We start from the raw sequence: 1,153,433 nt of genomic DNA, 5'->3' as shown, positions 1-1,153,433 counted from the left end.
ATTTAAAAAAAAAAAAAACTGTACATGATGCAGGGTTTTTAAAAATGCCCTGTAATGGCACAGACACCCCCCAGATGTGACCAGTCCGGGTTGCAGGGGAGCGGCTCGGCATTTACAGGTCAGTTTGTTGGAGGTGTTTGTTTTCTTAACTATGGGCTATTGGTTTTTACACTTTCCCTAGGCTTATTTCTTTGCCTTGGGAAAACCCCAGGGATACCAAATTAGAAATAATAATGTATGCAGTATTTTGTCTTCCACGACAATATACCCACATACTTCCGTAGAAAGCCATATCTGTGTGCATGTGGATAGTTAGCAGCTGGGCTGGTGATGCTCTTTCAGTCTTCAGGTCAAGTGTTACAGAATTTTTTTAAAAAATTACTAAAATTGCTGGTTAGGTGTGCATTCTTTTCTTTTCTGGTGGATTTAAGAATCTTCAGGGAATTGATTTTTTAGTTCTGTCTTTAGTGTCTTTTATTCATAAATATTAGACGCTTATATAATGAAATATAATGAAAATAGTAGCTAATACATGTTGAGCCCCTACCATGTACCAAGCAGAGCATGGCAAATATTCTTCTTCTATTTTATTTTATTCTTGCAACAGCCTGATAAAGTAGGTTCTCTTGGTACGACCTTTTTGAAAGTGAATGTGTGCAATTAATGTGTGCAAGGGAACCTGGACTAAACCAGTATCATCTGATTGGACTGGGAGCCAAACCAGGCATGCTTGCTCTATGACACATGATTTACAATACTAGATTTCATAATTTTTGTGATTGTATGCTATATATATTTTTCATCGCGGGAGTTTCTTTTGTATGTTTTTAAAAACTATTTTAAATTTTATTAAATGGGAAACAAAAATAACTGTTTTAGACCCCAGTATAATTTTTACTCCCCTGCCTGTGTTGGAAAAATGTGTTCTGATTTATAAATTTTCCCTTAACTAATGTTTGATGATGAGATTTGCACACGTGTACATGACACTGGACATTGAGATGAAGACTGAGACCATGCTCCTGAAGATAGGAAGCATGTTAATGATATTTAAATGAAATATAATTTTCCTTAAATGACATATTTTTATTTCGGATCCTAAATATACAACAAAACTGTATTTCTCATGGTTTATTTTATTCAAGACATTGCTCACTTTTATGGATTATCTGTTAGACATTGCTGTCTTTATTTTCCTGACAATTATTAAGGATATCTTTGTCAAAATCTTAAAAAAAAATCATTTTCATTTTTCCTCAAAAGGTCAAGGCTAACTCATATATGCCCCATAACTTAAGCCTGTCCTTTGTGTGATTTTTTTTTTTTTCCACTGCTTGCTATGTGCTCAGTCACCTAATTCAGTTTGGTGCATTGGAATTTCTGATTTTCTTTTAGATTTTGGTTAAACTTAGTTCAGTGATTATGGACTCTGAGAGGTTTTCCTCATTTCCATATTGTTGGTGCAACACTGAACTATCCCATTCCCCCTAATGACCTGTCGGCATTCCTCTCTCTCCCTATGCATGCTCTGTCTACAAGCTCATCTGTAAAATCAAGATAATAATGGCACTCTGCTCGTAGAGTTAATATGGGAATTTGGAGAGTGTGTATGTGTGTGTATATATATATATATATGCTTAGAACTGATTAGAAAAGAGGAAACACTGTGTTCCCTATTACTGTATTGTGTTAGCTATTATTAAGATTCCTTTTTAAATTGTGTGTAGTAGTTAAGACGTGGCTTATCTTTGTAGATGTTTTTATTAACTCTTTTCTGAAGTGACTTAAAAATGTAACACCTGCAATTTGGCAATTTACCTTATGTAATTAAAAACCCAAGAGCGAGGCGCTTTTTGAAAAACAACAGGGCTTATAAATCGGTGGTATTTACAAATAACAGGCCCTTCACACAACACACTGAGAGGAAATACAAACTTCATTAATTAAACTGCTGCATGTTGAGAACACGTTAGCTCCTTGCGACGAGAGCTCACTCACGTCTGCATCCCCGGGGGTGCCTTACGCAAAGGCATACAGTCCATTTGGATGAAGGAATTATCAAGGCCTGAGAGTTGTAAATGTGAGCAGCTTCTAATTACCCATCATGGTAGAAAAGAGGCACGAAAGGGGCAGGTGACCTCTTCAGGAATTCACAGGCTTCCTTGAACAAACGCACTTCTCTAAAAGCCAGCAAATCAACTCACTTGGATTCATCTTTTATCAACAGCTTTAGTAGCGGACAGAGAGCTGAAAATTAGAAAGATTAAGAAGCTAGAAATTGGGGGCGCCTGGGTGGCTCAGTCGGTGAAGTGTCTGCCTTCAGCTCAGGTCGCGACCCCGGGTTCCTGGGATCGAGCCGCTCGTCGGGCTCCCTGCTCAGCAGAGAGCCTGCTTCTCCCCCTCCCTCTGCCTGCCACTCCCCCTGCACGTGCTGTCTCTCTCTCTCTGTCAAAGAAATAAATAAATAAATAAATAAAAATCTTTACTAAAAAAAAAAGAGCTAGAAACTGGCTATCCGCACAAAATGAACGAATTCATAGGTCTTAAAGTAGAATCTTTAAAGCAAGATTTTGATTTGGCCTCAGCTGGCGTTTGCTAGAATTTAGTCTCCGGTGCCGGTCACTTGGTTTGTGCATGAACTTAGGGATGTGTTGGAGAATCAAGGCTAAACGCAGGGCAGCCCTCGGTGGGCTGGGATTTGGAGGGCACAGCTGCAGGAAGGTGCTAACTATCTTTGGTGAGAGTAAGCTCCTTGAGGTCAGAAAACATGTATTCCCTCACTGGCTAGCCCTGTGCCTGGTAAGTGAAATTCTTAATCTGTAGAGCTGGCCCGTTCAGGATTAGCAGGAAAGCTTTCTCTTGTCTCAGCCCACGGTGGAGAGGAGAGAGGAGAGAAGGAAGGCACACTCACTTTTCTCTTCCCATCTTTATCCCATTCCCCTCTTCCTAAAAGCAGCTACCACCAAGTGACCTCTCTCCCTGCAGCCCTAGAAGGCGTGACTGAGGCACAGGTAGGTGCGTGTGCGTTTGGCCTTTTGGAAGGCAGTGAAGACAGCTGCTTGCCATGGGCTCTAGTTGACATCTCGGGTGAGCAAATCGTAACTGCCCCATACCCGAGCCCTAGAATGCACTGGAAAACAGTCTGGGCTCAGAACCTAGTTTTGTTGTTGTTGTTGCTGTTTTGTTTTTCTTAAGATTCTGTGCTATATTAATTGAATCTTCTCTGTGGATTTCCGGGATATTCCTATGTAGGGCCCCACCTTGGTGGCCTAAGTTAGAAACACATGACTAAGCTCATCAACAAAGTTCCTACCCCATTCCTACTATGTGCAGAGAACTCAGTAGGCACTTTACTGATGAGAGAAAACAAGGGGCTTCTAGTGTAGCTGGAGTAAAGATCGAGGCCATAGCCATGTAAACAGCATCCCACTGTCTGCTCAGTGGCTCTGTATTCTGAAACCCTTCCTCTCCCTCCACCTATTTGGGAAGTTCTTTCTCCCAGGCTGCTGTCACTTGACACAATTGCAGTTCTTTCAAGAGTTACATCTGACTGTGGTCATGTTCTGCCATTTCCCCATTTTTTTTCGCTTTTGTTTTGCTTCTTTGCTTTCATGCAAGTTGTGATTATGTTTCATGACTGCAGGATGGGCTCCTGCAAAGCTTTGGAAACGATTTCCCAACTCTTCCCTTTGGGCTGTTCAAACCAACTTCATCCTTTTTATTAAAATAAAACCTCCCAAATCCAAAAAAAAAAAGTCTACCTTCCTGCAAGCTTATGGTAACCGGTACCCCCTAGCATGATTCATCCAACCAGGGAGATGAAATTTAATTCAGGTATTCCCACCACCACTTGGTTGTCCAAACCACAAACTTCCTAGAGGTCTTGATTTGTTTTCTTAAATAAACTGTTCCAAGCAAGAATTTATTGACACAAAGAAACTTCTTTCCAAATCCGTGCAAGGTTGGAGCATTGAACCAATTGCCCTAATTGAGGAAACAGGGCGTTGTAATCTTAGATTTATTCTCTTTTAGTATAGAGATTTATTGTTAATATTTTGGCTCAGATATTCTCACATTTGGGCCTTATCCTCCAGGCTTTTCTGTTATTCTCAGAGTATTTAAAAACCAGAGACGTATTTATCTCTAGCACTCATTCCTGACATATGTTTAGTTTCCGCTCTAGGATTTAAGCTTTTCTCGGGTAAAGTCTTTTCACCGTTGTGGCTATTTAGTAGTTAGAAATACACGGCTGTCTATTCTCTGATAAATTCTCTCCTTCTTGTTATCTGTCCAGTTCAACAAACAATGGATAATTCAAGAGTACCTTTCTAAACTACACATTTTCCTGGGTGAAGTTCAAAGGAATATCGATCTCACTACGTGACCTTGCCATGATATTTGACTTCTCTCTTTTGTCCTTATTATAATTTAATGAATTATGGATGTTTGTTTATTTAAGCTTACTCCACTCATAAGGTTATTTGGAGAGTGAGTTAATGTTGGTAAACAGCTCACAGATTCTTGGATAAGGGGTTCCATGGACGTGCCAGATATTAGGAACAAAACAATTCAGCGGTTAAATATTAAGAAGGGCTATTCTGAGCCTTCACTGTGTTCAGTAGTGGCCCAGGCCACGTCATAGCACCACAATGGCTCTGATGCTTTTGTTAGGCTAGCATGACTTCAAAATACGCGTGGAAACCAAGTGTCTGGTACCTGTGTTTTGTTTTGACTGACCGGCACGTGAAGTCGCAATTCCTACCAGTCTGCCATGCTTTCTGGTGACTCTGCTTCACCCCCGCCCCCCTCCAGGCCCCCTCTCCCTCTCCCTCTCTTTCTCACATGCTGGCTAACTCCTGCTTATCCTGCAGGATGTGCGTTCTGGGGAAGGTGCCCCCCTGCGTGCTCCTGTTTGTTGCACGCACTTGCTGCGCCCTCTCCCAGGCCTGACCAGGAGCATCTCCAAGCAGAGACCACAGCTTGCTCATTTTGGAATCTCTCGTGCCTAGCCTACACTCCAGGACATTTGCAGCAGGAATGGTCCATCAGCAGTGGTGTATGACTGTCTGTCTGTATCTCTCCTGGAGGGGAAGGACTGAGTACACTTGTGGAAAAGACTGATAAACCCCAGCTCCGCCACTTACTTGTTGTGTGACCTCGAAGAAGGTCCTTATCTTTTCTGGGTCCTGTGTTCCTCATCTATAATGTGGGGATAATAAATAAATATTCAGTGATTTAGAACCGTGCATCAGCACATAGTAAGGACTCAGTAAATGTTAACTATGACTTTTAAGGATAATGACCCTTACGCAGAGTACCTCAATGTTGCAATTCATTACCTTACGTAGTATATTGAGGTTAGCTATAGAGAGATGGAGCTTGAAATGTTGGAGACATTGAAATGATAACCGTGGTAAGACGCTTGGCTCTCAGATGGAAGGCAGGTTTGAAAGGGACCTAGCATGGAACTATTTAAAAGCAATAAGGCTTGAGTAATTCCTTCTTTCTTTCTCATCACCTTGGTCATAGCGGTGAGTGAGAGACATGCAGCTGCTTGAAGCTGTCAAATGCATGGACACTGTAGAGACCCTTCTCATACCTCTCCCCCAATGCCTGGTTGATTCTAAAATGCTTTCAGGAAGCCTGTGGAGGCTCCCGAATAAAATGTGGGATACACGTTTAATTGGCCAAGGCTTTTTTGCTGCAAGTTCATCTGTATATTTTTGTCTCAACACAAACAAATACGCACACCCACCTGCGCACACACGGATTCTTGACCTGCGCTCAGCCACGGGCCGTGTGCTCAGGGGGTGCAAGGCAGCGTTGATTGTTTTAGGAATCTCCTGTCTGGAAGCACAGCCCCCTCCGCGGTGTCCGCTCTGCACACTTTGCGGTTTGTGCGCAGACCTGCTACTGCGTCAGCTTCGAGCATCAGGACTCAGCACATCCTTTCTCACCTGAAATCAAAGAAAGCCCAGTAAACCCCCCAGTTGTCCATATGAGTGGAACTCAGTGGCATGGACATTGCCAAACAACAGATTTGGGGGGGTTTGTTTTTTGATTTTTAAAGATTTCATTTATTTGTTTGTCAGAGAGAGAGAGAGCACAAATAGGGAGAGCGGCAGGCAGGGGGAGAAGCAGGCTCCCTGCTGAGCAAGAACCCGATGCGGGACTCGATCCCAGGACCCCGGGATCGTGACCTGAGCCGAAGGCCGATGCTTAACCGACTGAGCCACCCAGGTGCCCCAACAGATTTGTTTTTGAATTGATCTATGAAACTTTGGGGACAGGAGATACTTCTTTTAGATTGTAAGTTACCTTGGCTAATGTGGGATACACGTTTAATTTATTAAGTTACACTGTGGATTTTATTTTTTTTTAATTTCCCTGAATACTTGGCAAGAATTGGACTTCTGTAAAGATACTCACGGTGCACTTTACAGGCCATTGGAGAGGGATGGCGGCAGATAGGCTAAGAGGTAGGCTTTAGAGTTAGATCTCTGTTCGGCCCCTGGGCTCATCCTTGCTCCTCTGAGATCTTTAGGGAGATGCAGTTTGTCTGTCTGGATAAGAGCTCTAGTTCCTCCTGCTTCTCCATATTAAGAGGATCGAAGAATATAACATATATTCACCATAGCAGCATGTGATAAGTCACCAATAAGTGTTACCTATTATTAATATATGCCGTTTGTAGGATTCTGAATGACCTTGTTGATAAGTCATAACACACAGAAAGATCATGCATGCATGTCTGTTTTAATCTGGCCACAGAAGAGCAATTTAGAATTGGCACCAACAAAAAATCAGTCTTTATTTTGTGTTTCCTGAATGTGAGAATTCTCCATGAGGTTTCCGTGTGTACTTAAGTGGATGCTTATTATTTAAGTTATCCCGTCCTACTTTAGCCACCACTTGGGAGGCACCTGCTACTACTTTAAAGTAAGCCTCCTGGGAAGCCGTGGGTGAGGAATCCTGTGGCATCTTGCAGGCGGTGGGAGAGAACTGTTCGCTGAAGGGTTTGTGGGGGGGAAACCAGACTGGGAGCAAGGCGGGGAGGCGCACAGGCCCAGGCGGGCACTCCACAGCCCAGCCCAGTAGCTGGGCCCCCAGAAGAAGAGTGTGGAATAATGGGGGGGGTGGGTGTGTGTTTGTGGATCACACCTGTAGAATACTTCTTTAATATAAAATCTATTCATGCACTTATATAGACCTTGGATTATATAGCCTGTGAGTTGAAGAAAGTTTACTGTAGGTAGTCATCTTTAAAAGAATGGCATGCCAATGGAATTCAGTTTTAAAATGTTTACATTGATAATATATGGTATACTTTCTAAACTTTAAACTTGATGAGAGAGAGAGTTGTTCTCAGGTAACTGGAATATTTATCTTGGCTGCTAGCACTCTTGGTGAAAATGAGGAGTAGGACAACATGTTTGAAGAAACACTGTCTTAGGCGTCAAAGGCCTGGCCCCTAGCTCCGTGACCTTCAGCAAGGTCACTTCACTCCTCTGGGGGGCTTAAAGGAGGAGACTTTTTTTTTTTTCATTTGCTACCCAGTTTTTGTTTTATTTTTAGAGCCGTTGCGTTTTCTTTTTTTTCCAGTCCGACATGCCCTGGTTTTCATTACTACACTCACCTCTTTTTGTGCCGGGTGAGAAGACAGCCTGAGGGGAATTCAGAAGAAATTCCATACCCTGGAGCTTGTGAGCCCCTGAGAAGTCAGTGAGCCGGGGAGAGAGAGAAAACGCCCTTCTCTCTGACACGACAACTAAAGAAGTACATTGCACGGATTGTATTTTCTCAGATTGACAAAAACTTTTATTTAGCTGAAGTATACATAAAGGGAAGAAAGAGTGGTGGTGAAGAGCTTGAGGTTTGGAATCACAGTTCTGGGCTTTAAATCCTGGTTTTACTCTTTACTGAGCTGAGGCATGGGGCACGTGGTTTAATTTCTCTGAGCTTCAGATTCCTCATTTGTAAAATGGGATAGCAATACCTATCTCTCGGGATTATAATGAAGATCGAACGTAATTATGCAAAAAAAGAAACGGCGCGTGCACGTGCATGCGCGCGCGCACACACACACACACACACACACCCTAGTATAGTGAGCTGATGGTAATAGTCACCCCTGTTGTGGGCATTTACTTGAACCACATCTCTGTGGATCTGGGAGAACAGATAGTGTTTACTGGGCAGAAATGTGCTTGCTTAGTATCTGCCGATCCCCGCTAGACTCTGAGATCCTTGAGAGCATAGCTGTGTCTCTCTCATCCACCTTGAGCACAATGCCTGGCATGTCGTTTCTGGGGTGGTGACCCAAGTAGGCCACATAAGCTCCCCGTGGATGGCAAATAAGTCACGACAGGGGTTTGGATGCAAGGAAGACAAAAGAGGAGGTGCAAATGAGAGGTATTCTCCAATCCATGCCTTCGGATTACCGTGAAGGTTACAGGGCTGAAATATGAGTCTAAGTGTGAGATGATCAGAATTAAGGCCTCCTGGTGTGGTACTAGTTTTCTAGGGCCCTAGGCACAGCCAGGTGGGTGAGAATAATTTCACCCAGTAGTGCAGAGGACATTTGAATGCGTTGGATCTTTATGGTTCTTTTTGGGGGAACTTTTAAGCAATTAATCTGTGTTTTCATTTCTCTGATTAGAAGTAAAGGTTTCGCCAATTTACTAAATTTACATTCAATGACATAAATGAATTGAAGTCAGGCAGCTTTTGATTAGTCCTATCAACTGAGCGGATTATTTGAGGTACTCTAGAAACAATGTTTTGATCCATGAAACAAAATTCTGTCCTCACCCTGACAATCACGGATCTGTCTGGTGCTAAGCAGATTTATAGCTTTTCAGAATAATGGAAACACATCGGTGATCATAACAGGTCAATAAAGAGGGCATGTTCTGAGTGGGGAAGGGTGTCTGGTGCCAGGAGATATTGTTAACGAAAGAAAGACCTGCAACAGAACATCTGAAATCTTCTGAGGTGTTGAAGTCAGCTTCTTAGCATTACCAAAAAAATGAAGAACGATTTCCAGGCAGAGACTAAGCTTCCCAGTGAGTGTCAAAGGAGGCATGCTTTGGAACAAATTTGAGTGGATTATAATGCTCTCTCTCAATCCCGTCTTTCACTAATACTAACCAGTTTTTGCCAGATCACGCACACTGATAGGTGTGAATTCGAGTCCCTGCTGAGTAAGTCAGCTCTACGTGTCTTTCCACAGAATGAAGAAGGAAAGTCTCTGCAAAAGAAAGAACCAAGTCACAAAAGCCAGCTTCTTAAAAATTACTGGTGTAGACATGGAGTCTCTTGAAGACTTCAGCTCTAAGCTGGCATTATTTATTGTTTGTCTCTGACAGAATTCACAAGGAACTCAAATGGAAATGATATTTTTCTTGGAATAGAGTCTATATTTACTGACTTAAAGAAAAATGAGGGCGCCTGGGTGGTTCAGATGGTTAAGCATCTGCCTTCAGCTCAGGTCATGATCCCAGGATCCTGGGATCGAGCCCCACATCGGGCTCCCTGCTTAGCGGGAACCCTGCTTCTCCCTTTCCCTCTGCCTCTCTCCCTGTTCATGATCTCTCTCTCTCTCTGTATCTCTGTGTCTCAAATGAATAAATAAATATCTTTAAAAAATAAAATAAAAAAAGAAAAATGAAAATATATTTAAAAATAGGAATACACGAACCAGTTTTTAACATAAGACAAACCCATGATTTTTCAGGAAGTTTCCAGATGAGCTTAAATGAATATAAAGACACACATCCCGACATTTGGCCTGTCTGAGTAATTTATCCTCTGGTTTGTAACGACACCGTATACATGTTTGCATGCTCCTTTGAGTGAATTCACGGTGCCGAGCAGCGGTTTATGATTCCTATCACTGTCACCCTTGATTGACCACTATTAATAATTAGAAGCTTATTTTTAATCGACCGTAGTATCCAGCACTGGAATCCTATTTTAGAAAGCTAAATATTTTTTAAGAAAAACCTCAGACTGTTGCTTCAGGGGGTATTTACACGAAGAGTAGTACTAAGGCATAGTTTTAGGAATGAAGACAACCTGAACCTAGGAGGACAAAAATAGAGAAAAACAGGAAGTGTCACTAAACAGTAATCCCACGATAATGTCCTCCAAGTAGAAATGTTCAATGTGCTCACTTTCAGCTGTGTTTGCCGTGACAGCATGACCGTGGGCATTTGGTGCTTAGTACTGTAGGACTTGCAGATTTTTATTTGTTTCTTTGTTTTCTTTTAAGATTTTATTTATTTATTTTGAGAGAGCGCGTGCACGCACTGGGGGGCAGAAGGGGAGGGAGAGAGAAGGAAAGAGTCTCAAGCAGACTCCACTTCGAGCGCAAAGCCTGACGTGGGGCTCAGTCTCATGACCTTGAAACCATGACTTGAGCTGAAACCAAGAGTCGGACACTCAACCGACTGCGCCACCCGGGCTCCCTAGGACTTGCAGATGTTTTAAAAGGCCTGCACCTAACACCTGGGAGGCACTCTGCTTGTTTTATGTGCATGATTGCGTTCAAACATCATAAAAGGGCTGATTGTGGAAATTCAGGATATCCTTTTTTAGATGTGTGGCATGACATTTAACGAAGGCATTTTTTACAAAACTGTGAATTTCACCCTCTTGGTCTGGCCAGTTCTTTTTCATCGGTGCACCTCGCTCCTGAGTCCTTTGGGGTCAGCTTTTGTGTGCAGACTGAAGGTGTTTTGTTCCACGTTGCAGCAATCTTCTGTTTCTGCCATTGCTTCTGATGGGAGCACTTGGAGACTTTCTTGGTTTCCAGAACATAGTGCTCTAGCGCAGGATGAAGTGCTTACCCCTAGTTGTTCTGCTACAGCTGTTCCTTGCTTCAGCGACCACCTGGGTTTCCCAGAAAGGGCAACACAAGAGTGAGAAAAGAAGGGACCCCAGGGCAGCATGTATCGTGTGCATCGCCTCTTCCCAATTGCGAACGCTGGCTATGAAATTACCACCGTAGCCAGATACGCAAATAAGCGAGTGGATCATATGTTCCTAATCTGTGAGTGTTGCTTCTGGCTTCCCCCAGCTGGCGGTCGGGGCCACTCCTCCATTACTGCTGTGACTCACGTCACACCAGAGAGCCTACCCGTGCCCGGCCAGGACTTCAGCCAGTGACATGGCACATAGAAACAGACGAGGCAAAACTCGGGACAGGCCCAGGCAGGACGTGCCCGCTGCTCTCAACAGTGCAGTCTGGCCTCGAGACCTAAGCCTGCCCCGGCGCCTGCGGGGAACCCACCTTGGCCCTGCCTTGCCCCTTGTCACCCTCACCTCTGACTCTCCTGTCTCAGCTCTTCTGTGGACTCTGCATGACCAAAAGAGACCCCTCCCACTTGGACTTCATTTTTTCCCCATTAGGTTGGGGTAGCGTCCATCAGTCTTTGCCTTGTGGTGGAAATCTATGGGCCAAAAAATCTTGAGAATCACTTCTTTATTAAAAAACAAAAAACAAAAAACCCCCCTGTTCTTCAAAAGGATAGGCAAACATGAAAACACACAACCCTAACATTTTGGTATACTTTTGTCATTCCTTCTTTGTTTTTCTGGGTGAGTACTCCTCCCCTGAAAGGATTTCCTCTAGTCCTCCATGGCAAAAAGTGATTTCCTTTTTCGTTCTGCATAGCATTATTTGTACCTTTGTGTGGGGACCTCCCCAAGGTAGGAGCTGTCTTGTGTATCTTGTGGAGCTTTGCATCTGCTTGAGGCATCAGCAGAGTACTGTGGCCAGCCAGGTGGCAATCTATCACTAAATGCTGTTATTTTGTATTTATCTCCCACTAGATTATGGTGACAAGCAAGATAGAGCTTTATCTAGCACTGACTTTTTATGGGCTTGTAGAGGAAGAAAAACTTAAATTTCCCCCCCTCTACTTTCCTGGGTTCTCAGCTGGGGCCCTATAAATTAGACTGACAAAAGACAGATTGGGGCGCCTGGGTAGCTCAGTTGGTTAAATGTCAGCCTTCAGCTCAGGTCATGATCCCAGGGTCCTGGGATCGAGCCCCGCATTGGGCTCCCTGCTCAGTGGGGAGCCTGCTTCTCCCTCTGCTGCTGCTCTGCCTACTTGTGCTCTCTCTCTCTGTCAAATAAATAAATAAAATCTTTAAAAAAAAAAGATTAACAGGAGAAAAAAAGAGCTGGTTGACATGTGCATCGTGGAGACACGTAGGAGTACCCAGTGATGAGTAACTCAAAGTGCCGGTTAGAACTTGGGCTTATATGGCATCTACATAAAAGAACAATAAGCTCAGAGAGAGTTGACAAGACCAGAGAAAAGGACTTTGAGCCTCTGGGGTGGCAGATCTATGGGGAACTAATGGAGGATATGGCTGGTTTGTCAAGTTTGTTACGAAGATCCCCCTGGTGCCCTTTGTGTGCCCCCCCTGGGTGTACTGTTGTCTCTGGTGATTAACTTCTGTCCTTCCTCGTCGGTGGGGTGGGAGGGATGGGGGACATCTTTACAAATTGATGTCCTGCTTTAAGGCAAATGGGGAGGGGCAGAGAGCTTTTCTGGTATTTGCTTCTCCGTTGTTGCCTTTAGCTCAAAATAATTCTCATGCCCCAGTGGCCTGTTTGGGGGTGGCATATTCTGCCATCCTTCAACACCTTGTTCATGATTTGCAAATAAATGTTTATTGAATTTAATTAAACTGAAAGCGAAGGCAACCTGCCATTTTCTAACTGGAGTCTGCTGAATAATTTACCCTGTGCAGTGGACTAAATAGATGGAACGCTCTGTGAGCTTCAGACAGGTCCAGAGGAGGGATACCGGCTGAGCCAGGAGGCCGGGGCTCCTCAACCGGCTTTGCCTCTGATTTGCCTGCAGGGATCACTTCTTCCTTTTGGGAAGTCGGGGAGACATAATCAAGAGATGGCTAGAAAAACACGTTGAGTAAAGTGTAAAGCGTTATACAGATAGAAGGTGTTATTACTTCCTGTAAAAGCTCCAGTAGCAAACGTTTATGATGAGCATTTAGTAAATGTTGGCTCGTTAGCCTTAAATACTGTTTATGCCCCAAATAATTCAGCCATAATACTTGTGCAATACTTCCTCACAGGTACGAATTAGGAGCTGCTCTGTTTATTGGATGGGCAGGAGCCTCACTCTGCATAATTGGCGGCGTCATATTTTGCTTTTCAATATCTGACAACAACAAACCTCCCAGGTATGAAAAAGAGACAAAGATGACCTGTTAAAATTATTACAGGTGTGGCAAATTATAGATTGTTCGCACGATTCTTAGAAACATCAAAAAACTAGGATTGATTGAAGTTAGGAATACATAGTGAATGTAATATTAAATAAGATAAATACAGTGAAGAGAATAAATATATAGTTAAGTTAATTTAAAAAGTCAGAGCTCATCCTTCTTACATTCCAGAGCCATTTCTGTGAGCAGAACGATAGGGCTTACCGTGGGGCATATTCTTCACTGTGGCCTCATCGTTTTCACACAGGCAGAGATTCCTGATGAAGGTCAGTACTGTCCGCCAGGGTCCAGGAAGATGAGTTTTAAAAGAGAAAAACTGAACAGATGAACAAGCCACGAGTTTCTTCTGCTGAGATTTGCACTGACACACGTTCAGAAATGACAGGGAGATATTTGCAGGGGCGGGGTGGCGGTGAGAGAGAAGGAGAGAGAGAAGCTCACTAGCAGTAAGCAGGGAAAGTCTGCAGCTTTGCTGGGGCAGAAGCAGGGGGTAACGGTTTCTGCCCTCCGTGTGCAGTAGATCTACCAGACTGTGTTTTGCCTTGCAGAATGGGATACGCATACAATGGGGCCACGTCTGTCCTGTCTTCTCGGACAAAGTATCATGGCGCAGAAGGAGATTTTAAAACCACAAACCCTTCAAAACAGTTTGATAAAAATGCTTATGTCTGAAAAGAGCACTGCTATGAGCTGTCTTGAGTTATTATAAAAGTGAACTGTTCACAAAATGATCCCCCCTCAAGGCCTTCCTCTAATTCACACTCAAAACTATTTTTAAAACATGAATTTGGAGAATTTGCTGATTGTATGGATGTAAATGTTCTAATCATTTTCTGTTGTGGCTTTCTATAAAAAAAATAAACAGGTTATTTACAGGATTTGTATATATTTTATATATTTATAGAACATGGGAAGTATTTAGCACCAAGGGATCAAGTATTTGTACTGGAGCCTCCTTGATCATTCAGACGTGGCATTCTTTGTCCCCATTCCTTGTTTCTTTTCCTTCATATATTAAACAGAAGGTGTATAAGAAGTGGTGTCTTGTGAACAGCGTGGGGGCAATCTGAGACTGTTCCTCAAAAGATGTTTGGGTTGAATGGACAGGTTACTGGCTGTGTCGCGACGACTTCCGGTTTCTTACACCTGTTTGTCACCACTGTGATTCTCAGTGACTGCTCAGGAAGGGCTAATGGGGCCAAGACATTGCCTGGCACGTCCGCCTTAAAGAGCTGCTGAGGCTTTTCTGAAACAGAAAGCAGATTCTGGGCTGGAGGGTCAGCACGAGCCTGGCTGGAGATGCGGGTCACGGCTGACTTTGGAGCCAGCCGAGGAAGGTCCCAGAGCCTACATGGCACCTGCCTCGCTCACAACCTATGGCTGAGTTCTGGTGTGTCTCTCGGGCCCTGAGTGCACAACCAAGCTGGGTAATGGAGAGACTTACCATTTTTCAAGGCATGTCAGTTGCCCCAGTGATCTCTGAACAGCGTGGAAGACTTAAAAAGGAAAATCACATTATTTGGAGATGTTCAATGGGAAGAAGAGGAAATAAACAAGTTTGTTACTAAAAAAATTATATGTATATTATATAGATACATATATGATATGTAATATATAATATATAAAATAAATATGTAATTTATAAAATAGTAAAATAAATATAAGTATAAAAATATATACTATACATATAATATATGTATAAATATCTCTTCTAGGGATACAAATGAACCGAAAGCCACAAGGGAGGTTAGGTGCTATAGGCCAGTGTGAGGGCAGGATTTTATGGGTGTGTGTTTAAAGCCAAGTTTTTTATTTCAGAGCTGTGCTGGTGAAGGTAATGTTTGGATTGTACTGAAGCATTCTAGCTCCTGAAGAATTTAGGGAGAGGAGGGGGGGGTGAAAGGACAGAAAAGCTCTGTCGGGAACCGCAAACATGTTAGCTGTGCATCAGTGAGGGGAAACACAGGGTCCGAAGAAAATCGAACAAACCACATCTCCGAGGACAGCGTGGTGTAGGACTAAAGAGAGGAGTTAAAGGAGTGGCTTTTGCAACACAGATGTGCCAACTCAATTTAGATACTGGGTTTGTGTAGCAGTTCATCCCATTTCCCCTCCCCTTTCCGTCAGGAGTGAAGACGGGGAGCTTAGAGACCGGGGTAAAGCCTGCTCTTGTCACTTTCAAGTCGTATGGCTTTTGGCAAGTTACTTAATTCTCCATTTCTCACATCTTCAGGATGAGGTTATGATATTCACTGTGTCCCAGAGTTGTTCTGATTAAATGAACTATGCATGTTAAAAAAGCAAAATAGGGGCGCCTGGGTGGCTCAGTCGGTTGGGCGTCTGCCTTCGGCTCGGGTGATGATCTCAGGGTCCTGGGATAGGGTCCCTGCTCTGCGGGGAGCCTGCTTTTCCCTCTCTTCTCTGCTCCTCCCCACTGCTTGTGCACTCGAGCTCGCTCTCTCTCAAATAAATAAAATCTTAAAAAAAAGCAAAATACACCCACGTAGTTCAATAAATATCTGTTGAAAAAGTGACCGAATGAGCACAGTGGCCCGTGTGCCTTCTTGGGCACGGTGTGGCTTTGGTGTGTTGCGTACCTCTGTCCCCCTGTATGGAGATTTGATTTGGCGTTTATTAAAGCTCTTACATGGAAGGTGAGTGCGTTTCCATAAAATGGCCCCTGTGGGAAGTGCTTGAAAGGGTGCAAGTGGACAAGTGAAAAGGACCCTTGGGGGCAGAAACATAAATTGTTGTGACTTCAGATCAGGATGTTGTGTGGCCCAGCTCACAGGGCAAGCCTAACCCCCAACAAGGTGAGGTTAGCTCAGAACCCATCCTTAGTAACTCAGCCACAGTCACGATGATGTAATGGAGGCCTTTACTTGAAAGACTGGCAAATTGAAGAGAGATCCAAAACCCAACAGACTATTAGTTAAAATGTTACTTTTTTTTGGAAACAGGAGTACAGATAGTACCACAAAGTATAAAAAAATGCAAAAAACAGTTTATATGAACTTTCTGACCATTGACAATTAAGAACAGAACTAATTAGTTTTGAGGTATTTTATAATATGGGTTGGGCATTTGAAGAAAGTGAAAAAAAACCCCACATACACATATGAATTCAGTAATGACTCAATCTTTTCTATTCAGATTCTGATTGAAAACAGCTACATTTTATTCATAAAATATCCAAGGCAAAGATTATACTGCAGAAATGGTAATGTTCTAAAATAATTGTTTAATACAACATGCTTACAACAGCTCAAAGCGGCGTATGATACACATACTTCTGGAAAAGGTATTTAATATGGGCCTAGCTATATTTTTATAATTCTAAACTTATTTCTATATGAAAAATAACCAATCTACTCTTAAGATTTCATTGATTTCACTAATTCAAGTTTAAGCATACTAACAGAATTTTATAATAAAACACTTCCAGTGTGATAACGCACATAAGAAAGATATAAAAAAAAAGTTTTTAATTCAAACCAAAACCTGTAAGTTTAAAAAAAATTCACTTAAAAATTAGTTGAAAAAATACACTTAAACACTAGAGTACCGTTCTGAAGAAAAAACTTTTTATGACTTAAAATGACATATTAATTTTAAGCAGCAGAAGTCTTAAACACCCTCTATATGCTTCAAAATACTGTTGACAATTTGTTTTTCAATACTGAATTAGGTGCTGTTAAAGAGACCCTTGTTCTCTGAATCAGCTTCCTTGTTATTGTGGGAAATACGTAAGGCAGGAGCGCTAGAATCTTGTGGGCAGATTACTGGAATCCCGTTGGCATCTGCACCTTCTGACTCTGAGGCTGTGGTTATACATCTGAAGAGTCGCTCCAATCAGTCACAGTTACTAAGCTGCTTTTCAGCGTGCTGGATTCATCTTGAAGTCCTGTGGAGGGAGAGACAGAAGGAGGAAGAGGAGCTTCAACGATCAGACAAGTCTGTAAAAATCCCCTATCGCTCAGTGTCCAGGTCTGTTGGCTGATCCGCAGGCCCCCAGCTCCCACAGGCTGTGGAGGAAGGTACAAGTGCAATCTGACCACGAAATGGCCACATCTCCAGGATACCATCAGGGGCCCTTGTCTAGAGGCTTCCACTTGGCATCTCTCCTTCCCTTCATTCAGCACAGGGCCAGGATCCTTAACCATGCTCAGTAACGTTCTGTTGTTACTGACTCTGACTGACAGGTGTAAAGAAAGGAGAATAAAAGTATAATAGGCCAAGTAGGAGCTGAATGGTAAATAGGGGTTTTCTAGGATTGATGGGCTTTAATATGAAGCACAGATAACCTAGTGGCGGGCACCGTGTAGAAGTAAAGACACGGCTCACATTCTGGAGGAGAGGAAAGGTGACTTGGAGGGCAGACAGCAATGGCTCATCTTACAAAGTGAGGTGGCGAGAGATCCTGCTGAAAATGGGAAGGACAGATAGGTTTGCACGTATTAATTTGAAGTACAGATGGGGGCACAAAAAGACCCAACGGGGGTCAATGAGAGGTGTCGTGAGTGCGGGAAATGAGCCACACCCCTATCTGTCTTAGCAGGACATCAACAGTTCATGTCTAAAGTTGATGAGTCTGGAAACTGTAGTCTGACCTACTACTGAGAGATGTGGTGGAACTCGGGGCGCCACACAGACCCGAGGACGGACGCTGCACCTGGGGGGAGAGGCCCTGACAAGCCCTTCTGGACAACCTGGCCAGACCCTAGGACTCAGCCAGGAACAATGTCAACTCCGGGTTTCATCTGTAATTCATCCCACTGGCTATAATGTTGCAAGAGAAATCTTTCTTCAAAGAAAATAAAGAGAAACATTTAATGTGTAAAGAGATTAACGAAGGAAGACTGCCAGAAGAATGGCCCCATTCAGGTGTAAGAGCAGAAATTTTAATTTCTGCGAGGCATCTGCATGAAGAGAATATTTGCATGGGCATTTTCAAAAATAATATTACAATTTAAAGACTAGGTCCAAATTAAATAAATATACACAGATTAAAGGACTTTAAAGGGGAATAAATGTGCACAAAGCACACGGTATTTGTTATATCGTGTGCTTTGTGAAAGCGTCAAGGTATTTATTATACCAACAGCGTTTCTGTCTGATGATATATTAACATAGCTTCATTAGATATTTATAAAGATGAAACAAATAACTGGAAAATGGACTGTCAAGACACTAAAGCCACGAACCTTCTCCTTTTGGCCCCTTCGGATGAGACGCACCCCAGGCGCGTGGCACTTGAGTAGAATTTGACTCATTCTTCACAGGTAGAGGTTCCCTCTGTTCTCTCCCAGTTTTCTTCCCCAGAGATCTTTCCTCCTCTATGGAGGATATGTCCCAGTCATCATCCTCCACATCCGCACACTGAGAGAAAACATGGAGAGCAATGAGGGTTTCTTAAACACGCAGTGCATGTTGGTGTCCGTCGGTCATTTTGTTGGCTAGCCTGAGCCGCTGACACCGAATGATCCGATGTTGGGGAATCTCAGAGATTCCCCATCTGGTCATTTCTGGAGGGCAAGGAAGCGGACTTGGAAATCTGTGTTTTGTAGGCAGATGGAACCACCTCTTTGTTTCTTGCCACGGAAATGTACACATTTCCTACCTACTCTACCAGCCACGAATTTAGAAAAATCCCAGACACACTACGTTGTAGCAGTAAAGTCAGGCTGCTCCGCAAGTAGGAGCTCTTACCTCTGGGATAATCTGACCTTGAGCTGCCGGTGACGTCACACCAGGGCCCAACTGAAAGGAGCACGCGTTCCTACTGCGCCCACAGATGAACAAGAGGAGTCAAAGCTAAGAAAATGGTGACCACTACTGGGAGACCCGGTCAACACAGATGAGCTGCACCCAGAAATACAGCAAGAGTTCTCCACGCACAGAAACACTTCGATGTCCCGGCGGTTGGAACCGCTCGGAAGGTGTTAGGGTGTTAGGGTGCCCGGGCTCTGCTCTCGTCTCTCAGATGCATTTCTCCACCCACTCCAGCTCCCAAGCCGGGCTGAACCCTGACGAGTCCCTATCTTACCCCAGGTTCTGGCCGGTCACAAGCATCTGTGTGCCAACTATCTAATGCTTGCACGCGTCAGCCAGACACGTGACAGGAGGTTGGAAACCTATCAAGCCTGATAAGCACACGATGCCTTCTTACCCGCTGTCATTCCGGTATCTTTGATTCTCTACGGAAAGGAAAGAAATGCAATGATGCTGCAAACAAGATATGGTGCAAATCTCAACCGCTACTGTCCTAAATATGTGTTTTATATTTCACTACAAAAAGTACAATTTATTAAGGTATATTCGTTAAAAGATGACTTTCTCTGTGCATGTTTAAAACAGAAAGCAAGAGTGATTTCACCTTTAGTTCTTCTTTGAATTCTTTTTTGATGAACGCCTCAGCAACATTAATTCCACCAACTGGCTTAGTCACGTTTCTGTGATTTGAAACCGTCTTTTCAACTTTTTCAGTCAGTGTTTTAATGGAGGTTCCTGGATGACCAACAGAAAATAGGTACAATTTCAAAAAAAAAATTGCTATCTTTCTTCGATTCCAAAATAACCTGAACAAGCGACTTGGAAAGAGTCTAAGCTTTGTGAATAATCATATTTATTAAATTAAAATCAATTTATGTATGTTGGGGATTGAAAAAAGTTACATTAATACATGTATAACTCCTTTTAGAAAAATCATGATCTCCTAGACCAGAAGCAAGAAAATATTCATTTTATTTTATTTTTTTAAAAGATTTTATTCATTTATTTGAGAGAGAGTGAGTGACAGAGAGCATGAGTGGGGTGGAGGGGCAGAAGGAGAAGGAGAAGTAGGCTTCCCTCCGAGCAGGGAGCCCGACATGGGGCTCGATCCCAGGACCCTGGGATCATGACCTGAGCCGAAGGCAGATGCTTAATGACTGAGCCACCCGGGCGCCTGAAAATGTTTATTTTATATCAAAGAAGGATGGTCTCATTCAAGCTGTGGTCAGAAACTTTAACTTCAGGGCGCCTGCGTGGCTCAGTTGGTTAAGCGACTGCCTTCGGCTCAGGTCATGATCCTGGAGTCCCTGGATCGAGTCCCGCATCAGGCTCCCTGCTCGGCAGGGAGTCTGCTTCTCCCTCTGACCCTCCCCCCTCTCATGTGCTCTCTCTCATTCTCTCTTAAATAAAAAATAAAAAATAAAAGAAGCTTTAACTTCAGTGAGGCAGTCTGTAGGAGTGGAATATTCATGTGGGTATTTTCAAAAACAATAGTATTTTAAAATGGATTAGTTATATCTTACATAATTATATGTAACATGAACATAAATTGTATACAATAATTATAATATATATTATATGTAATAATATATAACATAATTAATAAATTAATTATATCTGATATGTTTAAAATATATAATTTTTAAACTGCATTAAGCTGAATTTCTTTTTTTAATTTTTTATTGTTATGTTAATCACCACACATTACATCATTAGTTTTAGAAGCTGAATAGCTTTTTCAAGAAATGACCCTTAAGCCCCACTTCTCTTCAGCAAATGATCAGCAGTCGCACGCTTGGATCTTATGTTCCTGTAGAATTGCCCCATCTCCCAAGGCAGTACCGTGTATGAGAATATCCATTCTTACAGATGCCCAGTGTATGGGTTGATGTTCATACGATGATGTTCGCACCCCCGATATCTCAGAATGTGCCCTTATTTGGAGATAAGGCCTTTAAAGAGGTCATCAAATTAAAGTGAGTTCGTTAGGGTGGGCCCGGATCCAGTATGACTGGTGTCCTTATAAAAATGGGAAACTGGGACACAGACGCATGACTGGGGGGAGGGTGATGGTCAGCTACAAGCCAAGGACAGAAGCTTAGACCAGATCTTTCCCTCATGGCCCTCACAAAGACCCAAGCTTGCCACCCTTGATTTTGGCCTTCTAGCTTCTGGGATGCAGACAATAAATTTCTGTTTTAAGCCACGAGGTGTGTGGTACTTTGTTCCAACAGCCCCAGGAAACAAATACACCCAGGCATCTCCCACCTGCTTCCTCTCCTTCCACCTGAGCATCAGTGAGTTGCTAAGCCTGTGCATCTTCCTTAGGCAGCATCGGCTTTTGGGTTAGCCCGGTCCTTTCCGTGAGCACTTTCCCAGCTCTGCCTCCCAGTGCTTGGGGCCCCCAGTTGGGGACCACTGTCCTAAACAAACTTTCCAGAAGGACTTTCAATGGCCAGAGCTCACCTGTGGGCTTGGGAGAAATGTCGGAGTCCTCAGTTTCACTTCCCTCGGTCCAGTCAGCGTCGCTTTTGACAATGTTCTTCCCAAAGCCGCTCTTGTTGCTTTCGGAGGGCTGCACAGGAAGAAAGTCTGGGGATGCGCAGGCCTGCATGAGGTCATCACCGTCCAGTTCCTCCTCCGAACTGAATGGAGGCGTTCTAAACAAATGAAAACCCACGCAGGGCACTGGTGTTGCCTTTTGGGATTTGGGGGAAAGAAATCTTTTCTGTAGTAAAACTACTCCATCTTTTAAAATAGCGTCATTACAGGGGTGCCTGGGTGGCTCAGTCGTTAAGCGTCTGCCATCGGCTCAGGTCATGATCCCAGGGTCCTGGGATCGAGCCCCGCATCGGGCTCCCTGCTCCACAGGGAAGCCTGCTTCTCCCTCTCCCACTCCCCCTGCTTGTGTTCCCTTTCTCACTGTGTCTCTCTCTGTCAAATAAATAAAATATTTTTTTAAAATAAATAAATAAAATAAAATAGCGTCATTACTTATAAGTTACCTCTACACTGCACTTGATGAAGTGCTTTTACATACACAATCCCATTTGCTTCATCACATGAATTAGCACCCCATTTTAAAGTGGGTGGGGGAGGGCTCGATGGGGGATGGGCATTAAGGAGGGCACTTGTTGCAATGAGCACTGGGTGTTGTATGGAAGTGATGAATCACTGGATTCTACTCCTGAAACCAATATTGCACTGTTATGTTAACCAACTAGAATTTAAATTAAAAAAAATTTTTTAATTAAAAAAAATTTAAAAAAAAAGGAATTGTCTAGGCATAATGCACATATGGCCGACAACATTATGTACACTTGGAAACTGTTGGGTGAGTGTTTTTTTACCACAATTAAAAAAGAAAAATTAAAAAAATTTTAAAAAATAAAGTGAGAAGTTCAGAGCAGTGTTCGTTCATTCAAGAACATCCTTTGAGCACTTAAATTCCAGACAATGTTCAGTCATACCATGTCCCATGAAATAAGGCTCCTAGGAGACTTTGTACACGGAAAATGCTTTTGAAGGGTAAATCATTTTATTGCCTCTATTATATTCTATTTATACTGTCCCTACTATATACATAATTTATATCGTCTCTACTATATATACGCAATGCCTCAAGAAGAGATATTTATAGCATTAATATCTCCAGAAAAAGTTGATAAAATTCAGTTATGATAAAATCAGTTTTACTTATAATTAATAACAATAATGTACCTATAATTTATTAAGTCCCCATTAAGTGCCAAGCCCTGAGGCCAAGCCCTTTTCTTTCAAAATATAAAGATTTTAATTTTTATTTTACTTTTTTTTTTAAGTAGGCTCCATGCCCAATGTGGGGCTTGAACTCATGACCCTGAGATCAAGAGTTGCTTGCTCTACCGACTGAGCCAGGCAGGCACCCCCAAACCCCTTTTCATATATTCTTAATCTGTAGAACTATCCTGTGAAAACAGCAGCTTTACCCCCATTGAACAGATAAGAAAACAGGCCTAAACAGGTAAGCAAGTGAATCAGTAACACACAGTTCATGAGTGACGGAGCTAGGATCCTCAGTATCCTAAGAGGGCCCAAGACAGTAAGTTCTAGGGCCATTATTGACTTCTACAAGGGGCAAGCCCACCACGATATCATCTGACTACACTATCCAGGATCCAGCCACTAAAAGACAACATCATTCACTTAATTCACCGTGCTTATTGAAAATTACGGGACACGGTGGGGAATAATGGAAATGACATGGGGCAGCGGTCCCACTTCTTAGTGGGGGCCACAAGGTGATAAATGCTTTTGACTTACAGTAAATCTGATAAAGAAACAAAGACATGTCACAAAGGAGTGACAAATTAGTTGTGATGTTTAATAATTAGAGTTTTAGTTAACCGCAGTGCACATACTAATTTACAACAAAACGAATGTTCAGGGGAAAGACCTTTTTAAACGTCCTCTCCCCACTCCCAAGTACTCACGTAATAGTTGAAGATTTTCTGGGAAAATGATCTTCTGTGATATTTTTCTTAATTCTAAAACACAAAAGAAAACGATTTCTAAGTGGCACAAGTGAATAATATAACTTAATATAAATTTCTATGGAATGGGTGATTTTTGCTTTTGAACATTTGTTAAAGAGGATAAGCAGCAAGAGATGGGCTGGTACCAATGACAGGCTGGTAGGAACTGTAAGCGTGACGCTCTGCTGGGTCGGACATTGCTGTGGGTTGAATGTCTGCATCGCCCTAAAATCCACATATTGAAGCCTTAACCCCCCAGGGGATGCTCTCTGGAGGTTGGGCCTTTGGGAGGTAATTACGTTTATTTGAGGTCATGAGGGTGGGGCCCCCATAAAGGGATTAGTGTCCTTTTAAGAAGAAGAAGAGGGATCAGACCTCTCTCTCTCCCTTCCACGTGGGGACCCAGTGAGAAGGTGACCGTCTACCAGCCTGGAAGCAAGCTGTCACCAGAACTCGACCATACGTCGTGCTGCTTTCAGACGTCCAATCTCAAGAAGTGTGAGAAAATAGCTCTCTGTTGTTCAGGCCACGCGGTCCGTGGTGTTTTGTTATAGCAGCCCAAGCCGACTGGGATAACCATGAATACAAACATTTTAGGGTCGAAAAGACTTACTTTGGGACAGACGTCCTATCGGTAAAAACAGGTCTTTGTCTTATCAGCTGTCTGCTTCTGGGAGGAAGCTGTACCGCCTTGGGTATTTCTCCATTTGAAAGGGTATCCACTTGAGGAGGAGCACTGTACTTATCTGGAAGAGCATTTTCATTCATGAGTCTCCATTGTCTTCGTCATCAGCAAGTGAAAAGCACAAGAAAATACAATACTGTCTACACTGGCACTTGAAACCAACAAGCTCTTGGCTCTAGAGTCCACACGACAGGCTTTTTTTTTTAAGATTTATTTATTTTAGAGAAAGAGCGTGAGTGAGAGCAGAGGAAGGGGCAGAGGAAGCGAGAATATGCACGCTGAGCATGGAGCCCGACGTGGGAGCCAAAACCAAGAGTTGGACGCTCAACCAAATGAGCCACCCAGGTGCCCCAGGCATTTTTTAATATTAAAATAAAGCCCAAGACGCAACATATAATGGTCCAAACAGTATGAGACTTGCCAATGAAGTTCCAAAGTTTGCAAACCATTTAAAAGGCAACAAGACTTCCGTTCCTACGTGCAGAAATGAAATGGCAGCCAATGACGGGCTTACCTGAGGACAGTAAGGTTCTCTCCTCAATTTTACAGCTGACCTCATCTTCAAGGAATTCTCGAATTTTCTGAATGTTGGGTATTTGTCTTTCTCGTTCATGTCTCGCTGATTCCACAGTTCTTAGCACCCTACTGAAGTGATCGCTTGGAATTCCACGTATATCCTGAAGCAATAAAATGTTAAGCTTATTAGCCTGGGACATTCTTCATTTCATGAGCATTTGTCGGCATAAATTGTGCCAACCTTTTGTCCTCACTGCTGCATGCGAGGGAGGGGACACCCCGACATATAACACATTATTCTGGCCTCAAGAGGAGCTCCCAGAGCAGTGGGACATAGAGGGGGTGTGTATTGAGTGCATGGGACTCGTCAGTGGTGCTAGGCTGTGAGTGCCAGGACCGAATGCACAGAGGGGTGTGTGTGTGTGTGTGTGTGTGTGTGAGACTGACCAACAATGCAAGCTGGGCCATCAGGACAGAATGAGTGCACAAGGACAGAACGGACATGCCTTCTTCTCTCCTCTGATCCTTTCCTATTGAGAAAACAAAATACAACACAACCAGTGAATGTTCCTGAAATGAAGGAGCTTACCGCATTAATCCCAAAGGTTTCCAGTTTCTCTAGCAAACTCTGCTCCAAGACACTCCTTATTTCCTTCATGAGGGAGGGGTTACTCTTCAAAGCTTTCCTTAAGTGGATCTTGTTGTGATTTAATTTCTGTTCATTCTCCCTTCCTGAAATAAGGTTTACAAAGTGTGTTAAAAAGTTAAATACATAAAAGCTCTAAGCAGAAAATGGCAAAACACCACTTTTAAACAGCAAGTAAGCATTTTGTAATGTGATAAGGTTTTGGAATTGTTTAATCATTCCGCTCAATATATGATGCTGAAGTATCACAACTTTTAAAACTACCTTAAAGTTGGCCTCAAAACTTCGGTGTCTTTAAAGACTCTTTCTTGACCCCTTAACTGAATCATTACTAGATGAATAACGCAAGAGAAATGTCTCTGCAGAAGCACAGTAGAAAAAATGAATTCTTTAGAAGTTCAATGGTTCATCCTAAAATTATTTTACTACTTTCTGAAGAATTCATCTTACCTAAATTATTAGAATTTATGTATCATTTTTTGAAGCCCCATTTATATTGAATAATTAAGTTTTGATTTAATAAATTCAGTAAAAATTTATCTAAAATTTCAAAATGTGACATTATCCCTCCCAAAATATTTACCAAAATGAAAAAGAGGTTAACAAAGAGTCTTAGGAAAAGTATATTCTGTTTAAAACCACCTATAATTAAAAGCAAAGGAAAAATAACCAGCCAGATTCTCCTAACTTTTCCTTCCCTGTTCCTCTTTCATTCCCCCACTAAAAAATGTGGCATTCAAGAGAATTTGGAGAAGGCGCGTGACTACATGACCCTGAAGATCGGAGTCCTACGTCAAAGCGGAGGCAGGGCTTGATGGAAGAGGTTCCATCGGGGGCTGTTCAGACTCTTAGTGAAGGTCCAAAGCCAGATGTGGGAGAACACAACAGTGCTGTCATTTTGGAGTCTATTCTCCGAACAGGGGCGTTTCACCCAACAAGGGTGGTGCTGAGTGCCCACGCCGAGTAGGTCTGGGGCTGCAGGGAGCTATGGTATTTTGAGGCCCGGCCTCACCCACCCCAGTAGATGGGAGTTTTAGGGACCCACAGCAGAAGATCCACAACAAAATGCCCCAATGTCTCAGACATTCTCTAAACCCTCATTCAACTCCAGCAGTAAATTGTATTTCTGTTCATGAATCAACACTTCTGCTGAGGGCAAAAGTAGTCAAATTACTGCGTGTACATTAAATAAGAGGAAAAGTCCTGCATGGTAATGCTGTTCTATAATTTGGTACTTCAGTTTGCGAAACTGAAATTATAAAATTTTGTAAGATTTTGTATTAGTAAAAATCAGAAGTAATCTTAAATTTTTGATTCTCAGCATTCATGCTGCTTTCTCACCAATGTTTTCCAATATTCTGGAGCCACCTTAAAAAAAAAAAAAACACTTCTGGGGGCCCCTGGGTGGCTCAGTTGGTTGGGCGTCTGACTCTTGATTTTGGCTCAGGTCATGATCTCAGGGTAATGGGATGGAGCCCAGCATCGGCTCTGCCCTCAGTGCAGAGTCTGCTTGTCCCTCTCCCTCATGCTCCTCCCCACCCCACCCCCACCCAGCTCACACTCTCGCTCTCTCTCTTTCAAATAAGTAAATAAATAAAATCTTAAAAAAAAAAAAAAAAGCACTTCTGTCCTAGGAACAATACATCAAAATCTAGAGGGCTTAGCTGCAGCTGTGGCCATGTCATGGGCTTTGGCGGCTAGCTGGCCATCAGGTGTAGAAAACTATCTAGGGTGAACAACATGAAGAGGTACCGAGAGATTGCCTGGGAGTCATGGTGCTACCACAGAAAAAGACACACCTCCCGCCCTGTTTACCCAAGGGAATTTTCGGGCCAGGACCCAGGGTATAAAAGGAACTACACGGAAGCACAGACAGAGAGGCTCCAGGCTCTGTCTGCTCCAGGACCCGGGTCAAGCGAACTGAATTTGTTTGCTGATTGGGTTGGGTTCACCCTCAACCCTGATGATAAGCTCCTTCTGATGACCAAGTTTCCCAAAATGACTGCAAATTAAACATATCCCCTCTGTCCTCAAATTCACTTTCTATGTTGATGCTTGCTTTAGATTCCTTTATGGATAAGGCGAAAACTCTTGGTAGGAAGGACTCTTAACAAGGCTGGGGCTGGCTGGGGGAAGCGAGAAAGAATGTAGAATGGACAGGAAAAAGAAAAAGAAAGTTTTTAATGTAATGGTGGAATTAATCACTGGAAAGCCTATCACAACAGAAGATTTTAGTCAAAGACAAAACTTTCCCAGGCAGGTAGCCCAATGCACAATAGCGCACACAAATGATCATTTCTGTCAGACATACAACGTACCATTTTTGGTGAGCAAATAATTACAGCACAAAGCGAAGAGTAAAAAACAAAACCCAAAACGGAATTTCTGGGTCAGAAGGGACGTCATCATCTAGGAATCAATCCTCTCATTTTTCACATGAGAACACTAAAACCAGAGAGGGAAAGGCACCCCGCTAGTCCTGGACCAGCCTGCCTCTGTCCCTTTGTTCTCTGCGGTAAACTCTGGAAAGCTGAAAACCTGGACCAGAGTTCCAGCCCTGTCACGAATTAAGCTCAACGACTTGGAGTAAGCTCCCAATCCCCCTGTGTTTCAAGTTCCTGAACAATGAAATGGCCTCTAAGACCCCTGCTGGCCCACATTCTAACATCCCATAGCAAGGGTTGAATATGCCTTTCCGGGACTGTCAAAACCGTAAGGACGCAGAAGTGGTCATGCATGTAAGTACGCGTGCATGCATACTTCTGGGTGACAGCCACCGTGCTTTGCAAACCACTGCCAAAAGTTAGCTGTCCAGGCGTCATCTGCAAAGTGTTAGCCCAGCTGAGGAATTTATTGATGGCAATTAATGTGCCGCCGGCATGCTGGCTCCACGGAGGCATTGAAAGTTTCGCTGGGTCACTGGCTTATGTAACAGTGTGCCTGGGACTCAGGCCTGTCTGGCGGCCCTCGGCCCTCTCCTCTCTGCAACCACAGCTGTGTCCGAATACACGGAAAGGGTTATTTTCTTTCCCAATCTGGTTCCCCGCATGCGGCAATAACCAACGATGGTGTTCGCTGCCCGTGATCCCAAACTCACACCTTACGTGGTCTGGGTAGATGAATTTTAAAACACAGGCAGAAGGATGTCATGGGTATAAGTGGGGGCCCCGAGGGGTGACGGACAAAGTGAGGACGGTCTCTTGGAATCTAACAGACTCGTTTTTTTTTTTTAAAGGACTGTGAACTTGAGACTCCATATGACCGCCGGACACATTTCATAGATTCTGCAGAAAATAAGATATTTTGGACCTCCTGACACATTACATAGATTCTGCAGAAAATAAGGTATTTGGTGTTCCAGACATCAATAAATAACATGTAGGAGGGAGAAAGCACATTACTTGAAAGCAAATGGAAAATAAACATCACACAGATATTATGGATGTGCCTGATTGAGTCACTTCTCAATCTGTAGCCTTGATAAAAATAATTTGGAAAGGGATGCCTGGGTGGCTCAGTTGGTTAAGCATCTGCCTTCGGCTCAGGTCATGATCCCAGGGTCCTGGGATCGAGCCCCGCATCGGGCTCCCTGCTCAGCGGGAGGCCTGCTTCTCTCCCTCTCTCCCTCTGCTTGTGCTCTCTCTGTCAAATAAATAAAATCTTAAAAAAAAAAAAAATAACTTGGAAAAAGCTATCTAGAGAACACAGAAAAGTTACAACAAATAATTAAGAATTTACAAATTGGAATATACATTTTAATTTTCTTCCTAACACAAATGGTAAAACCAGAGTTCATATAAATATTATTCAAGTGTAACTGTTTCAAGATGTCCAAGTCTGGCATTAGAAAATACTCTTAATAACGTGGAATGATTTTCTTAAACTTCAAAAATGAATTGACAGAAAATAATTTTGAGAGCTGCTGAATAAAAGGACTAAGCCACAATAACTTTAATTATCTCCCCAAACCTTGAACAGTTCCCAAATTTCAACATAAAGTCATTACCCTGGGGATCCCTGGGTGGCTTAGTCGGTTAAGCCTCTGACTCTTGATTTTAGTTCGGGTCATGATCTCAGGGTCGTGGGATCAAGCCCAGCATTGGGCTCCTCACTGGGCGTGGAGCCTGCTTAAGATTCTCTCTCTCTCCCTCATCCTCTCCTTCTGTCCACCATGTGCCCTTGCTCTCTCTCTATAACAAATAAATAAATCTTTTTTTAAAAAAGACATTATTCTGCACATAAATATTCTACATCAAGAGCATAAATATTATGCTTTTTTTTTGCTGTTAAAATAATTTTGAAATGGGCAGTTCACCCTCTCACAGATTCAGGATGTGAGAAATAGCTACTGTGCTAGGAATATTTTTTTCCCTAAAAAGATTTTATTTATTTATTTATTTAATTTATTTGTCAGAGAGAGAGAGCACACACAAGCAGGGGGAGCAGCAAGCAGAGGGAGAAGCAGGCTCCCCACTGAGCAGGGAGCCCGATGCGGGGCTCGATCCCAGGACCCCGGGATCATGACCTGAGCCGAAGGCAGGTGCTTAACCGACTGAGCCACCCGGGCGTTCCCTAGGAATATTTTTGTATCATCTGGTGCACAATGCATTTGTGTTGACTTGTCATCTGACCAGAAAATATCTGCGTTGACAAAAAGACTTACATTTTTTTCCCCAAGTTCCCCGACACAGGAAGATCTTAGTCACATGCTAAGAATACAGTAAAGCAGGGGAAAATATAACAGCATGTTAAAGGAATAAGGTGACAGAATACAACAGATGGATTGAAAACGTAATCTCCAAACCTAAATGTCTTCCCTAATTTTGATAACGGTGTGATAAAAACCACCGGATTGTAAATTTCAAGGCTTGGGTTTTAGCATCTCAATCGAATCTATGCAGGTGGAAACCCTGAGTGAGCCCTTGGTTACCTTTTTCTTCCTCTGAAAGCTCTTCTATTGGTTCCAGTATGTGCGATGAGAATGCCTGTTCTATTAACGAGGAAAAATAAGAATAGTACAAACAGGACAACAGCAAAGTAAAATTAGTTTCCTTTTAAACAATTTTGAAAGATACAGTTCCACAGTATTTTAATCATGCCTAAAACAGCAGAATTTGCTGGGAAGAAATATGGAGGCGGTCAGTTAAAGCTGGTCCCTTTTTCATGGTATCTGCTCTTTCCATGTATTTTCCATTAACTCCCCCTGCCTCAGGAAATTATGTTTTCAAATAATTATGTCGTTTCTCACTCAGCAACCTCGTGCCTGACAGGATTCTTTTAAGACACAAGGTCACAACTGCAAAAGGTCTTCTTCACTTATCCCCCCAAAATACCTTCCTTATAAAATATTTTGATTGGGTGGTTAAAGAGAAAATTAATGAAACTATTTCAGTTCCCAAAGATAAAAACATGACAAAATGCCCTGGGATTCCCACTTCTCACTAGCCCCAGGGTCTTCAGGTGGGAGGACCAGGATGGTGAAGGACAGGTGAACCCAGCAACAGCAGCAGGACTAAGACCCCATCCTTAGACACCTCTGTGTCCCTAAACCACGGTTCAACACCTCCTTCTGCTCCTAGAGAGCCTCCGGGGCGAGGCTGTGGACAGATGGCACGTGAAGAGGGGCTGTTCCCAATCCCACCCCAGAACAGTGCCCAGGGTGGGTTAGGCCTCTGGGTGACTTCCCAGGTAATGTGACTGGGGCTCAAGGAAATCCGTGGGCTGCATGGATAAAGCCAAACGCCATCCTTTCAAGGGGGAAGTTCCTACTTGGGGAAGGTCAGGTTTTTGCAGTCAGGCAGTCAGGCTTTAGACATTGGCATAAAATGCAATCGGAAATCTAGCTGAGGAAGTGTGTGCTTCACTCACCTTCGGCTTGGAGACTGCCCCGGGCCCCCTCCCCAGGGAGCTCCCCACTTGCACCTACAAGGAGGAGGCCATTCCTCTCCACACCAGACCCCACAGTGGGCGACCAGCGAGGGGAGTTGCCCCCCAGCTTGTCGGGCACAGATGACACGCTTTGCACGTATTAGCTTAGATTTAACACCTCCCACTTCGAAGTTCTAGCTTTTAATTTACCGAAGCGTATTTCTAATTCTGTTTTAGGGCATCTACAAACATACGCACACATGTATTGGTATACACAAATAAATAAATATATATTATATTTAAGTACACATAAATAGGCTCTTACAGCTTGTTAGCAACCTAGTCAATCTATCTGACATTGACTGGGAGAAAAGCATTTTAAACTGCTTTCCAATGAACATTTGGAACACAGCCTATTAGGAAATAGCAGTCCACTTTAATTTTGAAACATGAACATGATCGTACAAAGAAGCATTTAATTCCATCCATGCACCACGACTGATGAACATTAAAAATGTGCTTTCAAATGTGTTATTCAGCATCAAGATTTTAAAGTTATATAAATAAAGAAAAAAAAACAAACCTGTAGCTATATGTGGTAATGGATGTTAACCAGATCCTGTGGTGATCATTTCACAATATATATAAATATCGACTCATTATATTGTACACCTGTGCTAATATGTTATAGGTCAATTATATCTCAATAAAAAATTAAAAAATTAAAAAGTAAAGTTATACAAATAGACTATTTACTAGTTTGAACTGCTGAAAATAGGGATTTTAGGAGGATAGCTAATTTCAATTTTTTAAGTCACATGATTTATATTTTATTGTATTTTATGGAAATGACAAAAATAAAGTTAGGAGGAAAAGCTCTATAAAATCTCCCCAAACCATCATATACGTATTTGTTATCATTATAAGGATAGTCCTAGGACTTACTTCTTGTGAGTTGAAACAAAGCATCAAAATTGTGACCTTTGGTGCTGGGAGGCAGAGGGTGGGGCTCTAGGGGAGGGAAACTGGGCTCCTACTATAAAGGCTATAAAGGGAGTGAGGTCCACCAGACTTCAGCTCTAAACTAGCAGACTGATGTCCAAGTGTGGAGTGAAGGGCCTGCCGTTCGTATGTTTTATAAGCCACAGGCCCAGCCTCCAAATGACCCAGGTCTTGTCGTAAGTTGAGATATCCAGGCTGAGCTGATAGACTCGAAGACCCAAGTCTCTCCCCTCTGAACTCTCCAGAGGCTTCCAGAAAAATCCTTATGTCAGTGCCCTACCATTCCCTCCAGAAGACGAACTCCCAGGTCTGTACCCAGCCCTCTCTGGCACTGGCTGGCTGTGTTGGACTTTGTCAGCCCGACCCCGGAAGCCAACAAGGGCCAGTGCTTTCTCAGTGGCTCCTGTTCCTGCTTCATTTGATCCTTAGCACAGCCCACCGAAGTAGCTGTTACTGTTCTCCTCATTTGGCAAGCAAGGAAACCCAAACCTGTGGCTTCATGAGTCAACCGTGAACCCAGACTGCTTGCTTCCTTTCAAAGTCCAGGCTCTTGGCCAGGAAACCATAGTGCCTTCCTACTGGCAATTTCTGCGTTTGTCTCCCGGACTTCTCTACATGGCACTGTCTCTGTGAGCTCATGGTGTTCTTAACCCGTCCCTCACCCTTGCCCGAATCACCTGCACCTGCAGCTTTCCACCAGCTCCATGAACAGCTGGTATGTCTGCCCCCTCGTTTCAAAACCTCAACCCCAATTCCTAGGTGAAGAATCACCCAGAGACCATTCCTCAATCCCCAGCTGGTCTGTCCAGCTCTAAATCTTTGAGTACACTCTGGTCAGGCTGAGCTTCCCCAAGCCCAGCCCTCCCGTCTGGCCACGCCCAGCCTCAAGAACATTCGGCGGCTACAGAATGTCACAAGAACGGCCCGACCAGCTAGAGGCTGGTACCGGGTGCTCGCCATGAACGGTCTCAACCAGCCTCGCTTCCCTCAAGTCTCTTCTGCCTACCCTACGCTCAGCCAAATAATTCATCTGCACCACTCATCCCCATCTCGTGCTTTCCTCTGACCTTTTGCTTCTACTTTTTGCTTTGTCTCTGGGGAGGGGAGCAGCCTACGCCCCTGACAACCCCCATCTCGTAACTGATCCCTCAATCCAGGACAATTCTGAAGAGCCCATCCCAGCTCTAAAGCTCCCGGTGAGATGTGCGGAGGCCCGCACTGCAGTGCGTCTAGGTTCAGGGCCCCCTTCCACCCACTCCTGCTTCTCTCACGGGGGTTGGCCAAGAGCACGGCCCAGTAGACCTCCCAGCTGCAAACCTCCACCTCAGAGTCTGTTTCCCGGGGAACCCAACCTAAGACCATGACGTTTTTCATGGTGAAGAGCCTCATCAAGCTCTGAGATGGAACAAAAGGAAAGATTGAGAGGTAATCGGGCTAAATAATGTTACGTAATACAGATAAGGCTCCCCGCCCCCGCCCCCTACAGCTGGGGACATTGCCATGGCTGGGGGTGGGGGGGCCAGGTCAGTGGGCCCCCCGTACAAGCCTCCTCCTTGCTCCTGCCCATTGAGATGCTCACAAATCAGCTCAGATCCCAATCCAAAGGCTGCAGGCCTCATGCCAGGTCTGGCTGGCATTTAAAGCTAGCATTTTAATCCCAGCAGATGCCAGCAAGGGGTCATGGCTGGTTCACGCAGCACAGTTCCAATCAGGGCAAAGTCCATAAGGAACACAGTGCTTTAGAACTGATGGATTGGTCAGGACTCGAATCAACTCCACACAGCTAAACATGCCTACTATAGGAGTCCTTTATTGGGTGCCAAAAATATGAAGCAAAGAAAATGTAGTCCTCATACACTGTCATACAAAAGGCTAATAATAACAAAGTAGCAAAAAAAGAAAAAGAAACCCTAACACACTGCAGAAGTACAGAGAAGTGGCCAGCAATGCATTAGAAAACCCAACCCTGAAAAAGAAGGCAAGAGAGAGATTTTAGACCCGACATAAAGAATATGAATAGAGAGCACTTGCCAGGGGACATTTTCTCGTCTATTCAATATTAAAGCAAATTTACATAGGTCCCACACACATTTTACCTCTGTTGCTGGTCCAGAAAGAGGACACCTGTATGTTCTAAACACGTGTAAATACTAACGCCGAGTAAGTGGGGAGTTGACGCATTACATAGTGTGAACACATGCTCAGGATACTGCCCTGCCTGAAATGACCTCAGGACAAAAAGTAAGGGGCAATAAACACCTTCATGAGTCCGTCCAGTGAACAAAAACAATGGGTACAGGAGGCCATGCTAATATGAAAAATATTTCTGAACACACAAAGTCTGACTTGACTGACCATGGATTTAAGTCTAACTCGAAGGCTAAAAAGCAAAATGGAAGGAAGTAATCATTTACATTCCAGAAGCATTTGTAGGGAAGACAGAAAAGTCGGTCCCCTCTCATCCCATCTTTTAATTCAGTTAATATATAGCAGACCGTAGGCAAACAATGGACTAAAAACATACTTGCAAAAACCGTAAGTGCCTTAACAGTATAAAAATAAAATATGGCTACCGATATCCCCCCTGTCTACTGGATCACATAATTAACAATTACCACCCTTGCGCCCTGGTCCAGGAACTGATTCCTGGCAGTGCTCTCCTCCCGTGGCTCCCACTTTTCCCTTTGGTTTCCATCACATGTCTTTTCTAGATTTTTCCAACCAATCGCTGAAACTGTTTGCTTAAAAAAGGTGACTTGCTGCCACACTGAAAGTTATAAAAACAGTCACGTATGCCCTGTGGCATGTGCTGGTTGGCTGGTCTAGTAGAAAATCACCTTCTTAACCCAACACCTACTACTCTCCACCCAAAATCATACACAATCCAAGTACTGCTCAACATTAAGATCTCTGCTTGTGAGTCTAGCAACATATACATTTTTTACTTTATGACTTTGGCAGGTATGTTCACAGTTTATGATAATATTACATATGAAGACAGCAGTTTTATTAACTGCTCTGCATTCACTAAAACGTCTTCTGTTTTGCATAGTTACCCCAGAAGCACTTGTGGTTAATAAGTTCTCTGACTCAGGGCAGAAACTGCACATAAAATGCTGAGACTTAGCTGAAACTTACCATGTGCCATTGTGAGACCTGATTTAGCGTCCACAGTCTGTGCGGCTGAGGCACTCACTGAAACAGCAGAAAGAGAAAAAGCTCACAGCCTTCCGTAACGAAAGCATAAGCATCTCAACTTGATGATGATCCAGTCCTCCTCAAATTAGTCAAGCTATATACAGATCGTAAGGGACGCGTGTTTCAAGTGACGATCACCAGCTAACCTAAACCAATTCCATAAATAGCAATTCTATATACACCAAAAAATAATTTGCCCTTTTAAAATATCCAATTCAATATAAAATATACAACTCTAAGTATACAATTAGTATAGTCAGAGTGGTGCAACCATAACCACTACCTAATTTTAGAACATTTTCATCACATGCGCTAAAAAACACCCATTAGCCATGACTCCCCACGTCTGCCTCCCCACGGCCCCTGGCAACCACGGATCTACTTTCTGTCTCTAAGGATTTGCCTATTCTGGACATTTCATAGAGAATGGACTCATACATTGTGGTCCTTTGTGACTGGCCTCTTTCACTTAGCATCACGTTTTCAAAGTTCATCCATGTTGGGGTGCCTGGGTGACTCAGTCGGTAAAGCGCCTGGCTTTTGATTTTGGTTTGGGTCATGATCTCAGGGTCCTCGGATAGCCCCTGCATTGGGCTCCTCGCTCAGCAGGGAGTCTGCTTGAGGAGTCTCTCCCTATCCCTCTGCCACTCCCCCAGCTCTCTCTCCTCTCAGAAACAAATAAACCTTAAAAAAAGAAAAGAGGTCCCCAGAAGCACCTGAGAAAACCGAGCAGTTAAAACCATTAGCATTTTCCATTCAACTGTGCCAAATTCCCAAACCCTCTCATCAATGCCTTTTCATAGCTTACAGTCCTGGGCCCACATGAATGGTACCATCACTCAGGGCCCAGCCTCAGCCTGGACCCTCCCCTGGTATTCAGATCCCCGTTCACACGCACGTCCTCTCTTGTCCGGGACTGCTTGCTCCCCAGCTTCCTCCACCCTTACACTTTCCCGAATGGAATAATAAAATAATAAAAATATTTCAACTATTTAACTATTATTAGGAAAACAATCTGTCCGTTTCTACACTGTACAGATTACGTCTTTGTGGATTATAGCCAAATCCTGACGGCTCCAGGACACAGACGTGCTGAGCCCACCTCAGGTGAACAACTGACAGAACATCGGGTCAAAGCCTGCAAATCTGAGTCTCAGGGATGCTAAAATGGGGCGGCCAGCACACTGTCACATCGTCACACAGTGTAATGTCTTGGGAAACCACAAGTTCAAACTGAAGCAATGCCAAAGAATTTATAGCTGTCCCTTGATTAGGTGAACTGAGAATAACAGGTATTGCTAACCCAAATCACCACAAAATCACATGGATATTCACAGTCTGGGGTTTTTAGAACTAGGTCAAAGCCAGGAATCAAAATAGATCATTATGTAATCTCCAAACACACCGGTTTTCAAAGGAAAGCCTCTAAAAATAATAAGTTGTATATTGTTTTAGCACTTTAAAAATATCTTCAGAATCCTGACCCTTTTATAGAAACTTACTAGGTATAGCTGGGGCAGTTGGCTTAGATTCAAAAGTTTGCCAAGTTGAAGGATTCCCTGAAATTAAAAAAAAATTAATTAATTAATGACAAAAATCACAAGCTACGGGTTATATTTTGCCAGCGCTTATCTTAATCTTTTCCCCCAGAAAAAAATAAACAAAATTTACCAACATATGGTGACTCACCCAGCTGAGTAAAGACTGAGTTTAACGTAAATCCTTATAAAACTTTTCCCTAAAATTATTATCACTCAGATATTTATGCTAAGTGATTATACAGCTATTGCTCACTACCCAAACTCTCGCTATTTCGAAGAGAAGTTACAGGGAACCTGGCCCTTCTCAAACCTTTATTTCAAAACAAGAAGGAACCAAGTATGTAGGTCAATGAACCCCCTGCGGGGCCCCTAGAAACAAGGAGGAAACACAGCTCACGCACCCGTTACCAATCCCCAGTCGGTGCCCAAGTAGACCAGTATCCTTTAATGACCTGAGATGAGTGGGAACCACGAGTTGGGTTATTCGAAAGGAGTCTAGGTAAGGCAAGCTGTACGCTTTATTGGGAGACCTTGCATGCACTTCTGGCTCCAGTGTCCCTTCTAGACTCGCTCCTGAGGGAGCAGGAGATGGGTGGTTATCGCTGCCACAGTCAGTAGGCTGGATGTGCCCCCACGACGCTTAGAACACACTTTTAACCCCCAACTGTCTCAGCTGAAAAGGACGCAGCCAGCCCCTACAGTACGTTAGAGTAACTGAGGTTGGGGTCCTTCACGATGGCTCACCCCGATGAGTGCTCAACAGGTGCATTTTATGTATGTTCCCCATTTAATCCTCATAAGAAGCCTGTGATGTGATGTAGTTACTCTTAATGCTCCAACTCTAGAACTGAGGAAATGAAGGCAGACACTCGCAGAGCTACACTGAGGCCAGTCTGTCTCTAGACCGAGTGCTTTTAACGGTCACTCCCCCTCATCACACATCAGTCCAGAGGTATGGTTACTGGACATGGATTTTGTGCATAAAGATATTCTGATAAAAAACACGTAGGACCCTTCAATGACAGTCAAGGTATTTAAAAATTCTTCTACCTTCTGGATCAAGGGGACAGATCACTCAAATTAAAATCACCACAGGAATGCCATGTTCGTGCCCGGAAGCCGCCGGGGGCCCCACATTCTTCTGATGTCCGGTGTACGGTTAGGGAGGCCCGCCTCACCTCCAACACTGGGATCCTGGTCCACTTACCTTTGGGTTCACTGACGCTGTTTAATGGTTTACTGGTAAACTCTTTAATCTGCAAAGAAAAACCGTTTGTTTGTTTTAATGATACAAGTTTGAAACTAGATAGGGACATACTGGATGATGGACAGATACTGTATTTAGTAAATTAACCTTTTCATGGAAGTCCTCCAAAGACAGGGGACAGATGGACTTTAAAGATACGAAGGCAAAAATTGTATAAAAGTAGCATTTGGATTGGGCTGCTTCTCAAAGTAATCACAGAAAGAAATTCTTCTCTACCTTCAAATTTATTCTAAATTCTAATTGAATAAATTTGCTTGCTCTTTACAGTTTTTTTTTAAAAAAAATACCTTGAAAAAATGATCTTATTGGATTTACTTTTACAACCACAGGGAAGAACATATTCTACCTCCTTTATCTTACCCAACTTACAAATGCTCTAAAATAAGACAGAATGTTCTTCAATAAATTGCACTGCTTGAAGAAAAACAGGGCTAATATCTAGCCAAATATACCTGTTGTCTCTGTGTGATAATCAGTTCATTCTGTTCCTGGAGTCTCTGCCCTAGCTCTTCTATCCTTTTCTTGTAGAAAACATTGCTTGCATTGAGATCGTCTATCATGGAGGTTCGAAGTTTCTCTATATGTGACAAGAGCTGGAAAAAAATAAATAAATAAAGGCATGCGCAATGTCTCCAATCTGCCATCTGTATGCACACACCCCGTGTTCTTTGCTGGCCTCAGGTTATCTGTGCACTTCAAGTCACTGAATACATCTTTGGTCACTGTGTACCAAGACCTCAGCTGTGACCCAAGACACAACACTGAGAAGGTGAACAGCTGTGTGCACTTGAGCACAGCACATGACACACCGCAGGGATGAGCACTGATCCAGCATCGGGGCGCTCCCACAGAGTGGCCGTAACCCCGCGCCAGCCTGCCCCTCAGGCGTCCACATGGGCCTGCGTCGAGAGCCCCCCTTCATTATTTATATGTCCAGTGACTAAGTACAACCTCAATAAATCTTTCCTGAGAAAAGGAAGGTGGAAGAAGGGAAGAGGAAGAGAGGGACGCAGAGAACAGGAAGATCCCAAGATTCATAGACAGATTCGTCTTCAGAGACTTCATGTCAGGAAAGATCATACACTGGACATTAAAAAAAAGATTCAAGAAGAATTTGTTTTCAGTGATTTAGGCAAAGATTCTTAGAACAATTTCACTAGTCGCTTACAGCGAGGGGAAAAACACGTGGGTCACTGGAGCTAAGGGCATTCCCAGCCTACAGCCTGGAATGGAGGCGACGTGCAGACGGGGCGAGGGGGCGGCGGTGAGGGCGCCTCGGAGGAGTAGAGAGTGCGGGAGGCAGCACTTCCCGACTCGCTTGGCTCTTCCCAACAAACCCTCACCGAGCACCTCAGCTTGTTGCAGCCACCCCACAGCCTATGGATGCATGTTTTCATGCCACGGTACAGGTGAGGGAACTCAGTCTAGAGAGTTAAGGAGATGGTCCGAACTCAGACGGTGGGAGGGGAGGAGCCCAGACCTGAACTTTCTTGTCTGGCTTCAAAGTACTGCTCTCAAATTTAGAGACTAAGTCACGGAACATCTTAGTAAACAGCACTTGCAAACAATCAAGTAGAAATAAGTCGCCAAATGGGCGCCTGGGCGGCTCAGTTGGTTAAGCGTCTGCCTTCAGCTCAGGTCATGATCCCGGGGTCCTGGGATCGAGCCCCGCATCGGGCTCCCTGCTCCGCCGGGAGCCTGCTTCTCCCTCTCCTCCCTGCTCGTGCTCTCTCTCTCTCTCTCAAATAAAAAATGAATAAAATCTTAAGAAAAAGTAAAATAAAAATAAAAAGAACCTTTCATATCCTAGTGGATGCCAAGAATCTCCCCCAGGAGAACGCTGTTAAGAACCTTCCCTACATTTTTACAGACCACGGGAAGAGGACCCCAAAGCAGTTTGGAACATGCTGAGCTGGAAAATAGAAGGAAAAGCCAGTGAAAATGCCCAGGGTTTGGGATGGAAGTTTAGGATCAACAATATGTGGAGTCATTCCAGACCCCCCAGAAGAAAGGGACACAGGAAACACTAAGGGATGGCAACATTTCGATACTGGACTTGAGAATTGACCAGAAAAGCACAGAAAGGAGTTTGCTGAGAGAGGAATGTGATAATCTAAGCAAGGGATAGCCAGAAATTATTTCAGAAAGTTTGTGGCCCTTGAGCCCATTACTTGTGACCTCCTGTCCTTTTAAGTACTGGGTTCTTTCTCGCCGCCAGAGCACAGTACTCTGTCCCTTCCCTCTGTTACGTGACCACCCTACAGGCTCCCAGGCTCCACGGAGTCTTCTATCAGGTCAAAGGGCATGCCATCGTTTATCTGTAACTCCCTTTGAACTCCTACCAATGTTATTTAAAAAAAAAAAAAAAGACTGCCAAGAACCTAGGTAAAGCAATAAAAAGTTGGCAATCGCAACTTCCCTTAAACAGAGAAACACAATATGTGCATTGTAGGACCAGTAGGCAGCAATCATGTGGAATAATTAATAGTTAGGTCTCAGGCAGAGATTACTAAACCTGATCGAATTCTCCCCTCTGTTTGGGTTTAAGAGAAATTAAGGAAGAAGAAAGCAGCTTCCGAGCTAGCAAAACCAGCAGACAATGACGGACATGGAGCAGCGTAGCCTAGTGGCAGCACGAAACCTCCACACACCCAAGACGTAGGGCAGCTGTCCTCACTCAGAACCAGGGAAGACCTCTCCTCCTTCCTCCAACCCGCCACCAGGCGGTCCTTCCATCGTGACTTGCGGGGGCCAAGCGTACAGATCTGCCACTTGCATTCTGTTCCTGCCAGAGGGCCCCTGAACCGACAGTTCCCACGCCGGTCTGGGACACCCGAGGCTTTAAAGGAGCAAGGACTAAACATCCTCCCCTATTCGTCAGGAAGCCTGTCCCTAATACCAATGCTAGAAGACGCCTTGGAGGATTAGAGTAGAACTTCAAATTATAAGGGCAGTGGTTCAAACCGTGGCTCCAAAGCAGAAATCATCTGGGGTTTGGTGCTCCCACGACCCAAAACTACAATACGCATGCCGCACCCCAGACTGAATCAGAATCTCGGGCAGTGGCGCCGGGATGTGTATTTTGGGAAAGAGCCGCTGGTCATTCTCAAGTGCGTCCCTGGTTCGAAACTACTACCTTAGAACATCTCCAAGAGATGCTCGAACATTCTCCCAGAGAAGCAACTCCTCGACGTTGTCACCGTCTGTTCTCCTTGCGAGCTGGCTCAGTGCCTCAAGCCCGACACATGAGCAAGGCAACACGGCTGACAAGCAAGACCCCGAGTTTAAGAGGACCCGGGTTCAAATACATGCTCATACAAACAGAGGACTCTTTCAACCCTGCTCTTCTAAACCCTACGCTCCGCATTTCTCCACCCACAAAAGCAAGGTTGAACAATCCCCTTGGGGGCCGAATAGCCACCTTCCACATTCGTTCCGCAAATACTTAATGAACGCCGATCACATTTTGGGTACGTTAGTCGACGCTGGGAATACAACAAAAAACGAAATAGGTAGAAACCCCTCCCTCATAGGGCTAGTGATCTGGCTGGTGAGACACACAATAAACAAGTGAATAAATAATCAAATAACTATGTGAGACAGTGATCAGAGTTACACGTGTGAAGTGGTGGGAACAGTAAGGGAGGGGGGCTACCTACTTAGATGGTGTCGGGTGACTTGGGAGCCAAGGCCAGAGGGGGCTGAGGCAGGCAGAATTCTAAATGGCCCTCAAGTCTGCATCCCCGGAGTGTGTGCCCCGTATAATCCTCTTCCCTTGGCGGAGCTACGAACTGAGTGTCTGTGCGCCTCTCCACCAAACTCATAGGGTGAAGCCCTAATCCCCCATGTGATGGTATTAGGAGGTGGGGCCTTTGGGAGGTGATTAGGTTTGGATGAATTAGGGTAGGGTCCTCATGATGGGATTAGTGCTCTTAGGAGAACCCAGAGAGCTTTCTTTCCCTCTCTCCCTGCCCCATGAAGACACACAGAGAGGGCAGCCACTTCCCAGCCTCCAGAACAGTGAGAAAGAAATGTCTGTTGTTTAAAGCCACCGTTCTGTGGCACTTTGTTATAGCAGTGTGAGCAGACCAAGACATGGATTGGGTGGGACCTAAGAGGTGCTTCCACCCCACACAATATAGCAGGAGTGAGGGGACTTGACAGAGGCAATTAAAGTCCCTAATCTGCTGAGTCTGAGTTAAAAGAAAGATTACCCTGCGTGGGCCTGTCTTATTCGGGCCAGCCGCCCCCCAGCTGGCCTTAACGAAGTCAACAGCCGGGTAGTGAGCTGTGGAGCTAAGGGTCCTGATCTACGGTGAACCCGAAGGAACCACATAGTGCCAATAACCTGAACAATGCTTGGTTTGACCCTGAGCCCCGGACGAGAACACAGCCCATCTGACACCCCCCGGGGCAGCTGTGAGACCCTGTGCACAGGACCCGGGCAGGCAGTCCCTGGCCTCCTAGCCCATGGACACTGAGGTGCCAACTGCTGGTGATCTGCTACACTAATACAGAGGGAATGGAGCCAGCCATGTGAAGAGCCAATGGAAGGACATCCCAGCAGCAAAAACCCTGTGTGGAAAGAGAAAAAGGCCGGCATGTTCTCTAAGTGACCGGAAGGCTAGTGAAGTCGGAAAGAGTAGGTCCGGAGAGAGGATCTGGATGAGGCCGCAGTGGTGGCCGGCAGCCAGAGGGTCTCGTCTGCTCTTTGGAGGGCAATTGGGAAAGGGGTAGGTTGGAACTGGGAGACGAGTTACGGGGTCCTTTTAGAAACGGCAGGGGCTCGGTGGAAGCGAAGAGCAATGGAAATGTGCAGAAGAACACGGATATGAGACACATGGAAGGCCCTGCCGATGGCTAGGAGCTGGGCACTGAGGGAGAGTTGGGGCTCAAGGCGGGCACCTGACTGCTCCGACCAGGACGCCACTGGACAAAGGAAAAGCACATCATCTGAGACATGTTACACTCAGGAAGCCTCGGAGATATCAGGTCCAAAGCTGGCTAGCCCATCTGCAGCTCAGAGGGAGAAATAAACATGGGCCTTACACCCACAGACAGCCACGACCTCACTTTACAAACTCTCTGCTCAATCCCCAGAGCCCCAGACTATGAGAAATACATGCCTGTTGCTTGTCAGCGACCCGGTCTACCGTATTTTGTTATAGCAGCCGACCAGGCTAAGACACAGGGGACACAAAGGGCTACAAAATACATACAAAGTGAAAAAAGAAACACAAGTTTCCCTATCTTAAAATCTCAAATAAAAGTACTTTAGGTTTTCTACACCGGTGTAAACACTTTCACACTTAAATTTGTGATGCACTCAGCTGAAAAGCAGTAATATCATCAAACTGTTTTCATTAAAATGATTTTAACGTGAGCAATCCCTGCCTTTCTTAAAGATTATTGAGACTGCCACACTGCAAGGTGGAAAAGTCAGAAACGATGTGTTCAACAATGAAGGAATCACTAAATAACTTATGAAACATCCATAAGATCCTTCTCCAGCCATTTAAAAAAAAATCACGATTTTGATGTCTATTTTAAAACAGGAGAATGTTTAGATATATTAAACAAAAAGCATATACGGTTATAAAGCATGATTCAAAATTTGTAAGACTACATGTATGGGTTTCTATAATACAGAAACACAACATTTAAGGCATTGGACACAGACTGAAAAAAATTATAACAAAGTCGTAGCAGTGGTTATTGAATTATAAGTAATTTTATTTTTTTAAAGATTGATTTATTTGTTTGCGAGAGAGAGAGAGAGAGAGCACACGCACGAGTAGGGGGGAGGGGTAGAGACGGAGAAGCAGGCTTAAAATTGCTTATAATTCGGGGCAGGGAGCCTGATGTGGGGCTGAATCCCAGAACCCTGAGATCATGACCTGAGCCGAAGGCAGACGCTTAACCGACTAAACTACCCAGGTGCCCCAAATTATAAGCAATTTTAATTTTTGTCACACGTTTCTCCATAAATTTTATTCTCTACCTTTGTCATAGAGGGAAAAAAATATATTCTTTTCAAAAATGACCCACTGACAGACTGTTGGCTTCTTAGTCTTACCCGGCCCTTCTCTTTCTTGTGTTCTTGATGAAGAGCTTGAACTCGGGCCGTCCACTTGCTTTCCTACGACACAGGAAAACCAGAGGAATTTATGTGCAGTTGCAGCAATAAAATCAACTTGAAGTGGAAGCTTTTTAGTGGGTACCTATGGAACCCAACTACCTCCTTGGTGACATTTTAGCAGGCTTTTTTTTTTAGACTATAAAGCCTCAAAAATGTTTAAACACATCTGCACTTGGTTTTAATCTTAAACTCTGCGGCAGGGGTCAGCAAACATTTTCTGCTAAGGGACTAAGAGTAAATATTTTGGGCTCTGGAGGCCACTTGGCTCGATTGCTACTACCAGCAGTAGGAGAACATCCATAAATAATATGTAAGTGGGTGGGCATGGCTGTGTTCCAATAAAATATTATTTTCAAGAATACGTGCCAGTGTGCCAATCTAAGGAGCTAAGAGGCAACACCGAGGTTTCTGAGGCCTGGGGTTCTGATCTGACAACACAGCTCACAGGAAGGAAACAAGAAATGCAGGTGGGGCCTTGGGATTTTGTAATGGGGTCTTTCAATTCCTGAGAGACCAGCTTGCGGGCAGCAACTATCCACAGTTCAGTACCGGACACGATTCCTGGTCCCCTACCACGTCCCAGGGATCTCGCTGGACTGCCGTGGCCAGCGAGGGGAGGACCAGGGGAGACGCACTCTGCCCTGCACAGGAGGAAAGCAGACTTAACAGAGAGTTGCCCCCATCAATGTGTAGGTGAGCAGGTCCTGCTTGGGGGCGCTACAGAAATGCAATAATCCAGAGGTCCAGGAGAATTCTCTAGAAGAGGTCTCACCCCAGCTGAAGGAGTAAGCCAGAGGTCCTGAAAAACTGAGAAGGGCATGACAGAGCAAGCCACAAGGGCAAAAGCAAAACACAGGAAGCTGTGTTCTGGGAGCCATGAGCCGTTCGGTGCAGCCGGGATCTTCAAGGTAAAGCCAAGAATGGTGGGGGATGACACAGGGTCCAGATTCTCAGGGACTCTGACTACCGGTTAAGGATTCCGGACTTGGTCAGGATAAGACGGGACAGTGACGTGGTCAGCCTGGCTGCAAGGTGGAAGGTGGACTGGGGGGAGGGAGGTAAGACATGAGCGGCAAAGTATGCAACAGAAGCAGTCGTTTATATTTCAAAAACACACTTACTTTTTTAAAATGTTATTGTTTGTTGTTTTTTTAACAAAGTCCTGAATTTATAAACTTTGATCTCTATTTGTTTCCCAGTATAAAAACAATGTTCCCCTAAACTAGTATGACGAAAATTGCCGGAATGGCCGCTGATTACAGAGGGCCACTGCGATTAGGTTTGATAAATGAAAAAAGACCATCAGTACACCAATGTAGCCATATATTTATGCTCTAAAAATAAAGTTAGTGCTTCAGCATGTCTTTCTATGCCTTTTGAAAGTGGGACCTACGTCTGAAATATGAAAAATAAACTCTAAGGTAATCCCAAACAATTCAAGGTGCTACCATGTTAGCAAAAAAGGAAATAATTTTGCCAACTGTTCTATATCTACAGCAATTAGTCAATCAACAAGCATCTAATGAACACCTATTATTATGTATCTGGAGACAAGAAGAAAAGAAATAGCTTCATGGTCGCTGACAGAGACAAACCCCTTTTCTGTGGGTAATGCTTGCTGTAAACTGCTTCACTAATTAAAATCAGGCCCCTCCTACAGTGACTGTCCGCGGGGACATACCTGACTGTCAAGAAGTTGCATCACATTTTGGAAATCCTGGGGATACTGAGGACGTTCTTCTTTAAATTCATGTGCATCCTTTAACGTGCCTATGTTGGACTTGATCTGCATGTTGGACTTCTGGATTTCTGACAATTGCTAGAAAATAAGATGCAAACCCACTGGTATAGATGTTTGTACTTTTATAAGATGAAAACAGACAGTGAAATTGGGGAACGTTGTAGCCACTGTTAAATCTGACTGTCCTGGAGCGCCTGGGTGGCTCAGTCGTTGGGCATCTGCCTTCGGCTCAGATCATGATCCCAGGGTCCTGGGATCGAGCCCCGCATCGGGCTCCCTGCTCAGTGGGAAGCCTGCTTCTCCCTCTCCCACTCCCCCTGCTTGTGTTCCCTCTCTCGCTGTCTCTCTCTCTGTCAAACAAATAAATAAAATCTTTAAAAATAAATAAATAAATCGACTGTCCTACTAGAGGCCAGCTCTGACGGGGCTGGCAGGATTTTTCTGTAAAGAGCCGGGCAGTATTCTGGGTTCAGGAGACCTATAAGGTCTTGGTCCTAACCACTCAGCTCTATGGCCCCCAAACAAAAGCACCGGGGACAAAATGTAAAGGAACACATGTGGTTGGGTGCCAATAAAACCTTATTTGTGGACACGGAAATGTGGACTTCATGTAATTTTTATGTGTCGTGAAATATTCTTATGACTCTTTTCAACTATTTAGAAATACTAAAACCTTTCTTAGCTCGCTGGCCATACAAACACGGGTAGTAAGCTAGATTCGGCTCACAGGTTGTGGTTGCCAAACTCTGTGCAAAAGTTCAAGGCGTTTTTAGAAAAGGCCCTTAGCCGTGTTCCAAAAATATCCCTCCATTTTCGTTTGCAAAGCTTGTCCCCTAGAGGGAGCTCAAGGATCTTGCTTCCTTTCCCCAGGGGTGACGCAGGACTGAGCTGCCCATCCAGCTCAGGTAATTCTTAGCCCGAAGACAACAGCCACTGTCACAGAGTTTGAGGTCCCACCCCAGCGAGGCATGTCTCTGTCTATGCGTGTGGCTACGGCCACGCATAGGACCAAGGTTGCTCCCACAGGGGATGGAGGCTCAGTTAGCCACATCCTGCTTGTTCAGACCCCCTGTCCTCCTCACCGGCCAGGCCTGGGATCAGGAAGGGAACTGGGAAAAGGTTCTACTTCTGTCTTTCTGGGTTGGCTTCCACAATGATAACCCGTGTCAGCCTTTCCAGAAAGTTCCTTTCGAACTCTAAAAGCTTCAAAAATCAGAGTTTATGGCTATCTAAACCTAAACAGCAAAGGAAAGAGAGACCTTCTTCTATGATCTGACCAAAGGTACCAAATATACCAAGTGCTCTTTTTTAAGATTTTTTTTATTTTTAAGTAATCCTTACCCCCAACGTGGGGCTTAAACTCACAACGCTGAGATCAAGAGTCCATGCTCCAGTGACTGAGCCAGTCACCTGCCCCTCAAATGTATCAAGTGTTCTTCACATGCATTTGGGGCTAAAGCTCCCATTCTCAAAGATGCAACTTTGATGACTTGCTCTGTCTTCTGCATGTCTCGAGCTCCCTCAGCACTCTTGGGAGGAGGGGTGTCTGGGCACAATAAAGTAATGTCTAGATCTGGGGCCGTAATGCCATTCTAACGCCACTTCTCAAGGCAACAACCCTACCAATACTATGAGGACTTTTTTTTTTTAAGATTTTATTTATTTATTTATTTGACAGAGAGAGACACAGCAAGAGAGAACACAAGCAGGGGGAGTGGGGGAGGGAGAAGCAGGCTTCCCGCTGAGCAGGGAGCCCGATGCGGGGCTCGATCCCAGGACCCTGGGATCATGACCTTAGTCGAAGGCAGACACTCAACGACTGAGCCACCCAGGCGCCCCACTATGAGGACTTTTTGGCTTAATACTTACATATTCTAATGCTGAATTCTTGGAAGTCAATTCTTTAAACTCTTTCATAAACATTTCCTTGACTTTTTCCATTTCGCCAACTAGTTTCTCCTTTTCTTCTTCTTTCCATCTATCAAATAACTTCAGAAATTCTTCCTCTTTTGTTTTTTGCATTTCATATTCCTGAAATTATTTTAATGCATGGCTTTAAAAGTTCTGATATGAAGCAAATATGCAAAATTTTAAATACATGGACATAGCTTCACCTCCAATGTGGCAGCTAGTACTGTGTGTATAAGTTAGGTTTACAATCACACTTCATATAATGGCCAAGCACACAGTGGTTTTTCCAAACCAAAAACAGCACACAGCATCCTTTTGTCCTTACACCTCTTAAAATACAAACACAGAAGCCCAAAGTCTCAAGAATTCTGTGATCTATGAACTTGCACAGTAGATATGCAATAATATGTAAAATTTAAAAATACTTTAAAAGAAAATGTCTGTTGAGCAGAAGAACCATTCTCAATACTGTATCAATTTGGATAGAATAGCCCCATCTCACCCACCAAAAACACAAATTCATATTCATATAAGCTAAATTCAAAGTCTAGTCAATCAGCCTTTGATTTCTCAATGACCCTCACTTTTTTTTTTTTTTTTTACCTAACTGGGCACTTAACACGATAAATAAACTCAGTCTGACAAACATACAGAACACTGCACCCAACAACACCAGAACATAAATGCACATGGAAGATTCACCAGGATAGACCATATGTTACGTCATAAAAGATTCTCAATACATTTTAAAAGATTGAAATCATGCTCAGTGTATTCCCAACCACAACAGAATGAAGCCAGAAATCAATAACAGAAGAAAAACTGGAAAACTCATGAATACTTGAAAATTAAACAACGTACTCTTAAGCAATCAATGGGCCAACGAAAAACTCACTAGGGAAAATAGAAAATACTTTGAGATGAATGAAAATTAAAATACAACATACTGAAAAAAAAGAAAAAAGAAAGAAACAGAGAAGCCAAAGCAGTGCTCAGAGGGAAATTTATAGCTGTAAATGCCTACGTTAAAAAAAAAAAAAATCTCAAGAGACAAAGAAGGTTATTATATAATAATAAAGGCGCCAATCATCAAGAAGACATAAGAATTGTAAATATTTATGTATTCAACATTGCCGTACCCAAATTTATAAAGTATATACTAACAAAACAAAAAGGAAATATAAACAGCAACACTGTAATCGTAGGGGACTTTAATACCCCACTCTCAATGATGAATAGGTCATCCAGACACAAAATCAATAAGGAAACACAGGATCTGAACAACACTATGGACCAAACGGACCCAACAGACATATACTATCCAATGGCAGTAGAATGCCCATTCTTCTCAGTGCACATGGAACATTCTCCAGGATAGATTATACATTAGGTCACAAAACAAGATTCAAGAAGACTAAAATTATGTCAAGTATCTTTTCTGACCACAATGGTATGAAACTAGAAATCAGTAACAGAAGAAAATTGGAAAATTTACAAATACATGGAAATTAAACAATACACTCCCGAACAACCAATGGATCAAAGAAGGAGTCAAAAGGGAAGTCAAAAATATCTTGAGATAAATGAAAATGGAAACACAACATACCAAAACGTAGAGGATGCAGCAACAGCAGTTCTAAGAGGAAAATTTACAGCTAAAAACGCCTACATTGAGAAAAAAAGAAAGATCTCAAATAAACAATCTAACTTTACACCTCAAGATCTAGAAAAAAAAAACTAAGCTCAAAGTCAGCAGAAGGAAATATAAAGATCAGAGCAGAAATAATAAAACAGAGAACAGAAAAACAATAGAAAAGATGAACAAAACTAAGAGGGTTTTTTTTTTTAAAGATAAACAAAATTGTCAAACTCTTAGCTAGACTAACCGAAAAAGGACTCAAATAAATTATAAAGAAAAGAGGAGACATTATAACTGACACTATGGAATTACAAAGGATCATAATAGCCTACTATGTACAGTTATATGCCAACAAACTGGACAATCTCAAAGAAATGGATAAATTCCTAGAAACAGGTCAAACTACCAAGACTGAATCATGAAAAAAATAGAAAATCTGAACAGACCAATCAATAATGAGTAAGGACATTGAATCAGTAATCAAACACCTCCCAACAAAGAAAAGCCCAGGACCAGATGGCTTCACTGGTGAACTCCACCAAACATTTCAAAGGAATTCACACCCGTCCTTCCCACCATACCGCCGTTTTCAGAGCTCAGCCCCCTACCTTAGAGAACCTGACAGCGTGGGCGTGCTGTGCAGCCTCCAGCTGAGACCTGGTGAGCTGCAGCTGCTCCTTCAGCATATCAATCTCACTCTGGAGCTTATCAGTCTGTGCCTTTTTCTTATACTCTGTTGCAACAGAAATACGCCATTAAAATACCACCTCTTCTGAAACCTATCTGAAAACTTATGGGGTACGGTCTTACTGATAAGACAAAGACAAAGGAAAGTGCTCTGACTTTGGGATACTATTATTTTTTCATGCCACACGAGCCAAGTTTTGCTCAGTAGTGTTTACTTAGGGGACGCTGAATTACTTGTAGCAGATTATTTCAGCCACTGTGTTGGATTATCCTCCAGAGACAGTGTGAGAGCCCATTCAGGGAACCATAATGGTGACAAGGAATAATCCTGGGCTCTTGTTGGGGATGCCAGTCTCGAGTAGAGAAAGGAAGCCCTGGCTTCCACTACAGGTACCGCCATATTGGAAATCGCTATGGTCACTGTCCTTCTGGCTCCCACCACGCTCTCCTGAGAACCCCATCAGTGCTAAGACAAGCAGAGATTGGCATTCAAAATGCAAACTGGGGCCATACGCTGTCCACGGGGCCAAAACGAGGTACCAAAAGGTTGTAAAAGGAAGCAACAAGTGAAGGGAAGGTACTTATTATGTACATGTACTTACATGAAGATGTGCACATGACTGAATGGATATACATGTGTCTGTGAGTGTAGACATGAAAGGTATGGAAACCAAAGTAGAAAGTCAGAATCTCAAAGATGACCTGAAGAAATAATACTCATTTCAGAGTCTGAAATACTCTCTGAAACGAGTATGAGATAGAATAAGATACTGAAACAGAAGAGAAAGAAGGTCAGTTTCACACTGAAGAATGGTAGTTTCATTAAAATACTTAATCTTCCCAATTTCTCCAATATACTGCTAAATTCTTTCAGTGGTCCATGACTTACAAATGGAATTTTCGGCTGTTCATATTGTTTATACAAAGCTTAGCTGTTTCCGACATAAGTCTATTTGTCTGAAATAGGCAGGAATGGAAACAGACTGGCCCAAAAAGGAGACTGAAGCAAGCACTTATTAACAAGCTAGGAGCACACACATTGAGATGCTAAAAGCATTTAAGACCATAAGGAGAACTTCTGTGGGTTACCGGTCATCGGCAGAATGCTTTGTCTGCTGATGGAGAAATAAGGCCTGGCATTTATTTTCCCTTAAGAACACTGAGATAACAGGAAACCTGCTTCCTTGATAAGCCACAGAACCCCTTCCCTCTCTTGCTTCTTTAATTTCCCCCTCTACACCTCAGGACCCAAAAAAACCTTCGTATCTCCCACATCAAAGGAAACAAAAATTTTCCCTTGGTTCCACATTTCCCTCCAGACAATGCCTCATGTCTCTGCTGTCCTTCCCAGCACATGTTGCTGGCCATTTGCTCACCTGATTCTCAGCTCGGCTCCCTCCCTTTGGGCTTCTGTCCCCACCAATGCACTGAAGCTGCTACGTCAAGGTCAACAGCAGCCATCCTGACAGCAATAATCAATTCTTGGTCCTCATCTTACTCTGTGCCTCAGGAACTTTCAATAAACTGACCACTGGGATCCCTCCTGAAACCTCTGTTTCCCTTGGTTTCCATAACAACACACTCCCCAGGTCTCCCTTTGCCTCCATAACTATTTCTCACTGCCCTCGGCTGTTCCTCCTGAGCTCCTCACGTTGGGAGAAACTTAGGGCTGGCCCTCGGCCATCTTCCCTTCCCTATCTAGGTGAGCTCATCCAGCCCAGCTCTGCTAAGGACTCCTGGATTTATCTCTCCAGCCTGGGCCTCTCCCTTGACCCCCAGACCCCCCACATCTCCACTTGGATGGCGACTGTATGTGTGACTCAAGTTTACCCTGACCAACACGAACTCTCATTCTCTTTCCTTCCTCAATCCGCTTCCGCCCATATGTCCCCATCTGAGAAGACATCACTGCCATTCACCCAAATGTAGAGGACAAAAACCCAGGATTGTCTTTCTTTACCTCTTGCTCTCACGCCAAGTCACACCTCTGCGGGCTCTGTGTGGAACATGTCCTCTCCATCTTCACTTCTCTGATCTTCCCTGGTACCGTCCCGGTCCTGCTGCCATGTCACTCACCTGGGCTACTCTGGCAGCCCCCCTCACACTTCCACCTGCTTCCACCACGGCCGCTATGCTCTCCACCAGGAGCTACCCACATTCCTGGCTGGGGGGGCCTTCAAGGTCCCGTGACCCAGACTCCTCCCCTCCAACACCCCGCACACTACTGCCTTGCTCCCTCTACTCTGCTAACCTATCTGTTCCTCAAACACACCGTGCTGCCTCCCCCCCCCCCCCCATCCAGAGCGCCCTGTGCCTAGGATATTCATTTCCCAGATTTTCCCTAGGCTGGGATCTCCTCATCATTCTGGTCTCCGATCAAATAGCGCCTCCTCAGTGAAGCCTTTGCTGACCACCTCCAGCCCATTCTCCTGTTTTATTTCCTTTGTTGCATCTGCCACCGTTTGAAAAGAACCACGCATTTATTTGTGTACCTTCTCCGCCCTTCCTAATAGAACGTTAAGACTCCAGAGGGCAGAACTTGGTCTGTTTCGCTTGCACCCGTATCCCCAGGCCTGGTGCCGTGCGTGGCACGTAGTAGGGGCACAAGATTTACTTAATGAGTGAACAAAGACTATGATACTTTCTTTTCAAAGGACTGAGAGATGCACTGGACCATGTCTCACTAAAAAAAAAAAAAAGAAAAAGGTTCCCAAAGGAAAACGGCTCTTTGAAGTTGAGCTTGTGACTTACCGAGATGAGAATCTTCGGGGTGGCGGCGCTGAATGTGACTTTGTAGAAAAGCTTGGTTCATAAAGGCCTTGTCACAGAAATGGCACTGAAAGACAGCAACAAATCTAAGGGTCTGTAATGAGCGTCCCCCCCACCTAAGTTCAATTAAAATTGGGGTACCTAAAGCACCACCTCCTGGGAATTTTCCACCCCGGTAGGGGACACTAAAAGCAGGACTCGAAAGACAACTATAAACCAGGGTGTTGTCCCCAAACAGTGAAAGCTATCTTTTGGCAGCTAAGGTGGCCCATCCTGGTGCTTGCAGGAACCCCTGATGCTGTTCCCGTTAGACAGGTGGTTTCCAGCCTGTCACCAACTTGCTCGGGACACTCCAGCCATGCCGGTCTTCTTTTTGTCCCTCAGGCCGACCAACTTCAGCCTCTGCATTGGCTTGTGCCCCGCCTGAATCTTCCCCAGACCTTCTCCGCTGGCTCCTTCTTGACAGGCAGGAGTCTTCCGTGGAGCATCTTCCACACTGGGGAGGAATGGCGCGTCCTCAACCAGACCTTTGCGCGCGGTCCTCCTGCCAGTCACCGTCCCATCCCGCTGCCTTATTGTCAACATTGTACCATCTCACCCATTACTATTTCCACATGGACACACTTCACTTGTTTATTGTCTCCTGCCCAGCGCCTCTCGGTTCCAGAACGTCATAGTCCTGACAGCATGGGCTCTTGTCTATCTTATTCATAGCATTATCCCCAGAGCCCAGCATTAATAAATGACTGAACACATGCTTAGAAATATTTAGCTTCCTAAAATGAATTTTACTGAAAAAAAAAAAAATCAGTTCTACCAATATCTCCATTTTCCACTTTAACACTGATTCAAATTTTAAGCAAAAATTCAACTTACTTCATCTATACCTTTGTCCCTGGATTACCCTGAATTAAACCATGGATATTATATATTTTCATTTGTTAGTATTTCAGACTCTATCTCTAAAAGGACTTGCTTTTAACACAATCATAATATTATTATTCCACCTCCTAAAATGTGAAAATTAATTCCTTAATATCAACACATTAAAAATATTATTTTTCTCCAATATTTCACACAATGTCTTAGAAAAAAAATTTACAGTTTGTTTTGAATCAGGATCCAAATAAGGCCATATCCTGCAACGGCTTATCACGCCTCTCAACTCTCTTCTGATCTGTAAGTTGACCCTCCAGCTCTCTTTTTCCTTGCAATTCATTTGCCGAAGAAATGGAACATGTGTCCTGCAGAGTTTCTCCCAGTTTGGATTTTGCAGTTTCATCCCCATTGTGCTATTCACATGTTCTACTCATGCACAGTATTGCCTTACTCTGAATCAGGAGAACTGCATGGCAAGTTCACATTCTCTTTCCCAGAAAACCTACAGTATGGCATATTTCTTGGCGTTGCATTTCAGGGAACGTTGAACGTATCTTTCCAGCCTTCTCCGCTGCTGCTGACTGCTTGGGTTTCCTCACAGTCCTTTCCGGACTGCCCTGACTCAGGTGTCAGTGTGGGCTCTAAGGCCATGCACAGCATTGGAGAAAGGAAAGGATGAAGAAACCTAGAATGTGTGGCTTTTAATTTCTAAAAACGGAAAATAGATATTTCAACTATTTGAATAATACAGAAAAGCCAGGAGCTCAGGGTAAGAAGGGGTTCCTACTCCCAAAAGAAAAGCCTGACATTTTGACTGCATCAGGATGAAAAACTTCTGGGGCGCCTGGGTGGCTCAGTCGGTTAAGCGTCTCCCTTTGGCTCAGGTCATGATCCCAGGGTTCTGGGATTGAGCCTCATGTCGGGGCTCCCTGCTCAATGGGGAGTCTGCTTCTCCCTCTCCCTCTGCCCCTCCCCCCACTCATGCTCTCTCTCTGCATGCTCTCTCTCTCAAATAAATAAATAAATAAATAAATAAAATCTTTAAAATAAAAATAAAAATTAAAAAAAAGATGAAAACTTTTATATGAAAAAGACATCAAAACAAAGTTAGAAGACTTTCAGTTTCTGAATATGCAGGTAAGGAGCTTGAAATTTGCCACTCCCTCCTAACAATAAGTAAAAAGCTGAACAGACTAAAAAAATCAACAACTCTTCTTGGATCCATAAGAAAAGAGAAGACACAGGGCAAACCACCACCTCCAAGCTTGTAGAGAAAGACATTGTACTGGAAGTCCTTGCCAATGTAATACAGCAAGAAAAGGAAATAACAAATATACAGACTAGGACGGAAGACACAGAATTGTCTTTGTTTTCAGATGACACTAATGTCTATGTAGGAAATCCAAAAGAACTGACAAAAAAAAACACCAAAAACCTAGAACTAATAACAAGGTATAGCAAAGTTGGACATAAGGGTAATATACTAAAGTCAACTTTCCTATATTCCAGTAATGAAAAAGTGGAATTTGAAATAAAAACCACACCACCATTTACATTAGCTCCCCCAAAAATGAGTACTTAGGTATGAATCCAACAAAATATGTACAAGCTCTATATGAGGAAAGCTTTGAAGTCTGAAGACTAAATCAAAGGAGAACTAAATAAGTGAACATCCATGTTAATGGATAAGACTCAATATTGTCAAGATGTCAATTCTCCCTAATTTGATCTATAGATTCAAAGCAATCCCAATCCAAATCCCAGCAAGTGATTTGTGAATAGCAACAAACTGATTCTAAAGTTTGTTAAAAGACCCAGAATAGCCAATATGGCATTGAAGGAAAAGGACAAAGTTGGATGACTTGTGCTACTCAACTTTAAGACTCACTAGATAAAGCTAGAGTAATCAAGACAGTATAGTATTATCTAAAGAACAGACAAACAGATCAATGGAGCAGAAGAGAGAGCCCAGAAACAAACCCATATAAATCTCATCATCTGATCTTTGACAAAGGAGCGAAAACAATACAATGGAACAAAGATAGTTTATTCAACAATGGTGCTGGAACAACTGGACATCCACATGCAAAAGAATGAACGTCGACACAGACTTCCCATCCTTCACAAAGTTTAACTCAAAATGGATCACAAACCTAAATGTAAAATGCGAAACTATAAAAGTCCTAAAAAATAACATAGGAGAAAACCTAGATGACCTTGGTGATGCCTTTTTATTTTTATTCTTTTTAAAGATTTTACTTATTTGTGAGAAAGAGATAGAGAGCGAGAAAGAGTGCACACAAGCAGGGGAAGTGGCAGGCAGAGGGAGAAGCAGGCTCCCCGCTGAGCAGGTTGGTTGGGGGTGTGGGGAATGAATTAGGTCACAGCGTTATCAGATGCATATTTTAACCTATGTCTCTCTGACTGCAAAATGCATGCTTTTTCTATCCCCAACACTCATCTCCAACTCCAAGACACTGAAAAACTGCAACCAGGGTCAGAAATTCACTGACAGATTCCAAAATCTGCCTGTCGTGCTAAAGCATGGAGAGGAATCTAAGTCTTCCAGCTATGAGAACAAAAGGTCTTCTTAGAATGAGTCTAAGTCCTGTTATGATCCACTGGTATCTTTAAATTTTTAATTAAAAAAAAAAATTTGATAGCTAGATCACTGGTACACACTGGCCTTCACCCATGGCCATGAGACTTCCCCAGCTGTTGGAGGTCTCTAAACACAAATTAATGACTGCAGGCTAAGCTATTTCAACAAAATCAATTGTCTTCCTGTAAACTTTATCATAGGCCAAATATCCCCAAACACAGGAACCTCGAAGTTGAAATAATTGTAACACCGTGGAACCCCAGGTAGTTTATGTGCCAACTTTTCTTAGCGGCAGTCTTGACGTCCCCTCCCTGAATCACTGATTCTCACTGCAACTGCTTGCTATTCAGCTCCTAGGAAAGGTGCGAGGACTCGCAGAGATCACGGGTAGCCACAGCTCACCACCAAGAGAAATCAACATGCACACGTCAGATGAGACGTTTACGGAGACTTCCTTATGCCACACATGCATTATCTCATGGAATTCTCAGAATAGCCCTACTCCTATGGTACCTACTGCTAATGAGGAAAAGGAGGTCTAGGTGTTACATGACTTGCATGGTGGAATAGTTAGGATTCAAACCACACAGTCTAACTCTGGAACTGTCACCCTAAAGCACTCAACTGCTTAAAGACTCCATCAAGAGATAATGGTAAGCCACCAAAAACAGCAGAGTGTATTTATACTACACTGAGTAGGAAAAAGTGGTCTGATCACCTCTATCTTTTCATGGTCACACCTGGGCACGCCATACACCTGACATTTTCATTCAGGGAGTCCGCTGAGTGGCCGAGTTGGCAGGTGTCACTCAGTTGATAAAAATGAGCCATTACCTTTATTCATGTATATCATTCACACTTTAAAATCTTTGCTGACTGCTATTTCTATGGTAACTAAAAGCATGAAAAAAATGTTCCTAAGTCTAAGATTTCTCTATGTTATAGGTTTTAACATTTCACTGATTACTACCAAAGCTAAAATATTTTTTTTAAGATTCATTTATTTATTTGAGAGAGAAAGAGAGTGAGAGTGTGCACACGCTCAGGCACGCACCAGGTAGGAACAGAGGGAAAGAGAATCTCAAGCAGACTCCCCGCTGAGTGCAGAGCCTGATGCAGGGCTCAATCTCACGATCCCCGAGATCACGACCCGAGCCAAAACAAAGAGTAGGGTGCTCAACCGAGCCACTCAAGCGCCCAAGCTAAACTATTTTTAATGTCTAAATAGAATCCATTCTATTCAATGTATAATAAATATATTTATAAAAGGCCATATCAGCACTATTTATAAATATGTAGTTTCTAAATGGCATTTATGAAACAAATAGGCAATTAGCAACATCAGGTGTTATTTGAGGATTATACCTCAGGGTTGTGTACGCAAGGCTAAACACTAAGGCTTTCTAACAGTATTCTCTCCTAACTGTTCACCTATCTTAAGTACACTTCTCCCAAGGCTCCTGTTGGGTTAGTCCTAAGCACTATGAACCACACCATTAGTGTCTATGGCCAGTCCTCTGCAATCACCAGTCCCTAAGTCCACTGAGGCTTTTTTTTTTTTTTTAAATAAACTCTACTCCCACCATGGGGCTGGAACTCACGACCCCAAGATCGAGAGTCGCATGCTCTACCAACTGAACCAGCCAGGCGTCCCATTCACTTAGGCCTTTTTACTCATATTTAGCCAAAGTGACTACAATATAAGGGAATGAAATCAATCTTGTCAGCCTGTTGCTTACTTTAATATCTTTATCAAAGATATCTTTATCTTTATCAAACATTGTTGATACTCTAATCATTAAAAAAATAAGTACATTGATTTGTTATACTCAAAACTTACAATATTTATCTTGAGCTCAATGTCTAACCCATAATAGAGATTAAAAGCAGAAAAGCAAGAGGTTTTAATTTTTTTAAATACTGTTGTTTTAGTAATAAAATATATTTTAAATACTACCTGTTCAATTAAAACACACTGTTGTCCTATATCACTAATATTGTTATATTAGGCAGTGTTCTTGTTCTTGTTCTTAGGAAATATACACACTGAAATATTTAGGAGTCTGAAACTTACTGTCAAATGGTTCAAAAATAATAGTACGTATATAGAGACTGAGGAAATAAATGAAATGTGGCAAATTTAATAACTGGAGAATCTGGGTGAGGGGTTTATGAAGTTCTTTGCACTATTCTTACAACCTTTCTGTAAGTTTGAAAATATTTTGAAATAAAACCCCCACAAATTTAATCATACCACGTCATCTGGGGCAGACCTCAACAATTTGTACATGGTTTATTTTTCATTACATCACGCGGAGAAGGACGCGGTTTCTTAAACAACCAGCATTTAGATGGCTTCAATAAAGCACTGCGGACATTGTTTAATTATTAATTATTAATCCTGTGGTCCTCTATGGAAGGTGATGAACCATGTCACCTGTTGGTTACAATTACTATTTTGCTTAATTATTGGGAAAAAAGCGGGGGGGGGGGGCGGAGCAGTGATCTAGGAAAGGATTCTGGATATCCTGGCTGGTGGGGACCAAAAGTTTTACTGGATTATGAATTAGAATCACGACGCAGGGTCCCACCTGGTAATAGCTGGCTTTGGCCTCGATCATCAGCTGCTGGGTTGAGATCATCTTTTTCCTGCGTTTACACTCTTCCTTGAGTAACTTAATCTCCCCAGCCTGCTTGGCGAGGAGCTTCTTGTTCTGCTCACCCTCGGCCATGCTCAGGCGGAGGCGCTCCTCCAGGTTGTGCAACTGCGACGTGAGGAACTCCTGGGAGTGCAGCAGGTACTCGATGGTGAGCTGCGCCAGGCGGATGAGCTTCAGCAGCACCGGGTCCACCCCCGACTGGCAGTGCGGGCACTTCTCGTCCTCCAGCTTGCAGAAGGTGATGTTCATGATGTTCTCCTGCAGCGTCAGCACGTCCACGGCCCCCGCCACCTTGTCCACGTCGATGGCGCTCAGTCGCCGCCAGTCCACGCTCTCCAGCCGCGGCCGGAACTGGAAGAAGGGCAGGGGGCCCGACGCCGCGCTGTGGGGGGCACTGGCCATCGCGGATCGCGCGGCCGAGGCAGCTGCGGGGCCGTCGGGACCCTCCAGGCTGCTGGCGAGCGGGTAGTAGACGTGCTTCTGGAAGGGCTGCGGGAAGGAGACAGCGTGGCGGTGGTGGGGGAGCTGGGAGTCCCGGGGAGCCGCGGCCGCCGCCAGCCCCGCATCCCCAGGCAGCCCGATCTCCCCGCTCTTACCATGCTTGGAAGCAAATCCGCCGCCTCCGCTGGCATCCGAGGAGCGGGCAGTCCCGTCTACCCTGCCCGGGCCGCCGCCGCCCCACCCCTCGGGAGCGGGAGATGGCAGTGTCTCCGGCGGCGGCGGCCTAAGGTCCGGGCGTCCAGGCCGTTGCTATGGCAGCGCCCCCGCCTGGACCTGGAGCGAAGGGCGCGCCTGCCCCGGAGCGGTCAGCGTGCGCCCAGGGCCCTGCGGGACCAGAGAAGACCTCGTGGGCGAGCGCGTCCACCCGGAGAGGGCATCTCCTGGGCGCTGGCTCTCTGGGCCACTACCCTCCCTGGCTCTGGGGCTGACACTCCATGTCCCAAAGGCGTAGAGAGCCACATCCCCCCGGCACTTTCGGTCCCAGCTGCCAGCCTCCGGTTATTCACTCCTGTCCTCGCCTTAGGTTTTGCGATTAGAAATGCCTATTCATCCTCATCTTATACACACAACTTAAAAAACGTTCAGCAACAAAACTGTAAAATTAAATGGGATGGAGGGGAATTGGCAGCAAAGGGGCAGAAAGACACTTTTTGCGGTATAACAGGAATGTTCTGTATTTTGATTGTGCTGTTTGTTGATTACCTGGTATATACATTTATCAAAAATTATCCAATTGTACATTGAAAATGAAGGGTGCATTTGTCTATTATACCTCAATGAAATTGTTTAAAAAATTAAATTAGTGGCAAGGCTCATTATATTTGGTGGCAGGTTTTCTCCATTTCTTACACCCAAGACCCTTTTTTTTAAATGGAGTCTTTCTTCCTCTATGAGTTGCCTACCTAAATATAAGATACTGATAGAAGTACAAATCAAGGAATTTCCCCAGACAGCAATACTTGACTTGTCTTTCCAAAAGAATACATTCTCAAAATGTGAAGGTTAAAAAAAAAAAAATTATATGGAGGGGCACTTTACCAGCTTTGTACCATCAAGTTTTAGAGGGCCCTGGTGTTTACCTTAGGAACTTGTGTGGCAGTTGCATTCTGTTATCTGGAGAGGCTAAAATATCTCTAGCAGCGACTTGCAGACCACAGGCCTCTCATTCTTGGGGTCCTTTGGGTCCTGCCTGTGGCTACCATAGAGATCAATGAGCTGAGGAAAAGCCACACATTCCTCAATCCACGGGGGAGTCCCTGCTTGGAACAACCATCAGGAAATTTTTTTTCTTTCCTAACAGCCAGATATGTGAATAGAAGAAAGGAAAATACAATTCAGAGTAACTTAAAGCAAAGTTGTAATGTCAAATATTTTTAGCACTTTCCAGATACTGTGAACTAGAAAGAAACCCATATAAAAGCATCCAGGAAGGGGCACCTGGGTGGCTCAGTCGTTAAGTGTCTGCCTTCGGCTCAGGTCATGATCCCAGGATCCTGGGATCGAGCCCCACATCGGTCTCCTTGCTCAGCAGGGAGCCTGCTTCTCCCTCTCCCACTCCCCATGCTTGTGTTCCTGCTCTCGCTCTCTCTCTCTCTGTCAAATAAATAAAATCTTAAAAAAAAAAAAAAAAGCATCCAGGAAATAGAGAACGCACATCATATGACTTCATATAAACTGTACATCCAAATAACTTTTAATGGGCCTTTGGGGAAAAAAAAAAAAAAAACAAACCATTAACGGTTCACTGCACCTGGCATAAAAGACTTACAGACCTAGGTTCAAAGTTTGATTCTTCCATTTACTTGCTGCTTGACCTAGAACAAGTTATGTCAGCCCCAGGCCTCAGTTTCCCAGCCTGTTTAAAGGACGTCAGGATACCGACCTGGCAGGTCTGTGGACTGTGGGCTCCATCCACTGGGCTGCAGGATCAGCGGGAACAAGGGCCGTGATTTCTCTTGCTCACCGTTATGTCCTCAGCACCTGGCAAAGGTCAGGCCCAGAGAGGGTTGAGAATTTGCCAAATGGACACGTGGATAAAGAATGATTGAATGAATTCGGCGTTTAGTTAAGTAAATGTCAGCCCGTATCTCTCCTGTTCTCTGTGTCTCCGGCGTGTGAGGGGGATTCACCCATGCTCTGTGCCCAGGCCCTCGGAGCTGAACGCGGGGGGTGGCTCTCCGCGCGCCCGCACTGCGGTCGGAGGAGGAGGTGCGCGGGGCTGAAGCGCCCATCTACGTTCGCTGCCGCCACTCTGGGCGCAGAGAGCCGCGCTGCGGGCCATCCTTGCCCCTTGGCTGAATCTCGGTCCCAAGATGGCCGGAACAGGAAAGAAGGGGGCACGCTTTCCCGTTCCCTCCGCCCCCCATCCCGGGGCTGGGCTGTAGCCCGGCGCGGCGCCTCCAGTCCCGGGCGCACTGCCGGGTGGCCCCCCGAACCCGCAAAGACAAAGGCCGGATTACACGGGCTCCAGTGAGGCCCCCCCACTGTCCGTTAGAAGGGAAACGGGGAGTGGGGGGCTGCCGCAGCCACGCCAGCGGGGTCTGCAGTGCCTCGGCTCGCGGTCGGGGGAAGCGGGAGGAGGCCCTGGCTACGCCGGCACCGAGATGCCGGGTCTGCCGCGGGCTCCCAAGGGCTCCTCGGCTCACCCCAGCTGCGCGCTCCTTGGCGGGCGCCGGGCGCTGCAGGAGGACGGGGGCGACGCTGGGGACCCAGACCCCAGAAGCGCTGCTGGCGCAGGCGGGGCCCACCGAGGCCGAGGAGCAGCCGAGCGGGAAGCGGCGGGCCGGCTCCTTCTTCCAGGGCGCAGAATGAAGCTTGTCTGGTTTGGGCAAGTTGTGGCGCGGCGGGCCTGGCACCGTTCGGGCCCTCCCAGACTCCCGGTCCGCGGGCTCCTCGGGAATCCCCCACCCCCCTCCCGCCCCCCTCCCCTCTGCGATCTCCCTCCGGCCTCTCCTCTCTGTGTCCCAGCTCCTCTGGCAGCTGGGCGGGACTGTGCGCGTCTAGACCGCAGCGCTAAAATGCGCTCCGCCAATCCGGCTGTCGGTGCAGACACGTGGTGCCGGGGCGCGCTCTGCTGCTGGCGTGGGATGTTCTCCCCGGGAAGGCTTTTCAAAGAGAAACCAGATTCAGTTCAACCCTGCGGTTGGTCTGGCCCTCAGCTACCTAATTTACTATGGGTGCTTTATGTGAATTCTCTCCCAAGAAGAGATGCATTCTAATCGCAGAAGTCTGCAGATGCAAGGAACCTTGAAGAGGCTTTCTGATGCAGCTCTGCGTTTGAGTGACGTGGAAAACGGGATTAGGGACTCTGCATGCAAGCACGCAAGGATTAAACCCACGTAGGTTTCCGCGTCTTTCGGTTATGTCCACTTTAGGACGCAAAGCACGGTTCTTTGTTGGTAGAAAGTTTGACAGTGGCCGGGGGAGAGGAGATGCCGTGGGACAAGAGTAGTGTGACTATATTTTTAACCTAAAACTGGAACACTTGGTCTGACAATTGGGCAAAATTCAGTATTTTAAAATAAGGAGTAATCCAGAAAGTATGCATATATCATTTTAACAGCCATGAGATTGACCTAGATTGAGGAATTTGAGTGCATTGAGTGCAAAATGTTAGTGTCTGCTGTAGCAAAAATTGTTTTTTACTTAGAATGGAGTTAACTACAGAATCTTTGCTGGATGGTAAGATGTTAACCTAAAATGCTTTTCCTTGTGCTTCTCCCTGACCAAATCAACTTTGTACCATACTTTATTTAGCACAGGGCTTCAAACATAGTAATGGCTTAATAAGGCTTTATGTGAATTCCTTTCTTTAGTTTTTACTTGAAATCATTAGGCCTAGGACAGCCTTGCTAAGATTTTTTAATTTGTTGAATTTTAAAATGCTTAAATTTGAAAGTGAATCCAAGATCCTGTAAGAATCCTCTAAAGTAGAATGGGTAAAGATCTCTCGGTAGAATTTTCAGGCATTATGAAGTAGAAAGGCCATTGCTTTGCAAAGTCTATACTCTGTAGCCCTTTGTGGTATGTGTGAGAGTGTGTGTGTGTGTGTGTGTGTGTGTGTGTGTGTAGGATGATGTTTAACATTATTTGATGATACACCATTTGAGTTACTTGTATCCCCGATTCCCCACTGTCGGTACATTACCCCATATATACAGAGTTGGAAGAAATGAACTGGTTGACTTTGGCTTGGCACAGCAGCAATCATACATTCTTGATCCTTTCAAATCTCTTATATCAATTAGCACAGCCCAGCAGGGAGTGGCTATGATAATTAAATAATTCAATTTTACGCAACTATTTAGGGGCGCCTGGGTGGCTCAGTTGGTTAAGCGTCTGCCTTCAGCTCAGGTCATGATCCCAGGGTCCTGGGATGGAGCCCTGCATCCGGCTCCCTGCTCAGTGGGGAGCCTGCTTCTCCCTCTCCCTCTGCCTCCCCCTGCTTATGCTCTCTCTCTGTCAAATAAATAAAATATTTTTAAAAATTTTTTTAAAAATTAAAAAAAGAAAATCATAAGAGAAAATACATTTATAGTACTGTCCTGTATTTGTTAAAAAAAAAAAATCAATGTATAAATGGACCCGCTGTTCAAACCCGTGTTGTTCAATGGTTAACTCTGCTCCATCCAACAACAGAAGAATACATGTTCTTCTCAAACTCACATGGAACATTCAGGAAGATAGGCCACATTCTGGGCCATCAAACACACCTTAACAAATGTAAAAGAATAGAAATCATACAAAATATGTTCTCAGATAACAGAATTAAACTAGAAATCAATAGGAGAAAGATAGCTGGAAAATTTCAAGATATTTGGAGATTAAACAACACACTTCTATATAATACATGGCTCAAAGAAGAAATCTCAAGAGAAAAATTTAATTTGGAACTAAATAAAAAAAGAACTGGGCGCCTGGGTGGCTCAGTTGGTTAAGCGACTGCCTTCGGCTCAGGTCATGATCCTGGAGTCCCTGGATCGAGTCCCGCATCGGGCTCCCTGCTCGGCAGGGAGTCTGCTTCTCCCTCTGACCCTCCCCCCTCTCATGTGCTTGCTCTCTCTCATTCTCTCTCTCAAATAAATAAATAAAAAATCTTTAAAAAAAATAAAATAAAAAATAAAAAAATAAAAAAAGAACTTATCAACATTTGTGAGATGCAGTACAAGTAGGGCTTAGAGGGAAATTTGCTGGTTAGAATCGAGTCACTTTGACTCACACCCAAGGGGGATAGCCCTTAGGTTTGCCTTTTGAAGGGAGAAAGCATCAGAGATTTCAAGCCCGTATTCTGAACCCACCACAGCAACCCATTCCTCCCTTTGGTGGCTCCTGGTGGCCTGAGCAGTCAAATGGCCTGGTGGCAATTTCAACTTACAATTCAATTGAACCACAAATGTATTATTGCCTTGAACTAACACGGATCTGGAAGATAGGTTAAAAACAAAAACAAAAACCCAAACCTAACTGTCAAGGAAGGTGGCTCAGTCCTGGCCTTTGTGGTGGGGTGGAAATCAGATAAGGACGGGGGTGCCTGCGTGGCTCAGTCGTTATGCATCTGCCTTCTATGCATCTGCCTTTGGCTCAGGTCATGATCCCAGGGCCCTGGGATCAAGCCCCGCATGGAGCCCTGCTCAGCGGGAAGCCTGCTTCTCCCTCTCCCACTCCCCCTGCTTGTGTTCCCTCTCTCACTGTGTCTCTCTGTTAAATAAATAAATAAAATCTTTTTTAAAAAGTCAAATAAGGACTTATGGTTTCCGGACATGCTGCACTTTGGAGCCTGATTCATTTATCACAACCGGATACTCATGAGAGTTGGGCTATTTTTACTGGAACCTGATTACCCTGGCCACGGTGCTGTCTGCTAGAATAACCAAGCTCCGTTTACCTCTGGTGGTAGCAGCTTCTACGTGGGCACATGCATCCTGAGCTCCTCCTGCCCCTGCCCCTGAGATCTGGGAGTCCATTCCAGTGACGGCTCTCGCACCCAGCATTCCGAGTCTAGAGAAGGCTTTTTGTACAGAGCTGTCGCTTCTCATGGGAGATGGGTACAGAATGAGGTCACTTTCCCTTCATGCCCCTTCCTTGAATGTATCTTCCTGCTCTGCTGAGGCTGGGAAGTGAAAAACCATGCTTCCCCAACTCCTTTCCAGCTCATATTCTGGAAGCAAATTGGTTTCTGCTGATTAGACATACTCTTGAATGACATCAAAGAGAGACGTGAGACAGAAGCTATTTTCCTGCTGCTGTTTTTGCTGGCAGACAAGGCCATGCAGATCCGAGCGTCAGTAGGTAACAGCAGCCGCCGACCTATGCGTGTCTAATCACAACTTTCAGCACTGTCAAGGGGCGGTTGAGACAGTGGTGGCTTTTCTTCTTATCAGAGGATCAAACTCCAGAACTTCACAGCTCTGGTGCTGCCCCCGCCCCACACACTGCCCCCGTCTCTTTCAGTGATTTTGCAAGCGTCTAGTTGGGTGCAATTATCTTACTGCTTAAACTATCCAGAGCGGCTTCACCTTCCTGCCATAAAGCCATACTGATACCCCTTAACCTATACTTTTCGTTACTAAAATGAAAGTTTATATCAAAGATGTGGTCAAGATGTGCCTGGACTCCGTGAGCATCATCTATCCAATCCTTTATTCCCTCTTCCTCGAGTGTCTGAATTCCTTCCTTTATACTTGGTAAGGGATTTCTGACTTTTGGGATATAACTTGTTGTGGGACAAGGTTCAGTGCACATTTACATTGGACAGTCTTTCCCCAACTTGTTATACTCTGAATACACAATCTCTGGGAGGTGCCCGTATCTATACATTCTGCCGGATAGACTATAGGGACCCTGCTCCTGATCTAGCAACCTCAAAGTCTATTCCCACATTCTCCCAATTTGGGGGGCTATAAGTTAGCGAATTTCTACAACTTCTTCTAGGCTTCTAACTCTGATGTACCAATATTCGGGATTGCCTCCTCTCCCCCTACCAAGGCCATGAGAAATGTAGCTGGTTGCCATAGCAACAGTGTGACTTGGCTTCTGAGGGAAATTATTAGTTCTCACATGCAAATGTGGCAAAGTGTCCTTGGCCAAAGAAAGCAGGGTGAGGAGTTATTCAGGATGGTTCGAGGTCTTCAGTTCCTTTATGTCAGTTCCTCTCAAACTTTCATCAGCATCCTCTGGAGGACATGCCAAACCCCAGAACTGTGCCTACCCCTAGAGTTTCTGATTTAGTAGGTCTGGGGTAGAGCTGGAAAATTTGCATTTCTTTTTTTTTTTTTTTTTAAGATTTTATTTATTTATTTGAGAGAGAGAGAGAGAGAGAAACAGCATGAGAGGGGAGAGGGTCAGAGGGAGAAGCAGGCTCCCCGCTGAGCCGGGAGCCCGATGCGGGACTCGATCCCAGGACTCTGGGACCATGACCTGAGCCGAAGGCAGTCGCGTAACCAACTGAGCCACCCAGGTGCCCAATTTGCATTTCTTTTAAGATTTTATTTTTATTTATTTGAGCAAGAGCGAGAGAGATCACAGAGGGAGAAGGAGAAGCAGACTCCCCGCTGAGCAGAGAGCCCAATGCAGTGCTCAATCCCAGGACACTGAGATTATGACCTGAGCCAAAGGCAGACACTGGACAGAGTGAGCCACCCAGGCGCCCTGAAAATTTACATTTCTAACAAGTTCCCAGGGGATGCCAATGCCACTGGTCTGGGGACCAGTGCATCTTTGAGATGTACTGCATTCAGTCTTACAGATCCTCTTAAATGTTGCCTTTTCCATTTGCCAGGATGCACTGCCTTCTGATCACTTCTCCAACCTTCGTATGAAAGACTCAGAAAGACTTGCGAACCCAACTCACAAAATCAGTTTCCGGGTTTGGTTTGTACGTCCTTGGCCTTATAGCTTTAGATAGGAATCGCTTTTGGTTTTTGTTGTTGTTGTTGTTTGTTTGTTTCTCAAAGTCACAGAAAAAACTGGAATATCACAAAGGTGAAATTTTGAGATTTGATCTCCTTCTCCTGTTTTAAGTTATATGTTGGGTGGAACACAACCATGATGCCTGGTTGTCTGCCATTCTTCATCATTTAAATTGGTCAGTGCAACAACTACTAGGCTCCCAGAGCCCCAACCTTAGTGAAAGAACAGGGCCCGTGAATATTAATGGAGCTTCAGATTCTTTTGCCTCCTATTAGCCAAATGACTCATTCCAAACACCCAACATTTCCCCAAGGATGCCAATTTTCTGGCACCAATTTCCATATTAATTAAGGTTCTTTGCTTGTCAATAACAGAAACTGATTCTGTTAACATAAAGGGGTGGGGTGACTGGCAGGATAGTGGATAGCTCACATTACCAAAGGAGAAATCAATTAGGCTTCATGAAAGACAGTAACCAGGTGAGCTCCAGAGTTCTCCAGAGCCTTCTTCCTCCAGCCCTTTGGAATCCCACTCCAGATTCCAATTCCTGTGAGAGGGAATGGGATGGACCTAGCGTGGGTCATGGTGGTGATGCGCTGTGATAGAGATAGAGTCAGTAGTCCAGTACCCAACACAACTGCACAGAAAGGAGAGGGAAACTCCCCAAAAGGAAGATATTCCAAGCAGAAGATTAACATGTCTAATACAAACAGATGTCTAATATGAACAGCACCAACTCTCCCCTTTATCACCCAGCTCTATGACCTTTATTTTAGGAAAGGTATCCTGCTGCTTTTCTTCAAAACATTCTCTCTCCCTAAACTGAAGAGTCAAGATTTGAAGATGCAGGTATCACAGAACGAAGGATAGCACCTTTATCTCCCTTTGAATAATTTGGATTTTTGTCTCAGGGAGGTACGTCCTCTTCACTTACAGATTCTTCGTCTAGGTGCTGGGGTCTTAGCTTCCTTCGTCCAGATACTAGGATCCTAACCAGCTCAAGACAAGACAGTCACTGTTGCTTAGAAAAGGACAGAAGGGTCTCCTGGGTGGCTCAGTTGGTTGAGTGTCTGACTCTTGGTTTTGGCTCTGGTCATGATCTCAGGGTCTTGAGTTTGAGCCCGACGCCAAGCCCCATGTTGGGCTCTGGGCTCCCCGAAGAGTCTGCTTGAGATTCTTTCCCCCTCCCTTTCCCTCCCCCCACTTGAGTTCTCTCCCTAAATAAATAAATAAATAAATAAATAAATAAATAAATAAAATCTTTAAAAAAAAAGAAAGAAAAGGATAGAAAACCAAATACATTCATAGGAATTTCCCCCTTCTTTTAGGGATATATGCTGTTGCTTGGTGTTTCCTTCTTTCTTGTTCTCCCGCCTTCTAATTTTACCTTCACCTGGAATAGTAAGGGGAGGCAGGGTTCAGAAGCTGGTTTTGTTCCTTGGCCCTGTTCCTTGTGGAAGCCAGTCCTTCTCTCTCTCAAGCACACATCAAGTCTGTATTCCAAAGGGCAAGATGACTTACAGGAACCAATACACAGTCTAGAAGTACCAGAGTGGCTGGCAACCAGAAATTGTATCAGTTGGCTTTCACCAGATTATGCTGAAGTATCAAACAATCCCCCAAATATCATATTTATGATAGAAAAGTCTATTGTTTATGTTTTCCATCAATTGTATGTTTGCTGTGGCTTTGACAAGTGGTCTCCTTACAGGACCCAGACAAAAGAAGCAGCCCCTTTCTGGGACAGGCTTTTCTTTTGGCAAAATAGCCAAGTCGCATATTGGCTCTTAAAATCTGAGAGAGAATGAGAAGCCAAAAGTGGTAAATCAGGCCCTCTGGATGAAGGGTACATGAGGTTATTTTGTACTATCTTTGTAACTCTTTAGAATAGGATATAGGTTCCCCCCAATATCTGAAAATAGGGCATTCCTATAAAATCTTCTGTAAGCCGAAATGATGTAAAGCGAAGAAGCAATTACATTAATTTATATGCAAAATGTTTTGAGCACTCCCGGACCCCAAAATTTACCTCTCCTTAGGCTTTTCTGATACCTTAGGACACATCTTGCTAATGGATGCACAAAATAAACCGAGATAAAGCGCCAATGCTCAGAGACACGTTTCAAAGCTCTGGTGGCTTGGGGCTGCGATGCTGAGTGTAGTTCCTGGGGAAGGGACTTGGTGTCATCACTCTTGGAGCTGATGGTGCTCACTACTGCAAAACACATGCTGAATGCTTTTTTTTTTTTTTTTTAGATTTTATTTATTTATTTGACAGAGAGAGAGACAGTGAGAGAGGGAACACAAGCAGGGGGAGTGGGAGAGGGAGAGAAGCAGGCTTCCCGCTGAGCAGGAATCCCGATGCCGATGCCGGGGCTTGATCTCAGGACTCTGGGATCATGACCTGAGCAGAAAGCAGACGCTTAACGACTGAGCCACCCAGGTGCCCCGCTGAATGCTATTTTTGCTTTTTTTCTCATAAAAGAGAAAATCCTCTTCCGATTTCTTTTGGTTAGAGTAAACAGGTACTAATGTTGGTCTTTTGTAAAAGTGAAGTGGCATATCATGAACTTTTGAGAAGGCGGTGGGGTTGGGGTACCTGTATAAATTTGTCTCATTTAAAGGTGTTGTATGTTAAACAGCTTAAGGTGTTGTATGGAAGTGTTCGATCACTATATTGTACACCTGAAACCAATAGTACACTGTATGTTAACTAACTGGAATTTAAATAAAAACGTTAAAAAATAATAAAGGAAGTCCAGAAGGAGGCGGTGTGGGTCTGTGTACCAGCTCCATGAAGTTATCAGGCACCCGGCTTCTCCCCGCTCTCTGCAACTTTAGATGTGTCCTGCCTCCTTGTGGCTGAAGATGGTTGCTGCAGTCCCCACAGTCACCCTCAATCCGGGGTCACTGCATGGAGGAAGGGGAGCGTATCTGTGTAACATTTAAGTGTGACATAATTTAAATTATGTCAAAATAAAAAGTTAGGAAAAACAAGTGATTTGTGTAAGCACATTTCTTTTTAAAATGAAGTTTCAATAATTATTTTAGCTAGGTATCAGAATGGGATTCCTGACAGTGATGAATCTAGCCATTTAGGACTAGAAATTTAGGATTTCTAGAAGTGTGAAGGACTAGAGATTTAGGATTGTGACAAAGGGGATAATTAAAGGGGAAAGAGGATCTAATAAGACGTGAAGCTTCATGAGGTTATTTTTCTTGGAGGCAAATATAATATGTGAGTCCAGAAAAAAATTTCTTCCAGAATGACTCATAGGAACAATATTCTGGTGTTCTCCGCATGGTAAAAACAGCTGATCTGTGGCCTTTATTCTTAAATAAGTTTTGCTCAAATGCCTTATAGCATTGAATGCTGAGCAATGACTGACCCAGTCCAAATTTTCTCTTATAAATGACTTGAACTTTCTGTCTGGCTGTCCATAGTATTACTTCTTTTTCCTTAGAATTCGTCACTTTTACCTGGATAGGTCTCAAGAGTGACAGTTCTGAGACTATTTTTCCTCGTACAAAGTGTGTTCTTTTAATGTACAGATTCAAGGGGGCACCTGGGTAGCTCAGTTGGTTAAGCATCTGCCTTCGGCTCAGGTCATGATCCCGGAGTCCTGGGATTGAGCCCCACCTTGGGCTCTCTGCTTAGTGGGGAGTCTGCTTCTCCCTCTGCCACCCCCCCAATACATTAATAAATAAAATCTTTTAAAAAGGTACAGATTCAAGTCCTCTTCTAATCTTAGAGAATTGTCTTGTGTATTTATTGATATATGTGTTCTCTTTCTGTATTTCCATTTTCTGCGTTGGGAACTCAGAACTGTGTGTATAATTGGATATTGCTTGCCTGTCTTTCACCTCCATATTTTTTTCTGCCAATTCTTATTTTAATAAGCATTTTTGTTGAGTTAAAATATACCTACGAAAACTGCACAAATCATAAATGCATAGCTCATTGAATTATCACAAAATGAACATACCCATGTAGCCACAACTCATATTCTAATTTTTAAAAACATTTTATTTAATTTCATTTTGCTTTCTTTTCTCATTCCTATTCTAGGTGTTTGTTTTTTTTAAGATTTTATTTATTTATTTGACAGAGAGAAACACAGCGAGAGAGAGAACATAAGCAGGGGGAGTGGGAGAGGGAGAAGCAGACTCCCCGCTGAGCAAGGAGCCCCATGCGGGGCTTGATCCCAGGACCCTTGGGATCATGAGCTGAGCTGAAGACAGATGCTTAACTGATTGAGCCACCCAGGTACCCCAGGTGCCCCAGTCTTTCTAGGTTTTCAGCATGATTCTCCTTCCAGTTTGACCCTCATTGCTGTAATGACTTCTTTTTTTTTCTTCCACATTTTTCCTGAGTTCTGTTAGCTTTCAACTCTCATTGCTATTTCTCCATTTCCTTCCTAGGCTCTTTATCTCTACTATGTTCTTTTGGTATATTGTATATTTATAGGAAAAAGCTAGATACTAAGGATACACTGTCTATAATCACACGATACATGCAACATCTAAATATGTAATGATCTGTGGTCCATCACCAGATCAAAATACATAACATTTCCAATATATAGGATCCCATATATTCTTAACAGATAATACCCCGTACCCAGAGATAATTTCCATTCAGACCTCTATCACTCTAGATAAGTGTTGTTTCTGCTTGAATTTCTTCATATAAATGGAATTATCCAGTAAATAGTCTTTTGTGTTCTTATTTTTAATTGTGGTAAAATATACATAATGAAAATTTATCATTTTAATCATTTTTAAGTGTACAGTTCAGTATTATTAAGTATCTTCACATTGTTGTTACAGTACATAGTCCTTTGTGTTTGCCTTTTTAAAATCATTATATGAATAAGTTTATCATAGTTTGTTTTTTTTTAATCCGTTCTCCTGTTGAGACATTCTCAGTTTGTGGCTATTATGAATAAAGCCGCTAGGAACATTATTGTACGAGGCTTTTTTTGGACGTATGTTTTCATTTCTCTAATACCAATACCTGGGAGGGGAGTTGCTAGGTCATTGAGCACACAGAGACTTAACTTTGTAACACATTAGCAAACAGTTTTCCAAAGTCGTTGTACCATCTCATGCTCACCAGCAACGTATGAGAGTTAACAGCTGCTCCAAATGCTTGCAACCCTCGGGATTGTGGATTGTGTTTCATTCTGATGTAACGTGTAGTGCAGTAGTGGTACTCCTTCAGGTTTCAATCTGCATTTCTTTGATGATAAATGATGTTGCACACTGTTTCATGTGCTTATTGGGCACTTGATTCTGTCCTTTTTGATTACATATCTTTGAATGAGGTGAAGTTTTCCTAAAATTGTTTTTGTAGGAAGTTTGTATAGTGTGTGTTCCATACTTGGTCATCATGTTTCTTATGATCCAATTAGTCCAGGTTTTACTTCTCCCGTGCAAAGGGAGACGTGTAACCGTAAAGCTGTTCATCGTGTGAAGTTTCTCTTCTCTCCCTCTGCCATGGCGATAAATTGCTTCCGGGAAATGAGAGATAACAAATAAGTGAGTCGTGTTTCAGGCCCATATCTTTTGCTTCTTGGAACCGAAGTGTGTCCTAAGTAGCTTCTGTCACCAACGAATGCATCTCATTCTTCTTGTTGCAAACAAGATATTTGGGTTCTGCACTATAGGAAATGCCTCTGACCTTGAAGAAGTCTCTTGCTGCATTTTTTTTTTTTTTTAGATGTGCATTCTAAAGCAGGCATCTTCTCTCTGATTCCTCTGCTGTTTGGCATCACTCCTACTTACTGAGATGAGAGTTGGAGATTCAACATTCTCCTACATTTTGCTACAGGTGTAATTAGCTTTTCTGTTTCTTATTTACTGCGGTGATGGTGGTGGCTTTGGGTGATTTCCAAGAGGGAAAGGAGATACTGACAGGACACTCCCATCTTCAAAGTAGGAGTTTTGATAAATATCAGTTACCAAGTTAAAGCAGTTTGCTTCCATATTTTGCTGAGATTATTTTTTCTTTTAAACATGAACGATGGCTGTATTTTATTTAGGGATTGATTATATTAGAATGATTTTTCATCCGCCTGTTAACTTGATGTATTTCATTGAAAGATGTTCTGATGTTGATCTATCCTTGTGTCCCTGGATCCTATCTTCGTGGTTACCTTTCATTTTTAGCTGCATGAATTTGATTTGGAAATATTCCATTTAAGACTGCTATATCTATTCTCATAATTGATGATTTCTTTTTCTTTCCAATTTTAGCATCAAGCCTCTTAAAATGAGTCAGAGAGATTTTCCTCTTTTAAAAAATACTCTGAAATACTTTGTATAAAGCAGGGATTACAAATCTGTGGGGGCCAGTGGCTTTTTTAGGAAGAGACACATAATTACTAATTTACTTTCTTTAATAGCTATTAGCTTACTCAGGCATTCTATTTTTCTTTTCATCTCTACTTTCAAATTTGTTGGCATAAAGACATTAAGTGTTTTATAAATTAAAACATCTCCACCATATTTGTAGTTATGTGCTTTTATTTTTAAATTAAATTAAATTTTTTTTTAGAGAGAGAGTTAGAGCAGGGGTGGGGGGAGGGGCAGAGGGAGAGAGAATCTCAAGTAGACTCCATGCCCAGCATGGAGCCTCCCGAGGGCTTGATCTCAGGACCCTGAGATCATAACCTGAGCCAAAGTCAAGAGTCAGCCACTCAACTGACTGAGCCACCCAGGCACCCCAATGTGTGCTCCTTTTAAATTCTAGTATGTCTTTTCTCGTATCTTTTTTTTTTTTTAAGCTTGCTCTATTTTTGTCTGTTTTGTAACTTCTATCAATATTGAGCTTTTTGGTCTAGATCTCTCATATTTCTTTGCCACTCCCAATACAGTAATTTCTGCTCATTTTTTCATTATTTCTTTCCTTTTGTTTCTTTATTTCTGTCTTATAGTGTTTCTAGCATCCTGAGCTGAATGCCTCATTCATTTCACTTGCTTTAGCAGCATTCCACAAATTATGATAATGTAGCATTTTCATTATCATCTTGTTTTGGGTAATTTGGAACTTTTGTGATGATTTTGTCTTTACCATGACTAATTTAGAGACAATTTTTGTTGTTGTTGTTGTTGTTGTTCCTAAGCACATGACTTGGAAAAATCTGTTTACTGTGGACTTTCAATTTAATTGCACTAAGTCAAAGAACATGAAATATATGATAACAATTCTTAGGAATTTGTAAAACTTTCTTTGTGAACTAGGATTTGGTAGATTTTTACAACTATTCCATATTTGAAAAAAAATGTCTTATTTGGTAGGCAGAGTATAATCTCTCTCTCTTTGTTAGATAAAGTATTAGATAAAGCTCATTAAATTTTTGCTCGCATTTACTAAGATTTTCTGGGAGTTTCCAATCCTTACTAAGATTTTTGTGTGTGTGTGGTCTAAGAGTTTCTGATGGTGATATGTTTTAAAATGTCTTCTAATTATTAACTCTCTCACTTTGTGTTCTAGAGGTTATTCCATCTAGTAGTAGTTCTGTGTGTGTGTGTGTGTGTATTAGGTAGGTTTTTTTTTTTCAAATTTCAGGGGCTAATCTTTTTTTTTAATTTCTAAGAGTATTTATTAATTGTTGTGATGGGTGAAATAATTCCCCTCACCCCAAAATTCAAGTCTGCTCAGAGCCTCAGAATATGACTTTATTTGGAAATAGGGTCTTTGCAGATGTAATTGGTTAAGAAGAGGAGAGGACATATAGAAGAATGCCACACAAAGATGGAAGTAGAGATTAGGGTGATGTACTACATGCTAAGGAATGGCAAGGATTGCTAGGGGCCACCAGAAAGGAGGGAAAAGCAAGGAAGGATTCTCTTCTAGAGGCTTCAGAGAGAGTATGGCCCTGTTAACTCCTTGATTTTGGACTTCTGGTTTCCAGAACTATAAGGAAATAAATTTCTGTTGCTTTAAAACCATACACTTTGTTGCAATTTATTATGGCAGCCGTAGGAAATTAATACAATATTTTTTGCATCCACCTCTTCTCATTTTGTTTATGCCTGTTTTGTTCTGTACTTCCTTTCTTGTATTTATGGATGTATTATATTGGATGTATTGTATGGATGTTCTTGTACTTATGTCTATAAAGCATCCTTAGTCTATAAAGTTAATTTCCTCTTAAGTGAGTTTAGGTTCAGTTGTTGATTTGTTGCCTGTCTTTCTTCGCACTACAGTTCTTTTTTTTTTCTTTAAGATTTTATTTATTTATTTGAGAGAGGGTGCACTAGCAGGGGCGGAGGGGAAGAGGGAGAGCGAGAAGCAGACTCCCCACTGAGCAGGGAGCCAGATGCGGGGCTCGATCCCAGGACCCTGAGATCATGACCTGAGCTGAAGGCAGATGCTTAACTGACTGAGCCACCCAGGCATCCCTTTAACATTACAGTTCTTGATGTTTTGAACTTTTATTTTGCAGTTCCATTTTGGGTGGAAAGGGAAGTTTTTGTTTATCTGCTTGCTTGTTTTTCCACTTTTCTTTTTTTCTATGCTCACTCTCTCCTGTTGTATAACATTGGTTCCAGGCTGACATTGCAGAGCCAGTCAGGAGCGGCTAGATTCCCCTTTTCTGGGTTTCTACAATTCCATGTAAACAAGTAGTCATAACAGAGCTGCTGGTGGTGGAGTCAGCGCCAGGGAGAATGAGGAGGCTGTCTCTGGGTTACTTTTGGTCCCTTCCTAGATCTAAAACATAGGCTAGTATTGCCATGGCTTCTCCTTACACGTGACTTTGTGGGGGTTTTTTTCCCCCCTACTTTTAGTCCATGGAAATGTTTATCTTGGCTTATGCTCTAGCGAGGTCCTTTTGTTTGCTTGTTTTCTCATTTTAGTTTCCACATCACTGCTATGAATTTGAAATAGAGGTTCAACGAGTGAACCTTTTGTGTCTTCTTGCCAGTGGGCCTTTGCAGAGCCTATCAAAAATATTTTAGGCTACACTTTTATATTGCAATTGAGTAGAAATTAAGTGAATGAATGTAACCTGATTACTCACCTGGTCCTACTCCCATCTATCCCATCTATTACCCCCCCCCCCATACATGCCAAATTTGTAGGCTGCTCTCCATCTCTATCTCTGCTGTTACCACCATACTTCAAGCTACCATCACCTTTCATCTGGAATGCGGCAAGAGCCGCCTAACTGCGCACGCTGCTTATCCCTCTATAATCTGTTGCTTATACAGCCCCGAGAGTGATCGCTTGTAAACCTAAATCCAATCATGTCAGCCCTTTGTTAAAACCCTCTGGTGATTTCATTGTTCAGTAGAATAAGAGGAAGCCTCTCTTGTAGTGGCCTAGATGGCACTGTAAGATCTGGCTTCTGTCTGCCTCCTGACGTCATGTCATCCTGCTGCCCCGCCCCCCTTCCCCCCAGCTTATCACATTTCAACATGCTATTCCTTTTTTTTTTTTTTAAGATTTTATTTATTTATTTGAGAGAGAGAATGAGATAGAGAGATCATGAGGGTCAGAGGGAGAAGCAGACTCCCCGCTGAGCAGGGAGCCCGATGCGGGACTCGATCCAGGGACTCCAGGATCATGACCTGAGCCGAAGGCAGTCGCTTAACCAACTGAGCCACCCAGGCGCCCCATGCTATTCCTAAAACACACTAAGATTGTTTCCATTTCAGAGCCTCTGTATTTGCTAATTCCTCTGCTAGGCTCCTAAACCGGCTGGCTGCTTTTCCTAAATCAGGCCTCATTCTCTGTCCTCCCCCTCTACCCCCATTCATGAGCAGTCCTATTGTCTCTGCCTCCAAGATACCTTCCAAATCCTACCATTTTTTTCCATCTTCACCATTACCATCTTGGGTATAAAACCTGCTACCTGTTAACTCTGTTACTGTCCTTGCTCACTGAAAAAGATATATCAGGGCTTATTGACTATCGGGGTGCCCCAACAGACTCCCTAGTGCCTTTGAAGTTATGTGGAGTCATGTCACTAATTATGGCCAATGGAAATGTAAATGGCATCTGTCACTTCTGGATTCAAGCTCTATTTTTCTTTCCATGCCTGGGCAACCACAAGACGTTGGCTACGTTATTACGGTATTCACTACTTGTAGAGGGTTGTGCAGGATTTGCGTTGTAGGGAGTTTCACAGGAAGTATGTTGGAATCTGTGTGCTTTGACTGTGCCCCAGAAATTTTGGTATGTTGTATTTTCATTTTTATTCAGTTCTGATATTTTGTAATTTCCCTCAAGACTTCCCTTTTGACCCATGGGTTACTTAGAAGTGTGTTGTTTTCAAGTATTTGGAGATTTTTCCTCTTACCTTTCTGTTATTGATTTCTAGGTTCATTGTAACATGGTCAGAGAACATACTTTATATAATTTAAGTTCTTTTATAATTGCAATTATTTTAAATTGGTTAAGGTTTGTTTTATGATGTAGGATATTGTTTATCTTGGTGAATGTTCCATGAGCACTTAGAAAGAATGTGTATTTGGTAGAGTGTTCTATAAATGTTGATTATATTCAGTTGGTTGATGAACAATTCTATTGATTTTCCCTGCTGATTTTCTGTCTACTCATTCTAGTTATTACTGAGAGAGGAATGTTGATGTCTCCAACTAAAATTGTGAATTTGTTTCTTTTGCCTTTCAGATCTGCTAGTATTTTGCTTCATGTATTTTGAAGCTCTTTTGTTAGGTGTGTATCAATGTAGAAGAGGATTTTAGCCTAAAGATCAGACCTTTTATTTTAACAGGTATAAATAGGTATTTAAGGTATGCAATAAAATGAGCATGACATACCTGTCACATTTTATTGCTTAGAATGGAGCTAAATATAAAAGCAAGGTGACAAAGAGAAATGTTAAATATAAATAGTAACCAAATTTGAGAATTGGAGCAGTTGTATCCAATGTTACACAACTCAGCTCAGGAAGCACTCATCAAGGCCACATGTAACAGGTATAAATTGAACTGTTATAAGGGTCTTCAAAATCTGTGAACACAGCAACAGAACCCACAGTTCATGAAGGAGATTTTCATTCCCGTAAGTGGGGGAGAACTTAGTCCTGGGCCTTTCACAAGTAAACATCCAGGGGCTTTTCCCAGGTGGATTCGAGATTCTTTTCTCCATCTCAATGTGGTACCCAGCTGTGGCCCTCGTCCTCCTGGCAACGCCCCCCGCCCCCCACCAGGAGGCCCCTCTGGTGATTTTATTAATTGCAATTATTTTAAATTGGTTAAGGTTTGTTTTATGATGTAGGATATGGTTTATCTTGGTGAATGTTCCATGTGCACTTAAAAAGATAATCTTCTCATTGAATCGATCCTTTTATTATTATGTAATGTCCCTCTTTATCCCTGGTAATTTCGTTTTTCTTTGAATTCTATTTTGTTTGATATTAATCAGTCATTCTAGCATTCTTTCTTTTTTTAATGTGTTTTTCCACAGCTGTACAGAGATTTAGTAAATTTTTAAAAATTGTGGTGAAAAATGCATAGCAAAATTAGCCACATTAACCACTTTTAAGCATACAGTTCAGTAGTATAAGTATATTCACATTGTTGTGCAATAGAACTTTATCATAATGTAAAATTGAAACAATAGCTCCCCATTTCTTCTTCCCCCAAGCCCCCGGAGATCCCAATTCTACTTTGGTTCTATAGGTTTGACAACTTTATTTATTTATTTATTTAATATTTTATTTATTTATTTGACAGAGAGAGACACAGCGAGAGAGGGAACACAAGCAGGGGGAGTGGGAGAGGGAGAAGCAGGCCTCCCGCGGAGCAGGGAGCCTGATTCGGGGCTCGATCCCAGGACCCTGGGATCATGACCTGAGCCGAAGGCAGACGCCTAACGACTGAGCCACCCAGGCGCCCCAACTACTTTAGATATCCACTCCAGGGTTCTTTTGATTAGTGTCTGAATGATAAATATTTTTTCCATCTCTTTACTTTTTTTTTTTTTAGGAGAGAGAGAGAGTGCACACACATGAGCAGAGGTAGGAGGGACAGAGGGAGAGGGAGAGAGAGAATCCCATGTGGGCTCCACACTCAGCATAGAGTCTGATGCAGGGCTTGATCTCACAACCCTGAGATCATGACCTGAGCTGAAATCAAGAGTCAGACACTTAACCTACTGAGCCACCCATGGGCCCCTCCATCCCATTACTTTTTTTATTTTTTATTTTTTTAAAGATTTTATTTATTTATTTGAGAGAGAGAGAGAGAGAGCACATGAGAGGGGGGAGGGTGAGAGGGAGAAGCAGACTCCCTGCTGAGCAGGGAGCCTGATGTGGGACTCGATCCCGGGACTCCAGGATCATGACCTGAGCCGAAGGCAGTCGCTTAACCAACTGAGCCACCCAGGCGCCCCCATTACTTTTTTTTTTAAAAAAGAACTCTATTGAGTTATAATTGATATAATTTACCCATTTAAAGTGTACAATTAAATATTTTTAAGTATATTCATAGATATGTGCAACCATTACCACTACCTAATGTAAGAATATTTTCATTACTCTCAAAAGAAACCCTATACACATTAGTAGTCACTCCCTATTCTTCCTTACTCCCAGCCCCGAATACCACTAACCTTCCTGCCCGTATAGATTTACCTATCCTGGTTATTTCACATAAATGGAAGCATACAATTTTGTGACCAGTTTCTTTCACTTACCATAATCTTCTTCAAAGTTCATTCATGTATTAGCATGTATCAGTACTTTATTCCTTTTTTTAAAAAAGAGATTTTATTTGAGGGGCACCTGGGTGGTTCAGTTCTTAGGCGTCTGCCTTCGGCTCAGGTCATGATCCCGGGGTCCTGGGATCGAGCCCCACATTGGGCTCCCTGCTCGGCGGGAAGCCTGCTTCTCCCTCTCCCACTCCCCCTGCTTGTGTTCTTGCTCTTGCTATCTCTCTCTGTCAAATAAATAAATATTTTTTAAAAGATTTTTTTTTTAAAGACTTTATTTATTTATTTGACAGAGAGAGACACAGTGAGAGAGGGAACACAAGCAGGGGGAGCGAGAGAGGGAGAAGCAGGCTTCCTGCAGAGCATGAAGCCCAATGTGGGGCTCGATCCCAGGACCCCGGGATCATGACCTGAGCCGAAGGCAGACACTTAACGACTGAGCCACCCAGGCGCCCTTAAAAAAGATTTTATTTGAGAAAGAACAAGAGAGAGCTCCCCACCCCCAGCACAAGTGGGGGGAGGGGCAAAGGGTGAGGGAGAAGCAGATCCCTGCTGAGTAGGGAGCACAACAAGGGGCTCAATCCCTGGACCCCGGGGATCATGACCTGAGCCAAAGGCAGACGCTTAACCGACTGAGTCACCTAGGTGCCCCACTTTATTCCTTTTTTATAGTCAAATAATATTTTATTGTATGGATCTAACACAGTTTATGCACTCTCTTGTTGATAGACACCTGAGTTGTTTCTCCTTTGACTATTATGAACATATAATAGCTAGGAACGTCTGTGTAGCAAGATTTTGTGTGAACACGTTTTCAATTCTCTTAACTGGAGACGAATTTCTGGGTCATATAGTAATTCTATATTTAACACTTTGATGTTTGTTTTCTAAAGTGGCTGTGCCATTTTACATTCCCAATAGCAGTATGTGAGAGTTCCCATTTCTCCATATCCTCATCAACTCTTGCTATTGCTCATCTTGATTATAGCCATCAAGGTGGGTATGAAGTGGCATCTCATTGTGGTTTTGAATTGCATATCCCTAATGGCTAATGATATGGAGTATCTTTCCATGTACTTATTGGTCATTTATATATATTCTTTGGAAAAATGCCTATTCAGATTCTTTGCTCATTTTTTAATTGGGTTGTCTTTTTATTCTTGAGTCATACACACACACACACACACACCATCTGGATACAAGTCCCTTATCAAATATATGATTTGCATTTTTTTCTCCCATTCTGTGTATTGTCTTTCCGTTTTCTTGATGGTGTCCTTCGGGGCACAAAAATTTTAAATTTTTATGAAATCCACTTTAATTTTTCCTCTGTGTGTGTACTTTTGATGTTGTATCTAAGAAGCCTTTATTTACCCTAAGAATATGAAGATTTACTACTCTTATATGAGTTATATAGTTTTAGATTTTACATTTAGGTCTACAATCCAACTTGAGTTAGTTTTTGTGTGTGGTCTAAGGAAAGGGTCCAACTTCATTCTTTTGCACATGGATATAGAGTTGTCCCAGCATCATTTGTTGAAGTGACTACCTTTGCCCCATTGAATTATCTTGGCATCCTTGTTGAAATCAATTGACCATAAAGTGAGGTTCATCATACCATGTAGACAGCTTATAATTGATTCATGTTATTTCTTTTATTATCCATTTTGACATTATCTGTCATTTAATTATTTTGTTTATAACATTTACATTTAATACAATTGTTTCTATGCTCGGATTTAGATGTAAGGATATAACTTAGATATGAGATCTGGAAAATAATAAAGCTCTATGATTTGTGTTATAAGAATTTCACAAGAAACCTTTTTAAAGACATTGACTATTAGAATTTCACTTAATTCAGAAAGTTTGTTTTGAAGAGTTGCATTGCATATAAAACATATTGTATTGGGGCGCCTGGGTGGCTCAGTTGTTAAGTGTCTGCCTTCGGCTCAGGTCATGATCCCAGGGTCCTGGGATCGAGCCCTGCATCGGGCTCCCTGCTCAGCGGGAAGCCTGCTTCTCCTTCTCCCACTCCCCCTGCTTGTGTTCCCTCTCTCGCTGTGTCTCGCTATGCCTCTCTGTCAAATAAATAAATAAAATCTTAAAAAAAAACATAAAAAAAAATATTGTATTATCATTGATTTCATATAATCAAATCAGAAGAAATAGAGCTTTCTCTGTTTTTAAATTTTTTACTGAGATATAACTGACATATAACATTGTATTAGTTGTAGGTGTACAATGATTTGATATATGTACACATTGCAAAACGATTATAAGTTTAGTTAACACCTATCACCACATAGTTACACTTTTTTTCTCGTGATGAGGACTTTTAAGATCCATTCCTTTAGGGGTGCCTGGGTGGTTCAGTTGGTTGGATGTCTGCCTTTGGCTCAGGTCATGACCTCAGGGTCGTTTGATGAGCCCCCCATCGGGCTCCCTGCTCAGCCAGGAGCCTGCTTCTCCGGCTTCCTTTGCCCCTCCCCCTGCTTGTGCTCTCACTCTGTCTCTCAAATAAATATATAAAATCTTAAAAAAAAATCAGTTCCTTTAGCAACTTTCAAATATACAATATAGTATTGTTAACTATAGTCTCCATGTTGTACATTATATCCACAGGACTTATAACTGGATGTTTGTTTGAACTTTTTGATCACCTTCACCCATTTCTCCCTTCCCCACTTTGGCAACCACCAATTCCTTCTCTATATCCATGAGTTTTTTTTAGATTCCACATATAAGTGAGATCATACAGTATTTATCTTTCTCTGACTGACTTATTTCACTTAGCATAATGCACACAAGGTCCATACATGTTGTTGCAAATGGCAAGATTTCCTACTTTTTAGGGCTAAATAATAGTCCTGTGTGTGTGTGCACATGTATGTGCATGCATGCCACATTTTCTTTATCCATTCATCTATTAATGGACACTTAGGTTGTTTCCATGTCTTGGCTATTTTAAGTAATGGTGCAATGAACATGGGGGGTGGACACAGAGCAGTTTGCAAAAAATCAATTATTCATTCCAACTGCCCAAAGATTCATGTATTTATCATAAATATTACATGAACGTTTAACTCATTTTTATACTTATTGGTAAACTAATAAGTTTGCATTTGACAATAAACACAGAAAAGCATTACTCTTTTACTCCAGCTAAAACATCACTGGTGTAGAGTGTGCACTTCGGATTGTGCTGGGGACGCCGGAGGAAATGGCCTTGGACAAACTTAACGCTAAATTGAGTAACTTGAGTCTTATCTCGTTCAAGTTTCTCTCTCTCTTGTTGAGTTTCCTCTGATGAACACAAGATGCAAGATCCGTTCTAACAGGACTCTCCTGCCGCCCCCCCCCCCCCGCCAGCCCCCCGTTGACGTGCGCTACAGTCCCCAGAGCCCCTTGCTCTCTTAGCTGCTGTGCCTCCTGGTTTCTTCTTCGCAGAATCTTCCAGAATTGCTCTCTTTCCTGGGCACGCTGGCCAGTGGTGGGGAGGGGTGTTCCAGGCTTCCAAGCCATTCTCCCGGGCCTCAGGTCACGAAGATCCTTCTCGGCTGTCCCTGACCTGCTTCGACCTCCATCAGCTCCTCCTACTCTACAGAGCTCCGGCCTCTGGCCGTTTCTCGCGCACTCTTCAGTGGAGGCTGTGCTCCTTCCGAGACGCTCGGCTTGGCGGTAGCAGCTCTGTGAAGCGTGCTGTTCACCGGTCCATTCCGAGACCTCCACTCCAGGCGCTCGGGCTTCCTGGGACGACGCTTGGCTCTTTATTCGCGGACGCGGCGGCTTCACCTTCCTCTCTAAACAGCACACCGGAAAACCTCCTCCTCGCTAACCTACCAGCTCCGGGAGCGACCCGAAAAGGCATCCGCGGGCTGCGCATGCGGACTCGGCGGCCGCCACACAGACGCCCCGCGGCCGCCTCCCTCCGACCCGCCACGGCCGTTTGGAGCTCCCTGACAGCTCCACGACCAGCGGACGCAGCCTCGTCCCGTGCCTCCACGTTGTCCTATCAGAGATGGGGCGGGGCGGCGGCCCCCGCAGCCTATCAACGCGAACCACGACCCCGGCGAGCCCAGTAGGAGAGCAGCCGGGAAGAAGGCAATTGGGCGGCAGCTGCGCTCGGGGCGTAGCGTCGCCCGGGCCCCGCCCACCGCTGCCTTCCTCCGGTGGGCGCCAGCTGCCGCTTAGGCCTGAGCGAGAGCCGACGGCGGGCGGGCGCAGCTGCAGCTTGAGCGCCGGCGGGGCTGGTGGGCCCCGCACCCTCTCTCGTCCTCGCCGCCCGCGCCCTCGGACATGGTGGCCCCCGGCTCTGTGACCAGCCGGCTGGGCTCGGTGTTCCCCTTCCTGCTGGTCCTGGTGGACCTGCAGTACGAAGGTGAGTCCTGTCCTGCCCTGGCCGGGGGAGGTGGGCGCCCGGGCCAGGCCCCCTGGCGCTTCCCCGCCTGCATCCGGGCGCGAGTCTCGGGGCGGCTGGCGGGAGCCGGGGAGTCCGCGCGGCCCGGCTGGGCCTGAGACCGCCCCTGGGCGGGGGCCGGCACCCGATTCCGGGTTCGTCTGGGGAAGAGCTGGTGGGACCGGCGGGCCGCCCGGCGGGGACGGACGGGTTCGGAGTGAGGAGCAGGGCCGAAGGAGGTCGAGGGGGTGCGGGGGAGCGGGGCACCCGGCAGCGACTCCTGAGTGTCCTGGGACGCGGAGACCGGAGCAGCCGTCGGGTCCCGGCCTCGCTTGGGACCCTCTGGGGACACTTGGTCGGTGGTGCTGGGAGGAGGCAGTAAAGGTGGCCAAAGGGGAGGCCTCTTTCGCTTTGGAGTTCCGGGGGAGGGGGGGGAGTGTGTCCGACTGCGCTTAGTGGAGGGGACAGTGTTGGCTGTTAAAAGTTGAGTAACCCTCGCATTACTGTGTGTCGTGGATAGAAGTTGTTAGGTCGGTGCGTTAAGGAGCGGGTGCTGGAATTCCAGGCTCCCGGAGGGCAAGGCACGAAGTTTGTGGTTTTACTACTCCCAGCATGGTGCCCTTCAACTTACCGCTGGCTTTCCTTTTCCGAATTCTCTGAAAAAAGGTCCCCTTAAAAGGTACGGAACGCTTAAACTGCGCTTGAGTCCTACAGATTGGATTGTTGGCTACTCTAACAGAATAGCAAAAGCAGAGGGCTGTCCCATCATAGATGTCAGCGGGAGCAGTAAGAATTAAAGCTGAAAGTGCCAATTGAACTAATGCTTCCAGCCTGGTGACTGCAAGAAATATTCGAGTGTAATGTCATATCACATGCACTGATCTGCTTTCATTCCTATGAAAAGGGCTAGTCAAGGGGGTCACATATTTCAATATGAGACTTAATGTTAGATTTGGAGGGACTGAGGAACCACAGTTGGGAATTGTTTATGGTAAAATCCCCTCAAAATTCTCAACTTAAAAAAAAAGTAGGGCGCCTGGGTGGCTCAGATGGTTAGGCATCTGCCTTCGGCTCAGGTCATGATCCTGGGGTCCTGGGATCGAGTTCCGCATCAGGCTCCCTGCTCCTTGGGGAGCCTGCTTCTCCCTCTGCCTCTCTCTCTGTGTGTCTCTTATGAATAAATAAATAAAATCTTTAAAAAAAAAAAAAAAGTAATACACTGTCCACATTTTAGGTCCCATTCATGGCAGTGTTAACGTTGTTCTCCTGGTGACCCCATATCAGAACATATAATCGTGACAACATTGGGACAAAGAAATTGTCTAGGTTGCCCTAGACAATCTAGGGAATTGAACTTTGAATGCCCAGACCACTTTAATATGGGTCATGTATTCCAGTTCTCTTGCATTTTCTAATGTTAACACCCCCCCCAAGTGTCACATTTTGTCCAGTTACTACTAGTGATTTATTTTGACCACTTAAGAGAAAGTTGCCTATGTTCTGTTTTATGCTTTTTAAGTTATGAAAGCGCACACTTTTATATGATTTGCTTTTCCTACTAGCTTTTGGACTACCTTTTTGGAATGGCTGTTCTGTAGGACTCAGTACTTCATTTCCTTCCTAGAGTATTTTCCATAAGAAAAACTTCATTAGAGAGTTTTTCTGTGTAGAAGGCATTCTCAGAGGAGTGCCAGAGTGCTGTTCTTGAGGAGCATTGCCTGTATGAAGTAGCAGGGACTTGGTACAGGTAGTAGGAAAAAAAGGGAAAAGATCTTAAATTCATTAAAGGTCTTCTGTGTGCCAGGCGTCTTTCTGTTTTTTTAAAGATTTTATTTATTTGACAGAGAGAGATACAGCGAGAGAGGGAACACAAGCAGGGGAAGTGGGAGAGGGAGAAGCAGGCTTCCCGCTGAGCAGGGAGCCCGATGTGGGGCTCGATCCCAGGACCCTGGGATCATGACCTGAGCTGAAGGCAGATGCTTAACAACTGAGCCACCCAGGCGCCCCATCCAGGCGTCCTTCTATAAGTGATCTCTCATTCATGGAGGTATGTGATACTATTTCTGCTTTACAGATGAGGGAACTTTAGCTATAATGTCACAGAGCTGTTAAATCCAAGAACCATAAGTTAAACTCAGTTATTTGACTCTGAAGTTCATCTTGTGTATCATGTGGGCCCCAGCATTTGTAAGTGGTGGCAGCTGAGAGAAATCAGCATTTTTTTCTTTTTTTTTTTTTGGTTTGTTTGCCACTGGGGGTAATGAGATGATTTTCTGTCATGTTAATACAGTGGTTCTCAAACTTGAGTGTGTATCAGAATCTTAACTGAAGGGCTTTTAAAAGCAGAGTGCTGGGTCCGCCTCTCAGCATTTCTGATTCAGTAGGTCTGGGTGGGACCTGAAATTTCACATTTCTAAAAAGTAATCACTGGTGAGAATCACTGGTCTAATAATTCATATAGAGGAGTAAAGTTAGGTGTCTGCATGTACTAGACACTAAATTTGGTGATGAGGATATAAAGGTAAGAAAGAACCTTTGACCTGAATTGACAAACTGTTAACTCCTGTTTTCCAGAATAAGTTATGTTTGGTTTCAGGAACCTCAGAGTCCTCCAGGGGGATATAGGTCTGAGGTTCAGAGGGAGAGGAAGTGAAGGAAAAGGTGTGAGAATAGTGAGTGTGAAACACAGAGTTGCATGCGACAGAGAGGGTCACCAGTAATTAGCTTAGTTGGCCTAGTTTTTTTCTGATTTAAAAATATTCGTCTTTGTACCCCCCCCTTCCAGGCTTTTCTGTTAATTGTGATCCAAAGAAAGAGACTATGTAATAGTCTTATGAATTGAAAGATAACATCTTTTAGCACTCTTTTTCAAAAAGGCCTTTGAAAGAAGTCCAAAGCACTAGGTTAGGAATAGAATTTTTGGAGCAGAAAGAAAACTTTGGTAGTATCTAGTATTCTCATGTTACAGATAACATAGCTATTTTAATTCTTTGCTAATGGTTTGTTCTGTGTGGTGCCTTGAGTAGGAACACAGCCTTTTATCTTTTTTTGTTCCTTAACATGCTTCCTGGACCCAGTTTTTCTTTATTTCACTGAACTGACCCGACTAAACCATTTATTTGGCCGTAGGTAAAGAATAGTTGGAAATCTGTAGGTATAAATGATACTGAAATTTTTATATTCATTTAACCTACTTAAAGTATGCTTTGTTTCTCTAGGATTTTCTGGCATTATTTAAATTTGTAAAGAAACATAAAGTAGGGAAAATGAATGACTTTCATTAATTTATACACACTGAGTATTTTAGTAGATGGTCAGATAGTTTCTAGAGTTCTTTTAATGTGATAGGTTATAGATAATAGTGTAAAAGTTCCAGTTCACTTGACTAGCTAGCATTTGCTGAGCAAGGGCCTGAAATGCAGTAAAATTTTTTCTGTGGGACAGGGGTGGTTGTTCTGAGATGGGATACCCTGCAGTAATTATTAGGCTAATTGTGTTTAAGTTTAATTGTGTTTAAGTTTAATTTTTTTTGTCATGGTTTTCTTTTGATTAATGTCCAGCAGTTTATCTTTGTTTATATGGAAATATCATGGGAACCCAGTCACCTGCTCTTTAGAACTAAGACATTTCAACTGTAGATTTATTTTTCTTTCAAGATCTTTAGAAAGCTGGTTTTAAAAAAAACTTGTTTATTTCTTGTTTTGTACATCTGATAAGTTTGTGTCATTTGGAGTTCTGGAATATGGGAATCAGCGGAGGCTTACTCTATAGTGCTTTCTGGTGAGATATAGTATAGAACTCATGGTTTTGCCATTGAGTTTACAGACCACTTGAGGGTATAAGACATGCTTTGTGAAGTTTGCATGTCCTCTTCCCTCTTTTCTCAGTTTAGATTTATTGGTCCACCTTATAGTCACTCCATTGCAAACATCTTTTAGTTTCCTTGCCCCTGTATTCTTTTGTTTTACTCATGTGGCAAAATTTGACACCTCTGAAACCCAAATTGGCCAACTTGTTTGTTGTACCTCAGAGTTGAACATGGCTGGAGAAAAATGGAAGTAACCTTGCTGACTGGTCTCACTGTAAGCATATAATCTCAATTTCAAATGCACACTCAATATTGCCAGCATTCCTACAATTCCCTAGTATGTCCATTCCTGAAAAGCAGCATTTCAGACCTTTTCTTTTTCTTAAATCTCCAATGTAACCCCCCTTTCCTCCCTCTGTACCTCATTCTTTTAGACCTTGTCTTTATTTGAGAAAATGAAAGCCACCACAGGGCAGTTTCCTTTTCTTTCTTCCACTAAAGTCACTAGCCTACCTATATTTATACCCAGTCTGCTACTTTTCTTATATTAAAATGGCTAAAGTATCTCTATTCCTGGCAAAATCCAATTCTTATACTTAGGCCCCGGATTCCATTTCCTTTCATCTTCTGAAAGTACTGCTCCTGTAGTTATCGTGTCTCTCCTGTGTCATCACTTTGTTTCTCTCTGTGGGATCTTTGACATCAGCACTCCAACGTGTTGTAGTGTTTCCATCCTAAACTGTTCTTTGATGTCATGTGCCCTTCAGCTACTGAACTGTGTCTTCGCTTCTGTAGACAGTAGGACTTTGAAGAGTTGTTGATAGTCTCTATTTCCTCATCTTCTGTTCTCTCTTCAACACGTTACTGCACTGATAACTGCAAAGCCTCACTGTCTGACTCCTACTTACTTACACCTCTTATCTTAATCTTCCCCTCATCATTAGGCTCCCACCACACCAACTTCTTTAATTTATTATTATTATTATATATATATATTTTTTTTTAGAGAGGGAGAGAGCAGGGGTGGTGTGGATAGGTTGGGGAGGGGCAGAGAGAGAGGGAGAGAGAGAATCTCAAGCAGGCTCCATGCCCAGCACGGAACCTTTTGCAGGGCTCAGTCTCACGACCCCAAGATCATGACAAGAGCCAAAATCAAGAGTCGGATGCTTAACCGGCTGAGCCATCCAGGCGCCCCCACACCAACTTCTTTTACTTCCAAATGCCAACCTAATTTCTGACTGATTTCTTGCTGTCCCCACCGTCTGGAAAGCTTCACATGAGGTCTTCAAATGAACATTCATATTTCAGAGAGGCCTATCCTGACACACTATGTAAAAAGGACTCTCTTCTTCAGTTAATAGTTTCTGTTTACCTTTTTGAGTTTACTTCATAAAACTTCACATTGTCTGAATTATCTCATTTACTTTTCTTTCCTGCCTGTTCTCTCTAGAATATAAGCTTTGTGGAAAGGGCTCTTGTCTCTACCTGAAACACATTGACATGAGGTAGATGTGCAATAAATATTTTTTAAATGGGTGAGTGAAGTTGACTATTTAAGCTGTTTTTTTCGCATGGACTCTTCTAAACTTACTTTCTAAGTTGAAACCCAGGGGGTACTGTCAAAACGTTTGTGTTCACAGTTAATTGAAGCAAAGACAAATAATGTCCATTGAAATTGAGCAAACCTGGTTATAACAGATTTTATTTTCCTAGTTCACATAGGAAGCTTTTAGTGCGTTTAGTTCAGATGTACCACACAATTACTCAGTCTTTTCTTCCTTTCAATTTGGCTCAACCACTTTTTGGGTCATAGTGACTGGAGAGAGATGCTTAGGGTTTCCAGCTCAGTGTATTTTTATTGAAACTGTTATGTCATCGGTCCTTAGTTGCACTTAGTTGCACTTCTTGCTCTTTCTGTGGCCAATTTCCACTTTTTCTGTGTTTTTGCCATGAGACTTCTTTCAGACTCTACCCCATCTTGCTTGAATCTTGGATTCAGATTAGATCTCTTTCAAACAGTATTTTGTCTTTTTTGCCTCATGTGCCTTTGTAGGATGACCTTTGCGTTTTCCTCATCCATCACATTCTTTTTTTTTTTTTTTTTAAGATTTTACTTTTAGTAATCTCTGCACCCAACATGGGGCTCGAACCCACAACCCCAGATCAAGAGTCACACATTCTACTGACTGTGCCAGCCAGGAGCCCCTCCTGTCCTTCCCATTCTGAGTGCTCCAATCTGAATAACCACCCTGGGCTTGCTTCCTGCTGTGTCACTTGGCCTTAGCCTGAACCTGAGTAATTTGGCCACTAGTTCTTGCCTCTTTCATTCTTGTTCTTCAACTCTTTTTTTTTTTAAAGATTTTATTTATTTGTTTGACAGAGAGAGATAGTGAGAGATAGTGAGAGCAGGAACACAAGCAGGGGGAGTGGGAGAGGGAGAAGCAGGCCTCCCGCTGAGCAGGGAGCCCGATGTGGGGCTCGATTCCAGGACCCTGGGATCATGACCTGAGCCGAAGGCAGACACTTAACGACTGAGCCACCCAGGCGCCCCTTGTTCTTCACCTCTTGATTGTGACTCTCACCACGTCATATTCTTAACCCCTCATCTTTACATTTCTTTTTTTTTTTTTTTTAAGATTTTATTTATATGCCAGAGAGAGAGAGAGAGAGCACAAACAGGGGGAGCAGCAGAGGCAGAGGGAGAAGGAGGCTCCCCACGGAGCAGGGAGCCCAGTGCGGACTCAATCCCAGGATCCTGGGACCATGACCCAAGCTGAAGGCAGACACTTAACCGACTGAGCCACCCAGGTGTCCCTCAACTTTACATTTCTTAAAATTCTTTATTTCTTGCTTGCCAAAATATGATGATTCTAATGCTAACTTCATAAAAAGACTTAGCTACTCTACCTTTTTCCTCACACTTCCTGTATATTTTGCTGACCTATGTTATGCTCATCTAAGGAGAAACTTATTGTTTAATGCCGATTAGGCATGATGTTTGGTTGCTTTATCTCTTAGAAAGTAGGAGATCGCTCTTGTCCCTGTGTCCCAGTATGTGGCAAAGGAATAAAAAAGTACCCATGGCTCAAAACAGGGTTAAGATACTACAGAAACAGCCACAACTTACAAATAATTTTTTCTTTTTACATATTAATGTCTTTATGAATCTTTGGTAGTATCAGTTTGATTTGATAATTGTTATTATGTACCTTGGATTCTATTCTTTTTTTTTAAACTTTTACACTAAGTATTTTATTGTACGCCACTGTCAGTGTATATAAAATAATTACCCTTGTGAAATAGAAATTTATGAAAATTTAGAGAGGTAGATTTAAGGACTGATAAAGGTAGAAGTTTCGTGTGGTACCTGTTTAGGGATAAGCTTTTGTACAGGCTTCAGATTTAGTTCTCCTTTGAATATTCACCGGTTCATGAAAAGTGGTTTAGAAAACCATCCAAAGATTCATTTTACTACAAAAAAGAACAGACTTTCTGGGGTCTGAAGGGATTCCTACTTGAAGTTACTCCAGTCAGCAGGGGGTTGTGTTGAATAATCTGCAGACAGAATTGTTTCAAATCTGCAGCTGCCTGGGAAACCTTCAGGTGGTTGAGCCCACGCCGGAGGAACCAAACCAGACATCAATTCTATTAATCGGATGACTTGTGATACATACATTCACTCAGTGAATATTGAGTGTACATTTGTGCAGGGTATTGAACTGGGTGATATAAAGAAGAAAAGATGGTTTCTTCTCTCAAACTCACTTTTTATCTGGATTGGGGTATCAGGGGTTATGAGAGGCTGGCAAACTGTGAAGGTCAATATATTGAGATGGTGGTATTGCAAAGTGAAGTCATGTACTTGAGTGTGGTGATGTCTTAGGAACATAGAAGGGGCTTTCCCCACCCTCTCACTGCAGTAGTTAGAGGGGGTCTCACAGAGGAGCCAGCATTTGAGGGCAGAATCCTGTTGGAGGAGGAGCAATTTCCCAGGGGGAAAGTGGGAAAGGTCTTTTCATGGAACAGCAAATGCAAAGTGATGTGGCATAAGAATATAGTCTGTTCAAGGAAGTACAGCCAGTTCATTATGGTCTAGGGGTCTAGGGGTGTAAAGTAAGAGGTGGAGGAGTGAGGGATGATGAGGCTGGACCCACATCATGGGATCTGATCATGAAGGGTCTTGTTTGCCTTTAGATCTGAAGGGGTTTAGACTGAATCTAGCCAGTGATGTGAAAATACTGCATAATTTTTATTAGGAGTGCATTTTGGAAGGATTGCTCTGGCAGCAGCATGGGGGCTGGATTTGGAGGAAGGTGGGGGGAGATCCCAGTTAGGAGGTACACCATCTCTTGCAGGGAGAAAGGAGCCTACACAACAACACTTACACTGTGGCAGAATCTGTTATGGAAATGTGACCAATATGCACTGAAGGAATAATAATTCTTTCTGGATGATTGGGGTAGGCCATGGAAGATTTTCTTAGAGGAGGTTGTATTTACTTACACAATATAAATGGAAATTATATTGGATAAAATTATAACATAATAAAGATCCGAGTTTTATTCAGAAGGGACAGAAATCTGGATACCTTTTTTAATCCTAGAAGGTGAGAGAAATTTAGTTTGAAGAGTAATTTCACTTTTGGGGTGACAGAATGACATAACATTTTTGGAGGGCATACCAAATTTTATTTGAAGGAATAGTACAAATGAAATAACTTTAAGTGGATGTTTTGGTACAATTTAGAGAAAAGGTAAAGGTCACCCCAGCGTGCATGCCTGGCCTTGGTGACCAAGGAAGTCAGCCCCATGGCTATGAGAAGCCAGCCTAAGGCTTAGCTCTTATTGTCCTGTCTCCCAGGATACACTTAGCAAAGAGATACTCTGCCATACCAGATTCCAGGATCCCCGTTCTTTGATGGATTTCACCTGTTCATTCAAGTAATGAATGTCAATGAAGTCACATTAATAGGGGTCATTTTTGTCAGTGACCAGTTGGTGCAGTTCCAGTAGTGACAGATTTATGCTTTTTTCCAAGTGTAACATTTGCACATTCCATTGCATTTAGACAGCTCTCCCAGTTAACCATGGTTTGGTTTCTTGATATCCTGAAGAATTTGGGATTTGGCCACCTTGTTGGTCTGCAGCTTCCTCACTTTCTCAAGCATGTTCCCTCTCTTGAGGTTGGTGAAGAAAATATTTGGCAAAGTTCTTCAAAGTCACACCATTGGGGTCAGAGCAGTAAGGCATGGACAGGTAGACGTAGGAGGCGTAGAGCTCCAGGTTGATCTGGCAGTTGATGGTGTCTCTGATTCCTGGTTATAGTTTTGGCGCATCTGCAAGAGGAATGCATAATTGTGATGGGTGGCCAAGAAGGGTCCTCTGAGGGCACTTTGAGGTGGTGGTGGAGAGCCAGTGGGTTGAGCTCTGGTTCCTCCCAAGCACTGTGAAAGCAGGAAACCACAATGACTCTCAGTGAGGAATGTCTATCTTGAAATAGCTTGATATAACAGTTCAAAGAACATTGCAAATGCATTCTTGCCTCCCACTAGGCTTAGGTTCAGATCAGCCTGGAGGTTGCAAACCATTCTGCTAAAATGTTGTATTAAATGATGGGTTGCATGAGTGAAGCATACAGGGCTTAGTAACTGTGGAGCACCTAGCCTGGATTATAGGGGAAAGGATCATGGGCTGTGCTGAAAAGAAAGCTGGGCTTTGGAATTGAATCTTGTTTTGACAGTTACTGTGAGTCTTCCAGTAGGATGAGTTGGAGCCTAGTTTCCTGAGATATAAGAGTATGAAAGATGTTCACTTTCTATGGTCATTGTGAAAATTAAGTGAAATTATGACACTGAAAGTATCTAGCACATAATAGGTTCTTAATTCTTTCTGTGTTACATCTTTCCTGTTAAACATTTTCATGGTAGGATAAGGAAAGCATTTTGACTAATAGCTTAGCTCATACCCAAATTTCTTCCTTCCTCAAGTAATGGAATCCTCTCTTCAGTGCATTGATCTGATCTTTCCTTTGAGAAAATGTAATAGGGAAATGTTTGAAAGCTTCATGCTATTTTGAAGACTATCCCCTTCCTACCCCCTGCATTTTGAGAATACACAGAATCCCATCAACATGCCCCTATAATTACTTGTACCCCCTGTAATAGGCTGAATTGTTCCAGAGTTCATATACAGTGCTTTCATCATTCTTACTTGATTCTTAATCATTCGCTACTGTAATTTACCTTGGTTTCCATATACATGTTTCTCTCAACATGAGTGATGCACGGATTTTTGTTTTTACACTAGGAACTATAAATGTTTATGGATGGATAGTTCATATTAGAAATTATATTTAAAAAATGAAAATGAGCTATCTTTAACTTTTTTTTTTTTTTAAGATTTTATGTATTTATTTGACAGAGAGAGATACAGCGAGAGAGGGAACACAAGCAGGGGGAGTGGGAGAGGGAGAAGCAGGCTTCCCGCTGAGCAGGGAGCCTGACGTGGGGTTCGATCCCAGGACCCTGGGATCATGACCTGAGCCGAAGGCAGACGCTTAACGACTGAGCCACCCAGGCGCGCCTTTAACTGTTTTAATATCCCCACCCCTAGTCCCTTAAAGAGATTTAATATAAAATTTTATTATGGAAAATTTCACACATTTACAAAAGGAGGGAATGGTATATGAACCCCCAGGTACCCATCTCCTAGCTTTAACAATTACCAACTCATGACTGATCTTATTTTATCTATACCCATGGATTATTTTGAAACCTATCATACGTGCCATCATTTCATTCATAAATATTTTAGAATCTATAAAGGCTAAGTACTGTTTTAAGTTTTAGGATCTATCTCATCTATATTCTCTGCAGTATCTGATTACAGTGCTGTCCCTTTGAACTATAGTTTAACAAAAACATTTGAGGCAGGGTTTTGTTGTTTTGGGGGGATCAAACCATTTTATTGAGATGCTTTGGGGAAAGGTCGAAGGGTAGGAGGACAATGACATCTGGGCCGGAATCTCCCCAGCTTCACAGCCGCTGAAAGGAGGAAAGGTTATTTTGCTTTTCTTTCTTAATTGCCTGCTTAATTGTAAAATATGTCTGTAGTGTTTACAAATATTCTTTAAGAGTTTTCAATTGCAAGTGATTATTCAATCAGGATCATCTTTAACAAGCACATTCCCCAGTTCACTTTATTAAATTTTTACTGTATTAGTAGTACATTAATACATTTTTACTGGAAAAAGTTAATATAGAATTACGTGTTATATATATATATATTTATTTATTTATTTATTTTTAATTTATTTATTTGACAGAGAGATAGCACAAGTAGGCAGAGCGGCAGGCAGAGGGAAAGGGAGAAGCAGGCTCTCTGCTGAGCAGGGAGCCCGATGCGGGGCTTGATCCCAGGACCCTGGGATCATGACCTGAGCCAACGCCAGCCGCCTAACCGACTGAGCCACCCAGGCGCCCCTATATATATATTTTAAAGCATAAAATCAGAGTACATATACTGTTAGGCAACTTGCTATTCTTAGTTCACACTCCCACACTTCTTTCCATCCTGGCCTGCTTTGAATCTCTTCCACCCTGTGGCCACACAGCCCCGGAGGGGATCTTTTTAAAATGTAAATCACATAGTTCCTTGATAAAACCCATTCTGATGATGTCTCTTTTTACTTAGAATAAACTGTAAGCTTCTTACCAGGGCCTGAAAGGCCCAGTGTGATCTACCTTGCCTATATTCTCTGTCCTTCCTAATATGCTTGAGCCTCCTTTTGATTGCTTGAAGGTGTGTTCCCCCCATCATAACACTAAGCCCTTTGCACTTGCTCTGTGCTCCTTGCCTGGTCATATTTTGGCTTGCTGGAGGCATTTGTCATTCAGCATCCTCCCCCCACCCCCCAGCTCCATTGTCTTTTAACTCAAACATTATCTTAGGGGAGACTTATTTGACCCCTTTGTCTATATTAAGTCTTCCTCCTCCTTTCCTCTGGCAGCTTGTCAGGGCATTTAGAAATGGTTTTATCTGTCTTTTTATCCACTGCAAGAGCAGTAAGTGCAAAAATACTTGGTCTGGTTTTTATGAATGCTGCATCTTTTGAAGTTGTAAGAATGTCAATTATATTCATTTTTGGTAATTTTTTTCCTGTTTGTCCCACTCATTTTTTCCCCCTTAATTCTCTTATTTGGTGTTAGTTTCTTAAAGATTGATTTTTATCATCTTTGTAAATTTCAGAATTGCTCATTGCCAATCTGTGAATACTGACTGTTGGAGAAGACTCATTGCCTGGCTGGAGGCTGGGAAATCCAAGGGTTCCTTCCTTTTCCTTGTATCAGAGTTTGGAGCACTCAAAGAACTGCATCCACCTCCATGGCACACTTCCCTCAGGAAGGTGTTTGGATGTGATTTTGCCCACTAACCCTATCCTGTCCTTTCTATGTTTTTGGTTTTTTTTCCTAAAATTTCTGTTTTTCTGATGGCCATCCTCTTTTAGAGGTCCCCCCCACCCCTTGGAAAGGTTATGCATGTATTCTTTAAATAACTGCTGTCATTTCTGGAATTTGACTGAGCACATTGGGAGATAGGCTCATGTTCTCAGTTGGCTGTCCTGATCTAGTCCCTGTGGTCCACTTCAAAACATTTTTTTTTAATGTATGAGATTTTTATCTGCTGGTTTTCTCTTTATTGAAGGGATTTAAATTTTTAAAAAAACTTGGTTTGGGAAAATCTTAAAAAGTAGGGAGAATAATATCGTGTACCATGGTGTACTTTGCCCAGCTTCAAAAATTAATCAACGTATGGCCAATCTTGTTTCACCTATACTTTCACTTTCCTTTCAAGATTACTTGGAAGTCAGTCCCATTCTTCGTATTATGTATTCTATAAAGACTTCAGTATGTTGCAGAGATGCGAGTGTCATGCTCAGAAGTAGTCTGTCTTCCTGCAGTCACGCTGGGAACCTGCTGCCTAGAGCATTCTCACAAAGGGCTAAAGCCTGGCGGGTTCTCCTCATTGTCTCTGGAAAAGACCACCCTATTCATCTCTGTTAGGGCCACAGTTTGACACATAGTATATATTCAGTATCATTTGTTGAATGAAATACATTCGTTTCTGTAATCTTCGTTATGAAAAGCAGGTTATATTTTTGGATATGGTATGGAATTAGGTGGAACTACAGCTGACCTGTCAGAATAGAACTGGTTTCTGAATCTTTATTGCATAGTGAATTTTCAGAGCAAGAGTCTATATTCTCATTTTAAAAGGGAAAGCAAATGCTTTCCCAGCCCACTGAAAACTCCAACTAATTTCTCTAAGTGTTACCCATACAGTCTTAAATGGGTTAGACGTCTTTATGTTGTTGCCCCAAACAAACAGGGCTCTTCAGGACCCTAAGTTTTTGAGGCCATCAAGTTACGGTTCCCTCCTTGCCTCCCTCCCCTTCTTCCCTTTCTTCCTTGCCTGGAGGGGTCCATCAGGCACCCAAGGAAATAAGACACTGTACAGGAACTAGGAACACTGAGAGCTGAAAAAGCTACTTTGTTTAGTAGGGCAAATAGCAAGATAAAGTGAATTTCTTTCAGCTCTTTGCTGTAGGAGAGGAAAAGAGTTCAGTTGCTTTTGATGACTAAAGTGGCAGGCACACACAGTTGCTCCCATAGTTGCCATGGGCATCCTGGACTCTTGTTCTTCCTTCACTTGGCTTCCACATCCAGTCGCTGTAAGCCATGTGTAGTCTTCTTTCTCTCTTCTGTTCTCTGAGCAGTCTGTTCTTCTCTATTTCCATGGCTGCTCCACAGTCAGATAACATCATGTCACCTGCATGATTGTAACAGATACCTTATGGTTTCCCTCTCCCTCCGGCTGTTTATGAGACTCACCTGGCACCTGAAGTGACCCACTCCAGAATAATGAAATCATGACGGAGAGGAGAGCTACCCGAAATGTAGGACTTTAATTTCTCTGAAAGCCTCATTAATTCTCTCACTTCTGGGCATTTAAATGCAATGTTCTTCGTGTTTGGAATGTTGGTTTTTCCCTGTTAAGACCTTTTCACCTTGGTGGTATTCCCATTTTTCCTTCAGGTTTCAGGTGAGACCTCCGGGAACCCCCCCTTAGTGTTGTCCAGTAGAACTTTCTGTGATGATAGGAAGTGTTCTGTACTGGTCACAGTGTTTCCTGTGCTGTCACTAGCTTCCCAGCACTTCAGCTGTGACTCGTGTGACTGAGAAATTGCATTTTAAATTTTATTTAACTGTAGGTGTTAGGTGCCCTAACTTGTGTCCTTACACAATCCTGTGTGTGTTCCCCCATCATAACACTATATTATATATTTTCCTAAATTTTTATTATTAAACATTTCACAAAGTTGAAAGAATTTTTTAGTGTACATTCCTGTATCCGTCACCTAGATTCTACCATTAATACAAATACCGTACTTGGTTTTAACACATATCCATCTGGGCCTTTCTCTATCCATCCATTAATTCTTTTTTAAAAATACATTTCAAAATAATACCAGTACTCATTCCCCTAAATACTTTTTTTTTAAAACATTTTATTTATTTATTTGACAGAGAGAGACAACGAGAGAGGGAACACAAGCAGGGCGAGTTGGGGAGGGAGAAGCAGACTCCCCGCTGAGCAGGGAGCCCGATGCGGTGCTCCATCCCAGGACCCTGGGATCATAACCTGAGCCGAAGGCAGATGCTTAATGACTGAGCCACCTAGGCACTCCTCCCCTAAATACTTTAACATGCATATCATCAACAGCTTTTTTGGATGTAAAGTTTATGTATAATTGTCCATGTTTTAAGTATCTGCTAAGTTTTGATAATTGCACATCCCAGTGTACCCCATACCTCTATCAAGATTAGAACATTATCATCACCCCGGGAGTTTCTCTCTTGCCCCTTCCCAGTGTGTCTTTTCTCTCACTTTCCCAAGAGATGACTGTTCCGAAGATTTTTTTTTTTTCCTGCAGTGTCCATTTAACACCCTGAATAGCTTAACATCACGCTCACTGTAAAAGAGAAATGCTTGGCTTCTTAGTTTCCATATGCACCCTTCTGTACACATTCAATTAAATTTTGTGTTTGATTTTCAGCTAGATCAGCTCTGTGGCTACCCAAAATAGGAGATTGTTTTAGGGCTGCCGTGGAAGCTCACGGAGGGAGACTTGAGCTGAGGGTTCAAGCTAGCAGGTTCTTTCTCTCTGTAAGTGCTCTAGTGCACTTAAAAGAATCCCCCCGCACCGCAGTCCTTACCTTCCTCACTACTGTCATTGGGATCAAGTGCAGCAGCCTTGGTTTTCCAGTTAGCATGTGATTACTGTCAACCACAAATGGTATAGTGATTAATTCTGATTCTAATACCTGCTATGGATTACTGACATCTTATTTCTAATTGACAGTGAGCTCAGCACTGCACTCAAGAGGCTCAAGGGCATGACCAAACCAGTCCTCAAAACCTATCTTTGTGGGTCTGTCTGCTAGGACCACTCCCCAGTGCCAACAGTACATAAGTCTGGGTCCCTTCAGGAGACAGAGACCACAGAGTAATTTAAAAGAAGGAAGTTTAATATAAAGAATTGTTAAGTTATGATAGGAGAATAACTATAAAGATGTAAACAGAGCTCTACAGGATATTCTATGACTAACAGATGGTCCCCAAAGGAGGGCCAACTGAGAGGGGATCCCCCTACTCAAGTCTGGGGTTTAGATCTTATTAGAGAAGTTATAGGTGCAACCTAAAGTTGCTGATAGAAAAATTTGCTGAGTTGCTGGGACTAGAGCTGGTCCACTGTAGCTGAGCGAGCAGGAAATAACCTTCTCAGGTATAGGTGAGCCCGGGTTGGTTGGCTTGTGAGTATGGGAAGTTGGGGTGCTGTTGTGGGCATGCAGCCTGGAGTGTATGATGTCCTCATTGGGAGATAGTGCCCGGTCAAGCCTGCCAGGTTGCTGAGGGACTGGACCTGTGGGCATATGGCTAGGTTAGGGCACCACTGGATATCCTCCCATTTGCACCATGCAGCAGGAGCCAGAAAAAAATAAAGACAGCAACAAGATCCAGAAAGCGTCCTTCCTGCAATGCCCCTTTGGTACATTTTACTGTGACAGAGTGTAATATTGTGCTCAGTATAAAGAAGAAATGCTTAAAAACCAGTCCATTTTTAAAGCCAGGTACTGATGGATGAATTCAGAGCAGAGAAAGTAGCACATTGATAATTGTCGTAGACAGTCAGATCATGTTATTCTACTCAAAATTCCTCAGTAGCTCCCCATTTTACCCAGAGTGAAACCAAAGCCATACACAGTCAGGCCCTCTACTTGACCTCATCTTACGGTACTGTCTTCCTGTTGCTCTGGGGTAGCCATCCTGGCCTCCCTGCTGTTTCTGGAACATGACCTGCCATGCTCCTGACGTAGGGCCCTTGCACTAGCTGCTCCTTCTTGGAAAGCTCTTTTTCTACGTATCTGCATGGTGAGTTCCTTACTTTCCTTCAAGTAAGTCTTTGCTCAGATGTCAGTTTCTCAGTGAGGCCCACCCTTGACCACCTTGTTTAACACTGAAAGCCCCAGCGCTCCTGATGTCCTCACATGGCTTGACTTTTTCCATGATACTTTTTACCTACCATGCTATGTGATCGGTGTATTTCTGAAGTCTGTCTCCTCCCTCCATAATGTCCAGTGCTGTGCGTGGCGGAGGTTTTTGTTTGTTTTGCTCACTTATCCCAAATACCCAAATAGTGCCTGGTGCATTGTCGATGCTCAATAAGTACGTGAATATTAGAGTGGACTCGATATACTCATTAAAATGAAATTCTGAGGGAGCCTGGGTGGCTCAGTTGGTTAAGCGTCTATCTTCAGTTCTGGTCGTGATCCCGGGGTCCTGAGATCGAGCCCCCACGTCTGGCTCTCTGCTCAGTGGGGAGCCTGATTCTCCCTCTCCCTCTGCCTGCCACTCCCCCTACTTGTGCTCTCTTTCTGTCAAATAAATAAGTAAAATCTTTTAAAAAAATGAAATTCTAGTTTAACAAAGCAATTATGATTTTGTTGTTTGACACATTTTTACTACTGCTGTGTTACACAGTTTCCCTTATATTTTGGAGACTGGTTACATTCTTTTGATTGACCAGGGTGATAATGCGTATATTTTGGGGTCACTTGTACTCTGTAAAACGAAGCACTGTGCTTTTTTGTTACCTTTTCTATGTCACTCTTTAGCTTCTGTGACTCTTCTTATCTGAGCAGATTCCTGAAGCAGATAACTATATATATATTTTAAAGATTTTATTTATTTATTTGAGAGACAGGGAGAGAGTGCGGGCGATTGGGGGGCAGGGCAGAGGGAGAGGAAGAAGCAGACTCCCCGCTGAGCAGGGAGCCCAACACAGGGTGATCCCAGGACCCTAGGATCATTGACCCGAGCTGAAGGCAGATGCTTAACCAACTGAGCCACCCAGGTGCCCCGTATTTTTAACATTTTATTCTTCAGAATTAAATCTTGGTCACGGAAAGTTAACTTATTTTTGTTGTTGTTTTTAGGTGCTGAATGTGGAGTAAATGCAGATGTTGAGAAACATCTTGAATTGGGCAAGAAATTACTTGCAGCTGGACAGCTAGCTGATGCTTTATCTCAGTTTCATGCTGCAGTAGGTTTGTATCTTGGAACCAAACACCCTCAGGGGCCATTCTAGTGAATTATAATTAACAGCTCCTTCTTTGGATAACATTTAAAATAAACATTATTTAATGTTTAAGGAAAACATTTAAAAATATTTACAGGATTCTGGGTGAAATAGATTAATAAAATAAATGCACAGCACTTAAATGCGTATGTATCTAACACGAGAGAAGTTTCCAGGTAACTTAAGACTTTCTACTGTAAGTACCAAGAATAATTCAAGGTAATTTTGACAGAAAGCTTTTCTCACTGTATTATATAGTTTTTTGCCCCCCTAGAAGATTTCACTGAAGACGGTTTAATTTTCTTGATGACTTGAGAACATTGGTATAATTATTTTACTTTGGGGCCTTTGGGGGATCCTGTTGTCCATTGCCTCTTCCGTGTTGGCCAAACTGCCTCCATCTCTTAGGCTGTTCTGTTGCTCACTTGTATTTGTCTGTAGTGTCAGCTGTCTTTGCACCTTTCAGTCTGTTGGGATTGAGAGAAACGAGATGGCCACAATAAATAGGTTCTAAGTGAGGGCTTAAAGGATTTTCTTATGAGTCACTGCGTACACTTTTGTGCTAGGACTTTTTGACATTGACTTTCTGAATCCTTTTTTAAATTTATGCATTCTCACCTTTATTTGGGATGGTTAAGAGTGACAAGTTAACTGTGGGGTAATGAGGTGGGTTTTTTTTGTTTTTTGTATATTTTTAATAAGATACAGTTCTGCTCACCAGAAAAATTATCATCCTACTCTTATAATTTACTTTGTAAACAGAACATGATTAGATTTTGGTTTGGCAATATTTTTCTTCATGCTGTTTTGAAAACTCAGATTTTTATTACTGGTGTTATTAGCTCTCTGGAATAATAGGAAACCTAAATTTTAATCTTGGCTGTGCCACTTGATAATCCTATGATTATTGGTCAAGTTATGTAAGTAAATTTTGGCTTAAACAAGTTACCTGCATATTCCTAGCAGTTTTCACTGTGCTACCCAAAAAAGGATTTCTTTGTGAAGGTTAAGTGAAGAATAATGTATATAAAGATTTTTTTGAAAATAGGGTACAATCACACATGTAAGGTATGTGGAAATATAATTTTTATGTCTCTGAAAATTAAGACTTTTAAAAAACAGACTTGATGTGTTAACAGGATTTTCTTAATTATGTGAAGTTTCTATTAGGAAATTTTTTCATTTTGGCAATTAGCTCACCTTGGGAAGTGGTGGGTAATTGGCACAATAATTCACACAAGTTACTTTTCAGTAGAGACCATATACTATGTGACCATGTCATTATTGAGGCCACACTTTTCTGGTGATTTGAACCGTCTTCAGTGCTGCAGCATAGTAATGAAAAAAATTTCCATTATTGTCTTAGATAAAGCATGTCTTAAAAAAATATTGATTCTTCCCTAGTAGTGCAAGAATATTTGCAGAAACTTATACCTCCTACCTACTTTATAGTTTATTATTTGCTTTCTTTAATCTCACATTTAGCAGAAACATTAGGGCCATGTAATATTGTTACAGTAGTTTAAAATGACTGCCTGTTTTTCTTTAGCTTCAGTGCCATACAAGAATTCTTGAGATGTCTCTTTCCCAAAATACCCGATAAAATGTTGTTGTAGTCACTGAAAGATGTAAATTAGTAAAGCTAGAACATGGTAATTGATTTGTGGAATTCATTGAAGGTAGAAAGCGAAGCACTACTGTGTGTTCAGAGCTCAGAGCAGTGTCCTTCTGTCTGTCATGATTTGGCGGGTTGCAGCCATTCTCAGAATGGTGCCCATGTCATAATTTCTGAGGAGGACCTGTGTAGTTTGGGACATTCGTCATTTTAGTTTGTGTAAAACACTGATCATAACTAACGTTAGAAAATAAAGTTTAAATTGTATATGATGACACTATATGAGAGATAGTAATGGGGGGGTGGTGTCATGGTCCGTTGAATCTCTTATGAGATGTGTATGTGTGTTTATCAGAAAAGAGCTTTAGAGCCTCCGTTTCAATGGTCTCCTTTACCAAACATCAAATTTTATAATGGCCCCACTGGCTGCTTCGGGCAGCGCAGTGAGTTAGTGAGCGCCTCTCCCCAGCAGTGAGCGGTCGGGGCTCCTGCCTGGTAGACCGGCCAGGCGTGCGCTCCCTGCTGCAGGCTGAGGAGCTGTGCTGCGGTGGGGAAATGGCATTCGCGTCTTCATACCTTGCTTTACGCTGACTGTATAGAGAGCTCATTAAATGTTTACTCATTTATTATGCTTCCCAACTGCTCAGTTTTGTGATGTACTTACTTCTTTAACTTCTGTGATTAGAAACTGATGGTAGGGTTTGTAATAGAATTTGGCTAGCAGCCTTGTGAGTTATCAATGGATTGTTTTTTATTATAATGCTATAGTTGACATTATTTATGGTTGTGGCACCCTTCCATTTTCATTTTTGAAAAATTACTAGGTGCATTTTGAAAATTGGGCTTGGTATGTTTTATGATTACATTTTTAACACAGTAAAAGGTTTATGTATTAAAACTCAGTGGCAGCACAAATGGTTTCTAAAGTATGGTACAGATCTATCAGTGATTTGATATGAAGTTTTTTCGTATCTGGCAAATGAATATTTTTTGGCAGGAGTTTTAAAATTTGGAACTGATGGAAACATTCTTGATCTGTTGGAAACTGTGATTTAGGGAAGAATGTTGATTACCACTTTCCACTTAGTCTTCTGAAACGGTGGCACTTACCTCAGTGTTATGAAGCAGTCAGACACAAGATTTTGTTTTGTTTTTTTTTTAAAGATTTTATTTATTTATTTGACAGAGAGAGACACAGCGAGAGAGGGAACACAAGCAGGGGGAGTGGGAGAGAGAGAAGCAGGCTTCCCGCAGAGCAGGGAGCCCGATGCGGGGCTCGATCCCAGGACCCTGGGATCATGACCTGAGCCGAAGGCAGACGCTTAACGACTGAGCCACCCAGGCGCCCCCAGACACAAGTTTTGTTTAGAGATTTATCATTAGAGAAACTGCAGTGCAGTGTGAAAGATGCCCTCTTATTCCCGCAGCATGATCTTACGGAGGTAATGAATTCTAGGATCTGAAATCACTTTTTTGATAGACTTAACAGAATGTCTTAGCTCTCTATATCTGGCAGGAATGAATGTCTAATGCGGTGGATTAAATGGTGGGCATTTCTGAAATGATGGGTTTCCCCATTTGCTTGGTAAGAAAATCAGCATCCCATTCACAATTTGCTAAATCAAAAAACAAAATCCATGTCTACATTTATTTGTCACTTAAACATATCATGATGCTTTCTAATCACATTTGTACCTCATTTGTGAAATGGGGATGGGCATTACTAGTCACATCTAGACAGAAGGAAACAAAGAGTACTTAGTAACTTTCCGGACGTCACATTCTAATTCAAAAGATTGTGAACTTCCTAGGGATAGGTAGAATCTTAGTATTATTGTTATTATCATTATTATTATTTGTATTGAAGTATAATTAGCATACAGTGTTATATTAGTTTCAGTTGTACAACATTGATTTCACAGTTCTATACATGATCCAGTGCTCACCACAATAAGTGTAGTCATCTGTCACTATACAGTGTTATTACAATATTGTTGACTATATTCCCATGCTGTACATTTCATCTCTGACTTATTTATAAAATGACTAAGTTTGTGCCTCTTAATCCCCTTTATCTATTTTACCCATCTCTCCACACCACCCCCAGAACCACCAGTTCTCTGGATTTAAGAGTCTGTTTTTTTGCTTATCCTGTTTTTTAGATTCCACATATAAGTGAAGTCATATGGAGGGCGCCTGGCTGGCTCAGTTGGTAGAGCATGTGACTCTTGATCTTGGGGTTGTAAGTTCGCATTCCGTGTTGGGTGTAGAGAGTACTTAAAGATAAAATCTTTAAAAATGAAATAGATGAAGTGGCGCCTGACTGGCTCAGTCAGTGGAGCATGCAACTCTTGATCTTGAGCCCCACATTGGGTGTAGAGATTACTTAAAAATAAAAAAAAAAACTTAAAAAAAATAAAATAAAATAAGTGAAATCATATGGTATTTGTCTTTTCTGACTTATTTCACTTAGTGTAATACCCTCCAGGTCTACCCATGTGTTGCAGTGGCAAGCTCTCATTCTTTTTTATGGCTCAGTAATATTCCTCTGTGTGCACACTTGTGTGTATCAGCCACCATCTTAAGGATACGCAGTATCCTATTTAGTCATTATTTTATTTATTTTTTATTTTTTTAAAGATTTTATTTATTTGACAGAGAGAGACACAGCAAGAGAGGGAACACAAGCAGGGGGAGTGGGAGAGGGAGAAGCAGGCTTCCCGCTGAGCGGGGAACCCGATGCGGGGCTTGATCTGACGACCCTGGGATCATGACCTGAGCCGAAGGCAGACGCTTAACGACTGAGCCACCCAGGCGCCCCTTAGTCATTATTTTAATCTCTGGTAGGTACTCAGTAAAAGTTTGAATGAAGGGGTAGAGTTGGGTTAGCTGGGAGCAAGAATAAACATTTTTTGTATCTAGGCAAGGGTGGTGGTCTTTCTGCTTTCCACTGCCACTATTTACATCATTTATAATTGGCTTTCTGATGTATTTTCTCCAGTTAGTAGTTGTGGGTTTTTTTTATTATGGCTAATTTTCTCATATTTGAGTTGTTTGGTAGTTTGAGGATTAGGATGAACTCTCACGTTCACATTTTTTTTTTTAAGATTTTATTCATTTATTTGAGAGAGAGAATGCAAGCGGGAGGGAGGGCCAGAGGGAGAGGGGGAAGCAGACTCCTCACTGAGCGGGGATCCTAGGTACCCTGAGATCATGACCTGAGCTGAAGGCAGACACTTAACTGACTGAGCCACCCAGGCGCCCCTTATGTTCAAATTTCTAATAAACTAGTATAACAATTTGAATGACCTGTTTTCAAATGAAATCTAATATTTCTATATGCAGACTTGTGAGTATTTTAAATAATGAACTGCATTGTGTATTGAATGGATAACAGGATAAGTGATTATTTTCAAGGTTATCGGATTTTGTATTATGAGACACTAAGCATGAATTTCTTAAACCAGCCCTTGTTCAGTTGCTGCTTCTTGCACGGTGATACGGGAATGGACATGAGTTCTAGGAACTGTTGGTCTTTTAAGATGAAGACACAGGGACAGCTATTTTGTTTGGCCATTCAGGTGACCCCATACAGCTAAGAACATTGATTCTTGATTCACACGTTGAGCCCTTATCATTTGAGTCCTCATTTTTGTAGGTTTATTGTTATAAATTGGGGTTCTAATTCCCACTTCATGTCTTAAAAAATACCTAAAAACTGAAGAATAAAGCAAATGAAAGTGAATGCTCCAGAATTATTTTATATAGACATTTTGAATATATGTATAATCAAATACTTAATACAAAAGCTGTGTCATATATAATCCTCCTTGGAGGTTTTTCTGCATAGACTGAAACGGTCAGTTTTTTCCCAAAGTGAAGTCCAATGCAATTTTTAGTGAAAGTGCCTTCTTGATAAAATGCCCAACGTTAGCACTAAGCATTCTTCTTTTCTTGAAAGAACTAGATACAGAGTTCAAAATAAGCAACATCTGTGTTTGCAAATCCATTGCTAATTTCATGAGAGAATGATTTGAATATCCTGGTGAGGCACATCTCTTTAAGAGCTATGTCCGTTCTCTGGAATCCCCGAGTGGGGTGGCTGGCAGGGAAAAAGGGAGCCGTGTGACCAGTTGTTTGCTTTGCCTCCTGAATGGAAAGTACTCCAAATGGAAAACTTTCTCGGACCAGTGAGGTCGGAATCTATGAGCAGCTCCTCTTCCAAAAGCAAGTGACAGCGGAGTTTGCCAGACCCTCCGTGCCAGCTCGGGAGGGCTGCTGGGACCAGAGGGCAGGCGATGGAGCAGAGACCTCAGCCCTCGCCCTCTTTGGTCCCCTCTGACAAAAACCTCTTCTGGGCAGAACAGAGTGTGGCAACAAACCATTTGCTCCCCAGGTTTACAGACCTGGCTCTGGAAGGGAGCCACATTCATCCGGAGGCTGGGAAATGTTTTCCTTGGTCTGTGGCTGGGCTGATGTTGGTGTGCTTCCTTCTTGTCCACAGCAGGATGGCACTAGGGAAAGCAAACAAAATAGAAGCCTTTCTCAATGAGAAGGACCCAGGAATCGAGGCCTGAAGCAAGGGAGGAGCTTCTGGGGGAGGGTAGGGGTGAGGAGAGCCTGTGGGGAAGCTGGCTAGCTCCAGGGACCTGCCAAGTATTATTACAGTGTCCTACGGAAATGAGAGAAAGACCAAACAAGCTGTGTCCGTTCTGACTTCTTCTAGTCCCTTGCTTGTCCTAGGCAGGTCTTAGTGTTGGCCTTGATTGTGGTGATCAGGAATTTGTTTCCATTTCCTTTTATTTGAGTCCCTGTGGGCCAGGTGATAGGGCGACACAGAAGTGAATTTACTCAAGGAATTTATTTTCTCTAGCTTGAGGTGTATGTATAAATAATGTCAGAGGGAGTGGTAAGTGTTATGGGCATAGTAAGAGAGGTATACTGTATTACAGAACGCTATGGAGATTTAGGGAATGGAAGGTATATTTTCACACGTGTAATCAAGTAGGTCATTTAAGCTGTGTCTCAGAGATCGAGTAGGATTTGGACATATGAAGGTGACAGTGTGTGATGTAAACTCCAGGCCTTAAATCATGTAATTTCTAGTATTTATTTTTTGCTTAGTGTAAATAAGTCATGAAAGTACTCCATGTTCATTGTGACACATTTTGGAGTACGTATATACAGTATAAAGAAGAAAACCCGATCTGTCTGCCCAGGTAGCCGCTGTTGACCAATGGTGAATTTCCTTTTCCGTTCAGAGGCAGTCACTTAAGCGTCAGAAATCCTTAGGTATCAAATCATTCTTATGGCCAGACCCACATGTTTAATCCATTGCACATTCTAAGTTGAATATGAACTGAACCTAAAGATAATCTGTATCATGTATGCTCTAAATGCAGTTACTCTGTTTCTTACTTTTTCTTCAGGCTAATTACAGTCTTTTGTAGGAAATACCCTGTATACAGCTGCTGAATGTGCTCCTTTTCCCTTGTCTTCCAAGCAAAATTGACCAGGAAAGAAATTTCAGTGATGCTTAGCTGTGATATATGGGTTATTTTTGGTTTTTTCTTAGATTTGAGAAAAAAATTAAATTTTTTTTTATTGTTAAAATGCCCAGTTCTCTTAGTTTTTCAAAAATATAACTACAATAAAATATGTAGTACAATAAAATGCATATTTCAAAATTTACCGTTTTGACATTTGTGAGTGTACGAAGTTGTGGCACTGAGTGCATTGACATTGTGGTACAGCCCACACCCCCGTCCGTCTCCAGAGCTTTTTCATCATCCCAAACTGAAACTCCGTACCCATCGAGCAGTTGTTCCCCATTTCTCTCTGTCTGCGTTTCTCTCCTTCCCTCTTTTCCTTTCTTTTTATAATAGCCATCCTAATGGATGTGAAGTGGTATCTTGGTGTGGTTTTGATTTGCATTTCCCTAATGATTAGCGATGGTAAACATCTTTCCGTGTGCTTTTGGCCATTTGTACACCTTCTTTCGTACGTTGTACAGCCTCCTCTCTCCTCCTGGTCCACCTTTGCCCAGCAGTACTTCAGGTAGTTTAATGCCATTAACAACTGCTCAAAACCAGGATTTTCAATGATTATATACTATCCTGCCATACAGATTCCCACTTGTCATGTTTTTCAAATGATAAGACCTTCAGGGGTAGAACTTTCGGAGAGTTTTAGTTGTAAATCTTATAATGATGGAACATCTGTGTGCATAAATAAATGTTTATTTGTTTAAGACACATGGCTGGATTTGGTCAAGAACATACATGTTTCAAAATTGCTTTCTAGAAGGCCTGTTTGGCAGCACAAGGTTTGCTTCTAATTGTAGGCACTGAGCAGAGTGGAATTAGCTCAAAACCTAACGCATCCATCTGTTTTCCTTCTTTCAAATATTGTTAACTCAGTTAGTCCTGCTCTCATTTCCATTCTCCTCCTTTGTCCTAAGATTTGTACCTTTATTTCTTCACTGCCATTTTAGTTGGAATTTGTGAGGGAGCAGAGATTGCACTTTTTATTTTTTATTTTTTTTTTAAAGATTTTATTTATTTGACAGAGAGAGACACAGCGAGAGCGGGAACACAAGCAGGGGGAGTGGGAGAGGGAGAAGCAGGCTTCCCACTGAGCAGGGAGCCCCATGTGGGACTCGATCCCGGGACTCCAGGATCATAACCTGAGCCGAAGGCAGTCGCTTAACCAACTGAGCCACACAGGAGCCCTGCACTTTTTTTTTTTTTTTAAAGATTTTATTTATTTGAGAGAGAGCGCGAGTGAGCGTGAGCCAGGGGGAGGGGCAGAGGGAGAGGGAGCCTGATGCGGGGCTGATGCGGGGCTCGATCCCAGGACCCTGGGATCATGACCTGAGCCAAAGGCATACGCTTAACCACCTGAGCCACCCAGTTGCCCTGAGATTGCACATTTAATATGTCAGTTTAATTGGAAGTCTATAATTTTCTAAAGTCCTATGAATAAGGCATAGTCACATTCTCAATCAGCATTTTACTTAAGGAAATTTTGGCAAAGACAAAGACTGAATTGCATACTTATAGAAGTTATGAGTTGAATATAGTTAATATTTTAACCCAGAGGTTGGCAAACTTTTTCTTTAAAGAGCCAGATAGTGAATTCTTTTCAGATAATGAATATTTAAGCTTTGTAGCCATATAGTCTCTGTGTGCATATTTTTTTATTTTTATTTTTTGGCAACTCTTTAAAAATATAAAAGTATTCTTTTTTTTTTTTAAAGAATTTATTTATTTGATACAGAGAGAGAGGGAACACAAACAGGGGGAGCAGCAGAGGGAGAGGGAGAAGCAGACTCCCCAGTGAGCAGGGAGCCTGATACGGGTAAGACTGATGAATCACAGACCTGTACCCCTGAAACAAATAATACATTAGGTCATGAGCCCTAGGATCATGACCTGAGCTGAAGGCAGACGCTTAACTGACGGAATCACCCAGGCATCCCAGTCCTGTTCTGGCTTTATTTGCAGTGATCTTGCTACTCAACATGATGCATTATTGATGAAGAAAATTTTTTTTTTTTTAAGACTTTATTTTAGAGAGAGAGCACTCAAGCAGGTGCAAGAGAAAGAGCAAGCGGGAGGAGGGGCAGAGAGGGAGGGAGGGAGGGAGAAGGGAGAGAATCTCAGGCAGACTCTGTGCTGAGCGCAGAGCCCTATATGGGGCTCAATTCCACAACCCTGAGATCATGACCTGAGCCGAAACCAGGCGTTAGATGCTTAACCGACTGAGCCACACAGGTGCCCCTCCTTAATACCTTTCTTAAGAGAATTGCAAGCTCAAGTACTGTTCAGGTTATTTGGGTTTTGAGTAAATTACCAAGAGCCAATACTTACTATTTTAATTTTCAGATGGTGACCCAGATAACTATATTGCTTACTATCGGAGAGCTACTGTCTTTTTAGCTATGGGCAAATCAAAAGCAGCACTTCCTGATTTAACTAAAGTGATTGAATTGAAGATGGATTTCACTGCGGTAAGTGCATCTAAACTTTCTTTAAAGGAGAACTTATGGGAATTTGGAAGAGGTAATTTGTCTTTTAAGGTGAGGACCAGCCTGCTAGACATAGCTGGAGGACAGAGAAAGCAGCTGTGGTGTAGAGGACTGGGCAATAAGAAAAACTCAAAGTTTCTGCAATCAAAGGTCTGTGTGAAAAGAGGAACAGTGGGTGCAGCCGCTGATTTTTAGAAGCTTGGCAGTGGTGTTAGCTTTGTGGTTTAGAAAGACCTCTTAATCTCAGGAAACAAACTGAGGGTTGCTGGAGTGGAAAGGGGTGGGAGGGATGGGGTGGCTGGGGGATGGACATTGGGAAGGGTATGTGCTATGGTGAGCACTGTGAATTGTGTAAGACTGATGAATCACAGACCTGTACCCCTGAAACAAATAATACATTATATGTTAAAAAAAGAAGATAGTAGGAAGGGAAAAATAAAGGGGGGGAAATCGGAGAGGGAGACGAACCATGAGACTATGGACTCTGAGAAACAAACTTGAGGGTTCTAGAGGGGAGGGGGTGGGGGATGGGTTAGCCCGGTGTTGGGTATTAAAGAGGGCACGTATTGAATGGAGCACTGGGTGTTATACGCAAACAATGAATCATGGAATACTACATCAAAAACTAATGAAGTAATGTATGGTGATTAACATAACATAATAAAATTTAAAAAAAGCTGTTGAATTAAAAGGCTGTCAGGTGACTGATAATAGTTCCAATTAAGGCTGTAGCAGGAGGAATAAAGAAAAGGAGATAGGTCAGTTAAGCAGTGGTTTGTGGTGAGGACACAGTCGTGAATTAGACTGATCCTCCCCTGCAACCAACACAGAAGCTTCAGAAATGGAGGAATTTGTAGTCTAATGGGATATCCTGATGATTGGCAGGTCAGCATAATGGCTTAAAATAATAGGATAAGTTAGATGGTTTCAAAATTAATTTGGTAACTCATTTATTGTTTGTATCTTGCCATATTCCAAAAAGGACTAGGGATAACTGATTAGGTATGGGTGAATGTTTGGTTTGAAATATTATTTTAGGATGGAATTCCCAAATGTCAGATTTTTTTCTGTTACTTTACCTAGCTAAGCACAACCTTTCACAAAGGTTAAGTAGTTCATTTTCCTAGTATTATAGTAGCTATTAGGTAGTTGAAGTGGCTTTCATCTTGCTTTTTATGTGTGTTGATGCACTTAACAGAGGATTAGGGACATTTTTATGTATTGTAAAAGTAATATATAAGTTTTAGTGGACTATCAATGTGTTTTCTGTCTTATGGTCACATTGGTCATCAGAGAGTTGGTATTCTTAGAAGAGCAAAGGGTTGTGCAAGCATCACCACTGTCTAGTTCCAGAACACTTTTGTCACCCCCAAAAGAAATCTAGTACCTATTAGCAGCCCCTCCCCATTTATGCCCTGGTCTTTGGCAACCACGTATCTTTCTGTCTGCATGGATTTACTTATTTGGACATTTCATATGAATGAAATTATACAGTACGTGGCCTTTTGTGTCTGATCTTTTTCACTATGCATATTGTTTCCAGGGTCCATCCATGTTGTAGCATGTGTCAACACTTCATTCCTTTTTATGGTTAGATAATATTCCACTGTATGGATAGATCACATTTGCTTATTGATTTATTAGTTGGTGGGAGTTTGGGTTGTTGCCACTTTTTAGCTATTGCTATGAATATTACATGTACAAGATTTTGTATGGACACCTATTTTCAATTTTTGGGGATATAGCACAAAAAGTATTTTTAAGAAAGCATACTTTAATAAAAGTAATACACATTCAGTGGTTCCAGGACTTGTTCTCAAGAGTGCCTTGTCAAGTGAACATTGGAAAAATAAATATTTCATTAATGCTTCATTAGCGCATTTGGTTTTATTCTTTGTGCTTAAAGAAAATTTGGAAATGCATGGTACTCGGAACACCTTTTCTTTTTTCTAGGCAAGATTACAGAGAGGTCACTTATTACTCAAACAAGGAAAACTTGATGAAGCAGAAGATGATTTTAAAAAAGTGGTAAGTTCAGTTTGTATTTGGTTTTATGAAGATGTTGAACATCTTTATGAAGATGAGTGAATATATTGGACTTTTTTTTTTTTTTTTTAAGATTTTATTTATTTATTTGAGAGAGAGAATGAGAGAGAGAGAGAGCACATGAGAGGGGGTAGGGTCAGAGGGAGAAACAGACTCCCTGCTGAGCAGGGAGCCCAATGCGGGACTCGATCCTGGATCTCCAGGATCATGACCTGAGCCGAAGGCAGTCGCTTAACCAACTGAGCCACCCAGGCGCCCCTATATTGGACTTTTTATAGTAAGACATTTAGCAATAACTTTATAGCTAAAAGGGAAAATCATCTGATTTGTGTATATAAAAATCACAGTTTCTGAATTAATACATAGTGACTGACATGAGGGAATCACTTTAATAGTTGGAAGATAAAATATGTGGAAAGAATATATAATTTTTTTTTTTAAGATTTTATTTATTTGAGAGAGAGAAAGAGAGCATGAGAGAGGAGAGGGTCAGAGGGAGAAGCAGACTCCCACTGAGCAGGGAGCCCGACATGAGGCTCGATCCCAGGACCGTGGGATCATGACCTGAGCCGAAGGCAGTCACTTAACCAACTGAGCCACTCAGGCGCTCAATAATACGTAATTTTAATTCAGTTTATATAGCTCACATGTTCTGCTTTGTTTTCCGTGAGAATCTAGAGATGTCAGCTGAACTATTCTAAAAGTGCTTGGGAAACCCTTCATTTGATTTGAAAGGAATAATGAGACATTCTTAAAACGGAATTTTGTAATTACCCATATGGCTATTTTACAATGTGTAAAGTGTTTTGCATTTGTTGGGGGATGGTACAGATTACATGTAATTGAAAAATGATTTGGAGAGATAGCCAAAGTCTTCATTCCCTCATGAAGCTTATTTTAAGACCTGCATTTTTATTCTGTCTGGATTTGTTTTTGGAGTGGTCTAGAAAGAGCATATATACAGTGGGCCTTTGAACAAAATGGGTTTGAACTGCATGGGTCCACTTATATGTGGACTGTTTAAGTAGTGTATATGTATTTTTTCTTCCTTATGATTTTTTTAATAAAATTTTCTTTTCTCTAGTGTACTTTATTATAAGAATACAGTATATAATACATATAACATTTGAAATATATGTTAATTGACTGTTATTGATAAGGCTTCTGGTAAACAGTAGGCTACTAGTAGTTAAGTTTTGGAGGAGTCAAGTTGTATGTGGATTTGACTGTATGGGGTGGGTGGTGCTGGTGCCCCAACCCTAAGGGTCAGCTGTATAAACCTCATCGTTCATTATTTGCATTTTTGTACTTTATAAAAATGCTTAGTTATGAGATGATAACCACTATGAATATAAAACTGAAATTTCTGCTATTTTCATAACCTTTGTCACAATGCTCAGTCATATGCAGAGAAATCCAAAAAACATTAGACTTAATTGTATTAAAATCTAATCAGTAGCTGTCTCATGGTTTCAGTAAAACTGGATGTTCCTTTATGTTTGTCTAATTTTCCTTACTATTTGGGAAGATGCTTGAGAGCAGGCTGAAGGACAGGTGGTGGGGAGGCCATGGTGTTGGGGTCACCTTGCCCCAGCCCAGTTCTTGTACATAGCAAGTGTTGTGAGAAATTTGTTGAATGGATGGATGAATGATAAAGCATAAGAATGGGTTTCCTTCTTTTTAACAGATGGTTAAATCTATTACTTAGAACTTTTTTCCAATCACAACATTAGAGTAGCCTTTTAGAAATAACACAATTTAGAATAAAGCTTTAGCAAAAATTAATCCTTACTGGGCAATGGATGTATCCTTTTGGAGAAGTGAGTTCTTGGAACTCTGGGTATGTCTTGATTAATGTCTTTTCTGTGATTGATATTAAAACCTCTCGGAAACAAGAAGGGGGACTTTCATGAGACTTTACACTTTTAGATTGTTTTCTGACAGTCATACTTCCGCTAGTGTGTTCTTAAAACCACCCTTGCTATTATTATTACAGGATTCTTCCATGAGAATGTGCAGCTGTACTGAATGATTTTTTATTTTTAGTTGAAATTTTTATTGACATAATTGTAGATTCACATACAGTTGTAATTAATGATACAGAGAGATCCTGTGTACCTTTACCCAATACCCACTTTTCCCCAGTGATAATGTCTTGTAAACCTGTAGTCCGATATTACAACCAGGATACTGAATTGATACAATTTACCTGTCTATTCAGTTTTCCTCAGTTTTAGTAGTAGTGTTCACTTGTTTGTGTGTGTTTAATTCAGTACCCTTTTTCTTTACACTGCAGTTAACATACTGAGTGCTTCTGTTGCCACAAGGATCCCTCCTCTTGCCCCTTTATAACCACACCCACTTCCCTCACATACTGTTCCGGCCCCTCATCCATAACTTTGGACAACCACTAGTTTGTGATTCATTTCTTAAATTTTGACATTTCAAAAATGTTGCATACATGGACTTAAAACATTATATAAACTTTTGGCATTGACTTTTTTACTCAGTAGAATTCCCTGAAGATTCACCAGATTGTTGCATATATATCCCTTTGCTTGTTTAATTGCTAAGTATTCCATGGTATGTGTATGTCACCTTTTATCCATTCATCAATGGATGGACCTTTGGGTTGTTTCTACTTTTTCACTATTATCAATAAAACTGCAGGGCGCCTGGGTGGCTCAGTCGTTTAGTGTCTGCCTTCGGCTCAGGTCATGATCCCTGGGTCCTGGGATCGAGCCTTGCATCGAACTCCCTGCTCAGCAGGGAGCCTGCTTCTCCCTCTCTCACTCCTCCTGCTTATGTTCCCTCTCTCGCTGTGTCTGTCTCTGTCAAATAAATAAATAAAATCTTAAAAAAAAACCCAAAAAACTGCTATGAACATTCTTTTTTCTTTTTCTTTCCCTTTTTTTTTTTTTTTTTTTTTTTTGGCTATGAACATTCTTGTACAGGTTTTAGTGTGAACAGAAGTTTTCATTTTCCTGGGATAAATGCCTAGAAGTACAATTTCTGGGTTGTATCATAATTGCCTGTTTAGTTTTAGAATGAACCACCAAATTGCTTTTTAGAGTGACTGTGCCATTTTGTGTTCCTCTGCATCCTTGCCAGTATGTGGTTTTGTCACTGTTTTTTATTTTAGCTATTCGGAGAAGTTTGTAGTGACAGCTCATTGTTTTTTTAATTTGTATTTCCCTAATGTTTAATGATCTATTCTTGTGATTATTTGTCATCCTTTTTGGTGTAAAGCTGGTTCATGTCTTTTGCCCATGTTCTAATTGGATTGTTTGCTTTTTTACTATTGTGTTTTGGAAGTTCTCTATGTATTTTAAATACTTTATCACATGTGTGGTCTGCAAATGTGCTTGCCCAGGCCATGGCTTGTCTTGTCCTCTTCACAGGGTTTGTGAGAGAGCGAATATTTTTAATTTTGATGATGTCCAATTTATCGGTTTTCTGTTTTCTCCTATGTATAGTGTTTTTGGTGTCCTGTCTAAGAACTATTCACCAATCCCTAGGTCCCAAAGTTTTTCTCCTGTGTTTTTTAAATTAAATTAAATTAAATTTTTGAGAGAGAGAGAACATGTGTGCAAATGGCAGGGGAGGGGCAGAGGGAAAGTGAGAGAGAGAAAGAGAATCCCTAGCCTGGGTGGCTCAGTCGGTTAAGCGTCTGCCTTCGGCTTGGGTCATGATCCCAGGATGGGATTGAGCCCCGTGTCAGGCTCCCTGCTCAGCCGGAAGCCTGCTTCTCCCTCTCCTCCCTGCTTGCACTCTCTCTCTTGCTACCTCTGTCTCTCTCTCTCAAATAAATAAAATATTAAAAAAAATATTATGGTATTATCATAAAATAGATGATTTCTGGGTCTGGTTTGAAAAGATAAATTTTGTGTTATGACTGTATTTTATCTTTACCAATCAAAGAATTCTTATACTTTAATTTTTAGAGATTTTTGATTACAGATGATATATAATAACTTGTTTGCTTTATATGTTTTTACTTAAATGGGCTTTTTGTGGTATTAAGGGCATTTACCAGTCTATTAGATGTAGCAAAGATTTAATCTTACTAATAAAGTGCTATATATACAACCAGGTAAGTATACTCAGCTACATTTTACATAATGGAACAGAAGTTTGAATATACTTAATCTCTTTTTGGGCTACAGTGAGGATCTTGTTCTTTGTTGTATGTACAGGTTAGTCTGCTGCTGGCGGGTCTCCTGTAAATAAGCATCACCTCAGGTCCATACCAGCTATCGTGATCCTAAACAGTATCTTACATGGTTTAGTTTGTCTTTGAGCTATCACTGACTCCTGCTGTCCCCAGTGCATTTGGTCACTTGTTAGTTCAGTGAACACTGAGTGCATATTATTTGCAAGGCAGGGTGGTAGATGTTGGAGAGTTGCTGATGAAGAAAACTAGTCTCTGCCTTGGAAAGATTTTACTAGGGTAAGAAATAATCAGGCAAATATGATACCATATAACTAAAGTGTGGTGATTGAGCCCTACAGGAACAGACAGAATGGTCCCCTAACTTGACGGGATTTGGGGGTCTGGTCAAGAAGGGCTTTCTTAAAGGAGGGGATGTACTGGAAATCTGAATGTTAAGAAGGTGAATGAATCTGTGTTAGCAAAGTGGCTGGGAGGGCCATCCTGGCAGGAGGTGAGCATCCTTGTCATTTAAGAAAACGATGCCTCGGGTATGATGAGAGCAGGAGCTGAGAAAACTGGACAGGGAAGCAGTGGTCTGATTGCAAAGAGGACATATGTAGGCCCAGCAGCTGGGTTTTTTGGTTTTTGTTTTGTTTTTATAGTCATGGAGGCTTTATGCTGGGAATCAGGGTTTTCTTCCATAAAATCCAGGCTACTCCGGAGAATGGGTTGGAAGAAGACATGAGTGAAAGCAGTCTGATAGTGAAGCTGTTACAGTAAGTAATCCAAGTATGACTTTATGGAGGCCAAAGATTAGACTAGCGTAGGTGGGGATTGAGAGAAATAGGTAGACATTTAGGAGATTGGATCCAGAGAGATACAATGAATGGGGTAAGGGAGAAGGAAGAATTAGGTATGATGCCCAGGTTTCTGGATTGTTCAGATTGGTTACATGTCCATGAGATAGGAGCCCAGAGAGAAATTATGTAGGGGAGAAGGATGGGTAGAGAAAATACAACTCTCTTCTTTCTTTCTTTTTTTTTTTTTTTAGAGAGAGAGAGACTGTGTGTGTGTAGAGCAGCAGAGAGAGAGGGAGAGAGAGAATCTTAAGCAGGCTCCATGCCCCGTGCAGACCCTGAACCAGGGCTCGATCTCACAATCCTGAGATCATGACGTGTGCCGAAATCAAGAGGGATGCTTAACCAACTGAGCCACCCAGGCGCCCCTAAAGTTTAATTTCAGTTAGTTAACATACAGTGCTAAATTAGTTTCACATGTACAATATAGTAATTCAGAACTTTCATACATCACTCTGTGTTCATCACCCCAAGTGCAGAAGCTTTTTATTTTGATGTAGTTCCAATAGTTTATTTTTGATTTTATTTCCCTTGCCTCAGGAGGCATATCTAGAAAGTGACTTTGAGCCACAGAATCCCCCTGTGTATAAAAGGGGGATAATCCAAAATGTCCTTTAGGTTTTTTGGTTTAGCTTAGAATAGGGCCTGAAATACAGAAAGCTCTTAGTAAATGTTTTCTCCTGTCATGATTGATCTTCATCATTGCCATCATCCAAAGCAAGACTTCTGGCAAGTTATATAATCATTCAATTTCTTTATCTAAAATTAGAGATCGTACAACCTAGCTCATAGGTTAAATGAATTAGTATTAAATGAAAAACAAAAATAGGCATTCATTTTAGGCATTAAGACATATATCCTGTTCTTCAGCAGTTTACCCTTTAGTTGGAAGAAATAAGCCCTAAATATGTGAAAAGTTAATAGCACAGAGATATTTATAAAAAGTGACATATAAGCTTGTCTAGATAACAAGATAAGATTAAGAATGATACATGAGGGGCGCCTGGGTGGCTCAGTTGTTAAGCATCTGCCTTCGGCTCGGGTCAGGATCCCAGGGCCCTGGGATTGAGCCCCACATCGGGCTCTCTGCTCTGCGGGAAGCCTGCTTCTCCCTCTCCCACTCTCCCTGCTTGTGTTCCCTCTCTCACTGTGTTTCTCTCTGTCAAATAAATAAATAAAATCTTTAAAAAAAAAAAAAGAATGATACATGACTAGAAGTTGGGAGACCCACCCCACTTTTTCCTGATTAGCTGGTGTGATGTTGGGCAAGTTACCATTTGTGAGACTCAGTATTTTCATTTATAAAGTGGGAGTTCGTTGAGCAAGATGATTTCTTAGATTACTTCCTTGTTAAGAGTTTTTTTTTTTTTTTAAAGATTTTATTTATTTATTTAATTGAGAGAGAGAGAGACAGCGAGAGAGGGAATACAAGCAGGGGGAGTAGGAGAGGGAGAAGCTCCGCAGGAAGCCTGCTTCTCCCTCTCCCACTCCCCCTGCTTGTGTTCCCTCTCTCGCTGTCTCTCTCTCTGTCAAATAAATAAAATCTTTTTAAAAAATTAATAAGTGGTATTTTTTACATTTTTGCAAATCTCTTTAATGTTTGGCTTACTTGAAGACAATCAGGTTCCCAGATCTGATTTATATTTTGGTTGAAGTATTACTGAAGAAAATGTGGCTCACACATTTAAGTGGTTGGAAAAGGAAGAATGTTTTAATAATCGTTTTATGTAGTTGTGGATATTCTTTGATGTTATACCAAACTCCAGTAGTTATTGTTGGTTAGTTGCAGTGTGGACTCTGAAATCTTATGAGTGAACTTTTAGTACTCTGTCATAATGAAATCCATTAGTTTATCCTGCACTTTGAATGCGTTGTCTTTTATCCATATATACTTTTGTCCCCACAGACCTCTGAAAGGGTATTAAGGATTCCCGAGGGTCCCTGGATCACACTCCAGTTGCTGCTATAGGGTATATACCCAAGAGGATAGTTGCTGCTTTGAAAGTTATGGGCATTTTTAACCTGGCCAGACAGTTAGGCACCCTCCTGTTAAGTGGTTATCCAGACGTATATTCCCACCAGCGGCGTAGGAGGGTTCCATGTGCCCCATATCTTCCACAACACTTGGTATGAACAGGGTAATTTTCGCTGGCTTGGTTAGTATAAGAAATGCAACTTGATGTCTTTTGTGTCTATTTCTATTAGATTCTGTTTATCCAACTGTTCCTTTTCTTCAGTCCACCCTTCTCTTCCCTCCTGCAGCTGATTTAGATTTTTCTTCCTTATTCTGTTCTTTCTATACTGTTATACATACTGTGTCTTTTTCTCTTAGTCATTACTCAGGAATTTCAACATGCATGCTTAATAAGGTTTACAGGTAATCACTAGCTTCCTCTAGAAAATTACAAGTACCTTAAAACACTAACTCAATCACCTACCCCTTGACTTGGATACAATTGCTTTTCAAAAGTTGGGTCTTACTTTTTCTTTTTATTGACATTCAAATTAGTTGGTATTACTTTTTTTTTTTTTTAAAAGATTTTATTTATTTGAGAGAGAGAATGAGATAGAGAGAGCATGAGAGGGGGGAGGGTCAGAGGGAGAAGCAGACTCCCCGCCGAGCAGGGAGCCCAATGTGGGACTCGATCCCGGGACTCCAGGATCATGACCTGAGCCGAAGGCAGTCGCCCAACCAACTGAGCCACCCAGGCGCCCAGTTGGTATTATTTTTGTATAGTTCCCTTAACAAAGACTGCAGAAAGAATTTGTGAAGGCAAATTTTAGAAGTCACTGGGGAATGTTCCAGTATACCTCAAATATTACATATTTTTCTATGTTATCAATTAGTATCAAATGAAAAATGTAAATTTGTGCTACCTACCTCTTAAAACCATAATTAAATTTAATAGAGTTGGAAAGATTAATTTCTTGAGCAACAAGTGGTTTGGTGAATGTATTTTATGCCAAAATCTAATTTTATTTTGACCTTGAGTCAAATTAAGCTCTTATTATTCTGAGACTTTTTTTTTCTTAAGATTTTATTTATTTGAGAGAGAGAGTGCATGGGGTAGAGAGGCGTGGAGGAGCAGAGGGAGAGGGACAAGCAGACTCTGTCTGCACTGAGCACAGAGCCCGAGGCGGGGCTCGATCTCACGACCCTGAGATCACAGCTGAGCCAAAACCATTAGAGTCAGATGCTCAACCGACTGAGCCACCCAGGTGCTATTCTGGGACTTTAATTATGCAAACTTTCATAGAGGGCACCCAGTTTAAGTTGGCTGATATGTAATGCAATGGGAGGGAAATAAATTGAATAGCCATTTAAAGTATTGCATTCTGTCCTCATTGTCAATTTATATACTATAGAAAGTTCAAAAAAGGAGCTTGGAATTTTTATTAGCATTTTTTGGAGTACTTGCTATGTGTTGCATGAAGTATCTTTTTAATTTCTCAGTGACTATTCCTCAGGGTGTAAGCATTATTGATGTAGGAAATGTTGGGGTTCAGAGCCAATGGCCAAGAAAGAATTCTCAAGACATCTTTGGTCCAAAAAAGGTGGTTATTATTAAAGCATGGCTATAGGACCCATGGGCAGAAAGCTGCACTGGGGTTCTGATGGGTGACTGATTATATACTTTGAGGTTGGGAGGGGGTTAGGGACAGTACAAACCTCCAAGGTATTTTGGAAACAAGGTTTCCAGGACCTTGAGGGGGCTTGCCATTGTTAGGAAAAGGTCATTTATTACTGTCTAGTAAAATCTTAGTCATGAGACTCTTCAGGTATGTATCAGTGGGCCATATACTTGGAGGATGATTGCTAACATGTATCTTGGCAGGGAGGGGGGTTCAGGTAGAGATAAAGGAAGTTTCCAAAGGAATTTTTATATGTTAAAGTAGACTCACAGGATCCTGGGCGTTGGGCTAAGATTGCCTTTTGCCCTTAGCAAAGTATCAACATCGAGGTACTTGAGTTCCTGGAGGAAGGTCACTCTGCTTGTTTCAAGGACTTGTCAATGGGCTATAAATAGTAAGGAAATTTAATTTTTTCTTTTGCCTTTGTTTCCCACATCATTATTATCCCCCCCCCTTTTTGGTGAAGATAATGTAAATAATATACAGATAATAAGTGATAAAATCAAGGTTTGGGCGTAGGTGTTTTTTTTTTCCCCCATTTAGACTTTATTTTAAAACATTAATAACACAAAATCTGTTTGGCAATATTCACAATCTAGCCATTGAAAAATAGTAAAGTACTATATTATCTATTGCTGCTAAACAGATTACTCAAAGTTAGCAGCTTAAAGCAACACATGGCTCATGGGGTCAGGAATCCAGGCAGGTTGAGCTGGGTGCTCTGCTTCGGGGTCTCTCCTAGGCCACAGGCAAGGTGTCGGGTAAGCTTGCAGTATTATCTGAAGATTTGGCTGGTGGAAGAACTGCTTCCAAACTCATTTCATTGTAGGCAGGATTTAATTCCTCTTGAGCTGTTAGACTTGAGGCCTCTGTCTTTTTCTGAGTGTTGGCTAGCGGCTTCCCTTGGTTCTTTCTTTTGTGGGCCTCTCCATAAAGCATCTCACAGCATGGCGGCTTGCTTCATCCGGGTGAGCAGGTGAGAAGACAAGAGACTGCCAGCAAGAGAGAATGAGTGCTAGTCAGATGGAAGCCACAGTGTTTTGTACCTAACTAAGGAAATGACATCCTGTCACCTCTCTCATATTCTGTTTGTTAAAGGGAGTTACCAGCTCCATCCTATACTCTAGGGGAGGGGATCACACAAAGGTATGAATTCCAGGTCTTTTGGGGCCATCTTAGAAGTCTACCCACTACAATTATCGACCCATTGTTTTCATTTGAAGTCCCAGAAATAGGGGTGTATTTAGATTAGAGAGTGGCTCATCCCTTTTAACAAACCCCCATCCCATAGCTATTACGGGTTTTTATCCAGAAGCTCAGTGATCACAGTAAATGGTAAGAAATAAGAAATAAATTAATGTCATAGGTAGAGGTTTGTCTGAGAGGGTCAGAAATATGAAACACTAAAGAAGAGAAGGGTTATGAAGAGACATGAAAAAAAGAGGGAGGGAAATGCTAGCAGGGTCCAGTCTCCACATGTACATACCCTAGGAGGAGTCCCCACCTGCAGTAAGAGTGAAAATGTTCATCTCCCTTAACTTACTTTGAAACTTCTCAGGGTTATAAGTCCTTAGTTTGTTTTTCAGACTCCTGTCTTACCTCCTTGCAAGAATCCCCTCCTTCTCTCCTAGCTCCCTCTATCCTCGAAGAGGTCCAGAGGACCTGACCTCACTCCCTCTTTCCCATTCCCGTTGTCTGAGCACTGAGTGAGGTTGAGCCCTCCATCCTCAACCTCAAGCTTTAGGGCTTTCCCTGCTCTCACCTTCCAATAAGGAAAATCGTGTGGTAGAGATCAGACTCTAAAGTTTGAGGGAAAAAAGGATGCAAATCCCATCCAGAAGAGGCAGTCTCTAATACAGTCTAATGTATTCTGTTCAAAAAGGAGCAGTAATGTACATATAGGAAACAAGTTAATCAGTAAATTACCTTTATCCAGAGCAAAGGACATACACATTTGTCTTTCTTCCGATGTGGTCTGCCAGAGGTGTTCAAGACCATCCTGATGATGACAGAACAGTCATAGGTTAGCATGCCATGGCTTACAGCAACTCCCTTCACCTGGGGAATTCAGTCATGCAGGGACAGTCCTCCTCAGAGCAAGCTGAGGTTGTTAATTCCTAGTTACCTATGAATACTTGGAGCCCTGTCCATTCTGTCAAAAGCCAGTGGTTTAAACAGACAAAACAATACCTAAAGTATCCAAAAAACAAAATGGAGAAATATAGAGCCTCTACTCAGAAATAGTATTCTTGAGGTTTCTCATTTGGAGTGTTCTCTACTACCAGGTAGCTAGTGGTGGGGGTGTTTTTTAGCTAAAAGGGGGAGCAGTGTGATTGGTCAGTTGAAGGAGAGACATTTCTAGAAACAATCTACCAATGGCTGTACCTCACCCAAAATAGGAACCTATCAACTACAATTCCCATCTTTAGTAAGAATATTCGATTTCAGGAATTATTACACATAAACTATAATCGCCAGGAAAAAAGTCCCCCTTTGCCCAAGTCAGAGCTTTTTAATGTAGGCACCCAATTTTTCTAAGCCATGAAGCTTAAGATTTTCCATTTGGAGGAAGAAATTGTTAAGAGTCGCTGTGCCTGAGGCCGGTCTGGTAGTAGGAATGAACTATAAGCAGACACAAGGGATCTTAAAAGGTTGACAGAAATGGTCTAAAACTGTGGTAGTGGGTACATACTTGCTAAATATGTTAAAAATCAGAATTGCACACTCAAAATGGATGAGTTTTATGGTATGAATTATACCTTGATAAAGTTATTGAAAAAGAGAAATGTGTAGACCTCTTAAAACTCTGTCTTTTTAATGTAAGGTATTACTCTCTCATTTTTCCCCATAAATTCTTCCTTTCTCCTTACACCTTAGCCTCTCTGGTATCAAATCTTCGTCCTATAACCTCTAAAAAACGTGCCCTCTCCTCAGTTTCCCTGTTTTTCATTATTTTGGTAAAATTATACTTAAAAATACATATTTAGGAAATAGAGCTGGAAGGCAGAATACATGAAACTCACATGACTCTGCCGAGCTGTACCTAAGAGTGAGGCAAGAGCTCTCCATACTTCGTTCTTCTCTGCCCTTTCGAGTTCCTAAATGTGTTTGCTTCCTGGTCAGGTTCGGGGGACCCAGGTCTTTTGCCCCCGGCTTCCAGCTCACGCCTGTGTACTGTCCACCCGAGTGGAGGCAAAGATGCCCTCCTGCTGGTCAGCCCCATGGCAAGTCCTGGGAGGAGCTGGTGTGGCCGGCGTCTCTTTACCCTTTGCCTCCAGTGAACTGCAGGATTTAAAATGGTCAGATAGTGGTGTGTACGGCAGGTGTTAGATTTAAGGGATTAAAAATTTCTCGTTAATTTCTCATTCTTACAGCTCAAATCTAACCCAAGTGAAAATGAAGAAAAGGAAGCCCAGTTGCAACTTGTGAAATCTGACGAAATGCAGCGTTTGCGCTCCCAAGCACTAGATGCTTTCGCGAGCTCAGATCACACTGCTGCTGTCACCTTCCTTGATAAGATTTTAGAGGTGAGTTTCTCAGACACTGCGGCTGGCAGGTCTGACACACACTGCTTTTACTCTAAGGCGTGTTTGTGCACTTTGACATGTTACGTATTACACGAAACCTAGATAGGATAAAATCAGATTGATCTTTGGGCTTTTAGCTCTGAAGTGAAAAGATGGTATTTAGATAGAACAAAATTTGGAACTGAAGTTTTCAGTAAATGTACTGAATGTGCTGTGGAGGGAGGAGGAGTTACGTATTTTTATATATTGCTTGCTTTGCTATTTTTGTTTGATTTTACATTTTGTGTTTGGGGGAGAGAACTTGGGAGGTTAGATAATGGGATAAAAGATGAAAGAATTGCTTGAAGGAAAAGGAAAAATAATGTTTGTGGTGAAGAGGAGTGTTTAGAGTAAGTTTCTAGGGAAGAAGCAGATGGAGTTGACAAGATCCAGAGTTCTAGATAGGAAACCTAAGTCTATAGTTTTCTTGCCTCTGAAGGATTGAATGACAGATGGCTTCAGAAGGAAGTCTACTAAAATATTCCAGTAGAAGCAATCATAATTCATGTTTATTTATCATTTTCATAGCACTTTGATGTATAGTTTCACTTAATCTTGGCAATAAACTTGGGATGTATGTAGAGTAGCTTCTTTGATGATTTTGTAGAGGAAATCATGTGGTGTGGTCTAGTGGAATTCATGTTTTATTACAGTATTTTGTTAATGCTTTATTAAGGAAATACAAAGTTAAAATTTTTACCTTCCAGTAGTTAGACTATCCATTTTGACCTAGCTTATTATTCAAGATACTTAATGTACAGTGTTGATTTTGATATCTTAATATATGTGAAGAATTGACATGACTTTAGAAAGAACAGCTCTGAGAAATATTTAAAAGATACTTCCACAGGCTTTATTGGTGGACTTTTGGGCTTAAGTTTTATTTATTTATTTATTTATTAAAAAAAATTTTTTTTAAAGATTTATTTATTTGACAGAGACACAGCTAGAGAGGGAACACAAGTGGGGAGGTGGGAAAGGGAGAAGCAGGCTTCCCGCTGAGCGGGGAGCCTGATGCGGAGCTCGATCCCAGGACCCTGGGATCATGACCTGAGCCGAAGGCAGATGCTTAACGACTGAGCCACCCAGGTGCCCCTGGGCTTAAGTTTTAAAGAATACTAGTCCATTTATGAACTTTGTTGACTTTTTGATAAAGTAGAAATGGTGAAGCCTCAGCCTTCCCACATTGTTTTCCTCTTTTCTTTCTTTTTGTGATATGAGGATTTAATTTCAAAGAGACAACAATTTATAAAAGAATTCTATTTAGTTATTAGTAGAACAGAAATATTTTGCAGATGTAGAACCTAGATTTTATTTTTTTGAGACTAGAAATTAGAATTGTTGATTAAGTACAAAAATCTGATTATGGAATATTCTTTTCAAAATCAGATATGCTTAACTGGGAACAACCTTTTAATAGTAATGCCATGTATTCTTATTTTCAGAGTTTTAAGATTATATAATTGAAGGAAGTAGGAAAGGGGCCTCGTTAGTATATATGGGATATTCCTTCCCTCTTAGACTTTATTTAAGATATCCTTGGAGAAATTATTTTGTCACATCTAAATTGTATCAGACTTTTTAATACTATTTACGAGGTAGAAATCACATTACCTGAAGATGGTTTCATGTTGATATGTAGGCAAAATATGTGGGAGGGAAGCATGAGTATGCATAGTTTACTGTTTCTTAAAGTCTAGTTCTCTTGTTTCTCAAGGTTTGTGTTTGGGATGCAGAACTGCGGGAACTTCGAGCTGAATGTTTCATAAAAGAAGGGGAACCTAGGAAAGCAATAAGTGACTTAAAAGCTGCATCAAAATTGAAGAATGATAATACTGAGGCTTTTTATAAAATTAGCACACTGTACTATCAACTAGGAGACCATGAACTGTCCCTCAGGTCAGTTCCAGTGACATGCACATCTCCTGTCATCTTTTTCTTGTTGGCCGTAAGATAATAATCTCATTTTCTTTTTAATTTTAAGTTAAAACTGTGGTTAAGGCTGTTTTTACATTCTTCATTTATATATTTTGTGTTATCCCTAAGTTATTCTATTTCCACATAGTTTATTTTCACGAGCTATGCTTATGAAACTAGAGATACTGTATTTACAGAAGCAAAGTGGGGTGTTTTATGTATGACCTATTTACGTCATTTTAATTTGAGTTAATACATGTGTGTGTGACAATACCATATGTAAAATGTATGGTAGATTATTAGGTCTGTGTGTTTTGTTTAATTGTTACCAAAAAAATACCTTTTATTGTGATTTCTGTATTTGGTATGGAAAACTACTCATTGATTATTTTGACTTGGAGTATTTTCCTCTTTTTAAATACATGAGCAGCGAAGTTCGTGAATGTCTTAAACTTGACCAGGATCATAAAAGGTGTTTTGCACACTATAAACAAGTAAAGAAACTGAATAAGCTAATTGAGTCAGCTGAAGAGCTCATCAGAGATGGCAGGTAAGAGGACGCTCGTTTGCTGTGCAGCCTCCCTTACACGTCTTTTCTGGGCACAAAAGAACAGTTGAACTGCTCGCTCTTTTACTCCTTAGCCATTGAGGATAGAATATCCTAGAAAGCACTGGGCCTTGGCAAAATTACTACAACTGTACATTTTTTTAATATGGCAGAATATAAATAATAGTAACTGCATAGTATTCTTACCAGCAGATTTATTTATATTTCACCAAATATTTATTATCTCCTGTGTCAGGCACTGACGATGCACTAGTGGCGTAGAAGTGAGTGTGACATGGTTTTTAGTCTTAAGCTTCTAGATTAGGGTGAGAGACAGACATATAAATTGATTATTAAAAGATAATGCGGTATCTAGAGTGATAGAGATACATACAGAGTATATAGAGATTTTCTTGTGGTATAGGATTCTGGGCTAACAGCCCTTTCGTTACAGCCCTGAAAAATATTGTACCACTTCTTTGTGACCCCCTTGGTTTCCATTGTCATTCTAATGGTCTTCTCCCTAAAAATAAGGCATTTTCCTCTGACTGCTTTCAAGATTTTTTTCTTTGTCTTGAGTATTCAGAAGTTTAATTGTGATGTATCTAGGTGTGGATATCTTTGTTTTTATCCTGTTTGAAGTTTACTTAGCTTCTGGAATATGTAGGTTTATGTCTTGTCAAATTTGGGAAGTTTCAGTCATTATTTCTTGAGTACTTTTTCAGTCTTCTCTCCTTTCCATCTTAGATTCCAACTGACATAAATGTTAGCTCTTCTGTTATAGCCCCTCATGTCCCTGAGACTCTCCTCATTTTTCTCAGCTCATTTTCTTTCTGATCAGATTTGGTCATTTTTTTTTTTTTTTTTTTTAGATTTTATTTATTTATTTGAGAGAGAGAATGAGATAGAGAGAGAGAGCATGAGAGGGGGGAGGGTCAGAGAGAGAAGCAGACTCCCTGCTGAGCAGGGAGCCCGACGTGGGACTTGATCCCAGGACTCCAGGATCATGACCCGAGGCGAAGGCAGTCGCTTAACCAACTGAGCCACCCAGGCGCCCAGATTTGGTCATTTTTTATCATTCCAATTCACTGATTCTTTTCTCTGTCACCTCCATTCTACCGTTGAAGCACGTTCAATGAGCTTTTTATTTGGGTTTTTCTGTTTTTCAGTTCTAATAAACAGATTCCATTTGGTTATTGTTGTATCTCTTCTGTTACTTGGCCAAGGCTGTCTGTTGCTTTCATTTGCTTTAAGCATGTTTGTCACTGCTGCTATTTCCATGGCTGCTTTAAGATCTTTGTCAGATAATTCTAACACCTCTGTCCTTTGGGGGTTGGAAGTGTCTTTTCTCATTCAGTTTGAGATCTTCTTGTTTCTTGGTATGCTGAGTGGTTTTTAATTGAAACTTGGACACTTTGATTTTGTAAGACTTTTTTTTAATTTAAATCTTCTGTTTTGGCTGTTTTTTTCTGACATTGTTCCAGCGAAGCAGGGGTGGGCATTGCGTTGTTACTGTCAGGGAGGTAGAAGTTTCCCACTTGACCTTTGTTGATACTTGAGGTGTGGGGCTTCTCACTACTGCTTGGAGCAGGTGAGAGTTTTGGGGGCTATTTGTAGCCATGGATGAAAGTCCTGGCTCCGCACCTGGCCTTGTGTGCACCACCTCGGTACAGGGCGGGGCACACCTTGGCGCGGCCTCAGCAGGAAGTCAGGGCTGTCCACCTGACCGGCTGGCGTTGGTCGAGGCGGCACTTTACTCGCTTTCTGTGGTGTTCGGCTGGAGTGGAGCTGTTGTTGTCAAAGTTGCCATCTTGCCAGGCTGCCCTTCCCAGGTTTTTTGGCCTGAGAGAGCAGACTCTTGCTGGGTTTTTGATTTTATTGTCTGCACCCGTTGGCATTTCTGGGTTGCTGGCTGCTTTAGCTCCAGATCTGGGGTATAGGAAGAAAAAAAAAATCCAGGAAGTTTACCATATTATGTTTCCCTCAGGTCCCAAGGTCCCTAGCTGTTGGTTTTTTTTTTTTTTCCAAGTTTTACCATTGTTTTAGTTAGTGAAACAAAATCAAGATAAGCCAAATTATGTGCAACAATGTTTCTAACAGATGTAAGAGGTAAATACGAATTTTATATGACAAAATGTCATACTAATATTACTATAACAAATTTCCAATAATTTGACAATTATCTTTCAAAAAATTTCCCCCAAATTCTAAGCAAAGTATGCAAATTGGAAGTTAGCTCTAAACAGGCGTAACTGTCTTCTTATCCAGTTTTGTGTGAAGAGACTGAAGAGTTCAGGTCTGACCAAGATATTGATGGTGAACATAGAATTCTCCCCTCCCCACCACTAAGCTTCCAGCCCCACAACTACAGCTACCTGCCCAGGCAGGTCAAAAAGAGCGACACAAGTGCCCAGTGTAGAATTAACAAGTATAGTAGATTTGTATTATCATCTATATAACTTTATGATTTGTATGCATAAAACATAAAAGCGTATCAGCATTAAAAAGAACACAACATTTGGGATTAATTCAGTCTAAATGTGCCATCCTCAAATGGTCTAACTTCTTCTCTCCTTTTTCTGAGTCTTTTCATATTTTTACAAATATGTAATGTCTAGGGTATTTTAATTTAATTGTACCTAGTTGGAGGAACTGGGGAAAGTACATCCATTTCAATTTCTCAGAAGCTAACTTTTTTTTTTGTAAGTGAAATGCAGTTATTTTCTAATTGAAGTTTTTATTTTGAGCTAATTATAATTTCAAATGTAGTTGTAAGAAGTAAAGTGAGGTTTTGTATTCTCTGTACAGTTTCCTACAGTTGTTGGACCATCTTGGAAAACTACAGAACAATATCTCACCTACAATTTTGACATTGATAGCTTCCATTTTAAATGTTATATTTAAGTCTGTGTTTTAATACATCAGCATTTAAATGTGAAGATTGTAATGCATTTTGGGAATAATGTGCCACAATGGTATAAAAATAATATCTTTTAGTTTGCCATTACTAAGGAAAGTAACTTATTGTATAACATGACTAATACTTTTCACTAGTTTTTTTTTAAAATGCTGAAATAGCTTTTATTGTTCTTAGAAAGCTGGCAATTCTGCAAGGAACTACATTATACTTAGCTGTGAATATTGATATTCATTATTTAAAATGGCATGTAGCTAATGGGCTCTGTTATTTCGTGAAGGTGTGTAGTGACCAAGAAATAAAACCTGATCTCTGTTTTGCTGAAAATGCTTTGTGTGAGTCAGACTTTAACAAGGTGTTTTACTCAGTTTCAAAATTGTGAGCATTTTTCTGTAAAGAAATTCATCACTTTGTTTGGTATTCACAGGTATGCTTTTATTTGTACATACACATTTTCTGTGGTCATGTGTTTTATCTCCCAACTTTTCCTGGCAGAGGTACCTTCTTTGCCATGTAGATTAACAAGGGAAAAATAGTGTTTGAAGGCACCTGCTCATTCAGGTGAATTGATTAAGTAACATAGTGAAGAGTAGAGGGTCCTTTCTTTAGCTCTAGGTACTCATCATGATCTGCTCATTCATAGATACACAGATGCAACCAGCAAATATGAATCTGTCATGAAAACAGAGCCAAGTGTTTCTGAATATACGATTCGTTCAAAAGAAAGGATTTGCCACTGCTTTTCTAAGGTAACAGTTGATTGGTTCCCAGAAATGTAAAAACTTAATATATGGAATAACAACCATAAATCCTTTTCTCAACATTTATTTATTGTAGGATGAGCAGCCTGTTGAAGCTATTCGAGTATGTTCTGAAGTTTTACAGATGGAACCGGACAATGTGAATGCTCTGAAAGATCGAGCAGAGGCCTATTTAATAGAAGAAATGTATGATGAAGGTAAGTCTTTAAGGCATTTGATTTGCAGTATCTAAAAGTTGATGTATATGAAATCAGCACATGTTTAACATCCTTTTGTTTAGAACGAGTTTGCCAGAGTAGCTAGAAATGTTAACAACTGTAGGAAGATGGCAGAGAACTTGAAAATTATTCTTCCTTAGTGGAACTTGAAAGGTATACCGTATGAGGAGAGTGTTCTGCTGTTAAAACCAGTTCAGTGGAATATAAAAATAAAAATTTTAGCCTTTATTTGTTGTAGACAAGTTAGAATAGTTAAATTGCAACATAGAAAATTTAAGTGTTAGATTTCATATCATCCAGAGGTAATCACTGTTCATCTGGGATTTATATCTTTCAGACTTTTTCCTGTGCATATATATTAGTCTATGTTTTATGCATGTGTATGTATATATATATTCTCTGCATGTGCATGGTATACATATCACACCTGCAACATACATATATGTCATATATGCCTAGATATAAAATGATCTCCTGTGACCACTGAGCTGTTGAGTAACATTAGGATAGTTGCTTATCCTACTTTGTTCAAGTTGAAGTAACAGAGAGAGTTTCCTGTTAGATGTTGTAAGGGCCTTGAATAAACAAGGGCAGTATCCTATTTTTGGAAGAGAACTAAGGCGCATACAGTAATATATATTAAAAAGAATTCTTTCATATTTATTGTTTTGTGACTTTTTCATGTGACAGTATGCTATGAAATTTAAGTATGATGGTTTTTAAAAGAAGTGAGCCTTATAGCCCTTATTACAAAGTTTTCATTTCAAATCAGGTGAAGCATTTTAAATTGAAAATGGTAAGAGTATTTTTCTGGTGAAACTTGGCTTGTGGTACTCTTTTTTCCCCCTCCATTTAAGTGCTGAATATTTATATAATAAAACATGCAGCTGTTAATACGTATTAATGTTATGTTAAAGTAATTATATTATGGTAAGTGGTAATCCTGGATAACATTTTAAATGCACTGAGAATGCATCTGCAACAGTGATAATTTAGGTAGGTTTGTGGTACTCTTTTTTTTTGAGAGAGCGAGCATGCAGGTGGGGAGGAGCAGGGGGAGATGGAGAGAGAGAGAGAGAGAGAGAATCTTAAGCAGGCTCCATGCCCAGCGGGGCTCGATCTCATGTTCCTGAGATGGTGACCAGAGCTGAAATCAAGAGTTGGGACACTTAAATGACTGAGCCACCCAGGTGCCCCTCTTTTTTTTTTTTTAAGGCACACTGATCATTCACTTTTTTCCTGCTTTTCACAATTTGAAAAGAATCTTGCTCCTAAGCAGTTTCCTGTGAGTGATGATGGCGCTAGTTACTGCTATTTGTGGGACATTTTGTAGTACAGTCCTTGGTTTGATTGAGGCTTGAAGTGTATGTAATCAAAATGATCTTCAAGAAGATCCTGTTAGCATCCTTTTCTTTTCACTTTTGAGCTACTGTGTCTACTCAGTGAGATTGGCTGTACTCTAGGATTTTTGCATTCCCGTTAGTTTTTGGAACTCTTCATCAAAGGTACTTTTGTCTTCTGTATTTAAATCCTCAGCTCTAATTGTGAAATTAGAGAAGTTGCTGAATATAAAAAGCTTAGCTGTTAAAAGAAGGTTAAATCTTGTAGGCTGCTAAAGATAATTTGAAGATGCTTTTGTAACTTGAATGCTAAACTGACTTGTTTTTTAGGGAAACCTGACAGCTTAATTCTTGAAGAAAAAGATGCTTAGTACTAATTTAATAGAATAGATCTGTCTTCGGAGTCTGTTTTTCCCTTTAAAAATATCTTTTAAATAGGAGTTTATTCTTTGTCTTTGTTGGTATGTTTGGATTATACACTGGGGAATCTTTCTGAATTATGGTTTTAGAATAAAATGGTTGTTCAAGTCACAAGTATGGCAACTAAGCAACCTCATGGAGAGATTGAGAATGGGATTGCTAGGTCTCTCAATTTGGGGGGTGGGGTGGGGTGCCAAGGAGGCCTGTATAACTAAAACTGAAGGGTATTACTTGACTTGTTTAGATTTGAGTTGGAGGTTTAGTAAATGATGTAGATGAGTGGTAATCTTACTTAACTAGGCTAAATCATATTTTGAAATCCCGAGCTAAAACATGAGGGCTTTCTATATTCTGTTTACTGGTTTTATCTGTTTTTAAATAAGCAATTTAAAATGATGATAGGAGGGGCACCTGGGTGGCTCAGTCGTTAAGCGTCTGCCTTCAGCTCAGGTCATGGTCCCAGGGTCCTGGGATCGAGCCCTGTGTCAGGCTCCCTGCTCCACGGAAGGCCTGCTTTTCCCTCTCCCACTGCCCCTGCTTGTGTTCCCTCTCTTGATGTCTCTCTCTCTCTGTCAAATAAATAAAAATAAAATCTTAATAAAAAAAAAAATGATGATAGGAATGTAATGAATAAAGAAAAACAAGGTTTAGGTTAGAGAATAATGGAACATGGAGATATTAATTTGGGGATTATGACAGAATTATCAGGAAAGATATTAGGGGATTCCACTCACTAAAAAGTAAAGTAAGCCTGTTGTTTGAGGATGCCTCTGAGATCATGAAAAATGAAGGAGGCTCTTCAGATCTATATGAGTAATTCTTTTCATAGCTTTTGAGAGGAGCAAACTGACATTGAAGCATTACTAAACAGTAGGTAAAGTTCCTTTGAATATAGGGATGATTCAGGTGTCCTTATGAGATAAGCAGTTATATTGGCTAGAACTTAAGCTATGTGAGGACCTGTGTCTATTTTATTAATCGATCCGTCTCTGCTACTTTTGCCTGGCACGTAGCAGGCCCTCATATATTTGCTGAATGAATGAATGGAGTTAGTTTATCAAGAAGGGCATAGTGGAAAGAGTATGGGATTTAGAATTAGTCCTGAATTTGAGTCTGACTATACTATTTATTTTTTATTTTTACTTGTAGGAAAATTCATGTAACATAAAATTGGCCATCTTAGCCATTTTTTAAAGTTTTTATTATTTATTTATTTATTTATTTATTTATTTATTTATTTGTCAGAGAGAAAGAGAGAGCGAGAGCACAAGCAGGGGGAACAACAGGCAGAGGGAGAAGCAGGCTCCCCAGTGAGCAGGGAGCCTGATGCGGGGCTCGATCCCAGGACCCTGGGATCATGACCTGAGCCGAAGGCAGACGCTTAACGACTGAGCCACCCAGGCGCCCCCCAAGTTTTTATTTTAATCACTGGGTGCTCATCATGACAAGTGCACTCCTTAATCTCCATCACCTATTTCACCCATCCCCTTCCCCACCTCCCCTTTGGTAACCATCAGTTTGTTCTCTATAGTTAAGAGCCTGAAGGACACCTGGCTGGCTCAGTCGGTAAATCATGTGACTCTTAATCTCAGGGTTGTGAATTTGAGCCCCACTTTGGGTGTAGAGATTACTTAAAAAAAAAGTGTCGGTTCCTTGGTTTGTCTCTTTTTCCTTTTGCTTGTTGTATTTCTTAAATTTCACAATGAGTGAAATCATATGGTATTTGTCTTTCTCTGACTGACTTATTTCACTTAGCATTATACGCTCTAGTTCCATCCATGTCATTGCAAATGGCAAGATTTCATTCTTTATTATGGCTGAATAATATTCTGTTGCAGATATATACCACATCTTTGTCCGTTCATCTGTCCATGGACACTTGGGCTGCTTCCATATCCTGGCTATTGTGAATAATGCTGCTATGCACATAGAAGTGCATGTATCCCCTTGAATTAGTGTTTTTGTATTCTCTGGGTAAATACCCGGTAATGCAATTGCTGGATCGTAGGGTAGTTCTAGTTTTAACCTTTTGAGGAACCTCCGTACTGTTTTCCAGAGTGGCCGCACCGGTTTGCATTCCCACCAACAGTGTAAGAGGGTTCCTTTTTCTCCACATCCTCGCCAACACCTGTTGTTTCTTGTATTGTTGATTTTAGCCATTCTGACAGCTTTGAGGTGAATAACAAACTCATTATAGTTTTGATATGCATTTCCCTAATGAGAAGTGATGATGAGCATCTTTTCAGGTGTCTGTCAGCCATCTGGATGTCTTCTTTGAAGAAATGTCTGTTGATGTCTTCTGCCCATTTTTAAATTGGATTACTTGTTTTTTGGGTGTTGAGTTTTATAAGTTCTTTATATATTTTGGATACTAACCCTTTATTGGATATGTCATTTGCAGATATCTTCTCTCATTCAGTAGGTTACCTTTGAGTTTTGTTGATCCTTTCCTTCATTGTGCAGAAGCCTTTTATTTTGATGAAGCCCCAATAGTTTATTTTTACTTTTGTCTTCCTTGCCTCAGGAGGCATATCTAGAAAAAAGTTGCTATAGCCAATGTCAGAGATATTACTGCCCATGCTCTCTTTAAGGACTTTAATGGTTTCAGATCTCACATTTAGGTCTTTAATCCATCTTGAATTTATCTTTGTGTATGGTGTAAGAAAGTGGTCCGGTTTCATTCTTTTTATTTATTTATTTATTTATTTAAAGTTTCTATTTATTTGACAGAGAGACACGGCGAGAGAGGGAACACAAGCAGGGGGAGTGGGAGAGGGAGAAGCAGGCTTCCCGCAGAGCAGGGAGCCCAATGCAGGGCTCGATCCCCGGACGCTGGGATCATGACCTGAGCCAAAGGCAGATGCTTAACGACTGAGCCACCCAGGTGTCGGGTTTCATTCTTTTGCATGTGGCTCTCTAGTTTTCCCAACACCATTTGTTGAAGAGACTCTTTTTCCCATTGGATCTTCTTTCTGGCTTTGTCAAAGATTAATTGACCATATGTTTGTGGGTGTATTTCTGGGTTTTGTATTCTGTTCCCTTGATCTATGGGTTTGTTTTTGTGCCAGTACCATACTGGTTTGATTACTACAGCTCTGTAATTACTTGAAGTCTGGAACTGTCATGCCTCCAGCTTTGCTTTTCTTTTTCAAGATTGCTTTGGCTGTTCGTGGTCTTCTGTGGTTCCATACAAATGTTAGGATAGTTTGTTCCAGCTCTGTGAAAGATGCTGTTGGTATTTTGAGAGGGATTGCATTAAATGTATAGATTGGGTAGTGTAGACATTTTAACAGTATTTGTTCTTCCAATCTGGGAGCACAGAATGTCTTTCCATTTCTTTGTGTCGTCTTCAGTTTCTCTCATCCCGTGTTTTTTCAGAGTACAGGTCTTTCACCTCTTTGGTTAGGTTTATTCCTGGGTATCTTATTATTTTTGATGCAGTTATAAATGGGATTTGTTTTCTCAATTTCTCTTTCTGCTGCTTCATTATAGGTGTATAGAAACACAACAGATTTCTGTAGATTGATTTTGTATCCTGTGACTTTACTGAATTTATCAGTTCTAGCAGTTTTTCAAAAGGTGGAGTCTTTTTGGTTTTCTGTGTGTAGTATCATGTCATCTGCAAGTAGTGAAAGTTTTACTTCTTTCTTACTGATTTGGATGCCTTTTATTTCTTTTTGTTGTCTGATTGCTGTGGCTAGGATTTCAGTGCCATGTTGAGTAGAAGTGGTGAGAGTGGACATCCTTATCTTGTTCTTGACCTTAGAAGAAAGGCTCTCAGTTTTTCCTCATTGAGGATGATGTTAGCTGTGGGTTTTTCATATATGGCCTTTATTATGTTGAAGTATGTTCCCTCTAAACCTACTTTGTTGAGGGTTTTTTATCATGAATGGATGTTGTACTTTGTCAGATGCTTTTTCTGCATCTATTGAAATGATCATATGGTTCTTATCCTTTCTCTTATTGATGTGATGTATCATGCTGTGATTTGAACCACACTTGCAACCCAGGAATAAATCCCACTTGATGGTGTTGAATGATCTTTTTAATGTATTGTTGGATTTGGTTTGCTAGTATCTTGTTGAGGATTTTTATATTTATGTTCATCAGAGATATTGGCCTGTAGTTCTGTTTTTTTTGTGGTGTTTTTATCTGTTTTGGTATCAGGGTAATGCTGGCCTCATAAAATGAATTTGAAAGTTTTCCTTACTTTTCTATTTTTTGGAATACTTTGAGAAGAATAGGTGTTAACTCTTCTTTAAATGTTTGGTAAAATTCCCCTGTGAAGCCTTCTAAGTCCTGTACTTTTTTTGTTGGGAGTTGATTATTGATTGAATTTCTTTGCTGGTAATCCATCTGTTCAAGTTTTCTGTTTCTCCCTGTTTTAGTTTCGGTAGGTTATATGTTTCTAGGAATTTATTCCTTCTGGGTTGTCCAATTTGTTTCCATATAGTTTTCCATAATATCCTCTTATAACTGTTTGTATTTTTGTGGTGCTGGTTGTTACTTCTCTCTCATTTGTGGTTTTATTTATTTGCATCCTTTCTCTTTTTTTCTTGATATGTCTGGCTAGAGGTTTATTAATTTTATTGGTTTTTTTTTTTTTTTTTCAAAGAACCAACTCCTGGTTTCACTGATCTGTTTTATTGGTTTTTTTTTTTTTCAGTTTCTGTATCATTTATTTCTGCTCTAATCTTTATTCCTTACTTCTGCTAATTTCAGGTTTTGTTTGTTCTTTTTCTAGTTCCTTTAGGTGTAAAGTCAGGCTGTTTGAGATTTTTCTTGCTTTTTGAGGTAGGCCTGTGTTGCTATAAACTTCCTTTTAGAACAGCTTTTGCTGTGTGCAAAGGTTTTGAACTGTTGTGTTTTCATTTTCATTTGTTTCCATGTGCTTTTAAATTTCTTCTTTTATTTCCTGGTTGACCCATTCATTGTTTAATTGCATGTTATTTAAGTAGCATGTGGTCTTTCCAGATTTCTTCTTGGGGTTGACTTCTAGTTTCCTAGTGCTGTGATCAGAAGAGATGCCTGGTATGACATCAGCCTTTTTAAAATTTGTTGAGGCTTGTTTTGTGGCCTAATAGTGATCTTTTGTGGGGAGGATATTCCATGTGCACTTGAAAAGAATGTGTATTCTTCTGTTTTAGGATGGAATGTTCTTAATATATCTGTTAAATCCAGGGCGCTGGGGTGGCTCAGTCGGTTAAGTGTCTGCCTTCAGCTCGGGTCATGATCCCAGGGTCCTGGGATCAAGCCCCATGGCGGGCTGTCTGCTCAGCGGGAAGCCTGCTTCTCCCTCTCCGTCTGCCTGCTGCTCCGCCTGCTTGTGTGTTTGTGTTCTCTCTCTGTCAAATAAATAAATAAAATCTTAAAAATATTTATATGTATATTATCTGTTAAATCCATATGTTCCAGTGTGTCATTCAAAGCCACTGTTTCCTTGTTGATTTTCTGTTTAGATGATCTGTATGTTGATGTAAGTGGGGTGTTAAAGTCCTGTACTATTATTGTATTATTATTGATTATGTTTGTTATTAGCTATTGTATGTATTTGGGTGCTCCTGTGTTGGGTGCATAAATATTTACAATTGTATATCTTCTTGCTGGACTGTTCCCTTTATTATTATATAGTGTCCTTCTTTGTCTCTTGTTACAGTCTTTGTTTGAAAGTCTAGTTTGTCAGATACACCTGTTGCTGCTCCAGCTTTCTTTTGACATCCGTTTGCGTGATAAACGTTTTTCTGTCTCCTCACTTTCAATCTGTAGGTGTCTTTAGGTCTAAAATGAGGCTCTTGCAGGCAGCATATAGATTGGTCTTGTTTTTTTTTTATCCATTCTGTCACCCTAAGTCTTTTGATTGGAGTGTTTAATCCACTTAAATTCAGTGTAATTATTGATTGATATGTATTTATTGCCATTTAATTTTTTTATTTTTAAAATTTTTTATTGTTAGGTTAATCACCATACATTACATCATTAGTTTTTGATGTGGTGTTCCATGATTCATTGTTTGTGCATAACACCCAGTGCTCCATGCAGAACGTGCCCTCCTTAATACCCATCACCAGGCTGGGGCGCCTGGGTGGCTCAGTTGGTTGAGCGACTGCCTTCGGTTTGGGTCACGATCCTGGAGTCCCGGGATCCAGTCCCGCATCGGACTCCCTGCTCAGCGGGGAGTCTGCTTCTCCCTCTGACCCTCCCCCCTCTCATGCTCTCTCTGTCTCATTCTCTCTCTCAAATAAATAAATAAAATCTTTAAAAAAAAAAAAATACCCATCACCAGGCTAACCCATCTTAATTACTTGCTTTGTGGTTGTTTCTGAAGATTTTCTCTGATCCTTTCTTGTCTTTCTCTCATGGCTTGCTGGGTTTTTTTTAAGTGATATATTTGGATTTCTTTCTCTTTATTCTTTGTATATTTATTAGTGGTTTTTGATTTATGGTTATCATTAGGTTTGTGTATAACCTCTTCTGCATATAGCAATCTATATTAAGTTGATGGTCGTTTAAGTTTAAATCCGTTCTTTTCTCCTCCCCACGTTTTAGGTATATGGTGTCATATTTTATATCCTTTTACTTTGTGAGTTCCTTGACTGATTTTTCACAGAAATATTCATTTTTATTGCTTTTGTGTTTCCTCCCTTCATACTGTCGCTTTTGGTCTTTCCACTCAAAGAGTCCCCTTTAATACTTCATGCTGGGCTGGTTTAGTGGTCATGAACTCTAATTTTTGTTTGTTTGGGAAAGTCTATCTCTCCGTCTATACAGGATGATAGCCTTGTTGGATAGAGTATTCTTCGATGCAGATTTTTCCCATTTAGCACTTTGAATATATCATGCCACTCCTTTCTGGCTTGCAAAGGTTTTGCTGAGAAATCCGCTGCTGGCCTTAGGGGCTTTCCTTTGTATGCAGCCATCTTCTTTTGTCTTGCTGCTTTTAATATTTTTTCTTTATCATGTATATTTGCCATTTTAATTACAATGTATCTTGGTGTGGATCTGCTTTTGTTGATTTTGTTGGGGGTTCTTTGTGTCTCCTGGATCTGGATGTCTGTTTCCTTCCTCAGATTAGGAATTTTTCAGCTATTATTTCTTCACATAAATTCTCTCTCCCCTTTTCTTTCTTCTTCTGTGACTCCTCTAATGTGAGTGTTACTACCTTTGATGGAGTCACTGAGTTTCCTAAGTCTATTCTTGTGTTGCATAATTCTTTTTTTCTCTTTTGTTCAGCTTGATCACTTTCCATTACTCTTCTATAGGCCATTAATTCATTCCTCTCCTTTTTCCAGCCTGCTCTTCTTTCCATCAGGTGTGTTTCTCATTTTGTTTATTGAGCCCTTCCTCTCTGCTATGTTATCTCTCTGCTATGTTATCTCTGTGTTAGTTATCTCTATGCTATGTTCTCTCTCTATGTTATCTCTATGTTAATTATCTCACTGATGTTCTCTGCTCTTTTCTGAAGTCCAGTGAGTAGCCTTATGATCAGTCATTGCTTTAAATTCTCCATCAGGCCTGTTACTTAGATCTGTCTCACTTAGATCTGTGGCTGTGGCCTGGTCCTCTTCTTTCATAGAGTCTTTTGTCTTCTCATTTGTCTAAGTCTCTGTGCCTGTTTCTGTGTGTTAGGAAAATCAGCCCTGTCTCCTGTTCTTGAGGGTGATGGCTTTATGAAGAAGAGGTGCTGCGGGTCCCTGCCGTGTGCTGTCCCCTGCCCCCCAGGGCCTGGTGCTCCCGGGAGTGTGTCCGGTGTGAGCTCTGCTGTTGTGTCCTGGCCACTTTGTCCTTCAGGCCGGTAGTCTGCAGAGGCTCTCTTTGCCTGTTGTGGGCAGTGTGTGGTCCCTGGCCTGAAGATGGCGAGTTTTAACCCCATGTGCCCCGGTTGGCTTGTGAAATGTGACCTGTTGCCGTTGGGACCAAGGCCTCGAGGCGCACGACTCCCAGAGGGGGAGATGCGATGCCGGCAGGAGTTTGTGGGGTCTCGGGGAGGCTGCCCACCCTACTGGGACAGAGGCAGGCGTGCCTAGCATGGGTGGTTCTTCTGGACCACGGCGTTGGGGGGACCTGGTATAAGCAGTTAGGTGGCGAGTGTTGGCGCTGCCGGTTCCTGCCAGGGGCTCTGTACTTCTGCTGAGTCACGGGGCAGGGAGAGGGCGCGGGCCACCAGCGCCTTTGTGCCCCGAGGGGTCTCTCTGGGAATGCGGCCTCTCTGGGACACGCTCTGAAATGAGCGAGCAAGCCGCCGGCTCTGTGCCCCAGGCGTCTTCAGCCGGGCCGGCCCGGCTTGCCCTGCCGGTTCTCTGGGTGCAGCGCCGTGTCCCTCGGTGCTCCCTCGGCGCTCCCTCGGTGCTCCCGGAGCCCGGCACGCTGAGCCCTACAGCCCCAGGCTTCAAGCACCGCTGGTTGGAAGAACTTACACGGTTTGGGCGCTTGCTTTCCCAGCCGATTGTTCTATCAAGCTGCCATTTTTTTCTCTAGGCGCTTTAAACTCTTTATTTCCATTTCATTAGGGCCTTCTTTTTTTCCCATATGCTTCTGCTTCCTGGGCTCCTTCTCATTTCATCTGTGCTTCTGTGATCGATTTGGTCTTCTTTTTGAGTATTGACTACTCACGTTTTTATCTCCTCTTTGTCTCTTTGCTGAGTTCTTATTCTGCTTTGTGAGTACCCTTAAAAGAGGTGATTGGATTTTTAAAAAATTCATGCCATAATGTCTGCTCAGAATTTTCATGTATTTGGCTGTTGTTCTGATGTATGTTCATCAGGTAAGTTTAGGTGCTCTTTTCCTGTTTCAGTTTAAAAATTGGCTTTGAATTGATGCTGTACCATTAAAAAAAATGATCATAGAATGACTTGACTTATCCTGCCCTATTTGTGGGAAAGTGCCTTGGCTGTGTGTGCGTGCGTGCGTGTGTAAGGGAGTGCCAGGCCCAGGGCAGCCTTCTGTATTTAACAGTTGCGGTACTCTCTGCTTCACTGTTTCCACAGACATTCTGCCTCCTGCTAAGAGGGCCTTTCTCCACGGCCCTGCCCTCTCTGCTTCTCTGAACCAGACCATGGCCAGGAGGTCATCTGCTGCCAGCCCGGCTGCTCGTCTGCCCACTTCCTTTGCTACACCAAAGGGGTAGATCTTTTGCACTTGAGGGTGAGCCCCTCACCTTCACAGAGCACATGGTTGCTGGGGGTTCCTGAGATGTGCTGCCCAAGGCGATGTGCTCTTCTCTTTGTTCCCCCCTATCTTTTCCCCAGTAAGGCCTCTGCTTTATCTTCACTCTCTGGCTCTGGATTTCATGGTTCTCGTAATATGCAAAGGATAGAGGTTGTCACTCCGGGGTGAGCCCATACACCCAGAAAGTGTATTTTGCTGGCATTTTCTGTGATTTTTTTGCCATTGGGCTTTCTCAGTATTTGCTTCCCCCTCTCATTTTGGATTCATGGCTGATACTAGCTCATTTTAGCAGGCCTGGCGCAGTTTGTTTTGCATGATATTCTGGACAAGAAGATGAGTGTTCCGTGGGCGTATTTATATTAGGGTCTGATGTGCTCTTTAAAAGGCTCTCCAAGGCCCTGTACTGAGAACAGACTTTGAGGGGAATAAGGATGGAAGCTGGGAACAGCTGTTCAGGTGTGTTAATGATGGACTGCAGCACAGTGGTAATCAGGGAAATGGTGAGAAGCAGTGCGATTCTGGATCTGTTTTGAAGGGCAGCTGATTGGGGATTTGCTAATGGACTGTGGACTGAAGGAGGCCAGTCATTTGCAGCCATGCACATCTGTCTTTGAAATGCTGCTTCTGCCATGGGGAGCTGCAGGCAGGTTCTCCGTGGGTAGGACTGGTTCACGGGAAGACTTCCCCTGCGGGCCTTGCCATCTTGCCCAGTTGCCAAAGTGAGCAGCTCCTTACCTTACTTATCTGCTGGGGTCCTTTGGTGTATTTAAATTCTGGGTGGAACTGCTTTTCCTTGGTTTGTTCCAGATCTGTTGTGGAGATCTCGAGTGCCTGTGGGCTTGGTTCTGCAGCTCTTCCTGGTCCCAGCAGCTGCATCCGCGGCCCCTCTGCATGCACAGCTGTGATTCAGTCTAGACGCTGGTTCTTGGGCCCCCTGGGGGGGCGGGTGCCGTAGCTGCTTCACACCCAAGGGGAGAGCTTTAGTCATCCACAGACTATCCTGGTGGTTGCCTTTAAGCTGCTCCTGCTAAATGCTAAACTGAGGATCCTTGGCCAAAAAGAATGGCTCCCAAATCTGCTAGGGCTTCTACTTGGATACTTAGGTTTATTCATTATTTATAGGATCCCATTTGCTTCCTCTCTTTCAGAAATTTAAGAAAATTTCTGGTCTGCTGTTTTCAGTGCTGCCACAGTTCTATTATTATTATTATTTATTATTTTGTCCTTTCGGTGGGGGAGTGGGGTGGAAGGGAGGCACACTCGTACACTTCCCTTGTTTGCATTGTCCCTTCAGAACTGAGTAGGGGGAATATGGAAGAAAAAGTTTTTCTTAGGTTGAGAGGATAGAAAATGAATTGGCTAATATGTAATAGATTTTTTTTCAGGGCCTTAATGTTTCTTATTCTACTTTTCGTGGATGCTTAATTATGGTATAGGATAAACATAATTGGATGTTATTTACTTTTTCTTTAAAGATGACTCCTTGGACTGTAGAATCTGAGAAAATATAATTAAAAATTATCTATCTAGTTTATGTCTATGGGAAGTTTTAACATCACCCATATTAAGTTTCTAATTAAATTACCTACCTGTAATGATATGAATGTAGGAAACAATAATTTTGTATTTTTTCTGGATTGGGAAAAATGTGTCTACCTTAAATTTTAATAAAAGGGTAGGATATAGAAGACTGCTTTGGGGGAGATACTCTAAACATTTAAGAATGAAAAACATGTTTTAAATGTAGAGTTTGCATAAATAGCAAAATTGCATGTATTGAAACATTTTCCCCTTGTATTACATTCCCTCAAAGTACATTTCCTTACTAGGTTGTGATAATTTAAACCTCACTACTATGATAGTTTTGTGTACTAAATTGGAAAGGTATTTTATGTTGTCACTGTGGGTTGGGTGACTGTAGTAATGCTTCATATTAATATTTAATATTAATGCATTGAGGCAGGAATTAAGATAAAAGCTTAAAATGTACTCCTCACCACCCCCACCCCCCCCCCGCCTCCTTGGACCAGAGGTAGTGTTGGTTCATTTTTCTCTGTAGTGCAGGTTAATTCAGTCATTCTCCCTTATCTGCAGGGGACACCTTCCCAGACCCCCAGTGGATGCCTGAAACTGCCGATCATATCCAACCCGATACATACTATTTTTTCTTATACATACATACCCATGATTAACTTATAAATTAGGCATAGTAAGAGATTAATAATAGAACAATTACAGTATACTACTGTAATAAAAGTTATGTGAAAGTGGTCTCTCTCAGAATTATCTTATTGTCCTGTATTCATCCTTGTTCTTGTGATGATGGGAAATAAAATGGCTGATGTCTGCGTGATGAGGTAAAGTGAAGGAATGACCTACGCATCATGACATGGCGTTAGGCTGCTAGTGACCTTCCAGCAGTATGCCAGAAGGATCATGGGCCTTCCTGAAGGCCTTCTAGGATTAGCTGTTGCCAAGACGAATCCTCAGACCTGTTGTCCAGAGAGATGTTTTTTCCCACGGTGAAATGCACTTCCCTAAAAACTAGAATTTGAATCCAACAGTTCCTTATTTGAGATGTCTGCTTCTCAAGACCACTCCCAGATTTGGTGATTCAGTAGGAGGACACATGGGACTCGGCACACAGTTGTACCCAGGCTAAGATTTATTCTACTGAAAGGCTACAGTAACATCAGCAAAGGGAAAAGACACATGGCACAAAATCCAGAGAAAAGCAGGTAGAAGATTCCAAGAGTCTTTCTCTTTGAAATCATAGGACAAGCTGTAATTCCTTAAGACGTGCAAGGTGCTGTCTGCTGGGAAGCTTGCTAGAGCACCCGTACCCGGGGCATTCATGAGGGGTTGGTCAGCCAGGCACCTTCTGCCCTGCCAGCTCTCAGATTCCCAGAAAGAAAGACGATGTGTAACGTAAACCACATTGTCTGTACAAACACTGAGGCACAGTGAGCCATTCTTACCAGGAAATGGGGGGGAACGCTCCTGAAGGCCGTCTTCTGATGTGCCAGCCAGGACCAACCTTGCCAGGAGGCCTTTCTAAGGGTAACAGTCTCAGGCTTGCTACGTTGACTCTTTTCTACATGACTTAGATATCCTGATGCCTTGTGTTCTAGATAGTATTCTAAAATAAGGCAAAAACTGTAATATGGATTGTTACCAGACTTCCCGTACCAGGACAATGTCATCTGCTTTGATCGATAGCTTAAAAACAGTAGGTTTGTAATAGTTCCTTTTGAAACCCCTAGATGACTTAGACATTCTGATTGCTGATGGTTCTTCTTGCTCCCTTTCTAAGCCTCTGATTCTTCTGAATTGTGGACCTGTAGCTGACCATGCAGATTTTCTTTGCCACGGTTTTATTTTCCTATGTAACGATCAGTTCAGTCGTAGTGATGGAAAGACTGCTTTGTATAAAGTACGGCTATGAAGGTGTGGCGGTGGGAAGGTGGGCGAGTAAAGAGCAGTGAGTTTTATTGAATGGGAGTAAAAAGCTACCTAAATTCAGCCTTCATTAGGCCTTTGGTAAGTTGGCTAACAAAATCATCACCGTCCCTCTTAGGCTCTTAGCAATAATGGCAAAAGAGTGAAGGGGCTGAGATGGTGACTTGAGTATCAATCTTACAGGATAAGTAGAGTTTATAAATTCCAGTTCCTTTAACAGCATTATCTTAAACATTTTGACAGCTATTCAGGATTATGAAACTGCGCAGGAACACAATGAAAATGATCAGCAGATTCGGGAAGGTCTAGAGAAGGCACAGAGGCTATTGAAACAGTCGCAGAAACGAGATTATTATAAAATCTTAGGAGTAAAAAGGTGAGTTATTTAAAATTTACATTGTTATTTTTAATCAACTGTTTTAAAGCTTATCATTGCTCTTTTTTCTTCTCTGATTCGGTTCCTTGCTTTATATAATTTCAGTCCAGGATTAAACCTAAGCATCTTTCACATCGTAACCATCATTTTGTTACAGGTAGATTTCTTTAGACTAGTTCTGCAACGATGGGGGAATAAGTAGTTGGTGACAGAGGGATGACAATGTAGCATGAGTAGGTCCTAGCCCAGATTTTTTGGGAAGGGTAAAGAGGAGTGAGCTTTCTTTTGGTCGGGACAGGAGGGTTTTGGAAAAGCAAACTTCTCTAGTCTGAATTATAAAGTGGCACTTTGAGAATTAACTTACAGGCACTGAGATAGACAAAAGCTGGGTAAATTATACAAGATCCACCTTCCCTGAGCAAGGGAACCATCAGTCTTTCAATCAAAAGTCTGAACCAGAACTAAGGAAGCTAACCAGAAGCAAAACAGGAAGTGTGGTTCAGAGTCAGAGTTAGCTCTTAATGCCAAGAATTCTATCAGGTAGTTTGGAAATCTAGAAAGTTTAAAAATGGGTCTGTGCAGTTTTCTCTTTTAAAAAAAAACTACAAAGATCAAAAGTAATTTCTTCCCATTGAAATTCTGAAGACTGACCAGCTCTAATGATCACCTAGAACCGGACAACATTGGCACGGTTAGGAAAACCAGGCTGCCGATTTGCCAGGGGGATCATAACTGTCTCTGTTTTTGGGGGTGGTATGTCGGGCACTTTTTGACTAATGAGCGTTAATTTTAATACTGCTCAGAAACGCCAAAAAGCAAGAAATCATTAAAGCATACCGAAAACTAGCACTGCAGTGGCACCCAGATAACTTCCAGAATGAAGAAGAAAAGAAAAAAGCGGAGAAAAAGTTCATTGACATAGCAGCTGCTAAAGAAGTTCTCTCTGATCCAGGTATTGTTTGTCTCTCGAAGTGGCTGAGTCAGTGGTTGGTGACTTACTAGCTCTGTTCCCAGTGTTACACGTGGGGGGTGGCCAAGCTGCCCCCCGGAGCTGGGGTCTGCTCCCCAGCCTGGCAGTTCCAGAAGTCCAGTTTCAGGCCTGCCCCTGCCAGACTCGGCCCCCGTGGGCCTGGTGCAGTGGGAAGACCAGCAAACACGGAAGCAGGAAGCCTGGTTCGACTCCTCTCTTCTGCACAAGTGACTAGGGCTTGTTGAGTCTCAGAGTCTCAGCTCTTCCACCTGCGACAGCAAAGCACAACAGTGAGGGGAAGGTTTCAGGTTCCTCCCCCCCCACCCCCCCCCCCCGCCCCTGCCCAATGATGAACTCTTCATACCAAACTTGTAGGAGCGTGATTAGGAAACCGGGGCACCAGGCTGGAATGTACTAGCCTGGGGCTGCTTATCCTGTGTTCCTCAGGAATCTTGCCCCAAGTCAAATGTTCATTAGATTTTCTGGTTGCTGGAAATGCTTTTATCATATGCTAAAATGGCCTGGAAAATGAGAGAGAAGGCAAGGAAATTAGGTAATAGTGAACAATGTTTAGAGATTTGCAGAGGGAACTGAATATTAAGCTAATAACTACTCCTTCTTTAGGTCTTTCCATGTCAGCAGGAGCTAGGACTAGGGCTAGACAAATTCATCAGAAATAGAAGGAAATGACATTTTATGCCCATTTGGCCAATCTTTTTTGAACATCTGCTTCTGCTATGGAGGCGAAGCTTTATGAGCCTCCGTGCTCATTTATGATCCTGCAGGAGAGGTAGAGCTGTGCTTAGGGAGTAGAGCAGGATGCTCTGTTCTTCTACTCAGCAGCTGAGGGCCGGCAGCCCCTGGGTCTGTCCTCCAGCTCGCCCCGTGCACGCGGGAGGGGGGCGGGCACAGAGGCATCAGGAACTGCGGTTGCCATTACTAAGGGTTCTTTTGTGTTCTGTTGCTTTTTCTTAGCCCCTGTTCTTATTTTAAGGATGAAATAGTTCTTTTGGTCTCTGAGGATGTTAGTCTGCTCTCCTGCCCGCCCACCGCCCCCCCGGAAGTGTTCCTCTGTCCCATTTGTTGGCATTAGTCTCGGTCTCATCGGAGACCTTCCTCAGGACCGCTGGGCATGGCAGTGGGGGCGGCCTCCTGAGCTGTACGCCAGGGAACCTTAGTTCTGCTCGGATCTAAGACGGAGACCCAAAAGGTGCTTGGTGTGTTGGCGACGTTGGGACTGCATTGCTGGGGCCAGGATGGTGACATGGCTCTTTGAGTGGGGACTTTTGGAGGTCTCCTCCTCTGCAATTATTTTTTTTCAGAGAAGAATTTCCTTGGGTAGATGCTTGTGAGGTGAGAAGATTCAGGGGGCCTGAATTTCAATGAATTCCCATTGTCAGCCCTGAACGTCAACCCCTTCTCCGTGATGGGTCCCCTCTAGGACCTTTCTCCTGAGACCAAACCTCGGCGCTGGGTGGGAACGGGATGTGTATCAGGCACAACTGTTTGGATAAGAGGAGAGGAAGTGGTCCTTTCCCCCTCCCCGTGCTTAGTGAATACCTGGGTCTTAATTTGCTCGTTTCGTTCCTAGAAATGAGGAAGAAGTTTGATGACGGAGAAGATCCGCTGGATGCAGAGAGCCAACAAGGAGGTGGTGGCAGCCCTTTCCACAGGAGCTGGAACTCATGGCAGGGGTTCAATCCCTTCAGCTCAGGCGGACCTTTTAGATTTAAATTCCACTTCAATTAAACCAGCTGTTTTTCTGCTCTTCTTAAGTTTTTTAAAGATTAAACACAAAGAAACCTTGTTCCGGGATCCTAATGAAAAAAAAATTCAAATCTTTTAGTTTGTCCATGACCAAAGAGTTGTTTTAATAGGAAAAATCGTTCTATCCCTTTTAGACTGGAGGTTGATGGGTGCACGGAGGCAGGGAGGCGAAGACCGGGTCTGTCTCTGACAAAGCAGCCCGTGTAAGTGTTTGCAGGGCCTGGAAGAAGGGTCTGCGGGAGGCGGACCTGCGGCACGGCTCCCGCATGTGCCCGCACTGGAGCCCGCCGAGACTCTTCTTCCCGGCCTTGCAGAGGGCAGCAGTGCCCGCGTGGGTGAGGAGGAGCCAGGAGCCTCATGAGAAGGGGTTGTGTTTTAGGGTTCTTAAAGAGAATATCAACATTTTGAGTTGTACGTTCCTAGGGACACCTTTGCTTCGGTTCTGCTCAGTCCAGCTGCTTGCCAGTACTGTTCAGTTACGGAGCCTCGGCCAGTCCACATGCGTTTCCCTCTCTCTGCTGGCGTGAGCAGAGTCTGGATGGATGTGAAGCATGTATTTTATGTCTGGTACCTGCCAGAGAACACAGAAGACCACGGACATAGAATTAACCGTAAAAACATATGGGCCCTTTTGTTTAATAACGTGAAACAAATTAAAAGAGAATATGTAACACAGGTTCAGATAATAGAGCAGTGGTGTCACTTAAAATAAGCTTGAAGTGCAGAATGTAATACTTTAAGAACTGAAGTTGTGAGTTATACAGAATTTCCTGTAACAGGACTGCCTTAGAAATGTAAAGTTGCTCAGTTGACAGAGAATGCCATGTTCCCCACTTTTAATAAAGGCAGTGGGGCAGCTTCTCGTCCATCCTGACCGACCCTCTTGAACTGTAGTCCCCCCACCCCCCATGTGGTACTGTCTGAGGCGGGCGTTGGACAGGAGACCTGCCCCTTGACCCAACCCTGATGCCTCTGGAGGTTCTCCTGCCGAGAAAAAAAATACACGTTTACAAATCTAGTCAGCTCTGGCTATATCTCCACCATCGCGATGGCTCTCTTCTTGGGATACCTTCTTACCTTTTAAGAAATGAACTTATTCAGTCTTTGTATACTGGATAATTTTTTCCCTAAAAACTGAGTGTTACTTTAATCAAGAACATTAAATATTTATGGAACTATTGATGCTGCATTTAAACTCTAATTACTTTAGATAAGAATTACTACCTTCATTCTGGAAAGGTTTTTTGTTTTGGCCTCAGAGCATTTTGATGAGTATGGGTCTAATATGTTGTTTTTATGAAATCAGGCATTTTAATTTCAGTGGCGGGAGGTGTCCTGACCATAGCAGCCAAGTGCAGGGCCTTTCCTTCCGCAGTCATCCTGAAACAGACGGGGAGATTTCCTTAAATGGAGGGGCAAAAATCACATAGTTGAGCTGAGCAAAACACCTGTGTGCTTTTTGCATCTATTTAGAAGTCTTTTTCTTACCAATAAACTTAATGCATTTTGAAAATTAGTGAATAGTTCGCAGCTTTCCTTTCGTTTTAAGGTCTCAGAATTCAAGTCAGTGCTGAAAGGATTTCGAAGGGAAATTCAGTTTTGTTTATTCTTTCATCTCAGTAAGCTCATGACTGCATTAGATCAGTGCTGTTTGCCAGTCTGGTTCTTTGGTACGTGAGGTCACTGTGACCGTTTTGCGATCTAGCAATGGCCTCTACCTACTTTTAAAGTAAGAATTTTCACACCGAATCAGACCGAGGAAATAGGAAATCACTTGCCTTTCCGCTCAGAGAAGACGAGAAGTCGCCCCAAGGAGCCGGAGGGAGTCAGGACGGTGGCGGGCTGGCCGGTGGGCGATGCGTCCGGGTGCTGCCCACACGGCTGTTGGCGGGGTTCTGTCCGCACTGGTGGTAACTGTAAGTCCTGTTCCTGAAATTGTACCGTGGGTTCAGTTTAGTCACCGTAACTGAAATGCGCAGCTACTTGCTGGTCTTCAGTGGAGAGAGAGGAGCGACGGGGCCAAGTGCCAGCGCCACAGAGAGACTCGAGGACAGTGCGGCCTGTGACTGTGAGCCCCGCCTTGACGCGTCGCGGCAGGCCCCCCGCCGACAGAAGCTGCGTCCCGCCGGCCTGCCGGGCGGCGTCCTCACGCTCCGGAGAGCTCGGGACTGAACGTTTGACTTGTTCGCGGCTTCCTTCTACTTGCCAGTCCCCTGGCTCTTGTTTCGGGGCCTGTAGCTGCCCGGTAACCGTCAGGGCTGTTTCCGGAAAAGTAAAATCACAGGGCTACCTAGCCTTAGCTGTATTAGACTCCGGTCTTAAACTCCTTCCTTCCTTTTTGGTAAGCTCCTGAAATGAAGGAGCCCTTGTCTGTATACTGTGGATATTTTCCACAGCAGCAAGTATTAAACACCTCAGCCTATAAACATGAGACGATTCTAAAAAGAATAAATTTATTGCCCATTTTTGAAACTGTGCTTTCTTAGCATGGATAAATGAAAACTTGAAAACGAAAACTAATAGTTTACTACTGTGAATTGGATGGATGTAATGCTAACTTTAAAATATCTTTAGTCAGTATTAAAAATTTATCTTAAATACCAGTATGAAAACAACTTTTTGGGACTCTGATAATGGAATGTAAAAACTCCCCATAGTTGTTTTTTTTTTAAGGGAAAAATACTGATAACCAAGTATGAAAAAAGTTAATAGAATCACAATTTGAAATTGGCAGCATTTCCTCTTCATGGTGGAAAATGGAAGATTTCACTTTAAAGGCATGAAATTGGTCAGAAGTTGTGACATTTACTATGGAAAAAATGCATAAGATGGCTTACGTTGAAACCGGTTCCTCAGGTTGGGTTAGAGCTGCCTGCCTTCCAGCACAGGGTGCCGGCAACGGGCCCTGCAAAGGCTCTGAGTACCGTGCGTGGTGTGACCTAGAGAAATTCATGCAACTTCATTGAATGTAGTGGACTTTCCCATATTTATAAAGGAAGGAGGAAGGCAAATGCTAATTTGTCAACAAATAATATCCTTATTCTAAATCAGATCATTCCTTTTGTTAGTAGCAGAGTCTGTTCTGCAATTGCAAATGATATTAATAGGTGGGGATTTTTTTTTCATGGATGATCTCATTTGCTGAATGATTTAAGAGAACAGTTAGCCACCGCGTGGCTTTATGTATAGTGACAGGTGTGGCACTCATCCGCGGTGACCTCTTGCCTGCAGCGGAAAGCAGTTGGAGGAGGGAAAACGTGGAGATGTTTGAGAAGTTAAACTACTCCTACTGTAAGGCTATTGCTGGTTCTGAGACAAGACTAATTTAATCCATCTCAATTTAGTGTTTTAATAAAAAAAGAAACTGAAAATTAATTGAAATGGATCTCAGATATGTCTGCAAATATGGGTACTATTTTTATGCCCGTGTATTTTCACATTTAATAAAAATATTTATGGTCAAATCAGTATTTTCTTGCTTTCGATTCATGAGAAGTCTACCTTCCAACTTTGCTTTGCATGTAGTCCGGAGCCGGGGTGACGGGAGGGCGGCCTGTGTGTGTGGAGCTGAAGGAAAGTCCGAGCACGAAAAGCAGAAATGGTTAAAACCTCTTAACTCCAAAAGTCCTACAGTGGACAGTTCTTTGGTTTCAATACTATTAAAATCTAGTATTTAAATTGGCTTTGTTTGAAGCCTTTGGTTTTTATACTATAATTTGCACATTTCTGTAAAAGTCTTTAAAAGGGGTTTGCTTGGGGTGGGGGGAATGCGGTTTATCTCGATCAAAGTTCTTTTTTCTTTTTAAGTAATCTCTACACCCAACATGGGGCTTGAACTCACAACCCCGAGATCAAGAGTCACATGTTCTACCGACTGAGCCAGCCAGGCGCCCCGTCACAGATTTCTAACTACAAACCCAAGCAGCTTTCTTCTCAAGTATTCCACACACCCTAAAATTAAAGGACTAGAACACTTATATTTAGAACCTTCCCAGAAAGTGCACAGTTTCCAAATTCTTAATAATGCTATCTTTGCAATATATGAGCACTCAGCCTCCGTCTGAGGCTATGAAAGTCCCCCCCAGGCATGAGGGCTGCCAGAAGAGAGAGGGAGGGCAGATCCATTTTCTCTTCCCAGATCCTCAGGACTCTTCTCGGTGTGAAAGATGCTTTAAAGATAGCAAAGGATAGCTCTTCTAAGCGACATTTCACCATGTTAAGTTTTTCTTAGGATTTTATTAACTCTCCCTATCACCTGTTGCAGTGTTTTGTTTCCTGTGGTTTAATGCCTTTTATCACCTCAAGTTCGTAGGACCTCACGAGAGTGGAAATTGTACAATTTTAGTGCAAACAAAACAGCATGTCTTCCTCCTACTGGATGCCGTCTGCTACGCTAACGGGGGGGGGGGGGGGGGGCGGCGTGGGCCGTGGCCTTTACACCAGGCCAGCTTTATGATGGACGCTGAGCGGCGAAGAAACACGGCATCACCAAATCCCAGATGAGCCTGTTTGTCCTGGTGTCCAAGAGCTGTGGCCCGACAGACCGCCGTAGGACACACACTCAGCATAAACAGGACCCTCGGAGACAGTGCAGGCGGAGAGATCCGGAGAGCCCCGCCCAGCTTTCCTGGGCAAGTGTCAGCGGAGGCCAAAGCCCATCCCGGCACTTTGGGCCCAGAGCGCCAAAGCTGTCCACGTGGTTCACAAACCCCCCCGCGGGACCCTGCGCCTCCCCGCCTCCCCAACCCTCCTCCTCCTCCCCCTCTGGCTAGCAGGCTTCTCCCACCTCCTTTCATACCCAGTGTCACCTCCTGACACTTTCCCCTCCATAACCTTTTCATTTGGATATTTATTTAATGCCATTTATTCTGGTCTGGTAAATTCAAAAGGACACATAGTAGATAGTCACTGGATTGGTCCAGGTTATATGGAGACTTCTACTTTGGCCTTCCTCAGAGGAAGCCTTTTAGAAACATTTTCTGGCAGCTGCCGACTGTGGGAAGACAGAGGAAAAGGCCACGCGGGCAGCGCTCACGACTTCTGCAGAAAGGGGTCTGAGTGCGCTGTTCTGGCCGAGATTCTCCACCGTGGGATGAGCTACGCTTACCTCGCAATTCACCTTCCTCAGCCCGGCTCGTGGTTCTGCCTTCCCCGCCTTCTCCCCAGGTTCAGATTAAACATGAGGCTGATCTTTGTCGTTCAAATGTTTTGGTTTTGAACCAGTCTTTCAAAATTTGAGTAATTTTTATTCCCTCAATTCTAATTAAAAACTTCAAATTTTAAAGTGGAATCGTATCAGGTAGGAAACAAGCCTGATACAGTTGGGCATGTCCACGTGATCAAAGAAACATTTTAAAATGCAAGTAATTAACTGTAGGGTACAAGATTATTTCCCAAATCTGGAATCTTTGAACAACGTTGTTAACAGTAATTTTTAAGTCGAGAGGTTCCACTCTGGAATTTTCCAGAGAACAGAAGTTTGTGTTTGATGATCTGAGCTTTATAATCCGCTACAAGACGGGAGCGGCTGTCCCATTTCCAGGATCCCTCCAGACTCCAGAGGAGCGGCCGCCTTGCCCCCACCGCCCGCCGCGCACCGCCCACTGCGCACCGTGGGCCCCGCCCGCACCCACGACCGCGCACCGCCGGCCCCGCACCCACGACCAAGCACCCACGACCGCGCACCGCCGGCCCCGCACCCACGACCAAGCACCCACGACCAAGCACCGCAGGCCCCGCACCCACGACCAAGCACCGCAGGCCCCGCACCCACGACCAAGCACCCACGACCAAGCACCCACGACCGCGCACCGCCGGGCCACACAATTTCCTGTAAGCTGAGCTCGGGCGCTCAGAGTCTGGGCCTTCCTGCCGCCCCTCCCTCACTTTGCCACCGAAGGTAAGATTTTAACAAATCCCACCAGTTCTTTGGAAGTGAATGGATTGCTTTAAGCCTTCCAAGTCAGGTGAGAGAAGCGGGCAAGACAGGGGTGGGACAGTAGCTTAGACTTCGTGGTCCTGAGCCTGATTCATTGGCGCCTTTCATCCCTGGAGCTGAGACCTGTCCGAGTCCTTTGGTGAATAGTCTTACTTGTTCTAGTGGAAAGTTAAATGTCATTAATTTCTTTCCCCCTGCCCCCTAAATGTCACTAACTTCTTGGAGATACAGCAGCAACGAAGAAAACGGTCTCCGCCACGCTTTAGTCACCGAAGGGTACCGAGTCGGCGGCTACCTACTGAAGCCCCTTCTGGGGCAGGGCCAGCGGTCAGGCCGCTTCCCAGGGGCCGGAGTCGGGGCCTGGCTCCCGCTTGTGTCAAACTACATTTTTCCCATTAAAGAAAAGACCGATTTTATCTAACTCCAGGCTGAGATGGCCTATGTGTTTTCCAAAGTTCTCGCTCTCTAGAGGCTCCACTGTCCTCTGAACTTGATACCTGGAGCCAAAGGACGGGCACTTCCAAAATCTAACCTTTTGAATATCAGCTTCCGAGTGGTACGAAGACTGGATGGTCTTCAGTCTCATATTTTGGGTTTACTTTATGCCTAAAGCTTACAGGTCTTTCCATGATAAGCTCAAAATCTCCTAATTCTTGAATAAACTGTTGACAGTTTCCTTTAAGGAGGGGGAAAGATAAGTGGATTGTAACTTCTCATAGAAAGTGTTTTCTTTTTCTTTCAGGATTTGAGTTTTGTTAACGTTTGACAGGGGGCCCGCACCGGGATCCAGAACGGCGCAAATGCCCCAGGCTACGTGTCAGCATTTGCAGCTCAGGGGAGCTGGTGGCTTTCCTTGTAAGGGCTGCGGGTCACTGCCCGCCCTCGGCCCCTGAGAAGAGTGGATTTTTGTATCACACAGCAGTCTATATGCACTTAACGTAGAAATTTAAAAGTGAGCCATTTTATAAAAGAATCTCCCTGTAAAGAAGTATCTTATTTATAGATCTGGATTTTTAAAATTTTTAAAATTTATTCTTTTTAAGTGGGCTCCATGCCCAACACAGGGCTTGAACTCATGACCAGCCAGGCGCCCCTTAAATCTGGATTTTTAGATACAAGCTCTTACTCATCTGGAAATGAGGTATGGACACTGTGCCCTTCGAATCACAACATACAAACTAGAAGGGGAGCATCAGGACCGTTTACATTATTCTGCGATATTAGCTTATACTCCGTGAAATAGGAAGTCTGGCATACCGGAGATGGTAGCTAGTGCCGAGCGCGGGAATCAGGGGCCTTTGGCTAGCCGATCCTTCTCCCCACAAGATTCTATGGAAGTGAAACCGAGCTGACAATAAAGGAAAGCACAGTGCCATCTTACCATCAGGTGGGGATTCTGCCCCAAACCCCACGGCACACCTCAGTTGGCTTAGAGAGTCTCTTACCTCTCCGCAAGCCCAGACGTTGGAGGCGTCAGCACCACGGAGCTGGCCACCCCAGGCGAAGTTACCACTCCAGCCTTCCACAGCATCCCTTAGGATCCTTGGAACTCACTCACGGGAATAATCTCGTTCCATCAGGGCAGGCCACACCTGGAACACTCCATTTTACCACAGACAGAGGGGAACAAGTGACAAAGGGAGGGTGACCAGGAGAGGGAGAGCTCTTGTGACTTCTCATTAGGAATGAAGGAAGCAGCTGGGAACAGAGAGGCTATTTTCAAATACTCTATGGGCCGTGCCGCCGAACAGAGGAGGGGTAGACCCGTTCCGAGGAGCTCCAGGAACAAGAGACCCCAGGAGCCAGCTCTGGCTCACTGTGGAGCTCAGAGGGACCTGCCTGTCTCCTGGAGCAGACTGCTCCCTATGGCCTGGCAGGGTTCCCAGGTGTCCCCGGCTCCCCTGCACGGGGCCCGGAAGGGGGCCTGCCGCGGTGGCTGGGGCGAACCTCTGTGAGACATTTCCCACAGCACACTCGGCAGGTCATAGGGAGCGCTCCGTACACAATCACGATCGCCCGTGCTCAGTCCCCCCATCGAATCAGCTTCTTCAGGGGATGGGGTTCAAGTGACACTGAGGTCTCTTCCATTCCCAAGATCCAGATTCTAGAATAGGGGGATAGTTTTTGAACACTATTTCTATTCATCTATTATTAATACATAGCAGAAAAACAAACTTCATATGCTTAACTTAGTTTCTATAAAAGTGACTACTTGATACTTCTTTTTATACTCCTTCTTTTAAAAGCATACAAACCTCAGAAGCCCATGAATATAATTTTGTGAAATAAAAATTAGGAACATTAATACAAATACAGCTTAGAATTGTATCATATCGCTTAAGAGAAGTAAATGATTATAGTATAGTATCACACTTCTTTCATTTTAAAGTAAGTTATAAATGGGCTTAAATTTTTTTTTTTTTTTTTATTCAGAGGTAACCATGAGTCCTTTTCTTTCTCAGAAGAAAAAAACACAAGAGGTTTCTCTAATTTTAAATGCATTTTGCGATTAAAGAAATATGGACGCATAAAGAGGGAATACACAGACGTAGATGGTTTGATAAATCCCAATGAGGACCAGCTAGTCAGTTATGTTCTTCTACTGGGCGATCTGGCAAAGTATCACTTTAATGGGTGAAAACCCAGTGTTTCAAGCAATAAAGAAAAAGAAATAATCTAGTTTTAAATACTCGATGGCCATTTTTTATATAACTTAAACTTATTCAATACATTAAGTACATGTATTTTTAAATAATTAATATTATTTAAATTGAGGAATATGTCACTGATCTTTAATGAAAGCTCCAGAAGTCTTAGCAGTAGTTCCACACTTCCCCAGCAGGTGGCAGATTTCTTGTCATACTTTCCTCTTCTTTTCCTAGAAGCCAGTGCTAGAGCTCATCATGAGTCAAAACTGTAGAGGAGGAAAATGTATTTAGTTATTGAAATCTTAAATATCAAATTAGCTTATTAGCATAAATCTCACCAAATTAAGAGATACAGAAAAAGCAGCCTAGGTGCTGACTGAGGATCCTTTCATTTGTTTAGTACCTATTTGCTTCCTTATGTGAAATGAGATTAGTTCTTTGTACATTATGGTACTTATTACATTGTATCACAAGCACTCACATTTTACCACTTAGAGGGGAGTTCTCATGGGTCACAAGGACCACATCTTTTTTATCCCTGTTATCTCTAAAGCCTAGCACCCTGCCTGGCAATGGAAGCCTTGAAAAATACTGATAGGTTACTCACCATGCACAAAGAGCCTATGGTTAACATAACGGAACAACAAAGAGCAGAAGCCATATGTGGTCCTCTCCTGAGATGGGAGAGACAAGAGCACTCAAACACTGACAGAAGCTGACACAAATGTGAGGATCAGTACTAGCGAAGACTCTTAGACACCAGAATGGTTTCTTCTTCCGCATCACTGAGCTGTGACATACTGGTTTTAAAACTAACATATTTAAAATGACATTTTCAGGCAGAAATGTATTAAAGTACAATTTAAATGCATCCTCTTCCATAATTCGAGATGTTAGACTATGTTTCTCTCTTCACTAAATTCTACTTGAGAGATAATAAAGAAATATAAAAGGGAGTAACAATGAGAATGGGGGAAGTGGTTATGAAACATCGTTGGAGCAGAGTTATGAATGAATTTCTAAAAATTGAAGACAGAACACGTAGCTGATACACGAGCACACGGCTGGGAAGAGGAGCTGATTTTCCCGACAGAGGAGAATCTCCTAACAGCAAACACTGGTGGGGCGTGAGTGAGAAGGTGAAGCAGTAACTGAAACACTGTCAGGAAAATCTGTGCCTCTCGGCTTCCCACTCTCATTCTGTCCCTACATTTCACAGAGAACTGGTCAGGCTGTTTATTCCAAGACAAAAAGTAGAAGATGATTTTTGAAAACAAAAAAAAAACAAAAACAAAAAACAAAACTGAACAATCTACTGAGAGACAGAGATTGATTTTCATATGAGTGTCAGTGCTATTGAATAAAATGCCCTCATTTTGGCTTTTGGCCAGGCTGGTGTGTAGCATGGCCTTTATCTGTTCCGTGCCCGTACATCCAGAGAAGTCTGTCAGTTCTGCACATGCTAATGTACCTAGAGCTATTGATTAACCCTCCCACTCAGGGAAGAAGCCTATTGGAAAAACAGACATTTTTACACAGAGGAAACGCTTGCCAGCTCTCTGTATTGATCAATCTAATCTTTTACTCTTAAAAATATAAAAATAGCCAAGGATCTCCAGGCATTTGAGGAAGACCAATAGCAAAAGAAAAAAGGACCAAGATGAACAATCAACATACCCAAAAGAAATAAAGGTAACAAAGAGAACCAAAGAGGTACTTAAGATAATTCTAATATTTTCCAGATTATTCTGAAAATGAAATTCGATGAAACCATAAAACAAGAAGACACTGAAATTCAAAGGCAGCAGAGAAAAAGATCTGCAAAACTTAAGATGGGATTGCCCCCTTCAAAAAAAATCAATAGAAGTAAAAAAAAAAAAAATCCCCTGAACAGAGGGGAAAATTAGGAAATATAAAAAGAAAATATAACTACAGAAATACAAAGAACTGTAAAAGACTACTATGAACAATCATACACCAAGGAACTGGGACAACCTAGAAGAAATGAATAAATTCCTAAAAACATACAACTTACCATGAATATACTGATTCATGAAGAAACAGAATACCTAAACAAACCAATTACTAGTAAGGAGACTGAATGAGTAATCAAAACCTCCTGAGAAACAAAAGTCCAGGACCAGATGGCTTCACTGGTGAATTCTACCAAACATTTAAGGAATAATTAATACCAATCCTTCTTAAACTTTTCCAAACAATAGACAAGGAAGGAACACATCTGAACTCATTTTATAAGGCCAGCATTAACTTGATCCCCAAACCAGAAAAGGACACTACAAGAAAAGAAAATTACGGACCAATATTCCTGATAAACAAAGATGGAAAAATCCTCAACAAAGTATTAGCAAACCAGATTTAACAATACATTAAAAGGATCACACACCGTAATCAAGTGGGATTTTTCCTAGAGATGCAAGGATGGTTCCACATCCACAAATCAACCAACACGACACACCACATCGACAAAACGAAGGATACAAATATGATCATCTCAATGGATGCAGAAGAAGCATTTGAAAAAACTCAACATCCATTTATGATAAAAACTCTCAACTAAGTGGATATAGAGGGGACTCTACCTCAACATAATAAAGGCCATATATGACAGGTCCACAGATAACATCATAGTCAATGGCAAAAAGCTAAAAGTTTTTCCCCTCAGATCATGAACAAGATAAGAATGCCTACCCACGCCACTTTTATTCAACATAGTATTGGAAGTACTAGCCATAGCAATTAGGGAAGAAAGAAAGGCATCCAAGTTGAAAAGAAGTAAACTGTCGCTATTTGCAGATGACATGATATTATATATAGGAAACCCTAAAGATTCCACCAAAAAACTGTTAAAACTAATAAATGAATTCAGTAAAGTGGCAGGACACAAAATCAATATACAGAAATCTGTTGTGTTTTTTTACAGTAGTACCAAACTGTAAGAAAGAAAAATTAAGAAAGTAATCTATTTACAATTGCATCAAAAAGAATACAATACCTAGGAATAAATTTAACTAAGGAGGTGAAAGACCTGTACATTGAAAACTATGAGATGCTGATAAAGACACAAATAAATGGAAAGATATTCCATGATTATGGACTGGAAGAATCATTATTATTAAAATGTCCCTACTATCCTAAGCAATCTACAGGATCAGTGCAACCCATATCAAAATTCCAACACCATTTTTCACAGAAATAAAACAAACAATCTTAAAACTTATAAAGAACCACAAAAGACCCCAAATAGCCAAAAGCAATCTTGAGAAAGAACGAAGCTGGAGGCATCAGGCTCTCCGATTTAAAACTGCATCACAAAGCTGTATCAAAACAGTCTGACACCGGCATAAAAACAGATACACAGTTCACTGGAACAGAATGGAGGGCCAAAAATAAAGTCATACAAATATGGTCAATTAATTTATAACAAAGGAGCCAAGAATATGCAATGGGGAAAGTACAGTCTCTTCAATAAATAGTATTGGGAAAACTGGACAGCCACATGCAAAAGAATGAAATTTTGCTCCATTCTTACACCATACACAAAGATTAACTCAAAATGGATCAAACGCTAAGATGTGAAACCATAAAACTCCAGGACAAAACATAGGCAGGAAGCATCCTGAGATCAGTGTTGGCAATATTTTTTGAATTTGCCACCAAAAGCAAAGGCAACAAAAGCAAGCAAAAGTAAACAAGTAGGACTACATGAAACTAAAAAGCTTCTGCATGGCAAAGAAACCATCAACAAAATGAAAAGGCAACCTATGGCATAGGAAAAAATATTTGCAAATCATATATCTGATAAGGGGTTAATATCCAAACTATATAAAGAACTCATACAACTCAATAGCAAAAAGCCAATCAATCCAATTAAGAAAATGGACAGAGGCTCTGAAGAGACATTTTTCCAAAGATGATATATAAATGGCCAACAGGTCAACATCACTAATCATCAGGGAAATGAAAATCAAAACCACAATAAGATACCATCTTGTACCTGTTAGAATGGCTATTATCAAAACGACAAGAAACAACAAGTGTTAGCAAGGATGTGGAAAGAAGAGAACCCTTGTGCACTGCTGAGGGAAATGTAAATTGGTGCAGCCACTACGGGAAACATATGGTAGTTCCTCAAAAAATTACAAAAAGAACTACCATATAATCCAGAATTTTACTTCTGGGTATTTATCCAAAGGAAACAAAAACAGTAACTTGAAAAGGTATCTATGTCCTCATGTTCATTGCAGCACTATTTACAATACCCAAGACATGGAAACAACCTAAGTGTCCATTGATGGATGAATGAATGGATAAGGAAAGTGTGTGGGGGGTGTGTGTGTGTGTGTGTATAAAGTGAAATATTATTTGGCCATAAAAAGAAGGAAATCCTGCCATTTGCAAAAGCATGAATGGATCTTGAAGACATTATGCTAAGTGAATGAAGTCAGAAAGAAAGACAAATACTCTATGATCTTGCTTATATGTGGAATCTGAAATAAAACAACACTGAGCTCACAGATACAGAGAACAGATTAGTGGTTGTCAGGGGTGTGGGGGATGGGCAAAATAGATGAGGGGGCAAAAGGTACAAACTTCTAGTTATAAAATAAATGTCATAGGGATATAATGAACAGCGTGGTGACTGTATTTAACAATACTGTATTATATATTTGGAAGTTGCTAAGAGAGACTTTTAAAGTTCTCATCACAAGAAAAAATTTATAACTGTGTATGGTAATGAATATTAGACTTATTTTGATCATTTTGCAATACATACCAATAATAAATCATGTTATATACCTGAAACTAATATAATGTTGTATCTGTCAATTATATCTCAACTTAAAAAAAGGAAAAATAAAGAATGATAGGTCATGACCAAGCTGAGTTTAATCCTGGAACACAGGGATGATTCAGTATTAGGAAATATATTAATATAGTTTGTCATATTAATAAATCAAATATAAAAACCAGATAGTCACCTCTATTTCTGTTGAAGAGGCAGTCAATCAAATGCAACCCATTCTTTTTATTCTTTTCAAATTCTAGTTAGTTTATATACTGTGCTAAATACAATTTATTATATTACTGATAAAAACATTTATTAAAATAGGAATCAATGGCTATTTCCTCAACATGATAAATTTTTGTAGTCCAAAGCTATTATCTTACTTAATAGGAAAACACACAAAGTTGGCCAGGCAAAGTGAGAAAGAGGCCTAGTGCACTACTGTTATTTAACATCATATTAGAGATGTTAGCCAAGGGGCGCCTGGGTGGCTCAGCTGGTTAAGCGACTGCCTTCGGCTCAGGTCATGATCCTGGAGTCCCTGGATCGAGTCCCGCATCGGGCTCCCTGCTCGGCAGGGAGTCTGCTTCTCCCTCTGACCCTCCCCCCTCTCATGTGTTCTCTCTCTCATTCTCTCTCTTTCAAATAAATAAATAAAATCTTTAAAAAAAAAAAAATGTTAGCCAAAGCGATTAGATGAGAAAAAGCAATGTGAGGTATAATGATTAGAAAGGAAGAGGAAAAACCATTTTTGTTTGCAGATGATCTTGGGAGGAAAAAAATCAAGAGAATCAACTTAAATATTACTATAAATGAGAATTCAGTGTGATCACAGAAATAAAAATTCATATGCAGAAAATAGTCTATGTACAAGTAACTGCCAGTAAGAAGATACATTGTAAGAGAAAATCCCATTCATAAATAGTAACAAAAAGATGAAATACCTAGGAACAAGCTTAAAAAGATACGTATAAAGCTTAGATGATTAAAATGTTATGATTCTTGACAAACATAAAACTGAACCTGAACATAAAGAAAGATACAACACATGCTTAAATGGGAAGAACAGTTTTCATGAAGATGTCAATACTCCCTAACCTAATTAATAAATTTAATGTAATCTTCCCTCCAGCACACTCACCCCCCAAAAAAACCCTGAAAAATTTTGACCTAGATGAGATGATTCTAAAGCTTATATGGAAAAATGAACAGGAGTACCAGGAAAACAACAACAACAAAGTAGCAATGAGGGGAGAGAAGCCCTACTCTGTATTTTTTTTTTTTTTTTAAAGATTTTATTTATTTATTTGACAGAGAGACAGCGAGAGAGGAAACACAAGTAGGGGGAGTGGGAGAGGGAGAAGCAGGCTTCCCGCGGAGCAGGGAGCCCGATGCGGGGCACGATCCCAGGACCCTGGGATCATGACCTGAGCCGAAGGCAGACGCTTAACGACTGAGCCACCCAGGTGCCCCAGCCCTACTCAGTAGTAAAACATGCTCTAAATCTTCAAAAAGGAGTGTGAAATAGGCACATGTATAGACAGAGATCAATGGAAGAGGATAAAAAATGTGCCAAATGAGACATAAATAATACAGGAATTTAGTATACGATAAAGGTGGCAGCACAAATCTCTGGAATAAAGATCATTAATTTTTTTCCAGTGTTGGACAACAATCCTCTAGAAAAAAATGAGCAAAGGAAAAGAATAAACAGTTGGAAAACAGAAGAAATTACAAATGGCCCTTAAGCATATGACAATAGCCTCAACTCCATTCATGTTATGGGTTGAACTGTTTCCCTCCAAAATTCATATGGTGGAATCCTAACTTGCAGGACTGCAGAATGTGACCTTATTTGGAAATAGAGTCTTTACAGAGATAATGAAGTTAAAATGACGCCATTAGGGTACACCCTAATCCAACATGACTGGTGTCCTTGTTGAATGAAGAAATCTGCACACAGACATATATAGAGAGAAGACAAGGTAAAGGGAGCCAGAGAGAAAATGGCCACCTACAAGTCAAGAAGAAGGCCTGGGACAGGTCCTCCCTCACTGCCCTCAAAAGGAACCAACCCTAATGACACCCGGATCTTGGACTTCAAGTTACCAGAACCGTGAGACAAATAATTTCTTTTGTTTAAGCCACCTAGACTGCGGTACTGTGTTAGAGCAACCCCAGAAAACTAATATAGCTTGCAATAAGAGAAATGCAAAAGTTATAAAATATATACCATAGCCTTAAAAATGATTGCCTCTTTGTGTTTGAGTAAAAGACGTCTTCCAACTTTATCCTATATACTTCCATGTTGTTTTAATATTTATAACATATCTTACATTTGTAATTCAAAATTAAGTAAAAAATTCAATCTCTCATAAAACTTATTTTTTAATCTCTTATTTTTATACAAATACATATGTAAACATATACAAACACGCCATTTTTCTTTATGATGGGGTCAATCATATTACAAATATTATTCTATATTTTTAACTTAAAATATGCTGTCAGCAAAACACATTTATCTCAATTCTCTTGAAAGGCTATGCTATATTTCATTGTTTGTATGTAATGATGTTTATATAACCAATAGTCTATTAATGGATAAATTATTTCTTATTTCTTTTTTTAAAGTAGGCTCCATGCCCAGCATGGAGCCCAGTGCAGGGCAAGCTCATGACCCTGAGATCAAGACCTGAGCTGAGTAGATCAAGAGTTGGATGCTTAACCAACTGAGCCACCCAGGTGCTCCACTGGATAAATTATTTCTATCTCATTAAAAACAACGGTAACAATCATACGTATACATATACCTTTTCTTTTTCTTTTTTTAAAGATTTATTTGAATGAGAGAGAGAGAGAGAGAGAGTCTGTGTGTGGGGGGAGGGGCAGAGGGAGAGGAGGAGAGGAATCTCAAGCAGACTCCTCACTGAGCATGGAGCCCTATGTGGGGCTTGATCCTGCGGCCCTGAGATCATGACCTGAGCTGAAATTAAGAGTCGGCCTAACTGGCTGAGCCACCCAGGCACCCCGTCATTTCTCTTTTTTAAATGTAAATTTGTTAAAGTGAATTGCTGGGTCAAAGGGCACACATATTTTAAATTTTTATACATACCGTAATATTTCCTTAATTTATACAGCTACTGTACGTATGCGTACATGAGAGTGCTCACTTGTCAATACACTTGCTAACACTGGATATTATTAATCCTTTAACTCTTTCCAATATGATAAGAGAAACATTTCATCTCATGTTCTGTGCATTAAAAATTTTTGAGGTAATTATGTAAAATTTCATTTTTCTCTTCCTTTTACTTTTTTCCTTTTCTCCCCCTTCTCTGTCTTATCTCTTTCCCTTCAAAACAGTTATATCACACCACTTACAGAATCTTCTTCTGCATTGAAATGGTCTTAATTATTTAATTTATTAATTAAAAATACATGAGTGTGTTTTATTTTTTTAAAAAGATTTTATTTCTTTTTTGACACAGAGAGACAGCGAGAGAGGCAACACAAGCAGGGGGAGCAGCAGAGGGAGAAGCAGGCTTTCCGCCAAGCAGGGAGCCCGATGCGGGGCTTGATCCCAGGACCCTGGGATCATGACCTGAGTCGAACGCAGATGCTTAAGGACTGAGCCACCCAGATGCCCCCGTGAGTGTGTTTTAAATACTGAACTTCTCAGAAAATAACCACACTAGTTTTTTTAAGAAATACAGAAAGTCAAGATGAAACACAATTTCATGCTTATGTGAGAAAGTTTATATATATAACATTTTTATGTTTATATTTAACATTTGAACTTCTTGAAAAAATAAAGCTGAGGAAATTAAGAATTTTATTCTGAACCACTGGAAAGAATTATTGTTCAGGATTAATATAACCTGTGAAAGTCTCTAACACGGACTAGAGCTCAGTGCTATTTTTAAAAAAGAGTAAAGAAAAACAGAGAACTAGGCACTGATGAGGAAAGAATTACGAGGCAATCAAGAAGTTTATATCAGCTTTAAAGGCATATTCAACACTTATTTGTTGAAGGTTTATGCTGAGTGATGAAATGCTCAGGTAACCACAGTTTAATCTTGGAAATGGAAGCACATCGAAACCGAGTCACGCTCCAGCCCTAAGGCTGCGAGAATCAGGAACACACGGGAAATCCCTATGCTGTAGGAGATTCGTTTAGGAGATAGGAGGTAATATTTCTAGTTACTATGTAAGTCTTTTACTAAATCTCAGGGCTTGGATTTTACCATTTGGGAAATTTGATATAATCTTAAAGACAAACATTTTTTCTTTTTTTACCGCTGTGTCAGGAGGCTAATGCCACAGCACCCGGATCTGTGGTGACATGAACTGAAGTTCTATCCATGGGGGAAGAGATTCTCTATCCATGTTTTTAATTTGTGAGCTTAGTCCATACAAAAAGGAAATCCTTAATAATGTCACAAATTTCTTAAAGAAATTCTGATCTAATTTACATTTACATTTAATAAATTCACCAAGAAATGAGTTTGTAATCTATTATAATCTCAGTTAATGCAACACCACCGCAGAATGATGACTTACTTGCATTTTTCTTCTTGTTCTCAAGATGATCTAACAGTTGTCGTATCTCAGTGTCATACTCCACCCATTCTGGGACAATCCTCGCAGCAGCTTCTAGCTTGGGTTCTTTTGTTTTGGGATTATTGCACTAAAAGTTTAAATAAAGTTTTGTTAATGAAAAACTATTATCCTTGTATGTTAATTATACTTCAATTAAGGAAAGAAGGAAGGGAGGGAGGCAGGGAGGGAAGAGGGAAGGAAGGACTGACTGACCATTGTTCAGAAAACATAAAGGAAATGCTTGAGGACATTACTATGTCACTAGAGGAAACAAAACACATTTTGTAAAAAGCTGAGTCCTAAATACTAAATATTTAAAGTACTACAATTAGTTTAATAGGGAAAGGATCAAGTGAAATGACAAATCATACTTTATGTAAGCAAAAAGTGTTTAATGCAAACACCTCAATCAGAAATTTAAACAAAAATTAATTAAAAACATTCTGATGCTTAACAAGGAGTTTGTCAAACAATTCTGCAAACTGTTTTGACAAAAGGTCTAATTACATGACCATTTGTAAAAGAACATAGGAGACTACATTAATAAATATTTTCTTATCTTTTCTTTGGATTAAAGTCTGGTTTATATGCTTTATGTTTTCCACAGACAAAAGTATTTGTTAGCCTTTAGAAATTCCTTGAGTTTCTTTAGCAAAAACATTCATTCCCCTTCTTATGCCTCTGTTCTAATTAGCAACTGTGATGCTATTAAAAATCAGTTAACTAGAAAAAAAAATCAGTTAACTGGAACTCATTTGTCAAAATACTGATAGATGTGAAATTCAGAGTAGTTTATAAATCTCATGTCTAAAAATATTAACTAGTCTATCTGACAGACACAGTGGGAAACCAGTGGATTCAGATCCTCAGTCATGGTTCCAACTCCACTCTTTCTAGTAGTGCGATCCATACATTTCACCTATATGTGTGTCCATGTGTGTTTTATGTGTTATGTGTGTGTATGTGTGTGGGGGGTCCTAGTGCTTCATCATAGAGGAGGTAGATAATCTCCAGGGTTCCACTGACACAGGATCCATTTAAACTACTCAATGAACAATTGGCCCTACTATGGAGTTCCTTGGGAAATTAAAGGTTAAAAGGCAAAACGTATCATAGGAGAAGGATCTGATTCTGGATGTAGGGGACAGTACAGCTGACAAAGGTCTGCTAATGCGCTGCATGGGAGTTGTGAGGAGAGAGGTCACAGGTGCCCCCAGAGTGTTTGGCTGAAGCCATGTGAAGAATGGAGATGCCACTGACTGAGACATGAAGGACGGTGGGAGGAGCACAAACGTCCCCAAGTTCCACAAGCCTCGCCTTTGCTCTCTACAAGGCATTCACAGAGGATGCATCTTGAAGCTCACGCTCTGTGACATTTTCTTATAGTTGCCACAGCTTGCTTTCTCCTTAATTCCTTGTGGGAAAGCTATTGGTTATAAGCCATGAACCTGCTGTCTTGATCCTTTCCTCACCAAATATTTTCAGTTCATTCCATTATGGACTTTTTCGATAGTAATAAATTCCTGAAGTAAGTGGGAAAAGAGGATTTTCTTTGCAGAAATTAACCTTACAGACAATATGTTCTATAAAGTGAAGATAATGGAAACATTTTCTTTCATTTTGTGTCAGAAACTGTTAAAAATACTATGTTTTCCTTTTTTTTTTGTGCTATAATTTTTTCCCCCTATAATCTCTATCAGTGGTACTTAAACAGGGCTATTATGCCCCTCAAGGGAGCTCTGACAAGGTCTGGACACATTTTGGGTGTCACGGCTCGGGGTGGGGTGGGGTGGGGTGATACTGCCATCTAGTGGGTAAGGCCAGGGATGCTGCTAAACATCCTACAAAGAGCAGGACGGTCCCCACAATTGCGGATTATACGGTCCTAAATGTAAATAATGCCCAGGTTGAGAAACCTGATTATTGAAATGGAGCTGAGACAGTATCCTAACATTCAGAAATGCTCTCCTTCTCACCTTCAATACCATTAATCATGCTTTCTCCTCTTCATTAGGCCATTTCCTTGGGATTTTTCTGCACTCCCTTAACTTTTTCTCCAAGAAGCTGGCCCAAATTAGCATGTTCTCTCATTTTGAAGTGTTTCTGTGGGAGGGATGGCTAGCTGTCCACCAAAATTTATGCCACCTTTTCTCTATGTAGACCCATCACTAGGAAGTAGCCCATCTGGGAATGCCATTTCTCAGCTCCTCTGACATCTAGATGTGGCCACACAACCAATTCCCACCCAAGGGGCCACAGCTTTTAGGAGTCAGGAAGCATTCCTCACACTTCTTACCTCCCCTCCAGATCAACACTTCACAACAGAAATATGATGGAAACTACATATGTCATCTTAAATTTTCTAGTAGCCACATATAAAAGGAACAGGTGAAATAAATTTTAATACTGTATTTTATTTAACCAAATATGTCCAAATTATCAGTCAATATGTAATAAATATAAAAGTTAGTAATATGAGATATTTTTACCTTCTTATTATAGTACCGAGTCTTCAAAATCTGGTATCTTATACTTTATAGCACATCTCAGTTCAGACTAGCAACATTTTAAGTGCTGAATGGACACATGTGGCAAGTGGCCACCGTCCTGGACAGATCAGCTCCAGATGGATACAGATGATGACAGGACCTCAGAGGATGAAGTAGCCCCAGGTGGATGGAGGCCGGTCCCTGAGTCATGATGGACAGGGAAGCTACTCACTGACAGAATACTCACTTAGATCTGTATTCAGGTGAGTAAGAAACCACTGAAATTTGGGGTTTGTCATAGTTAGCTCATGCTAACTATCTCTAAGTGTTAGAGATCCCAAGGAGACCTTCCGTCCCTAATGTATGAGTCACAACCTTTTACGTCCCAGCACAACCTTAACAATCTCTTAGGAGTTTCGTTATGTTCTTGACCTCTCTTTAGAACATTCCCTTGCTTTCTTCTTAACAATGCCATCTTACTTGTTTCTGCTACATTCTATCACCTTTGACTGAAACCTAACATACTGGCATGCTACTTTTTTTTCTATACATTTCTACACATACCTAGAAAAATGTCTATTTTATTGTCCTGTCTTATTTTGTTCAAAACTGTATGAATGCTAATATTTTGACAGCTTATTTTTTACTGAAGATCTTGTAAATAATTATTTAAAACTTAAATTAGCACAAAAAACAAGATGGTCAGAAAAAGAATGACAACATCTCGTGACTACCAAAGACAATAAAATATTGGAATGTGACTTTGAGACAGACTAAATAAATTAGTTTGAACTATTTCACATTTAGGAGACTTACACTGTGTAGCATAGTTAATCTACTTAAAATTAAAATGAAAAAAAATTTCTCACAAGGAAGAAAAACAGACATGTATAGGATAATTTAGTAGACACAGAATTATTTCGGTTGTCTTCATTTGGGGAAAATATTGGCAGGAGAACCAAACTGGTTATATATTAAGATAATAGTTAATCCATGAACACTTCAGGCAGCTCCTGGCCTTTCTTTCAGAAGCCCCTGAAAAGTGCCGAAAAGAGTAATGCAGCAAGCCCGAGATCGGATCCTTCGAAAGGCCTGCTTGCAAGGATGGCCCCTGGCTGGCTTCTGGGCACTTGGGTTTCAGCAGTGTTCCCACCATCCCTGGTAAGACTGGCTCACAGTGCCTAAACCCTGCCAATCCCGTGGTTTATGCTGAACCTGCTTTCCTTTTGATTGTTGGGAATTTTCAGTGTTTTTACGTATTAAGTGCCTGGTCAACGCGACAGGCAGGGGGAGTGCTTCTGCGAGCAGCCCCCCCTGTAGGAATCCTGGGCCCTGGGTTCCTAACCAGCTGCCCTGGGACACAGCACCTCACCAGTGTTGTGGAATTCCCCACAGCTTACGGGGTTAAGCTGCTCTTGTGTGACTGCACAGGGAGAGGGCTCCTGGAAGCTTGCACCTGGCTTGCTCTGCACTTTGCCCCAGACACCTCTTCCCTCTGTGGACATGGATTTGTACCCCCTGGAATAAAGCACAGCCATGAGCAGGACGATATTCTGAGTCCTGGGAGTCCTCTTAATGATTCCTCAAAGCTGGGGGTGGTCCTGGAGGCCCCTGACACAGCCCTGTACTTGGCCGACCTAAGTAAACAGAATGGTACTAACAGACGAAGCAGCCGGGTGCCACAGGGGTGCCATTCTGTCTATAAAAGAGAAACAATTCTATTGGAACACGTTCACACCTGCCTGCATGCAGAGGACAGCACGCACACTCACCAGATCAATGGTTTTGGCTCTCTGTTTGGAGTCATCATCACACCACGTTTCACACCACAACCAGTCTTGAGGAAGAGACTTAATGGCGACTTGGTAAATCATATTATTGGGAAGATCCTATGGAAACAAGTGATTTAAACAAGGAGGTACAGAAATTAGAGGGAACAAGGTCAATTAGATTAAAAACAGGTTCAAAAAAAAACATTCGCAGATCTAAGGTACCGATTTTTAGGCTATTAAATACTTAATATGACCCAATCACCTTGTGTCACGATGAACCCGTGCACTAGAACGACACCCACAGCTGTCCTGGACGTCACCCCAGGTGTCAGGGATGCAGCGGGAAGCCCAGACACCCACCACCCCACAGGCCCCCAAATGGACAGGCTCCCTGCCTCCGCCTGCCCCAAAGCAGCGCAACTGGTCACCCGCACTGGGCCTGCTCTTGCCACTGCTGTCAGAAACCGCCGCGCCCTCCAGATTCGGAGGTGACCCTTCATTTCCCTGTTAGGAAACAATGTTCCAGGGATTCTCACATCCCTTCATGCTCCGAGCTTTCTAAGCAAAGACTGCTGGCACCTGGGATAAAGAAAGTTTCTAAGGCAGATGAGCCTCATAAGTGGCAAAAGAGCTCGGGAGTGCTGCCTGTAAGCACATGCGTGACCGAGCCCAGTCAAGTCTTCGGAGGAGATGGCCATCCCTGGGTCCACAAAGATTCCAGCCTCGTGAGACACTGTGGAGCAGAACACCAGCTACGTCAGGCCCAGATTCCTGGCCCACTGAAACTGTGTTATTGCAAGCGGTTATGTTTTCAGGTAAGCCGTTAGGGAGTGATAGATAATGAATATAGGGTTGTTGCAGAATTTGGATTTTCCAAATAAAGCTGCTTACAACTATTCATGCACAAGTCTTTGTATAGACATATGCTTTTATTTCCCTTGAAGTAGAATGACTGGTCATAGGGTAGGTGTAAATTCAAATTCATAAGAAACTGCCAACTGTTTTCCAAAACGGCTACAGCATTTTACCTGCTCGTCAGCAGTGTATGTGAGTTCTAGCTGCTCTGCATCCTTGTCAACACTTAGTGTGGTCAGTCTTTTTAATATCAACCATTCTAATAGTGTGTGGAACAGTTCATTGTAGTTTTAATTCTCATTTCCCTAATGACTAATGATCTTCAGCATCTCTCCATGGACTTATTGCCACTTGGTCATCATCTTTGGTGAAGGGTCTGTTAAAATCTGATTTTTTAAAATGAGATTGTTTTCTTATTAATGAGTTGGTTTTTTTTTTTTAAGATTTTATTTATTTATTTGACAGAGAGAGACACAGCGAGAGAGGGAACACAAGCAGGGGGAGTGGGAGAGGGAGAAGCAGGCTTCTCGCCGAGCAGGGAGCCCGATGTGGGGCTCGATCCCAGGACCCTGGGATCATGACCTGAGCTGAAGGCAGATGCCCAATGATTGAGCCACCCAGGCGCCCCTTATTAATAAGTTTTAAGAGGTCTTTTATATATTTGTCAATTATTTTCTTATGTGAATCACACTTTTAACGGGTCTAAAAACATCTGCATAAACAAAGGCCACAGAGACTTATTTTCTCCTATCTTCTAAAAGTTTTATAGTTTTACATTATATCTTTAGATCTATGTGTTTTGAGTTAGTTTTTCCATGTGGCATGTGTTATGGATGGTAGTGTTTGTCTTGAATTAGACGTGGATGTCTAATTCTTCCAGCGCCATTTGTTTAGAAGGCTGTCCTTTCTCCACTGCACTGCCTTCACACCTCTGTCAAAAGTCAACTGTTCACATGTGTGGGTTATTTCTGGAATCTCTATTCCTATTTATGGATTAGAATGATCTATTTTTACACCAAACCACACCGTTTTGATTACAGTAGCTTTATAGCAAGTCTTGAAATCAGGCAAAATAAGTCTTCAAACTCTGTTCTTCTTCAAAGCTGTTTTGGCTATTTCGGGTCTACTGCATTTCTATATGAACGTAATTTTAAAAATGCTATTAGAAATAATATCATCTTTTTAGTTTCAATCTCCAACTGTTGCTAGTAAATAGAAATACAGAATTGATTTTCATATATTGATCTTATATCTGCAGTATTACTAAATATAATTATTGACTCCATATAACTTTTTAGTAGATTATAGAGGATTGTCTACATAGATGATTCTGTCTGAAAAAAAGTTACTTATTCCTTGCCAATCCAATGCCTTTTATTCTTCTTGCGTTGCTGTACTATCTAGTACCTCTACTACATACTGAATAGAAATGATGAGTAGATATCTTTTCTTTGTTCCTGATCTTAAGGGGAGAGTATTCAGTATTTCACCATTAAGTATGTTAGCTACAGGTTTTTCATAGGTGTCTTTTTTTTAAAGATTTTATTTATTTGAGAGAGAGAGAGAAACAGTGAGCACAACAGGGGGGAAAAGCAGAGGGAGAGGGAGAAAGAATCTGAAGCAGACTCTGCACTGAGCATAGAGCCTGATGTGGGGCTTAATCCCACGTCCACGAGATCATGACCTGAGCCAAAACCAAGAGTTAGATGTTCAACCGAGTCACCCAGGCGCCCCTCATAGGTGTCCTTTATCAGGCTGAGGAAGTTCCCTTCTTGTCCTAGTTTGCTGAGAGTTTTTATTAGGAATGGATATTGGAATATATCAAATGCTCTTTTGTATTAAGCTGATCATATGGTTTTTCTATTTTTTGGTTTGTTAATATAGTGAATTATACTGACTGGTATTCTAAAATGGAATGAACCCAGGGATAAAGTCCATTTAGTTATGATACAGGGTCTCTTTTATATATTGCTGGATTTGGTTTCTTGAGATTTTTATTAAGGATTTTTACATCTGTTCATGTGGGATGTTAGTCTGTAATTTTCCTTTCTTGTAATGTCTTTGTATGGTCTTAAAGTCAAGGGAATGTTAGCTTTGTAGAATGAGTAGAATTGGTATTATTTCTTTAATGTTTGGTAGAATTCACTAATGAAGGTATCTGGGCATGGAGATTTAAACTAAACTCAGTTTCCTCAACTGACATAGGACTATTCAGACTATTTCATTTTGAGTGCATTTTGGTAGGTTGTGTCTTTTAAGTTGCTGACTAGATTAGACTCTTTCTAACTAACTAGGAACCATAGATTCTTCTGAATTGAAATATACAGATATCCTGTGTATGGGTTTGCCTTTCCTGCTCGCAGAGACTTAGCACCATTATCCAAGGGCTTACAGAGCTATCCCACTGAGAGAGGATTCCATTTAATATTGCAGTAGACCAACAGACCTACTTGACAGCAAGGAAAGGAAGCTTGGCAGGGGGCACATGACCAAGAGATCCCATGGTCCCATCTCATACTACACCACCCAGAAGCTGCTGGCCTGACAAAGCAATAGAATGATTTTTGGAGACAATACCCTGCAAGAGTGGGGTGCAGCATTATATTCTAAATCACCAACCATTATATGGTGCTGTGTTACCACATGGAAGAAAGACATGGATCTAGGGAGCAAAGAAGTGATCCTGCTTATCCTCACTCCCAGTGACCCTCTTGGGGAAGCTGTGCTTGTTATCCCCATAATTCTGGGAGATCTGGGTCATATCATTAGGTTAAGTAACTCTAGAAATTAGTTGGATATTGAGAAAAAAGGTGTTTATCTATTAGGTAAAACAAAATGTAAGGCAGTAGCCAGGTGGGACGCAGGACGAAGGGAGTTTGTCTTAAAAATCGGAGACAGAGACATATTTAACTGATGATGGAAGTGAGTAAGAAAAAGGTACGGTAAGTGAGCCAGGGCATGTGGTGGGATGAAGAGGCCTAAGGATGGAAAATATGATTAGTTTTGAAAATGTTGAGCTGAAAGTGAAAAATTATATGTAAGTCAAGACAGCTGAGATATCTAATACAAAATTGTACCAAGGGGAGAAAGAGGCTGAAAATGTCAGATTTTGAAGTCTACAAGAAGGGAACTGGAGCAGTCTGGATCCATGTCTATGAACATTCTACCTACCTGATCGAGGTTTGAAAGGCTGTTTGGATCTTGACTGAGAGCTTGGTACTGGCCCCGGAGCCTGTCTCCTGCTGCAATTCTCCTGAACTTCTTGAGATCCACCACATACAAGGCGCTGCAAAAGTGAAGAGTCTGTGGTGGCCCATGTTGTTCATGTATTTTTACTCTCCCCCAGTGACGGTCCACAGTAATGGGACTGACTTTAGATCTCCCTGGGTCTAATAATAATGAACCCTTTCATAAATTTTCTCCCCATGTCCACACTGTTTCCGAGGGGTCTGAAGTTTGTTATAATACTGTTAGGATCCATACCCTCGTAGAGTCACCTCAAGTTTTTCCAAGATACCATGAAAGTCATGGCTCTACAAAACAACAGTTTTGAAGACAGTATGCTCATTTTGCTATGTAACAAACCAGTTTATTCTGTAGTGGTGAGGAGCCTCTCACTTGAGTCCTATTACTTGGGTTTAACTGCCGGCTCAGCTATGCACTAACAGTGTAAGCCTGGGAAAGTCACATGAATGCTGCATGCTGTGGTTTCCACATCTGTTAAATGGTATCCGGATAACGGTATCTCAGAAGGCTGTCATAGGGATTTTATGAGTTAATACATGTAAAGTCTTGTAAGGGTGACTGTCATGCCATAAACACTAACTGGTTGCCATTACTGTCTGATTTCTAAGAAAACTGAGTATTGTGATCCAGTAAGTTATTTAGTTACCAAAAAGTAAGAATATAAATTTTCTTACCTAATATGGTATTTCCTTCTTAAAAGATGTGATGCCCAGTATCCTTTTTTCCAGAAACGATATCCATCCATTTCAGTGCGGCTATCACAAAATGGAGTATACCCATAAGGTGCTCCACCCAGGTCGAAATCTCGGAGTTCTTTTAGGTCATGTCTCACAATCTAAATAATTAAAATAGTTTCTCTGATGAAGACTATAAAATAATATAATATTATGTTGTTATAATATAATAAGCCCTTTTTATGTGAATCTCAAATCATCACCTGATTGTAGAAATAAAGAGAATTGTGTTTTTCTCACAGCTCTTTCAAGTGGTAGGGAGTTTACTAAGTTCCTTTTTCTCTTGTTCTTACAGGTGAAAAGAAACCAGGGCGCCTGGGTGGCTCAGGTGGTTAAGCGTCTGCCTTCAGCCCAGGTCATGATCCCGGAGTCCCAGGATAGAGCCCCAAGTTGGGCTCCCTGCTCAGCAGGGAGTCTGCTTCTCTCTCTGCCCCTCCCCCTGCTTGTGCTCTCTCTCTCTCTCTCACTCAAATAAAATAAAATTTTTTAAAAAAAAGATGAAAATAAACCTAAAATGTATATGCCTAGTCTATACAACAGTGGTCTTACTCATTAATAAGAATAGTTTCTGTCATTTTATTTTTTAAGATTTTATTTGACAGAGAGAGTATTTGACAGAGAGAGCATGAGTGGGGGAGGGGCAGAAAGGGAGAGGGACAAGCAGACTCCCTGCCAAGTGCAGAGACCGACACAGAGCTTGATCCCAGGATCCTGAGATCATGACCTGAGCTGAAGTCAGAGCCACCCAGGAGCCCCTTGTTACACGACTTTAATCAAGATAGTTTAAACAAAATGTATTTTGGGAAGAAATGAAGTATTTCACAAGTACATCACTCTTAGTTTATCAAGATATAGATTAATAATTAAAAATCATTTTATGATAAATCTCTATTATTGTAATATTGGCAAATATTAGTCTGAATGATAAAAACCTCTTGGTTACCCTCAGTGGCTTTAATGAAATAACAGTAAGTTCTTTTTTTTTTTTTTTAAGATTTTATTTATTTGAGAGAGAGAGCAAGCACAAGCAGGGGAAGGGGCAGAGGCGGAGGGAAAGAATCCCAAGCAGACTCCATGCTGAGCCTGATGCAGGGCTCGATCCCATGACCCTGAGACCATGACCTGAGTTGAAACCAAGAGTTGGATGCTCAACCAACTGCACCACCCAGGAGCATTTTTTAACAGACTCAGGCCTGCTGGAAAATATCACTGTGTAAGTTGGGGGAAGATAGGAGAAATATATTTTATGTTAGATGGTATGTTTGGAAGTGCCTAGTTCATTACCTACATTTGCCTGTTTTCTTAGTTTTTAATTATAATGTTTCATATTTATCACTTTGGAAAATACTACAAAAATAATAAAAGTTTACAATATAAGTAAATCCTAATATAGGATTTGAAAAATATACTTTTTGCCCTAAATAGAAATTGTACTAACTTGTACACTTAATTTATATAATGTTACTATTTACATTTTACTGTTCTTAAAAATTCTGTGTATTTTTCAAATATTTTTTCCCATTAATGATTACAAAGGCATGCAAAGGAGGGAAGGGGAAAAGTCATAATTTTTGGATATATAAATTTTGAAAGCTGAGTACTATAATGGCTTTTGGGGGCCAAATTTGGGACTTTTTTTCCCCTTAAGTGGTAGAATGAGGAGGATTTGGCTAATGCCCACGAATACCGTGGGAGGTTCAGAAGGAAAGGAGAGATGTCTGTAATCGTTAATTTTTTCAGCAAGAAGAAATAGCTCATTTTAAATAAGCAGCTCATATTCATAGGAACTCAGACTACTTTTATTGTGACTAGTATCAGTACTTATTTTTTAATTACCAAAATTAAAAAACTACTATTTCAGAGAGAAAACTGCAATGTCCTAAATAGTAAATGGTACTTCTTGTGATACAACATTTGATTTTCCCCTGGAATTCTGACAGTTTTGTTTTGTTTTGTTTTGTTTTAAAGATGCTTTCCTTATGTATGTTGTATATTTTTATGTAGCATGGCAACAAAGATAATAATGAACACCAGCAATATAAACTGAGCCCTACACTCAAACAGAAGTGCAGAAAAAGTTTAAGTACTACTAAAAACAACAGTTAATCTTATTACCTGGTCAGCATCAACAAAAATGATTTTGTCCACCGCTAGAGGAAAAAGGACATCGAGGAAAAGAATTTTGTAACCCCAAATGATCCTCTGTTTTTCAGTCTGCTGATGAAGCCAGCTGGGCCATTTATACTGCACTAGTTCATACTGGAATCCATACTCCTCAGCCATGGGAGGAATGACCTCCTAAAAACGTACACATACACACAAATCAAAGAATATGTTCAAGGAAGAGGAAGTAGTTTTTGTTTTAGAGAAAAAAATCAACATTTTAAAAAGCAGAGTTTACTATAAATTGTTACAAATGACTTGGTAAAATGCCTAAACTACTTCTACAACTTATACCTACTAATGAGGAATATGGAAATGCTGACAAATATAAAAATACAAGTATACATGAAACTATATAATCTACTGACATTAAAAAATAGGTACACCATATTGAATAGCAAGTTTATTAAGTAAAAAAAATGTTCCCCTAGTTTTTACTACCAATGTTTGACCTGAGAAAGCCTGACTATACAAGAAGCGTCTGGATCTTGGGACACCGATGCATCACACAGTTCGTGTGTATGTCAACATGCTGGCTGCTCAGACAGACACAACAGGAAGAGGGGGTGCAAAAACCCACAAAATGAGTTGTAAAGTGATAAATTAGGTTTTCTACATGAGTTTTATGTTTGAGATTTATGACCTATTTAATTCAAGAATTAAAAATACAGGGTAGTCATTATGGTTCTGGATGTTTGGTATTTGGTGCATAGTCTTACAGACTTAGAGTATCTTATTCTGTTTAAAGCAGAGCAGTTAATGAAATGCACTGTTGGCTAAGTTTGGTTCATGAGCCCCAAACTGAGAGGGAGAGTGGTAAAGGTGGGGGTGGGGAGGGAGATGGGTTAGCAAACAGAGAATTCGCTTTTTCCTTCTCAGTTCTCATTTGTAGCTTGTTGCTGGTTATACACCTAGTTTAATTTTCTTCCTGCTTTTGTAAGAATAGTATAGATTTAAATTACGTTCCTTAGTGTAAGCACTGGTATTTATCTGTGAATTGAAATGCTGCAATTATGGCTAGAATGGTTGCTGATAATCATTGTTTTGATTTCAAAACTAAAAAATATATATATATATATTAGGAGAAAGTAGAAAAGCTCTCTAATCAGCAAATATGCATTAATATTTTCACTGAGCATGCACTAGGTGCTAGGCACTATTTTAGGGCCTAGGGATACAGAAGTGAACAAAACAGATATAAATCATGGCCTTCATAAAGCTTACATTTTAGAGGTGGTAGGTAGAAAATAAATGAAAGAGTAAGTCATCTATAGAACATAGTGCTAGGGGAAAAGTAAAAGGGAGGAAAGCAGAGTGAAAAATCAGAAGGGACTAATTTCAGATTGTGTGGTCAGGAAAGGATTATTCCCTAAGTAGGTATAATTCATCAAAGATTTGAAGGAAGAGAGAGATGTTTTGAAAACTGGAAGGAAAGGATCTAGGGTACTAGTAATTTCTGTATAGGACTGCTGGTTACACAGGTGTTTTAACTTTGTAAAAATTCATCAAAGCTGCACACTTACGATTTGTACACATTGTATTTCACTGAAAGATTTCAAAAAGATAAACATTTTGCGGGAAAGGAACGAAATTCCCAAAAGAAAAAAAATATTATTTCAGATATGCTATTACTTTTGGCCACATGGTAGAACAAGAACTTTATGCAGGCACAGCATGTATTTCTACTGAATGGCATCACTGCCCGCTAAGAGAATCTTCAGATTGTACTAGCTCAGTTTATGTAGAATTAATCCCAGCATGCAGTGTTTGCCTAGTAGGATAACATCAAAAATTCGGTAACAAACTAGTATGACTTCTTGTTTGTATTTATAGGTTCTTTTTCAGTTGTCTTCTGCTAAATGAGCACACGAGGTGGCACTCTTGGTGGTGGTGGCGGGAGAGGATGTGACATAGGGTTAAGCACCTGGGCTTTGAGGGCAGGATGCTTGGGATCAGATCTCAGCTATGTTCCTAATTAGCTGTTTGATCTCAGGCCTGGGCTTTAAAGGACAAATCTTGTTCAAAGAAAGGTTGGGCCCTTTGCCCTGCACTCCTGGGAGGTAAACTCTATCCTTGCCCTGTCCTGCCTTGGGCCACACCAAATAGTCTATGCTAACAATGTGGCTTACAGCTGGGACTCTGAGCCACAAGGTATCAGCTCAACCTCTGGGGGGCTGTAGGCGAAGGTCAGCCACGTGGCAGTCAGGTGGGTCTATGTGGCCAACCCCCAGTAAAAAGTCTGGACACGAAAGTCTGAGTGAGCTTCCCTAACTGGCAACCCTCCACGTATATTGTTACATTTACTGGGAGAAATAAGCTCTGTCTGCCAACTCCACTGGGACAGGACAGCTGGAAGCTCTTGGTCCAGTCTCCCCTGAACCCTGCCCTATGCATATGCATCTCTTTGCCTTGCTCATTTTAATCTGTATTGTTTTGCTGTAATAAACTGTAACTGGGAGTATAATGGCTATCTTAGTTCTGTGAGTCCTTCTAGTTAGTCTCTGAACCTAAGGGTGGGCTTGGATACCTCCCAGCTGTATCGGCCGGTTATGTAATTTCTGAGTCTCGGTTTTCTGGGAATAGAACTTTATGAAGAGCAACTAAATAATGTAGGTAAAGCACTTAGCAATGTGCTGGCAATAGGAATAAAAACATGGCTGGCTAGTCTTATTTCTGCTTTTACCACTGGTTTTGGATTAGAAAAAGAAAACTCCTTTGAACTGCTACTGAATGAGACCCTAACTTACATGAAATTTGATGAATCTGTCATGAGAATAGGGAGACACACGGTACCCCTTGTGGCAGGAGTGTGAGGCTGAGTAAAGGGTAACAGTGGTTGACCATCTGAAAACTTCCCAAGATAAAATGCCTCATTTTAAATGTAGTACCCAAACCACCACCACAGCAATCACCGTGCTGCACGAAGATAAAAGATCCTTTTTATTCTCAGGATTATCAAACTATTTCCTATGGTACAGTGTTCATATTCTCCAGATACTACTGTTCCAGCCTATCTTTGTAAAATTATGACAGAACCTAATTCTTTTTATTGACAATCTGTGCATATCTTTCATTGCCAAATTTTATTATTTAATTATATTCATTTCATATCATGAAATAGCACTAATCTTTCTGATTTTGAGCTTAGTTTGAAATAAACCATCTCTTTCTGTCCTTTTAAACACTTCTTTAAATAAAAACAGCATAGAATTTTTCTTTAGATAAAAGAATAGTGAATATCGAAGTTTTAAAAATTGATTAAAAATAGTAATTTAAAAAGACTCATTCTGAAATTATGTGAACTTACAATGATAAAAGAATTTACTATTCAAACATTGAACCATTCTATAATAAAGATTAATGTACTTACTTTAAATGTTGGTGAGAGATAATTTTTTAGAAACCAGAATTTCACGGGTGTTTTGGTGTTACGTAAAACAGAAAGCATCATAATTCTGTATAAAGGAACGTTAAACCCAGTGAGTTAACATTAATAGGAGTTCATCCTGCTTTTTCTAAGGCTTTTAATTATTTTATATATATATATATATATATAATTACTTAAAGATATTAAGCTTTCACTATGAATTATGGAGAAATAGACTGAAGAACCTTCACAAATTATGGTTCCTCATCAAGTATGTAATGTGTAAGGATATATACATACAAACATACACACACATACCATGCAGAATAAACGGATTGCTTTTCATTTTTTCCAATTGACTCTGAAATAGTCTTGTTTAGTTGAACTACACTCCAATCTCCATTCTTATTTACTATGTCATTAATATCAGGTGTACAAAACTCCAAGAGCTGAATAACCTGTATTAGTAAATTCACTGGACAGGTCACTTGTCTTGCTATGCTAGATCTCTGACTAGAGAAGATACAGATGTATCTAAATTTCCATGTTAAAATATCAACACATATTCAAGTATTTTTGAGGGATTCTCTGATATCCTTCTATATACAAAGTTAAAAAAATAGCCCTTTGTAGTTTGGAATTAAGCTTTCCTCCTCTTATCCCACCCATATTTTCTATAAAATAAGGAATTTCCTCACCAGAAAAGGGAAATTTACTATATATACTTTTCCTCACATATTACATTATTATAACATATGTTCATTTCCTAGCCATACAGAACAGCAGCATTCCAAATCAATCAAACTCATGAAATGTCACTGTATTTTTTTTTTAATTTTTTTTTTTTTTTTTTAATTCATGAGAGTCAGAGAGAGAGAGAGGCAGAGGAAGAGGGAGAAGCAGGCTCCCCGCCTAGCAGGGAGCCCGATGCAGGATTCGATCCCAGGACCCCGGGATCATGACCTGAGCCGAAGGCAGACGCTTAACCATCTGAGCCACCCACGCGCCCGTATTTCAATTTATTTTTAAAAAAGATTTTATTTATTTGAGAGAGAGAGAGAGATAGCGAGAGAAAGCATAAGTGGGGAGGAGAGGGAGAAGCAGGCTCCCCATGAGTAGGGAGCCTGAAATGGGGCTCAATCATGACCTGAGCTGAAGGCAGACGCTGAACCAACTGAGCCACCCAGGTGCCCCTCACTGTATTTTAAAAATATACTGCTTGGTGTACTGGGGTAGCTCAGTCAGTTAAGCATCCAGCTCTTGATTACAGTGCAGGTCATGATTTTGGGGTCATGGGATCAAGCCCCGCATTGGGCTCCATGCCCAGCCTGGAGCCTGCTTGAGATTCTCTCTTTTCCTCTCACTCTACCCCTCCCCCTGCTCGCGCTAAGTGAATAACATCTTTAAAAATATATATATATATACTGCTCTTATAATTTTAGGTAATCTCAGGGTCACGAGATCAAGCCCCACATCTGGCTCCATGCTCAGTGGGGAGTCTGCTTGAGATTCTCTCCCTCTGCTCCTCCCCCGACTTGCTCATGCACGCTCACTCTCTCGCTCTCTCTCTCAAATAATCTTTAAAAAAGAAAGAAAAAAGCAAGGTGCAGAACAACATAAATTTTGTTACTACTTAAGTAAAAGAAGTTAAAAATGAAGAAAATATAGTTGCTTATTTACATGTATCTTTGGCAAGATATGAAAATAATAATACTGGTTTCCTGTTGGAAGGAGACTGGGTAATAAGAAAACAGGTGGACTTTTTCACTGTACATTCTTTTATTCTTCTGAACTTTTGAAATTCCTTTTGAACCATGTATTACTTTTCAAAGCATTAGATAAAAATATATACCTACCTTAAAAAGCGTTCATATAAATGGCCAGAAGCAACTGAAAATATGTTTAGAACATCTGCTTCCTTTTTGTCTTTTTCTTTATGCAAACTTCTTGTGAAACTTGGAATAAGAAAGTAGTGATTGACAGTTTCTTAATATGGATTTACAAACTGTACATACCTAAATACTAAATTTAATATGCAATAAAATTAGGTAAGCCTCTCAAAATAAGCCCCATCTCATATACAAAAGTGACTGAATCTTTTATTTGGGGTATTCATAATGTAAAATTGTTTTTCTTCCTAGGTAAAAATTTTATTCAATTAAAATTTTCATTTTTATATGCACAGATATTTAGAATGACTAAAATTTGGAACAAAATAAACTTATAATCACTACAGATATATTTTGCCAAATAGGAATTGTATGACAGCATTTTTCAAATCTTTTCTTATTGTAATTTCCCAGATAAGAAAAACACAGTTGATACTCTGAGCTGATTAAACTTAGGATAAAAAAGTGAAAGCATTATATTATACACAATACTCATGTGACCGGAGGGGTTACCGTCCCAAATGCACACCTTCTCCTTTTCTAACACAGCAGTATCTGCTTCTGCTACCTTCGGTAGACTTAGTGGCTGGGCTATTGTTTGATGGTCATCTGTATTCATTCTTGTCTCCACCCTCTGGTTTTAATGGAAGCTAATGGACAAATACCCTTTAAAATGCCCACATTCTGCTTCATTATCCTCTCAAACATACCTACTCTCCAAATGATCTCAAAATGAGGGGGCTTGAGCCCTTCTCAATCAGTAACAGTTCAATGCACATAAAGGAATAGGAACACCATTCTTATCAAACAAGAAGTCAACTACAGAAAGAGGCCTAAACTGGGCACAATCCTAAATGATGGGAGTGCTTCTGATTGGCAAAATAAAATCTGCCTAGGTTGTTGAATCTATTTGGCCTAAAGTAAGAATCTATTTATTTCTTATCCTTGATAAAAATGATCACTGGTTCTCCATCATCAGTCACGTGAAGCTTAGATCTCTGAAACGGACTTTCAAAGTTCTCTACCATGTGGATCTACAGCACACAGCTTTTGTTTTTGCTCACCTAACATCCTTTATATGTCTAGTAACAATAACCTAGTATTTGGAGGGGGGCATTCCTCCTCCACTTTCATTCTGTGAGGTCTAGTGGGACAGGCCCTCTCACTGGCTCTGGAGGTAGGCATACGACCCAAGCACGGTCAGAATTACAGTGACCCCCATTTGGGACAAATGGCTAACAAGTGGACCAATGAGTCAGCCTGGGACTTTATGGAAAGAACCAATCTCTTCCCACTGGAGATGGCAAACTTTTTCTTCTAAAACTTTATCTGAAAATGAAGGAGGCACAGAGAATAGAACTAAGACATGGAGGAAGAATTTCTAGACCACATCACCTGAATGCCCAAAGCCAGCTCTACTCCTGGACTCTCCACATGCGAGCCAATATAGTCCTGTTTTGATTAACTAATATAGGCCCCAACCTAATTTATAGATTCCCTATTATATTCAATGTCCCAGTGTCTCAGCTAAGCTGGGCTACTTTCTGTTCCTATGAACATACTCAATCTTTTTGACTTCATACCTTCGCTCCATCTCCAACTTCTGAGATCCTATCTCTCCTTCAGAGCACATCTTAACCACACACTTCTCTACGGAATCTTTCTGGAGGTTCCTCCTCACTAGAAACAGCCTTTTGCTCCCAGGGTTCACAGAGCACCTTACTCTAGCTGTCTTACAGTTCTAGTTTCCTATCCTGTTTTAGTAACATTTATGTACCGATCTCATCCCACAAGAGGAGAGGATCTGTGGTTTACTTAGATGTTTACAATCTGCAGGCCTGCCACATACTAGATTCCTGATGGATCTATTGTTATAAGTTAAAACATTCACTAGTAATTACCTTTTAATGGAATCCCATATTCCTTTTTTCTTTTCTTCTTTATCAGTAAGGATATCCTCCTTAATTTTGTCTGGCTTTTTTTGCACCTAGATAGCATGGTAAAGGAAAGTCTTAGAACTGTGCAGCTTTAAATATTATGCCACGTGGTTAGAAAGTGAAACACAGGGCAAGGTAACCCCTGTAAATCTAAGACAGGTGCAATGGCAGAGCCAGGGAAGTACGTAAGAGACACAATCTGGTTTCAATCATCAGGTCAACCTCTTGCTGGTAGTTCTTTTGGTGGTTACCTCCATACTGCTAAATAATGTGCTTATACTTATAATTACTGATTTATCAACTTCAGACGTTATCTACTAGCATATCTAGAACCACAAGGTTTAGACCTTTTTCATTCTCTGTGATGACAGAGTAGCAGCTCACTTATATCACTCTTCCTCTCTTTGGAAGTTTTGGCAGTAATATCATTATCATTAGTTCTACTGAGTGTCTTTGTAGCTTCAAATACATAAATATATATATTTTTTGCTCCAACAACTTCAAGTTTCTCTTGTATACTCTGTAAGATAAGGATACTAATAATATTTCTACCTTTTCCCTCCACCTCCTGCCTTACATTAGCTCAATTTTTACTTTAGCATTGTAAATACAGATAATATCTACATTTACTTTGGTAAAACCTAATTATAACTTCAGCACTTTGCTATGTTTATTCTACAACTTGAAAGTCAGCAGACAGTGCTTATTGTGACAATGTAAATATTATTCACTGAAGAGTCTGCAAGGCCACCAGCACCTTGGATTACCTCTGTGTAGTGACAGTAACATGACCACTGTGCCTCTCACGAGAGACTCTCGATATTTCAAATGGATTCTGCTTTCTCACATTCCTCCAATAGACAAACACTTTTCCTTAGAATTTTATTGCATTTATTTTTTCTTGTGGTGAGATAAATTTCTTCTTTACCATACATCTAATATTTTCCAGTTTATTATTCATGGTCATTGTATGGAATTCCTGTCTTCTTGAAGATATTTTTCTTGGAGCTCAACAATTAACTGCCTATTTCTTTCAAGGCTTTCTTTGTGTTGGTTTTCAGATTAATTTCAGTTTCTCAAAATACCTATCTTCCTCTTTCTTGGTCTTCATCCTCATTGTGCTCGCAAACACCTTCAAGAAGGGGTGTGAAAAATAATTTTTCTAAATCTTCACTCTTCAGAAAATAATTTTGTCTTTGTGTTTAAGAATTTGGCTAAAGAATCCTAGCTTCAAAATAATTCTCAGAACACTAAAGGCTTTGTTTTGCTGTCTTGTAACATCCATCTTGAAAATGAAAAGTCCGATGCTAGTGCTGGTGTCATTCTATGGCTGTGACCTGCTTTTCCTCCTTGATAGTTATTAGGATCTCATGGGGGCCATTTTTTACTCATGCTAATCTGTGGACCCTTTTGACTGAATATTTTTCTCTTATCTGTGAAATATCTTCCCTCCTCCATATTCTGTTCTTTCAATGTGGGAATTCCTATTCATGGGCTGCTGGGGTTGATGGGCTGCTGGGGTTGATGGGCTGATCCTTAACGTTGTCTTTTCTGCTCCTTCTTTTCTATGTAATTGTGAGAGATGGACAGTGAGGAGATAAAACTGTGTTATTAAAATCAACTGAAAGACCTAGGTGGTTGGGCTGCAGAAGGTCTGACTCAGGTAGGGCATGATTATTACCCTCAAAGATTTGGTGGCTATGGTCAAAGAGTTCAAACTGCTCTGTCCTACAGACCAACAAGGCAAATTAGAGCCAATACACGGAGTGAAAAAATTCAGCTCAAGAGAACTTAAGCAGCTTTTCAATGGTCAAAATAGCTCAAAGATGGATATGTTCTTTCCTGCCCCCAGCCTGGCAGAAATGGTGTTTCTCTCCTGTTTACAGGACTAGGATAAAACTATCTGGAATACTGTTCCTACAGGGCTTGGACCTTAGTATCTTAAGTAGTTGGTCTGGATTTCGTGGGGTTTTTCATCTGAAATGGCCAGAAAGAAATGTATTCAAGGAGAGACTATGTTACTATTGAGAAAGAAAATCAAGGTCAATACAGGAGAAAGAGAATCAAGATAAATGTGAAGCAACATGTGTAACTGATCACAGGATAAAGGTGATTAGGAACAGGTTATGATGTGGGATGCAAGGTAAAATTTGGTGATACAGTAGTTTAGAATCCGGGCAATATGTAAGGTGTGAGCTTTGGTGGCCTATTGTTATTGGATCTTAGAAATTACAACCACATAGTATTTCTTAGTTATACGTGGAAATTAATTTCTACTTTACTGCATTGTAGATAGAGAATGTACTCTGTACGATTTCATTCTTCTGAAATTTACTGAAACTTGCTTTTCAACGAAATGTAAAGCTAATTTTTATCAACATTTCCTGTGTATTTGAAAGACTGCTCATTTGGTGATACTGGGTGTTGTGTTCTATATGTGTCTAGGTCAGAATTTCTAATCTGTTCACATCTTCTCTATCTCTTGATTTTTTGGTCAGCTTGTTATATCAAGTACTGAGAGACGGGTATTAAAAATATCCCAGGAGCGCCTGGGTGGCTCAGTCAGTTAAATGTCTGACTCTTGATTTTAGCTCAGGTCATGATCTCAGAGATTGAGCCCTGCATCAGGCTCCACGCTCAGTGGGGAGTCTGCTTGAGATTCTCTCCCTCTGCCCCTCCCCCCACCGTTGCATGTGTGCTCCCTCTCAAAAAAATTTTTAAAAATATCCCAGCATGATAGAAAATTTTAAATTTCTCTTTGTAATTCTATTTCTGCCTCATGTAAAATGACCTTCTTTATCTTTAGTAATGTTGTCTTGTCTAATTTAATCTCTGGTATTAGTATAGCTATGCAAATTTTCTTTAGCTTAGTATTGGCCTAGAATACTTTTGCCACTCTTGAGTTTTATTTTCATCTTCACCCTAAAGTTGTATTCTTACGTATTAGGTGTTCTTTCTGCAAACAACATATAGTTGTAATTAAAACAAAAACTAAAACAAAAACCCAATATGACAATCTTTGTCTTTTAATTAGAACATTTAGTCCATTTACATTTAATGTAATTGAGTTAAATTCTAACTTACTATTTTGCTTCCTTTATATCCCATATATTCTTTTTTCTTATTCCATTTATATTAATTTATTTTATCCCATTTTTCCTCTTTATGGCATTATGCTTTCTTTCTATTCTTTTAGTGGTTATCTTAGAAATTAAATTCATATTTGTCATAAAGTCTGAAAGTAATCATTATCTTTGCTCCAGTCAGTATAAGAATGTTGTATGTATTTGAAAAAAACCCTATTTATCTTATAGCTTAAATGCTATTATGTTTTTTAATTCTGTATATTTTTAAAATCCTCCCAAGACTTACTATTGTTTTATATATTCACTGTTCATAAATTATCCACATATTTACCATTTTCTCTCTTCATTCTTTTAAAACTCAAACATTCCATCTGAGATAATTTTTCTTCTGCCTGAAGTACTTCTTTTAGAACTTCGTTTAGGGTAAGTGTGTTGGTGATAAATTCAGTTTTTTTCATTTGTCTGAAAATACCTTGTTTTACGTTTCCTCTTGAAAGATATCTTTTCAGGGTAAATTATTCTAAGTTGGCATTCCTTTTTTCATTCAGCGCTTTTAAATATCATTCCAGTATCTTCTGGCTTTCATTCTTACTGCTGAGAAATCAATGATCAGACTATCTATAGCTCTTTGAAGGTAATTTTTCCTTTTTTCTCTGATTACTCTCAAGATTTTTTCCTTTGGTTTTCTGCAGTTTTATCAGAGTATAGGTGTAAATTTTCTTTTAATTATCTTGCTTGGGAATCATTGGACTTCTTGAACATGTAAATTGGTATCTTTCATCAATTCATGAAAATTCTCAGCCATTATTGCTTCAAATATTAAATGTATCTTTTTTTTTTTTTTAGAAGATTTTATTTATTTATTTAACAGAGAGAGACACAGCGAGAGAGGGAACACAAGCAGGGGGAGTGGGAGAGGGAGAAACAGGCTTCCCGCAGAGCAGGGAGCCTGATGCGGGGCTTGATCCCAGGACCCTGGGATCATGACCTGAGCTGAAGGAAGACGCTTAATGACTGAGCCACCCAGGCGCCCCCCTTTTTTTTTTATAATGTGAGTATAGTTGACACACCATGTTACATTTACCTCACTCTCTTTCACCTTTGTCTGGAACTCCACTTAAAATGATTTTAATTATTCAATACTCACAAAGCACTTTACAAACTGAACTATCTTATCCTTATAACAGACATGTAAGGTAGGTTCCATTATTAATCACAATTTATAAATGAGGAAAATGAGACAGATAGAGGCTAAGCAATCTGTCCAAGGTCACACAGCTAGAGAGTGGTGGAGCCAGGTTCAGTGCAATCCTGGAATCTTTAATTTCTCACTCTATTCTCTATGCCTTTTATGCTCTCTGCTGCATTATCCTCTTTTTTAATGTCCCTGTTGCATTAGGAATACTTTTTCTAGTCTATCTTCCAATTCACTAATTCTCTCCTTAGCCATGTAAAAGTCATCCATCGAATTCTTAATTTGGGTTATTGTATCTCTCAGTTTCAGAAGTTCTACTTTAAAAAATATCAGATATGCATTTTTTATAGTTTTCTGTTCCCTGCAATTGTTTTCAAGCTTGTCTTTTATTTCTTTAAATATTGTAAGCACAGTTGTTTCAGAGTGTCAATAATTCTAATATAGAGAGTGTTTATATGTTTGCTTTCTGTTGTTTCTGCTGGTTTTCTCTATGTATTTGGATACAGTAATCTTATTCCAGAGACGTATAGGAATTTGGCCCTATACAACCTCATCAATCTGGAACTAATATAGTGCAAATTCAAGGCTCAGAGTTTCCTGGACTACTTGCATGGAACAAATTTGGGCTAAAAGACTGTGTGGAATAATTTACTAGGGTTCATCCTTACCCTGAAGCTACAGCCAGCTTATTGCTGAAAGGGTCTTCTAACAGATTACCCACTTTATATGGGTCCAGGGATTTACTTTCTGTCCCCAGCACCCTGCAAATTAAATCAAAATGATAGTTCAGGTGTACCAGGATGGACAAATGTTCTCAGGACAAGAGAAGATTCTGTGCTTGCTTACTTCATTAGGCTCTTATTTTCCCTTTAATTTTGTTTTTGTAGTTCCTTGTTATCCTTATTATTTTATTATTGTCAGCTCTTCATTGCTTTTAAGATGTTTCAAAAACACCCAACATTTTTATTAGTTTTAAGTAGGTGAGTGGTAAGTTGGTCCAAAGAAATAAATCTGCCATCATTAAGAACTCCTCTTCTCTCTCACTCTCTTCCTATTTTGGGGGGGTGGGGTGGGGGGTAAAGGAAAGAAACATCACTTTTTCTTTTCAAGGCTAACTTTTCAACCTGTGTTCCTGAGCTCATCTCTAGAGCCTAATTTGTAACGCTATCTGGTTGGCTATGGATACAGTAGATATAACAGACACATCCTAACTTAGAAAACGTTGTTCCTTTTCTTTTATCTTCAAGCTCTCTGCCTTCCCTTCATGAACTTAATCCTCTTTTTCCTTTCATGCCAGAATTCCAATATAACATTTTAGGTAGTAAAATTGCAAAATTAGTTGTAAAATAATATTAATCAATTAAGGGCAAAAAAGATAATTCTTAATACTAGGAACAAAACAGCAAGAGCTTCTGCCTCACACACTTGTACTTCCAGTATTTTGCTCTTGAAGCTGTTTATCACAACAATGACATCTCCCTGGTCTGGTTGAGAGTCAGTTCCTTCATGCCTAAAAGCAGAAAAACATGTAAATGTCCATAATCAGCTCCAGAAAAGACATGTAATTATGATGGTATAAATAACAGAATAAATTCATTTTGCAATAAGCATAAGCGTAAGATCACTGTGTATATATATTTGCTGTTTCTACAGTCAATTAAGATATACGATAATACACTACAATTTTCAAAATTATCCAATTTTAACTTAATACAAATTAAAATTGTACAAAAGTTACTCACTAAATTCAATATTGCCTAATCACTGAGCAAGCTCAAATTATTGCTTATCTTTGCTACTATATACCAAGATTATCACAAAAGTCAAATCTATGATATGTCTTTGATATATTACAATGATAATTAAAATATGAAATGTTTTTGAGACTTTAAAATAAGTTGTTATATATCATAATCTAAGGAATTCTATACCGTCCAACAACTTTTCAATATTCAGCAGCCATTTTCAAATACCAAAATTTGAAGTGTATTGTTAAACCTGTAAGACTGAAAATGTGTCTATGATGGCCACCTGCATCACTTGAATATTTCTATTTTATATTATAACATATTTCATTGTCTAATTTTCAAAACTGCTTAATCAAATATGACAGCTCTGACCAATAATTTTTGATACCATTCTATGTATAGAAAAATACATAAAATACTGTTAAAAACATTTACAAGAAAGTTGAATTTTGTCCAAGAGGGAATGCAATCAGAGGTCAAATTAGTAGATACTTTGAGTTCAGTCAGATTCACAACATAGCTGAATACTTTCCTAAAAGGAAATTCTGAGGGGTATAGGACTATGCTGACTAACACATGCCTTTGACCCCCCCTTTCATCCAACTCCCCAGCTGAAGTGGTTAAACCAAAGTAGAAGGCATACCCACACCCACCAGTTACCACTAGGAAATAAAAAGGGCTCCAACTTATGTACTAGTAATGTCAAATTTCTTAAATTTTTCAAGAGCTTCCAGTCGTAAATGTTGCTCAAGGGCATCAGCAACTTCAGCCATTGAATCCACTGTCCAGCGAGAGCAGGACAGACCCCGGTCACACACACTGTAGCTAGACCCACACAAGATCTAAAGCAAACTCCTTCCATCCAACCAGATGGTAGAGGTAGTAGTGATGAACACTCTTACTCTATTTCAGGCATCATTTCAAGCACTTTAGAGATGTTGACTCATTTGATCCATATAATCATCCTTTGAGGAGGGTACAATTATTATCCTAGATCCAAACAGCCCAGGTAGCCTGGATCTTCCCAACTGCACTGTTTGATCTTTCTAAGTAAAGCTAAGCAACTAAAACTCATTGCATACATGAGTACAGTCAGCAGCTTAAATGAAGGGAACAAGCTAAGCAAGCAAGCAGAAGACATGGACTTCACTTAGAAAGAATTAATGCAGAAAAAAGGGGGAGAATTCAAATAATTTATATACTCAATGAGATTTCAAAGAAGATTGTATCTCAGTAAAAGCCATTTACCTCAAAATGAAAGGATTCACTACATCTCAGGAAGGATTATATTTTTTATAAAAGGACACACACCTATTTTTCTGGGAATTCTAAATATAAAAATCATTTAAATTTTTGTAGAGGAAAAATAAATCACCCTGCCTCTCATTTCTTATCCAAAAGACTAAAAACTTAATTTACGCATAAAAACTTTAAAGTGGTTTATATAACTCACCCAACTATTTGATAAATATCTTCAGATTTTCCTTCACGTAATTTCAGTATCCAAGCACCTGGGTTTGCTTTTAATTGAAAATATCCCTTTTAGGATGAGAAAAATACGATGATAGCTATAGGACTAAAAACATCCAATTGTTCAAAAACGATTATACATGAATGACTCAAGAGAGTGTTACCTAACTGGAGTGAATAAAATCTATAAATGAATTCCAAAAGGGAGATTTTGCAATACCCTGAATAACACATCATGAAAGTATGATTCCCTTCATTTTTGTTTTATTTAATTACCTTATTTAAGGATTCAATTTTGTTTTCTGGGAGCTGTTCAGCAATAGCAGGACAAAATCGATTTCATCTTATTATTAGGGAAACTTAAGAGGATTTCACCGAAATGTGTAATTAAATACAATTGATTAAGTATGTATAATACTTACGAGATTGGCCATCACTATTGTATCAACCACAACAGGTTTATTTTTTGTGCCCAGTGTAAACTGCAGGCCCCGAGGAGGCTGTTCTGTCATTGTATCAAAGCAACTACCTTCAAGTAGTAGATATTCTAGTTCATATTCTGCTGTAACAGTTCTCTCAATCTGTGGGAAAATAGGTCATTGTTTTGGTATTAGTAACTCTCATCATACAAATTTTGTAATAAATAAATGTAATTATTTTAATATTAGCCAATGTATTGTGGGGGCAACATCAAGTCTTTTATATGAATGACTTAATAGTTGAATCAATTTCTTAAAGACCAAAACTCAGGATGAGTTTTTTTTTTCCTTTCCCATGACGTCAGCTCTACTCCAGCCTCATGATATATGCACCACTATCACAAGCAGGAAAGAGGTCATAAAGTTGTAGTGTCTGAAGATCTCTTCAAGGGAGAGTGAGATGGGAAACTCCTCAAAGAATCTGCTTCATTGGTTGTTGCCCTAGAGCTCCTTCAGATCTGGCAAAAAAGCCAACCTATCATCATCCATCACCTTTCTTGTAATTTAAAAAAATTAATGTTTGCGCTCAAAATAATATATGCTCATCAAAAAACAATTAGCAAATAAAATGTGGAAAAGAAGAAAAACAGAAATCACCTACAGACTAAACATTCCTATACATAACACACTGATTTTTCTCTTTTCCATACATTTTTTTTCTAAGAATGTATAACCTGCTTTTTCATTAAGTATAGTTTTCTATGAACATGTCCCTGTCTCTACAAACATCCTTTTAAATGGCTGGGCATTCCAGTTGTTTCCAGCTTTTCCTCTATTGCAAATGTCCTAATATTTTAGGGATAACACTTTTTCTCCACTTCATATGAAAAACATAAGCAAACACAAGAATAAATCCAATGGTAAGTGATTTTTACATAGTTTGGTAATTTTGTTGAACAGATAAGACAGTGATGTTATCTGTATCTTATTTCATTATAAGGTTTTGACACTTTTCAAATGTGTTTAGGCTATAAAGTATTTGAAAATATTCTATATTGTATAGCTGTTTTTCTTTGTAATTACCACAGAAATAATTATAACCCTTGTGTATGTAGCATTTCTCTTTTAAGTCCAATTCTTAAGAACAAGAAATAAGTACCTTCTTTGACAACAGTGCTTGTTTCAACTTTAGCTGGGTTCTGAATCAGCTGTTGAACTCTTACTAGCCTAGTAATGAGGTTCATATACTTCACTGACTCATGTCCCCAGTGCTCACAGCACTGTGCGCATGCGTGGGTGGAAACATTCACACGAGACAGTCTCAGAATGTGAGAATATTACAAGTTAGAAAAAAGTTGTAGAGCTCATCTAGTTCAACTCCTTCATTTTACAGACAAGGGAACTATACCCCACAGTGGTCATGAAGCTTATATATTTTTCCTTATAAATTAGATATCAGGGCAGAGCCCAAATACGTTCCATCAGGTTGTGACTAATAAAACCTTTATTTTATTTTAATGTGAAACTTTCTCTCGTCCCTATAGGACTGTATAACAGACATCAATTCTGTGGATTTACTCAAACCACAACACCAAATAGCCCAATTTGTTTTTCAAAGAGTTCTTTCTAGTGAATATTTTAAGTTTATTGTTGTTTCATAAAGGTAATTTAAGTTAAATTCATTCCTATTATCAAGGTTTATTTTTAGCAAGGATGGGAATTTGTGATCTTTTGTGATGTTTACATCTCCTTTATATATTTAATTATCTGTTCTAAATATTAACTGTTGATATGAGACATGAATTTAATACCTTTCAAGTAGAACTTTGGGTGCCTATTAATATCTCTAACAGAAGTGTTTATTGTATTGTTCTGTGGCTAAATAGTAAAGAAGTTAGCTTCTTCCTTTAAAAGAAGTGGAAGTTTAATTATAAAGATTATCATTTGGGTTTATTAACAATTATCTATGGTGCTAAAATAGGAGTTTTTTATTTTTTAAAGATTTTATTTATTTATTTGACAGAGAGAGACACAGCGAAAGAGGGAACACAAGCAGGGGGAGTGGGAGAGGGAGAAGCAGGCTTCCCACTGAGCAGGGAGCCCGATGCGGGGCTCGATCCCAGGACCCCGGGATCATGACCTGAGCCGAAGGCAGTCTCCTAACCAACCCAGCCACCCAGGCGGCCCTAAAATGGGAGTTCTTTAACAATTACATTGGCCACGGGTGTCTAAACTACAGCTGACCCCCGGACAGCACAGGCCCACTTCCACGCAGGGTTTTTTGACACAGGACAGTCCTGTAAATGTATTTTCTCTTCTTTGTAAGAATTTTCATTATGTCTTCTCTTCTTCAGCTTACTTTAAGAATTTAAAAAATTAAGTATTTATTAAGAGTACAATATATAATACATATAACATAAAAAAAGGTATTGATTGACTGCTTATGTTATCAGTAAGACTTCTTGTCAACAGTAGGCTATCATTGGTTAATTTTTTTAGCTGGGGGGTCAAAAGTTATATGTGGATTTTCGACTGTTCGACTGTTAGGGGGGTGGTGGGAGGGGTGGGGATGGAGAGGGGTGAGGTGGAGGGTGGTGGGTGGAGATGCAGGGGGTGGGGTAGAGGGGGGCTGGGGCAGAGTGGGGCTGGGGATGGAGAGAAGTGGGGTAGAGGGCAGGCAGGGAGAGCAGGGGTTGGGAAGCAGAGCACCCAGCCTGCAGCTCTGAGTGGGCACTGTTCCCTGCTTTCTACCTTTTCGGGCTGCTTTCTCTGGCCATGAGTTGTGGGGCAAAACAAGAGCTTGAGATGAAACTGCTCCTTTCAGAGTTAAAAACAAAACCTCAAGGGCAAAACAGGTATTTCACGGTGTCGTTCTAAGTTGCTGTGCATCCATCTCTGTATTCTCTACATTGTTCATCCTAGAGGAGCGCCTGTGAACCAGGGAGCTGAAACCACAAAGCAGGTGAGAGCATCTAGGAATGTGGGAAACTTGGGAAGCTGAATTTGGAAGTTAGAGCAGCTCAAAAATCAAAGGCAAGACTGGATCAGGACCTAGAACCGTAAGGAAGACAACCCTGCGAGCAGCCACAGCATGATCACGCTCTTGCTGCAATTACAGGCGCCCTGTAATTTGCCCTTTTCCTCTTTCCTGACAGGACTTTCCAGGAGCACTTACATCCTTGAGGTAAATATTATCAAGGTCACAGTTGCTGTGCACTGTTTCAACCAACCAGCCTTCAGGAGTAATCATGTTGAGGGTTAGAAGGGGCGCTTCAGGGATATCCAAGAATGTTGCCACGGGTCCAGTAATGCCATTAGCCACTAACACCAGCTCTGGTTCCAGAACAAAACGATAAAAGCTGTCAAAAGAACATAAATAAAAATACATACTGTGACCAAAATTGAGGTTTCTTCTGTAAACATGAGCAAAAAGTCTCATGTTAAAAAAACCAAAACACACTATACTGCAGAAGAGTTAATGCTTATAAACAGTAGACAATCATCTACTATAAGATTATATATATTATATATCCTTGTTAATTATTCCTTAATGAACACGATTAGAATGCCTTTAACATATACTGACTTATGTCTGTTCTGCTAGTTTATGATCTGTATTTGCTCACTGATCCTTCTTCAGATTTGACCATGGTCCATTTTTCAGCCATTTTATTGGATCCTAGCACCACTAATCATATGAAGAGAAATGATAACCACAAAGCAATTAAATGCAAGCAAATTAAAATTCTGGTAAAAGTTCAGTTAAAAACAGGACTGAGTTGAAAACAGCTGCTTATTAACAGAGCTTTAGTGTATTTTGGCCTTATCCCCCAATGAAGAATTAGCTTTATTACTATAAAGAATCGTGACTTTCACTATTTGGAGACAGCAGTCAAGGTGTCAGCTGCGCTGTAGTCAGCTCCAGCCCCTCCCCAGGGGAGGGGACCCACGTTGAAGCCAGTGCAATGCCCGCCTAGGGCCGCTGGAAAAAGGACTGCAGCTGGTTACGGCGGCTGTCTGCAGTGTGCCCTCGGGTCCTCGCCACAAGGGCCCCTCCAGCTCGCTCGGTCAGAGAAGCACGCAAGAGCAAGAGATGGAGAATGCCAGCAAGACACCAGTCACAGCCTTTTGTAACCTAGTTGCCGGAGAGACCTTCCATTACTTTCACCTCGTGCTTTCCATGAGAAGCAAATCACCAGCTGCAGCCCAAGCTCAAGGAGAAGCTACAGAGCGGATGAATCCCAGGAGACCACGATCCCCGGCAGCCATGTCCAAAGCTGCCTACTGCAGGCAGGCAGAGTGAAAGGGAAGAGGGGTAAGAGGAGACATGGGAGAGAAGGGAGCCATGAAGAAAATGAACAAAACAAATACTCGGTACCGTCCAATGCAGCGGAAATGTCAGAGTAAGAAGTATTCCAAGGATGCTGCCAACAGCAACATGTCTGTGATTTAGTAAAAACAATCCAGCAGCAAAGAGGAAGTTAAAGGCAAGCTGCAGGGGGTGGTACAGTGAATGAGAGATGAATGGGGGTATGAGTAATCTGTGAAGAAGCCGTGAAGAGAAAGAATGCAGAAGAGGAGAAAAAGTCAGGGCTCCAGGGAGAGGAAATTAAGACAGCAGTTTATTTCTCTTTTTAAATTGAGTAACTCCCAGGATGGAAAGAAACGGGCTGGCAGAGAGGTTAAAGATATGGAACAAAGGGACTATGCGATGAAGGAAGGCTCCAGAACAAGTGGGAAAGCACAGGCTCAAACAGAAAGGGAGGGTTGGCAAGAGGAGAGAGAGCACCCCCTGCCGCTGCCTCAGAGGAAGGCTGGACACACGAGAGTCGAGAGACGAGAGACACAGGAGGAAGCTGCCCATGACCTCTCCCCCCTCTGAGAAGGATGGGGTAGTATTCTAAAAAGTAAAGGCCTGGGGATCAGTATGTTATCTTGTTTGCTTGATCGATGCTACTGAGCCAATAATGCTCCTTTGAGTTCACAGTTCCAAACCAGTTTCACAGTTCTTGTGCTGTGCAGAATCATTAACCACTCAAAGTATGAAGGGTCATTTCACCTTAGAGAGGTCAAGTTCTTTCCCTAATGGATTATGCTTGCTTATGTTCAATATTCCTACTCTTTATTATATAATCCAAAGCTTTATAGAGATACTATGGAGAAGATCTCTACTTGTATGAAGAAAAATTCTCTACTCAGAAAGCTAACAGACCTCTCAGTTAGTGGCTAAAATAAGATGAGAGCTTTTGTTCGGATTTGGGACATGATAAAATTTGAAATACACAAGATAAATGAGAAGTCGGAGAATAACATGAATGAAATATGAGGACAAGAGTCTCAGGAAAGGAATAAATGTACCCTAAACTTTCATCTAAATTCTCTACATTTCCCATTTTATTGCTTTCCAAATATTAAAAATATTTGCCATGTTTAAAATATCTGCTCGAGGCAATAATCTCTAGTATGGTTATCAATTATAACAAATACAATTTTATAAGTAAACAAGGGATTAACTGAATGCAACTCTTCGGTCTTGTGTTTGCATATATTCTTTTAGAGCTACATAATTACATTATACAAAGAAAAGCACATTAACAAGCTCTTTTTCTGCACCATGACACCTGAAGGATACTGTATATCCCTATCAGTAAAAGTGGCTCAAAATGATACCGATTCTGATCCTGAAAGAAGAGGAAGGGTATATTTCTGTCCCTACTTGAGAGACAATGTTATTTCTTTTTTTTTTTTTTTTTAAGATTTTATTTTACAGAGAAAGACAAAGCGAGAGAGGGAACATAAGCAGGGGGAGTGGGAGAGGGAGAAGCAGGCTTCCCGCCGAGCAGGGAGCCCTATGCGGGGCTTGATCCCAGGATCCTGGGATCATGACCTGAGCCGAAGGCAGACGCTCAATGACTGAACCACCCAGGTGCCCTGAGAGACAATGTTTTACTTCAACAGCACAGTATTAATGTGGAATATCTGCATACAACAATAAACATTTTCTATATTATTGAAAGATTATTTTACACTAATTACATCTCAATACTCCCAAATAATGAGATGATATCCTAAAGATCATTTTCGTAAGTCAGCTCTAAAATATTGAAAATATAGCTAAACAGGGGCCTCTGGGGGGGCTCAGTCGGTTAAGCGTCTGCCTTCAGCTCAGGTCATGATCCCAGGGTCCTGGGATTGAGCCCCATGTCAGGCTCCCTGCTCAGTGGGAGTCTGCTTCTCCCTGTCCTTCTGCCCTCCCCCCACCCCCTGCTTGTGCTCTCTCTCCCTTTCTCAAATAAATAAAATCTTTACAAACAAAAAAAGGAAAATATTGCTAAACCCAAAATGGTTTCATTCAACTTTATTTTCCTCTTGTGTATTTCCAAATAGGTATTCCTAGATCACATTTTCAAAAATACCCATGGACAAACATAAATCCTTGTAAATTCTGCAATTAGATTAGATCAATTTTACTGCTTAGGTTATTTTAGTTTTATATCAATTAAGGTTAGTAAATTATCCTTGATCTTCTGGTCTATTTCAATTAAGCATCTTATGAAGAAAAAACCAAACCCAGTAATTATGGTCCTCTTTTTATTTTTGGTCTTAGCATTTGCAAACCTTTTGAAATGAAATTATGTTCACTTAGACTCACCTCTTTAAAGGGGCTTCTGAAAGCTTATCCCTACAGTTCATGAACAATTTTAGCTTCATGTTGATAATCTTGCCAAGTACCTATTAGAAAAAAAATTCCCGCATTTGATATTAAGTAATCTTACTATCTAACATTTATTAAGCATTTACTATGTACCAGGCACTGTGTTCACACTTGATACTCATTATCTCATGTGATCCTCACGACAGCCTTCAGAGGTAGCTACCTTCACAGCTGAGACACAGAGAGATGTGGTAATTTGCCCAAGATCACACAGCAAAAGTCATGGCAGAGGTCAGATTTGAATCCAAACAGCTAATTTCATGGCTCAAGGGTTACGCTGCCTCCCTTTTGCCTCATGTGACTGTCTTTCATGGTATCCAAATTTCTTTAGCATTGAAGGACAAGTAAAGTAATTGTTAGAACCATGACGTGCAAATACAGAGTGGTGGCCTCCCAGAAACAATGGCGAGGGTACCCCTGTCCATTCTGAATTCCACCCACATGGTAGGGATGTAGGAAGTTCCTGGCTACATATGGATGAAAGACTCTCTTTTTATTTCCCTGGGGCATATGACATAGAAGAGTTATTAATTTTGGTAGTCTCTATCTCTAGGAAGGCAAGTCTGTGCAGATTTGAAAGATATTAGACAACAAAGGACATAGGTAAAGAGAGAAGGGAAAAAACAGGTGCATGGAACAGAAAGGACGCAGGCTTGAGAAGGAATTAGGACAGAGGATTGAAGAGCTCTGATTCTCATTCTTCACTCTACGTATTTGCTACAATGGAGGTTGCTGAGCTAATGTTTTTCCCAAGTGTTAAATGAGACCCTATCCACTTCTTCTAATAAATTAATTTCTCTTTTATAGCATAAGTTTTCTTTATAGTAAGAAATAATAAATTATGTGAGGTGCTGAGGTGCTCAGGAAGACTGTTATTATTTCCAATCATGTAAACTGGGATCCAATCCCATATTTTATATTTCTGTATAATCTCTTATTTCTTATTCCTAAATTCTATCTTTACCTAAAAACTTCAGAGGTAAGCAATGTTTTTTTCTGAATAACGACTCTGTAGAAACAGGGTGTGTGTAGACTATAATGTATCGTACTAGCTCCACTCCTTACAGGTATGATTACTAATTGCTGTTCTCTAAAGAATAATCTGAATAATGTGTCTCCAGAAGTTCAAATTTGAAGGTGTACAAATGGTAAAAGAAAGGACGGGGTAAGTAAACCAACTGTGGAATTATTTGCCCTGGTTATACACTAAATAAGTAGAATGGCAAAGATTTTCCAAAATTATTTGTCCAAACAATTATAAGAGCTATTGATAATCCCTTTTTCCAGTACGGTTTGGCAGGGCAAACTAATTTGAGAGAAACTGCAGGCTGAAATTTCGCCGGCATGTATACCCATATGACCCAGCTTGATCCCTTACAACAGAGTCCAGCAGACTTAATGTCTAATCACTTTTGCCTGTTTCCAAAAGTGAGGCCAACTGTCAGAGGACAAATGGTTTCCACTTGAGAATGTTTTTTTAAAATGTGTCTTTAAAAGAACCATGGAGTAATTTCAAATAGGAATACCCCAAAATTTTGAACATCACTAGAAAAAATATATAGATTTCCAGCGTAACTAGCTTATGTGATTTACCCGCTGAAAGCTGCATCACAATGTGAACCTCTCAAGTTTTCAGTATAATGAAAAAGCACATAATCTCCTTTCAGAGTCAGCTAGCTCCCCCCAGTGCTCCTTCTCTCTGCTTTCTCAGTGAATGAATGTTCAGCTTCATGCACAGCTTCTGGCCTCCCTTGTGTCTAGGTGCAGCCGCATGACTTGCTACATTCTGGTCCGTGAGATGTGACAGGACGGAGTATGCCCTTGTTGTCTCCTTCCTGCTCGCAGAAACAGAGGAGAGGAGCCTGACGAGTGATCTCAGACCATGAGCCAGGAGGAGCTTCATGAAGATGACTGAACCACCAGACAGAAGTCGCCTGCGTCCTCACGCTGTGGAGCTGCCTTAGCCACTCCAGGCAGCTCACGCTTGGACTATGAGATGATAGAAATAAACTCCAGTCTTGAAGCTACTGTTACTGCGGCCAGACTTACTGAACACAACCTTCACTCACCTATTTGGCTATTGTTACTTATTAGATCATCGGCTTCTCCAGAAGCCATTCTTCAGAACTCAAGACAGGATGAAGAGGGGAATTAGGATGAATTAGCTCAAAACGCTGTCATAAAATACCACAGACTGGGTGGCTTAAGCAACAGAAATGTATTTATTTTAGATCAAGATGCTCGCTGATTTGGTTTCTGATGAGCGCTCTCTTCCTGGCTTGTAGGCAGCCACCATGTTGTGGTGCACTCCCATGACCTCTTCTTTGTGTGCGTGAGGAGAGAAAGGGATCTCTCTCCCTTTCTCTTCTGTGAGGCTATAAATCCTACTGGATTAGGGCCCAAGCCATAAAACCTCATTTAACCTTAATTACCCTCCAAAAGGCCCCATTTCCAAATACAGTCACAGTAGGGGTGAGGGCTCCAACATACAAATTTCAGGGGAGGCAGGGGACAATAATTAAGTCCACAGCAACACCTAACCTTGGGACTGCCATAACACCCCAGGCATAGCTCTACCATTTCATTTTCTACATTGAGAATATGACACGCTAATTAAAAGCTGCACAGAATAAAGCATCAAGAACACAAATACTTGAAAACAGACCTGAAAGATTAATTATAAATTTCAAAATGAAAATATATAATAAAATTATATAGAAAATATATAATAAAAACATTATATTATCTTACAATCAATAACTGGGCCATTTTCTGTGCTTCTCTTGTCAATGGATCAACAATAGCAATGACATCAAAGAACATGTCATTCTCTTCAGGGTTTATCGTTATAATGCTAGGAAAATAGAAAATAAGATGAGAGATGATCAGTTAAATTAATTATCTAATAAGTCTTAGTCTCAGCTATATACATTCCCTTTTTTTTTTTTTTTTAAGTAATCTCCATCTCCAACATGGGGCTTGAACTCACATCCTTGAGATCAAGAGTCACATGCTCTGCCGACTGAACCAGCCAGGCGCCCCTGAGCTATATGCATTCTTATAAATGGCTTTTCTCAAAAAAAAAAAAAAAATTGCTTTCTTTCTCACTGGATTAAAAAAAATCCTGGTTACTTCACGGATGAAAATGCAAATTTATTTATTTTTAATTCTAAGTTTTTATTTTAATTCCAGTTAGTCAACATATAGTGTAATATTAGTTTCATGTAGAGAATTGAGAGATTCAACACTTACATACAACACCCGGTACTCATCACAGCAAGTGCCCTCCTTAATGTCCCTCACCTATTTAAACCCATCCCCCCACCCACCTCTACTCTGGAAACCATCAGTGTGTTCTCTATAATTTAGTCTGTCTCTTGGTTTGCCTCTTTTTTTTTCCCATGCTATGTTCATCTGTTTCTTAAATTCCACATATGAGTGAAATCATACAGTATCTGTCTTTCTCTGACTGCTTTATTTCACTTAGCCTAACACCCTCTAGTACTATCCACATCCTTGCAAATGGCAAGATTTCATTCTTTTTGATGGCTGAATAATATTCCTGTGTGTGTGTGTGTGTGTGTGTACCACTTACAAATCAAAAGTGATATATATATATATCACTTACAAATCAAAACCACAATGAGATACCACCTCACACCAGTCAGAATGGCTAAAATTAACAACACAGGAAACAACAGATGTTGGGGAGGATGCAAAGAAAGAGGAACCCTCCTACACTGTTGGTGGGAATGCAAGCTGGTGCAGCCACTCTGGAAAATGCAAATTTAAAAGCCTAATGTTTGTGTTCAATAAATTACAAAACTGGAAAGAATCAGAGAAAATGAAAGATTTTATGAATGAGTGACTTTTAAAAACTCTTCAAAGAACAATACTATTACAGTGAAAACTCTAATTTTAACCCCCCCAAAATTCTCATGGATCACACAATATTAAAAAATAAAGCCAAGATAACTTTTGTGTTTGTTGAATGCATTTTCTCAGATTTGAGAATAAAATTAACTCTTCAGTAGTTTTATTAAATTTAATATTTAAAAAATCCCAACATATAACAGGAAAGTTCAGGGGGGAAAAGCCCAAATTTATCATACTTATTTTTGACCCCAGTCACCCTCTCCTAACCTCCTGTCTCCAGTCTCCTTCCTTGTGTCTTTCACTGAACTAAATTCTAAGTTAGAAGATGGAATAATCTTTACTGAGAAATGTTGGGGAAATTAATAAAAGCACAGAAAACGCCAGTGGAAGATAATAAATTCGATATTTACTGTAATCAAAAGTTAAAAGTATGTATTTGACTAAAAGTACAGAATATTCCAACTGAATTACTATTTTAACACTGTAATACAAGAAGTCAGTTTTTCAAGATGTATGAATTAAATATCTTACATATTACAAAGGGAAAAAGATTTCCAAATCAAAATGTATACCTGTAAAATTACAGGGACATTAGTCTTCTTTGGTGCAGGAAGACTATAAATATCTAGACTTTTTGCAGTGAAAGGATTAATTTCTCAGCAATAAAAGCTAATGTAAAAGTCACTTCAAATATGGGTCCTCTGAGAAAGAAATAAAAGACATTTTATTTTATATGCAGTTGACATGATTTGATTTTGCTAAAACAGGAGTGACAGAATCAGACAACAGGTCCTGCCAGATAACTACTACTAAAGACTACAAATCAGATGTTTTAAAATTAAAGGGCCTATCTACAGTGGTTAATGATGTTAGTAATCTTGGTGAAAATTTCACAAATTACTTCCATACTTGTAGCATTATTCAAAACTGGTCATTTTCTGTATGCTTTATGAGATGGTATGGTGGCCAAAGTAGGCATCTGTTTACTCAGACTACTGCCAATTCTGTGAGGTGGTATGTATCAGAACCCCAGAGTGCCTATCATCTACCTCTCTGTGCATTGGTATAGACTCAGGACAATTTTCTGAGCAGAATCCTGAGCCTATCAGTAGGTATTACACTGATGCATCTAAGAATGGAAGTAGGAGGTCTCTTTCCTCACACAATATCAACAAAAAGATGCTAACTCCCCCCTACACCACCTTTTTAAGGCAATGGATTTGTATTCAATTGTCAAGAAACTATTGCTATACTTCATGCCATTAGCCAGGAAGAATAATGCCAATTACGCTGACAGTCAATAGTTATTAAAAGCTTAAGTCAGAGAAAGCCATGAAGGGCAGCTTGAGGTATGTGCAGTCTGTCAAGTCTTAGAGATAAACTAAGGACATTTCAAACAGGCCATAGCAATGAGAAGTTACTACTCAGCCAATATCCTATCCATTCCATGCAGAGTTGTTTTACTGAATTAAATGATCAGTTTTTGTATAAAGACAGGTCAAACTGTCTATTTTAAAGATGTTGTTGAAAACGCTATTCATCCTATAGTATTCCCTCTGTGAAGATTTCTCAGAGAAGTTTCTGTGTCCTCCCTCTTCTTAAAACAGTTACATTTCACCTGAACAACTCATTTATTTTCATTTGTGAACTCTGTGAACCATGCACACTGGAAAACTTACAGTTAAATTTGGGGTGTGGCATGGCAGGCAGAAAGGCCGGCCATCCCGGCCTTAAAACCTCCTCTCCTTCCTGCCTGCCCTGTGAGCTTCAAGCTCTAGAATCAACAGCCTTAGAGGGACTGCTTCACCAGCTCTCACAACTGTGTAAGGGCAAACCCTACAACAATTCTTGTATAAATAAATCAGTTCTCATCTACACACCCCCATATGCGTACGCATGTGCGTGCACGCATACTCACACACATGCACACATTCGCAGCATCTCTGCGGCTCTGACTGAGCCCTGACTGGACAGTCCAGCATTGCTAATGTGATCCTCTCTACTTTTCCTACGGTTCCAACACAAATCAAATCCAACAAAGTCATTCTTTCTTCATTAAATTAATACCTTCAATTAGGTTATCATTAAGTTTTGCTGGCCTGGATCCTACTTTTAAGGTGGGTATTCACATGTCTCCCCCTAGATTAATGTGAGTTGATTTTATGGTTTAACTTTCAAGTCCAATCTTCTTTCTCTTATTTCCAAGTTTCATTATTTGTCTAACAAATACACATAATAGCTGCAATGCATTAATTATCTATTAGATTCAAGGCAGTAGGTCTGAGTCTCATAAAACCCTTGTAGGGTAGGAATCAACACTATACTTTATAGATTAAGAAACTGAAGGAATAAGAGGTCACAGAGCTATGGTAACTGGGATTCAAAAACTGGGTGTTTGGACAAGAAAGCTCATGCTATGTCACACGACCAATGCTGACCTAGATAAACATATCAACATGGGTAACCACATAGAAAAAAAGGCTAAATGCCTAAATTATATCCATGAACTCAGAAAATGGCAAATTACTAACTCTGCATGTTTCAGAAGGCAGGCATTAGGTGAGGATATTTATTGTATAAACAGAGAGGCATGCCAATACATACATGTTACATGCCCATTTATAAATATTTATAGTAATGCCCCAGAAATAACAGAAAAAATTGGAGAATTGCAGACCACTGTCACAAAGTCCCATCATACTCTTCCACCTTCCATTTCTAGAAAATAAGGCAGTAGGCTTAAAAGCAGCAGATGCATTGACAGATGTGAAAGGTAGAGAAAGTCGAGACTAACCGACAATAAACTATAAAAGATCAAATGTATCAGACATTTAACACAGGCATAAGTAAGTTCCAAATGTACCAAAATTCCTAAGTATAATATAGCTTCATGGAACAGTCTAGTGACTAATGTTTACAATGACGATTTTGAGTAATCTGTGTTAAATTATTTCAGCGCATGGTATGCAGAAGTCAAAGATGTTTATAAGGAGAATTCCAGGAGATGTGTTTAAAAATACAAGTACTGAATCTCAGCTATCTGAAAACAATAAAACCTCCTTTCCAACAGTGCTACTTTCTTTAGAAAGTAATCTTCCCCGAGTTTACTCCTGCGTGTGTGTAAAGACCTCTCCCTAAAGACAGACGCCCTGCAGCTAAAGCCGGTGTTACTGCTGGAGGCATGCATGAGCAACCTAAGACAGCACCTGCCATAAAACCAGCAAACTTACGAGGGAGTGTTAGCCATTCCGAGTCTGTGCTAAAGTGTTTGTCTCAGTTGAGTTTTATAGGAGCAGTGATTAGAAAAAGATCATATAAGGGGCGCCTGGGTGGCTCAGTCGTTAAGCGTCTGCCTTCGGCTCAGGTCATGGTCCCAGGGTCCCGGGATAGAGCCCCGCATCGGGCTCCCTGCTCGGCGGGAAGCCTGCTTCTCCCTCTCCCACTCCCCCTGCTTGTGTTCCCTCTCTCGCTGTCTCTCTCTCTGTTAAATAAATAAATAAAAAATCTTAAAAAAAAAAGATCATATAATAAAACATGCCCATAGTTTAATTATATGATGTCTATTTTTTCCCCAATTCTATGTGGTCTGTAATTAAAAACAACAGAAAAGGTTCTCTTCTGGGGACACAGATAATTGTATGTATGTAGACAAAGCTTGGTGAATTTCATTTCGACTATCTTAGAGGAACTGTGTAATATAGTGAAATTACACACTAGCTTATTATCCCAAAACAGTATCTCTCTGATGGCTGCCTTCGGAAATCTAATCTTCATGAAATAATTTTTAACCAAAAAGTGTTCCATGGATAAGTTGCACAACTGCTGAATTAACCAAAAACGAACTTTTCTTTCACCTTTAAGTAGATCACATCTCATAACTGTTAATATATTGATGCATACTGAAAATCTCTCCCTATCCCTTCCCAAGAATGCAGTGTTCTCTAAACTTACTTGACCAGAGAACAGTCTTCCTCTCAGAATATATGTGTCAACATCTCAGAGTAGTGCTCCATTGAACACATCTTGGACACGTTATTGTACATGTCTACATTTTATTTTTTATTCATTTACGTAATCTCTACACCCAGTGTGGGACTTGAACTCACAACCCTGAGATCAAGAGTCGCATGCTCTTCCGACTGAGCCAGCCAGGCGCCCCCGAATTATTAATCAGAATTCTTTAGTAACTGAATCTTTTATACATTGAGAATATAAACGTATTATTTATATATAACGATAATCCCAAGACACTGCAAAAATTCCAAATGATCTTGAACAAGAAAGATAATAAAACAAATTATACTAGATAGAACTTACTTGAAGCTTCAGATCCTTACACATCATCCTTTATTTACTAGAATATATAATTAACTGGAATTTCTTTTCCTAATCTTGTCAAATACATTTCTTCTCTAACAATTTTTAATTCTACTTTAAGTTTTGCTATATTATAAATACAAATGGAAGCCATAATTGAGTATGGGATGCACTGACAGGAAAAACACAGACATTATGTTCTTACCTGTGATCCTCTCTAAGAAATGTGATATCATGGCGAGATGCACGTTCAGGCAAAGAGGAAAGAAGGGCATCAGCTTTCATAACAAAGTCGCTCATGCTAGATAAACGAGACAATGTGTGAGTTTTTCAAAGGAGAAAGGTCCACATTTCATGTTACAATTAATGCCCTGAGAAAAGGAAATTGAATTTTAAAATATCTCCAATAGACAAGCTTTATGTAAATAACTTTTTTTCCAAACTTGTTGGTAATTTGTCAGTTTAAAGAGTACTGTTGCTTTAAAAACCATCCTGCTTTTCCTTATCATTGATATGATCTTTAAACACTTGTAATTGGTGTTCTCAGCAGTGTCCATAAGCATATGGGGAATCATTCAATTCAAGGCAATATTTGCTGAGTGCTGGTTATGTGTCCAAGCAGTGGGGCCCACACAGGAAAGAAAGGACAGGAAGATCCAAAAAGGGGGAGTTTTTAATATAATTAAGAAGTCCAGACTTCTATGGTTACAAATTAGTTTGAAAACTAATTAAAACTACATAAAACAAATACCTAGATTACATATAACCAAATTTGAAAATCCATGATGGAGGAAATATATTGTATGTTCATTGATACACTGGGGCAGAAAATGTTGGCTGAACTTTAAGACAAGTTTTTGGAAAGAAAAGGAAAAAGAAAAGAAAGAATAAGCACTTCCATTTTATAAAGAAATTTAAATTCCGAGTGGTTGAGAACCTGTGTCTACTATATCATTTTTTACTGGACTATTAGGTTCTGACATGTAGGACTTTGCTTAATGGCCACTTAATAAACATAAATAAAATGAATAAATTAATCGAAACCAGTCTCTATAATCTCTATTCCTAAACTCCCTCAAAGATATTTTATCAGCTACATACTCTCTAATATGTGAAATTGGAGGCACAATGCAGGAAATGTGGTCAAACATGCTCCCCACGTTTCAAGGAGACCAGATGCACTGAGAAGAAGAAGAAATGAGGAAAGGGAAATTTGGGGCCCAAACAACGTTTTTGTAGATTCTCTGAATATTGTGGTATCCAGGTTGTTTTTTCTCTTTTTGCCAAGAACTGAAGAGGGGAACGGGCACGAGATGCTCCGCGCCTCCTGTCTGAGGAGCGGGGAGCTCTCTGAGAGCCGAGCAAGAAGTAAGCACTCTGCTACTGCATGTATCACGTGCTCCTGGGGAGGCTTCCAGGGACTCCGCCTTCTGCATCCAGAGTCTACCTTCCTAGTTCGCCAACTCTTGGAAAGCATGAAAACAAGGCCGCGGATCTTAAGCATATGTTCATATTAAAGCAACTATGAATTTATTCAACCACAGCACGACTTGTTCAGCATTGTGTGTGTGCATGCGACAACTTCAGACAATTAGAGGGGATGTTCTTATAGTTTAATGTTATTGGTTTTTATTGTTTGGGTGGTGGTTTTGCTCTGAAATGCACCTTTAAAGTAGCTGAAATAGCTTCTCAAGCCTACTTAAAACTGTATTTTTTACCAAATAAGGTTAAAAAAATTAGCTCTGAAATGTTAACAATATAGTCACAAAATCCAATAACTACTGAATTATATACTTTCCAACATATACTAGACCTAAATTATTTAAAAATTATAACTTTTTTTTCTTTTTAAAGCTTTCTTTAGTTTTACTCCACTTGAAAATAACTGTGGATTTTTTTTTTTTTTAAAGATTTTATTTATTTATTTGACACAGAGAGAGAGAGCACAAGCAGGGGGAGCGACAGGCAGAGGGAGAGGGAGAAGCAGACTCCCTGAGGAGCAGGGAGCCCGATGCGGGGCTCGATCCGAGGGCCCCAGGATCATGACCTGAGCCGAAGGCAGACACTTAACCAACTGAGTCACCCAGGCGCCCTGAAAATAACTGTGGATATTATCTCTTTACTATAGAAAAGCCCTTACTTTACGACTTTATTTATAATTTTCTATAGTAATATCATTTCCTAGCTGATGAATTACTTCCTAAATGACAGATTAAGTAAGGACATCCATTTCATCTGCATCAGAATTCTGTATTCGAGACTAAGAATCAGAACTTTGAGTTCTGGCAGGAACCACCTCAAAGCTTAGCTGTATGCTACAAGATGCAGCAGCGGTACTCTGAAGTGAAGAACAGAAAAAGATGTAACAGAAAAACATTAACGCAAAAGAACACTGACGTGGCTTAAATATAAGATGCCACAGACTTTAAGACAAAATAAATACTAGGAAAGGAGTAATTTATTTAATGATAAAAGGAACAATTCACTAGAAACGTAACAGTTCTGAATCAGGGTATATATGACTATAGCTCAAAATATTTAAACAAAAATTGGCAAAGTTATAAGAATTAAATGATAGATCCATAATGCTAGCAGTGTTTTAACAAACTTCTTTTAGTAACTGACAGATAAAACAAGGTATTCAGTATTTCTATGGCTGGAAAAAAACCAGCATGTTCAATATAATAGACATGTATAAAATCTTCCACATAATTAGAGAATATGCTTTTAAAAAAATCAAGCATGAGACAATGGTAAGAATGAACCCTGTCTCACAAAATTCAGAGAAATAAATACTAAATAACTGGTTCATACACCATGTTCTCTAATCACAGTCCAAAACAAACTGGAAATCACTCACTGTGCCATTTAAAAAATTTAAAGCACATCTTATTCATTTATTTATTTGATAAATATTTACTGGGTGCCTAACAAGATCTAGGCAGAAGTCTATATAGAGAAGATAAAAACAATAAAATGGACCACGAATTTTGCCTTGATGAAGCCAACAATTTTAAATATTTTAAAACATCTTAAAAAATAAATGTTAAAAAATCAAAACAGGAATTTGAACATATTAGCACTGATTCATAATGAAATATTTATATTTTAAAACTTATGTGATACAACTAAATAAGTGTTTAGAGAGATGCTTTAAGCTGGTAATTTAAGGATATATAAGGAAAAAGTGTGATATTAATAAGCTATGAATTCAACCTGAGAAGTTTATTTATTTTTTTTTTTATTTTTTTTTTTTTAAAGATTTTATTTATTTATTTGAGAGCGAGAATGAGACAGACAGAGAGAACATGAGAGGGGGCAGGATCAGAGGGAGAAGCAGACTCCCTGCTGAGCAGGGAGTCCGATGCGGGACTCGATCCCGAGACTCCAGGATCATGACCTGAGCCGAAGGCAGTCGCTTAACCAACTGAGCCACCCAGGCGCCCCAACCTGAGAAGTTTATAAAAGAAAACGGATTAAAGAGAAATAACAAAGAACTGAAACTGATAAAAACAGAACAAAAACAATTGGGAGGTTGCCATGTTCTATATCCACATATATGAAAAGTAAAAAAATAAATTAGTAAAGTAGTTAAGTCTAGTAAAATAGATATATCTTTCACTAAATTAAGCAAACTAAGATAAGAGAAAGGCCAACATAAATGAGATGTTTAAAAGCTGGAAGCTAAGGAACAAAGCTGTTAAAATTCACAAATGACAGGAGTGTCTAATATTTGAAAAAATGTTACAAAAATTGAGAGTCAAGCAAGGAATATCGATATAGAACCTAATATTGTTCCTGTAATTTAGCATTAAACAATTTGAAAATGTAATTTAAAATACACCATTTACAATATGAACTAAAAGCATAAAGTACAAGGGAATAAATCCAAAAATACATGTGTAAGACCTCATGGGAAATAAATAGAAGCTTCACTGAAGGACCCAAAAGGAACAACAAGTAAGTGTATGTAACTATCTACCTACATATTCTCATATATATGTTTATATATAAATTATATACCACAATTATATAGCACATCATCAGTTATATACATTATTTTATATATATTAAATTGTATACACTGTATTATACATTTATATAGCTATATACAAACAATACATGTCTATATTTAATAGATGGGTAATTTAATATTATATAAAGATCGCAATTCTCCTTAAACTAATCTATAAACTCAAAGAAATTCCCATAAAAGTTCCAGGAACATTTTTTGTGGAACTTGTTATGCTGGTCCTAATCGTATTTATACAGAAAAACAAGCAGCCAAGAACAGTCAGCACAATTTTGAAGAAGAGGCAGAAGAGAGAATCTCTGCCTCCAGCATCAAACTTTATTATAAAGCTGTGGTGACTGGAGTGTGGGGCTGACACGAGACAGCACACCGTGGAACAGAAGATCCAGGAAGAATTAAAGATACAAACCAGTAAAAAAATAAAACTGTAAAATTTTTAGAGGAAAGTAAAGGAGAATATCTTTATGAACTCAGGCTAGAGAAAACTCTTATACATCTCACACACACACACACACACACACACGTGCGCGCAGACCACAGACAAGCTATGAAGGAAAAGTCCTGATAATATTTTGATATTGAAATTAAAAACGTCTATGTATCTGGTAAAAAATTACAATAAAAAAGTAAATAGCCATGTCACAAACTGTAATATAATATGTGAGGCACATATAATTGACAAAGATTAGTATACAGAATCACAGAAAATATTTATATATCATTAAAAAAAGAAAATAACCCGACAGCTAAGCAAAAGACAGGTATGAGTATTTTGCAGAAGAGTAAACATGAATGAAAATAATTGTATGAAAAGATACTCAACTTTACTAAAAGTCAAAGAAAAGCAAATTAAAAAAGGCACAATTTCACATCCACCAGATAGAAAAAATTAACAAGTCAGATAACACCAAGTATTGGTAAGAACTTGGGGAAACAGAACTTTCACATTTCTGGTGGAAGTGTTAATTATCGCAACTATTTTAAAGGACAGAATTTAACAGTATCTGGTAAAGCAGAGGACACGCATACCCTACAACCCAACGGTAACACTCCTGTGCTCTAGAGAAACTCACATTGCACAAGGAGACATTTATTTATTTATTTATTTATTTATTTATTTATTTATTTAAAAGATTTACTTATTTATTTATTTGACACAGAGAGAGACAGAGATAGTGAGAGAGAGAGCACAAGCAGCGGGAGCGGCAGGCAGAGGGAGAGGGAGAAGCAGGCTCTCTGCTGAGCAAGGAGCCCGATGCGGGGCTGGAGCCCAATGCGGGGCTCGATCCCAGGACACTGGGATCATGACCTGAGCTGAAGGCAGCCACTTAACTGACTGAGCCACCCAGGCACCCCGCACAAGGAAACATTTAAAGCTGGTTCATTATAGCATTTCTGTAACAGTAAAAAACTAAAGCCAAGTTAACTGTATCTCAGTATTGGACTTTATAAATGAACTACAGTATATTCATTAAATGAAACACTAAAAAGGAACTAAAATGAAGAAACTAGCTCTACATACATGAACGTAGATAAAGCTCCAGCAGAAGTTGCAAAGGAGCCTACAGTAAATAGCATTTGTCTATAAAAGTCAGGCATTCAACACATCAACACTGATCATGGATATTCACATAAGAAGCAAAAGCATAAACACAAATATGGAATCATGCACACAACACTTAGGAAAATGGTTACCACTCAGGGAGGATGGAGACTGGCTGGGTGGGTAAGAAACAAAGAGGACTTAACATCTATGGTTTGGTGATGGTGAGTATATGGAGGCTTTTCATTACTTAAATATTCTCCACATATCTCTTATATCTTATGTACATATTTGAAACATTTTCTAATCTTAAAAAGAAAAAATAAGATGCAAAATAGCACCCCCCCAAAATGAATTACTCTTACGATTTTAAATACTTACTTCTTTGAGCTGATTTCCATATTTTCAACAATGCCTTTAATTTTCTCTACTAGATTAGTAAATGTTATTTTTTCCAAGAAGTAAAAATCTTCTGTATAGAAATTTTCATCTAAAGGTCCTAAGAACTTAAAATGAAAATAGTTTTATTATTGTATACCTTCTAGAGGATACCAGTTTGGGACAAATATTTTCTCATCAGATATTTAAGCAAAAACCGATTACAGATTAAACAGATGGTGGCTATCAGTCCCACCATTTAATAAATCTACTGGGAAACAAAGAAGAGAAAAATGTTTCTCACTTTGATATTACAAATAACATCTGCATAAACACCAAAATCAAACTGACAAAATAAAAAAGGAGTAAATTATTTCCATTTGGAAGTTTTACTTTGAAACATAATGCTTCCAAAAACCAAAGGCTTTCCATCCTAAGGTAAATTATGAAAGCAAGTGTCTGTATTTTATAAATCTTTTATTTTCAATTTGCTTTTCTATTCACCTATAAATTGTGGTCTACACTATGTTGATACAAATTAGTACATAAGCAAGGCATAAAAGAGCAAAAAACAAGAGACAGATCACATAACTGCTTAAACGCACCAACCCATCTTCATCGAACTGATGCTGTATAATGGTTTGGAGCCCAGGAAGGTCATGCAGGTCAGCTTTAAACCAGTAACTCTGGAGGGGCAAGGTGTCAAACTGCCACATACCTAATTTCAAAGGATGGCTACTCCATCACAATGACCACCAACTCGACTACCATTAGCACGCCCTGAGGGAACTAGTACGTAGAGTCATCATCATATTATGAACACAAGCCCTATGTAGAAGGTGAGCCTGACATAGTCTTATGCACTAAACAACTACACTTAATGACCAACAACTAGAAAGTATATTGTCCAGAGTATTTTTTTTTTCTTGGTAAAAAGACCAGAATAAATGGTTATAGCAGACTTTCTCACTTGCCTTTCATCTGCTTGTGCAATTAATATTTTCTAAAAATTGATAAAGTTCTTGAATCTCTTCTCATTTGCTCATATCACAGATGATATGAGCTGGGATGTCAGCATTCCAGCTAGACAAATACCATGTTTCACTTTAAGCATAAAACACGGGCTCTTAAAAATGCCAAAAAATGGGCACTATAAAACTAAAAGTACACATATAAACATTTCATTGCCTTAAGATTTGGTACTCCTTTTAAGATAACTTTGAAAGCACTTTCAATGTTGTATTTTATGGACTATGACTAGCAGAGGCTTGAAAAAGAGCTGAATTTTATCTATACACCTCTACTGATTGTAGCACTTTTGTTAATAACTAAGAAAAAGGAAATACAATCTCAAATTATTTTAAGGGGTTAATTAGATTGGCTATCTTCACTGATCAAAATCCGCCAGAGAAGTGGTTATATTTCACCTATGTAAGTACAGTGTGAAACAGCTGGGAGAAACTTGATTCTTTTGTGTCTTAATTCTACTTAAAGTTGAACACAGTATTTGTGGAATAAGGTAACTTAAATAGTATAAAATTCACATAATGTCCAAGTTGGGAAAAAGGAACATTGAACTTGAAAATCCTGTAAAAACACAATTAAACCTGTGCCTATCCAACCTATCCATCTTCTTTACAACACTTGGGAAATGTGATTTTTCAGTTATACAGAATAACTGTTGTAATAGAAATGCATTACCTCCTTTGACAGCTCATTAATATTTCAGAAAACTCAGAGTGTTCATCCATATACTGAGCTAAAAATCTCTCTACACCCATGGGGGTCTCAGCAACTGGCCTTGATTCTATTCTCTCATCAAGTGTAATGCAAATCGAGACTACAAATGTATCCACTACTTCTTATGACAGCCTTCAAATATTTAAAAGAGAAAACAGGAATTAATATTTATTGAAAATTTACTGTCTGTGGCTGTTTTATGTGCTTTAGGTTTAATATATTTAATCTCTGACGACTCTGTAAAATAGATATCATCATTCCCTCTGCCCAAATGACATTTCCAAACCAAGTCTCATAGAGGTCATATAATTAATGGTGCAAATGGAATTTGAATCCAGACTTGTTTGGCTAAGAAAAAGGCCTTGCTTGTTTCTCTACCCTCTGCTACCCCTCGTCTTTCACCAATTTGTAAACATGTAAGTTAATAACAGTAAATTTATTGTAATTATAGTAACAGTTATTTAGCACTTTATTTAATACTAAAAATATATAATTTTTTAATTCTTGAGCATATAGTAAAAAAGTATAGATGATTGCTGCCCCCCAGTTTTAATCATTACATTAAACAATTTGACGTTGAGTCTGTTCCAGTTCTAACAAACATTTGGACAGGTTCAGAATGAAGGCTCATTCTAAAATGTCAGATTTCAAGCACTGAACTATCTGGTTCAGAGTTGTAACTATCTGCTACAATTGCTGTGATTATTGTGCTTTTTAAGCATTACTCTGAGACAGAGTAATAAGCTAAGTATTAAATGACAGCTCATAAACCACAGTACTTCTTTTCAGATATACTTTTCAATTTGAATCACAGTTCCATAAATAAAAAATAATAAAATTATAATTTTTCTATGAACACAAAAGTCAACATAATTTGACTTAATATCCATCTCCAGCCCCAACCTCTCCCCTAAATTCAACTCATACGTTCAATTGCCAACCCAACAAGCTTCAGTGGAGGTCCAGACCTGACCACTGAACTCTTCCTACGTACAGAATGAACTCTCTTTCCCTTTCCACTCCTCCTCAACAACCCCACTCTGTCTGCAGACTTCCTCACCTTAATACAGGGCAACTCCACTCTGCCAGTTACACAGTTCTCTCACATCCCACGTCAAGTCTGTCAGCAATTCCTGTTCACTCTTCCTCCAAAATATATCCCACAGCCACTCCTAACTACCTCCACGAGAGCCATTCTGGTCCAAGCCACCAGCATCTCTCCCCTGGACTACTGAAATAGCTCCCAACTGGCTTCCTGATCCCCTACAGTTTATTCTCAACATAACAGCCACTAGAGATCCAAATAAAACATAAGTCAGATCATGTCAGTCCTCTGTTCAGAACTATGTGCTTCATGACTCATTTAGCATAAAGCAGGAGTTCTTAAACGGTCTATAAAACCCTACATCATCTGGTAGGCAGCTACTTCTCGGAGCTTCTCTTCAGACCACTCTCTTTGTACCTGCTATTCCTAGAACATACAGCAATCATCTCCCCTTCGGACCTTTGTCCTTACTGTTCCCTCTATCTAGAACATTCTTCTTCCAGATATTCCACATGGCGTGCTCCCTCACCTCCTCTGGTTCTCTCCAAATGACACCTTATCAATAAGGATGCTACTTGTTCTCTGTTGCTGCCCACCAAAATATAAACTTCATGAAAACATGTTTGTTCACGACTATACTCTCAGAACCTAGAAGAATGTTTGGTTCACAGCTGGTGCAAAATTAGGATCTGAATTTTTTTTTTTTCAAGATTTTATTTAGAGAGAGAGAGGGAGAACTCAAGCAGACCCCGTGCTGAGCGTGGAGCCTGACATGGGGCTCAATCTCATGACCCTGAGATTATGACCTGAGCCGAAATCAGGAGTTGGAGGCTTAACTGATGGAGCCACCCAGGTGCCCTTAGGATCTGATTACTTTTGTAAATTTCAAGGAAAATGAAGAGAAACCTTTATTCTAGGAAAAATAAACATAACTATAACATTTGTTATCACTAATATTGATAACAACTTATGAATTACATTAAACAATGACAAAGAAAACATAGGGGAGCTTTTTCATAATGTATTACCAAAAGGCAAGGTACTAGATACATCAGGTGTAATTTTTTACTCTTTATCCCTTAAAATGCCAGACAGAGCCAAAGATAGCCACATACTATAAAACTGTTCTTAAAAAGCTACATTTCTTCCCAAAGCAACTGTTAAAAAGAAAAAGCAATGCAATTTCTGGGCTTCCAAATACCTCACTATCAAATTCACAAATACTTTGTATTACTGTAATAATATAAGACAACTGTCCTCACTGATTTGTAAAACAGCACTGTACAAAGATGAACCTTTAGGAGCTAATGCAATTAGCTTGAAAATTGCTACACTGAAGCAGATATATTTGATCTGGGAAGTCTTGCAAATATGAGTCCCTCACTATTCTCCAATTCCTAGTGTTTATAGATTCAAGTAAGAAAGAATAGCATAATTTTAAGGGAAAATGATATGGTAATAAAACATTAGTGAAATGTAGAAAATGGGCGCCTGGGTAGCTCAGTCAGTTAAGTGTCTGCCTTCGGCTCAGGTTGTGATCCAGGGTTCTGGGATTGAGCCCCACGTTGTTGGGCTCCCTGCTAAGCGGGGACCCTGCTTCTCCCTCTCCCTCTTCCCCTCCCACCCCTCTGCTCATGAATGCACTCTCTCTAAATCTTAAAAAAATGTAGAAAACAAAGAAAACGTTAAGAGTGTATTATAGCTTGGAAGACAATTTAGGTACATATAATTTGGTAGTTCAAGCAAAGATATGTCAAACATATTGCATTAGTTGATATCTTAATAAATCTAAGCACCAGATTCAATTTTTTAAGACTTAAATCATTCCTGAGAAATAAAACCAGATTCTCATACTCAAAAAATAAGTAGATCTTGTCATGAATTCTGTAGTTCTATAAAGATTCTCTAATTAACAAGAAAAATGTTTCTGATGTACCAAGAGAAAAAAGTGATATAAATTATACATACATATATATATATATATAATAGGATTACAATTATGTATTTTTACAAACCAGACATGGCTATGTAGAGTAGAAAAAAGGGTTAGAAGGTAAAACAATAAACTATTAATAATAAATTTTATTAGGAGGGTAGGAGTAAGAGTGACTTTTCTTATAGATTTTAATGATTACATTAATAACTGTTACTTTATACCTCAAAAATAACAATTCAATACTTTCGGAAGTTAACAATCAATTGTAGAGAAAAGCTATAAGAAGAAAAAAGTGTCACAGGGTGCTTTCTGCCCCCACTGCAACAGTGGTTCTCAGTCTCAGTGTTTTAGTGGATACTAAGTTGTTCGTTCTAGCACTTGTATTAGAGCAAAACAAAAGCGACCCCCAGGAGACGTTCTCACCCACCACATTCAACGATGCCGTCCCTGGGGGATGCGGGAGTGTGCCCTTCCATTCATGCTGAGACCTGTGTGGTGCGTCCAGCGTAGGAGCCCCGTCCTCTGCAAGTGCTGCAGCAGGGGTGTTGGGACAGAAACAAACCCGAGACCCCCCATCATAGGTCCACAGAAGAGTGAGCAACCGCTTTTTCTACTTACTTTCCCATTGCTGACAATACCTCTCTCTCCAGGACGCAACTTAAGTACATCTTGACAGAACAGCTGATGAGTTTGGAAAATATTCACTCCAACAGTGTTATATTTTTTCTCAAAAGCATTCTTATCCATCCCCTAAAGCATAGATTAAGAAGGATGTAATTAGTGAGAGAAAATATATTAAATCATTTTCTTAAAGCCTGCTTTAATGTATTAATGCAAAATTTGAAATTACTCTAAATCTTGATTTTTAAAAGTGTTATTTTCTTTTGCAACACTAAAAAAAGAATATTTCTTCCAAGTCAATTACGGTATCTGTACATCTTGTTACAAGTAGATATCATATGTCATTCATTCTTTGAAAATTTCAGGTGGATTATTGATTAGTAATATGCTAGGGGACATCAACGTAAATAAAATTTAACATTAAAGAAATGGAACAAATGTTTATTAAATTCTGAACTCAGTACCCCCATTTGGTACACTCGGTAAAAACAACTGTCTAAAATAGAAATACCCTCTCTCACCTCATTCTACCAATCTCACAAAACCAATTTAGTAATAATGCATTTTATTTCTGAAATACACAAGTAACCCTTGGTTAAAGTAAAAAAAAATATATGAACATTCACAGAAAATAAACCACGAATAGGTTCTTCACATCTTCACACTAAGACACATTTCCCCCTATCAGTACTTATCAAACTTTAATGTGCCATCACCTGGTGCCTTGTTAAAATGTAGTTCCTACTTCGGAAGATCCAGGGTGAGGCCTTAAATTTTGAACTTTTTTTTTTTTAAAGATTTTATTTATTTATTTGAGAGAGAGAGAATGAGAGAGAGAGCAGGAGAGGGAGGAGGGTCAGAGGGAGAAGCAGACTCCCTGCCGAGCAGGGAGCCCGATGTGGGACTCGAGGATCATGACCTGAGCCAAAGGCAGTCGCTTAACCAACTGAGCCACCCAGGCGCCCTAAATTTTGAACTTCTAACAGGTTCTTGGGTGTTCCCACGATGGTAGGAATGTTCCACTGCACTGTCCAATATGGCAGCCACAGCCATGGATGGTCAATGAGCACTTAACACGTGGCTGGTACGACTGGGGCACAGAATTTTAATTATTTATTTATTTAATTAATTCTAAAAAATTTATTATTATGTTCAATTAGCCAGCATGTAGTCCATCATTAGTTTTTGATGTAGTGCTCAACGATTCATTAGTTGAGTATAACACTCAGTGCTCATCACCACACGTGCCAGAATTTAAATTTTAACTTAATTTTAAGTTTTAAAGAACCACATTTAGCTAGTGGATACAGCAGTGGACAGTGCAGCCTTAGATCCTGCTTACTTCCAAAATCTCCATCTCAGTCATCCCGTCTCTGACCACAAGCTCCTGAATTTCCAGCTCATGCAACCTAGTGTCACCAGACCAACCATTCCTCAATCCTTTCAGTCCTCCGCCCCTACCACTTATTTACTGTCCATCGTACCTCCCATAGTTTTCCTCCTATATGAGTTACACCACAAAGTCCCTTACCACAACAAAAACCTTCCATGCTTCGCTCCCTTGAATGCTTCCCTGAATTCACATTCACCTGGCAATTCCCCAACTCTGTTTAAACACAACTCTGCTTCCCCTGCAACTAGAACCAAACTGTTAATACAGCTAGAGAAAAACATGCAACTAATACTGATCTCACTTTCAATTTGGGTCACTAACATCAAGTGGGTCCTCAGAAACCTTCCCATGCTAATATATTTAATTCATTTGCTCACTCTCAGAATAATAAAAAATATGTGGCATTTTCTCCTCTTTCCTCAAACCTCTAATAATACCTACTCTTACTCTAATAATTGGCAATGACCGGAATTTCTTTTGAAAATGAATATAATTAGAAGTACTTCATCCTGCTACCACCAAATAAATCTACCCTTCTGCAACCATGCCCACCCATTCTGCCTTCCTTCTGGTTAAAACAGATGAACAGTTCCTTTTCTTAAGACCAACAGTTAACACTTGTCCATTCAATCCTGGCACCTCTTCTCTACTCAAGAACTTTGCTCCTAACTCTGCTCCCCTCTCTGTATCATCCTTTCTCATTGTTTGGATGGACTGTGTCCATTAGCATACAAAACAGTGACATTTCCCCAGTTTAGAAATTCTTGACCTCAAGTCCCGTTCTAGATACAAAGTATTTCTGTTTGTGGTAAAATTAAAGTTTCTTAAAAGAGCTACCTATACTCACTATCTCTATTTCCTGGTTTCCCATTCTCTTTTCAATCTAGTTTACTTTTATACCTACTATTCCACTGAAACAATTCTCATCAATGACCACCTTAACAAGTAAACGGTCAATTATGAAGACTAATTCCAGGAACGTCTGGCATAGTTGATCATTCCCTCCTTGAAATATTTTCTCCAACTGACTTTCAGGATACCATACACTCCTGGTTATCTTCCTAACTCGTTGGCTGCTCCATCTGTCTCCTTTACTGGATCATCCTTTTCTTGCATACTTCTGTATGTTGGAATGTTCCAGGGCTCTGGTTTCAGCCTCTCTTCTCTCGCCCAACTCACTCCTGAGGTATCTGATCCAGTTTCTTGGCTTTAAATTATATAGAATATTGGTAACTCTCAAAGTGTCTGACTCTAAAAATACCCCAACAACCCTGAATTGATTTCTACACTCATTAACTCAATTGTCAACCCAACATCTCCACTTGAATGTCCAACAGGAATCTCCAACATGTACAGACTTAACTCTTGATCCCTTATGTGTCCAAATCTTCTCTTCATCTAGACTTCCCCATCTCAAAAAAAAGACACCACCATCAACTCAAGCCACTCAAGCTAAAATTTAAGGATATTACATTTTATGTCACATACAATTGATCAGCTAATCATGTTGACTAGAGTTGTAACAAATACTATGCGCCAACTGCCTCACTATCTCTACCACCAGTACCTAGTCCAAGACACCATTATTTCTTGCCTGGATTATTGCAATAGCATTCTAACTGTTCATCTTATTTCCACTCTTGTCTGCCTGCTACCAAATCTTCACATGGCATCCAGAGTCATCTTTTTAAAGATTACTCACTTCTTCAAGATTCCTCAATGGTTTCCCATTATACTCAGGAAAGACTTCAGTTCCTTACCATGGCTGACAGGTGCTTGAGATAACTGGGTTCCGTTCCTGACCTCATCTCCTTGTACTCTCCACATCACTGTCTCTATTTTGCTCATAATGATCTTCTGCCTATACCTCAAACCTGGAAAGCTGATCACTATAGCAGTCCTTTAGACTTACTGTGTTCCTGAATCTGGTACATTCTTCTCGCAGATTTTCCATGGCTTGATTTCTCATTTCAGACGTCTGCTTAAATGTAAACTCTTTAGAGATGCCTTCCCTGACCACTCCAGCTAAAGAGCATCCCTCAAACTATCTACCCTCTTCTTTCTTTATATTGTTCTAGTACCATTCAGTTTGTCTGTCTTTCCTACTATCATGTAAGCTTCACAAAAGCAGGGACTCAATATATCTGCCTTGTTCACAAGTGTATCTCCACCGTCGGGAAGACAATCAGAAAATATTTTTGAAAGGATTAATGAATCTTCCTTCTTGAGGATCATCTTCCATCTTTAGAATTTCCCTCATACTGGATCCCTTCAAGGAAATACCTATTATTTACACAATCCTTTAACTCCCATTTTTCATTTAAGTACATGTGCTAACCAGAATGCCATCAACTTCAAGGATCACAAAGTGGTAGTAGTAACATCTGTTGCTAAAAGCCTTGAGGCAAAGTCATATTGTTTAATATTTATCTTTTCCCGTATGAAGGAATGTTTATTATGCCCAGTTGATTATACTTATTTATTGATGTTTTTCAGGAACATGGTAACACTGGCTTATACTTCTTAAATATGCAACAGATACTTACTATTCCAAACAAATAGCTACTGACCTCAGTAAGAAATGTTTTAATTTTTTCTCCGGAGTAAATAGCCGTAGCAGTTTCTTCCGTTGCCAGTTTCCTGAGAAAGTTTCTCAAAAAGCTGTTTTTCTGTGTAAGAAAAGCTGCCAAAACTCCTCTAGAAATAGCTGTGTTCTCTTCATTTATTTTTGAAGTAGGATTATAAATAACCCCCAACCGACTATGAACACTTGTTTTCTGCAAAACACATTTATAGGTGAAAAAGATCAGTATCTCGCATATCTTTGTACAGCTGAACTTTTTTCTTTCTCATCAAGCTTGTTCAGTTTACCACACAGCATCTTTCACTGTAGATGATTTACCACACAGCATCTTTCTATGTGGACTGTCCTGAATGTGCACCTACTAACATAGCCAAAAACAGCCATTGTAGTAACTCCAAGAGCTTCACCTCTTTGTATAAAGAGTGTTTTAGAATGCAATGTTGTTTAACCTCTTTTTGTGTGTGAAGTAACACATATAAAACAAGACACAAAACGTAAGTGTAGAACTCAATGAAATTAGCCCATAAAACTATAACTCAGGCGGAGAAACAGAGCACTGTAGGCAACCCAAAGTCATCTCTCATATACCCTGCCCGTTACTACACCTTCCCACTTTTCTAGAAACAACCACTACCCTGTTATTTACTGGTTGTATCATTCTTGCTTCTTTCTGGTTTATCACCTAAGTTTCATCGTTAAACATTTAATCTATTTTGAACTTCATATAAATATAATCCTACAGTGTGTATTCTTTCCTGCTCTGTTTCCACTTAACATATTGATTGTGAGATTTATCAACATTGTTTTGTGTGGCTGTAGTTACTTTATTTTTTAGGATTGTGCAGAATTCCATGATATGAATATACTCTATTTTATCCGTTCTACTGATGCTGGGCATTTGAATTTTTTTTTCATTTTGGTACTCTACAAACAGAGCAAGAAGAATACAGCACCAGCCATGAAGTCTTCTTGCCAGAACATGTTGAAGCTGAATCTAATTAAGCTTCAGACATAACTTCCAGTACAGAGGAGATGTAAGGGCTAAAGAACAAGTTAAAAATACTACAAGAAAAAAAAAAAAACAGTGAAATTCAGAATGTGGGATTTTTCTACAAAGCAACTAGCTTGGTCTCTTTAAAAAGTCACCAGACAAAATGTGGATGTTACTGTTTTACAATAAAAGAAACTAATGAAATTTAATAATGAAATGCATTGTGGGAAACATGTTTGGGTCCTGGTTTGAAAAAAGAAAAGACATCTTTGTGGGAACAATTTAATGAAGACTTAGTACTAACAATGTGAGAGTGGTATTGCAGTTATGTAGAAGAATATCCTAATTCTTGGAAAATGCATGTTGAAGTATTAAGGGATGATATATGCTGATTTCTACAACTTTTTTTTTTTAAGATTTATTTATTTGACAGAGAGAGATACAGCGAGAGAGGGTACACAAGCAGGGGGAGTGGGAGAGGGAGAAGCAGGCTTCCCGCTGAGCAGGGGGCCTGATGCGGGACTCGATCCCAGGACCCTGGGATCATGACCTGAGCAGAAGGCAGATGCCCAACGACAGGGAGCCACCCAGGCACCCGTGATTTCTACAACTTACTTTAAAATGATCTAGACCATTCCTGCCCTTCCCCCTACAAACAGATAATTAGATAAACCAAATATGGCAAGATGTTAACAATTATAGAATCTAGGTGTTAGGTATGTAAGTGTTCATTACATCAGTCTTTTGAACTTTGTGTAGTTTTGAAAGAAAACATGGTCTTCAAAAAACAGACCCAGAGAGCCATAAGGAGAGGCCCCAATAAGATAAAGGCAGAAGTTAAAAACAAGCTGGCTAAAATGAAATGAAAATGAGAGGCTGAAAATATAATACTGGAAAGAATGAAAGAATGAAACTCAGAGCTGATACCACAGATAATTCAATTAATGAACTAGATTCGGAGTCAGCAAATTACAGCCTGTGGGTGAAATCCCATCTGGAGCCTGTTCTTATATGGTCCTCCAGGTAAGAAAATGTTCGTTGAAATGATAGAGCAGCCAGAGGTCTAACAGAGAGAATCAGAGAAAGAGACAGATGAAAAGAGCTGTCCTGGGATCACACTCATCCCTAAGGGTCTGTAAAACTGCATATATTCTACACTGGCCCCATTTAGGAAAATGAGAATGAGGCAGGGGACACACTTGGAGGCATTCCCTGAATAAACACTGCTGAATAAAAAGCTACTCTGAGGGCGCCTGGGTGGCTCAGTTGGTTAAGCGTCTGCCTTCAGCTCAGGTCATGATCCCGGGGTCCTGGGATCAAGTCCCGCATCGGGCTCCCTGCTCAGTGGGGCAGTCTGCTTCTCCCTCTACCCTTCCCCCCTGCTCGTGATAGCTCTCTCTCTCTCTCTCTCTCTCTGAAATAAATAAATAAAACCTTAAGAAAAGAGAAAAAGCTACTTTGACCAGGCAACTCCGAGGAAGGCAGGTTTAAAAATAATTATTAAATCTATTCTGGGCAGTCTGGAAGACTTCATGCCAAAGGTTGGATCTTCTCAGGAGTAATGAGAAAGAGAAATTCCAAGACACTATTCCATGGGTGAATGTGGGGCAAAATCATAAAATCCCTGAACTGGGAAAGTAGCCTTTAAGTCAAGTACACAACCAACAGTAAAGGGTGAACATCTAACCACTTATGGGGACTTAAGCACAAACTTTGAGCGGTAACTGGCTTTTGCTGACTCAGAGGCAGTCTCTAGGAAACAAAGATAAAAGATAAAAACAAGGAAAAAAGTCTAAGCAGGAACATCAGAGATAAACAATGAGAGGGAAACAGACAACAGAGTTAGCTCAGTCACATCACTAAACAAATAAACGAATGATCAAACAAACAACGGGTAACCCTGGGGATGAGGTGATATTGGTATCCATATGTGCTCTGTATTATCTAAAATGTTTGGTTTTCAATAAAAAATTATGAGACAAGCAGTTAAACAGTAGAGTATGATTTATGCAAAGGGAAAATACCAAGCATTAGAAACTATCTTTGAGGGGCCTTAGATAATGGACTTAACAAACATATAAATATGTTCAAAGAATTAAAGGGAACCATGTTTAAAGAATTAAAGGAGAGTATGGTAATAATAGTTATTACACTGAGAATAATAAGAAAGAGATAGAAATTATAAAAAAGAACCAAATGGAAATTCTGGAGTTGAAAAGTAAAATAACTGAAATGAAAAATTCATTCAGAGGGGTTCAACAGATTTGAGTTGGCAGAAGGAAGAGTCACTGAGTTTAAAGATAAATCCATAGAACTAGAATCTAAAAAAATAGAATGTAAAAAGAATGAACAAAAATGAATAGATCCTCAGAGAAATGTGGGACACCATTGTAACTATTGGGAAAAGGTAGTCTGTCAGCCTCGCAGAGAACATGCTACCAGAAATTCTTGAGAAGAAAGAGAAGGAAGAAGTGACGTACTCCATAGATCCCAAACACCCCTTTTTGGAATGTGCTGGTCTGAAGACCACTTAAAGAAGGCCACAGTGTGTTCTGAGATTATCTAACATGACATGAAAATTCTCCTAGCTAATGTTATATTTTGTTTAAAATGTATTAACTATTTTTGATGTGGTAGAGCACCTCCAAGATGGCCCCTAATAATCCCCACTTCTTTGTACTCATGCTTTGTACTTACTCAGCTGAGTCACTCCTGAATTTTTAAACCCCAGGTACTGGGAAAAAGAAATGTTTGCTGTTTTAAGCCATTAAGTTATAGGGTAATTTGTTATCAGCAATAGATTTACACTTAGCTAATATAAAACAATTTCATAAAATGTTTTGGTTTATGTTTCTTAGGTGTTTTTAATCTAGACAGATTTTTATGCTCCCATAGAAATAGAGAAGGTTATAAGAGTTTTTTGGTTTTTCTTTGCTTGTTTTTCTTAGAGAGAATGACAGTTGGGAGGGGGAGAGAATCTTAAGCAGGCTCCACACCCAGCGCAGAGCCCAACCAGGACTCAATCCCATGAACCCTAGGTCATGACCTGAGCTGGAATCAAGAGTCAGACGCTTAACTGACTGAGCCACCCAGGTGCTCTATATAGAAATGTATCCTACTGAAGTATATTGGTTTGTAATTCTCTAATAACAAAATAATTAAGGTTGATTTAAGGCTTAAAATACTCTTCAGTGAGATAAATTTGTTTTTTCTTAAATATTCAGAGAAATAAAGTGCTGCCTGATAACGTGATGAAAAATTTCTATTACGAATTGCTATTATTGCTATTGGTAAAAAGCAGATTTGGGGTCATCGATGTAAGGGTCTAGAACCATTCACTCTGATTTAATAGCCTATTTATAACTGCTAAATCTTAGTTTTGGCTGCTACAACAAAGTAACCACAAACAGGGTGGCAACAAGGGAACTGAAATTTATTTCCTACAGTTCTGGAGACTGGAAACCTGAGATCAACTGCTAGCCTGGTCAGGTTCTGGTGAGGACCCTCTTCCGGGTTACAGACTATTGATTTGTCCTTGTATCTACACAAGATGGAAAGAGAGTGAGCAAGGCTCTCTGACCTCTTCTTACGAGGGCGCTAATCCCATTCATTAGGGCTCTACCTCATGACCTAATTACCTCCTCAAGGTCCCACTTCCAAATACCATCACACTGCAGATTAGATTTGAACATAGGAATTTTGAGGGGGAGTTCCTGTCTTAAGTTTCCTTAGCAACAACTTGAGGTACTTAAAATGTTAATATGGAGGGGAATAAAGATTTAATGCATGTTCTTCATTTGGCTTTCTCAGAATTAACAAAAAATTAAAATTTTTATAGTAAAAATATCTAAATACTCACCATGAATTTTAATGCATTAAACAGTAGCTTTCGCCCAGATGGTTTGTCAAAATCAGCAATAATCCAGAGAGTAACTGAAGAAATTACATCATCCTCTGAAAGTTTCAAATAGTTTAGTCAAACTACCTCTTTTAAAAATCAAGCTAAAAGCAGGGAACATTTCTAGTTAACAACACACATTAAAGAGTATTAAAATATTAAACTTAATTTTTTAAAAATACGCAAATATTGTTAAAGATTATACACACATGCACATACACTGACATGCATATAAAAATACTAGAAGAGTGTTCTATAGGTTTATAGAAACTCAGATGCCAAAAAGAAAGAATAGTCCCTATGGGACATATCTGTGGAATACTTTTATTAGTAGACAAAAATTATATTATGCTTATTATGTTTTCAGTGTTGGCAAGCAAAACTATCTTCCAGCTACAGCTACATTCTTTTTAAACTGATACTTATACCCCACTATATGTAAAACTAGATACAATAAAGCTTATCAGTAGATATTAAAACAGCAATATTTTATTAGCTTACAATTCATTTACTTCAAAACGTCTGGCTATCATTAACTTGGTCTAATCTACATCATCTTGTGCCATCAACAGCAATACAATTATTTTCTTCAGAAAAATTTGAAAATTTGGAAGCCACAAAGAGAAACAATTTTTAATTCGGAAGTCAGTTAAATGGGTTTAATTTCACCTAGGCTCAGCATCTGTCACCTGAAATAATACTTTTCTAGCCATCATTAAAACCTATAGAAAAATTAGTCCCTCTGATCACATGACCTACTTAAAACAAGTGCAAAAAATCTGCTATACCAAAAACTTACTCCTGAATAGAAGTGAGGCTACAGTTACTACCATACTCAGGAATATCTATACAATATTATATAAAAACTGTAACAAAAAGAAGGTTAACATTGAGTCCACATTGAAGCAACTTAAGAGTAAGGCAGTAGTGGTACGTTCTTTTCAAAGAAAAGTAAAGAATTTTAATGCCTTCTTAACACCAGCACTTTTACCATCATCATAGTAAATTGAGAAATATTTCAGAAGTGCTAAGTAAATTTCTCACAAGTCCATTATTTCTTTACACATTTACATAATTGCAAGAAAGAGGAAAGTAGGTGTTTCTCAGTTAATATTCTTTTAAACTGTTAGAGATTTAACAAAGGGCATTAATTATAGGCTAACTTACTCTGAGAGACAATTTTCGAAATACATCCCAGAACCTGATAAATAGATTTCTCCTATTTTTTTTTTTTTTTTTAAAGATTTTATTTATTTATTTGACAGAGAGAGACATAGCGAGAGAGGGAACACAAGCAGGGGGAGTAGGAGAGGGAGAAGCAGGCTTCCCCGCGGTGCAGGGAGCCCGATGTGGGGCTCGATCCCAGGACCCTGGGATCACGACCTGAGCCGAAGGCAGACGCTTAACGACTGAGCCACCCAGGCGCCCCAATTTCTCCTATTTTTTATTCCCTGTTTCTGTTTCCTTTTCTCTTCACTAAACATAGTCAGGACCTTACTCTGCCATAACACAGAACTGCATTATATTTTATTATTTGTTGGATTTCTTGGAGACAGACCACTTTATGAACATAAAATCAAGGATCTGTTAGAAAATGATTCTGTGGCGATCTGGTCCACACTTGACCCCACAGCATTCTAAAAAACTGGCTGTGTGGCCTCTGCTTAAAACTCTCATATATAAAAATATACCCCTTACTACACAGTTCATCCTATCTTGAGATCACTCTCATTGTTAGATGACTGCTTTATACCCCGAGATAAAAAGCTGCCTTCTCTTATCTTACGTGTATCGGCTCTCATTTTTCTCTCTAGAGCAAAGATGGTCAAACAAAACAAAATGAAACAAAACCAACCAAACTCTACCTTTGTCTATCTGAATAAGTCACTGTCCTCTAATAAACATGCGGACGGACCCACTGCAGACTCCCCTGTCCAGGATAAATCCGTATTTCCAAGTACCTTCCTGTATCGGTCTCCCCTCCTTTGTTATAATCCTCAACATATGCAAAAAATCCAGATGTTGTTTAATCAGAGTGTGGAACTACTCTCCTCTGATCTGGGATTTATACTCTTATTCATGCAGTATAAAGTATCAGTTAACACAGTCCTGAAAGGGTTTTACCACTTTCTTAAAAAGGTGAAAAATGGAATAGCTTGCTTTGAGAAAAGGCAAAAAACCAAGATGAACTCCTGTGCATATACGATCCAGTAGGGTCAAAGGCAGTTTCTCAGCACAATGCTTATATCCTAACTAACTACAGACTCCCTCGAAAACCAGACCCCTAGTCAAATAGTAACATACAAATTCATTATGCAACCACCTTACTAAAATTACAAATTTTGCTACTTTAGGAATAAAGTCAGGAAAATAAAATATGCTTATTACCTTCTTGGGTTAAATAATACATGTTCTCTGCTATTACAGCACTCTTATCTTGTGAATCCAAGAAAAAGAACGTAGAGAAATCTTCAACATCAGCAGTTACTGAAAATTTTCATATTAAATGTTAAATAACCAATTAATAAAATATTCACAACTCAATAAACATTTGTAGAAAGTATATGGAAGGATTATTTTACCTGATGTGGATATTAAATTAAGGTACTGCCATTTTGTGTGCAAAATCAAAGGATTTAACCGGGGTACAACATTATTCTTTTCCATAAGGAAATCAATTACATTTGTTCGATCGTTTAATGTGCCCTACAACAACAAAAATATTACTTAGGTAATCTAGGCAATTTATATGTATATATTTTAAAGTTTTGCACAGAATACACTTAACAACTACTTCATCTAAAATAATAAATAAATAATGTAGGCAATTAGGATTCATACAATAAATTTTACAACAAATTTGCCTGTAAAAATTTGAATTTTCTTTCCAATAAAGCAGTTGCTTCAATTATGCACAGGTAAACTTAATTAACTAATTACTACTTTTAAAGAAACTGCTAAGTGATCAGGAGGGAAATTTTTGCCATGAAAAGATGTTTTAATACAAAAAATTATTTTTAAACATCATTTATCATGTATTTTCTCATAAATGCTTACCTACCATGAAAACTTCCTTCTGTAAATTTATGGTTGCATCCATCATTCTGCGAAGAACACTTGTTTCCAGCTCTTCAGTATTCAGCTCTTCGAGCTTAAAGGGTTCTCCATTATAAAGGGCTTGAGGCAAAGGACCCAGGCCAGTCATCTTATAAAAGCTTGCTCCTTCCTATTTAGTTCAAAAATGCCAGAGAGTTAAACTGAATATGGCTGTCTGGAAAAGAAATGCATATGAAAAACAAGGGACGGAAACTGCCACATTTTTATACGCCATAGAAAAAAATGTGAACTTCGCTGATTTCACTTGTCCTTTCCAAACATTTTTTAAAGGAAAGTAATTTACCCACATAAAGCAAGAATCAGGTAGCTTTTTCTGTAAAGGGCCAGCTAGTACCCATTTCAGACTTTGTGGGCCATCCAGACTCTGTCTCAACGACACAGTTCTGATGCTGCCATCCAGCTGTGATACCCAACACCTGGATGCATACCCACCGCTAGGTCCCAAGAAAACTGTGTATGTAAAGGCAGGCAGTGGGCAGGCAGGATTTGCTGACCCTTGTATAGAGTGTAACATTTAAAAAAAAAAAGAAAACCAAAACACCATTTACCTGTATTAGAGAGTCATTCATCCCTGCATTCATTTGTTTAATAAACATCTGCTGAATTCATGCCATCGGCACGAGGCTACACACTGTGAATACAGAGCTGAAAGTCTGCCCTCAAGCGGTTCACACAGACACAAAATAGATGTATGCACGCGCTTCTCTGGGAGCCAGAAAGAAACGTCTAGCCAAGCTTGAGTAAGGAGAGGAAAGGGTCAGAGAAGCCTCTGGGAAGGAGTGGCATGGAAAGTCTTAAAGGATGAGTAAACATTTGCCAGGAAGATAAAGTGGAAAAAGATATTCCATGTGGAGTGAGACAGCATAGCAAGGAATGGAGGGGAGGAGAGAATACAGCATCTTTAGGGAATGGCCAGTAATTTTGTGTGTCTACAGTGGGCAGAGTTACATATGTGGGTGTGGTCAGATACAGGGGCAGAGACCAGATCCTGAAGGTGCTCAACATCTGGATTTTATCTTGGGAGTGATAAAGTGTGACTAAACAATTCATTTGCTATTCAAAACTATGTATTATTATAATTATTATTGCCAACATTCTCACAATTACTCTGTGAAGCTAAGTACTACCATCACATCCATTTCACAGATGATGACATATGACCTCCAGCACCACCCAGCTACTGCATTTTATTTGAAATTTTTTTTTAAATTTTTCATGTTTTTACTTAAATTCTGGTTAGATAACAGTTAACTGTAATATTAGTTTCTGGTGTAGAATTTAGTGATTCGTCACTTACATACAACACCCAGTGCTCATCACAAGAGCCCTCCTTAAAGCCCATCACCCAGTTAACCCATCCCCCCCCCCCACCTCCTCTCCAGCAACCTCAGTTTGTTCTGTTGAGAGTCTGTTTCCTGGTTTGCCTCTTTTCTATCCCCGCCACATTCATCTGTTTTGTTTCTTAAATTCCACATGTGAGTGAAATCATATGGCATTTGTCTTTCTCTGACTTATTTCACTTAGCATAATTGCTCTAGCTCCATCCACATCATTGCAAATGCAAGATGTCATTCTTTTTTATGGCTGAGTAATATTCCATTGTACATATATATATACCACATCTTCAGTCGATGAACATTTGGGCTCTTTCCATAATATGGCTATTGTTGATAAAACTGCTATAAACATTGGGGTGCATGTATCCCTTCCAATCAGTATTTTTGTATCCTTTGGGTAAATACCTAGTAGTGTAATTGCTGGGCGTAGGGTAGTTCTATTTTTAACTTTCTGAGGAACCTCCATACAGTTTTCCAGAGTGGCTGCACCAGCTTGCATTCCCTCCAACATTGTAAGAGGGTTCCCCTTTCTCCGCATCCCCGCCAACACCTGTTTTTTTTCTTGTGTTGCTACTGCATTTTAGAAACAAAATTTGTACTTAGAGCTCTCTGACCAAGAGTCTGAACCCTTAATCACTATTATCTCTGCAATTATTGGGCACTTATGGTATATTAGGCTTATGAATGCATATAAATAAAATGCAAATTCTATCCTTTAATGTAGATGGGTACATTAAAAACAAGTGTGAACATAGCCTCCAGGGCTACCAAGGAGGGCATGGTCAGTTTCATCTAGAAAGAGGGTAAATAATGATAAGTAATATGATCAGATTTGCGTATTTAAAAAAAGACCACAGTGGCAATGGTGAGAAAGAAGGGCATGGGAGAGCGTGCCCTGGGAATGTTGGTCAGGGACTCCTGCACTAGTGTGGGAAAGAAAAAACAAGAGCCAAACAGAAATTCATGGTAATGCGCAAGGGGAGAATGAGGAAGTTTCTGAAACATTCAGCTGGCAGGATGGACAGAACCTAACAATGTATTGTTTGGGATGGTATGAGAGAAGCAGTAGGTTAGGATGACGATGAGACTTCTAGCATCGGTAGCCAGGGTGAATGACGATGCTACCCTCTAGGATAGGGCATAAAGAAGAAAAAAATGTTTGGGGTCCCAAGGAAGATGATGGGCTTGGTTTCGGATTCTTTTAAGATGCTTATGGGCAAGCCCCAGGTAGCTGCATACATGGGTATGGACCCAAGAAAGAGGTCTCTGCTAGAAATACAGGCCCTCTTTTGATTTACTCTGTGATTTCTAATTAGGCAACCTGTCCATTCCAAAAGCTTTAATTACAACAAATACCACAAATAAGCCAATGACACTGAATTTTATAATTTTAGCCCTGCCAGACTGAGTTCCTAAACAGGGGCTTAATACCCAATCTAACTGCAGCTTCAGTCTCCCTCAGAAATGTAGTCTTAACCCATCAGTCAGGAATTTTCCCATCAGATCAGTACCAATGAGTCCGCCACATGGGCCCTCTCCATCCCCCAAAGAAAGATGAGGTAGTCTGCCTGGTAAGACCCTTGCTTTGCCCCTAAAGGAAAGCCACCTTGCCCGAAACAATCCCTTTTTTTTTTTAATTTATTTTATTAACATATAATGTATTGTTTGTTTCAGGGGTACAGGTCTGTGATTCATTCATCTTACATAATTCACAGCGCTCACCATAGTACTTACCCTCCCCAATGTCCATCACCCAGCCACCCCATCCCTCCCACCCCCTCCACTCCAGCAACCCTCAGTTTGTTTCCTGAGACTAAGAGTCTCTTATGGTTTGTCTTTTGCTAATAACATTCCTGCCCTACCCTCCTATAAAACCTTCCACTTGGTTTAACTCCTCAGAGCATCCCTCTATTTGCTAGACGGGATGCAGTCCTAGTCATGAATCATTTTAAAAAGCCAGTTAGATCTTTAAAACTTACTGGGTTGAATTTTTGTTACTGAACAGATCTGGTGGCAGTGACAGGACCCAAAGGGAACTTCCGGCAGCATTTGGGGACACAAGAAACACATACACGGTGCCCGCACACTCTTGGATTTCATGGTCTTTCTTGCCATTTCTAAGAGTCGCAGGGCAGTTCCAGTTGCCTTCCCTCTTCTGAGCTACAGACAACCCCATACACTTTTACCCTCCAACAATCGCTTCAAAGTAACGGACAATGCCTTTTCAAAATAAAGCAGGTCGCAGTCTCTTCATTGCTTAATATCTTCTCAGATTTTTTACTGTTGCCAAGGTGTTTCACTGTTCTGAGTTCAATTTAATATTGTTCACTGTGCAAGCCGGCCCCCTACTTCTCCAGCTCACCCTGTGAACTTCCCTCCACGACACAAACACAACACCTGGCTGCTATCCATACGGCGGCAACACCAGCTTCTCCGTACTTCTTCACGACTCAGGACCTCCTGACATTTTTCTCTGGGAGGTTAATCTCCTGTCACTTTGTTTTCTTGCATCCGGCTCTTCCTCCTACTTCAGGACTCAGAGACGAATTCTTCATGTCCATCCTCAGAGCACTTCTCCCCTCATTCTATGTGCTGTGTGTCTGGTGGGCCCCTTCCAGCCAATACTTGTGTCCGTCAGTCTCGGGGATTTCATTGTGTTATTTCTCTGATGCTTTCCTTCCTGTTGTTTTCTCTGTTCTTCCTGAGTCTTCTGGATTGAGTCTCTACTTGTTTACCATTTATTCTTATTTTCATTTCTTTGAATTTGTCTCTCTGTTCTATTACATTTTTATTTTGTTTTGCTAAAATTTGCTCTATTCTTTTACCTACTGTGCTTAGAACATTATAAGTACTCAATAAATATCTCTTGAAAGGGCAGATAAAGTTTAGATGAAGAGAGAAAATTACAGGAACATGAGTTTAGAGAATGAAGGCCTAAACTCGTTTCTTTTCTTTGTGATGGAGGAGTAAGAATGATTTTCTAGGCCTGGAGAGCAAGGTGGAAAAGGGGCTTAGGGGACTGATGAATGTCTAGAATAATGTTTGGGAGGGGCAGGGAGCAGAGGAGACTAAGCATGACTGAAGGGCTCTCAAGTAACACGGAGTCTGACTTAAATTAGAGGTTGGACAGATTTGGGGAAAATGGGCCAACAGGACACTGAAGCTGCAGATCATCGTTACAGGACAGCTGCAGGAAAGGAGAGCAGTAAAACGGGAGCTGTAAGGGGAAGCGTGTACTCACACACTAAAAAAAACGGAACTTAATATTTCTGAGGAGTGTTCAGTGTCCTCAATCTTTACAAAAATCCTTAACATTTCTAACTTTAGTAGACAATGACTGCAGACACCTTAAAACAGTAACACCACAAAAATACTCATTTCACTATTAACTCTTTAAGAGTAAAAGTGGGTTTCTGATTAAATATGGTAGATTTATCCATACACATGCTCATCTCTCCTCTCCTCACACATTTCACTGAAGTGAGAATATAATAATAGAAAATATGAGCCCACAAGGGTCAAGAAAAAACAGGAGAAAAGATAAAAAGCAGGTAAGCAAAGTAAAAAGGGAAGTCACATCTGTTCAGACAGAAGAGAACGTGAACATTTTTCAGCATCCCTGGAGACACTCGGTGCCCCAGAGGGAGGACGAGAGCAGAGTGCCCAAATGGCCGAGTCTGCACACAGGGTAGTTGCCTCTCAACGCCTGTCTCTCAATGCTGCAAAGCCACAGTGTCCTGCTTTTCTTATTCTCTGCAGAAACTGAATCACAAAGGCTAGCCTGGGTGACAGCAGGCAGAGAAAGGGGATGGAGACCAGGCGGGAGATTAAAGGAGAGTGCCCATCCTTCACACCCAGGCGGTGACCACATCCGTTCCCGCACATAACCTGTGCCCTCACCTTCGACACGTGCACCCTCTCCACCCTCTCGTCTGCCACATGTACTCCTTCTAAGAGCAAAATAAAGAATTCTTATTTGAAGAATCTGCTTTAATCGAGAAAGTCAGCTCAGCTCCCCGAGTGAGGCTCACCAACTCATAAGAACCATGTATTTGTCATCAGCTTTTTAGGGTTTCATACTTACGTGTGGAAAGATAACCGGATATCATAAGACATTTGACAAATGCTTCAAACACAAAAGAGAGAAATCAAAACGAATGAAAAAAGGGAAGCTGTAGAGGGCAGAGGTAATGCAGGGAGAAGAACACATCACAAAATTAACACTCTTAGATAAAAAAAAAAAATTGTGTCCATGAAAGAAAAACTGAATGTTATAAAACAGGAATAGGATAGAATAAAGATCTCCAGAGAATTTTAAAAAATTGAATGAAACGGACAAAGGAATACAAAAAGAAGAAAAAGCAAACAGAGACTCAACTGAGAAGATTCAGAAAGGACAGAAAAAAATGAAGGAAAACATGAGAGAAATAAAGAAATTCCCAGAATTGATGGACACAAATCTCCAGTAGAAGGACCTCACCAAATGCCCAATACACTGATTGAAAGAGGATCAATACAAAGACATACCGTCATGAAATTTCCAAACACCAGGGAGAAAAAGATTCTAAAAGCTTTCAAACTGGACAAATACATAAATAAATAAAGCAGAAAGACAAAGGAATTAAAATCAGAATGATAACACTGGTCTCCGTAGCCTACTAGGAGATAGGAGACAGTAAAGACAGCCTCCAAAACTTGGAAGAAAAAGGATCATCCAGTCCAACTACCAATAAGAGGGAAATGTAGCATAAGATTTTTAACCATAGAAGAGTTAAAATATTTTTTCTATCATGCATGTTTACCTGGGAGAGGAATAAAATCAGAAATAAATCATAAATAGGAAAGGTATAGTACTCACACAACCAGAGATAAAGCAGAGACCTGTAAAATGAAGTGGCAAAGGCAGACCCAGAAAGGAAGGAAGCTGTATTTATTCAGGTCCAAAGCATGACCAGTTCACTTTAGAGAAAGAGTGGGCATGGCTACAGAAGGGCATTCTAGGGGTTGGTGTGAGTGAAGAAGGTGCTCGTTTGTTAATTGCTGTTTATTTGTAAGAAAATTTCTGGATAGGTTATCTGTCCTATCTACTATCTGGATACATTTGCAATAAAGAAGAATACTATGGAAAATGGGTAAAAAAAAATGAAGTAATTTTCAAAGTTAAAAAAAACAAGGTGCTAAAAAATGGAAAGACAATCATAGTATTTGATTTACTAAGCAAGGAATATTTAAAAAGTCACACACACTAAATATTCACTTAACCAAAATGTGTTAAAAACAGACCTGATAATCAGCTGGTTTGCACTGGACAGGCTTTACCACTTCTTGACGTATTGAAATATATCTGTACCAGTTGGTAAATAGCTGCTGTCCTGGGACGGTGATCGCCCATGAGAAGCACTTTGACCTCTTTCCCAGACCCTCAAGGTCAACACAATTCAGCCACTACAGGGTGACCGTCAGTCAGCACAAGGGCCTAAAGACTCCACTCCAGCTCTGGGATCTGCTTCCGGTTGACTCTCTGACTGGCTGCCCTTGAAGCCACAACAGTTTTTAAATATTTTAAGTAAATTGGAGAGACCAAGTGAAGGTAGGGAGGTAGAAGAGAGCTCAAGCCCCAGTTACTATAACAGGAACTCAGCAAATATACCTAAAACTTAGGACTTGCAAATACAAAACTGGAGGAATACAAAAGAATAGGATTCCTTTTCTTGAAGTATAGTCCAGCTGGAAATGACATTTATATCCACATATGGTATGAAAGGCAAGAAAGGCAATTAATGGGAAACGATACTATTGGGTTGTGAATTCCAATATTTGAGGGTAATATGGTGTTTATTCAGACGACATTTTTATGGCATCTGATAATAAGTATCATGTTTTGGCTGCGTAATATCTCAAATTCACTTGTATCATAGCAGATATTACTGTTATATTTACCTACAACAGACACAAGTAAATGAATCCATTTCTTTCCATATACAAGTTAGATCATGAATAATATTTTAAACTTTTTAATCAATATATTGCACTGAAATAAACAGCTTGAATATTTCTTACCAGCTGTTCTTAGGAACGTATTTTATTTTAATGCACTTAACAGCCTCAGGTACACAGGTGTTATAAAAGGCTTTAAATATATAACTGATTTGAACCAGAGAAGGGTTCTTAAGAAACAAAGCATACACAACTTAGTAAAAAATCAGTAAGTAGTATCAGACTCATTTTAAAAAAGGGCAAATCAATCAGAAAAAAATTTTTACTCTCGCATAAGAAGTGGTTCTTAGTATCACCATTATGCATCTATCAGTCATGCTTAATAGATATGATTCTTGCACAAGTGTCAGTCCCTAAGGAAGGTAAGGTCTGAATAGAAATTGTGCTCTACCAGTGAGTAGCAAGCAGAGAAGAGCCCACTTCTATTAAAAAAGAAGAAAGAGAAAGAAAAGCACAGCATGTAAGGTCTAAGTATGGAATTACTTCCAGGACTCCTATCATTATCACTCACCATCAGGTGAGTGCTCCATATTAAAACCCAAATGGTGCAACCTTTTGCTTTCAACCTGTGCAAATAGGATCCTTAATATATAAAAACTCACTGCTTTTCTATTCCATGAGTTTATATAATCACTACAGAAAATTTGTGTTCCTTCTCCCCATAAGAGTACCTGAAGAGTACTTATAAAAAATAATTTTCTTTCTAAATTTCCTTAGTCCGTGATCATTTTATTATAAGAGATGCCTCCATGCAACTTTGGCCCCAAAAGAAAGTTCATCTTGGTTGCTTTTTAGTTTTGTTTTTCATTATATGAAAATATCGTAATGAAAAATAGCAATGAAACTTGTTCTCAGTTTAGAAATTATCATTTGGAAAACCCTTCTTACAGAACTAAAAACAATCCCTAATTCCTACCACACTGGCTTTTCAATTGCACTGGGACCCCCAGACCTCTGGCTTCCTGGCTTCGCGGCTTCGCTTCCGTTTCCAAGCAGCCTACACATGCCCCAGAGGTCTCCTCACAGGCTCTGGGCCTCTCATGCCAATACCACATCCAGCTCCTAACGTTTCAGCCTCACAGCACTTTATCTAGCTACCTTCCTTCATTCATATGAAGGAAGAGACTGATGCTCCCGTAAATTTATGGTAGGCAACTCCAGCAGGAATTCGGCATCATAGCCATTTTTATACATGGCTTCACCGTGCCGCCTTTCCTAGCCCCCAGAGCAGCAATTTCTAAAACCTCACTGCTCTCGTGAAGTTCCATCCTACAACATAACCCTCGTTCTCAGATGGCCCTGCCTCCTCAGTCATGTCATTCAGGAGATGTTTACTGACGACACACTATGTTCCAGTCGCTGGGCACTGGGCCTGCAAGACCCAGCAGGAGACATGATCCCTGCTCCCAGGGAGGATTCAGTCCAGGGAGAAGGCAGGTAATGAACAGCCCACTGTAACCAGCATTATGCAGGAGTGTGCAGTATTAGCATGTGGTGCTAGCACGAGCAACTTAATCTCAGGTGGAGTGTTAGAAAAGGCTTCCCAGAAGTTCCTCCCAAAGTGTTACTTTTCCCCCAAAGTAACATTAAAGCCAAGAGCCACAGAGAAGCACACACAGGCTAGAAGAGAAGGGAGGCAGGGTGCACGAACCAATGGTGGGAACAAGCACATGAAGGCCCTCTGGTGAGAAGCAGGAACCCATTCGGGAACCTGAACTAGTCTGCCTGCGCAAGAACAGAAGAGCAAGGAAAGAGTCATGAGAGGTGAGACTAAGGAGTTAAACAGGGGCTGAGTCAGGTGGGACGTTACAAAGCCAATGATCCTGACCTTCAATGGTTAGCATGGAGACAGGACCAGATCTGTGGTCTAAAAACTCTTATAAAATGCAAGAACCCATCTAAAACACTTGAAATCTGTATGGGCATGAGAAATTCAGCCCCAGTGATGCTCCATCTTCCCAAGTTTGGTTCTTGTCCTAGCATTTATCTAAAAAGCCAGCTTTCCATTTCTTCCTAAGAAAGTACAAATTACATTCTTTAAAATTCTACATTCAGGGCACCTGGGTGGCTCTGTAGGTTAAGCGTCTGCCTTTGGCTCAGGTCATGATCTTGGGGTCCTGGAATCGAGCCCCGCATCGGGCTCCCTGCTCAGTGTGGAGCCTGCTTCTCCCTCTCCCTCTGACCCTCCTCCCCACTTGTGCTCTCTCTGTCTCAAATTTAAAAAAAGAAAAAAAATTTCTACATTCAAGTTTCCTATCCTGTAAATCCTGACAATTCTCGTCTCTCATACTTTTCAAAAGGTTAATAATGGCAATTTGAGTACTCGTATACAACTTGCATCATTCAGAGGTGTTAAACTTCCCTTCTTTCTGAGGGTCTAAAACCCAAATCATGAGTTAACTATATTGAGATCAGTTATTCATGAGATTATAGTGAAAGTTTCTTGGATCATATTTTTGAAAATTTGCATTTCAACTTACCTTTCTGTCATTGTCATATTTAGAATGAATTCCCAAAATATCCCAAATATTAGCATCTGGAAATAGATTTAGGAGAACACTCTTCACATTGTCTACAGTGAGCATATTGTCATTCTTCACTTTTTCGTACATCTGTAGAAATAAAGATCTTATAATTAATTTTCATCTTATGGCAATTAGTTTTCTTTCCCTGAGCATGCAGACAGATTTATATAAAATATACTTTATACTTTGTAAGTTCTAAGTATACCACATATGTACATATATACACACATCCTCCACCCACACAGATAAATCATTTTAACCACACAATGTATCATCTCCCAATAAAAATAGTTTTGTGAATATTCTATAGCTTTCAAAATACCAGAACAAATTTATGTTATGTTCCATTTTGATCAAACTAGACACTGTGATTCCCGGCAAAATAATAGCTCCCTTTCTTTTTCTTTTTTTTAAGATTTTATTTATTCACTTGAGAGAGAGAAAGAGAGAGCACGAGCAGGGGGGAGTGGCAGAGGGAGAGGAAAAAGCAGGTTACCTGCTGAGCAGAGTCTCCAATGTGGGGCTCGATCCCAGTACCCTGGGATCATGACCTGAGCTGAAGGCAGATGCTTAACCATCTGAGCCACCCAGGTGTCCTGGCTCCCTTCATTTAAAAAGGTATATATAAAATATATTTTTAAAAAATTTTATTTACTTATTTGAGAGAGAGAGACAGAGATAGTGACAGAGAGCACAAGCAGGGGGCGCAGCAGGCAGAGGGAGAAGCAGGCTCCTCGCTGAGCAGGGAGCCGGACAGACATGGAGCCTAATCCCAGGACCCCGGGATCATGACCTGAACCAAAGGCAGACACCCAACCGACTGAGCCACCCAGGCACCCCTATATAAAATATTTTAAATGGCTTATTTCAGAAAGGCTTTATTTTCATTCCTGATCGCTCTCCAGTAAAGACCTTAACTAGGTTTCCTCTGTACCTCCTTTCTTCCCCCCGCTCAGATGTTGTAAGCACAGTGGCATGATGTAAACTGTAGCTCCTTTATTTTCTTGCTTCATTTCTCCCTCATTATAGACCCTCTACTATGCCCCAGGCTCTCTGCTAGGCATGGGGTAAGGGACAGCTCTGCATCGAGAGAGAAGGCATCTCCGAGCAGATGACTCAGCTGAGACATAAATATGAACACTGGGTTAGCGTTAAGGCATTCTGGGGGAAAACTTCCCAAGCAGAAGAAACTTGTACTTACAAACAGCATCAAGTACCATTTTGATATATAGGTGTCTCTCACTTCTCAAAAGATCATGTTAGGCTACTTTTCTTTTAAGAGAGTGACATCAGTATCTGTTTTCACTAACCAAAAGAAATCCAAAGAGGATTTTCATTTTTATGAAAAATGGTAGAAAGTGAAAATAACATTTAGTGTTTGTTTTGCAGTGTGATTGGCCCCGCCACGCTCCTTCCCCAGGAACTACAACTCGGGATCCAGAGCTTGAACCATGTCTGTGAACATCTGTGCTTTCTTTCAATTTATTCTGTGCATATCATTAGCAAGATATGTCCTAAGATGTCAGAAAAGCCTAAAAGAGGTTATTTTTTGGTTCTGGAAAATGCTAAAAAATTTTTCCATATCAGCTGATGATTACTGCTGTTTTACACCATTTGGGCTTATTATAGAGGTTTCATAGGAATGCTCTACTCAGAAGCGGGGGAACCTTGCATCAGTTAAGAATGTTATTTTGAAGACGCCTGGGTAGCTCAGTTTGTTAAACGTCTGCCTCTGGCTCAGGTCATGATCCCAAGGTCCTGGAATTGAGCCCCAGGGGGGACTCCCTGCTCAGCGGGGAGCCTGCTTCTCCCTCTCCCTCTGCTTGCGCTCATGCACGCACACACACACACACACACTCTCTCTCTCTCTCTCGCAAATGTCAATTAAGTCTTAAAAAAAAAAATGTTGAGTCCCAATTCACTTAAGTCATTATTGCCAGAGACAGTCCTCATATGCGGCCTGACGGAAGCCCCACACTATTCCTCATGATAACCTTTTCCTTTTCTCACTGTAAACCTAGTGACCTATTCCTTGAAGAAAAGCCTCAGTCCTATAATTAGGTCCCACAGTTTAATTTTACAAGCTTCTCAATTTATAGGCAAGTTTCCTCCTCATAATCAAGCCGAGCATGCTATGATCTTAGTAACTAAAAAAACAAAAAGCAAAAATTTTAGCCTTCTGTAAAACATAAATAAGGATTAGAAAAAATGAGATTTTGAATAAGGCAAAAATTATATATGAAAAGTTACTGATATTAGTCATCTTACAAATTAGTCATTTTCAAATAGTAGATATTCTTAAGCTATCTCAGGCAGCTAGAATGTCTAGCATAAGCCACTTAGATATATAATGACTCAATCTTCTTATACATTTTACAAATTTTAAAACTGTTATATAACTTGGTAAGCAAAAATAGCAACCTGGGGTCTTTACTTCTTCATATAAATTTTATTTATTTTTCCCTTTTTTAGCTTCATTAAGGCATAACTGACAAATAACACAGCAATACATTTAAAGTGTACAACATGATGGCTTGATAAATGCACACCGCGTGAGGGGACTCCCACCATTGAAATAACTAATATATACAGCACCTCACACATATTTTTCTTTCTTTTTTGGTGAGAACATTAAAATTCTACTCTTAGCAAATTTCAATTATACAGTACAGCATTATCAACCACAGTCACCATGCTGTACATGAGATCTCCAGAGCTTACTCCTTTTTTTTTTTTTTTAAGATTTTATTTATTTATTTGACAGAGAGAGACACAGGGAGAGAGGGAACACAAGCAGGGGGAGTGGGAGAGGGAGAAGCAGGCTTCCCGCTGGGCAGGGAGCCCGATGTGGGGCTCGATCCCAGGACCCTGGGATCATGACCTGAGCTGAAGGCAGACGCTTAACGACTGAGGCACCCAGGTGCCCCAACTTATTCCTCTCATAATTGGAAGTCTGTACCTCTGACCAACATTTCCCCATTCCGCCCACCCCCGGACCAATCACTTTTCTACTCTCTGTTTCTAAGAGTTCAGCTTTTTTAGATTCCACATACACGATATTATACAGTATTCATCTTTCTTTGTCTGATATATTTCACTTCGCCTAATGCTTTCCAGGTTCATCCATGTTGTCACAAATGGCAGGATTTCCTGCTTTTTAAAGGCTGAATGATATTCTGAGGTACGTATACATACATACCACACATTTTCTTTGTCCATCCACCCACTGATGGATACAAAGTCATTTCTATACCTTGGTGATTGTGAATAATGCTGCAATAAACATGGGAGTACAGATAACTCTTTGAGATACTGATTTCATTTATTTCATTTCCTTTGGAAACAGCTGAAGTGGGTTGCTGGTTCATACTACCATCCTATTTTAAATTTCTTGAGGAAGCTCCAGACTGTTTCCATAATGGCTGTACCATTATAGAAGGGCTGTACCCTTCTCAGAGGGTTCCCTTTTCTCTGCATCGTGCCAGCATTTGTCATCTTGTTTGTCTGGTAACACACCCCCCTACAAGTGTGAGGTGACAGCTCACTGTGGGTTTTGATTTGCATTTCCCTGATGATTAATCAAGTTGAGTACCTTTTCATATACCTGCTGGTCATCTGTATGTCTTCTTTGGAAAAATGTCCATTCAGATCTATTGCCCATTTTTTAATTGGGTTACTTTTTTTTTTTTTTTTTGCTATTGAGTTATATGTATTCCTTGTGTATTTTGGACATTAACTCCTTACTGAACAGGTAGTTTGCAAATATTTTCTCCTGTTCCACATTTGCCATTTCGTTGCATTGATGGTTTCCTTTACTGTGCAGACACATTTTATTTTGATATAAATCTCGTTTATTTTTGCTTTTGTTGCCTTTGATTTTGTCATCAAATCCAAAAAAAATCATCGCTAAGATCAATGTCAAGGAGCTTACCCCCTGTTTTCTTTCAGGCAACAGTTTCAGGTCTTCAACTTTTTAATCCATTTTGAGTTGACCTTTGTGTATGGTATAAGATAGAGATCCAGTTTCATCATTTTGCTTGTGGATACCCAGTTGTGCCAATTTACTACAATCTACTCCCTCCTAATCCTAACTTTATGTTGACAAAATATCGAATTTTAAGTTCCAAAATAGATCTATTTTAATCCTCTGTTCCTTTGTACAATTATTGTCATATGTATTATATCTATGTTAAAATTTTTCTTCAAATTGTGCAATTTAAATGCAACAGAATACATTCTTATAGCCTTTTGTATGTACCCATATATTTACATTTTATTTACAGCTACCATTTCATTTCTTCCTGTGAATGTGAGTTACCATCTGGTGTTGCTTCCTCTTAGCCTGAAGGATTTCCTTTAGTATTTCTTTTGACGCAGCAAGAATTCTCTCCATCTCTACCTGTGAATATTTTTATTTCAATCTTTTTGCAAGGATAATAGTTTGTGTTAGCTCTTGTTCAACTTCTGAAAACCGACTTCTTTCATATATTTTGTCCAGTTTTATATTTGCTTACTGTGAGATGGTTAATCTGTTGTCAATTACCCCATCATAAACAAATGTTGAAGGCTTAAAGTACTTCTGCATTCTCAAACATGCATTCAACAAATATTCATCAAGTACATAACATACATTTTTTAAAATCTTTTTTTTTTAAAGATTTTATTTATTTATTTGACAGAGAGAGAGAGACAGCGAGAGAGGGAACACAAGCAGGGGGAGTAGAGAGGGAGAAGCAGGCCCCCCCGCTGAACAGGGAGCCTGAAGTGGGGCTCGATCCCAGGACCCTGGGATCATGACCTGAGCTGAAGGCAGATGCTTAATGACTGAGCTACCCAGGCACCCAACTTTTTTTTTAATCTTAATCTTGCAAGGTAGGAAGAGAAAATTAAATTAGTAAATTTGCATAGCCACTCTGAAGAGCTGAGATACATAGTCTGATTGTTTTACCATATAAATACTGTACTTATTCTATCATAATTCTCCATCACATGTCAAAAATTTTCATATAATTTTGACCTTCTACATTCTTCTTTCTCCTGATACCATATTTTCAAATTACCTAACTTAGATAAAATAATTTGCTCATTGAAAGTAATGAAAAAATATTAAAGAGATTTCATAATTCACATATTTTACTAAAAGACTAGATTTTGCTCAAATTATTCTAAATTAGTGAAGCTAAGTCATCAGAAGGATACAATACAATACATTCCCAATAGGATGTTAGCTCAATCATGTTTTGGTTTTCTATGGGTTACAAAAATTTTAGGGTTGAAGCATACATAGTCTGAATAACCACCAACATTTGCACACTTCAGACCCTGGTGGATTCTAGCATGCTATAAATATTCCTTCCTCACACATTTTTCCCTCTTTTTCCTCTAATTGCTTAGTACAACTTGTAGGCTATAGCACATATTTAATACTTTCATGCTGCGTTGTATGAAAACCTATGGTTTCAAGTATAATTTGGTCTTCCAAGATATTACAGTATTATGCTGAACATCACAGTAGATAATTCAAAAGGCCAGTGATTGCGAAGTATGAATTCACATGCAAATTTATGTCTGATACAAAGCGCTTCCAGAATAGAGAGTCAATAGAGAGAATTAAGATAACTTAGGTAAGGAGAATTTCAAAAGGTCTTCAAGTTTCTTAGTTTTGACTATCATACTGATCCTTTCACAATAAGGTGGCCAGACTTCAATAAAAGCTATGTCAGTCTAAGTCCCTTATAAATTCTTACACCAATCAGTTAATAAAAGTAATAGCCTGAGATACAAAATTGACACGTAATCCACAGCACTATTTTACAGAACAAAGTGTATCCCCAAGTCACTGAGGCTCTGGTAGTTTCTGCGCGGCAGGACACTGAGTTCATGAGGTATTCAGTGGTTTTCCCAGGAACTATGGAAGCAGGGCAGGGAGTACACAGGGCTTTTGTAATATCACACTCTCACTTTGAAGACCATTCCTTGTTATAATAGTGGGTGAAAGTGAAAAGACCAATGAATTTTAAAATGAACAAAAGGTAGTTTTGTTTTTTTAAGATTTTTTTAATTAATTTATTTGACAGAGAGAGACACAGAGAGAGAGGGAACACAAGCAGGGAGAGTGGGAGAGGAAGAAGCAGGCTTCCTGCGGAGCAGGGAGCCCGATGGGGGACTCGATCCCAGGACCCTGGAATCATGACCTGAGCCGAAGGCAGTCGCTTAACCGACTGAGCCACCCAGGAGCCCCAAAAGCTAGTTTTTAACCTATGGTCTGACTTTCTTAATAATAATACAGCTCTTTAATACATCTGTTTTCACAATGGGCCATGATAGTTTCAAAACCTCAATTATGAGATAATCTTCCCATTTCTTATTGTTCTTTAAGTTCTTGCCAATTTCTAACTTTTTTTTATACAATCTCTTTGTCAAATTCAGTACCCATCCTGCTATTTCCACCTAATTTGCTGTCATGAAGTGATCTCCTTCTCCTTTGAAATTCTCTAGGAAGGGTCTGCATACCTTGTCATTTAGAATATTTAAGTTTGCAGTAATCTTTTTTATTCATGATTTTTTCAAGACCTGGTTCAGGAATTCTTCCCTGACTCATCATTTTCTCTGAGTATGTTTTCCTCTAAACTTATATATACAATTTAAATTCTATTAGCAGCTGGAGGAACTCAAGCAAATTCATCTATTTTGGCAGAGTGTCAGCTGCCTAATTTATAAAGTGGGGACAACATTATGTATTTCAACTGGGAGTTGCAAGAATCAAATTCATCGTCTGTATTAATCCCCATGATTGTTTTTTATAAACTTTGAAAGATAAAAATAATAAATGATAATTATAGTAATAATGCAGAAAAACCCACTGTACAGTCTAAAGAAATTATACCTAGTGCACTCACTTGTACTATGGAAATAAACGCTTCTGATACATCACTTTCTTCTGCAATATACTTGAAAGCTCGCCAAAGAGCAACGCCAACGTCATCTGCTCCATCAACTTCATCATCTGTGTTAACAATGAACACAAAACCAATTCTGGGAAAAGAAGGTGAATAAGGAATGTCACAACTACCCCTTGAATCACAACCAACACGATTTTTCAATATTACTAGACTATAACATCTAGATGGATAGAATGTGTTAATAGGGGGGGAAGAGGGAGTATTATATTTGAAATGGTTTGATTTGTAATGTCTAGTCACCAACATCCGTCTATCTAATGGATTCCTCCAAACTGTCAAACTCTCTCTGGTGGTGATATTATCAAATGACCATGTTTTTCCAGAAAAATAAAGGGAAAGTATACTCTTAACACAACCTCAGGGAAATGGATCCATCTTTAAGCACCCAAAGTGATCAGATCATTCTCTCAGGAAATGAACAGGGTTAACGAGATTACTAAGCAGCTTTGACTAACAGAGTCTACCATAAAGGTAAATGATGTTTCACAGCACAACCATGTTGTGTCAGGTGCTAAAGACCACCCACCACTGCTTTGAATTCCACATGAATACTCCGTGCAATACTCTATGGTACAACATGAACATCACTGGATTTCCTTTAGCTGACTGTTTAATGTTATAAATTGACAATTACCTAAGAGGAATTTTATGATAATAGAAAAGTTCAGCAAGTTTTATAAAATCCAAGGTATATTCTTGAGCAGGATCAATAAACAGAACCTAAAAGAAAGTAGATAGTTTATAATCACTATTTTAACATTTTGGAATTTTCATGAAATTCAAGTTTAGTTTAGTTTCTGTCACTAAAAGTATGAAATTCAAGGTGTAATCTTTTTTAAAAGAAATTTCCAGCAATTCTAAAGAATTCTATATAAGAAAGAATTTCATAGGTAATGAAGGATTTCTAAAAGCTGCACATCTGAATAATACCTGGAATTTAGTATCAGATCACTCATCCTTTTTTTTGGCAGCACAACACAAAGTAAACTTTTTAAATAACAAGTGAAATACCTTATTCTAAATGTGCATTGGATTTTCTGTATTTTTTTTAAAAAGACAGTAATTGAATTTTGAAAAAAATAGCATTAATATAACTGCTTACTCTACACTGCTGTAGGAAATAACATATTCACTTTCTTTGTGGAGAAAAAATAAAGCCCCAGCTAAGTGTTTTCTGCACATTTCACAGTTGTATCAGGTTATTTAATATTATAATAGTGAACTCATACACATAGATGATAAAGTGATATCCACGAATTTTCCCCTGAAATGTACTAAACTTTAATCTTTAATTAGTTCTTTAGAACACAGAAGGAAAAAAGTTCAATCAAATTCCTTTCAGAAAATGTGAACGTAACTCATCAATTTCACATCGGAACTATAAAAGCACATCTAAATAAGAAGAGGCAGCTTTGTGGCATCGCGGGCTCTGGAGGTCTCTCCGGCCAGTGCCACCTCAAGCTTGCTGCATCAGGCAAGTATTTCCCTCCGTATTACACAGATGTCTATTCACCAAGAACAGGCTAGTCCAAAAAGAATGCTGTTACCTTTATAAAAGATGTATACAAAATGTCATATAAAACTCACCAAATTATGAAAATTACGCCTTACGAAAGGTATAGTTCCAGGGAACACAGGCTTCAGAAGCTCCTGGCAACTTGCAGGCCATGTGACATACAACTCATCATTTTCTAGGTCATTAATCCACTAGAGAAGAATCCAAAAATCTGTGAACACTATATTAAGCTAATACTTAAGTCATTTTTTTTTTTTAAGATTTTATTTATTTATTTGACAGAGAGATAGAGAGAGAGCACAAGCAGGCAGAGTTACAGGCAGAGGGAGAGGGAGAAGCAGGCTTCCCGCTGAGCAGGGAGCCTGATGCGGGGCTCGATCCCAGGACCCCGGGATCATGACCTGAGCCGAAGGCAGACGCTCAACTGACTGAGCCACCCAAGCGCTCCACTTAAGGCATTTTCAAAGCCAGTTTTCACTCTTTCAAAGTAAAAATACACAAAGATTTCTATATTTCTGATTAAATATAAGAAGCCAGTTGAATATTCTTTAAATTAAGAAATATATTATGTGCAACAATTTTATATTCCCATGGTCTTTTAGATTAAGCCTGACCCTCCTCCCAGAACTGACTTCTTCTATTCATGTTTTTCATATCAAAAATAAAATATTATAAAAATTACTCTCCATAAACCACTTGACAGAGATTAAGTGTTTATCTTAATTATCAGCAGTATAGGAGGCAGTCAGGTCCTCCACCTCCCTTCTCAAATTTTAACCCTTAGACATAAGGAAAATAGAACATGACACCTTGGATGTCTGATTCTGATCAAGAGCTAACGGTTTATACTAGACTAAGCCGCCTGCCTGAAAGAATGCTAAGAACTGGGGAAAACATGTAAACCGCTGTTCAGACGCATGGAGTAGGGTCAACCAATGATCAAGAGTGAAGGCGTGACAATCCTTGAGGGCAGGAAGCTCAGGAGACAAGCTCCATGTTCACCTCAATTCCGTCCCCAGGGACATTTTCCAAACTGCAGCTTGGAATAACTCATTCAAACAGCAAGTGACAGTCATATTGGGCTGGAAAGACAGGAGTCAAAATTAGGGTTGCCTAAATGTTAGGAGTTAAAGGGGCAGGGAAATGCAGGAGAGGGGGAAAGTGCAGGAAAGAAACCAGACAGTCCCGTCTCTCTACAAATTCCTCTCACTTGCTGACTAGGAACCTGCACGCACCCATGGCAACATCCTGGCCCCAACACCACCAAAAAAACCCAAAAAAACAAAAAACAAAACACAAAACAAAACAAAACAAAATCACTACACAGTAAGGAGACAGAAGCTGAAGTCCGAAATGTTAAGACTTTGGCAAACACTGTACTTTGAGAAACTGACAGGGCTAGCTCCCAGGAGTAAGACACAAAGTGGAAGAGCTCCCACAAAGCCCAGAAACATGCCTCGACAGAGCCAGGTGAGGTCTGGTACTCAGGCTGCCGCAGCAAACCTGACAAGCGTTTGCTTCTGTAACTTTACAAAGGCAATTTCGGGCTCCTATCAAAAACTGCCATGCAAAAAAAAAAAAAAGGACCAAATATTAAAATGAAAGAGAAATACCAGACAATACAAAGGGACTTAGACAAGGACTTTAAAATAACTACGATTAATATATATATTTTTAAAAAGAAAAAATAGATGGAAAATGTTAAGATAACTAAAAATCCATCACACGAAGAGCTAAAGGGATATTCTAGATTTTAAAACTCTGTAATTAAGAACTGTAAGAACTTCTAAAGAAGATTTAACTGCAGACTGGACATGGAGGAAGACCGTGATTAGTCAACTGGATGACAGAGCAATAGAATGTATATTAACTAAAGTGCACAGAGAAAAGAAATAATGCAAAATCAAAATGAAGGGTGAGAGAGATGAATGACACAGGCACGCGGTCTAGCAAGTGCCGCTGAAAGTCCCAGAGGAGAGGAGAGAGGAGACCAGTGGTGCCCAAGAAATCAGGTGGCCTCTACAATGGTCCAGACATAAGGTTTTGGGGAGTGTTTAACCACGTCAGAGGCAATGACTTCAGAGAGAAGACTGAAATCGCTTTGCATAGGCCCAGAGACTGAACTGCCCATTTTTTAATCTCAAGTAAATTTATAGAAGCAGCAACAATAACTGGAAGAGTGGCCTCACAAAGCTGCTTGCAGAACTGGCACTGATATTCCAATGATATATGGCCATTAGTTTTGTTGGCCATAACTCTGGCCTTTGTATCTACTGGGCTACCAAGATACTGAATAAAAGATACTGTCATTAATAGATTAGAACTTGTAAGACGATTTCCTCACTGTCCAAGGAGCTACAATAGGTTAGCAAATGGACACAAGATGGGTCATGGTGTTAGAGGATGAATTTCTGAGAGAAGTGAAGAACTTAAAAGACTTGAAATTCACATCTTTTGGGTTTTCTCTAGGGAGTGACATCAGCTAAAATGGCTGAGTAAGGAATTTCAAAACTCCACCCTGACACAAAAGCAGTAAGAAATTAGAATATTGGGGGGAACTCAACATTTTAAGAACTATGAAAACTAACCAAAAGCTTACAGCAAACTTGAGAGCATTTATTCAAGAAAAAGGGCTGAATCTCAGTCAGAACTGTGAGATATGTGGTGTGAAACTTATCCTAGTCCCACCTCGTGCTCCCAAGCTTATCAGTAGCCTTGAAAAGGACAGCCTGAATTCCACTATCAATATTGGAGAAAACAGAATGGACCTCATTCTGAAAGAATTTTAGTTTTTGTTTGAACTGTCTGGTGACTCCCTAGAAAACCCACTAAAAAGGCTTGTCTTTATCCTGCCTAACTCATAACAGTGTTAGAGCTGCTACCCAATTTTGTGGAAAACAATTACGGGCAAATGTTATAGTCGCTCCTGCCTGCAGCAGTAGAAAACAATTGGGACGAAAGCAGAGCACCCAAAACCTAGTGAGGAAAGGTTGGGGAATGAGAGGTTCTGGGAAACAGGGCTTTGAGAAGTTCTGACATATTCTTGGGATTCTAAAAGGCCGTGCACAAGCCCAGGGAAGACTGAGAAGCCCCAAGTTCCCTCCTCTGGTTTACTCTGAAGCTCTGTGCAAGCGACAAGTGAAGGCTAAGGGGGATGCAAGCTGCCTGGCTGAGGGTCCGATGTGGGCTGCTCCCTCTCCATCTGCCACACACACACACAGCCCCTATGCAAGGCTGGGAAGCTTTTGGGGTCCAGGCATTTAAGTAAATCTGTGTCTCATACTGAATAGATGACTAGGGGAACGTAACAGAGACTTCTGTGGCCACACATAAGAAAGAACACAGGCTTTACAAAATTAGTTCAGAGAAGTCACTAAACAAGTAATCAAAACAACAGCAAACAGCAACAATAAACCCAGGGAAGGTAAGAATCTGACTTTCAGAAGTGCCATACTGTAATATTCGAAATGCCTAGTTTTCAACAAAAAATTCAGAGGCACTGAAAAATCCTAAAATAAACATAAGAAAAACAATTCTATTTACAATAGCATCAGGAAGGATAAAATACTTAGAAAGAGGTTTAACAAGTATGAGACTTGTATACTGAAAGCTACAAAAGCTACATCATTGAAAGATAATAAAGAAGATCTGAATAAATGGAAAGACATCCCATATTCATGGATCAGAAGACTTAATATATTAAAATAGCGATATTCCTTAAATTATCTATGTATTCAATGAAATTTCAATACAAATTCCAACTGTCTTTTTTCCAGAAACAGACAAGCTGATGATGCAATTCATAATGAAAGGCAAGGGTCCTAGGACTGCCAAGATAATCTTGAAAAAGAAAAAAGTTGGAGGACTCAAAATTCCAAATTTCAAAACTTACTCCAAAGCTACAGTAATCAAATAGTGTGGTGTTTGCATAAGGGGAAGATATAGATCAATGGAACCAAATTGTGAGTCCAGGGATAAACCCAGTATCTGTGGTGAGCTGATTTACATCATTATGGGGCTTGGACGGGAAATTGCTGTTACAGATTGTGGGGCTCACTGTCAATAGCAAGTTACATCCTTAACCTGGATAAAGAATTCATTTCCTCTGCCTGTGCTGGTTGGTGTTTACTAGTTTTGAATCTTATCACTGTCATCTTGGTGACAAAGATGAAGAATTAGAACTGTTTTGAGAGAATAACAAATGGCTAGGATGACTTGGGAACTTTAAGGAAAAGGAAATTAAAATGATCATAAGCACCTCAGGAATATGACTAGAGCATGAACATCACAGGATAGAAAACAGAAAACTGCAACTAGGGGCAGGGGTAATTTAGGTGGAATATGACCAAAGCCCCCACCACTGTGGACTGAAAAGGAATTACAATCCAAAGGAGCCAAACATATAATCATATGGCTGTTTTTACTGACTTAAATGAAATACTAGTGAAACCTGAGGTTCCATGGCAAGGCTAAAAACAGGAAATAAAACTATATAAAATTTAAATTGTGTCTTCTGATATCTGGGACAGAGAAACCTAGAATGGTTAAACAGGGATGGGAGAATACCCAATGACTCTCTTGAGTTTTTACTCAACTGTTAAGCAAGCAACTTTTAAGAAATAAACTGCCAAGGTTTGTTTTTGGGAAGGGTATAAATACAGAGGTCAGAAGTAATGTAATTCAGTGACTCAACTTTCTCTGTAAAGACAAAAAGTGGAGGGACAGATCCAGGGGGTGAAAAAGAATTAAAAGCAAAGTATTGCTTTCATTCTTGAATAGCTCTGTTTTAGCATTAAGATATCCAACAGATTTTCTGAGTGCTTCCTATGTGATAGGACCTGATGGATTTTGAAGATATTTAACAAAGTCCTGGTTTTTGTGGAGCTTACATTCCACTGGAAGAAGAGTATACATAAACAAATAAATGCATAATAAATGCATATCATATTGGGTGGTAGCAAATGCTATGAAGCAAAAATCAAGCTTAAGTGTGAATTAATTTTGCTGCTCTAACAGACCAAGGTGAAAAGAGTGCTCAGAACTCAGGGCTCTGCATTTTGTGCAGTTAATTTTATTTTTTTCAAGTAGGCTCCATGCCCAGTGTGAGGCCCAACACCGGCCTTGAACTCACGACCCTGAGATCAAGACCTGAGCTGATATCAAGAATAGGATGCTCAACCGACTGAGCCACCCAGGTGCCCTGTGTCAGTTAATTTTTTTTAAAGGAATCTACAGAATAAAGTGTCACAAATAATTATCTACTGAAAGCAGACACTTTCCAAGTGGAAAAGTAAAAGCATTTAATTAAGACACAAAACTGCTCTTAATAGTATGCAAAAAAATATTTTAAAAATTAAGTTATTATTTAGTCTTAAAAAGTAATAAAATTCTGATACATGCTACAACATGGATGAACCTTGACAGTAGTAAGCCTAATGAAATACACCAGGCTGAAATGGACAAACATTCCACTTTTATGAGGCACTTAGAAAAGGCAAATTCATAGGGACAGAAAGTAGAACCGAGGTTACCAGGGAGCTTGAGAGAAGGGAGTGGGGAGTTACTGCTTGATGGGTACAGAGTTTCTGTTTGGAATGATGAAAAAGGTTCTGGAAAAATGGATCATGGTGATGATTTTATGACATTGTGTATGTACTTAATGCCACCAAGTCATACACTTAAAAAGGTTAAAAGAGCGTATCTTATATATTTTTTACCTCAATAAAAAATTACTTCCCGACACTCTTAGCGGGAATGGAGAAGAACGCCTCCTCAGGCACCCAAGAGCTGGGCCAGAGTCCGAGCCCTCACAGCAGAGCAGTGGGGAAGTGGACCGGGCGTGGGCGATGGGGACAGCAGCAGGGCTGCTCCTCCCTGGTGCTGACGGGCCTCTGCCAACCTGGGGGGACCAGGGTGTTACTTTATGAATGGAGCTGCAAAGTTTCCTTATAGATGCCTTTCTTCTTCAGTGTAGTCTTGAAACTTACGGCCCTCCTTTCCTTACCGTGGCCCATGCTCCCAGTGCTCTTCTACAAATGTTTAAAAGCATAAAGGCTTAAAATAAAAGTCCCAAAGTATTAAGATTACTAACATGGTCATTCCTTTTTCTGATAAAACATTTTTAGAGAACACGTTTGTTAACTGAGCTTAAAGGTATCCAAGTCAAAGTAAAATCCAGCCAATGAGAGAAGATGGTCTAAAGAGCAGGAAAACACAGTAAGGATAGATAAACATTTATAACAAGGCACTTAGTGCTCTAGAAAATACAATGGTAACTAATTCAGAACTTATGTAACTTGCCCTGAGTCTAAGGTCTTTATCCCTCAGGGAATATACAGCATTTCTTTGGTGCTGTTATCTTTCTGTGATTCTTGGAGGGAGGACCAAATTTGTAGGTGGGAAGGCTGGTTGGGTAGGACAAAAGTAACTGTAATAACTGAACATTTCCAAGAAAATCCCTTAAATTTTTACATGAGACGATTAGCAGGATGGTCAGAGAGGTTTTTTTTCCCATTTTTTTTTTTCTGATCATGTAAGTCATACATACCCATTGCTAAAAATTTGGAATTTACAGAAGAGCATGAAAAAAAAAAAAAAACCCCACAAGTACCTATTAAACCACATCACCCATTAATAACAACACTTTATTTCCTCTGGATCTTCTGTCCATCTTTACCCATGATAGTATCATGTAAGTCTGTGTTTCTTACTTAACATGAGAGCACAGTCATTGTTGCTGGTTGCTGAGGCATGATTATAAGCATGATTCTAATGTCTGAATAATATACCCAAGCACATGGATATACAATTTACAATATTTCTGTTATATACTTAACTCATTTCTATTTGGCTTTAAGAATATGCAGCAATGATCATATCTTTGGGAATAAATACTTTTCTCCATTTCCTACTATTTCTTGATGGTACTTTCCAGGGAAATTACTTAGATCAAAATCTATAAACGCGGGAAGGACGCCACAGCCACGGCTGCTTCCAAGTCTGCACCAATTAATACTCTGTCCAGGCGTCCTTCTATCCTTCTGCATTTCCTCAGTTAAGCTGTAGTTTTTATTATTGGTTATTAAGATTATTACGTAGTAAAGATATTATCAAGGTATCTGAATTTTTATGTTATTATGAATAAATCACCGTGTTTTCCAAATGGTTTTTGGAAATAAAGCTTTTGACCTGCTTACTGTCACTTCAAACCCATTTTACTAAGGTCTTATTAATTAAAATGCTGTTTTGGAGGAGTTTTAGTTATATAATCTGTCACATAATACTTTTATTTTCTCATTTCTAATAGTTATACTTTTTTACACTGTTAAATCATAATGGTGATATGGACATATTTATATTGATTGTGCTGTAATTAGAATGTTCTCAGAGTTTCATTGTTACAAATTATGTTTTATGTTTGTTTGAGATATTTACTTATTTGTTCAAAGAATACTTATGTTTATTGAGTACCTACTAAAACCAAGGACATAATGGTGAGAAAAAAATGGATAAAATTCCTACTTTCAAGAAGTTTATATAGTCTAGTAAGAAACAAAGACATCAAAGAATCATAGGACAAAATTATAAAATTATAATAATTCACTGTGCAAAGTATACGGAAGGACTGGTAGTTCTGTAACATAATAAATATGTATATATACAAACACACATGTGTGTGTATGTGGAGGGGTAGAAAGGGTTAACTTGGAGGGCCAGCCTGCTCACACCTTGCACATTCCCTAGAAGGGCCTGTTTCTGTGACAAAGGTTCTCTAGGTTGGCTTCTGAGAACTCACTCTTGAAATGTTCTGATACAGTTCCTCCCATGCTGAGGGTCCTGCTGCATGCTGTAGAGGTTTGTATGGAGTTTCTGCGAACATGAGGATGAATACCCGCTTTTCCTCGGAGGGTCTGGAGCTTCAGTGACTGAGATCAGTCACACAGGCATTACATTCCCATATGACAGACCGCTTTTCGAACCCCGAACTCCCGGGTCAGGCTAGCCCGGCACGGATTGTCACACATGAAATCAAGCATGTTGTCTACGACTCCATGAGGAGCAGCTTCTTGGAAACTCCCGCCTGGTTTCCTCTGGCCTTTGCCTCAAGCTCTCTCTCCCTCTGCTGCTCTAATAGATTGTAACCAAGGGTCTAACAACTGTGAGGCTTCCTGAGTCTCTTTAGCATATCACTGAGCCTGAGGCTGATCCTGGGGCTCCTCAATACAATGCCTATATGAAAACATCTTCTAATCTGGGTAGTTGAGGTCAGCTTCTCTCAGGAAGTACTGTTTGGAGCAAAGCCTGAAGAAAGAGTGGGAGTTGACTGGATAGAGAGGGGAAACATTGCTTCCCTGGCAAAAGAGAGAAGGGAAAGTGGTGAGAGGAGTACTTCACAGTCTAAGAAATGAAAGGAGGGAGAAGGCCACTGACAGCCTCACAGGCCACACTGAGGATGGGACGGCACCCTCGCTGCAAGCAGGGGTGAGGTGAGCAGACTCCCAGTTTCCGCAGGTGGTAGCATAGACCAGAACGCTTGGAGGCCCCTGTAAGCTGGCCAGGCAAGGTTCTCACGATGGTAGGTTGTATTCTTACATTCCTCAGATTTTAATTATTTGATGTTTTGTTGCTGTTGCTCATGGGGTTACTTGGTTGTTCGTGTTTGTTTGTTTTTTTAAAGCTGGAAAGGATCCTGAAGGAGTGAGCTCTTGAGAGGAAATGCAGAGAACAGGAAGAGGGGGAGAAAAGATATGAGAATGAGAGGGGGATGAGTCCGTATTTTTACTTTTCTTCTGAGTTTGGCATCCTCTTTCAAAATGCTTAAATTTATTTGAAAGCCTGCCAATATTTGATTTTATATTAAGTCTTAAATCTAAAGGTTTTAAAAACAAGGAATTACATGAGCACTTACCATTACAGAAGAATGCCTAATATCTAATGCATAGGTATGGTCCAAAACATGTGAGTTTAATTTTAAAAATTTGCTAATATCTTCTTTGTTGATCCCAAGATTGCGGAGGCCATTCATCATTTTTCCTTCTAGTTTCAGCATATCCAAAAGACTTTTAAAGGAAAAAAATAAGTTTTATTTTGATTCGCCAAATTAAAAAAAAAAAACCTTTAAAGTTTATAGCTTTCTTAAAGCATTAGAAATGAATTGGTATTTTTATTGGTATTTTTATTAACAGCAGGAAAAAATATTATTAAACTCATTAGCAAACAAGACAAGGAGTTCTAATTAGTTACCTAGGGTAAACTCATGTTGACTTTTTTGTGTGTGGTGACAAAATCTTGTTATTTAAAAGGTAAGGCAACAAGGTATATTTATTACATTCTTTAGCAAAGAAGTGAAGATATGCTCACCCCTGAGTGAGCCAAAAATGAAGGGAAAAATATCCTAGGTCACTATTTTGGTAAATCTACTATTAAAACAAGGGAAGCTCAAATAGGACCTAAAATATAAAATTTTAGCACAGAAAAAGAGCCATTAAAGCATGAAAGTTCACATCTGTTTGAAATACATATAAAAATTTCTAATCATATATACAATACTCTGAGAGCTCTTAAACATGACAGAAAATATTACTGCTAAAAAATAACAACATCAATAAATAACCCTACTGGCAAAAAGTCTGGGCAGTTTGAGTCTTTAAACGCCTACTGATCAAGCTCCCACATTTGCCAGGTAAGTGCCACGTTCTTTCCAAACAGAGCGCCTCTCCCAACCCCTCAGGAAGTCCCACGTGGTGCAGGTGAGGCCCAGACAGGTGGTCTCCCGCCCACGTCCCGCAGCTGGTGCACAGAACGGGGATATGAAAGTTGTGGGAACACAGTGCCTCCCTGTAGCTGTGAAGATAAGGCTTTACCGATTGTGGTAAAGTGTGCTTATGTTTGAAAAGGTAAAACTTTACCAGGCAAGGAAGAACTTTATTACTTTTTGAAACCAAGTGTTAAAATTCATATTTATAATATTTAACCTAACTGCTTCCTTAAAAAAATCCAATCATGGAAATCACTCTGCTTTTCAGAAATGAACAGAATCAGAGTAAAGCAATATATGGATTTTAGAATACCATTCTCAGGAAGGTCTATAGAGATCTACACTTATTTTTATTTTTAAAGATTTTACTTTATTTAGGGGCACGTGGGTGACTCAGTCAGTTAAGCATCTGCCTTTGGCTCATCTCCCTTTCCCTCTGTCTGCAACTCCCCTTGCTTGAGCTCTATCAAATGAATAAATAAATCCTAAAAAAAAAAAAAAAAAGATTTTATTTATTTGAGAGGGAGAGAGACAGAGATAGCAACAGAGATAGCAAGAGAGCAGGAGCGGGGAGGAAAGGGAGAATCGCGTGGGCTCGATCCCAAGACCCTGGGATCATGACCTGAGCCCAAGGCAGATGCTTAACTGACTGAGCCACCCAGGTGCCCCTAGAGATCTATATTTAAAAAGTAAAGATCTAATATCTGAACTCTTACAAAAGCAGTTTTTTTTTTTTTTTTAAGTATTTCAAGTTGGCCTGGAGGACTTACCTCTGAACATCTGTATCCTAAGCAGTTCTGACCACTGCTTTACAAAGCACGCTTTTTAGCCTCCCCTCCAATCTATTAGAGGATGAGTGTGGTAGAGAGAGCACTAGCTTAGATACCACAAATCACCCTTCTAATAGTAAGATTTAGCTGCTTCATGTGTGGCTTCTTGAAGTTCTTAACCCCTTTAAGTCTAAATTCTCTTATTTGTAAAATAAGAATTCTGGATTGCATTGCCAATGTTTTCTCCATTTTTAAAATTTTATGATGCTTACTGATCAGACACTTTTTTGGGGCAACAGAACTTTAATAGTCCCCATAGCTTTTGTATCTACCATCTTTGTAATCTCAATCTAGTTTCCAAGGAAAATCATCAATAGAAAGACCAGATCGAGTTACAGGGTACACTGGAAAGAGCATGAGATTTTAAATCCTGCTACTATTTGCCAGCTGTGTCCCTATCTTTGTGTGACATTTGAGTCTTCATTTTCCTGTCTAAAAAAGAGAATGGTGATAATCACTTTATAAGGCATTAAGATTAAATTAATTCCCCACTGGGCGCACAGTTGCCCTCAATAAGCATGTTTCTTCCTTGCTCTTTTCAAATCTTGAATTTTGGCTACCAATTAAAAAAAACGGTTCTTTAAATGTGCTAGGTCTGTTTATCAGGAAAACTCCTTATATCTCTGGAGTTTGAAACAATATAATTTATCATGCTTCTCTTTTAAATAGTAACTATCTTTAGATTTGCTCAGAGCCCTTCACCGGCTTCTCCTGCCCTAGAGAGGAAAGGTGAAAATCCGAAACCTGGTTGCAGAATCTGCCCCTTGCCCACCTGTGTGACCTCAGCTTCTTCCGGCTCCTCCTCACTCCACAGCCTGGCCACAGGAGTGGATTTTCATTTTCTCAAATGTGTCACTGCTTGCAGAACCCCCACCCCCCACTTTGCCTGATCTGTCCTTTAAGTGTTAGCTTAAATGATCACTTCCTTGAAGAAATCTGACATTTCTACTGTCCCCATGTTCCACCAAGAACTAGTTTAAATCTCTGGAGTTATATACTCCCAGAGCACTGCACTTTATCTTTTGTAAACTTACTGCACTATCATTATATATTTACTATCAGTTATCCCACTAGACCACTTATTTCTGTCTTCTTCACCACTATACCCCCAATATCTACCGTTTCTATAGCATAGTAGGCACTCAGATATTCACTGGACTCAATTTTAGTATTGATTTTATAATACTGAATTTTAATGTTACATGCATTACAAATACATATTTAATCAAGAGCCCCAAAGGATTCTGAGCCAGACAACTTCATTAAGATACAGAGAAAAACCACCCAAGTAGGGATATCAAGACACCTTTGTTACGTCTTTCTTTCTGGTAGGTATACTGTGGGGACACGGCTCAAGCAGAACAGGTTGGCTATCAAAATGATTAACATCCACTTTGTACCAGTTTGTCTGCTCAAATCTGTGGTTGAGGTGATTGCTTAGAGAAAAAGATGTGTCAGTGGTTCTAAGGTAGAGATGTGAGACACCATTTATGGACCTCCTCAAATTTACTCAGCCCTACCTGCCTTCCTCCCTGGCCATGGCCTTCTGCAGCTAACCTCCCCGGGGGGTGAGAGCCAGGCTTGGACCAGGCCTTGACCCAACCAGTGCCGACCGGCTAGGCCCACCGAGGCTCGGGCCCCTCCCACTACCTCCAGGGTCCGAAGGCCAGGACTGCATCAGTCCTCCACAACCCACAATGCAGGGGGAGGTGGGCAGTAGGAAAGTCAGTCCTCCACAACCCACAATGCAGGGAGAGGCGGGCAGTAGGAAAGTCAGTCCTCCACAACCCACAATGCAGGGAGAGGCGGGCAGTAGGAAAGTCAGTCCTCTACAACCCACAATGCAGGGAGAGACGGGCAGTAGGAAAGTCAGTCCTCCACAACCCACAATGCAGGGGGAGACGGGCAGTAGGAAAGTCAGTCCTCCACAACCCACAATGCAGGGGGAGACGGGCAGTAGGAAAGTCAGTCCTCCACAACCCACAATGCAGGGAGAGGCGGGCAGTAGGAAAGTCAGTCCTCCACAACCCACAATGCAGGGAGAGGCGGGCAGTAGGAAAGTCAGTCCTCCACAACCCACAATGAGGGAGAGGCGGGCAGTAGGAAAGTCAGTCCTCCACAACCCACAGTGCAGGGAGAGGCGGGCAGTAGGAAAGTCAGTCCTCCGCAACCCACAGTGCAGGGAGAGGCGGGCAGTAGGAGAGTCAGTCCTCTACAACCCACAGTGCAGGGGGAGGTGGGCAGTAGGAGAGTCAGTCCTCCACAACCCACAGTGCAGGGAGAGGCGGGCAGTAGGAGAGTCAGTCCTCTACAACCCACAATGCAGGGGGAGACGGGCAGTAGGAAAGTCAGTCCTCCACAACCCACAGTGCAGGGAGAGGCGGGCAGTAGGAAAGTCAGTCCTCCACAACCCACAGTGCAGGGAGAGGCGGGCAGTAGGAAAGTCAGTCCTCTACAACCCACAATGCAGGGGGAGGTGGGCAGTAGGAAAGTCAGTCCTCCACAACCCACAATGCAGGGAGAGGTGGGCAAGTAGGAAAGTCAGTCCTCCACAACCCACAGTGCAGGGAGAGGCGGGCAGTAGGAAAGTCAGTCCTCTACAACCCACAATGCAGGGGGAGGTGGGCAGTAGGAAAGTCAGTCCTCTACAACCCACAGTGCAGGGGGAGGCGGGCAGTAGGAAAGTCGTCCTCCACAACCCACAGTGCAGGGAGAGGCGGGCAGTAGGAAAGTCAGTCCTCTACAACCCACAATGCAGGGAGAGGTGGGCAGTAGGAAAGTCAGTCCTCCACAACCCACAGTGCAGGGAGAGGCGGGCAGTAGGAAAGTCAGTCCTCCGCAACCCACAATGCAGGGGGAGGTGGGCAGTAGGAAAGTCAGTCCTCCACAACCCAGAGTGCAGGGAGAGGCGGGCAGTAGGAAAGTCAGTCCTCCGCAACCCACAGTGCAGGGAGAGGCGGGCAGTAGGAGAGTCAGTCCTCCACAACCCACAATGCAGGGGGAAGTGGGCAGTAGGAAAGTCAGTCCTCTACAACCCACAATGCAGGGGGAGACAGGCAGTAGGAAAGTCAGTCCTCCACAACCCACAATGCAGGGAGAGGCGGGCAGTAGGAAAGTCAGTCCTCCACAACCCACAATGCAGGGAGAGGCGGGCAGTAGGAAAGTCAGTCCTCCACAACCCACAATGCAGGGGGAGGCGGGCAGTAGGAAAGTCAGTCCTCCACAACCCACAATGCAGGGGGAGACGGGCAGTAGGAAAGTCAGTCCTCCACAACCCACAACGCAGGGAGAGACGGGCAGTAGGAAAGTCAGTCCTCCACAACCCACAACGCAGGGAGAGACGGGCAGTAGGAAAGTCAGTCCTCTACAACCCACAATGCAGGGGGAGACGGGCAGTAGGAAAGTCAGTCCTCCACAACCCACAATGCAGGGAGAGACGGGCAGTAGGAAAGTCAGTCCTCCACAACCCACAGTGCAGGGAGAGGCGGGCAGTAGGAAAGTCAGTCCTCCACAACCCACAGTGCAGGGAGAGGCGGGCAGTAGGAAAGTCAGTCCTCCACAACCCACAATGAGGGAGAGGCGGGCAGTAGGAAAGTCAGTCCTCCGCAACCCACAGTGCAGGGAGAGGCGGGCAGTAGGAAAGTCAGTCCTCCACAACCCACAGTGCAGGGAGAGGCGGGCAGTAGGAAAGTCAGTCCTCCACAACCCACAGTGCAGGGAGAGGCGGGCAGTAGGAAAGTCAGTCCTCCGCAACCCACAGTGCAGGGAGAGGCAGGCAGTAGGAAAGTCAGTCCTCCACAACCCACAGTGCAGGGAGAGGTGGGCAGTAGGAAAGTCAGTCCTCTACAACCCACAGTGCAGGGAGAGGCGGGCAGTAGGAAAGTCAGTCCTCCGCAACCCACAATGCAGGGGGAGGCGGGCAGTAGGAAAGTCAGTCCTCCATAACCCACAGTGCAGGGAGAGGCGGGCAGTAGGAAAGTCAGTCCTCTACAACCCACAGTGCAGGGAGAGGCGGGCAGTAGGAGAGTCAGTCCTCCACAACCCACAATGCAGGGGGAGGTGGGCAGTAGGAAAGTCAGTCCTTTACAACCCACAATGCAGGGGGAGACGGGCAGTAGGAAAGTCAGTCCTCCACAACCCAGAGTGCAGGGAGAGGCGGGCAGTAGGAAAGTCAGTCCTCCGCAACCCACAGTGCAGGGAGAGGCGGGCAGTAGGAGAGTCAGTCCTCCACAACCCACAATGCAGGGGGAAGTGGGCAGTAGGAAAGTCAGTCCTCTACAACCCACAATGCAGGGGGAGACAGGCAGTAGGAAAGTCAGTCCTCCACAACCCACAATGCAGGGAGAGGCGGGCAGTAGGAAAGTCAGTCCTCCACAACCCACAATGCAGGGAGAGGCGGGCAGTAGGAAAGTCAGTCCTCCACAACCCACAATGCAGGGGGAGGCGGGCAGTAGGAAAGTCAGTCCTCCACAACCCACAATGCAGGGGGAGACGGGCAGTAGGAAAGTCAGTCCTCCACAACCCACAACGCAGGGAGAGACGGGCAGTAGGAAAGTCAGTCCTCCACAACCCACAACGCAGGGAGAGACGGGCAGTAGGAAAGTCAGTCCTCTACAACCCACAATGCAGGGGGAGACGGGCAGTAGGAAAGTCAGTCCTCCACAACCCACAATGCAGGGAGAGACGGGCAGTAGGAAAGTCAGTCCTCCACAACCCACAGTGCAGGGAGAGGCGGGCAGTAGGAAAGTCAGTCCTCCACAACCCACAGTGCAGGGAGAGGCGGGCAGTAGGAAAGTCAGTCCTCCACAACCCACAATGAGGGAGAGGCGGGCAGTAGGAAAGTCAGTCCTCCGCAACCCACAGTGCAGGGAGAGGCGGGCAGTAGGAAAGTCAGTCCTCCACAACCCACAGTGCAGGGAGAGGCGGGCAGTAGGAAAGTCAGTCCTCCACAACCCACAGTGCAGGGAGAGGCGGGCAGTAGGAAAGTCAGTCCTCCGCAACCCACAGTGCAGGGAGAGGCAGGCAGTAGGAAAGTCAGTCCTCCACAACCCACAGTGCAGGGAGAGGCGGGCAGTAGGAAAGTCAGTCCTCCACAACCCACAGTGCAGTGAGAGGCGGGCAGTAGGAAAGTCAGTCCTCCACAACCCACAGTGCAGGGAGAGGCGGGCAGTAGGAAAGTCAGTCCTCCGCAAACCACAGTGCAGGGAGAGGCGGGCAGTAGGAGAGTCAGTCCTCTACAACCCACAATGCAGGGGGAGGCGGGCAGTAGGAAAGTCAGTCCTCTACAACCCACAGTGCAGGGGGAGACGGGCAGTAGGAAAGTCAGTCCTCCACAACCCACAATGCAGGGGGAGACGGGCAGTAGGAGAGTCAGTCCTCCACAACCCACAATGCAGGGAGAGGCGGGCAGTAGGAAAGTCAGTCCTCCGCAACCCACAGTGCAGGGAGAGACGGGCAGTAGGAGAGAAGCGTAAAATAATTCCTCACTCCCGTTCTTTCCCCAAACGGGTAATTCTGCAATACTAGTCACAGGGGACCTCTCTCTGGATCTAGGATATAACCTCAGGAACATGACATTTTCCTTCCTTCTCCTCTTTCCTGAATCATTCTCTTCCAGGATCCACACTGATTTTATTCTCCATGTTCTGATTTCTTTCTGGGAATTTATTTTGTGCTAAAAATGTCAGAAGATATAAACATCCTCACATCTTTTCTTGTCCTCCTTGAAGGGCCTCAGAGGAGACGCAGCTCGTGATCACATCAGTGAGGAACAGAATGTGTCACAAGTTGCACGGATCACTACCCACCAGCTGCAGGAGCTAAGGGGGATGTATTTCCTGAATAACCTGCAGCCTTTCTAAATAACTGGGCAAAGTGTTCTGCTAGGAAAACCTTCCCAAAATCTACCCACCACTCACTCCCTCTCTTAAACCCGTTTTCACCATTCCTGAGCACAGATGGAATTTCTGTCCTGCTGAGGCCTGCAGGCCAGCAGCTAACAACCGCTTTACTCCTGCTGTGGAGAGTGCTTACCCGATGTATCTTAGCTATCATTTTCCCCAAGGATCCAACTAAATAAAGAGAAAAGCCTCATTTGGGCTACTGTATTTCTCAGTCTTTCGTACATTTTCCTACTCTTCCCAAACTGGTAAGAAAAGGAAATAAACATTTAATCAATTAAAGTTCAATGGAAGTATATTCAATTGAATTAAAATTGAATATCTGAACTAAAGTATTGTGTTTACTAAATTTATCTTATAAATACGAATTTTTAAAGTAGTTTTATGCTTCTCTTTAAAAGTAAAATAAATTCAGTTTGGTTTTTCTTCTATTTGGCCCATGACTAATTTGTGGATCAATGCTCATGACAAATACAAGACTTTCTAATTTTGCCCTACAGCATTTTTTTTAAAAGATTTTATTTGGCGGGGGGACACACGAGCAGTGGGATGCGCAGAGGGAGAGGAAGAAGCAGGCTCCCTGCTGAGCAGGGAGACCAACATGGGGCTCAATCCCAGGACCCCGAAATCCGGACCTGAGCCAAAGGCAGACACTTAACCAAATGAGCCACCCAGGTGCCCCTGCTCTACAGCATTTCTGAATAATTTTTTTTGACCTACAAAAATAGACAACACCCTGAATTCTACAATTTCAAATTTCCTTTCTGACAAATACAAGTACTTTAAACTCTTTAATTCCATTCTTCTGGGAAAATGTCCTGTGTTCCTTCCAATTCCTTTCTGGAGGGTAGAGTCCCTGGCTGCTCAGTGCAGTCCCATGGAACTTCCCTGCTAAAGGACAGACCTACTAAGGAAAGACAGTTTCCAAAAATGTGACAAGTACAGGCGCAAGGTTTAGAAACTTCAGTTTTCACATCTGAGCAAATGTCTCCAAGGTCTCTCCCAGGTCTGCATTCTAAGACATTTGAGAGTATTCTAGCAAAATAATAGAATTGTTTTGCACAAAAACATGTCTTTGCTTTACCTTTAAAGTGATTATTTGCATTTTGGCAAATACTAAATTCAGGACAATATTTTCCCTTATATAAATCAGTTTATATTAATATAAACTAATACACAGTTTTGTATTAGTAATTTAATACTTACCTAAAAGGATCATAAGCACTCATATCAACACGAAGTCCATTTATGAACAGACAAGCATCACCTGGCTGAATTTCAAATCTATAATGAAGACCCTTGAAATAGAGCAGGGTAATAGTCAACCAAGTCATAGAACAACAGCACGATCTATGCCAGGAATCGGCAAACTTTCTACAGAGTTATACAGTAACTATTTTAGGCTCTGCTGGCCATGTCATCTCTGTTGCAACCACTCACCTCTGTTCTGTAGCACAGAAGCAGCCACACAACATGTAAACCAACGGGCATGACTGTGTTCCAAGGGAACTTGTATTTATGAAAAGAGGTGGCAGGCCGGATTCGGCCCATATGTGGCTAGTAGCCTGCCCACCCCTAAGCTAAGTGATGGAAATCTCATGATAGGTTAGACACACAAATACCTGAATATTTTGATTCTGCAATATATATTAAAGTTCTAATTCTAGGGCAATTACTTACCTAATATATCTTACAACGTGTGTGTGCATGTAGGCGCATACACACTTAGAATTTGATAGTTGCCACACTCCTAGTCTTTAATATCCCAAGACTCAAAACTTTGGTGTATTTGTAAACATCTGTTGGAGATCACTCTAAATTCATAAAGGTGAAACACATAATGCAGTGTTTCAATGTTCATCTTTTTTTCATTCAGTAGATGTTCCCTGAGCACCTGCTTTGAGCTAGAAACCAATCCAGGCACTAGGGCAGTGACAAAAGTAAAGAATGTAATGTTCTTGCCAGTACAGAATAGTTATTAAGATAGTGGTGAGGGGGGGTCATATCAACTTTAAATCCTAGTCTTGCTATTTAGTCTTGGAAGAGTTGGACAAAGTTACTTTGCTTCCATATGTCTCTGTTTCCTCATCTGGAAAATGGAGTACTTACTTCTATCTCACAGGTAATAAAGTATAAATGTGATATGTATCTGTGTCTGGTCATACAGGCAGCACTCACAAGTGAAGCTTTTATTACTATTATTATTAGGGCAGGCAAATTCATTTAAAAGGAAAAACAACTTCAAAACAGTACATTTCAGTGATGCCACATGGTAAGTGACCTAACAGAAGTTAGTATAAATTATTCTAGAAAGGCAGGTGAAGCAACTAACAAGAAGAGATTCAGAGAAGGTTTGGCAGAGGGGAATTTTTCTGTATGTTATCACTCACCACAACAGTTTACATAAAGAGGAGAGAAGGAACTAAATTTGTAACAGGACAGAAAATATTTCCACTTGATTTATACAGAATACTAGCAAGAGGTTAAACTCTAACATGAGAAGATTCATAGGTGAAACTCTGATTTATCTTTAACTATTTCTATGCCTTTCTATCAAACACTTATTCTAAGAAATCTGCATTCTAACTTCAAAATCTACAGACGCCTAATGAACTCATCGCTTATTTTCCCAAAACTTGCACTGAACCCTCATACACATTACGTCAAGCTCTCTCCAGCACTTCATTCATTTTAGGCATCTCAGTAAGAAGAAGCAAGCACATCAAGCACACAGATCTACACTAAATCGCTAATTCCCTCCAGAATGTTGATGTCGGCTGCAGTGCCTTGGTCAAAGATCGTCACAACAGGGTAACCAACTGAACTCAGTGGATCTGACTGCTGAAATACTGTCTGTCAGTCTACTGGAGACCGCTGCTGACAAATTCTTTCTCATTCCCCTCAGAGGAGTAAGCCTCTTACTCCTCTGTAAGGAAAATTACCCAGAGTGTACGATTTAAGGCAGATTTTTGCAAATCAAGAGGTTAAGACTTCAGTTTCCAGCGATATGATGAACCAGAGATCTTGAAATCCTACTAAAAAATGCTAGATTAAAATATTAATAATGTCCTCTAAATAGATGGTTTAGTTTTTAAAAGTAAAGACTTCATTTAAGGGCAGAGAAGTAGTAGGAATATGAGTCCAAGGATATAAGCAAACACTGAAGGCCCTGTACCTAGGAAATCTCAAGCTTCCTAGGTGGCCTAAAGCTTGGGGCTTAGAGGGCTGATCTCAGAAGGACAGCAGGCGAAGCTTTGGGCCCACTCAGGGCAGGGAGGAGCGTAAGAGATATCCTATGCACACAAATATGTCTTACACTCACAGTGAAAGGTGACCTAGAAAACAAATTGCCCCGCAGAAACAGCATAGAAGCTTGCTGGTCTCACCTTGGTTCTTGGTGAGGTAAGAAGAGGTCTTCTTTCTTTCTTTTTTTTTAAGATTTTATTTATTTATGTGAGAGAGCAAGAGCGCACAAAGCAGGAGAGGCAGAGGGAGAGGGAGAAGCAGACTCCCCGTTGAGCTGGGAGCCCGATGCGGGGCTTGATCCCAGGACCGAGATCATGACCTGAGCCAAAGGCAGACGCTTAACCATCTGAGCCACCCAGGTGCCCCAAGAACAGGTTTTCAATAAGAATTCATGACCTCTTTCATCTTCATAGGAGCTTGAGGCTGATTTCACATTATTTTTAAGGTCCAAAAAATATACACCGACCTTTTATTTGAAGTGGAGTTAAGTTGGGAGTGCTCTTTGGCTTTGAGCAGAAACAAATTCCCAATGAGAAACAGAACTTCATTCAAAAAAAAGAGGGACTACATTGCAACATATCCCCCTTTAACAATAGATGGAGCTGGGCCATTACCTGAAGCTAAAAAAATTCCAACTGAGTGGATCTCAGAAGACTGGTTTGAGCTTTCTAATGGTAAATTTTTTTATAACTATGTCTGGAGGCCCTTAAGCTGAAACTGCATCCATCTGAAGTCAGATATATCTTAATGTAGGAGATGTCCTTTTGTTTTGTTTTTTTCCAGGATGAGTGATGAGAGAAGATAAAATTTTTTAAAAAATGTTCTACAGAAGAACTTTTGGAAAGGATATTCTAATTTAGGGATTTTCTTTAGAATTCTAAAATTTTCATACCTTTTAAGTAATTAGTTCACATAATTAGAAAAAGTGTGAGCTTTTATTTGGATTAGGTATAATCCTTTACTTGGATTTTGTATTTAAATACCTGCATTTGGTTCATTACATAATTATGAAATTGAAACAATAGGTTTCACAACTACTGAAGTAAAAAAAAAGTTACCAGATTACCCTCTCATATCTCCATTTTATTCCCCCAAATGAAAAAATGTTATGGAATTAAACAGCTCTTACAGTAAACAATAACATATACACATTGGACTGACATTTAAAAATCACCAAAAGTAGGGGCACCTGGGTGGCTCAGTCATTAAGAGTCTGCCTTCGGCTCAGGTCATGATCCCAGGGCCCTGGGATTGAGCCCCACATTGGGCTCCCTGCTCCTTGGGAAGCCTGCTTCTCCCTCTCCCTCTCCCACTCCCCCTGCTTGTGTTCCCTCTCTCGCTGTGTCTCTGTCAAATAAATAGAAAAAATCTTTAAAAAAAATAAAATCACCAAAAGTAGATTCTGACCAATATCTGATTAAAATAACAATTCTGAACTTCAAAGGGAAATTTGCTGTACTTTGGAGAGAAAGCAGTTGCCTCCTGAATAAAACCAAACCCAAATTCACTTATACAACTTCAGCATGGTCATATCTTCTGAATAATCTCTGCATGAGTTCAAAGTCAAACCATATAAAAACCTATACACAGGGACGCCTGGGTGGCTCAGATGGTTAAGCATCTGCCTCCGGCTCAGGTCATGATCCCAGGGTCCTGGGATCGAGCCCCACATCGGGCTCTGTGCTCAGCAGGGAGCCTGCTTCTCCCTCTCCCTCTGCCTGCCTGTCTGCCTGTTTGTGATCTCTCTCTCTGTCAAATAAATAAATAAAAAATCTTAAAAAAAAAAACAAAAACCTATACACAAAGAATTCTCATGCTCATTCAAGCACCTTTCACCCGGTCTCACGGCCCCTCTTGGTGGCCCAAAGAGGTGATTGGGGTTTTCTCCCCAGTTTCTTATTCATCCTTCTGGTGTTCCTTTATGCAAACACTAAAATATACAAATAAATATCTTGTTTTCCCTGTTTTCTTTCACAAAAGAGAGACTTGCTAACTGAGGGCACTATCAAACTTTTGAATTCATACAATCTGGTGTCTCAGTTTAACTCTGATCTGTATTTCTTATTATGAGTGAAGATAGATCATCATTTTACATATTAAAGACCACTATTACTTCTTTTTCATATGTAAAACTTTTATTTATGTGTTGTACGGGATTTGTACTCTTTGGTGTGGATGGATGAGATGCCACAGCAGTGACCTACGTCCAGGGTGTTCGTGTGCCCAGTCCATGCTCAGGAACACTGAAGGGACACCCCAGGATTCCCGGCCTTCTAGTCACCACCACCCTCTCCTCTAAGGCTGGAACTCCAGGGTTTTTTTTTTAGGCACCACTCACACTCATATCCCACGTGGTTGTGGGTAACATGGACTTCTAGTCCGATCGCATTTAGCCAAGATTAATAACACGAAATCCACGACCATCCTTGTCTTTCTCCCGGCACACTCTGAGGGAGACGGCTAACCAAGATGACCATATACACCATGATTATTTATTTTACTGATTAAATTCAGATTTCTTGCTCTGAACGCAAAGCTATGTCAAAATTATTTCACTGACTCCAAATGGAGGAGAGATGGAGAAGGTGAGGCAGCAGTGGCCCCGGGGACCCTGACCGGGCCGGAGCAGCTGGGGGCCACCACAGATGAAGAGTGACAGGGCATGATGGTCGCTAACAGGCTGTGCTGGTGCGCACGTGGGGCAGGTCCCTACTGCTCTTTTAATGTTTCAGAGTATTCCTGGCTAGGATGCCTTGCCTATCTTTTTCACATGAATTTTTAGATTCGTCAAGTATCAGAAAAAAAGAAACTCTTGATATTTTTATTAGGTTCTGATTACATCTATAAATTAACTTAGAACTGACTTTGTTGTAATCTTCCAACATAAGAATGCCCACGGGGCGCCTGGGTGGCTCAGTCGTTGAGCATCTGCCTTGGGCTCGGGTCATGGTCCCAGGGTCCTGGGACTGAGCTCCACATCGGGCTCCCCGCTCCACGGGAAGCCTGCTTCTCCCTCTCCCACTCCCCCTGCTTGTGTTCCCTCTCTCACTGTGTCTCTCTCTGTCAAATAAATAAAATCTTAAAAAAAAAAAAGAACGAACACCTACAAGGAGTGTTTCAAATTCTTCCTTATATAGGCTTTATCCACTTGTTTATTACTAGATGCTGTTTCTTTCGCTATTATGAGTCTTTTTCTTTTCTTTCTCAAATCTTCCAACTAGCTGTCTACAATACATGGAGCCTACTGGTTTATATATATATATATATATATATATATATATATATATTAATCGTGTAACCTATTACCTTTTGTTGTGGACTAAAGCATGTCCCTCTCCAAATTCAAATACTGAAACCCTAACCCCCATTATGACTATATTTAGAGATGGGGACTTTAGGGATGTAAATAGGGTGAAATGAGGCCATGAGGGTGGTACGCTTCTTATGCATAGAGGAAAGGCCATGGGAAGACACAGTGAGAAGGTGGCTGTCTGTCTACGAGCCAGGAAGAGAGCCCCCACCAGAAACAGAGTCTGCCAAAGCCACCATCTGGTTAGGCTCCCAACCTACAAGAAAATAACTTTTTTTGGCAGCCACCCAGGTCGCAGCAGCCTGAGCAGACTAGTACACCTTTCTATCTCTGGTTTTTGGCTTTTTTAGCAATTCTCTTACACCTCATTTTCCCCAATGTTTACACTTCAACATATTTCTCTTGACAAATAACGTTGGCTAAGAGCTAATACAATAATAAATTACAATGACAATAATGAGTCTCACTGCCTTGTTCCTAATTTTGGTGAATATGCCCCTAGTACTTTTCCACTAGTAAGATGCTGGTTTTTAAGCCAAGATATACACAAATACACACGCACACACTTTTAATCACGTTTTAAAAAAGTATCACTGATTCCCTTATGAAGGTTTTTTTAATTAATTTTTTTACAATCAGGAATAGGTCTTGAATTGTGTAAAATGCTTTTCCACCTCTATGGAGATAATCATGCTACTTTACAACTAATATCTTTTTTTTTTTCCCCAAGCTCTGTTATTTATTCATCTTCCACTCAGTCTAAAAAGCCATAAACCTTGCACTGATGGATGCAAATCATCTCAGACAATTAGTTCCAATTGTGTGATAGCAAATTTGAACTCTCTGCAGTTTAATAATCAGAAAGCCTTGGAACTCGGATGGGAGTGAAGTCGGGAAGAAAAGGGGGGTGCTGCTTGAGACAAACTGAGGGTTCTAGAGGGGAGGGGGGTGGGGGGATGGGTTAGCCTGGTGATGGGTATTAAAGAGGGCACGTACTGAATGGAGCACTGGGTGTTATACGCAAACAATGAATCATGGAACACTACATCAAAAACTAATGATGTAATGTATCGTAATTAACATAATAAAATTAAAAAAAAAAGAAGGGCTATAAGTTTACCTTGAAGAATGGAAGATTCAAGGACTCACAAGAGTTGTCTTCAAATTTATGAAGGCTGACACAGGCATGGGGCTAGCCATGTTTTCACAGACCCCAGAGGCTGGTGCCCTGACCAGTGGGAGAAAGATTTTGTCCCAATGAAATGAATTTTCTATTACTAAGAGCTTCTCAAATGGGACCAGTCTCTCAGAAGGAAATAAATTTCCCTTTATTTCAGATGCTCATAATAAGCTGGTTCATGCATGACATGGAGGTACAAGGTGGAGGGTTGAGTATCATGTGTCTGTTTGAGAATGTATGTGGGTGTGTGGCCATGTATGGGTTATTCAGAAAATGGGGGTTTAAATGGATGACCTCCTAGGGTTCCTGTGACCCTAGGTGGCTGTAATAATTGTCACGGGCAGATTATTTCTCCAAGTCCTCCTTTTTAACATATCTAGTACATCCAGTCCAGTGCATCTATGGATTCACTTCATTTTTTAACAACCAGTGAGTGCATATGGGTGGAAAGAGGCTAGCCTGGGGTTTAGATGTGGGTTTATCCTAATCACTGCCATTACTAGTGGTGTGACCTCTGGCAACTACAACTAATATTTTAATGTTGTTATTATATGAATAGATTTCTTAATATTGAACCATCCTTGCATTCCTCAAATAAACTTCATTTAATTATGATATATTACCCTTTTATTAGTTTTGCCGTTTTTGTCTTTTAATGCATTAATTTTTAACGTGTATTAATTTCTTCTTTCTTTTGATTTTCTTTATTGCTCTTTTCCTAACCTTTTTTTTTTTTTTTGAAGATTTTGTTTATTTGTCAGAGAGAGAGAGCATAAGCAGGGGGAGCAGCAGAGGGAGAAGCAGGCCCCCTGCTGAGCAAGGAGCCTGACGTGGGGCTCAGTTCCAGGACCCTGGGATCATGGCCTGAGCTGAAGGCAGACACTTAACTGACCGAGCCAAGCATCCCATTTTCCTAACCTTTTAGGTCCAGTATTAATTCCTTTATTTTTATTCTTTCTTTTTTACTGATGTAAGATTTTAAGGCTTTTCTCTGAACTTTGTTTTGTGCCCCAAAGATTCTAATAGCTTGTGTTTTTAAACATCATCAAGAAATACTGCAGTTTTGGGGCACCTGGGTGGCTCAGTTGATTAAGTGTCTGACTCGATCTCAGGCCTTGATCTCAAGGTCGGGAGTTCAGGCCCTGTGCTGGGTATGGAGCCTACTTGTAAAAAAAATACTGCAATTTTGACATGTATTTTATTTTTCCTTCTACTTAAGAGTAAATAGAGTTTTAATTTCTTGGTAAATAAGCCCTTTCTCCTGATTTTGTTATCAACTTCTAGTTTGACTGCACTGGAATGAGAGAATTCTTTTCTATCATATCTACTTTCTAGATTTTTTTTTTTTTGCCATTTACTCCATAAAAACTTGAGAAGAGGTATATTTTCTCTATTATCAGGATACAAAATCTATTATATATCTGGAAGACTTATCACATTGATAATGTTGCTTGGTTGTCAATATCTTTACTTATTTTTTGACTACATCAGTCTTAGGTAAATTCTGCTTTTCCTTCCATCCTTAGCAGTTTCTGTTTTATGAATGTTGCTACAGTGCTTTGATGTATAGATACTAATACCTGCTATATTTTATTAGTATTATACAGGGCCCTTTTTTGCTCATTAATATTTTTAGGCCTGAATTTGGCTTTATGGTATTAAGATCACTACCCCTGCAGCACAGCATTTGCTTGGTTCACCTTTGCCCCAACTTTAATTTTTAACATTTCTGAATTAGTTTAAAGAGTTTTTATTTCACATACATTTATCTGCCCAATGATTCAAACTGAAAACTTTTCTAATGTTAAGCTTATCTACATTTATTGGTATGACAGAGATTAGCCTCAATGGTCATTCTTTCCTGCTGTATTTACTCTTCCTAGATGTAATTTTTTTTTTAAAGAGATTTTATTTATTTATTTTGAGAGAGAGAGGGAAAAAGAGAACCCAAGCGAGAGAAGGGATAGAGGGAGAGAATCTCAAGCAGACTCCCTACTGAGTGTGGCGACTGAGGCGGTGCTCAATCTCACAAGTCTGAGATCATGACCGGAGCTCAACTCAAGAGTCAGACACTTAACCGACTAAGCCACCCAGGCGCCCTGTCTTTCTAGATGTTGTTTTTTTTTTAAATGTCATTCACAAATGGTTTGGTCTGTGCGTGTGTGCGTGTATTTTTTTTTTAGGTTCTTTTCCTGCTTGGGTAGATTAGACTTTTGCTCCACTAGTTACTATTACACATGTATCATCATGTAATACCCTCAGTCATCTCTTCTCTAAATGGTATCTAATGATTCTATTACAAAAAATAATAAAGTCAGTTGCTGACCTCTTCCTGCTGCCTCTCCTATTGCACGGCCCAACCTCACTCAATAGTTTTCTACTCTTTAGTGGTTAACTATGTACTTTTAATATGTTTAGGCTTTGAAGCACTGCTTGACTTTTCAGCTTTAATCCAATTCGCTGATTCCCAAGTATCTAAGGTAGGGCAATCAGAAAGTTTATTCTATTTTCTACCTCCCTCACTACCTGTATTAGTTGCAATATTGTATCATGTCAGAGCAGGTGCTCTTTACATACTACATAAGGACTCCTTCCCTGAGGTTTGGCAGTTTCTCTGCCAAAGTATCTTCAGTTAGTCCTTGGTTGGAAGAAATTCCTCAGAAGGCACTCTTTCCTTAAGTTCTTGTTGTTCAACGTTTTTGTAGCCTACATATGCATATCTACCTGAAAGTCAGGTTGAAGGACAGTTTTTCTTTCCAGGAGTATCCCGTAGGTAGAACTTCACCGTCTCCTGGGGTTGAATACTGTTTTTGAAAATCTGATGCCAATCTGGTTTTCTTTCCTTATAATCCTTATTGCTAAATTCACAAATAATTCATTTTTTCCTAAAACCTTTGTTTTGATGATTCCTAGTCAATTTTCCCAGTTACACAGTGTACCCTTTTAATAATGTGGGTTCAAGTCTTTTATTTCAGAAAATTGTCTAATTACAGTTTTAAACATTTGTTCTGTCCATTTCAGAGACTCCACTATAGGAATGTTGGATTTCCTTTACCTGCCTTTTATTTATCATTTTTCTTGAATCCTTTCTATTTCTGTTTTAATTTCTTTGCATTTCTTAATTCTATCCACTATGTCTTCTACTGTGTTTGGGTCAGTTCTCCCTTGTGCCATTTGTAATTTTGATTTTCATTTATGAAATGGTTACTTTCAAGATCTTTGTAAAGTGCTTCCAGCTCTGGTTTCACACTCTCTGGTGATCTGAGCATCACCCCCTCTTCTCAGCCCATCTTTGCTGTGAGTCACTGTCATTCTGCATTGTGTTGCTTCTCGGTTTCATTAGCTTTTCAAGCACGTCTGAATGTCGTGTTGCGATCTTTCTCTGCTTACTGAAGTTTCTTCATCTATAGTATAGTTTTGCTCCTCCTCTCCCCCTTTACAGTGAGATCGTTAGATGGATTTAGTAGTTCTACCTTTCTGATTAAGAATATCTGAATCACTTAGATTTTCTTGGAGTAAAAGAGGCAAAATTAGCCTTCCAGGTTTCCTGGCCTGAAGTTTCCTTATAGAGATCAGCAGTTTAAGCTGGGTCACCCAATGTAGACAGTCTTCCTTAGATTCTCCAACATTAACCCGGCTCAAAGGCTCTGATCACCAAGCACTTGATCTCTTCACTTTGCCACCAGAGGATGCAGCCCTTATCTCCTGGACGAGCTGTCCCCTTGAACTGGCCAGGTTTTCTTACATCTGCCACTTCTGTGCACTTCGCATGACTCCTCTCTCCACCTCCCTCAGCAGACGTGTCCTCTCCTATTTGTTTTAATCCCACCTGCCCATAGTGTTCCGACTCAGAGTGGAGCCCTCTCCTCTGACGGTGAGTGCTTGCTGATGCTCTCTGGGGCAGTCATTCTGGGACCCCCGCCATGTTCCACTCTTCCCTCCACGTGACTGTGGCTTTACACTTCAGTTCCACTGGTGCTGGGCATTTCCCCCCATACACAAAATTTAGAGTTTTAGGTTTTTGCCTTCTGCTAGTTTTGCTGAAAATGTTGTTTCATTCTTCTTGTTGCTATGTATGATTTTTAGGAGAATAAATAGGACCATTTTGAATTGGGCTGCAGCCATATTCCTATTGGAACCAATCACTATATTCTTAACAAAATGTCAGCTTAGGCCAGCTTTAACTCAAAATATAACTAAATAAAATTAACCAAAGCCAGCCTCCCTACCTAAGTTGATAATAAAATGCTGAATTATACAAATAATATACTACAATTTAAAAGATTCAAGTAATTCCTAAAAAATGAGGAGATACAGCAAATACTAGGATTGACAGATAATGGTAATCCTGGATAATGTAAATGAAAGATCTTTTTAAATGTGATATTAGAATAACTCTTTCTGTAATAATTCTAATCTTAAACTTGTTACTTTGACTACATTTCCATTATTTCTGCCATCTTGCAGTTGTATATGTTTATAAAATATGCTCACAGATGCTAATCTGAACCATATAATTACATTTTACAGGAGAGGTTTGAAGAAGATAACTTCCTCAAAGCTAGTACCAGGAACTAAACCCAGAACTTCTGCTGTTCTTTCTTATTTCCATAGCTATTTTATTCCTTCAGTTCTTCTAATAGCCCTAAAATAATGGTTTCATAGAGCAACAGAAATTATTCTGAGTTTCTTTCAAACACAGAAACATTGTTTTATAGTTTCAAGAGTGTAAGATAAAATGCAATTTAACAAATGGAAAAGTAATGTATGAAATTTAACATATTTGATGATATTACTGTAACCAAGTTCTTAATATAAAGAACTCCCAAATCTCAGTGGCTTACTAAAGGAAACATTTACTTCTTGCTCATATCATATATTCACACCTTCAAGTCATCTTCGGTTCTACTCCAGGGCCTTTTTCATTTCAGGCGCCAGACCAGGCGAGCAGCCTCTACGTGGGACATGCCTCAGGATAGCAGAAGCAACAAGGCAACTGAACCACAAAAGCATCTGCTTGCACAGATGTGGGTATCTGCTCATTTTATATTAGCTAAAGCGACATGGCATCAATCAACATCAGAGGGAAGGAGTGACTGTGAACAATAACATAATCCATCTCAATATTTCATGTTTTCCCTCTGCAAAATATCAACCAATGATCTTAAATTTTTAAACAGCCCTTCCCTATGACTATCTACTAGCAATATCAAACCTTTGGTTATGAAGTACTATAGGGAAAATAACACTGTCTCTCCCCACTTTTCTAGCTAGGGTCTACTTCTTGAGTCATCTCTTGCCCTCCTAGAGGGAAATGAGACCACCTACATCATTATAGCTCAACTACTGGGACTGAGAACGGAGATGACTTGAGCCAATACCACTTAACTATTACAGGAAATTCTTGTCCAGGAAGATAAAGTTATAGATGAATAAATAACCATTTGTTTCAGGAAGTTCTTGCAAACAAATTGTTCCAGGCAAATGTGGAATAGATGTGCAAAACAGTCTGGTTTGCAAATCTGAACAGTTACCTAATCTGGGCAAAGAGCTTGCTTATAAGTTTGCTCAACAAAACCATCACTTTTGTGTTGACCGATCCTAAACTACTGTGTTACAAACTCCACGCAATCCCAAATAATTCCCTCCACCTTGAAAGACCCAATCAAACCACTTGAACAGAAGCTCTAGAACCTATAAATAATCTACCTTAACATCCTTCATTTGAGAGTAAGATTGTACCACAGTGTTATTCTCCCTTACTTCAGTAAGTGATTAAACTCAGCTTTGCTTTATCAACAGGATTTCCTGTTGGTTTTCATAGAGGAGCTGACAGTTTACATTAGACTTCTCCTACCCCACCTGGTTTTATTAAATGGATTTCTCTAAATTTTGTATGTTGTTCTTCTGGAAACAGGAGTCAATCAAGAATTTTGAGAAGAAACAAAAGTAGATCAAATTTCTTAATCTCCCTGAATATCTTTGTTTTCTCATCACCTGGCAAGATGTTTGGCCCTTGAACAAATTCAAAGTGCTTATGAAATTGATCTGAAACGAACTGTGTATCAGAGCATAAATTCTGGTTCTTTTACCAACTCTGTGACCCAACAGAAATCACTGGATCTCAGGGCGCCTGGGTGGCTCAGTTGGTTAAGCGTCTGCCTTCGGCTCAGGTCATGATCCCAGGGTCCTGGAATTAAGCCCCGCATCGGGCTCCCTGCTCCGCGGGAAGCCTGCTTCTCCCTCTCCCAGTCCCCCTGCTTGTGTTCCCTCTCTCGCTGTGTCTCTCTCTGTCAAATAAATAAATAAAATCTTTAAAAAAAAAAAAAAAAGAACTCACTGGATCTCATTTTATAAATTGGGGTATTAATAACTGCTATAATACACACATAACATTTAAAAAACTACCTGTTGCTAAACATTGACTATATTACAGATAACATTTAAACATTCAACAGTTCTCAATTCAACAAATATTTCTGAGGGAAAGCGCCGTACCAGGCACCATGCTCATTCAAGCCTCCAGATTCAGAGTTTCCTGATTTCCTCAATTCTATCACCTTCCACTTCCACTCTGCTTCAGCAACCAGCTTTGGCCATCACCCTATGATTAGGCCATCGCACTGGTCTACCTGTGAAATTTTCCAGTGCAGTGATCTGGGTCTTCAGTCCTTCCAATGACCTCTCTTTCATCCCCACTATATTCTTCTTTAACCTCATGAAGTCCTCCAGCCTTTTGACCCTAAGTGACCACTTGGAGCAAAGCTCGGATGACCAGAACACCCACTCGGGACTGTTAAATGAGCACAAAAATATACTGGATGAAGCCACTAATACTCTGGCATCCTTTGTTTTTCCTCCCTTTTCTTTGCTGCCCTCTCTTCTTTTCCTACTGCAGGTACGTTATTCAAACAAAATTCACTGGAAATACAGCAACTTTCATTAGAAAACAATGCACTCTGTTCCAAGAGGGGTAACAGCAATTAGGAAAATTACAGAAAGGATAATACTACAATGAGTTTTGGAGGATAAGCAATAATTTGTTAGGTGGTCAGCGAGGCAAGGAATACCCCACACAGGGATGCTGTATGACGGCTCCCAACACCCAGCCTCCAGGCACGGACTAGGCATCTACTTCTTCACTATTACTGTTGGAGTTGTTGGTCGCCATCAGAAGAGCTGACATCTATTGAGAGCTCTGTCTCCATGGGACAGGCACTGTTGGCTGGCTAAGCTAATCCACCTCTCCTCAGCTTGCCTCAATTACTAGAAAAGAACACGAGTTTTCTAGCCTCCCTTGCAGCAAGAAATAGCCGCATGACAAAATTCTGGCCAATGTGATGGAAGTAGTCAGCTCAAGTGTTCCAGGAAGGCTTTAGAGAGGATACATGTGGCTAATACCATCCTCCTGCCTCTTTCTGCTTTGAATACAAATAAGAAGCCCAGAGCTCTGGGAGCCACTCTGCAGCCACAGAAGGAGAAAATCATGTCTGTACCTATCTACTCTGAGGCTTCTTTATGTGAGAAAAACAAACTCCTAGTGTTCAGGGCCCTGTGCATCTGGTTCTATTTCTTAAAGCCAAGGCAGTCCTATGTCATTAAGCTGGGCAGTGTTCTAAGCACTTCACAAATACTAACACAGCTAGGGTCATTTGGGTTCTTAAGGTAATTTAAGAGACCACTTGGCAGAATCTTATCAAATTACTGATCAACTGTGCCCTATATGACATACGATTCTAATAATGTTCCTATGGTCCAAACCTGACTCAGGCCTCACAAGCTTTTAAAGCAAAACCAATTATGAGAAACAGAATAGTTAACTCATAGTTTTATTCTTTATCCTATAAAGAAAACCATACTACATGGGCAGAAGATCTGGAGTAAGGGTGAATGAAGAAGTAAGATATATGTCAGGAAAGATTGGCTAGAATCACAGACTGTAAGCTATATAAAGTAGACAATCTAAAAATGGAAAAACCTCAACTGTTTTAACAATCAAAAAAGCACAAATTATGATTTTCTTTTTTGCATGAAAATTGGACATCCAAAGTCTAAAATAGTGATATTCATGTAGTAAATTAAAAAAAAATTCAAACAAACCTTTTGATTTTCCTGTATTTCCTCCCTCATAAGTTGATTTACAGCAATTCTGGTCAGAGATCTGGGAAAATAAATACTGATACAATTAATTTTTTCTTAAATGTTTAAGAATAATCTGTAATTCAGTGTAATATAATACTCTGGATAAGAACCTAAAAACTCGAAATGCTTCATAACCGAAAAGTATACATTTCCATGTAGCCTATTTGACAACTGGTACAATGGCTTTCATTTGACAGGGGTGTTCGATTCAGGTGGATTACAGACTGTCAAGAGTTCATGTACACTCTGGGTGATGTATGGAATTGCTGAATCACTGTACTATACACTTGAAACTAATACAACACCGTATGTTAATTACACTGGAATTAAAATAAAAACTTAATTTTAAAAAAGGGCTCATGTGCACTAACTGTATGCATTAAGTACTGTCAGAACTTATTTACTACTAGATACTTATTTTTCAAATATACTTGACTGAAAATGCTATTTTGTGGCTATTTGGCCCATACAGAGAAATTTTGTATGAAATTACCAATATCATCAAATGTGTCAATGCAAACGGGCAATTTTCAGAATACTTGGACATTAAGATTTTGGTTAACCTGGGACCTCTACCAGAGCATGTAAGTTCTAAACAACTAATAAAACTGATTTCATGTATTCACTCTTGAATATCCCCTATAACGTAAAGACAGAGAAGATGTTTTTTTTAACAAGTCTATTAACTACATTTATTTGACTTGATAACTCCTAGCAAAATTAGTTACATATTTGTCAATTTTATGCAAAAAAAAGGATGAAAAATTAAAAGATTGATAATGTAAAGTTCAGCTTTAAAGGAAGGGAAAAATGAAGGTGGGGAATCAGAGGGGGAGACGAACCATGAGAGACTATGGACTCCGGGAAACAAACAGGGTTTTAGAGGGGAGGGGAGTGGGGGTATGGGTTAGCTCAGTGATGGGCATTAAGGAGGGCACATACTGAATGGAGCACTGGGTGTTATACGCAAACAATGAATCATGGAACACTGATTCAAAAACTAACGATGTACTGTATGGTGACTAACATAACATAATAAAATAAAAAATAAAAAAAATAAAGTAAAACACAAGCAGAAAGGGGTATCTTAAAACAACCCACAATTAAGTATCCATTATCTCCTAAAATTTGGCAGCACTTGAGAGAAATTACAATAGATAATTTGATAATACAAATTTTTCATTCATTTAGCAAATATTTTATCATTTACTGATTGTCTATCGAGTGGCTTTACAGATATGCTCAAGCCTATAAATTAGCCACTAAGCAGTGTTACCATAGTTTGCAATTTTTTTTAATGATCAACCACAAACTAAGAGCAGAGTTTAGCAACAGAACCCCGGATTACAACTGACTGTCAACAGAGTGAATAAACAGTCTTCTTAAAACTAGAGTTATTTCACTTAATTTGTATTTGACCTAGTAATTTCAGAAACAGCAGTACAGCTAAACATTTATGCACATATGCATATTTCTGTTCTAATATATAAATACTGACTTCTCAAATTCTTGACTGTTTAAACTAAAATGAACACAGAGAGTCACAAAAATACATTAATTCTTAATCTGTAAATAAGTTGACAAACCCCTCTACTTCAGGGTCCCCTGGAAAGGTTCTTGTTATCTTGTGGCCAACTCTGTACTACTTATTTATCTTACAAAGGAAAGAATATCTAGATGTAAATTCAGTAATTTGCACTGTGGACAAATGTACAACCTAGTGTCTGAGACACACAGAGGCACAGCAATCCCCCACAGGCGGAGAAGGGCTGCAGCCACGGCAGGAATGCTCTCCCCTTCCCTTCAGAAAAAACACAGCTGCACTTGTCACGGGCTCTGTATCTTCAAGATGAGCTAACCTGTTTTCACTGGTTGCTTATAATTGTAGATCCTGTCATTCCTAACCAGACTACAAATGCATAAGAGTTTTGTTATTTCGTAAAAGTACTGATTACTTTTAGACATGCAAATGTATTATCTATTGAACTGCCAGATATGTTTAATGTAAAATCTGTATTTCTGGAAGGAGCTCGATTAGGTATCCTACTGGAAAAAAAGCACTCCACAAAATATTGCATAAATAAGACATTACTACCTGTTTAGAATCTGAAAGGATAAGAACACGATCTAGCCACACTCTGGGCATAAATCTATTTAGAGTAATACTTTTCATCACCCCCTACCTAGAAAAGAGAAAAAATATTCCCTCATTATTCATTCCTTAAACAAGTTTACCATATCTGGATTACCATATCACTGTTTATGTTTAAACAATTTTAATAAATTATTTTTCCTTTCTAGTTGCCTCTAATTCAGGAGTTCTATCTTGCAGTATACACACACACATATACACAAGCCAGTATTTTCCTCTGATAAAAAAACAACATGCATAATGAAGAAATATCCTAATTTCCTTAACACTATATCTATTAGAATTAATTGATATCACCATGTTAAAATGAAATCAGCTATTTTCATAAAATTTATTTAATGGAAAAAGTTCTGGCTATAATCAAAGTAATAAGCTTTAACATACCTGGCTTTTATGGGGAAGTTCTGTGAAATGTCTTTCATTAATTTTACAGCATCATAAATTGGAGTGGACATTATTTGAGAAGCTGCCTGAAAACTAAGATCTGGAAAAAAAAAATCATTAAGCAATCTAGCATAGTATCAGATCTTTATCGACATCACCATGTAATTTAAATAATTTAGTCAACACTTCTTGCCATGTATGTATATATAGATATTAACACTCTTATATTTAACATTCTTCAAAAGTTTTAAATGGAAGGCTATCACTTATGTCCAAATAAGGTAAACTTTACACTTTCATGAAGGACTAATTATCATTTAATACCTATTGTTTTCCACAAATTACAGTATAGCTTCAAAAAGATACAGGGAAAGAAATGTTGAGGCAAAACTATTTTTTCTAAGGTTGAAGAAAACATGAAACAAAAAGCTTTGGTAAGAATAACAAAAGGAAAAAAGAGCTTCGAGGAGCCAATTCTGGAAAGAACTTTAAAATCCAATGTGTCCAATTCAGTAAATATCAAACATTCACTTTCTCTTTCAACATGTTTTAACTTTATACCACAATGAAAATAAAATCCTAGACTTGGTATTTTCCTCGATACTACAGTTCGATGGAAAGAAAACCGTGGCTTATGTGGTCAGTCTCCAGGATGACGGAAGCAGTCATTTTTCTTAGTCTCCTTTACCTTGTCAAGATTCAGAAAAGATTTTAAAGCTGAATTCTGTTCATTACGGAACAGTGAAACATATTGTTTCTCTTTAACATTTCACCATGGGTAGAAACCTAGCTTACCATTATTAGCAAAATAACCAGTTTAGCATAACAAGGCTAGTTTTGTTTCCACGTTCTCAGGGTGGTGAATTGGGTTGGAGTCAAAGCTTAGGAAGAGAGGTTCTTAGCACAGCTTCCCACGGGATGGAGAGCCTAACAACCAAGGTTCAAATTCCAGCTCTGTATCACTTTCTAGCTGAATAACTTTTTAAAAAATTTTTTATTGTTATGTTAATCACCATACATTACATCATTAGTTTTTGATGTAGTGTTCCATGATTCATTGTTTGTGCATAACACCCAGTGCTCCATGCAGAACATGCCCTCTTTAATACCCATCACCAGGCTAACCCATCCTCCCACCCCCCTCCCCTCTAGAACCCTCAGTTTGTTTTTCAGAGACCATCGTCTCTCATGGTTCGTCTCCCCCTCTGATTTCCCTGCCTTCCTTCTTCCCCTCCTGCTATCTTTTTTTTTTTTTCTTAACATATATTACATTATTTGTTTCAGAGGTGAGTAACTTTAAATAGCATTTCCTCAGCCAGCTTCAGCAAGTTTCCAGCTCCAGCACTGCTGTGAAATTGTCAGTGCTCAGTACTATCTCCTGATTGCCAAACACAACAGCCATTTCTCAATGCTTATCTCACTAAGATCCTTCTGCAAGAGGATCACTTCCTGCAAAGTACTGACTTTCTATTCAATAAATGGTGCTGTGAAAACTGGACATTCACATGCAAAAGAATGAAAATGGACCCCTATCTTACACAATACACAAAAATCAACTCAAAATGGGTTAGACTTAAATTTAAGACCTAAATCCATAAGATCCTGAAAGAAAACATAGGGGTAAGCTCCTTGACATTAGTTTTAGCAATGATTTTTTGATTTGACACCAAAACCAAAGGCAGCAAAGTGAAAATGAACAAGTGGGACTACATCATACTACAAAGCTTCTGCACAGCAAGGAAATCAACAAAATGAAAAAGCAAGCTACAGAATGGGAGAAAATATTTGCAAATCATCTGATAAGGGGTTAATAACAAAAATATACAAGGAACTCATGTAAACTGGTATAGCCACTACGGAAAACATTATGGGGATTCCTCAAGAAATTAAAACTAAAACCACCATGTGATCCAGCAATCCCACGTCTGGGTATGTATCCAAAGGAAATGAAATCAGTATCTCAAAGAGATATCTTACTCCCATGTTCACTGCAACATTATTCACAATAGACAAGATGGAAACAACCTAAATGTCCACAGATGAGTGAACGGTTAGAGAAAATGTGGTATATACATACAATGGAATATTATTCAGCATTAAATAGAATGGAAATTTTGCCATTTGTAACAACATGGTGAACCTGGAGGACATTATGCTAAGTGAAAACAGACAAAGACAAATACTGCACAGCATCACTTATATGTAAATCTAAAAAAAAAAAAGTCAAACTCACACAAACACAGTAGAAAAGTAGCTGCCTGGGACTGGATAGAGGAAAGATGGAGAGGTTGGGAAAAGGGCATACATTTTCAGCTATAAGATGAAGAGGGGATGAGAATCTAACATACACCAGGGTGACTAGAGTTGGTATCACTGTACTGCATAATTGAAATTTGCTAAGAGAGTAGAAAGTAAATGTTCTCACAAAAAAAATACCTGATACACAAGTAGGTGCTCACTATTGATGAATGAATGAATAGTAAAATTACAAGATCCTTTATGTTCGGTTTCTCATTCTATTGTTATTAAAGGCATTTATAAGCAATACAATTTTTAACTGATGTGTATATTTAGGGATATACATATTTTTAGGTGAGAAAACTTAGTCATTACTTACATGACTGAACGGTGTAACAACTTATAAAAGAGGAAAGTGTATGATCAAAGATCTTGCCTGACAGTATTTGGCTATACAACATTATACTCAAAAAGGCACAATGCTAGGCAGAAGAAAGAATTTAGACTTTATAATGACACAGACCTGCTCATTTTAGGTATCCCTGATTTGTGCTTTATCAGATTTGTGAACTTAGACTCATTATTGTATGTGTCCATTTCTTAATTTCCTCATCTGGAAAAGTGGAATATATAACTCATACGAGTTTTTAAAAAAGTAATTAGGATAATGTATATAAATAGCCTAACACTTTGCCAGACACAGTGTTGGCTTTTTTTTTAAGATTTTATTTATTTGAGAGAGAGAGAGAGAGAGAGACAGCGAGAGAGGGAACACAAGCAGGGGGAGTGGGAGAGGGAGAAGGAGGCTCTCCGCCTAGCAAGGAGCCCAGTGCAGGGCTCGATCCCAGGACCCTGGGATCATGACCTGAGCCAAAGGCAGATGCTTATCGACACCCAGGCGCCCCGGCTAATTTTTTTATTATCATCAATCACCATTGTGATGATCATGGACAACTACCTTTTACTCAGGTTTGAGAACACAACTAGTCTTTTAAAACGTTTTATAACATGAATGTAATTCTTTACATGACCAATTTTCTGTGTATAATTTATTTGAAAGCCCCCTGAAAATTCACTTATGAAATCAGATAGATTATAAATAACCAAATGAATATAGTATAATCAGATTCTATTAACATTTTTTGCTTTGTTCTAAACTGTTCCATACCTAATGATTCATAAGTAACTAAGTCCTACACTTTGCCTATTTAACTGTTTTACCACTTGGATATTTCCAAAGCAGCATGTTTAATAATAACTTTGTGATATTCCTGTCCCATCTTTGCCCAAATCTGGTCCTCTTTAGTCTTCTCTTCTCAGAAAACACCACTGTCCATGTAGCTGGGCAAACCACCATCTAGTCAAGTTCTTAGTATCTCTTTTTCCTTCATGTATCCATATCTAACCTCTCACAAAGATCTTTATGTTCTCTTTAAATAACCCGCCCCCAAATTTATTCCAACCCCTCCTCAGATCTCAATTCAGTCATCACTTCCTGGCAAAGACTTCCCTTTCTCTCCCCGCCCCTCACGCCCACCGGTTTGGATCTTCCTGGCATATACCCTTCATTAATCCTATCTACCTTTGCTTTAAAGCAATTACAACCATAATTTTTATACTGGTTTTCAAAAAAATTTTTTGACAGCGAGAGACACAGCGAGAGAGGGAACACAAGCAGGGGTAGTGGGAGAGGGAAAAGCAGGCTTCCCGTGGAGCAGGACCCTGGGATCATGACCTGAGCCGAAGGCAGACGCTTAATGACTGAGCCACCCAGGCGCCCCTCTGGTTTTCAAAATTTTTATGTTTATCTAAGATCCTTTGAAGATATGCAGGGTCTATTTTAGCTCAGTTTATCTTCAGAATCCAGTGTTTTCCAAAACGTCAGTTGGAACCCATTAGTTAGTAGTGAAATCAGATGGATAGGTAATACGAAGTTATTTTTCCAATGAAATAGGGTAGGAAAAAAAGTTTGTCAGAGTGAATAAAATGTAGTAAACATACACACATTGTATGCAGAAACTTTTTTTACTTTTATTTTTTTTAGTTTTGAGCATATCTATGCATTCTTACATCATACACTTGTATATGGGTCTTGAAGTAAAATAGGTTTCCTACTGTAGCTCTCAGCCAAAAATTATGAAACCATGGATGTACAGACATGGCTGACCTGTGGTAGATATACAATAAATATTTGGTAAATCAATAAAAAAGGAAAAAAGATAGTGCTTACATTCTCTGTCTTGGAAATCTATTTTGTTTAGCTTCTGTAATGTGCTCCTCCACTTCTTCACGGACTCTACTTTCCACACGTGGATGAGCACCACAGCGTCCACCCTCGTGTACCAACTGGTCACTCTACACCACCAGTTAGTTCCCCTACCTTTGTAAGCCTTTGTGCTAAGATGTTCAGCTCTTTCAATCTTCTCCTTTTAGCTTACAGACTTTATGTTCACCCCATGACTGGACCCTGTCATCTGAATATGTCACAGTCACTTTAAGCAATCCTTTTAACACCAGTCTCGTTATTCTTGAACTCCATCTTCAACCCCGAAACATACTGACATGTTTTATATTCTCCCTATTCAGGCTCAAAGCTGGAAATCTTCAAGCCATCTTTGACTCCTTTCATCTCAATATTTGCTCAATCCAGCCTTCCTTTCTACGTTGTCTACCAGTGACAGCGCAATCTCTCACCACAGGATTTCAAAGATGTCTTAATGGAGTTCCTGGTTCTGGTTCATTCAAATCTATCTTACATAGTCATCAGCCAGATCCATTAAAACTAAGCTGACTGAGCACGTCCTGTTTATAAGCCTTCAAAAGCACCCCATCACCTCCAATTATCACCTGCAATTATATTTTCTAAATTATGGGTTCCTTGGAGAACATTTTGAAGGAAAAAGTAGAATGGTGTTTGCCTACAACAGTTGGAGAAACTGGAGAGCAGTGGGCAGTGACTGTTAATGGGTATGTTACTTTCCTTTCAGGGTGATGAAAATACTCTAAAATTGACTGTGGTGACAGTTAAAAAAACTCAGAAAATATACTAAAACCCATCAGATGGTACATTTTAAAGGGATGAGCTGTATAGTATGTCAGTTATCTCAATAAGCTGTTAATAGAAAGTTGATGGGAGATGTGATAGAAGTTATGGATTACACAGCAAAATGATGTCCCCATGAATGACTAAAAATTACAAGTAATAAAAAAGAAAATTAAAAATCGAAAAGAACTTACAGTTCAAACTAAATTCTGATCACGAGATATCTGCTTACAGGAGGTCAGCACAAGGCTGTTCTAAGCTAACATTGAAATATGCAATGGTCTATTAAGCTCAAAATTTTAAACAGAAGAAAACTAGTCTGATTTAGTTCTGTTTTCCTGACTGACTAGTCAGGATTTTTAATCAATGTTATAGATTCCTTGAAATGTGATTTAATACCTGAGATGAACCTACAAGATAAATCAGTGTACACTTTAAAAATGATTAGATAGTATCAAAAACTACACTTTGTATAATTTAAACTCTTACAAACATAAAAACATGCTTTGCTTGGTGGATAACCTTTTAATTAAATATCAATTTCTACAAAAATTCACATCAGTAATTATTATCTATGAAATAATTTATATCGTGTTATATAAAAGCTTATTTATCAGAACAGAGATCAGTTACCAAAATGCTACATTAAAGTAGACCAAAATACTATACCTTGTAGTTCCCAGACTTTCAAAGGCGTCATTTCTTTGTTACTCTCAATCAGGTATTTTTGGAATGCTGTCAGATTATCTCTAAGATCTGAATACCTTTCTCTGCATTAGAATATGAAGTAATGTTAATTATCATCACCTACTACAAGTTATACAAGCAGTATATTTTTGAAATTAACCCTTTCAAATAATTAGACAAAAACTGTTCACCAAGATAATACATCATGAGGCAACTTTGTCTGCAGAGCTTAAAAATAATGAGAGCTGTGTATGTGCACTTTTTTCAATATATAAAACAAAACAAACCAAAACCTGAAGGGATAGACTCTCGATTGTTAACATGGTAACATTACCTAAAAGGGACCCAAGGGAGAGGGCAGAATTATTAGCTTTCATGCTCTATACTTTTTAACATTTTATAAATTACAGTATTGCTTTTATATATATATATTTTTTTTTTTTTTTAAAGATTTTATTTATTTATCTGACAGAGAGAGACACAGCGAGAGAGGGAACACAAGCAGGGGGAGTGGGAGAGGGAGAAGCAGGCTCCCCGCAGAGCAGGGAGCCCGATGCGGGACTCGATCCCAGGACCCTGGGATCATGACCCGAGCCGAAGGCAGTCGCTTAACCGACTGAGCCACCCAGGCGCCCTGCTTTTATAATTTAAAACAAAACTATTTTATAAAGAAAACATGAATGCTTCCTATACACTTTTGCCTGATGTTAAACACATCTAGGTATCTTTTTGAGAGTGCCAAATAATGTAATAGGAATGACATTTTACTACACACAGGACCTCAACTGTGGTTTCTTTCTTCTAACTCTTATGAAATCAAGACATGGTGCCATTTTAGATTTAAATAGGATTCTCTCTTAAAAAAAACTTTACCTCCAACACAACTTACAAAATACATATTTTCAACAGTAAAAAGATTTTAAAAAGTGAAATAAAAAATATACAGAACCATATACACAGAAATGCATTAATCTTATATTTAACAATAAGCATAGTGTTGATACCATGCAATTTTATTACAGGGACCATGTTTTAAAAACAAATCAAGACTGACTACAACTGTTCTTACAGTGAAGTGAAAAAGCACCAGAACTTCTCCTAAAAGGAAATTTACTACGAATTAAATTAACCCCTTTCTCAATTTTTATTTTTTTTAAGATTATTTTATTTACCTGACAGAGTGAGAGAGCACAAGCAGGGGAAGCGGCAGGCAGAGGGAGACGGAGAAGCAGGCTCCCCGCTGAGCAAGAAGCCCGATGTGGGGCTCGATTCCAGGACCCTGGGGCCATGACCCAAGCGGAAGGCAGACGCTTAACCGACTGAGCCACCCAGGTGCCCCTCAAATATTTTAAATCACAGAATATTAAGTTTATAAGAGCTATTATTGTTTTTCATATTTAACCATAATCTTAACAGTTTTCACTGCTGAATTTATGTAACTCAGACAAAAATACATTATTCATATAATATCTCAAAGCAAAGGGTTTTGCCTCAATCGAGTAACTGTGTAAGAACTAATTTTGAGTACTGCCTCTTTTAAAAAACTAATATCCCAGGGCTCCAAAATCTTCTTGTAAGTTGTGCAATTTATTCCAATAAAAAGTTATGTTTAGAAAAGAATTAAGAAAAAAATAGAACTGTGGATTCCAAGATGTTGAGACTGCTGACAATGAAATAAAAATGTATTGTTATCTACTAAATAAATACCTTACTTAGAATAAATCTGTTTTATGCATTAACTTCTTAAGGCCACTAGTATGCCGCTGGGCCAATATACTTTAGAAATATAACTCCGTCATCTGTATAAATTAGCACAATCTCCAAAAATGTTTCCTTGCTCTGTAACAATATCTACTCACCAGGAGAACTGACCTTAGTGTGCTTTATAAATACTTAGAATATCAGGCAAAAATTAAAACTATTAATAAAAACTGTCCTTTACCTTTAATTAATTTTGCCTTTGTAATGAAACCACAAACTTTCCCTTCTTGTAAATAAGGGAAAGCACACAGAAAACAACAATCCCCACTCATAAGTATTCAGAGAGCACTTACCATCCTATTCCTGGTCTTCAATCAGTGATGCAGGAAAAAAAAGGGGGGGGCCACAACTTTAATTTTTGAATGGTTACTTATATATGTAAATGAAATTAAGACCAGATGTTAAAAGGTTTTTAATATGGCACTCCACACACAGAAAATTAAGAAATTAAGAAAATAAATTAATTTCTTAATTAAGAAAATAAATATTTTCTTTTGAGGCACAAAAATTTTGATTATTTCATGCTAATGACCCAAAACTAGCCATGAATTTTCTAATCCAGTAGATCTGTAAGAGATTCTATAATGTTTTTTGACAAAGATAACTTTGATCATTTCCAATTCTTATTTTTCTAATCATACTCATCGTACTGTGAAATTCATGATTATTTTTCCATTGTGTTTTGCATTAACCATGTATTACTTCTGTAATAAAAAAACCAATTACGGGTATATTTTAAGAACATGAAACACAGGCCAGCATAGCACACTGAGTTCCTTTAAGGACAAACTTAAGAGCACAGCAATGCAACTTCATTTCAATTCAGACTCACTTTAGTTTCTGGAAGAGAAATCCTTGAACTTCATTTGTCTCAATCTCACCCTCCACAGTAGTATTGGTCACTGCTGTTTTGAAAACAAAAATATTTTCAGACTGGGAAAGGAGCAGGTCATCAAAAATTAGAAGAACGCAAACTTAAATTCCTTGTTTTACCTTGTTTTTCTTTCACAGACCAGCTCACTGATACACACACATGCACACACTTGTATTTCTGAGTGTGCTCTCTTTTTAAACAGGTTTGGGTTATTAAATATTTAACCAATGCTTTACAGATTATTTCACAGTCATGTTCTATTTTAGAACCAGAATCATAAACCAAAGTGGTTGCAACAAATCCTTTAGCTCTTAAGCCAGGCAGGAGCTCCAAGCCCTAATTAATATAGGCATGCTTACCTATTTCCAGTGCCTTTAAAGACCATCAAGAAATCTTTTAGAAAGACACCAAAACTCATGATCTCAAAGAGTAAGGATACAACATGTTACCATTATTTCCCTTCCCCTTTCCTTCTCCTCTACTCACCAAACAATTATAACATACAGGGTGGCAAACGGTCTATGTGCAGGGTACTTGGGATCACAAGAACTTGTTACGTCTTAGAGCATGGGGCTGCTCTCGGAGTGTGCCTGAGCCCCTCCAGTACGCTCCTCCCCTCTCTCCTGAAGGCCCGCATCCCCTGGACTACAGCTAAACGCCCTGGGTGCTCTGATCCAGTTTTCCTTCTCCTCCCTTTTATTTCTTCATCTGGCCAACATCTATTGGCTGCCTGTTATGCTGTTTCCTGTCAGATATACACCAGGAAGAAGAGAGACAGGAAAGACACAAACTCCACTTGGTAGAAAGGAGAGACACAAATAGACAATTTTAATACAGTGTGTAAACCTTTTATGAAAGAAAGCATAGACTATATGGGATATAGAGAAAAGAAAACCACCCTTGACAGAGCAAAAAGACAGCCAGCCATCTCAGAGGTACTGACAGGAGTTTTAAAAGATGAGTAGGCCTTTGATGAAAGAAAAGGGGGGCAAAGGAGGAAGGTTTCAGGCAGCGGGAACAGCATATGCTAAGGAATAAAAGTACTCTATAGAGGTCATGAAGGCTTAGCATGGAGCCAAACATGGAGGTATCCAGGCAACAGAAAATTATTCTGTATAGTAGTTTAGTGTTGCAGAACCAGCAGGTACAAATCAGAGGCTGAGGGAGAGTGATAAGGCGGAAAGAGGCTGGAGTATGAAAAGCCTTCTTTGCAATGCTACAGTACTAGGATTTATGAGGGGGGTTATGGGGACCCTCTGAGGGATTTTAACCAGTGCAGTCACAAAGTCAGATTTTTATCATAAGGCATTCAACCCGAAAGCACTGTGAAGAACATTGATTCATCTATTTTGGGGGGTAAGGAGGACTGGGGGCACAGAAGGCCAAAGATCAGAGAGAAGGCCAGTTAGAAGTCTGATGTATAGAGGGAAAAAACAACTGAATTAAAGAAGTGGTGACTAGAATGGAGAAAAGATCTATTCCACACATATGTTTAGAGGGTGACAACAGAATTTAGTGTGTAATGTGTAATACAGATCATTCATGTGATCACCTGACTTTTAAAAATTTTTTTATCTGACTTTTTAAAGAAAATTCCACAAGCCCAAGGATAGCTAGAAAATGCCTTCTATTACTATTATGACTATTAATAAGATACTAAATTATAAAACATTGTAAAGCTACATATAAGCTATATAGAAATACATAAAACATGAATATTACTACTTGCATGATACTTTTCCAGCACTCTAATTGATAGGACTTAACAGTAATACAGATCTTTATTTGAAGCACAATCAGGAGGACTGGCCAGAGCTAGGTCTGCGATCAGAGCAGGGCCTCCAGGACCAGATCCTGAATAGATAAAGTTGAAGCAGAAGCCACATCTGAGAGCATATAAAAGAACGAACTAAAAACGCTTAACCAGCGGTGCCTGAGTGGCTCAGTTGGTTGGACATTTGACTCTTGATTTCAGCTCAGGTCATGGTCTCAGGGTCCCGGGATTGAGCCCCATGTGAGGCTCCCTGCTCAGCCCGGAGTCTGCTTGAGATTCTCTCCCTCTCCCCCTGCTTGCACATGCACGTGCTCTTTCTCAAATAAATAAATAAAATAAATCTTAAAAAAAACCCAAAAAACTCTTTACCAAGAATCAGGTATAAATAAATTTTGGATGATCCAGGTAATAAAAGATTTTCATAAGAATCTGAAAACTACTTTAATTTCTTCAGGTGTCCTGAGTCCTTTATCTAGAGCATGCAGTTTAGTGCACAACCATAGATATGGGTTTGTAGATCACAGATCTAATCAAATCTACTTCATCTAAACTAGCAATTCACAGGCCTCTCCCATCCTACTTCAAGTGCAGCATCATCATGCTAACTTCATTATAAATATGTGAGACAAAGCTTCCTATAAGACCATGTGTTGCCAATGACTTTCAGACTGACTGAGACACTGACCCCTTAGACGCCCCCTACCCCCACCGCCAGTCCCACCCTCACTCCGCCCCCAGCCCCCGACTGGCTGGGTACCCCCTTAGATACCCCCCTACCCCCAGCCCCACCTCCAGGCCAGGCTGGCTGGCCATATCCGGCTGTCACGATAGCCATGACCAGCCTCATCTACTGCCTCAGCCTGCCTTGCATAGGTTACTATTTTTTATATGTTGCCGAAAATGGTTGGGAAGCCACCGGATAAAGCAAAACAAGATGCTTTTTCCAATTTTTAAAGAAGTTTTTGAGAGCACAATATTAAATATATTTCTTTCAGATTAATATCAAATTCTAAACTAAGGAGAAACAGGTCTACCCTATCTCCAGCCTCAAATTAACATGTGTAAGACTATAGTCATTAAATATTTTTGAAAAAGTATATAAGCCTCCAAATTTTTATTCTACTCAAGTACAGAGAGTAAACTTACTTTTAACTTGGGTATCATCCAAAGCTTTGTATTCTGTACTTTTAATCGCTAGCTCCACACCATAGCCAGATAGGTACATTTTCTGTGAGACTGGTTTCTGTTCCAATACATTTAGATTTTAAAAAAGAGAAAATATTTAGTCATACATCTTTTAAATTCAGTATGTTTGTGTATTAGGACATTAGGGTAAATTTACTAATATTTTAAAAAATATTTTATTTATTTGTCAGAGAGAGAGAGTGAGCACAAGCAGGGGGAGCGGCAGGTAGAGGGAGAAGCAGGCTCCCCACTGAGCAGGGAGCCCAATGCGGGACTCGATCCCAGGACCCTGAGATCATGACCTGAGCCGAAGGCAGATGCTTAACCGACTGAGCCACCCAGGCGCCCTTACTAATATTGACTTTTTAAAATCACTGTGGAAAATTATTATTTGGGGTATATTTATATTCTTTCTAAATAGTATATCAAGGACCCAGAATTTGGTTGATCACCACTTCTTTACTTTCTAAAAGCGTTGTCAGGGCTCTCATGTTTTAATTGCTCTTTTACAAAGAAAAAATACCTCATCTTTTTGTGTTATACTGGTAACTTCCCCATTTCTCCTATGAATTAATTAACAGAGGCTCCAATACAATCAAGTTTCAATAAAACTGTACTCCTTTCAGTGAACTACACAGGATTTGCTAACCCAGCAAATGCTATTCATTTGCTAGTTATCTAGATATAGGACAACTAGAGTGTTGCCAAAAGCGATACTAAAGAGTAGAGGCAAAAGACACCAAAAAATGCAGCGTCTTGAACACCCTGATTAAATTTTTCCTCACATTTCTCAATGATTAAAATATACCAAATGCCACAAATCAGTATCTACTCTCGCAACAAGGGGCAAAAGTTGTCTAAAATGGAGTTGTCTGAAGTACTGATGATCGGAATTTTAATACCTAATTTTCCCCTTTCTGTAAAGGGCAAATACAAAATGAATCAAGGAAGAGGATTCACATTTTTTTCAAAAGGTAAGCAACCTGGGTGAATATACATAACATTTTTAGAAGATGTCTAAAGTTCTTTCTAGCTTCCAGATGGAAATTCTTATCAATTTTGCTATAGTCATCATCATTTGGCACATTCTTTCACAGCTTAGGAAACTAGTTTAACCTAGCGCCCAGCAAGCTCCCTAGAACATGCTGTGCATCTCTCTTACTCACGTTTGCAAGGGGGCAGTTTTGCAATCCTACACATGATAGAGGAAGAGGTGGAGATCAGAGGCAAGGAGAACCTCAATAGTTTTTTTTTATTTTATTCTCTTATTTCCTCCCTAACTCCTCCGCCCCCAACCTTAAAATTAAGTATATGACTAGAGTGACTATTCCTGGGCTGTTCTATTTCCAAATAAGATGATATAAGAATTAGTTTCAGATATGCAAAGAAATATTTAGCACTGCTGCCCACATGAAAATGTATAATTTCTCAGGCACATGCTATACTGAAAGATAGCACAAGGGAACTGAGTTGCTTATAATTATGGTCATCTGAAAAAGTTGAAAATATTTTAAAGAATTTTCAATTTCATACAGCTCAATTTAAAAATGCATTTGACTCTCCACCAAAAAGACAATCAGCTGGTAGAGAAGCAAACTGAAGCTCCAAGTCTACATATTTTGTTATAGTTCATAAAAGAAATGCAATTTCACATAACCAATTTCCATTATCAATTCTGAAATATTATTAGCTCCTCAGGAATAAAGATATATGTTTATTAAATTCATATTTACTGTCTCCATTTGAAAATGTATTAATATAAAATGTGAACTGTAGTCTAGTAAGTTTGGATTTGCAAACCAAAAATGCTCATAAACTAAACTGGTGAGAAGAATCTTTCTTCATTTTTGTATTTCTTCTCTCCCCATAAAAAGGCATCTGTTCCAAAGGCAGCATAAATATGTCCATTTTATTAGAATTACATGTTGACTAGATTTAAAATATAACTACTTTGAATGTACGATATATCATTCATTAAAATGAAGGCTCTAATTTGATGTGACAAAGTGCCCAGATAGTTGGCTAGTATGATTTCATAGTACATTTAATGGTCACATTCTCCAAAAAATAACCTGGGACACTGATTCTCGACCAATGAGCATAACCCCCTGCAGGGCACATTAGAATCACTTGGGGGACATTTTTTAAAAAGATAAACAATAATTTGATCTCCCATTTCCAGTCCTACTCTGATATAATTGACATAAACACTGTATTAGTTTAAGGTGTATGACATAATGATTTGATAGAGACAATATGAAATGATTACCACAGTAAGTTTAGTTAACATCCATACCTCAGTATTGTTTCTTGTGATAAGTACTTTTAAGATCTATTCTCTTAGCAACTTTCAAATATGCAACATAGTATTATTAAGTATAGTCACCCCAGAACTTATAACTGGAAGTCTGTACTTTCCAACCACCTTCACCCATCATCACCACCTCCCGTTTTCTAGAGTTTGGTTTTTTTTTAGGTTCCACATGTAAGTGACATCATTACAGTATTTGTCTTTCTCTGTCTGATTTATTTCAATTAACATAATGCCCTCAAAGGTCCATCCATATTGTCACAAATGGCAGGATCTCTTTCCTTTTTAAGGATGAATATTAATCCACTGTATACATACACCACGTTTTCTTTATCCATTCATCCACTGCTGAACACAGGGGCTGTTCCCATGTCTTCATTATGGTAGGTAATGCTGCAACGAACATGGGACCACAGATATCTTTTCAAGTTAGTGTTTTGTTTCCTTTGGATATATACCCAGAAGCAGAAATATAGGATCATATGATGGTTCTTTTTAAAAATTTTTGAGGAACCTCCATTCTGCTTTCCATAGTGGCTGTACCAATTTGCACTCTCATCAACAGTGCAAAAATATTCCCTTTTCTCCACATCCTCTCACACTTGTCTTTTTGATAACAGCAATTCTAACAAGTGTGAGGTGGTATCTCATTGTAGTTTCTATTTACGTTTCCTGGTTAGTGATGCTGAATGCCTTTTCATGTACATGCTGGCCATTTGTATGTCTCCCTTGGAAGAATATCTATTCAGGTCCTTTGCCCATTTTTTTTCATCAGACTTTTTTTTTTTTTTTACTATTGAGTTGTATGAGGTCCTTATATAGTTCAGATATTAACCCCTTATCAGATATATGATTTACAAATATTTTCTCCCATTCCATACATTTTCGATTTTGTTCATGGTTTCCTTTGCTGTGCAGAGGCTTTTTAGTTTGATGTAGTCCTACTTTATTTTTTTCTTTTATTTTTGATTTTATTGCACTTTATTTTTGCTTTTGTTGCCTTTGCTTTTGGTGTCAAATCCAAAAAATCACTGCCAAGACCATTGTAAAGGGGCTTTTCCTTGGGTTTTCTTCTAGGAGTTTCATGGTTCCATATTTTATGTTTAAATCTTTAATCCAATTCAAGTTAATTTTTGTGACTGTTTTAAGATAGGGGGCTAGTTCCATTTTTTTGCACGTGGTTATCCAGTTTTTCCAGCACCATTTAAATGAGTATGCTTGGCTCCCTTGTTGAATATTAGTTGACCATATATGCATGGGTTTATTTCTTGGCTCTCTGTTCACTGATCCATGTATTTTTATGCCAATACCACACTGTTTTAATACTACAGCTTTGTAATATAGTTTGAAATCAGGAAGCATGATGCCTCTAGCTTTGTCCTTTGTCAAGATTGCTTTAGATTTTAAAGCTGTTGCAATTAAAATATATTTGTGTAGAACAGACATCTATATTATTGGAACAGAATAGAGTCTAAAAACAATGCCTATATGAAAACTTGGTATATGATGGCTTAGAATAAAGACTTAACTGTTCAATAAATTATGTGGGGATCAATAATTTTCCATATGGAAAAACTAGAATTGTATCTCTACCTTGCAGCATATTCAAATACATTCCAGATGAATTAAAAACTAAAACTTAAAAAATAGCATTTTAATTCTCACAAGAAACTACAGGAGATGTCCTTATGATGTCGTGAAGCGAACCACTAAAGAAAAGGTGGATAAAAATTTGACGTCACAATTATTACTTGCACTGAACCAAAGATGTCATAAATAATTTGTTTTAATACCAGAAGACCAGAAATACTTTGGAAGATGTTTGCAAAATATAGAAGAAAAGATTAGTATTCAAAACATATTTTTTAAAATCTGCAGATAAGAAAAAGAGAAACCCAGGGCGCCTGGGTGGCTCAGTTGGTTAAGCGACTGCCTTCGGCTCAGGTCATGATCCTGGAGTCCCTGGATCGAGTCCCGCATCGGGCTCCCTGCTCGGCAGGGAGTCTGCTTCTCCCTCTGACCCTCCCCCTTCTCATGTGCTCTCTCTCTCATTCTCTCTGTCTCAAATAAATAAATAAAATCTTTAAAAAAAAAAAGAAAGAAAAAGAGAAACCCAAATAATCCAATATAAAAACGTGGGTAGGCAATTAGCAAGTATATCTGTGATGCTTTATTATCTTAAACATTAATATACAAATCACTAATATTTCAAAATAAAACACTCTTTCCATGTTGGGAATATAGTGGTAAAATAAGCAAAGTGCGGGGCGCCTGGGTGGCTCAGTCGTTAAGCGTCTGCCTTTGGCTCAGGTCATGGTCCCAGGGTCCTGGGATCAAGCCCCGCATCGGGCTCCCTGCTCCGCCGGAAGCCTGCTTCTCCCTCTCTCACTCCCCCTGCTTGTGTTCCTGCTCTCACTATCTCTCTCTGTCAAATAAATAAATAAAATCTTTAAAAAAAAAAATAAGCAAAGTGCTTCTCTAATGGTCATTCTAGTACATTTGTGTGAGTGTGGTCGCATGGGGTGGGAGGAATGGTGTGGAGGTATGAAAGAAATAAAACTTGAGATACGGCGATGGGTCCTATACGGTCATTAAACCAGAATACTGTAACAAGAGTGTGACAGCAATGAGAGGTTGCAAGAGTGGGAACACACCATATTTGATCAGAAACTTCAATAAAACTGTAGTCAGCTATCTAAGAAATAGTTAACAGCATTCCTATACCATGCTTCACACTTTGAACTAATATATACTATGAGTCTATCAATTAAATTAGATTTCCTCATCATAATACATTTTCATTACAAATAATTGTATTTATGGGGCGCCTGGGCGGCTCAGTCAGTTAAGCATCTGCCTTGGGCTCAGGTCATGATCCGGGGGTCCTGGGATGGAGCCCCGCATCAGGCTCTCTGCTCAGCAGGGAGCCTGCTTCTCACTTTCCTCCCTGCTCATGCTCTCTCTTGCTATCTCTTAAATAAAATCTTTAAAAAACTAATAATAATTGTATTTAAAGGGGTGCCTGGATGGCTCAGTTGGTTAATCATCTGACTCTCCATTTCAGCTCAGGTCATGACATCAGGCTCTGTGCTGAGCATGGAGTCTGCTTAAGATTCTCTCTCTCCCTCTGCCTTTACCCCTTTTTGCCCATGCTCACACTCTCTCCTTTCTCTCAAAAAAACAAAAAAAACAAACTATATTTATGAATCCTCGCAAATATTATACACATATGGTTTTGTTTTTTATCCAAGTTTTAAATCTGTTTCAGATTTAAGAAGGAATCTGAAGAGAAAGGAATATCAACAATATACAGAATCCCCATATATTTTTCCACATAAAATTCACATTTGATAGGTGTGTTAATTTAAAAAAATCTTTAATTGTTCAGGTGGAAATTATGTAAAACCCAGTAAGGAAATTATCAAACGTAATTTTTATAGACAAAATAATCTTGGATAAAACCATACCTGAATATAATGCCGAAGAACATACAGAATTTCCCCATTTTGAGCTTTATCAGACAATACTTTGTGAAATTTACTAAATGCTCTGGTACCAATTTCAGCATAGAGTATAGTCACTGGTAAGTTCTCTTTGTTTGTAGGAAATTTATGATCATCTTTAAACAGATAAGGTCTGGGCCTAAAATGGAAACAAAACACAAACATACATTTATTTATTAAGATTTTAAGTAATCACTACACAAAACGTGGGCTCAACCTAAAATGGAAAGAAAACACAAACATTTACTTATAAAGATTTTAAGTAATCTCTACACAAAATGTGGGGCTCAAACTCACAACCCCAAGATCAAGAGTTGCATGCTCTACTGACTGAGCCAGATGGGCACTGCAAAACACAAACTTTTAAAAGAACTCGAAGAACATATTGAAAACATATCATGACCTTTTATAATTTCTACTTATCAAACAACTTACAGGAAAAAAATACAATATATACACACACATATTACCCATACACATACACACACATATGTATACACATACATATACATACATATATATACATATACACACATACATATATTTTTTTATATATATGATCACAGAAAAAGAGTTTAAACTTCCTGTGGTGAATTTTCATCCTGTGTACAGGTTAACATAGTAATTTCTGTGGGAGAATTAAAAAATGTAAAGACAATATACCTACAAAATAACTTTCCTTACACACAAAACAATATAACATATAAGACAGAATGTAACATTGAAAATTTTATAGCTACATGTGAGTAAAAATCCACATTTAGTATATGAAATCTGAGGGAATCAATAGAAAATGACTTCTATTCCAGACAGAAATCTGGTTAACCCAAAATTGAATATTACAAATATTTTTAATGAACAAGGTTTACTATCTTTAAATAACATATAATGGCAATATATTTTCCAATGAAAAATTTTTTTCTTCTATTTGAAAGGTATAATTTTTCATAGCTCACATTTCCTGAAAATGGGTTCCAAATAATTAAAAAACAAAAGCACGCTATCATACAAAGGTTATCAGTACTTAATATGAACAACTCATGAAATCCTCAAGGATAATCAAAGAAACAGAGAAGTCCTATGGTCTGGCCCTATTGTAAACTTTAATACCTTCTTATTTGCTAGGCACTGTGCTAGATTCTTTATACATATCAGTACAGTCTCTTTTCCCAACAATTCCTTTAGATAGTTACTATCATTTAAACTTTTAAGGTTCCTGAGGCTCAGACAAGTTAAATATCCAGGACAAGATCAAACAAAGCCAGGATTTCAACTCCTATCTATGGAATCCTAAACCCACATCTTTTAACAATTTATACAGGTAGAAAGAAAAACGAGATAATGAAGTTAATAATAACAAAGGTGTTGAGAAATAAATTTTATTTAATGAATTCAGGTATCTACAACCTTTTAGTCATTTACTGTCTTTAAATAACAAATATGAAAAAAAGGCGAGAGGGACAGGGACATGAATAACACCACTACAGCATACTCGTGAAAAGACTGTGGGGTTTGAAAGTAGGCAGAATTGGATTCAAGTTCTAGTTTAACTACTTACTAGCTATGTGACTCTGAGCCAGTGATTTGATCTCTCTTGGGCCTATTCCTTTTTCTGTTCAAGAGAAGGTATTCTCACTACCTGGTAGGAGTGTCCTAAAGATTTACCAAAATGACTTGCAAATCGTCTAGCAGAGCATAAAGCACATGCTTGATGCTCAAGAATCACTCTTCTCTCATTCTTGCAAACCTCCCCTTATTTTAACTATTGATCACGAGTACTGTCAAGGAAAAAAGGAATCAAATGTTGGATGGTATACCACCATTAATGACCAAAGTAGGGAGGGTGCCTGGGTGGCTCAGTCGGTTAAGCGTCTGCCTTCGGCTCAGGTCATGATCCCGGAGTCCCAGGATCAAGTCCCACATCAGGCTCCTTGCTGGGGGTGGGGTGGGGGTCTGCTTCTCCCTCTGCCCCTCACCCCCCCCAAATAAGTATTTTTTTTAAAAAATGATGAAAGTAGGGGGTATTTATCTATGTAATTATGACTATATATACCTTATTTCCAAAACGATACACAAGAACTTGATAGCACTGGTTGACTCTGAGGAGAAGTTCTAGAAGTCTGGAGTAAAAAAGAATCCTATAATTTGCTGTATGTATGCACTGTATTAATTTTTAATGTTTAAGCTTAATGCATTGGGAACATGTCCTTTTGGTGTAAATTAACATAAAATCCATAAAAAAATTAAAGGGACAAATTCTACACTCAGATGAACATACTGAATTGTTAGGGTCACTTTCTATTGAATCCCTCAGGTTTCATATACTAGATGTGTATAGGATTCTTTTTTACTTATTGACATAACCATAAAATTTTACAGCATGTTTATATTACAGTCTATCTTATTATGTTTATTATACTGTTTTGTGTATAAGTTACTTTGTAAGCATATTTTCTTTACATTTTTTAATTCTCCCACAGTAGTTAATTTAACCTGCACAGAGTAAGGAAAAAAAATTCTCATAATCAAAATTTAAAATGAAATGGAATCTTTTTATCAAGAAGTAGGATTTTAAATATGAAAAATTCAAAAATAATATTCTATTACTTATTTGAGCTAAACAGGAACTGATAAAATGGTTTGGTGATAACCATTGTTATTTTATAGAGAAAACATTTCTAGAATATTCATGATAAACTTAGACTTTCTACAATAAACTATGGTAAATAACATAACTAATTTTTCAGTTTTCTGATATGGCTGGGAAATTGTACATTTATAAATTATATCTTCTAATAGAGAAATTCAAATTTCTATTTTAATTACAGAACAAGGCTTACCAATGAAAATGTTAACTATTACATTTAAAAACTGGCCAAACTACTTTTTTTTTTTTTTTACATTTAATTTATTTGACAGAGAGAGACACAGTGAGAGCAGGAACACAAGCAGAGGGAGTGGGAGAGGGAGGAGCAGGCTTCCCGTGGAGCAGGGAGCCCGATGTGGGGCTCGATCACAGGACCCTGGGATCATGACCTCAGCTGAAGGCAGACGCTTAATGACTGAGCCACCCAGGCACCCTGGCTAAATTACTATTGTTCCTGGTTATTGACTTATTTTAAATCAAAATCACTTAAGTGCTCAATACTTCTTACTAACAGAATAATGAAAACTTCCACTAATTACTTGGCTTCAAATGTGTTTTATTTCTGGACGTTAACATGGAATACTGTGTTTATTTCAGGTTTATAAGATTACATGAGTTTAAGCACCTTTACAGTGATTTATGGTTTGGCTGTCATAGTAAGTATGCACACTCACCCATCTTACTTTAATAAATTTCTTTTGAAATTTTACACATTCATCCACTTTTTTTTTTTTTTTTTTTTTAAGATTTTGAGAGAGAAGGAGTGTGAGTAGGGAGGGGGATGGCAGCAGTGGGAGAGTGAGAAGCAGACTCCTCACTGAGCAGGGAGCCTGATGTGGGCTCAATCCCAGGACCCTGGGATCATGACCTGAGCCAAAGGCAGATGCTTAACTGACTGAGCCACCCAGGTGCCCCATCATCCACTTTCATTAACATTTAAAGTAAGATAGGATTTTAAAAATATTACTGTCAATGTTTGGATATTTGAAACATGAAACAAACAAAATTTTATCAGCCCCAAGAGTTGAGTTCACGATTAATCTCTTCTGCAACAGGTGAAGAGACAAGAATGTGCAAAACAAGAGAAATAGAATTAGTTGCCATTCTTCATAGGATCCTATTAATAAACACTAAAGAATGCTAAAAGCATACTTCATTTAAAAAGTAAAAAGGAATCAAACCAGATGAAATTATTAAAATCATTTCAGGGGCGCCTGGGTGGCTCAGTCGTTAAGCATCTGCCTTTGGCTCAGGTCATGATCCAGGGTCCTGGGATCGAGCCCCGCATCAGGCTCCCTGCTCCATGGGAAGCCTGCTTCTCCCTCTCCGGCTCCCCCTGCTTGTGTTCCCTCTCTCGCTCAGTCTCTGTCAAATAAATAAATAAAATCTTTAAAAAAAAAAATTTCATTAATTTTAATTGATACCTTGGAACTCAAATGGCACTAAGTCAAATGGATTATTAAAATTACTGATTTTTATCAAATCAGTACTGTAGAAGTACATTTCAGAATTTATACAGGATATCTTACATTTTAATATTGTCTGAAAGAAGATGTTTTCAAATAATTTATTATTGTAATTGGGAAGGCTGCTAATGAAACAATGCTAGTAGATAAATCTTTAAGTGGAAAATAAAAGGAAAAATTACAAGAAAGGGGATAGATTTTCCAGAGACAAAGGTCTCCTGAGTGTAGACCCCCCCGCCCTGCCAAATTCACGCATAAATATGCAGACTGGCACAACTTCATCTTGATGATGCAAACTTGTGTACTTCTGGGCCGGGAGCAGCCTTACGTGAGGCAGCATGAAGACGGAGACTGCAGCTACCAGGTGCGAGTTCAACAGTTTTGGAACTGGAGTGACATGTGCCACTTTCGGGGTTTCTGTCTGTATTTGGGGAAAGCAGGCACAGAATGTTTCCACTGGGGACAGGGCTTGCGTTTTGGGCCTGTTTACTGTCCCCAGGGAATATCTCCAGTGACAGCAAAGATCAGGTAGGTATAAACTCTCCTGTACAGGTTTTAAGGGATAACAGACTGACGTCCGACTACAGCCCATCTGTCTGACACAGGACATATTCGTCCCCCTGGGACTTATTCACAGTCGGCTGAATCTGGGACCCTGTGGGCATGGTTGAGGCTAATCCTGCAGATGGAGCTCATCCTGCTGCTTGGAGTCCTGTTGAGAGTAGCCTTCATTAAAGGCTTTCTGAGACAGCAGAATGGCTGATGAGGAGCACAGTCACAGAAATGTTGAGTTTGGTCAAGAATTTGTCAGGCCCAGGGATGGACTATTGGGAGAGGCCTTCTGCCAGAGCCATTGACTGTTTTGCTGGAGACATCAAGACTATGATAGGCCATTTCTCAGGGTTTGCAGCAAGAGACTTTGAGGGGTATGTTAAGGTCTCCCTCTGGCACAAACAGCAGGTTGCTTACTGCTTGTTATAAGCCCTAGGTTCCCCAAGCTCTGTGTCCCTCAGCTGTGATGCAATCCCAACTGCTCGTGTAGTGTTCTTGTGGGCCCACTTTCATGCCTGGGGAATGTATAGCCATAGGAACTAGTGCCAGCAGGCTAACGCTCACGCTGTTCGTGGCCACGAAGAGTACCGTTCTTTGCTTCTGACCCCAGAGCCTCCTGTCTTCTGCCAGAATCCATGAAACAGTCAAAGGCAAGCTTATTAGCTTGTAGGCAGGACAAAATCAATTCCCCAGCCTGAGAGAAGCTATATATAGCATTTAGGTTAATACATTTTTTTTTTCTTTTTGGGAACTTCAGGCACATAATCCTTGGTTTTATAACCTATGGATATTTGTCCATAGTGGTTGTTTTTTTTTTCTTTTGTAAGCAAATAACTTATGTATTTGCACATATATTTACAGTAATATTTTAATTTTTTCCCTCTACAGATGTTCCTCATTCCTAAATTTTCTTCACTTTTTATTTTATGTTTTTCAAGTTATTTTTATTATTTTATTATTTATTTTCAAGTTATTTTTATTATGTTTTTCAAGTTAGATTTTTAGTTTTTTTCTTTAAAGAAATTACTGATTAGAACAACAGAAAAGAACAATTCTATTACCTTTTACATTCATATTATTTTCTTTTCCCTTTGGTTGAGCTGAACACTTGGTTTATTTTTTCCTTTTTTTAAATCATAACACATTTAGGGCATCAAAGCTGTCTTTCTTTTCTATGTGGTATTTTCACCATTCCAATTTCCAAAAAAATATTCCTCAATAGTTTTATTTCCTTGTTGGGGGCGGGGGAGCAAGTAATACTAATTTAGGATGGTGATGACTGCTGTCACTTTCTCCCAAATACATAATCACATATGTATTTACATATATAATATCTGTCAAGTTTTAGGGCAGATCCAGAGCACAGATCTTTAAATAGGAGGTAGGGAAGAGACAAATGAGTCTACCTTTTTTTGGCTAGAAAGTTCTTGTGTTTGAAGTAGTAAGGGATTAGGTTTTAAGTGGTAAGCAGCTTGACTTCAGACTAAAAGAATGGGCCTAACGCTGTGTACGTTTACAGAAATAACTCAGACTGGCAGATGGGTGGCTGCAATTTATGTCCACAGTGTACAGCCCCAAAGAGTGTGCCTTTACTCTGCCAGTTGGTGGTCTTCCAAGTGGCCGACCAGACGGGCAGGCCACTGGCAACAGTCCGAGAGTCAGCATAAATGTACCAACTTTCACCAAGGGGTCAGAGACTAGTCAGGAATAGGAGCACTGCCTTGAATTTTGTCCGCTGACTGCAGTGACCACATCTGCTTTTGGTGTTACATAGCTGTGGTCGACTGAACAGTAACAGGACCCTGAAGATACCACCAGCTTTAACTTAGCTGAACATAACAGTAACGCAGCCCAGGCATTAAGGGAAACCACTGTGGACTGAGGGCCCCACTGAGCCAGAACTTTACCTGAGGTAGTGGAATAGGGCACAGGGTTTGTCCCAAAGGGTTGCTACCCCTTTTCCACGTAAATCGAAGATCATGATAAGGCAAAACAACTATGCACTTGAATATACCATTTTCAATCGACCAGAGACTTGTTGGGTTCCTCTATCTCGTTAGTCATTGAATCCTATTTGACCTATGCCAAAATGTAAAACATCAGATGTTAGAGTCACAAGGCTTCCCTGGGTCAGGCCGTCAGTTTCAGTACGAGCTTAAGAGCCCCTAAGAGCTGCTTTTTTTAAAAAGGAGTGTACTTGATGCCCGAGTCACGCAGGTGGCGCTGTTGTACTCGAAACTGCCTGTGGGCAGTCCAGCCGCCACTCAGACTGTAACTAAAGTTGGGATGGGATTCTGGCTCAACTTTCTCCTCCTGAGATTCTATGCTGTTCACCTGGGAACAGATGGTACATGTGGCAGTCTCCCCTGAGACTTCATGAGCATTCAGAGCATTCACAGTATAAACAGAAACAGTATCAGTGCCAAACGTAATTCAGTGATGGAAGCCAAAATAATAAAACTTCATCGAATTGGTCTAGAGATCATTTTAAACCCTTGCCCATCATGAACACCTTCCAAACCCCATCAGTTGGGTTTGGGTGCCTTTTCCTGTAGGAACATATATCAAGGAGCTGTGACAGGGTTATCAGAAAACTGCTCCCACCCAGCCAGGAGCAGAGAGTACAAAATGGCAGGGGGAGAGAGAGGAGGGCAGTAGGGAAAAGTTTTAAGTGTTGAGTTTCCTCCAACCATGTGGCCCTTGCTCTTCCTCTTCTGGAAAGCCATGTGTCCGTCAACATCTCACCCTTGTTTCTAAAACTGTCAAGAACTGTTAAAGATCTAAGGTTTGAGTTTACCCTACTTACAAAACATTAAGTTAGGTTTTTATCATTTCCTGGTGGTGGGGGTGGGATGGGCAAAATATGGACCTAAATGGATACTACACAAATAGTGGGTGTACGTTGTAGCTGAGGGACACTATACTTGGGGAACCACTGTTTTATAGCAAGCAGTAAACAAGCCTGCTCTTCTTTCCATAGGGAAAAATCACCTCATTCCTCCAGGTTGCCTGATACAAACACAACCCTGAGAAATGTCTCAGGTAAAGAGCAGTCAGGGTCTTCCACTTTCTACTCATCAGACCAAGAACATGCAAGGCTCACAGGGTCCATTGCAGATGGCCTCTCCCAAAAGCTTGATGTTAATCTCTTTTTAATCTTAATTTTATATTTAATACCTAAATATTCAATATTTAAGAAAATTATAAAGTCAGACATCAAAAATTAATTTTAAAAGTCACCAAAATTGTTTTAAAAATGCACTAGGAAAAGAAAAAAATGCACAAGGGATAACAATTTCACAGTCTATTAATGCTATAAAGGGGAAAAAAAAGCTATAAAGGAATTGAAGATCTTGCCATTTGTGACAACATGGATGATCTAGGGGGTGTTGTGTTAAGTGAAATAAGAGAAAGACAAATATCATATGATTTCACTTATATGTGAAATCGAAAAAGCAAAATAAATGAATAAATTAAAAAAACCAGAAACTGGTAAATACAGATAACAAACTGGTGGCTCCCAGAGAAGGGGAGGGGATGGGCAAAATAGGTGAAGGGAATTAAGGAGGTACAGACTTCTAGTTATAAAATAAGTCACAGAGATAAAAAACAAAAGTACAGCATAAGGAATAAAGCCAATAATACTGTAATAATGTTGTATGGTGACAGAGGATAACCACACTTATCATGGTGAGCACCGGAGAAAGTACAGAATTGTTGAATTACTATGTTGTGCACCTGAAGTGAATATAACGTTGTATATCAAGTATACTTAATAAAATAAAAGTTAAATGCAGACGCCCCTAAAACACAGCAGAGGTACTTTTCATAGAAGCTTAATGGATCTAAAACTTAAATATAAGTATCAAAACACCCAGTTCAGACTCCTTTGAGAAATAAACTGCTATATTTAAAAAAAAAAAAAAAAGGAATTGATCATTTCTATGATATACTTTTCTATGACGTATATATGTACAAGAACAGAATTTAAAGAAATAACATGGTTGCCTAATTCACTATATGAAGCTAAAATGATGGTTTTAAAAAGATAGCATTTATAATTAATAGCTAATCTCATCTATTAAAATAGAAGCATGAATCTTAAAACATAAGCGATCTTAATTTAATAGAAATTAAGATATCCCACACCATAACAAATGCAAAGATGGTACAATATTTTAATATACATTACCATAATACACAGTATGTCCAATGAGAAAAACTTTGTACTCATCTCAATAAATAGATAACTTATTTCTGATTTTAAAAACATAAAATTACAAAACCTTAACATTTTAAAAGGTATGAACAAAAAAAGGTATGAACAGAAGACATACCATGTCATCTGTTGAGAGACTCAATATAATAAAGATTTAAATTGTTCTTAATCAACAGGTTTAATGTAATTCTAATTAAAATCCTACTGAGGCTTTTTAGAGAGGCAATTTGGCAGGAGAAAAAGGACTCTAATGTTATTTTGAAAGCATCAATAACCGCAAAGAGCTAAAAAAATTTGGAGGAAACAAAGCAGCAATGAAATTGTCCTGTGAGATATCAGAATATATTATAAAACAATAAATACTAAAACAGCATGGCACTGCTACAAGAAACAGTTAATGTACCGGACAGCTATGAAATAGAGCATAACATAAATATAATGAATACATAATCAACTAGTCACCTGAAGGGAAAAAGATCTGACTGGATCCTTACCTTTGATAACAATAACTTACATGGATTAAAAGTTTATGGAAAAATGAAAGGAAAAACTTTAGGAAAGCTACTGGAAAATAATAGTTAAAATCTCTCAGGTTCGGAAAAGGCTGTAAGTATAAAAACACACACATAAAAGAAAATTTGGGCTACATAAAATTAAAGAGGCTTCTGTATATTAAAATAAATATAAAATGCAAAAAAATTAAATATGACTTAATAAATTTTAAAAGGTTTACAACAACCAAGAAAGTACTGATATGAATTACTAAGTATATATTACTGTTTAATATATAAAGAACTCTTTCAAAATTATAGAAACAACTTTAAAACTTTTTAAAGTATAAATAAATCAGACAGTAAAACATATACTGGTACTAGTAAATTAATAATTTCCTTTTGACTGCCCATCCATATCCATTTGTATTAAATACTTGGAAGAAGTAAAAAAGTTTTTAAAAATACATTATAACAAAGCAACTCTGTACTCTGTATTACTGTATTATTAATTCTTTATTCCCAAGTTACACATTCAGTTTATATTTAAAGAGACAGAGTCCAAATAAATGCAGTTTTGTGTGTTTATTTGAAAAAACAATCTAGGATTATATAAAACATATTTAATGTATTTTATGGTATTTTGGTATAATTTATATTCTAAAATCAAAAGCTAATGAGAAAAAATATTGAAAATACTTGTATATTTTAGAAAAGGACTTGAACTACCAACTCAGATAGATTCAATTTTTCAATACAGAGTACATTCTTTAATAAGCAGTATCTTCATTATTAAAAATTTTTATTATAAGAAATTTCTGCTATTTCAACCCTCATCTCTTTTTATAAACCATGTCTTTCACTATAGGCTATCATGAACTTACCTTGAAGTAGCCTTCTTCAGCAGCTTTTTAAGTTCATTAATTTTACAGGTGTGTTTTTTATGGATAACCACAAATGCATCACAGCCATCTGGCGGGGGCTCATCAGCTGCAATCTAAGATTTCAAAGATTATATTTAGCTACAGTAGTTGATAATTACAACATGATCTTTAAAACTCATATATTCCTTTGATTAAAATAACTCATCAACTACTATTAAGCTATTGCTCTAATTAAAGTAAAAAATATCTATACGCAGGCAGAATCAAATACTTGAACAAAATCAACTTTATAGTAGGGACATGCTTCAAAGTCATTGAAAATTGCCATCAAAAAAGAAAAAAAATGCCTTCAAATTAAAATTTTAATTATAGTTAATTTCAATAATCATTTGTTCTCATAATTTCCTTATTCCAAATAACTATAAAATTATATAATGTATTCAATTATAATCGATTAACAATGATAATACAATCAATGACAGGCTATGGAAGCAGGTATAAGTCTATAGGTTTTTTTTTCCCCCCAAAGATTTTGTCAGAGAGAGAGCAAGAGAGAGAGAGAGCGTGTGCATGCGCACAAGCAGGGGCTACTTTTACATACCTGTTGAAACATCTGAATAGTTGGTGAGTACGCCCTTATAGAGAAAGCAAACTTTAAGAGATTGATATGTAAATTGTCTAAGAATTGTCCAGCTTTCTTCAGGATTAAGTTGTAATGAGAATAAGCTGATTCTATAAAAAAAAAAAAATTCAAGAGAAAAGGATGTTATTTTCATTTTCGACACACTGGCACAACTCTACTGTAAAGCTAACTTAGTATCATCAAATCTTAAGTTTGGTTATGGGTGGTGTTGGAGAAAAATGGAAAATCAAGATCTGGTTTATTAACTTCATTTGGATATTCCAGTGAAGTACAATCAAGCGACAGGAGTCCAGGTGAAAATAATCCTGCCATTAAAATCCATTTGGAAGATGCCAGCATATCAGATTAATTCACTCAAAGGCTGTGGGGTTATAATACAAGGATAAGATGCAGGGCCTACCTACAATTTAAGAGGAGACTAAGAACAGCACAAAAAAATTAAATATGACTTAATAAATTTTAAATGACACATATAAATAAATTCCACTCAGATTTAGTACACATAGCCAAGAGCAATTAGTGTGTCCAGAATGCTTTAGGAGACAGAATTTGAAGCAGACCTTAGAGCATACGAGAAATGTCTTCTTGTATACAACAAATAACCTGAACTGCTGTTTCCCTCCTCTAAACCCGTCTGCAAAGGTCCTGAACAACCAAAGAGGATAAATCCTAGAGTGTAAGAACTCTTGGACACCCCTGCGGAGATGGAGATCATGTGGCTGGGAGAAGGACCGCAGAATGGAAGCCAAGAGCTGAAGAGGGCCTGGTGACACTCATGGGGTAAGCGGGGAAAGAACCATCTATTTTTGCCCTTTCCTCTTGTCCGCACCGCCTGGGGTGTAATATCATCTGCACTGTTGCCCCTGTGCCAGCCAGAGGTGGCAGGGCAACAGCACAACAGCTCTGGAGCCAGCTGGCATAGCCCCGTAAGCTGGCCCCCATAAGCTGGCCCCATAAGCTGGCCCCCGTAAGCTGGCATGGCCCCCGTAAGCTGGCCCCCGTAAGCTGGCATGGCCCCCATAAGCTGGCCCCCATAAACTGGCATAGCCCCGTAAGCTGGCCCCCATAAGCTGGCCCCATAAGCTGGCCCCCATAAGCTGGCATAGGCCCCGTAAGCCTGGCCCCCGTAAGCTGGCATGGCCCCTGTAAGCTGGCCCCCGTAAGCTGGCATGGCCCCCATAAGCTGGCCCCCGTAAGCTGGCATAGCCCCGTAAGCTGGCCCCATAAGCTGGCATAGGCCCCGTAAGCCTGGCCCCCGTAAGCTGGCATGGCCCCTGTAAGCTGGCCCCCGTAAGCTGGCATGGCCCCCATAAGCTGGTCCCCGGACATTCTCTGCTCATTTCCTCACTCCTTTACTCCCTGGTACTAAGTTACCAACTGATAGGAGAAACTTCATTAAAAGAGCAGAGCTAAGGTAGACTCAGATCTTTACGTCACCCACAGATCACAGTTCCTGGATGTGAAAAGGGAGGACAAAAGGGATGTATAACTACAGACACGCTCCTGGGGCGGCGGGGGGGGGGAGGGTGCTGCGTGGAAGGAGAAACTTTGGGGGTGCTGGGGGAGACTGGACCGTTTGCTGACTGCTGCAGTGTCTACTACTTGTTCAAAAGGTGCTGGGCTCTTGACCCTTGGCTCCTCTCCTTACTACAACCCATTCATTCAGGCGTCATCTGGCCCTCTATGGTGCCCTGTGGGAATCGGGGCTCAGGGAACCAGCACAAATATGTGGACATGGTGGGTGCTGCTTTTTCTTTGAGTAATAAAGTCCTCCGTCTCTCATCCAGGGGTTTCAGGTCTTCTGTCAGCATCCATGAAACTAATCTGTTAGCTTGGAAACGGTAAAAATCTGAGATCCTTTACAGTACTTGACAGATCTGACAACAGAGATGGAATGCTGACAGATACACAGATTTTTGGAGGAGAAAAGACCCAGCCTCATGGGTCAACTGAGAGAATTTGAAGGAAGTCCTTATAAATTGATAGTGAACATATTGATAAAATTGTATGGTCAACCAGACAATCAATGGTCCTTCACTTTGTTGCCTATTATTGAAAAGAAAATAAGGAAGAGGTTACAGATCAAGAACCGGGCAGTAGATTCAAAGGCATTTACCCAAATGAGGTCTTAGCTGTTAACTCTCTTCCATGCAAGTGGACTTCCCCACCATGGTTCTGTCAGCTTCAAGTCCAACCCGCGGTGACAAGTACAAAGACCTATCTTGGATTAGGATAGTTTGACCTTCTTCAGACAAGAGCTACGGACATGCATACCTACACGAAGTGAAAAAGGAAGGAAATCTGTTACCACTATAGACAGAAGGCCGGAAAGTCATTAGAACTTTTGCTTGCCTGGCAGAGGAGAGGATGGAGTACATAATGCAGAATTACAACCAACTTACGATTCAACAATTCCTACGGTCTATCACGCCAACCTTAGATCCTTTCAAACAGGACAGAAAAAAGCCTCAAAAGTTACTATAATGGGTCGTGGCTGAGAAGAGAGAGCTGTGGCCCACTTAGGAGATTTCCCTTGGTCAGTTAGAAAGTCTTTCAAGTTCTGATCCAGGACTCTCATGTCTCATGTCTTATGTTTGATCCTTGAAACTGTGGGAAGCTAAGTTTTTAGCTTGCAAGTAGGATAAAAAAAAAAACTTCAGCCCCTTCACAGTTCTTGATAAAAAGCTCAAGAATGAGAGAACTAAAAAACAGGGGATATGCAAACCGTCCTGAAAGAACTAAGGAGAGAACAAGAAAGAATACCAGAAAATATAGACTAAACTAGAGGTAACACAAAAGTAAAAAGAATCAGGAAAAACAGAAATAGAGAATATGCAGGGAAAATGTGAAGAAAGTGAAACAGAAATAAAAAGAATAGAAGATGAAAAAAAGATTTAAAAGTAAATGACAGATCCAGAAGTCCGGCAAAGGGGATCTACGGTATATATAATTATATCCCTGATGCAGAAAATCAAAGGAATAGAAGAGAATGAAAAGAGAACTCTCCAGAATTAAAAGGAACAGTGAGTCTACATATCTAAGAATGAAGACTCAGAATGGTTAGCACTGCAGTATTTTCTAGTAAAACTAAGGGACTCTAAAGTTAAAAATCTGAAGTATAAAATTCATGCATACACAGTCCTGTATGTGAAGAACTCAAGGCCATTATTCCTAGTTGTTGTTCATGAGGCATCAACTAGGGAGCAAGCTTTACCTAACCGAGAAATAACTGGAGGAACTGTAGCATAAAGTTTGATGGTGAGCTCTGAATATACTTAACTGTAGAGACAAGACCAAATGAAGGAGCTGAGATTTACAGAAGACTATGTAAATGCTGCACGCCCCAGTGGTGCAGAAAAGCATACCACTGACTAACCTGCAACAAAGGGGAAATTAAGTGGAAAGTAAAGTAAGCTCGGTAATTCCCCATAAATGTTAGCTGGGAATAAAAGAGTATCACTGAAGCCAACAAAGCAAGCAGTAGAAGCTCATGTATACTTAAGAATATAAAGATGAAAACTAAGAATAGTGGTGACCCAAATCGGACGGTGGTGAGGGGAAGAAAGGATCACTAGCTATCTCATCACTGCCTCTAGGGGACCAAGAGACCATACCCACAGAGAGAAGAGGCTAACAACGCTGGGCCCTCACACGCCACTCCTCTGGTACGAAATGCAGAAGGGTAAGCAGTGTATGTTCAGCCAACTCCTATTCAGCAAACCTCAGCTTAAGAGTCATTTGTTTTGGAAAGAGTTTTCCCTGACTCCCAGTCCAGATCCTGTTATACACGCTGACAGGTCCATACCATCTCTAGATCAAGTCTCAAAACTAATGAAAAATTATTTGTAAATTTGTTAATGCTGTCCCTCCCATTAAGCTATAAGCTGTGAAGGCAGGAATCTTTTCTAGGCTTTCAGTTGTACCTTTCTGCTCCTGGCACACCAAATCGGTCTTCAATACATTTCTGGAATTAATGTTTAAGAAATGTATAGGTCTCTTCCGTCTAGGCCGTAAGACATTCCTAATGCAGTACTTTTAAAGAGTTATATAGAATAGGTGTATGCTCATTCACTCCTACTTCTTAAACTATAGATGATTTCTCAGGGACTTATGGTGAGTTTCCCTCAAGAATAAAAAAATAATGTATGTAAGACTCACCTTCAACAGTAAGAGCAGCACAGATCAGAGAAGAGATTTTATCTTAAAAACTCATCTTAAAAAAGATGTAATAGCTACAGGGCCAACAAAAAAAATAGCCAGAATTAGTGTAATACCCTAACTAAGACTGTATCAGTCAAAAAGGGATCAGTCATCCATGAAAACAGAGTCAACAGAAACAAATATGAGTCGTGCCTGACAACAGACATTAAATTGTGTCACCGGTCACTGTTAAGGTCTCTAATGTAGAGATGGATGTAGGGTTCAGGGGTTTAGGTTCTATAATTTAGGCTTAACTTGCAAGATCACCTCAATCACAAGATGGATGCACTGGACTATTTTAGCTGATGTTTTAAAATAACTAAATTCAGGGGCACCTGGGTGGCTTAGTCAGTTAAACATCCAACTCTTGATTCCAGCTCAGGTCATGATCTGAGGGTCATGAGACCGAGCCCTGCATGAGGCTCTGTACTGGATGTGGAACCTGCCTGGGATTCTCTCTCTCCCTCTCCCCCTGTTCACTTGAGCTCTCTATAAACAAATTAGATTAAAATAAAAATAAAATAAAACTCAATCCAGGCTCACCCACTAAACTACGAATAAGGACTTTGCCCTTTCAATATCTTTCCTCTTTCTTCAGCCTCAGGTTTTACTTGATTTTTGCCTACTGGCCTTTAATATACATAAATCACTCTCACCTTCATGGGGGGAAAAAAAGCAGCAGCCTCCACAGTCTGCTACTAATTCATCTTATTTGCTTCACAATCTTTTTTTTTTTTCTTCAGGTGTAGAATTTAGTGATTCAACACTTACATACAATACCCGGTGCTCATCACAAGTGCCCTCCTTAATGCCCACCACCCACTTAACCCATCGCCCCACCAACCTCCCCTCTGGTAACCATCAGTGTATTCTCTATAATCAAGAGTCTGTTTCTTGGTTTTCCTCCCCCCCCACCCCATGTTCATTTGTATCTTAATTCCACACAGTGAAATCATATGGTATTTGTCTTTCTCTGACTTATTTCACTTAGCTCCATTCAGGTCATTGAAAATGTCAAGATTTCATTCTTTTTTATGGCTGAGTAATATTCCACTGTGTGTGTGCATGTGTGTGTGTGTATACACACACACCACACTACTTCTTTATCCATTATCACTTGATGGACATTTGGGCTTTTTCCATAATTTGGTTATTGTTGATAGTGCTGCTATAAACATAGGGGTGCACGTATCCCTTCAAATTAGTATTTTTGTATCCTTTGGGTGAGTATCCAGTAGTACAACTGCTGGGTCATAGGGTAGTTCTAGTTTTAACTTTTTGAGGAACCTCCATACTGTTTTCCAGAGTGGCTGCACCAGCTTGCATTCCCACCAACAGTGTAGGAGGGTTCCCCTTTCTCCACATCCTCGCCAACACCTGTTGTTTCTTGTGTCATTAATTTTAGCCATTCTGACTGGAGGTGACAACTCATCGTAGTTTTGATTTGTATTTTCCTGATAACGAGGGATGATGAGCATCTTTTCATGCTTCACAGTCCATCTTGAAAGACTTAACAATATCTTTCTCTGCTTCCAACCTCGACTCATACCTCACCCTACCATAGTTTTGATAACTATGCCAGTGAAACTGCTAGCTAAATCACCAATAATTTTTCTGTTGTTAAAACCTTAATATTCACATTATTTGATCTGTCTATAGTATTTGATAACATCCACCACTTACCACTCAATAGTCCCTGGCTTTCATGACATCACACTGTAGGTTTTCTCCTGCCTCAATGGGTACTCCTAAGTCTCTATTGTGTGTTCTTCCTCTGGTTAGTTCTTAAACATCGATGTTCTTCAGGGTTCTGCCATTGGGACCTGTTTTCTTCTCATTCTATACCTCCTCCCTATAGCTTAAATTACCCTCTTAGTGCTGATAACTCCCAAATCCTACCCCTTAGCCTCGATTTTTACCACCTAAATCTCCCACACATATATCAGCTTACAGAATATCTTCACTTGGATATTCAACAAGCATTTCAAATGTGACACATCCAAACTGCAATCATCCTTCTATCCAAACCCGGTTCTCAGTTATAAGTAACTGAGTTAGAAATGTCATAACATTTTCCAAAAATCTTTCCATTAAAATATATAAGCAACTTTACTTGTGTAAAAACCATTAAAATCTTCCAAGGATTTTGAGAATGAATTTCTTCTATATGGAGCACATGGGGAAGTAAAAATAAATAGGGACTCTGGAATTAGGTAAACCTTGGTTGACATTTCTAACTCACCACACAAAACTCATAGGTTAGCTAATACAATGCCACTTAATCTTGAAGCATCAATAAATACATAACTCCATAGCAGAACCATATAAAATGGTTGAAAAACCAGGCAATTCAATGTTTAAAAGGTCTTAATTTGCTGACACATAATATAAAGTGTTCTCACTAAATGGCATGAAACTAGCACCTGAATTCAAAAAGTTAAATCTTCAATATTTACAACTTTTTTAGGCAAGTAAATCACTGGAATTATTCTTCATTAAAGAGTATTTACAGGTTTTATGGAGATTCAACAACCTAAAAAATTACACGTAACTGAGGATTTAAAATGTTTCCTCTAGGATAATAATATCTTGAAGTAAATTCAGTAAGTCTGACAGTCGACATATTTAACTGCTCATATACAGCATCCTCTCCTACACCTAACAGTTATCAGTGATGATGCAGCATATGCATTTGACCCTTGCCATTATAAATAATTTTAATGGAATTCTATTTTCAGTGTTAGTAATTCTTATTTAATAGAATTTCTTTTAGGTTCAACCCTGAAATACACACCTCCTATTTTATATGCTTGAAGTAGAGCTTAGGTATTCCTAAGCTTATATTCCAACTTGTTAATAATCATCTGCCATCAGATTGTCCAGACATGTCATTTCATTTAGGGAAAATACATGGACACATCTAAGCAACTAAAGAGTTCAAAATTTGTAAGAGTAATTTTTGAGAATAGCACTGAATAAGACTATAAAGTATGTACCAAGAACTAAAGATCTGGGAAAGCTACATTTAGGATTTTAGGTGAGGGCCACAAAAGTTGGTGGATTTTTTAACTGTGAGAACCTTACATATTAACCTAGCCTTTTTTACCACAAATACCAAAACTAAAATTATCAGGACAAATACAAAGCCAACCAACAACAGTTTCCCATCAATTTGCCAGTCGACCTGTAAGCGGTCAAAATTCCTCTGCTCTTCTCCCTTCCCTACACCTGGCTCCCGCTGCTATCATCCACACTGAACTCCAACACTCACCACTAGAAAGTCCGTCCTGCTCTCTCTGAAGTACTGACCAGGTGCCCTTCTTCATGCACGTCCTTGTCAGCGCGGCCCCTGAAGCTCTATGAAGCCCTCTCACCACCTCAGAGCAGAGCTGGCTCTCCCGCTGTCCCCTTCCCAGTAATGTGGGGCCCGGGGAGTACTGATCACACTTACTCACCTTGGTATTCCCAGTATCTACAGCAGTGCCCAGTATGACTCAAATAATGATAATTAAATAATGAAGCTTTTCAGTAAAAGTTTTTTTAAAAGAGCAAATTACTTGGTTTTGAAAACATTTCAGTTTAAAATATCATGAAAGGCATGTCTGCTCTATTTTTTTTAACCTATCTCATGAAATCCTAAAACTGCTGAACTTCAAGGCCACCTGAGCCAAATGGAGTCCAGTAAATGAACACTTAAAATAATCAAAACTGTTGTTTCGGTAACATTTACATTCAAGAATAAAATCAAACTAATCACCACAGTAAGTTGTCTCTAAACTATTTAATCTCCATAGTTAAGAAGTTCTCCCCATGTCTACAAGGCTAAAGAAATCCCCCTTGAGGGATTCCATGTTAATATTTATTCTATTCTCTGTAGAGACAGAAAAATAACCTTTCTTTATAATAATTAATAATTAACCTTTTAGCCTCTGCTGCTAAAACCCCATTTCAGTATCTTTAATCTACTGACCTTCTCTCAGAAACATATTAACAAACACTTGTTCATTCTAAAGATATATGCATATATACAGATATGTAATATGTATTCATATATATTTAAAAAGGAGGAATGACTAACTGCATCTTCTAGATAGTGAAATGAAAACACATAGTTTACCTGATTGTTAAGGGCAAGTATTAAAAAAATCTCTTTAAAAGAATTTTGGCAAAAAAACCCCAAAAAACAAAAAACAACACTACTAGATGCAAAACTAATACTATTTCAAATAAATCTAGGTAAAAAGAAAGCCATAATTCAACAATTTCTAGTTCTCTTTGATATAATGCAATCTGCAAACACTGATAATTATGTGAGAGTTCTTATAATAAAGTATTAAACCTTTATTTTTTGGAAATGGATGCTTAGAATAATTTTCATTAAAACATCTTTTCAAATTTAATATTCAGATTTACTAACCCAATTAAGCATTTACACTTCACCCTTAACATTAAAAACAATAAACATATCTAATGTATGCACACAAATACAAATTTTTTAAGTTATAGTATTCACATCACCTACCTGTTCGTTTATAAATTGCTAATTCTTGTACAGTTTCCAAAAACTGCCAAAATTTTTCATTACTTTCTTCTGCCATAAATTCACTATTAAAATAAAAGTAATCAGTTAATAGAAATGAAAAATGAAATGAAATGAGAAACTATACCTTAAAACCAAATTATACCTTAGGATTAAAACAAAAACCCTAAAAATAGGGTTTTTGTTTTAATTAAATTAAAGTGACTGATTTCCATTTACTATAATGCAGAAAGAGAACAAATTAATGATTCTTACATGAGATATCATTCCCAACTTACAAGCATATACTTGTGACTAGAAAAGATTGCACGAGAAATTACTTCTGGCTTTTCCTCATTATTAGCTATAACTAAAAAATGGATAATTTATTTTGTTTCTATACTATATAACCGTTTAGTTAACATACAGTGTTATATTAGTTTCAGGTGTACAATATAGTGATTCAACAATTCCATACATTGCCCAGTGCTCATCACAAGTGTACTCCTTAATCCCCATTACCTAGTTCACCCATCCCATCTTCTCTCTGGTAACCACCAGTTTGTTCTCTACAGTTAAGAGTCTGTTTCTTGGTTTGTGTCTTTTTCCCTTTGCTCATTTTTTCCTAAATTCTACATGAGTGAAATCATACGGTTTTTGTCTTTCTTTGACTTATTTCACTTAGCATTGTACTCTCTAGCTCCATCAATGTCATTGCAAATTACTGAGAAGTATAATTTAACAGTAATGGAGTGTTATATAAAGGTAAAAAAAAAAAAAAATAGACTGCCTATGTTTCACAACCAAAAATTGGTTTTATAAACATTTTTTAAAAATGTTATTGGGGCGCCTGGGTGGCTCAGTTGTTTGGGTGTCCAACTCTTGGTTTTGGCTCAGGTCATGATCTCAGGGTCTTGGGATCAAGCCTGGCACTGGGCTCCGTGCTGGGTGTGGTGGAGCCTACTTGGGATTCTCTCTCCCTCTGCCCCTCCGCCCCCACTCTCTCCCACGCACTCTCAAAACATAATATCTATTATTTTTATTTAGCTACTTATTTGTGTAGACAATCTTTTTATTATTCAAAACAGAAAATACCTTAATGAAAAAATTAATAGGAAGTTGGTGTATCGAATTAGGTCTTTGGCCTTGAAGCCCACTTTGATTTTTCCAGAGTGTAGGTCAGAAAAAATGACCAAAGCAATTTAAAACCTTAGGAGATAATGGGGACAAAAATAAATAAAAAATTAAACCTTTGGAAATAATTGAGAGGTTATTCAGTCCTATACAAAACAAAGTGCAAGACACCCAAAGGCAAGTAGATCCAACTATTTTTTTTTTAAAGATTTTATTTATTTATTTGATAGAGAGAGAGAGAGAGCGAGAGCAGGAACACAAGCAGGGGGAGTGGGAGAGGGAGAAGCAGGCTTCCCGCGGAGCAGGGAGCCCGATGCGGGGCGCGATCCCAGGACCCTGGAACCATGACCTGAGCTGAAGGCAGATGCGTAACGACTGAGCCACCCAGGCACCCCGAGATCCAACTACTTAAACTAGAAAGGGAACAGCCATCAAACAGATGATACAGATTTATCACCCATCTTATCTTTCTCTCTAGTCTCGGTAAATTTAAACTAATGCTTAATAAAAATGGAAGGTATGAGGACATCCACGACACATGTAAAGTAATTCTTGTGAGTCTGGTCACTAAAAGGCAAAAGGAGGGGAGAAAAACTGGTTTATCCACATAAATATGACAAGCACAGAAATTGAAAGCAATGCATAAACAACTCTTGCTATTAATGGTGTCCAACTCAATGGCATTTAAAAAAAAAAAAAAAGAGAGAGAGAAGCTAAAAGCAGAAGAAACAATGGGATAAACAGGATGTGACCTGAAAAGGTCAAGGATGGTACAAAATCTTAAGCAAAGCAGGGAGCAACACTTCATACCTAACCGACTTGACTACAACTACAGACACACTCATATCCTGGGCAACCACAGGCAAAACTTTCGTATGTCAGAATTTACACATTTAAGTATGATCCTTCCAAGTGTTCACCTTGAGAATGTATTTTCACACTTATTCCCTCAATATACCACTCCTCTCAGCACTTTTGGAACTCTTCTGGAATTTACTTTCAGGGGCAATTTGCCAGTAACTCATTAATTTTAAAAGAGGAAATAAATATCCTTGAGAGATCATCTAAATCAGTTCCTCACCTAAAGTTTAAAAAGGTAAGAAAGACACAAAAAACTAGCATTTCCAATTTGTTCACTTGTTTTAAACAATATTTAGCTCCAAATAACAGTGTTTCCCAAAAAAGTTCTACCACAGAGGAAAAAAGTGATCTGCATAGAAGATAGGTTTATATGTATGAAAGAGCATGACAGTAGTTATAAGTGAAATTCCAAAAAATATTTTCGTCAAGAGCAACACCAGGGGAATAAAATGCAGTTTTGATGTAGAAGTTACGTGTTATAAAGTTAGCCTCATCAGTCTATAATTATCCCTAGCAAATAGTCCTAAATTATAAATTTCTTGAGGTAGGGGACATACCTCATTCATCTTTGCTCCCTACACAGTGCCCATCATAGGGCCATGCACCACTAGATAAAAGCTGTAGTGGGAAAGACTTTATATAACAAAGGACTTGCTGACAATTTTTATTTGTTCACAGGTAAGTGCATGAGGAAACACTAAGCATCCTGTCTGGATAATGCCATCAGGACACCAGTTTCCACAGGTCAAGTATATTGTAGAGGTAATTCTGATGGTGGTCTGGAGAAGACACTACCTAATATAAGGTCCCTTCCGGTGAATCAACATTATTGGGCACCTACTTCTTTTGTACTGAGCCTTGGGAAAACAAGTATAACTAAGAAATACTTTTGGGGCCCCTGGGTGGCTCAGGCAGTTGGGCGTCTGACTTGATTTTGGCTCAGGTCATAATCTCAGGGTTGTGAGATCGAGCCCCTCATCAGGCTCTGCGCTCAGTGGGAAGTCTGCTTGAGAGTCTCTCTCCCTCTCCTCTGCCCCTCCCGCTCATGCTCTCTCTCTCAAATAAATAAATCTTTAAAAGAAATACTCTTATTGGTTCTACCAAGCGAATACTTATTACTAATACTTACTGAGCACCTACATTGTACACTGTGCCTTGGCAAAATAAATGTAAATAAGAAATAATCTTATCCCTTGAAGCTCACATTTTTGCAGCAGAGGTTAGCATACATACCTTGCAATAAGAATTATTACAGAAGTATTGACCAAATGCTATGAGAACATACTAGAAAGACATTAGTTTTATCAGAGGACAGGATCAGCCAAAGAGAAAGTAATATGGTAGGTCCATAAATAAGGTGGCAGTGAAGAAAAGACTGTAGTAGAGTACTACATTGCCTTCCTAGGGCTACTATATCAAATTACTACAAACGTAGTGGCTTAAAACAAGAGAAATTTATTCTCACAGTTCTAGAGGCCAAAAGTGTAAATTCCTGGTGTCAGGGTTAACACAACAAGTTCCACCAAGTCAGGATCTTGATTTATCTTTTTTGGGTGGGCCACCATTCAAGCCACTATAGTCCACCCTGGGCTCCCCAGAATCCACATCTGTCTCACAGACAAAACGCATATGCCCTATCTCAACAACCCCCAATGTAATCTCAACCCATTAGAGCATCATCTCTAAGCCAAAAGCGCATGGAAGTATCACCAGAAGTCTCACATCTCATCATGTAAATCATTTAAACCAGGAATAAGTGAAACACTGGGCATGCTCCATCCTGGGGCAAAACTCTTCTCCATATGTGAACCTGTGAACTAGAAAACAAGTTGTCTGCTTCCAAAATGCAGTGTTGAGATAGGCAATCCAAATTCCAAAGATAGACATTCCGATTCCAAAAGGGAAAAATTAGAAAGAATAAAGGAGTTACCCATACGAGTTCGAAACACAGCAGGACAAATTCTATGAGGTTTCAAGCCTTGAAGGGTTTCATAACCCTCAGTGGTTTATTGCCCTACTCGCTGTGCCACCTGCCATGGCTCTGCCCTCAGTCTCATTATTCCCTTCTCTTGAACGGTAGCACATGTTTACCACCAAGTAGCGTATCAGCCAATTTCCTGCCTATGGAATTTTGAAAGTCTGACAGGCCCGTCTCATTTCATCCTGTCTCTGTCTCTTTTGTATGAGCTGGCAATGTTTCTGCTGATACAACGTAATAAAAATCCTTGTGAGTCTCTTGTAGGTCTCACCAGGGTCATGCCATTACAGAAAAACCCTCCACAGATCCTTCCTGCATAAGCCCACCTCTATTCCTGGCTTCTGCTGAGATGGTTGAGTGGACCCATGAGTCAGATGCCAAACCTAATTAGAAAAAGACTGTCCAGCCCTTTATGTGGTCTTCTTTCCAGAGCATGCATTCCCGACACTGAGTTTCCTCATTTCAACACTCTGCAATCTGGACAGGTGGAGAAGCTCCCGCGTTATAAAGTCCTGCCTTCCTTTTTCCTCAACAGCTCCTTCTTCAGTTTCTCTTTCCTCTTGCATTTTACTATAAACAAGGAGAAACCAGGAGACACTTTTAATGCTTTGTAGGAAATCTCCTTAGTTAGCTATCCAAGTATATTCATCACTTACAAGTTCTGTTTTCCACACAACTATAGAATCCAATTCAGCCAGTTTTCTGCCACTATAAAACAAGGATCATCTTTGTTTCCAATAACAGGTCCCTCATTTCCTTCTGAACTCTTACTAGCAGTGCCTTTAATGTTCTTATTTCTACCAACATTCTACTCATGAGGACATAAGTATTTCCTATGACAGAAGCTTCATCCCGATCACACTCCCTGCTTTCCTCTAAGTCCTTAGCAAAATCACCTTTAATGTCCCTATTTCCGCCAACAGCCTCCTTAAGGCAAACTAGGCTTTTTACCATATTTCTCAAAACTCTTCCAGCTTTTGCTTGACTTACCAGCTACTTCCATATTTTTAGCTATTTGTTACAGCAGCACTCCACATTAAGTTATCAAGTTTGTACTGGTTTCCTAGGGCTGCTGTAATAAATTGCCAAAAACTTGGTAACCTAAAGCAACAGAAACTTATTGTTTCACAGTTCTGGAGGCCAGAAGTCCAAAATCAAGGTAGTGGTGTGGCTACACACGCTCCAAAGGCTCTAGGGGAGAACCTTTCCTTGCCTCTTCAAGCTTCTGGAGGATACAAGTGTTCCTTGGCTTATGGCTACATCAATCCAATCTCTGCCTCTGTTCACATGGCCTTTTTCTCTTCTGTCTCTTATAAGGACATTGGATTTAGCACCCATCCAGATCAAGATCCTTAATTACATCTGTAAAAATCCTTTTTCCAAATAAGGTAACATTCATGGGTTCCAGCAGTTAGGATGGAGACATCTTTTTGGGAGCTGCCATTCTCCCACTACAAGTGATTAGGTTGGTACATCACATGGGGGCTAGATTGTGAAGGACCTTAAGGAGCATCCTACAAAAGTTCCAGTTCTAAGACTCAAGGGAAATAAAAATCAGGACACTGCAACTACAAATCTAAGACTGGAAAAAGTTAGACTGATTTGGAATGGAGTATGGGATCAGATCCATGCAAACTCTGGGAGAAATAGGGGAAGAGACAGAGGAAGAGGACACATGTTAGGCTACAATACTTTATTCAATAAGACTATTTTATTACACCTGATATCATAAAATACAATGGATTATAATATACTATGAACAATTATGTACCAATAAATCAGACAACCTCAAAGAAATAAACTCCTAGAAACAACCTACCAAGACTGACTCACAAAGAAATAGAAAATCTGAACCAATTACAATGAAGGAGATTGAGTCAGTAATCAAAAAACTCCCCAAAAACAAAAGTCCAGGACCAGATGCCTTCATTGGTGAATTCTACCAAACATTCAAAGATGTAATACCTGTCCTTCTCAAATTCTTCCAAAACTTAAAGAGGAGGAAATGCTTCCAAACTCATTTTATGAAGCCAGCATTACCCTGATACCAATACTAGGACACACACACACACACACAAACATAGAAATTACAGGCCAATGTCCCTGATGACCATAGATGCAAAAATCCTCAACAAAATATTAGCAAACTGAATTCAACAATACATTTAAAGTATCACACACCATGATCAAGTGGGATCTATTCCAGAGATGCAAGGATGGCTCAACGTCCACAAATCAGTCTACATGATATACCACATTAACAAAGTGAAAAGTAAAAATCATGATTACCTCAATAGATACAGAAAAATCATTAAACAAAAGTCAATGTCCATTTATAATAAAAACTCTCAACAAACTGGGCATAGAGGGAACAAACCTTAGCAAAATAAAGGCCACATATGATAAGCCCATAGCTAACATCATACTCAACAGTGAAAAGTTCAAAATTTTTCCTCTACAATCAGGAACAAGACAAGGATGCTCACTCTCACCACTCTCACCACTTTTATTCAACATACTTGAAATTCTAACAAGAGCAATTAGGAAAGAAAAAGAAAAAAACATTCAAATCACAAAGGAAAAAGTAAAATTGTCACTGTTTGAAGATGACATGATGTTATATACAGAAAACTCTACCAAAAATCTATGAGAATAAATTAAGTGGCAGGATACAAAACCAACATATGAAAATATATTGTATTTCTGATACCAAACTATCAGAAAGAGAAATTTAAAAACAATCCCATTTACAGTTGGATCAAAAAGAATAAAATACCTAGGAATAAATTTAATCAAGGAGGTAAAAGTCTATACACTGAAAACTATAAGACACTGATAAAAGAAATTAAAGACACAAATAAATGGAAAGATATTCTATATTCACGGATTAAAAGAATTAATATTGTTAAAGCATCCATACTACCCAAAGCAATCTATACGGATTCAGGGCAATCCCTATCAAAATTCCAATGCCATCTTTCACAAAAATAGAACAATCCACAAATGACCCTGGATACCCAAAGCAATCTTGAGAAAGAACAACAAAGCTAGAGGCAATAGGCTTCCTGATTTCAAACTATATCACGAAGCTATAATAATCAAAACAGTATGGGACTGGCATAAAAGTAGACACATAGATCAATGGTGCAGAATAGAGAGCCCAGAAATAAATTCATGTATATATGGTCAATTAATTTATAAGAGAGGAACCAAGAATATACAATGGAGAAAGGACAGTCTCTTCAAAAATGGTGTTGGGAAAACTGGACAGCCACATGCAAAAGAAACTTCACCCCAATCTTACACCACACACAAAAATTAACTTGAAATAAATTAAGACTTGAACATAAGATCTGAAACAACAAAACTCCTTGAAGAAAACATAGGCAATAAGCTTCTTGACATTGGTCTCGGCAATGATTTTTTGGATTTGACATCAAAAGCAAAGGCAACAAAAGCAAAAATAAACAAGTGACACTATAAAATGTCTCTGCACAGGGGTGACTGGGTGGCTCAGTCGGTTGTCGGTTGAGCATCTGACTTTAGCTCAGATCATGATCCAGTGTCCTGGAATGGAGCCCTGCATCGGACTCCTTGCTCAGTGGGGAGTCGGCTTCTCCCTCTCCCCCTCCCCTTGTTCATGCGCTCTCTCTCTCTCTCTCTCTCACAAATAAAATCTTTAAAAAAAAAAAAATGCCTCTGCACAGCAAAGGAAATCATCAACAAAATTAAATGGCAACTTACCAAATAGGAGAAAATATTTGTAAATCATACATCTGATAAGGGATTAACAGTGGTAATACATAAAGAACTCACATAACTCAATAGCAAAAAAAAAAAAAAACCCACTCCATTTAAAAAATGGGAAAAAGCTCTGAATAGACATTTTCAAAAGACATACAGATGGCCAACAGGTACAAGAAAGGTGCTCAACATCACTAATCATCAAGGAAATGCAAATCAAAACCATGAGATACCACCTCATACCTGTTAGAATACCTATTGTCAAAAAGAGACAGCAAGTATTGATGAAGGTTTGGAGGAAAGAGAACCCTTGTGCACTGTTGGCAGGAATGTAAACTGGTGCAGCCGCTATGGAAAACCATATGGATGCTCCTAAAAATTTTTAAAAAGAACTACCATATAATCAAGCAATTCCACTTCTGGGTATATACTCAGAAAAAAAAAATGAAAACATCAACTGGAAAAGATATATACACCCCATGTTCACTGCAGCATTGTTTACAATAGCCAAGATATGGAAACAATCTAAGAGTTCATCAATGGATGAATAAAGAAAACATGGCACGTGTATACAACAGAATATTATTCAGCCATAAAAAAGGAAACCATTATGATCTCAACCATATGTGGAATCTTAAAAAAAAAAAAAAAAAGAGCTCATTTACAGAGAACAAATTGATGGTTGTGGAGAGGCAGGCATTGGATGGGTGAAATGGGTGGAGGTGGTCAAAAAGTATGTGAAAATTAATAAAGGGAAACCTCATGAACATGGAGGGGGGATACTAGAAGAAACTAGAAGGGGGAGTTGTACCACTCAAAGTCAATTACAGAAAAAATGGTCAATTACAGACCTCTAATAATCTTCAATAGGAAAGAATCATCAATTGCAGGGCCCAACAGGGAAAAAGGTACCTTGCATCTCCTACAATGAGAAACTATCCTCACCCTGAACTCCTGCTTTTCTCCAACAGACTTTGCTTCAAAACAGCCCCTTCCAATTTCCTCCTTCTATAAAATAACATCCCTCTCCTTTGTTAGACTTGCCATAGGTTTTGCCATAGCTTGTTTGTCCCTAATTGCAATTCTTTTATTCCTGAGGAAACCCATTTCTGTTGGTAAAATAACTGTTTTCAGATTAACATTACTTGGTGATCAGAAGTAGGATCCAGAGATGACCCCCAACGATCCGAGGCTGGTGAGCAAATAATGCCCATACCCACAGAGCCAACAGGGTTCACAGTTTTCTTGCCCACCTTGGAGTTTGAGGGTAAGTTTTCTCCTGGACTGCTAGCCATGCTCTCTTTGTGTTTGAGCTCTCCAAGCTTTTATTTGGGATTTTAAGGCCTTGTTCTTTCTGAGAGTACTCATTTAGCCTTTGATCCAACTCCTTTTCAGAACCGAACTGTTTCTGTTGGAACTGTACCTTATGTTGGCTTTTGGTCCAATTCCTTTTCGGGATTAGACTGCTCCTGTTGGAACTACACAAGTCTTTAGTCCAATTCCTTTTTGGAACCAAACTGTTCCTGTTAGAACTATGCTAGCCTTTGGTTGGTCCAACTCCCTTTCAGAACCAGACTGTTCATCGGAACTGTGCAAGTCTTTGATCTGACTCCTTGTTGAAACTGGACTATTCCTACTGGAACTATGTTGGCCTTTAATTTGATTCCTTCTGGAACAGGCTTTTCCTGTTGAAACTGTGCTGTTTAGGACTTTTTTTTTTCTCCTTTAGAAAAAAAGCCTCTACAAAATGGGATCCCAAACATCGAAATGCTTTGAGCTCCCCACCTTACTCCTGCTTTTGGGACCCCGGTTGTTTTGTGTTTAAAAACTATGGTCCCTCCTCATCTACATTTCTAAATAAATGCACCAACTTAACCAAAAGTAATTTAGAACTGCAGTGGCCATTATGTGATCTCCCCTAACACTTTTCTCAAAGCTGAACTGGGCAGCCATGACTCTGAAATTGTCAAAGCTGTGTGGGATGCCTATTTGGATTGGTATTTTGAAGTTTTCAAAGGTTATCAGAAATCTAAAATTGCCTCTCAGCAAAAACGATTTCTGGATTAGCTGAGGCAAACAATTACAAAGACACAAGAGTTTCTGAGGTCTCTCCTTCCCTCCTGCTGTCTTGTCTCAGGATGCGCGGCAGCCACCTTGCCTGCACATTGCACCTCCCATGCCGTCATCCTCCTTCCCCTCCGTAATGTCTGCACCTCCTCTACACCCTCATTGCCCTCTTCTTACTCTCTAGCTGAAATTACTTTTCCCCCCCACACTTCCCACTCCCTTCTTTCCTGAACCCATTAAAACCTTCCCCTTAAAGTTAAGTCTTCTGAGGATCTAAATGAACCCCAAATTCATTATGTTCCCTGGACTAAGGCTGAATTGTGAGCCAGTCAAAGAGTTTCCTAAAGTGACTGAGGACCTCGATAGGTTTGCTGAAGAATTTAGCATAGTTGTTCAAACTCAGCAGCCTGGTTTCTCAGATTTATATCAATTCGTCCACATGCTTGTTGGTGAGGGTCAGGCCAAACACTGGATAAAATTACTCCAATGAGAAGATCCTGAAAGGGATTTAGAAAAACAGACACCTAACTTTTGGCAAGATGCTGAAACACTTGCTGGAAATCTCCACTGAGCAAGTACAGTAGCTTTTCCTAAGCCTGTTGATTGGAACAAAATTTAGGCTGGCACACAAAAGCCTGGTAAATCCATTCATGACTATTACAATCAACTCCAAATTGTTTTTAAATTCTGATGTTCTTTTAGATGCTGAATCCACCTAAGTAGCATTTAATTCTATGTTTATTAATGGGTCCTCATTTAGTTAAAAGGACCAGGGTTGAATGGGAAACTATGTTTACCCCAGATTTAGTCAATTTGGCAGACTAATTTGCTCAGATCCTAGATGTGTCACCCCCTCCAAAAAAAGACGGATAAAATTCTTAAAATTCTTCATTTTCATCTCCAGCAGATGAAGGCCCCTGAACAAAACCAAAAACCTACTAGTTTTTACTATTTGCAAAGAGGCAGGACATTGGGGAAAAAGTTGTTACTGGGTTAGGAGCTCCTGGCACCTTCAGCCCCCTAGCCAGTATTTCCAGAGTCCTCCTAATTCCCAAGAACAGGGCTCCAAGGAGCTACAGAGGCTCTTCCCAGTCTTCCCTCTTAATCAATCAGAGAAACCACTCTCCAGATTGGGAATGAATCTCTGTTCTTATTGACACCAGAGCTACACTTAGTGCTCAACCCCACTGCCATGGAGCAGCCCCTGCTCTGGAGTACTAAAGTGTGGGGTCTCCAATAAACCTCAACAGGTTCCTATCTCTGAATCTACTCCCTTTTGTCTAAGCACTCTGATACACATACCTTTCTCCTTAGTTGTTCTGCCACTCTTCATTTATTGGGTTGAGAGTTCTTAGAAAAATACACCAGAATTCCTTTCTCCCAAAACGCGAAATAATTCTAGAATCTGACCATAGTAATCAAAATAGGCAACCAGGTAAATTAAATGACCCTTTGACATCTTTTATTTGCTGACTCTGACAGCCCTACAGCTGAGTCTGAGGACACTGGTCATTTGCGCTATTGGGTCCATCCTCTATGGACAAGATCTCCAACTAATATTGGCAGAATCCACAGTGTGCCTCCCATCAAGATTCAAATAGATTCCTCAAAACTTCTCCCTAGGATTAATGAATATCCTATAAATAAAGAAGCCTTTCAAGTACCAAGCACTATAATAGAAGATTACAAAGCTCAAGGTCTCATTATCCCTATTATGTGCCTATTTTACCTATGAGGAAATCCAATGGCCAAGGATGGAGGTTTGTCCAGGACCTCTGAGCAATAAATGACACTGTTATCCCTCAGGACCCTGCTGTTCCTAACCCATACACTGACATCCATTCCCACTGGAGGCAAATTTTTCACTGTAATTGATCTACACAATGCATTCTTTAGTATTCCAGTTAAGAAAGTTAGCCAGTATCTTTCTGCTTTTACTTAGGAAGAATGGAAAGACACCTGGACAGTAATGCCCCCCAGTTTCACAGAGTCCTTCTTTTCACAAACCTGAGAAGCTGATTTGGATGTTAAGTTTTTTACAGGCTCTACTTGGTTACAATACCTAGATGATTTGCTTCTCTGTTCTCCTTCTCAAACCTCTTCATAGGAAGACAGCAACCACCTGTTAAAACTTTTGGCATTAAAGGGAAATAAATACTCTAAAGAAAAACCCTTTGCTCAAACTCAGGTTTGATACTTAGGGCATCTGCCCTCAGAAAAAGGACTACATTTGGATCCAGGGAGATTTCATGGCATTCTGAACTTTCCAAAAACCTAAAAATAAGGCCAATTATGAGGTTTTCTTGAACTGGCTGACTACTGTCAAAACTGGATTCCAAATTTCTCTCTCATGGCTCAATCTCTAAATGTTTTACTAAAAAACGTAAAACCTCACCCTATTATTTGTAAAGATCAGGAAGACATATGTGTCTTTGCATGAGAGAAAGGAATACCCTTGGGAGTACTCACCCAAAAACACAGGGACCCATAGGGTATTACAGTCAACAATTAGACCCAATGACACAGGGTTATCACCCTGGCCTCAGAAACATTCCTGATGAAATCATCATGGGCTCCCTTTTAACCACCCTTGTATTTTGGCTAAGGGCAAAACCGCAAATATTGATACCGAGAGCAGGTATGCCTTTGGGGTAGCTCATGACTCTGGATTACGGAAACAAAGTTTTCTTACCTCCAGTAGGGCTAAAATTAAAAATGGCTCTTACGTCCAAAATTTGTTAGATGCCACACTTTTGCTGGCTACCCTGGCTGTTATTATGGCTCCTGAGCATGCCACACTCAACTCCCTGGAGGCCAAAGGAAACCATCTCATTGATATTTCTGCCCAAAACACTGCTCTCAAAGAAACCAATAACCTCTGTCATGGTCCAAAGAGATGTTCTGCCAAATGATAATTCAGAAAGACCACTAGGAGATACCCAACAAGTGGGGCACCTGGGTGGCTCAGTCGGTTAAGCGTCTGCCTTCGGCTCGGGTCATGATCTTGGGGTCCTGGTATCGAGCCCCACATCGGGCTCCCTGCTGAGCAGGGAGTCTGCCTCTCCCTTCTGCCTCTCCCCTCTGTGTGTGTGCATTCTCTTGCTCTCTCAAATAAATCTTTAAAAAAAAAAAAAAGGAGATACCCAACAAATTGCCCCAGAGGGGTAAAAACAATATTGGAAACCTAGTAATTGTTGGTTGGTTCAATAAAAAAGAGAGAACTCTGGTTTGGACCAAAAAACAATCTGGTGCTACCAGAAATCTTCAAGTTCCTACTACTTACCACTATACGTGCATTAAACCATTGTGGTCTACTGACACAAGATAACATTCATGAATCAGTACTGGTGGGGACATATTAGTGAGGTAGCAAGAAGTGCCTACCTCACTTGCCCCACCTGTCAAAAACACAATCCAGGGAAACCTGTTTGTGCAGATGGATTTCACAGTGCTTTCCCATCGCATGGATACAAACAAGTTTCAGTAATGGTCCATATGTTTTCTCACTGGACTGAAGCTTTCCCTTATAGAGAGGCTGCTGTTTTTACTTGGCTAAAAATTCTGTTAGAAAAAGTGACCCCCACCTGGGGAGCCCTCTCGAACTTCAGAGTGATTGGGAACCCGTTTTAATGACCAGGTGCTTCGACATCTGTGCTGTTTGCCCAGTTTTACAACAGTGTCATGGGGCAGATCATCCTCGATCCTCAGAGTTAGGTGAACATATTAACAACACTATTAAGACTCAGTTGGCAAAATTTGTAGAGATCCTCTAAATACCTTCACCAAAAGCACTGCCACTGCTTCTTCAAAATCTCAGATCCACCCCTTTGACACTCAGACTCTCACCCTTTGAGATGGTCACAGAGGTCCAATGCACTTGGCCCCTACAGCTCCTTTGACCCACAGTAGATGAAAGGAGATATACTTCAATAGTAAATAGCCTGATTACTTCTATGAAAAATAACTGTGCTTTGGTAGAGTGATCTTTTTCATTGCCGGGAGACCATGACCTTAAGCATCACATCTTGCAAACTGGAGATTTCATCTACAGAAAAAGGCACCTCCAGAAAGACTATCCAATCTCGCTGGAAAGGCTCTTATCAGGAACTGCTAATCTTTGTGGCACCAAACTCCAAGGGACAGGCTCTTGGATTCACGTGACACATCTAGAGAAATCACCAAACCCTGACTGGACCTGTACACCATTTGGGGACCTGCAAGCAAAGATTTCCTCGAAAGAAAGTAGACCACATCTGACGATACAGCTTTCTCAGCTTGTCGGGACCAGGCCTGGACACCTTTTCTGCACTGTTTGCTTCTACTACCTCTTCCTTAGAAAGGAAACGCTCCCGCGCATTTCCCAAACCCTTGTGAAAGGGTGAAAAACCTCTTGATTACGGCCTTTCAGCAACAGCCTCATCATGATCCCATGATAAATTAAATTTTCACTTGCTTTTTCTGAAGGGTTAGAAGGTTCAGAATTTACAAATGTCTTTCTTTCATCTGCACTATTATGATTCTGAATTCTTATTCAAACTCATGGTTTGTGAATTTGCAACCTTACAGGCTGTTTTACTGGATAACACCTGTTTTCAAATGGTTCTTTTGAGATAATACTGTTTTAATACACCTTTGAAGTTTTGCTATTTTTGCAAAAGGTTCATTAGTTATTGCCTCATGTTTATACGTGCATGAATCTCTCAAATGCACGGCGAATTCTTTCAGTTCGCTCTTACAGTAGTCACTATTTTGCCTTCATGGCTACTTTAAGTGGGGACTTCCAGGAGGCACACATGACTCTAGGTTTGCCTCCATAGGGAGAACTTTTCTCTCTTAAGTCGGAATAAGTGCCAATAAATACCTTCAGCTGGAAACTTTCTGACCTAGGGGCCCCATTTAGAACCATAATACAATTTGAAAGTTATGTTACTTCTTCTATTTTTGTATAATTATTTTTTTGTATTTAGTCGCCTGTCAAACTTTTATAAAAATGACATACTCAATTAGGAGAGGATCTCTAATACTTACTCTCTTGAAATCATAGAGACTTTAGATGGTTAGGAGGGAGAACTCTGAGGCACTTCCCTTCCTTGTTACTCAAATGTGGCTTTAAGTGGTTTCCAACCCCTATGCACTTTCCATCAATGTAGGACAAGACAATCAGGAAAGACCCTTTCTGGCACTGAGGGACAAAACCAGGAAATATGAAAAACCTGACTTTTGGTCAGTGATGCTTTCAAGGAAAGATTTTGATCAAAAGGGTGAAATGTAAAAATTATTAAACAGAAACCTCACTAAAGTGGACTGGGGATGGAGAAGCGGGTCCCTGTACCACTCCATGTCAATTACAGGAAGAACTGTCAATTACAGACTCCTAACAGAAAATTTTCAATAGGAATCATCAATTATAGGCCTAATAGAGAAAGATGTATTTTGCATCTCCTACAAGAAACTGACTAGTCCTGCCACTCAGCCAAAGAGAAACTGTCATCATACTGGCTCTGGCTTTTCTCCAAAGACTTTTGTTCAAAACAACCCCTCCAAACTTTCTCAATCTCCATAAAATAATGTTCCTCTCCTTTGTTTGTTAGACTTGCCTATGGCTTTGCCATAGTTTGATTGTTCCTAACTGCAATTCTGTATTATTCCCAAATAAGTCCATTTTTGCTGGTAACTTATTTTTAAGGTTAACTGGTACAAACTTTCAGTTATGAAACAAGTCATGGGGGGCGCCTGGGTGGCTCAGTTGGTTAAGCCACTGCCTTCAGCTCAGGTCATGATCCTGGAGTCCCGGGATCGAGTCCCGCATCGGGCTCCCTGCTCAGCGGGGAGCCTGCTTCGCCCTCTGACCCTCCCCCCTCTCATGCTCTCTCTCTCTCTATCTCATTCTCTCTCTCAAATAAATAAATAAAATCTTAAAAAAAAAAAAGTCATGGGTACCTAATGTATAGGATGGTGACTACAGTTAATTGTACTGCACTGCATATTTGAAAATTGCAAAGAGATGTTAAAAGTTCTCAACATGAGAAAAAAACAACTTGTACCTATGTTAGGTGATGGATGTTAACTAGACTTATGGCTACGATCATTTCACAATATATAAATACTGAATATTATTACACCTGAAACTAATATGTAGTGTTAATTATATCTCAGTTTAAAAACTGTGTTAGTATCTTAAATATGCAATGTAGTGTCAGGTGACGGACTCTTCTTAGGACCATAAGCTGCTTCTTTGGCGAACTGACAAAACTGGCGTTAAAAGTTCATGCTAACTAAAGAAAGGAACTTTCAAATTTTGTTTAACTTCTAGAATACTAAGAGCAAAATCCAACAGCTATAGGTTTTGTTTCTGGGGAGGACGCTCGGGAAGAAGTAACTTGTGGGAAACTGCCTTCTCCGCAGGAAGCCTAGAAGCCAAGCCTATCAATGGTGTGGCTATGAAACTAGGTGCTTCCAGTACCGTTAACTAAAAACAACTGCCTACATCCATGGAAGTTGCCTGCATTAAACGCCAGACTCCGGCTCCCGTTCTTCCTTTCTTTTTCGTAAACGCTAATGAAATCCAAACGAGTTAAAGGCCCCGAAGTTTGGAAAACCGTGGGTGAGGCAAAGTAGGAACTGCAAGTGAGTGCCGCGCTCGGGGTCGCAGGGGATGTGGTGACGCTCCGGCGCCCAGCACGAGGACGCCTGCCGCAGCGGTTGCAAGGAGCTGGAGGGCCGGCCGCCGGCGGGACGGGGTCCGAGGGGCCGGCAGGGAGCGGCGCGCCCACAGCCCCGCCGACCCTCCCTCCGCGCTGGGCTCGGCAGAGGGGCCGGCCCGCACCCACCTGGCCTCCAGCAGCAGCGGGGTCTCCGGCCACTTCGCGGCCAAGTGGGCCGTCACCGCCTTGGACGCCGAGGCCGTCCGGGCGCCGAGCAGCGAGAAGCACAGCGCGGTGGAGCCCAGGAGCAGCCGCACCACGTCCGCGGCCTTTGCCATGGCGCGGAGAGGGAAGCGCGAGCCCCTCGGACCCCGCGCCCACAGCCCGCAGCCGCCACGGTACAGCCGGCTCCTCCCGTCGCGCGGCCGCCCACTTCCGGTGGGGGGAGCTCGAGTCCGTTACTCGGAGCTCGGGGCCTGGCGGGCAGCGAGCGCATGCGCGTCCCGCTCCGGCGCCGTCCGGGGAGCCCCCCAGGGCTGGATCCTGGATCCACGTAGGTGCGGGCGGTGCCGGAACGAACCTCCGCGGGCCGATGCTCCGGCCAGTCTGCGATCCGGGCCTCCTGTTCTCGGGCAGAGGCTGTGGGACACGGGGAGGGGAGGCTGGCTCCCGGAGACCGAACTGGGATTGCCGCCGACTAAGGCTGGGTGGACATGCCAAAATTTGGAAGCAAAGGCAGGAACTGTTGTGGATTTTATCCACGTTTACACAGGCGGAAAATAAGGCCCATCGAGGTTCAATTGTCTACTTTATGGGCTTCTAAATTTTATTGCATATTAGAATCATCTGGTAGGGCTTTGAGAAAGCCTGATGCCCAGTATTTAACCCACCCCGCCCTCCCCCCCATCCCCGTGATTCAAGAGGGCAGTCAGGTTTGGAAACCAGTGACATCACCTGGAGGGCTTGTTAAAACCCTGGGTGTTGGGGGACATCTGGGTGGCTGTCTGTTAAGCGTCTGCCTTCGGCTCAGGTCATGATCCTGGGGTCCTAGGATCGAGCCCCAAGTCAGGCTCCCTGCTCAGTGGGGAGCCCGCTTCTTCCTCTCCTCCCCCAGCTTGTGCTCTCTCTCTCCCTGTCAAATAAATAAATAAGTAAATAAATAAAATCTTAAAACAACAAAAACACCGGTTGTTGGGCCTCATCCTAGTATTTCTGATTCTGTAGATCTGGTGTGTGTGTGTGTTGGGTATGGGGAGGGGGCAAGAATTTGCGTTTCACATCTATCACGTTCCCAGGTGATACTGATAATGCCGGCTGGAAACCCCGCTTTTAGCCTTTGGACTCAAACGTGGTCCACAAGGTAGCAGCAGCATTACCTATGAGCTCATTAGAAATGCAGAATCTCAGGCCCCACCCCGGACCTACTTAATCGGAATCCCCAGGTTAACAGGAACCCCAGGTGGTACTGTGCACATTAAAGTTTCAGAGGATCTGGTTTAGAGGGTGACAGGTGAAAAATGCATGGGAAAGTGACAGTAGCTTATGTCATTATCAGCCCAAATCACACAGCTTTGACTGAGTCTTGATTTAAACCAAGGACGGTCTGACCCGAAAGCTCCTGCATTTACTACATCAGGCTCAAAGACAAAACCTTGCAACAGAGTTAAGTGGTTTTCCAGTACATATGATTCATCAAATCAAAACATTCAGTTTTATTTAACTGGGCAGAGGTGGAGCCTCGAGATTCTGGCTCCTAGTCAGGAATGATTCTTTTTCTCTTCAGAAGGCTGTTAATTTATTATAAATATTAAAATATATAGTAAAGAGAAGCAGTAGCTGGGAAAAGTAGTTGAGAATGCACTGATCCATTCCTTTTTTCCAGTTACTCCCCTGCCTCATAAGGAATCTGGATCTCTTGAAGCTGCTGATCATTTTTTTTTTTTTTCATTTCCCTTCATTTGCTTAGTATATGCCTTTCCTTAGAAGACCTTGCTCTGGAAATTCTACTCAGGTGTCACCTTCTAAGTTTAGCCTTCATTTCCCGATTTTTCCTCCTTGATATGGTCTATCCCTCCTTCAAATTCCCATAAGCTCTTTATTTTCCGGGTCATATATCATTTGTAATTCTCACTTTAGAATTTAAATACAGTACTTACTTATTTCTCCTATTAGAGATGGTGTTTTCCCTCAGGACTCATGCCTTACTTACTTTTAGCATCTGTTGCAATACCTAGCACAATACATGTTATTGGGGCTCAATAAATATTGAACAGTCCTTGTTTTTTTTTGGATAAGTAGGCAGAAAGCTAAGGCAGATGAGTAAGGAGCTTCATTTTTATCCACAGAACGTAATGGAAATATATATTATGAATTTTCCACAACTATTTGCTTTGATTAACTCCTCATGTGCACTTATTCTTGGACTGAAATTTTGACTGAAATTGTAGGATGAAGGAAATAAGATATTTACAGTGAATGTCTTCAATGAAAGCATATCTGATGTTTGCAAATTTTTAAGAAATGACTTGTGGCATGAAGAGTCACATAGAATACACTATTAAAGGACACTACTAAAACATATATACATTCCAGTATATTTAAGTTCACAGTGGGGAGGAATGCTACATTTCTCTTTTAAAGAATGAAATTAATCTAATCCAGGGTCATTTATTTACATAATTATTATACCTTTTAGCTTACATAGTATTTTCCTAGAAATTTAAGTGGGTTTGAAATATTCCTTAGACTGACCATCCTTGGGCTTGTTTCCTCATCTGCAGAACAAAAGAATAGGACTAGGTGAAATGCAATCATTGGAGGAGATCATCAAGAGACCTGCTAGTTGACCTCAGAGCCGGACTCGGGCGATGGGATTCCTTACTCTTTCTTCTGTCCTTGGAATGTAAGCTCTGCCCACCGTTCCCACATCAGGAGCCGCTTCAAGGAAGCAGCCTTCAGAGAGTAATATTACTGAGACCATCTGCTCGTATAGGAGACTGAACTCTGGTAAAGCCTCAGTATAAACTCTTAAGCTTCTGGCAGGTGGGTGCAAAGATCTACTTGTCTTGCAGTTGTCCCAAACAGGCCTTGTAAGAAAGTTCCTTTGCTTCTTAAAACTGCCACCTACCAATGGGGAGTGGTCTGCTTCTTTCTTCGATTTCTCCTTGCCCTCTGAGTATGGCAGCCAGTTTCAAATTTCACCCAGGGAATTCTCAAGGTTGAGAGCCTTGAGATTGAAGTCTCTTCTATATGTCATTTCTACGTACAGATAGAAATATTAAAATGCAAAAATTGAATAACTCAGCGAAGGTCACTCAAGTTAGTGGAGCAGCAAAGCATTCTAACATTCATTATCAATAACCCTTTGGCACAGATTGGCTATGAAGTGAATGTAGTTCAGGGACACAATTGTACTTGAATATTTTTTAGCAAAATGTTATTCAAAGTTATTCACACCAGGGTAATATGAATGAAAATTGATGATGATAGCAGTTCTCATTGTATGTGGAAGAAGTGATTAATGAGTGCTTCATAATATGAATATTGTGTTTAATAACATAAATCATCTTGAATTTTTTTTAGGTAGGTACAGCATGGACTATATTTATTTAATGAAAATAGTGGTGCTATGTGAGGATAAAGTTACTACCAAATTATGTAATATAATAAAACTTTAATTTTCTCTACCTAGAGAAGTCTCACAGCTGAAATGGCTTTTAAAAAATATTACCCAATAGGTCTTCCAGATTTCCTTTACTATAACAAAGACACCTTTCTCATTTTTTAAAAAAGATTTATTATTTGAGAGAAAGAGTGCAAGTAGGGGGAGGGGGAGAGGGAGAGAAGCAGACTCCCCACTGAGCGCAGAGCCTGACGCTGGGCTCAATCTCATGACCCTGAGATCATGACTTGAGCTGAAATTAAGAGTTGGACACTTAAACCACTGAGCCACCCAGGTGCCCCACCCTTTTCTCATTTTTTATTTGAATATCTTAAGTACAAGAAAATGTCCTACTCTTCATTTCAGTTGGGAAGAATTTGTAGACTTATTTAATTTGTTATATTTCTGCTCCCTAGGCAAGATTATACTAAAATCATAATCAAATGAGTTATTGTTAAGTGTCAGTAAGTTCGATTTTTATAATTTTGCATATTTTATTTAACATATATTACAAATGCCTCACAAATGTCTAACTCCAGGTATGTTTGAGGAAATTTTTTACTGTAGTGTATTTACTACAGTGACTTTCAAATAGCAAATTAAGTATACAAAATAATCTTTTAATCAATTGGGATGATATAAGAACTTGACATCTACTATTTAACAACATCCTTTTATACTTACATACATGGTCAATATTTTATAATTATGCATTCAAGTTTGCTAAGTCACTATTCTATTGCTTCTATTATTTTGTTTTGTTTCTTTCACGAAACACATAGGATTGGGACACCTGGGTGGCTCAGTCATTAAGCATCTGCCTTTGGCTCAGGTCATGATCTCAGGGTCCGGAGATCAAGCCCCACATCAGGCTCCTTGCTCACTGGGAGGCCTGCATTTCCATCTCCCACTCCCCCTGATTGTGTTTCCTCTCTTGCTGTGTCTCTGTCAAATAAATAAATAAAATCTTAAAAAAAACACACACATAGGATTGAAACATGTTGGTATCAGACAAACATGTGTCCTGTTTTTACATCTTCTAGGAGAGGTTAGTACAGTTATGTGCACAAACTCACCAATTTATTCAAAATATATTGTTTATCATCTATGGGAAGCTGACTGTATTATATGTTGGGAAAAATACTGAGGTGAATAAAATGGTTAATGTCTTCGAAGGGTTTATGGTGTAGTGAAACATAACAACATATACCAATAAATTATTACAGAGAAAAGTCAACAAAATTCTATGGAAGTCAGAAGAAGATACTTTTTTTTAAAAGATGTTATTTATTTGAGAGAGAGAGAGTGTGTGCAGGGGGGAGGGCAGAGGGAGAGAATCCTCAAGCCGACTCCTGGCTGAGTGCAGAGCCTGACGCGGGGCTCAATCCCAGGACCCTGAGATCATGACCATGACCTGAGCTGAAACCAAGAGCAGGACACTTAACCGACTGAGCCCCTCAGGCACCTCCAGAAGAAGATACTTTTTCAGAAACCTTGTTGAACAAATAAACAAATAAAAAGCTTTAGTAAATTTTATCAAATTATTTCATGGATTTGAATCTAGAACTTTGAGAAGCTGCACAAATCCTTTCAACCCCTAGGGGAGCGTCTGAGTCTACATCATGAATTACCAACAACACAAATCAGCATTTGTAGAGTTGCTACTTCACATTTATGTCATGAAACGTGGTCTCAAACCCTCAGTGACTTTGTCGTCTGGTTGGGAGGGTAGTACAGTACATAAAAGGGGGATTACAATGAGGAGTTTTGTGTGAGAAGATCTAGAGGGCTGGCATGTGACAATAAGCATGACAGGAATTAAAGGAGGAGGCGGTCTCAAGAATAGGTGGTGTGACTGACTACAGGCTGGAGGAAGTAGGGATGACCCGTCTGCCATTGTCACATGAATGCAGCCACAGACAGTATGTAAACAAATGGACGTGGGTATGTTCCAAAAAGCTTTATTTAGGGACCTATGAAAATCTCCTATTGTCACATACCATGAACTATTCATTTTCTTTTGCCTTTTTTAAATTTAAAAATGGAAGGGCGCCTGGCTGGCTCAGTCAGAGGAACATGCGACTCTTGATCTTGAGGTCGTGTGTTCAAGCCCCATGATGGGTGTAGAGATTACTTAAAAATAAGTCGATAAAACTTTAAAAAATAAAATAAAATTTTAAAATGTAAAACAATTCCTAACTCACAAGCTATACGTATTTGGCCCATGGGCCCTAGAAGGCCAAACTTTGCTCTGAAGGAAGTTTTGCAGGAAACTTATACAAGAAAGAATTATTTATAGAATTATTGTTTATGATAACAAAAAACTGGATATAGCTGAAATGTCTATTGAAATACAATGACAAAATGTGGCTTATTTGTTCAATGGAATACTAAACAGCAGTGACAATAAATGAGTCACAGATACGTAGATAAACATGGATGAACCTCAAAAACACAGTACCAGTGAAAAAGCGAGTCAAAATACATACTCTACGATTCTATTACACAGGGTTCAAGGACAGGTAGACTTAACAATATAACCTTTAGGGGCGCCTGGGTGGCTCAGATGGTTAAGTATCTGCCTTCGGCTCAGGTCATGATCCCAGGGTCCTGGGATCGAGTCCCACATCGGGCTCCCTGCTCCTTGGGAGCCTGCTTCTCCCTCTGCCTCTCTCTCTCTCTCTGTCTCTCATGAATAAATAAATAAAATCTTAAAAAAACAAAACAAAACAAAACAAAACAATATAACCTTTAGAGATACATGCAAACTCTAATGAAAGCAAGGGAATAACTAACACAAAATTCAGCATATTGATTATCTCTGAGTAAGAAAAAGAAGATGAGATCGAAGATAGGTCTTCAAAGATATTAATAGTGTACTTCTTAAGAAAGGTGGTAAGTGCACAATTTCACTTGTGTGTGACATAGTTCCTAATGTTTACAAAGTGGAATAAAGAGCCACAAAACAAATTATGTCGATGTCTTAAAAAATGATGCTTCTCCATTGCCTACAGAATTAAATTGAAATTCCTTACATATATACTGCTTGACACACTTTTAGATTTTAAATGTTTAATTGAATACTGGCCATGGCTTCTTCATTTCCTGGAAGAGCCTCCACTGGTGTTCTAAGTCCTGTTATGCTGTTTAGAAATCTTCTCTCCAGCAGGGCCTGTTAGAGTCAGTTAAGCATCTGCCTTCAGCTCAGGTCATGATCTCAGGGTTGTGGTATCTAGCCCCACATCAGGCTGTCCGCTCGGTGGGGAGCCTGCTTCTCCGTCTGCCCCTAACCCTGCTTGTGCTCTCTCTCTCTCAAATAAATAAATAAAATCTTAAAAAAAATTAGAAATCTCCTCTCCTAGAGTATGTCAGTTTTTAGAGAATCTTTCTATAAATATTTTCTTTTTCCTACGTTTAAAAAAAACTTTTTTGTTTAACACTCTGACCCCATTATACCCATGACGTATGGGTTTGTCCTCAACCTCATTATCATGTTCCTTATTTTTTAAAATTACTTTTCATTTCCTGAATTTTCCAAGGCCTTTGGTGTACTCTTTTATGTGGATGTTGTACCTTTTAGCTAGAATTCACTTTCATTCTTTTTCGTCTTGTCTGACAGCAAAGCCCCTATCTTTTCTATTATGCCAAGATGTAGAATAAGGTCTTCGTCACCATGGCTCTCTAGTCCTTGCATGGGGTTTAGCTTATAGTAAGTGCTTAACAAATATTTATTGAATATTAAATGATGAATAGAATAGAATTGTAACTTCTCTAGAATATTTGGGTTTTCTTTTTCTTTTTAGTGTTTTCAGTGGAAAGAATGTACAAAATGACTCTAAAGCAACAAAGTTAATTTTCAGAATTTACCTATTTTTTATTTATTTTTTTGAGATTTTCTTCTTCTTCTTCTTTTTTTTCTTCGAGAAAGAATGCATGCAGGGGTGGGGAGGGGCAGAGGAAGAGGGAGAGAGAGAATCTGAAGCAGGCTCTGTGCCCAGCGTGGAGCCCAACGTGGGGCTCAATCACACAACCCTGAGATCATGACCTGAGCTGAAATCAAGAGTTAGATTCTTAAATGACTGAGCCACCTGGGCACCCCCAGAATTTACCTATTTAAACAATATCCCAGGAAGTCCTTTTTCAGGGAATAGACATTTTATCAGATGTTACAACTGGCAAAAGTATTTTTACATCGTGGTTAAATGTGCATAACAAAAAATTTACCATCTCAACCATTTTTAAGTACACAGATCAGTAGTATTAAGTATATTCACATTGTTGTACAACCAACTTCCAGGACTTTTTCATCTTGCAAAACTGAAACTCTATATCCATTTATTTTTTTAAAAATTTTATTATGTTATGTTAGTCACTATACAATACATCATTAGTTTTTTCTATATCCATTTAACAACTCCCCAATTCTCCATCCTACCAGCCCCTGGCAACCACCCACTCTACTTTCTGTCTTTGTGAATGTGAGTGCTCCAGGTACCTCATATAAGTGGAATCATGTGGTATTTGTCTTTTTGTGACTGACTTAGCATAATGTCCTCATTATGCTAAGGTTCATGCATGCTACAGCATATGTCAGAATTTCCTTCCTTTTTATGGCTGAATAATATTCTATTTTATGTGCACACCACATTTTGTGCTTTCTTCTACTGGTGGACACGTGTGTTCTTCCATGTGTTGGCTGTTGTAAATAGTGCTGCTATGAACAAAGTATCTCTTGGTGTCCTTGCTTTCAATTCTTTCGGATTAAAATCAGAAGTGGAATTACTGGATCGTATGGAAATTCTACTTAAAGTTTCTTGAGGAATTGCCATATTGTTTTCCATAGTGGTTGCGCCATTTTACATTCCCACCAACAGTGCACAAAAATTTCCTTTTCTTTTTCTTTTTTTTTTTTTAATGAGTCATCCTGATAGGGGTGAGGTGATATCTTATTGTGGTCTTGGTTTTTTACGTCCCTAATTGGTCAAAGTATTTTTGAAAAACAAGTTTTGGAACTACTTTCAGACCTAATTTATGAGCTATTCAAGTAAATAATTTCTATAAATTATGTAAGTACAAGACATTCTTCTTTGTTGTTGTTCTTTTGCCAATACTTAACTCAGATTATCTCTCAATATATCACTTGAGAAATTTAGTAATTCAAAGGGATACATGTGCCCCAATGTTTATTACAGCACTATTTACAATAGCCAAATTATGGAAGCAGCCCAAGTATCCGTCAATAGATGATGGTATATATGGATAAAGAAGATGTGGTATATATATATATATACCACATATATATACCACATATATATATATAAAATGGAATATTATTCAGCCATAAGAAAGAATGAAATCTTATCATTTGCAACAACATGGATGGAGCTAGAAGAGTATTATGCTAAGCAAAATAAGTCACAGAAAGACAAATACCATATGATTTCACTAATATGTGGAATTTAAGAAACAAAACAAAGGAGCAAAGGAAAAAAAAAAAAAGGGAGAGAAACACACAAACCAGGAAAGACTCTTAACTATAGAGAACAAACTGATGGTTACCAGAGGGGAGGTGGGTGGGGGGATGTGTGAAATAGGTGATGGGGATTATGGAGTACACTTATCATGATGAGCACTGAGTAATGCACACAATTGTTGAATCACTACATTGTACCTCTGAAACTAATATAACACTGTATGTTAACTATACTGGAATTAAAATGAAAAACTTCTTAAAAATTAAAAAAAAAAAAAAAGAGATTGAGTTAGGCTGACATGATCAACACCCCCAAAAAGAGTAGTCTGAACTAGCAAGAGATTATATTTTTTTCTCATGAAACTAAAAAAGGAGCCTGAAACTGCTTATAACAGCTCAAAGGTGCCCAATCTTTTATGCCTTTCTGTTTTGCCATCTTTAATGTGTGGATTTTAACCTCACGTTACAGATCACTCCTATATCCCTAGTCATCATCTCTAGATTCCCAGCAGGAGGAAGAGGACAGAGAAAGGGTAATAGGCAAAACCTGGGTGTCTATAGAGTGGGCTCCCCTTAATAAACTTTCCCAGAAGCCTGTCCTCTGACCTCATTAACTAGTTCTTTGCCACCTGGCCACCCCTTGCATGTGGAGTCTGGGAAATGTACTTTTATAGCAGGCACATTTCCCCTATCTCTCCCAACAAAATTAGGATCCTGTTGCTGAGGAATCAGGGAGTGATGTGGATTGTGTAGACAACTGGCTGTGTTTGCTGCACCCATGTAATCTCTTTGCTCTCAGTGTTTCATTTTGAGGAAAAGAATTAGCCTGGAAACTAGAGGGGGTGACATTCCAGAAGCCAGAGGACAATTTGTAAGGCAACATCAGGACAAGGACTATACGCCATAAGTAAATATCTTGTAGCCTATTATAAGTACCATAATTTGTGTTTAATTGGTTGAAGAATCACTTGAAAGTCAAATTGCAGTACGTTAAGAAGTGCCTTTATTTCAAAAATACTGTAATTCAAAAGTAGCAAAATATCAAAATTTCGTGGTGATTGTTGTCTTGAATCTGTTATATTTGCAGCTGCAAACGCTAAAAATCGCTTTGTCTAAAATTAGTTGTGTCAAGTATTATGAGCCAAGAAAATTTACGTCATTTGTATAATTTTGGTTTAAAAAATCCTCCTGATCCAGCAACTGATATTAATATAATCAAATAACAATTTGTTTCATTTCAAAAGCCAAAACTTGATTATTCTTGCCTAGCTAAAAAAGGAAGCCAGGGAAATTCACTCTTCCCGCTTACCTTCTCGTCTGCTTCTGAGTGCATATTTCAGCTCTAGAATTAGGAAAGGGGGATTCTAGACAAGAAAGAGGCATGAAGGCTGTTGAAGTAGCACACCAAATAGGGAATTTATTTCTTGTGTATACTGTGTCAGATGGAGATCCTGAGTAGGGCAGAGAGATGAAAGGGAGGCGAGGTTTTACAACGTCAGCAGACTTGGAAAATCTTTTTATTTATTTTCCTTTTTGTGCCCATTCCACTGTGGGGTCCAGTATCATTTTGTTTTCTCTTCCCTCTTCTCCTTTCCCTTTCCACGGTTAATCTGATATCATTCATTTTTAATTTAGTGTGAATGCATTTCCGAACCTAAGCTAGAGTTGCCAGAGACCTATTTGCAGGAGCGGCTCTGTCTGTTCAAAGGTCATTCACTTCTCCCAGCTGCAACTACCCTAGAAGAAAAAGGGACATGGACATGATCCAAGGGGGCACAGGATACGCGGCTTAACAAGGGCCCTGCTTTATCCATCCTTGGCTTCTATACTCTTTTCCCGAGAGTTCAGACTTCTCTCCTCACATCAACCCCTTTAGCTCTGTGATCCTGCTGCCTCCCTCCCACTGAATACCCACTCACTAGACTAGCCCTTTGGTCTCATGCCCCAGAGAGCTTTTATTTTGAATCATTTGGTATCCAGAACATCTGGGGATGCACCTTCTAAAGACAAGTGGGATGCACGTGGATGTACTTCTCAGAAGCATCATAGTGGGACTAGGCAATAGGTAAAAACAGATCAGAGGGTACATTATGACCAGGTGGGCAACCTCAGTCATGTGCAGCAAAATTTCCTGGCAGTTGGTTGCTGGGGAGCTGGATTCAGGACTAAGGCATTTTAGTGTATTATGTTCATATATTAACATATGTGACTCTAATAATGAAGATTAACTTGCCGGTGTGGGCACTTCATGGATACCCAAAAAACAACAAAGAGAGGATAAGAACTCTAAGAACAATGGCACTGACTTAGGTGAACATCTCGTTGTTTTTCTACTTCGTTGTAATGCATCACAAGAAGCATATGTAAAACTACATTAAATAAAATAATGTATATAAACAATGCCTCGTGAATGCCTAGTACACGGTAGGCACATGAAAAGGCAAATCTATTACTAATTATATTATTATGTTATATACTTGTCACATTATATTATTATTATATTATAATGCAATATATCATTTTTTCATTACTAGGTGCTTTATGAGATTATCTTTGTTTCTTATTATTATAACGTTCATGTTCATGTAGCAGAATTTTCTGTTCATACATTTCCTAAACTGGTGGGAATATTTGTGTGGATTTTTATTAAGTGCTGTTGGAAATTATAAGTCATATCTTCACCCAAAATTTGTGTTCCAAGTTTCAATAATTTAAAATGTCAGAATGATTTCTGCCGTGGACTCAGAAGGTGTCTCTCTGCCTCCCCGTGTCTCTGCTGTTTTGTCTGGATTTATAGTTAAGCATTTGGCTTTCATTTTTATCTCTAATTCAGCCAGGCTGTAAGAATTGAATAGTAATACCAGCTGGCACAGAGTTGAGCCTGCATCAGCATATTGATGATAGTGACACCAAAATGTCTCTCTGTCTCACGAAACGGCCTCACACAGGCATTAAACAAGTGTGGTGACAAAGGGGATTTGACAGGACTCATCCCCTAAAGTGGTTGAATGGTTGCCCATTGGAAGAGAGAATGTTTACAGTGAGGTGGTACGTTATCATCATGGTATGAAACAAATCAGTAGATCCCAACTCCCCATAATACATGTAAGAATGAGTATGCGACTTTCTGCTGGTCATTGAAGATTAACTATTGGGACCAGAATACTTTGGTTCTGAATATGATTTAAAAAAAAAAACAACAAAAACTCACCATGATGAAGACATTTAGAAAACATTAAAACTGTTGCTCAGTCCTGATAGGGTGATCACTGGCTTATCAATTATGTTTTTATTTAACTTTGTAATTGAAGAAAAACATATATACAGGAAAGTGTCCACATACTTAAACAATTCAATGAATTTCATGTATCTACCACACTCATGGAACCTCCACCCAGATAAAAAAGATGGTACATACCGACAATACTCTTCCTGCCTCCTAGCAGTCATCACCCACAGCCTCCTCCCCAGAGCTAACCACTAGCCTGAATTCTTACACAATGAATTAGTTTTATTTAATTTTGAACCATACTTCTATGCTACCTTTGAGAGTGGTTTAAAGTGAGGGAGTGTATTATCAGACAAATGTGATAAAAAGATTATTCTACACCAATATGAAGAGTAAACATGAGCCACAAAGACCACATAAGAAATGATTGAAATAGTTCAGGTAAGAGAGAGTGAGTCAGTAGAGTAGGGCTATTGAGTTTGATGTACCATATGGCAAGGAGATGGGTAGCATTCAAGATATTAGGAAGTCAGAATGCAAAATATCTGTTGGTTGAATGTATGAGGGAAGGACACATTAAAGAAATAAAGGTGTGGGGCCCCTGGCTGGCTCAGTTGGAAGAGCATGCTACTCTTGATCTCGGGGTCATGAGTTCAAGCCCCAAGTTGGGTGTAGAGATTACATACATACATACATACATACATAACTTAAAAAAAAAAAGGGAAATAAAGGTGTGGTGATGATCCCCAGGACTCTGGCTTGGGCAAGTAGGTGAATATGATGGACATTCATTGAACTAGGAGAACTGATGAGTTTTAGTGAGTTTGAGGCACTTGTAAGGAATCCAGATAGAGATAATTAGATAGTTGGATACATGGGTCTGGGCTCAAAATATGGATTTTTTTGAAGAAGATTAAAATAAAATAAGGTATTTCAAAGCACTCTGGAAATTATAAAGTGCTCTGTAGACCACTATTAGCTATTACTTTTTGTTGACTCAGTTTAAAAAGACCCTGATAGTGATATCCAACTAGTCCATGATTAATTGCTTGAAGAAAAACATCATTTGTGGTTTTTGTGGAGGTAAAAGAAGACATCAGCATTTTGTCACTGATAACAATGGCATCATGCCAGTCTTTGCAGCCATTTCAGCCAGGACTCATCAGAAATTATTCACCTAAAGTTTAACTGTGTGGCAATTCAATGCTATAAGAAAGGAAGGTTAATATATTTTTTTAAATGGTTACTATTAATTATGGCACTAAAAATGCCTTTAGTTGGGTAACTGGTTAAAACTGAGGAACCTTCTGTAGTCCAGGGTGGTAAGCCCTGTGATCAAGAAAAGTTCTTTGCTGGGGCACCTGGCTGGTCAGTCAGTAGAGCAGGTGAGTCTTTTTTTTTTTAATGTTATGTTAATCACCATACATTACATCATTAGTTTTTGATGTATTGTTCCATGATTCATTGTTTGCGTATAACACCCAGTGCTCCATGCAGAACGTGCCCTCCTCAATACCCATCACCAGGCTAACCCATCCTCCCACCCCCCCTCCCCTCTAGAAACCTCAGTTTGTTTTTCAGAGTCCATTGTCTCTCGTGGTTCGTCTCCCCCTCCAATTGAGCAGGTGAGTCTTGATCCCGTGAGTTTGAGCCCCACTTTGGTGGTAGAGATTACTTAAAAACAAAATCTTCAAAAAGAAAAGAAGGAAAAGTTCTTTGCTATAACATTGTCATCACCTTCATTTTCAGATCCCAGTGATTCACCTAGGAACCAGGGAAGCACCAGTAAGAAAGTTGCATAGTGCTTGAGTTTCAAGTTCGTGGGACTCCATTGAAAAGACCTGAAAAGGCTCTGTGAGGACATCACTGGATGTTTTAGAAAAGCACCACGTCTTTAAAATTCCTGAGGAGGTTATTCTTCCTCTTGCAAAAGAGTGTGGCCCCTTGATGCTTCAGTAAGTATGGGACAGAGACAAGGTAGAAGAAGTATCCACCAACGGATGAATGGATGGAGTAGATGTGGTATATACATACAATGGAATATTATTCAGCCTTGAGAAAGAAGGAAATCTTGCCATTTCCTACAGCAAGGATGGATCATGAGGGCATGACGCTAAGTGAGACAAGGCAAACAGAGAAAGGCAATAGAAACGTGGGCATTACGCTAAGTGAGACAAGGCAAACAGAGAAAGGCAATAGAAACGTGGTTGCCAATGGCTGGAGGTGGGGGCAGTGGTAGATAGAGTTGGTAAAAGGTAGAAACGTTCAGCTGAAAGATGAATAGGGTCTGAGGATCTAATGTGTACCATGGTGACTATGGTTGATAACGTTGAAATTTACTAAGAGACTAGGACTTAAATGTTCTCATACACACCAAAAAGATAAGTAGGTGAGGTGATGGATGTGTTAATTAAGTAGCTGGGGGGAATCCTTTTACAACGGATTCATATATCAAATCACCATTATGTACACTTTAAATATCTTAAAATTCTTTTTTTTTTTTAATTTTATTTATTTGAGAGAGTAAGAGAGCAAGCGCACAAGCAGGGGGAGTGGCAGGCAGAGGGAGAGGGAGAAGCAGACTTCCTGCTGAGCAGGGAGCCCGATGTGGGGCTCGATCCCAGGACCCTGAGATCATGACCTGAGCTGAAGGCAGATGCTTAACTGACTGAGCCACTCAGGTGCCCCTAAATATCTTACAAGTCTGTATGTCGATTATACCTCAATAAAACTGAAATAAAAGAAAATGGGGGGAAAAAAAGACCAAAAAAGGAAAACAAATTTGAAGAGGAGTAATAAACTGAACAAGAGAAATCATGGCTTCCTTCCACCAGTCAGAATACATATTCACCAGTCACTATGCTGAGTGTTGGGGCTATCAAGTATAAATACGTGTTTTCTTTCAGGGTCTTACAGGCGGGTGAAGAGACAAACCTGTAAATAATGATCATGCAAAAGTGTTAATTATGGTCATGGAGATATAAGCAACCCGCAATGGGAGAATAGGTGAAGAGGGCCCCTAATACTCCCAGTAACAAATACTTCACAGAGAAAGTGGTATGAAATAAGAGTAGAGGCATGAGTTGGAATTCAAATAGGTCAGAAAGCTTGAAGATCCTTCCACTAGCCAAATTAACAATAGCCTGAAATAAAAGATGACAGTAATTAATTATAGTACACTGAGCAAAAAATATCCTTAGATCCATAGTGATATTCAAGAAAGAGGGCAGATGGAGGGATCGTAATGGAGGGGGGTGGGAGAAAGAAAGCAGTAAATATGGAGACAAATGGTAACATCTGAAAATCATCATTTGAAATCCCCAATGTAATGCTTGATTCAGATATGACTCATGAATAGATGCTAAAACCACTGGGTAAAATGATTTTGGAGACTGTGATACTTGAACAGTACCAAAGTATCACCCCAGAGTTGACTTATTCATTACAAAAGTAAATTTGTATCTTTACAAAAGAGTGATCTGGGGACACTGCCTTAACAGAGGACCAAGTGTACCGTCCTTTGGAGTGAGACAAGATGATGGCAGCTGCCTTCTGATGAGATGCAGTGAGATGCACCCAACATCACTTATGAAGTATTTTTGGCTAAAATGCGAAACCCGAATCTATTCAAACCTCTAAGCTTAACTTCTACTTTAGAGGAAATACAGGGAAGAGAGGAACAAGGTAAACAACATTATGAGAAACAGTGGAACAAATTCAGAATGTGCAGTCCTTCTACAATAAAACTGTGGCCTGATCTTTTTGTAGGTTAATGTCTTAGGGAAGAAAATGGTGGTACCGTCCTAGATTAAGAGAGATTCAAGAAACATAACATCACAATGCAATGTGTGAGCCTTGACTGGATCCCTGTTTGGAAAAACAAAAACCAAACCAAATAGCTACTAAGGACATTTTGGGGGAAAACTGGGAGGAAATCTGAATAGAAACTGGATATTCAGTTGTGTTGTAGAATTGTTAATTGTCTTTTTTTTTTTTTTTTAGAATTGTTAATTTTCTTAGTTGTAATAAGGAAACTGGTTACCCAGGAGAATGGACTTATTCTTAGGAGATGCATGGAGTTTAAGATGTCTGTGACACACTGTCGAATGATTCAACCAAAAAGATGTATATATTTGGCAACCGTGTTAACAGCCTTCTTCATGATGGCCCAGGGGATTCCGTGTCAGATCTGTCGTTTGCTTCCTGAGCTTAGCATCGCAGACTCTCAGTGACAGCCTGTTGCGCCTGGCCCGACAACAGATCTTTTGGGGCCTTAGACTGTTGTGAATGTGGCCTGTATTACTATATGACAAGATGGTTTGAAGTCCCTCCGAGAGCTGCCTGTTATTGTCTGAGTCCATTCCTGGCTCCAGTTCTGTGTCCGCTATGGGACAGTAGGATGCTTCACTTGTCACCACAGAGCCATGTGTCCCAACAGACATCCTCAGACTTTCTGCACTTATTAGAGGAGACAGTTCTTTTCTTAACTTTCTGTAGATGGCTCTCTCATGCCATGTTTAAGTGGAGACTACACCAGACTCAAGCAAAAAGAAGCAGGAACATTTTTCTCCATTTGCAGCTGTTCCAGGCACCACTGCAATGTCTGGGGGCAGAATGTCCAGAGGGCTTGGGAAAGATGTATCGCCCAGGTTCTAGTATTATATTCAGCTTTCACCAATCCTACCCCTATTACAATCAAATCCTCCTATGTTTTTTTTTTTAATTTTTTATTGTTATGTTAATCACCATACATTACATCATTAGTTTTAGATATAGTGTTCCATGATTCATTGTCTGTGCATAACACCCAGTGCTCCATGCAGAACGTGCCCTCCTCAATACCCATCACCAGGCTAACCCATCCTCCCACCCCCCTCCCCTCTAGAACCCTCAGTTTGTTTTTCAGAGTCCATCGTCTCTCATGGTTCTTCTCCCCCTCCGATTCAAATCCTCCTATGTTTTAAGTGCAGTAAAACAAAAACCAAAAATACGCTAATAACTAAAACCAAAACATTATCAGGCAGTCAGGATATTTGATGCATGCTTTGGGAAATACAATAAACCACACTCTGATTATAGCATTTCAAATCGGTAGACTAAAGAGTATGAATTAAATACTTTCTTCTCAAAAACACTGAGTCTATGTAACAGCTCATCATTTTTTTGATGTCAAACAGAACATTTCAGTTATGGTCATTCAATCCTTGAGTCCATGCAATGCCTCGTATTGAGTGTAACTATGGTGAACATGGAAAAATTATTTTTCAGTAATGCAAATGAACATCTTATATCTTTTCCCATTAATTTGAATATGTAAAATTTTCAACTCAGTTGATTTACATGGGGTCATAATTATAAAACGTCGAAGAAACAGTTTTAAAATCAATGCAAAATATAAAAGGCATACATGAATGAATATGTATAAAAAAACTGCAGCCACAAGCTATTAAACATATAATTAAAATGGATTTATTGCTTTTGGCTTTGATTTTTTTCCTCTCTGTTATTGAATCATTATGGGGATCCCTTGAGTTCAATTATAATTACACACATACACATTATAATGTTTCACATATATAAAGTACATATATAGTCTTTAAAGCTGAACTAATATAATAATATATATGCAAATTTAAATGTGTAAAATTCAGGTAATTAAAAATTATGATTCCCTAAGCAGCATTAACATACAGGTAGTTATGAATCATTGCATTGTGCATTAAATTTATATCACAATACATCTCTCTGGCAAGGTGGATTTATTGGTATATGTGTGAATTCCTTAAATTTCATAACTTACATTCTTAAAGGATTAGGCATAGATTTCCATGTTTAACAATTTTATTCTATATTTGAAGGCTTTCTTTGTGTCCTGAACAGGGTCCCCTCCTAAGCAAAGTGGCCTTAGAGGACTGCTTAAGGGTAAGTGGCTTAGGGACATTTCACGCCCCTCTTCCTGTGGCCACAGGTGAGGTAATGGGTGGGTGGGCGTCCTACCAAGTTTTCCCCAATGTGTAGACTTGTCAAAACCCCGAGGGAGCATCAGAATTAAGGGCTTTGCACAAGAAAGGAGTCAGTCACTTATTAGAATAATCATGTTCTCTCACTGATTTTGAATGTGTGATTCAGAGAAGCTGAGCAGTTAGTAGATGGAACAAAATCATGAAAAAGATGAAAATAAAGATGCTGAAGCATGTCAGTAGGGAATACTGCAACAAAGACTCATAAAATCTGGTTCCCTTAGGGGGGCAGCAAGGTAAGCTGGTTGCTGAAGCTGATCCTAAACACCCTTGTAGGTCAGATTCGTTGTGGATTGAATTGTGTCCCTGCAAAAGATATGCTGAAGTCCTCACCCCAGTACCCGTGATTGTGACCTTATTTGGAAATCGGGTCTTTGCAGATGTACTCAAGTTAGGATGAGGTCATTAGGGTGGGCCCTAAGCTAATAGGATGGGTGTCCTTGTAAGAGGAGAACATCATGTGAAGACAGAGACTGACAGGGAGGAGGTCCTGTGATTGCAGAGGCAGAGACTGAGGGAGACAGCGGCAAGCTGAGAAGTGCCAAGAATTGCCAGCAAACGACCTGAAGCTAAGAAGAGGTAAGGAAGGACTCTCTCTTACAAGTTGCGGACACCTTGGGTTCTTCTGACTTCTAGCCCCCAGAGGCATGAGATGATGCGCTTCTGTTGTTTTAAGCCACTCAGTTTGTGCTACTTTGACAACACAGCCCTAGGAAGCAAATCACTCACGCAGACCAAGTTTCCTGCTGCCCCACCAGGACCGGCTGTCTGACTTCCAAATTCCAAGATGGCTGAGCTTCACATGCTCCTTATTTCTGTCTAATGTGAAGTGAGCTGATTTATGTTCCTCGCCACCAAAATATCAGTGTCAGTTGGAACCAGGAGTGGTGCAGTAGGCACATAGGAAATGAAGGACATGTGGAATTGGTTACGGTGATGAGGTCATATTGTCCACGAAGTGCTGGTTGCCTGCACTTTGTGGTGATGGAAAAATTAATTAAGCCACACCTAGTTGTCTCTAGACACCCAGGTAATATATCCATCAAAGGCAAGTCTTTGAGGGCTTTTGTAACTCTAAAGACTAGATCCAAAGGCCTGTAGGGTTGTAGGGTCAGCTGAATTCCTGATTAGTCCATACTTCCACATAAAGATTTAAGATATTGGGGCACCTGGGTGGCTCAGTTAAGTGTCCGACTCTTGATTTTAGCTCAGGTCATGATCTTGGGGTCGTGGGATTGAGCATCCCGTTGGGCTCTTCGCTGAGCATGGAACCTGCTTGGGGTTCTCTCCCTCTCCCTCTGGCCCCTCCCTCCCTGCTTGCACATGCTCTCTCTCTCCCCCCTTTCTCTCTCTCTCGAAAAAAAAAAAAAGATTTAAGACCTAGATGGCAGCGTTTGGAATCCAAATAATGAGAAAATCTGAGAAATAAGAGAAGTTAAGTGACATGCTCAAGGTCACACCAATGCTATGTTATGTGCATTTTATTGCATATAAATAAACAGTAAGTAAGTAAAAGTACTCGGCTTATTATGAGTCAGGCAAAAGAAAAAGTAAAGAAAGTTAACTGTATGAAGTGCAAAAAGGATGCATTGAGGATTATATGTGGGAAAATTTAAGGCTGAAGTTGGAACAAGATCTGTGCCAAAGGCCTCATATTCTCCACTCAATGTAATCTGTTGGCCCAATGAAGGGCTTGTCCCTGCAGAAGTTTTATTATTTTAAAATAAGTGTTTTGCTGAAATGTCCCTCTAGAGAGTGGGACAAAAAAATTTTAGGATAACCTAATCTTTATGATCTTCGCAGAATAGGTAAAAAATGAAGAGTATCTTACTGCATCTAATACTTTGGAAATATTCATGATATCTTTGGGAGAAATAAAATTATAAAAGACATAAGGTTATAATGATCAAGTACTTCTTTGCTTTAACACTTTAACTAAATTAAGAACTCACAGAATTTAGTTCCATACTGTTTACCTGACATATGCAGTCAGTTTCCTCAGGAGAATCTAGCTTTTCTAGCCTATATGTATATACCTTACATATCTCTGGTGTCAGTCATTCCTTAAATGGAGGATACAAAATAAAGGTGGAAACTTTCAGTGTTGTCACTTACTGTCTTGGTCTCATTCTCTGAGTGATTGAACAGAATTGAATATTAAACCTAATTTTGCTTCCTGGTTAAGGAAAAGAGAAGATAAAGGATCCTCTGGTTTTCTTTCTTTCTTTTTTTTTTTTTTAACATTTTATTTTTAAGTAATCTCCCTACCCAACATGTGGCTTGATCTCACAACCTGGGATCAAGAGTTGCGTGCTCTACCGACTGAGCCAGCCAGGCACCCTGGTTTTCTTTTGGTAGAATACAAATCTTGCCAATCTGTAACCTCATTCTTTTGCCCCCATATCTAGAGCCAACAAACAAGCCAGCAAACACAAACACTCAAACTAAAAGCTTCTGTGCTTCTTGCGCATCTTCCAGCATTACGCAGGGATTAGTCCCACCCCAGAAAGGAGTTTTTCCCTCTTTGCTAAGGAAATGTAAATTTTGGCCATGCTAACTGGTCAAAGATAGGTGAGAGAGGGAAAAAGGAGAACAGACATTTATCAAAGGACAACTCTTCTAACCTGTTCAATCCCACTGAGTTATACGGAGGACTATCTCCATGTTACAGAAGCAAAGATGTTTATTTACTCAGTCAAGACCACTCAGCCAGTGGCGCCTGGGAGGCTCAGATGGTTAAGCGTCTGCCTTTGACTCAGGTCATGATTCCAGGGTCCTGGGATCGAGCCCCGCATCGGGCTCCCTGCTCAGCAGGGAGTCTGCTTCTCCCTCTCCCTCTACCTCTCCCCCTGCTCGTGCTCTCTCTCTCTCTCTCTCTCTGTATCTCTGTGTCTCAAATGAATAAAAATAAATTAATTAATTAAAAAAAAAGACCACTCAGCCAGTGGCAGACCCATTCTGATTCCAAGCCAGGTGCTTTCTCTCATACATCACCCAAACTCTCCTATTAAGAGAATATTTGTTCATGGTTAAAGTGGTTTTTGCTTCACACTTTCCACAAATACCCTATTGTCTTCAGATCTTGCAATAGTTAAGATCCCTTTTCTTAGGATAGTGCATGCACACATTCACTATACGTCATAAAAATGATAGCAGTCTGCTAATTGGTGAGTCCCAAATTCCTAGGTGTCTTTGATATTCTTCATTAGTCCACTTTTGCCAAGGAATGCCTTTTTAGGCACAGAGGCTGGATGATTGATATTTGAAACCGTGATGATAACAAATGATAAAGGACCCACTAAGCTGTCTAAAATTTGATATTATATAAAGCACTCTCTTTAAATTTGGAAAATCCATATTTCCAAATGGATGTGTAAATTCTTTAGTAAGCTGATCTTAGAAAAGGGAATAGACCATTATTTAATCAACACATAATGCACACTTTGCTATTTTAATTTCACCATTTCTACTTTCTCTTTTACTTATTAATCAAAACTATTTTGTTTCTTGGCTTGGAGGAGATGATGCTAACAAAATGTACTGTAATTGTTTAGAAGTGATTTTCTCCAGAGATCCAGGAAGCTTAAGTAGTTGAGTTTCCTATTACTTTCTGCCCCCTGGGCTTTACATTAGTTCTGCACTGACTTTCCTGTCTTGTGTATTTGTAAGAGTAAACGATTAGGTAGGAGAGGCTCCAGGGGACTGTTCTTGGCAGTAGCAGGTTGTGCTTAACTACCTTCTACTTGCATGCACCTGATGCTGTCGGTTATTAACAGAGTTTGTGGGAATCAATGGCTACAATATCTCTTTGCTTAATAGGTGCACCAAAGGAAGAAAAGATGTAATAACATTTATCTGCAGGTGCATCGATGGTCTTAATCCAAGAAACAGAATTTCGGAGAGTTGTTGACAGCTGTTTTACTTGTTCTGTGTTTTCATTGCACAGGTTGAGCCACGAATATTCAAAACATGGTCTGCCTGACTATGCCACCCCTGGGAAAAATCATCAAGAAGGCGTGTATGTGGTGGAGAGCAAGGATCAGGGAAGGTTATTGCAAATGGAGTGGTAGGAAGAAGGCATAAACCCACCAGAATGATGGTACAATCAGTAGAGGGTTTTAAAAAAGGAAAATGTGATACCAGCGTTGAAGTCATAATACCCAGGGATGCTGTTGGATACTTGGAGGACGCTGATGACCTCCAATCCATCTACACAGTCTGAACCCTAGAGGTTAAATGAAGTTTTGTGACTGTTCAGAGAATATTTAAAGTGTTAAGTTTTTGCATGCTAGTCCTATCATGTTTCTAGAGAAGAAACTACTCACCTTCCTTTTCTTCCTTTTTTTCTTTTTCTTCTCCATCTCTTCCTTTCTCTCTTCCCCTTATCTTCCTCTTTCTCTTTTTTCTCAAGCTACTAGGCTTTCTTTGCTGCTGTGTGGGAAGAAAAATTGGAGAAAACAAAAGCCAGATGGCTCTCCATGATGAAAAGGGAAGGGAATGTTCAGAAGGAAAAAAATCTAGTTGAGAGATTGGAGGCTGGAGGGGTGGTGGCCGGCAGGGGGAGAGGGAAGGGGAGGGGAGGTTTAGGTTGGGAAGGTCGGCAGAAGCGTGGAGCCAAATGGCACATGGGACTTCTGGAGAAGAGGAAATGGATAATAAAGATTTGTTGCTATGGGATGCATAATGTAATCCTTACATCTCTATTCCCAACCAAATCCTGGAAAGGTCAGGGGTGTGTGTGTGTGTGTGTGTGTGTGTGTGTATGTGCACACTATCTGTTATATCAACACGTGTCTGGGCATTAGGTAAGAGCAGAGCTGACCCACTAAGACCCAAAGAAGAAGCAGAGTGAAAAAAAAGTATTGAAAAATAGGAATCACTTCCTTTACTGTCCTGTAAATTATCTCCTACAGCCAAATGAAACTACTCACTGCTTCCTGAACTTCTTGCCCCTCCTTACTCCTGCACTTTTGTGCTTGCACTAGCTCAGCCTTAATACCCTCTACCACTTCCGTTCCCCTGGCTATCTAAATCCTACCAATCTTCCAAAGTCTAAATGCCATCTTTCCCTTACAGCCTTCTCTGACTCCCTGGCTGGAAATGATTTTCTCTTTGATTCTTATTCTCGCATTTTGTTTGCAGCTCTTCCAAGTTCCTCATCATCCACTGCCTTGTATGACAGTCACACAGGCAGGTCTCTCTGGGCTGAGAGAGTGTGAGCTCCTGCTATGAAGATAACCTGTTTTATTTATCCCTGTGTTCCACCTAGACCCCGGGTCAATACACTTAGCAGATACTCAATCAACATCGATGGGGGCAATGCATGCCTGGCTCATCAAATAGAGGTTTTTTTGTTTTGTTTTGTTTTGTTTTTTACCTGCATTGTCTCTTATAATTCATGGAGTTTTTTTTAAAAAGCAATTTTGCAGGTAAAATTCCTTCCCGTGGTACAACACTGAAAGGTAAATTGGTAATAACAAATTGCAACAGGTGATATAGTTCTAAAACAAGCAAGTTGGAAAAGTAATCAAGAAATTCTTTAAAGGATACTACTTGTATTCCAGTAACTATGCTATAATAGGTGCTCATCCATTTGGGAAATGTATTTACAAAATAAAATTGTGTGGAAGTGAAAAACAGCAAAACTGTCATTCTAAAGATTTTTATACAAATGGAAGGGGATCCATGCTGTTATCTATCTTTGTCTTAAATTAGAAGAATTGTAAAATGCAAATTATTTTAGAATCAGAAAATGTAAGTAACCTGAAGTGATAATTAGAGGTAATTTTCATCCTTCCCTGTGGAAAGAATGGATACTTACGGTGGTACACATTTCTCAGTTTTCATATTGTCCCTGTGCTTTCTGGCAATAAGGAAGAAGAGAAATTCTGATTTGAGAATCTACTTGGAAGAAATAATAGGAACCCAGAAAAAATGAAGGAACAATAGCCATATAAATCAACATAGATCAATTTAAAAAAACACACACACACATTGATTAGTGAAAAAGGAAATCACAGAAGAATACATGCAGGATGAGTCTCCCTACATAAAGTTTAAAAAGCCAGGATGAGTCTCCTTACATAAAGTTAAAAAAGCAGATAAAACAAGACAATATGCTGTTGAGAGATACATGAATAATGTTAACACATAAGGAAAATAGGAAATGTTAATGCAAAATATAAGAAATGAATTTAAGGGGCATCTGGGTGGCTCAGTCAGTTAAGCACTGAACTCTTGATTTCGGCTGAGGTCATAATTTCAGGGTTGAAAGATTGAGCCCTACGTTGGACTAGTGCTGGGCATGGAGTCTCTCTGCCCCCTCCCCGCTCTAAAAACAAGAGTCTCTCTGCCCCTCCCCTTCTAAAAACAAAAAAAGAAGTGAACTTTATATCTCTTTAAAGAGATGGAAGGAAAAGGACATTTAGGAGGGATCAGAGGGTCTCCAAAGATACAAATAATATTTTATTTCTTAAGCTGGGTGGTAGATTTTAAAAACTGTACCTATATGTTACATCACTTTTATGTATATGATATAATTAACGTTGACAAATGAGTATTTACTGTAACTTCACAGTCCTGTTGCAAAACTGGTATATAAACAGCAGCTTGGTAGAGAGTTATGTCAAGGGTGATGCAAAACTACCAGATAGACTATTTGAGGCTATCATTTTTTGTCAAAGTGTTTAGGCAAGATATTTTTAAATAAAGCATACTGGAATATTTTATGGAATAAAACAAACCATTTGCATGAAGTTTCCAAGATAAAATGCAAGTGTTGCCAAGTAAGTTGCTGTTTGCAGTGAGCCATTTTAAGCGTGACCCCAAACCATGGTCTTCCAAAGTAATGTATGGTGTATGAAAAGAATCTTGGAAGCTCCAAGGAGTCAAGGAGAGGCGTTTGGCCTGAGCCACCAGGGAGAGTAGACTCATGCCTGATCTCAGAACACAGCAAAGGGGGACTTATAAATATAACCCTCTAGCATATGGTGTTAGACAAGCTTGTTTCCTTTTTGCTATTTTAGAGAACACTGAGCAAATTCCTTTCGAGATCTTTGGTGAAATAGCTATTATGTTTGGTGCCCCCTAGAGGTTGTTGGGGATACAGTAATAAATTAGTCTAGCTCACCAGTGACATTTGTACTAAGCCACTTTTAGAAGAGTGAGTGAGGGATTCTGGAGAGTTTATAAGGGCAGATAACACACACAATAGGCTATCAAAAAAGAAAAGGAGGCTTTAGGACACAACAAACAGGCATCCTTAAAACGCTGGAAGACTTTACTAACTTCCTTTGTCCACGTACAAACTGAGTTGTCTCTTGTCAAAAAGGGGAATGTCAGTTTTCCTAATATATGGACATCAAGAAAGAGTAAAAGTTGTCTCTTGAGACAAGCAGGATAAGGATATTAAGAAAGTCTAGATTCCTTCATTCAGCAAATATTTACTGAGTGTCCATTATGTGCCAGGCACTATGATAGCCAATGGAGTGACAGTGATGAGCAAAAGCATTGTCACTGGCCTTTGGGACATATATTGGTAAAAAAGATGGAAATTAATCAAGTGACATACCAATACATGTATAACTGAAGATCGCTAAAATGTTATGGAATGAAAGCACATGTTGCTAGAAAGGAAGTGTTATATAACAGAAGGATTAGATATATTGGAGGAATATATCAGGAAGAACTTCTCTAAAAAAGTGACATTTGAACTAACATCTGATGGATGAGTAGAAATGAACTAGTTGAAATGTGGGAAGGATGTTGTGCTCTAGGACAGAAACAGGATATGCAAAGGTCCTGAGGCAAGATGCAATATTCATGGCATATTCTGGAAATTAAAAGACTAGTGTGACTATAGTGCGAAGAATGAGAGGGGCAAGGTGAGCATGCAAAGGCTTTGAGGTCCATGCTAAAGATTTAAGTCGTTATCTTAAAGGCATGAAAAACCAGGGACGTATTGTGAAGAGGGGGGGGTGCCTGGGTGGTGCAGTTGGTTAAACATCTAACTCTTGGTTTTGGCTCAGGTGGTGATCTCCGGGTTGTGGGAGAGAGCCCTGCATCAGGCTCGGCGTTCAGCGCTGAGTCCGCTTGGGACTGTCTCTCCCTTTGCCTCTCCCCACTGCTCCCTCTCTCTTATAAATAAATAAATAAATCTTTAAAAAAATAAAGAAGGGAATAATATGATCAGATACATGAAAAGAGGGGCACCTGGGTGGCTCAGTCATTAAGCGTCTGCCTTCGGCTCAGGTCATGATCTCGGTCGGGGTCCTGGGATCGAGCTCTGCATTGGGCTCCCACTGAGCAGGGAGCCCTGCTTCTCCCTCTCCCAAACCCCCTGCTTGTGTTCCCTCTCTCACTTTGCCTCTCTCTGTCAAATAAATAAATAAAATCTTCAAAAAAAAAAAAAAAAGATACATGAAAAGAATATTATGACTTTAGAGTGTAGAATGAGCTGAAAGATGTAGAAAGAGGGATACCAGTTGGAATTGTGAGTCAAAGCCGTGGATAATGGTACTTTAGCTTATCATCCTAATAGAAAGAAAAATGTTCTAAGAAGTATTTAGAAGGTAAAAATCTGCAGGACTTGAAAAAAATGGGATATCAGGGGTAAGGAAGAAGACTTGTCAGGGATGACTCTCAGATTTCTGGCTCAAGATAGTTTTGCCATTGGCTTGGGGCACACACAAAGGAAAGATCATGAATTTGGTTATGCACATGTTGAGTTGGAGATCTTAGGGAAGCAACCAAATAGAAGTATTGAGAAGACAAATTAGCTACAGCTGGAGCTGGAGAGGGGTCAGAAAGTCACTCGTGTACAGGTAGTAGATTAATGCTAGGGCACAGGTGAGGCTTTTGGCGGAGGGGGTTTACAGGGAGAAGAGAGGAGGGAGTGGTCATAGAGCTCAAATCACCTCTGGAAATTGTGCACAACCCGGCCTTTATAGCTCCAGTGAAAGAGACGGCACAGGAAAATGAGAAAGACTCAAGTAAAAATCATTCATTCATTCATTCATTCAGTTACACAAGAATCACCTACCGAGTGTCATTGAACTAGGTTCTGGAATTAATCTAAAGAAGAGGAAGGCATAGACTCTGCCCTGGGTAGACCATAAACCCATAATCCAGGGGGGAATCAGCTCTCAGTCTCCAGCTCCTCAATTTGATGTAAACAATATGGGGCCATGGAGAAATTCATGCCCCATCCTCACAGAAACAATCACCCCTTCTTGCTGAGCATTTGGATTTCCAAAACACGGTTCTGATCTCTACCACAAACAAGGCTATCACATTGAATCTTTGAGGAATCACCAGTCCACTGGGCAATTAACACCCAGTTGGAGAAGCCTGGGCCTTTTATATGCAAGAAGGGACAGCCCAAAACAGGGTCAAATGGGGAAAAAGTCTCAATCTTTTGTTTAGAGCAGTGGTCTTCAATCTTGGCTTGGAATCACAGGGGGAATTTAAAACATTCCAAGGCCCACATCCTGATTTAACTGGTCTGGGAAAAGTCTGATATGAGGATTTTCTGAGCTCCCAAGATGATTCTATTGTTCATCCCAGGTTGAGAATCTCTGGCTTCGAGCAATCAGAACTTAAAACACTCACCCTCATGTCCCTACCAGCTTCTTTGTGTGCTTACCTGGAACAGACCTGTGATTGTCAATCAAATCTGAGCCTAGCTCACCTACTTATCTTGAGTCCTGTTTATCAGGTAAAACTGATTCTATCATAAGTCTTTATTCTTAGCAAAGCCCATAGCTACAATCTAAGTTTTTCCCCCAGTAATAACAACAACAACAACAACAACAACAATAATAATAGCAATTTATTACACTCCTGCCCTTGGCCTCAATCCAAAACTACATACTTTATGTACTCTGGAAGTTAGGAAATTAACGCCCCTTTTACCACTTAGGAACAGTCAAGCAAAGTTTGTGCACAGGGTTTGGGAGAGTTTTAGGGGCTCAGGAATGGGGAAAAAGCAAGGAACCAAATTTGGTCATTTCCCAAATGTGATTCATGATCAGATTAGCTGCAACCCTACTTTGATGCTAGTCACTGCTGTGATAGTCATCTCCTGGTCTCTATCAGACAGGGAACACGAGCTCCTGAAAGCTCACATTTTAGATAAGTTTCAAGTGCCCTCAACCTTGGAGAAGAGAGAGGGTTCTTGACTTTTGATACAAACTTTTACACTCAGCTACTTTGAGTTTGACATTCCCCAACAACGAGTCCTTAAACACCTGTGGCAATAGACATCCTCACCTCTGTGGAGGCTCACCAGCTAGAGACCAGAGCAGAACACCTGTAGTAAAACAAAAATGATTGTATTGCTTGTTGCAGCTAAGGAGACCACACACCATGAACAACAATGACTTGTCTTGAGTTATGAGGGGTTTATTATAAGATTTCAGCATATGTAAAGTAATTTTGGGGAGGATTCAAAGGAACAAAGGAATGGATTGGGTTCTGTCAGAAAGCAGGACAATTCGGTGATTGGGTATCTTACTACATTTTATCTAGAGAACAGGAGAAATAGAGGGGAGCTGTAGTCATCATTGGAAAAGGAACACTTGTCATTCATATTTTCTTGGAGAAGGAGACATTAGGTTATTTTGTGGTTGCAAAATGTCTCTGGTTTGACTTCTGTTCAGACGTGTTTATGGAGTGGTCTTTTTGTCTTGTTCATAATTGTGGAGGGTCTTCACCTGATATTGATATTATGTGAAGCTGTTTATATTCAACAGGAAAACACCATGGCCTAGCCGGTACTAGGCCAGCTACCAGCTGACAGGTTGTCAGGGCCCGTTGGGGGTAACCAGACATGTTGCGGTCAGGGTAGGGATGACAAAATGGTTAGTGATAACTCAGGGATGAGGAATGGGATGGAAGTTAGGAAACATAAACAGAAAAAACTAATTTAAGCAACATAATATGTCTGCCACCTTTGTTCAGCTCAGAAAGGCCCATCAATCATTCTAAGAAATCAGCTATCCATTCTCCATAACGAATTTGTACTTAAATGGGGCACAAGAAAAACTCTTGTCCTAAATAGTATATTTCTTTCTCCCTCCTCTCTTTCTTATTCCTTCCTTCCATAACTTAATTGATTAAACCATCCATCCAACAAATAACCAGCCAATATTTTATTATGTACCAGGCACTGGGCCATTGTATTAGTTTTCCATTGCAATATAACAAATAACCATAAACATAGTGGCCTAAAAAGACAGTTTGTGGGTCATAGTTCTGTAGGTCATAGGTCCAGGCTTCTCATGGCTGGGGTCTCCACTCAGAGTCTCACCATGCTAAAACCAATGAGTCAGATGGTCATTTCCTGTCTGGGGGTGCTGAGGAAGAATCTGCTTCCAAGTGCGTTCCAATTTTGGCAGAATTCATTTTCTTGAGGCTGTGTGATTGAGGTCTTGGTCAGGGGCTGCTTTCAGCTCCTGGAACCTGCTTGAAGTTCCTTGCCAGGTTGTCCCCATGGATAGTTCACAACATGATTATTCTCCCAGGTCAGCAGGAATCACTCTCTCTGACTTCTTCCTCTGCAACCAGCTGGAGAAGACGTTCTGCCTTAAAGAACTCAGGTCTAACCAGGATCATTTCCTTTTTACCATATAACCAGCCAGAATCACAGCTTTGCCCACACTTGACAGAATGGGATTATACAAGGGGTTGGGGTCACTGGGAGTCATCTTGGAATTCTGCCTACCTCAGCTGGATAAATACAGATATCAATAATCAATAGTGCCTGCCCACAAGGAATTCGCAGTCATCTGGCAATCTAAAATAGGAGCGGATATATTGCTTAACTTATTCAAAGAATATTTATTCAGATGCCTATTAAGTGGAAAGGACTGGGCTTTAAAAAGGAAGAGTCGGAAATTAAAGTCTGCCCTCAGTGAGCTTTCAGATCACCTGTCTTTCTGTGTTGTTGGAAAATGCCAGCCTACTGGAGCAAAGAACAGCTACTTGTGCTCTCAGAACCTGCTTTAGATATTTGATTTCTTATAAAGATAGATCTCTCTCTCTCTCTACCTATCTATTGAGAGACAGAGATTGAAAGTGAGATAGAGATGTTGAAAGGAAGGATAAAATTCATTGCCAGTGTGGAAAAGAGGAGCATTGCATCCTGATTTATCATATGAAACATTAGAAAAGAGGAAATAGTCTTTACAAAATATACTTGTACCTAGACCTACCTACCTTCCCTCCTTTCTTCCTCTCTTTCTTTCTCTCTTCCTTTCTGATTTATTTATTTGAGAGAGAGAGATTGAGAGCAAGCACGAGTGGGGGGGAGGGGCAGAGGGAGAGTGAGAGAATCTCAAGCAGACTCCATGCTGAGTGCGGAGCCCAAGGGGGCAGGGAGGGCTTGATTTCACCCTGAGATCGTGGCCTGAGCCGAAATCAAGAGTTGGACGCTTAACTGACTGAGCCATTCAGGTGCCCTTAGACTTTTCTTTCTAAAGCTAATAATTAAACTAAGGTTATCTGTCTAACTACAGAAAAATTAAATTATATTTTTAAAGTCTGCTTCCTTAAAATGAAATGTAAATGTTTTGAAGCTCAAACCCATTTGAAAAATGCAAACATTTTGATTTGCTGAGAGAACTAGTACTTATCTACATTGATTTTTCACTCCCAGTCCTTCAGCCATTTCTTCTCCCATATTAATGGCATTGCCATCCATGTAGCTTCCCAACTTCGAACACTTGGAGTCATTCTTAACTTCTTCCCTTCCTGCTGCTTCACACATAGTCACTGGATCTTACTGATTCTACTTCTGGAATATTTCTCAAATTTTTACTCTTTTGTTCTACTGCCATTTCTTTGAGCGCGTGTGTTTGTGTTCTCATTTCCTTCTTATACCATAGTAATTGCTTACTTAGTCTTTCACAGATTTTTTTCAAGAAATATTTATAGAGCACTTACGGCTATGTGTTACCTATGTTATTAAAACCACCACCATTTTATCTCCTGTCGTAGCTGAGCTCCAGATCCCATAAACAGCTATTTATTTGCCATCTCCATCTGGCTGTCTCATTAGTATTTCACACTTAACTTATTCAAAGCAGAACTCGGAGTTCACCCTTCCTGAATCCTCAGACTCCCAACTTGTTTTGCTTTTAGTCTCCCCTTTTCAAAAAGTAAATAGAACTGTCAGCCTTCCAGTAGCTCAAATGACAAACCTCAGAACCATCTTTGATTCATCCCTTGTTTACTCCCCATATCCAATCTTGCAGGAAGTACTATTGATTTGGCTTCCAACATCTATCTTGATGGAATAGATCTCTCCATCTCTGAATCAGAGCACCTGGTTCAAGTCCAAGTATGTCACTTACTAGCTATGTGACCTTGAGTAATTAATGTCTGAGAGTCTTGGTTTCAAATGCAAAACCAGATTTTTAAAGAAAAAAAAGGTGTGATCAAAAAAAAAATCATCTAAAAGTGTGGCTTTACCTGTCAAGAGCCAAAGCCTCACTGATTGAGGAAATGTGTACTGATTTGGCCTTTTTGTCTCCCCCAAACTGATCTATTTTGACAGGAGGAGAAAGAAAGAGGAATACTTAGATTCTCAATGGAAGTGATTATAAGGACTGGGGGTGTGTGTCTTTACTGGCCTTTATTTGGTGGGGGCAATGCTAGAATTGTCTTGCATTAATGCGACTTCCTAATATTCTACTATGTTCAGAAATCAGATTAACTTTGATGTGTAGTAGGATTTCAAGATAGAAGGTACATTTTTTTTTAGATATTTTGCATAATAGAGAAGTATTTTGACCCGACACTTAAAAAAACCTACCTCATTTATGAGAATATCATATTTTCCTGTTTTCTTCAATGCCAACGTCCATCTGATAATTTGTCTTGGTGTGTGATCTTTGCTTCATTTAGAGTTATTCCCCTCTTTTTCTTATCATATCTATGAATTTATAAGCCAGGTCTATTCCTTTTTTAAAAAATTTTATTTATTTATTTGATAGAGCAAGAGAGCGAGAGAGCACAAGCAGAGGGAGCTGCAGAGGGAGAGGGAGAAGCAGGCTCCCCACTGAGCAGGGAGCCAGATTCGGGGCTTGGGGCTCCCTGAGGGGCTCAGGGCTTGATCCCAAGGCCCTGATATCATGACCTGAGCTGAAGGCAGCCACTTAACTGACTGAGCCATGCAGACACCCCAAGGAGGTCTATTCTTAATTATCCTACCACCATTTTTAATTCTAGCATCCACTAACACCTTTTGCTCTTTCAGTTTCTTCTTGGAAGGAATGGCCTCCAATCTCACTTCTTTTATATCCAAACAAGATAGTTAAGAGACACAAGTGTCTGATGTTTTTATGTTGTCTACTGTAGTCGGGTCTGAGCATTTACACAGTGTTCTAGTATTAATTCTTTTAAAAAATATCTCCTTCACTTACAATTGAGGCATTTTATATTAATTTTGCAAAATTGTGTGTAGGTAGGTTCTATTTTCTACGACATTTAAATTGGGACTTTTAAGAGGGACCATTTCAAAATATTTGTTCAACATAAGCAAGTGCTGGGTCTGATGGAGTTGAAAACCACTGATTCAGATGCAAAAGTGCTCCAGAGAAAAGGCCAGAGAAGAGCTGAAGGAGTTGGCAGACAGAAAGGGCCTCAGTTCATCTGAGGAAGTGTAGATTGTAAAGACCGGGGCTGTGATAAATGGCAGCAGAGGACCCAGCAGGAGTCAAGCCCTACCCGTGAGTCCAGGTGAGACTAGCCACACATGCAGGGAGGGCTGTGGGAGCAGGAAACTCCCCACAGACCACATCTCCTTCAGCCAATGTGAAGATTTTACATAAGCTCCCTTAGCTCAGATAACCCCAGATGAAGGCGAAGAGAACAAGGAGAGGAGACACATGAACTTGAATATTTAGCCCAAAGAGATAGAGGTTAACTGAGAAGTGGTGAGCTAACTTAAGTTGGATACTTTTAAAATCCTCCAGTGGCTTCCCATTTCCTTCCCAGTAAATTTCTTATAGTGGCTAACAAGCCTGACAGGACCCGCCTCCCACCATCCCTCTAACTTCTTCCCTACTATTTCACCCTGCTGGCATTTACACTCTTGAGGGCAAAAACTATTGTCTTTTGTGTTCACTAAAGTATCCCAAGTACCTAAAAGCACTTAGTACATAGTAGTGACTCCATAAATATTTTTGGATTAAATGTATGGATCCTATTGTCTTATTCATTATTTATTTTTCCACTGTTAGGATGTAAGTCACATGAAGGCAGGGTCCTTTTTGGTCTTGTTTAATATACGGTAAATGCTTAACAAGTTTTTTTTTTTTTTAAGACTTTATTTATTTATTTATTTTTTGAGAGAGCACACAAGAGGCACAGAGGGAGAGGGAGAAGCAGACTCCCTGTTGGGCAGGGAGCCCAATGCAGGGCTGGATCCCAGGAGCCTGAGATCATGAACTGAGCCGAAGGCAGATGCTTAACAGACTGAGCCACCCAGGCGCCCCAATGCTTAACAAGTTCTTATTGGAAGACATATATGAATACCTACTATGAAAAAGTTATTGCCTCTGCTTACGCTATACTGAGTTAATGAATACATTAGACATACCAGTGCCATAGTGTGTATCCATCACTCATGGCAGCTATCCATGGTGGATAAAGAGTGTTATACAATAAGGCAAAGAATGAATTGTTCATATAAATAGTACTTTATGGGAAGCAGTCTGTAGGGGTATGGCTGCCCCAAAGTTACAACCATGTAGTGAACTGGAAGACACTCTGTATATAACACTATTTTTTCTGCAGTTTGCCCCGTCTGTGCAAACTCTTCTACTCAACTTCCTCAGGAAAAAAAAAAAAAAGCCACCGCTTTGCTGCTTATTTGCAAAACTGCTTACCCTGGGGGCTTTTTTTTTTTTTTGGGTTTGTTTACAAAAATGAAAAAAAGTCATTTCAGTGTATAAGAGCTCTTTGTGTTCTTGAAGGAGAGATTCGCGCTGCCAATGACTTACATAATCCGTTTTGTTTTTCATGTGTATTGAAGGGCATTCGCATCTATATATTCCTGTGTGCAAATGTAGGGGATCCAAAACTATTCTCTGTGATTGTTTGGATTGTTAATCTCTCCAGGGTTTCCTCAACATTCTCCAAGGCAGTTTCTGGCACCAAAGGGAAAATGGAGAAGTTGAGATGCAATTTTATCTCCCAATTGAACTTGATTAAATGGGGACTGTTCTAATCAAAAGTTTGAATCCTAGGGGAGTGCAGCGTTGTTAACGGGTTTGAGAATATTCGAGAAGAACAGGGAAGAAGAGTACTAAAGTCACGGTGGAGAAGGAAGCAGGCAAGAACATAATTGTAGTAAAGCTTATTAAGGCATAAAATTAGGTGAACAAATTGTTTCACAGATAGTGTTAAGCTCATTGCTAGACTGGCAAAGGAAGTGGAAGAAAGCTCTTTGAAAACATTATTTTTATTATTTTAATAATTTGTGTAGGATTCATAGTAGCTGCAATCTGTTAGCCAGAAACAGTTACCAGCTGGTGTCATCATGGAGTAACTGTAGCAGGCTGAATGCAAACATGTTTTTCCTTTTACCTGGAGTGCATTCAATTTTACAAAGTTTCTATTCATTTCCACCTGAATGTGAGGTCTGCCCTTGCAGATAAGGAAACCTGTTTATTGCGTGATTTAAGCACTTCGATTGGGTTCACACCAAGTTCCACAACTGTAATAGGGAGACCACACCTGGGACAGGCAGTGTTTACACAACTAATATTACCTCTCATTAAAAATGCATACTTGGGGGGGCGCCTGGGTAGCTCAGTCGGTTAAGCATCCAACTCTTGATTTCAGCTGAGGTCATGATCTCAGGGTCCTGGGAGGGAGCCCCTCATCAAGAGTAGGGAATCTGTTTGGGATTCTCTCTCTCCCTCTGCCCCTCCCCACTGCGCTCTCTAAAATAAAAATAATAAATCTTTAAAAAAAGGAATACGTGGGTACATGCTTGAATTGTCCAATTGCTTGATTCTATGCATTGCTTTCCTTGTGGTTACCTCGAGGAAATGGTGGCACTCCATTAGTTATTTTACTGAAAGCAAAAGCAGATTTCTGGGATAATGTACTTTGAAAAGGGTTAAAGTGCACTTATTCATGGAAATATACATTTTGTTAGTAATGTAACTGTGATATTTGTTTGTCATCATATTGTCTTCTGAAATTCTCCTAAATAATGTCTTTTAACAATGACATAATCATGTTAAGAGCGTTATTGTCTTTCCCCTGTTTATCTGGAAACTGACAGAGTAGGTGCCAAAATACTGCAGGATGTAGAGATCACTCAGCTTTGCCTATAAAGCCAGAGGGAGAGGGAAAATAATTTAATTGTTCTATTGCAATTCCATTGCCCCTTCCTGCCTCTTGACTCAAAGGGTCTCAAGAGGAGAGAGAGGAAATTATGGACTCTTTTGCAGATGTTCATGGCGTTTCTTCAATGGCGATTTGAATGTATGTCCGGGATGTTAGTGGTTGCTCATCCTGGCTCTGCTTTCTCCTGGTTGTCCTTGGTTCTGCCTCCTCATCTCTGAAATGGGATATTATACGTCTCTTATCTCCTTAGAATGTTGTTCTGAGGAGCAAATGAGATAACATCTAGAAAGTGCTTTCCACCCTATAAATTGCCCAAGCACTCACGTTATACATTTGGGTAGCTAACAAGGTTATACTTATCCATGTGATATCAAGCGACTTTATAGGAAATGAGAAACGTCTCAAATAAAGTAATATAAAAAAGTATACTGAATTTTTACTTGGTAAAGCAAAGGTGTATATTTTATTTATTTATTTATTTTTTAAAGATTTTATTTATTTATTTGAGAGAGAGAATGAGACAGAGAGAGCATGAGAGGGTCAGAGGGAGAAGCAGACTCCCTGCCGAGCAGGGAGCCCGATGTGGGACTCGATCCCGGGACTCCAGGATCATGACCTGAGCCGAAGGCAGTCGCTTAACCAACTGAGCCACCCAGGCGCCCAGGTGTATATTTTAAAATAAGTAATATCATTAACCAGATGCATTCAGGAAGTGATCTTTGAGTTTTATTTTTATTTTTTATTTTTTTGTCCTATCACAATTTCTTGCTTTGGAGAGTAGTGTGATGCCATTAATAGGATTGTAAACTTCAAGTGAGAGAAAAATAAATAGATTAAGTAAGCTCTAAAGAAGCTGATTCATCTTGCTCAACACCTTTTTTTACTAATATAAGCTCATACAGTATCAGGAAGGGCACTGTTTGTAGTTGTTTATAGAGTTGAAAAGGGGAAAGGAAGCAGAGGTGGGGAAGCTTTGTTGAGAAAAATCCCACCTGTCTAGAACAATAAAAATAACTTTCTATGGGAAAGAGTTAGCATCCCTGAAAGAGATCTGGATCCTAACTGATGGCTTGAAGGGGACAGTCTGACAAATGGAAGAGATCAGTACAGTGTCTCATGAGAAGACAAGTACCGCACAGATCCATAAAGAGGCCCAGTGGGAAGGTTGACTGCTCTGAAGGCATGAGATGCCAGGGTAGCCAGGAGGGACATGATGACCTTGGCAAGGGGATCAAATTGCATTGATTCCCTCTTCAACACACTGCCACTCTCCACTTGGGTCAAGCAAGTATAGGGACTGTGAAGGGGCAGTTACTGCCATTTGATGGTACATCCATTCATTACCTGAAAAACAGAAACCATTATTAAACAAAGATTTGATTCTCAGGTAAATGCAAACTTTAGATGTTTGAAAAAGAAAGTTCAAAAAATCTGCACATAAACAAGAGCTTATTTAGCTTATGAAATAGAGGTAAGTGTAGGTCTTATCATCCACATGGGGGGGGGGTAAAGGGTGAGTCTTGCACATTTAGGAACTCAATGTGTATTAGCAGGATGAATTTTAAGAGGTGACCCCTCAGCTCCTCTTGCATTGGAAGTACTGCATGGTTGTGGGCTGGTGGGTACGGTGCTGGAAGAAATGAAGTGTGCGTTCAACAAAGACCCTGATAGCAGGTGCCTAATGGCTCATGGATGGATGCCGATTGAATAAAATTGTAGAGTTGGACACACAAAGTTTGTAGTTAAGGAGGGACCGGAATAAAACTTGGGCAACAGTTAGAATGTCCTGGGTGGGAATTAAAAGCAGTCTGGAGCCAGTTTCCCCAGCCAGCTCGAGTGCAGTCCTGTCTAGGTGAGTCTGCCCAGCGGTGTGCGAGTGTTATCCCTGCACGGAGGCCGGCCAGATTTGCGTCCATCCTCAGAAGGAGAAAGCTGCGGATGTAAAGGTCTCGGTTCCGTGTCGGCGACGCTCTCCACGGGCCTCTCTCCTTGCTCCGCCTTTGCTTCTCTCCCAAATATCTCCTCGCTCTAGGCTGAAGGGATTCCCACCCCCCAGCTGCCTCCTCCGAGCCCCGCGGAGCAGCGGACTCCTCCCCTGGAAACTCCTCCGGGGCTGGGGAAGGCTTTGGCGCATGCTCCGTACCTAGGGCAGGTTTTTGCTGCGGGTAGCAGGGCTCCTGTCACACCGGCTGGCGGGTTGTGGCGGTGCCAGCCAGTGTTTGCGAGTGTGCCTGCGTGCCCGCGCCTGGGCGGACCGACCCGGAGAAGCAGTGCGACTCTTCCCGGGGACGCGGCTCCGCACAGACGCCTCGCGGGCAGCCGCCGCGGGGGCTCCTCTGCAAACTTGCGGCGGGCGCCGTCGGCCCTCGCGGCTCCCGCGCCCCGCGACCGGAGGGCAAAGGCGCCGGCCCCGTGCGCGTTCCGGGCGCGGTGCCCGCGGCCGGCCGAGGCGGCGGGGCCGGGCCGCGCCTTCGCCCTTGGCCCGCGCCCTGGCGAGCCTCATGCAGCCCCAGCGCTCGCGGCCGCAGCCGCCCGGCTGCCCCGGGCAGGTGCAGGACCCGAGCCGCGCTCCCCAGCGCCTGAGCGCCTGAGCGCCGGCGGCGGGATGCCCCGCGTGGCCTGAGAGCGCGCGCCGCGCCCTGGCCGGAGCGGGGAGCGGGCCAAGCCGGGCGCCCCCGGGAGCGCAGGGCGCCCCACGCCGCAGCCGTAGCCGCGCGCGCCGGCGCCCGTCTGCCCGCTCGGCTCGCAGGCCCTGGCGCTGCCAGCCGGGGAGTGCGGGAGTGCCGCGGGGCCGCCAGCCAGCCGCACGCCTCGGCGTCAGGGGCATGGAGGAGCGGCGGGCTCGGAGCCGCGCCACGGAGTCCCCGAAACTTCCGAGCGGGCGCCAGTCCGCGCCGCTGCCGCCGCCGCTTCTTCGCCTGCCGGCCTGAGAGCGGGACCATGGATGAAAGGTTCAACAAGTGGCTGCTGACGCCGGTGCTCACTCTCCTCTTCGTGGTCATCATGTACCAGTACGTGTCCCCCTCCTGCACCAGCTCCTGCGCCAACTTCGGGGAGCAGCCCCGCGCGGGGGAGGCCGGCCAGCCGGCCGCCCTGAGTCCCGCCCGCCGGGCACAGGCGCCGCCCGAGGAGTGGGAGCGGCGGCCCCAGTTGCCCCCGCCACCCCGGGGGCCGCCCGAGGGGTCTCGGGGGGCCGCTGCGCCAGAGGACGAGGATGAGGAGCTCGGGGAGCCGGAGGAGGAAGAAGAGGAGGAGGAAGAGGAGCCGGACCCCGAGGCCCCCGAGAACGGCTCTCTGCCCCGGTTCGTGCCGCGCTTTAACTTCACCCTGAAGGACCTGACCCGCTTCGTGGATTTCAATATCAAAGGGCGCGACGTGATCGTGTTCCTGCACATCCAGAAGACCGGGGGCACCACGTTCGGCCGGCACCTGGTGAAGAACATCCGGCTGGAGCAGCCGTGTAGCTGCAAAGCCGGCCAGAAGAAGTGCACCTGCCACCGGCCGGGCAAGAAGGAGACGTGGCTTTTCTCCCGCTTCTCCACCGGCTGGAGCTGCGGGCTGCACGCCGACTGGACGGAGCTCACCAACTGCGTGCCGGCCATCATGGAGAAGAAGGACTGTCCCCGCAACCACAGCCACACCAGGTACTGTCTCCGGCCCCCTCTCGCTTCCTGCCGCCTCCCCGCCCCTCTCCCCTCGGTCCCTACCCTGGGCGGCCCTGCGCTGCCTGAGCGTGCGTGTGGTTCCCTGGTGTCTTCCAGCGATTGGGGCAGAGGCTTTGGGAGTGGGGTAGGGAACCGCTGGATAGCGCCCTGGTCTTGAACTCACTCTTCCCCTCCCCCCTCCCTTTCTTTCTCCCCGCCACTTTCCGATACCCCCTTTCACCTTCAAAGGTGTCCCGAGCAGTCGTGTGTGTTCTTCCTTGTGCCTAGGACGGCGTGGCCTGCCGCCCGCCGTGCAATGCAGAGGAGGCCTGGGTTAGACTAGCGAGGTCGGATCTTGTACCTAAACTGTGTGAGTGGAAACCCAAACCCGGTGAAAGGCAGGAGTAACTGGGCATGGAGAGGCAGGGCAGGCGTTTTCCAGGCACGCTGAAGCCAGAGGCGAGTCTAATCCCTCTATAAGTGGCTGTTGGGAGGCTCCTCGCCAGCTCAGGAAACAATCCTCTTGGTGTGTCTTTGAAGACACACTTTCAAATTCCCGCTGTACCTCGATAACCCTAATTCTGGAGGTGGTCTTTGTTGCTGAGCAATGCCGGGATTTGGACTCATGCTGTTCTCAGCAAGATTTCCACTCTCCCCCAGACCAATCCATCAACACATTCCAGAAGTACTTGTTAAATGCCTACTGTGGGCCGGGCAACGTGCTACGGGGACAGAAAGATAAAATAAGGAAAATCCCTTCCTTTCAGGATAGGTGGTTTTCTCTCTCCACCCCCCCCCCACTTTTAAATAGTAATACTGCTGAAATTAGGAAAGTTTGAAATCTTAATAGCCAATGATACTGCTTACATTAACATCCTTTGAGAGAGGCATGAGCTTAAGAATTTGGTTGAATGTTCTTTCTGCCCACTGCAATTTGAAGATTAATCTGACATGCTTGCTCAAGGGACTAAAATATTAAAAGCTTGGAACACTAGTTTATTGAAGTTTTTATCTCAAAGGTTTCAAACAATTTGGTGTAAGGAAACAGGAATTTAAAAACTCAAGCTCAATATGTTGATATCAGATAGCTTTTGCATTTGACATTATGGAAAGACTTCATTTACTGGAAGCTACCCAGATTCTGAATTCACCACCACTGAAGCATCTAATTCTACTTCATTTCTCCAAGAATGAGCAAAATTTCATTATGGGATTTTTTACTCTGGCAGTTTTTCAAATACTTTCTCTCCTCCCTGCTCCTTTCCCTGTTTAATGGAAATTGGTTAGAATAGGAAACTGGTTGGACTTGGAATGAAGGCATTAGGCTCCTTCCTTAGCATATTTTAAGGACCTTTTACTTTAAAAAATTTCTAATCCTGTAGTGTTTTAGACCCTGCACCTCTGTTTTAGCTTAAAATAGTTTTTCAATTAATTATTACTTTCAAACTTCCTAACAGACAAGACTGTTATTTCAATGAGAGACAATCTTTGCTGCATCTTACCCCAAATTGTACCTTTTGTATTTCGGCCTTTACCTATTAATTACTGACTGACTCCAAGGAGTTTGCTACTCTGATTCCTAGCTTCCATTTCCATAAAACTAGAGACTTTGATTATCACAGAGGAACATCGATTCTACAGTAGGGATGGGCATTTTATTCTCTCAATATATATATAAAAGTCTCAGTGGATAGATGAAGAGTTTTGGAGGAACTAGAGATTATGGAACCTGAAAATAATTGGAGTTTTGCTTAGTGATGAAGTGTTCTTCTGCTATAGACCCTACCTGGATTAAGCAGTAAGGTCTCACTCCTATAGGAAATACTCAGTATCTCTCTACTCTGTGATGTGGGAAAATTCCACCTTGGCTATTTGAACATACGGTTTCTATTGCAGAGTCAAATGCTTTTCTCTGTTTAATGATGGACCATGAACATTTATTTCTCTCTGAATCACAAGTTATCAGATAATCACCCTGCACAGGGTTGCTTTTTTTTTTTTTTTTTTAGTTTTTTAATTTTCACGTAGGTTTTTTTTCGGGAGGGGGTGGTTACCACTTTATAATTCCTTTTCCTTTTCTTCTTCATCTTCTCTCCCCTTCTTGGTATTCTAAATTACTTCTTTCATTCTAGATGTCGTAGGAAGGAATGGTTGTGGGTTATGTGAGGCACCCCGCATCGAACGTTATAGGGAAAAAGTTGAAGGGATGTCCAGTAGCATCTTCCTCACAGAGAAGATTGAATTACTGGTCTGGCATTGGAATGCCTGTGTACAGCATTCTACAGTCAACTAGATTAGCCTGGATAATGGAGGGTACATTTCCACAATGCAAAATGGCAGATAATCTATCGCTACATAATGGGAACAAGGTTCTTCAAATAGGGCTGACTCTAAGCAAACTCGAGAAGTAGATCATGTTGATATTAGTTCCCTAGTCTTTTTGCTTTTGGCCCTTTTGAGGGTCCCCCTCCCCATTTCTCACAGGGATTAGTGCCTTTGTAAGGCATCTAGTGAGCAAGAGCAAGGATTCTGGATCCAGATGGATGTGGCTCTTGTGTAACCAAGAGTGGCCCTTACTAGCTATGCAACCAGGAGTATGTTACTCCTTCTGAGCCTCAGATTCTTTATCTTTAAAGCACAGGTAGTAATTAGTACTTCTCTTATAGAGGTGTTGTGAGAACTAAATGAACAAATGTGTGCAAAATGCTTACCGCGGTGTCTATGTATAGTGTAATGTGCTGGAATATAGTACTTACTTTGCAGGTATATAGTAATAGTTAACATTAGTTGTTGTAATAACACTGTTTTCCTGAGTCAAGGCCTTCTTTCCTGAAAGGATCTGAGGTCAGTTCCTTAGAGTAGCGCATTGTAAATGGGTCACCTTATTTTATAGAGATGCTATTTTGTGATTACTTGTATTGAGACAGAATTCAAACTTAAGAAATAAATGGAAAATAATGGACATTTGAGCATCAATCAATGCAGGGGACATGATGGAAGACAGGGACACAATATAATTGGGTATATATTCTGTTGGTGATGAAACAAACAAGCAAACAAAAACCAACCTGTCTGGGATGGTGTGAGCAAGTGGGAGTATCTAGTACCAAAGGCAGAAGTGGGAAGCCAACTCTGAAAGGAGATGCATGGTTTAGATGAAGGAGCCATCATATGGACTGTATGGACCCAGGAAGGGACAAGGCTCTGGGGCTGGCAGTTTGGATCCAGCACAGAGGGGTTTTTTTTTTTTTAAATGTTTTATTTATTTATTCATGAGAGTCGCAGAGAGAGAGAGAGGCAGAGGGAGAAGCAGGCTCCCCGCCTAGGAGGGAGCCCGATGCGGGGCTCGATCCCAGGACCCTGGGTTCATGACCTGAGCCGAAGGCAGACGCTTAACCATCTGAGCCACCCAGGTGCCCCTGAGCACAGAGATTAGTTAGAGTAAAATAGGAAGCAAATCAGAAGGTGGCACAAATGAATGACCTCTTCGATCCTGTGACTGATGATTTCTTCTCGTTATATTTTTTTTGCTTTCCCCCGCAACTATCTTTTTGGTAGGTTATTCTTTCTTATTCTTGTGTTGCCTTCTTTATTACTGTTTTTCCTTTTATCTGCATGTTCAGGTCTTTAGAAGACTATTCTTTACCATTGTTGAGTATGGATAGAATCATAGCATTTTATGGCTAAAAAAGACTGAAGAAGTAATCAAGTCCTATAAAATATCTGGCAAATGAGTAATTTAATTCTAAGGAAGTGAAATGATGTATCTAAGGTTTCTTCAGGGAACTTGAATTTTCATTTTAATAAGTTATATTTGGTGTTTTGCCTGTTGTTTTCTTCTATACATCTATATGCTTCTATAAAAGTAGAGTGGAGAGTGTTTTAAGCACTTATTATGTGCTGGGTACTGTGATAGTTCTGGCAATAGAGTTTTGAATAGTGTCAGTCCTATGGGGCTTAGGCTATTAGGAAAGAAAGACCTTGATCTTCTTTGGTAGGTGAGTATCACTCTCATTCTTAAATAATGGTAGAAAGAGATTTTTTAAAAAGATTTATTTATTTTAGAGAGAGAGAAAGAGAGAGAGAGCGAGAGCATGTGTGTGGGGAGGGGCAGGAGAGAATCTCCAGTAGACTCCACACTGAATGCCGAGCCCCATGTGGGGCTTGATCCCATGACCCATGAGATCATGACCTGAGGCAAAAGCAAGAGTGGGCCACTCAACCAACTAAGCCACTCAGGTGCCCCATTGCTGGAAGGAGATTCTATTCACACCTTTTGTAGGGGTGGGTAGTGATTTTTCCCTTTTATGACCTGTTTTCTGTTGGTTCTAGTAGACTAGTTGGAATCTTATGAATATTGTAGTAGATAGGACCTTCTGTGTTGCAAATGATACAAACCTAACTCAAACTCAGTTCAGCCAGGTGGGAATTATTGGCTTAATAACCAGACCATAGGAAACATAGGGGTAGAGTTGGTTCTAAGAACGACTGGAACTGGAGGTCTGGGGTCTTTCTCCCCACACTCCTTTGGATATTGACCTCATCAGATTGGCTAATTCCATGAAATGGGTAAATGGCTGTCATATCTAATAGCTCCACCGGCCAAGCAGATAGCAAGCTTTCTCCATGTTCCAATTTAAAATCTTGGGGAATGACTCTGATTAGTCCAGCTTGGAACTTGTGACTATCCTTTCTGCCAGTCCATGTGGCCAGGGCGATGAGGTTTTCGGACCCACCTGGTATCACAGTACCATCTGTGGGACTGGTGTGTGTGTGTGTGTGTGTGTCTGTGTGTATGTGTGATGATAAGAAGGGGACCTCACATAGATACAGCTCCCACATAGACCATCGGGTTCTGGATAGTCTTTCTAGTTGTGTCAATTATATGTGTAAGTGAATAAAAAATGAACTTTCAGATCTCCCCTTTGCATTCTTGCATGTAGGAACATTTTCAAGTCAAGCTATAGCTCCAGTTTACTTGCAGCAGCTGGAAACCATGTCATATGAGGAATAATTTGAAGGAACCTGAAGTATTTAATATGGAGGTGGAAAAATTAAGGAGAGATGTAAAAATTGCCTTCCAATAGTCAAAGGAAGAAGGTGTGGAAAATGGAGGAAGCTTGCTCTGTATTTCTCCAAAGGATGGAACTAGGATACGTGGGATACCAGTGGTAGGATAAGGTTTCAACTCAGAGTAAGAAAGAACTTCTTAAAATTTGTAGCTGTCTAGGTGCCTGGGTGGCTCAGTCAGTTAAGCATCTGCCTTTGGCTCAGGTCATGATCCCAGGGTCCTGGGATCGAGCCCTACATTGGCTCCTTGTCCAGTGGAAAGTCTGCTTGTCCCTCCGTCCCTCCCCTTGCTTGTGCTCTCTCTTTCTCTCTCTCAAATAAATAAATAAAATCTTTGAAAAAATTGTAGCTGTCTAAAACGAGAATGAAATCTTCTGTGCAGCGGCATACTACCTAACAGTGAAAACTTTAAATGTGGCTGATCAACCACTGATGTTGTGAAAGCAATTCCTCCCCAGGAAGGGCTGAACTCGTATGGCCTTCTATTTTAAGTTTCCGTGTTCCAATCTAAGCTGAATTCAGGGTATCTTTCTTTGTCCCTTTCCTGCCCCATGCAGAGAAAATAAAACAAGAGAAAAAAAAACCCCAAAATGATTACAAATGAGCTACTCCTTTCTCAAACATTTGTAGATATTTCTACCAAGGAAACTTTTGGTAGAGCACTGTCTGATGGTATAGACTGTTGTATTCGTTCGGGGCTAAAAGCAATGGATAGGTCCTGTGTACTAGAGCGTCGCTTCTTCATAATAAGTATAAAAAGGTAAGATGAGAAATATAACTTCCACCAGAAGCCGTTACCACTTTGAAACATCATCTGGGTATTGCTTTTTCCTGTGGACAGCAGGCTAAAATATATAAGGAGGCTACAGAGTTCTGTTTGAGACTGTCTAGAATATTATGGCCCATACTGCTTTCTAAAGCATAATCTTTTTGATGTCTCTTCTAATTAGAAATGTTGAACTGTGAAGAAGGTTAATTTTCACCATCGGGTTTGTGTGCTGTGTGAAACCAAGGAGATAAGAGATTGTTCTGTCTATATGCCATGTCCACTTATATGTTCATTACAGAGTCTCTGGAAGTATTGCTTCTGGTCCAAACCACCAATATTTGCTATAAATCAGAAGGAGGTTGAATTAAACCCATTCCTTTTTTTTTTTTTTTTTTTTTGAGTTGTGAAGATAAAACTGGAACCAGTAAATGGTGATCGATGATTTATTTTTCTGCCTTTTTCGTGCTGGTTACCTTGGGATGTTGGCAAGTGTTGATTTTTTTTAGAGAAATACAGATGCTCATGTAATAATTGGAAGCTAGGTAAATTTAGCCTCTAACAATGTGGATTGGCTTAATCTTAGACTCTTACTTTATTATTCCCCAAAGCTAATTATTATCATCTCATTTTTACTAAGGACAATCAGAAGCTTATGGCATTTGGAAGTTACTTATGCTTGATAATGAATTAAACAGGTTTAATTGAGACTGCCAAATCTTAATGTGATTTTAAGACTCATGAAATAAATTATTGAGCCAAGAAATAGGTTTAGTATGAAAACAATTAAATGGGGAACCCAAATTAATGTTTTCTAGTAATCAATTATCTTGTTTTTGAGTTTGTTAAATTATGGATATCATATATAAATTCTCTGTTGATTTTAATGGGCCAATATAACTCTATTTAAATTATAGCTAAGCATTTAACTGCATTTGGGAAGTGTACTGGACAGTTAACTTAGACGGTGTTATTTGTTTATATCTCCCGTAGCACATACAGTTGCTCAGTAAAACCCATGTAAAGTTCCCAAGCACAGAGACCGACCTATAAAAAATGCTCAACACATGTCAGCTAAAAATCTATCATATTCTAGTTTACCTTGTAAAAATGTCAGCATAACTTGACCAGACTGTGGTTTTTTTATGGAATGATCCAATGTTTTATGTCATGACTCTCTTATTTCAGGTGAAAATTCTGATCATTAGTAATTGCCTTCCATAATTAGCAAGGTGTCAACTGCCCTGATTCTCTAGAGGAGGAGTAAAAGTCAGGACAGAGGCCAGGACTTATTGGACCATTCTAGAAGGTTTCTCCCAGGAGACAGTAAGCTACAAGTCAGGAATTCCTTTGGGTACAAGGTTAATCTCATTCATTCTCAGTTTAGGAAAAAAAAATCAGCCTAACTAGAGAGAATGGGCTCCTTGATGTAGGTTGGGAGGCTGAGAAAAGTCTAAACAATGTGGCCTGGATTACTACTGATCAAAGTCAGACAGTTGAGGTAGTTGTGGTTGGAGATTGTGATATTGAAGAGCATTAGAAGGAGACCCTTTATTAGGAAAAATGTCCTCAAGGGAAATTGGAAGAAATCAATGACAAAGTTATCAGCCACTGAAAATCATTGGAAATTGTGCTGATGCCCAGTTTGTGAGTGTCATTTGGGTGATGTGTATGAGCATGGGCTGTGACGTAAAATGAGCTGGATTTTTTTTTTTTTAAATTTAGAATATATAAGTCTTTTTTTTTTTTTAAATTTAAATTCAAGTTAGTTAACATATAGTGTAGTATTACTTTCAGGAGTAGAATTCAGTGATTCATCATTTACATACAACACCCATCCCAACAAGTGCCCTCCTGAATACCCATCCCCCATCTAGCCCATCCCCCCATCCATCTCCCTGGCTCAGCCTCTTACTTCCTGATAACCCTGAAGTCAGTTACCTGTTCTGTACTTTGATTTCCTTCTCCAGAAAATGGGAGGAATAGTGGTACTACCCCTGGTGAGTGCTAAGAGTGCACAGAGCCTGACCCGTGTAAGAGTTAGCCATTATTTTGTTCTCACGGGGCTTGTCTTACACATCCATGCTGTTGTGCGTAAAAAATAAAACGATGACAGGCAACCTGTACCATCCTTTTTGAAGGGGGAACTTCTCATCGCAAGTGATGCAAAAATGAATTGCAAGCCATGATGCAAAAGAGAGGCCATAAATGGTAAAAGTGAACATTATTAATTCGTAAGCCACCGTGGACACTCAGTGGGCACTTAATGAACACTGTTGAATGGAAACTTGCCTTCTTTCTTCAGCATATCATTTTATTTTTTTTTATGGGAAATTAATGAAACAGCGGCAGAAATGTTTAAAACACACACAATTAAATTCATAAATGGAGCAATCCTGCAGTGAAATTGAATTAGTTGCCTGTGGGCACATAAATATTTGCAGTTCGTCGCAATTATTAATATCTTACCATGCTTTTATTGGTAAGTACTGTGCCATTTGTTGTCAGAACCTTGCATTTAACACCGTGTGTTCACGGTTACTGCTGCATTCTAGTTTCTTTAAAAACATAAGAGGGTAGAAATGCTAACCTCCTTGCTGTCCTCCAGATTTATGTTAGATTTTGCAGAGTATTTCTTCCGAAGGAATCAAGGTTATGGAAATATGACTGTAAACCTGGATGATAGCTTCCATATTTTGGGGACTCTAATTATGAACTTGTAGAATTTTATAGGTTTGCTTAAAAAGTGAAAACACAGACCTAGAGAGAAGGGTACACGTGACTTTAAACATATATAGGTGGTAACTTGATCTGTGTGTGGAAGTCTGAAGGAAAGATCTGTGGAGTACAGTGAAAAACAAGGTGACATGCCCCGGGAAGAGAGACCAGACACTGATCATGTGGAGTGTAAATTAGCAGGTTGCTACCAAGGAGGGAGAGAAGAAGGACAAAAGTAGTCAAGGTGAAGAATGAAATCCTAAAAACCTGAAATCCAAAAGAATATTGAAAGTGGAGGTCACCAGTTTATCTCGTATGCATGGTTGTCTCATTAGTGCATTTATGGGGAGTCCTCCACTATCTAGGTGGCTGTCCGCCTCGGAGGGCTGCTGGGGTTCTTTGATTTACTTACACGTTCTTCTTCTGTATCACGGGGAGCTGTATTAGTCAGCAGCCTGGCGGCAAACAGAGGCCCACTCTGGGACGAAGAAGGGGCTATTATAGAGGGATGGACTGGTTAAGGTCCAACACTGGACCTGGGGCTCCTTGTCACTCCTAACAAGGGGATGTTCTTATCTCTTCTGAGCCTGAAGTGGCAGAGGGAAAAAAACCCTGTTGTCAGCATCCATTGTCCGCTGGGGCCTGACAGGAGCTACAGCCTCAGAGGTAGGAAGGGCTGCCCCATGGGAGCTGCTTGCAGAAAGCAGCCTCACCCCCCGCCCCCGCCAGAAATACGGAGCTGAGGCAGAGGGGACGGGTGGGGAGGAGATCTCTCGATCACTTTCTCCTCCCACCTGTCCTCTGTCTCCTTCCATTGTCTTCCACTGGCTGAAGCCACATGGAAGCTGAATGGCAAGAGAGCTACCTGATACAGTGCATGTGCTTTCCCAAGGCAGAGAAAGGCAGAGAATGGATTTGGGTTTGGGGTGGGTGGGGGTGGGATGAAAATGGAGAATAACGTGCACAGTGCCTTTAAATAGCTTGAAATTTCTTCTCATCCACCTTATGAATGTCTCATTCGGTTCTACAAATGAGACCAAGTACAAATATCCATTCCTTTAATACCTGAACCACATGTTTTCTGTATGGACCATTAGTCTACACCTAAAGAATAGTGAATGCAGCAAAGGACATTCGGCAGCAGAACAGTCACCATAGACAAGGGGCTTTCGACCGAATAGTAGAAATGATGCTAAATTGGGGTGTTTTGTCACTGTTGTACCCAGAATCAGCTGGTAACACATTTGGGCAGTTATAGCTGTATGATGATGCATGGTGGACAACACACATTTTATATTATATCTGTGTGGGGTATTTTATAAATTTGAAGTCATATAGCAATATTAGTTAAGACAGGACAAGATAGTTTGCAAAACTGGCTGTGGTTTGCAAAAGCATGCTTGTGAGATGAGCTGCTTCCTGTTGCTTAGATTTTCTTCCAAGAACATTAAGAACGTTAAAAGTAATATGAATGTGGCTTTCAGTCTCTGAAGGTAAAAGGTGAGGAAAGAAAAAAAATTGTATCGGATTTGAAACTATTTTAATGTTTTTGGTTTTAATTTTAAGACTTTTGAAACACTATTTCCGTATTTGTCTTCGGGGAGATATGAAAGCTTGATACTCTGCATATGTGCAACTCTCTGCAAAACATTAGGTAGGTGGAATCGCCTAACATTAGATACTGAAAAACAGTTGAAGTTGACATCTGAGAAAACTCAAGTAAGAACTATCAAGTCACTGCTTTAATTCCAAGAGTCAAAATGTCATGAGTAAAACGCTATTCAATGTAAGCATTTGTAGGTGACAAAAACGATATTCAGCGCAGTGTTTGTTCCTAGTACATCTGTTGAGCTTGGTGCATATGTGTTAAGTTCATTTCTTCTTTTTTTTTTTAATTTTTAAAAAAGATTTTGTTTATTTGAGAGAGGGAGAGAGTGAGAAAGCTTGTGTGCACGAATGGGGGTAAGGGCAGAGGGAAAGGGAAAAGAAGCAGACTCCCTGCTGAGCACAGAGCCCATTGCCGGGCTTGATGTGGGGCTTGATGTGGAGCTTGATCCCAGAACCCTAAGATCAAGACCTGAGTGAAAGTCAGATGCTTAATGGACTGAGTCACTTAGGCGCTCCTCCCCAAGTTCATTTCTTCCATCCCTAGGAGGGAATTTTGCATTGCTGGGAACAGCATCATCCATGAAGAACTTACCCACCTCTTTCCTCTTTTTCACAGCTCCCCCTACCACACAACACCCTTTTTTTGTTCTCTGGAACCCCATCATGTGACCTTAAACATGAGGATCATCTTCAGGCCCTTGCATCTGTATGAAAGTTACTTGCCGTGATAAAATTGCCTTAGGAAATTTTTTCCGCTGGCTATGAGAGTTATTAGCTCTAAGGGGCCTGCACTCCATTCTACTGAATTTAAGTCCAGTTAACTTAAAGATTCCAGGAGTGGTGTTAGAGAAGTTTTTCTTTCCCACATAGCTTCATTGAGTTTGCAATTCTGCCTTCCGTACACTTGATGAAAGAGGTGGATTAATGGGTAGTTCTATTTCTAATGTTTCTATTAAGAAACAGTTCTATCAATACTTCTCTTGATAAATAAATATCAAAAGTATTGTGTATAAAAACGCCCGGACAACATGAAGGAACTCAGGTACAGTGGAGCTGTCAAATTTATTATCTGATGTGTATTTAATCTAAAAATATTTGTCAGCTCTCATGGCCCATTCTTTGTCTTTTAAATTCAGACTTAAGCCTACAGCACCACCGCAGATAAATTTCTTCGCTTTGAAAGTTTTATTCTCCAAGTTCCCTATGTGTGCTATAAAGAATAATTAATGTAATGAAAAAATCAATATTGTGTATAAATTATTTAGGTTTTACTATTGTTGTAATTTTCTCTTGAACACCTATTGATCGGCGACAATTCATTTGTTAATTTCTTCCTAATAAGATATTCATTGTATTAGTTCTGTAGTAGTGCTGTCCCTGCACCTTCAAAAATAAGTCATGAATTACTAATGATACATGGAGCAAGTTAACCTACTAGTGAGTGCCGTGAGGTGGAAAACCGGCGGAGGGGAGTCATTTGAAATGTGGAAAGCCTATGTAGTCAGACAACGGCGAATAACTAAATGAGTAGACTCTTGCAGGGTATTAATTTGCACTTTAAAATTTTATGTGAGTGTATTTTTCCAGGTACAAGAAGGTCTTCCCATTGGCAGTAGCATTTTCTAGATCTAGTAAAATAGAGAGGCAAAGAACCTATGTTCTGAAACACAACTGGGGGTTCAAATCCTGACTCTATTACTTATTACTATGTGACCTGGCACGAATTGTGTAAGTTCTCCAGGCCTCATTTTTTTTGATCAGCAAAACAGTGATAAAAATATTCCTATTTGGGGGGCGCCTGGGTGGCTCAATCAGTTGAGCATCTGCCTTCGGCTCAGGTCGTGATCTCAGGGTCCTAGGATCAAGCCCCGCATCTGGCTCCCTGCTCAGCAGGGAGTCTGCTTCTCCCTCTCCCACTCCTGGTCCCTCTCCCCCTGCTCATGCTCTCTCTCTCTCTCTGAAATAAATAAAATCTTAAAACAAAAACCAAAAAACATTCCTATTTGAGGTTAGTGTTGGTTCGAGACCTCGGGAGCTTCCTGGGTGAAATCTGAAACACCCCTGTACATGGAGGGCAAAGAAAGACTGAAGGAAGAGACAGCCACTCTGGACTGGTAGGTGGGAGGTTGGATGAGCAAGGGAACTTACCTCTGAGGATTGTCTTGGGCAGCCCCAAGATGAGTAGCTCTCTGCACCTGCCTGCCAGAGTCTAAAAAGTTTATATAGAGATCTTAACTGCATTCAGTCCAGGCGGTCTCAACACTTTCCTATCTCAAGGCTGTTTCCTCAAGACTGCTCCTGGCATGGGGATGTAGGCAGAAAGTGCATTCCAAGGACTTTGGAGAGAAACCTCCGAGTGCCTGAGTCCAGCTTGTACCTGGTCAACCAGTAGGTCATGTCCTCTAGATGACTTCCTCCAACAGTCTGCAATGACGATCATGTGAGTTAATGCACACACACATTTATAGGTGTGTGTGTTTCTTTTTTAAGTTAATTTTAAAATCCACAATTCTTTTGTTTTTTTTTGGGGGGGGGGATGAGGAATAATCTTCCTAACTATCTGTAACAGTGCTCTGAATGCATTGGTTATTAAATGCTGCTTCGATAGTTGTCCACTGAATTTCTTCAGAGGAGTGGGAAAAATCTGAGACCTTTTGGAAACCCAAAGAGGTTTGAGTCCAAAAAATCAAGCTGCCAAAATTCATGGAAGAGAGAACTATTGTGTGAGCTTATTTGGACCAGGGAGGCACCTAGATTTGTGATTAAGCGACCACGGTTTGAGTCTAGGCTTCTTCATGGACTTGCTTACTTACTTATTGTGTGGCTTACCTGCCAACGTGTAATTTTCCTGAAGCTAGTGACTATTTTGTTTCCCTCTGCATCCTCGGTGCCTAGAATAGTGTCTGGTCATAATGGCTATCAAATAAATGTTGGCTGAATAAATGAAAGAAAGAAAACAAGCATAAATAAATTTACTAATTTATTGGACAATTTGGATAAGAATATGTGTCTTGTCTTCCTTTTTGGACTTGTTGGAGGTTGAGGAAATGCCAGTGAAAGCACTTTGTAAAGGATAAAGTACTATACAAATTTAAATTTTACATTGACGGTGAGAAGCCTTTTGATATAGAACGGAAAAGGAAGGAAAGTTGGATTTTAGAAATGCAATGAATATATAATTCAGCTTTTACAGAGAGTTTCAAAAATCAGGAATGACAAAGATGCATTTGAAAAATATGCAAAATACACATTCAGCTCAACAACTTGTTAGAGTAATGAGCATTTTCCTTTAAAACAGAACAGAGTATATCATAAAAGGCTTATCAAAATGCTTAAGTTTTTCTCCTTAGACCATCAGGAAACCTAGATTTGGTACAGATCAAGATATAAAAGTTTTGTATTTTTTTTCCCAATGCTTTACCCCTTTGAGGAAGCTTTCCTAAAATTGGTATTTTTAATTTTATATTCATGACTTTATCATTATTTTCATATGACAGCTATAAATTATGGCTTTCGGTTAATATGTCCTGAAAGTGAGCTGAGAATGTAACTTATTTTCATTTAAGCTGATTTAGCATGTGATAATCCACTGAGCTGTTCTCTACATGCTTCTGAAGCTAATTACAGAGAGAGCAAAAAGTTACCTTAGAAGAGAAAATAAAATCTAAAATCAAGAGTGTGCGTTATAATAAAGATCTATCAGCAGAAGAACTTTGCTTAGTAATGAGCTGGTTTTCATACGTGAGGCGTGCCTGGTCACTTCTAGGAGGATGTATACATTTGCCTGGGTGCAGATCTAAAGTACACAAAGCAACTGAGCTGGGCTGGAGTCTTAGAAGAAGTTCAGTAAGCTGATGGAAAACCACGGTCACAAAAGTGATGACTGGCAGTAGGAGGGGGTTCAGAAGATTATTTATTGAGCTCTATGTTAACAGCAATAGCCTAAGGCATGGAGAAGCATCCCCATTTTACAGATGAAGAATCTGAGTATATTTATTAGGATCCTATCAGCTGCTTTTAACAAAAACTCCAGTTCAAATTGGCTTAATAGTAAGACATTTAAAATCGCATAACCAGCCCAGAGAGAATTGGTTGATTCTGTCTTGAGAGCATTTTCCAAATCCAATAAAGCAAAGAGGCAAAGAACCTAAGTTTTGGAGCCCAACTGTGGGTTTAAATCCTGACTACCACTTATTGCTATGTGACCTTGCACAGATTACAAGAATTCTTTAGGTCTCAGTTTCTCAATCTGTAAAACAGTGATAAAAAGATTCCTACCTGGGATTAGTCTTTGAGGATCATGAGTTAATGCCCACAGACATTTAGAGGAATACCTGAAACATAATAAATATTCCTTAAATGGTAGCTATTGCTATTTTACGGAGGACTCAGGTGTTTTTTTCACACCTTTACCCTGTACCTTAACCTTGTTGACTTGGCCCTTAGGCTGCCTCCCTCCTGGTTGGTTGCAAGGAGGCTGCAGCTGTTCAGCCAGAATTTCCTGGCCAAAGGGACAATATTTAGAGCAGAGAGGGTCACGTTCCCATCCCTAAGCCCATCAGGGGCAATGGGAATGGGACCTCCAGGATTTGTCCCTGAAGATGGGGATAGGATAACCCTCCCCCGAATCACAAGTAGATAGCAGAACAAAATCAAGGCTCTATCAATGAGGGAAAGGCGGGATGGATGTTGGAGAGCCTACCAATAGAATCTCCGTCCTGTCTTAGAGAGACACATGTAAAACTGTAAATTTGTAAATTGTAAAACTAGACTTCAAATCCAGGCTTCACTTCTAAGTTCTGGGCTGCCAATTATTCTAAAAAAGTTAAGTGTTGCTTTTCTACAATTAGTCAAAGATTATTCATTGATTTTTTTCATTCATTTCTTTGTTGGTTTAGTGAACTTCAGCATACATTTATTGAGTGTCTACTACGTATCAATCACATGCAGTGCACTTTGGGGGAAATCACAGGGTGAAGAAATAGTAATTATTGCTGACACATTTTAATTGCTTACCCTGCTTTAGGCTAAGTGCTTTATTATGTAAGTACTTGCATTAAGTAGGTACTATTATCATCTTCATTGTACAGATGAGAAAATGAGGTTCAGGGATGTTCAGTGACTTATCCATGGTTGCAGAATTAATCATTGGTGGAGCAGCAAGGTATTTTAATCCAGGTGTATCTGATTTCAGAACCATGTCTTTCTTTTTTTTTGAGCAGAGAGTAGGAAAGACTTTATTGTTTTTTATTCAGGTATACTTAACATGCAGTGTTATATTAGTTTCAGGTGTACAATATAATGATTCAACAATTCTTTACATTACTCTGTGCTCATCAAGATACGTGCTCATCCTCCATGCAGGACCATACCTCTTAATATCTTGACTGTGCTGGTATTGTGTAGATATGACTGCTGTCTAGGCAGGTAGGAAGAATACCAGTGGGAGCAAGGCAGGACCAAGGGAGAGCTACGTGGGTTGTTAAAATAACCATGTTTTCTAGTTTTTGTATTTCAGGCTTTGACATCTGGGGCCTTACTGAACCTGGAGGGATTGCCCCTCCCAGAATTAGCTAATTCCTACAGATAAGAGTACAGGACCATGACTTTGAGCATGTCTTTCACATGCAAACCAACGAATGAATTCAGAGCGCATTTCCCCAACCATTTCCTTATCAAGCTCTTCTACTCCAGGCCACTCCCCCACCCCCAATCACCTGAGGGGCAGGTACTAGACAATTTAGCACAGCCACTATACCCCAGAGCCCACAGCAATTACTCCAACTAGCCAGTCCTAAACCGGCTTACCCCGCCTCCCTTGTTCCTGCCCTCAGAAACCACAATAAAGGCTCTTGTCCAAGCTTTCCTCCTTGCTCCCTCTGCCACCTGACAGCGGTGCTTTCCCCTGTGGTCTGCTGTGGCATGCTAGGCGTTTGTGAGTATACAAAACTCCTTCCTTCATGACAGTCATTTCTGTGTCTGCTTTTCTTACCAAACATGATTAAAACAAATCCCCAAGTATCCTTAACACAGCTATCAAGAATGGAACTCAGATATAGGACAAGGAATCTGGTTAATCAAAAGCATCAAAGTGGTAAAGTCAGATCGGAAGCAGAGTAAAAACCAGTGATCAGAGTACAGATGCAAGGTCAAGTTGGGACTGGGTCCTGGATTAGACTAATCAGTGCTCTCACATCCATAGTCAGGACTGTGCATTGGTTGCAGAGACTGGAATGGGACCAAGTCTTCAAGTCAGATGGTTCTGAGCTATAGGAGGACATGGATATAAGAGGATGGAGGGAGGAAAGGGAAGGGCTATAGAGCTGTGACATCAAGTGATCCCTTATAATTTAAACAATGTTGTGGAAACATCGACTGGTTGACAAGAGTGATGTAATAATATTTTATTTCATTTCATTTTTTAAAGTTTTTATTTTAATTCCAGTTAACATGCCATGTGATACTAGTTTCAGGTGCACAATATAGTGATTCAGCAATTCCATGCATCACTCAGTCCTCATCAGGACAAGTGCGCTCCTTAATCCCCATCCCCTATTTTACCCATCCCCCCAGCCACCTCCCCTCTGGGAACCATCAGTCTGTTCTCTAGAGTTAAGAGTCTGTTTCTTGGTTTGTCTCTCTTTCCCTCTCTCTCCTCTCTCTTTTTTCCTTTGCTTATTTTGTTTCTTAAATTCCACATACGATTGAAATCATATGGTATTTGTCTTTCTCTGACTGACTTATTTCACTTAGCATTATACACTCTAGCTCCATCCATGTTGTTGCAAATGGTAAGATTTCATTCCTTTTTTTGTGACTGAATAATATTCCATTGTGTGTGTGTATGTGTGTGTGTATGTGTGAGCACCACATCTTCTTTATTCATTCATCTATCATTGGACACTTGGGCTGCTTCCATATCTTGGCTATTGTAATAATGCTGCTATGAACATAGGTGTGCATGTATCCCTTTGAATTAGAGTTTTTGTTATTTAATTTAGTTTTGAAGTGGTTTTATTTCTGTAGCTAGCTGGCTAGATTGATTGATTGATTCATGATTGTATGTAGCCCAATACTGGGCACTGTGCAGGACAGAGACTGGGGAGAAGACCTGGTCCTGGCTCTCAAGAGGTGAAATCACAGTTTTGTAAGGCATAGACAAAATGACTTGGAAATATTTACCTCATAACATTTAAGTCAATTCATGGTATTGTATTCAGAATTATATATAAAATGTGTGGAGCCCAGTGTGGGGCTTGAACTCATGATCCTGAGATCAAGACCTGAGCTGAGATCAAGAGTTGGATGCTCAACTGACTGAGCCATCCAGGCACCCCAATATATAAAGTTTCTAAAGAAGATGTGCATAAGAAAGAGTATGAATATTTTCAGTAATAAACAGGCACATAATAAAGGGTTTGTATTGGCTGAAGAGAGGGTGATATTGGGATGGATGTAGGGTAGTTTATAGGGGGCCCTAAATATATACTGGACTGAGGAGATTATTTTTTATTCAGTATCCCATTTAGAATTACCTTAAGTTTTATTTTTTTAAAGATTTTATTTTTAACTAATCTCTACGCCCAATGTGGGGCTTGAACTCATGACCTTGAGATCAAGAATTGCATACTCTACCAGTTGAGCCAGGCAGGTGCCCCTAGAATTACCTCAAGTTCTTAAACAGTGATGGTTTTACAAATCTATCCACAAATTCTCTGATACTTGTGCCCAGGATTGACTTTAGTGACTTAATTCTAATGAATAGAACACAACCAAAGGGATGAGATGCCACTTCAGATGTTAGGTTATAAAAGGACCATGGCTTCTGTATTGGTGTTCTCTCTCCCCCTCTCTCTCTCTCCAGCCCCCACTCTCACCCACCCCCTCTCATTGCTTGCTCTGGGTAAAGTTGTGTCTGAGCACCCTATGGAGAGGCTTATATGGCAAGGAGCTGAAACCTTCTGCCCACAGCAGTGTGAGCGAGCTTGGCAGGGGATCCTCCAAGCCCCTGTCTAGTCTTCAGAGACTACAACCTTGCAAGAGACCCTGAGCCATGTTTGAATGCTAACGGGAATGATAAAACAAAGACAGGTGATTGTAGGAGCGATATTTTTAAGACAATGACAGATGATCCAATCACAGAACACAAGATCTCATCTATCTTCTTCTCTTTTTAACAGAAATGAAGGCAGAGTATTTGAGTATAGATACGGGAAGGTTGGTGAACTGATAGTTGAAAGATGAGGTCATTCTAATCCGACTGCATCTCTTTTCTCTATGAAGTACAAAGCAAGGTCATTAGCTGAGAGTGGGGCAGAGAGGAAGGAATGTTGGAAACTTGAGGAGAGCAGAGAAGGTGTAAATAATGATCTCAGAAGTTGGGAAAACAAATTTCCTAGGAAGTAAGCTGTCTGGCAGTATTCAGGTCTGTTTTGAGACCTGTGATTATAAATTTGAAACCGGTCCCATCAGCAACGTTCTGTGATTTTCTTCAGCAACATTAGGCTGCTCTAGTGGAAGCAGTGCATGGAATAAGTGCATGGGGTGTTAACCGGGATTAGGGTTTTGCCAGTGGAGGAATAGGAGAGTTATGTTTGCAAGGAGGCATTTATAGCGCCTTGTTAATCAAAAGCAGGATGGTTAGGAGATATGTGAAGATACAGAGTGGTAGGGTCAATGGTGTGTGTTAGGGTTGATAACGTAGGTCTGCCTAGGGAGCCGTAGGAGGGAAGCTGGACTGTGGTGGAAGTGTGCTGGACCGTAGGAGATGATGGCCAGAGAACAGGGTGTGTGAGGTTGACATGCTGGAATGGGTGCTGTAACTTGCATGATCTATGTGAATAGGCACTGAGCTGGGGCAAGAAGTGATCCCTGGAGTTAAGAAGGTCAAAGGATGCCAGGGACAAGACGTTGGATGGATTATTCATGGGAATGTTGAAGTCAAGAATGATGATAAATGTGGAGTTGAAGAGGAAAGTAAGGAGCCTGGTGCTGGGGGTCGGGAAGTCAGTGGTGACAAAGAATGACATGTACTCCAGAAGGGTGTAGGCATGCGATTCCTCAAGTCAGGCTTCTATGCTTTGAGAAACCAAGAAGGAAAGGGACAAAGGAGAGAAGGGAGTAGAACATAGAAATAAAATAAAAAAGAAGTAGCAATAGGAAGTTAAAGAAGGAGATAAAAGAATGTGAATATCGCCCTGCGGAAAAGGGCAAAAGCCTTCTGTCCTCCAATATCCCATTAGGATAGTCCCTATAGGGGTATAGGGACTCCTATGTAAGGAGGTCAGCGTGCAGCATTCCATAAAAGGTTAGGGCCTATGACTTCCACTATCTTTATATTTATCACTCAATCACAGTTATCAAGACACGGTTTTTTCAACATTCTCTCTTTATGAAAACAGTAATGGGAATAATATTTGTAAAATTTTTTGTCTAAAAGCATTTAGAAATGTTAAGCCTTGGTATCAAAGGGACCGAGATTCTGTTGTCTGCGGACTTCCTTTATGAGGGACAGCTCTGTCCCTGTATTAGCAGATACATGAGATTTTCCAGTGGACAGATGACCTCACAGGAAATAAGATCTTGAATATTGGCTGTGAGCTGGGCCCCAGAATCTGGAAACAGTGACTCAGCAGATCATATGTCAGTATGTGAGTAGGTAGGTTTCTGAGAAATAAAGGTTTCTCAAGGAGACAGCTCTCATTTGTAAAAGAGGGTTAGACTGTTTCAGACCACTTGTGGTTTTCATGAGATGGACTGGGAGAAGGATGCGTTAGGGGATAATTATTATGATTTCCAAAAGGTTATGCATTGCTTATATGTGGAAGGGGCCTCATTCATAGATAGGTTGGGCTGTGTTTTGTCTAAAGCTTGATACTTTCCACGTTGGGAGAGCTACTTACATTTATTCAGAATCTGATATCCTCTTCTGTTCTGGAGAAGGGCTAAAGGTAGTATAATAAATTATACTGGTGTTCATGACTTTGAGGTATCAGGAAGGTCAAGAGGGACCAGGGACCAAGGAAGGGTTTTGGAATGAAGATCCAACAGTGGCCCAAGAGATGTAGACTAGAAAGGTACACATGGAGGATGGGCACACAACTAGTATTCAAGTCCTTAAACTTCAGGTTGAGTAATAGAACAAGTTGGGGCATGCAGAGGTGGCTAAGGCTCTGCTGATAAAAAAAAAGTTCTCTTTTTGGATGGGAGAGAACAATCTGTTCAACTAAGATCCAACGTGAGTAGGTTGGAAGTGCTAGTTGCTGGCTAGGTGCTGGAAATATAAGGTGACTCAGACATCGTCCCTATTCTCAAGAACCTTACAGACAGACTTAGCACTGGACAGTTTCATGATTGTACCAAGGGATGTGCTGGGATAGGTAAAGTAGGGGTGTGGTAAGGAGAGAGGCGTGGTCTGCGAGGACAGGAAAGACATCCTAGAGGAAACGGAGTAACTAGAAAGGGCGATCAGAACTTAGGATAACGAGTGGCTAATTTTGCTAAGGGTATGGTAAAGACCTCAGAAGTTATAATCCAGGAACCATGCACGAGTTACTTAACCTTGTCAGGGAACTCCTCCAAAATCGTTTTTCACCATTTCTCACCCATGTGGGTCCCGGATGTGTCTCCATGACATGCTGTTTGCTGCACTTTGACCAGTTATTAAGTTGTATCATGAGTGATTTTATTACTAAAAATATCAGAAGTACCAAAGTTTATGAAAAATGATTATATTTTTCTTTTAAATTAAAGAGGACTCAAGGTGCCCTGTGGGATCCCTCTCACGTTCTCTGATGCTTTCTTAAGTGGGATACAAAGGGATAGATTTACAGTGTGTCCTGAAGGGAAAAGGTTGATTACCTTGTTTTTAGCATATATAATTAGGAACAGATGAACAATACTATTCAATTATCATATAGCTTAATTACTTGTGAATGTGCTTATTAAAGTACAGAACCTTCCTAGGCTAACTGCCTACCTCCAAAGACAATTTGAGGTGGATTACAGAATTAAAATAGGACAATTAAAAATACAAGTAAAACAAAAACCAATTAAAAGGAAAAGAAAGATATGGGTGCCAGGCATCTAAGTTTAATTCATTTGTGCAGTTAAACATGAACTTAAGCTTTTAATGTCTTGGCTGCTAAGACAAAAAAAATAAAATACTTAGAGAGCCTTTGTCATTGGGTTAAGTTTATCTCGGAAAAAAAAAAAAAAGACAACTTGTTTTTTCTGACCTCTGGAAGGAATTTATTGCTTAAAGGGACATGGGATGACATCATGAACAATGATAGCTTTGCCAGAGGTACAGAAACATTCTTCAAAGGGCTGTTACTTACATCAATTCTATCAAACAGAGATTTTGGTGTATCACTAATAAGTGACGGAAGAATATAATGAAAAAAAAAACTCATTTACTATAGTGACAAAGATATAAAATACTCAGGAATGAGCTTTATTAGAGGATGACTGTGACCCACATAAATGAATGTGCAGCACTTCCCTGGAGATACACTTGAAGCATGAATGAACAGAGAAACGTTTCCTGAATGGAAGAATGAATATTGTAAGGATTGTAAACTTTTAGTAAGTTAATTTATAAGTTTTAAAATTAAAAAACTCTGCGAGACTCTTTCTTGACAAAATCATTCTAAAACATTCTGAAAAAAAAAATCACAGGATACCAGAAATAGTACTAAAGAAGAAAAGTGATGAGGTGAAGTTAGTCCCGTATACACACACACACGTGCACACACACACACACACACACACACACACCATGTTAGAAACAATAATTTATACTGTATATATTGATGTGTAGCTAGGAAAAGGAAAAATAGGACTTAAATAGGATGAAAAGCTCCAGAAATTGATATAATTGTTTTTGTAAACTGAATGTGGGATGCAGTAGTTACCAAAGAACAATAGGGAAAAAAATACTCACTTTATAACCAGATTCCCAACAAACTTTAGAAACACAGCGAACTCTTTTAGGTCTGTGTCTCATATTATACAATAAACTATGTTTCAGATGAACTGAATAGTTAAACATAAAGGTGAATATAAGCTTGAGGATGATATAATATTGGGCATATCTGAGGACCTTGGCAAGAGGGATCCCTTCCAAAATATGAAGGGATAAAAGAAAGCACAAGAAAAAGCCTGAGAGATTTATCTGTATTAAAAATGTGAAATGTGTATCATGAAAGCAACGCAACTGAAGTGAAAGGGGAAAGGAGAGCAGAGTTCCATGGGTATGGGTTGGCAGGAATACCAGAGATGCACAACTCCACTGTTAGGTTAGATTACATTCCTGATTTATTTAACGAAGGGTGCAGGGTTTTATTGGGATGAGAAGGTCACACAGAGCTGGAGCAGATGCAGTGGGTCTCCCTACCTTTTCTGTCTGTGGAACTTCTAGTGAGGTGAGTGCATTAGCCCTGTGCCATGGCACTGTACCCCCTGGGGTGGGGTCCCTCCCCATCTGAGAAGCTCAAGTCTTATTGCCCCCTCAGCTCTTTTATACTCAGGGCTTAAATCACCATCCAGGGGTCAATCACACAAAAATAGATTCACTTAGACTGAAGGAGATGTTTGCAAAACAGATCAGGCTCTCCTGGTTCTTGAGCCAAACTCAACCTCTTCAAGGTCACTGCTTTGTCTATGGGCAGAAAGTGGACTCAGAGGCCATTTGTCACTGAGCAGCATCTTTGCTTCTTGCTTTCCAGGACCTTAGAATGCTCACTCCCCAGTAAACAGACTGAGGAAAAGCATTTGAGGTATGACAGGAAGGGGTTAATGACTTTCTTAAAGGCATTCAAACTGGTAGAAAAACTATTACATTCTCAATAGATAATAGGACAAAACCGTGTACAGAGAATTTTCTCATTAAGAACCTCAGTTAGTAGGTAAACAACTAGGAAAATATTAACCTCATCAGTAAGCAATGCAACTAAAATATAAATTAAAAAACCCCCCATAACTTATACCTACTAAATTAGTAAACATTAAAAAATATAGGCATAATATCGAGTGCTCATGAAATTGTATGAAACAGGTTCATTGGTGAGTTTGCAACCTTCCATTGCTGGTTTTTGGAAAATAATCTGACTATATATCAGGAATTAAAAATCTAGTCATGGATATTTGTACTAGGAATCTCCACTTCGGGAATTTATCTTAAGGAAGTAATTCAAGAGAAGGAAAAAACCCCTACTAACATAGTTCTTCCACCATTACTTATAATGGCAAAGAAATGGAAAGCCAAGGAGTACCTAGGAAATTGGATGGTAGGGGAATGGTAGGTTAAGCTATGGTACAACAAATCAATGGAATATTTTGTCCCCATTAAAATGATAATTATGAAGATCAGTGTATTATGAAATTTTGAGGCATTGTTAAATTAAAGAAGACAGAAAATAGTATCTATTCAGGGATCAGCTTTGTATCTCTCCTATAAAGTTTTACAAGGGACTATAATAAAACAAAAAAAGAATTTTGTGAAAAGGTGGATAATTTTAGTTTTATTTCTAAATTTATTAAAAGTGGCATGGAGTAGTGGTTAAAAATGTGGATCCTTAAATTGCTGGGTACATTTACAAGTTCTACTTACTACCTGTAGAGAAAGTTACTTACCATTTTTGTGCCTCGGTTTGCTCTTCTGTAACATGGGGATAATCATAGTGCCTAATTATAGAATTGTGAAGATTATGTGTTAATATTTATAAAGTGCTTAGAAAAGTACCTGGTACATATAAAACACTATGTCAGTATTAGCAGTTAGTATAATGTTGATTCTGATAAGATATAAACGGTGTAAAACCCCCAAATGAACAAAACTTTATTTTCACAAGACACCATCATCCAAGGCTTAGTAAATAGACATTGACTTCTCATAAGTCGTGTAGAGAGCAAAGCTATTGCCACTGGACCATGATTTCCTTTAATACAAGGACTCCAGTTGTACCCATTTCTACAACATGCTGGTTCATGGTAGGCAATCAGTAATTTTTTTTTTTTTTTGACTCATTAGTCAAGCTATATGGCTTTTTGATGATCTGGCTTATTAGTTAGCCAGGGTTTAGGGAACCACAGCAGTTGTTCCTCCTTGACTTGTGACTACCTGAGGTCTTACCTCCCACCCTCCATCTACGTGTCCCTGTTCAGTGTACTAGTTTTGCAGGACTCTGTTCAGGTGTTGAGGTTGGATCAGGAGCTCTTCCATAGCACAAACACAGAACCCTGTATCTGTTATAGCATTCCTCATATTATAATTACATTTTTGCATTCATTGGAGCTCACCTACTTCCAAGCGACAGAAGCCAATCTAATTAGCTCACACCAGAAGCAATGTTTATTTCAGATGCCAGCAGGCCACAGCAATATCTCTGGAAAGTAGTCAGTAGAACAATAGATGTCTGGAAGAGCCTTAAGAATCTGGTCAACTTCCGGAACTGGGCAGCAGGAATGCATGACTACATATTCTCTTCATTCATTGGCTTCTTTTACGCTGGTGCTATCTAGCTCACTTCTTATAGGCCTAATCATACATTTTTTGGCTGAGAAATCTGACTGGCCTACCTTACCTGATCCAACTCGGTGGGGATGGTGGGAAGGAGTATTGTGGTGCTGAAGTGCCCAGGGCTGTCTCCTGATCAGTCGAGATGTAGCCTGTTGTTCTTGAGAAGGGAATAGCAGCATGGCAGACTCCCCAAAACATGTTAGTGTATAGCAGTCTCCCTTCCCCTCTTGATTCCCAAACCATAAATTTTTAAAAGGCAGATGAGTATCTCATTCATCTATGTATTCTAGGCAACTGGCCTGGTGTCAGGCATGCGGCAAGTGCTCAATATACATTTATTGAACTGAGCTTTCTAAATTGCAGTAAATTTTCCAATGAATGCCTGCAAACCACCATTTTAGACCGTTGATTAAAGAGGAGGGCTGGAGAGGTGCAGCTGGCAGAACCACTACCCCGCTATGATTTTGTGGGTACCTGAGTTGTATTCTCACCATTCTACTTGTGCAGAGAGGCTCAGGGGACTTGAAGGTAGGTAAAACTGTATGTAAGGACTGATGGGAGTTAATATGCAGTCATGGGAAAAGCATGAGTTTTGGAGAATACTAATTAATTTTGACCCTCAGGTTTATCATTTATTATATACATGAACTTGAGAACGTCCCTAACTTCTCTGAGCCTCAGTTTACTCATCTGTAAAATGAAGTAGAGAATTTAACCCATTTTTTTTAGGATTGAGTATTAAATGAGATTGTGAAATGCTGTTTCTAGGATGCAGTAGGTATTAGTAATGTAATTCCCTTCCCTTTCTCTCTCCTTGCTTTTTACCTCAAGTGCTTTGAGAGTTATTCTGAATGGAGTCCTAAGAGTCCTGATTTTTGTAGCATGAAAGAGACAGTTTGGGCCTGAATATTTCATAAGACAAGAACTCCCAGGAAAATGCTAAATGGATTAACATTGTAAGACGCCCCCTGTGGTTTAAACATACCAAATAATAGCAGAAGAATTACAAAAATCATAATAAGCATCACAAAGGGAAAATAACCTTTGAAAATAGTAAATGAAAATTTAAAGTAAAAAACCAGATCTCATTGTGAAAGTATTTTAACACCAAAGAAGAAGAACATATTTGTAGGACCAGGCTTTTGCACTGGTAGAGGTGGGAAACAAATATCAAGAATCACAAAGAGATAAGATTGAATGATGATATCCACTTGAGAAAATAGAAAAGAAGACATAATATTTATAAAAATATGCAGTGATGGTGAATGACTGCAGTACATGGAAATGCTACAGAAATACCAGAAAACAAGATAGGCTACAAAGCATAGGTTTAGAGCACCCAACTAAAGATTTACATTAGTTGTAAACTGTAATGCTAAATGATTGAATTAAAAACATGTAATAGATTGCATGAATACAGAAAATAGATTGAGATAAATCTGTGAAGAATAGGGACGCTATTATGGGTTGGATTGTGTACCCCACCAAAATTCATATATTGAAGTCCTAACCCTGGTACCTCAGAATGTGATTGTATTTGGAGATGGGGACTTTAAAGAGGCGATTAAGGTTAAGTGAAGTCATTGGAGTGGGCTCTAATCCAATATGACTGGGATCCTTATAAGAAGTGGAGATTGGGACGCAGACACACCGACACCTTGATCTTGAACATCTAGCCTTCAGAACCATGGGGAAATACATTTTTGTTGTTTAATTCACATAGTCTGTGGTACTTGTTATGGCAGCCCTGGAAAACCAATACAGGTACCAAAAATGTTGGAGAATCAACATGAAAACCACAGGAAGGAAGTAGAGACTTCTGTCTATCTGTCTATCTATCTATCTATCTATCTATCTATCTATCTATCTTTTTAAAGATTTTATTTATTTGAGAGAGAGAGAATGAGAGAGAGAGAAGGAGAGGGGGGAGGGTCAGAGGGAGAAGCAGACTCCCTACTGAACAGGGAACCCGATGCGGGACTCTATCCTGGGACTCCAAGATCATGACCTGAGCCGAAGGCAGTAGCTTAACCAACTGAGCCACCCAGGCACTCCTTTTTTTTTTTTTTAAAGAAGATTTTATTTATTTATTTGAGAGAGAGAGAGCATGAGCATGAGCGGAATGGGGCGGGGGAGAGCCATGGGGAGAAGCAGATTCGGGGAGGGAGCCTTACTCGGGGCCTGATCACAGGATCCATGAGATCATGACCTGAGTGGAAGGCAGACGCTTAACCGATTGAGCCACCCAGGTGCCCCAGGAAATAGAGACTTCTAACCTCGAAAAGGATAAATTATAAAAGTAGAATTAGGAAAAATGTTGAAATTCTTTCAATCAGTAGTTAACAATGTTAGAGATGCTTGCTGCAGGACTATGAGTGGAAAAAATATGAAGGACTAGATGAATAACTGATGTTACTAAATGCATACATGATTATGTATATAGAAAACCCTAAGAAATCAAATAAAACTATTATAGTAACAGAGTTCTGTCAAATTATAACATAAAATATATCCCTAGCCTCTAGTGCTTCATGCATCTATAAAATGTCATAAAAATCAATCTCTTTATAAATAGTAAAATAGCATTAAATAATTGCCAATTAATTTAATGCAGGATATGAAAGCTATTTAAAGGAATTTAAAATAATGGGAGAAAAACTGAAAAAAAGAGAATAATTTTTTTAAATAAATGTGGGAAAAAGAGAGTAGTATTTTACTCCAGAATGATCTTACTAAGTATGCAAATGATTTTAATATCTCTTTATTAAATGAAATGAAATATAATAGATATGGTGCACTTTATAAAGTATAAAGATTTGGATGCTAGATATTGTCTTATTACTAGAGTTAAGGATAGCAAAATTGAGACTCAGGAATTTTAGGGGAAATTAGATTTTAAGATGGTCTAAAATACTTAAGGATTGAGATCAACAAAGAATGCCTGGTTGCTCAGTGATCAATCATTTTGACCCTTGATTTAATGAAATTTGCACTGGATCACTTCCATTCTCTACTATAGAGTATGATTAATCTCAAAGACCGTGGATCCAGAGGGCTCTTTCATCTGTTATCTGAGTGCCCTTGGGCAGTTATGTAATCTTCTCCTCAATTTTCACTCTGTAAAATGGGGCTAAGGTTGTTATGAGGACTAATGAGTCCTGAAATACTGCATAAAGATTAAAATTACTTTTGCAGACGGTTTTCAGCATTAAATAGAATAGCAAAAATAAATAAAAAAGAAAAAAGAAAACTCTTCCACCACAGGGGACTATTAAAGACTGAATTGTGGGGGCGCCTGGGTGGCTCAGCCAGTTGAGTGTCTCCCTTTTGCTCAGGTCATGATCCTGGGGTCTTGGGATGAAGCCCCACGTCCGGCTCCCTGCTCTGTGGGGAGCCTGCTTCTCCCTCTCCCTCTGCCCCCCACTCATGCTTGCTCTCTCTCTCTAGTGCTCTCTCTCTCAAATAAATAAATAAATAAATAAATAAAATCTTTAAGAAAAAATGAAGACTGAATTGTGTCCTCTCTACTGGAAAATATGTTGGAGTATTAATTCCTAGGATCTCAGAATGTGACTTTGGTTGGAAAGAGTGTGGTTACAGGTGTAATTAGTTTAAGATGAGGTCATATTAGAGTTGGGTGGGCCCCCTAATCCAATATAGCTGGTGTCCTTGTGGGAGGATGGCCATGTGAATGAAGTCGGAGAGACACACATGACAACAAAGGCAAAGACTGGAGTTAACGGAGCTACAAGCAAAGGAGCTCCCGATACCCAAACACCAGAAGCTACAAGGAGGGCAAGGAACAATTTTCCCTGCAGATTTCAGAGGGAGCAGGGCTCTGCTGACACTTTGGTTTCAGATTCCTGGCCTCCAGAACTGTGAGAGAATAAATTTCTGTTGTTTTTAAGCCACCCCAATTTGTGGTACTTTATTACAAGAGCCCTAGGAAATGAATTCAAGAACTATGCAGTTTTTGCAGGAATTTAAGGCATATTTTTTAATATTTTAAGGATATGAAAAATGCTCACAATATATTAATCATTGAAAAATCAGTTTGTAAAATATTCTGTATACTCTGACTCGTATTATCTAAAAATACGTAAATGTATGTATGTATATTCCTCCATTTTTTTTCTATGCATCATATTGTTAAAACTGGTTTCCTCTGGTTAGGGGCATTTTGGACAACTTTTATTTCCTTCATTATATTTTTCTGAATTTTTCAAATTTTATCAGGACACAAAAATCTATAAATGTTATCTTTTTTGAAGAAAAATGTATTTTACTTGGTACTGTCTTCCTGTGACTTAGACAACTGTGCTTCTTCATGAAAAGCACACAATAATAAGCATTTTTTTTCCAATTTAAATTTCTATGCATGGAGCTCAGCAGAACCATAACAGCTCTGGCACACGAGGGACCTAACGTGGACAAATCAGTTAGTTGTGTAAAATATGGAAGGCTGACATATCTAATGGACAGATATCATAAAAGTATTAGAAAGTTATAGACCAAGACTCATAGCAGTAAAGCCTTATCTGGAAACTGGATAAGGTTTGGGATAAATATAGGAAGTTCCAAAGCTAATGGAGCTCCATTGACCTACAATGAAATTATCTGGTCTGGGCTGGATGGGAAAAGTGACTAATAAACCTTGGGCACCAAGAATTTCATTACCCAAATCTCAGACGTCCTAAAATAGATGCTGTTAAAACTGGTCACAGAGGATTTAGATTCGTTTGCACACCTCTCCAAAGAATATTTTAAATTATTTTTAAGTATATTCCCAACTATACTAGGGTTTTAAAAATGCCTTCATTTCCCTTTAGGTTTTAAAAATATGCAATTTCAGAGTTGCTGATTTACTAATACTTTGAATTTACATGTATTTAATTTAGCTGAATTAAGATATACCCAAGCAGGTAGATTCATGGGCTTCTTGGTACAGTTTATTAGAGACTTATTAAAGAGTCAAGCAAATGTAGAGTAAAGCTAGGATTATTTGAAGTGAGGTCACTCTGAGAGGTGTAGAATGGAGATGTCTGCAGAAAATGCATTCTCTTATTGCTATATTTGATTATAATGTGTGTTGACACCTTGTGGCCATTCTTCCCTCTGGGCAGCTAGAAGACTCTGATGCCACTGAGGAGTGGAGAAAGCAAACGGGGCAGCAAATGACCACAAGTGCTAATAGCCCAGGCCAGTTCATAACAGCCACTGAAAGAGTGAGCTCACATTCCTGCCAGCCCAAGGTCTCTTCCAGTAGCAATAGTTATGTGTAAGACATGACAGACTCATGAACACTTGGCTTATTTTTATTGGTTCTGGTCACTCTATTTGGAGGAGCAGCTGGCTTTGGGCCCCCAAAGTTTTCCAGCTGCTGGACTCTCCTAAACATCTCTTGTTTACTACCTAATCCCTTCCCCAAATGAACTCACTGTTTGTTTGGTACTTCAGCCCTCCTAAAATCCATCCCAGCCTTGATGATGAACCCATAAGACTCCATGTTACTCCATAGCGATTACTAACTTTTGCTTTATATACTGTGATTTTTATCCTTTATAATGTCATTAGCATGAGAAGAGAGTCTCAATACCATGGAAATGAGGAGTCATGTTTGTACAACCCACTGTCACCCAAAATTTTGTTCCCTTTGTGTATACTAACTTACACTCTTTCTTTTTCGATAGCTGAAAAATGTAAAGCATTTCCTATCATCTGATTCCAAGAGATTTACATGCTGGTAGTTTCTTTAATCATCAGAATAATCCTTTAAAATATGGTTACTAATATTTTATTACTATTATTATCTGTATTTTGCAGATGAGGAAATAGAGGCACAGAGAAAATTTGCCTGAGGTCACAAAGATAGGAAATGGTGGAGCTAGGATTTGATTTCAGGAGTGCATGTACTTACTTATATGCATTTGCATTTGATCTCAAAATCTCAGACACTTAGCTATATGCATTTGCTTCTTCCCAGTTACGTCTTTTCAGTTATATCTTTAGTTATCACAAGACAACATTCAAAGACATGTTCTTCTAAATCTGTTATGGTGGTGTATTTCTATTAATGTAATCTCATGATTATATTTTGCAAACCTTCTAACCAGATATATATATTTCCAGCTTAGCCTAATATATTTTCCCACTTACATTGTTGTATGAGAAATTACACCAATGCAATGGTAGCCTCCCAAAAGGAGACCGCTGAAAAGAAAGGCTCATGGACAAAATTAAGATGCTCTAATCATATGGTTTACTAAATCAGTTTAAAATATATAATAAGAATCAAGAGGAGAAATATGGGGTAAGTTAAGGCACTTAGGATAGTATGCAGATGGGTGAAAGGAAACCCACTACCTAAATTCTGAGGTATACAGTGTTCATCTATCTTGCCTCTTTCCTGAATCACCCTCCAAATTGGTGGTGTGGTTAAGAGGCTGAGAGTGGGGTTTGAGGAAGAAGTCCCAATGGACAGATGGAAGGTGTCTGGGGGGAAACACTTGCTCTATCAAGGAGAGGCAAGGGCAAGTACACCTGCCAGTAACTTTAGCTTGCTAATTAGCCTGCTTAACATCTTTGGGTTTTATTTGTGTTCTTTTGGAGAAGAACACTTCTTCAGCCAGAGTTGAACCACATTAAAAAGCTGATTTAAGGATAACATGGTTGTTGCTCCAGAATGGTGTGATTTTACCTTAAGACTTAGTCTTTCTCAACCTTCTTCTTCTTCTTTTTTAATATTGATTTATTTATTTGGGGGGGGGAAGCACACAAGCAGGAGGGGCAGAGAGAGAGGGAGAGAGAATCCTAAGCAGACTCCACACTAAGCACAGAGCCTGACGCAGGGCTTGATCTTACGATGCTGAGATCATGACCTGAGCCAAAACCCCGTCGGATGCTCAACTGACTGCACCACTCAGGCGCCCCTTTTCTCAACCTTCTAACTGAAAAGTAATACCCTTGCTCATTCCATCATGCATTCCATTTATTCCATCTTTAACATGTCTTACAGGTTACTAACTTCCTATTTGTATTTAACAGATCATCTGCCTATGTCTCACAAGCTACTCTTTATACTTAATGCATCCTAAGAATTTAGCCTTTTCTCTTAAGCTATTAGTTTACTTCTTATCTATGTGTAACAATTTTTTTGAGTTCTGTACATTCTATTTGTTTTGCTTGCCTATTTTAGAATAATTGAGTATTCTTAAATAATAGAGCAAGCATATATTACTCAAGTGAAATAGATTTCCTCACCTACCATCAACTGGTGAGTAAAAAGTATTCGGATCGAACAGAGTGAGCATTGGACAAATGGTCTTGTGATTGGGGGACTTTTGGGTGGAAGTATCAGAAAAGGTTTTGGAAAAGGAGAATTGGAGCCAATGCTCAGGCTTTTCACATTGGTTAGTTTGTTTTGAACTGCTTCATGTCAACTATGAGAATACTCTGTCACCCTTACAGAGATATAAATAACCGTCAAAGAAATTTCTCATCTAGTTTCCATTACTGAGGAAAACCATTCCTGGAAATTTGGCATTGAGGATGACTAGAGTACATGTAAATTCTCTTCCCTTGAAGGGGTCTGGAATTCAACTAGGGTTTATTGCCAAAGGAATTTTGGCATGATATTATTTGTGAAAAGGGCAGGGCTCTTGTGGTTATGATTGTCTTTATACTCAGCTATCTCTTGATTTTCATGAGTGAAGGATGCAGATAAAAAATGTAAAAATCTTTTCGAAGCTTGTTCCAGAAAGCTAGTTTGCTGAGAATTCAAAACAGTGTAGATAAAGATCCTCTATTGTGCCTCCCTCTTGGAAACATTATAGGAAAGGACCACCTGGTTGTTTTAGAAAATTAAAAGTGCAGAGCTTATTGAAATGTTAGTTGTTGTGTGCATGGGCCGATTAGGAGGTTTGGCTGATAGCATAAGATTAAGCCTGTTGAAGATCATGGATTTAAGTTCTCCTGTTTGTCACATAGGGACTGAATCATCGCAGATATTAAAAAGAAAAGAAAGTTAAAACATTCAGGAGCTTTCCTTAATAGTTTTTAGAAGTGGGGCTTATTGCTCTCTTGATGGCAGTTTCTAGCCCGTTGTTCCAATGCATTGCTAGGAATAGCGATTTTAGGTGTGAAATTATTAACCATCTCAAGAGGGTCATCCTTTAGGACAAGGAGACCATTGGGGACTTGAATGGAAGAACTGATTCCAGGCATTAAAGGTGGCTAGGGACAAAATTATTTAGCCAAGCTTCTTTGACAGGCCAGGCCCACCAGTCTACTTCCTTATTTTGGCACTCCTCATTCCTTATTTAATTGAATAGATGTGAAATAAATAACTAAGATAAGATAAAAGGAAAAAATAGGTACTGCTTTTTTCACTTTCAGTAATGGAAGGTATAAGCAACTTTGACCTAAAAAGCCTATAAGCGTCTAAAGTCAGTGAGAATGGATAATTCTTTGGTATGGTGTTTGGAATTACCTTGGATTTCTACTCTTGAGCTAGAGGCCCATGGGTTACCTGCTGGGGCATAACTGGACAGACACATATTTTGCTAATCCAGTGAGTCATCCACATTAAAACACGTTGTATATAAGCAGTTTCCTCATCTAAGCACTCTTGACTTGTGACTGGCTATTAAGGATCCTTGCTTTTGATGACAGATTACAAATAAGTAGTGGTAGGTAGTATAGATTGATGATAAGTAACACAACTTATAATAGGTTTTATGTACAGTATGTTATCAATGATACTCCATTGTAGAATATCATTTAGACTGATGAATGTAGTTATGTGCCAAATTCATGGAGGATATTTCACTGCATCATATTCTGCCATATGTAAGAAGGTGGGAGAAAACATTATAGGATAACTTGAGAAATTATTATTAGGATTTGAAATTAAGTGTGGAGCTGGCAATTTTAAGTAGAGGTCTAGTGGCTATCTGGATCACTATTAGAAATGAGATTTCTGAATACTTATTTTTAATTTCTGTTGTATCTAGTCCAACAGTGTTTGAGGTGGCATGCAATTAAAAATTCCACAAAAATCTATTATATCAAGGATAAAGAGCAAGATATAAATAATGAAGAAAGGTATTGGTTTTAATAGAAAAACCCAGGTTAAGCATAGTTATTACAATTGGGGAAAATATTTGTTTCCATGTTTTTTGGAGTCAAGATCCAAATGGAAATGTAATGAGTTAAATAACTCTTCTTGTTTAAAAGTAGGGAATATACTAGTGAGTTGGGAGAAAACTTTCATCTGGCACCAAATTCTAAGAAGAATTTATTGCATTGATCTTAAGGAGCATTAAGCTTCATAAACCAATCTCAATTCCAGTTCCATCTTATTTGCTTAACTTTATTAACCCATTGTTCCATCTCTCTTACTTACCTTAAATTTATTCCATCATGCTATATTTTTATAACTTTGTAAACCACCCAAATCCGACATAGGATAAAGGTGTAGTGTAAACAAAGTAAAATAAGCAAGGTGATAGTACAGCCTTCAATTGCAGTTTTTATAACATATGTGACCTCACTTAATATGGTCATTTATAACCGACTCGATAAAATTACAAAAGTAACAGCATGTGGTCAAGGTTCTGTTGGGACATTTTAGCCAGTGCCCATGGCTATTTAATTTTAGTTCTGTAAGTGCATGTGCTTCCTTCCTGATGTCTCAAAATTTCACTTCCACTATACCTGTTTGTTGACTTCAAGCAGACCGTTAATCTCTTAGCCTCTCTTTTTTCTCTGCAACTACCGATCAGTCCCCTCTTGACCTCTATTCCTTTCCAGCTGACTAGGGGCCATGTGGTTTATCGTTCAAGCTCTTCCTTCACCAGCACCTTTAGCCGTGCTACACGCATCCTTCTGCTGCACTTCACTTTGCAAAATCTGGAATGGGGTCGATGCTACAGTTTGCTTCCTCTCGCCTGACCCTGTCTGCTGAACCCTGTTGGGGTGCCTGGGTGGCTCAGTCGGTTGAGTGTCTGGCTCTTGACTTCTGCTCAGGTTGTGGTCTCTGGGTCATGGGATCAAGCCCCGTGTCGGGCTCTGTGCTCAGCATGGAGTCGGCTTGTTCCTCTCCCTCCCCCAGCTTGCCCTTGCGCTCTCTCTCTCTTAAATAACTAACTAACTAAATAAATGTCTTAAAACAAAAAAAAAACAAAAACAAACTACACACCTGTGCAGGCTCTTGTCATAACATTATCATGGAATTCTGGCTCATCCGAGCCGTTAGGCCGTCTTTATACTTGTTCTCTCATTAGTCATGAACTCAAAGTTTGACCTCTGCAGGCGCCCCCTTCAGCCTCTATCCTACTTTGTTTTCTTCTGCTTCGAGAAAATTGGGTCCATCAAGGTTATTTCTTCCCACTTCCACCTAAAAATTTAACTGCGTTTCACCCACCTTTACCCTATTTTTTCTCCAGTTAAAGACAATGAAATGTCTGGCTCTCCATTTAATAGCAGTCTACCCAGCCAAGCCCTTGCTTTGGTCTCCCAACTCCTCTGTGCACTTGCTTCACCAACAGGGACCCTTCTTGAACTGGCCGCCCCCGAAGCCCCAATATTTCCTTTCTTTGAAAGGATCTCGAGTGTCTCTCTTCCTTAAAACATGAATAACAACAACAGCTCTTGGCTGAGCGGAAGTCTCACTCTGTTCTGGTGCATTCCAACTTCTTTATGCTTCTGCACTTGCTTTCAGTCTTCTTACTATGTTTCCACTCCTCCGTGTACTGCAGGTGGATTTCAGCCTCTGCTACTCTAGCAAAATTGCCATTGCTAAGGTTGCTGGAGATATCTACTATGCTAACTCCATAAATACTTGCTATCCTTCTGTGTGATTAATTACTGGTTGAAGCTATCTGTTAAAGTTACCAGGTTTTCCTGATTCTTCTTCTGTCTCTTGCCTATTCCCTTTTTGGTTTTTCCAGAGTTCTCTTTTTCCTTCAGATGCCCTTCAAATGTTGGTGTTATTTAGATGCATGCCCTTAGTTCTGCTCTTATCCTTGACACTTTCCTTGGAGGATTTTACACTTCTTTGTGGTTTCATCAACCCCTTGTGTGCTTGTTGATTGATGGGGAAGCTGAGCAGGCCACCTTGACATGCGGTGTTCTGGTGATTTGGACTGTTCTAGAGTGAGAGCATGGGGAAGCAAGAGGCGGTGACAGCTAGCATCTTCCCGGAGGTTTTGAAGTAAATTCCCCACACCTGCTGCAGCAGAATCATTTAAATATATTTACCCAGCCTCATCCCTGAGTTTCCAAGTCAGTATGTTTGGGGTGGGGCCTGGGAACCTGTATTGTCAAAAAATTCCCGAGTTGCTTCTGATGCACATTTATTGAGTGCTTACTGTATATCAGGTACTGTGCTCTGTTAGGAAAACCAACATTTTATTATGGAAATTAAAAGTCCTATCTGTGTTCTCTAGCTAAAGGTAAGCTTTCTGGCTGCAGGAAAACCCAAAGACAGGATCAGAGCTTTCTACTGGGTATTTACCTCAAAGATACAAATGTAGGGATCCGAAGGGGTACGTGCATCCCGATGTTTATAGCAGCAATGTCCACAATAGCCAAACTGTGGAAAGAGCCAAGATGTCCATTGACAGATGAATGGATAAAGAAGATGTGGTATATATATACAATGGAATATTATGCAGCCATCAAAAGGAATGAAATCTTGCCATTTGCAACGACGTGGATAGAACTGGAGATTGTTATGCTGAGCGAAATAAGTCAATCAGAGAAAGACATGTATCATATGACCTCACTGATATGAGGAATTCTTAATCTCAGGAAACAAACAGGGTTGCTGGACTGGTGGGGGGTGGGAGGGATGGGGCGGCTGGGTGATAGACATTGGGGAGGGTATGTGCTATGGTGAGCGCTGTGAATTGTGCAAGACTGTTGAATCACAGATCTGTACCTCTGAAACAAATAATACATTATATGTCAAAAAAAAAAGAAGAAGAAGAAGAAGAAGATAGCAGGAAGGGAAGAATGAAGGGGGGGAATAGGAGGGGGAGATGAACCATGAGAAACGATGGACTCTGAAAAACAAACTGAGGGTTCTAGAGGGGAGGTGGTGGGGGGGATGGGTTGGCCTGGTGATGGGTATTAAAGAGGGCACGTACTGAATGGAGCACTGGGTGTTATACGCAAACAATGAATCATGGAACACTACATCAAAAACTAATGATGTAATGTATGGTGATTAACGTAACATAATAATAAAAAATAAAAGCAGATTTGAATGTTCTTATAACTAGTAAAGTTGATTAATTATTAGGTTCTGTCTCATGAAGAGCTAGCAGTGTGGTGGCCCAGAATATTTTGGGGATTTTCTGGTTTCCTGTCCCAGAGATGTCCTCTCATGGACAGTCTCTGACTTTGGGCCATGCTGTATCATGATGCGTGCACAGTGGGTTAGCCTTAAAGTGTATCCTGAAATAACCAGATGGTAGAAGTTATTCCTATAATCCAGATGTCAGCTGAGGTGCTTCTCCCTACCTGGTTTCTCCAGAAGAGTGCTCAATGGTTTTGCCTCACATGGGTGCAAAGCTCAGCTTCTTCAAGCGCCCAAAGCCCCCATTTCCTTTTGTTGGTTTCCTGGAGATTGGGGGGAAATTATCTTATACCTTTCTATGTCTCCAAGTTCTCTCCTTTCCTTGCTTCTCTTCCTTCTCTGTCCTCCCCTCATCCCCATTCCCTCTCTCTGCTAGAAGCTATGCACATTCTCCTGATTTGATGTAGAGAGCTTAATAATGGTCATTTTAAAATTTAAATGTACTTGGGATCTTTTCCTTCATTCTAAAAGGTTTATCAAAGTACTTATTTTTTTTTATCTTCTTCCTCAGAGGAATTCTGGAAATAAATTTTTTTCTGTCTCACTTTTAAGATGTCTTCTTCAAAACTGTTTCTTAAACATGACAGTTTCGGTGGTTGTTATAGGCAATATTGTGAGTGGTTTATTCTGGCCATGATTGTTCAGTTTCTGAAAGAAGACCATTTCTTGCTTCTTAAGGAGGATTTTATGGCAGCCATGTATGCATACAGATAATCTAATAACTAAATTACAGAGGGTGGAAATAGCATAGTTTTGCTTGACATAATTTGGAGTTTGATTTGTCGAAACATGGTCTGTTATGATTCTTGTAGTAATATTACAATAAACTCATTGAAAGTCCTTGGGATTAGTATCTTTGTTAGTTTGCATGGAACCAGGAATGGCTGGGAACCAAGAATCAAAGTTATTTTGGAGCAATTCATCTGATCTTTAAAAAATTCATCTGAATTATTATCTTGAGTAGTAGTAATGGTCATATGTAAATAGTACGTATTATGGCTTGAATCGTGTCTCCCCCAAATTCATATATTGCAGTTCTAACACTCAGAATGTGACCTTATTTGGAGATGGTCTTTTCCAAGAATGGCCTTTTCCCCATGAACCCGAAGACAGCCATCTCCAAGCCAACAGGGGAGGGCTGGGACAGATCCTTCCTCACAGGCCTCAGCAGGAACCAGCCCTACCGACACCTTGACCTCAGACTCCTAGCCTAGAGAATGTGAGACGGTACACTTCTGTTGCTGAAGCCCCCCAGTGTGTGGTACTCTGTTATAGCAGCCCTAACAAACTGGTACAGTATGTTTTATTTATTCATTTTATTTTTTGTTTTTTTTTAAAGACTTTATTTATTTGACAGAGACACAGCGAGAGAGGGAACACGAGCAGGGGGAGTGGGAGAGGGAGAAGCAGGCTTCCCGCGGAGCAGGGAGCCCGATGCGGGGCTCGATCCCAGGATCCTGGGATCATGACCTGAGCCGAAGGCAGACGCTTAATGACTGAGCCACCCAGGCGCCCCAGTACAGTATGTTTTAAATTGCAGTTCCTTATGCAGAATGTCAGACTGACTAATCTAGCTCCACAGTTTGAGGGGACAATAATAGCAAAGAGTTTGAAAAATACTTCCACCAAAAATGAAGGCTATACAATTTTGGGGAGAAGGATGGTAACTTTTTAGTAAATACAACAACTTATCCTAGGGTTTTCCAAATGTTATTTGTTAGGGAGCTTTTTAAAAAAGAATTTTATTTTTAAATTATTTTTATTTATTTTTAAAGATTTTCTTTATTTATTTGAGAGAAAGAGAGAGAGCACAAGTGGTGGGGAGGGGCAGAGGGCAGAGGGACAAGCAGACTCCCCGCTGAGCAGGGAGCTTAATGCAGGGCTCCATCCCAGGACCCCAGGATCATCACCTGAGCCGAAGGCCACCCAGGCACCCCTTAAAAAAGAATTTTAAAGGAGGTAATAGCAGAACTGAGTTGCTTTGATTGAAAAAGCATGTGTGTGCCTGGGAGCTCTTCCCCTCTTGATGTCACCCACCCCTTTAGGTGGCCTGGAACCCTGGGCCTTTTAAGAGACAGTGGGAATACTCTTGGCAACTAATTTGAATTGACCCAGAAGGAACCATTCCTGAGGGGTTAATTAGGCTCTTTGCATGGATTGAGATTTGCTACCATTGAAGCAAGTTATATTGTCCTCTAGGCAAAATATCATTTCTGGGAAAGTCATTAATGATGTATGCTGTTACAGGGAGGGGTTACCAGATCCCAGTTGGGGAAGGTTTTAGGGTCTGTGAAACATGGGGTGAATCCCATGGGGAGGAATAAGTTACCTAACCAATCATTGTGAACTTGTCTTTCCCTAATTCTTTTTTCTTGAAGTAATGCCAAGAGCAACTATATCCCCAAATCTGCATTCATTATTGGCCCTATTGGTTAAGCCTTGGGCTTTTCAGTGAGCTCTGTAGTATTGCATTAAAAACTGCTTTATAAAAGGATTTACATTTAATGAATTTCTCTGCAGTTTTCCCTGAGCTCTTTATCCTAGCCTATCTAGTCTGGAACTTCCTCCTTCAATTACCACTGCTCTCAGATTTCCAACTTCCTCCTCTCTGATGCCTCACTCTCTGTAGTTATTGGAAATGTTCAAACCTTCCCCGGCTTCCCAATCCCTGAAACACACTCCTATGGCCCCGCAGCCTCTCTCAGCTGCGTGCATTTTTAAAACCATGCCCTCACTTCCCTCTTCCTCCCTGCAAGCAAGGCATTTGAGGGCCAGTGGATGTCAGGGCTTGGGTGAGCATCTGTCATGAGAAGTGTGCTGTTTTGATCTTCCTAGGCTCTCATCAGCTCGATACCTCAGCTTTCCATTAAAACCATCTCGATATCCTTTGCCAGGAACTGTAAGTCGTGGGCTAATCTGCAGGGGATCTGCCACGGTTGCACCAAACTCTAAAGTTCTTAACTGCATGTAAGAGAAGCATGTATCTTACTTTACTATTTAAACATCTTCTATTCATTTATACTGGTTTAGTGTATTCTCCTTTAGACTGTTTATCTTGGTTTATGAGCCCAATTAATGCTTAGGATATTTTCCCTTTCAGATTATAAAAACGTTCCTGGTTTAACTTAAAAAATCTTTTTGCCATTTGCTATTGTTATTCTTTTATTTTCTATCATATTAATTTATTATTATAATTTTATTTATTTTATTGCAGAAAGAATACTTAACATGAATTCTCCCCTCTTAAAATTTTAAGTGTCTAATATACACTTATTTTAAGTGTCTAATTGTTACAGTGTTTTATCGCAGCTCTCTAGAGCTTGTTCATCTTGTTTGACCGAAACTATGCCTGTTGACTAGTACCTTCCATTTTCCCCTCCCCCAGTCCCCAGAAACGCTGTTCCACTCGTGGAGTCTATGAATCTTACTATTTTAAATACCTCATATAAGTGACACATGCAGCATTTGTCTTTCTGTGATTGCCTTATTTCACTCAGCATGATGTCTTCAAGGTTCGTCCATATTGTCACACACTGCAGAATTTCCTTTTTTTTTTTTTTAAATTCTGAATAGTATTCCATTGTGTGTATATATACATATACTTATGTATGACACACACGCCAGTTTCTTTATCCATTCATTTGTCTATGGATCGATGTTTATGTTGTTTCCACACCTTGGTTGTCTTGCTATTGTGAATTATGCTGCAATGAACATAGGAGTGCCAATCTGTCTTTGAGATCCTGATTTCAGTTCTTTTGGACAAATACCCAGAAGTGGGATTGGCAGATCATATGCTAGTTCTATTTTTAATTTTTTTGAGGAAACTTCAGACTGTTGTTTTCCATAGTGGCTGCACCATTTTGCATTCCTACCAGCAGTGTGTGAGTATTCCAATTTCTCTACATCCTTGCCAACACTTTTTTGTTTTATTATAATAACCACCATACTGACACTTGTGAGGTGACATCTCATTGTGGTTTTGATTTGCATGTCCTTGATGATGAGTGACATTGAGCATTTTTCCATGTATGTCTCAGCTTATAGTTTTATATATTTTTAATGTTTGACTTTCTAATTCTTTTAATAGTCTACATAATAATTATTCTTTTTCACTTGTCTTACTTCTTGCCCCCTCTTTTTTTTTTTTTTTTTTGGGTGCCCTGGTTTTACCTTCATTTATCTTTCATTAATTTTCTATCTTTGATATTTTTTCCTTTGGCTCTTTTTTTCTGATTATTATTTTTCACCCATTTAAGTTTTAGCAGTGTAATCCTTTTTCTCTTTATTTCTGAGGTTTTGGTTTCAACTTTTTTATAGGTTTTAAATTTACTAATTCTTTGCATTGTAATCTCCCACACACTTTCCTGTTATTTATCTATTTCTTGTTTTCCTATTACAGTCTATTCCTTTAACTTCTTTAATTATTATTTTTTAAGATTACAGGCCCTAAGCATTTTGCTGGGCTTGAAAATTACAAAAAAATTCTTCTCAGTAATCACGGAGTTTGGATGTTTTTCTCCTGACTGTCCCTAACAGTTGTTCCTTTGAGTTTGTAGACTATCTCTTCATTTCCCTTCAGTGTTGGCTCTCCAAGAAAAATAGTATCATCACTGAGACCTGCAGAGTTGCGTATGATACATTTCTTATCCAAGACTGATAATGGTGCTCTTTATGGAAGAGGCACATTTTATATTAGAATTGGTAAGCTTTTCTCTCCATGTGTCCCGTATCGACCAACTGTTTATTAGGAGCTGGGTATTCTCACAGCTGTTCTCTCTGACATCAGCACTGGGACCATCAAGTTGTTCACCAGAGTGCCACGTTACTCAAAGAAGAGGTCAGCAGGGGAAGGCCACCTCTGAGGCCTGGCTTTGCTGAGGAAACTTCCAGTGAGACCACCAGAGACATGCTTCTGAAATCTGCTGTCTCCATCTGATTTATATGTTGAGTTGGACCTAGCACCTCTCTTGTTAGTTAATGAGAGAATCCTGGCTGAAACTCTCTTCTTCCTTCATCTCACACTTTGGGGAATACATTGGCTGTGATTATCATCAACAGGCTTCCTTTTCTTTCTTTCTTTCTTTTTTTTAAACATCAAATAGAAGTATGGATGAATAGAAGTATGGATGAATGAAAGTATACTTTAAAAATAGAAAGGTAAGGTAACTTAAAAATTGTGCTATACTGAGGAAGAGTTGAGGGAATTGTTCAGTCTAATTATAACAGGAACTGAAAGGAAATTTGCTTGCTATTGGCAGATATCCCTAGGGCTGTCATGGAAGAGGGGTTTGCTAACAAGGGCAGAACTAGTTGCAATGGGTGGAATTTATAGGGAGCCAGCTTTGGCTGTGTTTATGGAAGAAAAACAATTCAAATATGAAAACTGTTTAGCTCCAAAATGTGCTGCTTCAAAGTGGACCATGATAGGCCAATTTTATTTATTAATTCTTTATCTATTTATTTATTTAATGATTTCATCCATTTACGGGGGGGAGGGGCAGGGGAGAGGGTGAAAGAGAATCTCAAGCCGACTCCGTGCTGAGCGCGGAGCCTGACATGGGGCTCAATCTCATGACCCTGAGATCATGACCTGAGCCAAAATCAAGAGTCAGGTGCTTAACTGGCTGAGCCACCCAGGCGCCCTGAGAGTTTTTTTTGAAAGGTTTTATTTTTTTTTAAGTAATCTCTACACCAAACGGGGGTCTGGAACTCACAACCCTGAGATCAAGAGTGGCATGCTCTACCAACTGAGCCAGCCAGGTGCCCCATGCAATAAGAGAATGTTTAAAAATTATTTTTATAAGCTTTATGAGGCATGGTTGACATTCAGTAACTGTGAATATTTAAAATTTATAAAATTCAATACATTTTGATACATGTTTTACTATGAAACTCTCCACAACCAAAATAATGAACATATCTGTCATCTCCAAAAGTTTTCTTGTGCCCCTTTTGAATTTTTTCTCCTGCCCTATCTTTCCCCTCCATCAGCAATCACTGGTTAGCTTTACTATGTAGGTTAGTTTGGATTTTGTACAGTTTTAGTAAGAAGATATTAAAATAAGTTATGATACGTTTATTTTATGTTAAAATTAAAATGATCCTTTTGAAGAATTTTTTGTTAAAGATTTTATTTATTTGAGAGAGAGAGAGAGAGCGCACAAATGGGGTGGAGGAGGGACAGAGGGAGAGGGAGAAGCTGACTTCCTGCTGAGGAGTCAGTCCAGTGCGGGACTCGATCCCAGGACCCTGAGATCATGACCTGAGCCAAAATCAAGAGTTGGATGCTTTTAACCTGCTGAGCCACCCAGGCGCCCCAACTTTTGAAGAATATTTAATTACAGGGAAAGTACTCATGATATAATGTTAGGTAAAAAGTGATTTATAGAAATCTAAATATAGAATAATCTTAAATTTACACACACAAAGTGTCTTTAACATGAATAGAAAAAAGATGAAGGAAACTATTAAAATGATAGGGTTATTTCTAGGTATGTGGGATTATGGGTGATTTTATTTAATTTATACTATTTTCTGTTTTCTAAATTTAGTATAATCAGAATACATTATTTTATAATCAGAAAAAAAAATCAATCTGTGACCTAGGTGATCTGCATCAACAATGAACTCTTTATATAATGCATTTTTACTTGGCTGAGGAAACTTTCACTTGGGGATTTTAACTGTAAATAGTAAAGAATGTGTTCTCTGTGCTAAAGGAAAAATTCTGATAAAGAAGCATTTCTTTTTCCTGGAAGTATTGGAGTGCCTTGGATATTAATATAATTTCTCTGAGTAATCATGTTAATAACTATGGTATGTAAAATAATTCCTACAGTATCTGACTGCTTATCCTCTTGGAACTGAACTGAAAGCATTAAATGAGCTCTCTTGGTAATGAAGGTCACAAATCAAAAGAAAGAATACATGAAAAAAGGATTAGAACAAAAAGAGCTAAAGCCATAACTCTACATCCCTGTTATAATGAATCCTATAATTTGACAAATGTCAGTGGGTAAAAAATGGCACTTAATGAATTAAGGATGAGCTGCTGTTCCCTATTGTCAGTTGGGAATAAAAACTTTTTTCCTGAAATACTGAAAGATTCAGCAAAAAAGCACATATAAATTAAAATAATTTGTTAGATGTAAGCAAGTTTTTTTTTTTTAATAAATAATGTTCATAGAAAAGAGTAATTTTTCTTCTTGAGTTTTGCATAGGGCTCACAGCATGTATAACATAAACAAGAATTTACAAAGTGTATATATTTATTTTTACTTCTTGACTTAACAGAATAGTAACTTCCTAGTATGTGTTAGTAGGACTCTGCTCAATGCTATGAGAAATACAAAAATGAGCAAGTAGTGCCACAGTTCATAAGCCACATAAAGTTTAGTACGTTTTTTGGGTGTGGCACTGGGGCCTTAAATCAAGTATCTATTTTGAGCCTGGAGAAATTAGTATTTTCAAGTCTTACCACGACAATATTAGAAGAAAATGAAAGTGACAGCATATGATCAATGTATTCTCAACTGCCATTCAAATTAGTGCTTAGGTCATTTAAAAAGATTGTATTTTATAAAAAAATATGTGAAAATAATCATATTTTTTTCCTCATTTATTTTTAGTAGTGTAGGGAAAATGAGACTGATGGGAAAGAATCTGGGATCAAGTCAGTATTTCGTAAGGCAGTGATTTAAGTCCTCAACCAGAGGGTAAACCCATGATGTTACATGCAATAAAATATTCACAAGGACACAGATGATTCCTCACACAATGAGAAGGCTGTATCTTGCACTTCCATTTATCTGTGGCAAAAAGGTGTATGAATTGTGCTTCAGACAACTCTGAAACACATGACCGTATCTTATCACTGTATTGTTCTAGAAGTTTATAAATGCAGCAAATACATGTCAGTGACAATGGCATGTCATCAAAGTATAATTAATACAATTAAACATTTTATCCTTCCTTTATGCTTACAGCCTGTTTTTCTTCACACATCCTCCCACTTATTAAAGTGAATTCATTTTCAGAGATGCATTAGAAAATCTAGAAACAGTAATAGGGGATTTCAGTAATGTCTTTAAAAAAGATATTTCAAAGTTAAAATGCTGATGCTTTCTGAGAGCTTAATTATATTTAAAAATAAATGAAACTCTGATGACTTCCATCTTTCACCTCCCCCACCCTTTCTCTAATATAAATGCTATTTCATAGAAAACTCCTTAAGTAGAACTTGACATCTTTTAAAATCATTCACTATCATAACATAATGTAGTCTACAAATGTTTTTCACTTCATTTGAAATGTCTCTATGGATGAACACAGATCCTACTGATAGCAGCGATTGAAACGTTACATAATGAAGCTAATATCCCTATAAAATAAAATAATGAGTTTCAAAATTTACAGAGCTCCAGAAAAACTTTTTCACAGATCGAAACAAAACTTGGAGTAAAAATAGTGATACGTGAATGTTCCTTAACCACTTTATATTTAGGCAAGTGACTCAATATATATATATTAACAGGCAGGGTAATTTCAAGAATAACCTTAAATACTTGTAAGTGTTTTACTGCAAGTGATTAGAATTGAATCTCTAAATTATTTAAGTTGAAGAGATATCTAAAAATAGTATGCTTTAAGTACTTGAGATCATTTTTCACTTTTAAAAATGAATGCAGTTTACTGAAAAAATACTAAAGACTGTTCTTTGTAATTGAAAATAAATTATTTTCCCTTTCTAGACACACACTAAACAAACCATTTAATTCAGTTTACTCTTGATTGTTTGGGAGATGGTTACCCAGGTTTGTAGATTATTCAGACCTTCTGTGTCTCTTCTTCTCGGGCTGGTATTTACCTCCTGTTCATATGAGTGCTTACCAGCATCTTGATGGCGCTAGGTGATAGAGGGGAAGCACACTAAGAAACAGAAGTTAGATGAGTCAGTGTTTTCCTTATTAATGTTAGGAAAATGTTTTGCCTGAAAGCTGTTAGTTAAAATCAAGTTTTCAATGTACTGTTGATTTTAATTTATGGGATGTGTGTCTTTCACGAATTTAGGGAATCCTAAACTTAATTGAAAACAAAGGCAGCATGATATAGTGAAAAGCTTTGAAATCAAACACAGTGGAGTTCATATCCCAGCTCTGCCATTACTACCCATACGACTTGGGCAAGATAGTTTAATTTATTAGCTTCTCTTTCTTCATCAGTTCATGGAGGATAAAATATCTGTCATACAGAGTTTTATGAGAATTAATAATGATTTATGTTAAAATCTGTTATGTAGCATATTTACACCTTGTACTTGAGTCTGTCTCTCAGTTTATTAGAACATATTCAATACCAGAGGCCCATTACTTGATTATTTTAAGATTTCTAAGATTCTGATAACTATGAAGAGTAGTTATTAGAAATATCAGTGGTCGAAGGTTTATTATATCAATGTAATAATGCATTATTCACATAATTCTGTGAAGCTGGTTATTCTGTCATAGAAAAGCACTTATCACTTTATTTAAATCATAAGGGTTTCCATCAGAATTAGGAGACCACAGGAGAGAAAGGTGAAAGTAGGAACTCTGGAGACATGTTTTTCTTCAGGTTGTGTTCACTATGGAATAGTCATGTATAAAAAGATCTCAATTTATGTCCTTTATGGACTAGATGTGATCCTGAAATTGCTTAAAAGTAAAATGCTTTTTAAAAAGTAGAAATACAAATAGATTAGAAAACCTTTATGTTCAAAGAAATCGGACAGAAACTCCAGATAGATGCTCCCTAATATATTTTTAGATTTCTTCAAAAATACATTATAAATCATGTCATGGGGATCATGTCTCATTCTTCTCATTCCTGCCTCGCTCTGCTTCCCAGGGCTCTCATGCTAGCCTTGGACAAAAGCAATTTTATAAAGTAATTGATACCCAGGTGTAGTCACTGTATGCATAAATCTCTTGGAAAAATTGTTTTTCAAGTAAGTTATGGTTTATTTAAATTTTTTAAAAAATTCAGAGAACATAAGGCTTAGTGCCTTTAATAAGGAAACTGTTGCATTTGCTAGTGTTGAATTATTAAATGGAGTTGAATCATGAATCAGGTGGCATGTGGCATTGACCAGGAGAATCAAGCTGCAAAAGAAGGTGGCTGTACCATTTGTCGTTAACAACACCAGGAAAGTTCATTATATCTTCCAGATGTGGAATTGAGATGCTAAGAGATGCAGCAAAGCCAACAAAGTGACCAAGTATGGTTGAGGGACATTTTATTTTACTTTACTTTTTAAAAGATTTATGTATTTATTTGAGAGAGAGAGAGGGAGGGAGAGAGGGAGAGCATGTTTGCCCGCAATCACCTGCATCATGCGGAGGGGCAGAGGGAGAGGGAAAGAGACTCCCAAGCAGACTTCTGCTGAGCTCAGAGGCCAAGGCGGGCTCAACCTCAGGACCCTGAGATTATAATCTGAGTCGAAACCCAGAGTTGGTCGCTTAACTGGCTGCACCACCCAGGTGCCCCAAGTTGAGGGACATTTTAAAAGCCAAACTTTCATTTTCTCAGATTTTTGTACTTACTCCCACATATTTTAATTGAAAAAAAGGGCAAATGTGTTTTGTCATTCTTGATAGTGATCAGTGAAGCACATAATGAAGGATTAACTTAATTACTGATCACTGTGGGGAATGTCATTCATAAGAAATCTACTTTCATTACTAAGTTCAGGCTGTGTTTTTCCCATTTTACTCCGTGTTTTTTAGACTACTCAGAATCACTCATCGACAGTTAATCTGCCCTTCGACCAGTTTATTAACTATCTCTGACAGATGTTGCCAGGTTTCAGCTGTCTTGATAAGTCATGATGAGATTGAAGACAAACAAACCATCATCCTAAGTGTGTATTGGACACAACTATTTAATGTGAGAATCATAGCACAGTCTGTGGATTAAAGGCAAGAGAGTATATGTGGAACATGGTTGTAGAAACACCTCTGCGTAGGGTCTGGGGGGAGAGAGCAAAAAGAGGTGAGATTATGTTGGTATTTATAGCTACTCTTGAACTTTGGCCTGTCTACTAGAGCTCTTTCTTTAATGAACATTTCATTTAAATAAGAAAAAGCATTTAAAGATTGGTTGTCTTTGTGTAAACTTCAAAGAAGTGAAAACAGCAATCTAAAGAAAATGGATTTCCAGAAAGCCAACTTCCTTAAGCTTAAATAAATGATAAGAAAAGGATCTCTAAGTGGAAGGATCTACGCGTACTGGGTTGCTTCTTAGAACAGCCCTTGAAAGGGTGGCAAGAGGATGAAGAGAAGAGGGCGGAACCTTTGTAACTACACAGACCTGCGGATTTGAAATGGCCAACAGAGTAGAGATTAGAAAAGAGTATTGCACTAGAAATAGGGAAATAGGGCATATCAGTGATGGCAGATGAGGGTAAAACCAGGAAATTAATGGTGAATAGAATGTGAAATGAACCAAAAATGACAAGAAAATATTCTTTAGGTCTGTATGAGATGAAAGGAAGACTGAAAAAGCACTTCTTCTCTGTTAGATGCAAAGAAAAAGAGAATTGGTACCAAAAAAAAGAAAAAAAGCAGAATCCTGTTGTTCTTTAAGAAAATTTAGCCTTTGTGATAAAATGTAGTGTATTAATTTGGAAAGTGGAATAGGAAACAAGGTGGTTGAAGAGCAGGGAAACAAACTAGACTTGGCAGGGAATTGATCAAAATCACTTAAATAAACAGATCCCAGCGACTTTCAAATTAGAATGCCAATTATTGATGATTCCAGCTCCAAGGTGCTAAAAATAACACCCTTTTTTTTTGTTACAGTAGAAAAATGTTCTTAGTGATTTCTAGATGACTGTGAACTGCTAGTGCCTGCTTCATTATGCTTTATGTCAAAGGACACAGAAATGAAAGCTTATTTTTTTTATTATGAAAGTAGTTCATCATCATTTTTTTAAAAAAGTGCCTTCATTTTTATAGCTTTTTTTCCTTTACAACCACAGTCGTGTGACTCCCATTTTCCTGTATCAGGATGTGAGGGGAAAAAAGTTCACTTCATTTTAAAATAAGTTGCATTCGTGGTAAGAAGTGTAGGTCTGTCTAGATGAGGAAAGCCCATCTCTGTGTCCCAGACCTGGCAGGGCATCAGGGAGGAGTGGAGCAAAAGCAGCACCCCATGTCAGCACCCTAGTCTTATTTTTGAAAAGCAAATCTCTTATTTGGGTCAGTTAAAGAATATATAAACTAATGATGTATTGTATGGTGACTATCATAACATAATAAAATTAAAAAAAATAAAGAATATATAATGTATGCTATTTTTTTTTTTAAAAATCATCTACTCCTCACCATAAAGACAGCTTTTTATTACATCCAGATAGAATACAATGTACAACTTTATATATGTATATATATAATATTTATTTATTTATTTTTAAGTTGTGAAAGTAGTTTTATTTATTTTATTATGTTATGTCAGTCACCATACAGTACATCATTAGTTTTTGATGTAGTGTTCCATGATTCATTGTTTGCATATAACACCCAGTGCTTCATGCAGTATGTGCCCTCCTTAATACCCATCACCAGGCTAACCCATCCCCCCACCCCCCTCCCCTCTAGAACCCTCAGTTTGTTTCTCAGCATCCATAGTCTCTCATGGTTCATCTCTCCCTCTGATTTTCCCCCCTTCATTTTCCCTTCCTTCTCCTAATGTCCTCCATGCTATTCCTTATGTTCCACAAATAAGTGAAACCATATGATAATTGACTTTCTCTGCTTGACTTATTTCACTTAGCATAATCCCCTCCAGTTCCATCCATGTTGATGCAAAAGTTGGGTATTCATCCTTTCTGATGGTTGAGTAATATTCCATTGTACATACAGACCACATCTTCTTTATCCATTCATATTTATTGATTTTAAAGAGAGAGAGAGTGAGCACCAGCAGGGGGAGGGGTAGAGGGAGAGGGATAGAATCCTCAAGCAGACTCCTAAGCACAGAGCTGAGAATAGAGCCTGATGCGGGGCTTGATCCCAGGACCCTGAGATTATGACCTGAACTGAAATCAAGAGTCAGACGCTTGATTAACTGACTGAGCCACCCAAGCACCCTGTACTACTTTATATTCTATAGTTACAGGGATTTGAAGAATCTGGCAAACTTCCATGAAGATTTGCAAAGTTTATTCACCAGTAGCTAAATAATGCTTATACATGCAATTTAATGTGTATTTTCTCTTAAGATGTCTGAGAATGAGTGAATCAATCCTGTGGAGATTAAGACATGTTATCTGAAGATAACTAATTATTGAAGACTTCTGATTACTGACATCTGACAACTAGTTTCACTAGCAGCCATACTGTTAGTGGTAGAATTTCAATGGCATATTTTGAGTTTTTAAAAAATTAGCTGGTAAAACAAATAGATTTCTGGTGAAGGTCTACACTTTAAACCTAAGGAAATAATACAAAGATAAAGAAAAGATACGTGTAGGAAATTTCCATCACAATTATGTCCATTACAAAATTATGATGACTAGAAGCAATATTAATGGCCACCACCATGGAAATGGTTAAAATAGTATTTCAGTTATATGTCGTGTAGTCAGCACATGTATCCATGACCGTGTACCAGTGGAAGTATTAATTGAGAAAAACAGAATATAAATTATGTGTACACCATAATTAAAGTTTTATAAAAATATGCATGGAAAAAAAAACTTGAAGGAAAAGCCCAAAGAATGGTAGCAACTGTTACCTAATAGAGGTGATATCATAAATCTTTTCCCCTTTGTATAGTCTCCAAATTTTCTTTGCTATAGTTAAATTTTATATAAAATATTTTATGAAATAAAAATAGAGATTCTCTCCTCATTGAGCTTCACTATTGAGCAAATATATTCTTGTCTTGTGGACAAGTTTATCTTGGCCTCTAGGGCAAAAATTGAATACTTAAGTAGGTATTAATTAGCCCTAGATTTGGTACAAGGGAAGGATGAAGATGTCAGAGGTTAATACAAATTTTGATTGGGATAATTTATACAATGAAAATTCATGTCCATGCTATTCTGGCCAGTTTTTCTTTGAAAAAAGGTTAAGGACTTTTTTTTTAAGGGCTAAGAATGGCAGTGATTTTTAATAATGAAAAACTGATAATAGAAGAAAGATTTTGGTATATACCAAGTACTTCTATCTTCCATGGCCAACAACATAAGTATAGTTATTTTATCTTAGTCTGTAATTTATCATACTATTTTTCTGTCAAAATAAATGAAACTTAGGATTCCGTTTAATCTTCCAAAAATGTTTCCCTGAATAAAAAGAGAGGAATTGTAAACATGCTACATTGTTGGCTGAATAAGTCAGAGTCATGAAAACTTATTTTTAAGCTCACTGGGGACCTCCTTTTAGCCAAACCCCAAAGTTACTTTTTCTGTGACTGTTAAGACTGAAAATTTTTGCCCTGCCCCCCAGGGCAGAATACATAAGTTGGAGCCCAGATCCCAGTGTGGCTATATTTGCAGATGGGGGCTCCAAGGAAGTAATTAAGTTTAAATGAGGTCATAGGGTGGACCCTGATCTGATAGTATTAGTATGCTTTTAGTTTTTTTTTATTATTATTATGTTATGTTAATCACCATACATTACATCATTAGTTTTTGATGTAGTGTTCCATGATTCATTACAGGAGGGAAAGTATTAGTATGCTTTTAAAGGAAGACACAAGAGAGCTCAAACTCTCCCTCCCTGTGTTCACACACTGATTTCTTCTCTTTGGTGAGAGCTCTCCAAACACCAACCCTGCTGGCACCTTGATCTTGGACTTTCAGCCTCCAGACTCTGAGAAAGTAAATTTCTGTTGTTTAAGCCTCCTAGTCTGTGGTATTTTGATATAGCAGCCTGAGCAGACTAAGACAGTGACCTCTGAAAGCATCAGGCTTTAGAGAGAGGGAGAGAGCACAAGCAGGGGGAGGGGCAGAGGGAGAGGGAGAGGGAGAGAAAGAATCTCAAGCAGGCTCCACGCTATGTGGGGCTCGATCTCACAACCCTGAGATCACGACCTGAGCTGAAACCAAGAGTCGGATACTCAACCGTCTGAGCCACCCAGGTGCCCTGTGATTTTCCTTTTATTTCTTTCTTCTCACAATATGGACTCTTCTAACCATCTGTGAAGTATCTAATATTTATTGGGTTTTATTATATAGGCAGGACTATAGGTATTAATTCACTATAGAATCATGGAAGCCCTTTGAGATACGTAGGGCCATCTTCCCCATTTTACAGTTGGGTAAATTGAGGCACAGAGAGTTTAAGTGACTTGCCTAAGTCACATAGTGAATGGCAGACCAGGGATTGGAACCCAGCAGCCTGGTTTCATAGCGTGAGTGCTTTACAACTGTACCCTTCTGTTTCTTAGAGTGACCCTCAGTGTAAACAGTGGCTGGAAACCCAAAGGTGGCTTGGTGAGGACAGGTATTGCAATGTGAAATTTATTTTATTTTATTTTTTTAAAGATTTTATTTATTTATTTGAGAGAGAATGAGAGAGAAAGAGAGCATGAGAGGGGGGAGGGTCAGAGGGAGAAGCAGACTCCCCACTGAGCAGGGAGCCTGACGCGGGACTCGATCCCAGGACCCCAGGATCATGACCTGAATTGAAGGCAGTTGTCTAACCAACTGAGCCACCCAGGCGCCCGCAATGTGAAATTTAAAGAGGGAAATGTGCATGGCTCTCTGATTAAATGGTATGATAGAAGGGTATGTTTCAGAACATCTTGAAGACCAATAGGATTGAATATGACTTATTATAGCTGAATTTCAGAAGAGTAGAGCCAAGTTCCTGGTGATAGTCTCAGGCAAGATCCTGCTGATTTAGGGCAGCATTGGCCATGTTGAGACAGTAGAGTTGGCTTTGAGAATACATTTACTCTGTTCCTCTAAGTGGGAAATGTTGAGTTTGTTTCTGAACTTCAGGTCCTGAGCTTCATTTCCTCATCTGTAAGGCCATAACTCTGCTCTACCTCATATATAACTCATTCAGTGATTAAGTGAAACAAGGGATGAAGGCTCTTAGCATAAATGCATGCAGAGTATAGGATTGCTGTTCCCTTATGGGAACAATTGGTGATTGACCAGGAACCATATGTCAGTGAGCAGAAGCAGTAACCTTCAGGCAGGTCAGTTTTTCCTGAGAAAATTACTTCAGGTCATTCCACCATATGACGGGACTACCATTTATTATCTGGGTAACCTTGGGCAATTATTAACCCTCTCTGAACCTTAGTTTATTGATCTGTTAAACAAGGATAGTGACATTTACTTTGATGAAGATTAAAATGTGATAATAATGGTTTTAATTGCCGACCTACTTTCTCATTTCTTTAGTAGTTGATGCCATTTAGTAAGTGTTATTGCTGGAAAAATCTTTAGCTATGATTTTTCCAGTTTTCACTTTTTAAAAAATATATTATTTTTTTATTTTAGAGAGAGAGAGAGAGAGAAGGTGAGTAGGGGGAGGGTCAGATGGAGAGGGAGAGAGAGAATCTCAAGCAGTCTCCACACCCAGCATGGAGCCTAAAAATGGGGCTCATTCCCACGACCCCGGGATCATGACCTGAGCCAAAATCAAGAGTTGGATGCTCCACCGACTGAGCCACCCAGCTGCCCCTCCAGTTTTCACTTTTATGGTCATCTTACTTGGGACTCAATTTCTTCTTCCTGGCCTTCCATGGGATAATGAAATTATAGATATTTTAACTCCCAAAGTTTAGAAATTAGGGGTAGTTTATCAGAGAAATTGTATCCTGAAAAATAACAAAGGGGAAAAAAGTTTTATAAAACAAAATGTAGGCTGGCAGGAAGAGATATTTCTGTTGGTTTAAAATGAGGCAAAACTGAGGAGGTGTAGGCATCAGCATTGACATTTCAAAAAGCAATGAAGTATTTGCCAGGGACCTGTGAGATAATTTGTCATTTTGGACTTTTAAAGTAGGATTTAAGAAAGCAGAAGTGAGCAGCTGGCTGACTTGCGAAACTGATAGGTGTTCTCAAGAGAATCTGTTTTCTTTGTTCAGTGGAGGCAACCTTCTCCCGACAGGAACCTGAAAGGGTTGTATATTGTGATAATGTATTTATATCAGGAGGAAAAAATTAAAATGTTAATTACCTCTTTGTGTGTGTGTGTGTCTTACATAATGAATTATCAGTGTTGAAAGGTATTCCAAAAAATCACTTAGCATAAACCCTTACCTCTGAACAAGATTGTATACAAACCTGACCAGACAGATGGATCAGTTAAATAAAACAGACATTTTTGAAGACCTACTATGAGCCTGGCACTTGTTCAGTGTTACATGAGGTAGAATGGGGAATATAACCCAGTCCCTTTCTTTAAGGAAAAATGAAGACAAGCACAGGAATGAGGAGGGACAGGCCCATACAAAGTTACCATGGTATCAGTGTGGTAAATATTGTAAATTACCGGTATGTACAAAGTGCTTTGGGAGCACTGAGGAGGAACTGAATATTCTTAGGAAGAGTAGAGAAAGCTTCACAAAGACAGTGGAAATCTGAAGGTTAAGGGCTCTATCAAGTGAAGGAAACAATATGTATAAAGGCATGAAAGGCATGGGTCATCCAGGTGAGGACTCTGGTGCACCGCCATGATGACCTCGCTGCATTCGAGAAGCCAGAGGAGGTGGGGCTGCAGAATAAGTTTAGGAAGGGATTTCAAAATGGCAGGGTGATTTTCATTTGGGAGATGAAATGGATCTAAGTTAGGGCAAAAAAGGAAAGGGTTTGAGGAGAAAAAGCTAACATGGCTTTGAGTATTTTGATGTGGCACGTCCTGGGAATATACTGGGAAGAGTAGAGCAAGAAGAAAAATGAGAAGCTTGAACTCCTGGAAGGAAGGGCCAAGGAAGAGACCTGTGAGTAGGACAGAGAAAGAAGGAAGGCTTGCAGAGGAACAGTCATAGAGGTAGGGAGAGAACCGGGAAAGTTTAGTGTTGATGAATCCCGGAGAGAACATCGGAGTGGAGGAGGCAGTATTAGCAGAAGCTAGGGAGAGATCAAGTAGGATGAGAACCAAGAGACTAGTAATTAGGGGGTCACCGGGGCCATTGCTGAGAATGATTTCAGAGAAGTGAGTGGAGCCAGGCTGCTTTGAGAGGACAAGTGGGTGGGAGGTGAGGGAGTAAAGGCAGAATGTCAGGAGTCATTAAATGCATATACTATACAAAAGAAAAAGAAAATAATCCATTTTTAAGGAAGCCAAAGCTACAGATATTAAGATCTTAAGTTCATTCTGTTAGGTTGAACCACTTGACCATTTGTAGTCTACAAAAATAGCAATTTCATACAGTTCAACATGATGATAATGTCAAACTTATGAGAATATCTGACCAAATATATTCTTCCAGTGGACACTAAAGGGGGTCAGTGTCCATAGTGGGGAGGAGCCAGGACTATGACACCAGAAAGGACTAGGAGCTATTCCTACCTCCCTCTCTTCTTAGCTGCATGACCTTGGACATATTACTTCATATCTCTGAGCCCCAGTTCTCATTTTTAAAATGTGGCAGTGATAGTACCTAATTCATGGTATTTTTATGAGGAGTAAGTGAGATAATTTACATAGCTCTTAGTAACGTGCCTGGCGTGTAGTAAACAATAAATAGCAAATGAAATGAATAATAAGAGAAATAATAACTTAAAATCTATATATTTATGTGAGGTTTTAGTAGAAGCATCTTGTTTGTAGGAGAGGGTATTGCATGTAATGAAAATGCTGAATTGGTAGAAATTAACATACACTAAATCTGGTGATGTTTATAGCTTTTTAAAGTTCTTCTGAACAGGTTAAATTAACACGGTTGCCCTGGGCACCTAGAAATGGTTATGCCGTGCTAACCAGTGTGTGGAAGCTACTTTGTTTATAATATTAGTTATGTTCTAGAAGCTCTTAGTATTCAGTGAATGGATGAAACAGAACTCTGTAGGTTATTTAAAGGTTGGTTTTATTCACTACATTACTGTGAGGGTGGTTTCCTTTATGTAAAGAGATCCAAGTTGTCCCATTCGTATATTTCTGATCATGGATGCTTCCTATTATATAGGAGTAAAAAGAAAGGTGGCAATTTATTTCAAGAAGCCCTAAATTCTGCTACCAGGTTCCCTTCCCCTGTGACCAGGAGTTCATTTAACTTCCATTTACTCTGGTATATCTATTGGAAATGAGAATAATAACAGCTTTTCTTACAGCTCGAGGCTGTTCTGAGGACAAATAAGGGAAGATGTGGTATTTAAGCATTTATTTAGCCAACACACTTTTATTTATTCTCTGATAAACACTCTATCTGGTTCCTGCTCTCAGAGGGGATATAATCTAGTGGTGTAGACAGATACACGGGCAGTTGCACTTTAGGGTGGTAAATACAATGAAAGAGGCATGCAGGCATGCAGGAGAGCCCAGAGGACTGGGCTATGACTGTGGGCTTTTTTTAGAAAGGGAGGTGGTACTTGGGGCTGGTACACATTCAGAATGTCAAGAAGAGGAAATTTATTTTTCCTACAGTCTAAAGCTAGGATACTGAATCCTAGTTTGAATGTCTTCACTTCCTTCAATTCCTTAATTCCTTGAATTTAGTTTTATAAATATATATTTGCTAAATAGCATTTCTAGTCACTGGAATAAGGGTCATCTTTCATTTTAAAAAGGTTCTTGAGTGCCTGTTATATGCTGACCATTGTGCTAGGCGCTGCTTGAAATAAGGAAAGAAATACTGAGAAACTTTTGTTCTCACGAAGTTATGGCCAAACGGGGATTATTATTATCATTTTTTTTTTTTTTCCAGAGAGAGAGACTGGGGAGGAGAGGGGCAGAGGGCGAGGGAGAGAGAGAATGTTAAGCAAGTTCCACGTCCAGCATGGAACTGACGCAGGGCTAGATCCCATGACCCTGCGATGACCTGAGCTTAAATCAAGAGTTGGACACTTAACCAAGCCAACTTAACCTTTTTTAAAAAAGATTTATTTATTTATTTTAGAGAGAGAGTGGGGTAGGGGCAGAGGTAGAGGGAGAGAGAGACTCCTGAAGAAGACTCCCCACTGAACATGGAGCCCAAGGTGGGGCTTGATCTCATAACCCTGAGATCATGACCTGAGCTGAAATCAAGAGCTGGCTGCTTACCTGACTGAGCCACCTAGGCGCCCCCTAGTTGGGGATTCTAATGCATTATTAATACAGAATGAGATAAGTACACCGATAGGGATATGGGTAATATCTTAGGTAGGTCCTGATCATGAAACGTCCATAACATATGGAAGGTTTCATAGAGGAGATAGTAGGATTTTATCTGGATCTTGGCAAGTGAATGGGACATGGAAGTGAAGTGAAACCACAGCAAAGGCAGGGAAATATGTAATCGCATAGATTCTCTGAGTAGTTGGGATGGTTAGAGGGTGGTGATTATGAAGAGACGGAGTGGGGAGGTAAGTTAGAAAAGGATATGGGGCTAAAATTAGGAGTTTTACCTTATATGGTCTTTGCTAAGATTCCTACTCTAGAGTACTTTTTTTCTCTTGAGAGTGAAGGATCTAGAAGCACATTTTACTACACTTTTTTTTTTTTTTAATTGAAGTAGACTTTAGGTAGAAGAATAACACTGAACACAAAGATTGGGTTCTTAGAAGAGCTGTTAAAGATGGCAGTGGTTGCCATGTGACTTGAAAGGCTGGGGAGGACAGATGGGTTAGGAGGTTATTGTCAAAATCCCCTAAACAGGTGATAAAAACCTTTAGTTCAAGACTGATGGAGATATATTGAAATCCCCTCTTCCCATACAAAACTCAGACAAATATGTAAAAGAGAAGATTATAAAACCAAAAAATGCATATCTCTGGTTGAAGGAAAAAGTAGATGGGGTTAAGCATAAGAGCACAAGGGAAAATTTTCTCACATGAAAGAGGAAGTCAGTAGGGAATTACAAAGGGCACCATCATTAAAGAGATCAAAATCACTTAACACACATAGGGATTTGCTCCCAAGGAAATAGAGACAATAGAATAGTCTGAAAAAGACTTTAAAGTGAGAATATTTAATATCTTCAGGGTGATAAATATCTCCACATTTATAAGACCAAAGTAAGTGTTACAAGAAACCTTGGAAATAATAAAATTCTTAAAATGAAAACGTAGCCAATAGGCTAAATAATAGCCTAGAAACATCTGAGTAGCAAACTAGTGATCTGGAAGCTCAACTTAAGGAATTTTCCTGAAATGCAGCAGAGATAAAGGTGTGGAAGAAATGATAGAAAATTTTAGAGATGTGGAGGATGGATTCATAAATTCCAACATCCATTTAATGATATGACAGAAGGTAAAAAGACAAAAGGGGGTCTTTTTTGGAGTATTGGGAACATAAAAGAAGGAATTGAATTGTTGAATCAAATGGTTGAGCATGTGCAAACCTCAGGGCACTTGTCAAATGTTTGGATATAGAGTGTGAAGATGGGTGAAGAGGATCCTAAAAAGGTAAATAGGTAGGGATGGTGCTACTGAATACAGGAAGAAAAAAGAAAGTTGTGGGCAAAGAATTTCAGTTGGTTTTGGACATTTGGTTTGGAAATGCAAGAAAAATGGCTATATGGACCTTTTTATCCAGTACTAGAATTTTACGTCTGGAAGCTCAGAGGAGAGGTAGGGAATAGATCACAGAAGTAGTATTTGAAGGAATTCAAATGCATAATATAATGGAAAATGAGATAAAATGTGGTATGAAGAATTCTGTTTGACTTATGATTGTTGTACTATGTGGCTTAGCTTTATCAAATCAAAGTTGATTGCGATACAAAGAGTTTTCACCCATTAAAAATTTATCACAGTTAAGATGAAAGGGATTGCATTTTGTTATCTGGCAGTTCTTTTTCAAATTTCGTGTTGGGATTATGTTGTTTAGTTTATGTTTGATATGCTAATTAACCATTATGTCTGATTATTATTAATGTTTTTCCATGTAAAATGTAATAAGACTTTTTTGTCCTACTCCACCCCCTTCCCAAAAGAAATGCATGATAAAATCATCATAGCTACTAAATTACTCACCCAAGAGGTCCCCCAAGTGATCTGATGTTAATATATATAAAACCTTATTTTGGGATCTGATCTCAAACTTCTAAGACTAGAATCATCACAGTCACCAATTCTTAAGAAAGGAGGAGAGGTATTGATTTTATAGAGTTGTTCTTTTGTATTTGGAGTAGCTTGTTGCTTTCATAGGACAGTGGGCATATAAGCACGATATTTTTTTCTGTGCCATTTCCATGCATTTTGGTATGTAAGTCTTTCTGAGATAATTTTTTTTTAAACCATCCCAGTATGCAGTGTTTTCCTTGGTGCCTGTCCAGGTGGGGTGTTGAACTGTAGTGCTCTGTTCAGAAAATGCCATCGAAATAATGGTAGAGGATTAATTTGTAATGATATTTAGTGTATCCATGGCTTAATAAAAAACCTCTTTCTCCCCCCAGGCTAGGAATATATCATTATTAAACTACTCCTGCATGACATGATGTACTTAGATCATTCTGTTGTGGTAAATTCTTCTCAGCAGAAGTTCTGAATCTTCCAGTGCTGACAGTTCTTTATTCAAAAGTGTAGTTGCTAGCAGGGTTCTTTTTAGGAGAAGAGTTTAGATATATTACCCACGAATTCTTAAATATGTATAAAACTGGGAAAAAATTTTATGGTTGTGTTGGCAGATATATGATTTGTGTTCTGGGGAATGCAATTCTCAGTCCGCCAGTGGTGCTCCAGGAATGGTTCCTGGTGCTTTACTGGAGCTGTGCACATACCATAGCAGTGAGGAGTTGTCCCCTGGTCTTGGGGAAGAGTCACTGCAAATGGGAGTAGGCTTTCTGCTCAGCCTTGTTTTGTGAGTCCAGAGAGCATCTATGAGAAATAGCCTGCTCATCTGCTTCTTTGTCACACACACACACCAACTGTGTTTTATCCGTATATAAAACATTTTCTTCAAACAGGGCTTGCATACTTTCATGCATGGATAGGCTTAAGGATTTGCAGTAACATGCTGCTTTCACGATTCTCTACTTCTGCATTGGTTCTTTTCTAAAACTGCCTGAGAAAGTGTCTGCTTTGCACATTTCTTCCCTCACTTTACAAATAAAGGCCTACTCTTCACTGATCTGAAGTGTTAATATGGTACATTTGCCCTGGGATTAGAAATACCCCATGCACCAAAAAAAGATATGCTGAGAAATATGAGTTTTGGAGGAGAGTTCCTTTAATGATTAATGAAGGAAACTTAAACCTGGTAAGTTTCTTGCCTTTCTGTATCTTACATCTGTCGCTGATAAGGATGAAGCTGAGCCTTGCAACGGAAGTTAGTGGTGCCATTTCTTTTAAAACTAACATCTATGTTTTCCAGGACTCACAAAATTTTAAAGATACATTGGATAAGACTGCAAATACATATTTCATGTGGTTCCTTTTGGATTCAGTGCAGTTTTCAATATGATAGTTAAAATCTATTTTACCAAAGCATGTCACGAAATACTGCTTTCTGTTAAAGTTGATCTCCATCTTATTTTGTCTCATAAAATATTTAACATTTCATATCTTCTATTAACAAAAAATTAACTTTTAAAATTTAAAACTTTGGGCTGACAAGTAAAAAATATGGAAAGGGAGTGCATATATATTTTAGGAGGAGTGTGAACACAGTATTTTGAATAACGCTGAAGAAAGGCCTCCTTGAAACATCACCTGGGATCGTCCAAAGGCCTCTGTTGGCCCCTTATTTCTACAAGCTTACCTCTTTAGGTGCAGTACACATGCTGCTTTTAAAGCCCCATGGTTTACCCAGTGTGCCCTGTGGGATGGCTTGACCAGGAGGACTTCTAAAGCTCACTACTAGTTTCCAGAAGGCAGTGTCAGAGGGCAGGTTTCCAGGAGACGCTTGGTTCATTTCAGAGCTTCCCTTCTGTAGTGCCAAATGCCATAGAAGGCATGGGATTAGTTAACCCTGCTAGTTGTGCTGTGGTAAAAACTGATACCAATATTTCAGTGGCTTACAACTGCCAAAATGTATTTCTTGTTCGTGGTGCATGTGCACACAGTGGGTCAGCTATGATTGTGTTCCTATTGTCTTCACTGGAGAGTTCAGGTAGATGGATCGGCTTCTATGTGGGGAAGAGGGAACTGGGCAAACTCTACGCTAGATCCCGCAGCTTTGGCCTGGAAGTGGGATATCTCTTCAGCTTACTTTTCATTGGCCAGAGCAAGTTCCTGGGCCAAACCTGGTATCAGGGGTGTATGTGAGGAATATGGTGGTCCTCTTTTAGGGAGGGGCAGTGAATATTGTCAAAGCCACATTTACACTGGACAAAGTTAAAGAGGCAAGGAAAACTTGATTCAAGGACACCGCAATAGAAGAGAGAGACCTGAACAGAGTCTACTCTCAACTCTACTGAAACAAAGGGCAGGGGAGGTTTTAAGAGCTGGAGTGGAGGGTAGGGGGTGGGGGTCATTGGCCATCTGTCTTTGCTATTTGGCCTTCCCAAAAGGAAAAGTAAATTTTCTCATATCTTCATGATAGGAGGTAGTTTTAAAATTTGGAGCAAGGCACCCACCTAAGTTAGGTTCCTACTCTCTACCCTCCCACAGAGACTGGAAATAGGAGCCCTCTCTTCTTTGATGATGACATTTCAAAGAGGTGGCTCCCAGATCCTTGAGAAACCATCCCTGGGTTGCAAAACTGGCAAGAGAATTTTAAAAAGGTTTACACATCTCAAAGGGGCAGAGATAGAATTTACAGCTATAAGTTTTTTAAAGTAAATGCTTCTCAGATATGGCAGGTCAGGGGCCTAGAGTCAGAAAGAAACCTGTGTAGAGTTCGGTCAAGCCGAGGGGAACTTTAAGGACATTTTGGTCAATATTTAAGAACAATAATGCAGTCTGCCACAGGGTAGAGGTATGTGTGTGTGATTTGCTTGTTGCCAGCAACAGAAACCAATGCTGGCTGCCTTACGTGGAAAAATGCCTTTTTGAAGACTATTGGACTATTGGGGTGTGGGGAGGGCACAAAACAGATGGGAGCTGAAGGAGCAGATTTGAAAAACATACACTACAGGTCCTGACAGACAGTCCCTCATCTTTTGGCAGGGGCGGTACGGTCAGAACTTTGTCACTGCTAGACAAAAATGTGGCCGCCACCAGCCACTTCTGCAGCTGCAGTGAATAAAGGCTGGCCATGCCTTCAGTTTTGCTCCAGTCAGAGTCTGGGCTGGAATATCTGACTGGTAGAGCCAAGACCACACACCTTGGATCATGAGGAGGACATTATCTCTCTTACACACCCGTGCCCTGGCCCCTGGCTGGTCGGGGAGTGGATGAGCTCCAACTTTGGCTTTGGTAATAGGAAGTGGGGGTCATGAGTTCCAGCAAGACTGAACATAACTAGAATTAACCTCTTACCTACCCATCCAAAGAGAAGGTTGGATAGACAAAGCAAAACAAGACAAAACAAAGAAGTAGCATGCAACCACTAATGTCCACTACTGAAGGATGGAGTGGTTGTGGAGAAAGTTGTAGCAATTGCTTACTCATCTCCTCTGTGGGACCCTTTGATGGCCCTCAATGCTCTGACTACCCAGTTCCTGTTGTAACTGCCCAGCTCTCGTTGTAGGGCTCTGAGTGGCTAATAGTTGGAAACTCCCTGTCCTCTAAGCTCCATTGGTAAGATGGGGTGTGTGGACAGGCAAGGCTCTCGAAACCCTTCATGTCTATCAGGAATATGAAAATCTCTCTTAACATAGCATAGATTTCCTAACTTAGCTCCTTCAAAGGAGAGGCAAGGGGGCAGTTGCAAAAACTAGAGTTCAGGACCCTGCCCCTATCTCTCTGAGCTCCAGGTTCCCATCAGATTAATGGCATTTTCATGCATCTTTTGCAGGGAGTTTTGGAGAATGTATCAGATAATGTCTGTAGAGTACACAGAGCTGGTGCATTAATATGGTAGCTATTATTAGGAAAAGGGACATCTTTGACTGGTCTGCTTTCCCCTCTGCCAGACTGATTTTGCCACAGCCTCTCACAGTTCCAGTATTTGTTCAGGAGGAAGGACACAGTCTATTTCTGAATTGGCTTCTGGGGGCTGAAGAGTGCCATGTGCTCTCACTCTATCTTTCCTTATAGCCTGAGGATCTCCCATGCGACTCGCCTGGCCTAAATCAAACAGAGCCAGAAGAGGCCTGATGTTTTGCAGAACAGATTGGAGCATTTCTGCCAGGCTTCTGGGTCATTTACTGAGCCTCAGTGCTTTGCAAACATGAAGCATTTTGAGGAAGGGTTTATTAGACAATCTTTACTATGTCCTCACCCTAACGCTGCATTAATTAATTCTGCCGAATCATGCAAGTACCCAAGTGTTTCAGGATTAGGTAATTAATTGAAATGTTTTATGCAAGTGTCATGCATGTGAGTATGTGAAGATTTTTATGGAAATTATTAAAATTTCTATGAAAATTCTCTTGGGCATATACATATATATATATATGCCTACGATGTGTAGTATCTCTGATACATAAATATAATGTGCATGCGTGTGCGTGTGTGTGTGTGTGTGTGTATGTGTGAAATGCTTGATGATGATTAAGATTTTATTGGTGTGGGCTTAGATTATAAAGCTGGAAGTTAATACTGAGAATTTTTCCAAGTGTTGTTAAAACTTAGCACCATTTTTTTTTCCAGTTTTAAAGAGTAACTGTCTTACAAAATTGAACAAATCAGAAGATTTCATTGGCAGTAATATTGTTTCTTAAACTCTGGTTGCCTTGGTTACTCTTGGAATATTAAAATAATCTGGGCCTTTAGACAGTTGAGGACTAGTCTCCTATTTATTTTGGGCCCACAATAGTGCTAATTAAGCAATCCGTGGGGCATGTGAGGAGGAAATGTATGTGCTATCTAGGGGGAAAGATGGCTGTGGCAGCCAGGAGTTTGGATAATTTTTTAGCCCCCAAGGAAAACAGCATCATTGATATGGAGGATCATTATCTTTAAGCCCCCTTTGTGACCTTTTCTGGATGTTTCTGGTGCACAAAGGCACATCCCTGATCAGTTATTTGAAGTTACTATTTTGGAATAGAGAGCAGGGAGAATCTACTGATCCTAATCCACCTCTGTTATTTTTTTCTTTAGTTATTGTTCTCCACCCCACCCCTTTCTCAGAGGTAAGCAGTGCTGAAAGTGGCAAGGGTCCCAGGGCACTTCTGAAGAGGGAGCGGCTCTCCCATGTTTGTGTATGACCTGCTGTTGTACCGAGCACTCTGATAGGCTGCAACCCTATCCTAGAATCAGAATGTCACTGTTGAGATGAAACGTACAAGTTTGCTGAGCTCAGCCCACATTTTCTGGATCTGGTGACCGATGATCAGATCAGATTTCAATTCTGAGTTCCTGATTTCCAGAGTGGTGTTTTCCTTTCTTTCTGGTTTAGACTGAGGACAATCCCAATCCCACCTTTTCCATGTAAATCGAAGTCCCATATTTAAATAACACTGCTGTAGGAAAATTGTTCGGTAGTGTTGGAATTTTTGAAGTTGTCTTGGAAGAGTTATGGAATCACAGAGTGGAAAGGAACCTTGAGCAAATATGTCATCATCATGCCACCTCCAGGCTCCAATGGGAGTGTTTTTAATACCACACATGCTTTCTGCAGATCTCATCCCAGCGATGAGCTCTCAAGATGTGTGTGGACAGTGTGAGGAGAGCAGGGCTCAGAAGCAAGGGTGTTTGTCCAAATAAGCCCATTTTTCTCATTTAGCTTATTTCTGTTAGCCTACCGAGTGAAAATGCTTGCCTATAGTAGTGTTGAAGCATGGAAACATGGCTAGGGGAACAGTGAGATCTAGCTTATGATGAAAATGAAGCTACCTGATTTGTATTTTAGAGTTTCCGCTTGTGGTGTTTCAGGACCATCACATGATCCAACTAACTCCAGTGTTTAGCTGATTAGCAGTTAATTGCTGTTGAGAGTAAGCAACACAAGAAAGTGGAAGGGAATGATGATGCTTCCTGTGTGCTGTGTTCTGTCTGTCCATCACTTATTGTCGATATCATCATCAACATCTTACAGATGAGGACACCGGGAGTCAGGAAGGTTCTGTGCCCTTCTCAAGGGGACACAGTTAATCAATGGGGATACTAGGATTTGAATCTGGCCTGCTGCCTCCAACAGAAGAGAAAACTAAGTGGAGAAGAGCAACTCGATATGGGTACAGTTCAGCCTACTTACACTTACTTCCTCTTGCCTAAAAATAAGCCATTTCATGTGATCTTGGTAGTGAGCTTCTCCTGCTGGAGCAAAGACGCAGCCAAGGAATTTCCTTATGTCTGCAGATCTCCTGAAGTTTAAAAATGGTGGGAGAATGTGTGTGCGTGTGCGTGTGCATGTGTGTGTGCGTGTGTGTGTGTTTAAGGCTAGCAACTGGAGGAAAGCCGATGAGTAAGGAGAAACTGAAGATACAGATTGGTAAAGGCCTCGCTGGGGCTGTCAGGGGGAACTCAGTGCTGTGGAGGAGGGAAATGGGGATGAGGAGCCAGTGAACCCACTTAACTGTGTAACTGATAAACACAGAAGTGGTAGAAATGCTTCTGTATTTCGGAAGCCTAAAAGAATGCAACATGATGAAGCGGGCAGTTGACAGACAGCATGTGAGGCCTCGGCATTGCACAGAAACTAGGCGGAGGGAAATGAGCTGAATCTGAAAACAGGAATGCTAGATTGAGCAAGGGGCTTATTTAGTAGGCAGGCATACGCACCCGCGCGTGGTCCAATGAGATTCTATTAAAATCATTAAAAACGGAAAAAGATTGGAAAAGATTTAATGTCAGGACAGGCTGTGGCAAGGGAGATGTTCAGTATATCTACATATAGATTAGATGAGTATCTTTTAATGAAGAGACGTAGACCTTAGATTTTTGGTTAAGACCACTAAATCACCTAGTTTTAGGATCAGCTTATGACAGGAAATGTGCAGATATCTAATTAAAAAGCCAATATTATATCTATTAAGATGAAACCTTAGAGAAGGTGGTTGAGGGCAAAATACCAATGACCGGAAATGCTGGATTTCCAGCTTTCTTACCAGCCTCCTTCCCCTGCCTTCCTCCATTACCCCTTCCCATGTCCCGCCGCTTGCATCTGTCCTGCACGCGGTGGCTTCACGATTCAGAGTTGGCATGATGTGTTCAGAATGCCTTTCCTTCCTTTCTTTGGCCACAGGGAAGCATGGCCCAAGCTGTGGGTGTTGTTCCCATGGGATCAAACATCCTCCGAGAACTGCATCTCACACTGGGCTTCCGCATCCGAGGAGCTTGCTCAAGCCCCTCTGGTTGCTGGAATATCTCTTCTTTGACAATATTCTTCTCTCAGTGGGCCTCCAGGACATCTCCCAATATATCAGGATGTCTTGGCCGATTATACGAGTTTTGTTTTCTGCAATCATGTGATCACGTGGTTTGTCTCTAGCTTATCCAGCAGAGGTTTCCAAACCTCATTGATTCATGCAGCCCTTAGTTTTCAGTAATTTTTTCCCCTGGGGCCCCAAGGCATAAGCCAAACAAATAAACTTAATGGTTCTGCTTATTAAGTGGTTAGGTTCAGACAGTTTAATGAACATTTATGTCCAAACTATTGTAACTGTTAAAAAAAGTTCACACACGGAGGTTGAAAGCAGAACTATTTTAATTCTTCCAAATGGAATGTGTGTACCTGTTGAGCACCATGCCACTTCACAGACCCTGATATCAGACTGGACAGCATCACTCTCATTTTCTGTTCCACACTGGTCTTCATGTGATACTTGTGTTTTCTCACATCAACTGCCCCAAACCCAGCTTTGTAAAGAGACGACATCATCAAAGGTGTATAATGCAGTCTCACGTTGAAAGTTGAAACTGTGAACTGTCTCGACTAGTAGCTCATGCAGTGTCTGTCAGATGGTGCTGGTTTCCCTCAAAAATTAAAACTATCTCCTGGTGCCCTGGGAGTTCACTGTAGTGCCCTGGAGTGCATAATTTGAGAACAACCACATGGCCTTTTGTTTCACTAACTGATCCATTCAGCATAGAGTTCACTTATTAGTTTCCTTTTACTTAATTGCCCTCGACATTATGCTCTACTTTGATTTTATAACAAACATTTGTGACTGCTTTTTACTAGGAACATAGTAACATTTTTATCTGTGTTTATAAATTATTATTATTTACAATCACTATTATATGCGTTTTTTAAACTTCCTTGAAATAGTCACTGTGGAATTCTGTCCACAGATGGCTCAGGTACATCATCTTGCTTCTCATTGTTTGTTTGTTTGTTCATTTATTTATTGACAGAGAGAGAGACAGCAAGAGGGAACACAAGCAGGGGGAGTGGGAGAGGGAGAAGCAGGCTTCCCGCCGAACAGAGAGCCTGACACGGGCCTCGATCCCGGGACCCTGGGATCATGACCTGAGCTGAAGGCAGATGCTTAACGACTGAGCCGCCCAGGTGTCCCTTGCTTCTCATTGTTAAGAGAAGGTCTCATACAGTTAGTGATGAAAAGGAGAAAGCAGAAGAACACATTCTTTGTCCTCATCTCTAGAGATATTGCTCCTCTTGTCTTTTAATATTAGGTGAAAAATAGAAAGTATCAACTCAAATAGATGCAGATGATTTCATCAGGTGCTTACTTTTTGCCCAAGCACCAAATGCTTTATATACATCATCTCACTTTAATCTTTGAGCAATGTTCTACATTCAACCATTCATTCTAGAAACATTTATTGAACAGGTGCTATGTGCTAAGCATTGTTTTAGGGGCTGCAGATACAGATGTGAAAAAAAAAACCAGGTGGAGCTCTATCCTCAAAAACCTTGCAGTCTAGGGTCACCTGGTGGCTCAGTTGGTTGTGTCCAACTCTTGATTTCAGCTCAGGTTGTGATCTCAGGGTCCTGAGATTGAACCCTGCGGCGGGCTCTATGCTTAGCGTGGAGTCGGCTTGCAATTCTCTCTCTCCCTCTGCCCCTCCCCCTCCTCTCTAAAAATAAATAAAATCTTTAAAAAAGAAAACTTGCGGGGCGCCTGGGTGGCTCAGTTGTTAAGCATCTGCCTTCGGCTCAGGTCATGATCCCGGGGTCCTGGGATCGAGCCCCGCATCGGGCTCCTTGCTCTGCAGGAAGCCTGCTTCTCCCTCTCCCACTCCCCCTGCTTGTGTTCCTTCTCTCACTGTGTCTCTCGCTGTCAAATAAATAAATAAAATCTTTAAAAATAAAAAAAAAAAAGAAAAAAGAAAACTTGCTGTCTAGTATGGGAGACAGGTAGTAAACAAAGAATAGGTATAATAGAGTGATAGCAGACAGAAAGAAGTGCCATGATTAAGAAAAGTAGATCAGATAAAGGGGAAAGAGAATGATGGAGATGTCATTTTAGATAGGGTGGTCAGGATGTAACTCTGTGAAATGGGTGGTATTATCTTCATTTTGTGGAGGAAGAAACCGAGTCTCACAGAGGTTAAGAGACTTGTCCACCGTAGCACAGTTATAAAGACCTTAGCTGGGATTCATATCACTCTAATCAAGGAATTAATGCAATGCAACCAAGAGTCTTGAATTAATTCAAGGATAAAGTTATTAACATATTTGTCAAAGTATGTGAGTTGAATATTATTGTGTCTGAGTAGCTGAAATGTTCTAACGTTAATTCCCATCTATAAAGAACTTGAGAACTACAGAAAGATCAGTCTCATTTATATACTTATCAAGGAGATAAAACCTATTATCACAAGGGTGGAATTATTAAATACACAAACAAACATTGTCCAGTGTGATACAACCAAATGGTTTCTTTGAGGACAAACAAGACTTTGTTTCTTAGAAGAGGTAGATTTTCACGTTGGGAAAAAAATGGCATTTGGAGGACAATAATATTTATCTAGTTCAAGAAAGAGAGATCATTTTCTTGGTAATTGCTGGCTAGTAAATAAGAGAAAAATCAATTGGGAATTGCATTTCAAATTAAACAACTTCATTTCACTTTCTATGAAAGAAAAGTAAAATATTCCTCTCACCTGAATTTTATGAACAGAAAAGGGATCATAGAATAAAGACAACATGTAATGGATAGTAATGTACTTTAATTATTATTATTATGACCAGTTAAATGGAAAAAAGAACAAGAGAGTGATGGACAGAAGAAGGAAGCTGAGGAAGCTCCAAGGGGGAATGTGTTAGCTATAAGTAAATCATGCTTGTCACACTGTGTTTTGGACATCAGAGTAAATTATCACCTGTTAACATTACTTTTGGAAGGTTTTCAGCAGATAAGAATAGTCTTCAGTTCCTCAGTGCTCTGGGAAACATGTTGCAAGTGAAAGCCTGTCAATACCAGCTCACATTTCTTTATTCATTCTCTTATTTTATGTTTAATTAAAATATTATTATGAAAAAATTCTAGGTATGCATGAAAACGAGTTCCCAACGCCAGTACCACCCCCAGAGGCAATCACTTCCATATTTTTCTGTTTGTACATTAAAATTTGAGATAGGTAGATACATAGATACACACACATACACATAACAGGTTACTCATCTATCCCCTGATTAATCAACGTATTTGTTGGACACCAATCACGAAAGAGCAGTTTATTTCACACTTCCTCCAGGGGGTATTTCACTCTTGTTCTCTCATTTTCTCACATTTTTAAGCAGTTTATTCTTATGCAGTATCCTCTTGATTCCCTCTGAGGATACCAATTAGGTTTTTAAGTTATTTTCACTTTCTCTGGAGTCAGTTTCTAATCTTCATGCCTCTCAGACTTTTTGCATTTGTTTTTTATTTTCAAAATTTTTGGTGACATTTATTTCTCTGTTTACATTTTAAAATGAAGGGCTCCCCACTTGTAGGAAATGACAAAAGTATGGAAACATATATGACCAAGGTTATTGTTTATACCACTATTTGTAGTAGTAAAGGATTGGAAAAAACCCACATGCCCATCAATTGGGGGACTGTTTGAATCAACTGTGGAACATCTTCAGAAAGGAGTTTTGTGATGCTGTAAAAAAGATATTAGAAAGATGACCTATCTATCTATCTATCTATCTATCTATCTATCTATCTATCTACCTATCTGTTTGAGGCGTGATCTATGGGATATAATGTTAAGTAGAAAAAAACGTAAAGTGGAGAAAAGCGTGTATAGTATGATAGCATTTACTGAGAAAGGGGAGATATAAATATATACACATGTACTTATATTTTAGTACATAGACGGATAAACATGAAATTTAAAAAATGTTAGCTTTTGGGGAGGGAGGGAATTGAATTATGCTATTTTGTCAGTTTGCCTTTGGAACCATGTATATATTTTACATAATTACAATACAAAGTTGAATTTTAAAGCATAATCCTCTCAAATCAGTAGTAAAATGAAATAGATGAATCTGATTGTATGTTCATTTGGCAATGTAACCACACAGGAATGAGCCATCCCAAGTGATTTAAAACACAGTGATCTGTACATCTTTAGAAGGATGTGCCCCCAAGGATGAAAATAATTGCAAAAAATCTTAAACTGTTTTTAGCAATTATATCATTGAAATCAGACTGTTTGTGTGATATACAATAAAGAAAACTAGTAATTATGTTGGTGCTATTGAGGACTGGGATTTTTGCCATGGAGGATGGATGTTAAGAGATACGAGATCAATGAAATTAAGCTAAAGCTCTGTGGTCCTGGTTCTGAATTGGAAGTGTCATTATGAACTCATGAGGTGTTTCGTGTATATGTACATGCATATATTTATGTTACCACATGCATGCACATATATATATATGTTTGTGTGTAATACTACCTTTCTCCACCAAAAAAACTGCAGAAACAGTGACCAACTCAGTAGCAATGAACACCCCTAGCACCTAGGTTCTTGTTTCTAGATATCATCTTTATCTAAAATGAAAGGACTTCTTAAAAAAATGGCTGATTCCTGGTCAGAGGTAAGAAGTACACAGAATGAACTGACAGTATTTTGATATTCTAGAGAGCAAGGAAGATGTCAAAGATGGGTAGGGTCATGTCAAAAGGAGTCAGGAGCCAACTCGTATGGGCTCCTGCTGGATAAAGCTGGAACAGTTTACACATCAAAAAGAATAACTGCAATGAATTTCAACATATCGAATATGTTTAAATCCATGGATTCCTAATCAACAACTCCCTCCCCAACTATCCCAAAACTCATGGATCACTTTTATAAGATACAAAACTCAATTTTTAAAAAAAGTTGGTGAATAAAGGGAAAAATTAGTATTTATCTTGCCTTTCTTATATGCCCGAGAGTAATAAAATATTTGATGAGATGGAACTTATCTTTATAGGAGTATTCCAGATAATAAATGAAGAAGGAATGATTGAATGAGAGTATCATCTTTATGCAACCCTAATGAATTACTTGATTTAGACAGTGATTATCGATATCAACTTTGTAAAAAGAGAGCCAGATATTATGTCCCTCCTGATGGAAGTATACACGCTATATTTGAAGTGGTATTGCCCTCAGCAACCCAAATTGAACCAGTATCAGACCAAGCTTTCAATAAAACTATCCATGTACAAGAAATGTGGATGGTGGAGGAATATGTTAAGTGATGCTATGGAGAGGCAGTCAGTAAAATCTAGACTTTGAGACACTCTGCTGAACAAATAATGTGATTTCTCCAACAAATTAAATTGCAGGGAAGAAAAAAGAGGCAGAAAGAAAATCTATAGACTCTTAGAAATCAAGAAACTTACCAACCAGTCATAATGTATGTTCCCTGTTTTGGTACTGATTCAAATAAACAAATGGTAATTTTAAAAAGATCATTTATAGGATAAATCAAGTATATGAACAGTGAATGATGATATTAAGGAATTGTTGATTTTGGGGGGCTGTGACTTAGTTATTATGGTTATGGTTTGAAAGGGGGAATATTTGTCTTTTAGAGAAACATACCGTATTTATTTATTTATATATATCTTAAAGATTTTATTTATTTATTTGACAGAGAGAGACACAGCGAGAGAGGGAACACAAGCAGGGGGAGTGGGAAAGGGAGAAGCAGGCTTCCCGCGGATCCCAGAACCCTGGGATCATGACCTGAGCCGAAGGCAGCTGCTTAACGACTGAGCCACCCAGGTGCCCCAGAAACATACCTAATTTAACGATGGAGTAGTATAATGTCTGGGAATTTCTAAACAATTTTGTGGATTGGGTAAGTAAATTAGGGTATGTAAAGATCAAGACTGGCCATGAATTAATACTTTTGAAGCTAGGTGTTGGGCACATAGGGATGTCTATCTTTGTATATGTTTGGAATTTTCCATAATTAAAAGCACAAAAGAATAAAGAATGAAAAACCAGTCTGGGTTGAAAATAGGTAGCCAGCATGTATTTCTTTGGTGAGTCAGTGGAACTTTTTAGCTGTAAGACTTCTTTCCTGTAAGGAGGGCTGACTTTGAGCTCCATGTAGTTAGGTGGGGGAGTTCTAACTGACAGACTTCACTTGAGGGTGTGCAAGATATGCACTGCTTGTTCAAGTGCAAAAAGAAAGAGGGCTTCTCTTTGGGAGTACCCACCCCTGCTCCAGAATTATATCTGTCTTGGTAAATTCTTTGCAGAGCCGATCTTAGGTTTCATTTCAGAGTAAATGTCCTGGCTATCAGTCTCTACGAGGGTGGGGAGTGTTCCAAAAATATGTCTTTGAGGAAGTTAGCCTGATTACCATTATGTAGCCCACTGAGGACACATTTAATCTGACGTCTCTTTGTTTGGAGTAAATCTATCTGTTTCCAAGCATTATTTCCATCAGACACCTGGGAGATGGCTTTGTCCTTGCTCTTTTGCAGACCAGGAATACTTCTTTACAGGTAGGAGTAGAGAAGATGGAAGGTTGGAATTCTCTTCCGGGAAAAGATGCTGTTGCCTCATGAAGTACATGTCTGACGAGGTTGAAACTAGAGCCTGATCTTTCGTGTAGATTTCTAATAGTTATTGACCAGGTTTTGTATAGAGGACTATGTTAAAAGCTGACATATATTGGCTTTAGGCCAAATACTATGAAATGGAGAGACTGGCTCACACTAAGGAAATGAATGAGTCTTTCAGTGGATGAAGTTAATGGATTAATAAAATAAAATAGTGCAGAGACTGTCAGATTTTTTACTTAGTTAAGTCAAGAGACAGGCTTGAGCAGTGAAATTTTCAGATTGGGAAATGACAAACTCGATTAAGTAGTAAAATATTAGTGGACAGAAAAGGGAGAGTTGAGTGTGAGTGAGCCCTGGGCAAAGTATCTTTAAAATAAGAGATACAGACAGTATCTGTAATAGTCTGAATCCCATTTAAACTGGGTTCTTTAACCACACTACGGGGACTGCACTGTGGAAGGCCATTGTTAACTCTGTGTTCTGCAAAAACATGTGCGAACTCATGCATCAGTGACCAAACTCTTTATCTTTTTCCTTCTCCCTGCTGCAAACTAGCATCATCTTTATTTAGCATCTGTTTTTTTTTTTTTTTTCTATTGAAGTTCCTGGTAATGCTGTCTTTGCACTCCTTGTGCTCATAATCTCGAAGGCATTATTTATCCAGGCATTCATTCAACACACATTTATCAGTGCCTACATCCACCAGGCTCTGTCCTAGGTGCTGGGGATACTGCGGTGAATGAGATGATGGTGGTGGTCCTGGCATTCATGGGGTTAAGAGTCTAGCAGAGATCACTCCCGGCCCCCCTCCTCTCCCTAGGGCTAATGTACAGGGTCAATCCAGTTTCTCTCACCATTATCACCTTTTCCTTGGCATCTCTAAAATCATCCTCACCACAGTCTGTCTTAGATTATAGTTATGTGTCTATCACTTCCATTAGGTTAGGAACAGAATTCATTTCTTATGTATTTTTCTTTCCCACCTTCTAAACCCTTATATATAAGTTTTATGTTTTCTGGTTTCAAGATGCAATTTTGTGATTTCTGAACGACAAACACACACACACACACACACACATCAGCCAACTTACAAAACCCCTTTGTGTGCAGTGGTGAGGGACTTTAAAGCAGATGACCAGATGCCTTACACAGCACCATGCCTCTCTCAGCGGCAGCTTGATGCCTTCCTCCATATTTGTCAGCTTCCTACCAGGAGGAGAGTGAAAATTACATCTGCCTCCCTTCTCTGATATTGTTATTGTTAGAACTCTTCCACCTCAATTACAATTTTTGGGGGTGCTTTTGAAAAGAAAAAAAATAGCTTCTATTCATAAAACTTCAGGGGTTCCTCCCGGAGAAATAGAAATAATGAATGGTTAATAAATATTTATAAAAACTTTTCAACTATTCTTAGTGATATCAATAGAATCTCGAAACTGGGAGATTAATTGCTGTAGAGCAAGCATCTGACATAGAAACAATAAGAATGATTGAGTACTTATAGGTACCTGGCACCGAGCCAAGTCTTTCATACGGAATAACTTATTTAGTCCTCACAATTGTACGAGGTAGGTATCTTTCCTATCTCTATTCTACTGCAGATTAAGACCCTGAGGCTTGAAGACATTAAATAATTTGTTCATAACTATCAAGTGGTAAATCTGAGATTTGGACTAATCATAATTGTATGGAAGTATCAAATAGAAAGCTTCCTTGCTTGCTTTTCCCTCCCTCCCTCCCTCTCCCTTTCTCTCCCTCTTTCTCTCTCTTTCTCTTTCTTTCTTTTGTGGATAGCTTATCAACAGGTATATGGAACCAGAATGTATGACCACATTTGGTGTGGTGTTATGGACAGTTCATTTACCATGACATACTTAATTTTTAAAAAATAATATTCTGCTTCAGGGCACCTGGGTGGCCCAGTCAGTTGAGCGTCCAACTCTTGATTTCAGTTCAGGTCATGCTCTCAGGGTCATGGGATCGAGCCCCGCATTGCTCCATGCTCACCAGGGAGTCTGCTTGAGATTCTCTCTCTCCCTCTCCCTCTGCCCCTCCCCTCTCCCCCTCCTCTCAAATAAATAAATAAATCTTCTAAAAAATAATATTCTGCTTCAGATACTAATATTAATGTCCTAGTATCACATGCTTTTATTATTAGTAAACAGTGGTCACCAATTGAACTTCAGTTGTTGAATTTTACTCTGTGTGTAGTAGAGAAATACGTTGTTGTCTTATTAAATAAATTACTCAATGCAATTGAATTTAGAGATTTTATTTTCTGTAATTCATGGCACTATATTTAAAAAAAATTCCCCAACTCTAAATTTGTGGTATATTACAGAACTTTTTTTTAAACTTGCAACTGTGAGAAACTTTGGAGGCACATTTTCTCAGAAGAGGAGCAATTGGTCTTTGAATGTATGCCCATTTATATTTCTTACTGCAAGTCATTTACATTTACATGTTTCACTTATTGAGTCGTGCTTCTAAAATGTCAAATGCAATTATTATAGTCCGCAATGACTGGAAAAACTTCCCTCCAAATATTTTCCTCGGGAAAGAAGAGATTTCTTCTGCCTTGTTTGAGTTCAGTAGCCAGAAGCTTCCAGGTTATCTCGCTGTCCTCTGGCCTCTTACAGACCTTCTCCATCAGAGTTGCATACGGTCTGCTTTTTCAGAACCTCTTGCTGGAAATCCCTCTCGTGAAGCTACACGGGAGGTGTGATACGCTCTGGAAGGCTGATCTACACGGAGATCCTCACTTCCATGTCAGGACTCTTGTAGTCACCAAGACTTTCCTAGAACAGAATTCATATCTCCGAACTCTACCCATTGAAAATTGTCTCTAGACTGAAACAGAGCCTCTGGATTTATATCTGTATCTCTGTGGACTTCTACTTGATGATTTTTTACCTAGTAGTTATTTTTTACTTAATAATACCTTATAGGTTTAGTAATTTCTGGTTTTAAAAGCACTCCACACCTACCCTCTTTTGTTTTGTCTGCTCCATAAGCCTAGGACTTAGGAAAAGAACTATTATTAGAAGAGAAACTGCAGCTGGGAAGAAGTTTGGGGACTCATAGAATGACATGGCTAGTTGGCAAAGGGATCAAAACATCAGCTTTGAATTTGTGACTCTTGGTCCCCACCTCTTGAGACTAGACCATGCTGCTCATGTAGCACGTTTTCAAAATAGCACGCTTCATAAATTGGTCAGTTCAATTAATTTGAGTTTCTGACACTTTGTTGTATTGCTGACCCTTGGCTTTTCCTAAAATGATGTTGAACCCCACAATTCATTATGACTTCCAGGGCACAGCGATTGCAGAAGCTGCTAAAAGTATGCCAGGACATAAAGGCAATGTCTTAATGATTTAAGACAAGAATCCTTTATTCCTGAAATAATTCTGTTCACTAATGTGATCAGGGAGCTTAATTTCAGTTTGACAAAGGTTTCAAAATAGAACTTCATGAGGGCACACTGGAATTAGATATTCATGGGTAATATTCTTAAGTTTGTGAAGTAGAATGTTAATGAAGGGGAGTACTGATTTTATTTTAGCTTAATTATACTACATTTGCTGTTATATCTGCTACAGATTGTAAAGAACTTGATATTATTACTTTGCCTTCTCTTCTTGTTCAGGACCTGTTGTGCTTTAAGGCATAGAACTCTTTAGAATCTGTAGCAGACATAACATTAAATATAATATACCCATTGTGAGTAAGCAGATAAAATCCTTAACAAAATTCCTTGTATTTTTAGTTGCAAAATAATGTCATTGTCTTTACCTTCTTATACTGGAAGGTTCTCGTCTGAACTATGGACCTCTGTGAGATTAGGAATCAAATACATAGAATAGCAGAAAAATAGCCAACCCATCATGCCACCCTAAATTATTAGCTTCCTTTTCAAAGTCTTCTGCAATTTCTTTCTTTATCCAGTATTTGGAGATTAAGAATTTCCATTTTGTGGGGGGTAGCTGTTGTCAATAGGCTCCTCCTGGGTGAATTCAAGAAGTGATAGAAGTGATAGAAATTGTTTGAGAGCTGATGCCAGATAGTAGCAGAGGCTCACATGAGACATGGCCCTGTTGTTTTTCTGTTACCAAATGTTGTGGATAATAACAATCATTTTGATAACCTCCATTTTCTTAGAAAATGATTGAATTGAAAATATAAGCTTGGAAATTACAGAGTGCTATGTGGGGAAAACTTGTATAGAAGTTGATTTTTCTTCACTTTTGCTATTGTCTCGGTCCAGCTTCATGTTCCATGACGGGGAGGCTAAAGCAAATCATGTGGGTTTCCACAGGGTCGCGCCCCAGTGCCAGTAACCCAAGAAACTTGGATGTTTCAGGGTGGGAAAGTCTTTGGATGATCTTCACTTTACTCACTATGTCTTAGGGGAAATTGCTGTGGGTACCTGGGGGTGTTTATCAATTTTCCTCCCTGGTCCTAACAGTTACAAACTAACCCCATCCTCTTTCAGTTATTGCCCCGTGAGAGAGCTTTGCCAAGCACAGGTCATCTCTGCCTATTTCAGTGTGAGGCCCGGATAGACCTAGTTTCAGGTTCCATTAGTCCTTCCTTGGCCCCCTCGTAAAAATATCCTCTTCTCAAGGGAATTCGGACACCTGCTACAACATGGATGATTCTTGAGGATATTATGCTCAGTGAAATGAGCCAGATACAAAAGAATACTGTGTGATTCCATTTCTGTGAGTTTCCTAGAACAATCAAATTCACAGGGACAGAGAGGAGAATGGTGGTCTCCAGGGGCTGGGAAGAGGTGGGGGATGGGGAGTTACCACTTAATGGGGACAGAGTTTCAATTTTGCAAGGTGAAGAGAGTTCTAGAGATGGGTGGTGGTGATGGTTGCATGACATTGCAAAAGCATTTAATGCCACTGAACTGTGACACTTAAAAATTACCAAGGTGGTAAAATGTGTTATGTGTATTTTATGAGAAATAATTTCAAAAATCTTCTATCATGCCATTTATTATGTCTAGATTTTCTTGCCTCAACTAGATAATCTCACCTTTTCTAATTGTTACCTATAAAACATTCACCTGGTACTCAGATGTAGGATTTGTATCCTCCCTTTCCCTCATCCCACACAACCAGTCCATTCCTGAATCCAAGTGATTTTACTCTCAAAGTATATCTCCATTCTGTATGCTGATTTTGGTCTCTACCACAATGAGTTTAGGCTAGACTACCATCCTCTCTCCCCTAGACTCCTCTGGCACCCTCCTCATGGGTCTCCTAACTATGTCTTTCCAGCCTTTTTTTGCTGTTCCTTCTACATGAAATGTTCTTCCTCCATTATTTCACTAGGCTGGCCTTCTCTTCTTTCAGATCTTCCTGGGAAGGTCCCATCATGCAGAGCGCTTCTCATCCTCTGTTCTAACAGGTCCTTCTTCCCTCCCCTTCCATGCTGGCCTCAGGGATTCTCTCTCTGCTCCCTACTTATTTTCTTCAGGACACTTACCATCATGGCCTTTTCTTGTTTACTTGGTTGATTATTGACTATCTTTTCGAGGAGAATACAACCTTCATGAGGTTAGGGATCTCATCTCCTGTGCTAAACCCACAGAGCCCAGAGAACATGGTAGATATTCAATGAATTTATTGAGTGAATGAACAAAAATACATAGTTGTACAACATTTCTCACTTTCACAGTTTAAAAATAACAAAGTTTTAGATATATTACATAGTTCACTATGATACTGTAAAAACACGGATTTGAAGAAATTGTGTATTTATAGTTTGTTTTGAAGGTATTTAACATATAGGATAAGGAGTGCACTTGTCATGATGAGCACAGGGTGATGTATGGAACTGTTGAACCACTATATTGTACACCTGAAACTCATATAGCACTGTATGTTAACTCACTGGAATTTAAATTAAAAAATCAAAAAATAGAGTTCCGGCAGAGAGCGAGGTGAGAAGCGCAGCGCGGCCTCAGGCCGGCGGGTGCCCTGGGGGGCCCGGGGACAGGTCGCGGGCTCTGATCCGCAGCGACCCAGCGCCCTTGCCGCAGCCGTCCACCGGCCGGGCCCAGACTGTGAAGCAGCTGCGAGGCTCCTCCCACCCCCAGCCCCACCCGCACCCCCAGCCCCACCCCCAGCCCCACCCTCACCCCCAGCCCCACCCCCAGCCCCACCCGCACCCCCAGCCCCACCCCCACCCGCACCCGCACCCCCAGCCCCACCCGCACCCCCAGCCCCAGCCCCACCCCCACCCCCACCTTGGCGCCGATGGCGGCGGCCCCTCGGAGCGCAGACCTCGCCGGCTGCCCGCTCCCCTGGCCCAGCTCTGCGGGCCCTGCGCGCAGCCCCCGCCCAGCCAGCGGGCACGCGGCGCCTTTGGAAGTCAGGTGTGGCGGGGGGAGAAGAACGGCGGCCACTCGAATGCCGCGGACCGCCGTTGGGGCCTCCGAGGGCCCGAGAAGGTGGGACTGCGTGGGCGCAAGCTCGACCACCCTTGGGCCTTGGAGCCCCACAGATCTGGGCCCTGGGATGACCTATCGGTCCCCATTGGACAAAACCCCACCTTCTCCGGGAACAGTGGACAGAGGCCCTAACGGGCCCGGAAGGCGAGCGAAGCCCCGGTCGACGACGGGCGGAACGGCTAACGGGCCGTAGGCTGCTGGTCTTCGTTCTACCAGACGTTGATGTTGGAAGATCGAAATGGGAGAGTTACGTACCGCATTTGGCCAATAGGAAGACCACCCTTTGGGAAGGTTTACTGGCCATTTTTAGAAAGCCTGTGTATATAATATGGAAAAGCTGCTCTCAACTTTCCCCCCAGCCTTTTAGAAAACTTCTGCCACATCTAGGCCTTGTAGATGTAAAGAGGTTGCCGACATATGATAAAGTAGAGTTAGATAAATCACATGTCTTGTAAATGCCTATTTGTTTTTTTAAAAAATCATAGAAAAGTAATGTCTTTTGGAAATGACTTTGGAAATGGAATTGTTAGACCACTTCTAGAAGCGACATCAGGAGCGACACACGTCCACGTTTGTTCAGTGGGTAAGAGGACATGAAGTAGACGACCTTGAGGAGGAAGGAGAGAAGGTTCTGTGCCAGACTGGTCATATTTAGAAGACATTTTCATATTATAACCGTTGTTTTGTGTGTGCATTTTATTCCTCAACTAGTGTATACATAGTTGACAACGCTAAGTACTTTTTTGAAATATCTAGGCTTTCTAGATGTTCTGAAGTGCCTGATACATGTTAAAAATAGAGGTAGTAAAAAGACATTCTTGTAAATATCTTTTAACATTCATATGAAATGCTGTTTAATTTGGGGGGAATGGCCAAACCACCTCTTTGAATAGCACACACTGTGTTTGTGCACTGGTTCGAAGGAGGAGGGAGGAGAAGGAAGTGCAGAGAGCTCTGCCAGTGTGTTTATAGTGAGGGAAGATAAACCATTGTCCTTTATGTTCCTGCATTTGGTTTTACTTAGCTGTGTATGTATATAGTGTATATACGGGACAAATGAGTCCTAATTTTCAACATCTAGTCTTTCTAGATGTTAAAGAGGTTGCCAGTGTATGACAAAAATAGAATTAGTAAACTAATACATTGTGTACATTTTGTGTTAAAATTCTTAGAAAGATTGTCTTCTGAAAATTTGAGCATTATAGCCCACTGGGTTGGTGGAGGAAGAAGAGGAGAGAAGGGTTCATCTTAGGCTAGAATGTTCATATTTTGAAGACACTTTCAGATTATAACTGTTACATGTGTGCAGTTTATTCAAGACTGCTGTGTATATAGTGGACAAATTAAGTCCTTATTTAAAACATCTAGTCTGTTTAGATGTTTAGAAGTGCCCAACGTATGTTAAATGTAGAGGTAGTAAAATATCGCTTTGTAAATATCTTTTTTTCTAAAATTCGTAGGAAGTAACTGTCTTGGGGATGGAATTGTTAAACCACCTCTGAGCGGTATACTGTCGTGTATCTTTGTTCAGTGGTTTGGAGGAGGTGGAAGGGAAAGAATTGCAAAAGGTAATAGGCTAGTGTGTTCCTGTTTGCACATTTTCAGACAAAAGCATTTTTTTTGTATGTTCTGTGCATTTTGTTTTGCTGTGTATATAGTGTATATAATGGACAAATGAATCCTACTAATTTTGCAACATCTAGTCTCTAGATGTTAAAGAGGTTGCCTGTGTATGACAAAGTAGTAAAATTAGCACATTCTGTACACATTGTGTTGAAATTCAAAGGAAAGCTTTTCTTCTGTAAATGACTTTTGGATGTGAATTTGTTCAACCACCTTTAAGCATTACACATGCTGATACTTGTCTACTGGATTGGTGGTGGAGAGAAGGAAGTGAGGGAATAGTTTAGGCCAAAATGGTGGTCATATTTAGAAGATACCTCAGATTATACCCATTGTTAGGTGTGTGCAATTCTATTTAGCAGTGCTGCTGTGTACATAGTGGACAAGTACTTATATGAAATATCTCGTCTTTCTAGATATTTAGAAATGCTTGATGTATCTTAAAGTAGAAGTAGAGTCACGCTTCTTGCAAATAGCTTTTAAAAACTGATGGGGGGGCGCCTGGGTGGCTCAGTCGTTAAGTGTCTGCCTTCGGCTCAGGTCATGATCCCAGGGTCCTGGGATTGAGCCCCGCATCGGGCTCCCCGCTCAGCGGGAGGCCTACTTCTCCCTCTCCCACTCCCCCTGCTTGTGTTCCCTCTCTCGCTGTGTCTGTCAAATAAATAAATAAAATCTTTAAAAAAAAAAACTGATGGGAAATACTATCTTTGGAAATGGAATTGCTAAACCACCTCTCTGAACAATATACTTGTTCAGTGGTTTGAGGGAGGTGGGAGGGAAGAAATTGCAAAAGATGCTTTGCTAGTGTATGTTAGGAAATTTCAGCTTATCCATTGCCCTATATGTTATGTGCATTTAACTTGCCTGTATATATTGTATATAAACTGGACAAATAGGTCCTAATTTTATAATATCTAGTCTCTAGATATGGAAGAGGTTGCCAATGTATGACAAAAGTAGAGTTAGTAACCTAACACATTTTGTACACTTTGTGTTAAAATTCATCGAAAGGCTGTCTTCTGAAAAGGACCTTTAGAGATGACATTGTAGTCACATCTAAGTAACACGTGCCTGTCTGCACTCATGCGCTGGGTTGGTGGTAGAGAGGAGTTGTGAGAAATGAAGGGTTCTAGGCTAGAATGTTCCCATGCAGAAGACACTTTCAGATATAACCCATTGTTACATGTGTAGTTTATTCAACACTACTATGTATATAGTGGACAAACTTAAGTCCTTATTTGAAACATCTAGCCTTTCTAGATGTTTAGAAGTGCACAAAGTATGTTAAAAGAAGAGGTAGTAAAATAACACATTTTGTAGATAATCCTTTTGTTAAAATTCATATGAAATATTGTCTTTTGAAAATGGAATGATCAAAGTGATCAAACCACCTCTCAGAGCAGTACACATTATATGATATTTGTGCTGGTTCAGGGAGGAAGGAGAAGAAAGCGCAAAGGGCTTTCTACCAGTATGTTTATAGTTAGGCAGGATTAACCATTGTCCTGTACGTCTGCATTTTGTTTTACTTAGCTGTGTATGTAGTGTATATAAAGGACAAATGAGTCCTAATATACAACATCTAGTCTTTCTAGATGTTAAAGAGGTTGCCAGTGTATGACAAAAATAGAGTAGTAAACTAATACATTGTGTACACTTTGTGTTTAAATTCATAGGAAAAGACTATTCTGAAAACAACTAGAGGAAGTGAAATTGTTAAAATCCCCCTCTAAGCAGTACAGATGCTTATACTTTCCACTAGGTTGATAAGAGATGAGAACAGGAAGCGTTCTAGGCCAGAATGTTCTTTCAGTGCTACTATATATGTAGTGGGCAAATTTTAAATAACTCCTTACTTGAAACATCTAGTCTTCTGGATGTTTGAAAGTGAACAACATGTTAGAAGTAGAGAATTAGAGTAACAACACCCTTTAAGTATTGTTGATTTACAGGAATGTCTGTATTTGGGGAATGGAATTGTTAAACTTGATGTCTTGGAGAGTATGCTGAGTGTTCACTGGGTTCACTGGGGGACGGGGACGGGGCCAGGGAAGGAAGTGAGGAGAGGAGGGTTCTGGGCCCGTGAGTCTTTAAAATTCTGTATGTGCATTTTAGTTAATACTGCTGTGTGTCAAAGGATAAACAAGTCCGAATGCCCAAAGTATATTAAAAGTAGAGGTAGTAAAATAATCCCTTTATGAATGCCCTTTTGTTAGTTTTTAGGAAGGACTGTTCTGGGAGTGTCTGTTAATCCACCTCTTAGAGCTAGATGTAATCCTATACTTCGTCATTAAAATGGTGGAGGGAGCAAAGGAGGGGTGAAGGGAAGGGCTTTTTGCTAGTATCTCCACATCTAGAAGACCGTTGTAGGTTATAACCATAGGTCTGTATGGGCGTTTTTATTAAGTACCTGTGTTTGTTGTGGACAAGTTTCATTATTTTGTAACATCTAAGCTTTTGGATGTCCTGAGGTGACAATGTATGATAAAATGTACAGCTAATGAATTAACCAATTTATAAGTTTCTTTTTGTTATCATTGATAGAAAAGAAGCATCTTGGATGTGGAATTGTTAAGCTGTCTCTGAGAAATGTCAGGACTTTACTAGGTTGGCGGCAGAGGGGCAGAAGGAAGTATAGAGGGAGAGATGTATGCGGATGTGTTCATATTTACATTGTAATGATAACTGTTAATGTGTGTGCGTCTCTTTGGCTGTTCTATAGGAATAAATTGATTCAATGGAAACGTACCTCCTTGCTAATATTTGAATAGTATAGATTGGATAATGAATTCTTTTTAGAAGCATTGTACGTTGTGTACTCTTACTTTGTCTCAGTTTTAATTGAACATTAAGGGAATGCAGTATTTTAATTGTAACTCTGCCAGTATCTTTATCTAGAGGCCTGTTGCCGTTTTTATCTTTTATGAAATTTTTGTAGCCAAGAAAGGCAGGATTACATTTTTTTCCTTTCAGATGGAGTTGGTGTAGTGTATTCTTGGTTATCAAAATACTCAAAAGTTTGGGGACTTTGAAATGGTAAATATTCATGGTGATAAAAAAGCATGATACATAACTGTACGATCTTAATTACATTAAAATGCTTACTTATGTAGATACACACATGGCATCTAGAAGTCAAACTGTAAACTGCTTGTGATTATGGATGACTTTCTTCTTTGCTTATTGTGTTTTTCAGTTTCTTTTTATGCACATGTTAACTTTTAAAAAATTAATTTTTAAAAACCTAAAAAAATCAAAAAATAAAAAATATCTATGATCTTAATAGCTAATAGTACAAATGAGGAATTGTACTTTAAGACAAGTGAGCTAGGATCAGCTGGTCACCAATTTGGATATTGCAGAATGCTGTCTGTCATATGAACACACTGAGTTTCTTAGTGTGAAATTGGGATAACAATAACTATTGGGGGCGCCTGGGTGGCTCACCTGGTTGAGCATCCAACTCTTGGTTTCAGCTCAGGTCATGATCTTGGGGTCATGGGATTGAGCCCCGCGTGAGGCTCTGTGCTCAGTGCAGTCTGCTCGTCCCTCTCTGTCTGCTCCTCCCCCCTGCTTGCACACGCTCTCTCTCTCACTCTCTCTTTCTCAAATAAATAAATAAAATCTTTAGAAAACAATAATACCTGTCCCATCCATTTAGAGTAGTTAGAAAGATTGTTTTTTTTTGTTTTTTTTTTTTTTTAATTTCTTATTTGTAGAGTGCTTTAACATTTACAAAGTGTTTTCTTATTTGTGCCTCCAAGCAACCCGGTGAAGTAGGTGTGCTTATTTGTCTTTTATAGAAGAGGATCTTGATTTCTGATATTCTAGAGCTGGTTAGTGAGTGGCAAAGGTGCGATCAGACTGAGGCCATTGGTTGTGTATTTGTTATTCTGTCTTCGCCACGGCAGCTGCCTGCTCACTGTACCGCAGCCGAGGGACAGAGACCATTCTGAACATTCTACGGTGCTACGGAAAACATCTATTCTTACTGTTACAGCTTTCAACCTTGCCGAGTTTCACCTATATAAGTTTGCTGCATTTTCTTACATATTAATTGATTAAGCACCTGGGCGGTATACAAAAACACATAAATCTACGCTGCACATAAATTTTTCAGTAGCACTTGTTCACTCCCAAAATGTTTTATTTTGCTTGAATTTAGAGGTGGTGAAAATAAAGGCACTTGAAATTATTTAGCTTTCTGAATTTGACTCTGTATCTCTGTTTGCTTTTGCTGATCATGCTTTTGGTCATGTGAGGGTGTTTGCCATGTGATGTTTGCTTTTGGAAGCACTTGTTCACACATATAGAGTCCATCTGCTCTTCCCAATTTGGGCAGAGATGCTAAAAAAAGTGGAGTCGGTCTAAATGGAGTCATATACAGTATGTATGTGTGTGTGTGTGTGTACTTATATGTGTGTCTGTATCTATGTGTGTGTATGTCTTTTATGTGTATAAATGGCATATGTGTGTACGTATATAATGTGCATACACACAAATACACATACATGCATGCATGCACACGTGTACATATATATGTGTATATGTAATTTTTTTCCTTTTGACAATGAGCAAACAGTCTGGCTATTTTTTCTCGAGGCATCACCTTTCATATATGCACTGTAAACAGACGAGGCTCTTCAAAGTGTGTTCCCTTTGTGCAAAAAGAAAGAAGAAAAGGAAATTGGCTCAGAGCGCTAAGAATACCTGCCCCATCGTTTACGTTTCACACTATAGGGAAGGTGGAGTTCTGGGGATTTCATTAGAATGTGCCCTACTCGGTCTCCTCAACCACAGGAATCCTGAAGGAGACAGTGTATGTGATTGTGGGCAATGACTGAATGGTTCTCTAGCCTGTCTCTAGTGACCTTTCTCTTCCTGAGCCTTACAGCCCACGTACACAAGTCTAAACTTTGACTTGACATTCTTATGCACCTGCTGGGTGATATGTGGATGGGTCCTGAAAGTTTGATGTGATTCTAACTAATGTCTGGATGTCTTCTCACTAAGGAGACCTTTGTGTGTAGGTAGAAAACACCCCAGGACTTAAAGCCTTATCTAAAGATACTTGAAAATCTAAGTCAATTGTGTACATCAGGGTCACTACTTTTTTATTATTTTTGACTCTGTGGGCAAATGTGTAAAACACTTCTCTGAGGGAAGCTATGCTTTTTTTCCCACCCAAGTATCTATTTCTAATCAGACTCTATGATATATAAGCCTCTTTTCCTTGTTTTAGTTCTATGTGTGGATACTCATAACTCTCAGCGTCTGTTCTTCACCTTTACTCACAGCGGATCAGGGGAGCATCTTTTATTTTATTGTCCTTCAGGGGCAGAGATGATGCCATGAGGGTGGATGCGTGGATGTAATCGAAGAGGCCACTTTGATGAACAGATTCGGTGATGTAATTTGCTATGAAAACTGTTTCTTGGTTTGTGGCACAGGGCTCTCTGAGCTATGAGAAATCTGATTTACTTTCATTCCCACAATCTGTCTACCACCGTCGCTACCAGGGAGGCATCTCAACACGTTCTCTAGCTACATGGAGTGGCAGCGGCTGCTTATCAGCATTTTGCTGGGAAAAGCACACTCTTTGAGCTCGTGCTTCAGCGTGCCTTTAAAGTGCCTTTCTGCTGTCTTTTGTACTTACCTGAATTTGTTCACCTTGAGGCAACCTTTGTGATACCACATTTCTAGACCCGATCTGGTCGAGTAAATATACTGCCGAGAACACCATTTCCAAGCTGATCAAATGATTTATAACATAAATAGCTGTCATTTACTGAGCACCTGCTAAGTGCTAGCCATCTCACCGATGCTATCTCATTCTTCTTCACCAGAAATGGAAGACATGATCCCCATTTTTCAGATGAGGAAATCGAGATTCAGGGTGTCGGTTTGCTCAAGATTCCCAGTTAGTAAGTGGGAGAGTCAGTGCAGGACCAATGTCTCTCTGATTCCAAAGCCCAAGTGTTCTGTGATGTGACCATAGTGCTCCACCTTGGGCCGTATCACAGGCTCCAGCACTTGATTTTGGCTCTCTGACTCTCCTTAATGAAGTATGACTCAGTGATTCTTATGACCAGTGTTCAGAACTCTAGTTATGGTAGATCTCTACCACCTCGATGCACTGTGGATTTGACACCTTTGATCGGCAGATCAATGCCATGTTGGTTTTCCTTACTGTCCTCCAGCCTGACGAAGGACATGTTGACTTTTCTGATTGTGGCTGGCACCTTCTTTATCTGTCAGGCTGCTGTCTAAGAGCTCGCTCCCCAGGTAGCAGAATTTAGTGACAGTCTCTCTTTGTTGATAATGGACACCTGTAAGCTGAATTTCCATTATCCTAAGCAAGGATTGGTATCTCTGCTGATCCGCCTTGGGCAACAACCAACTTTTAGGCATTCAAGTTGTAATAATTTCATTTGTAAAGTTCTGCTGGTGATACATGGAATTACTTAGGTATGCGGTATTAAAAACAGGTATATTCCTGTTTTCTGGTGTGCCCCCTTTTTTGTATCAGCACTGGTTCATGGGAATGGCATCTGCTCAGATCTCTGGGTTGGTCACTGAAATCCTGTCACAAGTGATACTTACCATATATTCTATTTCATTTAACAAACTTTAGAGAACCTGACATACTGTTGTATATAGAGCTACGGTTTGAGTAAGTGTGATGCTCATAGTAACTTTTAGATAAAGTTGAATATTAGTCTTCACTATAATTTACGTATAACATTGTTTCTGTTTCAAAATCAAAGTAAAATTTCTAGAAAATTAAGTAAAACCTTGGCCAAATTTTTAAATCTTTTCTGAGTCATTTTCCTTGTCAGTAAAACAGAGATAACACACATGCTTCTTATTTAGACATTGTCAATGCAAGGAAATATATATAAAGTGCCTTGTATGGTGTCTGGCATATTATTGCTCTAAATGGCATTTCTCTTCCTCTGTAAACTGTGAATCCTGCAAAGTAATCCTTAGCCCATTTTCTTTGTATGTTGACTTTATCATTATAGTTATCAATATGTAATTGCTATTGTATCAGATGACTGCATTTAGGAGACTTATTGTCCTTTAATTGTCATTAAAGAATATGGATGTGAGAGTCTAGGTTACTTTGTATGCTAATTTAAAAGCTTTCTCCTAATATAACTAGTTTATATTTTAATTTTTGATACAAATATTAACATCCATATTGTCACATCATAAAAAAAATATGTAGCTATAGCCAGCAAGGATTAACTTCTTAATACAGGTATTTATATTGTCTTACTTGAGGGACTCATTTTGATCAAGCAAGAATGGAAAAAATGTATTTCAGTTCATTTTTCTTCACCTATAATTTTCTATAAATAAAATTCCATGACTTGATTAAATCCATAGGAATTATAGGACTGTAAAGGAAATGAAAATTGATTATTTTTATTATCATTACTTTAATTTTAATGCTCCTTTATGTTTATAGTTTTATTGAGTTTTCTTTCAGAGGAGCTTAAGAACTATAGGCTCAAAACTGAAAACATTCAAGACAGAGGTAGTGAGTGGGGGGCTGAATACAAGATGGCAAAGTAGACCACACAGGTCATAATAGAGTCTGTAATAGCAAATTCAATCAAATCTCACTTGATAATGAATATAAATTCCTGGATTATTCATCCTTTAGTTTTCAGTTAGACATATGCCATTATGTAAGGTGTAAATCACGTCCTTGTGGCTCGAGCTCCCTTCTAGGAAGGGTTGTGGGGTTGTCTCTCGAGAGTTGTTTGGTGTGGAATTTGTCTAGGAAGACCTTGTCTTTGAGGTCTGCACTCCCTTACTTTCATCCTAGAGGCATTCAGTGTCTTCTGGGGATCCAAGAATCCGTCAACTTCTGCAGCAGTGATAACCCTCACATCTTGGTGGCTTACACTAGCAAAGATGTGTTTCTTGCTCCTGTTACTTGTGGCTGTGGTGGATTGCCTGTGGGTCTGTATATCATACCATCTGGATGTCCAGGCTGCTGAATTACTTTGGGTCTGTTCCACTTGTGTTATCATTCTGGAACACAGACCAAAAGGAGCAGCTCCTATCTGGGACAGCTCCTGGCAGGGAGAATGAACCCAGGAAGCTGAATTGAGTACATAATTGGATTTAAAGCCATGACCTGATGTGACATACCTCGTGTCTGCTCACAGGCCATTGGCTGAAGCAAATCACATGGCCAATCTCACAGGGCAGGGGTAGGTCAGGGGCAAGAGGGGAAAGTGGATACTTGTGAGCAGTGATGTAGTCCATCCCACATTGACACAGATCTTCTGGACCCTAGATGTTAAGAGAGAAATTAGGTGATAAAAATTTATATTGTGAATTCCCTCAGTTGGCATTTATTGAACCATGCAGTAGACTATAAGTGTTAAAAACATAAATGGTCCAAACTTGATGTCCAAATGAAACTTATACAGCGTTTTATAGGATCAGATGTGTGTGCAAGTAACTGTAACATATCCATCCATTCACTTGTTGATTTGTGCAAGAAATACTTATTAAGTATTTACTGTGTGCCAGGTACTGTTCTAGGTGCTGGCTCCCTTGCTCTTTGCTTTACTCTCTGCCTGGTCATTTTCCTTCAATCCCAGGGCTTTAATTCCCATCTGTAGATGGATGACTGAATCCGTTCTCAGACACAGACTCTGTTCTGAGCTGCATATTAAGTACCTTCTAGATGGTAACTATGCTTTTATTGGTAATACCCATCTTGTACCTCATGTCAAAAATTGAACTCTTTGTGGGTCTGAAGCTTCCTGTCCTTCGCCACCCATTTATACACTCACTTATTTATTCATTAATTTATTCATTCAGCACATATTTACTGAGTACTTACCATATGCTAGGTGCTGCTTGAGCTGTTGGAGATTCAGCAGTGAACAAAGCAAGCTTCTCGCTTTCATAAGAGCATACACTTAGAAGTGGGGAGATAGCAGTTAACAGGTGGTAAATAACAAAGAAACTAAGTGCAGATAATGAGAAGTACTATAAAATAAAAATTAAAAAACGCCGACTGTGTTGTCAAGGAAGGTCTCTTGAGGAGGTGGCATTTCCGGAGGGACCTGATGGGACAAGAAGGAACCAGCAATGTGAATCTGGAGAATGTCTACTTTGGGTACAGGGAGCAGTTGGTGACAAGAGGTAAAGGTGGGGACAAACTTGAGGTATTCAGGGGAGTTCAGCAGGGCAGTCTGGTGAGTGACACTGGGCTGGGTGGCCCAACCCAGACTCGATGGGCTTTGAAGGCTGCAGTAGATGTGGTGCAAGGGTGATGAGAAGCCATTGGAGTGGCCTTGCCATCAAGCCAGAAGCCAAAGCCTCATTCTTGATTCCTCTTCTTCATTCCTGTATCCACTCTATGTCTATGACTTTCTCTCTCCCCCAAAACTTCTCAGGTCTGTCCACCTCACTACCTCCTATACTTCCTACTGCCCTTCCTCCCCAGTCCATGCCATCATTGTTCAGGGTGGCTTCTGGCTGGTCTTCCTGCTTCTACTTGCCCACTTCCAGTCTGGTCTCCATCTCACTGCCAGAGTGATCTTCCCAAAATGCAACTTCGTTCAAGTCAGTCTCAGCATAAAGACATTTGGTGCTTCCAATCGCCCTATGCTCCGACGCCCTTCCTGTCGTGTGCGCGCACACACACACACACATGAGCTAATCTTTCAGCCCTGCTGCACTGCAGACCTGTCATCCTCTGAAGGACCAGTTTCCCTCCATGACAAGGCACAGTTAGTCCCTGTGCATTCTCTTCCTTCTGTTCCCGTTCCCACAGTTGAATGACTTCAGGTCACCTTCCAGGTCCTAGCGTAAGTTTTCCTGACAGCTCTGCCTGGGTTCATCCCCTCTCTTCTGTGCCCTCACTGTCCCCTGTGTGTTTTCTTCCCATCATCACAGCATTCCACAGGGTACTCGTCTGTCTGCCCGTCAGAGAGAGTGTGAGGTCTGTCTTACTCCCTTTTGTTCCTGAAGGGCTTAGCACGTGCCCAGAGCTAGTAGATGTTAAAAAAAATTTGTTGATTGAACAAATGAATATATATGTATAATTCGAGCAGCCAAAAATGTGACTATTTCGTAGAGCACCTTCTATTTGTAAATAGAAGATGCTCTACAAAAAGCTAACCGAGTTAAATAAAGCTGGGGGACATGAGTCATTTCTTGTAACAGAAATAGGAGTAGGTGCATGGAAAGAAAAAGGGAGCATCCCTTCAAGATAGTGAGCAAAGGTAGCTCAGTGCAGCAGAGAGATTATTGAGCCTGGGGTCAGAATACTAGAGTTGAATCTTTAATATGATTCACTGTGTAACTTTGGTCGAGTAACTTACCCAGCACATTCTCAGGAGCCAGAGAACTGGGTTCAAATCTGGCTCTGGCACTTTCTAATTGTGACCTTGGGCAAATTACTTATCCTCTGGAGAATGGGGAAGCCATTGGTATCCACCTTGTAGAACTGCTGTGAGGATTTTTTTTTTTTTTTAACCCAGCTTACTTGAGGTATAATTGACAAATAAAATGGTAAGATTAATTTAAAGTATACATCATGGTGATCTGATATATATGTATACATTGTATAAAGAGTCTCCTCATCTAGTTAATGAACGCATTCATCACCTCACATATTTATTTATCTCTTTAATTTTTTGGGGGTGGAAATATTGAAATCCTACTCTCAGCAAATTTTCAGTTATACAATATAGTGACCATGTTTTGCATTAGGTCAGACCTTACTCATCTTAGAGTTGAAAATATATACCCTTTTACCTGCCTCTCCCTATTTCCCCTACCCCAGCCCCTGGCAGCTTCTTTTCTACTCTCTGTCCTACGAATCTGACTTTCCCCCCAGCTTCCACATAGAAATGATACCCTGCAGGGGAGCCTGGGTGGCTCAGTCGGTGAGGCCACCCATTCTTGATTTCAGCTCAGGATGTGATCTCAGGGCCATGAGATCGAGCCCTGTGTCGGGCTCCATGCTCAGCGGGGAGCCTGCATGAGATTCTCTCTCTCTCTTTCCCTCTGCCCCTACCTCTGCTCTCTCTCTTTCTCTCTCTCTCATTAAAAAAAATCAATCTTAAAAAAAAAAAATGATACCATGCAGGATTATCTTTCTCTGGCTTATTTCAGTCAGCATTGCTTTCAGGATTAAATGAGATAAGGAGGTGCTTACAGAAGTGCCTGATAAATATTACTACTGTTATCATCAATACTAAAATAGAGATAGGAATATTTTCACTAAGAGTTATAATGTTGACCAAGTATGATGATTTTTGAAAAGCAGCATTGATAGTAAGTTAGTATAAAAATATATTCACTTATAATGAGTATAAGGGTAGGAAGAAGTGAAAAATAGGACAATGCGTGGCAAGGTTGAAGGAAAGAGTTTTTGCGTTCTCTCAGAAGTATTGTGGTGCTCAAGAGTCTTTCGAGAGGTCTCTGAGCATCCTTCTGTGTCCTCTGGGGCTGCTTCTCTCCTCTCTCCAGCAGATCACAGAAATGCCAAGTCCATTACCTTTTCCATGCCAGCCCTATCTCTAGCCCTTCCTCTGGTGCTCTCACACCTTTGGCTGCAGGCTTCTGTTTAGAGCCACAGGACAGAAATCAAGGTTGCAACGGTCCATATATCTCTCTTAGGTTTTGGGAGAAATTGGATGAACCCAAAGAATTTTCTGACCTTTACCCTGTTCCTGACCAAACTGCTCATGCATCTATGAGTAGACTCATCCACTCAAAGCTCAAGGAAATCAGAAGGAACTTGGCCTGACAGTTCAATTCCACTCAGCCAGCATTTTCACGCTGCTACAGGGGACTTCATTCTATGTCTTGCTGATATCATTAAGGGAGTGTAAATAAAATATGGGGAGTAAGTGGTTGAGTAAAGACAGAGGATAAGAAACATGAAGGGAGCTTTGATGTCAGTTTTGTCAGAGAGGTGTGACTCTGGTGACGGGGAATCGGAGAATAAACAAAAGTTCTGGACTCTCGGAAAGGCAATTGATTCGAGGAGGTTGGAGGCTGTGTTGTGGATATGTCATAAACATTTAGGATGATACTGATTATGGGTATGCTCTTCCAAACTGGAGATAGTTCAGACTGTAAAAAGAAGTCAGAGGAGAGAGACAGAGAGGGAGGGAGTGGGAGAGAGAGAGAGGTAAGGGAGGCTGAAAACGATAATGACCTAGCCTTGGGTTTCGAGCTGGCGGGTGCTTGGGTAGTATTTGAGTGTGCATTGTGTAAATGCACAGGGCATTTAGCAAAAGGGGTAGTGAAGTTTCTTCTGGGATTTCATTAAGCCCCTCTCTAACCATCTTATTATTTTGGAAATTGAATAAACTCTTTCAGGACACCAGAGCTAATTAATACACTTGGTAATCTGCGACTTCATTAAGTGGAACTCCTTGAGGATCCCGTGAAGCTTCAAAATGTGCGTTCTAGGAATAATTGTGTTGCTTTTCAGTAATAATAACAATAGATGGGAGCTGTTGGACATTTCTAATGTGTGAGGCACTGTGCTCAGAGCTTTATCTAATTCTCTGTGAATCCGCACAGCCATCCTGGGGGGATGATTGTCCCCAGCCCTTCTCAAAGCCTTTGGTCCCCTTATTGGCTGCCGTTTCACATATTGCAACTGTGTCCCTGGCGTCCTCATCTCATTATCTATATAATATTGTAGAATGAAGAGGACCCACAAATCTGCTCACAGGAAATGTATTGTGTCGCTTAAACCCGATTGCCATGAAACCAACCCAAAAGTCGATGTCAAAGACATGCAACACACTTGACAATATTTAGGCCTGGTCTCTGAATTTTCAAAATATTTCCTTTGATGCATGTTGTCAGTTTTCACCCCAAGGAAATATGGAGGTCTCTGTTCTCTAGGCTTTGCTTTTTATTTAAAAAATTCATCTTATTATGTTCCTCTTAACTTCTTTTTATTCCCTTTAGCCTCTTGTGCAGTGGTTATCTATCATTCCTATTAGGTAAATTGATCCCATTTCCAAACTTTAATTAGCATTTTGTTATTGATTAAACTTAGAGGTCATGTGCTATTCATGGAATTAATGAGAATATTATGTGTAATGGTTTTTTTAAAAGGCAATTTTATTGATTTCAGATACAAAGCCATTACATCCTTCAAGAGAGCAGTATGTTGTGGGGAGGGGGGAAATGATGCCTTCACTGTTACTAGTTCAAGATTTGTCTGCTAGTTTCAAGGATTTTCTTTTTGAAATGTCAAAACTAAAAAGGGAAACAAAAATAACATTAACAGACCCACGTAGGAAATTATATTATTTGAGGATGTCAAATTGGAAGATGGAACATGTTTTTTTGCAGACTTCCCTGCTTCCTGAAAATAGCAGTGAATAACAGAGACAATCTTTAATGCCATCTTTGAGCTTTTGCTTGATAAAAAGAAATGCTGTAGAGCTTTGAAGGTTTTTTTTAAAAAACAAAAACAAACAAACAAAAACACACAAAAAACACAACCCTTTGCAGAAATAGTTTATCCTTTCCAGAGCATCTTCTTGTCTCCGTGCATAAGTGCACTCCCAGTGGCATGCTTAATCCATCTTCACAGCCCTACATATCTTCAAGTATGTGCATAAATCCTGTCAGGAAGGAACTACGACCTCGTTGTGAGTAACCGCAGGCAGCGCCGAGCGTGCGGCTCTATCGCCTGATGTAAAATGTAGCCCTGGATGATCACTCTCTACGTTGTTCATGAGGGTTATGAGGTTGGATGGGAGCCCCTCGCCCTGGTGGCCACCATCACCGAGGATATGTTGCAGAGCCCATGCCCAAGAAAAGCATTGCTTTCTGGAAACGGTCATCCACACCCCCCATCACTCCCGGTGTTCAGAGTCAGCTTAAAGTCATTTCACCTGTCTCTGCCTCAATTTCCTCCTTTGCCAAAGGGGGTTATTATCATGTCCCCACCATAAATTCGTTATGTGATGAAATGAAATAGAGCACCCAGAACATCTCCAGCACCGCGTGGCACGTTGTGAAGAAATATGCTCTCGGTAAATGGGAGTTTAAGGCAATTTTTGTCTTGGTTCTTCAGAATAGGCCTGAGTTCATCAATCTCAGGAACCACATGATTTCTTTCTATTTTAGATCTGCTTTTACTCGTGTGCTTTTTCCTGAAGTACAAGGCATAATTTTGTACTCTTCTGCTATGTTCCTGAGAGCACAGATGTGAGTGAACGTGAAGAGCGATTTAGTGTGAAGTGTCACGCTGGGTCAGCCTGTTAACTGCTTCCTCTCTGCAGTGCCTGTAAGAGGCTGGGGCAGCCGCACAGGATGGCTGGAGCCAGTCTCCCATAGAAGTGCCTGCCTTGCAGCCTCCTATTCAGATCTCTCCTCTTAGCGGGTCTCTGCCGTCCTTGTCCTTGTCACTTTGGTGGTTTCTCAGCTGCTCTGTCCCTCTCAGTCTCCCCTCTTTGGATTGTGACCCCTGTCTGTTGCCTGTTGGGTTTCTGTTGGGCATCTCTTTAAATGCCTCCCCTCAGGATGTCCCCTCAGGTCTCTACTATCTGGAAGGTAAATCAGACAGGAAGGGGGAAGGTGCTGTGTTGACTAAAATCCTCACAAGAGCCCTAATACTGTAGGCATTTATTATCCTCTTGTGCAGTTGATGCTCTAAACAGCAGAGAGAGAATAAATAACTTCCCAAGGCCATAGGACTAATTCATGATTTTCGGGGTCTTGAGGACCATGGTTGACGATGGTTGGTGATTTTGGTAACTGTGCAGGGAATTAGGAAGACAGCAGTGTCCCTGCTCATCCTATGGCATGGTAGTGCCATGGGGGCAAAGCTCTCATAGGCAGGCGTCAGGGATCTCAGAGGGATCTTTGCAAGAGGATCATGAGTGAGACAAGGCTCCACAGATGAGGCAGATGCAGCTGGTTTCCACCCCGTAATCATTTCTCCTTCTATCTTTGTTTCAGGATCCCGATACTTAGCTACCCCTTTTGCGGTGGGATACAGACAGCTTTTCCAGCATTCCTTGCCGCTGGGTGTGGCCATGTAACAATTCTGGTTGGTGGGTCATAAATTACGTGTTGGTGAGGCTTTTGAGAATCGTGCATCCTCAGTAGGATGCCTTTTTCTGTTCTGACTTCCCTTCTCCTGGCCTATGACTCAGACAGGACGACCTTGAGGGTGGAAGCCATGTGCTAGCAAATTGTTTCCCTGATGACACCATGAAGCTGTCACACCAGACCGGAACTGCCTCTTGGGACTATGTTATGTAAGAAAGAAAAAAACTTCTTTTTCATCAGCAAGTGTGTACAAGAAACACAGTTAAGTCTGTGTTATGTCTACAGTTAAGGAAATCAGCATTTAGAAGAAAACTATAAAAATATAAGATGGGAGAGAAAAGGCACAGGGGGCAGTGTAAACAGGCATGAAGGGCCAAACAAACAGCAGAGAATCTGCCCAAGGATGCAGTCGTCCTGAGGAAAGGACAGACAAGCTCTTGGCATTCTAGAATCCAAGGTATCATGAGGATAGGTGAGCCGGCTTTCTGTATCAGCCACCACTGGGTCCAAGATCTAGGAATCAACTCTGGGCTAGTGGCTCGCCCATTCATTGCCTGACCCCCTTCAATCATGAGGCCATTGAGAGTGACAGCAGTGGACCCAGCATTGGGAAGTGCCGACCACATGTGCAAACAACCTACATTTTGGGCGAAGGACCATGTGGCTTATATTTGCTCATTGCTACCAACCACCACTGTCGTGGACCCTGGGAAAAATCAAACCCCAGCTTTCCCGCCATAGCTGCTGGGCCTCTGGCATGGGCCACAGTGGAGTCCTTTCCAGCCTTATCGTTCATTGCTCCCAAACAGTATGGGGCTAAATTTATTCATGCTCCGTATGCCTGTTTTATTTTGGTCAATGCTACAGACCCAAGGCCCTCTGGTCACGCATCACACCCAAACTATTACCTTCATGAACCGACCGTCCACTCTTCTCTCTTCCTGTTCTTTTTACATCTCCAAATATTTTCCCATCTTCTTGACTTGAATTGAAACCTGGCTGGTCCCCAAGGCCGTGACTTCTCCCATAGTCCTCTCAATGGTCAGCTGTCAATCTTCTCACAACCTTTGTTTCTCAGGGTTACGAAATGCCTTCCTTGCTCTGAAATGCAACTTTCTGACCAGTGTGTCTGCACCATCCTGAGGCTCACGTTGCTGGCTCTATTCCTCTTTCTCCCTATGACCTCCGGGTGGATCTATATGATTCATGGAGGACTGGTTCATTGGCAGTGATCTACATATATTGAATAAGTAGATGATAGGAATTTTCTTTGGCTTGTAGGGCTAAAGTACAGCTAAATGCTAACAATGTATAAATTAATTTGCTTTATTGAGTTAAAATGGGACTTTAGCAACATGAAATTGTATTCTCCGTGTATACAGCTGAACAATTATGGTGAAGGCGAGGTTTTGTATATAGGGTATAGATTGCTTTACTTAAAAAAAGAATGACCATAGAGGATCTCTTGATAGTTACATATCTCAATTATATTATTTATAAAATTAATTATAAGGTCATCGGATAGGAATGAGTGGGCTATTATGTGCCAGGTACCTAGTCAGCATTAATTCATTTTAATAATTGAGTATTAGCTATAAAGAAATGAGAACCATTAAACATCTATTGATTTTTGGGGGGTTCTGCTTTCTGCATCACTTCTGTGTATACAATTTCATTTTTAATTTTAGAAGTTAGACTATAACTTGTTCTAAGACAAGGCTCAGGCTCTGGCAAATTATAATATGCTTTATTTTAAAATTTGACCTGAAAGTAGAAGGTAGGCCTACCAGGATACAACCCATTGGTAATCTTATTTATATTTGGTAAGAAAAGCCTAGGAAAGCCTTTTAGCCAGTGTCAGAGTCAAAAGACAGGCAGATTCTGGTTTCACGTGATTGTTTGAATAGTTTGCTAGCAGCCCCAATGAATATAAGATTAAAATTAAACTTTCTCAGAATAACAGACTTCTATGCCCTTTCCAGGAGTGGGAAAAAAAAAAATTTCTGACACTGATAATGAATGACATCTATGTGTCTCAAGTCTCCAGATAATAACTATAGACCATGTTTAGTTCTGCGCTGTCTGTAGGACTGTAACTTTCATTCATTCCTAGCCTGATCCCACCTTCCCCTCTTTGTGTGTGTTCTAGTGTTACCCATGGGCCTATCAGGACAAAGCCCAGGTCAGAAAACTTATGGCTGTGAGTTCATGGCAGGTGGCCATGGTATTCTGCCTGGTTATCTCTGAGATTAGAGACACAGTTGATAAATGCCAGCCTGCCAAGCATTTATTACCACATCCCAGCTGTGTGTGGGGCTGGGGGTGCATCCCTCGGATGGCTGTATGCAGATGCACCTGTTTCACTCTGAGCTCTGGCATGTCTCAGAATTTCTGATGATAGTGGCTAAATAGATGGAGCTATTTGGGGCCTGATGGAAGGGGCAAAATTCCTTGCCTAAAAGGAAGCTTGGCCTGCAAAATGGATCATCAGAAATTCAGATGAGAGCATATCTGCTTTCCAATTAGTTTCCATTTCAAATTTGTAAATCCCTCGCATGGTGGAAACCATCCTAGATGAGGCTGGTTGGAATAATGATATCTTACACCCCAGGTTTCTGTGACTAATATTGGTCTTTACTTGTGAAATCCACAGGAAATTTAACAAAATAGGAAATTTTAGAAATTGATATAGAAAGTGAAAATCCATCATTTTTATGGAGAGTTGTGTTTTGGTCCCATTGCACAAATGATGTTACATTAATTTTTAATTCCTACTGCATAATTTCTCTTCCAGTGCTCAAGGTACACAGCTCTATGAACCATATAATATGTTGGTGTTAAAACTATTCTTAGCGTGTAAGTCTCAGATGTGACTGGAAAGATACCAAAAAATGACCTGATGACTCTCTATATCACTTGCTTTTATAGCCCTCAGCAAGTACCATATGGAAACTACATGAATGCATTTCATGAAATTGATGAGGGTGGATATTTAATACTTACTAGGTAATAAGAGCAGCATAGTTTCATTATAAAATAGATTTCCATCTATATATTTGAACTTGTTTAGTGTAAATGCACAAAAATACTTGTATGTATATGTGTACACACACACACACACACACACACACACACACACACACACACTGCAGTGGCTATAAAGATTTCGTCCCCTGAATCCTGTTTTTAATGTCTTTTAAAAAATGAATTGATCTGACACCAATGAAACTTATAATGAATCACACCGGAGAACTGCATTTTAATGCCTTGTTACGTCATGAAACAATTAGAGGGAGTGAAGGGGAAATGTATTTTTCTTATTCGGGTACTTCTCACATCCGTTTGAAATTCCTGATCAAAGGTTTTAATGCTTTCTAGCTACCCCTCTGCAGTCCACTTCCTCTTCATGTAACTGCAGTGATTTCATCAAATGCCTTAGTCTTTACTTCCTACCCTAATCGTCTACGGCCATTCACACTGCTGTCCCCTCACAAAGAGATGATGCAGGTCATATCCTTCATCCCATCCCACCTTGCTGACCACCCTGTGACATGCTGTGTGTCAGGATCCCCTGTACAACCCTAGGACATTGAACCGGAGCAGCCACTCCCCTCCCAGGATTCCCCAAGAAGGCGGGCGACTCTCTTTCCATCATGTCTATGGTCCCAAGAACCCTCAAGGACTTTTCACGTCTCAAAATTTTAGGAACCGATCTCAAAACCGGTTTTCAAAAGCAGAAAATAATTTACATGAGGAATTAAGGAAGTGATAAATGCAAGCCAAAATATTTCTATTTCAGAGTGTTCTCCTGTTGGTAAACTTCCTAATGTTGAATGTCCTTCACCTAACCTGTGGTTACTAGGAAGAGAAGGGTTTTTTTCTTATAATCTTCCTGGGGGACCCACTTCTCTGCTAGCCACTGTTAGGTCGGGGTCGGTTCTGTCATTTTCGGCATGTCCTGAGGTGTCACCTTGGGTCCCCAGAGTATGCAGCAGTCCCCTGCTCACATACCCATAGCCTGAGCAGAAGTTAAGGAGAACAAATGTTGTCTTTCTATATTTTTTCCTTCTATGACACCAACTTCCTCACCCGTTTATGTCATCATCATTATTATTGTTATTACTTCTATTTTAATTATTATGGTTATTGTTTGGCTGGCAAGACAAACTTCTGTCCTTGGGCTTATGCAGACCTTACCATCATCAGTTCCCAGCCAGTCCTGTCTCCCCCACTCACTCCACCCCAAACCACGGTCCACCGCACCCCTGGAGTCGGGTCAGCAGTGATCACCCCAAGTGACTGCACCACGGCCACAATTCTCAGCCTGCTCTCTCCTTTTTACATAAACAGATGTATAACAGGCGTGTGGAGTCCCAGTTCAGTACTTTGCAGGACTGAATTAGATGCTCCAATTTTTAGAGAACAGAGTTACGTACTGTCTAAATGTCTTTTATATTGTGAGAATGTCGAAACTCTTTAAATATATTGTTTTCTGTTATTTTATTAGATACTTTATTACTCCAAAAATCTTTATTTTCTTCTCTTCTCAGAAAAAGAAAGATAATAGAAAGGATGCTGTTTTCTTGGGGAAGTATGGCACCATAATTGGCTGTCTTTATATTGTGTTTGTAGGAAACTTAAAATTTTACATTCGGGTTGTATGGAAGTCACCTAAATGTCTACACGGTGCGGTGATATACTGCTGCTTTTCTTCCACTTACCCTGTCTTTGTCAAGAAAACACAAAGCCTTTTATAAATATTAACTCTCAACAACCCCAGAGGACAAGATAAATGGCAGCTGGAAAGAAAGTTACAGGATGGATAGACGATTTTCTGGACATCATAGAGGACACCAGAAACAAGAAAGGTCTGTTAATTTCACAATTTCTCAAACTAGGGTATTTTCTGATTAGGATGAGTCTCCCAATTTGTATATATTCCTCTAACTGGAAAACTTACATCAAAAGGAACTTTTATCCAACTGGGCACTTGCTGTCAGGCGCACTAATAGGAAAATACCTCTAGGGTAAAAATTAAAAGAAAGCTTTTTGTAGAATTTTAAATATATTATAAAAAGAGGAATTGAATTGAAATATTGGCATCAGTTTTAATGCCTGGGTATTGTAGCAGTGCATATAAGAAAACATGATTTCTTTATCATTACATATGCTAGGCACATTGTAGGTACTCAATATATATGTCATTGCTTTGAAAGTTTCTATGAAAGCCTATTTCCATTGTGGATTATTTGCCTGTAATTTAAAAGTTGAAGTCACATTTCACTTAGTTTCTTCAAAAGATCTGTATTAACAGTGTATGATGAATCTCAATGCACATCTCTTTCAATAATAATGTCTTCCTACAAAATTTGAGAAAATTAGAAAATGCTCTGAGTCTGTTTGTAGAGCTAGTCCGCATGTATTCGAGTTATATAAATGTAGTCAATGTTATATTTTCAAAGAAAAACAAAATGTATTCAGGGTTGAATTTGGGTCCCAAATGCTAATTACTTTCTGGAGTTCAGATTATTTTATTCAAGGGAATATTTTATAATATAATGTAATATAAATATCATAAAATATTTTATTCCCTTGAATAAAATAATCTTGCCCTTTTGCGGGGCAAACAGGGCAAGAAGTTTGGAAGCAGGAGGACCGGGGGAGAGCGTACTGCAAAATAGATGTGATACAGGTTTGCTATTTCAGTGGTGAAGAATTCTATTCCCGAACATGGCCAACTTACATGTTCAAATAATAGTATTTCATTTTTCATTGCTCTATATAGTAAGTGACTAGATTAACTATTGAAAATATATCTTCTTTCTCCAGAATCCAAAGAGAGAAGAAAATTTCACCAGCTAAATTTATTAACTTGCACTGCTAAAGCAGATGGTATGATAGGAAAATATTGATTTTTCTATACTGACAGAGCAGCTGATAACTTATTTTTGGTTTGACTTAATGTATAAACTGTGAGTTAGGTCAAGGGATTTTTATGCTATTTTGTACTGGCTTATCTTGGACTTTACAAATCCAAATATTGACTTTTCAAGGGAAAAAAAATTAATTTAACCCATTGGGGTTTTCCTAAGACAGGCACAGATTTCCCTTAAAATTTGGCCTCCTTGGGCAAGGACCTGTCATCTATTTCCCATCACGTAGCCATAAAAAGGGCACCATTCAGGAGGGGAAGATAGCCTGGCTGTGTCCACACATATTACTCTTTTTTGTGGTGCCTGTGTTCCTTTGCTGTCTGAATTTGCTGGGGATAAATTCTTAAGTATTTGTTCTGTCCATACCTAAAGATTCTGCATTATGCTTCTGTGGGGTCTCCTTTTTTTCTGTCTGTGACATGGTAGTTGAAGTGAAGACCAAGGTAAGTGAATGAATGTTCCCTACTCTGTGGTTTATAACTGACTCCCGCCTCAGGGCAGGACGTTTTGATGTCCATGAATGGTGAATCTCAGTGCATCTGTCTCACTCACAAACAGTGCCCCTCTACAAAAGAAGGCAAACTTAGGAAGATCCCAGGAGTCACTTTTGTATGTGGACCTATACCTATGTGTTTAGGTTACATACATTTAGTCATTTTCAGAGATAAGCAAAATACATTAATTTTTGCAAGTGGATCCCAAATGCTAAGTTTGGATATTTTGGTAATGGAATAATATTATAGAGCATGTGTGTCATGGACCTCATGTCCTTATTTCACTGATGACACTTACTTCCATTAGTGGGGTTCTTTTATTCTCTATTTTTTTATTATGAAATATTTTTTTACCTATATAAAAGGTCAGAGAATAATGTAAAAATATCCTTAAATCCCTGGTGTAAGGAAAAAAAAACCTAACAAATACAGTTGAAGATCCCTGTGGATCCTGCCAGATCTTTAACCTTTCTCCTAGATGCAAACCTAACATAAGGGTAGTGTGATCTTTTTCTGCATGTTTGTATACTTTTACTATGGGTGCCTGCATAGCTAAACAAAAAATGAGATGATAATTTTGCATATTTAAAAAACTATGTAAAAGGCACGATGACACCTGCTATGCTTTCACAATCTGCTTTTTAGCTTAACATTGTTTTTGGAGATTGAGTACATTAATATGTATAGATGTGGTTTATTCTTGTTGCACTATATTTTTGCATTGTATGAATTTATCTAATCCAATTTTATTTATCCTTCCTCTTGTGGATGGGCATTTTGATTTTCCCAATATAGGCCGTTGGTGAAGCTACCTTTCCACGCGCACACATCTGATATTTTTCTCTAGGGCATCTACCTGGGAGTGGAATTCCTGGGTTGTAGGGCATACATATCTTTAACTTTACTAGATATTGCCAAATTGCTCTTCAATTTATGCTTGCATCAGTGGTGTATAAGATTTCTAGTTGCTCTGTATCCTTGCTAGCAGTGGTATAGTCAGATTTAAAATTTTAATTTTAGTTGTCAGTCTGGTGCATACAAAACAGGATCTCATATTTCATATTTTTTTATATTTTTATTTATTTTTTTAATTTAGAGAGAGAGCACACACGTGAGCAGTGGGAGTGGAAGGGGGAGAGGGAGAGAGAGAATCCCAAGCAGGCTCCACACCCAGCATGGAGCCTGACGCAGGGCTTGATCTCACAATGCTGAGATCGTGACCTGAGCTGAAATCAAGCGTTGGACGCTTAACCAACTGAGCCACTTAGGTGTCTCGGTATCTTGTATTTTTTATTCACTTTTCCCTGATAATTAATAAGGTTAATCATCTTTTCATATCATTATCGGTTGTTTAAGTTTTTTCTTCAGTGAGTTATTTTTTAAGCCTGCGCTTTTTTTTTGGTGGCTGTCTTAGTTCAGGTTGCTGTAACAAATATACCATAGACTGAATGACTTATAAACCATGGAAATTTATTCCTCAGAGTTCTGGAGCCTGGAAGTCTGAGGTCAGGGTGCCACATGCTTGGGTTCTGGTGAGGGCCCTCTTCCAGGTTGATCGCCAACTTCTGGTATCCTTACTTGATGGAGAGAGAGGGAGGGAGCTCTCTGAGGTCCCTTCTTTTGTTTCTTTTATTATTTTATTTTTTCCAAGAGGGAGTGGGGGGAGGGGTAGAAGGAGAGGGAGAGAGATAAAATCTTAGTAAGGCTCCACGCCCAGCAAGGAGCTCAACCTGGGGCTCCATCTAATGACCCTGAGATTATGACCTGAGCCAAAATCAAGAGTCAGATGCTTAACCGACTGAACCATCCAGGTGCCCCTGCTCTGAGGTCCCTTTTTAAGGACCTTTATAATTCCATTTATAAGGACTCCACCCTGGTGACCTAATTACCGTCTAAAGGCTCCACCTCCTAATACTGTCACATTGGGCATGAGGATTTCAATGTATGAATTAGGTGGGAGGCTTTTGTCCATAACAGTGGTGATATTTCTTATTGTTTTGTAAGAATTCTTTATATATTCTGGGTTCTAATCCTTTGTTACATGTATGGCAAAGATCTTTTTCCTAATCTGTGACTTCTCTATTCATTTTTTAAAAATTGTGTCTTTGGTTGAACTGTAATTTTTACATTTCATTGATCTATTTCACCAAATTTTTTCCTTTTAGTTTCTTGTTTAAGATACCATTCCCTAACTTCAGGTCATTAAGAAACTCTCCTAGAGTTTTGCTGTCTGCTGTTTCATTTTTGTGGTTTGTATTTTCGTGGCTACATTCTACTTTTATAATCTCATAAACATGTCACTAGTGGATAAGTCTGCACCAGTCAGACCAGGATCCAGAATTCCTCCTGTAGACCATTTCTATATGACCTCCGCTCATACTCAGCATTTTTGTGAGCTAGTCAGTTTTGCAGGATTTCCTTTGGGTGAGTGGGATCCAGGTGAGTGAGGAGGAATTACATGGAGGTACACTTGCTCACGTATCCCACCAAGCCCCCAGGAAGTATTATCTCACCTCATCTCTGACTATTTCTTTCTTGGGGAGTAGCCCTTCCTCCAGACACCTGGAGTTCTGGTAAATAAAATTTCTCATCTCATTACAATGATTTTTTAAAAGCCTTTATTACTTATAAAGTCTGGATTAACTGGAAAGCCTCTAAGGGTGGGCTGCCTATCCCCCCAGAATGATTATTTTAATGGAGTTTATTAAATACCATGAATGTACATCATCGAGGGCCCAAAACTGGTAGAAATTTACCTGGGGCTGGAGCCGTGAGTATGAGTAGCTAACCTCATGACCTGAATCTCTCTTCAGTTAGCATAATTAGGAGATCTACAGATCATAGAAATATCTATCTCTAAAATTTTAAAAAGGAAATCAAGCAAGGAGTTGTATTATTTGAAAGTAAATGAAGATGACCATTATAACTTCAAGAGCAAAATTAGGGATTTGAGGCTGAGACCATTGAAATACAACCGAATTTTGAGAAAAAGAGAAACATGCTGTTTAGCGTGGGAGCTGAGCAGCAGCTGAGAAGGTGCCAGCCTACGTGTAGTTTGTCCAGTGAACCGTTTCTAATCCCCACCCCTTCCCTCACCTTGACTCCTCCTCCAGACCCTTTGTCCCCCGGTGGGGAGCAGGTGTTCAGAGATGTAGGAAGGTTTCCGGGTGGGGCGAGGTTGGTGGTAAAAGCAGCTTGCTTCTCACACCCTTCGTATCTCAGTCTAAATGCCTGCATCACAACAACAGCTTCAAACTATCACGGACCTGCTTTGTCCAATTTGCGATGTGGCATATAAGCGATATTCCCCCAAAAGGCAGGAGGCTGTTTTTGTGATGTGTCACGTGCCTGTCTGTGGCTTTCAGCGCACCCAGTGATTAGTAATTCCTGGTTGCTAATGCGTAATGAGACACAGCTCGGATAGCTTGGAGAGAAAATCATTGGTCATCCTATTAAATTGAATTCTAGATGAGAACTGCCAATGGCAGTGGGTGTAGCCAAACAATCATATGGAGAAATGTTACCCTTCCTGAGTGTTGCCAGACAGAATCACTTCTTGGTGATAGGAAGTTGCATGTAGTCTCTTACAGTAATGTGAGAAAGGAATATGAAAGAAGACTTAGTGGAATGCTATAAGATGGGAGTTTAAAATTTGTTTTTTATTTAAAATGTTCTATTACTTTACATTTTTCATTGTGAAAAGTACATTTTCTTTTGGACTTTTGTCTGTTTTTTTTTTTAATTTAAATTAGGGACACCTGGGTGGCTCAGTCAGTTCAGCGTCTGCCTTTGGCCCAGGTCATGATCCCAGGGTCCTGGGATCAAGTCCCACATCGGGCTCCCTGCTCAGCGGGGAGCCTGCTTCTCCCTCTCCTTCTGCCACTCCCCCTGCTTGTGTGCTCACTCTCTCTGACAAATAAATTTAAAAAAAATTTATAAAAAATTAAAAAAAGTTTTAATTTTAATGAGTAATATATGCTCATTGTAGTAGGTTTAGGAAAGCAAAGAATTAATGTGTACCATCATGATTAGGACATGGGCTAGGATTTCTCAGTCTCTGGCTTTGTGTTTTTGGGTGTATTATGTAGACCTCTCTCTGATGAGTTTTTCATCTTTTTAATGGGGTTAATAATCTATACCCACAGGGTTGTTGTGAGGGTTAACTGAAATGATTGCTGGCCTTAACAGTTGGTACCTATTGTGATTATTGGCCTCTTTCTGGGAGGTAGTGTAGCACAGTGGTTAGGAGCATCTTCTAGAGTAGACTGCCTAGGCTCAGATCCCATTCCTGCCACTTCCTAGCAGTATATCCTTTGACAAATTCCTTAATTTCTCAGTTCCTCTGTTTTCTCATCCATAAAATGGGGATAATAATAGTTTTTAGTCATAGGTTTTTTCTGAGAACTACATAAATTCACATACATAAACAACATAAAATAAAACCTACTATGTACATAATAAGTAAATATTAATTGTTACCATTGTGCAAGTTCTGAGCAGTCAGTGCTGACTTCTAGCATATTTTGTGTTGCATATACATTTTCTGTTCTGCTTTGTCACACCTGTAAGCAGTCCTTTTAATGACTACATAATATTCCACGGAATGGGCACTGTGATTCCCTGAGCCTCAGTATTGGCCTCTTAAAGTTTCTTTCCTTCCCCCCCGATAAATAATAGAGAAATATCATTGTACATACCATTTGTTGAAAATTCTGATTCTTTCCCCAAAGTAGAGATTCATCTTAATTTTTACAGCACTTCACACATACAAAGAAGTATGGAAGGTACTACGAGACACCACAACCAGATTCATACAAACTAATGTGTTACCGTATTTACTTTTGATTTACTCTTTGCTGAGAAATGATGTCATCATGGGGTGGGCAGAGGTAAGAGGTGGTGGGGGGGGGATGTAATCTGGCAAACAGCTCCTCTTAGAAGCACTGAAGGCTGTCTCCGTCCCACACCCCTCCCTCCTACCACAGAGGTGACCTCTTACTGTACATTATCCTGGCCTAAGCGTGGGTCGTCTGCGGCTTCTGGTTTTCTCTGAGCACACTAAGACAGGTTGTCATTTCAGAGGGACTTTGACTAAAAATAAAGGGAAAACAAAAGGGGAAGGAACACACAGGAATCATAGCAGTCTAATTTTCTGCCAGCACTGGTCTTGCTTTCCCTACCCTCTGCACTCCTGCCCCCTGGGCCCTGACTCCCCTGGTCCCCATAGCCCACAGGCTCGTCTGTCTCCACCCTGGTTTCTCTCTAACTCTGGACCCCGCCTGCAACTCCAGGATGCATTTCTCGAACGTGTTTGTCACATTCTCTGAGTGCCTATCCTCTCCTGCCTTGGGGCCATTGTGGGAAGTCAGGGAGCAAAAGGGAAGCCAGCAGTGTTCCTAGGGTCGGTATAGGTGAAGCTGATTTTGAACATCATATCTAGTCTAAGAGCAAGGAATCTGAAATCACAAAGAAAGGGATAGAAGACGATGAGCCTTTATTGAATGATTCCTTGTACAAGGTGTTTTACATATATAATCTAATTTACATCTTCCTCTAACTGCAAGATAGGGTTTATTTTTCTCACATTAATGGATGAGAAAACTGAATCTTGCATAATTAAAGTGCTATGCTTAAGATCATCATTGCCCATTTATGATATAACTGAGTCTGCTTTATTTTTTTACGATTTTATTTATTTATTTGAGAGAGAGTGAGCGAGCACGAGCAGGGGGAGGGGCAGAGGGAGAAGCAGGCTGAGCTGAGGAGGGAGCCCAACGTGGGGCTCGAACCCAGGACCCTGAGATCATGACCTGAGCCGAAGGAGACCTTTAACTGACTGAGCCACCCAGATGCCCTGTGCATTCTGTACTGTTAGTAACTACGTTACAAACACTGCAGAGTAGCAGTATGTGTGTGTGTTTGTGTGTGTGATTATATATATGTGTGTGTGTGTATTTCTTTGCCTATCATATTTCTGCTGTATTTCCAGCACATAGAATAATGCCCAGCACACAGTAGGTGTTTAATAAGTAGTAGCTAAATGAATGAATAAATTTATACAAGTCAAGGTCCCAGTGTAAAAGATATGAAGGAGATGGTGCTCTAAAATTAAAATAATTCAAGATGAATTTATTGATAAAATGATTCACTATAGAGACACAGGATAGACGACCCACAGTTAATCCAGTTTCGGGACTGGAAGCAGCCACAGTCTTTACATTTCTGTGTCCACAGAGAGAAGGGACTGGGGTGGGGGGCAGAGTAGCAGAAGTTCCCCGAAGCAGGGGAGAGAGTTGTGTAGAGCAGACCACCTTGAGAAGACTATCAGGTGAGGGACACAGCAGCTGGAGGGAACCCTGTGAGGAGGAAGCCGGAAGAATAAATACCCAGGCCCCACTCTCCTTCCCCACCAACTCTTGTCTCCTGCCAGGGCTCCCCACCCATCTGCCAAACCCAAGCAGAAGCCAAGGAGCAGGGGGCCCCTCACTCTAGTCTATACAGTTGAGCCTCAGGGCAGTCAACAGGGAGGACAGGGGTGGAGAGAAGACCTGGAAGGGCCAAGGGATGAGATCTGCCGGAGAGTGACTGTGTATGATGTCTTCCTCTTTCTATGAATCTGGCTATTTCCATAACTTCACATTTCCTGTGGGAACACGCCAGTTACCAAATGTCAAATACCCAAGTCACGTAGAGCCATGTGGGGAGAAGGCAAGCATGAGGGATATGTTTAAAGCTTACATCAGGAACTGGCCAGAGATGGAGACTGCAAGGAAGGAATGTGGCCTGGCCCCACTTCATTAAGAAGGCATCTGTTAAAAGACTGGGGTTTAAGGAGTATTTTTGTCTTGTGCTATCCGATATTATTTGCTGCTGTCCGTCACTAGACAGATGGGCTTTCCTGGTGCTGAGCCAAGCCTGGATGTGCACCATTCTTTCTTCATGATGGCTTTGCCTGCTCTTGGCAGGGACAGTCTTTATTACCGCTTTTGTTTTTCCCTCCAGTCCCTAGCTCACACGACTTGTTGGTGGACATTTTCAGTCAAGAACTGAGAGCTGTTGCTCACAGTTGGGTCTGGTGCGCCATTTTTTTCCCCCGCAAAGGCACCAGTGGCTCCCTCAACACCCCCTTCTAGAGCTGCATCTTTTCACATGGGACAACTGTGACACCTGGAAAGCTCCTGTACATCTTCCTCTTGGATAATTAAGACCTTTACTATAGGTATATGCTTCTAGAACTTGACTCACTCAAGGAGCTTACCTGGCTCCCAGATCATCTTATTCTCATTCACCCCTGCCCGAAGTTCCCATCTTAGACAACTGCCCTGTTAAATTCTTGGCATTTTTCTTTCCTTCTCTTTTGTCCATTTTCCCTTCCAATATAGTTTTATCAGCCTTGTGAAGGTATTTTAAATGTGCAACATCCTCTACATAGTATGAATCAATTGCTCTAAGTCGTAGAGGTTGCATTTCATGAGAACAATATTATGTGGTGATTTTGTCCTGTGACTGTTTTGAGCCTCATACTTTCAGCATGGCATGTTGATAAAAGAATTTGAATGGTGGAGGTAGATGGACCTGAGCTCACATGACTATAGGCACTGAAACTCTAGCAGCATCATTCATTCGTTTGTTGATTCATTCCAAGAACATTTATTGAGTGCATCCTGATATGAATATCAGGTACTTTTTTAAGCTCTGGCAAAATGGAGATAGACAAAGCTGACTGCAGGTGCCTTTATGAGGTGGTGAAAATAGTGTCTCCTGGAGGGTGGTGCTTAGGATGAGATAAGATGGGGTATGTAAAGTGACCAGCAGAGAATTTGGTACATAGTAGTTGTTTATTAAACCGTATTTGTCATTCTTTCCCTGCAGATAATAAACATGATACTAGATACATTTTTAAGAATTTTGTGAAAGATCATCTGGAGGAAAAATATTTTTGAAAGGCCTTTTAAATAGACAAATTTAAAGCATCATTAAAGCTTTAAATTTTCTGATTTGTTTCCTTGGCTTTTAAGTTGTAAGAAAAGACATCTTTTTTTAAGGGTGCAAGGTAGAGCAGTTAAATCTCACAGTCATCTTAAGTCAGCTTCCTTTTTTTCTGCCACTTAAAGACCTTTAATTAGAAATCATGATGATTTTCCTTTTCTCAAAGCTATCAGCTTATTTGAGCTGGTTAGGTTCTTTGTGATGATCTGTTTCATATGGACACTTTACCTTAAAAACTTTTCAAAAATATTTTTTTTATTTTTTTTTTTAAAGATTTTGTTTATTTATTTGAGAGAGAGAGAGAGCACAAGAGGGGGGAGTGGGAGAGGGAGAAGCAGACTCCCTGCTGAGCAGGGAGCCCGATGCAGGACTCGATCCCGGGACTCCAGGATCATGACCTGAACCAAAGGCAGTCGCTTAACCAACTGAGCCACCCAGGCGCCCCCAAAATATTTTTTAATAGATTTTATTCATTCATTCATTCATTCATTCATTCATTCAGAGCATGAGCAGGGGTAGGCGCAGAGAAAGAGGGAGAGAGAGAATCTCAAGCAGACTCCCTGCTGAGCGTGGAGCCCAACAGAGGGCTTGATCTCACGACCCTGGAATCATGACCCGAGCCAAAGCTAAGAGTCAGATGCTTCATTGACTGAGTCACCCAGGTGCTCCATCTTAAAAACAAAACAAAACAAAACAAAAACACTTTAACTTCTTTTCCTGATAATGGTTTATATCCCCTAATAAATCTGTGACATTTTATCTGGCCCAGGGCTTCTATAAATTCACATATTAGATAGCTAAGCCATATGATATAAAATTTTAAGTCTGTTCCATTGGCTTCGTGAATTTAATTATGTAATTGTTGAAATTAATGTGGTTTGCCAATGTCATGATTTTCTCATTTTTTTTGCCTCAGGACTGAAGCATCCTGTTTGGGGTAAATGTATGGATACTGAAACCATGACAGTCTACTACAAAATACTAATCTCATTCAGAAAGTAAATATCAAAAAATATTCTTAAAGCCATAGTACTACTGGAGCACAGATGAACATTTGTTTTGCCAACTCCTTTAAAATATTTTACTTGCCTGTTAATGGTGTTTGGAAGCTGGCAAAAAAAATTTGAGGAGGCCTTCTTTTTTTTTTTTTAATTTTTTATTGTTATGTTAATCCCCATACATTACATCATTAGTTTTCGATGTAGTGTTCCATGATTCATTGTTTGCATATAACACCCAGTGCTCCATGCAGAACGTGCTGAGGAGCCCTTCTATCCTTAGGTGGCTAACAGAAACTCGGTACACAACATATTTAGCAATAGCACATTTTCTGACTGAATTAATAATTTAAATATCAACCAGTTCACACTTTGAGCCCTACTATTGATAACTTTTAATTTATGAAAGATATCTGAGCATGCTGAGTATTGTCTGCTTGCCTCCTGAGATCCACTTCCCATCCTTCTCCACCTGCTTTGTTTCATTTTGTATTCGTTGGCTTAGGCTGCTATAACAAAATAAAGTAGACCGGGTGATGTAAACAACAGATTTGTTTTCTCACCGTTCAGAAGGTGGGAAAGTTCAGGATCTGGGTCCAGCAGCGGTGGGTGTCTGATGAAGGCTCTTTTCCTGAGTTGTACTTGGCAGCCTTCTTATTGTAGACTCATGTGGCCTCTTCTTGGTGTGTGTATATGTGTGTGTGTGTGTGTGTGTGTGTGCGCACACATGTATGTCTCTAATACTCCTCCTGCCCTCCCCCCACCATAAAACAAAACAACAAAACAAAACCATTTTTATTTTATATTTATTTAGTTATTTAGGCATGGAGCCCAGCATGAGGCTTAGACTCATGACTTTGAGATCAAGACCTGAGCTGAAATCAAAAGTTGGATGCTTAACCAACTGAGCCATCCATGCACCCCTTAAAACATTTTTTTAATGGGGAAAACAGGTGATGCTTTGTTGATGGGGAATAGGTTTGTGACACCCTTACCTTTTGATTGGTTAGAAAGCAGTTAGGGTTAGGGGAAGTCTTTTTGGGAAAAAATAATCAAATTACCTCTATCTGTGTGGGGCAAATAGTATTACTCAAATCACTGTGAGGTTATCACCACTCCCTCAAATTGTCACTTATTTATTTGCTTCATTGCTTATGGCTTATTCCCATCTGTAGAATTCAAGCTAATGATTGTGATTGTCTTAAATACTACAGTGTTCCAGGCACGAAGAACAATGCCCATGGTAGCTTCCAATAAATACTTGTTGAGTGATTTTTGTTATCCAAATTCTGTTGAACTGTAATGGAATAGAGAGTGGAGAGGCAGGATTTGGGGGGAATGAACTCAAGTTAATGCCCTAAATAAAGTCCATTCAGCAGGCAGCAAACAGGAGAGGGAAAACATGGTACAAAGGGCAAGGAGTGGCATGGGTAAACTGGTGGCCTCCAGAGTCACTAAAGTGGTTCCCAAAAGCTCATAAATCAGAAGGAAAGAGGCCATTGACACTTGGCGTCCTGGAACTCTAGACAGTTGGAATGTCTATTAGCATGTTGTAAGATGTAAGCTACCTGGCAGATTATGTGGACTGAGGTGCTAAGATACAAAAATGAATAAGATGTAGTCCCTGACATTGGGTTATTTGTCTCTTTAGCATGGATGACTGAAAGAAATGATTATATTCTCCCCTTCAAAATGGAAAAAAATCAATCAACTTCAGTTATAATATGAAATTTTCTTTTTGGATGATAAATTAAGTGCTATTTTAAATTTTATAATTGATTCTAAATGATTGAACAATAAACTGTAGTGTGTTGACTTGAAATTTGCTCATGTTCTGAAATACAGATGGTGAAATTGACAATATGATTGGATAAAATCAAGGTTATTTTTCCGTGGGTAACCATAAAATACCAATCTCAATTCTTTATTATTTTTTTTAACTTCATAAGACAATCTAGAGATGCTGGAGTAAATATGATTTTCCTCCTAGCCACTTTATGATGTAACAGGGAATACATTGATTTCCTTTCTAACAAGGTACAAATCATATAAGCCAAAAAAAGTTAAGGCCTTGAAATGGACTTTAATAATTTCCAGGCCTGAGAAAATGCTACAGATGTCTGTGTGGAAAGGTGATGAGAAACATTTCTTATGGGTCCACATCACCTTCATTTTCCCTAGGCTGAAGATTAATCACACAGGAAATTCAAGAATGTAGTAAAGCTCAGAGAAAACCAGGGGCAAAATTGTAAGGTCGATATCCAAGCAAGGAGCTAACAAGATCAGTGAAAGCTAACATGAGTCCCTAACTTTCTTTAATGAAAATTGCCCACTGAACTCATACCAGGTAAATGGGCTTAGTTGCTCTACCTGGTTCTTGGAGGATTTTGCTTCTTGAGCACTACCCTTTAAACAGGAGCATATTATTCAGGCCTAACAACTAGTAATTGCTCCAATAGCTGAATCAGTAATGGAATAATCAAAAATAAACTTATTTACAGAGAATTATTGTGTGTGTGTTAGTGAATTTTAGAGGAATAAATAGGGAGTTAGCACTTGGGATCACTAAGCCATTAATTTCTTAGATTTCCATTCCTTTTTTCTCATAAACTAATTTTTTCATTTATCTGAAAGCATGCTTTAGCTCACAAATTTTAAGGATAAACTTCTTTTCCTTTTTTTTTTATGGAGGGGATGACTCTTCTTGTAGCTTGTGTATGTGTATTTCAGTGGCATTTATGGATATCAACTTGGTAAAAGATGTCAAACCAAGAGCTTCATTGTACTGTTATATCTGGAAACTGCAAAATTGAAGATGTTATGTGTTTTGGTTTAGAAATGGAGTATAGCCAGGGCGCCTGGGTGGCTCAGTCGTTAAGCGTCTGCCTTCAGCTCAGGTCATGGTCCCAGGGTCCTGGGATTGAGCCCCGCATCGGGTTCCCTGCTCAGCGGGAAGCCTGCTTCTCCCTCTCCCGCTCCCCCTGCTTGTGTTCCCCCTCTCACTGTGTCTCTCTCTGTCAAATAAATAAAGAAAAATCTTAAAAAAAAAAAAAAAAAAGAAATGGAGTATAGCCATGTACTATGTCCTAGTATTTGTTGATGATTTGTAAGATGCATTTGTGGGCTAAGTAGCCATGCTTGTTTTAGAATATTTTATTTCATCAAAGCAGAAAAGGTAGTATTTTATTTTCTCGTTTGAATTTTCAGTATTAGTATGTCAGTTGTGTAATCCGATCAGGACAAGAATGGATCAGTCGGGAGCAAAGTTGGAGGAGGGACGTAGAGATGGATAGGATAATGAGTCACCCTTATTTTGCAGTAGGAAATGTGATAGTGGCTATTTAGCAAATGGCCCGTTGCTGAGGTGATAACACGTAGGCGTTCTTGTCACACTGACAGCACAGCCTCCAACGCTAGAGCAAGACAACCTGTTCCAATGCCCTTTGCAATATGGTTGCCCCCACAGTTGCTCAAACCCGCCATTGATGGCATCCAGCTAATTTCCACATTGGTGTTGGCAGCGTTGAGGTACACAGAGTATCTTTCCAATGTCCCAGTCTGGGCCTGAACCCAAGAACCAGTTCTAGTATCGCCATTCATGGATGCGACCAGAGCAATTGCGTTGGGAACAGAATACCTATACTTTGTGGTGACACAAAATAACCCCTTGGAAGTTCTTTCTGGAATAGATGCAGGGGAAAAAAACCTTTCTGTTTTTCATTTTTTAGGTTATTCCTTGATTTGTGTCTAACTTGGGGAGGGTAAGAGAAGGAAGAAAATTGCTTAGATGTTGCAATAACATATACACTACAATTTTTGGCAATAACTACAAAACTGACCCTAATAGTTGCTACCATTAAAGGTCAAAAAAGCTATCCTTGGATACCTAGTTGAGAAACTCCAATTTCTCTCTCTAAACTATGGCAATTGCTTTCAGACGGAAGCTAGTTCTTTACAGAAGCTCAAACAGAATATTCCAATTACTTCCATTCTTCCCTTGCCGCCTCTCTCTTCTGCATCCTGCCCCTTCCCCTTCCCCCATCTCTTCCTTTCCCTTCTCCTCTCCTCCCCCCTCTCCTCTTTTCCCTTAGCAGAGCACAAATTAACTGAATATATATGGGCATGACTCAGCCCTGTAGCAGCAAGTTGTCCATCCTAGTGACACACATAACTCCTTTTGCATGTTACCTATGGGTTTTTAAGATGTTCTAATTTCTATGTTAGAATATTAGCCTCTACGGCACTTTCAGTTATTCTGTAGTTCTTAAGGCTAATGATTGCAAATGGGACTCCAGAGCCCTATCACTGTGAGCACTGCTGGTTTGGACAGGGAAGATAAAATCTTCAAGCTTGCACCAAATTCTAACATGAGAATGAATTTGAGATTAGGAGTTTGGCACCTATTAGAAATGAACAAAACAGCCTTGCATTTTTATATATGTTCATAGTCCTGTGTTCTAGACAGAATATAAATTATCTTTGTTTTAGGATAAGTGAGTATAGGGTTAGAGAAAGTCAGTGCTTGGCCCAAGGTTACAGGCCAGCTAATTGTTTCCTGATTCCCTCGACCAGAGATCTTTTTACGAGTTTCTTTTGGTAAGAATCTTACAATCTCTTAAAATGAATGTCCTCTCCATCATCCATTACTTAGATTTCTTGTAGGCTGTTCTTAAATAATTTGGGCACACTTTTATGTTTGTTTAAGTGCAGCATGTTTGCATTGTTACTGAGAGCGTGTTTAATTTTTCCAAAGGGTAATTGAATTATTCTGAAGTTGAATGCTTGGTTTATGCACAGCAATATATTAGCTTGTAAGTTGGCAATTGAGGGAGTCACTAAGAATAAAACATTTCCTCCAAGCGTCATAGTATTTTGGTAGCTTAAAATGTAAATTTTAATCACAGACATCCTTTGTAGACAGCAGACTTAATTGGTCGTACCTGACAGGTATACCCATATGCCTGGCCATTTGAGAAGTAAATGTGTATCACACTGAGTTTGGCCTCGTTAAGTTATCTAGGGGACCTAAGTGTGCGGAAATGCTGATGCTGTTATTACAGCTCGCCTACACTAGGAGGTGCAAACAATGAGTTATTCTGGGAATATTCCTTTTGGAAACCTCTTCATGAATTGTCAAATAATTTCCAAAGTCCATAAATTAAGAAACAGCAGACTTCAATATTCTGAGTCATGTTTCTTCCCAAAGTGGAACATTTTTACTGGAAATAAACATCATACTTTAAAATATTTTTTTTCACTGCATAGATAGGATTATTTTAGATAATTACATTGAATGTGTCCCTCTTTTATTTATTTATTTATTTTAAAGATTATTTATTTGAGAGAGAGAGAATGAGAATGAGAAAGAGAGCACATGAGAGGGGGGAGGGTCAGAGGGAGAAGCAGACTCCCTGCCGAGCAGGGAGCCCGATGCAGGACTCGATCCAGGGATTCCAGGATCATGACCTGAGCCGAAAGCAGTCGCTTAACCAACTGAGCCACCCGGGCGCCCCCCTCTTTTATTTTTTTTAATGGAAGGGACAATACTGGAAAAGGCAAAGCAGTATATCTTAAAGTTCTTGTATACCCATCCCTACCTGCATCAAGATGTACCTGGTATAACATTTCATTTTAATAACTATAATTTCCTGTTTTTATTATTTTTTATTATATATAATTTTTCTACTTCCCTGTTTTCAATAAGTGATCAGTTTACAACCTGTTTGCTACTTTTCTTTCCTATGGTCTCTTTCTCTGGCACTGCTGTTTACCCAGATTTCTCGGTTTTCATGTATGTATTTTCTCTTCGCTATCAACTAAAATTGATGATTACTAAGCCTTAAAGTTTAAGAAAGAAGAGAAAAATGTACTTCAACCAGGGGAAAAATAAAAGAGAAGCCTAGAAGAGCAAGGAGACTTTGTAAAAAAGTGGATTATAAGCATGGAATCATTTATTACGGTGAGTCCTGGGCAATATGGTAGGAAATTTGGTTTATGGTCTTGCCATGACCTAGCTAATCTTTGGTAAATAAGTGCTTTTTGTTGCGTCTCTGGGCCTCTGTGCTTCCCTAAGTGGTAGGGGGCATAACTAAGCGAAGATATGGCCAGAACTGTCCCTTTAGTGTAGAATGATGAGCTTTGGAGAGGGCATAGTGCTCTTAAAAATGGTTTGATAGGCTAACTTAAAGATTTTAGAGCATTTAAAAATAACTATCATATGGTTTCACTCATGTGGAATATAAGGAATAGCATGGAGGACATTAGGGGAAGGAAGGGAAAACTGAAGGGGGAGAAATCAGAGATGGAGACGAACCATGAGAGACTATGGACCCTGGGAAACAATCTGAGGGTTTCAGAGGGGAGGAGGGTGGGGGGAGGGGGTAACAAGGTGATGGGTATTAAGGAGGGCACGTGTTGTGAGGAGCACTGGGTGTTATATGCAAACAATGAATCATGGAGCACCACACCAAAAACTAATGGCGTACTGTATGATGACTAACATAATAAAAATAAATAAATAAATAAAAATAACTAATAGCAGGATTTATATATATTTCAAAGGAGAAATACCTTGAACAGTTTCAGGATTTAGATGGGGAAATTAAGACCTGATGTGGTCTTTTGTCTTGTCTTTGCTGTTGTTGTTTATATTTTTGTCAAAAAATGTGAACTCTCTTTTAAACACAAACCATTTAAATGGGACAACACACTCTGTAGTTATAAGCTTTGTCATGTATAGTGTAATATTTTTCTGTTTAACAAAATATAATGGCATGGTTATGTCCTTGGAGGCCTTAATCTAGGTTAGAGGCCTTGGTGTGAATGCACATAAATGGCACTTACATACGGTAAAATGAAATGTTAAGCCAAGATATGAGAGGATATTTTTGTCAGTTACATTACAGGCAAAGCATTTTAGTGGTGGATGTTATTGATAGGGGCCAGCTCATCTGACATCATCCACATCAATCTGCTGATCCTTAGACCATCAGGAGCTTCATGATGCTCCTTGGTGACTTTTATCGAGTTAGTGTTCTGCATAAATATTTTTATGGTATTGAAAATTGTGCCCAGTTAAATCCATGGTTGTTGGGAGTAGTCACTCTATCTTGACGAGCTAGAACTACTTTTAGCCAACCTCTTTGAAAGAGTAAGCCCTAAAACGTTGATTTTGCAGGATTCCATCTTTTGTATGTCCCATGCAAAAGTCAAAATATGGTCTGACTTTTTCGGTGTGGTTGTTCTTAACATAGGAGATATGTTCCTTCTCATCAACCTACTATATTTACTACAATCTTGGGGATAACTATTTACCCATCTTTTTCTCTAAAAATAGGCACTTAACAGCGTTTGTGGAGATCCAGCAGAACAACAGTAATCAATTTGATCCGGCCTCTAAAACAGGTGTCATTTTGATAAATGGTCCTAATTAAGCTGAGATCTCAGGTAGGAAGCCAATGGAGTTAATGCATTGGCACCTGTAGGGCAAGGGCTGCGCAAGTACAGATGTTACAGTGAGGTAAAGGCGGTGCTTTGTTCACTTAGTCAAGTCTCCCAAGTTTTGCATCTCTCATCATTTCATCAAAATAGCTCTGTGTTGTGACACCATTGGCTTCAGCTTTCATCTGCTTACAGTGTTGCAGGAGGCGAGGCAGCTGTGGAAGTCTCAGCTCTTTTAGGTCGTTTTTTACTGATCCCTATCCCGTAGTGAGAGACAAGTGCATAAAAATGATTAATTAGACAAGAAGCCTCATTGTTTCCAATCCATGATTCATATTCCTTCTGTACAACATGGGTTTAAACTGCTGGAAACGAGGCTCTTTTATGTCTTCTTACATTAATTTCAGTGGAGATTGTCTAGGTAAAGAGTGTGCAGGATGCCTGCACTGCGTATTGCTTTGTGTCTAGAGAGACTGTCAGTGCAAAAGGATACAGGGACATGACCTTCTCTCCTGGATTAGCGATGCTTTGTGATCTCTTATTATCAGATTATGCCATGGATGGCTCTGTAATTGGGTTCTCCAATAGAAGACTTGTGATTTTCTTCTTCATTTTTTTCTACCTACTCATTTTTAAGTGTTTTTTTTCTCTTCTTGGGGGGGAGGTATTTTAGGTGAATATTTCAGTAGTCTCTGTGAACTTCATTCAGTTGCTTCAACTTATCAGCAAACTTTCCGTAAAGGATTGAATAGTAAGTATTTCTAGCTCTGTGGGCCATATGGTCTCCATTGCAACTACTACATTGCAGTTGGGATGTGGAAGCAGCCACAGACAACGCACACAAGAATAAGTGTGGCTGGGGCGCCTGGGTGGCTCAGTTGTTAAGCATCTGCCTTCAGCTCAGGTCATGATCCCAGGGTCCTGGGATCGAGCCCCGCATCGGGCTCCCTGCTCCGCGGGAAGCCTGCTTCTCCCTCTCCCACTCCCCCTGCTTGTGTTCCCTCTCTTGCTGTGTCTCTCGCTGTCAAATAAATAAATAAAATCTTTAAAAAAAAAAAAAAAAAAAAAAGAATAAGTGTGGCTGTGTTTCCACGTAACTCTATAGAGGCTGATATTTGAATTTAACATAATTTCCCCATGCCATGAGTATTCTTCTTCTTTTCTCTTTTTTTCTTTTGCAACCAATTAGAAATGTAAAAAATATCCTTAGCTCCAGGGCCATAGAAGAATAAGCAGTGGGCTGGTTTTGGCCAGTGGGCCACAGTTTGCTAATCCCTATCTAATGCATTTCATGAAATTCTGTGCTATATAATTAGTGCTGTGTTTAGTGTTAGAGTAGACACACAGAAAATATTAAGTGTTGTCTCTGCCTTCAGGAGTTTTTCATTCAGATGGAGAAAAAGTCAACTGCATAAAGACATCAATATTAGAAACCAGAATGTAATTAAGTGCTAAAACCCAAACCATACTAGTTCTCTAGCTAGCTCAGAGAGAAGGAAGAGGGACCAGGGAGAGGGAGGGATGAACTTATTTCTCATAGCTCTGGAGACCAAGATCAAAGTGCTGGCAGATTCAGTTTCTGGTGAGAGGCCTTTTCTTGACTTGCAGACAGTCATCTTCTTAGTGTCCTCACATGGCAAAGAGAGAGGGAGGGAGAGAGAGAGAGAGAGAGATATCTGGTGTCCCTTCTAATAAGATCATTAATCCCATCATGAGGGCCCCACCCTATGACCTTATCTACATCTAATTACCTCCCAAAGACCCCATCTACAAATACCATCACACTGGGGGCTAGGGCTTCAACATATGAATTTGCTGGGGGGGGGGCACATTTCAGTGCATAACAGCTGGGTACTGGAAATATAAATAGTAGAATAGAACATAATCACAGCCTTCTAAGGGATCATCATCTCAAGGGGAGACCCCATTTTAGGCTCTTAGTACATTGGAATGATAAGTACTAAAATAAAGGGACATAAAATTTGCAAGGGGGAACACACAGGAAAGGTGCTTACTTCTGCCTGGGGGCTTGGGAATGGAAATGATTCATAGAGGGGGCAACATTTGGGCTGATCTCAAAGGACGAGTACAAATGAACAAAGTGGGAGAGAACAGTCTCAGCAGCAGGGGCAGAGTTGGGAAATCATAAGGTATATTCCGGAAATACAAGTCACTCAACATGGCTAGAGCATGAGAAGAACATGTTGGGTTGGCAGGAAAAGAGTCTAAGAAGGTATCAGAGCTTAGGATTTTGAAAGGTCTTTCAGGTTACGTTAAGGAGTTTGAGCTTTACCCTATGAGTAATAGTGAGTTGTTGAAAGATTCTGAGTGGAGTAGGGATATGACCAGGTTGGTCATCTATTTGGGCACAGTGTAGAGGATGGACTGGAGTGGGTATCAGGCTAAGGCAGGGAGACCAGTTAAGAATCCATTGTCTTAACCCATATGAAGTGATACAAAGTTAAATAGACTGTGGGAATGAGCAGGAGGGTATGGAGGAGTCTTAGAAAACTCTCAAAGTACTGGTTTGGAAACTGGATAGATGATGTGCTCATCAATACCCCGTCAGATCTGGATCAGTGAATTGATTTGGTGGGAAAGAAAAATTCAGTTTTTGGAGACATTTCATGTGGGGTTTCAAATGTAATTGTCCAGCCCCCTGGGTGAAATATGAGTCTGGAGATGCACACTTTGGGAATCAATCAACATGAAGTTATAGTTGAAGCATTTAGACCTGAGAAAGTGTGCAGGGAGGGTGAGTCATGTAGAAGATGAGGTCCAAGGAGAGAACTTTGCTGGAGGCCGACATCCAGGGAAGAGCAGAGGAGCTACAAGGAGGCCAAGGGAAGATGGGGCAGGGACAGAGGAAGTGGAGGCATGAATATAGGTGTCTTCTAAGAAACAAAATTAAAGAGAATGACAAGGTAGAGCTTGTCATGAGAAGCTTTGTAAAAGGTAGGCAGTATCTGAGCATGTTTATAGGCTGAGACAATGGAGCCCATCAGAGTGAAGACCGATAGGTTCCTGACAATGCAGAGAAAGGAGAAAATTCCTGGAGCAAGATGCTGAAGGGATTAGGGGGGAGAGGAGGGCTTGCCTCGGATAGGAGGGGAATCCAACATGAACAGCAAGAGATGAAGATACTTGTGGAGATTGACAGACTTAGGGGTTGAAGATGAAGAAGCTGAGGGAGCTCCCACCTCATGACCTACCTCTTGTCTATAAAGGAAGTAATAAGGCTACCTACTTCAGGTGAGGTGGAAAAAGAGGTATAAAGAAAAAGGTGGAAGTAGCCAATTAGGAGAGTGGATAGGGTACTGTCCAGCGAAGCTCCTATAACTTCTATATTGTGTGTGTGTGTGCGCGCGCGTGCGTGTGTGTGTTGTTGCGGGGGAATTGGACAAAAGGGCAGGTGGGGCCTGGACTGTGCTTCTCAACCTTTAATGTACTTGTCCATCATTTTGGTTCTTGTTAATGTGGAGATTTTGATTCATTAGGTCTGGGGTGGGGCTTCATATCCTGAATTTCTTACAAGCTGGTAAATCCCAGGTGATGCTGATGTTACATGTCATATCACCAAACTTTGAGTAGCAAGACACTAGGGCATTTTCTAGAAGCTGTTGCATATACTCACTGTTTTTACTTAAATTGTGTGTTTACGTGGGGGAAAGACTTTGATGAAGAGTGCTGATACAGAAAGGGGGGTTAAGGACTTCTGAAGCTAGCCTTAGCCCCTTGGCCCATTATAAAGGACAAATAAAAGCTGTTTTCTTCCCTGAAGTTGGAAATCAAAACATTGATGATACCAGCATAAATGATTGTGTGCTGTTTCCAGCAGTGTTTGTTTTCTTGGGTGTAAGTGGGGTGAACATGGATAGTTGGACCAAAGGGGTGTGGTAGGAGTCTTAAAGAAATATGTCATGTTGATCTAATACTGATTTGGAAAAAGGTAGAGCTCATGGTCTGGGGAGGGAGGTTTAAGGTGTAAGGGTGAGAAAACAGAATGTCAGGAGGTTGTGTTCTGAGAGAGTGAGTTCATAGTCTGATGACGGAGGTCAGGTAGAGCAGGAGATGACAGTGGCTGTTGGAGCTGGTTGCGAAGAGTGTTCAGATGGATGTAGACTTGAGGACGGGAGAAAGACAGATGCCAAAGCCAGCCTCCATTGTTAGAGTGATTATAGGATCATAATCTCCAGGTAAGGAAGATGTTGAGGTTGTGATAGGCTGATGCCATGAGCCTCTGAGAAATGTGATAAAGAGTGGAAAAGTAATGGTTTAGAAATGCAGACAAAATGCTATGCAAGAATGCTTGTGTATGGAGTGTGTGAGGGTGAGCAGTTTCGTCGAGAGAGGGCTACAAGTGGAAAATGAATCGTTAGAAAATCAGGATCTAGATAGGGTAGGGAAGAATCTGAGAATTTTTGCCTTTTTTAAAAAGATTTATTTATTTATTTGAGAGAGAGAGTGTGTGCGAGCAGGGGGTGGGGAGGGGCCGAGGGAGAGGGAGAGAGAATCTCAAACAGACTCCCTGCTGAGCACAGAGCCCATTCTGGGGCTTGATCCCAGGACCCAGAGATCATGACCTGAGCCGAAATCAAGAGTTGGCTGCTTAACTGACTGAGCCACGCAGGCGCCCCTGAATCTGAGCATTCTGAGAAGAGCTTGAGAATACAGGGGTAGAGTTGGGGGGAGAATGGGGACTGGCAGGGCTGTTTCCAGTGAGCCCAAAGAACGGAATTGGAGGGGATTGGCTGTAGAAGGGGCTGGGAGGAAGGAAGAACAATGGGAGAAAATGGTTGGTACCTAAGGCGATCCCCCTTGGGCAGTGCTGAAAGATGAGAACAAGGAGAAGGGTAGAGATGCTGTTGACCGGTCTTGGGTTCTGGCTGAGGCTTGGGTAAAAGAGGTTTTTACAAGGCTGTGGGCAAACCTGTTCCTGGGGAGGATGTGTTGGGGATTTAGGCTCAGTATCTTTCATACTGTGTGTGGTCTTGTCAGCCAAAAAAAGGTCTGCTTATTTTATGCATACCAAATAAGATGTTAAGGGATTCATTCCATAATTTTGATAAGCATGTTATGCATTCTTTTTGAATGACAGTGCAGAACAATTGCTTGATTGATACATCTGTTTTCCCTTATTAAAACATTGGACTTTATTTTAGATAATGTATTTTCCTCTAATTGTGTGGAAATATTTGTTTCCTACAAATTAGAAAACAGAAAATTACAGTAGAAAGGAGTTCTAACTTCCTTCCCTAAGTGGGACCACTATCAGGCTACCAAGAGTAGAATTTCCATCCAGAAAAAGGCCCTTTTCCTTTTGAAGCTATAAAACATAGCACATGCAAAAAGACTTGTCATGTCTATCAGAATGGATAGGATATTACAATATTGCAATATTGGTTTTTTGTTCTTTTATTCCTTTAGTTTTGTGTAGTAACTGTTACTGTCCTATTGAAAGCAATAGCCAGTGGGAAATGTAATTTTGAACTCGACAAATACAGAGCATTCATTTTATTATAGAGGGTTTGAAATACCTAAGAAAGAAACTATAGTTTGAAGAGCTCCAGCAAAAATAAATCTGAAATGGAAAGAGATACAGTGATGAGGACTGGAAAAGATACCTAATAAATCAAAATGAAACCAGTTATGAGGAAAAGGGAAAACACAGTAGGAAATTGGGAAAATAATAAGAGATAATGAAACACAGTAGAAAAATATGAAATGATAGCAATTTGTATTTGCCTGGAAGCTTTAATCCAGAAATTAAATTTGATAGGAGTGCAGGCTTAGAGGAGAGGCTGGGAAGCAAGCTGATAATGACTTGGTTCTAGGAGGTTAGGGATGGGGTCTGAGCAAGTCTGTAAATAGGAAGTAAAAATTGTGAAGGAATTTAAATTTAATCTAGGGAGCTTTGGGGGAAATTCTGTGTAAAGGACTGACATGGTCAAATGAGAGCAGGGAAGATAATCAGCATTCAGAATACAGGAGCAGAAAGAAAGGCATCTTAGGGAAAGTGTGTGCAGTGAATGTTTCCTGTTGCATGTTGGAACGGGCGCACCTTGGCACATCAGCACTTCCAGGTTCTGGAAAGGTCTGAACAAGACCTTTTCTTTTGGGTCCTCATTTTATCATCTATTAAAAGGACAGAAAGAAAGGAAACAGGCTATACCCAACCTTGGCAAAGTCCAAGGGAAATCTTCAATGCTACTTATACAAACATTTTTGGGAAGATAATTGGATGATATATCTCAGAAACCTTAACATGATCCACTTCCTATGACTAAATAATAGCACTTCAAGGCACTTATTATAGGTAATAATAATTAGCGATGTCTTCAAAGATTTATGCCTATGGATGTTCACTCTAGCATTTTCTATAATATCCCAAATTTGGAAACTACCTAGACCTAGAACAATAGCACATTGCTTAAATAAGTCTCAGTTGATTTATCGATGTCATATGATGTATTTATTAAGATCATGTTGTAGAAGAGTATCTAATGTTGGAAAATCTTTATGATACATTGCTAAGTGGAAAAGAAGCAGTTTCACAGGTAGTTTGTACAATATGGGAAAAATGTGTATGTCTGAATGTATAGGTAGATACTGGATAGTCTCTCATTACTTACGGTTACTTATAGAAAAATGTATATTAGAGGACTATCTGGAAATCAGGCTTATAAGAGGTCCTGTGATCGAGCTGCAAGATAACAGGGATTTGTACTAGGTAGAGTAGGCAGTCAACTGGTGTTTGAAGGTAGGCTTCTTTCTAGTCCCATCAAGCAGAATTTTTTTCCACTTACAGCTTGAGGCTGCTTTGGGGCCAAACACAGAGTCAGGAAAGAGAAGGCCACGTACTGGTTCCACCAGGAGTCAGATGGGATCATCCTTCATGGCAGATAAATTGTTTCTATCCAAAAGGCCAAAAAAAAAAAAATGTAGAAAATAAATTTTAAAAACCATGGAGAGGCACGGTTGTTTTTCCTCTTGTTCTCTCTTACTCTTTTCAGACCAATTCTTCCCTACATCAAAAACCCTTTGAGTGTTACATCAAATAGATACAGCACCTTCACCCTCAAATCCCTATGGTCATCTGCTGATCTTCTGGTCATCTTCCTTCATTCGTTGAAGATTTTAGCTCCTACTGCATAGTGTTAGTCCCCTCCCTGAACCCTGTCATTAATCTCCTCTCAGGGACGATAACACCCACCCACTCTTCCAGCTTCATTCCTCCACCTTCTCAAACAATCATCTTTTCTACTTTCCCCTCCTCCCAAACCATTCCCACTGTTCATTCATCACCTCCAGCACCCTCTCTTCATTTTTCTCATTTTCATTTTTCTCAGCTGAGAGTTCATGGTTGTCTAGTATAGTAGCTCCATTAAAATATTCAACTCTCTTACCTTTCTTCCTCTGTTATTTATTTCTAGAAAAACTCTGACACTGAATTTGTCCTTTACTATCTCTTTGCCAGCACCCAAGCAGCTGAATATTCCTAGAAAAAAAAACAACACACACAAGAAGGCTGCCTGGTTTAATTTTAAATGCATGATCACAAACCTAAAAATTGCGATCCTACCATATTTCTCCAGTAGACTCACTTTCCCACCTCCTGTATTGACTATTTCCTATCATCTGCTCTCCTCAAATCACTCAGACCTCTTCTTCCCACCTCTCTAGCAGCTGGTGACCTTGTTTCTTATGTCACTGAGAGGATGGAAAGCATCAGGAAGATGTTTATTTGTCTTCTCATTACCAAATCTGTAAACCCACTTGCATTATTATTCTTCCCTCTTAGTACAACAGGGGAAATATCCTTCCTCCTCCAACCAAGCCCGTTCTCGGATTCCATCCTACTTTTCTGCCTTCTGCAGGACTTCCTTCTCTCACTTACCCTTCTCCCTGGATCACTGATCTCTTCCTCACTACCAGATCAGTGTGTAAAAACAAACTTACCATCTCTGGCCCATATTTCTAACATTTGCTCCTTTCCTGTTTTAGTAATTCCCCTCCTTGAAATCAGAAGGCAATGCTAATGCTTTCCTTCTGATGCTGTTTTTCACCCCAACATTCAGTTGTAACTGCTCTTATTAAGGTCACAAATGACCTTCACTTGGTCTAATTCACTGGTCACATCTTTGCTCTTTTTGTTTTCAGACTTCACTCAGCACTAGACTCACTTGGCCACTCCTTTTTTTCTAAAAATATTTATTTATTTATTTATTTATTTTTATTTATTTGGGGGGGCAGAGGGAGAGACAGAATCCAAGCAGACTCCCCGCTGATCAAGGCAGGGCTTGATCCCAGGACCCTGAGATCATGACCTGAGCTGAAATCAAGAGTCAGATGCTTAACCAACTGTGCCACCCAGGCACCCTGATCACTCTTTCTTGAAACATCTCATTTTGACTTCTTCAACCTCAGACTCTCCTGGTTTATTCTTACCTCACTTAATAGTTTTTCATTTCTCTGCCTCAGAATCTTGGCATTCCTGTCAGCTAAATCTGAACCTTCCCCCAACCCCACACTGTCTCTCTAAATAGGTCTTACTCTCTACCCATGAATCTCATATCGTCTCCAACTGCCATGTTGATACCTCCAGTTGATCGTCTTATAGGCTTATCAAGCTTATTTCCAAAAATTGAACCTTGGATTCCATCCTCCACATCTCTTCCTGTTTTATTCTTCCCCATCTCAGTGAAGACTACCACCATCTTCCCAGTTGTTTGAAAAAGAACACTGGGAGTTAGCTTTAATTCATCCCTTTCACCTCTCACATCCAATTTACCACCAAAATCATTAGATCTCAAAACCTTCTACTACTGTCCATTTTTATCATCAACATCCTAAGCAACACCACATGGCCCCTTACTTGGACAACTGCTATAGCCTCCTCAGTTTCCCTGCTCCAGTCTTGCCACCTTTCATCCATTCGTCAGCCAAAAGTGCCTTCTTTTTTTAAGTTAAATCTGATTTTCCCACTTAGATGCGCTATGGGCTCCTTACGACAATCCACAAGGCTCTTTTTTGGAATTTATTTTTTATTTTTATTGTTTAAAAATTTAGTTCCAGTATAATTAACATACTGTGTTACATTAGTTTCAGGTGTACAATATAGTGGTTCAACAATTCTATATATTACTCAGTGCTCATCATGATAAGGGTACTTTTAATCCCCATCGCCTATTTCACCCATCTCCCACTCACCTCCCCTCTGGCAACCACCAGTTCTCTATGGTGAAGAGTTGCCTACAAGGCTCTTTTGTCTATCATTGCATTTGTGCCTCTATCCCCTTTGCTACTGAGATGTCATTCTTTAGGTTTCCAGATTAAATGTAGTTAATTCCAAGAGGTTTCCTCAACCTTCTGATAAGAGGAGATCTTCTCCATCACTAATCTCTAGCACACAACCATTTTAGTTTTCTTTACAACATTTATGATCTCAAATTATGTATATTTATATGTTTATTGCATTTCCTCAGCTAGGTTGGAGGCCCCTGAAGTCAAAGTTCAAGTCTCTGATCACTGTTTTATCCCAGTACCTAGCACAGTGCTTATGCATCGTAGAGAGCGTGTTTTCAATAGATATTTGTGAAATGAACGAACAGATGAATATTTGCCAAGTGTTGATTTTGTTTGGTGCTGATGTGAAGAGAAAGTATAAAAATGACCTGGGTTGAAAGATGATTATCGTGGTGCCTGGGTGACACAGGACAAGTGGGAAGGATTGGCAGCACAGTATAGGGAAATGGGAAATCCAAAAGCAAGGTTTAGAACTTGAAAAATGACGAAATGATTATATGTTTGTGGGAATGAGGAAATAGGACAGTGGAAAGATCTGAGGAAAGAATGCTAGGAGCTCAGGATTCTCTACATTTTGTGGGAGATCTTATACTTAAAAAAATCTCTTCAGGCAACCTGCCTCAAAAGTAGAATTTATGAAAGTACTCAGGATAGAATACAGAGTAGAAACCCCAAAGATATTAAAGTTGAGAAAGTGTGCAGATAATGGGTCCTCAGTATTTATATTTGTACTAGTGAGTACATGAATGCAGACCATGGAAATTGTTAATAGGAAGTTTAATTATTTTCATGACTGAAGCTTATTGATTATTGAAGAATTCCCTTGGTGATTGTCTTATGCTTTAGAGTATTGATATGAAAGACGTCTCTTCATCCGGCTACACAGATGAAATCAATAATTTAACAGCAGTTGGCTTATCATATTGCACTACTTTATATGAAAGATGCTATCTATAAAGGCAATTGTAATGGGCGGTTTAATAAGGCAAACACTGTTAGAGAATACAATTTAACTGTGTTCATAGCAAGTACAGTACTTTTTGCAATGCACTCATTTGTTTTATTAAAGCCAATTATACATTTGTTTTTGCTAATTTTTAACTGTACAAAAGAAATTTGAAATACTTAATAGTCAATTACTGTGGCATGCATATAAAAATAATGAATGTTATCACACAAAAAGTTTATATATAAGAAGCAAGGCAAACACAAATATGGTATGCAGAAATTTGTCAGAAATTAATAACTTCTATTTTAAGCCCCTTCAGAACCTTCGGGGAATGAGACCCTTTAAATTAACATAACTCCTACCTGGGTTCCTGTTGATGACTGACATGATTCTATCTAATTGGAATGCTGGTAAAAGCTACAGCGTCCTTTCACAAGAGCTGGCTTTTTCCTTAAGAGCACCTTTAACACAATAGACAAGCAAACTCTTGGTGCTTGGGTCTCTATATTTAGTTGCTTTGGAGTATTTGATGCTTTTATGAGTCATCAGGAAGGAACTCTGAACTTGCTTTCAAGTGATAATGGAGAATGATATATTTCAAACAAATTTTGTGTTAGAGAATGATAAATATACTGATAATAAAATTTTGATTATGTATTAATAAGAATGTTTTCTTAAACAGCAACTATTCGTTTATGTATCATTTATAATATTTCAAGTTCAGTACTATGTATATAAGATATATATGGTCCTGGCAGTACAAAGTTGATAGTCTCAAGGTCAAATGAAACATTAAACAGGTTTCTCCAGTGACACAGGATATGTCCTGTGATAGAGAAATTAAGAGTACCACAGAAGCATTTATCTGTGAGGTCTTAACCTAATTTGGGGATCGGGGAAGGCTTCCTAGAGGTAAGAACAGTTAAACTAATCCTCTCATTTAAGAAGAAATTAGGCAAAGAGGGCAGAGGAAAAAGCATGTATGTATGTAGGAGCCTCTGAAAAATGGAAGGAAGCCCAGATTGGCTGGAGCTTAGCGTGTTAAGAAAAGTGGCAGAGATGTGTCCAGGAAAAGGGCTGAGACCAGATTTGGATTGCCTTGTGCGTCATAATACAGAGTTTCTACTTTATTCTAAATGCTGGGACACCACTAAAGATTTTAAGGAGATTCAGAACATGATCCAATTTTATTTTATCCTTTTAACCACTCTCTGTACTGTGGAGAATGGGTGGGAAGGAAATAAGACTGGGGTATAGGGAGATGAGTGAATGAGGATGTTAAAATGGCATTGCAGGCAAAAAAGTATGGGCCAGGGCAGGGGGTCAAGAAAAATAGATGGATTCAGGAAATGTTTATGAGTTAGGATGCCCACTAGGTTTGTAGATAGGTGGTTTTGAATCTCAGGAGAGTGGACTGACCTGATATATATTAGTTATCAGCTCTTAGACATTTGGTAATTGATGTCATGGGAATCAGTGAAAGTCCTATAGCCGTGGTCTTCAAATTGATGTACCTGTACTTCTGGGGATACATAAAGACTCCAAGGTTTATGTGGGCACACAAATAATTTTAAAGAAATCCAACTGCTAGGCTCTCAGCTTTCATATGTTGTCTTTCTAAGATCAGTATTCCTGAGGATCCTTCTGTGGTCAAGTAGATTCTTCTTCCCCACCTCTCCTTTTACAGAGTTCTTTTCCCATTGGCAAAAGAAGGGCAGACCTGCAATTTAGTCCTACTTGACATGGTGCCTCTGTGGGCCCCACACAAAAGCAATAACATTTATACAGAGAAAATGCATGACCCAAATGGGTAATATATCCTTTTGTAACTCGGGTACCTTCTCTTTCTTCCTCCCTCCCTCCCTCCCTTCCTTCCTTCCTTCCTTCCTTCCTTCCTTCCTTCCTTTCTTTCTCTTTCTTTCTTTCTTTCTTTCTTCTCTTTCTTTCTTTCTTTCTTTTCTTTCTTCTTTTTCTTCCTTCCTTCCTTCCTTTTCTTTCTTTCTTTCTTATTCTATGAAATGAAAAGAATGCTTAATAGAACTGTCAGCTAATAGATCATTAAAAATACTATGTGATTCTAGATTACTATTTGATTTTTATCATATAATCAGAAGGAGTTAAATAATTGAGTGATGTTCCTATAATAAAACTCTTTCCATTTCTGTCTACCTAGTATGTAGGAAATGTTTTAGGCACAAAAAATTAAAAACAGGAGTAAACCTGATGCAGAACATTGTTCCATTCTGGCAATATGTTATATTATCCATGGACCCACAAATTAATTGAAAAAGTAAAAATCACCTTAATTAATTAATAGTTCCATCTAAATTCTGTTTTATATAATTAATAAATATCTGTCAAATGTAAAATATGTTACATTGTGTTTATCAATTGGATATAATGGTAATTTAATGAGAACTCAATCCAGAAGAAAAATGTTATCACTTAGAAACGTATGGTCCCAGGCGATTAGAAAAAATCAAATTTATCAACATATTTTTTTTTCAGAGATGTAGGATAAGGTGATCAATAAAAGACTTCCAAGCATAAAATATATTACATTAGGTTGAAATTTTGTTGGAGAAGTAGAACAGATTTATGAGTTCCAAGAGAAAAAGGAATGATGCAATATTTTCTAATGTTAAAGAAGAGCTTATTCGTGTATTTTTTTTTTTTTTAACTAGCTGAAGGTGGGAATGAAATCCCTAGTGATTTCACACGTTTTAAACATTGGACATGTTTAAAAGAATGAAGTAATGCTTATATTTTGAAACATTGTTACAGAATTTACAAAATGGAGGGAATTATATCCTTTGCCAATGATATCCTATATGAAGTTATATGGTAGTTTTTGGATGTCAACTTGAAAGTGTTAGAGGGGTGTTTCAAAATCATTTTAGTGAGCCTATGGGAATATAAGTTTGAGGACCACCAGTCTAGGGAGGGACGTAGGCTGAAGCAAGAAAAGGGCATAGGTTCAGTCCCTAGAAGCATCATTATTCAAGGATCCTTCTCCCTTCACCCATTTACAAGGAAGGGAAGCAAGAAAGGTCTTGCTGGATGTGAGTTTGTAGGTTGTCTCTGTGGGACTGGAGATTAGACCATCAGTGAGATAAGGAAGGATGGGGGAGGATGGCCAAAGAGAGCATAGTGTTTGGACTGACTGTTGTGGAGAGCGGGAACTTCAGCTGATGGCTAAGAAGCTGATCTCAAGGTTGGCTGACCATGACCCTAGAGGGATACCAATCTGTTTGGTATGTGATGTTCTTCAAGCACTTCTTAGCAGAAGATTCTTTTTATTTTTGTAAAGATTTTATTTATTTATTTGAGAGAGACAGAGTGAGTGAGAGACAGAGAGTACGAGCAGGGGGGAGGGGCAGAGGGAGAGGGAGAAGCAGATTCCCGCTGAGCAGGGAGCCCTACGTGGGGCTCGATCCCAGGACCCCGGGATCATGACTTGAGCCAAAGGCAGACACTTAACTGACTGAGCCCTCCAAGCACCCCTTGGCAGAAAATTCTTGAAGTCAATAGATAACTTGGCATTATGAAAAATACTAGAAATTCATAATATTAGGGGACTGTGGGAGATAATCACAGGCAGAAATGCTAAGTCATTTATACAAGGTTACCTTTGGCAGATAGAATCTCAGCTTCTCACTTTTTTCACTGAAGGTTTTATAAACTTACCTTGTACTTCTCTATGGTATCTCTTACAGTGAGTATGCTTATAAAGTGTGTCAGAAGTGAGAGGAGAAGTTAGAAAAGGGGTATATGTGTGCCCTTCTGTGTGACCCCAAAACTTGGTCTCAACCTAAATATCCAGACCCTCAAATGCACTTCCTGGCCAATGTCCTCTCTGCCCCTAGAATTTTACATTCCAGTTCTCACCTGGAACATGCCTACCTCCCAATTCCACCTGTCCAAGTGCTCTGGGTCCATTAAAGGCCGCCCCTCCCTGAATATTCCCAACTTCACTTGTACTGGCCATCTCTATCAGCAGAAGGAAAAGAATAACCCTGAATATGAATTACACATGTAATTCTTATTTTTCACCTAGGTACATTTACAAAACTAAAAAGAAACAGTTGAAATTCATTTTAATGTATTTTATTTTATATCCAAGATATTATCACTTTCATGTGTGATCAATACAAAATTATTAATGAGATATTCTATATATTTTATGTAAGTGTTCAAAGTCAAGTGTGTATTTGACATTTATAGCACATTTCAGTTCGGACTGGTCACATTTCAAGGGCTAATTGCCATATGTAGCTAGTGGCTACCATGTTGGACAGTGAAAATTTACATGACAAATACTAGATACTAGTACTAAAAATTCCATTTTGATTTGCTGATTATTTCAGGTTTTGGTTTTGTTTTGTTTTGTTTGTTTGTGTGTTTTTGTTTTTGTTTTTGTTTTTAGCAGACCTTAAAATCCTTAAGGGCAAGGATTATATTTGAAACTTCTTTGATATTTATAAGGTGAATATGCTCAATACTATGGCTGAAGATGAATATGAATATACGATGGCTGACTCACTGTTCAGTCATGGTAAGATAAAATGATCTACTACCTTTGTTGAATTATTTTGACTAATGTAAGTTTTTGTTAAACCACCTTGATGATACCAGTCTGTTGACTGGCCCTTTGGGAATAGGGTAGCTCTTTTTGGAACAACAAAGCGGTCAGAGTTTTAAATAATTGACAAGTCTGCTAATAGCTGCTGCTTGTGTCATTAGACCATCATTTAAATTTGTGAGCATCCTGACGGTGGGACTGTGGTGTCTTTTCAGCTATATCCAGTCACAACAGCTTTTATTTTAAGTACAAATATCTTTACACACAAATTAATAGTTGTTTGGAAGGCATTAGATGCTCTTTAAAAGAAATTGTGAGTTTAAAATTTCCCTGGGGTGCTCGTAGAGTTGGTTAATATTATCATACTTATATTTGACTTATCTGAAAACCTAGGTTGAAAGTAAATTGCCTTAGCCATTCCAACTCGTCTCTTAGAAACTTTTCGCTTTTTTTAGGGGGGCGGAGAGGAGGGGGTTTGCAGAGATTCTGAAAATGTCATTATCTCTTTCCGATAAGCCTTTATGTTGAAAGTGGTGGCCTTCAGGATAAACAAAGTGGAAAAACGGCCCTTGAGAATCTTAATTTGTTCAAATTAAAATGAACGTAGGAAGATAATAAAGCTGTTTTAAAAAGCTGGTCTGAACTTTAGCACGGTATTTTAACCATTCCTTTGGGGGGAATGACATCACCTTTAGTGCAGGGTCAATGAAAACGCAGTAATTATTCAGAGTTGCAGGATTTTTTTCCTAGTTTCCACCATTGTGAATGCAATGATATGAATTTGATAATGCAAATTCTGGAACGGCCACTCTATGGCATTAGAAAACCTCTAGGGTGTCCTGGGTAGGGAGGAGGGTTGACAGAGTGATTATGTTGTTCTAATGACTTTATGCTAAAATAAATTTATCATATCAAAATCAGTTTTGTAATAGAAATCCTTGTATCAATTGCAGAATGGAGGTCTTTTGCATGAAAGGAGATTTTTTTTCTCTGTAATTATGACCACTATGTTAAAGCAATCAAGAAGGTGTGCTAATTTACTTCTAACTGATGCAGTTGATTTCCTAAAAGCTTTGTGGGAATAGGCAATGTCATTGTGATGAATCAGAAATGCTTAATCCTATCACCATACAAAGCAAATTGAGTTGTTATACATTCCATCTATTTTGGTATTAATCAAAGGAGGAAAAAACCAACTATATTCTTCCTCTGGTTCTAGGTAACTTACAGATGGGAAGAGGATTATGTAAGCTAGTTTTAAACTCTCACCAGAAGACATTGAATTGAAATTTGAAGCCTCTGGTGCTAATTATTGAGGTGCATTCTGCTAGTGACTTAAGTCTATGGGTGGCTCATAACGGAAGTCTGCCAAATATGATCTATTTTGTACATAGACAATGAACTGTTGTCAGTGCTCCCTCAAGGGGGATCCGGGTATATTGCATTTTCTTTTTAAGGTTGGTGTAACTGTGTTTGAAAATAAAATTGTTGTTGCTGCTAATTCCTGTTAACTTTAAATGTTACTCACTGTCTGTGTTAGGAAATCACAGCATGTATTGAATATTAATTTTAATCTCTTCCAGCAATAGTGAAATTTTACTTCATAACCCACTTAGATGACTGTGATCAGCTACAGTGGCACTAGTTTTGTGTGCTGTTGCTAAATCATCTCAGATGATGGAAATCAGGCTTCCAGGGCTGATTTGGAATCAACAGATGATGTCACAAACAATGAGGTTATTCTTGGACTCCCTAGTGTTGGCCCCTCAGTCATCATGTCTAGTTTGGACTTTGCCACTTACACAGGATTCAGAGAATTGAGTCAGAGAAGAGTGCAAGAGGTATGGTATTAAGACCACAACCTCAGGGTCTGCACTAGATGTAACTCAATTATTTTTCCATTTTGAGTCTTTGACCAATTCAGCGTAGCTCAATTGTTCAGAATTTCCTGATCTGGAAATTCTGTCAGTTCAGAATTTCCTTAGTCACCTCTTGGCTTCCACTTTCTCACAGGTTCCAACTAATTTGGAGGGACCTTGCAGATGCCAAGGCATGAAGGTCCACACAGATGCTCTCTCTGGTCCCTTATGTGTTGGTCTCCACAGCTTGCTGCAGACCTTCCTTGTTCTGAGGATAAGGTCTGTAGGATCTCCCACAGAGCTGCTTTCTTCCCATCTGGTACTCCTGGGCTTGTTGAGGGTGTCTACACCCATGCAAACTGCAGCAGCCTCTTGGTAACTTGGGGAAATAGCATATTCTTCTTCCAGATAAGTCTCTTGCCCATGCTCCATCCTTGGCCTTTTAGTTGCAAAAGTCTAGAATTTGCCTCTTTGGTTCTTCTCTGGGCTCAAAACTCCCAAATGCCTACCTGTCTCCTAGATTGCAGTGACCAGGGAGTGAGGGAGTTTTCTGGTTGAATAGGAAATACAGAGGGAAAAATGAGTTAATATGTTAAATCAGTTGATATGTCAAAAGCATTATTCTCTACAAGAACAAACAAACTGAGTAGATTTTGGGAGATGTCAAAAAAGAGTAGGACTGGTCAGTCTGAGTAAAAGAAATCTACCTAAAGTACTAATTTTATCTCTATTTATACTAAATACATATGTACTGATTATATACATAATGAGTTCATTGTATATGTAAAATGTGTTATATATAACTAATGTGTAAATAAAATACAGGATAGTTATGTATATGTACACCATACAATACAATAGTACATACATATACGAATGACTATTTTGTTTGGCTTGTGCTCACCAGCTAGTTACTTACTGTTTGAGCACTTGTCATACCTTAAAGATCAGTAATCTAGTGCAGTAATTTATTTTAACAATGAGGGAACAGAGACCCATAACTAGTACGACATCACACAGCAAATGTAGCCAACCAGAATGTGAAACCAGGTCCTCTGGCTTGCTCAGAATTCTTTGCTCGTTTCTTCCCTCCCTGCCTGAGAATGATAGTATCTTGCAATTGAAGAAAATTAGGTTAACTATCCGGATGAACTTTTTGAGGCTGATAGGTCGAAACATTGAAATACATTATCAAGGACATTTGCAGTGGTTATTTTAAAAAATGGTTAGGCAGCTACCTTTTTGCTCTGGCCTGGGGGCAGTCCTGTGGAATCAGGGGAGATACGGCTTATTGAAGTCGATTTTTAGATTATATGATTTTAAGGCAGATACTTCAAAAAAGGTTTACAAATATAGACTTGATCGAAATATTTACCACAGGGTCTGTCCCTGTGGCTTCTCTGAATTTACTGTGTTATTTCCTGTGTGTGTGTGTGCGCACACGTGTGTAGGAAACATCAGTTTGCCCTTTCCAGCAAATGTAAGGATTTTTCAAGATCTTTAAAAACAGAAGAGTGAAATTGTCTTCAGATCCCTAGAGAAGATTGGACTGCATAGAACTTTAGCTTCTTCCTTGCAATGGAATGGATTTCTATTGGGAGAGGATTTATAACTTTATGGGCCAGATAGTGTAAAGGATATGATAGGTTTCAAAAATAGTTTTTCAGTGCGACTATTTCTTGGGAATAGTAATTGATTTTGCTTAGTGTCTGCTAAAAACAAACCTGGAAGACTGTTGCATTAAAAAAAAGAAAAGGTTAAAGCAAAGTATTCACGTTTTTGGGAGGATGTGTGGAGATTTAGACAGATTTTGGAGAGATTACTTTGTATTTTATTTCTCCCTGATGAAGACAGCTACATTTTGGAAAGCCAATCAGACATTTCCTTTTCCTATGGTAATATTTAAAATCTTAGCTTTCAAGAAAAATCTTCCAGAAGAACTTTTCTTTCCCAGACTGTACCCCAGTGTATACTCCAGTCCTTGGGTCTTTTCCTTTTGGTGGCAGTGTGTCTATTTAGACAGGATTTTTGATAGGGGAAACACCTGTTTGAATGCAGCCTCTCTTTCCCTCCCTCCCTCCCAGCTTTCCTCCCCCCTTGCCCTTCTGCTTTGTAGTGAATGACTTTGAGCTGCAAAATCAAATAACATGAAAACACAGCAGAGCCCATTTTCCCCTAGCTTTATTTAGATATAATTGACACATAACATTGTGTAAGTTTAAGGTGTACAACGGGATGATTTGATGCACATGTATACTGCAACATGATTATTGCCAAAAGGTTAGTTAACACATCCATCACCTTACATAATTACCTTGTGTGTGTGTGTGTGGAGAACATTTAAGATCTGCTCTCTTAGGAACTTCCAAGTATATCCTACAGTATTGTTAACTCTAGTTGCCATGCTGTGCCTGAGATCCCCAGGACTTATTCGTCTTATAACTTGGAAGTCTGTAACCTTTGGCCAACATCTCCCCACTCTCCACCCTCCAGCCCCTGCCAACCACCATTCTACTCTCTGTTTCTATGAATTTGGCTTTTCCAATTCTACGTATAAGTGAGATCATACAGTTTTTGTCTGTCTGTCTGACTTATTGCACTTAGCATAAAGCCCTCAAGTTCATCCATGTTGTTGCAAATGGCAAGATTTCCTTTCTTTTTTATGGTGGAATAATATTCCATTGTGTGTGTGTGTGTGTTTGTGTGTGTGTGTGTGTGTGTGTGTGACATTTTCTTTATCCATTCATTGGTAACAAAGGCTATTTTTAATATGGTTGAATGTGAGAATCTAAAGTACATACTTTTAATGAATTTGAGAATCTCAAGTACATACTGCAGACCACAGTTTCATATATTAGTATATTCAGCTAATCTGAGGGCACTTTTAATTTTATGTAATTGCTTAAGGTTATAATAATAGGGTTAGTTGTGGGGGCGCCTGGGTGGCTCAGATCATTAAGCGTCTGCCTTTGGCTCAGGTTATGATCCCAGGGTCCTGGGATCGAGCCCCACATCGGGCTCCTGGCTCAGCGGGAAGCCTGCTTCTCCCTCTCCCTCTGCCTCTCCCCCTGCTCATGCTCTCTGTCTGTATCTCTGTGTCTCAAATGAATAAAAAAAAAACAGGGTTAGTTGTGTTTCCAATATACCTTCCAGCTGGGTTCTCACTCTGTGTCAGTTCTGTAACATTAATCCCTTAGAGACAGAAACTAAAATTTGGATTTAATTTAGAATTAATGTAATGTAGGAATATATTAATATTAATATAATAAGATAATGTGAGAATAATTCCCTATGGTCTGTTTTTCTTTTAAAATATACAGGTGTATATAAACTCTCATTATTTAAATATTTTTCATAAGGATTTATAGGCACTTTTATCCAAAAGTCACTGGGTGAATCAACATCTCACCATAATCAATATGCATAGGCGTATAATAAAAAGGTTTGTTGCTATTGAAATCAGGCAAGAGGATGTAGAGTGAATGGGATGCAGGCTTCAGCCTGTGCTCAGGTTGTTTGAAAGTGTTTACATGGTCCCTGATGATCTTCCTCATGCTTTGCCCTGAGCATTCGGCCCTTCCTGCATCTTAGTTCCTTTCTGCCAGAATCTGGGAGAACTTCCAATTTAGGCCGAGTTTACATAGGATCTTTAGTATCTCTAACATATTATGGCATTGTTTACTTATATTATGTATATGTTTCTTGCCCATGTAAAAGGAAAATATTCCCATTTGGTACTGTAAGGAAGGACTCCACGTATATCTGTGTGCAGATATACCCACCATATGCTTCATTAGGTATTAAAGAATTAGGTAATTGGTGTTTTGATTATTTAATTTATATCATTCAGAAATCCCAGGTGGGTTTGGATTGCTATATAGATGTTTATAAGTGTTTTATTGATATTTGGGGAAACTGGATGGGTGGATGAATTGGGAACCTATTAATTTTCCCCATTAAAATAATAGAGCAATACGGTCCCACCACCTGAAAATTGCTATGTAACATACTTGCAGAAAAAGATTGAATTCAGATGAGGAATGCCGGTCTTTCTTCTCTGAGCACATGCATGCATGTATAATTCCTGTAGGAGCTGATACTAGTGAAGTGATTTTGAAAACTTCTGCATGACTAATTCTTGTATTTTCCATCTAGTGTAAACAATGTGGCTACCTGTTCTATCAACCAGTACTCCTATGACTTTTAGTGCATTTCTGGACAGTTTTCTAGATTGCTGGCTCTGTCTTCTGAAGGGTCTCTGTCCTCTGGTCTTCTCTTTCCTCCCTCCGCTGAAGGCCATTTTGTTCTCATTCCTCTGCTAAAGTCTTCATCTCAAACCCTGTTCTCTCTCTCATCCTCCTGTCCCTCATTTTCAACTAGCTGCTCGTCTACATTTGTGTCCCAGTGCCACTTCCGATGTCACAGAGCAGGGAGGGCCCCAGAGATCCATCTTGAGAGGCAGTGGGCTTTGCCTAGAAAAATGCCCTGTAAGCCAGTCAGTGCTACAAATTGGGACCCTGAGAAAAAAGGTTGACAGAAAACAAGGTGAGAAATGGTAGCTGAATGACCCTGGATACATCATGACCAGAAATTTGTGGTTAGAAGGGAAGGTAAGGGCAGGGGAAGGAGTGGGAAGAGGGAGGAAGGAGAGGGAAGGGAGAAAGTGGCCAGAAAACTTAGAGAGAAGCAGAAACAGAGTTGGCAGAAAGGGCCAATGGACTTTATAAAGACAGGTTGCTTTGATAATCAAGTTTAGGTTGTTGGTATTTTTTGCAATATAAATGTCTTCAGCTCTCCAGCACAATCTGCTGCATTCACAACAGCCTTCTCTCGGTGACTTCTTCCACGTCAAACTCTAGAGACAATTAGAATAGAGCAGCATAATTCCCAACAGCCCAAAGGTGGAAGCAGTCCAGACACGTATCAACAGATGAATGGATAAGCAAAATAGAGTGTAGCCATACAATGAATATTATTCAGCCTTATAAAGGGATGAAATTCTTGTATCTGCTACCTGATGAATCTTGAGGACATTATACTAAGTGAAAGAAGCCAGACACAAAGGGAAAAATATTGTATGGTTCAACTTACATGAGGTATCTAAAGTAGTCAAATCTATAGAGACATAATATAGATGAGAGGTTATCAGGAGGTGGGAGGAGGGTGAAATGTGGAGTTGTTGTTTAAGGAGTACAGATGTTTAAGGAGTTCAGTTTGGGATAATGGAAATGGTCTTGAGGTGCATGGTGGGGATGGTTGTACAGCAATGTCAATGTTCTTAAGGCCATTGAACTATACACTTAAGAATGGTTAAAATGGTAAATTTTTATGCTATGAGTATTTTACCACAATAAGTTTCTTTTTTAAAAAATGTGGAGATGGGGTGCCTGGGTGGCTCAGTCAGTTAAGTGTCTGCCTTCTGCTCAGGTCATGATGTCAGGGTCCTGAGACGGAACCTTGCGTTGGGCTCCCTGCTCAGTGGGGAATCTGCTTCTCCTTCTGCTCCCCCTGCTTGTGCTCTCTCGCTCGCATGTTCTCTCTCTTAAATAAATAAATAAAAGCTTTAAAAAATGTGGAGATTGAGGCTGTGTGCCATGCCTGCACAATTTGTGCAGGATGGAAGATGATCTAGAAACGGAATCGCTTCAGCAGAGGTTGGGTTATAGAACTAGAGAGAGGAAAAAAAGCCCATAAAACCCCTGTAGTGGGTTGAATGGTGGCCCCCTAAAAGATGTGTCTATGTCCTAACCCCTGGAACCTGTGAATATGACCTTATTTGAAAAAAAAGGGTCTTTCCAGATGTAATTAAATTTGGATCTCAAGATGAGATCACCTTGGATTACCCAAGTGGGCCCCCAATCTAATGACAGGTGGAGGAGAAGAAACAGAACAACAGGAGAAGACCATGTAAAGATATAGGCTGAGATTGGAGTGATGCCAAGCAGTGCCTGGAGCCACCAGAAGCTGGAAGAGGCAAGCAAGAATCCTTCTCTAGAGTCGTCAGAGGTACATGGCCCTGCCAACACCTTGCTTCTGAACTTCCAGCCTCCAGAACTGTGAGAGAATACATTTCTGTGTTTTAAGCCACCAAGTTTCTGGTAATTTGTTATGGAGCTCTAGGAAACTAATACAACCTCCATCTCCTCCATGCTCTGGAAAATCTGACTAGTCACTGACAGTTCTAAGAGCTCCCACTGCAGAGAAGATTGACTTGTAGCCGATTCCATCAGCATCCTGAAGGCGTCTCTACTGACTTCTAGGTTATAGAAAAATAGAACCACTCTTACTAGGTCTGATTAATGTTCACAAAAACCCAAAGAAGGTAGGCATCAACATGTGTGTTTTTAGATGGGGAAACTGAGGCGCCCCTGCCCAGTGTTTGTCTTCTTGTGTGTGAACTGTGGACCATGTGCATGAGAATTACCTGTGGTGTTTGCTGGAATGCAGTTTCCTGGACCCTGTCCGAGAACTAGTGAATCAGAAACTATAGGCATATTCTCCAGGAATCTGCATTTTGTGAGATCATCTTTCTGTAATACTCATGCATATTGGATTTTGAGAATCACTGCTCTAAGTAGCGATTTGCTTGATGTGTAATGGCTTGTAAAAGGTGCAGTGAAGGTTTGAATCCAGCTCTTGTTGTCTAGGCAGCATTTGTCCTTTCCAACAGAAACCAGCCAACTTTTCTTTTTTAAAAAATTTTTAAAGATTTTATTTATTTATTAGAGAGAGAGAGAGAGAGTGAGCACGAGGGAGGGTGGGGCAGAGGGAGAGGAAGAGAGAGAGAGAGAGAAGCAGACTCCCCATTGAGTGGGGAGCCCGATGAGGGGCTTGATCCCAGGACCCTGACATCATGACCTGAGCGGAAGGCACATGCTTAACTGACTGAGGTACCCAGGTGCCCCTCATTTTTCTTTTCACTCTAAATTCCTTTAAGGATTCAGTGGTACCAGTGAATAAATTATTTGCTTTCTAAATATTCAATAGCTAATATTTATCTACTCTTTTGGTTCCACATCAAAGTGATGATAGTACAGCTAATTGTGTGTGTGTCCATTTCCCTGCGATCATGAACTGTTCCATGATGGGGCCATGTTCAATTTATCCTTGTATCTCTGGTCTCTAGGGCAGGGCCTTACGTAAAGAAGGCGTTGCATGCTGAAAAAGCCTAACCATTCTTTCATTACAAAAGAAATATGTGCTTATTATTAAAATTTCAAACAATTGCCCAAGTGTAGAAAGTGCAAAGAGTGAGTGTTGCCCTTAATTCCAACATCTGGAATGTATCCTTTCATTCTGTGGGTGTATACAGATTGTTATAAATTATATTATAAATAATATATTATTATAAATATAGTTTTTCCACAAAAGGGCATATTGCTCTGTAATATACTTTTTCTTTTTAACAAATACATCATGGACAGCTCCTCTTGATTAGTGCCTCATTATCTACCTTATTATTTCCAAAAAGCATGGCCATTTAAAAGGACAATTAATCTTCATACTTCTTGTCAGAAGAGCTCAAATGGGATCAGCTGAAAAAAGTGATGTCATTTTAGGCCTGTAAGGTATAAAGATTTCGAAAAGCTCAAAGGGATGGACAGACTCCGGAGAGAAGCTTAGAAACTGTCTAGCTCAGAGGAACCAAAGAAAGGAGACTTTTTGCCTCAAAGGAAAAGAATTTGCTTTAGAAGAAGGAACTTCAAGTTGTTCCAGAAAAGAGAAGGCTGTATGTTCTGAAAACCCGGAAAAAAAAAGCTGACGAGGTTGATTCCTGACCTTGTAGCTTTCTCTGTAGCAGTGAATAGAAAGCCAACATTCAGCGAGAATTATAAGTGGATTTCAGCTGCTTAAAAACCAATTGCGAACGAGCGAATCAAAGTAAAAATGGCGCAAGTTAGGTTGGAAAAGACATTCTATTTTTCTTACTTTTGGAAATATTCTTAACTTTTGGACTCTTTTTAGAATTTATTCAACAAGCAATTAATATCTGCCACTTCGCAGGAACAAGGCCAGGCATGAAGACTCAGAGAAGGCAGTCTCCACCCACAGTGAGTTAAATTAGGCCTGTGGGACCTCCCCTACCACAGGCTTACTGTGAGAGCAAACAGTTTTCATTTTATCCTATTTTATTGCCGAATGTCTTCCTGAAAACAAGGGTGGAAATCAGGTATAAGAACTGAGTAACACAGACTGGCTGGTTAATAGTATGGAGTTGAGGAGAGACAACCCCATGGAAGTGAAAATGTTATAAAATCCCTAATGATGGCATCAAGCATGGTATATGGGCCCTAGGTTTTTCTTTGTAAATTCTGCAATGTCTATATGATTGTCAGTGGCACTAAAAGCCATGTTAAGCCTTAAATATATGTAATGTGAATTTATTTTAAAACTAATTTCCTATACCTTGGGTTTTAGGTTTCTGAACTTACTTGGTGTGACTTGAGGAGTTGGAAAAAAAAGTATTTAAACAGCGGGGTGGGCTTTTGGGTGGTAATTTTTCAGGGGACTCAGCAGGCAAGTTTGATGCTGACTTTCATGGGACTTAACCAACTTCCATACAAAATTTGTTCAGAAGAGTTGAAACTAGCCTTTGTCTTTCTTCCCTTGATAAGAAATCTGTAGAAAACTTCATCCATATCAACAGCCCTAACGATTTCCGAGTCTCCCTTTGCATCTGAATCACTTAAATCCTTTTCTGATGTTGATTCTTAATCTACAAATTTATGAATCTCTCCATTTTCTCTACCCCCACTTCAATTATAGACACAGGGTTTTGACCTCAGTCCATCATTTCATGTGTGTCCCTGAAGAATTGCTGTTTCCTTCACAAATAAACTCACCATTGCCCAGCTTATGTCCCATGAGCTTTTGCTGTCTTGCTTTTGGTATTCTTGATGATAATTTGCATTTCCTAAATTGTATTAGCACCAGTATTAACATTTTCATTTTTCTGTCTTCCACTGTGTTGTATAAAAACAGGAAAGAAAAAGCAATTCAATTAAATATTCAAATATTTATGCAAATGCTGGTGTGCAGACAATGTCATGCCCTCAGGTCATACTTTAGCCTGGGGTTTCATGAGCTGAGATGGGCACACAGAATTGGTCCTAGAGAGGGAAGGGGGTTTCATTACATAATAAATGCAAGTAAAGTTTGTGTGAACCTCCAACACTCTTGTCATGTGTATATTAAAACATTCTGTCATCTCAAGAGCGTGGTAGGGATGGGAGCTAAAAATTCCATGTTATTTCAACAGTGTCCGGATTATTAATTTACTTTCTCAGTTCAACAGTGACCTCTGAGCCTGTTTTTCTTTTTCTGAAAAGAGGGTCCTGATGCTTATCTCACAGCGTTTCTGTGGTTACTGTGAGGATTAACTAGCTGCATGGTGGGGGCCAGCAATGTAACTTCCGTCTCTTCTCATCCAGTGGATGGCGCATACCTGGAGGACAGGGACCACGTCTCATCTTGCATGCCTTTATGGGGCTTTGTACAGGTTGTTACATAGGGATGAAGCATTTTAAAAAAATTTGTTAATCTTTCTCTGGGATGTGGAAGGCGATTTAGCCATTGGGTTTTAGATGAAGGGTTGTGAAACAGATATGGCAAGTTTGGACATTTTCAGAGAAGCCATATATGCTCATCTGCAGAGATCATTCTTGCCTGGATGTATTAAGAGTTACCACCAACCCTTGGCTGTCCGTGGTGAGGGTTCCAGCACATGCTATCACCCAGATTGGTATGCCTTTGAGAGCGAAAGAGCTGCTCTGTATATTTGCACTTGAATCACAGTTGAAATCTGGAATTCTCCCAGGCAAACAGAGATAGATGGTTACCCTATTAAGGGTTGATGTTCTGCGTTTGGGATCTGATTGAATTTAAGGTGGAGCATTTCTCAAAAGGGCTTCCCGTTTCTGTTGAATTAATATCATAACCACATTCTAAGCATGAGTGGACTTCTTCCTGAGGATGGCCTTTCTCACAATGTTAGGGATCCTTCTGGAGACAGGTGTTTAGCACTGCTTGACTGTCCTTAAATGAGCAATGGTACTGGGACCTTGAGATTTATCAGGAGTTTATCAGGAGATCATAGGATTTCCCTCCCTTAATTCTGATACCTCTGGCCCCAGAAGAACCTTCCGATCTACCTACTGTGTATCCACTGGAGATTTTAATTAGTCTTGCAGTAGCACTTGGAATATGAAGCTGTATGATTCAAACTCAATGATTATTCACATATTACTTGCAGTTTTCTAATGACCCATGCTGACATTCCTTTCTAGGATTGCTATATGGATTATCAAATTTATCTGAGAGACAGATTATCCTGGTACTTAGAATCAAGACTCTTGCTGCCAGATGGCCTGGATTTGAACCCTTGCTTTACCCACGTCGATTTTGTGACCCTTGACAAGTTATTTAATTTTTTTCCCTTCAATTTCATTAGTAATATGAAGATAGTAATAATACCTACCTCCTAGCAATGTTGCAAGGATTAAATGAATTAATACTTGTAAAATGCTTATCCCAGTGTGTGATACTTAGCAAAAACTATGCAAATGTAAGTAAAAAAATATAAATAAAACTTCTACATATAATTGGGTATTGGTGATATTAAGCTTGAAATGCTCATCACCATAAATATGGAACTAAAGGAAAGAACAGAAGAAAAAGTGAGGGCTATGAGGGCTACAGATAGCACTGGGATGTTAGAGAGAAGAGTAGGAAATACATTCTTCAGGAGATTTAAAGATGGAAATCTCTGTGTTACCAGAGCTAGTGTTTTATTGGGTATCATGAACCTGAGAGACAAACATGATTTTTCCTTTGCTTTCTTCTTTGAGCACTGTTGAGTTTTTCTGGGGTGCACTACAATCATTTTAGTCATTGTTAATATTATCATCACTATCATCAATATTTTGATAATTGTATAAAATATTAAATTCATTTGATTTTGGCAGTTCACTGTATTATTTAAAATAGTGGTCCAGCCTCAGCACTTAGAGGTTCTGAATTGATAGTTTCTTTTCTTTTCTTTTTTTTTTAAAGATTTTATTTATTTATTTGAGAGAGAATGAGATAGAGAGCATGAGAGGGGGGAGGGTCAGAGGGAGAAGCAGACTCCCTGCTGAGCAAGGAGCCCGATGTGGGACTCGATCCCGGGACTCCAGGATCATGACCTGAGCCGAAGGCAGTCGCTTAACCAACTGAGCCACCCAGGCGCCCTGAATTGATAGTTTCTTACTGAAGTCTGGATGAGACCTCAGTGGATTCGCTTATGTCTACTGCCGAGTTTTCTGAATGAAACAGGAAAATGGAAACATTCATAGAGCTGATGACCCAGCAGCTGGCAATGAATGACTGCTTCTATATCCTGGATAGAGTGGTCTGAGAATCACTGCTTCAGAGTGATGTAAACAAGGTCATCTTATTATCCAGGTCCCAGTTCTCATGTCAGAAGTAAAAAAAAAAAAAAAAAATTAACAACAAAGAATCCAAGAAGTTTAAACATTAGAAAAATACAAAGACACAGAAGAAAGGGGTTTGGAATTTGATAGACTTGTATCCAAATTTTGACTCTGGGATCATTTGTATGACCCTCAAGAATTTGTTAAGCTCTCAGATCCTAACTGTGAAATCAGATTAACACTTCCTCATATAGTCAGACTAAGGATTAAATGAGATCATATATGTCAAAGCAGCTTTTCTTAGTGGCGCTCGGTATAGGCAATTTCCTTCTCCCTACCATTTACTAGACTGTTTCTTGGTCTTAGAGATCATGCCTTTATATTTGTATATCCCCAGCACCCAACACAGTGTCTGACGGATAGTAGAGATTGAATGGATATTTATTCAATATGGGCTGAATAATGGTCTAATTAAATCCATCCATTCATCAACCAGTCATTAAGGAACCAATCTCCGTCAGTTACTATGCTAAGAAGTTGAGAAACAGAGATGAACCTGTCATAGTTCCCTCCTCATAGGGGTTTATGGGCGGGAAGGAGAGGATATACCCGATAATGAGTTCATTGTAAAGTCTGTACAAGGCACTAGGGCTGCACAAATGAGGAAGTGCCTCACTCCAGTTGGGGAAGTCTGGGAAGGCTTTACAGAAGAAGCGATTTTAAGCTAAATCCACTCAGCAGATGTAGTGAGGGGAAGGGCCCTCTTCATAAGGGGAATTACCTGTACAAGCCCTCAGGGGGAGGGGAGCATGTGCGTGATCTGGAACTGCAAGTGTTTGCACATATCCGGAGAGCAGTGTGTGTGTATGTGTGGGGGGTGCTGGTGAAGGAGGGGCTTGGTGGAATCTGGGGTGGAAAGCTAGGCAGGGGTGCGAATCATGACTGGTCTTGTAAGATTTGTTCAGGCCCTTGAACTTTATTGTAAAGGTGATGGAGAACCTTCAGAGGATTTTAAGCAAGGATGGACAGGACTGATGTAAATAGGGCCCTCTGGCTGCCACATGGAGGGGTAACTAGGTGACTATTGTGGTATTCCAAGTGAGACAGAGGGGGACATGGGAGCACACGGTGGCTCTGGGAAGACCACTGGGATGGACTCAAAAGGACTTTGGGACTGATTAGATGTAAAATCTAGAGAAATCCAATCCTGCTTTGAGCTGTATCAGTAGAGATTCTTCTGTATTTTAAGAACCATAGAAAATAGTTTGTATTTTCATTACATTTTCTGGCTTAACTATAAAGATAGTATTTTTTTTTTTGTTTTTTTTTTTTTAAGATTTTATTTATTTATTTGACAGAGAGATAGAGAGAGAGCACAAGTAGGCAGAGGGAGAGGGAGAAGCAGGCTCTCCGCGGAGCAGGGAGCCCGATGCGGGGCTCGATCCCAGGACCCCAGGATCATGACCTGAGCCGAAGGCAGCCGCTTAACCGACTGAGCCACCCAGGCGCCCCTAAAGATAGTGTTTTTAATATCTGAAAGCCACCACTCTCGTCTGTCATCCTTTTAATTTTTCTTTGGTTCTTTCTAGCTCATGTCCTTACAAACAATTGGCTTCGAGCATTTAATTTTGGATTTTTCCATTGGTCTTCTCCCTTTTCTACCTGCAGTTGATTAATTGGAGGGAAAAAGTAACCACTGATTAGCATCTCTGTCAGAGAGGAGCCATAAAGAGCAGGAGTAAAATTTTGTTTATTGTTTATATTAGTTCCAATTAAATTTATATTACAATATGAAGTTTAAACCGATGACTATATCAAACCATGATTTGGATGCATAGCAGTATTTTCCATAAAATTGTTTTCTTAGTTGTGCCCTCACTTGGTGGTGAGTTTCCATCTGAGTTCTGTAGATACACAAAATGAGTTAAGAATCTGAGCCTTTCATGTATTGTATCTTTGTTACTACCACCACAAACAAAGCAAAGTGTTCAATACTACCACTGTATGTGACTATTCTTTGATGTCCTTGCTTAAATCATTTGGTTGCTACTTTGCTAGGTTCCAAGCTCGAATGGCCTTTTAAATATTTTCTTTCCATTGAGCAAATTTTCTTTATAGTGTAGCCTGTTTACCTTTTATTTTAATCCCCTTTTACAATGGCTGACTTCCTGGGCTTTGGAGTAAAAGCCAAACGGGATTTATTTATAAGAACAGAAATTCATATATTTGGGGATTTTTTTTGAAGATTATTCAACTTAACAAATCCATTACTTTCAAAATGTCTTTGAGTTGCACCCTAAAAATTTTATATTTAGTTTCACAGAAATTCATTAGCAAAAAAATAGAACGGGAATTGATTCTTTGTTTAGTAGTTGGATAGTTGGAAAGCTAGTACACGCACTTTAAAGCGGTCCAGTTTTGCAGGTATAGATTGGTATATACGGTAGGCTTCCAGTTGTTGAGCTGTAATCAGTTATAGAAAAGCACCAATTGAAAAAGGGGATATGGAGCTGTGAATGAAAGAAGAAAATTGGCTGTATGCTGCTGTTTTTAAAGTGTTAGCAAATATCCTTGATGATCTTTTTTTCAGTATTAAATGTCTATGAATACAAGAAAACACAGGGAGGGTGAGGAAGCAGCATGGTGAAATGGAAGAGGCACAGGGAACATGTTTTCCTCAGCTCGGGCAGCTGGATGGGTTTGCATGAGTCACTCGACCTGCTTAGGTCTTTACCTTTCTTTATCTACAAAGTCCGGAGATTGAAACATTTGAACTCTGGCATCTTTAAAATGTGATCCTTCAAAGCTTGGGAAGTTGTGTGAAGATAGAAATACGTGGAGGCTGCGAATCTATAGGGAAACTGGTCCCTGATTTTTTTTTTTTTTTTTGACATTGAAATATCAAAATAGAGGAATTTTGTGTTCCCAGGCTAATCCTCTTCAGCCAGGTCTAGTGAACGTGTTAGGGATTTACAACAGGTACTACACAGGTCACCTGAACCAAGTTTCTCATAGAAGAAACTGATAGGAGAATCAGCTGTATTTATAAAGGTACAGTGAGACCTGGAGTCATTTTAAACATGCAAAGATTTATCCCTTGTGGTGTTTACCTGGGATGAATGAAGGTTGTCAGAATGGTGAATGGTAACTGTCATTCAGGAATTAAAAAAAACTTTTTTTTAAGAGAGGGAGAGAGAGGGTGGAGGAGGGGCAGTGGGAAAGAGAGAACCCTGAGATCATGACCTGAGCCAAAATCATGAGTCAGACACTTAACCCACTGAGCCACCCAGGCGCCTCAGGAATGTTTGTTGAGAAGTTAGATGGCAACAACATCACAACGAGGTACTTTTGTTCCCAGAACACTGAGAAGGACCATGTAACTACATATTTGACTCTCCTGAAATGAAGATAAGGATAAAAGAGATAGTTATTAGCAGGTGAAAAATATAAAGAAAAATGAGATGAAAGAAAGTGAACATTTCCTATTAAAAAAAACCCAAACAAACTGTTAAGGCAGAGGGAACTTTTGTCCTAGTCTGGGCTTTTTGGCTGAATAGTCACAGGTGATTAAGTGCCTGGATAAGTCTGAAACCCATGAAGAGCCTAGGTGGATATTTCTGGCCCCTGTAACTTATGTGTCTGAAGATAGCATGTGCTTTTTTGGGGAAAAATCAAAGAAATTACGATCAAACCTTGATTGTAATTGTTCCTTTACACAGTAAATGATTTGATTCTTTTTTTTTTAAGATTTTATTTATTTATTTATTTGTCAGAGAGAGAGAGAGACAGAGAGCAAGCACAAGCAGGGGCATAGAACAGAATAGAGTCCAGAAACAAACCCACATTTATATGGTTAATTAATCTACCATAAAGGAAGCAAGAATATACAATAGAGAAAAGACAGTCTCTTCAACAAATGGCATTGGGAAAACTGGACAGCCACATACAAAAAGAAAGGATACCTTTTAAAATGAACTTGAACTAATGAGAATTGAAATCTGTACTTAATTAAAAATGAGTCACATGATATTATCAAATATTTAAGCGTTTGAGTATAAAAAGCTTTTTTATTTTTATTTACTTTTTAAAGATTTTTTATTTATTTATTTGAGAGAGAGAGAGAAAGAGCACAGGCTCGGGGGAGGGTCAGAGAGAGAGGAAGAAGCAGACTTTCTGCTAAGCAAGGAGCCTGATGCAGGACTCGATCCCAGGACCCCGGGATCATGACCTGAGCTGAAGGCAGACACTTAATCAACTAAGCCACCCAGGCGCCCTGAAGATCTTTTTATTTTTTTGTTCTCTCCCTGTATTTATCTATGTTATTAAATATGAGCACCTAACCAGTGATTCTTAACCTCCTTTGTACTTTGGCCCTCTTTGTTGGTCTGTAGAAGCCTATGGATGACTTCTCAGAATAATGTTTGTAGGTGTATAAAATAAGATAAAATATGTGGAATAAAAAAAAGAATCATTTGCATTAAAACACTATTTTCAAAGTTGTACAAAATAGGTGACTACAGTTAAGAATATTGTATTGCATACTTGAGAATTGCTAAGACAGTAGATGGTTAAAGTTCTCATCACAAGAAAAGAATTTTGTAACTGTGTGTGGTGACAGATGTGAACTAGACTTACTGTGGTGATCGTTTCACAATATATACAAATACTGAATCATCATGTTGTACACCTGAAACTAATGTGGTGTTATATGTCAATTATACCTCAATAAAAATACAACTTTTAAATATCATTTTTTTAAATTAATAAAAAGTTTATAAACAAAAAAATTATACCAAATAAAACTGTGATATGGGGTTGGTGTCTTAAGTACCATGATTTTTGATTTTGAAGTAACGATGAATATAATTGGTTTTGCGAGACAGCTGTTGCAACCTAATGTGATACGAAAACATATGTGAATTCTATTGGCAACACAGTCACAGGATTGACTAATACTGTGATGATATGTTGTCTACATTCATAATTGAAGGAAATGGTAAATTTTCACTGAAGGTAGAGAAAATAAAGATGCAGGGTTTTGTTTTGTTTTTTTTCCTATCCCAATTAATGGATTCCTTGGGTTTTCTCCTTGAGGGTTCCAGGATCCCAGGTTTAGAACCATAGCTAGAATGTTTTCCTGGTCTGTACCCTATAATTGACTTAACATTCACAGAGGAAGGAAAAATGGATATAAATGCCTACATTAATATAATACATGGAAAATAAAGTAATCCTGTAATATTTATTATAATTGGAATACTAGGTACTGATAGAAAATACTGATGTGTTTGGGTATACCTCTCTAGCCCTACTTTCTTTTTAAGACATAAAATCTTCTGTATAGTTTGTGTGGAAAATTATTAAAAAGCTGTGGACAAACTTCCCCAAAATGAGAGATTTCTTAAGTATTTAATGAATTACAAAAGATTCGGTATAGATTATAGGTGGTAGGAGCTAAGATTCAGACATTTGTTACATGGAGTCAACTATTGGCTTATAAAAACCAGATCTGGACAAGAACAGAGCAGCCCCTGGCCCAGGTCTAGGTCTGGATATTTCTTCTCACTTACAGTGTTATTTTGATTAATACTTTCCCAGGGGGAAAAACATCTTTGACAAAGAGCTTCTAGTTGGTGAGGGGTCGGGGCATTCCCTATGGAGACAGCCACAGGTCTGGGCTCAGGGTGGGGTGAGAACCATTTCATGGCCCACCTCCTGGGGCTAGGAGCCAGCCAGGATGGGAGATTCACCTCCATTTTCCTCCCTACCCCTAGATGGATGAGAATGTTTGGGAGTTAGTGGCTTCATCTGGGTGGTCAGATGGGGTGCAATTGGGTGGACACAAACCCATGCCTATGATAATTTTTTTTTTGTTTTAATCTCAAATAATGCAGTTTCTCCTAGTGAAGAATATGAAGAGTCCATCTTCCACATTCATACAGATATCACTATGGCTCCCTGAACTGGCTGTGTCAATCGGAAGAGGTGTAGAAGTTAGCAGATAGGTGAAATCTCCAGGATAATGATCATGGAAGGAGAGGTGTCTTTTGTTCAAGCAGAGCCATCTTTAACTAGCTTTCATTGAAAGGTGTTTCTAAGGCTGCACAACAAATTGTCAGCTTCTCCCTACCTACATAAAATCCTCAAATTTCTAGGGAAGGGTTCTGACTAGTCTTGGCTTGTCCACACTTAAGGGGCAATTCACACAGCACATGGACCATGGGAAATTAGGTTATTTATATTTCTGGTACCACCAAACAATGAACAACCTGGTCTGTTTTTAAAGACTCCCTGACCCTCACGGATGGCTGTAAACAGAAAGTAAACTCATCTACTCTGTGTTCAAACCTTTGGAACTCTTAATACAAGCCCCTTTCTCAGCTTTACTTTACGGTACAGGGAGGTGAGTTCTGGGGAGATGAGAGGCTTTACAGTTCTCCAAAGCCACCCAGGGTCACTGTGGGTTATTTCTAAAAGGCGAGGGTATAAGGCTTAATTTGTACAGCTTTTTAGAAATTATTTGCAAGCATTACAAGTTGACATTTCAAAATGCTGAAATTTGAAAATAACTTTAAAAAAGTTCTAATTAAGCAGTAATAAGTGGGAATTGACATTTTCTACCATTCACTGAGAAGCTACCCAGCTAATAACCCCTTCTTTTCAAATTTTCAACCCAAAGCCATTACATAAATATAAAATGACGTTGTGATGCTGTATAGGAAATTGGGGTCTTAGTATCTAGCCTACTTCCCCTCCCTCTTAGTTCCCCTGCAAAGCACTATTGATATCACCCTACACAGAAAGAGTTGTTGTTCCTTGGAAATTTTGAATAGAAATTGACTTTATTTAAGCAATCCTAATTTAATTAATATACTACAACACTATTGACTCTAATTCATTTAGAATCCCTTGAACACTCCAGCTACTTTTATAGTATGCAAAGTGAAAATTTGTACTTAAGAATTTTAAGATGTATAGACACATAGGCTGATCCAAAAGTAGCAAATCTTAATGAAGGAATGATTTAGGATTATGGTGATATAGACATGCTTTGTTAGAGGAAGAGATCAAGGGACAGGACCAGAATGATCTTCCTCAAGTTTTTGCCAGGACAGAGCCAGTTTATGCTTGATGTCATAGTACTTTCATTTTCAAAACGCATCCTCATTTGGTTAATGAAATAGACGGTCATCCTGTTTAATTGTCCAGTGAATTCCATGGTTTCTCAAGATACGGAAAATGAATGAAGTAGAATCAAAACATTTGGCTTCAAATCTCTACTAACTGAGGAAGGTTAGGCGGTTGGCTTAATTTCTCTGTGGCTTTTTCTTTATGTCTAAAATGGAGATAACAATCCCTAACTCACAGAATAGCCCAGATGTTTGCATAACAACCATGGATGCAAGAGTACCACAGTAATGCTTGGCCAGTGGTAGACACAAGGTGTTTTAGTTTGGTTGGTCTGAATCTATAGCCTCTTATTGGGACTCAGGGTACTTATATGTGGATTCATCATATAAGATGTTCTGGGAAAAATAGAGGTCATTAATTATTCTTCTTTGGACACAGTTCCGGTTGTTTAATTGACAGGACTTAAAAATGGGAGACCCAAGTTTGAAGTCTGCCACTCTCTCTCTGTTTTGACCGTGGGCACATCACTTGGATTTCTAAGATCTCTCTTATTTTCAGTAGTTGTGAGGATTGGCTAGAGTGGATACACAATAGTGAACATATTTGACTTCAGATTTTGATTAGACATTCATTCATTCAACGAATATTTATTGAATATCTGTTCAGTAAGGGCCTGTATGCCTGTATGTATACATCCCAGTGACTGATACATCAAAAGCAGACAAAAGAAATATGGTGCCTACCCCAAAAGAATTGCCAGTCTGTCTGTCCTGTGATATTTTCTACGTAGTCCTGATAGACAGGCATCTCTTTTCTTACAACAGGAAAGAATATTTTAGATTTCTTCACCTAATCCTATATAACAATTTCTAAATCTTTAAATCTAACTAAACCTCCTCTGGTTTCAACTTGAACATTTTCCTTTCTGTTTTTTTCACAGCAGGAAAGGAGAAAATCTGTTCTTCAGACTACATGAATATCTTTATGTTATTAAAAATCTGTCAGGCTTTTTCAGAGCACTCTAAAAGTGTGATACCATGTGGTAACCTTAAGTACCATAATGAACTCAACTATTAGGTTGCATTTTTTTCATTTTCTTCATGGTAATACAAACTGTTTTGTAAAGTTTAGGGTATGATACCAGTTTTGTGAATGCTATATTGTAACATTTGCAAGGTGGTTCCATTTAGGGTGGGAAATTCTTTTAGATGGATCAAGAATTACATGTGTGTTGAGGAGGGTACTGGGGCCACATTGTCCCTGCTGGGAGATTGGTTACTTTTATGATGAAAATGTGGGGACCATACTGATAGGAAGGAATGGATATGAAACATATTCTGGGTATTTAGGTCATGAAAGAGCCCAAAAAAGGAATTGGTTTATCAAGGGACAGGTTGGGAGTGGAGAAAGAATCAGACTTTAAGAGAGATAACTAGGTATAGCTGACCTCCCACCATTGACCCAAGAACACAGTCTGGTTGCCCTTGGCAGCATTCTGATGAATCTTGCTGGGAGGAAGGGATTGTGGTGCAGAGCCAGAGACCAACAAGGCTTATCAGGTGGTTCTCCAAGTGGCTGAAGTAGTTGAATAGAACAGAGGGTTGGGCTCAACAAAAGATAAAATCTAACATAGCTACATTTTGAACTGCCAACAATTACTTACATTTATCAGACTGCAAAGGACATCAGATCATCTTGCTTATCCTCTTGCTTCCTGGCAAAATTGCACATTAATGATTCTGGATGGAGGTGTGACTCACATATCAAATGACTTTAGAATGAAAGCTCAGCCAGAGCTAAAGACAACTTTCCTTTGGGTTTAGTGCACCCTATATTATTTTGTCAATTCCATCTTGGTAATACTTCAAGGAAATGGACACAGTTTTTCTACTACAGGTTATTTAAATAATGGCAGAGATGTACATTTCTGAACAGGCAGGAACAAATGTTTCTTGGAAAGCAGCACAATGATCCCCCCACCCTGCCTCTGGGTTTACAAGATGTCCATGCTTCTCAGCTATATGCACAATGCAGCCACATTTTATGTGAGGAATAGGTTCATAAAGACTTTGCATTTTTCAAAACTCACATAATTCAACACTAATTTTCTTATTGTAATAAATTATAATGCAGGGGATGCATTCCCAGACCTCATAAATCTACCACAATTGTAGTGTAATTTTACTTTTAAGTATACTTTTTATGTATATCAAATAACGTAAAAATAACACATGAATAAGTAAACTATAAAACCTTGACCCTTTTCATAGCTTTTTATCACATGTAATTTCACTCCATGGCTTTTGATTTGGGGGGGTGGCACATTTCACAGCATCACAATTCAATACATTTTGGGATATTGTATGGGATATAAACACAATTATAAATTATAATAGTACTGGGCATTAAAATAATAGTACAGTAGTAACAAAAGCATTCAGGATGTTCCCAGGCTATAAAGCCAAATGTGGTTCATGGGATACTTTTATTTCTGTTATTTCTGCTTATCAGCCAAAGTGCTGCTGCCTTGTAGGAATGAGGGATGCTGTCTGTGGTCAACCTACTTGGCTGCCCGCTTTGAAGGGATGTGATTTGTGGATGGTTTTCAAAGTGTGTGTGTGTGTGTGTGTGTGTGTGTGTAGGGTTCTATTATATAATGTATAAGATGTAGCATATCCAGTAGTGGCTATTATGATTATTGATGTAGTTTTAGAAAGGATTTCTTTGTATTCTTGCACCAAAATATCTGACATATGTTGTTATATTAAATTATATTAGTATACACTGAATTGTGTCCCCCTTCCCCAATAGTCACATGTTGAAGTCCTAACCCCCTTGTGACTGTATTGGAAATAAGAAATAAGGCCTTTAAAGAGGTGATGAAGATTAAATATGGTCATGAGGGGAATGCCGTGATCCAACAGATCTGCTGGTGTCCTTATAAAAGAGGAAGCGATACCAGAGATCTCTCTACCAGAGAGCTCTCTCTCTACACGTGTGCATGAAGAAGAAGAGGTCATGTGAGCATAGGGTGAGAAGGCTGCTGCCTACAAGTCATGAGAAGAAGCCTCAAAATGAAACCTACTTTCCAGCACCTTGATCTTGGACTTCCCAACCTCCACAAATGTGAGAAACACATTTCTGTTGTTTGAGTACCCCTTGTCTGTGGTATTTTGTCATGGCAACTGGAGCAGACAATACACACATCATCTTTTAACATTGAATATGTTTAAATTATTTCAGGTTTGGTTTTTCTCACTCATAGTGCATATACACAGTAAATGTATTTCACTTAAAACCTATTATTTTTGTTTAAAAAGTTGAATTATACATTTTATCTTTATTTCTGGAGAAGTTCATGGAAACAGATGGTTGGGTGCAGTTGACTTGTAGGAACCTACACAGAAGCTGTCTCAGAAAAATCTCCTAGTCTCATGGGAACTGCCACTGCTGATCCTAGGGATTCTTAAGAACTAGACTTTTGTCTATGAGTCTGCCCACAACTTCCCCAGAGATGTCAAAATCCCCTGAGGACTTCTGTCATGGGATGGCTCTAACCTGGTACCTACCATACTTAGGAAGGGCATCCTGAAGAGGCTGGTTTCTATGTTCTCCTCTGCAAGGCAGAGTATCTGTAGAAGGGAGCAGAGATGATACCAGGTTGGTCATAGACAATCTATCTCTCTTGCCTACTAACATATCACCAGCACCTAGAATATTCTCTTGTGCCTAGGAGATGCTCAGTATATGTTGGTTAAATGATTGAAGCCCAGATGTTGAAAGTATATAACACAGCCATGACAAAGAGTTATTGACTTTAAAGCAAAGGATTTATTTGGACACCTTACTCAGTTATCTTCACCTGCTACCTGTAGCATTTACTTAAACCAACGTATGAAATAGTATTCTGAAAGTTAATGTATAACTTTGGTGCTTGGAATTTAAAATGTGTTTCTGACTATAAATGGTGGGGAGGTCCCTAGACTGGTCCATAAAAGCCCATTTCACTCATAATATTGCTGAAATATAGCACTTAATAATGTAGTAGCTCACCACGTTATAGAATATTCTGCAAGAAAAACATACTTCAAGTTCCAGTTCTGATGCCAGATCTACAGTTTCTGCTTTTGCATGTCTGGCAACAATGGTATAAATTCCTCCCCACCCTCCCCCACCCCCGATTCCTGTTCAGGCTTTAAGCAACAGGAATAGGAACATCTTGATGTAATTTCAGCCCTAGTTATAACAGGGCAACTTAAGTTCTGAGTGCCCTAGTAGCAGGAGATAGAAAATTCTGGATGGGGGAGGGAGTTCCAGTAGCTATAATGAAAAAGTCAATTCTATGTAAAGGACATTGCAAGTGCTTTATACTAGGATTTTCTGTATTATGCTTATTTAATTAAGATCAGAGTTTTCATTGCATAAGGATATAAGCTATAGAGTTAAAATTAAATTAGGAGAATAAGCTATATTAAATTTGCATAGAGATTTTCCTTAGAGGTCTTACCAGGTGAGTGAACCATACCCTGGGGATATTAACCCTAGCAGTTCTTAAAGGAATCACTTAGTAAATTACTAGTACAATGAACTAAAAGATACTCTAAAGAATATTAAAATTGCTGTAAGTTTCTGGGGGCAGGGATCATGTCTTAATCATTGCATTATCCTTCAAGAGTTAGCACTTTATTTAACAAACAGGGATCCAATGAATGTCAAATGAAATGGTGCAGGTTGTCAAAGAGATAAATTTAGAAAAGGAAGCATAAACTAAAATAATCTAATCTTCATCTAAGGACCCACATAATAGTACATTAGAAAAAAATGAGTAAGATAGATTTACAAATAGGAAAACCAAGACACAATAAGAGAGAGTGAGAATTTGGAAGTCATGAGTACTGTTCACCAAATAATTTGACTTCTTGGCCCCTTGCATTGAGGTGGAGCTGTGAGTAACTCTGGCCAGTGAGTTGTGAGGAGACATGAGGCATCTAGATGATGCTTCTAATCTGGAGCATTTCATTGCCAGTTTAAGACACTTAGAACTCTCTTTTCCTTCTACTATGTGGAATGGCAGCGTTCCAGATAGTGATCATCCTATCAGCCTGGGCCTCCTGTGATGAATGGGTAAGGTAAGTGAGAAATAGATAGTGTGACCATGTAATTTTTCATTCAAAACAGATCACTTTTGAGACTCAGAAGAGCCTGTACTAATAACTTGGCCAAGGTGAGAGGCATAAACCACAACTGTCCTGAGCAAACAGGGACATATGGTCATTTAGAGCTAACTCTTTTTTATTTTATTCTACTGAGTGTGGAGTTGTTTGTTACTGCAGTGTAACCTCCAGACCGATACATGGAGTCCATGCCAGGGCTAAAACTGACATTCTCTTTTTTGATTCATTGCCTGTAAATGAGTGCGTATGTATCATTTGGATTGCACATGACAGAAACTCACCTCAAACTTATTGAGAGAAACGAAGGGATTTAGCAGTGCTTGGAATCCAAGAAACGTTAAAAAATAAAGCACTAGGAGGGTACAGATGGAGCTGAGCCTCAGGCAAAGCCCGAGCCGTGGGATGGGACTGAATGCTGCCAGCCCCTTTGCCTCCACCTTCTGTCTCTACTCCTCTCTGTGTGGAGGCCTCATTGATTCTCACTAAAGCCAAATTTCTTCTGCAGGGGGTCAAATTAGGGCCACCAGCAGCTCCTAAATTCTAAGTCTGATTGCTTCTGTCATCAAGAAAGATAGACTTACAGATGTTCTTTGAATCCGATTTCAAAAATCCCAGGCAAGGATTTCTGTTTGGCTCAGTTTTGGAAAGGTGTCAACCTCTTAACCAACCAGCCGAGGCCTGGAGGTTGAGTCAGTTAGGACCAATGCAGTGTCCCTGGAAACTATACGGGATAGGGGGAGGAGCAGCTTCAAGAAGAATAGGATACTTAAGAAGACAAAAACACTAGGTGTTTATTTCATATGTCCTCGTGGATATGGGCGGACATCCTTAATAAGGCACTTGCTTAGAAGTTTTCTGGAGTAACTGTTGGAATTTGTAAAAATTTATAACATTCGTCCCCTCCCCCACCCCCTGTATTTTCTTTTGTGATTCCTTTCGGATAAAAGCCTCACATTTGAAAAAAAGCTGGGTGAAAAAACGGTGAGTTATGGGGCCAAGAGACTGAGTAAAGCTAACTGACCCACCTGAGCATTGAACCAGAAATTCTGTTCTCTGTAGAATTATATTCTAATCAACTGAGCTGAGCTGTGGGAACATTAATGACATAATGACATTCAAAGTGACTTTTTAAAGCTGACCATAAACTTCCATTATCTGCAATTAGCTAACTTAGTCCTTTAAAACGCACACACACACAAACTAAAGAGACTACATCATATTAAGCCTGCCTTCGAAGGTTATAGACTGGGGGGGTTTATGATTCAGTTATAGGCTCCAACACTGGGTTCATTCCCTATTGTGGTTTCTCCTGCCTCACCTGAGTCTGGTGTCTCACATATTTTCAATGTAAATTTGGGGGATATAGTTCCAACAAGGTTACCAGCCAAACTTGCCTACAGCTCTGAAGGTACCAATGATTAAGCGCTGTGTGGTGATGAAAATAATTGCTTTAATTAGCCATTAAGCAGGCTTCAGGGTCAACATGACAATGGGTTTCTTTCTCTGTTTGATTTAGTAGAAGAAGTTAATGATTTCGTTTTTATTATCTTTACCCCCTGCTTCAGAATTATTTACTTAGCACATGGAAGGCAACAGATATTTGTTATTATAAAATCAATTTCATGCCTGACTAGACCATCTCTTCCACCTTTGTCATTACTCTTTGAGCTTTGGGTATTATCTTGGGCTCATTTATGTTTATACAACTCTATGGCAATGGCCTCTACCAATAATTATTTGGGGAATTTGTGTCATACAGCAACCGGCAGTGCGTTTTCATTCTCATTCTTAGAGAATTTCCATGTCTTTATTTTTCCCCACTTCTATTGAAATTTCTAATCAATAGAATAATGTTTCTACAGTAAAAGTATTAGATCATACTTTTCCTAGTTAGCTAGATGATGTTAAGAATGGATTATGTATCTGGAGTAAAAATTCAATCTGTAGAAGGACTGAAATGCATATCCGTAAGCTATCATTTTGGTGAAAAGCATCCTTCTCTGAAATCTTTGTTTACTGAAGTTGTGTTCTTTTGTTTTACCTAGCTTTTATGTAAGGCTCAAGGTGACAATCATGACTTTTCTGAAATGTCAGTAGCTGTGAAGTTAAATAATCTAAATGCCACCAACATTCTTTCTTTCTTTTTTTTTTTTTTTTTGTAGTGGTGATGGTTCTGAATTAATTCTGAAACATACATACAATTAAGGCTGCAAAATCTCCTCAAGCTTGTTAATCACAAGCTGGATATAGCCTTGTGGTTGTGGGGTAGGAAAGAGTTGGCCTAGTTCTGTTAGGATTAGCCCACTGTTCCCATCATGCCTTGCTGTTCCTAATTGTGCCTTGATAGCCTCATGCCTGCCCTCAGTTGCTGGCAGCACCCAGAACACTATCCTGACTGGTACCCTGCTTCCAACAGGACAGTTATCTGGACCCATAATGCCACTTTCTGATCCCACTGCCTAATCTTTCCCACTGATTAGCTTTGACCTTCAACACCCTGCAAACATTTATTGAGCATGTACCCAAACCTGGCTGGGAGCACTTCCTGGCTATGTGATGCTCAGCAAGTTGCAAACATTCTGAACCTTACTTTCTACATTTAGAAAATGGGACTAATATGAATATTCACCTTATCTACCGCACAGTTGTTGTGAGGATTCAATACAGTAAAGCATGTGAAAATATCTTTTCTAAGTTGCTGTATAGAGGTTAGTTATTTCATTTCATTGGAGGTTTCTGTTGAAGAATAATCTCTGTAATCTTAATTAGTTGATTTCTCCTAGAAAGTTCTAAACTGGTCTTATAGTTTAACATTGGCATAAGTTATATAGAAGGTTTCTGTGCTTTTAAGCATATCAGAATCATCTGGGGTGCTCTATAGAGGTAGATTTCTGGGTCCCATGCCCAGAGATTCTGGTTTTAGGTTTGCCTGGAGGACTTGGGAGCATGCGTTTTTAATAAGCACTATGGATTAGTTTGCAGTGGCTGCTATAACAAGGTACCACAAAGTGGGTGGTTTGAACAACAGAAATTTATTGTCTCACAGTCTGATGGCTAGAGGTTCAAGATCAAGGTGTTGGCAGGGCTGGTTCCTAATGAGCTGTGAGGGAGAATCTGTTCAGGCCTCTCTTCTAGTTTCTGGTGCTTTGTTGGCAGGCTCTGATGTTACTTGGCTGTAGATCTGTCACCCTAATCTCTGTCTTCATGTTCACATGGTGTCCTCCCTATGTACGCCTGTCTCCCAATTTCCTCTTTTTATAAGGACATGGTCATATTGGATTAGGGCCCATCCTACTGACATCCTACTGACTTGATTATCTGCAAAGACCCTATTTCCTACTGACATCATCTTAACTTGATCATCTGCAAAGACCCTATTTCCAAATACTGTTACCTTCTGGGGTACTGGCAGACTTCAGTAATGTACTTCGGACTTCAATATGTGAATTGGGGGGACACACAGTTCCACCTATAACATGCCCTAAGTGATTCTGATCCAGATGTGGGTTGTATTCCATTTCGAGAAACACTGGAGAGGAGACTGCAGACTAAGCAAGAGAATGAGGGGCTAGGGGCTATCCAGCGCTGTGCTTTCTTTATATTTGAGAGAAGCAGTTGAAATGGAATGAAGTGTGGTAAGTAGTGTGGCTGGAGAAGAATGCCCCTATAACTAATGGTAGGTGTGCAGAGACCTTGGGGATTGCTTCCGAGTAACTTTGGAGGAGACATTATTAACACTCCTGTTAAAAGTAGAAAGCTGTTGGGCCGTATCCTCAACCCCGAAATGGGGCTGTGATCCTTCGAAACCTAGCTCAGAGTCCACACTCGAAATCTCAGCTTACTTGGATAGTTCTTCTGAATTATTTGGTAATTCCTCCCACAGACCCATGTTTACTCTAGAACCTGAGGCCGCAGTACCTAAGTGTAGACCTTTCCAAAATATTATCTTTCTCCATAGACAGGCCGGTCATGGGAAAATCTGAATACATGGTGACCCATCTAGGGCTTTCCTCATGACATCAGTTATCACCTTCCCTGAGCTAAACCTGTGGGAGGGCATTCTGGAAGGTACCTGAAATAAACAGGAATGCCTCACTCCCAGCTGGTATGTATTTGGAGAGCACTGCTTTATAATTTGGAATTGATAATGAGTTTACATTTTAGCTCTAATATTGCTGGGCATATTTTCAGGCATATTTCCAATAAAATTAAAAAAGAATATGGGTACTGTGGTCTAATATTTGAAAGTATTCAGGATTTTTTTTTCTTAATGTACCTCCTTATCACCCATGGCTCTGCCTGGGCCAGGTAACTAGAGCCTTCTAGCCCCATGCCTCAGGAGAGGGCTGTTATAGATGAGGGGAGGTGACACATTGGAACATCATGGCAGACATAATTGAGAGATTTGCCCTAAAGGTATGAAAGAAACAACAGATTTGGAAAAGTGCATTATGATATAAAACAAAGTTTTTTGTTTGTTTTTTTTAAGAGATGTAGGTCCTACAGAGTGTGAAGGGAATTGGGGAAAAATCAAGGTAGATGGGGGCAACTCTCCATGAGAAGGGTTCCCATCCTCTTACCTGTTTCCTTAGGTCAAATCATAATTCAAGACCCAAAGATAATCATTTTTATTTTTATGTCCATATTTACATTTTACTTTTACTTTATTTTTATGTCCATATTTAGTGGTTTATTTATAATTGCACATTTTGTGTTTTACTTAACAACATATGATCACTATTTTCCATGTCATGATATTCTTCATGTTTTAATGCCTAAAAAATAGAGCAGGTAGTAGCTATACCCTAATTATGTTGTGAGTCACACCTATGTATTGCAGTGATTATAATGAAGCTACACAATGAAGGGAAAGACCCAGGGATACATTTGTAAGGGAGGGATTACCAATGAGTCTTTACCTCCTTCCCTACTCTTGTTGGACACACACTGCCAAGGGAGTAAGTTTATTCACCTACCCAGTTCTCTGTCCTTGATCCCCATTGACCCTCACAACCAGAAAGGATGAAATGCCCACTTACAGGTCCAATCCTGCTTCAGACTAGGACAGATTTCACCACTCTTGCCAAAGCTCTTGTTCTGATATAGTCAAATAACATTTTCTCCTTCTGGAATGCTCTCCTGACATTTTTCTGCCTATCCAAACATTCTCTCTTCATATTTCCAGGCCCCACACAAGTTTGACCTGCCCAGTGAAAGCTTCCATAATGAGCTTTCCCCTGAAGTTCTGGTTGAATTTTATCTTCTGTTTTATTTTACCTCATCTGCTATATTGTAAATTAGCTGCAATCGGGAATCGTGTGTTTTCCTTCTGGGTATTTCTTACCATTTCTATTATAATGTGGAATCTCTAGTTGGCAAATACCATCTTTTAAAAATGGAAGTCTTTGGAAAGGTGACATTTTCCAAAAGTCCCTGGAAAAGAGTGATGGTTACGAATATTGTACAAATTAAATGGAATATATGCATTCATTAAAATCATAACTGTGGTGATTATGTATCAACATGAAAATGTCACAAATTCTATTTAATTTTAAGTGAAGAAAATAGAAGATAAAATTATATTACAATTACAGCTGTGGGAAAACATGAATAAAGGCTGGGAGAGAATGTAAATATAAAGACAGCTACATTTAGGTGATAGATCAGTGGGTGAATTACTTTCTTTTAATACTAGAATACTATTTTTACAATAATTGGGAAATATAGAGCAATAGTTCAGACTGTGGTCAGCTATGGAAAAAAGTAGTCAGTTTCTGGGAATGAACAATGAAATGAATTACATAGACACTTCAAGAGCGTTCAGTGCATAAACTAATTCAGATAGTTTGGTACTTTTAATTTTTATCTAAACAATAATGAATATTCACTTAATCCTGGAGATATTTTAAAGACGTGGCTACCATGTCTTAGGAGATCCACCTTGGAATCCTGCCATTTATATAATAAGCATCAATTTCACTCCCCCCCCCCCCACAAAAGTAGAACTGCCAGGAGGATTATCTGGAATTCAAGACCTACCCTGAACTTCTTTTGTTCAAAATCCACATCTTTTGGGGGCTCTCATATTTTGTTTGCATGAAAGAAAGAGTTCTGGTGTTTGAATCATCATGTCCTTTTCCCACATAACAATGTCATGTGGGGTTTTCATCAGGGAAGAAAAGGCAGCACACCAGATAAGATTTAGCTATGATTATCTCATCATCTCTTTTCATTTGCTGTGCCACTGGCAAGACTCTTTTTTAAAGAAGGTTCAGCAAGATGATTGGCACTCGGTAAGTGGTTGATATTGAATAGGAAAAGCCAAGAGCTAATTTGAAGTCTTTATATAATGTTCTTTGTTTAAAAAAATGAAGAGAAAAAATCCAAAATTAGAATACTAAGAACTAGAGCAGTCTTGCACCATACTGTTTTAATTGGCTGTTGCTCATGAGAAGAATCAATAATTTCTTTTGAAGTTTCACATCAACTGCTTAATTTTATCAAGTCTTATAATTAATCAGCTGTGAATAAAATGAATCAGCTGTAATTTTAACCTTAGGTTTTTAAAAAAATAGCTACAGTGATATAAGTAGTAGGTTATCGAATCTTATTCAAAAACCTTATAAATGATTTTAGCTGTATTTTGGAGGAACTGCAACTTACCAGTTTACTCCTGAATTTCAGCAATCGTGTTTTCAATACCTTTTCAGAACACATTTATTGAAATGTTAATGTAATTTTGTGTTCTTCAGGTATTACCTGTTTTATTTTAACCACTGAGTAATAATGTAGGAGTACCTAGTGTATTTCCAACACTGTGCCAGGTACCACGGAGGCAAAGAAGTGAGTCAAAACCAGCATAAGGGATGGATCTTATTCTCAAAGACCTTCTCATATAAATGGAGGAACAGACAGACTGGTCATACATGAAAATATCAAGAATAACAGACTTTCAGTGTCATCTTAACTGATTATAGATAAAGTAATTTCAGAAAAGTAGGAAAGCTTGAGTAGTCTGAGCTCCCTGGAGGACATGGAACTTGGGTGGAGACTTGAGGTGTGGTGTGGCTGAGTCTACTGCTTTTCTCTAAGACCTGTTCTTCCCTTCTTAGATAGGAGTAGCATTTAGCTGAATGCTGCTAAATGTTGCACTTCTCAGTCCTCTTGCATCTCTGCGTGATCAAGTTCTGTAGAGTGGGTTGTAAGAGTGTGTAGCTTCCAGATCATGCCATTATAGCAGGAAGGATGTCTGCCCCTTACTACTTTTAAAGTTATTTATTTATTTATTTGAGAGAGTGGTCGCAAGTACAAGCCAGGGGAGGGCCAGAGGGAGAGACAGAAAGAAGCAGACTCCCCGCTGAGCAGGGAGTCCGATGCAGGGCTCGATTCCAGGATCTCGGGATCATGACCTGAGCCGAAGGCAGACCCTTAACCGACTGAGGCACCCAGGCGCCCCCTGCCTCTTATTACTTTTGTCCAACTTACTGGGTGGGACACATATAAGACAGCTAGAAGCTGGAGCAACCCTCTTGGGCCACCCAGGATACTGGAGTCGTGTGAATATGGCAGATAACAAAATAAAAGGAGCTAGAGCCCCTGTCAACCCCATCAAACAGAGTTGTTATGCCAGCTAAGAATTTTATACATAAGAGAAATAAACTAATATCTGGCTGAAGCCATTGTTATTTTGAGTGTCCTTCTTACAGCCAACTCTATATCCCAATATAAATGGATAGAATTTAGATCAGCGGAAGAGTGGAGGGAAACATTTCATGGAAGGAACTAGCTGGAACAGAAGCCCTGGATAGGGATGATTCTCTCCCTCAGAGTGTCTCCAGCTTAAAGAGTGAGTAGAGTTATAGTTACTACTTATTTAACTTCATGTGGTCAAAGAATACACTTTGTATGATTTGGATCCTTTAAAATTTATGGAGACTTGCTTTATGTCCTAACATATGGTCTGTCCTGAAGAATGTTCCTTGTGTCCTTGGAAAGAATATGTATTCTGCTGTTGTTGTGTGGAATGTTCTATAGATGTCTGTTCGGTCTAGTTTATCGTATTGTTCAAAATTTTCTCTTTATCTTTTGTCTACTTGTTCTAGCCATTATTTAAAAGTAGGATATGGAAACCATCAACTAGTATTCTTGCATTGTCTATTTCTCCCTTCATTTCTGTCAGTTTTTGCTTCATATATTTTGGGGTTCTATTGTTCACATAGGCTTATAATTTCTTATAGTTATATATATTACAGTTTCTCATAATTTTATATATTTTCTTGATGGATTGACTTTTTTGTCATTATAAAATATCCTATTTGTCTCTAGTAACAATTTTTGCCTTAAAAATCTATTGTATCTGATATTATGTAGTCATTCCTGCTTTCTTTTGATGTAAAGCCCACCGTATCAGTGATTATATTAAGTGAATGAACACTCCCATTAAAGGCAGAGAATGTTTTTAGTCTTTAGTTTTCTATATGTGTTGTCATTTTTGTTCCCGTCTTTCTCCATTACTGCCTCCTTTGCGTTAAGTAGATATTTTCTAGAGTGCCATTTTAATTCCCTTGTCATTTCTTCTACTATGTGTTTTTCTATATATTTTTGAATTGATTTTTAGTGGGTGCCCTGGGGATTACAATTAATACCATAATTTATAACCCTCTAGTTTGGATTAATACCAACTTAATTTCAGTATTGTAAAACAACTTTACTCCTATATAGCCCTGTTTTTCCCTCCCTCCTTTACAGAGGTTTTTACTCTGGCATTTTTGCTTAAGTCACTCTGGCATCCACCTTTATGGCTTTTTATAGGTATTACTTGTTATTGTTTGGGCATTTTTAACAAGTGATTTTTCACAAATTATTTGAAAGCTCAGTGGGGAAGTTTTACTTTTGCTCTTACAGTTATATTGGCCCAGAACATGTCATGCTGGTAGTCTGTTATACTTGGGAATACCATATTTGGATTCATGGTTAACATATTTACAAAAATTAAATTCTTATTGTTGACAAACAAATACATGATTTATTGACATTCATATATCATTATTTAATACTTATATAGTGATTAATATGGATATTTACTATTCTAACCACTTTATAAATATTGATATATTTAATTTCGATGACCTTGTGAGAAGAGTGCCATTATTAACCTCATTTTGAACTGAGGAAACAAAGTCACAGATGGGCTAAGACACTTGCCAAAATTCGTATAAATAGTGAGTGGCAGAAATAGAATTCTGATCTAGGCAGCAGGCTCCAGTTTTTGCCTTTAGTCATTACACTTCCTCTCCAAATACTTATATTAATGATTATATTTAATTCATTTATTCTAATATTTTTTGAGCATATATATACCATATGCTGGTTACCGTGCATTTGGAGATATAGTCTCTACCATCACAGAGCTTATAATTGAGCGGCAGGAGAGTATAAACTTTAGACAAAAATTATACAAATTATGAGTGATACCAAGGGTAAGTTTCAGGGTGTTTGAGAGCACCCTGAAAGTGTCATGAGGAAAACGTCAGCTTATTTAGAGGGACCAGAAAAGGTTTGTTTCAAAAGGTAAATGGCAAATTGAGAACTAAAAGCTGAGTAGGATTTATCTAGACCCTACCCAGGCCATCCCTGCCAATGAATTCTACTGCTTCTGTTAGTTGCCAGTCTCTTTCTTCCCTGCTTTGTTCTCCTTTCTTCTTTCTTGCCTTCTTTATCTCATAACTCCTCTTTGGTCTTTGGAATATCACATAAAAGGGTAGTCATTGGCATTCAATCAGTATGTTTCTTTCATTCTGCGTTGGGCATAATTTGGCAGTGGTTGGAAAATTTTAATTGTGTCTGCAGTTGTTTGGTGCTTAGGGGTTTCTTCTCTGTGTCACCTCATAAAATCATATTTTTGTGCTACTTTAACTTAATTTTTAAAGATAACTCATATTTAATTTTTATAAGAGATCCAATACATTTTGGAAAATGTTTATGGCAGGGAATCACAACTCCCTAAAATGTTGTGAATTTTTGCCTTTGTGGCTTTAATTGTAGGTGGACATAGCTTCTGAGCTTTGTCAGTTCTTTGCCTTGGTGCCCTCAATCAGTAGCTTGGCAACATATTACACTGGCAGGTTCTTATTGTCTGTCAACACAAAGCTTGTTTTGTGCACAGTATTAGCTCCTGGATGGTTCTGCAAAGGTGATGTGTCACTGAAATTTTCTTTTTTGACATGTCTCTTACCTGGTGGTTAATGGCTATGATGAAATATTTGTTCTTCAAGAAATGAACCATTTTTTCTTGGCCATATAGCCTAGTTTTTGATGATATATTTGCCAAAAGATTGCCAACGAAACCTTCCTTTTTTTCTGTTCATTTAAAAAATATCTACCATTTCTCCATTTTAGGTTTATTATTCCTATCAGTAAAGTGATGTGAAATGGCAGTCTATCAGGCATTCTATTGTAAACTGATTGATTGATTACCTGCCGCATGAGGGACTCTGTGTAGAGAAAGAAGAGATGACAAATTCAGGATGTGTTCTATCCAACAACAAATGAAATAGAAAAGTAGATTTCTCCTAAATTCTTTGAACAATCAGAGAGTTGTGGGAGAGTATATATTTTGTAATCAATATAAAGTGAAGTATGTTTTTGTCTGTCTTGTATCACATAACACAGAACCTGCTGGGTGTATTTTCGGCTAGAGGGTAATCTAGAGGATAGGTCTAATGTAGTTTATCTTAAAAGAGGTTTTGTGGCCTAAAGAAAATTTCTGCAGGGGTACTTCAATATGATAGTCATTTTCTGAAATAATAAGCTAATACTGAGATAGAATAATGGGTCCATGTGACTGACATTCCAGAGAGATGAACCACACATATTCAGATGTCATATCTTTATAAAACAAATGGTGGTTTTGATATAAGTTTCAAATCAAAGTAACAAGAACAGATGTTTGAATTGTAGGTATTGGTTTCTGATAGTGTTGCTTCTCTTAAGGGCAGCTCTATTTAGCATATTCTAGCACAACAATAGTACAACAATATGAACAATAGGAACTCTAACAGTGGTTAATGCCTTGATCTTTGGGATGGGAAAAAAACCCAGCCAATTTCTCATAAATCTGAGTATTGCTGTAGTGAAGAATAAAAACAAATGTGCATGCTTTTTTTTCAGTTCCAACAAAAGAGAAAAGGTAAAATTGCAATAAGAATGATTTAGAGAACCATGAAGAGAAAGACCAGTAGAAATATCACTCTAGCACTACAACAGAATTTTGAGGGCCACTGTGGAATTTTTGTCCTGGTGGCTTTAAAAATAGCATAGTGTCACCAGTCTGAAGTAGTTAAATTGACTGCATTCAGAAGTATTACCAGACATCGTAAAATTACTGTAATTATTTTTACCCTGAGACTTGGATTCTAGTTCTTATGGTTAGTAGTTAGTTATATGATCATAGATGTATTTTAAAAATGGAAAACAGGGGGGCGCCTGGGTGGCTCATTCGGTTGAGTGGCCCACTCTTGATTCCAGCTTAGGTCATGATCTCAGGGTCCTGGGATTGAGTCTGGTGTCGGGCTCCATGCTTTGTGGGGAATCTGCTTGAGATTCTTTCCCTCTCCCCCTGCACCTCCCCCCAACTCATGCTTGCTCTCTCTCCTCTTTCTCTCAAATAAATAAATCTTTTAAAAACTGGAAAACAGGGGAGTTATATTGGATTCTTTTCAAGGTTACCTTACTTAGAGCTGTGAGTTCTTTTGGACCTCCCTCATGTAGCATTCAGTAATTACGGTCATGTTATTTTGCATAGCTCTCTATTGTTCTCATGGAAATTAAGTTCATATCTAATCAATGCCACAGGAGAAGCTTAAGAAAATTTGCAATAAGAATCTTCCAGTGGGTCTACTTGGTGACACAGCTGGACGTGGGACCTCTGGTTGTGATAATACTTGGGTGAAATTCTAAAATTCTGTCATAGTTGTGAAAATAATCAATTTTATGAGTATTTTTGACAGGTTAACCTCTGCTGTATTCTAATTTCCCAATTATTCTCCATAACTCTTCTAAACTTTTCAAAATGCCTTCACAGCTCGTGTCTACTTTGGTCTGCAAAAATGGGAATACAGTATGCCATGAATTCTCCCCTTGGGGCCAGTCATGCATAGGTGTGGGATAAGCTAGATAGGGGTGGAAGGAAGGATGAGATGACTCTTCTGGAGTCAGTATCCCCTGGGAGAAAGAGAAAGTCAGTGGTCAGGAAGCCTAGCCAAGGTCAGGTGGCTGGAAGAAGTCTAGCTGACCCTACTTTGGCAGAAGCAAAAACCAAGAGCCGGTGAAGGTTGATATCCAAGAAGTCAGGACATAGTGAAGTAGGTGACGATTAGGGAAGATATTTCAGGAGATAGACTTGTGCCTAATGAATGTGGGGTCCATGTGTTTAAAAAATCTTGGTTTGCTTAGTTAACCAGTGAGGAATGCATGGGCGTTTGTGGGGTGAGCTAACTTACCCGAGGTTTTCTTCCCCAATCAATGGGATGCCAAGAATCAAACCTGTAAGTTTTGAGTACGTTATCTGTTTAGTTTCTCCTCTACTTCTCATTGTCAGGATTAGGGTGCTCTATGGATGTTAAAGAATGTGTAAATTCTCATATAAAGTTTTAATGAGAAGCATGTCATCCATGGTTTGAAGATTCACTTTCTCATCAGGCACCAGACATGAGGTCAAGTCTGTGACACAATGTACAGGTTAGGATCATGAAAACCTGAGGCTGCATATTTGCACACTCAGATTGCTTTCCTTACAAGCAGAGTGTTAGAATTTACGGTTTAGACAAAGTGTTGTTGTGAGCATGATTTTTAAAATATGGTATTGTTTAATGCAAAATTGCAAATAAGGAACACATGCCTGGTTACCTGAGGGCATCACTGTTGGCTGGAAAATCCATTCACTCCACATCTGTCCCTAGTTCCAAAAGTCCCTGATGGATAACCTGGCTCAGCATCTCCTGAATATCTCTTCCTCTCTGTGCTCCAAGCATCTGCGGCCCCAGACTTAGCATTTCCTTCTCATGTTTCAGAGAGATGTTGGTGATGCAGGGTGGGTTTTTTTTCCTTTGACGAAAAATGCAAACAAATGCTCGATCTCATCAGTTTATGTATTTGTTATTTGTTACCTTTCCACTCTTAAGTAATAAAGCATTCTTTATTACCCATCTGGATTATTTCATTGTTCTTCTTGCTTAGTCATTCCCTACAAGGCTGCTAAGTCAGTCCTTTTCAATTCTCTATATACTTGGCCTATGCAAAAGCTGTAATTTTATGTCTACAAAACATTATTTTTATTCTAGTTGAGATTATGTTTCCTCCCTTTTGAAAATGTTTATTATGCAATATTGGAATATACAAAATATATGTAGCATAATAACAGGAACACCTGTGAATCCACACTTTCAATTATGAACTAGGATGATCCTATTGAGTCTTATCTTGTCCTCCTTTCCTATCTGGTCTCTCCCTCTTCTGCCCCCAGAGGTAACCAATGCCCTAAATTGCTTTTTAATTTATACTTTTAATCACATAAGTCTGAATCTCTAAACAATATGCCATTTAGTTTCGTTAACTTTGTGATCTTAAAATGGGTATGAGGTATACGATTTTCTATGATTTGCTTCTTTTGAGACAAAATTATGTTTCTAAGAAATTTCTGTGATTTGCTCCTTAAAGAGCAGTGCTTTTTAAACTTCAACGTGCACACAAATCACCTTGGGAGCTTATTAAGGTCTGGGTTTTGATTCAGGACATCCACAGTAGGACCTGAGGCTCTGCATTTCTGTTAGGCTCTCAGATGTTGCTCATGTTGCTGGTTTGTGTCACACTTTGACCAGCAAAGTTATGGAGGGCACAGATTATTTACAATTAATAGATGTGCCTGACTCAAAGATAGTTTATTAAGCTCAGGCATGCCTTCCTAAAAAATACACATTTTCATTACATTTATTTCTTCCCCTTAAACCTTAGTGGAAAGATGGAGATTAAGAGAAGAATTATGGGACTGGCTCCCTTTGACCTAAGAACAAGGATGAGCGATGCCCTTGGCTGAAACCCACTTGGTTAATATTAAACTGGCTTTCCCCCTGCAGATGCATTTGTATGCTAGTTTCTGTAGAGAGAATGCTGGTCTTTTTTTTTTTTTTTTTTAGAAAACTGGGATGTTCGGGCAATGATAATGTATATTGGCTATGGATATCTTTCTGTGTGGGATCTCTAGGACTGAATGTATATTTTTACTTTCTTTGTCTTGCACTTCATCACTTCATGAACCTTTGGCTTTGGGAAGGTCCTAATAGTGTGAGATAACCTGGAAGAAAAGGGCAGGAAGCTGTGTGACAGAACTTTGGGCATCTCTTCAGTCTGACTCAGCTGAAAGATGGGCATCTCTGATATGTAGATGATTTATCATCCTTGTGTCCCCCAGCGCATACATTTCAAGGCACCCCTGGCCCTCCAGATCCTCTTAAAGATACACTACCATACAGCAATCTTTTTGCTTTCAGAGAGACTAAAAGAAACTTGTTAGTATTATTTATTCTACTTCTGAATTCACAGTGTTAAAGTGTGAAACTACAATCAACTTCCACTTTACGAAGAGCAATTTTGCCTTTGAGAAAATGGAAAATGTGGCCACATATTACACATTATTTAATAAAGTGGGATAGAAGGGGGAATTGAGCTCTTTGGTTCTAATACTTGTCTGCCTTAGTGAGAGAAATTAGTGTTCTGAGGAATAAGTCATGAATTCTTTCACCCACTATTTACCATTACTCTAAATAATGATGAATTTGGTAGGTGTGTTGTGTATTTGAGAGTCTTCAAGGCTTGTCTGGAGATAGAAGTATTGATGTTTAATTAAAGGACAAGGTGTCTTTTCATTGCAAATGACAGGAACTCAGATGATTTTAAGGTGGAAGAGGAATTTCTGGCTCATATGACTGGCAAATTCTTATGGTTTTCTAGCTTCAGTCAGGGATAAATCAAGGACTTAATGAAGTTACCAACTCTCTCTCTGTAGTTCAGTTCTGTTTTCCTTGGTGTGCCCAAGGGAGTGGTCAAGTTAGTCACCTGCAGCTTGAGGCTGATGTCATCTATTAAGTAGCAATCTGGGAGAGCAGAGTGGCTGCTTTTTGGGTAGCTTAACTAGTTAGTTTGCCCCTCTTATCCTTTGTTTTAACCTCTCTCTCTTCTCCTTCAGCTGTTTAACTTAATCTTTTAACTCTTCAATTGATCTCATTGAGAATGTCCTATTTCCTTCTCTAATGATTCCCTTCTCTTTCTCTATGTGCCTAAGATGATTGAAAGCTCTGGGTGTGTGTCTGAGGGTGAGACGGGGTTTGTTGATGTGTCCATTTAAAATAATATAATATTTAACATCATGTGAAAATGTTCACAATACATTAAATAGAAAAGCAGATCCTAAAATAGCTGTAGACTGTGGTATCTTTTAAAACACATATGAGTAGAGTATCTAGATATATAAGCATAATTATATATAGGCAATAGCAAAGATACTCAATAGGACATACTCTAAAGAGTTAACAGGATTATAACTAAGTCAATTCCAAAAATTTAGCTTAGTATCCTTAAGTCTTTTCTCCTGGGTAGTTAGTTCGTACTCCCAAAAGAAGGCTCTTTCACTCACCTGATAGGAGATTTGCTTGTATATGCAAATATATTTGCTTATACATCCATTACCTTGGAAGCTGAGTAGAGCAGAAGACTGGGAGCTCTAACACTGGGTATGCAAACTTTCATTTAGTGCTCCTGAGTTCGGGATGGGACACATGCCTGCCCTTATGCATGAGGAGGGATGCTGTGTGTGTGTGTGACTGTGTGTTGTGAGGAGTTGCCAGGCTGAGCGTGAGAAGCAGAGAAAGAGAGATGGGAGAGAAATCCCCAGGTGAGCCTCTTCTCTGGAAGACCTCGGAACACAAAGAGATCTTTGTTGCCAAGGCACAAAACAGTAGAAATTGACTCCAACAGTCATATTCCCTAACCCCCAATGTTTTCTCATAAAAGTAAATCAGATGAGCTTCTCTATAACATCCTACAAGTCCCTGTCTAATTCCTAATTAAAAATTTAAATGAATCTTTTTTTTATTAAGGTATACTTCCAAATGTTTAACATCTATGAAATAAATCTGAGTTACCTCATTTCAAGATGACTCAACCATAAAAATATACAGGAAAATTTTATCTAATACCTTGAAATATTTTAATATTTGGCTATTTTAAGGACTTTAAGGAGCATTTTCTCTTTAGAGATATTTTAAGGTCTTTAAAGAGTATTATCCACATATAGCTCTATATAAGTCATTACATAATATCAAGCTATATGCAGGGAGTAACTTAGCAGAAATTTCAAAATGGAATAATACCTAACATCAAATTTAAGGTGACTTTGGTGATTTATTTTATTTTTCTTTTCAGGGAATTTAAGAGTCAGGGCTGAAAATCATCACGGTATTTTTTATGCTCACCTTATGCAGGGATGACTATACTCTTCTTAATTTAATTCTTCTTGCCATTCATTCATATGTTAGATATTGACTCAAAATGGCACTAGTCCACAGGTGTTGGGTGCTGCATTCCTCTTCCTTCTTAGCTCTTCTCCCCTCTCCCTCCTTCCTCTTTATTCTTTAATTCTTTACTTCCCTAGTGAAAAATAACGAACATTTATTTAATGTGTACTAGGTGCCAGGCTCTGTTTAAATGCTTTATGTACACTAGATTGTTTAATTATCATGCCAATCTTCCGAGGAATGATGGTTTTCTCCTTTTTTCAGAAGTTGAGGCTGAAGCTTCAGAGTATAAGCAATTAGAAAGTTGAAAGCTTCGAGTGTCATGCTGCCCAGGTTCTCAAAATGTGCCCCTGGAACTGCAGCAACGTCAGCATCATTTGGGAACTTGTTAGAAATGATGATTCTTAGGCACCCTGGATTTACAGAATGAGAAACTGTGGGGGGCGCCCACCAGTCCGCGTGCTTTAGCAAGTCTGAGGAGTGATTTTGATCCATGCTGATGTCTGAGAACCGTTCATTCCATTCTTCTCTGAACTCTGTGTGAAAATTACCTTCTCTATTGTTGACCTTTCCCTTTGTTATAAATGTACTCCTATGAATTTGCTCTTGTAGGGTGTGTCACATTTTATTTTCCCTCTTAATATATTGCTGAAAACTCTTGGATTTAAAAAGGTTTCTTACAGTTTATTCTAGGGATTATTTTTTTAAAATTTTGTATTTTAAACTAGGCTACTCAAAATGTTACCAGCTAGAATCTAGCAATGCAGTCATGTATTAAAAAATATGCACTATGACCAACTAGGTTTAATTCTAGGAAGATAAGGATGGATCGGGTATCCAGAAAATTATTAATATAATTTCCTGCGTCAACAAACTAAATGAGAAGAATTCATACATTCATTGAAAAAGTTTTTGACAAATTTAGCAGCCATCCCTAATAAAAAAAAATTAAGCCAAATAGGAATAAAAGGAAAACACTACATTATGATAAAGAGTATTTACTAAGACCAATAGCAGACATCATCCTAAGTTCAGCCTAAATAATAAAACACTAAATTTATGGCAACTGAAGTCAGGATAGAAAAATAGATGTCTTCTATTGCTGTTATTATTTAATATTGTTTTGTTGGTTGAAGTAAATGCAAAAAGTCAAAGTAGAAAATACAGAAAATAGAAAAATAGCTATAAATATTTTAAAAAGTAAGGTTATTGAGTTATTTTTGAAGATATTTCTTCTATAGCTAGAAACCCCAAGATATGTTAGTGAAGTGACTAGAATTGATAAGGGAACTTTATAGAGAGCCTGGTTATTAAAAAAATATATTAAGGGGTACCTGGCTGGCTCATTCAGTGCACGGGACTCTTGATCTCAGAGTTGTGAGTTCGGAGCCCCACATTGGGTATAGAGATTGCTTAAAAATAGAATCTTAGAAAAAGAGAGAAAAATACTAAATTATTTATATTATTAATAGCCATTTAAAAATGGAAATAGCAAAGATTTCTCAGTCTTGGGAATTACAAAAACCATAAAATACTTAAGTATAATTTTTAAAAAGAAAGTCACATAATCCATATAAATGAAATTACAAAGTAGTATTGAAAGATATAAAACAAGACATAAAGAAGAGAACTAATATCCTATTCATAATAATATATAAACTCAGTGCAATTTCATTTAAAATTTCAAATTACATTTGGAATTTAATGAAAAATTCAAGGTTAGGAAAAATCAGTGTCTGAGAAAAAATTAAAATATGAAAAAGAGGAATAATGAAGAGCCCTTTTTCTTACCAAATACCAAAACACTATAAAGCAGCTGTAATAACAACTATATGGTCGGGAATAGAGGGGTAAACTAGGACAAGTACTCTGAAATAGTTCTCAGTATATATGGAAACTTAATATATGATAAAGCCAACATTTTATTTCACTATGAAAATGATGATTTTTTAATAAATTGTTCTCACACATCTGGAAATCACAGTAAATGGCTATCACTACTACATACATATATAAAATTAATTTCAGTTGAGTAAAAGACTTAAATTTAAAAATAGAATTCTAGAAGAAAATTAACTGTTCATGTGGTAACATATAGGTTGTGGAGACCTTTCTAACAAAGACAAGAAATCTAGAAGCTACTAAAGAACTTTTGGCTGCATAACAATGAAAATTTAGAGGATGGCAGATGCTACAAACACAATAGATCATAGCTTGAGAAGTTATTTCCAATGTATATGATAATGTAAACATCATCATTATCATCATCATCATCATCATCATCATCATCATCATCAAAGAAGTCTGACAAGTTGATGGCTCCCTTGGCCCACTTTCCAAAGAAAGTAGAGTCTGAGGCAGGATTAAAGTGCTAATGCTTTATTTATGAGGCGCTAACCCAAGTTACAAGGGTGAGGATTAAAGGAAGAGAAGCAAGGGAAGATGTGCTGTGATCCAAAGTGATGTATTACTGCTGCTCAAGACACAGTAAGACACAGCAAGTTGTTTAGCAGGTGTATTACTCAGCATATGGAGCTTCTCAGATGAGCTGCAAAGAGAACTCAGCTTTGGAGAAGTCCATGGGAAGGAGGCTGGAGAGGAAAAATCTGCCTAGTACCCTTCTGTGTCTTCTTTCCTATTGGCCAAAGCTTACCCAATGGGCAATTAGCTTTTCAAGTGTGACATGAGACCAATTTAATGGCTCTATGTGCCAATTCTCATGTCCCTCATTGTTTCATTCTAGTCTGAAAGTAACAAAGCAATCAAAAACTCTGAACATACAGCTGGTCAGCCCAGTACAACAATGACCACAGGGGATGGCCTGACACATGCAGGACTGGTGACCGCCTGGAACCCAGTGGTGTTAGTGGGGTCTAAGAGACAGATAGTATAACAGTGGGGATCTGAGGAGCAAAAGATTTGTATCCAATACAATAGCAGAAAGATATAAAAAAGCATTTCAAAGAAGTTCAAATCTAAATGGGCAATAAGACAAGGTGATTGACCTCAGTAAATATATTATTCAAAGCATCTGTCACGGTAAGAGTTAAGAATTGCCCAAACCTTGGAGTTATTCTAACGCATGGATTAGGAGGAACTAGCCTTTAATTGGCCTACCTACTTCTTTCTATTCTCCCTTCAATGAATCTATTCTCACTACAGCAGCCAGAGCAATCCCATTACAATAGAAATAAAGGCACTTTATTTTTGTGCTCAAAACTCACCTCAGAAAGTTAAAAATAGAGCTACCTTACAACCCAGCAATTGCACTACTCTGTATTTATCCAGAGGTTACAAACAGTGATTCGAAGAGGCACATGCACCCCAATGTTTATAGTAGCAACATCCACAATAGCCAAACTATGGAAAGAGCCCAGATGTCCATCGATGAATGGATAAAGAAGATGTGAGATACATACACATATACATATGTATGTCTCCACAACCTATATTCTTTTTGATGGCTATATCTATCTATCTATCTATCTATCTATCTATCTATCTATCTATCTAATGGAATATTACTCAGCCATCAAAAATAATGAAATCTTGCCATTTGCAACAATGTACATGGAGCTGGATGGTATTATGCTAACGTAGGGGAAGGGAATGAAAAATAAAATGAGATGAAAATTGAAAGGGAGGCAAACCATAAGAGACACTGAACTCTAGGAAACAAACTGAGGGTTGCTGGAGGGTATGTGGGTGAGGGGATGTGGTGATGGGCATTAAGGAGGACACTTGATGTAATGAGCACCCCTAGAGATGGGGAACTGGGGTGGCTTAGTCAATTAGAAACAAAACAAAAATGCCAAAACTCACTGTAGTTTCCTATCTTCCTTAGAGAATAAGTTAAAGTCCTTAAGATAACCTGTAAATCCCCATGTAACATGGTTTGTTACCTCTCTGATCACATCTTCTACCACAATCCCTTTGTTTTTTTAGCTCTAGTCATTGTTCCTCCCACAGGCCAAGAGTATTCTATCCCAGGGCCTTGGCACTTGCCCTTTCCCTGGCTATCTGTTTGGCTTGTTCCTTTCCTGTCTCATCACTTACGCAAAAGGCACCTTTGCAGTAAAGCTTTTACCGACCACCCTTTAAAAATTTTCAAATTCCTACCCATGACATTTTATATCCCTCTACCCTGCCAATTTTTTAAAAATTTCTAACATTTATCAATATAATATTCTGCATTTTTTACTTACTGGATTCTATTTGTTGTCTGTTTCTCTCATTGAATGTGGGCACGATGAGGGCCTCTATGTTTCATTCACTACTGTATTCCTAGGCCTAGAACAGTCTCTGACATATAATACATGCTCAATAAGTATTTGTCAAATGAATACATGGTCATGATACAAGAGTCAGGTCTGAGTGCTGCCAGTCTTAGTCTTATTTAGCGTTGCTGGGGAGGGTTAGTGGTGGTGGGAGGAATTTGAAAGAGGCACTCCTGACTTCTTGGCATCACTGGTGTGGGCCCTGCTTTGAGATATGACAGGAACTATTGGTTTCTTGAGTGTGGATTAGGTAATAAGGGAAATTGATGTGTTGGGGGGAAGATAGAGGAATCTCGTTGGGAAAATGAAGTGATTGGGATTTAGTTTGATAATAAACTTTTGTTTTTAATAAAACTTGATGGTCCTGACAAGTGAATAAGATAAATGAATTTATTCAAAAACTTACATTCTCGGAAGGGAAAAACTTTTCTTGATCTAATGATATGAAGAGTTACTGAAATATTGTTTTGTGCTATGACAGAGCTTTCTGTCAATGACTTAAAACTGGAAAGAGAAGTGCAGCTTGCAAAACCAAACCAAAACCATGATTGATTTTGAAAAGCTCAGGATTCTAATCAAATGAAGTCTGTGTAAAATAATGAGCTGATTCACCATCCAGGAAGATGCCAATGATTGTTTTTGTTTTGTTTTGTTTTGTTTTGTTTGGCAAAAAGCACATTCGTGTTCATACCATCGAGTATTTATTGAGTACATACTCTTTGACTCATTTGTCAAACTGGTGTTCCATGGAAAGCAATATTGCAAGATGCTAAGAGCTGGACAGCAAAAAATTTCCTGTGATTAACTATGTTTAGAAAACCTTGACTTCTGAGATTATAAATGTCTAAGAGAGGCTTTGAAATATAATTTCCATATAATGGAATAATTTTATTATCAGACACTTGTTAACTTACTTGAGAATGATATTCTATACAAACCAATTTAGGACCATTCTACCTAAAAGACAGTAGTCGTCTGGTTATTTTATTTTAGCAAGGTAGGTTTTGGTATAGTCATTTTAATTTTAATTCTCCTCCAAGCAATAGAGTGATTCATCATGGATTTGGGGGGCTGTGTGTGTTTAAATGTTTATTACTAAAGTAGCTATTTAAATTAAAAGTGCTTTATTAAAGCCAAACCACTTTTGATTATTCAGGATATTTTTTAATCTATAGAAAGAAATGGATGTATTTCCCATTCTTAATTCTAGTTAAATTTTTATTAAAAGGACAAAACCATGATAATATATAGTACTTCAGCAAAATGAACAGTCCAGTTGACAAATACTTATTGAGTTTGCCACTGTGCCAGGGACTATATAGGCCACTGGGGTGTACGGGAGAGAAAATCTCTGTCCCCAAGGTGAATTCATTCTAATGCAGAACTCATCTCGATGAGTAAACAGCAAGATTATTAGAATAACTTTAATCTTCTTCCTAATTATTAACTGTAAAAGAAAAACAATTTTTCTGTTTTGTTCCATTTCAAGTAATTTCAAATTTTAGACTGAAGATTCTAAATTACTTAAAATGTGTCTTAGACATAATAGTTTATAGCTAGTTTATTAGTTGCTGCTTTTATATGTTGTATTATCACGTCTTAATTTTCAAGTCACAGGCTTATTTTATGACTAATGGATGATGACCTTCAGTGATAATGAACCCCGTAGTTTCTCTTTAAAACTGAGAGACTGTAGGGGTATTAAGATGGTATGACAGTCTTCCTCATCAATCAAGATTTATAGTATTAACAAAACATAAGATAGATATTTATGGAACAATAATGCCTTGAAATAGAGCAAGAACAACTTGTAAAATTATTAAACAGTTGGGTTCAGTTAGGAGCTTAAGGACTCATTATATTTGGGGATTTTATTTAACAGTTATTTGATACTCCTTCAGAAAAAAATAGCATCTCTAATAACAGTTTCTGAAGCTCAGGGCTATTGATGGTCTTTTACTTCAGCATTGGTGCATTTATTTATTTATTTATTTTTTATTTTTGAGAGAGAGAGAGTGGGGAGGGGCAGAGGGAGAGGGGGAGAGAGAATCTTAAGCAGGAGACTCCACACCTAGTGCAGAGCTCAACGTGGGGCTTGATCTCATGACCCTGAGATAATGACCTGAGCTGAAATCAAGTCGGACCCTTATCGGAGTGAGCCACCCAGGCGCCCCCAGCATTGGTGCTTTTAGAGCTTGTCAGTAATCTTAGACCTTATTTTTGAAGCTCAGAGCAAGGGTCATTGGTAGATTTCAACACTTAATATATCCAGCTTACCTTTTCAGGAACCCCGTTCAGGTACAGAGAGAGCATCATATGCCTGATTTATGGTATAAAGTAATATCTGAACATGGCTGAAGTTACTACACTATCTGGGTTCCCAAATAATACCTTAAGTTAAAAGAAAACAAAACAAAATCCGTCACTTTCTTGTCCCAGTGGATGGAGTTAACCTAAATAGAACACTATAGATGGGTGAAGAAATTGGTGGAAATTGTGTTCAGATGAGAGTTTGCAAAAAGACACTGCAATTATAACCTCATATTTTTATATAAAATAGGCTAAACAAGGTTTTTTATTCTGTGACCATTTGTAGGGTAAGTTACTTTTTAGATACTTAAAAAGTACTGTATGTTTTAGGTCGTAAAACTGTGGATGTTGGTAATGAAAGTGTTTTTTTTTTTTCCCCCTGAATGAGGAGTGTGTATTTATATAAGTATATTTATAAATACAAATGTAGAATGAAAGCATGTGATAGAAACCCCGCCTGGTCCTTAACAGCATCACTGTGATTCTCTGAAATTTAAATTTTCCTTTGTTGTGTGAATAGAACGAAAGTCATCTTAAAGGATCCATAGCAAGAAACAAAAGGATTGGATTTTTATAATCTTTTTTTTTTTTTAAATAAATAGTATGTGGTTAAAACCAGGGTCGGGGAAGCAATCACAAGAGGGTGATCAATGGACAGGCTTTATACTCCAGCTATTTCACCAGATGGCCATTGCCAGTATTTTTGTACCTTTTAAATAGGTTACATGTAATAGCGTGAAAATACTTCCATTTAAACCTTACCAACTTGATGATAATATCTCAAATGTTTTCCTTTTCAGACTTTTTAACAGAGGTGAGATATCTTTAGTACTTAATGGGTTATTAACGCTCACTTAAATTATTAGTTGTTTTTTTTTTTTTTTTTTTTACAAAGAAAAATATTCAATATCAGAACGCAGAGGCGCTTTCCTTTTTTTTTTTCCTCCCAAGTATCATTGTGATTTAGAAGTGGTTGCTGGGGAGAAGTCGTGTTAACATAACAACAGTTGATGCAGTTGCAAATCTTTCCGTTTTAAGGCTCAGGATTGTCCCCAAGGAGCAATCTTGGCCTGCTGTGCAGATGTTGAGCTCTCTTAAAAAAAAAAAAAGATAGTGCTGAGCCTGATACAGATGTTCTCACATTGCCCAGCACTTTGATTAACCTCTTATGAAGTATCTGCCTACAGAAATCTGGATTAGTGTGTTCCCATGTGTCTTATTAAAAGCCTGCCAGGCTTTATTGAACATGGTGTTTATACTTTTTGTTCTGTGGACAGTTTTGGTGTCTCGTAATTATAAAATGGAAAGCATTAGCCTCCACTAACAAGGATGTCTGATGCCGACTTGACTTTGAAATGGAAACCATCATGGTTTGATTTTAGCAGATTGTTATTACAGAATAACTGCAGTAACGCAGATAGGAGGGGCTCTGATTTTCCATAAACAAGTTGCTAGTGGAGGACCTAATTTTACTTCCTTTGGAGCTATTATCAGACTGTTGGGTTTGGGTTTCCAAGCATGTGCCATACTCTAGTCTAGCCCTGAGCCCTCAATGTAGGAGCCACTAGCCAAATGTAGTTATTTAAATTTAAATAAAAATGAAATATAATTCAAAATTCAGTTTCTTAGTCACACTGGCTTCATTTCCAATGCTCCGTAGCTACATGAGGCAAGTGATTACTGTATTGGATAACACAGACATAGAACATGTCCATTATTGCAGAAAATCCTACTGGACAGCATTGGTGTGATCTTAATTTTATTTTTTAAAATATTGCATTTATTTGAGATAGAGCACAAGTGGGGGGAGCAGCAGGCAGAGGGAGAAGCAGGCTCCCCACTGAGCAGGGAGCCCCACGCAGGGCTCTATTCCAGCACCCTGAGCTGAAGGCAGACACTTAACCAACTGAGCCACCCAGGCAGCCCCTGGTCTGAGCTTTAAATACTTGAGTGACCGATATGCTATGGGGGTTCCCATTTATTTTCTACGTTCTTTTTTTTTTTTTTTTAAAGATTTTATTTATTTATTTGACAGAGAGAGACACAGTGAGGGAGGGAACACAAGTAGGGGGAGTGGGAGAGGGTCTGCTGAGCAGGGAGCCTGATGCGGGGCTGGATCCCAGGACCCTGGGATCATGACCTGAGCCGAAGGCAGACACTTAACGACTGAGCCACCCAGGCGCCCCTATCTTCTATGTTCTTAAAAAGATTTCTTCAATGGGCTTGTGATTCATTAAAATTTATAGTATTAATGAGCAGGGAGCCCGATGCGGGGCTCGATCCCAGGACCCTGGGATCATGACCTGAGCCACCCAGACACCCCTATCTTCTACGTTCTTAAAAAGATTTCTTCAATGGGCTTGTGATTCATTAAAATTTATAGTATTAAAATCAAAAGCATCATCTTTTCCCTAGAGGAATGATCAGTTCCTATTCTTTCTAGTTTAACATTTCAATCTTTGGGTGATAGTTTATACTTAGAGATTTTAGAATAGATTCTTGGAATAGCTAATTTTTTTCGGAGACTTGGATAACCCTCAGGAAGAGACTCCTGGAAATAGATGGTAGATGGCGTATCCCTGAACTGCAGAACTATGGGAGAAAAGCTGACACAAAATTCAGAGTTTAGGAAATACCAATGATTTCCCAGGCTATTTATTTTATTTTAATTTATTCTTTTATTTAAAAGAATAAAATAACTTTATTCTTTATATAGCTATTAGAATAACTTTCAATGGATAAGATCATGATTACTTTACCCTGAAACTCCCCCCCTTTTATTTTTTTGCCTATTTTGAGTGAATGGGTTCAAATATTTTCCAGTTTTCCAACTTGCATCTCTTGTAATATGAAATATCTTTTCAAGTGACATAGCTTCATTCAGATGTTTTACAAGGAATGCTTGTGTTAATTTTGTTGGATCTGCTCTTCTCTGTATTCGAAATTGACTATGCTCTGGTTTATTAATCAATCGGATATCCTCATCTCTCTCTTAGCTTATTGGATTGGACTGCAAACTGGTTTTGTCATCTCCAGTTTATCTCCTCTCCTCAATGCTGCTTCTAGCGTTGTCTTCTGAAAATGCACCTTGGATCGTGTTCTGTTAGAGTCTCATCGCTTGCTTTATCAGAGTCAGAGCCCTTTTGTTCAATGGCCTGTCACAGCCTGGCTCCCATCTCCTTCTAACTATATTTCCAACAACACCCCCCCCTTTTTTTAAAGATTTTATTTATTTATTTATTTGAGAGAGAGAGAGAGTGCACATGAGAGGGGGGAGGGTCACAGGGAGGAGCAGACTCCCTGCTGAGCAGGGAGCCTGACACAGGACTGGATCCCAGGACTCCAGGATTATGACCTGAGCTGAAGGCAGTCGCTCAACCAACTGAGCTATCCAGGCGCCCCAGCCCCCCCTTTTTAACGTCCCTCTTATTTTATAACATATTTCTAGTAAATCCATAAGCCTTCATAACCAACTTTCACTTTCTGCATAAGTTCCCAACCTCACCTCTATCTACTTGCCCTCTGCAAGGACCATTTCATTTTACTGTAAGAATTGAAGTGATTTTTCCCACTTTTCTGCTTCTAGATTTCTCTGTATTTCCCCTATGTTCTTTTTCTTCCATCCTTCTCAGAGGAAGAAATATCTCTTCCATTCAATTACCTCAACTAAAGCCGAACTCTGAATCCTTACTCAGAAAACTTCAGTGGTTTCCGCTGTAGAGGGTAGGTTCAAGTGGGTAAAGCTCTTTGCTTGGTGTTCAAAGCACGCCACGATATGGCCCAAACCCACTTTGCCAGCGTTGTCCTCGTGGTGTTCCCTCCTTCAGTGGTCCGTGCAAATGGGACTAATTCTATGTGCTTTGCTTTGCTTACTCCCTTGCCTTGTCTAATGCTCTTTCTTCTAAATGTCATGTTCCTCTCTCTTCTCTGTAATGATTTTGGGCATCCAGACAAAAGCTGTGTCCCAGATGAAGACATTACTGATTCCCCCAGTGTGCAATGCTCACGCCTCATCTGCACTCCTAGGACACTTTATCATCACTTTTGCTGGCATCCATAAGCTCCATACCAGAGGAGGAGCTTCTGGGTAATAATTTATTGCTGATTTGGCTTTTCCTTGTCCCCACAATGCCTACCACGCAATCTTGTATTTAGGACATGCTCAAAAAATGGGTGATGGGTATTCGGAAGGGTACTTGTTGTGATGAGCACGGGTTGTTATATGTAAGTGATGAATTACTAAATTCTGCACCTGAAACTAATATTACACTGTGTGTCAACCAACTGGAATTTAAATAAAACGTGAAACTGAAACAAAAAATAAAATAATAATTTAAAAAAATGTTTTGAATGAATAAATGAATGGACTCAATTATTTTCAAGCCTCAACATTTCATTAAACATTATTTATAAAACTACACCTATTTTAGATGAAAATTTCTTAGAGAACCTATTTACTTGGCTGTTCATTAATGAACTCTGGATTAGGATGGGGAGTGATTAATTTTTTATTTTAGCTGGTTGGATATGATGTGTTTAGACAGGTTCTGAAATGCTCAAGTTGGTTAGATTTGAACATAGGGCGATACCTTGCTTAATAGGGCTTGTTTCATAGATTCCTCTTTGGTGTGCTTAAACACCAAGATGTCAGGAGTTTTGATGAGGTAAGCAGAGGTGTGTTTACACTTATGAGGCTGTGGTTTTGTATGTGCACATGCAGAGCACATCATGCATAGTGGAAGGCAGTGGAGAGATGGGAAATGGGAAAGGACGAGAAACTATTTACAAGTTTTGAGAAGGTCTGATGCTAAGATGAGTATTCAAAATGAGTTTACTCCTTAGGCTCCTTGACAGAGAACATTGGCTCTAAGATCCAGCACACAGGCTTGTATTTGTTCATTTTACTGAGGTCCTCTAAGGCTGAGCACTTTGCCCTCTTCTTGTGCACCTTCTTTGAATCCAGAGACATCTCTAATCATCTGCTACCTAAATCAAGATAAAGTAGCACCCAGATTGTTCTACAGCAATTGCAAAATTTTTTTTTTATTACCGAGCTCCATTTCAACTTTATAGATATTAGTTGACCTGTCACAAGGAACGAGGTTATCATGCTTGACCTTTGTATCCTCTGCCTATTTTAAGGGCAGGAACTAACAGCTCAGCAGAAGTGAAGCTGAGTACCTATTCTTTGTCATGGCAACTTTCACTTCTGCCAAACACCTGGAATTAAGTGGAAGAGCTTTCATACTGCAGGGGAAAAAAATATGAAGATTAGCAACACTATTGGAGATGAGAGAAAAACAATATTGCAACCTTTTCAACCTGTAAATTCAGTAGTGGTATCACAAGATTGCATGGCAATGGGTATTGTAGTTTACGGATGATGGAGATATAAATTGATCAATCTGCTCAGAAGGGCAATCTAGCAATGTGTATCAAAAGCCACAAAATTAAAACAACAAAAACAACTGTTTTTCATGCTTTTTGACTTCACAATTTCCTTTCTAAAAATTTGCCATGGGGAAGTAATCAGATTGTTGTACACAGATCTATGCACAAGGAGACCCATTGTCTACTTATTTATAATAGCATAGCAACTTGAAAGAAATATCTGGTGTTAAGGGACAGAGTAAATAACTTATGGCATATGCAGCTGATGATAAAATTACATAGCCTTTTAAAAGTATACTCTTGAAGATTATTTAAGGATGTAAGTAAATGCTTTTGAAAAGTTGTTAAATAGATAAATGGCTCACAAAATTGCATAGCTGGTATGATACTTTGCAAGAAAGTGCATATATAATATGAAAAAAAATTTATACATGAAATTTATACATAATGACTACAAGGTTAAGTAGCAAAATGTTAACAGTAGCTATCTCGGTGTCGTGAGATTAGAGGGAACTTTTGCTTTCTTCTTGATTATTTTATTTGGAAATCTTCAGTGGAATGCTTATGTATTTTACAAAAGACAGTAATTGGTTTGTAATACTTTTGATTACAAGACAGTTGCTAAGCTAGATAATTTATGGTGTTAGCTCTGACTCTAAGGGTCTAATAATCCCATGATTTTATCTTAGAACATGGTTTGGCAAACTACAGCCTTCAGATCTAAATCTGACCTGCTACCTGATATTGCAGATGAAGTTTTATTGAAACACAGTCTTGCCCATCCATTTACATATTACTTCTGACTATTTTCGTGCTATAATGGTAGAACCGAGTAGTTGTGATAGAGACCTTATGTCCCACAAAAGCTAAAATATTTATTATCTGGCCCTTTACAGAAAAAAGTTTTCTGACCTCTATTCTAGAATGTTGAGTTGGAACTTTCCATCCCTTAAAAAGCATGCTAATTCAGTTAAAATATAATTTAATATTGTAATTTCAGGTAAATTTTGATGCCTTAAATTCTGTAAAGATGTGTACTTTATTTAAATAGTTTTGTGAATATTAAATTCACAGGACCAGGAAAGAGCAAGATTCAGCTTGACTCTCTTATTGAAGAGTCAGAGAAGTTTAGAGATGTGGGCCTTCTCTCATCCTTCTCTGCCCTAAGCTTATGGGCTGCAAACTGTGATTTCGGGTCTAGTTTTGTGGGGGAGAAAAGGGGCTATGTTTGCTTTTTTGCCAAGTGGTTAGCCCACTATCCAGCTGAAGGTGAAATGCTGTCTGCATTTCAATAACATGTACTTATTGCATGAGGCCCTCTTTGGGCTTCTGTGGAGGATACCTGAAGAGCTCCTGACCTTGAGGAACAGGAACAAAATGGAGAGGGAAGCACGTTCTGGATAAGGAGAGAATCAAAGTACCTGTAAGGCACCGGAAGGCTATCTGAGAACTGAAGAAATATTGTGGGCATTGTGTACCTGGATCTTACTATGGCTGGAAAACCTAAGGGCTTTTTTATTTGGAAACAAAATTATGGGAACACTATTGATAATGATAAACTTGGTTGTCAAATAATGTGATTCACATTTGCTTGATATATTTATAAATATTTCTGAAAAATCCATATTTATCCCTGAAGTAAACATTTAGTTTTAAGGCACTTCATGAATGTTTTAATATATTAATATAATAATATATTTTGATAGCAAGTTTTTGTTGAAATGCAAAGAACAACTTCTGGGGGAAGTTGAAACAGTGAAGGTGAAGTACGTGATAAATCTGTGAAAGAATTCAGTGGTTTTGTACTTACTTGGCCATGATTTTTTTCTCACTTTGTTTTATAATATTTTAACAGATTCTTTCTTTTTTAAGATTTTATTTATTTATATGAAAGAGAGAGAAAGAAAGCATGAGCATGAGGGGGGTGCAGGGGAAGGGAGAGGGACAAGCAGACTCCCTGTTGAGCAGGGAGCCCCGTGTGGGGCTCGATCCCAGGACCCTGAGATCATGACCTGAGCCGAAGTCAGATGCTTAACCGACTGAGCCACCCAGACGGCCCTATTTTATCAGATTCTAATGAATAGAACTAGGAAGATTTTGCTTAAAAATGCCATTTGCAGCTTTTGAAGATACTCAACTTTGAATAGTAGTTTTCTGCCTCATATGGATTCTATTCTGATTGACCCTCCTATTACTATGTAGTCGTAGAGGAGTTATATTCGTTGGTGGCTTATTTTGAGGGTGGAGTTGCATCTCCTCCAGAATAAATAGCAAAGAGCGCTAGAGTCTCCCCTGCTTCTAAATATTTTCTCCAAGTAGACATTGATTTGACTAAAATGTGATTGTATATAAGGAGCATGACATTATTTGTTATACATTAGTATCAGGGTCTCCTCAAGTGACTGTCTAATGGCGATCTGCCCTAGTTAATGATGATGATTGGAAGTGGAGGGTTGATTATTATGTAGCTGGGGGTGTCTTTGGAGGGTATGGTGAACTCCTTGATTACCTGGGGAAGATGACAGAGAATAACATACACAGTTGGGAAGGCTTCCAAGCTCAACTACATGAGAGTCATTATTTGATTTTTTTTTTTAATTTTTTTATTAACATATAATGTCTTATTTGTTTCAGAGGTACAGGTCTGTGATTCATCAGTCTTACACAATTCACAGCGCTCACCATAATACATACCCTCCCCAATGTCTATCACCCAGCCACCCCATCCCTCCCACCCCCCACCACTCCAGCAACCCTCAGTTTGTTTCCTGAGATTATAAGAGTCTCTTATGGTTTGTCTCCCTCTCTGGTTTTGTCTTGTTTCATATTTGATGTTTTTCTAACGATTTTCCTGTCCTGAGTTTTCCATATTTCCATCCTTTCACATTTATTGAATTATCAAAGAGATCAGAGCTATCTAATAATTCCTCCAAAATTAATTCCCATGTCTAGATTGTGGGCATTGTGTACCTGGATCTTACTATGGTTGGAAAACCTAAGGGCTTTTTTATTTGGAAACAAAATTATGGGAACACTATTGATAACGATAAACTTGGTTGTCAAATAATGTGATTCACATTTGCTTGATATATTTATAAATATTTCTGAAAAATCCATATTTATCCCTGAAGTAAACATTTAGTTTTTGTTTTTTTTTTTAAAGATTTTATTTATTTATTTGACAGAGAGAGAGACAGCGAGAGAGGGAACACAAGCAGGGGGAGTGGGAGAGGGAGAAGCAGGCTTCCCACCGAGCAGGGAGCCCGATGCGGGGCTCGATCCCAGGACCCTGGGATCATGATCTGAGCCGAAGGCAGACGCTTAACGACTGAGCCACCCAGGCGCCCCTAAACATTTAGTTTTAAGGCACTTCATGAATGTTTTAATTTTTATATTTGATAGATAATATATTTTGATAGCAAGTTTTTGTTGAAATGCAAAGAACATATAAAATGCATCATTTATGGAGTTTCCTAACTTGTATTATTCTTTATTCTTCTCATCAAATTTTAGACAGCTCTGTATTTTCACAAATTATACAATTTATGCTGTGGGATCTGTATAGATTCTACTGTGTAGCTATACATACTGCATCCAGAATTTCTCCTATATATGAAAATGAAAATAATGTCAGTTCTTTTACATTACTATATTTGTATAAAAAATATGTAACTAATTTTAGAATCTAATACTGGGTCCTATGGAAATCATTAATAGTTTAATATCTTTAGTGATTATTACAAATAAAGGTAATGATTAGTGATCTGTACTGCAATCTACATGTATCCCACTAAACATATGTAATATAACTTAGACATAAATAATTGGTTCAAGATTGGTTTGTTACTTGCCCTGCTGTGAATTGTTATCTGGCTCATGGTTAACTATTCCCCCCTTAGTGAAAATGAATCCACATTATTTTTGCTCATATGACCTGTATGAAGGTGAGTTAAATACTGTTTCTCTTAGAACGGAAGAGCTAGTTAGTAGTTTATCCTTTCAGGAGAACCGGACGAGTCCCGTTGACTGAGTGTGTTTCTCCATGTGCTTGCTCTGCACATAGGCTCTGCCTGCTCCACTGTGTAAGTCAATAGCTACTTTTTGTGTGCCAGGATTTCCATCAGGAAGTGTTTAACCCCGTAAATAAGGTCTTTGCTTTTAAGAAAAAAAATACATTTCCCTCCCTATAAAACTGGATTCTAGAGGATAAGAAATCTTGACTTTAACAAATAATTTATGTCACCCTCATCATTTGTACCAAACAGCTTTGAAAGTGCCTTATCTGGAGCTGGTCCTAGGTTGGGTGCGAAGTAGACGGGCAGCATTGATTCAAATAAATACAAGGAAGATGCAGACAGCTCAATCAATGTTAAAATAAAAAATGCGTGTGTCAGATAGATGATTTAATAGCATTATAACCCTCAGGGGAATAATTATATAGGAAAGGGTGGTAGTAAGTGGTAGGAAGCCGTAAAATTTGTTAGTCTTCTATATTCAATTAGTCTGGAGAGGCTTTAAGAAAGAGGAAGGATTTTAAGATATGCTTCAATGAAAGAAAGTGCTCTCTCTAATAATGTATTTTGGATAGGAAATTACTCTTTCAATATTTTGCCTGCATTCATAATCTTGGGCAATTATTTAGACACATAGACATAGTGAATCTTCAAAACTGAAGGAGCAGTATTTCTACATTTCTGCAAATAGGAGTAATTATTACATGTGGTTTCCTGGAAACATTGGAAGTTGGTAATATCCTAATTGTGGACATTTGGGGACACTATAGACAGGGTTTTTAAAATAGTACTTTTTTTGCTTTTTACATGTGTGTGATGAGTCTGTTAAAAAAAAGAAACTACCAAGGTATACTTATTAATATAATACCTTAGATATGTTTGAGATTATTCCTGAGGATGTGGTGTCCATTAATTTTGTTCCTCTGACTGATTTATTATGACATAGGAAATATTTTAATTTATTGTATTTTGAGTTATTCAAAATTTCTATAATAAGATAGCTCCTTCAATGTCCAGTGTTTGTATTATGAATCTGAATTTGTGATACAGAATGGGATTTAATAAAATAAAATTTTATTATCACCAAGAACAAACTCCTACTTCATATACATATTTTCTTAATATGCTTTATATGTGCTACTGCAAGAATGCTGTAATTTGCTTTTTGAAATTACAGCTCTTCACGATGAGAGGGAAGCTTGATTTGATTAATTATGCTTACAAGCTGTTAGAGAGGGGGGAAAAAAAAGAAAACGGTTTTGACTTTAGTTTTTGCATAATTACTGCTTTTTGGATTTACATTACTTCCATCAGTTGTTGAGAAATGAAGAACTAATTTATTTTAAAGAAAAGAGATAAGATGAAGAATTGAGGGCATCAACACCGAGAAGTAATGACATTTAACTACTACTTTAATATGGTGATCAGTAAGATGAGAGAAAGCATTTATTAAAATGTTAGTGTCGTACTTTATAGATATTTTTCAGTCTTTAAGAAAATAGTTATTCTTATATTTAGCAGACTGATTCCTTAGATGATTTTCATTTTACTTAACTGACAACATTAGGTGTTACATTAAAAGGAACACAATCGATTCCCTATATATTGCTTCATTGAAAGCATTTGTGATGATCTTCGAATTTGGTATTCATTATCCTACTAGAATGGTAATTGAGATTCATTTCAGTTCTTCTTAGTCAAATAATTATAATTAGACCGAAAATATTTATTGCTGGTACCAAGATAGTGCTGTAGATTGAAGCATTAGGAAAACAGAAAATATAAGGCACCTGAGTTGTAGACAGTTTAAAAATTAAATCTAAAAGTCATTAAAATAATCAACATTGTTTCCTCTTCTCTGTCTGTAATTAATTAGTAGGTATTGCGTCAGGCAGCAGACTTATGTAAAAGACAGGGCAAGACGCTTAAATACTGTTACTGACTCTGGGAAATTAGAGGCTAAGGTAATTCCTGAGGTGCCATTTTCATTCTTGTTACTAGTTCCATTCCCTTCCATTCCATTCTTATTCCCTTCTTCCTGTACTCTCTTAAGTCTGGAAGCCAGCAAGAACCCCTCTCAACAGCCATGTGTGGTTAAGATTAGCTTGTTCTTTTCAAGTTCGCAGCTTCATAAATATGCATGCTATTCTGGGAAGCAAAGATTCTGTCCATGACAATTTGGTGTCTTGTGGCATGCATGATATAGTCTGTTACAATGGGGAAATTGCATACACATACACATGTTGACTGAAGAGAGTTTCACTGGTAGGAAATTTCACTGATAGGAAATTTCCTGGGAAGATTAGAAAATTCACCTTTGTCTAGAGGGAAAGAAAGAAAAATTGTATTTGGCATGTTTCTCCTGTATTTGTACAAAATATTTACATAGCCTTCCACTATAGGGAAACTAATTTAAAATATTTTCTAAGTGAGTTTTCTGATCAAACATGCACTTGGCATAGTTTGCAAATATTTATTTTTCTCAAGTTTTGTTCTAAAATTGTTCTGGCACTGGGATGCCATAGCACTTTGATCTACTCTTAACTTCTCATTTATGACTTTCTGGTTTTATTACATGTTTTTCTTACATAGTCATGCATTTCTGAGGGAGACTGCATTGATTTTAGCATCTGCTTGGTTCCATGCTGAGCATGACACGTAGTGTTCAGTAAGTACTGTTTAATTGAAAGATGATAGACAACATTAGTGATGCTCAAAACGACTGGACACATCATTTTTAACTGTGATAAAAATGTAAAAGTAACATTTTTAGAGACTGGTGCTAACTTATCTTTTAAAAATATTTCTTTGAATTCCCATTGTAAGTAAGGTTAGTTTCTTTAGCAGCAAAATTTTCACATATACCTGCATACTTAAATCAAGTTCTGTAGTCCACTGGAGCTCCATAGATGGGTTTAATATTGATACAAATTCTTTGAGATAGTTGCACACATGCATGTGAGTTTTTCTGGAGAGAGGATCAAAGCTTTTATTAGATTCTCAAAGAAGTCCTTGACTTAAGATTAAAAATGACTGAGTTAAAGAGTAGTTATTTTGGTGAGAAGTCCAGATTTTGTTAGTTATCACATGTTCTCTCTGTGCTTTATCATTTGAATTAAATTTTGATTAAAAAATGAAATAAGAACATATGTTCCTATTCAACACTGTATTTGATATTTTCAAATTTAAAAATGCATTAATGTCCTTATTTTTAACTATCATAAGAGACTTTAAATGAGAGGAATATTGGTAGAAAAAAATCAATAGTTAAACTATTAAGTGGAAAAGTAGGTTACAAAACATATATAGATGAATAAATTATATTAACTTTGTTATTTTCATTCAAATTGTTTTATTATCTGTTTTAGTTTACTTGTTGCTGTTGTTGTGTGTCATCACTTAGTTACTGAAAGATCTCTGTTAAAAATCTTCTAAAATTATAATGAATCTTTTAAATTCTCTTATTAGTTCAGTCAAATATTGCTTTATTTATTTGGACTTTATGTTATTAGCTGTATACAAGTTTAGAATTATTACATCTTTGAGGATTCAATCTTAGCCTTATATACTTATTTTCTTTTTCACTACAAGTCCTTATTGCCTTCAAATGTAAACACATTTTAAGTTAATGTAAGTTTAATATCACTTTCCTTTGGGGTAATGTTTGCTTATAGACTGCTTTCCATCTAGGTTACTGGGAACTGGCAAGTACTTTAGTATAGTTGCTGGGTTGAGAGCCTGCTTATCACCTTGGATTCTTGTTCTTGCTTTCTATTATCTTCTTGGGATTTACTTCATTTTCTTATTGTCTTACAAGCCCAGACATGCATGAGAATGGATTTTTTTTTTTTTTTTTTTTACAGAGAGAGAGAGAGTGAGAGAGGGAACGCAAGTGGGGGGCGGGGGGAGGGGAGAAGCAGGCTTCCCACTGAGCAGGGAGCCCGATGTGGGGCTCGATCCTAGGACCCTGGGACCATGACCCAAGCCAAAGGCAGATGCTTAACAACTGAGCCACCCAGGTACCCCGAGAATGGATTTTTAAAAAATAATTTTATCCATCATTTTAAGGAAGTTTATTTTATTTTCTATCTTGTGAGAAACAGAAATTCTCCTCCATTGTCTGCTTATTTAGATCCTTATCATTCTGAAATGCTCTAAAGCTACCTCTTTAGAGAACTCTTTTGTCAGACAAATTTAATCATCCTTTCCTCTGGATTTCCCCATATTATTTATACTTCCACTTAGCACTGATTTCATTCGACCATAGTCAATTCTCATTTATATATCTTAGCTCATGCAACTCTTCATGCAACTCTTGTGCCCAACAATGTGTTCCCTCTGTCTGCCCATCTTCTGAAATGCCATAAATTCTTTCTAAGTCTAGCATAAATTTCATGTCCTGCCTGATGATTTCAGATATCCTACTCCTCACTGATGTATTCCATTTCTGAACCCCTATTACTTTCTTACCTAATGTCACAGAAATAACACCTTATGGTTCATAATCTTTCCTTGTTCTCTTGTGCTAATCTTGTGATTATCTCAAATATTGTCCGTCGTCTTATCCTAATTTTATGATGTTCCCAGATAGAAACCAGGAAGAGGTTAATATATTCTTGTTCTATCACACCCAGATGTCAGCTGGAGTCTCCTTGTCTCTTTAATTGTAGGTAAGATTGACTTGAACTACCATTGCACACTGAGCATGTGTCCTCTCTGAGCTTTTGGGCCTTTTCCAGTATGGTTAGAAGTATGGTTCTCAAGGTTACCTCTGTCTCCAATCTCCTGTTGTCGTAGGCTTATCTGTTTATGGGTCATATTTATATGCCATGCTTGCTATTTGTGTTCTCCCCACATCAACTCAGATATGAAATTCAGTCTCTTAATTTCCACAAGAAGACCTACTCCCCCATGCAGTTCTTGTCTATAATACACTTTACTAAGATTCTAGGAGATATGTATCCAGCAATGCAAGTAAACTTAAATTTATTATTTTCCATATCTTTTCTTAAAAATCACCCATCTATCCCATCATCAGGAATCATGTTCATGAATACCTTTACCCCAAACATTGCTCCAACCTTACATCAACTTCCTGGCTTCTCTCTTTTCCCCAACTCTTCTCCTAATATGCTCAATTTTTAAAAATTATTTTTAATGCTAAGTATTAGAAAAAATTTTCACTTTGGCAGATCCACACTCCCAGGTTCTCATGAATCCATCAAGTAACCTATCAAGGTATTTTCCTAAATCCAAATCTCTAGGGCAGCTGTTCATTGACTCCTGTCCTAACTCAAGAATATCTTCTTCCAGCAACTCAAAACCAACTCTTTTATAAACCCTCTTTTAGCAGTGTGGTCACTAGGACGTAAGAACCCAGGTGGCAAGATGCAGCTGGTGTTAGCTATTTCTGGTGGTGTGATGGTGCAGGAGAAAAGAACTATATAGCATTTTTTTTAGCATTTCTTTTTTTTTTAATGTGTTTTTTTTTTCTAGTTTTCCCCATCTCTTTATTTCTCTCACTCTTTTATTTATTTATTTATTTTTGATGTAGTGTTCCATGATTCATTGTTTGCGTATAACATCCAGTGCTCCATTCCGTGCCCTCTTTAATACCCATCACCAGGCATTTATCACTTGGCTCTACCTATTTTCCGAACCTGGTGCTGTACCTTTTATTTTTTTATAAAGATTTTTTATTTATTTATTTTTGGGAGAGAGAGAGAGAGCACGTGCCAGTGGCACTGGGGCCCGAGAGTGCTCAAGCAGGGGGAGGGGCAGAGGGAGAAGCAGACTCCCTGGCTTATTTTTTCTTGGAGGGGGCTTGTGAGGGTGGGGTGCAGGGGAAGGGGAAGAATGAGAGAAATGGAGAACTATATATTTCACATCTATGAAATCATGGATCTCGACATTGCTGGATTCAACAGACTGGGCCCTTTCATCTCATGCTTATTCTATTTCAAAGAGGCAGATCAGTCTATATGTCTTTGAAGGGGGTAGGTATTTTGTGTGAAAAACGAACCAACATCATGAACAATAGCTATACTCATCGACATGGATGTATTTCAAAAAACATATTTTCTCAGAAGAGAAAATCGTATTATTTCATTTAAATAAAGTATAAAAAACAGGTAAAACCAAACTATGAATTGCTTTAGGTTATATGCAAAAGTAGTAAAAGTAATTTGAGGATGTATTGGGATGTCCTACTTATTGGTCTGAAAGTCAGGTGCAAGTATTTTATTTAATTACTGTTCTTTATACAGTAGCATTTATATATTTTCATACACTCTTTTGTATGTGTGTTATATTTCAAAGTATAATAAGTACAAAAATTAGAAAACAAAAACAAAAAACAAATAAAATACATCAACAGTACACCCATATCACAAAGCAGAATGTTGCAGAAACTGTATTTCCGAAGTCTGCATTAGATCTATCTGTGGATGAACAAATCTTACCTAAATGTATTTGACCTTGGGAAAAAAAATAAAGTACAATTGCTACTAAACAAAAACTCTTTCTCCTTGCTGAACATATCAACTGTAGAGGAGAAAATCAGTGACTCATATCATACTACACCCAGTGTCTGCACAAAGGATTTAGATTAATTATTCTTGGGAGGTTCAGACATATTTTTCTAAGATCTTGACAACCGATATTGGTTGGTTATGACCCAAGCCATTACTAAGAAATGGAAAGAAACAGACCATCATCATTTCTGTGGAAATAGAAAAGTTTAAATATAGCCAATTATTATTAATAGTTGCAGAATAAATAAGAATAAACATAACACATTATTTAACTAGATACTTAGGGATCTGTTATTTGAGGTGCAAGAATCTGCTTTTATTTACATTCAGAACAATCACTGCACTGTTTACATTCAGGTTTTTAGATAGAATCCTCTTTCAGAGATTAAAAATGAAAAAAAAAATCCACAAATCTTTCTATACAGAATGTGTCAAAGCTCATGAGGAAATTAAAGCTTTATATAACATAGAGTGCAGTTTCCCCATTTGTATGCATTAATTTCTGTACTTTTTACTTGATTCTCCTTGTCACCCAATATAACAAATGAAAATGCCATTTTGTTTTTAAAAGACTTTTTGTGTTAATCATACAATTATATGTATTTTCACAGACTTGGTATCTTTCAGCTGAGGTTGTATTCCTCTGCATTTTCAATAGCAAGCTTGCAAGTACTTTGAATAGGTAAAATAGATACCCAAGAGAGATGTGACTTTTTCCAAGTCATGTATGAAGTCAGTGGGTTTTCTTTACAATAAGGCCATGTTCCCTTTTTTCCTTCTGTAAGAAAAACAGGAGTTGACACCGCTGTGGAGCAAGCCAGACATACTTTAGTGCTTGGCTTCTTTCCAGAACCCTGGAGTGTTCACTTCTGGTTGTATTTTTTAAATTATCATTATTGTGTTAATATTTACAGTTTGTATTGAGCAAATATTTGCAGCACATATTTAAGTGCTGTTTTGTTTTCTTAAACCAGTATTTGTGGACCACTACAGGTATAAGATTACCCATACACACACACACACACATACACACACACTCATGTGGGTATGTGTAGTGTGTGGGGGTGTGTATGATTGCAAATGTGTGAAAGCCTCTTTTTAAGAAAGAACCAAAAAAGAACAGTCAAATAAAGAAAAAATAACCCCATAATTTCCCTAAATTCCAAGCTATCCCAAGGTGCTCATCTCCATTGCCTCATTGGATTTTCTCCAAATACAACTTATTTATCATATATTTGGAATATCTGGGAGGAAGTGTAGTTCTATCGATGGAGAGGGTCTTTGTCCATCCGAAACCATAAGGCCACCCTTCAGGGGAGAAGCCCACTCTTCTGGAGTTACCATTTGGCCTCTTCTCTCCTAAATGATGAGAAAATTGCAAGTCACATCCAGTTTGTTAGTTTTATTTCAATTATGATAATTTTAGCTGAAAGCTAAATTAGAGCTTAATTTTAGTCACAGCCAGCAGGAGCAGATGCTACTTTTCTGGCTTCTGGACATTTCTTCTCCTCATAGGAACAAACACGCCCACCCCCTTTCTCTTTTTTCCCAACTCTCTGTATTATATATAAAGTAACATGGAAAAAATGGACGGACATTCTTAAATCACAGAGAATTACTCTTTAGATGTCGCTCACCTGTTAAGTCCAAGTTCTAACGATGACATTTAAAAAAAACCAGTTTTTTGGCACATAGATATTCATAAAGGAAAATGTTAATTCTGGCTTAATATCTGGACTTAGCTTTCTAAAAGAATAGTTTTATTGAGATATAATTAATCTATCATACATTCATCCATTTAAAGTGTATAACTCAATGGTTTTTAGCATATTCATAGGATCATACATCCATCACCACAATTAATTTTAGAACATTTTCATTAACCCAGAAAGAATCCCCTTGCTATTAGCAGTTACAGCCTCCCCCCAGGCCCTGATAATCACCAGTCTACTTTATGTCTCTATGGATTTGCCAATTTTGGACATTTCATATTAAAGAGATAAAAATATATATATAATCTTTTGTAACTGGCTTCTTTGATTTATCAGTGTTTCCAAGGTTCATCCATGTTACAGCATATACTGATACTTCATTTTATTGTCAAATAATATTCCTCAATTATATGCCACAGTTTATTTTTCCATTCATCCGGTTGATGGAGATTTCAAGTGTTTCCATGTTTCGGCTATTTATGAATAATGCTAGCATGAACATTTACGTACAAGTTTTTGCCTGAGTGTATGTTGTCATGACCCTTGGGAATACCTAAGAGTGGAATTGCTGAGCCACATGGCAACGCTATTTTAACCTTCTGAGGAACTGCCAGTCTGTTTCCCAAAGCTGTTGCACCCTTTTTGGTTGCTCTTTGCCCTTTGCTTTTCATTGGGTTTTTGTTATTGAGCCATGCTAGAATAAAACTCTTATACTTAGCTCAGTATGACAGTGTCAACACCAGAGCCAATAAGGATCAAACTTGTTAGGACTTTTGCAGGTGCATTTTAAAGAATTGGTTATATACAAGCATTTGAGAGAGGTCTTTCTATAGCTCTTTGCTAGGAGTCAGAAGATTTACCAATACCAGAGCTCTCTGAACACTGGAAAAACAAGATTACCGCCCTAGAAATTGCTTTTCTTTGTTCTCTGAGGACATTAGACCTGGTTTTGGTTTCTGATGAGTTTTGCTCTGAGTGCTTCCTTGATGGTGGGTTTTTCACTTACTTCTCAAATGACTCCTTTCAAAATAGAAAAGAGAGAGAGAGAGAATCTATCAGAGAATCTCTGACATACTGTCTTGGTGCTGTTTATTGGGGAATTAATATGCAGCTTCCTGTGGAATCCTCCTCCTTTTGTCCTGAAAAGTCATTTGCATGCCCAAGTGAACACTTTGATCTTTTACTCACAGTTTTCTTAGCAAGATGCTTGTCTTATGTTCTTCCCCTTTGGATTCTGAAAGTGTTGTTTACTTTTCATTCACAGCTCCCAGTACATATGAATATGTTTCTTGACCCAAAATTGAACTGTTGGAGGAAGAGATTCCAAGCCTTCACAGTGCCTTGTGTTCTGTTGTCTCCCTCCCTGAAGTTTGCATTGAGATGTGAGAACATTCAGTTCTAATAAGTTTTATTCACTCTTCACAATTGGGCATCGCAGTGTTGTTATGGAAATAGAGTGTGTTGAGGCATAAATATGTACAGAAAGCTGACAAAGAAACACAGAAGGTTTGAAAATGAGCTTTGTTATCTTTGAGATTGAGTTGAGAGTCACCATAATGCTGATTCCCACTTCAAATTTTCTCTGAACTCAGTGTGTATTTATTTATTTTTATTCAGGACCGCATTTCAACTGACTTCACCTGAAGCAGCCACCAGCCCCACCATGGCCCAGGGGCTGGTTGAATAGCTTCGGGCTGGTTCTCAACATCCCAGAGTCAGAGAAGAGCAAGGATGCTGGGATCCCGATTTCTTGTCATGCGTGGGATCTTGAATCCACATGTAGTCTAGAGCCTGTGGTGCCTTGCTGAGCTTGCTTCATTGTGCTGCTGCCTCTGTTTTAAGGCCCATCGTGCCTGGTCCTGACCAGACGGACATCTGCCTCACACCTTTGACTATTATAATGTGGGATTTCTGACCCCTTCCTAGGGCTGGCGTATGCAGCAGGGTTGATGTCTTGGGTCCAGGTCCTACTCCTTTTATGATTACTCCTCGTCATCCCTTCCTGGCTATGATGAATAATCGGTATACTTTTCTTTGACTCTGTCTAGTAAATTCAACTTTTAAAAAATGTAACATAGGGTTGTCTTCTTTTGGCTTTCTTATTTAATGCAAGATAATGCTAAGGAAAAAAATATTCTCTAATCCCTCTGTTTTGAATCTCATGCTCTTTGACTAAATTACTCATGAGCTCTCCATGTTGAAGGCGTCTCCCTATCCTCAGCTCATTCTTTCTCAGTATCTGTGAGATGATCCTTTCTATATTCTTGCCTCTAATTTCCATTATCACCGCTCCTCCTCTGATGATAATGATTTTTCCCTCCAGTTTTCCCCAGCTGGTCCAGTCTAGATCTTATTATTACTATTAACTTCAACTCTTCCACATCTTAATTTCAGGAATCTCATTCTCTGACTACCATGTCCTATGTTTCTCACTTATTTTCTCTGGAACATAACTCTAGGAATTCTTCAACTTCTCTGGAACTACAATCCATTGACCACCATGTTTTCATTGTCTCTAACCTCCTCATGCCCTACTTCCCTCCATACTCTGTGTAAATTCCAGTCAGTCATTGTATTCTTTCTTTTGCCTTTTGTCTCAATGTCCTGCTTCTGTGTCACTTCATTGGTAAAGCTACAGTCCTCAGTAGATTCTATTCTCTGCATCTGTACCCATGCAGGTGAATGGGGCCAGGGAAAAATAGGCAATCAGACTGATAAGTTTAACTTTCAGTCGTGACCATGAACCTCAAATGCACGTGTACCATGCTTCCCTAGTCCATTCAATTTGCACTTTCCTAGGCTATTTCATACCTTTTCCCCCTCAAAACTCATAATACCTCTTCTCCCATCTTCATTCTCAGCTGACAACTTTATTTCTACTTCACTGAAAAAAAAAAGAAAGCAATCAGAAAAGAACTTCCAGACTCCCATTATCTCATCGATCTATTCACATACTCTGCCTTTATAACAACTACCATAGACAAACCTTTTAGCCCCTGTAGCAAGCCAGTCCCTCAACCTATTTAGTCATTTCTACTGCTTTGTCTATTCAGGAACTCCAAAAATTTCCCCTTTTCTGACTTGCGTCAGCTATTTTCCCTCTCTATTTGACCATCCCCATCAACATATAAAAATGCTATTTACTTCCCCTATTAAAAAAAAGAAACCCTCCCTTGACTCACCATGTCTTTCAAGATTTTGCTGTTCTTTTTCTCCTTTCCACTTTATAACAAAACTCCTGAAAAGGAGTGTCTGAAATTACTGCCTCCATCCCACTCTTTCCATCCTTTCATGAAGCCTCTATAATCAGGTTTTGTTTTGTTAAAAAACAAAATTCACGCAAACAATGAATCATGGAGCACTACATCAAAAACTAATGATGTACTATATGGTGACTAACATAACATAATAATAAAAAAATAAAAATAAAAAAAAACAGACAAAACCAAAATTCAGCCAAGTAAATTTTAAAGATTGAACTGGCTTTATTAAATGATTCATGAATTGGGCGGCATCCCATCTAGCAACTAGAAAGGAGCTCCATCGAACTGCAGAAAAGGACAGATTTTTAAAGGTAGAGAGGGAGCAGGAAAGAGGAAATTATTAGCAAAGAATCCATTGTTTTAGTCAAGGTTGCCCTCTTAAGGGGAACGGAAGGGGTCTATCAGTAAATTTCCTAGTGCTGACTAGGAAATTCCCATGCTGACTGGTTGAAGGTTACATTCCAGGGGGGTTGAAACTGCAGTTAGGTTATGTATTAAGTCTTGGTTTACTGACTTGGGGCCTTAACCTAAGTGGCTCCATAATGGCCCTGTGGTTTTCTTGTTAACAGTTCCTACCACTCCATTGAAATTGCTTTGTTCAGGCTGTTGATGACCTCTGTGTAGCTAGATTATTGCAGTCAATTGCCAGTTATCTTGCCCTATCAGCACCCTTGACACAATCCATCACGTCCTCCATTTTGAAACACTGTCTTCACTTGGCTTCTGGGATACCATACTAGCCTGGCTTTCCTCCTGCCTCACAGTTGATTCTTCTCAGTCTCCCTTGCTAATCTCTGTTTATCTCTCCAACTTCCTTTTATTGGCACATCACAAGCCTCAGTCCTTGGACATCTCCTCTATTTCCACCATTGGTGGTCTTATCTGGGCTCACGACTCTAAATACCATATATATTTTCCACTTCCAAAGCTGCACCTCCAGACACCACATCTCCCATCATTCTGCATCTATCTAATTGCATATGTAGTATCTTCTCTTGGATAACTGAGAGATTATGTTGGTTTAACACATCCAAAACAAACATCTGGACTTCCCTCCAAATCCGCTCTTCCCACCATCTTCCCTTGCTTCATAAACAGAAACTCTTATCTTCCAGTTGCTCAGGCTAAAAGTCTGGAGTCATCTTCAAGCTCCTTTTCTTTCTGAATTTCTCACATTCAATCTTTAAGCCAATCTTTATGCTTATCTATCTTCCAAATGTATCCAGGATATGACTTCTTCTCACCACCCTACCCCCTAGTTGAAGCCCATAGCTTCCTAGCTGGTCTCACTAAGCCCACTTTTGCTTCCCTAAAATTTATTCTCAGCATAGCAGCCATAGTATAACAGAGCATGGCACTCTTTTGCTCAAGGTCTTCTGGTGGCCCCTTCACTCTGTTCCAGCCACACTGGCCTACTTGCTGTTCCTGGAACACAAACTCTCTTCAGGGCCTTTGCTCTTCCTATTTCTTCTGCCTGGAGGGTTTTTTCCCATATCTTCTTCCCTTCTTTGTTCAGCATCATCTTCCCTGAAGAGCCTATTTAAAGTTGCAATCTGCTGCCTTCTGGTACTTTCTATTTTCCTTCCTTCTTTATTTTGTATAGCATTTATAACCATCTAACATGCTATATATTTTACATCTTATTTTGTTTATTTTCTGTCCTTTCCAGCAAAAAAATAGTCTTCATAAGGGATTTTTGTCCATTTCATTCAATGCCGACAACAGTGCCTGGCATAATAAGAACTCAACAAATATTTGCCACATGAATACCATGTGGATTTAAATTGGACCTTCTTTCTTATTATAACCTACCTCTTTCCACAAACTGCATGAGGTGACGAGTCTCCCTTAAATGAGCCACACTGAGAAACTGAAGGGTACTTTAACAGTCCTACGTGCCTCTGCGCTAGCCATGAAGATTTGTAGCAATAGTGGGTAGAAAGCTAGACTCCCAGAGAGAACTTACAGAGGCAGCTGTTTAGCACAAATAGGCTGACGGAAGTTGCAGAAATCCTTCTCCAGACGTCCTCAAAAGCTTTATTATGTGGCTAACAGCTTCAGTGATAGAATTGATGGCCTCATAGATATCTCTAGGATAGGGGTGTAAATTACCCTTTTCCTTAATTGTAGAGGATTAAAGAATTCTAAGGGAAGTGATTACCAATGCTACAGGATTTCATGATATTTAGTTAGTACCTCTAATGGGTTGCATTGTGTCCTCCTCCCAAAAGATATATTGGGGTCCTATTCCCTAGTACCTGTGAATGTCACCTTAATTTGGAAATACGTTTTTTTGCAGATGGTCAGGTTCAGATAAGGTCATTAGGGTGGATCATAATCCGATAAGGACTGTGCCCTTAAAGAAAGCAGAAATTTGGACACAGAGACACACATAGAGGGAAGACAATGTGAAGACACAGAGATAACATCATCTGCAAGCCAAGGAATGGCTGAGGGTACCAGAAGCTAGAAGAGAGGCATAGAACAATACTTCCTCAGCCCTCAGGAGGAGACATTGGCATCAGCTTTGATGCTGAACAAAGAAGGGAAGAAGATATAAAACAGCTGCCAACACCTTTGTTTCAGGTTTCTAGACGCCAGAACAGTGACACAACAGATTTCTGTTGTTTAAACCACCCCGTTTGTGTTACTTTGTTATGGCAGCCCTAGGAAACCAATATACTACCTTATTTTAATTTTATGATTATGTGTGGGTTGGGCATATTATTTTAGATTTTAATTATCTAGAGAAAAGTTTCATTTATTTCTTATTCCCTTGTAAAATTGTGGTATGTATGGTAATATTCTCAGACACTTAATGAAAAGAAGTATAATTTCACTGTTTTTTAATGTGTCATTTAGAGGGAGACTTTATAAATAAAAGGACAGATTATGTTTATTTAATGCTAGACTTTAAGAAGTATTTTTGATAAATACTGCTTTACAAATGCAATTTATATAAGTGATACCCCTTCAGAATTTTCTGAGGTTAAGGTAATATTTTTACATAATCTTAAACATTTAACATTAACTATTGAGACTGTGAATGGAGTCTGAAAGTAAGGGTTATTCTTTGAGGGGTTAAAATTAGTCATTTAAATTGGTTGAGAAAGTTTTTAAGACATTTGAAATTCATTTAAATTGACAGACTTTAATGTTAGGAAAAAGTGGCTTTGTATGTTAAAATCTTTTCCCTCCTGTATTCATTATGCATTTTAAGATATGGTAATATATACACAAACTATATTTTTAAAATACTTAATTTAGTTTGAAATTATTATAAGAAAAGAAAGATCTAAGAAGAGATCAGTGGCTTAAAATTCCATAATGATAATGAACTTGGAGAGAACCTTGTACACTAAGTGAATTATATATTTAAGACAGTGGGAAAACTACTCATGTAATAATGTTGAATATCATCCAATTTGCTCTATTTATGAAGATCCATAATTTTAAACATATCTGAGATATTTGATTACTTTCTTTCATGTTTCAGGTTTCTTTCCCCCAGATTTTATATCATAGTTTTAAATTTTGTTACACTTAAAGATACATGACAGTTTTGTACAATTCATAAAAGTACTGAAGGTCTGAGTATATGTGGCTCTTGGAGGCCTTGTAAATTTCGGATCTTAGTTGTAGCTCTATTTTACTACCAAGTAACTGGTGACCTTGAGAAAGTCTCTACACCTTTTTGATTTCATTTTTGTCATCTATAAAACTCTAACAGTCTGTTTAATTTGCCTCTTGACAGTCTTTGTGGAGCCTGACAAAGTTTAGATAAGTGATTCTTTCTCCTGAGAATTTAGAGTTGTGGCCCCGTTTGAAATGTTCTCTTGGTTTAGGTGGGCGTTCTGTCTTGCTCTGCTACCAGCTTTCATTTCCTTTAATCATTAGAGACCCTCTTTGGACATCTCATTTGAAAAAGTACTGCTCAATCTGTAAGAATCTGGAGAATGCCAGTATGATTTAAGGGCCTGCAATGGAACAAAATTGAAGGCACTTGACATTTTCTACAGGGGATTGCTTAGTATTGAAAACATGCATTGACTTGTGTAGTGCCCATTGATATGTTCTATCAGCATCACATAAGTAAACACTTGTTTGACATCTACTCGAGGAAAGCCAATGGCAGTGCGGTCACATTGCTGGGGCTTATTTTGGGTCATAGGTTGATATTTAGGACCTTAACTGCACTAATGTCATCTGAGTCAGACAAAGATTCTGTGTTTGTGATTTAGGGTAGTGGGTGCCTAGAATATTTGTGTCCTTTCTTGGCAGATCATTAACCTAAAGTAATAACTCTTTAGGGTTATCTATTCTCAGGACCTGTGGTAAGGGTCAGGTGCAAGCAAAGGAAAGGTGACTAGCAGGAGGGAGGCATTCTGGGTGCCAAGTTTCTCCTCTCTTTTTGGAGGTCTGCAGTGCTGGATGGTCCTGAGGGTTTTGGAGAAGCCTGTACCTTTCCCCAGGAGCTGACAAGCTTTTGGAGTAACAGTAGTTCTGGGATTTGCAGGAGACATTGGCAGGGGTGGAAGCCCTTGTTGTGTCCAAAGCAAAAGAATACGGTGTGTCACCAAAAACAAATTCTGTAAGATACGGATTTGGGGGGTAGGTGCTTTAAAAGGCTTTTGATGGCAGGACACAGCACATTGACCCTTGGATAGATGAAGGCAGCACTCATTGTTGCCTGCAGCTCCCAACTGGAGCAGGCTGCCAAGCAGGGCTACCCAGGGGGTTGTTCCCAGGGACAGGGTAACAGCAAGCCAGAGCTGCAGGGGATAGCTTATGTATGGCAAGTGGACGGTGTTAGCTAGGTTTCATGGGTTCTCTGTGGATTTGATAATTTGAATAATTCAGTGGGCTATGGGGCATAGGGTCTGTTCCTAGTTTTCTGTTACCTGGCCCTGGGGCCATTAGGATAGATGCATTGTAGCCCAGGGTGTGAGAGCCTGATAAGGGAAATGGTTGAGGTATAGACTTAATCAGCTGGGCAAGAAGAGTTGGCCGACCTCTATCCAGAGTCTAGAAACTGGCTCAAGACCGTATTTAAAAAAACAAACTAACTACGGTAGGTATAAATTCTTTGTAGCTATTCAACTACCTAGTTGATCCTTCTTGTCTCTGCCTTGGGTTGGTGAATGGCAGGGGAAGACTAGTATAAAAGAAACTCAAAGACCTTAGAGAGCACCCCCAAAAACTTCTGTGCAAATTGGGCTACGTGTGGCTGTTGGGCATCTTGATGTTCCATGGAGGCTGAGCATCTTGTTGACAGGGAGGGTGTTGGTTGTTGCTAATTGGGGGTGGCTTGTGAAGGAGATGTCATGTACCTATCGAAGGACATCCCCACAGCCGGGAGATCCTTGGACTGTGCCAATGGTAAGGGAGAAACCATATTCAGGGTAAGCTGTCACAGGAACACTTGAAGGTTGAAAGGGGTTGGGAAGTCTTTGGAGTCACCCAGGCCTGTTCTTGACCAAGAAGGTGTCCCAAGTGGAGGTTTATTTACCATACATGTCATGCCAGCCATTCAGTGGTTTGAACAAACCTCAGTGATTAGCCCAGGTCATACTGTGGCCCCAGTGACTTGACTACTGGTTTTGCCAACTGAGCAGCACAATAGCTTGTCCTAATAGCTCCGGCCTCCTTTTTCATCCCCTGTGTCTTTCGCTTTCTGGTACCTCCGTTAATAGGGCTCTACTCACTGCCCACAGCAGCAGTCTTCTAGTTATAGCTGCGGGGAAGGTTTCCATGGCAATTCTAACTCCTGGAATGAGGTATCTGTGAGGGGGCAGTTTGGGCAGGCCCACATGGCCCCAGTGGACTAAGTTGCTGCCTATGGAATGTAGTTTTATAAATCAGATGGGAATTGGTGTAATGCTCCTCTCTGGAGTGATTTCCCCCAGCCTTTAGGGTCCTCTTTGATAGGATACTAATGGCTTGCATAATTTCCTCCTTCGTGTTTTCAAAAGATGTATAGAAAACAAAGAAAAATACTCCTTGTGTGTGTGTGTCAGTGGTAGAATAATCTCTTCTTTGATCGGGTTTATGATGTCTTACAGACTTGGCCTTTCTTTAGATTATTGGTGCCTGGGAAGTAATAAACCTAAGTGTTTGACATTTTAAAACGCTGTGAGTTCTGGTTAGTTTATCACCATTTTTCTTACTTATTTATGCTTTAAGTGTTATAAATTATTGCTCCCCCCAAGCATCTGGTAATAAGCTAAAAATTTTGACTAACTGGTAGTGATATATTTTTGGCTATTACTCACATTTTCATAATTATTTTTATGTTGAAATACTCTAATTTGTTTTTTTTATTGTATTTAAATATGTGCTTTTTAAAAAGACTAGTTCTGTAAGATTTATACCACAAAAGTAATTCCCTTCCATTTTCTGTGCACCTGATGATGCCCACTCTGCAGAGACAAGTACTTTGAATTCTTTCAGCTATTTTTATTATTTGCCTCCATGTTTCTAATAACGTGATTTTTCACTTTTAGATTATTATTTACTAACCTATTGGTTGTTACAGGCTGGATTGTGTCCTTCAAAATGTTGTGTATTGAAGCCCTCACCCCAGCACTTAAGAATGTGACCGTGTTTAGAGAGAGCCTTCAAGGAGGTAAATTAAAATGAGGCCATTAGGGTAGGCCCTCATCAAAACTGAGTGGTATCCTTAGAACCAGAGAAGATTAGGACATGACCATGCATAGGAGGAAGGTCATATGAAGACATCGGAAGAATATGGTCATCTATAAGCCAAGGAGAGAGGCTTCTGAATGAGACCAACCCAACTGACATCTTGATCTGAGATTTCTAGCCTCCAGAATGCAGGGGAGATACATTTCTGTTGTTTGGGTTCCCCATACTGTGGTGTTTGTTATGGCAGCCTGAGTAGAAAACACACTTCTCCTGTGTGCCTTCTGTCCTGTTACTACCGCACTTATAACACTCTCACACCAGGTCTGTCAGCTTTTTCCCATCCAAGAATTCTCTGTGACAGTAGCTGGGTGTCCTACAATTCAGTTCAGTTCTGACACAGGTTAAGTTAGCACTGACCCCACAATTAAGGACTCAGTCCCATGAGACTGCTCCCCACTTAAGATACCAATTTCAAGCAGGAGGTCCCCAGATTACTCAACTTCTCTCTGACTTGGCTATGAATTGGAGGTTCTCATGACCCCCTCCTTAGAATCGATTATTTGCTAGGACATCTCACAGAACTAAAGGGAAGCAAATGCATTTACCAGTTTATCATATAATAAAGGATATGATAAATGATACAGATAAATAGCCAAATGAAGAGGTACATAGGGCAAGGTATGGAAGAGTCCTGAGTACAGAAGCTTTTGTCCCATTGGAGTGGGGTGCATCACCCTCCCAGCATAGGGATGTGTTCACCAACCCAGAAGCTCTCTGAATCTTGTTACTTTTGGAATTTTATGGAGACTTCATCCTATAGGTGTGTCCATTTCCCAGTCCATTTTCCTTTCCTGGATGATAGGGGGTGGGGTGGAAAGTTCCAAGCTTCTCATCATGGCGTGGTCTTTCTGGTGATCAGCCTCTGTCTTGAAGCTTTTCACGAGCCCACCAAGAGTCACCTTATCAGAACAAAAGACACTCCTATTACCCAGGAACTTTCAAGGGATTTGGGAGCACTGTGTCAGGAACCAGAGTCAAAGCCCAAATGTTAGAACAAAAGTTGCTGCTAGTGCTCTTATCAGTTAGGAAATTATAAAGATTTTAGGAGCTCTGTCAGGAACCAAGGCAGAGACCAATATATGTATTTCCTATGATTTCACACAGCTCTAGCAAACTAATAATACAGTGGTATGAAAGAAAGATAAAATTTTTTGCTTTCTTATGCTTCTATAGCTCCATCCTGAATTTATATACGCCAACATCTGAAGTTATTATATCCTTGTATTAATAAATCAATCTTTGGGATTGTAATATTATAAAAACTATTACTTACAGGTCAGCCAAGAAATATATCATCATTAGATAAACTTTTTGTTCTTCCTGGAATTAATAATTGTCTCATTCTCATTTGGTCAGTTTTCTCTGACCAGTTACTACCGGTAAATAATGGATTCTGATGGAAGTATGAATCTCTTCTCAATACATCCAAACACATGAAGTAATTAATCAGTTGAGCCACCCAGGTGCCCCCCAAAACATACTGTCTTTGTCTAGGGCCTGAAATTGTTTAAAACGCCAAATTCTCTCCCTAGCACAAGAAGAGTTGGATGCTTAATAAGAGATGAAATGGGGCAGTGAACTTGAGGATCTCCCAAGTCCCTCTGCTGGAGCATTTGGATCTGCAAGGTGATCAGGCCTGAGGGGAAAGAAGGAATTATCAGTGGTGCATCCCTGCCCAAGGTTATGGTTTTGAATTTCATCAAAGTAGAGGTCTTTAAAATGAAAGCCAAATGATGGTCAGGCCCCCAAAAGCCTGTGGCAGGAAGACGGGAATTCCCAGAAGCAGATTATTTAAGAATTAAGTAGATCAGGAGTTTATTAAATAATTGAAGAAGTGGATTGCCAAAGAAATTCAAACCAGTGAATTAGAGACTAAAATTGTTTATCTCCTATCATAATCCTCAGGCCACTACCCCCTCTCAATTTGAACTAGCAGTGGGTTACTATTGTTATTCAAATCTTGAGAAAGGGCTTCTTCTTATCTCCTGTGTGGATTTAGAGAACAGTGGAAAGGAAGATGCTGCTTGTGGGTATAAGCAAAGACCTTGGAAGACAAAGGATCAAGAAAATCCCCTAGAACAGAAATGAGGTTGTTAAGTTTGCTGATGAAGAACCTACTCATGTCCAGAGAGGAGTCCTGGCTCTTTCTGTCCTGCTGAGTATGATTCGTAATGTCATCCAGGGAGCTCTGTGCAATGTTTCCAGGATTACTTTTTCTGAATTGGGTTTTTTTTTTTAGCTTAAAAAATTGCTGTTATTGGGTCCTTATTGACTACTGTATGTTAGGTATGTTGGAAATAGATAATTTATCGTTTAGATGTATGTTGCCAAATCAGAGAATCCTCCCAGATTCTGAGAAGTGAACAAGGTGTCACCCAGAGGTCCTGAACTTGGAACTGGTTGCAGAAATGAATTCAATGTATGAAAACAAGAGTAGCACAATCCACAGGCACCTTACATGCTAGGAGCAGTTGGTGGTTGATTCAGGGCAGAAAATTTGGAGATGGATGGACCCTGTGCAAATCTGAGCTCTGTCATCTACATTGTGTCCCCTTGGGCACGTTGACCGATCTAAACTGCCTATTTTTCTTTTTTCTTTTTTCTTTTTTTTTTTAAGAATTTATTTGTTTATTAGAGAGAGAGAGTGAGTGAGCCCACAGAGGGAGAGGGAGAGGGAGAAGCAGACTCCCCGCTGAGCAGGGAGTCTGACCTGGGCCTGGATCCCAGGACCCTAGGATCATGACTTGAGCCAAAAGCAGATGCTTAACTGACTGAGCCACCCAGGCACCCCTAAATTGCCTGTTTGTCAAATATAAAGTATTTCCATTCCAAGGGATGGAAATAATCCCTACATTGTAGATTGATGCAAAGATCACAGGGGGGTTAGTGTATGTGAAGTATGTAGCAGAGTGCCTGGCATGGAGGGAGTACACTGTCTGTGTTAGCTGTGTTGATCCCGATTCTGATGATGGTCATGCTGCAGAGACAGACATGCTACTGAGCTAGGTACTGAGATGTGCGGAAGTAGGTGGCATGGTTGGAGTCCTTGGAATCGGTCTAAGGTTTCCTTAACTTGTCAACACTTTTCCCATGGGGTCATTTCATTTGCGTGTCAGTTTCTCTTATCAAACCCTGTACTCCACCTCCCCATCACAATTCATTTTATAATTCTAGTCTCATGGCTGAACACAGTGTTGTGTAATAGATGCTCAGTAAATGTTTTTTAAGTGAATGTATGTTTATACATATATGTGTGTGTGTATATATATATTTATGTATATATACTTATCACTAATTCTTTTCTTAAGTCAATATTTGTACACACACAGATTTATATTTTAGAGAAATGTTGGATGTTTTATTCTCAGACATAATGGCTAAACTAACAAAGAAAGTCTTTGAAGTTCCATCTTTTCTGGTTGTATGTAGAAAAATCAGCCATTTATTCCCAAGGAGGCTTCTACAGTGTTGTGGGGAAAATGGTATTCTTTTTCTGTGGAATAAAAATAATCTATAAAATATCTTTTCAGTTTAGATCTGTGTGTGTGGTATTTGGCCAGTGTTCAAAATGGGAAGAGAAAATCTGATATATTGCTTTCAAAAACATTTACTGTGTTTAAAAAGTAGTTTAAAATATTAATGGTGTTAATTTCTAGATTATGTTTCAATGTATAGATTAAAACAAAAAAATAAAATTGAATCCATTAAAAAATCACACTACTTTAAACTCGAGGCATGCTTTTGCCTATTAGGAATGGCTCTTATTTCATTTTGTAGGGCCAGTTTTTCCTTCAGCATGGCATCTTGCAAGATGAAGCAATTTATAATATATATAAAATGAAGCAATTTATAAATATATATGCATGTATATGTAGATAGTTTTCAAATATATCAGATGCAGCCCGTATATAAATTTATTATATTTTAGAAATTACATTTGTACAAATTTCTTTCCACAAAGAGACCATTCTAACAAGTTCTTTATGGTGCTTTTAAAACTGAGACATTCTTATTCTGGGGATATATGGTAATATGCCAGGGGTATTGCGTAGCCCTAAGGTAAACATGACACTTGGCATATCTACCTGGGGTGTCACTTCTGCTGGATTTTTTTCTCTTTTTGGAGAGATACAAGGCTGAGAAATGGAGGTTGGGGGGCTAAGTTAAGGATTTATTAAATGTCAATTAAAACACTTTTTAAATGAAAAAGTAGATGTATTATGGAATTGTATAAAAATTCTTATGGAGTTTTTAAAACTAAAAACAGACTTTGAGAATATGTCAATTTGGGCTCCCAAGCTCTGTGGGATGCCTCTTCATTCTCCTTTACCATTACTGTAAAATTTTTTATAAACGTTGCTAAAAGATAATTATTTAGTATGTTTATTTGAATTACCATATGTAGAGGTGATTTGCAATTTACATATCCTCAGTTGATATAAGATGCCCTAAATCAAGGGTTCATATGTAACATCCTGAAATTGAATGCAACCATATGTGAATATGTTTGTATTTGGTACCCTTTCTCCACCATCGAACCTTCCTTTTATCTAAAAGGAATTATGTACTGATAGAAGAACTTTCTTATTCTTCAGCATCAATGACAACCAGACTCAGTCTTCCACCCAAAAAAGATCCATGATTTTCATCAGATTCATGAAGGTATCTATGGTGAAAATAGTATTAAGAACTTACTGATTTAAATTTTTTTTAAAAGTTTGTCATTCACAGATTGGTGGATCTATGGGCAAATGGTCACTTTCCAAATTTGGACTCTTACGATTTGAGACTCAATAGCAATTTGTATTTCTTTGCATATTATTTGTTATATTTATTTGTTTACCACATCTTCTTACTCTAGACTACGAATTTCATGAAAGGTAAGGACTGTGTCTTACTAGCTTTAAAGGCTAAGCATCTAACAGTATGCCTGGCTCAGTAGTAGGTGTTGAGTGGAACTGAATAGCAAACATTCATATAGCTCCCGTGAAGCATTGCCCTTGTAACCAATAGAACATTCTGTTGCACATTAGTTTGAACTTAAATGATTCAATTATCATGTTTACTTGCTAATGTCATCCTATCAATTGTATTTTAGAGTTGGATGTTTTGAAGAATAGCTTCTCTTTAACAAGACAGAATCCAGACAAAGCAATAATCTGTCTTTACTCAACCCAGACTTAATATGTTAATTCTGATTTAATTTAATTTTCTTCTGCTCATGGCACTGAAATTTTCAAATGGTTCATTTGGTGCTTAATTATCAGCTAAAAATTTTACCCTATCTAGAGAGAAGCCATGCTGTGTCAAGTGCAGATAATTTATCTGGGCACAATTCTGTTCTCACTATTGTTGGGCTTTGTGTTATTCAAGAAGAAATGCTTCCATCTGTGATTCTAGTTTAGAGATAACTGACATATTTCAGAAAGCATTTCTAAATTTCAGGGAAAATGCCATGTCTTCAGATTCTGTGTCTGTATTCTGTACTTAATATTGTACTGTTTCTCTCTTCTCTTAAAGGGACTTGTCATAACTGCCAAACTGCCAAAGGGTCATGGAACTTTTCCTTTCATCTGAAGGAAGTTGTGTACTAAAAGAAGGGGTTTCTTACTCTTCAGCATCGATGACAGCCACACTCAACAGTCTGTTCCTTTGCTGCTTGAGAGATGTACTATCTTGCTTTTCCTCACCCTTCCTGTACGTTTCCTATTGCTGCTGCAACAAAATACTACAGGCTTAATGGCTTAAAACAAAACAAATGTGTAATCTAGAGGTCAGAAGTCCAACATTTTCTCACTGGGCTAAAATCAAGGTGCCGACAAGACTGCATTCTTTTCTTAAGGCTCCAGGGGAGGATCTATTTTCTTGTTTTTCCAGCTTCTAGAAACTGCCCACATTCCTTGGCTTGTGGCCCCTTCCGTCTTCAAAGTCAGCAGTGGAAGTTCCAGTCCTCTGCATCACACTGACCTCTGACTCTCTCTTTACTTTTAAGGACCCTCGTGATTACATTGGGCCCACCTACATAATGCAGGATAATTTCTGTTTTAAGGTCAGCTGATTAGCAACCTTAATTCTGCTTTGCCATATCACATGACACATTCATAGGTTTTGGAGATAAGACATTGACATTTTGGCTGGGAAGTGGGGGCAAGGTAATTTTTCTCATGATCACACCTCTCGTTAACTTTTCCTTCTCTTAAACTTTTAATTATCTTTCCATATCCCTTATTTCCTCTGTGTTACTCCTTATTCATAGTATCCCTCATCCATCCATTTATTATGTTGCATTTATTTTTACTTTATTTAACATACACTATATGCCTGTGTGTTTGTGTTTGTGTGTGTGTGCAGGTTCCAGCTGAAGCCTTTTAAAAATATTACCACTTTATAAGAGCTCTGTAAGATTGTCCTAAGATAGGCACTATTTTCATCCTCATTTTACAGATGAGGAAATTGGGGCTCAGAGAAAATAGTAATTTGTCTAATTCTTCAGCAATCAATATAATCCTTCCTTATTCATACATTTTACTTTTGATTAAAAGAAAAACAACTAAAGAAATAATCAGGAGGGAAGAGATCCTTATCTGAATGTCTTCTGTGAGGTAGAGGTAAAATTGTCATCTTTTCCTAGATCGAGTCTCAAAACTGAGAGGACTTGCCCAAAGTCAAACAACTATATTGGAACACCAAAGCTTATGATCTTTGTGTCATAGGACACTGTCTTGCCCAATGAATATTTATAGATTTGGGTATGCATTGCCATTGTTCTTTCTCTTTGTTACTGATTGGCTAGTTTTTAAACATAGTGAGTGTGCGTATTGCATTTTGGTATGTGTTTATTGAATTTGTATTCACTCTTGTGGTAGTTAGTAGCATATCCCGACCCTGAACTGTCATTTACTACAAAGAAGTGTTCAGTTTGTATTTCAGTTCCTCCTTTTCATGTTATTTTCATACTGGATGTTTCTGTTTAACGAAGGTCATTGCTTGTGAACAGTGTCACTGGTCTTCTGGAACACCAGTCTAAGAATCAGTGTGATGAGCCAGCTGATTGAAGTATAAGAACTCCTGTTTTTCCCATAGATAGATGAGGGATTTCATTTTTTCTTTCTTTCTTTCTTTCTTTCTTTCTTTCTTTCTTTCTTATGTTTAAGATTTTATTTATTTAGAGAGAGCATATGAGCAGGGGGAGGGGCAGAGGGAGAGGGAGAGAATCTTAAGCAGGCCCCATGCTGAGCACAGAGCCCAAAGTGGGGCTTGATCCCACAACCCCGAGTTCATGACCTGAGCCGAAATCAAGAGTCAGGTGCTTAACCAACTGAGCTACCCAGGTACCTCTAGGTGAGGAATTTGATGACATGATCTTTTGGCTTTCTCCTGTATTATTTTCTTGTCCACATGTAAATAATAAGGACAGACAGGAAATTCTTTTTCAATTGTTTGAGGATCAATTTTGAACAAAAGTAATGGAATACAGGTATATTTTCTAGTAAAATTATCTTCAGGTTTTATATTGAAGAAACTTTTGGGTTAGTAATAATCTCACCCCACAGCATGGATTAAGGTAGCAGTTTAGAAACACACTAGAATGAGGGGTGCTGAGAGACATTTTGCTGTTTGTTTTGTTTTAGAGATATATTTGCATTGAAGTAGGCAGGCTTTGGAGGAACTCTTCCTTAAAGTGAGCTCATAGTGCCTTGTTTTTCATAAGGCTCTCATCAATCCTTGAAAAATGCAATTACTTACAAAACAAAATATAGCCTCTAGCAATTTACCTGAAATATTCCTATTCGTATGGTTGTTTCAGAGCATTGTTGTTTTCAGGCTAGACAGGTTTTTTTCTTGTGCATGTTTGTCTTATGACTAGATTAATTTTTAAGTGTGTGTGTGTGTGTATCTGTTTGTGTGTATATCTAGTGCCCAGTAATATTTATTGGAGCAGCATGAGGATATTATATTGCTAATGGATTTCAAAAACCACTAGGTGTGCAAGAATTTTATTTGGCTGGTAGAATTCATTTCCACCACACCCATATTTACCATTTCCATTTTCTACTGTTTCCTTCATGTGTACTAGAGGACAGTATTTACCATAGTGTTCAACCGAGTATATTTGATTCCTTATCTATGATAAAATCCTTTGTTGGAACCAGCTGAGCTTTGACCATACTAAATACTACTTATAAAAATAAAACCAAGAAAAAACAGGTACTGTAATTCTGTGTTTGTATATTCTTGCTAGGGGATTGGAAATGTGCTAAAACTTGAGCACATTTTACCCTGATCTGTGACACTGACCATCAGTCAGCAGGTAAGGCAGACAGCCTGTTATATGCCACCCCCCACCCCCTTAATCCCAGCCTCTGGGCATTAATGGGCCTTGTGTAATCCCCTTCCCTTGAGTAACTTTCTTCTAATATACAGAATATGGTAACATTGGAGAAATGTCCCTTCCATGATTAGGTTACAAGAGATTGTGACTTCTGTCTTGATAGTGGACTCTATTGGCTTTTCTGCTTGTATACTTTGGTGAAGCAAGCTGTCACATTGGAGAGGTCCCTGTGTCAAGGAAAGGGAGGGTGGGTTCCAGCCAACAACCAGCAAGGAACTGAATCCTGCAAACAACTACGTAAGCTTCAAGTGGGACCTTCTTAAGTCAGGGCTACAGCTGAGACCCCAGCATTAATACCTTCATTACAGACTGTGAGAGATCCTGAAGATCCTGTGAATTAATAAGCCTCATTGTTTTAAGCTGCTTTAAGTTTTGTGCTAATTTGTTACGTAGAAATAGACAGTCGATATAGCCTGCTTCCCTGGATTTATCTGCCCAAGCTTCCATTCTGTCGTGAAATGTATGATGACATTGCCAACAAAAGCGTGTCATGGTTGACCATTCATCCCAACCATATTCATGCCTCATTATGTTCTTTTGCTGCCTTTATTTTCACCTGAAACCCAGGCTTGATGAAATTATCATTGTTTCATCAGCCATTGTTCAGAAAATTGAATTTTATAAATCAAACCAGTTGCCTGACGAAAGCATCCCTGTTACCTATTCCAACTTTGCAATTTGGGGGAATTTTTAAATTTTATACTATGGGATCCCCTAACATTTGAAATCTATAATAAATCCCTTCCTTCTGACTGGATCACAGTTAACATTAATAGAGATTAATAATATAATCAGAAAGGATGCTAGCCAGGGAGACCATGTTGCTTTTGGACTTAGAATTCAGAGGAATGGAATATATTACACAATTCTGTGATTAGGAAAAATTCCACTTCTATCCTCTGTCACCTTTTGCTAGATCTCTTTGTTCCCAGTCACTTTATAGGTCTCAACTGAATGATACCCTCTCCAGATACTTCGGCGGACTCCCTCCTTCACTTTTCTCCTCCCACCATGAGTAAACTGGGTGCCAGCACTCTGTTCTTTCCATTCCAGAGTTCTTACACTGAAAAGCTATCATTTAATTATTGGTATCTCCCAATAGGCTTCAGGCCCATTAAGGCAAAGAGTATAAATCTCTTATCCATCCAATATCTCTAGCACCTAGCATGCTCTTTGGTATAGAGTAAGCAGTAAGTATGTCATTGCAGAAATAAATAAATTTAAATGTCAATAAAATGGAATCAGAGCAGTCTTACCAATGGAGTCAGCAAAAATGTGGGAGATGGTGCTTGCCCCAGAAAATCTACAGGTCATGGAAAACTAACACTTGCTTTTGTGGAAGCATTCTAGCAAGCACCCTATCAGAAAATTTAAGAATGTTGGATATAGATTGTGCAAAAGAGAAAGCCATCCAGGGAGGTGTAACATTCAAAATCCATTAGAGTCAGGTGGAGGACCTATTACTGTAGTTCCAATTACTCAGCATCTGGAGGTGTTGGCTAGTCACATAACACTGAAAGCTGTGGGTTGTATCATATTTAGCGGGTCTGAGGGAATGTGCCTCCAAGTACATCAGCATTTGAAATAGTGCTAATCGATGATTAACCATGTAAGATGAAACCTAACTCTGATTGTGACATAATTGACCAATATGCCTTCCATAGCATTTTCCCCCCAAAGAACTATTTGTCAAGGTTACTGAAACCAACATGTGTACTTGTGGATTCAGCGAAACCTCACTAACTGTTAGGCTGTGAAAGGTCCCTCAAAGAGCGACTTCAGCTTGTCTTCACTGGACTGCAGGAATGTATTTTGCCACCTGGAGAACAGCCGGGGCAGTTAGAACAGCCCAGCTTCAGAAAGGTATCTGATTTCCCAAGGCACTCTTCAGAGTGGTGGGCACTTCTGGGAAAAGCCAGTGTCCAGATGTCTAGATCTCTTCAGGCCACACATGTTTTTGAAGATTGGTCTTAACTGCTCAAAGAGGAATACAAGCAAAGGAAAGCCTGATAACTAATCGAAGTGTTTTTAGTCACACGTGGCAGTGGGTTTATGTTGTAGATGAAAGCCAGAGATGCTTTTTTCTTTTTTAAAGTTTTAATTTAAATTCCATTTAGTTAACATACAGTGTAATATTAGTTTCAGGTGTACAATTTAGTGATTCAACACTTAGATCCAACATCCGGTGCTCATCACATGCTTTGAATACAGATCCAACATCCGGTGCTCATCACATGCTTTGAATGCAGAAAACCTACAGGAAAAGAAATTCAACAAATTCAGAGTTCACAAAAAATTAAAATTTCATGACAATTTATATCCTGGAACAGTCTGTCCTTCGCTGACTAATGATACCCTAAATGTTACGTTGCCCATAAACAGAAATCTATAAACTTAAATGAAAGATTTGATTCTTCTTTGGTCGAATGTTTGACTTTAATTTTCTCCTGAATTTGCAATAATCTTAAAGCATTAGTACAATTTTCAGTGAACATTTTCTGAGTTATTAATGGGGTTTGGACTGCTGAGTTAAAGTTAAAAAGTAGAACAATGGGTTCTTAGGTTTTCAGCTTTTTTTCCATGATTTGAAATACACAAATCAAGTGTGTTTGTGGTGTTCTATATTATATTTCTAAGGAAGGTGTTCCGGTGGTGGTGTTCTGTTTGTTTGTTTTAGGATATTGTTCTTTGGTTAAGTTTATTTCTCTCCCTTTCCAAACAACTCTCTCCAAAAGTGCTGCATAACATTTTCAAAAATTTAAATAAAATGTCTCAACACCTTCTGAAAAGGAAATATCCAGGGGTATGATATTTCAACCCCATGAAGATTGAGATTCATTCCACTTCTGAAAGTACATTGATGGTGTAGCTTGGTGCAAGTTTTAGCTTGCCAGTCATCTTTCTTTAAAGCAAGTTTATTTTTCAAATATGTGTTGTTGAACTTTATTGCAGCATAAGACAAAAATTTAAACCACTGTGTCCATTTCAGTTCAGCAGAAGTAAAAGAGGAAGAGAAGAATTTACAAGGAAAATTCAGTTTAGTTGTTAATGCCATGACCTTGATATGTTTGTTAAGCAGACTAAGGAGAATCTATTCATTTGAAAACCAAATAATGTTGGTGTAAAAGTTGACTGGAGTTGTGATTGGGGTTCAGAAAATCAACAAACTATTTATTTTAAAGGAAACCATTTAACCCCAGTTCAGATGGTACAGGAAGTGAAGATAAAACCCTTTCTTCTTAGTTGTTGACTAAGGTGCTACAATAAATCTTACACTGTGCTTCTGAAGAGATTAGTTGGGTATTTGAAAAGAATATTCTCCCGTGTCCTAAGCGAAGACCCCAAATCTTCAGAGTCCCGACAATCACAAATTTCCTCGCCCGGATTAAATAGTCTTTCTTGTTCTTGCCATTACTCATGTCAATCCTATAGCTATACTGAGTCAGGTCGCTGAAATTAGTATTGAAATGAATCCAGTTTCCCAAGTCTATTGTTTTTCATCATGCTCGTAACATATGTTAAGACTTGAAAAGGTTTGAGCTGAACGCGTCGGTGGTTCCAAGTTAAGCACAGAAAAAGCCAGCTTACATGTTACTGTCACGGTCTGTACTCTCGTAAATCCTATAATGTTTGGTGTGAGATGATTCTGCTAGTGTTGATCAAACCTGCTTATCAATGTGGCATTGTGATAAGACTTTGGAAAGTCTTGGCATAACATTTGCCTGGGAAGCACAGAAGAGGGTCTTCTCAAGCAGAAATATCATTTATATGCAAGATGATGTTTTTGGAATTAGAATAGGGAAAATGTGGGTCTCCAGCTTGAAACTTATATGTTCATTTGCCTTCTGTATGAAGAGCAAGATGTTCTTCTGTTAGACATTGGTAAGGGGAAAATTGACACTAAACAATTCTAGGCAATAATGAACTTTTTACTTGCCTAGGTGTTATTTTGGCTTTCCTTTCCTTCACATGGATATAATAATGAAATTGAAAATCCTTGGAGGGTGTTTTAGCACCTGCTAATGTATTCTCTTAGTGCAGCACAATGAAGAGAGAGGGTTTGCAAGCTTCTAACATTATTAAAAATCAATTTACCAGTTACCCTGTAGTGTTCTCATTTTCCTGGGTCTCAAAGATGTTCCTCATTGCTTCCTCCCTGTCCTGTTTTATCTGGAAATTGTTTTCAACTTAAATATTTCAGGAATTGCATTACTTTGGAAAGTTATTAATAGGAAAATTTATTTGGGAAGATTTTTTTTTTTCCTCAGCAATCTCAAGATCTTGCTCCCTTTTATGTTAACCTTTTTCACTGAGAAACATGTTTTTATTTATTTCTGTAGTTCTGATTTCTACTTCCCGTGGGTTAGGAAGATAATCAGATCTTTTGGTTAAAGGTCAAGTAGGATTAAGGAGAGCAAGTGAAAGATTGTGAACTGTGACAATGACTAGCATCTTTTAATCATTTTTTTTTTTACATTTTTTTATTCATATTACTAAGAACTTGAAAGCAAGGTTTGATTTGATATAATTAAAAAAATTAATTGTTAATATTTCTATTAAAATGAGATGTTATAAAATAAAAATGTTAACCATTTCAACACAACTGGGGAAGCTGGCAGTCTTTAACTGCAAGAATGTTCGGAATAATGGGGGTGGCTGGGTGGCTCAGTCAGCTGAGCGTCTGACTTCAGCTCAAGTCGTGATCTCAGGGTCCTGGGATGGAGCCCCTCATCCTGCTCTGAGCTCAGCAGGAAGTCTGCTTCTCCCTCTCCCTCTGCCTCTCTCCCGGCTCATGCTCTCTCTCTCAAATAAATAAATAATTTAAAAAAAAGAATGTTCAGAATAATGGAAGAAATCAAACTGATAAATATTAAGGGCTTATAATATCTTCTGCCATAATACATTTTTAGCACTAATATTTATTACTTCAGCCAATGCAATTAAAAAATAATAGCTATAAAATAATAATAGCTCTAAAGAAAAAATAGCTATAAAAAGGAAAATATAGGGCAATGTTATCATTATTTGTAGATGATATGATTACCTACCTGAGAAATCCAAAATTGTCAGTTGTCTAGCTCCTAGAAAAATGACAAAATTCAGCAAGTTGGCTGAATTCAGCAAATTAATAGATGATTAATAGCATTACAATTGATAGTATCAGCACAATTTAGGGAATAAAATAGAAGGAAATATAATAGCAACAAAAATTATATGAGAAATGTACCAGGCATAGATGAACAAGACTTACAATATCTACTGGGCTGGCTTGCTTTCTTTTTTCTTTTCTTTTTTTTCTTCTTCTTCTTCTTCTTATCTTTCTTTCTTAAATCTTGACTCAGTGGAAAGACAGAAGTTCTACTTGGATAAGAATGTTCAATATTGTGAAGAGGTCAGCTCTCTATAAATGAGTGTATAAATTCAGTGCTTTCCCAATAAAATTGCCAATAGGAAGATGTATTAGTTATATATCGCTGCATAACAAATTAACCCAAATTTAGTGACTTAGACCAACAATAAGGGGTTATTAATTTAGACGGTTTCTGTGTGTCAGGAATTTGGGGGCAGTTTAGGTGGGTGGTTTTGGGTCGGAGTCTCTTACGAAGTTGTCGGCAAGACTGCAGTCATGTGCAGGCATGACTTGGGCTGGAAGATCGCTAAAATGATTTGTTCTCATGACCACGGTTGTTGGCAAGAAGCCTCAGTTCCTCCCATGTGAGTCTCTCCGGAGGCGGCTTAAGTGTTTTCAAAACATGGCAGTCACTTCTCCCAGAGCGAGTGATCCAAGAGAGGATAATGTGGAAGAAGCAATGTCTTTTATGACCTAGTTTTGAATGTCACACACTGTTACTTCTGCAGGATACTATTGGCCACACAGATGAGCCTCAGTTAAAGTGAGAGGAGACTACCTAAGGGCAGGAATTCAGGGAGTCATGGATCACTGGGGACCATCTTGGAGGCTGGCTACTACAGAAGGGTAGAATACGGGGAAGTCAATCCTGATAGTCATATAAAGAAATGAAAATCTGAGAATAGCCAGGAAATCTTTTGGAAAGAGAAAAGTTAACATTTATTTAAAAATTACGCTTTACCAGGGACAATTATAACCATTCTGTATGAATTATATCAGTTACGCCTCCTCATATTCCTACAGGATGTTTTTATTATTATTATCCCTATTACAGATGAGGAAATAGAGGCACAGAATATGTAACTTCGCCAAGGTCTTACAGTAAGTGGCAGAAGCAGGATTTGAACCCAGGCAAGTGTGGCTCTAGAGCTCAAGTCCTTAAGTCTAAGTGGAAAGGGCAGGTGTGCCTCCGAGACCCAGCACATGTTTCAATCTACAATAATAAAAATAGTTCTGGGATAGAAACAGAGAGAAATTAACGGAAACAAATAGAGACATAGGTTCAAATCCATGGGAAAATTTTGTGGAATGTGGGTGACATTTCAAAGTAGTACAGAAAGTTCAATAAATGGTATTGTGATAGCTTGGCTAGCCATTTGGGAAAACAAAGCTAGCTATAATCATTCTTTATTTTAAACCTCCATGGATAAAGTACTGTGATATAAAAATATGAGGGGTACCTGGGTGGCTCAGTTGGTTAAGCTTGATTTCGGCTCAGGTCATGGTCTCAGGGTTGTGAGATTGAGCCCCATTTTGGGCTCCGTGCTGGGCATGGAGCCTGCTTAGGATTCTCTCTCTCTCTGCCCCTCTCCCTCTAAAATAAATAAATAAGTCTTTAAAATGTTATCAAAATTTTTAATAACCAGTAGGGGAAATTCTCTCTTTTCTTTTTTAAGTAGGCTCCATAACCAAGTGGGCCTTGAACTCAAGACCCTGAAATCAAGAGTCGCATGCTCTACTGACTGAGCCAGCCAGGTGCCCCAGGAAAGAAAACTCTCTTAATCAGTAAATCATATAACAAGACAGCGATTATTTTGACTACATATGCAAAACATGCCATAAGCAATCAAAAGAAAAACAACAAACTAGGGAAAAAGATATGCCTTCACTTATGCAACTGACAAAGCTCTAATTTCCTCTTTAAAATGAGTTCTTACAAAATTGTAAAGGAAAGACATATAATTCAATGAAAAATCACAAAGATAGTGACTGACAAAAAATATAAAATATTCATAAACAAGAAAAATGCTCATCCTCCTATTTAAAGAAATTAAACTTAATTTGCACTTATCACATTGGGCTATGGCAGAGATTAAAATTTTGCTACTTTTTAGTATCACTAAGGGTGTAGGGGAGGCGATAACTCGTATGCACTACGGACAATATCTCTCAGATTAAAAGCCACTCTGATCTTTCGACTTAGTATTTTTATTATTAGATATTTATTCTAAATGGGTGCTCCCATCTGTGTCCATGCACACTTATGTTTATTGCACCATGGCTGGAAATGGTAAAAAACAAGCAAATAAAGGTTTTTACCAGGTTATAGCTACCTGGTAAAAACAAACAACAAACACACAAACAAACCCCCAAAAACTAGGCATGTATCTGTTAAAGAGGGTTAGCTACCTGGGATGTGCTGATAGGAAATGAAAAGTTCCTCAGATTCCATATGGGGAACTAGTTAAATGCAGAACACTGGCTGTTATAAATTCCCCTTTCTTTAGCAACAACAACAACAACAAAGGATTTAGCCACACTTATGTTTAAGAATTTGAAATTTCTGGAATTCCTTTCTCAAGAAGCTATGAAAGTGGATGGTTTTGAAGAGGGACAGATAGTCTTGAGTAGAAGGAAAATGTGATTTCATTATATTTCTTAGACTTTTTGACTTTCTTTTGTCATGTGTCTGAATTGCATTGATAATAAAAATTAATTAATAATTAAAAAATGTAGGCTGTAGTTAGGGTTTGGTTTTATGATACATGGTCTGAAACTCTATGTATCACTGAGTTTTATGTCTGGTTCCTCTGAAAAATTAAATGTTACCATATATTAGGTGAAAACAACAAATAATAATATGTATTATTCTTACAACAATGTAAAATCTATAGAGATGACTTAAAATAGACAAGGTAATTTAGAGGTTGTGAGATTCTGGGTAATTTTCGATTTTTAATACCACTTTACCATTAGCATTAGAAGTTTTATTTAAAGTACCCTGAAATAAACCCTACTAAAATGGAATTATAGAACTGGCTTTCAAATACACAATCATATTGTATGTCCATATTTCTAAGTACACTAGCCCAGACTATTGTGATTTAAGCTATTTTCAAATGATCACTAGCTTACCCACGTACCTAAACTATGTAAATTGTTCCTCATAGAAAATGTCAAAATCCACTTAAAGTGAGAGTTCAATGAAAAATTTAAGCAACTCCACAAAAAACTAAAGTAAGAATGTGTCCACCTTTAGGAATTGGCATGAAGTACATTTAACTGGCTAAATTTGGACAATTTGAACATCAAAAAAAATAAATATGATAAGGGATTATAACACATTAAATAAAAAATAAAAGCATGAGTCTATAGTGGTATATATGTACATTTGTATATGTATACCTATATATGTATAGAGAGATCCCTTTTTAGAAGAACCCCTTTATTAGAAGATCCTTTTATTAAAAGAATGCTAATAATTATGGAAGAAGAGATAAAATAAGAAAATCACAGTTTTGCAACCCCCAATTCAATATTCAATCCATCAAGGATCATCAGTCAATGCTAACCCTTTTGGAGAAAGGTGGTTGGGAAAGGATATTCACATGGTCTCAAAGTATCTCCTTGCAGATTACTTATGTTCTTATAAAGTGAAAAATTTTGTAACTGTACAGTGCAGGTCACCTTATTCATGTGATCAAACTTAGTACCACCAGTAGTAGAACAATCTGATATTATTTGTCTCCTGATTTGATGTAATATCACCTAGGTAATATTCTTGCCAAATATGTTAAACTGAATCTAGTCATAGGGGAACAATCAGACAAATCCAGGAAGTAAGATATTGTGACAGATAGCTGGCTTAGATTTAATAATAATAATAATAATAATAATAATAATAACATGAAACACACACACAAGAGCAGAGGGAATATTTAAATTAAAAAGAATTAGGGGCACCTGGGTGGTACAGTTGGTTAAGTGCCCAACTCTTGGTTTCAGCTCAGGTCATGATCTCAGGGTCCTGGGATCAAGCCCCATGTTGGGCTCTGTGTAGAGTCTACTTGGGATTCTCTCTCTCCCTCTGCCCCTCCTGCTCATCCTGTCTCTTTCTTCTCAAATAAATAAATAAATATATAAAATCTTAAAACAATGCAAGAGGAGGCAAAGAGCATTTATATACCAGAAATTTATAAGTGTTTGACTCAGAGATGAAAATATTATTGGAAACACTATCTATGTAAGAATGTATATTACTTAAATAAAAGTGATAGTATGAATAATTAGGCTATTAATAGCTAAGAGTTGATTATCCCAGTTTGGAAAGTGCTTTGATATACAATATTTGATGTGGTGCCCCTGTGAGTAGTAAGGGACACACTTTTATCCCCATATTGCAAATGAGGAAGTTGGGGCTAAGAGTAATTACATGACATGACTCATCAGTGGAAGATGGTGATTCCAGCCCAGTCTCCTGGGGCCTCACTTTATCACAAGGCTCTGCTGATCCTACTAAAAAAATGTTTTTGGCTCTTTTTAAATCACTTTATTTTCTCTTATTCTGAATAACGTGTAATAGAAAAAATGTAAGAAGATATTAAAGATTTCTTTAAAAAGCTGTTAGGGGATGCTAAGATGGTTTCATTCTCCCATGTCTGAGTTTGGGTCATAATTCACATCATTTTAAAGTAACACCGAACTAGCCTTTTCCCATCTGACAGCATCAACTCTCCGAAAAAAACGCAAGGGTGAATTACTCATCTCATCCCGGGGAAGTGCTGAACACAGCGGGCTGCTCCCTTGTTTCGGATGTAGAGTTTCTTGCTTCGCGAAGAGGTTTGAGGAGGTAACCTTTAAGTCTGACTGACAAGATTCCATGAGAAGCTGGAAGCAAGTAGAAAACATAAACGATAACCAGCAAATAACGATAGCAAAACCCAGTTCCTCCAAGCCAAAGTAGATGCTGTAAAGTCTGGCTAGCTAATGCAGCTTCCTTGCTCATTAGAGACACACTCAAGTACGTAGGCGTTCAGGGCCTCGCCGCTCTGGTTTGAAAACATTGGAAGTTTATTTTCCTGATTTTCTAGATCAGCGGTTCTCAACATGTGTCTCCTAGACCAATGGCTTTAGTATCACCAGGGGAAACTCGTTAAAAATGCAAATGGACCAGCAGCTCTAGGCGTGGGGCCCCACGGTCTTGTTGTAACAGCCTTCCAGGTGAACCTGGGAGCAGCTTAAGTCTGAGAACCACTGTGTTGGGAATCGGGAGAGGAGTTACGTAGGCAGTCTGTTGGGAAAGTCATATTCAAGGAAGGCACGAATGGAATCAAGCCATTGTGTTTGGGGATCACTTAATGTGGGGAATTACCTGCCCAACCCAAATTACTGCAGTGATAAGGCAGTATGGTGATTTTATTTTACAAATAAGTAAATAACTAAAGTAAATAATGTTTTATAAAGATTTCTACCAAAATAGTTACAACTTTCCCCAAAAGTTGTTTTTGAGTGTAATTTATTTACAAAAAAATCGATTTCATCCTTGGGTTAGAATATATTGTATTCGTTGGGCTTCATTTAGTTTGTTAGCTGTTTAGACAAAATAGGCTGAACTTCTGTAAGACCTAGGTTCAATAAAAGTTTATTTCTGGCTACTTAGCATCCAAGGTGGGTATTCCTGAGCCATAGGAGTCTCTCCTGCACTCAGTGATTCAGAAACCAGGCTCCTTCCATTTCGTGACTCTCTGTGTCAGCCCCAGTGCCCTGCTGTCCTTTGCGTCCCACTGGTTGAAGGGAGAGAGAGTGGAGGAGGCACACATGCTTATTAAAATGCTTAGCTCATGGGCATTTATGCGAGTGAAATGAAAATGCATGTGCATTCAAAAACTTGCTCATAGCGGCTTTATTACTCATAATAGCCCAGACTTGGAACCAAACCACATGTCCTTCAGTGGGTTAATAGTTAAACAAACAGTGATATATCCATACTGTGGGATACTACTCAGCAATAAAAAGCAATAAACTATTGATATATGCAACACATTTGATGAATCTCAAAGGCATTATGCAGAGTGAAAACAGCTGATCCCAAAAGATTACATACCGTATGATTCCATTATACGGCATTCTTGAAACAGCAGACTTGTAGATGTGGAGAACAGATTAGTGGTTGGCAGGGGTTAAGAATGAGAGGGAGGTTGTGACTATAAAAGTGCAGCGTGGGTGACAGAACAGCGTGGGTGGCTTGATTGGGGTGGTGCCGTTACCACTGCATGAAGCTACCTAGAGGACAAAGTTCCATAGAAAGACACACACACACACACACACGAATGCTTGTAAAATATGAATGCACTCTATGGATTATACTGTCAATTTCCTCCTTTTAATATTACATTAGAGTTATACAGGATGTTACCAGTAGGAAAGGCTGGGTGAAGGGGGCATGGACTTCCTGTACACCTTTTCTGGCAACTTCCTGTGAATCTAGAGTTATTTCCAAATTAAAAAGTTTAAAGGAGGGCGCCTGGGTGGCTCAGTTGGTTAAGCGACTGCCTTCAGCTCAGGTCATGATCCTGGAGTCCCAGGATCGAGTTCCGCATCGGGCTCCCTGCTCGGCAGGGAGTCTGCTTCTCCCTCTGACCCTCCCCCCTCTCATGCTCTCTCTCTCTCATTCTCTCTCTCAAATAAATAAATAAAATCTTAAAAAAAAAAAAAAAGTTTAAAGGAAAGAAACTTGACCCAGTGGTGACACCCATCATTCCCTATTTAAGAAGTATCGATTGGACTGTCTCTCTTTTTCTGCTCTGTGCTGGGCACTGGGAGTCATGGGTCAAAAATGAATAACTTATAAATAAGGAGTTCAAAATTGTGCCTGTTATATTATTCTGTTTATATTATATGGCTCTCCTTGTGAAAACACTGTCCACTGTAACACGTACTATGCACCATGTAGTTATTATTTCTGAAACTATTGTATAATGAGGAAGATGAAGGAGAGGCCATGAGTATGAAATGTGAGTATTTTCAAGTTTGGTACATTTATCAGGGTAGAAACTATGATTTCCTTCTAAGAAATATGGTCGTTGTGTATACAGAAGAAAAAGCAGATATTTCAGGAAGAAATTTGTGATTCTTGTGTTCTGATTTCACGACTTAACTAGCTAATTTCATCTTGGGTGAGTCAAAAGCCCTGAATCTAAATTTGCATTAAATTCAAAATTGGAGTCAAAAGACTATCTCACAGAGTTGTGGTCATATTAAATGAGATAAATTACAAAGACAACCTTTGATAACACTAAGGCATTCTAAAGAGTTATTTAAAATGATCATATCTACCATTGAATTAGTTCTGCTCCTTTTCTGGGTGGAGAGACTAAGGTTAGGAGGATACTGGATTTTGTCATACAGTTGAGTATCTTTAAATCCTCTTCAGATACATGTGAATCAAAAACATTTTTTTATATTCTTATAATTTATTACATTTATGCATCACTTGGTGGACCTGAGGCCTGATAAGATTCTAGGACCCATGTCCAGAAATTCTTTAGTGGGTCTAGAGTACTGGTTCTCAATCTTGAATGCACATCAGAATCTCCTAGGAAGTTTTAAAAATTCCCCATCCCCAGGCTGCATCCCAGACCCATTATATCAGAATCCTGGGGATGAGACTCAGGCGTGAGTGCCCTGCATAACTCTGATGTGAGTACTTTAAGAACCATCCCTTAAGAAACACGGCTTTAAAGAATAAGTTGGTAAACTAAGCTGTGAATGATCACAATTTGCATTTTACTGTTGTATCAGGAAGATACTTGTCATAACATAGATTAGTAGCAATATTTAAAAATATTTTTGTAAAAAAATCTAAAGTAAAACAAGTATCTTATTTCTGTATGGTAAGACTTTATATAACTCTAGGATTATATTCTTAGACAATGGTGCTGTTATAAAAACAATACTTATTGGAAAATGAATGATACAAGGATGAATATTTTTTTTATTATGTTATGTTAATCACCATACATTACATCATTAGTTTTTGATGTACTGTTCCATGATTCATTGTTTGCGTATAACACCCAGTGCTCCATTCAGTACGTGGCCTCTTTAATACCCATCACCAGGCTAACCCATCGCCCCCATCCCCTCCCCTCTAGAACCCTCAGTTTGTTTCTCAGAGTCCATAGTCTCTCATGGTTCGTCTCCCCCTCCGATTTCCCCCCTTCATTTTTCCCTTCCTACTCTCTTCTTTTTTTTTTAACATATAGTGTATTATTTGTTTCAGAGGTACAGGTCTGTGATTCAACAATCTTACACAATTCACAGCGCTCACCATAGCACATACCCTCCCCAGTGTCTATCACCCAGCCACCCCATCCCTCCCACCCCCTACCACTCCAGCAAGAACCTGTTTGTTTCCTGAGATTAAGAATTCCTCATATCAGTGAGATCATATGATACATGTCTTTCTGATTGACTTATTTTGCTCAGCATAATACCCTCCAGTTCTATCCATATCGTTGCAAATGGCAAGAATTCATTCCTTTTGATGGCTGCATAATATTCCATATATATATATATATATATATATATATATATATATATATATATACCACATCTTCTTTATCCATTCATCTGTTGATGGACATCTTGGCTCTTTCCATAGTTTGGCTATTGTGGACATTGCTGCTATAAACATCGGGGTTCATGTATGCCTTTGGATCCCTACATTTGTATCTTTGGGGTAAATACCCAGTAGTGCAATTGCTGGGTCATAGGGTAGCTCTATTTTCAACTTTTTGAGGAACTTCCATACTGTTTTCCAGAGTGGCTGCACCAGCTTGCATTCCCACCAACAGTGTAGGAGGGTTCCCCTTTCTCTGCATCCTGCCAACATCTGTCGTTTCCTGACTTGTTAATTTTAGCCCTTCTGACTGGTGTGAAGTGGTATCTCATTGAGGTTTTGATTTGGATTTCCCTGATGCCGAGCGATGTTGAGCACTTTTTCATGTGTCTGTTGGCCATTTGGATGTCTTCTTTGCAGAAATGTCTGTTCATGTCCTCTGCCCATTTCTTGATTGGATTCTTTGTTCTTTGGGTGTTGAGTTTGATAAGTTCTTTATAGATTTTGGATACTAGTATTTTTAAATCTTAATTACAGGATGATAGGGTTCAAATTTATTTTTGTAAATCTGATGTTTGTGTGTTTTGTTTCCTGTGCATAACATGTTTAATTAAATATTGATCCACATTTTACTGAAATCATAGTTGTTGACTGTGATGCTGGTACAGTCTTACTATGCTTATTGCTTATTTTCTGAGATAAACTCCTAGTTTTTTGCTTCTCAGTTCTTACTGGCTCTTTTAAGACTGGTTCACCTCCTAGGTGTTAATAAAGATGAAATCGAAAGGGATGTGAATGCGATAATGTGAGAGCTTTCTTGCAAAATGTAAGAACAACAACACATGTTTCCCATTATTATTGTTGTTGCAAACAACTCAGACTGTTCTAGAACTCAATTACATGGAAGTCGCAGAGGAGGAGTGGCTCGCAATATCCAGCTTGATTGGCTGGGCTTGTCTTGAGATTCAGTGTGTTTTATAACTGCCCGCTTCCCTCTTTTTTCCCTTCTGAGGACTCTTCTGACTATGCCCCACCAAGCAGGGCTCAGTGTCTCATGTTTCTATTGATAATTCAACACAAACTCATTTCATGATTTTTAGTACCCCCTCCCTCCACCTGTAAATGTATGAGATCAAAGAGTGAGTTCACAGAGCACAATAATTTACTCCAAAGAGCCTCCAAAATTTCCTACATCTTGCTCAACATTCCCTATGGTTGTTTCACCTTCTCCCCACCTCCAGCCCCAGCCCAGCCCACCCTACATTGCTGGCTACTTCGTTTTTGTTTTTCTCAGACATTCTACGTTTTTCTCTCCTTTATTAGGCATAATAGTTCACTAAATTCAGGTCCTGCTTCTACACTTACAGGCTGAATCCTATTACCCACTCCAAAATAAAGGGCTCTCCTGGCATGGTCCACCCTATTTGAATGGAAGAATAGAATTTTCAGAACTCAGTAATCATAGAATGGCTGCTTTGTATATAAATGCCTATTAAGCCTTTACTGTATTTGAAGAATACATGTTTTCCATCCAGCTGGTAGACATGTTCAATGAAAAAAGGACTTCTCACATCATAAGCATTAATCCAGGCTCTAGCCAGCAAGCCTGATATTTGGAGCTTTTAAAAAACCATAATTTTCTTCTTTATTTTAAATTACATGGTATAATTCAGGATCTACAGTATAATTCTTCATTTTAACAGAAACATAATAAAACAGAGTAAAAATTCTATTTTTTGCTTCCATATTTATGCATTTCCTCTTAGTCAACTATCAGTTATTTAGAATTTGTGTGTTGTGGACTATTCCATTTTCCTCTTTCTGTTTTGAGTTTAGACAAAACATTGTGGATCCTCCAGGGAAATGAAAGGAGCCTAAATTCAAGTGAGTTAGTTATGATATTGTAAGGGTTACATAAATGATCACGAGCAGGACACATTGAACTGTTAACACACATGCCAGTGTTTATTATTACCAACACTCCAAGTCTTTGCAAATTCCCTAATACTTATTTCTTGGTGTAAATGCATAAGGACACGTTTTGCCTTCAGGATACCTTTATCTTAATATCACTGGGATCTGGGGGAGACATACAGTCCCATCACAGTGTAGTGTGTATGGTCTTAGGATTAAGTTTGTGAGCGAAAAAATGGTGGCTCCTTGAGGTTGTGTTAGAGAGGGAGCGTGGGAGGGGGGTGTGTGCACCCATAATCATGGAAGGATGGTATGGACCTAGTGCCTTTCAGCATGGTTATCCCTTCCCTTAGAGTAAAAACCAAATCCTCCAGAGGGTTAGTGGGGGCTAAGCCTCCTGCAGCGTATTAGAGAGAGGAACTGAAGGTGCTTTGGGCCAAACTACCAAGCAACGACTGGTTGACTCCCTGTTAGAACAAACTGCAGGAGAGGCATGCAGAAGGCTTTTTGGTTATTGAATCAAAAGATCACCCCCTCCTTCCCCAGTTTTCTGCATGGTGAAGCAGAAAGCAGACGCCCCAATTGCCTTAGGTATTGTTAACAGCTGTCTGATGAGTTCATGGGAGTGTCATCTGGGATCCCACAATATGGCCACCTTTTGAACCGCCATGCCACCTTTCTGGGCACAGCCCAGGGAAAGAAGATGCTGCAAGTTCTATTTTTAATCTGTGCTCCTTCTAGCCAGCCCTGCACATTTGTCAGTCCCTCCCTGGCCTCTGTCATCTGGGCAGCAGTTGCACAAAAAGACTGATGAGCTCCAGGAAGAGGCTGTTAGACACCTCTTTGGGGTGATTTCTAGGGCTTGACTGCACTTCAATAAGTACAAAGTGGAGCCGAGGATATAAGGCAGGGAGGATTCCTCCCACCCACCCAAGAAAGGGAGGGAAACATGATGAAGCTTTATGTAATATTCGCCTGGAGAAAATGTGTGAGGAGAACACTGGTGACTATTTTCAGAATGAGATCTTAAAATGTACTCTTTCCACCACTTGTGCTTAGTTTTAGTAAAAGTTGGGTGAAATTTCCTGACAGTATAGTTGTATTGGTGACTTAGCAGTTGGTTTCAAGCTTGGGCTTTCCACTCAGATAGCCAGTCACTTCTCTCTGGCCTCAGTTTCTCAACAGATAGTAGGAGGTTTGGTCTAGATCAGTGATTTGTCACCCTGGCTGCATGTTAGAATCATCTGGCAAATGCTGAAGGCAAACTCCAAAGAAAACAAACATACAAACTGATGACAGGTGTCCTGCCCCGTAAATTTTGATTTATTGAATCTCAGGCAGGATCAAGGCAGTGCTCTTTTAAAAAAATCTCTACCACCCTGAGCGATTCTAATGTACAGGTAGGGTTGAAAGTCGGAGGTCTATAGTTAAAGTTATTTTCAGCAGCAGTATTTTCTGTTCATTTGCAATTTTTCTTTCTTCCCTTAGAACAGTGAAATTTCATCAGTTCCTTTGTTTATTCCAACTTCTACTTTAAGAAATTTCCTATGTAATAGTTGTAATATATGAAACATTTATGTAACGTGTATAAGTTTTGAGCATAACAATAATATGAAAATCCATGAACATATTATCCAACTTAAGAACTAGAGGTGTTACCCTAACTATTGAACTTGCTTATGTTTTCCTCTAAAATCTCCTGATTTCCTCAAGGGTTATCAGTGTTAAGGATTTTGCCTTCATTTTTGCTGTTTTTAAAATATTTATTGCTTTATGCCTGGGTACCAGACAATATGCTATTTAGTTTTGCTGGATTTTGAACATTATAAAAATAATACTATGCTCTATGTTATCTTATCCAATTTGTTTTTTTTTCACTTAATATTATTTCCAGGTCTTTCCTGATGTACATAGCTATACTTCATTCATTGTCATTGCTCTGTAATATTTTATTTGTGCAAACAAAGCACAGTATGTTTTAGTCATCCTCCTGACAATGGATATTGGGTTACATGTTACTCTAGTCCATATGATGAACACATGCTGTTGCAAGCCTTCAGGGTTCTTAGTTTTTTGTTCTGTTTTTGGCCAATCTAATGTGAATAAATTGTTATTTCACGGTAGTCTTAATTGGCATTTCCCTGATTACTAAACATCTTTTAACATGTTTATTTCCTATTTGAGTTTTCATTTCCATGAAAGACAGTTCAGGCTTTTTGCCCATTTTTCTAATGGTTGTTTTTATTTCCTTATCAACATGTAATACTTCTTTATACATTTCTGGTATTAATGCCTAGCAAGCCGTATATATGGAAATATCAATTTTATGTATTGCAAAGATCACTCTATGATGTCTTGATGAGAAATGATTAATTTTAACATGGTCAAAACTATCAATCTTTTCTTTTTATAACTATGCTTTCTGTAGCTCTTGTAAGAGCTTGTTCTGTACCCAGATGGCCTATCCAGCCATCTTGCTAAAATTCATTCATTCTACAAATTTGTAGATATTTGGGGTACTTCCTGTATAGATGATCATATCATTTGCAATTATGATAGTTTTCTCTCTCTTTTTTTCAGTCTTATATTTTCTTTTCCTTATTTTGTGGTGCTTTTTGGATTTCTGGTGCAATGTTAGTAGAAGTGGTGACAGATGGTATTGTTTCCTTGTTGTCAGTTTCAAAGGAAATGCTCCTAACTTTCTACTGATGAAGCTTGATATTTGCTATAGTTTTGAGAGATGCCTCCTATTAAATTAGGGAAATCCCTTTCCATTTCTAGTTTGCTAAGAGTTCTTTCTTTGTTGATCAGACTTATCAATTTATCATGTTCATAAAATATGTTGACTATGTTTTATCAGTTTACCTCTTGGCTATGATATAAACCAAAAGCCTATATACTTTATGTTACTACAGCATTCCTAAGACCTGGAACAGTGTCTGGTACTTAGTAGTTTCAAGAAATACTTGTTGGGTGACTGACTGATGGTTCTCTGTCCATAATTCAGCAATGTTTGCAATGATGCAATATTTGCATCAAGAATATCTAGGACTTGCGTCTGACTATAATTCTCTGTCATTTATTAGAATAATATAAGAATCAGTCCAGACCTTCAAAACTTGCAAAATACTTAAGTAATTATATAGTGTGTCAATTCAGTGGAATTTATACAGAAATTAAAATACATTCAAAGACCATTATAGACACAGTGAAAATGCTTATGATGTAATGTTTAGTAGGAAAGGACAGTGAAACATCATGTGTTCAGTTTAAGTACAGCAATGTAAATATATGGGCAAAGAGTCAACAGGAGTATACTAAAATGAAAATGCCTGCTAGATGATTAAACGCCTAATGATTTGTCTCGATCTTCTGGTCAAAACTTTCTTTAATGTTGCAATAGTGTTTTTGTAGTCATTAAGAAAAAAAGCAGAGGGGCGCCTGGGTGGCTCAGTCAGTTAAGTGTCTGCCTTCGGCTCAGGTCATTATCTCGGAGTCCTGGGATCGAGCCCTGCGTCGGGCTCCCTGCTCGGCAAGGAGTCTGCTCTTTCTCCCTCTTCCTGCCATTTCCCCTGCTTGTGCTCTCTCTCACTCTCTCTCAAATAAATAAATAAAATGTTCAAAAAAAAAAGAAAAGAAAAATAGAAAATTGCTGTATTAATTTCCTAGGGCTATGTGGTGGCTTAAAACAGAGAATTTATTATGTCATAGTTCTGAAGGCTGGAAGTCCAAAATCAAGGCATCGGCAGAGCTGTGTCCCCTCTGAAATGCTTGCCTTCTCCAGCTTCTTGTGGCTCCAGGCATTCCTTGGCTTTTGGCTACATCATTCCCACCTCTGCCTCCATCCTCCCAAGGCCACCTCTTCTTTCCATACTTTTTCCTCTGTGCATCTCTTATAAGGATACTTGTCAGTGGATTTAGATCCTTTTTAAAAATAAGATCACACTCATGTTAGGTTCCTGGAGGTTAGGATGTGGATATATTATTCTGAGGGCCACCAATCACCCCACTAGAAACATCTACCTTACTGTAACTAAAGTACATGACCTTCAAATATTCCAATATTTGGAGACTACGCATAGTGTACACTTAAATTGAATAGCACTATATACACATTTTTAAGAAACCTACTTTATAAAGGGATTTGGGCTATGTATTATTTTTATTAAAAGAATTGTTGCTTAAGTAATTTATAAATCTAACATTGGAATGAAGCGTCCTGAAGGGTAAGCTTTCTATTTTCTCTGTCTCATTGCTTGCTTTCCTCACCAATTTGAAAACAGGGCCATTTAGACCAATATGTGATTTAAGGAGATGTAAGAGGACTCTTTTATGTGAAGCTGTGAGTGTTAAGCAAAATCTTCCTCAAGCATTCTCTGCTTATTTCAATCATGTCTGTTCTCATCAATTTGATTGAAATAAGTGGCTGGGTTTTTCCCATTGTAATCCCAGGGGTATACAAATCATGGTTTGCCTGGCACACTGATAGTGGCATTAAAAACACTGCTGTGTCTGACTATCACAACTTCCATGTTGCATTTATCTTATTTTGTCATGATGTTAGTTTAAATCTGCTTTCCTTCTCTCTTATAGGATTTTGACCTTGTTAATCATGCTCTGCATTCAGGGAGAACAAAATGATTCTGTTTGTTATAGGGAGCATTAATTATAAAGTTACTTGGTCTAGCTTCTTGCCCCCAAACAGGTAAACACCTTGACTAGACCACTCGAAGCTCTCTTTCCAGAAATAGAGGGCCTGTCATAACCCTTATTAGTCTATTCCTCAAGTAAGCATCCTATCGTGTGTCCTGATATTATTATATTATTGTTGTACTCTCTATAGTATTTTTATTGGTGTGTGTTGATCAGTTAAAAAAAGAATGGAGAAGGGTTGCAATTGGGAAGAGACTCTGACCTAATTGACAATCAATAATTGGAAATATTTTGCTAATATTGAAATTTAAAGGTTATTTTTAGTATGTTTTTATACATTTATTTTATCTCTCTGGCAAACTTCATGTCTTTTCCAACTTTAGCTGTTGGTATCTGCTACTTGAGGCTATTTCACCTGTGGGGTTCCCCATTCTCTGTAATTTCATCAAATTTCTCTGTCTTGTGGCACTTCCTGAGTCCTCATCCCTGTCTATTTCTGTAGATCCTATTCAAGGCTGTAGTTTCTTTAAGAAAGAGTAATTCATGAGGGCCTTCAGGCATTCCTCCCATGGGCATGCAGTACTGCTCTTTGGTTCTTTTTCATTTCCATCTTCTGAGAAAAGTTTGAGTGGCTTTCTTTAGCTGCTAGACGTTTACAGTGCACGGGGTCTGGTAGGAAGCCATTAGAGTCTTAAGTGGTAAAAATTGTAAGCCTGCAGGTGTCATGAAAAGGTCACTAGACATCAGGGAACCCAGAATTCTGACTCCCCTCCCCACTGGGTCTTCATGGTTCTATGAAACAAAGGGTAGAATAGGTAATCCATCAGTTTCCCTCCAATTCTAAAATTTTATTATTATTTTTTTCTTTGAATTCACTAGCAGGCCCAGATAGGCAGCATTAATTTTATATATCAACCAAGTTACAAGGAACTTTACTTATCTTTATCATTTCTAAGTCTTTCATGTCACACAAGGAAGATCTGCCTCCACTCACCTCTTTAGCTGCATCATAGGCCATCCTCCTTGCTCACAACACTCTAGCCACACTGGTACTCTTGAACATAGAAAGCTCTTTATTGCTTCAGGCTCTTTGCATTTGCACTTCCCTCTGCTCAGCACATGGTTCTTCAGCTCTTCCCTTGCCTTGTTTCTTCTCATTGTTCAAGACTTAGCAAAAATACCACCTTCTCAGTAGGCGTTGCCTGGCTTCTCTACATAGACCTAAACTCTCATCCACTCACCTCTGACTCCTAATTGCTTCCCATCACTTTGCTTATTTTCTTTATAGCTTTTATCATGATCTGTAATGAGCCTTCTTTTCTTTTTTTTTTTAAGATTTATTTATTTATTTATTTGACAGAGGGAGACACAGCGAGAGAGGAACACAAGCAGGGGGAGTGGGAGAGGGAGAAGCAGGCTTCCCGCAGAGCCGGGAGCCCGATATGGGGCTCGATCCCAGGACCCTGGGATCATGACCTGAGCTGGAGGCAGACGCTCAACATCCGAGCCACCCAGGCGCCCCCTTATTTTCTTTTTTATTGTCTACTTCCACTCTGCATCCCAGCGTAAAAGTACTTTGAGGGTAGCAAAGATTGCTAGAAGATCTCTGGGTTATTTCTGCTGTATCCCAGTGCCTAGAAGGATATATAGATACATGTCCAAAAAAAAAAATTCTTTGAATGAATGAATCTTCCTGAGTGGATCACATTGCTCTTCAATAAAACACATTTAATAAATTATCATGATCACTCTAAGAATCTTTATATTCAAGTCTGTGACCTGGGTCAGTGTGTATAGCAGGGTGCTTATTTTGGTTCTCAATTATTTGTCTTTGTTGCTGATTAATATCTCTCAACATGAGATAAAAGCCAATTAACATGTGCCACCAAAACTCTAGAAAATTGTAATATACCAACTATACTTGACCTTGAAAGAAAATTGATTGCTGGTATTTAGTTGATGTGGAAAATATACCCTATGGACTTAAACAACTTAGACGTTCCTGGTGGGTTTTTTTTTTGTTTTTTTTTTTATGAATCTTACTGTTCGTGACACTAACATCTAATTAGTGATGCCAGAGGCCCTGGGAAGATAAAAGCTTCCCTGTGTATATCTTTTTAAGGCTATATTTCAATGATAATTTCAGCCAACATTTCTCTCTGGATTTATTTACATATTTTGTATTCAGTATTTTGAGTTCCTGGCATTTCGTTTCCTTAATAATCTGTTTTCTGAGCTTTGCAAATCAGGCAATATGGTAACCATGCCCCCAGAAGCATAAGGAACCCCAAATGATCAACATAATCTAAGCTTCCACCAAGTAGGTGATGTGACTTGAGTCGAAGAGCAGATGGAGTGGAAAAGGGGGGTAATAATATCCTAGGGACTAAGCTAAATAAAGAAAAATAAACTTGCCATCATGGCTTAACTAAGATATAAGTATATTTTATCTTTTATAGAACATATGTGCAAATATGCTACAAGTACCATTTGCACTTTTTATGGATTGATATTGAAAATTGCTTTTGGATTATTAACTACAGATGCTAATTTGTTACTGTAAACTCATTTAAGAGGCTTTTGGTAAATAGACAAATGCTTAGGAGCCATTGTGTTATTCTTCATGTCAAGCAGACAGATAGAAAAGTATTCAATCTAGAGATAAATCTGGTCTTTTAGTGTTGTATTCGCATGACATTGGTATGTCATGATCTGAAAATGGATTGTGATGTTTAGAAAAAATTGTATTGCTTCAGAAATGTCCCCGCCTGGTAACATGACAGAGCCTGACATACCAGGGATTGAATCCTTGATCTGCCTTTTACCAGCATCTACAACATGTATTGATTATGACATTATTTATGATCTCCAGCAAGTTCCTTCCCTTTTATGAAACTCCTCATCTGTAAACTGGAGTGAACAATACCAACATCACAGAATTATTTTCAGGATGTTTTGAGAAATATTGTAAATTTCTGGAGTATAGTATATACTCAATAAGTGCTTATTTATTCCCTCTTTTCTGTTCTCCGTTTCCCTAGAAATGTGGCTTTTGAAAGTTAAGGGGTATTTTTTTTTTTAAGAAAATGTAGCTTAACTCTAAAAGCAATCCTCCGCACGAGTATAATTATTGGTGGTACTTTTCAAGTATTTTTGCTGTATTTAATGAGGTCTCCTAGACACAACGTTATGAGTACTAACAATTAGTAGGAATTTACAAAAGAAATAAAAACAGTAGTTGTTGAGATGTTCTTTCTAAGTAAAAAAGCTACAATTCCTACAATGGCTGTAAAATATCTGTAAAATAATGAACCAAATGGTACATTAAGGCACAGTCTTAGCATACAGGTGTTGACATCTGTGCTCTTTCCATCTGGTGCACATCTTCCGTCAAAACAATTTAAGCACTGTTATGAAAAGAACAAGGAAATTAAATTACTGTGACAAAAAAAAAAATGACACCACTGAAGAGGGAGAGAAAATCTAGGATAGGTATACAAAGCAAAATCTTGCAGGACCAGAGTTAGTCAAAATCAGACAAATGCTTTATTATAGAATAACCTGCAACTTGGGTCAACAGAAAGGGAGATACAATAAAATGCCTGGTAGAATTTTCCCTCTTTTACAATTGGGAAATCTCCAAAGGAAGCCTATTTTACTTTATTTGCTGAGTTTTGATGGGATTAATAGAAAAAATTGCCATTTCTTTTTTTTCCTTTTTTTTCAAGTTTTTATTTAAGTTCCAGTTAGTTAACATATAATGTAATATTATTTTCAGGTGCAGAATTTAGTGATTTATCACTTACAAACAACACCCAGTGCTCATCACAAGTACCGTCTTTAATATCAGTCACCTCCCCTCCAGGCTAAATTGTCATTTATTAAGTTAGTCTTATTCATGTTATTTTACAGTACTAGGAAAGTAGATAACAGAGAACCCCAAATCATGTTTTCACAAATGAGGTGAAGAATATCATTGAAGACTGGACTTCAGGCATCATAACAATGTGCTGGGTGCTGGGCATAGAGCAGTGAATGAAACACCATCCCTGCCCTCTTCCGTCTTGTGGTCTGGTGGGAATTACCTGTGGCTGTTACTCTGAATCCCACAGCAAAGATCCCTCCCCTAAATGGGTCCTCACTTCAGTAATATCTGACCTAGTGTCAGGCAGGGTGGTGAGGCCTTCCATGAGGTTTGTAGGGGGCCTTTTAGGAAAGCAATCCTAGAAGAATTCATTATGCATGTAGGCAACCCATCCATCAATTTCCCTCACTGTTCCTGAGAGTTGTCCCATTCAGTGAATTTGCCTCCTTTACGTTCGAATCATCCATTGCCAAGGCCACTTCCTGAATCTCATTAGTGTCCCTCTGGGCCAACTGCACATTATTCTTTACACGAGGACCCTTATTTGAGGGGCAGGTGGGGGCTTAAATCCAGCCTTTGTTATGTGTCCCCAGGTGTGGCTGGCACAAGGCTATGTTTGCTCACAGACTGGAGCACCTTCTAATTTGCCTGAAGGAGTTTCCCACTCACCAAGCTGTGCCTGGAGGTGTACTTCTACATAAAATATGGTGACTTTTCCAAAGTTCTACAGAAATACTCTATGAACTGGCAGTATCCCTGCTGGTTTGTACAAGTCCCAAACTTGACTAATAACCTGTCTCACTTAGTAGCATCTCCAGCTTGTCCATCTCCAGAGCTTGAATTCTAGAAGTTAATTTGTCCTTCACTATTCCCAATCTTATCCCAACTCTCTTCATCCTGCTTTGCCTAACTATTGAATCACCAAGTCTTATTGATTTAGTTTGTGAATATTGAACCTCTTCAGTATTTTTCTTACCATCCTCCTTCCATCCTATACTCTTCTTCAATCCTGCATAAACTTTTATCTGGATTATGGTAACAGATTTTCTTGACTACAACCTCTTTCTCCTGAAATCCTTCTCCACACCACTGCAAATAGTCTTGCAAAAATCTTAAATTTAGGTTTGCTATTCAAACTGACTTCACATTTTCTGAAGCAATATTTTTCCAAGTATAGTTGATAAAACCCATGAATTAGACAGGACCTGATAAAAATCTAGACCCGTTAGCCACATCCCAGATCTACCGAATTACAACCTCTGGTGTGAGGTATGTGGGAGGTTTACTGGGATCTAGGATCTGCATTTTAATAACCTCCCTAGGGGATCTTACAAACTTAGGTTTGAGAAATGGGTTAAATATTGCTTCGAATGAGACTGTGCTTTATCATAAAGTTTCTTGCAAGGAAGATTTCTAGAATTTTGGACATAGCCTAGTACATAAAAGAACATTTTTTTTTTTTTTTTGGAGTAGAGAATCAAAAGGGAAGAAAAAATACTCTAACACTGTTTAATGTTAGAATAATAAGGTATTTGTGGTTTCTGTAAAACCATGTCTTATAGTTAAAAATGCTTTTGAGAAAGAGGTTTTTTACGAAGGCAGAAATGTTTGATGAATGGCTACTGAGCACTCTATTTTCTGTGAGGAGTTCACTGCTTCATAGAAGTTCTGTTTCAATGTTGATCATCAAAAGTTTCTGTTGGTTGACTGCATGTACGCGGGACGTGTGTTTGTGTTCATAAACAACATATGAATTGCATAACAGATATTAGTTCCAAATTATCACACTTTTTTAAAAAGATGACAAGTTTTTTTAAAAATTATTTTTAGGGAACTACTTTATTACTTAGTATGAAAACCATAAATTCTGTTCCAAACATCTGTCAGAATGTTCAGAAAAAAATTTAGCCTCTGAATGAAGAACTAGTTTTGGACAAAAATAAAGTAGCTTCTAACACCTTGACATTTTTTAGAAATAAATGGTTCCTTGTTTGACCTTATTTATTTTATATTCATTTATTGGCTCATTTTCAAAACCATTGAGGGACTGAGCTAGATTTTGGTGATATAAAAAAGAAATGAGTAAAACCTGGTCACTAATCACAAGCAGATCATAGTCTAGATTGGGGAGAAAGATATGGACATAATGAAGTTAGATTGAGATGTTCAGCAGGCAGATGGATGCATAAAAGCTGGATTCAAGAAATCTGAGGAGAGCTAGCTTGAACTAGACATATTATTGTGTATAATTATATCTGTGTTTGAAAATGAGTATAGCATAGAAAAAAGGGAGGACCTAAAATATACTAAGCTTTTTAAAAATATTTAATAAAAATGATGACTCTGGAGGATAATAATATCTGGATTGTGTGCTCCTTTTCCTTAACCATGCTTGAGGCAAGTCTTTCCTTCAGTTTGTGCACTCAGTAGATACCACTATTTACTTAGTGGTGGTGACAAATCAGACAGACTTTGTAAACACAACTTTGTACTCATAAACTTATACTTTTCAACTCTATTCATCTGGTGGCAGAGTGTTTCTATAAAATCCATTTACCAGGGCACTTGGTGGCTCGGTTGGTTAGGTGACTGCCTTCAGCTCAGGTCATGATCCCAGAGTTCCAGGATCGAGTCCCACGGGGAGTCCTGGCTCAGCGGGGAGTCTGCTTCTCCCTTTGACCCTCTCCCCTCTCAAGCTCTCTCTCACTATCTCTCTCTCTGTCTCAAATAAATAAATAAATAAATAAATAAAATCTTTAAGAAAAAAATCCGTTTACCAGAGGACTCATCCATTGGAAAGCAGTAGTTCTTTTGGTAGTGGGGTTTGGCTGTGGCAGGCTATGAGATCTCAGCTCCAACATCCTCTAGCTGATCACTCAACTTCTTTGTGCTTCAATCTCATTGTCTGTAAAATGGTAAGAATAATGGTACCTACCTCACAGGATAGTTGTGAGACTTAAATGAGATAATCCATGTAAAGAGCTTGGCACAGAATGTGGCACATAGAAATTTGCTCCTAAATGCTGACTGTCATCATGTGGTGGGTATAGCTCTGGGGACTGGAATAGCAGATGTTGTGGGGTCAGAAAGTTTGGCTTGGAACATCCTCTCTGCCAAATGCTTGCTCTATGTTTTGATCACCTCCTCTTCACCCTTTTGGTGAGTGGAGGGATCTTTTGCCCAGGGTTATTGGGATGGCCAAACACAGGACACCTGCTACTAGATACACAAGATGGAGAGCAGTTTTTTAGTTACATGTGCTCACAGCCTGAGGAGGAGGACAGTGTACCATGCAGGGTCACACTGGATTTCACTCAAGAACAGAATGAACAACCAGGAGCTGTGGGAGGCGGGCTTTGTAGTATCAAGAGGGCGGAGTGTCTCCTTGTTCTTGTGGGAGCATGTGATTGGCTTGTTTGAATAATTTTGTGGGCTGACAGGGAACTAAACCCTGCTACTCAGGGAGAAGCAAAAACTGGGCTTGGTCCCTTTAATGAGGAGGGCTGTTAGGCTAGAACACTTTTTCTATGGATGCAGTGTAGGGAGGGGGACTTATAGTGAGGCTAGTCAAGGCCCACCCGATTTTACCAGATGTCAAGTCAGCACATAATGTTGAACCTACATTATAGGTCATACATCACACTCTGATGCTGAAAAGTTCACTTTCATCCCATTGGAACTATGCTTCTTCCTCTATAAACAAGGTATGACTTAAAATGAATGTGTCTTACTAACTGCATATTTCACAAATATGCAGTGTTATTAAATAAGCTATTACTGAATATGATTTAGAAACTGTTGCCTGTATTTTGACTGTAATGTCCTGAAAAAAATATCTTAGTAAACTCTATTGCAAAAGTCAAGGTCTTTCTTACATCCTTATTAAAACTTCTTTCTTTCTTTTAGAGTCAAAGACTATGTTTCCATATAGAAAATTAATGAGTTTTAGTAAGATTTGTGATAATGTAACTAACATAATTGTCAAACTTAGTCATATCACTTTAGTAATTGAAGCCCAAGGGCCATGCACTTCTAGTAAAGGGTGAACATAATAAAATTTACCTTGTAGATCACATACATCAGTTAATGTTTCTGGCTGATCATGCTATTTTACTTCTCAGATCAATATTTGCATCTGACAAATAATGTCAAAGTTATGAAGAACTATATAATTAAGGACATTTTTCTCTTTCCTTATTTACTTCCCTTAATCCAGGATTAATCTATAATTAATTTTTTTCAGTACATTACATTCATGGGAATGAATAGTCAGATGAAAAGAAAGAATGCCTACGTATATTTAATTTTTTTGGTTTTTTTGTGGGGTACCTGGGTGGCTCAGTCGGTTGAGCATCCAACTCTTGGTTTTGGCTCAGGTCATGATCTCATGGGTAGTGAGATGGAGCCCTGTGTCAGGCTCCACACTCAGTAGGGAGTCTGCTTGAAGAGTCTTTCCCTGTGCCCCTCCCCCCAACTCATGCGCACGCACGCGCGCTCTCTCTCTCAAATAAATAAATCTTAATTTTTTTTTCTGTGTGTTTGTGTGTGAGTGTGTATAAAGTATATCCTTGTTGAGTCTAAAGCATATCCTTGACTAGGTGTGAAAAGCCAACAATCCACCTTCATACCATGATGTATATTTTTTTTTTTTTTTTTAAAGATTTTATTTATTTGAGAGAGAGAGAATGAGAGACAGAGCACATGAGAGGGAGGAGGGTCAGAGGGAGAAGCAGACTCCCTGCCGAGCAGGGAGCCCGATGCGGGACTCGATCCCGGGACTCCAGGATCATGACCTGAGCCGAAGGCAGTCGCTTAACCAACTGAGCCACCCAGGCGCCCCCCATGATGTATATTTTTATCTACTAATTTATATGGGACTAAGGGGTCTAATGTAGAAAAAAAAGTATCAATGATTGAGATTCAGTCATACAAATTGAGGTTCAGCTACATAGAGGCAAGGCTGGGAGGCAGTAGATGCTGTGAGGATGGGAGAGAAGAACTCAAGAGAACCCAACTACAAAAGAGATTAACAAGGATTCATCCTTGGAGGATCATTTCTGGAACAACAAGGCACACTGGCAGAGGAATCAGCAGCTCAGAGAGAGCTGTGTTTCTGGGTCAGCTATGAGGTTGTTGATTGATCTTGCTGTTTGCCAGTTTGTGTCTGAACTGAGGGATGAACACTTTTGGTGTCAAACCTAAAAGGGTGAAATCCTGGGGGCCAAGTAGCTCAAGGAGTGGAGAACACAGAGGAAAGGGAGCAGATCCCAGTTGGGCCAGAGGTGAACACGAAGTGGTTGAGAGCAGTGAGCTGGCTTCAGGGTGAATGTTGGTGGAGGATAGTGTCTGAGGGAGATCAGAGGTCAGGATGAAGCCCAAGCCTGGGGGAGACCTGAGCCTCATAAGGCAGGTCATTACAGCCTGAGAGAGCATCAGCAATCTGGGGCAGAGTTTCTATGCCCTAGAGTGGCCTGAGAAGAAACACTGAAAAAAGGAAGGGTCCAGGGCAGATGGTGACTCACTGCAGTGCAGAGGTGGCACTGAGGTAGTTCCTGGGGGAGGAGAGCCCTGACCTCATGGGAGACACCTCTTGAGAACTCTCTAAGCTCTAAGCAAGCCATGAAAGGTGGAGGCTATTTGAGACCCTGAAGTTATATTTGTGGAAAAGGGCCTCTGCCTGAGCCATAGTTGGGTCTATTAATATAATATCATATGATGTTACAATGAGGTGTCCTTAGTCTTTCAGGCTGTGACTACAAATAACATTATATTTATTTTATTTTATCTTATTTTATTATTTTTTAGAAAGAGTTGGGGGAGAGGCAGAGGGAGATGGAGAGAGAGAATATCAAGCAGGCTCCATCCATGTCCAGAGTGTGAGCCCGACGTGGGGCTTGATCTCACAACCTTGAGATCGTGACCTGAGCCAAAATCAAGAGTGAGACGCTTAACCCACTTAACTAACTGCACCACCCAGGCACCTCACATTATATTTATTTTAATATTCAAATGAGAACTCTGAGTTCCTGCCTTACTTGCAGTAAATGTAATTTTGCTTCTCCTCAGGAACTCCTCCTATCTTGTGTCCAAGACTGTCAAGGGTGGCTACTGAAAACCAAAGGCCAGTCCTCCTTGGCCTTGTCTCTACTAAGTCCAGGCAGTTGGGAGTATTGTTTCCTTTGCCAATGAGAGTTTTTGCTATTGCCGAGCAGCCCTATTGGCTGCTGTGGTTGTGGCAGTGGGTGGGAATGTTTCTTCCCTTCCCTGGTGTTGCCCAGCCGGAGGTGTTCTCTTGCTTATGGTGAATTGGATCAGGGGCTTCTCTGACTTGGCCTTAGTGCTAACTCAATGAGGTTCAGTAACATTGAGCATCAGAGAGAAGGCTTTGAGTTCTCAATACTTGCCATCCCAGAACACCCCTAAGCTGCAAATGTGTACAACCCCTTTTTAACAACCTCTAATCTCCATATACCAATGGCTGTAGGTAAGGGACAAAGTGATTCCATCCACTTACTACATCAAGCTTAGATTCTAGTTAAGCTTGTCATGTTGTATATCCCAAAGATAAAGCATTGGAAACTTGCTTTGGATTTATGTAATTAAAAAGAGCTCTTAAAGTGTTCTTTTCAGATTAAAAGAAGTTTTTCCTAAGGAAGACTTCTAGTTTCATAATAGAATATGTGTTGGGGCGCCTAGGTGGCTCAGTTGGTTAAGTGCCAGACTCTTGATTGTGCCCCAGGTCATGATCTCAGGGTCGTGAAATTGAGCCCTGCATCTGGTTCTACGCTCAGCATGGAGTCTGCTTGTCCCTCTCTCTCTGCTTCTACCCCCCCCCCACACACACACTCTTTCTCTCAAATAAATAAATAAATAAATAAATAAAAATCTTAAAAAAAATGTATATGTGTCAGTATTTGTCAAAAGACATTTCACTGACTTAAAAAATATCTTTCCCTGTCCTGGGAACTCTTTCATGTACATAAGACCTCAGTTAACATCCCTCTTTGCTAACTTGTTCACACTGCAGCATAGTATTGGTTGTAGGAATATGTTAAACTCACAGTACACATTGGTCGTAATTCTAGCTCTTCCCCAGATGGATAGCACTGTGAGAAAGTGGATAAAGCACTACCTGGCTTAGAAGACAGAAGACCCTGGATGGGCTGGATCTCTACCACTTACAAGCTGTGTGATTACAAAGAAGTTACTTAATCTCTATGGAATTTATAGATGAGAGGGACTTGGGCAATGGTCCTCAAATTTATTCTTTTGAAAATTTTTGTCCATTTCTTAATCTGTAAGTGTATAGTAATGCTATCTTTGGTCGTAGGATTATTGTTCTATGTAGTGAAGTACAATTAATACTAATGACAATTATAGTATAACAAGAATTATTTTTTTGGATGTGTACTATTTTTCAGATACTGTAATTTACGTAAGTCATCTTTTTTTAAAAAAAAGATTTATTTATTTGTGGGGGGAGGATGGGTGGGAGGAGGGGCCAAGGGAGAGGGGAGAGAAAATCCCAAGCAGACTCCATGCTGAGTGGAGAGCCCAACGTGGGGCTCAGTTCCAGGACCCTGAGATCAGGAACTGAGCCAAAATCAAGAGTCAGATACTTAACCAACTATGCCACCCGGGTGCCCCTGAATGAGTTATCTTATTTAATTAAGGTGTGTATAAGGTGTATATTAGTATATCCATTTTATAGTTGTTAAGTGACTTGTCCAAATCATTTACCTGGTTAGTAGCAGATAAACCCAGGTGTATATGGCTCTTATTACGTACATATATTGCATGCAGAAAAATACACAAACCAGTGTTCAAGCATAATTGGTCTGTAAGGAAACAAATCTAAACAAAAATGAATTAGATAATAAGAAAAAAGAGATAGGAATAAATTGTATAGAAAAGAAAAAAAATCATAGGAGAAAAGGCCCTGGAAAACTTTTTTTTTTTTTTTAAAGATTTTATTTATTTATTTGACAGAGGGAGAGAGAGAGCACAAGTAGGCAGACAGGCAGGCAGTGGGAGAGGGAGAAGCAGGCTCCGTGCTGAGCACAGAGCCTGATGTGGGGCTCAATCCCAGGATGCCAGGATCATGACCTGAGCTGAAGGCAGACGCTTAACCGACTGAGCCACCCAGGCGCCCCTGGAAAACTTCTTTATAGTGACACAAATTGACCAAATACCTTCAGGGAAAAAGCAACAAGATTGATTTGTGTGAATAAATATTGATTTGACAAGAAGTTAGACAAACTAATTATGTGAGTGAGTATATCTACAGTATTTTATTTTATTTTATTTTTTTAAAGATTTTATTTATTTATTTGACAGAGAGACACAGCGAGAGAGGGAACACCAGCAGAGGGAGTGGGAGAGGGAGAAGCAGGCTTCCCGCAGAGCAGGGAGCCCGATGCGGGGCTCGATCCCAGGACCCTGGGATCATGACCTGAGCCGAAGGCAGACGCTTAACGACTGAGCCACCCAGGCGCCCCTATATCTACAGTATTTTAAACAAAGCAGCCCCAAAAGCAATCTGGGAAGAAAACTGTTGCTGTAGACAGTTACCGATGTAACTTCTCCATCCCACTAACATACTCTCACCTCTGAAATAACATGGAGAATGACACCTTCACCTGAAGTAAGCTCTCCTTCTAGATGTTTCCCTGTCTCTCAGCCTCCATGTTAGAAATCTCACAAGCATTTTGACCTCCTTCTCTCCTTTGAATCCTGTTTGTCACTTTCCTTTTTATTTTGTGTGGATGCTGGGCATTAATGTTGATCCAGATAGACACTTGTTTCTGGAAGCTTGCTGTTTATCGAGGGTGACTTGTTGTTGAGGCTTTGAATCCTGTGAGAACAATCCTAGCCAGTGTGGGATCTTGCTTTGGTCAAATTCTAATGGAATCAGAGCATCATCAGGAGAGATGAAAAGGTCTGCCTTAAGGTTTTAGGGGAGGAAGATGAGAGAAATAATCATAAAGAATTCACATCCGTGTAAGCAATCCCCCCACAATCTATATTTCCTACTGGTTCTTGGAATTGTCTTTGTCTTTTCATTCCTCTGCTTCTGTGAAGCCAGAGCTTTTCTTTCAAATGTCCCCTTTGGTTATTATGAGAGACTGTTCTAATCGGCCTTCAAATCATTCCTTTTTTAGTGCTTTCTGCCAAGTGCTGCCATATTTATTTCCTGACATATGAAGTCATTGTTTTACTTTTAAGTCAAAGACTGTCGTGTATTCTGTGTCCCTGCTCTTTTTCCAAGTCAAGGCCAAGTTCCTCATTTGACAATCCAAGGATCTCCATCAGTTGTTCATGCTTTCCCTCTTTACAGATCTTAGCCTCCGTCCCCTCACTTCTCAGTGCCATCCATCCTCCTAATCTAGTCCCATCTGACTCATTATTTCTCTCCCCACAACTATTTATTTCACTGAGATTCACCAAAGCCACATTTGCTTTATCTCTCTTAGTGGGTGTGTGTTTATTTATAGATTTGTTTTTTCACTGAACCATTTGAGACTAAGTTGCAGACATGATACATTACCCCTAAATACTTCAGCTACATCTCTTAAAAATAAGGATGTTCTCCTACACAACCATTATCACATCCAGTAATTCAGCAATGATTCAGTAATATTATCTAAAATGCAGTCCATATTCACATTTCTGTGATTTAGGGGGAAGAAGTTCAGTACAGCTGTTTTTCCCCTCTCCAGGGTATAATTAAGGAATTGAATTGCGTTAGATTGTTATGTTTCTTTAGTATCCTTTAATCTAGAACACTCCTGTGTGTTTTATCTTTTGTGACATTTGTATTTTTGAAGTGTTTTGTAAGATATCCTTCTATTTGTATTTGTCTATTTGTATTTGTCTTACGATTATGTCCTGGTTAAACATTTTAGCAAAAATCCTATATAGGTGATATTGATTTGTTACTTTCTTTACTTTTCTTTCCTTATGTCATTCTCTTAGCTTGAAAGTTCTTTCACTTCCATTTCATTATTGCAAACACTATACTCCCTTCAGTTCAATTCAGAAAATTGTTACGTGATCCTTGCACTGTGCCAGGTGATCTGGACATGTGAAGGAAGAGAAGAGTCTCCTTTCAGGGCAGCCCTATGATCCACATCCTCCAAGAAATCTTCTCTGATTAACCCTGCTTAACAGTGATCTTATCTTCCCTGAATTTCTATAGCACTATAGTCTATAAACTGTAAGCTTACTTTGATTAATAATATTTGGCCTTATAAGATGCTGTAATTTTCTTAATGTATGTGAATGTATTGAGTAAGTCTTGTTCAGTAAGACTCTTAAGTTCTCTTAAGGCTGATGTATGTCTTTTACCATTTTTTCTCGTTTGTTAAAGAACTCAGCACTGTGGTAGAGCAAAGGGAAGTGCTTAAGAAACATTTCTGAGTTGATTCTGTTTTTGTGATGCCTTTTTTGTTTTAAAGTCTTTTGCTTCATTTTCAAATGAAGGTAATTCTTGATAGTCTTCTGCATTGAAAAGAAGCTGTGGCATAGATGATACATTAATATATAGCTTTGGAATGCATTAGGTGACCTTTGAAAAATCATCCTTTTATATCATCCTTATTATGTTTGTCTAAGACCATGATCAGTTTGTGTTCCTTGAGTATAAACTTGAACACTGTCGAAAGATAACCAGAGGTGTGTTGAGTGATTCCAATTTTTAGATTAACCATGGATGATCTTCAAAGCAAAAGTAATCATTTAAACCCTTGTCCACATATAAGATAAAATGGCTGAACCATTATGCTATTCTGTATAGGAATTGCTCTTCTCATGGAGCTATTTATCATCCATCTGTGCATGTTGGTTAAAACATTTTCTTCTGGAAATCAAGGAGATGGCTCAGAATGCAGAGAATTATAATACAGTCAAAATCCATGTTGAATAGAATCCACTGAGGAGGCTGGTATTTTATTAAAGTACAATTTAAATTTTGCATTGTACTTTATTATTTTCCATTAGGGGAAAAACATGTTGACAGTCATGGACCAACTGGATTACTTCAGCTACCCCAAGATCCCAACTATTGCCTGAATCAATCAATTACTAAAAGTAAAGCTTTCATGTGTTGCTGCTGGTTTGTTTATTCATTTATTTATTTATTTTGGAACCATCAATGCACAGAGGTTTTGCATGATGCTCTCAACAAGGAGTTTCACGAAGCCTGTCTTTTGTCCCACATTGTGCATCAGGAGCCATTTGCAGGTAACTGTGCCGGGTCATTTGATTGCTGGCCATCTGGTGTAGCCTTGGCCTCTGAGTCTTAAAGCCATGGAGCCCCCAGCAGTGGACTTACCACCCATTCTGGTATAGAACAATCATTTGGCCAACTTTGATGGCTTTTAAGCTGTCAGGTGCCCTCTGGTATGCCTTGACTGCCATGGATTCATCTGTGGTTTGTTGCTGGTAAATAAACCTCAAGATATTTAATCATATACTTTTGGTCACATCCAAGTTAGGATGTGTTACATTTGCATTTATGGAGTTTAATCATAGAGCAAGTGTGAAAGACTATATGGATACCCAGAATGAATCAAAATAGCCATGTTGAGTTATTTGAGTAAAAGTTAGACATGGTTTTAAGAGCAGTGAGTCCATGGATTGTAATTAGAAGAGTTTAATATTCACAAGGATGGTGTGATATAGTTTCTGAAGGGTTGCCATCACATTTATGCCTAAGAAATATATTCTTCATGAATATGCGCCAAGGCAATATTAATTTGCTAAATGAGATGGTAGTTATAAGGAATAATTAACTAAAATGATTTCAAAGGTTTCTGCAAACAAAACAGGTCATGTAAATAAACCTTCAAATTCGAATGGGCCCATTGATTTAGAGCTCATGAAAATGTGATCATACCTAAAATCTGACAATAGTAAAGGAAAAAATGTTACTCATCCTATACTTTTTGAAAGTTTATGAAACTTCTTACCATTGGCTACATCTCCTGTTCCCTCCCCCCCACCCCAGCCCCGTTTTACTGACATGTAATTGACATATATCCCTGTATGAGTTTCGGGTGTACAGCCTAAAGGTATGACCTACATATATTGTGAAATAATTGCCACAATAAGTTTGTTTAACAGGCAGCATCTCATAAAGATACCATAAAAATAAATGGGAAAAAAAGAAAAAAATGTTCTTTTTCTTGTAGTGAGAACTTTTAGGATTTGCTTTGTTAACTTTCCTGTATATCATAGAGCAGCGATAACTACAGTCATTAAGTTATGCATTCCATCCTTAGTACTTATTTATCTTATGACTGGAAGTTTGTGAGTTTGTGCCTTTTGACCGCCTTCTTCCAATCTCTGCCCTTTTCCGCCTTCACCTCTGGTAACCACAAGTCTGATCTCTTTTTCTAATCGCCTACATCCTTAAGCTAACAGCTGGGAAAGATTTGTGGAAATCCTATTGATTTGTTAAATACTCAATCAACTTATAAGTTAGAAATAAATGTGTATACCAGATTGATATAAATAACAGTTAATTATTTTAAAAACCTGTCCCAATGTATATATATATTTCTTCTCTGTATGAAACCCATTGATATGCAGGCCTGGCATTTAAAAAATTGAGGCATTTATCTGTAAGGTAATTAGTGCATTCCAGTCCTCTAAACTCACCTTTCCTCTACAAAAAGCACTATATATGGGAATATGAATATGTAATATATAAGCTCTTAATTAGCACAGTGGATGAAAGACTGTAAGAAATGGATGGATTCTTATAAACCCTCTAGCTGAAATCTTTATTTTATAGATGAGAAGACTCAGGACCGGATCGCTGGAGGGACCAAGATGTTAACAGTGACAGAGTCAATATTTGCACTCTGCTTTCCTCTGTCTCTGGTCATTATTCTTTTCACGTTCCAAGAGAAAACAGAACATTCAAAATAACTTAATGCTAACTGAGGACCAACTCAGCAAGGAGACAGACTGTCACTTTTGAACTGGGCTTGAAATTTCTTGCTTCCTACACTTTTTTTGTAATGTCAATGACAGTATCTCTTCAGGGCTGAAATGAGTTATTTTTCTTTGCCATTTTAATTTCAATAAAATGTAAGAATGTCTTTAATATACAAACTAAGCCTTTTAATTTAAAATTATCTTTAATTTTAGTATCATTCGAAATATTGCATAGGATATTTAATTCAGCCCAATAAGCATGAACTGAATGATCTTCTTCCATGAGAAGCTCATAATTCACATCTAAGGACTCTTAGATATTAAAAAAGTCTTTGTAGATCCCTAAAAGTGCCATGTGATATGCTTAGATCATTCTTCCAGTCTTCAACAAACTCTTCCCTTTCTCTCATCCACCACACTCAATCTGTCACCAAACTTGGTTGACTTTTACCTCTTACATATATGCCAATGCATGCTCTCCTCCTTACCCCGTAACTGCGCTAATTCAGGTTGTATCACTTCTGGGATGACTTTTGCAACACCCCCCAGTTTCTTACCTCTTCTCTTAATCCCAGTTAAGCTTTCTTAACATACAAGTTTAACAAGTTAAATTGAGACAGCCAGAGCTTAAACAGGCCAAGTTTCTTCTTAGTGGATGAGGTCAGTAGGTTAGCATCTCAGATACTAGTAACCATTTCTAGCCTGTGATGCCAGAAAATTATTTAATAACGAAAGTAATGGTGGGGCAGGAATGGTCACAGTCCTATGTCATATGAAAATTTTTATAAAGTATCAATTTTAAAGATTAGGCAAATATGGAAACACTGGAGTATTCTTTTAAAAAATATTCTCCAAAAAATTAAAAAAAAAAATATTTTCCACCTCTCTTGGCAGATTGTAACCTCTGTGTTCTCTTAGCTTCCTCTCTCAAATATATATGTGCTGAGGAAGCCGGGTAAACCAGATGTCTGGTTGTAGGTGTGGCTCCTTTACTGCTTAAATTTCTTCAAGTCTGTTCTTATGGCCCTTAATGCCTACTGAGAAGAGTGCTTCCGTTGGAAACAGGCTTAGTCAGTTTTCCCAATTTGTTCCAGAATAGAATGGCCACAGCTGGTAATCAAGAGTTCAGTAGTATTTAGGGCTCTAACACTTCTTGGGATAAGGGGTAGGCCACTTTTTTAGGCTCTAGTCAGGGACTAAGCTTTTCTTTCAATCTTTTTTTTCTTTTTTTTCCTGAAAAGTTTTTGATTTTATTTCCAAGATCAATTATTACAACAAGACATTTACATGTATTTATAAAAAATGCAGCAGTTGAATTTATAGATCAGAGATTTCCTTGAGTTTGGTCCCTCTCTCAGCATGGTGAGCTGATGTCTTCAAAAGACTTACCCAACTCCCCTCCCTCCCCTACCTGATATATCTATAGATACACATATTCTCTTTTAATCTTAAGTCTTATCCTGTTTTCATGTTGACTCTCTCAATAGGATAAGGGCTTTTATATCTTTTGTAGTTTTGGTTTAAAATCAGCATAGTATCATTTTTGTAAAGCTACACCTAAAGTTTGATAAATTAACTTTAGAGGTGACATGGTTCATATCTGGTAGAAATATGGTTTGTATGAAATATGTAATCCTCATTGTGCAGGACATTAAGAAAGGCATGAAGTTAGCTTTTTGCCAATAATCTTTGTAACAAAGAGCTCAGAGTGTGGTCCTGTTATTTGAATTTTCCCTACCTTATGGTACGTTGTTTAGCACTATGATAGAGAATAGTTAAGAATACTGCAGATTCAAAATCATTTTTGTACAAAGTGAGGCTTAGATCTTTTGAAGAAAAAAATATACACAAAGGTGAGAGAATTGTAATATCAAACACTCAGAATCATTCAGTTTTATATACTATGTGAAAACTAATTGATATATTTAATTATTTTATTTTATTGACTGTAGAAAAAACAAGTGGTGAAGGTGGCTAAAACATTAAAATATTACTGCCTCTCTATATTTGCACCAAGAAGATCTTCTTGTTTTCATTTATTAATTTTTGCTTTGTGGTCTTCTTGAAAGGAAAGCTTTTGGCTAATATGCTTATATTATTTGGAAGAGTTCTGTGTGCTCCAAAGGATGTTGGAAAGACTCTTTTCCAGCATCTGAGTTAAAAGATAAATTGTTTTTGTAATAATAATAGTATTGTAAAAATTTTTATAGTATTTCTGGAGAACAACGAAGAGCGGTGTCTATTACAGTATTCCAGTGGAGTTTCTAGCAAGTGTAATTGTTCCTATTTTGTAGAAAAAACAAACTATGTTAAGTCAAATTTATCATTAATAGCCGACTAAACTCTACTCTCAATTTTAAGTAATTGTGCTAAGTCTGCTGTTGCAATATGAATATATTTTCTCTCTCTCGGATCCCATGTGGTTCTTTCTTCCCATTGTGTCATATACTTGGTTCCAGTCATGCTGTCTTGAGCATACCAAACACTAGGTGAACATATAGTAAAGGAGGGCCAGTAAGGGGTAAAAGGTGGGAGAGAGGGAGGAAGGAGGGAAGAAAGGAAGGAAAAAGGAAGGAAGAAAAGTAGGGAAGAGTCAAGGAAGGGAGGAAAGGGTGGAAGGACCTGCTCCTTACTAGCTATGAGGACGTTTGCCTGAGCTGCTGTTTTCTTATTTGTAAAATGGGGGAAATGATACTTAACCTTTTGTGGTTAATCAGGGATTACCTGAGAGAACATTTGTAGAATGTATAGTATGGTTCATTACTTTCTTTTTAATTCTTTCTTTGAAAAATTCTATACTTCCTCCAGAGATCTTCCCAAGCCCAGTTTGGAAATCCCAAGACCTCAGCATATAGATACATAGGTTACACTACACTAAATTGAATTTTAATGTTCTCTCGATGGCTTCCTTTTGATCTTTCACTAGGTCTGTGTGGTGTGCTAGGAAACCATTTCCTACCTCTTGATCATTGACATCCTATTGGTAGCTTGAAATTGGCCATAGAAATTGCCAAACCTATTTTTCCTTCAGCTATTGTCGAACATTTACCAGCATAGCACTGTCCTATAGAGGCCCTTGGGTATGGGTAATGGGTATCCCATTGGTGTCCCCTATGAGAAGTCAACACTTATAGATGGTGGCAGCATTGATTTGATTAGTAACAATTAGAAATGAAAAACAGGTGTATGGCAAAGATAAGCCAAGGAATTCAAGGAGAAATATATAGTCATCTCTGGTCTCAGAAATAACTGCCTTTTTCGTCTAGACAATTAACAATATAGGTATCTAATTTTTAAGCATGTAGATTATAGATTTATTAAGGATGACTTACCTTATGTAATGTTCTATAATGTTCTTACTATATGATTAAATATTTCTGAATATCTTGTTTTTTCTTTGATCCACTCATTCTTTTGAATAATCCATTTTTGGCTAACTTAATACTTTACATTTTAACAAAGGCTAACTCGAACATTCTTATCAGGCAGATAAGCAGTCTATGTCTTTGACCCATCAACATGAATTGTTAAAAAAAATGTATTTTACATTTCGATTTATTGGTGGATAAGAGTTTTATTTCTTCTCCTACAGAAGGATAGATGGAATATTTTTTCCTCTTTATTCCTCAAGAGCCTTTTAAGCATAGAAAAGTAGTGGACTGATTAGTAAAAAATCCTCAAAATTCCTTGCCAATTAAAAAAAACCCCACAAATAAGACATAAAAAAAAAAACCCCATTAAACTTATCATCCTTACCTATACTTTCATATGTGTAATACTTCAGCATTTACACAGCGCTTATAACTGAGCATTAATGATACCATTTATTAAGCACTTACAGGTGTCAGTTTTTCAGTGAAGCGCTGTACATATCCTATTATGTATGTATGTATTTTATCTTCACAACAACCTTAGGAGATTTCTAGATGAGGTATCATAATATTCCCCATTTTACAGATGAGAAAACTGAGTCTCAGGGTTATTATGATCTGCTGAGTAATCTAGTTCCTAGATTTGCAAAACTCCTAGACATTCCCTTTGCTGCTGTACAGAGTTCTGAGCAGGTTCTGCTTTTTTCTAGCTGTGTGGACTTGTGTAAGCCACTTAACCTATCTTTGCTCATTTTACTTACTGTAAGATGAGGATAATAACCCCACTTTACAGATTTATTATGGCTGTTAAAGGTCATAACAGGTGTGTAGTGCCCACTGCTTAGAAGTGCTGAACAGAGGCTTTGTACTGTTATTCTTGTCATGGTGATTATTACAAGATGTTTTCCAACAGTAACCTTCCATTCTCATTTTACTTCTTAACTTTCCATTAAAAAATATATTTTAATTGACTGAAGGAACTTAGGTGGCTATAGTAACACAGTTGTTTCACATTTCACATTGTTAAAACACACCCTAAGGTGACCCTCAGTGAGTCATGCCTTTGTATAATCCACCCCCTTGAATGGTGGGTAGAAGTTGTAACTTACTTCCAGCAGATAAGATTTGGCAAAAGTGATGGGATGTCCCTCCAGCTGGCCCTCCAGCATCATGGACAGGCTGTCATGTTGTGAGAGACCAAAGGAGAAGGCCACATGGCATACAGACAGCCTCTAGGAGCTGATGGTGGCCACCAGACGACACCCAGCAAGTAGGATAGCAACCTCAGGAATGGGATATTCCCATACCACATGAGCTTGGAAGAGGACCTCAAGCCCTAGAAATGAATGCAGCCTGGCTGACCCCATAATTATAGCCTTGTGAGAACCTGAGCGAAGACCAATATGCTGTGCCCAAACTCCTGACCCCCCAAAATTACCAAATAATAAATGTCTTTTTTTTTAAGCCACATTTATTACCACATTTGTGGTACTTTGTTATGCAGCTGTAGGTAACTAACTGATAGATGATGCATCTATTTCTGAATACCTGTCTAACTTTGACCCATTTTTGCCACATTAGTATTAGAGATTAAGGTATATCTTAAATTTCATTTGTAATTAGAGCAAAATAAAAGCTAGTTTTTTAGGTTTTTAAAGGGCCATTAATAATTTTTAATTATCAACAAATTTAAAATGTGAGTGTGATTACAGAGCTAAAACAAACCCTTGTAGACTCAAAGTGATGTTAGAGTTTCTCAACCCTTTTATTTTATAAATGAGAAAATTGAATCACCTTTACACTACATTCCATTGCCTCTATGAATTATGAAATTCTCACTGAGATTTTTCTTACCTCACTAAATGAGATTTCCAACAAGGTTTCAAAGGATGTTGAAACAACATTCCTTATATTTTTTATTTATAGGAGGGAAGAAATGCCCAAAGTTGCTCTGTACAAAGAAAATACTTTAATGTTAACAAGAGCCCTACCCATTATAGAAGATCACTGATAGTTGCCAGAGTGGAGACAGGCCTAGAGGTATCCAAGAGTCATCCATGTCCACTGGCTGGTGCCATCAGTCTTGCTCTTCCTCTTCTCATGGGCTATCAGTGGGTTGGCTTCTGATTTAAGATTGGGTGACCCAAGTTTAATAAGTTTACTTGTGTGTCTACTGCAGAGAATGCAATATTTAGTTAAGTCATTGACTGATGCCGATAGAATAAGTAAACACTCTGCATCTTCCCATTTAAGGTCTTTCCTCAGTGATCTGGCCTAATTTACTGCTTCAGTTCTGTGACACTCTGCTCCAGGACTCAAACTTTCTTTTCAAGAGAGACTGGTCTTGTCATTTCCACCTTTGGGTTTTGGGCACGCAACTCTCTACAAGTTTGAACTCTGCTTTTCCTTCAGAGAGGGAAGTTCAAATCTTCCATCTCTTCAATGGGGGCTGCCTCTGCCTGTCTCAACACACTGGGAATAGTACTGAAATCACACACACACACACACACACACACACGCACACAGTCATACCCGTGGCTCCCTAAACAGACTGTAAATTCTTTGAGTTGAGCAAAGAGTGTCATATACCAATTTTCATCCCCTGCAGTATCTAGTAATGTGCCTTGATAAGTATTAATTTGATGTTTATTAACTGATTAAATAATTGGTTAGTGGCTGATGGACATAATTAGAAGGATGATAACAGGAACTTATCACAGTTGATGGGAACTAGAGAGTTGGTAAAGACTGTAATTAGAGACCTAATAACAGGAGTATATTGGGAAAGGGGTACTGGTGAACAGGAGGCCACCAGGGAGGAGTGACAAGAGAAGAGGCATTGAGACTGTGGCAGAGGGAAGGTCCCTGCAATGGCGTAAGGCTGTGTGGTTTTGGGATTGGGGGTATAGGATAATTCTTTGACTAGGAGCAGAAAAATATGTTGTAGTTTGTACAGGATATTTTCCTCTCGTCCATGTCGTGTCACTATAATGTCCTTGACTTATACTCCATCACGATTTCAGAGCATTTTCTTTTCCTCTTCCTAACAGTAAACTTAAACCCTGGTTTCCAGACCCAGAGTGTTAATTTGAAGATAATGAAGATAATAGAGAGCTAAAATCTAGAAAAAAAATTTTTTAAGGCATACCTTTCTGGAATGAAATGATATGAATGTGAAACTGAGTATCTCTAATTTAAAATGTGTTGATTATTGCATGTTTAATTATTTTAAGCAGGGATTGGGAAGACATGGAAGTAATTAAGTGGTGTGGAGACCAGGTGAGGAGACACAAGAAGCTACACTCTCCTTTAACTGTGCATCTTGTAACAGAAGACTTTCCTTTTCTTTTGTACTTATGTTTTTTTCTTCATTTCCTTAATTGAAAAGATCTATCTTTGTTACTATGGAACATCATTCTGGTTTTTTTTTTGTTTTTTTTTTTTTAAAGATTTTATTTATTTATTTGAGAGAGAGAATGAGATAGAGAGAGAGAGCATGAGAGGAGGGAGGGTCAGAGGGAGAAGCAGACTCCCTGCTGAGCAGGGAGCCCGATGCGGGACTCGATCCTGGGACTCCAGGATCATGACCTGAGCTGAAGGCAGTCGCCTAACCAACTGAGCCACCCAGGCGCCCCATCATCATTCTGGTTTTAACTCCAACTTGTAGGGGTCATTTGACACAGTGTCTGACCCTCTAAGCCCTCCAAGTTGGGTGTTAATACAGACTTAATAAGCATCCTTTTTTTTAAAAAAGATTTATTTATTTAAGAGAGAGGGAGGGCATGGGGAGAGAGGCAGAGGGAGAAAGAGAAACTCAGGCAGACTCCATGCTCAGTGGAGAGCCCAATGCAGGTCTTGATCCCAAGACCCTGAGATCATGACCTGAGCCAAAACCAAGAGTCTGATGCTTACACAACTGCACCATCCAGGTGCCCCAGCAGCCTTTGTTTTTTCATAATGCAAGTCACAGTTCCACATGCTAGTGGTAGCAGGTCCCAGGTCCCTGGTTCCCTTGCTGGATGTCCCTTAGTAAATTGATAGCTCTCCCAGAGCTGCACACACCTGTTCTGCCCGTAAGGACTGGAAGTGCCTGAGTGCACTCAGTGAGTCTTGGTAAAAACTATCCCTTCTCACGTTCATAGAGCTTTATTTGTTGAGTGTTACAATTGTGATGAGCATACACATTCATGAGTCAGAAATACTCTTTAACACCCTTTTTATTTACTGTGTAAACTTGTGTAATAATAATTCAATAATTTGTGTGTTAAAGAGCGCATCAACCCAAACTCTCCAAACTACTTGGGACTCTTTAAAGTTGATATAACATGTGTTTAACTTACTGTCTATATAAGGGACAGATGGATGCACAAGCTATGAGACCTTGGGTCAAGTTATTTAGCTTCTTAGATTTTCATCTATCTAATGAGGACAATAATAACATTCACCTCATAAGATTGTTAGGTGGATTTAGTGAGATAATATACATAAACTGCTTAGAACAGCCTGGAATATATGAATAGCATACACATTTTAGTTGTTGGGTGGTCTGAAATGGTCAGTGTTAATGTGACCATTCTCGGTACTGTATTTGTTAACTGAGGCATAATTTACATGCAATAAAAATGCACAATTTGAATTGTGCAGGTTTTTTTTTTTACTTTTGACATCCATGTATGCTTACATAATTCACACTTCAACTAAGATATAGAACATTTATGTCACCCCAGAAAGTTACTTGTGCCCCTTTGCAATCAAACCCTGTCTCCCAGAGGGAAAAAAAAGATTCTGATTTCTGTCACCAGTGATTAGTTTTGCCTGTTCTAGAACTCCAAATGGGTGAAATCGTAGAATATGTACTCTTTTGTGTCTAGCCTCTTTTCTGCAACATATTTTTGACCTTCACTTATGTTGTTGCAGGTGTCAGTTTGATCCTTTTCCTTGCTGAGGCATATCATAGTACATGGATATACGATTTGTTTATCCAGTCTCCTTTGGTTTATTTCCAGTTTGGGGGTTCTTATGAATGAAACTGCAATGCATATTCTTATATACATCTTTTTGTGGATATATGTTTTCCTTTCTCTTGGGTAACACCTAAGTGTAGAATCGCTAAATCAGTAGGTAGGCACGTGTTAGAGGTTTTGTTTGTTTTGTTTTGTTTTAGAGAGGCGGAGAAGAAGGGCAGAGAGAGAGAGAATCCTAAGCAGGCTCCACAGTCAGCACGGAGCCTGATGTGGAGCTCGATGTCATGACTCTGAGATCATGACCTGAGCAAAACCAAAAGTCAGACACATAACCGACGGAGCCACCCAGGCAGCCCGGCATGTGTTTGCTTTTTAAGAAGCTATCCAACAGTTTCCCAAATGGTTTTGCCATTTCTGTATTCTTACCAGCGGTGTATGAGATTTCCAGTTGCTTCATGTTCACACTGATTTCAGCCATTCTAGTGGGTGTAAGAGGATCTCATTATAGTTTTCATTTCCATTTCCCTGTTGACTAATGATGAGGAGCTTCTTTTCATGGGCTTACTGGCCATTTGCGTATCTTCCTTTGTGAAGTGTCTATTCAGATATTTTGCGAATTTGTAATTGGTTTGTTTGTTTTTGTGTTTATGCGATTTCAATACTTGTTAACAAATTCTTTGTGTACGTACAGGACATTTACTATGTATTTATTCCGTTTGTCAAGGGAAGGAAATCACTGCTAGAGTGGTTTACTTGTCCTCAAATAGACTCAGTAAAGTATCAATACCTTTGTTTTAGAGTTTCACACCAAAACCAGAGCCAAAGCAGGTGTTGCTACCATCTGAGAGTGATAATCATTTGCAGATGCTACATATGGTATTTCTACTAACTCAGATCCTACATTATGTAGTTCTCTACATTTTTACACTTTTGTGACTTAATCATTTCCTTCCTACACTTGTTTTAATTGGTCTCTTCAAGTAAACACAATCCCTTTGAGAATATGAGAATAATTAGTTTCTATGAATTGGGTATATGCAACAAATTTTTTTTAGGTAAGGGGAGCAAATGTCTTTTGGGGGGGAGTTATTGCCTTCTATGTACAATAATGTAGCTGTGAAATTTGAATGCTTTCATTAGCTTATATCAGGGTCATTATAATAGTGACAGCTAAGAAATGTTAATACATACTTAGAAAATGTGTTTGTTAATGGTTCTCAGGCAAAGACTGTGACAGAGCTGCCCTTAATTCCATAAACATAAGGCGTATTAATCCCTTTAGTTGACAGGTGCTTAAATGGGCAGATTGGATGAGTAATTGGGTTGTTCTCCTAATCCTTAGCTTTGAATATAAATGAGAAATATCTCGATATTTTTATTTGTCTTCAGTAATGTCTTCTAATTGATTTATTTTAAAATGAACTGTTTCTGTAGAATGGTGATTTCTTTTAGCATCTGTTGCTCATAGGAGAGGGGTTACAATTACAAAACATTTCTAAAGGAACATACCTTTTAACACTCAACTGTGTTTCTAGGACTGAGGAAGTCATCCTCCAGTTATTTCTTTTTTGTTTTTGCTTTTTAGTTTTGTTAAAAAACATTCAGATAATTCAGGAAATAGGGGTTTGGGAGTGGTGATGATAAAAAAGAGGGAAGTCATGGGGTGGGAGTTGGGGGTCAATTATTTCATTTTAAATAACGTTATTTTAGGGGAAAAACAACTATTCCCTAGGAATAAGATGAATTCCTTTGGAGGCTGCTCTATGCCTTATATGCCCCCAGGATACAGTTCAGTTATACTCTGTGACCCAAAAATTTTAAGATAGTTTCCAAAAGAGTCTAATGTGCTCTCAGGAGGCAGTGCTTGTCCTGGAAAGACCTGGCTCAATATTCCTTTTTACTTGATGACAAGGAGAGAAATTACTTAACATTTTAAAGAGTGGGCTGGTATATTTTTGAACCTTTTGTTGCAGTCTCTCATCTGTCAGCGTGATGAAGGATTGGGGAAAAATTTTAGAGTAAGTAAGAATTGTGGCATGAGAGACATTTTGTGGAGCACATAGGAAGCAAAGTTTGGAAGGAAAAGTTGGGGCGGTCTTCAGTGCCAAATCAGGCTAACCAGCCAAGAAGCTCGCAAAAGGTCAGTACCTTAGCAGCAATGGAGTAGGCAACCCCTCACAGCAAAGCCAACACGAGTCAGGGAAGGACAGTGAAATGCTGGCGAGTGAGGTCAGGTAATGGAATATAGTATATCCAGAGAGACCCAAGGGCAGAAAACATCTGAGTAGCCCAAATTTTGTTTTGTATTTTCCCCCAAGTTTAAGTGTCTTTCTATATTTTGCATCCATATACACTACCCTTTGTACAAACATTTGAAAATCTAGTTCATAAAGACATGTAAATTTTTAATTAGCATTGGTTATGTTAACAAATGTTGACGTTTTATTATGGGGGGTGGTGAACAATATGAAGGTTTTACTATATGTGGAAATACGATGTTACCATGTTTGGTCATGGTTGATGGGAACTCCTAGAAGGAAGGATCCATGTATCTCTTCATTTTTGTACCTTCTGGATCTAATAGTGCTTTGCTTCTAGTAGATACACAAGGAACATCAATTAATGGAATAAAATCAGATTTATGAGATTTCTACCAGACTTGGGTACTTCTTAATAATGATCTTTTTTGATGGGATGTGACAAACCCCTTTTCTTAAATAGTATGTACATCCAACAGTGTTGCTACATTTTTTTAACTCCTTTGCTGGTATAAATTACCTTCCTAATGCAGAAAAAGATTACCTATGGCATAGCCAATCAAGAATCTTTGGAATGATTTTTTCCATTGGTGTTTAAGGCCTGGAACACAGAAAGGGACATGTTTGGAAATACAATGGGATTTCAGAGGATTATTTACATTTTCTTGCAAGTGCCTTTGGTATGGTGTTTAATTACTTTTCTTTTTTTTTTTTTTTTAGAAAAAGAGCAGGTATTTATTTTAACACATCCTAGAGAAAGAAATAAAATTAGCACTGCAAAGACATAGGTGCAGTGATATTATTTCTTAGGATGAAACCAAAGCCGGTACAAATTAGATTAAATACTAAAATAAGAATAGTACAGATAAGAAAGGTGAAATATAAATATTAACATGTATAAACAATGTATTATACCGTGTTGTAGATGTTTATAATCCAGAAAATAGTTAGGACAAGTATGATACCTATAAAACCAGATACCAGTTAAGATAGCATAACTATGACTCCCGATGCTCTCCTTGAGCCACATACTGGAGGAGGAGCCAGGATATCTGGTCTTTTTTTTTTTAATTATTATACCTTCCTGTTTTTCTTTTTTTTTTTTTAATTTTTATTAACATATAATGTATTATTTGTTTCAGGGGTACAGGTCTGTGATTCATCAGTTTTACACACTTCACAGTGCTCATCATAGCACATACCCTCCCCAGTGTCCATCACCTGGCCACCCCATCCCTCCCACCCCCCTCCAATCCAGCAACCCTCAGTTTCTTTCCTGAGATTAAGAGTCTCTTATGGTTTGTCTCCCTATCTGGTTTCATCCTGTTTCATTTTTCCCTCCCTTCCCCTATGATCCTCTGCCTTCTTTTTCAAATTCCTCATATCAGTAAGATCATATGATACTTGTCTTTCTCTGATTGACTTATTTCGCTTAGCATAATACCCTCTAGTTCCATCCACATCGTTGCAAATGGCAAGATTTCATTTTTTGATGGCTGCATAATATTCCAGGGTGTGTGTGTGTGTGTGTGTGTGTGTGTGTGTGTGTGTATAATGTGTGTATATATATATATATGCCACATCTTGTTTATCCATTCATCTGCTGATGGACATCTAGGCTCTTTCCATAATTTGGCTATTGTGATCATTGCTGCTATAAACATTGGGGAGCAGGTACCCCTTTGGATCACTACATTTGTATCTTTGAGGTAAATACCCAGTAGTGCAATTGCTGGGTTATAGGGTAGCTCTATTTTCAACTTTTTGAGGAACCTCCATACTGTTTTCCAGAGTGGCTGCACCAGCTTGCATTCCCACCAACAGTGTAGGAGGGTTCCCCTTTCTCCGCATCCTCGCCAACATCTGTCATTTCCTGCCTTGTTAATTTTAGCCATTCTGACTGGTGTGAGGTGGTATCTCATTGAGGTTTTGATTTGGATTTCCCTGATGCCAAGTGATGTTGAGCAGTTTTTCATGTGTCTGTTGGCCATTTGGATGTCTTCTTTGCAGAAATGTCTGTTCATGTCTTCTGCCCATTTCTTGATTGGATTCTTTGTTCTTTGGGTGTTGAGTTTGATACGTTCTTTATAGATTTTGGATACTAGCCCTTTATCTGATATGTCATTTGCAAATATCTTCTCCCATTCTGTCGGTTGTCTTTTGGTTTTGTTGACTGTTTCTTTTGCTGTGCAAAAGCTTTTTATCTTGATGAAGTCCCAATAGTTCATTTTTGCCCTTGCTTCCCTTGCCTTTGGCGATGTTTCTAGGAAGAAGTTGCTCTGGACGAGGTTGAAGACGTTGCTGCCTGTGTTCTCCTCAAGGATTTTGAGAGATTCCTGTCTCACATTTAGGTCTTTCATCCATTTTGAGTCTATTTTTGTGTGTGGTGTAAGGAAACGGTCCAGTTTCATTCTTCTGCATGTGACTGTCCAATTTTCTCAACACCATTTGTTGAAGAGACTGTCTTTTTTCCATTGGACATTCTTTCCTACTTTGTCGAACATTAGTTGACCATAGAGTTGTGGGTCCATTTCTGGGCTCTCTATTCTGTTCCATTGATCTATGTGTCTGTTTTTGTGCCAGTACCATACTGTATTGATGATTACAGCTTTGTAATAGAGATTAAAGTACAGAATTGTGATGCCACCAGCTTTGCTTTTCTTTTTCAAGATTCCTCTGGCTATTCGGGGTCTTTTCTGGTTCCATACAAATTTTAGGATTATTTGTTCCATTTCTTTGAAAACAGTTGATGGTATTTTGATAAGGATTGCATTAAATGTGTAGATTGCTCTAGGTAGCACAGACATTGTCACAATATTTGTTCTTCCAATCTGTGAGCATGGAATGTTTTTCCATTTCTTTGTGTCTTCCTCAATTTCTTTGATGAGTATTCTATAGTTTTCTGAGTACAGATTCTTTGCCTCTTTTGTTAGATTTATTCCTAGGTATCTTATGGTTTTGGGTGCAATTGTAAATGGGATCGACTCCTTAATTTCTGTTTCTTCTGTCTTGTTGGTGGTGTATAGGAATGCCACTGATTTCTGTGCATTGATTTTATATCCTGCCACTTTACTGAATTCCTGTATGAGTTCTAGCAGTTTTGGGGTGGAGTCTTTTGGGTTTTCCACATAAAGTATCATATCATCTGCAAAGAGTGAGAGTTTGACTTCTTCTTTGCCAATTCGGATGCCTTTTATTTCTTTTTGTTGTCTGATTGCTGAGGCTAGGACTTCTAGTACTGTGTTGAATAGCAGTGGTGATAGTGGACATCCCTGCCGTGTTCCTGATCTTAGGGGAAAAGCTCTCAGTTTTTCCCCATTGAGAATGATATTTGCTGTGGGTTTTCCATAGATGGCTTTTATGATATTGAGGTATGTACCCTCTCTCCCTACACTGTGAAGAGTTTTATCAAGAAAAGATGCTGTACTTTGTCAAATGTTTTTTCTGCATCTATTGAGAGAATAAGATCGTTCTTGTTCTTTCTTTTATTAATGTATTGTATCACATTGATTGATTTTGTGGATGTTAAACCGACCTTGCAGCCCAGGAATAAATCCCACTTGGTCGTGGTGAATAATCCTTTTAATGTACTGTTGGATTGTATTGGCTAGTATTTTGGTGAGAATTTTTGCATTCATGTTTATCAGGGATATTGGTCTGTAGTTCTTCTTTTTGATGGTGTCTTTGTCTGGTTTTGGGATCAAGGTAATGCTGGCCTCATAAAATCAGTTTGGAAGTTTTCTTTCCATTTCTATTTTTTGGAAGAGTTTCAGAAGAATAGGTATTAATTCTTCTTTAAATGTTTGGTAGAATTCCCCTGAGAAGCCATCTGGCCTGGGCTCTTGTTTTTTGGGAGATTTTTGATTACTGCTTCAATTTCCTTACTGGTAATGGATCTGTTCAGGTTTTCTATTTCTTCCTGGTTCAGTTTTGGTAGTTTATATGTCTCTAGAAATGCATCCATTTCTTCAAGATTATTTAATTTGCTGGCATATAGTTGCTCATATGTTCTTATAATTGTTTGTATTTTTTTGGTGTTGGTTGTGATCTCTCCTCTTTCATTCATGATTTTATTAATTTGGGTCCTTTCTCTTTTCTTTTTGGTAAGTCTGGCCAGGGGTTTATCATTCTTATTAATTCTTTCATAGAACCAGCTCCTAGTTTCGTTGATCTGTTCTACTGTTCTTTTGGTTTCTATTTCATTGATTTCTGCTCTGATCTTTATTTGTCTTCTCCTGCTGAGTTTAGGCTTTATTTGCTGTTCTTTCTCCAGCTTCTTTAGGTGTAGGGTTAGGTTGTATATTTGAGCCCTTTCTTGTTTCTTGAGGAAGGCTTGTATTGCTATATACTTTCCTCTTAGGACTGCCTTTGCTGCAACCCAAAGATTTTGAACAGTTGTGTTTTCATTTTCATTTGTTTCCATGAATTTTTAGGTCTGCTGCCAATCTAATGTTTCTACCATTGTAGGTCACAGTCCTCTTGTCCTGAGCTGCTTTCAGGATTTTCTCTTTGTCTCTGAGACTTGTGAGTTTTACTATTGGATGTCAGGGTGTTGACCTGTTTTTATTGATTTTGAGGGGTGTTCTCTGGACCTCCTGGATTTTGATGCCTGTTTCCTTCCCCAAATTAGGGAAGTTGTCCGCTATAATTTGCTCCAATATACCTTCTGCCCCTCTTTCCCTTTCTTCTTCTTCCGGGATCCCAATTATTCTAATATTGTTTCGTCTTATGGTATCACTTATCTCTCGAATTCTTCCCTCGTGATCCAGTAGTTGTTTGTCTTTTTCTCAGCTTCTTTATTCTCCATCATTTGGTCTTCTATATCACTAATTCTCTCTTCTGCCTCAATTATCCTAGCAGTTAGAGCCTCCATTTTTGATTGCACCTCATTAATAGCATTTTTTACTTGGACTTGGTTAGATTTAGTTCTTTTGTTTCTCCAGAAAGGGTTTCTCTAGTGTCTTCCATGCTAGTATTTTTATAATCGTCATTCTGAACTCTAGTTCTGACATCTTATTAATGTCCATATTCATTAGGTCCCTGGCTTTCGGTACTGCCTCTTATTCTTTTTTTTTGAGCTGAGTTTTTCTGTCTTCTCATTTTGTCCAGAGAAGAATAGATGAATGAGAGAACAAAATGCTAAAAGGGTAACAACGACCTCAGAAAAATATACACTAAACAAATCAGAAGAGACCCGAAACTGGGGGGAAAAGAAAAAAAAAAAAGAATATGATCAGGCTGGTGAATAGAACAGAGCCACACACTAGATTTTGTGTGTATTTTGGTCTGTTAGAAGAAACTGCCTCTCAAAATTTTAAAGAAAGAAAAGGTTACATATATATACAAAAATAAGGGTAAATACGATGAAGGGGTGGAATATGACTGTAAAGATGAAAATTAAAAAAGATTTTAAAAAAGGAATTGATAAGATAAGAAATTGGTTGAAAAAAAACGAAAAAAATTTTTAAAAAAGGAAAGAATGTCATCAGGCATTAGACTAGGACAAAGTCAGACACTAGATTTAGGGTATATTTTGATCTGTTAGAAGAAGGTGTATCCCAAAATTTTAAAGAAAGAAGAACTTATATATATATACAAAAAATAAGGTTAAATACAATGAAGGGATAGAATATGACTGTAAAAATGAAAATTAAAAAAGATTTTTAAAAAGGAATTCATAAGATGTTGGTTGAAAAAGGAAAGAAGAAAAGTGAAAAAAAAATAGGAATAGAAAAAAATAGAGAAAATTTTAAAAATTAACTTTGAAAGACTAAAGAATCATGGGAAAAAGTCATAAATTCTATATGCTGTATTCCCCTAGCGCTGGGGTTTTGCCATTCTCATTGATGGTAAACTTGGTCTTGGATGGATGTTCTTTCTTATCTTCTGGGAAAGGAGCCTGTTGCTGTGGTTCTCAAGTATCTTTGCCAGAGGCGGAATTGCCCTGCCCCTGCCTGTCCAGGCTAAGTAATCTGCTCGGGAGTTTGCTCTCGGGAGCTTTTGTTCCCTGCAAGCTTTCCATACAGCTTTGGAGGACGAGAGTGAAAATGGCGGCCTCCCAATCTCCGCCCTGGAGGAGCCGAGAACTCGGGGCCCGCTCCTCAGTGAGCCCCCAGAGAAAAGCAGTCAATCACTCCCATCTCTCCGGTCTCCAGCCGCACTCCGTGCTCACCCAGCCTGTGACTGAGCGTTTCTAACTCTGGCACCTGACCCTGTTTGGAGTCTCCAAACCCAGCAGATCCCTGCGGTGCACTCCCGCACTACTCCTCTGGGGAGAGGAAGGGGGGTCTCCCCAGATCTGCCACTTGTTGGGTCCCTGCTGGGAGAGCAGTGGCCCGACTGTGCTGCGGATCATGGTTTATGGCAACCCCGAGCTGAGAGCCCGTGCCTCAGCTCCGTCTCTGCAGCCGGCTTCCCTGCTCCAATAACTGGGAGCTCTGCCACACTCAGGCACCCCCAGTCTTTCTGTGACCCCGAGGGTCCTCAGACCACACTGTCCCAGTGAGGGTTCCACCCCCCGCTTAGCCACTGGAGCGATGTCCCTCAGCGGAGCCGACTTCTAAGAGTTCTGATTTTGTCTCTGCTGCTCTCTCACTTGCCGGTAGTGGCTGACGGAGGCCCCCTCCCCCGCCATCTATCCTCCCGTATATCACCTCGGATTCACTTCTCCCCACGTCCTACCTTCCAGAAAGTGGTCGCTTTTCTGTTCAGAGAGTTGCTGCTATTCTTTTCTTCAATTTCCTGTTGAGTTTGTAGGTATTCAGAATGGTTTGATCCCTATGTAGCTGAATTCCTGGGACCAGATGAAATTTAGATCTCCTAATCCTCTGCCATCTTGCTCCTCCTTGTTTAATTACTTTTTAAAGAGATTCAAATTCAGAAACTCTTTATAGCTGAGATTTAGACCACTTTACTTTTCCAGCAAGAAAGGGAACCTTTGAACTTTGGAAACTTAGAACTATAGAAGCGAAAATTCTCGTTTGTTCACTAGACTGGGGTTTTATTCACTTTTCAGCTACATGGTTAATTTAGTTTCCTTGGAAATTTGTTATCCTTTTTGCCCTAGGTGCCACAACTTTTTAAGGAGCTGGAATACTAATGGAATACTAATGGAATACTAATACTAACTGTTGTGTTTATTTTGGATTAGTTCAGTTTAATTAGTCTTTTCTAATCAGTTTTATATTTTTACTCAGACATTAATCTGGTATCACACACAAGATAATTATGACAGCTTCTTAATATAAAAAAAAAATTCAGCTAGCACTTCAAAGAGTATAGGACCTTGTACCATAATTCTTAGGCTCAGTGATATCAATTTCTTCCTTCTCAAACCCTGGTGAATACCACCATAACTATTCCTGTACATTTTGCTTAGCTTCATGAAATCATGGTACTTACTTGGCTTTCATACTGAAAATATCCATGCTCTCCATTAATAATAAACTGGAACACTAGAGTGCCATGTGTATCCATCTTGCATTGGAACTTTGGAATTAGCAGAATGTTTTGTCTGTCATTTGCATTTCATGACCAGGGAGCAGTTCAACCCAGACAAATCTTATGGGGAGGTAGGAACTGGCTCTGTATTCATTCTCAATTTTCTTTGGAATGACTTGATTTTTTAAAATGCAGCTAGTGTTCTTTTTAGGGAACAGGAATTGTGAACTGTAAAAGAGCAACATCAACAACTTATTTAAGCATAGCATGTCTTCATGCCCTCAGGGGTGGGTAGAATGTACATCTTTGAGTTAGATAAAGGTACATATCAGGGATTTAGAATCTTCAGTTGGCAGAAGTTACTCTAAATAGGTTTTTGATTTGGCAGAGGCTATCCTCTTTTTGGGGGATGTTGTGGAGAAATCTCTTCCTCTATTGACTCATTAGGTCAACATTCATTAAACATTTTCTGCAGACAAGATACACATACAACTGTATGTTTGAAACGTGGTATTCTTGTTTTCAGTGGGAGCTGCATCCTGATAATTATTCTCCATTTCAGCTTCTACATATTTGTATTAACATTCTACAGTGTAGTCATTTACAAAAAATTGCATTTTTCTTACCGTATTCGATTTTAAATCCAGGGAATGTCTTTGAAATGAATATATTTGTTAATATCGAAACTTAATGCAATAATTTGTTAATATTGAAACTTAAAATATTCTTTGTGAAATTTAAAGCTTAAAAGGAGAGAACTACTTATATGTTTCTATCAATTTCATCTGATACACCATTTATCTCTTAGGTGATAAAGCCTGTATGTATATTTACTTCTACAGGCAGTATACATACTGGTTAAGATGTTAAACTTGGCTTTTGGATAGATTGGGACCATATTTTTGCTCAGCTATTCACTGCCTGCTTAAATTTAAGCAGCTTTTTGTTTGTTGTTTTGTTTGTTTTGTTTTTACTGATGAAATGGGAACCATGATAATATTCATCTTATAGAATTGTAATGATAAAATGAGCAAGACCCTGTAAAGAGCCCCATATAGAGTACATATTAGAGGCTCAGTAGATGTTCATCTTTTATATCCCATACCTGGGACAGTATGTTGCCCATGCTCAAAATTACTTATTGAATAAACAAGTGAGTGCATTGAGGTTCTGAATACAAAATTGATTTTGAAACACCTGGCTGGGTAGATTGTATTCACTTTGGTAATCTGTTACACATATCCCTGAGTAAAGTGCTAATTACTTGAATCAGTAAATAAGATTTTTGATGACCTAGCAAGATCAAGAGACTGTGCTAGGTGCTGTGAGACATACAAATAAAAGAAGAAATTGTCCTTGTCCGTAAGGAATTTACATTACAATTACAGATGGGGGATAAGACCTGAACATTTGAAAAGTTCAAGGGTAATATTGAATTTAAGTAACAAGTGAAATGATAAAAGGAAATAAGTCTCTAGTAAGTAATAGAGATAATAAAAATCTTAGGTGTAAATTAAAATTTCAAGTCTCTGGATTTAGGGAAGATTGTTACAACTCAAAGCTTTAATATTGAGAATATTTGGGATTTTTAGCAGTTTTTAATACTGATAATGGTAAGTATGTCCTATTCTTCCCCCAATATTCATATTTCAAAGTAGATAGTATAAATATAAATTGTAATATTGATGCTTCACCACATGAGGACCAACACTGCCAACAGTTGGATATACAAAAATGGATGAAAAATATTCCCCAACCTTGTAGCACATTGCACAAACATACATGTAGCTATGATATGACATGCAATATGATAAGGCCATTCAACTAACATATCCTAGAGTAGCTATGATATGACATGCAATATGATAAGGCCATTCAACTAACATATCCTAGATGAGGAAAGAAACTGAGTGTCATTTGTAGGTGCCTTTTTTTTTTTTAAGATTTTATTTATTTATTTGGCAGAGAGAGACACAGTGAGAGAGGGAACACAAGCAGGGGGAGTGGGAGAGGGAGAAGCAAGCTTCTCGCTGAGCAGGGAGCCTGACGCGGGGCTCAATCCCAGGACCCTGGGATCATGACCTGAGCCGAAGGCAGACGCTTAGCGACTGAGCCACCCAGGCGCCACCCCCCCCTTTTTTTTAAAGATTTTATTTGTAGGTGCTCACTATTGAATGGTAATGGTTTGCCAAGGATGCAAAGGTGAAAAAGATATAGCCCTGACCTTGAGGAGGAGGGAGTCTAAAGTAACAGGCATACAGATAAACACAATATCCAGACTAAAATGCCCTAATCGAATTTTGTACGAGTGCTCCAGGAGGCCAGAGGGATGTGCCACCTGAGCGGATATAAAAGAGGAATGAAGAGAATCGGCAAGAGGGTTCTGAGTAAACAATAGTGGCCTCTAATGGGGAAATCAGGGGAAACTTCATGAAGGAGGTTTTTGAGTTGAATATGGAAGGGAAATTATCTCAGTGAATTCCCCAATATTGGTTCATATCTGATATGTACAGCATCAGGTCTGTGTGGGGAATCCTGGGCAAAATATTCCATGCTTATATTCAGCCCCTAACATTGTATCCAATCATATCAGGAGCTAATAAATATTTGGTTGAATAAATAAATATTGCATTTACATTGTGCACTAACAGAAGAGGCAGGGGTTAGAAAAATGCTGAATAGCACCCCTATTTCTCATTTATCTTTGTATCCCCTACAGGGCCTAATACAGTGTCTTGCACATTGTAGGTGCTGAAATATTTGTTAGATTTATGACCGTTGGGTGGGGGTGGGGGGTATTGATAATTAGGCTTATGTCAGAGTTTTCCCATGGCTGATGTGTCAGAGCATATGGTAGATTTCAAAATGTGTTAGTCATTGTGGTACTGGCCCAAGATGAGATACAGATCAATTAAAAAAATGAATAAATAAAACAATAAATAGGAACTTCTGTTTATTGAGTGCTCCCAAGTTTACATGTACTGTGATAAGCATTTCATATAAATCATCCCTAATCTTTAAAATGATCTGCAAGTAGATCCAACTCTGTTTTGTAGGTAATGGAATCAGACATCAAGAAGTGAACTGACACATTCAAGGACACAAAATCAGTAAGACCTGAAAATGAGTCTAGAAACAGAAAGATCCTGAAAGGAGCTATTACACAAAAGAAAATAGGCTATGATCATGTGGTCTTAAAAGAAGTACAAAAATAGAGATTTATTCAATAAATAGGAATAAGGTCTTAATTTTAGTGGAAAGAGTTCCATTCCTACCTGAAATAGTACTTCAGGGTGAATGCCAAATGGAGTACAGAGTTAAATGTAAAAAAAAAAGAGAATAAAGAATAAAGAAATTACAAAAGTACCATAAGGTTGATATTTTCCTCATATGCGTAGGTAGAAAGACATTATGAATAGAAAAAGGAGCAACAATGAAAATAATGGTGGATTTGACTACATAAATATGTATAGCTTCCATAAATCAAAAGAATAAAAGAATACCATGCACAAAGTTGAAAAGCAAATGACAAGTTGTAAAAAACACTTATAAAATATGCATCAAGAGATTAAGATCCATGATATAATACTACATAATACAGTATAATATAATATAGCATAATATAAAAATGTCTTACAAGTAAGAAAAATACAAATTTCCCATTTAAAAATGGGCAGAAGAAACGAAGAAGCAGTTTTCCAAAGAAGTACACATAAATAAGCATATAGAAACATGTACAACCAAACTGATACTCAAGAAGTAAAATTTAAAGCCATAATGAGATGCCTCATATTATCTATCAAGTTGATAATGATTTAAAAAACAAACAAAACCTTTGTCCTGGGGAGAAGTTCTGGGAAAAAAACCACAACCCTCTAATATACTGTTTGGATATTTGTTGATAGTGTAACCTCCAGCTGTGAAAAACTGAAAACAAATCTATAATAGAGAAGTGCTAAATTATTGTTTGTTAATCATAATTATTGTTAGCCAAATTATCCCAATTATATCCAGTGGAATATTAGTTAACCACACTTAGTTATAATATTTAATTATACAAAAAGTGCCTTATATTAAATAGCACATACATAAAGGATAATATCACTTTGTTAAAATAGGAATATAGATAAATAGAAAGATTGGAAGCAATGCATTTAAATGGTAACCATGGTGGTCTAACTTTGGAAGATCATATTTTCCAAATTCACTGTAATTAAGGAATGGTAGGAGAATAAAGCAATAATTCTTTTTTAAAAAGTAGTGAGAGATTCTTAGCTACACAGTTTGAAGTTTACTGTGAAGCTTGGTGCTCATAGCTAGTAATGGGGATATTGCATTTCCAGAGTAAAGTTCTTCAACCCCGTTATCAGAGAATACACAAGTGTATTAGGTGATATGTAAATGTAAATGTCAAATGTGATAGAAACAACAGGACTAGGTGAGAAATGAAGGGGGGTGGGGGGTGTGTGGGAGGAAGAAATAGAGTGACCTGAAGTTTCAGGGTTAGGGCACAGGGGAATGAAGGAGCTCTTTATACAGACAGGAGAAACCAGCTGGGATGCAGAGAAGGATTGGTGGTATGCACAGTGCATGTATGAGGCATGTCTAAGAAGGGAGGGCCAGGAGTGCACTGAAAATGTCTTCAGGGCCTCAGAAGAAGATCTAGATTGGAGATAAAGATTCTAAGTCAAGGGCGAGAATGAGAGCACATCCTGGGAGAGTTTTTGTGGAGAAAAGAGGATGGCTGAGATAATGGCGGGCAATGTTGAGATTTAGAAAATAAGATGGATCGAGAAGATGCTCAGAAAGATGATCAGGTGCAGGGGTGCCTGGGTGGCTCAGTCGGTTAAGCATCTGACTCCTGATTTTGGCTCAGGTCATGATCTCAGGGTCGTGGGATCAACCCCCGCATCAGGTCCTTGCTCAGCTTGGGGTCTGCTTGTCCCTCTCCCTCTGCTCCTCCCCCACCCGCCCCCCCTCAAATAAATAAATAAAATCTTTAAACAAAAAACAAAAAACACAGAAAGATGGTCAGGTGCAATGTCCAGACAGCTAAGAGGAGAATCAAGAGAAGCTATTCTAGAATCATAAAAAAGAGAATTTCTGCAATAAGAGAGTGTTAAAAGCCACAGAGGAGATTAGTGAGAAAGATATTGGATGGTTTTGATTGGATCTCTTTCTTTCAGTAATTTATAGGATTTCAATAGAAACGTCTGCAACTCAGTTTGAAGTGGTTGGTCTTTATAGGGAATAAATCCCATTAAAACCTGCAAATTTCCATTTTGAAATATGTTTTTGCATATGTAATATATACACATACATAGCAATGTAAATATAAGTCTTAGGCATAGTGTTGGAGCAGTATTTATGGAATGAATAATTGAACAAAAGTAGAAAAGAAGGAATATAAAGGGACCCCTTGGGCACTATCCCCTCTTCCTACCTTTTTCCAAATCAGTCTGGCCCTCTGTTACTTCCTGTCTGCTCCTGAGGGTGGAAATGGACTGCCTTTGTTTCAGTCACAGAGAACATGACCATCGTAACAATGTCGACGCAGGGACACATGGCTGTGTTACCTGGCCCTCTCTCATTGGAAAGGCCTTTTGGGAGGGGTGCTTTCTGTGTTTTACTGTCATTTTCAGCTGGCATTGTTTTTAATTAGAATTTGGGATTCCAGCCTCAGACTCAATATTGTTTCACCTCTTCATGAATATTATTCATTGGTTTGTCCGAGTGTTTCTTAAGTTTATGAATAATAGTACCTTGAACACATCTGAAAATCAAGTAGTCTGGAAATCAAGAGAGAGGGGGTCACAGTGTAGAGTTTAATTGGTTAAAGCACACAATGTTATCTTTAGAAGAGCAGAAAATACACCGGTACCACTGTGGCATGAAGGATAATCTTAGTAAATGTGGCCAGAGAAGAAATTGGGGTGAAAGAGATGGGAAACCAATGCATCATTTTATGTAATATCTCTTAAGAATTTTCAGGCTATCCATTAATTCTTGCAGAATATTAACAGGAGAACTTATAGAGGATATTATGGCAAAGCTTAATTTTTAGAAGAAAACTTTACTATTTGATTTCAGCAGCATCCAAGTATCTGCTGCATGTTAGATTTTGTTTTGCTTTTCAAATGCTTCTTGAATTTGCTTATAAAGGTTACAGGTGTGCAAATAATATAATATTTGGTGGCTATTGAAGGCTTGAACATATATCATGTGATAATTGTTATGATTTGTGTTTTGGGTCTCTATCTCCTAAGATTTGCAAACATTATCAGTCTTGAACTTACCAGCTAATGATGCCTAATATAGTTGTCCTGTGAATAACTTTGATTACTGCTGCTCTCTTGCATTTATCTTACCAAGATCCATGGTGGAGTTCCTTTCTTCTTCTAGCTTTTTGATGAGATGAAGAGTAGATCGTTGGAGCTTAGGTTTCAATTATGAATGCGTATCATGTCTGAAATTATGTTAAACGCAAGCAACAAAGTGTTACATAAATTAAACTGGACAATAGCCAAATTTCTTTCAGAGGATGGCAAAGTCAAAACTGAGAAAGAGGCTTTCAGTGCCTCTTCAAACCCCTACGGTGAGTTTTGCTGATTTTGTTACAGTTCTAAAATTCTTAACTAATGGCCTTGTTTAGTCATATCTTTAAGAAAGAAGGTATTCTAATAATGCACTTTAGGAGATAAATTAAAAAATAAAATAGAATTTTCACATAGATCAGCCCTGCAGAAAGAAACTTGATTTCATTGTGGTTTACTAAGTATTAAATAAAACAATTGAGTTTTAGTGGTTTTTATTCATATTGCTCCTTAGCTGATTAGAATAATGGAATTAGGAACTTTGAAGAGATCTTAATATCCTTTAGCCTGACCTTTTAATTTGTATATGCAAAATATGTGGAGTCCAAAGAGGTATATTTACTCAAAGCCAAATTTTAGCTAGCTTTGTGATTTCAACTTCAACTCAGATTCCTAGATTTATATTCTAGTTCTCTTGCTCAACATAGTGCTACTTCTTGCTAAATAAATATGGGCTTGTTTTCATTTTGCACAAAATTGACACGTAGGTGTTTTAAAAATGGTGTATTTTATAAGAAATGATGGAGGCTTTCTTAGGACACTGTGATATTTGAGCAAGAAATTAAAGTCGCTGGCCCTTTAAAAAAGAAAATACCACCACCAAAACCCAAAACATGTCTTGAGGGTTCAACATATTTTATTTTCCTAAATTTAGCCTTCTTAGTTATAATAATTAACTCCTCAAAAAGGTAGATTTAAAAATAGGATATTTTACACATAACTGAAAAAATTCAGGCTAGGATATTTCTGTCTTACAATTATGGTTCTTTAGGGAATGGAATGACCTGCTCAACCATTTTGAATCTTCTCACTGTGTAACATTAATCAGAAAATTACAGTTCCTGAGGGAACTTGTCTGGGAACATGATGTTCAGTACAGATGGGATGGGAGCAGATGAGGAGCAGGAGGGAGGTAGAGTCATCTTACTCCTTCGCCCGGGAAATCTCAGGCATCTGTGAGGAGCCCCTAAGTCGTGTTGATGTAGAGGACACAGTATAACACAACTCTTAAGCCTCCTCTAGCCCAGTGATGCACTTCCATTACCCTCTTGCTAAGCTATAACAATTTTCATTGCCTTTTGGTGGAAAGCAAAAATAAAGTGCTCTGCTTTTATTTGGAAGGAAGGGCACACCATTTCCTCACTCTGTCTTTGCTGGTTCTGCCTAATGAAGCAGCTTCAGCACCACGTGACTGGAATAGCCGGAGTTGGGGAAATAAGACCAGCTTGCGTATTGGCACGGAAGACCTTTGATTGGCTTTAGAAAATAATGGTTGATGTTCTCTGTGGATCTTGCAAGGAAATCTTACTGAAAAAGACGTGTTTCATTTATGCCACTTCCTTCTGTTCCTGGCAGCCCTGCAAATGATCTGGAACAGGTGGGCATACCAATAAGCAAAGAATGTGCTTTATAGCCTGTCATCCTCCACTTATCTTATTTTGATGAAGATATATAAAGGGAGGATCACATTTGTACTTGATCTTGTGTTAGGAATCTGTAAAGCACTAACAAAATAAAAAGTACAATTTCTCTTTGGTAAGTTAGTTGACTATTAAAATTGAGAATAATTTTCTTATAATTTCACAGTACAGTTTTTCATTGATGGCAGTCATCATTTGGGGCAGGAAAGGGAGAAGCAGTCTATCAAAAACAGATAAAGAAAAGCCACCCCACAGCCTGTTGTTTCTGCTATTTTGGATGATCGAGCTTGTGCGCAAATGAAATCATGACAGATTCATTTATATGAAATGGCCATTGCTGATCTCCTTGCCAGAAATGAGATTGCTTTTTTATTTAGGAGATTTGCAGAGCAGTCCTTAGCTTTTTTAGTTAGTGGCAAAATGGCACCTGGCCAGACTGCCTCTTCTGGTATTGCCAGTATCTTGGGATGCAGGCATTAAAATGTATTTGTAGTCAATTGAAAGAAGAATGTTTCCATTTAAGTTTTTTAATCATTTGCATAGTTGGGTTGGGGGATTCCCCATTTAGCCCAGTACGAAGATTAATAGCTGCAATGGTATCAGTTTTGCAGTCGATGAGTGTAGAGTTATGAAGAAAAAGACGACAACACAAAAAACCTATGGATGATTTTTCATTAATGGTATTTACTATTATTGATCATATCAGACGTACTTTAAGTATTTTCATTGTTGGTTACACAGGCCAAATTTATTGAGCAACTGAACTCAATAAATTGACTGATTGGAGAACATAAAGGTATTTGGTAGCCACAAAGAAGAATCCTTTAGAACACTAAACTAGCCAAGCGTGTTTTTGGATAGCTCATTTACCAATTTCCACTGTCCCCTAGAGAGCCTGCCTGCTTGCTTATCATAGGCTAACCTTCTTGCTGCCAGCGCACATTCAGAAATTCTTAGCAAAGACAAAGGAATTAGAAGAACTGTTATCAGATAAGTGAATATATTTTGCAGTTTTATTTTGCAGTTTGCTTCTGTTCCCTTTTCTTACTGGTGCTAGCTCTTGGTGTGTTCAGTGGACGAATAAATTTATTCATTTATTAGACTCCGCTACGTACAAGGTACCCATGTTAGGAGCTAGGGCTTCAGAGCAAAATTAACAAAGATCCCTGCCCCATTGAGCTCACATTTGAACACGTTGCTCTACTTCATAGTCAGTTGAGAGAGAGAAATCAGTGGAGATAAACACATCAAGTTTAACTACTGATGAAGCTGATTGGAGAATGTGGCTTTGAACTTAGCAGCCCAAAGGGGTTTGCTAATTAATATTTTACTCCTTTTACTAGACTTTAAGGTTCATGAGAGGTGAAGCCATATCGGTTTTGTTGACCACCAGCTGTGTACAGCCAACATAGTGAAAAGTAATATGACATCATGTAAGTTATATATATATGTGTGTAGATGTAAAATATAATCTATTTTATGTTCATATAAATATATTTATATATGTATATATAGTCAATTTTACCTTATACATAATTGTATGTATGGACTATATACATATATATATAGAGAGAGAGAGAGAGAGGGAGAGTCTTCTCATTATTTGTGGTAGTTGTGTTCTATGAAGTTGCTGTGAACACTGAATTAGTGAATACTAATTACTCCTAGGGGAAATGCAAGTTTAGATTCCTGCAAGCCTCTGGTCACACAGCAGTTTCAACTGATCAATACACAGTCTTGTTTTATGTATGTTTCTGTTTAAAGACACATATTTAATATCTATTATTTGATTCATTAACATTGAACTCATGGCCGAGTGCGCTGTAACTTCTGCCTGAAAGGAAGTTTATCTAACATGTGTATTTTCTCCATAAGGCACATCCCAGCCTTCTTGCACTTAGGAACACCAGACAGCACTTGCGCTCTACGCTTGGGGACCATTTTAAGCAGCAAAACTACCAAGAAAAAGCACAAAAATGTAAAAAACATGGCACTAAATAGAGCGTGATAAAGACACTTGTTTGCACTATGAGAGCTGAAACAAGAAGGCAGAGCAGAGTGTTGCCTTGTTCAACCTCAGTTGGGAATGTGCCCGTCGGGCGACTCAGAATTGTTGCTGCTCTGAGCACGTGGTCCGAAAGATCACAACGGCACTATGAGTGTTGATTTTGGTGTTAACAAATACATTTTAGCGAGTGGGTGATTTTGCACATGTGGAATCTGCAAATAATGAGGATTGGCTTTATATGTAGATACAGATTAAATTACACCTTCTGTCTTTCTCAGTGAGTTCTGAGCTGTGGATTTAGCTCTGGACCAGTTGCAATTCAAAGCTGGGAATGCAGTTTCCGGCTCAGAGCAGGGAGGCGAGATAGGCCCCTCTCCCTAAGGGCTGGGTTCTGCAAGGCAGACCTCCTCTCTCTGCCTTTAGCTCAGTAGGCATCAGAAGAGATGCGATGCAATGACTCCATCAGCCCCAGTGCGCCTCCCGACCGTGTCCCAACAATGGTGAATACTGAGCTGGAGAAGAAATGGCTGGAACAGAGGACACAGACAGCGATGCATGTGCAGAAACACAGGAAAAGCGTCTGTCAGAACTCCACCAGGAGGCAGCGTGGCCTCGCTCTCTGTTTTGGGCCAGATTCCTGTTTCTGGGCTGTAACTCCAGGCTTTGCTGAGTCACTGCACACTTAGAAGCCTGCCAGTCCCGGCCACCTGAAGACCACATCCTTCCCAGCTGACTGGCTGTCCTTTCAAGGACACGGGACCTGACCCATTGCCCTGGGAGCCTAAAGTTCAGCACCAATGCATGGAGGGCCCCCCTAAATACCTTTTTTGATTAACTGTCTTCAGGCTTTTTACTGATTTTTAAGTTAGACTTTTTTCAAGTATCGGTTGAATAGGGGGATGCCTAAAATTCCTTTATTGAGGAGGAAAAAAACCCTTTCATTCCGAAATACAGCAGCAAGGAAGAGATCACAGAAATATTCATTTGTAACAATTTAGTGTGAATGCTTTTCCCTTAAAGTGCAATTAGTCAACAAATGCATGTTATTAATTATGAGTTTCTTTTCTATTTTGATGTGAAACCATCCTTCAGACATCTGTAGCAAAAGGACACCTTAATATACTGAAAAGTGTAGGGAGAAAATGGAACAGCCAATTCAAAAAAAAAAAAAAAGTAAATTTGACTGGTTTGCATTTGGTGGGGCCTGGACAGAAAATATAACTGAGTTCTGTGGCATAGTATTTACTAAATAAAGCATCATCTCTGCTTGGCATGATATTTTGATGACAATGACAGAGAGAGAGAGAGGCAGGTAAATAGATGAATTTGTATGAGAACGTGTTTTAGTTTCTTAGCACAAAGCGGGTGGCTTAAAACAATAGAATACAGATCTGGAGCCTAGACGTCCAAAGTCAAGGTGCCAACAGAGCCATGTCCCCCTGTAACATGTAGGGGAGAATCCTCCCTTGTCGCTTTTAGATTCTGGTGGTTGCCAACCATCCTTGGTTTTTCTTGACTCATAGAGACATTATTCCTACCTCTCTGCCTTTACTGTCGCCTGGCAGTCTTTTGCCCCACGTGTCTCTGTGTCCACCTGGCATCTCCCACTTCTTCTGACACCAGTTATATGGAATAGGGCCCATTCTAATGATCTCAACTTGATGACATCTTCGAAGACCCTATTTCCAAATAAGGCACACTCCCAGGTCCCAGGAGTTAGGACTTCAACGTATCTTTTTGAAGATGAGATTCAGCCCCATCACAGCGGGGTGAAGGGACGATTTTCGTCGTCCATGAAAATCTTGGAATTAACTTTGGGGCGCAACCTTACAGTCACGGATCGTCTCTGGGCTTCTCCAATTCTCTCCTGCTGGGGTGTTCCTCAAATTCTCGAGCCAGCAATAGCTGCCATCTGCATGCCCTGGAGTCAGGGCATGCCATGTACTCTCACCAACTGCATTCTGGCAAGATGGGGGAACAGTGTTGGGAATTACCTGATGAGCACCTGGATTTCTTTGAAGGGATTTCCAATACATCTTTGAGGAATAAGAGGTCACATTTTTTGTGTTTGGAGGCATCCCCGTGTTATATCTACTTTCCTGAAGATCTTTATACATTTCCCTCTTCCTTATCATCCATCCTTTATGCCATCCGGGTTCTCTATCAGATTCACGGTTGACTGAATCTGAATGCACTGTAATGTAACACGCAGAAGGACTCTACTGGGTGAGAAATTTTCATTTGAAAAATTTATCTTACATGGTTTAACTATTTTGCCAGTGTGGTGAATATTTGGGAAAGAGCTATCTTTAGATCAACCAATACACTTTTTAAATATTAAAAACAGTTCATAATTGATGATCAAATATGTACAAGTATTGGATTTATGACTGTTTGATCACAACAGTGCCCATGTTTGCACTTTTCCTGCCTCCTTATGTGATGTACACTGATAGAGGAGGTCTTTATAACCTAGGTATTTTGTGCTTTTCACTTATAAGCATGTTTTTCATTTGGTTTGGGAAACAGTTCTGCATAGTCAGGGGGTAGTATAGTTATTCCAACTTTGTCAGGAAGGAATAAAATTGAGAGAGTGTGAACTGAGATTCATCCCCTCAGGGAATGAGAATGTGTTTTTTTGTTTTATTTGTTTATTTATTTATTTATTTATTTATTCCTTCATTCGAGAGAGTGGGGGAAGGGCAGAGGGAGAGGGAGAATCTTAAGCAGGCTCCATATCTGGTGTGAAGCTCTGCATGGGGCTCGATCTCACGATCCTCAGATCATGACCTGAGCTGAAATCAAGAGTCGGACGCTTAACCGACTGAGCCACTCAGGCACCCTGAGGATGTGTTTTGAATCTTGTTCTCTTAGCTCCAGTTTGGCCTTCTTTCCTACCCCCTATCACTTTCTTTGCAACTTAACCTTTGTTTTTGTCCCACTTTTTAGAAAATTTAGCCACATCTGATTTACTCTTTGTGATGCTTTATTGAGAATTTCTGACCAATACTAGACTCCATTATGTTGACTCCACTGGAGGTTATTTGCAGTGGAAATCAGAGTTGCAGAAGACAGCTAGTCACAAACATTAATATTGTTTACCATTGAATTATTAAAACCCCATTTCTTTAGTTGTTGCACAGAGGCACCCCTTGTGTAGGTTGGCTGTAAAATTAAGATTGTTTTATCATCATTGATAGAAGAGAAGAGGGAATTAGTAAAATATTAAGTCGTTCATTCATTCACGACTTTTTCTCTCCTCTATGGAGAACTTTAGGGTATTGTCAATACCTCAAATTCTCAGGGAAGGGAGAGGGACCATACTGCTATATAGTCTGTTTTAGTTGGATTGAAAATCTGATCATAATACTCCCTTATTTAAAATATTTCCATTTTACTCAAGATGAAAACCAAGTTCCTCCTTAGCGTGGTATTGAAGGCCCTTTATGATCTGACCTCTGCTACACTCAATGACACGCAGTCACCTGAATGCGCCATTTTCCTTCTCACCTTGGAACATGCTGTTCCTTCTATCTGGAAAGACCTCTTTGCCTGATTCACCAGTCATTTGCAATCATCTCCTTAGGTTCTGTTTTAGTAATCTTTAGTAAAGGTGTTCCTAACGAAACAAGGAGAATTGATGTCTTCCACCTCCATGTTCCCAAAGTATTTTTCATACAGCTCTAGTAAAAGAGTCAATGTATTGTTTATTTCTGTATAGATTTTTCCATAGTAGATTGCAAGCTCTTTGAGGTCAAGGAATAACATTTTCTCATTGTCATATGTCTAGTTTATAAATCCGGGTATTGGTTGAGTGCCCCCCTCTGGCACATAGATACATAAATGTTTATTAAATGAATGCATGCTTTCATGCCTGGGCTCATTTTCTCCACAATTTGGTTTTTCATATTTTTATATAATTGTTTTATCATTCGTGAAATAATTATCACCTCCTTCTGAATATATTGAATGTTTCATGCTTCCCTGAGTAATTCTGTTTCATTTTAGTACTATTTATCATAGAAGTGTTTTTGTAATTAAAACAAAATCCCAACACCCTGGATATAGACTCTTTGCCGTGCACTTTCCGCCAGGGAGTGTGATGGCAGGCTGTGCCTTGCGCTCCCGGCCAGACTACATTAGCGCATAGCCTGCACATTCTCTCAGCCAATGAGCCCACTGCACAATTCTGAGTGGAGTGGGTTCTGCAACACATGTAGTTTGGTCTGGAGTGTTCTCTCTCTTTGTCACACAGTTTGTACTGTGGCAAACATCTCTGCAGAGCAACAGTGTCCTTTTTGATGTTGAAATGTGGGTTTTATAGTGGCTTAAAAGTCCTCCAAGTAACGACCTAGGAAACAGAGGATAATCTTTATCAGGAAATTAGGGATTGGTAGAAGTCCCTTGACGTTATGGAGGGCATATATACATCACTGTGGACTGGGGAGGATGTTCAACAGAAGATTGGAATCTAGAAGAAACTATGGTGGAAGGTGTGTCATGATTCCAGGAGACTTTGAGGAGGATGAAGGAGCAATTGTCACTGTGTGATGCATCTCCACTGGGGACAAAGATATGACTTCAGGTCATGTGAATCGCACTGGAGCTAATTCTCTTAGGGCTCCGATCGGGGAATGCACCTCCCCATCCCCCCATCCTCATTCCTGTTCTTAAAATGAGATGTGTATTTACTCTTAGAGTTAAATGCAAGATAGCAAGGCATGTGATAGAAAGGATTCTTAGCAAGAGGTAATAAAAAAATAAATACTCCCATTTATCTTCTTTTTACAGCATGTTTTCTCCTTTTTTCTTGCTTTTTAAAGCATTTGGTCCTCCCACCTAGCTTATATAATACTATCATAACATTGTAAGTAATATACCTGTAAGGTGGACATTAAAGGAGGCATGCATATTTAAAAGTAAATAGCACTAAAATGAAATAAATACATAATTGAAACAAAAGTCTTCAGTGGACAATAGAGAAATGGCAACGATTTTTCCTTTCTTATTTTTCAGGACTCTGTATAGTTTCCCCAAGGTTTATTGGATTTTGGGAAAGTGGTCCTCCAAATAGAATCCATGAATCTGCAAACCCTGCTTTCTTTAAGGATGAAGGTTCCATTTTCATTCTGATATTTCACTTTACATCAAAATGGGCTATTCATTCATTGACAGTCACTCAGTTTTTCAGATTCATTCATTCCCTCATTCCAAAATTTTTTAGAGAATGTCTTGGCACTGTTATGGGTCCTGGGTCTAAAAAAAAAAGAAGTCCCTTCCCTCAGTGAATTTATTTTCTAGCAGGGAGGACAGGAAACAAGCAAATAAACAGCACGTGCTCTCAGGGAATGAAAAGCAAGTGAGAAATAAAATGGGTCAATTGCCTGGAGAGAATGCTCCAGGGGTGGGATAAGGGTGAGTCTGAGATGCGGTGGATGGCCGAGGCCTCTGGGGACGTGACATTTGAGCACCTGGATGAAGTGAGAGTTCCAGCCATTTGAAATTCTTCAGGAAAGCACTGCAGGCAGACGGAACAGCAGGTGCAAAGGCTCTTTGATGGGGGCCCACGTGGCAAGTGTGACGCCATCATGGCTGGAGCAGAATGAAGGCTGGATCTTGTTGGCCACTGTAAGGATTTTATATTTTATTCTCCCCTACGATGGTACACTTCAGAAGACTAATCTGACATACATTTGACTGGCTGCTGTGTCGAGAATAGACTACAGGGGGTGAGTAACGTGAAGTTAGGGAGGCCAATTAGGAGGCTACTCTGCAGTACTGCACAGTAACACAAACTGACTTCATTCCCCAAACATGCAACGGTATCTTGGCTGCAATAATCCAGATTATTCACATGCATTAAGTACTCTAAGCCTGTTACTCCAATTTTACACTTCATGAAGACTGGAATCAAAACTACCACAGGGACCAGTCATGTTCATATTACATGGGTCTGTTTCCTACAAAGCATCATCATTCTCCAACGAGATCAGTATTATGAAATTCAATTCCAATGACCACATTTATTAAAGATAAATTTTTTCCCACCGTTGACGTTCTCTGACCAATGAATTCTGGCAGTGGAATCTTTCCAATTAAAATTAAGACATTTCGATTTATATTCAATTTATACTCACTCTTATTTTGATAAAACGTGAGTTCAACCAATTCTTGTTTAGTAATTATACCTGTAAATGCTTTCGATTAATTGGTTTCCAAACACAAAACAATAAAATTGTTTAATAAATTAAGAGAATGATACTCTCTAACATCATTTGCTAGCATTCCATTTAGTAACACAGTACACATTCAATGGGCACATCCTCATGTTCTTTTGACAAACATTCTTCTCCACAATGAACTTGAAATAAACCCTGAAGTGATAACCATAATAAAACAAACATAATATATGCCTGTCCGGAAGATGATGCCTCTCACTTTGTTTTCATTGAGCAACACGTAGGATAGCTGCTAGTAACCTACTCTACAAATCAAAATAATGCACAAGTGGGTTATGTAATTCTGGAATATTATTGTGGTTGCATTGTCGTTTGGCTGGTGTGAGCTACCCACGTGAGGCAGGCGAGTGGCGGGTCTGAGCACCTGTTCTGGAGAGAGAGCCCCCAGAAGACAGAGGTCAGGCTCTGCCTTTTAAGAAGCATGTGTCTTTGGTAAAGGACCTATTGAAGCCTCTCGTTTCTCGGCCAAATGGAATAAACATGGTACCAGCCTGTTAAGATCATTGTGAGTATTAAATAGCTAATATGTTTAAAGCACTAGAACAGCAAACATGGCAAGCACCAAATAAATGGGAGCTTTTATTACTATATCCTGCAGTTTGCTGCCTGCAGCCTGGAAGAACTTTGCCGTTCTTCTTTTGAATGAAACTTCCTATAGAAATCTCTCTTTGGCATATATGAGAAAGATCTGCCGAGTCCATATATGGCTTTTCAAAGACAAAATGTGTGCCATAGGAATTCACACACAGGTGTTCATTACTAAAAAAAAAAGTCAGTTAAGAATTGGTTTGTGCCTTTCTTGGGGATTGCTCTTTTTTCCTAGATTTTTTTCTTATATCTACAAAAATGAAAGATCAATCATTAGCATTTGTAAATCATGCATATGTAAAATCGCTCATTTCAAGCCGTGTGTGTGTGTGTGTGTGTGTGTGTGTGTGTGTATGTGTGTAAATACAGTGGGGGACCTCTAACCCCACTGAGTTTCCAAAGCCCTCTACAAACAAATTGGGAGGGACAGTAAATAAGCATTCTCTAAAAACCCCAGACAGCCGATTTGCAGGTGCAATTTGGTATCTGGGCCAATTACCAGAATGTAATGTTATTTGGTATATAAATCACAGATGGTGGTTTCCGGGGCTTCTCAATTTGTTAGATATTAGAAAATATAGCTTTTCTCTATAGGTAGGTGAGTTTTATTCTTTTATTGTATATGCCTTTACTGAGCTTGCTCTATTATTCACAGCTCTGTGGGTGGTGCTATGGATGTTTCAAAGGCTCTAGAAAAAGAAGTCTGTGCCCCTGAGAAACCCAAGGGAGATGAAGGAGATCTTCATATTGTAACTCAAAATATGGAATTGCCATTTTTGTAGGCCAAATGTTGACAGTTCCGTATGATTCACCCTAAATTGTATTTTTTCAAAAGGTAAAATACAAAGATGGCCCCCTCACTCCAAGGCCCAACAGTGAGGAGGCGCTGTTCCTCTGGCAGGGAGCTCGTCAACCTGTCACAGCTGTGTAATTATGTAAAGCTAATAAGTTCATAACCTCATTTCAGGGTTACTATTGTTTGCATTGCCTCTATTTGTGTTTTTAGACTCCAGCTCGTAAACCCTCTAATTAGGAAGAAGTATCAAAGTGCCTACTTACACACTTTTTATTTGTTTTTTAGGGTTGTAATTGTCTGTAAGTGCTTGCCTGGCTCACAATTCAGCAAGCGGAATGGTTTCCCAATCCCCACATCGCAGCCTTTCTTGATGGTGCTTTCTGTTTCATTCCTCACCTTGAAGCTATTCAGTTTTTTCCCAGCTTTAATTCCACTCAAAAGAAGGAAAATGTTTATTTTCAATTAGAGTCTTACATAGCTTGATAGTTTCCCTTTGCCATTTTAAAGGGACCAGAGGAAATTAAAATCAAAGACAGTAAGTCATTCGACTTCTACTAGTCAAAAGATTGCTCCTGGATTCCTCTCTGTCTCGAAAGAGTTTTGAGATTTTCATCTCTTAAGTCAACTGCCTCTAAATTCTTGGCACACATGCAATTAGCTGACGGCAGCCCTTCTAAAACTGGTCCCTGTTCTCCATGTGTCTTCGGAAGAATTTCTACTTCTCTTGTTGTTCCCATAAAGAAAATGTTGCACGAGTCAAATTTAATTGATTTGATGATACGTGCTTACTCCCAAACAAATGAGAGATATGATTGTCCTGTCCTTGGGAAGGTTTTAGTTCTGTTCTGCGTGACCCTAACATTGATAAGCTAGTAGAGTTCTCTACATATTGAATCCTCTGGGGAGATTTTTTAAAATCCTGAAATCAGGTTGAACCCTAAAACAATGACATCAGGGTCTTGACTGGGGTGGGATCAGGGCCTCCGGAATTTTTAAAGCTCCCCAGGTGATTCCAGTGTGCAGCCAAGAATGGGAGCCTCAAAGGCAGAACAGATATAATTGGATGAATGTTTAGTTGGTGGAGAGGCCAGTAGAACGAGCATGTGCATTGGATTTAAATGGACTTAAGTCTGAAATTCAGGCCTCATACTTGTTATGTGACCTTGAATGAGTTACTTAAATATTTTTGAGCTTGTCTCATCAGCTGTCACATTTTAGGGATGACAGTGTTGTGAGGATTAAGTGCCTGGGTCTATCATCCAGTAGATCTCAATGAATAGTAGTAGCTCCTTCCTTCTCTCCTGCTTTCTTTAATAGAGTTTATTTCAGAGGCTACTCCAATGTTTAAATATGTGGTTTTTCTCTTTAGTGGTTATTTATTGGTTCATTTATTTTATTTATTTACATTTTTATTATATTATCTATTGTTTTATGTGTATTTAGAACATAGAATTTTTGTAATATATCACTTATATTATATGTTATTTATTGCTATGTATTTATTATTTAGTTTTATTTGGAAACAGTCTTGGGATTCCCAAAGTATTGCAAAGGTAGAACTAAGAGTTTCCATGGACTCTTTGCCCAGGTTTCCCTAATGTCAACATTTTGCATAACAGTAATACTTTCATCAAAATGAAGAGATCAACATTGGTACAAGGCTATTAATTAAGAATAGACTTGTGAATTCACCAGTTTTCCATTAAGGCTCTGTTCCTGTCTCAGGATTCAATCTGGGATCTCCCACTGCATTTAGTTTTCATATTTGCTTAGTTTCTTCCATTCTGTGACAGTTCTTGGTCTTTTCTTGCCTTCATGCCTTTGACACCCGGAAGAGTACTGGTCAGTTGTTTTGAAGAATGCCTCACAATTTAGGATTGTCTCACACGTACTTCTGGATAGAGTTGATGCCTTTTTGGCATGAATCCCACAGAAGGGATGTGACCTTTTCAGGATAGGGGATTTTCAGTATGTGTGGAATTCTTTACATAATTAATAATATAGTTCGTGAAATGAGACTTTTGGGGAGTTGTGCTAGTTTCCCAGTGCTGCCATAATAAGTACCACAGACTGGGCAACTTTAACAGCAGAGACTGATTTTCTCACCATTCTGGAGGCTAGAAGGCTGAGATCAAGGTGTTGGCAGGATTGGTTTCTTTTGAGGCCTCTCTCCTTGACCTATAGGTGACTGGTCTTTTTATTGTGTCTTCACAAGGTCTTAATTCTGTGCATATGTCTGTGTTCTAATCCCTTTTTATAGGGACACCAGTCCCATTGGATTAGAGCCCACCCCAATGACTTCATTTAAACTTAATTACCTTTAAATGCCCTAATTCCAAACACAGTCGCATTGTGAGGAACTGGTGGTTAGGGTTTTAACATATGGATTGGGGGAGCACAATTTAGCATATAACAGGTGCCTCTCGAGTAGACACATACACTGTAACAGAAGAGGTAAAGGATTTTACCAGGATGGCAAATGATCTGCAGTGCTCCTTGACAAACAGAAGCAGCTTCTTGGCACATTGGAGAAAACGGTCCCAGCAAACATCATGAAACTCAATGAGGACAAAATGCTCAGTCGGGGGAACCAAGCTGCTTAAGCATTAAATAGAGGACAGTTGGTTAAAGAACATGATGGGAGTGGGGGAAGGGTCGGTCCTTGGGGTTAAAAATGACTCCCCCAAAAACCGTGTGCCAGTATTCCAGCTGTAAAAGTCAACACAATATGGGGATGCTGCAGGATATTTAAGGGTACAGAAATCTTTTTAAGGAAACATCGAAAAGGGCTTATTCAGCCAAAAGAAGAAATCGCTGATGGAGGATTTAATTATCTCCAAGTACTGTATGTGAGGGAGTTCTTAAACCGAGGACAGTGACCAGCTGTTTCAAAACTTTACAAGAACAGATTTCAAGTAAACAGGCTTAAATGAATGAGGTTTAGAATAGGATAAAAATTTCCTGACGGAAACAATGGCTAAATACCAGAAAGGTTACAGATGGGAGAAACATGATACTGTAAAAAGAACAGCAATGGCGGAGGTAGATACGTTGGTTTTAAATACCAATTCTACCATTCAGCTGTGTGAACTTGGACGATGAACTTAACCCCTATGATAACACTACCGGCCTCATTATTTTTAAGGACTAAATGAGCTACCGGAAGCCATTTTAGCAGAGTTACTGATGTCAGTTGAGCAGGTTGAGATGGGAGCTTGCCACTCAATAATTGTTAATTAGGTTGTTACTTACTCTCCTGTAAAATTTCATTTCTTAGATGTGTCTAAAGAGTACATTGTTCTCTGCTCATCCTGAACTGGTATATATGGTACCATTTGAAGCCCAGGGAAATGGTATTTCCAGTCCTCTTTAGCTCGAAGACTTTACATTTTCTATCACAAAGTGGTTTGGGGGCTGAAATTCCTAACCCTCTAAGAATCCAGATAAAGCAGAGATATGCTGTAGGTTCAGTGGAAAATTATAGGGACTAGGTAGACTCTTTTTGCTGTCAGAATAATGCAGGGCTTGTGTTTGGGGAAAAGCACGAATTATTTGACAAATCATAGTTTATAAAATTTGGCTATGGTTAACCACTGTGTATTACCGGATTTCACAGAAATATTTTTCTATTGTCAATTTAAACCCCTTAACAGATAATAAACCCTGACAGAAAGGCAGGGTAAAATCTCGGGGCTCATTCATAGAATCCAAATTGACGTTGATCACCATGCTTCGGCAATTGGATGCGGTGTGCCTGCTGGGTATGCCCTCTCTCTCTCTGAGACAACACTGCTGCCGGTGTCTTCGTGTCGCTGTGAATGTGAGCGGCTTTGGGCTCTAATTTGGGGTATTACCCTTTTTAGTTTGAGGAAATCTCACAGTCTTTAAATTTCCCATCTATGAAATTAGGATAACCCTAATTTCTGGCTTCAGAGGAGTTTATTTTAAATGGAATGCAGATGTCTCCTGGGTCTCACCAGCATGGGGAATACAAAGGGTGTCACATTGAAGTTAAATTCAAATCCAGCTGCTAGGTGAACTCTCTCCCTTCTGGGTTCTTCAAGGTCACCTCCTTTGGCTAATATTGTTTCCAGGACAGTGCGTCTGAGAACTTCTGATGGCAGACTGGGCCCTGGCTGGCCTTTTGCCCCACTGCAGACAGCTGACTTCAGGTTCTCCTGGGACCATGGTCTTCACCGTTGCCGTGATGGCAGCCTCCACCCCAAGTATCTGCTTGTGGTGCACCTGGGCTCCTGCTGAGCTCTCCTTGCACTCTGTGCTAGTCCCAGAAGGCCCTGCTCTTCTCTTTACCACCTCGGACTTGCAGTTATTACCTACAGCACAAGCTCAGAGATGGCCTGGGGGGGATGCACTACCCAGACCAATTGCCATTGGCCACTAACTCTGGCTCCGCTCGTAGGTTAGAGCCTTCTTCAGCCTTTCCAGCTGAGCTGCTTCCCTGCTCAGGCAAATAAGGTTTCCCTGCTTGACCAGAGGTTGTGCTTTTGCCAGCACTCCGCTGCCCATTTGCATCTTTCAGAGGCATATTTCCTCCACTCTTTATGTCTGCCCTTGAGATAGATTCCTTCGGGTCCAGGCCTAAGAAAACAATATCAAGAGAATTTTCCTCTTCCCAGCTTAGTCCCACCCTCCAGGTCTTGCTGTCTAAGTCTCCAAGGTGACTGAGAGTGAGAATGTCCGGTTCCTTTAGATCCTACCCTCTATTCATAGGGCTGGCTTTAACTTTTCCCCAAAAACACAGTCACTCTCTAGAAAGCTGTAGTCTTAAAATACTACACCTCTTTCTCATGTGTTCTCCCTTCTAAATTACAAGGACAAAAGACAGATCCTTTAATTTAGACATTTCTGGGTGTCTGTGGATTTCATTTTTATACACCACCCTGGGTTGGACTTGTAGGCTAAGCTTTGTCAAGCCTGGTCTAGTTCTTTTTCAAAGATCTTCTGTCATCTGAATGTTTTCAGGCTTTGCTTACCTATGAGCAGACAGCTTTAATAAAACATACACTTGCCCACAAGAACGAGCAATGGTTGGCACGCAATTTTCTCCAATTAGAAGATCATGTTCAGAGATGCAAATCTTGCCTATTACATAATCATCTCTCGCAGACCAACTTAGTTCCTCAAAGCTCTAGCTTCTCAAACTTTCCACTGTACAATGTGCTCTTTGTTTTATATTTGCATAACTCAGTGGTCGACACTTGTGTCTTTCCCAGAACAAAGGCGTGGTCAGCACTAAGTACATGTCACTCATCCCACTTCATCCCTCCATGGTACATGTTTTGAAATTATTAGGCTTTTTCACCTCTGAAGATTCCAGGTTCTAGTTCTGCTACCCAGAAGGGGGTGTTAGTCTACCCCCTCCCCAGCACATGGCCTAAAAATAGGATCTTCTATTTTGTTTTGCCTTTTTTTCCTTTACATTTGGAACGTAAACATTTCCCAAAACGATACCCTACCTTATCCCTACCTTGGGCCTAATACTGTGCTCTCTTATGTAAGAATTAATAGATTCACAAAGTCCTTCAAAATTGTGGCTAATGAAGCCTATAGAAATATGCAAACTGCCTTAGTGGGCATAGATTACATTTACTACATATTTTAAATTGCTGACCTAATTCTGAGAAACTTCATTGTATTATATTTAATGATGTATGTCATCTCATCTTTAACAAAAAATGAGAAATTTTATTTTTCCTCTTATCCCTCTGTTCTTTCCTTTTAAATAATATCTTCTCTAGTATATTGTTAATAAAGGAAAAAATGCATTATACTGAATTATGGTTCATTGGCTAAAAGGGACTCCATATTATTTGAATTATTTACTGTTTTGTAGCATTAGCCTTCTCTTCTGAATTTAAAAGTTTATTTGTAATGCAGTAATATTATAATCAGAGTTATTCTGAAAAAGCTAATGGAGCTAGAAAATAAAAGTTTTCCAGGCCTCAATCAGGATGAAATCATCAGTTTTTTCATGGTAGATGTTCTTTCACAAAAGGTCAGCAAACTCATCTTCTTTCTTATAAAATGTGGGCAGAAATGAGAAGAAAGTGAGAGGACAAAAATGAGAGAATCAAAATTACTTATAATTATATCTCTATGCAGTAATAATGACTTTATTACTATGTTGCATATGTGCTTTGACATTCTAAATGAGCTATATGAAATTAATACCAATGAAACTACAAAGACAATTATGGGCAATTGTATAAAATAAAAAGTCTTTAAGCTCTTTTTAACATATTGAAAATCGTAAGTGGAGAGAACATGGCAATTTTCCCTCCTCTTTTTGACTTTAAATCCTAAGTAGGCTTATTTAGCTAATAAATAGTAAGAAAAATGAAGCTGGGAACTAGCCAAAGCCGTAGATTATTTAAATTTGTTCTTTTTTTTTAAAAGCATCTTCCACTGATTTTCTGTTCTGTGTTTTTATTTGAGGTAAAATGATTGGATAATAGTAAAGGTCTCAGCTCTGATAAAGAAGAGCCTATAACAAAAGTTGTACTTAGTGTTCTGGGTCCTCGACTGAGCGAGGGTGATATCTTTATAGGGTGGAGAAGGTCATCTGAATACTGCTGTATTTTTCAAGGCTAGGCAAGTATGCCTATGACTACATTTTGACCAGAAAGATTACCTGGTGAATTTTTCAAAGAATCCTATGATTTCCAACGGTTATGGGCTGCGTCATTCCTTCCCCTCCCAAGTCATATGTTGAAGTTCTAAGTCAAGTGCTTCAGAGCATGACTGTATTCGAAGATAGTCTTTAAAGAAGTGATTAAATTTAAATGAAGTCATTATGGTGAGCCCTAATCCAATATGACTGGTGTCCTTGAAAGAAGGGAAAATTTGAACACACAGACATCCACAGAGGGAAGAGGACGTGAAGGTACAGGTTGAAGGTATCCATCTGCAAAGCCACGGAGAGAGGTCTCAGAAGAAACCAACCCTACCAACACCTTGAACTTGGCCTTTCCACCTCTGCAAGTGTGGGAAAGTAAATTTTTATTGTTTAAGCTACTCAGACTGGGGGACTTAGTATGGCAGCTCTAGCAAACTAATACACCACCCAGGTGTTTTCTTCTTTTTTTTTTTTTTTTTTTTTTTTTTAAAGATTTTATTTATTTATTTAAGACAGAGAGAATGAGAGAGAGAGAGAGAGAGCACATGAGAGGGGGGAGGGTCAGAGGGTGAAGCAGGCTCCCTGCCGAGCAGGGAGCCCGATGCGGGACTCGATCCAGGGACTCCAGGATCATGACCTGAGCCGAAGGCAGTCGCTTAACCAACTGAGCCACCCAGGCGCCCCCAGGTGTTTTCTTCTTATTTTGCTGCATGTCAACCTTAATTATCACCTGATTGCCTCAGCTCTCTGCCTTCCTTGAGCAGTGGCCGCCTCAGCCTTGGGCTTAGGTTTCCAGACGGCTTTCTCAAGCACCCTTGCTCTCCAGTCAGATGACTGATTGACTTCCTAATACAGGTAAGGTTCACAGCCTTGAAGACTGTTCTGAAGGGTGCCAGGCGTGTTACAGATGCATCCATATCACAATCCCTTTTTGTTGCTGGTGGCTTTCCTCTAATCTTGCCAGGTCTTGACCTTACCAGCTCTACAGAAATCCATGATTTTCTCCCCAGGCTTCTCACACTTTCTCTGGAGTTCTCTTGTTTTGTTTTTGTTTGCTTTTTGGGAGGTGATCTGATCCCTAGATAGGATTAACTCTACTTTGATTGTCTTTATGAGGACTACACATGTACTTCTCATACTCCAATTTGTACACCAGTATTTTTGGTTCATGTTTAATATCTCTTGTGAGATTGTTTATGCCTTGACTAATTCTCATCATTAATTATGAGGAGGTTAATTGAAATAATTCTCGTTTTGATGCCTTCTTGTTTGATCAAATAATACCTGTTTTTACCTACAACTGAGCTGTTTGTCTTGATGGACAGCACCCCTGTTGTCTGCCTGATTTGAATTTTTTGCCTTTCTCTCTTGGTTAAATTCTCAAACCTACCCTCTTATTTCCTTTCTTCAGTACTTGATGCTAAACTACCCCTTCAAGCACTTTGGCAGTTTTAAAAGTGAACATACACAATGTGAATGGTTATATTTGACCAATAGCTCATGTGGTTTAAGAAGAAAATGGCAAAAATGGGGTCCCTTAGCCATAACGTCCTCTCATTCCCCTCCATTTTCCCCAAACTTGATCATATTGTTTTCCATGTTTTCTGTTTTTTCTTCTATGAATTATGGAAGTGTCTCATTCCTTTTCTAGGTGAACTTCTCTCTGGAGTCTATCTGTATTCTTCATGATTCTGGGTTTGCTTAGACGCTTCTACATGAAATGCCTCATCTCTCCTGTTAACCTGACACACTGCCCATCCTGCAAGCCTCAGCTCCAACTTTCCTTCTTTGAAAGGAAAGGCCTTCTCAGACTCCTGAGGACACATCAGTGCTCCTTTCCTTGTGGGTCCTCTTCAGTCGGACATACAGCCATGAAAACAAATAACTTAGGGTAACTGTCTCTATCCCCACTAATCTAGAACCCCTTGAGGACAGGGAGTGACAAACACAGTGCTAGGGGTTTCTCAGACATTGCTTAAGGGAACCATTGGAGAATTCCCTCATTCCCTAGTTCCCTCAGCCCTACTTCTAAGCAGGGTTCTTTCTTTAAACCTGTAAACAAGCTCTAGTTTTATCACAAAAGAGAGAGAGAGAGAAGAAAAAGAAAAGGAGGAAGGAAAACTTCCTTTGTTTGGTCTTCCCCTAAGCCACCATGAAATTCTCCAGTGGTCAGACTTAAAAAAATCACGAATTCTCTACACTTTATTTCTCATTCATTTCCCGATCCACTAAATCTGTCTTTAACTGTCTCAACTTCTCTGGCATTGCTCTTGTGAAGGTGGAGTGAACTCTGAAGTGTCTTCTCAGGCCTTGTTTGGCTGATCTGTTCACAGCAGGGGGCTCTGGGTTTACCTCTTCTTCCAATCTTGAATCTCTTTGGCTGCTACAGTGTTCTTTCCTAATTCCTCTTTCCTCAGTCTCTTTGGATACCTCTTCTTCTGCCTCAAGCTAGAATCCAGAACACCCAAATCCTAATCCATGGCTCTTTCTACTACATTACTCTGCTTTACATTTCTCTAGGACAAAGTTCTTTGTTTTTATCAAAAAGCCTTACCACCAAATTATCTTTTGAGATATTTGATCATTTCAGTGGAAGGGAAGTAGAAGGTTGATAGTATCATCTCCTGGTCTAAATTTGTGACTCCCCTGTCTTGCAAGATTTTGGAGTTTAATTGTTCAAATTGTAATGTATTTATTTGTACTTTTATATAAGTCTGTATTTTAATTTTTTATTTTCTTAAAGCTTTTATTTATTTATTTGAGAGAAAGAGATGGAGAGAGAGAAAGAGAGGGAGAGAGAGTGAGAGGGAGAGAGAGAGAGAGCATGAGTGGGGAGGAGAGGGAGAAGCAGGCTCCCCATGAGCAGGGAGCTTGATTCAGGGCTCAATCCCAGGACCCTGGGGTCATGACCTGAGCCGAAGGCAGACGCTTAACCTACTCAGTCACCCAGGTGCCCCTAAATCTTATTTTTAAATCACATTTCACATTTACAACAATGTCCACTATATCATGTTGTGTTTACTGTATGTAGTTTTCAGTGTCATTCTCTTATGATTAAAAAACACAAAATACATATTATTGGCTGAGTTATTTTTCCTTAAATTCATATGTTGGAGCCATCACCCCCAGTACCTTAGAATGTGACATATTTGGAGATAGGATCTTTAAAGAGCTTATGAAGGCAAAATGAGCCTCTAGGGTGGGTCTTAATTCCATCAGACTGGTGTCCTTCTATGAAGAGGACATTTGGACACACACAGGGATACGACAGATATGTGCACAGAGGAAGGACCATCTGAGGACACAGCAAGAAGGCAGCCATCTGCAAGCCAAGGAGAGAAGCCTCAGGAGAAACCAGGGTGCACATAAGTTGATTTTGGACTTCCAACCCCCAGAACTGTGACAAAATAAGTTTCTGTAGTGTAAGCCCCCAGTCTGTCCTATTTTGTTGTGGCAGCCTGAGCAGACTCATACAAACTTGTAGCAAAAGCAAATACTCAAATATATTTATTGATAGAGGTCCAAGTGGAGAATATTAAAGGGGGGTAATAAAGGCCTTCTTTTCTTTACCACTTTTGTCCCTTCCTATTATCCTCACAGATGTACTGTGGAGATAGACCTCAGGGCAGTGGTCTAGAAGGCCATGGTAGTTACCAAATATGTCATCAGAATGTCCCTCAAACCACTTACGACACCTGTGGTTCATTCCATCTTTGTCCCTTTACTAACCTATTCTTAGTTTGGTTTGTTGAATGCTAGTCAAGTGCTGAGTTTACCAACTCAAGATTCCTTCTCACTCCGTCACACATTTCTAAATCTGGCCCATTCTGCATGACCTTAATTTTCCCTCCTTCCTGGAGATCATCCTGATTCCCCCAGTCTACACTGATCCCTTCCCTCTCTATCTGCAGTTCCTTGCTGTTCATGTAATTCACCGAGGTTGCTTCCTCGTTGGTGAATGCCATTATCAGCTGTTTTCATTATTTAGCCTCTTCAATATTTTGTCTTCCTTGTCTTAAAGGAATTTTCTATTTCCTGGATGCAGGGAAAGTGCTATCACTTCTCTCACTTCCATCCTTCCCAACCATCTCTGCTTTGCCCCCATCCCAGATGGGCTTATGTACTACTGAACACATGAGGATGCTTAATTATAGAATTAAATTAAGAGGATTTGACCATACTTTCCCCCTACGATTTATTTATTTACTTGGGAGAGAGAGAGAGAGAGAGTGCATGAGCGGGAGAGGCAGAGGGAGAGGGAGAGAGAATCTCAAGCTGACCCCACACTGAGTGGGACTCAATCTCACAACCCTGAGATCATGACCTGAGCTGAAACCATGAGTCAGTCGCTTAACTGACAGCACCACCCATGCGCCCCAGATTTGACAATTCTGATTCCTCATGACTGTTTGAGGTGGAAACCACCAGAAATAGTGTTGGTAGGAACTATCAACATTTGTTTTCTGAAATGAAGAGAATGTCTGAATGCAAAGAGATTTATTATGCTAGATGAAGCCTTTGCCTTCTTTTGTTTGGTATCTTTCTTGCTGTAGTCAGTTCATGATATGCCAGGGAACAGAGAACTGCTATTGACAGTTTGATACAGCTGATGAAAAGACCCTTGAATTATTTAAGGGGAACTTTTGTTTCCCCAGTAACTCTGCTGGGGATACTTCTCATGTTAAAAAGTATGAGGCTTGGTCTCTCTTCTAATTTTTCTTTCTTGCTTGTGTAAATGCACAATAAATTCCTTTGACGGTCTGAGGCACAGACAAATGTTATTGAAAATCTCCAACCTGTCTTTGGGAGGAGTAACACTTTTAACAGTGAACTCGCCGGGGTACACTCTGTTATGATGTCATGACTTTTTACTCTTTACAAATGTCAGCAACATTCATCTTTTAAGAGTTTCACTGCTCTAAATATATATTTCTTGCCACTTGTTCATTCATCAAGTATATATTCCACTGTGTCAAGGGACTGATGTCTGTTTTCAGTTCCAGCTGCTTCTTCTGTCTCAATACACTCCATTCGTTGTATAACAATTTGATTTCTTTCCTCCTCCACTGTTGGTATATAAAACAAGAGCATTTTGTAGGTTTAATATATACATAAATTTTAACCATATTCTGACAAAAATCTCAGACCGTGATTTAGGATTTCATTAAGCTGTTTATTCTCATATGAAGTTCTTATTTTACAGATAAGGTCCAGAAAGGTGAATCAACTTATTTAAGGTCTCATAGCTGATTAGAGATGAAACGAGGATCCACATCCAGATCTCCTAACTTCTAGTCTTGTGTTTTCTTTCCTCTCTCTCTTTTTCTAATTTGGCTCCTGTTTGACCCGTGTTAGCTCCTAGTGGGCTCCTTGGGCACTCTAATGTTATTCACATTTCTTAAGCAGAGGAGTCGGCTTACCATGAATGGCACTTCAATAAAAATGTATTGACTCCATTGAAAGACCTTACAAGTGTTTCAGACCAGTGCTGCCTGTAGCTGGGTGATGCTAATGAAGCTTCTCGAGAATCTTAAGAAAGCATCTGTATGGCCGGGTGGTTCAGAATTCTGAGGCCTTTTCTGGTTTGAAATATGATATATGTGGCCTCTAGAGCAGTGGAAGCTGCGGTGGCTTGAACTAAAGAAACTTAGCAAGACTATAGCCTTAGAGGCCATCAGAAGAAGGGGTTGGAAATGAGCAATGGAGCCACAAACAGGGACCATTAAGTAGATTAATTAATCCCTTCACCGCCACCCCCTTTTCTCCAAGCTTATTACTAGGTAGATGAAAAATAGAGAGTGAACTTAACAAAAAATTGAACACACTTTTTTTGGGAGGGAGATAACTCAGAAAACAAATGGAGGGGTGGTTTTGCCACAAAATAAAGCTTTCCATGTGGTAGGACTTGGGGAGCCGTTGGCTCAGTGACTGCTATTCACAGGCTCACCCTAAAGTGGAGTTTTCCAGTTGGCGAGTCTTACCCATGAACACAGAGGCCCCATTATTATTATAAATGAACAACAGAGAAGCACAAGATAGCTGATAAGGTCTTCAAATTAGAGAAAGACCTACAAAAAATATAAGAAAACAGACCCTACAGGAAGCAGGTAATTTAGAGTTCAGAACACATGGAAAATGAAAAAGTTACAATTGGTCTCCTCACAGAGATTTAAGATGTTACATCCATAAAAGGAAGAATATACTGTGAAAGTGAATAATCAGAGAATGCGAAAGAGCTCCTGAAAATAAAAAATATACATATTATTAATATACAAAATACATTAGGAGATTTGGAAGTTAAATTTTAGGAGGCCTGTAAGAATAGAGAATAAAAAGACAAGAAACATGAGATAAAGGTAAGGGACATAGAATTCAATCTGAAATATCCAGTGTTCAACTAAGAAGAATTTCAGGAAAAATAATTGATGGGAATCAATTTCGTATAATATAAGAAAGTTTCCAGAGTTAAAGCTTGTCACAGATTTTCACATTGCAAATAGGGCTGAGCAGAGGAACAATGCCATTTAAAAATTTTAGGCATCAAGGTTAACAGAGAGAATTAAACTTATTACCTAAAAGAAAACATATCCAATTTTCCTCGCACTGCTCATTAGCACACTGGATCCTAGAAGTCAATGGAACATTGACTTTCAAATCTGAAAGAAAAGATTTTTGGTCAAAATTCTATATTCTGATAAATTATCAATCAGGAAGCCAGGATGAAGTCGTTTTCAGACATGTACTCTTAGGAAGTTACTTGATGATGCACATCAGCAAAAAGAAGGTGAGACTTTTTTTAAAAGGTATGGGTTTGGGGGCACCTGGGTGGCTCAGTTGGTTGAGATCCGACTCTTGATTTTGGCTCACGTCATGATTTCAGGGTCATGGGATCGAGCCCCTTGTCAGGCTCCATGCTAGAGATTCTCTCTCTCTCCCTCTCCTTCTGCTCCCCCCCCCCAAATAAAATCTTTTTTAAAAAAAGTTGTGGGTTTCAAAAAGCAATGCATCCAAGGGAGGTGAAAAAATTAAAGGATGACATTTCTGTAGCACACCCTGGGAGATCAGATGGGAGAAGAGAAAAGAAGATCTCAAGGAGGGCGGTTCTGGGAAAACAATGGATTCAATATACTAGAGAGTACAATGAACAGTAAGAAAAATATTTGAGAATATAATAAGAAATAGACCATAAAATTAAATTTGAAATTCTAAAAAAAAATTTTATGAGAAAATCATGGTTCAAATATGAAACAACCAGCCCAAGTTAGACTAGGACATAATTGGGCTTTGAGAAAATGGAAAAATTTTCAATCAACAGAAAGAATGGGTAAATTGGATGATATTAGGGACAAGGTGAGAAATTATACATCCAACAAGAACAAAGAAAGGAAACCAATACAAGGAAGCATTATGTAAATGTGAAGCACACTAAAATGTCAGCAGATTTTGAGCAATCATAGACTGTTAAAAAGGAATCATTCTTTGTTTTTCTTCAAAAGTCACAGGGCACAATAGGGGAACCATAATACCAGTTTCTATTTAAGATTGTATTGTTTATTTGTTGGCTTATTTATTGTTCTTACTAGAACGTAAGCACTGTGTTAGTCTGATTCACCACTCTATCTCCAGTTTCTAGAAGAGTGTCTGGGTCATAATAGGTATGCTGTTGGAATGGAGAAGTAAATAGTTTCCCCATGGTTCTTTTTTTTTTCTCAAAGATTTTATTTATTTTGAGAGAGAGAGGAAGGAAGAGAGAGAGAGAGAGAGAGCACAAGCAGGGGGAGCTGCAGACTCCCCACTGAGCAGGGAGCCCGATGTGAGACTTGATCCCTGGACCCTGGGATCATGACTTGAACTGAAGCCAGACACTTAACCGACTGAGCCACCTAGGTGCCTCCTCCCCATGGTTCTAATAAGTGTCCTTTCCTAAAAAGTGTTCAATTTCTGGAGTTGATCTGTAGGCAAGGAATTAATCCTAGTTATAGGACAGAATATAACTTATATTTCTTGATATTGTTGGTCCTGATAATGTAAAAGTAATGATCACCACAACATTACACTTATATAGTAGATACCATGCTCCTGACACTGCTTCAAGTATTTCTATGTATAAACTCATTTACCCCTTACTCTGAACTGCTTGCACTGTTATTATTCCCGTATTATTGGTTTTCATTTACTGCTGGAAGAAGCTGAAGAGAGAGGTGGAGAAAAGTATGGAATGTGGGGCAGGAGCTTCTTTTTACTTTAGATGCTCCTGGACTACTTGCTTTTTAAATCAAATCACTTTGATCAAAATTTAAAACCAAATTACCTAATGCAGTGGGTACACAGGGTTGGGGTGTATAAAGGGGAGCACTATATAATTTGAAGCAGTTAGTCCTTATGGCTTCTTGGAAATGACCAGAGCCTGTATCACACAGCATGTGGATTTCAAAGCACTAACCAGTTATTCTGCAATGGGTCCTGGTGTGGGAAAAAGCAAAAAAGGAAGTTTTATTATAATGAAGACTCCCCACTAATGGACATTGCCTGTTTAATGAAAATTGACTGAAAGCATTGAGGTCTCACTCTTGTTTTTGTGAGCTGAGCGATTTGAACATCAAGAATAGCCCAATAATGAAGTGATTCATCTTAATTTCTTAAGACTAAAATCTTGAAATTTTTATTTTCATATAGAACACAAATGGGTGTGTATGTAATTGACATTTTACACGATGCTTTCTGGGTTCAGTGTGATCCCTAGATGATAGGGTTTCTTATGTAGGAATCTATTTAGTGGAATTCACCTTTTTATAGGCAATAGAAGGATTTGAACATGATCAAGTATACAATTATATGGTATATAAAACAGATACAGTGACTGTGCTATTTATATATGACATCTCTCTGGATAGTGATGTGAGACAAGGTTTCATCTGCTAGTTTCTTATAAATAGACTGAGAGGATGGCATCTGCTGAAACAGCATTTTTAGAGGTTTTTTTCCCCCTCATTTTCAAACTGCACTCGAAGCTCGTAAACATATTCTTTGAAGATCAGAAGATTTAGAGCATACTATACCCCGTCTAAACTACAGCATAATCTAAATGTAAGGAGAAGTTGTTTAAAAAAATGGGGGTATCAAATGTAGTGAATGACCGCGGTGTAGTTAGGGGTCGATTGTAGAATCAGAAATGAATTACCCTGCATTAGAGATGCTGGATGCTACAATAGGTTGTGGAAATTGGAAAGAAATAGGTAAAAATAATAGGTCAAACCTATTACACTGGCCTTTCTTTGGCGTAATTTTGTGCTGAAAAGCACTGAACCAGATATCACCCAGTGTTTACTGAAGAAGAAAACACTGTTTTACTTTTTTTATGAAATAAAACAATCAGTTGGGCAAAAAGTGTGTCAGAGGCATGCTTGACATCGGTATTGGAAACCAGAGTATATGACAGCCAACTATGTTTGTCCGTTTATAGGTAACGTTTATGTTTGTTTGTTTTTAAGTACTTTGAAGTCTTATAGATTATAGTTTGTTAAACCTAAAATGCCTTCTTGAGAGAGCAAATAAAATCCATTATTACCAAAACATTACCAGAAAAGACTTCAAATAAGCCCCATGAGAGTATACTGTACTATATATTTTCCTCCATTCCACTTTGGTAGAAGTAATAAAAAAAATGTAATGTTAAACTTTTTGAAATAAAAATATTTTATTTATGGAATCTGTGCCAGATGGCTGTCAGTCTTAATATCTATATCTTTTTATAAAAGAGGAGCTCCAAAGTAAGTTAATTCTTTTTTTTTTTTTATGTGTAGGATTTCTTCGTAGACCGGTGAACTGGGGCTGGATTTAGTCAGCAGCATCTTATTGTGCATATTGACCTATCCAACAGTAACACCTTCAAATATGTATGCTTTTCTGTGACTGTTTAATAATGAAAGAATTCTCTACCTCTGAGAAGACTGGTGTGGGGTTATAAGAGAGTATTTTCCTCCCTTTATTAATGATAAGGGAACATGATTGACAAGGTCTGTGGTGTGACCTCCCTCTTAAAAAAAGAATACTTGGCACCCCTAATGGCCTTGAACTGGGCTTCATTATTCCTATTCCAGAAGTTTCTTCTTTTTTTTTTTTTTTTTTTTTTTTTGCTGAATTCAGACACAGGTTTGGTAGTGGAAAAGAGAAAGCATGTTGATAGGTCCAGGAGAGCTGTGGGAGTGAGATCCATTAGTTGAAAATGGAATGTTCTTGATGAATTCCTATTTTCAGAGACAGCCAACACTGGCGTGGACGTTAGGCTGCACCAGGACAATGCCCTCGTTCCACGAACGTGAAGAAACTGAGGGCCAGAAAGGCAAGCAGTTTGCCCTCCAAATGTGGTCCTTCTGCCTTCCTTAGTTTGGTTCCTGGGACTAGCATCCGCCTTATTATCCAGTCAGAAATCTGGAATTCCTTCCTTGCCACACCCTTTCTTCTAGGTGTTCCCAGCTTGTCCATTTCCTCACCACAGCCCTCAATATCTGGTTCCCAGATAAGGGCGCTCAGGAAAGCATCAACATCTACATTAGTCTCACTCAACAACTTTACCCACTGAAGCATTTCGGGAGGTGGAGGTCACTGACGTGGCAGGGTATCAGCTGTCTTGTGTGCTCTCCATTCATAACTGTCCCAAGCCAGTCGCTACCTCCAACCCTTCTTCCTCCTTCATTCTTCCCTTTTGTATCTCGATTCTCAGCTCCCAGAAGGCCTACCCTTGTGTACTATCTCTAGAAGTGTTTACTTCATTTCCATCCTATAGAGGCTGAAGAGGTGGTGCTCTTCCTCTTGAGGATGCAGTAGGGTTTTGCCACCGAGGAGACCCTTCAAGTAGCTTTTCTTGGTACAGTAAATGCAGCTGGGTGAAGCCAGGCTACTACTCTGCCCGCATCCTTTAATCTTTAGTTCTGATCTAAAAACTTGAGGATTGTGCAATTTGTTTTCTCTCTTGGCACAAAACTTCTGGGTTACTTTTAAAAACCAACCCGTGAAGCATAACATTTTAGTCTTAAATTCTAGGCTTCTTATACAGACCCACGAATCCCACGTAGCCCTTAAATAATCAACCGTTGTCATCATCTTCATATGTGCCATCAAAATGTCTCTTTCCAGTGCAATTAGGATTGTATTTTTCCCTCGCCTAAAATTTTTCAGTGTTTTTTAAAATTTTTTTTAAATTTTATATTTTTTATTTACTGTTGTTATCAGTTTTTTTTTTTTTTTTTTTAATCACCTACATGGAAGGCCAGAATATCTTAGAATGGCACCCAGTGCTTGTTCCATTCTGTCTCTGATTTAACTTTCAGTCTCCTGAACACAGCTTTTTTTTTTTCCCTTCTGGATATTTCCAATGTCTATTGTGGTACCTCAGAAATACTAAGAAATGAAATCATATCCACCCAAAACCACTTGTGCTTCTAATGAATCATGTTCTCTTTTGCCACTGTGCCTTTTCCCTTCATCTAATGCTCCTGTAGTTTCTCTTTCTCCCCATCCACTTGACTTTCTAGATTCAACTCTAGAGAGCCCCTCCTGGGGAGCCTTCCCATCCAATGCCCAAACCCTCTCTAGCAGAATGCCTTTCCTCTTTATTTCTGTAGCTCTAATGTAGCACTTAGGTTGTATTGCAATTAAGTTTAATTGCCTGTCTCCATTAGACTATGAGAATATTTGTTTTTTCGTCTTTATATGTCATGCCTAGAACTTTAGCAGACATAGATTGAGCATAATGTTTGGATGAGGTATAATTTTATGTCTCCCTCCACCCCCACTTTTGGAATGAATGGCTATAGTCTGGAAACCTTTAGACTGGTTGAGGGCTAAATAGGAACTATTGTCCAAAGTGGGTCCTCTCTTCTCTCCCATCCCAGGAAGACACTGCTAATGTTCTTTATGACCTCAACCATGCCAACCTTGGAGAAATAAAATTATGTCTCTGCCACAAGTCTGCATGATTCCAGTTCTTGTAGAGTTCCTGTAAGAGAGGATGCCTCATGTGACTCAGTCTTAAATCTACCTCATGGACAGTGACTCCATTGTTACCAAATAATACTACTAAACAGATCTCTTTACATACACATATACATGTATTTATCTTGAGAAGATTATACTTCTGTGTGTGTATGTGTATGCATATATTGACCTATATCTACCTACCTACCTACCTATGTACCTACCTATGTTTAATCCTTCAGAAGGCTGTTCCGATCTAGATGTTCTTTACTAAAGACAATGCAGGTATAGTGGGCTATCTAGCTATTTATCACAGTAGACTTATTACTTAGGAACATGTTCAAAGACATTGAAAAATGTTGGGTGCTTTTGTTGCCTTTCTCCCATATAGAAAGAGATCATAGAATTTGAAAGTGAGAATTTTCTACAGATAAAAGGTGTTATGCATTAACATTATATTGCTTGCTAAAACTCTAATTGGACTTATGAAAACCACAGATCAGGTATATAGCTTCGATTTTTTAAAACCCTTAATGGAGCTGCCCCGGGTTAGCAAGTGATTTTTATTCCTGTTCTTTCCCCATGCTTATGCCTTCTGCTCCCAGAGACCCCACCAGTCCTTCCGCTAGTGGTGCCTGCCTTGCTCGGACTTCAAGCAAGTGTTTTGCTAGGAAACTCAGTCTCCGAGAGATGGGTGGTTCTAATAAATGAGTCGGTTCGAAGAAAATCATTTTTTCAGGGGGTGTACGATTGGCTTTTTATCAGTTTTATGAGCCTTTTTGATGGACTGTTACTTTCTCGTTTTCCCAGTGGTATTTGCCATGGGAACTTTTATGATTTGTTTTGAGACTTATTTAAAAACTTCTCTATTGATCTCAACAGAACATTGATATTTGTGAAATATCTCACCAAGTTGACTATAGAATTATTGTTGAGATCTGCTTATTTTTAGTAAAGATGTCTTTAAGCATTTTGTGTTGGCTAGAGACCCCTGTTCGCCTACCTCTATGCTTTTTTTTTTTTTTCCCCTGGCTGGATTGGAATGACTATCAAGTATTTTTTCCATACCCTGGAGACCGGCCATCTATCTCTCATTCTTCAGTATAAATATTTACCAGTCCCACAGGAAGTTGAGATGGTTGTCTTGAGCATACAAATTGCCCCAGAGGTTTCTGGCTAACTTGTCCTCAGGAACGGTGCTTCTGATGAACACAAAATGATGCGCAGGCCATATTTTTCTCTGCTGAGGGAGAGGCAGTGACTATATGTGCTCATTATGAAGTAGATGTGGCTGAAAGTGCAGTTGTAGTCTGTCACAGAGCATTTGGCTTCTCTGCTAAGAGGTGAAATTATGCTGTTGGCAAAACAGTCTGGGTGGGTATCAGGTGCACTGGCGCTAGACAAACACTAGGCTGTGGCTTGTGAAGTCATAATGGGGACTCTCCAAACCCCCATGTGAAGACCCCCGCTGGAATCAACAGCCAATTTTTGCCACATCAAAACACCAACCAATATTATGGAGGCAGATTTAGTCTCCTCTGGTTGCAGCTATACTTTTGTAATTTTATTTCTGTTTTTTTTCTTGTTTCAGAGGACATTATTTCCTCCAACATATTAAAAAAATCCCCTGACATTAGAGGAGAAAAAAAGAAGGGATAGATGGCAGTCACATTACCCATTTTTCTACAATTAAAAACACCAAAACCCTCAATGATGTTCACATAGGTAACATAACTTCATCCTTAACAAAAAGCGAAAGTATGCTTTTATAGTGAATTTCCAGTATCAGAAAGGATCATTTTTCACACTCGTGTTTCTTTTTTTTTTTTTAAAGATTTTATTTGACAGAGATAGCGAGAGCAGGAACACAAGCAGGGGGAGTGGGAATGGGAGAAGCAGGCCTCCCTCCGAGCAGGGAGCCCATGTGGGGCTTGCTCCCAGGACCCTGGGATGGTGACCTGAGCTGAAGGCAGACGCTTAACGACTGCGCCACCCAGGCGCCCCTGTGTTTCCTTCTGCTGAGTCTATGGTCGTATCATCCAGCCCTGAGTGTCTAGAAAATGTAAAAAATGCCTCATCTTCGCTTTCCAAGCAATAGTATTGGTTTAATTTAGATGCTGCACTTCAGAATTTTAGCTAGATATTGAAGTTTGAATTCTCAGCTCAGGCTTCATTAGTAGTGATTAGCTAACACAAATGCATCTCTGATTTATGCATGTCTAAAAATGATTTTGAAAAGCTGTCTTGTGCAGGGTTGATTGTTATTGTGCACAGTTTTGTCCTTCTAAGAATTAGGCTGTCTTCTTCCAACACTCCGATCAAGTAGGCCACCTTTGGGAAATGACACTGGCAGACTGCTGGTACTCTGCAAATTAATATTATAGATACAGTTCTAGAAATTGAGAAGACTGACATTTTTGTGATAATGAGAGGTTGGGACTAAATTTACAGAAAGGCAAATTTATACTAGGAGTGTTTTTTTTTAAAGAGACTGTAAATTTTCTAAACGAATTTCTGACATTTTGAAATGTTTTGACAGTGCTTCATTTGTATAAAGCTTTATGTGTAGCAGCCTCATTGACTTGTTTCTGTTTAGTCTGGTTTTTATGTGATCATTTTTACCTCTGTTGAATTGGTGAAAAATAATTTAACATTTTTTTCTAGGCTCTGGCTGGCACAAGAAAACTCTGAATCCAGCCAGGGATTTTTCTATGGCCTAATTTGTGCATTGCAATGAGCATAAAATTTGCATCTAGTTTTATTTTTCACTCTCTTTACTGGTATTTATGTAATGCAAAATTAAATGTTGCAGAGCGTTAATTAACCAAGGAGAACCATAATCATCATCAGAATCTATATAGTAAACCTGTGAAATTAATAGAGGCTCAGAACTTGAGGGTAAATAGCCATCTTTTGGAACCATATCATTGAGTTTGTACTCCAACCAAATGACACAGCTGAGCAGTAGAAACCCAAGTGTTGAAGGAGACATTTTTCCGTACTCCAGAGAATTATAAAGGTTTCCCGTTCTCACTTCAAGAGACTGAAAAAAACCAGTCATAGGAAAATGATTGAACTTAATATTCATATTTTGTGGGCAGCCAGGAAATTAATATGGGGAAATAAAAAACTTGATTTTTAATGTCATTACAATTTTATTTTTAAATGAGTTTTAAGATTTTCTTAGTTTACTGAAGGTGTCTTAATTTTATTTGAATTATGAGCTCTTCTAATTCTATCAGGAATCAAAAAAGGAATCTAATGTCTTAAAATAATATACATTTTTCTAATGTACAATAAAAGGAATTATTAGATTATTTGGGGCAATATGACTGCCTCCAAGGTCTTGAAAAAGTTCTTTTCTAGCTGACTAGTTAGTCTTTCGGCATCAGAACTACCTATATGGGGGATCCGCCATCTGCGGTGGAACCGCTGCCAAGATGCAGATTTTCGTGAAAACCCTTACGGGGAAGACCATCACTCTCGAGGTTGAACCCTCGGATACAATAGAAAAGGTAAAGGCCAAGATTCAGAATAAGGAAGGAATTCCTCCTGATCAGCAGAGACTGATCTTTGCTGGCAAGCAACTGGAAGATGGACGTACTTTGTCTGACTACAACATTCAAAAGGAGTCCACTCTTCATCTTGTGTTGAGACTTCGTGATGGTGCTAAGAAAAGGAAGAAGTCTTATACCACTCCCAAGAAGAATAAGCATAAGAGAAAGAAGGTTAAACTGGCCGTCCTGAAATACTATAAGGTGAATGAGAATGGCAAAATCAGTCGCCTTCATCGGGAGTGCCCTTCAGATGAGTGTGGTGCTGGAGTTTTCATGGCTAGCTACTTCGACAGATGTTATTGTGGCAAATGTTGTCTGACTTATTGCTTCAACAAACCAGAAGACAAGTAATTGTATATGGGTTAATAATAAAAGACATGAACTAACAACAACAACAAAAAGAACTACCTATATGGGGATAAGACATATTCCTATATTTTTTTTCTAGGGAGATGCAGAATCCATAGCAACTTTCTGCCCTGCTATCTGGGAGGATAGTCTTATCCTTCCAGGGATTACTCTTTTCTTTTTTTTTAAAGATTTTTTTTTTTATTTATCCATTCATGAGAGACAGAGAGAGAGATGCAGAGGAAGAGGGAGAAGCAGGCTCCCCGTGGAGCAGGGAGCCCAATGCGGCACTTGATCCCAGGACCCTGGGATCATGACCTGAGCCGAAGGCAGACGCTTAACCGACTGAGCCACCCATGGGTCCCCTTCCAGGGATTACTCTTAAAGGAATGATATTTTACTCTACTTGCAAACTAACAAGTTAGCCTGCCACAGTTTGGATGCTGGCAAAAGACATAAGACTCCTGGGTCCCAGACAAAAGACTCACTCATGGCACCACAGTTGGTGGGAGCTTCATGCTTGCTTTTGTTCCCCTTCTTCCCTATTCTCCCCCTTATCCCCAAGTCCCATGGGAGTGATGAGGAATAGCCCAGCTAGATGTTGTGCATCCAGTGGATCTGTGGCACAGCTGAGGACCCCTAAGTATAGGAAACCCAGTATTTTATAACGGACTGTGTGTAACCTGACCAACCCATGCCCTGGAGAGAGACACTATCTTGATCTTCTAGGACTGTTTGCCATACAAAAACTCCTGAAAAGTGAGGGCAGAACAAAAGCTGATACAAGATGTGCAGAAACACCGTGGCGATTTGTTTCTCAATGCTGCTGAGTGAAAATGACCGGGCTCTGCCTCAAGCCACTTCTCCACAAATAGCGTTATCTGCAGCGTTCTTTTAGCAGTACGTGGAGGTAGAAGAAAACCGGTTCTAGTATATTTTTATTGCAGCCACAAGTCATCTCATTAACTGTTGGTGACTTTGCTCATTTGGAAGGCTGCCAAAGTCATCACACACCTGGAAATCAACAACAGGAAGCTAGGATTGCATCCCAGAACCCCTGGTACATAAAACTTCTTCTTACTCCTACCTCTGAGTAGTCTAGAAAATTTAAATATTTCTCGACCAACTTTTGCTGGTTATAGTTCAGTCAGCCTTAACTGAAACGTTGATAAAGAAAGCAGTGTCTGTCATAAGGGTAACTGTACTCCCCTTTCTGGGACTCCTTCCCTTAATTTTACTCTCCCTATTTTGCCCTGTTGGATATTATTGTAAGGAATTGTATAAGATCCTTGAGAGAAGGTAATAGAAAAGGGGAAGCATTTCTCCCTTCCTTCCATACTAGCTCACCCTTAGCCTTCTGAGCTCAAGGTGTCTACTCTCTTGTAGTGTTGGCTCTTTGGCAAGTAAATGCTGTTAAGCATTGAATGTGTTACACTGGGTCCTTCTGTGGGGTCTGTGGATCAGAGTCTGGAGATTAGGGCATGTGTTAGGAAGTCAATATGCCTCAGCTCTGGGCCACCAAGAAAACCATAGTAGGTCTGTGTTGATGCAGGGTGGAAGTGTTCACCAGCCACAGGAGGCTAAGATTTGATACCTTTGCCTTTTAATTTTTTTTTAATTAAAAAAAAAAAATTCTTTTTTTTTTAAGATTTTACTCATTTATTTTAGAGAATGAGAGAGAGAGCACGAGTGGCCTGGGGGAAGCAGAGGGAGAGGGAGAAGCAGGCTCCCCACTGAGCAGGGAGCCTATGGTGGGGCTCCATCCCAGGACCCAGGATCATGCCCTGAGCTGAAGGCAGACACTTAACCAACTGAGCCACCCAGGCACCTCTACCTTTGCCTTTTTAATCAGAGCTACTGGGTACAAGAGCTACTGTATATGATAGCAGACATTGACTTTGGGGGTAATTTTTTTTTTTAATTTTTTTTATTGTTATGTTAATCCCCATACATTACATCATTAGTTTTAGATATAGTGTTCCATGATTCATTGTTTGTGCATAACACCCAGTGCTCCATGCAGAACGTGCCCTCCCCAATACCCATCACCAGGCTAACCCATCCTCCCACCCCCCTCCCCACTAGAACCCTCAGTTTGTTTTTCAGAGTCCATCGTCTCTCATGGTTCTTCTCCCCCTCCAATTTCCCCCCCTTCATTCTTCCCCTCCTGCTACATTCTTCTTCTTCTTTTTTTTCTTTCTTAACATATATTGCATTATTTGTTTCAGAGGTACAGATCTGAGATTCAACAGTCTTGCACAGTTCACAGCGCTTACCAGAGCACATACCCTCCCCAGTGTCCATCACCCAGTCACCCCATCCCTCCCACCCCACCCCCCACTCCAGCAACCCTCAGTGACTTTGGGGGTAATTTAATGAAAAGTGTAGTACTATGAAAATCTGATTTTGCTGTGTAAACCTAACATTAATTTTTGTCATTTGTGTGAAGGACTTAGCATTTATCCCTAATTACCATGCAGCACAATGATTATTCATAATACTAAATATGTGTCAGATCAATGTTTTTAAGTTGCATTGATTATAACACTAAAATCTGCTATGTATGATGCTCCATCTTCTTTCGGATGGTCATCTACTGAAGTATCAGGGCTTTCTTCTTACAACTTAAAACATTTAGGGTTTTTTTTTTTTTTTTTTTAAATGAATGGAGAGACTCTTTTGCATTAGAAAAGATAAGTCTGGGGCACCTGGGTGGTTCAGTGGTTAAGCGTCTGCCTCAGCTCAGGTCATGGTCCCAGGGTCCTGGGATCGAGCCCCGCATCGGGCTCCCTGCTCGGCGGGAGTCTGCTTCTCCCTCTCCCACTCCCCCTGCTTGTGTTCCCTCTCTTCGCCGTGTCTCTCTCTGTCAAATAAATAAATAAAATCTTAAAAAAAAAAAAAGAAAAGATAAGATAAGTCTGCAGCCAGTTTGACTGTGGGTCACTATGGGCAATAGAATCCTCATATCTTGAGGACAGTGGTAGGAATAGCAGGAGCACCAGCATTTTAGACTTTGAGTCTAGTAGCTAATTATCTAGTTCTCTTCTTGTTTTATTTCTGCCACTTGTCTTATTACTGAGGAATGATATTATTGAATTCTGAACAATATGATGTCTACCCTCAGGCCAATCAAGCAGAGGCATATGCAATATCTTTGATATGCCGAAATAAATTGAAGTTCAGGAATTAGCTGTGTCGGTGTATGGGTGTGAGGGATAGGTGATATAAATTCCTCCTTTTCCTACTTTATGGATGAGGACTCAGCTTTCTCCTCTACATTTTTGTCTGTCAGTCTGACTTGCTTTCAACACTGTGTATTAACCAAGACCACTTTGCTTTAAAATTTATTCATTTGCATGATGTTAGAATGAAGTAAAACAGAGCAAGACATCTTAACGGGATAAGAGGATCCCCAGTAAGTATTAGCTCTATAAATAATGTTTTCCCCACCTTAAGGGGGTTGCTTGAACATCAGTCTATCAAACACATACAGAATATCTGCTGTGTAGGCAATACATTTGTGTCCCTAGCCCTTGATAGATGAAGTTTAAAAGAAATTAATTGCTTATAAGGTTTGAACTTGAATGACTACTTTTAGTACATTTAGTATTGTTTTTGAAATAATATTTTAGTGATTAGATAATTTATAACTTTGTCTTTATTGTAAACCAGAGTGAACTGTTTATCCATAGTCAAGTGATCTCCTGGATTTAAGGTTGGTTTAAAACTCGTTAATGCTGGGGTTTATAATGGAAACAGAAAGCCTGTACTTATGTGAAACAGAACTAACCAGGCCAGTGGAATTATTGTAAAACAGTATCTTTTAAATGCTGATGATTAGACCTTAGCCTCTTGAGTTAAATATAGCCTCTCAGTTGTTCTTGGCAGAATGATGAAGCTGTGTTATCTTCTGTGGAAGATCCAACCTCTCTGAATGCTTTTTATTACAGGTATGTTTAGTTGGACTCTGAGGCTTCATTGGAATTATAAAAACTTGGCTCTTGTAGGTAAATTTTTGAAAGAACAAATTTATTTTCTGTCTTATTATCTGGGTGTGGTAAGATGAACACAGTAAGTATACCACATATAAAGTGACAATGTTTTGATCCTTTTGTCATAATTACCGCTGTGGAAAACTGAAGACGACTAGATTCAGTTAGCTGGATAATCAGCATTTTGACCCTTTGTTGCAAATCATTTCTGTTGTGTAAAAATGAGGATGAATGGATTAATCAGACCACGTGTTATATCCACTTGCAATCTGTTTTCAGATGAGACAGAGTGGTCCCCTATATCCAGCTTTGAACGTCCAACAGCTCTCTACTCCAATTACACAAATTAGTGATGTGTAAATTCATGTTCCTAAGTGATAAGCAAGTGCATTTTTCTTCGTGATGTGTTATATATTATTTAATCTTAGTTATATATTCTGTAATATATGTGTCTATTAAGTGTATCTACTATACATATCCTTAACTTTGTCAGTTCTGATAGTCTGAGATTTTGGGTTCCTAGGGGATAATTTTAGTTCTGTCTAATTTATTTTAAAGTCATCTGAGAAACTGACTTATGTAATTAGAGACTTGGCAAAAGCTTTTTTCCCCTCAGCGATGGTGGTATTTAAACTGAGATTTTCTTGTTCTAATCTGTTTTTCCCTACAACTTTGTTTATATGAAATTATAAAACTTTACTTATATTTATATCTAATTTTTTTGGCACAAGTCATGGGTTTGACTCTGCAGTCCTGACTTTGTAATATTTTTTTTTTTAAAGATTTTATTTATTTATTTGACAGAGAGAGACACAGTGAGAGAGGGAACACAAGCAGGGGGAGTGGCAGAGGGAGAAGCAGGCTTCCCGTGGAGCAGGGAGCCTGATGCGGGGCTCGATCCCAGGACCCTGGGATCACGACCCGAGCTGAAGGCAGACACCCAACGACTGAGCCACCCAGGCACCCCTGTAATATTTTTTCAATCTCAGATTAAGCATTTGGTTTGCTGTCTGGAGGTTTTGTTTTTTATTTTTTTGAAAGTGTCGTCATTGTACATATTTATAGTAATTGCATATTTATGAAATAAATTAATCTCTTTGAATTTTTACCATAGCAATCCTTACTTAGTACATGCAGATCATTTTTAATCTCTGGAATTTATAATTGAAATATTTTAATAAAAGAGCAAAATAATAAGCAAAAAATGTTGATGTGTATAACATTAAATTCTATCAGTTACATGGAAGCTGATTACAATTAGTTTAATGACCCTGGTTAGAATTCCTCCTCTTATTTTGTCCTTGCTCTGAAATGTATTTCAGAGGTCAAACACTTAGTTATCCTCTTAGCCGAGATTTCTATCATTTGAATATGGCCAGATTGGCATTTATCTTTAAAACACTTATTGGAAACAGCCTAAATTGAAAAAATGCTTAACGTCACAAGCTTCATCATCCCAGGATGGGCCTCTTTAAAAGAAGCTCAAACCTCAAACAATATGAAGTGATTTCCCTTAACTTATAAGATAGCTGGTAGCTCAGGCAGTAGAAAGAGAAAACAGTTATTTGCTTGGTGACAATGTGGCAGTTACATAAATTTCATGTACAAAGTGAACACATAAATAGTATTTCAGAAACAGAGAATCATCTGAGTCCCTGTTGATTATAGTATAGGTGCTAGACATTTTAGTGGAATTGTTTCTTAATTACTGAACTCTCTTTGATAGCCATGAAAAAAAATTGGACTGGACAGTATTGATTCCAAGCACTTCTGTTCCTCTTTAGGGATATTCTGAGCTGGCAAAACACATACAGATGGGCAGACAAGACTGCTTAGTTTGCCCTGTGCTGAATTTGATCAATAGGAGCCTATTTCTGTATCAAGGAGAAGTAGCTCTGTTAATTTAGCCCTGGAAATCTCATCATTAGACACTCTTGAGTAATAAGATTTAAAATATTTCAGTTAAGATAAAAATTGCATGTTGGCATTTCTCACAGTAAAATTTATTTTTCTTTATCTTTTTTTTTTTTTAAACATGTCAAGTGTTTCTTTGAGTTGTTTTCTTCCTCCATAAGAAGGCTAAGAGGGCATTCACTAGTAGATAATACCCCTATTGCACCCTATTCTGCTAGCTAAAAAAAATTTTTTTCTGTAGTACCGCATTTTCTATTTTATTATCTGGGTGAGGTAGGATGAATACAGTAAGTATTCTACATATAAAGTGACTGTATAATCACTGTTTTGATCCTTTGGTTATAATTACTGCTGTGTAAAACTGAACAAGACTAGATTCAGTTAGCTGTATAATCAGCATTTTGACCCCTTTTTTATAAATCATTTAGGAACTGGGGGAAAATAGAATCATAAAAACAGAACCATTTTGGCTAATAGCATGGTAACGCTTTTTCTTTTATCATTATCTGGGTTAACACAACTCCTGCTTTATATTCTGTGTTCTCTTACTGTGATATTACCTTTATTCATTCAAAAACTATTTACCAAGCCTTACTATGCTCAAGGGTAACTGGTTGATAACTTGGAATCAAGAATACACTGCATATTAGGAATGCCAAATTTTATTTTCTATTTTAAGCATTTATACATACAATCGCACTTGCAGTAACAAAATTATATAAGGTGTATGGATTGGCTGTGTGACGTCTGATTTAGGATATTTCCATCTCATAACAAAGCACCCAAAGCAGTTTTTCTTTGATGTTTACTCCTCAGTCCTTCTAATGGAGCCATTTTTCTGAGTGCTAAAATAAAGTTCAGACTCACTCAAAGAAGTAGGAAGTAATCGAGAAGGGACAAAGCCTTGGCAAGCAGCACATTTCAGACTCAAGGTGCTCTGGCTCTGATTTGACTTTCTTTTATAACATTTGGAATAGGTTCTAAGAGACTGTCCTGCCCAATCTGTTACATTTGTCAGGTTCTCAAGACAAAAAAAAAAAAAAAGATCTTTGAATTGCAGTTTGAGATTTGAAATTCCCAGATCATATTTCCATTTCCTGCTATACGTATTCTGAGGGAGTTGGGATATTATTAAAACCATCAAGGAAGTGGAGACTGCAGTAGACACTGATAAAAATGAAGCAGTTTGTAAGAAAGAGGTGATGTAAAAAGAGGGAGACAATTCGGATTGCATTTGGTCTTGACAGGAGAGACCCTGCAAACTGGTGGTAGGCGTTCTCCTGAAATTATATTCATGCTCGTTTGAATTTTATTAAATTTTATCATAAATAAGGAAGAAAAAAATAAATTCCTCAAGGAGTCATCAAAACAAACAAGAAAAATACATACGTTTTATCTTGTTCTGAACCCAGAATACCTGCATAACCTCAAAAAAGGGATGTCAAGGTCATCATTGAGTTACTTATAAAGAAGGTCATCTTGGTCATTGCATTGGATAAGTCCTACAAACTGTGAGAATCATACGGATTTCAGGGCAGAGTATAAAGCAATAAGGAGAATACTGAGTATATCTGGAAATACAGGTACAATGCCAACTAGGTCAGCCTATATCTCTGATATCAGGACTAAGCGTGCAGTTTCGGAATAATGGTGGACTCTGATATTTATACTGTTGTCGTGTTGCAATGTATTCACTCCTACATATTCACTGGGATTCAGGAGTGACTTTAATTGTGTTCTTGTTTTCAGCAATTCTTGGTACGATTGCATAGTATGTTCCTTTCCTAGCTTTGGGCACACAAATAGCTGTAACTTTTTCCCCAAGAATGATGCCCTCCAAGCTGTAAAGGGATTGATCAGTGTTCACATTTGCTTTTGTAACTTAAAAATGATAAATTGAATAATGGCATAATTAAGATCTGCTTTAATTAACTGGTTACAGTGTGTGCCTGTATTTGTAAAATAAAAAAGTTGCAGGAGTGAGTTGAAGTTTGACCTGAGAAACATTTTGAAAGGTTATTTGCTTGATTCTTTTTGTAACTGTAATGATGATTAATGAGCATATTGGTTTACTTTAAATACTTTTCGAGTAGCTAAATTCACTATATTGCAATTATTAAAAGCAAGAGTCTCATTAAATTCTTCTACTTGGAGATCAAGATAAGGCCAAAATATTATACATGGCATAACAGCAAAACCATAAGTTCTGTGAGAGTATTGCTTTCCCCAGGATTGGACCATTGTTCTGTATGTTTTTAACCCAGCCACTGTGCCATTATCAGTATGTGGGAGAGAAAGCAGACCCAACAATGGACAGAGAATTCTGGTTTCGGACTATCAGACATTTACCAGGAGTTGAAACAAACTGAAGGAGTTGAACTGTGAAAGTAATTTATTTGTTTGGAATTCTACTTGTTATTTAAGTTTGTTGATGGTTTTATATATAGAAAGAAATTTCTTTTAATTTGGTAACTAAGCTTCATTCTGGAGCACTTTCCTTCTCAGGGCTCATATTTTTTGTAAGACCCCATGATGTTTTGTAAACATGTATTTAGCTGGTTTATATTCCCTGAGCTCTGGGGTTTGGGAAACACACTGCTGTTTTCAGACTTTGACCTCAGCAGGGTCACACAGCCATTGGCCTGGTCCATACAGGCTTTAAGACTAGATGCTTGGTTATTGCAGATGCATTTGTCTTTCTTCAGAGAAATATGTGTGCTTCGGGATTGATTTTTTACATCTTTATACTTAGCAGTAAACTATGGGAGGCCATTACTTCACATAACAGTGGCTTTAAGAATTAGACAGCTCATACGACTCTAAATTCAATTTGCAGGTAGTTTTCACTTAAGGAAAGAGGTCTGGCAGCATGCCTGCTCGGCACAGGGCTACTTGAATCCCCTCTCTTTCAGTGGTGAGGTCAGAGCATCTTGTCAAGAAGTGTAACTTATGTTCAAATAATGTATGTGAGCTGGACATCTACTGCCAAAAACAAGCTGCCTGGGGGCAGAAACAAGAAAAGCATCATAAGTGCTATTGAACAACTCACTGTATGCTTTTAATTATCTGAGATTTACATAAACAACTCCACAAAATGGGAGAAACACCCAATTAAATGACAGTAAATTTACTTTGCTGCAGAATTCAATAATTTACATCTTGGTTTCCCTGCATTGCATTAATTACCGATTTGGTAGCAGATTAAAAGGCATCTGGGTAAAATTTAACCTACATATATTCAAATTAACTACCGTGATTGATATATCTGTATTCACTCATTTATTCAGTATATTTATGTGCTAGTTACTGGGGAGAAGAAGACGTATAAACAGATATATACAGCTCCTGTCCTTCAAAAGCTGACCATTCAGCAAGGGTGATAAACACCTAAGTAAAAATTATCATGTGTTGTGATAAGGACAACAACAAAACATGGGATATCCATTTCTGTCAGTGTGAAAGACCACCTGATCCATAGGGTGGTGAAAATGTATTTAAAAATTTTTTTTAAATGCATTGCTGAATGAACACAAAATGAAGCAGAGGAAATTAAAGCTGAAGCAAAAGTTGGAATTCTGCAAGGTGGATGAATTCCAAAGCTGGCTTTCACCCTGAGGGGTTTCTGCCAAATCCATGAGACCTTGAACCTTCACATCAGGCCAAGTGACTCTGCCAGATAGCTGGGGAATGGGTAATGCCTATGTTACAGAAAGTCCTTCTGAGAAGAAGGAAGAGGGAGCAGTCTCAAACTTACTATATGAGGCAAGCAAAATGATGGAGACAAGGAAGCACATAGATTAGAAGAAAGAAAAATTATAGGCTACTCTTCTCATAAACATAGTTGCAAATATCTAGTTAAAGTTGTAGCACATGAAATCCAGACACATCTAAAAACGATAGGATATAATGTTATTTCAGTAATGCAAAGTTTACTTAATATTAGGAAATTGGTTTGTAACATATTACCCAAACCTGTTGAAGAATTTCTTAAAACTCCCAGTGGTTTCAGGAAAAACTAAATTTGATAAATTTCAGCATCTATTTATGACTTAGAATAATTCTTGGTAACTAGGAGGGTAATGAAATTTCATTATTCTGGTAAAAGGAACTTATACAAAACCTACAGCAAACATCCACCTAAGGTGAAATGCTAAAAGCACTCTCTTTACAATCAAGAACAAGATAAGAATACAGACTATCACCACTTCTATTCAATGTTATTGGAAGTGTTAGCCAATGTAATAAGACAAAAAAAAATAATAATTGAAAGGCAGAAACAAAACTGTCATTGTTCAAAGGTTATCTGTGTAGGAAACTCAAAAGATCTATAAATGAAATACTAAAGTTAACAAGACAGTTTAGCAAATTGCTGGATGTAAAATCAAGACATAAAAGTAAGTTGCATTTCTCTATATGAACACCCAGGAAGTCAGTGTAACAACATATGTAGAGTAACAAGAAATAAATCTAATAAAAATTTTGTAATATTATATTCCTATTTGAATAATGTGTGAGGTTAGAACTAGGGAACTAATATAGAATATCATAAATTATATTGCAAAAAATAAAGAAAATCTAAATAAATGGAGAATGATATCATTCTTCTAGTTAGGAAGATGCTAATTTTTCCCAGGTTGGTTCACTGCCAGTTTAATAGGGTAGTATGTATTTGTGTAACTAGATAAACTTAAAATTTTTTTGTTTGAAAAAGGAAAGTGCAAGGATTACCGAAGACATCCATGAAGAGCAGTAAGGTGAGGCAACCTCTTTCAAATAATCCAGCTTAGTTAACTTTATATTTCAATTTTGCCAGTTAACAGGGTTGGCTATGTAGAACTATGGGGTGAAATGTAGAGCACCCCACCAAACTCAGGCATATATGAAAACTTTATCAAGGTAGCATTGCAGAAAGGGGTAAATGTAAATGGTGATAAGGCAAGTGATTAATTAAACATATGATAAGATTGAAACTGGATTCCTATCTTCCTCCAAGAAGTAAATTAAAGTGATTAAACTTTTAGAAGTGAAGGAAAAAAATATAAAATGTTTAGAAGAAAATGTAGGATTATATTTTTATGACTACAGGGTAGAAAAAGATTTCTTAAACAAAGACACAAACAATGCAAGACACAAAAATGCAAAACCATTAAGTAGGGATTCAATTTGACCATATTAAAAGTGAGATATTCTTTATCAGAAGATACTGTAAACAGTGAAAAGACAAAATGCAAAAACATCAAAGTAGCAAAATGTACAACTGGCAAATAACTAGTATCCAGATAAAAGAACTTTCTCAAAAAATTAGAAAAAGAAAAAAAGAGAAAAGAAGAGGCAATTGAAAGACTCACAAACATATGACAGGATGTGCAATAACATTATTTTTCTGGGAAATGAAAATTAAAAACGTGAGATAGCATTACCTACCCACCAAAACTCCCAAACTAAAAAGTGTCATGAGGTTGTGACTGCAGTGAGAACCTTAATTCACTTTTGGGATTTCTTAGTAACTTTAAACACTCACACACTTTCATGATTCTAAATACGACTTTCTAATATACATCTTAGAGAAATGCTTGCACACTCCTGTACAAAAATGCTCATAGCATCATGCTTTGTAAGAGCTACTCTTGAGAGATAAGAGTAGAGCATATAAATAGTTATATATTATTCCATGGAAAGAGAGGAACCATTTTTCTAGTTAAGAAGTGGTCTCAGTAGAATTTGATCACCTGCTGGAAGGTAGCGGATGACCTACCTTCCGGAAGGTAGAGTAACAGAAAGTGAGAGCAGTAGAGTGATTTCTACTTCTAATTTGGCCAATGATGCCAATAGTGGTCCCATTGACCATGGTACTTTTTCTAGTTATTGCTATATATTTTTTAATTTTAAAAGCATAGATGGCCAGAGAAGTGCTTCTTACCTTTCTCAATTTAAAAACAGCACATAGTTATCCATCATGTCCATAGTAAATTCAGACAAGACATTGCACATACACACTGTGCACACACACATATGCGCACATACCCACACAAACATACACAGAGAAACTCAAATGGCAAAGCAGATTGAAAAAGATGCTCCGATTCAATAGATATCAGTGTTAAAACTATACATACCCACCAGTTTGGCAAAAACTAAAAGGTTGGAAAACACTAAATGTTAGGTTGTAGACAGAGACTCTCATTCTACTTCTAATGGGAGTAGAAACTGGTATAAATACTCTGGAAAACACTTTGATATTACCTAGTAACTTTGAACTTGCCCTTAACTCATGAACCTAGAAAATTCATTATTAGGTAGAAACCCTAGAAAACGTTTGCATATTGTCACCAGGAAACTTGCATAAAAATATTTTTAGTGGCAAACATAGAAACACCCCAGATAGCCATTGACAGCAGAATCAAAATATACATGGGGGCTTACTCATTCAATGGGATACTACAGAGCAATGAAAATAACTGAAAAGAAATAACACACACCATGTATCATTTTTTAAATTGGAAACAATTATTTGATGGGAGGGTGCACTACGTATAAAAGCTTCCTGGTCATAGAAGAAAAGGGTGGTGTTACCTGAGGGGAATTTGTTTTTTTCATATTTCTTAGCAAGAAATGTTAGGGGAAAAAAGCTAGAAAAAATATAGTGTCCCTGGAAGCCAGTTTCCTTTGTTTTAATTATTTTACCTTTATGTATACGTTTGTAGTCTGTTCTTCCTGACTCCTATTTACAAGTTGAATGGGAGACAAACTTACTGGACTCAGAGTAAAACTGGAGTTTTCTGAATTTTTAGCTTTTTCCCCCTTAACTTGACATCACACCCTACTTTTCATTTTGGGTGGAAAAAGAGGTACAATCTGGGTAAATATTAGGGGCTCTGTCTTGGGGCTTGTTTGCATATCAGTGGTGGTACTTATCAGTTTTTCTTCTATCTCGAAGTCTACCATGCTTGCTTGAATTCAGTGTGTCACATGCATAGATCTTTTTGTTGTTGTTTATGATAATTTTCAAAATACGATTATACTTTCCAAATCTCCTTGTGTTCCATCTGCCTTTAAATGGGAAGGTCTCTCGGAGCCCCTGGGCGGCTCAGTCGGTTAAGTGTCTGCCTTCAGCTCAGGTCATGATCTCAGGGTCTTGGGATCGAGCCCTGCATCGGGCTTTCTGCTCAGTGGAGAGTCTGTTTCTCCCTCTCCCTCTGATGTCCTTCACACTCGTGCTCTCTTTCTGTCTCAAATACATACATAAAATCTTTTTTAAAAAAAATGGGATGGTCTCTCAAACATCTCTATTTGATATGATGTTGAAAGAAAAAGATGGCAGGACAACTCACAGGAACGCCATATTAGCAGCTGGAACCATCTTCTGCTTAAATCTGTCCTTAGTCCCGTTTTTCTTTAATTAGTCTCATAGGAAAAAAGAAGCAAGATCATGCTGCAAAATGGGATATTTTTGGAATTCTCATTATTCTTTTATAATTGTGCCCCTGGTCATTTTTTATCTTTACCTCAGTAGAGTTTCTAATAAAAACCAGGGGCTAGATAGATTTAATTTATTGAGCATCTACCATGTACAAGGTATTGTTTGGACTACACAAATATACAGGGCCTGCACCTTTCTTCAAGGAACCTATAATTCAAAGGGACAGAAAGTCATGTTAATGATAATAAGTCATTGTAAATAATGTGGCAATGAACATGGATGCACAGATATCTCTTCAAGGTATTGAGTTCATTTCCTTTGGGTATATACCCAGAAGTGAGATTGCTGGATTACTTGGTAGTTCTATTTTAATGTTTTGGAAGCTCCATATTGTTTTTCATAATGGCTATACAAATTTACATTCCCACCAACAGTGTATAAAGGTTCCCTTTTCTCCACATCCTCACCAAGACCAATATTTATTATGTTATCTTTTTGAAAATAGCCATTCAAAGGTGTGTGGTGGTATCTCATTTTGGTTTTGATTTGTATTTCCCTGATGATTAGTGATGTTGAGCATCTTTTCACATACCTGTTGGCCATCTGTCTGTCTTAGGAAAAATGTCTGTTCAAGTCCTTTGTCATTTTTAAATTGGGTTGTTTGGGGGTTTTTTTGCTATATATTTGGATATATATTTTGAATTAGTTGTTTATTAGATATTAGGTTTGCAAATATTTTCTCCTATGGTTGCCTTTTCATTTTGCTAATTGTAATTTTTGCTGTGCAGAAGCTTTTTAGTTTAATGTAGTCCTGCTTGTTTATTTTTGCTTTTTCTGCCTGAACTTTTGGTGCCATTACAGCATTATTCATAATAGCCAAGATATGGAGACAACTAAGTGTCCATTGTCAGATGAACGGATAAAGAACTTATGGTATATATATATATATGGGAATATTATTCAGCCTTGAAAGAGAAAGAAATCCTAACATTTGCAATAATATAGATGAACCTGGAGGGCTTTGTGCTAGGTGAAATAAGCCAGACACAGAAAGAAAAATGCTGCATGATCTCACTTATGTGTGTAATCTGAAAAAATCTGAATACATAGAAGCACAGGGTAGAATAGTGGTTACCAAGGGTGAGGAGGTAGGGAAAATGGAGAGATGTTGGCCAAAGGATACAGCTACGGAGGATCCAGTTATGTAGGAAGGTTGCTGTTATATAGAATGAATAAGTCTAGGGATTTAATGTACAGAGGATGACTATAGTTAATAATCTGCATTGTATACTGGTAATTAGCTGAGAGTAGATTTCAGGTTCTCTTACCACATAAGCACAAAAAAGGTAACCGTGTGCGATGGATATGTTATTTACCTTGACTGTACTAATCATTTCAGTATGTATATGTGTATCAGAACATCATGTTGTACACCTTAAATATATACAATATTTATTGAAAATAGTAATTGTTATAAGAATAAGCAATAGCAACCACAGAATTAATTTGAGCATTTCCTAGATGATAAGCAGTCTCCATATGTTAACTCACCTTGTCTTCCTGAACAACTACATCACATGGGTACTATTTGGCACCATTTTGCAGATGATGAAATTGAGACAGGGAAGTCAAATCATGTGCCCAAACTCATATAACTACTACAAGGTGCAGTCAGAAGTTAAAAAAAAACAAAAACAAAAAACCAGGTAGCCCAATTGAAGACCCACTTTTTTGTACCCACTGGACACATGTCATTTAAGTTCACTGCAAAATAAAGCCAAGAACAAGGTTGGCGCAAGGGTTAGGTATGGATTGAGAACAGCACTAATCATGTTGAGGTTCCACCTGAAACCCAGGAATTTGGAACTGACTTCATTAAAGACTCATTTCTGGAGTGGTGTATTTAGTGTTATTCAGTCCTGTGTTTCTTTATGTTGACACCCAAGGGCTATGTCTTCTTAATGATTAAAACTTCTGTTTTCTTGAAACATACCTTATTGTTGACTTTTCCCAGCAGCTATTTGCATTTTAAAATGTCAGAGATTGCTGCACACGATCCTAAATGAGAACTTCAAGCCTCAAGTTTAGGAAAATGACAAATGAGGCTTAGAAACAAATGTATAAACAATGTATGCCATGATGTGCTAGGCATCTTGAATGGGCATTTTTCCTTATAAATTATGAGAAGACCCAGAAAGCCAGAAATTGGATGTCTTTATATTGAAATAAGTGTGGATAAGAACACAGAAATTGAACTGAAGGAACATTTATTTGGTTATGTGGTCATTTAATTGAATGCTTTTGTGTGGTCATTTGAATTTTATTTAAAAGGCTATACACACACACACACACACACACACACGATGCGATTGATCAATCACATCTCCTTTCCCCGCAAGGAATACAAGGAAATGGAAAGAAAAAGGCATGCCAATACAAGGCTGTGTCTGAGTGGTCCTTCCTACAGCATGTGTCAGTCCACTCAAAACACATGCTGGGGCAAGGGGTGATCAGAAACAACAAGGAAAATCTAAGTAAATATACTAAGGAGCCCTGTTTACAGAGGTTACAGAAACTATAATTGAGAATTTTAGGTGTTTTTAAGAAGTAAAAATATTTATCTTGGATCTTTGGCATTACATATAAAATATAACCGTTCACAGGAAGATACGACCTGACTGATCTCCTGTCTTTGGCAAGACCTGAAAAAGACGATTTCGATTCCTTTTCCACATTGATCTTCTTCAAGTAAGCTAGTAAATAATTTCAGCCCCATTGTTTTCTTCTTGTTTATTCATGTCTTTTACTGGAGCAAAGAAATATTTGCTAATGGAAGAAACAAAGCAAAATATTTACACCATGCTGTGCCTTTCTTTTTGACAAGGGTAGATGTGGTAAGGAAGCTTTCTCTCTCATAAAGTTGTTTACCCGAAACAGTGGGAAAGAGCTAAAGAATAACAGTTTCCTTTAGCAGCTGGAGGTTGTCTGAATAGAGTCTTCTATTCCCATGCATGTTTTGTAATGCAGATGTCTTTGAAAATGGTCTTGCCAGTGCACCTTAAATACATTTTAGAATTATTTTACCATGAAATTAGTTTTCTCCATCATTGGCTTAGTTGAATCCCTTTTTTTTTTTTTTTTTATCAATGCTGGGACATTAAAAATAAAGCCCTGGCTGCACATGCTATTTTTGTAAGTTCCTATCAAAAATCCATCCTGCAGCAGGCCAGTGTACTTTCAGAGTCAGGTCATTATTGCAGCGAGGCTACTTAGAATCCTGCTCCTCCACCTCTCACCCCGAGGCTTAGTTTTCCACTTCTGCCCCAGCCACTGGCCTGCATTTTTATGTTTATTAAGCAAATAAAGAAGGAGAGGAGTTTCAGGAGAAAAAGCAGCATTGAACTGTATTGCAACTGAATGAGTCTTATCTGAATTGATGATTCAAATTGGTGGTTCAGAAACCATTCTTGGAAACTAGCTGGTGGTGATGACGTTGGTAGAGGTGATGGTGCTGATGGTGATGTAGATGGTGGTAGGAATGGTAGTGGAGATGGTTTACTGGTGGTGATGATGGTGGTGATGGTGATGATGATGATGGTGGTGATGGTGGTGGTGATGGTATGATGGTGGTGGTGGTGATGGTGATGTAGATGGTAGTAGAAATGGTAATGGAGATGGTTTACTGCTGGTGTTGATGGTGATGATGATGATGGTGATGGTGGTGATGGTGGTGGTGGTGGTGATGGTGTGATAGTGGTGGTGGTGATGGTGATGGTGGTGTTGGTCATAATGGTAGTGATGGTGGTGGTGGTAGGGGCATAGCAATGGCTTACAAACATCCCAAATAAGTTTCTAGGAAATGTAATTGGTGCAACACTTTACTTCTATGCTCTGCTCATTTCACAAGTGTTCTCTTTCTCTGCTAATATTTTCCTGTGTCTAAAAATACAACTAATTTCAATAGGACAAGTCTGTATTAGATGTACTACATACATATAGAAGATTCTTCAAAGTCAACAAAATTCATTTTCAATTATTTGTTTGGTATGTATTCAGTACCCTTGAGAAATGAAGAGTTGTGAAAAAGGAAACCAATCATGTAAATTTAGTAGAGTTAGAAATCTCCCCATATTCACTTTTCCAATTGCTATTATACCTGAGATCATTGTCTCTGTGTCATTGCTAGTTGTTACATTATTTTTTCATTCCATACTTTGAACTATGAATCTATTACAGAAAGAGCATGTTGGTGAGGCATTGAGTATGAATAAGTTAGGAATAGTAATTAGTTTTCAGGCATTCCATTGAGGATGGCAATGCATTTTTCCCCAAAATAATTTCCTCCCAAGCAGTTGGTCTATAATAAATTTGCATATTCTGAGTGGCCTGTCTTTATCTTCTTGACACATTATTTCCTAATTTCATTGTACCATTCCTTCTGTTCATCATTTCCCCTCATCTAGCCCTTTCAAGATGTATCAGCCGATATTCCCATGTCTGGGACATGAAGCCTTTTCCACTTAGACAACAAACAACTTTTCAATTCCATCCCACGTATCCCTCCACCTAAACCCTGCCTCTTTCATAGATATGGTTCTTGAAAGTATTGTAAGAGTTGTCTTCCCTTGTTTCTACTTCCCACTCTTCTCTTCACCCATTGCAGTCTGGCTTCTGTCCTGACCACTCCTCAAAATTCCTCCCAATATTAGCCAGTGGCCTTTTTTTGGCTCAACTGAGAGGCCATTTCTTAGATTCTTACTGGCCACCTAGATGGCATTTGACCTTACCAATTACACCCTCTCCCATAAACTTTTCGACTGATATTCAGCTTAAATATAAGTTCCTCCAAGATGATTTTCTGGACCCCTCCATGTGTGGGAAAGTACTCCCCTAGCATCTGCGTTTCCAGCATAACTTAGAAATTGTATGAAAATGTCTATCTTTCCTGTTTCTTTGTACCCCTCATACCTTGCACATATAGGGCACAAAATAGTCACAATTTTCCTCAAGTTTCTTTTGGTTTGAGGTAACAGATCTTTTCTCAAGCTTAAGCAGGTGGAGAATTTATTATTGTGATTCAGAGTCACATTTTGGGTCAAAAGGCAGGAAGTGCAACTAGGCCTTGTGAGGACTGAGAATAAGAGAGATAGCTATGGAAACCAAGGCAATTTATCTTGGATGTCCTCTGCCCTCCAAGGCCAAATAAATACTAGCTTCTGCTGTTTTCTGTGGTTTGGCCCCATTTTTTTCCCTGTCCCTCCTCTGACATCGTCACTTCCTGTCCTCAATGCTGAGGGAGCAGGAAGGAGTGGTAGAGACATGGTGTTCCCTGAGGGGGCGTGGGCTGCTCACTGAGGAGAGGATAGGAGTGGGGCAGGCACTCCAGCATAGGTCTGTTTCAGTGCTCATTTAAAAAATGTGGCAAAAGATTGAGTATCTATTTCCCAGTATTTTCTCATTCCTTTAAGCAATCTAAACTCCCCAAACACCAGTATTTCCCACCAAGAAGAAGATGATTTTATCCAGGATACTTTCCACATTCCTCTGCACTTTCCTTATTCCCACACTGGGCTGTATAGCCCTTATCAAAAGGGCTATTTTTATCTAAAGTGTGTGTTCCTTATGGAGTCTGAGTGGACCATCATCTTATTATTTTGCTTAAAAAAGTGGAGAGAGGGGCGCCTGGGTGGCTCAGTCGATTAAGCGTCAGACTCTTGGTTTCATCTCAGGTCATGATCTCCGGGTCATATGATCGAGCCCCTCGTGCTCAGCGGGGGGGGGGGGTCTGCTTGAGATTCTCTCCCTCTGCCCCTCCTCCTACTTGCACTCTCTCTTTCTCTCTCTAAAATAAATAGATAAATCTTAAAAAAAAGTAGAGAGAATGAGCTCAGTACTTATGTCAGTCAGTTATTGCTACAACAAGGCAGAGTAATAAACAATGGCCCAAGTCTTAGGGGCTCACAAGAAATGCATTTATTTTTCTTGCTCATGGTTCTGTAGGAGCTGAGGTCTGGCTGATTTGGTTGGGTTTGGTGTAATCAGGTTTGGGTCTGGTGTAATCAGGTTTGGGTCTGTTCATTTCAGGACATGGGCTGAAAAGACAGAGGCGACCGGGGGTTTGCTCCTCCCAGGCAGAATCCTGAGCAGAAATATGGGGTGTTTCTTTGGGCCTGGGCACAGAAGGGGCAGTTGTCCTATTGTTTAAAGCCAGACACAGGGGCGCCTGGGTGGTTCTCAGTAGGTTAAGCATCCAACTCTTGGTTTCGGCTCAGGTCATGATCTCAGGGTCATGGGATTGAGCATGTGTCAGGCTCTGTGTTCAGTGGGGAGTTTGCTTGAGATTTTCTTCCTCTCCCTCCGCCCCTCCCCCACTCATTCTTGCACTCTCACTCTCTCTGTCTCTAAATAATTCTTTTAAAAAAAATAATAAAGCCAGAGACAGGGCAAGCTCAACCACCACAGTCCTTAAATGCCTAATGATTTCAATGAATTTTTAGTTTTTAAGGTAGAGTTCAAGTTCCTTAGCCAGGTGTGCTAGATTGCTGGGTCTATAACTGCCTCTGGCTGATGTCTGGAGCCTCACTTCTCTTTCATTGGCCCTTCAATTTGTTGAACCTGTCCTTTTGTTTCATACCTTCTCCCATGCTGTTCTTTTTTTTTTTTTTAAAGATTTTATTTATTTATTTGACACAGAGAGAGACAGCGAGAGAGGGAACACAAGCAGGGGGGAGTGAGAGAGGGAGAAGCAGGCTTCCCACCGAGCAGGGAGCCCGATGCGGGGCTCGATCCCAGGACTCTGGATCATGACCTGAGCCAAAGGCAGACGCTTAATGACTGAGCCACCCAGGCGCCCCTCCCATGCTGTTCTTTTGGACTTTCCTTCCATTCTCTGTCTAGCTAACTCCTCCTTAACCTTGAAAACTAAGGTCAAGAAAAGACTTCCTCCCAGAAGCCCTCCATGATTCCATTAAACTGACATTAATGCCCCTCCACTGCGCTTCTTAGCATCTTGTGTTTACCTTTATCATTGTACGTATCCCTCGGTGCCTCATTGTTGCCTTACCTCTGTTCCTCCAGACAGAGCTGAAAGGGCTTGAGGCAGTTATTCCAGGGCTCTGGTAACACTTTAGTTGACGTGCATCCCCAGGAACTAGTGCAGCGCCTGACACTTAGAGGCGCTCAATCAATGTTTGTAAAAGGAAAGGAAAATGACAAGGTGAGAGGCTGGAAGGAAGGGAGGGAGGGAGGGAGGACAGAAAGAAGCAAGGAAAGATGATAGCCAGTTACTTGTGGGACAGGTCATTCACTGGGTGCAACCAGTAAGCTTATGCTAGCAAGGTAATTAAGAGATGCTAGACCTTAACCCGTATACCATTGTATACCATTGTTAGCCCAGTTTTCTAGGCAATGTTCTTACATGGCCCGCATCTAGGAAATTAGTACTGGATGCACATGCTTAAATCATATGTCCCTTTCCAAAGCCAAGTTTGTGCCCTTCCCCCTTCCCTGCGATTCCTTAGGCTTCTACCTCGCCTAGTGGTGTCTGCATGAATGTGGGCAGGCTTCATTACACAGGAGCACTCTTGTTATTGACTGATATGTAGTTAAATGCACAGCCTTGTGTAGCCCCTGTAGAATGCTAATAAGGAAACGGGGACTTGGTTGTTATTTCGGTCATTTTCCTTTTGATGAAACAAAGGGCAATGAAGGTGGCCCGGGTTGAGTTTCCCCTTATTCCAGGCAAGTATCAAAAAGAGTTTATCGTTATCTGAGCTTCTCCAGAGCCCAAGTGACTGTGTGACACATCATGGTAAATAACTTCTTGAAAAAGTATATGCTGAGTTGTTTTAGAATGCGTGTGCTGTTTAAAAATAGGTAGGGAGTTTGACACACACCTGATTGCCTCGGAGATGGAATCTGAAGCGTTGGGCATTGCAGCCTCTTCCAGGAAGGTTCCCATCAGCTCACCTCTTGTCTCCAGCTGCTCAGCAGCAGTTAGGTTACAGAGGCGGCATCCAATTACTCAGAATATCTGCCCCTGCTCTTGGCAGGGACTTAAACTTCCCGGCGTTTGTGGATGATGGATGGCACTTTTTGTAAAATGCAATTTCTCTAGAATACTAGGAGGTTGAATCTGGAAGAGGGTAGGTCTTGGTTCCCACAGGACAGCAGATCTGAGATGGTGGCCAGATAAAGTGAAGAGGCCACTGAGTGAGGGCCATGGTGTGACTTCTTCAGACTCCAGTGAGGACAGCTTGCTCACAAATGTGCTGGCTGCCATTTACTAAGAAAGAATCTCATTGTTGCCTCAGTGTGCATTTCTTTCCAGTATGTTGCTGTACCCGGTGGAATGGAAAGGGCCTGGCCAAGTGTTGTGAGCATTCCACGTTGTTGCGTGGCCTCCCTGCGAACTACAAAGAGTGGAAAGTTGCAGAAATGGCTGTCAACATACAATGGGCAGTGAAAATCAATGAGAGGAAAATGGTCCATTTTTGCTTTATTGATTTTCCTGGTCAATGAATCCTCTTCATTTTATGTACCTCCCCTTCAGTGTTTTTTCCGTTGGGCACATCTTAATGTTAGTGCTCTGCATCAGGCATGGAACTGAGAGTGACAGGTTCCTTGAATCATAGAAGGCTCTTAGTGATGGCAACGTGGTAGGTTTGAAGGAGAGCTCGGGGAGATGACACCAAAGCTTGGGGAACGTGATGCTTGCTCCTGATGTTGGAGAGAGTGTCTGATGCAGGGGGTAGCTGGAGGGGGCTGATGGCATTAGGATTGAGTAGCTTAGCATAGAGACTGTGGTGATTGTGTCCAAATGGATAAGAAATATTTAAAAGGCAAAAAAGGATGGTGACAGATCCCATAGATGAAGAGCAAGCGTAGTGCCCTGGGAAGTGAGTGGTGCCAAATTTGTGTGGGCCTAATGATAGGATTTCAGAGGTATCCTTTTGCCAAACACAGTTACGGCATCGATGTTTCTGTGTGAATGCAAAGAAAAAAAGAGCATTTGGTTTCCAGTGATATAAGTTGAATGTAGTAAGTTAATCATGTTTTCAGTCACCACACTAGGTAGAAGAATAACTTGGCTATCCTGGAGAAAAATCAGAAACCCAGAAATCATGACCTCTCTGGAATGTTTGCCCCAGGGAGTCCTGTTCACATTAAAGCAGAAAGGATCAAAAGAAAATTTTAGTAACCTTCAACAATTACCATCTCAAGCTAGAGACTTGTTTTAGTTATTCCTTTCAAATAAGCATTGGATGGTTCTTCATATTTTTAATTTTCAGGTGAAACTATGGCACAGAACATTTTTTTAAAAAATTGTGTAACATCAGATAGAAGCTAAATATAATGCTTGGATGAGAGCTCAAAACCCTAAACATTTAGTCTGTTGATTGGCTATTGAGACTTATTACCTTGTAGTGAAACAGTTGACAGAGGACTTTCCCCAAGTAGAAAAACCAAGGTTCAAGGCTAAATCACAACTCTCTTCTCACCAGCGAGGCTATGTTTTTGTTCCTAAATAGACCTTTTGTATCTTGCATTTGGAAAATCCTGCTCCAGTATTTAACACCAAAGTGTCCTGAACATTCTTGGGTTTAGAACATTTTCAATTCTCTGAGCTATCCTTACTCTTCAGCCTTCTACTTTTTTGACCAGAAAGGTGGGCAATTACTTAAAAGCCTGCTCTCTCTGGTCTAAGCAATGCCTTTTGATGGGACAGTATGTACTTACATAGCTTCTGGGCACATGAAACAGGGATGACAGGAGGTTGATAGCAGTTATTAAAACAAATTCCATGAATGCACGTTTTCCTTCCAGCCTTGGGGAGCAATACAAACATAATAGCTTAGTTGTTTGATAATAAATATGTAGTGTGTTCCTTCAGCTAGTTGTCCCAAGTTTTCTTTTATTTCCCTGGAAACCTTTTCCTGCTCTTTGACCATCAGCAGTCCGTGAAGTCACACGTGGGCGGATGCTATTTAGCTACAATATAGCCCTGAGAAAATAGTAGCATTACCCATCAACCAGTTTTCCAGGGAGAAAATGAAGTCTTGGACTATGCTAAATTTGTTTTGCTAGTGGTATGAACTAGTTAATTAGGGACTTTACTCATCCAACAATGGTCACAGAAAAAAAAAATATGAGATGAAATCATTATAATTTTGTCCCTTGGTAAACCTGTTAAAACACAAAAACATCTGTGGTCGTATTCCAAAATGAAGACTTCAGAGTGGAAATGGAACTTATGATAATTAGCTTACCTACATTTAAAAATCTTCATCCAAAAATGGCCAAAAGGAGGAAAGGCAGGAAGAACCATGAAATAAAACATAACCTCACCTGCTGAGATGGCATAGTGATCTTGGCAACTGGTAGATTTTTACTTGAAGAAAACAAACACCATCTGAAAATAAGAGGGAACTATCCTTTTGTTGGAAGGGATGGATGGTGCTTCTTCATAGCTGGGGAAAGCTCTTAAATTTAAGGAATAAATCTGACAGACATGAGAAAAAGAGGCTGTTTTCATCTTTGCTGGAGACTGAACACTCCTAGAACACAGATAATTAGGTTAATTTCCTCTATAACTACTCAGGATCCCTTGACAAATCCAGTGATGGGTTGACCAAGAAGACAGGGAACTAAGACGTGAATCATTCCTTGAGACTGTTTAGTACCTGTGGTGACATTAGATCTTGTGAATGTTGCCAAATGCGGCTCACTGGGATGGGGTATATTTGTGGTGTAGTATCTTGGATCAAAATTTAATCATCAGAAAGGGAAATCTATTCATGCTGTTAATGATGGGAAACCAATCTCTGAGGAAGGGTTCCTATCAAAGGATGGTGAAGTAGAGCTTATAAGGATGCCACCTTGATTTGATGGTGTCCTTGAGTTCCCCTAAAGAATTCAGAGCAATTTACACATACTGAGGGTTGGAGTAAGTTGTAAGGAGGAATTTCCTGAAAGGGCTGTTTAATATTGGACATGAGTTAATGAGGAGAGCTAGTAACTTCGTGTGTGTGTGTGTGTGTGTGTGTGTGTATTTAAATCAATTCTTTTTAGTAAAACATTGGTCATGTAGCATTTCTTTCCATGTCCTCATGAGGACCCAGAGTCTAATAGAGGCCAGTTCTCCCTCACACACCATGGAAAGGCCAGTCTTTAGAATTCTTGACCAGCATCCTGCCCACAATAGTATTGCCTCATTTAGTTTATACAGAAGGCTGTGGGGAGTGGGGGAGAAATAGGGGAAGAAGAAAAAGGTATAAACTGACTTTTCATTTTGGTCATCAGATCTCGGTAGTAATGAGAACCTCAAGTTACACAAAAGGAAGTTAAGAAATCACCATGTCATTTAATCTGTGACCATGCTCTTGCTACACTGACACCTATGAGATTTTTAGGTGAAAAAGATAAATGCATTTATGTATTGACAGGTTCAGGTTCTTCGAGTAGTACAACGAACGTTTCTGCATGCATGCCCTCACATCTGGTTCAGTCCAAAGAGTGGCTAATTTTCATGACTAAAATGCAGGTTTCATATATGCCCCAAACCAAATTCTGTGCTACCAACGTGCTACGTGATCCATTAACAACAGCAATACCACCAAAATAGAAACCCTTCTGTCTGCCTGGATCCTGAGACAGCCTGAGTATGGAAGGGACTGGCTCTTCCTCCAAGAAATTTTACTCTCATCGCTATGCCCAGCAGTTTGTAACTAATTAATTCTTGTTTAGAGAAAGAAATAGCACCTCGTTCAATGCCCCAGGCCTAGATCTGTGGGCACTCGATCAGGGTGTGAGTCCAGTAAATGACTGATGTGGGCTCTGGAACACCTGGAATTAAGACTTAGTATTTTCAGTGAGGATAGATTGCTCTGTCTCATTTGTGTTCATTAACAGCCTGCTTCTTCTTGGCCAGGAATATAAAAAGGGAAATGCGCAGAGAGGAGTTTCAAGGATGACAAGAGAAGAGAACGTGAAGAGGGCAGGGAGGAATGGCAGGAGTCCTAAGAGGCAAACAAGGAAGGAACTTTGGGAGTAGCTTAAACATTAATGTATTTGGGAAAATATAAAGGATGAGGAGGACAGATGAAGCTGGCAGGGGAGTAGAAGTCCATTATCCCCCATGTAGTTCCCTAGACTCATTTCTCCTCTAATTCTTTACTCTTTGTTCCTGCTTGAAATGGAAGCTGATCTCACTTTCAAGTAAAGTGCATTTCCATTGCTGCCATCAGACTAGTTTTTATATGATCAATAATAATAAGAACAAGAATAATATTATACCTACCATTTATATGTAGCATTTGCTTTGCACCTCTCATTCTGTGGCTGCTTTATGTTCACAAGTCCAATTTTTACAACTCTCTAATGGAGGTGCGATTACTCCCCTTTCACAAACGGAGATTTGGGGGCTGAGAAAGATTAGGTTATTTGCCTGGGATCACACAGTTTCCAAGTGGTAGAGGAATAATTTAAAGCCAAATTGATCAGACTTTAAGTCGTTTCTCTTTCCTTTTGTTCTGTGCCTGAGCTAACTGAGGAGGGAATGGTCACAGAGAAGGGAAGCTGGGCGAGAGGGGTCTGGGATTTAAGCATTCATTTATTCATTTGACAAATACTTGTTAAAAGGTCTGTTGTGTTCTAGGCCCTTCAGGGAGCTCTCACTTTAGCAGAGGAGTGTCAAGGAGACAGGCAGTTGTATATCCTGAAGAAGTGACCAGGAGTGAGCAGAGGTTGACTCTGAAACACTCCATTCAGCCTTAAGAAGTCAAAAAAGTAGGTGTTGCCCGAACAGGTTCCTGAGGAATCAGTCTAGAGAAAGTTGAGTAAGATGGACAACAGTGTTCTAGGAAGAAGGAATAATGAGTCTGTACCTTGGTAATTCCAGGGACATCAGATGTTTATAGGATTGAAACCTGGAGAGTGGGATGTCCAGAGATGAGGGTGGAGAGGTAACCAGAGGGCCTTGAAAACTATGGAAAACTATGGAAAGGAGTTTGCATTTTATCCTCAGAGCAATCGGTGATATTGAATGGTTTTAGGTAGAGAAACATAAGGCTCCAGTTTGCACTTGAGAATGATGACTCTGGGTGTACAGGAAATGGATTGGGATGGATCAAGCCCAGAAGCAGGAAGACTTTTTCCACTGATACAGGTAGGAGAGATGTAACCTGATTTAAGGTAGGCGCAGTGGTTAGAATTATGTGGATTTGAGAAATATTGATGAGATGGAATTAAGAGAACTTGGTGATTAATAATATGGATGTTGGGACTGAGTCAGATAAAACCAAGTTACATTGCTATAAAAAAACAGCACCTGAATCTCTGTAGCTTAACAAAAGCTTATTCCTCTCTCATGCAGAGTCCATGTAGGTCCAATTCTCTTTCAGGCAATTATCCTGCATGCTCTGTGATCTAGTTGCTTCAACCTGTGTTAGCTCTTTCTCCACATAAGAACTGCTCTGCCATCACCTTGATGAGGGAGAAGACGACTTGGAGTGTGTGTGAGCTTTTCATCACCTCAGCCCAGAAGTGACCCACTTTATTCTGCTTCCATCTCATTGGCTAGAATTAGTCACATGGGCCCACCCAATGGCAAGAATGCACTAGTGTTGTCTACCACAAGGACTAGCAAGTTCTGCGCTTTAAGAATTATAAGAATGTATGTAGGGGCATGTGGGTGGCTTAGTCAGTTGAACAACTGACTCTTGGTTTTGGCTCAGGTCGTGGTCTCATGGGTGGTGGGATCAAGCTGCGTGTCGGCTTCTGCACGCAGTGAGGAGTCTGCTTGAGATTCTCTCCCGCTGTCCCTCCCCCCAACTCGTTCTCTCTGATTTTCAATAAATAACTTTAAAAGATTTTAAACAAATCTTTAAAAAGAAAAAAGAATGTATGTATGTGTGTGGAGAGAAGAGAGTCTATCCAGTGTGTGTGGCAGCAGATTAACTTCCCAAGTTTTGGGCTGATTCATGAAATGGGGAACGGCATGCAGGTCTTGGTGGCTTTTATGGATTTGGCTGCTTTGTCCTGAAGACAATCAATGTTTATTAGAGTGTCTGTTTGCATATCACCAGGTCCTTTAGGCTTCTGCAGCTTGCCCTCACTACTCCCCACCCCAATTCCTGCCCACCTTTTGCCATCTTGGCATTAAGTGGTTATAAATGCTTTATGGGGAAGTTTCGTACAACACTGGGAAGTGACTCACCAGAAATCCTCAGTCTTTGTGTGGACGGACCCAGATTGTGGGTTCATCTGAGTGTGGTCTCAGTGTCTTCTGGAGCCCACAGTGCCAGGTGCTTATGAAATGTATACATGCACTTGAAAATGGCAGTGTGCTGAAGAGAAACTAAGTGATTCGGACACCTTTGGTTTAGATTAAGTCCTAACCATAAACAAGATTGATTAATCACAAAAATATCTGCTCCATCTAAAAACCTTTATTCTCTATTTTATAACATGGGATTTAGGGTTTTAATAGGGAATGATAAAGTCTTTACTTTCTCAGCATAATAAATTTCAGGATCTGAATAATCAACCACCAAGTATATCATGGACATCTTCATCTTATGCTTTAGACACCAATTAAGTCAAAGACAAACTTTCTGAGACCCAAGAGCCCCTGATTTAGAATTCTTGTCAAGGCTTGTTGAGAAGAGTTTATGATGCAAAGTGAGAAATTAAAACATGTGTTTGTTGATTACGAAAAGCCGTCACAACAAGAACTGTGCTTCCTACTTTTCCTCCTGCGTAAGCAGAGGGAAGTGGTGCATTTTTATTTTTTTTATTTTTAAAGATTTTATTTATTTATTTGACAGCGAGAGACACAGCAAGAGAGGGAACACAAGCAGGGGGAGTGGGAGAGGGAGAAGCAGGCTTCCTGCAGAGCAAGGAGCCCGATGCGGGGCTCGATCCCAGCACCCTGGGATCATGACCTGAGCCGAAGGCAGATGCTTAACAACTGAGCCACCCAGGCGCCCCTGAAGTGGTGCATTTTTAGAGAGGGATACAGGGTTCTCTTTTCTCTAGGGTGGGCCCATCCTAGGCCTGCAGGAAACATTTGTAGAATGAGTCAAGAGTAGAAACACAGGACTTAAAGGATTTCTGCTTTTCCGGCAGCAGATCTGCAGGCTCACACTCTACCAACCGCCCTCCCCACATGCGTGCCACGGACAGAAACACTGTGTAGATCCCTCCTGCTCCTCGTGCACTGGGTCTGGGATTTTGCATCCTCTCTGAGCCTCGGGTGATCAAGACAAGGGTGGTGATCCCTGCTCCGCTGGTCTCACAGGCTTGATGTGAGGCGGGGTAAAGTCACATGTGCAAAGTGCTTCGGAAACTGGAAAACAACTTACAATGAACTCTAAAGGGAAATGAATTATTTTTCAGAGTTCTCTTTCTCTGGCCATAGTACTCCCACCTCTCCTTTGCTTCTTTCTTCCCTTCTTTGTTCTCTCCGTGTCCCACTCGCCTCTTCTTCACACCATGCTGGCTTCCTCGCTGTCAGATCTCCGCCCTCTGTCCTTCATCAACCCACCAGATAAAAGAATACAAATGGGAAAAACCTGTTACTACAGCTGAAAGTCTCAGCAAAATGCTCTTTTCTCTTTCTCCCTTCTTGTCCTCAAGTATATTATTCACAGCACCTCTGTATACTGTGGATGCTTTATAAATATTCCTATTCATAATAACCCACAAAGTTCCCTCTTTCTACACCGGCGATGATATTTACCAATAACCTCTAACACTGATCTTCGGGGTCCTTTCTCCTGGGGCAAATGCAGGTTCATTATTTTGGTCTGTCAATCTGCTTTCTTTGCTATACCTCCCAGCAGAGACTGACGGGGAGGCTGGTTATGAGACTGAGATCATTAGCTTTCAAATCTGGCTCCTTGAAACCAAAGAGAATGTATTTTCTGCTCATGTGACAATATCTTTCAGTATCTTAGGATTCACATTCCTACTCTTGTATTTTCCATAAAGCTCAGCTTGGATATAGCACTGTCTGTCCTGCGTGGACTAACTTTTTATTTGGTCTCTTCAGCAGTGCTTTTAGAAGCCCGTAACAATCAAATGATTTGATTACGGTCATTTCCTAGGCTGAGGCAGCTTAATCTGTCCGGATCCCGAGCCACTTTCAAAATGACTTTCCTTCAATCCCGTACAGCAATGGTGTTTCCCCAGTTCAAGCTCAATCAAACATTAAATATAAGGAAATAGGTAAAATAGGAATCTATAGGAAAGTATAAAACTAAACAGAGAGATTAGTCTGCATGGCTATGTTCCTTTTGGTTATTGATATCATTATGTTCAAAGGAAATCCTAGGAAAAACTGTTAAATGGAAAAAACTTACAGTTATGGTCGTGCCTTCAGTACTGATTACCTTTTTCTGCCTTCTCTGAGGTCCACCAACAAATGTTCTTTTTTCCCCTGGTGTTACTTCTAACGCACCATACATACGTAAAGAGGTTCTTAATCCATCAACAGATTGGATATAAGCAGTGTTTATAGAGCACTTACACTGTGCCAGATACTAGCTATGGAAGATCCCATTAATAAGCAAAAGCAGATGCAGTTTCCATCTTCATGGCACATATAGTCATTAATGAGATAATCATACTCATGGAAGTATAAAGGCAAACTGAGATCTAACTTCTGAAGGAAAGGAAAATGGTTTTATGAATGCATTTCAGCCCAGAAAATGACCAGATTTTGAGAGCATGGCAGGCAGGGAAGTGATCCTAGAGATGCGAAGAGTGAGTAGGGATTACCCAGATGAAAGATGGAGCCGATAAGGAGAGTATTCCACACAAAGGGAATAGCAGCTGCGAAGGCCCAGTGGTGAAAACTGAAGAACTGAAAGGAGGACCGTGTGTTTGGAACTCAGAGCTCAAGGGGGCAGGGTTTGGGATGAGGTGGGAGAGGTAGACAAAGCCAAGGCACCTGAGGCCGTACAGACCATCCATGCACGGTCATGTGAAGTGGCTATAGTATTTTCAGTAAAAATTAAGACATAATCAGATTTTTATTTTTAAAAGAGGTGTTCAGCTTCATAGTAAAGAATTGATAAAATACACTCTCAGAATTAGGAAATATAGGGAGAAATTTGGAGTATATGGTTCTTTGGCTTACTGTTATAGCACTCATTACATTATATTACTGTGTATTTTTTTGGCTATTTGTCTGATTCAAGAGATGAGCATTCTTTTTTTTTTTAAAGATTTTATTTATTCGACAGCGAGAGACATAGAGAGGGAACACAAGCAAGGGGAGTGGGAGAGGGAGAAGTAGGCTTCCCACTGAGCAGGGAGCCCGATGCGGGGCTCAATCCCAGGACCCCAGGATCATGACCTGAGCCGAAGGCAGACGCCCAACGACTGAGCCACCCAGGCGCCCCAGAGATGAGCATTCTTAAGAGGAGAATATTTTTGTCTTGTTTCTTTTTACACATTAGTCCCTAACACAGTGCCTGGAACATATTGGATGCACATGAAATTGTTTCTGGGTAAATGGAGGGAGGGAGGATATGAACAAGAATGAACGTTAATGTTATGAACACATATGGGATTGTACTGATTTAGTTCATACAGTCTGAGTTACCTCAGAGCTCTCCAATTCTTTTTAGAAATCTATGTATTTCCTTGTTTATTCTCTATACAGTAGGAAACCTTGAATATATAGTTAGAGCATAGAGTGACTAATATCAGTGGCTGGGGAGTCTCCAACTGATCTATGACATTCTCAGCTACAAAGGCAGTAGAGTGGGATGACTGTATTTGGGAGCAACAATGCCATTGGGTCAGACTTTACAAATAGGTAAAATTTTTGGTTTAGAGAATGTAAAATCTGGCAAAAGTTGAATAAAGGGACGGGATCACTGGGAACTTTAAGAGGTGAGACATTATTTAAAAAGGATCCATATAAAGTGACTAAGGATAAGGTGGATAAAGTTAGACCCTATTCCATCATGGTCAGTGTGTTGTTAAGTATCTCAATCCCACTGGCGTTGGCGTTTTGTTTTGTTTTGTCTGTTCTTAAAGGGAGACCTGACTTCTTTTGCACGGGTTCTCCTGTCCACCTCCCTCAAACAAAATAAAATGGTTAAGAAAATGGAAAAAAATAAGAAAACCCTAATAGAGCTATGTTATTTAGAAAAGTAAAATTGCATGGGGTTATTTGAGGTTTCCTAGAGCACACGTTGTTGGCTTGGGGTTGTGAGCCATTGCCTTAGAGGCTTGATAGGTGACTGATAAATAATATTAGAAAATATTGGATGCCTAAATTTCATTTCTAAGTGTGATATCCCTGTAAAGTAAACAAACAACAATTGAATTGTAACAGGGACTAATGTTTCCGGGTGGAGCTGGTGTCAGGAGATCCTACTGGTGATCCCCAAATTCAGAATTCATGGATGATCTCTAGTTTATATGATATTTATTTATATGATTTATATGACATTTATATGATATGAACATTTATATGGTATGAACATCACATTCATATAGAATATTAGATATTAAAGGATAGGGGCTATGCTTAGTATCTATATGTTATAGTTCCCAGCACTGGCTCCTAGAATATTTTACAGATACAATCAATATTTTTTAAAAGCAGAGCAAATAATTAGATCCTGGGTCACATTAAGACTGTTCACATTTGGCTTATAACCGTTTTCAATGTGATTTTGAACATGACTGCAGAGTTTCTGCAGCTGAGGGCGTGTAAACTGATACCATGAGGCATGTTCAGTGTTTTCTGTATTGCCAAGTTATGTTTAAAATGTGACACTGGTCATGTACATCTATCATTGTGAGTAGATGCAGCTGTACCACCTAAGAGGGTCTAGTGTGAGAGATCAACCACATTATAAGCAAATTAACTTGAGTTTACTTGGCAGAAAAAAACAAAAACGAAACAACTTAACTGAATAAATCCACATAATCAGATGCTTTCTGTATGGGAGGAGTATAATTTTCTTTGCAAAATGTTTCATTTTTATTGTTACCCATACTTTAGTTTTACCCAAAATGATCCTTTGTGTTGTTTTTTCTCCCCCCTTTGGCTTCCTTTCTTTGGATGTGTGTGGACCCCGTGAACTTGACTCCTTCTCTCCCATGACAGGTAAGAAAGGACAATTTTGCTGCTTATATGTTCTTCCATGCTCCAGTTATATATAGCGAGAAACATCATTTGTCTGTTCCACTGCTGTACTTTAATATGCTGAGAATATGCTCCTAAACTTGAAAACTGATACCTTTTAGAATGCCCCTGAGATGAAACCTTTAAATTATTGATGATATATGCTGCATGTTGTTATTTAGATCATGTGTTGGTATTTGTGTATCAAGGCGTTTCAGTAAGAAGGATGGGTTCCTGAAAATCAGACTGTAAATTGATTCATCCTTCCCCGTTGACTCCTGTCGTTAACTTCTGATGGGCAGTGCTGCCTTATGTTTTCAAAGCTAAGCTTCCTTTGTTTGCTAGCTTCATGGCCATCAAGTAGTTGGCTATTTATAAAGATCAGGAAAATGCACTTGGTGAGTAAGGACATGACCATGAAGCGTTTCGTCAATCAAATCATCTTTGATATTATAAATAATCACTACCATCTGTATGGTAATTTGTTTTTTTTAAGCGGAACATATATGTAATTAAAATAATATTCTTGGTCACTTTGAATGCTCCCACATCAATTTTACTTTTGGTATAAGTGAATATATTTTATATCACTCCCCAAAAATTTTAGAATCCTTAAAAAGCATTTTTTTAACTTCTTGAGGAAAATAGATTAAAAAAATTTCAAGCATGTGTGCATAATAGTACTATATGTCTAAGACAGCCTGTGTGCTCTTTGGGGTATACGTCTTATATACTGAGGAGGCAGAGTAGCAATATATGGTAATCCTCAGAAGTAGTCATGAGAAATAATACATGATATTACAATGGGCATGTTAACCAAGCCATTCCGTTAGGTTCTCTAAGATATATCTTTATATTATTGAAGTGAGAGGAAATAGCATTTCTAGCGTCTATTAGCTTTCTTCCCCAAAGAACTGCCTTTGAAGTTATGATTTAATATTACATCTCCAGCTTTTAACCAGGCTTTTTATAGCAAAATGACTATGTACAGAACAAACTACAGTTAGTAAATAGCTCTTCATGTTACTTGATGGCTCTTAATTCATCAAGACACACAATAAACTTACAAGATTTTGTGCCAGGATTTTTTTTTTCTGTATATAGAAACATGTATCTTTTTTTCTCAAATTAGGAAAAAATAAAACAAAATGGGTTTCTTTTTTTTACTGCCAACTGTGAAACTTAGAATTAAATTTGGTTTTTGATTATAGTACCTAGTTCATTGTAGTTCCTGGTGAAATTCTTTTTTTTTTTTTTTTTCAATAACTTTCCATGTTTTCTAAAAACACCCTTTATTTTAAGAGCACTGCTTATGCTGTATTATTATGCTATTTACTAACTGTAGTTTGTTATGTATGTAGTCATTGTTGTAATATTGTGAGTCTCTGTATTTAGTCAACATTGTAAATGATAAGTAATATTAGTATGGACCATAATAAGACCTAACATTCTTTAAGAGTTTCCCGAGTACCACACCCTGGCGTTAACTTGTTTAAATCACACGTGGGTACTCCTATGCTTTGTATCTGTTTGGAGCAGGTTTTGTTGATGTTTGGGGGAAAGAGTACATTTATATCATAGCGTATCAGATAATACTATTCTTAAAGTATCCTCCTCCATATAGCTCAGGCAGTCTTTTTTCTCTCTTCTCACTTCTGTCCCTTCCTTCTTATGTATAAATATAGATTTCACTCTGTTTTCTTATGTAGAGCAAATCTGCTCCATTTGGCCCTTCCACTTATACTCAACTCTGAGCCTTCCCTTGCATATTAAAGAAACCTGGAGATGCATTAAATAGGGAGAAGTATTGCATTTCTGAGAATTTGGTCTTTCAGTTATATTGGCAGTAATTATAATCAATGGTACCAATTCTTTAAAACATACTTGACTTGGCAGTAGCTGAACTTAATTCAATAGGAAAACATACATCATTAGTTCAATCCCAGAATCTTAATTCTAGAACTGTTCCATGTTTGTGACATACAAGAGAAGAAGGGCATCTGACATGTGTTTTCATGGTAGAACCTGAACAAAGAAAGTAGAAAGTGTGCACCCTAATATAAACCTCAGAGCGTGAACTGAAATCTGAATTGTCACAGGGAGTTCAACCATAGACAAATATTTCCAATGTGTTTTTAAGGGTCGTACATAGAAATGAATGTGTGAGGCAGAATTTTAGGGATATTAAAATGAATAAAATGAAAACAGTATTACAATGCTGAAAGATTTATGAGATGCCTATTTTGCATTGACCAGACGAAGAATGCATTTAAAATATTAATATGGGTACATATTACAGTACTGAAATGCTGAGGATATTTAAATGACATGATTATAGACTCTGTCTTTCTGAGTACCAAGGAACTGCATTTCATGGCTATGATATCACTTGAGAGACCTATTTTATTGGCTCCCCTGTATCATCTGATCTATAAATAGAACTCCGTAAAATACCTACCGAGTGGTAACCTTAACACTACATCAAAACTAATGATGTAATGTGTGGTGATTAACATACCATAACAAAATAAAATTTAAAAAAATAGGTTTTTTCACAGCATTTATAGGGTAGTAAGCAAACTTGTAGCTAACCCTATGCTCCTGTTCCTATTATTGTGTTAATACAGGCAAAATTGCTTCAAATTTGGGGTCATGTTGTGCTATTTGTTGTCTTAGCAATCAATATTGAATCACAGCTGGACAGTGTGGGTGAGCCAACCATGGTGAGCTGTACAAGGACCCTTAGAGCAATTGTGTAGTTAGGATATGAGTGTGTGGCTTGTGACTGCTTGTGAGCTAATTCTGAACACTTATCCTAATGACTTCCTTGATAATCAAGCTGGGGTTACCATAGGGTATAGGTTAGTTCTTAACATAATTTACCTTCTTGGACCAGTTCTGATGAAGACCCATGTTAATCTGAATATTATACTTCAGCTAATTAAGTTCAAAGAGATTCCATTTATTTGAGTAAATTATCCCATTATTTTTGCTAACTAAATGCATTTTGAAAAGCTTAAAAAAAAAAAAAAAAGGTGACCATTGCTGGAAGTTATTTCTGAAACCATATGCATGCCATCTGGTATTTATCCTCATGGTTATTGTTTCAGTATTCTGTGGTAGGCCGGAGGGACTCAGGGACACATTTCATACCACCATTAATAAAAGAACAGGAAAAGTGGAGAGATATTTTGTTTTCAAAGGGTAGAAAGGGATTTTCCTGTTACATGGTTATTACTGACTTCACAATTATATTAATGAGCATAAAATACCCAGAACAGTGCAGATGTATGGTTATGAGACTTTGACAGGGGTATGGTAGAAGTGAGGGTTCCCAGTGGCCTGCCCCTGAATATGCCATCTTTCATAAGTGGATAATCTGCTATCACCTGCCTGCATCCTCAGCTTGCATACTAATAGGCCTGTGGGCCCCACCGGACCAGTTATGGTGGCAAGTTATGCTCTAGCTGTTAGCAATATTTCCTGCTAGGCAATCTATAAACACATACCCTCTTCCAGTCTCAGTCGTATGCTAAACCCTTCAATGAGACCATGGTCATGATACACCTTTGCTCATTTGGCCTCATTTCCAGATCTCTCAATTCCAGCCACTCTTGCTGAAAAGTGTGTCTCAAGGATCTCCGGGACAACTTTGGTATACTTGCTTCTTGTTTCCCATCCAGAGAATGAATTCATTGTACAATAGGAATCATAATTAATGTTGATCAATAAATCCTTCCACCATATTTCCCCAACTATTCTCCTTCCCCAGGTAATCAATATGAACATGATGAAGTTTTAGAATATATGTGAGGTTCAGTGGGGTGAGGTCCGGAGCCGACAACCAAGAAAATTCTTGAGACATCTTTGGTGCAAAATGGTGGTTTATTAAAGTACGGGGCAGGAAGAGCTGCTGCACTAGGGTGGGGAGGGGTGGCTGATTATTTACTGTGGGATTGGGGGAGATAAGGAAATGGGAGGTTTCAAAAGGATTTTCATATGCTAAAGAGGACCTACAAGATACTGGAGGCCTTGCCATTGTCAAGTTAAGGTTGTTTACCCCTCTAGTAAGGCATTAACATTAAGATAGTTGGGAACTTCCTGGAGGAACATTACACTCTGCCCGCCTCAATTATCTGTCAATGGGCTGCAGGTTATAAGGGCATTTAGTTGTATCTACATTTCCTTCTGGAAGCAAGGTTATTGATGATAGGAATGCTTTGTTCTTGTAGATTGCTAAGACATTTGTAAATGAGAGAGTCTCCTGTCTTGCAGGATTGTGATCTCTACAAGTTAACTATTAGTTTTTCCTTTCCTTAGCTTTAGGGCAGCCAGGAGTGCCTGCGGAATGTCACATATATCCCTTGGGGGGTGGGGGTTGTGGGGTGTCAGCTTCTGCTTTGTCCTCAGCTTGCCTTCTGTTCCCTCATCAAACACATACACACCTTCCATTTCCTTAGAGTCATGCCTCATTCTGACTGCTGCCCAAGAATTGGCTGTAGCGTTCAGCGTTCACCCAAGCTATGTTCTCATCTTGTCTTCCTTCCTTGTCTGTGCCTCCTTTGGGGGTACTTGGTACATAGTTAGTTGTTCCCAGCACATCAAAATTGAGTTCACTTGAATAAAAAAATCTCAATACAACATCCCCTTCCAGCACTGGAAATCTCACACCTCTCTGATAATTGCAACTGGACACTCCTGTACTCGTCTGCTTCCCATGTCATTAGTGTGTGATCCATAGAGACTTGATGGCCCATTGTTAGTTAATATGTCCTATTTAGCAAGCATTTATTTGTGTCAGTCTGGCTACCCAATATTGTGAAGGTATGGTCATGAGAATGAAGGTTACTGTCTTGTTGGGTCATTCCTGTCAATCTTTACAGTAGCTTCATAGGTTTCATCATCCCCAGTGTTTTTTCTTCTCCCATGTGTGACAGAAACATTATTTTATTTTCTAAGTCTGTACCCAACAGAAAAATTAAAAGCTAGTGTAAGAATGAAGTGGGTAGATCTGGTCTCAACCCAAATTTTGTTACTGGGGCTCCAACTTGGCTCCAACTTGTGACTCTTCTAAAAGGTGTATTTACGTACTAGAGGACGAAAACTCCTGATTTTTCTTTTCTTCTCTTACCTGCAGATTGGAGGTAGGTCAGGTTGCTTTTGTTATTGGGGTCCTGCTCAGTATAGCCACTGTATCTCAAGTCCTATTTCCAAACACTGTCATTTTGTTGGTTAGTCCACACTCTCTAGAGATTTGGTTCATTCTTACGGCCTTTCTGCTAGATCCACACTTTCTCCAGGCATTCACACTCTTTCTGTGGCAACTGGACAGAATCTCAGTTCTTTCAATCAACTTAAGAGAGATTAGCCTCTCACTTTGCTTCAAAACATGTTCTATTAAGGAACATACACCAGTTGTCAAGAAGCTGGGATTAGGGCTAATGGATGATACTATTCTGTGTCACAGGTATGTCTTCCTCCTTGGTCTTGACTTGGTCCTGTGTTAGAGTGAATACCCTTCAATTCCACCTTAGGAAGTTGAGGACTTTGCCTTTTGGGGCATTCTGTCTCTCTCTTCTTCCTTGAGAGTTTTAGTCCTAGTGTCTACAGATAGATGATCAGTCCCAAAATACCTTCACCATTTCTAACAGGGAAATTTAATTTTTTTGAAGGATGGCCTTTGCTGAGACCCTAATACATATATGTGGGCATATATCTGAGTTTGAACTCCTCCATGACTTTTAAGCACAAATTAAAATTGATTTGAGTCTTCTTATATATTGACAAGAAACACAGTAGCTTCCCTTTTGGGGATCCTCCCTCTCTTAAAATTTCCATGAAACCTGAAGGCTTATCGGATCCAAATGGGGGCTGAAAGGTCAGTTCAATTTCCATTATAAGAGGGGAGAGATTGAATCCTCTTCAGTTTGCTAATGCTGTTGCTTGAGGCTGCCAAATTTGGTGGCTGTTGACAAAATCATACTCCCTGCTCTGACAGATGCTGCTAATTCACATCTCCACACTGGCCAAGGGCACTCTGCCAGTGTTGACTTTTGAGCGAGGACATAATTTCTCAGAACCATGCTCCAAAAAAGTTGCCCTTCACTTGGCTTCCCAAGGTCATTGTTTGTGCCGTTCAGTTCACTTAGTCCCTTTCCAGACCTAGAACCACCGTTTTCTAACTGCCCCTGGAGACCTGTACCAAGAGATTGGGCAACTTTTCTCTTTTTGTTCTTAAAACACAGAAGGTTTCACTGTATCCATTTCCCAGACAGTTCCCCATTCTCAGGGAGATTCCCTTAATGACTGTAGGCATCCCTCTATTCATCCTTCTCAAAGTTTCCCTCAAGGATTTCAAAATAATTCTCTGACACCTCTCTTAACAGAATATTAAAAAAAAAAAAAAAAAAGAAAAAAACCAGAATAGAGCATTTGGCTATGTATATACCTAATAATAATCATCATTTAGGTTTTAGAATGTTTTTCAGGGTTTAAAGTGACTCATTATTGCATTTATTCTTCACAACCATTCTCAAGATCAATGTTACCATATTCCTTTGTGACAATATGTGGCACAGTTGAGGGTGTTGGCACTCATCAGCTCAAATAAATGAATGTTACCCTCTTGACCTTTATAATGATGGGGAAAAGTTAGTATCTTAACTTATGAACTGAACTGCATGTTTCCTCAATAGCAAAATATTAATTATACTGTGATTTTGCTTTGCCAAAGAGCTCTGAAAAAAGAATAAGTTTTCTTGATCTTTTTTTTTTTTTTGTGGTCATGTCTTTTTAACTTCAAATGACGTGTGCTGGGAATTAGAGTAGAACGATAAAAAGATAAAGGCAAGTATAGAAAGTTATGAGAAATATGATTTATTAAAGAATGAATGTCAATATCTCCCATTTTGAAACAAATATAAAAATTATTATTATAATTTTTCAGAATGGCTAAGTGAATTACTGAAGATCTCATGGTCCTGCTTAAAAGCCATCAGCTCAGGGTCAGAATTCAAACATACTGTCCTTACTGTCTGTACAAGTCTTTCCACTGTGCCCGTGACTCTCCGTCTTTGTGATGTATCAGAATAACCTCAGGAAACTTTTAGGATTAAAGGTGCCTGGAACTGCCACATATATAGTAAATTACAATCTCTGAAGATAGGTATGGTCCAGGAATCAGTGCTTTTGTCAAGCTCTACTGGAAATTTTGCAACATCATTTTGGAATCACCAAAAATACACACACACACGAGGGGAAGTGATAAGAAAAGAGAAATGCTTTTGAGTACATGGCCCAGCACATATACTGGAGGAACTCCATTAGTATGGGTATTACCGAAGGGGCAATGGGACGACTCCTTTCTTGCTACTGGTCTCACTAATAATCTATGCTTCAACATAACCAGTATTGCTGGGAGACCTTTCTTTGAGATGTCTCTTTGGTACATGCTTCAGGAATATAGCAATATGAAGAATAACTAGAAATATTTTTGCCCCAAGGACAAATCGAGTTTGACTACATATGGTGGATGTTTCTGGTTACTTTACTCGTTTACTTCATCCTCTCCATTTCTCCTGTCCTCACTCCTGCTTCTTTGTCTCCCCTCACCGACCTGCTACTTTACTTCTCTTATTCTGTGTTGACATCTCTTTCATTCCTCCTGACTTATACTGTTTCCTTTTTCACAATCACCCTGAAGGAGATTTTTATGTTTTCTCCCACATCCTATTTATAACACCCAGTTCTTGTTAAATCGATTCAAGAATTTATTGGTGCAGAATTCATTAATGGAATGAGATTCCCTCTCTTTTAGTACTAGCTGAGGATGCTATGTATGAGGATTTTTGTTTTGAGGGCTGTTGCCACTGGTAAGAAATATCCCTCCCCTTTTGTGTTTATTTTTATTTTTGGCTAGTTAGCAGTTCCCCTATTGTCAATATTTTATAATGGTCTTCATTAAGACAAAGAACCTTAACTCTGCCATTACCTCCTTGGAATTTTAACAGTGCCTTAAACACTGAGCACTTGTGGTTTTCCATCTTAGGTGGAAAGAGTTGATGAGGAAAATAGCCACAGAATAAGTGGGGAGATTGTTTTTCTTTTGTTGATGGCTTCTTTTAGTAACTTCTTTAGTCCTGCTCGAGCTAAGATTACTAAGAGCTTAATGAAAGAGCATATTGCCTCTTTACTTAAAGAGCCATTTAATGAAGACTCTAATATCATCCCAGCCCGGGGCTGTGGGAATGTAATTGATATGACTTCATAGGGCCACATATTGGTAATTGTGTAAATGTGTGGCCAAGACCTAAATCTTAGTATTTTTGAATCCAAGTCTTTGCATACCACTGATACTAGATTTGTGAGAAATATAAATATAGAACAAAGCATGCTTTTTCTGTTGTAACTCATTAAGGTTTGGACTTATTCTCATGTATCTGCTACCCTTATGTATAGGCCTGTGGTTCCCTTCAGCATGACGCCTGGACACAAGGCAAGCATAAGCAGCCTGTCCTGAGTCCAAGACATCCTTGGCTGAATTTCCCTGGGTAACTGGGATGTCCAGGGGTCATAGGTGGAGGCAGAAGCACTCATAAGTGGGAGGTGGCATCAGGACTGCTTTGCTGTTTGGGCCACATTAGAAGAAGATGGTAAGAAGAAAGGACAGTGATCCAAAGATCACTCACCAAAGCCAAGAGTTCCAAGGACAGGGCTGTGCTCCAATCCAATTCCACCTAAAATCCTTTTTATTCCATTCCTGAAAGCTCCACCCCTGACTCCAGTGGCCACATTCTATTCTTGGTACTTATTTTATCTTTGACTTCGGGCAAATTTCATTCTTCTTTGAAATGGAGTGAAGACCATGGGGACAGAACATCTGAAGTTCCTCGAAATCATTCTGCTCTGGGAACTTGTTTCCAAAGTTGATGGCCACCATCAACTCCTCCCAACTTGTCTGCTCTAGCTGCTTTATCCATCAAGAGGTGGAGTCTTTATTTCCTGTCCTTGAATGATGGGCTAGCCTTCTAACAGGCTTGAACCAGTATAATTTAGCAGATGTGACATTCTCGGTCTTCTTTCCTCTTGGAAGCTAGCTGTCAAGTAAGAGATGACAACTTGAGACCAGAATGCCTACATGAGTAGGTCTAAGGGAGAGGCCATGTGGGAAGAGGAAGGCCTGCCCCACACCTCTCTCCGACTTGTCCAGCCATCACGGTTGAAATGCCAGACATGTGAATGAAAATGAACTGGGTTGTTCATTTTCTGCTCCATGTGGTGCCTCCTAGTGTTGAATGTCTCAATAGATTTGCCTATTCGGGACATTGCATATAATTGGAACCATACAATACGTGATCTTTTGTGACTGGTTTCTTTCATTTAGCAACCATTTTGTAGGTTTTGAAGGTCTATGCATGTTGTAGCATATATCAGTACTTCATTCCTTTTTATTGCCTAATAGCATTCCACTGTATGGATATACTGTAGTTTGTTTATTCACTTATTAGTTGATGGACATTTGGGTTGTTTCTACATTTTGGCTATTATGAGTAATGCTGCTGTGAACATTCATGGACAAGTTTTTGTATGGATGCATGTTTTCAATTTTCTTGGGTATACACTTGTGAATGGAATGACTTCTGTTTTAAAAGTATCACTTTTGTCTGCTCTGTTGAGAATAGACTGAAGGGGGTCAAATGTAAAGGTTATTGTGCCAATCCAGATGTGAGAAGATGGCAACTGCAGGTTTTTTACTGATCACAAGTCCTGGGATATGACTGAGCTGTGGACCCTGGTGACAGTCACTGCTCAGGATGGTGCCATCACAACATGTCAACATATCAACAAGTCTGCCTGCCATCCTGAAAATGGCATGAAAAGCCCCACATTTAATGTATTAGCACTCTGTGGCATATGTTTTCTAGAGAGAGTTTCTATTCATAGATCTAATGATATTGTACCAGATCAACATGGAATCTATTAAAAACAACTGTCTGATAATATAAGAGCCATAAAGCATAACTGTAGTAGCTTGCAAAGTATAAGTTTGTGGCCATATTATTTAAATGCTTTCACCAATTGTAGGCTTCCTCAGCTGTGAAATGCATTGCAATTTATGACTCTTGGCAATCTCAATTTCTCTTTGGTAGAATGAAAGTTTGGGAGGAAGGACTTGTGGGAAGAGATGGATAGGGATAGAAAAAAATAGATCCCACACATCTGACTCTAACATGTCTTCTGGAGGTGATGAGAGAGAGAGAGAGGGAGGGGTGTCACAACCCACATCTGTCAAGTTCTGATGCCCACGGTTGATGACATCCTTGGCACACTGGGCTGATGCTGTGGTTTAGAACCTAATGGTCTGTTTGCTTAACAGAGGAGTTTCTATTCTTTGAGCACCCACAGTATACAAAATTGGTTTCTAAATAAGGGAAAGTGGCATTAAATGTATCGAGTGCCTACTAGTGTGTATATTTTTACATGTTAACCTTCATTATACTCTCTGAGCAGATGCTGTGGCCAACAGAATGGATTCTGGAGCCAAACTGCCTGGCTTCCAATTCCGGCTCCTGCCATTTATTAACTGCTGATTCAGGGCATGTTATATAACTGTGCTGTACTTGTTTCCTTACCTGTAAATGGGGATAATACTGATAACCTACCACCTAGGGCAGTTGTGAGGATTAATATATGCAAAGCATTTAGAGCAGAGCCTGGCCCATAGTGAGTCTTCGATGGCACCAGTGTGAACTGAGTTCTGCCAGAGAGCCTGGCTCATCTCCTTTCATCTTACACGCTGCTTCTTTGCAACGCATATAAGAACAATACATCACACATGATTTATTGCTTTCCTAATTTATCTGTTACACTTCTGGTATGCTAAGAAATCCTGATGAATGTAGGGACCTAAAGTCCTCTAAAGCATCACATGAGTCTAGTTGAATTTGTTGGTTGATTAGGATTTGAGCCAATTTGTGAACTTGACCTTTGACACACACCACAAAACTTTTGTAGTCTAGCGTACAATCGTAATGGTGAATGAAGCAAAATTTCATGGAAAACGAGACTTAATTTATGTTGCTTCTTATACTCCTGCTTACATTTGTTCTACCCTTTTCTTTTCTCCTTAGACTTATAACCAAATATAAGGACCATAAATCATGACTGTTTGTTAAGGCCCTACATGATAGATATCTAACTTTTCCCCTCAAGAAAAGCTGAAATAATAAATAACAGTGTTCTAGCAACTCTCAGGTACCCTAACCTCACTGTGTAAACTGCAGTATTCAGTTAGCCTACTGTTCCTGACCAGATTGGAGATTTATTTTAGGTGATATCTGAAATGCCAATTCCTGGTATCTTACGGTTTCACGGTTCTGGGCACGTAGCAGGCACTCAGTAAATATCAGTTGATTGATTGATTTGATTTCCACAGCTTTCTGGTTAGTAAAGTGCCAGCATATCCTGCCTCATCCATGTGTGTGCACATTTAATTCACATTATTTTCTTTCATTTGTCAGTTTTGGACACTCTAAATGGGAATAGATCACAAATTTCGACATATAGAGGGAAATGGTAAAATGTACTGGTTCCCTCCTGACATTTTCTCACAAATGAGCTTTTTTTACTATTATTATTTAAAGAACCTATTTATTAGCAAGCAGGGACAAGGCAGACAAACAGCTTGCTCTGGAAGTTAGGTGAATCCCTAGCTCTCCATTCTTTTTAGGGTCTGCAACCATGACCTTGCCAGAAAGAGTCACTGGAGTTAGATATACAATATCCCAAAGTAAGGATTTTGTAGAAGTTCCTGTAGGTAGCTTTATGCAACCAGAGGTCTTCCAGTGCCAGGTCTGCACTGCCCCTCAGAGTGTAGGTTATAGGCTTCAGTAGTTCTTATAGCTTGTTCTTTCAAGAATGGGAATATTTCTAAGATATTTAGTCAAACCACATATCTTGAACACATCCTAGTGCAGGTGAACAAACCATGAATTTCACCAATGAAAACCCATTTTGGGCATTCGTTATACTAATGAGCAAAACTTCTGGTGTTGATTGAAATGCAGATAACAGAATCTCCTCTATAGGGTTGGTGGATTTGTTATGAGTTCCCTGGATTGGGAATTCCTGATTAGGTCAATTGACTATAACTTGGTTGTAACTTAACTAAATTATATACATGCTATCTACCCACTAATCTCTGCTATTCACAAAAGAACTTTCTATTTTAAATGTGCTGTTATTAAGCTTCATTTTTTCCACTTTGTGTGTGTGTGATAATTGGAACCCCTCCTGCATTTATAAAGCTTGTTTTCTAAATGCTTGGATTGCATAAAATGAAAAGAAAAACAATTGGAAAGCTGCTTTTTCTCCTTCTTCTTCTTTAAATGCCCAGAATACTCCTCTAGGATGTTCACAAGGGAGTGAACTAACACCTATTTGGAACTACCATTGGTCAGCATCTGCCACACAAGGAGGGTCAGGGCAGTGCTGCTTCTGGCATTTAGCTAGGAAGGTAACAGGAATACTTGGACAACAACTAGAGAACAGCACACTAAAGTGTGTATAATGAAAGGATATGAGAGTGTAGATGACACAGAAGTAGTGGGAGAGCACTGTGACCTGACATACCCCAGGAATAGCTTAAGGTGGAGGTGAGTGTAACAGAAAGGGTAGGATTTATAAATGAAAGAACATGGGGAAAGCATTCTAGATTGATGGGATAAGAGATCATCATGAGGTGAGGGTGGACATGTGGGAGCATGGTGCGTTTCTAGAACAACAAAGAAACCAATCTGAGTGGGGTAGTAGGGTAGAGGGGTTTGGGCTAATAATAATAGTTCATATTTACTGAGCACTTATTATGTGCCATGTCATATGCTAAGTACTTTATATCTATGAATACATTTAATGATTCCAAAATCTTTGTTAAGTGTTTGCTGCTGTTATTCCTACTTTACAGAAAATGAACTAAGGTATGGTGAAGTGAAGTAACTTGCCCAGGGATCATATAGCTGTTAAGGGACAGATGTGGGATTTGAATCCAGGCACCGGACTCCAAACATTGCCACACTCACATCTGTAACTACTATACAGTTTTGCCTCTCTGGTGGCCACTGGCTGGGCTAGCTGGTGTATTGTGGGGAGTCTTGGGTACTGCAGATGTTTGAAGCCGATTCTGCTCAGGTGTTAGCAATTGCTTAGCTATGAATGTTGCTAGCAGAATTAAGTAAGGCTTAGAATGTAGATAGGAAAAGGAGACCTTGAGTGACAACCAATGACATTTAGTGGCACCCTTGCTCTCCATTCCTTCAACCTAGTCCTAAAGAGCCTAACGTAATTAAATACGACCTTTCCCCTTAGAAAATGAGGCTCGCTCTCTCAGTCTCTCTCTCTCTCTTTTTTTTTTTTTGGCTTTCAATGTATTTCTTACGAGCATGTTGTGATTTAACACAACTTCAAAGAAGTTCAGTGGTGATAGAATAACTTACAGAAGTGTTTGAAATGTATAAAATTCTGTTGCATAATTCCTACACAACAGGAATAAAGTAATACTAGAATTTCAAGGTGAAACTGAGAAATGTAAAAATAAAATTCAAAATAATAAAAGACCCAAAGTCCAGCTTTCCTGCCTGACACTTTGGGGAAATATTACCCCAATGAGACAACTCTGACCCACAGTACTATATTATATACTCAAGCACTAAATTTTGGTGACATCCTCCCTATGAGGATGTAAATAATGCTTATTCAACAAGATGGAAACATTTCCAAATTTTTCTAAGTGATCTCCCAAAGCAGCCGAAAATATCTTTAATGTGGAACAAATTTATTCCTTTGTAATTGCTGTTTTACATCCCGTGTAATCACATGGGAGAATTCCCAAAAGATTGGCAGGCTACAGTTTAAATCCATCAAAAACATGCGAGAAAATATGAACAGGCAGGCTTCCATTAAAATGAAAAAGCGCTAATAAGTATAGCAAGTGGGTCACGAAAGTGGATGCCTTTGTAGGACAGCAATGAACCCTCTTAGGTGGAGTTCTATATTTGGAAAATATTTCTAAGACTTCTCAAAGTATAACCCAGGCTGGAAGCTGGAATAGTCCACAGGTTAGGTGTGTTGCCCCACTGTGCCATGCGGCTACCCAATTCACACATGTCTTTCGGCCACGCATCACCTCACAGTCCTGTCCATCACCCAGAGAATACTGACTTCTGCAAAGCACTTGGAAAACCCATCAATGAATTGAGGGAAATACATTGGCAGGAAGATACTTACTTTGCCTTCATCTGTTCTAAAAATACATTGCAAATGAAGACAACTTCACAGGGGTAGACCTCTAGTTATTTGATGAAGAAATTGTGCGGGCTTTTAAAAAATGCTGTCATAAGCACAAAGAGAGAATGCATACATAGAAGTACATCTCTCTTGCTTACTCTCAATACAAAATATATGTCACATCAAGAAATCGAAAAGAATCGGAAAAGAGAGAAAAATGGTCTGTGCATGCTTTTTCTGCAAAGGGCTTCTCTAAGATTTTTACTGGGCTAGTGTTTTTAATTGAGTGTTTTTTAAATGTAGAAGCTGCTGGTTAGAGGCTCTGTCTGATATGAATGGTTCCGAGTTTCACTTTGCCACTGTGTGGGATGTGGTGCACAGAATCAATATTTCTGTTTCTTTAGCTGCTCTGCCATTGTGTGATCTTGAGGAAGTTTCTTATTCTTTTTTTTTTCCCGTATTTTTTTGTATTATTATGTTATGTTAATCACCATACATTACATCATTAGTTTTTGATGTAGTGTTCCATGATTCATTGTTTGCGTATAACACCCAGTGCTCCATGCAGAACGTGCCCTCTTTAATACCCATCACCAGGCTAACCCATCCCCCACCCCCCTCCCCTCTAGAACCCTCAGTTTGTTTCTCAGAGTCCATGGTCTCTCATGGTTCGTCTCCCCCTCCAATTCCCCCCCCTTCATTCTTCCCCTCCTGCTTCTTATTCTTCTTAGGTCTCAGTTTACCCACCTCTAATAAGAAGCTAAATAATGCAGGATTTTTTTGGTAAGATTTGAATAATAGATGTCTGAAAAAGCGTTTAGATTTGGGATTCGAAACCACTGTATCATTGGCGGTAATAATAACAGTACTAGCTTGGATTCACAGAACTTTTCTTCCAAACGCTCTAACCACTTTTACATTATTCTTCCATTTGCCCTCAAAATACCCTGTCAAGGTAAGAATGAGGAAGTATCAGCTTCCTTATTTTGCAGATGAAAAAATGAGGCAGAGAGATGGTGGAATGAGTACTAATTTTCAAAGACAATATTTCTGATTCCAGGAGGTTTTTCTGATTTTAAAATGGCACGTGTATTTCCACTACATGTTCTATATGAGCAGAGAAACGTCCCCTGAAGGCTACCTCTACAAGTTGTGTGTGTCATTCATTCATTCCTTAAATCGGATAAGAGATCTTTCTTTGCGATGACCCCTTATTTTCCTATTGAATGCTGCCCTTCCATTTAGATGGTGATCATTATTTCAGTGCTCAATGCCATAAGGGAATGGAGAGATCCATGTTATTCCTGCCCCCCGTGAAACTGATTACATTGCCGTAGTCCTGAGTAAGCACTTGTAGGGTACATACACATATCATTAGGCTGCCACGCAGGTTATCCATATGCTGGCATCACAGTTTTCCGATGACTTCCCCCTGTAACAGTGTGTAACTGAAAACCAATCATTCCTCTCCCGAGAACATCATAATTTCTGCTGCCGAAATGGAAATTGACAGGAGGAGTTAGATACAGCTGTACCTGATCGTCGAGGGATAAATTATTTTGTGTAATTGTTAGAGCCTGGCTAAGACCTAATGGAATGAACATGTTGTTTTCCACACCCGTGGGTATGGATTGTCCTAGCAAATATTGTGTGCTTGGAGTTAAAGATGTGGGAGTTTGTCAGCCCGTTGACAATGAGAAAAATTAATTTGAACTGCTGATAAGGAAGAAAAACATACCCAATGAATTAAATTTAATAGACTGAAAAAAAAATAGGTTTCTCCGTACTGGTTCCATGTGGGAATGTGTCAGACTTCATTTAACTCAAATAACTAAGGATATCAGAGACTGTTACACTGCAGCCTTCGTTGGAGAATTCTGGGTGGCAATTTGGTGCATCCATCATGGGCACTATTTTGGTTAACCTTACCTTTTAATGTAAAATGTAATGATGTGTGTCCCTAGCAGAATGGAGAGTGGTTGGCTGTCAATGACAAATCTGACATTGTTTCCGTTCACTGTCTCCTATGGTTTTGCGTTTCTAGTCATGAATAGTGGAAGAAGGTCAGACCCTAGCTGGGCTGAGACTTTCTGAGATCCTAAGAAGATAGATCTCATCTCTGGAGGAGGAAGGAAGGTTTTGCAACCAGGAACTCACTCAGAATAACATGTTTGCTCTCAGTTGTCTGCAATTAATATGTGGTCCTGGGAAATCTTGGCATACAGAGCTTGGTTTCCTTGCCCTGTATCTCTTCTGACTTGTGTCACCCAGCAGCTAATCAGCCTGGTTCCTGCCGTGGTCCCCACGTACTCACTATTTTCCTCACATTTTATTTGCAATAACTTTATGGTTCCTCTAAAGAAGTTACAAGCATCGCAAAATGTAAACAATTAAAAAAAGACAAGGAAAATGAACAGAAACTTTCAAGTGTAATCATCACTAACATTGGGTGAGCATTATTCCACACGTTGCCCTAAGCAGGTTGGTAGAGGGACTGATAAAAATAAAATCAAGATAACTTTAGAATGTATTACGCCATTTATACAATTTTAAGACTAACTATCCAGTTGAATTTTAGTTCAGGGTAACAAGAGAAGCTGAATGAACCCAAAGGAGTTGAAATTCAGGTAAGTCTTTCACGAGGAATATTGGAAACTGAAAGGATCCAAAGTTAGTAAAGAACCAATGAAAAACTTTAAAAGTTGAAATTACAGGGCTTATTTTAGCTACATGTTTGAAATTTAGACTTTATCTATTGACTTCCTGCTGTGAAAACTGAGGAAATTAGCACACTTTTACCCTTTTATACCCCACGACCCACTATTTTTATTAGTTACATGGTTAGGTTTTCCATCATCGAGGTTTATCGCATTTACCTGTTGCTGGGTAGTGTTCATCCCTGTGGTTTCATAATCATAATGGGCATTTAAAGGAATGGAATGCTCAGCTCAAGCCCTCCTACCTCTGGTCTTGCATTTTTAGTTTTGCTTTGATTTATTCCATAATTGGCTGGATCCCTTAGCAGTGGCCATGCCCCCACCCCCATCATTTTGAACTTCCGTTCTAGAAGCTGGGTTAATCCTACTCCTCAGTTCATGGGACACAGTCTCTCTTTTAAAAAAAATTATTATGATAATTATTTTGTTATTGTTGTTATTATTTATTCTTTTAGTCCCCAGTTTCATTTTCCTGACACTAACCCATAGACAGTCATTCTAGTGTGTTTGATGAATATCCCATGTGTTTGATGAATGAGTTTGCTTCCTTATAAAACACGTAGTGTTGTATTTTTACATAAATGACACTGTGCTAAGGACTTCATTGAATTTCTTCTTCACTCAACATGGTATTTTTAGGTTTTATCCACGTTCCTGTGTGTATAATTCGTGGCTTTTCTTTTCTTTTCTTTTTAAAGATTTATTTATTTATTTGAGAGAGAGAGAAAGAGTGATTGGGGGAGGGGCAGAGAGAGTCCCAAGCAGACTCTGTGCTGAGCATGGAGCCTGGCGCAGGGCTCAATCCCATGACCCCCAGATCACGACCTGAGCAGAAACCAAGTGTCAGACGCTCAACCGACTGCACCACCCAGGCACCCCTAGTTCGTGGCTTTTATCTCTGTAAAGCATTATGTGTAATTTATTGTCCAAAATGGAACACTGTTGAGGCTAAAACACTGTATTCATAATTACACCAGGGCCTAAGCATACACTGGGGCTGACCCAGGCCACTGAGGTGCACGGTCACCTTATCCGTAGTGTACCTTTTCCACATTTTATATTTTCAGGACTGTATTCATGGAGACTTAGGTTGAGTCCAACTTCCTGCCACCACTAACCACACTGAGATGGATAAGCTTGTATGTGTCCTCATGCAACCATGTGAGAATTTCCTGGGAATTTATACCTAGGTGTTGCTGGGTCAGAGGTGTACCTATGTTTAATTTGTCTAACTAGCCAGTTTGCACTCCAGCATGACTGCAGTGTAAACTTTATCAGTAAATGGGGATTCTCAGATTCCCACACCCCTCCAACTGCTGATCCGAGGCAGCTCTCTCGTTTTTGGCAATCTGATGCTTTAGAGTCATAGCTCAATGCTATTTGAATGTGAATTTCTCTAACTACTAATGAGCTTGAGCTTGCTATCCTTTGAGTTTCTTCCTCCACTGAATGGCCTGTACATATACAGAGGCTGTTTTTATTTTATTGGGTTTCTTGCTTCAGTTTGTTTGATTTTGACTTGCAGGCATTCTAGATAAGATATCCTTGCTGGTGTTAGATTTCAGGCATCTCTCAGTTCTCTCATTTTATTGTTGTTGTCATTAACTTTGCACATGGTATCCTTAAACAGAAATTGTTATTTTTATTCAATCAAATCCATCTATGTTGCTTTATCTAAAATGTGCTTTGAGGCTTATATTTAAGAAGTCCTTCTGTATTCCTAGGTTACAACAATCTTCTACATCATTTACTATTAACTTTATTGTTTTAATTCCCACATTTTCTGAGATCTACTTTTCTATACACTATTATAAGGGCATATAGTTTTATTTTTCTCCTCGTAGTAAGTCAATTTTCCTAGCATTACTTTTTATACAGACTACTATTTGTCAATTGAGTTAAGGTACGAACTTTAGCATATAAAAAGATATGATTACCTAGCCTCTTTTTCTTGTTCCAGTATCATATGGCATTTATTACTGTAAGTTTGTTTTAATATTTTTAAATTAAAAATTTGTTTTAAAACTTTTAAATCTCTTTGGGCAAGTCCTCTGTCTTTGCTTTGCTTTTGTGGTGTTGAGCTGGCTATTCTTGGAACTTTTATTTAAATTGTAAAATAAGTTTTAGATTGAGTTTATCTAAATTCAGCTGGAATTCTGATTTTGGTTGCACTGAATTTTAGATTGAAGAGGGAAGGACTGACTTACTATTAAGTGTTCCCACCCAAGAGTTTAAACCATCTGTTATGTCTTCTTTAAGTCCTTCAGGAGATTTAAATTTTTTCTTATACAAGGGACTTAGGAATTATTTAAAAATTCCTAGACAACTCCGTATGTCTATTGTTAATGCAAATGCTATCTTAATTCTTAGTTATATTTGCCAGTAGTTCATTGTTGTAGAAAAATGCTACTGTTCTTATAAGTGGATCTCGTATCTGTCAACCTCATGAAACCCTCTTACTAATTCTAGTCGTTTGTTGATTCTATAGGTTTTTCTTTGTGGGCAATTACATTATCTATAAATAATAATGATCATGTTTTCGCTTTCATTTTTATAATCTTTAACCTCTCCTTATTGTACTTAAAGTGTGCACCATCTTTCTCTAAGGAAGCAGGGATGGTCCTGCTCCCCAGTAGTTGGAAGAAAGCTTCATGAAGTTGTGTTCCCTTCATTCTTGTAAGCTTGAGAACATCTTTCTGTTACTCTAATTGGATGATTCTAAAATTATGGTAAAACCTTTTCTTTCCCTTGAAATTCTATGGCCTGCTGCAGGGTGACTTCACAGTATGTGTTGCTGTGGATAAATCTGAGACCAAACTATAATTTCCCCTGTTTACATGCCTCTTCCTTCCCACTCCCCCGCCTTTATTGGATATCCATATCATCTCTCTCCTTATCCTTGAAGTTCAGTGACTTTCCACAACACATTCTGGCTTTGATCTTTCTGTGCATTTTTTTTCCTGGGATAAGATCTGGAGATTCAAGTCTTTATTTTAGGAAAGTTTTTTTTCTATTATTTCACTGTACATTTTTTTCATTTACTTGTTTTTTGTTTGTTTGTTTTTTAACCTGTTCTCTACTTTCTAAATACCAATAATACTCATTTAGCGTTTTCTTTGTTTTCATGCCTCTCCTCACTGCCATAAGCATTTAAATATCCTGGCTAATTTCCCTTTTGTCTTGCGTGATATTCACTGCTATCCTCACTTTTTTATATGCGTTAATTCTAATTTTTATAACTTTTTATATGCCTTTCCCTTTCACTTCTTGTCTGAGCTCTGCCAGCTTACTTTTCATTTCCTTATGGTGTCTTAAATATTCTTTGAACTCCTGAATCTCTTTCTGGAGCTTTTTTTCTTCAGAGCCATCATGCTGTCAATAATTTCTTTGAGGCAGCAGTCTCTCAACTTCACCTCTGGATATTGTTCCCTTGGATATTGGTGCCTCTTATAATAAATTTTCCCCGGGTGCCTTTGCTTGTGTTCCTTTGCTTTTCTCTTCTCCTAGATTTTATGCATAATTGGGCCACTGGATCTTTTTAGAGGATTACTTACATAGTAATGGGGTCAGCTACTAACTGAAGGAAAGTCCATAAATACAATGAAGGCAGGGTGTTTGGGGAGCTGAAACAGTCTGAAACCCCTTATACTCAATCTCACTGGGGATGCGTCTCTCGATTGGGAGTTCAGAAGGTTGCTAAGGCTCAGGGTCGGACACCTCACTGTCACCATGTGGCTCTTGTATGTCTGTCTCCTTCATTCCCTCCACTTTGTCAGCCACGGTCTCTCTGAGAAGAAGATAGATGTTAAATAGTAGAAATAGATGAGTGGCATGTTTCTCTCTCTCTCAGCAATCTCTCCCTGATTCCCTGATTCTAATTGTGATTCACAGAATCATCACCCACTCTTCCTGCCCGTGACCATGACTCTAGATCTCATCACTCTGATCCAAGGATCTCTAATATTTTTTTTCAAGATCCTATAGGTAAATTGGAAAACATCTGTGTCCTGCCTGGGTTTGGAGGAAGTATACACCAGTTCTCAGGTGATTCCCCTCCCCCAACTAGGTCTGGGCTCCACATTATATAGCAGATGCATTCATAAAGTCTAGTGGATACTTTATACAAAGTACACTTTTGTAAGTAAGGACACATTAATGTGAAACTGTCAAGAATTATTCATCGTCATGTTTGCTGAGCGTTTGTTCATTACAGGTTAGTACAGTGGTTCTCAAACCTTTTATCTGTGGCCCATGCTCTAAGGTTCTACTTTCTAGTGGAAAAATAACTAAAAAGAAAACAATACAATGATGAAGTAGGAACAAATGTGAAGTGTTATGTTTGCATTTTCAGTTCAGGAGTGAGGAATTGGATGGTTTATATTTGAATCATAGCCCATATGGGCAAATAGGAGACAACTGAGATTAGATGATACAGGCCTGAATTCAGCTGATAAGAGTGCAGCAGGGTAGAATTTACTGGATTTAGGTCCTATATTGAAGGTAGAGCCAGTGGGATTTGGTGATAAATTCAATGTGAGTTATAAAACATTGGAGAGAAGACCAATTTCAAGGTTTTCCTTGGCCTGATCATCAGAATGAATGGTGATGCAGTTTACCATAGGTCACTGTTATGGACTGAATTGTATCTGCCCCCAAAATTAATATACTAACTCTCAGCATGACTCAATTTGGAGATAGGGCTTTTAGGAGGTAATTAAGGTTAAATGAGATCTTAAGGGTGGGGTTCTAATCTGGTGGCCTTATAAAAATGGAAAGAGAGAGCTCTCTCTATACCGTACAAAGAAGAGGTCATGCGAACACACCACCGTATCATGGTGTTGACAAGCCAGAAGAGGCCTCAGAAGGAAACCAACCCTGCCAGCACCTTGTTTGGACTTCCAGCCTCCAGAACTATGAGAAATACCTGTCTGTTTTTAAGTCACCCAGAACCCCTAACCCATGGTATGTTGTTACAGGAGCTCGAGCACACTAATACAGGAACCTTGAGTGAAATACCTTTACTTAGTTCCTTAGTTCCTTAGTTATTTTGAGGTGGTGTTATTAATCAGAGAGTTCAGTTTTTGACAAGTTAAATTTGAGATTCTATTAGACATGCAAGTGGTGTTATCTGGTAACAAGCAGTTCAGGGGAAAAGTGTTAATAATGATGAAAGTAAACTAACAGTAATTTGTAATAAAAAACCTCGAATAGCAGTTGAAAGTCAGAGCTACCTCAAGGCAACTCCGATTTTGCACTAAAAACAAAGCGTTCTGTCTGAAATTGGAAAGAATTCGATCTATCTTTATGTGCACCTTCGCCTTGGAGGAAGGAGCTTTGCAGTTGGTGTGGGAGCCGGCCTCCTTGCTATGCTCCTTCACCGGAGTCCGAGTTAACTGTAGGGATAATATAATTTTATATTATGAATACCAAATATTGGTAAACTTGAATAAATCACTAAGATGCACCTCAAATAAAAATAAGATCTGTTGCGTTTCTTATAATTCCTTTATAAGAATTCAAGAAGGCAATTACATTTATCAAATCAGTATGCAGTTCACCAGGAAGGCTCTCTTGGTCCAAATTGTGGGGAAGCATCGAGGTGGTGAGGTCCTTGCTAGCGGTAGGCCTGAGGGGTTGGCCTTGTTTACCTGTTAGTATACTGAGTCGCTCCCACCTTATTCATTCTACACATGCTGAGTACATTCATGTTTCATGCCTTTATATATGCTAGAATGCCTTTCCCCTGCTCTTGTATTTGCAAATTCTTAGACATCTTCCTACCTTCACCTTAAATGTCTACCTTCTCTAAGAGACTGTCTAGACTCCCTGCAGTAAATGGAGGCTCTGGGCTGCAAATTCTTTTTTTTTTTTTTTTTTTTTTTTAAAGATTTTATTTATTTATTTGACAGAGAGAGAGAGAGATCACAAGTAGGCAGACAGGCAGGCAGAGGGAGAGGGAGAAGCAGGCTCCCTGCTGAGCACAGAGCCCGATGTGGGGCTCGATCCCAGGACCCTGGGATCATGACCTGAGCTGAAGGCAGATGCTTAACCATCTGAGCCACCCAGGCGTCCCTGGGCTGCAAATTCTTATTTCAACTTTGTGCCGAGTTCCATTTTAGTCGTTACTATATTACATCGTTATAGTACACTCTATTGTTTGTCTAGGTGATTATGAAGATAGCCACAGCATTAATATTTATATCATACTTACTATGGGGCTGACTCTACCCTATTTAGTTAACCTGTACTTCTCATTTGTATATTTTGACATCTATTGAGCACTTACTAGGTGCTCAGTAAATAATCTATTAAATAGCAAAACATTTTCCATCCCTGAAATATTTTGCTGAAATTTAAATGTTCTTAAATTTGCATAATTTTTTGAAGAAGGATTTTTTTAAAGATTTTACTTATTTATTTGACAGAGAGAGAGACAGTGAAAGAGGGAACACAAGCAGGGGGAGTGGGAGAGGGAGAAGCAGACTCCCTGCTGAGCAGGGAACCCGATGTGGGGCTCGATTCCAGGACCCTGGGACCATGACCTGAGCTGAAGGCAGACACTTAACTACTGAACCACTCAGGTGCCCCTTGAATAAGGATTTAATATGTGTTTTCAGTTTTATTTTCTATGCAGAGGGAAAAATAATGGAAGAACCCTTATTGGTTCAGAGCAATCGTTTGCATTAGAACCTTAATGAGCACACTGAAAAGAATTGCGTTTATTCTATTCTAGGGGTATTGACACCCTAAATAACTTTCAAAGCTATTGGTGTTAACTTTAGCTACTGCCACAATAATGCAGTGTGACAAACTGTCCTAAAATCTAGTGGCATGCAACAGTAAGCATTTTTTGGTCACAGATGGATCTGCGGGGTGTTAGGGATTCAGTGATCAGATGTGGGCTTAGCTCGTCTTCGCTCAAAGCCATGGTGAGGTACAGGTCAGCTCCACATCTTTCTCGTTCTTTTGTGACCAGCAGGCTACCAGGGATAAGCTCTATTTTGTGGCCATGGTTGGAAGCTCTCAGAGGGGCAAGAGGACTTGCTCAGAACTGACATATCATCACTTCCACCTGTGTCCCATTAACCAAAGCGAATATTATGGCCAACCCAACGACAGTGAGGCAGAGAAGAATACGCCCCTAATTTGGGTTCTGGGACCCAATTCCAAATGTGTGTGTGAGGTGGGGGTGGATGGGTTTTTTCTCCAGTCAAGCAATGCTCTGGACACAAGCTGAGTGTCCTAACAATTCAAATCAATTCTGACACTATCTATGTGATCCCACAGGTGAAGGGTTCATTTGAACAAGACTTCTTTCCCCTGTCACATGCATGCTTTCAGTCATCAGTCACAAGCCCGGGCTGTTACCTGTGCTTCTGATCAACTGGCTACAAATGAGAGGTTCCCACAACCCCTACCTTGGGTTCCATTAATTTGCTAAAATGGCTCACAGAACTCGGTGAAACACTTTACTTGCTAGATCACCAGTTTATTATAAGAGAATATAACTCAGGAATGGCCAGATGGAAGAGCTGTGTAGGGCAAGGTATGGGGAAGGAGTGTGGAGTGGCCATGCCCGCTCCAGGGTGCCACTCTCCCAGCACCCCTACTCGTCCACCAACCCGGAAGCTGTGTGAACCCAGTCCTTTTGGATTTTTATGGAGGTTTCATTACATAGGCATGATTGGTTAAATCATTGACAGTTGGAAATCCATCCAACATCCAGCCCCTCTCTCCTTCCCAGAGGCCAGGGAGTGGGGCTGAAAGTTCCAAGCCTCTAATCACTTGATTGGCTCCTCTGGAGGCCTGTCCCCATCCAAAGGTGGGCTCTCAAGTCACCTCATTAACATAACAAAAGATGCCTTTGTTGCTCTCTTCCCTTAGGAAAATTCCAGGGTTTTAGGAGCTTTTTGCCAGAAATGGGGACATAGACCCAATGTATATTTCTTATTATAAATCATAATATCACAGCCTCCTGTGGAGGTTAGGGTTGGGGACCAGGAAGGGGGGACAATAATCAAATCTATCACATTGGGCTTTTAAGTTTTACTTGACATAGAAGCTAAGATAATTGTAGTGGCCCACGCACCTTTATTAAACTCTAATTTTCCTCTGCTCATTTTGGGTTTCCTTGAAATGCTTCCTTTTCCATGGAGGCAACACTATCTCCTAAGCAGATTTTTATTAAAAGAAAAGCAATGGTACCTAGACCATTCAAATGTTAATTAAATATATCTTACATGAGTGGAGGGCATGACTGCAAATGAATTCTTATTCTCCTTTTTATGGGAAGCAGTTGGAATGGTACTAGTTAATTTAGTTGCTTAGAGCATGATATTCATTAAAGCAGTACTATTTATTTGATCTATGTAGTATGTTAGGTATGTTATATAGCAACTTTGAAATTATTTATAAAAAAATAGTAAAAGAATATTATACCATATACACCACCTGTCCTCCTTCCCCTTTGGGTGGTAAATAAAAAGTCAGCAAACATTCTTTTTTATTACTTGCTTGGTGTAAGTAGCTATTTATCTTAAATGAGTAGTTAACCACATATTTCAGTTGTAGGAATTCAGATGTCTGGATTAAGATAGCAGTAATTTAATTATTCATCTATATAATGTTCCTAGTAAAGGCAACTGTCAAGTGAGAAGGAAGTGTCTAATAGCATTTTTGAACTTCTTATTTATATGGGTACATTTTACAATGCCTATCCTTCAAAGTCATCTTACAGTTTTCAGGTTGTTTTATGAAGCAGCATTCATGCTAAAATCATTCCACTTATTTCTAAAAAGGACAGATTTCTATGTTCTGGAACATTATCTCTATCCTTTATAGGTACAAGCCTTTAGAAAACATTTATTTTCACATTTTGGCTGAAAATGACTTTAGAATAGATAGAGAGTTTATGATCCAAATATGTGCATTCTGTTTTATTTTATTTTTTTATTGGTAAGTTGTCTAAAATGATAGAACACTTGTTTAAAAGCTATTTACTTAGCACAAGGTAATAGAGTTCATTCTCCCTGGCTTTCAGAAGATGTGTTCTTAGTGGGCAGGACAGAGAAATGCCTGGAGAATCCTCTGGGTCTAAAGCATGGTTAATGCTGCAATTGAATCACTTTGTTAATGACTGGTGGTCTCAGTTCCAATTGACTCCAGCATTTTCCTAATTGGTTGGTAGGTAATTGGTATAGTGTTTGATAGTCTGTCTGCTAGAGAAGAACTATGGCTTTACTCAGTGACCTGTATACTTTCCATAAATTATAGGAGAGAGATGGGCTATTTTGGGATAGGTCTTGTTTCTGTGCTTTGAATGTGTCTAAACTGAACTCTTGGGTGCACTGACCCACCACTGGGGGACAGAGGAGCAAATGAATGAATATTTCTGGGCATGTGCTGCCCAGTAGACATTTATTGGGTTCCAATGATGTGACTGGTAATGAACTGACCACTTAAGAGTATATGAAGATGAGTAACAAATAGCTCTGCCCTTAGGCAGTTTAAACTTACTTGGAGAGACAATGTTTATTGGTCCATTTATAGCTTAGGAGACAATATGGTGTAATGGCTATAAGCGCAAGTCAGGCCAAATGAGTTTATATCCCACTTATGTGATTTATTAGCTGTGAAACTTTAAACAGATTACTTAACCTTGCTGTGCCTGCATTTCCTCCTGTATAAGTAGGCAAAATAATAGCACTTACCCCATTAAGTTGTTTGAAAATGAAGTTCCTGGTTCTGCTGGTGATAATCTCCGTAATGCTAAATTATAAACATATATACTTATATCTTGACTTGGAAAATTTAAATGTTACTTTTTGACCTCTTAATATGAAAAGTGAAGGATTACTTGGTTTCCCCCAGCCTTTCTTCCCTTTACTTCACTAAACTAAGAACTGCTTTAATATCACATTTAGTAATTTTATTGGTTATCTTTTAATAATCAATTTGAAACTCCATTGCTTGTTGTTCCATTAACTTTAGGCAATATTTCACGATTCCTCACCACAAAAGCTGAAGGAAATGACATCATTACCTTTCTCCACCCCTTCCTCTAACTCCCAAATGCTGTTAGCTCTACCATTATTTTCATATCATCTAGGTTTATAAAATTTACCCCTTCTTCTGAAACCGTCATTTAAATATTTTATTTTGTCTGTCAGTTAGTACTAAATTATTATAATTTTTTAATTATATATTAAATAATATATTAAACTATATTATTATGATTATGGAAATGCGGTTCATTGAAGAATCAAATGGTGATTGATCCTATAGAAATATGGAAACTGATACCTCTAGTCTTATACTATCCAGGAGAGAACGTTTCAGGCTTCAAGATGAAATGCATCCTTGTTTTAAAATGACATTAAAAGTTCAAAAACATGCTACATTTTATTTCATTTCTTAAGACTTCCTTGATTAACTTTAAATTATTTTTATTATTTTTTATTTTGGGGGCCTGTCTAATTACCCTTTTTCCCCTTACACTTTTTCTTATTACTAAGGTTAAAAATAACATTAGTTCATCCATGTATCAATCTGTCTATCTATCTATCTATCTATCTATCTATCTATCTATCTATCACCTATCATCTTCCTGAGTCTACTTTATATCTTCTTTTTAAAGATTTATTTATTTGAGAGATAGAGTGCTCAAGTACACGTGAGCACAAGGGGGTGTGTGTGGGGGAGGGACAGAGGGAAAGAATCTCAAGCAGACTCACCAATGAACAGGGAGACCAAGGCAGTGCTCGACCTCAGGACCCTGAGGTCATGACCTGAGCCAAAATCAAGTGTCAGATGCTTAACCAACTGAGCTACCCAGGTGCCCCTGAGTCTACTTTGTATCTTAAGATATTCTCTTAAAGCCTGCCCACTTCCTCCCAATGTGGATAGGATTCTTTCTAGGTCTGCAGCCCAACATCAGGCAGGAAACAACTTTTTACTGATATCGGGGTCATGTCTTATATTTCTAGGGATCCCTGTTCTTATTTTTCTTTATAGTTTTTTGGTTTCTTTTACTGTGTTCTTACCTTTATTTGACAGGTACTTTTTTTTAAGAGTTTATTTATTTGACACAGAGAGAGACATTGAGAGAGGGAACACCAGCAGGGGGAGTGGGAGAGGGAGAAACAGGCTTCCCGCTGAGCAGGGAGCCCAATGCGGGGCTCGATCCCAGGACCCTGAGATCATGACCTGAGCCAAAGGCAGATGCTTAACCGACTGAGCCACCCAGGCGCCCCTCGACAGGTACTTTTTGAGCACACTATGTGGCGGGTACTTTTGATACATTTGTGTATAAAAAAGACAAAATCCCTGTCTTTGTGCAGGTTTCCTTGAAGCCAGGAAAACAGAAAATAAAAAAAAAATAGGTAAATTAATTCACATGTTTAGAAGGTGATGAGTGAGTGATATTGGAAAAAAATAGACAATGTAGATCAGGGTAAAGGAGACCAGCACGGTTGGTGAGGGGCTGGGTTACAATTTGTTTTTCTTTTAAATTAACAAACTTTATATTTTAGAGTAGTTTTAGGATTATAGAAAAACTGAGCAGAAAGTACAGAGAGTTCCCATGTACTACCTCCCACTGACAGTTTCTCTTACTATTACTATCTTGCATTAGTGTGGTGCATTTGTTACAATTGATGAATGAATATTTATACATTATTATAAGCTAAAGTCCACAGTTTACATTAAGGGTCATTCTTCTTATTGAACCTTCTGTGGATTTTGACGAACATGTAATGTCCTATATCTATCATTATGGTACACGTCAAATAGTTTCCCTGTTCCCCAGTACCCTGTGCTCCATCTATTTATCCCTCCATCCCTTGTCCCAAACCCCGGTGATTACTGATCATTTCACTGTCTCTACTGTTTTGCCTTATCCAGAATGCCATAAAATTGGAATCATATGGACTTGCTTCTTTCAGTTAGAAATATGCATTTTAAGATTCCTCCATGTCTTTTTGTGGCTTAATAGCTCATTTATTTTTATTGAGGGTTAAAATTGTTAATAAGCCAAGCAACACAGGTTGCTTTGTTGGAGCACACACTCTCATAACTTCTTATGAAAGGGTGCCTGGGAGGGAGATTTTCTGAATCCTTGAATGCTTGAGCATGTCAGTGTTTTATCCGCACATAACTGATAATTTGGGTTGGCACAGCACTCTAGGACAATGGAATGTCCCCTCAGTATTTTGAATGCATTGTTCCATTGCCTTTTAGAATCTAGCGTTGGTAATGAAAAGTCTAACACTCATAACTTTGTAGATAATCTTCATGTTTTATTTTTCCTCTGGACACTTAGGATTTTCTGCTAATCTTCATTGTTCTGAAATTTCACAAGGATGTGCCCCAGAGCTGAATTTTTTATTTTCATTCTGGTCTTAAAATTTTTCTTTTATTATTTATTTGATTATATATTTCCCTCCATGTTGTTTGTTCTCTCATTTTGGAACTCCTATTGGTTCAATATGGGCTCCCCTGAATTGAATCTTTTTCTCCCTTACATTTTATTTCATGTCTTCTGTCTCCTTCTGTTTCTAAGCTACAAAATATTTTAAATTTTATCTCATGTCTTCTGTCTCCTTCTGTTTCTATGCTACAAAATATTCTAAAAATAATGTCTTTATTTGAATTTTTATTTTGCTAATTATATAATTATAAAAGATAATTATATTCTTTTTTTCACATAGCATTCTTCCTCGTAGCATCCTATTTTATGGTGACAATATCTTCTTAAATGGCTACAAGAATAATAATTCATTTTTTGAAAGTTGTGTTTTGTTCTCTGAATTACGTTTCTTCCAGCATCAGTTAAATTTAGAGTGTTTGGGTGTGAAATAGGCTAGCAAGTTGACCCTCAGTCCCTCTATCTACTCACAGCAGTTTGTCACGGGCAAATTATTTAATTTCTGTTTAAAAAGAGAGGTCCTTAGTTTGTTTTGCCTTGAGGTGAATTTTGATCTGCTAGTTGCTAGGGACTGGTCTATTTCTTAATTGCCCACCTCAATATCTGTTTCATTCTCCACCCGTCCTGGTTACCAGTGGACTCTGAACTTTGTGGCCACTGTGAGGCTTCATCAGGAGAATTACTCTTACTTCCAGAACCAACAGGGCACACCAGCTACTGAAAATATACTGAGACAAAAGCTTTGAACATTTTCTTAATGTTTCAGGTTATACACATACACATACACACACACACACACACACACACACACACACACACACACACACCCTAAACTTAATTTGGGGTCTTAAAAATCTGTTTAACTATCAGTTATTTCAGATGTAATCTGTGACTTTGAATGAACTTCACTTGGAATTATTAGGTGCCTAGTTAGAATGGTTTTGTGTCATTATCAATTTTCTTTTGTAATGTGCCTATTAGTTGTAAGTGTGATGAAAGTCAGTAAATGACAAGCCTAAACATGAATTCGCTTGTTCTACAACTATGTATTGTGTAAATTATGAACCAGGCATTGTGTTAGGGCTCTGGTGACAAAGTAATGGAAGACATCATTCTGATCTTGACGATTTTGCACTTCAGTCAACAAGGCGGACAAGTAGATCTACAATGATAGTGCTATGTATGCATTAATCTAGAGGTTTCCAGGACGCAGGGACCCATCATTAGGTAAACCAGGGGGAGAGGAAAGGCTTTTACTAAGTCGCTGAGTTGAATTTGGAGACTTTTTGGAGTTGGCTTGGAAAGGGGAAGATACACTATATTCTGGGCAAATGGCATGGCTCAGTGAAAGAAGAGAGAGGTTCCTGACCAGGAGAACGTGTTTGGTGTGGTGAAAGAGTGTGATGCAGATGGAGAGATGGAGATGAAGGTGAATGAGGAACCAGGGAGGACACAGCTGCTCACCCACAATGAGCCTGTGTGATGTGCTGATGAGCTCAGAATTTCTCTGGAGGATGAAGTGCACAAGTGAAGGATTTAAAATAGGTGAGTGTCATGATCAGAATTGCATTTTAGGAAGGTTACTCTGGATGCCGTGTGGAGACTTAGAATTATTCCCTTGGATCTTTGTGGTGCTGTGGGGGATTTATTTTATTTCTGCTGAGATCCAGCAGTGATAGTTAAGGTCTGGGCTGCCTGCTTACCCCCTCCTTCTAATCCTCTCCAAATTAGGAGGTATTAGTGAACATTCTCAGCAAACTGGTAACTCACCTTCTTTTCGTAGTACCAGTTCTAGGGACTGAGTGGGGATGGTTAGAAGGGTGGGGCTATGGCAAATTCTCTGCCTCATTCATGGACGCCATTTTTGTATGAGTACCGCACGCTGATTGCGCCACTGGAGATCCACGCCTTCATTTTTGTAAAACGCATGGCATTAAGTTGGACTTTGCCTTTATTTTGCTGCTGCTGGTAATTATTATTTTTCTTCTTTGCTCTTGTTCATAATTTTTCTCTTCATTGCATTAAGTTTGAGAGATGGCAAATACGATGATCTAGTTTCCTCTAATTTTTCCTGAGATTGTGCTCCCTGATCAGAATGGAAATGTTCTGCAAATGTAAAATTACACACCAGATTTAAAAGATTAAGTAAGAAAAATAAGAAAATATACTAATAATTTTTATATTGGTTACGTGTTGAAATCATAATATTGTAGATATATTGGGTTAAGTAAAATAAACTATTAAATTATTTTCACCTGTTTCTTTTTACTTTTTTTTAGAGTGGCTACTAGAAAATTGAAAATTATATCTGTGGCTCACATTATATTGTTATTGGACAGCACTGACTTAGAAGACTCTCTTTTATTCCTTTAAAACAGTAGCAAAGGTATTAAGGGAATTTTAAGTAAATTAATTTATTCATAAAACAAGTACTGATTGAGCACTAGATGTCAAACACTTTTCTAGGCATCAGAGCTATAGTGGTGAATAAGACAAAGTCCTAGCTCTCATGGAGAATATATTTTGGTGGGCGTGGGAGATGATCAACAGGTAAGCAAATAAATGCCTGATGGAATTCTGGTTATTGATGAGTCATGCGAAGAGCTAGGGCAGGGTAAGGACTAGAGAATTTCCTGAGGCTCTGCTGAAGAAGATAAAGCCCCACATGGGTAGGGGGATTGGGGAAAGCATCTTGGAGGGGATATCATTTCAACAGAAACGAAGTGTTAAGGAGGAGCCGGCTAGGTGAACATTGCAGGTAGGAGCGTCACCAACAGAAGGAACCGCAAATATAGAGCTCGCCACCCCTGAGGCAGAAACAAGCTCAGTGTGCTCAAGAAATGGCAAGAAAGCCAGTGCGGCGGGCAGAGTGAGGTGGGTAGTAGTAAGGAGGTGGGGTTGTTCTGAAAGTCTGCTGTGCAGACCCCTGGGGAATCTCAAGACCTTTCGGGGGCATCTGCAAGGTCAAAACTATTTTACTGTGTTAATATTTGCACTCCTGATGGAAAGGGGGTGGTGGGGCCCTAGTGCTCATCTAGGCGGGGCACCAAACTGTACTAGTCACTGTATTCTTCATTGCCATTCAGGACCAGTACACATAATGCCAGGTTCACTTTAAGATTGACCTTGCTAAAGCAGTCTAATTATTAATTGCATTAAATCTTGAGATGTGAGTACACATCTCTTTAACATAACAGTCTTTCTAATGACATAGGAAATACATATTAAGCAATTCTGCTGCAAGCCCAAATCTGATGGTCATCTCAAGGAAAAGCACTGGCACAATTGATTGTGAGCCCACCTGACAGTGTTTTTGATGGAACATCATTTTCTTTTATTTGAAATAATGTCTTACACATTATGGTTATTCAGACTCAGGTATTTGGCAGAAATGAACCTATCACTTCGAAAGTGAGTCTGGCACTTCAAGGGAAACAAACGACATTACTTGTTGCTAATGATAAAATTTGAGCTCTCAAGAGAAAATTAGAATTTTTGGAAGACCTGTATCAGCCTCCATGAGCCTGACAGTTGCCCAGTACTGATGAGATTTGTGGTAATATTAACATGTAATTTTTAAATACTGTTTAAGGAAATATGTTAACATTTGATGGTTCTGCATAACCCATTGAACTAATGACCAATACCTAATGTCAGAAACATGCCTGAATTAAGATTCATTCACATTGCAAGACAGAGCAATGTATCTTAGCACGATACCTTAAGTGTTTATTGATAAAGCTTCAGATTCCACATTGCAACTCACATGAAGACACTACCACTCATCAAGTTTGCATGTAGTACCAAAGAAAAATATCCACAATTATCTAAAAGTGACTTGAAAATATTCCTGTTGTTTCCAACTACATATTTGTGAAAGGCAAATTTCTCATATCCTTCCACCAAAATAACATATCAAAACAGATCATGTGCAGAACAGATATTATAATCTAACTGTCTTATTGATAATTTGTCCCCATATTGTTATTGGTCTCCCACCTTTCTCAGCCCTGCTTGAAACATTAATCTCATACTATCATCCCCATTTTTTTTTTTTTTTTTAGAGAGGGAGAGAGGGGAGTTGGAAGGGGAGGTAGACTTTTAAGCAGACTCCACACTCAGCAGGGAGCCCAACATGGGGCTCAATCTCACAACTCTGAGATCATGACCTGAGCCGAAATCAAGAGTCTGATGCTTAACTGACTAAACCACCCAGACACCCCTACTATCATCCCCATATTTAAAGACATAACCAGCGAGTGCTTCTAAAAGCTTAAGGATCATTAGAATCACCTGGGGTCTTGTTAAAATGCAAATTCTGACTTAGTAGATCTGATGAGTCTGTGTTTCTAACAAGTTTCACATGAATCCTATGCTGCTGGTCCATTGGCCATTCTGAGTAGCAGGGGTTTAGAGCACTCCTCATGGCTTATCAACGCCTCACCTTCAGAGCAGCATTCAATGCTGATCAGAAACCGTCAAGTCTATATTGCTAGCCACATCTCAACACTTTCTCCCTCCACTCATCCTCCTCTCTGCCCTCATCATTGTTCTAGTCACTCTCCTAATAAACAGTGAATTTATTTGCGCCAAGTAAAATTTTGCACACCCTCTATCCCCCACCTTGTCCACACAGTCAGACTTTGAGAGATTCAAATTCTCTTGGCCTCGTGGCAAATTGATATTTGGAAAAAAAAAGATTTTCCTTGGATTTAGCCATGTTCTACAGCCACGTTTTAGACATACTGCAAAAGATTTGATTCTTTTCCAGCTCGTCACTATAAGATCACTATATGCTCAAGGAAGGGGAATGGTCTGGGAACATCTCACTGCTGACTGGGTGTTAGCATAAATTTCAATTCATGATAATTATGTTAAGCCTTGAACTGTTTCTTATATTTATTGCTCTTTCAGTGCAGGTCAGCAGGGCAGAGGATGGATGGTGATCCATTAGTGCTGTTGTTTGGTTTTTTTTTTGGTCTTTATTTTATTTTATTTTTTTATTTTATTATGTTATGTTAGTCACCATACAATACATCATTGGTTTTTGATGTGTTGATCCACGATCCATTGTTTTCGTATAACACCCAGTGCTCTATGCAGTACGTGCCCTCCTTAATACCCATCACCGGGCTAACCCATCCCCCCTCCCCCCTCCCCTCTAAAACCCTGTTTGTTTCTCAGAGTCCATAGTCTCTCATGGTTCATCTCTCCCTCCAATTCCCCCTCCCCATTTTTCCCTTCCTTCTCCTAATGTCGTCCATGTTATTCCTTATGTTCCACAAATAAGTGAAACCATATGATAATTGACTTTCTCTGCTTGACTTATTTCACTTAGCATAATCTCCTCCAGTCCCATCCATGTTGATGTAAAAGTTGGGTATTCATCTTTTCTGATGGCTGAGTAATATTCCATTGTATATATGGACCACATCTTCTTTATCCATTCATCTGCTGAAGGGCATCTCGGCTCTTTCCACAGTTTGGCTATTGCGGACATTGCTGCTATGAACATTGGGGTGCATATGGCCCTTCTTTTCACTACATCTGTGTCTTTGGGGTAAATACCCAGGAGTGCAATTGCTGGGTCATAGGGTAGCTCTATTTTTAAATTTTTGAGGCACCTCCACACTGTTTTCCAAAGTGGCTGTACCAACTTGCATTCCCACCAACAGTGTAAGAGGGTTCCCCTTTCTCCACAACCTCTCCAACATTTGTTGTTTCTTTCCCTGTCCATATTGGCCATTCTAACTGGTGTAAGGTGGTATCTCAGTGTGGTTTTGATTTGGATTTCCCTGATGGCTAATGATGATGAACATTTTTTCATGTGTCTGTTAGCCATTTGTGTATCTTCTTCAGAGAAGTGTCTTTTCATATCTTCTGCCCACTTTTTGACTTGATTATTTGTTTTTTGGGTGTTGAGTTTGAGTTCTTTATAGATCTTGGATACCAGCCCTTTATCTGTAGTGTCATTTGCAAATATCTTGTCCCATTCTGTGGGTTGCCTCTTTGTTTTGTTGACTGTTTCCTTTGCTGTGCAGAAGCTTTTTATCTTGATGAAGTCCCAAAAGTTCATTTTTGCTTTTGTTTCACTAGCTTTTGGAGATGTATCTTGAAAGAAGTTGCTGTGGGCGATGTCAAAGAGGTTACTGCTTATGTTCTCCTCTAGGATTTTGATGGATTCCTGTCTCACATTGAGGTCTTTCATCCACTTTGAGTTTATCTTTGTGAATGGTGTTAGAGAATGGTCGAGTTTCATTCTTCTGCATGTGGCTGTCCAATTTTCCCAGCACCATTTATTGAAGAGACTGTCTTTTTTCCATTGCATGTTTTTTCCGGCTTTGTCAAAGATTATTTGACCATAGAGTTGAGGGTCCATATCTGGGTTCTCTATTCTGTTCCACTGGTCTTTATGTCTGTTTTTGTGCCAGTACCATGCTGTCTTGGTGATCACAACTTTGTAATATAGCTTTAAATCGGGCAACGTGATGCCCCCAGCTTTGTTTTTCTTTTTCAACATTCCCTTGGCGATTCGGGGTCTTTTCTGATTCCCTACAAATTTTAGGATTGTTTGTTCCAGCACTTTGAAAAATGTCATTGGAATTTTGATCGGGATGGCATTGAAGGTATAGATTGCTCTGGGTAGCATAGACATTTTAACAATGTTTATTCTTCCGATCCATGAGCATGGAATATTTTTCCATCTTTTTGTGTCTTCCTCAATTTCTTTCATGAATGTTTTATAATTCCTAGAGTATAGATCCTTTACCTCTTTGATTAGGTTTATTCTGAGGTATCTTATGGTTTTTGGTGCTATTGTAAATGGAATCGTTTCTTTAATTTCTCTTTCTACAGTTGCGTTGTTAGTGTATAAGAAAGCAACTGATTTCTGTGCATTGATTTTGTATCCTGCCACATTACTGAATTGCTGGATGAGTTCTAGTAATTTGGGGGTGGAGTCTTTTGGGTTTTCCACATAAAGTATCATGTCGTCTGCGAAAAGAGACAGTTTCACTTCTTCTTTGCCAATTTGAATACCTTTTATTTCTTTTTGTTGTCTGATTGCTGTTGCTAGGACTTCTAGTACTATGTTGAACAATAGTGGCGAGAGTGGGCATCCTTGACGTGTTGCTGATCTTAAGGGAAAGGCTCTCAGCTTTTCCCCATTGAGGATGATATTCGCTGTGGGTTTTTCATAGATGGATTTTATGAGCTTGAGGAATGTTCCCTCTATCCCTATACTCTGGAGAGTTTTAATCAGGAAAGGAAGTTGTATTTTGTCAAATGCTTTTTCTGCATCAATTGAGAGGACCATATGGTTCTTCTCCCTCCTCTTATTAATGTGTTCTATCACATTGATTGATTTGCGAATGTTGAACCACCCTTGCATCCCGGGGATAAATCCCACTTGGTCGTGGTGGATGATCCTTTTAATGTATTGTTGGATCCTATTAGCTAGGATTTTGTTGAGGATTTTGGAATCCATATTCATCAGGGATATCGGTCTGAAATTCTCCTTTTTGATGGGGTCTTTGCCTGGTTTGGGGATTAAGGTAATGCTGGCCTCATAGAATGAGTTTGGAAGTTTTGCTTCTGTTTCTATTTTTTGAAACAGCTTCAGGAGAATAGGTATTATTTCTTCTTTGAATGTTTGGTAGAATTCCCCAGGGAATCCATCAGGCCCTGGACTCTTGTTTTTTGGGAGGTTTTTGATCACTGCTTCAATCTCGTTACTGGTTATTGGCCTATTCAGGTTGTCAATTTCTTCCTGTTTCAGTCTTGGCAGCTTATAGGTTTCCAGGAAGGCTTCCATTTCATCCAGATTGCTCAGTTTATTGGCATATAGTTGTTGATAATAATTTCTAATAATTGTTTCTATTTCCTTGGTGTTAGTCGTGATCTCTCCCCTTTCATTCATAATTTTATTAATTTGGGTCCTTTCTCTCTTCTTTTGGATAAGTCTGGCCAGTGGTTTATCAATCTTATTAATTCTTTCAAAGAACCAACTTCTAGTTTCGTTGATCTGATCTACCTTGTTTCTGGTTTCTAATTCATTGATTTCTGCTCTAATTTTAATTATTTCTCTTCTAATGCGTGGCTTAGGCGTCGTTTGTTGCTTTTTCTCTAGTTCTTTAAGGTGTAGAGTTAGTTGGTGAATTCGGGATTTTTCTATTTTTTTGAGTGAGGCTTGGATGGCCATGTATTTCCCCCTTAGGACCGCCTTTGCAGTATCCCATAGGTTTTGGACCGATGTGTTTTCCTTCTCATTGATTTCCATGAATTGTTTAAGTTCTTCTTTGATTTCTTGGTTGACCCAAACATTCTTGAGCAGAATGGTCTTTAGCTTCCAAGTGTTTGAATTTCTGCCAAATTTTTTCTTGTGATTGAGTTCCAGTTTTAGAGCATTGTGGTCTGAGAATATGCAGGGAATCATCTCAATCTTTTGGTATCGGTTGAGACCTGATTTGTGACCCAGTATATGGTCTATTCTGGAGAAAGTTCCACGTGCGCTCGAGAAGAATGAGTATTCTGTTGTTTTAGGGTGGAATGTTCTGTAAATATCTATGAGGTCCATCTGGTCCAATGTATCATTCAAAGCTCTTGTTTCCTTGTTGATTTTCTGCTTAGATGATCTGTCCATTGCTGAGAGTGGAGTATTGAGGTCTCCTACAATTAACGTACTGTTATCAATATGACTCTTTATTTTGGTTAACAGTTGGCTTATGTATATGGCTGCTCCCATGTTGGGGGCATAGATATTTACAATTGTTAGATCTTCTTGTTGGATAGACCCTTTAAGAATGATATAGTGTCCTTCTGTGTCTCTTATTACAGACTTTAGTTTAAAATCTAATTTGTCTGATATAAGAATTGCTACCCCAGCTTTCTTTTGAGGTCCGCTGGCATGGAAGATAGCTCTCCATCCCTTCACTTTCAGTCTGGATGTATCTTTAGGTTCAAAATGAGTCTCTTGTAGACAGCATATGGATGGGTCCTGTCTTTTTATCCAATCTGCAACCCTGTGCCGTTTTATGGGAGCGTTTAGGCCATTCACATTGAGAGTGATTATTGAAAGATATGAATTAATTGTCTCATGTTGCCTTGAAGACGTTGTTTTTATAGATTGTCCCTGTAAATTTCTGTTGTAGATCACCCTTGGGGTCTTTCTCCTTTTATAGAACCCCCCTTAATATTTCTTGCAGGGCCGGCTTAGTGGTCACATATTCTTTCAACTTCTGCCGGTCGTGGAAGCTCTGCATCTCTCCATCCATTCTAAATGACAGCCTTGCCGGATAAAGTATTCTTGGCTGCATGTTCTTCTCATTTAGTACTCTGAATATGTCTTGCCAGGCCTTTCTGGCTTGCCAGGTCTCTGTGGATAGGTCTGACGTTATTCTGATGTTCCTCCCTCTGTACGTAAGGAATCTCTTCCCCCTAACTGCCCTTAAGATGGTTTCCTTGGTTCTAAGATTTGCAAGTTTTACTATTACATGCCAGGGTGTTGGCCTGTTTTCCTTGATCTTAGGAGGGGTCCTCTCTGCCTCTAGGACTCGAATGTTTGTTTCATTCCCCAGATTAGGGAAGTTCTCAGCTACGATTTGCTCAAATACATCTTCTAGTCCTCTCTCTCTCTCCACTCCCTCTGGGATTCCAATTATTCTGACATTGGAACACTTCATGGTGTCACTTATTTCTCTGATTCTATTTTCATGGATTCTGAGTTGTTTTTCCCTGGCCTTCTCTTTTCCCTTTTTATCTATTATATTGTCTTCCAGGTCGCTTATTCTCTCTTCTGCCTCAGTTACCCTAGCTGTTAGGTTATCTAGATTGGATTGGATCTCATTGATAGCATTTTTAAGTTCTGCCAATTCACCTTTTATTTCTGCCCTTAGAGACTCTATGTTGACATTAATTGATTTCTCCATTCTAGCCATTGTCTTCACAATTGCTAGCCTGAATTCCATCTCCGACATCTTGGTTATGTCTGCATCCATTTGTAAATCTGCAGCATAAGTCATAATCTCTGAGTCTTTTCTGTTTTGGGGGCTCCTCCTCCAAGTCATTCTGTTGATGGGTGTTTGAGGGAATGTATAGAGTCCAAATTATTGACCAGAACCCAAGCAAGATGCACCTGTTTTCTTGGGACCTTAGGGTTGCTGGCCTCTTGTTTTCCCAGCCTGTCTTCTGGGGGAGGGGCCTGCCGCGCTGTTACTCAGGCAACCCTGTTTGGGCGGAGTTGCCCTGCGCCCCAGTGGCGGGGGATGGGCTCAGTGGGAATCAGTCTTTGGGGCTTTTGTTCTCTGGCGCCTTTCCCTGGCGGCTTTCTGCGTCTCTTCCACCAGTCAGAGCAGAAGAGACCGATTCCAACCCTCTGCCTCAGAGCAGAGAGACCTCAGTCTGTTCTTCAGTGAGCTCTCCAGGCCACACCATCTCCGTTTCTGTCCGTGCTGCTATAAACTGCAGCGGCCTGGGTTGTGCGCCCCTCCGCAGCACCCCCAGTCCTGCCTCCAGGTCGGGGCACGTCTCTGCCCTTTGTGCTTCTAAAACCGCCAGCCGCTCCCAGTTTGCGCGCAAGGGACGCCGCTCCGGGATTCCACCCCGGGGGCTGCAGTTTGCAGGCGCGACCCTGCTGCTCCGGGTTTCCGACCCCTGGGCTGCAGTTCGCCTGCGCGCGACTCTGCGGCTCCGGGTTTCCACCCCGGGGGCTGCCCTGAAGTCCTTTCCCCGCCGCTACCGGTCTGCGAGTTTGCCCCGTCTGCAGCGCGCGACGCTGTCACTCACCGGCGGTGTAGGATTCCCACGGCCAGGCACCCTCCCACTGCTGTTTATCCTCCGATATCTGCCCGCAGAATCACGGCTCTCTGCTTCGTACCTCAAAACCAACCGCCTGCGATATTCTGTTTGTAGAGATCCAGATCTTCTTACATCTCAGGCTGATTTTGTGGGTGCTCAGAGTGGTCTGGTAGTTATCCAGCTCGCTTCCGGGGACCAGTTGAATTAGGGTCCCCTACTCCTCTGCCATCCTTCCCCCTCCCTCTAGGCTAACGTTCTCCATTAGTGCTGTTGTAGCTAGGACCATCCTTCTGGCTATGACAGGGTCATTGGCCAATCCGTGGTCATCTTTAGAGCAAGCATTATGAAAATGCCAGCTTCCCTGAGGTGCAAGTATTTTGGCAGCAAGATGCTTTTGAGCAGGGAAAGTAGCACAGTGGGCTGGGGTCATCATGGAAGTTGAATAGAAACCATACACTGAGAAATCCAAGGGACTTTCAGAACGCGGAGGGGCTGTTGCAGAGATCCCTCCCCTCTCAGACACACGAGAATAAAAAAGTGATGTGTGGTTGTAGAAAGTGCACTTGGGTGGGAATTACAAAGCTTGGTTCTTCTTGTCTTGTATCCTAAGTCTTGTGAACTTAAGCCCATCACCAAACATCTGTGAAACTCAGTTTCCTCATCTGTGAAATGGAGGTTTTATTTGCCCGACTTGCGGACCTGGGGTGTCGTGAAGGCTAGGTGGGACAAGAAACGTCACTCCCATTTTGTATCTCATGGAGTCACTTACTTTTTATGAAAGCCACCGGAAATGGCGTCATTGGTATGTCCACTCATCCATGTTGGAGCGATGTGTGTAATAAATAATTCATGCTGCACCTCTCCCCGGTCCTTTCCCCTTTGAGAAATAAACACCACTGTCAGATAGCAGTTTCATTACCCTGAGAGCTGGGGAGAAGAACACACCATGGACTGGAGGCCAATTATGTGATTCTTTCTCTTTTTCTCCTGAATACAACAGACCCACCTCTAAAAGCCGGTGAGCTAGACATGGAAATGCAGGCCGTTCCAGACATGGCAGCCCCATACTGTCCCCACAGAGGTAGGATCTGCCTCAGCTGGATCCAAACAGTAGCCTCATGGTGAGGTCGCCCCTTTTCTGACTGTTAAGAAGACTGATAGCTGGTCCCCAAGACTTCTGAGAGAAGGTAATTGCTATCTGATGCATCACAAGGGGGTAACTGATGGAGGGAGAAAATGGTTTCCTCTACACATACATTATTCCATCCTGGCACCTGCAACTTTGACATCAGAGGTCTTCTTCCAGTGAGAAATAGAAGGGTTGAAGAAATAGAAGGGTTAAAGAGCTTAAGAAATGTGCTCAAGTTCCTTCAGCCAGTGTGGATATGCAAGTGCGCTGCCCACTCCCAGCTTTTCGGTGATGCAGAAGGTATGAGGTCTGTGGCTTCTCTCAGCAAATATATTTCAGGGCGATGCGGGTGGTTGGCAACGAGTCAGTTCAAAAGGAGAGAGTTGATGGAGGCCTCGGATGTTCTAAAAAAGACTCCAGGCAAGGTGAGAAAATGCTTGGTGTGAACTTCTGGAAGTAAAAGAGTACAGAGAACAGGCAGGTCTGAGTTTGGGAGCTGGACTGGAAGGGGACCCCTGGTGCGAGGGTAATAAGAGGACCCTTCCTAATATGACAGTGACCCAGATTTTATACTTAACACCACTGACTGGGGAAAAGAACAAGCATCGACCTCACACTCTTGCAGCTTCTGCTTGTCTCTTGAGACAGCCCTCTCCTGTGTTCCCCCAAAGTGGAGGCCTTTTCCAGGCAGTGGTCAGCAAGCAGCCTTTCTAAGCAGGAGGTTAAAAGCTCTAACATAAGAGGCATACTTAATGTGATTTTCTGCTTCAGTCTCCTTTAAAGATAAACTGGGAAGCTAAAGTGTCAATGTCTGGAGCTTCCTTCTCCATTGTAATTGGTTGCTGTTGTTTGCATTTGAAATGGGAGCCAAGTGAAGTGAAACTAAAAAACTTCTTAAATGGTGCTTTGATTCTTCAGGGGAGTGGGGACATAGAGACAGATGAGTTATTTGGATCTTCCTAAGAAAATCCCCCGCCGTTGTCGAGCCCTCTACGTGTATTTACTTAAAAACATGTTTCCCATTCCTCAGAGTTTCAAAAATGATCCTGCATATTATTGACAAATAATAATTTAATGGACAGCCTGATTAGATGGACACAATGAATTAGCTATCGGTCTGACAGCCATGTAAGCATTATGTTCTGTATCTGTTTACTCAGCACTAGGTGAAATGCAGAAGTCTATTGAAAATCAGATTTCCATGCTGCTTTGTCAAAGCAAATTTAATCACAGCCAGAACATGTGGCATCCATCATTTCCACTTCAGAAGGCATCAACGGGGACGGATCAGCAACAAGGAGCCTGGCTGCCATGGCTGTCCTCCACTCACAGGAAAATTAAATTTAACTATAGATCCTTGATAAATGAGGCCGCCGAAGCCATCAAACATGATGACGAAGTGCTCAGTATTAAAGTAATCCCCAGAGGCTCCCAAACTGGAAAGAAGCACAGTCTCATTTGATCTGGCCTTGAGGTCTTTGCACACGTTCACACCTCTGCTCTGGACAGATAAATATAGGCTTTAGCACACGGCCCCAGGGATCCAGAGATTATTTTTCTAGAAATCTGTATACTTGGTCTTGGCTGTTCCAGAAGTTTTTGCCAGAACTCTCCCAGTCACTTAGCCAATCTGTCTTTTCCTTATATACCTTTGCCTTTCTCATCATTCTTCACCCCATCAGGCATTGATCATCCAGGCCCCAAAATGACTATTGGATCTTGATTGCTTTTAAAATGCTCCTTCTCTACGCCATCCCACACTAATTCCCCCAGGCTCCAAATCATAGGAAATAAGGCTATAGATATAATTTTGGGGAGAATGCCAAGACTGTGAGCTGTTTGAGGGCAGGGACCATATGTTATTGATTTTCTTTATCCCTAGAGTTTAGAAATTAGCATATGGCACATAGAGTTGGCTCAGTTAGTGTATATTGAATGAATGAGTAAATGGGTGATCATGATACTCAGCTGAATATTCTGATCATAGGATTAAGAGTTATGTATTTCTGATTGTGAGCCAGATGTATATGCTGACTCTATTAGTAAATATCTCAAGGATAATAATATGCCTACCTCTTTGAAATTCATGGTTTTTAAAAAGATTTTATCTGTCTATCTATCTATCTATTTATTTATTTAGAGAGAGAGAGACAGTGTATGAGCAGGGGGAGGGGCAGAGGGAGAGGGAGAGAGAAAATCCAAAGCAGACTCTGCACTGTGCATGGAGCCCGATGCGTGGCTCCATCTCATGACCCTGAGATCATGACCTGAACTGAAATCAAGAGTCAGACGCTCAACTGAGTCACCCAGGTGCCCCTAAAGTTCAGTTTTGATTAACTGACTAGCTAATCAAACTGACCTCATATGCCTCCATTTTCTCATGCTTGAAATAATGTATTTAACCTTATCTCTCCCATGTGGATGTTAAGAGATTTACATGCAATAAATTATTGACATTGGATAGCATGGGGCCTGCCCCATAAGCAAAGTAGCAATATAATTAGTTGCAACATAGTCACAGTCATCATCATCATGGTTGTCATTGCTTACATGCTTCTTGCTCAGCATCAGTCTTGGCATTGTAGAGGAGGCAAGAGACATCAAATTTGTTCTTTTCCCTGAAGGAATCTCTAAGGGCCTGGGACAACAAGAAAAAAGACACACATACAGGAACAATATACCAGGGAAATGCAGAAAAGACCATAAATGCAAAGACTTAAAAATAGGACCTGCTCAGGTATGTATGGAGAAATCTGATGTGGTGGGAAAGTATCTAGGTCTTTGAGGGCAAGTCATCGTAGCAGAGAGTCCTGAATGATGTGGGGGATGGAGGTACACCTGGGAGTGGACCCCAGGGATATTAAGTAGTAGTCCAACTTGACTAGAAGGTTTGATTGGGGGTGAGTAGAAAATTAAATTCTTTAGATGTGGGTGGAGCTAAATTCTGGACAATCTTGAAAGCTAGGTAGGATTTAGACTTGTGGCTTGATACATGTGCCTAGAAATCCATTTTGTATTCTTTAGCAGGAAGTCACATGTAAAAGTGAGGTTCTTGGAAGAGTAATTAATATGGCCTGGGATGAGAGGCCGGGATGGGAGAGATGAGTGAAGCAGAGTTCTGCAGCAATCCCATAGGAGTTAAGGGGAGATGAGTAAAGGACAAGCATGAGTGTCTTTCTGCATCTCTCAGAGGAAGAATGTGTGGGTTTGGGCGACTCTTCACTTTCCATTGCCAGTCAATGAGAATCACATCACTGGTAAAGAGCAAACTTTTTCATGATGCCAGTAAGAGAAGGGCAGGGTGAGTTCCCCTCGCTTTAAACTGATTGACTTGCTGGGATCATTTTAAGTGTTAGTAATTGAGAATAACTCTACAGCCTGAGAGCACTCTGCACATGGAGGTATATTTATAACTCTTCTTAACCTCATCAAATGTCAATTTAAAAACTTATATAGTCAATAATCAACACATTTTAGCTTCCCTGAAAAAATTATATTGCACACTTAAGCATACCCCTGCACTTAAATCTCCAACATGAAGCATGCAAAAGGAGGAGTTGGGACTAAGTAAGTGTACTGTCTACCTTCTTAACAGATTTACACAGAAATTTTTCAAACTTGTTATGAAATTGTTAAAGCATTTTCCTGAGCTGGCCGGTTAGCTCAGTTGGTTAGAGCGTGGTGCTAATAAAGCATTTTCCTGGTATCTCTTGGAAACACTTAGAAGCTTTGGTAGAAATCGTTGTCTTTGGCCTAATCACGTATTTCCAAAGGCAGTTTACAAACATGTTATTTTGCTATTTGCTAATTATATTTATTTGATACACCAATCACTTAATAGCCTCTGGCTGCATTTACAAATAGTATTGAAAAAGCTCCCGCTGTTACACTTATAATTTATTATAGACAACATAAAAACAAGATGCTCTCTCTCCACATGAATAACACACGCAGAGATACTTAGAGAAAAACTGTACAGACATATATAAAGGGCATTTTTAGCTGAGGGCGTTAGTTTCTAGACAGCTGGAGATTGTGGCTCTTGTCCATCTGTCCTTAGGGAGAGGAGAGGCAAAGCGATGCCTAGAATGCTGACTTTGGTTGGCCAAAGAAGGTGGAAAACTGTGGCCCTTGAGAGACTGGTTGGTGCTTGCCATCTTCTTTTTGGAACAATCTGAGTCAGCCAGGTAGAATGTGGTCCTAGGAGCTCTCGAAGAGTCTGTGATGAGGAATACTTTCTTCCTGGATGATTATGCAAAAAAGAGAAGAAAAATTGTCGGAAAGTGTGGGAGGCTACCTAGGTTGTGTGGTTTCAGAAGGATCAGTAGGCCAATAGTCTACTTTTTTGGGAGAGATTCTCCCACCTACCTGTGTACTTGATGGTCTTCCCTTTTGGTCTCTTCTCATTTAAGAAATCATTCTTTAAATGTTTAGTAGGGCCTTTCCTCTGTGTATGATGTGAAAAGCCATTGAGAAGCTCATACTCTTGTAGTTAGACTTCTCTCTTGCCTCCAAGACACAAGGAGGACTCTACAATGGGCCAAGATTGAAAAGGGGTCCCCATTCCTCATTACATCTACTTCCATGTTCATCTTATATTGGGCATTTTATATTTCTGTGCTGGTCCCCCATTCAAAATAGTCATTCTGTTACTCGTATACATTTCTTTCTTTCGCTGGAGATTGTAAGATCAAAAACATCTCTGAGGACAAGGGACATATTTCATACACTCCTGTATCATTGACTTCCCTAATGACTAGCAGGGTGCCATTCACATAACTAAATGTTAATTATAATGCAGCAGAAAACAGTTGTCTTAGCTTGGATCAGTTAATTTTATTAACGTGTCTCAAAAAACAAGGGTACCAACGAATAAACCAATGCCAGGACAGATCAAGTTTTGATGGTAGGTTGGATGTCAGAAGTCTGTTTTCTAAAGGAGAGTGAGGGAGAGTCTGCCTCTGTTGGCAGAGGCTTATGGTGAGACACAACTTCAGCGTGGCGCGGGGTGCGGGTGGGTCATGGTGCTTTCAAAGGGGAAAGTAGGCACCAGAAAGCATGGAGGAGAGAGAGAGATTCTTCCCTTCAACCTCACAGTTCTGCTGAAGCCCTGGTGTATGTACCTTAAAGGTGATGTTCCACAGTTAATGGATGCAGATGAAGTGGATGCTCATGCAAGTGGGTTGCTTACACTCTATACTTCAAAATACGATGAACCAAACACTAATCACAGCTTGAGGTGCCTTGTCTTACGTGTTATCAAAACATTTTAAAGGAACTCGGCTGCACACTCCAAATAAGTAATATGATTTATGTCAAATGAGATGCTGTTTTATTATTCTAGCAGAACATGTGAATAATTTATGAAGTAATTCTAATCACACTTTGAGGAAAAATAGAGACAGTGGTCATGCCCCTCTCTTGCCTTATATATTAATTATAGAGATCTTTTGCATTGTGCATTTATTAACAATTTGGAAGGAAAATAGTTTTGTTTTAAAATATTGGGGGATATCCTAATGAAATATTTGGGTATGTGGGAATTGAGTTTAGCAATATTTACATCGTATCAAGAGTTCAAGACTTAAATTAGGAAAAATCTTATTTCTAAATTTTTACCAATTCTGCTTTTTCAGTGGGGTTTTTTATACCAGTTTTACCATTTCTTGGTGAGGGTAGGTTACAGAGGACTTAGGTCAGAGGAGATCCTAAATCTCCAGTTGGTCTATAAGTTCTCTTTGGGCAGGTCCCTTGTTCGGTTTTTGTATGATCTCAGCCTTTTTGCATGATCTCAGCATTTTTCCTGCCCCAGTGCCCCTGTAGGTTGTGATGTCATTGTATCACAGGCATAAAAGTGGTCCACTCCAGGGGCGCCTGGGTGGCTCAGTGGTTAAGCGTCTGTCTTCGGCTCGGGTCATGATCCCAGGGTCCTGGGATCGAGCCCCGCATCGGGCTCCCTGCTCGGTGGGAAGCCTGCTTCTCCCTCTCCCACTCCCCCGCTTGTGTTCCCTCTCTCACTGTGTCTCTATCAAATAAATAAATAAAATATTAAAAAAAAAAAAGTGGTCCACTCCTCCAGGTTTGCTCAGCACAGTATTTCTCAACAGAGAATGATACCCAGGCCATCTAGAAAAGAGTGGTTGGTACAAAGTAGGTGCTTTTCACTTTGGGCAGACTTCTTGCAAAATAGGGAAATGATAGATGTAAGAAAAGTCCTTCTCAGTTTATGTCCTGTCCTAGCATTCATTGTTTAACTAGTTTTCTCTATAAATTTTAATCTGGGCTCAGATTTGTATCTATCATATGACTACAATGACTACGACATCTAGCTCAACCAAAGCATCTGCAGGACTCAATTTGAGTGCTCACGTGAAAGTCTGTTTATCTTCAAGTGGTTCTTCATTGTTTCCATTCTGTTTTAATGTATTCCTGCAATTGAAAAGGAAACCCTCTACTGGATAATTGGCTGATTAATAACAGGTGTTGAGTCCCCTCACGTAAGCGGGGCCAGGCTCAGATAGCCACAGTGGTTCCCTTTTGTATCTCGACACATCCACTTGCTCTCCCAGTTCCCTAAATAATATCCTCAACTACTGTTCTGATTTTGCATTTCCCACTTCCCTTGTGGCCTATACCAAAAATGTGCTTGGTATTTTCCTGTAGCCCAGGGGCTGGATCTTTCCCAAATGAGAATATCTTCTTGATTCCTTCTCTGTCATGGTTTCTCTGCTGGAAAACTAGAGCAGAGTGTTGGGTAGAGGTCATTGACAGGCCTGGCAAGAGGGCAGTGGCTCTCAGCTAAAACCCAATGTCTATGGAGAATTCCTTTACGGTGATACGACATTGAGAACTAACTTTGGGATGACCGGGCAGAGTTCTGAAATTTCCTGGCACGTTGGGTCTTGCCATGTGGGGAGCATTGCTCTAGACCATCATACGTAATGGATTCTTTGGCAAGTTCATCCTGATTGAGTTTCTTCCCCATACTTTCCAATATATGCTTTGTATTTATTTCTTCTAAGCCACTTTCCAAAACAAGGTCTACCTTTCCCTGAATGCTCATTCGGAGGTCTTTATAGCACTTGGTGGATGTCAAACTGATTCAAGATTTCCCAAATATTTATCATGTGCTGTCAGTTCAGACATTCTTTTTCTTTTTCTTTTTTTAATTTGCCCCTTCCCTAAATGTTTGATTCATTTTATCTGCTAAATTATAAGCATGTGAAGGGCAAGAAACATTTAGGGACATTTTCTGACCTCCTGTATCTACCTCAATATCCCCAGGTCCTTCTCAGCCAAAGGGACCTTGTCAGCATTGTTTAAATTTGGTTAATGGATTCCTCATGGAGGATAATCTCTTATATTGATGTTTTAAGCTGTGCCATTAATTACTAACTAACATGCTCTTGTAACTTAATGCCATTTCCTTCCCTTCACTCTGCAAACCATTTTTGTTCTAAAATAAATCTCATGAAGGAATCACTTCTCTTTGCTTAGCTTGGGACATCTAAATTAGCCCTAGGCATTGCTATTTAATTCTGGTTCTGAGTACCTTATGGAATTAGATTTGGCATGGGGTCCTCCACAGGGAGCTGTCAGCTGCAAGGGCCAGAATGGATGATGCACTTAGAGAGTGTAGAGGAAGAGTGACCTCAGGAACAGATTAATCCATATCTATGCACAGATATATGTGAGACACATCTTCCCGAGAGCTCTGATACACAAGACCTGAAAAGCCGAAGAGGATTTTAGAGGACATGTAGTCCAATCTCAACCTTTTATCCAGTAGCAGACAGAGACCCAGAGAGAGGTAGCAACGTCCCCTAATCACAGAACCAATCAGGGGACACCCTGGTATTGCAACCCAGGCCTCCTGGCTCCTGAGAACGTGCACCGGTTTGAGTGCTTAAGAATTTCAGTTCTCCGTGCTGATTTTAGGGCTTAGCGCATAAGGAGACCAGGGAGTTAACTAGCAAAATTGAAATGCCTGTAATAAATTAACAATGTATAGTGCCTGGGAGCTATGACTACGGGTGCTGTAAAAATGCAAAATGTAATGAGAATGATAACTTTACTGAGAAGCTTCTGAAAATGGGATGATATGATGCCTGCCCAGGGCCAGATGGGAGGTGTCTCCTCAAATCAACCTGTGCTGTATGACCTCCTGGAATCTTGAGGAATGTTAGCCCATTACCATTAGCTCTGGCTTGCAACCCTGATGCCCAGAATAGTCACCTAGGGGCCCAACACATAAAGTATTTTCATCAGTGCTAAATTATTCATGGAGTGATTTTGTTGGTAGACTACAACTCATTGTATCCTTTGGTTTAGAGGCAGTTCCACAATTAACAACTGCTCTTCTTATGTCAGCTGCGTAACACAATGTGAGTAAAGTTTGACATCGTGCTCATTTCCTGAGAGTTTTTTGTTTTTACATTTTTGTTTTTACACTTTGTTTTTACATTTGTTTTACATTTTTTCTCAATATTATTGAATCAAAATATTTTTTACTTCCTGTGGATTAGTTATGGATATCCTTAGACCTGAAAACCTTTTTGATTCAAGGATCCCCAGGGGCAAAAAAACCTCAGGAACAAATAGTTAACAAATTATGTTTGAACAATTACATAAGAAAAAGATGGCTCCTGGCTCATTAAGAATAAGACATGACAAAGATACTTCCTCCCATTTGTGGATAGGATTACTGGGCTGGCAGATGAAGGGAAAAACCATTAACCATAGAAACAGTATATCTTTATTTCATTAAGATATCCAGCAGCTTTTCTGCTGGTATGGATATATAGGCCTGTGGTGAGTAGGGAGAGATTGGAAGGCATGATAATAGAGTCACATGCACCCTTTGATTGAACACCTATCTGTAAAGTGTTAGATTCATATCACCTTAAAGATCCATTTGGGGTTTTTATTCATGATTATGCAAATGCATAATTAAGCAAAGTAACAGCCTCCCACTTTTGTAAGAGTCTGTCTCTTCTTAAGAAGAGAAGTATTCGGGAAGGCAGAACTTGATCTCATATTGCCAAGGCAGTTAGGGGCTTTTCCTTCATTCCTGATCCCTTTCTGACACCTCCTGACCACAGTCCCCTATATTTGCTATTTCTTCCTTCTCACGAACTTCAGCAGCATGGTAAGTGTGGAAGTGGCTGCATTCACCTTTCTCAATCTTTAATGGAGATTTTCTCTCAGGGACGTAGCCTAGGTCCTTGCTCTGCCACTTTCAAGTCCTCCCCTGTCTCCATCTGCCTTTCAACACATCATTACAGTCACACATGGTAATTGAGAGCCTCTCTGGGCACCGTTCTAGGACACATGAGAAAAAAAACAAGATGGCAATTCGTGCTCAAATGAGATTTACATTCTGATGGTAGGAGAGAGACAATTAAAAGTAATCAAATAAACAAATGCTTTCAGATAGGGATTAGTGCTATGAAGAAAAAGACACTATAGTTTTTAGTTCTTCACATGTCTATATCCATATCTTCACACATTCGTGATGGAATCCCTTCAGGACTCACAGACAGGACTCTATTTCTCTCCCCATTTCCCCTCCAGATAGTCTGGGACACAGCATCCCCAGCAGCATTATTGGACACCCGATTTATTCAGTCTAGATCAATCTGCTGGGAGACTTTAGCCACCCTCCTCTACCAGGGCTGGTTGGTTCCAGGTCTTGCCAGCGTGTAGTACAATAGCTCTCCTCATTTTGGTCATCAACCACTGGGTGATCACTGAACCCAATTAGGCTCTCAACTCCAAGAACAATTCTCAGAGACAGGACAGTCAAAACACATGTTGAGAAAGAGAAGCATAATCTTCACAGCTGCCCCTACCCACAGCAGAGAGATCATGAACAACTTCATGAACCTTAACTGATTTGCAGATCTTTGCTCTGTTTACACTGAAATCTATAGGAATCCAAAAAAAAAAAAAAAAAAAGGAACCATTACAGGACCCACTACTCCATATGGACCATCTCTTGGCTATATAAATATTGAGCAAACACTTTGCAATTAATGTATTTTTGCTTGAATCTGGGGCCAAGCCAATTTCGTGACCAGAACATCTTCCTATAATCTTCATGTGAACGGAATCAGTTCCAGGATCAATTCTTCTTTTGTCCAAGTAACACTTCAGAAAAGTGGGAGTGAATTGTGCTTCAATCACACATCGAAAACACACTTCTGAGTTACGTGTAAGACACAAATTATGAAGGATGGCAAGTAAGTTTTAAAACATGTCTTCATATGAGATATTCTAAGAAAAAATGTTGAACAGGCCAAAGCCAAAAATAGATGACAGAATCAAAATTTTTTCTTAATAGGAAGGAATCATGTGTTTCAACCATGGATATGAAATATGACGAGATGAGATTAAATGTAAGGTACTGAATTCTAAACCTTATCCGTACTAGCTCAGGGTTGGAAAGACCTGATGTGACTCTCTAACAGTTGAGGTGAAAAAAAGACCTTGAGGGGTTCCGGGAGATCACGAGCTTACCTGGTGTCTACAGTGTGGCATGGCCACAAAAGGGCAAGTGGCCAGAACGAGGGAAGATATAGATCCACGGACATCTGCACTGGTAAGCTGCAATCTGGAATATTGTGTTGAATTTGGACACTATCTCACTCACAGAGATATTTACAAACCACAGAGCATTCAAAATAGGTTGACTCCAATGGAAGGGCATCTGAAAACTGTGTAATAAGCTGTTTCTGGAACTAAGGAATTAAACACAGAGAGAGAAGGCTTGTAGTAGACATGATAAGTTTCTTTAAATATTTATATGGGTAGCATATGGAAGAATGAGTAGATAGAACTGATGTCAGGCAGATGGGACTTCTAGAATAATCTAATAGTGGAACAAGCTCCCAAATAAAGTGGTCAGTGCTTTCTCACAGAAAATGAGGAAGTAAGGGCTTGAACAAATCTGCAAAATGTAAATCACTGTTAGTTATCTTGGTTTTAGTTATTATTATGATCTTTAAGACATCTCATTGTCAGTCTTCCTCTTCGAACCATACTATGGAAACATCCAAAATATGTTAATAGTTTCCAGCTTTGAGTCCATCTTTCTACCTTCCTGTGCATGCATCACGTTTGCATCAACTTACACAGTACCATCTTTGCTGGTGGATGTCTGAGGGAATGTGATAAGTAGTCCCCTGCTGGCCAAGAACTCTTCCCAGGAGTGAGTTGGGCACTCAGAGAAAATCTGGCTCATTCTACTATTTAAAAATGAACCTCGTTAGAAATTCACATCTGTATTGCTTTGAAATGAAGCTTGTACTAGAAGAAGTTTGGGGAAATTATAACAATAAAGAAACTACTTTCAAAATTGGTATTCTAGAGAGAATCAAATGGATCTTTGTTAATTAAGAAAGGGAAAATGCACTCCTTGCCTAGTGAATATATAACAGACATATTGGAGAACATCTCTGTATACTGCTAAGTCTTGCTAGCATAATTTATGCAGCCTGTGTCAGCCATGAGAAAGTTGTGGTAGCTTCTGTGCAAGACTGAAATTTGTTTTTCTTTTGAATCAATTCTTCCTCAAATTTCTGCTACTTATTTGGATTGTGAGTTTGCTGTCTCCACTTATTGTGCTCATGTTCTCCCATGTAAGAATGGAGCAATTATTTCAATTTACCTCATCAAACCATTGTGAGCAGACTTCTCAGCTGAACATAGTCAAGAGAAATTAAATGACATCTTACAAATGATGCTGGCATATTTACTATTCTGTACTCCCTTTATAGCCAAAACTACTCTTTTGAAAAGCTTAGGAGATATTTTAGAGCTGATCTCAAATTATACTCAAACCCACATCAATAATCATGGGAAGGAGGGAAGTGGTATAACGCAATACCCTACTTCTGATGGAGAGCAGACTGTTAGTATCTTAAGAGTGGTCAGTATAGTTTGTGTTGAACTTTTATTTCTCTCATAAACTTCACAACATAGGGTCAAATCCTCATGAGGAAATAATAGTTCCTATTTGTCTTTCAGGTGGTTCTTTGAAATGTTAAATAGTTCAGAATTGGTTTATTACCTGTGTTCTTATGGCTCATATAAAGATATATGAGTTCACTTATTTTCATCTTTATTCGTGAGAAATTTAAAAACAGGAGTTCCAAGTAGAAAAATCCAAGACCTACTTTAAGAACCACCTGATATGGAAAGTAAGTATCGAGAACGGGTAGAACATTAGCTGGAATACAGAAAGTAGGAAGAGCGATGCACAAATATCTGCTGAACTCTATACTCTGTGAAGATAGGCATGTCCGTATTATTCCGGTATCTGCAGGGCATCCTGGGTGCCTGGCACATTGTAGGTACTCAATAAATACTTGTTGAATTTGCTAACATCATAAATCGCAGGGCGAATTAGAACAGCCTCATAGGGTGGTCTCTGAATTTATTCTTCAAGTTATTTAACAGGGGGCATTTAAATTCCATGTTATAGCTTTGCCTATAATAATAATCTTAAAATACTTTAATGTAGTAAATCTCAATCTAGGCTGTATATTTGCTTCACCTGGGACATTTGAAAAATCTCAGTGCTCCAGACTACCCACCCCCCAAAACCAATTAAAACAAACGCTCTGGGGGTGGAACCCAGGTATCAGAATTTTCTCACACCCTCCAGGAAATTCTAGCATGCAGCCGAGTTTGAAGACCATCATACCAGTATGGTGCACATGTGTGTGCGCATGTGTGCATGTGTGTAAGGGAATTTAAGCACCATGTTGTGAGTTTCACCGGATACCATTTCTGTCCTGTGGTAAGGGCAGGGATTAGGGGTGTGGAGGGGAAAACTTGTACCACACTGCAGAAAATACATAAATATGAATGGAAAAAGTTGGTGCGATAAATCATATCACTATTAATTATGCCGTGGCCTGTTTTTATGTTCACTCTTCTTTATAAATGAGATGAAATAGCTTTACAATGTGCCTAACATCGTTTTAAAATGCCACATAAATTCACTCCTGTTTTTATGGGGTCGAAAAATTTTAACACAAAAATAATTTGCCTAGCTTGAAGAATTTGCATAAAACCATCGTAGGGGTGTGTTAAAAATTACTCTTCTTCCCTTTAATGTAAGAATGCAAGACAGAATGGAGGATAGATTTCATTCTTATGGTGCCCCAGGTGAATCTCACATTTACATATTAAAGATTCAATTTCAAATAAACTCCCAAGTCACAATGGGCACTTACCCTACAATACATATTTCAGCATCAGCCTGGGATCATGTAAGGAAGATTCCTAGAGGGCTAGCAGTGTCCACAGTCATCCAGCCATGTGGCCCCTGAGTACTCTGTTTTAATAGTAGGAGGAGAATCTGATCTGGGTAGCCTACCGCTGATGCCAGAGAGAAGACAGTAAATTACAGAAGCGGGAAGCTATACTGATTTGGATTTCACTTCTTAAAGTCTTGTGGCATCATTGTCCCTGGCAACAGCTAGGCTTTTTATGGGAGTTAGGTGAAAACTTGCTAATATTAACAAGCACCATGGGAACAGAAGGGAAGTGAGGAAATACTGGGGAGAGCTCCTCTCAGTAGGGTACAGTATTTTCTAGAAGAAATTAACCCTGGAGAGAACACCTCGGGGGGATATAGGGTATGGGTGAAGGTTAAGGTAAGCTCAGGTATGGCTCAGGCAGCTATTAACATCAGGATGTTAACTTGGTACCAAAATCAGCTCATAGCAAATCCACCAGCTGATTCTAGCATCTCTTTCCTCCTTTTTGGGTTTGCCTAGCCACTCAGACTAATATTTCTTTACTCCTTAAAGGGCATTGGAGACAGAGAGATATCAGTAGATATCTTTCATCAGGGAGAAATTAGAGAAACTCCATTAATGTGATATTTATTACTTTCTTAGTATTGCTTTTGAAACTTAAACACAATAGAATAATTTTCCTTAAGATTATCCTTAGTGGTTCCCTTGTTGCCAAAAAAGTGAAAGCCAGAGAAAGAGAGAGAATTCAACTTAAGTATTTTAATGCATTCTGCCCTTTATACAGTCTTAATGCTCTATCTGCCACCTTGATTGTGTTTTGCCTCATCTTCGTTTGTCATCTGAGTTGCTTGGGGTTTGGCCAGTGTATCTATGAGTAGTGTGTTTACCTGCTGAAATGGGAAAGGTTCCAGTTTTAGGTCTTAGGGTTGCTTGGTTTGTAGTTTGTTTTTGGCTTAAAGGACTTACAGTATCATGGGTGTTTTAAGGCCTGAGAATCCTTTTTTTAATCCTAGAGATTTGCTTAAAAGATGAAGCTGTCACAGGGGCACCCATGGAAGTCATAACAATTCCCTTCCACTGTAAAGCTTTATTTTAGGAGAAACGCAGAAAAATGCAAAAGTCTCAAAATTGTAATGTCTAGAGAAGGACAAATCCAGTCTTCTTACATTTTGTTTAATGATTCTGTTTTACTTGAAGTGTGGCTGCCCCTTTCTACCTTGGCCAACTTAATTGGTAACTCAAAATATTTTCCAGTTCTTATGATTCAAAATTGTGTTCATATGGAGGAGCTCAGTCTTCTTCAGCCTGTGACCAGACCCAGGGCCCCTGGACTCTTCCTACTCTAGAAGGTTATACACTGCATCCAGACACATCTTTCTAAAAAATTATACTAATTATATCCCACCCCTCTCAAAGACATCCAATGATGTGGAAACCTGCAGGAATCAATCTCGTGGCTCCAGTGTAACCATTCCATCTTCTACTCTACAATGCCCCGGTTAGAACTCTCCTCCTATAAACTGACCTATCCATTGTCAACCAAAAATGTCTTATACTCTCTTGATTTTTCATGTTTCCTCATGATATTCCTCCTTGGTTATTACTTCCTGTATTAGTCGGGTTCTCCAGAGAAACAGAACCAATAGGAGATCTCTCTTTCTCTCACTCTCTCTCATAAGGAATCAGCTCACATGATTATGGGGGCTGGCAAGTTCAAAGTCTACATAGCTAATATTCGAGCTGAAGCCCAGAGTTGCTGTAGAACCAGGAAGAGTTGAAGTTCAGTGCGCAGGCTGTCAGGCAGGAGAAATCTCTCTCTTAATTGGGGGAGGCTCATCACTGTATTCTGCTTAGATCTTCAACTAATTGGATGAGACCCACTCACAAGAGGGAGGGCAACCTCTTTACTCAGTCTACTGATTTAAATGTTAACCTCATCCAAAATACCCTTACAGAAACATCCAGAATAATGTTTGACTACATAAATATCTGAGCACCCGGTGGCCCAATGAAGTTGACATGGAAAATTAGCGATCACCCTTTCCCTACAACATTTGAAGACAGTTATTATTATTCCCCTTAATACACAGCTCTTCAACCTAAACATCCCAGATCTTCAGTCATTCCTCATACAGCTGAGTTTGAGGTGCCAGTGTTCTGGTTGTGCTCCTGTGAATCACAACGCACCTTGTTCCCCGCTGTCCCTCATCCCCACAGTCCAGTCCCCAAGGAGGAGGGTTGTTTCTTCTCCTCCATTTCTCCAAGGGTGACCAGACCTCACTTGTCATTTTGGTTTTATTCTCCTGAAGCACTCAGTGGAAATTATTCTTGGGTGTGCACACAAAATAAAGAACCTCCACAGCCTCCACAAGCCACCATTTCTTTGTTGGTTGGATGTGTGTGTTAATTTATTTGTTTTTCTCAATACACAGTTGAGATGGTTTATCAGACGGGGGCGGGGGGGGAATGGTGGCATGAGGAATTTTTGATGCTGGCTTTTTCAGAGTATAGGAGATTAGAATATTAAATCCTCACTGAGTCAAGGAACAGCTGTGGCTCTCATTTGATTCCAGGCTTAGAGAGAAATCGTCAAACTGTGTTTCTGGAAGTAATCAAAAATACTAGTATTTGAAAAGAAAACTCTTAATTGAACTTTGTAAATGATATAGTAAAAGATCCTCTAGCCTTGGTTAAATAATTGTAAAAAATCAACGTCAGTCCAATAGTAATTTTTCACTTGGATGACTTGCAGAAGCATTGTTTTTGTCTAGGTAACAACAGTTTATAAGGAAACCTGAGGAAAATCCTGATGATGTCCACAGCACTCTTCAGCTTTCCTTATCAGCTGTACCAGAACGTTGGTGGGTTGAGAGCACGCCATGTTCTGTCATGCTTCCATGCCTTGACACATGCTGTTCTGTCTGCCTGGATCACCCTCTCATGCCTGGCGTGATAACGCTTTGTCCCAAAGGTGCTTCAGCCAAACAATGGCTCCTGGGAGAGGTCTTCTCTGGCCTCTGCAGGCTGACTTAGGCATTCCATCCAGGCAGTGTGCATTGTGCTCTATTCCTTTGTTACCTCACTTATCGTGTTGTGTGTTGGTGTGTTTCCACATTGGTCTTTCTACAGCACCTTGGGAAGCACCACACACACACACACACACACACGCATACTTATGAATACTGCTGCCATTGGACATTCCATGTTAAGCGCCAGACCCTGGCTTCTACCCTCCTGGAGCTTCAAGCCTGATGTGAACCCAAGTCTTGGCATCTTTGTAAATACCAGTGCTTATGAAATCAACAAATAAAAACCAACTCCCCATAGACTCCTCAATGATAGGGACAGTATCTTATGGGTTGTTTTGTTTTGTTTTTGCTGTTGTTGTTGTTTTGCATCCCCAGAACTTAGCATAATAAACAACACACACCAGGTACTCAGTAATTATGTGTTGAGTGAAAGAAAGAATGATTAATTTAAGTAATTTCATTGTTGACTTTCAATTTTATATGAGCAAGTAGCCTTTCAGAGAAACCTCATTTAAAGGTTTATGTTAATTTCTTTTCATAAATGCTGTTTTGAAGTTGATAATTTTAGGGGTAATGAAAATTCAAAAGTCAGGTCATCTCCCAGGAGAACAAGTTGGAATCATACGACACTTTTTACTAGCACAGGATATTTAGACAATTCTAATCATAGTTTCACTAATTATAAAATTATTAATATCAACTGCCAGTTATATTTAGACTTTCAAGGTAGAATTTAACCTTTAACTCTGTCCAAATCTGTCATGTAAACAAGCTAAATTAACTATCCTTTGAGATCAAAAACTAATATCGTACAAGGATTTACTCAGAGTGTTCTGGTTCTTTGAAGCTTCCTGGAAACCAAATTCAAATTCAAGACAATTAAATGTTAATAAATTTCTAGTGATCAGAGAGACAAATACAAGGAGGATTAATATTCTTTCTCATGCTTAGAGATGGGCTCTCAAAGTGATAAAATAAAATGTTACCTTTGAAAGTGACACCTTAAATTACAATGCTTGGGTATCCTTATATAGAGAGTGAATGGGCAATTTTTTTTTTTTTTTTTGAGTATTGAGTAGGTGCTAAGGTTGGTGAGCTCCCTTGAGAGGGTCATAGTAGGAATAAAAATGTATTCGTTCATTGAACAAATATTTACTGAAAAACCACCATGTGTCAGGCACTATTCTTGATAATGGGATTATGGTCATAAACAAGGAACACAAAAATCTTGTCCCGGGGAGTTTACTGCTGGGGCATAAGGAGATGCAAATACAGAGGAAAACAAATGCCAAATAATTACAAAATGAAGACATAATAACTTGTGTATACTCAAGAGAGCATTCTATTTCACAATTCATATTTTGACGTTTCTTTGGGAAGGGATTTAGCTGGAGCCTTGAGTTGGGGATTTACCTGTAAATATTTACTCTGCATGAGCAGTTTGCCCCGAGCACGGGAGCCCACAGCCCACCATTTCCCTACTGCTCAGCTCACACATCTCCACCCCCAGGATCACATTTTCTCACTTTAGAAAATAAAGCTAATGTAGGAAATATCCAGCCTCAGGTCTCTGCCAGCTCTGTATTGACCTTGTATGTTCAGCTCTGTAATTTTAAGACTTCATAAATACAAAAAAATACTTTTTATCTTCAGTTTGGCTTTAATTTCTCTTCTCTGTGAGAACTGTAAACCTGCCAACTTTAAAGTTAGTTGATCTATTTATTCTGAACTATAGGAATACAGAACAAGTCAGTTGTTATTTTTTTTAAAGTTAGAGCAATCTTAACAGATATGCTATGGAAAAAAAGTTTATTGCATGCATTAAAAATGAAATTTGCTTTATTTCAATGGTTTGGAGCAATCCAAAGTGCATGTATTTATTGCTTAGATGCATGCTACATACCTATTATAGGAGTAGAGAGGCTTATGATATTTTCAATGTCTTTGCTCTTAAAAATGTTTAACTTTTTTGAAGTATGTTCCTTTGTATTTTTCTGACCACAGCCTTACCGGGTTACCTGAGGTCAGATGCAGCTAGAGGCAGGGGATCCTGACTGTTCTGAAGGGGGCATGGTGTTCGTGTTGTATGTTTCTGGGTTCTCTATAGCTGGCCTTTCACCAACTTGTTATATCTGTGGTCAGTGCCAGGTCAATAGAGCAGGAAGGGTCAGAGAGCAAGAGTCCAGGGCTCTAATCCAGACCTTCCCATCTGGGCACCATGGGCACTGTGGACATACATCCAGCTGCTCGCTCTTGGAACAAATGTAATGGGGCTGCCAAAGTAGATATCTGGGCCAGCAAGAGCCAACACAGGACAGACTGCAAAGTAAGGACCTATAGGGGCATCTGGACAAGTGGCTGGAGCACTTTTTCAGGAGTCAGTACTTGGTATCAAGAGCTACTTCAGCAGGTAGAGGACACCTGGCTAAGGTTCAAGTGTAGGAGTTTATACTGGAAGAAGTGTGAGGGTGGCTCTGAGAAACACAAACTAGAATAATAGAGGGGACAGGGAAGATAGTAAGCCACAGCCATAGCACAAAGTGAAAGAATACAGCTGCCAGCCTGGAACATCAGGTGGAAGAAGAGTTAAGCCCAGTTATAATGGCTGAAATAAAGATTCTGAGCAGAACCTGGAGCAGACACCCTTGGAGTCTAGCAGGGGTTTGAGTTGTCCAGCTGCAGGGACAGGGGTAATGTAAGGGCTGAGAAAGGATAAACCTGACATTAGGGATCAGCGGGTTCTCCCTGAGGTGTGGACACTGGGGTCACATGAAACTCAAAGTGTATTTGCAGGGGTCCATTGTAACTCCCACACGTGCCATGTATTTATGTTATCCCCTGTCACTTATGGATCGGGATCTCTCTATTCCTTGGTTTAATAGCACTTCCTCCCTCTTCCTGGGAACTCAAATGTCCTTTGTTTCAAAATTCAACATGTGCTTACTGAACATCTACTATGTAAAGGCCATGTGCTGGATGCTACGAGGGTCACAGTGGTCAATAAGGCATGATTTCCATCTCAAGATGCTGACACTATGGTGGAGAGGTACAACAATGGTACAGATGAGGACAAGTCAAGGTTCTGTATCACAGATGCATTATGAGTGGTCTAGAATGCTACAGTAGTCAGGGGCAGAAAAAGAGCTTCCCAGGAATGTTCCCAGTAAGTGTAGATGAAGGGGATAAGACTGAGGAAAGAGCAGGGGTACAGACAGGAAAGCATTTTTTAGGCTTGCTGGTATTTAGGACAACAAGAAGACAAAAGGTGAGCATGGAAAGGCAGCCTTATGTAGACATGCCTACATTTTGGTACGTGTCAGATTAATTCTGCTAAATTACATTGAAGCTTTGTGTGGTAGTTCCAGAGCCTTATTGAATATTTTATGCATAAGATTAATAGAAATCAAGGAGGTGCTTAGTTTTACCCAGACTGAATTAAATGGAGACTTAAAAGAAGAAGGCCATGTCACAAAGCATATGCATTTGTGACATCATCATAAAGTACCCATGATGGTAACAATTTGGTGAAAGAGAGAAAAGAATCAAAGATAGCTATGGATTTGAATTTGATTGACTCAGAGAATATTGGCACAATGAATAGCATTAGGGAAATTAGAAAAAGGAATTGGCCCTTTGTGTTTGTGTGTGCGTGTGCACATGCACACGTGTGTGGGTGCGTGTGCATACTTGACTAGGCTAGGTAATGAATGCTGATGACAGTAATACAAATAGGTTGATTAGGCAGCTAGCTGGAAATGGATATCAACATGTTGGGGTAATTAGAATATGGTGCCACAGCTCGGGAAATATGTTAGGGATTAAAACAGAAGAGAGGTCAGAACCTCAGGGTTCATCCTCATTTAAGGGATGGAAGAAAAATGAGGAATAAAAGAAAGAAACAGAGAAAGGACCATTCAGAATAGATGAGAAACAGTAAGTATAAGTGTCACCAAACCAAGAGATGACAGCTTCATGGAGAAGGTGTCATATCTTGCTCTCCCTAAAATATATGTATTTATGACTTAAACATGTTTGGATAAATTAACTACAGTGGGATATAGATAGAACAGTAAAAGTCAACAGATGAATAAGAAGTATCATAGCCAAACAAGTACATAGATCCATTAATATCCGTTTTCAGTATGGGAACAGTTGAAAAATAGCTGATAGAAATCCCCTGTCTTTGCTGTAACAAAGCCAGTCTTCACTGTACAAGTAACATTCTATTTGGGTTCTCTGCTGGAGTCTGGGCACAATCTCCTTATATGTGGGCCTCTGGTCAAGGAAGGAACCTAAAAGATGGTAGTAAAGCCCATTTCATCAGCTTCTGGGCACAGGAGCCCCCTCCCCCGCCCCCCTTCAGCAGCCCACACCCTCCTCCAGGACATAATCCTGCATCATGGTCCCAACCTCCCTGAGGCACTTTCCGTCACAAGCTAGGAAAAGGCGCTGTGGGATTTCATGGAGTGCAGTGGTTGAAAAATGTTACAATCTGCAGAATAAAGTGAGATGCTGTGTAGATATTTGTGAATAAAGAGTATTAGACTTAATTCTCCTTCGGTTCTTTTTTCTCTTCTTCTACTCTTTTGAATACCAATGGAAACAGGGCCAGTGGTCAAATGGTTCATGAAGAAAAATTGGGCTGAGTGAAAACTTTCCAGAAAATGTATGCCTTAGGTTGGAGTCAAATACGGTATTTTTAAAGAAAACAATGAAATAAAATAGAGATTTATAGTGAGAATAAAATCATAGCCTTACCGCAGAGTTCACTAGACCTAATGGAAACTACAGGGACATTGTATTCTGTTATCAGAGCTTCTCTACCCATGATCTTGGTGTTAGCAAACATGGCTTCCATTCTGTACAAATTACTTGGGTACGTATGTAAATACCACTTCTATATTTAGATTCTCATGTTAGGTTCTGCCTAGAGCTCCATGAACAATTTGTTATTAGAAAATTTATGATCTGTAATTTGTAGACATGTCAAAAAATACACCAAAAGGAATTAATAAAGTCACTTTAAACAGATGGTTCTTTATTTAAAAAAAAAAAAAAAAGTCCTAAATGGAATACAATGCACTGAACTGGAGCGAGATGTGGGAGACAATACATTCTTGTCTGAAAATCTTCACAGATGTCAATGACAATAAATGCTAGACAGAGACAATAAATTCTAGATTTTTTAGTGGGAAAATTGCATCAAACAATTTATTTTCCCAGGATCTCAGCCACCTTAAGTTAGCACCATAGATTATTAGATGTTGGTCTCTGTGTGTGTGAATTAAGGAGAAATGGCAAATTTCAGAAGGGTCTAAAGGGTGAGATGGCTCTATGCTTTTGCCCTTTGAATCTAAACCATTCTTAGTATAATGGAAATGAATTTTTGGTCAACCCACTACTGGCCATGTGCCTGTCCTAGGCTATTCTTACATTTGGAGAGAGGTATACCTGGGTTTTCCCTAGTATGAGGGTAGGAGGGGCTGGGTTGCTCATAAAATAATTGGACTGCCTTAGTCTTTCATGCCCCTATATTTATAATGCTTTAAAAAAAAACTGGACTTGGGGGAAAGAGACTTTGAATTTATTGCTAGTTTTTGTACTAACTAGGCATGTAGCTAGGTAGTGTGAGTTGTGGCTCCCATTTCCTTAGCTTTAAAATAAAGTTCCTTTCCAGAATAAGCAATATATTTTTTAGGCTTTACCCTCATTCTAATGAATCTGTTCCTAGAAATTGATATCTAAATGAGCATCTTTGGTTCTCCAGAACCACCCTCAGATTTGGCCAGAACTCATTATCCCTAAATTTGTCAATTGGAATTACTCCTTGACCATTAAAAAAAAAAAAATCCTGCTTCGGTGTACTTTTGGGCTAATTGAGAAAATGATTTGCTTTGAAAATACGACTGTATTTTAATCCTGGTTGATGAGGCTTGATTTGACTATAAGCAATACAGGTAAAGCAGTTTTCATCCCGATTCTGATACCAACACTTTTGTATTTTTCCAAACCGTCCACTTTTTTTTTTTTTATTTAAATTCAACTAGCCAACATATAGTACATCATTAGTTTCAGATGTAGAGTTCAGTAATTCATCAGTTACGTATGACCCCCAGTGCTCATCACATCATGTGCCCTCCTTAATGCCCATCACCCAGTTACCCCATCCCCCCACCCCCCTCCCCTCCAACAACCCTCAGTTTGTTTCCTGTAGTTAAGAGTCTCTCATGGCCAAACCATCCACTTCTATGAGAACAGTGAACAATAGTAACTACATTCCAGGCACAGGTAAGTCATTCCTCATAAAAATGACAGAAAAGCAGTTTCCAATGCTAAAAGTGACATTAATGGTATATAATAATGGCTCAGGATATTTTGAAGGCACTCATTTTTGTCGGCAGCAGCAGCTACGGCTCAGTGCCATCACTGGGTATGCTGAGACGAGATAGCGTTGTATCTGATGTCATGTCCATTTCTTAAACTACTTAATCCAGGTGATTTATAGGTCATCTTTAAAGTTGAGATGGATTCACCAACAATGAGGGTCTAGAAACAGTCAGTCCGGCCATTCATAAGTCATATTTTCTCCTAAAGTCCAGATTCAATAAATGTTTATATAATACCAGATTATTTTCGCAGGTATAATCTCATTGTACCTTTGCACCTACCCTGGGAGGTAGATCCTATTGTACCAGTTTCTGTAGATGCAGATGTACTCAGGGAGGTTGAAGGTCACACGGCCAGCCATGGTGCAGCCCGTTCTGAATAGGTTCCAACTGCAGAGCTCATACTGAAGGGCTTCAGCTGTTAGGGACTGTGTGGGAAAGGCAGCCGCTGATGGACAAGCTGAAGTGGCATTGCTCATGAGTAAGGGGGGCAGGGACTAGCATAAGGAAAACCCTGAATGATGCCACACTGAAATGGAAGCTCAGCAAACTCTGCAGCCAGCTCTCCCAGGACCTCTCTGAACTTCCAGTGAAAGGGCAGTCCTCATAAGCCCGATGTGTGGAAAAGATTGCTGGGAGAACTTAGTGTCTTTCAGCCACCATCACCCACCATAAGTGATCCCTCAACCATCTTGGGAGGTGAGTGAAGAGCCGTGTCTTCGTTGTGTTCTTACCATCCCCAGCTCTTAGCAAACTGATACACTGAGCTGGTATGTCCACACCACAGCACGCTCAGGCGATGTTTACCCTCAACACACATGTCCTTTTGTTGAGTAATTCAGTATGTTCAGTGCCCACTCTACCTCTCGGCTGCCTTTGACCACCAGCTCTGACTAGGAATACAACAGCACGGAGTAAGGGCGCAGACCCTGGAGTCAGACAGCCAGGATTTGAATCTCAGCTCCGTCACCTACTGGCTGTGTGACCTTGGATAAGATACTTAGCGTTTCTGTCCCTCAATTTTCTCTTCTGTAAAATGGGGACAGTAACAACAATAGCTATCCCATAGGGTTAGCGGGAGGATTAATAACTACAACCATGTTCTCTCAGCTTTGGGCCACACAGTCATCGTCCACAAGCTGATACCTGTATATGCATAAGCATCATTAGTTTCCTTGAAATCCCTTTCTGATTTCCCTCAGCTTTTCGCTTTGTCTCTTTTCCTCTCTCTTTCCAATGCTCTGGTTTCCTGTTTTATAGATGAGCATGCCATCAAGTCCATTCTCTCCTGACCCGTACCTCCAACAATCCCGTCTTTGAAAAGAAAGACCACGTCCACAGCTCTAATTATCATGGAGGTTCTGACAATGCTCCGACTGAGATGCATAGTAAATAGGTCGCTTTGAGAGCTCCCTATGTGCCAAGGTCTGCGAGAGGTCCTCCGACACACTCTTTTATTGCTTTCTCAATAGGCAAGTATGTTATTATTTCGATATTAAGAAGAGAAAGGGAAGTTTCAGAGAGATTTACTAACTTGCCTTAAGTCTCACAGCAGGGAGATAACAGTTACCGCCGCCTGCTGCCTGCTGTGCGTAAGAGGTTCATTTTTCACAAACCATTTACAGATTCATTTACAAAGCGTGTAATAATGTTCTGGAGAATTGGGGCAGTATGGTGAGTGCCAGGTAAGGGGACAATTTTAACTTAAAAAAAAAAAAAAAAAGATAGCCCTAGTACAAAAAAAGCCTGGAACCAGTTCCAAATTCTGGCTTGGAATCCTTTTTTCTTTTCTTTTTCTTTTTTTAGCTATTTATGCTCTCTGTCATCTCAGGCAAGTCAAGTCAGGGTACTCTTTTTGGTCCTCATTTTCGGCGTCTGAAAAACGGGAATCATAATATTGTCTAGGTGAGGGTTTAAAAATGGAAACAGACATTAAAATCACCTGTAGATTTTATATCACAATATAAATGTAAGTTTTATTAATCTGATTATTTGTTTTTCAGACCAGGAGGGTTCCACCTGTAATCTTAGATGTGGATTGGGGAATATTAATTAACTGTCAGGCAAGATACGTTGGGAATGCCTGATAAAATTTTGGCCAGGCAAAAATGAGGAATGGTGGGCTTGTGCTTTTCAAAAACTGTGTTCTGACTTTAGAAGGCAGCTCTGTTAGCATCAGACTGAATTTTGGGGTCATTTTGACCAAGTTCTAAGTGAGAATATATATAGCCAATTAAATTTTATTGGTCAATAAAGCTATGTGTCATTCCACTCCTCTATTTCACAACCTATTTATTGCACTGATAACTAACTGGTTTTTGAAGGTTTCCATCATAATGAAACTAGACCACAGGAAGACATGTGTAGATTATATCTTTGGTTCATTTAATGGGTCAGGAAAAGGGGGTGTAGCTGTCTCTTTAATCAGCAGACCTCAGGCTTGTTTCAGTGAGAATAACCCAGGTGCTGATCACCTTAATGACAACACTATTTTAAAAAGCATTTTAAACACATTATACTGTAGATTATTCTATTTTTTTTTCCCCTAATGGAGCTGTCCTTGAAGGACCATTATGCCATTCCTTTCAGATGTTTAATAAAGCACGAGATTATAATGATCATGCTTGAGAATAGGTTTTGTGCAGCTGGGTATTGCAATATAGCAATCTTCTGTTAAATCATTGAGATGCTAAAATGTATCTTTAGAGGAGTGGTGATGGGCTTTTATTAAATTGCTCCAATCAGTATTCCCTATGATCATTCATACCATTTTATTTTTAATTATTATCATCCTGATCAAAAAGCAGGTATTCAAAATTCCTTTGTGCTTATTCCTGAGTTGAGATCTAGGAGCGTTTCAGCCAGGCCCTCCACAAGCTTATAGTTCATTGGAAACAACCCTGAAGCTTATCTAACCTCTTAAACGAGGGGCGGACACATTATTCATTGTAAAAGGTGTTGGTGTGGGGGGTTGAGTGTGGGCTTCTGAATGTGCTGGTTTGGGTTCGAAGACATGCATTTAATCTACTAGTGGCCCCGCGTTGGACATGTTACCTAATCACCTCTGCACGACAGCTACCTTGTGAGAAATAAGGTGTGTGAAACAGCTGTGTTTCACTGTGTCTATGCACCAGGCAGGGGAACTGTGTGACTGGAATCAGCATCTTCCACCTAGAAATAAGGAGCCGGGAGCGCTCCTTGTAGCAGGTGGTGGAGGGGCAGAAGTCAGGTTGCGAGAGGAGCCTTGTTTGTGGTTCACCAAAGGCTAGGGAAGCAGAGAGAGAAAGCAGCAAACACTGAGATCAGGGATCCAGATAGAAACTCTCAGGTTTCGGAGGTCTGGTTAAGAAAGAGAAAGCAGAGCTGGTTCCTGGAAGTAGGGCTAGATGGAACAATGGAGTCAACTAGAAGAAACAGCAAAAGAGCCTCAGGATGGAAAGCTAGTTAGCAGTTCAACCAGTAAAATATTTTCTTTTGATCTCGATTTAATTTTTCTAATAAACTTCTAGTCATCTCATACAGAAATATTAATAAGAAGGATCCCATGACGTAGGTCTGACAGTGGCTGGGTTACTTTTACATTGTTTCAGACCTGCCCCTGATTAAATGGGGAAACCTATCACGCTTATGTCTATTTCAAAGGAATGAAAAAAAAACCTTAAAAAGAAATCAAACCCCAGGTGTCTTCGATGGTGACAGAGCAACAGCATTTGTTTTGCTTTGAAAGTTATTATTATTATTTTTTTGATCCCTGCTCTTTTAGAATGAACACCCATTAGTCTTAAACATTTTTTTTTTTTGAAGCTGCCCCATCTTCAGATATGTATTTTTATGCTTGAAGAAGTCTCATAGCAGTAGGGAAAAAACATTTCAAGTTACATTTGAGAGGAAGAATTTAAAGTATGTAAGAAAGGGAAGGGAAGGCTGGTCACAATCCACAGGCCTTAGTGGCAGAAGCTTTAGCGGATACACAGGGATGGCCTATGATTGTTCCGGAGAAGCCCAGAAATAGTCACTCCACATAGAGCTGCTCAAAGGTTTGGAAAATGTGCCCTGCTCTTTAGTGTAGCATCCCAGCATGATCATGACACCCAATTTAATGATCAGGATCCGCCACATAGCATGAAAGGAGGGATTCGAAGGAGCTTAATTGTGCACCTGTTAAGTACAATGTATTGTACTGTCTCCGTTACCTGGATTGTAACTCTCTGTCGGTCTTCGTGGAGTCCCTATGAAGTATGTATTATCATACCCTTCTCTCATAAAGTTGGGTGACTTGCTAATATCCATGTTTTGGGGAGGCATGCCTGATGCCAAAATTCATCACCTTCCTTTATGATACAGCCTCCTTCTGGTTTGATGGGCTTTTTTTAAAAGATTTTATTTATTTGATAGAGTGAGAGAGCACAAGCAGGGGGAACAGTAGAAGGAGAGGGAGAAGCAGGCTCCCCACCAAGCAGGGAGCCCGATGCGGGGCTCGATCCCAGGACCCTGGGATCATGACCTGAGCCGAAGGCAGACACTTAACCATCTGAGCCACCCAGGCGCCCCGATGGGCTTTTGGAAGAGAATTGAGCCCAAAGAGCCTCTCATGCACACCTCTCCCCCCGATCCCCTCCCACTGCTTTGGCCCCAAGTCTGTGCTGTATCAGTATGGTCAGCCTGTGTGCAAACAGTCTTGACTTTTCTCCTGCCTCTCTTTGTTGCCTGCCCTGCAGATAACAGGAAATAGTATAATTGGCTATAGCCCTCTTCAGATATAAATGATAATGATACATATCTAGTTTATGAGCTTACTCGTTTCTCACCACCCAAAAATAGGAAAAAGAAACTACTTTGTTGTTCCTTGCCATTGAAAATGAACTAACAAGTTCAGCAAGTGGTGTGAACTGCATTTTGAAATTTTCGGGAGAGCATGAGTAATTGGGCAATTTAGCACAGTACTTCTGGCTGATGCATTTTGTAGAACTTTTCTTCTACCTATTCAGGAACTCTTTGTTTGGGGAAAAACTCAGAGGGCATGCAGCTTATGTGTTTTTAAGTGAAGATAGTACATACTTGCTATTCTTTTGTCTTATAAAATGACTTGAGACTATTTTGTTTTCCCCTTTGTGTTGAACTGCTATCATCTGTCTTGGAAAGTACTCTTAAAATACCAAAGATGAAGTTCTGTTTCCTTCACAGATCACTGGGTGCTTTGCCGTAGCACCTTGCATAATGAATGTCTCATTGGCATACTGCTTAAGCATCATTTAGTCACACAACCAGAAGAAATTCCCTCTTTGACTAGGAGTGACTCTTTAAAACCATAGCAATAAACACAGGAAAATAAAAGAAGAAGAAAGCACAAGGTCATGAGAATTTATGTGGGGATCTTTTCTCCACGAAATGATCTGGGCAAATCTAGAATAAAGAGCTCTTAATTAAATTTGCAGAAATGATAGACTGTCTCATTAAACTGAATCTTCCCTCATCCCCATCCCTAGTGTTAAAACAAGCAGGATATTCCTCATTACCCGAAATAAATACTCAACTGCCTTCTGGGATAGTGCTCAAACATATCAAGACTAGAACAAACAAAAAATCCAAATTATTTAAAGAACTCATAATAACAAAATTCATACTAAATTCATGGAAAATGCTCATTTTCCATGTGCATTTGCAGAATAAAAGTGTTCTTTCCACGTGCCTCTTTGGCGAGAGAAGAAATCAGCAGTGCTATGGGGGATGGTATGGTAGAGGGACGAGGTCAGAGGCCATGGCAACATTCCTGGGGCAGCTATATGCAGACTAGCACGTGTGAGAGGGCATAAGTTCCTATGTATGACAGACCCACTTCATACGTGAAGAGGATCTTAATCATGGAGGGCTCAGGACTTCTAGTTGACATAGTGAGTTGGGCACATACATTTACATCCTCTTTCATTCCAAAACCCTTATTAAATGAGACTAAAGGAAAGCAGGAATTGTGGTTTCTCCAGCTTGGTTCTTCTTTCTCAAGATTGCTTTGTCAATTCAGGGTCTTTTGTGGTTCCATACAAATTTTAGGATTGTTTTTTCTATTTCTATGGGAAATGCCATTGGAATTGTGATAGCGATTTTATTGAATCTGTAGATTGCTTTGGGTAGTATGGACATTTTAACAGTGTTAATTCTTCTGACCCATGAACATAAGATATCTTTCCATTTATTTGTGTCTTCTTCAGTTACTTTTGTCAGTGTCATATAGTATTCAGTGTACAGATCTTTCACCTCCTCAGTTAAATTTATTACTAAGTATTTTATCTTTTTGCTGCTATTGTAAATGGGATTGTTTTCTTAATTTCTTTTTCAGGTAGTTCATTGTTAGTGTATAGGCACAGGACTAATTTTTGTATATTGGTTTTGTATCCTGCAACCTACTGAATTTATTAGTTCTAAGAGTTTTTTTGGTAGAATCTTCAGGGTTTTCTGTGTATAAGATTGATCATGTGAGTTTAACTTCTTCTTTTTTGATTTGGATGCCTTTTATTTCTTTATTACACAACTACAGTAATCAAAGCAGTAAGGCATTCGTGTAAAATCAGACACATAGACCAATGGAAAAGAATAGAAAGCCTAGAAATAAATCCACATATAAATGGTCAACTAATCTTTATCAATGGTGACAAGATACACAATGGGGAAAGAATAGTTTCTTCAAAATGGGGAAACTGGATAGACTCATGCAAAAAAATGAAATTGGACTCTTACGCTATACAAAAAAATTAACTCAAAATGAAGTAAAGATGTAAATTAAGACCTGAAATCATAAAACTACTAGAAGACAGGGAAAAATCTCCTTGACATTGGCAATGATTTGTTTTTGTTTTTTGGGTTTTTTTTTTGGATATAGCAACAAAAGCAAAAATAGATAAGCGGGATTACATCAAACTAAAAAACTTCTTCACAGTAAAGGAAATCATCAACAGAATGAAAGGGCAACCCACAGAATGGGAGAAACTACAAACCATGTATCTGATAAAAGCTTAATATCCAAAATATGTAAGGAACTCCTAAAAATCAATAGCAAAAACCAGAAAACAAAAACAACTCAAGTAACCTGACTAAAGAATGGGCTTGGTTCTTCACAGGACCTTCACAGACATTTTTCCCCCAAAAAAGACATACAGATGGCCAACAGGTAAATGAAAAGCTGCTCAGCATTACTAATCATCAGTGAAATGCAAATCAAAACCACAATGAGATATCACCTTATACTTCTTAGGGTGGCTATTATCAAAAAGATAAGAGATAACAAGTCTTGGTCAGGGTGTGGAGTTTCCTTTTGGGATCCTTTGTATACTGTTGGTAGGAATGTAGATGGGCACAGCCATTTTGGAAAACAGTTTGGAGGTTTCTCAAAAATGAAAATTCAAACTTCCATATGATTCAATAATACTTTTGGGTATATAGGCGAAGGAAATGAAATCAGTATCTTCTAGAGATGTCTGCATTTCTATGTGAGGCACTGGATGTGTGAACTTACTTGATTGTGCAAATCATTTCACAATATATATAGGTAGATTAAGTCGTCACATTGTACCCCTTTAAAAAATCACATTGAACTCCCTAAATATATACACAATTTTAATTTTTCTACCATACCTCAATAAAACTGGAAAAAAAGAAAATGAGGGTAAAAGGATAAAGAGGCATCAACCCACAAGAACCAACATATGTATGAAAAAACTTAGAAAGTCATATGAAATAGAAAATATCCCAATAGAAAAATGAGCAAAGAGAACACGTAGGCATTCTTTACAAAGGGAACGGCTTACTGTGGCTAAGGAACATACAAGAGAAAGTGTTCAAGTTTAATCTCATTGGGAATCTGGGAAGTGCAAACGAATTAAAAAACGAGGTCCCATTTCTCACCCACCAGAATGGTAAAAATTAAAATGTCTTATCGTATCATGTGTTTATGGAGAGTTCAGTGAAACAAAAACTCTCATATACAGCTGGTGGGGTTTAGTACAGCCATTTTGGAAGGTAATTTGGCAGCATTTAGGAAAATGAGAAATGTGCATTTCCTAGGACCCAGAAGGAATTCTGCTACTAGGTCTCCAGCACAGAGAAACGGTCAGTAATATGCTCCAGGAGGCATGTATTTGAGTGTTACTACCACATTACTGGAAATATGAGAGAAGGACCTGGTTAGATATTCGGTGATATAATCATACTATGGTGTTTTCTAAAAAGCAAATACTGCCACTTGACTCTGGGAATCTTTACATTCAAATGCCTGGATATTATGATTACTATTTCATCACATACTCCATTTTTAGACTCTAATATAATACCATTTCAAAACCAGGTCATATCTGAGAACAGTGGGTTTAGGAATGAATTGTACATACCATATGTGATATATGATATATTTTAACTATAGCTACTATGATTATGTTTTGGATTATGCTATGTTTATCTTGCTGCAATTTTATTCTAGATATCTCAGGTAACCCTTGATTTTTATCCACTGCAATCTGAAATGCATTCTGCGTTGCTGAGCTTTAGTTACTTCAAGAACAAGGTCACTGTAGCCCACAATAAATGGATTCATTAAAAAAAAAAATCATCCTTAAGCATGGAATTTATAAGTATGGAATTTGTTCTGTTCTACCAGTGAGAATGAGGCAACACTGTCTAACTGTATCTGGAGATTCAGCTAGGGCTGGGTTAACCTCATGGAGAGTCTTTCTGTCCTGACTTAAGGCTCTGAAACAGATACACTTGATTTTCTGTATTAGTCATGATTCCGCAATGAAAGGCGGAATGGATTTTCCTTTATACTTCTTTTCATTCTATGACTAACAGTTCCTAGCATCATACTGGACTTCTAGGCATTCAATAGCTACTTGCCAAACTACCTTAATAATGTGACAGAAAGGAGGAGATGCTTAGCTAAGTTGTTGGCTGTTTGCTTGGAGGAAAATGATGACATCATCCCAGCACATTGGAAGTTATGAGTCCGATCTTTGTATTCTCCATTGTGCCATTGTACCAAGACAGCCATCTTCTTCCAAATCTGAAGAACAGGCTGACACCCAGGAGGGCAGGGCCGAGAGATGGAAAGAACCTGGGTCCTTGATGATACCTTTCACCTGAGTCCATCCCCACCCTGCATATCCTAGTATATGAGGTAATACTTGCATGAGGTTAGACTTTCTATTACTTGAGGCCAGAAACACCAAAAGGGATACAATTTTTAAATAAACTGATTTTGTAACTAACCAAAAATGCTAAAAAAAAATTGTATATGCTTTTATCAGACCACCAACCTTTTCCTCTGAGTGAGGAGTAAGAGCAGGGAAAACAAATCTAATCAACCTTAGAAATAGAGATGATTGAATATTCATTGAAAGGAAATAAAGATGAACTTTTCTAGTCCTTTCATTTAAGTTGAGAACTTTAGGCCCAGAGAAATACAGACCTTGCTCATGGTCATTCAGTAAGTTGGTGGCATGTCAGGAAAATATCTCAGGGCTGGATCAACCACTTCATATTGTCTCTATATGGTGTTAGTGTCAAAGAGAGAATATTTAGTAAGAGAGGATACTGAGGTCTTATTAACTCAATAGATGCCATTTCTGAGTGGTCATCAGTGCCTGCCCACCTAAAACTTCACAGGATCCTTTTTCAAATGTATCATTAACTTGAAGAGATTGTATAAAATTGAGGCATTATTATTTTATGTTTCATTTTGTAGGAATATGCAGTGTCAACACTTCCAGTGTTGTTTATAAATAATTAATAATTATAGGCACTTTAGGGAGTTGAGAATATTTTTTAAGCAATAAATACGCCTCTGGTTTGGTTTATTTCCTTTTTGATTAATGCACAGTCTATAACACTTGTTCATTTCATCCTGTTTTAATTGTGAAATGTTTTAGCCTTAATTTTTGCTCTAAGTTTTTACACAGTACAATCTCTTTACTCATACTTCTTTGCCTAGTTAATGTTTAATGTCATTTGTATTTTTACACCTCTGAATATTAACCCACAGACAGGTTTTTCAATGGTATAAATTATAGCTTCTATCAAAAGTGCTGGTAGAATTAATATCCCAGATTAATGTAAGGCTGAAATCTAAGTGGACAGCCCATTAAAAAAAAAAGTAAACAAAGACCCATGCACTCTGGTTTGCAGCATAAATGAAAGGTCAGGGAGTTGAGACTTGGGGTCAATGCATTATGTTGAGAGGGGTTTTCATGACACATAAATCTGGCTACCCATTAGATCCTGATTATCTATTGGCCACGTTCACTCTGGTTCAGTCAATAAGCATTTATAGAATACCTACTCTATGCCCATCAGTGTGCAAGACACTGGGAAGCATATCGGCAAGGGTCAAGTGTAAGGGGCAGGTGTCGAAGGAGTAGCAGAAATGTAACAAGGAATAACACAACAACCCAAGCCATGAAGAATGTGCCATCTAATGGGTGAGAGGTAGCTAATCAAGTAATTCCAGCACATTATGGTCAGTGTCATAATAATGGTTTTGACCAGCCTACTTTTGAATACAGAGGAGTGCACATGTACTTCGGGATTCTCTGGGAGGTGACGTATAATCTGGGTCTTTAAAAATTAGTAGATTCCCACCGGTGGAGAAGAAAAAGGAGAAAGGGGCTTTACAGGTGAGGAAGTATCATTTGCCAAGGAATAGTGTAAGCAAACTGTTGTTGAAGCAACCAGGAGTAAGTAGCTAAGGAGGACTGGGGTGGAGGCTACGCATGGTGAGAAATCAAGCTGAAACATCTTGATGATAAAGGACTGAGAGAGTGATGTCAGGAAGGCTCATTTAATCCACTCACAGCATAATTGAAAGCTCAAGGCGTCTTTCCTCCTCTCTAGGCATGTTGGTCCTCTCCCGTGTTGATCAGCTATTAGTGGATCTGGTCGTCCTAATCTGCGGTCACAAGGCAGTTCTACATGTACACACACTTCAGTCGGTATCACAGATGATGTGGTTTTGTAGTGTAGTTGTTGGGATCCGGAGCCAACGGCCAAGAAAGAATTCTTGAGACATCCTTGGGGCAAAAAAGGTGGTTTTATTAAAGCACGGGGACATGACCTGTGGGCAGACAGAGCCGCTGCACTGGGGCTGTGAGGGTGGCTGATTATATACTTGGGAGGTGGGGGTGGTAAGGACAAAGGGAGATTTCCAAAAGGACTTTCATATGCTAAAGAGGACTTACAAGATATTGGAGACCAGGCTCTCCTCAAGATAAGGTTGTTTGTTTTTCCCCCTAGCAAGGCATTAACGTTCAGATAGTTGGGAGCTTCCTGGAGGATCGTTATGCTTCCTCTTCCTCTCTCAAGTACTGTACTTATCAATGGGCTGCAGGTTATAAAGAAATTTAATTTTATTTACATTCCCTCCTGGCTTTGTTTCCCACATCACTAGGAATGTGATGCGTGATGTTAAAGCTATAGGAAGTCGAGTCTACGAGTCTCTGGAAGTTAGGCTATTGATAAGAATGCTCTTTCCTTATAAATCATGAGGACATTTGTAAACTGAGGGAGACTCTTGTCCTCTAGGACTGTGATCTCTATCAGCTAACGGTTTGTTTTTCCCTTCCCTTGGTTTTAGGGCAGCCAGAAGTGCCTGTGGAAGGTCACACATGGGGAGATGCAGGGTGTTCGCTTGTGCTTTGCCCTCAGCTTGCCTTCTGCTCCCTCATCAATATAGAAAGGCTAAGAGGTGACATTTTACAACTAAAAACTTCAAACTGAGCCTTAAGATCATATCTATATCAACATGAGTAGGCCAATCATAAACATAATATTGGCACACACACAAGATAAGGTGCAAGATTCTACGGTTGAACAAGTGCATGTTTATTTTGGCTTCCTCTTCAGTAATAAGTTGACAGCATAAAGATTTTTTTTTCCTTATCCTGCATGTGTTTCTTCATTTAACAAATTAATCTCCAAGATTCTTTCTTTGGGTGTCTCTGCCATGCTTGCCAAAGTGAGGCTCACAGTAGCTGTTGCCTGAGAAGAGATTATCCAGAGGTTTAGCTCTTGGTAATGTTAATGGTAGATAAGGAGCTACCGTTTTCCCCTGCTGTTACAGTAACTAAGGGATAGTTGACTTAGTTTCCTTTATCAATTAAACCCAGTGTTTAGGAAAAAGATAGTTTGAATATTTATGCTCACCTCGTACCAACAAGGATTTAAGGTAGTGAACGCAGGTACCGATCCACAAAACAATGAAACCAGCCCACTGAAAGGCGATCAGAGTGCCTGAAATCCAGTGAAGTGAAGCCTCAACTGCACCTATGTGGATTTTGTACCTTTCTCCCTGAGGTCAGAGTACACAGAAAGCCATAGAAATGTAGACTCTGGAGGTCTTGGGCAAGTCTTGTCACGGCTATGTACCCTCAGGCCACAGAGCTCTCTTAGGGTACAAATTAGAAAATAAATGTGGACTCCCTATGAATAATAGAAATGAATTATTATTACTATCTTTATCACTTCTTATAGTAGTAAGAGCATTAGTACCATGAGACTTTTTGATAATTTAACTAGAAATAGTCTAATTTTTACCTCTCTACTTACTCCCTGTAGGGAAGAGTTTTCCATGTGAAGTTTGGAATAAAAAAGATTCAATGGCACATTTTTAATGTGCTAAAGCATTTTCAAATGCTTTCTGATGCCATTTGCATATAAACAATTTGTCTGCTAATTACAGATGAGTTATTCAGTTATTAAAATAAGCCCTACAGGACTTATATTTGGCAGTATTTAAGTGAGTTACTTTTACTTACTTCGAAATAATTGACTTGTATTTCTTCAAAAGTATTTCATTTTAGACTTTGTTTTTTCACCAACACACTTGCCCCCATTTTGTACTCCATTCCTCCCAAATAGTCTGAATCAATGAAGCTTTAGTGTAGTAAGCTCAGCCAGTGCTTGACACAACTCTTAATTCTAAAGCTGGTGATTTGTTGATGCCGTCTGGGTTCCTGTTTGCCCATGACGAGCTAATGCATTAAAGACACACGAGCAATATCCTAAAGCAATGGTTGTTTATCCATTCTAATTGCGAGGAGCAATAATAGACACATCGTATAACACCGAATAATCAAAAAATCATCTGTATCAGAGTTTGGAGTGTGGTGTTTGCATTTATATTTAATATGATTATCTTATTCAATGAAGAATTCCTTTTCAATGTTACAGTGAAGCCTCACCCTGAAAACACAAGTCAAGGACAAGATGCAAAGGAAAAAATCCTAGACTAGATGGATATATGGGGTTCTAGTCCCATTCCTGCCATCAGCTAGCTGCGTTGACATGGGGGGAGCCATCGCGCCTCTCTGGACCTCCCTTTGCTCATAGATATTCAGATGCGATTGAAAGCGAAAATCTCTTAGAGTCATTTTTCAATTCTATCTCTTGCTCAATATCTCCCAGTCCACTCTTGATGGGAATAGTGTTTTTATATCCCTGACCAAAGAGCCCTTCAAACCTCTCCCAGCCTTTCTTAGAATAGATAGAATATTTAGCCTTTCATTTAAACAAACAAACGGAGAAACCAACAACAAGCAAGATGTCAGTAGGGCAAGTAATTAGCTAAACTAATTCAAGAAGTATCAATATTTCTTCTGAAGCAGGAAATCCAAGTTTCAGCCCTTTGACCTTGAGCAAGTCATTGTATGTGGTTTTCTTGGTGGTATTTCTAGAGTGACAGGTCTTAGACACTGTTCCAAGTGCTAATGTGATATATGATTCTATGCAAATGATATCAGTAAGTCATGTGCTGTGATATGAACAATATAATCTCCCTTGGATAATTAAGGGCTGCTATCTTATATTTGAGTTGATCATTAATTTTCTCTGTTTACTGATTTTTTTATATTTTCTTTGATTTTTTTTATTCACTATATGATATCTTACAATTTAATCTAATCAGAAACTAGTGTTTATATATATATATATATGTATAAATTTCCCCGAAAATTCCTCTGTATTGCTCCAAAGATTCAATTGCTTGAGCAGTGTTTTTTTTTTCCTATTTGTTAGTGAATAAACATCTTCCAAGCCATATATTTACCTATATATTTATATATAAATTTACATACATGTTAAATTTATGAACAATACAATTCATATTTCACAGAGCATATCAACACACGAGCTTCTCCTAAGAGATTTGTCTATCATGTTATTTTCACTTTCACTGGCTATAATGAAAGTGACTAAAAAAAAAAAAAGTGGCTAAGCCATGCATGTTTGCTATTTTATTCAGTCCTTTGAATTGTGTGTGTGTGTGTGTGTGTGTGTGTGTGTGTGTGTGTGTGTGTGCCTGTGTGAAATGGTTGTACCTTATGGATGAGTTCTCGGCAGTAAGCCCATTTAAAATTTGTCATGCCTCATGATCCTGACAATACATCAAGAGGAGCTGATTTAGGAAAACACAGATTGTTTTTCAGTATAAAGATAATACTTTTTTTTCAGTATAAAGATAATACTTTTTCAGTATAAAGATCATCCCTACTGTGAGTGGATTTCTTACTAATTATTTTTTGACTTTGAACCTTTTAAAAATATTCTTTAAAGGTAATTATTATATGGAAAGAATTTTTTTTTGATTGAGGAAATACTGCTTTTCTGACCAATTTGAATCTTATTTTTTTTAAGGTGTACAATTAAAGTAAATTATTTAAAACTCACTGCCTTTTTACCAGTTTACCAGTTTAAATAGATTTTGGTATCTGCTCACATAGTTATTTTTTTTCCTTAGGATTCAGGTTTCTCATCTATTCCCTTGTGCTTTAATAGATACATACAAACCCAGAGAATGCTTTATTTCCTCATTTCAAGCTTTTAACATTTAAATAATCAGCCTTCTTAAAATGATAGAAAATGGATCTTTGAGTTTAATAATCTTATAAGAAGTAAGGGCAAAATGAAATTTTTAGTTTTTATTGGTCATAGAATCAAATATATCTATGGAATAAAATGAGATAATGTGGTTTAATACAGGGGCTTTATTAAATTACTTTAAACAGAACTTTAAAAGAGCTTTCCCAGTTTCTATTTCTTATGTGCTATTTTTTAAAACAGTTGATGTCAGGAAAAATGACCAGTTTCAAACCATACTAGTGTACCATTCAGAGAAGGAATAAATTCAGGCCCACTTTTCTCTTTCCATGCTGATTAGATTGTGGTATAGTCATTTCATGCACCACTTACTTTCTGGGTGCTTCTGGAAGCTAGTAGAGGTGGTAAGGAAGACTCTTGTCCTCAGGGAGCTGACACAGTCATCTTGGTGAGAAAAGGCAAGGTCCTAGGAAACACCTACAGAATATCTGCATGTTAACTTTCAGTAAGAAAATCCAGGTAATGAACAGTGTTGGTAAGATTGTACAGAAAACCTCTTAAATAGGGAATCAACAGAAAGACGAAATAATCAGAACGGTGGAAGAGAATGTGGATTCAGCCTCTGGTGGCTATTGGAGGTGAAGTAACAGGGAACAAAAGGAGATTGCTGGGGCTATTGGCCTAATCCAGAATTGGACTCAATGGAGAACAAAAAGAACTTTTGGAGGTCTCCAATGCTCACTATGGAGGCATCTGAATGTGATCCAGTGTCAGATCCCATCCAAATCCCCAAAACAGGCAAGGACGTACTCTGTCTCTGTCTACTCAGGCTCTGTCTAAAGAAGGAAGTTTGCTCTCAACTCCAGCTGTGGTGGTAGCCAGGAGTCGATGAAGATCTGGTGTGGCCAGATCTTCACATCTTTCAAATGCAGCCAGATACCCAGTTTTTAAAGGAAATGCTCCTAATTATAAATGTTTACTCTTCTTCACTATTGTGTGAGCCAAATTAAAGATACCTGCTGGCTTGATACAGCCTAAGAATGACCCATCTACAACTGCCAGGGTAAGGAAATTGGGAAGGTTTAACCCTGACAGTGACATCATGAGAATCGCGAATAAGAGAGAGGATCTGGGCAACCACGCAAGAAATGAGCAGGAATCAGATCCAGACAAAAATGGGTCTCTAGAAACTGGAATGGAGGATCTAACTTAAGAGGAATTGCAAAAGAATTGACAGAATTTGGAAATATTATTAGTTCACAGATGAAAATTACGCCATGAAAGAAGCCTACCCCAAGGTTTTGAACTTGGGGGTCCAGGTCGATGGGGACAGAGAACAGCTTAGGGCCAATGAAAACCAATTTATTGTATATTTTCCTGCTTTCATTAGATTTTAAACTAATGAGAGGGAGACATAAATGTCAAAATTGATTAGAGACTTAATTGATCTCCTATATAAACACTATCTATTTGAACACATCCTTCTTCTACATATAGAAACCATTCATGCAGAACCTTTTATTTTTGAATTTGAGAAATGTAGCAGTTGGCTCATTTTTCAAACACACATTATTCTCTGTTTACCTATGCAGATATTCATCCATTCATGCATGCATAGGGTTGCCAGATTTTGCAAATAAAAAATACAGGATGCCCAGCTGAATTTGGATTTCAGATAAACAACAAATAATTTTTGTATAAGTGTATCCCAAATATTGCATGGGGCATACTTACACAAAAAAGTATTACTTGTTTCTCTGAAATGAAAATTTAGCTTGCCATCCTGTATTTTATTTGGCAACTCTGTGCATTCACCATCCTATTTCTCTTGGATTGAGTCTTCTTTCTCACTCCATTGGTTCCTCTTTGGCTCTTCTACAAGCCATTCTTTACAGAACAGGCCAGTTGATTTTTAAAAATGTGATTATGGTCATCTCCTTGCTTAAAACGTTTTAGGGCCCTCCCTTTGTACTTAGAATAAAATTCAAACTCCTTACCCTGATTTGCAAGGCCCTAAATGATCTAGTCCAGCCCCCACCCCCCGCCCAACCTGTTCCTGCGTGTACAGTCATCTGCCCAGATTCATCTTGAATACACTGTCCCTCCCCCTGGCTAAGGTCAACCCCTCTATCCTTCATTTTCTTCAAACCACCGACACTGATTTGCACCTTAGGGCTTTGGCACTTTCTATTCCCTTGCCTTGGAATCTTCTTTCTCCAACACTTTGCTCACCCATCTCTATCATCATTCAGGTCTTAGTTCTAATGGGACCTCCTCAGAGAGGCTTTCCCTGGTCACTCTATCAAGTACAGTTTCTCAGCCTCAGAACTATTGACAATTTGGGTTAGATAATTCTTTGTGTGAATGGGTTGTCTTGTGCATTGTAAGATTAGTTTAGCAGCATCCTTGGCCTCTTCCCACTAGGTACCTTCAGTTGTGACAATTAAAAAGGTCTCATCAAATGTCCTCAGAGGCAAAATCACCCCTGGTTGAGGACCACTGAAGCAACCAGCCCCCTTCCACTTTTTTTCTATCATATGATCCTATTTTCCTAACTTCACTCTCTGCAGTTTTTCTATTTGCATTTATTTGTTACTTGTTTATCATCTCTTTCTCTCTCACTAGAAGAGAAATAATGTCTGCAAGATTTGATCTGTTTTACTCACCTCTCTATCCTTATTGTCCAGAACGATGCCTGGCACATAAAGGTGCTCAATAAACATTTATTGACTATATGCCAGATACATTCAGATGACCTTTATTGAAGAGTTAGCATGCCTCACGCACTGTTAGGTTTAGATGGAATAACAATGAACACGACATTATGCCTGGTCTCTTGACTCTGATATCTTATACTGAAGCTCCGTCATGAACTCCAGGTTACATGTAGTAAGAATGACAGGCCCCTACAGGCTTACTGTCACCTTGTGTAAGGTCCATGGAAGCTAACCTTGCCACAGTGCTTGGATCAGTTCCATACAACAAAGAATTAGCCTACCCCAATGAGAACATTGTCCCTGAGAGAAACACTGGCTTGAGCCATTCAGCACTCACCAGCTGGTGAGAATGTCACTGGGCACAGACCATGGAGGAAAGTTGGGGAAAGGAGTTTCACAAATTAAAATTAGGTTACTCACCAGAAGGAGGAAGGTCCAGTGCTTGGGAGAAATAACACATGTCTCCTATAACAGGGTAGAGGTACCAAAGAGAAGTTCCTGAAAACTCTCTTGGAATATGGAGATTGGAGAATTTTTAAAAATATTTTTTATGCTTTATTTTTTTATTATGATCAATTAGCCAACATATAGTACATCATTAGTTTTTGATGTAGTGTTCAACGATACATTAGTTGTGTATAACACCCAGTGCTCACCACAACACATACCCTCCTTAATACCCATCACCCGGTTACCCCATTCCCCCACCTCCCTCCCTTCTGTAACCCTCAGTTTGTTTCCTGGAGCCCAGAGTCTTTGGTGGTTTGTCTCCCTCTCTGATTTCTTCCCATTCAGTTTTCCTTCTCTTCCCCAATGGTCCTCTGCACTATTCCTTATATTCCACATATGAGTGAAACCATATAATTGTCTTTCTCTGCTTGACTTATTTCACTTAGCATAATCCCCTCCAGTTCCATGCATTTTGATGCAAATGGTAGGTATTCATCCTTTCTGATGGCTGAGTAATATTCCATCATATAATGAAGCACATCTTCTTTATCCATTCATCTATTGAAAGACATCTTGGCTCCTTGCACAGTTTGGCTATTGTGGACATTGCAGCTATGAACACTGGGGTGCAGATGCCCCTTCTTTTCACTACATCTGTATCTTTGGGGTAAATACCTAGTAGTGCAATTGCTGGGTCATAGGGTTGCTCTATTTTTAATGTACTGAGGAACCTCCATACTGTTTTCTAGAGTGGCTGCACCAGCTTGTATTCCCACCAACAGTGTAGGAGGGTTCCCCTTTCTCTGCATCCTCACCAACATTTGTTGTTCCCTGTCTTGTTAATTTTTATGAAAAAAGTGATCAGATAGTATTTGTTGTATTATATCACTTGTGTTAACTCTGATAGTATATAATTCTTGCTATTAATCATGGCATAATTCTTTATGTGGCACTGATACAGAGGACTTTTTCCTTTCTTTCATAGTGTCTGTTTAGCTTCTAAAGTAAGCTTCAAAAAAATTGAAGTCAGCATACCTACTAAGAAGTTTACAAATCCTTAAGTGTGGGGTGACTGGGGCTCAGTCATTAAGCGTCTGTCTTCAGCTCAGGTCGTGATCCTGGGGTCCTGGGATCGAGCCCTGCGTTGGGCTTCCTGCTCAGCGGGGAGCCTGCTTCTCCCCCTCCCACTCCCCTTGCTTGTGTTTCCTCTCTCTCTGTGTCTCTTTCTGTCAAATAAGTAAATAAAATCTTAAAAAAAAAAATCCTAAGTGTGCTACTCAGTACTTTTTCACAATAAGAATCTACCCATATAACAACCTCCAAGATCAGGAAATCCCAACACCCCCAAAGAGCCCCCTTCTGTTTCAGTGCCTGTTCCCCCCTTTTCCACCAGAGAACTTGTGTATGCTGAGTCCCATCATCACAGAATGATTTTGTCAACCTTTGAAGTTTATATATATGGAATTATATAGTACATGCTTTTGTGTTAGCCTTCTTTTGCTCGGCTTTGTGTTTGTGACATTCACTCAGGTTGTTCTGGTAACTTGTTCCTTGAGCTTCATTTCCTACATCATACCACTGTATCAGTATGTCACAATTTATTTATTGATTCTATATGGGTTTGAGCTTTTTCAGATAGTGCTTCTGTGAATATTCATATTTGTGTCTTTTGTAGGTATGAGTCTGCATTTCTGTTGGGTATATAACGAGGAGTGGAATTGCTGGCCCGTCGAGTATATGTATGTTCAGCTGTAATAGACACTACCAAACACCCTCCCACAGTGATTGATTCAATTTACTTGCAGGAGCGTTCCATTTGCTCTACATGAGAAAAGAATTTTTTAAAAAGGCAGTAACTTGTAAGATCAGGATATGATGAAAAAAAAAAAGTGTTGCCTTAAGAGAAACACTGCCTACTCTGTAATAATTTTATGTATGCTTGGCATACTTAAGCGTTTATAACAAAGTTGATCACTTCCTTTTGTGAAATTTTACCCATGTGCCCACTTGAACCTCCTTCAGACCAGATAATGATGGCAAGGATCTACTGAGTCTAGGAAATTCAAATTATCCCCAGAATATTGGGGATATGGGAATAACTTCCTCTGTAAGTGTATAGTGTTCCTTTAACTAAATCATAAAAATCATTGCTGTGTTATATGAAAAGTTTATGAGGTCACATGAATGCTTGCTTACTGTGCATATGGTAAGAGCTGTGCATTTCAAGTTAAATATAGGAGCAGTTCTGGCTGTAAAGAAGTAGTTTAAGAAATCAAGAGAACTATAAATGGCCATCTGCTCTCTTCTCCATTTTTATTTGCTGAATTAACCCAGTGCAATATTTTAATGAATAATGGGTTGGGATTCCATCTGCTCATTAATTTTTTTCACACTATACAATAATCCATCATTTTTACCGAGTGGAAACAATTTGCTACTTTGTAAAAATATTTTTAAAAATAAAGGCAGTGGGTGTAATTCAACTTTCCATTAATTTCAAGTATATTTTAGAGATGGAGATACTGAGAGCATCATTAGGGTCAGGGTGCTGGGAAAAGAATTTCAGTTCTTTGGGATGACGCTGTATATTAGGTGGTGTGTATCCTTGTTTCATAAGATATGTATGTTTGGGCTTATTTGAAAAGAACAAGAAGAGGACCTTTCTCCATATGACCAAAGGTCGCAGAGATGTAAATGGCATCAGTGATAATGAACACTTTGGCAGAAGAGTATGAGGATTAGTTCTTTAAAAATAATGCAAAGCATATGTCACTATCAGAATGGAGCTTCTGGTATTCCGATTCTGTACTCAATGCTATGCATCTAAAACAAGTTGAGCATATTGATGCGTGTGTGCGTGTGCGTGTGCATGGGTGCACGTTTAAATTAATTAGATTAACTTCAATTTCATTTAAGTACATTTTTAATTTGTTTCTGTTTTCTTGCGTCTGTCCTTTTATTTCTCTTAAGTTGGCATGGCACATTACATGCATTATATGCTTTGGGGCCATTTAAGGCTCACGTGTCTGGGAGCAGATGTCAGTTTAATGGCATCTTTAATGGCTGCTGTGTCACGTCCACAAGTAGATTCACTGAAACAGGGTTTGGCCAGAGGGTTTCGCCTGACATTTGGAGAATTGATGAGTGAGGTGAGAGGTGGAGAAGAAAAGGGAAAAGGCTTTAAAATATTCCGGTATTGATGATTTTTAGGATTTCTACATAATTTACCAAATTTTTTCTCTTCTGGTGGTTTTCCAGCTCAGTTGGTTTAAATAATTTATCAACAGATTTTTAAAAGCCTCCACTCCAGTTCTTATAGGTTCTGGGACCTGAGGGTATTCTTACCTATCAGTAGAGATATATTATTCCCTTTAAAGATAAGGGGTATGTTGTGCAGAGGGTATGGAAAATGATTGGTAACAGGGTTCCTATGGATTACAAGAGCCTAGCCTACGTTAATATTATTTTGAAATAATCACTAAATTCTGAAGAATATGACGATGCACTAATCATCATGTCTAAAATAAATGAACCATCTTAGAGGCACACATTTTAATCCCATCAGATTTCACTTGTATCTTCTTTTTATCAGATTGGAAGAATTAAAGCGGTAGCTTTTTATTTACTCCTTAGAGTTTGTCTATGAAATATTACACACTTATATTTTCCTAAGACTCTTGGGCCCCATACATTTGTTCGTAGGAGCTCCCATACCCAATTTTTCCCTATATTACTAAGCAGAGGATCTGGTAAAACTAGCATTATTCCATCCCAATACATAAAGAAAATGATATATTGGGAATTTTTTTTTTTTTTGAGAGAGAAAGTTCCATTAAAATTTAAAGACCAAGCAAAAAAGAGACTCAGAAAAATTAAACTAGTCAATATTTTAAATGGTCCAATATAAGAAGTTAAGGATTTCTGTTTGGTTGTATACGAATATAACAATGTCTGGACAGATAGCACCAAGTTGTAGAGAGGTTTTCTCTGTGGATTATATACCTTGGAGGAATTTTATTTTTCATTTCTTACATCCTTGTAAAATTTAGTTTCAAAACAGACTATATGGACATCTTTGTGAACGAGTGTTCAGAGAGATGACACTTCAAAATGTTTCTATGAGCTACAAAACATAAATAATAAATGAGTGTTTATTGACCACAATCTGTTATAAACTGAGGCATGCATACAATGCGTGTTTTATAGTGGGGAACAGGCTCTATTGTGGCAACACCAGGACCAGAACTCAGCTGACACTGGTTCCAAATAGGTGCCAGTAAATTCATCAGTCAGTCCTCTCAGATGGAGTCAAGATCATAGAAACATTTTCTTAATTATGAAGTAGGAATGTAACGGGAAAAGTCATTATGTTCTATGAAAATTTACCCGTGAATTTATGGAAATAATCCCATTCAAACGTACTTTCATTTGAAATAGACAACACATTAATATTTCTAATACAATGTGATGATGGAAAATGAACTAGGAGGGGCGATATAGCCTTCCTCTTGAATCTTGAAGAAAATATACACCATAGAAGCCAGGCTCCAGGAGAGCAGTTACCGCACTGTTCTCCACCAGCCCATCCCTAGTGACAACACAGGAACACAGGAAGGTCTCAGGAAATAGACTGGAACATACAGATATGACTCTGTACATGGATTCTGGCATCAGGTAACCTGGGTTCAAATCTCAGCTCCATATGTTAATGACTTCTGTAGCCTTGGGGCAATTACATAATCTCTGTAAACTTCAATTTAAGCATGTGGGGATAATATTAGCTATCTTCTGGGCTATTGTAAAAATTAAGGTTTTTATATATAAAATGTTCAGTTCCATGCCCGGCTGAGTTTGTGCTCAATTAATGGTAACTATTTCATTTAATAAGGTTGGTGATCTTTCTGCCCCCACATAAAATTATTTATTTTTAAGCAAAAATTTGGGATGGAAAGTGAGGTTTATGCACCAGTATAAAAAAATGGTAAAGGATTTCTGAGACCCCATTATTGATTCCCAGTGTCCCTGGTATGATTTATTCTAATCAGCACCTGGAAGAGTTGGGGACTGGTGTTATTCCCTTATGTAATCAGTCAGTTGTTAGCTAATTTATAAGTTAATGTCGGGTTCTTCCTTTGTTCTTTTGCCTTAATTGTATACCTTGGTGTCCAGAAAAGAGAAATAGCACGAGAAGCTTGAAATCCCTCGGAGGGTAGAGTATGTTTATCAAAATCCATAAAGAATGTTCGATTATACAATCTCTTCCAATGAAAAGGACTGTGCTGATTATCATGTTAATTAGAATACCTTCCACTCTACTGAAATGTTGTATACAATCAATGTTTTACTTCCCTGTGTCTCTAAGCACATAATTTGTACTTTTCTGAAGTGGGAGAGACAGATAGTACCAAATCTTTGTGTTACAGCTGGTTCCCCAGAGAAGCTTGTAGCTGTGCTGAAAAGAAAAAGAAAAAATAAAAACTTAAGGCAGATTGCCTGAACTATATACTAGGATATCATAGAAAAAAATTTACACTTTATCATGTGAAGCTCAAGAGTATTACCTTCATGATCAGCCAAAGAAATGTATCAGGCTGAAAACAAACACAAAAAAACCAGAGACACATCAATCCTCCCTTTCCATTTTCCTTTCCTTTCCTTTCCTTTCCTTTCCTTTCCTTTCCTTTCCTTTCCTTTCCTTTCCTTTCCTTTCCTTTCTACCTATCAGCATTTTATAAACAAAGAAAAAATTTTAATTCAATGTTTATTTGATGAAATAAAAAATAGCAAAATTGTGAAATCAACATAGTTTGAAGAGAGCACTTGCTTGTTTTCATATCAAAAGACATTGTAAGTGATACTCATATTAATTTCATTTCAACAAAAATTTGAATGTTTTTCTTAATGCAAGTGGTGTGTCAAGAACTGTGGACCTATTGACATAAATAAGAAATGATCTCTACCTTCAAAGGGCGTTCAGTCTACTCAAAACAGGACCATAACTACATAAAGTAATTTAATGTGAAATGAAGTACGTATGACAAGAGTGGGGAGCCCAAAGCCTTCTTCCCAGAAATATCAGAGAAGGCTTCATCGGAGAAGTGGAATTTCGAGTTAATCACTGAAAGATTGAGTAACCTTTTCTAAGGCACCTAAGAGGAGGAAATGCTTCCAGGAGAGAGAAGATCATGAAAAAGTCATCACATTGTGAAGGTTTGGGGACCAGTGATGGGTGGTGTGGAGTGTGGCTGGAGCAGAAAGATCGTGGACAAAATGGATGGATCACAACCACAACGGTAGCCGGCAGGACCTTGAGTCCAATGCCCAGAGGACTGGACCTACTTTACAAAGTAAGCAGGGCCCACTGGAGATTCCTGAGGCGGAAAATGATCTGACCTATGTCAGATAAAACTTTCCCTTAGTTTGCACATCTACATTGATAGCAACTTCATCATTGCAGAAGCTTAGACCCAAAACCTTGGAGTTACCCGGGACTCCTCTCTCTCTCCCTGCTTCTCCCAGTCGGAAAATCCTGGGCACTATACCTAGAAACTAACCGGAGACTGGCCACATCTGATGTTCTTCTCTGCTACCATCTTCATCGAAGACAGACCATCTCTCACCTAGACTGTTGTCTGCTTGCTCACTGATCTTCCTGTTTTACTCTGGGCTCCCCACCTGAGTCTCTACATAGCAGACACAGTTGTCCTTTTACCACAAAAACCCAATAACATTAATCTTCCATTCTAAATCCTCCGGTGGTTTCTCACCTTGTGCTCATTAAAATGTGTGGTCCTGCCCATGACCTGCAAGGCCCTGTGGGATTTACGGTCATCCCCTCCTTATCCCCGGTTTTGCTCAGCTGTGCTTTTTAAGGTTTCAGTTACCTGCAGTCCAGAGCAGGAGAGCAATGTTATTCCCCCTCACTTCATCTCATGCAGGCATTTTATCATCTCACATCATCACAAGAAGAAGGGTGAGCACGGGACAATAAGATACCTTGAGAGAGAGAGAGAGACTACATTCACACAACTTTTATTACAGTATATTGTTATAATTATTGTTCTGTTTTATTATTAGTTATTGTTGTCCATCTCTTACTGTGCCTAATTTATAAATTAAACTTTATCATACATATGTAAGTATAGGGAAAACATGGCATATATAGGGGTCGGTACTATTTGTGGTTTCAGTCACCCACTGGGGGTCTTGGACCATATTTCCCGTGGAAGGCGAGGGGCTACTGTTCTCCCTCAGTTCTGCTCTGACCTGGCCTCTGGCCAGTCTCCTGCCCCTTTATTCCCTCTGATTCTTTCAGTGCTCCAAGCATAAGATAGCAGTGGCCGCACCCTCTGTTCCCTCCGCCTCCGAAATCTGTCATAGCAGTTGTTCCCAGATGACCTATCCTGTAGGGATGCCGTTTTGTGCCTGTCTCTTTTTTGGTAGACTTGAAGCACCTTGAAATTTTGTCAAGCGCTCACATCATACATGTGTGCCAGGCACTCCTAAAAGAACTTTCCAAATACTAACTCATCGAATTCTCATAGCCCCACAACATAGGTAGTAGTATTCCCATTTTCTAGACTAGGAGATTGTAGCACAGAGAGGTTTAGTCAATTATATAAGCTCTCACAGCTCCTACGTAGTGGAGCTCAGTCTCAAACTCAGGGAGTCAACCATCTTCACCATCACTTCTGTCTTTCGAAGGCAGAGACTTCGTTTTGTTCACTGTTATGCTGCTTCCCTGGTACCTAGGATGTGGCTTGGCTCGGTATTTAATGAATAAATAAACTTTGGCTTTATTGATTTGAGGTGGTGGTACATCATTTCTTTCTTGTGTTCAGAAACCAGTGGAAAAAATAGGAAGATAAAAATCAGAAAGTTTGTTTTTGTTCAATCACCAAATACTATTTCTTTTGAGAGTATCACTTAAGTTGCTTTTTTTTTAAGCTGTTATTTTTTTTATCAGCCTGCATGATTCCATTTTCCATTAAAACACTGTTATTGTAAACTCAGCAGTAAATACTAAATATTAAATACTTGACTGCTTTTCTATGATCACGTGCTGAGTTGAGTAAATTAATCAAAAGAAAGCTTGTCTCTAAAAGTTCCTCCTTTTAATTGCACTGTGGGAAATAGTCAATAAAAAGATATTTGATGAGGAATGTTAGCCTTATCAAACTAAGCAAGCTTATATTGATTGTGGCAAGTGCCAAGCAGTGTGCTGTGAATATAAAGACCTTTATGATGTCCCTACATCTATGGAGTCCACTCTGTGGTCTAAGAGATAGACTAGTAAATATGTAAGTACAAAAATGATCACTTGGGTACAACAGGAGCATAGATCTATATGTTTGGAGAATTGGGTAGAGTGGGAAAGGTGACAAGAAAGGCTCAGTGGAGGTGAGGGAGTTAGGTGAGCATTTGCAAGGCTGACTTGGTGGGGGCTACTTAGGGGCAGGGGGTATTGGTGGTGATGGTGGGTAGAGGGCTTTCCAGATAGGGAAAAATGCAAGACTAATGGAAACTTACCATATTGTGAATCTTTGTTCAAGTTGGTCTTTCATGGTGAAAAAATCTATTAATTTGTGAAAAACCAATTTCTTATTAATTCTATAAACTGACCCAAGAATATTGAAGGTTCAGAATTGCATATGTATAAAAATTGCTGACTGAAAATAAAATAATGTGCTATCATTTTATAGGTGGTTTAAAATGTATTCCCATTTAATTATGAAAATGGAAAATTATGGTCTTATTTAACTCCTTCTTAGAATTAGCATTTTGGTGCAGTTCTTGAAAGCAGCCAAATTTCTACAAATGCTGTTAACTTCTGGCTAAACTTCAGGTTTGTTTCTATCTCAGATACATTTTTGTAGTAAGATTATTCATAACGCTTACTTACAATATACCTTTTTTTTAAAGATTTATCTATTTATTTTAGAGAGAGAGCACGCACCTGAGCTGGGGGAGGGGCAGAGAGAGAGGGAGAGAGAGAATCTCAAGCCAACTCCCTGCTGAGTGCTACACGGGACTCTGTCTCTCAACCCTGAGATCATGACCTGAACCAAAACCAAGAGTTGGATGCTCAACTGACTGAGCCACCCAGGTACCCCCAATATGTCTTTAAAATGTACCCAATCAGGGGCACCTGGGTGGCTTAGTCGTTAAGCGTCTGCCTTCGGCTCAGGTCATGATCCCAGGGTCCTGGGATTGAGCCCCTCATCGGGCTCCCTGTTCAGCGGGAAGCCTGCTTCTCCCTCTCCACTCCCCCTGCTTGTGTTCCCTCTCTTGCTATGTCTTTCTCTGTCAAATAAATAAATAAAATCTTTTAAAAAAAAATAAAATAAAACGTATCCGATCAGTTTATTTGTGGGTAAAACTTGGCATAGATACTTTGTGGTATTCCATGCATTTTTAGCAAGACACCTAGGTTTTTCTTTAAGAAACTTTCATATAACAATGGCTTAGGTTTTATGATCTTGAAAATTCCTTATATCTGCACCATGCTTTATAGTTTACAAAGACTGTTGCTTTAACAGTTTATCTACTTTGTATCAGTTGTTTCTAGCAATAGTTATTTGAGTTAGCAAAGGCCAGTTGGTCCAGAATTCCATGTACAAATTTCTGCTTCTCTTCTACTTGATCTTCAAATGTCTGGATGCAATGCACTCAGATAGCTGTTGAGAGCATGTAATTCCAAAGAAGGTGTCAGGGCACCAGGTAAGATCATTGATCAAGGGGCACAGTGAGAGCGATGCAGATGGACAGTGAGTCATGTGACCAGGGATTCAATCAATCTTGGCTCTTTCATCACCCGGATGTAAACCCTGGACATATCACTACACTTCTCTGTGTCTCGATAAATCATATCTGAAAGTGAGTTGGAAGGGAAGGGACTAAATCATGTCCAAGGTTCCTTTTAGTTCAAAGTTTTGAGACCTGATATGAACTTGAAAGTCAATGAAGCAGAATAAACACAACCGTTAGAGGAATCTGTTAGAGGATTTTGGTGAAGTATGGTTTTAAGATGTGACACCAGTGAAGTACATTTGGACAAGTCATCATAGGCATTTTGCAAATGGGCAACATTCCTCATATGGAATGTACTGGAAGTTGGTTTCATATTAACATAGGCACTTTTTGACATATATGACTTGAAGCTTACTTTGGTAAGGCAGTTGCACCATTTAAGTGATCTGCTTCTATTACAAATTTATGATTTCCCTTAATTATACTGAATAAAAATTTTCTAACAACTTTAAGACAGGATCAAAAGAATTACTTCCAGATATTGCAGATTAATAGAAACACTGTTGATATTGGCGAGGAAATGTTTGTGTTTTCTGGGTTTTCATTTCTTTGTTTTGGTTTTTTTGGTTTGGTGGGGTGTTTTTGGTTAAACGGTATTTTTTAAACCATCTGCCTATGAAATGTGTAGTGAAAATAAATTTATACAAATGGCATCAAAGCCATTTTTAGAAAGCAAGAATGGTATCAAATGTTGATATTATAAACATATATTTATTTTCTTACAGAATTTCTTGTAAATGAAGGTGCCTGTAGCCCATAATTGTTGGGAATTCATTGTTTTCTTGTATTCTGGTCCCTAAACTAGGTAATTGACTGGAGGTCAGAGCTAAGATTTATTGTCACCCTTGGTACATTTTCTAGGAAGATGCAGAACTTTCTTGCATATCATCTTAGATCAAAGGCTAAATTTTATCATCAGTACTTCAGAAAATCTGTGGTTCTTTTTCCAAAATCTGTGCTTCCACTTGGAAAAACTCTATTATTCTTTTCATTCTCACTATTCTTTAAACAATTCCTACACAGATGCCAATGCAAGCAAACCCTGCCTATGAACCTCTGTTCCTCAAAGTAGAAAGTGTTGTTCTAACTGGGGCCCATATTCACACACAAAAAAATTTTTTTTTAGAAATTAGTCTGTTTATCAATACAAAGATCACTATGTGAGAAAAGTATGGCTCTCTGAACATCCATTTTTATAACTTCCGTGGAATTAGCAGAGGAAAAGCTCCATGAACCCAAAGCTCAAATTATTTCTCTCTCTGACATGACTTACTGATAGTTATATTAATAATTCTACTTTCTTTCTTCCAGTAAAGTAGACAAAGAAAATAATGTAGTCAACTAATTCTTTGAAGGCTGGATCAGTATCTTATTAATTTGTGTATCTTTGGCACCTAGTAGGTGTCAGTAATTCTTTGTTGAGTAAACAAAGTGCCTCATAGGCTTTCAACCCAAGGGCAAAATATACAGGATGCTTACTACAGAATAATTCATGAGATGCTAGTGACCAAAAGGGTCATTTTTTCTTTCCGTAAACATGTTCAAGAGACATAAGAGTTCAGAGTGAACTGAAGTCTTTCAAATCTTAATATACTTAGTGCTGGCATCTTAAAATAATTTATGGATGTGATTTTTGTAGTATGTCATAGAGATAATTTGTCTACAATCATTTCATAAGTATCACTGAATAGCTGTCTTGTAATAAAAGTCCATCATTATTATATTGAATCAGACTTAAATACAGAATGTAAGTTGTACTCTATTGTAGAATGCATTTAAATACCTTGATTAAATCCTACTAACTCAATTTCAAATGACATTTCATGCCCTTAGTCTCTTAGTATTTTTTTTTCACCCCTACAGGGTGATTGTCTTTCCTTGACTTCTTACCATATTCATTGATTTTTATTTTTCTATTAGTTTGAAGAAAAATTAGGTTATTTATATGAGTTTACATTAACTACAATTACTTAACAATTTTAAATCGGGCTATAGTGAAGCTAATTTAAATACACAGTTTATCATGGCTGAATTGTGTTTTAGGAATCAGTCTGTACGTCTGACATAATACTTCACTAACGTTTTTCCTTTTCAGTATCTTTTGGATTTCGACCACTGTTAATCCAGCCTAAGGCTTTCATGAAGGGCTGGGGTTAGCTCCGTTTTAGCTGAGCTGGTAAAAGTAAACCTGAATGATAGTAGTTGTAGTTTTACCAGAGGAAGACAACAGATGCACAGAATGCTAGAATTAACTCAGCTTCTCTAGGTCCGTGTCTGAAAGTATGGTCCAGGAGCAGTAGCATCGACTTCCGCTGGCAGAGTCCCAGGCCCCGCCCACACCTACTGCGGGAGAATTCCTGGAGGTGGCAGCCATCCATCTGTGGCTTTCCAAGCCCTCCAGGTGACTCTTAATTCATGCTCAGATCTTCCCTTGATGTGGAGAATTCTCTGGGGCCTAACGCAACTAAGAACACCAGCCCATCTCAAGGAGGTCCAGGCAATACAACCCAAACCTTCATCAATATAAACTGAAATTCAACAGTATAAATGGGTTTCAAGGTAGACAAACTTGAGCTTGCATCCCAAGGAATGGATTCCTAACTCCTCATCCGGGGTAACCCATGTAAGCATCAGGTTTGTCATCTGAAGAATAATGCCCACCTTGCTGGGCTGTCGTGAGGATTAGAATGATATGTAAAAAGCAAGACCCAGAGATGCTTTTACCACATTGCAAATGAGGTTTAAATGTGGGGCCTTTACTTGTTTAAGTCCCTTCTAGGTAATATTAAGTTCTGAACCGAATTTTGTTGGCTTTTTTTTTTTAAGTTTGTATTCTTTTCTTTTTTTAAAAAAATTTTTATTTATTTATTTGACACCGAGAGAGAGAGTGCACGCACAAGCAGGGGGAGCTGCAGAGGGAGAGGAAGAAGCAGACTCCCCACTGAGCAGGGAGCTTGATGTGGGGTTCCATTCCAGGACCCTGGGATCATGACCTGAGCCGAAGGCAGACGCTCAACTGACTGAGCCACCCAGGCGCCCCAAAGTTTGTATTCTTTTCTTAAGGAGGACACTCAAGTTGGCTTAGCTTCAGAACCCACAGAATCCCACTATGCGCTCCTGCCTTATTACAAGGCTTGGCATGGTCCTGAGGCTCAGGAAGTGGCAGTTCTTTGAGTACTGAGTCTACTCCCTATTCCACCATTTTCTGTCATCTACATATGAGCCCTGAATTCTATTCTGGAATGACTTCCCAGCATAGAACATAAGCCAGGTGATGGGTGCATAGTATACATTTCTGGATGCCAATGAGTTTGAAATGTGTTTAGGAAACACAACTTAAGTGCGGAGGGGTGTCGACTCTCACAAAGCAAGAGTCTGCTTGCTTGTCAGGTCGGGCGAACATTGCAGCCACTCCATTTACATTTATCTAATACATGGCAAGCAAAGAGTATGGACAGTTGAGTTTTTTTAAAAAAAAATTTTTTTTGAGACCACAGCCTTTTTAAACTAATGTGAAGTTGCTTAAGATTCAAATGACAGTTCTCTGAAAGTCAGATTGTATTCTTTGCCCTCTCTTTGACAATGATTATAGTAATTGAACAGAATATAGGCTTCTCCATTGAAGTGTATGAATGTAGACACTTAGGTTATATTTCCAAAGTAGCATGTGTAGACTTAGCCATGTGTCTCCTCGTAATACTGATGGTGTTGTGCAAAAAGTGTTTTTGCTCACTGGCTTGAAAATGTATCCCAACGACATTAATGCAGGTATCCTTCAGCATCATCAGTTATCCCATTTCTCTCTACTTCTTTTCGATTAATTTCCTTCCAGAATGTAGAGCTATCTGAGCAGTGATTTTGTGTGTGTGTGTGTGTGTGTGTGTGTGTTTTAATGATAGTAGTGCTAGCATTTTCAGTATTTATCAAATGCTGACTGAATCTTTTTGGTTGAAGAGTTGGTTAGGAAAGTTGCTGTCAAGCTCACTCACCACCATAGTAACCGAATTTGAATACCTTCTGGGGATACAGACATTTACGTAATCTAACTCTGTGGCACCGACGTGCAGTATATAGTATATTTATGATTGAACAGAAAGTTTCAAACAGCAGCCTGTGAAATTGGATTTTAGATGTAATGTACCATAAATAAGTGCTATAAAGATTGCCTTTAATGCTATAAATCAGATTTTATTGGTTTCAGCTATCTCATTCTGGTTATTGTATTACCCACAAAATCAGAGGAAATCAAAGAGCTGGAATATTTTTTATTTTAATATCCCATATTCTACACTAATGGCACACGCACCCTCACAGCTTCCTTGTTGGGTAGGTTGGACAGAGTGACAGGTGGCAGGCCCAGGCAACATATCAGTGGCGGGATCGATGTAAACAACCAAACTTTGGGACTTGAAACCTTTTAAAATCTCCTGTCTGTGAAATATACAAGGGAGGTGAATTGGCAGATCCCTTTCCTGTCTGAGAAGCTGGTTGTCATAGTCTTCGTGCAAGGCTGACACCTGTAAAGATTGGCAGGTGAGATGTGCTTTGCATCTTTGCCAGGTGGATGGAGTTTGGTGATGAAGCTACCCATTGGGGATGGGGGTACCCGTGCATGACCTATCTGAGTTATTTAAAGCACCCCAAACTGTTGCTATAAAAGAAAGTGGTGTCCTCAAACAAGCTCTCAATGTTCCATTTAGAATCAGCCCTTCCCTCACCACCACCCCCCCCCCGCCCCCACCACGGACACTTTGATGTTTTTTATTCAGTATGGTTTAGTCAAGAAAATCAACATACTGTCATTTTAAAAAACGCTTAGAAGAGCATACACATGGACTGGTAGAGCCCAGGAAGCTATAGTAATTTAAAGGTGAACTAGTTAGGACTAGAACAGTTTTCAAGCTATTAAAAATGCAACTGTTCTTGGTTTATGTGTAGTTTTCCTTAGCGTTTACTTACATAAATACCCCGCATTCAAGACACTCTGACACTCGGGCCTTATGGGTACGACTTTCATTGTTCAAGGTCAAAGCCATAGGACCCGAAAAAGGCAAGAGGAGCAACAGGGGTTTCTTGAAACTGAGGCTATCAGAGAGCTACATCTTCACTGTGCTTCACTTTTTATTTTTACTGCAGCATTACACCAGATATTTATTAGTTCCCCCACCTGAAAACCATTCTTAGCCATCAGAGAAGGCACGAAAATGCTGTGCTTTGTCTTGATTACAAAGAAATCTAATTCCCCCAAATGCTTAAATAATCTTGAACCTGCTGGTGACAAAAGCTACAGATAATGTTAATACTACTAATATTATGCCAATCTGAGTTCAGCAATTATTTTTTTTTCCAAAATAGGAAATCTTCTTGATGCCACCTTTACTCGATGCGAACTAAGCTGGAAGAACTAAGGGGATTATGTTGATCAGGGCTTGACATTTATGATTGCCAGTTCTCTGCTGAAAATACAGCCCAGGAGTTCAGCGCTAGCCCTGGGAAGCAGCTGGATCCCAGAGTGTACTTTGGCACCTGTTTTAGGCTGCTCTCAATTTTCTGGGAGCCCCAAGGGCTGCCTGCATTGAACAAGAAACTGTCCCTGTCTGGAAGCGTACATGTAGTTGGGGGGGGGGGGAGCTTTTTCTTTAAGGACCTCTGTTGCTAGTTCCATGTTCTTAATGGAACAGAGGGAACTTCTCTTTCTCCAAAACTAGCCTTCTCCAAGAAGCTATCATCAATGAAAACCCTCCCTATTTAGTTACAGACCAACCAAATGATCCTATCATTTGTCTCTTTTGTATTCCTCTCTGTATGACTCTCTTTAGGCAAATGCTAAAAATATAATTTTATATTTTGGTTTATTTGGTTTGCTTTCCCTTGCCTCCTGGCCTAGCCTAGTTGGCCTAAGATCACCAGAAATGAGCTTTTATTCAGCAAAGTCAGGTTTATCGTGCCATTGCAGTGAGAGAGACCCTCACCAGGGAAACTGTGGGGCATCTCACCAAACAAAGGAAAGCATAGGGGTTATTATAGGATTTTGAGGGATAATGGAGTTGAGGTTAAATTTAAATAAAGCAGTGTTTGGATAGGCTCAAAGCAGAGCAGGGCTGTGTGCAAAGGGTTTAACATCAAGTCTGGACTGTGAAGTGCATCTAAAGTCCTGTTTCCTTGGAAACTACAAAGTTAAGACACACGTATAATGTAGTGTCCTGAAACCCCTTATTGGAAGGTCTGCACCAGGATTGGAAATTGAGGCTGCCTCTGGGTCAAAATGGCATAGATTCTCTAGGTGAGAGTGGGATGTTTCATTTTTACTGATACAATGTCAAAAAAACAAAGTTTTGATAGTTAATGATTTTAGAACAAAGTATCTAAGTGAGTAAAACAACAGTAGTCACCCAAAGGTGTTTGTTGAGACACTTTACATCTGTGGTATGTACTTGGGAGAAGTATGGTTTCCTGTTAACTTTCAGCTGGCTTTATCTGTATCTATTTTTCTAGATGTTGCACGTAGGGGTACATTTTTTTACTTTCTCAATTAACTATTTTTAATTTTCTTACTCCCCATGTCAGTTAGAAAAACTTAATTTGCAAAGAAAAAAATACTCAACACAAATAGGGTTAAATAATTAAGAAAATATATGGACTAACAACAGAAGGGTTGAGGAATTGAAAGGGCTTAGGTAAGGTTTGATCAAGCACCTTTTGAAAATCACTAAACGTCTTACTTCTTTCTCTTCCCATGGCTCTCCATATTGTCTGCTTTGCCCACATCTTACAGCTTCTTTTGGAACTCATAATGATATTGGTCTTTATATTATAACCTTTACGACTCTTTCATATTTTATACTTTTTTCTTAGTCCTGCTTTCTTAATAATTTTATCCTTTCTGTATTTCAGTTTATGAATTTTGTCTTCATCTAGGTCATATTTAGCTGTTAATCTGTCTCTTGGGTTTTATATTTCAATTATTTTATTTCTAGAAATTCCAGGTGGTTGTTTTTCAAGTCTGCCTGACTTTGTGATAGTGCTCATTCCTTTTAGATATTTTCAACTTCTCCTTTTATGTCCTCAATCATTTTTTAATATACTTAACTTTTATTCTGTATCTCATAGTTCTTTTATCTGAAATCTATTTGGAGATCCACTCTTATTTATCTGTTGACTTTTACCTGATGGATTTTTTTTCCTGTGTTGTTGTTGTTTTGTTTTGTTTTGGTTTGGTTTTTTTGGTAACTTGGGATTGTGAACTTATGTCTTTTGGGGTTTTATTCAGCGGAATCCTTTACAGCCTGGGTTCAGCATTAGAGTGGGGCTGGGTATGGGAGTCAGGAATATACTGGCAGAGAATATTCTATGTTAAATATCAGGCTGTAGGTTCCTAATCATGTTGTAGTAAAGATTCAGACTCCAAATCTATGTAAGAGCATACTTATATTCTCTTGGGTATATATTCTCAGGGAAACTTTTATTCACCCGGACCCCAGTATATCTGTGTGTGCGTGTGCATGTGCGTGTGTGTGTGTAGGTGAGGTCATATATTTATTTAATCCACCATTTTTCAAAAGATTGGACCTTAAACTGTATGTATGGTCCCACTGGTACATCATATGGTTTGCAAATAACTTATCTCAACTTCTGTTAGCCCCATTGCTCTAGGATTATATTTATAATGTGAAGTCCTTAATTTTAGAATAGTCTAATTTATCAATATTTTCCTATTTTTGAGATTACAAATATTACTCTGTAGCAATTTTACAAAGATATTCTCCTATTTTGTCTGTTAGTATGCCTAGACTTGATTTTTTGTGAATGATGTGAGATAGGGAATCCAACTTTTTTTTTTCTTAGTTTTTGGTGTAGTGTTCAGTGATTCATTAGTTGCGTATAACACCCAGTGCTCATCACATCACGTGCCCTCCTTAATGCCCATCACCCAGTTACCCCAACCCAGGGAATCCAACTTCATTTACTTAACATTTTCTCCAGCATCCTTTATTTCTCTATAGCTTTTCAACCAACTCTGTCAATTATTAGTTTTCATAGATGGTTGGGTCAGTTTGAAAGCTGTCAGTTATATTTCTCTGGTTTATTTATATGTACTTGAATCAGTGTCTTACTGTCTTACTATACAGTAAGTACTAATACATGTTAGGTAAGTATTCTCAACTTATTTTCTTCAAGTGTATTTTGGCTGCTCTTGATTATTTGATATTCCATATAAATTTTAAAATTTGTGTATAGAAAAATTGGGGAAGACCCATTATTTTCATAATATTGGGTCTTTCTATTAACGAATTTGGCATTCCTATCAATTTTTTTTGTAGACTTTAATTTTTTGTTCAAAATGAGTAATTTTTTAAAAAGTACTGCGTATCATTGGTTAAACTTATTTCTTGGCACTTAATATGATTTGGTACTATTTTAATTGGCATATTTTAAAATTTACCTTTCTTATTGCTGCAGTATTGGAAATATAATTTAATTTTGCGTATTTATCTTATATCCAACAGTTTTGCTAAAATTCTCTTATTAATTATAATATGTTATCTGTATATTCTTTTTGTGTTCTATGGATGCACTCATATCTTTTGCAAATGGGGACAGTTTTATCTTTTCCATTCTGATTCTTGTATTTTTATTTATTTGTATTTCTTACTGGCAGAGATTTCTCAACCAATTTTTTAAAGTTGAATTATAATTGTAAGCTTAAGGTCTACAACATGTTGATTTAATACATTTATATACTGTAATACGATTATCGTTGTTAGCATTAGCTAGACTCTCTATCATGTCATATGATTTAATCATGAATGCATGTTAAATTTTAACCAGTGGTTTTATGCATCTGTTTGGAAGAAGATCATATACTTTTCTCCTTTAATCTTTTAATGTGGTGAGTTAGAATAATCAACTTTCTAACAATTTTGTACTTATAGGAGGAAGACAAGTGGCTACAGTGAGTGTATTTTTAATATAATGCTAAATTTTGTTTGCTAATATTTTATTTAGGAATTTTGGAACTACGTCCAAGATCTGTCTGGCCTATTATTCTCACATACTCTTCTCTTTTTGTTTGTTTGTTTGTTTGTTTGTCTGTTTTTTAAGGCTATATTAGCCACATAAAATAGGTTAAAGAGTGTGCGGTTTTTTTATTCTATGAGTTTCCTTATGCCTTGTATTTTTTATTTATTGAGTGTGTAATAGGCTTCTCCATAAAGTAATTTGGCCTGGCGTTTTCTTTGTGAAAAGATTTTAAACAATGGATTTAATTGCACTAATGATTATCTGACTGTTTAGGCTTTCTAATTTTTCTTGAGCCAATTCTGATAAGTTGTATGTTGTAAAAGTTTACCCATTTCATCTGTGATTTCAAATGTCTTGGTATAAATTTATTTATAATAACCTTTCATTATGATTTAAATCTCTTCTACATCTGAAGCTATGCCTTCATTCTCATTCCAATTACTTTTCATTTGTACTCTTTCTCCTTTTTAAAATTAATGTTACCAGCAGTTTTCCTATTCAGTTGATATTTTCAAAGAATTGACTTGGTGTTTTGATCCTTTCTATTGTATGTCTGTTTTCTCATTCTTTATGGATTGCTCTTCATTAATTCTTACATCATGCTTTATTTGGATTTATACTGTTGTTCTTTTTCTGTTTAAGTTTGGTACTTAACTCATTTATTTAAAGGTTTTATCCTTCTTCATACATTCATATAGATGTATAAATTTCCCTCAGAATTTATTAGCTGAACTTATTAGCTGAATCGCACAAGTGTTAATATGCAGTTATTGTAATTATCATTCAGCAGTTCATTAAAAAATTTTCCATCATGATTTTTCTATGATTCATGTATTTTTCAGAAACATATGCTTTTTTAAAATTTCCAAATATATAGTTCTTGTTCTACATACCTTTTGTTTTTTATTTTTAACCTAATTACTGTTTATAGAATACCGTCTACCTGATATCAGTCTTTTGAAAAATATTGAGATGTACTTCGTGGCCTCTCATGTGGACAGTTTTCATAAGTAGTTCACATGTTCTTAAATGAAAGGTAAATTCTGAAGTTGTTTGGTTCAGTGTTCTGTATTACATTTATCCATTTAAATCAAGTATGCTGTCCAGAACTTCATCTCATGCTGGCTTTTTTTTTGCTAGATCTATCAATTTATTAAATGTTTAATCATTATGAGGAGACCTTATTTTTCTCTGCTCACACTTTTTTCCCCTTGAAGTCTATTCTTTTTGTGATGTTTTGGGTTAGTATTTGACTTAACTGATCCCTTTCCATCCTTATTTGTTCAGAATGGGTGTGTATGTATGTATGTTTGTGTGTCTGCATATATATATATATATATATATATATACATATATGTGTGTGTGTGAACTCTAATAATCTTTTAAAAAATTCTGGATAGATTATTTCATTGGAACTTTATTTTACCTTTTTCTTTTATTTATGTCTGCTTTGTTATTCAATTTTTTCTAATTTCTTGCTTTCTTTTGAATTTTATCTCTGTACTCATTTAAAAAATTTACTCTTTATGCCTCTTTTTAGTGGTTACTGTGGATAATTTAACATCCTTAAATTGGCACAGCTTAAAATTAATCATAGCTTTGCTCTCATCCCAAATGATATAGAAACCTTAGAATGCTTTAGCTTTATCACTACCCTCCCAACTTATATGCTATATTGTCCATTTATTATGTTCTGTATTTTTTTAACCTTCACAAATTAAACTGTTTTATACATCAGTATTTGTATTTACCATATATTTACTGATACCATTGCTCAGAATTCCATGTTGCATTTTAGGTCTGACTAGATTTCTTTCTTTCTGAGGTATATCCTTTAGAGTTTTGGTTAGGGGTAGTCTGTACATGATGAAAACTTGCAAGTTTTACTTTTCTGAAAATGTCCTTATTTTGCCCTTGTTCTTGCAAAGTTAGTTATACTGGGTGTGAAATGCTAGGGTGATGATTGCTTTGTCTCAGTGTATTGTACTCTGTCTTCTAATGTCCGAGAAGTCAGTCATCAGTATAATTGTTCCTTTATAAATGATATCCCTTTTTTTCCAACATTTCCTTTTAATTTTATTCATTATGAATAAATGAAACTATGAAACTCCATGTAGATATACTTCAAATTTTCTCATATCTATCTCTTTTTATCTTTTTTCTATTTTTAATATTTTTCTCTCTGGGTTGATTATTTCAGATTTATCTCCAAGATCATTAATGCTCTCTTCAGCTGTGTTGAATCTCCTAATTTATCCTACTGCGTTTTAAATTTGATTTCAAAAATTAATAAATCCAATGTATACTTTTAGAAATGGATTGGTTTTAAAAGTATCTTAATTTTTCATGTTTTTGAATCTTTTATTTCTTGGAGCATGTTAAATTTTTTTATATTAAGAGGATTATGTATTCAATATTTGAGATCTTTGCAGATTATTCTGTCATCTCTCATTCTTAGTGCGTTGTTTCTTGTGTGTGTTGTGATCCTTTTTATTGTGATTTCCTTGTTTTTCTTAGAATTACCTGTGAGAACTAGTAGAGCTCCACCACCGTCCTTTAGAGAAAGGATGTCCAAGATTAATACCAATCTGGCTGCACATTTAAATATTTTCTATGTTTGTGGTTTTTCAGTACATACAGAGAGCACAAATGTGGGCCAGAAATCCCAGATTGTCCATAAAGATTGATTCGTGATTACAAATTCTCAGGGAGATTTATTTTTCCTCATACTTAGTATCAGGTTTATGGTCGGCAAGTTCCCTTACTCTCCTTTCCTGATGGTTAGGATTATTTATTATTTACTCTTCCATTTTGGAATCCTAGCTCTGTGTAGAGCTCTGTTAAGTTCCTCACTCTGACCAGACCCTGGCTCTGATCTACTGCCTCCTGTGCCCTAACAATCCATCCGAATAGAGAGTCAAGGTCACACAATTGGGCCGATACCCTCAGGACAGCTGAGGCTCTGATGCTGGTTTACCTCTCTGGGACCGGCTTTTATTTCATTTTGGGGATTCAGTTTATCTGGGATTCCTTTTTTTCTCAGGAGCTCCAAGATGGCTTTAAAGAGCTATGCTTTAAAAAAGATTTTATTTAATCATTTGGGGAGCTTTCAAAGGGAAACAGAAAATTTAGCCTGCCATACTTTCAGAAATGGGAAGCTCTCCCCAAATGGGCTTTTTCTATGGTGCTTGTTGGAATAGGGATATGAATGAAATTTACTTCATTGAGTATGACTTTTTTTTTGGAAATGCAGCTCACCATTATAATTAGAAATCAATGGTTTTCAGTACTCTTAAATGTAAAATCAAGGCAGAAACATTCTAAATGTGAGAGTACAAATGCATATGGGATAGAGATTCTTGCTAATTTCCTACCAGGAAATAAAGGTATATAGAACTGGGTTGTAATCAAATGAGCTGGGAGGTGGAGGTGATATTTCAGACAGGCCCCTCTGGTTTCAAGGGCAAGATAAAGCATATACAAAACAGCTCATTTTTTCCCAAACTTTTCTTCAGAGTAGTTTTATTCTGGCATAGATTATGGGCCTTTTCTCTCCTTTGTGCCTGGTTATCATCTATCCATTCTTCTCTGTGTCTAAAAATAAAATAGCACCCGTGGCCCTGTTTAGATCAAAGGGCACAGCAATAATAAATGTTTTTATCATGAAATAACAGCAATGAATACTGTCAATTTCATTCTCAAAAGGCTGGTAACATAAGACACTGACTTTGTCCAAGAGTCGCACATTTAATGAGGTAAACAAGAATGTTCTAAGAGTAAACAATGTTGTTTGTGTGGAAAAAGAAATAGCCATTTGTTCTATTTTTCTTTTTCTCTGCACCAACCCATACTGCCAGTCATTCTGTTGGGAGATTCTGTTACCATTAGGGACTGGTTTTCAACCCCAGTCCATAGCATCTTATCTACTGATATCGCAGACATGTTGCAAAATTCTTAAAATACAATTAACTGCAGTATACTTTGGTTGTATGTCATATTTTAAAAACACCAACTAAAGGTTTTCTCCAGATATCTCCAGGTAATACTGCAAATTCCTCAAAAAGCCAATTAATTTCTAAATTGACTTTGGTAAAGATGTCATATATTTCTTAAACATTTCTTGCAATGATAGGATGTCGGAATCAATGCTCTGGGGCTCATGAAAGTCTCCTTGAAAGAAAACCAAGGGAGTGTGAGTGCCAAAGCAGAGTGGGAAGGGTTGCCATTTGGCCAGCCCAATGGAGACCTATCTGGAAATACACGCAAGTTAGAGCTCCAACTAGTTGAGATAGGAGTGAGTTGGCTGTTCTCTCATTTGAACATAATGGAGAGCTTTTCTAATTCAAGGATATCAAATAAATAGGAGGAGCCCCAGAATATCTGCTAATATAACTTGATTTCTGAACATCAAACATGGCTTGCTTTCTGCAATTCAGTCTTTTTTTTTTTTTTTTTTTTTTTTTTTTTTTTTTTAAAGATTTTCTTTATTTATTTGACAGAGAGAGACACAGCGAGAGAGGGAACACAAGCAGGGGGAGTGGGAGAGGGAGAAGCAGGCTTCCCGCCGAGCAGGGAGCCCGATGTGGGACTCGATCCCAGGACCCTGGGATCATGACCTGAGCCGAAGGCAGACGCTTAACGACTGAGCCACCCAGGCGCCCCTGCAATTCAGTCTTTTTAAATGCCTTTGCAAAGCAGTTGCAAAGCACCAACCCTTGGAAACACAGAGAATTTAGGCTACCAGTAAGGATTTGGATGTATGTCAGTGGAAGAAGATGGGCTTGCTGCTTTTGTTATTTAGTCACTGCCTGGTGAGCCCAGAGAACAGTATATAACATACACAGGATCCCTGCCCTTAGCAGCTTCCATACTGAAAGCGAATCACTGGTTTTCAGCAGCAATACCATTTCTTTTTTTTTTTTAATACCATTTCTTTTTATTGTTAGTGTTGGCGAGGGAACTTTGATAGTTCAGGCTGTACACTACACTAAGGATTAAGGAAAACATTGCCTCTGTCCATATGGCGTGTCATCTGAATACGCCAGGCAAGACATTAGTAGATATAAAAATCTGGAAATAGGCGATCGGGAGAGGGGCATGTTTACAGTGACATCGGCCAGGTCATTTGTTTGGATTTCTCCTCTCACTGTGCTGCAAGCCACACTTGTAATCAGAACCTCTCCTAATTCTTTTCTTCTTCTTTCATCTTGCTTTCCTGTCACTCTTCTAACAGTGGAAGCTGTAGGGTTGGCAGTGTGCTCCTTCCCCGCGGTGAGTCAAACATGGAGGAGCGGATTTCGGTACCATTCCTTGGATCAGTCAGCATGCGTGTGCACACTGGCAGCAACCAGTGTTTCTCAGACTTCCAGAGAGAAAGGCAGGAATATAAAGTGAAGGCATATGTACAGACACGACAGGGAAAGCAGAAACGAAGAGCAACCACAGCAAGCAAAAGAACTCTCAGCTCGGTTCAGAAACAAACAGCACACGGTGCTGTTTGCCAAAGTATAAAACTTTCAGTCTCAAGGGAGTGAATTAGTGACTGAAATCTTTGCTGAGCACTGATTGAGTGAATATAGTATGCTTCAAAGGCATCCGAGAGAGAGAGAGTATCTAGAAAAACTTTAAAATGGAAGAAAACGTAGAAAGTCCGTTAGTCTGTTGCTTCAATTCAAGGAGGAGGACATGCGAGCCCAGAGATGTCTTAGTGGGCTTAATTCTAGGCACTGAGCTGGGCAATGAAAGAGCTAGGGCTGAAACTTGGATCTTGTGGCATTGAGTTCTCAACGTTTCCAAACATGGACCTGTGGCCCTAAATATACATGAAATGTGGAAGTGGGTCCTGTTTGTACAAGTGATGAAGGGAGCTTGTCCCTGGATTCTGCATTTCCACCTTAGCGCTTGCCTCATCTATCATTGCTAACATGCAGGGTGGCAAGGCATATGGAGAGGAAAAGTCAATAAGAAAAGGACAGAATGAATTATTCTCTGTCACCAATACTAAGGAAGGGTTTATAAGGCTAGAGATTGGGCTCCTCTGAAACTCAACCTTCACCCAACAAATCAAGCCTCATTCTGTATTTCCTAAGGTGACAGAGTCTCTGGAGATTTGGTGTCATTCATTCATTCATTCATTCATTCATGTATAAAGTAAGCAATATATAGGAGTGTCTTTACTATAGAAAAGGTCTTCAAAGACTATTTTATTGCCAAAGTTATTCACATTACTTTATGTTTACTTTACCACAATGTGGTATTGACACTGTTTTCTGCCTTTTCTTTTTTTTTTTAAAGATTTTATTTATTTATTTGAGAGAGAAAGAATGAGAGAGAGCACATGAGAGGGGGGAGGGTCAGAGGGAGAAGCAGACTCCCTGCCGAGCAGGGAGCCCGATGCGGGACTCGATCCAGGGACTCCAGGATCATGACCTGAGCCGAAGGCAGTCGCTTACCCAACTGAGCCACCCAGGCGCCCCTGTTTTCTGCCTTTTCTATGAGACTCTTTACTGCCAAGCCTCCAGGATTTCACCCTATCTTTGTCGCACACATAGGTCTCTGAAAGGTCTCATCACCTTCAGAGGCACCTGCTCTCCCCACCCCCCCAAATGGTATTTTTCCCCAAAGGTTCCCAGCTACTGTTTTTTTTTCTCTTCTAACAAGTTCTTCGTGGGGAATCTCATCCACTCTCAAGGATTATTTTGACTCCTATAAATTTTGGAGGCACATAATATAATCTTAATCTCTCACTTTTCTCTGAGCTTCAAGCTCACATAACCCAAGGCCCAGTGAGTACCTTAGGCCACTCACTTTCCAGCACAATATCCTTCCCATTCTGCCTTGTCAATGTTTCTTGCATAGCCTTACTCCCAGGCCTAATAAAACTGCCCTAACACAGGCTCCCCTGGCCTTTCACCAAGATGATTAAAATTGTTCCCCAGTTGGGCTCCTTGTTTTCTGTCTTGCACAAATAAAATCCATATCCTTTATTAAATTCCCAATTCAAACTGTTTAAAACACAGATATGAGCCTGTTTTCTCAGTGTTGAAATTATTCAGTGTCTATCTTTCTAAAAATTTATAAGATTAAAAAGAAAATCCTTGGTTAGTTGGACATTGCCCACGTCTCCAGTTTTAATGGCCCACTCTTCTCAGCCTGGCCCTTGAGATTTGCAGGGCAGACCACATGCTGTTCCCTGCCCTCTTGCCTTTGAGCATGCTATTGCCCATGCCTGGAACTCCCTGTCCTCCCTGCTCATTCTTGACGTAATTCCTACTTGTTTCAGGATTCAGCTGTGGCATGGTCCTCTCCCAGTGGTCTCCTTGACTATACCACCAGGATTACACACACATCTGTTGTATTCCCTTGGCACCCTGGTCATACTCTACATAACCTCGACTCACATTGTGCATGAAATGTTATGCTTAAGCATCCGTGTCCTGATTAGACTCTCAGTTCCTCCAGGGGTAGAAGTATGCGACTCCATTGTATCCCTGGGCAGAGGTGCAGTGCCTAATACCGAGTGGGAGAGAATAAATTTTTCTTGACCTCACTGTCAGACCCCATGCCACATGCCAGCAATATGGAGATGCACACTACGTTGGCCCTGCCTCAGGGAGCCCATGTTGGACAGTGGGAGACTTAGGTACCTGGTAAGTCCCATCCCCACACAATAGGATGTGAGATGCACACAGGAAGTGGAAACCCCCAACTCAGCCTGAGGAAGGAGAGCCGAGAGAAGGGTCAGAAAATACTCCTCCATGAGATGAACCTTCAGCTCTTTTCTTCACTTACCCTCTTCTGCACTTTTACTTCTTCAATTAAGGGCACACAATCCCTTCAAAACCTGACCAGAGAAGCATAGGACTAGTTCATTGACGAGCTGATGAGATCCTGAGCTTTCCCTGGGAGCTGTTGCTTTCATCTGGCTTCTGCAAGTATTTAAGCCAAGGAGAAAGTACACTTGTGTTTGCCAGGGACTTGCAAAATGTGCTCCTGACTGGCAAAACACAAAAAGCTTTAAAAAGTGGGGAAATTGTACTGCAAGCACTGCCATCTGATAATAGCAAACAGGCTCACGTTTGTGCAGAAACTGGTAGAAAGGCACTTGCTACATAGTAAGTATGTGGCCGATAAGAGAACTAAATGTCAGTATTGCCAAATGTCACTTGTAGATATGCACTCCACACCTACTGACTTTGGATGAACTTGCCTACATGGAGCTGAGGGAGGATTTGGCTCCAAGTGTGCAATTTGTCCACAGCTACAACTCTGACTGTTGAGAAAACAGCAGCTTGCAATTGGAGGTATGGTCTGGGCACATCAACTGGATTTCTCGTCCTATCTCTCGGGCTCCCTCATGCCTGGAGTACAACGTAAGCCATTTTATTTACTTTCAAGGCTGTGTGGTGCCAGACTTGCAGCAGACCAGCCCCAAAGGGGAGCTCAGCGTATTTTTCCAAGAGTCCCCATTGCTAGAAACTCAGAATGGAGTTGACACAAATCTAATGAAATGAAAGAGCTCTCTTACCCTCCCCTGAATCCCAGAAAGCAGTAGCATTTGGAAAATTGTGTTCTAAACGAGTTGACAAGGGCAGGAGTTCAGTAGAAGCTAGCTATGAATCTATATATATTTGAAGATTTCAACTCACCTCCCTTCTCTCTGCTGTTTGAAGATAAATCATGTTCAGTTTTAGGGAGTTTAGTTTAAATATCATGCATGTACACCTGAGGATTCTTTTCAAAAAAAGAAAAGAAGAAGAAAGGAGAGCTTTAAGAGCCATGTTGGTAATGGACAATAAAATAAAATACAGAAATTTAAAAATGGAAGTGGTTTCCTTAATCAAGGAAATTTCTATCCTTAGAAATTAGAAGAAGAAACAACTTTGGCAAATCATATGACTATGGACTCAAAATTTGCTGGTGCCTGGGGACTTCAGAGGTTATTATTACCACTACTATGACCTTATATAACTCTGTGTTGACTTGAATTTTATTAATGAGAGAGGGGCCCAGCTGAGACTGCCTTTATGCCAGATATGAAAAATATTCAGCTAACCAGATTGGTATGATAAACAATGTTGGAAGCGTGGAGAAGTGGTCTATATAAGGAAGGTTTGTGAAGCACCTGATATTTTGTGCTTTACACTGTGTGGACGCAGAAATGTTTCTTGCCACAAGCATGATGGAGTTGGAAAACTATAGCACACATTTGTGGAACAAATATAAATTAACTTTGAGGTCTTGGACAGATTATTTAATCTCTCTTTTCTTCAGTTTCCTTGTCTAGAAAATGGGGATAGTTGCCTCAAAAACTTGTTCTGTCAATTAATTATGATAACATCATGCCTGGGATGTTGTGAGTAAGTCATACCATGAGCTTGCGTTACTATTAAGGCAGGAGAATTAAAGTATTACATCAAAGCAGGTAATAAATGGTGATTAAGAGCAAGGCCTTAGAAGTTACATGGTCCCTATTTCAAATATGTATTGACTACTAACCAGGTGCCAGGCATTAGCTACCTGCTGCTTATTCAATGGTGAACAAAAGTGTGAGCCCTCTGCTCTTATGTAAATAGCTTCCTGTGCACCGCAGGAGAATAAACAAGTAAACAAACAATAATGGTACCCAAAATGGTAGTTCCTTCTCGCAGAGTTTCTGGTTTTTTTCAAAGCCTGGGTTGAAATCCCAAACGTTTCTGTGTGTCCATGGTGACTGAGAAGCATGCCTTGTAGTGGGTAGATACAGAGACGCTCCTGTGGTTTAGAAGCCACTTAGGATTGTCAGGGGAGGAGGGTTGGCTGTGGCTCTCATGTCTTGCTGATAGCTCTGATCACTTACGGAGGGAATGCCTTATTTTGTGGCTTCAACGAGGAAACACTTGTAGCTTGTTTATTCCTTAGTGTAACCAACCACCCTGGCTTCCTGAGGGCTGAAAGGATTTCCAGTACTTGGAACTATCAGTGTTAACCCTGGGAAAGTCTCAGGCAAACAAAGACAAGTTGTTCACACTAGTTATGTTATCCATTTGTCCATTGTCAGATCCAGAAATATATAATTTCACCTTGTGAAATTCTCTTTCTATAAAGAAGGAGAATAGGATGCTATAAGAGTGAATTGCAAGAGGGACCTTGTGTAGACTGGGTGGGAATTATCTCTGATGAGGCAGCATTTAAGCTGAGACCTCAGACATGAGTAGGGCCTTAAGTTTAGCTCCTTGTTTCTTATGAATTGTTCCATCTTAGGGAAGTCATATAACCCTTGCTACTGTAGTTTCTTCATCTGTAAGAAGTGGATAATCATCATACCCAATCATGCTTCTTGAACCCAATCATATCATACTTCATTCAATATTTTTGAGAATTAACTAAAATAAATCATGTAAATAACTTAAAAGATTACCTGGCTGTTGGTGTTTGATTCATTCCATTTTAGTAAAATAGACTTAAAATTAATGAGACTTGTTTTATGGCCTGACATGTGGTATATCCTGGAGAATGTTCCATGTGCACTTGATAAGAATATATATTCTGTTGTTGAGTGGAGTGTTGAATAAATGTCTGTAAGGTCTAGTTGTCTTATAGTGTTGTTCAAGATTTGTATTTTTTGTTGATCATCTGCTAATTCTTTTACCCATTTTTGAAAGTGGGTTATTGAAATTTTCATCTATTATTGTTGAATTGTCTATTTCTTTAATTCTGTCAGTTTTTTTAAAGATTTTTTTTTTAATTTTACAGAGAGAGACAGCGAGAGAGGGAACACAAGCAGGGGGAGTGGGAGAGGGAGAAGCAGGCTTCCCGCTGAGCAGGGAGCACAATGCAGGGCTCAATCCCAGGACCCTGGGATCATGACCTGAGCCGAAGGCAGATGCTTCATGACTGAGCCACCCAGGCACCCCTAATTCTGTCAGTTTTTGCTGCAAGTATTTTGGGATGCTATTGTTAGGTGCATATACGTTTATAATTGCTATATCTTCTTGATGGATTGACTCTTTTATCATTGTAAAATGTCTGCATTTCTAGTAACAATTTTGGTTTTAACCAAAATTGTATTTTCTCTAATATTCGTATAACCACTGTAGTTTTCTTTTGGTTTCTATTTGCATGATACATCTTTTTACTACCAACCTATTTGTGTCTTGAAAGTGTGTCTATTGCAAACAGCATATAATTGGATTATATATTTTTCTGAATTGGATTGTTCAATTCATTTACATTAAATGAAATTACTGATAAAGTAGAATATACATCTGCTGTTTTGCTATTTGTTTTCTATATGTCTTCTGTCTTTAATGTTTCATCCATTACAGTCTTCTTTTGTGTAATATGGATATTTTCTAGTGTTATTTTCAATATAATTTCAGTAGTATACAAATCTTTGCTCTTATGTAGCTCCATTTCCTCCCCCTCTTTTTGCTACTATTGTCATGGAAATATCTTTATTCACTGTGTGTTATTCAACACATATTTACAAGTGTTATTTGTGCAGTTGTCTTTTAAATCAGATAGGAGAAAAAATGAGTTACAAGTGAATAAACAAAAAGCTTATACCATGTTTTATATTTACCTATATAGTTACCATTACCAGTGCTTTTTATGACTTTATGTAAATTCAAATTATTGTCTAGTGTCAACTTTTTTTTCCAACTGAAGGGCTTCCTTCAGTATCTCTTGTGGGGCAGAAAAGCAAGCAAATAAATTCTCTCAGTTTTTATCTTAAATTCTACTTCATCTCTGAAGGATAGTATTGCTAGATAGAGAATTCTTGGTTGACAGTCTTTTTTCTTTTAGCATTTTGATTATATCATATCACCACTTTCTGGCCTCCCTGATATCTGATGAGAAATCAGCTTGTTAGTTAGTCTTATGAGGATCCTTTGTGTATGATATGTTGCTTCTCTCTTGATTCTTTCTAGATTCTTTCTTTGTCCTGGGCTTTCAATGATTTGAATATGAAGTGTCTAGCTGTGGATCTTTTTTAGTTTATCTCACCTGGAGTGTTTTTGAGTTGATTGGATATATAGATTGATGGTTTTCTTTAAATTGGGAAGTTTCAGCATTAATTCCTCAAATATTCTTTCTGCCCCTTTCTCCTGCTCTCTTCTCTTCCTCTGGGGCTTTCATTATGCATATGTTAATCTACTTAATGCTCTGAGGCTATATTCATTTTCCTTTATTCTTTTTTCTTTCTGTTCTCTAGACTAGATTATTTCAATTGACCTATATTCAAGCTCACTAAATTTTTTTTGAAATCATTTTATTTCTGAAATGTACATGTATATGAGTTGGTGATAGTCCTAGACACCACTTCCCCAAAACTCAACATCACACACACCCACACACCCACACACACCCCTTCTCTGATACCTTTTATATCATGAAATGCAGGTTATGTTTATTATTATTATTATTACTTGTATATCTAGTATAATTGACACACAATGTTACATCAGTTTTAGATGTACAACATAGTGATTCAACAGGTTTATACACTATCCTGTGCTCACCACAAGTGTAGCTGCCATGTCCCCATACAACACTATCACATTGCCACTGATTATATTCCCTTTGCTGTACCTTTTATTCCTGTGATTTATTCATTCCATAACTGGAGGCCTGTACCTCCCACTCCCCTTCATCCATTTTACCCATCCCCTCACACCCCCTTCCCCACCAGTAGCTCTCAGTTTGTTCTCTGTATTTATAGGTCTGATTCTGTTTTTTGTTTGTCTCTCTATTTGTTTTGATTTTTATATTCCACATGTAAGTGAAATCATATAGTATTTGTCTTTCTCTTACTTATTTCACTTAGCATAATACCCCCATAGATCTATCCATGTTGTTGCAAATGGCAAGACCTCATCCTTTTATGTGGCTGAGTAATATTCCTTTGTATATGTGTACCACAGCTTCTTTATCCATTCATCTATCCATAAACACTTGGGTTGCTTCCACATCTTGGCTATTGTAAATAATGCCGCAATAAACATAGGGGTGCAGATACCTTTTCAAATTAGTGTTTTTGGTTTTTCTTTGGTGGGGGGTAAATACCCAGTAAAAGCTCACTGATTTTTTATTCTGCCTGCTCAAATCTTATGTTGACCTCCTGTACTCAGTTTTACATTTCCTTTATTATACTGTTAATCTCCAGAACTCCTATTTGGTTTCCTTTTATAATTTCTACCTTTTTATTGACATACTCTCTTTGGTGACCATTCTTTGACCATATTTAAAATAGCTAATTTTAAAGTTATTGTTTAAGTCCCAACATTTGGCCTGCCTCAGGGACAGTTTCTATTGATTGCTTTTTTTCCTGTGTGTCTATGGGCCATAACTTCTTGTTTCTTTATATGTCTCCTGCTTTTTGTTGAAAACTGAACATTTTAGCTAATATAATGTGGCAATCCTGGAAATCAGATTCTTCCTCCCCCCCCCCCCCCAGGGTTGCTCTTGGTGTTTATTGTTTTTTAGTGACTTTTCTGAACAAATTCTGTAAACTCTGAATTCTTTTGTGTATGACCACTGAAGTCTCTGCTCAGGTCTCTTAATGGTCAGCTAATAATTGGATAGAGATTTCCTTAAATGCCTGGAACTAATTAGTCCCCCAGTTTTTGCCAGGAGCTCTATGTATGTACTGGGGAACACCTTCAACATTCAGCTAGGCTACTTCTTCTTAATCTTCATTTTCTGCTTGCAGAGAATGTCAAGTTTAGCAAGAGGTTAGAGTTTCTTAGGTCTTCCTGAACCTGCACACGGTCCTGGCCATATACACTACACATGCACATGGGCCTCTAGATTACTAGGAATATGTTGGGGATTTTCATAGCCTCCCCATCTTTTCCTTTTAAGCTTTTGCTTAGTCCATTGTCTGAATTATTGCCCACTGCCTCAGGTGGCTACAGTGTTAAACAGTTGCCTCTGATTTTTTTTTGGAGGGGGGCAAACACCCTTGGGACAAAGGCTTTTCACACTAAATGAGCTGTAAATCATGTCATATAAAGATAGCCATGCAAATAGGGTCTTCTGAGGAACCCCTAGACAGGTCAAATAATGACCAATTCTCTAGGAATGGGGCTTTGAAGAAGCTCCAGCTCCATTCTGCCCCTTGGGAAGGCTGCCAGACTGCTGGTTTTAACAGTGATAGTGGCTGTCAGTTTTCAAGAGTGCTGTAAATTTAGGGCTGGGGGGTGGAAATAGGGCAAGTTAAAACACCATGAAGCTTGCTCTTCTTAACAAGATTTATCCTTTAACAACAACAAAAAGTTCTATGAATTGCTACAAGCCTTCTGCTAATATTCAGTTATAAAGAAGTAAATTCTGATAATATTTGCCAGTGTTCTCATTGCTTTTATGGAAGAGAGACTTTTTGGAGCTTACCAACATTTTCATGGATGCGACCTCTCACTATTGAGTGACTCAGTAAATGGTGTTTATTTATTGTTATCAGTTAGCAGAGGAACCTCATGAGATGAACATCATTCTCATATTAGAAATAATAATGAAGCAAAAAGGAAGGAAAATATTTGGTGTCTTCCACCCCCTTTGGCTTCACTTTCCCCATTTCATCAGCCAGTATGGCTCCCCCATCAAAGTGGCATCCTCAGGAAGAGATTTGATATTAGTCAATTTTGTCAGATTAATCAATTATATAGATTTCAGGTCATATGTTTCTTCTCCCAGGAAACTGTGTACTGAGTCAAAGCATGTCTTTATTCTCTTAAAGCAATTTGAAGCATCAGTTAGAAAAGTGGAATTTTGTTTTTAAGGCAGCGAAGCCCTTGAGATGCCTGAAATAGCATTATATGGGTAGGAGACCTTAGTCTTGTTAGTGGGTCCAGTTTGGAGTCCAACTCCACCCGTGGGCATGGAGATCAGCCAGGGCTCCTGTGAGATGATTAGGGCACTGCCTCAGGGGTGTGGAGTGAAGGGAGTAGAAATAGCCTGGAAAACCGATTGACATTCTTGGGGGGATGTAGTAAGGACTGGCTTCATAACATGCAGCCGACAAACTCAAAATTGGATGTGAAAATCAATAGCAGAAACCCATGGCTGTACCTTAGGATCAGAAATGTCCTAAGAGCATCTTACTCAGAAAACCAGAATTGTCAAACCGTCTTGTTCTCTTGTTGGTATAGCAAACAGACAATATTTCAGAAAATAAATCTCTGGAAATGATTTTCTTCAATGGATCTAGCTGCAGAAATGATGTACTTCCATAAATGGCAATTATTTGAAGGATGATCTCAAAGAAGACTCTATTTTAGGTGGAGGAAATATTCTATCTCATAACCTGGACCAATCCTGTACCAGAAATACTAACTGTTCAAATTCCAGTATGTGTACTGTGGTCACTAGAGATGAGCCATGTAAAGATCCAGAAATCTAAGACTTGAGAAACATTTTTAAAAAGATATGTATTGTTTAATAGGGTTAGAGCATCATCAGAGCATCTGAGCAAGGGTTGCCCCAGTAGTGCTTCTCACTGCTAGCAAATATTCTCATAGTGCTTGGGAAGCAGGCGTGCCAAACTGGGAAATTCAGCACCATCTCAGACACAAACTAGAGCCAGCTGTGTCTTTGCCACCTTTTCCATCTTTATTTTTTTGCTTTGCATTGTTTTGCTTTGGGAGAAGAGGGAGCAAAAGCCTGCTGTGAATCTGGTGTTTACTTGTAGTGACATAGACCTATGGGATCATATGACTTCATAAATAGTTTTATGAATGAGGAAGGTGAAGCCCAGGGGGTTTGAGTGACTATCTAATAGAATTCAGAAGAATCAGAGAGCTGGACTTAACCCATACCTGTGATTCCTTTTGGCCAGTGCTTGTTCCATTTTCCTGCTCTACCTTACATAATCCATTTGGGTGAAATATAACATAGAGGTGAGAGAGCCTGAACATGCATGGAAATCTCCGTAAATGTGTTTGACCTTATTATGTGCACTTTGGTTACAGGATTCATACTACCTGAAAAAAAAATCAAGCGCATATAATAGAGAACATCACTTAGTGTGGACCCTCTGTTGACACCAATACAATCTGTGTTGAACGATACTCTTTTAGTTCATAAATAAATATATTTAAGAATGATGACTCACCTTGATTGTTGATTTGTTGGAATTAACTCCAATTCAGGCAAAAGAACTTGGACCCCATTTACCAGATTAAAGGGAACAAAATACCATGCAAATTGCTAAGAGAAGTTCTGGGTCTGTTGAACATGCAAATAGTTTATTAATAATTTGGTAGTTTATTTCCCCTCTAGCTCAGTTTGCTCATGGTCTGCTTGAAACTAAGTGACCTTTCAGATTTCTTCAAAATCTATGATGCTTGATTGGATGCCGTTGCAAAAAAGATTTGTTACTAATAGTCAAGATGAAACTCAACAGACTCAGAAAGATGACCTCATAGCTGACAGTACTTAGGATTTTCAATGATAAAGAGGAAGACACAGAAGGACCAGTATTAAAAGCTCCTGTTTAGAGGGTTAAAAAATAAATAATGTAGCGTATTATGCATTGTGATTATAAACTGCTGAATTGGCGTTTGCTGTGACAAGAGTCTCCAATTTATTGGATGCATGTCATTGGAATTTGCCCTTTCTTTTATGTGTCTTTCCATGATGAATGCCAGTGCTGGGAAATGAAGAGCTCTTACCCTTTTCATACTTTGCTGAATGCTGGCGAACTTGCCAATTGATGCTTCTATAATTTTTGCTTCAAGGTCACCTGAGGGGACAGAGTCATCCAAACAAGGTCACTGACTATGTTGAAAGCTAATAGTTGTTTCTTGAAAAGAAAAGTCATGGAAAAATTAGGACATTGCGGAAATAATTACTATAAGATGGAAAATGGATCAAGAGAATATTTTCTTTCAATAATGTAATTCATTTACAATACAATGTGATAAATAGTGCTTGGACAACTAAGGTCATTTGGTCTGCTCTGAGTAATTCAGTTAGGAGAAATCTGAAAGCAGTAAGTGCATGGTAGGTGGGAGCTGTAAAAGCACTGGACTGTTAATAATTTGAGACTTTCTCATCCCTTTATGTGGATGAAAGTGGATCAATTATGTGAACATGCAGGTCTCCGTATTGTCCTCATTTTGTGTATGGGTCCTGAGGGAGATTGCACAAGGACCCCAAATGGTGAGGCAGAGCTTTGCCTTTTGGAAGAGGTTCACTGTCTTCAATGTGATTTTCAATCCAGGAAAAATGCAATAACTGTTTTTTTTTCTTTTCAAGTCATAATTTCAATGTCCTGAGAACATAGAGCTCTTTTGACTCAGAGTGGCTCCTAAGAACTAGGACAAACATTCAACTGCAATTTGGGGAAACTTGTAATATGATAGCAAGCTTGGGCTGGCCAAGCTTTCCTGAGAGTGCAGACCCAATGAGCATGGGGGTTAGGCTTTTAGTGCATTTTCCACAAGGAATCCTTAGATTTAGTAGGCTTCTCTCTACCATCCAGCAGACTGGGGGTGGACTCTAAATTTAATTTAGCCCAAGGCAAATCTGCTAACAGTGTTCATGTTTTTCAAATGGAAAAATTAGAATACATGATTTGACAATTATAAATACATTTCTGAGGACAATGAGATTGTCCCCCAAAATTCCAGAAATGTGATCAGCACACAGACGAACTGCACTTCAAAGGTACATAGAACTTTTAAAAAGTTGTATCAAGTATCTGATTGTTATAACATATATCTAGTTATCTATAGCATGACTTGTATCTAAATGACTATGAATTAACTATACACTTTTGATTCTGTTCTTCATCAGTGAAGCTAAGTTGCACACAAAAAAGCAAACTGTCTAGACACCACTGTTTCCTAATGGCTTTTCTTAGTATTAATCAGTGTAGCAGGGCTCTTGGCTGTTAAGTGCAATGCCTTGTGCCAAATGTCAATTGACTTAAAAAATTTTTTTTGAACATGTCTGAAAAACCACATTGATCATTTGGAAAATCTAAATGGTGTATGTGTTGGAGTATGCAGATCTCCTGATGACATTTTATTTTAAGGAGAGCTGAAAGTGGTTAAAATTATTTGTAAAATAGTTCATACTAAAATTCTTGTATAGATATGGAAAAGAATTTGTTGTGCCCATTCTCTCCAGGGCCAAAAGAAAAAATTCTTATCTGAGTCTGATATACTTTCACCTACCAGGGAAAAAGTAGGAAAAAAGGAAAGAAGAAATACTTTACAACAGTAGCAAAATGATCCTTGTTTATAAAACCATTCTGGAAATTAGCTCTTCTTTCTTCACTTGGAAATCTCTTGAGTTCCCTTAATATGGACATTTACCCACATCTTGCCTTCAGTTTTCTCCTGTTTATCACAATTTGTCCTCTGAAGATTTCATCCTTTCCAATGACTTTAATTGTTTCCTCCCTAGAGCTGATTTCTCAAATCAAAAACTTAATAAATTTTTGTTTTGGGTCTTAGTCCTATATTGCCATCAGCCACTAAAATGCAGTGACTTCAAGTTGGTAGCCCAAAATTGGAGGTGTTGGGAACACATACACCAGAGAAATTGGCAAAATCTACAAATTCCACTCCCCTCCCCTGAAGGCAGTTGTTTAATATTTACCAGTGCACAATTAGCTGTCACTTCAAACACAACATGTATAAAATAGAATTTGTTTATTAAACCAGCCATCTTTCACCACACTCAGATTATCGCTTGTTGCCTTATTCCACCCAATTTCTTAATGTTGATTGCCTGTGGACCCAGTCCTTGGTCCTCTTCTCTGCCTCATCTCTACTCGCTCCTTTGGTAATTTCATCCTGTCTCGTGGCTTTATGTAGATTATATGCTGAGCACATCCCCAGTTATGTCTCCATCTCAGACCTCTCTGCAGACCCCTACATACCATCGCCTATTGAACATGGCGAACTTGGATAGCTAATAGACATCTTGAGCTTGACATGCACTGAACTGCATGCACACATCTGCTCCAACCTCAGTCCTCTCTATCTTAGTTTATAGCAACTCTATCTTTCTAGTTGTCCAGGCCCAAAAAATAAAAAACAAAAAACAAAAACCCTTTGACTCATCCTTAACTCCTGTCTTTCTTTCAATTTGTCAGGAGGAAATCCCATTGGTTTCATTATGAAAATATATCCTGCTCACTTCTGACCACCTCCTTTGCTGGATCCAGGTGTGACCATTGTCTTGTCTCACTTGGATTCCTGCTGTGCCCTCCTCAGGGATCTCCCTGTTCTATCCTTGCTCCTTTATAATTTTCCTCAATGCACCCTCAGCATATTTCCCTTAAAAATGTAAGTCAGATCATGTTATTCTTTGAATCAAATGCTCCAGTGGCTTCTATTTTACTCAGAGGGAAAGCCGAAGCCCTAATGATGGCCTGTAAATGCCTTCAAGATTTACCCCAGATTTACTGTGATTTCATTTCCTATTCTACCCCCTCTTGCTTACTCTGAAGTAGGTATACTACCATTCTTGTTGTTCATTGAACTTGCTATGTATGCTCCTGTTATTCCTTCTGCCTGGAATATTTTCCCCCCAGATACAAGCATGGCTAATTTCTTCCATCTCTTTCATGGCTTTGCTCTTATCACCTCTCTTCAATGAAGTAAACCCTGACAACCTTATTCAATATAGCATCCTGTCCCACCTCTTCCCTCAGTGCTGATACCCCCATACCCTGCTCTACTTTTTCCATAACACTTAACATCTTCAAACATGCTACATCATTTCTATTTTTATGATACCTATTGTTTATTTGTCTCCCCCACCTAGAAGTTACATGAGAGCAGGACTGTTGGCCGTTTGCTTCCCTGATTTATGTAGAGCATGAAGAGCTATGACTGGCATGCAGTGGAAACTGTATAAATACCTATGAATGAATGATCTGCCTTGGAAGACAATTCATCTTTGACATTTATTTCCTTTCCATTTTCAATCTATACTGAAATCCGACCTTTTCTAAGTCCTTCCTTGGTGGCTTTTCCTCTAAAGTGCTCAAAGAATAGGATAGGTTCTAAACTAGTCAGCCACCTTTAGGGTTTTGGTCCAGAAGCTGAGGCTGGCATGAGGGCTATGTTTATTTGAAATAATCAAGTACAGAAAGAGTACAAGAATGAGTGCTGAATATCAAATCGGGAAGTAGAATTTAAGTCCAAGAGGCATGTGGAACTTGCCTGGAAACAGATAACAAAGCTAAAGGGTCAGAAGACTGGACTACAAGGATGATGCAGCAGGGGAAACAAGGTGTGAAGACCACAACAACAGCCATAAGTAGGCCTATGGGTGTATTTCTGTCAGCCTGCAAACCCTGCTATGTGTGGGTAGGTCGTCTGATAAAGCTGTAATAGTGGTAGTTGGTTCTGTCTTTCCGATGTTTCTTCCATTCATTCTGTCCTTTATGTTCCTTCTATTACCTCAATCCTGGCAAACGTGAGTTGGTGATACAGGAATAGCCTGTTCTTTGTGAGCACAGCTCTCTAACCCAACATTTACCTCAATACCAGATTCATTTTCCAGATCATAGTGTCGATTCTGTCCCTCCTTCCTTTTAAAATTCCTTAGTGTCTCCTCATTGGCTACTGGATAAGGGCCTGACTTGTTAGTCTAGACTTCAAGGTTTAACCCCAATCTAGATTTTGAAACTTCTTTTTGCCTTACTTCTCTATAATCAATTATGTATTCATTCATTCAACAAATTTTTATTGACCCATAGTATGTGCCAGGAATGAGCAAATTTTCTTATCATACTTACACCATTCCCTAAGTCTACATTATATGTTCTTATTTCTGCCCCTTTCCTAATGTGATCCTATTTTCCTGGAATGTTCTTTTTCATCACATCTCTGACTATAGAAATCATATTTGTCTTTTAATACATAGTTAAAATGCCTTGTCTTCCACATTATCAGCCCTGACCATATCCATAATGGCCCCATCTTCTGATATAGACTTACCATGGCATCCACACCGATGGATAATCTTCTCCCTCCTGTTACTGCTGGCTTGGCTCCCTTGCTGCACCCTCCTCTCCAGATAAGTGAATCTACTTGTTATCCCTGAGCATGCCATACCCTCCTTACCTCAGGCTCACATTCTTCTCTTGGCTTGTAGAACTCTTACTCCTTCTTCGGCCGTTAAAATGAGTTCAAAAGCATCTTCTTCAAGAAACATTTCTCTGTCTCCTTCCCACCCTCGGATCAAGTCCTAACAATCCCTCCTCTCTTTGGACATTCTCAGCATCTGGCTTTGTGTGCATTGAGGTACCTGTTTCATACGTTTTGTATTCATTGGATTATTGACATGCCTTTTCCCTCATGTGGCTTGAAGCTCATTTGGACCACAGGAACCATATTCTCTTTGGTTCTCTATCCCCACAGTATGTAGCCCAATTCTCTGTTCATAAGAAAGCCTTCAGTAAGTGTGGAATGAAAGAATGCAGAATGTGGAATGAATATTTGACTTTATATGTTAATAGTCATGACAAATATCAGATATGTAAAAGTTTAATACCTGGTATTTGGTCTCAGGTATATAGTCTCACACATACAAACTGCATTAGATTCTATTATATATAATGCAGTCACATAATACATTCTATATATATATACACACATGTATATATATCTATGTATATACATATATATGTATATATACACATGTCTGTGTATGTATAAAATATATCATAGTAAGTTTCTACTATATATCTGGTCTGTATGTATGTGTATAGTAGATATATATGTGTGTGTGTGTGTATACACATGTGTGTATATATATATAATACTGTATTAAATCTCTACCATTTTATATAATACAGTCATATAGTACAGTCTTTCTGTAGAGATACATATAGAAACATATCTCTATATATACACACACATAAGCATGTATGTATATATATAAAATTTGGCATGCAGTCCCTAGTACATAATAGAAATACAATGCCATTGCCTTCCCTTGGGCTAAATGTATCGAGAAAGCTCAATAGTTAACTAACAAGAAGTACAGGTCAGAGCATCATGGTCTCATGGCTGTCTAGTGCAGAACATGGGCCACGTGTGTGAAAGTGGTGACCTGGGTGGTGTTGGCACAGGCCACCTGGGTAGTTCTTGGCACAGGGAACATGCTATGAGCTGTGAGAGTATCTCATAAGCTTCCCGATGGGGTCAGAAACAATGGTGCTTTTCCAGTTCCTAACCTTGTCCCTTTGTCCCACATGTTCTGACACTGTGTCTGTCAGGTCAACCCTCTTATTAGTTCCTGACTCTCTTTTCATCTCAGGGAGCGATCATCTCTCCAAGAAGAGGTTAGGCCTTCTGGAACACTGGCAAAGGTAGTGCCAGGGCATGCTAGATGACTCTTCTGTGTGAAAAAAGGATTTCCCTGAGTGTAAATCCATCCGTCCACCTGACCCCCATTCAAACATAGATAATTCACTCCCTGCCAGTCACCACATCAGTGAATCCCCATCTGCAGTCTGAGGCCCAGAAACAGATGCATAAACACACATTTTCTTTCCTTTCCACCCTCCTCTTCTCTTCCTTCCCTCCTGTCCTCCTCTCCTTTCCTTCCCTTTCTGTCTGCCCACCTATCTCTTGCCTTCTAGTTCCTTAAGATATGGCTCTGCTTTGATGTACTTTGTACACACAATACAACATTCTGATGGTTAAAATAACTGTTGTCACCTTCTATTGAATTGTTGATATGAAGGCTTATGGATTGAAAACATCTCACCTATTTGTTCTTGTTTGTACAGTGCATTAGAAATATTTTTTGTATGCTTCTTTGGAAGAAAGATGGAATTCAAACAGGTAATTAGCAATCTGTGAATTATGCCTCTAGTCTTTGAAGACCTTTGTGGGCTATGGTTCTGAAAATATTGCTGCAGTCAGCAATAGGACTCTTGATTACTCTAAAACTGAATTTAAAAAGGCATTGCTGGCCATGTTTGATCTCATGTTTGGTAGCTCTTTAGAAATGCCATAAAAACAAGCAGCACTGCTAGAGGAAGTGAGGAGGATTTTCTTATGGTATCACAAAGTTCAAATCACATCATAATAATCATTAGTGGATTGACAACCAAATTCTCATGGTTGACTGCTGTGCAAGAAAATAAAAATGCTTTTGAAAAGACATATATATTTTTTAAATGTCACTACTATTTGGGGTCTGGTGTTTGTTAAAATCTTTTCTGAGGTAAACGTGAAGTCAGGAGATCCTCACTTCATTACTCATCCTGGTCTTGAACCAAGAAGTTTGGAAGGACCCAATTGTCTATTCATGGAGCATGACTGATTGTTACCTTCCACCCCTTCCCAAAGAAACTGAGGCTGAATTGTAGGCAATGTATAAAATCTTTAGAAACTTTTGTGTTTACAATCACCACCTGCAAAAAATAAATATTCTGATTGAAGCAAAGGAAATCTATATTGAACGAGACCGTCTATGGTCCATTTTTAATTATGAATGTAAGCACACATTCCATCTTTATCTCTTTTACACATACTAGATGTGCCTGTTCCTCAAGCCATCATTATTAGGAAACAGCCTGGAGTTAACGTGTCTGAAGCGATTATTTAATTTGACTCGGGCAGTATCAGTTTTTCCCCTCAAGAGTTTACATTACAAAATGTTGAAGAAGGAACTTCTTGGTTGAGTTGGCTGGCTTACCAGCAATTTTTGTTATTTTTAAGGTGTTTATAAGTGAGGTAATAGCTCACCTGAGCCCTTAGGACACTGTTAAATTTATATTTTCTCTCTGCCAATATCTGTAAGGGGAGAGTAAAATGAGCATCTTAGTTCCTTACTGTACGCTTTTCAATGCAACTGGTCGTCCACCTTCCTTGAGGGGGCTAAATCAGGGGACATTGCAGATGTGCTAAAAAATGTGCTTCAAAGTCTAGTTCAATAGGGAATACCAAAGTGTTTAGAACACACAAGATTACTGCTGATCTCCAGGAGGGTGAATGCATTAGAAAATATCATTACTGATGTTCAAAACATCATTGAGTTCTTACTTGAAACTTGTAAACAGGCTGCAAAAGGGAGGCTTGCTGATTTTTGTTTAGGTTTTCTTCATTTGTATCTATCCCAAAATAGTCTTCTTGGAAGTCTATAAAAACAACAACAGCAACAACTAGTCCTTTCATTTACAAGATTGTTCGAAGACCGTCTGTTATATCAGTAATGAGCTGTTTCCAGGAAGAAAATAGTGATTGTATGCACTGAAGAATATCATTGCTAGTGCTGAGAAAAACCAGGCATTGTGGATGAAGAGTAAAATGAAACTCTACCAAACACACACAGATCTTGTCCCTCCCATACGTGCCACATGCACATTTTGGTCCTGGAAACTGGGTGAGGATGGCTAGGAAAGAAGGAGAGACAGACAATTTGATGATAGAAAGTAAAGATGTGTCTTCTAACACTTGTTTACTTGTCAGCCTTCTATCATGCTGTTCAGGGCTCTCTACAGATTCTGGAAGAAGATCCAGCATCTCAAGAACAAAGAAGTGGGCTGAGCATAGTTTATGCTAGTAAAAGATGTCACTCATTTTCATTGTTGTTATGATTACCACAATTATAATTCAGAATCTGTGGTTGCCAAGAGGAAATTAGATAATGTATAAAACATAGCAATAGATATAATCCCCTCCAGAGCTTCCAATTTAGACTCCTATTTCTGTGCCTTTGTTCATAACCTGAGAGAATTATGAAGATCATCTTTGGTCTATGTTTGAAAAAGCATTATTAAAAATAACTCATGTCATTTTTAAAAAGGCAGGAAAAATAAATTATAGCAATGGGACTAGATGCCAGGTATAGTTAAAAGTTATACGCTGAGTTGAGCAGAGCAGACCACTAATGCAATTAGTAATTTATTCTCCATTAATGCTTTCCATCCATGATTTCTCAGAATACTTTACAATATCCCAATTATATCACACACCCTTTCATTTATTATAGGGAAACCTCATTTTATTCCTATCACAAATCAGAAGTTCAGATCTGTAAATTATTAGATAGTGAACTGATCTTCAAAAGATAGACCAAAAATACATTGTTGGAACTCATTCTCAACCCTATTTCAAACTTCTACTCACTTTGGGACTAGAATAACGATCAGGAACCTAAATGAACCCTAAGTATGATGGTATGGAAGTTGTGTGTTTGGGGCCAAGGCTCTGGGCTTAAAATAAGGGCTACCATAAAGCTTTCTTCTTTTGGTGAGTGCTCCGCTCTGAGCCATTCCATAGTAGAATGGGAGAAAGAGAGGCGAAAGAGGGGCAATAGAGGGGTGCTGGTTGGGTCCTTCAACAAACTGGCTATACTGAGAAACTAGGGCTGATGTGCCTGAGTTCCAAGTATTTAGGTGAGTTCTAAATCTTTTTTTTTTTTTTTTAAAGATTTTATTTATTTATTTGAGAGAGAGAGAATGAGAGACAGAGAGCATGAGAGGGAGGAGGGTCAGAGGGAGAAGCAGACTCCCTGCCAAGCAGGGAGCCCGATGCGGGACTCGATCCCGGGACTCCAGGATCATGACCTGAGCCGAAGGCAGTCGCTTAACCAACTGAGCCACCCAGGCGCCCTAGGTGAGTTCTAAATCTTAAATCTCATAGCAAACTGACTGGATTTATGTATATTATACCTAAAACAATGTCATTATTGCTCTAAAGCCATATTTGGAATGCCTCTCCACTGGATGCTGATTGTCAAAACCTAGATGTGTTAGAGCCAAATGGATTACTCAGACTTCCTTTAATTGTGTGTGTGTGTGTGTGTGTGTGTGTGTGTGTATGTGTGTGTGTGTGTAAAAGAGAGAGAGAGAATGCATGTATCTCTATGGCTGTTTTTTTTGTTTTTGTTTTTGTTTTTTTTCTGGAACATGCCTCACATAGCAAAGCAAGAAAAGAAAGGTAGAATTCAGCCAGCTCTAATATTTATTCAGTACAAGCAAAAAGAGACACTCTTTTCCTATTTTCATTTATTGCAAGGCAAAATTATAAAAATAATAAGGATAATTTTAGAAAGAGAAAGACATCTAGAACTCATTCACTTTTAAGATGAAACAAGAAGGGACTGGAACAAGAACGCAAAAGTGTATCTTGTCATCGTTGTTTCAAAAGAAATTTTTGGGGAAGGGGCGCCTGCGTGGCTCAGTCGTTAAGCGTCTGCCTTTGGCTCAGGTCATGATCCCAGGGTCCTGGGATTGAGCCCCGCATCTGGCTCCCTGCTCAGCGGGAAGCCTGCTTCTCCCTCTCCCACTCCCCCTGCTTGTGTTCACTCTCTCGCTGTCTCTCTCTCTGTCAAATAAATAAATAAAATCTTTAAAAAAAAAAAAAGAACGAAAAAAAAGAAAATTTTGGGGAAGTCTGAAAAGTGCTTTGCTGTGAGTGCTGGTGGTTTAGAGATGCTATTGGCAACTTCTGCAGAAGGAACTTTTGTGAAGAAGCTGCCTGGCTGTGGTCATGCTGACACCAGAAGTGTTCAGTGGATCTTTCAGAATTGTGTATGGCAGTAGACGTGGAAAAAGAAGTGGAGAGAGAGGGATGGAAGCACGTCTGTTCTAAAACTCTATTTTAACACGTGCAAATTCAGTATTCAAAGTTACCATCCAGACAATTGTGAAGAAGAAGGGGCACACCATGACCAGTATTGGAACTCAGGCTTAAATAAAATGATTAAGAGGCATTGGCCATAAAGAAGCACATCAAAACTGAAGCAACATCTGACTTTGCAGTTGCATGCAACTTCACCCACATCAAGATTAAGAACATTCCTGGCATTCTAGAATGTTCAGTTGTACACTTGCCCCAGAGGTACTAATGATTTTTTACTTCTATCACCATTGATTAATTATGCCTTATTCCTGATGTTCATAAAAATGAAATAATACTGTGTGAACTTTTTGTGTGTGTCTGGTGCCTCAACATGATATCTTATGAGATTTATTCACGTTATTTTATGTATTGTTAACTTGTTTAATTTTTAATGCGGTCTACTAATCTATTTTATGTCACAATTTCTTTATCTGTTCTTCCATTAATAAACATTTGGGTTGTTTCCAATTTCTGGCTATTATGAATGAGAATTCTCTGAACATTCCCATACATGTCTTTTGATGGATATATGTACTTGTTTCTCTTTGGACTATGCCTAGGAGTGTGATTGCTGGATCATAGGGTAATAATGGCAAACAGTTTTTCAAATTTGTTTGCACCAGTTTGGCTTCCTCAAGGAAGATATGAATGTTCAAGTTTCTCCACATTCTTGCCAACAAGTGATATTATCAATCTTCTGGATTTAGCTATGCTAAAAGGAATGTTTAATTTTCATTTCATTAATAATTAATTATATTGGTTTTTGCTAATTTATGTGGATATTCTTTTTTGTATAGTGCCTGTATGTTGTATATTTGTCCAATTTAAAAAGTAGGTTTGTGGGGTACCTGGGTGACTCAGTCGGTTGAGCATCTGACTCTTGATTTAGGCTCAGGTCATGATCTCAGGGTCATGAGATCAAGCCGTCATTGGGTTCCGTACTGGTTGTGGAGTCTCCTTGGGATTCTATCTCTCCCTCTCCCTCTCCCCTCCACCTCCTTCAAAAAAAAGTAGGTTTAACTTTTTCTTACTAGTTTGTAGGAGTTTCTGAGATATACTAAACTAAGCTTTGTGTTGGATATTTGTATTATAAATATCTTCTCTTCCTCTTGGATTATTTTTCATTCCTGGCATCTTTTGATAAATTAGTTCTTAAATTTAATGAGCTATAATTTATCATTTTTTCTTTGATATATATTGCTTTTGCATACTAATTAAGAAATTATTTTCTACCCTAAGGTATGAACATATTCTGTTTTCTTCTGGAAAAAAATTTTTTTTTCACATTTGGTTTCTTGGGCTATTTCATGTTAGTTTTTAAATGTGGTGTGAAATAATGGGGCAAGGGTCTTTTTTTTTCCTCATATAGATACTCAAGTTCTCTAGAGCCATTTCTTGAAAATAATTTTTTTCCTACTGAATTTTAGTGGCATCTTTGTCAAATCAATTGACTGTATATGTGTGCATCTATTTCTGGACTGCCTATTCTGTGTACGCATAGTCTTTTGCAAATTTCTTTTCCACTTAGTATATTATGGTTATATTTTTATGATAATAAATATTCAACATAATGCCCTTTTAATGAATAGACAGGATTTAATTTATAGATACACTAAAATTTACTTACTCCCCATGGCTTATGAATTCACTTATTAAATTTATTTTCTCTCTTATGTATACTGAATCATTATGAATTTTCCATACAAAAGCTGTAAGAATATCAAGACAATTAAATTTTTAATGAAGAGAAGCTCTATTATATACTGTGAAGTGCATTAACATAGCATCAAAAGAACTGAATTCCAATGAAGATTCTGCCATTTTACTTGGTCTCATCTATAATTTGGGCACAATAACACCTACTTCTCAGAATTATAACAGAATATAGCACATTAATGGACATGAAAATGCTTTGAAAATTATAAATTATTATAAAAACATCTTTCCTTATTGATAAATAATAAAAGCTTGACAAGCATAATATCATTTTAGCTTATTTGACAAACATAAAGTCATTCAAGCTTGTTTATGAGGAAATGGACCTTACCTGGGACAAGACTCTAATTTGGAAGAGACCTCCAATCTTCAGTAACTTTAAATTATAGTAACCTTTTAAACATTAAGTACGTGTCTTAGCTCCAAAATTGGAGCCATCCTAAATCTGTAATTGTTAGGTTAATTAAATAAATGATTTCAAAGTTTCAAGAAGTACTTCCGCTGTGTTCCTTGTCATCACCTGATGAGGCATGGCAGGCAGACTTGCTCGCCTAGATTGCAAAAATCAATGAAGGTGTCTCAGACATAAATTCAAAGACCTGGGAAAATGATGAGAATAAAACAGCCCATAAATTTACTATGGTTGGAGTCAGATAATTATGCATTGCTTGGACACAATGACATTGCAAAAGGATGGTCCTCTTAGACATTTTAGAATGGTCTGCAGGAGACATGATGACCTTGACATCTTCAGCCTTCCCAAAGTAGAGAGCAACAAAGATGTGTCTGCCTTTGCTCATTCCAAGGTGTTGCTCCTCACACTTAGCTCCTTGGATAGTTCTCAGGCCTACATTCCTGAGTTTCAGGGAAATATGGATTTATTCAGAGCACTAGTCCCAGTCCTGTGACATTTTAGTTAACACAGTGTCCTGCTTGTTGCATGTTAGCCAGTGGAAATAATAACCTAAATGACATGGAAACAGTGCATTTCCTAAAAACTGAATGACTGGAATTGGATGCAATTCTATTCGTAGTGAATGCAATCTATCATTACAAGTGTTTTGAAAGCACAGACTTTGGAAAAAGAGTACGTGTTATTGGTGGGCAAGGAGAAGATAAAATGTCCACAATGAGCTGCTGAAAAGAAGCAATGAGTCATTACTTGTAGGTGCAGGGTACAACAGAGTCATGAAATTGTTGAGGGTAAAATGTCATATATCTGTTTTGTTGGCATATCAGTCACTGATCTGGTTCACAGTTTTGTGAACAATAAGAAAAAAGTGCACTCTCCTTTAGTTTTAGGAGAAGGACTATTATGACAAGAATAGTGAAACATTCTTTAAATTTTCCTTGTATCCTTAGAACTAATAGGGTATCTGAAATCATCAAAACCATAGTAAAAGAAGATAAAGTGACTGAGAAACTAAAAATCACTTATCTGTGTTCTCCCAGAATAGTTAAACATTTAATTCCAAATTGCAGAGATAACCTAAAAGGAAAGGTATCCAAAGAATAGGGTGTTAAAACTTCTTTATCTCATTACCTCTTCTCACAACTGTTTAGTTAAGGTGGACGGTGTCTTCATGAACTTTGTAATTTAAATCCTTGACGTGCTAATTAATGAGGAAAAAAAGTCACAGCTTCTTTGGTGTTTTGTGGTATCTATGTACTGTCTAGAAGAAACGCAACTTAGATGCAGACACAAAGAGCTTGAGAGTAAAAGGGTTGGAAAAAGATTCACTGTGAAACAGTAACCATAACGGATCTGGAGTAGTTATATTAATATCAAAAAAAGTAAACCTCAATATAATAAATATCATTAGAAACAAAGAAAGACATTTCATAATGTTAAAAGGGTCAACATGTTAGAAAGATATAATCATTATAAATGTATACACACCTAATAATAGAGACCTCCAATACTTAAAGCAAAAATAACAGAGTTGAAAGGAGAAATACACAGTTAAAAAATGGTTGGAGATTTCAGTACTGCACTCCAATAATCAATATAACATAACAGAAAAACAGCAAAGGTATAAAAGACTGAACAACATTACCAACCAGTGTTACTTAACTGATACTGTGGCACATTTCACTCAATAACTATAGAACACGTCTTTTTGGAATGGAATATTCTACAGGATAGACTATATGCTGGCCCATGCAATAATTCTCAGTATGATTTTTAAAAATTGAAATCATGCAAAGTGTATTTTCTGACCACAACAAAATTAGATATTCACAACAGAAAGAAATATGTGTCAAATATTGGGGTACTATATACTTCTAAATAACCCATGGGTCAAAGAAGAAACCAAAATGGAATAAAAAATTATTTTGAGTTGAATGAAAACTAAAACAAAGCAGGTAGAAACTATGGAATGCAATTAAAACAATGCTTAGAGGGAAATTTATAACTCTAGATGCTTATAACACCAAAGAAGAAGGTTTCCAATCCCAATAATCTAAGCTTCCATCTTAAAAAAGAAATAGAAAAAGAAAAGCAAACTAAATCCAGAATAAGAAGAAGGAAGGGAATAATAAAGATTAAAGTAGAAACCTGTGTTTACAAATTACTGAAATGGACTCAAGAAGAAATAGAAAGTCAGAAAAGATGAGTAAGTAATTACAATTAAATTACAAGTAATTTAATTAGTAATTTAAAATCTTCCCACAAACAAAAGTCCTGCCTCTTATGTCCTCAATAGTGCATTCTGTCAAATGCCTAAAGTGATAACAATTTTTACAAACTCATAAAATAGATGAAAAGGGAACACTTCTCATCTCATTTTTTTTTCAGGCCAGAATTACTCTGATACCAAAGACAGACAAAAACATCGCAAGAAAAGAAAACTATAGATGGATGTCCCTCAAAAATATAGATGCAAAACTCCTCAACAAAATATTAGCAAAACAAATTCAGTGGCATATCAAAAAGGATTCTATACCATGAGTGTGTGAGATTTGCCTTAGGAGTGCATGCTTGGTGTTACAGCTGAAAACCAACTAATTGAATAACCATATTAATAGAATAAAGAACAGAAACAACATGGCTATCTCAATAGACACAGAAAACACATTTGGTATATACATTTCTGGTCAGGGATATACATTTACGTTGGAAAACATTTTGGGAGCTTCCTAAAAAGTTGAATATATCCTTACCACACAGTCTTGTAGTGCCAAGTTCCACTTCTAGGAATCTACACAAGAGAAGTAAAAAAATATGTACACACAAAGAATTGTATGTGAATGTTTACAGCAGCAGCATTCATAATAGTCCCCAACTGGAAGCAACCCAAATGCCTATGAATTTCAAAATGTGGTGTATCCATATAATTAAATGCTATTCAGCAATAAAAAAGGAACAAAATACTGGTACATTCTACAGCATGGATGAACCACAAAAACATTACCCTAAGTGAAAGAAGCCACACAAAAACACAAATCTCTATAATATTTGATTCCATTTATATGAGATGTCCAGAAAAGGCAAATTTCCTGAGACAGAGAGGAGATCAATGGTTGCCTGTGTTCGGATGTTGAAGCAGGATTGAGTACAGACTCGGGAATTTTTTGGAGTGATAGAAATGGTCGAAAACTGACTTGTGATGGTTGCCAACTCTGGAAATTCATAAAAATCATTTAATTCTATGAATGCAATGGGTGAATTTTATGGTATGTGAATTATACCTTAAAAATGATATAAAAAGTCTTAGTATTTTCATCTGTAAAAAATGGATATACACATTATGTGTGTGTGTGTATAAGAAATGAGATAATTCATAGAAACAACTCTACAGTGTTTGACAGAGTAACAGTGAGTCCACATTTGTTATCATCATCATCATCCTCCTCTTTGTCTTCCTCCTCCTCATCTTTATACTGAATCTAAACATCAGTCTTCAAGACTGTAGTTTTGAACTGGGCAGCAGAAAATACTATCCAAGCTGGTATAGATTGGTAACGTTCAAAATTAATGGTCTCTAACTGGCTGAATGCTTTGATGCCTCGTGGCAGTTCTCTGGCTCTCACTCTGAACCTTCTATTCTTTTCACAAAGCTCTTCAAAACCCCATCTCCGTCCTGCTACCTCCTACTTCACGGAGAATAGCATGTCTATGAAGGGATCCTTTGAAAATATTTCTGCATCTCCAGTGATCTTTCCATCTTCTTTCTCCCAGTGTCAAAATTGCCCCTTCTCCTTTTCTTGGGCAATTCTTGCTTCTGCCCTGGATGAAGTCCTTTGACTTCCTCAGAGACCTTATCAGCATTTTTCCATTAATAAACAAAATCAAAAATATTTGCCAATCCAAAGCTCCTTTTCATTCTTTGTTTATCCATTCATGCCTTCACTGATGTATCCAACAAATTTTTATTGGATGCCTACATTGTGCCAAATACCTTCCCAAGGTTAAGAGACATGATGGTCAGTAAGAGAGAAATGGCCCTTGCTCTCACGGAGCTTATACACTTCAGTAGAAACAGTAGTTAAAAATAGTTAGAAGAAGGGTGCCTGGGTGGTTCAGTCAGTTAAGCATCTGCCTTCGGCTCAGGTCATGATCCCAGGATCGTGGGATCAAGCCCCGCGTCTGGGCTCCCTGCTCTGAGGGGAGCCTGCTTCTCCTTCTCCCTCTGCCGCTCCCCCTGTTTGTGTTCTCTCTCTCAAATAAATAAATAAATCTTTAAATAAAGTAAAAATAGTTAGAAGACTAATTAACTTTAATTATTAATAAGTACAACAAAGGAAAAATATGGGAATACTGAGAGAATATATAGTGGAAGCTCCAGGGATAGATCACTGAGAGTTATATTTAAAATGAATTGTGAAGTATGAATAGGATCTAACAGGCAGTTGGAGATGTAGGACAGGGGGGTAGGGAAAGGAATTCCTAGCAAAGGGACCAATATGTACAAATGTCTTGAAGCCAAATATAGGAGAATTGCCTGGGTTTGGGACTAGAGAGGCATAATTTGGGTCCCAGCTCTGCCACTAAGTGTCATGATGTGGTCATGAGCTATGAGTGACAGAGCCCATCTGAAGATCTAAGAGCACAGTAGTCTTACTATCCTGCATGAATAACTTCATACTTTTCATACATTATCTCGCCTAGTCCCCACAGTAACTCTAGGTGTTATTACCTTCACTTTGAAATGTGGGATCAGAGATTCATAGGGCTTGATTCGCTCAAGGACATTGACTAGTAAGCGTTAACACAGGCTTTACTAAGTCTTTTGGAATAAGTTATGTTACGGTGATTTTGGCATACAGCAAGAGCTCGATCTGATTTCTTTTTTACCTATTTCTTTCTTTTGCCCTTTCCTTTGACATCAGAGGACCATCATCAATTCATTGAAATACATTACATTCATGCTGATTTTTTTCTGGTATTCTTTTCTTTCCAATATTTTTGTTAGATTAAGATTTTGCTACTATTAAACAGGGATATGGTTAATTTTTAAGTGGCTGAGTGTGTTTTCTTTTTCTCTTTATGATCGCTGCTGTTTAATATCACAGTTAGAAGGGCACGGCAATATTTTTGAGCTTCAGCTTCCTTATTTCTATAACACAAGGGGTTTGATCTAGAGAGTAAGTATGGTCATTTCCATCTCTAATAGGCTGTGAATGTATCTTCTGGACTTATGTGTAACTTCCGAAATTTTACTTCTTTATCAAATAATAGTTATACTTTATGCCTTCGTGAGAATAAGTAGATGAAAGTCATTCATATAACTATTTCATCTTGTTTCAAGATATAGAATTTGTAGATAGGATGATGCATCTAGTTAGGTGACATTTTTATATAGAATAAATTTATGAGCCAAAACATTTGAAGTTTACACTGTAAGACATTTAAAGTGTCTTAAAGGATAATATCAATACATTTTAATTATACAGTGTCATCTGTGATGAATTACACCAGTATATTTGCCGATTTTTTGTTATGTAGGATGTCATTTAATCATGGAATCAAAAATGTCTTTCTCATGCTAAGATAGATGGTCTTTTAAGCCAAGATAAACAACAGATTTCCATTTGTATTTGTTTTATTTATGATATTCACAAGATACTATGACTATGGATTGTGCATAGAGTAATTTATATTTTGCTAATGCCAAGGTCTATAAACAGTATTGAATATGAAGTAAAAGTACATTTGTAAGGCCGTATTTAAACACAGAAATAGATAACCGAAAGTAGCCACCACTTCAGGTAGATTTTTCTATTCTCTTAATATCTAACTTTAACTTGTAACAAATGTTCTGAAAGGGTCAGTATCCAATTAAACTCTTGTACTAAATGTTGAATGCAGAAGCAGTTGCTTCTTTACAGAAAATATGCCTTCTGGAAACTTCTAAAATGCATGTCATCTTTTGAGTATAAAAAAGCACATTTGTTATCCTAGTTCAGAGATAATTGCTTGGCATTAGGTTGGTTGGGACGTAAATTTTACTCGTTTCTGTCAGCTAGTGTGTCAACTTCCTAAACTCCATCTCCATCTGCCCCTCCAGTGACAAGCCGAGTATCATTCTGCCTTCCACCAAAATGATAATGACTCGTAAATGTAAATTTCATTGAAATCACACGTGTGGAAACATTATTAACTTTTCTTTCTTTTTTTTTTTTAAAGAATAGAGAAATCAGATGGGTTGATCCTAGTTCAATAACATTATATAAAAAATCCCTTCCAAACTAATTTGCTTTCCTTGTTACAATGGTGTAAACATATTATTGGTTTCCTGCCCCCCTCCTTTTTTTTTTTTGTAAGAATTATACATGCATTTGGCTGTCAGGACTTTAGATATAATAGTATCATAGAAGAGGTACTTACTATGCCTTCCTCTAGGTTGAGGGAGAGAGGTAGGGAGACTAGCCACCTGCGTATGCCCTTATGCCAGGATTCTTGTTTCTAAGCCCAGAAGCCACAATTTAACACCACAGACGGTGACTCTAAGGGAAATGCCTTTAATAAAAATGGCTGTTATTTTCAAAGTACTGACTGCTTTTGTTTTTTTCCTAATGTTCACCAAGTCCTAACTATTTGCCATACTCTGTTTTAAGCTATTTGAACATATTAACTCCTTTTAATCCTGACAAGAACGCTTTGAGATAGATACCTTCATGACGCCCATTTTGCAGATGAGAAAACCAAGGCACAGATAGGTCTCTCACACACACTCACGCATAGCTGGTGAGAGGTGAAGCCAGGATTTGAACCCAGGCGGTCTGGTCGGGTGGAACCTACCCTTTTATACACGACATGTTGGTTTTGTGTTTGTTTACCTTTTAGCATACTGTCTTAGTCAGTCCTGAGAAAAACCTAATCACGCAGAATGAGAAAACTGATGATCAAAAAGTTTAGACAATGTCCTTGAGTGTACACAGCTAATGGAATTAAGTGGCAAAGTGATGCCTAGTTGACACTAAGGCGCATGCTCAGAATGCGTTCTAGCATCCTAAGAAGCGCCACCCACTGGCCCATTCCCTGCAGGGCATGGCGCTGCTGAAGGGGGCAGGGTAGGAAAACCTCTCAGTGTTACTGTCCCTGCATCCCATCCTATGCCTGGAAAAATCCTGTCCGGGGGCTGCTGAACTGGCCGGTGCACGCTCAGTGCTGTGGCCCACCAGTTCTGGGGAAAAGGGAAGGCAGAAATGGGAGGTGAGCACACAAGTGTAACTCGCCCCTCCTCCCCTGCGCCTTTTTTTTTTTTTTTTTTTTGGTATTATGTACATTCAACCTGTTCATCCAGCCTTTAAAAAAAAGAAAAGAAAAAAAAAAGGCAATGTAGTTTTCTTATAAAGATATGAGATCCTGGCACATTAGTCTTACATTTACCCTTGAGGATAAGAATTCTTGCTGAGGAAGAAGTGAGCTATAAAATATGGATACCATGTCTCAAGTATTTAAGTATAAAGCGATAAACATGTAGATGGGGCCATTAATGAACATTAATTGCTTTAAATTAGGTTTTATTGTGCAGTGGGTAAATTGGAAAGTACACATTTGCATTGGTAATAGAAAATTAATTTAAATGCTTCAGGAAGCAAAATATCACCTGATGTGCTAAAACCTGTTATTTGTGGTAGACTTAAAAGAAAACTGGAAGGGCACTGTGTATTAAGATAAAATAAAATAAAATAAAACTATATTAAACAATGCAGGAGGCACACACATGTGTAAATACCTCCTTAGGTGTAAACCCTGGCCAGCTACTGAGTTTGCTTAGGCCAAGAAAGGTCCCAGATGGCAGCTGGTTTAATGTTACGTGTTTACTGCACTGTGTCGATAAAGCGTGGTGGTAATGTAATGGTGCACTGTAAATCTAGGAGTTATATGGGCCCTCAGGAGGTCATTGGATCCTTCTTCCTCCCTCCAGGGAGGACATGTCTTGAAATCTTCCAGAACAGATTGTTACCAACCCACATCTTATAAGTGCTCAGAGGGATGATGTGGCTCCCCTTCCTCAGTGGCCCATTTCTAGCCAAGACCCAGCTGCATAAGGAAGTCCTCCTTCATGCACCTCGTAGTCTCTCCAGTGATAGTTTAAACCTCTGTTTTCTTATTTTATTTCTGAACAGCTGGATATAAGATTTGGTGGCTCTTCAACTTTCCTATACTTGGATATACTTTTCTTCTCTTGACCACTTAAAAAAAATGTTTTTTTAAATATTTGTATCGTTTTGCCCTGGATCCTGCTCTGAAAGGGATAGTATTTAAAAATGTTAAAATTTCTCTAGCAGCTGGAGGAATTGTCATCAGAGTTGTCATACTGACTTAGCCAGTGGTGCTGGTGTTCCTTAAGACCAGGAAGAGTGAGAGAGACGTGGGTCTGGGAGACAGAGCAGGGAACTGAGGATTAAGTAGCAGAGAATACACTGATGTGGGGTTGAGGGGACAAAATGAGGCTAGAGACTTACATGTGAGAGCCATCATCAGTGCATAGATTATTTTCAAAACGGTGGGATTGAATGAGCTAACTGAAGGAGTAGATGTAGAAAGTGAAGTTACATATAAAAAGAACTGAGCCTCGAGCCTCAGGGCACTTTGGCATTTTGAGATCTGAAAAGAGAGGGATGAACCTGCAAAGAAGACTCAGAAGAAGTGAGGCCAGAGATGAATGGAAAAATTAGGAGAATGTGGTGTCCTGGAAACCAAATAAAGAAATGCTTTAAGAGGATGGGAGTGGCCGGCTGTGTTTGATGCTGCTGGGAGGTCAAATGACAGAAGGTCCTTGTTGACCTTGGCAAAGTCATTTTTAGTGGTGTAATAGGGACAAAGTCTGTTTGAGGTAGATTCAAGAGACAACGGCAGATGAAAAGCAGAGCTAGGTGAATACAGACATCCTTTTCAGGGAGTTTAATAGAAAGGGGAATAGAGAGCAGGATGGCAGCAGAGGGGAATGTGAGATCAGGAGTAAATGTTTTTCAGGGATGAGATCTACCAGCAAGAATGTATACTAGTGGGAACGATTCAGTAGAAGAGAGAAATGACGATGCTGGAGAGAAAGGAAATGCCAGGGAGGGGATGGTATCCAGTGCACACGAGTGGAGTATTTTGACCTTACATCTATCCAGGATAGTTCATCTATGCTTATCAGAGGGAAGCTAGATATATGAATAAAGATGGAGGAGGTTTAAAGATTGGGCTCACTGAATAATATATTGAACTCTTCTTTATTGATATTTGAATCATATTTGTTCAGGTAATCAAATATTTTCTTCGTTCTTTGAATAATCCATTGGCCCTTGGTAGAGGGCCCGCTGTGCCAAATGGATAATGAACAGCTAACGTAAAAAGAATGTGTTGTGGTGTTTGTGCAGCCAAAGATCTTGTAAGTGCTTTTTGCCAGGCATAGCTGTCCTCCTTGGGGTCCACCACTGATGCTCCTTGGCCATACCATCCTATACCTGGGATCAGACCCCCCAGTGCAAACAAGAACAAGCTATGAACTTTAACAGGGTTTTCCTGAACACTTAGAGAAAATGAAGGCAAATTTAAGCTCCACATAAGACAAAATATAGCAAAAGAAAGGAAGCATAATTCCTTTCTGGATTGTCTGTGAACAATACATAGTGACAGTAAAGTAAATATTGACTAACCATTTGGCAGGATGGGAAGTGTGTGTGAGCGGTACAAGAGAGTAAAAGCTTTATATTCTACACTATGGAGCCAACACATAATATTTACAATGAAAAACTTAACAGAAGTATAAACATGGTATTCAGAAATGTGGGCATAAATGACAAGGAAAAATATTTGCAAGTGGCTACTGTGGAAGAGCAACTATTACAGATGGGGCGGGTGGGGCAGGGAGTGCTGATTTCACTGTAAGTTATGTAATAGTCTAACTGTTAAAACTATTATTTTGTTTTTATTTTTACTTTATTTTTTTAAGGATTTCATTTATTTATTTGATATATATATATAGAGAGAGAGAGAGATTGAGTGAGAGAGAGAGAAAATGCATGAGTCTGGGGAGATGGAGAAGCAGACTCCCCGCTGAGCAGGGAGCCCGATGAGGGGCTTGATCCCAGGACCCAAGATCATGACCTGAGCTGAAGGCAGATGCTTAACCAACTGAGCCACCAGGCACCCCTATTATTTTGTTTTTAGATGTTACTTTGATAAAAATATTTTAAGACTGAATAAATTATAACAGCATTAAGGGCTGAATTGTGCCTGTCCCAAAATTTATATGTTGAGGTTCTGAACCACATTACTTCAGAATATGACGCTATTTGGAGACAGGTTGTTTAAAGAGTGATTAAATTAAAATGAGGCCATGAGGGTGGAGCCCAGTCCAAGAAGACTGGTATCCTTAGAAGAGGAAATTTGGACACAAGACAGAAGGAAGGCCATGTGAAGACACAGGCAGAAGACACCATCTACAGGCCAAGGAGAGAGGCCTCAGAAGCAACTAACTCTGCCAGCATCTTTGACTCAGACTTCCAGCTTCCAGATCTGTGACAAAAGAAATGTCTGTCGTGTAAGCCCCCCAGTCAATGGTACTTTGTTATGGCAGCCCTAGGAAACTAATACGCTTGGGAACTCCTTTATGGCAGTTGTCCTATGGAGGACATGGATCCAGGACCCATCCTGGTGATTAAGTATTGATTCAGTTGAAGGCATTTGCCACTGTCAGTCCTCTGGGGGGACAGGGTAACTTCTGGTGCAGGAAATGAGCAGTCTTGAAATACATAAGGCCAGCATCTTCAAGTCTGTCTCTGCTTTGTCTTCACATTACGTTCTTCTCTGTGTGTGTTAATTTTCCCTCTGCCTCTCTCTTATAAGGGCACTTATGGTTGCTTTTAGGGCCCACTGGGATAATCCAGAATAATCTCCTCATCCCAAGAGCCTTAACTTAATCACATTTGCAAGAACCCTTTTTCCAAATTTACCATTCCCCAGATTAGGAACTGATATCTTTGGGTAACCATTGTTCAGCCATCTAGAGGAGGTAGCTAGTATTTTATTGCTCAAAGCTAATAGAATCTTCCCTTCTGAAATTTCAAAATGATGTGTTTTGGTGTTAGTTTCTGTCAATCATTTGCTTTGTAGGCACTTTGTGAGCAATTTAATCTGGAAACTCATGTCCTTTATTTCAGGGATATTTTCTTTATTGATTCTTTGAACTTTTTTCTCCTATGTCTTCCCGATCTTTGTCAAGAGTTCCTACCTGTCAGTTTTGCAACCTCCTGGTTCTTCCAGGTGAATTCTGTGGTCACTTAGGTTTTCTCTTGTCTTTTCTGGTCCTTGAACTTTTTGCTCCAGTTCCTGGGAGCATTCATCTTAGATCCTCTAAACATCCTATCGATATTTTACATTTCTGGTATTAAAATTTTAATATCTAAGAATAGTGTTCCTGACTTTCATTACATCCAATTCTTGTTTCATATCCACAATATTTTCTCAGCTCCGAGGATTTTTTTAATAAATTTTTTTAACTTTCCATATCATCTTTTTTTCTCCCAAGGGCTTTAAAAATTCAGTTTGTTTGTTTTTACCTCTCTCACTTATGTGGGAAGATTTCTTCAATGCCTGGATGTTTGCTCAAACTTAGTAGTGAAGTAATGCACACTTATAAGGTGATTACAGTGAGTCCGCTCTTTTGATGGGTGACCTCTGACGTCCAAGTGTCTGTTTCTATAACTGTTTTTTCCCTTTAGGTGGTCTTTGCTCTTAGAGAGAAACCCTCTAACTTTTGGGGGGGGCGTGTGAATGAAGCTGCTAGTATTGGGGGAGCTGAGTGGGGAAGGGGGCCAGCTTTTCACCACATATGAGCAGACTTTCACTTAGTCCTCCATGGCCCTCAAATGGACTCGTTGTTCCTGAGTTCACAGGCTCTGATTTAGTCTCAGCAGAGAGTCAACATTCCTTCTTCAAGATGGGGAAAAGCCATGGAAACACATGGCACCTCCAACTTCTGAGCCTTTTTCCGTTCAGCAGGTGCTCAGCTGCTTGCTTCTTCTTGGCCTGGCCCCGTCCCCTCCCCAGTCGTCCCTCCCTCACACACAGATGTGCAGTGCAGCTCTGCTCTCAAAACTTGTGTTGATATTCTTACTTGCCACTGTGTCCTTTTCCATTCTCAAAAAAAAATCCTTGTGCGTTTATGCCCTTTTTTATTCCTTTACTATTTTGCAAATTTTTTTAAAAAATCATGTTTCAGGAGTAAACAGAGATGCATGCCTGGATTCAACTTACCATGTTTAAGCTTAGTCTGAAATAACAGTAAATTTAGCACCCAAATAATCCATTCTAGCTTTAGCTCTGCCATGCCTAGCCTTCTTCCAGAATAACATGAAGAGAAATTCAGACTTGCATGTCTTATCTTTGGGAAGCTAATACTTGGACAAGAATATAAAAAACAAACAAAACCAACACACACACACACACACACACACACACACACACACCCCTTGTATAAACTGTAATTTTAAGTATAAATTTGATTTTATAAATTAGATCTCCCTTAAACTAAAGCTAAATCTAGATTTGAGAAAATGTATTTTCTAATTTCGAGAGGGAATCATTCTTCACTCTTTTCTAAATATATATAAAATCTCTCTATTATATACTTTCTATTTATATACTCCCTTTATATATTCAATTTCCAACTCTAAAAGATATATTTTCTATCTCATTCTAAAGAAAGAGCATTTTGGGTATTTCATCGAGTGTCGGGCTTCCTCAAGAATAAAATGGTAAAATGGGCAAGAACTTTCTCATATTTGCAGAATGAAAGGTCCCACTTTTTAGAAGAGAAAAAAACATTTTTTTTTCCAACTCCAAAAAACAGTTTTTCCAGTTTCAAAAATGTTGTAAGATCAAGTCTCTCCTGGATATCTAGTTATATAAAAGTGTTTTAAGAAAGCATTGCTCATCATCAGGAAAATGCAAATCAAAACCACATGATATATCATTTCACAACTGTTAGAATGGTTATCATCAAAAAGACAAGAGATAAGTATTGGTGAGAAAAGGGAACCCTTGTGCACGGTTGGTGGAAGTGTAAATTGGTGAAGCCATTATGGACAATAGTATGGAGGTTCCTCAAAAAGTCAAAAATAGAACTACCATATGACCCAGCAATCCCACTTCTGGGTATATGTCCAAAGGAAATGAAAACAGGATTTCAAAGAGATATTAGCACTCCTGTGGTCATCGAAGCATTATTAACAGGCAAGATATGGAAACAACCTAAATGTCTGTCAGTGGATGAATGGATAGAATTGTGGTATATATACAAGAGAATATTATTCAGAATGAGAAAGAAGGAAATCCTGGTGTTTGCAACAACATGGATGGACTTTGAGAGCATTGTACTAAGTGAAATAAGCCAGACAGAGGAAGATAAACATTGCATGGTATCACTTATATGTAGAACTAAAAAAAAAAAGAAAAGTCAAACTCATGACAACAGAGTAGAAGCATGGTGGCCAGAGACTGGGGGATGGAAGAAGTAGGGAGAGGTTGGTAAAAGGGTACAAACTTTCAGCTATAGCATAAATAGGGTCTGAGGATCTAAGGTATATCATGGTGACTAGAGTTGACATCATTGTATTGTATAATTAAAAATCACTAAAAGAATAGAACTTAAATATTCTCACCAGAAAGAAGGGAAGGAAAGAAGGAAGGAAGGAAGAAAAGAAGGAAGGGAGGGAGGAAGGAAGGAAGAGAAGAAAAAGAAAGAAAGAAAGAAAGGAAGGAAGGAAGGAAGGAAGGAAGGAAGGAAGGAAGGAAGGAAGAAAGAAAGAAGGAAGGAAGGAGTGGGGGAGGGAGGGAGGAAGGAAGAGAAAGGAAGAAAAGAAAGAAAGAAAGAAAGGAAAGAAAGAAAGAAAGAAAGAAAGAAAGAAAGAAAGAAAGAAAGAAAGAAAGAAAGAAAGAAAGTAAGTGGGGGAGGAAGGAAGGGAAGGAGGGAGGGAGGGAGGAACAGAGAAAGAAAGAAAAAAAGAAAGAAAGAAAGAGGGAGGGAGGAAGGAAGGAAGGAAGGAATGAAAGAGAACAAGGAGTGAGACAGGAGAGATTATTATAAGACTAAATGAAGATTGGAATCAGATTTGGAAATCGGTCTGAAGCAGCTTGAAGGACTAACTTATCTGTCCAGTTTTCACGAACAGACCACATGGTTGCTCCCTATACTGTCACTTTTTTCTGTATGGGTCTGTACCTTCTTTAGATTTTGACTCTGAATCCACTGTACCCACCAGTGCAAGTGCTGGGATGAGCCACCCTGGTTGGGTAGCTCATTATAATTGTCCCATTGCCCGGAGAGCTGTGCTCTCAGCACCATATAGGATCAGTCAGCCTTCGATGAGTTACCCTGGTGTCACTTGCTAATCCCTGGTCCAGCCAGAGCCACCTGCGCAACACAGGGGACCCAGGGCTGCTTCTTGGCACAGAGCTCTGTATTAGTCGGCTCAGGCTGTCGTAACAAAGTACCACAGAGTGGCAACAATCAGAGCTGCTTGAACCAGAAGCCAACTCTCAGGGCGTAAACACCATCACCTACACGCCCAGTGCAATGTTCAACCCCATTACAGTTCCATTAAGCAGGTGTATTTTGACTGAATTGAATGCAGTCGAATTGTCCAAGATCGGAATGCCTCGTATCAATTACAGGTAGTACCAGGCTCAATAAATTTCCCTGACAAGTTGCTTTATGATTTCCATTCTGCCCCAGGAGACAAAGGCAACTATTGTTTTTTTAAAGTCCCCATTCCCAGGTTGTAGTTGTCTCCCTTAAAGTTTTTGAGGTCTAAGTCATAATTTTCTAAATTATTTATGATTGTGTTCTTCAGAAAAGACCAAGAAAAGTTGACAAGTCTTGTGAAGTCAAGATAAATGACACCTTGTGCTCTCTTTCATCTGTAAGATCCATTTCTCTGTCAAAGGAGTAATTTAGATGGCTGTGATTTGTTCCTCAAAAAGTTATTTTGATTTTGCCAGCACCCCCTTCTTGGGCGTGGTGGTCAGCAGGTTGTATTTGTTCGAACATCTTTCCGAGTAAACTCGAAACAGGACAAGGAGCAAGGTCGTAGTCGGTAAAACAAAGTGGGCTTTATATTTGCCTTTCTTCAAATACTGCTCTGAGGTAGAGCGCGGTCACCTCTGTGGGTGGTTAGGGAGGTTTTCAAATTAAAAGAAAAAGTTGTTTGCCACATCACTGGGTCTTAGATTACAGTAAATGGAGGTAAAGCACAAGAACCTCTATGTGGTTGTCTCTTGGATGAAAGCAGGTTGTTTGGATTGGTTTGCATTTGGTAGGGTATACTTTTCTCTACCAATAAAGATGAAATAAAATGTCTGATAAGAAATAACCATTAAAAAAGGAGGTAAGTGAGTCAGATTTCTGTTGATTATATTTTGGTGGGCTTTGGGTTCCCCCCATAGCATATGTGATGTATCTGGCTGGATCAAAAACCTCTCCATTAAACAGGATGTGAATGCCTCTTCTTCCTACAATGGTCATAAGTGTTTCTTGGCATTTTAAATTTCAGTAAGGCGTCTGCGTGTATGTGTGTTTGTGTGTGTGTGTGTCTGTGTGTGTGTGTGTGTGTGTACAGTTGACTCTTGAACAACGTGGGGGTTCAGCCCCACACTGGGCTCCATGCTGGGTATGGAGCCTACTTAAAAAAAATAAAAGTCCAAATATAAGTGGACCCATGAAGTTCAAATCTGTGTTGTCCAAGGGTCAACTCTGCATATACATGAATATATATGTATGTATATACATCAGACATTTTTTGTCATTTAAGAAAAATTAAAGTGAAAGAGAAGGTTACATGTCATTTTCATTCCCTGTGCTGTATTTCTTTTTAAAAGAGATTTATTTTCAGGATATTATTAGCAGCTCTGTGCCTATATCACTTTGCACTCAATTTTCTTATATATCTTATGACATTGTGTTGTAAATATTTGATTACATCTTTTTTCTCTCCTCAAGAACTTGAGTCATGCTAGATTCACATAAATCTCATTTCAAATTTAAGTGAATATTGTACTTGATCAAAACGTTTATTTATTTATTGTTTCATGCTGAGTTCTTTAATGTGGAGAAATATTTTTAGGACTTAGGCCTATACTATTTGGTAATACTCCTAGTTGTAATACATCATTGTAGTATTCTGATGAAGAAAAACCAGTTAAAAGCAAGATTGGCTATCTGACTTCAAAAGCAATACGAAGAAGTGACAATGATATAGAGTTGTTCTGATTCCAATTTCAATTTATCTCATTAACTGTGCATCTATTAACCATCACACTGTGCACTTCGTTATTTATTTGTTTTTCTTAACAATTCAGCTATTTGTGCAGCCTGCGCAGCCTTTGGCAAAAGGAACAAAGAATGCAGAATTTCAAACAGGTGCTTTTGCTACCTATAAAACGATTTATTAAAATGTCAACCCTGAACTCACCCTCCTGAGTGTGGAGATGATAGGAAAATTGCATCAATTTCCTCGAATCGTCATAGAACAAAGGGGTCACTCCTGTAGGGACCAGAGGAGGCAGCTCCCTGGCTCTGCTTTCTTAATCATCACGCCCTCAGCCCTCGGGCTGGCCTCAGCAAAGTTCTCCTATGCTTGTTATTTCCTTTCCACACGGAGATATAGAATCTGCAGATACCATCCTGCTTCCCTGGATGGGGCCGGGACTTCTCTTGGGGTTCTGAGCATCTTAGTAGTAGCTGCAGGACGCTAGCATCCCAGCGCCTTCATATGACAGTCACAAGTTGACTGATGACTGAACTAGTTAATTAATTAATGATGAGAAACATGAGCATCGCTTTGAAAGCCCACTGCAGCATCCCTGCCTGCCTCACCGCAAAAGCCTGGACCAGGGAATCCTCCCTACCCCGCACACCAGTGACTACACAGATACTTAATGTGAGAGGATTGCACAGCCAGATGCACATGTGCATATTTGGATGCCTTTATTTGGGAGCTTTATCCCCCCTACTCCATCCCTTCCATCACCCACACCCACTTCAGCGTTCAAACCCCAGCCCACCTGAGCAATTGCTGCAAGGCAGAGCCAAAGACACTTCCCCCTTAGCCCTTGTTGCTGCTTCCCGGTCTTTGTCGGGCGCTTCCTTTTTATTTTCCTACGAGGACTCAACTCGAAATGCTGCTGTTTCTTAGCTTCCTGCCCCCACAGACACCTTCTTTTAGGGAGGTCACCCACTGGTTACTGTGGCAACCACACTGCATGCAGCAGATTGTTCTCTGCCATTTCTTTCTTTGAGCTAGACAGCACACATTCATTCATCAAACATTTAAGGCTCTGGTATGGACTAAGATACAATAATGGGATCAAAAGGTCCAAGAGAACAGGTCCTGGCCTTGAGAACATTATAGAATCTGTCGGGAGAATTTGGGCATAAGAAACAGTGTGCCCGAGACCCCAGAGGCCCTATTCCAAACCGAAAAGCAGAAGTGGTAGAAGCATGGGAAGGAGTGCAAGTGGGGGGAAAGGGATACAGCTCTGGGTTGTAAGGGAAGAGCCTCTGAGCCCATCCAGCACAAGGCTCCAGGACAGCCTTGTCCGCTGGAGATGCCAGTGTCTATGGATGGGAGATTTGCTAGGAAAAACCTTGTACCCATCCTCTAGCATCTCTTTCTGGACCCAAGCAGGCTACCACACAGTCCTTGGTCACTGCGTGGTATCCATGAATCTTGTCACCTCATTATTGCATGAGTCAGCCACACTGTCCCCTAACCCAAAAGATATCACATTGCATTAGAACCCCTGCAGTATGAATACCTGTAGCCAGGCACTCCTCCCATACATTTGTAGGCTATATGAGATGGCAGGACTCTGCTGAAAGGGTAGGGAGAATGAGTTCAGATTAAATGTTATTAGAAGCCAAGCTTAGTTCATCCCCTACCCAGGGATGAACTAAGACACTTTAGTGCACTCCAATCTGGGGACACAGGGGAGAGGACACTTCTATTACACAAGTACAGTGAGATGTGTTTCCACAGAGGTGTAGACAGTATGTTAGCACAGCTGAGGAAGGTTCTAGCACCACCATATTCCTAAGAGATTAGACCAAAGCTCTTGGTCATGTCTGCATGGGTCCCCACGGCCAACTTGTGAAGACTGTTACACTAGGGGGTTGACCCACCATCTTGGTGCAGCTGTCCCCTCCTTCAAACCTGGGCGTAATTTTCTACCCACTACAGGGATATTTAAACTTCCAGTAGACTTTATACTTCAGAAAAGTCATTTCTAGAATCCGAGGCATGATGAGAAATAATAGAGAAGTGTTGGGAGCACATAGGTAGGTGGTAGGGGATGGAGAGTGTAATGGCTTTAGAGCTACATAAACGTGATTTGGAATATAGGTTTCACCACTCGTTAGCTGTATGACTTGGGATAAAGTATTTAAGTTTTCTGGGCCTCAGTTTTTAAATCTTTAAAATGGGAGGAAATTACTTACCATCATTAGGTTATTTTTCCTAAAAATCACCAAAATGTGCCGTATAGGTAGCTGCTGACTTTGCTTAGTTGAGATAGTGGCTCTGCTTCTATGGGTTTTCCACAATTTTGGCTCCAATAAGAATAATAACACTTGATCATATAAATTTTGTTTAGATGTGTTATATGTATGAATGTTAGAAATGAAACTAGTCCCCCCCAAATAAGCTTTAGACTGATCAAGATAAGAATGACACCTGTTTTCAACCAATCCCCTTTGTCGAATCTGGGAAAACAGGGTAGCCTGTTCTTTTTCTGTCATCCTCATAGTCAAATACTTGACCGTACTTTCTCTCCACCTAGGCTTCCTTTGCTCTAGGTTCTTGTGAGCTCTTAGTTTCTGTTATTCTGCCTGCTGCCCGCCACAAACCATTCTCCACCCTGCTGCTAGTAGACTTATTTTCCAAAAAAGCAGAACTGATCATATCACTAACCATATTACACCCTTCATTGGCCTTATTGCCCTAAATTCAAGTCCATACTTCTTGGATGGGCATGCAAGACCCTCAATTAACCTAGATTCTTTTTAGTATCATCCATGTTCCACCATGGACTAGGTGCTGCTAAAGAATTAATTTTCTAATATGTTTTCTTCACAGTAGACTACTTCTTCAAAGAAAATCCAATTTAAAGCCTGATATGAAAATGAATGAAACAGGCTGTTTCAGTTGAGTTCTGGGTATGGGGGTGGGACATTCATACCCATTCCCTTCCTTTGCTTTCTCCTGCACTGAGAGATTCTGTGTCACCCATGTTTTAAACCACTCCAAGTCTGGACTTGCTGAACATGTTGGTCATTTACTGACTAGTTCTTGTTGTGTCATGCTTCATCTAGAAACCTCTTTTCCTCCTTTCTCTTCTACAGGGTCCCTGTGAAAAATACCTCCTCTTCCTTTGGTATTCAGTTCAGCTTCAAAATTCACCCCCCCCCCACCACCACCACCCCATGCAAAGCCTATGCTGACTACTTGGGCAAAATCAAGGGGCTGTTGAATGTAATTGCTTGGATATATTCTTTTTTTTTTTTTTTTAAAGATTTTATTTATTTATTTGACAGAGAGAGAGAGAGCACAAGTAGGCAGAGTGGCAGGCAGAGGGAGAGGGAGAAGCAGGCTCTCTGCTGAGCAGGGAGCCGGACGTGGGGCTCGATCCCAGGATCCCAGGATCATGACCTGAGCCGAAGGCAGCCGCTTAACCAACTGAGCCACCCAGGTGCCCCTGCTTGGATATATTCTTATCTATCCCATAGACTGAGCTGCTGGAGACACCAGTGAAATGCATTATTGGTCTTTGTGTGTGGACCATCGTGGGAGTCTCATAAATAAATAAAACAAAATCCATAAACATATTCATTATTTTCTTCTCCAAAAACATTAATTAATACACAGAGCTCAATCTGGATAATAAGGATACATGTCACCATGCAGACATATATGTATTTGTAAATGAATATATGACTCTTTCTATTCACAAATACATTTTAAACTTCCTGAAATTGTGTTTGTGCACAAATATTTAGGTGGCATAGTAACAACTTTTAAAAGCATGCAATCTTCATATCATTTATTTTCTCTTCATATTTACCATGCTCAGTAAAACCTTGCCTTCTGAAAGTGAATGTTTTATTCCTCTTCTATGTTTCATCCATCCTTTGTTCCTGTGTAGTTAGGTTTAAAGATTTGTAGAAACAGTGATTCTGTGGTATGTGCAGAATTCTCAGGAGAACTCCAGCTGTAAATTGGACAAATGAGGACAATGATTTTGACTCCAGAGGCCACCAGTGACCCTTAAAGAACTGAATGCAGTGCACTGCACATAGACCCTAGAGCCTTGGTACCTGGATTTTAGATCCGATACAAAAGAGACTTCATAATAGCAAATTTTGTTCATTAAGCTAAAGTGCTTAAGGTGAATTCATGGTGGAAAGCTCATTAAAGGCCAATAAAGAAAGAGGCTCTTGTATTGATATTTTTAAATAAATGATGGGTTTATTTCTTTTGTCTTGATCATAATGCAACCCTGCATTAGTTGATCGATTTTTTCCCATGTGTTTTGTTACTACCGAATGAAAATAATTCCAGAAAAGCACCTTATTAACATTATTAAAAAAAAATCCTTGACACACTTTCAGAAGCAACTTTATATTCTCCCATTCCTTTTTATAAGCCTGAAATTAAATTACTTTCAGGGATTCTATGGGAGGCTTTTCCCTGCATGCATGGAGTGGAAGTGATTTCATGAAGGTTTGTTTCATGCAACTAAGGTTTATTTACATCACTTGTGCTCTCCTCTGTGCCGTGTATATTTAAAGTATCTGCTTATCCTTCTTAACATTGACAGTGCATTAGTGAGGGGAGCATATAATATATCGTTTACGATATTTAAATGTCAAACACTTGTTCATCCAGCTAGAGTCCAGCTATATATAACTGCTCCCATTAAATCTGTCTTATCTGTGCCTCAGTTGGAAATGTCAATTAAAGTAGGAATCTAATCTCATTAGAAAAGCCCAGTGACAATGCCATGATATCTACATTTATCTGTCAAATTGTGTTTCTCCCCCACATTTTGATGTTTTAATTAAACCTTGGTATGCCTTGGTGGAATTTTTACTGATGGAGACAATCCTCTAAAGCAGTCTCCTCTTCCTCCTTAATGTTCATTAAGGCATTGTGGAATCATGAATACTAGCGGTGTTATTTCATCATTGGTATAGTACATTCATAATTCATCTATTGTCATTTTGGTCCAAGCAAGTGCTAGCGAAAGCAGAGGGAAAACAAGATTGGTAGCCATTTGACCTAATAGATGTTGGTTAATTTGGCTAAGTCATTGCATTATTGTGAAACAATCTTCAGTCTTTGGGAAATACTCTCATCATCTGTTTAATTTCTGTTGGTGTTATTGGACTCTTGTTTGCTTGCCCAAGAAAGAGTCTTATGTTTTTCGGTAAGGGGAAAATCTTCAGTAATGATAATAACAACAAAACCTAAACAATTCCTAAGTCATTTATCATAACAGAACACAATTACTACTATTTTCAGTTGTATAAAAACTGGTATAAGAATTACCAACCATGGAGAACCTGAAAACAAGTGAAATGTGGGTGGATGGATTTGAAGGCTATGTTTTTTTTTTTTAAGATTTTATTTATTTATTTGACAGAGAGAGAGAGAGCACAAGTAGGCAGAGTGGCAGGCAGAGGGAGAGGGAGAAGCAGGCTCTCTGCTGAGCAGGGAGCTGGACGTGGGGCTCGATCCCAGGACCCCAGGGTCATGACCTGAGCGGAAGGCAGCCGCTTAAACCGACTGAGCCACCCAGGCGCCCCTATGTTTGTTTTTTTTAAATAAGTAGGCATTTCTGTTCCCCATTACTATGCATACCTCTCTGATTGGAATGATCTTTGTGTACTGGGGAATCAGAAAGGTTATGTTGACTGCTAAGTCACTTTTTGCAAGTCCGCTAATATTTACTTATATAGAAATAGTTGAGCAGTTTAATTCTGGAGAAAGTAGATTCAGGTGGCACAGGTTAAACACTGAATTTACGCATACATTTGTTGTCCCAATAACTAAACTATTTTGGTCAGAGTAAACATTTCTATATTTTTTGTCATATAATTTCTAGGAACCTGGGTAAAATAATTATCTTTTCTCTTCACCTCTCTTTTGTATTTTGATTTTTTTTTAAATGTGCCTTTTCACTGGTTTCTATGTGGATGCTCCAAAAGGTAGTCTGTTTTAAAATACATTTCCATGTATCCAGAACTACCAAGGGCGGGGGCAAAAGGAGATGTCTAATTTTTGAACTGTTTTAAGTAGCTGAATTAAATGTCGGCATTAATATTTGATACCATCCAACACTTTTGAAATGAAGTCTTCATTTGCAGTCAGAAATGTAAGTGGCATCAGGACCGGGAAGTGTATGTGTATAATTAGAAGCTTCTTGAAAACTCAAGCCTAAGAACAAAGTTCTCAGTTTGCACATATGGGGGTGTGAGGGCGGCGTGTGACGAGGGCCAGTTGATCCTAGAAATAAATTCTTTTGCCACGGTAGCCTGTTGCTTGATAAAGGACAAAACTTTGAATGCCTCCTGGATTTCAAGTATTCCCATTGTGTTGTCATCTGCACTTAAATATCCTTTCATATTCTTGACACGTGAACTGACAGCCCTAACCTGTTATCACTTGGTAGTGCAGCTCCATGACATGAAACGTAGAGCTAATTACAATGCACTTCACAGTGGTAGATGACAGCAAGAATGCCCTCAGAAGACCCATCCAAGCAAGAAGTTACTAGGTGCATTTGAAAGCTGCTTGCCAGGGCAGTCATAGTAGAAAAATGCTCTGTGCATGTGTGTGTGTGCATGCGTGCGTGTGTGTGTGTGTGCGTGTGTGTGCACATGTGCGTGTGTGTGTGCGTGTGTGTGTGCGTGTGTGTGTACACGTATATACATATATACACATACACAAGCATACCTGCACAGCATTTGTATTTGGTTCTTTAGCCTTCAGCAAAGATATACGGGTGAAAAAAAAATGATCAATACATAAAAGGAGTATTCAGCAACAGCACACGGAAGCGATCTACTTGGCCGGGGCTGGTTCTCCTAATCTGACAGTCCTCTATTTTTAATGGTTAAGTATCATCTCACTGTTATTCTCTCGGCCACGATTCCAAAACCAACCAATGAAAAGTGATGATGCGCGTCAGACCAGTCATTTTGGCACTAAGTAGACCAGAAATTGATGATTTTACTTAAGTCCAAAGGATCATATGCAGATAGTTTCTTTCTCTTATTCCTTCATCCTTGCTTTTGCTTTTTTGTCATGAAAAAGAGGGAAATAGGGTGGCTGGTGGTGGTTGTCGAAGGAGTGTTAATTCCTACACAACCAGCACAGAGATTGTGTTTTGTGCTTTACTCAAGTTTATCTCACACACACACGTTCATGTTTCCAATCAGTCATTGATGCGGTGGGCTCCATACTACCACGGGCAGTATGTGTGTTAAGATACAACGAAGAGAATAAACATGACAGGAATTCACTAATTCGATTAACATATGCTGAGCATCCACAATACTTAAGGCACTATGCAGTTGAGATCTTCCATTCTGTAGGAATGTGACATGCATGAATCATAACCCCCCACCTAACCGTCTATCTATCCCTTAAAAAGGAAAAGAAATCGAATTAGACGTCCAATAGATAAAGCAGCATCTCTTATACACAGATACCCCATGGGAAAGATCACAACAACCGCATTTCATTTCCATTTTCCCTCCTCTGCCCAGAATAACTCCCCAGAACTTCCGAGGAGCTGAGAAACATGGTCTACATCCATGTCTCCCCGCCAGATCGTAAGGACCAGAGAGGAACTCAGAGAATGAGATGTTCATTTTAGGTGCTCAGTTAATGACAGTGGCAGATGAAATTGCAGGTATATAGATAGCATCGGGGTTATATTTTAAAACTGAAAATAATTTCATTTTTGGAGTGTACAACTGTGCTCACCTAAGTTATTACTTTCCCATTGGAAAAGTAACCCATCATTAAAATTTCGTACAAGGAAGAAGGCATTTGCCTGCAGTTACACACAACCCATCATCACACTTTCTCATTACCATACACGTCTCCTCCAATTTGGGGTCTCATTTTCCTTCAGATGCAGCTTGAAAAGCTTCCTCTTTACCTATTTATTCAAGCAAATGATGACCTTTTGAGCCAAGAAAATAACTGTCACAAGTGAAAAGATATTTTTATTGATGTGAAGACCAGATTGTGGTTTAGCCCACAGCAATGCATTTATTCCCCTTTAATAATTATGGTTTATTACCTGTGTAAATAGTGCTGAAATGGTGCTGAGTACATACAGCTCAGAGGCCAGAAGCCATCTAAAAAATGTCTTGAGTTATTGTAGTTTCTTACTGAAGGCAAGGTAACTGAACCTCTTCGGGTTTAATGTGCTATCCTAGGTTGGCTGGGCACATCTGAGAAGGATTGATGGTCATTTTTTTTTATTGCTGTTGTTGTTTTAATTTAGTACATCTAATAACTTCCATTCCTAAGACACTGAAAGCACAAGACAGCCCCTTCCATCAAGAAGCTTGTGATCTGGAGGGGAAAGATGGCGGAGGAGTAGGGGACCCTATTTCAACTGGTCCCCGGAATTGAGCTGGATAACTACCAGACCACTCTGAGCACCCACGAAACCAGCCTGAGATGTAAGAAGATCTGGATCTCTATAAACAGAATATCGCAGGCAGTTGGTTTTGAGGTACGAAGCGAAGAGCCGTGATCCTGCGGGCAGATATCGGAGGATAAACGGCAGCGGGAGGGTGCCTGGCCGTGGGGATCCTACACCGCCGGTGAGTGACAGCCTCGCGCGCTGCCGACGGGCACAGACTCACAGACCGGTAGCGTCGGGAAAGGACTTTAGGGCAGCCCCCGGGGGTGGAAAACCAGACCGGCGGGGTTGCGCGCATGCGAACTGCAGCCACCTGGACAGAAACCAGAGCGACGGTCGCACGCAGGTGAACTGCAGCCTCCGAGACGGAGACCCGGTGCGCCGGGGTCCTGCCGGTGAACTGCAACCCCCGGGGGTGGAAACCCCAAGCGGCGGAGTCGCACGCGCGCGAACTGGGAGCGGCTGGCGGTTTTAGAAGCACAAAGGGCAGAGACCAGCCCCTACCTGGAGGCAGGACTGGGAGCGCCGCGGAGGGGCGCACAACCCAGGCCGCTGCAGTTTATAGCAGCACGGACAGAAATGGAGACGGTGTGGCCTGGAGAGCTCACTGAAGAACAGACTGAGGTCTCTCTGCTCTGAGGCAGAGGGTTGGAAACGGTCTCTTCTGCTCTAACTCGCGGAAGAGACGCGGAAAGCCACCAGGGAAAGGCGCCAGAGAACAAAAGCCCCAAAGACTGATTCCCACTGAGCCCATCCCCCGCCACAGGGGCGCAGGGCAACTCCGCCCAAACAGGGTTGCCTGAGTAACAGCGCGGCAGGCCCCTCCCCCAGAAGACAGGCTGGGAAAACAAGAGGCCAGCAACCCTAAGGTCCCAAGAAAACAGGTGCATCTTGCTTGGGTTCTGGTCAATAATTTGGACTCTATACATTCCCTCAAACACCCATCAACAGAATGACTAGGAGGAGGAGCCCCCAAAACAGAAAAGGCTCAGAGATTATGACTTATGCTGCAGATTTACAAATGGATGCAGACATAACCAAGATGTCGGAGATGGAATTCAGGCTAGCAATTGTGAAGACAATGGCTAGAATGGAGAAATCAATTAATGTCAACATAGAGTCTCTAAGGGCAGAAATAAAAGGTGAATTGGCAGAACTTAAAAATGCTATCAATGAGATCCAATCCAATCTAGATAATCTAACAGCTAGGGTAACTGAGACAGAAGAGAGAATAAGCGATCTGGAAGACAGTATAATAGATAAAAAGGGAAAAGAGGAGGCCAGGGAAAAACAACTCAGAATCCATGAAAATAGAATCAGAGAAATAAATGACACCATGAGGCGTTCCAATGTCAGAATAATTGGAATCCCGGAGGGAGTGGAGAGAGAGAGGGGGCTAGAAGATGTATTTGAGCAAATCGTAGCTGAGAACTTCCCTAATCTGGGGAATGAAACAAACATTCGAGTCCTAGAGGCAGAGAGGACCCCTCCTCCTAAGATCAAGGAAAACAGGCCAACACCCCGGCATGTAATAGTAAAACTTGCAAATCTTAGAACCAAGGAAACCATCTTAAGGGCAGTTAGGGGGAAGAGATCCCTTACGTACAGAGGGAGGAACATCAGAATAACGTCAGACCTATCCACAGAGACCTGGCAAGCCAGAAAGGCCTGGCAAGACATATTCAGAGTACTAAATGAGAAGAACATGCAGCCAAGAATACTTTATCCGGCAAGGCTTTCATTTAGAATGGATGGAGAGATGCAGAGCTTCCACGACCGGCAGAAGTTGAAAGAATATGTGACCACTAAGCCGGCCCTGCAAGAAATATTAAGGGGGGGTTCTATAAAAGGAGAAAGACCCCAAGAGTGATCTACAACAGAAATTTACAGGGACAATCTATAAAAACAACATCTTCACAGGCAACATGATGACAATTAATTCATATCTTTCAATAATCACTCTCAATGTGAATGGCCTAAACGCTCCCATAAAACGGCACAGGGTTGCAGATTGGATAAAAAGACAGGACCCATCCATATGCTGCCTACAAGAGACTCATTTTGAACCTAAAGATACATCCAGACTGAAAGTGAAGGGATGGAGATCCATCTTCCATGCCAGCAGACCTCAAAAGAAAGCTGGGGTAGCAATTCTTATATCAGACAAATTAGATTTTAAACTAAAGTCTGTAATAAGAGACACAGAAGGACACTATATCATTCTTAAAGGGTCTGTCCAACAAGAAGATCTAACAATTGTAAATATCTATGCCCCCAACATGAGAGCAGCCATATACATAAGCCAACTGTTAACCAAAATAAAGAGTCATATTGATAACAATACGTTAATTGTAGGAGACCTCAATACTCCACTCTCAGCAATGGACAGATCATCTAAGCAGAAAATCAACAAAGAAACAAGAGCTTTGAATGATACATTGGACCAGATGGACCTTATAGATATTTACAGAACATTCCACCCTAAAACAACAGAATACTCATTCTTCTCGAGCGCACGTGGAACTTTCTCCAGAATAGACCATATACTGGGTCACAAATCAGGTCTCAACCGATACCAAAAGATTGAGATGATTCCCTGCATATTCTCAGACCACAATGCTCTAAAACTGGAACTCAATCACAAGAAAAAATTTGGCAGAAATTCAAACACTTGGAAGCTAAAGACCATTCTGCTCAAGAATGTTTGGGTCAACCAAGAAGTCAAAGAAGAACTTAAACAATTCATGGAAATCAATGAGAACGAAAACACATCGGTCCAAAACGTATGGGATACTGCAAAGGCGGTCCTAAGGGGGAAATACATGGCCATCCAAGCCTCACTCAAAAAAATAGAAAAATCCCGAATTCACCAACTAACTCTACACCTTAAAGAACTAGAGAAAAAGCAACAAATGACGCCTAAGCCACACATTAGAAGAGAAATAATTAAAATTAGAGCAGAAATCAATGAATTAGAAACCAGAAACACAGTAGATCAGATCAACGAAACTAGAAGTCGGTTCTTTGAAAGAATTAATAAGATTGATAAACCACTGGCCAGACTTATCCAAAAGAAGAGAGAAAGGACCCAAATTAATAAAATTATGAATGAAAGGGGAGAGATCACGACTAACACCAAGGAAATAGAAACAATTATTAGAAATTATTATCAACAACGATATGCCAATAAACTGAGCAATCTGGATGAAATGGAGGCCTTCCTGGAAACCTATAAGCTGCCAAGACTGAAACAGGAAGAAATTGACAACCTGAATAGGCCAATAACCAGTAACAAGATTGAAGCAGTGATCAAAAACCTCCCAAAAAACAAGAGTCCAGGGCCTGATGGATTCCCTGGGGAATTCTACCAAACATTCAAAGAAGAAATAATACCTATTCTACTGAAGCTGTTTCAAAAAATAGAAACAGAAGGAAAACTTCCAAACTCATTCTATGAGGCCAGCATTACCTTAATCCCCAAACCAGGCAAAGACCCCATCAAAAAGGAGAATTTCAGACCGATATCCCTGATGAATATGGATTCCAAAATCCTCAACAAAATCCTAGGATTTTGTTAATAGGATCCAACAATACATTAAATAGGATCATCCACCACGACCAAGTGGGATTTATCCCCGGGATGCAAGGGTGGTTCAACATTCGCAAATCAATCAGTGTGACAGAACACATTAATAAGAGGAGGGAGAAGAACCATATGGTCCTCTCAATTGATGCAGAAAAAGCATTTGACAAAATACAACATCCTTTCCTGATTAAAACTCTCCAGAGTATAGGGATAGAGGGAACATTCCTCAAGCTCATAAAATCCATCTATGAAAAACCCACAGCGAATATCATCCTCAATGGGAAAAAGCTGAGAGCCTTTCCCTTAAGATCAGGAACACGTCAAGGGTGCCCACTCTCTCCACTGTTGTTCAACATAGTACTAGAAGTCCTAGCAACAGCAATCAGACAACAAAAAGAAATAAAAGGTATTCAAATTGGCAAAGAAGAAGTGAAACTGTCTCTTTTCGCAGACGACATGATACTTTATGTGGAAAACCCAAAAGACTCCACCCCCAAATTACTAGAACTCATCCAGCAATTCAGTAATGTGGCAGGATACAAAATCAATGCACAGAAATCAGTTGCTTTCTTATACACTAACAACGCAACTGTAGAAAGAGAAATTAAAGAAACGATTCCATTTACAATAGCACCAAAAACCATAAGATACCTCGGAATAAACCTAACCAAAGAGGTAAAGGATCTATCCTCTAGGAACTACAAAACACTCATGAAAGAAATTGAAGAAGACACAAAAAGATGGAAAAATATTCCATGCTCATGGATCAGAAGAATAAATATTGTTAAAATGTCCATGCTACCCAGAGCAATCTATACCTTCAATGCCATCCCGATCAAAATTCCAATGACATTTTTCAAAGTGCTGGAACAAACAATCCTAAAATTTGTATGGAATCAGAAGAGACCCCGAATCACCAAGGAGATGTTGAAAAAGAAAAACAAAGCTGGGGGCATCACATTGCCCGATTTAAAGCTATATTACAAATCAGTGATCACCAAGACAGCATGGTACTGGCACAAAAACAGACATAAAGACCAATGGAACAGAATAGAGAACCCAGGTATGGACCCTCAACTCTATGGTCAAATAATCTTTGACAAAGCCGGAAAAAACATGCAATGGAAAAAAGACAGTCTCTTCAAAAAATGGTGCTGGGAAAATTGGACAGCCACATGCAGAAGAATGAAACTTGACCATTCTCTAACACCACTCACAAAGATAAATTCAAAGTGGATGAAAGACCTCAATGTGAGACAGGAATCCATCAAAATCCTAGAGGAGAACATAGGCAGTAACCTCTTTGACATCGACCACAGCAACTTCTTCCAAGATACATCTCCAAAAGCTAGTGAAACAAAACCAACAATGAACTTTTGGGACTTCATCAAGATAAAAAGCTTCTGCACAGCAAAGGAAACAGTCAACAAAACAAAGAGGCAACCCACAGAATGGGACAAGATATTTGCAAATGACACTACAGATAAAGGGCTGGTATCCAAAATCTATAAAGAACTTCTCAAACTCAACACCCAAAAAACAAATAATCAAGTCAAAAAGTGGGCAGAAGATATGAAAAGACACTTCTCTGAAGAAGATACACAAATGGCTAACAGACACATGAAAAAATGTTCATCATCATTAGCCATCAGGGAAATCCAAATCAAAACCACACTGAGATACCACCTTACACCAGTTAGAATGGCCAAAATGGACAGGGAAAGAAACAACAAATGTTGGAGAGGTTGTGGAGAAAGGGGAACCCTCTTACACTGTTGGTGGGAATGCAAGTTGGTACAGCCACTTTGGAACAAACAGTGTGGAGGTGCCTCAAAAATTTAAAAATAGAGCTACCCTATGACCCAGCAATTGCACTCCTGGGTATTTACCCCAAAGACACAGATGTAGTGAAAAGAAGGGCCATATGCACCCCAATGTTCATAGCAGCAATGTCCGCAATAGCCAAACTGTGGAAAGAGCTGAGATGCCCTTCAACAGATGAATGGATAAAGAAGATGTGGTCCATATATACAATGGAATATTACTCAGCCATCAGAAAAGATGAATACCCAACTTTTACATCAACATGGATGGGACTGGAGGAGATTATGCTAAGTGAAATAAGTCAAGCAGGGAAAGTCAATTATCATATGGTTTCACTTATTTGTGGAACATAAGGAATAACATGGAGGACATTAGGAGAAGGAAGGGAAAAATGGGGGGGGGGGAATTGGAGGGAGAGATGAACCATGAGAGACTATGGACCTGAGAAACAAACAGGGTTCTAGAGGGGAGGGGGGAGGGGGGATTGGTTAGCCCGGTGATGGGTATTAAGGAGGGCACGTACTGCATGGAGCACTGGGTGTTATACGAAAACAATGGATCGTGGATCACTACATCAAAAACTAATGATGTATTGTATGGTGACTAACATAATATAATAAAATTAAAAACTACAAAAAAAATAAAAATAAAAATAAAATAAAATAAAAGAAGCTTGTGATCTGTGCAACTAAATAATAAAATAGAAAAGGCTCCTTGATAAAGCAAGCACGCTTACAGTCAAGGAAAGTTAAAATGCCATACGTTTGTTCCAGTCCTCTAATCTCTGTCCCTGTGTAAAATTATAGCTCTGGAGCTTGATTTTTCCATTGTGGAAACAGACTTAGAAGTTAACTCTATCTAACACTGGTGTTGAGGAATGGGATTCACGGCCATATGCCATAAATACATTTTATTTGGCATCTATTGTCTATAGTTACTTTTTACACTATTCCCCGTTGTGGAGTCCAATGCATGTGATAATCAGATATATTAAAATGTGGATTTTGGTATTTAATATTCACGAGAGATAAATGTGCAATTTAATTTATGCATGCTTGCTGCTCCCTTTCCTCCAGGCTCTCTTTTCTCCTTTTCGTTAAAGAAACACTGAGCAAGTATCAAATAGATTCAGAAACAGCCAAAAGAAACTTTATTTTTTTTATAAATATGATGGTAAAAATGTTCATTTTGTGAATAATTTTAGTATAACAATTACACAAAATAATTCTGTTTAAAGAATAATCTGTTCAGGGAGACAAATTTACACCCTCCACCCCCAGTGAATACATTATTTTTATCCATCGTAGAATATGTGTTTGGTTTCAAGGCAGGCTATTAAAAGTTTCCGTGGGGTGGGAACTTCTGAGTTTGGGGTGGGTTTTCATGCTGTAACACATGGTGTCTTCCTCTTTTTTGTGATTTGGTCACAGTTGGATGAAAGTCAATTACTTTGAATTTGGGCAACTTATGTTTGTAACACATCTAGACAGGGTGCATTTAAAGAATGACTACAATATGCAGAATGTCTCTAAACATGCCCACAGTTGAGCTCACTTTGGTATTTGAGATTTGTAGGAAATGAAGGGCAGAAATGATTATATATTTCCAACTCACGTATCAGCCAATCTCTGAAAAATTTGAAGCACTTTCCATCTCTAAAATGATCCAGTAGCGTGCATGTCAATCCAAGAGGCAGTTCACAGGGATGACCTGGCGTTATCTAAATATCATCCCTGAGGAGGAGGGTGGGCAGGCCCAGTGGTGGCACTGGGAATAGAGTAGTAAAAGCTGTGTGTGTGTGTGTGTGTGTGTGTGTGTGAGATACCTAGGGTTGAGACCCTCTGTTTTTTTAGGGACATGGACAATAAATGAAGAGGAGAAAGCCAATGAGGCACAATGGCTGGCATAGGGCAATGTCTCACAAAAAATTGGCTAAGACAATGAATGAGATAGTCAAACACGGCTTTAGTCCTTATTTGTACCATTTGGATACTAGATCTGTGAAAGGAATTGACTTTGTCCAGCGCAAATCTCATCAACCAAAACCTTTCAAACTTCTGCCTGGTGCTACTGAGCTAGGCTGTGGGAGCGTGGCTGGATGCTGTGCTTTTATGCACAAATAAAATTTGTTTTTATTTTTTAATGGATTTTTGTGATTTGTGATTTATGTGATTTCACCCAGCTGGTGGCATGAAGAGGTAGGATTAGTTTAGTGTGGATCCAAAAGATGATAGATCGAAGGCACTTTCTTCCTTCTGTTTTTAATTGCTACCCCCACATTTTCAGGTCTTGAAGGACACTACTGAAGGAATAATAGAGAAGAAACATTCACTCGATAGAGAAGTTTATTCTAACCTGATCAGCTGTCAGATTTACAACCTCTGAATTTAAGTGTGTTTTTGTTAATGACTTTTTTCTTGAACTTATGAATCTGTCAGTTGTGTAGGAACTCTCTCTACTCTTCGGTGACCTGTTTCGTGTGATGAAATAGATTTATATCTTCATTAAATAAGCTGCCCATCACCATGCAAAGGGTCCCACCAGTCCCTGGCATATATCTTTTGTCTAGCCACTGTGGTCGGCTTATGACAGACCAAGGATGCTTTGCCAATTCTTATTTACCCAAGGACTCCCCAATTTAAGCATCCTTCCACTGCCACCTGTTTATCTGAATCTGACTTATGCTTTAAAATCCAGGTGAAATTAGGGCATCTGGGTGGCTCAGTCTGTTAAGCATCTGACTCTTGATTTCGGCTCAGGTCATGGTCTCAGGGTTGTGAGATCGAGCCCCGCATTGGGCTGCACACTGGGTGTGAAGCCTGCTTAAGATTCTCTCTCTCTCACTGTGTCTCTGCCCCTCTCCCCCCCACTCACACACACTCTCTCTCTCAAGAATAAAATAAAAAATAAAAATAAAATAAAATCCAGCTGAAATCTTGTTCTCCTCGAAGGCTTTCTTATCACCCTAGTCCAAGGAGTCACAGTTTATAAAGCACCTGTTCTCTCCACGTCCTGTCCTAGGTCCTTGTACTTCCTGCGAGAAAGCCGGTGATGAAACAACGTAGGGCAGTGCTATTGATGTGTGCTTCACCTGTGAGTCCTGGTGTCATACTGCGTAAAATGGGGATCATCAAAATACAGTCTTTTACAACCCTTCAGGGTTGCTCTGAGGGTTACATAAAATGGCATCCATAAGGGTCAGCTCAGCACACATAGTTGGCACCAAGCAAATGATTATCACTGCCAATCCTCATAGGGGTCCAGGAAGGTAGGTATCACTGATCTCTTTGGCCGCTAATAAGTGTTGGAACTGGAATTTAGAATCAAATTTGTGGGACAATAAAGTCCAGGCTCCTCTTTGTTTCTCATGTCTTGCCCTCATCTAAAGTTCCTAAAATACTGATCTCTAGCAAATTCAGCTTTGTTATAAACTGTATTCTGGTGTGGTTTATGTATATGCCTTATATCCCCAACTGTGTTGCCACTGTCGTAATGACAGGCACAATTTTGTGGTTTATACTTATGAAAGGGTCTCCAAGAAATGGGTTAATTGTTGTTTAGTCATCAGGATCATCAGTTGTATTCGTGGGTTTGTGTTTTGTTTTGGTTGGTCTTTTGTACTTGACTGTGTGGTTGGTTGATACGTAGAAATTACTATGCCTACTTATGTATGAAGGAAATACAGTACAAACTTTGGCTCATCTTCCTCCTAGAAAGAGGAAGACTGATTTCTTGGTTATTCTTTCTTTACTCAGCATCTTAAAGTTTGTCAATCAGTGTTCGTTGAGAAATATACTATTAACTTCAAATGATACTGGCCACAGGCACTTCCTTTTTTATGATAATATGCAGCATCCCTGTTTTGATTTTGTATCAATATCAAGAATTTAGTTATATTATAGACCGGTTGCCAAGTTGAAGATTCACAGGAGAGGGGGTATTAGCAGGGGAAATTGGCCCATTTTGAGAAAGGCCCTAGAGGTCCTTTAATTGCTCATGTTTTGAATTATAATGAAGAAAACCATGATGGTTACCATGGACAGAAATCACCTCATACACGCTGAACATTGCTACATGACAGATTTGAGATTTGACTCAGTCCTTACCAAGGGAGCTTCATACCATCCCATGGATTAGGTATAATAGTGTAAATGAATCTTCAAATTAAGCAAAATAGAAACTTAAAGGGAAAAAACTGGAAACAAAGAATCGATGGACTCCAAACCTTAGGCAAAAGTACACAGATACTTGAGCATTTGGTTTCATTACTCAGGTTATAATTTATATGCAGACGTAGTATGCTGTGTATGATTTACTATTCAAAATGCAATCAAGTCATCTTTGTTTGATAGATTGGTATTTTGAGTTTTCATAACAAAAGCTTTTCGAGACACTGTTGCCTGAATCCCTTCTGACTTGGCATTTGAAACCAGATAATAGGCTATCTTATAAATGCAACATAGATATCTCTAGTGTGCTCCCTAAGACCTTCATGGATCATCAGAAATGAAAGTCCTCTCCCATGCCAGGAGGGAATACTGAGGAAATACTCTTGGCTCTGCATCTTGTGATGCTTACCTCTATTTAAGTAGACAGAGATTACCCTCTAAGCAGTGGCAAGGACTTCTGAAATTGTTGAAACACATTTTTGGATCACTTTTCAAAGTGCCTCTGTGCAGAGACCATTACTGTGCATGAAAACTCCTCAGGGATAGGGAAATAAGAAAATACATTTCAAACACATGGGAAGGTTTGGCCCCTTGTGGAATGAATGCCTGCAAGAGATATTAAGAAAAAAATCTGACTCTGGTTTTTATTCTTCTTACTGCCACTCTTCAGCTATGGTAGGTTTCAGATTTTTCAACTCCCAAGTTGGAAATGAATGCCTACCTAAGAGATTATTATAGGGAAGCACAAAATGTAGTCTAACACAGTCCTGGGCATACAGCAGGTCCTCTGTAATTTCCAGTTTCCTCTCTGTCCCATGAAGAATACAATCACATTGGTTGACTCTTACTGTGTCTGCCCAACAGCAAATACTACATCAGAAAGTAATACATCAACACACATGACTAGTAGTCTTTAACGGATCTGCTTCATTTCACATCTCAGCAAAATGTTTATTTCAAATTAATGTGTCCTGACATAAGGAGGGGGTGTTTTCAGCCAAAATATTTAATTTGCAGCTGTCTCATAATTGATAAGTTGTCAGAGGGCCGTGTGTCAATGATTGCTCTGGTTACAAGCTACTGAAGATGAAGGACCGGAAGGGGGTGTTAAACGTGGGACTCGTAGCCACCTTCCGCCTGGCTCTGCCCTTGCTCGCTCCAACTCCACAGGCTCACACCTGGCCGGCCAGTGGAGGAACCTGCTGCATCTTTTCTTCCTACTGGTAGTCCTAGAGAGAGAAGAGAAGGAAGAGGCAATCGGTTGGAATTGACATAAGCATGATTCCAGTTTTTGACTCTGTAAGCCGGCAAAACTGGCCTCACACCTTTTGAGTGGGCCGGCCAGCTCAGGCAGCTCTGCTTCGCATTCCTGTCTTACTTTTCTTTCTCCTTTCCTGTTCTCTCCCTTTTGCGCTCTTTATTTCTTTTCTCTTGCCTCTTCCATTTCTCATCCTGTGTCACTGGAACGACCTGATCCACCAAGTCAGCACAGAGACGATTTTAAAGAAAAATAGCAAATTTGGTGGTTGTGTGTCCTAACGACATTAACTCCTACTTGAGTATCCGCTCTTAACTGACTTTTCAGCAAGGGACTGTTTCATCTCATTTAGCTCTTACCCTAATTCATCACCATTAGCTAAGGCATTAATATTCTGACTAGACAGAAGGAAAAACGGATGGCAGAAGTCAAAGGATGCATCTTCAAAGTCACTCAACGACGTGCAAGTAAGAAGCAGCATTCAGACTCGGGGGAGTTTACCTCCACCGCCCTACCTGAGCTAATCATGTCTAGTGTGACGAAGAGAAAGACTTAACACTTACAGGGCAGAAGATTGATCATTCAGTACTCAGCTAAAAATCGAAATTTTCAGATTCATTCAAACAACAAATATTTCCAGGAAAGAAATACCTTCTTCCTGTCTGGAGAATCATGTAGCCTTGGGGGCCTGGCCGATTTCATAGTATATTCAAGGACACTTGCCGCTATTAAGACAGCTACAGATTCCCGAATCTGTGGGGAACTTTAATCACAGATTGTTTTCAGGGAGCTTGCGCAAATCCTGAAGATGGAAATAATTAAACCCCATTAAGATTCCATACTGAATGATTCAGCAGCAACTATTTCTATATGAATATTAATAAGATTTCATGGAATAACAGATGTTCATTTTTCACTTCTTTTTCTTGCATAGCTATTATTGGTCAAATTACAAAACAGAAATGTGTATTTTTTCCATTCACTTATTTACTAATTTTGGTCTCCTATTAATTCTTTTGTGTCTTATTTATCTGTTGTTTTGTATGCAGAATTATGCAAATCCAATTACTACTCTCAAAAATTACTGTGTAGGAGAAAATACGTTGTGGTCAGACTGCTGCATTTTCTGATGTGCTATTTGAGGGACGTGGTGTGGCGTGTATTTTACCAAGCTTGTGCTGGAATTTTTGCTTGGAAAGGCCATTTGTGGCCAGATGATAATTCCCATTGGAAAAATTAAGTTTCCTACTCAGGTACAATGACTCCCTAGTATCGATGTCCACCTACAATCCTAATTTACAATTTCGTTTTGGTTCTCTAAAATGAAATTGACCCTTCATCTGGTACCTCCCTTTTATGTAGATAAGGCTGTTTTCTCTATGCTAGAGGTGGCAGACAAGAAAGCTTATTGTTCTGCTTCACCTGTTTTTAATAAAAATGTGAAAACAGATTCCAACCTCATCATTGAATATAGGACAACCTTCTCTAAGGCCAAATATATGTGACTTTGTTCTTCCATTTAAAAAAATTTAGCCAGATTTGGGCACCTGGGTGGCTCAGTTGGTTAAGCATCTGCCTTCGGCTCAGGTCACGATCCCAGGGTCCTGGGATGGGGGGGGAAAACTCCTGCTCAGCAGGGAGTCTGCTTCTCCCTCTCCCTCTGCCCCTTCCCCCACTCCTGCTCTCTCTCCTTCTCTCTCAAAGTAAATAAATAAAATCTTAAAAAAAAAATTAGCCAGATTCTTTAGAGTTGCATTGGAGTTACTGCATAATCCAAAGTATTTCAGCTATTTATTCTTGTGGTAAAATGATGATTGGCTATAAGCATAAATTGGAGGAAATTAGGCAGAGCTAGTGGGAGACCATTCCTCACAAAGGTTAAAGCCAGAAAGGACTGCTTTCATATTCACATTCTCAACCTCTGAACATCTTTCATTTGGAAATTGGCTCTAGCCCTGTCACAGAGACTCATCTTTAAATTAAAGTTACACAGGCCCAGATTTGACCCTTACTACGCATTCACTGCTGCCCTCAGCAGCCATTTATAACCTACAGATCTGAAACTCTGAAAGCAACTAAGCTTAAGCAGTAATATCCTTCTCCTATCTGCAGGCAGTCGTGTCTTCTTTCCCTATTCACAGTTTTTAAACCTTATAGAGAAAAAAAAAAAAACTTGTATATCAAAATAAGGAATCCATACACACACTCATATGCGTACACGTCTGCACAGAAACACAGACATGTAGAAGCTCCGGGTTGGAAGTATCCTGAAAAATATTTTGGTTCAAAGTTTCAGCTGTTTGGGGGCACCTGGGTAGCTCAGTTGGTTAAGTGTCTGCCTTCGGCTCAGGTCATGATCCTGGAGTCCCAGGATAGAGCCTGTGTCAGGTTCCCTGCTCAGCAGGGAGTCTGCTTCTCCCTCTGTCCCTCACCCCACTTGCGCTCTCTCTCTCTCTCTCAAATAAATAAAATCTTAAAAAAAACAAAGTCCCAGCGTCCCAGCTGTTTGATGTTTGAGAACACCCATTTCATCTAAAGATACTATTATCATGTTTAAAAAAAATTATTTTTTATTATTTTTAATTTTTAAAAATGTAACCTTCTTTCTTAGGGTGGCCAGGAAAAAATAATCGCTCTCTTTAGATTCTGCTCATTGGCCCTAGTTTACTTCTTTGAGACAAAATACTGAAGACTGTTTTCATGTACCACTTGCATCTCCTCTAGGTCAGACCTCCCTAGTTCTTCTGAATATGGGACATCTTCAGATTCTTTCCTTTGTCATGGGCAGTCCCATTTGAAGGTGTTCTGGTTCCATGGCCCTTCAAAAAGTTTGACAGCCACTCTCACACACCGCAGGCAGGAATGAGAAATAAGCATAGAACTCCTGAGGACAATTTGGCAATATGCAACAAAAGTTTTTAAAATGTACTTACTCTTTGATGCATTAATTCCTCTTAGAGGAATTTAGTGTAAAGAAATCCTTATACCAGTTAGAATGGCAAAAATTAAGACAGGAAACAACAAATGTTGGTGAGGATGTAGAGAAAGGGGAACCCTCTTACACTGTTGGTGGGAATGCAAGCTGGTACAGCCACTCTTGAAAACGGTATGGCGGTTCCTTAAGACATTAAAAATAGAGCTATCCTATGACCCAGCAATTGCACTACTGGGTATTTACCCCAAAGATACAGACATAGTGAAAAGAAGGGGCACATGCGCCCCAATGTTTATAGCAGCAATGTCCACAATAGCCAAACTATGAATGGATGAAGAAGATGTGGTTCATATATACAATGGAATATTACTCAGCCATCAGAAAGGATGAATACCTACCATTTGCATCAAAATGAATGGAACTGGAGGGGATTATGCTAAGTGAAATAAGTCAAGCAGAGAAAGACAATTATATGGTTTCGCTCATATGTGGAATATAAGGAATAGTGCAGAGGACCATTGGGGAAGAGAGGGAAAACTGAATGGGAAGAAATCAGAGAGGGAGACAAACCACGAAAGACTCTGGACTCCAGGAAACAAACTGAGGGTTACAGAAGGGAGGGAGGTGGGGGATGGGGTAACTGGGTGATGGGTATTAAGGAGGGCATGTGTTGTGATGAGCACTGGGTGTTATAAGCGACTAATGCATCATTGAACACTACATCAAAAATTAATGATGTACTATATGTTGGCTAATTGAACATAATAAAAAAATAAATAAAAAAAGATTGAGATGTACAAGGTTGATACACAGTGATGTACAATGCAACATTAATAATAGTAATGATAAATAATAATCATGAAAACCTGGGAAAACCTAAATAATAAGTGAATTAAATAATCGCAGGCTTCTGGCACCAAATGGTAGAATTTATGTTCAGGTCTTCTTCCTTCACTATCATTTATTGAAATATAGTAGTATAAATTATAACAGTAAGGAGAACTATACAGGGAGAGGAGTCTCTGAGTGGAGGAAAGAATTTAACACTTTTTAAAAACGTATCAGTCAGGGTCCAACCAGAGAAATAGGAGATATATAATAAGAGATTTATTGCGTAGAATCGGCTTACAGGACTGTGGAGTCTCACTGGGTAGGTGCGCAATCCACCGTCCAAGCTCAGGAAGGGTAGACTGGATCTCAGGTATGTGCTGAAGCAGCTGTCAACAGGTAGATTACCTCCTTTCTCAAGGAAGCCTCAACTCTGCCCTAAGGCCTTTGGATTAATTGAAGCAGGCCTACTCAGATTAGCTGGGATAATCTCCCTCATTTAAAGTCAACTGACTGGGGACTTTTAATTTCATCTACAAATACCTTCACAGCAGCTGCCAGATTAGGCTTTGATTGAATAACTGGGAACTGTAGCCTCACCCAATTGATACGTAAAACGATGACTCTAGAAGACACAAATGGATGAAAGAATGTATGGGATAAATCAGAGAGGAGGAGGGCCCAGCATATGTAATACACTGACGGGATCAGGGTCAGGGGAGGGACCTGATGAGCTTGACAGAACCCCAGGGACGGGTTTTAGGGCAGACTGGGAAGTGAGGCGGAAGAGTGGTTACCTACTGAAGGTCAGATGACCTCCTCTCATCTTTCTTCCTTGGGTTCTTGCACAGTGACATACAACTAACCTTTAAACCAAGGCAAAAAATGGGAGAGTTTTTCTCTAAGGAAGCAGAACTAACACCTGGGAAGAATGAGGACAGCCAATGTGGGCACTGCCAGATGAGAGTGAAGCCTGCCTCATTGAGTGTGTAGAAGAGGCACTTAGCCTGACAATGAGCTCAGGATCTGCCCGCACTAAAACGAAACAGTGAGCAAAGTGCAGTCCACACACGCAGACACAGCTCTCAGGCCACCCCTCTGTTTTCTCTTCCTTAAATATAAATGGCCAACCAGAATCCTCAGACACTTGAGGAAGAAGACAGCAGTTTTAAAAAAAAGAAATAGCAGGGAGGCCTGGGTGGCTCAATCAGTTAAGTGTCTGCCTTCAGCTCAGGTCATGATCTCAGGGTCCTGGGATTGAGTCCTGAGTCTATTGAGTCCTGAGTCGGCTCCCTGCTCAGAGGGGAGTCTGCTTCTCCCTCTCCCTCTGCCGCTCCCCCTGCTTGTGTTCTCTCTCTATCTCTCTCTAGCAAATAAATAAAATCTTTAAAAAAAAAAAGAGCAGGGGCGCCCGGGTGGCTCAGTTGGTTAAGCGACTGCCTTCGGCTCGGGTCATGATCTCAGGGTCCTGGGATCGAGTCCCACATCAGGCTCCCTGCTGGGCGGGAAGCCTGCTTCTCCCTCTCTCACTCCCCCTGCTTCTGTTCCCTCTCTCGCTGTCTCTCTCTCTGTCAAATAAATAATCTTTGAAAAAAAAAAAAGCACATGGAAAAACTGCTCCAGAGAAAGAAAATTCAAGAACAAGAATAAGATGTTATGAACAAGAGAAAGAGACAAAAAAAGTATCCTAAGAGATATATATATATATATATATATGTAATGTGTGTGTGTGTGTGTGTGTGAGAAAGAGAGAGAGAAAAGAAGGAAAAAAAATCCCCAAATAGTAAAATTTTAACAGTAGGAAAATATGAGGAAATATTACAGACATTGAAATCAATCTCTGCCCTTGAACATATGACAATTAAAAGTCCCACTAAACAAAAAGAGAAAATATAGCAGGAGAAACTAAAGACAATGCAAGAACATTCTGAGAACTAAGGAGAGGCAAGATCCTTCCAATTAAAAGTTTTCACTGGGTGTTGAAGAGGATGAAGGAGATAACACCCACAGTTAGACACATCGATGTGAACTTTTAGAACACCAAGAGGAAAGAGAATATCCTAAAAGTTCCCAGATGGAGAGAAATTTTTTAAATTACAGGTAAACTCTGTGTATGCCTGGGTGGCTCAGTCGGTTAAGCGTCTGCCTTTAGCTCAGGTCATGATCAGCTCAGGGTCCCGGGATCGAGTCCCAGGTCTCACAATGGGCTCCCTGCTCAGCGGGGAGTCTGCTTCTCTGCCCCTCCTCTGGTTTGTGCTCTCTCTCTTGCTCGCTCACTCTCTCTCATAAATAAATAAAATCTTAAAAAATTTAAAAAACTCACAAAACTACAGGTAAACTCTGAAGGAGTTTGAAGACAATGCTACAATGTCTTTAAATTTAAACTATAAGGGAAAATAGTTTTGATCATGAATTCTACTAGCTAATGGTTACCTTTGCATGGTGAATTGCTGGGTTATTTTATTTGGTTTTGGAGCATTTTTATATTATACCTCTGATATTCTCCAGAGACTGGTATAATATGTTTTTATATATTTTTAAGTGTGCATCACAGAAACAAACACAAAAGACCATATGTAGTATAATCGGTGCTTAACAGTGCAAGTTTGTTACATAACTCATTTAAAATACTTTATTTCTACTGAGCAGTGAACTGAGATTGCATTAGCCTCTTTGGTGACAGTAGTTTTTGCTGGATCCTTTTGAATGCGTTGGCAGTCTAAGCCCCTAAACTATTTTTCATTTGTATGTCCCTAAGGCATATCTCCCTTGCTCAGGACCTCAGCATTTATTTCTTATTTGTTTGTTGGTAGCAATGTCCAAGGCTTTGCATTATCCCTTTTCAATTTTTTGTATTCTGGATCGTTGTCACCATTTTTGTGGATGCTGATTTTTATCTTAATATACAAAACCTAAACTAATAAATCTGTTAGTCCTAAAGCGAAAAGAAACAGCTTGAATCCTTTGCTTGTCATCTTATGGTATCTGGGTCTGTGTAGGAGAGGAGGAAAAATTATCCAATGTAAGGAATAAGAGGCCTTAATTCCTCCTGGTTCCAAAGGGACTGCTTGTCGCACTGGAAAAGGTCATTTGCAAAATTGTTTCCTTTTGGCCCAAAATAGATGACACACTTCCCCTGGAGCAAATGATTCACTCTCATTTCATTGGGTTTAATCGTTAGGCTAGATAATGACTTAATAGTGTAAACTCCTTACTCCTGTGAGGCAAGGACATTGGGACATCTGGGTCTCATTTAGTTCACCCAAAGAAACAGTGGGGCTAGTGGAAATTCACATCCTGCGATGACCTAGTCACAACTTTAGCGTGAATGCTTTATCCACAGAGTTGTTTTGATCGTCATAATAAGCAGAACAATTTTATTTGGGTTGATTTTGGGGAGAAGAAAAATGGTGGATAATAATCAGCTATTTTAAATAGTTGGGTTGACCTATCAATCAAAATTACCATCTAACAAAAGAAGTACTATACTTACCAAAGTCATAACATTTCTATCCAGACAACTGGCATGGCGTATTATTAAAACCAGCCTTTCACTTTGTTTTCATTTCTTCTAAGACACTATACACAATTTGAGACAGGTGAAATGTTAATTACTGGTCTGAAGATGGAGAGAATGACTAATCGAATAGTGTGGTAGCTCATTGAGATTCCACATTATGTATAGACAATTCCTAATGATGGTGTTTAAGAATAAAAACAGAAGAGGCTGGATTTTAAATAACTATTGAAAGTGGTTAAATATACATGCTTAACTTGCCTTAGACTCTTTTTTTTCTGGGCACAAAAATAAAATTTAACACTATCGAACTCACAAAGGTGGGAAGAAAAGACAATCAAAATTTGATACTCAGAACACTTTACTGGATCCTGGGCACTTGGTGGGCTTAAAAAAGTGTCCCTATAACCAAACTGTTTATCATTGAATGAGGAGGACAAGAAAGATGCAAGAATTACCTATAAGCAAAGGGAGGTGAAAAAACAATGCACAGACAATGGATGTCAGGACAGGCTGGATCAAGGTGATCATTGGACGTCGCAGGCAGATGGAGGGAGAGAGGGTGTGAAGAGGCAGAGGATGAGAGGAGCACGTATGGCTGTGCAAATATCTATGGGATTAAATATTTAGGTGAAGTCAGTTGGAGGCAATATTTGTTGTTTGTTCCATTTTAGTTGTGGGGAGGAACCATAGATGTAGAAAACACCATTAAAGAACATGCAATCCATTCCACATAGGTCGAAGCTGTCTGCAGTCATCCCAGTAAGATAATACAGAAGCAATCTGGTTTATCCATACAGACTTCCCTGCCTTTCAGAGAAACCATTCTGGTGGTTCCATTGTTTAAAGTAGCCCTCCGGGGACAATATTTCTGGGTAGTCCATTGGCACTTTTTAAAGGAAATCTCAGTGAGTATTTAATGAATACCCAATTCAGTGCATATACCCAATGAGTACGCCAATGAACCCACTCAGTAATATTACTCAATAGAACATATTCCTACCTTACTTTTAAAGTAACTTTTAAAGCACCTGTCATTTTCTGGTGCATCCTAATTAAAAATGGAAAATGAAAAATTACTGGGGTGCAATGAGGATTGCCCACTCCTTTCTTGATGATACCACTTGGGCATCAGCACAACTGTAACAAATCTTCTGCCCATGTCTCTATTGAAAACCTACAAAACAAATCTCTTGCTTCTGTATACAGAAAAAAGAAGGGGCGCCTGGGTGGCTCAGTTGGTTAAGCGACTGCCTTCGGCTCAGGTCATGATCCTGGAGTCCCGGGATCGAGTCCCACATCGGGCTTCCTGCTCAGCAGGGAGTCTGCTTCTCCCTCTGACCCTCCTCCCTCTCATATGCTCTCTCTCTCTCTCATCCTCGCTCTCTCAAATAAATAAATAAAATCTTTAAAAAAGAAAAAAAAAAAGAAAAAAGAAATGTTGAGGGACTCCATCTTTTCATTTCAGAAAATATACAAGAGAAATAAAACTAATATAATTGGATCTCTTTGAAGAGTTTTTAAATATCCTCCCTGAAATACCATGAGTATTCAAGTTCACAAGGTGTATTGGCTGGGTCTGGAGCAAAGCAAGTGAAAGGGGAAAGAGTAAGTGACCCGGGCAAGTCAATTAAACCTCAGTTTCCAGAGCAGAAATAATACCCTGATCAGTGTTTTTATAAAAATTAACAAAACATAAGGTGCTATTATTATTGTTATTTTCTGCTCTGTAACTTTGAGCTAGCCCATCCAACTAGTCCAAGACTTCTTTGTTTAATAATATGATTGAACTATAGGCTCTCCAAGGTCTACTCTCTTCCAGGTTTTAAATATTCATGTATCTTGGACATATTTGCTCTCCAAATTGCTTCCATTAATGATAAAATCAAATTCTAAAACTGGGCATAACCTCTGTTATCAGGAAGAGTTTCTGCTTCCAAATAGCAAACTATGTGTATCTATGAGATGGCTTCCACTAAAGATGAACTTTTCTAAATGATATATTGAATTAGCATTACCCGTCAATTGATGCTTTTACTTAGCTTGCTTAGGAACTGTATTTAACAAATGGCACCGAGAACTTCTAGCGTCAACCCGTGAAGCGGCTCAGCTCCTCTGTGTTTGTTAAGGTTGTAAGAAGAGTAACCAACCTGTCAGTTTCTGGTGCATCCTAATTAAAAATGGAAAAGGAAAATAATGTTGTGCTCTCATCAGAGGCACTTAGCCTGATTGAGCACTTGCTTTTTGTTCAGCTAAAATTGCTGCAAATATTTTCACATGTCTAAAGTGGGGATAACAAAGAAAATGCAGCAAATTCACAGGCATCGATGTTACTGCTACTTACTGACAATCTCTGTATTATGCTTGTTTGCTGGATTTGTTGGGATTACTGATTTCACTAGCGCTTAACAAAGGGTACTAGATATCTTCCGTTATAAAAGAATTTGTCTTAAACGTGTTGGTATTAGTCATTGCTCTCAAAATAGTTCTAAGTAGGCACTTCTGATTGGCCGCGAATATCTCAGGCAACTCTACAACCTTCCCTAGAACAAATAGAGATGATATCAGCCCACATCAAGCCCTGTCTCCAGTCAACGTTACACAGATCAGATGGGACTCTGTTGTGACGTTCTCCAGAATAAATCCCAACCTGGAAGTCTTTTGGTTCTCCATACACAATCTGGATCTAATCTGGATCATTTGTAGCACTCATTCCCCAATTAGCTTGCTGAGGGCAAACATTAGCAGTTAGATCAGTTAGGTTGATATGGATGCTTCAAGTGGGAAGATAATTAAAGATTAATATATTATAATTTGGTCAAGAACAAAGACCAGAAATGACAAGTATTGAATCTATCTAGAAGCAGTACGTCTAACATTCTATATTGGAATGAAGATGTTTCTCTTGCGCTGATTTCTCCAGAGCCTGGGCTGAAGAGCAGGGTGAGGAAGAGTCAATTTCTTGGGGCTTAGCAGAGAGGGAGCTAGGTATGAGGAAGCAGGATGGAAACTAGGAAAACTGGGACACCAGCCACAGGGAGATTTGAGTCTACAGGGGACTAGAAGAGCGAGAAATTCCCTCAAGTTCCTAAATGTCTGAAACTGCAAATAAGCTTAGTGGGTAACCTGAGGTCTCTAGCAGGGATGAGAAAGGAGCTATTAAGGGTCCAAATGGCCCAGGATCCCTTGGGTGTGCTATCTGGTCTCTTCTGAGAAACAGTGCAAATAATTTTAAGAGATTCTATTAGGGCACTTTTAAAAATAGGCTTTATTTTTTTAGAGAGATTTTAGGTTCACAGCAAAATTGAGCAGAAAGTACAGAGATTTCCCATATACCCTCTGCCCCACCACACCATCCTCCTCCACCATCAGCGTCCCGCACCAGCATGGTACATTCATTACAACCAATGACCCTACAATGATTTGTCATTACCCCCGAAGTCCAGTTTATGTTAAAGTTCACTCTTGATGATTCTGTGAGTTTGGATGAACATATTAATGTCAATACCCACCATTATTGTATCATACAGAACAGTTTCACTTCCCTAAAAACCCCCTGCTCTGCCTGTTCATCCCTCCTTTTCCCTTAACTTTAGGACTTTTAAAATTGCCTCTGAACCAGTATAAGAATCACTTTTAGAAAGGTAAGAACAGCCAAAAGAATGAGTCAGATGAACTCTTCTGTTAATGGGATTCTTAGTCACATTCTTCCACATGATACCATTTGGTACATTTTAGCATAGTTGCCTTCCCGAGAGTGTTTACATCAGATGTTACATAAGGATGCTGCAAAAAGACACTGGAGCTCACTGGGCCACTCAGTGTTCCACTCTTACACCCAGACACTGATGGTCTTCCCACCAGCCCACGTGTGATACTCGAAGGCAGGTCGCTTCTGGCTCAAGCCTCCGAGTCCGGTCATGAGTCACATCCTCAGGGAGCTGCTGTGTTCATTCTTTCCCCAAAGCAAGTCCTTGCCTGCAGTGCACGAGAAACGTAACAGACAGGCAGGAAAGCAGCCTGCTCAGGCTCCAGAACTTCCCCCAGGCCTCGACCTGTCCACAGTCTTGGCACTCGGCACATCTGCACAGGTGACAGAGGTCTCATGGAATCTCCAGCCGTAGGTCCCATCGTCAAACTCTTGCTTATCTCACCCAAATGACAATGACAGGGACAGATACTTCTCACTGGTCCTCACCCTGTTTTCTTCTTTCCCTTCTAGATATATGACTTGTTCTTTCCCTCCTATTTCTGGCTTGTTTTCGACTTTTAGATTGTAAGCCCAGGCTCATCTAGGAGTCTTTTCTTTCAGCATAATCCATTGCCTCCTTTCTTTGAGGCACTTCCTGCAAAATATAATAATCTCGAATTGTCTTTTTTATTCTTTACAAATAAGGAGACTGACTTCTTTTTAGTATCTCCATCCCCTAAGAGCAGCAAGGAAATAGGTATGTTCTCTTTGCCCAGGATCAGATGCACGGAAAATGAGCAGACGGCCCCCAGAAGCTGTGTTTGGGGTCATGTGTAATACACCGAGATGGACTGAGGAGCAGGCAGAGCTGTTAGTAGCCTGGGTCTCTGAACAAAAAGGCATGGAAAAAAAAAAATCTCTGGAAGCTAAGACATTACTGGAAATGGAACAGCAAGGAATCTGCATTTTCAAGTCTCTGCATGGCATTGTGATGGATCCAGATAGGCCTGTGCCCCGCAGTTTACACGAGGGCCCCTGCAGCATACTGGCCGTGGTTCATGGTCGCGGGGCCTCCTGCTTTCTACGCGCGCTGGGAGCCAGACACACTGACATTTTCTTCTTGGCACTGTGTGTGCTCAGTTCATGTAGGGATGCCCTGACAATCCAGGGCTCACGTACATGTAGGAAAAATGTAGGAAGGTTCTAGGATCTGTTGATTTCTCTCTCTTCTTCTTTTCCCCCATAGAGAGCCAAGCTAAGCATGCAGTGAGAAACAAAGGAAAAGTATTCACTGTCAGTCCTCTGAATGAAAAGAAGTTACTAGTGAACCATCTCAGGCCTTGCATTGATCATTAATGATCTAAATGAAGAACCAGAGTGCGTGAGGTTTGCTGATGGTATAATCAGCGCCAGTCAATAAGAGTTGCAAAGGAATAAGGGCATTCCAGATGGGCCGGAAAGTTAGGAAATCTAATGAAATAACTCCTGGGGATATTGGATTTGTGAACCCTTCAGGCAGCCTTCAGAAAAACACTAAGTGCTGGTGTCATGAGTTCAAGAAAACAGCGGCCAGAAATCATTCTGGGACTCTTGTTTACATGTTCGCTACTTCACAGTATGTTTGTGGAAAATGAATAAACATGGCACTCAGAAGCCACTTTACTTTTTTTGCCATAATTATCTGAGAGCAGCTAATGACTTCGGATTAGGTTTCTGAGAAACATGAAACCACGTGCGAGTCTGGACCTCATATTTTAGTGTGTAACATGGAATTACGGAATTTTCAGTATGCGCATTCTGACTTTGCAAGGCACGGGCAGGCCAGGTTGAGAATGCATCATTCTCCTCCTCTCTGTCAGACGAATTGTCTCAACGAGGAAGGTCAGGAAAATATTGATGCATGATATCAATAATATTCAATTTGCTTAACACATCCTTCACTTGCTTCCTCATTGCCCATTCTACTCTCTTCTCTCTTTCCCTTCCTTGTTTGGTCCCTGCTGTCTCCACACACGTAGGTCAGGCTTTTATTTAACTAAGCAGCCCTTATGCACAGCCTTAAGTCCGATTCTCTCCAAGGAGATGTGGGTCTCCAGAGCAAGAAGGGCCCAGTGATGAGGGATTCCAGGATCCTGGGCAGACCAGACCAGTTTGAGCTGGAGGAATGTGATTGTTTCTTTCAACTCCTCTGTGGAGCAGCTGTCTAGGACAACAAATTAAGGGAGGAGATACAAAATGATAGGCCTGTCAATGCAGGACAAGGGAATAGAAAGGCAGCATCACAAAGTAGATGCTTTTCAGTGGTTGATAGGATGAGGGAAAGGATAGGAGAAAAAAATGACATGTGGCTACCCCTCCCCTCATTCCTAAGCACCACTTCCCCACTGCCCCACCCCCATAGCATCTTCCTCTCACGTTCTGTCTTTCTCACACTCACACACACAAGCATACATGCACACAACCCCAGTTTCTCTCAGTGTAGGAATTCTTACTTGTCTGTATATCCCTGGAGGCTTTCCCATGGACAAGTGCTGTGGACTGAATGTTTGCCCTTTCCCAAAATTCATGTGTTGAAGCTCTAATCTTCAATGTGATGGTATTTGGAAGAGAGGCTTTTGAAGATAATTAGGCCATGAGTGTTAAACCCTCAAGTATGGAATTAGTGCCCTTATAAGAAGAGATGGAAGAGACATGATTTCATGCAAGGATATAGCAAGGAGGTGGCCGTCTGTAAACTAGGAAAAGGGTCCTCACCAAAACCGTGACCATGCTGGAGACCGATCTCAGACTTTCAGCCTCCGCAATTGTGAGAAATAAGTGTTTGTTGTTTAAGCCACCGGGTCTATGGTATTTGTTATAGCAGCCTGAGCAAAGACTGTAAGCAATCATTAAGTGTCAAGTAGATTACTCAAGGTGAAGCATTTTAAGATAGTGTTTAATTTTAATATCTACGTAAAGTGGTAAATTGAAATAGAAAGCTCCATCTTCCTTATGATGATGACCATTTTGTAACTTGGAAAAGATGTAAAGAAAATATTTCATAAGTCAAACAAAAGGCTCCAAGCAACAGATCCGTATTTGGACTTGAGTCTCCAGTCCCTGTCCCTAACTGCAGCTCTGTGCTGCTTCTCAGTCCCTTGCAGAGGTAAGGGAGGACACAGGAGCTGACACGGGTCTGGTGCATAGTAAGTAATCACTTGGTGGTATTAATGTCTATTGCAATGACTATTATTCTAATTTTCTCTGCTATGTGTAATTAGTCTACTCAATATATAATTCAAGATTTGGAAAATGGCTAAAAAGATAGCCAAAGGAAATAGGATGAAGTATCAAGCAGTGTAATTTAACCATGAGTTTAGAAATGAAAGCATAGTGCAGACCCCAGCCTTGAGCTGACCACAGTCACTTGGGGGTCTGACTCAGCAGAGTTGTGCCCAAAGGCAGCTGGCTTTGGGTCACCCCTGAGCCCCTCACCTACCAGGAAGGTGTCCTACCTGAACATAGCCCACCCAGAGATGGTTGCTTCATATGTTTCTCCGGTAAACATAAGTAACAGTGGACATTCTCTCTGTAAGCAAAAGCACAGACTCCTCTTTCATTGGTAATTCAACAAATGTTTATTAAATACCTACTAAGCCAGGCATAGTCCTGACCCCCAGCCTCCTCTTGCTACCAAGAAAAGCGGGCTGACCCCACTGCGGTGGGATGCACATCATCACTTCTGCCTCCTGCTAGCAGCTGCCTCTGAGGCAACATCTCACTAGTCCAAGCGGAGAGACCCCTGTGTGCAGGGAAATGCTTCTCCAGTGGAGAAGGGAGCCTCATGGAGAATTCTGAATGGACACAGAATCTCCTGCTGCCCTGGGAAACCAGGCTAGATGGACAGTCTCTGCCCTTGGGAAGATGAAGCGAGGGGCGCCTGGGTGGCTCAGTCGTTGGGCATCTGCCTTTGGCTCGGGTCATGATCCCAGGGTCCTGGGATGGAGCCCCACATCAGGCTCCCTGCTCAACGGGAGATCTGCTTCTCCCTCTCCCACTTCCCCTGCTTGTGTTCCCTCTCTAGCTGTCTCTCTCTCTGTCAAATAAATAAATAAAATCTTAACAACAACAAAAAAAGAAGATGATGTGAGAGGTATCCCAGAGTGAATTTAGCCAGCTGGACCTGAAGGGACCATGCTGGTATCAGAATAGAACATTTTTCTCAGACTTCTTGATGATTCCGTACCTACCTTGACTGGTCTTTTGCTAGTCTTACCGACAAAAATGTACCTTTTGTCCTAAGTCTGTCCTACGTCTGAACCTGCTTGTGCGTAACCTGCCTCTTGCAAAGGGAGGTGAGCAACCTGTGTTCCATACTCAGCTTTGGCACCTTTCTTCGACCTTGACCTGCCACTGGCCAGCAACCTCAGCCTGACCTGTCTCCCCCCCAGCCAACCACATGTCAGCTCAGCCTGAATGACCCACCCTTCTCAGAACCTGGCCAGCCAGAACACCCAGCAGTCATATAATTATGTGGTGAAAATAAAATAACCAAGCACTCTAATGATACATAATGCATAAATGCCTAAATATATGTGTAATTTATTAGTAAAGTAATATGTGGTAATGAAATAATAATAAGAAATAAAGAAAGAAGCATTTTTCACATGGAGAGGAATCATTTTTTATGTGGGAAGTATATAAAGTTATTAAGTAATTCTCTGTAGGAAAATACAGTATGAGCGGTTATGACAAGATGGTCCTCATCTTCCCTGTCTTCATTCTCTCTGGCATTTGTCACATCATGTCCTTCTATGAACCTCGTAGTTTCTACTTTGCATATGTATGTTTTTTCTCCTAGCCTCTAAGGATGTCTCCTTAGTAAGCCACCATCCAAAGCATCAATTAAGCACCTGCTTATCCATAGGAATTTTTCAGGGACTGCCTTCCCACATATTTTCTATTTATGTGTCATTGCGTGTCTCTCATTTCAGACTTTCCATGTGTTTCCCAATCTATTTTGTGCCACACTCTCTCTGTGGGTTATTCCTTATATCTCCGTGTTTATTTATACTTCCACCTGTGATTCTATCATCGAGATTGTGATCAACCTGAATTGTTTTATAATTTCTGGTACAACCTCTATCAAGAATGACATCGAATTGAATTGTAATAGATTGAGTAGATCAGTTAGTATTCTATCTGTGAAGTTAAGATGTCTTACTATGATTCTCTGCCCCCACAGAATATAAAACATACGAGTTGTGTAGAACTCTAGTTTTCTGGAATAACACATGGCTTGCTCTATTATGGGATATTTGTGCAAAGGTACATAAGCTAGGAATGAATGGTTTGATTTCATTTCTTGTCTATTGTGTAAACCAGTCCTGATTTTCTTCACTTCACTCAGTGACCTATAGATCAGTGATCATGTAAGGGCTGCCTAGACTAATGAAAAATGACTCAATTGAACTGAATTGAACTAGGGTGAATGGTAGAGAGAATTAAATAGAGTTTTAAGGCATGAACACTAATGAACACTGAGAGATACAGATTCATCTTTCTTGACACCAGTATCTGTAGGTACTTCCTGGTGTGATAGCCTCCTAAGAACTTGGAACAACAATAAAGCAGGGAACAGATGGATTGGGCATCACTTGATGATCTAGGGCTATGGAATTTTCAGTTGCATGCTGATAGACTCTGTTATAGTGGAAATCCATGTGCTGAACTCATTGAGATATCAGGCTCACCCACGCAAAACCATACGGTCTCTACTATTCCAGGGTAGGGGTTGAGGTGTGTTGTGTGGCCAGATAGCAAACAAATGAATGAACTAGCCTCCAGAACTGCACCTAAATGCTTTGGGAATGTCAAATAGCCATTTTACCAGAATAAGGAGTATTGGCTTACCATCCAAATCAATCAAGATGACTTCATTTCATACGTTGATAGGCAACTGTTGGGTAGCTTCCAAATGTCCCCCACGGTGTCCTGATACTCTTTAGCCAATAAAGACTTTCCAGGAATCTGACACAAATTCTAGTTCTATGACACCTTCTCCCTCCCCAGACACCCAGTGCATTTAAAGGATTCAATAGGTGTGATTCTTTCATTCCAACAATACAATGGAAATGTAAGTGATTCTAAAGGGAGAAGAGAACAGAAATAGAAACCAAGGACTGTGCAAACTGAATCAAATGAGATTTTTTAAAAACAATCAATCTCCAAAGCTTATTTTCAGAAGAAACCGTCTTCAAACTGACTCCTACTGAGTAACATAAAATGAAAATCCTTTTGAGGCTATAAAAAGGATGCACCAGCTTTCCTTGTTTGGTACCACAACTTTACTATTGTGAAATGTCATCTCTTTCTGTGCTAAATTTTCTTGGCCTTTTTTTCGTGTGATGTTAATGGGATATTTTCAAAATTCCACATCTGTCCCAAGCTACAAAGAAGCATTTATAACCATAAGTTTGTAGGCTTGCCTGTTATAAGAGTTTTAAATATGGACTCTAAATATTCTACATCTTTCAAAAGCATTGATCGCCATTGATCAAATAGGACTAAACTGCTTTTGAGTCTCTTTGGATCCCTTGCATAAATACATATTGAGGGGCTGTTTTAAATGTCCATTAGATCTTAATGTTTCTCTTTAGAGCCATTACCATTTATCATATGACTGTAAATATAGATTCAGGGATGTTTAAAACACACATTATTTACCTGGCAAGGCTTAATGGCTCCAAAAGATGCATTAGAGTCCATTTATAACTCCTCTCCAAGAATAGATCCTGAACACCTCCCATATATGAATTTTATTTTATACTAAGGGAGGAGATAATGCTACTGAGTAATTTACCCAATGTTTCAAATAAAATATATTTTCCAAGGCATGTGCATTCAACAGTTTTGTGACTCTTTGTAAAAGTAATTTGCTTTGAGTGGTGCTTTGGTAGAAGCAGCCAGCCACGGTTTCATTGAAAGCACTTTTTTCTTCTAATAGTGCCACAAAAGAAAAACGAAAATTCTTTACCTTTATTTTTTCTTTAATTAAGTCTTTTTTATTGAAGAATAATTGGCATATAATATTGAATTAGTTTCAGGTATACAACGTAGTGGTTTGACACATATATATGTTACAAAACGGTCACCACAATAAGTCCAGTAACCATTTGTCAACATACAAAATTGTTACAATATTATTGTATTATAATTTATAATTTATTCATAATTATAATGAGCATTATTTATAATTATAGTATATTGTATTTTATTCCCTATGCTGTACATTATTACATCCCTGTATCTTATTTATTTTATAACTGGAAGATTATAATCCACTTTGCTTCTTTTGTCCACCTACCCCCTCCCCACTGGCAACTATCAGTTCTCTGTATCTATGAGTCTGTTTCTGTTTCGTTCTGTTTTGTCTTTTAGATTCCACATGTAAGTGAAATCATATGGTATTTGTCTTTGTCTGACTTATTCCACTTAGCGTAATACCCTCTAGGTCCATCCATATTGTCACAACTGGCAAGATTTCATTCCTTTTTATGGCTGAGTAATATTACATTGTGTATATACCACATATTCTTTATCCATTCATCTATTGATGGAAACTTAGGTCGCTATAAATAATGCTGAGATGAACATAGACTGTAGATATCTTTTCAGATTAGTGTATTTGTTTTTTTTTCAGATAAATAGCTGTAAGTGGAATTGCTGGATTGTATGTTAGTTCTATTTTTCATTTTTTGAGGAACCTCCGTACTGTTTTTCATAGTGGCTGCCCCAATTTACTCTCTGCCTTTAGAGTAAACATGATTAGATTTTCTATTTTTATTAACATTTATTGTTTTGAAGTTCATCTACATTATGGTTAAAATAAATATTCCAGAAGACCTGGTGATGAAACATAGTGATTACTGGAACAGGACGAAAAGCCTCGTGACTTCCTCCACATGTATGGGACCTTGGTAGGCAGAGTAGCATATAAACCAGGGTGGAAAAAAATGGGCTAGCCAATAAATGATACCAGGATAATTGGTTATCCATGAGGACCAAATTAGACCCTTCCCTTACCCTGGGCCCTAAATAGCTCCCATGTGGATTAAAAAATTAAATGTGAAAATGGAAAACATTAAAATTTTTAGAAGAAAGCATCAGAGAATATTTTGGGTAGGAAAAGATTTAAGGTACAAAACCTCACAAAGTTAAAAGAAAAAATAGATAAATTAGGCTATCTTTAAATGTATAACATCTCTATAAAAATGTGTACCAAGTGGAAAGATCATCTAGAAAAAGCCTGTGTGAGGTGCATGCGGACCTGCGGGCCTCCCGAGTCAGCTGCCTCGGCCCTGTTCGCCCCTGCCCCACAGGGCCCCGTGGTCCTGGCCAAAGGCCTCCTTCCCGTCCCAAGCCCGGGGAGGGATTCCAGCTGTGGAAATAAAACTGTTAACAGTTGTCATTCAAGAAAAAAAAAAAAGTATATTACGTAACGTATGTTACAACAGAGGATTAGTAGCCCAAGCATATAGATAACTTCCACATATTACCAAGGAAAACCAAATAACAGAATTGAAAATTGGGTAAAGGGTAGGAGTTACAATAATCGTAAAGGAGGAAACCCAAGTGTCCAGCAAACATATGAAAAGGTGCTTTCTCTTCCAGGATGATCAGGTAAAGGCAGAATAGCCCAGAGGAATGCCATTTTACCTCATCGAGTATGCAGAATTGAAATGTTTGAGAATGCCAAAAGTTGGAGATTGTGAGGCCACAGGAAAACTCATGCGTTGCTGGTGGGAATTTTAATTGTCCTCACTGCCTTAGATGTATGAATCATATTGAAGGTGTGCATTCCTGACTCTCTAGCAACTGGCTGCTAGTTACATAGCCTAGAACAACCTTTGTACCTCTGTTGATATCAGTACACAAGTCGATGGCTAAGGATACTCATGATTGTTTATAATTGTGAAGATCTGGAAATAGTCCCACTGTCCATTCATTGGAATTGTGGAGTAGTCATTAAATACAAATAGCATTTTGCTAAATATACTAATAGCAAAAACAAACAGACGTCCTGAGTGGAGTAGAGCTACATACGTCAACATGGATAAGTTTCAAAGAAAGAACGTTGAAGGAAAAATGAACAAACTGGTCATTTAAAGTTCAAAAACATGCAAAATAATCCTTTATGTGCTATGGATTTATACATATGAAGGGGAAAACAGAATATTCAAGGGGATGAAACACTGACCCCAAGCCAGTCCTTAACTCTGGGGAGACAACTGAGAGAGTTACATTGGGTTCTTCAATTTTATTTTACATTTGCTTTTTTCAACATTTTTCAAATTAGAAAAAATCTGGAGCATATATGGGAAAATACTAAATTTGACAAAGTTGGGTGTATTTGGATGTTTATTATGTCATTATCCTATCTTTTTAAAATTCTTGAAATATTTCCCATTTAAAACAATTTCACATCAGTTTCCTTCCCGACTCCCTTCCATTCCATGTAGAACTTCCCAGAGGCAATCCTTATGAACCACCTGTTTCTTCTAGCAGTTCCTGCTCCATCTTTATCTAGTTAAGGTAGAAATTTGTCTAACTGAAACATTATCTATTTCTCATGATGAAAGCTAATGATTGTCTTCACTTTTACCACGTCCTATCTTCCCTCCACATTTTTGAGACATAGTTACATCAAGATTTTTAGTTCCCTTATTGATCGTATTGAGTTTTAGGAAACATGATATACTTAAATCTTAATTTCTTGTGCCGTCAGTGAGAGAGAGTGTTTCCTACTCCTCTACTTTCTAAGATGGGCCCTCCTTACTGTTTCCCTCTCCTTCCCCCTCTGAGACTTTTTGTTTTGTGCTTTGACATTATTCAGGTTGATAACATCTACATTCTGCTCTGTAATCATAATTAAATCTTTTGTGCTTTGTCTCTGAGCTAATTCTAAAGGATCAAAATCAATAAGGAATATTTATGTTATTGTGATTATTTAATGTGATTTAAAACAGATCCTAGCAGTGTATCATGGTTTTATTACTTTTCTCATAGTGCTTTTGTTTTTTCTGGAAGTTTTAATTGTCTTTATTTCTTGAATTAGCTACCATTATTATTTTCTGAGTTGCTCAAATATCCCATAAGCATTCCATTTGAGAGGCTGATATGATTAGAGAAGTTTTTTTTTTTCTTTTCTTTTTTTAAGTAGAAGTGAATCCGGACAGATAACTAAAATAGCCTACTAGCCTACTAAGTACAATGTAATTTCTGTCTCTAGCAATAAGCAAGAGGGTATACATAACTGATCTAGACTTGCTACCAAACAGTCCTCCTATTTCATGTCATTAAGTAACTAATTTCAACTAATATTTTAATTAATGTAAAATGCCAGCAATGATGTCTGTCTATCTATCTACCACCTATCTATCTAATCTACCTACCTACCTATCTGTCTGTGTTAGTTTTGTGTTGCTACATAACAAATCATCACAAACTTTGCTAATAACTCTGTAGTTTCGAAGTCTGGTTGACCTAGGTGGGTTCTTAGGGTCTCACAAGACCAAAATCAGTGTGTTAGCCAGGCTATGTAGAGGCTCTGAGAATGAATCCGCTTCCAAACTCATTCACATGGTCAACAGAATTCCGTTCCTAGTGGTTTTAGGAATGAAGTCCCATTTCCTTGCCGGTTGTCTTCTGACGGTTGCTGTCTGCTCCTGGTGGCCACCAGTATTTATGTTTACATGGCTGGCTCCATCTTCAAACTTGGAATCTCTGACTTCTAAACTGCTATCAGTTGAAGAAAGCTCTCTGCTTTGAAGAGCACCTGTGATTAAATCAAGCCCATCTGGGGCTTTAATTACATATGCAAAATCCCTTCAAAGCATCACCTAGATTAGTGCTTGATTGAATAACTAGGGTAGGAAAATCTTGGGGGTTAAGGGCATCTTTAGAATTTGGCCCACAACTCTATCACCTTCCTTCCTTCACCTACCTATCCACCTACCTACACCTAATCTACCTATCATCTGTCTGGCTGGCTAGCCATCTATCTTTCTAAATATATGCCCATCTCTACACCATTTTATTTCTGGTTTTGTTCCAGAAAGGATACAAGTTAGTTTTTGGACTTAGAGAAGACAGCATGCAGTAAAAGTAAAGTTAAAAGAAAAAAAAAATGCACAGATAAAGATAACAAATGCTCCTGACCCCTCCATCAGTGTAGAGTAAAGGAGCAAACATCAGCCACAGAGGTAGTGAACTACATCAGACTGTAACGGAAGAATGCCTGGTATCACTTTCCTCTATCTAGATGAGCTAGCAGCAGATCCAAAGTCTGCAATGTGAAGCTCTGATGGGAAATTGTGTGAAAGCTGGGCAGCACAAAAACCTCTAGCCTTTGTGTCTGGGATGCCAGTAAACATCCAGGAGTAATTTGTAAGCAGTATACATTGATCAATTTTTGAATCCTTTTATCCAAAAACATGCAGTCAAGAAAGAAGGATAAGTTTATAGAGTAGGGACACTTGTGTGGCAGATCAGATGATTCTGCTGTCCACCTGTATGAACGCATCTCTGATAATGCATACCAGGGACTGGTGCTTAAGTAGGCAAATGGAGAGCATATAGGCCCTTCTAGAACTGATAGATTATGCACTTAGAAGAAGCAGGATCTGGGAAGAATAAGTGTCTGGTCCCAAGTAAATGTGAAGTACCATACTGCTATGCTTTTTTCAGTTTTTTGTTTTTCTTTTTTAAGATTTTATTTTATTTTATTTATTTGAGAGAGAGAGAGAGAGCACGATCGGGGGGAGGAGCAGAGTGAGAGGGCGAAGCAAACTCCCTGCTGAGCAGGGATCTCAATGCGCGGGGCTCGATCCCAGGACCCTGGGATCATGACCTGAGCCGAAGGCAGATGCTTAACCGACTGAGCCACCCAGGCGCCCCCCCCCCCAGTTTTTTTCTTCCTAATACTTTTGGAAGTATACAGCAGCATACTATGTGCTTTCACACAGAGAATGATACTTAATCCACACACGAGCCCTTGTGAGTATGTATCCTAATTCCTGTCATGCGGAGGAATAAAAAAGAAAGAGATAAGGAAATGGAAATATAACCTGCATTGTATGGCTGTTACTAAGTACTGTACCAGGTGCCTTTCATATTTAATTTTATTTATTCCTCCCAACTCCATTTCACAGGTGGGGAAATCAACACGCAAAAATGAGATAGAACTTGCCTGGTGTCAAGCTAGACTTGGTGAACTTGGACTGAACCCTGGCGTATGTCCTCAAGAGCTTCTCTGATGGGAGGGCAGCTTGGGGATCCCAGAGAGGTGCTTTAGAGGTTCCATATATGTAGGGGAAATTTTCATTTTTTAATGCATCATTTAGCTGTATGTTAAAAATATAATAAAATACACTCAGCAGTGTGATATTCCAAATTTTAACACACTAGAGATTGCATATATGACTACTGCCTGCCCTGCAAAATAAAATGACAGTAACAAACCTGCTCTACCAGGGTCCCCTGTCTCAGACTCTTCTCCATAGCCCTTAGCACCTCCCTGTTCCAAGCCTCTAATGCACACCCAACCAATCAGCCGATTGTGAGATTTCCTGAATCCTCAGCCTGGGTCAGCATCCCAGCTACACTCATATAGCACCTATTACAATGATAGTTAAACAATAATTTGTGTAATTAATTTCATTTAATGTCTACCTTCCCTGCCAGATTTAAATTACGCAGGGTGACAGAGATAGTTTCTCACCACTGTATCTCTAGCGGTGACTTATTGAATCTATAAATAAATGCCAGGTTAAATCATTTTTGTACAGACCTCAGATCAAAGCTTTCCTTCCATCTCTATTTAATTGAAGAGCGCCCTGAGATTATAAGACATGCTGTCATGCTGTTAAGGAACTGTTACCAACCGTGACTCCTTTTCAGTATGAATCTAAATTTCTTTTTATATTATGAAACCAACAACAACAAAAAAACGGGAGGGTTGGCAAAAAAAAAAAAAAATGGATATTAACTTCCTAACTACCGATCTCAAATTTGGGGGTTCATGAAAACAGCCATATTGTTTGGTGATTGACTATATAAAATAAAGATTATAAATTTGAAATTATGACATATATCTAGATTCCTAAAACCCCTCTTTAATCTGTTTTATATAGACAGTGTAAGATTTAATTTGAAACAGAACTGAATAACTACTGATGTAACTTTCAAAAAAATAATGCTGGGCATAGAAGAGGCCCTAATTAAAATCTAATATAAGAGAATGAATGAATGAATGAATGAATAGAGGAATGAATGAATGCTCAGCTTGGTGTTAGACTGGATGTTTGTGTACCCTCTAAATTTCCCATGTTGAAACCCTACCCTCCCTAATGTGCTGCTATTGGGACGTGGGGCCTTTGGGAGGTCAGGGTAAGATGAGGCTGTGAGGGTGGGGCCCTCATGAATGGGATCGGCGCCCTTATAAGGGTCAGGAGAGCTAGCTTCCTCTCTGCTCTCTGCCATGTGAGGATACCATGAGAAGTCAGCAGTCTGCAACCCAGAAGAGGCCCCCCACCAGACCTGCCCATGCTGACATCTGATCTTGAACTTCCAGCCTCCAGAACTGTGAGAAATAAATGTGTATGCTTTATAAGCTCCCCTGTCATAGTACCTTGTTATAGTTGCTCAAACAGACTAAGACATTTGGTGAATGCCTACATCAGCCATTGTGGCTACTGTTTTCTACTTTATTCATCACCATGTTCCTCCTTTTACTTTGTATCCCCTTCTCTCTTCCCAGTTACATCTTTCCTTCAGTGATGAAGCTTTATAAAGCTGTAGTAAAGGTGTACCTTTGTAAAGAAGCTTGTTCCTTTAGAGATAGCCTCAATGTGTCCCATGCAAATTTCTCTTCAAAATCTACTTTAGAAGGGCAACTAAGAAGCTCCTACTTCAAGAAGCCGGAAAATGTGAGACCACAAACCTTCCTTTTGGTTTACAGACAACAGAAAAAGCAACAGAGGCTCTTTTATTTTATGAGGTTTTTTTGTTTTTTGTTTTTTTTTGTGGTTTTTTTTGGTAATGTTTGTGTTTTGACTTTTAAAATTATTAGGATTTTCATAAATATTTGAACCCTGTGGAAATAATCTCATCAACATTCTATTTCTAGGACTATAAAGCAATTACAAGCTTGAAAGTGCTATTTTATTGTAATAAAAAGGAGAGTATTGGTGATACGTGGTTTGTGGTTTATTAAAGCCAGCTTGCTTAGACTTTAAAATGAGTAATTGCCAGCATAATTACTGTTTTACATTACGTGATCTGCACGGGGCTGTTTCAGTGAATCCGTCTTTCTACAGGTTTATGGTGCTCTTGCTTGCAGGACTAAAGAAAATGTAGTTAAGTAATTTAGCACCTCTGCCGTTACCTATAACTGTGAATCTGCCTTCCACAAAGTTGTCCTAGAGATTCTTTGAGTCAAGCCCAGACAAGAAAACCCATACACTCCTGGCTGCCTGAGAGCCCAGTCTCCTAACACCCTCTCTGTCCTCCTGTGTGTCTGCGGAGAACTCCCAAGGTCCCAGGCAGCCACATCTCTCCCTGGCCTCAAGGGGGCGCTCTCTTGCGCTCGCTGAGGACGTGTTGGCACCTTGCGGCAGGTGTGTGTCTTCCCAGCGCCACATGCCAAGACGTTGGTTTGGCTCACCTGTCCTTTCCCAGTGCTCCTCCTTCCTATCTTCCTCTTTAGGTCCCCCGAACCCTGGAGGCAGTGATAAAAGAAGTCACTCAGCTTCTGGAAGCGACCTAAATATTCTCTTTCTCTAAACCCCTCTACCGTGTATCGGTTCCAAGACCCTGTTGTCACACATGTGTACTTACTATAGAATTTGTTATGTTCTTGCACTTTTCTCTCCGAAAAATAGATCACAAGCTCCACGAGTCCATGGCTGTCTTCTTCCCTTTTGTATTACTCACAGCTACTTGCCTATCTATAGTAGGTGGTAATGAACTACACAGAGACTATAACCCTGCAGGCTGCTTCTGCTGGGTCTGAAGCAGCTGCTGAAAGCCCCGGGGCTGGGGGGAGGGAATCAAGCCGGGAGAGGCACGTGTCTGCTCTCCTTCCTTCCCTGGGTTTGGTACTAGCTTTCTTTTTTTCTCTTGCAGTTTATGGGGGTCAGGGGGAAAAAAATGAACGGACAGAGAGCTTTTTAATGACATGCTAGGCATCTTCCGTGTTCTCTCGAATTTCTTTTTAGGTGAGCTAACGTAGCTCCTTAGTTATGGTTAGCCTCACTGATGAAGCCCCCGAGGGCCTGCTTTGGTTTCTATTTCACCATCTTCTGCTTTCCTCCTCATCCTGAAATGGTAAAACGGCAACACGTACTGTGACCAGAAGTCTCTTCTGTTGACGAGAAGCAATATGGAAATAAAGATTTTCTTCTTTTGTTTATAATCCTTGTATCTTCATAGGCCTCTGGCTCCTCAGACGATGACATAGATGTGCCTGGTAGTATTTTGAAGTTTGCTGCTCACTTAGGAAATAGTGTTTTATGTCATTCATATCACACGTTTAAGGGTGTCATTAAAAGAACAATTCACATTAGCACATTTTCCTGTTCTCTCTTCATTGCGTATCTTTGTAAGAGCTCAATGAAAGACTATGTAATGATAACCACTGCGGGAACTGAAGAAAAATCATACAGTTTGTACAAAGACACATGGTGAGCAGATAGTCGAGACCTAGAAACTGAATTAACGAGCAGACTAGGCAGCAAAGTTTTAAATTCTTCAAAACCCTCTCACACTGATTGCCTCTGTACTGAGGCTAATGATAATTCCTCTCCAAGAACAAGGTGTTTATGTGTTTTTATGGTGCATTATCACCTGAGTGTGAGGTGCTTAGACATATTATTTTAGAACAAGACACAGCATTTTTATATCTTTATCTACTTAATGACCTCATATTTGCCTCTGCGGGTGATTTGTGTTCCAGTCAGGAGTCTTCAGGGATTAACCACACATGAAGTGTTGTCTCTGAGGAAGATTTTCCTATAACCAAATTAAGCCAAGCTAATTAGAATGTTCGCATAAATCACAGTATTTGTCTAATAATAATAATGTCTAAGAAATTTATATTCAAGGCAAATTTACAGACACATTCTCTTTATGGAAGAAAACACACCTCAGGTACTGACTTACTGAGCTAAAGGCAAAGGAGTGCATCGGGTCCTGGGCTATAATGATCTATTACATACTGATACGGATTTCTTCCGTCATCCCCGTGCACTTCCACGGATATTACCTTAGTTGGTTTTTTCAGTATTAGGAGGATTCTTATATAGTCTACATGACCTTATCTGAACCCTTGGAGTCAGATGTATTTCTTAAACAAAAGGTTTCAGACTTGTAAAGGTAATATTATACATGTATCACTTATTACATAGCATCCGGGGGATGCACAGAAGGTCCCTGTGGTCAAGCTCATTGATATTGCTGCAGTGAAGCTCATGAATAGTCACACCAAAGAAGCTAAATAATAAATTTAAAGACTCTCATATCGGTTTAGATCAGGTTTTGCCAATAAATGATTTAGGGGAAAAAATCGGTTTTCAGAGAGTGGGGATTTGGCATATAAGTAAGGTGAAGAAGCTATACAAAATATATGTCAAAGACCCATGTTTCCACTAACAAAAGCCAAAAATGTTCCATAGACATCATTTATTAATTTCTCATTAAAAAAACCCCCAAATTATCAATACCCTGTCCTATTTTTCATAAAATTTTAATCATTCTGCTTGGGCCTGCTGCCTTCTTTTTGCATTCACATTTATATTCTTCTCAAGAATCTTTACCCTGGGATCATGACTCTTAAATTTCCAATTTTTAATAGTGAAAGGAATATATGCTGTGGAGCCAGACAGATCTTAGATTTTAATCTAATTTTAATCCTACTGTGACTGTCTGTAATATACTTGACACTTGATACCTCATTTTATTCACCTCTAAAGTGGGAATAATAATATTTCTCTTACAGGGTTTGTGAGGATTAAATATATATATGTATAATATATATTATATATATACATACACATACGTAAGATATACATATATACATATTATATGTATATATATCTATGTATATGCATAAAATATGTATATACATATATGCATATAATAGATACACATATAATATAATACATATATAATATGCATATATATAATATGTAATGTATATATAATATATATTTTATATATATATATGTTTAGCCTAAAGGCGTTTTGGCAAAGACTGCTAATTGTGTACCCAGTGTGCCTGTTCTCTTCTTGCTTATTGGCAGAACCTTAATTCTGCGCTGCTTCGTAGCCACTACAAGGCTGACCGCCTCTCCCGGCCTTCCTTCAAGCTGGGTATGTCTGTGACACACAATCACTGCCAATGAAATGAAATGAAAGCAGACGTTCTGGACAGCACCTTCCAGGAAACAGCAGTGTGCACCCTTTGTTCTTTTCCCTTCGTTCCTTCCTCCACCCTGTAGCCTCACAAGCTGCTCCAGTAGACATCCCTGGACCATGTTGGAGGACCCCCCGCCGCGCGGGGATGGCGGCAGAGTGAGCAGAAGACAGCCTGGCACTGGGAGCAGGTGGGTGGAGCTGGCCTTCCAGCCCGCACCACCTGCTTCCGGATTTCCTGTAGGAGACAGAGAAGCCAGCGTCCATCCTGTTCCACCGCTGCTCTTGTGGGTATCCCGATGCTTACAGACGAACCTGATTCTAACTGACAAAGCTTTCAGGAAATGTTGGTTCTCCCAACCTGTCCTCACAATCTGCCCTTCATCGGTACCCAGAAGACTCTTTTTGCAGGTCTTCTGAACCTTCCAGTTGGGGCTTCCTGGTTCATTCCTCCAGTGTGTTCCCAGCCCGGCTCGTCCCCATCCCCTCTCCCGGCGCTGGCTTCCTCCTCTCCAGGCTTCACCATGATCTTGACTTACCCAGCAGTCTGTTTGTAAGGCATTTTTCATGACATTCCCTACCTTCATTTCCTCCAGCCTCTTAAAGAGCTTTTTAATGGTCTCATCTTAAATCCCTTTAATTTCTATTTTATGATTCTAGAAATCTTTTGATGTTTCATTGTGAAATACTTTATTAGGCCTCCTCTTTTTGCCTCCTCTCTTCCAAGGTCTTCATCACATCTTTGCGTGCTTTCTTTTTTTCATGGTGTTACTTTTCCATTTTAGAAGAAGTTGCCTCTCCATTGCTTTATTCTCCCCTTGGGATTAGACTGGCTTCTTCCCAGAAGGCATACAGTTTCATAAGCAAAGTTCATATATCCTTCACAGTGCTCTAGTGCACGTTATATTAACCGTTATGTACGCTTAAAACACACAAAATAGAAGTCTATATTGAATGGGTACACAAAAATGTAGACAAAGTGAGAAAAACGCACTGAGTAGCTATATGTCAACTTTGATAGTGATTACTTTTGTGGAGGCAGGGAGGGAAATGGGGTCTTCTTTGGTTACATCTGTAACTTTTTAAGCAGCTTTATTGATGTATAATTCACATACAATAAACTATACACATATCAAGCATACCACATGATCAATTTTGACATATGTATGCACCATGAAACAACAATCAAGATCATGAACAGATCCCTCAACCCCCAAATTCTCTTTGTTCCCTTTTGTAATTCCTTCCATCGGCTCCCCTTCTCACCCTCATCCAGGCAAACACTGACCTACTTTGTGCCTAGAGATTAGTTTTCATTTTTGAGAATGTTATGCAAATGAAATCATAAAATACATACTTTTTTTTTTTTTTTGGTCTAGCTTCTTTCACTGAGTATAATTGTTTTGAGTTTCATCCATATTTTGTGTGCATCAATAGTTTATTCATTTAGCGCTGAGTAGTAGTTCACTGTATAGATTACCATAATTTGTTTATCCATTCAGCTATTGGTGAACAATTTGGTTGTTTCCAGTTTGGGGCTATTATAAATAAAACTGCTGGGAATATTTTATGTGAGCCCTGAATGAACATTTGTTTTTATTTCTCTTGAATAAAAACCTAAGAGTGGTATGATTAGGTCATATACTAGGCACATGTTTAACTTTTTCAGAAACTACTGAACTGTCTTCCAAAGCAGGTGTATTACTGTATGTTCTTAGTACCAGGGTGGCGTAGGCTCTGATAAGTGTGCAGTGGTAACTGATTGTGGGTTTGATTTGCATTTCCCTAACAACTAATGATGTTGAGTATCTTTTTATATGCTTATTTGCTATTTATATATCACCTTTAGTAAAGTATCTCTTCAAATCTTTTGCTTACTTTTTACTGAGTTATTTGACTTTTTATTATTGACTCTTGTGAGTTCTTTATATATTCTGTATATAAACCCTTAGTCAGGTACGTGATTTTCTAAGATTTTCTCCCAGTATTTGGCTTGTTTCTTTAACTATCATAGCAGTATCTGGAAGAGCAGAATCATTTAATTTTGAATAAGTAAAATTTATCATTATATTCACTTATGAATTATGATTTTGGTGTATTAAATGTGAAATTATCACCTAACCTATGCCACAAAGATTTTCTCATATGCTTTTTCTATTAGTTTATAAATTTGGGGTTTTATATTTAGAATTATGATCCATTTGATGTTAATTTTTATGTAGGTACAAGATATGGATAAAAGTTAAAAATTTCTTGCCGAGGGATATCCAATGTATTCCAGCACCATTTGCTGATAAGCTAATTCTTCATTGAATTTCCTCTGTGTGTGTGTGTGTGTGTGTGTGTGTGTGTAATAAGAAAAAGGGAGAGAGAGATTTCTGACTCTCTGTTTTGTTCTGTTGACATATTTTTCTATCTTAATGCCAGTACTCCACTGTCTTGCTTATTGTAGCTTTATAATAAGTCTTTAGTTCAGGAAAAGTTTTCTTGTTATTTAGGTCAGTTGCATTTCCATATACAGTTTAGAATAGCTTTAATATTTCTACAAAAATGCCTGCTGGGATTTTTTTTAAGTTTTTTTTTTTTTAAGATTTTATTTATTTATTTTGAGAGAGAGAGATAGTGAGAGAGAGAGCATGAGCCGGTGGGGGCGGGGAGGGAGAAGCAGGCTCCCTGCTGAGCAGGGAGCTGGATGCAGGACTCGATCCCAAGACCCTGGGATCATGACCTGAGACAAAGACAGATGCCACCCAAGTGCCCCTGGGAATTTTTTAAGTTTCTCTTTAAATTCTAGTTAGTTAACATACAGTGTAATATTAGTTTTGAATGTACAGTATAGTGATTCAACACTTCCATACAACACCTGGTGCTCATCACAAGTGCACTTCTTAATCCCCATCACCTATTTCACCTATTACCCCCCCACCCCCAACCTCCTGTCTGGTAACCATTAGTTTGTTCTCTATAGGTAAGAGTTTGTTTCTTGGTTAGCCTCTCTCTCTCTCTCTCTCCCTTTTTTCCCTTTGCTCATTTGTTTTGTTTCTTTAATTACACACAGGAGCGAAATCATATGGTATTTGTCTTTCTCTGACTGACTTATTTTGCTTAGCATAATACTCTCTAGCTCCATTTATGTTGTTGCATATAGCAAGATTTCATTCTTTTTTATGGCTGAGTAATATTCCATTTAAGTTTGGAATACAAATTTATATACTACATCTTCTTTATCCATTCATCAGTCAATGGACACTTGGGCTATTTAGAATTACCCTATGATGCAGCAATTGCACTACTAGGTTATTTACCCAAAGAATACAAAAATACTAATTGAAAGGGATACATGCACCCTGATGTTTATAGTAGCATTATTTACAATAGCTTGCTGGGATTATTTTTGAAATTATTTTAAATCTATAGATCAGTTGGGGGAGAACTGAAATCTTAAAAATATTGATTCTTCCTATCCATGAATGTGGTATAACTTTCCATTAAATTTTTTTCATAAATATTTTATAGTTTTCAGTGTACTGGTCTTGCACATCTTTGGCTAGATTTATGGCCAAGTATTTCATATTTTGATATTGTAAATAATACTGTTTTTAAATTTAAAATCCTCAGTGTTGCTAATATATAAATAGTAATGAATTTTTAAATATTTATCTTTTATCATGAGACCTTGCTGAACTCAATTATTTTTTTGTAGCTTTCCTTCTAGATTCCATTGGATCTATTGGCAAATCCATTGGATTTTCTTCATAGGCAATAATGTCATCTGGAATAAAGAAAATTTTACTTCTTAATTCCTGTATGTCAATCCATATTGCCCTCTAGTATCATTTTCCTTATGCCTGAAAGACTTCCTTTAACATTTCTTTGAGTGAGGGTTTTTGGTGATGAATTATTTCACCTTTAGTATGACTGAAACAATGTTTTACCTTTATTTTTGAAATATATTTTCACTGTAGCTAGTTTTTATTTTCTTTTAGTACTTTAGGGTTTTTGTTCCATTTTATTCTCATTTGTGTTGCTTGCAAAGAGAAATCTACAGTCATTGTTTTCTCTTCACTCTTTGTTATATGTATTTTTTCTCTGACTGCTTTTAAGATTTCCTCTTTATCACTTTTTTTGAGCAACTGGATTATGATGTGCTTTGGTGTAGTTTTCTTCATTTGTGTGTGTGTGTGTGTGTGTGTGTGTGTATTTTTTCCTGGCAGAGTTTGCTTGGTTTTTTTTGAGCTTCTTGGATTAGTGTGTTTAAAGTTTCAACTAATATTTCCTCAAATATAATTTTAGTTTCTCCTTCTACAGTTACATATATGTTATGCCTCTTGGAGTTGTCTGATATCTCATGGATATTCTTTTTATTAAAAAAAAAGTCATTCCTCCTTTGTTTCATTTGGATAGTTTCTATTGCTATATCTTCCAATTCACTAATCCTTTCTTCTGCAATCTCTAATCTGCGGTTAATTCTATCCAGTACACACTTTTATCTCATAAATTGTTTTCATGTCTAAAAGTTGATTTTGAATCATTTATATATTTTCAGTGTCTCTACTAAAATCTTGGACATGTTAAATGCAGTTATAATAGCTATTTTAGTAGCCTTATCTGCTAATTATAATATCTGGGTCAGTATTGGGTCTGTTTTGATTGACTTTTCTTCTCATTTTGGGTGGTATTTTCTCACTTCTTTGCATGTCTGATTATTTTTGAGTGGCTTCCAGGCACTGCAATTTTACTTGTTGGGTGCTGGATATATATATATATATATATATATATATATATATATATTTTTTTTTTTTTTTTTTTTTTTTAAGATTTTATTTATTTATTTGAGAGAGAGAGAGGGTGTGAGCACAAGTGGGGGGAGGGGCAGAGAGAGAGAGAGAGAAGCAGACTCCCCACTGAGCAGGGAACCTGATGTGGGGCTTGATCCCAGGATCCTGGGATCATGACCTGAGCTAAAGGCAGCCACTCAACCAATTGAGCCACCCAGGTGTCCCTGGATATTTTATATTCTTATAAATATTCTTAAAACTTTTACTTGGATGCAGTTAAGTTACTTGGAAATAGATTCTTTTAGGTCTTGCATATAAATTTTTTTTGGGAGGGTGGCAGAAAATAGTACTTTACTCAATGACCTGTGAATTTTGAGATTATATTGTGTTTGACTTATAGAAACAGTCACAATTCCCAGCCCTGAATGAGAAGCCAAGTCCTATTCCATCTAATTTTTTTGGTAGTTCTTTCCTTGGTCTTGGGTAGTTTCCTTACATGTATGTGCTTTTGGATAATTTCCTCACATATATTGTCCAGCTATATTGATTATAATTGTCCATTTTCTTGTCTGTCTCCTCCATGGATTATAAATTCTTGAAGGCAAGGACAGTACCCATAACACACTGCCTGGCAAAGTGTATTCACTCAATAAATACTTGTTCAATAAATGAGTAAAATAAAGTAAGAAGGACAAAGATATGAATACTGTAAATACAAGATAGATAATCAAAGTTTACTTTTAATATCAAAGGTGAGAGAGATTACTTTCAGCCACTGCTCAGTAAATATTTACTGAATGAAAAAAGAAGCCCGTATTATATTCATTTACCTAATGTGTGTCAGACCTGTCTACAATTCAGGTTCCAAGTCATCTAGGTTGGGGAGGGTACTTTTCATGACATCATTCATTCTTCTTAAAATATAGATAAGAAATACCCTAGCAGTGAGATTAAACATAACTCAGAAGTGCCTTAAATATTAACAAAGAAAATGTTCCCTTTTTTTCCCTAATATTTAAAATTATCTTCTCCTGAAAGGAGAGGCCACCTACCTACTGTTTGAGTATTTTTCTAAATGTTACACTCTACAAAGTATAAATATAATAGTGAGTCATTTTCAGTGTTATAAGGTCAATGTTCTCAGCTTCTTTTTTTGTTACCATTCTCATAGTCTAACAAGCTCAAATGTTGAAAGGCTTTATCTGGGAACCCAGTGACTGTGGCACCTTCCCACAATTAAGATTTTAATTGATCACCCGTGGTCCAATACATGAAAAATTATCACATTCAAGGGAAAACGACAATTTTTTTTCTGGTCTTGTTAAAAAAAGTGCTCTCTAAAAATGGAGTCAGTTATTTTTATGTCATAATATTGTTATGGAACATAAAAGAGCTAATATGTGCAAAGGGCTTGGCATATTGTAGTTGCTAAGTAAAAGCTAGTTCTACTTTAAAAAAAGGCACTTTTTACCATTCATCTTACAACCAAACTATGAATCAGAGTGGTAATGGTAATGGAAATTACCTCCTTTATTTGGTGGAGGTGGGAAAGAGAGAGAGAGAGCAAAAGAGCCAGATGGTTGCTTAATATCAAATTGTGAATTTTCATGCTTAGGTGAGTAATACATGACTTACCAAGCACTGTGAATCATCTGTGAGAATGTACACACGGTGCCTGAAGAGCAGGGCTTGAAGCCTCCTTTCATTGTCTAATCCAGGGAAAAACTTAAATAATAAAATTAGTATATCGGAAAGTGGGGGGAAGAGGTTTCTAGTTTCGGTGGTTAATGACAGTGCCCATGCTGGGGGTGGGTTATAGGGAGATCTGTCCTCTAGAGTAATAAGAAGAACACCCACTTAGGTTGGACTTCCAACCTCCAGAGATGCTTTGAAACAAACAGCCTTCACTGACTAAAAAAAGTAGTTCTATTCTTGCATGATCTCAGCTGATAGGGATACAAAAAGAAGCTCTGCCTTCAAAGGAGTAGAGAGAGGGCATGGACCATCCTACACTCTGAACTACAAAAACCAAGAAGATGGAGCATAAACTGGATGGCATAGATGCTTAATTCAGTAAACTCTTTCAGTCTTGACTTCTGTTTCACTACCTGTTTTGAGGGGCTTTAAAAATGGTTTATACTTTCTATCCTCAAAACATCACAAAATATTTTTAGTTCATTTGGTTAGCAATTGGTTTTCCAGCTTCCTCTTCATTTTCTGTGTATATAACACCTTGGTATCTCCAGCTTTTATTGTTTTACTGCTTTATTTCACCTCCGGTACATGTTCAATCCAATTGGCATGCATTTATTTTTTGAATATTTATTCTTTATGTAGAATATGGAGATTTTTAATGTAGAACTTCAGCAGTAAGATCTTTTCTGTGTGTTTAACCTTTATTTCTTGCTGTTATTAGCCTTTGTATATAATATTATCTCTCTGTTTTCACTGGTGTGCTTGACAATTCCCTATTTAGTATCATTTGGAAATTTCATTAATGTACGTCTTCTTCCAGATCATTAATAAAGTTGTACCTCAAACTGAACCTGACATTTATTCCCATGGCTCCCTTCTGGTCATCTCCTTGCAGCTCAACTTGTTGCCCTTCATCATAGTATTTTTTCTTTTTTTTTTTTTTTAGGATTTGCCAGCCACTTTCCAATCCTCCAGATATTGCTCATATCTAATCATTTAAAATTAATTTTGTGATCGGTGTTTCAGAATCTAGCAAAGTGCCTTACATATAATAAGCACTAGATAAACATTAGTAAAACGAAATTGGGTCATCAGATCAGCCATTTGCTTTTGTGTGTTTAGCAACCCCATCCCTACCAAAACCAAAACAGAATGAAACAAACAAGCCAACCGAAATCATAAGTCTTTTTTTGTGACAGACTTATTAAAACAGCTGTTAGCTATTTTCTATACTTTTGAATATTAAGGATGCTACATTTCTTCTAATAGTTTAGAAACTATCTTAATCCAGATGCTGATATAAACAAGAAGCAATGAAGATATCCAAATACTATATGTATTCTATAGCAACTTTAATATTAATAGGTGCCTTTATAACCCTACCAAAGTCCTAGGAAGATTTGAGAGATCTTATAATAAATTGATATTTACAGTAAGACAGTACCTATTGACAGGGTTATAAGAAAGAACACAAAGAGAAGGAAAGGAAGGAAGCCTATTTTAAAAGTCTTTCTAAACTATGCCAAGAGTGGCAGAAGAGAGAAGAGAGGAGGGTCCAAGTTTAGAAGTCAGAATAAGGTTGAATTCTGACACTGCTACTCATTAGCTAAATGGCTTCAGCAGACTGCCTAACCCCTTTCAGCCCTCAGTCTCATTGTCAGCGATAGGGGAATGAAAATATTTCACCACATGAGGGTTTGTGAATGTCACAGATGATGTAAGTCAGGCCCTAGGAAAACTCTTGGCCACCTTTCCCTAATCTCAGGAAATAGCTCCTTCTACCCCATTGCTCAGGCCAGAAGTTCAGAAGACACCTGTGATTGGCTTCCTCTTTCACCTCCATATCCCCAAATAGCAAGCCTTGTTGCCATTTCTCAAGAATACCTCCGTTCCACCCACTGCCACCTCAGTACCTTGCCCCAGGGTCCCTGCAATGGACTATGACTCCCTGTTTCAACTGAGCCCTCTTCCAGTTCACTGCCTACAAAACCATCAGATTTAACCTCTTCAAGTGCAAATCAGATCTTGCCACTCCGTTGCTGGCACCTTGCAGGGACGTCTCTCTGATTAGATATAAAATCCAGCCCCTTTGCTTACTCATGATCTGGCCTCTGCCCTCAGACCACATGCTCCACGTGGACAGGGACCAGTCTGTCATTGCAACACATACCGGGCAGTCTCGAACACACAGGAGGCCCTCACAAATACTTGCTGGGTGAAGGAAATACCCTGCACTATTGCGGCAAGGGAAAAGAAACACTTTTCTCCTAGCTTGGTCACAGACTCTCTTCCTATGTCAGTGTTCTAAAATAGATTGCTCAAAGATGTTTAGCTGTGACCAATGGTAAAACTATGATTGCTCCTATATTGTCCCCACCTCTGTTACCCAGACGCTGACATTTAATAATCATTGAGTATTCAAGAATGCAGTTCTTATAGATTAAAGCAACTATTTGTTAAAGAGGAGGGGACTGAAATTAAAATGGAGAACCTTTTGATGAACATTATATTCAAATCATTAGAATTTCATATAGATGTAATTGCTCCCTCAGAAATAGATTATATATACACAGCATTTTAAATGACATTTTTACATTGTTAAAGCACAGTTGATTATAAATTATGAGTATTTTAAGCCAGGCATGTTTCCTCTCCATCAATCAGTGTTATCACGGCCATCTTTTTAATAAGATTATTTGCTAATGCAAAACTAAAATGAGCAATGCCTGAAGCACCATTAAGGCAGAGAATGATCAAGTGACAGCAGCTTCCCCCCCCCCCCCCATTTGATTCTCTCTCCAGGACATGGTGTCTGGAGAAATTTGTTTTCCTTCATTCACACGCCCCAGTGTAGCTTCTGCTAATGGGTATTTTTTTTTTTCAGATGAGGAGTCATGAGTGCCTCTAAGCTTTGAGGTGCTAATCATTAGCAGTTAAGAAGCATCTCAGAGAGCAGACTCTGGCATTCTCCCCAAAAGCTGAAGGTTGAGATGCTGCAGGGCTATTTTGGATACTGGATTTTGATATTTATACTCATTCAAACCAAGAACATAATATACTAAGTTGACAAAGAAAGGAAAATCATCAGGCTTTCCACTGTGCAGTGGAGTAGACTGCTCAGCCAGAAAGTTCTATTGTGTGACTTTACCTGCACAATTTTTTTGAAGAGCCTAGGATGATGTATGATGAGCAAAAAACAGAGGAACGCACAAAATCTCTAAAGGCAAAATTATTTTTATTCAAAAAACCTGAGAAGGGCTGATGTCTTCTGTGTGTTGGGGATGGAATGGGCACATGGGAAGGGAATGAGCAAGTTCAGAAATGCTGAGACTCATATTAAAAGTTATCAGAAAAGCAATATGTTGATCACTCGCATCACAGGAGTTACCTATACTTATTGTCGATTAAGTAATTCTTATTCATGAAAAGCACTCACTATGAAAGAAGCATCAACATATATGAAGGGGACACCTGGATGGCTCACTCGGTTGAGCATCTGACTCCATCTCAGCTCAGTCCTTGATCTCAGAGTTGTGAGTTCAAGCCCCACGTTGGACTCCACGCTGGGTATAGGGCCTACTTAAGGGGAAAAAAATCATATATGAGGAAGAATATTGAACACAAAATGTGAAAACTTACCCAAGACAAAGAAAGGATATTGGGTCAGAACACAGAGTGTGGAATTCTGATAAATAAATAAATAAATAAATAAATAAATAAATAAATAAAAAGAGCCAAGAACTCCATCCCTGGCATTTAAGAATGGGCCCAGTCTCTCCAGACTTCCAAGATCTCTGTGCTAAATTAATGGAACCTGTGCTCTCTCCTCCCATATGCCAAGTGATTAAAAAATAAGTAAAAGCAGTAAAAGATGTGAGGTAAGACTAAATATAGCTATCGTATAATTAAGTGCAAACTGGTTAAACTCATCTAAGAGGAAGACTCTCAGATACACAACACAAAACCCATTTACATTCTGTATGAAAGGAAGACTCCAAAAACCAAGTGATGGACAAAGGGAGGAAGTCATAGGAGACGCGAAGACGTCCCAGGCGGATGCAGACAAAAATAAAGATTGGCCACTATGTTGACCAGATGAATTTGAATCCAGAGTAAATCTAGACAGAGAATGGGACTTTATAAAGATACACAGTATAGCTCACAACAGAGTTCTCCCACTGTGGAGACCTAATCAACAAATAATACTGCATTGATATCCTTATGGAAATCATCACAAAAATAAATTTTATAAAAATCATCACTATAAAAGACATATAAGGCAAAATTGGAGACTTTAAGTTATTTATTAAGGTTATCAATAGACCAAATGGGCAAAAAAATAATTAAGGGTACAGAAAACCTAACTAAGAATAAGATGGATTTCATTTATATAACTATATCAGACCTGCTATCCTGAAGACAGAGAATACCTTTTTTTTTTTTCAGGTATTCAAGAAATATTTGCAAAAAATAACATATTGGCCATCAATAAAACTTCAGCAAATTCACCAAAGCTGGAATAGGACCAAAAACATTCTTTGATCAAATGTAATAAAATGAGAAATTTCAAAATATAGCTATTTTAAAAAAACATAGCCACATGGAGATTTTAAAATTTTTCTCCTAAACTGTTTTTGAGACAATAAGAAAATCAAAACGCAAACTGCAATATGTCTAGGAGAGCTTGATGAAAGTGTGATATGCCAGAATGTCTAGCACGCATCTAGTCATGCTCAAAGAAAATCACAACACTAAATAATTCACTAGTTAACAGGAAAAAAATGTAAACCTCTAACTAAGAAAAGCAAAGAGGGGTGCCTGGGTGGCTCAGTCTGTTAGAGTCTGCCTTTAGCTCAGGTCACGATCCCAGGGTCCTGGGATCCGCCCCGTGTTGGGCTCCCTGCTCAGTGGGAAGTCTCCTTGTCCCTCTCCCTCTGCATCTCCCCCCAATGGTGCTCTCTCTCTCTCTCAAAAAAGAAAAAAAAAAAAGGGCAAAGAAATACTTAAAAAGGATAGAGACAGATTTTCATGAATGGGAAAATTGAAAAAGTGTAGAACTAATAAATAAGTCTAACAGCTGGTTAACAGAAAAAAAGAAATTATTAGCTGACTTAATCATAGAAAAGAGGATAAAGCCAAATACAAAAAAAAAAAAGAAAATTGACAGTGAGTGCCAATGCAGTAGAAATTTAAAAAAGCATGACACTGTTTTGCTCAGCTCTATACAAACAATAAAGAATATGGATGAACAGGTGAATTTGTAGGGAATTACAGAATATATTGAAAATCTATACAGACCAGCTTTTCTATAAGAGAGATAATTTCAAAGCGCAATTTTGCTGATAGCTTAGATAAGAGAGAAGTCCAATGCTGTTCAGACTGCTTCAGAGTATAGAAGAAAGGACGACACTTTCTGTGTTATTTTAGTCATACTGTCATCTCTGGAGGAGAATCTGTTTCTTTGCCTTTCCAGTTTCTCCAGGCCTTCATTTTTGGCTGGTGACCCCCTTCTGTCTTCAAAGCCAGCAACTCTACCCCTCTGCCCTCTGTTTTTCTGACATCTCTTCACATCCCCTTTTCTGATCTCCTGCCTCCCTCCTTCGGTTATAAGGACTCCTGTGATTACATGGGGCCCACCTGCATAATCCAGGATACACTCCCCATTTTAAGATCTTTAAGTTAATCACCCCGTCCTCCTTGCCGTGTAAGGTAGTAATCACATGATCTATGGATTAGGATATGGGCATCTTTGGGAAGGCCACTATTCTGCCTCCCACACCATATTGGCAAAGGTTAGCATATTTAATAGCGTCATATATTGGATGAAGGTGGTCAACAGGCATTCTCAGACAATGCTGGGGGTTGGTAAAACCTTTATGCACAGCCATTTGGATTATTCATAAGATTATAATTGCACTTCTAAGAATTTCTCTTTCCAATTCTCCTAGACAAGGTATAGATGATTATATATCCAAGGATACTCACTGCAGCATTTTTGTAACATTACGGAATTGAAAATAAATCATCACCAAAAAAGGACTGGTTAAATATGCTATGGTACACTGATAAAATGGAATATACTGCAGCCTTTTGTGAAAGACGCTTTTCTCTTTGTATTTTTCTCTTGACTTTCTTTCACAGCAAAACTCCTCAAGAGACTTAATCTATACTCATTTTCTCCAGTTTCTCTTTGGCTTCTTACTCCTTAAATCCATTCTGATTCGTTTTTGTCCCACTAAAACTTCTCGTCAGTATTACCATTGACCTTGATCTTGATAAATCATTCAGCAGCATTAGACACAAATTGTCGTGCCTCCTCCTTGAAATATTTTTCTTCCCTTGGATTCCAGGACACCTCACACTAGTTTTCCTCATCCCCATTGCAGTCCCTCCTAGGTCTTTTTGCTTTTTCCTCATGGTTTTCACCACTGTGACAGGACTGACAGGACCCCAGGGCTCCGTCCTTGTTCCCTTTCTCTTCTCCATCTGAGTTCACTCTTGTGGGGTCTCTTCTAAACTCAGAGCTTCGAATAGCATCTATTTGCCTTTGACTCTCAAATTTTTATGTCCTGCTCACATTTATTCCCTGATTTCATACCATGTATCCAACTGTCGTTTAGCATATCTAATTTTGGTGTCTAATGGGCATCTCAAGCTTAGGATATCTAAGACTGAGCCTCCCAAAGTTCCCCCCAAACCTGTTTCTTCTTCAGTCTTCCTATCTCAGGTGTGACAGTTCTGATCTTTCAGTTGGCTGGCTAAAGTCCTTAGAGTCCCTTGCAGCCCACATTCAAGTCTTAGTCTATTTTTGTTGCCTCTGCCCTCAAAGTATGTCCAGAGTCTGGCCAGTTTCTGGTCCCCTCTACTGCTGCCATCTTGGTCCAAGTCACCGGTCAGTCTTTGGCCTGTGTTACTGCACTGTCCTGCTTAGTGTTCTACCAGCTCTTGCTTCTCTTCAGGCTGCCCTCTACAAGATATGCAGACATCCCGCCAAAAGGGAATTCAGACGGTGCTACTTCTTGCTCAAAATCCTCCAATGCTCTCTCTATTTCCTTCAGAACAAAAGCCAGTCTTATTATAGTGACAAATCACAGGCTGATTTGGTCCGTTATGGACGTGGACTTCATTTCCCACTATTTGCTCCCAAACTCGCTCTTCCTGAATGCTCTTCCCTGGTATCCACAGAACTTACTACCTCTCCTCCTCCAAGTGTGCTCAAATGTCACTTTGTCTATGAAGTTTTTTTCTGACCACTCTTAAATTTTGCCACCTATTTCTACACCTTCCAAAGATTCCCTACCACCATTCCTTGTTTGGATTTTCTCCATAATACTTACCATCTTCTACTAGACTACAAAATTAGCATATTTATCTTATCTATTGCCTGTCTCCCCACCCTAGAATGTAGACTACTTGAAGGAAAGGAATATTGACTTATTTGCTCACTGATGTATATACACCATATTCAGTGCTTGACACATATTGAATGCTAAATACATATTTGTTGAAAAGGTTATTAATTCCTCATATGGGCACAGCATACTTCTACAAGGATACACAAGTGAATGAGGAGAGAGGCTTCTCTATAGAGGGGAAGTGGATTTCTGGGGGACAAATAGGGAAGGGAAACATTTATTATTCTACACATTTTGATCTTTTAATTTTATGCTATTTATATATTTAAAACAATAAAATAGATCATTTACAAACAATGAAAAAAATATTAGGTAAAGGCTTTGTCTCAGCTGGGAGTTGGGGCACAGTAACAGATTTTGAACCAAGAATGTGAAATAGCCCATACCCATTCGAGGTCACCCAACACTCTTTGCTCTGGACATGTCTCTGTTAATCATATGGTAATTTAATGTAAGTCAGTAAGGAGGAGTGTTGGTGATATTCTCCATCATTAGATCATTCTTTCTCATTCCATTAACTCATTTGGGGGGGTGGGGAAGGAGTGCTTTTTATTTATTTTTTTATTAAGTTTTTCTTTATTTTGATTCCAGTATAGTTAACATACAGTGTTATATTAGTTTCAAGTGTACAATATATAGTGATTCAGCAATTCTGTGCATTACTCAGTGCTCATCATGACAAATGTACTCTTAATCCGCTTCTCCTATTTCACCCATCCCCCCAATCACCTCCCCTCTGGTAACTGTTCTCCATACTTAGAGTCTCTTTTTGGTTTGTCTCTTTGTTCATTTGTTTTGTTTCTTACATTCCACATATGAGTGAAATCATATGGTATTTGTCTTTCTCTAACTGACTTATTCTGCTTAGCATTATACTCTCTAGCTCCATCCATATTGTTACAGATGGCAAGATTTCCTTCTTTTTTATGGCTGAATAATATTCTATTGTATATACCACTTCTTTATCCATTCATCTGTAGATGGACACTTGGGCTGCTTCCATAATTTGGCTATGATGAGTAAAGCTGCAATAAACACAAGGGTGCATATATCTCTTTGAATTAGTGTTTTCCACTGATAGGTTTTCTTTTTAAGAGAACTTGCAGAAAAGTAGTGCCCAGAGAGACAGGGCTCTTGAGATCAGAGTCAGATTAGCTCTGAGCTGCAACAAGATTCTATCTTTTCCTCCAAGGGGAGACAGAGGCCAGTCTTAGGACAGCAGACAACTAGTTGCTCACAAAGGGATGACTCAGTGTGTCTGGCAACAAGACGGAGACAGAAACAATACTTGATTAAACAAGTGCCAGATACTAACTAGCATGCTATTGTGGGAAGTTAGAAGTAGCAGTTATGATGTTGCTAAGCAAAGGCACTTTGTTAGCATTAAGCATTTTCCCCTTCGACTGAAATATAAACCCAGAAGGAGAAACAATCCATTCTTTATTATTTTTAAAAGCAGTTTTCTGTCTGGAAAACAATTTACTGCCCACCAGAAATGTGCCTTCTTTTAGAAAAGTGTATAATTGGCTGCCATTTGACATTATGTGGCATTATTAAAGTTTTGAAATTCTCTTAATGTACTTTTTTTTTCTTGCCACTGAGCAACATTTTCACAATTCCAGATTCCCTTCCCATCCTACCTGGCATAATCTATTTTGAGAGATTTGCAGCCAGAGATGATTTTGAAAGAGTCAGGTTCTTGGTACAACTTTATAGAATTAAATGAGTCAGACTGATAGAAAGATAAAATGTATTACTACTTTGGATTAATTTTTATTCTGCAAACCACACTTGGAAGGCCTTGTCCACTAACATTGGAACTACTGGTCTATGGAAATGGAGACCCCTACCTGCCCCCTCCCCCCATTCTAGAGCAGCTATCTACCTCACTGTGGCAAACATTTATGGATCACCACTACGTCCAGAATTCACAGGACAGACCAGGCAAGTGTGGTCATGCTTCATCTTCATCTGAAAGAGTGCTGCTCGTTGACAATGCAAATCTCCAGGCTTCCCCCATGACCGTCAACTTCCCCACGATTCTGTGGCTCACTTAGGTTTGAGAACTACTGAGCGAGGGGGTGAAAACAGATAGAAGACCATGTCTTTGTTTCTTTGAAATGCACAGGGTAGTTAGTGGAAACAAACCCCTTGCATAGAAAGAATTCGGTTTTATTCATCAAGCAATATAGAGGCACTCAGCAAAGAATACACTTGAGTACATGGCTGGCTGAATGAACGAATTCAGCGCAGACCAGGTATGGGAGCAGAACGGGTATACTTGCTTCTTTCCTATGCTCCTCTGCCTTCTATGTGGTTCTTCGGTTTCGCAAGGTTAGCGAAACATGCCACATCTCTTTAGGCAAGATTGGGCCTCGCCACCTTTGAAGCTATACCAGCACATGCTGTTAAAAAATACAAAGTGCTTCACTTAGTCTCAGCAGATCCTAGTTACTAGATATGGCTACTAGAGACTAGAAATAGATCGCGTCACGTCCTAACCAGCAGCAGGGGGAGGGGGAGTGGAATTTAAAAATTTGAATTAAAAAATGTGGCCAAAAAGGAGACAAAAAGTAAAAAGAGGTAAAATCAGAAAAAATAGGAACAACAAAATAAAATGATTAGAAATAATTCCAAATCTATTAATAATCTCAAAAGGCATAAGAGGGCCAAACACTCTAGTATAAAGTACGGAGATATTAGTTTGAATAAAAGAAAACCAAAATTCAGCTCTGTTCTCTTTACAAGCAACACACATAAAATGACAGAGCTAAAACATAAGGACAGGGAAAGATTGAAAGTGAAAAGAGGAAAAAAGATATACCAGGCAAATGTTAATGATAAATGTACTTGAGGCCACTGCAGTCATATTATTCTGTTCCCTGTAGCTGTAAGATTTCTAGCTCCTGCACATTTTAAAGGAACAAGAACACATAATGAAATACCACGGTTTCAGGTACATGATAGTTCAGCTGAATATTCAGGTTTGTTTTAAATTCTGAGCTCATTTTCCCCCTAGAAAATGCCAATTTCTGAGTTTACTTTCATAAGAGTTATATTCCTATGATTAGAGATCTTAATTTCATTTTCTTATTAAAATGCTATAGATGAAGACACATTCTATATGAAACATGTTTTCCATAGGAAATTGCACCCTCTTTCGCTATTGCTCATGAACTTGAGTCGTTGCGAGGCTGTGAGCTAAGTGCCGCAGACGTTAACTGATGGGAGGCTAAGGACTGGCAACTTGCCCAGTGCAGTCCAGTTCAGACTGCCAACACTGGGGTGGAGAGAGACTCTTCGCAGGAAATTATGGAGGCTCCCCTCTAACATTTGTGGTATCCTCCAAGCTTTATAGAGAAATGTGGCTGGTTTTTTTTATTATTATTATTTTTTTAAGTGGTAATACCTTTCCACATATGGCTACAGTCATGTGTATGAGAGCTCCAAAGGGACCTCCAATCTTTCCATGCTTCACTGCCAACCTTGGATGATCAGGTCTGATTTTACTAATCTTGGGGGACATGGTGGGTCTCCTTCCAGTCAAACCAGTGGTTAAATTATGCTGTTTCAAGTCATTGTTTTTTCTGAGTTATTCATCCAGAGTGTCTCAAAAGAAAGTCATTTAATGTGGAAAAAGTGAGTGCAAAAAAAAAAGTTAAGAGGTTCAAAATTCATGCTTTAAAACTATTGAGGATATTGAACGGTCGCTTGGACTATCCCCGTATTGACTTGCCCCTGCCTCTTCGGCAGTCTTGGCACTGAACGTGTGTATTGGGAGGGAAAGCTTCTGAGGTGACCCAACTTTCCCTGGAGAACACGGCCATTAAACATCCTCTATTCTTCTCTTGTGGGAGTGCTCCATACTGTGAGTAAAATCCCGTAATGACGGTGGAAATCCTGCTTAGCGAATAACTGATCTTTCTATTCTTTTTGAAGTGGGGAAATGGGGGCATGTTTCTTTATAGTTTTTCTGGGGCTCTTAGTCCTTGTACTGTATGAAATAAACCCAAAACACAGCTTGTGGTCTTTCCTTTGTTAGTTTTACAATGAAGGTGTTTGTGAATCAGGACATTTCAAGACCGCTCTCTGTTGTAATATACATTTGGGGGTAGGGACTAATTTTTGAAGATTTATCAATCTGGTGCTTGAAGAGGCATATCACAGGAAGCGTTTTGTACCTTACAACTCTTTCCTGCCTATGATTTATTGGACCATGGCACTATAAATCATGCTTTCTGATTCCCTCTTCTCTTTCTGAAATAAGTGACTCATTCTGTAGGATCAAGCCTGTTCTTTTTTCTTTTTCTTCTTTTTTTTTTTTTTTCATTTTCACTGAAAACCTTTTTTCATCTTCCCCAACCATGTATATGTCATTTTTCCTGGTAATTCTCCCATGTTCTGGGAATGCCCATTTAAAGAATATTTCTGTAAAAGTCATATATCATCTAGGAAATGCAAAAGTAAAAGAATTTAAAATATTTGAGTCCTTAAGAAAATGCATAGGTTTCAGTATATAAGCCACATTATTGCCCGGAAACATGGTACAAATGAAATTTTATCTTATTTTGATTTTTTCCCCCTCTTTCTGTAAAGACTGTAATTTTCACTGGGCTTGGAAAATATGAATTCAGATTATCAGTCAGATCATAAGCAATGTTTACTTTTTTAAGCCAAACTCCTAGAAAACCCGAAGGAAAATATTCATATTTTTTACAACACTACAGGTAAACAACAAACATATTTAGAAACTAGAAGATTTTAAAGCGAATGACAGGGTAAATCAATAACTCCCCCATGGAGGGAAGAAATGATTTTCTATTCAGGATATCAAACAAAACTAACGTGATTTTAATGGCTGAAAGAGCAGGCTCCCCAATTGCACTTGCATGAGGGGGAGGTTAAGGATTGGCAGTTGCTCATATAAATCAAGTCTGGTAAGAACCGTATGAATAAGTGTTTGACATTTTCAGTTGGAAAGGAGCAGCTTGTCTTCAGTTCTGAGAAGCCTTCCCCTTGTGACAATCATCTTTTTTCCTCTTTTGATGAACCAGATTTTTAATACCAGCTTCACATAAGCAAATGCACTGTAGTCCAGAGGGCAGAAGTTTCTGAGATGGCAAGGTAGCCAAGAGGAAAGGGGAAAATGTGACCATATTTGTCCATCAAAACCAAATCTGTTGCCTGTGTTTGCCAGCACATGTTATCTAAGCTTTTTCTACTCACTTGTGCAATGTTTCACAATTCCCAAATCCAAAGAAGCAGGGAGAAAGTGGTGACATATAAATCAGATTGCTTTCTACTTGACGTCAACTTCACAGAGGATTCTATTTTTTTATAGATCAAATGTCTTAAGTGGAAATTACTCGTTGAACAACTACTAACTCAACATTTATTGTTGAAGGCCTACTAAGTGCCCAGAAAATTCTGTGATTCATATCCAAGAGAAGATATGTTGCCTTGTAGTACAAAAGACCACTCAAAACATCTGAGTTCTCCTCCTATCTCTACCACTAGTAATGTGACCACTACAGATCACCCAGTCTCTTGGCCTTTATGAAAATGAGGAAATTTAAATAAATAGATTCTAATGTACCTTCCAGTTCAAACACGATAGCATCAGCGAACTTAACTGAACCTACATACCAACCTCTAGAAGAGGAAGTAAGAGGAGACCAAAAGGCATAAAGTAAACAAATAAAGTGCAAAACAATGGGAGTGACAAAACATGCTAGGATTTAAGGCAGTGCCCTACCAAGGTGTAAAAGTGATGACTTCTCATTTGAATAGACATACATGACTCCATGTCCATTTAAAAGAGATGAACCAAATCTCTTTGCGAGCTATGTGTCAGAGTAGAGCGGGGGGACATTTATGCTTTGGCAGCGCACCAAAACTCATGAAAGTAACCTTAACAGGGTCACAGTTTCCTGAGTGAGCTGGCTTTGGCATGCAGGAAGAAGGCAAGACTTTCTCTTTGCTGAGGGCAAAGAATTTCCAGGATGGGCCAATTACACTTAATATTTATTCAGTATCTCAGAACTCATTTTAGTGCATTACATGTGTGAGGTCTCTGGCTCGCCCCTCTCTAGAGGTGGTTTGACATCGCCCCTGAAACGTCCTACTTTGACTCCAGTCATGTTCCCGTAGCCATCTGGCTGCTGGCCATGATGCAGAAGCACATTCCCTCTGGGACTCTGCTTCTACTCGTTTGGCCCTGTTCCTGCTGCCTTGCTTTCATCTGCCCGCTTTTCCGTTGCTGCAGAAAGACAAGCCCAAGCAATGAGTCGTAGCAGCAATTTCTGGGTGAACTGCCCTTCCCCACTGGCCTCAATAATCAGCTCTCATGAAAAAACAAAGCAGGCATCAGTAGGGAGTCAGTCCCCCAGACTTAGGACTAGACGCAAGAAATGCATTTGACTCTTCGAAGATGCAAAAAACTTCACTTGACAATTATCCAGACCCGCTCCCACTTTAAAGAGAGAATGTATTTTCTTGCCAAGACTAAGGGAAAGTAAAGGGACTAATCCAGGCACTTTTATATAATTACGTATCTAATCTTCTTAATAACCTTTAACATTATTTGATATAATTCCAATTTTGCAATGAGGAATTGAAGGTTTAAAAGGTTAAGTAACCTGCCTAAGGTCAAAGACTTAATATGTGATAGAATCGGATTAAAACCCTTGAACTAAAAATTCTATTTTTTTTCCACCAGGCTATTGCTTTTTGCAAGTACATAGAATAGCAATTACTTTAGTTCCTCTCAAATTCTAAAGATCAAAGAAAGGATAGTAAAGGAAGGATATAGATACACAAGGAAAGTAGAATGGAGTAACTATATTCGACTAACGAGTTTAAGCTGGTTACTTCCAATGCTTTAGGTAGAATAAAGAAAACCATAAGTGCTTCCTCTGTGATATTGGGCTTCTATCTTTTTTGAATATCAAGAATAACAAGATTTTGGCTTCTGTATTAATCTCATGTGAAATCATGAGGCATCGCTGTAAATGTTTGGTTCATGAATATGAATGGTAATTTTTTATAAAAATATAACATTTAAACACTTGCTCTATAATTAAATGTTATTTTGAAGATTTTCCATTTCCAGGTTAAGATTTCCCCTGAAACTCTAATCTAATTAATGGTGTTCTATCATTTGATTTATAAAGTGAGGGACTCACCTATAAGAGAGTCAGACTTCCGGTCCTGCAAGGTCTAATTTCATTGATAAAAAGCAAACAGCCAGTGAACATCACTGAAGACTGTAAGGTTCTCATGCCACTGATTCTTGCCATGGTACCAATAGATGTTTTTGGCTTTATGTCAGTTGTTTGTCAAGGAATTATAATAATATTTTTCAGAAAGCTTTGCTGTGACTTCCATTATACTGAAAGACTATTTTTTCCCCAACCTCCCTACCATCTGTTTTGATTCTACATTGGAAAATCTCCCTCGTATTCCATCCAGAAGGGCTAAGTGAAATCAATATGGCAACAGCAGATTGCTGATACATTCCAGTTTTTAAGTGGGATGTTGTTATGATTAACAGTGGCCCAGCTCTTACCTCTCTATTATCCCAGTGCTATCTCAGAACATTTCGGTAGCTCATCACATTCAATTAATTCTATATGCTTCCTAAACATGAAGCATAAGGCTAAAAGAAATGTGAAGAAAAAAAGATCAATTATATTTAGCTTTCGGCAGGATTGGAATGATATGGTTTTCCCTTTTTGTCTATTTTGGTTAAAGACTGATCAATATATAAGAATACCATGTGTTTTAAAATAGGGGCAATGAAAATCATTAACAAGATCTATTATTTTACATGCCATATGTTTAGCTAGAAATTATATTGAACACTTGAGCTTTTTTCAATATTATTATCCCAAATAAGAAAAAAAAATTTTAAACTTTTGGGGCGCCTGGGTGGCTCAGGCGTTGGGCGTCTGCCTTCAGCTCAGGTCATGATCCCAGGATCCTGGGATCGAGCCCCGCATCGGGCTCCCTGCTCAGCGGGAGGCCTGCTTCTCCCTCTCCCACTCCCCTTGCTTGTGTTCCCTCTCTTGCTGTGTCTCTCTGTCAAATAAATAAATAAAATCTTTAAAAAAAATTTTTTTTAAACTTTTATAACTCCTAATTATATTATGCAATCTTTCACTGTTGATTTTTCATAATCTAGCCACTAATAAATATGTGTATCTCTGCAATTAAGAGCACTTGGGTTATTAAGGATAGCATTTTATAGGTGCACAGTTCTGGGTAATGACAAGGAAGAGTGTTTGAAGTAGATTGAGACTCAGGGCCCTGGAGATGCTATAATAAAAAAATAGTGATGCTAGCCTGTTGTGTGAATTCTTCACATACGAAGTCTCTAAGGAACAGGATAGATATTGGGAAGATATATTCAGGAGGTATTTGATTACAAGAGTCGGAAATTTTGACTAATGCAAAAAACAAAGTCATTATCTCATATAAATGGGAAGGCTTGAAGCGTATCTCACTTCACACAAGATGCAGGGCATTTTTCGTGATCCATCCCTCATCGTAGCTTGTCTCTTTCACTCTTATGTTTACTTCATCCTCTGCTGTTGCGAACAAGTATTCTCCATATGGCAAGAAAGATGGCCATGGGCATCCCCAGGTTTCCAACTGCTTTGTTTAGCAGAGTTTAAAGAGAACTTGTGTCTTACAAAGCCCACATACAACTTCCAGGACAAGATTTCTGTAACCCTGGTTGGATCTTGCATCTTCTCCTGGACCCATCACCAAGGATGGAGGAATGGGGCCCCAACGCTTGTTTGAGTGGGCTTGGGTCAGGGCTGTGCACCCCTGCGATCCCAGGGTGTTATGAAAAGGTGATTCAATTGATACAGAGGAAAAACTTCTGATCCAAGCTAATTAATTAATCATGGCTAATCCTATGTGGGACTAATCAGTCTAACTCATGTACTTATATTTAGCTACCTGGAGCTAATCTAGTTTGCAAATGTCTCATATGCATTCCTTATATACTCTTTTGTGTGCCTTCTTTTACATAAATGTTTTGCCTGGTCTCATTCATTACAGTGTCGATTTCTGAGCTTCATTAAGTGACTGTGCCCTTCCTATAGCCTACCTTATAGTAGAAACTTAAAAATGTTTGCGAAATGTGCAGGGGCCATGCTAATCTTCTCTGTATAATTATGATTTTAGAATATGTGGTAGGAATATAAATTGGTACAGCCACTGTGGAAAACAGTATGGAGATTCCTCAAAATATTAAAAATAGGAATACCATATGATCCAATCATTCCACTATTGGGTATTTACCCAAAGGAAAAAAAACCACTATTTCAAAAAGATATATGCGCCCCTATGCAGCAGTATTTACAATAGTCAAATATGGAAGCAACCTAAGTGTCCATCAAGAGGCAAATGGATAAGGAAGATGTGGTGTGTATATACACATACATACATACATATGTATGAAACAGAATATTACACAGCCATAAAAACAGATGAGCTCATGCCATTTGTGACAACATGCATGGACCTAGAGGGTATTATGCTAAGTGAAATATGTCAGATTGAGAAAGACAAATGCCATATGATTTCACTTGTAAGTAGAATATAAAAAAAAAAAAAGTGAACAAACAAAAGGCAGGATCAGACCTATAAATACAGAGGACAAACTGATATTTGCCAGAGGGATGGGGGTGAGAGGTTGGACAAAATGGATGAAGGGGAGTGGGAGATACAGGCTTCCAGTTATGGAATGAACAAGTCAAGGAACTAAAAGACACGGCAGAGGGAATATAGTCAATGATATTTTGGTAGCGATGTATGGGGACAGATGGCAGCCACACTTATGGTGAGCACAGCATAATGCATAAATTTGTTGAATCACTATGTTGTACACCTGAAACTAACATATCATGTGTGTCAACTGGACCCAAATTTTTTTTAAAAGTTTGTGAAATGAATAATAATCATGCTTTTTCTCTTTTGTGGAGCAACCAGTAGAGTTTGATTGGCACTAACTGTTCTGTCACAGTATGAGTTCTTGCCATTTTGTCTTCTTCTGTGTTGGCATTCAGTACTCTCCCTCAAATTCCTGGCCTCTCCCCCTCCCTGCCTCTCCTATTACCTCTTAGTTTAGGAAATAAATAGCCCAGACATTTAAATACTTTTAGCTCCACAGATCTTTGGAATTCCCTCCCACTGCCCACCTTCTCTCCCTATCTTAGTCTCTTACTGAGATAGAAAATTAGTAGTTGATTCTGCAGCTGCTTGGGGATTTATTCAAACTAGCATAAAATGAGTAATTGACAAGTGTTTGGTTTTTTCCTAATACCACTGCATATATGCTCTGTGTTCGATACAAATAAATTAATTCTTTATTTTGCCTTAAATTGGTGATTTCAGTGGAATACTATGCAACTAATTAAATACTATTGTTGAAGATGATAAGAAGTCAAGATATTTTTTCACATGTTAAATGAAAATAAGCATAATATATACAGTTTAATAAGTCTTATCATATATATATAATGATACATAATTACACACACACATATATACACATATAAATGCATATGTATGTTAACTAATTCGCCAATACACTGCTAGATACTTTGTTAGCATTTTATTTAGGATACTTGCACTTAATTAATAAGTGAGATTAATTTTAGATCATATGTATATGTGTATGTGTGTGTGCATGAGAGCTCTCCGTCCAGTTTTGGAGTCAATATTACATAAGCATTGTAGAATGAATGTGAAATTTTCCATCTTTTCTAAGCTCTGGAATAGTTTAAGTAAGATAGCTGTTTTGCATTGCCTTGGGTTTTTTGGTATTCATTTGTAAAATTATCTGGGTTGGTAGTCTCAAATTAGGTATAGAGGTTTGCCTAAGTATTAATTTTGTCTATGATCATTCATCCACTGAACTATTTTAAATCTTTGTTCAATTTTGGTAATTTATATTTTTATTTAAAATTGTCCCTTTCATGTATATTTTAAAATGTACTTGCATAAGGTTGTGCAGAGTCCTCTCTTATAATTTTTCTTTTTTTTTTTTTTTAAAGATTTTTATTTATTTATTTGAGAGAGAGAGAGACAGAGAGCATGCATGGGGGTGAAGGGCAGAGGGAGAGGGAGAAGCAGACTCTCTGCTGAGCAGGAAGCCCAATGTGGGGCTCGATCCCAGGACCCCGGGATCATGACCTGAGCTGAAGGCAGACGCTTAACTGATTGAGCCACCCAGGCGCCCCTCTTTGCTTCTATAGTAATGCCACGTTTCTATTATTTGTACTTCCCTCTTTTTATCAGATTAGTCAAAATTCTGTATATTTCACACTTGTTTACTTAGCTCTCTTGTCTTTTAGTTTTCTACTTTTATCTTTCGTCTTCTCCATTCTCTTTAGCTTTATATCGCTACATTTATTATTTAACTCATAATATTCCTAAATATCATAATCCAGAGTATAAACTGATAAACTGATTTATCAATTACCCTCATCCACGGGCATGGGGATAAATCAAACTTAAAATTCTCGGCAGTCAGTATACTATTCTATAATGAAATCGAAGAAGATATTATTTTGTGTAAAAAATTTTTAGTAACTGCAAAATCTCCCACAAGTGTTTTGCCTGTAATAAATGCCATGACTTTAACAGGAAGACAGTTGAAATAATCAGAAGTTCTCAATTCCTTCATTTACACATTTAAATTATCCTGGTGCCATTAGAGAGACCTTATAGCAGTTACCACACATTTCAAGGCTGGCAGTTGGTAAAAAAAAAAAAAAAAAAAAAAAAAGTCACAAAGTGATAGTTACATGGCCCAACTAAAATTACTATCCTTTGAAAGTTGCTGCTATACAATTCTACTTCACTCCGCACAAATCCCGAGGAAAACCAGCAGTTACAAGACATGCTGCATTTTCACTCCTGCAGCCTCCAGGGGCCTAGGGCCCGTGGCCTTCACATCGCGTCCAGTCCTAGACCACCACTTCCTTACTGGGTGGCCTTGACAAGCCACAGCCTTGTCTGTCTGTCTGTAATCGTGAAGTGAAGACAAAGGCATGGCCACGTACTTCATCCCAATAACTCATTCATATCATTACATCAACAGGAGTGTTATTGTTAATGAGATAATGCTTTTAAAATTCTTTGTATGTCTTTGACCAAGCAAAAATAAAAACAAAGAAGAAGCTATTTTTTTTTTAAAGATTTTATTTATTTATTTGAGAGAGAGAATGAGATAGAGAGAGAGAGCATGAGAGGGGGGAGGGTCAGAGAGAGAAGCAGACTCCCTGCTGAGCAGGGAGCCCGACGTGGGACTCGATCCCAGGACTCCAGGATCATGACCTGAGCCGAAGGCAGTCGCTTAACCAACTGAGCCACCCAGGCGCCCAGAAGAAGCTATTTTTAAAAGAAGAAATGCTCCACTGGCCTTGGACTCAGATCTGAGTCTGACCCCTCTGCTTTCTGTTGAGAGGACACAATTAACCAGGAAGACATTCAAGGAAGCCTGGAAACTTTGCCTAACAGGGGAGGCCAGTCATGGCATAGCATACGATGAAGTATCATCTGCGTCCTTTAAAATTTTGTCGACCTGAGTTGAAATGTAGGTGAAGATTTTAAAATATAAGAAAGAAACATGTCAATAGCATTTTCGTGTTAAAGAGAAAAGAGCTTAGTTTTTTTGTGTTTAGAAAAAATTAGAGGCTCATTGAAACACCTTCACACAACACAGAAAAATGTAAAATTAAACCCGCTATTTTCTCACACACAAAATGAAACATAATCTCGCTATGCCCTTTCCAGACATCTGTGTATATGTTGTCTATATTTGAATTAAGGGAATCACACAACTGTTTGGTCCCTCATCATATGTTGTGAACATTATCTCAGATTTTTAAATAATCTTTAAAATAAAATGGGTACGGGTGACCTGCTGTTGTGGTTTGAACGGTGCCCCTCTTCCCAAAATATGTCCACTTGGAACCTATGAGTAGGACTTTATTTGGAAAATGGTCTTTGCAGCCATAATTGAATTACAGATCTTGAGATGACATCATTGTAGACTATGGGCCATGAATCCAGCTTTGTCATTATATGAGAATGGCAGAGGGAATTTAAAAACACAGACGACAGGGCCAGTGAGAAGAGACAGAGAATGGAAACATGCAGCCACCAGAAGCTGGAAGAGGCAAGGGACAGAACAGGGCATCTAAGGAATCATAGCTAATGCAACGATTTTTTAAAATTTAAATTCAGTTAGCCAACAAATAGTACATCGTTAGTTTCAGGTGTAATGCAACGATTTTATTGAATATCGTGTTTAAAAGAACAAAAGCTGATTTCCAGGTTAGAGATACATATTGTATGTATATTGTATACTGTATCCTCCCTCTTTAAGAAGACTTTGTTCTATGCATCTACATATAGTACATATTATATATATATATATAACAAATATACACACATAATCTAAGGTGTGTATCTATATATAGAATTATTCTGAATTACAGAAATATAGCATCATTTGCATAACTTGCATATAGAAAAATTTTGAAGCAAATAAGTTAAAAACAATCATAAGCTGACCAATAAATTTAAGGGCAAGATTATTACCAGTACTGTTAAGCTACTTGAGTGGTCTTCCTGCTCCCACATAACCCTGAAATGTAGCTACTCTCTGACTTTTTAAAATCATTTCTTGTTTTTAAAAGTTCTAAAAATATGTATGTTTTCCTAAATACTGTATTGTTTTTCTTTTGAGTTTATATAATGGTATTATACTCAATGTAGTCATTTTAGAGATGCTTTAATGAACATTTCTAAGATTTATCCACATGTTACCTTCATTTGTGTATGTATTTTTTCTGGATGGACTTTGGAGCTATTTGAAGCATTTTGCTAATAGTTGTTGTTTACAACATGCTTGTGCATGTACCATTGTATACAAGGACTTGCAGATTCTCAGGGTGCGCCCATGTTTGGGGTACAGGGTAATGGCAAATTGCTTTCCAATGGGTTGACAGCAATTAACCCTTCCTCGGGCCAGTGTAGGGAACTTTTCTGTTGTTCCACATACTCTCCAAAACTTGATAGCGTAAGGCTCCTTTATTTTGCCAAACTAGTGAGTGTAAAATGGGATCCAGTTATGATCTTATTTTGCATTTCTCTGATTAATAGCTGAGTTGAGCATTTTAAATCATTTATGTTCTCCACTATGTGAGATGTTTATTCACATCTTTTGCTCATTTTTCTACTGAATCATTTGTCTTTTTCATATTGACATTTAGGATTTCTGCACATATTTCAGATACCTTATCAATTATATATGTTGTAAATATCTTTTCCTCCTTTGTAGCTTATCTTTCACCATCTTTAGAATATCTCTTAATGATACAAGTTCTTAATGGAATGTTATTAAATTTTTCTATTAATACCTTTGTTTATTTGTTTGTGCCTTTTAAAAATGCTTTCCCACCCACAGTGGGACAAAGATATTTTCCTGTATTTTCTACTAAAAGCTTTAAAAGGTTTACTTTTTATACTTAAAACATGTAGAATTGATTTTTGTGAATGGGGTGAGAAGTAGTGTTCAAATTTCATTTCTTGGGGCGCCTGGGGGGCTCAGTAGTTTAAGCGTCTGCCTTCAGCTCAGGTCATGATCCCCTGGTCTCAGGATCAAGTCCCGTGTCGGGCCCCCTGCTCAGGGGAGAGTCTGCTTATCCCTCTGCCCTTCACCCCACTTGTGCTCTCTCTCTCTCTCTCAAATAATAAAAATCTTAAAAAAATAAAAAAGCAAATTTCATTTCTTTCCTCATGTCACCAACCAATTGTCCCAGAGCATCTTCTTAAAGAGGCATCTCTGTTCTTAGAGATTTGTGTTGCTATCTGTGTCATAAATCATCTATCTGGTCTCTCTATTCAGTTTCATTGGAGTTTGTTTTGTTTTATATATCTCTGTAATTATCCTACAGTGTTTTCATTGCTATTGCCTTCAACTGGTCTTGTGGGGCAAGTCTTTGCAACTATTTATCTTTTTCAGTAGTCTGGGTTGCCATTTTGCTTTTTAATGCACATTTAGAATCACCTAAGTAAGTTGCTTTAAAAAAGAATGGGGTATGGATCTTTAGATAAATTTGGAGAGAACTGTATTTTATAATAGTGAGTCTTCCTATCTCTGAACATGTTCTATCTCTTCGTTTAGTTAGGACTTCAGTGTCTTTCAATAAGGTTGTAAAATTGTTCCCATAATGGCCTACATCTTTAGTTAGATTTCTGGATGCTATATATTTCTATTGTTATTTTAAATGATATCTTTTTTAAAAAAATACATTTTCTCAATCGTCACTAATGGCATATAGGTTAAATATATTGATCTTATTTCTAGACAGACTGCTAACTTAATATCTCTAATTATTTTGGGTTTTTTGTGTGGATAATTATATCATCTGTGATGACATTTTTGTTTTTCCCATTCCAATTCTTATATTTTAAAATTTGGTTTCCATGTATTACTACATAAACAAGAACCTTGAATACAACCTGCATAGAAGCAGACAGTGTCCATACTTCTCTTGCTCTTGATTTTAAAGTGATTGCTTCTAACATTTTACTGTTAGGAATGTTTTTGATCTAGATTTTTGGAGCTACTCTTTTTTTTTTTTTTTTTTGGAACTACTTTTAATTAGGTTCAGGGAGTTCCCTTTTATTTCTAGCTTACCAATGATATTTATCATGAGTAACTCAATTTTATCCAGATTTTTTTCATCTTTTAAGAGAATATATGACTTTTTCTTTCTTTTTTTTACTTATTAATGTGGTGAATTGTATTGAAAGACTTCTATCAAAACCACCTTTGCAATTTGGGGAATTTTTAAGTGATGAATGGTATTAAATATTGTCATTGTTTTTTTCATCTATTGAAATGATCATATACTATCTCTCCTTCATTTAAAGAAGATAGTGAATTATGGGCGCCTGGGTGGCTCAGTTGGTTAAGCGACTGCCTTCGGCTCAGGTCATGATCCTGGAGTCCCTGGATCGAGTCCCGCATCGGGCTCCCTGCTCAGCAGGGAGTCTGCTTCTCCCTCTGACCCTCCCCCCTCTCATGTGCTCTCTCTCATTCTCTCTCTCTCAAATAAATAAATAAAATCTTAAAAAAATATATATAAGACAGAAGAAACTTTAAAAAAAAAAAAAAGAAGATAGTGAATTATATTGATTCATTTTCAAATGGTAAACAAATCTTCCATTCCCTGATAAACCATATTTGCTCATGATATATTATCTTTTTTTTATATATCAGGGATTCACTATCACTTATATGTGAAGTCTAAAACACACAGAACAGCAACAACAAAAACAAACCCATAGAAAAAGATGAGATTGGGGGTTACCAAAGGTTGGGGGATGGAGGAAGGCGGTCAAAAGATACAAACTTCACCTTGTAAGATAACTAAGGGCTAGGAGATGGAATGCATGATGACTGTAGTTAACACTGCCAAAGAGCTAAGAGAAGGTTGTTAAGACGGTAGATCCTAAGAGTTCTCACCCCAAGGAAAAACAATTTTTTTGTTTCTTTTTTATCATATCTGTATGAGAGGCTGGGTACTAAATAACTAAAATGATAGTGGTGATCATTTCACAATATGTGTGAGTCAAGCTATTTTGCTGTACACCTTGAACTTACACAGTGATGTACGTCAATTTTATCTCAATAAAACTGGAAGAAAATGAAGTCTATATATATGTGGTGCATATATATGTAAACTAATGAGATTGAAGTCACATTGCTTGCAATTTCAATGCATAGATAGTTAGGTATATGCCGTCAAATGAGAGTGGAGGAGGTGTTAAAATTGTTCTAAATATTGACAGTGGTGAGGACGCAAATTCTAAACTTTCACATTGGATTTGCTCAACACAGAGAGGGAGGGTGGTGTTTGCCCTCATGCCCATCTCTCTCCTAGGTGATGTCTGTGGATTTCCAGCTGGAGCCTTACTCTCTCTGCTTCAGGTTGTCCTTGCCATGCTGTGAATAAAACTAATAAAAGATTATTCACTGGCTCAGCGGCTTCACCCAAGACTGCTTCCTTTTGGGAGAATAAGGTATATTTATTTGAAGGCCAACCTGTGCTTTAAGCACTCAAATCACTGACTCTAAATAATTAACGCTTACTAAATCTGTCCTGTGAGAACTGAACATTTTAAGAGGCTCTGCAAAGCTGACACGTGTTGTGTCTTTCTTACATTTCCTTATTCCTTCTGTCGTTCTTTCTCCTCTTCTCTGGATCTCCTCCACCCGTGGCTTGTAGTCCGCCATCTTTCCATTTCCGTCCTTTACATTTCAGAAACAATAAAGTAAAAAAACCAAAACGAACAAACAAAAAGAACCACACCACACAGACGCTGGTACTGATGTTTTCTCCCCATTGGGTCTTTGTCCCAGTGACAATTTAGCTCTTTTTGAGACAAATGACTCACGTGTATGAGACTCTTTGGAAATGAAGTGAGTGTGGGTACAAGGCATGAGCAAGGAACACGGAGAAAAAAATGTGGCCTACTAAAAAGTTTCTCAAGCCAGTTAATTTTACAAAGACTAGTTTTAAATTTGACATAAGCGTATATAGAAAATGAGGCCGCATGGTCTAGCGGTTGAGAGACCCAGACCAGCTGTTTTCATTCCCCAGCTTCGCCGTGAGGAACGCCAGGGCTGGGACAAGATTCTTCATCTCCTTTGGCATCAGCTTCCTCCTCTATAAGTTGAACATAAGAACAGTACCTACCTCCTAACACTGTTGAGTAAAAGCCTTAACATTTGTAAAGTGCTAAGAATAGCGTTGGATTTATAGCAAGCACTGTATAGTTTCCTAAATAGATGAAACTAAAAGAGTGGATGGGGAAAAAAAATTGGATAGGAAAGTAACACACAGGTCATATTACAACAATGTGCTTTTGGAAGATAACTACTCTAAAGTAACCTTGAAGTTAGAAAATAAGCATATTTTCTGGCATGCAGAAAAATAGTAGAAGTGAAAGAAATTACAATAACTTGCAATTATACCTCCAGAATCATAATCATTTGAACTTTAATTAAGAAGAGTTCAGGTTATTCTTAATTCAACGTTTACTCACATTTACTTCTTTAGATTCTGCGGACTTCCTCACACAGTCCTGCTCCTTCTTTAAATATTGTAAAGCTTTTTCTCTTGAGTACACGAACAACACTAATTTTAGCTCCAATTGTTATATTTTCAAAGAAGCTAAAAAAAGCATTAAGCCTGAGTGTTTTCAAAGGATGATTCTATAACAAGACATGAGGCTATGGTTAGAAAGTGATTGGTCTTATTAACTGGGGAGAGAAGTATGGCCTGATAGAAAAGGAGAAAGGGAACAAGCGACGATGATATCTTACACTTTCATCTTACGCTTCCCCAAGCACCTGAAACCAAGTCTCATTACCATTTCTTCAAGCCGACGAAGCAAGTGAGATAGCCAGTTATGTGTGCTTCCCAAGGTCGTATTCCAACTTGCTAACATAGCGATAAAAATCCAATATACTTGATTAGTGTCCGCTGCCCACTCAACCTCCCAGCATCGATTCTGAGCATGATGTGCAAGGGAGATGGGCAGGATGATCTTCTCGGTCTTTCCAACCTCGCCATCTTACTCAGTGGCTTCCCTTTTGTTCAGCCTTGATTGCATCTCAACAAGCTTTCCTTCACACCATGTCCGTTCGGGCAGAATTCTCCTGGTTCAGGGGTCAGAATGAGGAGTGTGTTCCCTGGCTGGTCTCAGGGGCCACTTTGGCTCTTTGTCACCCTTTGTGCACCTCGTGGGGCAGAATTTAAGTCCTCACAAATGTTTTTGTGTGTTTTAGGTCTTTGTTTCATTGATCGCCTTCCCTGGGAATGCCTGTCATGTTCGCAGATGGTTTCAGAAGGTCTTGAGGATTTCGTTAATTTTTTTTTCCATTTTTTTTAAATTATGTTCAGTTAGCCAGCATATAGTACATCGGATTTCGTTAGTTTTGAATGAGTTTTGTCCTTTTTTAATTCAAGTTTTAACCCCTTGGCCAGGACTTTAAACCCAGTTGAAGAGAAAGATCTAGAAAGGGCCTCCGACCTGTCTCCGACAGGTAGCCACTAGCCATATGAGCCTACTGAAATTGAAGTTGGAACTTAAAGCAACCAAAATTTAAAATTCATCTCTCAGTTGCACTGGCTATATTTCAAACACACAGTAGCCAACGCATTATCTTTCTCAGCTTCCACCTCAATCTATTCATCTCTAGAGTGGAAAGGCTGCATTAGGTGACTCTAAGAACCCTCCTGCACTAGCATTTAGTGATGTTTCCAGTAGATGACTGTAAGATCCCTCTGGCACTAACATTCTGTGATTTTTTTTTTTTTCCCGGCATTTTTCTTGGGCGTGGCAGTAGTGCCTTGGGTTCCGTGAGCAGTGGCTCGCTCGCTCGCTCTCTTCATCCAGCAAAGTGTACCCTTCTTCTGTTCACCTTGTATGTTGGACCCAAAGGCTTAACAAAGAATATGGTAATGTATTCAATAAAGGCTTTGTGTACTAAATATAGCCTCCGAGTTTTAAAGAGCTTTTTTTTTCTTTTATGAGTGTAGGCAGCTGTTTCACCATGAAACAGGTCTCAGATAGAGAGGAAGACACATTCTATTTTGAGATAAAAGCTTCATCTGAGATGTAGAAATGACACTGTAATAAATGCTATTATAGTTAATGAAATCAGGGTAGCAACTGATTTTTGTTTGATTTGTATGAGGCAAATTCTTCCAAATTTCCAGGTACACATTCTGAGCATAAGCCAGCAGTAGATCCTATTGTCAATCAGTCAGAACTACAGGTTGGTCTCTGTTCCTTTCCTTTTTTTTTTTTTTTTTTTTTGGAGCCCGGAGGTTATAAGAAAAATATATGTTAAAATCACAGAGACTAGAATTTTCCTTTCTCTTCCTGCTACCTACATGAAAGGGCAGCAATTAATTATCCAATGGGAAACATTTCTGAGCCTCAGTTTACGAACGAAAATCATATAACACGAAAGTTCTGTTTATATCCCTTTGAAAAGTAAATGTGACAATATGGTGTTAATCTAAATCTTTAAAAGGGGAATTTTAAAACCTCGAAGACGGCAAATTTCCAGAGTGCTGATTATATGTGCTAATTTTGCTTCTTATTTCAGTCCCTTAACTAGGAAGATTCTTAGCATATGTCTATTGCCCCTCTGCCTTCTTCAGGCGGAAACCCCCTTGGGTGGAGTTGCCTGACAAAATCATTAAGTACAAGTTTTATGAGCCTAGGTGGGATAACATTTGGAGATGACTGATTACACGATTGCAGCTAATTGTTTGTGGGACTTGGAAAGTCTCTAACATCTTTAAGGGGAATCCTTCCACTTGTAATCCATCAAAAGAATTGCAGCTTTCTCTAAGGATAAGCTTCCTTTGGGGTGTCACTGAGAAATATTTCCAAGGCAGCCTTGCACCCGCTTTGGTCTTTTTTTTTTTTCTGATGAAAATAATCACCCCTTTGTCACCAAAATACAATTTATGACCACAAGGCCCTCCCCTGCTAGGATGTTTGCCCTTCGACAAGATTATTTGAGACCTCTTCCAGTTGCATGCCAGAAATTATGTGCTAACTTTGTCTCGTTAGATCCCTACTGATACAGATACTTAGCACACAGGTGTAACTCACTCCAGCAGTAGTTTGCTTTTTTTTAAATTAATTGTTATGAATAACATACATACATTTATTTGTTTGTTTGTTTATTTATTTATTTTTATGATGGTAAGGACGCTTAACAAGAGATACCCTCTTAACAAATGTTTAAGCGTTCGATACAATATTGCTAATTACAGGCACAGTGTGGTACAGCTTTTGAGCTGAGGCGATCCACGAATGAAGTGCCTTAGGCATTTGTAACTTTAGTGTATTTTTATGCAGAGTATAATTATTCCCCTATTTTTTTACCATCTATTCGTCAAAGGCTTCGAGTGACTTCCCTGAGTTATAGTTAATAAATAACCGTTAACTGTGAGATTATAGTGATGGTCGCGTTCCTGGCATCCTCAGCCCGACGTCAAAGTCCTATCCATGCTCTTCTCATTTCACATCTGCTACAGCTCCTTGCTAGTTATGTACCAAGTATCCAACAAATATTTTCAACAATTCATTCAACAAACAATCCCCACAGACTCCTCTATGTGGAGCACTCTGACTAACACTGCACCCCACCCTAAGGCTTAAGAAAATGAAGATCATCTGTGTCTCAGTCTATTTGACCAAAGCTCTGTCTGCTCGTTCTCATTACCGTTACTCTGGGAAAATGTGTGATATTGAGCAGTTATGAAACAATGGCTTTCCTGGGGGGTGGGGTGGGAGTTGTAAAAACACAAACTGTTAAGAAGATGTGGTGTATATATACAATGGAATATTATGCAGCCATCAAAAGGAATGAATTCTTGCCATTTGCAATGACGTGGATGGAACTGGAGGGTATTATGCTAAGCGAAATAAGTCAATCAGAGAAAGACATGTATCATATGATCTCACTGATATGAGGAATTCTTAATCTCAGGAAACAAACTGAGGGTTGCTGGAGTGGTGGGGGGTGGGAGGGTTGGGGTGGCTGGGTGATGGACATTGGGGAGGGTATGTGCTATGGTGAGCGCTGTGAATTGTGTAAGACTGTTGAATCACAGACCTGTGCCTCTGAAACAAATAATACATTATATGTTATAAAAAAAAAAAAAAAGAAGAAGATAGCAGGAAGGGCAAAATGAAGGGGGGGAATCGGAGGGGTAGACGAACCATGAGAGACTATGGACTCTGAGAAACAAACTGAGGTTCTAGAAGGGAGGGGGGGGTGGGGGGATGGGCTAGCCCGGTGATGGGTATTAAAGAGGGCACGTTCTGCACGGAGCACTGGGTGTTATACGCAAACAATGAATCATGGAACACTACATCAAAAACTAATGATGTAATATATGGTGATTAATATAACATAATAAAATAAAAAATAAAAAACCAGCACAAACTGTTGCCCATTTGTAACCTGTTACACACATTGCGTGAGGCTTCCATATCGAGCTGATGAAATCTTGAATTGCGAACCTGAAATAAAGCTGGGTGTGTGCCCGCTGTGGCAAACATGGATTTTGATAAAATTTCTGCCCATTGGAAGTCTGGGTGGTATTCAGTGGTAAATGGTGGCTGAAGCCATGTGGAATGGGCAGGGGTGGAGAAATTATGGATCTCAGGCTGTGGCGTGAAGCCAACCACATTCACATATTAACAAAACCTCCATCAGCCCAGAAATTAAGGCGAAGCAGGCAAGAAACTGTACACACCCTGATCTAGAAGTGAAAAAAGAAAAGCATCAGATACACAACTTTATTGAATAGATAGCCCTCACCCAGGCCTGGCTTAGAACCAAGGATACCTAGAGTCCTTGGAAGGGGCTTCCAAGGAGGTAGTATTAAAAACGAGATAACATCAGGGCACCTGGGTGGTTCATTCGGTTGGGCGTCTGCCTTCAGCTCAGGCCCTGATCCCAGGGTTCTGGGATCGAGCCCTGCATCGGGCTCCTTGCTGGGCAGGGAGCCTGCTTCTCCCTCTCCCTCTGCCTGCCATTCCCCCTGCTTGTGCTCTCTCTCTCTCTGTGTGTGTCAAATAAATAAATAAAATCATTTTAAAATTTTTAAAAAATTAAAAAAACGAGGCAACTTCCTTGTTCTTCTGCTTCAATTGGAAGCCTTAATATTTTTTCTCTCCCATCTTAGCCAAGAAGGACGAGGCCAGGGACTGGAAAGGAAAACCTCTCCAAGGTCACTCCGTACCTTGTTTTCTTTTCTCTCTTCTCACTCAGACAGACAGAGTAGAGTCTGAGATTGTCATCCTCTTCTCCGACAGCTTGAGAAGGCTGTCATGATTTTTCCAATCACTAGCTTCGACACCCTCTCTTTGTTTACCTTGCCGATGCTTGCAAGGTAGGTCACACTTGCTCGGCATGCAGACACCACTCTTGACTGCCTTTGAGACAACAGATTAAGGGGAAGGGGAATGAACACTGTCTATGCAAAATGGAGCATGCTCAGTGTCCCTCCCTCAGTTAGCTGACCATGTAGGAACGTAACTGCCAACAGTGATGTGGGGCCTGAATTTTGCAGGCAGTAAAGTACATACATAAGCCTTTCTTAGCAAATGAGCACAAACTCCGACCATGTCACTTTTGTATTCTTATCTGGCATTTTCTTCATTTCTCCTCAGACACAGTCGTTTGAAGGAATAGAATTTTAGCATGAATACTCAAACTCTATTTCTTGTAGTCTGACTGAAGTGTGATTAAACTCAGAAGAAAATGAATTATTTCTTGCCATGTAAGCCACAATGCAGGAGAGGGACAAAAAGACTCTTAATACCACTTTACTTTTTTGGATCCCATGAGCATGTCCTTCATAAAAGGCAATATCAAACTCTTCCGTTGCTATACAAGCAATGCCATTGATCCTGTGGACCATTTATATAAAATCTAAAATGCCAGCGATCACATTATGAAGTCCCTGGCACCTGCTTGATTATACCCACTTTGTTCACAGCACAATATTGAGTCAAGAAAAACTCTAGACCGACAATTCACAAACTTAGTGAGCAAACACATCACCTGCAGAGCTTGCGAACACAGATTCCTGGGCTCCCCTCCAACAATTTAGTAGATTGACAATGGGAAGGACCTGAGAATTTTCAGCTCTAACAAACTCTGAGGGCGTGCTGATGCTGCTGGTCCATGAACACTGGTCCTGCTGAACTCCTCACAATCGCGTGCCTGACTTAACACACACACACACACACTCTCTCACACACACATGCACACTCTCACACACACTCACAGAGACACGGTCACACACACACTCTCTCTCTCACACACACACACACACACGAGTCTGCCTTTATTTAAGGCGGGGCATTTGGTAGGTTCATTTCAGCACAGAGTGGTAACACATCTTCTTTACAAGACACTTCAACTGCCTTCAAGGAAATAGCAGAGAGAGTTAGAGGCCATTAGGATGGACCGTTGAGAACATCCCTGACTTTAAAACCCCACACAGAGAAGAAGCCGTTCATGCAAACGTCCATTCTGTACTTACTAGGAACACAGTATTGCTGACACATGGCTTTAGAAGGACTATTTAAAACCTGTAGTCAATTGGTAATTATTAATATTTATTACTGCTCTGATGAAACCCTCAGCATATATTTACTTTCTAAAGGCTGGTAATAAAATCAGATAAACTGATAAACAATTAGTCATTTGGGGGACTTTCTCCCTGTTTAATTTGTTTCTCACTCCTATCCTCTCCCTCTGTGTAATATATGTTATGTATATGTGCATTTGTATATATGTAACATATGTGTATGTATATTATGTATCATGTGCATATGTATAGATATATAATAGAGACAGATGCTTATATAGTTTTGAAGAGAATATATATAGGATATATATTTTATATATGGTTTTGAATGCAATTCTGTAATATTATATATGTGTATATATTCTAGTTTTGCCAGCTAAGTTATGAGGAAGAAATAAATTATCCTCTCTACTCTACCCCTTTCTTATTTGGAACAACACAATTATATCATTAAGTTAATTATGCCAGCAATTATAAAGGATCTAGTTATTTGGGAACAGTTATTCAGAATGAATTGTTCCTTAATGCCTGTACACATGGATTGGTTTGATGGGAGAGACGGAAGTCTGTAGGTCAGTACAATATTTCTTGTTGCATTTTGCTGTCAGAAGCTTTCACTCCTGCCCTTGAAGGGCTGAGAAGTACTGGATAAACCACATTATGCCGGTCCTTATCTTTCTTATGGGTATTAAGGACAGATATTCTCATTAACTCTCAGCCTGTGAATTATGGGCCAGCCATTTACTGTACGGAATAATAAATTGTCCAGAACTACGTGTGCACACAGCTATTGGCTCTAAATATTGGCTTTCCTGCCCAATGCAGTTCAGTTGTTTGTAGAAGCCAGTGGATGAACTTAATTGAAAATGGATCCTGATTGTGCTTTTTTGTCATTTAGCAATTCTCAAACAATTTCTCTTTAGTGTCATTTTAATGCTGGCTTATTCTTATTTTTTTAAATGATGAGACACTTAGATATAAGTCGAACTTAACACTTTCCTGTTTTCCTTACATACCTGCCTTACAGAAGTAAGGGATTCTGGATTGGACATTATGTTTACTTCATAGGAGTCGTGGTTTTATAAGGCAACAATTTGCTTGCCACACTATGTAAAAATCTATAATGCAAAACAAAGAGCGCGTGATTTTCTTGGTGTGGATGAAATAGGAGATATTAGGGGGAAAAAACCTAGTAGATTCTGTGGCACAGTGAGTACTCAATAGATTGGTATTAAATTATGGATTGATTAATTATTGTGTCATAATGGTCAGGAGTCAATAGAAGTTGGAAACAGTACTCACTTGTATCAAGCTTCAGTTAGGATCTGAGGTCATCAGTTAGGGAGCTTTCCTGCAGGTGTTCTGGTCACGCCGTCAAGAGTAGACTGGATGAGGTGACACGTGCTTGGTCAGTATGTCTCGGAAAGGAAGGCCATGCTGTAGATGATGGTAGTGAATCCATTGGCAGAAATGGCTGGTTAGATCAGCAAGTTTCAAGGATACACGGGCGCCCCACTTTTCTAAAGTCTGTGTTACGAAAAGCCCTACATGGGTACGTGTCTTCACTAACCGAAAGAAATCCGAAGAGGATTTTCACTTTTACAAAAAAAGGCCAAACAGGAAAATAGGTTTTGGTGAGCGTCTACGGAGGCAGCACGCCCTCTGAGAAGAGCCCCCAGCGTGGCGCCACCTGGCTCCTTCCCTGGGAACCACACTCGGCATCTGGGCATCCAGCCGCCAGAGCTTTGAACTTCAGTCTGTGAGCATCTGTGCTTTATGTCGACTTATTTTGTACATCCATTAGCAAGATATGCACTACGGTATCAGAAAAGCTTAAGAGGGGTGATTTTTCAGATCTAGGAATGCTTAAAAATTTTCCTGTGAAAATTAGTGGTAATTGCTTCTTCATTTCAGGCCATTTTTGCTTATGAAAGTTTTCATAGGAACATCCTACTTTCAGATAGCGAGGGCAGCTTGTTCGTTGAAAACAAGATTCAGCTTTTGAAAGAATTCAAGAAACCTAGGTAAGCATTCTAATGAGGTAATCACTCAACTATTCACAGAAGTATAAGATAAGCAGACCAAAAATGGCTGAGGGGTTCAGGGAGTAGAAACCTAATGATTCCAGCCCCAAATCCCAGAGAGCATATGTGCATTTTAGGAATGTTGTAATAAACAAATGTTCATCGCTTCCTCTATCAAGGTGCCAAGCTTCCCGAGATGTTGGCAGCTTTGTCCTGTTACACAGAAGGCATTCCATCCTCTCTCACGCAGTTAGAGATCTTGACATGATTGCTTTTGATACTCATAACCCCAACTTGACTAACAAAAGTCCTCAAGAGATTAGGCATCAACCTTAGACAAGACTACCAGGAAGTACAATTTATATAATTTTTATATATATATATAGTGTGTGTGTGTGTTTTGCAAGGAGGCCACCTTGCCCTTAACTTCTACTTCCAACAAGGATGGCAATGAACAGCAACGGTGAAGTACTAGCTAGGAAATACCACAAGTCTATAGGGTATAATCATGACCAAGTTTAGGCTTCTTGTTCTTTCTTTGTTGTATTTTTGTTCCTCTTTCGTATTTGGTGAAGTCTTTATTGTTTGTTTTATTTCATGGTGTTTCAGCTTTGCTTTGCTAAGGGATTACAAGGGAAGACCGTTGGGTTCCTGCATTAGCCAGAGTTGTATATGGACAGTAGTACACATCTGCAGCCAAGATATGGGTGCAGGCCACTCTCCTCAAGGTGGGAGGGACCTAAGATGGAAGTGAAATTCAGCAAGGCTGTCAGAATTGGTGCTATTTAGACCAGCTGCTGCTGGCCCCCTACCCATCCCCAATTTCTGGAGATTCACCATCCAGAGGTAAAGGTTTGCTTTATGTTAGTGGGATTTGTGAGATGCCTAATTCTAGCGCGTATCAGAAACATGGATGGTAGATTCCAGTGCTATTCAGTACTCTAAGCAAACACAGTTAAGGAAAAACAAGGAGAGCAAATAATATGTTTGTCAGAGGAAGAAAATGGACCTCAGACCAAAAAAAAAGAAAAAGCTGTGTGGTTGTTGAGCCATGGTCATCAAACGCTCAGAATATTATAATATAAAAATATTTATAATAAATAGAAACAGAAATCAAAGATTCTGTGTTGGAGTTAAATATTGAAAAATTGTCCTCAGGGCACAGGTATGAGGAAATAAAATGATATTTATTAAGCATCTTCCGTGGGCCACTCATGGTGCCAGAAAGCAGCAAGTTATACAGGTGCATCATTAAATTATATAGATACATTGATATTTATGAATGGCCATGGAATGTACATTCAGTTAGAAGAGCATCCTTCCAAGTTATGGTTGGCAAAAGCATGGTCCTCCCCCCCTAAAGTAGACTGCGGTCTCAAATGCTATCTTGAGAAGTTTGGAGTTTGTTCTATAGGACCGGAAGAGGTTTGGATGAGAATTCCTTTTGCGGGAAGGGACATAGAATTCACTTTGTGGGAATTTGTTCTATGGGAATGGAATGTTACTGGAACTTTCTGGGGTAGCCAACAACTATATTGAAGTTGCATATTGGAAAGATTGTTCTGACAATAATGTGAAAATGCATCTGAGCTTACGGGTCATTTTGGAAGAAGACAGTGAATTGAGGGCTTGGACATTTTGAGTGTGAGGAGCTAGCAGAACATCCATGCAAAGATAAATGTAATCCTTGTTGAAAATGCAGGAGGTACAGAGAAGAGGGATAAAAATGTACAGTAGTGGAGTGCTCCACTCACGGGGTAGGAGTGAATATGAGGGCAGATCCACGAACACAGGTGATGTAACACACGGCTCTTTGATGCATGGGCTTGCCCCAAGATCAAGCAGGTGTATTTGCTTTATTTGAAACCTCTGATCTTACTTACACTGTTTTTTGTTTTGTTTTTTTTTGGAAAGACATTTAAATCCTTGTCTGGCTCACCAAGATTGCAATTCATGTTGAGGTACTGGGAAGAAGCCAAGATGAATCATAAACTACAGGCCTCAATGACCTATTGTCCAATCCCAGAATGGAAATGTGGTTATTGGAATGTATTGCTGAATAACATGATTAATTTTAAAAGCCTGTGCTTGGAGCAGGAGACTAAGGCAAAGAATTAGAACCGTGAGATCAGGAAGCAGAGTGGGCAGAGGGCAAGCATGGAGATTGGTCTCAGTGGCAGGCATGGAGCACAATTCCTAAGCCAGGGCTGATATCTGGAACTCTAGCAGTTAGAACTGAGGGAGAATGGATATACCAAGTGGAAGAAGTAAATAAGTATGTAGGAAGAGAAAGTGGATAGTAGAGATTAAGGCTCCATGCAGAGGACCGACCGCACATGTAGAAAGCAGCAGTTGATAGTGTTCACACTGTATGCCACGTATTTGCTTCAGCTCAAGTTAGGGGCGATTACCCTGCATTAGTAAGAACAAGCAGCCTTAGTTGGACAGCCCAAGTCTTATAGAAAGAGATAAATAGGAGGCAAAAAGCTGGACAGGGCAGTTCTTGACATATTCATTCCAGATCAGAACTCCATTTCCTGGAATAAGAGAGAACTAATCTTCCCCAATTCCTTCCCTGTCTCTTGAGTCCAGAGCTGCAGGTCTTAACCTTGGGGTGGGAGGCACTTTCAGAACGGAGCGAATGCTAGAGACCCACTCCTCACAGAACTGCAGAGGCTCACAACCCCTCAAATATTTCCCATCATTATAGCAGTTCACAGACTCCTCTCAGCCTGAGAACACTAGTCCAGGATAAGAAGTCAGCTCTTCTACAGCACACCTTAGCTTCTCTGGGGAAAAGTCAAAGGCTCTGCCTCCCTATCTTAGTGTATGGCTGGCAGACAGAAGACAGAGTGGGGTTGAGCTTTGTCCTTGCCTTCCGAGTGTTCCTAGCTGCACATCTATGTATGGGAGAGCTCATTCTGGCAGAGGGACAAGCCTAACTGGGAAGTGGGGGGAAGGAAGAGATATTCATCAGAGCACAATAAAACAGTAGCAGTAGCAACTGCAACAACTACCACGAAGCACTGCAGGTCTGTTAACTACCAGCCAGCATAGGATACACTTTACCTTGCTATATAAACATTATTACAGCTAATTTACTGATAAGGAAATAGTCTGGAAGGAGTTTTGGCTTAGCCTGAGGTCGAGAGCTAGGTCTGCCTCACTACGAGGAATTCTTCCTTCCATACCTACAATTCCACATCTTGCTTGTGGAGGCAGTCTCTTCTTTCTGCACCTTACAGAGCAAAAATTTATCTTAACACGTGAGAGTTTTGCCAAGCTAAATAAAGGCTGCCATGAGTGCATAAATGCCTCCCTGAGAATTAGGAAAAGGCACTCCTTCCTCCAGGTGGATGCAGCCCAATGCCAGGACACACAGCTGTGCAAGTGAAGCATGGGCCAGATTTCAGCCCCCTTATCTCTTGGCCAGATGCCCTTGTGCGGTGAACAACCTACCCAACTGTACATAGCAGCCTTGAGCCAAATTCTCCAAAATGCTATCAGAGGTGAAGAGCCAAGGACAAAGTTTTGTTCTCAGGAAAAAACTGTATTGTATTCACAACAGTTTCTCAGCGATCTTGATATTCAGTAGCTGTATCTTCTTAAACAAATTGCTCTGGAAGTTTACTCTTTTGAAAAAGCATACACTATAAAAATGGAAAGATAAAACTCTCAACAGAAAACCAGAGAAGATCATAACTCTGCTGCAGTTCAGCAAATGAAAATATATCAATAATGAGATGAAGCCCAATTCAAAACAATTTATGTTGTCTTTGGGTCTCAAAAATAATCTCTTTCCCATTATTAGGAAAAACGTGAACCTTTTTTTCATCTCTCGCAAATCCAAATCTTGTTTTCAAGAGATGATCATGTTTCGCTAAAATTGCTTCCACTTAGCTATTATAGTGGAATGACAAATATGTTATTGTTGGTGTTTATTGGCATTATTATTAGTCAGTTGTCAAACCTTGAAGGAAAAATCACGAACTAAAACCCTAAAAAAGTAATCTTATTTTCATAAATATGTTCCCAAATAATTATCTCGTGTCCAGTATTCACATAGCCTTAATATAAACTTCTCATGTGGAACAAGAATGGTTGTAGATAACTTAGAAATCTGTTAGGGAAATAAATAGAAATTTAAGGCATATTTTGTGATATATTAGCATCCATATTGCTTGTGAACTTTCAAACTTGTCTCGGCTACATTGTTTGTTTTTCTAGAGTCTGATGCTTTTCTTCGGAGAACACAATCAATTTACCAATCTAGCCCTGATGCGGCCTCAAGCTTCCTCTGGTTATATATGTTGATGTTCAAGCAAAGAAAGCCGTTGAATTATTTAAGAAACTGAAGGCAGTAAAATTATCCCAGAGTTAAGGATTGCCAGTTTTCTCCATATTCTCCAAAATGGTTGCCACGAACATGTCACATCGTTGCCAGGAAAAATGAATTTTCTTTATTCCTATGCAGCTTTAGTGTCTTTCCTTGCACGTGGATGTGTGGCCATGGGTTGCTGAGTGGCCATTGGCCAATTCTAAAATAGTGGACATAAAAGGGGGAATTTGGAATTTGGGAAGCTTTATTGAGTAAGGCTAATCTGCTAATTCACTTAAAATCACTCCTTCTAAGTGGAGGGAGGAGGAACCCTCTAAATACCTCAATACTAAAATTTCTGGGTCCCTATGGTGAAGGGAGAAAAAGAAAATGCACAGAAACTATCTATGGTAGGAAAGATAAACTCTGAGAAAGGTCAGAAATTCTCCTCTTGAAGAACGGGCAGAAACATTAGACCCAGAATAATTTATAAGTAAGCTGAGTAAATTATTTCAAACCATGTGCTCAGATGAGGACAAAATAGAACACATTATTTGTTGAAGGAACAAAGAGGCTTAGGAACTAAAAGTCGTAGGTGGATATGTGGATATAATGCAAAAATATAAAAACAGAATGGATGGCATGAATGAGTGCTTACTCTCAATGCACAAAGGCTGTGGGTTGGGATCACTTCTTTCTTGGGAACCAACGGCTATAGCTAGTCTTTGGGGTCCTGACCTGGTCTGATTTGTCTGCATAATGGGTATGACTCTGCGTTCCTAACCTCCCGTCCCATTTGGGCATCAGCACTCTACCAGCTGAACATCACGGAAGCAGGCTGAAGTTTTCATTTTTTATCCAGTGTTTTCGTGTCATACAAGCTGTAGCAATCTCTGACATGTTCTACCTTGTCTTCATTTCTTTCTCTGGGTTTGAAATTCAAAACAGTTTCTATTTTCCTATTAGGAAATTGTGAATCCCACAACCCATTACCACCACCATACCCTGTAACTATGGGGTATTAGACACATAAAAGGTATTTATTCTCTCTTGTGAAAGGATGAAGAATCTTTGAGGGGTTTGGGCAATGATATTTTAGTTTACGGGCAGGCTGGAGACACTGAGTCTTTACAGAGCAATTTGAGACAATATAAAGCAATTCCTTTTGCTGGGGGATTAGCAGCACAGTGTTCAGCCATGAGAACTCAAATAGGAAGAGGAGACGTGATTAAACAGAGCCTGGGAGCAATGTGCGGAAGAACTTTGCATCACAAGATCACATTAAAGCTGTTATTGATTGGATTAAGAAGAGGGTGCCTTAAAAAAATCATCATATTTGTTGTGTCATTGATCTTCACTCTGAACTCCCACCATGCAACACCTCAACACTTACCAATGAGCTCCACGACCACATCCCGAAGAAAGAAAGACTCAGTCGAAAAAGCAGAGGAGAGCCGGGCCCTGGAGGCCTCCTAAACCTTTAATATTTTCAAGCTCTCCCTGCTGTAGTCCTTTGATTCATCACTAATGGGAGATTGGAGACTGAGGCCAAAATTCACTTCCTGCTGAGAAGAAGGGAGCTTTGATATGAATAAATAAGCAGCATATTTATTTGTACTGATATCTGCTTTAACTCCTCATGAGGATCTGGGGAAAGATTAATGGTGGTAATGAAAACCCTTCGGAACTGAATGTGACCTGCTTAACTGACCTGTCTGGAGAAAGTCGGTGCTTTGGGATGTGGAGTTAAGCAGATGCAGCACAGGGCAGGAGAAAAGGGAAGGAGTTGCAATCTGCTCTTCAGGAAATGAGCTTTCGAGATCTGTAACTTTTTAAATTTTTACCTGTTTATTTTTATTTATTTTGCCAAAATGACATCAAGCATTATTTTGTCATGCTAAACTATAGTACTATATGTACACCTACCCTTAACGTTGTAGGACAGCATTCAGCTAACGCACAATAATGTTATTCTTGCTCATGGACAGATAAAGTAACTTGGCTTTGCTTAGAAAGCAGTGGAGAATAGATTTCTATTTCAAACAACTGATTAGTGGGCTAAAAAGCATTGTTCAAAATGCATTTTATAGATGTTACACATTATCCTCAAGGAATCATAAATTAGGTGCCTCAAATTGAACATGAAAACTAGAACTTTATCAACTGACTGAATTCGTTAAGACTTGATTCTCTAATTCTATTGTACCCTTTATCAAGCCTATCCTCAAGGAAGTGATAGAAATAGTGTTTCATGCAATGAAACCATAAAATTTGCCTAATAAAAAGATAACAAGGATTGAATGCTTTTGATATAGAGTACAGTATTTGGGAAAGTTCTTTTGTATATCGGGGCTGTGACTCTGGAAAGAGCCTCCCAGAAATTTGTCGGTGATTGAAGCAGTTTGCAAGAGAGATGGATGCTCACTTATACCAGTGAGAAAGACTATGCTTTTTGATCAGCACGGGCTTCATTACGGAATTTAGAACCATAATGGGTCTCAAAAATAATCTAATCCATAGCCGATGAAGTAACCACCAAGATCCGTGATAGTCATGTTTTCGTGCGCTGCAAAGCTCAGTCCCCTGAAATTGGTTCAACCTAATTCAATCAGTTGTGATCTACCAACACAGCCGCTTCATATGGTTCACCCAAAATGAATCTGAGCTGTGAGTGGGCAAAGAGAGCAGAAACCAGAGGCTTTGACCATGCTAGTGCATGAGGACTTGCTCAGGTTTTCCTTCCAAGGTCACACAGAGTTCAACGAAAGATAGAATGGCAGAAAAAAGAGACAGAAGCTCACACAAACAGAAAAGCAATAAAGGGGTACACATACACAGAGAGAAAGAGACACATAGAGAGAAGGGAAGCCCATATCTTATTGAGCATCTTCTGTAACCTGCACAATTCTCGACACACACACACGTGTACATTTCTCACAGAAGTACTGCTCGGTAGGTATTACTCCCATTTGGCATATGCAGAAACCGAGATTCAGGGTTAAAAGAATTTTCCAAAGGTCCCATTGATAGCATAGACCAGATCATGGCTGCTCCCTTGCTTAAAGAAGCAAAAAACAACCACAAAAACCAATGGCTGCCCATTGCAATGAAAATCAGCCAGATTGTATACCATGGTCTTTTGAGGCTTCATGACGTGGCAGCCTCTCTGTCTCCTCCCAGCACTCCAGCCACATTGACATCTTTACTGTTCTTCGAATGCACCAGAGACTTTCTCCCCTCTGCTCCCTCGCACTCACTGTTCCCTACAGCAAGAACGCCTCTTTTCCTAGGGCTCTGCACGGATGGTTCATGGCCATCCTTCAGGTCTCAATGTCCCCTCAGCCCCTCCTTCACTCTTCTCTAGCTCATCACCCTGTTTATTTTCTGGATAGCCCTTAACAGTCTATAACCATTTTATTTATCTACTATCATGTTTATCTGCTTACTGTTTGAATTCGTCATGAGATTTTAAGTGTCTTGTTGTCAAAACATCTATTTCACTTGCCCTTCTATTCCTAGAACCCAGCACATACCTAGCATATAGTAGGTGACTAATAATTAAATAAATTTGGGATGCAAGAATTCAAATTCTGATTTGCCCCCAAAGCGTCTGTTCCTTCCATTAGACTGGAAGGATCTCCTATTGGTGATTGCACAGATGAATGGAGAATGACACACAGGGACAAAATGCACACACACACACACACACTCTCACACACAAAACCATACACACTTGCATGAGAAAACTACAAACTTAGGAAAGTTTGACATGTGATCAAAAAAGACTTTTTAAAAATTTATATAAAGTAAAATTGACTTTTTAAAAAATTGAAATCCAATTAACCAACGTATGGTACATCATTAGTTTTTGATATACTATTCAGTGATTCATTAGTTGCATGTAACACCCAGTGCTCATCACATCACATGCCCTCCTTATTGCCCATCACCCAGTAACCCCCCACCTCCCTTTACACAACCCTCAGTTTGTTTCCCGAAGTCAAGAGTCTCATAGAGTTTGTCTTCCTCTCTTATTTCTTTCCCTTCAGTTTTCCCTTCCTTCCCCTATGGTTCTCTTCACTGTTCCTTATGTCCCACATATGAGTGAAACCATATGATAACTGTCTTTCTCTGCTTGACTTATTTCACTTGGCATAATACCCTCCAGTTAAAACTGACTTTTTTTGTAAGATGTACAATTCTGTGAGTTTTAGCACGTGTATAGGTTCTTATAACCATCTCCACAGTCAGAGCAGAGAACAATTTCAAAGCTGTTACATAGTTTAAGTGGAACCTTTCCCCTAATCCAACTCCTGGTAACCACTGATCTCTTCTCTGCCACTGGAGTTTGACATTTTCAGAATGGCATAAATGGAATCATATAATATATAACTTTTTGAAATGGACTTTTATTCATTTAGCATAACTCCCTTGAGAACCATCCAATTTGTTGTGTGTATTGTTACGTGTCTTCATTAAGTAATCGTTCGTTGTATGGGTGTACCACAGTTTATCTGTTCACCTGTTAATGGACATTTGGGTTGTTTCCAAAAATGGACAGTTATGGATCCAACAGCTGTACATCGTGTACAAGTTTCTGCGTGAACATAAGTTTTTATTTCTCCAGGGTGAATGTGTAGGCATGGGATGGCTGGGTCAGTCCATTCTTACCACAGGAGTGGTATATGCATGTTTAGCTTGGTAAGAAACTGCCAAAATGTTTCCCAGATTGGCTGTGCCATTTTGAATTCTGAGCAGCCGTGCATGAAAGTGAGAGATGCTCCCCATCCTTACCAGCTCTTGGCATTATCATTTATGTATGCATGGATGTACATGTGAATGTACTTACCCGTTTTAGCCATTCTAGTATGTGTTTCATGGTATCTCATTTGGCTTGAATTTGCATTTCCTTGTCTTTTCATGTGTTTATTTTTATCTCTCTATATTTTTTTACTGAAATGTCTGTTCAGATATTTTGCCCATTTTAAAAATTGAGGTTTTTGTCTTATAATTGCATGATAGGAGTCTTTTATATGTTTTGTAATTGGGTTTTTTTTTGTATGGCATGTAATTTGCAAATATTTTCTCCAGCCTGTAGCTTATCTATTCATTCTCTTGGCAGTGTTGTTTGCACTGTCAAAAATTTCCAATTTTGATGATACCCAATTTATCCATTTTTTTTCCTTCATGGATTGTGCCTTTGGTGTCATTTCTGAGAACTCTTTGCTTAACCCAATGTCAAGAAGGTTTTCACCTATGTTTTCTTCTCTATGTTTTCTCAGTTTATGTTTTATATTTAGGTTAATGATCCATTTTTAATTAATTTTTGTATAAGAAATCAAGTTTAGGTCAAGGTTCTTTTTTTTCTTTTTTTCTTTTCATTTCTTTCCTTTTTTTTTTTTTTTTTTTTGGTCTATGGATTTCCAATTGATCTAGTACCATTTGTTTTTTGCTGTTGTTGTTTTTTAAGATTTATTTATTTTAGAGAGAGAGCACGCAAGTTGGGGGACGGGCAGAGGGAGAGACTCCCAAGCAGACTCCCTGCTGAGCACAGAGCCTGAAACAGGGCTCAATCTTATGACCCATGAGATCATGACCTGAGCTGAAATCATGAATAAGATGCTCAACCAACTGAGCCACCCAGGCACCCCTCCAGTAGCATTTGTTGAAAACACTATTCTTCCTCCATTGAATTGCTTTTGTGCCTTTGTCAAAAATCAGTTTAGCATACTTGTGTGGGTCTATTTCTGGGTTCTCTGTTCTGTTCCACAACCTGCATGTCTAGCCCTTTGCCAAACCACACAGTCTTGACTACTATAGTTTTATAGTAAGTCTTAGAATCAAATAGTGTGAGTTCTTCAACATTGATCTAGCTTTTAAAAATTGTTTTGACTATGCTATTTGTCTTTCCATTTATTTTTTTAAATTTTTTTTAGATTATTTATTTATTTATTTATTTGACAGAGAGAGAGATAGCGAGAGTAGGAACATAAGCAGGGGGAGTGGGAGAGGAGAAGCAGGTTTCCCGCTGAGCAGGGAGCCCGATGAGGGACTCGATCCAGGACCCTGGGACCATGACCCAAGCCGAAGGCAGACACTTAACGACTGAGCCACCCAGGCGCCCCTTGTCTTTCCATTTAAATTTTAGAAACAACTTGCCTGTATCTGCAAGACACCCTCCTGGGAATTATATTGGAATTGCATAAAATGTGAAGATCAATTTCAGGACCATTGGTGTCCTTACTATATTAAGTCATCTACTCTATGAACATGGTATGTCAGGTCAGTTATTAGTTCTTTGATTTCTCTCATCAGCCTTTTGTAGTTTTTAGCATACAATTTTGCTGCTCTTTTTGGGGGTGTTCTGTAAATGTCAGTTAGATCCATTGGTTGTTGATATCATTTAATTCTATATCCTTGCTGATTTTCTATTTACTTGTCATAGTGATAGGTGAAGGAAAAGTGTTGAATTGTGGATTGTCCATTTTTCCTTTCTGTTCTAACAGTTTTTGCTTCACAATTTTTGAAATTATGTTTTGGGTACATACACATTGTGGATTGTTATACATCCTGGGTGAACTGACCCTCTTATCATTATGTAATTTCCCTAACAATGGTAAATTTCTTTGTCCTGAATTCTACTGTTTGAAATCAATAAGGTCACTGTTGCTTTCTTTTGTTTAGTGTTTCTATGGATATCTTTTTAAATTACCTATGCCACTATATTTAAAGTAGGTTGTTTAAGACAACATATAATTGAGTCTTTTTTTTTTTTTTTTGACATTCTGATAACCTTTCACTTTTAATTCATACATACCCTGTTTACATTTGGTGTATTATATGCTTGGATTTAGGTCTACCATTTTTATTATTTGATTTTTGTTTGTTTATTTGTTCCCTTGGCTCTATTTCTTCTCTTTTCTCATTCCTGTTTTCTTCTTGATTATTTGAATATTTTTTATTATTCCATTTTAGTTTATCTACTGAATTTTAAGTATTTTGCTTTTGTTATTATTTTTTTGTGTTTGTCTAGGGATTACAAAATATATACTTAACTTTTTATAGCCTACTTATAATTATTATTTTATCACTTCCAGTGGAATATGGAAATTTACTGCCATTAAAGTCCTTTTGCTCTTCTCCCTTTATGTTATTCTCACTATTCAAGATCATCATAATCCCTGTACATTGAAGCTCCAGTTAGATAACATTCTAATTTTTGCCTTCAACCATCATTTATATTTAAAGAGTAAGATGAGAATAGTCCATTAGATTAACCAGATATTTACCATTTCTATTGTTCCATCATTCCTGAAGTTCCAAGTTTCCCACTGATGTCATTTCTCTTTCCCTTGAAGAACTTTTGTCTTTTAGAGCAGGTGTGCTGCTGATGGATTCTCTTAGTTTTTCTTCTGAGAATGGCTTTATTTCCTTTTTATTTCTGAAGCATATTTTTGCTGGGTATAGAATTCAAGGTTAACACTCTTTTCTTTAAACATTGAAAAAATGCACTGCCTCTTGGCCTCCATGGTTTCTGATGAGATCCCCATTGCTGTTTGCATTGTTCTTCCTCTGTATATAATACAACAATTTTCCCTGGTTGCTTTAAAGAATTTTTTCTTTGTCTTTAGTGTATAGAAGTTTGATTATGATGTGTCTAGGTATGGACTTCTTTAAGTTTGTCTTGTTGGGATTTATGAGCTTCTTAAATCTATAAGTTTGTCACTACCAAATTTGAAATTTGTGCAGCCATTAATTCTTCAAGCAAATTTTTGCACCACCCTTTATCCCCTCATTCTGGAATTCTGATAATACATATATTTTCTGGTATTGTCTCATGGGTCCTTGATTCGCTGCTCAAGTTTTTCAATTTCTTTCCTCTCCATTTTTCAGATTGCCTACTTCCTGTTACTCTTTCAGTTCACTGACTTCACTCTGTCATCACCACTCAGCTATTGAGGGCACTTGGTGGTTTTTATTATTTAGGCTATTATATTTTCTAATTCTAAACTTTTAATGGAGTCATTCCTTATATCTTCTATATCTCTGCCAGGACTTTCTATCTTTCCACTCATTTCAATGATATTCATTCTCATTTCTTAGAACATGGTTATAATAGTTGCTTCAAAGTCTTTGTTGATAATTCCAACATCTGACAACATCTGTTGTCATCTCTTGATTGTCTTTTTCCTTGAAAGATGTTGACATTTCCCTGATTCTTCTCATGTTAAGTAATTTGGGATTGTACCCTGCACATTTTGGATGTCATATTATAAGACTCTGTGGAGAATGTATGGAGAATGTTGATTTTTTGTTTGGCAGGAAATTAACCAGATTATGTTCAGGCCAAAAGTTCCTACCTACCTTTTGTGAGCTGTGGTCATATTGCTAGTTCACTTTTAAAAATATTTGCTGTGTTCTTTGGATCTGTCACATATATGGGCTTCCTTATAGCCAGTCCAAGACCTGGGCAATCATTTACCTCATACTTTAGTCCTCAAAGCTTTGGAAATCTGTCTAGATTCAGATCCACCTATGCCTGGCTTGGTGGTGAGCTCAGGAGATCATACACAGCTTTATGAGATCACTTTCTTTGGCACCTCATCTCTAGGATCCCCCTTATACATTCTTGCTTCCAAGGGTACCCCTTCATGGCATGCTGGGGAGAAACCCAGGACTTAATTTGGCCTCTTTGTCATAAACTCCCTGTAACTGCATCCACCTCTGGGGCCAAGTAGCAAAATAAAAGCAATAGAAATCCCTCCCCCATGCCCTCAGGACCACAGTTCTTCTGGTCAGAGGGAAAGGTTACCCCCTCTCAGAGTTTTAGGCTTTTACCTAAACCATAAGATTGTCTGGAAGCTTGGGCAAGAGAAAACAACAAAAAACAAAACAAAACAGATTTCTCCCCACTCTCTCTGACCCACAGGGCAGGGGTTTCTTTCCCACTCCTCAAACAATAAAAAGAGGACTTCCATTGGAGATTTTTCTGTCTGTAACTAGTGTGCCATTCTGGGTGTTTTAGATGGCTTTTGAGTCCATGCCAGGAGAACCAGAGGCAAGATCATTAGGAAAGTCCCCACTGATTTGATGGTATGTCAAGATCTGTCTTCCTTCCCCAATGTGTCTGTTATCATTTATTTTCCTGAATCCTCGAATAGTTGTTCCGTGTATTCTATCAAAGGTTTTTAGTTGTATTTAGTAGGAGACACAGGGTAAGGTCTGCTTAACCCATCTTAACCAGTGCTGGAACCTCAAGAAAGACTTTTTAAAATTGTGTCATGTTTTCTAGCTCTAGGCAAAACTATAACCAACAAGTCAGATTAGCTAAAAATGGGCTCTGAAACCAGTAACAAGGGTTATTGTTTCTAATCCTAAGCAAAAGAAGGCAAGCAAACGATCAGCTTTGGTAGGAATTCTGAGTTGTAAATTTTCCTACTCTGATCATCTCATCTTTTTTAGAAAAGTGTCAGACTGAGCAGTGGAAACATCGTATGTCCCTCTTCAGTGATAAGCGCTGCCGCAGTCTGGCCACTCAGCGGACAAGTACTTCTGTGTTTTAAGATTCATGGTTTAGGGGCGCCTGGGTGGTGCAGTTGGTTAAGCATCTGACTCTTGGTTTTGGCTCAGGTCATGATCTAAGGGTCTTGAGATCAAGCCCTGTATCTGGCTCCATACTCAGCAAGGAGTCTGCTCAAGACCCTCTCTCTCTTTCTCTCTGCCCCTCCCACCCTCTCTCTCTCTCTCCCTCAAAAAAATAAATAAATCTTTTTTATTATAAGCTTGTTTCCTGGAAACTAATTCTATAATCAGATTCTAAGACACACACACACACACACACACACACACACACCTCTTGTACACTATATGCCCCACTTATTTATAAATATTGTTGCAAGTGAAAGAAAAACTTAAAATCAGTCCCAAGAGCTAACTCAATATTTAATTTTAGGAAGTCTTGAAAAGTAACTCAGGATTCAGATTCAACTGGCATTTATAGAGTCCTGACTTCATGTTTCCATATATAAGTGAAATCATTTGGTATTTGTCTTTCTCTGTCTGACTTATTTCACTGGACATAATACCTTCTAGGTCTATTCGTGTTGTTGCAAATGGCAAAATTTTATTCTTTTTTTTATGGCTGAGCGATAATCTATTGCATATATACACAACATCTTCTCTATACATTCATCTGTCGATGGACACTTAGGTTGCTTCTATATCCTGCCTATTGGAAATAATGCTGCAATCCAATTTGGATAAACACCAAGACGTGGAAATGCTGGAAAGTACCTTAGTTCTACTTTTAATTTTGTAATACTGTTTTCCAGAGTGGCTCCACCAGATTACATTCCCACCAACAGCACACAAGGGTTCCCCTTTCTCCACATCCTCACCAACACTGGCTTTTCTTTTTTTTTTTTTTTTTTGTCTTTTCGATACTAGCCTATCTGACAGGTGTGAGGTGATATCTCATTGTGGTTTTGATTTGCATGTCCCTGATGATGAGTGATGTTGAACCCTTTTCCTATACCTTTGGCCATTTGCATGTCTTCTTTGGAAAAATGTCTATTAAAATCCTTTGCCTTTTTAAAAAAATATATAGTTGTTTGTTTTTGAGATTAACTTATGTAAGTTCTTTATATCTTTTGGGTATTAACCCCTTATTGAATGTATGATTTGCAAATACCTTCTCTTCTCCCATTCAGTAGCTTGTCTTTTCATTGTGTTGATCATTTCCTTCACGGTGCAAGAGCTTTCCAGTTTGACGTAATCCCATTTTTTTTTTATTTTAGCATTTGTTGCCCTTACTATCCTTTAACCTCTGACCTTTGGTTTTTTGGCATCTTGCATGCTAATATTACATTCTTTATGATCAATAGTAAACATTCAATAAGCACTGGATTAGGCACCAAGTGAGTCATGGCCAAGTGTATAATGTGTCATCACCATCTGCCAGTCTTGTAGCCACAGCAAGAACTATTTGTTGATTATCTTTTTTTTAAAAAAGATTTTATTTATTTATTTGACACAGAGAGAGACAGTGAGAGAGGGAACACAGCAGCAGGAGTGGGAGAGGGAGAAGCAGGCTTCCCGCTGAGCAGAGAGCCCGAGGCGGGGCCCCATGCCAGGACCCCGAGATCATGACCTGAGCCGAAGGCAGATGCCTAACAACTGAGCCACCCAGGCGCCCCTATTTGTTGATTATCTTTGGTCTCTTTCACCCAGATGCAGCTTCGGAAACCTTCTCAGTACAGGGGTCCAGGCAGCCACATCAAGCCCTCGAACTTGACACATGGGATAAGGTTTAGTTGCCCTAACTATGTCAGGCTATAAAAGGTAATAATGAGTATAATCTGGGAAAAAAACACCTGTTTGCATTCTTATGTTAAAAATCTTTATTTTGTATGGCACGGTGGATCAGGAAAGAGTGTCTTGATCCTGACCATGACCACCTCTTCCTTTGTCTGTCCTCTTTCACCTGCTTTTATCTCATATTTCATGCCATTCTTTAGTAACAGCGTGTATTTTAGATCCCTGACATACTGCTACAGATAATTGTTTCAAATTAATGAGAATGCCCTGTGAGTCCTTGGGAGGCGTTTGCCTGTCTACTTTTTATCAACATAATGGTTTTATGAGGCAAAATAATATAGTTATTATTTCCCTGTGTCTTAATATATATTTATCTATAAGCAGCACACACACATACTATACCATATATATGTTAACATGTAGGCATCACAAACAGCATCCTACATCTCAAGTGAATAATGAAGGGTCAGTCAACCAAAAATTCAAGCAAATGGAAAAATTAATAATTATCTTTTGTGGGCGAGGAGATTTGATGTTCTGTTCTTTTAGCCCTTAATAGTCTTTGCGAAAACAGTTTGCCCACAGTTTCACAGCAAGATTTAAATGAATGTTCAGTGATGGATTTACACACGTGAGCTGTGAAATGGAAATACACGTTGATCCTGAATTTGAAACACAAACCATGGTTCAGATGGTTCCCTGGAAGCTTACAGCCCTGGCCTGTATTGACATTTTGGGAGAAAAGAAATTTTGAATTGGCCATGTATGTTCCCCTCTGGGGTTCCATGGAGCCCTTCCTACATTTGTTACAGTGGTCTTTAACTTTTGTGCGGTTACCCTATGAAATTGTTAATCTGTTCAGCTCCCTGGCTACCCATTTCTGGCGAGAGGCTCTAAAATAGTTCCATATCTGGCTTTAGGCATTAACTTAGAGACCAAGATGTTGCTTTGTCCATATGAGCATAGATTGCCAATTGAGAGGAAATTTTATAATCTGTATTTTGGCCTAGACCGAGAGACCTTGGTTCCATGTTCACTTTTCCAGAAACAAAGAGGACTGTTTACTTTGGGCATACATTTCAGGTGCAGTAAGGGCCGCTTTTCCCATCTGAGCTGGCATGGCTTTATTTATCCAGAGAGATTTTGCTCTGTGACAGCCGGGCAGTTTGACTGGGAATTTTTGATTCTCCATTATCATGCCTCTTGTAATGAGAAACTTGCAGCGACATATGTTTATTAATCTTAGTTAAAAGACACCTGCCCAGATGGTTTATACCTGGAAAACACTTGCAGTCATCAATCCTTCTCTAATCAGCAAGTTTTCCTTCCCTCCTGGCACCGCACCAATTTGTCGAGATGACCAAGAGTTGCTTCCTTTTGGTCATGTGTGGTCCATGCAGGGTGAGTTAGAAGGATAGAGGGAAATAAAAAGAGATCGCTTGGTCTGAGAAGTAAGTGAGTTTGTGCCTTGCCGACATACCCTAGTAGCCCCAACCTTGGCTTGAAGGATCCGTTTCACCTCATTCTTGACCTTACAGTCTTAGAGTCGCGGCGATGAGGTACCCTCTGGGTGCCATCCCACTCCAACAGGCTGCATGAGGAAGTACAGCTGTGCACCAGGGCTCTAGTCACCAATTCCCAGGGTGGCGGTGGGGAGGACAAGACGTGGAAGCAGGGGCTGTTTTTGGATTGCAGAGGCTCTCCTCGTCATTCCAGCATCCCCTGTCCTTGTGTCCCTAGAAGTCCCTGGGTGTTTGTTGCTTGCAACAGAGGCCAGACTTCGATAAACAGAAACATCATTCTGGGGTGAAATTAGCCGAGGTATTAAATTGATCCCATATGATGGTGAGCAGACCGGGTAGTTGAGAGACAGAGAATAAGTAGCAATCATCTGTGAAATACAAAACAGCCCAGACATTAGAGAAGGAGAGGTGGTGAGTTGTGTGCCCACCAAAGATAACATGATAGTTCCCTGCATCCCATTATGTCAAAAGGGGATTTACTGGATTTTTACCTCATGCTTCCTTCCAGTGTGTGGGCAGGAGAATTGCAGTGTGCGCCTTGATAATTTAAACAACCATCATTAGGCAATGCACATTGGGCGTCTAATTAAATCTCTCATACTGCGGGATCACAACAACACTTTGTCATCTGGAGATCTTTACGGTCTGCTCCATACCATAGCAAGCAAAGATACATAAATCTGCAGTCAATTCTCAGAAGACCAGAGTGCTAGGAATTTATTTCCACTACAATGCTCTAGGACTTCTATGCTAGTTTGAAGTAATCCCTCGAGAGGGAATAAGGGTATGATTATGGTTCTAAGAGTTCCTTCCTTCATAAAATATTGTTTAAAGATAATAATGCATTTCATTTTAGTTTTTCATCATTACCCAAATGTTTTCTTATTGATTGAATACAACATGCTAAGAAGGATTGGAATCCTCGAGGAAGATTTAGGTGTGCATTTACGTGACTACCTTTGTTTCTACTAATTTTGCAATTAGGACAGTTTCCACTAAGCCAAATGGCAATGGCCACTGATTTTGTTATCTTGAGACCAGACACTTCAGTGTCATTCCTTATGTGCAGTTCCTTTATTTCAATCCCTGATGATAGATAAAACAGTAAAACTTTTGGACACTCATCTTCTTTGTGAAAATGTAAAGCCCTGAACTTATAATTAGGCACATGAGTTCTATGTGTGTGCAAAACTGTCTGATAAATACTCCTCTGTGCAGATAACAATTCCAGGAAACCGTGTAATAAAAGGTGGGCTTGACTCCACAAATTCACAATCTATAAAATATAGACGTATTTTAACAATGGAGAGTCTTTCCAACATTTAGATTTCCTGAATATTTATGGTCACGCCTCCAAAAAGAATGTATTTTAAGATATCTCTACATAACTTCAGCGTTCTGAAAACAAAAATGAATCTTCTGTTTGACAAATTACTTTGACTGCAAATAAGGTATGTGACCAAGTGTGTATTTTTTTCTCCCTTATTTCTTGGGCTGATAAGTAGACTTATATTACTGAATTCTGGTGTTGATTTCTGATAAGAACTTGAAAGGCGAAGAAAGGAAACAGCCTACATTGTGGCAGATTTTGGTCACCGTACCATCCTCTGGAAAAAAAAGAAACTAGGCGAAGAGTGTTGTTTCAGCCCACAATTCTTGATTTGATGTACAAGGTCATGAGATGAAACATGAAATAGAGATGGGCTTTCTAACCAGCTGTGTATTTTGGTTCCAGCTGACTGACAGTACAAAGAAAATGTGTCAGTCATGAATATTAAGTTTCTTTCTAGCATTTTTCTTCCAGATGGAAGCCACATGCTCATCGTAGCAATGCTTCTTCCAGCTGATGAATTTTCTTATGTATATTTTTGGCAAAGCATATTGATTTTCATCTGTGACTTCCACCTTAGTATCCTACTGTGTGGCTTTAAAAAATGATCTGCTTAGTTTCTTTTAAAACTCCCCACCTCCAAAACAAACCTATTTATATCAGAGTCATTCCTGCACAAGTCCTTTTGTTATCACTCAAACCCTTCACTCTTTCCCATCCTCCTTATTATCTTTGGAAATGCATGTTATAAACCCTCCTTTCTAACCGACTGATGACATTATTACCCTCTCTTGTCATCACAATGCTATAATGATATTAATAATCAATTTTAATATTGAACTCTACTATTTCTAATGTTGTCTTTGTGCCAGGTATTTGAAATACGCTTGATATTCATTATGGCTCTTAAATTCTTCCAACAGCTCTCTAAGCTAAGTATTATTATTTCCATCCTACAGTTGAGATGACTCAAGACAAAAGAGGTTAAGTAACTTCCCCAAGGCCACATAGCTAATAAATGGCAGACGCAGGATTTGAAGCTAGTCTCTGAATCCCAATCTCATTCTCTTAACTGCTAAGCTATCAAAATTGTATCAACTTGATGCTGCTGCTACTCCTTCGTTAATACCTGCCTTATATTTTTCAAACAAAAACCCAATAAGACTTAACTATTAAAAATGTGCTTAAAAGTTGTGCTCTCATTCCGATTTCTGACTTTTCTGCAAATTACTTTCAGCCTGGCCCCCAGAGAGCCCAAAGAGAATTATATCTAAAGGGAAGGGTTTTATGTTGGGAGACCAGTTTTCATTGAACAGGTCTTTTCCTGACTCTTATCCCCATGGCAACAAGCATCTGACTGAATTCTCCTTTGCAGTCTCCACCAAATGGCAAGGAGCAGCGCTTCCTTGAGGGGCTGCTGCTCTTTGGGGATGAGGCACAGTCCAGCACAATGGCGCTCGCTGGACTTGTCCAGCTGTGGTCTTTCCTCTCTGACGTATCTGTTGACGGCTTTGAGATGATGGGAAGGAAAAAGGCAACACAAACCCAAATTAACATCATCATGATCCTTGATGTTACCATTAGTATTGATAGAAGATCTGTTTCTAATCTGTCTGTTACCTTCCCGAAGCATTAAGATTCACATATTTTAAGAGGCAGCCATCACATCTAATTTACCTGGCATTTATTCAGCCTTTAGTTTGTCTAAGTCAATCACTGAAAATGAAATCTTGCCTTTTGATTTGTTGCTGGCCCTTATTTGAAAGGGAAAAGGAAAACTTCACATTTGAATATTTCAAGCCTCGTCATATTTCCCTTTTCCACATGACAGCGATAAACAGATCTTGGCAAAACCTTAGACGCAAAAGAAATTTTTAAAATGAACCATACTGTCACTTCTTTTGACTGATATGGCAATAAACCAATAATTCAAAGGATCACTGAACATCTAGACTTCTAAAACAGGAGAGCAGTTCAGACTGTTGGTATAAGAAAGCAACATTCAGCTTAATGAAGTTTCAAAGGGTAACTTTTTAAAGAAAACTCATATTTTTGGAATGTCAGTGATGATTGGCTGAGAGAAAATGTAAGAGAGTGAGAAGACATGAGGCTTAGAGATGGAGAAGCAATCTCAGACACTTTATAATTCTGAAACCTTGGATACATTAGTTAAATTCACCAAGCTTTGGTTTCCTGAGTAATAATTGGCAGCTTGCTGGGTTAATATAAGAAGTTACAGAAGGGAAGGGGGTGGAGGATGGGGTAACCGGGTGATGGGTATTAAGGAGGGCACGTGCTATGATGAGCACTGGGTGTTATACACAACTAATGAATCATTGAACACTACATCAAAAACTAATGATGTGCTATATGTTGGCTAACTAAACATAATACAAAAATAAATAAATAAAATAAAATAAAAATAAAAAACATCTTTCCTTTTTGCAGAGAGTACTCAAAAAAATAAATAAATAAAGTAGCAATGCCAATAGAAATATGTGAGCCACACGTGTAATTTTAAATTTTCTAGTAGCCACATTAAAAAGAAAATGGTGAAATTAATTTTAGTGATATATTTTATTTAGCCCAACATATCCAAAATATTATCATTTCAGACCATATGATCAATATAAAAGTATGCGTTATTTCACACTTTTTCTGAAAGTCTTCGAAATCGAATGTGAATTTTGCACTTAGAGCACATCACTAGACACATCTCAAGGGCTTGCCAGCTACCTGTGGCTAGTGGTTGCTTACTGTATACGTAACAATACACCTGTCTGAAAGATTACCTCAGGAATCAAGGGTTAAGCATATTATGACAATTATAAAAACAAACACTAGATGATCTAAAAAATGGAAACTAGACATGTAATATTTTCACCTAGTTGTTGAGCTTTTGTATTAAATTGATGTTTTTACTAAATACCCAGTAAAGAAGAAAGAAGAAGAAGAAGAAGAAGAAGAAGAAGAAGAAGAAGAAGAAGAAGAAGAAGAAGGAAGAAGAAGAAGAAGAAGAAGAAGAAGAAGAAGAAGAAGAAGAAGAAGAAGAAGAAAGAAGAAGAAGAAGAAGAAGAAGAAGAAAGAAGAAGAACTGAAGTATATAAGAATACAAAGAAATGCCCCATCATATGATAGTTGTTCAAGAAACTGGCTACTGTTGTTTTTCTCTCACTGTTATTTCCTGATGAGTCATGATCATTATTACCTGCCCATGAGGAGATCCGAGTGGGTGAAAATTCTTCAGTAGGGGACCACTTTCCACATATAAAAGTTGAGTCTAAGTCCCCTGACTACAATTTGCCAGACATTCAACTATGCAAATCAATAGGCTGAGGACATCTGCAACTTTTCAAAGCCCTCATGTTTTTGGTTTTTTTTTTTTAAAGATTTTATTTATTTGACAGAGAGAGAGACAGTGAGAGAGGGAACACAAGCAGGGGGAGTGGGAGAGGGAGAAGCAGGCCTCCCACCCAGCAGGGAGCCCGATGTGGGGCTCCATCCCAGGACCCTGGGGTCATGACCTGAGCTGAAGGCAGACGCTTAATGACTGAGCCACCCAGGTGCCCCCAAAGCCCTCATGTTTTTAAAAAAATCCATTTATGACATGTAAAGTGTTGGCCTCCAAGAGAAGACACTCAGAAAATGAGATCCAGTTGAATGAGCCTTTTAATTATATTTATTGACCCTTCAACTGGAAGTCACACAGTACACAGGCATGGATGCACAAGGGAGATTTGAGGCTCCACTTTTAATGGAAGTGAACTGCTGCAGGGGGAAAGCAGAGAGCGCAGATGTTTGCAAGCCACAAATGAGGTCCCAGGCTGCACCGACGTGGCACCATCCGATTGCAACACTGTCCAGTAAACAGGGTCCCGCTCGAAGTTCTGATCTAAGCACCTCATTGAAGAATTGGCAAGCTGCAACCCCCTAAAGTGATCCCAGCTGAGAAGGGAACAAAGGCCGAGAGAATAAACAATCTGGTTAATTGAGTTTGAATGATAGAATTGCAACGAGGGACCAATAAAAGGTACAATAAGAAGGATGTTTAAAAATTCTAATAAACCTTGAAGAGAGAGTGGTGTAGGAGCTCTGAAAATAACAACAGCAAACAGCTATGAAATCAGAGCATATAAACTAGGAATCTAAGAGTGTGGTTATGAGAAAGGTTTTTTTTTTTTAATTCTGTTTCTATGACTTCAATTTTTTACAATTAACTTTAAGAGGGATTCTAAAGTTAACATGCACTCTGTAAGAATTTGCCTCATACGTGACCTTGAGGAAGTCACTTCATCTCTCTGAGTGTCAGCGTCCTTGTCTGTAACATGAGGATAACAATACTTATCTTGTCAAGTTGGAGTAAGGGTAAGAGGTTTTATAGATAAAATAAAATAGGGCTCCCAGGGCCGCTGTAACACAATACCAGAGACTGGGTGGCTTAACCAACAGAAATTGATTTCCTCACAGTTCTGGAGGCTGGAAGTCCAAGATCAAGGTGTTGGCAGGGTTGGTTTCCTCTGAGGCTTCTCTCCTTGGCTTGCAGATGGCCACCTTCTCCGTTTCCTCACATGGTCCCTCCTCCATGTGCACGCACCCCTGGTGTCTCTGTGTATGTCCAAATTCCCTCTTTTTATAGGGACAACAGTCAGAGTTGATGAGAGCCCACCCTAATGGCCTCATTTTAACTTAATCACTGCCATAAAGGCCTTATCTCCAAATACAGTCACATTCCGAGACACTAGGCTTAGGTCGTCAACATATAAATTTGAGGGGGGGACATGATTCAACCAACAGCAGTATATAGAGAGAGTAGAGTTTAGGAAAGCTGTCCCAAAGTAGGCACCCAATAAGTAATAGCCCTTATTACTATCAGGGACATTATTATTGTTATTCTCATATAATTTGATTTTCATATCAAATATGTTAGATACACATTACCATAATAATTTTATACACAGGTAGAGAAACTAAAGTGCAGAGAAGTTAAAGTCCTGGCCCAGTCTTACATAAGGTATGCCAATTTTAAAGCTGGGAGTGCACCTCATTTCTTCCGACCCCAAACTGTTTTCTTTCTACCACATTGTGCTGCCACAAAGTAGTTGGACAATTGTCAGAGAATTATTTTCCTGTTAAATTCAAGACTATCCTGTCCCAAGGCATGTATACTGCCTCTATGCCAAAGAAGCTATTCATCCAGGCAGCTCAGTGTCTGAGCAATTAGAATGTTCTCTAATTAAGCCAAATTCTACTCTTCCTTGTTCAGAATTTGCAGATTTTAACCTAAGGTCAAAACTTTGAAATCTAGAACAAGGGAAATGTGTAACACTTTTCCATCTCTGGGAAGTTCTATCTTTTGACTTTTATATCTTGTTTTCCATTGTCCAAGATGGAAGCCAACGGATAGAAATCCATTAATCTTCCAAATCACCAAAATCCCTGCATCTGTCTACATACAACCATACCTCCCATCTAACTATAATGAACAAAGTTTCCCAGCTCCTACCTAAGGCCAGATATCTCATTGTTATGTCTTTTTCTTGAGAACATCACTTCACTCTTGGGATCATCCCCCTTCTCTCTCTCTGCTCTGTCAGTTTCTGCTCTAGCATCTCTTATCTTGAAAGAAAGGAAAAAACACCTCTGGGGGCCCACTTCTGGGGGCCCACTGCCCCATTTCATTTTAAACTGCTCTAGTAAAATAGAAAAGGTACATATAGTCATTGTTTCCAGTTTTGCAGCCCTCATATACCACTCAGCCATTCCCACCATGTCTCATCATTGTCCTCCGTGGAAATCCATATGTTCACTTCTCTGTTCTTATACTCCTTGGTCTCTTAGCATCATTCAGCACTGTTGTCCACTCCAGACTTCATGAACATTTTCTTCTCTTGGCTTCAGGGTCTCAATATTCAATTTCTTCTTGCCCTACTTATCATCACTGGATATTCTATCTCAATCTCATTGTTTGATCCTTCTCTGTCCCTCTCAAGGACCTGAAACAATGAGTTTTCCCCAGATCCTAGATTTCTAAGGGATCCACCCCTCAGATTCTGGGTTCCTAGGAGATCTGAAAAGAATACCAATATTTTTGCACTTAATCATGGATTAGGTGTAAAAAAAAATAAGCTTTAAATTCTCTACTCAGCTGTCGTCCGATATACCATATGTCTTTCTAGTTTTATTTATCCTGCTGCTTGAATGGTGTTTATTTTCTCACTTGATTTGTTTCTTATTTGAAAACAGCTGTCAGAGTTGCCTTTAGAATGTATGCGTGCTTGTATTTCAGATACTTATTGAGTACACTTTGCACATGTTCTCTTACATAATCTTTACAAGGGCCCTAGGAAATAGTGGTTATTATTCTTTTATTGACAGAAACTTGAAGCTTAGAGAGTTTAAGTGACTTATCCAAGTTCACACAGTCGATGGCAAAGTCAGGCTCGAACCCATGTCTGACTCTATTCCTATTGCTCTTCATAAATGTGCAGGGTTACATTTAGCATTTCTAGAGCAAACAGGAATTTGGGGTCATTTGTTTTGGATTTGTAGAGTGCCTTTGACTGCGAGCGACAGAGAACTCAGTTCACCTGGAATAAATAATGGGCTTTATCATCTTCATGAAAGGAACTCCAGAGCTGTATCATAGTAAGATCAGTAGCTCAGAATATCATCAAGGGTCCAAGTTGCCTCCAGCTCTCATTTTGCTGTCCTCTGTGTTGGCTTCATCTAAAGGCAGTTTTTCCTTACAACTGTAAGATGGCTGAAGAAGTTACAGAAGCACATCAAAGTACAACATCATCCGGCAATAGAAAAGGAGATATTTCTGAAATACGTGATATTTCAGAAATATCTGACTTATGAAATGTATCAGGAAGGAAAACTTTCAGAAGCCCTCCAGTAGACATCTCTTCACATCTCATGGACTACATACCCATCTGTGAACTCCCCACCTTGGCAACCATTGCTAATGGCTGAGATTTATCAGGACCTCCTGATTCCTGGGGAAGGAGAGAGGATTGGAAACTGGAAGAAAATCAAGGCTTGGACATTATGAAAGAAAGGAAGATGACTACTGTGTAGACAACCAAGAGGGTCTACTCCATATCTCAAGGAGTCTTTCAAGCCCACCTGTGTTTGTGTATATTCCATTTTGAAGCCATTTTCCCTTAGAAAACACAAAACCCTGGGGTGCCTGGGTGGCTCAGTTGTTAAGCGTCTGCCTTTGGCTCAGGTCATGATCCCAGGATCCTGGGATCAAGCCCCACATCGGGCTCCCTGCTCCACGGGAAGCCTGCTTCTCCCTCTCTCACTCCCCCTGCTTGTGTTCCCTCTCTCGCTGTCTCTCTCTGTGTCAAATAAATAAATAAAATCTTAAAAAAAAAAACAACCAAAAAACAAAAGCTTTCTTTGTTAAGAACAACTTTTCAGCTGTTCTCCATACATACCTTTTTTTTCTAGAAGTCTAATTAGCTACTTGGTTGTCAAGAGCTTTAAATAAAACATGCTTCCTGTGGAACCAGGAATGGTTACTTATCCATCATTTTGGTCTGTGACTGTTCTGTGTACAATTTCCAATTTTTCAAAACACACGGGTCTGCAAAGGGATTGAACGCATTCCCAAACCATCCAGAGGCTCATGCAATTTTAAAGATTGTCCTTAGAAACATGTTGTCTGAGCTACATAATCTCTGATCATAACTAACAATTTGAACACCTTCCAGTTACGTTCCCTTGTTAATAGTATCTGTGACTCAGATGCCCCATGCTGGTCTCACCTCATTCTTATTTATAGAATGTTCACATTTTCAAATACTTTCCCCTTGGTCTTTCCTTCAGCTCTGAAGTGAACCATATTTTCAAGTGGCATTATAAAGCCTCCCTAAAAAGTACCTTGCCATTCTGCATATCCAGTTTTGCTGCAGACCAAATCTTTCTTCAGTTCACATGTCACTACATAATCTCTCTCTCATTCAAAGACATGGAAACTGACAATTACTCTCCCACCCTGACTCTTCATTCTACTTTAGGACACAGTCTTTCATGTCAAGAGGGCTTTTATACGACGGATTCCAATCTCTTCCCAACACTCTGGCTGTCAGTTACCCGTGGGATAGAATGAATGGCCTCATCCCTCTCCCTCCCCCAGGAAAGGCTGGACAAGAGTTTGTTGACAAGAGCCAACACTTTGTGTCACACTCATCCAGCATCCTTCAAATCCTCTTAGCATGTACTCCCTATAGTTGTTAATCCTCGAGAATTTGATAAAGTGAAAATAACAATACTTCTCATCTTGCAGAGTTGACAATTAACTAATTAGCCAATTAACTCATTAGCCAATTAACTCATTGAGCCAGATTTGTCCCAGTAAGTTAAGGGCTTTGGAGGTATATTAATCCTTGAAGGCCACTGGAGCAACATTTGCAGCTAATGGGCCCATATCCCTAACTTACTACCAGGGAGGGACTAGGGTATTGTTAGGGAATAGGAGTCATTAATCCTCACTGTGCCCAGAGGGGCAGGTAAGAATGACTTTGCACAAATTGATGAGAAAATGTGTTTCATTTTGTTTTTCGCTTTTAAGACAAAAAAATAGACTCTGAGTTAAAAGCCAAGATTGGAACTCAACATTTTCTGGCAAACAGGCTCTATTGAAATTTGAAATCTTGCCAGAATTTGTTTATTTGTTTATAGTTTGAGATCCAGTACTGAGAGTGGACAGGCAAGAAATTTTGTGCTGGGGCATGGGTAATTCTATCATTGGAGTTTTTGACAACAGCAGAGGAAAATTAGGATTCCTTTTCGCTCTATAGTCTGCTTAAATGAGCACTTATTAAGTCATGTGGACTGTTAACTCTAGAAGGTGTTCGTGCTTTGAGTGGGGGGGAGTGTACAAAAAAAAAAAAGAAAAAAGACCTTTTCAACGTGGTTCCTGGTCTGTAGAACTGAGAAGACTGTGGCCGTGAAGTGGGTCCTGCCCTCCAAAGGCTGCAGCTTATCTGAAGGAAAACTATTGAGGACCCATCTCTCCCTCTGACTGTAGCAGGAGGCTGGACACACCTGTTTGCATATCCTGGGCACCTGGCATTGCTCAAAGGGTTGCACCTAAAACACGGGCTTAGCAGCTTGAAGGCTGAGCCGTAGAGAAGTTGCCTGTGTCGGGATTCCTGGTGGGGTTTCCGGTTCTCTCGTGCCAAGGCAACTGGTGTGGAGTCAAATTCCAAATCCAAACGGAGAAAATAGGGGTGTAAAGCCAGAGGTTGGGGTGGTAGTGTGGGGATGGAAAGATATTCAGCTGCAGTGATCAGAAGAGAGAAAAGTCAGTCTCTGTAGAGGAATGGAGGGCAGATGGCAGCCCCAAGTGTCCTTTATGTGGCTTCTGAGCCATGTGGTATAAAGAGGGAGGAGGGAAGTGTCTTGAGCGTTTAAGGGTAGAGCCTAGGGCTTACAAATGTATTTATACACTTATGTTCGTTACACATACAAAGCCATAAATCTTCAAGGGCTCTGTGTCTGGCTGCTCCCTCTTCTTACCCCCACAGATTAATCACAGCTACCTTTGGGAATAAGAATAAATCGACTTTTTCTTTCTTTAAAAATAATATTAAAATCCCTGCTCCTAACAGTTCGCTCTGCGATATTTAGGTTACCTAGGCAGTACGCAACACCCCAGGAAGCCTTTCTTTCTTTCCAGCTATTGTGGTCTGTCCTCTCAGGGTCCGTCCTTCCCTCGATGAAGTTTCTGCACCAAATAAGAAGGAAAGCTTTTATTTCAACAATAAGCAGCATGGAACGTGGCAGAAAGCACATCAAACTCTTTGACGGGACTGCGTAGGAATTCAGCCAAAGAGAAGCTTCAGTGGCCTAGACAAAATAGGGCCAGAGCTAAGCTTTAAAACACAAGAATTCTTTCTGCTTTGCTACTTTGAGTTCAAGTCATTCCGCTTCTCTGTGATCCATCTTTGCCCTTTGAAAACTAATGTACGTACCTATGTGCGTATTGATAACTCACTTGGTTCCACAAAGATTGTAAGCCAGTGTCTAATAGTATGAACAAAAAAGTACTTAGAAATGGGTAAAGCGAGAAAAATGAGAGAAAAAAAAGAAATATATAAATGAGAAAAATGGTTCAAGGAAAAAGTAAGAGTAAGAAAAATTAGGATGAAGTTAAGGTTACTTTGTCCTTAAAGTAACTTCACTTGGGAGAGGTGGTCAGGAACGTGCTTTGGCATCTCTTAGTCATTAATGCCAAGAGGGTAATATGACAGTGATGCTGGTGACAGTCAGTACTTACTGATTACTTACCATGCACCAAGCACTATGCTAAGCAAGCATTTTATTGCTGTTATCCCATTTTATATTGTCCCAAACTTTCTGAAGTAGATAGTATTATTGTCCTCATCTTTCCAATAAGGAACCAAGACTTGACAATAGGATAAAAATAAACAGATTTCCAAAGGAAGTAAAATATGGGGCCTAGGATTGTTCCATGGGTCACTAACAAGAAGTCACAATGCAATGTAGTGACCAGTACCCTCAAAAATAGTTTTCTGGTGAATCTTATTGAGTTAAGAAGCATTGGAAAGACTATTTAGTTGCTACAAAGTTACATTTATATCCAAGTGAAGTTTGCTAGTGAAATTCTAGAAGCTACACAACTTCGTTCCAGGTATGCGGGCCTTTACTGCAGCAATCTAACCCAAGGATCTATTTTAGGGTATCTAGAGGCGTGAGTAGTTCTATCTTCAAAGCAATGTTCCACAAATTCTACTTCAGAGTGTTTATTAAGTATTTATGCTCCCTGAAAAATACCCGGAATTGTAGCTGTCTATACCACTTGTTAAATACAGCCCATAGCTAGAAGAGGGATTGACTCCATCTTTAAATGTGGTGGAGACTAGCAAGGACACAGAAGCAAACAGGTCACTATAAATTCACCCAGAGCATGTCCATGGGTAGAACCAAAACCCTTCTCATAAAGCATTTTTGAAGTGTTTCCAAGTCCCAGAATAATGAATAATCAAAGTTCAATTAATTTATGTATTCAGGCTCTCATGGAAACGTTATTGAGATGTGCCAGGTATTAGAGGCATTATGGAGACAAAACATATCCAGCCACTCTCATCACTGAGCATATGATCTACTAATAGAGACTGATAATTAAATAAGCCATTAACATGAAGCACAGTAGAACCAGGATCAGATAGATTTGTGGTGCAGGGCAGCACCCATCACAGGTAACTGCTTTATTTTGGGAGCAAGTGAAAGACTTTCTGAGGACATGGTATTTAAGTTGAAATTGAAAAAGAATATTAGGATGAAGTCACGTTATAACCACAATGATTCTGGATTGGGGAAAAAAACATATTAAAGCAAATATTACAAACTCTTTACCTGGATCACTTAAGCAAAAAAAAAAAAAATCAGCACCAGTAAAGCACTCACTGCACCTTCCATCTTCCTGGTTATCAGACTGTCAAGTGTAGTCTTTTTTTTTTTTTAAGATTTTTTAAAATTTATTTATTTGACAGAGAGATAGAGAGCACAAGTAGGCAGAGTGGCAGGCAGAGGGAGAGGGAGAAGCAGGTTCTCCGCTGAGCAGGGAGCCCGATGTGGGGCTCGATCCCAGGACCCTGGGATCATGACCTGAGCTGAAGGCAGACACCTAACCGACTGACCCACCCAGGCGCCCCTGTCAAGTGTAGTCTTAATGAACTGGATGGATTGATGTACATATAGGATAAAATAACCATGAATCCGTTGAATGTAGACTATTCAATTGCAGTTTATAATTGTTCAATTATGTTCTTAGATTTGGACAGATTCTAGGATGTCCAAGCTTTTTCTAAGCTTCTATTTGCCAAATCTGTATCTTCACCTGATACAATTGCCTATTAAATCCCCTCTTATGTGGACTTCCCTGCAGGAGGAATATCATAAAGGTTGAGAGCAAGGGTTCTGGCTCAGAAATATCTGGGTTCATCTGCACCTTATTAGCTGTGTGACCTTGTGCAAATATTTCGACTCCCTCCAGCTTGATTTCTAAGCCTCTGGAAAGTATGAATGCCAATTTTAATCATTTGTTAAGCACCACTTGTGCAGAATGAGTGAACTCCAGCACATGAAAAAATGAACACAGTACTTGGCACATGGCAAGCGCTCAAGAAGATGATGGTTGATGTTCCAATTATGCCAGAAACTGAACTCTTATCTTCCCCCATCTATCTTCCTAAAGTCCTCATTGAGTCCTGATCCTCCTATTATGGGTTAAATTATGTCCCCTCAAATTCATATGTTGAAATCCTAACCCCCAGTACCTCAGAACATGACTTGTTGGGACATAGATTCTTTGCAGATGTGATTAGCTAAAATGAGATCATCGTGGGCTCCTAATTCAATGTAACTGCTGTCCCTATAAAAAGGGGGAATTTGGACAGAGACACACACACGGAAAGTGTCATGTGAACTGAAGGCAGAGATTGGGGTGATGCATCTACAAGCCAAGAAACACCACAGATAGCCAGCAGAACACCAGAAGTTGGGGGAGAACGTGGACCAGATCCTCCCCCAGCACCTTCAGAGGGAGCAGAGCCCGGCCAACATCTTGATCTGGGACTTCCGGCCTCCAAACTGCCAGACAATAGATTTCTGTCATTTGAGCCTCCCAGTCTGGTGCTTTGTTATGGCAAACCTAGAAAACTAATCCGGTACCCCCCCATTCCCAAGCCAGAAACCTGGGAGGCAACCTGACCCTCTCCCTCTTCTGTCAACCACCCCATCCAGTGACCATGTTCAACCATCCCTGGCTCTTTCATCCTGTACCTTAGCTGATGTCTGTCTCCTCCTTCCAAGTGCATTTGGCCAAGGCCTAGCTCAGCTCACACAGATGGATCAATTAGGATTCAATCAGGGAAGTAAACCACTCTGCATATTAAGGGATTTGTCGTAGGAATAAGAACTTTCACAACTGTGAGAGAAGCTAGGAAAAGTGAAGATCTGAAAAGGAGAATGTAAAATCAAAGGAAAATCACTGACCAGTCTTGGTGTGGCTGAATGGGTAGAAGCTCCCAAGGAGATCCTGAAGGAAGGCACAAGCAGTTGCCCAGTGGGGCCATGAGGTGGTTGGTGACCTTCAGGTGTAATTCTGCCTCAAGTCCAACTCCAAATCTCACATCATTTGCTTTGCAGAACTCTAACCTGGCCCAGCCAGAGAAAGGGATTCTGAGCAATGTCGCTCCCAAAGTGACAATAAAACATATAGCTAGAGCTGTAACAAATTATCACACACTTGGTGACTAAAAATGACAGAAATGTATTCTCTCACAGATCTAGAGGCCAGATATCTGAAATCAGTATCAGTGGGCCCAAACCAAAGTGTTAGCTGGGCCGCCCTCCCTCTAGAAGCTCTAGGGGAGACTATGCTCCTTGCCTCTCCAAGCATCTGGTGGCTGTGGGCATTCCTTGCCCTGTGACTGTGTCACACTACATTGTGATTTTCGGCTTACATCTGTGTCTCTCCCATGAAAATCTGGGCTCTTCATGCGTGTTGACCTGTTAATTTCTGCCTTAACTGCTCAGTTTGGCCCATAGTAGATAAGATGTCAGTGTTTGGAGAACTCCCCTGGTCATGGGCTCTATCAATTAGTATTATACTCCCTGATGTACCAGTCAGTGAGCCAGTTCATCATTTCTACAGGCTTCCTATACCTCCTCTTCCCCCCAAATTCCCTTTCTGCCTAAGTCAGCTAGAGTTGGCTTCTCTTGACTCTCCAGCCAAAATGTTGGAAAGTTTTAGAAATATCAATTGCGTCCTAAATCAAAACAATATCCCTTTAACAGTTTTGGTGAAAGAAGCTTTATTTTGTTTAAGAATATTATACTGCACATTGTTTAGCAAATTTCTGTAAGCCTCAACCCATTTCTTCATCTGTAAAATTGGGATACTTTTTCTTAGGATCATTTTGAACATAGAATGAATTATTCAACCAGTACTTGTTGGATGCTTATTTTTTGTCAGTCACTGTCCTATGTGTTTGGGATGCATGTAAAACATGAGAAAACATTAAATGAGTGTTTGATAAAATATGAGTGTTTGATAAAACCAACAACTAAGGATATAGTATTTGAAATGATTGTCGTAAGAATTAAACTGGGTAAACAAAGAGTTCAAAGCTCTAATGTACAGTGGTACAAAATGAAAGTATGGTAGGACAGATGCCATATTTTAAATGTAATTTGGAAAGGTAATCAATGCCTACATGTACTATTAAACATCTATTATGTGCTCTTAACTGTGGTAGATTAGGTGAATGATTTCCAAAAAGACAATTTCTGGTCTCAGAAGAAATAAGACACATGTACGTGAAATAATCACTTAAAATGTGTTTGGATTTGGGGTGCCTGGGTGGCTCAGTCGTTAAGCATCTGCCTTCGGCTCAGGTCATGGTCCCAGGGTTCTGAGATCGAGCCCCGCACTGGGCTCCCTGCTCCGCGGGAAGCCTGCTTCTCCCTCTCCCACTCCTCCTGCTTGTGTTCCCTCTCTCGCTGTGTCTCTCTCTGTCAAATAAATAAATAAAATCTTTAAAAAAATATGTTTGGATTTGGCCATGCCAAATAAACAAAACAACAAATACAAGTTCTAAGTGAAGGGAAAAAGACCCCGCTGTCATCCAGCTGGGCTCTGTGGGAAAAGCAACAAAGGAGGTATCTGAGTACTGATAGAATTTGAAAAAATACTTCTGCTGGTCATGAATGCTGTTTCCTGATATTTTTCCCATTTAAGCTGCTGAGGGGGTTCTACATCCTGATTTCTCTGTGGCTGGGTGGGACCACGTGACTAGTTCTAATGAATGAGTGGAGAACAAGTGACGTGTGTCACTTGCAGGTCAAAGCACTTAACTGCCCACGTGAGTCTCCCCGAGCTCTCTTCCTCCCCTGGCATGGCAAGCAACAGTGTTGAACGTGACTACTCCGCCTGCTGACTCTGCAGTGTATACGATGAGGCCAGCTCAGTGCTAACTCCTGAGAGGCACCTGACTGGCGCAAAAAGGAATAAGCCTTTGTTGTTTTGAGCCACTGAGAATTAGGGGTTGTTTTGTTACTGCATATCATCAAACCTATTCTTACTGATTTGGCGCTTGTGGGAGAAAAGGCAAAAGAGAAAGCATAGTTACGGGAATGTAGAATCTTAAGTAGGTCAACACCTTGAAAAAAACTTAATTTTGAAAGGAAGTACATTCTATAAAAAGGCAAAGGAGCCCAGATTGCGAATTTTGCATGTCAGAGTAAGAAGTGGGGACTTCTTTCGGGAGCCTGGTACTGGTTTTGAGAAGAGGCTCGCTGTGAGAAGTTAATGTGATGATTCATATGAAGGCAGTGGTCCATGGGCATTCAAGAAGGGAGCCCAGCCAGGCTTCTGCAGAGTGCAGATGGGATGGGAGAAGAGTTTTCCTAAACTGGGAGCAGTCCTTTCTTTTAAATCACACACACGAAAAAGGCGACCACTTTCTGGAAGGTAGGATGTGCGGAGAAGTGAATCCGAGGCGATATTCGGGAAGATAGACAGCAGGGGGAGGGAGCCTCCATCAGCAGCTACTGGCAAGTGATAGAGCAGCGGAGCACAAAATCGGAACTTTTAGAAGCCTGCTCTGCTGAGGGACGTCGCTCCAGTGGCTGAGTGGAGGGTGGGAGGGAGGGTGTCCCCCCGGGGACAGTGTGGTCTCAGGACCCTCGGGGTCACAGAAAGACCGGGGGTGCCTGGTGCGGCAAAGCTCCCAGGTATCGGAGCGGGGAAGCCGGCTGCAGAGATGGAGCCAAGGAGTGGCCTCTCAGCTCGGGGTTGCCATAAACCGTGATCTGAGGCACAGTCGGGCCACTGCTCTTCCAGCAGGGAAGGAGGCAAAGCTGGCGGCATCACAATTCCGGACTTCAAGCTCTATTACAAAGCTGCCATCATCAAGACAGTATGGTACTGGCACAAAAACAGACACATAGATCAATGGAACAGGATAGAGAGCCCAGAAATGAACCCTCAACTCTATGGTCAACTAATCTTCAACAAAGCAGGAAAGAATGTCCAATGGAAAAAAGACAGTCTCTTCAACAAATGGTGTTGGGAAAATTGGACAGCCACATGCAGAAGAATGAAACTGGACCATTTCCTTACACCACACACAAAAATAGACTCAAAATGGATGAAAGACCTCAATGTGAGACAGGAGTCCATCAAAATCCTAAAGGAGAACACAGGCAGCAACCTCTTCAACCTCAGCCGCAGCAACTTCTTCCTAGAAACATTGCCAAAGGCAAGGGAAGCAAGGGCAAAAATGAACTACTGGGACTTCATCAAGATAAAAAGCTTTTGCACAGCGAAGGAAACAGTGAACAAAACCAAAAGACAACCGACAGAATGGGAGAAGATATTTGCAAATGACATATCAGATAAAGGGCTAGTATCCAAAATCTATAAAGAACTTATTAAACTCAACACCCAAAGAACAAATAATCCAATCAAAAAATGGGGAGAAGACATGAACAGACATTTTTCCAAAGAAGATATCCAAATGGCCAACAGACACATGAAAAAGTGCTCAACATTGCTCGGCATCAGGGAAATCCAAATCAAAACCTCAGTGAGATACCACCTCACACCAGTCAGAATGGCTAAAATGAACAAGTCAGGAAACGACAGATGTTGGCGAGGATGCAGAGAAAGGGGAACCCTCCTACACTGTTGGTGGGAATGCAAGCTGGTGCAGCCACTCTGGAAAACAGTATGGAGGTTCCTCAAAAAGTTGAAAATAGAGCTACCGTATGACCCAGCAATTGCACTACTGGGTATTTACCCCAAAGATACAAATGTAGTGATCCGAAGGGGTACGTGCACCCCGATGTTTATAGCAGCAATGTCCACAATAACCAAACTATGGAAAGAGCCAAGATGTCCATCAACAGATGAATGGATAAAGAAGATGTGGTTTATATACATGGAATATTATGCAGCCATCAAAAAAACCAAAACCTTGCTATTTGCAACGACATGGATGGAACTAGAGGGTATTGTGCTGAGTGAAATAAGTCAATCAGAGAAAGACATGTATCATATGATCTCACTGATGTGAGGAATTCTTAATCTCAGGAAACAAACAGGGTTGCTGGAGTGGTGGGGGGTGGGAGGGATGGGGTAACTGGGTGATAGACATTGGAGAGGGTATGTTCTATGGTGAGCACTGTGAATTGTGTAAGACTGATGAATCACAGACCTGTACCTCTGAAACAAATAATATGCTATATGTTAAAAAAAGAAAAAAAGAAGAAGATAGTAGGAAGGGAAAAATGAAGAGGGGGAAATTGGAGGGGGAGATGAACCATGAGAGACTATGGACTCTGAGAAACAAACTGAGGGTTCTAGAGGGGAGGGGGGTGGGGGGATGGGTTAGTCTGGTGATGGGTATTAAAGAGGGCACGTTCTGCATGGAGCACTGGGTGTTATACGCAAACAATGAATCATGGAACACTATATCAAAACTAATGATGTAATGTATGGTGATTAACATAACATAATAAAATAAAATAAATCACACACACACACACACACACACAAAGAACAAAACAAAATACATGCTAATCTGAGCAGAATTTATAGATTCACCTCTAACCATTTGAGCTATTGGCTTAATATTTTAGACTCAAGGAAAAAGCTCTTGGGCCTCTGATTTTGCATTCATCACGCTTGAGTAATGGTCCTTGTTAGGCCTGTAATAATGTCCTCTTTTTTTTAAAGTGAAGCCTAGTAATAAAATTTTTATTGTAATCCGATGCTAACATGATTCTTCCTAACTAAGAATTATGTTTGGTGGATTTAAGCGACCCCAGAAAACATTCAGGCTAAGAATTTAGAAAAAGATACATTTGTTGAAAAGAACACCCTTATGGATGAATGTTTTAGGAGGATTTCCTAAGAATATGCTATTCCTTATTCTGTCTTGTGTTTTACTTTTAAATTTAAAACTAGTAGTTTTCAACTTTTAATTACTTTATGAGTCACTGGTGACACGTTAAAAAAAAAAAATGCAGAATCCTCAGATCTGCCTCAGAGTGATTCTAATTCAGCGTAGATAGGGGAGGAGCAATATTAAGGACTAAATGTTTATATCCAGCCCCCAAATGTATATGTTGAAACATAACCCCCAATGTAGTGGTAATAGGAGGTGGGCCTTTGGAGGTAATTAGTTCATGAAGGTGGAGGCCTCATGAATGGGATTTGTGCCCTTATAAGAAGAGACAGCAGAGAACTCTCTCATCCCTTCCACCCTGTGAGGACACAACAAGAAGACAGCCATCTATGAACCAGGAAGTGGATCCTCCCCAGACACTGAATCCAACTTCCCAGCCTCCAGAACTGTGGGAAATAAATGCTTATGTTTAAGCCACCCAGTCTGTGGTATTTTTACTATGGCTGCCTGAATGGACTAAGACAGGGGCTAGGAACCTACACATTAAGAAGTAGCTCAAGTCATGTATGCAAGAGGTCTGCAGACCACACTTGGTGGGACACAGTACTGGCCCTGAGCTTCTAGACTTGACCATAAGCTTTGTGAAGTAAGGGCTGTGTTTTAATTATCTTGATATCCATGGCAATAATTATGAATCCTAGCACATTCAAGGCAGGGATGAATAAGGCTTATAGACACTGGCTTCACAGTTAAGCAGGCCTGGATTTACGTGCTGGCTGTAGCCCTTATTAGTTCTGGGACAGAGGTTGTAACCTCTCTAAACCTGGCGTGGTCTTCTGAAAGTTGAAGATAATGATGCCTTCCTCCCTGAGGAATATGGAGCTTACGTGAGGTCATGTTTCCATAGAGCCTGTTACGGTGCCTGGGGCCAGAGATTGGAATGAGATCTTGGTACTATTAGGATGGTATTATGGCCAACACACAAGAATGCTACAGTTAGGTTTCCTGACCAGGGAAGAAATGCCAAGTAGGAATCAAAGTTCCTCTTGATTAAGGACTGAGATGGCATCCAACACCTTGCAAGGCTAAAATCAGGTCAAAGCTGATTTGGAGAATGTGATGTAGATCTAGAGGCCGCAGTGAGACATCATGGCTCCCCCCCATGAAGGAAGCATGTACAGGGTGGTTTCACCAAGGTGGCTTCCTTTGAAGGTCTGCTGGCCCTTCCAATCAGGAAAGCATGGCTTCCTCATGTTCTGGACTCAAACCAATTGATTAGAAATCCCTCTCCTTCCTTCAGTGAGGGAGACAAAGACGTGGAAAAGAAAAGGAGGAAGCAGATCTATTTTCTCCCCTCACCAGGCACATGGAAGTGCTCCATGAAAAGTATTTGTGTGGGTTGTTTTCATTTTATTATTATTATTATTATTATTATTATTCTAAAATATAGTGAATGATGAGAATAGCTGACCTTCATTTAATGCTTATTATGTGATAGGCTCTGTGCCAAGATTTTTCCATATTGTGTCTCACTAAATCCTCAAAGGAAACCCTATGAGCTTGGTACTATTTTTATCACCATTTAGAAACAAGGAAAGTAAAGCTCAGAAAGGTTAAATAATTTGTTCAAGTAAGTGGCGTCACAGCTTGGATTCTGTCTAATGAGCAAATCTTCTTAGGAAAATTTTAAAAACGGATTAATTGTGAAGTTGAAATAGAGGGAAATATAAGTTGCCCTGACTTTGGGGAATTTGCTTGGGTGTGTTTTGGGGTGAGGGAATCTGCTTTGCCTTTACCTAATGGAAAACTGTCCACGAAACACAAAACAAAATAACAACAAAAGCGTAGCAAAAGAGCTTAGGCAATTTTTCTATTACTTGTGTTAGTCAAAAATGAGAAATTACCATTCAAGTTTTCCTGCAGCTTAATTATAGGCCTCTGTGCTGTGAACAATACACTAAGTACTAATAATAGGGGCCATCCAAAAACAAATTCTCTAGAGACCTCCCAACTCTATTGGGTCTGTTTAGGACAAGTGATAAGGAAACAATGTTCTGTATGAAGGAACAGCAGGCCCCTAGACAGTGTGAATCTTTTCCCTGTTAATGAAGCAAAATGAACATTCTTAGTGGTGTAAAACCAACAGCAGAAATGAAAAGCCATTCTTGTTACTTACCTTGGGGCTGCAAAGGAAATCTCTTCAGCATGTTAGCTAGGAAGTAATAAGGCACCATCACGAGACCCTGCGCTGCTCTGCTTTGGCAGAGAGGAATCCGAAAGAAAGAGTCCTATTTTTAAAGGGCTTTTCTCCTTCTGATATGATTTGGGCCCTGTTCCTAAATCATCTTAGAATCAGAATAGCAATTCTTTTTTACCTACTTGGCTGGAGTGTTAAAGAATCATTGGAAAATGTTCAATAAATGTCTGGAGCTCTATGTAAATAGGAAAAGTGCAGTTATTTGTAAAAAGAATACCAAAGAAAAAGCTTAATATTATTCAACTTTTTTTTTCATATTAGGAAGCAAATACATTTGTTACAATGTACCAAAGGGTGGAATTACTTCATAGACTAGAACATACAGTGGCTGCAACGCAGTAGGTATGTAAGTATCTGTGGATTGAATTAATGAATAAAAAACATGAATAGGAGTCCCATTAAAAACAAATTAGAAAGTCGAACACATATAATAAATAACCATTTGTACCTACCACTGTAATTTAGTCTATTTATACCCAAAGAAAGCCTTGTTTAAAATATGAAGAATATCAAAGCTTGAAATCCAAGAGGGAAGTGTGGGAGAACCAAGAATATCTGGGTCCCACGCCCGAGTCACAGCCAAGCTAGAAGATTCTATTTCTATTAGATCAGAAAGAATATGCTCAGAATAGACTTTGGTCATTGGGGAATCTTGGTCAGAGTATACGTGCTTTTGCGGGGGAGGGCAGTAAGTTCTACCAGGTGGGCTGGGATCATACTGTCAGAATCAGGGTCTGGAGGTTGGATAGGCAAGGGAGCACATATCCTTCCCCAGGTCTTCTATGCACTGAGAGAACTTCATTCCTTTTCAAGGTCACCTTTGGCTGTGATGGCCTGAATTCAGTGGCATTCCAATCCTAGCTCAGCTAAAGAAGTCAGCCTCTTGTCCTGGATTGCCCCAATCCACCACCCACACAAGATGTTTGTTTGTATACCAGACATTACTGATGGCTTGGGGTGGCAAGGAGGGCTTACAGTACAGAATCACAAGAGATCAGTTTAAGAGTTAATATTAGTCATCTCTTTTCTGCAAATCTTTCAACCACCCTGCCACCAGAAACTTCCTGCTGGCCAATATTTCCCTGCAAGCCTCTACCATGAGGCCTCCACTAAGCTAGAACAGTTCTTTTCCTAAGAAGAATTTGGAAGTTGAATCTTAAAATTAACCTTTCAACATTTTTTTTTCTTCCTCTCTGGCGCATAAGGACAATGACGTTTGCATAGAAGGGCAGTTTGCCTGCTAACAGTTGTCAGCTTGCTAACCTTTTATTCTTCAAGCCTGGAGATAATCAGTTACTCCCAACTATTAGGTGAAGCTCTGCTCATTATAAAGTTGTCAACCAATCATGGTATAATTCTAATCCGAATTACTATGTGTGGAGGGTTTTCCTACTCCACCAAGTAATTCTCTGATACCAGCTGGGTGTCCTACAATTCAACTCCATTCTGACACCATCGACCTGGATATAATAGTATCAGATCCCACAGGTTAAGGGCTCAGTCCTACAAGACTGCCTCCCCCACCCCACCACCACCTCTTCAGACACCAGTTGCAAGCCCAGGCTGTTAACCCTAACCTTTGCTTCTGAGCAACTGCCTGCAAATCAGTTTCCCTCCACCTCCTCCTTGGGTTTAATTAGTTTGATAGAAAGGCTCACAGAACTTAGAAATATTTTACTTACTAGATCACCAGTTTATTATAAAAGGATATGACTCAGGAACAGTCAGGTGTAAGAGATGCATAGGGCAAGTTATGGGGAAAGGGTGCGAAGCTTCTATGTTCTCTCTAAGTAGCCACTCTCCACATATCTCCTCATGTTCACCAACCCTGGAAGCTCTCAGAAACCGGTCCTTTTTTTTTTTTTTTTTTTTTCTTAATGGTGGTTTCATTACACAGGCTTTTGATTGATTAAATCCTTGTCCATTGGCGATTGAACTCTTCCCTCCTGAGGGGTCAGGTCTGATACTGAAGGTCCAGATGGAACTACTCACATGGTTGGTTCAACCCTGGCAACCATCTCCCATCCTTAGGTTACCTAGGGGCTTTCCAGCAGTCGCCTAATTAACATAACAAAAGACACCTTTATGGGCTCAGCACTTCAGGAAATTCCAAGGGTTTAGGAGCCCTGTTCCAGGAACTAGATGAACACCAAATACGTATTTCTTATTATAAATCACAATATCACACATGGTGTCTTTTTTCCTTCTGAATATGAGGAATTATCTTTGTGTTTAAAAATGAACACAAACCCCTCTTAAGCATTGATATTGGATATATTTTTGATACCCTGACTTAGGATTTGCTGGAAGGTTTCATGTTTTCAGTTGACTCCTGCAGATTTGAACCTGAAGGAATATGGTACAGGGTTATCAGCTTCTTATCTTTAGAGTTTCTTAGGACTCAGGGCCTGCTTCCTTCTGGTCTTCTCTGATCATAGTACCTGAGATCAGGCTTGCCTGTTCTCTAATCAGATATCTGGCATGGCACAGGAACTATATATAAAGCCCTTGGTTCTGAAGTTAGTTGGCCATCAAGATAAATTTGCAATTTACTTGCAGAAAAATAGTAGCATATGTGTATTTCACACTATCCCAGGATGTGACAAGAAGAAAGAAAAGCAAAAATAGGAAAGAAAATGTAAAAAACACAGAAAAAGGTATGGGGTGGACTCTACATCTGACTTTAGGAGAACCTCTCTCATGTCATTTCAACTGAATGCAAGGGTGGGAAAAGGCATCAATGTACATCTCTCCTTCTTGAGAAGGGTATACTCCATTATGCACTCTATCACTGATGGTGTCACTGTGCAATAGGGAATAAGACCCTGGACCACAGCCTCTTTACTGGTGTGCCACTTCTACTCCTGCCCCTGCTATGTAGGGGCTCAGCAAGTATTTGTTACTCAATGAATAAAAGTTTATTTCTTTCTCTCTCTCCAAGAGTTGTGTTGACTCTCCATCATGGAAAATGGGGACATTAAGGCACATTTAGTTCCCTTTGTTCCCCCTCAAGTCACACCACCCTCAACATCTGTTGGCCTTACCTTCATTTTGTAAGGCTTTTATGAATATTTTCATTCTGGCCTTCAATGAAACATAGGCTTTGGACTTGTTCTATAAGATGATTCTAAAAATGAAAAATTAAAAAACTTACAGTAAACAACATGCCTGATGTGACCATGTAAATATTCTCAAATAGTGTGATTGAACTCACAAAAAAAGAAATGTACACGGGTTCCTCCAAATCACACCAAGTCAAATGGATTCTCCTTTCATGCATTCTATTTAGTCCTTAAAATATTACCATGTTTTAGTTTGCTTCACACCTTGTGACTTTCTCTTTCAGCTTTTTGTTTTTCCTGGAATTGTCAATTGTCTTTCTTTTATCTTATGGAGAGAAGAATTCTATGCCTCTTCATCATTATTGTCTAAAATATACAATCCATGGATACTGGTATTTGTTGAAAGGAAACCACTTTTCTCTCACTTCATCTCTCACTTTCCTCCTCTTCTTGGAGATATCTGAGTTGTCATCTTAGTAAATCTTTCCCTTGTAGACTGTTAATTCACTGTCTTAGATCCCACCTCTTTTTCATGGATTTCTTTTTACTTATGTTGGGATGTTTTCTAGAATATAGAATTTTATTTCCAGAGAGCAAAGAAGAGGTAGATTTCCTGATTTTATTCTACACTTAATTGATAGTTTGACTAGGTAGAAAATTCCACTTTTAAATGTCATTTTCCCTCAGAATTTTGAAGTCACTGATCCAATATTTCTAGCATTCAGAATTCTGATAAGAAAATTGTTAGCAATTTAATTTTTATTTTATCCCATCTCTTTTTAGATCCCTCCTCTCTGGAAGCTTTTGGTCACTTCTCTTTATCTTTGGGGCTCTAAGATTTCATTTACATTCCTTGAATTTCACAGGACTTTTCAATTTGAAAATTCATGTTTTTTTAGGCTTAGGAAATACTCTACTTTTACTTTCATTATTTCTTCCTGTAGTTTCTTGTTTTTTTCTTTACTCTCTAGGCAATTTTTTCTAGACAGGTATTAGAACTATAGTATCAATTTCCTTGTCTCTTAATTCCTCATATTTTCCACATCTGCTCCTTCCCCATCTGCCAGGTTTCCTGGATCCTATCACTTATTCCATCTAACGATTTTTTTCAGGTCAAACACATATATAAATATAAATTAATTTCTAAGAACTCTTTCATGTTCTTTTTCCTACTATCCCATTCTTATTTAATGGATGCAATAACTTTTCAGGATAGTCAGAATAATACATTTTGTTTATTAAATTGCCTATTTCTCCCAGGCAGTTATTCTGTTTATTCATTTTTTCCCTCCAATGTTTAGTAAACCTTAATTGTCCATCCATATTTATAGAGAAAAACTAGGCTTATTAATGTGGGTAGCTAGTGTGGGTTTCCTCTGCCATTGTGTTCTTCTACTTCTGTAATAAATATCTCCCCTCCATTAGTTTTCCAGGGCTGCTGTAGCTAAAGTACCAAAAACTATTTGGCTAAAACAACAGAAATGTATCGTTTCACAGTTCTGGAGCCCAGAAGCCTAAAACAAGATGTTGGCAAGGTTGATTCCTTCTAGTTGTGTGAGAGAGAATCTGTTCCATGCCTTTCTCCTAGCTTCTGGTATGTTCAGACATTCCTTGGCTTATAGATGGTCATCTTCTCCTTGTGTCTTCACATTGTCTTCCCTTTTCACATTGTCTCTGTATTCAAATCTCCTCTTTACAAGGACACCAGCCATACTGGATTAGCCATACTGAAGACACTGATGACCTCATCTTAACTTGATTCTTTACAAAGACCTGATTTCCAAATAAGGTCACATTCACAAGTACTGGGGGTTAGGATTTCAACATCTTTTGGGGCAACATAATTAAATCATAACACTTCTCAATGGGAGATCAGTGATGGGTTTTGAGTTGATTAGTGAAGACAAGCAGTTGGGCTCGTGAATTCTAACTTGAGAAAGGTTTGTCCTGCTAAACCTCAGCCCCAACCCCAGCCCATCATGGCAGATCATTTAGTCATTTAATTTCTTTAGAAAGCAGGTTTTAGCATGGTCAGATATGTTGCAATGGATATTCTATGAGAGGGGAAGGATGGTGGGCAGAGTGTTCCCTTATTTTCTCAAAAACACCAACCTTTGCTATCTTGATCAATTTGGGCTATTATAATAAGATACCATAGACTAGGTGGCTTAAACAACAGGAATTTATTTCTCACAGTTCTGGAGGCTGGAAAGTTCAAGACCAGGGTGCACATTTGGTGTCTGGTAAGACCTTCTTCCTGATTTGCAGAGAGATGTCTTCTTGTTGTATCCTCTTATGGTAAAGAGGGCAAGCTCTGGTCTCATTTTCTTCTTATGAGAGCACTAATCCCATCATGGGGGCTCCACTCTCCTGATCTCATCTAAACCTAGTCACCTCCCAAAAGCCCTGCCTTCTAATACCATCTCATTGGGGGTTACAGTTTCAACATGTGAATTTGGGGGGGTGGTGGCCGCAAACACAATCTATAACATTTGCCTTCTGCTGAGAGGTGGGAAATTCCATCTCTTTAGAACCTTGAGTGATTTTAAGTATATAGATCAAAATATATTTTAAAATATATACTTAATCTTGACTAGATGTGCTTTGTCCAAAAACAAAATGCCCTGGGATCAGTTAAGGGTATGTTTCTACCTCCTTACTGCTTGACCTCCTCCTTCACAAGGTCTGCCTCAGTCCTAGTTGCCTTCTGGAAGGGGAGGGCTCTGAGTCAAAACCAAGCTGAGGGCCCTCATGTATACACCTACCTAAGTCCTAGATTAAACTTCAATCCCAGGTCATGACCAGAATGTTTTAACAAGCGATGTCCCATGAGAAGGTCAACTTTCTGAGGTTGTGTGAATGAAAGTATTCTGGGATAGTTGTGAGACAGCACAAAAGTAACATGCAAAGTGATGAAGAGAAAGGATTTGAATGGAATTCTGGATTAGAACTGAAAAAAACATGATCTCTCAGGAGGTACCTTTTGAAATTAAAAAAAAAAAAAAGATTTAGGCAAATTAAGAGGGACTACTGCTACCTAAACTGGAAATTCAACTTGGGGAACCACTGAAATGCAAATCAAAACCATGATGAGATATCATCTTACACCTGTCAGAATGGCTAGAATCAAAAAGACAAGAAATAATAAGTGTTGGTGAGGTTGTGGAGAAAAAGGAACCCTCACACACTGTTGGTGGGAATATAAATTGGTACAGCCACTGTGGAAAACAGGATGGAGTTTCCTCAAAAAATTAAAAATGGAACTACTCTACTATCCAGCAATCCACTACTGGATATTTACCCAAAGAAAATGAAAACACTAATTCAGAAAGACATAGGCACCCCTATGTTTACTGCAGCATTATTTACGGTAGCCAAGATACTGAAGCAGCCCAAGTGTCCATTGTTAGATGAATGGCTAAGAAGATGTGTGAGATATGTATATCATTGAGATTGTGAGATATATATTCATATATATCTTATAATGAAATATTAGCCATAAAAAAGGACGAGATCTTGCCATTTGTGACAATGTGGATGAACCTAGAGGGTATAATGCTAAGTGAAATAAGTCATAGAAAGACAAATACCATATAATTTCACTTATATGTGAAATATAAAAAAAAAAGAACAAAAAAACTAATAAACAAAAACCGGAACAGACTCATAAATACAAAGAAAAAACTGGTAGAGATGGATGAAATAGATGAGAGGGATTAAGAGGTACAAGTTTCTAGTTATAAAATAAATAAGTCATGGGGTGAAAAAGCATATGGAATATTGTCATTAATATTGTGGTAACTTTGTGTGGTGGCAGACAGTAACTCCACTTATGCTGAGCATTTCACAATGTATATAAATGTTGAATCACTATGTTATACACATGAAACTAATATAATACAATTCATCCTTGAACAACAAATTCACTTCTAGCTGCTTTTTAAAAAAATAAATGGATGGACAGTACTGTAAATGAATTTTCTGTTTCTTATGATTTTCTTAATAACATTTTATTTTCTCCAGCTTACTTTATGGTAAAAATACAGTATATCATACGTATGACAAGCAAAATATGTGTTCATCACCTGTTTATGGTATCGTTAGGGCTTCTGGTCAACAGAAAACTATTAGTCAAGTTTTGGGGGAGTCAAAAGTTATAAATGGATTTTCGACTGTACCAAGGGTGGATGCCCCTAACCCCTGCGTTGTTCAAGGGTCAGCTGTATTGTATGTCAGTTAAACTTCAATTTAAAAAAACTTGGAGAACCACTAACTCTAAAGAGTGTTATTTAAAAATGTACACACTTTACACAAGGTTCAGTTCAATTTGCATTTGTGGTGTATGCCAAGCAGTGTAGGATTTCATGAGAGAGAATTTGTTTTTCCATAGCACATCCCTTGGGTGCCTGAGTCAAAGGCACAACACTGGCCTTTCCTGAACCAGGGACTTCCTCTATGACAATTCTTAATTTCAGAAATAAATGAATGTGTGGAAATTCTGATCAGGAGGGACAATTGAGCTGTCCTAGCTGGTGTCCCCCTCCTCCCTCAACCCTCTTTGTGTTGCCAATTCTAGAGGAGAAGGTCCACATCCCCAAAATGCCATGGAAATACTCCTGCCCTGTGGCAGTAAAGCTGTTACCAATCCTTACCCTTCACTGGGACTATGTCACCATTAGAGAAAAGGCAATTATCAAAAGCCATTTCATATCAAAGCTCAGAGGGGTTTCCTGAGTTTGTACAAAGATGATTTTGATATTTTAATGAATCTGAAAGGATGTTTTGGGAGCACTTCTATTCTCTTCCCATATTTTGCCCAAGGTATGGGTGATAGATGCTATTCTCTTCTGCCAGAGCTTTGGAGAAAGCGGACTTTCCAGTCTGTCCTTATTTGCTGAAACCTCCTTTTCTGCCCATGTACCACAGTAGATCCTACGCCTGTCTTCTGCCTTAACAGAGAATTAAAATACCCTCCTTCATTGCAAGCGTCTTTTGTGGTGTAGGCTGCAAACATCAACACCATAAAGTTCTCAGCATGAGCCAAAAACCTCCAGGACTAATGGCTCTAGCAACTTCTCCCCGGGCCCCAGGAAAGGGTCACTGCGTTTTAACTTTTGTGTATCAGCCTCCTTGGCTGTTTTGGGGGTGCATGATGTGGTGGAAGGAGGCAGACAGCCTTTAAAATGCACTGGAGGTCAATGTATTCCATTATATACACAGTGCTTCAAATTCAGTTTTAACCTTTGATGAAATGTGCAGTGTTGGGATTTTTTATGCTAGAGCAGACACAGGAAATCACAGGTGCAACTCATTTTGTTGTTGTTGTTTTTTGACTTATAATCACTGTAGGCCCCTAGAATTTTTATAGGAAATTCTCTCTTTAACTTGAGCATAAAGTGTCAGAAGTCTGTAGCTTGTCTCTGTAATGGACGTTAATAGGTAGTATTGATTTGTGGAAATTAATTACTAGAAAAACAGTTTTCAGCCCTTCCCTAGTGTTTGGAAAGATTTGAGAGCCCTCTTGTGGCCGTAATAAACTGAAACTGAAAGCTGATGAAACGCTTTTAGCTGGGTTTTGTTGATGTTTTGTGCTGATTTTTTTTTTCTTTCTCTCTTTTTGGTTACATTTGTTTGCCTGCGTTATGGCTTTGAATCGCTTTTCATTGGAGATTAACATCAGCATATTTCACATCATGTCGATGGAAGACTCAGGGATGGGAGCGGTGTCAATTTTTAAAAGACAGACTACTCCTTTTTTTTTCCTGATTATTAAACTCAGATTCTTACCACCAAGAGAAATAACAAATGCAGAGGGGGTATGTTGAGGGAAGTTCACAGAGCAAGGGCATTACAGTGCATTATTCTTTTTTTTTTTTTTTTATCTTAAGGGATGCATCCTCTTATTTTTAATCCAGGTATTGACTGCACAAAGGTAACGCTAACTCTGGCAGCCCCAAGCTACATTTATTTTGAACCTCTTAAAGATTATTTTCTCTGATTTACATATAGCAGAGTAAAGTGGGAAAATAAGTGTCCTCATTTGAGTGTTTTTAAATCTCTAAGAAATGCACGTTGAAAGCTATTACCTCTCGGATGCTTCAATCACGCCTGAAGAAATATATTTGCAACTTAAGGTCACTGTGCTCCACACTTGAATTGATGAAGGGAGCACCCAAGGCAAAGTTTAGACAGAACGAATTGATTTTTTTTCCTGGGAGACCTAAATTATCATGCATATATTTTTCTCAATTTCTGTCATTGCTTTATTAATTAGGCAGAATTACAGCAGGGCTTTAGAGCCCACTGCAGCTGGAAGATCCCATGGAGTGTCCACGTGATAAGCTGGGCTTCTGGAAGGAGCTCAGGCTGTTATTGTGAATAAGCGGATTTTGAAGAGAACCTGATGAGGGCTCTGTGTTACTTCCAGCATAATTTGGTTTCTCCTAGATTAGTTTGTGAAGTGAAATTGGCATCCAGTCAGAAATGAATCACTAGCCCTGCCTATTGTTCCTAACACAGAGGAAAATGTCATGTACGTGCATTGAAGAAGGAAAAAAGAAGAAATGAGAGCAGAACCCCCTGATGTTTGGACCTAGATATGACATGGGAGAGTTAAAGATGGTGTCTGGTCTGTTTCCTTTTCAATGCTCAGGTGTAATTAGCAGAAGCGGCAGTTACATTGCCTGGTCGGGACTGAGAGAGGTAACACTGGCCAGGAGGAGAGGTAACGCTGGCCAGGAGGGGAGGCTGAGCAGCAATCATTTTGTTCTGTAGGAGCGGTGGCATATTTCCGGCTCTAACTCCATCTTTCTTGGTCTTTGTCAATATGGAACTTTGGCAGTGTTCGAGATCCTTTAAGAATATGCATAAAAGGGTTACAAGGGTTGTATAAAGGGGACCCAGGTTCCATCTTGAATAAGCTCTGGCTGGCCAAAAAGTAGAGAATTTGAACATCAAATAAGTATAATGACTGCAGTGTATTGAAACTCACTATGTTTAGATTCACAAGCTAATAATGATATAAAAACAAACAAATGACATCAACAAAAAGCTCCTCTGGGGGATTCTAGGAAAGCCGTCTATGATTTTGAAAAACAGGAAATAACATGAGTCAAACATTCATCTACCTTTCCTACCTATATCAACTATACCTTGGGGGATCAAATAGTGGATGGGGGAAGTTTCTCCTTATAGAAGCATTGAAGCTAACAAATGAAGCAGAAATGATGGAATTAGAATATCACCATCTTGCAATCCTTTAATGATCACCTCTTAATGATCTACTGGCATCACAGAAAGAGAGACCACCATGCATTATGTGCCTCCAGATTGAGGTCCACAACACCACTGACTTAGAAATACCAGTCTATTATTTCAGAATGATTTTTTTTTCTACAACTTTAACTATCACCTGAAGGTATATCCGTATCCTGGCATTTCTGGCTGTTTCTTCTGGGTCCCCCTTTTCTGTGCATTTCAAGGAGAAAATGAGCTAATACACAAATCAGTGGAAACTCCAAACTATAGAATAATGTGCAAATTCCATGGTTTCTTTCCAACTTGACTAAGTTGGAGCAAAACACAACAGTGTGGGATCATCAAAGAAGGCTACATAGTCAATGCCTTGGGGTCAGGCTGTAAGACCTTTACATCCCAACATGTAATTACATCCCATTACATCCCAAGAACCTAGCACAGTGTTTGGCATGAAAGACATAATCAAAAACTATTTTTATATCAACAAATCAATGAATAGAGTGGCTGGAGAGGAAAAGAAAGAGAAGTCTCACTGCCTCTGCCTCTGAGTTCTTTTACCTCCGGAGGGATCATCCTTTCGTATTCCCGGGTGTCAGTCTCCTCATCGGTAAAATCCTGCTATGATATTGTCTTTTCCTGATGATCAAATGAAATAAAGGATGAGGAAAGTATTTTGAAAACTGTAAGCATGTTCACAAATAGGAAAGCATTCTCATTTTTTTTTTGTTATTAACACAGCTTGTTTAATACTTAAAACGTCACCGTTTTGGGGTTGTTTCTGAGACTCTGATAATCACGGAGGAAAGACAGTTATTGAAGGTGAGGATGTGCATGCATGTGGACGTGCTGCTATGCATCAGCTACATTATTTTATTCTGGCAATTCTGTGAAGTAAGCATCTATACCCTGGCTATTTCGATGAGGAAACCAGGGCTCCCAGAGGTCATGTCAGCTAACCAGGTCACATGAAGAGTGAGGTGGATCCGAAACTGAAATCCAGATCTTTCCAACTTCAAACCTATTATCTTTCCACTGCATGTTAAGTGAAGTTTCCAGCATGCTTGAAAGTATGTGCTCTTGCCATGTCCAAATGAGTAGAGCTTGACTTGCATTTTCTCGAATCTGCTCTTCCGAAATAAAAGCCAACTGCAGGATTCAGCAACCTCCTTTGAACACGTGTCTGAGATTTCATAGCCGATTGCGTTCAAAAAAGGACTTATTTTAAAGCCAGAAAGAGAATTATGGCATTGCATGAGCTCTGGCTTATCTGAATTCTCTTGGGCCGCAATTTCCAACCATCCATTATTGTCCTGAGTTTACTACAGCTTTTGGCTTCTAGATTCCTCAGGAGTGTTAAAAAGGGATGCAGCTGCCCTGCAGTCTTTCCCCACTAGTCTCTGTAGCTCAAGTGCAAATCTGTTAGGCAGTTTCGTGTGCGTGCTGAGGTCAGGAGAATTGTTTCTGAAGTGCTAAGCTGTGACTATCTAGAGGACCCTCTGGACCCATATACTCCAGAGGTTGAGAGAAGCCCTCTGCCCTCCCCGACCCTACAGTGTGCTGCCTCACCCTCATTTCCTGCTGCCCACCCCATCCCACCCCCAGGTAACCACAAACCCCTCACCCCGAGATGCTCATTTTGCTTCTAGAGCTTTGAATTCAACAAAGCCGGGACCACTGCAGCATTAAGTTACAAACTGCATCTCTAAGACAGCCTGACTCCTACAAGAAGACCATCAGAACTCTCTTTGTGAGATCTTTGTGAAATTACAGACATCATCTAAAAGCCTGTGTAACTCAAAGGGTTATTTTGTTGACTAAATTGGTTAATGCAAGTACAGCACTTAATAACTATATCGGGACATAGAGGACACTCAATAAATGTTAGCCATTGTACTGCTATTAATACCAATTTTTGTTCCACTTGGAACTTTGCATGTTTTAGGTTAGCTTGCTCCTTCTTCATTGCTTGAGGGATGAGCTCCAAGTCACTCTTTCTTTGAGAACTGGCATGGAATGGAATCAAGCAGGGATCTCTCGGGTATTTCGTGAAATATCCTAAAATGATTGCCAAGTCCTGATAGCAGAATCTAGGAAAATCCTAACTCAGAAGAATCTTTTATGGAAGAGCACAGCAAAATCTGAACAGAGATGACTTTTTTTTTTAAGTTCCTGAGATATTTTAGGAAAATCTGTATCAAAGCTGTCAGATATAAACCTAAATATTGAAGCACGTGCCTTGCTCTTAAACATCCTGATTTACTTCTTTCCCTTTCCAAATTGGCTAGAGCAAAACAATTGCAATGGAAACACCTCGTTGCTTCTACCCTGTGTAATTCTCACATTTGTTAAAAGCAGCGTCTGGGAAATTAGCGAAGAAGAGAGCCCAGCTGAACACGTGTGGCCCTGATAACACAATCTGAGTGTTCTATCTGGTGTTCTGCTTTGCCCGGCTGGGATCAGAGCTGCAAGTGGGACGCAATTGGGCCTTATCTCACTCCGGGGCAGCTCCAGGCTTCAGGCAGATGCCCACATGCATAAACGACAGCTCTGCAGAGCAGAGAGCCGTGAGCCGTCCTCACGCAGAAATCTCAGCAAGGCAGCTCAAAGCAGGGCGCCTCTGAACCAAATAATCACGGAAGTCCCTGAATAATGCATGAGAGCAGGACCCTCCCTGGCACATTTGGAACTGTACTGCAAGGAACTGTACTCAGCAAGATAGCAAAAGCCAGCCCCTGGAACATGCACTCCCTGAAATTTATTCTTGCAACAACCACTTGGGGGAAAGTGAAAGCCAATATGACAACCACCTGAAAATCGTGGCATTTTAGTGAGTCCGGGGCTCCTAGGGTTCGTGTCAGTATAAAGCAGCAACGTGACAGGATTTAAAATTTTATCTTATTGATAAATGCTACCTCTTCCTCCAGGAAGGTTGGAGGGTGGGCTGATCGTCACTGCGAAATGACCAGTATGATCCAGAAGCCGCTTATTCCACGATTTGGTTTGGTTGTTTTGGTATGCTGTGCGGCTTCCCATAATTAAAGTTAGTTGCCATCTAAAAATTGCAGAAATGCTGCCTCTCGGGAGGCTGTTTCTTGGAGGCCTGGCCCCGATGTAATCGGTGAGGAAGCTCCATCTTTCTGATCCAGATGCTGGCTTTCATATAGCTGCAGTAGGGATGAGTGGGATTTGAGGCCACAAATATCTTGTCTCTCGTTTGATAGTCCAGCTTCTCATTAAGTGCAAAATAAACAAATCTTTTTGGAAGAATGTTCCTACACCACCGTGTCACAAGCCCCCCCACCCGGCGGTCCTTGATCATCCATCTTAGATTGGTGTTCTTGGCAGGGCACCTGCCCGGTCCAGCCGGGAGGGAGCAGAGCCAGAAGCCTGCTGCATAGCCCTGCCTCGCGTCCGGGTAGCCTCCTGATGGCAGGCCCCACCGAACGGCCCTGTCCTCTCCTATGCTAACGATGGTCAGCTATATTTTGGCATTATGACTGTGAAATGGGGGCAATTCTCTTGGCTCAAAATTCTACTCCCAGCAATTTATTCCCTGCATAAATATTTATGGTTTAGGATAGTCACCAGATTATTGTTTACAGTATCCTCCTTCAAACAGAATCAGCCTAATTGTCCCAAACTGGGAGATTAGTCACATAAATTATGGTACATCTATAATTGGAATATTATACTCTTAGAGAAGAATATTAAATAAAATAGAAAAAGTGTTCACTCTGTAGTTTTGACTTACAAATACAGGTTAAAAATAAAATGTTCCTTTATGATCTCAAATCTCTAAAGGAAGAAATAGGTATTTAACTGTGGTTATCTCGGAGTGGAGTGATTTTAGATAATTTTAATATTTTTTTTCTTTTTTGGTGTTCTGCATTGCTCATATTTTCCATAGTGACAATGTATTGTGTTTCTAACTAGGGGAAGGGGGAAATCACAGATTAAAAAAAAGAAGAAGAAAAAAAAAGCCAGACTAGCTACATCTAAAAGTATTCTCCCTCTAAAGTTACTAGGGATGCCGGCAAAAAAGGAACGAGAAGCAAAAGGAACGAGAAGCGTCTCTCCTCCTGAGGGAAGCACCTCGGGCTATGAGCATTCCTTCCCCCTCTATCTTAGCGACTGAAAAGAGTCAAGATCTCAGGGTAGTACATAAAATAAAAATGCCTTAGCTAGAAGGGTCTGGCTGCTTTGTAAGTGGCCGGGAGGGGGGAGTGGCGGCCGCGTGGGGGTTGGGGGGGGGGGGATGCGTGGCTTCTGTTTGAAGTAAGATAACCACCCACATGTGCGTGTCTCCATTTTCTCATCACAATACTGGACATCCTTAGAAGCAATAGCTCTGACACACACCATTATCAGACGCCGAAAGTTCTTTATTACCATACTTAACAATCATAGTTCCCAATTTCCCATTTGCTTAGAACATCATTCTCAAATTCGTTAATTTGTTTTCAAGGCTTGAATAAAAGGTCTTTTCATCACCATGTCAAAGGGCAGCCTGATTGCCAAGCTCTCACTGCCACAATGCCCCCTATCAGATACAGGATAGCGCCGATAATACTCTACGGAGATAATGAAGAATGGGTAGCCCATAATGAGTGTGCGGCTCTAAAGAGAGTCAAGAAATTAATCCCATTCTGAGCCTTTGGAAAATTGCTCCAGCACACAGTACAGCGGGGCAGAGGGGGAGCTAAGTTTCACTATTTGAAAATGCACACATCAGCTTGTGTTTAAGATGTATACCGTTAAATGTCTGAACTACTCCCTGGGAGGGCCAAAGATCTCCTTCAGATGACCCCTAAGTCTACCTTACAACTGCTCACAGTGTTCTTTGTGAGATACGGAGCTTTGGCAAAACTTGATTATCTAGGGAAAACTCCGTGAAAAGTCTTCGGGGCAAGAGGAAGGTAGAGAAATTGATTATTTCCCATACATTTCACAAGGTCTAGGCTAAGAGAAACCATTAGCCTGGGCAACTTTTGTTGGTTAAGGCAGCAAGTTCAGTTTCCTGGGGACAGGACTATCAGAATCCCTAAAATAGTAGCTGATAAAATATTTATTCATTCCACAAACACTGAACAACAGAACATCCCTGTTGTATAAGGTCGTGCATCATATGCTCTGGGGGATAATGACTACGGCATGAGGCCTGTTCAAGGGCTAGGACAGTCACCAGTCACTGCAATAGACATAAAACATGAGTGGCACGGGTTTCAGGGGAATAGAAATCCCTTCCTCAGACGACATCACAGATGGCTGGCTGGAGGAGTTTCTACTTGAGCTGGTTTTTCTGAATGCACAGAACTGTGGACCTTGATGATACTAACTGTGTTGCTTGATTTAACGAGGGTTAGACTAGTGGTGGAAGGAATACATTTATTAAATCTCCCTTGTGAACGTGGCATTTTGTAGGCTCTTCCAGATGTGTTTTCATTGGCTAGGCAAGTGATAACCTCATAAAAGTGAATCTTTTTTGAATCACCACAGGCAGGGTGATTCCAGAGACATACACTCCTCATTCCACCATTTTGATGAACATACTAGCTCTGCCTTCTTTCACTGAGGAATCGAGAGGGAAGGATTAGGTAGAAGGAAAGAAGAAAATACAGAGGAGGAAAAGGTAGTTTGGAGAAAGCTGGCAATGCGGAAATGGGGAGGGAACAATGACACATGGGTGCATGATATGAATCTGTCCCTGATTTCTTCCTTATCAACACCAACGGTTCTGGGCTCTTCCCCACTGGCCCTTCACCATAGCTACCAAATGTCTGTCCTGGCTCTGCCTACTTTGTCCATCCTGAACCCTGTTGCCTAATGAATCTTCTTAAATTAACACTTTTCCCATTTTAGCAATTGACAGTTGTATTCAGAGCCCATGACTCCTTGGGCTCAGCAGGCTCTTCTCACTTATGCCCTCCTACCATCCATTCATTTATTAAGCAAACATTTTGTTTAATGCACAACATGAACTTCCTGGTCTAATTAGACCTCTCTGCTCTCTCTACATTCTTAACTCTTCTCTTCAGTGTTGCTTGTCCACTCCTTACCTCCGTAGCTTGCTACCCAGTGTCTTTTTCTAATCTACCATCCTTACACCCGCAATACGTGAGGGCATTTTATTCTTTCTTTTTTTTATGTTCTCCACATTTGCTAGAGCAGATCCTTACACATAACAAACCCTCGATAAGCATGTGTTAATTAAATGGCTTGCTAATTAAAGAAATGAGCAATTATACAATAAACTGCTTGGTGAAATACAGGTTCTTGAAGCAGTAGGGAAGAAAACTAGTAAGCTTAACATTTTTAAAAAGCCCCCTCATCGCTCCTAATTACCTGTTGTTTGAAACACTCTACTTTTTACCCAAAGTCTGTGTTGAGTGTCTCCTTCTCTGCGTGTGGACCATCACAATCAAATGATGGATACGTTCGTAGATTATGTCTCTTTCTACTCTTTTCACACATTTTAGACAGTCAAAAATAATATCAGATCAGTTTTAGGAAAGGACAGAAAGTATTTATCAAAGGCAAAATTTGGGGCACCTGGGTGGCTTAGTTATTAAGGGTCTGCCTTCAGCTCAGGTCATGATCCCAGGGTCCTGGGATCGAGCCCCGCATCGGGCTTCCTGCTCTGCAGGAAGCCTGCTTCTCCCTCTCCCACTCCCCCTGCTTGTGTTCCCTCTCTCGCTGTGTCTCTCTCTGTCAAATAAATAAATAAAATCTTAAAAAAAAAAAGGCAAAATTAACCTTAGTCATTAAAATACATTTATCTTCTATGATGATAATCTCTTTTACGGAGCACTGGGTGTTGAACCTCTGCCATGAGTGTGACTTTAGGTGAAGTGTTCTGGGACGTGAGGCCTGAGTCCAGTTATCAAAGAGGAGATTTAAGGGTTGAGGTGACCAAGACGTTCACATGGAAGTTAAAAGTGCAGCAAGTGATGCAGTAAAACCCTCGAGACTGGAAAAGTCAGGCAAGATGGATAGGAGGCTTGAGTTGGGCCGGAAAAGACCAGGAAGTTTTTCGCAGGATGCAGATGAGCAAAGGACAAGGCAAAGACAGAGGGAAGGCGGTCATGTTTCTGTGCTGCATTCAGAATTGCACGATATGATTACTTCACAGCAGAACAAGACGCTGAAGCAGCCATGAAAAAGTGTGTTCTGTGCCTCTGAACTTGAGGACGCCGCGATGGCCCCTACGATCATTATCCGTTAAAACGATCGTTGAACTAACCAAGGTGCCCTGTTCCCTAATCTTCCTGAGTACACGTGTATTTGCCATCATTACCTTAGGGCCCCAAGAATGACAATTTTTTTTTTTTTAAAGATTTTATTTATGTATTTGAGAGAGAGAGAGCACATGAGAGGGGGGAGGGTCAGAGGGAGAAGCAGACTCCCCGCTGAGCAGGGAGCCCGATGCGGGACTTGATCCTGGGACTCCAGGATCATGACCTGAGCCGAAGGCAGTCGCTTAACCAACTGAGCCACCCAGGCGCCCCCCAAGAATGACAATTTTAAAGAGCTGCAATTGCTTTACAGATGCCCTTAAATGAATTCACCCAAACTCTCAGTGAAGGAAGTGGCAAACAGCTGACCTGCTGATAGGACGCTGTCACCAACAAATAAAGTTATCTGTCTTGGAGATTGCTCTGGTCCCAGGAGATTGGTAGAACATACCCTTAACGTGGTAGTTAGCATTTCTTTCACTGCACCAAAATCCCTGGGTGCTGGCGATCCCCTTGAGGGCAATGTGTTAGTAATCTCTGAGTCCCTGATGCCTCGCCCGGGTGCTTGGCAAACACGAGGTTCGCTTAACTTTTGCAGAATTAACAGATTCCTTTGCTGGAGAGCTGCTTGTCCTTCTCCGTTCTTTGTCTTATCTTCCATTGTGCTGTTGAGCAAGTAAAGCCTAAAAAGGGAATCTTGCAAATTCAAGTAGCACAGAACCCTCTAAGATTTCTCCCTAGAAACTGAATTGGGTGTTTGGAGAGCAGAAGAAAATGAGTTCGCCTTGTTTTGGAGATTCAAAAACTGGAACAAAACTTGTATACAACAACCACCAATGACGTAGCCATCATTTCAATACTGATCTCTGCAGTTTTTTATCTGAAAGTAGAGAAGCAAATGAAAAAAGAGAAAAAAATAGAAATGAGAAAAGGTGATTCCATTGATCAATTTTAAGTGTTTTTGCTTTCTCCAATAGTTGAGTGCTCTTCAACCCTGTTGGCTTATTTTTCCTATTTTTCTAACTTTCTATTTTGCCCCCTTGGCAGGATTTAAACAAATAAACAAAACATACATGAGAATATGTCTGACTAAAGCAATATCCAAATGCTATATGAGCCACTCCATTCCAGAACCATGAGATGGGACAGCTTTATACTTCATCAATATAAATGTCCCACCAGTACATTTTTGTGTCATGATGTCAGAGTTTTATTTACAAATTGATCTCTTATCAATTCAATCTCCAATCATTCAATTGGCTGGTAGACCTTGCAGATATTTGGGACTTATTTTACTCATGTAAGCATCACCCTACGATTTGGCTAGTCATTGTTAAGTGCAATGTTAAACTGAATGAAGTTAAATTTGAAACCAATACCATTTTAAGCCACACCAGCTTCAGTCAGCTTTGAGACAAATGTAAGTTTCCAATGGAATGAAAGCCCTAGGAAGTCTATGGACAATTTTTCCCGAGTGAGACAAAAGCGACTAAGATTCCACGAATAGGTTCCAGATAAACCTTTATGTCATAAACCATTGTAATTCTTGCCCCTAAAATCCTCCAGCTCTTATGATTATTTTAAAAATCAGGATCGTTTCTAAATCTGAGACACATGAATGAGGTTGAGACTTATCCATTTACCATCATCATCTTTTTTCCTTAAATCCTCTTTTTGTGTTATCTGTTTTGCCCAATTATAGGAAGATTATAAACTTCCCATTTGTGACTCCATGTAAAGATCTCTGATTTAAATTCTTGTGTCTGGATGTGTTTGGCAGCCTTAACGCACCTGAGTTACATCACTATCATCATTCTTGTGTTTCTATATTTATTATGCACTTGCTTTGTGAAATAAAAATCAGTCTCTGCTTGTAAAATTGAAACATGGACAAGTCCTGGCATAGGACCAAAGCAAGATTAATAATGACCTGTCATATAATATTCAACCATAGTAACAGCCACTCCAAATAAAACTTTCCCGTCGACATTTCCTTGTGGAGCCCAGAAGCTGTGTCAGTCCTTTTCTGCCTTCCCTACTGACCTTTCAGGAAATTTCCTTCCACTGATGAAATTGTCATTCTGTCACTACAAAAGACAACAGAGTAATGTAAAATGATGATTGGCAAAAGCAAGTGATCAGGCTGGCCTGTCTGTGGCCGTTTCAGCATGTTCCTCTTTCTAATTTAAGGAGAAGCTAGTGTTTCTTAAGCTACTGTAGTTCCCTTAGCACATTTCAAGACGGTCTGGCTAGGCATTCAAAAGAACCAAATATAGTAAATGTAGAGTTTTAAATATTATAGTTCATTGATTCCTTTTTTTAAAAGCAGCATAAAAAAGCACTACACCCTTAAAGCCCTTCTGTTTGTCATTGCTTTTACTGGGTATTAATTTTTTTAAAAAGTCAGTTTAGCTTGGCGAAGGGAAGCCTGGTGTTCCTTTCACAACTCTTTAGGATCATGTGTCTGCTCAGGGGACCCCCTCTGCTCAGGGGTCCCTCCTGTGACAGCGGTGGGTGGGCAGCCTGTTCCGTAGGCAGGCTGTTCAAATTATGAGAAGGATTTTCCTCGTTTTAAATCAAGAGTTACTTTCCTCTAATGCTTTGTGCTGTGTCTTTACCTGTCGACTTTTCCAACTCTCTTATTGCCTCTTTACACTTTTCTTGCCCCTTGAAGCCAGAAGCACCCTGATCTTTACTGGATCATCCTGAAGCTAACCATTTAAAAAAATATATATATATATATTTCTTTTCAAGGTTCCATTTGCTGCCATTAGATAAGACCTGTGATTATAATAACCACAGCACCTGACAATAGGCATTCAATACATATTAATTATATTTTTGTTTTAAAAATATCAATATGGTGCACAGGAAAGCACAGAGGCATTAAAATCAATAGGCCTAGACTCCATTGCAGTTCACATATTAATTTGTCCTAGGATCTTGGGCTATATTTTCACCTTTCTCATTCTCTATGTTCTCAGCTTAAAAAAAAAAGTAATAATAAAGCCCATTTTACAAAACTGTGCTGAGGATTATCGGTGCTAGTATCATAAAGCACCTATCACAGTTCCCAGTACGTAGTAGGTGCTCAATAAATATCGGTCTCCACACACAACACATCTTCCCCGCAAGCCCACCTACCTCGTAATCCAGAACAGCAGTGTAAACAGAAAAGACTAAGGAGCGTTGGCTTCCAGCTTTGCCCTTTTTAGTCCCACAATCTTGGATAAATCACTTCACCTCCTTGCATGTTTCCCTATCACATAGTCCCACATCTGCTACAAATAAAATATTGGCTGGGGAATAACTTTCAAAAATCTTGGTGTGTTTTCTTATTGTAAGGTATTATTTCCAGTAGCAATTTATCAGTGAATAAACTGCTGAATGAATGAATTGCCCATTGCCCCCACCCCCTCCCTCCCCACACTGGAGCAGGGAGGAAAAATCAACAAATGGTGTTGAAAACCAGTCCACGCATGTTTATAAAAACACCCACATATGGGAGCCTTTGCCTGATAGGTGCAAATGCAGGCAACCGCTCTCAAACGAATATTTGGCAGAAGAACCCGTTGACTCAGTGCTGCTACGAACACTATGGAGGTTCAGAATCCCAGTGCTGTCATTGTCAAGGCTGATGCTCTTCCTTCTCATTTCTTTCAGGAATTTCTATTACATCACCATGTTACGGGACCCAGTGTCGCGCTACCTGAGCGAGTGGAAACACGTCCAGAGAGGGGCCACGTGGAAAACCTCCCTCCACATGTGTGATGGGAGAAGCCCCACCCCTGATGAGCTGCCCACCTGCTACCCCGGGGACGACTGGTCTGGGGTCAGCTTGCGGGAGTTCATGGACTGCACCTACAACCTGGCCAACAACCGCCAGGTGCGCATGCTGGCCGACCTCAGCCTGGTGGGCTGCTACAACTTGACTTTCATGAATGAGAGTGAGAGAAACACCATCCTGCTGCAGAGCGCGAAGAACAACCTGAAGAACATGGCCTTCTTTGGGCTCACAGAATTCCAGAGGAAGACACAGTTTCTCTTTGAGAGGACATTCAACCTCAAGTTTATCTCCCCCTTCACGCAGTTCAACATCACGCGGGCTTCCAACGTGGACATCAACGAGGGCGCCCGCCAGCGCATCGAGGAGCTCAACTTCCTGGACATGCAGCTTTACGAGTACGCGAAAGACCTCTTCCAGCAGCGCTACCACCACACCAAGCAGCTAGAGCACCAGAGGGACCGGCAAAAGAGGCGGGAGGAGCGCAGGCTGCAGCGGGAGCATAGGGGCCACCGGTGGCCCAAAGAGGGTGGGAATACAGAGGGGGCAGTCACTGAGGACTACAATAGCCAGGTGGTGAGATGGTGACCCCCTGCCCTCTCCTTCCTCAGGAGGGGGAGGATGAGCAGGTGCACTGACCTTCTGTGGCATTGGTTACCTTCGAGGATGATGGGCCGTTCTAAGGACATCTGGCTGTATGTAGCTTGATTTGGACACCTGCTTCCTCTTTGTCTTCATCCTATCCAGCTGGAGATGATCTGTCTTCTTCTTCTTTTTTTTTCCTTGACATTTTTCCATCCGTGATATTAAGTAGGGTAGGAATGCATCCAACAGAGATGTCCTTAGGAGGTCAAGGAGGGAAGCACCAGAAAGGAAACTGTTCTTGAAGACATCCTTTGCAGTACCATGGGAACCCACAGAGGCACACATGAAAAGCCAAATTATGGCTTGGATATTCTGCTGAAACTGGTCTGTTTCACACTGTCTCTGTAATGGAAATATTGGTCTGTCCAGAGAGAGAGAGAGAGAGAGAGAAAGAAAGAAGTCCCTTTCAGCCCTTAGATGAGGTTTTCTGCCAACCCTCATTTGAATGTTGGCTCTCATCTTGAACCCTGTTTGAATGTGGTTTAAATCATAAGGCACAGTATTTTGTTGTTGCAGTTGTTTTTAAACAAGATTACCCTACTATTGACCATCACTCAAGACTTACACCCCACAAAGCCCCTGCATCTTAGCAGGGAGCCATGCTTCCTCCCCCATCTTTAAGGGACCAGCTAGTGGAATTGGGACACGTGTGCCTGGCCCCTGAGAAATGAACATTGGTAGGGGCATTTAGGAGAAAATGTGCTTATTAACTAAGGTCTAAGGAGATCACACGTTACCGATTTCATTTTCATTCAAAAAGAATTGACTAATAAATTAAGGGCTGGGGGGGGGAAGCAAGAGGATAACTATATGATGTCTCACATTTCCAAACGGGCTACAGAACTTTTAGCTTTTTTTCCGGGATATTTCTGTTTTACCTCTTTGGAGCAGTCATCTTCTTTGATATGGTACTGCTAAGTTTGAAATTCTGTTATGACAGAGACAAAGAAGTTTAAAAAGAATTTGGCCCAAAGATTAGGAGTTTAGCTGGCCCGTCTGCAAAAGATCTTCAAGGTCACTAAATAAATAACTGCTTTAGGCCAGGAGACGCGGAACTCAAGGGGCCGGTTGTCCCAGGAGTTTAGACAGACTCTACCTCCCAACACCTTGAATATCTCCAGCCTGGTGACTTTCTTCTCCCCACTTGATCTTTGCCTGTGGTTCGGCCGTGGCTGTAACTGGCAGCTTGGGCTGGAGGACAGGAAAAGGTGCCTCATTGCCAATTGCGTCTTATTTTCAATTTTTCCCAGTCACAACTACAAGAACACAAAGTCTGTCGAATAATCAGGGGAGAAGTTTGGAAAAGGGAATAAAAAAGCCTTGCCTGGCATTCAGGAGCCGGATGAGAGTGGGTAGAAAGTTTCACAACATTGATCTGATCAATCCTTTCAAGGAGCTCAAGGCAAAATGAGTGAAACCCCTAAATCAGATTGAAAAGCCTATTTCATTGATATCTAGCATGTTTGATGTTTAAGCCAGCTTTACATAAGCCACATCGCAGCCTCCAGAATACTCTCGCTGGAGTTGAGAGTCCATCAACCCACAAGCATTCATGGAGTGCATGCCTGTAGAGAGGGGAGCCCAGGGTCTCCATCAGAGAGAGATTTGGAGATTCATTTTCTTCTCTCATTACCCTTGGCTTCATCTGTCACGTGAGGGAAGGCATTATTGGGGATCTCCCTTGTGTCACTTACTGTGGGAGGCCCTATTCATACCTTAAATCTATTCACAACAAGGTAGATATTATTAAGCCCAGTTACGTAGATAAGAAAATTGAAACCCACAGACAATAGGCAGCTTCCTTGTGGATTGTATGCTAGGTCTGACCGACTGCAGAGTGCAAGCTCTTTTGACTCCATCCTGTTTTCCATGTGGGACAAAAGCTTCCTGCCAGTCATGCAAAAAGCCAGCTATTAGAGCCCAGAAGGATTTGCCGCTGACCCATGCGCGGGGCACAACTCTGACGACCCCGAGCCGGCTGTGACCCAGAGCCATGCTGCCTTGGGTGAGTCCAGCCCTCTCCACCTCCCTGACCCACCAGCAAGCTGAGAGATTGATGATTTCTTAGACACTTGTACTTTTTGAGACCTATATGTTAAAGGGACCAAATCAATATTGCTTGTTAGTGGGTAGAAATTAGACTCACAAAATATTAGCGTTTCCCTTATCGCTGATTTGTTCCTGAGGTTGAGAGGGAAGAGAATACCGCTACAATTAATGAGCAGCTCTCTCTCTCTCTCTCTCTCTCTTTGCATTTCGATGTTAAGATCTAATGTTCTGCCTAGACTGGCAGAGCTGCAAATTATCCCTCAGCCTGCCGCTGTGATACACACACACACACACACACACACACACACACACGCACACACGCGCACGCACGCACACACGCGCACACACACACACACACACACGCACACACAATAACAATCCAGTGTTTTGTCATGTGGAAAATCAAAACAAGTTAGAAAGCATGAAAGCATTTGGGTTGTTTCTTTTAAACTCACTTTAAATTTTTTGGCAGAGAATTCATGCATAGCTGAGACTTGGAGGCAGCCTCTGCTAAGTTCACGCTGCTCCTTAGGCATCTCGGGATTTATATCAAAAGGCTTTCCTCCGCCTGTCACTGAAGGCATGATGTATGGTGCTCCACTTGAGACCAGATATCAGAATGTTCACAGGAGAAACCATCTCTTTGTGTTGGCCCGAGGCCAGTGCTGAGCAAATTAAAAAGACCGACACGGGCTTCCTCCCTCATACCATTTCATTCTAAAGCAGCATGCTTGTCATATCCCGGGGGTTCTATGTTGATAGAAATGAAGAGGTAGGGACACAGTTTGTTCTTCAAAAATTGACTGCACACCTACATGCTGAGTGATGCTCAGAGGAGGGATGCCAACAGAAGACATCTGGGCCTTGGGATCCATGGGGAGTCAGCAGCTTGAAGATCCAAAACCCAATCAATTCCAGATACACTGGTGTTAAGAGCCCAAAAGGAGGGGGAAGAATTTCTCCAGGGACTTCCACATCCTACTGACTCCTACAACTCCCAGGTAGACGTTCCTTCTCTTCTCTTGACGAGGACAGCCCCAGATTGGGATGGGGTGACCTTGTGTGCATGTTTGTATGTGTGTTTAAATTATCATCATGGACATACTATCTCTTCTGTCTCCTTATAACTTTTTGGCAGCCTACTCTTGGGAACCAGAGAAAACCTGACCTGAGAATTCTTTGGATACTCCTTCTAATAACTAATAACATTAGCAATCAGTGTTGGGCAACAGCTAAGGATATCATGTGTGCTATGGTTTCTTATCATCTCAAGGAGGTAACTTTTTCATAGTTTAATCAAGGGTTTAAAATATGAGGACTTGTTCAAAAGTCTGAGTAGAGATAGTATTTATATGGGGAAGAATCTACCAGAAGGAAACCTGGCAAGGAGATGAGCATAGATCATTAAAAAACAAACATTAAATCCATAGGATAGGATTCCCATTTGGCTACTTTAAGAGAAAAACTCAAAATAATAGTGACTTAAATGAGATCAAACCTGTTGTCCTCTCATTTAAAAGGCAAACTTGTTGGATAGCTCTGGGGAGTGACATTAAAGAAGTCCAGGCCCCCTTCTGTTGCTCTTTCATACTAACACGTGCCTTCCAACCCGTGGTCCAAAGTGACTGCTGAGGCTCCTGCCATCTCATTTGTATTTCAGACAACAGAGAGGACGTGGAAGGAAGTTGCAGATATCACTTCCACTTACATCTCATGGGCTAGAACCTAGTCATTAGCTACAAGTAAATGCAAAGGAGACCAGGAAATGTCTTCATTATTGGCTGCCATGTGCCTTGATAAACGGGGGGGGAGGGTTCTATTATTAAAGAAACAATGTAAAAATTAATACTAATAAAACTATCAGTCTCTGACACAAAAGGGAATTGAAAAATATTTCAAGTGCTTTTCACAGTTATCTATTTCATCATACGTTTTGCAAAGGAGAAGATTAAAATTCATAGCTTTGTATAGTACTTAATGCTTTCAAAACATTTGTACATTTAGGATCCCGTTTGATCTTCACTACTTTCTCGTATGTTAGATACATAGGACCTCTATTCATTATCCCACCTGGTAGTTTCCAGTGGAGCTTCAGGGATGTGAAAAGATTTCTCAATTCGAGTTCATCAACAAGAAAGTTGCTCAGAGCCTTCCCTATGACTTTATGCTGCTCAGCATCAGTATCAGGATTGGGAATTGCAAGAATAGGAAATCGAAGTCTTTATTGATTTATGTCTTTCCTTACCTTCTTGTAGAACTGCAGTGACTTAGAAGAGGCCAAGGAGACTGGTAGAGTTGGCTCACTACCCCTGCCTCCAGTGAGGAATCATCTTGTTAGGAGTGAAATGTCCCAAGAGATGGGCAGTGTTTCAGGGGAACTGCGAAGCACAGACGCTCCAACACCTCCCGCTGGCTGTTCACCCCAGCCAATCCGAAACTGATTCAAGATGAAGGCTGAGGGAATGTGCTCACAACTCCTTAGGGAAGCTCAGTGTCAGAAATATCTTGAATCAGTACCAGCCTGAATAGTGAGATGTAAGGGATGATCAATAGAACCCCTGCTCAAAAAAAAACAACTCCCTTCCTCCCTACTTCTCCAGGTCTCTGGAATTTTATCAGCAACTTACTGCTTTGGTTCTTAAAAGTTTTATTTGGTGTTAAATGAGTCCCTGTGCACCCTGCTCATTTGCCAGAGAGAGGAAATGCAGGAGTTGCTGTCTTAGGCTAACATCTTCACACAGAGTTTATCAGATTCCTCTCCCACCATGACCTCTAGCTGAGAAGAAAGTCCTGTATAATGGGATCATGCAAGGGTGGGGGTTAGGGAGAGTAGGGGTAAGTAGAGAGGAAAGTAGGGCTCCTAAAAGGGAAGCAGGTCTTTCAAAGGTGGAAAGATGAGGAATTAAATATGTGCCAGGAAATCCTGAAAAACAGAAAAATGACATACGGTTTCTGTCCTCGAGAACAAGGGCAGACTGGAGACATGTGGACTGTAATTCTTTGGGCCATTTCAAGGAGCTGACAAGGGCATGAGGCTCAGGAAACAGGACCAGAGTGTTGGCAGCATTTTAGGGACTGAAGTAAAGGCTGAATGAGTTGGTGGGGTCGGATCCAAGGGAAAGCTGGACTGAGGCAAAGGGTACCCCAGTCTGATCACAGCTGTGTCTCCAAGGCTTTCCTTTCTTGTAATTAATGTGCCTCCACGGTCATCAAAACTCCAGCTGAATGTCTCCCGGCTGGGTCTCAGGGCTGGCTGAGTCTGAGGACTCCCCCCCCCCCACCAGCCACGGCACCTCTGGGGAGCATGCAGCCTTTCCTTCTCCAAGTCACCTCCCTTAGTCCCCTCCTCCATTTTCTATGGGATATTATCCTGCTATGCTCTCACCATATTCACCTGGACACATCCGAACTAATTTCCTAAAACTTTGAATGAGCCCTTCTGGGCAAGTGGGCAGGTTCTGAGACCTGTGTGTTTTGTAGCCTCATGGATGGAATGGACATGGACCCATCGCACTGCACATTGACAGAGCCAATCTTCCTTGCAGAAGTGCTGAGACTTCCAGAGGACTCGCCTTGCCATGAACACCAGCAACATCTGCAAGACAAAAGCCCCGGGACTTCCAAGCAAGGACTCGAGGTAACCTAACAGAACTCCCCATCTGAGAACGCCAAAGCGCAGATGTTTCTTAAGCCTGTGTTCTAAGTTGTCTATGGAAAAGACTGCAACAGTCATCCTTTGACGCGTTACACGTTCTGCTGCTCTGTGGGAACTCATCAAAGGGCCAGATGTCAGTGCTGAAAAACCTCAGTTCTTGCCGGGGAACACCGTGTTCTAAGGAAGCAGAGTTTGTGTGATTTAGTTATCGCCATTATTTGCCTTCCACCAACCTCTTACTTTTCTAATTTCTTATGTTTTAATCCTTGTTTTTTTGTTTGTTTGTTTGTTTTTGTTTTTTTGCGTGTGTTTTTGTCCCCCTGGAAGTACTTTCTGGGCTTCTTTTGCATTATTTTTCATTTAATGTATCAAAGATGAAACATGTTGGAAAGAAAAATCTAGACTTTTATCTGGTGCCCCACTTTAGATGTAAAGATAGTTATTCAATAGATAGTAAATTATTTCACCTACGGGATATTTCCTTTTGTTTCTGTGCAATAATATGTATGAACTCGGGTACTAGGAGATTGTATTGTGACATTATCAACCCTTATTGCTATTTAAAAAATGATAGTTTGTAGAACTGAGGATCTCCATTGATGTGAAGCACAATTTAATGAATAAGTTAACATATTAAACTGTTGTGATGTCAAAAACAATTGTTTTCCCCTGTGATTTTGTTAGACATTTTTGCAAAACAAGAGAAGTTGGTCAAACACTTTAAGGGATTTATGGAAATTGAATCCACGGGATCAGCTTTGTCAAACTCTAAAAAAAAATCCATGCTTTGGATACAAATGTGGCTATTGAATGTGAAGCTTCAGAAACATAAAAGACAAAGAAAATATAGATTGAAACAATTTAAAATCTCCGAGGCCAGGGAGGATTTCACAGGCTCTCAAACACATAAGCTTCTAGAAAGGTGCTTTTCAGTGGCCCTCCCTGTTTTTCGCCCACCCTGACACATTGAAATTCACTTTGCCTGGAGAGCAAGGGGGTGGTGGGAGACAAAGCGGGAACTGAAGCAAAGCTGTCTGGCACTGACTCGAAAAGAAAGAAAAGAGAAAAGGAAGGAAAAGAGGGAGAGAGGAATGGGGAGACAGGGAGACAAAATAGAAGCAGAAAAATACAACAACGGCAACCGCTGTGGGTCTTTCCACAATTTCAAAGTGTAGGGTTGGTCCACATCGATTTTTAAATCAATACCTAGTTCCTATAACAAATGCAAAGAAAGAGAAAATTAGTTTTTAGAAGAGAAAAGTCCCTTCATTCAAAAATCCCTTGAATGGTGGGTGCCTTTTATCGTTTTCTGTTTATTCTGTAGAAGTGGGATTTGTGGATTCCTTCCTTGCTTATAGGTTCGTGAGATTTAAAGCCTTAGAAAAATGTCATTTGACCATGTCCCTCTAACTCATGGGAATCATAGGCAAAGTCACCTTGACTCCAGAGCAATTGCAGTGGCCTTAGGAGAGGCTCCAAAGACAACAGAAGTTAAAGCCAAACACCCGTGCGCGCATGCGCACGCCTACCCCAACCCCCTGCCCCCAGCACAGACGTTTTGTGGGCTTCTGTCTTCCAAGAAAAAAAAAAAACGTAAGTTGAGAGAAGAACTAAGAAACACTGAAGATTTACTTCTTTCCCCCATTCACCATGAAAATAGTGTTCAAGATAAGACTTGAAATGTCAAAAGTATTATTGAAAATCTGCTCTCAATATAGTAAGGTTCCCCTTTCACAGATCAGTTTTCATACAAAATAAATTTGAAAATTAATAGAATCTAATTTAGCATAATTATGTCTTTATTTTATATATAATGTTAATTTTTTATGATTACAAAGTAATATGTGACCTTAGATCATTTGAAAAAATGTGAGAAGGAATGCATATATAAAAGAGCCAAATCCTGACATAATTTTGATCTATTTCCTTTCATTTTTTTTATGTATTGGCGATTAGAGTAAAATTTTAAATAACAAATGTTTTAGGGATTTAGAATCAGACAATCTATATAATGGAAATACATATTTTAACCTCTTAATGCCCATTCTTGAAAACATAATTTTAATAGCTGCATGTAATTCTACCGTTCTGATATTCTGGGGGCATTCTGTTCATTTTCAATGTTCCCACTGATGTAACTGACACTGAAATGAATATATTTGTACATAAGTAGCATCTCTGTGAGTGTCTCTGTATACTGGTGGGAGAGAGGACAGTGGACCCTTGATTGTATCTTCCCAACAACCGAGAAAGAAAAAATATTCAAGATTGTCAAAATTGCATGCATGCAATGAATTGTGGAAAAAATCAAAATGAAAATTATTCATCTACTCAAGGAAAAATACATGTATCTCTCCAGAACCACCTTTCTGGCCCTGGATGGAAGCGCTCATTCCCCCAAGAGGCTGGAGTGTGGCTGCTAACTGAGAGCTGTCATCTGAGTCTCTTTCGAGGACCTGCCACCCCCCAGGTCATGCCACCTGTCGAGGCCAGTTCATCTCGAATGACGTGGCTGGGGAGGCCAAGGCCAGGCCTTTTAAGTGGGGACTTCTCAGCTCCAAAGCGCGCGCTGTAGGGTCAGCTGAGGATGTCGCTGTAACGCGCCTTTCTGCCCCTCCTGCCCCTCCCCCTCCCCCGGCCAAGGTTGTTCCCAATTTTCCGCACACACGCCGCCACCGCAGACTCCGCTCTCCCGGCACCGAGATTTGCCCGCGTTCTAGCCTCCGGGGCTCTGTTCTGGCTCCCGTCTTCTTTGGAGCTCAGCTGTTTTGAAGAGTTATTCCGGCATATTTTGTCCAACATTTCTACTCGTTTATGGTTGAAAGAGGAATCTGGTTAGCTCAGTCTGACAAGTTTCTAGAAACAAGTCTGTTCTTAAATTTTTCAATCTCCTTCACTTCTCTATTTCCATTGCTTTTTCATTATTCACCTCTTCATCACGTTCTATTTTGAAACTCCGGATTTTCACAAATAAATTTTCACTCCCTTTCTGCTTTGGGGGATTCTCCTCTGTGTTTGCTCAGCCCTTTCCTAAACCTCTCTGTTGTAGTCATTCTCTTTAATAATATTTTTTTCTTTTCCTTTTAATGCTTATATTTTACTTTACCATTCCACTTCTTAATTTTCAAGTATTAATCTTACATTTATGTTTGCATTTTTCATCTTAACTTGTTTTTATTTATAGTTTTTTTCATTGGTCTAATTTTTTATCTTTTATTTCAAATCCCACCAATTTCATCTAACTCGTACTGCTTCACTTTTACTCAGTTTTCTATAAAAGTTTATTTCAGTTTGTCATTGTTGGTTGTAACTGACCCTTTCCTTTACTTTGAAACAAACTTATTTATTCCTATTGTCATGGATAAACATGTTGTGCTCAGATAAATCTGCCTGCATAGTTTCTGCTTTCAAAACTCTACCGAGGTTCCTTTGGGGCTTCATTTTTTTTAAGGTTTTATTTATTTATTTCAGAGCATGAGCTGGGGGGGTGGGGGCCAGGGGAAGAGGGAGAAGCAGGCTCCCCAGTGAGCAGGGAGCCTGACACAGGGCTCAATCCCAGGACCCTGAGATCATGACCTGAGCTGAAGGCAGACACTTAACCGACTGAGCCACTCAGGCGCCCCACCTTTGGGGCTTTATAAGTGATCAGTTTTTGTAAAATTTCATGGATATCGGAAAAGGAAGTGTATTGCATTATCAATTACACACATACACACACACACAAATTATACATATATAATACGTATATATCCTGGTCAATATATATATCTCCTGGTATATAATCAAGTGATTACTATATATGTATGTATATAATTATGTGTATATTATATATGTATACTCTGTGTATGTATTTATATTATATAGAGATATCTTTACTGTATACATGTATGTGTCTGTGTGTATATATACATATCTCTGTGTGTCTGTATGTGTATATATATATATATAAATTACCAAAGACAGAGTGCACACTAAAATGTGTGTATCATTTCATAACAGTTTTTAGCTTATATAGTTTGGTGATTTGTTATTTGGTATTTATGACTTCCATATTCTTTATTGATGAGGCTACCATTTTCAATATAAAATGACCCCTTTTGTATCATTTAATAATACTTTTGCTTTCAATTCTACTTTCATTTTAATATTGTTTTCAACTTTTTGTAATTTGCAATTAACATGCGGTTTATTTTTTCTTCACATAGTTTGAGTCATGGTCTTAATTTGAAAAGTGTTATAAATTATAGATTATAGTCTTCTGTATTTTATAATTTCTACTACTTATGCTTCTTTTCTGTTTCATTTTCTGTTGTTTTGATAGGCTATGATTTCTTTGGAATCAGTGGTAAGAATGCAATCATAGTTACTTGGCTTTCCTTGTGTAATTTGAAGATATTCACATTTATGTAAATGCAAGCATTTATAGGTTTCCCTTATCCTACTTCCAAGTGTTTATTTAATACCTGAAGTAAGAGCCCTGGATTAGAAATAATCTGGGAGTTTAGATTCACATTGTCACTGCTGTTGTCATATTGTCATTAGAGTTAGCATTGTAATTCTATCAAAAGGAGATGGGAGAGTGAAAATTAGGCAAAGTGTTAGTTCTGTCCTAATCTGGAAATACTGAGTTACTTTCAAAGCCAAACTCTTCACACTTCCGGCTGAGGCTTGCATGTATCTGAATTTAAATTATTTAAACAGTTGTTGCATGTGAAATAAGAAGATAGGACAATAAGAAGGACATTAGGACCTCACAGATTGGTGTTTGAAAGCCATGGGGATAGCTAGCTTTCAGGATGTCATCAGTTCCTGTGAATAATATGTTTTCTTGGTGAGAAAAATTAAAAAAAAATTAAAGGAGTGAAAGCTTTATCAGGACTCTAGAAATGCAATTGTCCTCAAGTTTAATTTATTACTAACTAAACCCATCCTAATACACATAAAAGGGGGATTTGAAATGACCTTCTGTAGTAGGTAGCAGGGTTTTTGTTTTTTTAAATTTAAGAATATAATTTAAAATATTCCTGAATGAAAACACTGGCAATCTTAGTATCAAGGTAGTAGTTAATGAATGAATAGAACATAAAGAATTCGTTTCTAAAAAGGTAGAGCCTTCACAACTCCACGTGGCTCACTTTATCTGGGGCACAGCCAGGTGCTAATGCCCTCCCCCCAACCCCCATCTCTCTACCTACAGGTGTTGGATGACAAGAAGTCATTAAGTCTTTGCGAATCAAGGCATCACTCCCAGGAGCTCTGCCAGGAAGTCTGCCAGTTAAGTTTTAAACAGAAGCATATATATTACTGCTTTAAGAAGTCACTGCTGATGGTTAGTATTCCCATGTGCAGCTGCAAGTCACAGTCAATAATCCCGCCGCCACCCCCTTGCTGCTCCCCGTGTGGAAGGTAGACCAGCAGCCCAGGTAGTAAGCTCCGTCACGGCTGAAGAGCCACAAACCCCATCTCATATCATCATATCATCATTTTATTTGCTCTCTAAGAGAGAAAGCCATCCCTAGATAAGAGTCTGAACTTTAGAAAAGGTGCATGAGACATTCAGCATCAGACTATGACGTTGCACATCCTGGTGTTAATAATTATCAAATAATAATTATCAAAATAATAATTATCAAATTCACTCAAAGTCACTGCAGCAAGCTTTCATTAAATTTCAACAGACCCAAAACTCAGATTAGCAACCTTGTGTCCCCCTTAATAATTTCTATGGTTGGGTTGAAGACCAGTAGAGATTCCATAATATCTTTACCACCTTCTAAATCCACAGATTGAGGACAATTTAACTTTTTTCAATGTCTCTTTCCTTCCTTTTTATTGTTCCTTTGTCTTTCCATTTCAAGAAATGTTCACTAAGCTTTCTAAGAGGCAGACATGATGCTAGATGCTAAAGTTAAAAGAATAGGGTGCGTCAGATGTTTTCAGCAATCTCTAGCACTCACAGGCCAAATGACAGGTGTGCTGGAAAAGGCTCTAACCTTGCCCCCAGCCGTACCTCTGGAAACATCTCCACTCTCCCGGCCATCTAGACCTGCACATGCCACCTTTCTTGTCCTGGGTTGTACACAGTTTATTCTGGATCAGCGTTTGCTCTGTTCTCAGACACTGTTAGCCCGGACAGTCTTCCCTCCTCTTGTGCCGTGACCTACAACCACAGAGCAGCTCTGCCTCATCCCATGCCTGGCTCAGCACCCTGGCATCCAGCCCACAGACAGGGCTGGGCTTCTGGCTGCCCAGGATTGAAGGGCAGGGGCATCCTTGGCTCCCTTTGATCCTAAATCCTGATCTTGAGGCTCAGGGACAACTTCTGCCTTTTCACCATTGTTTAATAACAATGACCTTGGCACATAGTAAAAAGTAGATATTTGATGAATGAATTAGATGGAAGAATCAATGAGAGAGTGAATCCAACTTGTCCTCTTGCGCAAGCTAAGCAAATCCCATAGTGACCACAATGGCCCATGTTCTGATGAGTCCCAAATAGACAGTGCCCTCTAGATCCCTATCTCCCTATCTTTAGTGAACTACTGACCACCTACACCTAAATGTTTTCCACTCATCCCTCAATTCAAATTATATGAAATGAAACTCATCTGCTCCTTTTCCATCTGAAATAATCTATGCTTCCTGCCTTACACCCCACTCAGTCATGAACTGTGCAGCTTACAGGGTGGGGTCACTCAAGGTAGAAGGCTGACTCACCCTCAATTCCTCTAACCATTTTTGGTGACCCTGTCTCCAGCATCCATCCCCTGCTCTCCATTTCCACAACCACAGCCCTGGTTTAGACCTTCTTCTGTCTCATCCGGTCTGCCAATAGGAGCTTCTTATGCCCATTTTAACCTTCACAGCAACACTCTGAGGCATTTCAACTTTTTTCTAATTAGGAAATTGAGTTATCAGAGAAAGTAAATAATAACCACCGAATGGATACATAGTTGAGAAATATTGGAACTAGGATTTGAGATCAGCTTTGCTTCGACCCAAAGCCCATGTTCTACTATGAAATAATTGTTCTCCCAGCCCCCAAACCCTTTTATCTCAGCCTGACTCTACTTTTTCAAAGACCTGGTCATATCACTTCCCTGTTCAACCTTCCCAATGGTGATCAATTGACCTTAGGATCAACACTGTAGCATGGCATTTAGGGCCTGCCAGCCTTCCCCCCTACACACTCTCCCATGTCATCGTGCTCTTTACTAAATCTTTCTTCTCCTCTAGTTACGTAGAATTTCTGGAGAATTCTACCAAATGGTCTTGGCGGAAAAATACCTTAAGGGGATTATTGGGTGAGTAAGGATGGGGTTGATTAAGAAGATAAGGGAAGAAGTTAAAGGACAGCAGAGATCTACACATTCTTCAGGTGCAGGGACTTAAAAAGCAAGATAACCATTTTGTCTGAGTAGACAACTTTTATTCTATCCCCAACACAGAAAGCAGAGCAAAAACTGGAATTCTCTAGTGAAAGAAAATTCTTTGGTGAGCTCTACACTCTAGAATGACAATAGTTGAGAAGATCGAGACACTATCACAACAATGAAGCCATGAGTTACCCATAGGGGGCTACGTTTCTGACTCTGCCCAAGGAGAAGTTCCTGTGCACCTCTCTTCAGTCATAATAAGACGGGGACCACTGGGGACACATCTTGTCCTACTTCTACTGCTTAGCCAGTCTTTGTAGGATAGACCCTAAGTACATATTAGCAACTTAAAAAAAATAATAATAAAGGCAATCTGCCAAATTACTGAAGTTGGTAACAAAGAAGAAAGGATATAATTACACTTGGTATAATTTTAGTATTATATAATAAATATAATTATTATGTTATATTACAAATTATAATAACTTAATTCTGTGAAGTCAGATAATCCTAACTTAACATCTGGTTAACCAAACTATTTGTATTTCCCATGATACTGCTATCTTTGGATTCTTTTGTCCAAATAAGTGGAAGTTTATCATGAAGCGATACCTTTTAGTTTGAGTTCGGCTTTTTAGTTTGTTTTCCTGCTTTAGGACTCACTATCTTGTTAGCATGTAGTTCCCTGGACTGTCTACGGATTTCTTTGATGAAAGCTTCAAGGTAAATTGGTTTGCTTTACCTCCTGAGATGGTAATTTAGATAGACAAGAAGAATCAGACTCTTGAACACTTTCATTGGCCTTTCATGATCAAATCTTCCTGTAAACAATCAGAAATAGGTGACAGTGGCTGATTAACCCCTTGCCAGCCAAAAGAAACCTATTCTAGACTTGGGATCTGCCCATCTCCAACCTAACTCTACTGTTACCTCCCAGAATGCCCAATCATGAGGCCATCCCCACATTTTCAGGACTAGAGGCAACATTCTAATAGAGGCCCTGGCCTGCTAACCCTCCTGCTCCATCTCCCACTCCCGTTCCACCCCACACTGTGAAGAGGATGGTGTCAAGTCAGTGGACACCTCAGGCCAAAAGTCCCAGCTATGGCCAGCTCTACCCACCACTCACCCCCTTGAATGGACTCCTATCAGGCCAGGTTGGACCTTGGGAAGAGGCTTATGCTGTTGGGGGTTGTTTGGGTAGGGAATTCTGGGGTGCTAGGCACCTGGAACATGGAATAGAAGGAGGGAGGGTCACAGGCTTCAGTTGGACACATCCCTCCTGGCTCTGCAGAATCCTTCTTTACAGGGTGGGGCATGACTGTCAGAGGCCCAAAGTAGGTCCTCTAAGCAAAGGGGCCCCCATTGCCTGGGTCCCAGCGTGGTTCTGCCAATCAGTGTTCATGCTCAGACGCTCTGTCTTCATCTCTGTATCTCCAGGCTCTGAATATGTAGTCAATATATAAATGTTAGATAAATGTAATTGACCACAAATCCCTAAGTCAGATCATGTCTCAAGGACTTCTCTGATAACATCTGAACACAGAGATGGATCAGACTGTTTTTCTGCCCACGAAAGGTAGGAGGGGCCAGCATGGAGAGAGGGATACATACACTGCTGTTGGTCAGTGGCTGGTGTGACAGATTCTGTGGCACACCTGTCCTAGTAATAAGTCAGCCTCTCCTGAGGCTCAGGCGGGGGGACAGGTAGTCCCATCCAAGCAGGAGGGGCTTGCCCTCAAAGGGGCACCTCTCCTGCATAATCCCCTGCACATCGGCTGCATGACCCTCCCAAGAGGCCAGTGTGGTCCTGTTGTGCCTTAGCTCCCGGAACCTGCAGAAGCAAGTCACAGCTGAGCGCACCATTAGCTGTGGTCAGGGGTGTGGAAACATCTACTCACTCTGTAGTCTCTGCTCTGGCTCCAGTTCCAATCGTCCTATTTCACATAAAGTTTAAAGCAGATCCTGCCTCAAATCTTCCTAGAAGTAGAGGAAGTATGAAGTCTGAGTACGTCAGTCAACATACTGATGTTTCTCTGTGTGCAACAAGTTACATAAGCTGGAAGGAGAAGCTTTGGGTTCTTATGTTTTTTGTTTTTTGCAAACAAATGAATTACAGGATGAAGATGCTGTGTACATGCAGATAGAGAGGGAGAAGTCGCGTGGCCTGTCCAAAGAGAGCCACAGTCCCAGGGGAACTCCGTCATTGGGTCCTTTACTCGCGCCCCCCCCCCCACCAGCCATCTTCTGTTGTAGCAATTCCAAACACTTTTGAAGTTCTATTTCTGCTGTTCTGGGGGGGGGGGGGAAACATGTGACCCTTTATCACTAGTGAGTTACTTGGTTCTGGCTTTTTTTCAGCAAACAAACCAAAAAGTGGGATATTTGAACGCCTTGCTATTGCAGACCATCAGCATTTGCATGTGGCTTTGAACCCCTCTGAGACTGGAACGGTAACCTATGGTAAGAGGCCAGACGTGGGAACACAGCCCATAGAGCTTCTCCTTGGGCAGTTGCTAATATATTAACTTTCACTTCAGGATTTAAACATGTTATTGATTGCCAAGCGCAAACATCACCTCCTAACTTGTCTCTTCCAAAGCAAATACTACTGTGGATATCTTTGCTTTGTCTCTGCTTTCAAAAAAGAGCATGAAGAGGGGTCCACAATCCTCCATCTATATCAACAATCACTAGCCAGAGTGAGCAGCCCACTAACAGGCTCTGCTTATTTCAAGAGCACTGAGGAGTTGAGACAAGGAGCAGTGGGGTCAATGGTAGACTGTGTAACTGTTCACCAATGCCTGTGCCCCTCACTCGGCGAGGGTTATGCTTCTGTGCCCTGGTGAACTCAGGCATGGTCAGTGAAATGGGAGTGGAGTGAAATGGGTCACTTCTGGGCCAGTGCTTTAGGATCAAGCAAATGCTTCAGCATGCTTGCCTTTCCTCTCGCCCAGCAGTTAGCAATGCTCCAAGGGGCAGCTGTTCCATCAGCCCAGGGCGAAGGGTGCAGATGATTACAGGGGTGACTTAGCGGGCAGAACCCCAACTGACCTGGGATGGGCAATCTGCATGAGGGAGAAAGAAACCTTTGTTATTTTAAACCACTGAGATTTTCATAATTTATCCGGAGATAGAGTCCAATGTGGGTTATTTCCAGAAAATGGAGAGTGTGTCCCAGCTTTTCCTCAGAATATTTAGGCTTTAGTTCTGCCTCTTCCTAAAGCTTAGATTTTTAGCCAAGTGAAACCACTTTGTGAATCTCCGCCCAGGCTATCAACCTCACAGCGTCATTGGAAAGAACAAAATCGAGGTAGCGAGGTGCCTCTGCTTTTCAGAGATAGGTGTTAGCAACAATGAGGGTCTCCTGAACCTGAAAGAGCCAGATTTAGGCTTCTTTCGCTCTCTGAGTCCTTCCAGAGACTCTCCTTTGTTAGGGCCAGTGGGGGAGGGAGTGATGTCCACCTCACATCTGACAACTGAGGGTCTGTTGAGGATTGATGGTGGGAAATTGGCAAAGAAAGAGAAGGAATGGCTCCTGTTCTTAGGGTGCTGGCCCCTGGAAGAAATAACACAAAATGCCCAAGAAAGGTCTTTAGGACACCTTCGATGTAACAGAGGGTAGGGAAGAGCGTGGGCCACTGGAAACGGGTCCTATGAACTAGAAGGGGCAGGTTGCAAACGAGATGGCAGACAGGAGTGAAGTCCATCAGGGCAGGCGTGCTGAGACACAAGGAGGTAAGAAGGAAAGGCGCCGATTTCTACTTGTGTGATCTGTGTGCCTGGCGTACATTCTCTTTCTCTCTCTCCCCCCCTCCCCCTCATACAGCAGACACACATCACCTCACACAGCACTTGATGAGGTCATTGTCATTGTCATTGTCTTTATGGTTTTCAGTGAGAAAACAGACTCCAGAATGAGGATCCCACTGCAGGCCTGAGTGGCTGCCGAGCCCGTGTGTCCTCTCTCCGCCCAACGCTCTTGCCTTTTTGAGAACTGTTCCAAGAGGCGCATCCCATCAGCCGTGGACCTGGAAGTGCCGGTGGCATATTCCATTAAAGCCTGTGCCCTCTCTCCTTCCCTCCCAAATTAGGTGGTTAAATTCTCTCTTCACAGGGCCTTTGGCAGCTTCCACCGCCTGCAGGGCCTAATTGAGCAGGAGTCTCCCGGGGGCTCCACTCTGCTATTTCCTGATGAGCAAGGGGAGAAGAGAGCAGAGAATGCGACCATTCTTATTAAAGAGGGACCCCCATTTGTCACGCCTCTTATCGGCATCATCACTATTTTAATTAATCATCTTCACCATTGGGCCTGCAAATAATTGTTCTCGGTATTGTTCGAACCACTTGCGTGGATACCTTTAAAGGTGCAGCCTTCCACCTCCATCAGCCATTGCTAATTAGAGCAGGAAAAGCTGTAACTCTCTCTGCAGAAGGCCTGCAAGTCAGGTAGGATGCAGCCCTCATTAGCCCAGGGAAGATTACAAGCCCTGCTGTTATTATCCAGACCCCGGTCCCTCTTCTGAAAGTCACTGCTTGCTAAGAGGCAGTGTTGATCTGATGTAGATTTTTGCCCAGCAGAGCTAAGTTACAAGATAATTTCTTATTCTCACAATAGGATGAGATAACATTTACTATGTGGAGAGTAATTTTCCAGTTAGCAGGTGAAAAGGCAAAGAAAAAAGAAAAAAAGAAAAAAAGAAAAAGAAAACCTCCCCTAAGTCTGACTGTGAAAAAAGACCATAGTAAAGGGGTCCAGCAAAGAAAGCTACACTGCAACTCAGGACGATGGAGGTAAAGACTCTCCCGGGACTGGTTCTAGAAAAGAAGCCGCAGTGGGAGGAGTCCACTTAAATTTTGGCTCTGTGGAGAGCCACGCAGCCAAGAGCAAGGCGGGTTCTATGAAGGCAGGTGTAATGAGGGAGCAGCATTGCACACCCGCTTTCAGACCCTCATGAAAGGAGAAACAGGTGTGGCTAATACATGGTCACCAGCAATTTAAATCGCACCAGTGACTTGTCATAGGTCCAGATTTCTGGAGCACGGTACAGCCACGCCTTTCTCTGTGGTATTCATTTATGGATTTACCTGGGAGCCTGTGAAAAAGCAGCAGGGGCTCCTGACGCTGTCCCTCTGTGACTAGAGATGTCCTAAGTCGAGTTGTGGGGATCTGTTGGACCTGGTTTTTTCATAGATACTCTTCCTTCTGAGAGATGAGGATACAAACGGACGATGGCGGCCAGACCATATATAAAAATGAGACTCTGACCCACAATCTGCACCAACCTGCTGGTTATCTATGCTAAACCGTCCAGAAGGCCAGTCCGACCACTGTCTTTATCAACAACCCAGGTAACCAAACAATAATCCCTATAACAACTGGCCCCGAATGGCCAGGACTTGATAAATAAGCGCCAGATTTCCTAATTTTTGTCCTCACTTCTAACTGGGGACCAGCCACAGAAAGCCTCGTGTGCACCCCGAACCAGTCACACAGGACTACGGGTTCTAGTTAGCCCCGCCTCCAGCCTCCCCAGGCCAGCACGCTCCGATCAGGGCACCCGCAACCCACCCACCCCGGCCTGCCCCTTTCCTCTGGGAAGCTCTCCCATCCTCTGCTTGCCTTTGAGTCTCTGCCAAACGCGAATGATGGTCAACCTCTCCCTTGCTCCCGCCAGCTCTGCATAAGTAGCCTCCATTTTTCTCATTTAGTTGGTCTTCATCTATTCCTACACTTGTCCTTCTGTTCTCTGCCCCAGTGCTTCGTGAGGCCTCCTTTTTTAGCTTTTCTTCCATGTCAGAGACACATGTTTGGTAACAACACAGGTTCATTATGTAAGATCCTTCATTTCTTTTCCTCCAGAACCATCCCAGGTTATCCTACGTTAATCGGTGTATTAGTTATCTGTTGTGTAAGAATTTATCCCAAATGTTAGCACCTTGACATAATACCCGTTCATTACCTTACATTTTCTGTGGGTCAGGAATCTGGGCATGGCTGAGCTGGGTGCCCCTGCCCCCCGTCTGTCACAAGGCTGCAGTCAAGGCCTCCCCTGGGGTGTAGTTATCCCAAAGCTCACCTGAAGCAGGGGCTGTTTCCAAACTCCCTCAGTAGTGGTAGGTAGGCTTCAGTTGCTTATGCACCGGTGGGCTCCGGGCCTCAGCTTCTCCTGAGCTGTCGGCTGGAGGCCACCCCTGGTTCTCGCTCCTCAACCTTCCCCATAGGGCAGCTCCCAGAATGGCAGCTGGCTTCATCAAAGTGAGCAGGTGGGGTGAGGAAGGGCCGGCAAGACGAAGTCACCCTCTTTAATGATCTAATGTCAGTAGTGACCTCTCATCACTTTGGCCATCTTCTGTTCGTTAGAAGCAAGTCACTGTCCAGCCAACGACCAAAGCAAAGAGAGGACACAGCAGGCATGCAAGGGACTTCAAGGCCCACTCAGGGATTTTTCTGGGGATCCCTGCTATATGCTTTAAAAATGCAAAGACAATTTATAAAGGTGCTTATGCACTTATGCAAAGACAAAATTCACAGGTAATGCAGTCTGCTTGGAGAGGGTGGCCGATCTGAGGAGGCTGGGAAATTTCTCACAGCCCACACTACTCTCCTCCACCCATCCCCAACATTCGTGCTCCTCCTGCTGGGCCATTTTTATCTCCAAGTATTTCCGAAGCTCTCCTGGTGCTTAAATTTAGAGATAGGAGCACTATGTATTGTAAAAATCATTATCCTTGGCAAAATCTAGAAGTCTTACTTTAAAATTAGCATCAATATCCAAAATCACTAGCTGTTTCCACAACTTCCTGTCCATGTCCTCCTTCCCAAGTGGCAGAGCTAAACTGCTTCTGGAATTCTAATGATCGTTCATCCGAAGATCAGTGACATCTCCAGATCCACAAGCCAAAGCCAAAGTCATTCTCTCTCCTGCCATGAATCTGACTGCTACTCTGTGTCTCCATCATACGCCGATCACATGAAATACATTGAATTTGTCTCCAAATTCTGTGGCTTGTTCCTCCAAAACTTCTCTCACCGTGATTCCTTCTTTGGAACTCACAGACCCAGTCTTGGTCCTACATCCTTGTCTGTTGCCTGGCTTGTTGTGGTTGGCTTTCGCCCGCCCTCCAGGTGAAAACCAAGTAATGCCTTTGCACATGATTTCTAGAATGAGACAAAGATCCTCAACTTCCATCTTTCCTTCGTGCCCCATATCCACCCTTCTAACAATTCAAAAGACATCAAGAATTCTACCATTTTATACCACCTCCACTGCTTCTACCCAGACCCAAGCTGCCATCAGCTTGTTCCTGGATCATTGCAGTAGTCTTCTGTCTGGTTTGCCCTCACCTCCTGCATGCTGTTTTCATCATGGCAATCAGAGTGACACATCTTTAAAGAAAAATCAGATCATATCATAACTCTCCTTAAAACCCTACAGTGGTTTTCCTTCTCACTCAGAAGAAAAGCCAAAAATCCATAAGAAAGCCTAGAGAGCCCTTCACAATCAGCTCTCCCTTCTCTCTGCCTACTGTTATTGCTGGGTGGACTGGGGAGATCCCCAGCCCTGAGACCTCCATTCAGCTCCGGGTCTCATGGCCAGAAAGAATTCAAGGACAGACCAGACATAACTGTTGAGCGGTGCAAATAGGAAAGTTTATTAAAGTGAGTACGCTCTTGAGAAGTGAGAGTCCGTGAGCTCAAAGGAGAAGTTGCACCTGGAGGTTGGGTCTCTATCTTTTATTGACAGTTGTTAACTAGTGGGTGGAATGTTTATTACTTGGGGAGGGGATTTTTTTTGAGAGCAGGGTTTCACGCCTTTTCTCCCTTACTTAGGGTCTCCCGCCTTCTTTGTCTTGGTCCTGTCCGGTTTGATCCGGCTCGTTGGGGCTTTGTTTCAGGAGAGCTGCCAGGACAGGCCTCTTGACTTTCCTGATAGCTGACACTAACTGCCCCCTTGCTGGCCTCCAAGCATCCCATGAAAACCTAACTAACTGCCCACTCTAACACTATTGCTGTATTAACCTCATCTCCTACACTCTTTCCCATCTCCCTCCTGCCATGCTGGCCTCCTCTCTGTCCCTCAGAGGCCCCAGGCAAAGTCCATGCTCAGGGCCTTTCTGTTTGCCTCCCCCTCTAACTGGAACACTCTCCTCCATTTGGCTCTCACCCTTGCCTTCTTTGGGGCAAGGATCAAGTGTCACCTTCTGAGCAAAGACTCCTCCAGACAGAAGCACTCTCATGGGCCCTCCCTATTCCTCTCCTCAATCTTAATGTCTCTCCTTGGCATTTATTATCATCTGACATCCCCCATATTTCATTTGTCTGTTCATTTTCTACCCCCTGCTAGAATGTAAACTCAAAAGGAAAGGCATTTTGAAAAATTAGTTTGTGACTGATGAACACCAGAACTTAAGACGCTGCCTGGCACCCAACAGGTACTCGATACACACAGTTGTTGAATGAATAAGCAAAACATACAAGGGGACCAAAAGAAACCCTTAGCAATCAGCTCTTGCCACACCTTGTCACAGACTTATGTTGTTGTATAACTGCCCTGCCTCCAAAGAGTCACAATTAAAATATGTGTACACATACATGTATACATATATTCCTTTGCTTATGTTATTGGTTTTTTTCCTATAATGTGCTCCCAATGAACAAACTCCTATTCATCCTTCGAAACCCAGCTTATAAGTCTTCGCTTGCTGTACATTTCCCCTTTCTTCCTGTCAACTCTATTTACTGGCTCCTTTGTCTCCCCCATCACAATGTTTTGTGCAAACCTCTATCATATCCCTATCTCATGCTATTACTGTTACTGTCCATCTGTCTGTCTGACCTGGCTTCTTCATCTTTGTGACGGCCGCAGCACCCAACCCAAGAGCTAAGGCTTTTGGTAGACCAGGTGTGCAATAGACATTTGTTGCATCCTCCATGACACTGAGTATGGGGAGAAAGGGGCTTGACAGGCTGTTTCTTATATGCTGAGTATATCTGACAGGACCAAACACAACACTGGGCGCAGAAATAATAGGCTTCAGAAGGACTTAGAGAAACACTAATCCAGTGTGTCCCAAACTTGCCTACTTATAAAAAAATCACCTGGAAACTTGTCAAAAACGCAGATTCCTAGGATCTACCCCAGACCTACCAAATCAGAATCTCCAGGCGAGAGTCCAGAAGACCTGTATCATTAACAAATAGCACCCGTGGGAATCCTCTGACCACACAAGTTTTCTGAAACCCTGGATAAATTCACTGCAACTCATGCTGGGACCAAACGCTTATATGAATTGATTTTTGTTCTGTTGCCTCATGTATTTGCTTTAGATATTTGGAGGGAGGATGAAAAGTTTTCCTGACACCATTCAATCTTGATTCCTCCCTTAAAAATTCTGGACCACTGCTCTGAGCTGGCGGGAGCCGAAGCACAGTGGAGCAAAGAACCACAGGGTTTCCTTAATGTTTTCTCACGCATTCAGGAGTTAACTTTCAGAGACTTGTCTTCTGTTGGCCTCAGTTCACCCATCTGTAAAATGAATATGATGCCACTTCCTCACAGGGGTATTGAAAGATTTAATTATATTTTGAAATTCTTCGCATCTGTCAAAGAGTAAAGACGTGCAAGGTCTAATTACAAACCATGAGCTAGTATCCCTGGGTTACCATGCCACCGATGTCATGTCTGCACTTAAATTCACAGAATAAAGAGCCCCTCGGCTTTCATTTTAAATAGTTCCCTTTCCTCTTGCTTTCCATGTGGGCTGGGGCCCTACCTTGGAGCCCCTTTTAGGCAAAGGGTCTCAGCCGTGGCATTTCTTGGTCTGTTATTCCTGGAGTCTCTTGTGGGTCAGCCAAGCTGACCCCTGATCTGCCCACTGACATCTGGACAAGCTCCCCCAGCCTGTTGCCTTGCTTGCAAAATGGAGCAATTTTAACTCCAAAGGGCTATCAGTGAGGGTAAGAGAATGGGAACTGGATCAATGGTAATTTTTTTTTAAGATTTTATTTTTCATTTATTTGAGAGAGAGAGAGCATGAGCAGGGAGGAGGATCAGAGGGAGAGGGAGAAGCAGTCTCCCCACCGAGCAGGGAGCCCCACATTTGGGCTCAATCCCAGGAACCTGAGATCATGACCTGAGCCAAAGGCAGACGCTTAACTGACTGAGCCACCCAGGTGCCCCTCAATGGTAATTGTTTTTTTAAGAGCAAAAGAATGATAAGAGACCAGAGATTGAGTAGTGAGAGGGAAAGTTTTGCTGCTAAGGAACCCACTTCTATAGAGGGTAGGTTTCCAGGGATGACGTGTGGGGGAGGAGAAATGCTGTGAGTCCTTAAAAGCTGAAGGACCCGGAAGGGTCTCTTCCCATATCAAGAAAGCCAAGTCCCTGCATGCTGCCAACAGGATGGGGTTATCTGAGCTCCTTTCTTAGGTAAGCAATGGGTGGCTGGAAGTTGTCCAGGGGTGTGGGGCTTCACTCTGGTGCCCCGCTACACATGGGAGCTGCTTGAGTCGAGATTTGCTTCTCTGTGACTAGATGGCCAGGTTGGGGCTTACTGATCTTATGATGCTGATCATTCATAGTATTGTCCAACATAACAAATCATCTTCCTTGTGTCTTTTCACCTTCCTTCGAGGCATTTCTCGTAGCTCCTGTCTCATCCCATTCGATTGCCCTCATCTGCCCTTACCCCTGAGGGCTACGAGCATTACAATATAACTCCATTTTCAGGAGTCAATATTATGTCTCTCTCTTCAAGGTCCAGGGCCCACCCAACCAGAAAAATTTGCCAAGCTAATGACCTAATGGGTAAGGATACTTCTATGGCCTTCTATAGGTGATGTTGTCCCTCTCGGTGACTTTCCAGAATGAATTTGCAAGCTGACTGGTAGACTGGGGGATAAAGAGAGGAGGGAGATGTTTGAGGATGGGCCATCTTTTGGCAACCCTTCAACCACACCTCCTGGGGAGCAGCCTATCTCCCCTTAACTGTAAGAGTAAGATGCTTGCATTAGTTGGATTCTCCAGAGAAACAGAACCAATAGGGAAGTCTGTCTATATAGATAGAAAGAGAGGGTGAGAGAGTCAGCGAGATCTTGCAAGGAATTGGCTCATGCCATTGGGGGCTGGCTAGCAAGTCCAACATTTGTAGGGCAGGTGGGCAAACGGGAGACAGGTAAGAATTGATGTTGCAATCCTGAGTCCAAAATCTGCAGGGCAGCAGGCTAGAAACTCAGGCAGGGTTTCTATGTTGCAACTTAGAATTTCTTCTTTTTCTATTTCTACAATAACAAATATATATTCAGGTTTTCACCAATCCTGGTGCAGAACTCCTAAAACCCTTGAAGTTTCTGAAAGGATGAAAGCATAAAGGTGTCTTTTGTTATGTTAATGACACAGCATTTGAATGCCCCTAGGTCAACTAAGGGTGAGGGTTTGTCACCAGACAACCAAGTGATTAGAGGGTTGGAACTTTCAGTCCCACTATCTGATTGCTGGGGAGGGGAGAGGGGCTGGAGATTGAGGTCAATCACCAATGGTCAATGAGTAATCAGTTAATCAGTCTAGTCTGGGTAATGAAACTTCTGTAAACATAGAAGAGGACGGGGTCTGGAGAGCTTCAGGGTTGGTGGACACAAGGGGCTTTGGAAACAGTAGTGTGCTCCAAGAGAGCACGGAAGCTCTTCTGGGACTGAACCCCTAACCTGTGGGATCTGATGTTATCTTCAGGTAGATAGTGTCAGAATTGAGAACTGAGTTGAACTGTAGGACATCTGGTTGGCATCACAGGGAATGGCGTTGGAAAACACACATTGGAATTGGTGTCAGGAATTGTATCTACTAATTTAAATGTTAATCATATCTATTTTTAAAAAAAATTTTTTTTTTTTTTTTAAGATTTTATTTATTTATTTGACAGAGAGAGACACAGCGAGAGAGGGAACACAAGCAGGGGGAGTGGGAGAGGGAGAAGCAGGCTTCCTGCGAGCAGGGAGCCTGATGCGGGGCTCGATCCCAGGACCCTGGGACCATGACCCGAGTCGAAGGCAGACGCTTAACGACTGAGACACCCGGGCGCCCCTATTTTTTAAAAATTTTTTATTGTTATGTTAATCACCATACATTACATCATTAGTTTTTGACGTAGTGTTCCATGATTCATTGTTTGTGTATAACACCCAGTGCTCCATGCAGAACGTGCCCTCTTTAATACCCATCACCAGGCTAACCCATCCTCCCACCCCCCTCCCCTCTAGAACCCTCAGTTTGTTTCTCAGAGTCCATCGTCTCTCATGGTTCGTCTCCCCCTCCGATTTCCCCCCCTTCATATCTAGAAAAATACCTTCACAGCAACACCTTGATTGGTCTTAGACCAAACAGCTGGGCAGCGTAGGCTAGCCAAGTAGACACAAAATTACCCATCACCATGCTCAATTCTCTTCTTATGCCGCCATCCTGCAGGGGTAAAAACCAATTGTTTCCCCCTTCTTTCCTCTGAGTTGTGGAGCCTCTGCTTCTAATAAGGCAGAATGTGATAGCAAGAGCAAGTATACAAACAGACGGAGGAGGCAATGAGGGGCAATTTAGCGTGTATGCAAAGCTATTGTTATTTCCAAAGTTATTCCAAGTCACTTTTTAAAATATGAGCTTTTTTTTTTTTTAATTCTCAAATCCAGATGAAACGCGGGCAGACTTTGGCACACAGTGAAAGTACCGCTTGCTAAGCATCTAGCCCAACTCCTTGATAGGTGATGGCACGACCTAGCCTGGAGAAGAACAATTCTCTTATCTTCTCAGACCAGCTGCCTCGTGGTGTTCTCCAGGTAATAGATCAGAGAGAGTTATTTCCAGCCAGCTCTCAGCTTCCAACCAGCAACCCAAGGGCCTTCCTACCTCCCTGCTGCCTTGCTAATTTTGCTCGCTCCACAGCCAGTGTTCAAGATGGGCAGTGGGGGATTTCTTGCCGGTGTGAGGGGCTGTGCGTGTACAGCCCCATTTTGCAGATGGAAATATGAAACATGGTGATGAATTGCTCTTCACTGACAGAGCCAGAAACAGCAGCTGCAATAATAGTTGGTCTCCCCACTGATCAGTGCCTCAGGCCAGGCTGTGAAACTAACTCAGAGCCAAACTCAATTCCAGTCCTCAGCCATCCAGGCAATAACCAGCACTGAACTATTGGGCTCACAGCACTTGGTTACTTTCGGGCTGTCTGGGTGTAAATGGCGAAGGTGATGATGATGAGGATGAGGATGATGATGATACCACTTATTGACTTAATTGCTTTGGAAGCTATGTGTGCAAACTATACATGTACATCCATTAGTAAAATTAAGGTTGATTTACCCGATTTTGAGTTTGCCACATTAAAAATCTGTTTCACACAATCTTTGACTTCAGACTTAAAGGATGTTGAAGCTAGAGTGTGAAGTCACTATTAATGCAGGTGACTCACACTATCACACATCAGCTTCATTATATGCAGAAAATACCTGACCCTAAAGGGAAAGTAGGGAATGCGGAATTTCACAGAAATTTGCTCCCTGATTGGATATAGGGAACGCTAAAACTGGGAAACCTATGCAAATAAATAAACAAGTGGAAATGACAACAACCAGAAGCATCCTTTAGGAGCTGTCCTAGGTACTGTCACATCTAGTCTGTCAGGAAGCTGACCGCCATCTTGTGCCTTTTCTCACAGAAAGACTTTCTTGTAACTCTCATTTATTGTAGGACTTTTCCCTGTGAAAACACCCATTCAACTTCTTTTGAGAGTTCACATAGGAAAATAGATTTCCTTTTACCAAAGAAACTGCTTTAGAGTTATCTTTACTGGAATGCATGTATTCTGTTAAGTGATAGATACTGAGATATCTTGGTGGGCCCAGAAATTAATTTCCTTTATGTTTCATGGGCCTTGCACACTGGTTCCCACTGTTGACTGTTACTCATACATCACTCCCTCCAATTATGAACCCTGCTTGAGAAAAACTGGCTGGAGAAAATATAAAAGTAGATCAATCATAATATTTATACCTCCTGGGAAGGAACCCATTCCATTTTCCTGGCCCACAGATACAATATTAAATTAACTTTCCTTTAATTTATCAAACACAAGGCATTTATTCATTTATGCACTCGACAAATATTTATTGAGTGCCTACTACATATCAGACCACTGTTGAAGTGGCCAGAGATGAGAGCAACAAATCTTACAGTCAAGTATACTTGTCTTCATGGAACTTACATTCTAACGACACACACACACACACACACACAGCACACACTTGCTTGGTTCATTTAGATGTGAATAGATTATAACCAAATGTTAAGACTTGATGGGTTGAATTATTTAGCAAACTTATTTGTTAACTTCCATAGCATAAATAATTTTAAGTAGAATTTTTTAGTGTTTTTTATGGTGAGTGCTTTTTATGTCCTGCTTAAAAATTATTTTTGCCTTAACCACAGTCCTAAAGAGATTTTTTCATTTATGGTATAGACTTTACTACTTACATCTACAATTTACTTGGCATTAATTTTTGTATATAATATCAGTATAATTACAGGTCAAAATTCATTGTTTCCCCACTTGGATATTTTGCAATGATAATTTTTTGAGGAAAATTAAAAAGATAACTAGGAGAGGCAGCAAAAAATATTAATATTTAATAAGAAAAATAACCAACACTTTACCACTTATTATGTGCAAATACTGCCCACCACATTTTACATATGCCACTCATTTTATGTACTACAGCTTAGATACTATTATTATGATCCCTCTTTCAAAGATTACAAAACTGAGGCTCAGAGAGGTCAAGCAATTTGTCTGAAGTCACACAGCTAATAAGCGGCGAAGCAAACATTTGAACTCAGGCATTCTGGCTTTGGAACCAGCTCCCTTAACCACAAGGTGATGTCACCTCTTAATAAATCTGACATCGTTTGCAGTCAGTTATACAAGTGGGGTTATAATGTCTAAACTTGGACATCTTATTTACATGCTGCAAATTATATGACTTTAGACAAATCATGTACTAAAGGAACAAAGCGGAGTTGCAGGAGATAAGCTCTGCTTATCTTCCCACCACCCTCTCCTTTTGCCCTGATTTTGGTGCCTCTTGCTTACATTTCAGGCAGACAGAACTGCTCTGAGGACAGTTTTTCTCTAATTTTAAGGAGCATGCCACTGTCTTAGTGTTCAGGACACGAGGCATGCTAAAAATGAAGCATTTATGTCCCCTTTCCCATTATGTCCCTCTCCCGCAGCAGCGGCCGCGATGCAACCAGGAGCCCGAGCACGGTTTCCATCTCAACTTTCTTTGTTTCTGTGGCTTGAAGCCAGCCCTTTAAAATCCATTTCGCTTGCCCTTGACTCCAGTGGTTGAATTTGCATTTGATTTCTTTCCTTATTCTTTCTTTCTTTTATCTTAATCCTGGCTTCCATCCAAGACATGGGAGGAGAAAGAAAGAAAGGGGCCCCAACCTTCCAATACGGATCCACCAGTAGGCTGTAAGGTTATCGGAGTCCCGCACACGGAGACCGGGGACCGGCAGTCACCGGGGCCCCGGGGCGGGGCTGCCGCGACTTCCCGTAACAACACACACCTCCACCCATAAGCAAAGAGAGGGAGCCGAGGAGTAAGTTTGTGGTTTGGGACTCTTCGAGGGAGTGCATCATCATCGGGAGATGGAATCCACAAACCAACCTGGTGAGGAAAGTACAATCTGTCCTTCACAAGCAATTAATCAGCCTGCCTCCTATGGAAGCAATGCAAATGCTGGAGGTGACCAAACTGTAATACAGCTCTACTTAGGTTCCCAATCCAGTAGCCCATATGACTAAGTGGTTTATAAATAGAACTTTCGATGTGGAAAACAGAAGCACAATGCATAAATCATGACTGACTGAGTTCGATTTAATTAAAAGTCATTTGAGGTGGTGCTAGGGGAGCTGCCTCAGCTCTGGCACCTGGGGAGGGCACTGTTCGTCTTAACTTCGAAGTAGAAACTTCAAAATGCAATTGTGCTGCTGGAAAAAAAAAAAAAAAAATCCCTGTACTAAGCGGCACGGGCTGGGAGAAGCCCTTGCGGGCTTCCAGGAACTACCTGTATCCTGAGGGGGAAAAGCAATACCCAGAACAAATTTTTCAGGAAAAAAAAAAAAAAGTCGGGAATTTTAAACTTCTTTTTGTAGTTAAGAGGTTGGAAGGTATTTCAAGACCCTGGCATTTCTGTAGTTCCTGGGCTCTCGCTTCTCTAAACCCCTGAGGGAAGGAAGGCCATTTGAAAATATCTTGGATTCTGCTTTGACTCAGCCTCTTGGCATTCATGTGACCTTGAGAAGGTCATTAATGGCTCTTTCTCTGACTTACAAGCTTCTCAAAGGCAGGGGCATGTGTTGGTCAACATAATCTCTAGCAGTGGCCGCTCAGATTTTTGTTTAGTGAAAGAGGGAATGAAGGAAGAATGAAAGAGAGGTGCCTGGGTGGCTCAGTTGCTTAAGCAGCTGCCTTCGGCTCAGGTCATGATCCCAGGGTCCTGGGATCGAATCCCGCATTAGGCTCCATGCTCAGCAGGGAGTCTGCTTCTCCCTCTGCCTCTCCCCCCATTTGTGCTTGCTCTCTCTAGCACGTTCTCTCTCTCTCTCAAATAATAAAATCCTACAAAAAAAAAAAGAAAAGAAAGAAAGGAAGAAGAACGAAAGAGGTAAGCGGCCTTTCAGTCTTACTAGTCTATGTTTCTACATTCAAAAATATCTTACAATGACCAGTTCAGGAACAGGCTAACCTCGATCCCACACTCAAGCCGATGGTTTGATTTGCCCTGGCATGATTTAGAATTGCAACTACATGGTGATAATGAAATGACTGACTTTGTTTATTTTCCTATTCTTTCAAAATTGTGTAGTAACAATGTAGCCACTTACCTGGCGGATCCCACTGCCCTGTGTCTCCCATGCCAGGGACTCCAGCTTCTTCTTATCTTTCCTTACCAACATCACAAACGTGATGAAAGTGTTTTGTTTTGTTTTTCTCCTCGAGGCTTTCCAAAGAGGAGCCAACCAGATGAGGTAAGAGGATAGCACACCATGAAATGATTTTCAGTGGTCTGGGCTGGTAAGCCCCAACACGAGCATTCAGGGAAAGCAACTGCAGAACACGCTGGCAAAGCACACTCATAAAATGGCTCCTCCCCAGAGAGTTAGCAGAAAGGATACACTGCAGGGTCTTTGGAAGTTCTTAGAACCAAAGGATGCTATGGGAAGCAGTGGCAACAGCAGTGTTGGTGAAATGGGGTTACACTCGACCCTCGAACAACCTGGGGGTCGGGCATTGCCCTCCTGTGAAGTCACAACTCCGAGCGTAATTTTTGACTCTCCAAAAACTTAACTACTAATAGCCAACTGTTGACTAGAAGCCCTACCGATAACATAAACATGTGATCAACACATATTTGGTGTGTCATAGGTATTGTATATTGTATTTTTTAAAAGATTTTATTTATTTTTATTTGAGAGAGAGTGAGCACAAGCAAGCACAAGCAAGGGGAGGGGCAGAGGGAGAAGCAGACTCCCTGCTGAGCAGGGAGCCCAACTCAGGGTTGATCCCAGGACCCTGGGATCATGACCTGAGCCGAAGGCAGACGCCTAACCTACTGAACCACCCAGGCGCCTCTATATACTGTATTCTTACCATAAAGTAAGCTGGAGAAAAGAAAATATTATCAAGAAAAATCATAAGGAAGAGAAAATACATTTACAGTACTGTCTTGTATTTACTGAGAAACAGCCACATAGAAGAGCACCCGTGCAGTTCAAACCCATGCTGTTCAAGGGTCAACTGTTTATTAAACCTCATATTTTAGTTTAGAGAAATTGGCCATCACTCTGCTGTGTGCAGCACCGCATGCAGGTGCCTGGAATGCACATTCTAACTTCCTAGCAGCTCCTCCTTGCCTTCTGCATCCTCTTCCCTGACCGCCACCACCAGCCACATTCCACCCAAGGTTCTGAATTCACTTTCAGAACAATCGGACATTGTTCAGAGAGAGTTTATATAATGAGAAAATGGAAGTAATTGGGTTGACTCTGGATTTGGGGAGAAAAGGGTATTTTTGCTTTAGTGATTGCATTCCTTTCTTGCATTACCCCATTCTCATTCTCCTGTCTCCCCTCCCAGAGGCTGACAGTGTCCAAGTCTTCCATAGCCTGCCTGGGGTGACAGAATCACGGCCAGGTGCAGAGTGGCAGGTGGTGTCCTTTGCCCCCCACTACCCCCCCAGACCTCCAGCAACTAGCAACTGGCTGCTTGTCAAACACATTTCTCCAGCCCCTCTCCAGCTCCATCTCAGAGAACCAGCCTCAGATAAAGCAGCTCCCAATTTATTTTGAAGACAGAATTAGGTTAAATTAATTGGTTTCTGAATGATAAATTTATTCTTTGAAGGGCAGAAATTCTGTGGCAGCGAGACTGATTTACCCATAGGCATTGACAGGAGGTTATCTGGGCCATGAAAAGGCCTCCACAGGCAAATATATTCTGCCCAATCCACATCTCATTCTCTCTCTCTCTCTCTCTCTTACACACACACACACACACACACACGGATATACTGCTAAGGAACAAGTACATTTTTACTGAGTCTGAGACATATTACCCTACAGGTATTTCAATCTAAGTGCTTTGCATTGATATGCCTTATATATCCAATGCTCTGCTAGGCACTGGGCTTTGGCAGGGAGAGCAGTGAGACCAACAACACAAACAAGCTGAGCCAGCAGAGAAGGAGGAGTTCTGCCTAATGACACCGGGCAGGCTTCCCAGAGGAGGTAGCACTTAAGGTGAGCCTTAAGAATGAGTCTGATTAATCACCTTGAAGAAAAACAACACTATAGCAGGAGAATTTACTGGTCTACTTGACAAGCCTGTCACTATCTGGTGTCACTTCTCAGAGCCCCAAGTTAAAGGCACGTAAGATACATGACATTTACCGGGGGGATGAAATTGAGAGTTCAGGGTGGTGGTTTGGGGCCCTTCTGGGGTGTGGGGCAGGTGGAGAAAGCAAGTGAGCTTGATAGTGAGAAAGAGACTTCCTCCTAACCCACCCACAGCCTTGGTGCAATAGAAGGAGGAGGGAAAAGTCTCCAAAGCTACTTCACATATGTCCTTGGGCTGAGCTCTATAGAAACATATTTCTTTTTATTTTATTTTATTTTATTATGTTATGTTAGTCATCATACAATACCTCATTAGTTTTTGATGTGGTGATCCACGATCCATTGTTTTCGTATAACACCCAGTGCTCCATGCAATACGTGCCCTCCTTAATACCCATCACTGGGCTAACCCTTCCCCCCACCCCCCTCCCCTCTAAAACGCTGTTTGTTTCTCAGAATCCGTAGTCTCTCGTGGTTCATCTCTCCCTCCGATTCCCCCCCTTCATTTTTTCCTTCCTTCTCCTAATGTCCTCCATGCTATTCCTTATGTTCCACAAATAAGTGAAACCATATGATAATTGACTTTCTCTGCTTGACTTATTTCACTTAGCATAATCTCCTCCAGTCCCATCCATGTTGATGTAAAAGTTGGGTATTCATCCTTTCTGATGGCTGAGTAATAGTCCATTATATATATGGACCACATCTTCTTTATCCATTCATCTGTTGAAGGGCATCTCGGCTCTTTGCACAGTTTGGCTATTGTGGACATTGCTGCTATGAACATTGGGGTGCATATGGCCCTTCTTTTCACTACATCTGTGTCTTTGGGGTAAATACCCAGGAGTGCAATTGCTGGGTCATAAGGTAGCTCTATTTTTAATTTTTTGAGGCACGTCCACACCATTTTCCAAAGTGGCTGTACCAACTTGCATTCCCACCAACAGTGTGAGAGAGTTCCCCTTTCTCCACAACCTCTCCAACATTTGTTGTTTCTTTCCCTGTCAATTTTTGCCATTCTAACTGGTGTAAGGTGGTATCTCAATGTGGTTTTGATTTCAATTTCCCTGATGGCTAATGATGATGAACATTTTTTCATGTGTCTGTTAGCCATTTGTATGTCTTCTTCAGAGAAGTGTCTTTTCATGTCTTCTGCCCATTTTTTGACTTGATTATTTGTTTTTTGGGTGTTGAGTTTGAGAAGTTCTTTATGTTACAAGGCTCGAATGCTTCCTAAAGGAGCAAGCCCAAATCATTCTGTATAGAATTATGACCTACATTACTTATTTTTTTTTTTTGAAAAAAAATTGAGGTGAAACTCACATAGAATAAAATTAACCATTTTAAAAAGAACAGTTCGATGGCATTTAGTACATTCACAATATGGTGCAACCACCACCTCTGTCTAGTTCCAAAAGATTCTCATCATCCAAAAGGAAGCCTCATGCTCATTAAACAGTTCATCCCTAGTCTGTTCTTCCCCAAACTCCAGGCAACCACTGAATTGCTTTCTGTCTCTATGGATTTACCTTTTCTGAATATTTCATGTAAACGGAATCATACAATATGCAACCTTTTATGTCTGGGTTCTTTCACTCAGTATAATGTGTTTGAGTTTCATCCATGTTGTGCCATATATCAGTACTTCATTCCTTTTTATGCCTGAATAAACTGCATTAATTGTATATACCACAATTTATTTATCCATTCATCCACAGATGGACATTGAGGTTGTTCCTACCTTTTGGCTGTTGCGAATTACACTGCTATAAACATGCATGTACATCCATTTGTTTGAATACCTGTTTTCAGTTCTTTTGGGTACATACCTAGGAGTAACATTCCTGGGTCATATGATAATTCTATGTTTAACTTGTTGAGGAGGCATCAAAATGCTTTCCACAACAGCTGCCCCATTTGACATTCCCATCAGCAATGTACAAGGATCCCAAAGTCTCCATATCCTTGCCAACATTCATTGTTTTCTGGATTTTTTTGTTTTGCTTTATTATAGCCATCCTAACAAGTGGGAAATGGTATCTCACTGTAGTTTTGATTTGCATTTCCCTGATGACTATGTTGAGCATCTTTTCATATGCTTGATGGCCATTCAGATAGCTTTTTCAGAGAAATGTCTATTGCAGTCCTTTGTCCATTTTAAAAATTGGGTTATCTTTTTATTGTTGAGTTGTAATGGTTCTTTATATATTCTGCATACTAGACCCTTATCAAAAATATGATTTGCAAATATTTTCTCACATTGCGTAGGTTGTCTTTTCAGCTACTTGATAGTATCCCGTGATGTGCAAATGTTTTTAATTTTGATCAAGTACAATTAATCTATTTTTTTCCCTTTGTTTCTTGTGCTTTTGGTGTCACAGCTAAGAATCCGTTGCCAAATCCAAGGTCATGAAGATTTACCCCTGAGTTTTCCTCTAAGAGTTTTATAGTTTCAGCTCTTCTATTTAGGTTGTCACTCCATTTTGAGTTAACTTTTATATATATTGTGAGGCAAGGGTCCAACTTAATTCTTTGCCATGTGGGTATTCCGTTATCCCGGCACAATTTGTTGAAGAGACTATTTTTTTTTCTCCATTGAATGGTCTTGGCACCCTTGTCAAAAATCAATTGGCATGAACGTATGGGTTTATTTCTGCATTCTCAATGCTCACACACCTTTATTTTTATAGAACTTCCATGGTGAAGATTTCAGATGCAGTAAGTTCCATTTTGTTCATTTCTCTTGATTACAAGACTTTTGAGAGATTTCCGGGCCATGCATGTAATCATACTCTCATCTTTCCTCTCTCATTCACTAAAGATTTCTTGGCTTCTTTTCTACTGTACTACCCAACAGCAGAGTAACTCCTGAAGACTAAAAAAAAATTTTTTGAGTAGTTTTTAAATAATAAATGTGGCCATTGTGATGATGTAGCACTTACAGGGCTAGTCCAGGATGAATGGAGGCCCTCACACATTCTTCCATTTGTTCTCTTGCATTCCCTTGACGAGTAGCCATTTATTGGAACTTAGATTATTCAACTTCCAAACTCTTCTCTTGACAAGGTTTTATTCTTATGAAATGTCACTTCTGTAGCTTTCCTTTTAAATTTACTCCACCTGTGCATTCTGTGTCTGACTCCACATTTGTAGTTTTTTGGCCCAAGCCTTCTGAATGATTATTTACCTGTTGAAATATTTACATTGATTCTTTGAGGCCACAGCTGCTCCTGGCAGAATTACCTCTTAGCCCCCACGGGCCAGTCTCTGAACTTTTCCAATTGAAAAGGTCAGGCAGTTATGGGTACTGATAATTTTTAATTTTGTAACCTCTGTAGAAAGCTGAAGGGGGCAGACTTGAACAAATAAGTTAGTGTGAGCTGGCCACAAAATTCACTGAAAACAGCCATGGGATCAAGCTGTGCCATCCCGTGGACTGGAAGAAGTTTGAATTATTAATCCCTTAAATATCCTGCAGGCCTTGCCCAGTTAAGAGCTCTCAGCTGAGGTTCACTCCGTTTATTCTGATCCAGAGATTATTTACTGATTTATGATGTCTCAGAAATACTAATGTTGGAACATCCATAGAGACCCTGTTTTCTGTAGGATGTTCAAGAGCTTTTCAGTCAAAAAGCTTCTAAGCTTCTTGACCACAAAGAAGCCTTCATGGGAATTTTGTCTTCCATCTGAAGCCACTTCCTGGTACTGCTACAAAATAGGGAAACATGTCCATGTTATCTCCTAAAGATATGGGGATAGCACTCAGTCACTATAGTTCTGGAATCCTTCCTATGGACAGTGGAGAGGGAATCCAAGGCACCCCAGCTCTATGAGGAGTGAGAACAAGACCTCTTTCAAATCAGACATTTTCTGTTGGTCTTGGGAAGAAGTTTGATTCTTTTGCATTCCCTACATTTAGTCTCTTGAGATTCATAGGACAAGTTATAGTAAAAGAACTTTCTCATGTAAGTGTCACAGAGGAAGTCACAGAACGCCCAGACTACTATTTCTAATGTATCTAGACTCAAGAAATATAGAGTTGGAGAATGCCTTATGGTATTTCTTCAACTCCCTTCTATTTCCCTCCTTCTATAAAATCAGGCTTCCCTCCCTACACCTTTCTGCTCTAAAGAAGTTTCCATATGGGCTTGACCTTCTCATGGGTTATCTTGGGCTTCCTCCCACACTTACCTCTACCTATCCGTTCCTAAAACAATTGCCTTCTTTGAGTTTCAAAACATCAGTATCTTCTACTTCTCCTCTTACTTCTCTGATTGCTTTATCTCAGTCTTTCACTGATTTCTTGTCTTTTGGCCCCGAAATCAAAAGTTATGAGCTTCATTTTCTCTTCTTCTCACCCAGTGTATTCCTTCTGGATGACTCCATCTTGACCCCTGGCTTTAGTTATCACCTATATTCTGACGTCTCTCAATTCAGTAGTTCTCACCTGCCCCCAAACTCCAGGCACATTTCCAACTGCCTTCTGGACACCACCACAGGAACACCTTATAAAATATTCATGCTAGTACTTAGTATATCTACAACACACTCTCCTGAAAGCTTTCTTCTTATTCTCTGTATCTTACCTTGGTTAAAAATAGTCACCTATATTACTACCTTCTCTCAGATCCCAAGTTTGAACATCCTGTTAATTGAACTTCCGAAATATTATCTCACATTTCCTACCTATTTCCACTATCATTGCTCCACTGAAGGCCACAGTGGTCCCACAGTGATCTAACCATAGCCTTTAAGCTCTGTGAGGACAAGAATTTTTGTCCATTTTGTTCACTGTCTAGTGTCAGCATTTAACATAGTACCTGGAGCATTTTAGCGACTTATAAGTATTTGTTGAATAAATGAAAAAAATCTATTCCTATATTCTCTCCCCTTTAACTCATGCTATACACCCATCAGAATTAACCAAACAAAGACATAATCATATCATCACTTCTTCTGAACCTTTCTATGGTTGCCTCCCATTTGCTACAGAATGAAGGCCACCATATATAATTGAAACACTCAAGACCTTTCACAGAGTGTCCTCAGTTTAATTCTGAGATCTCATCTCCTACCACTATTTTCCATGACCCTACTCACTGGATGGACTAGACTATTCCCATGCCTTTGATGTATATTCCCATCTCTTTGACTTTGCTCCTTCTGGGCTCTCTGCCAGAAATATATCTCCCTCCTTTGTGTCTGATATGGGATGGTCTTTTATCTATGGTCCTTTGAATGGTCAACTTTGAAAAAACCAAGAATTAATAACAGGCAAATAAAGTTAACATAATGAGAACTTTAGGGTGTAATTAAAGGTTAAGAAGAGACAAAAAGGCTGTCATTCTGAATCTCTGTCTTTAAAAATAACCCTTCTAACTTCCTGCACTCTTAGACCCAAAGTTCTTCACATCCGCCTCCTGACCAACCCAAAGCAGAAACAAAGGGAAGAGCAAACAGAATGACTCACACACACATGTAAGGTTTCTGAGACTGAGGAGAAACAGTGAGGAAGGGCTAACAAGAGAGTGGTGGAGATCAAGACTCCAAGGGATGGAGGGAGTTAAAGAAGGTCCACATGCTGTTGGAGGCACCAGGGTGGTGGGGACAAAGAGACCATGGGGCCGGGACAAGCATTAGACATGAATGCATGAGAACCTCCAGCTCTGTGCGGGGCATTCTACCACTGAGAACTGAAAGCAAATGCATGACCTTTTCTGGAGTGTGTGTGTGTGTATGTGTGTGTGTGTGTGTGTGCACCCCACTGTGTATCGTGCAGAGGATGGAGAATAGATCATCACCTCTCCCAACCCCTAGAAGTCACCTGCAGGCATTTGAGATCGTTAACCATAGACTATGAGAATGGAAGAGAGCAAAGCTGGGAGTTAAGCCAACCAGCTAACCAGAAACACTGATTTCACTGACTGTTCCTGGAAGCCCTCACCACCAGCCCCCAAGGAACAGATGCTGGTGACTCAGTTACACGCCTATCAGTTCCCTTCTCAAACTTCATCAAGCGTTGCTTCCCCAGACAGAATTGAGGCTTCTGCTGTCTTTCATGGGCCTCTCAGTTCTGCTCAGCTAGATCCTGTCTTCTCAACTGGAGCCTGAATTCACCAAGAGCAAAGCTGTTGACATTGCCTCCCTATCCTCACTCGGGGTCTTGCACTCTGTGGCCACGCAATAAATATTATCGACTTGGCTTCCGCAGATGCTGTCACTGAGGCCCAAAGCAGCTAACTGGTTTTCCCAGTGCTCCATGACTTGTCAGTGGCTAAGCTGGAATAGAATAGCAGCTTTTTCTTTCCAACAGAAAACTCACTGTTTTCAGTCTGAAAATATCATTTCTTGACATACATTTGCATAGGAAGGAATTACAGAATGTGCACTGTGGTTATTTTCTTCAACCACATTATAGTCCAAAGTGGCACTTTTCAAATGGAAGGCAGCCTCATCCACAAACAAACACAGGCCTCAGAATCAGAGGGACCTTCTCATGAGGAGCTTGCTGCAAGTCCATTCACTTCCCCAGCTCCCTTTCCTCCTCTGTGGACAGAGGACACCAGTGCACATGCCCCAGGGATGCTGCAGGACTAAAGAAGACAGAGGGAGCTCCAAACAGCTACTTCGCTCTTCCTCAAGTGTCTCTTTTGGGTAACAGCTATATCAACTATTCATTGGCTCTCTATTTTTTTTACAACATGAAAATTTACTCAAAATAAGAAATCACACCAAATGACAAAATATGAAAGCAAAAATCTACCTCAAACATCACAAAATCCAGAAAAAAAATCCCCACAATATTTATATTAATCCCTGACATACCTTTATCATACCTGTCCCTACATATTTTGTTTACATACTTAACAGTTTTTTTTATTATGGCAAAAGATATATGACACAAAATTTGCCATTTTAACTGTTCTTAAGTGTACAATTTAGTGGCATTAATTATATTCACAGTGCTGTATAACCATCACAACTAGTAGTTTCTACCATGTTTTCATCTTTCCAAACAGAGACTCTGTAGGCAGTAAGCCCCAGTAACTCCCCATTCTCCTCTCTCCCTGATTGCTAATCTACTACCAGTCGGCCAATTCTAGGTAAATGTAATCATTCAATATTTGTCCATTTGTGCCTGGCTTATTCACTTAGCATAACATTCTCAACTTTCAGCCATGTTGTAGCCTCTGTCAGCCCTCATCCCTTTCAAAGGCTGAGTAATATTGCGCTGCCTATATGTACTGCATTTTGCTTACCCACTTATCTGTTGATGGACATGGGTTGTTTCTGCCTCTTGACTATTGTGAAGAACGCTGCAGTGAGCATACATGCAAATATCTGTGAGTCCCTGATTGCAGCTCTCTTGGGTGTACACCTAGGAGTGCAATTGCTGGGTAATTCTATATTTACCTTTTCGAGGAACCACAGAACTGTTTCCACGGCAGCCATACCAGGTTACATCCTTACCAACAATTTGCAAATGTCCCGATGTCTCCACATCCTCACCCACACTTGTTACTTTCCATCTTCTGTATTACTGCCTTTCTAGTAGGTGTGTTCCCTCTATCTTACTTGTGGGCTGGAGGGATTTTGAGGTTTACTTCTCCTTCCCTGGATATCCTTATTTTTTTGCCTAGATGACCAATTCCTTAATTAGAGATTCATTCCTTTGGTTTGGTATTTCTCACCTTCTATTAAAATGCTGAGAGCAGAAGCATCTTGAGTCTTTTTGGTTATTTGCAGCACAGGACAGTTCGTGTCCTGTGGGCAGTTATAAAGCAGCTGGGACTGCTTGCAGACACTTAGCAGGCGCTGACTGCCAGGAAACAAGCTCTTCTTCGGGCTCCCTGTGTCATTCTGTCCACGTCACCATCATTCTCCTGGAGCCCAGGGTTTGCAGGGATGCTCCTTACATCCACCTACTTCACTCTCCTATATAATTAGGCAAAGTCCCAGAAGCCCTCCCTTTACAAACCACCAAGCCCATTGTTTCTGCTCCACAGCCTGCATTCTGGTTGATACCTTGAGCCACTTCACAGCTGAACAACTTCAATACCCTCAACTAGAGCTGTTTCCACTGTCCCCCCAGTCAACCCCACCAATGACAGTGACTCCATCCCTATGTGCTAGGTATTCAAAATGAAGTGATCCAAGGCACCTCCTTGTTGGCAGAAAGTTCTCTCAGTTTGATCCACGCTTATGGTCTTAGGAAGATCAACCCTACCTTCCCCGTTCTCTGACCTGAGGCCTCCTGTTCTCTCTCATGTTAGAGCCGGTGCGCGCAGAGCATTTACAAAGCACCAGGCACTGCTGTGGCCACCTGGCCCCTGCCCCTTGCAGCCTTTGCTTCTGTAGATTTATAAACGCCTGAGAGAGCTGTTCATCTATAGCACCATGTGAACACTACTAGCCCCTTGAGCTGTGCAGCACCAAGGCCCAGAATGGGCTACCTTCTCTCACTTTCAAACTTTGGCGCAATGTTTCCCTCTGCCCCAGACTCCCTATTTCAAACCTTTTCACCTCCTGTTTTCCTGGTGCTCCTCCCTATTTGATGGCCTCCACCTGGGGGGGCATTTGAAACCCTTATGGAAACCCCCAACTGGATGCCCCCCCCCCCACTGCTCTGTGCTCCAATGCTTACCCGATTATAGCGCTTTTCACACTATTTTCTTTCACTGGCCTGTCAGCCCTTCTAGAATGTGAGCTCCCCCAGGGCGAGAATTGAAGCCCCCCCACACTAGTGATTGACACTTAGTGGGTATTCTATAAATGTCTGATGAACCAGAGAATGGAATGGCCAGTCATCTACCAGTCTTATGTAAGGTCTTCCTGGAAGTTCATTTTACCCCACGTTATTTCCCTCAGATCTGTTCCTTCTGTCATCAAATGCTTACTAGGCTTTTCTTCTATGAGCCAGGCACTGGTTTAGACCCTGGAACTATAGCAGAGACTAAGAAACAAGAACCACTGATGTTGCGGAGTTCGAACTGTAGTAGGGAGTGGGAGAGGGTATGTGGAGATGCAGAAAAGAAACGAACGAGGAAAATATACAGCATGACTAACAGATCCATCGGCAATAACACATACATCTAAAAATTCAAATAGAGCTCTGAGACAGAATATGAAGTTGGAGGGAGGGAAAATATCGGGGTGTGAGGCTCTGTGGTGGAACATAGGGGATCAGAACAGGAGGTGTGGGGCATCAGAAGAGACTGGGCGCTCTCCCTGGGGATGGAGGAGAGGGAGGCCAGGGAAATGAACAAGAGGCCAGGTACCGAAGACAGTATCGAAGTCTGGCCCTGGCTCTAGCATTTAGGGGGCAGAAAGAAAGTGGGAGACCTATGGGAGAAGGACCATGGGGTTGTTACCATGGGACTCAGGAAGCTAGCTGGGAAGAAGCTGCTCCTCCGGAATGTGGTTACTCCACGATAACTCTGACCTACTGCTTTCCTGCTGCAGAAGGAAAAGAACATGTGGTATAACTTTTCATTGGTAAGGGTAGTAGTGTGGGAAGACTGTCTTCCATGAAATATGACATCCATAGTCGTTTAACTTGAACTATGGAATTAAAATTACTTATGTGGGGTGCCTCAGTCGGTTAAGCATCTGCCTTTGGCTCAGGTCGTGATCCCAGGGTCCTGGTGTCAAGTTCCGCACTGGGGCTCCCTGCTCAGCCGGAAGTCTACTTCTCCCTCTACCCCTCACCCCTGCTCATGATCTCTCTCTCTCTCATGCTCTCTCTCTCTCTCTCTCAAATAAATAAAAATCTTTAAAAAATAAAATAAATAAAATAAAATTTCTTATGTCAAAATAATCGCTTTCAGATGCTCTTCCAGAAAAGACTGTGAGCCATTTGAAAACAGGCCAGGGCTTTCCTTGTCTCCTTCCCAGACTCCAACACAAGGCCTAGGACAGGGTGGACTAACAGACAAGATAAGCCTGGAATGAGAAGAACAATTTGTTATTAGGACTTTTCTTAGAAATACCTTGCCTCTCTGTTTTCCTTTTATACTTGAGACTCTAATTTTCTAATTTATTATAATTTTTTATTATAAATGCATTTTCTTTGTATGTAGAATGCTCAGAAAATAGAGAAAATATGTAAATTTCTCCAGCTCACACAACCTGAAAAATTATTAACAGTAGTAATTCCTATTTCCCTGGTTCTTTCTCTTCCTTCCTAATGCAAATTCTCAAATCCCTAACCAATTATTGTCTGCTCCATCCTCTTATTTCTAGATTAGGAACCCAAGAAGGGTCCAGGGGATGATGCTCATAATTTAGTTTGGCCCATCATTTCTAGCTTTTGACCCATTTCCCTTCTACATCTGGCCATACTCAGTGATATCAGCTGCTTACAAAACTAAATGAGTGGACCCCGAACTCTTCTTTTTTTTTTTTTAGATTTATTTATTTATTTGAGAGAGAGAGAGAGAGTGAGTGGGGGGAAGGGCAGCTGGAGAGGGAGAGAGAGAATCTCAAGCAGACTCCATGCTGAGTGCAGAGTCTGATGCAGGGTTTGATCTGATGACCCTGAGATCATGACCTGAGTGGAAACCAAGAGTCAGTCGCTCAACCAACTGAGCCACCCAGGTGCCCCCCACCCTGCCCCTGGCTCTTTACATGACCACTCAGACTCCCCTCCCTAAGGACTTGGAGGTCTCTAGTCCTCTAAGTTGCCAAAGGATGCCCAGTGCAACTAACACTCTGAGGTTTCATGCAGATAATCAGGAAAGCAAGCTCCACCCCCACCCCCAGCCAGACCTTCTGACTGAGGGCCTAGCACACTAGCAAAGGACTTCTTGTCTTCTCACTGTGGCCCTCTCTCCCTTGGCCTAAGTCTTACAGCCAGAGAATGGGTCTTTAGAGGTCGCTTATTACCCCTTTGGTGCCTAAGTTCTGGGGCTTCTTCCATGAGAACATTGATCTGAATACAATCTGAATTTGCTCAGCCCATCCCACCCCAGCCCACCCCACTCCACCCCACCCCACCCCACCATGCTCAAACATCTTCAAATCCCAACAGCTGGACACACTGTATGCCAGACTTTGGCACCCAGCTATAAATACGAAGGAGGCAAGTGACAAATCATCATACCAAGATGATAATTTTAACATTTTAATGTTTTTCTTCCCTTCCAGTGTTTTTTTGCACATTGATTACAAACTTGGAACTATGTGGTGTAAGTGTGATATTGGCGCTTTTCTTTTTAAAATCTTAGGTACCAGAGCATTGAATTTATTATGCCTTTCAGTTATAGAGCATTTCATCGTTGAACATCAATCTAAGCAAGGTCCTTTTCTATTGTAATTATAAATTAGGACTAGTAATAATAATATTTATTATTCCCTTCTAATAAAGATGCTTCAGTACCAATTTCTATATACCCACCTGTTCTTGAAAAATATGCTGCATTGTTCCATATATGTTTTCTTTAATATTCATTTGTACTAAAATCTCATTCTGTTTTAACTTTTTTCATTCAACCCTTTGTATTTCAGATTTATTGATGTACACATAATCTCAATTTTGTCATTTCATAGCGTGCATTTACTACATTTTGCTCATTCCTTCCCCCGTGTTGAACACTTGGATTATTCTAACTTCTTGCTGCCACAATCAATATTATGACAAATGTCTTTTCCATGTTCCTGTAGGGACCTGTGTAAGGATGTCTCTGTGATATATGTCCAGGAGTGCGTGGAATTATTGGGTCCTGGGTTCTCACAGAGGAAACTTCTCTAGGTACTGCCGTACTGCTTTCCAGTGTTGCTCAAGTTCCCATATTCCCATAGACTAAGTGACATTTTGTATTATATACTCCTAATTTTTACTATTTTGAGGCTGTAAATCAGTTTCTCATTCTTATTCATATTTGTATTTGTCTCATTGCTCTGGTGTTTCAACACTTTTTCATCAAATTGTGTACCTTCTTCTTCTTTGGAATGTCAGCTTTGCCCATTTATCCTATCTTTGCACTTAACATTACACCTTGAATATTTTCTGATACTGTCCATGAACATTATTTATAATATTATTTTTGTTATAAATAATATTATATAATGTTATTTATAATATTCCATAACATGCCATATCTTGGTTAATCATTGTTCTTTTATTAGACCTTTAAGTCGTTTCCAATTTTTGCTAACTGTGATAAGCATCTCTGCACATAAAATTTTCTCTACATGTGAGATTATTTCCTTTGGACCGTGTCATGGAAAGATAATGACTGATTCAAAGAACATTTGAAGTTACTCAGTATTTATTGCCCAATCACTTCCCTAAAAGCTTACAGCATTTACAGTTCCATTTACAGTATATAAGAGTGCTTGTCTTACCATACACTCACGAATACTTTCCAAATCATCACCAACCTGAGACATAAAGTCTAGCTCATTTTTTTTTGCTTTAAAAAATTGTTCACTAGTGACACCTGAGCCTATTTAATGTAGATTAGAGATTTGTGTTTCTTCCTTTGTAAATTTGCTGTTTGTGCTCCTTGCCTAGTTTTTCCAGGCTATTTGTATTATACTGTTGATTCACAAGAGCTCTTTATAAGAATAGTTTTTATGTCATTTTGCCTCCCCTGTGTATGGCATGTGGTGAAAGTTCTTATAAAAGGAACCATGTTATGAAAAGATGGAAGTTGTTTGGGGCTTGTCTTCTGTGGGTGTCTAAGAACATTGGTTTGCAAGAGCACTGCTGGACATCTGTGAGAGTAAGAAAAACAGCTGTAGGCATGGGACGAGCAGAACCATGCAGCCTTGTTGCCCTGTCTCTGGTCTCCCCAGGAAGGACTGACGATTGCCTCTCCGCAGGGAGCTCCAGAGAATTCCGCCAGCTCTGAATCTCAGTTCATTTGCCTTACCGCTGCCCATGTTTGCATCTCACTGACTAAGGAATTTAGGAGACACATTGAAAACAGAAGGCCCAGAGCCTTTGAGGTAAAGCTGGAATAATGAGGATTCAGTAAATTTGAACTTTAGGACAAAGGCTATCTAGGCAAAGGCAACTTTTCCTTAATTCTGGTTTTAATGTGAGTTACATGTTGTTCCATTTTACGCAGTCTCCAAATCAAATCTGTTCTACCATAAACCTATTTGTAATTCTTGAGTAGTTAATAACACAGTACCTTGTTCTGTGTCATGTCAAATCTTGCTGAAAGCCGGTGCATTAACCCCCGGAGAAGGATTGAAACTGTGACCAGGGCTCTCACTTGCAGTTAAGGCTGGACAACTGTAAGGCTAATTGTAGAACCGTGTAGCTCTCATGCTGCAAGGAGCACCGAAATCCTGCCTAATCGTATTTTACTTCAGGGGTAGCTTACCCTTTCTCCTGAGAGATGAGAGTACTCATTTAGCTTCTACCTGTTTGCCAAATGGCTGCGGAAGTTCTGTCTCATCTAAGTAACGCTTGACGCTTGATTTTTTGTCAAATCTTCAGCTTGGGTAAATGTCTGCTCAGTGCCAAGCCCTTCTTTCTTGGATGCAAAATGCAGGACCTATACACAAGAGCCTCTGGAAACTTCAAAAAGATCAATGTTTGCTGCTGGGCAGTAAGCCACTGGGCAATAATGAGTCATTTTCCCTATTGAGTGCATTTCTTTCTATTAGCCAAGGGAAGATATTCACATGCTCTAAAAAGCGAGATGAGATACTCATCTATCTTTTTTTTTTTTTAAGATTTTATTATTTATTTGACAGAGACACAGAGAGAGAGAGAACACAAGCAGAGGGAGTGGGAGAGGGAGAAGCAGCCTCCCCACTGAGCAGGGAGCCCGATGCAGGGCTCGATCCCAGGACCCTGAGATCATGACCTGAGCCGAAGGCAGATGCTTAACGACTGAGCCACCCAGGCGCCCCTCATCTATCCTATTTATCTGAGTCTGATTCACACTCATCCTGTCCCTTTTATGCCATAGCTTCAAGTTCTTGATCCTATTACTGCATGTTTTCATAGATGGGGAGGAAGAGGCATTTCTTTAGAGTATTTTTAAGGGTGCCTGGGTGGCTCAGTCGGTTAAGAGTCTGCCTTCAGCTCAGCTCATGATCTCAGGGTCCTGGGATTGAGCCCCACATAGAGCTCCTTGCTCAGTGGGGAGTCTGCTTCTCCCTCTCACTGCTCCCTGCTCATGCACTCTTTTTCAAATAAATAAATAAATAAATAAATAAATAAATAAATCTTTTAAAAAATAAAATATTTTAAACTATAGAGATATACAATAAAAATGCACAGATTTTAAATGTAGTTTGAGGAGTTTTGGCAAATGCATATATCTGCAGAACAACTACTTCTATCAAGATATAGAACATTTCCATCAGCCCAGAAACCTCCTTCCTGCCCTTTCTCATCTCAGGCCCTGCTCCCCTTCTGATTGTAATAAGCAGAAATTGATTTTCTTTGTTCTAGAACATCATATAAATAGAATTAATTACATAGTATAAATTCTTTTGTACCTGGTTTCTTCACTTTGCTTAGCAGTAGTCGTGTAAAAATACCATAATTTGTTTATCTAGTAAATTGTTGATGGACATTTGGGTCATTTCCAGGTTTTGCTTATGATATCATCTTTGTGGTGGTATGTTTTAATCAGCACATAAAAACCAACTAGAAAAGACTGATAAACAGAACTACCTCAAGATTACGAATTTCTATTGATCAAAAGTCACATTAAGAGAGGGAAATGCGGGGCAACTGGGTATCAGTTAAGCATCTGCCTTCGGCTCAGGTCATCACCCAGGGGTCCTGGGATCGAGCCCCCTGACGGGCTCCCTGCTCAGCGGAGAGTCTGCTTCTCCCTCTCCCTCTACCCCTCCTGTGCCCCTCCCGCACCCTTCTGCCCCCATGTACTCTTGTGCACTCTCTCTCTCAATAAATAAATAAAATCTTCAACAACAACAAAAAAGGGAAATGCAAGCTGCAGAGTGAGAGGAGATAGTTGCAATAATGCAAAGAACTACCACAAAAAACTGCTATGACTTATTTCATTTTTTCTGAGTAAATATCTAGGAACAGAATTCCTATGTCCTATATTAGGTCCACATAGGCTTTAAATGATGATGTTAGCTATATGATTTTTGTACATCTCCTTTATCATACTGAGGAAATTTTCTCCCTCCTTAGTGTTCTGAGAGTTTTTAAAAAAATTTATAAATTGGTGTTAAATTTTGTTAAATGTTCTTCTGTACCTGTCGAGCTGATAACGTGACTTTATTCCTTTATTCTAAGTAATGTCGTTAATCAACTAGGTCATTATGTAATATACCTGTATATATTGTTGAATATCATGTGCCAAAATTTTATTAATACATTTTTAATCTGTGTTCAGGAGAAATATTGGTCTGTAGTTTCCTTGTAATGGCTTTGTCAGGTTTTACAGACTGATACTAGCCCCATTTTCTTTGCAGGAAGGTTTTTCACTGTGAATTTAATTTCTATAATAGATACAAATCTATTTAGGTTGCCTTCTTGAATGAACTTTGGTAGTCAATGGTTTTCAAGGAATGTGTTCATTTTATGTAAGTTGCCAAATTTATTGCCACAAAATCATTCATATTATTCCCATATTATCATTTTAATAAATGCACTATCAGTAGAAAGGGCCCACTCTAATTCCTGATACTGGTAATTTGTGAGTTTTTTCCAATTTTTTTTTCCTAGCTATCTTGGTCAATCTGGCTAGAGATTTATCTTTTTTTTTTTTTTAATCTTCTCCAAGACCCAGCTTTTGGTTTTTATTGACTTTTAAAATTGGTTTCTATTTTATTAGTCTTTCTTCTCATGCTTTTTATTTCATTATTTCTGCTTGTTTAATTTTAATTTTTTCCTCTTTTAGATTCTAGAGTGGAAGCTTAGGTCATTGATTTGAGACCTTCTTCCCCTTCTAATATTAGTGTTTAGGGCTATTTCCCTCTAAACACTGCTTTAGCTTCATCCCACTATGTTTGATATAACATGTTTTCTTTTTTTTTCTTTTTTTATTTTTTTTGATATAACATGTTTTCATTTCTACTCCAAAATAATTTCTAATTCTCCATGTGATTTTTTTTGATGCATGGATTATTTAGAAATATGTTGTTTAGTGTCCGAATATTTAATGAATTTCCACATATCTTTCTGTTACTGATTTATAATTTAATTCTATTGTGATCAGATAACATATTTTATATCATTTAGAACTTTTCAATATTCTCTCAACCAGTATATGGCCTAACTTAGTAAATGCCCCAGGTAAATTTGCAAAAATATATTTATTTTACTGCTGCTAGGTAGAGTGTTCTACCGATATCAGTTGGGTCAAGTTGGTCAATTGACTTCTTCAGGTCTTCTATCCTTCTGTGTACATGTTTCATCAACAGTTGAGAAAAAGATTAAAATATTCTATATAATTCTAGATGTGTCTATTTCTCCTTTCACTTCTAACAGTTTTGCTTTGTCTATTTTAAATTTTTGTTATTAAGTTCATAAAGATTTTTGATTACTGTTGGGAGAGAAGTGACCAGGGATTGCTTGCATTTCTGTGCATTTTCTCAACAGAGGAGAATTAGTAACAGTTTATTGGTTTTTGTTGTTCTTATTTTATTTTTTCCCCTAGCTGTCTTGTTCAGGTTTCCAAGCAAATAGACCTGGAAGATAGAAATGTTGTTCTTCAGAGAAGAGACCAAATTGGTTTCCTGATCAAGATAATAGAGATTATGTCTCTAAGACAAAGGTTGGACATATTTCTTGCAGCCCCTTTAGAAGATCAGAATTTCCTAAACTTGGAGTTATTTAGTTGCAACACAAACCCACAGTGTGAGTAGCTTCCAACTGGGCCATTCCACATTGGTTTTATTTTGCTTTCATTTTTTTAAAGGTATTTCTGCTGGGTATAGAATTTTATGTTGGTAGTTCTCCCCTTCCAGATGTTAAAAATATTTCTATACTACTTTTTGCTTGTATTATTTCTGAGCCTGCTGTCACTCTCAACTTTGCTCTGTGTACAAAATGTTTCTTTTCTGCTCTCGTGGTTGCTTTAAATTTTTTTTTCCTCATTAACATTAGCTTTAAATTAACACTGGTTGATTATGATCTGCCACGGTATAATTTCTTTTGTTTCTTCTGCTTGAATTCTTTGAGCTTCTTGGAAAATTTGGGGCCATTATTTCTTCAAATATTTGTTCTTCCTCAACTCCTTCTCCTTGCAGGATTCTGATTACCTGTGTGATAGGCTACTTAAAGTTGTCCCACAACTCACTGATACTGCTCTTATTTTGTGTGTTTTGTTCTGTGCATTTGATTTTGAATTGTTTCTATTGCTGTGTCTTCAAGTTCACTAATATTTTCTTCTACAGGTAGAAGCTGTTACTAACTCTGACCATGTGTTTTTTTTTTTAATCTCAGATTATATAGTTTTTATTTATAGAACTTCAACTTGAGTCTTTTAAACATATTTCCCAAGTCTCTTCTTATTATGTGCATGTTTTCCTCTACCTTCTTGAACATATACTTTATGTTTACACTAGCTTTTATAATATCATTCTCTACTCATTTTACCACCGATGTCTGCGTTAGTTTGCTTGGGCTGCCTTAACAAAGTACCACAAAATAAGTGACTTAAACAATAGAAATGTATTATCTCACAGCTCTAAAAGCTAGAAGCCTAAAATCAAGGTGTCAGCAGGATTGGTTCCTTTTTGAGGACTATGAAGGAAAAATCTGTTCCAGGACTCTGTTCTTGGCTTGAAGACGGTAATCATCTGTGTTTCTTCACATCATCTTCCTTCATGTCTTCAAATTTTCCTTTTTATAAGAGGACCAGTCATATTGGGTTAGAAACCACCCTAATAACCTCATCTTACCTAATTATATCTGCAATGATCCTGTGTCCAAATAGCCTCACATTCTGAGGTACTGAGGGTTAGGACTTCAACATATGAATTTGGGCAGGGGGACACAATTCAACTAATAACAATATGATTTCTGGATCTTTTCTATTGATTTATTTTTGTCCTTGTTATAGGTTAAACTTCCTGCTTTTTTGCATGTTTATTAACTTTTGGTTGGATGTCAGATGTTTAAATTTAACATTATGATTTGCTGGAGAATTATGAATTCCCTTAAATAATGTGGGGATTTGTTCAGTGATACACTTAAGTTACTTGGAAATAATTTGATCTTTGTTTATGTTTTCTTTTAACCATTTTTAGATAAGTTCAGAACAAGTTTTATTCTGGTTCTTATTTGGCCAGCATTATATTTGATGATCCAGGTGTTAAGAAGTCTTTCCACTCTGGCTAGTGGGAAACAAACTATTTTTGGCCCTATGTGATCACCGGGGACGGGTCCCATCTGATCCTTCCAGCTCTTTGTTCCTGGCCTCATGTAGATCTCTCATGCATGCACTGGCCAGTACCCAGCTGAAGATTCAAAGGGAATCCTCTGCAGATTTCCAGAGAGCTCTTTCTTTCTCCCTCTCTATAAACAGACACATAGATATAGATATATAAATATATAGATATCTCCTCTCCATTACTCCTCCCTATGAGTTCTAGCCACTTTGAACTCTCCAAACTCTGTCTCTTTGTCTCTTCAACTTAGGGATTCTGCTGGGGCCCTCCCTGCATTACACCCTATGAATGATCTCAAGGCAGTAAACTGGAGCAATCTCGAGTCTCATTTTGTTTCGTGTCCTTCTCCCACAGGTAACTTTCCTGTGCTGCCCATTATCCAATATCTGGAAACATTATTTCCTATATTTTTCCCCTTTTAATGTTTTTCTAAGATTAATCTGGTCCCTCTTACTCCACTATAGTGAAAGTAGAAGTCTTCAAATTTGATTTTATATTTTCGTCCCACACTTATTGAGTGGCTACTACATGCCAAGTGCTGCTATACATGCAGGGGATGCATCAGTGAACAAGAGCAGATAAAACTCCCAAAGAGCATATAATGTGGAAAAATGAAGCCATAGAAACAAACACATCAACAAGTCGATGTGCTACAAAGCAAATCAAGGCAAGAAAGGTTATAGGGAGTGCCGGTGGTGGAAAGGGATTGTAATTTAAAATAGAGTGAACAGAGGAGACACCACTGAAAGGGAATCATCACAGCAAAGATCTCAGGAGGCAGATAACCAGTCATGGAGCTATTTGGAGGGTACACTTGGACTGAAGGAAGAGGAAGTGCAGAGGCCCTGAGGCAGGAGCATGCCGGAAGTGTGTGAACAATGACAAGGAGGTGGATATGGCAAGGGTGGACAATGAAGGAGCAGCAGCAGGGGCGGAGGTCAGAGTGGTTATGGCTGGAGGTGGGGAGGCTGCTCTTTAAGATCTTGAAGCTCACTATCAGTCTTTTGGTTTTTGTTATGAATTATACACGGAAGTAAAAAGTTACCATTTCTCCTTTAGTAGGATCTGCTTAACTATTGTATTAAGAATACAAAGTGAAAGTGCCAGGGAAGATGTTAGGAAGCTTTTCAAATAATCCAGGCAAAATATGATGGTGATTAGACCCAAAGGAGTTGCAGAGGGGGTGGTGGAAAGTAACTAGATTTGGGGTATATTCTGATGGAAGAGTTGGCAGAATTTGTTATTATTAGGTTATAGACTCAAGCAGTCTCCCCTCCCTCTCAGAAAGCTCAATCTTACCTTGAATTATTACAAAGAGAAGAATTATAAGGCCATACTCTTCAAGTTATTTTACCCTGCTAGCTTAAAACCCTCTGGGATTGTCCAGAGACTTCCTTCAGAGACAGTGACAGAAGCAGCCTTGAATGTACTTATCCTAGCAGCATAAATCTGTCACTGGCTTCATTTTCATCACACACAGATCCCAGTAAGTCTGTTTGGTAGGGCTTTTGACTACCTGGAACAGTAGGAGGATTATTTTTTAAATCAATGTGCAAATGAAGATGAATTTATATTTTCTTCCAAATTTTACCTTGAGTATTCATTATAAACACCTAGGTAGTATTTTAAAACTGTCAACAAAATATGTCCTTAAAAGCTATCCACATATTCTATCTTTGGGGGACCTTTCTGATTTTTTTGAACTTACCTGCATTTGAGAGTATTTGGTGGGGGTTTCAAAATGATTAGTGTGCTGCCTCTGGTTTTGCTATTTAAATTGAATATGGCTAAGTTGAATATTTCTGGAGGTGCGATCCACTCATTTTATTTAATGGACATTTATTGAACAACTACTATATCCCAGTCCCTGTGCTATGTGCTCCGAACTAGGGCTGTTTCTTTTCCATAGTTTGCAAAGTCCTAGTCTTCAAGGAATTTATGAATGTATATGCAATTGTAACATACAATGTGGTGAAATTAGAAATGCTGGCAGGACCCTGTTTAGTGAGAAAATGGAGGACTTCTTCTATCAGTTCTGGGGGTGAGTTTCCTAGTTGAGGAGCTGGTAGTACAGGGAGGAAGGAGTGAAGAGTGAGTGGATGTTTCCTGCAGCAGCAGCAAAGACATAACGGCTGTAAAGCGAGAGAAATCACAGTGCACTGGGCATTTGCAAACACTTCAGAAAGATTGGAGCTTTCCATTAGGATACTCAGCAGTGATGCTGAGGAGTCCAGCACAGGGCAGATTGTGAAACTCCAGTGCTAAGGAGTTTGCATTTTAATTGTGGAGCAATGGAAAGCATTGAACATCTCTTTTAGCAGGAGAGTGGTATTGCACTGTGAAAGGTCACTCTGGCTGTGCTGTGGAGAATGGACTAGAATCCTGTAAGATCAAAGCATGGAGACCTGTCCATATGCGGCTGTGGTAGTCTGGAAAAATGATGCCCCCAGCCTGAATAAGGCACTGCCAGAAGCAGAATTTAAAAAATAACAAGAGAAAATCTAAAGAATACATGTGGTGAGGTGTGGTGTATGGGAAAGGAAAGAGTGGAGAAGAATCCAAGACTTAAATACTAGGTAAAACTATAGTAACGTTGATTAAGATATTGGGCACAGAGAGAGAACTAGATTTGGATTGTCTGTAATGAATTCAGATTGGAACAAACAAGAGTTTGAGGTGGTTGGGGTTATCCACTTGAAGATGTCTGCAGGTAATTATACATGTGGAGCTCAGGAGAACCATTGGAGCTTGAAGTATATTTGAAAGTTATAGCATACAGGGGCGCCCGGGGGGCTCAGTTGGTTAAGCGGCTGCCTTGGGCTCAGGTCATGATCTCAGAGTCCTGGGATCAACTAACCCTGCCTTGTGGGGGGGGGGGTCCCTGCTCAGCAGGGAGTCTGCTTCTCCCTCCTCCCCACTCCCCTGCTCGTGCTCTCTCTCTCAAATACATAAATAAAATCTGAAAAAAAAAAAAGAGAAAGTTCTAGCACACAGATGGTTGTTGGAGTTCGGTGGTAAAAGAGATCACAGGAGGAGGGAGTCTAGAGGATTGAGAGTGGGACCTGAGAAGGGCTGACATATTAAGGACCTGCCAAAGAAAGAAGAGCCAGCAAAGGCGACTGTGTTGTAGCAGCAAATGAGGTAGGAAGAAATCCAGACAACAAGGCATCAGGAGAATGAGGAGCTGGGGAAGTTGAAACAGATGAGCCTTTCCGGAAGTCAGGGGTAGGTCAGTGTTAAAGCCAATGTTAAGCCATGATGAACAGTCAGGTAAGACGCAGCCAGAGCAGCCCATAGCAGAAGGAAGGCATCCACGGTTCTCAGCAAGAGCTGCGTCAGTGAAGCACTGAGGGTGAAAGCCACACTACAGGGCGGACAGGAGACCGCACACGGAGGGAGTGGGTGGAGGCAGTGGTGGAAAATAGGGCTCAGATCCAAGCCTGAAGTGGGATGTGAGGGCCAGGGAAAGCTTTTCTTGTTGCAGCTGGTTCTTCAGAAGGGAGAGAAGTGAATTTGTTTAAAGGCTGATTAGGAGGGTCGATATAAAATGAGCAACGGCACCTAATGAAGAGAGGTGCTTCTAGGGGAGGCAGGAATGGTTGGTCTCCAAAACATCTGTGGAAGGAGTAGCCACATGGAAGAGAAAGGTACTTCTGGAAAGATCAGCATGGAGACCTGTTACGGATTGAATTGTGTCTCCCTAAAATTTGTAAGTTGAAGTCCTAGCCCCAAGTACCTCCAAATGTGACATTACTTGGAAATAGGTCCTTGCAGATGTGATTAGTTAAGATGAGGTCATACTGGACATGGTGGACCTCTAATCCAATATGTCTGATGTCCTTACAGGAAGAAATTTTGGCAGAGACACGCACGTACAGGGAGGATGCCATGGGAAGATGAAGGCAGAAATCACGGGGAGGCTGCAGACGCTGTCAAACCACCGGGCGTTAGGGGAGAAGCCTGGAAAGGTTCTTCACTGGCACCTTCAGAAGGAGCCCACCCTTGATCTTGGACTTCTGGCCTCCAGCCCTGTGAGACAACACATTTCTGTTATTCAAGCCATCTAGTTTGTGCTACTTTGTTACAGCCGTGCTAGCTGACTAATGGGTACCAGCCATGCTAAGTTTATATGTGACAGAAGTCAAGGGGTTCTGACTTGGTGGTTGTTCCTTGCACTATGACTTTGGACTCAAGGTCATCTTTGGGGAGTCCATGTGGGAGGTGGCATGGGGTGCTTGGAGACTTGTGGAGAAGACCTGAAATAGCCACTCTGAACAATGGAAGGCAGCAATCTAAAAGGAGATATAAGGTGACAGGACAGTACTCAGACCCCAGCTGAGTTTGGATCTCCGTCATTTCCAGTGTTTTTTTTAAAAATAGCTCAGCCCCGTGTGATTATTTGGGGAATATATTTTCTACCACGGAAGTCAAAGCTAACTATCTTTCTCTGCCCTGCCTGCCTTTTCCTGGGCCCTAAGTCCTCAGCAAAGGTACAAAGTAATAAAACTATTTTATTCATAGGAAAGGTCATTAAAATTACTGAGCAGGCTGCTTGCCCGTGTGACTCACATTCTTCTACCACCAAGAACTAATCCCCGGGGTTTAGCCGATAAAACCCATGACTAAAAAATGTTTTTGTCTTTCATCATCACCTTTCTCAGTGATTTGGTGGCTCTGAGCCATACTCTGTAGCTGAAATGTCTCCTCAAGGCATTTTTCTTCACCCTTACATTCAAGATGTCTTTAGAAGCTTGTATTCTCTTCCCGTGAATATGAATCAGGCCTCCTCAGGGTCTGTAACGAACCAGTCTGGAGGAAGTGCAGTAACATGGCTGATGGAGGAAACGTGTCCACGGAAGACCTTGTGATGGTACATTTTTGTTTTCCACATGAAGCATCGATTTCTTGAGGTAAAATATGGCAACTTGCGTGAATCACGTGAAACTCATGTGAAATACAACAGAGAAGATGAGACTTGGATTTTTATGAAATTTGTATTAGTCCCACTGCTACGGAAGCCAGTTGTATTTTAGATCCTATCCTCTGAGTAAGCAGCTAAAATCAAAGCCTGCCAGAGAAGGTGAGGAGTTTCTAAGAGATAAGGCAGGAGCAGAATTGCAACTTCTGGGCAAGATTCATTAGGAAAATGGAGAAGAATGGAGCCTGGACAGCTCCAGGAGGAGAAAGAATTAGAGGAATGGTCAGAGCAGGACACAAGCAGTTGTGGGCTAACAATCTGGGTTGGCCTCAGAAAGTTCCATAGGTTGCCTATGACACCGCCCCCATGAGTACCCTCCCCACCCTGAAGAAGTCAACAGCTCAGACCCTGCCTGTGAAACCTGGCTGCCTGAGCTCCAAGCTCCTTAGGAAGCCCTCCAATTTGGAAGGCACTTCGAGATAGAGGTGGAGTCAAATTTACCTCAACTCCTGCAGAAGTAGTTCTGAGTCCAGAGCAGGATTTACTCCCAGCTGCCCTATGTCAAAGGTTTCCTTTTAGGGGGAGAAGGGGAAGTGGTAATCTTGATTCTCACTCTGTAGCAGGGACCTCTGTGCTTATACGTATGCCTCAAACCCGGAGCATTCCATGTTATTCAACTGCACTCTCACTAAACTCTAGTTGGACATTAACGATGAGACCTCAGAGTCACAAAGGTGAAAACATGGAATAATAAAGCTGCAGCAAAATTTGGAGGTGATGTACCCAATCTCCTCCACCCCACTCCCTCTCTCCATATACACGACCCCCAACACGATTGCCATCATTATTTCATTGAAATGAAAATACCAGCTGAAACCCAGGGCTTAAATAACTTGACCATATGGTTTAGTGGTGAAACAGATATTAAGCCTGAATACTTTGATTCTGTATTCAGAGATCTTTCTCCTGCACCACTCAAAAGGGCCCTGAGCCTAAAGACCACCCATCAGAAAGAAGGGCCCACTGGAGTAGACTCAGTAAACCCTGATAACACAAAAGCAGCTCTGATCTGCATATTAAGAGACATAAGAAAATGATTCATAATGGCCTCTTCTAATCTAGTCAATTTCTATTAAGAAGTATTTAATACGATGGATATCATTTTATCTATACTTCATAATTTATTTCAAAGCCCTCTCTTCCACTAGATTTCATTTAATTCTTCCCCTCCAAAAAAAAAAAAATTGTAAGAGAGAAAGAAAAGTTTGGTATGATGATCTCCCTTCAGAGATGAGAAAAATCAAGGTCAGAGGAGAGTGATAGACCCAAGTTCACAAGGTTAATAATAATCATTAGCACTGCGACTGGATCAGAGCCTTTTGCCAATTTCTAGCCAATTGTTAAGTTCCCACTATATGTCAGGACCTATACCAGAGCCAGAGGCATTTGATATGTAGCTAGAAGATGCTGGATTTCGAGGACCTGGAAGCCTGGTGGGTAGTTAGATAAGCAAACAAGTGAATTACGTTCAGTGAAAAGAAAATTATTGACTTGTGTCTACCAAAGAAGTCATCTAATAACTACTATGAGCCTCCCTTCCCTCGTCTGCAATAATAACTCCTTTGCAGGATTGTGCAGAAGAGATGTAATGCTATTTTAAAATTTCATTTTACTGAATACAATATTACAAGGCAGCTCAGAGAGCAAGCACAAGATGCTAACATTTGGGGGCGGAGAGGGAGAGTTCTGGACAAAACAGAAATTTGTTTCCCTGAACTTAGAAGAACCGACTGCCCACGGATTCCTATAATGCCTCTAAGCCCCTGTAATCTTTAGGGGTAGGGACCAAAGCCTGCAGAGTGCCTCCACACAGTATAATAGATCTTGGAGAGATCTATTCTAATTTGAAATTTGCTCACATGCTGAATGAATAAGAATAAATTGCTTACTTTCTCTGATTCTGGGCCCCTGGAGGGTAGAAAAGCATAATTATCCCAACAAGTAACATGGCATTATAAGTCAATGATGGGATGGCATCTTCCTGGCAGCTAGACTGTAATCGTGTGAATTCAGACCTTGAGTTTGCCAAGGTGCTTGTTACTGCACGGTTACCGTGGGCTTATTATATTCTTTTGGTCTTGAAAATGGCTGTCTCTGCAGCTGTGTTCGTTAGGTAAACAGCTGCGGTAATTGATAGTGTGAATACCATTTCATTTCCTGCTGCTTTAAAATAATTTGCTCTGAGCTGGAGTAAAATGACCAGTTCTGCCATTGTGAGTTCTGGCCAGTTTTCCTTGAGGAGCCTGTCTTAGCCTGAGTGTCTGCAAGATGTGTTTTTCCCTTAAAGAGCGCAGAATATGGGAGGAGCCTATTAGCTCCTCTCTTTCTCATGGCAGGGCTGGAGATCAAGGTCAGATCTCATTGGGCTCTGAAGAGTTTTACAGAGAGCTCCCCTGTCCTCCCTGGAAAGCCTTGGCGATGCCGGAAGGATCAGTGGATTATTGACCAGAAAGAAGAAAAATAAACTATTTTACTGCTATCACTCCTAAGCCTGAGATTTCTAAATGTGGGAGGAAAGGTGTCACGGTTTTGTGGAGCTTAAAGCATATTCAATTTGGGGGATGATGTTCTTTGAGGAAAAGAAAGGGATATGAAATCTTACTTAATGGAAAGAAAGACTTTTTCCCCAAGTTAATTCATAAGTTTGAAGCAATTCCAATAAAAATCTCAGAAGGACTTGTTTAACTTGACAAAATTATTCTATGGTGTATCAAAAGAAAAGATAAAATAGTAGTCAAAGTTTATATAACCAAAATAGTAAGATGTGACTTACACCTGCAGCACATAAAATATACTACCAAGTAGTGGTGGGCCTAGAACAGACACACTTATCAGTGGAAACGAACAACCCAAATGAAAAGAAACCCAAATTCATATGGGAAATGCCGTGCAAAATAACATTATTTTATATCACAAATGGCTATCAACAACTTTTGCCTTCTTGGGTGAATAGATTGGGAAGGACAGCAACATAGCAAGTGTAATTCATATCAGTGGGTAACAAAATAGCTATGATTAACTGTTGAATAGCACAGAATGCCTGGAATGGAACTTATCATTTTTTCCTACTGTTTTTTTTTTCCCCCTTTATTGCAGTGAAAGGGGCATTTTAATAATGATACTAAAGGCAAGTTACATAAATGGAAAGGTTGCTTGGTCTACAAAAAAAAAAAAAAAAGGAAACATCTGAATTTCCATTAAAAAATAATTAAAAAGTACATGTTAAACTAGGGAAAATATTTATAATGTATATTATAAAGAATTCATGTCCCTAGTACACAAAGAGTCTAACAAAACTAAAAGGGAAAGATAAATACTCCGATGTCTTAAATGGACAACCTCAAGAGGTAGTCACGTACAACACACAAAAATACAGAAGCACCAATAGTCACATAAACAAGTGTGTTAATGTCACAAAGTTATATCAAGGAAAACTACAGTGACATTTTTGCTTATGGAATTGGCAAGCTTAAAATATAACTTTTAATAATCACTGTTGAGGAAGCAGCAAAATGCACATCTCATAGAAACATAAATTGGTACATTTATGGATAGCAAAATATTGGAAATTGGGAAAATGTTGATACCTTTTAACCTAGCGAGTTCTCTGCTTGGCATTTATCCTGTGGAAATTATTATAGATATTGACAAAGATTGACATGTAAGCATTTTATACATTGTATTCATAATTTAGAAACAATAAAGACTATAATATGGGACTGGCTGTGTAGCAGGAGCATACAATGCAAAACTGTGCATCTTTTGAAAAGCACAGTGGAGAAGGATATTTAATGATATGGAAAATACTCTTTAGTAAATTACTTGGAAAAAAGTTTACTTGCCTACACAGTAACAATGATTTTTCACTTGGTGGTAAGATTGCTGTGATTTCTTTTCCCCTCTTTTTTATGCTTTCTTATACTTTCTAAAATTTCAACAATGAACATTTGATGAGTTGTAAATTTAGAGGCCATGATATTCTTATTTCCTCTCTAGAATCCTAACAGAAAAATCCAAAGCATGTTATAGTATGAACTTCGAGTGACCATCTATTCATTTCATTATGGTGCCAGTGGGGATTTGTGCCTGCTTACAGCGATTCCCTATTCTTCCTGTAGAAAACCACCTCTGCCATACTTGCGCTCAGTTCCCAGGACTACAGGGTACTTCCGGTAGAGACTATTCCAATCGTACCTTCTAGGGTAGACGTAGGCCTATGACCTAGGCCTGGACCATCAGAGCATCCCTTCTTCTGGCCAGGTGGTTGGATCATGGAGAAGCAGGTGACATAAGTCAGTCCATCAGATCCTATTGGGATAGTCCCAGAGTTTTTGCCTGCGTGGCCAGAAAGAAGGCATTCTTTTTTTTTTTTGTGCCATTGGACTTTAGATCCAGGAACTGTCTCCAGCAGCCATTCCCCAACCAAAAAAAAATTTAGTTAAGGGAGAAAATAATTTAAAAAACAGTACTTCTAACCACTTTGGGCTGGTTTTGAGTTGGCCTCTATCAACTTGCAAATGAAAGAGACCTAATCAACACAGAGCTCAAAGAGCTCACAATCACTCAGAAATGCACAAGGGAAACTTAAGGACTGGGATCAAGTGTCCGAAGTCAGAACAACTCACCTTTTCCTCTTCTGAGCTGAAACATCCAACCTAGCTAAAGGGACTCAACAGCTTTCCTGAACTGTCTCCACTTAACCAGTTCTCATATAAATAAGGGGTACTTACAAAAATTACCAGAGACTTCCAAAGCTCCCTATGCCACTGCTTGGAAAGCACATACTTCATTCAGATAAACCTCCATGGATGGGGCCAATGGCTTGCTGAAAATGGATAACTTGCAATGTTTCTTGCTAATCACATCTATAACCTAGACCAGTGCTTTCTGAATTGTAATGCATGTACTAGTAAGTGTTCTACCAGGAAAGTAAAACCACATTGAGTAATAAAGAGTAAGGGGTTGACTACAGGAATTGAACCTATTATAATTGTGGAATGAGCTGGGAAGTAAGGTCCGGTAAGTGGAACCAGAGAATTAGAGAGGTCACTATGGAAACTTCCTGAAGCTTCGGCATGCGTGAACGAGTCGGAGCTTTCAGGGAAATCTCAGAAGCCAGTGGGAGGAAGGGATGCTGAAGTCTATGGAAGGCTGTTGTTGCTGGGTCTGGAGGTGGACTTGGAGTTCCTTTCATTAGCAGGGCTGACAGTGGAGAGAAGAGCTGGAGATGGAGGTGGAGAGAGCAAGGAAAAGCGGGGACCCAGCCGCGTGTCTGTGGGGAGAGTGGCAGCCAGGAGGGCCCTCGGAGCAGGATGCACCCTAATTTGGGGCCATTTTATCCAAACTGACACCGTTATAAAACCACCACAGACGTGTATACAATCCATCTAGGGAATCTGTTAAAAATGTAGATTCCGAGGCAGGTGCTCTGGGTGACAGGTGCTCCTGGCCCAGACTGCACTTTGAATAGCAGGCCTTGGTCCCTTGGATGAAAATGAAAAAAAAAAAGGCACAATAATGAGGGTCAGTATGAGGGAGGCTGCTCTTACCAGCTTCACTTTATTTCTTTTTAAAATAATAAATAGCACCTAAGCAGCCCTCACGAGAAAGCAGAAAATTGGCTCGCTTGTGATGATCAAAGGACCATTTTTAAAACTTTCTTAATCTTTGGCTTAGTAGTACATTAAAGGAGACTAAGGAGACCCCTGGTGCCTACTTGAGACTGGATATTTGGGCTTCTCTTTGATCCGAATGGCCCTTCGCCACCTGGCATTTCACGCATCCCCGGTAGGGTGCTGGTCTCCATCTTTCCTCCTTGGATCAAGAGCAAAAAGGCCAAATTCAGAAACCTCCTGTTAGCACAGAAAGGAGATATTTTTTGTGCATTTCATCAACTTGCTTCTTTATGAAGAGCTGTCCCAGATTTTGATTTGTGGAGCCCATGACCAAGTAACAAATTAGGGCACAGAGATCTCATTATATAAGAGATGAGTTATGGGAGCAATAAGCACGTGTAAATAGCATTTCCATATTTAATGATCATTTTATTCTATGGCAATTTTGCATTAAATATTCAGAAATTATGTTCTCTTTACTCATGTAAAAGCCTTTTGTCAAGTGCATTATTATTCTGGGAAAAGAAACTCTATTATGCCATTATATGACACGTGATGAAATTTAAGCTCTCATTTCTATGTAAGTCACCTGGAAGTCCTCACCTCAGCCCGCCTTTTGGGGTCACCTTTTCTTGTAATAGTGAGATGGGGTGGCCGGAGCTTCGCTCCCCCACAAGGAAGAACCCTGGTTCCCAGTTTCTCCATCCCCCACCTGCCACAGGCCAAGGAGTTTCAAGGGCTTTTCTTTCTTCTTATCTCCTCTTGCTTCTGTGTTTTATTTCAATTTCATTCCATTTCCCCCGAAGTTCACGTTCTCTGACTATTCATTTCACTCCTCTTTCACCCCACTAGCAACCCAAACGCAGAATGCTGACCCTGTTTGGTTTCGTGGTACTTTGCTTTCAAAACACCACTTGCAAAAGCCACTCGTGTTGAGAGAGATTTTTACTGATGAATTTGGTGGTGGAGTGAGCGAGCGTGAAGCTGTAAATGCACAAAGCCGCAGGTAACTTTAAACAGGGCATCAGCCAGGCTCCCCGAGCCCCAAAGGCAGTGGTCCTGTTTTCCACCTTCCCTATAACATTCCCTCTTGTGCCCATTCTCCAGCAGGGTATCCCGTGCCTCGTGGCAACGTCCTGAAACTCACAGCTTCTCCCCTTTCCAAGGCAGCGCACCGTGCCTCCCTCTGGTTTGCCCTGACTATCCAGGCCACGATGGGTGCTCACTCACTCCAACCAAAAGGACCCACCAAGGTATCTCCCTACAAACACAAAAAATTTCTCCACCCCAGTAGAAAGGAATCCTGCCACCAGCTGATAGACCAACAATAGTTTTTTTTTGCAAGGTGGAGGGTGGTGGTTCTGCTACGTTCTCTCGGCAAAATCTTTGCAGCCCCCATAAGGGTATCTACTCCTCAAATTTTCACCCTGAAGTAATGTGTGGGGAGGGAGGAAAGAAACACATCGTTTATGTGGGGAATCTGAATAGTTGTTTGCGCTGATCCCCAAGAGAAAATGGTTTCTATACATCAAACAGTGTAAGTGCATCATCCATATTTTGTAGACCAGAAGCCCTGGTTGTATTTCACCCTAACAAACACTCGGGGGCTCGGAGGCAGAAGTCTCTCTGCACTGGGGCATTTGAAGTTCTTGCCCAAGACACTGATCCAGTATAGGGGCTCCTGGCTTTTCTGTCTCAGAGCCAGGCCACTGTTGCAGCAGACCGTTGGTGTATTCTTGCCCTGTTTCAACACCCTCCTTTCCAGTTTCTGCCACTCCCAAGACAAGCCCCAGACTGGGGTTGCAGGCAGTCTGCTTCAAGGGGGATCCTTTTTTAGTCCAGTGGGGATCCTTTTCCAGATCAGTCTGAAGCCTTCCACTATCAAAAAATAGTATTATTTCTTTAAGAAATTCTGTGACTATAGATGTTGGGTTATACCTTATCATCCGAGCCATTTGCCGGTTAACTCCCGTCCTTGGAATATAACGAGGCATGCGTGTCCTCAAACAGCATCCTTTGCAAAGTTGGAAGACCGATTTCAGAGGAGTGTTCAAGTGTATAGCTCAGGGTTGGGACTAAGTTATAGCAAGTTAGGTGTTTCAGACACAAAACTGGAGGGGGCACCAAACGTTTCAGTGATCAAGATAAGTAACGCTTCTGATACATACTATTTAGTGCAGTATATTAAACAATCAAAATGAACCCAAAACTCCATGATGAACATAATACCAAAGTTTTAAATGAAGACAGGCTCAGTATCACTGGTTTTTTCCTTTGCCGCAGGCTCTACTAGGGTTAGGCACACAGCTGTGACTGATTCTGTTTTTATTTAAAATGTTGGTATTTTGTTGATCACGGATTTTTATTTTTGCTTCCATTTTGGCTTCTTCAAATATTGCATTTAAATAGTATTTATCTTGATTACAGAGTTTTTTGGTGTTCTAGCCGTGCACCATGCTCCCCTCGTCCTAATCCAGGCTCTAGCCTTACCTTCCTTTTGGGCAAAACTCAAGGGATAGCCCAGCCCAGGCCCTGCCCAGTTGAACTTCTGAGCCTTATGCTGGAATACTCTTTCCTTAAGGTTCGAGAGCAATAGTAATGTGTGGCATTGAGGCAAACCGAAACATTGGACATCCTGGTTCTCCCCAGAGGACCACTCTGCACGGTCTCGCACATGCTGATGTTACAAGTTCTCTCTCTCATCTCCCGGATGCTTTAGTAGCTGTCTTTCCATCACTAAGGCAAATGAAGGAACCTAGCTAATCAAAACGTGTTATTTCACGAAGAGGAATTTGACAAACAGTTTTTAAGTAAGCATTTCCTCTTTTCTCGCTAGGGCACTTTAATTTAGCAAAAGATTGTGCCTGGCTACTAGTGACAGGTGCTAGTAATACAAAGATCAGTACAACTCACACCTGGCCTTCAGGAGCTGATTCTCCCTCTCTGTGGTCCTCATCAGACCTTGCCAAGGTCTCACCCCAAACCCTAGGAAACTGAATCTCTGGGGGTGGTGCCTGGGCATCTGTACTATAGTAAGGTCCTCGGTGGATTCCGAAGCACAGCGAGGACTGAAATTCGCTCTTCTAGCTGAAGAGCAAAGACAAATACTTGCCAAAGAATAAAGTGCACCATAACAAAAGGCAAAGTGGAATGGGAGAAAAGTGGAAGGAACATTAGTTCTGCCTGGAGGGGTTGGGAAGGTTCTCATAGAGGATGTGACATTCTAGTGAGACCTTGAAAGATGAAAAGAAATTGCTTGCTACCCCGTTAGACTATGAACACGGGAGAAGTGTTTATTTAGTTCTGGCGGAGGGAAGGGACTGCGGGAGTCACAGTCAGAAATGACCCACAGCTTGCTCAACAGGACACCAGTCCTACAGAATGCCTCTGTGAGTGTGTGTGTATGTGTGTGTGTGAGAGAGACAGAGAGAGAGAGAGAGAGAGAGAGAAAGAGAGAGATCGGGAGAGAGGGAGGGAAGGAGAGGGAGACAGGGCTGGCAGAGGGGATGGAATCTGTGGCCTGAGGTGTCCTGAAAAGGCTGCATATTTATTTCCCTTCTCAGAATTTCATGTTCTATATTGGCATTTTGAAGGTCTAAGGGGGCCCGCAGTAACGTTTTTGAGAGCAAATGGATTTAACATTCATTTGGGCAACAATACTTTTTTATTGTTTTGCTTTGTATTGTTACCATGGAATGCCTTAACATCCTAGACCTAACTAGTATACCATGAAACACACCTACGAAGGGGTTCCCTTCCCAGAGACCAGGGACTCCCGATTGCTTCTCTGCAGGGCAGTTGTTCCAGAATTAGACTCCACGGCAGCCACGATTTGACAAATAACAACAAAGAGAGACCAACCAAACTTCCGCCAGTAACTGTTGATATTTTTTATTTTTGCATTTTTTCTCATCATGGTCCATATAAATACATTTGAAAATTTGTAATCATAATATAGATGATATTTCATGTTCTTCTTTTCTCCTCAAATTTAACTGCAAATCTCTCTTCTTACTGTTCCATGGTTTTAATAGTTAATATTGTTACTGACTCACTAAGGAAATGGCATAGTTTATATCCCACTCCCCTTGGGTGACACAAAGGTTCATCCTAGTAGTTCTGCAATTATGAATAATTTTGCTGCAAAGAACAGGTAAAACTATATTTTCTTCTCTAGAATTATTTCTGTGGAATAAATTCCCTGCAGTGTGATAACACAGTTACGGGATCTGTGATATTATCCTAATGGAAATATTTGGTCTTGATGGAATTAGTAAGTTTGCATCTCTGAAGTGAAGCTAAGGAATGGATGAAAAAGAGTTGTCAAGCTGCCTTCTACACAATTTACTGAAATCAGACTTCTCAATGGGCGGACTCACAATACAGAAAGACCCCTCATACTCAGAGCGAACAGGGCCTTTACAACACTTTTTCTTTTTCTTTTTAAGATTTTATTTATTTATTTGACAGAGAGAGACAGCGAGAGAAGGAACACAAGCTGGGGGAGTGGGAGAGGGAGAAGGAGGTTTCCTGCGTAGCAGGGAGCCCGATGCAGGGCTCGATCCCAGGACCCTGGGATCATGACCCAAGCTGAAGGCAGAGGCCTAATGACTGAGCCACTCAGGCGCCCCATACAACACTTTTTCTTTTACTATTGTGTCTATAGAGACAGAAAGGTGCATATTTGAAACATAATTCTCAGACAACCTGACAACCTCTGTTTTTGCTTTCTCCTGGTCTCTTTGACCACAGGAGCCCTTCTGTTCTTGGCAGGGAGGCACTTATAAGCTGCTCCTCACTCTCTGACTCTGGAACTGGAGATAAATGCCAATTTGGAATCCATCTTTTAAATAGGGAACTGCCTGTAGCTGAAAGGCTTTAGCATTCTTAGATCTACAGTTATGAATTCCAGATCTCAACACCCCAAAGAATTAAAAAAACAGAAAAAAATATATATTTCCTTGTGAAAATTCATCTCAACAAAGTATAGGTACATGCATCTGGCTACCATTACACTTTGAGCTTGGGTTGCCAGTAAGAAAATTTACAAGAACAACAATCTTTTCAGTGGTTTTTTTGATCCTCTGGAGTTGGTAAAAAGTGATGCATTCTGGCTTTTAATTCTGAAACTGAGCAGAAGGGTCATGACTCTACACTTTCCCCACTCTGGAATGCTGATTTTCCATAGTCTGAATCAATGTTTTAAAAGAGTTACTAGTTCATAATATAAGTTCATAAGTTCATAATATAAATATCCTTCTAGAAAAAATGTTTGCTCATCCATTTGGTTCCAATGATTGCATACCCCTTCCATTTAGGGATTCTGTGACAACTCAATTCTTTCCTGAAACTTCTGGTTGAATCAGGACTTTAGAGGTAGGATAAAAACTTCAGTGTGGTCCACTAGAGCTACAAGAATATCTCAACTCACGTGGCCACAAAGGGGACATTGAAGTAGAAGAGTACCATGTGTATTTCAAGAGTTTCAAGACACTTTTGTAGTCTTGTGGGCTTATCTGTTTTGTTTGTGTCTTTATCCTTCTGGAGAACCTTCTGATCAAAATGACACTACTGAACAGAAAACATGCACAGACTGAAGTAGAAAAGGAAGGAAAAACTCTAAACTGAGTATTTGAGGTGAATGAAAATATAACTTAATTAAAATAATTGGAAACATACTCTTTACAAAACATCAAATAGGACAACAACAAAACAAAGTTGGAAAAATGGAAGAGAAAATACAAACAATTTAGACAATCAAGTTAGGACATCAACATCCAACTAAAAATGCCTTCAAGAAAGGAATAAGAGAGGGGCGCCTGGGTGGCTCAGACAGTTGAGTGTCTGACTTGATCTCAGCTCAGGTCTTGATCTCAGGGTTGTGAGTTTGAGCCCTGGGAGTCTACTTTAAAAAAATAAAAATAAAAAAGAAAGGAATAACAATGTGGCTCAGTCGGTTAGGCATCTGCCTTCAACTCAGATCATGATCCCAGGGTCCTGAGATCAAGTCCCACATTGGGCTCCCTGCTCAGCAGAGAGCTTGCTTCTCCCTCTGCCTTCAGCTCCTGCTTGTGCTCTGTCTCTCTCTGACAAATAAATAAATAAAATCTAAAAAAAAAAAGAAAACAGAGAAAATGGACAAGTTATCAATGAAATATGGTAGATTTCTGAGAAATGAAGAAAATGAGTACCCAGCATAATTAAAGCAAGGACGGCAACACGAAGCTATATTTTTGCCAAATGTCAAAACATCACAGTGTAATGAAATGTCCCTAAATGTTCCAGGGATAAAAAGCAAAGGGTAAGGAGTCAGGAGGGCTTTAGACTTCTCAACACTACCATTACAAGCTTAGCCAATAGTGGAGCATCACCTTCTAAGTTGAAATGAGAAATCATTTTCAATCCAGAATTCCATACCTACCACGTGATCAGTAAAGTATGAGGAGGGAGTATAAAAGGAGTTTTAATTTCCCTCTCAGGCCCCTCATTTTAGAAAGCTGCAGGAAGATGTTTTTGGCAAAAGAGGCCAGTGGCTGGATGATCACTAAGAAAGCAGGACAGCTGTGCCCTCACTGGACTGATAGATTCTCAGTGATGGGTTCTGAGGCAGCAAGAACCCATGCTCCCTGAGCAAGATTTGTAACGTGTTTTCTGAATGTTGCCATTTTACCATGAGCACTGGTGGTACTAGCGTCCCCTGGGACTCCTAGAAATGAGAGCCATAGAACTTGAGAACCAGAGGGAACCTTCAAGATTTTGCTAGTCATCTTCCTTATTTTAAACCCAGCTTAGAGTAATGAAGTCCAGGAGGAAAACCCAACCACAGAGAACTGTTTGGTGGCAGAACCAAGGGAAAATCTGACTCTTGGACTCCCTCTGGTGCTCTGTTTCTGTTTAATGCCCTCTCCACTTTAAGGACTTTAAAGCTTTTTCTGACCCCATCCTGTCATCCCTTGCCTGTCTCCCATATCCCTAGATCCCTATACTTAGGAAAGTATTTACAAACCACATAATATAAATATCCTTCTAGAAAACAATTTTAAACTACATCTTGAAGAGGTGAAAAAATGTTTCAATGATGGTTGAGCTATGATTACTAGTTGACCTGGGTCTATAGTTTCTTTTCCCATGGTGAGAACATGGGGCCTTCCTTAGAACAAAGCCCCAGGAAAGCCTTCTCCAAGCTCACACATATTTTATCCAATTTGGAATTTGCTCCTAGAAACTAGCATAGCTTCATAAGAGGTGGGATGTTGAAATTTCTGACTTTCCATCAAGCTGCTAATTAAATTATTTTCGTCATGATCCATGCTGGCAGCTTTTTTTATGGTGTAGAATCATAAGCAGGCAACTGAGCCAAAGCAGAATATAGTGGTCACAATGGGACACATGGTCTAAAAAGAATTGTCTATATCATTAGAATCTGAGTGGGCACTAACCCAATTTCACATGCATAGCAAATTGTGGCCCAATATCCTTGGGCCTCAATCTGCCATGTGGCAGCAAATACCTCCCCCACAGACTAAATGATGTTGAATTATGAAATTGGAGGTATATTCTTCAACGTAAACTCCTGCCATGACTAAAATGCAAATAACCCCAGATTTGAAATCTGGCCATAGATCAATGGGAAGGATAGATTTTGTGGAGGATGGGGAGTTGGACAGAGGCTCTTGTCTGTGTCCCTCAAATCAAACTCTGTATTTGCCTATTTGCTCTGCTTGTTTGTAAGATTTACACTGATAAGGAAACAGAACCAAAACCTCTTACTGTGACACATCCAAATAACCTAACCTTGTGATAGGGATCAAAAGGAGTTCAGGTGGATTTGTACTCCACAGGTATAATATTTGCCTTGTCTGATTTGTCACTGTGCACAAACATTGGCTATTACTTTTATGGCCAGTAGAAGGGCAGAAGCTAAAGCTTTGGCAGAGAGTAAATAACATATTCCACAGTGACGGAAGAAGACATTAAAAGGCTTATAAGCAAGGAGTCGCTGTGTGCGGAGCCCATCCTTGTGATTTACAGCATTAATGCTTGCTGCACACAGCCCCTCCCTGTAATTAGAAGCTGGCCTTTCTTAAAATGGGGAAATTGTGGTAGTTTTACAGCCTTTATTGGGGTCTATTGTGTGTGAAAATGCACATTTGAAAGAGAGAGACCTGGAAAAATGGCGCTTCTGGCCCACTACACTCAAGAGTGTGTTTATCAGCACATATGGTCCATGACCCCTGCCTTTGAGGCAGCCCTGTGGAAGGCCCAGGGGACTGCAAGGACCAATTCAGACTCCTCATGCCAGATTCAGATTCCAGTCTCTGCATGCTCCACAAATACCACCAAATACCACATAACAGGCCTGCCCACTCATGATGGCCTCCCTCCCCTTGGAGCTCTAACTGGGTTTGTCTAACCACTGAGTTCAGGTATGAGAGGGGCCCCACCTCAGCATTCTGCAGGGGTCCAAGGATTCCGGGAATGTGTGTGCATGGTGGGGTTGAGAGGTAACACAATAGCAGTATACCAAGCAATGGTCTAGAAATTTCATGTGCATGGAAGTGTTCAATTTTTACAATAATCCTACAAGGCATACACTATCTCAGTGGAGGAAACAGAGCACAGATGGACAGAGCTAGGAAATGGGTGGCAGAGTCAGCCTTCAAACTCAAGTAGTCCGACTTCAGAGTCTGGGGTGGACCAAAGGCATGTGGCATTGATACCCCATTGCTCTGCCAAAAGCCAGCTGGTTCCCACTGTCCAGGCAGATGATGATGACTTGGTAGTTTGCTAGCAAGGACTGATTCATCAGTTCTAGAAACTTGAACACATTTTACTTGGCACACTCTACAGTCATCACTCAGGCAATGGCCCCAAATACGAACCACTCTTTTATCTGGGGTGTGAGTTTCCAATCTCTCCTCACTTACGCTCCCCATCCACTCCCCTTCATCATCTAATGTTAAAGCCCTTGTCTCCCTTTCCATGTCACTCATCTAAGGACCTGGGATAAAGAGACAAAGGAGCCCCTGATGGCCCAACAGCTGGCCAGGCATTCACAGCCAGGCCTCAATATTCTCTTGTTGAATACAATCCATCTCACAGACCACCACCGTCAGAGGAGACGATGAAGTGCAGTAAAAATAAGACTAGTCCATGATCCTGTCAAAGCACAGACAAAACAAGGGTCCCTGCACCACCCACAAAAATGGCCAAATGTCTCTATTTTGGGGTTCCTGGACCCAATTCCAGTGAGACAGGGGAACAGTCCAACAATCCTTGGACACCCTGCTGTCCCAGAATTCAACTCAATCATGACACCATCCCACAGAGACAGCGCTAGATGCCACAGGCTCAGGGCTCCGCCACACAAGACCACCCTCCACTTCAGATGCCACAAGCCCAGGGTGTCACCACTGCTTCTGACCAATCAGCTACAAATAGGAGGTTCCAACCACCCCCTCCCTGGGGACAATTCAAGATGCCACTCAGTGAGCTGTAGATAGTAAGGAAATTTAATAATTTTTCTTCTGCTTTTGTTTCCCACATCACCACCATTTTGCTAAGAAAAGCAGATGAGTCTTGTGATTGGAAAAACCAAACAGATGTGACTGCATTTGTTTTCCACTCTTGTGTAGTGACTGGTGTGGATTACATTTCCATTCAACCATGTATTCAATAAACATTTTTAACTTCTTCAATTTTTGGGACATTTAGCCTAGTAAGGGAGAATGTGATGATGAGTATCAGGTTTTACAAAGAAAAGTTAAATATTCAGACATTCCCCTGTGGACTTTTTAAGTATCAATATCTAGATTTATCAACTGTACCTAATATTTTTTAAGGCACTTCACGAAGTTATTTGTAGGTATAAACCCCAAATTGCAATACAGTATAAGAAGTATCATGATATAAGTGAACCCAGACAACTAAGGAGCACAGAGGAAGAGAATTTTGTTGACATGGATAAGCTAAGGATAGACCATTCCTAGATAAGGTGATGCTCTTGCAGAGTTAAGTAGTCATGAGCCAGGCATGTGATCTACAAGGTATTCCAAGTAGAGAAAGCCACTTTGGTAAAGGAAAAGAGGTCAGGCTCCTTACGAGAAATTTCTGTAGATCACTTTGACTTCCTTCAGAAAACTTCCCAAAGCCTCAGGCTGAGTTAGTGTGTTTCTGCTATTAGAAAGCATGTGATATATTTATATGCCAGTATATTTTCTATGCATTTGTTTCTTGTACTAGAGAGAATGTTCTGGAACATTCCTGATACCAATATGGTAAGTGAGACTGAGAAGAGGGCTTTCGTGTCAGATAGAACTGGCAATGACATGTATATCATGCAACTTAGACAAGCATCTGGCAGCACAATGCAGGTGCTCAGAAATGTTTTTGAATGAATATATAAAGTCATTTAACCTTTTTGAACTTTAGTTTCCTCATGTGTAAAATAAAGACAGTACCTACGTGGAAGAAGAGAGATCATTGAGGGGCTGATGGAATAATCTAGAGAAGTAATGATGTTGGCTTTCCTTTGGGTAGTAGTGTTCAAAATGGAGAGAAGCAGCTTGATTTAGGATGTGTTCTGCAAGAAAAATTTTCAGAGCCTTCTAATGAGTTCAATATGATGGGCAAGGGAAAAGGAGATTCCATCTTGTTTTTGACTTTCAGTTACAAGTGTCACTTACTGATAGAAGAAAGACTGGGGGATATATTGTGAAGGAAAGGTACTTAGTAACCAGTTAGATGTAAGAGTCTGGCATTTAAAAGATCTGCATATTCACAAATGTGAGACTTCTTATCCTATAAATGACGTTGAAAGGAGATGCTTGACACTACCTAGGAAGAGTATGGTTGGGAGGAGAAGGAGTCCCAGACATATCCCTGGGAACATTCCAACATTCAAGGGCCAAGCTGAAGAGCAAGAGTCAATAAAGGAGACTAAGAAGGAGTGGATCTGGGCATGCCTGGGTGGCTCAGTCGGTTAAGCATCTGCCTTTGGCTCAGGTCATGATCCCAGGGTCCTGGGATTGAGCCCCACATTGGGCTCCCTGCTCAGCGGGGAATCTGCTTCTCCTTCTCCCTCTGACTGCTGCTCCCCCTGCTTGTGCTCTCTCTCTCTCTCTATCAAATAAATAAAATCTTGAAAAAAAAAGAATGAGTGGCCACAATGAAGTAAAAGGGAAATCAGGAAGGTGTGATATCACAGAAGCCAAGGGGAAAAAGCATTTGAAGAAGGAGGGAATGTCTGGCTGCATCAACTCTTACTTGGAAATCGGGAAAGGCAAAAGAGAAAATACAGCAAAGTCGGGGTCATTAGGGATTGTAATGAGCAGTGTTAGTGGAGTCCCAGTGTGTAGTAAAGACAGGAACTCTGGACAACTCTTTCAATAATGTTTGCTTGGGGAGGTACAGAAGATTAATAGATGGGTAGATTGTCAAGAAAGGATCCTGTGGTTCTGTCTTATATTGTATTAAAGATTGGAGGCACTTTAGTTTCATATTAGAATGATCTGGTACAAAGAGGAAACTAATGATGCAGGAGAAAGAAGGGTTACTTACACAATGATGTTCTTGAGAAGGAGAGAGATGGTTGACATGTGGTCCACAGATGCAGAGATAGTGTATTCATTACCCTTGAAGGGAAGGGGGAGAGCTTAGATTCATAGTGAATTTAGTGGACAGAAAGGGAAGGAATTCCTATTTCATTGTTTCTAATTTCTCTGAGAACTTCAGAGCAACGTCATTTGTCGGGAGTGAAGGGGGCGGAGGGGAAGCAAGATGTTTGAGTAGAGAGGGCAATGTGTTAAAAAGTCACTTTAGGGAATGGGGAAGAGACCGCTAGGGATCTATAATAAGATTAGTAAGCAGCATTGTATGCCCGTTTGAAATGTATGAACATGAATTAAAGTGAGGCAAACACATGAAATTATGTGCTTTGCTAAGCCAATGTTTGGCTACTCCGCTGCAGGAATGGAATAAGTGGATATTTGGTTCCTCCCGTATTGGTATTGACCAGACTGGTAGAGAGCAAGGGAATTAAAGGTGTTTGCAAAGAAGGTGGGAACAGTAGGGGCATGGTGGCTAGGGCTGGATAAATATCTGGTAAATGAATGAATGACTTAGGACAGTGAAAAATTTCAAAGTGGAAATATGCATCCTTATTGAATTACCAATGAACTCTGTATTAATTTGCCTTTTCTTCTGCCATTACTACCAAATGTGGGCAGTCTACACCTGGTGGCCTGACACTTGGGGTCTCAACTGCCCCCTCGCAGCATGTGTTTGGGAAAGATGCACACGGCGTCTGGATGGCTTGGAGTAACCAAGGAGACAAAAAGATTCCTGCAAAAACCTTGAGTGACATTTTCAGGGATGCAATCCTAGCTTCTTCCTAAGATGACTATATAAATTATAGGTTTGCAGGCTCAGAAAGCCCATCACTAAAAGGTCTCAGAGCCAGAGTGTGGGAGTTGGGGAATAAGGAAGGTAAGAGGACAAAATAGAGAGAAGGAATCTGCGAATTGTTTCTTCGGCTTTCTGAGCCCACAGACAGAGGAAAGTCGATCTGTGGCTCCTTGAAGGTTCTCCGTCTTCTTCCCTGTCCCAGGGCCCAGGAACACTGGCTTACCTACAGCTCTCTTTTTGAAAACACCTTCTGGTGTGAAACACATGAGACTCCAGATTCCTGTCTATTCTAAAAATCCGTAATGCCTTCTGTAATCATCACGAGCCTTTCATTACTCTCAACTGATCATTTTGTTTTCCTTCCCCCAAAATGCCTCTTTGTTGTTGTTATTTCAAATACCCTTCTGCAGACAGGATGCTCACAAATAAAAACAGCAAACACACAGACACCTGTGTCTCTATTTAGAAGCATCATGAGTGAGAGGAGGGTGCCCGTTGCCTGGGGCCCCTTTTGATTCCACTTAGCCTGACTACTGAACTGGCAAGGGCAGGTAACAGCTTTCTCCCAGAGTCTCCGAGCACCGTGACTTCGGAATGATGACTCTGCTTGGAGGGCTCAGAGCTGCCACACAAATGCATTTGCTGTTCCTGAGGAAATGGTATGTGAAGTGGGTTTTTTGAGTCCAAGAAAGAGAAGGCTAAAAGGTGCTTTAATTTCCAGGCTGCCAGGATGTGAAAGTGTGGGTTGTTTTTCCCCCCTTAGAACGGTAGCTTGCATACAACAAAAGGTGATGTCTTCAACGTAAGGCAAGAAGTCCTTCCATTGGGCGTAACCCAACCCTAGCCTTTAGTCTTGTGGCAACTCTCCAGCGTGCTACCTGATGCGGGAAATAAAGGCAGAAGAAAAATTATTAAATGTCCTCACTACCTAGAGCCCACTGACAAGTCCTTGAAACACGCAGAGTGACCTTCCTCTAGGGACTCAATTGCCTTAATGTTGACACTCTGCTAAGGGCCAAAGGCAATCCAACCCCCCCCTTCCTGGATCCTGTAAGTCTACTTTAACATATAAAAATTCCTTTAGAAATTTCCTCTATCTCTACCCCCTCAAGATACGTGTTGGCAATCATCCCCCAAGCATAAGGCCCGCCGATATACATCTGAAGGGGTCTCGTGATGAAGGTTTTATTAGACGGTAATAAATGACCTTTCCCCAACAACAGCTAGTCCCCTCAAGGTCCTGGTAACCTTGCTTCCAAAATTCCTTAGAAACTTACGCTATCCCTAACACCCCCCAACTTGAAAGTATATAATGGGCCACTCCTCATGACCCCATTGCAGCTCTTTCTGCCCATGGGTCCTGTCCCCGTGCTTTAATAAAACCACCTTTTGCACCAAAGACATCTCAAGATTTCTTTCTTGGCCATTGGCTTCGAACTCTAACGTTTTCCTACATCACTACCCAGTAGATTTGCAACGTCTCTGTCTCTGAATATAGCATCCATGTGCTCTGTAAACTTAGCCCTTCACCTTTCTGAGCACAGGGAGTAGGGCCTCTTCCCAAGTCGTCATCCGATGTGCTTGTCCACCCTTTGGAAATGAATGTCCCCCTCGGTCCGTCCAGCATGACCTGCGCATCCTCTTCTGGAAGAGGGAGACGGTGGGATGTATATTTATGGAGTACCTACCCTGTATTCAGCACCACGGATGAGAACAGTGATTCTGAGGCCGGAAGTCATTTGCTCAAGGGCTCTAGCCCGTCTGACTCCAGACACCAGCATCACCACCCTGCCGCGCATTTCTGAAGCCTTGAAAATTCGCCCCCTCTTGTTTCGCAGAGACTCTCTCTGCCTGGCCTATTTGTTCCAGTTTGATGGCAGCTTTATTTAGGTGATAATCGAAGAGCCCTGCTGTTCTATGAGGCAGTAATCCAAGCCCTGTGTGGGTAACTATTCTTTTAGGTTGAGTGGTTTATCCCTCTGATAAAAAGAGGTAGATTATTGTTCTGAAAATCCAAAGTCTTCCTTTCATTCTTGCATTAGACAAAGACACTTGCATATTTACTTTTAGCCGAGGCCTCAGAGGGAGCCCCAAGCTGAGATGAGTAAGCCCGGCTGCCCAGCAGAGACCAGACATGGGGACTGTTCTTCCTTCACTGTTGGCTGAGATTTGAGGAAATCACCTGCAGTTGTTGAGAATGGCTCCTTTTCCTTTTATTTGAACTTTTAAAGGGTTACAGGGCCATCAACTGTTCCATTTGGGGGGTGGGGGTACTGTCCCACTTTTAGCACCAAAAATCCTGCATTCTAGAAAACCCCAGTCCTGAGCAAACCAAGATGGTTAGTAACCCCAGCTAAAACCTCAGCTCGGGGGGTGCCTGGGTGGCTCAGTTAGTTAAGTGTCTGACTCTTGATTTTGGCTCAGATCATGATCTCAGGTTCATGAGATGGAGCCCTGCGTTGAGCTCCGTGCTGAATGTGGAGCCTGCTGGAGATTCTCTCCCTCTGCCCCTCCCTCTAAAAACAAAAACAAAAACAAAAACAAACAAAAAACAAAATCTCAGCTGGAAGAAAGGATAGAAAGATAGAAAGGAGTGAGAAGCAGGAACTAAAGCATATATTTGTTAAAAAATGGTTTACCATCCTAGTGACATTTGAAGCCACTTTCATATTTTTTCCTGGTGACAGAACGGGATCTTTTGAAGGCCCAGGAAGACAACCTAGAAGTCCATAAAATAGTAAAATGTGGAACCTCAATCACTAAGAAAATAAGACAGCCTTAGAAATTAAGAGAATAGATGTATATTATAACCATGTTGAATAATTTCTAAGATTGGAGCAAAAAAAAAAAAGAAATATCTAAATCTTTTGCACATGTTTACGATTTATGGCAGGGTAGTGTATTCGTTTCTTATTGCCATGCATCCATGTTATTACAAACAAGGATTAGAACAATGCATGTTTATTATCTCCCAGTTTCTCTGTGCTAAGAGTCAGGGAATGGCTTGGTTGGTTTCTTTCTAAGGGTACGGTCACAGTGACAGGCAGACACATGGGCACGGGAATGTCCTAGGAATCTACCTGGAAAGCAAATGGCTATTAACATCTCATAGATTCTCCAAGTGGTCCACAGACCAGCAACACTGGCATCACCTTGGAGCTTTTGGGGAATGCAGTTTTTCTTCCCACCCCAGACCTACTGAACCAGAATCTGCATTTTAAAAAGATTCCGATGTGGGACCCCTGGATGGCTCAGTTGGTAGAGCATGCAACTCTTGATCTCAGGGTTGTGAGTTCAAACCCCACATTGGGTGTAGCGATCATTTCTAAAAAGAGAATAAATAAATAACTAAAATAAAAAGATTTGAATGCATTCCAAGTTGGGAAGTTTTGAACTAGAGTACCATGCATACCCAGAAAAACTCACCCACACCTTTCAGGAACTATCTACACAGGAAAGCTTATTGCAGTGTTGTTTATAGTGGCAAAAACAATAAAAAAAACCTGGAAAAAATAAAACTAACTGATCATCTGTAGGGGATTGAAAAATAAGTTGCAGTGTATTTATCAAAGGAACACTCTAAGAAGTTAAAATGAACAAACTATAGCCACATCTATCATGGATATAGAGAGAAGTGGATATATGGATAAATCCCCAAAAGATAACAAAAACAAAAACAACCAAGTTCCACGAAGGAATGTTCAATATAAGATCATTCAAGTAAAGTTCAAAGACTTGGACTATGGACACATATGTGGGTAAGTAAGCATCAGAATGACAAACACCAGGGGCGCCTGGGTGGTTTAGTCGGTTAAGCATCTGCCTGTAGCTCAGGTCATGATCCTGGGGTCCTGGGATCGAGCCCTGTGTCAGGCTCCCTGCTCAGCGGGGAGCCTGCTTCTCCCTCTCTCCCTGCTCCTGCTCCTGCTTTCTCTCTCTCTCACTCTCTCTTGTGTGTGTGCACTCTCTCTCTAATAAATAAATAAAATCTTAAAAAAAAATGATAAACACCAAATTCAAGACAGTGGGCTTCATCTGGAGGATCTTCTATGTGCATGCTTCATGCTGGGCAGTGGATACATAGATGTTTGTGACATTTTCCTTATCTTTTTTATATACTCAAAATATTTCATCATAAAAAAGAAACAAACACTTAGCTTTTCCAGAGGATACAAAATTCTCTTTCAGAATGTGTGTATCGATTCTAATCCCACAAGCAGTGAATGGGGTCCCCATTACCCCGCGTCCCACCCAGTCGCTGTTGGTCAGACTTCTAATTTTTGGCCAATCTGTTAGGTGTGAAATGGCATGATACTGCTGCTTAATCTGCTTTTCTCCCTTTATAAGTGGGATGTGCTTATTGACCATCAGCTTTCCTGTTCTGTGAATAGCACCTTCACATCCCTTGCACATTTTCTTGTTTGTTTTTCCTTATTGATTTGTAAGAAAGACTAATTAAGAGCACTAGGAATGCAAGTTGATGTCCTTTTTCTGTTTGAGTTGCAAGTAACTCTCAAGCTGGAGAGAGCACAGGCCAATGGGAGATGTATAGTGGGATTCTTGATCCAAATTGGGTTCCTCCTTAGGTTACCCCTCAATATCTGACAATTTCAAAGGCATGTCACTCTTCCTGCCTTTAAAAATATAATTAAAAAATCAATTCACCAACTAGATATATAGCATTAGCAACTCTTTACATGGTTTTCCATGGTAAGTTTATTTTAACTTGCAAAGTTTCCCAGTAATGTTTATTTTTGCTGCTGTTGTTAGAGGGAAAAGAAAGAAATAACAGCGACATAAATTAGCAAAATTCAAGATTTTCCCACTCAGCTAAATTTGTATTCACCTTTTTTTTTTTTTTTTTGGACTTTAAGAAAATGACAATCTCTGGAAATTACTTAATGGAAGAAATTCTTTTTTGTGTGTGATATAGTACTTGTGCAACTGTCACTGTTTATACCTGAAAAGAGAGACACATTTTATTACTTAAACGGAGGGGAATCAATTTCTTTAGAATGCTGGAAAATCCTTGTGCTTAGACGATTATGAAATCTCATCTATGTGATGGATGTTCCTTAGAAAATTTTTGGTTGCAGCCCAAGGAGAGCTGTACTTCCATTTATAATGGGAAAGGTAGTATCACCTTGGTGAGTGAGACCTATTTCTTCAAGGAATAATGGGCTTTCTCTCAGACCTAGGGTGTAAATGGGATTTTTAAGCATTGCAAAACAGAAACCCCACAGACATGTGTGACATTGCTCAAATCTGAGGTCTAACCTTGTCTCCAGGACTGGCTGTCTTGCTCCAAGATTTCAGATATGTCTAAAGCCTTCAAGGACCGTAGATCACTAGATCACTCATTCTCATCCTCCAATACTGACCAGTGAGGCTTTGGTTTTGTTTGTTTATTGGTTTGTTTTGGTATCAGTATGAGTTCATGGGTTTAAACATATTCGCTGTGTGTTCTGGAATGAATGCATTAGCTGTCCCCCCCACCCACCGCCCAATTCACATGTTGAAATCCTACCCACTCTTGCAATGGTATTAGGAGGTGGAGCCCTTGGGAGATAATTAGCATTAGATAAGGTCATGAGGGTGGGGCCCTCATGAATGACATTAGTGTCCTTTTAGACTCAGGAGAGAGCTTGCATCCTCTCTGGTCTCCTCCCTGTGAGGTACAGAGAGAAGTCAGTGGTCTGCAACCCAGGGGACGGTTCTCACCAGACCTGCTCACACTGGTACATTGGTTTTGGACTTTGAGCCTCCAAAGGCGTGAGAAATTTCCATTGTTTATAAGCCACCTGGCCTCTGGTATTTCTGCTAGAGTAGCCCAAACATACTAAGACATTGTGTTTGAATCCATTGTTCTCACTAATGGTCAAATTTCTTCATCTTTGGCCAGGAGGAACTAACTGAGATAGGCTCTTTTGGTGCAAAAAGACATTCCAGGCTCATTTTGTACATACTCTGGCCTAAGACCTAGGATAATTTCTTTCTCCCAAGATCCCTGTTTCCTTTCACTATTTATGGATGACATTCTGGGCCCTAATGGTATCATGGCAAATGGGTCGGTCATTGTTTCTAAACTTTTCAGTGGAGGTAGCAGAAAATAATGTATTTTTTCTTAAATAAAAAATACAGCATAAATTTATAGTAATGCTTATGATTCAAATTCAGGCCTGTAAAGTTTTCATTTAACCTCATTGATCTAATATTTATATCTTCTTTCAACTCTTCTGAAAAGCTCACATAATTACTTGTTTGATATTGTTCCTAAAACATACGGAAAAACAACAGCATCGTTATATTAACATTTCCTCCAACAGAATAATGGCTAAAAACAGCTTAAGGATTTTTTCACAGTGCTTTTTTCCTCAAGGTCTATCCCACAAGGGTCAGACAATCAATTTATTGTTTTTTAAAGTCACTTGGAATAACGCTTCTCTGTGTGGGTTTGTTTCCAAATAGATATATAGCTAAGGTCATCCATTTAATTTTACTTTCAATTTTAACTAATTACCTTTTCATTTATTTAAACGCAGCTGAAATAATTTACATGGTTCCAAAGTAAAATCTACAATATGAGGTGTATTCCAACAGACTCGTTGTCTCTTGCTCCTCTTAAATCAGTCTGAACCTGGCACTCATTATGGTCTTTTCAAAAGGCAGAACTTGTCACCCCTGCCTCCCACTCTTTTTGCTCAAAAACATTTACTCACTGCTCCAACCACTTTCCTATGGTCAGCTGAGCTCTGCAGGAGCGAGCCCTGGCCTGCCCCTCCAACCTCATTCCCCACCCTTACTTCTGATCCTCCAACTAAAACGGAATTGACTCAGAGCCTTGGAAGTACCAGAATCCGTAGCACTTTTGAGTTTTTATCAATTTCATTCCCTTGGTCTGAAACCCTCCCATTGTCCACATTCTGTGTGTGAGTCTGTCTAGATCATGCTCACCCTCTGGTGTTAGGCTATTTTTCTGCCTTCTTCAGCCTCTACCTGGATCAGAGTCCTTTTGAGGGTGCCCGTGGCATTCCATATATGCAATATCCCACACCCTGTTATATAAGTGCCTGCCAGTGGGTCTGCATGTTCCACTGAAACATAAGCTCTGTTAGGAGAAGGATTTTATCCATTTGGTTCACCATTTTATCCCCAGAGCTGAAAACCTTTTCTGAATCTAGGGCCTCCACTAGTTCACATGGTTTCTTCGTGAGTAGCCAGGGGTTTTTGTGCAGTCTACACATTGCACAATCATGCATGGCAGACATGCCTGGCACAAAGTATTCGCTCATTAAATATCTGGTGAATTAATTTTAATCATCTTTAGTTTTGATATTTACTTATTAATAGCTTTATTGCTGATCCTCTTTTCCTTTAAAAATTTTCTTTTAACTGTTTTAGAGCATCCTTGAACAGTTGCTGTGAAGATGATTGAACTACCATTTTCCAAACAAGAAGCTCAGGCTTCCAATATCACTTCATTTGGGAAGGCACGCAACTCACTCCTCCTCGCCAAGAGGTTTTACCTGGTCTACCAGAAGAGGGCATGTGCTTTTTATTTGAAACTTGACTCTACCATCAGTTCTTTGAAGGAATAAGTGGCTAGTTTAGGAGAGGACACAGTTGGAATCATTACTGTTTGTTTTGCAGACAGCAGACCCCGAACTTCATCTACCCCAAAGCTTAGAGGGATCTGGAAGCATGAAGTTTACAATCACCACCATGCAGTTTCATCCTCATTGTCCCTTTCATTAAAGCACATCCTTGTGGCTAATCCACATTGTGGAACTCAGAACCACCTCCTTCCCCCGAATGCCCAAGTGGTGCTCTGCCTTACCCCGGGGGAAGACCCTCTCCACAGGCGGAGAACCTTTGGAATAGTCAAGGAAGTAAGCCATTTGAGCACAAAGCCCTTTTTCTCCCACGGTGTTGAAAGAATTGTCAAAAGGCCACTTTTGTCATAATTAAAGTTCTTCAGAATACCAAGATGTTTATTTTGAATGCTCCTTCCTTCATTCCATCTCAACGTAGCCCTGCACTATGATGAGAGCGCAATGCCCCACACATGCCATAGACTAGGGACAGAGCAGTTCTGCTCTCAGCCCCTGGCTGGGCCTGTTTTAGACCCTCTCTGGACGACACTTCAAATCTGGAGAGATTGCACTGATGAAGTATTTTTAGAACTGTGTTCAAAGAACAGGAAGAAAGAATGTAAGTGTCATAGGAAAAGAATCTGGACTTAAATCTGTATCCTCTTCAAGAATTCTTTCTGAGGCTTGTTGGATTGCTTCCTGAAATATTTATATGAGCAAATATCTTGACTTACCATAAAGAAAGTCTGGGATGACATAGTCAAACAAACTCGTCTCTAAAAGGAGATAAAAGCTCCCAGTGGAAACTGAGGTGGCCAGCTGCCATTCAACATTTAGATCTGTTAACAGCAGTAAGTAAATATTAGTGAAAGCAATTTTTTCATTGACTCCAAGAACTGGGTAAATACATGATCATGGAAATAATTCTCCAAAGAGCAGAGTTAAAAATGTGTGTTGCAAAGACAGAGGACAACTGTTTCACGGGGTGCCTAAAGCGGGAACAAGCCTCTGAGGTTCTCCAGGAAATTCACTTTTCCTTTTCTGCACTTAGCTGGTTTTTTTTTTTTATTTAAAACAGCTTTATTAAAATATAATCAGCATACAATAAACTACACATATTTAATGTATATAATTTGATGAGTTTGAACATATGTACATACCCAAGAAACCATCACCACAATCAAGGTAATAGACCTATCCAACACTTCCAAAGTTGGTTTCTGCCTCTTTGGGGATTTTTTTTGTGGGGGGGGGGGTGGAGTAAGAATGCTTAACCTGAGAACTACACTTTTAAATTTTTAAGTACATAATACATATTGGTGACTTAGGCGCTATGTTGGACATCAGATCTCTAGAAGTATCTTGCATGACTGAAACTTTAGACCAGTTGAACAACTCCTCATTTGCCCCTCTCCCTGGTCCCTGATATCCACCATTCTAATCTGTGCATCGAGTTTATTAGTTTAAGTACTTCATGTAAGTGGAATCATACAGTATGTGTCCTTCTATGACTGGCTTATGTCACTTAAAAAATATCCTCCAGGTTCATTCACGTTGTCACAGGTGGCTGTATTTCCTTTATTTTTAAGACTGACTAATATACCACATTTTCTTTACCCATTCATCTGTCGATGACCATTTTTGGTTGTTTCCATAACTTGGCTGTTGTGGATAGTGCGGCCATGACATGGGAGCGCATATATCACTTAGAGATCCTGATTTCAATTCTTTGGGGTGTATGCCTAGGAGTGGGATTGCTGGATCATATGGTATTTACATTTTTAATTTTTTGAGGAAACTCCATACTGTTTTCTATAGTGGCTACACCATTTTACATTCCCCAAAACAGTGTATTAGGGTTCCCTTTTCTCCATATCTTTACCAACACTTGTCTTTTTTTTTTTTTAAATAAAAGGCATCCTAACTGGTATGGGGGGTGATATCTCATTGTGTTTTTGCTTTGCAATTCCCAGATAATGAGTGATATTGAGCATCTTTTCATTGGCCATTTGTATGTCTTCTTTGGGAAAATGTCTGTTCGATCTTTTGTCCGTTTTTAAATTGGGTTCCTTTTTTTTGCTATTGACTTGTATGAGTTCTTTATATATTTTGGATAATAACACATTACAAACTATATGGCTTGCAAGTATTTTCTCTCATTCTCTTACTCCATAGGTTGGCTTTTCATTATGTTCATTGTTTTCATTGCTGTACAAAACTTTTTAGTTTGAGGTAGTCCCATTTGCCTATTTTTGCTTTTGTTGCTTGTGGTTTTGGTGTCACATACAAGAAATCATTGCCATAACCAATATTTAAAAAGATTTTTCCCTATATTTTCTCCTAGGATTTTTGTAGTTATGTTTAAGTCTTTAATCCATTTTGAGTTGAGTTCTATGTATGGTGTAAAATAAAGGTCTAATTTCATTCTTTTCCATTTGGATATCCAGTTTTTCCAACACCATTTCATAAAGACACCATCCTGTTTCACTGTTTATTCTTGGCACTCTTGTCAAAGGTCCATTGACTGTATATATGTGCGTTTATTTCTGGGCTTTCTATTATGTTCCATTAATTTTGTGTCTATTTTTATGCCAGCACCATACACACCTATTTTATTACTATAGCTTTGTAATATAATTTGAAATCATTTGCAGTGGCATCAAAGAGACTAAATATTTTGGAATAAATTTAACCAAGGAGGTAAAAGATCTATACACTGAGAACTATAAAACATTGATGAAAGAAATTGAAGAAGACACAAATGAATGGAAAGATATCTCATATAAATGGATTGGGGAAATCAATAGTGTAAAAATGTCCATGCTAACCCTGCCCCGAAATCTACAGAATCAGTGCAATCCTTATCAAAATATTTACCGCCTTTTTCATAAAAAAAGAAAAAGCAATCCTAAAATTCATATGGAATCACAAAATACCCTGGATAGATAAAGCAAGCAATTTTGAAGAAGAAAAACAAAGCGGTAGTCATCACACTTCCTGATTTCATTCTACATCTTTTAATTGGAGAGCTGTATCCATTTATGTTCAGAGGAATTATTGCTAGGTAAGGACTTAGTATTGCCATTCTGTAGTTTTTTTTCTGTCTGAATTGTGGTTCTTTCATCCCCCCCTCTTTTCCTCTCCTGACATCTTCCTTTGTCATTTGTTGACATTTTTCATGTAGTGATATGCTTTGATTCCTTTCTCTCTTTTTCTTTTATAAATCTACTATAGGTAATTTCTTTGTAGTTACCATGAAGCTTACATAAAACGTCTTGTAGTTACAACTGTTTATTTTAAGGTGGTAACATCTTCAATTGCATACAAAATCTCTACATGTTGGCCCTTCTCCTTGATGTTATTGATGTCATACCTACATCTTTTTGTTATGTTACTGATATCATACTTATACCTTTTTTTAAGTATAGTTCAAACACAGTGTCAAGTTCGTTTCAGGTGTACAACATAGTGATTCAACAAGTCTGTACATTATGCTGTGTTCATCACAAGCCTAGCCACCATCTGTCACTGTAAGACACTATTACAATACCATTGACCATATTCCCTATGCTGTCCCTTTTAGTCCACATCCTTACATCCTTTATACTGTATATCCATTGGCAAATATCTGTATTTGTAGTTATTCTTAATACTTTCATCTTTTAATTTTTGTATTAAAGTTAAAAGTGGTTTACATACCTCCATTATAGTATTTCGTACGTATCTATATATTGGCCTTTACCAGTGAGGGTGATCTAAAGAGGAAATTGAAAACAAAGATGGCCAATAAAGAAATGAAAACTGGTAACAATGGAAGTGAAATTTAAATCAAACATAAAAGGAATTATAGAAACAATAACTGGACACAGGGATGTTGATTCTGCCTCCATTTGAGAGACTCTGCATGTGCAGCAAGGGGAACTTATTGAAAGTGAACTTATCAGCATAAATGAGGAAAGTGGTTGTAATAAAAAGATAAATATGTCCCAGAGGAAGCAAAGCTGGCAAAAAAACTTTTCATGAAAGAAATTCTCAGAGGTGTTTCATGACATTGAAGTCACAAAGAACACAATGTTGAAAGCAGATCCAAGTTTAGAAAGGAGGATAACAATTCAACAGGGCATAGGAAAGAGGCTTATTCCATGTTCTCAGTTCTACAACGAGAAAAAAGTAAACACTCTTCAAACTACTCTTGATATATTTTTTACAAAGAAAACACTTTCAGTCTCAATGTTTCTGACGTTTTACAACTGACATAAGGGAGTTTTTAATGTTTCAACATAAATTTTTAAAGGCCAAGGAACAATCATGATTTTTTCCTATTGATTATTCAAATCACTTTGCATGGTTTCAGCGGCTATCTGCAAAGGGAGGACTACTTGTATCCAAAGGAATTTCAAAAGCTAGGGAGTGAATAGTAGTAAATGGGCTTCAACTATAAAACACAAACTGAGATGATTCAAAATGTTGGACATCTTTTTTCAATGTATGTCAGGGAAAAAGCTTTAAGGCTCTTTAGCTGGCTTACGAGTCCCATGGGGAAAAGCTAAAGGCATGAGAACAGGAAGGTGCAAGAAGAGGACTAGCTTTGGAGAACCAAGAACCAGAACTAGATATTGGCTCTTTTGCTCATCTCTTCTCCAGTCTTGAGCACTCATTCACTGACGCTTTTGCCTCATCTGTAAAATGAGGATGGTAAAACCCACAGAACAGGATAGTTCTGCGTATAAAAAAAAAAATGTGGGTATATACATATGAAAAACTATGGTGAAGAGTGCTTAGCAGACACTGGGGACCCACAGGCTGTTGCCATATTTTCTATAACCGCAAAAAGAATCAAAACATAAGTTATAAAAGTAAACCTCCAGTGGAGGTGGAAGAGCCCTTTCCCACCCAACAAGGACAGGAAGCTACCATTTATTACAGGCTTAGTCAATGTCAGGGATTTTGACAGAGAAGATCTTAGTCAGTACAACAGCACAGCAGAGAACACTTCCAAAGGCAGCCTGCTGATTTGGATGACTCTGAACTTTCTAGTACAGAACATTGCCAGCTCTGGGTGATTATGGTTAGGCCAGTAGCTAGGTTAATCTATGGGGCATCTTGGATTTTCTAATAAAAATTACAGGTATTCCTGGGGCGCCTGGGTGGCTCAGTGGATTAAGCGTCCGACTCTTGATTTTGGCTCAGGTCATGATCTCAGGGCCGTGAGATTGAGCCCCACATCTGGCTCCGTGCTCAATGCAGAGTCTGCTTGTCTCTCTCCCTTTGTCCCTCCCCCTGCTCCTTCTCTCTCTCTCTCTCCCTCAAATAAATAAATGCAATTTTTAAAAAAATTACAGGTATCCCAGAAAAAAATTTTAAACCCTGCAGTTTCTTTTCACATCTAATTGTTTGCCTGATTCCACATTCATAGAAAAGGTACCTTAGCTTCTCTGCCTCTCATTTTGTTTGAATATACAAAGAGAATCAAATTTTAATAATTAGTATTATTACGTGTTTACGTATAATGAGGCTATCTCCATGTTCGCACAGATGGTCTAGAATAACTAAACATCATTGCAACCAGTTCTTGTAAATGTGGAGCGTCTCTACTAGTTTCTTTGATCTCTATCAATCAATAAAATATTATTATTTTGATAGTCATTTTTATAAGAAGGTTTTATGCTACACTAGAAATTTGCTAGAATCATAAATTGTTCGTTTCTTTCAGAGGAGAGTGGGGAGAAAGGTTTTGATGGTGAGAATGTCCTCTCCTAGAGGTTGAATACACAGATTTGGGTAGATCATTAGTTGGGTTAGCTGGGATCCAAGAAATGCGTAGATGCAGAATCGGCCTTAGAAAGAGCCCCGGGCCCTGTTTGTCTCTTATTCTCACCTCCTGTCATTCCTCCACACATTTTTCCTCTAACTCTCCTGAGTTAACATTCCATGTACCTACGGTATCATGTTCTGACTTGTCTCTGTACCTCAAAGTGATGTAATAGTCCAAGAAAAAGATATGGCAGCCATGGTCGTAGCAGAGTGGATGGACAGTATGATTCGTACAGAAGTGAAAGATCCAGGGGAGCAGATCCTGGTACCTGTGCTCCCCACCTAAACACTTCACCATGACATAAAGACCCTTTCCTGTCTGCCCCTCCATCTGTCTGCCTATTGTTCTCTTCCACAGCCGTAGGAACTGTGAACTTCAGGCACCCTCCATGCCCTACAGATTGCTGCTTATTCTATATTCGCCTCCAGGTAGCTTTACTTGCCTGACTGTGCTTTCCTCCCCCGTCTTGCCTCTTTCATTTCCCAGAGCAAATATTGCCAAACATGAGCTTTCCTAAGAGAATTAAGCACTTTTGCCTTGTTGTTCAAAATACTCTTTAATATATTTCAGTTATGATATAACTGGGTAAAAAAAAATAGTATTATTTTGTTGTTGGCACCAGATTTCCTGTTAGGAAAAGAACCATTTTTATTTAGGAAAATACACTGAAAAGCTGCAGCTAACAGAAAATAAGGGCCTCAAGAAAAAGCAGAAACGCGACAGAGACAGATAAAAAAACTGTGACCCACAAAAAACAATATGGAGCTGGGAGAGAAGTGAGGGCAGAGAGCTTGGGGGATGGGCTGAAGAGATCAAGAGAATGGGGTGGCAGTTGGGAATGTACGTCACCAGACGAAGCAGAGACGTTTACAAAAAAAGGATCTAATATTCAATTTAAATTCGTCTACCATGTGGTCATGAGATGCAATACCCCCATGCCGTTAGTACCACTTACCTCCAGTGAAAACCTCCTCTGTGACACCATGACGTGAGTGGAATTTTGGAGCGTGAAGGAGACAGATCTGTGACCCATCATGTGACCAAGACTTGAGAAAGGCACAGAGATCAGAGAAAAAAGAATTCTGAAGAAACTGGGTCACCAGAGTTGGCAAGGAAATTTTTTAAAAAAGAAATAGAAATAGAAATACCATCCTTCCCCCATTCCAAATCCCTGCCTGAACCATATACCCCACATGAACCGATACCAGTAATTTTCCCCACCTGTAAAATGAGAGGGAGAAAGTAGATGGTCCCTCAGGGCCCCTCCAGCCTTAATATTCTATGAATCTAAATTTTCCACTGAGCTTGGGGAAACTAATAAAAGTTATGTCCTATTGTAGAAAAATATTTGGTGCTCTGAATTAACTTGATTAGGCATTGGAGATGACACAGATAATGACAGTCGTTTAACACCTAGGTGAGGGGGAAAAAAAGCAAATTAAGAGAAATATTCCCATGGCACCAAACAATGACTTGTTCCGATTCTTCTGGCACTTGTATAGTGTCTGTTCTAAAAATTACAATGTGTTTTGAAATTACTACTTGAGTGCATACACAATGTGTGTCATACATTTACGTAATTATGTTATTAAAATGAAGTTTCCAGTATCTGTGGATACAAACATGCCAACATAAGCAAAAATATCAAATGCCCCATTCTCTCCAAACCCAGCAATTAAAGATGGTCAACATAGGCTGTCAAGTATCAATTGACGCTGAGGGCTTAGTCTAATCAATTGATTAAAATGCAATTATTTGGAAGGAAAATATTAAATTGTTCTCGTTTATCTGCCAGAGGCAATTATCTGATTGTGTTTAAGTAACAACAGTCCCAGAGAGCTATCACGTGGAAGAACAAGCATGGGTTTGTCAGTCCTACCCTATTTCAATGATGACAGGTCTGTCTGTTTTGCAATGGAGACACTGATACAACAAGAGAGAAGACACTGTTGTAATTTCTCAACTGAGCAGATATTGATGTTATAAAGTCAATTCGCCATTAGTCATATTTTAACTGGATGAGTACAGAACCAGCGGGGTCCTGCACAGAGTTCCTTAGGAGCCATTATAAAATATTTGGCACCAGGAGTAGAAGTTAAGCCCATAGAATCTGGAAATAGCCTGAGTTCAAGTGCTGACTCCAGCACCTGTTGGTTGGATGATCTTAGCTGCTATCCATACTTCAGTTTATTCTTGTGTAAAACGGAGCTCTATATGATGGCTCCTAACTCTTGGGTTTGTAGTTGGGATTCAGTGATGAAGACAGATGAAGTATGGAGAACCATGACTAGTGCATAGCAAGCACTATATTAATGCAAACTGTCACTTTGGTTAGAAGATTTTGTCATAAGGAGAGATTGAGAAAGAGTATTAATTAGGAAAAAGATACTCCTATGGGGTTAAAAATAAAGGATTTAAAGACAATATGATGTAATGGTAGGGTGGATACCAGTCATCTGGGTAAACAGACGGGAAGAAGCTACTCTGTATTTCTTGCCTACTTGATTCCAGACACTGGGCTGGGCACATTACCTGTGGCAACCTACACCAGCTTTCTAACATTCCTGGAAATAGTTATTATTCTCTCTGCCTTACAGGTGAAGGGATGGAGGGCTCACATCCTAGTAAGTGGGCAGTCATGATCAGAATCAGGTCTGCAGACTTCAGCCCTATGGTCTTGGTGCTGTAGGGTGGCGCGGTCCTCTGATGGCACGGAGCTTGGGGCCCCTAAGGCCAACTGTCTGAAGCAGAAGTCTTTAAACTCTTTGGTCTCAGGACCACTCTCACTCATAAAGAAGTACTGAGGACTTCAAAGAGCTTTGATTCACATGGATTATATCTATCAATGTGATATTAGATATTAAAGTTAAAAAAATTTTAATTTATTAACTTAAAAATGACAACAATAAACCTATCACATGTTAATGTAAATAATGCATATTTCTGAAAAATAACTGTATTGACAACAGCAGAAAATATTTGTGAAAAAAGTGGCCCTGTTTTATGGTTTTTTGAAACCTCCTTAATGTCTAAAGAATTATCTGAAAGCAATGATTAGAAAATTTCAAGTGGATGCTCAAATAAACATGGTAAGCAAAATGCCTGAATTCATATGATTGGACTAAATATAACACTTATATTTTAAAGTCTTCTATCTTGGTGGGGAGAAGTATGGGAGTAGGCAAACTATGCCAATACAGTGACCCATGGGCACTCCTTCAATCTTTCCTGATTGAGGAGTTTCATTAGGTTCCATCAAAGTCCTAGAGTTTTAAATTAAGCTCTACTTAAAAATGACTAACGGGAGGGAAACTTACCTTCAGAGAAAGCTCCAACACTGTGTGATTGATATCTGTCTTATGAAAGTTTCTGGACTGCTTGACAAGAGCAAATTGTCTACAGTCATAAGTATGAGGAAAAGTCTGGAAAAGGAAGAAGATGTGGGAGTAAGATAAGGCAGAGATGAGACGTGCTGAGTTGGTGACACCAGTTGTCTGAACTTGTTTTCTGATTGCCCCAAACCACTCCTTCCAGGTGACTAGGAATCTAAACATTTCTGGCATGTTCTAATATGAAGAACATTGTTGAGATCTGTTTCCTTAGAATTAACTATTTGAGATATTACTGTATATTTTAAGATACACAATCGGTATGAAACTGTGCACAGATATGGGTATTTATTTACTGCTCACTCTTTTATGAGGGCATTCTTCTTAACCTGTGCAAGGGTCTGTCAGTTGGTACGGGACACCTGAACTACAAGGGTTTACAGGTTACTACCTTTCATTCACACAAGTGCTAATAGACAATAAAGTGATATAATATAATAACAGACAATAAAAATGTTAGCAATTTATTTATTTATTAGAGAAGCAGTTTGCCTAGTGGTTAAAACTGTAGACCTGGAGACAGATTCCTTGAGGTCAATTCCATTTCCACTGTTTATTACTCCCGTGACCTTGGGCGAGTTCCCTAATCTCTCTGTGCTTCAGTGCCATCTATAAAATGGGGATAATAATAGTACCTTCTAATTTGTAGAGTCACCGTAAGGATTAAATGAGTTAATATATGTAAAGTGCTTACAACCAAGCACTCTAAAGAATTTGCTGTCATTATCATAATCATTACCATCATCATTATTCTATGGTCTAATGGTTCCTCTTAACTCTGATTTGGAATGTCTCCACTATTGTACATGCCAAGCAAGCACACATTAAAGACTCAAGCATAAGGACTGCTTTTTCAGGACAAAACTTAATCCTCAAAATTTCTGCTCACTCAGGATGCTTCTGACACTCAAGGGAATTTTAGATGAGATTCCACTGACTTCTTTGGTCTGGAAAGCCTACCTGTTGCTAGAGATGAGAGTCTCTTCCAAAAGCTTCTCCACACTTCATCTATGTTTCCATCCCTAAAGACAAAAGATAAGAGCCGTCTCCATGCTGAAATATTATTGACATATGCTCTATTATAACGTGTTATCTCCTTTGTTTCATTTTTCATTCTCTTTTTCCTTTCCATTCTGCCACAAGCCCCATGTAACAAAATAACTCACGAGATAACTTTTTATTCTTCCTTGACAATTTCTCCTTTGACTTCCATTTCCCCGCATATTTAAAACAAATGATTATCTGTTGGAATAAACCAAACTTCCCTCAGCATCTCCTCTCCAGCCCACACCCTCTGCCCCATTCTCCCCCAGGCAGGTGCAGCCTCAGGACACATCCTCGTCTTCCTGATGCATCAATACTTATTAAGAGTTTGCTTGTAGCTCACGCTGATTTCGACAACCTTGGGGTGTTTTGTATCTCAGCAGACACAGAAGGAATGTAGTTGGCAAATGAAGTCATAGCATGACTTAGCAATTCATTTTTATCGCAAAGCAGGATTCCAAAGCTGATATGCATTTCTTACATTCTGGAGAGAGACCCACAGACCCAAGATGAACACCACCATCACCTCCAACCCCTCCCACCAGCATCAATGCAAACAAGGACCATAAACCAACCAGATGAGGTATTAGCTAGCTCAGTGATCATTCCTTTATATCCCAGTGAGTTCAGTGCACAATCAGATTCCTAAAACAGATGATCCTACCGTCTCCCAAAAAAGTCTCCGCACACTAGACCCCCACCTCTTTTGGTTCAGGGGTCCCTTGGAATCTTCCAAGCACAATGAATTGGTTTTGTAAACCAATAGTGCTGTAATGTTTAATAGCCACTTTCTGGATGAAAACCACTGATATCTATGAGCTGATCTAAATTGTAAGGTAGGTTAGAAATTGTTTCACATCAGTGGGAAAATGAGCCCATGTACTAATTTTGTCTATTTAATTCATATTCCAAAAGGAGGATCGTATTTTATAGAAAGAGATTGTATTTTTAAAATGCATCCTCACTTCGCCTTTCCCAGCTGTCTTTGGCTAAGATAGCATTTTAAGCTTTTCATTTTTTCAGATATTGAGGGTTTTCTCTGAGGCAGTTTAATTTCTCATAAGGTTTTCTATGCCCTCTAGTGGTTGTTTTGTTTCTGGCGTTTGGGGCAAGGTAATGTGCAATTAGGGAGCAAAATTTTCCTGAGGGGAATAAAGGACAGCCTGCTGTGCACTCATTGTAGTATTTGAAGTGGTTTGGGGAGCGCCTTCCGAGAGAAGGAAATTCTAGAATGGCCTCATCTCATGTTCCACAAAGACAGGTGCAAACTTCCAATTTATTTTTTCCAACCTCTTCTCCTGTGCTCCCCAACACAGGGTGTGTAAAATTCTGCCTCTTTTAGACTGCATTTGATAGTTTATTATAAGAATTGCTTATTTCAGTTTGAAAGTTGACCGGGAAGAGCCTATTTCTGTCCTTAAATCCTGGCTGCTGGGGAAGGAGCATTGAAATTCACTCCTCTAAGAAATGGAAAATGAATTGTGTCCGTCTTTAAGGCACCTGAGTACAGCCATATGGCATATTGTGGGGCTTTTCTTCCCATTTTCAAGTCCAGTGCACGAAGTAGGAAACCAGGTTCTTCTCATGCTCGGGCTTTCAAAAAGCCAAGGTGATTTGAAAAATCTGTTCTGAGAGGTAACATCTGTGGCTGTGTGTGTGGTCAGAGGCAGATTTATTTTGCTAGAGCCTTCAGGCCCTCAGTGCGCCTTCTGTAAATTCGGATCCCTCGTAATTATTGGAAATGACACCAACTCTTCTTAATTAACCCCTCTGACATAAACAGAAGGTGTGCTTCTTCGGCTCTCTCCTCCTTTGTTCCCCGGGACTCAGAAGATTGAAATGACAGGGTGGAATTGTTCAGTCTGGCATTTCACATCAATCTGAGAAGATGCTAGTCATTGCTTATCCAGTGATAGAAGAAAGGGCCACTTCTAAATAGGTAGGCTGGTGCAAGAGGCAGTGTAAGAAGTCACAAATATGTCCAATGTAACTGACGTGTGACCACCATCTTTTCCGTAATTCTTCCATTGTATTTTCAAAAGTACTGTGTTAAATGTTTATATTGTGAAATAGCTCTCTCTCTCTCTCTCACACACACACACACACACACATATTCACACAGTTTACTATTGAATAATGAGAAAACAAGACCTCCATACCCACTACCCTTATGAGGCAATGGCAATCTGTTTTTACAAATTAGCTTGTGAATGTTTTTTCCTGACAGTACTGTAAGAGAATTCACTTCGCTCCATCTCCTCACTGATACTTTGCGTTGTCCAACCTTTAAACACTTAACCAGTCTGCTGGATGTGAAACGGCAGCTCTCTGCTGTCCAATTTTGCATTTCTCTGAATTCCAACGAGTTCAAGCAGCTTTGCACATATCTGTTGGCCGTTCGTGCTACTTCTGGGAAATAGCTCTCTATGTATTTTTACTTATTGTTTCTACTGAATTATCTCTTTTGTTCACTTGTAAGGACTTTTTTGTGTATTCTGGATACGTAGGGTCAGCTGTTTCTATAGCAAATACCTTCCAAGACAGCTTTTCAACACATTTGAGACTTGTCTTGTGCTCTCTTTACGGTGCGTTTTGATGAATAGAAGCTCTTCGTTTTTTACGTGGTTGAATTTATCCATTTATTTATGGTTTGTAACTTTTGTGACTTGTTTAAGAATCCTTTCCTTTTCAGATTTTTAAAGATAGACTCCTTTGCCTTCTAAAGTGGTTACTGTATTACCTTTCATATTTGTGGCGAGGAAAGCTGGCTGCCTGCAGGCTCCCCCGAACTCATGCCCCGCTCCCCTTTCCGAGGGTAGTTACTGTGGGGAAGTAGCTGCTTAGTCGGCAATTAGTTAATTCATCTTTGCATGGAGATGGAGCTATATGACCTGCTCTTGACCGTGGAATATGTGTAGACGTGATGTGACACTAATAGGTGTGCGTGCCTTCTCTCTTTCCTCATCCCCAAAGATGCAAGGACTCTGGGATACTGGGATTTGGTGAAGCCACAGATGGAAGGAACAAAGATGCTTGAATCCCTGCACGCAGGTAAATAGCCTGCCAGCCAGGAACACCTATGTTGTGCAGTCACTCGAGCCAGAAAAGGACTTGTGTTGTATTAACCACTACATTCGGGGGCTATTTTGTTTCATCAGCTACCATTACCCTAACCAGTTTGGAAACTGGTATCTTGAAGTCAGAAGCCCCCTTAACAAATTGTAAAATTTGTAGCATTGACCTATTATAGTTGGGTGGGAGGCAGCAAGAAAAACAATAAAGCAAGACAGAAATACAGAGAGCTCCATTCCGTGGTAGCATAAAGCTTTGCCTGCTGTAATTTTGAAAGCGTATCTGGTGCCTAGTAGATGTGTAGATCTGCAAGCAGTAGTTGGAAGGAGCTAGAAATGTTAGTGTGTTGGTTTCTGTTCACTGCTTATGGCAAAGAAGGTGAGTCCCAGCAAATAGTGGTTGGCTCAAGAACAGAGATGGAAAGTTATGGAGAGAGTCCAGAAACTTGGACTTGGCAAAACTGTTTCTGCACTCTAAACCAGTATTAAAAGTTGGAATGAGGGGTGCCTGGGTGGCTCAGTTAGTTAAACCTCTGACTCTTGGTTTTGGCTTAGGTCATGATCTCATGGGTTGTGAGATCGAGTCCCGAGTCGGGCTTCTGGCTCAGTGCAGAGTCTGTTTGAGATTCTTTCCCTCTGCCCCTCCCCCTGCTCTCGCTCTCTCTCAAATAAATAAATAATCTTTTTTAAAAAGTTAGAATAAAAAGGACTTTGAACAGCGAAGGTCCAATAGGGGTTCTTAGTTACACGAAGGGATTAGGCCCTGTGGCAAAGATCGCATTAAAGTTATTTCTTTCCACCTCAAGGTTATTTTATGGCATAGCCTCAAGATACCTGTCATTGCATTGAGTCAACCATGGGAGGTGGGGAGTAGAAAGCAAAGATACGCATCAGAGAATTCTATCCAGGGGAGAATTAATATGGTTATTCATACATGGGATTTACTGGAAGCAAAGAGATGAGGAATCTAGTGAGTATCTGTGGGAATGATCTTGCTAAATCAACTGAAGTCTGGTTTTAAAAAAGCCCGTGACTGTAATGTGGCTCTCATGCTCCAAACTTGCCCCTGTAGGAAGTTGGCAATGAAAACCGCTCCCTCAAGGAGGACTTATTCCTCCAGCCCGTTTCAGATGGGGCCTTAGGGCAGTGGTTCTCCCAAAGTGTGGTCCCCAAACCAACAGCTTCACCATCACCCAGGAACCTGTTAGAAATGTAAATTAACCAGACTCACTGAATCAGAAATTCTAGGGATGGTGCCTAGCAATTTGTGCTGCAGTAAGCCCTCCGGGGGATTCTGATGCTTGCTAAAGCTTGAAACCCTTGCCTCAGAGGAGAAACAATCAGGAAAAATGTCCTGGACGGTGGGGAATGGTGGAAAGGAAGTTTCTTCTAGAGAACATAATTGAGCCTAATCAAGGAAGGTAAAGAATGCCACAGCCAGGGAAGAGTCTTCCCAATGCCTGCATGGCAGGATTCCAACATTCCCATGACGATTGTCTTCTTTCTTTTCCTTTTTCTGAAGGAGCTTTTACATTGATATTATCTTTAATTTATTCTCTTTCTATGTATTGGAGTGGGGATGGCTGCCAGATAACAAGTCTTTTAATTCCTAAATAGCCAGACAATGAGGATCTATAACCAGACCATTTGGAGAGAACCGAGACCAGTTACTGCTGATGGAATGTGAGAAAGGTGGTAAAAAAAAAAAAAAAAAAAAAAACCCAGAAGAAGAAGAAGAAGATAGCAGGAGGGGAAGAATGAAGGGGGGGAAACTGGAGGGGGAGACGAACCATTAGAGACGATGGACTCTGAGAAACAAACTGAGGGTCCTAGAGGGGAGGGGGGTGGGGGGATGGGTTAGCCTGGTGATGGGTATTAAGGAGGGCACGTTCTGCATGGAGCACTGGGTGTTATACGCAAACAATGAATCATGGAACACTACATCAAAAACTAATGATTAACATAACAATAAAAAATTTAAAAAAAAAAGAAAGAAAGAAACCTCCCAGGCCCTGGGCAGCAGAGGCCTCATGAGATGAAAGGCCCTTGGGTCCCTGAATCACTGTGTGGACACAAGCGACCTTCTGACCAAGAACATCCACACAGATTTTTTTTTTTTTTAGTGAGTAATAAACTTCTATTGTTTTGAGACAATTTCTAGTTCTATTTCTTTCATCATTATAATGATGTTGCATTTTTTATTTTTCCATAGGTTAGTAAGTTGCTTTGTGTCTTAGATGTGTCTCTTTAAAAGAGCATACATTATATTAAATGAAAGTGTAGTCTGAAAGTCTTGTGTTTTTAACTGGGATATTTAGTTTTTTCACTTTTATTGTAATTACTGACATATTTGTATTGATTTTTCCACCTTATTTTATGGCTTTTGTTTGTCCCACATGTCTGTTTGTTTTTCTCTCTTCTTTCTTGGCTTCATTAGGATAAATTGACATTTATTTATTTGTTTGTTTATTTACTGGTGGGCTGACTTCCTTATCTTTATAACTCCCAGGTGAACAGAATTGGATCCATCATAATCCTTGGTTTATGACAGATTTTCATCACTGTGTGTGTGTGTGTGTGTGTGTGTGTGTGTGTGTGTTTTTAGAGGGGTGGGGAAGGGCAGAAGGAAAGGGAGAGAGAGAATCTTAAGCAGGCTCAATGCCCAGTGCAGAGCCCAACATGGGGCTCGATGCAGGGCTTGATCTCAGGATCCTGAGATCATGACCTGAGGCAAAATCAAGAGTTGGACCCTTAACCCACTGAGCCACCCGGGTGCCCCTTCTTCACTGTTCTATGCAAAGCCTTCCTCTGTATGATCCATTTATTTGCTTGTCAAGCAATACAAAAAACACTTATGACCTAATTGCACAACTGTTTTTGCTTTTTTCCCCATTTTCTTTTCCATCTCCTTCTGAAAATCTGCTCGTGTATATGTGGGGCTTCTCAGGCTTCACTCCAGATTCCTTTCTTACTTTTCATTTTCTTTTTTCTTTGGGTTGCATTCCAGATAGTTTTTTTTTTCTTATCTCATTTCCAATTAATTAATTCTCCTTTTGCTGTGTCCAGTCTCTTGTTTTACCAGTCCATTAATATTTTTTATTTCAACATATATTTGTTATTTCTAGAAGTCTGTTTTTCTAAATTTGCTCAATCATCTTATAGTCTCATTTTCATCACTCCTCGTCTCAAAGCTTTCTTAAAATTTAAACAAAATACACATTCTATTTTACAACCCATGCCTGATATTTCTCACATAGGAAACCTTTTGACAGTATGATTCTTCTATCCTCCAACTCTGATGTATTTCACCCATTGTGCCTTTTTGTTGGCATTTCTTGTGATTTCTTTTTAAATGTGTTTCTCATTTTCCTTGGAAACTTTACCCCTAGGAATTCTTGGAGACCTAGGTTAAAGCTGTGTCCCCTCAGAGAGGGCTCTCATATGCTCTGTCAGTTGCCTGGTGGTACTACCCATCTGGAAATCACTTTAAATGCAATTCTCCACTTGAACTTCAATTTTAATGTGCAGATAACAACAAATTTACATGAGGGCTTGATACTGACCATGATTTCTCAGGGACAGATTTGTTTTCCTTCTATCCAGTGTCAAAATAAATGCAGGCTATTTCACATGCTGCTCCCTACTGCTTTGTAACCTTATTTATCATTCTTCCTAACATGGAGAGTAGAGCCCATTAACGTGCAAAGTTTTGCAAGATCTCCTATTGGAATCTCTACTTTTTTGAGTTTCCTACATTATGTCCTACCTCATATAGTTAGGATGTATCATTCAAGACACTTCTAAGAATAAAAGTGGGTGCTATTAATAATTAGACCAGGGCAACAGACATTAACTAATGCTGTCCTTAGAGGGGAGGTAGGTGGGGGGATGGGTTAGCTCGGTGATGGGTATTAAGGAGGGCATGTATTGCCTGGAGCACTGGGTGTTACACGCAAACTATGAATCATGGAACACTACATCAAAAATAAATAAATAAATAAATCTATCTTAAAAAAAAAATAACTAACACTGTCCTGGGTAAACCAGGATATATGATCACCCTAATTATCCCAACACAGATAGCAAAACTTAGGCTCAAAATGCCAGATACTATTTGGAAAATTACTGCTTTTGCTGCTTGCTGACTTCTATTTTCCCATCTTTATATGTATTTTTACCCTTTGTGGATTCTTTAGTTTCCTACCAGCTCAGTGAGCATTTTTACGGGTGTGTATGAAAATATTTTGTTTAGCCATTTTTGCTGTTTCCAACTGGAAGGTTGTGCAGTAGATTTAATTTAGCATGTTATCAGCAACAACAGTCTTCTCCCTCATCTTCAAAGGCAATACAAAGACTCAGTTTAAGCATGAATTTTCCATATCCAGAAACTGGTCAAGTAAGAATTGGGATCATAAGCAGATATTTCTTATTCTAAGAGGGGCTCATTTTTGTTGTTGTTCCATATATCATACCTTCTAGCACATTTCTAGGAGCTGGAGACACAAGTAAATGTGACTATGAATTAGAGAAATTAAAATCTCACCAGCAACCAAAAGGACACAGGGGCCTGGAAGACTGGTAATACAAATCCTCTGTAATAAAGTGGTCAAAATCCTTCAGGAATAGGAAAGAGAAGTTGTAGGCTGGCTATGCTAGGCTGGATGGTTGGAGAGAGGTTCTCAAAGGCTAAACTTTAGGGGCACATGGGTGGCAGAGTCGGTTGAGCATCCAACTCTTGGTTTCAACTTCGGTCATGATGTTGGGGTCCTGGGATTGAGCCCAGCAAGGGTGCCATGCTCAGGATAGAGTCTGCTTGAGATTCTAGCTCCATCTCCCTCTGCTCCTCCCGCTTGTGCTCTTTCTCTCTCAAATAAATAAACAAATAAATCTTTAAAAAAATAAGCTAAACTTTAGCAGTGCTTTAGTCAATGGTTAAAAGTTGAATAGGGGCCTTAATATTGGCCTTGTTTTAATTCCTTAATATGAATAATATCTGGGTTTAGAGGGGAAAAACAGCACTATTATTTAAACTTTTAAATGGACTATGTGAATCAGAAGATGTTTGGCAAGAGGAAGGTAATTTGTTATTTGATACAGAGAACATCATTTGTGGTGTGTATGTAGATTTTCTTTTTTTTTTTTGCTTTCCTGGTGTAAGATTCAGATATTTATAATGTTGCCTCTGATAATGTGATAATACTAAATATTTAATACCAAATATTGTGGTATTGTTGATCTCCTAGGTGGATTTAAACAGATAAATGGGGCACTTAACCATGTACAATTAGCACCCTAAGATATGTCTGTGGATTTGCCATTTAGAACATCCTTTAGAGTTATTGGTGAGAGAGATTTAGATAATTATATATGTTCCTGAAATAATCCCTTTGGATTGAGCTCTTCGGAACATAACTAGAATAATGATAAACTAGGACGCAAAATGAATTGGATAAACATTTTACTGAGATTTGGTAAGTAAATGCAGCATAGCATGAAAAATCAGCCTAAAAGGTACATATGAATAATGCCGCTGGTTTGCAAGATTGCAATGTCTTTGAAAGTGTTCTTGCTTACCACGAAGGTCTCTGTCTTCAGGGGGGTAGCACAATGGCATAGAGGTTTACAAGATGCTGGTGTGAGTTAACCTGAATAGTTAAAACTGATATTGAGTCCTAAACATGCACTCCTCCATTCCAAAAATCCCTGTACTCAACGAGCAACAATATAAATGAAGAATAAAGATTTTTTGTATCTATGTTTTATTTTTTAAATGTTTGTGGAAGGCATTGTGATTAATCCAAAAAAACGCATCATTTAGAAACATTAAGGTAGTGTTAGTGAGCATTTCTAGAAAGAAAAACAATGTGTTCAGGCTATGAGCATATTTTCAAATCACAGAAAACAAATTCTATGCTATTATGTAATCACATAACATCTACTCTTATATTATTCCATATCTAATCATAGAGACAAAATAAGAATAAGGAAATAGAGGGGCGCCTAGGTGGCTCAGTCGGTAAAGCATCTGCCTTTGGCTCGGGTCGTGATCTCAGGGTCCTGGGATCGAGCGCTGCGTCGGGCTCCCTGCTCAGCGGGAGGTCTGCTTCTCTTTCTCCCTCTGCCTCCTCCCCCCTGCTCATGCTCTCGGTCTCTCTCTCACTCTCAAATAATAAATGGAATCTTTAAAAAAACAAAACAATGCCTACCTCACTCACACATTCAACCTAGGTGTCATCTCACACCATCATAAGAAGGGTGAGTACAGTAAAATAATAATAAAAAAAAAAGAATAAGGAAATAGAGCAATTCCAAGAAACTCAGTGGTTTAGGTGCACTTAAAAGAAATCCCACTTTCCTAAAACCTCTGAAATGCACACAAAACAGAGAACGCTTCACCTGCACTGAAATCAGGCAATCACCCTGGCATCCTGTGACCAGCCTCTTAGACTTTCTTCTACTTATCAAACAGAATACATTGAAAGGACATGCCAGGAGAACTCTCAACTCCCCAGTGCAAAGTACGTGCCAAGTTGTGGGTCATTAGTGAAGGGCATGTGGACTAACCCCACTCATCTCCCCCAGCTCAGTATCCAAGAGCTCTTTGTTGTTCTTTGAACAGTCATTCTTTTAGAATCTCCTGGTCTATTTCAAAGATGTCTCACAGAGTATTAATTTAAAGGTTTTTTGAAATCTTCTTATGCTCGCTACAGTGTTTCTGTTTCCCAATGTGCTTTTTTCCTGTTTGTTCATTTTGGAGTCCCTGATTCTACCATAGGCTTTCATTGTTTGCCTTGTTATGTGTGGCTGTCCCCTCGTTCTGAAGAGTAAGGCACTAAGAAGTGGGTTGACAAGGGGGTCAACTAGTGGGCAGCACCATGGGTGAGCAGGCTGAGCTCTGCCCCAACTGTTAGCATCTAGAATTTTCTCTCCTTTTATGTAAGTCAGGAGAGTGTAGTGGTTCTGCACGTGGGCTTTGAAGTCAGATTACCCGGGTGCATGAAGAAAGCAGAGAAAGAAAACAGAGCCCTGTGCATCACTTGTGTTAATAAGTTACATTGGTTATTGGCATATTTTCATTTCCATGGAGAAGAACGCGCCAATATTCTGCTAGGAAATGCAAACATGAGTTTCCGGTGATATCACAGCCACATGTTTCTATCAGATCTTTTGGACCTCGCTTTGATGCTGCCTTCAGTTTTATCTGTTGTCCCCAAGAATCTTCCTGTTCAACATCCCCAGAATGAAAAGCTTTGGATTCTGGTGTGGAAAAGGGTCAGTCATTGGTTTGCAGAGGAGAAGGGGGAGTATCTAGAGATGCTGTTGTTTCTTCTTCAGGCTTTAAATCAAACCCCTTGCTGTCAGCCCCACTTACAACCCTCTCCGAGAAGTAGCTGGTAGCTCGAACCCCTGAGTATTTTGTAGTTAGGTGGAATACATTAGCGTGCTTCTGGATTCTCTGCATGACCAGCTTTGTTTTCATCTGGCTTCACCATTCAGCCATGGGCTTTCAGTTTCTAAATTGTCTAACATCTTTATAGTTATGTTCCTGTTGTTACTTTAGTGTCATTTGAGGAGAGGAGATGAGTGGTTTCACCTCCATGTTTAAATTAAAATCTCCCACAGTTTAGAAGAGTGAACAGTGGAAAGGGCTCATGGGAGAGGCAGGAAACATCCCCCATGGATGCCACTCCCTCACGTGGCACAGATTATAGTGGAACAGAAGGGAGACGCTCTCGCACTATTAGCAACAATAGGAATGAACAACACATATGATCCAATGTCATCAGGCTGGGACCATAGACAGAGCAATACAGTGAGCCCCACAGTCACCCCCCATCTCTGCCGGGGCATAATTTCCTAACCATGGCGCAGAGATCAGAAGTCTCGGCAGAGGACAGCGGTCCTTAGTCCCACTGAGCTAAGGAGATGGAGGCCAGAGTTTGGCATTGCCGAAGCATCTGAAATATTTGGAGCAGAGCACCAAGGATGACGAAATCATGGGGAGCATAAGGGCAAAAATATACGGAGATTTCCTGTGATCCCTGGGCCAAGGGCTGTGTTTGCAGGGCGAGATCTCGAGATTGACCAGCAAGAGGCTGCTAAGGCATCAGAGAAACTAGTATTCGAGCCGTGCTAGGGGACGTTGCCATTCTGACCCAGCCAGGGAAGAAAAATGTCACTCACTAACTAACTAATAACTAAGTTCACTGAGACAGCAGAAAACTGCATCTTAGTAGTAAAGAACATGCCCCAAAGTAAGGTCGATTCTAAACATGCTCTGGGGAAAAAAAAGCCTAAAACCAAGTCTGGACAAGACCAGAGGAGAAGCAGAATTTGGTATTTGGGGTCCAGCTGGATTAGAAGGGTGTGGAAAACATCTTGGGCTTTTCACAAATGTGTTTTTTAAAAAATTATAAAACCAAGTCAACACAATTTTAAAGTGATTAGCAAGTAATTGATGTGTCTACAAAAGAAAAGTCAACAATCTTCAGAGGACAATAATAGAATCTAGAGTCTCCACAATGATGTATTCATTGTCTTATATTCCGTAAAGAAAAAAAAAAAAGATTAGACATGCAAAACAGAAAAATGTGTCTCACAGCCAAGAAAAGAAAAGCAATTAGAAATTAGCCTCGGGGCACCTGGGTGGGCTCAGTCAGTTAAGCATTCGACTCTTGATTTTGGCTCAGGTCATGATCTCAGGGTCGTGAGATTGAGCCCAGAGTTGGGGTCCGTGCTCAGAGTGGAGTCTGCTTGTCCCCCTCCCTCTGCTCCTCCTCCCACTTGTGCACACTCTTGCTCTCTCTCTCTCTCAAATACATAAATAAAAATCTTAAAAAAAAACAAAAAGAAACTAACCTCAAGGTCACTTTACATTGTTACTATTGTTATGTTAGTCAGTCGGTCTTTAAAAAACCATTGTGGGGGCGCCTGGGGGGGCTCAGTGGTTAAGCGTCTGCCTTCGGCTCAGGTCATGATCCCAGGGTCCTGGGATCGAGCCCCGCATCGGGCTCCCTGCTTGGCGGGAAGCCTGCTTCTCCCCCTCCCACTCCCCCTGCTTGTGTTCCCTCTCTTGCTGTGTTTCTCTCTATCAAATAAATAAATAAAATCTTTAAAAAAATAAAAATAAAAAACCATTGTGGTCAGCTACATGACAGCCTTCCAAACATATCCTTGTCCTAATCCCAGGAACCTGTACATATGCTACATTATGCAGAAAAAGGGACCTGGAGGATGTGATTCGTTTATGGGTTTTGAGATGAGATTATCCTGAGTTATCTGGGTGGGCCCAATGTAATTGCAAGAGTTACAATAAAAGGAAAGCAGGAGAATCAGAGTCAGACAGAGGAGATGGATAGCTAGAAGCACAGGTCAGAGAGATTCCAAGATGTTGTGCTGCTGGCTTTGAAGATGGAAGGAGGGGCCATGACCCAAGGAATGCAGGTGGCGGGCATCTAGAATCTGGTTAATGAAAGGAAATGGCTTCCCATCTAGAATCTCCAGAAGTAAGGCAGGACTTCTGACCTCCGAAAGAAAGTAAAGTTGTGTTGTCTTAAGCCACTAAATTTGTCGTAATACGTTACAGCATCCAGAGGAAAGTAATACAAACGAGATGCTAGATTTAACAGGCAAAGATGTTAAAGGAGCTATTTAAATAGGTTTAAAGAGTTAAAGGAAAGTGATATATTTAGTGAATGAGGGGAAACTTAAGAAGAAAAGTGGAATTCGATAGAAATTTTACAATTGAAAAGTAAAATAACTGAAATAAAAAACCTCTCAGGGGAGCCCCTTTGATTCCTTTCAAATGCAATTTCTGTCATTCAAGCGAAGATTAATGGACATGCAAGGAGACAAGATCACATGACCATTGAACATGGGTAAAATGGCAGGCAATAGAAGCAGATCCAATGATTATATGATACTGTAGTAAACAGACAGAGACTTTAAAATAACTAATTATTCAGTTCTAGAAAATATAGGGAAAGGGACAAAATAGATCCAAAGACCAAAAAAAAAAAAAAAAAACTTCACAGGAGTGGTAGAATAAAGATAACCAAAAGTCCATTGCATAAATTAAAAAAATACAGTATCTGAAATTAGGAATTCAATGCATGAGTTTCATAGCAGATTGTATACAGTACAAGCCAGGATTAATGAAAGATAAATAGAAAATATTCAGAGAGAAGCATGCAGAGGGAAATAGAATTGAAAGAAAACAGATCAATGTGCATAATAATTTATTTTCTTCCTAGGAACTCAGTCACAGAAAGGGTTCTACCCCTTCAAGGATTTTTGCATTGCTGGCCTTGTATCCTTTGGTATCATCTGGACTCATTGTGTTTTTTGTTGTTGTTTTTGTGTTTTGTTGTTGTTTTTAAAGATTTTATTTATTTCTTTTGAGAGAAAGAGAATGAGAGAGAGAGAGCTTGAGAGGGGGGAGGGTCAGAGGGAGAAGGGAGCCCGACATGGGACTCTATCCCGGGACTCCAGGATCATGACCTGAGCCCAAGGCAGTTGCTTAACCAACTGAGCCACCCAGGCGCCCTCATCTGGACTCATTGTATAGCATCAGGTAGATTATATCAAACGGTGTTGCTGGGTAGAGCTTAAGAATAAAATTAGAACAGGAAGTGAACATTTAACTTCAAGTGCTACATGGCCTTGTAACTACTAACGTCTTGTTCTACCTCTTCTCAGAGCTTTCTAGGGGAAAGTTAAACTGCCCTGCCCTGGTCCAAGAGGACACACAAAGGCACGAAGGTGGGTTTCTAGAAGCATGGCAGCAGTGAATCAAGCTCCTTCCCCAAGGGTGCAGTTCTAACCCTGTGGATCATAGGCATGGCTGTTAACCCCAAAGAGTTAAAGAACAGAAATATGGCCGATATAGGAAGAAAATGCTGCCAACGCTTACACTCCCATGGAGAGAGCACTGGAGGGGCAGCTTACTGATCTCTTTTCATCCCTTACTTGTGACTTCCCAAAGAAGGAGGAGGAGTTCAGTTTGATCAGTGGGTCTGCGCTCAGAGTGAACGGGTAAACGACAGTTGATGGGCCAAAGATCTTTACAGAAAAGCCGTAATGAACAAAAGCAGAGGAGTGTTTGAATTTTAAAATTCACCATTGTGAAAGCCCTAGTGGGTCCAGACAAGAATTAGCAATGACTGATAAACTATGAAGGGCAAAGGAGGTTGGAGATCTTTATGAGATGAGCATTAGGCTGAAACATCCTGAAACCCCTGCTCAGTCGTCCAATGGAGGGCAGTGAGACATTGAAGCTCCTGAGGCAGAGTACTGTTGTGGTGGAAGGAAAACAAAGGGGGGGGGTGGGGAGAGGGAAAAAAGAGAGAGGGAGGGAGGGAGGGAAGGTGGCAGGAAAGAATCTGCATCTAATCTAACCTCCAGCTCTGCCTTCCAATTTCCACCAAATACAGGGCATGGAGGGACATGACAAACAGCAAAATTGAATTAAGACAGGCGAACCCACAATCAGGAAAATGCCACAGGACGAATGACACAATTTCTGCAGTAAATAGATGACAATAAATAAAGGAAACAGGAACTCTAATGGATTAAAAGAAATTTATTAGACCTCTCAACCACATGTGATGCATGGGCTTTGTTTGGACCCTAATTTGAAAAAAACAAACAAACAAACAAAAAAACCCAACTGTAAAAAGACATGTTTGAGGTAACCAAGGGCAAGAAAATAAGGATTAGATATTAGATACTATTAAGGAATCATTTTTTATTTTGTGTTGGTTTTCTGTTTTTTGAAAGAGATCAATGTTGAAGCACTTATAGGTGAAACTACTGTGTTTTCTAGGATTTGCTTTTAAATATTCTAGCAAAGAAGCGTGGAAAGGGATAGATGAGACAAGGATAGGATGTTAATTACTGGTGAAATTCAGTCATGGATACGTGGGGTCATTTTGGTACTTTCTCTTATTCTGTGACAGTTTAAATTTCCATGATATACAGATAAAAACAAAGTGGAGGGGTTCCTGTGCCTCCAAAATTTGGAACAGGCTTTTCCGGATTCCCTGCCCTCACGTGCAATGGGCCTAACTTGAACTTGGAGTCCTTACTGTGGTGAACAGCCCCAGCACCTCCCTCTCTGGCAGAGAGTCAGAACTCTGCTCTTTTGTCCTCGTACTTTCTTGGCCTACAACTACGAGGCAAGGTCATTCGGGTCCCATTTTGGTCTCGGAAGAATCATCAATCTCTTTTTTTGGCTTCCATTCCAAACACAATTAGCCCAGAACTCTTTACTTTGGAAAATAAAACTCACCCTTTGAATCCAATTTAGCTTGGATCTTTGTGACCATATTCTATGCGCAGAACCCCAGAGGGCAGACAGTCATCTGCACCTGACCCCAAACTGCAGGGAGCAGGTCAGGTATAAGAGAATGACAACAGAGCTGAATAAAGGAAGGTAGTTGGAGGATAAAGGAAAATTATGCATGTTCCCAAACTAAGATCAGTTATCCAGGGTAACAGAAAGGTTAAAAATTTGAGAGAGTGGGATTAAGTGTCAGAGCAAAGTCCCTAAGAGAGCAGAAGAAGGACCAAAGATGCAGCAGAAGAATTAGTATCAGAAAGAGAACCCATTTATTGTTCTGAACATGGGTGTGAAAAAGGAAAAGGAAAAAAAAAGATTCTACAGGGACAAGTTGAGATAGACATAAGGGAGGCTGAGGTGGCTTTCTTCCGGTGGGCAAAATCTTTGAAATAAGAAAGGAGAGAGACCGAGGGAAAGGAAAGGGGTTTGTGTCCAGGGTTAGAACAACAACAGCTACGGTATATAGGCTAACTAACCCGGCCACACTTTGGTGAGGGCCCCGGAGCTGGGCTGGGCATTTGGGAGACAGGAGAGGGGAGTGACCCAACCTCCAGGTTTCCAGTGGACCTCGGGATGCTGCCCCATGCTGTGCAGTCAGCATACGTGAGCACGTTGAGCCCACCAGTCAAACAGCTCATTCCTTATGCTATAGAAAGGCCCCAAAGAGGATGGCTCAGAAGGCGGGTGGTGAAGACAGCGCCATCATCCAGAAAGGTCCATGTGCAGAGCCACCGCCTCCCCCCCCCACCCCCGCATGCTTGGCACAGGTTCCCCACCATCGTCCTCACTTAGGTCTAATGTTCTAGAAGCACCTGAAAGTCACAAAGCATTCCCATGGCACTCATTCTTCTGTTTCAACCATCTATTCCAACCTTATTCTAAAACTGATTCTTAAAATTATTTTTTGTTCTCTAAACACAGAGAACATAAGCTTCATGTAAATAGAATAATGGTAAAGCTGTGTTTTCACAGAAAAATGTTACCAGCTTATTCAGTGATTTTAAATTAGTTTATTAATTGTATCAACACATTGACCAAGGTTTTAAATATCCAGACTAGGCATTTTCTCAAATATTTATACTTAGTGATAATTAAGCACACACATAACTCAAAAATAGCCTCAGCTGTTACAATAAATAGATTACATATTTTCAAGAGAGTCACAAAAGAGAAAGGTATCTAAAGAGAATTGGTGTTTCCTGGGATAATTTTCCACAGAGATCAAAACACTTAGATTTTACTTAATACCCAATATATACATGACATTTCAAAGTACTTCTGTTCCCCCAAAAGAGGCCCCTCCTCCCTTTCCAGGGATGTGTTGGTAATTACTAATACAACTTGATAATTTTTCTCAATTCAGTAACAACTTCTAAAAATATCTACACCAATAAAGACATAATGCCTCCAGTATCTTACGGGTATGTCAGTCATTCATCTGCATAGACATCTTTGAATTGTCTCAAGTGTATTGTATCAGTTGGCTTGAATCTAAACTGATGAAAGCCTAGTGAGAAACACAGTTTAATGATCTCAAAGCAAAGTTTGAAGAAAAAAAGTCTTAAGGACATGAAATGAAAACAAAGAGAATACTGAGAAAGAGACAAATAATGCCTTGCATAGTCTAAGGGTTCAATACGGACAGGCCCGAGTATGAAGGAGCATGAAACCAAGTGTGAGAAGAGTGTCTTTCTTCAGCCTTGGCACCTAACTTAACTGGGGCAAGTGGGTGAACTTTCGATTTTATAAAACTACTGAAACTCGTAGTTTTATTTATACAGAGTAAGTTGGTGAGACTAGATATCCTAGATTTTTCAAGATGTCCCTGAGTTCCAATAGTTTCAATTCCACATGTGAATCCTCCACTGATAGGTGTGTATCCCATTCTTACGTCGACCCTAGGGAAGATCTCAATAAATGGGTTGCACAGAATTCCTGGTGGCCCTGTCCTGGCTTTGGCACGTAATTACCTGAACATACAATATTTACTGAGAGCCATTGAGGGAGCTATTCTGGACTTCTTAGAAGTTCAAGTCTGAGCAGGCTCTTCTTGGTTGACTAGCTGAAGTATGTCAAGGGTTGTTTGAGTAACTGATTTTTTTTGCTTGCTCTAGGTCCACACTTGCGTTGCATCTCACCATGGAGCAGATGGCCTGCTGAAAGTTGTCACTGACCACCACGTACAGTAGTAGGTTACCAAAGGTGTTCAGGGCAGCCAAGGGTCTAGAAACGATGTAAGCCTCATGGATCTGATTCTCAACAGAGCAGCTGATTGAAAGCAGGCGAGATTCGATCCGGATGACCCTCAAGATGTGGAAGGGTAAAAAACATATATAAAACACGAGGAGTAGCAGGATGGTTAGCCTTCTAGCTTTCTGCTTCAGGCAGCTGTGATTGTGAGGTCCTTGGGTTAGGGTGTAGATGATCGTCGTATAGCAAAGTGTCACTATCACCAGGGGAAGGCAGAAAGTAGTGGCCGTCAAAACTAGATTGTACCATTTGATGGTGGCGAGGTCATCCGAACTGGTGAGGTCAAGGCAGGTAGACCTGTTGGTCCCGGTGGTTGAGGTGATCAGGAAGGTCATAGGAACAACGGCCACCAGTGAAACGATCCACACCACAGCGCAGGCCACCACAGCCCATCGAGTTTTGTGAATGGAAAAGCAGCTCAGGGGGTGAATGATCACAAAGTACCGGAAGATGCTAAAGCAGGTGAGGAAGAGGATGCTGCTGTACAGGTTGAAATGGAATCCGAAGCGGATAAACTTGCACATGAAAGCCCCAAAGATCCAGTTCTCGTCGCTGGCGTAGTAGTGAATCAGGAAAGGGAAGCTGGTCAGATAGAGCAGGTCTGTGCAAGCCAGGTTCAGCATGATGACGGTGCTGCCTTTCCAGGGCCGCATTTTGAAAATATAAGTAGAAATTGCTACTGCATTCCCTGGAAAGCCCACCAGGAAGATGATGCTATAAATAACAGGGAGGTAGTGCCTCTTGAGTGGGATTTTTTCATCAGTGCAATTTCCGAACGGCGCTGCATAATCGGGGAAGTCAGAGGCATTTGCAAAACTGTCTGGTGGCTCATTCATGGCTGTCTTTCATCTTGCAGGAAAATAAGAGTTCGGCTTGGCAGTTCAAATCAGCTTCGAAATAACTCGCTGATAAAGGAAAATAGAAAATATTAATGATGGGGTAATGAAAACAATGATCTTCTTTTAAATGAAAATTGCTCTAAGATCCTAAATTTGCCACTTCTTTCTCTTTAATCTCAAAGAGACCCTGTGGAGAAGAGATTGAATTTCTAGGAAAACTGTTGTGAGGCAAGACATCTAATAATAATATAAAAGTTAAATTACCACCAGAATGAAAATGAAGGATTGGAAAAAACAACTGCGCTTAGCTGTGGAAAACAATTTGGCAAGGTTGCTGTTTGGGGACACCGTAGGGTGTCACCATTAGAGACTTCACCAAAGACCCGCCATTACTCAAGCACGAGGCACTTCACCATCGTGTTACCTCTAAACTTCACAAGATACTGAGAAGTGTTTCTTATTTTCTCTATTTTACAGAAGAAACAAACACTGAGGGAGGTTTCGCAACCTGTCCCTGGTAAGGCATCTAGGGGCAAAGCCAGGGTTCAACCTGTGTTAGTCTGATTTAGAAGCCATCCTCTATTCTGCCTTACCTCACTGTGCTGTCTCTCCATCTGGATTCCCCCAAATACCTCATGGAATGTGAAATGGGAAGGCATGAAAAGACAGAATACCGGCCATTTTTTAAATGTAGATTTCATGCCTTGCACCATCACGTGTATGGTAGATTTCATTTTCAAATGTCAGCTCTTCCAACCTATTTTACTAGCTAACATAATTTGTTCATGGGAGGGCATGTGTGTCTGCCAGGGGAAGAAGAGCAGCAGATTCATGCAGCGTTAAGAGCTTTGGGTTCTGTCGCCAGCCTGCCTGACCTTGATTCTCAGTTTAGCCGCTGAGAACTTGAATGTCCCTAAGCACCTTGCTGAAGCCCTCCAGGGCTAGGAGCAGTGGGATTTTCACTTCCTTCTTCTTACTTATCAGTGTTTTCTAAAATTTTGTCAGTGAATTTCTGCAATGAGAAAAGCATGAAGATTATTTAAAAGAATTACTTACAATTAGCTTTTTATTCAGATGTAAATAGGTGCTGGTAAAATGCATCCACTTACACATTTATGGAGTGCCCACTGTGTATTAATTAGGCACTCCGCCAGCTCTTAGAGATACAAAATGAATAACACACACAGATGTACAAGCCACTATCACAGTCTACTGGGGGAGATGGACATGGACATAATTTTAACGAAATATAACCCTACCGCATGGAGCTCTCAATATATTTTTTAAAAAAGCAAGAAAAACACTTGGAACACTACTGGGCATATGATAAGTGCTCAATAAATGTCGGGTAGTTGTTAATCACTAAGTCCTTTGATAGATGAACGGCACAAAGCTACCGAGATCACAAAGAAGGATGGGAATACCTACCTGGAGAACGGGGGAGGACACTAAAGGAAGGTCATTAGGAAGGAACATTTAAGCTGAAGGTAACAATAGGAAGGGAAAGGCATTCCAGGCAAAGGGAATAGCATGTGCAAAGCCACTGACCTAGAAGGCTCAGGGGAGCTCTAAGTAGCTCAGTGTGGCTGCTACATTAAGGAGCAGTGGGAGATGCAGCTGGAAAGAAAAAGTAGCTGATAATGAAAATAATAGCACCTCCTGTGGACAAAGCTCTACTACTCTAAGTGTCTTACGTGTATAAATTCATTCAATCCTCACAGCAACCTGGCGAAGTAGTTCTGTGATCATGCCCATTTTACAGAGGAAACTGAGGCACGAAGAAGCAGTGATTTGCTCAAGGTCACCCTGCTAGTCAGGAGTGAACCAAGATACAGACTAGGGCAGTCTGTGTGCAGAACAAGGCTGCCCCTCACAATACATAGGCAAGAATTGAACTAAGTGCCCTAAGATAACAAGGCTGAATTAGGCTTTATCCCAGAAGGGCTAAGTAAATCAAACATCATAAATTGTGTGATGCAGGGCTAAATTGTCAATGATAATGGTACTCAGCTCTTTGGGTTGAGAGAGGTTAAATAAGTTGATATGTTAACGTACATCAAGTGTTTTGAAGGATGCCTGGCACATACTAACTGCTATATCATTGCCGGCCATCATTATTACTATTACCTGGTACCAAAATCTACACTTTCACGCTTTCCCTCAATGTAGCAAAGAGGTATATTTCAGACTGGCCCAACTTAACTAATCTGAAACTGATAAAATCTTCCCCTGTTCATTGGCCTTGAATATACTCCTCCAGCTCACACTTCGGGGGCAGATCAGGACGCCTTTAAACATTTATGACTTTTATTCCATATGAATTGGGGAAAGACTAGCCTAGGGATGGGGAGCATGCCACTGGGCAGCCATTAGGATCGTCCGGGGGAGAGGCCAGTACTCACTGGGATGGGTATTACAGACGGAAAGCAAATGTTTCCCTCCTTGTCAAGTTAATTTACTCTCACTGGACACAATATTCCTCGAACTATTACCTACACAGTACGGCAGGTGTTAGGAGTCAGGTCCCGCTGACCAGCAAGGGTGCTCTGAGCCCAGGAAACTGCAGCGGAGAGCTTTTTCCTCGGCCAGATTCTTTAAATGGACTCATGGGCAGGTATTTAAACCCGAAAGCAAGGGGTCATGGTCAGAGAGTCCCTGAGGCAGCACTTCCAGAAGTCACTTCTTAATAAGTCCTGATTCAAGGCCACACTGTTTGTCTGTCAACTCCCTGAAAGCAGAAACATAGAATCACCTTGTATCCAAGGGCCGACTAGGAGAAAGTGCTCAGTATATATTTGCTTAAAAAAAAAAGAACAATGAGCAACATCAGCAGAATTTTATCTTAGGCTGAAGGGTTAATGAAGTGGCAAATATTATTTTTTAAAAAGTTTGCTTCTTTAACCACTTTTAAAGCAAGAAGCACAATTATAATTTCTGTTATTGCCAAATAACCCCCTGGCCCTGGTATGGGGCCATTTTAAATAATGATCATATCAGGAAAAGACAGGTTGTAGGTAGAAACAACCACCTTACTGTTTTGAAAAATAACAGTTCAACTGGGGATTTAGTGAAGACTGACTGACCCGTTGTAAGGGAGGAGGGGTTAGCTAAGAAATTTAACCCCTCTTCCATAAGCTTCAGCAAAAGAATGGTTGAGTTTACAAAATATGGGTCAAGTTTAGAGCAATGGACAGAACTGGGCAGGGATGTGAGTGAAGTAGAATAGGCAGGTTCCAGAGTCCTGTGAAATTCACTACCACCACCCAGATGTCCACAAAGGACTCATTTACATTCAAAGGACAGTAAAGAAAAATGTGATGTGTCCCCTGTTTTTTGCTACAACAGTGGATCTCAATCATAGGGAGGTTATAGACCACCTAGAACTAACCGACTCTTCATAAACTGGCAATAGTGATCTATTAAGTTTCAACGTAACCAGATACATACGTTTGAACTAAACTAGATAACACACAAATAAAAGCAAGCGCCAATGATTTGGGATATTTTTATAAAGAAAAAACCACATCATTTTAGCTCTATTTTTTTCTCTGAAATTGGGAAGAGAATGTGATTATTTGAGGCTAGTTGCAGGACATCAGTGTTTTGGAAACACACAGCTTGGGGACCGCTATCCTAAATGCCAACTTGCCCATGAACCTCACAGACTGGGATAGCAAGCTTCTGCAGATAGGGAAGATAGGAACAGAAATAGCATCTATTCAAGTAGCAGCATATACCACTGTATGTCCATGGCACACTCTTGCCCATTTGGTGGGAACAAGTGGGATTAATGATGAAATGTAATTTTCCTAAGGTATCTGTTAATTTTGTAGTAAGCTCCAAACCCAACTTCCCGGACCCCACCCTGTCAGAGTTCTCTTCCCTCCAGACTCACGCCCTAGGTTTTTCTGGTGCTATTCCAAGGCTGAGTTAACATTCATTCTTTCCTCTTCTCAAGCTGCCAGTGGACCAGGGACATAGAAACTTGTAACCCTGAACCTCTCACATTCCTTCAGAGTCCTCGGAAACTGCAGCTGGGGCTGCTTTTGGTTATCAAGAAGAACCGTAGATAGACATTTCATTCACAAAGATCCATCTTCGTTTCCTCCTCTACATATCTGTAAACTGATTTGATTTCGTACTAGTGAAAAACAGACCAATTCTTAATCCAGGCAAATTTGAGAGGCGCATGAATGTTGTCCTCCCAGAATTTGAAGGAATCCCTCTCTCTAACCCTTCCCTCAATCCCAGTTTTCAAATAAGAATCTGCCACTCAGTCACCCTACAGACTGTTAGTACTTGCCATGTTGATGGGGCCCAAAGCTATGATTTTAGCTATTTGATCTTTAAATAAAGTCTATGGAAGCCCTCCTGGGAAAAATACATGTACGGGCACACAGAAATTTTACATACCATTTGGAGATTTAGAGACAGTACTAAACTTGTTCATTAAAACAAGACAAAAAAAAAAAAAGACAGAAAGAAATGCATGGGGGGCGGGGGGTGTTCCTTTACTTGTTGGGAAGACTGTGGGGAAGTGTCTTTGAACCTTTGCTAACACCAGGAAGATGCAGTAAGAGCTAAGAATGTATCCAGAAGTCAGAATCAATCAGTGTCAGAGATGAATGCTCTCTGTCCCCAAAGTACCCCCACCCCCCAAAGACACCCATGGTTGGTCCTGAAAAAGGCACAAGATGGGATTGACAGTCCGGAACTTTTTCAGGCCTCCCTGAGATAAGCCTCTGGCCATCTTTGGCCTTCCTTTTCCCTGCGGGGATGCGGGGTACTCCTGCTGCCTCCGAGAGAAGTCAGGGGCCCCTGCTCTGCCCGCGCCCCTGTCCTGCCTCAGAGACGTGCCCGGGGGCTCTGTTCCCCAGGCTCAGGGCGCCCCGTGTCCCTCCCGGATCAGCGCCGGACCCCCGCACCCGGCCCCCGCCGGCCCTCTGGCCGCTCCCGGATCCGATCTCCGCTCACCTGGCGCCCGGTGCGCGGCCCCCGTGTGCCCCGCGTGGCCGTCGGAGCGCGGCTGAGCGCTGGCGGCGGGACCGTCGGAGCCCAGGTCCCGCGCACCGCCCCTGCCCCTCCCACCCCTCTGAGCCCGGCGGCAGGTGCATGCTCCTGGTCCCGCCCCAGCAGACAGCATCCTCCCTCGCCCGCTTTGGAGGCCGACCAGGGGCAGCAACTTCCACTCCCGGGAGCTCTGGACATCCTCCATGCCGGCTGGTCGCGAGCCTGCACAAAGGGAGTATTTGCAGAGGTGGGCTCTTGCCCCAGGAGGGTTGGGGTCCTCTTGCCGGGCTCCAGAACTATCGGCACCATCACCTGCTTGCCCACAGTTCAGGGCCTTTTATCTAGCTTGGAATGGAAGCAACTTCAATCTGACCCTCTAAATTAAAGACTTCCACTGAAGTGTCTTTTTCACTGTATCCAATTACAGGCCTGTCCTCCACCACTCTGCAAAGTCGTTTAAAAATAGTTTGTAACTGTGTAAGAAGAGCATTTGTCTGGATCTCCAGATCTAGGTCGAAGCCCTCTTGCCATAGGACTTGGGAACAGCCTCTTCCCTTCTCTGAAACTCAGCCACATCATCCAAGATAACAGGGCTCTGAGTCATTGGACTCTACGGTCCCTTCCAGCATTAAAGAAGAGTTTTGTGTATTGCCGAAAAGGAGATGAGTGGACAAAGTGCCTTTCACGCTCTGCTGTGAATGAGCATAGAACGCCGGTCTGCATTTCCATGTTGGTGGGCAGTATCACGACCAGTCCATCCTGTGGGCATGCAAGCCTGCTTGAGCAAGAATGGCAAACCAGGCATTCCAGAGCCCAAGTGAGAAGACTCTCCCCTAGCTGATGGTTGGGATAGTAGGTTTTTAAATTTTATGCTTATCATTATTATTATTTGGGTCCCAGCCTTTCCAGGGAAATACCTTGCATTAGGAGAAAAATTATTCTCCAGTTTTACTGTTTTTAATCACTTCCTCAATCCCTCATTTGGAACTATTTGACCCTATTTTGTGCCAATCCACCCACACATTCATTCATCAGACGCTTGCTGCTTGGTTATTCTATATAATCAAGGCACTGAGGAGATAAGGAGGAATAAGACATGATCTCTAACTTCTAGGAACACATGTCCTAGAAAAAAATAAACGATTAATGTTGACACTGGTAAATTAGGGTGCTAGAACATGCATAATCCAGGCATAAGAGAAGGAGAGATCAGAAAAAGCGTCCTGGAGTAAAAAGACATTTGAACATTTTTCCATGATGAGCAGGATTTCCAGGTAAAGAGGAAAATGGCTGAAAGAAATTATTTAAGAACAAGTGTTAAGTCCTAAAATCTTAAATGCGCAAGGAACATTTTAAAATATCCAGTTCTGGGAATATAAAATGGTGCAGCCACTATAAAATACAGAATAATGGCTCCTCAAAAAATTAAAAATAGAATTGCCATGTGATCCAGTAATTCTACTTCTGCATAAATACCCCAAAGAATTGAAAGTAGAGATTCAAAGAGATATTTCTACACCTATGTTCATAGCAACATTATTCACAATAACCAAAATGTGGAAGCAACCCAAATGTGGTTTGTACAGATAATGGAATATAATTCAGCTTTAGAAAGGAAGGAGCTTCTGACACAGGCTACGACATACATGGATGAACCTTAAGGACATGATGGTAAGTGAAAAAAAGCCAGTCACAAAAGGATAAATACTGTGTGGTTCTGCTTGTATGGAATCCTTAGACTAGTCAAATTCATGGAGACAGAAAATAGCTATCACTTTATCAGAAAACAATGTCTTATAACCTAATACTCTAAATCTTTTTTTTAAATTTTTTAAAAAAGATTTTATTTATTTATTTGACCCAGAGAGAGCTAGAGAGAGAAAGAGACAGAGAGCAAGTACAAGCAGGGGGAACAGCAGGCAGGGGAGAAGCAGGTTCCCCGCTGAGCAAGGAGCAAGGAGCGACATGGGGCTCAATCCCAGGACCCTGGGATCATGACCTGAGCCGAAGGCAGACGCTTAACCGACTGAGCCACCCAGGCGCCCCATAACCTGACACTCTAAATTGGTCCATCAACAAGATGATTATTATGAGCTGTCTTTTCTTTTAATGTTTACCTGTAAATATAACTTCTTACTACAATTCAAAATTATCACCTATAAGGTAGACATTTGCAGGAAAAAAAATACTAACCAATATAGATCTTAATCATTCTCCGAATAAAAAGAATGACAATTTACATATCTTTAAAACAACTTGCATTAGAAAATGATGTCACTAATTTAGACCATGTTTAAGCTTCAAATTTAGGTCTTTTGGTAACCCAAGTCAAAGACATAGAGGGTGAAATTCAACTTCCATTTAAAATTGGTCTCTTGCCCAGATTCAGAAATGCACTTTCTTCTTTTAAATAAGCACTTGATAGAACAGGATTCCAGCACTTATGTTCACGGCTCTGTGAGCAACTCAGGTGCCACCAGCAATGTGCTGCAATCGATCCTTCGAAGCAGAGGATGGGACTTATCTTCATGAAGATCTGGATACTCAGAATGTCTCCAGTTAAGAAGCACTGACATCTTGGGGCGCCTGGGTGGCAGTTAAGCAGCTGCCTTTGGCTCAGGTCATAATCCCGGGGTCCTGGGATCGAGCACCACGTCCGGCTCTCTGCTCAGCGGGGAGCCTGCTTCTCCTTCTCCTTCTGCCTTCTGGTGCTCTCTTTCTCTCTCTCTCTCTCTTTGTCAAATAAATAAAATAAATAAAATCTTAAAAAAAAAAAAAGAACAAGCACTGACATCTTAAAGCCCCATCCATGCTCCAAAAAGCTCCGAGAAACTCTATAGAGAAGGCAGATTCAAGTAGCATTCTCTGAAGAGCCATTAATTACTGAGTTGGGGGCTGGCAGGGGGAAGGAGTAACACATGAGTTCTCGTCTTAGCTCTTACTCAGTTGAGTGAGAAAGGGACAAATCGTTGGTGACAATAGAGACCATCCCGTTTCTTTCTCCCCTGGTTACCCTGATTCAATCAGCAATGATCATGTTTCCAGATAGTAGTATCATTCCTGACCATTCGTATTAACCATGTGTTTTCTTTTCTATATTCTGATGCTTTGACATTTGGGGCTTTGCTGACCTGGGAGACCGTCTCCCAGGGTTAGCCAATTTCTAGAGAGAGTAAACTCACCAGAGAGTGTACTTTCCAATGCACACCAGTCAGTCCAGAGCTCATAACCCCTACCACCTCCTTTTTCAGGCTCTCACACTCTGGGCCACTATCCCTCTGCTCCAATCATTCCCAAGACAGGTACCAGACAAAGAGGGACAGCCCCTATGCTCCAGAGCCTGCTGAAATTATTCCAACTAGCCAGTCCTAAGTCTGCTTCCTCTGCCTTGCCTGTTCGTTCCCATGAGAAACTACAATAAAGTTCCCTCTCTCCTTCTGTCTCTTGGCCAACCCCAGTGCTTCCTGTGTGTCCTAACCCCTGGTGTGGCCTGCTCCCTCCTCTTGGGATCTGTGAGCATAACAAACTATCTTCTCAGTCATCTCCTAATCTGTTGACCTCGCCATACCTGAATAATAACAAACCTTTATAGCCTTGTCAGACTTTTTTGTAACTTCAGCCACAATATATCTCTTGGTATGATAGCAGTATTCTCATGAGATTAATTGTCTTGATTTGAAAAAAAAAAAATGGTTAACTTCTTTTCTAATGCCTTTAAAATGGATTGCTCGGTGAAAATGCACTGTTTAAAAAAAGCAAGGTTTTGATCCATGGTCTCCTAGGCAACAAATTCAATTATTGAGATGCCTTCCAGATTCCTGCAATATTTCTCCGATGAAGAAGACATTATGGTGTAGCGGACAGAAGCCCAGAAGTTTGAAGCCTGAATTTTAGTGTTTAGAAAGCAACTCAGTTAGCTGGGAAAAGAAATTCCCTTCGTAGGCTTCCATCTAGGAAAAACAGAGGTTTGACCAGACACTTTCTATGGCCAGTTCCAGATTAAAGGGATTTTAGTTGTGAAAACCTAGGAAAAGCTCAAAGCTTTGTTTCTTAGAAAAGTAGGTATGCTATTGCTATGCCAACATGAGTCATCTGCTATGCTTCTATGTGAACATCGTTTGATGATTTTTACATGTTTTCAAATGATGTGTTGTTGTGAACACTTCTTTGAAAAAGAGGCTTTTCTGGGAAATATGTGACTGTTGGGAAAGAGATTGATTAGATGAACTATCTTTAGATCCAATTCCAGTAAAATCTGGAAGATGAGTAGATACATAACAGAGTGTTCTAGGTGGATAAAGAGTCAGGCAGTTAGTACAGCTAGACTGTTGAGCCAGAGAGAAGGATGGGATTGCCACTCTGCTCAGGAGGAGTTTTAATGTGAAGTATGGTGACCAGTGGAAGCAGGGAGAAATGGATATTAGAGACAAAGAAAAGGTGGTATAGAAAAGTCAGAGAAGAAGAAAAGGCATCATCAAGAATTGAACTCTTTGCCTCTCCTGGTCCCCGTGTCCCATCTTTCTGACCATACTAACTACTCTATGACTCAGAAAGACGTTACAAGACTTAGAGATATGACAAGGCCTAATAAAACACTAACTACTTCATGAGTGTCTTTGCCCAGAAATACTTTTTTTTTTTTTTCTGGGTACTTGCTGTACTTGTAGTCTGTACCATATTATCCAGCATTTATTCATTTTTAAATTCATTTTTAAATAGTTTACTAAGTTTAATAAACTGTAATTGTTTTATTAATTTGAGTCTTGCCTAAGTCAACAAGATTGTCTCCATGTTGTTGGAGGGGACTTTACAGTCTCCTCCTTGGATCTTAAACAGCATGTTACATAGATACATAGCAAGCAATAACAATTGCCTGTTGTTTTGGTTATTACTATAACCACGAATCTGACTCCTCATTTGACCTTAATTAATACTAAGTTCTTTAGGTTTCTAGTTACAAGTTGAGATCAATCAGTTTCCCACCAGTGTCTGGCCAATCAGTTGAACATATGAAAACAACAGAGGGAGAGAGTGGCCAAGAATTGAACAGAATGCAAACTAAGCTGAAAGATTGAATGGGGTAATGAGGAACTCACCGGGGACTGGAGAACCACTGTAGTCACATGCTAGGGGCTGCCCCTAGTTTGTGCAATGCGCAGAAGAGTAGAACAGGAGGAGAGAAATAAAGGTGGAGTTTGAAGACTGACATGTTTAAAGGAGAAGTCTTTATTTATTCTTTCTTTAGGCTAAAGGTAACCTAAGCATTAGTGTAGACTGAGGAAAATTTAAAAAGCCAAAGGAGAAGAAAAGATTGGAGAGAGATAATTAATGGATAGGAGATATAATCACAATGGGGAGGTATTTCTCAGCAAATAATAAACGTGTTTGAATCCTGGCTCCTACCCTTACAAGCTGCATAACTTCTCTCTTTAAACCTCATTTTGTTCATTTTGTCAAACTGGAATAACATGATTGTTGTAAGACCTAAATGAGATAATAGATAGAAGTCATTAGCACAGTGTAAGCTTTCATAAAATAGTAGCTATTATTAAGTCAGGAGCCCAAATGGAAAGGAGAAAGGCCACCAATTCCTCTGAGATGGAAAAGGGGGATAGGGGAAGATCTGCATGAACTTGAGGTGGAATTCCATCATTTCTGAGTCCAGAGGTTCTCAACTATGGCAGAATATCAGAATCGACGGGGGAGCTTTCAGAAATACTAGAATGCCAGCATTCAGAAATGCTTTCCTCCTACCCCAGACCAATTAAATCAGACACTCTGAAGGTGGGCATGACTATTGGTATTTTTTTAAAAGCTCTCCAGGTTCACCATACAAAGTTGAAAACGATTAGGAGATTAGGATAAATTTCGTTTCTCAAGTTTGACTAAACATTTTTGAAGTAAATACTTCAAAAATTTTAAAGAATGTTGATGGCGGCCACGGAAGAATCTCAGAAACATTGCGTTGAGGGGCGCCTGGGTGGCTCCGTCAGTTAGGTGTCTGCCTTTGGCTCAGGTCATGGTCTAGGGGGTCCTGGGATCGAGCTCTGTGTGGGGTTCTCTGCTCAGCGGGGAGTCTGCTTCTCCCTCTCTCTCTCTGCTCCTCCTCCATCCTCCCCCCACTCGTGTTCTCTCTCTCTCTCAAATAAATAAATAAATCTTTAAAAACAAAAAACAACAAAAAAAGTTATATCGAGCAAAAGAAGCCAGAAACAAAGAGACTCACTTTATATGATACCATCATGATTCCACTGAGATCAAGTAAAAAAAAAAAAAAAAAAAAGCTATGAGGATAAGAGTTAGAATAGTGTTTGCTTCTGGGAGGGGAGAAGGGTTGGCCAGAATGGACAATTGAAGACCTTCTAGGTTGATGTAAATGTCCTGTATCTTGACTCGGGTGTTGGTTACTGACCTAAATACATTTGCTCAAACTCATTGAACTGTATACTTAAAATCTGTGAATTTTACTGCGTGTATTTATACCTATATATCTAACTACACAGGCACTGGGGAGCCATTAAGAGTAGTTAAGTAGGGAAGCGTAAAGCATAATAAAAGTTATTTTAAATGTGTTTAGCACTTTATTATCCACTAGTTTTTCTGTTGAGCAGGCATTTAGTTCAAATCTCTTATCAGCAAGTTTCTGCTACGTAAAGGGGATGTCCCAGGAAACTGTTGGGAGAAAGGAACCAACTTACTGTTTTCAGTTTAGAGATTTAATCTTTCATATTCTTATATTATTTAGATATCATTATATATAGTATATATTATATGTTGGTTATTTGTTCAGCTTTTCATCTTCTGGCGTTTCCATCTGTGGTTAAGATTTTAGTTCCTCGTTTTGTTCCTTGGACCTTTGAAAGGATGGAAAGAACGTTGGGGCAGAATCATGTGGTTCCTTAAGCTATCTTCTTGTTTTATGAAAGATAAGTAGGTTCAGGGGCCAGCGCCAAGTCTCTCGCCAGGACGAGGAAACTTAAGGATACCAGCATAGCGTGCAAGCACAAACACGATCTTTGTCTTTACATCTAAGAAGGAAGGCCCCCCACCCCGGCCACCTGTGCACACACACCCAGAGACTCAGCATATAGAACTCCCCTCACGCTCTGTCCTCCCCCAAGGCCCCCACAACGCAACGTGTGGCTTTTGTGAGTCCCAGTGTCGCTACTAACAACCAGTGCAGGACGGTCAGTGTGAAGCGAGTAGAAGAAATTGGTCCCAGCACTGCTTTACCTTCTGTAGTCCCCACCTCTTCCCATTTGCCCTGTGTATGGGACATTAATCACACTTACACCCTAAAGGAAGTTTAGAGATTCAAATTCTTCAGCGCTGAAGCACCGTTTGTTTGCGTGTTCTGTAGCAGCAATAGTGATTGCATTAACTTCACCCCACACTAAAAAAAATAACTCGTTACCAGAGATTCCATTCCCTTCCTACCTCCGTTCATATTTCTCCTGTCTCACTAGACTCTTTAGGGAACATTAGGCCACCATGAGCTGTTAAAATTCATCTCCCGCCGGGCTAGTGTCATGTCACTTCTCCCTTCCAGCAAGCACGCTGAGCAACGTCGTCTTATTTTCTTTGTCAGGCTTCTGCGTTTGAATTAAAATGCACACATAACAGGCTTCCATCATTTCTTTATTACAGCATTTTCAATTTCTTCCTTTTGACCTTTTGATATTGCTTTCCTGATTATTTTTTTCTAGGGCCCTGTTGACACAACAGACCGCTGGACTAACCTATTAACCTTTTGAAAAATCAAAGTTGAAATCTGATTTGAGTGAGAAACCCAAAATAGTTTCCAACTAGCCTGGGCTTTACCAACAATAAGCCAGACACGTTCATCTCTGTGGTGGACCGGCTCTGCATGCGGAGAAGCTGCCCAGCAAGAGGAGTTTAAAATGAAATGGGACGTAAAGATAGCATGGGGTTTAATCTTAGAGTGGCTCATCTTAGTCCTCACTTTTAGAAAAAAAGAAAAACACATGTGATTTAACCAAGAAGTGGTTTCTTCCTTTCTCCGACTTTGCATAGACAGTCCTCTGGAGTTTCTGCCCCGTCCATGATGTCCACGATGCCCAGGTGAAATCAGTAAGTTCTTTCTGTTTCCTCGCTTCCAAATTATACCAGACTGATATTTCATGAAATTGGGGGGAAAACTTTTTAAATCCCCTTTCACTGTAAATCCTGCTTTAATCCCAATTGTGAGTTTAACTGTATCCGGACTTTTTTGACATTCTCGCAGCTGCCCAGTGATAATCGATGAGACAGGCATGCTCTGTTTGGTTAAAAGTCTCCGCTTTGAGAGCAGATGCCTCACTCATCTCTATCCCATCTTCAAAAGTGGTCTGTGCCTGGCCTTTGCCAACCCCTCTCACCCCCCTGTCCACGTGAAACATACCGATCACTGGTCCTGTGTGGTTTTACATGACTTTTGAGTCTCCAGGGCGGACCTTTCTGTTTTCCTATATTTTTAACTATTTTAAGCAAAGGGATCACCAGAATCTTAAAGTGATATTCTATGAATAGATACACCCATATTTGGTGATTTTATCGCATATTTATTTGAAAAGGAAATATTGCCACTCCGTTCACTCATAATTGCTTTCAAACCTGCTTTGCTTTATTTAGGGTCTGCTCATTCTGCGGTGACGCCATCTGGGCGGGGAAGGGGCGGGGAAGGGGCGGGGCGGGGCTAGGAGCCCGCGAAGCTCCAGGCCGGGGCAGGAAGCCTCCCCTGCTGAGAAGCAAACTTGCAGAGCAATTATGACCAAAGAGCAACTCCAGGGAAGCCTTCTTATCTGTGCACCTTGTGGCTTCAGCTACTTGCACTTTGAAGGCTGAGTTCTTGAGCGCTGCTGCTTCCAGACATTGTCACCTGAAGGGGACATTGACAGCAGGCTCTTTTTTTTGCACGAGAGACCTGTGCACTTATGAGGCCTTGAGCAGGGTCAGCTATATCATTTGCAGGGTCCGTTACAGAATGAAAATGTGGGGCTTCTTGTCTAAAAAGGAGAGTGCTCACTTAGGCAGCACATACACATACTAACATTGGGACGATACAGAGAAGATCAGCACGGCCCCTGCGCCACAAGATGACGCACAAATTTGTGAGGTGTTCTATAAAAAAATAAAAGGAGAAAAAAATGCCTTTAAAGCTATTAAAATATAAAGTTTTTCCTTTCTTCTGAGGTCTCCTTTTGATTTATCATTGTATTTGGACTTTTTTATTTGCTATTTAATGTCATTCTAAATCAAGAAAAATCAACATTTTAAATGATTAGCATGAAATTTGCCATTCATCTTTATGTGGTGCAATACCAGTGTTAAATGCAAACAGAGGAGCATTCAACTCATATATAGCACCCTCGGAATGACACAAGCCATATTTCGAAGCTCATACGTGTACTGCACAAAACGAACTCAGCTTTTCATAGCACGCATTCCACCAACTCTATTTTCAGTTTACTGAAGAGTAAGGAAAGGCTGAAAGGAAAAGAAACCATCGCCCTATCTTTTCCTTTCTTTCTATGTCATCATTTTCAGTATCATTGGCCGATTCAAGAAAGTAACACAAGTAAAAAAAAATGGTGTGATGGGGCTCATTAGACAGCCATTGTCTTCCTCTGGGCCTGAAGCAAGTTCTTGTTTAAACAGAAAGCATGGCCTAGAGGGGTTGTCAATGACCCCTCTTACCCAGTCACAGACCCAACGTGCTACACTTGCTTGGAGTCACTGAACTGCCACGCCTCATGGGTCCACCGGAGTGCTTGGCTGTTTGTAAATGCCATTTGTAAATCAGGCCGCAAGGAACAGCATTCACTCGCATATGGCGTGGAACTTCTCTGTTCACACACATGCTCCATTGTCCCATCCTATTTCCCTTATAAAACACAAGCTCAAAGAGAGCATTCTTAAGAATTTCAAGACAGCAACCACAGGGGACCCTTTGGAGCATGGACTCGGGGCTACCGCCTGGGCTGCACATCCCCGAAGTCAGCCCTGGCCTTGAATTAGGACATGACTTGTTTAACCGACTCGGGTTCAACCGTGGAAAAGTTATTAAAGTCAAGAATATTTTCAGAAGCCTCAATTAGGACGAGACATTTAAGTTGCTATTTCTTATGTGTGTAGACCACCAGAGATATCAAAATCTGGGTATCTTTGAATGAGTTCTACCACCTCTGGTTCCCCGTTCTATGCCACAAAATAATTTTATAAACTGTGAAGGAGATGGATTACCTCTGGCTTCTGGTGGAGCTTCAATCTCTGAATGGCTACAGACACATAAGCTCCTCTTCTTCTTGAGGCTCCAGGTTGCAGAGCCACCCCCTCTTATTCATTCTGGGTCATTCCTTCTCAGGGCCTTGACTGATGATGTCTTTTGGACATGGCATGTGTGATGTATTAAAGGCTTTGATTCTGGGTGGACTTTATCTGCAGCGGCTGACCCTCCATCCACGAAGGGACAATACGTAGACAATGAGGCCTTGAGAGACAAAAGAGGGACTGTGGAAAAAAGACCTTTGCCCAAAGGAGTCATATAATCATCCCGCAGCATTTTGTACACACGCTTACACACACACACACACACACACACACACGCACACGCAGAGGCAGGGCAGTGAGGGAACAGTAACACAGATTTCTTCCTCAGGGACTGACAGAGCGAGCTATCTCTTCGGAACTGACATTTTTAAAGTTGGCTCTATGCACAATTCAAGCTTTTGTCTTATGAAATTACTGACGACAGGGAGGAGACTCGGGCTTTGCAAATAATCTGTTTTCCTCAGACATATCAGGACAGTTGCCAACCACTCCTTACATCTTTCACTTCTCTCAGAGAGTGAACCTGTTGCATGTTAATAGAAATCACCAAGGGGATGCCTGCTCACGTTTTTCTAGTGAGCCGCCCCCGGGCTGCGTCCCCACAGTTTTCTCCTTGTGTCCTGTGGAGAGCTTCAGAAACACACCCTCACCCCTGTGGCATGGTCCTGCGAGCAAGGCATGAGAGCCCGCCTGCTGCATGCAGGGGCCTGGTGTGCCGGGCTGCACGGTCAGAACAGCGGCGACCGTCCTTCCTCTCCTCGTCCTTGGGCACTGACCTCAGCCCTGCGCGTCTGCAGGGCTCAACAAAGACCAGTTTGGACCTGCCTCTGCTCTTGCTCTCAGTCTCTCTCTGTGACCTAGCCTTCGGCCACAGCAGGGTGCAAGAGGCTTTGTGCCTGAAGCCGAGTGGGTGGAGTGGCAGGGCTGAGTCTAGAACACTGTAGAAAGGCGGGATGTCCTCATGCCTCGCAAATCCTCCTTGAGGGGCCTCTCCAGGCACCCAGAACTCACCGTGACTGTGTTCCTATCAAGCAACCAAAGCAAGCACAGGGCAGCCACTGTCTTTGAAATAATAAAAGCCACAGTTCAGAGTTTGGCTTTGCCTATTTCTCACCGGATAACCGTAGACCAGTTATTTAATTCTGGAGGCTTTTGTTCTCCAGAGTCAATTAGAGGTGAGAGTACCTCCTTGCCTAAAACACGGTTTAGAGATTGAACAAGGTTTAAAACTGCCCGTACGATAAGACACCGTAAGAAAGCTGTTAGAGTCTATTGCAACGGGGCGCCTGGGTGGCTCAGTCGTTAAGCGTCTGCCTTCAGCTCAGGTCATGATCCCAGGGTCCTGGGATCAAGCCCCGCATCGGGCTCCCTGCTCAGCGGGAAGCCTGCTTCTCCCTCTCCTACTCCCCCTGCTTGTGTTCCCTCTCTCTCTCTGTCTGTCTATGTCAAATAAATAAAATTTAAAAAAAAATCTTTAAAGTCTACTGCAACATCAGGCATTACTACCAGGTACCTAATCCCGTGCCAGGCAGCGTGGAATCAAAGGTAACTACGCCTGCATGCTTATCTGAAATCAGCTCACAATGTGGCTGGGAGGCAAGGCTCTATGTGTGGTACAAATACACTCGTTTAGATCTCCACATATGTATTGCTGATAACAAAGAACACTCCGTCTAGGAAGTTGATTCTATGATTATTTCCATTGTACTTACGAGGTAATGAGACGCAATGCTACCACATACCGTTTGAAGGTCACATGCATAGCTGCAGGAAAACGGCAAACCCAAAATACGAAAGCTACGAAGTCTAAGGTCAGACTCCAAACTTCACCTTGACACCATGCCATGTCCTTTTATTGGTATTAAATATTTAGTACAGGCAATAAATGAAGCGGACTTCGTTATGGAAGAGATCAATATGATAATCCTCTTAAAGACCCTATGTATCGTTCCCTCAGAGCCCTACTTTTAGCTTTGTGATGAGCTACACTAATAGCCTAACCATAAAAACTAAGCCTTCTTAATGTGCTCTCCTTCTGAAAGTTCTCAAAATCTGTCAGCTTAGTTAAAATGTGGAGCTTTTGATGAAGGCTTTTATGGGATGCTCAGACCTGAGCTTCTGATGCTGGTGGAGAGGGGGTCCTCAGGAAATGGCCAAGCATGTCCCATAGATACCAGAGCTCTGCTCACACATGCAGCTAATTCTGCCGATGAACACCATCTTTACTCGTATATTTTAATTATTTTATGTTTTTAAAGATTTTATCTATTTATTTGACAGAGAGAGACACAGCGAGAGAGGGAACACAAGCAGGAGGAGTGGGAGAGGGAGAAGCAGGCTTCCCGCTGAGCAGGGAGCCCGATGCGGGGCTTGATCCCAGGACCCTGGGATCATGACCTGAGCCGAAGGCAGACGCTTAATGACTGAGCCACCCAGGCACCCCTACTCGTATATGTTATTAGGACTGCTTCACTGTGCCCTCTTGCTTAAAAGTACTGAACTGTAGCCTCGTTCCTTTGAAACAATATTGGTCCCAGAATAGAATTGAATAGTATTTCTGGCTCTTGAGGGAGTCAAAAGTGTATGTCAGATTATAAAGAACAATTTGATCACACCAACGTAGCACAATCAAAAAAAAAAAAAAAAAGAGGTCTTAGTGAGAAGGCTGATCTGGAACAGAATACGACAAACTTAAGAGTTCCTTCTTCAGGGGCGCCTGGGTGGCTCAGTTGGTTAAGCGACTGCCTTCGGCTCAGGTCATGATCCTGGAGTCCCGGGATCGAGTCCCGCATCGGGCTCCCTGCTCAGCAGGGGGTCTGCTTCTCCCTCTGACCCTCTTCCCTCTCATGCTCTCTGTCTCTCATTCTCTCTCTCTCAAATAAATAAAAAAAAAAAAAAAAATCTTTATAAAAAAAAAAAAAAGAGTTCCTTCTTCAAATATCTGGGAGAACTCACTGGTTCCTGAAACTCACTGGTTCACCTATGTCTTTTGATTCCTCCTTCCTAAACTAATAAAATCTCGATGTGACTATTCCTAACTCTAACTCTGCTAACGACTATCTTGTGTTCATTTTGGCTCTGTCTCCCCACACTGCCCCATGAAACATAGAAGCCATATTCTAAGGGCTTGGAAGAGCAATGCTAAAACTCCAGAGATCTCTTGCTATCAGAAAATGGGGTATTTTTCCCTGAATGGCTTTTTTTTTTTCATGAATTTTCTTCCTGAGTTTTCATTTAATGTTAAGTGTTGACGAGTGGTCTATTCAATCAGGCTCCCAGCACACTTTATTGAACACTAATCCTGTGCAGCTGAACTTGGTGTTCGAGTGACCCCTTACTGATGGCCATTTACCAGTAGAGATTTTAGAGATCTCTTGGAGATCTGTGCCGTTGGCAGAGTGCTCCCTCGGAACCAGGCATCCCAGTGGGAGGACTCCCAACCAAACGATTTCAGAGCACTTTCTTTGGTGAGTTTCTAAAAGATGGAGAACAAGTGGACATTGAACAGTTAGCCAGGGATGTGGTCAGGGAACCCATGGTGGCCAGCAGAAGCCAGACACCCTGCAGCTGCAGCCACATGATGCGTGCTGAGTTTCAGATGTTTGTTCTCCATTAAGAACAAGCTTTGGACTAAGACAAGCCTTTTAAGGATCTCACGAGGAACCCGAGATCAGCCCCAGGATGACCTAAATGCTAGTGTTTTCTGGAAGTTCTAAACACAGTGAGATGCAGAAGGATCATGACACATTTGTCAGAATTGGCCTCCCCTATTAGGCTATAAGTCCGTGTCTTGTTGATTACTCTTTGCCCTGTGTCTAGTCCCGGCTCTGGCATATGGTAGCCATTCAGCAAGCTGGACTTATTTCAGGCGGTGTATGTCTTTAGGGACCAAGCTACAGGATCTGACCTGGCGAGGCATCCTCAGGACCCAGCCATTGCCCTGTAATATACACAGTATATTAGCAAACCCCAATGTTTCAAGCCACCCCTCTCCTTGGGGCCAACTCTTGTGAGTTCTGAGCATGAACATGCCTCAGGAAAACAGAGATGAATCTCTATTTCTGTAGCCTCCTTCAAGTTGAGCAAACTTGGTCCAGCTGTCTCTTAGAATGAGTCCCAATTTGTTATCATTTTAAAACGTAGGTCATTAACCTAAATGGAAAAGAGTGAAGCAGATGACCAGTGACCCTGAGTTTTGTGGGAAACATGCTGTGAGTCCAAGAGCAATAAAAATTCCCATCCCAGACAAGTCAGAGGCCGCAGAGGTACTTTCTCAAAGAACTGAAGCAGCCCCGTGATTTCGGTGTTGGCATTGTTGATGTTTCCTATAGAACATGCTTTTTATTTTAAATTGGCTGCTCTGTTTTTCACTTCAAGTTCAATTTGTTAGGAGGGAGGCTGAAAAGATTAAGGATTTAAGTTAATTTGGGTATTTTGGGGAGTTACTGCAAATGTAGCATCTTTTCACTGGATGGATTTGTGGGGGTGACACATGGGTCCTCCCCACCTCCAGATGCTGGGGCTTTAAATTGTCATGAGAGCTGACATTTTATCGTGCTGTTATGTCTCCAAAAGAAAGGTGGGTGTGTCATAAATTCCCTCAGAAAATCAGGCAACTTTTCCTTTGTTTCAACTCATGTGGAAAATATTAAACATATGAAGAGACATTGTAAGTGGTGGGGTTTTTCCGCAAGTAGGAAGCTAAGCCAACTATATGCATTTCACATACAACCTCCCAACAGCTCAATGAGGCCCCATTGTATTATTATCCATCTTACATGAGCAGAAATGAGCATCATAGAAGTTTTTCAGCTTGTCCAAGTTCTCCCAGGCTGTACCTGTTATTAGTTTAGTACCTCTGAGCTCCACACAGTGTTCTTTATTCTGCTTTGTGAAGTGGGGACTCCGAGAACCTCATTTCTCCTCACCTGCCCACAGGTGGTCCCAAAGGGAGGCTGTGGGCTGCAAGAGGAAGAAAAGACGTGAGCTAGTTTTCTAGGACTGCCATAAACTACCACAGATTGGGTGACTTACAACAGAAGCTTACCCACTCTTGGTTCTGGATCCTAAAAGTCTGAAACCAAAGTGTCAGCAGGACCATGCTCTCTCTGACGGTGGTAGAAGAGAATCTGTTCCAAGCCTTTGTCTTGGCATCTGGTGTTTCTGGCAGTCCTTGTAGTTGCATCACCCCAAGTCCACACATCACCACACACATGGCCATCTCCCCTCTGCGTGTCTGTCTTCACATGGTGCTCTCTCTGTGTGTCTGACTCTGTGTCTCTCCTTTTCCTAGAAGGACACCAGTCACATTGGATTAAGGACCCCACCATACTCCACTATGGCTTTATCTAATCCTACATCTTAATTACATCTGCAAAAACCTCTTTCCAAAGGAAGTCATATTCACAAGTACTATGGGTCAGGACTTCAGTATATCTTTGGGGGAATGAACTCTACCCACACAGGACTATTCTTTTTCTCTGTTTTGGTTCTCCCGTGACAGCCACTCACAAGGCAGCTGAGGTCCCAGCAGAGTTCATCACACTGGCTAGGGCTCTCGGGCTTCAGAGGCAGGTCGTCTCCAGCAACTTACCTCTCTGAGGAGCCTGTACCCCCACTGACCACTCCTTCAGCCCAGAAGTCTGAATGTCATCTCTGAAGGGCCCTCCGCAACATTTCCAAATCCCTTCCTTGTACTCTGTTCCCTCAGCTGTGATGTTTGTAACTGCCGTCCGCCATTGTTGCCCGTTAAACCTTGGAGTACTTTTTTTTTTTTAAGATTTTATTTATTTGAGAGAGAGAGAATGAGCGGAGTGAGAGGCAGAGGCAGAGGGAGAAGCAGACTCCCCACTGAGCAGAGAGCCTGATGCCAGGCTCGATCCCAGGATCCTGAGATCATGGCCTGAGCCGAAGGCAGAGGCTTAATCGACTGAGCCACCCAGGCACCCTGTGACCTTTTTTACTCCTTCTTGTAGTTAATCACCTCTTATCCAGTCAACAATTCTTTCTATCAAATACTCTCTGTTAAAATATTGATCTCCTGACTGGACCCTGCTACGTGGGCTGTGGACTGGGAGGGAACTCATACTTCAGGCAGCGTGGTGTTGGGTTTACACAGCTGAGCTGTGTCTTAGGAGAAAGCACTGGAACTTTGACCAGGCCTCAACTTTGCACTGTTCCTGTGAAATGACATGGATGAAAGTCCCCCATCCTTGCTAGTTTTGAAGCCAGAATAGGTCAAATAAACTGAAGAATCTTCTGGTCTCTAAATGTCTCCAAGCAGTGAAGAGCACCACTGACATCCCACTTCTATGTACCCCCGGCAATCCACTGCCTGGTCGTCACGAGGGCTGTTTGCAGGTACCCCATTTTCATCCTCTATGTGGGAACATGGTAGCATGGCTCCTGCCTACCTCTTTTGAAGTTAACTGTGGCCATGACTTCCTTGGACCAACGAAATGTGAAAGGAGTGGCCTGTGTCATTTTCAAGTAAAGCTTTAGGAGCCAATGCAGGAGGGCATCTTCCCCTGTCCTGTCAATCATGGAAGTGCATGTCAAAACAGAACTTCCGTCAGGCCCTGTCCCTGGGTGACTACAATGAGCAGGGCACCCAGCTACCCCGAGCTGCACATGTAGCATGAGGGGGGAATGAGTGTTTGGTGGACCATTTGTTCAGGCAGCATAAGGAGCCTGTCCTGATTAGTACACACAGACTCCTGTGTCCAGGGGCAATCTCTCAGCTCATACATTTTTAATAGTTTATTCATTTGCCTCCTGTGACATTGTGCTTCCCTGGTATTCCTTCACCCTCATTGGTTTCTCCTTTTTTGCAGCTTTGCTGGATCCTTCTGCCATTCTGTCCTGCAAATGCTGAAATGCACGAGGGCTCACTCCAGTCATCTCTTCTCTATCCACACTCTCTCCCTAGAAAAATCCCATTCAGTCCCACAGAATTAATTCACATCTGTCCGGAAATAGACCCTTGTTACCAAACGCCTGTAACAAACTACCTATTAATTGTCTCCATCACAATGTCTCATGGACCACTCTACATTCCAGATACCCAACAGAAACTCTGATTCTGCAGCACACCAGCAAAATCTTCTCCATCTCATTCTCATACCATCCAATTGCTCAGACCTCAAACACCAAACTCATGATTCTACTCTTTCTACCGCCTCTCCCAGGTGCCCGCCCAACCCACCAGTAGTTGGCTCCAATTCCAAAATGCTTACTAAATCGGATCACTGATTGCCACTCCACCCACCTGCATCTGAGCCCCCCCTCTGACATCTAGTAGGCTTCCACGACCTCTTAATCAGTGTTTCTGTTTTCACTCCTAGTCCCCAACATCCACATTACAGACAGCAGTCATCATGTTCTTTTTAAAATATGAATTATGTGATATTGCTCTCCTCCTTCAGAAACCACCAATGGCTTTCTGCTACACCTAGAATAAAATCAACTTTCTGTAGGAAGAGTAAATTATGAACCCCACAGTTGCTCATTCAAAAAATGTAGCTGAAGCTGGAAGCCATGTGCCTCCCTTCAGAGTTTAATAAGAAATCTTGAAAGAATGGAAAGAAGACAAACTATTCAACCAGCATCACCTGTTGCTAGGTAAATAAGGAAAATGTAGCTAATATATATACATACTAGTTGCCCACAAATGTAAGTGACGTCTCTGCTTATTCTTTGGTCTTCCTGGGTGAGCGTCCATCTATTTGCTGAGGAGGTCAAAGAGCTCACCTGTTATCTTGAAAGCGTCCTTAACAGTGCCAGGACTCTGTTGACATGTGTCCTTGAGACTAAAAATGTCTACTATAGGAAATCACATTTGTAAGATCATTTTGTTGTTAAAAAAAAAGAAAGCTATGTTCGTTCACCTGAAGTTGTTAACTGATTTTGTCACAGGAGATGGATTTTGCCCACTAGTCTTGTGATAATTATTTTACTCTGACCTCTCTCCTCTATCTCTAGGGAGACCTCATGTAAAAGGACTATAGAAGATTCTTTTAAACCTAGGAAGAACTCTAAGAAGCATTTCTTCCTTGTAATAATTTGTAAGTAATAATAAATTCTCTTAAAATAAGCTGGCATCAAAACACATTATTTTGTGTCCCAATCTTGCTCAGTATCCCGTGCCTTGGCTCACAAGGCTGTGTGGGATTGGACCATCATCTACCTCATTCACTACCTCCATGCACTCTGGCCTTGTTGATGTTTCTAGACCACAGCAAGCTCATTTCAAATGTAGGCCCTTTAGGTTTGTTGATTGTTCTGTCTGGAATTCATTTTGCCTGATCTTCCCATGACTCTCAGTACTCGACAGGTGGTTTTGGTTCAAATGCCACCTCCTTCAAGAAGTCTTCCCATATCATTCTATCTAACTTTCCCCTTTCCCCCAGGCCCATCAAATCTCTCATTACCTTGCTTCTTTTCTTTATTTTATTTATTACATGAAACTGTGTTATTTGTTATTTATTTATTTGTCTTCTCCCATTAGCATCCAAATCCCATAAAAGCAAGGACCTCATCTGTCTTATTCATCAGTTTCTCCCTCGCATCATGAACTTAGTGTCATCTATAATGGATCATATAAAAGATTGTGGAATGAATGAGTAAAGGTTTATAACTTCAAAAGCATTTTAACAGATAGTAATAGCAGTCTTACATTACATATCTAGGTGAATTGGGGCCAAGGACAATTTTATAATAGGAAAATCGCCTGGTTCAGGCAATATTTTAGCATGCATCTTCTGCAGGCTACAGCTGTAAGTTGGTTTAGCTGATGTGCATGTTTTACAAAAAAAGACCACTTGAAAATCATCTGCATTGAATGAATTAGCAAGAA

The 1,153,433-nt window shown here is 39.8% G+C and overlaps 6 protein-coding genes, 2 long non-coding RNA genes, 1 other non-coding gene and 3 pseudogenes across 16 annotated transcripts in view; 7 read left to right on the top strand and 5 right to left on the bottom strand.

The window, feature by feature from the left end:
* The window catches only part of CLDN10 (claudin 10), a 104,495-nt gene extending 90,354 nt beyond the window's left edge, over positions 1–14,141 (top strand). For both annotated transcript variants that reach the window (XM_078069959.1, XM_036080094.2), the window contains exons 4-5: positions 13,111–13,218; positions 13,812–14,141. In XM_078069959.1, coding sequence (XP_077926085.1) covers positions 13,111–13,218; positions 13,812–13,935 — 232 coding nt within the window. In that variant the 3' untranslated portion in view covers positions 13,936–14,141. The remainder of the gene's footprint in view (positions 1–13,110; positions 13,219–13,811) is intronic.
* Positions 14,142–16,124: 1,983 nt separating this feature from the next.
* DZIP1 (DAZ interacting zinc finger protein 1) lies at positions 16,125–62,717 on the bottom strand. Of its 3 annotated transcripts, none has more exons than XM_036080091.2 (23): positions 62,446–62,717; positions 61,683–61,780; positions 60,880–61,093; positions 59,896–60,124; positions 59,231–59,788; positions 53,141–53,225; positions 50,311–50,435; positions 48,022–48,183; positions 46,093–46,230; positions 44,349–44,411; positions 38,725–38,865; positions 38,213–38,261; positions 36,967–37,023; positions 35,405–35,461; positions 30,327–30,386; positions 25,340–25,482; positions 24,749–24,911; positions 24,163–24,295; positions 23,508–23,561; positions 21,502–21,695; positions 19,640–19,770; positions 18,468–18,642; positions 16,125–17,167 (listed from the first exon to the last, which is right to left on the bottom strand). In XM_036080091.2, exons 4-23 carry the CDS (start codon positions 59,929–59,931, stop codon positions 17,091–17,093), a joined length of 2,601 nt encoding a protein of 866 aa, XP_035935984.1. In that variant the 5' UTR covers positions 59,932–60,124; positions 60,880–61,093; positions 61,683–61,780; positions 62,446–62,717; the 3' UTR covers positions 16,125–17,090. The 3 variants fall into 3 exon arrangements, with proteins under 3 accessions (XP_035935984.1, XP_035935983.1, XP_035935985.1); XM_036080090.2 differs by having other exon boundaries at positions 60,880–61,056; XM_036080092.2 differs by lacking the exon at positions 30,327–30,386.
* A 232-nt stretch (positions 62,718–62,949) lies between these two features.
* On the top strand, positions 62,950–151,234 carry DNAJC3 (DnaJ heat shock protein family (Hsp40) member C3). 2 transcript variants are annotated; one of them, XM_078070186.1, is made up of 12 exons: positions 62,950–63,138; positions 102,156–102,266; positions 111,800–111,924; positions 113,896–113,970; positions 126,006–126,158; positions 127,915–128,096; positions 128,545–128,664; positions 132,222–132,327; positions 132,416–132,536; positions 147,185–147,317; positions 148,121–148,269; positions 149,879–151,234. In XM_078070186.1, exons 3-12 carry the CDS (start codon positions 111,856–111,858, stop codon positions 150,034–150,036), a joined length of 1,266 nt encoding a protein of 421 aa, XP_077926312.1. In that variant the 5' UTR covers positions 62,950–63,138; positions 102,156–102,266; positions 111,800–111,855; the 3' UTR covers positions 150,037–151,234. The 2 variants fall into 2 exon arrangements, with proteins under 2 accessions (XP_077926312.1, XP_035935982.1); XM_036080089.2 differs by lacking the exon at positions 62,950–63,138 and adding an exon at positions 84,544–84,774.
* Positions 146,130–149,971, bottom strand: LOC118527968 (uncharacterized). The gene is made up of 3 exons (XR_013446897.1): positions 149,848–149,971; positions 148,652–148,808; positions 146,130–148,556 (listed from the first exon to the last, which is right to left on the bottom strand). It is a non-coding gene; the product is annotated as an uncharacterized LOC118527968 (long non-coding RNA).
* A 7,528-nt stretch (positions 151,235–158,762) lies between the features above and the next one.
* On the bottom strand, positions 158,763–339,724 carry UGGT2 (UDP-glucose glycoprotein glucosyltransferase 2). 2 transcript variants are annotated; one of them, XM_036080088.2, is made up of 39 exons: positions 339,456–339,724; positions 322,845–322,927; positions 314,081–314,211; positions 313,480–313,592; positions 303,185–303,359; positions 297,368–297,464; positions 294,406–294,478; positions 291,795–291,895; positions 285,845–285,944; positions 283,267–283,327; positions 268,637–268,728; positions 259,852–260,002; positions 251,015–251,134; positions 250,062–250,147; positions 249,365–249,500; positions 242,421–242,552; positions 232,551–232,715; positions 232,072–232,195; positions 231,878–231,976; positions 229,451–229,545; positions 224,587–224,793; positions 220,621–220,752; positions 215,285–215,409; positions 209,533–209,628; positions 203,886–203,988; positions 201,072–201,151; positions 197,595–197,778; positions 194,423–194,581; positions 193,984–194,069; positions 192,208–192,292; positions 186,466–186,551; positions 184,532–184,630; positions 182,679–182,763; positions 179,261–179,443; positions 177,086–177,246; positions 176,337–176,451; positions 172,311–172,427; positions 168,011–168,137; positions 158,763–158,906 (listed from the first exon to the last, which is right to left on the bottom strand). In XM_036080088.2, exons 1-39 carry the CDS (start codon positions 339,605–339,607, stop codon positions 158,884–158,886), a joined length of 4,539 nt encoding a protein of 1,512 aa, XP_035935981.2. In that variant the 5' UTR covers positions 339,608–339,724; the 3' UTR covers positions 158,763–158,883. The 2 variants fall into 2 exon arrangements, with proteins under 2 accessions (XP_035935981.2, XP_077926309.1); XM_078070183.1 differs by lacking the exons at positions 249,365–249,500; positions 250,062–250,147; positions 251,015–251,134 and having other exon boundaries at positions 339,456–339,722.
* Positions 339,725–375,791: 36,067 nt separating this feature from the next.
* HS6ST3 (heparan sulfate 6-O-sulfotransferase 3) lies at positions 375,792–1,025,904 on the top strand. Of its 3 annotated transcripts, none has more exons than XR_013446896.1 (3): positions 375,792–378,657; positions 1,018,776–1,022,591; positions 1,025,136–1,025,904. XR_013446896.1 is itself a non-coding variant. In XM_078070182.1 (2 exons), the coding sequence occupies exons 1-2, from the start codon at positions 377,954–377,956 to the stop codon at positions 1,019,482–1,019,484; spliced, it is 1,413 nt and encodes a 470-aa protein (XP_077926308.1). In that variant the 5' UTR covers positions 375,792–377,953; the 3' UTR covers positions 1,019,485–1,025,904. The 3 variants fall into 3 exon arrangements, 1 of the variants encoding a protein (XP_077926308.1); XR_013446895.1 differs by having other exon boundaries at positions 1,023,846–1,025,904; XM_078070182.1 differs by having other exon boundaries at positions 1,018,776–1,025,904.
* Positions 692,154–692,689, top strand: LOC118527962 (ubiquitin-ribosomal protein eS31 fusion protein pseudogene; annotated as a pseudogene).
* LOC118527958 (ubiquitin-conjugating enzyme E2 variant 3-like) lies at positions 854,727–917,811 on the top strand (annotated as a pseudogene).
* Positions 941,739–941,828, bottom strand: LOC118523288 (U6 spliceosomal RNA; annotated as a pseudogene).
* Positions 1,025,905–1,113,720: 87,816 nt separating the features above from the next.
* On the top strand, positions 1,113,721–1,115,552 carry LOC118523286 (uncharacterized). Its single transcript, XR_004911034.2, has 2 exons — positions 1,113,721–1,113,791; positions 1,115,386–1,115,552. It is a non-coding gene; the product is annotated as an uncharacterized LOC118523286 (long non-coding RNA).
* Positions 1,115,553–1,128,223: 12,671 nt separating this feature from the next.
* Positions 1,128,224–1,129,237, bottom strand: OXGR1 (oxoglutarate receptor 1). The gene has a single exon (XM_036072770.2). The coding sequence runs from the start codon at positions 1,129,235–1,129,237 to the stop codon at positions 1,128,224–1,128,226; it is 1,014 nt and encodes a 337-aa protein (XP_035928663.1).
* A 14,038-nt stretch (positions 1,129,238–1,143,275) lies between these two features.
* Positions 1,143,276–1,143,380, top strand: LOC118523287 (U6 spliceosomal RNA). Its single transcript, XR_004911035.1, has one exon. It is a non-coding gene; the product is annotated as a U6 spliceosomal RNA (small nuclear RNA).
* The last annotated feature ends 10,053 nt before the right edge of the window (positions 1,143,381–1,153,433 follow it).

This window comes from Halichoerus grypus, chromosome 4, assembly GCF_964656455.1.
Source record: "Halichoerus grypus chromosome 4, mHalGry1.hap1.1, whole genome shotgun sequence".
NCBI classification, from domain to species: Eukaryota; Metazoa; Chordata; class Mammalia; order Carnivora; family Phocidae; genus Halichoerus; species Halichoerus grypus.
The sequence above is the reverse complement of the archived record's forward strand: the minus strand, read 5'-3'. Positions and strand labels throughout refer to the sequence as shown.

Excerpts from the sequence above, each read along its gene's own strand:
- DZIP1 (XM_036080091.2), bottom strand. The coding sequence starts at position 59,931 with ATGCCAGCGGAGGCGGCGGATTTGCTTCCAAGCATG. Across the intron at positions 38,866-44,348 it reads ACAAGAAAGAGAAGGGCCGG|CTCTTGTCACATATAGAGAA; the intron begins GTAAGACTAAGA and ends ATTTTTTTCCAG. Across the intron at positions 17,168-18,467 it reads GAAGGGGCCAAAAGGAGAAG|GACTTCAAGATGAATCCAGC; the intron begins GTTCGTGGCTTT and ends CTCCCTCCACAG.
- DNAJC3 (XM_036080089.2), top strand. The coding sequence starts at position 84,693 with ATGGTGGCCCCCGGCTCTGTGACCAGCCGGCTGGGCTCGGTGTTCCCC. Across the intron at positions 84,775-102,155 it reads GGTGGACCTGCAGTACGAAG|GTGCTGAATGTGGAGTAAAT; the intron begins GTGAGTCCTGTC and ends TGTTGTTTTTAG. Across the intron at positions 102,267-111,799 it reads TCAGTTTCATGCTGCAGTAG|ATGGTGACCCAGATAACTAT; the intron begins GTTTGTATCTTG and ends TTTAATTTTCAG.
- UGGT2 (XM_036080088.2), bottom strand. The coding sequence starts at position 339,607 with ATGGCAAAGGCCGCGGACGTGGTGCGGCTGCTCCTGGGCTCCACCGCG. Across the intron at positions 231,977-232,071 it reads TAATTTAATATCCACATCAG|TAACTGCTGATGTTGAAGAT; the intron begins GTAAAATAATCC and ends GAAAATTTTCAG. Across the intron at positions 209,629-215,284 it reads ATGGAAATCAGCTCAAAGAA|CATGAGCGACTTTGTTATGA; the intron begins GTAAGTATTTAA and ends TCGTTTATCTAG.
- HS6ST3 (XM_078070182.1), top strand. The coding sequence starts at position 377,954 with ATGGATGAAAGGTTCAACAAGTGGCTGCTGACGCCGGTGCTCACTCTC. Across the intron at positions 378,658-1,018,775 it reads CGCAACCACAGCCACACCAG|GAATTTCTATTACATCACCA; the intron begins GTACTGTCTCCG and ends CATTTCTTTCAG.
- OXGR1 (XM_036072770.2), bottom strand. The coding sequence starts at position 1,129,237 with ATGAATGAGCCACCAGACAGTTTTGCAAATGCCTCTGACTTCCCCGAT.